Consider the following 898,452-nt stretch of genomic DNA (forward strand, 5'->3'; position numbering starts at 1 on the left):
CACATTGTAAAATAAAATAATTTAAGCAGATCAAATTAAGTTGCCGCATGGGTAACAGTGCGTTGATCAAATAATAAAAACATCATCATCCACATAAAAAAAAAAGATGATGTTTTTATTATTTGATCAACGCACTGTTACCCATGCGGCAACTTAATTTGATCTGCTTAAATTATTTTATTTTACAATGTGTCTTGGTTACTTAAGACTAACAGATTTTTAATCCTAAAAATGATAGGGAGAATTATAATAGTTGATATAACATAGTAATTATTATTTATTTGATTATTCTAATGAATTTTAAAACTAAGACTTTCTAGGTCAAAACCAGGTTAGGGAGGTCATGAGGGTGGTGTATGATAAAGTGTGGAGCGCCATCTGTTAGACGATCCATGAACCATTTACCGATCGAATGCCCAGAAGTATGCCACACTTTTTAATTAACTTGTTGCCGTTTAATTCAAACAAGAAAAATGTTATTTGATACGTTTATTCCTAAATTCGCAAATCCAGTAAAAAGTAAAACTCAATATTATCCATTAATTAATAATTATATGCTTCTTTGCTTCGGTTGAGCGAATTCCACAGCCTCCGAATGGACTACTCACTGAGCTCTGCGCCCACATTTGGCGGTATTGATTAGAAGTTGCGACATTGCGAATTTATGCAAAGTGCGCGCATATGCTGAAGCGCGAGAGCTCATGGGATATTCATAGGCGAGCCCCCATGGCCTGGGAGCAGTCTGAAAGCGGGTGTGGCAATGCAGCGCCACTCCTGGCCCAGCAACTAACCTCCAGATGGCAATTGGCTTATCGAGACTTCGCAGGCAACGTTGGAGGAACAGGAATCCCACGATGGTGACACGCGATTTTCGCTTTTATAGATTCCGGTGGCGCGGACCATGCTCGCATATCGATACGGGCGCATTAAAATTTAACGGATCCTGCCCCCGTCCCCGTCCTTGCCACCGTCCATCCCAATCTGCCGTGCACTAAAGCGGGCGGAACACGTGCGCATTTATGCTTATTCTAAACAAAGGAATAAAAACTTTGTCGCCGCGCACATGAGACCGCCACAGTGGGCGGAAGCGGGCAGGGGTGTTGGTACTGTATCAGCGAACTTGGTATTTGCCGGTCCAGTCGTTGAAAGACATTAGTGCGTTTCTGGCCTCCATTTCAAGTTCATTTCGCCTGGCTCGTCCCTAGCCGCTCACTGAAAACAATCGAATCTCACACGCCATCTGAAAGGAAAGCAAATACGGAGAAGCAAATTAACTTTAAAATTAATACAAATCACTAGGAGCTCAGTACTTTCTGTCAGTGTTCTATGTTGGAGCAAAGTTTTGGCATCGCGGAGGACTCGTAAAGCGATTCTCGCAAGAAACGCAACGAGCCTAAGCGAAATTTCATTCGCTTTTATGGGCAATGGGAGCTGGGCTTTCACTTTCCTTTCCTCGAGTTTCCTCGGATCCGCGCGTCTTGAGGCTGCTTTCCATTTCCATTGCCAGCACCCGTCCCCATCGACCTACCCATCGACTTTCCGTTCTCCACGACATCGAAATCGACAATGGCGGTGGCGGTGGCAGTGGCATCGCCATCTTTGCATCTTCCCAGTGCAGCGTACCCATCCCGACCATGCCAACATGCTATGCTAGCCTGATAGCATGCCAGCATGCCAACCCCTTGTGGGGCAGACGTGTCGCCTCGCATACGTTCTTCAACCCATTCGGCACGGCACCCCAGACGCCACTCAGTTCACTTTTGAATAGTGCAGGAAAGTGCACACAGCCAGCACAGCCAGCATCGACTTAAGCCGCCCCAGAGCGCGTGTAGACGGTCGTGGCGGGAGCCACCACCGTTTCACTTTCATTGCAGCCTCTGTACCCCTGCGCCCTGTTTCTCATCCCCCAGGTGCATCGCAGTTTCCCCTTTTTACACCTGACGGGGGCGGGCAGTGAGTGGGCGTGGACGTGGGTGTGGAGCGCTGCTGCTTCTGGGGGTGCAACACTAAAGCTGCGGCCAGCAGAGGATGCTACATTAACGTGACGTGCCAAGAGACGAGCGTCTCAGCTGCAGAGGTTGCACAGGCAGCAGGCGCCGCAGTCGGCACTCTAATGCAACCCCTCCACCGATTCAGCTGGGGGTGGAATGTGCGCCAAAGGGTTAGAATGCGTCTCGCCTCGCTTTCGTTTTGTCTCGTGCCTGTCTAGTGCATCTAACTGTGCAATGCTGACACCGTCGGAGGGAATGGGGCAGGCCTTTGTAAGGCTCAAGTGCATGTCGTCATCGTCGTGTTAAGTGCTCCCAAACAAAGCGACATTGGGCTCTGCATGTGTGTGTGATGATGCTGCTGCAGCGGGGGTGAGGGGATTCGGATTCTGAGCTGGAGTTGCAGTGGTAGAGGGAGATGGGGAGGGGAAGGGAGAAGGTGTGGGGCCGGCACGACGCGTGATTTCTGTGCAATTTAACCCCATTTTGCAGCCGGAAAAGCTGCAACGCCTAAGCACCCCCTTGCAGCAATGACGAACACACTCGCCTGCCTACGCCTCCCATCCGACCTCGTACCCCGGCAACCCCTCTTAACTCCACAGCAGTGTGTCGAGTGTGTGTGTGGAAGTTTCACTTTCCTAGGAACAACGAAGCGATTGACGCCTCGCCAAGGAGCCGGCAAATTGGGCAGCCGGATTAGGAGGCCCCTTCACACGTCTGACACTTATTTGCGATCCCACTTGAGCGGCCATAAAGCCATGTTTCTACGGTCGCAGGATGGGATTTGCCATTGGCATATTCCTGAGAATTGCAGTGGAGTTGAACAATCCAGAAATACGTAAATAGACTTGTATATAAAGCAGTAGTCGTAAAACCCAATATTTCCCTTCTTAGTTTAGAAAATTAAAATATGAAAATAATGCTAAAGCACACATAGAAGAGTTGGATTGCATTTGCTTCTTGACTGTACATCTTTCTATTCTTTCTTTCACTCTTTATATCCTATTCTCAGATTTGTCAGGTGGTAATGGGTGTTCTCAGCTTTGCCTTGATGACTGAATCACTCCCAAGCCCAGGATATTGTTATCTACAGTAGATTCATATTCAGATTCATATTCAGACTCATGCACACACACATGACTAAAACTAGGCAGAAGCTTCAGCCGGGCAGAAAAGAAAGCAAGCAAAAGAAAACTCATATCCCTAAGTAATTTGCACAGACCGCTTGGGATTGGGGTGGAAATGATGGAAGTGGGATGTGGCATGTCTGCACAACAGGCTAATGAATGTCGCAGCACACAAACAAGTCCCGGTGCAGTAGCGCAGGGCGACTCCAGCGGTATGGGGTCAAACTGCACGGCTGAATTACTTGTCGATCCACAAAAAGCGAAGCGGGAGGGCCAAACGAAACGAAAAGTTCGAGACGCTATTGAAGCAGCCTCCAGGACGGTGGGTGGTGCTCGCCGGTCGAGTCGTGGAGCGAGGATGGAGGAGTGGCGGGCGAGGCGACTGCCAGGCAAACTTGTCTCAGATTGCGGGTGTGCGAGTATGAAAAGTGAAATGAAGTGAGCCAGAGGAGTGGGGAGGCGTCTTTTGTTTCGTCCTTCGGCTTTGTCCTCTGCTCCTTTTCTTCCTGCTCTCGCCGTGCTTGTCCTGGCTCCTGTTCCCGTTGTGTTCCTGCACTTGTACATGTGTCGCTCTTGGGCACTGGTGTGGGTATGGGTGCTTTGCTCAACTGCACTTGAACTACACAAATTGCGAAGACAGGAGGCCTAGGCGCGACCGATAGCAATGTGATAATCGTAAGTGGGGGGATTGGGGGGGATCTCAGCTGGGGGTTATATCAAGACTTCTGTGTGTGTGTGTGTGTGTGCAAGGTCTTTAAGGGATGCAAGCGGCTCCAGTTAGGGGTTCTTTACCCCCGGCCCCTTTCGTCTTGTCTGCTGCTGCTTAGGCATACACCCGCAGAGACAGAGCTCTATTTGCATATTCATATTCGCATACATACCGTTTGTACGTGCATATGTGTACACGATATTTGCGTTGTGTAATGAGGGGACCGCCTCTTCCCTGTCCACCCTTTCCCTAGTCAGTCAACCCTTTGGACGGGAATGCGTCTGTGTAAGTGGGGACTCTTTGTGCGAGCGTTTCGTCCCTTTTTTTCGGGGAGTTTTCATTAGAAACTTTTTTTTGCCAACATCATTCAGTCAAAACAAAAAGGGTTCGCACCCTCAGCCCCCTAGCAGCGCTATCTACCCCCACCCACTTCTATGCTGTATGTACAGGCGTACCTAATAGTATGTACACCGTATACTGCCCCCAGCCCCATCAACCCCCCCCCCCTCCATCATGCTGCACACACAACGAGAGATAAACACGAATGGCGATTTAGATATTTTAGACATGCGTGTGCACACCACCAACGTCTGTAGCTGACATGTTGGGCTGACCAGCGCCCTGACCCTTCCGGAGGTCCGGACGAACCCCCCCCCCCCCCCCCACCACCTTTTCCGCACTGGCTATCCGTTGACCACGCCACCGCCTTGCCGCACAGCCCGCGTAACCCGCGACAACTAAGCACGCTTAATTAGAAAGTGGCTGCGGTCGAGTTGGCGGAGGATAGGCGAGGAGTAGGGGAGTACGTGGGTCTTGGCGCTTCGCGTCCCTTCATTTTTCACCGACCCTGGAAAGCCAGCCCGACCGCCCCGCGTTTATAACGCCACTGTTTTTGGGTCCCTTTTTCTGGTTTCGAGTTTTGGGCTGGAAATTTCTGCTCATTACATGACTTGGCTCGTAAACGCAGATTGTGGGGGAGGGGGTGCCGAGGGGTGTCGGCGGTCAGTGGGTGGTGCACATATGAATATTCCGCATACTGAATTAATCACTTGGGCTTTGGGTTCGCTTTTGTTTTGCTTTATTCGTGCTTTTTCCAACGCTTGCCTAGTGCATCCCCCACCTGACGCAAAACCCACTCCCCCCCCCCCCCCCCCCTCAACCACTCGTGGCCAGGAGCAAACATTTGACGCGGGGGCAACCACTCTAGGCGTATTTGGCGACCCATCTCCCCCTCATTACTATGCGGCAGATCGATAAAAAGTTGGTCCACTCCACACCACTTCACTTCACTCCACTCCACTCCACTCTACTCTACTCCACTCCAGCGGAGCTGACGTGGACGCTGGCGCCGACTGCAGTGCCTCATCCACATCCTGGTGCCCATTCCGCGTCCCAGTTTCAGCCGGCGTCGACGCCACCACAATCGTCGACATGTGGGAAATGCGCACATTAAATAAAAAAACTGTCCAAAAAAAAGGATCAGAATTAAAGGGTTACCACCTGGAACCAAACTCCTCCACCCCGAAAGCTACCATTGTATTTGGCGATTTCAAATCCACGCCACCCAACCGACAAATCACCCCACCACCGCACCACCAACCTCGCGGCAGCTCGTTTTAGATAAGGTGACGGCGGTTGTTTGGCATTTTAATTCAAAACTTTTTATGGCGCTGAAAATGATTTCAGCGATTGGACTGTGCTGGCTGCCTCTGGCCAGGGGTCAGTAAGCGTCGCCCCCAATCCCGCATAGAACTGTGGAGCGGCAACTGTACTTGGAAACTATGCCCAATCCACGGACGGGCAAAAGTCCGTCCGCCAAACGGTTTTTAATCACCAGGAGGCTCCGGGCCCAGTGGCCCGGAGTGAAGCCACAAAAAGATGAAAGGCGACAGCGACTAAAATCAAAGACGCCATCAGTGCATCAAAGTCGTGTTTTAATCTCCAGCTGCATCATGCAGCATGCTGCATGCAGCAAGCAACGTGCAGCGGAGGCTCAACTGCGGAGCGGACATCAGCGTCCGAATTTGGTGTGCTGAATGCAGAATCCAGAAGGGATAGGACTGTTGGGGCTGGGTGGCATTTCATCGCTTTGAGCTTGTCGCCTGTCAGCAGTCGCCTGGCACACAAGCGTGCAGCTGCGGAATTGCATGCGCAGCCACAAAGCATCTAACATGATTTTAATTATTGCACAACAGCCTCAAAGTGCCGCTGCTTCCCACTTCGCCGCTTGCTCATCTCGGTCCCAAAACGGAATGCGCCTCGGGCTGAGAAAAAAAGCCATATCCGTGGACTGTGCACGGTTTAATCCTGGCTTAGTTTCCACTCTTAAATCGCTTAGCTGCATACTTGTGCCATTTGAAGTTGGTGACATGTGGAACGTTCACGCTATGAAGGTGCTTCTCTAAGTTACATTTGAAGTGGTTTCTGTGCATTGTGCATTGGTCTTTGGTGTACTATAGAGTAGCATCCCAGCAGGGTTGCACTGCTCATCCATAATCACGGATTGTGCCACATCCCAATCCCCGCTTCTCATTAAAGACATCGATAAACTGGCGAGCCGATGGCGCTGTTGTTGTTCGCCGGAACCTGAGCCTCCTCCTCGCAGGCGGTGGGTCCAGTTGGCCAGCACTGAATGGGCCGAAAGTAGGGGGAGGTGGAGCGGGCGGTGAGCGATGGGCGGTGGGCGGTGGGTGGTTTCGGTGATGGTTGATGGGTGGGGTGCGCGGGTGTCGCACGTAATGCGGGCGCTCGTTTTATTTTTGAACATTTTTCGGCCGCCAAAAAGTAAACGAAAACTGCGCTGCAGAAAAAAAAGGGAGGCGCACACGCACACACTGCCGCTCATGGCAGTACATACGAGGTGGCTACGTGTGTGTGTGTGCGTGTGAGTGTGTGCCGTGGGTATATAGGCGGCAGGTGAGGGGAGCGGGCAGCGCCTGTCGAAAAATAAATCGAAAAGGCAACACGTCATTGGTGGCATGCTCGTCCTGGTCGTGGTCTGCATCCTGGTCGCTGGTCGATAGGCGTAGGCATAGCCTCGTTGCCGCTGCCGCTGCAGTTGCTGTTGCAGTTGCTGTTGCTGTTGCTGTTGCTGTTGCAGTTGCTGTTGCAGTTGCCGTTGCCCAAAGTGCGTGGTAAATGAGCACAAAAAGGCCACGCCTGCTGCTCCGGAGATGCCTACGCCGGGCGGTTGGGGGTGGGCGATGTGTCCCGAGAGGATCCAGTGTCCAGTACCACCCGTACCACCTCGCTACCCACCGACAAACTTACTTTTTGCAGTGGGCGGTTGGGTGCGTTACCATTTCCTTTTTATTCCGCCTTACTTTCTGGGCATCTGCATGTGTGATGTTTTTGTTACTCCTCCTTTTTTGTGTGCTGGCGATTTTCCCTCTATTTTTTTGCTCGCTTCTTTTGTTTTCTGATTATATTTCCTGCACAATTTTAATGGATTTTTTTACCCGTGCAAGTGTGTGGGTGTCAGTGTGTTTGTGTTGGATGTTTTACCCCATGTGCTGCTGTTGTTGTTGCTGTTTCTGTTGTGGATGTTGCCCGGCGATGCTGCTCATCGTGATGAGCATTTTTTTGTGTTCAAGCAGATAATTACATTTAAATAAAATAAAAATTGCATGCGGCCCCACCCCAGGAATGCCCCAGCTCCGCGCCGCAGTCGTCCGGCTTTGCTAACGGCTCCATGCCCTCCCGCATTCCGCATTTCGCATCCCGCATCCCACATCCCGAAGGCGAGGGGCTCAGGTTCAGAGGGGCCTGCTTTTTGTTGGCATGTTGTTTTATAATTCATTTCTCTGCGTTGTTTGACTTGCGAGCGAGCACCCCTCTGCCAGCATCTACGGCGAAGTGCTGCTGATGCCTACCGCTCCTGCTCCCTCTTCTCATCTTGTCCGGTCCGGTTAGGTTCGGTCGTGTCCTGTCCTGTCCTGCGCCATGTCCATGTCCATGTCCGGAGTCCCGGTCCCTGACCGGTGCTCTGGCCACCGTCCACTCTCTATTCGGCCGAGCAATGTTGTCACTGGGCCGCAAATTGCGCCGCATGCCCCATGCCGCATGCAGCACGAGAGGCGGGAGAAGAGGAGGTCCTGGTGCTTGGTGCTCGCTGCTTGGAGTGGCCCAATATACAAGTCATTCGCCTCGACCTGCCCAGCGCTTTGTTTGTTCGCCAACTGCAGTCAAGTCGTTTGTGTTAATGCTAATTGCTGTCACCCCGCCCACCTGCCGGAATGGGCGGCTTGAAAGTTGGCCCTGGTGACCACCATGCTCCCCTGATCACCACCTGCTGGGGAGCGCATTCTGCGGCCGACTTTGGTGTCATTTCGTATTCTAAGAGAGTCGTAGCTGGCATCGGATGATGGTTGGGCCGCGTGACCAGTGGGTGGGCAGGCGGACATCCAAGGACAGGTGACACGCCACGCCATGCCAGAGGACGACACACCAACTCCAGGCAGGAAGCCGCAGAAAATTGAATTGTTGCCAAATTTAAAGGTGGAAAAAGTGACGGCGCAACGCAACAGTTGTATGGTGCCCCTGCTGATGTGGCTGGGCAGGAGGCTGGGGTGGCGCCTGTTGGCGGATGGAAAGGAAATAAGAAGGCGATGAGTGCATCGGATCCCTTCGTCTCAGTCCCGTCATGGCCACTTCTCCTCCACGGGTGGACTGAGTGTAAGCGGGGAGAGGAGGCGCTGGCCTCCTGGCAACAGACACTTTTTGTTTGTTGCTTTTCGACACTTCAAGGCCAACGGCCGTCGTCCGGCAGATGTTGAGCTACTTCTGGGAGGAGTTCATTTGCGGTTTCGTTTTGCTTCTTTTTGTTCGAAGGAACTTGGCCCAGACCACGTGCCTCGTCCGCGCCTTCGCGTTCCCGGGAAAGTTAGACCCAGTTCCTGGAGAAAGGCATTTTTCGGTCAATCGATACGCTGGAACTTGAAGATTAAGGCCGCAAGGCTGCAGGACGACGCACTGTTCTCGGATATTTTTGGATTCATCTGAAAAGCACTCGTCCCCGTTCGGGGGGATCTCCAGGATCTAGTTCCTTTGTTGTGGAACAGCAGCCGTAATGTATCCTGTCATCAGGCTCTTATCCTTCCGCTCCCCCCACCATCGCCAAAAGTGCCCATTATTCCCCAGTTGGGCCACCTGAATTGGGTCTTCGGTGGGCTCCTGCCTACTGCTGCCTCCTGCTTTCTGCAACTGCCGTTTCCCCTTGTGGAGGCGCCTTTGTTTACTCGCAATTAAATTAAAGTCCTTTGTTAGCCCAACCGGGTGTTTGGCATTATGAGTAATTACACACTTCTGGGACAGTTGTCGGGAATCACAAAGACCCGTTCTTAGTGCCGGAAAGCCGAGTGGAACGCAACTGTACTCTAGCCCGGAGAATCGTTCGTCCTGGCCGGAACCACTTTGCGCTCGGGAACCCAGTGGATGCAAGTTTATTGCAGCCAAGTAAGACATTCGTCTCGGAAATCGGATCTCACTTAGAAAGTTAGCCATCGTTTCTCTCCCTTTTTCCAAGTCAACTCATTCTAGGCCACAAAAATGTATATCAAATCTATTACAGTTACTCAAGAAACAGTTTCAAATCCAATTGTAATTGTGGCAATATCGAAGGGATCCGAAAACTATAAGCCGACTAGGAGGGAACTTAGCCAGGTTAAAAGCAAACAAGATAGATTTAGTGCAATGGCTCTGATGCATAGCTGATTACTGCAGAACATTCTTGGAAAGTGGCTTCTCCAACTCTGGCGGATGATGTGGGTTCTGTGGCTTTGCGATTCGGGCAGCTAAATTAATTAAAAATGTTGGAGCACTTCTACGGTGCTCCTCGCACTGCTTGAGCGGCTCAAAGGATCCCGGGATCCTGTGTGCCCGTGTCCGTGCCCGTGTTGAAAATGAGCAAGTTGCGCAAGGGGAACTAAGCTTGTTAGCAACTTGGCAGCGCCAGCCAAACGCACTGCCGCATGGCCACGCCCCTTTCCTTTAGCGAAGGCGCTAAGCGTAGTGGCGGAAGGCGGGAGTGCAAAGGATGAAGAGGGGTCTGGGGCTGGGCGGGTGGTACTGAGCGAAAAGTTGGCAAGTCGGCGGCATATGCATGTATTATTGTGAATATTATTATGCATATTTTATTTCGGGTTTCGGGTTTAAGTCACCGCCTTTTCTTCTCTTTTCTTTTCGATTCTTTTAATTTTCCCTGCCTTTGCAGTTTGTGGCGCCTTATTTTGTTGCCGTCTTATTTTTTGCACTTTCTGCGCTGCCTGCGATAGTTATACATACATATATGCTCGCCTGTTGTTGTGTTTTCGGGCTGCTGCGTCTTCTTTCAATTTTTTGCCCCCACACACACCATGCCACGCCACTGCCACTGCCATTTCCACTTGCCACCCATTCCCGGCCAGAGTTTTCAGCGCTCATATGTGCTTGTAAAGTTTTTACTTCGTTAGCATAATGAGAAACCGCGTGTTCATATCCCAACATCCCAGCCCCCTTTGCGAGCAGCCATATTCTTGGCCAAGTTGATTGTGCGCCTTCCTCCGCAAGTATTTTGCACGATGCCTCCGACTGGGGAGTCCTCCGCTGGCGGAGCACAGCAAATTCTATTTAAATTGTGTACAACATTATTAGAAAGTTTTTCCCAGCGACCGACCGACCGACCGAGAAGGAAACGAGGGGAGCACCCAAAAAATAAGCAAGGATCCGGCCGAGGAGCTGATGGAGGAGGAAGAGATGAAACCCTCGTGGAAGAGTTGCAAGGAGCGCGGCTAAAAAGCGAGCATAGAGAAAAAAGTCGAGAACCGAAATTTTTAATTTGCCTCAAGGCAACGGAGAACACTCGCACAACCATCACACACACACAACCACGCATTTGCCAAGTGTCCTGGCAACACCCACAGTCGCACACATACACCCAAACACCCCAACATACCCACCCCTCTTCACCCTACCCCTTCTGCAGCCTATTCCTCAGCCCATCGTTGGCTTAGTCCAACGGAGCGGAGCCGCAGAATTGTTTTACTCGCTTTGTGTACTCGATTTTTATTCACTCCACTCCCCGTTGCGCACAAAGGAGCTAACTGAGACAAGTCTTGGCCAATTCACCACGAAGCCGAGCATCCATCAGGAAACATCCATCATTCTTCATCTCCGGCGATTGCTGGCGCTGACTTTAATGAGTCGCATTTTCTGTCTCATAATTTGGGGACTTCGGGACTCCAGGACCCACCAACTAACTATGCATGTGACATATGTGAGTGGGTGTTTGGGGGCGATATGGCGAAGAGTTAAAACCGCAAATGTAGCTGCGGCATTAGTAGGATTGTGTGTGTGTGTGTGTGTGTGCGTGCGTGTGTGTGTGCGGCTTTCTGTGGGTTAGCGCATACACAAAAAGAATTCTTAACAAACTTTTCATATGCTTGTTGTTTTCCGCAACCGCCCCCGCACCGCCAGCGCCCATTGCAGCCCCAGCCAGCCCGACGTACCTCCCCCGTCCTTGGGGCTGTTCCGTCAGCTGCGTAGGCAACACTCCGACCCCGGCGAAAAGTTAAACAGATAGAATGAAAGGAACGCAGGGCAGAGGGTCTGGGGCACTTCTTAAGCATATTTCATTACATGTGCCACGGGTTCCCGGAGCTGCGTCTCAGATGTCAGGCAAGATCGTCAGCCACGTTGCCCATCAGCAGCCACGTTCCTCTGACAAAGCATCCCATCCATCCATCCATCCCATTCCTTCCCTTCCCATCCAGGACACTTCATTCCCCGCCACTCTGCTCTGGGGAAAAATTAACCACACGCTCACAGTCAGCTAATTTAACCCTGAAAATCCTTGGCACACACGCACATGCCGAGTTCCCAAGCTCCAGTGCCTTCAGTACATCCAGTACCACCAGTACCTCCAGTACCTCCAGTGCCTCCAGTTTCCCAACCCCCGTACTCCCCCCGCAGCTTTTGTCTTGTCCCGGGAATTAAGCCCAAATGCTCCACCGACCTCTCGAGTGGCCCACTTCCTGCTCATGATTATTTTGAAATTAATTTAAATGCCTGGCGCTCACAAGCGTCTCTGTTATGCTAACGAAATGTGTCTAAAACTCTTGAGGAAGGGTGGGTGCCACGGAAGAAAGGATCATTCGATCGCAGTACTTCCAGGACTTCTAAGAACCACATTATGCCCCATTGGACTAGCTTTCGGCAGCCAGTAGTTTCTAAGCTCGCCCCCACATATGCACACATATGCAAATCCAGCCCCATCGGCCGATGGCCTATCACAAAAACTAAGCACACCCAGACATGTGCGTCGATTTGGGCCAACCACAGAACCTGGCCCAAAGCACCATAGTTCGGTTGCGGTGGAGCGGGGGCGGGGCGGTGCTTTGACATGCACTATTCGGCAACAACGACACGCATTTAGGTCAGGCCCGGGCGGCCGAGGGGCGACCGGGAGGGGTGCGGACAGATACCGAGCTCTAGTGCGACTAAGCATGTGCAAGGCTGCCATTGGCTGGCGGCCAAAGCTGGCGGGTTGGCGGGGGGCTTGGGGCGCACAGGCCAATCACACTATCGCAAAATAATTTAAACAAATCTAGGACAGCGCGCCCCGCCGCCCGTCCGCTCCCGCTGCCCATGAATTGCCTGCGGTCGGTGCTGCGTCTACGAGCCGACGCAGAAACAAGCGCAAAACAGCAAGCAAAGGGGAGGCGGAAGGTGGTCGCTGGTCAGGCTGGGGGCGGCTGGGTGACAGCTGGGGGGCGTACCGAGGCGAGCCGAACGGGAGCCGAGCAGAGCCGAGGCTCGCAGGATGCCAGGATGCCAGGATGTGGCTGGCGTGTGGAAATGCCGACGGAAAAGCACGACCACGCACACACATGGCGAGCACAACTATGCGAATAGAGCGTGTGGGGGCGAGCGAGACGGCAGGCGAGCTAGGAGCCATCGAAGCGCGAGTGTGAGTGCGAGCGAGAGAGGGCGCGTCAGCAAGGACGATTTGCTAACCGAAGGACAAGTGTGGACGGACAGACAAGCACACCCACCCACCTCCTGCACCCTGATTAGAGGGGCTAAAAAGCAAAGCGCACCACTGAAGCCCAGCTGGCAGGACAGCCGACGAGCACCGAGTGCGCTCGCACGTCCCGACGAGCCTGCCGAGTGCGGATGCAACGATTTGAAAGGCTTCTAAGTCCCGCTGCCAGCGGTGATTGGTCACGAGCTGATGGCCTAGTCGGAGCGGAATTCTCGGCGGTAGAGGGGGTTGCTTCGTGCGCCAACTAATGCACCACCACCCACCGGCCACTAGTGCAACGCCATGTGGTTGGCTGATGCGACCCTGGGACTAGGGACCGCCGACCAAGCATCCCCACCCCCATAGTGGAGCTCCGCATTAGCTACCAACTGGACTCTGTGCCCGTTGATGGGCTTTCTATGCATGCTGGCTGAGCGATAAAGTGCGCGCTAAGCCCTCCGATGCTTGTCCCAATGGCCTTGCGTCCAACCACCCAGCCACCCAGCCACCAAACCACCAATTCCGTCCATTCCACCCACTCACACCAGCCCGCTGGGAGGCAGCCTCCTTGGCAATATGCGTAAAATGTATTTATGATAATGCCAAAGAGAATTACGTTAATGTTAATGCAAAACTGTTACGACAAACAAGAACAATACGAGAAAATGATGACGACGAGCCAACGGGACGAGGCAATGGCAGGGGCAGGGGGCGTGGCCCACATAACGTTATCATAAAAGCAGATAAATTCAGCCGAAAGACAAACTCATAAAGGCAAAATGTTTCATTCTATTAAAAATTTTTATTGCAAATTTGTAATTTACAATTTGCATTTCGTGTGTTGGCTTTTTTATGTGGCCGCAGGACTCCTCAGCCGGCAAGCAGCGAGTCCTTCCTTGACTTGCGACTGTTGCTGCTTTGGCTCCTCTTTACTGGGATCTGGGTTCTGGGCTATGGGATCTGGGTATTCCGCATTCGGGATTCGGGATTCGGAATTCGCGCTCTTGAGCTCTTTTGTTTCGCCCGCGCAATTTTATAACCGTTATTCATAATAAAAATGTTATAGAACATCATTTTGGCAATACATAAAAATGCAGACGGGGATAGATACTGATACTGAGACTGATACCGATAGCTATGCCAGTGCCATTGCCAATGCCGATACCTTCGAAGGCCGACAAGTAATTTCTTCTAATAACACAGGATCGTGTGGCCACGACCTTTCGAGCCCAATCCTGGGCACATGCGACCCACCTGCAGCACTCCTGACGATGGCGCATTTTAATAACATGTCATAAAATACTTGGCTGTGTTTTTGTGTGTTCCTTCCCCGCCCGTCTGCTTCTGGCCTTGCTCCGACATGGCCATAAAAAAGTCATTACCCATCCATACGTGAAGGCAGTGCTGGGCATGGACCCAACTCTATCGACCATCTACCATCGGCGATTGCATCAGTGACGACTTTTGGTAATAATACTTCGCGCTCTTCCCAAAATGAAATTGCACGAAAATAATAAATATATTGTTGCCTATTTTCCATAAGGCCCTGTCTCTGCCATTTTATGATGATCCATAAATGGGGTCGAGCGGTCGCTAGCTCTCTATCTTCAATCCGTTGGTCCATCGAGCCGGATCAGCCGCCGCAGCTGGACATGGGACATGGGACATGGGACGTGGGACATTGGACGATGGTCGTTGGACGCTGGCCAACTGGGATCAATGCTTTGGACTAACCAGAAGGGAACGAACGCCTTTGTTTTACTGCCCAAGATCTGTGTCTGGCGATAAGGGCAAATGAGCTGGGCTCCTGCGGGACTGAAGCTGCACTCATATGGTTTTTTTTTTTTTTTTTTTTTTTTTTTTGAGAATATGCCACAGAAAGCGATGCGATAGAGCTCGGGCTGCGAGTCCCTAGACCCTAAAGCTAAAGTTCCTCAATGTTATTTTCGGTAACACGAAGAAAACAATAGTCTTAATTATTCAGTATATATCCATCTTAAATGCGTAGTCCCAATACTATCACTTCCTGATTCGGGTTTGAAGTGTGGCAAATACGTATTTAACCAGTCAAGGGACTGGGATTTGAAAGACTCAATGCTTAAAGCTAATATCTAATCCCAATACCTAATGATGGGCATGTTTCCTTGGCGCAGCTTCTCTGCACTGCGAGAAAGAAGGCACGTTTTGCAGAGTGAGCCTAAAAGACGTGAGCTGTGAATAGGGAATAATAGGGAACGAGGAATATTAGGCATTGCTAACGTTCCGCTCGGAGCAAATGGAGGGCAGATAATTTGTCTTGGAACCATTGGCACCTAAGGACGAGCTGCCGAGCACCGAGCACCCGGCTAGTTGGCATTTTGAGGAGCAAGCGGAGCACCAGCAGCAGTTCGCTCCTCTAACATTATAATATTTAATATTATTTTCATTCTTTATTTTTATGGCACTCGAGGACATTTCGGGCACACAAATGCGATTCGAGGTGGGGCGATGTGGGCGCTTATCGCGCATACGCGACGTGGGACCACATTCTGCCAGCAGCCCCCGCCTAGGCATGGGAAATCTTGTGCAATAAAATTCCTCTAAACACTCATAAAAATTGCAGGCATATTAAAAATTGTGTTTGTTTAAAAAAAATGAAATAAAAATAAAAACGGTAACAACAAGGTAGCGGAGCGGTCCCCTTGGTTCGCTGGGCTGTTGGATTGGTGGACTGGTGGGGTGGTTAGATGGTTGGATGCTTGGATGTTTGGCTGTTTGGATGGTGCGAGGGTGGATGGCTGGCGGAATTTAGCTCATATGCGAATTTCGGGCCTTCAAAGGCGGCGGGGCTGCCGTGGCCCATAAAACTGAATGGATATTTGAATAGAATTTGCAATAAAAAATCCCGTTAAAAGCCAGCCCACTCACACGTATGCGCGTGTGTGTGCGTGTGTGAGCTTGTGTGCGTGTGCGTGGGTGGCAATAACAACTTGTGCGTTATGAAAAACTAATTTCTCTAAACATATGCGCTTCGCAGGCTAAGCACGCGAATGAGCCATGGCCAGAACGACGGAGCACGCCTTTTACGATCCGCTGTGGCGCAGCGGTCCTGCTCCTGCTCCTGCCCAGCTCCAGTTCCCCATCCCTGCCTACTGCTCCTCCTCACATGTGCTCGTGGGCCGCGCATGTTGACAGAGCTGGCGAAGATGGCAACGGGAGTGGGTATGGGGGGATGCTTTCTGGGGCTCGACTCGAAATTGCAAATTTACGAGTATTTATATTGATGCCATTTTACTTTGATTTTAATGCTCGACCAAAATGCGTGCGAAGATTTTTAATATTTTGTTCTGTGACCGACCAGCATTGTCGTTGCCTCGCACTTTCTGCGAAATTGGCAAACGTTGCTGCGAAATATTTATGTATTTCTACTCAGGCCTTGTCATCCTGTCATCCGCATTCGAGTGCCACCCCGAAACGTGTCCTTGTGGAGGAGGATCCATATTCAGTTACTATTTCAGAGAGAGAGAGAGTGTGTGAAGCCTAATGAGATCTGCAGACCGCTACCTAGATTAGTGGCTAATAGAAGGTACATCTTCGGGACCTGGTTATCGCTTTTCATTGTGGGGATGTTACCTGACATCTTGGCCGAAAAACGCTACGCAGCCATAAAAACTACTGTTTTGCACAGCTAATGATCCCAACTAACGAATTATATTACTTTCCTGATGATTTGTAAAAATTAATTTTTTCTCGAAATTTTACATTTTTAAAATCATCAGCATTTTTTGCTGAAAATGGCTCAAATTTTAAATTTTGAGCCTTGAACGCCATCCGATGGGAAATTTTATTACGAACTCAACGAGGTATAACATTCCATATTTAAGCCATTATTTCCCTTCCTGTGAACAAAAAACTAATTATTTTGGTCACAAAATCAGGTTTAGAGAAAAAACCAAGTTCATTGCCAGGGTGTTCTATGGTAACCCGGTCAAAAAACTTCATACAGCCATAAAAACTACTGTTTTGCACAGCTAATGATCCCAACTAACGAATTATATTACTTTCCTGATGATTTGTAAAAATTAATTTTTTCTCGAAATTTTACATTTTTAAAAGGGGTAACATCATCATTTTTTGCTCAAAATGGCTCAAATTTTAAATTTTGAGCCTTGAACGCCATCCGATGGGAAATTTTATTACGAACTCAACGAGGTATAACATTCCATATTTAAGCCATTATTTCCCTTCCTGTGAACAAAAAACTAATTATTTTGGTCACAAAATCAGGTTTAGAGAAAAAACCAAGTTCATTGCCAGGGTGTTCTATGGTAACTCGGTCAAAAAACTTCATACAGCCATAAAAACTACTGTTTTGCACAGCTAATGATCCCAACCAACGAATTATATTACTTTCCTGATGATTTGTAAAAGTTAATTTTTTCTCGAAATTTTACATTTTTAAAAGGGGTAACATCATCATTTTTTGCTCAAAATGGCTCAAATTTTAAATTTTGAGCCTTGAACGCCATCCGATGGGAAATTTTATTACGAACTCAACGAGGTATTACATTCTATATTTAGACGATTCCTTAAAGTTTAGTAAACCAAAAACTAAATGCTTTTGATCAACAAATCACGATTAAAGGAGAACTAAGTTCCTTGGCTGGCTGGTACGTGATAACTTGGCCAAAAAACTTAATACACAACAATTACTGTTTTGTGGAGCTAACGATCCCAATTAACGATCCCAATCATTTTTCTGATTATTTCGCATAATTTATTTTTTCTAAAATTTTCGCATTTTTAATAAGAGAAATTTTTTCCAAAAACGGTCAATATTTATTATATCCATCCTTAATTGCCATTCGATATGAAATTTTATTACGAGTCCAACGCCATATATAGACGAATCCTTCAATTTTTGTGAAATAAAACAATACATATTTTTTTTTTTTGGCGAAAAATTGGATTAGGCAAAAACTCACAGTCTTCTAGGGTTTTTCACTTTGTATATAAAGGGTTAGACAACAAAGGGAATAGTTTCCGATAATATGCCTGTTTGAATCTTAAGTGGCTTAAAAGCGTTCAACGCTTAAAGTTAAGTCCCTGCTAGAAGATCGATGCCGGAAATCGATTCCCTCGCCGGGCTATGCCAACAGCTCGAGTGAGCGGAGTTAAGGTCAGGGGTTGCCGCTGGACTTGCTAACTGACGCGGCCCCTTTCGCTGGCATGTGGTCAAGGACACAGGGAGCACAATGCACCTAAATGCTCGGAATTAATTTGTGTTTGCACTGGCGGTGGTGCCACCGATGGCAGCGCAGCAATCAAACGGGCCATTTCGAGGAGAACTCGAAGCGCAGGCAGTTGGAGCAGTTGTGGCAAAGTTACTGAGCCCGCTGTTAGGAGCAAAACAAAGGCAGCCACAACAACATACAACACACAACAGCTGAACAGCAGAAACGAAACACAAAACAACAATAGTTTGGCAAAGCACCTGAGGGCAAAGGCAGAGGGGGCTGGCTGGGTTGGGACCGCTTTGTTGCGCTTGCTGTTCTGCTTGCCACTTGACAATAAGCGTTGAAAATCAATTACACACAAAAGCGTCAAGTGGCAAATGCAAATGTTTGAAAAGCAAAGCACAAAGCACGAGTTTAATTGCAATAAAGGCAAATCGGTGCAGCCTGGTGGCCAGTGGTTTAGTTTGGGCAGGTGAGATGCTGAGGGCCTGGACATGGTTGTGCATGAGATTGGCAATCCTGCAGAGCTGAAATGCCTACAAAATGTTAATCGGCAGCTTAAGTCCTGGCTGGCCTATGCGAGTGGATGGGATGGACCCACACCCGCCCACCCACTGGCGGCTATCAAAATATCGGTAATTTTGCAAAGGAGCGAAATTTATGTGAAAAGTGGCAAACAACAACAGAGCGCACAGAGCACGGCGCTGGAATGAGTCAGACAGACAGACAAGGCCGGCCCAAAAAAGTGCCGAAAAAAGTGGGCAAAAAGCATCAGAAGAAAAACTGGCGATGTGAAATGAAACACGACAACTGAAATGCAGCTGGTGGGTGGTGCAAAAGGCCCAGAGCTGCATGCAAAATGCCGAAAAAACGACAGGAAGCGGGATGCACGGGATGAGTCGAGTCAAGTGCAGGCTGCGTGTGAAGCGATTATGCGACGAGCTTGCCAACAAAGACAGCAACAAAAAGCCTCGGTTGGCGACCCACATTCGACCCACAGCGGCACACCAGAGGGGCTTGAACCCACTAGAAGCAGCAGGACCGAACCATAACCAGGAACAGGAAAGGGCATGGGAACGGGCGCACAAACAGGAGCAGAAACAGGACTACAACGGTTGCAGGCAGGGGCAATTTTTAATGACTGAAAAATAAAAACGGTTTTGGCCTGGCCAAGAGAGTGGGATCCTGCAATGCACAGGATGCGTTATCACTGGCCAGCGGGGGGAGGTTGGGGCGATGGGGGTCCTGGAAGCACCAGGCATCAGCATAATGCAAGTCAACGCAAACATTTTATTTGCATTAAGCGTCGCTGCGGAAGTAGCAGAGCAAAAATTCCAAAAAAAAAGAGCGGACACTAAAAAAAAGGCAGGCAACCAAAAAAGCCAACGTCGATAGCTAAAATACATACGCACGCAAAAAGGCGATTCAAATAAAACACAAAAAATCGTGTACATGCACCGTGCACCGGGCAGCGTGCAACGTGCACCTACTTATGCCGCAGCATTCGGCGGCAGCCAATAAAAACGCAGCGCTGCAAGTTGCGTGCAACAGGAAGGCGAAAAAAGCGCGAAAACCAAACAAAAAGCCGCCCAAAAAGCACAAAAGACTAAAAAAAAACTGACTGCACATACACCGAAAAAAAAGGCGAGCAGGTCCTGCGACGCGGAGCGGGGAAAAATCAAACAACACATTCCCAATTGCGAAAGGCCTGGGTGCGAGTGAAATGACAGCAGGCTACCGCTGCACTGGCCACTGCAACTGCCCACCAAGCGCCACCCATCACCACCCATCACCACCCACCACCACCCATCGCCACCCACCGCCCATCGCCAGTGCAACTGCAACTGCGTATGGGAGGGGCACGGTTCGGCGTTACTCGGCTGCGCTCGGCTCGTTTGGCCCTGAAATAAAAATAAAAAGGGAGCGCTCAAAAAAATCCTAGAAATATATAAAAATTGTCCAAAAAGTGCAAAAAAGCAAAGGCGCAAAAAACAGGCTCAAAACGCACACATCCTAAACCGTGGGCCAGAGCAGGCCGGACTCAGTCGGAGCGAGCGAGAGGGCGACACGTATGAGGCGGCGATGCAGTTGCAGTTGCATTCGCAGCTGATGTTGCAGCCGCAGCTGCCGCAGCAGCAGCAGCAGCAGCAGCAGAGGCCGACGCAGCGGACACTTGTTTTAGTTTTTTTGCCAGCAAGTGCATTTTCCAGGAGCGCACTCGAAATCCCCCAAATGTAGGCAACAAAAATGTGGCCAACTTCTCTACACACGATCGAAAATCGTCTCGATTTGCATGTGATATTTATATTATGTATATTTATATTTTAACTAACCCGTAATTAATACTCGTAAATGAATAAATGAAGAGCTAGTTGTAAGGACCGCATTGAGTTAGGCATCTTCGACCTTCGAGTTCGCCCCTGGACAGAAATATGCAGTTTACTGCCACAGATCGAGTGCAGCGCGAGGTGCGAGCGGGACGGAAGGTGAGATGGAAGATGCAGCCTGCATGCGATGCAATTCTCGCACTCGAGGGGGCAGGATGTGGATGTGGGGGGGGGGGGGGGGGCGGTAGGCGTGGGGCAGCAGGCCAGCGCAAATTGAAATAAAAAAAATGTATAAAAACCATAAATAAATAAAATTAAGCAGAGAGCGCTTGGGGGAAAAAACCCAAACGATGACAGCGAAAAAAAAAGACGCAGCATGCAGAATGCATTGTAGCCGATGCAACTGCACTTACATATATAACACAGACCGCCCAATGCAGTTTGGCAATTTAGTGGGGGAAAAAAAATGACAAAAAAGGCGAAATATACTTAAATTTGTTGCTCTTGTGTGCGAGTGCAATTGCGAGTGGGAGTGCGATTGGCGGTGCGAGTGGGAGGGGGTCAGCGCGAATGCGCCAGCTCGCTCGCTCGGACGCACGCAAAAAATATGCAAAAACTCCGCCCTAAAATGCGAGGCAATAAAATAAAAATCAATCTAATGAAGCCCAGAGAAAAACAAAGCAAAAAGGCGTCCGAAAACCAACAAAGATGGCTGTAGATGCGGTGGATGTGTCGTACATGGCTGTATGGCGGATACGCTAATTTAAAATGTGCAACTATGACAGCTCCTCCTCCTCCTCCTTTTGATCCGTCCTCATTCGCAACCGCCGGAGCTCATCCTTTCCCGGCTGGCCATTGCCATTGCCATTTATGGGCAACAAAAAGCATTCGATTAAGCGACCTCACCACACAACAATAACATCGACAGCGATCAATGGTGATGGGCCCCAAATCGAGTTATAGCACCCCAAAGCAACCCCAAATCGTTGGAGCCAGGCCCCGATAATTACAGACCAAATGCGTCGGCTAGAAAGTTTCCTGCAAGCCAACGAACGGTGCAGCCTCCGATCCCAAGCCCAATCCCATTCCAGAACTTCTGCATGGGTTTTCCCGCGGGCGGCTGTTAATTTGCTGGATTAGGCAGGAAAACGAACTGAGGCATCACAAATCGGAGCAACTGGGGGGCAGGACAGGACGGGACGGGACGGGACAGGACGGGACTGCAGATGAGGAGGCAAGTGGAGCTGAGCTGAGAGATGGGATGAAAACTAAACCGCAGCCCTTTTATGGCTCCGGGCGAGCCCTTTGTAGGTTTGCTGACGAAATGCGCCGATAACTTTTTTTATTTCGAAGCTCTAAAAATGAGACATTTCATATTACTTTTACGGCAGGAGCAACTGCCTCCGTATACGTTTTTGCCGCCCTCGCAGCCACCGCCTCACCACCCCTTCCGCCGCGCATCACCATGCCTCAGTGGGTTAAAAACAATTCGGCTGCCTCAAGTTTCGGTGGCCTGTTCCCCCTTTTGGGGTTACGCCACGGCCAGCGGACACACGAGCCAAGGGCTTAAGGAGGTGGGCGCTGTCGGTGGCAGTGGCAGTGGCAGTGGCACACACTTAACGGCACTCAACGCATACAAAATTTCAAAATCATCAAAAAGTAGAAAAATACGCGTTTCATGCACATTCGCGGCATTTATGAGCCCATCAACGTCGCTCATGGATGAAAGTAACGCGTTTTATGCGTCGTTTGGGTGCCTGCCAAATGTATCTTTTTATGTGGTTCGGCGGTGTTGCAAGCGCAGCTCTCGCTCATGACCACATGAGATATGGGGGAAGCAGGATTGGGCATGGCGTGGCGTGGCATGGGTTTTGGGGCAGCACACGGCATTGCCGTAAAAGAAAAGGAAACGCGGGCGGGAAAACCATCAAGTTCAAAGTTTTCGGCAACATTTACGAGTCCTGCTGCCACCGCTAGCCAGTAAAAAGAGAAGGGCGGAAGGGCACATCCGCCCGGCGATCCGGACTGGATCCTATTGGCCGGATGAATCCCACCTGGCAAGCGACCGGACCGACTAGGCGCCTGCTTAGTGCGTCCGCTAAGCAACCCTCCTCCAACGATATCCATATCCGTATACCAATACTACAATAATACCCATACCACCATTTCCACTTCTGGTGGCGGGCAGGAGGGGACCATCCCCGGGATCTCGTGGAACTAACAAACACTTTTATGCGCTATTAAAAATATTCTTTTTATAAGCCCTATAAAAGGAACGCAGCGAAATCAGCCGGCAATTTATTCGCAAAGCGCTTTCCGTTCACCCACAACACCCACAAAACCACCCCACACACCCACTTGAATCGGCACAAAAAGCGTTCTCGAGAGAGACATTTTATGCGCACCTAAGTCATTTCGAACAATTTCGATTAAAAAACTCATCTAAACAATTTATGGCGCGGCGTAAAAATCAAATCAAAGCACTGTCGTCGGCAAAAGTGCAGCGTTCAGCGGGGTGGCGCTCACATTCACATTCAGTTTACAACTATGCGGGAAAAGCATAAATTTAGAAAATGGTATAGCCTCCACAGTCCGTTGATTAGTTATTAAACGGTTTGTGTGCATCCGAATTGGGGGTAAAATCTTCAGATTCAGATAGATCGATTTGGGTCTGCCCATTACCCAACACCCAACACCCAACCGCCCACCTAGCCACGCGATATTTGGGGGCCTTTAGCCATTACAAAGTTTCTAAACTTTACGATTAAGTATAAAGAGGAAAGACACGCTCCTCGAGGAGCTGGCAGCAAGTTGAAACTGTGCGGGATATTAAAAAGTGCACGGAATAATGCTCCTTTTATGACCAAAGTGGCATCGGACGGACAAGGGGTGAATGGGGGTGCTTCAAATGTCAGCTGACATCTCAACCCAGCCACCATTCCCGTCTCCCAACCAATAACCCCAACCACCCCCACCACCACCCCCCTGGCGGGCTGGTTCAGGCTCATTTCGTTTTTAATTTCCGTAATTCCGTCAGCAGAAAAATTTTTGCAATATAAAAAGTAAATATCGAAATTTATAGACCTGCAGATGTGCTGGGTTGAGGCTGAGAGGGGATGGCGTTAGTGTTCGGGCCTGACCCCCCCCCCCCCACCCCCCTTCACCCCTTAGCCAAAGACGGAGGCTGAAGCGACATTAAAATGTTAAATAAAAACAGTAACAAAATACACACAAAAACAAACCGAAGACAGCGTCGGCCGAGAAGAATCGCATCAACCCCCTTTGGCAACTTACACGAGGAATTTAATGACAACACTAAAAAGTTTAAGCGTTATTATTTCTAGGGTAGTCAGCCCCACACCCACTCCCAGTCCCAGTCTTACCACCCACCGAAAATCAGCTCCAAGAATAAGAGCTTAGGCGGAGGGATGATGAATCCGGCTGGCTGGCTGGATGAATGGATGAATGAATGGCTGGAAAAAATACGACGGCTGTAAAATGGCGAATTCATGACCTGCAACTGCCGCCCGCTCCCGCTCACCCCCCTCCCCTTTCAACCATACCATTTGTGTTGTGTGTGTGCATTCTAATGGCAACTAAAAACGAACGGAGCTGAGCGCGATTGTAACGATTCGGTTATTACCATTATATTGCCGAAACAGCGCGCGCTCTTCCATCTTGCCACCCATCGCCCACCGCCCACCGCCCACCGCCCACTGCCCGCCACTCGCTGCTCCAACCCCATCCCGGCCAGAAACAAAGTCGAAACGCACATAACTCAATCTTCGACGTAGGTACGCAGAGCCACCCATCCGAATACCACCCCCCCAAACCCCTCCCCCACATTACCATCCCTCTTTTTATTGCTAATGGCAAGGCGAAGGAAACTCAGGGGACTGAGGAGGCGAGGCGAGGCGAGGTGAGGCGGTACTGCTCCTGCTGCAGTTTATGCGCTGCTGTTAAACTTACGGCAGTTTACCGCCGCAACAGGAACTTGCAACACAACCAAGCAAAGACCCACCCACCCACAAACACCACCCACTAGCAAGCGGGCCAGCGCATTCCACGGCTCGAAAACGAAACAATTTTTACAACTTTGTTGTTTGCCTGCGGCAGCATTCGCCATTTCTAGTTGGCCCGTAAAGTGAACGTAGTAATTTTTCAAAAATCTTTGTCTTTAATGGACCATTAAGCGCTCCTTCGGCCGCTGTCCCAGACCCAGACCCAGAGCCAAACCCAAACCGACTCCCAGCTGCTTTGGACTGACAACTTGGCTAGACTGAGTCCGCCCATCGTCAATATTGCGATTCGGTTGTAAAAAATGCGTTTTAATGCTTCAATAAAATAAAAAGTTTGCATTAAAAGCAAGGCAGACTGGAGCGCAGGCCATCTTCGCCATCTTCGGGCGAAACAATTAGCGTAAAAAATAGACGATGCAGCTCACAAGCGCCGTGCTCCTGGGCGAGCTAGTGCATCGGGCTCTTAGGATTCCTGGCTCTCAAGTTTCGCATGCCAAAAAGTTGATGTGAACTTTAGAAGCTCGCTTTCCGGCACTCAAGTGGGGCCATTGGTTACATGACGGACGACCGGTGCACATTGTGCATTTCCGAACCAAAATTAATCTTTAATCAACAAAGTGGTAATATGCACCCCCGCGCCGTGCCCCCGTCTTTGCCGTCAACGGGCATGTGGAAAACTAGCGACATTGCATCAAAGAAACGAAAATATTTGCTGTGCGTGGGCCGCGAAAAAGCAACATAAAAATTGAAATCGGATAATGCAAACAGTAGATTAAAAACCCAGCCCTGCCACCGCGAGACTCCAGTTGCCAGTAGCGCCAGTTACCAGTTACCAGTTACCAGCTCCCAGCTCCCAGTTCCCAGTCCACTCCAAACCTCGGATATCGAGGACCCCGTCCGGGTGTCCTGGTAATACCGATGCCGTGTTTGGGAACGCTAATTGAAAGCCACTGCCACCTTTGCGCTTTGCAGCCAAAGACAAATATTGGATGGACCGCGGCTTTATGCATATTTAAAATCAATTAAGTCAATAAATAATAAGGACAACCTTAATGCGATTGCATATGAACGAAATGCGGCAAATGCCGCCTGTTTGCCTTGCCACTGAGTGCAAATCTGGGCCGCACGATCAGGAGCAGGAGCAGATGAAGATGCACGTGAAGGTGCAGGTGGGGGTGCAATTCAGTACAGGCGAGGTCAAGATACGGGCCCGCATCCATAGGATTTGAACGCGACACGCCTGAAGAGCTCTCCGCCGGCCACTTGGAAGGCACTTGGCCGAAACAGGGAGCTACGCTGGCCAGGCTCTGCAGGTGCACTCAACGATGAGTTGCAAATTGTTGCCGCTTGTGTGCCGCCAGCAAAGTGTGCGCGATTGAAGGGGCGCGCACAAAGCGCTCGCCGGAGCACGCCAGCCAATGCACTCGGCCACAAAATCTGGACACAAAGCCCCATCCCACGGCCACATGGTCACATGGCCAAGTGGAGCAACTGAGCGGGGCCAGCGAGGCAAAATCAAATGAAACAATCGGCTAAACGAGCTCCTGCCCCAGTGAGCCACCATGCCAAAAGAGGCGAAAAGGACCGGCTGGCTGACTGAATGGTTTACTGGGTGGCCAAGGAAAGGAGCAAAAGAAGCAGCATGAGCAAAAGAAGCAAACGGAGCTGGCGCTGCAAAAGAAGCACCATGCAAATGTGGTACACAAAAAGTGATTGCGCTGGTGGCAAAAGCCAAAAGCAATCAGAGTGCGACGCCAGCCAGCAAAAAAGAATGCAACCGAGATGGCGAAAGACAAGCAACAAACACGACTCCACCACGCACCACCCATCGACTAGTGCCACATGCCACACACACACAAAGGCAATCAGAGAGTTTCATTCATGACGACCAACTCGAAGCCCCAGTCCGTTGTCCGTAGTCCACAGTACTCAGTCCTCAGCCCCATCTCCAGTCGACAGCCGCATGTCCTTGCCGGGGCCACGGCCCTCTTCCACTTCCAGTTGCTCATCCACTCCGCACCGACAGCCACATTCACAGCCACAGCCACATCCACAGCCATATCCACATCCACGGCTGTGTGTGTGCATCTTTTTGCTTTCGTTTTAGAAAACTCACGGCTCGCACGACACTCGAACCCAGCCAGACCAGACCGATCACGCCAAAAAGAAACTGCAACGAATCAAGGACGAATTTTTTGACAGTTTTTTTGCTCCTCACACGGAGTGTGCCACATGTCCAATTCACTCCACCCCCACCATCCCATCTCCGTTGCCAAACTCTTTCGGTTTGGCTTTGTTTTCCGCCGACTCGACCCTGTGCGGCTGCTGAATTTGCTCCTTTTTGCGCACACGATGCACACGGCGATTCTTTGCCGTTTTTTGTGCCGAGCTCTGGCTGCTCGGTGGTCGGTGGTCGGTGCTCCGCCTGGCCAAAAAGAAAGCACTACGGAGGCGACCCAGATATCGGCACTTACACAAAGTGCAGCCGTCGGCGGGGTGCCCATTGAATACGCATTAGTGGAACCCGCTGACACAGCCGTGCTAAAAAGAAATGGGTGCCATAAAATGGGCTCAGCAGACGGGCACTGGGACTCCTCGGTGCCGGAGGAGCAGCACTATCAATCTGACTCGGCGGATTATGGCCACATGCATAGGTGATGAGTCGGGACAGCTGTGGCATGCAAACGAACATTCGCATTCGCATTCGCATCGGCATCCGCATCCGTAGCGGATCCGTATCCGGATCCCCGCTAAGCCGGGCAGAACAAAGGCGGCAAGGGGTAGGGGGGAGCAGCAAACACAAATCCCGGTTTGTAAGCCAATTTGCACTTAGGCTTATCTAATGTCGTGTCATTTGTATAATGCTCTGTTCGGCCTGATACTTGATGTCTACTGTATGTAGTCAATACTCTGCTCCCGATTCCGACTCCATGTCCGACCCCAAAGGAGCCACACCACACCCATCCACTTCTAGCAACACGCTCGAGTGTGTGGGCGTGTGCGGGAGTGCGTGGGAGTGTGTGGGCGTGTGCGCCTTATCCTGCGGGGTTCATTTCTAAGCTCATTTATGTTTATCACAAATGCGTGCCAAAGTGTGTCGTTATTCTTCCACCTCCACGCACACTTCCCCAACTTTCAGCCATCGCCGATGTTGTCGAACTTGTTGGCGTGGCGCGAACAAAAACATTTCAAATATTCAAAAAAGCCACACACTCGCACAAGACATCCCCACCCATCCAACAATCCACCCATCCACCCGGCAGACACAAGAAATGGCAGTTGTGAGCTGTACTCAACTAGTCGGGACATGTACTGGCCATAGAAATTCATCTAACGGCTGTAACAGGTAATTGAACTTGGTTATATGGCCCTCGGAATGGCGTCGCGCTGCAAATGGAAATGTGGAAATGCTCTGGCATTCGCAGAGTTCGCGAGGCTCGCAATGTCGAAGGGTCGAGGGGTCGCGGAGTCGGAGTAAATGGAAATGGAAATGGAATTCAATGACGCGCGCATCGTGTGCCAAATGTGACGTCCCGGGCTCAGGACGCTGAACGCAGAAGGCAGAAGGCAGATCCCAGTATCCATCCAGTACCCATCCCTTCAGAGGCAGAAGCAATGCGTGCGAACTATATAATGCGGGCATAAAAAGGATTTGCACAAGGAGCATGTGTGCGTGGCGGCGGCAGGGGCAAGTCAAATCCAAGACTTCATGCTACATGAAAATTGCAAATTGTGCGCCATAGTTGGGGGGCGGATGCGAATGCGGATGCGGAAGGGCGGGGGCAAACTGTTGAACTGCTGAATAATTCATGGCCAACTGGAGATTTGTGCAGCAGCAGGATGATGTCTGCTAAGCGCGTTTGATGCCGATTTGTGGCACGCATAACTGTAAATCGCCCAAAAGCCTGCCACTGTTGGTGCTTAGATGGCAATCGTGGGAGTGTGGGGCATTGATTAACTCTATGTGCTCTATGTGAGAACTGTGCCACATCAACGTGCAACCCAACCACCGAGCAACCGAGCAACCGAGCAACCAAACTACACCAAACAACCGAACAAGCGAACCGAACAGAGCAGATCAAAACAAACGGAAAGAAGCGAAGACAACAAGAGCACGACAATGCAGCTGCCGCAAAAACAATGACTGCACTTGCACTTGCTCCTTTTGCTTGCCGCGAACACAAAACACAGACCTACCACCACCGCCAGCACACGTCGCTTCAGGAATGCGCGGACACTGGCTGTCGACACTGGGCGCCTGGTGGCCAAGTGCCCACTCGCATGTGGAATGGCATGCGGGTCGTCGGGTGGGGGGCATGCCGGCGTGCCGACTTTGGCTTGGTCTTGTTGTTGGCTGCCACGACTGTGTTAGGGACTTCTTTCTTTTGTTGGCCCAGCCGGCAGCATTGGGCTGCCAACAGGTGGCAGCTACTTCTGGACACATGCAGGCAGTATAACCACAGACCACGACCGCATCCACATCCACACCTATATTCACATTCAGAGCCGCGACCCACCCATATACCATTACCCACACAGGCTGAAGGACGTTCGGCGTGGTGGCACGCTTTTTTATCCTTTGCTTTCCATTCCATTCCTTTCCTTTCCTTTTGGCGTGCAACTTTTTGTGTGCACTCTGCCTGCTTCTTTTGCCAGCTGGCTTTGCGCGCTTTCCGCTGTTTCTTTTAGCAGGACTCAACCAACCCCACCACCCCCATGCCACCCAACCAGAGGCATCGCATGGAGAGCACACTGTGCGGGTCGAAATACCCCGTGCTGGCCAAGGCGACCTACTTGCTGTTCGCCAGTACCCAGACCGTCTTCGTTGATTAAAAGTTATATAGTATTTATTGTAGTTGTAGGTACTAGCTATAGATTCTATGTTGGAGAAATCGTACTACGGGAATTTCGTGGGCCTCATTGTGTTTCTACACGGCGTTGCGGAAGCCAGCGATGTCGGTCAGCTCCAGTGGCTTCCACTGGATGTCGACATGCTTGTGGATCCGCTCCTCCTCCTCGTCGCAGCCTCCCGTGCAGTTGGACGTCTTAATATTATCAGCTGGGTCTGTGGTCGAGTCATAGGTCATAGGTCAGGGTACTGGGTATACTAGGGAGGGCTAAAAATATGCTTATCAAAGTCAGACTTACCGAATTTGTGGTCGTGGTCCTGGTCGCACGACTTCGGACAGAAGACGATCTTCAGGTCGATGGGCTCGTACACCTTAACGATGAGCTGCGGCACCTTCTCCGTGGAGTGGTCCTCGGGACTGGACACTAGTGGATTGATCGAACGGTTAGCGTGGCTCACTGGGTTGCTTGGCGCTCGAGCGGCAATGGAGGAGATGGGTGTGAGGTGGACGGTTTGGTTGCGCGCCGCCAGCAACCAGGGCCTGCTGTTCACCGACAGCACTTCCTGGCGCACCGCGACGGGCACAGCTGTTGCTGGTGGCGCTGATTTTGGAGTGGTCTGTGTGACTATTTCTAATGTACTCTGTGTGGCTTCGTCTGTTCGATGGTTCTGGATTGCTTGTGTCGCTGGTGTTTCTGTAGATATCGATGGTGGTGTTTGAGAAGATGATTTAGTTTGTGATTCTCTGCTTCGTATCGTTGTTTGACTGACTGATGAGATTGCTTTCGCATCAGATGTGTGTGGTACGGTTGGTCCTGGAAGATGCTCCCCAACGTTGTCGGCAAGTCTTCGGCTTAGAGCCTCAGCAACAACAATTGATGCGCGGTTGGGAGGACCTTCAGTGGGAATCTGACTGCTTTCAAATCTCCTGAACTGCAGCCCGTCGGATGTGGTTTTCAAATCCACTTTGTTTTCCTCACTCCTAGTTGCTAATATATTGAGCATCGCCTGCCTTAGAGGCTGCGCGGATGGAGGTGCGATGTGTCGCTTGGCGGTGGCTGCTGCTTGTTTCTCTGATATTAAGACTGTGCCGTGCTCTTTTTTCTCAGCATCAGAAGAACCAACGGGTTCGTCTTCCATGTAGTCATCGTCCTCATCATAGTATTCCGCACTCTGAGGTGTCAAACTTTTCTGCCGACTAAGTGCCTCTGGACCTAAGTGCTTACTAGCAGTCAGACTTGACCTTGCGGTCGAACTCGTGACCGGAGAAGTGCTCTCGCTTGTGGTGGACGCAGGACTTGTACTGCTGCTTGATGTCTTAGGGGCGTCTGTGGTGGTGGACGTGCTTGTAGCCGGCTTCTTCGCTTCTGTTCGTTCTATTTGAGTAAGGCGCTGCTTTAGAAGGCTGAGCAGGAAGTTCTTCCTGGCCTCCAGGCTGTTGACTACACCGCTCGAAATGTCATTCGCGTCGTTCACATAGTCAGAGCTCCCGGAACTATCGTATTCTAGGTCCCCAGTTGTCGTCTCAATCGGTTGGGTTGTTGTAGAGGAAGTTGCCTTGGTCGGACTTGGAGAGGAAGATGTTTTTTGTGGCTCCCGCTCAGTGGTTGTAGACGGAACAGCAGGAAGCACTGCGGCCACAGTGGTGCTGGACATAGCCCTTGGCTGCGTTTTGTCCAGTACTTCGTTGTCCTCGTCCGTGTACTGTTCCGATGTTTCACTATCGTAGTACTCGGAGTCCTCCGGCTCCTTAGTGGTGTTGTGCGTAACGAGTGTCTTGGGCGGGATAGAGCGCTTCTGGGTGGAGGCTAGCTGCTGGATGGAGAGCCGTAGGGAGTGGGCGATAAAGGGCTTAGAGGTGGCCAGGTTATGCCTGGCCATCTGGGCAATGGTCACTCCCCGCGAGCGCTGGCTGGAAGAAGGCTGACTGGATGGTCGCTGAGTAGGAGCATGCTCCCTGCTCGGCGGCGTCGTGGAGATTATGTGGAATAGTTTTTGCAGTAGGTGGGCCGCCGCCAGCGTGGACATTGTTGGTGCCTTCGCTGTTGTTGCCTGCCCTGATTCCGCCTCAGCAGAAGACGGTGCATCATCCATGTAGTCCGGCACTTCCTGCCCGCCCAAAGTGTTCCTACTTCCGGTTAGTGCAGTGTGGGTTCGTGTGTGGGTGAATTGTTCTTGTTTCTGTGGTGATTGTAGTTCAAGTAGATTCACTTGTTGGAGTTCTTGTGTGCATGCAGTATTGGTATTCTTATCTGTAAGGCAAGTGTCATGATTAGGTGTTCAGTGCTGCTTGTGTGGTGGAGGAGCGTTCAAAATGGATTATGGATTAATGGATGCTTATGGGCAGAAGACTTACCTGAGGTGGAGTCGGGATCGGGACATGGCGGTCGCGTGACAGTGGTCAAATCAGTCGAGGAGGTGGAGTTTTGCGGGTTAGTGGTAGTTGGAATCCTCGTGGTTCCGATACTTGTAGTTGATGCCGTAATTGATGTCGGTTGCCGAGTTGTAGTGGTCGGCCTTTGTGTGCTTGGACTTGGATTTGGTGTGGTTATGGTTACCGTGGAGGTTTTCGAAGTGGTCGTTGTTGGATTTTGAGTAGAAACGATCACTGTTGTTACCTTCGGAGTCGTCCTTGTTGTAGATGTAGGCGTAGTACTTTTTGGCTTTTGAGTCGACGTAGTTTCCGTAGAGGATTCCGAAATGGTTGTCGTTGTAATTCGAGTAGTCGCTGTCACTGAAGTTGTCGTTGGAGTCGTTGTTCTCAATGGTTTGGGAGTTGTATTTGGTTCTTCTGTGCTTAGTGTAGTCAACGGAGAACTTTCCGTGGCTTTTTTAGTGGTAATAGTAACCGTGGATACTTTTTGAGTAGAAGTTGTTGCTTCCTGAGTAGAAGTTTTCAACGTAGTTGGCTTTGGAGTCGTCGTTGTTATGTTCTGGGTCGTTTTAGTCGGTTCGGATGTAGTACTTGTTGCTCTTTGAGTGGAGCTAGTTAACGCAGATGTTTTCACAGAGTTCGTGGTTGGATTTTCGGTACTCTTTTCGGTAGTAGGCTTGGGAGAACTAATCGTTGTTTTTTCGGTGCTTGACGCAACTGTTGATGTTTTTGGTGTAGTTGTACTAGGTTTTGGAGTCGTCGAGGTGATAGGTTTCTCGGTACTAGTCGGTTCTGGATTATTAGTTGTTGTTTTCCTTGTAAATATGGTTGTTGAGGTGCTCTGTGTAGGTGTTGTCTCTTTTTGCGTAGTGATTGCTACTTTAGTTGTGTTTGGAGCCGTCGATGTCGTCTTCTGAGTCGTTGTTGTAGGTTTAGGACTACTAGTTATTGGCTTTTCTGTGGTCGTTGTTGTCGTTGAGGTTTTCGGAGTAACCGTAAGAGTCGTCGTTGTCGTTGGTTGAGGTGTAGTTGTTGTTGGGGGTTGAGTGGACGTAGTTTCCGTGGAGGATCTCAAGGGGGTCGTTGTTGTTATTTGAGTTGTGGTTGTGACTTTAGTTGTCGTTGGTGTCGTTCTTGTTGAAGGCTTGGGAGTGGTTGTTGGTTTCCCCGTACTGCTTGTAGGTTTAGGGGAACTTTCTGTGGATTTCTTAGTGGTAGTGGAAACGGTTGATGTTTTCTCAGTAGTCGTTTTTGGTTTCTCAGTAGAAGTTGTTGCTGCAGTAAATTTGTGAGTAGTCGTTGTTGTTTTCTGGGTTGTTGTGGAAAGTTTAGAGGTGGTAGAAGTTGGGATATCCGTAGTCTTTGTAGTTTTGGGAGAAGTTGTTGTTTTTTTGGTAGTGGTAGAAGCTGTTGTCGTTTTTTGAGAAGTCGTTCGCGGTCTGTGGGTTGAAACTTTTACCGTAGTTGTCGTGGAAGGTGTTGTCGTGGAAGGTGTTGTCGTGGAAGGTGTTGTCGTGGAAGGTGTTGTCGTGGAAGGTGTTGTCGTGGAAGGTGTTGTCGTGGAAGGTGTTGTCGTCGTTTTCGGAGAAAGCGTTGTAGATCTTATTGTTGTTTTTGTATCTGGTGAGGTGTTGTGAGTTGTCGTACTGCGTTTTTGAGTCGTTGTTGTCACTACAGTTGTCCTTGGTTTTTCGGTAGCCGATGAGGTTTTCTCAGTAACAGTTGTTGGTCTTTTAGTAGTAGTGGTCTTAGCGGTCGTCGTGCTATGCTGTTCGGTACTTGAAATTTTTGGCGTTGATTTTGTGACTGCAGTAGTTGTGCTTGGTTTGGGAGTTGTATCTGGTGGTGAAATAGTAGGGCATGTAAGCACCACTGGTTTGGTAGTCGTAGTTGTGGTAGTCGTAGTTTCAGGGAGAATAACAATATTTTCCGAAAGGTGCAAGCCCTTTAAAGGTGATTTGATTTCCGGAGCCTCCGTGACATCGTTTTTGTCTGTACCATAGGTGTATCTTTTGTATTGATATTTGTTAATATCATTTAAAGGCTCACGAGTGGTAGCTGCAGTCGCTGGCGTTTCGGGCTGGATGACAATGTTCTCCGAGAGCTTAAGCTTGCGCGGAACGCCCTCTTTCTCAAGCTCTAGGTTTTCTGCAGCCCTTTCCTTACCGCGATGGTGGGATGAATACTCATATGAGGGATACGATGGATAGGCGGGGTATTTATGATAGGCAGTGGAAGGTTCCAAAGTAGTTGTTTGCAAAACCACCACATTCAACGAAGGTTTTTCAAAGCCCTCCGCCGCCACCTGAAGCTTTTCCGACTTAAGGGCAGGCTGCTGTTCCCTGGCTCCCGTATCGTAGTCGTCCTCCTCATAGAGTGGCGGTGCAGCTGGATAGGGTGGATAGTAGGGCTGTGGAGCGTAGGGTACCTGAACGGGTCCCGGAACAAAGTCAAAGCAGTCGACTTCACTGCGGGGACGACACAGCTTCCGCTCGAGATCAAAGCTATTGCTGCCGGGGCATTTAAATCGCGTCTGCAGATATGTGCCACTTTCCTGTAATCGACACGTGTAGTAGAGGGCGCAGTCCGTCGGGGAGCGGAACGTGCCCTCCTCGGCGCACTCGGGAAACTTGAGCTCGCAGTTCTGCGGGATGTAGCTGCCACTGTCCGATATCTCCGTCGAGGGGCACTGGTCGCCTGGCAAGCACTTGCGCTCCACCGGCGAGAAAATGGTCCCGGCCGGGCAGGCGAAAAGCCAAGGCTGCGTCCGGTTCTTGTCGCACCTGTAGTACACCTTGCAGTCGTGGGGATGTGGAAAGCGACCCTCCTTCTGGCACTGCGGCGGCCTGTGGTCGGGTCTGTGCTGTGGAACGTGTTGCACGCAGCGCCCGCTGCTGGCGTTGAAGCTCTGGGAAACGGGAAAGGCGAGTTGAGTGGCTGGCGAAGCAGGGCAAGCGGTCGTCTGGGACTCACCTCAAGGCCGCGGCATTTGCTGAAGATTACACAGTCAGGCTTACAGACATAGTAGTACTGCTGCTGGTCGGGATGCGGCTTGATGCCAATGTAGTTGCGTGAGCAGCGATTATTCTACGATTGGAAATATACAATAGAAACATGTGTTAAAAAGCTTAATGATTAAAACTAACTACAAATTACTGGTTAAGCAAGAAATCTCTACCAATAGATATATTCTAAAATTCAATTTGTAATTTGGATAGTTTCTACTCACGTAATCGAACCGCACAGGGAATCCACCGCCGGGATAACTCTTGAAGACGCCAAAGACGTTGTCGTAATAAGGCTGGTAAACGGGTGGTGGCGCCTGGTAGCCATAGCCGTAGGGTGGGTAAGCATAGGGCGGCTGTCCATAGTATCCGGTGGGCAGCACCGGTGGATATGCGCTTGGTAGTTGCCGCACCGAGCGGCTGGTGGCCGTGGAGAGCACGGACAGCAGGCCCAGCAGTGTCGACCAAAGGCAGTGCGTCATGGTGGGCACTCTACTTCAGATGACTTGATACTTGACTGGAACTAGTTTGTCCTCGTGGTCCTGGGCTCATCTGATGGAGTTGACTCTCAAGGGCTGGTATCCTTAGTGTGCCTGTTATTCGTGGAACCTTGGTTGCGACCGCGGTCAGCTCTGGAGTGGCAGTGGTGACTTGGAGCAGGGCAGACGCGCTTAAAAGGTCGCTGGGTGCGCTCGCTTCCGAGAATGTTGCATAACTCGCATGCCAATTGAGCGCCGCGTGAGTTAAGTACGAAGATCTTGGGTGAACCCCCAAAAGAGACCACAACAAATCTTCGCTAACGGTGCAGCGGCCAGAATGCAGAGTGCAGAGTGCAGAGCGCTCTCCCCACGTGACCGCGGACCGGAAGAGAGTCTCCGCCGGGGAGCGCGGGCTACCGTATCACGGCCGTGCCCGCCGTAAGATGCATGACTAAATGGAGCTGAGGGTGATGGAGAGCAACGTGAGCTACTTCCGCACCGGAGATGCTTTCCCGCTTCAGTTTACATCTGGATGAGTAATCTCCGAATCTGCGATCGTCCATCCGTGATCCGCAGCCGCCTAAGATGTGATCAATGGATGTGGCCAGAGCAAAACCAATTCCTGTAACGATAGAGGGACTGCATTGAGATAGTTTTCTAACCACTTTTTATCGATTGGGGGCGAGCAGTTCGGAACCAAGGTCATGTAACCAAAAAACATATTCGGCATTTTTGTCTCTTGACGATTCTTACACGTACGCCGCGTCGCGCGGGCGGGAATTACGCATCCAAAAATTTAAAATTCGTGGCTTGCTGGTGCGTCATTCAACACGTTCGACGCTTTGGGCGGAAAGACACGAATCGCCTACCGTGCCAAAAAAAGAGCCTAAGACCCAATATCGGGCACGTTTTCCCCAATTAGGAGACAGGAACAACGGATTCGTTGAATACCTAATTGCAATACTCGTTCTGCAATATGTTCCACTTAGTATGAAATGAAACAATTAAATCAGAATAATTCCCATCATTCATACATATACTCCCGCGATCCAACTTCACAATCACAACGTGGTGTTCTAAAGTTTGTAAACATTTTGGTCTGATGTCTGATGTCTTATGCCAATCGAATTTACACTACTCTGATCCGATCGCACTTTGGAATCAGTTGGGTCATATGAAAAAACAGAGATGACAGGGCATGCGTGCGTTAATAACAACTTCCCTTCGAACATGATTTTTTAGTAAGTTCGATTTCTCTTCATCAGAAAAGTTATTCTGATACGGACGTGCTGTGCTTCCGGCTCTGAGCCCCAGATAAATAATACTGTCCACAGCTGCTGATATCACCTGCGCTAAGCTCCGCAAGAAAACTCCCTATCTGGAGCACATGGCTGTCTGGGCATTCAGGCTACGTGATAATCAATGGGACGTAGTCCCCAAGATTGACTTTAGAATGACTGGAGCCAGAGCTATCAGCAGGTCATCGGCTGTTGGACAAGCTCGACATTAATCGAGATCTCTTTGGAATTCTTTGCATTTGAACACGTCTCGAGCAGATACAGTGATACAGATGAGTGGCCGCTCTGCAACGCATAGAGATCTGCAGATATTGTAAAGCCAGGTAGAATGAAAGATATGGTAGAGCGGTTCGTAAAGGGAAAGCGATGGAATGTGCCGAAGACATGTGGCCGATTGCATGCTCGAGAATCTTCTCGTGACGTAAAAGAGAGCACTAATAAGCTCCATTGATGCATTTTTCCGCTATTACAAAGTTTTAATTTTCCATTAAGAACTGTATGCCACATACAAGGTGTCAGCTCTAAGCAGCTGTTACAGTCGCGATTAGTTATGCTGTCAGCCAAATGCTCGCGATGGAATGTGAGGGAAGAATGCCGGCAGAAGAGAACAAGAAGCCCCATTGATCGTTTTGCACGGAGTGCCGTCTCTTCTACGCCGAAATGCAGCTGAAGCCGGCACAAAGCAGAGGCGATGAAGGTCTCCACCGTTGGTTTGGAGCAGCACTAGCGATCGGAATGCTAGTTCTTTCGGCTGAATATCGTCAGATGGGTTCTGTGCTCCACTACCGATCGCGTGAGCCGAGACACATACCCTCTGCAAAAGCTTTTGCCCTCTACAACGACTGGAAAAAAGCTTGAGTCGCTGGGAAGAGATCCTGGATGGGGGCATCCTGGAGGCCGCGTCTTCGCTTACGTGCCCCAACTATTCGGAAAGAGCGCCGTGCCACTGAGAAGCCCTCCTACTGTCACCCATCCAGGAACGGAAAGGAAACTCAGCAAGTAACAGAAGAGAAATAGTTAAGAAAAGTTTGAGCACGTAAGGTAGCAGCCAAAAAGACGAAAAATTTTTCCCGCTGCCGGAGGGAGGAGGGAGAAAGTGGGGAAAATCCGGCGATAAGACCAAAATAAACAGTAGCACTTAAAGCAGAGCAGAGGCAGCGCTGCCAAGGCACGGCTCGCATCGGAGAAAGAAAAAAACTGAAGGAAAAGTGAGTAAAAATGGCAAAGAAAACGAAACGAAAAGAGCCTGGCTTGCATGGGTATATGGTATGGGTGCTGGTATTGGTATTGGCGCCGCTTTCGCTGCAGCGTCGCCGTCAACTGCGGCGCTGGCGTCATCGTGTGGGTGTGTGTGTGTGTGCGGCTTTATGTGTGAGTGAGTGCGTAAGGCTCTCTCCACGCCTCCATGTCCCCATGTGGCCAAGACTTTCACTCTCGTTCGGCCATCGTCGTTTTTCCTTCAACTAGCGCCGTCGCCGCCGGCAGCGACGTCAGGTTTTTCTTTTCTTCTCCTGTCGTGAAGCAGCAGAAAAAACGACAGGATGTGGAGGTTGGGTGGTTGTGGGTGGTGGGTGGTGGGTGGTGGGCCCACCAAGAAGTGCCACCAAGCAAGCGCTAGAAAAAAGCATGCGAAAGTGCGCCAACTGATAAATTTGCACGGCTAAAGGCGTGCTGAGAAAAAATCGGGCAACGCTTTCAAGGCTGCTGCTTCAAGGCCCAGGTAACAGGTAAGTGGTCGGGGTGGCGACCTTGAGCGCCCGTTCTGGACTCGACTGATGGCCAGACGTCAATCTCGGAATGGTGGCGCAGTGGAGCCCGCTCTAATTACACCAACAGCTGTGGCGGCAGTGAACCACCTGTAGGCCTGTGTCCGTCCAGTGGAGGGTGGTGTCCCACATGGGCCGAGATTAGGCATGACGAGGGGTGGCGTGGGTGGTGGATGGAAGCACACACAAACAGCTATGTAGATATATATATATATATATATACATACATCCTCACAGACGCAGCCTCTCTCGGCTTTTATTCCACTGCTGTTGTGTCTCTAGCAAAAGGATTTTCTCGCGTTTAGCTTTCTCTTTTGCTTCTTGCGAAAAGCTGTTTTCAACAGGTTGCAACACTCTTCGTCTGTGTGTGTGGGTGTGCACGTGTGTGTGCAAGGGGAGTGAGATGTCCTTGTGCGAGCCGTGCTCAGAGGCTACTTCACGGGACTATGCCGTGTGACCTTCAGTGGCAGGCTGAGGCTAAGCGCTGCCATGGCAGCAGTCAAGCGCCAGACTCCGACTCCTCTCTTTTGTGGCTGTAATCCTGGCAACCAGACATTAGTTAGTGTGTGTGTGTGTGTGTCATGTGTCCAAGTCGGAGATGTGAATGTCCCCGTTGCTGTTACGTTAGACCACGCCACGCTACTCAGCTGTCCGCCTGTTGAGTGTGTGCCAGGCCCAAGGCGCTCCCAAAATCGAAATAGAACCGCTCAGATAGCGTCGCAACGATAGCGTGTCCTGATTTATGGGCTATGAGCCCCATCTGTCGGTGCGGCCAAAGCAGCGACGACCGTCAGTTGATGTGTTAATCGCCAAGCAGGGCGCAGTCCGAGTTGGTCCGGATCCTGCCGAGAGGGCCCACTGTAAACCTGTTAGCGACCTGGCCAGCGACTGCATTCCCCATACCGGCGAGAAGTGCATGGGCAGTCGGGCAGGATTTGAAAAAGCAACGCATTAGCAGAGACACTCCAAGCGAGCCAGAAACTGGGCCCAAAAGCGAAACCGAAGCCGCAGAAATCTGAAAACTGAAATCTGAAATCGGGGGCAGGGCGGGTGCGTAGGGCCAGTATTGAATTGCAGCGACCTACATAGAAATCAGCAGGCACTGAAGCCGCGGTCGGCTGGGGCTGCGTGCTCGAGATGGGCCATAAGTGCACTTTGGGATCGAGATTCGAGCCGTCTTCCCGCTGCCCCTCGACCGATGCACATGTGCCTGCAACGTGGACGGAGGAGCCTTGGGTCTGGACACAAATGTTACGCTCGACGCGGAACTAACAAAACTCGTTCCGCGGCCCATTCGCTCTCCTTGATTTGGCAAACCGGTTGCTTTTGAGATCAGAGGAGTGCGCGGCTAGCATTTGATTAAAGTCCCAGTCACCGAAATTAAGCGAGTAAGAGAGAGAGAGAGAGAGAGACGAAACAACCGAAGGGGAAAGCGCTGCAGGAAACCTCCCGGTGACCACCTTGGGGAATTTGGCAACAGGCAAAGTTTTCTACTCGAAAATCAAATTAAGTTCCCTGCCCAAGCGGCAAAATTGACTGAGAAATTGCTTTCAAAACAACCATGCACAGCAACCCACACACACGCACACGTCCAATAATACGGCCACTGAGACAAGGACCCAAGTCCTTGGTCTTTGGTCCTTGTGTGTGCTTTACTTTGCCAGCACCCTTGAGTGTTTATCATGTAAAACACCAAGAAAACATGTCAAACATGCCAAATATGCATGACCTACAAATTATGCGAATGCGACACCCCGCACAAGCACAAGCACACGCACACAGTCGCAGGTCAGGGGATAACCAGAAATCTGGGATTACTCGACGCAGAGACAACAGTGAGTCGTTGTGGTCCCCGACTCCTGCCCTGCCGCCGACACATCAGTGCCCGGCACAACCCTCACCAAATCACCAATTCACCAAATCAGGGTGAAGTCAAGATGCCCGGCAAGAAAGTGGGACGCATCCCCCTTGTCCACCACCACCACCACCTCCACATCCACTTCCGCATCCGCCAAGGATGAGCCAAGGACCCAAATACAGACCCAGGCACAGCACAGGCCAAGACATCTTGACCCGACCCGAAGCGTGTGAATCACTTTGCGGTCGGTCGAGTGTGCGTGTGTGCTGAGTGTGCTGAGTATCCTGGATATCCTAAATACCCTGAAAACACCGAATGTCCTGGGGCCATATGCGGGCATTTAAATTAAGCAATAACACCGCACGGGACGGCGAACAAGTTTATTAAATAAGTCTGAGCCATCTTGGCTGGCCGAATCAAGCCCACGAGCCCCAGACGAACGAAGCCACGTCAAAGGAAGTCATAATTGCAAATTACACACATAATCACGAGAAGTCTAGAAGTCGGAACGTGGAGTGAAATACAACCGCACACAATCGGCCCAAAAGGGTATACCGTGGGTGGGTGGCGCACTTAAGCCGCTTTCCCTTCCCCGTGTCCTTGCCCCATGAATTTATTAGAAATTCAAGAGTGAAACTCTCGGATTTCTACACACTCCACTCGACTCGACTCGCCTCCACTCGTCCAGGCGCAGCACGTCCTCTATTGACTGACCCACAAATGTGTTTAGCTTGTGGTGCCAGGGGATGTCTGCCCAAGAGATGAGGGGACGAGCTGGGATGGGATGGGATGGGGCCGCCTTAAGACACTCTGGCACAGGCGTGCTGCGTCAAACGATTTCACTCTCGAGCAACTTTGCCAGCTCGCTTTTGGGCCGCCAAGTGGCAAGTGGCAAGTGCCCCCTCACCCAAGGCACCGTGTGAATTAATTAGCAAGGACTCCTCCAGGTCTTCCGTCCTCCCACAGCACACCACTGTATCTGCTCCCATTCCAAGGAGGCGGAAATTAACCCTAAAATGATTTGAACACTTTTATGCCACTTTTGCGCCCCTGTCCCACTGCCACATGAGTGAGCATAAGGTCAGGCCCACACTGCTCACTGGCGGCTCATTCCTCCTCAGCCTCAAGCCCGCCCCGGGTCCAAGTTTTATGCGGTGTCCGGTTGCCGTTTACCGAACAAGAACCGGAAGCCAAGTCAAACGAAGGCGGCTGTCCGCAAATTAGCATGATATGCGTGCGTGCGTGCGTATGTGTGTGTGAGTGTATGTATGCCAGCTACCGGATGGGGATGGGGTTGGGAAGCGGCCGGGAAAGGAAGGGCTCTGGAGTGGGCAGCGATTAGGGCCATCAAAGGATTAGACGGGTAAGGGTCCCGTGACTGAGATACACACAAAGGAAGGAGGGGTGACTTTGCCGGGGTCAGAGGTTGAAAAGTTCTGACACGCAATTACCCGATCCGAGCCAAGCCGATCCGATCCAATCCAGCGCTCATGTGTGGGACAGGCGTAGCCCCATTCCACCCTATGCCATCCCATGCCGGGGGTTGTTAATGCCGTTTTAAGTGATTTTATGACGAATTTGTGCCCTAAAACTCTAAACGCTAGCTCATTTGCACACACGCACACTGAGCATATCAACAACTTCATCATCATTAGCATTAGCATTAGCACGCAGCAGTTATGCTCCTGTGTTAGCCCTAACTTTGGGCTATGGTTTTGGGTTTTTCCGCTTTTCCCCTGTAGTGTGCGTCCTTGCGGGTTCGAGGCGAAAGTTTTTAGTGTGAAAATTTCACAGCCATTTTATAGGCGTACTCAAGTGGTTTGCCTCTTGGCGGCACTTCTAAAACATGCCCGCCACTCCACTCCTTGCTGCTCTATTAGACACACACACACACACACACACTGGCACATGTGGAGAGTGTTGATTTTTGCGGCATTTAAGCCTTTTTGAACTTTGAACTTGTCGGCTGGCTGGCTGGCTGGCTGGTGGGATAATGGGTTGGTGGTTTGCCCGCTTACTGGGATTGGTGCGCTGGTTCGCTGGTAGTTTTGTGAATTGTTTTACCAGCTTGCTGCCAATTGTTGCTTGTGTATTTTACGGCCCTGGGGTTTAGATTTCGATTCTGCCTTTTGCCAGTCGTGTGGGAGTGTGACGAATCATTTAATGCCGTAATCCCTTGCTCCTAGTCTGCGTTTAGTCGTCGTGAGTGTCCCGCCCACTGCACATTCTAGATGGCCTGGAATGGGTCGGAAATGGGGTTTTGTGGCTGGTGGGTTCCTGAGTGCCAGAGTGCGTCTAAATTGGCGGTTAACCAGAAGCGTGATTGATAATAAACTGCGGATTAGTTTTAAGGCAGCTCTGTTAGTTTTATTTTACCATCAGGAGGGTGGGTTAGGGAGGGCGGGAGTTATAGGTTACCTTCAAAGAGATCTTATCACAGCGGCTTGTATCTTATGGATAAAAACCACAGTGACTGTATTTCTTCTTCAGTCAGCTAATAACAGAACCCCCGACGCTCATAGAAGATTGACGAGCTGAGCTGCGAAGCAAAGCGAGGATGAGCAATGAGTACATTGATCCCGGGTGTCTTTATTCTGGCGGAGATTGCTCCATACGAGTGTGTGCGAGTGAATGAGTGATCTTTCCCTCCAAGCAAGCACGTGTGTGTGTGTGCGTCATAAATAAGTTAAGCTAACAATCCCCATCCCCATCCCTTCCACGTTCGACTGCGAATCAGAGTCAGTTTCCGTGTCCCAGCTCCTTCACTTGTACAGTCTTTCAAAGCTGCCAAACTAGGGTCTTCTGCTCTTCCACTGAGCCACCATACCGAGTCGTGGGGAGAGCACCGAGGACAACGAGGGGAGCATTTTTGGCAATACATTTTTGGCAAAATTACCCAGCCGCAGCAGCGACCGACCAACGATCGTCGACCGTTTCGTCCCTCTCGCTCTCTCCTTCGGACACTGTAGTTTGAAATGTGCACGTACTCACACACAACACACACACACACAACGCAGCAGAAAAATAAATTGAAAAAAAAAAAAAACGAAAAAGCTGACAAGGCAGCGGCAGCGAAGCCTCTCCCTGCGAGCTACTTCCTAAATTTGTGTGCGCTGTGTTGCCCTCGCTAGGTCGCTGAGCTGCGATCGTTATATACATATATGCACTATATTGAGTTTAAGTTGCTGCCGCTGCTGTATATGTGTGTGTGTGCGTATGAGCGATCGCTCGGCATGCTGGTGTGCGTTGAGAAACCTCAAAAAAGTTGCATTGAAGCCGTTAACCTCGGCAGCGCGTTCGCCGCCCGAGTTTGTTTTTGGAAATTATAAAAGCCCTGCTGCGCTCTGTCCCCTGCCCCATACCCCCCCCCCCCTCCCACTCGACACACAACAAACCCCTCTGTCAAGGGGGAAGACAGATAGAGTCAAGTCATTTGCCACAAAAAAAAAAAAAATTTCCTTGGCGGCGCGGGGCTGCAAACTGCAAACACATGTGAGGAGAAGAGTTTGGTGGTGGTGGTGGTGGCGGTGGTAGTGGTTCTTCTGGTGCGATGTTTGTGCGATCGTGAGTGGCACTAAAAATTACACAAAAATTACGCAAAATGAAACGGCAGAGCTGCACTAAATCGAAAATAAAAAAAAAACAGAATGGGAAGGGGTGAAGAGGGGAGAGCGCGGTTCAGTTCAGCTCAGCACAGTACAGCACACAAACCCAAACTCGTTCGGGAAAGAAGATTTGTGAGTTTGCAATTTTTGGCACACACAAACGAGTTTCCATTCCATTCGATTCGATGCGATTCAATTCGTTTTGTTTCGTTTTGTTTCGTTTCGTTTCGCTCCGTTCCGTTCCGTTTCTCTTCTTGTGGCTTCGTTTTCGGGATTGCATGCATGCATGCATGCAACTCCTCATCCCTGCACCAGTGGCATTGTTGAGCAATTTGCGCACAGCTTTCTATGGCAATGGCATAATGGCAATGGCAGTGCAAGTAGCTCGGCATGGGGCAGTATCTACGGATGCGGGGCTAACGGGGGCGACCGGGTGGAGCCAGGCGATCCAAGATGCCTGCCCTTAAATCATGTAAGATCGATGGGGAGCGAGCGTGCATTCTTCTTCAGGTTTTGCACTTTGTGTCTCGCATTTCGGATTTCGCATTTCGCATTTTGTATTTTGTATTTTGTGGCTGCTGGGAGTCCGTAGAAAGTTTTTGTGCTTTGTGCGCCGATCAAAGAAGGGCAGGGGCATCGTGAGATTGGGATTTGCCGACGATTTCTCTTTTTGGGGATTCGACATCTTCTGCTCTTTCCTCGGGAAGACTGGCTGGCATGGAAGAGTGCAGGAGAAATGCCTGCGATCTGTCCACCTAGACGGACATGTACATATGTATCGTCATGCATCTAGGCACTTGCTGAACACTCAGCTTCAGTGGCAATTGCAGTGGCAGTTGCATTTCACCTGCCTAACGGAATCAATTAAAATCGTTTATGCTAATTTGTTGTGGCCCCAGCATTTTTCATTAAGAGCTGGGTAAACATGTTCAAAAAACACACAAAAAAAAAAAAGAAAAAAGAAATACATATTTATACGTACATATGTATGTATGAAAATACATATATTTAATATTATTATTATTATTATTATGATAGATAGAATAGTTTACAAAACTAGACTAACTTAGATAGTATAGCATTAGCTACGGGGCTTACAGCTATATTTATTTACAATGTTATTATATCTTAATTTAGTTAATATCTAATTTGGTAACTAATTGCTGGCTTGTTATGTACAAATGCCTGTTTTGTTTTTAGATTTTGTGGTATAATTTAGTTTTTTTGAGGAAAAGTATGAGTTTTTGTATGTTATCTGGATTGGGTTTGCTAAGAAGGTCTAGAGGGTTGGTGTTGTTAAATATATCTTGCTTGGTTTGTAGGAGGGATGGGCATGAGTTAAATATGTGGTTTAAAGAAATATCACCTTGGCAAAACGGGCAAGTTGGTATTGAATTGGGATTTAGGTAGTGTTGGTGGGTTATGTTTGTGTGTCCTAGTCGAAGTCGTATTATTTTTATTTGGTCGAGTCTGGTCCAATTTGGGTGGGATTGTTTAAGGTAATCGCATGGGTGTGAGGTGTTCGTGTTAATAGATTGGTACCATGGACTGCAGTTTATTATGTGTTCTTTCTGTTTTGTCGCAAGGTCGGCTTTAAGGTGTTTTTTTATATCTGTGGTATTTATGTTTGGGGTGAGGATAAGTGGCATACTGCTTGCTGATTTTGCAGCTTGATCGGCTAATTCATTTCCTTTTATTCCTGAATGGCCAGGAATCCACATTATTTTAATTTTAGGTGCGTGTTGCGTTATTAGCGATCGTATTCTGCTTGGGTAAAAGCTGTTATTATTTGTGTTTTGAATTGAATCTACTGCTGATAGGGAGTCGGAGCAGATAATAAATTTGCCTCTTCGGTTTTTAGTAAGTTCTATTGCTTCTAGGATGGCGATTGTTTCGGAGGTGAGGACGGATGAATATGGGGGCAGTATGCCGTATTTCAAGACGTCTGTCTCCGTTGTAATGGCGAATGATATTGTGTAATTAATTTTTGAACCGTCAGTGAATATGAAATTGTGTGTTTTGAGGTTATTCTTTGTGTGTTCGTATAATTTTCTGTATTGGTCTGGAGATGTTTGTTCTTTCTTATGGATTCTAAGTGACGTGTCTATTAGATTGGGGAGGGTCCATGGTGGTTTGTTTTTATGGAGTTTTATTGGTTTGTAGGGTAGATTAAGTTCTAGGCTAAGTTTGATTGTTCGGTCTATTGTTGATGTTTTTTTCTTATTAGCTTTTTTAGGCTTTAAGAACTTATGTATTGGTGTGTTTTTGGAGAGGATTAGGTTTTGGGATAGTTTGGCTATTTGAAGGTCTCGTTTCATTTCTAAGGGGGGAGTATTCGATTCGTAAAGTAAGTTATTTATTGGGGTAGAGCGATATGCGCCGAGAGCTAGACGGATAGCGGAGTTAAACGGTGTTTTTATTTTGTTTAAAATGCTTTTGGGAGCATGGCCGTACAGAAACAAACCATACTCTAGTTTGGCTATAATTGTTGCTTTTGCGACATTAAGTAGTGTATGCGTGTTGCAGTTAAATTTAAGACTAGATAGGCATTTTATTATATTTAGCTTGTTGTGTAGTTTGGGTAGAAGTAGGTTTATGTGTGTGTTCCATTTGTATTTGTTGTTTAAGGTTATTCCTAGAATTTTTAAGGACGTAACGCTAGGAATTTGGAAGTTGTTGCAGCTTATCTTGCATGTGCAGTGACGTTTTCTGCATATGTGGAGGTGTTGACATTTGGATAGGGATAGGATATTTAATATAAATTGACGCAACCACGTAAAAGAGAGCATGGGCGTGGGTGTGGGCGTGGCTGACATGGCATGTGAGGAGCTTTGTCCATCGCCCTCCCGAGCTACCGACCACTTGCCCCAACTCCAAAATCTCACCTCCCACAGCCACATCTACTTCCACTAACGCACGGGTCTAGCGTTACATTATATTTTTAACATTTTAAAAATGGCTGCCTTTTTGCACCACACGCACACACACATACATATATATGTACTGCCAGTTTTCCGAGAGTGTGTGTGTGTGTGTGTGCGCAATCAGACAATTTAAGCACATAAATATATATTGGATTGGAAAATGCACAAAAAGTTGCACAAAAATCAAAATAAATAACTGCGCGTAGGCATAACAATTTATTGTTTATAAAAAAATCCACGAAAAAGGGGCGAGCCAAATAAGGCAAATAGACAGCAGCAGCAGAGCGCCGGCCAAATTGCTGCACTTGTGCTGTGCTGTCGGCCAGTCGCGTTTACGTTAATATAATCCAAAAGTATAGATAAACACCCCACACACACACACACACACACGGCCAGTTGAGAGTTTTTCGATGTCGGCTCATTGGAATCCTTTGTGCGGCTCCAATCCAGAGTGCCCTTTCCGCTAATGCCCAAAATCAAATGCGCACACACGTAGGCAACGGCCGCTGTGGGCGACCAGTGGGCGTGCCACTCTCCCCTCCGGCGGGGGGCGGGCGATGGTGTGGGTGGGCTGGGCTTGCCTTGGCTGGTCTGGTCTGGGTATATATATGCGAGTGGGAGTGGCACTTAGCCGAAATACGCACTTGGCACCCACACTTTTTCCAGTTCTTTTCCGCCTGCATGTCATTTTCATAATATGCGCGAATGTATTGATGCATGTACCAAGCGGCGTATGTGTAATTTGTCCAGCAACCGCCCATCCGCCAACAGCCACCCACTCACCGTGCTGAGCGCAGAAAACAAGCAAAACAAAAAGTGAAAACAACGCAAAACAAGGCGAAAAAAAAATGATGTCAGTGGAGAAAACGAGCAAAACAAACGAAATAAAACGAAACGAAACGAAAGGCAAAAAGAGGAAAAATGAACCAAATAAATTGCACGTGCGTGTGTGCGTGCGATTAACAAAAATGCATTGGCCTTATGGCGGACGGTATATCCGCTGGATGCACCCACTTCCACTCCCATTTCCGCTACCGCCCCCTCTGACCCTACTTGTCAGCTGCATTTGCATTTTATTTTCGTGCGTGCAGCGCTGTCCGTGTGTATGTGTGTGTATAGGGCCATGTACGGAGTTTTGGTAATTTTTTTATTATTAAGCCTTTTTTTTAAATTTTTTTTGTGATGTGTATTTATTTTTCGACTTTTTTCGTTTTGTTTCTTGCGAGTCCTTTTTATGCGTACATTATGTATTACCACACACTCACACACATGAGTGGGGAGAGTGAAACATGTCGTTGATGTTAATGTGATATTTGGGCGCTGTTGCATTACCGTTATTTCGGTACATAGACAACCGCCCATCCCATCCCCATACCCATCGACCGAAATTTCCCTCCCAATTCCAGAGACCAAAGCCTATGTGTTTTTTTCGCGGCTGCCCCTCTTATTTTCATCATTTTTTCGATGGTTCGGGGGTAAAAAAAATGTTTTTCACGCAATTTTCCAGTCGCTAACGGCAATTTGGACATCACCACGAAAATATTGGATAGCGTGGGAGTGGATGGGTGCATAAATGCCTGATCTGCAATTTATTTCCGAGTACGTGCGAAACTCGTCTCTTTCCATCAGAGTAGCTTTACCAAAGATCCAGGACATAATGGACGATATGCAAGGAGCCAGCAAATTCCTAGCTCGCGATCGCATAGGGATCTGATTTACTGCTAATTGCAATCCATACATATTATATTTATGCCAATCATCTCGCTTGGAAAATATCCCATTCACATCCATGTTTCGCATGCCGTGGCTCAACAGGTGGCTAGCTAAGTGGCTCGATGCCCCCCACCCCCCTGACTTTTAGCCGCACTAGCTAAACTAACATAGATGCCTAACTACGGCCACCTACAGTGCCTACAAATGTGTGTGCAGTTGCATTGCCGTGGCTGAGGACACACACATATACGAGCTCGCTAGGCCTATTAAGTAAACATATTACGTGGCCCACTCCACGCACACTCACACCCACGCTCCCACCCACACACTCACTCACACGGCAGCCCAGCACCCCAGTTATCCTGCTCACACTCACGCGCCAAAAGCGGCGCCCGAAAGCAGGCAGCAAAAAATGCACAAACTGCAGAGCGCGTGCATGTGTTAGTGGCCGCGTTTGCATATGCATGTGCATGTGCATGTGCATCTGTGCTGTGTACATGTGTATGTATATGTGTAGTAGCAAACGCCTAACTGTGCGGCTGTGAGAGTGCGCGCGTGTGTCGGCGGATTTTAGCGCATTTTTATATAATTTCCACTTTGTTGCCTCGTGTGCACACTCATTTAATTTGGTTGTTTTGTCCTCTTTTTTTTTCTCCTTTTTTTCTCTTTTTTCCTTTTTTTTATTTTATTTCGCGCTGCCACACGCCACGACCTTGCCGCACCTCACCCGCCTACTGCCAGCATTAACTGCGCTGCACTTTTCCGCTGCAGCAGCAGCAGTTGCAGCGGCAGCGCTGCACTTGCAGTGGCATTTTTATAATATTTGGCCTTTTATTTTTTAGTGTTTTTTTTTAGCATTTTTTGTACGTTGTTTTTTTGCCATCCCAGCGCCGCACAAAAAACGCCCATAACTGGAATCGGCTCGCCGGACTGGCCGGACTGCATGCTGCATGTGCTGCATGTGTTGCATGCGTTGCATGCGTGTGCGTGCATCCTTTTTTCGGTTTTCGGGGGTTGTTTTGTTCACGAGGACACGCACACACGCACACAAACACAACGCACTGGCAATTTAAAAAATAGGGGAATGCAACGCTCTGCGCTGCGCTCGTGTCCTCGTCGTTCGGTTCGATTTGCGTTGACTTATTTTTTAATTTTATTGGCGCCACGGCCGCCGTCGACGTCGCTGCCGGCGCCTCTGCCAGTGCCCAGTGTCCAGTGGGTGGGGCGGCGGGTGGTGCAAGTGCATCGCACTGCAGCTGCGGCGGCAGTTGCATTCAATGTCAGTGCATCGGGCATCCGCCGGCCGGCGATGCGAACAGGCCTACAAGCTGCAAAATGGGAGTTGCGAAATGGAAAATGGAAAATGGGAAACGGGAGTTGGGAGCTCGGGTTTTGGCTTTGGTTTTGTTTTGTGTTGCCTACTTTTTGTGCGCGTGCATTTATTTTCGACGCTCTAGTCTTTTTTTGCTCTGCTCTGCATTGGTTTCTTTTTTTCTGGTTACACTTTCTCGCGCTTTTCCTTTTTTTTGTTTTTTTTTTTTTTTTTTTTTTTTTGTTATGTTTTACTGCTTTTTTGGCCAGTGTCCGGCATGCGTGCGGCCGAAAGTGCGTGTGCCAGAGCGAGTTGGCTGCAGTGCTGCGCTGGTGCTTTGGATTCTGCTGCATTTGCATCCTGCCATTCGTGTCCTTTACCAGCCTCAAGCACCGCCCCCCCCCCCCTCCTTTCGACCACCACCCCATCGGCCACCGATCGGTGATTTCTTGTTTTTTTTGCACTTTTTGGCACTTTTCCATTATGTGCTTCGTTTTGCGTGACTGCGACTTTTTGATAGGCCTACACATGCGTCGCTTATTTTGGGGGGATTTGAAAGGTTTGCCTATGTACGTGCAACGTTGCAGCTGGAAGTGTCAGGCAGAAGGGTGATACATGGAGTGGCGTGCCGACTGTCCAACGGGGCTGGCTGGGCCACCAGTGCGTATACGTAATGCGATGTACATTTTTATTTGGATTTGTTCTCTTTTTTGGAGTCTAGGCATAGCTGCCTCAGTGTGTGTGATTGCTTTGCGGGCGTGTGTATGTGGTCCTTAACTAAATAAATATAATGAGTTGGACAGTGGGACGAAAGCAATTGGCGAAGTGTATCCCAGCAGTGGTAGATAGGATAGTATGTTAAGTGCTTTGAATTAGAGCCAGCTGATTAAGAGTTATTGAAGGGAGCAAAAATATGCGATCAATATAAGATAAATATGCACGAACCCACTCCTTACAAATATAACACTCTGCCACAATAGACAATTCACTAATCGACGGATAGTTGGGAAATCCTAAGCACATTCATACGAAAGCGAAATCCTTATTAATTGCCGCCTTTGTTCCACTGCACAATTGCATCCCGCTGGGGTAAAAAAGGATTGGGGTTGGCTGGATGTTAGCCAAAAAAAAATAAAAACGAAAATCATCGAACTTTTTTCCATTTGAAATTGCATTTTTGTTAGTTTTTCCTTTTTTGCCTATATATTTTATATAAATATCTATGTGGAGTCGCTGCTGCATTCCCTGCACGCATATTTGGCATGTCTGTGTGTGTATCTGTGTTGGTGGCACTGCAACTGCAATTGCAACTGCAACTGGTGTTTGTGCATTATTTCTATATAAGCGAATATAATATAAAAAGACTGTGCATTCGCGGATTTCTTTTATTTTTTTTTTCGCTTTTTTCCACTTTTTTTTGCCGAGTTACGCAGCAGCGACGCCGGCGTCAGCGGCGACAGAGCCTCATAGGCCGAAAAAGGACGAAAGCGTCGCTCATTTGCCACGCATCTGTGTCCGTGTGTCCGTGTGTCCGTTTGCCTGTGTGTCCGTATGCCTGTGTGTGCGTGGGGCGCAGGGGAGAAGGGCTGGGACGGGCAGGGCGCACACATATTTTTGTAGGGTTTCGATTGCATTTTTTCATTTTTTAGCTCCTTTTTTCCGATTGCATGTGTATGTGCCTGCGTCTGTGCCTGTGTGTGTGGCCGTGTATTTGGATTACGCTTTGTAGCTCGTCCCGCGCCCTTTCCCTTCGACTCCACGACCCTCCTCACCCCACCTCCTTTCACCCTTAGCCCCTTCAATCGTATCATCGCACATGCAGTGCCCAGTTTTTGGTTTTATTTTTTCAGTTTTTTATGTCCGTGTGTGTGTGTTTTTTTGTGAGCGATTTTTGCATTTTTGCACTTTGTTTTGGGCAGATTTTTATTTTTCGGCGACCAGTCCCGGCCTGTCCGACAGAGACGGCACTAGCGGGCGAGAGTGAGACGGGGAGATGGAGCAGGAGCAGCAGCAGGAGCTTGACCAGGTCCGGCTGAGCCTGAAGTAGGGGTAGTCAGAAGTCGGCTCCGCTCAGGTCGCCGTATGTGCGTGTGTGTGTGTGTGGCCTGGAGAAATGGTGGCCACCGCTGCTTCTGCTGCTGATGATGACGATGATGATGATGTCGATGGCGATGATGATGATGATGTTGGCTCATTACGAGCTGCCTGCATATTATGTGCAGCCAGCAATGCAGCGGCTCAGAAGCGACTTTGCCGTTGCCGTTGGAGCATTGACAACTGCAGGCCGCCACACATACACACTCGCACACGCATACACTATATGTGTATAATATATATGTAATGCAGCAACATTGAGGACATCAGCGCCAAATTCTGAAGCCTCAGCCTCAGTCTCAGCCTCAGCCTGCGACGACTGCGACAGCGACGCTGATCTCAAAAACACATTTTCTGGGCAACATTATTTTTCGTATAGTTCGGAACCATTTAGATGAACATCAGTTAGCTATCGGATTGGACGTGCGACGTTCCAAAGAGCCAACCAGAACCATAACCAGAATCACAACCAGAGCCAGCCCAAGCAAATCAAATCAAAACCAAGTCAGCCAAGCCAAGCTGACTGAACAGCCAGCCCCAGTTCGCCTTAGTTTCGCCCTGTTCATTGACAATACAGCCAAAGTTTAAAAGTTCAGTGCAAGTGAGGCCTAGCAGCCAAGACGTCAGGACATAGGCATCAACAGGACATCTTCAACAGTGCCAGTGCAATGCCAGAAACAGTCCGTCGCAGCCTGAAAAGGAGCGAGCAACGTGGATCCATCATCATGTCTTCCACCAAACCGCCTTTTTTGTTCGAGTGCTGAGAAACTGTTTTTTTCAAGTGAATAACAAAGAAAAGCCGCTGCCAAGTGACAACTAATCAGCAATTAAACTGAACTAAGATCGCAACCATACCAAGCCATACCATACCAATCCGAATAATCCGACCCAATACAGAACCAAACTGAGAAAACCAAGTGCGTGAGTGCCAGTTGAATCCATCGCATTTGCATGCCACGCTTGCAGCCACAGGACACGCAAGGTAAGTAGGCTCCCAGCTTGCGCTTTCCTCATCTACCCACCACCAACTTGCTTCTGTCAGGCGTCAGAAATTACAAAGTTATAACAACAATAAGCAGGGAAAGCAAAACATTCACTTTATCATTTTTAACACTCGGCCACGTCGGGCAATGCGAAAAAAAGGAGCCTGCTTCCGTTTTTTTCTCCTGCCCTTATACCGGCACGGATGCAAAGGATGTTGCCATAAAAAAAAGCATGCAGCCACTAAAACGGCGCTTAGCACACACTGCCACCTTCCTTTCCGCCCGTGCTCAATGCAATCCTTATGCACCCACGCCCACTGCCATAGTCACACTCATGCTCACACCCAATTCCACATCCTAGTGTACTCCATCCTGTGCCACGAGGCACAGACACAGCCCCACGGACCCCACGCACACATGAAGCCAGCGAGGGGTGCCACAAAAAAGTGCAAACAAGGACAGAGTCAACAAAGTTTGCCTGTCGGGCTGTGCGGAGAGGGTCCTGAAAAGAGCGGCAGTGTCCAGAAGTCAATTGCACAACAATCGCTTGAGTCCTCATCCCTGCTCCCTACTTCCTACTCCCCACTTCTAATTGCACATCCCATGTGTGGTTGGACGGGACAGTTTGCCGGCTGAAGCAGGGCAACCACTAATGTCAGCTATTTAATTTCAATTTGCGCGATGCGCTCTAAATCGCTCCTTATTAATTAGCTGCGAATGTAATGAAATTCAAGCGAGAAACAACGGAGCAAGGCCACATCCCCTACCAAGTACACACTTTGCCCAACTTTGAATTAAAGATCACGGTTAGCAATCATTGTAGACCCCGGAATTTGATCTCAGCTAACCTCGCTATGAATCACTTCTATGCCTGAGTTATTGCATTAAATAGTGTGATTAATAGTGACTTTACATATATCTGTTTCACACTAATTTAATTTGCCGTTGAAAAAAAAGAGTTGACCGACAAAGAAATAATATAAGAAATATTAATATTTTGCTTTGCTTGCGTGTATTTGCTTAAGGTTCATATATACATATTTGTGTAACTATTTGGGTGTTTGCTTCTCTTTTACTTCTTATTCATCACGATTTACCATTTTCCTCGTACATTGAAATAAGTTAAGCAATTACCAATACATTATACATATGAACATATACGATCGTCGGTGACTATACTAAGGATATGTAATTAACTCTATGGATGTCGAGTGCAACAATTGGTGGACTTTCATGGGCCCTCATCCATGAACAATATATATACAGAGTTCAAAGTCGGGCACTATATGTTGTGTGAAATTTCACTTCCTACTTCTACTGTTTGCCACCAATCCCCTTCCGCAACGCCCGATTTCAACAAAGATTCCAACCGATCTCCATCTCCACTGCGATCGGGCGAATTCCAGTGAAAAATTCACGCAGTCTCTCGAATGGGGACTGCAATTTTTTGTTTTTAGGCAAAGAGCAACCAGTTCAATGACCCAACCAAAGCCAAAACCAAAACCAAACAACAAAACACATCTCGGTCTCTGACACACACACACATGGGCACAAAAGGCTGAATCCAAACAAAAGCCCAAAAAACAGAAAGCAAAACCAAAACCAAAACAAACAACAACAAAAGCTGCACTAAAAGCCTCCAGATTCTTAATGTGTATGTGGCAGTGTTTGTGTGTGTGTGTGTGTGTGTGCGATCGGGTGTAGAAATGCGTTGCAGTTGCCAAAAAATGAGCAAACGACCAAAGGAGAACAAGCTCACATGCAACGATGACGACGTTTGAGTAAGAAATCCAAAAACCTGAAACGAATTCACACACACGGGCAGTTGCGAAAAATATCAAATAGCAAATTACACATGAGAGCGTAGAAAGCAACTTGAAAAATGCCAGCAGCCCGGAAAAGGGCACAAGATCGGGACGCAATGGACGAGTGCAGCCCCCAGGATCGGCTAATCGGTAGTCCTCCTTGGTTCAACCAGTTCCAATTTGGTACGACCACAGCAGTTCAGCTGCCGCCCATGGAACAGATGGCGCCGAGATTGGAGGACTGTCATTAAAGCAATTATCAAGTATACGCCACATGGGGCAGTTCTTCTTGGCCGACACGTTTATCGCCATTAGAAGTCAGCCACCGAAGAAGGGTTGCCGTCAATCAGTCCCTATTCCCGATCCCCAATCTGTTCTGTCATAACTGCTCAAACGGACAAGTATTCTTCGATGCAAATGCAAAATAATGCAACGAACCTTGTATCCGGTTAGACTAGAATTTCGGGTATTAAATGACACAGCATACGGGCAGGGGAAGGCCAAACTAAACTGGCGAAACTCTTTCCATACGGCGAATGAAACGCAGTATAAAACATATAGTATGTGGCTCGATATGGTAATGTATATAACTATATGCCTATATGGTGTGTACACATGTTCGTATATAGCAAACGCCTACGAAAAAATGCGCAACTGCATAGGCCAGGGAGCGGAGACCGTGCGGGCGGGGGCAGGCGAGGGGAAGACTCGGGAAGAGCGGCACTTGTACGCCTTCATACCCACACCCTTGCAATGGCCATCGCGTGAGTATGTGTGTGAGTGCATAGGTGTGTGTGTGCGGCTGACTATTCAGTTTGTGCGCTACAAAAGTCAAAAACAACAACGGCGAATTCTGTGTGTTTTTTTGGCAGTCATTGACCCCCGACCAACGACTCGAGCGAACGATCATGGCCAAGGCAGAGCGGCAGAGGATCAGCAGAGGGCCGGCAGAGGAGCGGCAGGGGCGATGTAGAAAGATAGCAAACAAGTTAAACAGAGAGTATAAGTATGAGTGTGTGTATGTGTGTGGACGTGGGTATGCACATGCACATATAAATTCGCATGCCGTGCTGGTGATCTCACTAAGCAGCGACGACGGCAGCGACGGTCGCTGTTCTGCGCTCTCCGTTCTGCACAGTCCCCATTCTACATTCTGCACTCTGCACTCTCATTTCTCAATTCTCAATTCTCCATTTTCCATTCTCCACTCCACGCTCTCCGATCCACACTTTCTTCGTGCGAAGCTTTCCGGCGGTACAGGGCGCTTAGATGCGTCGGAGCATTGACTTGGCCAAAAGCAATGATTCACGACCCCCAAATCGAATTGGTGATCATTATCGTGATCATCACACGATCATGATGATTTCGAGGCGGCGGCCGTTGACTCCGGCGCTTGCCAATGACTCTCCGCCTATGACTTGCCGGCAATATTAGAAGTTCGCAACGCGCCGATCCGCTCTCCTTCTCCTCCCCTCTCGCACCGAGCTGCACCATCCAATCCAATCCAATCCGGGCTGATAAGCACAGTTCAGTGATCGCTGAGCGCTAAATTTAGTATCTCGTGCACACGAGCAATGCGCTCCCTTTATCACACTGTCTCCAACGAGGGAGAGAGAGATAGATAGGTAAAGAGAGATAGAGAGAGTGAAAGTGAGTGAGAGAGAGAGATGGAGCCTGGCCAAATCATCGGCTATGGAAGCGCCTCTACTTTCTTCATCTTCCCGTCCTGTCACCGGGAATGACAATCGGGAGGAGTACTCCTCCGCAACGAAGCTATCAATCATTTGGCCCGACTCCCGCCGCTGCCAAGTGACTGGGGAAAATTTTAATGAAAAGCATGCCCTGCCCCGTCAACGGCAAGGAACAACGTCAAATCCAAATAATATTAAAAAAAGGAACTAGAAGATATTGCCGAACAGCCCCCATCCTTCCAATCACCCCCCGTCCACTTCCTGTTTATTCCATTCCACCACTTATCAAAGCCAGCGTCGTTATAGAAATTTTTAAACATGTTTGAACTACACACACGCACAGTACAGCACAGCACAGCACGGCAGACATCCTTCTTGCTTTCTTATTTGTGTAACTCTATTCATCATTTCGTCCTTTGGAGGATGTTGGCGAAGGGAAGGGGTGGGGTGGAGCTAACCAGAAGCGGCAAAAAAGAAATTTCCAGAAGTGAAAAGTGCTTACAAAGATTTCTGCTACATCTGCACTGTCTCCTGCCCGCCATCCTTTTGATACTAACACACACACACCTAAGATACTCACCCACAGAGACAGGCGGGAGGGAAAGGAAAGGAAAGGAGCGACGAGGAAAAGTGGGAAAACTGCCTCGTATGTAAGTACGAAATTCTAAAAAAGGCGAACAAAAAATAAAAATATTAATCCTTAGCTTAAACATTTGCCAACGTCGACTCCGCCATCTTCTTGTCGCTTGTCGCTGTCTTCGTATCGCCTTCCCCTTCTCCAACGCCTTCGACTGCGTCCTCGTCTTCGTCCTTGTTCACCGACCACCCACCGCCTTTCTTCGTGCGGCGCACACATCGCGGCACCAGCCTCTAATACAGCAATCCTCTATTTACTACTATTTCACATTTTCCCGCCACTCCCCCTTATTATTGATTGTGTTATTATTATGCCAAGGCAGCAAAGTCGACTGCGATCGACGATGCCTTTGTGATTTAAGCTCGGGGAGCGGGACAAATGGGGTCCAAGGGGTAGGGGTGGGGGCAGGAGCTGGGGCGGGGGCCCGAATGAAAAATGTAATGTACCAAAAAAAAAAAAAAAAAAAAAAAAAATCGAAATCGGAAAAGTAGGGCCAACAACTACAGCGCAGACTATTTACCCGCAGCATCTGCAATGGGCGTAGAATCTTTGGATTAGAGGGATTGCCGTTAATACTACATATGTAGAATTGCCGAAATCAGTTGCATAAATAGTTTAACCGGGTCAGAGCATTGAAGAATATTCCAGCTACTTTACCCAAGTACAAAACACAGTTCTAAATCGAAACAGAAAAAAATGATTGAGAATATTATTTTGCGGGCGATTTGTGCGTTTCGTGGGAAACTGGGCTAAACCCCCTGCCACGCCTCTGTCCATGGTTGCTTCTAATCCACCCAAGGAGCGTCCCAGCAGATGAGGGGCAGAGGCGTCGGCAGCGACTGAGGCAGAATCTCGACTGCGTACTTGCCGCCGCTGCCTTCGTATCGTTTTTATTCAAATTCATAATCGCAAAATTTTTATATTCTACTTATGCTCAAAAGACGCGCATGTATTGCTCCTTGCTTCTCTCTCTCTCTCTGTCTGTGTGTGTGTGTGTGGGTGTGTGTGTGTGTGTGTGTGTGGGTGTGTGTGTGTCGCGGAGTGGGCGGAAAATGGGCGGGGGACTAGTGCTTGGCTTTGTGCTGGGCCTACAATACAGTGACTGCCACCCACCTTCCCCCGCCCACAGCCCCTTGTCTCGAACCTCCCCCACTGTAATCGGAAACTTTCCTCTTTCTTTACATTTTTCATCTTTTTACTTTTCCCATTTTTTCCTCGTGCTTTCATTTTGGTTGTGCCAAAAATACAACAACAAAGGCGGGTAGTGTGACGATGGGAGGGGGGGGGGAGGGGCTACGAGGTTGAGAACGGAATGAATGAATAATAAAAACGAAGCACTCGATGGCGTAGAATTTGAATAGAAGCTTAGTTTTTCGCTTATACAACAAAAACTTTCTTTTTTCGGGGTTGTTTCCAATTTTTTTCTACTTTGCGCGTACAGCGGCGGGAGCGCAACGGATGGCATGGGAAGGGGGGAGGGGTGAGGGCAGGCGGTTTGAGGAGTGAGCGGTTTCTGCTGGTGGTGGGCGGTTTGGGGTGGCGCGGCTTCAAGGGGAAGACATCGACATCGACATCGAAGCTGTGTGCACAGCCTTTCGAGAAGAGGGAAAGAAAAGCGTTTTGTAAAAGGGAAACGCTCACTCTCGCACACACACACACACACACACAGACACACACATAGAAAATGTAGACGCAAGGCGGCAGAAGAAAAACTGAAAAGTTTATAATTACTTATTTTTTGATGAATTGGGTAAATATTAAAAAGGGAGCGCACAAAAGAAAACCGAACCGAACCGAATTCCACTGAACTGAAACTTGGGGCGGCAGGCAGCAGCCAAAAAGGTAATAGAGAGTGCTTAAAAAGAAATACGACTACATTAAAAATTATCGATCGATTTGCCGCTTTTTTTTATCCCCACCCCCACCCCCTCCCACACCCTTCGCCATCCCATTCGAGAATCTAAATTCAGGACGAGGAAGCGGGCTTAGAACGCGTTCGCAACCCCATCAGCCACTAATTTGCAGTCTCTAGCCTCTAGCGGATGGCGGATGGCGGATTAGGGTCTGCAGTGCCCCCGGGAAATGCAGCCGGCTGCCGACTGAGCACTTTATTGCCTAATTGCTTTATCGGCTGGCCGCCAATCGGGATGTGGGCGTGGCCGGGGACGAGAGACGCGCCGCGCCTCCAACTTCATTTGCGCAATTAATTTATTATAAATAATTCAATCGGCTATGCGGAGTATCTTCCTCCTTGGGCCACCACACCACTCGAACTCGAACCCGGACCAGACATCCTTATTAACTTTTATTGAATTGAAATTTCTTGATTTGCCAAAGACACCAACAGCCGCCCCCGCCCCGCAATCACCCAACACTGCGTTTGCTTACTGCTACTCCCAACTAGGCTCCCAACTAGACGCCCAACTAGCCATGCCTGCATCGCAGCTAAAACGGTTTAGAAGCAGCCACTAGTGCCGTGGCCAGGCATTACGAGTTAATCCGCGCCTCGGCGGCAATCCCATCAAAGAAACGCCCCTCAAGTGGCCCATCTCAACTGCTCAACTGCAGAACTCTGAGCGCTGCAAAGTTTGCCAACTATGAGGCTGGTGGGCAAATGCCAGCGCTCATATTATCAAAGGCGGTCGGATCTGGTCTGGTATGGTCTTCAATCCAATCCTCACAAGCGTCGCCCCCAACGACCGGAGTAGGCAAGCCCCACTCACCCGCGCAACCCTAAACTCAAGTCTCGGCTTTCTTAGCGCCGAAAAATTTGTGGAATTTATAAAATTTTCATAGTTACAACTTTCTTTATGCAGAGTGCGCAGGGGGAAGGGGAAGCCGCGGGAGGAGCATCAAGTTAATGTGCAGTCAAGCCGAGCAGAGCTTCAGACCCCCCCCCCCCCACGCAACTCAAGCAACGGAGCTGCTTTTTCTATTTTGCAGTTTAGTTTCAAATACATGGCCCGCCATCCTCCTCCTTCCTCTATTTTTTTGCAATACTTTGTGCCTGCTCTTTTCTATGCAGTAAACTTTTCATTATTATTATTATTTTTGGTTGCCGTCGCTCTCTCCCTTTCTCGCTCTCTGTCTCTCTCCATCTTTCTCTATTTTTGCTTGTGTATTTTTCGGGACGCCCTACAGGGGGCGCCTCTCATTACGTTCTTGCCGAGTTGGCTAGAGAGGGAGAGGGGAAAGCAGCACAAGAAGCCCCCATCGACCCCCTTTCAGAACCCTAAGCGACCTTCCGACCAAAACCCCAATCTCCGCGTTCTGAAGACAAACAGACGCAAACTTTTCAAGCAGTGGGCGAACGTCGGTGGGTGGTGGCTGTTGGGGAAGGATAAGGGGGCGAATTGTGGAGGCGGTTGGGGAGGTGCTGTGCAAGAGCAAGGACAGACGAAGGAGCGCAAGAACGAAAAGGAAAACGCGAAAAAGAAAATGTTCGCGCGAGAAATGTTAAAAAATATTTTTATAGCTCCGCGAATGTTAGAATAGTGTTTGTGGGGGAACGGTGGGAGGGCAGGGGCGATTCGGGGTCTGTTGTGGGGAATAGGCCACCCAGCAAGCCAACCAACCAGGCAGAGCACTACCACCCCACACCCCCCCCCTCAGGCATCATCTGCCCTCGCAGTCGTTGTCGTCGTCGTTGTTGTTAGTCAAATGGGGTGTTGATTGAACGGTTGCGCTGCCGGGCTACCGGGCTGTACCACAGCCCGACAACAACATCCCACTACTGGGCCCCACTACAAACAGCCAGCAGCTCCCCTCAAGCCCCCACTGCTTCCACCGCCCTTGCATTTATTTTATTCCCTTCGCCTTGCTTTGCGTTTAGACACAAAATTTACAACACGCCCACACGGCGAGAGCAGCCAAGTTGCAAAGTATTACTTGAACATATATAAAAAGATTGGCAATTGCGGGGGCCAACCCAAGCCAGCCCCAACGCAGTCCCAACAAACCCCTTAGAGCAGAGCACATTGAGCTGAGATTTCCGCTAAATGGAAATGATGGAATGATGGAATGCCACGCCATAGACAGAAGATGCAAATTGCGATTTGGGTTCGTGAACAAAAAGGAGTCTGATTAGCCCCCGTCTAATACTAATATTTGTCACAGCCAGCCGATAAGACGGATAACGAACTCTTGGGGTCGAAATGGGGGATAAGCTCGTGGCCTTGGCTTCGGAATCAGCGCCTTACGCAGCCGGCCAGATAAACCGACATCAAGGTTGCCTTATCTTTCGCTCGACAATTCTGGGCGATCGTAATTAGAAGAATAAGCCTACCTGACCCGATTGAATTACCCGCACTGGGTCTCCTCCTCCAATCCTCCGAACTCTCCATATTTGCCAATCCGCCAGTGTGATCCTCTTTGGCTTGGGGGCGCTGCCTCCGGTTATCCTGCAAAGATAAATCGAACAAATTGCATTTGTAATAAATTCAGACATGCCATCCATATCCATAGCCATAGCCATATTGTCTATGCCAAAGCCAGTTAGGGCCGCAATTGGGTTTTTGTCTAAATACCAAACCGAAAATGGAGCGCAGGACGCGAGCGAAACCAAAAGCAAGCCGAGTGCAATGAATTGCACACATGCGAACGAGCGAGCGAGCTGCGCTCCTCCTGCAAACTAAATACGACTTATAAAAAATAATAAATACATAAATTACTTGCAAAAAGCGAGAAAAATGCCGAAATTAAGCCAACAAAGCGGCACGAATCGAGTGAGTGACTGCCGGGGATAGGGGGCTTCGATTTGGAAGTACCTCGGAAAAGCGCGCCTGGGCAACGTGGAAAAGTCGTGAATCACCGAGGGATTGCAGGGTAGGCAAATGAAATTAAAACACTGGCAACAACAAACAGTGCAAATTATAGTTAGCATCAGTTTTGGCTGGTGGCCAGGACCTCCTAATCCCCTCTACTACTATGCCACCCTGCTCCGCCCGGGGCCAGCTCGTTTAAACGTTTGTTTGGCTGCACTGCGGCAGCCGTGTTACACATCGCGTATACGTGATACGTGTTCCCAAAGCGCTTGAAATTTATTCGCCTGTTACTGTTACTTGTTAACTGCCCCTTCCGACGCCACTGTCATTATGGCCGCTTGATATTATATGCAATATGCAATGCTCAGTTAGAAGGTCCTGCTTCATTTGATTTTCATCCATTCATGTCCTTTCTGCGCCTTCAAGAACTAGCAATGGATCATAGTTTGATTGTTTCATAGCTTCGGTTGCTAGCTAAGCGTCAGGAGAATACGCATTCCGATGTGGGCATCACACAATGAGATCGATAATCCAATAATCCGGGCAAGGGTATTGCGCCTGCCAAGGAACGAGGAGTCCGGATATGGTTAGCTTTTTTGTCCTCGCCGTACGCTCTGCACACGAGTATATGTATACTCGGCGAAATTGTAGCCGGCGCTTTTTCGTTTTTCGTCAAAATTATTAGTAATTTTTTCTACTTGGTTGCCTCCACTTCCGCGGACACAGGCAGGAAGGGGGCGTGGCTGGCAGGCGGGGCCGTCGGCAGCATTTTAAATATAATTATAATATAATTTGGCGCGGTATTTTTTTCGTTCTACCCCCCGAACTCGACCCCGAACTCTCGCCACTCTACCACTCCGCATAACCGCTCCACATAATGTTATCCTTGCGCGTGAGTGTGTTTGTATCTATCTTTCTTTTTTTCCTTATCCGCCACACTATGTGTACTATATGTGGCTTTCGGTGGGCGGGATGGGCGGTATTGGGCGGTTGGGGGCGGGGTCACTGCATTGTTAATGCAATTTCGCTTTTGTTGCCGCTATATGTTTTTTTTTGCTTTTGTATTAAAATAATTATACATTTTTTCCACTCATTTCGTTCGTTTGCACTTGTATCTGTATCTTTGTATTGCTTTGTTATATCCCAGCGCGCGCGCGTGTGTGTGTCTGTGTGTGTGTGTGTGTGTGTGAGTGAGTGTGTGTGCCTGGACATGTGTGTAAATTGTAGAAAGTCAGTTTTGATAGTTTTTTGCTATTGTTTGAAAGCCGCTGCCATTTCTCATTTTGCTTTTTAATGCTGCTGCATCTTCCTGCGGCGCATTTGAGCTTGTAATTTTCTGTGCAAAGTTTAGCAGGTTGTTTGGGGCTGAGCGGCATTAATGGATCCCGTGCCCCAGCCTAAGACAATTGCTGGATGGGGGAGGGGTGGTGTGTGCTGGTAGCGCTGGCGAGGCGCTTTATTGCATTTTCGTGTTCAACGTTCGAGAGGCAGCAAAGTTTTTCAATTAAAAATCAAATGTGTGAGCGGGCATAAAACTATGTGTATATACAATAACAATATACCGACAGGCCGTAATTGTTATTGACAATCGTGTTGAGTCAGCAGCCCTCAAAGTTATTAATTAGAGCTTATGCAATGCAGAGCCACAGCTTCTTAGGATCTCAACCTCTCAGCTTACCAGTCGAATGCTTCCGGGTAGCATCTTTCTCAGCCCTGCAACAGGTGCCGTGACCCAGAGAAAGCCAAGCTACCCATTTCCGTCTTTGCAGCTCCTTTGAGTGGGCCAAGGCCCAAGGACGTTGCGTGGCCACCGCTAAGGAGTTTGTCGGAAGACAGACACCCAGACCCCCGAACCACCGAACCGCCAACCCCCAGACACACAGACCGACAGACAATGGGAGCACGAACGCGGACACAGACACTCCAGGAGGATGGTTGGTGAGTGGAGAGTGTTGGCTGTTGGGTGGTGGGCGGTGCAGATGGAAGGGGACCACGACCAGAACCAGAAGCAGCAGCAGCAGGAGCAGTAGGAGCAGGACCCAGACCAAGACCAAGGCCAGCCATTGAAATTAAAATCCACACTGTCCATGCCAACTCTCAAGTGTTTGTCGTTTTTTCGCTCTCGTGGCTGTTGTTTTTTCCCAAGCTCTGCTGATGCTGCCACGACTGCCACGGCTGCCATGGACTTTTAACTTCCGGCTCTTCCATCACACCTCACTCCTGGCCAGCACCCACCACCAACCAGCCTGTGGCCTTGCCTGGCAACCGAGCCGCGTTGAGATGGCTCGAGACTTGACCTTGCAGCAGTAGCAGTAGCAGCAACAGAAGCTGCCATCTTGGTGGGGCGGGGGTTAGACTGGAAGGTGCGAGGGGCCACCCATCCACCGTCTGTCTACCTGTCTGTCTGACAAACACAGGCGTCTCACCGCTGTGGGTGTGTGTATGTGTGTACGGTGGGTGAGCAGTGATAATCCGCATAAAATTACAGGAGCAGAGTCAAGGACGAAGGACGCAGGACGACAGACAAAGGGGAAGCAGGCAGGCAGTGCCCAACACACGCACAAGGCGACGACAACGACAGCGACAAAGGCGAAAGCAAGGCCAAGGTCGTTTCACACCCACACTCGCACCCTCACACCCAAACACACACACACACTCACATGGCAATTGACCAAGCAAGTGAAGACGACGCCCTCGTGCTTGTTGTTGCTGTCGTCATGGCATGTGACTCACTTTCACTTCGTCTTGGCCAAAAAAAAAAAAAAAAAATGAAGAAAATAAAGAAGATAAAGGAAAAGGCGAGCTGCTTCAACCTTCTCCTCCTTCCCCCCCACCCCCTTCGCCATCGCAGATAGCACAAATGAACGTCCTGTCTGTGTGTCTGTGCCCCTCTGCCAATGTGTGTGGGTGTGTCACCCAGCCAGGAGCATATGTGATGCCCGAAAAAAGCACACACTCACACTCACACTCCATGTAGTATCCTTGCCTCGCCTCGGCTTCGCCGGCTCTCCTGCTTCTTGTGTCCAAATGTGTGTGGCAGTGTGTTCCTTAAGTTTTTATGGCTTGCTGACTACTACTTCCGGTATCCGGCAAGCGGCGTGTCCGGGGTCTGCAATGAATACATTAACACACTCACCCAGTCACACACACACAGGCACAAACACTAACAGACAGACAGAGCGAGGGGAACGGAATGAAACGGAACGGGCATGCCAGACAACGTCTTTTGCCGTGTCCTTGACGTCCGGCATCAAAATACACATGCGGACCGACATCTCCATTTCTCAGCCACTCCCACGGCGAGACCACTTCAGCCACGCCCCATGTCCGCCCCCTGTTAGCATTGTTGCGCCGGGAGGTATGCAACAAGTTGCCCAGCTCAGCTCAACGGGCCCAAATCAACAAATTATCACACATTGCTGTCCGCCGCGCCCCCCTTGCCACACCCCACCCCCCCCCCCTTCCAGTTCCTAGTTGAACTTCGATAATATGGAAATTTTCATCATTTTCTACCCCGAATGAAAAGCGTCGCCCATTTGGCCGCAGACACAGACAAGTTGTTGTGGCACTAGGTACACCACACACACACACACATGGCGCGGCTGAAAGACAACGACGAGCCGGCAGACAATGTTGACAAGCAAACAAAGCAGAGAGTAAGTGAAAATAAATGGAAATAGAGATGGAAATGGGAAAAGTCGAATTCCCGAGTCCGAGTCCGAATCCGAATCCTGATTCAGATCCCAATCCCAATCTAACCCGACCAACCGACCCACATGTGTGTGTTTGGTGGTGTCGTATAACCCTTGACCCCTGCCCTTTCAACTCGAGTGGAAGGGACGTTCGAGACACGACAGGATGGGACACACATGACAGGACGGGACAGCTCAGCACAGGACATAACCAGTTAACCAGTTGGGTCGTCATGAGCGCTATCACTTATTGGGGCGTCAAGTCAAACAGGTTTTCAGCCATGTACATATCTCGCTAAGTGTTTCGTCAAAGATTTCCACATACGTTATGCTTTGCGTTGGCATTTGGGGTTGGGGTTGGCCAATTCCATTTCCAATTCCGGTTTGGGCAGGGGTTGCAAGGTCAGGGGTTAGGCAAAGGGTTAGGCTCATTTACATGGCCCACTGCTCGTGAGGATTGCGGCTGGCTTGATTTGCATTTGCCGGCAACGGGATATGTTACGAGGTCGGTGAGCAGGGGTCAGGGGTCAGCCCACACCACACACACACACGCAACCCCCGGCGGCGGATAATAGGTTATAAAATGCCGATTATTTTGTCGCTTTCGAATCGCTCACTTTTGGGACAAAAACAACACGATTGGTGGGCGGGGCAGGGGTTAACCATATTGCTCGAGAGGTTATGAAATCGCATGTGAGTGTGTTGACTTGTGGCTTATGGTAATTCCGGGGTCGGGGTCAGGGATCAGGGTTCAGAGTTGAGGGGTCTCTCCTTGTCTAATAGTCTAATGGTGAAAGTAATCAGTGGGAGGGTTGCTAACGGGGCAGGTCAATTAGTAGTAGTAGCATGTGTGTGTGTGTGTCAGGAAAATGGCGACTGTCCGAAATAAAGATTTCATTTGCTCCGCCTTTGCAAAGGCCTTGCCTCCTTTCGCCACCGCCCACGACCACCCTCCTCGTGGTGCCCTTTGCGCTCATGTTAATTAGTAGCGCCTCCAAAAATGCTTTCCACATGCGGAGGGGCGCAGTGGCGGGGGGTTTGCTCAGTTTAAAAGAAAAAGTTTTAAATTAATTATTAGAAAAAGCATCAGCTGCGGTGGAGGCGGGAGTCGGGGTGCAGCCAGAGGATGCGGTGGAGCTGCCACATGAGCTCCGCAAAGCTTCAGCGGCAGCACGAGGGTTAAGATATACACACTTGCCAGTGTGTGTGTGTGGGTGTGTTGGGTGTGGGTATATGTGTGTGCGTCACCTCCCTAGGCAATTTCCGCTGCCAAATTGAAAAATTACGCGAGCGCAAAGTTTCGCGGCTGCTGTTTCTGTCGCTACTTTGATTTGCTCTCCCGCTCGCGCTGTCAGGGACACAGCCCTTCTACCCACTACCCATTACCCACAACCCCCAGCCCATCCATTCACCCCACCCTCACTGCCAGTTGCACCCCTTGCCGCCGAAAAGCAGCACCATAGTCTCCGCTCACTACTTAAGCGGCGCAGCAAAACATTTTTACATTTTATACGCTCATTACATAATTTCAAAGTACATGTGCGGAATTTTAGAAAGCCGAAAGGAGAAGCAGCAGAGCAAAATGAAACCTCGGCTTTTCCTCTTTTTTTCGGTTCGGTTCGGGGCCTTGAGAGACGTCCGTAAAACCCCCACCAGATCCCCCCGCAGCCCGCCAGAGCAACAAAAGAGAAAAGACAGCTATCGAACACACACATACACACACTCGCACACACGCACACACATAGCCACACACAAACGCAGCTCACGCAGGAAAAACGAGAAAAACGCTAATGAAAATTAAAATGAAAAATTGCAAACGACGTGTGGCATAAGACTTGGGTGGAGGAGGGTGGGTAAGGCTGGCTGATGGTGGTGGGGGGTGGGGGGTGTTAGCAGAAAGGGGGTGCCACCCACACATCCGCACACTTGCATACATTAGACACAATCATCGCTGTGTGTGTGTGTACTTTCCTCACGCATTTCTCCATCGCCGACGCTGACAGCGAAAACAGAAAAAGTAGAAACAAATTTTCCATTTTTACTTGCTTACCACCCCCAACCCCCAACTCTCTACCCCATCCCTTCATTCGGGAAATTGTACTTAGCGCTGAGGGTAGGGGTGTGGGTGGGTGGGTAGGTGGTAGCGTTTGCCATTAGCATACACTACTCACATTTTATAATGCGTGCGTGTGTGTGAGTGAGTGACTGTTGTGTGTTCATTTCATTACACGGTACATAATGGATGTGCCCTTCTTTCTGTGTGTGTGTGTGCGGTGTCTGTGTGTGCGGCACTAAACTACCCTTTGCCTAATTTTTAATCTCGAGCGTTGCCAGGCGCAGCGGCAACAACGACAACAGCGACTAATGTCGCCTGTATCTCCTCCAATGGGCGGTACTGGGGAAGGGGGGTTCAGATCCTCTACTGCGGGAGGCCTTGACGTCATCTAAGCTAGTTTTGGGCCATTTGCCATCCGGCGTATGTATGTACATGCAAATACATACGTATGTAAGTATGTATGTATGTAGGTATGCAAAGAACTTTTTATCCCTTTGGCCGTACAATTAAAAATGTAAATCAGTCGCCCCTCTGTCGCAGCCGCAGTCGCCGTCGCAGTCGACGCCGCTACCTCTGCCAGCGCTGCTGTCGTTTTTTAATTCTTTCAACTTTTTCCGACATTTTTCGGCGGCTGCTTTTGCGAGTGGGTGGTGTTTAGTTGGGTGGCGTTGCTGCCAACCCATCCACTACACACCCCCACCAGCCGATTGCCCATTGCTCATTGATGTAAATATTATATTTATTTATTTCGTGGCGAGTCCTAGACGAAGCTCGCGCAGCAGCACCCGATTAGGAATACTTTGCCACTGCCTGCTCCCCTAATCTATTATTAAAAATGTTAACTGAAAGCGCTCCCCGCATAACCGTATAAATATAGAAGGCGAGCCAGAACCACAGCTACAGCTACAGCCACATAGAGCCGCACAAAGCCAGGACTCAGGACTCACGGCACAAAGGGAGGCAGTTTGGTGCGGGGCGGGGCCGCGTGGGGCGGTGCGGCAGTGAACATTAATACATATTTATTGTTGGTACAAGCAATTTAGCGAAAAGAAATCCAAATTATATCATAACTTTGTGTAGTGCGCCATCTGGGGTTTAGTTGCCTGCCACATTCCCGTTCCCGAGTCCTCGGATCCTTGGATCCTTGCTACGCCTACAACAATGCCAGGCAGCCTGGGCGGAAGGCGGTAGCAGCAGCTGAAAATGATACTGAATCTGAGACTGGAGTCCCGAGCTGTGTGGAGCTGTAGAGCATAGACACCAGACTCCAGAGGAGCAGGAGCAGGAGCATGAGGGGTGCGAGTGCTCTGGAGAACAGGAGCCGCAGTCAGAGCAATAATTCTATGCCGACGCCATTGTAGCCACGTTAAAGATGTTGCCACACATTTTTGTAGCGTTCTCCGTTCTCCGTTCACCATTCACCATTCTCGGCTCTCGGTTGTCGGTTCTCTGTTTTGTTTTGGCCTTTTCCCCCCGCGAGTCCTTGGCCACCTTTTTTTCGTACTCATCGGAGCAAGAGGAGCTGGCATTGTAACAATGAAAACAATTACAACAACAATTGCGAATAAACATGCAAAAAGCAAAGTAGAAGATGAAGTAGCTCCAGCGGCGGAGGAGCTGCTGGGAGGCAGAAGACGAAGGACGAAGGACCTTCGCGGGAGAGCGAGACCATCCGAATGAGAATGAAATGTTTTCTAATAAATTTTGCTTTATGTGCGCGGTGCGGCGATGCTGGCAAAGGAGGCAAAGGAGCCTGTTGAGGAACAGGAGAAAAGGGAATAAATAAAAATAAAGTTTTATATTCATGTACCCCCGCTCAGCACCCCCACCACCCACATTCACACACACATACTCAGGGAAAGAGACAGAGAATTGCCACCCAATTGCCATTAATATGGCGGCTGCCTAACATTCATTTGTGTGTGTGTGTGTGTAAGTGTCTCTAATTCCAAGTTGCCGTTTATTTTAACTTTGCTACAAACTTTAGAGGCAGCCCACAGTAGTCCCAGTTGGCTCTGTACCACTGTACCCCTGCTACCTGCACCCCCGCACCATCGTGCCGCCACCAACTAAGTCGAAATAACTTTTTCAGCCATTTTGGTGCTTATTTTTTTTTTTACTATTTCAGCCACATTTTTGCACTTTGTTTTTCTGTTTTTTCTCATTGAGTTTCTCTTGTTTTGCAGGTTTTTCTCTTTTTTGGGTTTCTGTTTTGTTGTTGCCCGAACCCACTCTCTCTTCGCTTTTCCCTTTTTTTTTATTTATTTTATTTTTTTGTTAATTTTTTAACGCATTTTGCGTGGGCCGCGTTTACTTAGTTAGTCCGAAAGAGGCAGAGAAACAAGAGGAGCGAGGGGGGGGGGGGAAAAGTCGCGGATTGCGACAGCTCCAAAATGCGGCGACAAAGGTAAAAGGATTTTTGTGTAAGTTAGACGCGGGGATGATGGGCGCACAAAAAAAGAAAAAAAAACAAAATAATAAAAAACGAAATAAATTAAATGGTTGTGTCAACATCAACAGACTCTAGCAATTGCCGCTGTGTGCATGTGTGTGTGTGTGTGTGTGCGAACCGGGTTAGGGATTACATAGTCTGGGATCATCGATCGGTTGGACTTTACCTGCATGAAAGTCTATGAGTAGCTAGATCTTGTATACTTCAATCAATCGCTTTTAGTTGCTTCGGCATCTCGACCCACATTTTTGGGATCCCCAGATGGCGACACTATGCTACAAGATCTGGCTTTATGCCTTTCTTCTGTTCGGTGTAACCTACTGGGATATTTGTGGACCCTATGGCCGATATCGAAATCGAGGGGATGGAGTGGCTGGTTCCTGTGATGCGTGCGGATAACATGGGATGAGAGACGCGGAGGCCATAAACCGCATAGAACTGCCGAATCTTTTACTATCGGTGGCATTCTCGTTCTTTATGCGCACATTAATAATTTCGCATTGGCCCCAATAAAAAGCTTGGCGCACTGAACGGATTCTGGGCTCAGGATTGTGGACCACAAAGCGAAACAACCAAAAATCAAGGCATGCTCAGGTCATTACAGTTAACGCTGGACCGGGCACGGGTCTCGGTTTCCTGGGAGAGGGAGGGGTTCAACGGCAGGGGGATAGTCGCTGCCAATACAATTGAATCCGTCTCTACGTCTCTCTGTCTCTCCATGTATATGTACCGCCAGCCAGCCAGCCAGCCAGCCACTTCCTCCTAATCAACCCTTTAAGAACCCCTAAAGCGGAAAAGGGAAAAATGCCGAGCGAACAGCGGCAACGAACTACAGGCGAACAACAATAAAATGTAAAATTTAGACGCCACCCATCGACGGTCCATCGGAATCAGATTAAGCCATTCGAAATGCAGCGAAGACCAGTCTATAAGACTATTACCGATCGATCGGACGGTGATCGATTGGCAACCATTCCTGCCCTTCTGCCCATCCGCTCTCGATTCCTGCAGCTACCGGAAAACTTGCAGCGGAAAGGTGAGCGATGAGAGGAGAGCGGGCAGCGGAGTGGCGGGTAGGGGGGCAGCATCCACCAGCCAGCATCATTAAGGGTAGTTTCGAGCGTCGTAAAAAATATAGAGAAATAAAATTGAAAAAAGCAGCAACAACAATAACAAGGTCGGAAGACGAAGTCGAAGTTGGCGGCAGAGCCGCGACAGCGCCGGCAACTGCGGCGGCGACTGAGGCAGCGACGCCTGGACGCACAACTACAAGGAAAAGCAGCAGAAAGCGGCAGCAGGAGCAGAAGGAGGCCGGCATCGGCGGCAAGGAGCGCAGAAACAAAAAGCGAAATAAATAAAAAGTATCGATATAGATATAGAAAATTTTTGAATAAAACTGCGCTGCGGCGCAGCTGCTATCCTTGAATGAGTTCGCGAATGGCTTTGGGGTTGGGCGGCGTTGGTGGAACTACAGTGGTTTAGATGGCTCCACCACCCCACCGCTCCCCGCAGCCGTACCAACAACACTTTAGGGGCGAAGCTATGGAAACGCAAAGGCCAAATCAATGAGCGGCACTCTGAGACAGCGGGTAGGAAGTAGGGAGTAAGGAGTATGGAGTGGGGCAGTGGGAAGTAGGCAGTAAGGAGACAGTAGTTGGGAGCAGGGGCACTCTTTATTTTAGTGTCGCACAATGAAACTTTAGACTCCCCCCCCCCCCCAACCCGTCTTCCGATGGGCCACGCTGTTTCCATGGATATATCTGGGTCAGACAACATCGAACCGACCCCATTCGCCGCCGCAGTTAGCGAATTTTAAGAAATATGTTCCATTTCATTTGAATGCGGTGCTGTCGCTGGCTGTATCGCCGAAAACGGCAACCACCTCTTGCCACCCCCTTTGGAGCGCCCACGCAGACTCATCTCCTGGTTAGGACTCCTTCCGCTGGCCCACAGCCCTATAGCCCCATCGCTCTATAGCTCCATTGCTGCGTCTTCGACGCTTCGTCTCCGTCGTTCGTGAGCGTCTTTCGCCGCCCACCCCGCCGCGCTACACCTTCACCTTTCCAGCAGCCATTAAGTTTTCTCGCTGTAATAAAAAAATGTTCTCTTTTTCGCCGCTCATCGGTGTTCGTCTGTGTGTGTGTATGTGTTTGTGTGTGTGTGGATACTAAATTTTCTAGTTCCTTTTATTTCCTTTTGCTTTGCCTCAGCATTAGTGTTTATTTATTTTTTCTGCTCTCCCTCATTCTTTCTTGCGTACTTTTTTTTTTTTTTTGAAAAGAAGATTTATGTAAAATGCGGCTGGGTGAGGGGCTGCGGCAGGGGCGGTGGCAGGGGCAGGCAGCGCAGCCGGCGTTGGCAGCGAAATAGTCGCAGATGCTGTTGCTGTAAGTTTCACGCAGCAAACTGCCGAAACCCATCCATCCGCCCACAGCAGCCCTTCCCCTCCCCGCTCGCTACTGCCTACCTCAACTTGTGGCTCAGGCAGCGCCACAGGACGGCTTTCCTTTGACGCGGCTTCGGTCGCGACTGGGACACGGCAGCGGGGTGGCTCAAGGAATGGCTTTCCTTGGTGGTAGTGATGGTGGTGGGGGTGGAGGTTGAAATGGTGGTGGTGGTGGCGCTGGCAACGGGCAAAAGTTTCGGCAAGTTAAATGTTTAGATTTCTAAGACGCCATCGGATTTTCAACTATAAAATATTCTTTTCATTTTTCCACAAGCACCATCCCCGCACAACTACCCACCACCCCACCTCCCACACCCGCCAAAGCCATTAAAAGCGAACGCTGAATTATAGTACGCACAGGGTGAGAGGGGGGGTGGGGAAATACCCGGGAGGAGTTGAAAGTGGATGGGGACTGGCCGTTGTTGCGGTGCTTAGATGTTAGTTGCTAGTTCCGTGGTCCTTCGCTTCGTCCTTGGTCCTCGGCAGCTGGCACCCATTTCGGGCACAGTGGTCGCAGGGCCAGCTTGCGCTAGGAAAATCCAAGGCTGTGGGTTCATCGCTCGCCAGATGCAGTTATTGATAGAAGAGTGTCTGGTGGGCTGTGCAAACTGCCATAAAACAGAGCCCGAACAATTGGCATTGTGACTCGCGCACATTCAATATTTGCACATGCCACACTTGTGTGTGCCTTCTACCGCTGCCGTTCCGTACCGCTCTTGCTTTTCCGTTTCTCGTTTACCGCCCCCCTTGCCCACTATCACCTAATCCAGCTGAAAATGAAAAGAAACTTTGGCAAACAAAACGCGAGTCCGGACAATCGGGGCTGTTGGAGCAGCTGGTCGAGCCACTTTGCAAGCGCAACTCCAATGACAATGATCCTCGAATTAGCCGCCAGCCGGAGCTGATGACCTTAGACCACTGTGCGCTGGCGTTGGGCGAAGGCCACGTGCCTCGGGATAGCCAAGGCAGCGCGGCGGTGGGGCAGAGAGGCCGTCGAGGTTAGGCGGGAAAATCTAACGAAATCGAAGCGAGCGAAAAGCAAAGTTTTCAGCACACACACACACCCCACGCACTTTGTTGCTGCTTTTCTGCTCGAAAGGATTTTAGAATTTGCCGCATTTTGTCTCTCAACTATGTGCAATAATATAAAGGAATACCCCACTCCACTCAAGTGGCAAAGGCAGCGAAGTGTGGGGCAATCAGCGGAGAAGGAAACACAAGTCGCATAGAAAAGGAAGTGGCGAGCGCACGAAAATGCCGCAAAACGTGCCTTTAAGTTATTTTTCATTTGCCACGCTCAGCGCCAGATGACCCTCCTCTCCTCTCAGTTCCACCCCTCAATCCCCTACCAACATCCCTCCCCCCCCCACACAACGTTCATCCCCACCTAAGTGAGTAAGAGCATAGTAGTTAGGCGAAAGTAACTGCTGATGAGGGGAGCGGGCGGAAAGCGGCGAAGGGCAGCCCATTTTAAGATTTATGTCGGTGATTATTTCTAAGTTTTTGTGCGCTCAACGATGGCCATCGCAGCCACCGCCGCCCCGCACCGCCCCGCCCAACCATGCTCCAACTCACGCAGCTCTATCCTCTATAAAAAGAAGGAAACTCTGAAAGGAAAAGAATAAAAGCAGAAAAAGCAGCAGGTATCTAAAGGAGCCGAAGAAGCCCTAATGCTAGACGAGGTCCTGGCCAGATAATTCCAACGCCTGGCCTGCAAATGGCCAGAGGGGGGGGCCTCGTGGGGGTGCAGAGAAGCGAAGCACAACTTTTAGAAAATGTTAGTTTTGTGAATAATCCGTGCGGCGCTACCATTTCCACCATTTCGCTTTTCGCAGAGGGTTAAAGTTGCGAATCATTTTGCGACCACCACCCAACCCCCCAAGCCGCCCACCACCCACTTCCCGCTGCCAAGTACAGCCGAATGGCACCAACGAAGGTGGAAGGAAGCTGTATCCTGATACATCTTAGATCATAGTTGGCATACGTAACAACGAACCCCGTCCTTGCTGAAGGCATAAAAAATCTAATCTAATCTATCTAATGTGGCCCCCAGAAAGCACGACCCCCCCCCCTCCCCACCACCCCTGCCATCACCAACGCTCTTGTCTGCGTTTTTTTTTTCTAAGCACAATACTATTTTCTTATTTTTGTTTCGTTGTTGTTGGCACATTTAAAATGTTTTATTTGGCCATTTGTATGTTTTATGGCATTCCTTGTTACCAACGGCCTGCCAGCCACCTCACCTCACCTCGCCACCATTGTGATACCCTCTGTTTGCGGCACATGTCTTGGGACAGGTGTTCCCATGAAGAAACGGTACTTCTCTGTGCCGGTGTGTAGTGTATAGCTTATAGTTTAATGTGCTATCCGAAAGTTGGCTAAATACGTTCGGTCGCACTTTTGAAACATATACTTTCAGGTGGGGCATTGGCGGTTCGGTGTTCGCCGAATGTTTTTAGGTGCTTGCCTTGGTTGCGTTTTACTTTATTTAATTTATGACCCGCACACGGAACAGGCAGCAACATAAATAAATAATTGAAGCTTTATAAATCTAAAACAGTCGCCAGTAGTTGATAATTCGAATCCCTACCCCCTACCCACTACCACCTACCAACCTCCCTTCCTCCCTCATCATGAGTGGGTGGCACATGCTTGTGGGCGAAAGCGAATCAACTAGCGGTACAGGACGCAGGACCTCCAGTCACAGCGCTCCCTCCGTTGCCATCAGCGCCCGTAGATTTTTTCGATTTTTATCTACACGGCTTGCAGCTCCCTGTCAAGATTACTTTCGTTTTTAGTCTGCGTATGCTCATTCATTCCAGGGACGGGCATTTTAGCGGGGGGTTTGGGGGGCAACGCACATAACCCAACTTAAATGCGACCACTAAAAAAGAGCAGACAGCATAAGCGGGAAAAAGGCACGCACACTCGCATTGGGACACACACACACATACACACACAGATGAGAGCGCTGCAAGAGAAGCATATTAAAAGTAATAATAAGTGCCTCAAGGAGTGTGGGCTGGACCACCCGCACTTAGATATTGAAATGAGCATGTTTTTAAATATAAAAGGATGCCCTTCTCCTAACCCCCACACACACACACACACACACACACAAGCACACTTGCTCGCTGAGCAGCATATCCCCCTAATATCCACTTACAACAACAGCAACTAATTCCAGGAGCATACAGGCGGCATAGCCAATGCAAAGGAAATATATCAAGCAACCCTCGTGTGCTTTTTATTTTCAAAGTTACTGAAAATCTCGCTGGCTCTCTTTCTCTTTCTCGCTCCCACTCCCCGTCTCAGTCACTCTCCTTTCGTTTTCATTTCGCCGTACTTTTTTTTAGGCTGCTCAGTACTTAGTTGTGGGTCTGCGATGTAGAATTGAATCGGAGGGGTGCCGCATCTATTCAGCTCCTGGGCAAAAACTCTAAGCACCGCACTCGACCATGCGAGGAGGCGGTGGGTTTGGGGGTGGAGTTGGTTGTTGGTTTCATGTGACCCTGCCACATATCATATGGAAAGTGCACCGAGAGAATTTTACAGCGAACAACGTTTATGCTAACTTGTCTCTGAACAACCTTGACGCTCGTAAGAAAACTAGGAGATTCCAAAAAAAAAAAAAAAAAAAAACAGATTAAAAGCACCCAACAGATGCAATTCCATTGTTGGAAAGCAAATGTTCTTTGTGCACCAGGCGTCTAAAAAATCACATTCTCGCCATAACTAATTCCGCTTATCCCGCCTGCACTTCTGAGCCTTGCCATGCCATTACCTTTACCATCTCCCATCTCCTAAATCACAACTCACATATCCCCCATCTACCGTCTCCCAGTTACCACTGCCTCCTCTGCCGGCGTCGCTGCCCGCGTCGCGCACACACACATACACTCGTGCCAGCAGACACTCACATACCAGCAGGGTGAACATGACGGGATTGTTTAACTACGAACACGTAGTTAAAAAACGAAAAATCGAGACCCGCAAACGAAGATGAAGGCGTCGCTGGTGAAGGGAAGGGGGGAGGGGGCTGCTAACTAGCAACTGCAGCGCGGCTGCTTCGTCGTCAAAAATTGAAAAAATAAAATATAATACACAACTACAACGGCAGCCGATTCTGTGCACACAGCCACACACACACACGTGCGGGGGGTGGTTTGCCTTGAAAAAGAATTTCGCGCAGTAAAATCTAAAGCGAAATTGCCGCGTTCTGCGTAGAAAGGGGGAGGAGGGGGTGGGGCAAACGAAGTGAAAAGTAAAGAAAGAAATGGTGAAATAAAAACCTTGTTTCCGCGCAAGTTACAAGAGCACTCCCCCGCCGACTTTCCCCTTTACATTCGCCTAAAAAGCTAAGCTCACACATACACAAGCACACAGGAAGAGAGACCAGCCAGCACACACACACACACACAGCCTCACCTTGCCGAGCAGAAGAAAGTTCAGATATTTGCTAGCAATAAAAGTAGTAATCAGTTGGTGGGGGCGGGCTGCAGCTTCGTGAGGGGGGAGGGCCGGTGGGGAACCCCCCAAAAGCTCCGACGGCGCTGCCGAGTTAGAAAGAGATGAGCATTAGAAGCAGGATTCGCGACAGGAGCAATCTGATGTAGGGAAGGGGGGGGGGGGGGCACAATAAATGCGCCGCGTAACGAGAACTTTTCATTTTATGTAATTTGAGTTCGTTTTTTTCCGGCTCCGCTTTGTGTGTGCCACCCCCCGCACCCACCACTCCCTCACCGTTCGCTTTTCCCGCAATTTCTTTTTCGCCGTCGTGCTTCGCTCACTTTTCTATAACATTCGAATTTTTAAGTGAGTCTGCTTCTGCTTCTGTCGCATTCCCATTTGCAGCGAAAGAACGCGCTACTTGTACCCTTATTCTATTAGATGTACTTCATTTAAAATCTCTGGGCACTTTTTACTTCAGTTATCATTTAAATACATCGAATGTTGTTTGAAAACCCTCGATTTGAAACGACTGATGAGTGTGTTTTGTGTTGCATACTTTGCTGCACGCTTATTGGTGCTGATGCATTCTTTTTATAGCCTCTAGTATTGAGAATCCACTTACGACCTAGGGTATTTACCGCTTCGACCTGCGGATCTGGAGATCCGCGTTCCCTAACAACTGCGCGTTCCGACTGCGCCTGCTCCTGTGTGTTCAAATTACGAAAGCGACATTAATTTTTTAGAATCGCGCGTATGTGTTCAAGGATTGCGATTTTGTCGCTCGCCGTCCGTGGCACCACGCGCAGCTTCTGGAAGCTTTCTTTTAGTCCGTCGGCGGGGTTTTTGGATCTGGGAACTGAAGCCGCTCTGCGCGCTGGGCTTTGTAATAGGTAGTAAATGCGCGCGTCTGCGGATGTAGTTGTATTATTTTTTACGAGCGCGTATGTTGTTCAAAACAGCACTTGTTCCTTCTATGCGTGGAGAACCCATTCCATTCTGCTTCATCGGTTAAAATATAGTATTATGCCAGACTCCATAAACAAGCAAAGTTACCCGTCGCGAGGGGGAGGGGGGGGAGTTTGCAGAGGACTTTGGCATGTCACTTCATCCCCCATCACCGTGGCGTGCTGCACTAAATAAAATGTATTTATAAAAATGTTGCATCCACTTATTATTAACTTTTTGCTGCGGACACTTTGCGCGCTTGATTTCCACTCGGTTATCAGTTAGACTGGTCGGATGGTGAGGGCCACTGGTGCCGAGTTCATTATTGGCCATCCGAGGGCGGGAGGGAGTGGTATGGTGGAAGGACGGAGGGAGGAGGGCTGGACGAGGAAACAGCACTGACCGAAAAGTGAACCCTAATTCAGATTACAGATACCTAATAAAACGCCGCTATCGACTGCAATCGGCATATGCGAGTATGAGTGCTTGGATACATATACATGGCAATAGCCGATGACCCCACCGCCCCACCTGACCGGCTGGTGAAGCTCGCCGTCCCACCACCATGCCTCAAATTATTTTATGTGACAATTAAAATGCATTTTTGTGAAAAATGAAAGCCCCATGAATAATGGCAAAAAATATTTGGCGTCACTGGCTTTTTCTACATAATGCCCGACTTTTTTTACCGCAGCATTTCTGCACATGCACATGTATGTAGTATGTATACAATCCGGCGGGGGTTCGGTTTGGGCCGGCAATATTTATATTTGCCTATGTAATGATTTTTTATTAAAAATAGAAAAGAACCAACAAAATGAACGACGAAAATCGCACCATCCCACCGACCACCATGGCGAAATTTATCGATAGAGCGTTAAAAAAAGGCCGCCAAATGAAATGTTAATTTTATTTTGATGTAATATTTAACAGCGACGCGTCGCCAGGGCCCCGCCCCCAGCCCCCCTGTCCAACTGCCCACCAACCCACCAAAGTACCGCCACGGACACAGACACATATGGCGGCTTTATCTGCTGGCAGCTGACATTGCCTAACAAACAATGCGAATCACTGCCAGCGCCCCATAACTTCACATAAAATGGCCCCAAAAAAAAGGGCACTTCTTCACCCTGCTCCCAGTCTCCGCAGTCTCCATCAAGGCCTCAATTCAACTGTCATTCTATCAAATCGGAATAGAAGGGACGACATGGCTTGCAGTCGATCGCTTACCACTACGATCATTACCCACAAAACCGAACATCAAAGTCTGATGATCGGATCTATTGTGATTGTCATTCCATTTGAAGGTCGCATCAGCTGTATCTCAATCAGATGGGACTCCTTCGATGTGGTGCCAAGCGTGGGTTTGGAGTTTGGGGTTTGGGGTTTGGGAGCCCCCTCCTGGCTCCACTGCGGGCACTAAGACTGCGCACAGTTTGCAACGAACGAATGAGCGGGCGGCACACACACCAACGCACGCCTAGAAGGACGTGCACGCACACACGCACCGCACGGCATATACGTACATATTCATGTGTGCAAAAAGAATGTAAAGTGTGTGCGCGGGCCCGAACGACATGCTAAAAATTTGTATAGAAAATTAGTTAAAAAATTACTCCGCAGACACGCACACGCATGGCATGGAAAATGGAGTGGAGCCGTAGGTGGAACTGGAGGGGGAGGGAGCTTGCGGTGGGGGGCCTTACTTTACATATGCGCAAACACACACACACACACACACGCAAGCATGCCCACACAGACACACAGACTAGGCGGAGAGAGCAGGTCGCTCCACCAGTTAGGCACAGTTGGCATTAGTGGGCGGTGTTAGAAGTACGCGCATCCCCTTCACGACCACCCCACCCCACCTCACCACACACCGCATCACCCCTCTCGCCACAAAGGCACACACTCACCTAAGCCCCAAGCACACACACTCACATGGGCCATGTACACTTTTAATGTTTAGAGTCGCGCGCGCTTAAAGTTTGTCATAAAGCACCCCATTAAAAAAGGGCGAACAGCGAACCAAATGAAGCAGGTGGGGGAGGGCCTTTTTTGGGGGTTGGGGTATGGGGGATGGAGGATGGGTGATGGCAGGAGGTGGATTTTATGCTGGATGGCAGCGAAAGTGGGTGGCAAGCGGGCCGGGACGAGAGACAGGGAGCTCCATTAAATTAAATACAAATGCGAATTAGAAAAACTTTTGCCGTTTTTTTGTTTTTGGCCCGCTTTGTGTACATACATATGAAAAATTAAATTGGCTGCTGCCCGCTTCGACGTCGCGTCGCGTCGTCGTCGCTGCTCACAAATGCAGCGACCGTCGACTGTCACTAACAGACTAGCGCGAATGCTAAGGAGCCAAGATGATGGGTCGAGGGGCTCGGCGGGGCAGCGGGAAGCAAAGGGGCACGCACAATCCGGCAGGAAAGCAAAAAGTTTTCTCGAAAAAGAAAGTGCTCGAAGGGGATGTAGTTGTATGTGGGTTAGGGATATGAGACATGGGATATGGGATATGGGATATGGGATAGGGATCGGGAACGGCGCAGGCTAAAACAAACAGCCGATTCAAAGCAACCATGAATATACGTATGTAGCTAGGACAGTACACCCATCAAAGGCGGAAGGGGAGACCGATCAAGGAGTCGCACTTCAAATACTCTACCCAAAGTCAAAGGCATTTAAACTACTAAAACTTGAATGTACCTGAAATCGCACAGATTGATGGGAATAACTAAATAATATCAGATACTATGAAAAGAATATCCTCTTCATAGATGCCTAATGATCCAGTGATCCCCTGGCGGTCAGATACAAAGTAGGGTTGAAATACGATTTAAGGTACGATCTTTGTTGATATCGATAGAACTGCAAAGCGTATACTCTCCCAAAAAAAAGAAAGGATATTACGCTTGAAGCGAATGCCAGCGAGTCCAATGTAAAATTATTTGGCAACGAGTGAGTAGGGCAGAGGTGGGTTGTCGGGTAGGGGGAACGCACAAATTAAAAAATAAGCTTGGCAGCGACGCAGCCAAAAGTGGGCGGTAGGCGGTGGGTGGCGGTGTGTGTTTGGGGTATGAGTGCTCTTCATCTGCACGCACCACAACGCACTTTTCCACAAATACATTTGCAATTTATGTACCTTTTTCTGGCTGCGACGCGAGAAATAATAAAAAGGGAGCACCGCACACACACACACACACACACACATTCGCGCGTAGGCAGTTGGAAAATGTTCTATATGGTTACATATTAATATGCGAGCAAGTGGGAGCGAGAAGAAGCGAGTTTACATAAGCCCCACCAAAAGCGAACGCAACTTTTTCCAGCTCGCGGGTGGCGAAGGGAAGGGGTTTTGGGGGGTTCAGGGGGTTAGCTCAACTTTCTTTGCATACTCCTCCTGCCATGTGTGTGTGCGAGTGTGTGTGTACCCCCGATACGATCCGATCCCTTCGAGGGTATTACCCATTCGGTTTTCCACTGCCGCCTCCATTGCCTTCCCCTTCCCTTCGCCATTCCCGTTTTTTGCGCTGTCGCTTTGTAGTTGTTTTTGGCAATTAACCAAAAGTGGTGGTGCCCGCTGCCCCTCTCGCCGCTCCCCCATCGCCCGCTTTCCCGTTGCTGTCACACGCATGCTTTTTGGATGCCCTCTTCCGCCGCCACGCGCCCCTCCCCCATCGCCCACTTGAAAATTTTTAAATATTTTTAACTGCTGCGCTCCACTCGCTCTGTTTGGTTAATATTTTTCTTGCCTGCCTGCCTGCCTGGCTGTTGTGTGTGTGGGTGTGTGTTTGTGTTGGGGGTGTCTAGTGTTTGCCACCACCCCTAGTCCCACCACCCCGCCTCCCCTACCGCATACGCGTAATATATTAAACAAAACAAAAAGAGGCGAGAGCAGAGCGAAAAATAAAAAAAAAACAATAGCTCCAAAAAGTAGGTGGAGCAACCAATTTCGGCTCGCTTCTGACACTTGAAGCTTACTCTTTGGCTCTTCGACAATTATACATAGGCAGATGCATGGATGTGGTATCCTTTTTGCGCCTCGCACATAATTAATAATTGGTCGCAACTTACCAGTTCGTGAACATGTCTTGTGGGCTTGATGTGCACCGCGGGCATTGAATAATCTGAAATAGAGTAGAATGCAAGAAAAATCGATTAGTTTACAAAACGTGAGCAGACTTCTAGTACTACTCTAAGCACCTATGTAAACTTGACCTTGAGCAATTGACCACTAACCGACTGCATCTCTTTTATTTTGCAGCTCTAGCAGACTCCGATCGCAGGTGAGTACCGTTTACCATACATTCTACAATTGGATGCCAGAGAGCCAGGGATCAAATGCCACAGGCAAATGGGCAAATAACCAAAGGGCGGGCAGAACACGCAGTTGTCTTGTAGTAAGCTCAAATCCGATAGGCAAAGCCAAAATGACAAACATGCATGTGAGGGATGGCTCATATGAACACATGAAGAAATGAACACACACACACATCCCTGCCGGGACACTCACACCAGCGAACGAGCTCCAGCTATTCCTATTGGCTAATTACTGCGAACCGAACTCTCACTCGACCCGCTACCCCCCCCCCCCCCCACACACACAACACACTCAAAAATAATTTGCATATGTGTGCGCGTTATTTAAAGCAAGTCTAGCAAATATGCTGAAACTTTGGCCCAAAACGAAGACGAGCCCAAAACACCCGAAGCACCTACCAGCCCAACGCCCCCCCCCCCCCCTCTTGTCTGTTGGTTGGCTCGTGTGAGTGGCACGAAAATCTAAATTATATGCAGCAAACAACGACCGCCAACAGAAGCTCCATATGTGTGCTTGGCTGCATGCCGTTAAACGGGGAATCCGTCTTCTAAGATTTTAATGCAGCTGCAAAAATAGCGACAGCACACAAAGGCCCCCAGGCTCCTAGGCTCCCAGTAGATGTGCAACTATTGCTACACTTCAGGCAATATCCTTAGAGAGCCTTATCGATGGCAAGGATTATCACATAAAAGTCCCTGTTCCCCCGAGTTTCGAAACGAAATATCATAGTTGCATCATGGAGCAAATCACACCATCTTTTGGTTGCGTTGTGTCTAAATCACAGATTTATTCGCCAGTTTTGTTAGCCTGGACCTATCCTGTGCGTTTTATTTCGAGTGCAGAAAGTATCAGCCTGACGCGCGCGCCACATGCAGCTTAAGTAATTTGTCGCAGTTGCCGGCTGCCAGGATGCGATGCTTTCCCTTTGCCTTTGCCTTTCTCTAACCCGATTCGAGGCACAACCCTACTTTCTCCCATTCAGAAGGAACTACGCGAAACTACAACGAAGACGTCAACATTCACATCATTATCCAGCTTCTTTGCACCCATCTCCTCTACGCCTCTTCTCCCTTTCTTACAACACACACACACACACGCACGCACAGTGACTCTCTCTTCGGCCGAAAAAGGAGCCAAAATATGGAGAGCGAGGAAAAATAATACTTCGGGCGCACTTGTTGGCATCCCAATGCCGACGTCGAAGAGCACTGGCGAGAAGAGAATCCCGTCCAGCATAGCATACTTCTTGGGGCGCCGTGGCGGGGGCGGGGGTGTCCTGGCGGGGGCGGGTGTCCTGCGTCGAGGCGCTACTGGTGGGTACTTTACTTGATGATTATGGCGACGATAATGATGATTGGAATGGCTTTGATGGCGTTGAAAATGAAGATTGCGTGTAGTAGATTTGCTTTGCTGCTGACTCTTCTTCTTCTTCTGCTTTGACTGCCCGCTGTGTGTGCTTGTGCTTGTGTATGTGTATGTGTTTGCCCTTGTGTTTGTGTTCGAATCGGTGCGATGCTGTTGTGTGGGTGAGCTAGTACTAGTAGTGGTAGAAGTAGTAGTAGTAGCAGTAGTAGCAGCACACGTACATAGGGCGGATTTGGAGGATTTGGGGTAATGCGTCCAACTACACACTATCAGCATTTGATTTTATTACGCTCATTTGTATGTGCGTAGTTGGCAGTGCTAACCTCGCCTCCTCAACTCCTCACCTTCCATGACCCACGAGGGGGAGGGAGCTGAGTGGCTGGGCGGTCATTGCGAGCAACAGGATGGCGGGTGGCTAGTCTTCAAGTGCTCCTGCTCAACTTTGACCTCCTGCGGCAGCCAAGGCAAGGCGCTGGCGTCGCCGTTGCGTCGACTGACTTTCACCGGCTGCGTTCTCTATTTTTCTCCGAATCACGCCAAAGCCCAGACTGAATGAAGAAGGAGGATGCTGCGAGCCAGCCATTCGGTTTCAGCCGAAATCGCCAACGTCTTGGGCAGTTAGTAACCGTTAAGACGTCGTGGCTGCCTAGTCGCGAGTCCTTCGTCCTTCGCCTTCGTTCGTTAGTTTAGTTGGTTTTTTATGTTCCGTGTCAAGGGAATCCACCGGCTCCGAAGGCCGCCAGGCCGCTAGGTAAATGGATCCTCGAGATCGGGGTACGCAAAAGGATACTTGCCGCTCTCTATCTCTCGGCATCGCTACCCACAACCCCCCACCCCCCTCAATAAAACCATTCAGCATATACCATGTTCCGAGGGCAAGCGTTGCATACTTTTTTGGGGCTAGAGCGAGCGAGATGGGGAGCGACGCAAAGGCCCAAGCGGGACAGAGCAAAAAGACAACGAATTAAAATTTAAAAACCGGCTCTCCTCACACACGCACAGTCACGCTCTTCAGCTCGCACACACACACACGCAGGCCATCCTTTTTTATTCGCTTGGTTATTTTCGTGCGTCGCTTTCCCCTTTCGAAGTCGGTGGGCGGTGGGCGTAGTAGCTCGTAGTTCTCCATTATGAACGTGTGTGTGTGAGTCCTTTTTATTTTCGTGCTTTACAACTTTTAGTATTTTTTATTTTTCGCTTTTCGCCTCGTCCTGTTTCGTTGGCGTTTTTTTGCGCGCGCTCCGCTCTCGTGTCGTCGTGTAAACGCGTTTTTTAAATTTCCCACTGCTGCCGGCATCGCACGGGGGTTGTTTGTGTGTGTGCGGTGCTTTGCTCTGTTGTGTTCGTGTGCGGGGGGTGGCGGGCGGTAGGCGGTTTGCCGGGTTGGCGGGGGGTGGACGCAGCATGCAGTGGGGTTGGTTGCGGATAGATTTTTTCCACCGCCGCACACACACACACACACACGCTGACTCTTTTTTCCTGCCGCTGCTGGTTCTTATCCTCCTCTTCCCGATTTCCTTTTTCGCTGCTGCCGTTTTCCACTTCTTTTTTCTTTTTCTTTTTTTTTTTTTTTTTTTTTGTTTCAGCTGCTCTGCTGCGCTGCCGCTTTGGTTTTAGCATTTTCGTTCGTTTTTCGCATTTTTGTTTTGTTTCTGATTTTCCTTTTTGCCTGGCGTCGCTGCCGCTGCCACAGCCTCCGTCGGCGTCGCAGTCGCATCCTTTTTTTTAACGCCACACGCAGAAAAAAAGAGCAAACTTCGTCCTGCTTCGTGTGTGTGTGTGTCTGTCGCTGTGTGTGTGTATGTGCGTGTGTGTGAGCGAATAGTTGTTGTTGTGTCGGAAGGGGGTGGGCGGGAAGTCAGCGAAATGAGTAATGAGTGTTTAGTACGTTGTTTGGCGGGTGATTTTTATGGCAGCGCTGCGGCAGAGCATCTGGATGAGTGGCGAGGGGGGATGCCAGATGGCGGATGGCGGACAGGGGCCAGGGGCAAGTGGCCAGTGGACCGCGTCCAGTGCAGCATCCAGTTGGCAGTGCGGAGCGAGCGAGTGCAGGCGGCGGATGGTCAGCGAAACGTAGCACAGCATTCGGCGCTACCTATTTGGTATCCGTCATCAGTAATCAGTAATCCGTAATCCGTTATCCTTGCCCTGCCAATCGCTTCTGTGTGCGTGAGTGCGTTTGTGTGTGTGTCAGCGCGCTTGTAATGACTTCAATTGTGTGCTAAACTTTCTATTCCACGGTCGCGCAGCTCCAGCAGCATCAGCTTGGGCACCAAAACAAAGCTCCGTCGGCGGGCGTCGCTGCCTTCGTATTGCGGCGACTTCGGGAGTCCTTCGGCTGGCTTCGGCGGCGCTTCGGCTGCTCCTTGCCAGGTCCTGCCGCTACTGGCGCTGCCGGTCCTGCTGCCGCTCTGCCGCAGCCGGCGTCGCTGCCAGCGGCCCTGGCCGTTGCGATTGCGACTTGGACTTGAATCGAGTTGGGTTTTAAAAATAACGTTAGTTGCTGTTTGTTGCTCGTTACGTGCGCGTGTTGCGACGCGAACCAAAACCCAAATCAGCCACCAGCGGAAACGGAAATTGAAACTGAAACTGAAACCCAACTGACGTCCCAGCTCAGCTCGACTCTAATCGGATGCCAAGACACAAACTCAGCACAGCTCAAAGATAACTGAGTGCGTGTGTATTGTTCTGTCGTGTAGTTTGTTTTTTTTTGCAAGTGATTGTTAATGCGGCAAGGACAGCATCTCGGGATTTTAGGCATTTCCACCGTTTCCACCGCGCCGATTGTTGATTGTTTTCTTTTTGTTTGGTGTACCGCAGAGATGACAAGTTGTGCAATAAATCAAATCTAGAATCTAATCGAGGTGAAGGCCAGTCAAGAAAATAGGAACACCCAAAAATCAAGTGATAAACCAGTCGATCCGGGGACGAATCAAAATACTATCAAATGCAATCTGAACCAACCGATAGAGTAGCGAGCAACCGCAACAAAAACCCTGACAAACTGTCCCAGTAAAAGTGAGAGTGTGTGGCGTGCGGAGTTCCAGGATCTCAGCCAGAGTCGGATCACCCACCGGAATCCAGAGCAGCTCTAGGGGATCCCATGCACCTGACTCAGCCGAAAATTCAGACATGTAAGTGTGCTCATTTTAGTGGATTCGGTATTTATTGTGGCAGTACATGTACTGCTGCTTAATCTGAAAGTACGGATGCAGGTTGGATTTTTCCATCAAAGGGTCTTTGTTTATGTATTGATCAATTCCACCACCAATGTGCTTCCCTTCCAAATCATATTCGAAACCAGTGTTTCGCGGTATATCCCATTTTCTGGTACATATATAATATATATACGTAGATAACCAAATATTTGTACGCTGAATTCAATGCTAAGCATTTAAAAACACCTCGAGTTTTCATATATGTATATATATTCCAATCGATGGCAAACTTGTACGATACATCATATAGTTGGCATTGCCAATGGTATCCTATGGTATTTGTAATTTTCACGAAGAGGAAGCTAGGAAAATATTGTATGCCGATATTGTTTACGACCTCGTGCACTTGACTATCTTCGTGTGCCAGATACGGGATCTTTCCCAAACCCATTATTTAGATTTGCTGCACTTCCTCCGCGCTCTGATCGCACATTCCCCAGTCATTTCGGATTCGTATTCGTATTCGCATTCGCATTCGTATTTTGTATTTTGTATTCCGAAATGGCACTGGATCGACTGGATCGCGGGCGTTGAACTTGATCAAAGCGCTTCTCGTGTAAACACTGGTGTTTCACGGCTGGCGAGGGCAGTCTCTAATTCTCACTCTCTCTCTCGCTCGCGCCCCATCTATATCGCTGGCGGTTCCGTCGTTGACCTCCTCGCGTATTACGTATACGCCCGATATGCAGGCGAAGAGAGATCGACGTCGGCGGATGGAGATGGCCAGTGCGTGAGCGGGAGCGAGTGACTGCGGGTGACTAACCCACTGCAGTTTCAATTAGAACAAACGACATCGACAAGTTCAATGTGATCATTTCGCCTTCGCAGTCGCTGTTTTCTGCCTTCTGCCTTCGACGTCGGCGTCTACGCCGTCAGGTTGTTGTCGAGGTTGTTGGCTGCCTGCGACTCCGTTTGCGCCGCCTAGAGGTTAATGCCGGTTGTAATTGCAAAGCACCCAACCCGAAACCGGAGACCCAACAAAGGAGCGGAGCTTAGAGCGACTACAGTGGTCCCTGCCCGCGCGACTCGCCTCTTTCTGGCTAATCTGTGACTCGGTGACATTTGCGATGATCTTGAAACAACCATAAACCGAACGAGACGCAGCAATAAAGGCATTATGGGTACGTAGGTAATGTTGTGTATATGGTACGTGTAGATACATTTATACGTTTATGAATCGGCAAGAGGTCACTGCAGACAGGGAAACCTTAACAAAACAACACTCAAGACAATTCTTGAAAAATGCTAACGTGAGTGCGAGACCAGCAGAATTAAAAAACCAAAATCGCCACGCATGAATCTAAAAAATAAAAAAACCAAAAACAGCTCATAAAAATATCGGCGACAACAACAAGGGGATGCAGCAGTAAAATAAAAACGCTGCAAAAACAATTAAATTCGGACAAAAAAAAAAACTGGCAAACAAGATGCAAGTGGCAACAAGTTTCTCAGACTCAGTCGCTCAGTTTCTCCTCAGGGCCAGCAAATCTTCGCTCTGCAGTCTTCGGTCTTAAGTCTTTGTGCGTGCCAGGAGGTGGGGCGGGGGAGCAGGGAAATGGGAATCTGGGTTATGGCAAACAGGGGAGCCATGTAATAAAATGCGGTAATGGTAATGGTAATGGTAACCAAAATATTAAACAACTCTTCACCAACATCAGCAGAAAATGCAATTCCAAAGGGTGACGCAAGGGAGGGAAGGCAGGGGAAGGCCCTAAAAACAGGCCGACTTTGGATTTGGGTTTGCGTTTGGGATGGGGCTCGAAATGTGGGCTACACTTTCAATTGGAACCCTCTGTGGGGGTATGGTGGGAAGGGGGTACAGGCGGGTCGTGAAATCGGGCAATTCCGAGCCGAAGACGCACGACGATATTCTGCCTAAAAAAAAAAACGCTCCGATCGCCGCCGACTTTGTGTGCGTATGTACCGCTTTCTGTATCTTTGGAGTTACATAGGGGGAAAGTTGCATATTCCCCTACCCGTTCCCATTCCCCTTACCCCTCTCGCTCCATATCACTCTATTTACAATTTGCCGCTGCCGATCTGCGGATCTGCCCCAAACATTCGCGTTTGTAATTGCATCGGTGTGTGGGCGGCGCTCGTTGATTCGTTCGCTCGCCGACGACTTTGCATTTCATTTCCCCCAATTTTGTCGGCCTGACAATGAATAAACAAAACTTCTAAATGGGCAATACCAGAAAACACAACAGAATATACGGACAGCAGAAAAAAAAATAATAAAAAAACCACAACCACACACATGGAACCCCCGAAAAAAACGCAATTTTCGCTTGCTCGGCTTCGCCGCCGTCGCATGCGCAGAAAATTTGCTCGTTTTTTTGGCGACTGCGCTGCAGGCAGCGCTGTAAACTGCAGCGATCGGATCGAGTTGATCGCAGAACGCAGATCGCAGATCGCAGATCGCACTGCTGCCGCTGCCGCCGCCGTCGACGTCGCTGCACTCCAAAAAAGCGAAGGAAACACACAATCGCACACGAGAAGTATATAACAAAAAAGCGAGCAAATAAGGCAAAAAGTAAAAAGTAAAAAGCAAGAAGCGAAAAAAGCGAATGAAACATACAGGCGGCATAAGTATATACACACACACACATATATATCACAAACACTGGTGCACAGCGAATTCTCTGATTCAATTGGGCAGACGCACACACTCGCGCACACACCAATACACACGCACACTGGCAGAGGGCAGCGGCACAAGCCCAACACATTTAACTGCATTTTTTCGGAACTCAGTTGAGCTTTTTAATTCGATCGGTTCAGTTACTAAAGTTAGTTCAGCCTAAACGCACAATTTCAATTTCCATTTCTAAGTTTGAGCCCGAATTGAATAGCATTAGTGCCCACCCCACGCCTACCCTCGCACCACCGCACCAACGCACCACAGCAGTATCCAACACACACACGAGGACTGGACAATTCCCTCTGTTCTATTTTTTTGTGTTTTTTGTCAAGTGCACCCAAGCAAAGACCAAAGGACGCAAACCATCTAGTGCGCGATTCGCGCGCGTTTTGAATCAAAAGAATCTAAGAATCCAAGAATAGCTAAATCACTGAATCGCAGAATCAGGAGCGGAAAAAGCGAAAGCCAACCCCAAAAACCCAAAGCCCCAAAAGTTCAAGTGAATAATCAGTGTGCATCCCCAAGTAGTCGACCCAATGAAGCGCCGCCATGAGCAAGGATGCACCTACTGAGCGCAACTACAACCGCACCATCCAGGTAAGGGTTTCCTACATCCCATCCGACCCCATCCGCTTTGCTTTGTAGGGCAAACCGAACGTGCTGGAAGCTCCTTGATCTAGGGGCAGAGGGAGCCTAGCATCCAGATCTATATCGACATACACACACACACACATCCATATTCTCACACACGGTTGCAGGTACAGATACACACTGAAATTTGATTCGGATTCGTGGCCCGATCCATAAGAAGGACATTTGAGTCATCCGATGCAGCTGCCTGCTCTCTCCCTCTCTGCCTTTGGGCTCGGCTCTCCTCATTAGCACTTTGATGAAGAGTCACAAAAGCGGACGGACCGGGCCTAGACCCCTCCCTTCGAACTGTCCAAAAATTTCGGTGCATCTGCATACAAAGGCACACAAAGACGCACAGAGTGTACGGATACAGATACAGATACAGATGCAGCTACATATACATATACAGATACAGACACATATACTGTTACAGATACAGATGCACTGCAGGAAGCAGGGCAGCACAGTAGCCTCAGTCGCCTCTTTCAGCCCCGTTTCAGCTTCTCCACCCCTGGACTCTGCGCTGCATTGTTCCACTTCTACACTTCCACACTTCCCCACTTCCCCACTTCCCCACTTGTCCGCTACCCGCCACTCCTCGCTTTTTCGGCTGCAGTCTGTCAGTCAGACTGAGGCTTCGTGAAGCTCACGGCCAAGGCGAAGGCAGCTGAGGATCTGCACTCGGCCGAACACGAAGGCCGGTTGGGCAGGGTTCGGGAACGATCGAAAGCCAGCCCGAAACGGCGGAACTGCAGTTTGCTGTTCAGCGTCGCACTGAGCAAACGTCGTGTGGCAGCTCATCGCCAATTGCGAATTGCAAACTGCAAACTGAGTACCGTAAATCGCTCGCGCAAAGTGCAAGTCGCGCTGAATTCGCAAGTTCACATAATATCGGCATCCGCATATCCGCATATCTGTATATCTGCACATCCGCAAGCAGCTTGCTTCCACGCCAATTTTGTTTTCGTTGCGTTTATATTTTTTTTTCTGTTGATGTTTCTCGTTATATACATAGTATCCTTTTAGCAACCCACTCAGGCTTTTGCTGATTCTATTTCGATCGCAATCGGTCTCAGGAATCAATCTCAGGATTAGCTCTACGGCAGGTAAGTCACGTGAGGAGCGGTGGTGTTTCTGAAACTTTTGCTTTCAATGGGTTTGCTTCTGGAACTGGGCCAACAGCGAGACTCAAATGGCCAGACAGGCACGCAGTCAAGCGGTTTGGTGACAGGGTCCCCACTACTCCTGCTGCTTCTCCTGCTCCACCCACCGATCTGTAGGAAAGGTGGTAACGCCAGCTTCTTCTTTTTGTTCTCCCAGTTGTTAGGGCGACCCAGACCCAGACCGAGACCCAGACGAGTCACTCAAACGACAACAACACTCCGCCGTCCCCATTTCTATCCCCATCCACAACCATCATCAGCCATTCCCATTCCCCATCTGCAAGCCACAAAGACCGGCACCCATACACTCGCACACTGGCGCACTCACACGGACATGGGCACAGGCACAGTCACAGCAAGGTGACGTAATGGCAACTACTCCACTAACACATTTTTCTGCATTCCTGCAACGCGAGGAAGAGGAGGAAAAGAAGCGGTGGGGGCGGGGTGGGAAAGTCGCGCGACGAGAGAAAAACTGAATGAAAATTGCAGGCAGCCAACGAAGCGTGCCTAGCAAAAAGGAAGAGCGAAAAAAGCATAAAACGACAGAAACTAGAGACGCAGCCAGACTACGCCACAGCCAGAGCCACAGTCAGAGCCAGGAGGGGCTGGGGGTGTGGGGAACACACGTGGGACGTGCTGTGAAGCTCGGGATGCGAATGTGGTGGCTGGTGGCTGTCGGATAGCTGGATGCTAGGAAAACAGAGGCGGCGGAGACAGAGGAGACGGAGGAGATGGAGATGGAGGAGACTCGCCAAAGTGGTGGCCCCGACTAGACGCTGTCTGCGTACTGTGTCTGTGCCTGTGCCTGTGTCAGTGTCTGTGTATTAGGATGTCTGCGTGTGCGTGCTAGCCATCTGTGTGCGACTGGCCGACATTCAAGGTTGTCGGCGCATAACTTGTTGTTGCCGCACTGCAATTGTTGCTGCCACAGATTGTAAATGCTGCAAATGCAGTGCGGCAAGGGCACAAGTGCCCACTCCAGTGCCAGCTTGAGTTCCAGGAAGCTTATGAGTGGAGCAACAGTAAAAGGACATCCGAACCGGGGTAACGGCCTGGGCGACCCACTTGGGGCTAGTGGTAATCAGAGGCTCAGAGACAGAAGCGGGCAGTTAGAGAAACTGCACAACAGACTAGCAACCAGTAGCACTTCCGTTAGCCTTGAAGCCCAATCAACTGGAATCAACTGGAAACTGCGGCCAATTGAGAGCCGCATCGCCACAAGTGGACAAAGCACGCAGACGAGCAGCAGCAGCTCCCCAGAGTTTCAGTTGCCAGCTCTCCACTCACACTCACATGACTCATGTTCTAGCAACGGAGCACTTGTTTGGGTGCAACAGCAGCCACAAATGCATCCGTCGCAGTAACAAATAGGGATCACGATGATGATCATGATGAGCACGATCAGCGTAATGATCGTGTCATTCAAGGCCGCCGCAAATTGCGAGCGGTGAGTCGAGGAGTTGCAAAATAAACACAGAAAACATCAGACACAAACGCGAATGCGAAGAGCCAACAGACGAGGACAGGGACATACAAAGTGCATAGTTATCGCTATAGACATATAGACACATGGACATACATATAGGCGAGTTCCCAAGTTCTCGGAAACGGTTACTCCAAGGCCAAAAGCCGGATAGACAAACAAATGGGACAGGCACAAAGGCTAGGAGATAACTCTTCTCCAGTTTTCCCCTTTTGCCTCTGCCTCTGTCTCTGTCACCCTCGCGTTCTTCGTTCTCCGTTCTCGATTCTCCGCGCTCAATTCTCAATTCTCCTTTCTTCTGCGACCTGCCTCTGCTTCATTCGCGATGTTTCTATTTCTGCCCCGGCACAGGAGACAGCCAATTGAAGATGGAAGACAAGTACGCCAAAGATTTTGAAAATACTTAATCTCAAATTTGGAGTAATTTTTAAAGCATCTTGAAGAAATCATTTCTTACTATTTTATGAGTAGGATTTTTAGTCCTAAAAGTACATACGTCATTTAATTACTTTTGAACAATACATTTCCTTATCCCAGAGCAATTCTCGTTCGGAGTGCACAATTCTTCACTTTGTTTTCTTCTGCACTTAGCACTGCAACTCCCCTTTCTTCTGCTCTGCGCTTTCCCTGCTGCTTCTTCCTGCTCGGCTTGCTCAGTCAGTCAGTTGGTCATGAGTGTCATGTTCATAGTTGTGGGGTACTAGGACGTCACGGGGAATGGGATTGGAAATGGGTAGGGGTATGGTCATGTGTATGGGAATGGGTTGGGCTTCTTCTTCGATGCACTGCCAACGGTCGGATCGCTGGTTAATTTTTTCGTTTATTTCCTGCACTTTCGTTGACAGTTTTGTGTTTTTCACTTGTGCTTCTTGTTCTTCTACTGTGTACTTTTTCAAGCGAAGAGGTTCTCAGCTTTCATTTGAAGTTGGACGGGGGACTTGGGAGACACAGGCGAGACATCGAGGGTCGTCTTATATCTTATAAACCCTAAACCGTTGTAGATGGGACTTTTCTTTTTTCGGGCTATGCAAGCAACGGGTAACCCGAGACCGGGTGCTTAACGGTAAATGTGATAAACAGTGACAATGGCCGTGACTGTGATGGTAAGCGACCTAACCCCATGGCTATCCCTCTCCTCTGGACATTGATCACCCCTTTGCAGACTGCAGACTGCAGACTGTTCGCATAGTGAAAAAAAAGAAGAGTCGGGTAAAACAGCGCTGCGAATAATGGGCACAAAAAATAAATGTGTACACTTGGTAAGCCAGATGCGCATTGTACCCCCACAAACACACGCACTCGAGCACACACACATTCGCAACCAACAATGCATTGACATTCGGTATCCACAGAAGGAAGAAGCAGCAAGAACGGCAAAGATCAACGGCCAAGAAATTTGCCAGTCCCGAAAAATACACAAAACTTGGGAAACACAAAAATGTGTGTGTGTGTGATGTGTGTATGCAGGGCCTAAAAATAATGCCCCCTGTGGCACCCCTTTTCAGCCCCCACGCTTCTTCTTCCCGTTGGAAATTCGCACACACGAGGCGATCCGATCAGATACGATTCCAGCCGAACAGAGAGTAGGGTACTGGAAGGGGATTGCGAATGGCGATATGGTAACAGGAAGGGGAAGAGAGCGGGAGAACGGGTGATTGGGAGAACGGTTGAACGAGAGGGGGGAGCCCTAGCTCTCTCTCTCGTGGTTGCGGCGAGCACATTTTTTATCTAATAACCTTGTGCAATGTTATTAAACCCCAAAAGTTTCTTAACCTCGGCGGCGATGTCGACAGCGACGGCGACGTCGGCAGAGAGCAGCTTTTTGATGAGAAATGCTAATACATTGCAGCGTGCGTTTGTGTGCATGTATGTGTGTCAATTGATCGCGAGTGTATGTGTGCCACATTGCGCAAAATGGTCTATAAAATTAATGAGCTGGCCACGCACATACACATGTGCACAATCGTACACACGAACGCCTATGTAAACGCATCTCCATATCAATATGTGCGATGCGAATGGAAACGGGAATTGGAATGGGACTGGAACTGGAAGGCAGTCGAGCTAAAAGCAAAAGCAAGAGGCAAACATGCTAAATCCCCATGTAATGCGAATTAAATTGTGTGGAGACGAGGGGCGGCAGAAGAAAGGGGAGTGCAGCTGACTTTCGCTTTGCATTCGCTCTTCTTCTTTTTTTCTTCTTCATCGCCTTCGATAGGCTTCTGTGCTTCCACTTATTTACTTTTCCCACTCGGCTGCTTCCTTTTACATTGAACTTCACATTTCAGTTTTCGCGAATTTTATTTGCTGCGCTGGCAACTTAGAACCTATTCCTATTCGATAAAACGGTATAACAAAAGCAGTTACGTTGCAGTAATTCTGCCAACTCAACATTCGCCATTCCCATGTTTCTTTTTTGGCAAGCGAGAGCGGGATAGATTGATGGGTGGTCAGAATGCAAATTGTATGTATTTGGGAACACAGCAGAAATGGCGCAGTTTACTTAGCCTCCCTCTCTTCCTTTTCTCCTTCGAAATACTTACAGTGATCTCCCGATAGGCGGCCCACATCCACATCCAGGGGTGAACGCACTTGCTGCGAGCGACGCGGATGTTCCGCTAGAGAGAGCGATTCGCATTTCGCGTTTGTTTGTTATTTTCGTACGACTTTGCAATTTGCAGTTCAACGTTCATTAGAGCGGCGGCGGGCCAATAACTGATTGCCCTGGCCCCCTTCGACGGCGCTGGGCGGGGGAGGGGTTTGGTTGTGTCGAGCGTTTACTGCAGGCGGCGGAGAGGGCACAACGCAACACTTATCGGTTACCGGGCGAAGCGAAAAGCTCGCGATAATGGCCGCAATCGCCGTCACACTTTGGAGTTGCACGAATCCCAAAACGAAACGGAACGCACTGCGCGGACGATGAGCGGAGGAGGAGGGGCGGCGGGTGGAACGCTTGCCAAGTTCAAAGACCTCAATGACAGGGGCAAAAATCAACGCGCACAACACCACGATCACTCACTTCACTTACTTCCTCTTTTGCTGGGAAGAGACACCGAAAACACAAGTAAATAGCACCCAACAAAAAATAGAAACAACTCCAAATCCGTGGAGGGATAGGAACCAATCCGATCTGCGAACTAAACGAAACTAAGCAACGTTGGAAAATGTACGCGCGATCTAGCGCAAAACTATTCGCAATTCCACTCGCGGTCTTTCCATTTGATTTGACTCAAGAGAAGTGCTTCAAAACTTACATGGCTAGTTCACGTACCCTGCACGATAGAGGGGCATGCTGGCACATTGGTCTGTAGCTAGCAGCATGTAACGTCATAGCATATTACGCATCGATTCTGGGCGCAGTCATGTCGCCTTTTTGAACATTTTTATTCAATACATTTACAACTAATATAGAAAACCCTAATAAGAGGGCCAATAAATAGTGAGCAACTGTTCAGCACCGGGTATCGTTGAGCCGAAACTATCGACCGACCGTAATGTCTTTTCCCGTTTTTCTACTAGAGAGAGAGCACCAGCAAAAGCGCTCAAATAGAAACTAGCGGAGAATAGATATAGTTGAGTGAGAGAGATGAGTGCTCTGCGCGACCGAAACTGTAAGTCCGCATATATGCAAATTGGGAGGGGGTGAGGAGGTGTGCGGAGGCTGCACTGCTCACTGTCTAGCACTATTGCAGAGCCCCTCTCCACCCATCAACTAACACACAGCCCACTCACGTTCGTGCTCTCCCACTCTCCCACTCTCTCGCGATTTCGTATGGATTTGAAGCTTTTCGACTTTTGCTGGCAAATTTGCGAATTCGCGCGGGGTAAACGACCGAATGTCCGACACACGATGACTAGGTTAAGGTGAAGGTCAAATTAGCAAAAATGCAAAACAACTAAGCGAAAGAGAGCGAAGAACGACGAAGAGCGACGAAGCTGACGGCGCAGTCGCAGCGCACTAACAATAGAAATCAACTTTGTCAGCGGGAATATTCGCAACGCTTCAGGGATGGATGAAGTGGGGGGGGGGGGGTATGGTGTCTAGCAGAGCCAAAACAAAACAAAACAAAGGAAAAGCAGTCATCAAAAGATATTGGCGGGGGGAAGGAGGAGAACCCGAAGCGAGACAAAAGTGGTGAGGTTATATTCTTAGCAACAAAATAGTTCCAGACAGGAAAGAGGGGTGCGGGGTGATGGCTCTTCTTCTTCGCTGTCTGGTACGATCCTCTTCCTTTTGGAAGGATAAGCGGGCGGATGGGAAAAGGCGAAGAGCGAGAACTGTTTGAGAGTGTTTGTCGCGCTCACGCTCCAACACCATCGCAGAAATGGCAAGCTTTCTAACGCTCTCTCGCTCTGGCTAACGTCTGCTCTCTGTCGATCTCACTCTCCACATTAGGCGCAACTAGCTAGGCAGCGACGCCGGCAGAGGCGATTGAATTCGACGCGAGACCTTGAACTTGGACTCAGTTTACGAGTTGAAGAATTGGGCTTTGGTTTTGTTTTGAATGGCTATCTCTCCTTCCCTCTGCGCGTGCTATTTCGCTCTAGCACCTCCTCTGGGTGCTCTGCTCGTTCCATGTGTCCCTCCTCCAACCGTTAAGTGCTTACAATTAGCGTAATAGGCGAATTAACACCCGTTAATCAGATGCCCCACAGGGCCACTGGAATAGGTACCGATGTACGTGTGTGTGTTTGAGTGTGCGGCAGTGCAAATGGTAATGTAAATGAAATGCCCCGTTGTGTAGTGGCGGATGGATTTGGTTTGGTGGGTGACTGTTGGTGGTCCCTCTCGCCTTTGGTGTCTAGCATTTGTCTAGCCGCACACAGACACACACACGCGCACACAGATGCACTCTGCAATTTGAACTGGTTGTAATGCTCTCCTTGCCACCGCCCACTCTCTTTCTCTCTCCGCTAGTGCTAGTTTTTGCACAGAACTTTCGCTTTCACCACTCTTCGTGTGTGTCTGTGTTGGCCGTTAGATTTTACATTTGGCCGGCACTCGGTGCTTGAAAAGGGGGGCAAAGTTGCGAGGGGGCATTCGCAGTGTGTGCGATACGCCATGTAGAAATGTGATGTGGGCGCCACGGCGTCTGCGTCTAGTCGGCAACAAGTGGAAGGGAAATCGTGGCAGAGGTGGGAAAGTGGATGTGGACTGACCTTGTCGAATGCTTTGTAAGCTGTCGTAGACCAACTTGATACGCCTCGTCCCTATCGCACTGAAAGGGAGAAGGTGGATGGTGAAAAGGGAAGTTGAAAATGACGTGTGCGTGTATGTGTGTACGAGTATGTATGTGTATGCATGGGTATGTGCATAACTAACGCGGACAACCTTGAAAATAGAACCACACACAATTGGCATACTTAGAGACAGCGAATGGAGCACAAAGGCGATGGCAGAGGAGAAACAAAGCAAAGTTTCGGACAAACACAATAGAAAGAGAAAGCAAGGCAAGACAAGGCAAAGCACAGCAAAAGACCATGGTTGGGGGGGAGGGACCGCGAGGGGCGGCAAACAAGTTTGCGAGGGTGGTGCAGCAGATATGGCACACCAATCTGATCCGATCGGGCAACCTACACACGCACACATACATATGTATGTATGTACTTCTACACTTCTATTTTCGCCATTCGCATTATATGTACAATTTAGTTTCCAACTGAACAAACTACTATACTGGGCTGCTCTATCTAATCGCGTTCGCCGCTGCTCTTTTGGCTTTTTATAAGCTACAGCGCAGTCAGCCAAATAATTGCTTTTATTCAAACAAACACACACACACTCAGTTTTGGGGCGAGCCGAAAAAACGACTGCAACGAATTCGACTTTTTCTAGAACTATTTTGAAGGCGACTGTGAGTGTGTGCGAGTGAGAACGAGAGAGCTGGCTAGCGAAATGCGGCAAACAAAATTTGAAAATGTAGTATTTAGCCTTGAAAGTTCGTAAGCACTACGGGCTCACTCACACAACGAACGATCTTTGCCATAAATAAAAAACGAAAACGGGAGAAAATATTATATGCATGGGCTATTTCTTATGTCTTCTTTTTTAGTAGCTGAAAGATCTACTGAAATGATGATCTATTGAGGGGGTTTCCCCCTCTTTGCGCCCACCTTCAAGCGGTTGCTTCAGTGTGTGTGTGTGTGCGGGTGAGTGGCGGTTGGTAGGTGGCGAGGGGAGACTCTCTTACACTCTTTCTTCACAATTTCTAGTTAGTTATTAGTCAGCCGGCAGCAGCGCTGCGACTGCGACGCGTTTGTTTTGTTCTATGCACAAAAATCCGACTCTAGTATAAAGGCGGGCGAGAGACAGAGACGGAGAGAGCGCAGCAGAACAGAGATCGAGAATATAAAAAATTCGGCGCTGGACTTTTTGTGCAAAAAATGCTTTTTCGCTATGCGCGCGCGTTTGTGTGTGTGTGTGTGCTGCGTCTGGGAATTCTACATTCTAATACGCCTTGAGTTGCGATCTCCTCAGTCGTTCAGCCTCGTTCTCTTTCGCACCGTCCTGCAGACAAGCCTGGCGCTATTGCTGTCCTTGTCCAATCCTGTGAACAACGACAACGGAGCGTGCGCGCGATCGCTCTCTCTGTAGCTCTATCCCTCTCTCTCCCGCATGCAGACGGCAAGGGACGCACACGAGTGCGGATTGCCAAAATTTTTGGGGAATAGTTTCGCCTGTGTGTGTTGGTGTGTGCTGACTTTTTTCGGCTGCCTAATGCGCTTTTTGTTTCGGTCGACGTCGGCAGAGGCGGCGACCGAGGCTGAGGCAGCGACTGAGACTGGCACGGCACTCTCTTCTTCTTTAGTGCGAATTCAGTTGAGTTTCTACGCTTGCAATCATCAAACGCAACAAACACAAAACACACGGAGAACGGAAATCGGAGAACGGACACGGACACATCCGCCATATCCGCCATATCCTACCGATCTATAGGATAGACATCCGAGACATCCCCAGATATCCGCACATCCGGCCGCGGATGATCCTGGCTCGCAGCCCCCTTCCTCCCGCTCGGGATCACCGAGCTTGGCTCAGGCCATGATGATATCGTCCATACCAAATAGTTTAGTTTAGTCATCGGTTCGGTTCGTTCGGTCGGTCGCTCCCCCAAATCGCTCGCTTTTCGAATTAGTTCGGTTCTAAGTTCTGAGGTTCGCTTCTCCTCCAGAACATCCAGCTCTCCAGTAGTCCAGTAGTCCAGCTTTCCAGCTGGATAACGGTTCATCCTCGCCGCGTCCGTGTGTGTGTGTGTGCCTTGTGTGCGAGTTCCGCTATTTTTTCCTATTTTGTTAAGTGCAAAAAACCAAATATTACGTATACGAAAAATTGCGTATACGCCAGCATAATAGTTCACCCGAAATTCGCAGATCCAGTAATTCAAAGTTAGCGAATCGAAAGGAGAGCATAAGCGAAACAAAAAGCGCTACAAATGCCCCAGAAGCGGGTCTAATCAGAGCCGGGCGTCGGGTTCCAATCAGATCGCCAGCTGGAGAAAGGTGAGCCTCCTCCTTGCAATTGGAGTATCAGTGGGAATGGGAATCCGATGGGAGTCCGAGTTGAACAAGTCTAATGGACAGTGGGTAATAATAAGTGGTCAGTAATAAGATGACGATATCGCGACGAGGGGTGCTATTTTTGTGCGGACACATCATATGTATGTACGTATCAGCGTTGGCGAATAAAAAAGTGCAGTGCATACCCGGCGGACTTATCTAATAGTTTTCACTTTCAATGTCGAGCGAAAGCTCTGCTGCCCCTGACGCGGTCGCTGCCTCGCTTATCGCGATTCGCAATTCGCAATTCGCAATTCTCAATTCGCATTTCAGCGCGAGCGGGACGGAAACAGGAGAGAGACAGAGAGAGAGGCGGCAAGAGAGAGAGAGAGAGAGAGAGAGAGGGAGAGGTGAAATGCCCCGAAAGTTGTCTGTATTCAAATTATTTATTTTTTTTTGGGATTTCTTTTCTGCAAGATGTCCAGATGGGAACAGAGCGGAGCGACCGACCCCCATCCCTGTTTACCCCGCAACGCACCGTACCGTACAAGTGTTCTTGGTATATTCGCATTTGTTATAGTTCGCTTTTTTTCACTCCTCCCTCCATTTGCGATGCGTTGGCTTTTTCACTCCGTTTTTTTATGGGCCGTGTTTTTTTTCATCCACTTTTTTTCGGCGGTTGTGCACTCGTTATAAGTTTTTGCTTGTGCTGCCACTGCTGCTTCTTCTGCCGCCGCGAGTGCTAATTGTCGTCTTGATAGTTTATTTAATTTTGATTCGCCGTGTGACATAGAAATGGTTTTTGCTGCTGCGTCGTCGCCGTGGTTGACATTTTAAACTGCATTTGTTAACAATTTTTAAACATTTCGCATAGTTGCAAGCGAAACAGTAGCAGAACAGGCAAAAAACGCAAAAGCGAGCAAAAAACCATCGCAAAGCAGAAACAAATGCACAACTTTCAGCTAGCGCGGCACAAATCCGTCAGAAAAAGCAGCAGTTAAATTTCAAGGCGAACTCTGAACTGCAGTGAACCTTAGTAGAGGGGGGGTTGTTTGGTATATCATTTGGGGTGGTGGGGGCTGTCTGATCCACTTGTAATTTCAACTCAAATTCTAATTGTTTGCTCTTCCGCTTTCTTTCTTTCGCTTGCAGTTAAATAATCATTAGTGAAAGGTCCATCTGCAGCTTCACAATCCGGCAAGCGGTCTAGTAATCAGCAGCCAGAAGGAGCAGCGCATCGCATCGTAACGCATCCTTAGTTTCGGTGGGCCAGGCCGCCAGAAAGCCGTCAAAATACGAAAGAAGGTGACCTCGAAGAAGGCCAGCGTTGTGTCGGTTGACGACGATCACAACAACAACAACAACCACAACAACGACCACAACGCTCGGCAGCCCACAAACACAGCGAACACAAGCACACCCACACCAATAGGAACACCTATAGACACGCCCACGCCCACGCCCGTTGACCCAGAGCAGGAGTGCCCACAGCCCAGGAGCAACCCGATCCACAGCCAGAACCAGACACCCATCGAGATGGACGACACACAGCACTTCTGCCTGCGCTGGAACAACTACCAGAGCAGCATAACCTCGGCGTTCGAGAATCTGCGCGACGACGAGGCCTTCGTGGATGTGACCCTCGCCTGCGAGGGACGCAGCATCAAGGCACACCGCGTCGTCCTCTCCGCCTGCAGTCCCTACTTCCGCGAGCTGCTCAAGGTGAGTGACCATTTAACATCTGTGATCTTCCATCAATTTGGTAGCTACCCTGCATTCCCAACATACTGGCGCCCTGTGGCTGCTAATCTCGATAGATAAGGACCTCTCACACACACGAACTCATACAAGATGAACGGTGAAAAAGAAAACACAATGGGCTTAATGCGCTCTGTGGTTAAATGTTTGCCTTTTTCCTCCTCCTATGCTTTTGAAATTGCAATTCACACATTCACAGTTGCAGCGGATGCAGCAATCTTCTTGCGAGACTGTATGCGTGACCTACTTAGCACCCATGGCAATTTCTCCCTTTTTCTCCCTCCCTCGCGATCTGCGTCTTTATCTTAGCCAGTGCAGCACAGCCACACATGTGCAACAGCCGCCAAAGTTGCTGCAGCAGCATCCTGCTTTCATTCGACTGCCAGTGCGGATCTCTTCATTATTTCACATATGTACATATGTATGCATGTATGTATGTACAAGTTGGATCCGAATGTGATCGGCTTGGTTTGCCAAAGTAGAAAGAAGACCAGGTCCTATCCACCATTGTGGCCACAATAATTCGGAAAAGCTGGCTAAGCAAAAAGTTGGAGAGGGGTAGTTGTGTGTTTTTGGCCAAAGTGGCGTGGCGACGAGCACGTTTAGACGAGAGGGGAGCAGCAGATGGCTGGCGTTTTGCTAGCGTTTTAATTTATTTAGTTGCACACCACGGCAAATAGCGCCTGCAGTAAGAAAACTGACAAGAAAGGCACCGACAGCCGCGATAGACACAAAAACACGGCAATTGTGGACGGGCTGCGGAAGGGGAAAGGGTGGAAAGGGAAGGCAGGAAGGAAGGAAGGAAGGAAGGAAGGAAGTTGTGTGTACGCCGTACAGTCGAAGCACGTTATGAATGCCGGCGCAAGGCGGCAGGGGGATGCAGTGAGAATGAGTCGATGGCAGGGTTCTTGGCGCTGGGACAACGCTACGTATGATTGATTTGTGTTGCCTGATCATGCAACGCACGCGGATCTGCGAAAACTCGCAGCGCGCAACTTGCAACTTGGAACTCGCAATTGGCTGCTAGGAAACTTGCAACTTGGAACCCGCAGGTCGGAAGTCAGAACTAGAGCGGGCTCAAATGAGACCGCACACCCTTATTTCGCTTATATAGCCGGCTAATCCTTGAAGTTGGCCCGGCTCGAAGTCAAAGGGAACTGGCAACTAATGCAGCCCGCCCCAAAGGCCGCAGTTTGGTTCATTATTTTTATTATGACATTAAAATTATGTGATTCGCTGTTGTTGCCCCAACATTTACGTTTGCCCGCCAAAACTTTGGCGCTGCCTGCATTCTGCATTGAAAATATTTGCACGCAATTGCGGTTTTGAGCGACAGGGACGAAGGGCTGCTAAGTTAGACTAGTTAGAGAGAGACGGGAAGGGACAGAACGGGACAGCCTCGACGTTTGCCATTTGCATTGTTCGAGCTGTCATTGGAGCCCCGGAGCGGTGGAGCCCAGGAGCACTGGCAGCGGTGGGGGTCAGGAGGAGGTCCTGCAGCAGAAATTATATAAATTACAAAGTGCCCCGCCCCCAGGAACACCGCCCCCCGTTTCTGTTGCTGTTTCAGTTGCTGTTTCTGTTTCTGTTTCTGTTTGTTCAACTCTTGTCTCTTTCGACATGATTTGTTAACATGATAGAAAACTTGCTGGGCTTTCCGTTATTATTTTCCGTTTTTGTTCCAAATTATGCGCGAGGCAAACAAAAAGAGTGTAGTTTGTCTGTTCTGTTTGGTTTTTGGGAAGAACTGCAATTAGGAGAGAGTTTTTAGTGTGGAGGGGCAGGGGCAAAATGGGGAATGGTGAGTGGGGAGTGGGCAGGGGCCCAAATCCAGCGCTGATTACGCAATGGCAATGGCTATGGCAACTGGGGACGCGAACCAAACCAAGCCGAACCGAATGCGAAACAAGAACATGTCAAGAAGTCCCGGGCAAACTGGAAAGTTTCTTCCCCCAACTCCGTCCGTCCGTCCGTCCGAACAAGAAATTGCGCGAGCAGAAAAAGTCGGCATTTAATTTGTTAAAAAGGCCAACTAAATGCAGCGGGACAAAAACAGCAACGCCAACAAAAGGCAACGGGCCGACTGAATTTTTCTCGAGCTCTTTTTGTGCATTCCCATTTGTTGCTGCAGTCGCTGTGGAATTATGTACCCAAGAAATTAGTATACAAAACTTTGCTGGCTGGCAGGCAGCACAAAAAACAGCAAAGGCAACTGCAACAACAAGAGCAACAACAACAAAGGGCCCTGGCACAAAACTTTGTAAATTCAATTTGAAATACATACAAGTGGGCAGTAGGTGGTGAACAAAGGACAGAGACAACGGTGGACAGTAGTCGCAACTGGCGAGGAAAACTGGACACGGCCGTTCAGCCGTCCAGCCGAACAACTGGACACTTGGCTCGCGCCCAGAAATACCCAACCCCAACCTCAATCCCAACCCATCTTGCCCAGCACTTGGCGTCGCAATTGTGCGCGACTTTGCGCCTATGCATAAATATTTAATTAACTGCAGCGCATTATTTTAATTAGGTGTAAAAACTGCCAAACAACGAATGCCAGCGACAAATTGAGGGGCTCGGGGGACTCGGATACAGATACAGATACAGCTACAGAGTCAGATACAGCTACAGATTCAGATACAGATACGGATTCGTTTTGAGACTCAGAGATGCCAGGGGCTAGAGGTGACTTAATGGCTGCTACTGAGCTGGGGGCAATTGCTAAAAGCATTTCTGGCTTTTGTGTAATGACCTGGGACCGGGCCACGCCCCTCCGCCCTCCATTCCCATTTGCATGATGTGCTTTGCCCACCAGTTCACCATCTCACCATCTCACCAACTCACCAGCTCACCAGCTCAGCTGCAGCTGCAGTAGAGATCATTCGATCGGCGTCTCCTGACGCATTTGTCTTTCTTTCGTCAAATTGACCTCAATTTCGCAATCGCTGATACATATATGTATATGTATGTATGTATGTATGCAAGTGCATATATGCACAATCACACTCTCACTGGCAATCTTTTAGCGCTAACTCAATCGCAAATATCCAGTGCGTGTGTGCGAGGGCATATAAATTGCAAAAGCCAGTAAATAAGACAAACACACACGGAATGCAGGGTCTTTCAGGGCAGAGCAACAAAAGACGAGGCGAGACTTGACCCAATTTCTAGCCAGGCAGCAGCAGCAACAGCAGCAAAAAACAGAAACTGAAACTGAAACGGCAGAGGAGCAGCTCCCTTTGTTGGAGTTCCACTTGATAAGTGAAATTTGCAGTACAGTGTACAAATTAATGTGTTCCTCCTTCGGGATGTGTCCGGTGGTCTCCAGGCGGTGGAGATCTGGTGCTGGCTGCTACCAGGGACAATAGGATAATATCTTCTTATGAAGTTTATGTCGGAGGGCGTGACTTTGCCCTCTTTGTCGATCGCTGGCCTTTTGGCTCAGCGAGAATGTTCAAATAATAAAATGATATTTTACGGCTGCGAGCCGGAGTGAATAGCTGCTCTTTATTAAAGCTCTGGCTTAAGACTGAATACAAAAGAATATGAAAATGTAAATCTACTGTGGCTCCAATGCATCACGCCATAAAGCCATGGTCGGCAAGCCGACTCAGCATTTATGCAACATAGCTCGGTACCCCGGATAAGGGGTGTCCGATTGCTGTTGCTGACCGTTCGTGGCGCAGAGCGCTGAACTCAGTTTGGGCGCGTCAGCATTGTTTATATTAATTAATTTGTTATATGTGTGCTCTTAATAGTGTGTGCTCTTAGTTGTTAACTACTCCCCCCCTAAGATTATGACCGTCCTCGGTTATGTTGAGTTTATCGATGGTCTGTTGAATCTCAGCGGAGGCTCGCCGTTTCCTTAATGCCAGAAAAAGGATAAGCGAACCAATCAGTCCAACGTTGAGGACTACTCCAGCCACGAACCAAAGTTTGGGGGAACCCGCGGCGTCAACCTCGTCTTTGAATCCTTGGATAAAGCGCAGGTTGTCGTTGTTCATGCGGTGAAGCAAGGGCATGCTAAGTTCCGGGTCGTGGCCGACGATGTTCAGTAGCGGCGATCTTGCTACGCCAGGCTGCTTGTTTATTGCCTTACGGAGGTTTACGAACTCCGTACCGTTGATAGTAGCTGATTGTTCGAATGTAATTAGATGCGTCCCCTTGACGAGCACCTCTGGGCCTCCATCCGTGCTGACGCGGGCTGTTGCCTCGTTGATGATAACTATGCCGTCATCTATAGGCATTACTGCCCTAAGGTGGTTGGATTGCGTGTGGCATTGGGCAGTATTTCCCGCATGGAGTGAGCGGGCGCAGGTATCGCGTCGCGACCGCTCGCAGAAAGTGTCGTGCGTGGTCTCCACGCACTCGGTGACCGAAAAGGTGTCTTCCTCACACTCCGCTAAGGTGTCTTCATCGAGTCGCAGGATTGTCTGATAGTGTGATACTGGGTATACGAGGACCTTCTTACATTTTACCTTCACCCTGGGATAGGCTATTAGTATGTGAATAATGCTGTCGGACTGAAGAACCCTAATTTTAGAGGCTTCTAATAAGCTAACTATTGGAGTGTTTTGTTAAATTAATGAGCTCAAATCGGCATGATTAAGGATTGTGGGATTTACTATGTTAGCTTTAGCCAATGTTATTGTTAGAATTAAATTTTGGATTTCTGTTGCCAGCATTCTATTCCTCGCTAGCAATGCCTCGTACAGATGCGGGGTGTCGACCAAGTCGTTGTTTCGGGCTTTAATAATTCTGTTAACGGTGTCGGTAAGTTTGTTTATTTGTATTTGGGTTTCGGAATTTATATTTATTTGCCTGGAGTTGGAATCTACCAGCTGAGCTTCGGTCATTTTGATCTTTAGAAAATCTGAGGCGTCGGGAGTTCCCGCAACTACCTTAAGAGCTGTACCCAGGAAGTCTAAGCTTCTAGCGATACGGTGGTGTATTTTTAAAACGGACAACAAGTTTACCAGGTGATCTGTATCAACGTCTAACAACTTGCGCATATGCGACTGTGGAAAAGAAGCGGACAATTTCTTTGTTTCATCTACCATGTAAATATAATCAGACAGGTTGCTCGAATGCCTCAGGCAGTTACGATGTTCGAACACCAGTACATCTCCATCTACGACGGGAATGTACTTGGCGTGGGAAAAGTCGGTAATCCGTGCATTTGCCACTGCCAGGATGATGAGTGTTACGAGGGCGAACCTGCAAACCAAACGTAGATTGAGACCACGGCATATTTACTTAAATCTGGCTTACAATTAGGAATAGGAAAATAAAAGTGGGAATTTTTTATTTGAGGTTGTCCTTGTGGACCACCCTCCCCTTAATAAGAACAGACGTTCCCAGGTCTGCTTGCACTTTTTGTTCTGTGCATAACGGGGTTAGCTTGTTTCCTAACCTTCTGTTGTTTTTAACGAAAACCTCGTCTCCTACCTCAAAAACACGGTTCTGCCTAGCTGGGTTGCATCTTTCGATGTTATTTTTCTGGGCCTTTACCAGCTTGTCTTTGATGCCTAGGCAGCGATCATCGGGACCCGAGTGGAGGATCTCGACCGGTTTCTCCTGAGTGACAGAATGTAGGGTCTTATTATATTCTATCGTTGCCCTCAAAATTAATTCTGTCGTATCGCTAATCTTTTTGTCTAGTTTAAGACACCTGGCGATCTCTGACAAGGTGCTGTGGAATCGTTCCACCTGGCCGTTTGACGAGCTATGCAGCGGGGCCGCGTTGACAATGTCAATGTGGTAGCTGTTCTTAAGTAACGAGGTAATAGTCTCTGAATTGAAGGCGGCTTCGTTGTCGCAATATATTGTCTTGATTTTGGGGAACAAATTTACGAGTTGAAGTAGGGGCCCTGTGACGTCCACTATTGTTCTGGACAGCACTGGTTGCACTATTGCAAACTTTGAGAACTTGTCAATGCACGTTAAGAATTGTTTCTTATTGGTCGAAAAGATATCAATGTGCAGCATTTCGCCGGTATAGCTAGGAATAGGTGTTTCCCCGAGCTCCTGTTTCTTAGGGTGCCTGTCATATTTGGCTTTGGTGCATATCTTACAATTTGCAACTACTTCCTTTGCCAGGCTGCTCATTTTGGGGAAATAGTAATCGCGGAGGATTTGCTTGGTATTCTCCTGCGCTGCCCTGTGTGCACGATTGTGCTCTGTCGTGACAATTTCCAACTGCTCATTTCGATTGGTAACGTCTATTACAATATTTTTACAGTATCGAAATTGCGTAGCCGGGAAATGAACAATTAGGTCGTGTTGAAAACTTGCCAGGGTGGGTAGATCGCAGTGTATCGCATTCACGACATCGGGGTTCACGACCTCCTTTAGCATTTCCAAAATGGTGCTTTTGTCGGCGAAATTGATTAAGTGGCGAGTTTTACTACGAAACAACACCAAGCTTCGCTTTAGTCGGAAACGTGCTTCTTCTAGAACAATTTGGTTTCTGAAGCAGTTCACTGGCTGGTCTGTTGCTTCGACCGTGTAGGTCAGTGACAGCTCGCTGTGAATAGTCGCAGCGTCTGACGGAGGCTCACTTTGTAAGGCATTAATGTTCTGCCTGGAAAGAGCGTCTGCCACATGGTTGTCTTTTCCCGGTTTGTAGTGGATTTTTGCGTTATGATCATCGATATACGCTTTCCATCTTTTTATTTTCGGATTTGGATTCCGATCGGATACCGCGAATGTCAACGGTTGGTGGTCCGTATAAATGTTAATATCGCGAGTGCCATACAGGTAGTGTTGCAACTTGCCTAAGGCCCACACTATGGCCAACAATTCTCTTTCATTCGTGGCGTAGTGTGACTCGCTTTCTTTGAGGGTCCTAGAGATCATAGTGATGGGTCTTTTATCTTGCGATAGGACTGCACCGATACCGTTTGCGGAAGCGTCCGTCGTTAGATCGAATGGCTTCCTGAAATCAGGGTATCTGAGAATTACATCTTCAGAAGCCAAGACATTTCTCAGCCTCTCGAATGCATCTCTCTGCAAATCACCGAACTCGATGGGAGTCTTCCTGGACATGTGCTTGCTGATGGAGCCGTTTTCTCCTTTCATCAAGCTCGTCAACGGTCTAGCGATCGCCGCAAAGTCCTTAACGAAGCAGCGGTAATAACTGGCCAGACCCAAAAATGACCTTAGCTCATACAAATTTGTAGGCTCTGGGTATTCCTTTATGGCCTTTACCTTTTCTGGGTCGGTTTTTGCACCTCCATTGGTGACAATAAATCCAAGGTACTCAACGCTTTGCTTAAAAAAGTGCGTCTTCTCGTTGGACACCTTCATGTTGGCATCACACAGGCTTTTTAAGACCCAATCTATGTGCTTAACATGGTCGTTTTCATTTTCAGAAAAAATAATGACGTCATCTACATAAACGTAGCATGACTTGCCAATTTGTTCCCGTAGGATATCGTCGATCGCTCTTTGGAAGATGCTTCCCGCATTCTTCAATCCGAACGGTAATCGACAAAATTCATACTTTCCGCCGTTCACCGAAAAGGAGGTCTTTTCACGGTCATGTTCGGCCAAGTATATCTGGTGGTAGCCGGACTTCAAATCTAATGTTGTGAAGTACTTGGCTTTTCCTAAATTTGCCAGTATCATGGGGATGTTTGGCATTGGGTACTTATCAGCGATGGTTTTTTCGTTAAGTTTCCTAAAGTCTATAACCAAACGCTTATTTTTGTTCCCCTGTTCGTCATGGCCTTTTTTGTCAACAACCCATGTTGGATTGTTGTACGGCGACCTTGAGGTTCTAATAATGCCTTTCTGCAGTAAGTCTGCGATTTCTCGCTTAACAAATTCAGAGACACCCATGGGGTGCGGGTATAATTTGGAATATACTGGCTTATCATCGCTTGTGCGAATTGTGGCAACAACAGAAGTATTAAACGGCAGTGCCTCGTTAGAGGCTGAAAATGCCTTAGATCTGTTTGCGATCATGGCTGTAAACTCAGTTTTTACAGATTCTGGCACCGTAGCGTCATTCACGTTAGTGAAATTTACCTCGTCGCAACTATGATGCTGTAGCTCTTCAACAACAGAACCATAGTTGATTGTGCCTTTTTCTGTGTCTAGCTTTGCTCCAACTTGAGCTAGAAAATCAAATCCAATAATGCCATCGAAAAGTGTTAACGTGTCCAAAAGGAAAAAATCCGCTGTTTTCCCGAAAATGTTAACTAAACATTTCTGTTTGACTGTGTTAGAACCGTGGATGGAACTAACTGTGAAAGGGGAATTGACCGGCACCACATTTTTTAGCTCCTTTACGGGCTTGATGTAGTTTTTCGCCGCCCCTGTGTCTATTAAAATTCTCAATTTCCTCCCATGGAACTGGCGTTCAATGAACGGCAGTCGGGAGCGCTCCCTAAAAAATTGATCTGATCATTTTCATCAGACTCGTCATCTATCTCGGTAACGGCCGCTGCGGCCGCGCCCTCATATTCGCTGTCGTTTTTATCGTCAGCCTGTTGGATGGTGTTCTGCACCCTCTGACGCCTTTGACCAGTCATGCGTGCGGAGCCGAATCTCTTCTGGCCACGAGCACCCTCGGCCTTGACGCTAGCAGGCTGACCGCTTCCGAAGGAGGTCGGTTGCCTATGTTGGGTTACAGTGGAGCCTAACTCCATAGGCTCAGGTGACTGATTCCGGTAGCTGTTATTATTCTGGGCAGAATTATTTTGTCTACCCTGTTTCTTGTAAAAATGAGGGTTTTTCCCTTGGCTGTCCTCGGCCCTGCTATATCTCCCATGCGGTTCCCTTGAGTGGTTCCGATCTTTTCGGTGCTCATAGGTGATTGCCTTGTCCTCTAGAGCCTTTGCGTATGTAGCGGCAAAGTTAGTGCGTTCTATGGTAGCCTCGGATTCCCTAGCCAAAGCTAAAGCTGAGGGCAAATCCTTGGGTTGCGCCGGCAAGACTATGGCCCTCAAGGGCTTCCTTAGACCGGCAATGAACGCGTGGAGAGCATCCTCTCTAACTTCATTATTAAAAAGAATAGCACTGTCCGGTTCGTGAGTCATAACTATCTTGTTTGTTATTAATGTCAACCGTTTCTCTACATCGTCGTAATATTGCATGAGGCTAAGCTCCCCTTGCCTAACTGTGTCGAGTCCTTGCCTAAGTACACGCAGCGACGTTTTGTCCGCGTAGGTGCAGTCTAGTCGAGCAATAATGGCATCGAAATTTAGGACTGTGTTATGGGCAACTAGCAGCCCTCTTGCTGGCCCCCTAATTTTGTTTCTGATAATCGAAACGGCCTGGTAATGCGCCTCGCTACCATTATATCGTTTGAAGATCTCGTATGCGTCCACGGCTGACTGCCGCCATGACACATAGTCATCCTGCTCTCCCGAAAAGTCTGGCATTGTCTTCACAATGTCAAGCTTGATGTCGCACCGTACTTCCGGGCCTGCGGTTATTTTTTGGTATGTCTCTACTTGTGGTGCTTCCACACGCAAGTGTTGCATCTGTTGTTTTACCTCATCTAATTGCGCCTGGAAATCCCTCTTAAGTCTGTTTTCCTGCTCAGTCAAAGCCTGGTTAACGGCTCCCGCTATAATAGCTTGAAGCTGTGCGGCGTCCATGGCTGCAGTGCTATTTGTAGTATTCGGACAAAAACCTACGGGCTCTAAATCAAACTCGCCGTCACTATTGCGCTCGACTTTTATGTCTCTATATGCCGTCCAACTCATTTATTGGTTGACACCACGCAATTTAATTCTTTCCGAACACGGTTGATCGGCCATACGAGGCGCGATATTTGCACACGCGAGAAATAGAAGGCGACACAAAGGAAAAGGAAATCCCTACAAACAAACAAGGAAAAAGTATGCGCAGAAGAAATAATTATTTCTTATTAATTCGTTTGGGCAGTAGTTCAAAGTAACCTAGGGTATGCTGTAGAATTTACGCTTGGTAAAAGTATGCAATTGAAACGAGCGGGTAACTTGGGGTATGCTACAGAATTGTAACTTGGTAAAAGTATGCTGTGGAAAATAATGCTCCCTAAAAGCATGCAAAGAAATGGCTGTTAGCTTTTTTTATTTATTTAATATTCCACACTAAATTCTTAAGGTTGCCGAGTGACTTCATTAATCAAACTTACATGGCTTGTATTCTCAACTAAGTGTTATGTTAAGATATAACTAGGTGCAGGTTCAAATGCACGTTGGGCGCCAATTAATGTGTTCCTCCTTCGGGATGTGTCCGGTGGTCTCCAGGCGGTGGAGATCTGGTGCTGGCTGCTACCAGGGACAATAGGATAATATCTTCTTATGAAGTTTATGTCGGAGGGCGTGACTTTGCCCTCTTTGTCGATCGCTGGCCTTTTGGCTCAGCGAGAATGTTCAAATAATAAAATGATATTTTACGGCTGCGAGCCGGAGTGAATAGCTGCTCTTTATTAAAGCTCTGGCTTAAGACTGAATACAAAAGAATATGAAAATGTAAATCTACTGTGGCTCCAATGCATCACGCCATAAAGCCATGGTCGGCAAGCCGACTCAGCATTTATGCAACATAGCTCGGTACCCCGGATAAGGGGTGTCCGATTGCTGTTGCTGACCGTTCGTGGCGCAGAGCGCTGAACTCAGTTTGGGCGCGTCAGCATTGTTTATATTAATTAATTTGTTATATGTGTGCTCTTAATAGTGTGTGCTCTTAGTTGTTAACTTACACACACGCAGCGTAAACTGGAATGCACTGGCCCTGAATGTGCTCCAAGTGGAATGGGGAGTGGGGAATCAGATCGGATCGAATTGGATGGGGATGGGGATGGGGTAGGGGATAGGGATGGGATAGGAAACCACACATGCCAGAAGAAATAAACTGCAGCTGGCTGGCGGCGAAACGAGCGAATGCAAACTTCAAATCGCTCTGGCCTGTTGACATTTTAGCGACAATTGAAGGTTGTCTGGGCCAGAGAACCCTGATAATTGCCAGGGCAAACAGGCTTATCGAGGGATCCAGAGTTGGGGACCTGGTTGACTCACCCACCGATTGAGGGGCCAACCGAGATACTATACGTACATATCTGACTGACTAAAACCACCACTCAAATTACAGAGCACACCCTGCAAACACCCGGTCATACTGCTGCAGGATGTCAACTTCATGGACCTGCACGCCCTGGTGGAGTTCATCTACCACGGCGAGGTCAACGTGCACCAGAAGTCCCTGCAGTCCTTCCTTAAGACCGCCGAAGTGCTGCGCGTCTCTGGACTCACGCAGCAGCAGGCAGAGGACACACACAGCGTGAGTATTGGCCATGGGCCAGCAGTCGCCGCAGTACGAGCCCCTCTATATTGCCAACTCCCCCTCCGCCCGCAGCATCTGGCTCAGATACAGAACCTGGCCAATTCCGGCGGCCGCACGCCGCTCAACACGCACACCCAATCGCTCCCACATCCGCACCATGGCTCGCTACACGACGACGGCGGCTCCTCGACCCTCTTCAGCCGCCAGGGAGCGGGTTCGCCACCGCCGACGGCGGTGCCATCGCTGCCCTCGCACATCAACAACCAGCTGCTGAAGCGCATGGCCATGATGCACCGCAGCAGTGCCGCCGCCGCCGCCGAGGAGACCTCCCACGCCTTTAAGCGTCTGCGCGGCTCGGACAACAGCCTGCCGCTGTCCGGCGCCGTTGGCAGTGGCAGCAACAACAACAGCCCCGACTTGCCGCCGCTTCATGCGCGCAGCGCCTCGCCCCAGCAGACTCCGGCCGACTTCAGTACGATCAAGCACCACAACAACAACAACACGCCGCCGCTGAAGGAGGAGAAGCGTGAGTGTCCCAGTGGAAACTGGGTTTCGGATTGGCATTGGTGAGCCCAAGGGTACTAAACACTTTCATTCCATTTCCCGCACCGTTAGGCAACGGACCCACAGGCAACGGAAACTCTGGCAACGGCAATGGCAATGGCAACGGAGCGAGCAACGGCAACGGAATCTCCATCAGCGACAAGCTGGGCAGCCTCACACCTTCGCCGCTGGCTCGAGCGGGCGCCGATGATGTCAAGTCGGAGCCCATGGACATGGTCTGCTCTAACAACAATGCCAATGCCAACGACGAACACAGCAACGACTCCACCGGCGAGCACGATGCCAATCGCTCCAGTAGCGGCGACGGCGGCAAGGGATCCCTGAGGTAGGTCGCACCGCACACCTCGCCGGAACGCCTAACATATCTGGCTCGGAGCACTAGCTAACCCTTGGTATCCTCATTCGATTGCAGCTCCGGCAACGACGAGGAGATCGGCGACGGACTCGCCTCCCATCATGCCGCCCCTCAGTTCATCATGTCGCCGGCGGAGAACAAGATGTTCCATGCAGCCGCCTTCAACTTTCCCAATATCGATCCCTCAGCGTTGCTAGGTGCGTATGAGCAACGTGCTCAGTTAACAGCTCAGTTAATAACTCAGCTAACTGACCGACCAACTAACGCTATAACTCTTTTCCTCTCCCCCTCTGCCCACACATGACGTGTCACCCAACCTGTCGGGTTTTGGCCAACTCTAGGTCTCAACACACAGTTGCAGCAGTCCGGTGACCTCGCCGTGTCCCCTCAAGGTGAGTCAGAACATTTCTCTATCCGTACTCTATTGTTCCGCTCTATTTGCGCTCAAAAGCTCATTATTACATTTTTTACATCAAATGCAAATGCAAATGCAAGTACCAAAATAATATACCAGAGTCTATCCAAGTCAGATACCAGATACCAAAAGAAATGAAAGGCTAAAAGCAAACGTAAAACTAAAAGTAAAGAGAATACGAATACAAATCTAAATCCAAATCAACAAAAAAAAAAAAAAAAATGAGAGCAAAAACCATACCAAAGTTAAATCCAAAACCAGAGCCAGAATCTAAGTCGAAATTACTAAAAAAAAAAAACTGCTGAGAGATCATTTGATTGCCTGTAATTTTGTTGAATTTTGAATATATTTTTTAACGTACCTTTTCCGTTTCGTTGTAATTGTCAAAATATATCGTTATCGTTTTCATTTTCGTTTTCGTTGATCTTTTGTTTCTTTCGATTTTTGCGTTTCGACTGACTTGAGGACACACACATGCATGCATACATGTCGCATATGTATGCGTGTCGATCAGGAGCAGGACTTTTGATTTAACTTTCGATTTATTTCCCGTTGGACTCAACTCGAATCCGCACCCGCAAAGTAAAAGAACGAACCCGAACTTGATCCTTGGAACCAACGGCAGACCCAAATCAAACCGAACCTCCTCACCTCCTCACCAATCCTCCGGTTCGTTGCGATTCCAAGTCGAGTTCCCGTCGTATCGTATCAAGTGTATAAATTTCTTTCTTGTTTGATTGTTTCGATGGTAAATGTTTTCATTTGTTTCGGTCACACTCACACCCTCACACACGCACATGCCAGAACTGCAGAATCCACGGGCAAGAACCCAGAAAGTACGCCGCCCCCCCCCCTTCCCCCTTCCCCCAACAAGAAGATTCACCTGACCACCCCTTTCCACCCACTAAAAAAAAAAAAAAAAACATTAAAAGAAGTACCTGCACATGCACTTAAACGATTTTCCATGTCATCCATGTTGCGTACTAAACGACGCTGGCCTCGAGATGGCTTGACGCATAATGAATACTGCATAATGAATACCGCATAATAAACAATGAATAATGAATAATGTGTAATAGCAAAGCAGGGTAATTGCTAAATAAACGCCAGCCCCGAAACTTTGGCAAACACTCAAACATCATCATGCCCGACTGCCGCTCCGCCAGGCTTGTTTGATGAACTACGCAAAATTAATTAACTCGCTGCTTTCCAGCTTCAGCTCATCTGCCAGCCGCAGAGTGTTTAGCAAAATTCTATCACAAGTTTCGCGCCACACCAGTTGCGGTGTGTGTGTTCTGCATGCGGTCAGGCCGCAACAATCCGATTCCCTGGCAAGTGCCCCACATGGCGGCAAAGCGGCAAGGCGGCAGGGCGGTAGAGCAGACCCCCAGCATCACCCATAAGTCCCAGGCCCAACTACAACTAGAAACCGAATGCTACACGACGCACTCTGACGTTTATGTTTATTAACCGCTGTTGTTTCGACTGCGCAATCCGCTTACCATTTCATTTCCGTTTGTGTTCTGCATTTATTCCTTTCCGTTTCGTTCCGTTACGTTTCATTTTGTGTTCCAATTATTTCGTGTTCCTTGTAAGAAACCCAAGTAAACTGATCAAACACAAGCAAAATGTACTACACAACAGCAAAATGTCGCATCCACCCACAAAATGCAATACACACACGCCAATACACGCAATATTACAAACAACACACGCATAGATGTTCCAAAAATTGTCCCACAGTTAGAAATACTAGTAAGTTTCGTTTTGCCCCAATTTGCATTCCACGGCCAAACAGCCTCCTCCTTTTTTTGTTCGTTTAAACCCAAATCAGAATGGGTCAGGAATTAGAGATTAACTTGACTATGATTTCGGTAGAGTTCTCGATTCACAAATGTGTCTATTTTTCGTTCGTTCCTTTTCGTTACGTTCTTTTTCCGTTATTCCCAGTTTCAAGAATATGGCTAAATAAAATTAAAAACACTAGACATGACACGGGAAAAGCCCCGCAGAGAAGCAAACACCGAGTACATTTTGCAATCGAAATTTTATTGGTGTGAACTTTTAGTTTCCATGTAAAACGCAACGCATTTGAAGATCGAATATATACATACCTACATAATATATCATAATATATATTGAATATTGAACTCTTTCCTTTATTTGTACGTCGTCGTGCTTGTGTCTAAAACTATGTAAACCCCACCCGAACCAAATTAACCACCCATCGACCCGATCCCATTAGCAAAGTCAAAAGAAAAGCTTTATTTACAACAATTGCATTCGAACGAATTTTCACATTAATTTTCAATGTGTCTTTTGTTAACAACTGTCGATGCCCCCGCAGCCTGTGATGGAGGGAAAAGCGGTTTTCGTTTAGTTTACCAACCAGTTAACCCCTGAAATAGACACCCCCATCGCCCGCCCCATTGCCCCTGGGTCTGTCTCTCTAGCTTGTCCCCTCGAATTCGGCCACACTTTGCTTTGAGCACACATCTGTTCACGAAGCCCGACCAAAACCCCCTAAAACCACAACCAAGCCCAACAAGTACCCCACAGTCACACACTCAAACCCAAACTCGCCGCAACGAATACAGAAGTCAGTGCAAAACCAGGTTCACGAAAATCCTTTGCAAGCCCAGAACCTCTAGCCCTTGATCCTTGATCTGAGTCCCGAGGGGTGGACGGATCAGTCCTAACTCAGCACATATTGGCAATTGTTCACTCATGCGTACACAGTTCACAGTTAGGTACAGTCACACCGGGCGCGTCTCGTCTCGTTTCGTTTCGTTTCGTCTCGTTTCGTTTCGTCTCGTTTCATTTCGGTCAGGTCCGTGTCGCGCCTCTCGTTCCACACTCGAAACACAATACGGCCACACTGCAGGTTCACTTGTTTACTTGGCCACGCTTACTCACAGCACGCACATACACACACACGCACACAGGACTCTCACACTCACAAGGGGGTCCGTGAGGTAAACTTGATAGAAGGGGTAAGCCCTTCGCCTCTTTGAGTAGTCGAAAAGCACACACTACACACTCACACACATACATACATACATACATGCCCGCCCACACACCAGCACACATATACCCACACATACATGAACTATATTATGCGCTCAAAAACACAGCTAACAAAATGATCACCAGAGGGCACTAACACCGATGTTGATCGACTAACGCTAATCTTTATTTACTTTCCAATTGTACTAACCGACCAAAATTTAAAATCCCCCAATAATCGTGAGACCTATATATATTTATATCTACCTACCCACACACGTATATATATATGAATCAAAGTATATACATACATATTGTTAAGAATTGATCGATCTAACTCCCTGTATACGTATATAAATCCGCTTTACTAAACCCCCAATGGATCCAAAATCAAAATACCACAATCGTCCACTGAGGCGACCAAAGCAGACAACTCGATACATGAAACAATAACACCCAACGCCCCTACTCCCACCCAACCACCTCCTTTCTTCCAAGTCAAACACCAAACCCAAACAATCCACACACCCACACCACCACCAGCACAAAAGAACACAAACTGAGATTACCAACTCAAGGCTTTAAGTATATAAATTTGATTGAGAAACCGCTTTAAATTATGCTCTATATATACATATATATATTTGTTGCTCCTTTTTTAAAACCAAAGAACACAAACACACACACAAACACTGTGAGAAAAGGAGAATTCAGAATTATATCTTACGCTTAGCATATCTAGAATAAATTAATTACTTTAACTTCCGTGCGAAGCATTCAAAATTCAATAATTTTAAGATCCACAATTGGTGACCCAGGCAATATGAAAATTGAAGAGCAAAAATCGAAAAATGTATCCATTACTAATCTATTTAAGTTACCACCTAAGCACACAACCGAATTAAAAGCTGTGGATGGATTGGATGGGATTTGGAAATGACGTAAATTACATAAATTAGAAATTTGGTTGTAGTACATATATAATGTCAAAATAATACTGTTAAACTGCAAAGGCACAGCTCCAATCCGCCCACAGTAACAAGAATATCAAAGCGAAACAAAAACAAAAATTATAATTTAAGCACAATGTACATTTTACGAAATTCCAAGCAAAAAATAAGTCAAAATTTAAACCGAAACTAGAAAATGCCACTAAGATCCCGGAGAGAGATGATGATGGTGGAGACAAAGGTGATTTGGCAAGGGGTATAATTCTAGTGCTTTTTAAGTGACACAACCACACACAACCCCGAACTCCCTACACACACAGCTCACACACACAAGAACACACACAACTACACACAAAGACACGAGGTACGGGAAGTCAAAGAACCAGAACAACACAAAAAAAAAACACACAAAACACGCACAATAAAAGCGATACAGAGATGATATGAACTTCTTATGGTGACGGTGTTCTACAAAATGCACCCACACACAAAAACGGAAACATACACAAGCACCCAGACACACACACACACACACACACAAACAGACACAACAAACACACCACTTACGTCTCTGAACTCAAAGGCTCCTCCTACTATTCCTAATCCTAATTTTAAATTGCCACACAACACCGCACACTATGGTAATGAGTAAAACAAGAACAAACCAAACTACAAAAAACAAACCAACCAGCAAACCCAAAACCAAACCAATACCAATACCAGCCAACCAACAAGTACCTCAAACTAAACCTAAACCAAAACCAAGCCAAAACCAAAACCAAACGAAGAACCCCAACAATTTTGCACACGTTGAGTATCCGGTAGTGTCCATCGAGCGATCAGATCGACATCGATGTCCATATGTAGACGCAGACGCCAAGAAAGAAAGAATGAAAGAATCGATTCTGACCTAAACTGGGCTGGAACTGAACTGATTCACAGTCGCAGTCACAGTCGCAGTCACAGTCACGCAATTCGGTTTTGAGTTGAATGGTGAAGAACTGAAACTGAATCGTCGTCAAACAATCAAAAAGAAATCAATTTCTCACATTTGCCATGCGAAGCCAACCGTTTTCTTTTCCACATGCCACTTACCCGATATCCCCAGATATCCCAATATATATCCCCCGATATATCCATCCCTTCCTACCACACCATATACTTCTTTCTGTCTCTCTCTCTCTCTCTCCTCTCTCTCTCTATCTCTCTCTCCGCCGTTCTATATATCCGCTAGAAAAACAGATTGAACAATCGAAAAATAAATCCAAAGTTAAATTAGCCACCAGCTTTTGTTAACAAAAAAGCTAAAGCAGAAATGAAGCAAACTTATATATTTGATGCAAAAAATGCTAACGAAATTCGTTTTCTGATAACCATCCGGCAATGCACACATGAAATCAACTGAAATTAAATCAAAAATTCTGAAAAAATTCCAAAATTTCAAAATCCAAATCGAAACCAATGAGAAATCACGCAAAATTGAGACGAAAAAAGCAATTCAATTCAATAACAACTCGTTGTCCTTGGGCTAATGCGACGTTTTCTGACTTTTTTCCCCACCTTGTCGTCAGGTAAACTGACGACAAATGCTACAACTACTACAACAACAATAAACAACTCGATTACCAACAACAACAACAACAACAACTACGATTACTCTCTACCAACAAAAAACTCCAACTCTCAAAAAACTCCATCACCAACAACAACAACTCTAACAACTCCAACAACAACAACTCCAACTCGACCTACAGCCATCACAAGTGCCTCCGGCATCTGTGGCCTTAACCTCTCCACATTTGCAGCCAACGGGAGCAGCAGCGGCGGGAGCAACGGTGGCCTGTCAATGACCGCCCTGCTGCCCCAGCAGCAGCAGCAGCAGCAACAGCAGCACCAGATGTCGCAACAACAGCAGCAGCAACAGCAACAGCAGCAGCAGCAGGGGAACAGCTCCAGCGGCCAACAACAACAGCCCAACGGGATCCTGGCCTGCAGTACGCCCAAGGCCAATACGCCCACCACCACACAGCAGCAAATGTACGCGGCGGTGATGGCCGCTGCCGCATCCGCGTCCGCCTCGACGAGCGGCAGCGCCAACAGTTCGCTGAACAACTCGAACTCAACATTGAACACCTCGGGGGGACTGAACAATTCAGCGAGCGGCGGCGACGACTTCCGGTGCAATCCGTGCAACAAGAACCTGAGCTCGCTGACGCGCCTCAAGCGGCATATCCAAAACGTTCACATGCGCCCCACCAAGGAGCCCGTGTGCAATATCTGCAAGCGCGTCTACAGCTCCTTGAATAGCCTGCGCAACCACAAGAGCATCTACCACCGCAACCTCAAGCAGCCGAAGCAGGAGCCAGGCGTCGGCGCAACCCAGGCGGCGGCCAATAGCTTCTATCACCAGCAGCACCAGCAGCAGCAGCTCAATCACCACTCCTCTTCATAGGGCTTCATGTACTTTGATTACCACCAGCAGCATCAGGCCCAGCACCACCCACACCCGCACCTGCATCCGCACTCGCATCCGCGCCCGCATCCGCACCACGGGGGGTTCTCCAGTTGAGGGGAAGCAAGTTTTTGTTAAGTTTGAATGAACCGAATGTCAAGCATATGTAGGAACACATATACACACTCATACTCACTCACTCACACACCCAGACCAACACCCACACACTCAAGACGGTGCTTTTTGTACACATTAACTATTAAAGACCAGGACGAAGGAAGCGAATGTGCACATACATACACACAGTCTAGGCTAGTTACAATTAGTTGCCTTCGGTAGTTGCTAAGCACAGGATACGCAGTTTATACAGATTAAATCGATAGCTGTTAGTAAACCCGAGACCCGCCCATCCCCTGTAAAGTTCCAAGGAGTTTGGTATGGGCACCCCATTACCATCCCACTGCCCAGTCCCGAACCCAATCTCAATCCCAATACCAATACCAATCCCAATCCCAATCCCAATCCCTGTCCAGGTTCACTGTTTGTCGTCTTAATAAGGAGCTAACAGAGGTGCCCGTAGTGAATTCTTCGAAATGGCTTTAACTAAATACAATTTATCCGATGGACAGCATATTATTCTGTATACACCTCATGATAGGCGGCAATCGCGCACATCGATTAGAAGAGGGAAATGTGAAGCGTTAGACGTATGAATAATCTCTCTCTTAAAGTTAGACTAAACTAAAGAACGAACTGCACTTTTTTTTATTACCATTACGAAGTATATGCATAATGTTAAAAAGTTACGATTTATAGCTAGTTGTAGGCGAAGAAACACATGTTTGGAAGCTTAGGAGTTTACAAGAAAAATGAACCGACGAGCAGGGGAGCGACCGACCGAACGACCGACCAATTGCAAAGATCTTTTCTTTAGTACTTTAAACTAGTTATCAGATTTTGAATAGTTAGGGTTAAGCGCACCGTAACACACGCACACGCACACACCTATTTACATACGAATCACGATGCATATGTATGTCTAGAATAAAGAAATGTTTAATCATAGCGTATTTTTTTTTTTTTGGATTTTTTGTATATTTAATATTAGTTATGCGAATATTGAGTAATGATACCGAAATGTTGACCGGATACTTTGATGAGTAAACCTGTGTTCGTTAATTTTTAGTGCTGCTAAGTAAAGATACAGACACTTGTTTGTGCGTAAGACCTATGAATACAAGCAAATATATATATATATACATATAAACACCATACACTCACAGAGCGCCAAGCCAATGCAGCTGAGATCCATGTACCAGCGTTTGCGGCTCTGCGCGAAGAACTCCACTTTCTACTCTAATTCAATTCATTATATTTACAATAAACGTCTACACATTAAAGCGATATTTCATTTACCCTCCGCTCCCCAGGCCACTCCCCCAAAGCACCCACGTCCCCAGCCTCGTATGTTGTATGCATGTGAATCGAGGCTTTGTCATCAGCGAAACCTTGGGAACCGAACCTAATGAAATAACCAAAAGATAGGACCGATAGAGGTCCAAAGTCCTCACCCTCTATCTCTCTATCTCTGTACGTCCAGCCACTTATCATGCACATATTGTCCACACTCATAACCATACATCATAACCTAGATCGTAGTGCCAGGACCTGGCCCTTTTGGGTCACGTCAGTGTAACATGTCATGTGTGCCTAGCCGAGCAGAGCCGAGCCGAGCCGAGCCGAACCTATCCGAATCGCATCGAACTTTGACCCCATCACACTAATCCGCCACATACGTTAATCTCGGGTCGAGCGCGAACTTTGCCCATTTTAGGAACCCCCCAGAATCTTGGGCTGATCAGCAAGAAAATAACTATAACTAGAACTATACTAACACCTCACAATCAACCAAGCCACGAACTCGATCCCTCTGCTCCGCTCCGCTCCGTTCCACTCCACTGTGAGGGGCGGTGAGCCACCAATGAAGCGCTAAGTATCTGAATCTGAATCTCAGAGGTGACCCCCCCCCCCCATCCACTGACCCCTAACTACCAACCCACGCACACAACCGAACATTGGAATAAGCCCCCTGTGTGTGAGACCCACCCGTTCCCGAAAGCACGTTTAATCTACCGCACATTTGGTTCGTTTTAACCAGTTCCCCCCGACACCCCGAACCCCAAGAATCCAGAGCCCCACCCAAAACTCCCACCTATGCAAACCCAATCGAACCCAACACAGGCAACGGTGCTGCGATTGAGTTTGAAAAAAAGAGACACTAGTGACAACCGCAAGAAAAAATTGACAACTTGCAAGTAAACAAAATAAAAATCGAAAAAAAAAAAACAGAATAACTAAAAGGGAAAATCAAAATAATACTAAACATTTTATATATACAACAAATCAATCAGGCCAAACATGTTTCAAAATTTTGCTAAACTTAACAAACAATTGAAAAATCACAATCAAAATCGAAATCGAAATCGAGCGAAAAAATGAACGCATACAAATTGGAATTGAAGTCGAAATTGAATCGAAAAACGAGAAATGCGAATCGAATCGAAAAAATGACAAGACAAATTGGTTTAAAGCATCCACGAAATTCGTGACAAATTATCAACGATCAGAGCACACCCAAATTGGCAAAATAGACACCACAAAATTATCCACCAGTTTACAAGGTCGTCCCCAAGGTCGTGGCAACTGCAAATGCAACTGCACCTGCAACTGCCAACGATCGGGGTGCAAATTTCCGAATCGAACCGAACCGAACCGAAACAAATCCGATTCGGACTCGGATTCGATATCGAATTTGAGCCGAGTTTCCCACCTTCGGCATTATGAACTGTGCAATTCGAGTTCAAAGTTCAACAACAACCATCACAAACTAGCCACAGCAACAGCAACAACAACAGAAACAGCAACAAAACAGTCAACAAACCGTTTTATTACCATTTTATTTCCATGCGTTTTCCCCAAAAAAAAAAGCCAAAACCAAAAAAAGGAAATGAGAACCAACCCGAAACTCCGAAAATGTGAGATTGCGAATCGCACTCCAAAAATGAATCTGAATTTAAATCTGAACTCGAACAGCGTTTTTTCAATACAAAATTCCTTGATCAAAACCAATGAGAGCCAGATAAATTCCGCACTAAAAAACCAAATGAAGCAACCGACCTAAGCAAAAGACTGAATTAAAACAGTTTATGGAAAAGCAAAGTTAGCAAATGTACATTGTTTTGAGCCTGGATTTGTTAGTGTTATAAAAGTAAACAAAACAAACAACAAACATACAGATACAGATACAAAAACAGATACAGATACAGATGCAAATGCAGATAACAGATACACTGACATGGACGAGGCCAAACTAACACCACAACAACTAGACATGAACGCACCGACTGCTACAAAAACTACTACTATTACTACTACTACTACTACAACTACACACAACTAAACAACAAGAAACAACCCAAACCAAACAAACAAACAAACAAACAAACAAACCAACCAAACAAATAACAACAAAGTCAAATATACAGAAAAGTCACTATTGTCTCTTTTTTTCTTCTCTTCCTTTCTAAATGACCGTTTAGGTGGCAGCACCGGCAGCCTACTCAGTGGCGTCATTGTGCCCGGCGGTAGTGGTGGCACCCCTAGTAATAGTAGTAGCAACAACAACAACAACAACAGCAACAATCAACAACAAAAAGTAGAACAACAGTCATCACCACACCAACTCCTCCAACAACAACATCATTCCACACCACATACCAACAGTCCACAACTGAAGCAGGAACAACCGAAATCGGGCGGCGGGAGCTGCAAGTCCAGCGACCTGCACATTGCAGCGGGTAGTGAGCGCAGCCTCTCCCGATCCTCCCAAGGAATGCCAGACGCCGGCGGGCACAGTGCCACGCCCTCGCCCACCGCCGCCTACCACAAGCGCGAGAGGGAGCGCGAAAGAGAACGCGAACGGGAGCGGGAGCGCGAGCGGGAACGCTCGCTCGACCATGAGCGCGACTTGGAGAGGCCAGGCGGCACCGGCTCACCACCACCGCCGCCGCCGTCGCACCACTCACATTTCGGCCAGCACCCATTGTCGCTGTTGCCCAGCCACCACCAGCTGCACGCGACCCACCACGAGCTGAGCGCCGCTGCCGCCCACCACGCTCACGCCCATGCTCATGCCGCCCACGCCCATGCCTTGGCACGCGCCGGATCGCCCATGGAGCACCATCACCTGTTGCACCACAGACGCGCCTCGCTCTCCCCCTCGGGGGCCGTTTCCTCGGCCAGCGGAGCGGGTGGACGCGGAGGCGGCGCTGGCGGACCGGGAGGACCCGGCGGCAGCCTGCTGTCATCAGTGCGCGCCCAGGACGTGGCCCAGGCCAATAGACTCCTCCTGCCCCTGCCCCTCAACGCCTGCCACCGGTGCGACGTGTGCGGCAAACTGTTGAGCACCAAGCTCACGCTGAAACGCCACAAGGAGCAGCAGCACCTGCAGCCGCTGAACAACGCCGTTTGCAACCTGTGCCACAAGGTCTTCCGCACGCTGAACTCGCTGAACAACCACAAGAGCATCTATCATCGCCGCCAGAAGAACCACCACTCGTATTTCCACCACGGCGCCGGGGTTAGCCAAGCGGGCAGTCCGGGCAGTCGGCTGCATCAGTCGCTCAGTTCGTTGAGCGCAGCAGCAGCGGCGGCCAACAATAGCGTTAATGTGGGCGGTGGATCGGTAGGCGGGGCCGGGGGCAATGCAGTGGCTGCTGCTGCAGCCGCAGCTGCCGCGGCGGCCGAACTGCTTCTCTCTCCGATCGTTGGCGCCGCTGCCGTGGCCGGGGGTACGGCCAGCTCCACGCTCCAGCTGGCGGCGGCGCACCAGCAGCAGCAGCAACAGTCGTCGCCGGGCATTGTCAAACCGTGCATGGACTTCTTATAAGATCAGCAGCAACTCTTGCAGCAGCTGTTCCACGTGGCGCTCAACAACTCCGCGGCGGCAGCGGCGGCTGCAGCGGCAGCAGCTGCGGCGGGTGGATCGGGAGGAGGCCCAGGTGGAGTGGGAGCTGGGCCGGAGTCAATCAACGGAGGCGGACAGGAGTACGGAGGAGTGCAGGGGCCGAGTGGCACGCCCACTGTCGATCTCACCCAGCTGGAGCACGCGGCCGGGGGCGGTGGATTCTCAGCCGCCGCCGCCCTGCAGCACCACCTGCCACACCACCTAGCACATCAGCATCCGATGTCCCACCAGCATCCCCACCAGCTGACGCACCAGCACCCGCATCCCCATCCGCACCAGCATCCATATGAACGCATGAATTTACTAGACCAATAAGCAAGGCGCCAGAAAGTATGCTACGAATGATGATCGGGCAACAGACACACGCACACGCGCACACAAAGGCACACACACACACACAAAGGAGGAGAAGGACGAGGAGGAGGAAGCGAGGAGGAGGAAGCGAGGAGGAGAACAAGGAGGAGGAGAAGGAGAAGAACCGACCGAACGAAAAAGGAGCAGAGGGAGATTAGGACTATACTACTACCACGTAGACATTTCAATTTCGGATCTCACAGAACGGAAAATTCAAAGACTTTTTCGGCCAGAAAAAAAAACGAAAGAAAACTAAAATACAATGGCGAACATCGAGATAAAGCAATGATGAAAGCGCAAGCTAGGAGAGGAAAGGAAGACAAAAACATTTTTAGGCAAATGGAAAAACTGTGATTATTTACGACTTGATTATAAAGCAAGCAAAAACAAAGGTCTTTTACGATAAAGCTATATATGTATATGTAGCTATATACAAGCATAATGGACACACCGACACACACACACACACACACACACACACGCACACTCATTCAGATCGCGTTGGAATCGTACTCGTATACATATAAGGATTTTTTTTGACCATCCCAAATTGGGATGCGAATAGAGTTTGTCACTAAACACTAGATTAGGAGAAGCAGCGCTCCAACGCTTGGAGCCTGGAGCACAGGATAGAAGACTGTTAACCATGCCACATGCCACATGCCACATGTCCATCCTCATGCTCATGCTCATGCCCACCCCACACACGCCCCTGAGTATTACCCAATAAATGCGCTGAATGTCATCACCCATCGTCACCCCGGCTCTGAATCTGAATGTGAATCCGATCCTGTCCAATCAGATCACATTCGATCGGGGCCGAAAGGAACCGATCCCCGTATCGATGCAGCCGGGGATCACACTGAATCGAAGTCACTCAACCAATGTGCAACATTTCCCGGTATATTTGTACAGCATACATATAACTATTCTATCTTCCTCACCACTGCACACTCATGAACAGAAAAACAACAAAAAAAAAAAACCAATGCATATATATATATTTTTTTTTGTTTTTTTGATATGATTGTAAGATACGATATATATATATACATAAACATATGTGTACATTTAGCAGCCACTAAATATTCATCAAATGAGTAGCAAGGTCAATGTAAAAACCACAACAATGTAAACCTAGCCCTAAGTGAACGAGTGTGTAATACGATTTTTTTTTTTACTTATCTACAACTAAGAGCGTTGCTCCTAGGAAACCACACACGAGTATACATAAATACATAATACATTTGTAAATGTATTTGCATAACTATGAGACGAATGCGATACGAATATAACTAAGACTATGACTCAGCATAACGCATACGCAGCAAAGCATAAATCAATTTTCGAGATGAAAGTCGGGTGGGCGGAGATCTTGGATCGTGATCGTGTATAGGTGGAAATAGCACTGAGTGGAGTTAATCAGATGAGTAAGTCGTGCGCGTTTCGAAGCTTGGGAAGTAGTGGATGGGAGTAACGGGGACCAGGACTGACTAGTGTTAAACTCAACCGAAGGGGGCGATGAGCACTCATCGATAAACGTTAGCTTATATGTATGTAGCTGAAACTCGACAAGGAACAATTTAATTGACGGTCCCCAGTTGAAGTGCCGGCACTTATGGTACGTACTATACTATGCTTTCCAATTGGCACACTTTGCGACTCAAAATGTATAATCAAAATTAGCGACCAGATATATGTAGATGATGATGGTTTACTTTGCTTCCAGCACACCTTAACTTAATTTGAAGACTGATCACTCGAAGTAGAACTTTGGAGGGGGGCGAGATTTAGAACTAGAACAGGCCGTATCAGGTGGTCTCAGGCAAAGAAACCGCAGGAAACGACAATATTTTTTTAGGCGCGTGCAATTTCATCTTGGATTTTTCGTTGGGGTCCCCATAAGCTTTGGGATAGCGATAGAAAGGATAGTAGCCTTAGTTAAAAGTCAGGCCTAAATGACCGATAGTATCTACATATATGAAGATAGAAAGGAAAAGCGTGAGAGATGAGGACAGGAAGTGGAAGTGGAAAAAAGTTTGAGCGCTGATACGTTATATGCGAGTATAGTCGAATTTTATATTTTATACAACCTATTATAATTAACTCTTAATGTAACGCACCCACGCATAATCTAGGCGCATGGCGAAATTTTCAATTTCCCCAATGTATGTATTTTTTTTCTTGCTTCTTTTGGCAAACGAAAAGTCTGAAAAGTCGATTAAGTTGAATCATCTACGTTTTGATACCAAAATTCGATTTACATAGCTTATGCACGTTCGACTACATTAAGTTCACCGTACGTACGAGTACACCCATAACCGTGTCCGTACCCGAATCTGTATCTATCTATTAATCTATAAGGAGAACCCTCCGTTTGTTACGCCCCACGCGATCTGAAATCGCCAGCTGCAATGCCATATACACATATACAGAGCATCCGAGTGCTCCGACCTCACCCCCAATGTCACCTCGTTTTTATTATATTCAATAAATGTGGAATTTGTAAATCCAGACACATGTATGTATGTATGAGTACCGAGTACCGAGTACTGAGTACTGAGTACTGAGTACTGAGTCCTGAGTACTGAGTCACACATAGCAGTTCAAGGAAGTGGAAGTTTAAATGTCGATTATTTAAAACATGTACTACTCACCGACTAACAGACATCGCGTATACAGTTCACAGTTTACAGTTCACAGATCACAAAAACCCAGTGTGTGTATGAGAGGGTCGTCATGTGAGTACAGAGCCCAGAAGTTACTCAACTTATTACACTGAGGACCTAGCCAACTAACTAAACTAACTAAATAGCATATTGATACTCGAAATAGCAGCAGTAAGGCCTCGATAAGCGAGGCGTCCTAACAGAAGAATACCGAAATACAGAAATACAAAAAACCCAAATCAGAAATGAGAATACCGATTAAACATCCGAATACCAACTAATAATCAATAGTAGGTTCGCCTGTTTATCTTGTGCACTAAGAATATTTTTTCCTATTCGTATAGATGTTTCCCTACAGCCTCCCCTAACCGAAGTTCCCAAAATCCCTTGCCAGTTAATTGAATGTATGCATACTGAACCGTATTATCCAATGAACCATTAGCTCCAAGCCACATAAAGCTTACAATTACAATTACATTAACAACTACAATTACAATTACAATACGCGATATTTAAAAATAAACTAAACTACAATAACAGCAACAGTAACAGTGCAGTAACTACATGGCTATACATACATAAGTAAAATAGCAAATCCGAGGAAGTAAGAGCAAATGACAGCTTACCCCCAGCATTCAATCGAATATGCATAGAAATAGAAACCGCAACCGAAACAGAAACCGAAACCAAAAGGTGTTGAGTGCAAAAAGGATGCGGAATGGACGTGGATTCTGGTGTTCCAAGATGTTCCATTCGGCTCCTTTCTACGCTCAGGATCAAGGACAAGCCAAATCAGTTAAATATCTTATCTAGTTGGAAACACTCACTCGTACACAAACGCTTGCATACTTATAGCTGTAGAAATATAACCCATACCAATATCAGTAACTACACCCACACCCACAACCACAGCCACAGCCACACCGATCGAAGATCAAGTCAGAATTCAAAAGGGAAAACCAACAGCAGTAGTATGAATACAAAAAGCAACAGACAGAAGTTTCCTTTGGCGACAATTTCGAATTGTTTTTCCCATAAGCTCGAACTTGAACTCGAACTCAAACTACAATAAAAACTATTAAGTTTTCCACTCTAGCCTAGTAAGAAATGTACATTTTTGTCTCCTGTACGTTCACTTGTACATATTATAAGCAAGGTGCCAGCACTAGAACTAACCCAAGCGGCAAGCCACTCCTACACACACATATATATGCAAAGCAAAGTAACGAAATAACAAAAACAAAAAACAAAAAAATAATAATAAAGAAAACGAACAAATTAAATAATTAATAATTTTATGTATTTGTGTAAGTGTCAAGCAGACAAGACAACTCTAAGGAAGCAAAACCAAAACCAAATCAAACAAATCCGAACCGAACCGAACTCATTCATTTCGTTATACGTAAATCGGAGAGAGCAAGATCATTGAAATCAGTCAGTCAAATGAAAACCGCACACAAAAACACAATGCAACGCAGACACTCACACACTCAGACAGACAGACAAAAGGAAAACGAAGTATTTTCATAATTAAAACAGAAATGATATCGTGTTATTATTTAAATAAATAGAATGTATATAAGTGAACCTTTGTATGTGCCGAGGATTTCTTTCTTAACCCCCCGGTTGTCCTGCTACGGGAACCAGGAACCAGGAACTGGGAACGGGAAACTTGGGGCTCTCGATTCTATGATTCAGTGTCCACTTTGCAATCTCCCCCCAGCCCATTCTCCCCCTTTTCTCCACGGCCCCGACTTGATCCCGCCCGACTACCAAACCTGTGACGCCGTTGAGTCCATGAGTCGATCTGTGCGAGTGTCTGGTGGTGGGACCACTCATTCTGTCCACTCCGCTCCACTTCATCCAAAACAACAACGCACCCACCCCATTGAGCGCAGAATGCCGCCTAACCCTGGCATGGTCGCTCTCAGTCTCGCCCCTGTCTCGCCAAACCCCCCGGCCTAACACCAGATCGCTATATTAATCCAATGTCACCCAACCTTCCAACCTTCCACCACCCACTACCCACTAAACTGATAACGCTAGTTGTAACCGTAACTGTTAACTGTCAGTCGATAACACGGGCCACTCATCACCGCCGGTGGTGGAGCACCACTCCACTCAGATCCAATCCAGTCCAGTCCAGTACAGTACAGTCCAGTCCAGTGGACTACGCTGACCCCAATCCGCTCCAAGGATGGAAGTTGGTGAAGGTGGTGTAGAAGCTGGAGCTGGACGAGAAATATATACCTATACCTTAAATTTACGTTTTGTATGTATATGTAATGTTATTTATTTATGTATTTTACCATTGCCACATATGCCAAACACTCGAACACACACCTGCAGCTGTTCACCGCACTGCTCGGTGGCTATTCATGTGTGGGCACCATTCATTAGAAACATTTCAGTTACTCCAACCCAGCGTAAGAATGGTCCGGCGCAACCAAGTTCTATGCGAATAAAAATACTATAAGATATCGGTCAATTTCCGTAGTTAGGATAAGGCTACAACCAAATACCAATACCAAATACCAATCATACCAAACCCAAATCCACCAATCCACCAATTTGCAGGAAACTCGCCCAAGAAACTCTTCTCATGCCAGCTCTGCGGTAAGCTCCTCTGCTCGAAAGCTTCGCTCAAGCGTCACATTGCCGACAAGCACGCCGTGCGCCAAGAGGAGTACCGCTGCGCCATCTGCGAGCGCGTCTACTGCTCCCGCAACTCGCTCATGACGCACATTTACACGTACCACAAGTCCCGTCCCGGCGAAATGGAGATGAAGGACATTAAGCTCTATAACCAGTTCAACTCGTCGATCTGAGACTCAAAGCCCTTGCCGGGCCGCCTTAGCAGCGTGCCACAGCAAAGCCAACAGCCACAGCAACAATCAACAGCGATGAAAGACAGCACGACCATGACCATGACCATGACCCCGACAACCATTACCACGCCGACTCAAACTCCAAGCCAGGCTCAGACTCCTACCTCAATTCCGATGGCAGATCACCAGGATCTAGCCATCTACCCAAAGCGACCAATGCCGCTGAATGACCAGTATCAACTGCTAATACAGCAGCGACAGATAATGACCCTGTACGACTACTACCTCTACCAGCGTAATAGTCACAGCCACAGTCACAGTCACAGTCGCAATCACGGTCAAAGTCACAGCAGCAGTCACGGTCCTTCAATTGCCACCACGAGCAACTAGATATCGGCTAGAACTAAGCTCAAACTTAAAGCAATGCCATTATGTAGTGATATATATACATACCTACCAATCTATTATACACGACGAACAAAAAATGTTTAGGCCCCATCTTTATTATTACGAGGTGGCGACGATTACAAACAATACAATTAATAGCGTATTATAACTAAAGACATTAGATGTAAGATAGTTATATGGGGACATTTGAAACACTTTTAGATTAGACCTAGATTAGTCGGATCAATCTATACATCGACTTGCTGACTTTTTCACAACTCACGCCTATGGACCAGTATATAGAATACGGATATACACTGTTTACACTCTGTGGCCTTCTTTTACCTTATACCTCATACAACGTACTCGTAGTCAATTTTACAATTATAGCTATTTTCGTGTTTCTGTTGGTTCGAAAACGGACGGACCTCGCACAAGTTGCCTTTCTGAATATCTGCGTAATTTTTCACTCTACCTGGACAAACTGGACAGATTATAACGTGCTTTCTTCCGCAACATAAATATACTACTATGAAGCAATAAAATATATACATATATATATATATATATATTTATAACCTATATACAATATAAATCGACGACAATAGTTGATAATGAAAGTAAGGCGCAAGAATATAACTTAGGTGTAAGTCCCCAGTTTGCCGATCAACTTGTGCCTAGAGCTATAGATGTTGAAGCAAGAGCAATAATGGCGTGGCAGCATGCGGCTCGGCTTATCTCAACCAGATCAAGAACAACTACCAAATACAGTTTGTCGAGCGGAGAATAAGATCGAGATGCAAGAGAAGCAAAATCCTGAATCTTGCCCAAATCGGAGGGATGATGTAATGATGTACCAGAATGCCAGTGCCGCAACTTGAAATTTACTCGCTACCAGCGTCTCTCTACTCGCACCCGCTACTCGTTATTCAGTCAGTAGACGATCGCGCGCTTGCTAAAGGTTAGCCCAACATCTTAAACTACATTGGTAGCCAAGTATCCGACCATGCGCCGATACGTAGTTAGTACATACATGCTATCTCCCTCTCATGGCCACGTTCTACACACTGTCCTACTCTCTACTGAGGCCAGCCGTCCCTATTCGGCTGAATCTGCATCTGTCTGTACAAGCATTTCTTCTTCCTCTGTATCTATCCTTTATCTCCTTGCCAAACACACTAACGATCCATTAAGCGTGCTTCGCCTTCTTCGCGAAACGCTCTAATCTGTACAAATTGTTTCTAGATGAAAACAATTAACCCGACCAACCACTGCGCAACATCAGTCAGTATATGGTCAGCTTGGCACTAAAAATATGCACACTCCTCGTCTAAACTCGCCGCTCTGGCCACCATCCGCCTAAGTACTCTTTTGTATATTGTAAACCATTGTAAATTGCCTGCTCATTCGCGCTCCGAAATCAACTACCAGTTCTCGATCTGGCTCTCTCTTCCACTAGACTCGCCGTAGCTATAATCTAACCACTCATGTACAAAGAACATCTGCGACCTGTAAGTACGACCCACTCACTCGCTACTGTAGTCGATCTTCCTCTCGCTCGCTCTCTCTCTCTATCTCTCTCTATTTCTGCCTATCTCTTCGTTTTCTACTCGCTATATCTTATTCAACTCGCTTACACGTCTAAAAACATGAAATACTCCAAAGCTAAGCCACTTTTAGATGTAACAACAGGGCGCTCACCTATCTATCATCTCTATTCACTCTCTATCTCAAGTTTTACTAACCGTAGTGACCAGAGCGATCTCGCTCCTCCCTGATTGATTTGGACATTTTCAGCTAAAGTCGCCAGAACAATCACCCGGATGCGGTGTTTTGCCATTCCTCCCACTAACACCCCTTTCTCAACTCCTTTGTACATCTGATCTTCGAACCTCTGCTCCTCTTACGCAGCGTTGACTTGGCATCTGCGTTTCCGGTACTCGTATTGTTGTCACTTTCCTCTCTCTTTATTTTCTCTGTCTCATTACCTACTGAACCCTTTGATGCAACTGTAAAAAACTAAGAGTACTACCCACATATGTAAAACAACACTATTTTCAACTATTAATAGAAATATTGAAAAATAGATAACCAAAAAATGTTTAACGAACGCATCAACCACAAATAGATCCTTAGAAATCAGAATCTGCAAATATTTAACTTTTTGTTTTTGGTAAGTTTATGACGTCGAAGGGCCACGAATATACACACATATGTAAATGGAATCCAGATTCGCCACGCTTCTTTTACGCTTAATGTATCGAATCGAGTCCGGGGCCCCAACTATCTACTGCAATCATAGTTTCTCATTTACTTATCGCTTTCGTTTCGTTAGATTTTTCTAATTAACACACGAAAGAAACCCAAAAAGAAAAACTAAACCAATCTAACCAACCGAAATGCAAATTAAAATCACCAGAATTGAACCAAAAAGAAGAGCGAAAGCTCGCAAGACACATCTGAAATCCATATTTGAAATGTGAATAGCTTCTAATTTAGACTAATATTTATTGCTTTACTTTTGATTCTTTGCTCTCGCTAATCTCTCTGCATGCCACTCGCTACTCGCTTTGCCTCACAGCTACTCGCTTCGCGCTGATTGCTCGCTTAAGTGTCCTCAATCCTTGGCGACGACTTCATTTGCTTGCTACCCCTCATCATCATCACAAACACACCCCCACACACGCTCACAAATACACCCATAGACACTCATTCACACGTACGTGTTTTGATTGCATGTGCATAATGTTTGGTTTGTAGTGTAACTCGTTCGTATCTCGTATGTATATATGTACAATCGGTTGTTATATAGACTAATGCCCCTATTTACACCTACGAAGTAGTAACAAGCGTATAGTGTACAGATCAGTTTGAAATACTCAAAATCACGCGTTCTCAGACCGTCAGGGGTTTGGTTGGTAACTGGCTCATGCATGCATTCGCCGCCACCAGAAACTCGACGGGTCCTAAAAAGGTATCTTAGCAGGAGAACAGTTAGTAAAATTAAGTAGAATTCCTTCTCTGCCATAACTCCACACATATGCACATAACATATAAGCTTAGACATGCTAAAGAAAACCGTCAAAATCTAGGCTCAAACGTATCAAGCCATCGACAAAATTAACCGCTTCCGTTTTCAATCCGACCCGTTTCCGGTTCGTTCTCTTCAGAAAGCATAAAATAAAACACGAAGAGCACAACGAACCGGAAACCACGATCGGAATAGCCAACGTAGTGGCAAAACCTAAATCTGAACTTGAAACGGCACACGCATTTATCTTTACCTTTATAATTACACACATATGTATTCGAGTATTCAACTATATAACGCTTTACCTCTACTCTCTGCTAGCAATTAATTAAAATTTATCCAATTCAGGAAGTTCCTAGTGCTAAATTAGAGCATTCAAGCATTACTATCTACCGTGTTTTATTTTAAAAATCTCCCTCTATCCTGTCCTCCTGAAGTCCGCTCTCCCTGTTCCCTCTGCCACTGAACTTGTCGCCCCGCAAGGGAGTCGATTCAAGTGACAATCTACCATGTATCTTCACCCCTTAACTTGCACTTTTATTTTCATACTTCCTGAACAAACCACAAAAGCAATATAAATATAAATATCAATATCAATACCAATACCAATACCAATACCAAAACCAATAAATAAGCCTTAACCAGTTCAAATTGATAAGACCCCACAGCCCTATCAACCACGCCAGTCCGACCGCTCTAATGCCCTTCTTTTTTATCTCCTGTGCAGGACCGCACAGCATCACCCGCTCCGCAGCTACCTCGCCCACCAGTTCTACCTCATCGCCACCCTCGCCGCCCACAGCCCTGATCTCGCCGACCAGTTCGCTGAAGGGGAGTCTGGCCGCCGCCGTCTACAGCCTACACAGTCACGCCCACGGCCATGTCCTTGGGCACGCCACCTCGCCGCCGCGTCCTGGCAGCGTGGGCAGCAGTGTGGGCAGCAATCTCTGCACCTCCACCTCCATGGGTTGTGGTGTCAACTCTGGCAACAACAGTGGCAACAACAACGGTAACAACGCGAACAACAACAGCAACAACGGCAACGCCACTAACAACAACAACAACAGCAGCAGCAGCAGCACGAGTCCTGGCAGCCAGGCGACGGCAGCAGGAGGAACCGTGACCCAAGCGGGCACGCCTCCGCTACCGCTCCGCATGCCACCGCCCACCAGCGGCGGCATAAACGAGCCGCAGGAGTGCCCCTACTGCCGGAGGACCTTCTCGTGCTACTACTCGCTGAAGCGGCACTTCCAGGACAAGCACGAGCAGTCGGACACGCTGTATGTGTGCGAGTTTTGCCACCGGCGGTATCGCACCAAGAACTCGCTGACCACGCACAAGAGCCTGCAGCATCGCGGCTCTAGCGGCATGCTGAAGCGGCTGCTTAAGACGACCGCCATCAAGCACGGACTGGTGGGCCACGGACATGGGCACGGACATGTCCATCACCCGCATGCGCACCACCACGCCCTGTCCCATCCGCGCACTAGTCTGTATGACTTCACCAGCGAGCTGGGACAGCCGCCACCGGGCATCCAATAGGAGCTAAGTTGGAACGCCATCTTTTAGAGAACGAAGGAGAGCTGGTCAGTCAGCCAGTCAGTCCATCCATCGGTTGGATGACCAGTGAGAAGCAGCAGCCAAGACCAGCTACAAATACTTTGCCCATTGTTTTCGCACTGGACCGACGATCCCCCATCGCTCATCGCTCAACGCCCATCCGCCAGGAGGGGGGATCTAGATCTCCAGCGTGAACTAGGTCTTAGCTAATTAATGATTAAGCATATTAGGCATATTTTGGCGTCAACTGTTTTATTACTCTTATCCCTATGTTAGGTAATTATTACGATTATTTTTTTGTGTATCCTTAACTCTATTCGTACTATTAATTATTTGTGCTGCTCTCACCTACTTAGTAGTTGAAGCACCTTCGCTGCTTCATGTGCAATACCTCAAGAATCGTGTAAATAATTTCGATAAATCTTAAATACCTCTGGAAGCTGCTGCACGAGCAGGCCAATACCACACACATACTTACATGCATGCATACATATAAAACACACAATACAAACAGCGTGAAGTTGCGTTTAAAGAATACTTATTAGATTTAGACTTATGTTACCATTAATGACAACAACAAATGGGAAGAGAACGAAGGACTAGAACACACTCACACACACACAAACACTCACACAACCATAACCACAACCAAAAGCACACACACACACGCGCGCACATGCTGGGGGTCGTGACACGAGGGCGGGAGCGGTTGGAGCAATAACGGTACATATCATGCAACTGCAATTGCAAATGAATCTGAATCTGCAGCCAAAACTTAATTTAAAACTAAAGAGAAACTAAAGCTGCATCCGAAATAGCAACCGAATCTTAAGTAGAATCTAAGCCACCTGTCGGGCGCTACCGGTACTCAGCCGCCGCCCCCGCACTTCCAGCATAAATATATGTTGTTGTCGTTGTTTTCGTTACAAACAAACACACACACACACACATAGGCCAGAAACAACAAACAATCATACAATGTACACTCAACGGTTTTTTTTTTTAATAGTTTTATGCGCATTAAACTTATTTTATTTGCCAACTGCTGCGCCTAACGTGCGTTCTCTAAAGAGTCGGATTCCAGTAAGAAAAGATAAAGGTCCTACGGATCGGCGGCAGATTAGATTGTATAAGATGTGTGTATTTTTTTTTTTTTTCGAGGGAGCCGTAATTGTAAATGTAGCTCATATATATAAGACTAGAGTAAGCTTAATTCAAATCTAATGTTTAAAGTCGGCGGGGCACGGAGAAGACAAACGTGCAGAAGCGAAACACAAGAGACAAACAAAATCAACCAACAAACAAAAGAAAAACGTTATCAGGGATAAAATATCAAGTATGCAGTAGGAAAGTAATTTTTTCTACTTATTCACGAATACGACGAATAAAGTAACAGAAATTAAAATCACTTTTTTATATACACATACATATACACACGCGAGCGTATAAACGATAAATGTGCATATGCGTATGCGCAAGCTAAGCGAAACAACTAAACTAATGTCTATGTATACATGTATATACTTTACACCATTTACCATATACAATTTATAAGCCGATATGCCGATGATATACACATATACAATGTTAGTTTGGTGTATAGAAGACAGATGAGCTGTAAACGTTTTTGCAAATCAAGAAAATAACGTATTTAACAAAACCGCAAAGTAACTCAGTGATTTTTACCAGCGAAGTACAAATGTTCTGAAATTAAATTAACTAACAAGTAATAAGCGCCGACGAGCAGATCAGCAAATCGAAGTAGCTAGCGACGGGAGTATTCAGAGCAGAATCATAAAGGGAATAGGGCCGCAGTTAGCACTGCCCCAAAATAGTGTCTGATCATGTTGCATGCAACCAGGAGGGGCAGGCAAACATGCAACAACCACCAAGCCCAGACTGGAAGTGAAAAAAAAAAAAACAAAAAGAAAAAGAAAAACACCCACTAGGATCTGTGTTAAGAAAATGTTTAAGTCAAAAGTACGAAGAATGTGTATCAATTCAATGTCTCAGGAATTTCTTAAAATTTAACCAATTTACACCTTATACTATAGAACACATTGCAGGAACGTCTGGAAAGACAGACAGCTAACAACAAACTCTTCCAAACCAACACACCTCCAATGGTGCTGCATATCATCATCTCATCATCAAGTGCGAGTTTTCCGAATTCTTGTCAAAAAAAAAAAAATAAAATAAATAAATAAACAAGTAATAATAAAAAATAGTTATAGGGGCACTAACACGTACCGATTGCAGTAAAGCAGTAGGAATAGTAACTGTCGTAGGAGAGTAATTAGTATTCTTTGTGCCATGCTACCCTGAATCAATAGCCCCACGAACGGGGATTGGAAGCCTAGCAGGCAGTCTAATAACGAACTAGGCATTGGTGACCAGCGATCACTGGTCAGCATGAGGTTTCCTTATCAGCGTACAAGCAAAGATCCATCCAGATTAAGCTACATAATGCACTCATACATATGCAAATGGCACATATGCAACATGTGTCACATATGGGGCATATTGGTAGGCACGTTCTCAGCTTATCGGAGCATGAGTTCAAGGGCAGTCCGCTCCGTAGATCCGACATAGGCTTAATTAATTTATTCAACCTCACAGCTACAGATAACAGATACCAGATACATAAGGTTGGGGAGGTTAGAAGGGAGGTGAGGATAGGTGGAGTCGAAGGGAACGGATAAGCTGTGTGGCACTTTTGCTTTCCCAAGTTGAGGATTCTAGGAGTCCCATTTGCATTATAGCTTAGAATTAATTACGTTCCGCTTACACTTACTTTACACTATTTATGATATTTTTTTTTTTTCTAATTTTAGAACCTAATTTTAGATGTTTTTTATACTTTATTACGCTGAACTTGGACGGAATTACAGTTTATGCTAGTATTTAGTTGGTTACACTTTGTAAGACATACTCCATTTATTAACTTCTTTTAATGTAACGAATACGAAATGAAAAGCAGAGACAGAAACAAAAATGAAAACGAAAAATAATGCAAATGCAAAACAAACTGTGATCTTACAAGTTTTTGAAATGTGAAATTTTTAATTCTCCTTGTACGAAATTCCATTTTGGCTGTTTATATTTTTAATTATGTTATTACAAACGAGGCAGACTAAAGCTGCCTGGCAAAATTTATGTTTAGAACCTCAACGAAACTGTGAATGCGAACTTTTGTATTATTTTTTGTGCGCCTTTTTTATACACGTATTGTTTATGTATCCAATTGAACCTATTCAAAATTTTACTTTTTGGCATGTGTTACACAATAAACAAATCATTTTAAGCAAAACAACCACAAACTATATTTTCCTTAACCCCCAAAACGCAACGCACTACCCCAGATACATACACTTTATTTGTTATCTATTAATTAAATCCTTTGTTCGACACCTCGACCTCCTAAAATCGTTACATCGTCAGATCGGGAAAACTCAGGAAATCTTACCAATGCTCAGGGAACCACAACCACTACACTTAAGAGACTCCTCCATCGACTCTACATATATGTATAATGTTCTTTTTACTACACTGAACAAAAAACCAGCCAGAGAAGAAATGAAATGAACCAAAACCAGAAGCAGGAGCAGAAGCAGAAGAATTTCTTTCGCAAGGATTTAGCATGGCCAAAAAACACTGATGAAAGAGACGCATATACATACATATTGGTACCATTAATAAGAGGATTATGAATCAGATTAATGTAGTTTATAGCTCTAACGTTCGTTTAAAGATATTCTTAGAAATAGAAACGTATATGTATACCCCATATTTGACGCACTTTCCCCACCCGAAGGCAAGATGCGCATAACTTCAAATGCCAAATGATTCGGACACCAGAAATTCTATCTAAATATCTATTTATCTGTTGTTATCTGTCACTCTCCCATGCGCAAGTACCTTGTACATGTATGTGTGAGCAAAATTTGAATTTGAATATTAAATTAAAATTGAATAATCGAAGAAAGCGTGAAATTAATTAAAAGGATGAACAAAATGCAACGCATATCACAAAAACATTCAGTACGATAAGAAAGGGAAAATTATTACAAATTAGAACACAAAACTTAAATCGCAAAATTAGATAATTGAAAATTATTAGTCGAAATTATTAATTATATTATACACAATACATGTGCGTACATATTATTCTATATGTGTACAGGCATACATTTGGATATGTTCATACTCGTATGCCCAAAGCCAAATACATTTCGGAACTACGCTGTTTATTAATTTAACTTTTCGGTATTTAAAACAAAAAATCTGTGATTCACTACAAAATTTAAATTTTAAAAATTATTGTATAGCGCCAAATAAGCGATAACGATGTTTAAGCTTAACCACAAGCTAACCAAAGCAAAGCAAAAAGAGAATAACGAACTTTTTGGATTTTATCTAATAGCCAAATACGATACGATGTATATGCGGTTGCATTTTTCCAAACTTTCGGCTATACATACATACATACATACTCACATGCATATTTTACTGAGCATCGGCGCACTCTCGGATGCCCAAGTGACCGAGAGAGATTCCGATCCCAATTCGGATGCAGATCGAGATGCAGATATAGATACACTTGACACGCTTGATACACGCTGACATGTCCTTCACCGATACAAATCAGAGCACAATATATGCAGATAAGTTGTACTCGATGGAAACCTGAAAGAACATTAAAAGTAAAAATAATATTACTATAACTATTTTTTTTTTTTTTGTAGGATTTACTAGAAATAATATATATATGTAATTTCGAACACTTTTAAAGTCCGAATTTATTGACAAAACAAAATTAGGAAAGAAAGCAGATGAATAATTATCATAAAGTCAGCAAAGAATTACACGTTAGTAAATAAAAAAAAGGCACAAATAACAAGAAACTCATTTCATGCATACAAACATACATGTATACAAACTAATTGTACATTTTCTATTACTAACCCTAATGAAAATCAAACCTCATCCCCTGTCAGCATTATTCACGCAACGCAAAACGGGGATGCAGTGAAGATCGAAAACGCATAAAATATATAAATCGAGTCAGAGAGGTGTAAAAGATGTTTATCATGACGGATTGCATTCTGCATGCTCAAGTGCACTGGCACAGTTTAAATGTGGGCACACGTTTAACGACGGCAGGAAAGCACGCATCCAACATAAATATATATAAATAAAATAATTACATGTATACAAGGAAAACACTAATTATTAATAAAAACCAAAACAAAAAAGGTTACTTGATTGCTTTGTGGGCGTGGGAGGCGAATTGGGGTGATTTTAGCATGGCAAAACAGGAATTCGATGCACACAAGAAAGTAACGAATGCTAATTCAAATTCCGATAACGATAACAAGCTCCTACCCGTGCTTGCCGATAATTCTCTTGGCGACTGGCTATCGATACTGCTAGTGCCATCACTTCTCAGATTGGGGCGTTTTGGTAGAACTAATTGTAAACAGCGGAGGAAAAGGCAGCAGAATGGACACGTCTATGCCTAACCAGCCCAAGTTCCTGCCCCGCATTGAGCATAATTCCTCGGGCGCTACCGCCAACTCCTACGTGGCCACCGCCTCCGGCAATCCCTTCGAAACGGACGATGAGGATGAAATCTTCAGCAGGCACAAGATGGTGCTCCGGGTGCCCAGCAACTGCACCGGCGACCTGATGCACCTGGCCGTCTCGCGGAATTGGCTCGTCTGCCTGTTGGGCACGCCGGAGCGGACAACTCTGCTGCGCTTCTTCCTGCCTCGCGCGATTCCACCGGGAGGTATGTTCGGGAGGTTTGCTCTTGACTTGCTGTAGCTCCTTCTACTTCTCCTGTCCTTGCAGAAGCGGTGCTGGAAAAGTACCTCTCTGGCTCCGGCTATAAAATAACACGCATGTTCCTGGACCCCACGGGCCATCACATCATTATCGCACTGGTGCCAAAGTCCGCTACCGCTGGTGTCTCTCCGGACTTTCTGTACATCCACTGCCTCGAGTCGCCCCAGGCGCAACAGCTGAAGGTGCGGCGCATCGAGAAGTTCAAGGACCACGAGATAACGGCCGTCGCTTTCAATCCGTACCACGGCAACGAGTCCTCCACGGGGCCCATCCTGCTTGGCACAAGTCGGGGCCTCATATTCGAGACCGAGCTGAATCCCGCAGCCGACGGTCATGTCCAGCGCAAGCAGCTTTATGACCTGGGTCTGGGCCGTCCCAAGTACCCAATCACGGGCCTCAAGCTGCTGCGGGTGCCCAACAGCAGTCGGTACATAATCGTGGTCACCAGTCCCGAGTGCATCTACACATTCCAGGAGACGCTTAAGGCAGAGGAGCGCTCGCTGCAGGCAATATTCGCGGGCTACGTGAGCGGAGTGCAGGAGCCGCACTGCGAGGAGCGCAAGACTGATCTGACTTTCTCGCAGCTCCGCTTTTTCGCTCCGCCGAACAGCAAGTATCCGAAGCAGTGGGCGTGGCTGTGTGGCGAGGGCATCCGTGTGGGCGAGGTGAGTGGCTGCTTTTATTGTACGTCGTCTTTCGCTAACAGTTTTGCGATCTAGCTATCCATCGAGGCAAACAGTGCCGCCACCCTGATAGGAAACACTCTAATAAACCTGGACTTCGAGAAGACAATGCATCTGTCGTACGGCGAGCGGCGTCTCAACACTCCCAAAGCGTTCGTGCTGACCGAGTACCACGCCGTGCTGCTGTACGCGGATCATGTGCGGGCCATCTGCCTGCTGAACCAAGAGCAGGTCTACCAGGAAGCATTCGACGAGGCCCGAGTGGGCAAACCGCTTAGCATCGAACGGGACGAGCTTACCGGCTCAATATACGTTTATACCGTGAAAACCGTGTTTAACCTCAGGGTGACGCGAGAGGAGCGAAACGTGTGGCGCATTTACCTCGACAAGGGTCAGTACGAGCTAGCAACGGCACACGCAGCCGAGGATCCTGAACACCTTCAGCTTGTGCTCTGCCAGCGGGCGGATGCCGCATTCGCGGACGGATCCTATCAGGTGGCAGCCGATTATTACGCTGAGACGGACAAGTCCTTTGAAGAGGTGTGCTTGAAGTTCATGGTGCTGCCGGACAAGCGACCGATTATCAACTACGTTAAGAAACGCCTTAGCCGAGTGACCACTAAGCCAATGGAAACCGATGAGCTGGACGAGGACAAAATGAACATCATCAAGGCGTTGGTCATCTGGCTAATTGACCTCTACCTCATCCAGATCAACATGCCCGACAAGGACGAGGAGTGGCGCAGCTCGTGGCAGACGGAGTACGACGAGTTCATGATGGAGGCCCATGTTCTGTCATGCACGCGTCAAAATCGCGAAACTGTACGGCAGCTGATAGCCGAGCACGCTGACCCGCGCAACATGGCTCAATTCGCCATCGCCATTGGCGACTATGATGAAGTGGTGGCGCAACAGCTTAAGGCCGAGTGTTATGCCGAGGCACTGCAAACGCTGATTAACCAAAGGAATCCAGAACTGTTCTACAAGTACGCGCCTGAACTGATAACTAGGCTGCCAAAGCCCACGGTTGACGCCCTAATGGCCCAGGGATCTCGACTGGAGGTGGAGAAGCTGGTCCCCACGCTCATAATCATGGAAAATCGCGAGCAGCGGGAACAGACCCAACGATACCTTGAGTTCGCCATTTACAAACTAAACACGACCAATGACGCCATCCACAATTTTTTGCTGCATTTGTACGCGGAGCACGAGCCCAAGCTGCTGATGAAGTACCTCGAGATCCAGGGCCGCGACGAGAGCCTCGTCCACTATGATATATATTACGCCCACAAAGTGTGCACCGACTTGGACGTGAAGGAAGCTCGCGTGTTTCTCGAATGCATGCTGCGCAAGTGGATCTCTGCAGTGGATCTGGCCCTCACGTTCGACATGAAGCTGGCCAAGGAAACCGCCTCCAGGCCGTCGGACAGCAAGATCCGGCGGAAGCTCTGGCTTCGCATAGGTTTGTTGACTCAGAGCTCTGCCCTCGTATCGTTCATTTATCGGCCCTTGTCTGCTTGCAGCTTATCACGACATAAAGGGAACCAACGACGTCAAAAAGGCATTGAATCTTTTGAAGGAGTGCGATCTCTTACGCATCGAGGACCTACTGCCCTTCTTTGCAGACTTTGAAAAAATCGACAACTTCAAGGAGGCAATCTGTGATGCTCTGAGGGTATGCGCAATCCAAAATAAATATAGGTTATTCCATTACCATTCGGTTCCATTGCTCGGCAGGATTACAATCAGCGCATCCAGGAGCTGCAGCGTGAAATGGCCGAGACTACGGAGCAAACCGATCGCGTCACCGCCGAGTTGCAGCAATTGCGCCAGCACAGCCTCACCGTTGAGTCTCAGGATACTTGCGAAATTTGCGAGATGATGCTGCTGGTTAAGCCCTTTTTCATCTTCATCTGCGGCCACAAGTTCCACAGCGATTGCCTGGAGAAGCACGTTGTGCCCTTGCTCACCAAGGAGCAATGTCGGCGCCTCGGCACTCTAAAGCAGCAACTGGAGGCGGAGGTGCAAACGCAGGCGCAACCGCAGTCAGGTGCCCTGAGCAAACAGCAGGCGATGGAGCTGCAGCGGAAGAGGGCGGCACTGAAAACCGAGATCGAGGATATTCTTGCTGCGGATTGCCTATTCTGCGGGCTGCTAATCAGCACCATCGACCAGCCGTTCGTTGACGACTGGGAGCAGGTGAATGTCGAGTGGGAGTAGTTCGCTACCACCGTCGTTCAGACCCAAATATTTATGTACATATAAAGTATTTATTATTATAAATAAACCTACACTGATCACAAAGGTTTCGACTGAGATAGCCGTCCAAATTCTACAGTTACCTGGCCATCGCCCACTTGCCCGCAGAGCAGGTCAGTCCACAATCTGCATGCGCAACTCGTTGGTCACGAATGACATGACAGTGTTAAGCACAGCCTGCTGAATGGAGGCGTTCTGGACAATCAGCGGCAGCAGCATCACCACGTCGGTGGGATGTATGTCGGCCACGGCCATGGTTACGTGCTGCACCAGCTGCTCTCGCTGTGCGTCCGTCAGGTCGTTTAGGATGACTTCGCCCAGCGGACGGAATGTGCCTGTTCGGGAGGAGGGAAGTGGAAATGTAGTGAGACTGAGTACGGGAGTTCTCCTCCGCTTACCGCTTGTCATCTTGTAGGCGGCGATTCCGCCGGCGGCCCCGCCAACCGCCAGCCCAACGGGGCCCAGGAGCATGCCACCCGCAAAGGAGCAGGCGGCGCAGATTGCCGCTCCCTTGCCGGACTGCTTGACGGCGACGCGGACGTTGCGCTCGTCCGCTACGATGGCTATCGCCTCCATCAACTCGCGCGTATCTATGGGCATATTTAGGCTACGTGGAGTTGGCCCGAATTTCGCAACGCTATGCTAGTATTTCCTGTTTAGACTTTGTTCCGTGCGGCAGTATGACGTTTCCGATTACGCCACCCGTTCCGTTTGTATCCTGCCTTTTAGTGTTGGTCTTGAATTCTCCAACTTGCTACTCGACAACATAAACAATTTCACGGAATCCGCTTGAAGGGAACTATTAAAAAGCTTATATTTGACTTAAAAAACAGCAACTTGATTAAACTTGTGAGCGCCAGATTCAGAGATGCGCAAACGGCGGTCACAATCGACGTTTATATCGATATATGGCCTTAACCCTTATGTGTTAACCCATTCCTGTTATGGGTCATACATTAAATTTCTTATATTAATCCTATAGGTTATTACTGTCCTGTTGCTAAGTTAAAGATGAACAATAAATTAAATATATATGTGTTTATTATATAAATTGATTCAACGGATTACGTTTGCCAACTATCGAATCGCAGTGCAAACGATGTCACTGTATCGATAAGTCGATTGCCCGCGGCGAACAGAGCATTTAACATCAGACTTAACAGCGAGTGCTCTGCTGCGCTGCGCGCACTTAACATTTGCATTTTGTTTTGTTCGTAGTTTATCAATTCGAGTCGAGATACTTTTGTGTTTCACCTACGTATCACACCCGACCGATTCTTCCCATGCACGGATCTGTGGCAGATCACCTGGCGGACCGAACGAGCCTGCAGAACCGCCCAGAAAGTAGCTCCTCTCCGCTGGGACTGGGATGTGCGCAAAGCATTTAAATTGTGAACACTTCCGTATGATTGCGATTCCTCGGATGTGGATGACCGCTCCGTTCCCGCGCCACCTAGTCGAGGAGTAAACCTGCCAGGGAGCACCTAGTGGAATTCATTTCGGAGGCGACATGCTCGCGTACACCCACGTAAGTCCAATGCGCATGCAGCTCTGCTAGTGTATGGGTGTACCTGTAGCAGGAGGGGTAGGGGTATGGACATGGGCATGCCGATACTGATATTGTGTTTATAATCTCGAAAGCACTCTAAATTGCTCCGAGGGAGGGGTGCTGCTAGTGAGGTTATACTACCCATGGCTCTATATTTTATACCACACCCAGTTATTATACTCATACAGCATAGGTATTTCTCATATTGTAGTTGTGAAAAGAAGCGCATTTGCCTTGAAATCAGAGGCCATCTTTAGTTAATCCTCGTATCCTCACACGCTATGGAACATTTAAGCCAAAAAGGAAATGTTTTCCATACCAAACCTATTATTGGCCTATGGTAATACCAAACTGTTATGCTGTTTTGACCAGCCAAAGATCTGGAAATAGCCCCCTTCCACTTCCACTCCATGCCGAAGCCGACAATTTGCCACCAACCGACACCGACCCGCCCACAATTGCTGCCTAACACAATTAATCTTTTTATTGCCCTTTTATCACATACGATTCGTTAATTAATTGCCGAATTAGCATGGCAGTGTTGTTGGCAGTTGGCCCGCAAGACGCTAAATCGAGTGGGCAAACAATTAGAAACCAGTTGGATACCGAAGACCCTCCCGACTCCCAGAGCCGCAGGCCCAGCAACTTATGCGTACAGGGTGTGCCTCACTTACCCTAATTACGGCAATTGGAGGACGAGCCAGGCCAAGCCCTCGTCGGTCTAATTCGATTTGCAAACAAACGCGTCTGGTGTAGCAAATATTTGCATATGTATGTCCAACGTGCGACACGGCGTTTTTCCCATTTCCCCACTCGATTCGCTTTAACGCGCCCTTTGATTGTCGTTGTCGTTGCAGGGCACATGGCTCCTGCTCCTGCTGCTCCTTGTAGCAGGCGCATGCGCGCGGCCAGAAATAGCACACACACCGGATCCGGCTGCACTAGGCGAGGAGTCTACTCCACATGCACACGCACATCCACAGGCTCGCCATCATCACCATGCCCATCCCCATGCGCCGCTGAAGGAAGATGAGCAGGGAACAGCAATACCTGCTCCCATCCTAACAACTGATAACGTGGGCATTGGGGAAACCACGACGGCATCAAGTTTGGCCGAGACGCAAAGCATGTCCGATCCGGGATCTGTGACAGACACAACATCCACAAGCACATCGCACTCCACCTCGACCACGTCGACCACTTCGCCCGCACCCCTTCCGCCGGCTGCTCCCGAACAGCCCGAGTATCTGAAGCACTGCTTCTATGCAGAAGAGCAGCTGTGTGGCCACACCTTTGACGGACGAGCCGAAACCTCCGAGGGCCAGGGCTCGACAGTCGCGCAGTCGGAAGCCCAGAACCGAGGAGGACAGGGGAACAGCCAGTGCCAGTGCAGGGAGCACCCGACGCGGCCAAACTCCTGGTACTGCTGCAACATATCGCAGCTGACGATGATCTCAAGCTGCAGCAACATATCCAAGTGGACCAACCTGCACGTGCGCAACATGACTGTGGAGGACATGGACCTCTCCAATCCAATATTCCGATCCCTGCAGTCGCTTGCCGTGACGGACGGCAATATCACTCGACTGGTGAACGCCTTTCCGCGGCTCTCGGCTCTTAAGTGCCTAAACATATCAAACAACAACATCTCGGAGATCCACTCGAGGGCGGTGAAGGACGTGCCCCATCTGGAGTTCTTCGGCATGTCGAACAACAATCTCTCGCTGGTGCCTCACCGAAACCAGAACAAGAACATTACGCTGGATATCAGGTGAGTAAGGCCATATGTTTAGAAAAGGAAGAGGCCTAACCAAACGATTCTTTTCAGTGGCAACATGCGCATGCTGTGCACTCCGCTAAACGAGATAATATACACCGAATCTATTAATTTCCTGAACCCGAAGCACTCCTACTGTCAGTATAACGCCACACACACCTGGTTTCAGTCCACGGACAAGGTGTCCGTGGAGCAGCTGGAGAACAGAAAGCGGTGTGTGACTAATTGTCCGGTTATTCCGAACTACGGCAGCTGCAATTGTACGCTGGAGAATATTATGATCATACAGGACAACCAGTCGAAGCCCCAGTGCCACGTAGACTGTTCCAATCTTGGCCTGGTGGAGCTACCCCAAAGACTGCCGGACAACACATTTATGCTCAATATCACAAACAACAAGATAACCAGCCTGGGCGATTACTTCCATACCAATCCCACCTACCACAATATTAACCGTCTCTTGGCCGATAACAACCAGATATCCTCCATCTATGAGTTCGAGGGTACCAAGTTCATCGAAACCTTTCAGCGCATCTACATGCGAAACAATTCGCTGAGCAAGGTGAGTGCTCTGACCTACTAATGTACCAATCCCTAAAACAAACTGTATCTTTCTACAACGATATAGATTCCGGAGTACTTTCTCAACAATGCCCTGATGGACTCTGGCCTGGGCCGTCGTATTTACCTGGCAGGCAACAAGCTGCAGTGCGACTGCAACTCGGCAAAGACGCTGCAAAATTGGCTTAAGGAGCGTAGCTCCGATATACCCGACTATATGGAGATACGCTGTCGCAACATGCCCCAGAGAGTCATCGAACTGCAGGAGGCCAAACTATGCCAGTCCCCACCAGACTGGACCGATTACATATACTATTTAATAGCCGCCGAGGTCCTGCTGCTGCTCGCCCTTATTACCAAGGTGTCCTACGACTATTGGGTCTTCAAGACGGCTGGCTATCTGCCCTGGCCGGCCAGTAAAATGCCCAAGTTGCCATGCGATTGGCTGTGCGAATCGTAGAGCCAGAGTGGAGAGTAAGATGGCCAGTTGGTCAAACAGACGGCCAGACTGTGACACAATCACATGACAGAGCGTATTCTCATACGTGTCCTACCTTTATATGTATCCGACTGTATCTGCGGAACCGTGTGCCTTCTATATTCATACATATGTGAACGATTTTTGTGGTGTGTAGCCTTAAGAACAGTGTGCATGCACTTGACGATTTGTAGTGGGTGCGGTGGATCTGGAAGTATAAAATGGAGGAGTAACGTTGATCAGCACCATTGCTTAGGGTCGTGAGCTTAGTCAGCCTACTTACATGTGGCAATAAATCAATAGAGAAACTCGTGTTCGGAGTTCATTTTACGAATGATATTTATTGTTGTGGTTTGTTGTGATTTAAATAGAATAATTATTATTAAGAAAAAAATACGCACTTCCAACTCTTCCGATGCAGCTGCAATTTGAATTGAGCTCTGCATCTCCCTTCTCCCAGTGGGGCGAGGGTTTTGGTTTGGTTTTAGATCGCCATTAGATCGTTATTAGATCGTGATCGTGATCGCGATGCTAAATACCTGTGTAGGCGTGTGAGTGTGTATGTGTGTGGTGTGTAGTGTAGTGTGATTCGGTGTATTGTGCCTTTTGGGAATATAAGTGGGGTCACGATGCCTTCGATTTGGCCACGTGCCCTGGTTTAACTTTATACTTAAATATGTTGACTTGGTATTATTAGGGGACTCTTTAACACTGCCTTTCGCATAGGTTGTTATTTATTATCGTCGTATTTCATCGTATTCATCATCGTAGGCATGTATATATGTTCTTTTAAATGTGTATTCGTTGCGTGGTTTTGCATGTAAATATATATGTTATACATATTCGTCGAATGGCGCTAAATAAACAATACAAATCTTCTAACTTAGGTAAATATCTGTCTTTGTGTATATATGCCATGTATATAAATGTCTCGAGCGCGCACCTAAGTTACATACATAAGTGTTTTGGCGTATAGTCCTGATGTCAAGTCTATTGCACATGGGGGGCATCTAAACTGGGACTACCTATAAAGGATACGGCTCACTGTTGTGCTTGTGGCACCACCGCATCAGCAGTGGCCTGGAGGAGGTGTATTTGAGCTATTGGAGGATATACATTTAATAGAACTATGCATTTATACATACATATGTGAGTAGCGAATAGCAGATGCAGATGCAGTTACATATACTCTAAAGTGTTCATTGCAACCTGTTCGTGTGGCATGGTGTTAGATCTTATGCTACGGCGCTCGTCCTATGTGTGAAGTTCGCTCCGCTCCCGAATGAATCAGGATCGGTGTGGCGAACTCAGCAGACCTCATTTAGACTTCGAAAATTGAACAATTTAAGGAATGCATGTTTGTGTTTAATCGATATAAAATGTGGCAGAGGTGCAACAAATTACTCTCAAGTCGTGTGTTACAAGTTTATTTAAATGTAAATTAGCCTATAATACTGAAGTCTAATACTGGCCGGGCAGTAAGGTTAACAAATCTATGTGTGTGCACGAGTGTGCTCTTTCCCCGTTCCATCCAAATCCACACTTGGATTTGGACCCTCCAAAAACAATGCAATGCAGTCAAGAGCGTACTCGATATCCTGATCGTGTGGGAAGAGAAGCCCGTTTCTGGGCAAGGCCCATGTGTAAAATAACCGTGGACGTGGCCTTGGGGTCTCTGGATCCTGGGCCTGGCTGGCCAGCCACTGACCACCGTTCGATGTAGCGTGTAGCGTTGAATGCATATAGCTAAGGACATATGTGTTACCCATTTGATAGGTGCAGCATGTAAACAATAGAACCGTCGGTAGTCCGATGGGCACCAGCACTCTCCGCCAATCCGGTCGGGAATAACGAGCTGAGGCCTCCACTACGCAGTGGCTGGAGGGAGTGCTGTTTGTCGCTTCTCTTGGGGAAGGGGGATAAAATTAGCTAGTCATCTTTATAACAAAAATAAGTACAATATCTTTAGCTTCCGCCATCGTATTTCATATTGTATCTTGATGAGCTACATATATAGAACTATCAGTCTCACGTCCCATACCAAGGTAATAATAAAAATCTATGACATATTATTTAAGTACATACGTAGATCTGTACATGTGCATAATGGTTAATCTTCAAACTTCAATCGGCCTGTGCTCCTACGACTGTGTGTTGTGTGGCGTTTTGCTTTGCTATGCCGGTGTATGGTGTATGGGTTGCTTCTAAGTGTTATATGTTGTGTTGTGGCCAGGTCCTGGCCTCTGGATCCCACATCCTGATTTTTAGATTCTAGACTTTGGATTTTGGTTCAGGGGCGGGTGGTGCGGCTGGACCTTAACACATAGTCCACATGTATGGATGTAGGGATGCTGGGATTTAATGGCTGTGTCGTGGCATAGTGCTGGGGATTATGGTGCTGGTGTCTTGGAGAACTTATTGTTCTCCAACGCCAAACGCCTGCCCATCTCCTGCTCTTGAACTATGTATATGACCTATAACTTCGTTGAAACAACAACAAAAACACAACATGCAACAAGTACATCAATGTAAGCGAATACATACATAAATACATTCATCTGGGCATTTTTACTCTGGTGCATGGGGTGTACGGTTGCCCGTTTTTTGGTTTTTTGCTTTATGTTTTTTATATGGGGGTGCACAAGTTACTTATACGTCTTTTGATTTGTGTTTCGATTCGATACTGTATGCTTTCGTTTAGTTTTGCTTCCGATAATTTGCCCTGCGTTCTCACAGACAACACATAAAGTACATCGGATGCGGATGCTGGATTTGTGCAAACACATATTTGTGTACGACAATTAGATGATATTAAATACAAGTACGCTGTGAGTTAGTCCGTGCTCATCCTAACAAACGAAAAGGTGTTTGCCATTCATATTCAATCATTACTATCGTCTCGTTTCGTTCTCATTTGTCAATGCCTCCAACGTTTCTATATCGGAATTGGATTTGGATTTGGATTCGGAATCGTAGTCCCCACATATTATGGGTATGGGTGTTGATGGGCCTCGACTAGTCTGGTCCGCAATCTCAGATATAAAAATCTCAACTGCTCCGATTAAATGTCAATTTTAGCTTCGTTCCACGCCAATTTCCAGTTGTGTTAAAGTATCTCGGTCTCGTACAGCTGTTTAGTGGTCGTTGTGGCGGTCTGGTGTTGGGAGTTCAAATTCAAATTCAAATTCGAGTTCGAGTTCGAGTTGGAGTGTGCAGCAGCAGCGCTCGCACCAGCCGCCCCTGCAGCTCCAGCACCACCACCACCGCCGATCGCACCGCTCGTAGCATCACTGGCCACCACGCCGCCATTGGTAGCCGCAGCAGCAGCCGCCGCTGCCGCCGCAGCTGCGGCTCCACTAGTCTCACAGGCTAGACTCAATGCGGCTATCTTCTGCTGGATGTTTGTCTCGCTGCCCAGCTTCCGGAGTGTATTGCTGCCACTTGCGATGTCCTGTGCAGAGGAGGAGGAAGAGGAGGCCACATCCACCGAAGGCAGCTTGCTCATCTGCTGCAACCGCTGGTACTGCTCCTGCAGCATCTTTTGCTTCTTGAGCAGCTCCTGGTGGCGCATCTCGAGGGCCACCTGGCGCTGCACATGATCGTTGCCGGACTCGTTGCCGCTCGAGTTGTCCCCGCTTGAGGTGTCGCCGCTAACGACGGACGTAGTCTCACCCACTATTCCCTTGTTTCCTGTGGCATTGCTATTGGCATTGGCATTGGCATTGGCGCTGGCATTTGAATTGGAATTGGGAATCAAATTGACTGTGGCTGCGGCAGCCTGGTTTGGTGGCACGTTCGGGCTGGTTGGACTGGCCAGTGGACTGCGTGAGCTGGTGCGTGGCGGCGGAGGTGGCGGGATGCGCTTGTGGCCCACCTTGGTGATCAATTCAGCGTTTCGCTCGGGCACGGGTGGCTTGCTGCTGCTGCCGCCGTTGGCCAGGCTGGTCGAGGACGAGGTCTCGCTGGCCCGCGGGCCAGTCGGTGGCGGCCCAGGCAGTTCGCCATCCGACTCACTGGGATAGGAGTGCAGGCGTCGCAGGCTGCCCATGTTGGTGTGCACCATCAGCTGTGCCTGCGACTGCGACTGCTGGTGGGTGAGCACTCCTCGCTGGGCTTGAGCTTGGGCCGAAACAGTTCCCGAGGCGACAGCGATGACCATGCTGCCGGTGGTCGCTTGCTGCACATTGACGCTCGCCTCCGTGTAGAGACGGGCCTGCGATATTTGCGTGGTGACGGTGCTTTGTACTGCGGCCTGGGCGCTTTCGTCGGATGCCGAGTCTTCAGGGCGAATCTGCGGAGGGAGACTTGGACCCCATGAGTTTGGCTGGGGATGGGGGACGCGCTTGGTGAGCACACTTACCTCGTATAGTTGCTGGTGCTGGTGCTGCTGCTGTTGTTGCTGCTGCTGTTGCTGCTGCTGCTGCTGTTGTTGGGCGATGGGCTTGGAGAATGTCTTGAGCTCATCTAGCAGAGCATCGAGTGCGTTTTCGGGTGCGAGTCCCCCGCTGAGAGCGAACGACCCCATCCTGGGTGTTGGGATTGGCTACAAGAACACACAATTAGGCGGTAAAACACTGGCACTAATGTAGCTCCCGGGAGGCGAAGGCGAGGTATAGTACATAATATATATAGATATATATATATATATATATAAAATTATATATATATATATAGTAAGTAGTCACATTTATACATTCGGCAATTAGTAGGTACTCAAATGGGACATGTATATTCTCGCAAAATATCTGAATACGCATACAAATCCGATACAATACGCAAATAACCCAGCAATATACATATGTATCTACAAGTGTAGCCAAACCAAAAAGACCGCCAAGGCGTTGAAATATATTGTACATAGGTGCAGTTGGTTGCAGTAGGTTCGGATCATGCAGTGAATAAAGCCGGCGTCTCGCAAAACTTTACTGAACGAACAATCAATCAAAGAAATGGGAACACATATGGAAGCGTATAGTACTAGAACATGATCGGTTGCCGGATAGAGTGTGTCAGTACATCGAGCTAATGCATATTCACAAGCAGGCAGGCAACAAGCAACAAGGTAAGCGTTCTACAATGGTGGACAGTGGATGATGCTGTACGGATGATGGTGAGCGATGGTTTATCGTTTATCCAAGGCACAAGTATGTGGTATGTGGTATAATTAACCAATAACTTCATAGGCGACGCGGCGAATGAAACGGTGTGGATGCGGATGCGGATGCAAATGCAGATGTGATTGACAGATGATGTTCTTGTATTCTCTAAGCTCTAAGTGGAAATGAATTGCACCCCGTGGCAATGTAGTATTCATGGATTGCACGGAAGTCTTCACCGAGTACAAAGTGAAAAGTGTCTTCTATATGCTAGAGTGTCTCTACTGATTCTTCTTCTGCTGACCGCTTACTCGACACTAGATCCCAGCTTTGGATGCGGTTAGTGTAGTGGCTCTGATAGCTTAGTTGGTACTGGTACTTATACTTCTAACTTTAGTTCTGATCATGATTCTTGGGGAAAAGGGGGGTATAACGCTCTTAGAGGAGGAGCTACGCGTGTGATTGATGAGGGGCTGATAGGTCGATGGATTGGTAGATTGTTGAAACTTCAAAGACAACAATCGATGAGTGAGAACAGTGACTGACAGTGATGACTGTTTGCATACTTGATTGACTGCAATACAATTGGCCGTTTGATTGTCTGGTTGAGATTAATTGCTTGGTACTAAGATGGGTTATGACTGGGAGCGCGGGAGCTCGGAATGTTCGGTATGAGGGACTTGGAGGTTCGGGGAAGTGGCTGTTTTGTACGTACATAAACGGGTACACACACTTATACATACACATATTCTCTAAATCGTATTTTGGTATATTGGTATATACACACACATGATCGCAACTACAAAATATCAATTAAAAGTTAAACAGATTTGGGTACGATTAGCTGAGTTAGGTGAGTTTCTCTTCTTCAGCGGGGAGTGTCCGTACGATTGGAATGAATGGAAACACATTGTGAACAGTTTATGGGAGCAATGAGCCACTCCAAAGTAGGGCTTAGGCTCTATCTCGGCACCTTCGTACTTGTCTTAGGTGCCACTTAAAACACTCCACTTCCGGCTGCGTGTGATTGGCTCTACTCTTGCTGACCCTTGTTTTCACGGGCATTCTTCGATGAGTCTCGGACAACATGATCGCTAATTGCACGACTGAGGAGAACGCTTCAGCCGGAACTGGAGATCCAGACAATCAAGTTAAATGCGAGCTCACCGAGGGGGTGGGGAGGGGTGTTGTGTACACATTTGGGGAAGGAGACAAAGACAAAACAACATGTACAACAAGGAACGAACATCAACAGAAGACTTGCAAAGCAGCGAACACTGAAAACAAAACTCTTCGTACGTATATGAAACTATGGACATGGGAACGGATTCTGGTGATGGGTGGGTGTGGATGTCGGTGTACTTATTTCAAGGCGTTTTTAGAGTCGGAAAAGGTAGGGAGAAGAGTTCATGTTGCACTGAGTCAAAGGAAAGTGGGTGTTGGCCCCATTTGAAAACACGGAAAGAACTTCGTTTTACAATCGGAAAGAAAGTAGGATCTTTGGATTCTGTTTATTCTACTGTGCGCCTTTGATCTTGAGGATCTTGATCCTTGATTTTGAGAAGGTAACATCTGAATCTAAGGACGCGGCTGCGTTTGATGTACATATATATCCTGTACTGGATCGGAAAATGGAAAGTGGGTAGGAGACTGGGGCTTCCAACAGTAATCACACACAAACAGTCATTCAAATAGGCTTTTCATTATACATACATATGTACACAGGATACACAGGAACATGGGCATGTAGCTATGTTGGGTAGTTTGGTTAGTTGGTGGTTGGTTAGTTGGTTGGTTGGTTGGTTGGTTGGTTGGTTGGTTGGTTGGTTAATTGGTTGGTTGGTTGGTTTGAGGAGTGTTCTTCTGGTGGCTTATGGACAGCTTTGATGATTGATTTGATATGGGTTTCGAGTTTAGTACGAGTATTAGTTTAGTTAGAAGTTTATAGCAGTAGTAAATAGTATACAAAATATAAACTAGTATGTTTAATGCAGAGCAAATTATGTTTAGCAAAAAGAAAAGTGAATTATTCTTATGATTTCATCTTTTTCAAAACGGTATTTTTCTTTTTGGTTTTTTTTTTTTTAATTATATTTGGATTTTGGTTGAATTTCTTTTAGGTTTGATTGTTTGTTTTTTGTTTGGTTTTTTTTTTTCGTAAATGTTCTTTTATATTTGAATTTTCAGTCATTACTCAGTAATTGCCTCTTTGAAGTTTGAACTCCATCGCCAGTTAAACTATGTGGGTTGTAGTTGTTGTTGTAAACGTTATTCAAAAAATGTTTGAGAAAAGGCAAAAAGAGAAAACGAAGGTAAACTTCATTTTATAAGACGTTAGCTTTGCTTTATAAATTAACTTGTTGTGTTCTGTTTGATTAATTGGATTTAGACGTTCTCAGCATGGATGATGGTTGCAACTGGATACTTGGTAGTTAAACAAAATGTTTTATGTATCTGTATCTGTAGTTGTAGTTCTTGTATTCGATTGCTATTATAGTTGGTTGTGTGCTCAAATATCTAAGGCCCAACAGGGCAAGCTCAGAACAAATAGCTTTGGGGTTGAGGGGCAAGGGGCAGTAGCAGGGGCATGGCGCAATGGGTCTAGGGCTAAAGGGTCTAGGGTCAAGGGTTAAAGGGGCACGGAACGGAACGCGGGTCTAAGGTCGTCGCGATGCCATTCAATTCGAATTGACTGGACTGGATCGAATTTCGATACTGCTACACTCGCCGAAGGAATTGGTTGAATGGTTTTGAATAATTTGTGTAAAATGAACGATGAACCAAAACACTAGTTATGTAACAACAGCCAATTGCAACTTATTCATAATATAAACGCACAAAATATAAACCGAAGACTACAAACGAATAAATGTAAGTAATCAAAATTATTTCGGTATTCAAATTTTGCACAGTACCCAATTCAAATGGAAAATCACCGCCTCAACTCGAAGTGAAGTGAAGAGTCTGATGTGGGATATGCTTCAATCGACTCTGCTTCCACATATGTACATACATACATGTATCCATAAATGTGCTTATCCCGCTAAATTCGACACATTCGAGGACACCGACAGAGAGACGGACAGACGGACGGACGGACGGACGGACTCATTGGGGAAAAAGAGGTTTCGAAGCACCTACATATGTATATGATAATGTTCGTTAAGAAGTATCGCAGGATCGCAGGATCGCAGACTCGGGTGAAAACTACGAGTTTCGAGAGAATATCAGATCTGATCTGGTGAGGTGGATTCGAAATAAAAGCACAGCAAACTCGATATACGGTAGGACGAAAGCAACTAATCTCTGCGATAGAAATAGTGGAAACAATACTTTTATACATATGTATATATAGTCATGACACGTTATGGAGCAGTAGTATAATATGTATATAAGTATATGAAAATCGAGGTGTGGTCAGGCCTCATAACGCTTTCTTCGATTTGGTTTTGAACTAGCTCTGTGTAACTGTCGCAACACCACGTTCTCCACGTTTTCTCTCCAGGCACTTCGGATGCTTCGCACTCACCTTGTCGGGCGCCGAGATGTCCGCGGATCGTGGTGTCTCCTCACTAATAGTCGGCTCGTTCGGCGGCAGCCGTTGCTCCTGCACGCTGGCCAAGCTGTCAAATGCAAAACAAAAGGACAATGAGCTCCTCATTTCGGGCACGGGGGGGGCAGGATGAAGGGCGAAGGACAAACCGTTTGAGCGTCACCAGTGTGCCGGTCAGCTTCTTGCAGCGACGTAGCGCCGACTCCAAACGGTCGGGCTCTTCTTTGAGGAACTTTTCTTCTCGCACCACTTTCTCCATCTCGTTAGACAGGATGCAGCGCAAGCCATTCGACAGGGATGGGAACTTTAGCTTCAGCTCGGCGACGGTTTTGCTAAAAAGGAACTTGTTTATTGTTCGATCCTGGGTCATATTCGACCACTCACCTTGCCCGGCTCAGCACCAGAGCCATGTCTTCCACGGCCGTCATGTTGACGCGTGTTCGCCGGTTAATGACCTCGCCGCGCAGGTTCTCAACAGACCCCTCCAGGTCGCTGAGGTCCTTCTCCAGGCGGATTACTTCTTGCTTGTAGAGCTCCTCCTCCCGCGAAATGCGTGTGGCGTCCTGGTCGCCCTGGTGATCCCAGAAGCTGCCGCTGCTCGCCAGCAGAGTAGCGCGAATCCGCATGAAGGTTCCCTTGATGTCTTCGCGCACGGCAACAGCCTGGGCCTGCGAGAGGCGCCTCAGGGTGCGCACCTCCATGCGCAGGTCCTTGGCCTTCTTCTGCAGGCCGCGCAAATGGTTGTACACCTCAGGAGCCAGGGCAATGTCCGCCCGGTAGTTGGGATGAGCGGTCTGGGCTAGCACGATCGGCTTGGGGGGCGGAGGAGGCTTTAGTCGGTCACGCTCTGTGGAGGGAGGGAAGATGGTCAGGAGAGCACTCGGCGAATTGGGGAACTTGTTAATGGACAAATGTGGCTGATGCAGGCGTGCCGTGTTCTTACCTTGGGACGAGGTGCGTGGAAGAGTGGACGACTTGATTGCCGGCTTGGTTGGCTTCGTTTCGGCTGTAAAGACCACGCCCATTTCGGAGGCAGTGAGTTGCAGTGGTGAGAAAGGGAAACGAATGGCTTGCATTGTGTCTAGGAAGCGTTTCACCCACACCAATCAACCGCACTCAGAATAAAATTCGCTCTAACTTTAATAATCGCCACGGTTTATTATCACTTTTTTTTTGTAAATTTTCTTTCTTTCTAGTATGCTCGTCCATGGGATTATCTCAGTTTTTGATTGATTTTTATTCTGAGTGCAAGGCTGTACATATAAATAAATTACCGGCATGTAGGGGATTGTGAGACTTTGGTATTCCCTGTATGTCATCGCTAAATGACACGGACTTCTCAAAGGACACGGATTTTTCTGCAAGACAAGGACAAGACAATATGTGACGGCTTTTCAGAGGCTGCAAAGGATTGGGCCTCCGGTTCCGGCGACACTTACGGCACGAGTTTTTGCCCAGCTTGGGAGCTTTCTCCCGAATGTACAGCTCATCCCCGGAGCCGTTGGCTGCGCGGCGTGCGGAAGAGAGAACAAATTAGACATGTAGTTAGAGGGGAGAGACCGGGTGCAAGGAGTCTGGAAGTTGGGCCATGTCTTTAGATCTACAAAGCGGTGCTACAAGCCAAGCGAGTGCCGTGGACAACATTCAGGGATTGCAGGGACTCATATTCGTACCTTGCATCTGCGACGGCACGACCAGATAGTTTGGGTCCAGAGTGGGCACGGCCAGCGGGGCAATCTGGGGGTTCTGGTTAACGAGGGCCTTCTGCACTAGTCCCGTCAGGTTGGCCAGCTGCCTTTCCATGTGCTCCACACGAATCCGATGCAAGTCTTCGGGCCTGCAAGTGCGTAAGCAAAAAGTCACCAAATCAGTACAAAACTCAAAAACTTGTCTCCAGGTGTTGCGTGCTTGGCAAGCAGCGATCATTGGGCCACACATCCGCTGGCACCACATCGCTCCAATTGCGCAGCCAAGCCTAGGCATCCGACATCAGAGCATAGACACCGGAATTGGATTTGGTATCCAAGTCGAAGTCGAAGTCGAAACGCGGGTCGCAGCACTTAGCGCATGGGAGCGTGAACCAAAACAGCAAGAATGCAGCTGCATGACTGCATAAGCTGCTATTCGACTTCTTTATACCCTAACCTGCGCTGCGCTGTGCTGTCAGGCCGCTCATCTGGTCCAATATACCCTCCGTCTCGTTTGGCCGTTGGAGGCAGCGAAAAGTAAGTCCGTGCTAGCACGCAATGTCGGTGCCAATCCGCTTTCGCAGTCGACGAGTTGGAGCTGCGCAAGAACCACCAAGAGCTGCCCGCAAAGACATGACTACATGCAGTGGTATGTACGATGCAATTCTATTCGATTGGGAAACCCAGTGTCAGTGGACTCATGACCAATCCGAACAGTGACCAGCACACCAGCGCGGTTTGCCCGCTGCCTGGCTAACTTCCAGGTGGACGAGCTGCTGCTGTTAAAGAAGTCCGTGATGAGTATGGAGGCGCTGGATAAGAACGATAGTCTCCAGCCGACTACGGAATGCCCACAGATGGCGCCGGATGGATCGCCACTGCCAGAGCGAATGGCCTTGATGGCCGCAGATCGGTAAGCCTGCTTTCCATTAGTTCACAACATGAAGCTTTACTAGATGATTGCAGGGGTGAGCACGACACCACTGGCTCCCATGGTCCCTGGCACTCCCATCCACACGCGCCGACTTCCTGGACCGAGGAAAAGCCCTCAAAGTTGCAGACCCTATTCCAGATCAGCATTACGGCCCTGGCCTTTCTCTCCTTCGGCGGCTATCTACTCTGCCTAATCGTGCAGGCCATCAAGAGCAAGGGCACCACCTACTTCCATCCGGTGGCCACGGCCACGACCAGCTCATCCACAAGCAATGTGAAACGCATCAAGATATACCGCCGCAGCAAGCGCAGCTCTGTGCGCCCCGATACCGATCTGCCAACCCTGCTGCAGCAGGACTACGCCTCCTACATGAAATCTTTGCGAGATCGCGGCTGGGGCATGCTTACCTAGTGGGATCGTAGATCTGGTTGCCGCGATGCGTGAGGCGGTTGGGTCCTGGTCCCACCTTTATGCCGTACAGTGCGTACTGATCCTCTGTCATGGTTCCATCGCTGTAAATGGCAAAGATTAGTTAAGATGCTAATGCTACTACAACAACATCTATTCCTACTCCCCCCCTCGCACCTCTGCTCCTCGTCGATAATGGGCGCCACCACGGCGCCCCTCGTTCCGTACTGGCTGTAGTATGGCTCCTCGTAGTTTCCGCGGCTACTGCGCTCCGGGGAACTGGTATATCCATCTGCAAATACAGCCTGGTCGTTTAGAACTTGGACTCTTAATGATGGGAGGATCGTAGCTATGTGCGTGCTTGGTAGCCTATAGTTTGTGGTTCAATTTAGGTATAACGAAACGCAATAAAGGAACGCAAACGAGCAATTCGAAATGAAGCGAATGAAATGCATGATTGGGGCCGCATAAATAAATGCTTCCGATTGGATGTGTGGATAGTGCACAGTCAGTGTGCATTTGAGATTGAGATTCGTTTTGGATTTGGATTTGAATTTCAAGCGCAAGCCAATGGATAATCAGATGCAATCGCTATAATGTGATGTGATGTGATATGTAATGTAAAATGCGAAATGCGAAATGTCACCGCTTATATTGCACACACACTTTGGGTAAATGGAAGCGATCGTACAATGCTAGCTATAAGTGGGTAGAAAGGCAAATTCTTGTGTACCTGGAATGCTGTATAACTGATCCGGGGTGTAGGGGAACAGGGGTTCCATGCTACCCCTTGGATTAAGCGATCTGAGTGGTTTCACAGGCGCTCCTTTTTCGGTTCGTTGGTTCAGATACATAGGTTTGGTTTGGTTCGGTTCGGTTTGGTTTGGTTTGATTGGTGTTCGAGTTTGAGTGTGTTAATGGTTATGGATGGATTGAACATGAATCATATTTAGACTGGGCTTTCACTGCAGAATGCGCATGACAGAGAACTGAACTGAACGGAACTAAACCGAAACGAATCCCGCATAATACTAAAGTCCCGGGAAGAAGGGAAGCGGTGGGCAGGAGGGGGGTCAGGTCACCTAAGAAGGAGGACGAGGAGGATCGGTCAAATCAAAACAAGAGTGCACTACTCGGAGCGAATCAAAGGAATACGGAATCAATTAGTCGGCAATCTCGACTGTTTTACGCACCCATCGACACCTTGTTCCGTTCTGAAGAGTACATGCCTCGCGGCAGTGTCTGCGATGAGCCCACGTAGTAGGGCGCCGGTTGTTTGCCAATCTGAAAGATGGATAGATAAACGGTGTTGGATTAGTTCAATGATTGGATCGCCGGAGGCCAGTGGCAGGGGCACGAGTACTTTGATTAACACTGCCAATTGGCCTTCGTTCAAGAAGTGAAATGAAATGTCCAATATGGTTTCTCCGCTCTTTAATAGCTATAATGTTTTGCAGCCCATCCCAAATCATTGCGGACGGACACGTACGCGCTGGCACACTGAGAGAAATGCAAGCGTAGTAGATGAAAACTAATTAAAACTATTGTAAGACATCCTCTCATGGCTTCGTTTCGAAAGATACAGCTAATCTTCTACGCATTTGTTTTTTGTGGCCAACAGCAATGCTTCGCACAGTGAGTGCTTTTGATTGGGAGTCAAACGCGAGCTCACGGCCGTGGCAAGATGAATACCAGTTAATTGGCATATGTACCATAATCCACCCACCACTCCTCTACCCGAACCAGCCACCTTCACTGCCAAATCGGCTAAATTCGCGGAACTCAACGCGTTTTCCTATATTCGTCTAGCACTGAGTGGCAGTATTGGCGATCATTGGGTCAAGGAGGTGGATATGCTCCACGGTAAGTTCTGGGCGCACGATATGTTCGTAAGCAAGGTGCATTGGATTATCAAGCCCTGGAGTGCAGCAAGTGCAAGTGGTTGGCTCATTCACCGCCCGCCACGGCACACTGCAGGCCAACTCAGCCCACAAACCTCAACCAGTTTCTGATTCAGTTTCGATTTCAATACAACCATTTTACAATTTGTTACAACCGAGCAAGACCGACGGCCAGCTGAGCAGAGCTCGGCGGCAAAGCTGCTGTTTTTGTTACGGCAGCGGCTGGGATTTTGGCGCAACTCAACCTGGCTGTGGCGTATGCGTGGATGATTAGTGAAGTGCGAGACATCGCGGCAATCGGACGTTACAGACGCGTGGAAGATTGAATCTTCAAGACCCGGTCCCAGGCCCAGACCCAGACCCAGACCGAGACTAGGATCACAGCCAAAATCAATTGGAGTGACAGTAACCCAATAAACGAAATGGCGCAGCGGCTTCATCTAGCGCTGGTCGGTGTGGTGCTCCTAAACGCGACCGCCTCCTTCGCCTGGAAGCCCATCGTTGGCGGCGGCAGCGGGATTAGCGGCGGCACTGCCGCCTACAGCCTCAAGCAATCGCATCCAGGGGCGGCGAGCAGTAGCCATGAAATATCCACCAGCTTCTCGCAGTTCGGCGGCGACAAGGAGACCACCGAAGTCGAGGACGAGCTCTTGCTGGGTCGCGCTGCCATTGTGAACGGCGTCGATTCCAGTGCAGCGGTGTCCCATCCAATCAGCTTTGCTGACCACTTGGAGGACCAGTACGAGTCGTACAGCATCGAGGACGAGGCGCCCAAAGAGCCGCTGGCCTTCCCGCGGTCTCCAGTGTACGGCTCCGATCGCTGCAGCGTCAAGAAGTTCGCCTTCAATCAGGACGGCGAGGTGGAGTACGGCAATCCGATGCCGGAACTGGACCAGTTTACTATCTGCTTTTGGATGCGATTCACTAACCACAGCGGCGACCACGTCCTCTTGACCTACGAGGGTAAGTGAGTGGGCTTGGGTGGGCTGTGGGTAGTGGGTATTGGGTAGTGGTTGGGATCAGCCTCTCACCGTGACTTGCTTCAGCGGCAAGCGAGACAAAGGCTGCACAATGGTCACTGGGCGAATGCTATTGCATAAGCGGACAACGGGAGACGGGTGACGGACGTCGATCTTTTGATGGGCCACCGCTTCAGCGAGAGACCTTCGCTTGTGGGCAATGAAATTTTATTTGTGAATTTGTGGGCCACGCTCCGGCAATCGCACCTGGCTGCGACTGAGTGGCTACGAAAGTGAAAGGAAGCCCACTTCCTGATGCAAGTCGGCAGCACCCAGTTTGATGGTCAGCTATGATGCTGGTGAAGATTATGACGATGGTGCTGCTGATGTGGGACGAGAAGTGCTGCTGCTGCATAATGCCGCCCTCAAGATTCGTTTTGTTTTCAAACGTCTTGAATATGTTTGGATATTTTCAACTGCCCCAGGTCGTCGATGCCACCGCTGCTCTTGGCGTCGTCGCTGCTGTTGTTGATGCTGTTGCTGTTGTTGTTGATGCTGTTGATGTTGTTGTCTGCGTTGTTGTCGCTGCGGTCGCATTACATAAGCGATAATTTACCTGTTTCCAGTTGGATGTCGTCGGCATTGTTGGTGTCGCACTCTCAGCTGTGGGTAGCAGCTTAAGCCAATGCTGAAGCTAACACGCTTAAACCGAAGCTGAAGTTCAAGCGGCGGGCCTTAGCATTTGACATAATTCCAGAGCGTCAACTCAAGTAGTAGTGATCAGCAGCCAAGCTTCCGGATAGGAAGTGCTTTACTCACAGCCGGTGGTGATTTGGTGATTCATATTTAAATGTATGCATATCACATGTTGCCAGCGTAACAGGATTTGCCGCATGCCGGTTGTATAACCAACCGCCTGGCTCACCGCTTGGGCGGGTTTCCTGATCGCATCTGATCACCGATGGGGGGATTCCTCGTGGCTCGTGAGATGACTAGTTGCCTAGCGAAACGTTCTGGCCATTGAGCCATCGAGTTGTTGGTAGTAGTTGGGAACGCTGCTCCACTCAGTTTCGCAATCTGAGCCGCCGTTACCATTATTGGCATGAAAGCGAGTCTCAAAGCCAATCTGATCCACTTATGCATCCACATCCACATTCACACTTGCAGCTGGAAAGGAACCACGCGAGGTGCAAATCTGGGTCGCAAATGCGCAGAATTCCAGTTTCCTTTCGATGGCCATAAAAGGTCAGCAAATGTACAGGTAAGTCTAGACGCAACCATCCATCGATCAATCCGGCGTCAATCCGTCGAATCTTTATCGTTTTTCTGCTCAAGATTGAACTACCCGTTGAAAATGCGCCAGTGGCATCACATGTGCAGCTCGTGGAATGGCAAGACGGGCGAGTGGCAGGCCTGGCTGAAGGCAGAACGCATTGGGCGTGGTTTCCACAACTCGGTGAGTTTGACTCCATTTGACTCCAATTACGCATATTGCAAAATGCCTTGTTCGCGTTTTCACTTTCGGCGTGCGAATGTCAGCTGCTATAATCTCAAATCTCCGTCTCCACTTAATTCTTAATTGCTTCAGTTGGTGGGACATAAAATCCCAGCGAATGGCAAGCTGCGCTCCGGCGGCAGTTCGGTCACCGGCGAGGTGAGCCACGGCCTCCACTTCGAGATGACGCTCGTCCAGGTCTATCGGGTGGCGCTCAGTGCAGGCAAGGCGCATCGCGACCACAAGCACCACCATGTCCACCACTTTGATCACGAGGGCCAGGAGGTCTCCAGCACCACTCGTGCCCCACCCTCGGTAAGTTCGTAACCAGTGCCCACGGAGACAATATAACACGCCAGACCTCCATTCAGATTAATCGTCCTCAACCCATGCACACGCTGCTCGCCAGTGGCCAGATCCCGACCCGGGTGCGCATCAACTTGGCCAATCCGCCGCCGACTGCAAGTGGTGCTCCCGCTCCTGGCGCGGCCGGAGCTCCGACCGATTCCGCCCAGCAGGCCATCACCATCAACACAAATTTTGTGAACGGACAGATAAACGCGGGATCGCGACTGGTGGCCCAGCAACTCCTTGGCCTCTCGCCGCCGAGCGGATTGCAGCCTAGTGGCGGTGGCAAACGCTTCCAAATGCTAAGTAACTCAGCCAACGTGCAGTTCATCGACGAAACGGAGACCCACATCCAGTTCAAGAGGAACACCGACGCCACTAAGAAGGTTCAGAAGCGCGGCCTGGTGCTGCTGGACGATGGATCTGTGGTGGACGACGGTGTCGGTTCCGGAACGGATGGGAGCTTGATTTACAACGGTCTCGCCGACTTTGGCGGACAGCAATTTAAGCAGGATCTTACGCTCAAGATGAGCCTGGAGGAGGAGATCAGCACGCACGACCGAGAGCCCGCCGAGGAGGAGGTAAGGGCCGTGATGGCCATCTGTAGCAGCTGCCACACGGAGCCTTTCCAGGGTGCCATCGTGTTTTCGTGGAAGGATGTGCGCGAGCACATGAACAACGCCCTCAAGGGCCTCAGTGTGGGTCCATGTGGTAACTTCTAGTTGTTCCCAAAGTTCGGATAACATTCTAGTGTCCTAGGACCCCAGCTTAAGCTTTCCCAGCCCCACCCCATTATTTCCATATCTTTTTTTTTTCTATATATGTACGAATAAGTATTCGATTGGTTGGGCATCTTGTGCCACAATTGTCCATGTGGGAGTCAACGCTTTACTGTTGCCACCCATTTGGCCACCAAACAATCCTTGACTCGCTCATGGACACCAATCCATCCTGCTTCCCTAAGCCCTACATCCTCACCCTAGCAATTACGCGGTGATATTGAATAAAGGACTATTTAACTGATACCATCTAGCAGCACTTACCTTTGATTTGTGGATATGCTGGTGCTTGTAGTCCGAGTCGAACTCCGGCTCGCTGAAGTAGCTCTGATCCTGATCCCAATTGGCCTGCGCCTGCGGCAGGGGTTGGGGTATTCCAGGGCCGCCGGGCAGAATCTGGGGCGGGGCTGCCACCTCAGTGGACTCAAAGAGACGCAGCACGGAGCGATCCCTGATCTCGCGCAGATGCGAGCGCACGTCCTCCAGCTCGTAGAACATATCCTTGCTGGCATCGTGAATGTAAATCTTCACATTGGGCCCCTCCAGATATGACATGGTCAACTGGCGCGGAAACGAGCGTACGAACAGGGCGCGCACCGTATCAATCGAAGTGATCTCGTTGGGCAGCAGGGCGCGCTTCGTCTCCGAGCGGTACTGCAGAAAGACCAGGCCCAGCGGTCGTTCCAGAGTTTTCGAGGGCGTGCGTACCACGGGGAGCGAGGAGCGCTGCTTGCCGCCCCTCCGGAATCCGGTGCTGGCCGTTTCCACCTCCGACATGATGCCGGGATCGTCGTCGAACAGCGGTCCCTGGTTAACAGGCGCATAACCGCGCATCGGCTGGTTCTTTTTGTTCTTCTGCGCGCGCGTACTCATCTAAGAAGGGACAAGAATCAGAAACTGATGGTAGAAACGAGTTGAGATGGGAGATGGAGCTCACCTCCAGATCCATGGCCCGCTGTTGCTGGGGCGCCATCTGATGGGCGTGTGGATGCTGCGAGCCGTAGACCAGCATATCGCCGCCGAGCGTATGTCGTCGTGGATCGTCGCGTCGCATGGCTCGTCGTCTTTCGTCGCCACCTGGGGAAACACATAGACACTGAGGATGGGGCTACAGATCCGTGGACGTCTTTGGTCCTTAACATACCCTGTTCATTCGACGGAAGCCGTCCCGACTTTGCCTCATTCTGCCAGTCTTCTTCTGAAAGAGAGGGAGCTGGAGTTAGGCTCATTTCATTTCGCTTCCTTCCGATTTATGGATTCCGATTACTTACCGCCCTCTCTACCCTTGCGCTTCTTCTTCGACGAGGAGCTGCTGCTGCCGCCGACGCTCTGGTTGGAGGAGGCGCTCTTGTCCTTACTCTTCCAACGGATCAACATCCTGCAGCCGTTTGAGATGTGCGGAGCTCAGTGGCTATGTTGCAGCTGCAGAAAATGAGAGACAACGGGGCGTATGGGTAACGTGAAAATGTCCTTATTTTTTTGGTCTTTGTTTACGTTTGGTACCGGCAACAACACGCTAAACCGCACACACACAACATGCAACTTTGGTGTAGATAAACCATGTATCCTCGCACATTCTTTAACAGGGTGTGGTGGAATGGAGTGGAGCCTCGCAGTGGCAGTGCCAGTGCTCAATGCAAAAAGTATGCAACGGAGTGCGCAAACTCTGCTCTGCAACACGGAATGGAGCAAGAAAGCAGGACAGAGCGGAAGGCGTGACTGGAGCTGGATCTGGAACTGCATGCGGATCTGGATCGGGACCCCAGAAATGCGGCTGGCAGAACAGACAATAGTGTTGGCCGAATACAATTGTTCATCGCAGTTGCCATTAAGATGCCATTTGCTGAGAGAACACGAATCACTTTCGAATTTGTTTTGCATATGTAAACGTTTTTGGAGTTGGAAGTTGCTTTAAACAAGGCATGTCAAGTTATTTTGGCTGCATGTACATGTTTATCTCGAGCAAGAAATCCGAGGAAGGGGCACCAAAAGGAAACGGACGCAGAGATGGGTACACACGAAACATGGTATACTTTTCAGTGCAGCACTTCACGGGTTTTAGTATGCCTTTGCCTTTGCCAGTGCCAGTGCCTGGGAATATGTACACAGCCACCCACATTCACTGCCCATCGGCATTATTGCGGGCCACTAAAGGAATTTTTGATTAGTTTTAGGTGCGGTGCCCCGGCCCGTTTTTTCCCAGCCGCCATTAATTGTGTCAGTTGCGTCCAGTTTCCAGGGCACGAGTGCACATTAAACACGGTGGAGGGGAGCTCGTGTCTGTTGACTTTTCCACACACGTCAGCGGTCAGTTGGCTGGATTCCTTTGGGTTTTCATGGGGGATCTCGTCCTAGCTGTACCTTGTATACCTATGCACCTTTGGGGGTGTGTGGGCGGTTCACCGGCGATGTTTCTGGCATTTTCTCAAACCGCACTTGCCTTGCCGATTCAGGAAGGTTTCACAATTAACGGGTCTAGGTGCTCATAGCTCGAGGAGCTCACCGATTTAGCCGTGTCCTTAGGATAAAGATTCGATTCAATTCGCTTCGCTTTGCACTCGTCACTACACAGCTTTCTGGAGTCAGGACACGGCACTCGTCCACCGACGCAGCATAACGCCAGAAGAGCAGAAATATTTCTGGTATATCTACACCGGAAAGCGTTTCCGCCCTAGCCGAACGAGGACTGCGTGCTTGCACGGCGCATGCGTTACCAATCGAGTGTTCCCGGACCAGCGAAGTTCCCTGGCATCCAGCCGTCAGAGGTCCTGGCATCCCTGCATTCCGACGCTGCTCTGTTGTGTGTGTTTACCTGGTGCCGGGGCAATCGAGTAATTTTCTTGGCGGTTGAGCGCATGTGGCTATCGAATGGCTCCAATCGATTACTGGGCGGAAGGCCTTTAAAAACAGGTGACGAAACACATGCTTGTCCTGCGCCGGCTTGTTTATCCGGGAGTAGCCAGGATTCCAGCGGATGTCTGGGCCCGCAGCCACGCCCTGGTGGAGTTTCCCGGCCAGTGGCCTCGCTGTGAGCAGCACCAGTTTGAATCGGACATGCGGGTCATCAGGGACTTCATCACTGCGAAGGAGGAGCAACTACTGATGCGGGAAATCGAGCCTCACATCAGCCGCTTGCCGTACGAGTTGAGCCACTGTGATGACGTGGGTGGGTATATATAGAGACTATATAGTATCGGATTTCTGGCTAAACTTCTTAAACTTCGCAGGCAGATACCGCGAAGTTGAACGCCGAAAGTGGACTCCCCAAAACCAGGCCACGCTGGATCACGTCTCGTGAGTTTCCTTCGGTGAGCAGGTCATGCCCTTCGTGCACATCCTGGACTTGGCTGACTCTGGCGCGATCAAGCCGCACGTGGACAACACTCGAGTGAGTTTGGCCACAGAAGATGCAACTCGATTTCATTTTCATTTACGATTGTATTCGACAGTTTTGCGGCAACACCACTGCGGGCATTAGCATGCTCAGCGACTGAAGCGCGTGACCAAGGATCCCATGACTTTGTCAGCCACTCTGAGGATCTGCTCCTGCCGCAACTCTCGCTCTATATTAAGAGTGCCCTAGCGCGATACGAGTTCACCCACGAAATCCTGGCCAGAGATCAGTCGTGGTTCAAGGAGCGCTTGGTCGAAACGAACCTTGATGGCATACGCATAGTTTCCTTTTCTCACAGCTGGTGTACATGTATATATATATATATATACAATGAAAATTTATTCCGGTTTGGTGATCAGCTAATGTAATACAGACGGCGGACTGCGACGGATTACACGACGTGATTCAGCCATGTAATATATGATACACTAAATCAAATGTACATATACATAGTATATCTTAAGCTAGCTACTTGTACTTTATAAATATTGGGCTCACCTTTCTCACTCGCTTCAAATTTTCTACTCCCTCTTATAATCTTTTGAAATTTGTGTTTTTTGCTCAACAATGTATATGGGTTGATGCTTTTCTACTTTCATTTGTACGTTGTCGTCTCGTTTCATTTAAAGCTTAAAATATGAGAATGACAGAGACAGGGAGATTAATGGGCAACTGAGTGAGATGGAGAGAAGGTGCTTGGGAAAGGGGAAGGATACAAAAATCGACCGGACAAGGACTAGTCCTGGATTCAAGGATAACTGGGAAATAGTGATGTGTTGTCGCTAAACCTACGTTCATATTTGCACTTCTAGCCACTGCTAGTTAAAGTCTATGCCGTGCTTCCGGCTCGGGGAATGATATTATGGCGATGGGGACTCGGTTCTGGCGGGTCATCGGTCATCAGTCATCCAGCTCATCCCAGTTTTCGGCGCCGCGGCAGCTGCAGCGGCAAGGCAACAACGGAAGCAGACGAGGTCGGATTTGCTGCCATCACCGGAAGGGCAAGAGCCACTGGAGCTGCGAGTCCGCCGCCGACGTACTGCAGATGCTGCACCACCGAGAGCTGTGGCTGCTGCTGCTTGAGCAGCTTGGCGGCAGCGTGTGCCTCCGCCGCAGCCACCACGACGGGGTGCACCGGTTCGGTGCCGACTCCTCCGTTGACATGTGGACCGGTGCTTTCGCAATCGTCTTCGTCTGAGATCAGTGATATGCTGAGGTCGCTGGACAGTTTTAGGGAGATGGGCGTGGGCGGCGAGGGAGCCACCAAGGGCGCCACTTTGGCGCGCAATGCCGGTGACAGTTTCTGCAGCTGCTCCGGCATCAGGTCGTTCGTGTATTCCGGCACTCCACTAAAAGCCAGGCCTTCGCGTAGTTTGCTCAGCGAGAGTTCGTAAATACGGTTTGCGATGACCGTGTGAACGGTCGTCTCGTCCGGCAGCGTGGCTGTGATGCCTCCGCCCACGTCCACCTCCAGAAAACAGCCCGTTTCATTGCCGCCCTCTCCGCCTTCGGCGGTGGCGAATCCATTGCTGGCCGCCGTCGACGCTCGACACGGCTTGGGGTGACCTGACACCCGCGTCAGGCAGTTGGCAGTGGTGGAGGTGCGCGGCACCAACGAAACAGTTACCTCTTCGATGGTCTCCGACTGTGTGAGCGGTGCGAGCGGTGGCGGTGAGCGCATGGAGAGCTGGGAGCGCACTCTTGCCGTGCTGCTGGGTTCCTGCTCGTTGTGCTCGTCATCGCTGGTTATCAGGATGCTGTCGGTCACTGGGTATGAGTGGGTGGCAGCTCTGCGCGGCGCCTGCCTTCTGCCCGTTCTATGTGCTCGGTGCCCTGGGGCAGGAATCAGGAGGCGATTGTGGCCAGCTGCAGCGGGCTGTCCGGCCGATGGGGTCTCATCGTCATCCGACAGCAGGTCGATGGTCACGTCCGGCTGCAAAGTGGAGGCGACATGGCGCCGCTGCAGATGGGACAGCTGCCGGTCAGTCTTGGAGGCGAGAGCCACTTGGTCGCGCATCCGGGCCATGCAGATCCGCTGGTGCTCAAGCAGGCGTTCCATCCACCGACAGCGGCGCCGCTTGAGACGACGGTTGTCGAACAGCCGGGGCGATATGTAGAATGGTTCGGAATGTTTCTGGTTCATGTCTATAGGCGGCAGGAGAAGAGTTAGTCTGTGACGCCTGGTCGGCCACTGGTGGGCACCTATTTACCGAGTGTGTGGACTCGTCTTCTAGCGGTGGCGGTGCCTGCCACGGGTTGTCAAGGGTCATGGGCTCGGGCCCGTGGGGCTCCTCCTCCTCCTCCTCTTGCTGTTCCACTGGCGGCGAGTACAGTTAGATCCACTGCTGCAACTTGCATAATTGCGTGGCGGCGCAGGGGGATTTCCTTGAGAGGAGCGGAGGCGCGGGACTAGGCGCTGCGCCTCCCGCCGCTGGACATGCCGAGATGCGAGCGGGGCCGAGATGGTTGTTTTTTCGCGCGGCAGCTGCTTAATTTGTGCTTTTGTTGTACTTTAGAGTTCTGTTTATAAAACTGCATCGATAAGCGACCACACATCGATAACGCTTCTCTCGATAGTCCACGCTGCGTGCAACCGTGCACGTCGACTGGCCAAACAGTATCTGTCGGTAGTTATCGATAATGCATTCGCCACTTGGGCGCGCTATTTAAAATCAGCTAGAGAAAATAATGAAGCTTCGAAGCAAAGGACAGAAGGATACAAGTGCTTTGGATCACCAGCAAATCCAGCGACTTGGACACCAGGTAGCCCCGATAAAATTCCTATTAAGTAAAACACTCTTATCTCAAGACAAAGCACTCAAGCTAATTTTGGCACCACCCACAATTTTGAGAAGCACTCAATCGGCGCCGGCGCTCTGTTTTCAGAAGCTTTCACTCACATCTGGGAGAGCTTTCACTCCACATCCGTACGAGGACCGGAACGATAGGGAAGACACCGACTCCAGCTGGAGTCAGTTGGCAGATCGTCGCCTCCGGATGCGGATGTAGATATAGCAACCGCCCTTGGGCTTTTCATGCCTTCGATTAATTTTCGCAGACTTAGGATGCCTGGAAATTAACCACAAAAATCGTGAAGCCCCAAAACTTCCGTTCAAATTACTACAGGGTTGAAAGGAACATAAGGCCTTACAAGCGGAGTCTTGCGATCAGAAGTGGAGCACTAGTTTTGGGTGGGATATTTCAAAATGAAAATAACTGTTAGAAGGCATTTAGTACAAAAATAAGAAATTTTTTTGTTAATAAGTAGCCTTATGTATGCCCTTTCACCCATTTCTCTAGAGACAAGCGAAAAGCTAGCAATCTGATAAATAAAAGTAATCAACGTTCAGGCGTAGGGGCCTAGAGTAGTACCATTGGAAACATATTACTGATACTCGATACTCCACTCCACAACTTGATCTACAGTCTTGATCTCATATTTCCAAATATTCATATATCTGGGTATACATATAGCTTAAGATCAAAGTTATGTTGACTAGCTGTATGAACAAATCGGCGGATCGGATTGTACATTGTTGGGCACTCATTTACATCTGGCTTTAAGCTTTAAGGGTGTGCAACAGCCATGAGTCAAGTACGGTCCGCTGGGGAGCGGGGCGGGCAAGATCCGATTTCAGTAATTCACGCGAATGGCTCATTTCCCCAGCTCGCGGAGCAGCCAGGAGCCAAGGAGCAAAGGCGTTGGAGCTGGAGACGGAGATGTGTCTGCCCTTGGCGAAGGATACCAGTTTACTGGGGGATAAAGGGAGAAGGGCGGCGAGAGACAATAGACAATAGACAGGAACCACAACAAAAATTATAGACTCGGTCTTGACTTGGCTCGACTCGACTGTAGCCGGTGCTTTGCGTTTGGCTGGCAGCACAGGACCTCCGTAGTCCTGGCTGCGCCAGCTGCAGCTCCTTTGACTGTTTGTGTTGTGTTTCTGGATTGCACTTTGGCCGTTTAAGGCCGCGGAGTGCGGAGCAGGAGCAGGAGCAGGAGCAGCAGCACCCACATCTTGGCGCACCACACGCACCCTTAAGCGACTCTCCCTGGTGGCTTTGAATCCGACATCCTACATCCGACATCCAACATCCGACCCCACCCCGTGGCCCATCCGTGTCTGCCTGCAATCGTTTCCTGGCTGGGACGACCAGCCTGGCCCGCCTGTGCATTAAAATGAATTCCTTGCGAGGAGTTGGACGAGCAAGAGGCCAGGCGCAAGGGGCACTGAGTCGATTTGAATGAATGCACGTCCTCGCTGCTCATCCCGGTGCTCATCGTCCTGATGGCGGAAAATGGGGTTCCCGCTTCGCGTCTTCAAGTGTTTGCCTTCCTCAGGTGTTGAGTTGAGTTGCGTCGAGTCGAGTCAAGTTGGCATTGTCTTTTTGTTTTCGCCATCGTCTGCCGCAGTTGTTTTGCTTTAGACCTCCTCTCCGCGCCACTCCTCTCCGCTTGCTCCAGGATGCTCAGGCTCATCCTCATCCTTATCCTTGGCCCCGACTCTTGCTCATTTTTTATTGTGTTTTGGCATTACGCCAAATGTGCAAAGCCAACAAAATACCAAAAGATTGCACAATGCACCTGCCCTTGGAGCGGTGCTTTGGTTTACTGCTCCTTTGGCATCCAATCCGGCTAGTCGGCTCATGTCCTTCTGAGCTTCCCGACGGCCAGCTCATCGATGATACGGATAGCGATGCTGTTGCTAATGTGCCTGCCGCCTGGAGAGACGGTTACTTTGATGATCCCCCAGCAGCGGCTGCTGGAAGTGCTCCTCTGGGACTACTTTTATCCCGCCTAGGCGCCACTCCTACATCTTAAGCTGTTCGCGTGCAATGCCGTATTGGAACATTTTGTTGTGCTGTCAGAATCAGACTTGCCTAATTCATTAACTTTGAAGACTCCTTTGTCAAGCAGATCAAGGGGCTTTTTGCCCCCGTTTGCACCGAAGGACTTCATGCGTGTCAGCAGCGATGCCATCTGGAGGGCAGGTCCGTCACACATTATTATAATTATCGAGCAGGTTGAATGGTTCACCCATTGCCATGCTGCTGGCCGGGAATGGGATTGGAATGAGTTGAGATGGGATGTGGGGGGTACTGGCACTAAGTGGACACTGAGGTGAACAGCAATCAAAGGAATGAAGGGCATAGGGGGATCGGCCGACCGACCGACCGACCGACCAACCGGAGCACTTGCAAAGGCATCTGTTCCGTTTCAGTGTGGATGGCAGTGAACCATCTGCATCGGTGGCATCGGTGGTATCGGTTCCACTGCGGCGGCAAGTGCCCGGGCAACGGTAAGTAGAAATTTGCGTCAATAGGATTGTTAAAGAGGCTTAAGTTAAATGGGAAAACTTCCGAATCAATGAACCGCAAATTGCATGCGAAATGCCAAAACGAAAATGTCGCCGGCCGTCCAACTGAGCAGTGTGTGCACGAGTTTGCGTGGGTGTCCTGCCAGGAAGTGTGTGTGTGTGTGTGTGTTGGTCTGGATGTTGGTGTGGGTGTGCCTGAGTGAAGTGCGGAAGGAGTGAAGTTAACTGAAAATGAAAATGAATCTGAAACTGAAACCGGGCTAAAGTCGCCAGCCAAATAAACAAGCAAGCGCGTCGCAAAAATGTATTTACACAGACTCGGAATCCTTGTGTCCATTTGCAAGTGGCGTCTTACTTAGAGATTGTCTCCGTGTGGCCACATGGACGTGGCAATAAAATATCTTCGGTCACTTGCGACCGCTTGTAAGTCCGTTCGGTATGGGTATCGAGTCCTGGAGTTTTCCAACTCGTCGCGAGGAATGGGGGGCAGCAAAACATTTCATAACTACGGCTCGATGGTCCTAGTCCTCTCATCGTGCCAATGCCAATTTCACTTCCCTCGACGGATTCAATTTCGCGTCTTCCACGAGTTGCAGGCCTTGCTGCACATACATACTCCTGCTAATCTGGCTGGCGGAGACGTGATTCCCTTCTTGCCGAGCGTGTGTGTGTTTGTGTGTGGGTAGTGGCAGTGGGATTGGACATGCGAGTGGGAATGGGGAGTGGCAGTGGAAGTGGCACTTGAGCAGGCCGGCGACGTTTGTCTGTGTATTATCCTTGGTAATGCATGCAAAGATGCTGCAAAGTAGCTTAATACTTTATGCTCGCAATGAAAAGCCTTTTTACGATCGCATTATGCTTGTACGTACTTATATTTCACTAGCTGTATCATGCGTCTATTCGATACACATCCACATCCACCCCTCCCATATTCATATTCACTTCCATATCCATATCCGTGCCCAGTCGAGGGTATTCCGGGCATCTGGGAATGGGTATGGGGGGATAGGTCTGGGTATGGTGATGTGGATAGAGATATGTTTGTGCGATTGGGGGAGTGTGCTCGCATTAACTTGTCCTGGGCTTCGCCGGCGCAGTTCGTTTTCGCAACTTGTAGCCGTATCGCACTTTACAGCAGGGTGCATGTTGAATGTTCGGCACGGCACCATGTCGTATGAGTGATATCTGCAGTACGTAAACTATGCAGTAAATAAGTTTATTATCACCCGGCTTGGCTCGAATTTCCGCTGGCTGCTTTAGATTTTATATTGGGCCACCCTTCACTGGTCCTTCTCCTCTGGCACTGGTGATGGGTACTGGTACTGGTACTGATACTGGTCTTGGTCCTGGTACGGCTATGGGCACTGATACATGCAGTCTTGTTGCAGTTCCAAATCCATTTTATTCCCCAGCTGATCCAGTTCGAATTGCCCTTGGTTCCGCTGGGCACAGAGGGCGAGTTGCCGTCGAGTGGCCACGTATTTACATGGCCAGTGGAAGTCCACGGCCCAACTGAATATTCTCTTTTCTCAGTTCTCCGGACGGAGCAATCGGTTTTGTCCTTTTGCTTCCCTTTGCATTGTTGTAATTATTTTGCCGGCGCTACCGCTTCTAATTAATACAAATGGTTTGATACACAATAAAGATATTTCAACTTGGCTCGTTACTGGTCGTTGCCGCCCCCTTGCGTCCTTGCTGCCCTGACCGTGTGTCCTCGTTGGAGAAAAAAGTTTTCCCATTTCGGAAAGTTTTTATTTTGTGCTGCTGCGCTGCCTGATTCTGCTGCTCCTGCTGCTTCTGGTGGCCTCCAGTTGCACTGACTATGGCCACGACTACGACTGCGACTATGGCTACCACTGCCCCACCAGCCCACGCAGTTATCTCCTTTGTTTTGGGGCTTTTGCTTTTGCTTTCGCTTTGGTACTCTGTGCTTTCCTCTTCGACGTCGCAACCAACGTCATCACAATCACAATCACCATCACCATCATCATCATCATTTGGCCGTCTCGTCTGCTGCTTGGCTTATGCTTTGTACCCTTTTCGAGGGTATTCCACTTAGTGGAACACTAAGTGAGCCAATATCTTTGACATTCAAGTTGAATTCGCCTATTTGTTCTGAAATCAGGCAAATGAAAGCTAACAGATTCAATGAGGATTTGTACCCACTTTTGGACACCTTCGATCACCAAGGGTATTACCGGCTTCGACCTTCTCAAGTCGACTAAGTGCCCATTGCTCGGCGGCTTCCGTATCTGTTTTAGTTTCTGTTTCTGCGTCTTCATCAACGTGCATTGTTTTTGTGTAATTTTGCAATAAACAGCAAAACAATTTAAAAAAAAAGGACTGTCGACAAAGCAAAGGATGTAACGTTTTGCCAAGTGGAGCGACACTGAGCCAACCGCAGCACTGAACGAAATAGGCAACGCTAAAAACCCAGTTAAAAAGTTGCGTTCGTCCTTCGTCCTGTGCCCATCCTGCCCCCATCCTGTGCCCCTGCTTGGCCTCCTCCTGTTGTCCCGCGCACTTCCAAGTGCGACCAGCCAACTGCTCATCCGCCACTTTTGCAGTGCCCCATGCTCCAGCCTGCAATGTCCCCATCCTTGGCGCCCTTATCAGCCTGCCAAGGGGGAAATACTTTTGGTGCGTTTGTGGATGGCAAATGTTATGCCTTCATTTAATATGTGAACTGGACTGGACTGGGTTGGGTGTGGAGCTCCGAGCTTGGAGCTTGCTGGCGGCCCAGTTAATTTGTTATTGTTAGTGATTGCTTCGGCGGAGCATCGCACAACTCCCTTATTTGGGTATCCACTTTCTAATTGAAATGTATTTGGAAAACTTTGCGTTCAATTTGCATTAAATTCCATTTAAACGAGCCTCGAACTTGTGGGCCTGCTCGGACCGAGGTTCCATCTGCCCGGCTAAGGAGTAAAGTGCCGAATTAAAGTGGCAGCGGCGTAAAAAACGAATGAACTGACGAATTTGCGGAAGGACTAGGAACTAAGCCAGCTTAATGACCACCCATTACCGCTAATTGATTTCAATTAAATCACGCCCGACCAAAACGACTCCACTGAGAAGGAATTGCGGTTGTTCGAGCCACAACAACTTAAACAACAATTACAAAAATAATCAGGAAACAGATCCGGGTACAACAATGGAGCCACCGAACAGCCCCGTCCCCAAGCGAAGAAGGAAATGTCTGAAAGCAAAACAAGCTCAAGCTAACACGAAGCTAGCTGAAGTGATTGTGTGCGCTCCAACGCCTCAAGTGACCAGCCCGGCACTGGGCTCCACTCGCTGGCAGGACTTGACGGTGTCGAAAAGGATTGCCCCGGCGCACACGACGAGCGACCACATAAAGCGGCCATAAATTAGGGCATCTTTAAGCGAATCCAACCCCCAGCCGATGAGCTGCTTGCCGGCGCAAACCGTGCCCGTCGCACTGGCCACTAACAAGCCAACGTAACAACTTTGACTTGCTAACTTGATGAAAACGCCGGCACTGGAGCGGTGTGCTCAGTTACTCTGATGCGGACACCAGCCATCAGCCAACCGCCATCAGCTGGCTGGGTGACTCAGCCTCCACTCCAGCCACCGGCTGCGAAGATTTTCGGATAAAGTTAATTACAGCTCATTGGGAATGCGCTGCTCGCCGGCAAAACTTAAAAAGCTGCCTCGGCCAAGTTCATGTCCTCGTCCTCGTCCTCGTCCTCCCACTTCGCCTCCGTCCGCAGATGCTCGATGCTGATGGAGCAATTAACAATGAAACAACACTCTCTAATTGGATGAAACGCTTTGCAAGTTCTCCGCTATCCGTTATGCTCCGCTTAATAGCTGCTCCGAGTTCTGTTCCCAGTGATTGCCATAATGGGCCGGTCATGTCTGCCTGCGATCTATTTCTATCAGACTGCGAATATTCAATGGAGCGGCGTGTGAATAATTTAAAATCAAAGCAGGAGAGAGCATCGTAACGAGCATCGCGTTTAGATTATCAGCTTATCAAGTGCTAAAAGAAAAGCTAACTAACTCCCTCGATTATCCTTAGCCCCATTGTACGCACCTACCAAGTGATCACATCGATTTCCCTATCCGATTCCGGGTTTAACATATTTTTGTTGCTCGCTTTTGAGGTGGGCGATTGGCCGCATTGCTTTTCGTAACGAAGCTAAAATAATGTTGTTTAATTAATCAAAGGGCTGAGGTTGCCTCTGCCACGCAGACAAAAACATCCAATTTGCTTGTTAATTGAAAACAATTAAGCTGGCCATGGGCTCCTCCACATGCATTCTGCAGTCATCGCATCAGGTGCAGCCTCGCCTGCATCGGGGGCTGTCGAGGATTCGGCTGCCCCACGCGACCCATGCTCCTCCGGAACTTTTCTATTAGACTGTTGGCGCGGCTCGGTCGCTGCCTTTTGGCTGACTGGGGGGTCGCATTTTTCGAGTCAGTTCCCATCGCTTTCAATAGTTTCGCAGGACTATGCCAACCACGCCAGCCACCACGCAGTCACCAACAACAAATTAATACAAATAGTCTGCAGTGGTCTGGGCCATAGATTACACTTTCGCAGACAGATACTTGCTCGGCCAGTTGAAGCAGGGTAGTCTTTGGCTTTCCTCGGCTGCACCAAAAGAATCCTTTCGAAATAGTTTAGTTTAGTTAGTTGGGATCGTTACTTGCACGAAACAGTGATTCTATGCTTGTGTGATGATTTTCAAGAAAGTTATCATAAAAACTTTGATTTTCAGTCAAAAAATAAACGGTTTTTTGGTCATGAAAATATAAATAAATATCCAATAATGGAATGTAATACATCGTTGAATTCGTAATAAAATTCCCCGTCCGATGGCGTTCAAGGTTTGAAATGTTAAATTTTGGCCATTTTTCGCAAAAAATGACGATGTTACCCCTTACAAAAAGAGCGAAATTTTGAAAAAAAAAATTATTTGGAAACCGCCAGAATAGTGATTGGGATCGTTAATTGGGATAATAAGCTGCACAAAACAGTGATTTTTATGCCTATGCGATGATTTTCAAGAAAGTTATGATAAAAAATCTCACTTAGGGTTACTATTTTTGCAAAACACTGATTTCCGTTCAAAAAATAAACGGTCTTTTGGTCATAAAAATATAAATAAATATCCAATATTGGAATGTAATACATCGTTGAATTCGTAATAAAATTTCCCGTCCGATGGCGTTCAAGGTTTGAAATGTTAAATTTTGGCCATTTTTCGCAAAAAATAAAGATGTTACCCCTTACAAAAAGAGCGAAATTTTGAAAAAAAAATTATTTGGAAACCGCCAGAATAGTGATTGGGATCGTTAATTGGGATAATAAGCTGCACAAAACAGTGATTTTTATGCCTATGCGATGATTTTCAAGAAAGTTATGATAAAAAATCTCACTTAGGGTTACTATTTTTGCAAAACACTGATTTTCGTTCAAAAAATAAACGGTCTTTTGGTCATAACAATATAAATAAATATCCAATAATGGAATGTAATACATCGTTGAATTCGTAATAAAATTCCCCGTCCGATGGCGTTCAAGGTTTGAAATGTTAAATTTTGGCCATTTTTCGCAAAAAATGACGATGTTACCCCTTACAAAAAGAGCGAAATTTTGAAAAAAAAAATTTATTTGGAAACCGCCAGAATAGTGATTGGGATCGTTAATTGGGATAGTAAGCTGCACAAAACAGTGATTTTTAAGCCTGTGCGATGATTTTCAAGAAAGTTATGATAAAAAATCTCACTTAGGGTTACTATTTTTGCAAAGCACTGATTTTCGTTCAAAAAATAAACGGTCTTTTGGTCATAAAAATATAAATAAATATCCAATAATGGAATGTAATACATCGTTGAATTCGTAATAAAATTCCCCGTCCGATGGCGTTCAAGGTTTGAAATGTTAAATTTTGGCCATTTTTTGTCAAAAATTACGATGTTTAAAAAATTTGAAATTTAAAAAAAAAATCAACTTTTCAAAATCCCTATAAAAGTGATGTGGGTCGCTAGTTGTGATCATAAGCTGCATAAAAAAGTACTTTTTATGGCTGTGTGACGATTTAAAGAAAGTTATTGTTAAAAATACCAGTTAAGGAACCCTTATTTACCAATCCTGATTTCAAGTCCAAAAATAACTGGTTTTGCCTTCATAAAAATATAAAAAGATAAAAAATCGAATAAGGGGTACAAAGCGGTCGATTTCGTGCGACACTGGAGGTCACCTCTCCTGTATCGGTGGCTGTAGCTATCATCGCCCTGCCTCCTGGGAAGTTGTGCCTTCTACTCGACTTCAGCTGGACGAGAGCAGCTAATACGCTTTAAGTATGCGGGCAAAGGAGCTCTGCGGCGACCCCCACTGTAGGAGTAGTAAATTATTTATTGGTATATTTGGCTTTTGAATGGAACACTTACGGAATATGGGGTGCGAGGCGAAAGTGAAAAAGTTTTAATAGAATTTCTTGTTTGATATCCTCTTTGCGAACAGCTTTGTCTGCTGCGACCTTCGCATCCAGTCCCATCCTTGCTGCCAGCACACATCCAATCCCTATTCCAATTCCAATCCCTTCCTCGATTGCGATCCCAATCAACTTGAGTCCCGCCATTCGGAGCGTTAGTTACATTGTATCCTCGGCTTTGTTCGACTTTCCAGCATGTTTGTCTATTTGTTCGCACCTAATGTTTTGTTATTATTGCCCTTCAAGTGTTGTGTCCTCAATTCTTTCGTCTGAGCTCCAGTCCCAATCCCCCGGCACTTGAGCAGCCATCCAGTTCTGAAGCCACTGGCAGCTCCATTGGCGGCTGGGCGAATGCGGATGATTTGCTTAATCCAATTACATAATTAGCCCAACTACTTGTATGCGCTCAATAAGCAATAAAATTGAACAAATGCTGTCAAAAAAGCATTTGGTGAAAACGCGTTTTTGTTTCGATTCCGATTCTGATTTGGATTTGGATTCGGATTCTTGTTTGTCAAACATTTGATTTGATTTGAAGTGGGCAAAAGTGCGCTCGAAACACACGCACCTATACACACACACTCACTCACTCAATCTGGAGGGCAGCCGAAATGTGGCGTTATAATAATTTTCATTGCAAAATTTACACATGCATAATTAATTAGTATCAAAAATTTAATACTCACACTTTGTATCTGCTTAAATATTTACACTTCGTGCCAAATTTGTATGCAAATCGCTTTGCTACAGACTGACAATAACGAGCACCCACCCACACACACACACACATAGTCGCACGCACACAGGCACAGTCACACCGACACTAGCACCCATTCGCACCCACACATACTAGCACTCACAGACACAGACACACACACACACTGGCACACGCGAAATGTCAGACAATTAAAAAAGCGTACTGCACGGGGCACTCGAATAGGACTCAAGTATAAGAGTATAAATAATATGTATAACTTCTGCCTTGTGATAGAACATTCATAAATGGAAATGTTAATTTCACAGAATGTTTGCATGTTCAGAATACTTATTAGATATAATAATATATCCCTTTTCCTACGTTTTCTTTTAAGGCTATCTGAAAATAGTTAACAAACTGCTACATTCCGTTCCTAGTTACATGCCCTCCACTGTCTGCCGCCAGTGTTCGGCAAACAGAATCGAAAACGGGTTGCCTGCCGCTGGCGTTCCTGTCGTTCCCATCTCGCCCATTCCGACCACCCAGGCCATCCTGGCCATCCTGCCCATCCAGAGCCAGCCCGTCGTTCAAACCCAGTGGCGGGGGTTTTTAACAGGGCGATTGGTCTGCGGATGGGTGGACTGATGGCTTGCTGGCCCATTCGGGGCAGAATGGGGTAGAGGGCTGCTGGTTGATTGTTGTTTCTGAAAACCCTTTTGGTGTTTGCATTTAACGAACAGGGCCACAACGACACAGTGGCTAAAACAACAATAGAGCCAATATAACAGCCGTGATGGGATGAAATGGGCAGGGATCGGGATCGGGATGCTGCGATGGATTCGTGGGCAAGGCTGGAGGGGAGCATTGGCAGGTCTGGCAGTGGAGCTAATAAAAGGCTCGTTACAATGAAAACAAATCAAATCGCAGGCCAAGCCATCATCCGTTCGACCAAAGCGAATCCCAGCGAAAATGAAACACGGCTAACGAATGCCACCGCCAAACAGGAAGTAGTTTGAATTTCCGGTGTCATTGGGAGCCCCCTTTCCACTAGAACATCCCGCCATCCCAACATCCCGACGTCCCGACATCCCAACATCCCAACATCCCACATCCACACATCAGGCGCTGCTTTCCGCCTAAATGTTGAAATTGATTACCGTAGTGGGATGAGCTGCTCGTGGCGAAGCCTTTGGGAGAATGATGAGTGACTGGGAGGTTGGGTTAGCCAGGCGGTTTTCGGGGATCAGCTCAGCCTCACTTTGCAATGCCATTAAAATGTATTTACAAACGCAAATTGATAGTGATTTCGGTGGGCTCCGCTCGGCCGGGATGGGTCTGGGACGCGTGTCCTGCTCCTGGCTGCTTGAATGGTGGTCCCGTTGGTAATGGTGGTCCTGGTGGATCGACTGCGGTCGACGTGTTGGCGTTGCAGCTTAGCCGTCGATTTGTCAGAAGGCGCGAGTCCCTCTGCGCGGTGACTAACCCGCTTGTGCGACTCGGATTCGGATTCGGACTCCGTCCGGCAGTGCACCGCGTCCAGGTGGGTCGGAGTTGAACCACCAGGCTGGTGAGCTTGGAAGAAATGCCAAGATGAACTAAATTGTGGTTAAGATCGAGACTATTCAGTCCGGAGCTTCTTCTGCCCACTCGATGACACCCATCCCATTCTTAGCTCACTTCGGGGTCACCTCTGCGCACTGGATTCACTACGGATGGCGCTCCGCAATCAGACAACTACGATGTCAAGTTTAACTGCAATTATTCTCAAATGAACTTCCCTTGAAATGCAATTTAAGGCATGTGTCTAATATATGCAAACAATTTACGGCCGGGGGCGCAAAAACAGCAGCAGCAGAGCGGGCCAGGACATTCCAGGGACAATACAGGACAGGACAGGACAGGACAGGAACATGTGGACATGTGGGGCAAGGGACACAACAATGCTGAATCAATATGCAGAAGAACGAGGGCGCTGACGAGCCAACTTGGCAAACAAGAAGCGTGACAAAATGATAAAGTGTCGACTCCGCCACGAGGCCAAGAAAACAACAACTTGTTGTGCAGGATGGGTATGGGTATGAGAATGGGGATGGAGATGGGAATGGCTGGTAACGGAGGCCCAGGCCGGGCAGGACGCAGGAGCAGAGTGGAGCAGAGCCGTGGCAAAGTGAGCAATAAACATACGCGATTAAATTCATTATGAACACTCGAACGGCACACAATACGACTGTGAAATGACAAACCTGATTGCGAATGTCTGAATGTCTGTAAGCATGTCTCTGGTGTGGTCTTGTATGGCATGGTATGGTATGGTCTGGTCTGGTCTGGTTTGGTCTGGTCTGGTCTGGCCTGGCCTCTGGGCGAGATGGTGTAGTCAGCTGGGGCTTGTCCCTCGGAGTCCCACATCAATTCAGCATTGTTTTGTCGTCTGGCGGCGAGCCTGAACGGGTCCTAGCTACTCTGAGAACGGGACACGTTCGTGACTTGTGTGGCTGAGGACTCCACCACCGTCTCCAGCTTCTGGCTTCTGGCTCCTGGCTTTTCCCACGTACTTTCTGTGCCAGTGATTGGAGTGTGCGTGTGCGATTACTAATTGCATTGCTGATATTAAATCAACATGCTTCCGCACTGATTTCTAACCGAGATTCGTTCGGTGCACGGGCTTGGGACATGGGCCATGGTCACCTGGCATCCAGAAGGCCACACGATATCAGGAGCAGTCCCAAACCCGTTGGCAGACAATTGGCTGCCCCTAATTGGTCTAATCAACAGTTGGCGAGTGCCCAAACTAACCAACGCGAATTGTTGCATATTGTCTTCGCTGCCAGATGCGTATGCCCTGTGGCCGGTTACCGGGCGGGGGAAAGAGTCCTCGGCGGTGATGCGATAATTGCTGTCACAAACAGTGGATGTGGATCTGCATCAGCATCTGCTTAACCATAAACCGTGCGCCCACCCAGCGGCAAGTGCGTTTGTGTGCACGTGTGCGCGGGTAATGGCGCGGCATGCACCACAATTCGCCATTCACCATTCGCCATGGCCTCGTTTGGCCATCGCCTTTGCTGCCTGCCTTCACATCCGCATCCCCATTCCCATTCCCATTCCCATACACATCCACATTCACATCCATGGATGACAGGTCATGCCCGCTGGTTTTAGTCAATTTTGGTTTGTCGTATGCAGGCTCGGAGGTTTGCAGGCTGGCAGGTTAACTAGTTGTACCAGCCGGCTAACCGACCAGCACCGCCCGTGGAACGAATCGCGGAGCAGGCGGGCGCTAGGATATCCCAGTGAGCAGGAGCAGCAGCAGCAGAAACAGCGTCCACACGGACCGTGTGCCTAGGGGGCAGGAGTTCTCGGTGATCCAATCCCGGAAGTGGTAGACATCGGTGTAGATCCCAGCCGAATCAGGCTCGCCGCAACCCATTCCGAAGGACACGATGCCCGTCACCATGTTGTCACAGATGAGGGGCCCGCCCGAGTCGCCCTGGCAGCTGTCCACATCGGAGTCGTGCTTGTCATTGGCGCAGAGCATGCCAGCGTTGGACCAGCCCAGCAGCTTCTCGCAGAAGGTGTCCGGCAGGATCTGCATATCGCCGTTGATGGCCTCATCTGGCAGTGGTCCGAACTGCGGAAGGGGATGGGAGCTTAAGGACTCGAAGTTCCACAAGTTACTCGGTAATCGATGCTCACCTGAATGACCGTGCCCCAGCCGACGATGGAGCACGGGGCCCCGGCCACCGGAACCTTGTTGTACAGAGGTATTTTGGCAACGGCATCACCCAGACTGAGATCCGCCTCCAACAGAATCAATCCTATGTCGTACTTCTGCGACTTGCCCTTCTTGTACTTGGGATGCGGCAATAGCTCCTCGGCCTCAATAATCTGTGTTGTACTGCTCTTGAGCAGCCTCCTTGGCGTCCCGGCAACGACCATCAACTTCTTGGCCTTCAGCTTTCGCCGACTGGTGGAGTCCACTGATCAGCACTGATCCCCATAAACACACACACTGCACCTGCCGCTACTCACTTGCTGAACATGCAATGGGCCGCCGTGAGAATGGCCCGCTCGCTGAAGATCGTTCCCGCGCAAAAGTGGTTATCGCCGAAGAACTTCTTCGGCTTGCCCATGCGCAGCGAAACCGTGTACTTGACCAGGTCGTTGGTATCCGGTCGATAGCCACCAGTGACCAGGAACTGAAAGTCCGATGGTCGGTCCTGCCTCTGACTGGGCGCCGAATGCAGCTGGCCCGCCTGTGATTCCGAGTTCGAATTGGCGCTTACGGAAATCAGCAGTATGTAGACAACAAATTTTGACGGACACATTTCTAATCGTTTTCCAATAGAAATCTGACACTAAAGTGACTTACATGTGTACATATGTACATATAGGAGTATTATTTTTCGATGAAATGGGGGCCAGAAGCAGAGGCCGGGAAATGGACGCACTGTCGCTGGAAGATAGCGTTTGGCAGCCATCTGATAGCTGATGAAAAAGTCTCCTTCATAAATAACTGGCTATCACAAGTGTGCGTGTGGAGTGTGTGGAGTGTGGGGAGTGTGGAGCAACAGGAAGCGTTTTTTCCTTTATCCCGGCTGCGAACTGCAGTCGCTAGAGTCAAGTCAGCCCGGCCGAAACGGAGCCCCACGACCATGTGCTTATGTACATGTGTACTTTTCGCAGGCAAGTCGAGTTTTTCCCCTGCACACTAAGTAGTTGGTTGTTTCATGTCACTTAGGGATGCCTCCCTCCGAGAGTCCTGTGTGGCGGGCACTCGGCGGCCTGGGGTGAAGGTGTCGACCGGGTCGTTATCATTAATTTGCAGCCTGCTTTTTGCAATAATTTACAAGACGCTCCCCTACTCCGCTTAGCCTTGGCCACCCCCCAACCCAGTTCACCATGGAACCCTTCTGTGGTGGATGGTTCGAGTAGTCAGTCGAGCAGCAGGCGACCTTAAGAACTCCGAGCAGCGAGCACACTGGTGCCGTGCCACTAGCACGTAGCACTTGGGCATATTTAAAGCTAAGTAACCAATTTCCTTCCATCCAACTTGGGTTTGGGCCCAGTGTGCGCTAACTTCCGGCTGCCTTGGCCAAGTTTTTAAGTTGACTTGTCATTTCGCCCGCTTACTAAAGACAAATTTGTGCGGCAGAACAAAAAATGGTGCCCATTTCTCACCCTGCGACCCACTTCTTCAGACCACTTCCCACTGCCCACTTCGCGCCTGCGAGTGGAGCTTGGAGCTTGGAGCTCGAGGATGTAGGCGAACTCGAGTCGGCTCCACATTTTTACTCGGCAATTAAAAGCCCCGACAAAGTGCACTGCGTGCGTGTGTGTGTGTGAGCAAGAAATGGCAAAACACCGAAATTTATTCGATGAGCAGTTGGCGGCAAATCTGAATCGGATTTCGAGACGAGGAGGGAGCAGGAGTAGCAGCTGCACAAGTTCCCCAGGAGCCCGGTTGGGTGGTGATGGTCGGGGGAAGGCAGCTGGGAGCAGTTGTCACCGGCCAAACAATTATGGCACCTGAATGCCCTCAGATAGCAGACCGCCAGACAAGCCACACAGACGTGCACAGACATGCAGAGACGTGCGGAGACTTGCACGGACATGGGCGGGCATGCAGGAGTGTGCTCTTCGTATTACTTATCGCCACAGACGATGCCGAGCATTGATTATTGTTGCCTTTTGCAGTTTTAACTAAAACGCACTCGGTCGTGGAGCTGTGAAGTTGCGGAGCAACTGCATCCAGCGCTGTGCTATGGTAATCGTAATCCCCTTGGCCATCCACACACCCCTTTCCCCCTGCATTTGTTTGCATACATTGATTGAATTTGTTTACGCCATTAAATTTGCAAATTGCTATCGGCAATTTTGCATAAACTGCAGTGTAAGACTTTACCGCACAACTCTACCGCCCCACCGCCAATGCTCCATTGTCCGTGGCCCGTCCGTGTCGGTGGCTTCGGCAAGGACAAGGCCAGCGCCGTCCATGCCAACCCTCGTGTGAGTCTGGCGTACGAGTCATTAACTATTCATATGGCAGACCGAGCAGCAGGACCAGCAAACCAACAAAGCAGCAGGCAGCACGGGGCAGAGCCACTTGATGACACATTTGATTCCGCCTGTCAACGGCCGACAGCCATTGCAAGTCCGGGTTAGTCCGGGGTAATTGTCGCCACTTCAGTATTCAGTATCCAGTATCCAGTATGCAAAATCCAGTATCCAGTATCCAGTGTACAGTGTCCAAGCAACAGACTGCAGACTCCGGAATCCAAAATCCGGAATCCGGACTGAGGACTTTGGCTGTTAGCTGTTAGCTGTCAACTAAAAGCCCTCAGCCAGAGCGAGCCTTGTGCAAGGATTCGGGACTCAGCCGGATGAAGCTAAGTGGGCTTGATATCCGGTTGACCTTCGTCTGATTCGCATTTAACAGGCATAAACAGTGCTTAAGCCGCCGCGAACCGGGGAGTCGGGGAACTGGAGTGGAGCGGAGGGGAGCGGAGTGGAGTGGAGTGGAGTGGATGAGCGGTGCATGGGAAATGGAAATTGAAATTATACCACCCGCGGGGAACTTTTGCACAGTGATATAGCCCCGGGCTGGGAAATCGAACTGCGGATGGCTTAAAGACTTCATGTGCGAGAATTTAAAAACCGATTCGGTTCGGCTTGGTGCGATGATGATGATGATGATGGTGATGATCAGGTAGGTGGCAGTGGGCCAGGAGGGCGATATATTTACATTAGCCCGGCAACCCACTTTAACTTGTGTGGCCCCTCAAATTTATGATAAAAGTTGTGGGTCACGCGAGGAGGAGCTGTGGCCCAGCACTCGATATTTCAGTATTTCTCATTTCGAACTCCATTCGGGTCAGGCGCTGAAGGTCAGCGATGTCGTACTGGATGCCGTGGTTCTGGAACCATCCGATCTCTCCATTTGATTCGACCATTAGCTCAACTTGGAGGCCCATCCCGAGCATCCCGGGCATCCCGGCATCCCGGGCATCTTGGCTGCTGCAAATTACTTTTCCGCTCGAAAGGAGCAGAGTAATGAGCATAATCCTAATTATCCCTGTCATCATTTCGCTTCGGCCAGAGTCGCATGGCCATCTCTGTGGCCGCTCTCTGTGGCCGCTGTGATGTGCCTGCAGCTCTGCTCTGCAGGCACATTGTCCCACCTTTGGGGCATGCCGTGCTCTCCTGCGCTCCTTGCTTAATTACATTTTTTCCCCCGATCCCCCCTCCAGCTATCCCATCCCTGCCCCTGTGATGCACTCCGGAATTTTTCCACGGCTGATTGAATTTGGAAACGCTGTCGGCTGCACTCAAAGTTGGTCTCGTCTCTGTCCGCCAAATTACATTAGTAGCCGGGCAATCGCGGCTTATCTTATTAAGAGCGGTCATAGATACGCGCCGCTTGCCACTTGGCCAGAACCACAATCCACACACTGGAGATAGCCCATCCAACCGAAGGGCGAGTCAAGCAAGGGCTCGGCCGACAACAAAGGCTTCATAAACCATGGATGCATGCTCCTAAAATGTCTATATTCTCGAAGCGCTGCCTTTGCCAGTGACAGAAGTCAGAAGTCAGCACACAGCACGTTCAATCTGAAATAAGTTTGTCAGGCGGGCTGGTGTCTGCTCCCCGTGATATCCTGGACGGGATGGAGAGGGGATGGCGATGCGCATGGGGGGCGTCGACGCCACAAAGTGGCTTATTATAATTTCCAAAATAAACTAAATGTATGCTCTGGTTACCCGCTTGTCTGTCTAAAAGTGAAAATAATATTGTAGTTGAAATATAAACATTGACGTGCGTCGTGCGTGTGTGTGTCAGTGTCTATGCCGCTGCCTGTGTGGATGCGTGGATGGGTGGATGGGTGGATGGGTGGATGTGCGGCGTGGCACGTGGTCATTGGAGGGGTGTGGCTGCCACTCCAAGCCGGAAAACGAAAAGGGTTCAATCCCCCCCCCCCCCCCTCTTTTGGCTGCTGGATGGCAGACAGTTGGCCGGCATTCAGCATAAGCATATTAGGCGTCGCCATTCCGGCGGTGGGTGGTGCTTTTGGAGCTGGAAAAGCTGTGGAATGGAATGGAAAGTGGAGTGGGGTGGAGTGGAACTGGGGCGACACTAAAACGTGACGTTGAATCCAATGCGATGCTCAAGCGTGTGAAAATACCAGAAAGACGTGTTGCTATCAAATGGTTCGGATGCCTCTCTGTCGCTCTGCATCGGCAACGGAGCGCTTGGCGCGTGTGCTCTTGGCCGCCAAGCGTATTTATGGCGCACTCGTAAGTTAACAGACAGCGGAAGTGATACATCAAGGACACACACACACACACTCGCACACTCGCACACCCCGACACACACATCATTGGAGCGCACGTCCGTGAGCGATTCGTCTTTACACGTTTTAAATTAATCCCGAAGTTACTTAACCAACAGTTTGAAACTTCAGCCACTAAAGGATTAGAAACAGAAACCGCACTGCCATAACCAAGTGAAAGGACTCCGCTGATTTGCCTTTTGGCGGGGCCCCGGCCAGTGCCGACTCATGGAATCAGGGTCAATTGCTGGGGGCATCGTTGGACCCAACTTTATGCTCGGTTGCCTGCTCAATTAAATCTCCTGCCCGGGCGTGTCCTTCGTCGTGGCATCCTGTCATCCATCTGCTCCCTGGACGGGGGCGTGGCTGGGTTCATCATATGCGGACGGCTGCTCCACCGATTGCTTGGCCTAGCAGGTCGCCACCATCGTCGCCACCGACACCGTTCCACGTCACTGCCAGATGACTGGGACTGCCCCTGGCTCACACTGTACACAATATCAAGATTAGCGCCTAATGTCCCTCCACTCTACCTCGTGCATCTGCTTGCGAGTGTGTGGGCGGTCGTTTGGGTCCGCATTCCAGGGCCACCTTCGCTTGTCCTTTGTGCTCGTGCTCCATGGGCGTTGGTGTGGATAGTGGTTGCCCTGCTTCTGCTGCTGCTGCTGCTGCTGCTGCCGGCAAAGGCAAAATAAATTACCACTCATGTTGTTCTTGGCTTGGCGTCGTTGCGGAAGGGGCGTTGGTCATTGTCGTCAACAAACATTTTGACACTTGCTCCGTAACCATAAAAGTCAGTCAGTGTTGGGGCTTAGCCAACTTTAAATACCTTTGGACAGATTAAAAGTCTCGTTAACCAAAATGTTTGCAGCTTTCCCAGCATGTTGGTGTGTGTGTGTTCGTGTGTAAGTGAGGGTGTTTGTCTGCCTTTGTGTGTGTGTGTGCGTGTGTGTGTGGGGGGGGGGGGGGTGCTCATCGTGTGCGAAAACTATCGCCTTGCATAAATTGCTTATGGAAATGGTTTTAGCCCTGGGGACTTCAGCTCGGATTTTGGGGCCACTTTTGCAGTCTGCAGACTGCATGCTGAAAAATTACTGAGCATTATACTTGAGGGTCACTTTTAATTACTTTCCAGAAGGTCATCATTAATGAGTGTCAATGGGTGCCTCTCTAGCCCCAAGCACATCCCGACCCGGGCCCATATTGATCGACCCACTTCGAGAAGGCGCAGTTCCCTTTAGTGCCTCCGAATGTGTCGGAAATTAAAGCAAAAACTTTTCACATTTGTCGCCCATTTTGCGGCTAGCCATTTGCAACTTTTGCGTAACTCGTCCTGGCCCTTTGTTTCTGTTTACTTCGGCGAGGACCAGGACCTCCACTGCTGTCAGCATATGTTGCTCAACAATTTGCATGCGTTCGTTGTGCGGAGCAAGGTGCGCGCATAAGTATGCTACACTTTTTGGAGTTACCCCCCCGTCACTTTTCAAGTGGCGCCCGAACAGGGACCAGCTAGACATAATGCCCGGGTAATTGGCAATAGGGATTCCCTGCTCCATTGCTCGCTTAAAACGTTCACATCGTTAAATCACATCGCCTGCCAGGACACCACGCACCAGGACACCAAGCACACACACACACACACACGCACACACGCTGCGGCATGTGTGAGAGGCAATAATTTATGCGCGTTAAATTCTAACCGATTGACTTGTCCATAGGCAGCTGTTAGCCGCATCAGTGGTGGCAAGGTGGAGGAATGGATGGCTGGATGGGTGGATGAATGACTGGATGGATGGGCGGGTGGATGGGTGGTGGTTTGGCAGGCCGCACGCGAATTGGCTTTATTGCAAAAGTTATTTTTGCGGCGCGTTGTTGTTGAGGCGTTGTTATTGTAATTTAATAAGCGGCTAATTGTTGTTAATCAATTGTTTAACAGTTTACAACATATTGTTGCCGGTGGTGGCGTAAATTATTTGCATTATTTTTTATTGGCCGGCTAAATGTGGCTCTTGGTGTTGGCGTTGTTGTTGCTGCAGCTCAGTGCGTTGTTTTTGCACGCGTTTTAATTGCAATTGTTATTGCAGTTGGAGCTGCAGTTGCAGTCCGCGCAGCGTTTGGTCTGTTATTACAATTACAATTCATTGTTGCCACGTCCGCCGCTGTTTGTCGAGTCTCTGCCCATCCTGTGCGGCCTGTCCCGTGTATTCTGTGGTCATTGCAACGCCCTAAAGCGCATTCTGGACGAGATCGGGAGTTGCAACTGCAGCAGGAGCCACAGTTGCAGTTGGAATTGGAGTTGGAACTGGAGATGGAACAGCAACTGGAGCTGGGCTGGAGGATCATGGGCGGAGCAGCAGTGGCAACATGACTGAGCTACAGTCGGCGGCCGCAATTATTCTGTTGCTTTATTGTCTGTTATAATTAAATCATTTGATTTCATTGTTTGGATTTAACATTTGTGTGTGACGCCGTGCATAGCTCGACACTCATACACACATACTCACATAACTACACCGATATCTACACATACATAAAGTGCGTATTAAACTTTCACTATCTGGCTTTGCAGCACTAATTGAATTTTTTAGTATGTGAATGCCTAGGCAAATAATCATGCATACACAGCCGCCATTGGAAGGGTGCGCGTAATTACTTATTAAATAACTCATAAATGTTAATATCGATACGATATGCACGAATTTTGTTTGCCCTCCGCCGCTTTCGGCAATGCCATGTGTACCTTTGGGTCACGAGCTGCAAAAACATGGAAATTATCTTCCACTTTGGTTTACCCAGCGAGTCGCAGCTCATCGCGCGCCACGGCGTAGTCCTAATTTGCTGATGAAAAATTTGCACGTACTTAGGGCTCCTTGTCCTGGCATTACCTCGGCTCAGACACTAATGAAATAACCGTCGGCCTGGAGGGGAATGGCCTGGGATTTGGGATCCGGCACGGCGTCCGTTGGCGTGTGTGTGCTCCAATCTTGAGCGATAACAATCCATCTTTTGTCTAGCAGCGCTACGTGTCGTTGTCGTTTTCATTTCGTTGTTATTTCACAGGCGGGGCGGCCGAAGATAGCAGGGTGGTCTGGTGAGGATAAGGCAAATTTATTTATACACCCAAATGAAGCAGTCGTGAGGAGCAGGGAGCAGGCAGCAGGAGCAGAAGGGTCTTAAGTCCGAGCAGACATGAGTTACCGTTGCCAAATTAAACATCACCGACATACAATTTATGAAGCCAGACATTAAGTCGGGGGCCCGCAAGGAGCTGAAAATATACATTTCCTTGGGACCGTTGGGTCCTGGCTCCTCCTCCCCTGTTGTGTGTCTGTGTGTGTGCGTGTGTGTGTGTGTGTGCTTGTTTAAAGCGAATTAAGGACATTACGTTTTACCGGCACTAATTCCTACATAACTGATGCTCATCCCTCTTACAAACTACAGCTGCCAGGGCAGAACGAGTCCGTGGAGATCCAGAGCTCGGGATCGAGACTCGAGATCCCTGGGATCCTCAATCAAACGACTTGAGGCCGCCACAGCCCCGCATTGGTCTCCAAACTTGTCAGTGTCAACGGGTTAAGTGGTCGTTTTGGCCTATCAAATTCGACACGGCAATCCGAGTGCTGTGGACACACCACTCACCCCCCGGAGGGGAGTTGATGCAAGTGGCACATGTGAGGAGACGCCGTGGGACGATGCGAGATGGAAGATGGAAGACGGAGAACGGCCACTGAAGCCACAATGCTTAACGTAATTACAAGTAGTTTTACGGTTGAGCTGAAGGCAATAGCAGGAGGAGAACCTGGATGGGGCCAGCCATCTGAAATTTGGCAAGGCCACAAGGACCGCATGGACCGCCGGCCCAAAACAACTCTGACTGAGAACGTCGTTGTCCTCGAGGCGGAGATAAAAGGGCACCAAGACGCAGGAGCAAAGGAAGCAGCGCGAGAACAATGGAAATTACGAGTTTCAATTTGTAGAAAAATTTATTATATCCATTAAGTAAATGGGTTTCGAACAGTCTGCCAGGGACCCAAGAAGCCAACCTATGACTCATTTGCTCTGCCGGGCCACCACCATGCCACCATGTACTTCAGTGTAAACAGGCAGCCGCCGGAGGAGCTCGACTCGAAAACAAAGTGGAGTTGAGATGTAGATGGAGACGGACACGGAGGCCACGGCGACGCATCCAACGCAAAATGTCAAAATTTTTGAATGGCCCGGCTGCAGCTGTGCCACCGGCAAAGATGGCCTGGCAGCTACGGTTTGTGGCCCAGCAAGAGGAAACCGCAGAGGCCGGTCCAAGCCGCTGTCCCATCGTGTTCCCCAGGCCACTTGGTATCCACATCCACATCCACGGCCCAACTGGCTGGGTGGCTGGCTGGGAGTGAATCATAGACCGCAATATAAACTTTTATGCTTGGCTTATTTGTTTTGTCTGTTTGCCCCTGCGTTTCAATGTTTCCATGGCTCTGTTTTCTTTCCCTGTTCCCATGTCACTACCTCGATCCCTTCGTGACGTTGAGGTGTCCCCACTGCTGTCGTCACCACCGAAATGTTCTTCTGGAGCCGACATGTTAATACGTTTTGTGGCCAACATTTTAATCAGTTATTTCGGCCACATCCCACACCGCACTCCCCACTCCCCACTCCCATCCCAATCAAATGGAGAGCAACAAGCTACTATCTATTGGTATCCGATTGAATTGCACTTGGCAAGAATCGAATCTGTTGCGCGAATCTGCCTAGACCAATATCTATTTCCTGTATCCACGTCAACTCCTCCTGCCCGTCCTGTGGAGCTCGTAAAGCTTTATCGATACATCTGCACAATTTAATTTAACCGCAACTTTATTACTTTTCGCTGGCTGCCCTGGGATGATGATGATGGAGACGGCGTCCTCTGTCCCACCGTTGCAGCCGTGGCAGCTTCCCACATTGAACTCCAGCATAAGACGGGCCAAGCTGTTTGATCTCGCCCGCTCATTAATATGCACGGCACCAGAATCAGTTTCGACTTGCGACTTTCGACACAATTTTGACTTTATCTTTGTGTTCTAGGCAAGTGCCACGAATCTCCATCTGTATTTGTATCTGTATCTGTATCTCTATCTGTATTTTCATCAGTATATGTAGCTGTAGCTGTTGCTCTTGCTGTATTTGTATCTGGATCTGAATCTGAAACTGAATCGGGCCAACAGCAAGGACCAAGGAGCAAGGAGCAGTGATGACATCATTTCGGGGGGAAACCCAAGGAAGCCAACGGAAAACAAAACATTGACAGTTGACTTAAATGAAGGCACACGTGGCTCATAGTCTAAACAGCTGCTGGAAATAAAGTTTGTGCTTCCGATTGCGGCTGAGGTGGCGGTGGAGACAGAGCTGGAACTGGAGCAAGAGTTGGAGGTGGAGGTGGACCCATTCCTGCGAAACGCCCCAGTCATGACCCGATTGCCGTATTCAATATGCCAGTGCTTAAGATTTTCAATTTTCGTTTGTAATCAGCCGTTTGTGTTTGTCGTCGTGCAGCCGCCAGGACATTCAGACATGCCTTCGACACTTCGAACACACCGCAGGTGTAGCAAAAGTCAACCCAAGAGTTGATTCCACGGCTGGAGCAGGGAGCAGGGCGCAGGGCAGGCAGGGAGGAGGGCGCGATCCAGCGAGACCGGAAGACAGGAGCACGGAGAATAAGATGGAGGAGCTTGCAAATGCAAATGTTTTCCATACGTCGCGCTGTCGTTGCTTGAATTTTAATTTGCACCGCCACCAACTTACGCTGCAACATTGCAAGTTGGGTAGCCAAAGGTGCCGCGGGGTGGCGTGCCGGGATAACATCCATTTCGCATTTCCCAAGGATTTCCCAGCATTTCCCAGCTCGAATCCCGCACGTTCAAATACATGTTCGCTGGCGGCTCATTGCAGAATAATTTGCATAAGCTTTGCACCGCCAGCCTCCCTGAGCTTTGTGAGATTTTGTGTGTTGCCTCTTGCTGCACTCGCTTCACTAGCTTCACTTGCTCCTCTGGCCACACCCTCCAATTGCTGCCCCTTTTGCTGCTCCGCCCAACTTTTTCCGTGGGTCAGAGGTGAACGCGTGAGGGCGTGATGCTGGCGCAATATCTCGGACAGCTGAAATTAGCCCACTCACGTGCGACACAGACCCATCTCCAACTTGATTTCCATCTTCACCCAGGTGGCAGTTGCAACGCCTCGCCGGCAATCGTTGGATCGCAGTCTGGATGATTCGCCTTTCATCTGCGTTTGTTTGCAGCCAGACAATTGAAGTGCAATTTGCACATTTGGCTCTTGACGCCAATTTCCGTCCACAATTAACGAGGCTGCGCGGTGCGAGGTGCGAGGATGCGGATGTTAATTTGATTGTTGGCAGCGTGGCGGCCCAGGGGTTAAAGGTCAGTTAGCTGAGCTTTGGCCGAGTGTCATAACGACTCCAGCGCCGGGTCTCAAATATTTATTGAATTCCAAAGCAAACCCAAGCTACCAAGGACCCGCACATACTCGTATATATAATCATGGCCCGATTGCGGGGACAAGCAGGACGTGCCGAGAACGCCTTCTTCCACCTTTTCCAAATTTCCACTTGGCAGTTGATATTGCGCCGGCGGAGCAACAGATACTGCTGGGTGGGAAGGTAGTAGTGGGCCACCACCCATCAGTAAATGGTTACAAATTGCTGCAGACAGTAAGCCAGCTGGCCCGGCTTAGACACAACTTGAACTCCGGCATTGTTACTTTGAGTCAACAAATGAACCTTGAAAATTCATCCGAAGATGCCGGACGCGGCCAGCTCCATGGTTCCTGGCCAGCCATACATGCATGCCTACTACTATATATAGATATATATTGGGAAGCACTCTATACATGTCACGTACGCGCCACACCACACCACAACCCATTCCGATTCTCATTCCCGTTCCCGTTCCCGTTCCCATACCCATTCCCATTACACTTTCACGAGCAGACAGTTGTCGTTGTCGTGGTCCCTGCTCCAAGTCCTGCTCCTCCTGTGCTCCTGCCCTTGGAATAGTGCCCGGTGTCGGCTTACTGTTTACTTTCCGCCGTCTGCTGTTTTGATTCGAACCGGACCAGCCCGGCGCCTTATTGGGTTTTACCCAAAACCCATTTAATAATCTCATTTTGCCACAATAACAGAAAATATGATTTCCTCTCGAACAATCGAAATCCAAAGAGTCTCATGGACGCCCAACCACGACAGACGATGGAGCATGGAGCATGGAGCAGGGAGCAGGAAGGACGAAGGACGGAGGACCCGCGACCTCCGATGAATGATGGAAGTGGGAGCCAAGTGAGCTCTCCGAGGAGGAGAGTGGAGCGGAGTAAAGTGGAATGGGATGGAATGGGATAGAATGGAGTGGAGCCTGTTGAACAAGTAATTGAATACATACGTGAGCCGCATTTCCAATAATGAAGGTCTCGCTGCCATTATCCACTGCGTGTTATCCTTTTTATGAGTCCTATTAGTGGAATTAGTTTTCTCCCCGTGATCACCGGTCCATTGTCTTGCTGGGAGGCACTCGTAATTATGCGGCTGAGTGTCAGAGCCGTATGATTGATGCCAGCCTGCAAATGACTCTCAGGTCGCATCAGGTGCGCCGCAAATTGGGCTCCAAAATATGTTAGCTAATTATGCAGGCCCTCCACTCGAGCATTCATCGAGCTCCAAGGCCGCCACTCGCATACCCTGCAGCAATAAAAGATGCCTCACATCGTGCACCATTAGGCGCACCTCCCGACCCGCGCTCTTCGATCCTCGCTCCTCTGTCCTCGGTCGGTACCAGGCAACTTTGGTCGGCCTGGCCCGTTTGCACATTTTCAGGAGGGATTTAATTAATTTGTTTTTAATTCAATTTAACTTATTGCCTTTCTCTGGCTGCCTGAATGGCTGCATGGCTGGTTGGGTGGATGCTTGGCTGGTGGATAGCTGGTTGGCCGGATGGCTGGCAGGCACTCGTACTTCCAATCCGCCTACGGCCCAGTCTGGCCGATCTGGCTCTCAGAAGGCGTTAGCCAACATACTTCCCAGCTCGTCCGGGATGTATATTGTATATTGTATTTTGTATTTTGTATTACGTATTTCTTTTTGGCTCGCCGTATTTCGCATTTATTAAATGGCACATTTACTCTGTTTATTGGCCTTAATGCCGGCTTGCTAGCGAAATTTACATTTTAAAACAGTTTACTCTCTTTCCCAGCCATCTCACGCCGCCGTCACTCGCCGGCACTTGGTTGGGCATTGTTAAAACATTTTCATTGGCCTTAAGTGGAAATTCATGTGTACAATAATTTGTTGCGGCAGTGAGTAAAAGTAAACCGAATACGGTCAATGAGCTCTGGCCAAGTAATTTGCGGGCAGTCGTTAAAGCCGTCGCATCCATGGCTCCACTGCTCCACTACTCCACTACAAGACTACTCGACCACTTGGCGCTGCATTCTGTCACTGCATTCGTCCTTTCGGGAGCAGTCGTCCTCGGCCAAAGGACAACTTATTGATTTTCTAGCCGCAGACAAAAAGCGATTCCCGGTGCTGCGCGTCGTCTTTCAATGCCGCAAGGCTTGCAAAATTGATAGCTGTCGTCGCCAGATCCATTCCTTGCGCAACAATCCCTGGCCGAACTGCTCCTTCCCAGTGGCGCCTCCGCGGCGTCGCCACGCCGGTGCGGCCGCATGTAAACACATTAACCCGTGCATTCATTAATACGACAAATATTTGCCAGTCCAGACGATGTCGGCGTAGGCGGAGTTGGGCATTTTAAAGTAAACAGAATTAACAACAAAAGCTGGCAAGGCCGCGGTTCACGGACACGCACATAATCACATCCGCGTCCACATCCACATCCACATCCACATCCCATTTCCATTTCCATTTCCATTCCCATTCTCATACTCATTCACACCGCCGCAATCGCAATCACGATCACAATGTGCCGCCCATTAAAAAAGAGCGAACCCAACCTGAACCCCGCTTAAAGCGACCTGTTTGCCAACTTTGTCGTGCCCCAAACCGAGTACTGGCCCCGGGTGAAGCCGTAACTTTCGCTGCTTTAACGAGCGTGACAAAATACTTTTTCGCCCCCACTGAGTGGGGCAACAGGGACTGTAAGTTAGCCAGCTGGGTTGCCTCGCACCCACGGTGACCGCTATGTGTACACACACGCAGAATTGAGAATCAATTAGTCTTTACTCATAAATAGAAAGAAGTGAACGGATGAATGGGTGACAAAAGTGAACATGTTACAAAGTGAACGAATGCATAGGTGAAAAAGTAGACAGATGAACAGATATGCATAGGAACAGAAAATCCGATCGGATGAAGAGGTAAGCTGATAAATGCAAATGTAATCAAATGAACAGGTAAACATACGGACAGTTAAGCAGATAAACAGATAATCAGATAAACAAGGGAGGCAGATTAAAATCCGATCGGATAAACACGCGACCAGATGAACCGGTGAATAGGTGAGCCGATGAACGGGACTGCAGGACTCTCTGCTTTGGTGCATTAAAATTATTTGTGTTGCGTCTTATTGTTGGCCAACCGCCATTGGACACCCGTCAGTCAGCACTCGACCGCTGCCCTCGTCCACCGTCGATGGACATTTTTCATGTTACTTATTTGCGTTTGTTGTGGTCAGTGCTCCTGCTGTCGTCCTTTGCTGCCGCTGTCATCGTTGCTTTACTTTTTTTATGCACTCATTTAAATGGCGTGGGCGAGTCTACTTCACTGGGAGTGGGGAAGTGGGAGGTGGGAGGTGGGAGGTGGAACTGGACCTGGAGCAAGTGCTGCCACGGAGGGCAGCAGCGACATCAAACAGCAGCAAACCTATCCGCACACATGCACACACAGACACACCCACACGCACACACACACAGTGATGTTTAATCTCCTTTCGTGGAACGCCATTCAGTCAGTCAGTCAGTCAGTCAGTTGAAGTTTTTGGAGTTGTTTCTGTTGCTGCCTTAATGCCGAGCGAAAAGCGTGGACAAGAGGCAGTTTCTTGCCATTTGTTGCTGTTTCACTGTGGCCTTTATTGCGCAGTTTGGCGCTGGTCGCCGCTGTTATCGTTGTTGTCTTCATTCATCAGAATGGAACCTTGAATAATTAAAAGCAGTTTCTGATTACCTACCACATCGTTATACGCTCACAATCCACATTCACCCGCACACCCACACACCCACCCACACACACGTACACACACAGAGGAATGGCAGAGCAGAGCAGTGACGTAACGCAAGGAGGTGGGTCCTGGCACCACCTGTCCCTCGCTGTGTCTGTGTATGCGTGTGTGCATCTGTCTACGGGCAAGTGTGAGTCTGTGTGTGTCTCTAATTAAACGGCAAACAGGATTCGAGTTGAGTTGAAAGCACAACGAAACAGGAAACGGAAGCCAGTCGCCATGCAAGCGGACTACCCACACACACACACACACAACCGCCCACCTACACCTACACACACACATACACCCACTTTCATGGCCGGTGTTTGCGTTTGTTTGTTGAGGCTAAGCAGCAGCATTGTTTGCCGCAGACGTGGCATCCAGCGTCATGACCCTAACGACGTCCCATGCCCCTTTTCCGCTGCTGTTGCTCCTGTTGTTTATGCACCAGAGGCACGCCCTGCTCATTTTACCATCATTGCTGGCCCTGCCACTTTGTTGGACACCAGCCGCATTGCTTTGATTATACCCCTGCCCCAGTTCGTGCGACCATTTTTCGGCATTTCAATTATTTCGACTACGCACTCGCCCCATATGATCCTGCGCTAGCCGTCCGCGCGATACTCTTATCGAGCATACTGATCGAGGACAAAATGACTCCGAACGGGAATAGTTGGCCATCTTGGCCAGATTATGCGCTAAAGACCATCTCGAGCCATAAATGATTTAGACACTGTCACACTGCCGGAATGCGATTACTCCTCGATGATTTTAAAGTGCAGGCGCCACGATGGAACCCAGAGCTTCTAATTAAGGAAGAGGTCCCGTTTCCGAAAAGTGCCGACACCTGGAGGAGAACGTGGTTGGTGGCCTCCTAATAAAATGCTATCATTTTAATTCCCCAGCAGACGCAGTTTGTTGTGGCTCCTTAATACCCAACTACCCAACTACCCGAATACCCAGCGGCCAGCCGGCTGACGAGTTGCTGACAGCGCCGAGTCTCCATCCCCGGATGTAATTATGCAGCTCTAGTTTCGCCCCCAACGAGGCAATAATAATAAAATCCTTTCACTTTCACTTTCACTGACGCTCGCCACCAAGGAAAGCCTTGCTGAGCTGAGCTGGCTCAGCGATTATTGCGCATTATACTAATCAAGGTGGTTGGCCAAATGAAAAGCTGGAGGTGGTGGATCGAGGAGGGTGGGCAGGACTAATCCGCGCCAAGGACTTTGGCGGCTCCCCAGCTGCTCGCCTGCCGTAGCAGCATAATGTCGCATTCATTAAGCCAAACAGCAGGTGATGCACACCTGCGGCTCCAGCTGCCTAGCTGCCTAGCTGCCTGGCTCCCTGCTCTGAGCTGCGAGCTGCGAGCTCCAGGTTTCGTCCTCCGCCCACATTCACCTCGTCAGGCAGCCGCTATCGCGAAATTGTTATTTAAACCAGCTTGCGGGCTTTTCCGCTCACTCCTGTGCCACTGGCTTCTGTGGAAGCATCTGCTCCATGGTATCCTTTGCTCGCCCTGCGTATTCTTTCAATTCTCTTATGGAGCTGCCCCCTCCACCTACATTCTCCATCCTGGCCTGCTCCGTGTCATAACTGGCGACGGAAGCGGAAGGCGCTGAAATGCGCGCTAAAAATTTCAAAATAATGAGTGCCCGCACCCGTTCCCAGTCCTATTCCCATTCCCATTCCTGATCCACGAGCATTATCGTCCTTGTTGCCAGCTTTTGGCCAGCAACAGTCAGTGCGCAGCGCACTTTACGACTTATTGTGTTTGCCGCTGTTGCACTACTGCAGTCGCGATGCAGCGTCGCGTATGATTTTGATTAAGCACTAGTCCTTGCCCCTTGCCCCATGCACCCTGCTCCGCTGGTCCGTCTTTCCAGGTGCTCCACTCCAACCGAATGCGAAAATAAAATGCACTCACAAAGGAGACTTTGAAGGAAATGCAAAAGAAGTGCTGCTCAAGCGAACTCTGGCATAACCTGGCCGCATATACATATGCGTGCATGTGGCATGTCCTTGTGGCTTTCGGCGGGAGTCTTTTGGCAGAGGATTTGTACCCCCACACTCACACCCACATCCAACCCCACCCCCAAGCCGATTGCCATGACTGGGCAACGGGTTTCCGCTCCAGCGAGCGCAATGGGTCAGCGTCAGCTCATAAAAAGATATGTGGTCAGTGGGTGCTGGCAAGATTCAGAGATAGCGGCGGGCAGCAAATGGAATGCAATGCGTTAATCGGCGGGGCTTTGACTGCCGTCAACCAAGGGGATCTCGCGATAATCCTTTCACTCGCCCCACTGCTCAGCAGTCAATAATTTGTCAATATTCAAATAGTCGACCAGTCAATGTCAATGGAGTGGGCACATATGTGCATATATATATGTACATATGTATATGCTTGGGGGTGGGCCATGGGCGGTCTGATGGCTGCACCACGTGGGCAGACCACGGCAATACAGTCGAGCAATCGTTGTCAATCATTTAACTAAATATTTAAGCACTTTGCCCCTTCGGCAAATTCAATTTTGTGTGCCGTGTGCATGCGGCCACTTCCACTGCGGCCCACCTTGCGATAAACAAACCACGAGTGCGGTACACACGCGCGTCCGATTGAAGTCCTGCGAAGTCTGTGGCAATGGCCATGCCAATGCCAATGCCATACAGCCCACCGTCCACCGCCTACCGCCTACCGCCCACCGCTCACCGCTCACGGCCACCCATCATCATCCGGCTGTTCTTATGTGGCCAAAAACACACAGCACACTCAGCACACACAGCAGTCGTAAACATGTACACACGCTGACACACACAACACAACACACGGCACAGTACACCACACCACACCACACCACACACAACCCGTCAATGTCATATTTGCGAAAGTGCAATAAATTTCATATGAAGTTCGTAATCGATTTTGACTTATTGAAACATTATGATTGAAAGACATTTATGAGTGTACGAAAAGGTCTCCGGAGGGTCAATGCCAACAGAAACGCTGACAGCCAGCAAAAGGGGAGGTGGTGCTGGTGCTGGTGCTGGAGCTGGAGCTATTGGTTTGTGGCCATAATATCTATGGCCAGTGAGGTGGAAGGAGGAGTTGCTGGGCGGGCACGCAACACGTCGGGTGGCAATGTGGGAGTGGACGTCATGGTTGGGAGGGGAAATCACACAATCAGCAGTTATTAGGGCTACCTCCGAACGGAAGTCGCAAGATGGACGGGGCAGTGAGCACTGAGTAACTGATGTACAATGTGGAAAAAGTGGAGCGGAGCAACCAGATGCCTGTTCCTGAGACTACCAAGACTGCAAGTGACTAAGCAGCGGGCAGGAAGCATTGAGATGTTTAACGGAAATCGAAAAGCAGCCAGACCCAACACCACTCCAACTCCGGTCCTCGCATCCGTCTCCGTCTCCTTCTCCTTCTCCGTCGCCATCTCCGTACCCGACTTTGCCGCCAACTCCGGCGTATTGAGCTGTGGACGCTAAAGAAATTGCCAACAAATCTTTCAGGGCAAAACAAAGAGGCGGAGGGCAAAGGGCAATCATCGGGGAATCAAATTGGGATGTAAACACGTAGATAATGTGCTCATACGTTTCACTATACGCACACAGTGGTCCCGATTCCGGATTCCGGATGCCGGGTGTCGGGTGTCGGGTGCCGGGTGCCGGGTGCCGGGTTCCATACCCCCAGCTCTTCCACGGCGTGATCTAACCCACGTAAGTGGCTGTCTGTCGATGGGCGGCGACCTTTTGCCGTTTCGATTGGGTTGGGTGAATGGGTGAATGGGTCGATGGGCGGATTGGAACCCCCACTCCTGCCCTCCACCCATCATCATTATTATATTCCTTCGGCGTGCTGTCAAGCTCGTTCTTTCAGTTGTGTTTGCGTGTTTGCGAGCTGTGCGGCTTAGATTGCCAGGACGTTGGGGCATTGGTTCGATTGGCATTGGTGCTTCTGTTTCTGTTGCTGTTTTCGTGCTGTTTGTCTTTCCCGTGCTGTCATGTTTGTGGTTCCTAAAAATTGGACACTTAAATGCTCTGCTCGCATGGCCCATGTTTATTCGCCCGCCTGTTTGCCATGTTTGCCAGCCAACTGACAATTTTATTTGCTGTCAATTGATACAACGAGCTGTTGGTCTTGGGTTAGGAAAGTCAAGTAGATGGCCCCAGGATCTCCTGGATTTCCAGGAATTCCAGGACTTCGATCCGAAGAGTGAGCTGTGCGTGCTTGGTCTCTATGTCCTCTATCCTCTCCATCCTCCGCCAAAAGTTAGCAACGCCGACTAGTTAGCCATTAATTGCTGCAATTGGCCGACGATTTAATTTGCAATAAAATTATTATACCGAAATATGCATAAATTGTATCGGCGACTGGCAATTATTTATTTATATTCAACATGCGCAAATAAACAGATATTTTCGCCTGTAAATTCAATGGACAAATAAGCGTCGACAGCCAAAACAAAAGCAAAGCAGCAAATGCATCGACGACAGCACCGACCATAATGGTATGCCATGGCAGAAGCAATTTATGCCCGGCATAGGACAACTTTGAAACATCTGCATGTACATATGTACATATCTATGTATGTATGTATGTATGTGGCACTGTGCTTCTGTGTTTCTCTATTTCCGTGTTCGTGCCTCAGAGTCCATTAATTGTTATGGCACCGAGTCCAGTGCCGAGCTCCTCCCGATGGGTTGTGAGTGCTCCTAGTGTCTGACTACTCCATTCGGGACTCCAAAGCACGTCCATAAATAGCATATATGTATAAATCGAGGAGTTTCACTTGCCAGCTCTAATACTCATATGCAGTACATATGGACAGTGTAAGGCGGCACTCCAGTATTCGATATTTCTCCTTGGTTCTGCCTAAAATGGCAAACGTCTTACGGGGGGCGTTGGGGGAAACACGGCTAACGATAAACAGTCAGACGTAAAGAGTGAATGGGATGTGGGAGCACGCACTGGTTAGATCCCTCTGAACGTATAATTTACAAAGTAAATTTTAATTAAAAATCCTCATGCAATCCTCAGCTATTTTAATTGAAGCCAAATGACGTCACAGCATATTTTTCGACTGTCGGTTATCCAGGGGATGGATGGCCAGGAGACTGGGTCCTCGCCGTCGGTAATTAAGCGTGCCAGCGAACTTGACTCGCAATCGGAGATAACGCGCCCAGGCCACGCCAAAGAGTTCATAAAAATGGGCATGGGGATGGGGTTGAGTACTCCTTCCAAGGAGTATTGTTGGCGAGGAAGGGTTTTCCGGAGTGCCGTCCTCCGTCAAGTTGTGACAGTCTGGGGGTCCAGAAGAGCGGAGGCAAAACAAGTTGGCGCGCTTTGTGCGAATTCTTGGGAAACAAATTAAACGCGTTTTAAGACTTGACGGCGATCCGGCAGTCACGTCATTACGCTCCCATCATTCCACTCCATTGCCTCCCATCTCATCTCAACCAATCTCATCTCATAAATGAGTCAAGTTGTCAGCAGATGATCCGTCCATTGAAGGGGGGCAATGATGGTGCAGAAGCTAGCAGTTGCAGCTGGAGCTGGAGCTGGAGCAGGAGCTCAAAGCCCATCCGCTGACCCGCTGGTCATGCTGTTTTGCAACTGCAAAGTTTGCCGTAACATTGGACACAATTATGTGTTATCTAGCTAACCCCATAAGCATTGCTTATGACCCTTATCGCTGGTCCAGCGCGCTAGTTGACACACCAAAGTCCCCGAAATCACGGAGCCGGAGTTCAGTGGAGCGTGCAGCTCGTGTGCCGCGTGGTGGCGTCGATAAGATCGGAAACTACAAGGAACTTCTGACCGAGGCGTCGGTTAATTTGAACGTTTGTGTGGCAAATTATTCGCCATTCGCATGGGGACAAGCAAAAGTTATGTACTGTGTAGCATGTATTGTGCTGGGGCGAAAGCCGATTAGCAGGGCGTCCTGCACTAATGACCACCGGTTTTATGTTTTCAATTAAGTGATAACAGGGCTCCAGTGCCAAGACGGGACGCAGAGACACAATCCGTGGCCAGTCATGGCGCAGGCCTCATTGGGCACTATAACATTCTATTGCTCGATGCGATTCTTTACTTTTAGCCGCAATGGGGCGTATACTTGATGCGATTGCAGCTGCTGCTGCTGGCGAGGATGCCCTTCCTTCCCTGCCACGACCTCCGCTTGGATGACTGTTGCTTGACTTGACCCATGAACACAACGCCTGTCGACTGTTTATGGGACTGGCGGCTGCTTTGTTTAAACTTGTGTGCACGAAACTTTAAAACAACAATAACAACGGCAATGCCAAAATGCCATCATTACCAAGCGACAAAAGTTTGTCCTTTCGCCAGTGGTGGTGCTGCTGCCCCTGCTACCCCTGCTACCCCTGCAGCTCCTGCTGCTGCTCCTCCGCCTCCCTGATCCTTTTGGGCTGTGCCAGGAACAGCCGCAGTAACGCCATCCCCCCTGCCTTCCCAGCCATGCAAAGTGCTTCTTGGCCCGGCCGTGTAGGCAAATGAAGTGAACGGTTCTGGTTCTGCCACTGCCACAGCTAAAAAATAAAATACGTAATAAAGGGAAAGGAAAAGAAAACAAACGCTCTTGCCGAGAAAACTGGTAACTGCAAACCGGCAACTGAGTACTGGGAGCTGGAATCTGGGTACTGGGAACCGAGAACAACAAACAAAAGCCGGGCAGGGCACCCGCACACCAGGAAAGTTTTCGCCATTCAGCGAGGAGCCCATACGCCCCATACGCCCAGCGAAAGCCCATTCTACAACTACGGCGAAGACTGAGACTGTGCCGCTGACAATAGAAATGCGTTCGGAAAAGTTTATTTTATTTTGTTTTATACTATTTGTGTGTGCCATTTTTGGGGCGACGCACGAGTTTTTCATTTGATTTCCGCTTGCCACACTTTTTGCAACGCCCCTCACTATCCGCCCCGCGTCACCTCTGCCGCGCGAGTCACAAACAGAAACGGAGACAGGACCAGTTTTGCCTCGGAATCCGGACCAGATTCAAGACCAGGACGGGATCGGGGACCGGTTCGGTCAGCAGAGGCTAAAGAGCGTATGTTTGTTCACAAAAGGATTAAGTTGGGTCTGCACACAACACCGCAGTGGAGCACGATCATCTACTCCCATCCGCCTCTTCGCTGCTGAGAGGAGTTCGAGCTGAATGGCGAAATGGCTTCATTTGCGCCCATGGTAATGATATGGTGGTGATATGGTAAGCCCACATTTTGTCGCGCCACCAGGGTGTTTTAAACACGTATTTGTGCTCCTAGGCTACACTGTTCCCAATTGCAAATGGCTAAAATATTTTAAAAGTAATATAAACTACAAACGAGAGTAGTGCTAATGTAAGAAATTTCACTATTGTCACCAACAGGAGTCTGATCCGTAGGATCCGTAAAGATCATACACACATGACACACATTCTCAAATTTTTTCAAGTTCACTGGAAAGGAATATAAAACTTGACAGGCCAAGAAGGGTATGGGCACTTGGAGAACCTCGACCCGTGCTTGCCCTTCAAAAGCAGTCACATTTGATTCGGTTTGAATAAGTTGCCATCGCATTAAGCCAACCAAATTCAATTGGGCCAACTTTCTGCGGTCTAACGCTCCCACATTCTAGCCCAAATGCCGATTCTCGACCATTTGGAAATTCGATTATGGGGCAGGGTATGGGGCTGGTATGATGAAAGTGTGTGTGTGTGTGTGTTCTTTCGATTCAATTAAAGGCGGCCGATAAACGAGTCCGATTTGCTCGGTTAATGCCTAAGCCATAAATCTCCATTCTCCATTCTGTGGCGGCAATTAAAATTTATCTTTAATTGGCACGTGTATCCAGTTGGCCAGCAAACAGTGCACCAAGTCCTGCCAACTGCTAACAGCCAACTGGCTTCTTGAACTTTGCCAGCCTTATCAAGCTTGACTTTCGACTGGGATTGGGAATGGGAATGAGCGAGGAGCTAGAAGGGTGGTTGCCTGAAAGTGGCACTGGTGTCCGGATCGCACCGAGCGGCGTGGCGCTTGGCACACCTGCCGCTTAACTCCTGAACGGAAGGGAACTTGCGATTACAACCCTACACACACACACACACATGGGTGTACCTGATGGGGCTGCAGAAGGGGGCAAATTGTAATTCGGATTTAATTGCCTGTTAACACGCACCCGCGCATAGCGGGCAGCACCGGCAACAGCTCGTAAAAAAGCCGTCACGAGGAGAGAAGAGACAGGATCCGAAAAAGGACAACGGCAATGCGCACCCAGGATACGCTCTACGCGAAGTGGAGTGTAGCGATTTGCTGGTATCCTTAAACGAGCTGTACAAGTTTTGTGGGGGGGTGAATGTAACCTTCGCACGGAAAGGGCAGTAGAATATTGTAAATGAGTTAACCCATAGGGAAACTCTTGAGCACAAAGTGAACAGCTCGTAATTTACCCAGTTTGGATTTGGGTTTGGGAGCAGTTTAGCACTCGGCTCGCTCAGCTGGACGCCTTGGTAGCTCTTCCGAGTCTGCAGGAGTCGAACGGGCGGGGCTGCCACTAATCATTTTCCGAAAGTCTCGCCGATAAGCGAACTGCGCCACATTCGGCCGCATGCTCCTTCGCGGCGCTTTGAATAACTATTAAATTTCCCTAAACGGTAATGCCACAATGCAATAAGGATGGCGGATACTCGTGTGCTGGGAGTAAGAAGTGCTGAACTGTGCAGAAAGCGCAGATAGACACGCAGATATGTGGCAACCGACATTCATTACGACATAAATTCGTTTAGTTGCTTGGACCGACCTCGTTCCTGCCACTGAGATGCGGCAGATAAGACACAAATGCCAAAGCCGAGCCGATGTCGACAGCAACTACTTCTTGGCTTTCTTAAATGCCCAGCTCCATAAAGTAGGTGGCCCACGACGGGCTGGTTTCAAGGTTCCAGTTGTTCCGGGGGATACAGAGGGTGCAGTGGATGCAGGCTGAGTACTCGCACTCGTTCGATGGTCGTTGCAAGTTGCCAACAAGTTCGTCTGTTTGCATGCAAATAAATTAACCATCCACCCTGCTGCATGTTCTAGCCCCCCTTCCAGTCTCCTCGAGACTTGGCAACCTGTGCAAGTATGTGTGTAATTTAATAAGTTAATAAATGGTTGAGGCAACGACAGGCTGCAGTCGGTCTCCCGGGAAATATGACTTTTTCCAACTGCTCCATCTCCAAGGAGTGTTCTTGGACGGAGTTCCAGATAGGCCGTCGAAATGGTTAGCCCAGATCAATCTGTCGGGTTGGCTAGATTGACCTGCCTCTGGGTGGGTCAGCAGTGCCCAACTGACTGACTGACTGAGTGAATGAGTGAGTTGAAAGCGGGCTCAAAAGTTGGCCAAAAAGCAAATCCTTGCAGCGGATGGACGGGGGCACGTTCCAACTGGCTGTGCAACGTACGTCCTTAACGATGAAAACATTACACAGCTTTGCCTAATTGCCCACTTAAACGTCAGTTAAGGTATGCACCTAAAGATCCCTACGCCCGAACACGCACACACCGCACACCCATACAACCCATCCGCCCACACACACACACACACACACACCCAGTCGTGGAAACGTGCACACACGCACACCTCGCTGTCAACAGTGGAGCAAGAGCAGTGACTTGAACGTTTTATAAACAAATGAAACAATTAATTTCATTCCGCTCTTCAGCCAAATCCTATTAACTGCAACGTGAAAGAAATGCCACACCCCCCCTACCATGGCACTTAAGAGTGTGCCTGTGTGAGTGTGGTGCTGGTGTGTGTGTGTGTGTGTGTGTGTGCGAGGACGAACATACACACTACACATTCATGCATACTTAATTTGTCAGCTTGGCGCAGGTTTACACCCATTTTAGCTATCGTTAACTAACTAACTGTTGCGTCCACCCCCCGGAACACCTGTCCTTTGTGGGGGAGGGGGTGTAAGGTCGTAGCCCATTTCCCATTCCTACCCACATCCCCTCCTGCCCTTAAGGTCGCTCAGGAAAGGCGAACGGATGGGTCTAGTCGGCGGTGGCCTGCTGAATTTATGGCCGCTCACATATGGCGCCGCAAGGTGTTTTCATTTAAATTTTAGGACGGCTTAAGACAGCGGCTGAGTTATGCATTGAAATTTAAACTATGCATGTGCTCAGGGCTAAAAACGCACAAGTGGCAATGTGGGGCAAAGTGTGGCAGAGTGTGGCAGAGTGTGGCAGAGTGTAGCAGAGTGGCAAGTGGCAAGGGCTGCCAAAATGGAAGAGTCGCGAAAGTTACTTCCTAGCTGTCAGTTTTGGAAAGCTTGTGTATGCTTGTTAGTGCGGTAATTAGAAAATTTTATGTGATTACATGGCCACGTGTGAGGGTCGTACAACGGGGCGTATGCTTGACAAAAAGAGCGACAGCGTCAGACGAGCGCGTCAATGAGGAGGAAAAGTACAAAAGAGCCTGTTTGAATATTAATAGACTACTAAATATAACGCCGAGTGCGACATCGCACCCTGCTGTACTTCTTCCGCCTGCATCGCTGCTCGTTGGATGGTCATGGAGTATGGTATACGGCATATGAAATACGGAATACGGAATATGCAATACGGAATAGGGGATCCGGCAGCCAACGAACGCTACTTGCTAGTCCAGTGCAAGGGCTAGGCTGGGTCACAAGGGATCCCGTCGTGGAGCTTTCCAATTCAACTGACTGCCTCGCGTGCGGCAAACTTGACTGCTGGCAAAGCTTCTGGTTGTGTGGACCAAGCTCGATTTCGGCTCAAAGCCTCAAAGTCCTTGACTCGGAGAGTAACTCAATTTAGGCGCCCGAGGATTCGTCGTGTGCCGTCGTAGCCGCCGTAGTAACTCATCGTACTTCCCGTCGGCAACTCCCACAACGCCGACGAGGATAAGGACGAAGCCAAGACCACGACTGCGACCACGACCACATCATTTGCAGCTGCTGGGATGGGCTGGGCTGGGCTGGGCTGGGCGTGCAGGGCCTATTTGGTCTGGTGGCCATGTCATCGTCAGCGTGGCGTCCTCGGCGACGGAGACTTTCGCTTAGACGCACCCACAAAGCACTTGAATCACTCTGCTCCATGGCTCCATTCAAGTGGCGCTAGAAGGCGTCAACCAACGAGCACTCGGCTTGAGTCCTCGTTTGAGCGTTTTGCTGGAAAAAGTGCGCACAATCCTAGCCGTCGAATTAAAAATCCGTATGTCCAACCAATTGCAGGCAGAGGATTTGTTGTTGTTTTTCCCGCCCGACTTACTATATCTTCTTTCACTTATCAATTAATTGGGGCGATTAGCTTGTTCTTTACGCATGTATTTGTTGTAAGTATGTTGCTGTATTACAATATATGTGATATATGATTCTGTATTTTCCCTATATTACGTTTTATGTTTCCTAATCGTGCTAAAAAAAATTAACAACAAATTATACTTAATGTCCATTTAAAAGCATTTGCATTTGGTGTACATACATAGTGATACATATACATATACATTCATTTATATATATATATATATATATATATATATATCTATATATCAGTGCTTCAGCACCTGACAAATTCAACGGCAATTTCATATTCAACTCTATTCATATTCGTATTCATATTCATAATTATAATCATATTTATAATCATATTTTTATATTTATATTCGTATTTATATCCATAGCCATATTCAAACTCATTTACCCATATTTATTTCTGTATTCATATTGATACTCATACTCGAATTTATGTTAATATCTGTATCTAGTGTAGGTATAAATAGCTCTTGCGACTTATTGGATGATATTCATTGTCTTCGTATTGTGTTTGATACCAGCGTTCTGCTTCGGATTTTGAATATTCTGATCGTAGTATGTAGATATCGTATAAACATTTCCTAAATTTCATTGCTGTGTCCGCGATATTATCTACATGAATATGGTTATGAACGTCCTATTCAGTATTTGTATTTGTTTTCGTATTCATATTGCACTGAGATTGATGCTATGATGCAGTATTGGAGTTCTATGAGTTGGACAGTCTTATGTACAATATCTCTGGACTGCTTTATGGAATCGGGACAGATTTAACAATTATAAAGAATAATCGACCAAGTTCATGATACTGATTTATAAAACCGAGTTGTAAAAAGAAACGTACGAGTATATTTTTATAATCGAAACCTAATAGAAATACTTTCTTTGTATAAGGCGAGCTGTGTGTGTTGCGATTTCTACCAAAACTGAACTATAACCGAGTTTCGTTCAATCTGATCTGATTTCTGAGGGGTATAGAATTAACGCCAATACTGATGTGAGATTCGACTCAACTCTGACGACATCCTACGTTTGACTATGACATCATATCTGTCTATTTATTTAATCCATTAGTAGTTAGTTGACTCGGTGATATTACATATATAGGTCTATGGGTACTATGCCTATGTCTCCGAAATGCCCTTCGTTATACTAGTACACAACATCCAAGTGTCTAAGAAGCTCTTGATTTTGTCCTTCGAGTTTGGGTACAATTCCCTCGACAGTGTGTGGGTATGAAAGTTAATGTACGATTATGAACGCAGGATGTACGCGTACGCCTGGCTAATCATATACTATACGTGTGTGTGTGTAAGTGATTTGCACTAATTGGGTATATGGTATATCATATACGGTATACGGTATACCGTCCTATGTTCCAGTCAGCATATTAATAACTCAACATGAACGTGTGCGTATGGGTGTGGCTATGGCTGTGGTCTGCTCCGCGTTTCGCCATGAATCGCATACTTGCATACCGGTCTGTCAGAACTACGGAGACCCAGCTTGTAAAATCCCAAATAAGAAGACTTTACTCGTTGAGTTTTTGTAAGAAACTGATTTTATTTGGAAATATCTTCGGTTTAAATAGGTGACATGAGAATCGCATCTTAAAGTAAATGGCCTACGCAGAGGCCTAAGTAAATAGTCCCCGCCTTATCGAGGTCCCACGCTCGGGCACATCTGCCTATCTTGAGCGGCGAGGACCTTATCTGTGGTCTCCCACTAAGGGACTATTTTAGGAGGCGGGGAACGATCTCAAGTGACTGACTCATGTAGTGTGCACTTAAATTACATGTTTTTGAGCAATGCACCCATGTCGCCTTAGATAACAAAATCCTAAATATAATTTATCGCTCTCGATTCATTTACATAAGATATGAACGGAGCCCAAAATTGTAAGTCTTTAAATATATTCGTGTTCATGTGTGAACATTCTGCCAAAGGGCCAGCAAGCTGAGATGTACATTAGTATATTAGTTGCATTTATAACAGTAGTGGACTGTATTTATTTGATATATGTTCATTTATTTTGCAACTAAGATTTCAATGGGCCTAGTTTTTCTGGCTTTTAATTTTATTGGATTACAATTATGGTTTATATTATTTTTAATTCAACAATTTGTACTCAATTAACTTATTTTAAACATTTTGCTTTTTCTATGTAGAAGTACATTTTCTATTAAACAACGATATAGTGGACTGTATATTTTTATTTGTTATATTATTTTATTGTTTATTTACTATTGATATTTATAGTACTGGCAACGGACCTGCAAAGGTTATTGCTTGCATTCTTTGTTGCACAGCACATTTCCGTATGAAATATATTATTAATACTATCATTAGTATTAAAGCAATAATTAATCCAGCATGTCCGGAAATATGATGGAAATGTAAATCTTTCAATTTTTGATGGTTCTCTTTCATAAATTTAATTTCATTATTCAATCGTTCAAATTCCTCAGTATGATTTAATATTGATAGTTTCAGCGGATCCCAAATAATCTTCGGCGCTTCACTAACTTCTCCTATATAAGGTGTTGATAATAATTCTTCACTTTCGGACTGAATGTTATGGTGGGCAACTAGAATTTTATCGTCGGTTCTTGCCGTACAATATGGCGCAATGCTTAAAACTCCTTGCTGAGGCAAATCAAACAATTCAATTTGAGAGCCAGTACATTGCAGACGGACTTTTGAATTCGCAGGAACCTTAAACAACCAACTACTTTTCTTTTCTAACTCTACCCAGTAACTTTTAGAGTCGACTACTGTTTTATAGATGCAGTTCGCCGCTTTATCTGGCTTTAGAGGCTGAATCTCACATGCATTATCATTCGCTGAATTCCAGGGCCAACTTCCTTTGCATATTCTCTTATTTAGTTGCCATTTCTGACATTGATTTAATGTGGCTTCCGTCATTATGTGATAGGAATCTATCTCAAAATTATAAATTAAATATTCGGACGTTGTATGCACCATTATTATCCGATCTTCATTTCGAATTGGCACCGGAATAAGCCTGAACAATTTGGATGGATGCCTGCTAAACAGAGGCACTTTTGCACTAATGATCAATTTATCGTCGATGAATAAACCCCTGGCTGTTAACAGTGTATACACCTCCTTAAGTTCCGTACCTGACCGTTTTCCTGGAATTACTAGGTTCTCCGAAAGACTCTGCTGAATTTTGGCAATTTCTTTTTTAAGCTGATTTGGCCTGAGAATATTTGTATTTAGCCTACCGTGATTAATATCAATCAACAGGCTTATAATGCCTGCTTGAATTTTTTCGCCTTCTTCAATCAATGAGTGTAGCTGTTTCGTAATCATAAAGAATTTTATTGATTCCTTATAAACATAATAATTTTCTTTAAGAACTTCTGTCATGTTCTCAATTCTTATTTGCATACTTCTAAAATTGGAGTTAACATCTTCTGTTGTTCTCTTTAATAGATTAGAAGTTGAATCAACCACAGATGTTTGTTTTTGAATTAGTTTATCAAGGTTGTTCTGGTTATCTAACAAATTCTTCATATTTTCTTCTAATTGCTCTCTATCATCTTCATCCATTATACCAAATAAAATATGATACAAGGAACCCATAAATTCGAAAGGAGCACGCTTGCTTCTAGATCTAGACTGTATCATAAACAATTTATTGTTTTCTTCAAGTTCCGATAACTGACTTTGCATATTATCTAAGACTAGACTACATTGCTCTTCAAAGCTATGAAGTCTTTCGCAAACTTTCCTCATACTTTGTATAAGCGCATTACCCTTTGTTAACATTTTAAAATATGGATCCATTTTATAATAGATAACCAAATTCCAAGAAGTACTCACAATCTCAACATCTCCTAGCGGGTCTAGATATATTGCTGAGGTTTTATTTATTTTGTCTATAGAATATCTTGGTGCTATATCTTTAGGTAATGCGCTAGAAACTTGACAACTTAACACAAACAACAACATTGCCATAATGATTCCGATCTTGGACATTCCCGATGTCGCTCTAGTTCGTCTTTTTGGCTCTTGGTCAGCCTCATTTTTGTCAACAGACTTTATTCCTTCCAAGGGACAAATTTTAGTAATGGGTCTAGTGATATATCCTTCCTGCATCTTTACTTTAGCCACTCGGACCTTATCATCATTCCCCTTATGCACCTTTTCCACCTTTCCTAAAGGCCATCTTGCAGGATGACAATTCTCATCCTTTAATAAAACTATTTGCCCTTCTTCTATATTAGGAATTTCCTTTTTCCATTTATTCCTTTGCTGGAGCGTATGCAAATATTCACTTTTCCACTTAACCCAGAAATCTTTCTTCATTTTTTGGATAAGTCTCCACCTATCCAAATTTCCGATTTTTTCATCTTCCATTGGTTCGACTATTTCTAAAGGTGGTCTTCCAATTAAAAAATGACCTGGTGTTAAAACTTCTTGTTGGTCCTTCTCACTAACTATAGTGTATAATGGCCTTGAATTTAAGCATGCTTCTATTTGACATAAAAGAGTTGACATTTCTTCGTAAGTCAAAATAGTGTCGCCGATTATACGCTTTAAATGGTATTTCATTGACTTAACTCCAGCTTCCCAAATACCTCCGAAGTGAGGTCCTGCCGGGGGAATAAAATGCCAATCAATCCTGTCCTTTTCAAGCTGCGCTGCAATCGTTATATTTTCTTGTATTGCATTAAATAACTCTTGATCTAATTTTCTTGCAGCTCCTACAAAATTTGTTCCGTTGTCTGAATAGATATTGGAACATTTTCCCCGTCTAGCAATAAATCTTCTGAGTGCTGCTAAAAATGCGTCTGAAGTTGGATCGCTTACCATTTCTAAGTGTATGGCTTTGGTGGCCATGCAAACGAATACAGCAACGTATCCTTTAAATGTTTTTTGGCCACGATTTTTTGAACATTTAACATAATAAGGACCTGCGTAATCTATTCCAGTATTAAGAAACGGGAATGTCATCGTCACTCTATATTTTGGCAAGTTACCCATTATTTGCTGAGCTGTATTTTGTTTATACCTTGCACACGTTACACATTCTCTTAAATACTTTTTCAACGAATTTTTCAACCCGAAAATCCAATACTTTCTTTGGATATAGTTTCGCATTAGGTTTATCCCTCCATGCAATGTTTCCTTATGAGCATTTTTTATTAATAAGCTTGTTAGGTGGCATTTTTCTAAAATGATTGGATGTTTAACATTAAATTCTGCATTGGAATTTTGCAATCTTCCTCCAACTCTTAGAACCCCATCCTTGTCCAAAAATGGATTCAATGACAATATTTTATTATTTGTCTTGATTTCCTTTTTGATTTTAAGGCACTTTATCTCTTGCCTAAACTGGTATTCTTGTTGTTTCTTAATAACAACTGTTTCCGCTATTCTTATCTCCTTTACTGAAATAATTGATGAATAGGCTTTATTTCTTGTTTTCATCTGCACGAATCTATTTATGTATGCTATTATACGTATAAGTTTTTCTATACTGGAATACCTTTCTATTAATTCGTAAATAGGATCATCTATTTTGTCATTTAATACTGTATTTATTAAGACAGGTTCTTCTACAGACTGCTGCCGAGGCCAAAGTTCTTTTGGGTCTGCTAGCCATTTCGGACCTTTCCACCAAAAATCACAGTTGATCAACTGGTTAGAATCCACTCCCCTGGATGCTAAATCTGCTGGATTATCCTCTGACTTAACATGATTCCATTCAGTATTTTTTAATTTCCGAATGTCATCCGTTCTTCTTTTTATAAATTTGATCTTACTTTGACCACTGTTAATCCATGCTAAGGTAATCGTGGAATCACTCCAAGCATAGATCTCCATTATATTGTCAATTGATCCTTTTAGTCTTTGGATTAATTCACTAAGCAGGTGAGCTGCACACAGCTCGAGTTTGGGAATTGTCTTCCTATTTTTTATAGGGTTGACTCTACTTTTGCTAGCTATTATATTAACATGAGGTCCTACTTTAGCATAGACTACTGCAGCATATGCTTTTTCGGAGGCGTCCGCAAATCCGTGAATCTGAATGACTGAAGAACTGTTTGAATTAATCCACCTTGGGATTCGAATATTCTCTAACAATAATAAATTTTCTTTATATTTTTCCCAATAATTTTTATCTTCTATGGATAATTCCTGATCCCATTCACTTTTATTTATCCAAAGTTTTTGAATAAAAAGTTTTCCTGAAACCGTGACTGGTGCCAACCATCCTAACGGATCAAATATTTTTGCTAGCGTTGATAACACAACGCGCTTATTTATATTTTTTGATTCATCATTACAATTTACGCTGAACTTAAATAAATCCTTTTGAGGTTCCCATTTTAGTCCTAAAGTTTTAACACATTCATTTTCGATAATATTGAGAACCTTATTGTCCCCTGTGTCCTCCACAGTGGTTAATATTTTGGAATTGTTGGAAATCCATTTCCTTAAGTTGAATCCAACTTTCTGCAATTCATGGGGAATTAATGTTATTAATTTATTAGCTTCTTCTACCGAATCAGCTCCAGTCATTAGGTCATCCATATAGAAATCATTCCTAATTATTGCACTAATAACTTGGTTTTTACATTTATCTGCAATATCTACCAGAACCCTGGTAGCCAAATATGGTGCAGATGCAGTTCCGTAAGTGACTGTGGTTAATTTATATGTTTTAATTTTTTCTTTTGGAGAATTTCTCCATAAAATATATTGATATTTTTGATCATTATTATCTATTTTAATTTGTCGGTACATCTTTTCAATGTCTGCCGAAACAACAAATTCCCATTTTCTCCATTTAATAATAATGTCAAAAATATCTTTTTGAACTCGTGGCCCAACCCACATTATGTCGTTCAAACTTTTGTTATTCGTAGTTTTTGCTGAAGCATCAAAAACTACTCTCAATTTGGTCGTAAGGCTTGAATCTCTAATCACTGCCTGGTGCGGTAAAAAATATTTGCCTTCATCACTCACTTCAATCATGTGTCCTAAATCCATGTATTCATTCATGAATTTAGTGTAGTCAACCTTAAGTTTTTCATTTCTTTTTAGTTTTTTCTCCAGATTCATGTAACGAGCTATCGCTTGTTTCTTTGAATCTCCTAAGGTGACATCCTCCTTGAATGGAATTGACACAATGTATCGCTCATCTGAATCTTTTTTTGTCGTTTTGATAAATTTATTTTCACAGATTTCAGACTCGATATCATCTTTTTCTTCTTCTTCCACTTCCCAGTAGCGATCTAACTCTTTTATTTCTATTGTTGTGGCTACAATGGTTTCTTTTCCTTTGGATTTTTTACATCCAGAAACTATCCACCCGAAATCAGTTTTTTGCCCAAGGAGACCGTCTATTTTTATAACTCCATTTTGCAGAATGTGAGTATATACGTCTGCTCCAATGATTAAATCAATGCGACCCGGTTTATTAAAATCGGGGTCGGCTAATTTAAAGTTCTTCCATTTTTTCTGATCAACATTAATCGTGTTGACTGGAAGTGCCTTCATAAGTTTTGGGAGAATAATTGCTTCAATTTCTAAATTTTTCGGAGAATTTCTTATCGAAATAACCGCTTTGTGCTTGGAGATGCACGTTCCTGTGGAAGATACTCCACTTATTTCAGTATGAGACCGAAATTTTTTCAATTTTAGAATCTGTGCAGACTCTTCTGAAATAATTGTGCTTTGAGAGCCACTATCAATCAATGCTCTTAATTGTTCAAAGCCTCCATACCTCGACTTTACTTGAATCAAGGCCGTGGCCAACAAGGCTTGACCTGTTGTTCTACACGTATTCACTTTTTCTGGATTATGACCTGCAAAGTGAAGTAACGTGTGGTGAGGTTTACGACAAGTCGAACAAAGCTGCTCGCTTATACATTTTTTACCAAACGGATGCCTCAGACATCTTAGGCAAATCCCATTTTTTCTTACCCAGTCAGACCGTTCTGCTGGATTCATTATTTTAAATTTATGGCATTGAATTAAATAATGCCCTGGTAGTTTGCAATATGCACAATTGTCACTATAATTTTTATTCTTGTTATTATTAATCATTTTCTTTACAGGTTTTACTTCCTGTGAGAATGATGATATAGAATTGAGCCTTTGCTCTAAAAAGTCCATGACATCAGAAAGTGCCTGTATTTCTTTTGTCTTTTTAACATGGCTTTCATATAAATTGAGTGATTCTTTATTGAATTTCCGAAGAATTATGTGAGCGAAAATTGCATCCACATCTTCTGGTAATTGTGCCTTTAATTTTATAATATAAATTGACTCGTTAATCGTGTCAATAAATGTCTTTATTTGCTTATTGGATTCTAAATTTAAATTTGGCATATCCATAAGCCTATTCATATGATCTGAGAATATGTTTCTTTTATTCTCATATCGCTTGGTCAAAAACTCCCAAGTGGCTTCATAATTTTCTCCAGAGCCGAGCAGTAAATGAGTAACCACATTTCTGGCTTCTCCTTTTAATGCTGACTTTAGATAATTAAATTTGAGAGAAGGACTGAGATCCTCTCTCACATGTATGAGCTCTGTAAAGAGTTCATTAAAAAGATCCCATTCTTTGGAATCACCAAAGAAGGTGGGAATCTGTATTTTAGGCAGGGTTGGTAACTCCTCCGCCTTAACAACCGTCGACATTTCAGCTTTATTTATTGTGCCACTGAGTCGACTATTAATGGCTGTAAGAATATTTTGTTTGTCAAATTCAAGTTCGCTAATTTCTTCTTCGAATAGCGAACTCTCAAAATGACTATTCACCTGTTCAATCAGGTTATCTATTTTATGCCATAAAAATTCAATTTTATTTTTCCTTATTTTAAGGAAATCTGGACTACTGTCTATTAGTTTAGACGTATCTTCTAGATATACTCGAAATTGGCCAACATTATTACGAAATGCCTGCTCTACTTTTAAAGCGTTGTTTTGTGCTATACCCTCTTTTTCAGGGTGACCACGCATTTCAAGGTTTAATGTAGGGGGAGGGTTTGATTTAGGGACAGTGTTTGATTTAGGGAAAGTGTTTTCTACCGACTCGCCCTTAATTTTTTCATTTTTATTTTTAATTTTTTCTAACACCATCATTATTAAATCATACTGCTTCGCGTTAAAATATTCATGATCGACAACGCCGATCTTTAACAAATTGCTATGATTAGCAATGAAACCTTTTTGAAGCTCATTTAATTTTAGAATTTCTACATCTGTTAATGTTGGTTTTACTTCCAACTTTCTAATTTCCAAAATAATTTCGGACTGCTTCTTAAGGAATTGAATAGTCTTTTCTGACATCATTTTGAAAATTTTTTGTAATTTCTTAATATATATAGTACGTGTATATGTATTTTATATGTATTTATATATATATGTGTGTTTGGATAAACAGAAAATTCTTGTTTTGACTTAGCTGATGTCGTTGTTGTTGCTGCTGCTGTTGCTGCTGTTGTTGCTGCTGTTGCTACTGCTGTTGCTGCTTCTGCTGCTGCTGTTGTTGCTGCTTCTGCTGCTGGTAGAGGCTCCTTTGAATTTGACTTCCTTCTCTTCTTTAAGGCTCCGTCGATGTTTAAAGATGATTTTTTTTTTTTTTTTTTTTGGCACGTTTTATTATTTTTGTAGTCCAGTCAGATTTTTTGTTTTTTAGCCATTTATTTCGGCATTTATGCTCTTTTGGCATATACACTGCACTCTATTTATGAGCTGATTTAATGCTATTAGAGCATTTATAAGGCACTGTTTTCAGGCACTTTTTATTTAATTTATGCTCTTATGGCATATACACTGCACTCTATTTATGAGCTGATTTAATGCTATTAGAGCATTTATAAGGCACTTTTGTTATGCACTTTTTAATTTCACAATTGCTGATGTATGGCCTCAAGCACGCCTTACCACAATTTATGATGGTACACAAAGCAACCTTTAGCTATAGACTATAAGGTGCTTGTTTTAAAACATAAAAGATTCTTTTGTATCTTTTTGCTTTTTATATTTATACTCTGTTCCTTACCTTTGGTAGGGGGAAACAAGAGTCACTTATTTTTGCTACCTTTAGCTGTAAGATGCTTAAAGGAGCTGGCCTTTCTCTGAGTTCCTTACCTTTGGTAGGGGGAAACTGCAGAGTCGATTAAAGGCTCGATTGACCAAATGTAAAATCCCAAATAAGAAGACTTTACTCGTTGAGTTTTTGTAAGAAACTGATTTTATTTGGAAATATCTTCGGTTTAAATAGGTGACATGAGAATCGCATCTTAAAGTAAATGGCCTACGCAGAGGCCTAAGTAAATAGTCCCCGCCTTATCGAGGTCCCACGCTCGGGCACATCTGCCTATCTTGAGCGGCGAGGACCTTATCTGTGGTCTCCCACTAAGGGACTATTTTAGGAGGCGGGGAACGATCTCAAGTGACTGACTCATGTAGTGTGCACTTAAATTACATGTTTTTGAGCAATGCACCCATGTCGCCTTAGATAACAAAATCCTAAATATAATTTATCGCTCTCGATTCATTTACATAAGATATGAACGGAGCCCAAAATTGTAAGTCTTTAAATATATTCGTGTTCATGTGTGAACACAGCTCCTTAATGAGTGTCCGTATTCGTATCCGTATCGGATCGGAATCGGATTCGGGATCGGGATCTATCGGATGTGGACGATGTAGATGTTGACTGCCAGCGCGCCGAATCGTGCAATCATCTGCAGACCGTGGAATCATCGCCGGCACATATGGAGTGGGGTGCAGCGAGGAAAAGCTTGCCATTGGAACAGGCGCAGAGTTGGAAGACGCGGTGCATGTGATCCCTGCTTTGGGCAGTGCCCAGAATGGGCGGCTGGGCCGTCCGCAGGTTGGGCATAAGTATCTTGGAGGACTCCAGGCGCAGCTGCATCGAGAAGAGCACACGGAGGACAAGTGATTACGCTACTACTACCCACTCACCCCACGCCATGTGGCTTTCAGTCTACGCTGCTAGCGTTCAATCATACTTACGCTCCCATCGAGGGCTCGGAACTTGACGTCTTCCAGGGCCACGACTTCTATGCCTCCTGCCCGCGATTGCAAATTGATGTCCTTGGCCGCCGTCATCTCCAATTGGCGTGTGGGCGATTCGAGTCTGTAATTAAATCAGGAGGAAAGTGTTGTGCCGCCACCTCGGCTCGTGAGTGCAGAATGCTGAATCCTGAATGCTGAATGCAGGATGCAGAATTCGGTATTTGGGATTCGGGACTGGGTGTCCCCTCACCAGAATGCCCTGGCCTAATGAAACGGAAAGTCGCTCAATTGGTGCAGTGCCTTGAAAACATTGCAATTTCAATTTGAATGGCTGATATGACTTTGCGCTGACATCGATGTCGCCGCGTCAACTGAAATGTTTGCCTGTGTATCTGGCGGCAGACAATTTGTAATTTTCATGAACCAACAGGCAGCTATCATCAAATTTGTCAATGAAAATGTTATTACAAGCCGCCGATCCCGTTAATGGTCCATGTGTACACATACTCGCCCACGCGGACAGATGGGCTGATGGATGGGCATAATGCAAGAGACTGCCATCCCAATCCCAATCCCAGTGTCATCCAGTGCCATCCAGTGCCGTCCAGTGCCGTCCACTGCCACCCATAGCCACCCATTGCCACCCAGTGCCAATCCCAATCGCAGTCCGATTCTGGCGTTAGCCGTACAGGAAAAAAAAGGTTCTGCCCCCTGTAGCGCTTTTTAATTCACTGCCACCGTTTGTGTACATTCTGACAAATGTGTATAAATATTTTCGCTGCCCGCGTGAGCTCACTGAGCTGAATACCGACACCTATACAGGTGGCATCGGTGCGGTGTGGTGTGGTGCCACTGGATGCAGTGGAGATGCAGCTGCAGTGCACCCCGAACACCACGACACCAGCTGGGAATGGGCGGGGGCGTGGACGTGGGCCTGGCGTTGTTTTTGTTACCGCAAAGGTGACGTTGACAGAGACCCACGAGGGCGAGAACGAGCGTAGCCGAGTGTTTGGTTTGCTTTTAATTTTTTATTTCTCAGATTTCCCCAACGAACTCCATCCAAGAACGACTAATATGCCACAACATGGCGTGCCGTGGATGCTGCCCGTTGCTGGCAACGAATTCCTGCAAAATTTATTACAGTCATTGAATTTCAACACCGGACTGCAGTAGATTGGCTTTCGATTTCATTTACTTTAATTGGCCATGGCTTCGGCACTCCGTTGGCAGATCGTTCGCTAGCCATTCCCTTCTCCCCATTGTACCATCCTCCTGCCTCCTGTTGGCAATCACCAGAGTCTCCCGGACTCAACATCCACTCACATCCACATTCAGTACTTACCTCAGCTCCCGGCCGGGCTCGGCCCGCACATGGGGCGTCTGCACGGATTCCCGGAAGACGGCGCCACCTTCGCCGTCGATCCGCAGGGCATGTGCTCCGATGGTGACTTCATCTCGGTTCACGGAGAACAGGCTGCGTCCGTTGGTGTCGTTTATGCGAAATCCCGCCGACAGGCACTCGAACTTATCGTGTCCCAGGAATAAATGATTCTCAATCATGCCATTCGGATCACGTGTATTGATTGAAAAGTTACGTGATGACTCTGTTGAAAGCAAGAAATAGGTATAGATACACGGAAAATACATATGCGCCGGATGAGGATTGCAGTGAGTGTTTGTATGACAAATGCGGGTAATTTAAGCAGTAATTGCAATATAAATGAGTGAACACACAACGCCAAACAGCCGCAGAGGCGTTGAAAGTGGGCATCCGTGCTCATCTGGCTAAGATAGCACGTTACAAGTCGCCGGAAACGGAAATCAAAACTCAGTCCCCGCTCTCCTCCATTGTCTCAGCCGGGTCGAGCATGGCCATCGCTCTTGGCTATCAACTATCAGCTATCAGCCCTCGCTGACAGGCCCGCCAGGTGGCTGTGCTCCGCCGTGACCCGTCACCCGTCACCCATCGACCATCCCTCAGTCCTAGTCGGGATTCGTATCCGTATCCGTCCATCTGGACCACCCAGCACCCAGTACCCACCGCCCACTTCCGCGCACGTATCTGCGGTTGTCGCTTATCGCTGCGGGAAATGCTCTGCTGCTTTTTGGTAACATTTTGCTGTCGACACATGGACGAAGGTCCCTGGGAAATGGCATCAGTCTTCTCAGCTCGTGCCTTCATATGGCTTATCTGTAATTGTACATCTTGGCTGCTGCTCAAGGCAGAGCAAGTGGAGCAAGCTGGGCAAGTGGGGCAAGCGGAGCAACAGCCCCGATCTCATTTACCGACGCTTAGCGCTCCTGATTTCTGGCTCCTGGTCGTGCCTTCGTGCTGAGCACGCTTGATATCTGTTGATTTATGTCTTCACTGGCACCGGCACCCATTTGTCCTCGACCATCCCCAACCGTACGCCTGCCCACTTCTACACCCATCTACCTAACCACCTAACCTCCTGTCCACCTGTGCCATGAATGTTTAAGCCCGATGCACTTGCCCTCAAGCACGGGAAAACAAATGGGCCTGCCTATGCTCCTCGGAGGCTGCATAATAGCGGCCGGCAGCGCAGTTCATTAAACATGCACTGGATGATGCCATTCAGTCATTCAGCCATCCAGCCACCCAGCCATCCAGTCGTCCAGTTGTCCGCCATTCGGCCACTCGGCCGAGTCAGTCATCGGAGGCAGCATGTGGCTGGTGGTCCCCATGACTTTGACATTTGCGGAGGAAGTTCATCAGCGGCCGTCCCATGTGCCCCTGAACCCTCACCCCCGAATCCTAGGCGATGGCTCATCAAGGCGTGACCACGATCTAACCAGCCGCGTGGGGTGCGAATTGTGTGAAATGTGTGAAGTGTGCGAAAGAAGCGTGAAGGTTGCAAATTTATGAAATGAATATTAATAGGAATCCGAACGGGGGATGTCCGCACAACTGCGACGCCGTTTGGAGGTGCCACCTAATCGCTCGATAATGCCGGAGGTGTTCCACGGAAAAGCGACTCGCACTCACCTATGGAAATGGGTTGACCGTGCCGCGAACGGATTGTGGAGGCGCGCAGCATGTCCATAATTATCGCTTGTCCGGACAGCTGTATGCCACCGGGTACGATTTTAAGCTGCCCCATGCCCTCCTGAAAGCGATAAGCGAAGTGGTGAGTGTTTGGGGCTCGGGTTGGGATTGGGGGCCCAGTGGCTGAGTGGCAATTACCGTTGAGAACTCCATCACCTTGAGTATCCAGAGGGTGAGCACCAGGTTCGTGATGATGAGCAGCATCAGCAGTAGCAGCAGGGTATACAGGCACTTTTTTCGCCACCCGATGAGGCCCAAGTACGTCTCGATTCCGCCAACGAATCCGTCCACATTGGAGCGTCCAGCTGCTGCGCTCCGACCGCTCCTCGTCTCGCTGCGCCCCAGAGCGTGGCCATGACTATGGCCATGGCTTACAGTAGCTTTCCCCGTCGTCGCAGTCACCGTTGTGGCGGACATGGCGCCTCCGCCGCCTCCTCCGCTCCCGACCTTCGTCGTGGGAATGGCGTTCAGAGCCCCACCGCTGTTTCCGTTACCGCTCGCTGAGCTGGTGCCACCAGTTGTCATTGGGCCAGGACCAGAACCAGAACCAGGACGGTGGCTGCTGGCCTTGTTGGGTCGCTTGGGCGTGTTGCCAGCCGTTAGTTGGCGCGAGTGTGGCCCAAAGTCAGTGATCTCACTGCTGCCAGCGGCCAACATTCCGGCGCTGCTGCACTGCAGCTAGTGGATGCATGGGAAGTGCATGACTCTCCGGTTGCGTATCCTGTATCCTGCAAGGAGTGCAAGCAAACAATGAACGGCGGTGCATGGTAGAGTCAAAAAAAAAAAAGGAACTTTCGACATAAGAGGCAGCAGGCTCCACATGCGTTGTTCCATGCATTTGGACAACTTTGTGAGTGATTTCCAAAGGAGTCGAGCCCTCGTTCGCAAATCCATAGTGCTAAGACAACGGTGGATGCCATGGGTTTGCACGGTAATCGCGGGGAGCTGTCCATGATAAAGCGCAGAAGTCTGCGTCTGGACCTGGAAGCCATCGAGTCCATAAATCTGCTCTGCTACTCCGGAGCTACGGAGTTACATGGGTGGCAAAGCACCAAAGCACTAAAGTATGCAGCTGGCTGATGCAGTTAGCCGCCCATGCAGTGGGAGCTGCAGATGCCACTGGAAGTGCATCTACAAATGCGCCAGTTGATGACTTTGGCGGCGCCAGCTGTTGGCGACTTCACACGTGCATCTCTTCAATTATGCATGCCTGCAGCAACTGCAACTGCAGCTACCTGCATTTGCGAACTGCGAGTTGCAAGTTGCGAACTGGGAACTGGGAACTGAAAACTGAAAACTGCAAACTGCGGACTGCTGGTGAGTGAGTGCGAATATATATTCTGACTGCATTTACATGCATGAGCTGCGGAAATGACGGCGGGGGGTGGGCGGAGTATTTATTAAACCATTCTGTCAAAAGAAATCATAATAAATAAAATAAAAAGTCATAAATGAATAAATTATAGACTTTTTGCTCGTGAGGCTCGTGAATAAATAAATAAGCAATTCTAGAACAGCAAGTAAATTATTTTCCGGCCAATCTGATGTCAAAGGTAATTAGTTGAATGCGGCTGTTCTGTTTCGCGTTGCCTTTGGCGCTTTAAAGGTCGAAAGGTGTGGCACGCATCATTGCCACAGACAGCTCAGTTCATCTTAGTTTATCTCAGTTCAGTTCAGATCAACAGTTCTATACTTTGGTGGTGGTGTCTATAATTATCATCATCGGCATCTTAATAACCAATCCGCGTGAGTTATGAAATACATTCTGTGCGCGCTCAATAAAGATGAAATATATAAATAAATATATAGATAATCTCTATTTCGGCAACTTATTTATATCTCTACTCATTTTAGCTCTTCGGCGAGGCCTGCTCGAGATACAAAGTGAAATACTATTTCCACATGTCTACTGACCGATCGGCCGTAAATGCTTTAACAACCTATTCTCTTCTGGTCACCTCATCTCCGACCAAAAGTACTCCGCCCTCCTTCCGTCGTCCCTTCCATGGCCATGGACCGATTTTGTTTATGTTTATCACTATGTTTATACAGTCCGCGTCGGCAATTACTTCGATTGTTTACGGCCCATTTTAGTGCATTCTGAGTGGCGAGGAGCATGGAGCGTGGAGCACGGAGGGCTCTTAAGTCAACGATTTGTGATCCGTCTGGATCGTTGGCAAGGTGTGCGGTATCTGGGATGTGGCGCACCTGCCGACCGATTTGAAAAAGTATTACACTTAACGTACAAACTACGGATGAACAAAAAAGAGAAAGGGTTCGATTTACCCCCATTGGGTGGGGTAAGTGGCATAGTCCCATCTGGCGAGCAATTAACAGGCCAACTTCCACAGTCGGCAATTGTGTTATTTATTTTGAAATGCTTGTAGTGCAGACACAATATGGGCAGCCCCAAGTAGACAGTGTGCACCCAGAAAATAAAATAGTATATGTTTCACAGGTTTGTGGGCCTTTCAACGCCTTTCTCATTATAATTTTCCAAGTTCGTACACTTTTGTGACCCTGTATTCTTTTGGGTGCGCTGGCAGTTGCATCCTGCCACAGTAATCTGAAAACTCGACCAGATTCCAGGCCGGATGAAGGCCACGGATCGTGCTCCGAGAATTGTTCAAGGGAGCTGAAGGTGATTTAGTATCTGCAGACAGGCATGCAAATGAAATCGGATTCGGATTCGGATTCGGAGTGGTGTCGGGATCGGGAAGTGGGAAGTGGAAAGCTTGGGAAACAGTGCAATATGAACTCCGCTGGGCACAAGCATCACGTGCCGCACGGCTTGGTAAAGTTGCCCCAGCAGTTGGTGCTCTCTTAATTTTGTTACTGTTGCTGCTGCCACTTCTTGTGCTTGTGCTGGTGCCACACGTTTTTGCTGCGACTTATGTCACATCCATGCGGATTCCGTTTACATTGTGATATTCATGGGAAATTACTGAATGGCCATGAGAGCTTACTCTAACTGGCCATATGCCACGGAGATCATGGCCGATATTGACGGACTGCAAACTGGCATTCACGATGAAGGAGCCACTTGTGCACGAGAAACGGCTAAAAAGTCCTTGGCAGTGGGCAATTTAGAGCGAAGCACAGTCGTACGGATTGCCTGTCCAGAATGGAGTCAGGTGCCGGACCAGCAAACTTGGGTTTGGCCGTTTATAGAAATGAACTCGTAAATGAAAAATATTGCATTGTCCAGCTATTAAGTTATCAACGGCAAGGGACGGAAGGAAGGGAAAGAAGGGACGAAACGGGACGGGACGGGTTGGACACAGACACGGTCGCAGACATGACCGGGAACCTTTATGCATATGTGGCTGGGGCAGGAAAGGGTTACGCCAGCAACGAGCAACTATCAACTAGTGGGGTTAAGCAGCCTGTGCCACGGCACGTCTCTGACAAGGGACCAGCACCCTAATATCCGCACAGAGCCGTAGTCCCAGTCGGCGTCGTGGTTTTGGACATAATACTCCGTATTCCGACTGCGACTGCGACTACGACCACGACTCCAGCTCCGCACAGCAGTTTCATATTTTGTAACCATTTCGTGTTGTGTCTTGTGCGAAAGGTGCTTGTATGTAGTTGCCGCACTTAATGGCGCTCGTACGTTTTGGCAGCAGGAGCAGCAGGACTACACTTGTGTCATTCTTGTACTCGCATGTATATTGTTATGTCCTTGTTGCCGCCTGCAGGACATTTTTATTCCAATCGTGCGTAAGTGGCGTAGCAGCCATAAACCTTAACTTTTCCACAACCATGTGGGCAAGGGAAGAACCCTGCTGTCTTTTTGGCCAACTAAATGGGCAAATGACTAGTTAGATTGGGCCAAACCCACTTGATCACCATGTTCCCGTGCGTTTTGCGTAGATTGAGGGAACTAGTGTGGATCGAATTGTTTCCTTACTAACTAAAGTCTAAGGGACTTGGATCACTGTCATATACATACGTACTCTTACACTATGTCTTGAGCAAACAGATTTCGTATCTTTTACAAACGCGATCTCTTGGCCGGATTACGACACACACTGAAATGGGAGTCCGATCGCGACGACGCGCTGACCTTCACAATTCCAAACGCCAGCCATGAACGGGAGGCGCGCTAGTCAGATGGCTCAGCAGGCAGCGAAAACCAGAAAGCACAGACAAAAAAAAAACACTCGAAAACGATTTTTCGAAACTATTGAATTGGGAAATCTTGGAACACTCTCTCTCTCGTCTCTCGAATCCAACGCCAGCGGCACCAATGTGCTCCGTATGCGCGCACGGCTACCGTCCTCCTTCACGGCGGCACAACAACTGAAGGCGTAAGGCCACAATCGCCAGCCGGAATACCAGACACTTCACGTTTGGTTCGGTTCGGTACGGTTCGCAGCTGAAGCTGAAGCTGATTGCGGATTCGGGTGCGGGTTCGGATTGAGATTCGGACTCGGGCACGGAAAGCTTTCGGCCGACCGGGTTTCACTCAAACATCGGTTGGCTGAGGACGGCCGACGCTAGTGCCCCCATGCCCCAACGCGGCGTCGTCCTCGCTCGTTGTCACTCGAGTGGCCACCGAGCCGGAGGCTTCGTAGCAGCCGGCTTGTTTACGTTTTTAGCCCGGCTAACAGCCGAGCAACACGTGGTCGGTCAGCAGCAGCCACGTGTTGCTGCCGCGCCTGGTGACCAGTGGACATCCTAGCGGAGAGCGAAGTGTGTGGTTTGCCCACGGAACTGGCTCTCCTCCTCCCGCTCCCACTTGACAGATCACTCCGCTGAGGAGAGGGCTTGATTAGAGTTCCGGCACAATTAATTATTCAGTAATATGTGTGCATTTGGCTTCCTGCATACGGAACTATAGACATTTGCATCTAGAAATGCGAGAAGCAGTGAATATCGTAGATATATGTATATGCTCTCAAAGAATAATTCTTACTAGTAATGAAAGATATATAAGTACTGATATGAAAATCATATACATATATATCCATCTGATTTTGTCTTCCATAACCACTTTGTTCCTAGTGTGCGAGTGGATTGCCTGCGCTACAAGTCGGCCAGCCCCATCCGCAATCTGGAGCCCGTTCATCCGCTTTCAAACCCTTTTATCCCTTGCTCTCTCCCCGCACCCCTGCCTATTTATAAATTAAAAGCGTGTTCATCTTTGGCCAAAGTTCATAATTTTTGCGCCTTTATTGGAAGCACGCTGGCAGGGGCGGCGACGGTAAATGCCGTCTGCCAGCCACATACTTGCGCCCTCCTTTGTTTCAGCCAGCAAAAGCATATATATTGGGTCCTGGGGTCCAGGTCCTTCTAATTGTCCTTGCCAGCAGCTGCTGCCCCGTTGAGACGGAGCTGGAAAAGGCTGGCAGCTCGGGGCTCTGGGGAGCATGGGTTTGTGTATTTAGCCGGCAATTGTTCCCGGAAGATCCCCTGCCGAAGTGGCAAAAGACATCAAGATATTGCAGCAATAAAAAAAAAACCGAATTTCCATGACATCTGTTTGAACTTTTGCTCTTCTTTTCTATTTCAAATTAGAACAATTTTCGGTAGTGTTAATTCTAAGCTACTAGTGTTTCTAGCTGTGTAGCAAACTGAACAAAAACCGCCTGCCACGCCCCCACGCTCCTGTGTGTTTTTGTGTGTGTGTGTGTGTGATAAAGGCTGCGGCCACTTTTTGCAGCTTCTCAGCTTTGAACGTGGGGTGTGTGCTAAAGGTCCTTTGTAGTTCCTTCGCCCACAAGGAGGTCCTGGTTAAAATTTAAGTTGCACCCCCACCCCTACTCCCATTCCAGTCGGCAGAAGGCACATATGTATGTATATACATACGTATTCAGCCACGTTGCCGCACATGTTAATTGTGCTCCGGAACCAGGACACGGACTTGCTAGGCCCCGATGCCAGGGACGCCCCTTCCTGTCCCTTTATGCATTTATAATATCTTAACTTGTTTTCAACTGGATTTGCCTCTCTTGAATTTGTCAGCAGCATGCTCGTGCTGGGAAAATAATGAGCCTCAGCTTTTCATAAGTATGAAAGTGGTTCTGTGTGGCTCTTCTTGGGCGAACTAAAAACTGAAAAGTTGTCATTTGAATGCAGGCACCATACCCAAAAGCAATTAGGACCGCATTACACATACATACATATATTTGCATATATAGGCGGGCACACAGCCCACAGGCCACGTATTAAATTCCAAAAGACGTAATGAGCAATCTGGCCAACTGATTGGCCAGTTAGCCAAACTATCGCGGGCCTGCTGGCCACATCGAGCCTTCATGTCAATGACAATTTATACAAATGCCGAGCAAACAGTCGGGCCTCACAGGTGGGTTAGCAGGTGGGTTGCCAGGTGGGTTGCCTATGGGTGGTACGGTGGTGTGTGTTTACCTGGTGAGCAGACTATGGACTATGGACTACCAACTGGGGAGTGCGTCCACAGGACACACGAGGTTGCGGCCGGCTTGGCTCTCCTCTGCTCTCCTCGGCTCGGCTCTGATCCAAGTTGTGCAAACAATCATAAATAAAGCAAGCAATCAAACATGCTGTTGTAGTCTGATTACCCTAATTTGTATGCCACAATTTGACACATGACAATTGACACTTAGTTACAATGGGTGCCAACATCAAGCACTCCAGCCACACCACACACACACACCAAACTGCACCACATAGCACAACGCAGCGCACATATTTGGCAATCATTTATTTTAGAGCCAATTGAATTTTAAGTAGTCAAACATGCATATGACATAAGTACGCAGCCACACGCATGACAATGCACCCAGACAGATACACGGCCATTTCTCTGTGTGCGTGTGTGGGTGTGTGTGTGCGTGGTTATGCAAACACTTGCATCCCGATGCATGCGTCCTGTCGATAAAGGGCTCCAGGACACCAACGCCCACTCCCGCCCCGAAATGGCAGACTGATCGCCCTTTCAAATCGTGGCCATAAATATGACAAGTTGAATTCATTGAATGGTTTCATTTCATTGTTCCCTCCCCATTGGCGGCAAAAACTAATTGGCCAAACTATTTGGCTTTAACAGCCACTAAGCGCGAGCTTCAGAGCCCTTCACTCCCCATACCCATCCTCGTTGGATGTGTCGTGCGAGTGTCATCGCAGATTAAAGCCCAGAATTGATGGGGCAATGTTGTCAGTTTTATTGTCATGGCCGCTGGACACGCAAGCAGGAGCCCTAATTCGCTAGAACCCAAAAAATGCAGCTCCGACGGCCAGGCGTCTTTTTGAAGTCGCCTCCAGGGGATTGGATCTAGTCGATGGGCTCCTGCTCCATCGGATGAGTCCATCGGCTCGCACTCGCAATGTCATTGTTGTCGCTCTGACAAAGGATGCTGGACTCGATGCTGGATGATCCCATCATCACGTGGCGCGTTGGTCCCTCCTTCCGCTTCCTGTTGCTCTTCCTGCCGCACAGCCGGCTTGCCACATGCCACATGGCACTTGCCACTTGCCACTTGCCGTGGGGCACAAAAATCAAACAGCTTACAATCGGTGGCGGCAATCCGAAGTAGAAATATAGCATCAAGGTGCGGGAATGGTGGCGCAGCCAAAGCGAGAGCCCATGAATAATTCCACTTCAATTCCACTTTGTATATTTCATTTTTGCAGCCAGTGCAACATCATACATCACGGCAACAGCGTCAGCGCCAGACGACGATGGGCCCAGGACGAAAAGGACACAGGGAATGAGCCTGGCAATTGGCTCTCCTCATCGCTGAATGACTGCCTGACTGAATGACTGGTTGACTGAATGACTGGCTGACTGACAGCCGAGATTCGAACGAAACATTTCGAGTCCGCATTATCCTCATATTAATTAATAACAATTCATAGACCAATCCCATTTGGCCGTTGGAGTTAATCTGCCCACATGTGCACCATTTGGTGAGCGGCGATTTTGTGATCTGATCGGCAGATGCAATGGCATTCCAGCCCGCCGGTTGAGCAAGTGCATCAGACCCCCACCCCACCCACCACACAAAAAAACAAAAAAGTCAACGGGTATCCGCTAGTCGGATCATCGAGACAGCACATCGTTGCTTTGGTTTTGGTCTGTTTATGCCATCGCTCTGCACTTAAATAAACTTTTGTGTCAAAATTTTATCAATTATTCAGTTAAAATGCATGGCAAATCCTGTTAAAACTGCAGCAGCAGCGGCAACAAAAACAATAACACCATCGATGACAATGGCATCGAGTGCAAAAACCAAAAATCCCGAGAGGGAGGCACTGCCTCCACTTATGGGCGGGGGTGATGGCGGAGAAACCATGTCACTGGCCACATATGGCCATTTGTCAATTGAATGATGGGAATATGAATTTATGGCATTAAAATCTTTTGGTTTTTCGGCCGTTTGCACGAAGTGAAAGCGAAAATGCAGCAAAAAATGCAGAAAAGAAAAAAGGTCGAGCGGAAAACAAAGAGTTGGTGTGAAAGCGGACAAAAGCTGACTAGGATCAGGAGGCCCGGCAAAAGCGGATTATTCGTAAAAACAAACTCCGGCGCAGAGCGGCAAAAAGATGGGGCTCAAACGGAACGCAATGCAAATAAGACTATTCGACGATATGGCCATATGGCATTGTCGCGTACAAGTCAATCGAAAAGACCCGCGATTGCCAGGATGTGTTCCTGAATGCCCCGCCAGCCGACTGACGCAGTGCGTCGTACTGACGAAAGGTGAACTGAGCCATCGGCCTAATGTCACATTGCACCACTACCGCTCAATTGGCCAACAGGGTTTTGAAATCATTTGAAATCAGTTTAAAAGTAGTATGCAGCAATTGACTTTGTAGCCACCTCTCCGATTGAACAACTATACAGATACCTCGGATACCGAATCCCTATATCCAAGTATCACTCGTCACCAAGTCCACAGGACTGCCACCCACCACATGGGCACATGCGTGGTGCGGCCATGGGGCGATGGGGAGCTCTTGTCTAAGCGATTTTTGATTACACTTCCGACGGAAATTATCATATATCCTTCTACTTGAATAATTTCATGGAAATGCGCGACAGAACGTTGGGGGCTGGCAGGCGACGCCCGATGCCTCTCACCTCCAGCATTTCGACGGAGTGGAGTCCTGTTTTCCGGGATTCGCAGAATCATAGAATCCACCGCGACCTCTGGCCCAGTGTCGGGAAATTGATTCGTGCAACGCTGCAGCTCATCGATGGCTGGCTGGCTAGTCACTTAGCGCACCGGGAACACTTTACACTTTAAGCCAAAACATCGGAGATCCCTTTCTGAAGCTTTCAAGAAGCTGGCATGAAGAGGGGGTGGCACGTAGCAGAAAAGCAGAAAAGGACCCAAGAGGAAACCCGACACTAATTAAAGGCATTTGTTGTAGCAGTTTCATTCAATTAATTATTTCGACTATCAACGCTGTCAATCTTTTTATCTGGAAATCTGCCTGCCAGCAGCCAGGACTAGGACTCGAACTCAGACTCTGATTCAGACTCTGACTCGGTCTCGGACCAGGAGCAAACTTCGTGCTGCGGAGCAACAGAACTTATTTGTTTTGGCTGCCAGCCGCCGGTTGGAGCAGTCGCCGAGCCAGGTCCGTCCGAGGACTACTCCTCCCCAGCCAAGTGCTGGGAAATGCTTTGTTTCACGCTCCGCAGTGCGACTGCCTTGCCCACATCCTCCGCCGTGCGTCTCGATTCCTAGGCACTCCTGCTCACTGTCCATCATCCGTCAGCCATCCTCGCAGCAACTGTTTTGCAAATTGCCTTTTGTTGTTTAGCGCCGGAGTGGCGTGGTGTTGGGCTACCGCCTATCCTGCCCATCCTGTTCATGTTGCTCATCCTTCCAGCTCCTTACTTGAATATCATCGAGTGCCTTGACAATCGCAGTCTGATTCGCCCGTCGCATCATTCTTATTAGAGCCGCTTGCTGGCCAAATCTGCGGCTAGAAGCACCGCAGCGGAGGCCGACCGGCGCCACCTGGCGCGTCCTGGCAATGTCGACCCACCGCAGATAGTGTTTGCTTCCTCAATGGGACACCCACACGTGCATGGACAGCACACACACACACACACACACACACTGGGTGGCGGTGCCAGTGACCTTTTTATGCAAATATTCCCCAAAGGCAAGCAGGCGGCATTGTGTGTACAACCAAATGGGCGGAGACTGCTCCGGCCCACAAAGGCTGCCCAGTTAGCCGACTCACGTTCGGCTTTATCTGTATCGTAATCTTTATCTGGCAACGTCAATGGAATACCTGCCAAATCATGTATGGCACAAAGGAATGTCCCCTGGTGACCCAACATTAAAGCTGAGCATTCGGTGTTTGCAAAATTGGCCCCAGCTGAGCAGCACCCACTCGCCCATGTAGTAGTCCTTTAAGATACTCACACATGAACATACTCAACACTTGGACTCCTTGGCAAGGACCTTTTCAGGTCCGCTGTGATTGCTGGCCAACACAGCTTGATCGCCAGTCCTGCGTGAATCCCCCGTCCACAAGGCCCAGAGATCATTCTTTTGTGCGAGTGTTGCGATGAACTCGAGGCTGGGGGTGGACCCATGCAGCTGGGTGGCCTGTCAGCTTGGTGGCCCTGATGCAGTGAATCGTGGCAGGACGCAATGCCGTTGGACAAACGACGGCGAACGGTGAACGGTGAACGGTGAACGGCGCTATTGCAATCTAGATTCGAGATGGGAATCGTAAAACCGGAAATAAAACAGGAAAATTAAAAACGTACAAAAGGTGCAAACCAGAGAGGCGCGGCACGAAGGCAGTGTGCGCAAACAGAGAGGAAAATGGCACACGGATAGACAGTCCGACATCCAGGCATTCGGGGTGGCGACTACCGACTACCGACTACCAGCTACCAACTACCGACTACTGACTGACTCCCTGGATTCTAAGAGCAACACATTCAGGCGGCAGGGCCAGCGAGGTAGTTAGGCAAACACACAAAGGTAAAAAATATACGACTCCGAGGGCAATATGTAAAATGAGAATTGCAAAGTGCGGACGGATGGTGAATGGCGGATGGTGGATCGGGGGCCACCTCCGAATCCGGCCCGACCAGGTCCTATTAAAGCCTATAGCCCCCATTGAGCCCATCGAAAGGGACCATGGCCATGGGCGTTTTTATCGCTGGCTCTGTGGGCGACAAGACGTCAAGTGTGCTTTAAAGCCACTACCATATCAGACTGCAAACACGCCTCAAAAGTCAACTTTTGGCATTATTCAAATCGGTTTAAGTCGGCAGCGTTCGATCGAATCGAATCGAATCACACGGATGTGTAGATGGATGTGGAGTCGGAGGTAGAGGTGGAGGTGGGAGAACTAGTCCAGGGCACGCAATGATGCCATAAACAGCAGCAGAAAGACCAACACCAACAACAACCATGGCGGCGAACGTGGCAGGAGTAGCGCCAAAAATGGCACAATACCTCCACTCTGGGAGCGGAGGCGAAAACAATTACTTAAAGCAATTCTTCCGAACCATTTGTACGAAATCCACAAATTAAGGCACTTGCTCCGCAGACAGCCGCAATCGCACGTATATACACGCTCCATGGGAGGGGCAATCCGGGTGCGGGTGTCATGACAGCTGTCGAATGTCGACCCCCAGCTCCCAGTTCCCAGTTCCCAGTTCCAACTGCTCATCTATCTGACATCCGGCAGTTAGACTGTTGGCTAAAAGCCGTTAAATCGCGGTGCAGGAACCAAAGCCAGCGCCGAAAGTAAAATCAAAGTCAATAACGAACAAGAAGCAAAGAAATGATGAAAATCTCGAAAAAATACAGCAATCAAATGCAATAAAAGTCGGGGAAATAGGAAAACCGGCGAGCTGGGAAACTTGGGGGGACCAGAGGAAAATGTTTTGCTACATAGGACATAAAGGCGGGAAAACAGGAACAGGGAACAGGGAAAACAACAAGTGGCATTCTGAATGCAGAAAGGGAAATAGCCAGCGAATAGAAAGGAATTTGCCAACATTGAAACCGAGCACCACAGATACAATATTTCAATGTTACAGACAGAAAGGAAAAGTTTAAGTTCCATTGGCCGTTGCCAAAGCAGCACCCATCATTAAATCGCTGCATTTCGCTTGCGAAATGGCCATTTAATCGGCCATCCTGTGGCTTCTGGGTCACCATTTTGCTAGCTGTGTATGGCAAGCCGAATATAACGAATATGTATCTAATAATGGCCTATAGATGCTGCATGTTCTAAGCCGGAAAGCTAGGCAATCCGAATGCTGTTGCCACACGTATGTGCCACTTCAGTTCATTCAGCCCGCGTTTCCGCTCAATTACCTGTCGCAACTTGGACTGAAAAGTTTTTCCCATCATCTCCCCTCATTTTCCATTCTGGGAAAGTCTTCAACGCGTATTGTCCAAAGACTGCCTGCCATTGATTCGAGCCCAATGCTGCTACTCCCTCCTCCCACCACATTTCGGCGAGGAGAAGCTGTGTCGCAAGGATGCGGAACTGCGAGGCAGGACGACCCACAAAGACAAGGACGAGTGAGAGTGCAAGCCTTTGCTGCCACAACGTGCTCATTTATTTATGACAATTTATGCGTCGGCGGAGAGCATCGCGAAAAGACAGAACGACAAAAGGACAGAACGACAGAAAGACAGAAAGGCGGCAAGAATCTTTATTCATTGATTATTTAACGACTTCTTAAGTGGTTTCTTAAGTACACAAAAAACTCACCGCTTATGTGCGATTAAGCCAAAGTAGACGCACGAGTAGATTTGAGCGTGTGTGTGTGCGAGTTTGGTTTTTTGGCGTCTAGGCCAAGTCAATGTCAAAGTGAATTGATGAGGCGCCGAGGCAAACTTCTGCACCACCACTGGGACAGTGGAGCCTCGGACCACGGACGGCGGAGCTGTGCCACAGCGGTTGTCGAGTAATGAGCAACTTAGCCAGTGGCATTGGCCCAACTAGCGCTACCCGTTACGCATTTTCATGCAAACTGCCGCACGAAGGGACTTCAGAAGAAAAGAAATGGAAACGAGAAAAGGTCAAAGCAACTAAGTCGGGATAAACTGAGACTACTTAAGTTGCCCCAACCAACGGCAGACGGGCAAAGTTTTGCGGTCCCTAGCAAGCCGATGATGAAGTTGCCACAGTCAAAAGCGAAAGAAAGTGGTGGCTTTCTTCATATTTTTGTGGGACAAATCAACAGAACTACCAGCTGCAGCTGGTGGAGTCACAAGTTTCATCACGAACACTATTCATTGACCCACCATACATTTTTATTGCATACTTTTAGGTTCGCGTGAACCTTACCACAACATTGCATTTGCAACATTGAAAGACTGTTACAACATTCAACAAAAGACATCAAAAGACAGTTTTTTTTTTTTATTTTTTAAAAGTTTGCTATGTTTAAATTTATATATGTATAACTTTATATGATTGACAGCAATTATATTTAGCAACAATTTATATGCAACAATGCAACTCCGTATTGTTTCGTATTTACTTATAGATATAAGCGTATTAGGGACACAGAAATTGATTTTGGAACAGAGAAGGTTGGTGACGTCATCCAAACACTAGCTCAGAAGTACGAAGACATTTTAATTGTTTAGCATGTATAATAATTTTCAAAATAAAATTACCACAATACTAGTTCGTTGAAGTAAGCATGGCGAAATCTGTGGAATATAGAAATTAAATTAGATTCCTCCACTCCGCTCACCATTCGCCATTCCGCCGGGCACGAAAAGCCGTGTGGCGACATTGCTAATTGCGCGAGATTTAAAGAAGACTGCTCCTGCTCCTTGTGATGGCGGTCCGTTGGCTGGAGGCTGAAGGCTGAAGGCTGGCTCCACCGTTCCACTGGCGGAGCTGGGTTGTCGGTGTGTTTGTGTGGCAAACAGCGGAGCGTTGAAATAGAACTTCCGGCGGCAACGGAAAAAACTCTAACGAAAATCCCATCGTAATGCAATATTCATTTTTCTGGTCACGTACGTAAAGTAAATCAATTAAGTTGTCATAAATTGTAGCACTGCAGCCGACGAGCCCCGTACCCAGTATCCTGATCCCCGTCCCCCAGTCCTCCGACTCCACTCCCTTCTCCACTGCGAGGACCCCAACCCCTCCGCATCCCTCCGTCCAACGTCTCGGTCGGGCACTCTTCGTACGTATGTATGTATGTATGAGTATAGGGAGCCATACCCTTTGCGCCGGAGTCGCCTGCGTGGCAGCTTTTTGTTGACAGGCTCTTATTTGATTTGCGTTCTATTTGTGCAGCAAATTGAGCGGCATTTTCTTTTTTGCGACCTCCCCTCCCCTCCGCGACGCAAAGTGTCTCATTTAATCCTCGAAAATGCTCACAGAGCGTGCATATATATATGTATGTATATACATATATATATATGGACATTTTACAATGCGCGACGAGCCAGAAACCGCAGGATTGCTTGCGAATTTTCCCAGCTATTAAGCCATTTCGCCGGCAACTCGTCGTCATCGGAGGAGGAGGAGCTGTCTAGGATTCCTGGCCACTGACACAATGTTACTTCGTCCGGCAGCTCAGCGGCAGCGACTCCTTGACCACAGCAACTAAACGGTTTAGATGGCCACTTAACGCGGAAAGCTTCTGGGCAAGGCAAATGTTTATTCTATAAAAATGGTGCTCTTCGAGGCACTTTGTTCTTGAATATACAAATATTTCGGATTTCCTTTTGAACAGGATTCATTTTGATCCGAGGTCCGTGGCAGAAGGAGAAGTCCGAGGAGGACGAAGATGAGAGCATTCCACGCTAGACAAGAAATATTTCCAGCTGCTCAATATACAATAGCCAGTTTAATATGAAGGTATAAATTTGAAAGACCCCATTCCCAGACAAACAATTTACGATGACACATTGTCGTCGTATTTTTCCCAGGCAGGACCACTTTTCCGAAGCTGGAGCTGAGCTGATGCTGATGCTGGGGCCATATCCAAAGCATTCCGAGTAACCAATTCGCCGTTGTCTGAACCGCACGCAACCCCTCAGAACCCCACCCATTTCCATCCAGCTCCACCCAAGTCGTGGCCGCAGACTTGCCGCACTTTAGTTAAGCTCAAAATGATTGCGTATAATTTGGCAGCATTTAGTGGCTGGCGGGGCGGATGACAGCGACCGAGTCCCGAAACGGGATTCCTCTTTTATTTCAACAAGGATTATTTACTTCGCCAAAGATTCAATAACCATTTTGAAATGAGCGCAATTTCGAGGGGCTTTCGTTCCGTCGTCGCAGCATAAGCTCTGAAATAATGTGGCATAAGGACCCATTCCCATTCCACTTCACTCCACTCCGGCTCCACTTTACTCGAATCCTGGGCGTCCAGGAAAATGGGCCAACTAAATTAGACGTTTTAGGAATACCCCGCTGGAGCGGAAGTCCCACATCCACGCGTTGTGTGTGGTGTGGGTGGCAGGACACCCCACTTACAGGACAGCCAGCTGGTGACTCATCCCGACTGCCACTGCGGCAGCCACACACTTATCAATTAAAAGCTTTGCACTGAAGCCGCCGATAAAACCGCTGTCAGTTGAGCTCGGCAGCGAGTTAATGGCGTTTTATCAAGTCGTTTTCGGGTTTTGTGTGCAATTTTAATTAAAGTTGATTAAATGCCCATGCCGTGCCACGGGGCCACATGCATTATGAGCGGCTGTCAGGGAATGTCGATGTATGTACATCCCACTTTACCAGCACTGTCACCAGCAGGATGCTTGTGAAACGATCCCTATCCCTATCCCTATCCCTATTCCAATCCAATAGCAGCTCCTAGTAGGCAGCCAATAGATGCAGTCAATCACTGTCTCGTTTTGGGTTGGGCCGAATTAAGGAAATTGGACTTCATCATTTTAAAACGTCCATCAGGATAGAGGGATATGCATGCATAGGTGGATGATCAACCGTCACAGATTGAGGATTGAGGGCACCACCACCGATTGAATTTGACCTGGTCAGAAATCGTGTAATTGTTGAGACTATTAAGGAAATTAGATTTCCCCCATCTACTGTTCTATTCCGTTCCGTTCTGTTCTATTCTGTTGAGTTCTCCACTTTTTTCGAACTCCAGCAGGGCATTTGCAATCACGTTCTGCACTCTGGCACTCCGGCTCGAAATCGCAGAGCAGAGCAGAGCAGCGCTGCGCAGAGCAGCTCCTTGTGACGCCTCCACGTTTCGAAATTCGAGTGCAGTATGCATGTGCAAATCTAATAATTCTTTGCCAACTGTCACTCCATTAGCGGCAAATCCAGCGAAATGAAGCACTGACGGACGGAGCGGGTGGTGGACAACGGCCAGGCGCAGCCACTTCCTGCTCCTCGGGCGCCTTTTTTAAAGGGGCGCCCAAAGGTCTGGAGACTGAAGAGGTCAGAGATTTGGGGCATTATGTGTAAGCATGCGTCTGGAGCTACTGCTCCTCCCCCTACCCTTCCTCCACCGGCTCCTATTTGAGCGCGTGCATCGATCTTTCGTCCCAGTGTGTCCCTGCTCCTCCGTCCGCACGATGATGATGGGCAGTAGTAGTCGCGGGCAGTGGCGTAAGGACATTACTCCTACTCCTTTTCCTGCGCTCCTTGGGCGGCTGCCACCCCTGCGTACGCCACTGCCCCAGAATGTGTGTGTGTGTGTGTGTGTGTGTATGTGTTTGGATACTATTTCGAGGTTTGGCGATTTATTTTGCACAAGTTTTAATTTCCGGCAAATTTCCTAGTACAATTTCCCCTCTCAGAGCTTGCCACGGTTGCGCTTTTCCCCACTGCACTCACAAGTGGCGCACTTTGTCCCGCCCCCCGACAGACACCACCCACCGCCCACCGCCCACTTCCCGCTTCTATAAATTACCCTAAGATGGCGACATGGCTCTATTTGGGCCATTGCGTACTGGGTGTGTGTGTGTGTTGGTGCATGTTGGTGGGGGGGTCAGTGGGTTCAGTAGTTCGGGTCAAAGCACTCATACATTGTAGATTTGTGCAATTTTATGTAAATTAGGCAAGCGCGATTCCAGGGTCTTCTTGGCATCGCCAGTGAGCAGTTTCCACCCATCTGTTCGAACTGGCAGCTTGGCAAGGTCTTATTTCTGGCCACGTGCCACTTGCCACGGCGCTTAGATAATCACTTGATGGCAGATTGATGGGCTGTGCTCGCTGACGAACTGCATCACTGGCCAGTGGTCGCGATGCGAGCTCAGCGAGGAGCAGATACAAAGTGCCCCGGGCGGCGGAAAAAAAAAACCGAATGCCAATCATAGACAATAAAGATTGCAAATTTTGAAGGGGCCAAGTGGAGCGTCGCCTGCCCAGAACACGACTTTCTACTTTCTGCACCGGTTTTATTGCCCCATGCAACATCCACTCCACCACACGCCGTCCGCCATCCGCCATCCTACCCACGACTGGACCATTCGGATCGGCGGTTTCCCAGCCTCTCGACGGCAGACATGCTGTCCCAGGTCGGCCGTTAAATGAAAATGCCGATGCTCATGCTGATGCTGATGGTGATGCCGCCAAGCCGATGCCAATGGACAAACGGCGGCAACTTGATCTGGCCCAAAAGCTTTTGATTTGGCTCGGGCCAGAAGGCCGCACAGTGCTAAACAAAACGTGGTCGAAAAATGTATCAAAAGAAAAAGCGGGAAGAGAAAAACAATTGGCATTCAATTGACGGCAATCATCGGCAGTCTGAACCGTGATTTCGATTTGGCTGCAGTTACAGCACATACTCTACGAATGTACATATGTACATACATACGAGTATGTGCCCCAAACAGGAGGCACCATTCAGGCAGCAAGGATCGACGAAATGAAATCCTATTAGGGGTCACTTTTTATCTCTTTGACTAATCGCCGGGAAGTCGGCAAACGGGCAACCTCCGTCAACTGGCCACGGACTCGAATTTAATTCAATATGTTGATGCTGCCAGCGGGTTGCCCCTATACTCGTACTCCATGCCGACGACGAAGGAATACCCTTGCTGGAATCTCCGGGGTACGACTGCTTTCCAGATGCCCTGTGCCCAAACTCGAATATGCAAATTATAGTCCATTTGCTCATTCTTATCATTAAAAAACCGGTGGCGCCGTGGAGCCAGAAGTCAACCAAGCCAGAAGGCAAAGTTTCATTTCCGTTTCGTACAATTAAACTTGTTAAGTTGCCCTTTATTTCCAGCCTTGGGGCCTTCGGACTTCGGCCTTTGGCTGCCAGCACACGCTGCTGGCCATGCAACTTTTTATTTACTAGACTTCCGATGAAGCCCGACCAGCAGTTGGAGTTGGAGTGGGAGCTGGAGTGCAAGTGGCAGTTGGAGCGGAAGTAGAGGAGTCAGTGGGCGCTGGTGGATCTGGAGGCGGAGCGTTTGACGCGGTTTGGGCTGCGCCCGTAAGTATATCTTATTATCAGTAGTTGCCACGCCGAGCAGAAAAACATTGGCGAGCAAGGAGGCAGCCTATAAGAGGCAGGCAACCCGCCCCCGACCAGCAGCCAATAACTTTGGCCATAATTCATCAGTTGTGCGCGCTGCAAAGTCCTTTCAACTGCTGCTCAGTTGCCAAATATGGTTTTTGTGCTTGCCTCTGCAACTATACTTACTATAATATACTATACTATGCTATACTCGTGTACTCGCATATTTTTCGGGGGGCTCAGTTTCGGGCTCGGGCGGGCCTGGTCTTTATAAGTTTATATATCTGTCTTTCGCCGTGTCTAAATGTGATACATGCCCACGCCACAAGTTGCTAGTTTGCAGCACAACAGAGGCACACTGCACACTCTCCAGCACCACCCTAATCCTCCAATCCTGCTATCCCCTGCAATCCCCTGCAATGCCACCCGAAGGATGACAGGAGCGCCCTTCGTACCGATTTTCCCGTTCCAGCTGACTGCCGCTGTTCAGCTTGTTTCAATTTTTCTGGCCAAGTTGATGCCGGGAAACAGATTGTTTGCTGCAAACACAGGGCCGACAACAAGGGCAAAGGCGGCAAAAAGTGTCGGCGCTGCAAATTTTCTTTAGCAGCTTGAAGTTCTTGCCTCCACGGCGGTGCATCCACGTCCATTCCACATCCGCCTCCTCCTTCTCCTTTGCCTGGTGGCCATGCACTCTTATCTGCTGATGGTGTAAATTTCTTAAAGTTACCAACTTGTCCGTTGTTGCTGCTCCTGCTGCTCCTCGTCCCGATTTCGTGGGGCGTCTTTTGGCAAGTGGCAAGTGGAATGTGGCAAGTGGGTAGTGGGCAGTGGGTGGTGGATGTTGGATGGTGGGTAGTGCATAGTGGTCGGTCGCTTTTATGCTCCTGCTGCTTTTGTGCCTGGGTTCTGCCTATTATTTTGCTGCTTTTCCGCCTGCGTGGGTGCTAGAAATAATACCGCAGCTAATTTAGTTAATAAATCATGGAAAAACGCTTCGAAGGCGTCGACTTCTCGGCTCCGCTTGGCAGCCATATCCGTTCAACCGACGAAGGTGCCTCATGTCGCTTTACAGGCTGGATGCACCATTGGATGGATGGCTGGTCGACTGGCTGGCTGGCCATATATCACCACCGATGCGCCGCACAAGGTCGCGTAATTATCAGCTCGATTAAACATTCGCCGCGATTGCCATCGAATGCGATTGAAACATTATAGAGCAGGTGCTTCGACTGGGTTGGTTAAAATAGACGCTACTGACGCATTACATCCATGTGGCGAGCTGTGAGCTGCTCCTCCTGATCTCCCCGCGAGATCTCCTGGACCAGAAAGCACTTTGTAAATGGAACCTGCTGCCGATTGGTGGTGGATGCATTGGCGTGCATATTTGCCGATTTACATTGCGAATTTTTGTTTAAACACGCGCATGCAGATCAATCAGAGTCAGTCTTGGCCGGCCAAAGCCTTTTGGCCCACCGCTCCGCCCACTTCCGCCCACTTTCGCCCACTGGGGCAGCAACACCCACCGCATTGCTGGCAGTGTGTTAACACACACCCACACCCACACACACACACGCAATCGACTGTTTGCGTACATTGGCACGCTTTTGAGAGGTTTTTCCTGCTCTCTCTCGTTCTTCGTTCGTGCTGCCGCTGCTGTTGCTATTATTGTATTTAAATTTAAATTTAAATTTACATTTTTTCGAGCGTATTTGCAAAAAAAAAGAATAAAATATTCCGCATTCAAACGAGTCGAACGCACAAACACAAACATTTGCTTACTTTCCCTTTGCCGTATTTAATTGCACCGCAACTTAAATTTGTTGGCACTGCACTATTTATACAATCATATGTGTGTTATATAACGCCTACGAGTAGATTGAAACTAAGCGATTCGAATCAAATAAATGAGGTGCATAACATTAAACAAACCCCCCAAAAAGCAGCCAGAAGATTCAATTCGAACACCCAAAGAGGATGGCACTCTTTGTGGGGAAGCGAAGGAATTTTTAATATTTTCGGATGAAGCGGTTGGCCGGATGGTGGATGGAGGATGGGGGGATGGGGGATGGGGGACATCGCTACCACCCAACGGCTGAGATCGTAAGACAAGAGTCCGCAAGGCCGCAATCCCATCCTCCCATCCTAAGCCTCATAAGTGGCCAGCGGTGGGCATTAGCAGCACAGTGGAGCCTGGAAATGGAGGACACACGAGCGAGAGCCGGGCCAAATTATTTTGCAATAAATTTTGTGACATATTTCCCTGAATGTGAGTAACGTTTTGGGGCAGACAGGTAACATCTGGGGGGTTGTCGGCGGTTCGGCACGAGGCTACAGCAGACACACATTAAATGCACATCAGGCAGCGCAATCGCAGCTTAAATTGTCTAAGAAAATGTGACACCGGTAGCGACTCCTGAACTCCTCCGGAATCCGGAACGCGCGAACCAGAACTATGCAGGAGCCACTCCCACATCTGTGAATCCGAGTGGGCGGGTGGCAGCTCGCAACGCGGCGATTTCGCAATCTGCGACTGTGACTTTATGACAGTTTGATTTATACATTATTGAAAAAGTTTTGTCGCAGGCGCAGAAATCAGTCGCCAGCACCGACAATCACGTAGCCAATGCGACATTAGCACTGACAGTCCGACACCTCAGCTCAGTCCGCGTGCACTGAGAGAAACCGAGGTGGCTGGCCAGCAGATGGTAGTTGCTACTTGCTACTTGCTACTGTTTCGCTTGCGCCGTTTCTTTCCGGTGCACGACTGCTTTACGTGGATGTGGAGTGGGCGCCAAGACACGTTACGCACAGTAAGCTCATAAATAATTTTGATGCCAAAAATGTTGTCTTTGAGCCACGCCCCCCGCTTCCAAGCCGCCCACTGCCAGCCAAGCGGCGTCAATGAAAGGAAATCCATTTTTAATGCACTCTAGCTGGTATCAATATCGGCATCGAGTCCGCCACCCAGGCCGGTATGTATAGAACCTATGGGTCTAGCCCATCCTGGCCCATCCATGGCATGCGTAAGTTTCGCTCAATGCGCTCCATCGATATCATGGGCCATCCCACGCCGAGTCTGCCAGTTACTTTTTGGCATGGAAATTAATTAAAAAAGTTTCCAATCAGCCCTCTATGTGTCAGTGTCGTGGGAAAAAGGGCACCGAGTACTTCTTCTTCGGTGCGCTGACAACTAAGACGCCTCAAAGTCGAGTAATCAGGAGGCCTGGGCGCGGAATGCGGCCGTTCGCCTCGGAGGAGCTGCCTCCTCTTGCACAAGCAGTTGGCGAAAACAAAGAAATCCGCGTATGGGTCACACACTCTTGGGCTGCCATCCTAGTCTGCTATCCACCTGCGGAGGAGCGCTTGGCGCTTGGCTTTTCATATAAAAATACGACGGATGGAGTAGCGGATGGTGGGATGGGGTGGCGGATCGGGGAGCTCGAGTTCCGAAGCTGGGGGCCTCGTACGTACATTAAAAAAAAGTTTTAATTTATGTCAAAAGCTTTCACCAAGAATTTTAATATGCGCACAATTTTTGCGAACTTGTCCCTGCATCGCCCCACTCCGCCCCGCCGCCTACACCGTGTTAGCCTGGTTGTTAGGAGTTAGGCGTGGAGGCCCCACTCCGCCCCCCCCCCACTCCCAACTTATCGAATCCTGGCGAGCTGCGACCAGGACAACATTTTGCGCAGAATGCCAAAATGGAAACTATTTTTGAATAGCTCTTGCATTGAAGGCTCCTTGGAAGGGCTGAGTCAAGCCGGCACCTTGTTCGCTTGACAGGATGTGTGAGCCGCACCACAAGGCTTTGTTCTGCTGCTCCATCTAGTATGTATGTCCGTCCAAATGTATTATTCTCGGTGTCGGGGTATTGTGGGGTATTGGGATGCAATTGCCATCGACATCAGCTCAGCCTTGTTTGCTATGCTCTCCTGCCGCGAGAGCAACACACTTCGTCGGCCACAAACGGAGAAACAAAGCAATCCTTCCCAGCTTCATCGCAACTCCAGCTAGAGTCCGATGCCTGGCGTTTCCTTTGAAGCGATGACACTTTGCTCTGCCAATTTCCCTGATTCGGTTTGCATCTTCATTTTCTACACATTCTGCACTTGGCTCAAGCAAAGTAACCCGGCCAACTTGGCCCACTCAACTCCAATGAACGTCTCTGTTGGGCGGAATTTGAGCTTCCTCCGCTCCGATCAATCTAATCTAAATATCTAAAACCATCCATTCGTAGGAGTGCTTGCGTCAAAAGATGTTTCTATGCGAAGATACAAATTTGAATATACCCCGCACCCAGAATATCAAACAAAAGCTGATGAAAATTTCAATTCTATTTTTAGGAGGAAACAACGATGAATCAATTGCGAATTTACTGCTTAAGAATGTAATATTTCGTCATAGCTATGATTCTCCAGGACATGCCAATGTAAAATCGCCGCTAGTTTTTATACAACTACAGCGGTGATTATGCTTTAGCTATGATTACTAGGTGGTAATAAACAAACTACTGAAAAGTAATGATTATACCTTAGCTATGATTAATACTAGGTGGTAATAAACTACTGAAAAGTAATGAATGGAACTGCATCGAAGTGCGTCAAACAGTCACCAGATGGCGCTACATATGTATCATCGCGGAGCTTTGCAAGGGAGCGCGCACTCACTAAGTTGGGAAGGCGTCCTCGCTAAAGCCCATTGACAATCCGGTGTGACCAGCACCAGGACATAAAAAAATACTAATGGGTGCAACTAAACCAAGTAACAGAAAAAACACAATAACATCGCAATGGCGATATCGATGTTAGCATATATATAATTAATATACACTTTCATTAACAATTTCGTATTTAGTGCTAAATAAATTTTAAAAACTAAAGAAAGAATGTGAGCCGATAAAAACTAACGAAACATATTTTTATATCAAAAGAATTTTTATGTAGCTATTTGAATTTTAGTATTTGAAGCCTGTTAGATTTCATGCAAAATTAAACGGGATCCATTTCTGAAAAATATATACGCAAGAAAAAAGTTCTTCATTAAAAGTTGATTAATTATGTATGGAAACCAAAAAATCTATATCAGTTAAAAGTAAAATTAATTTTAAACACACAAGATAAATGGATAAGTAAAATCGTTAGGTACCTAAACAAACTGTTGCAGTATATTCACAATATATTCACAAATTGGGGTACAATTTCCGCAAAGTAGTGTGTAAGTTTAAGTACACCAAGTTAATTTTTAGTATTATAAGTGAATTGTTCGAAAAGTAACTCTTAAAACAGGCACTCGTTAGTATAACGTTTTCCAACAATTCTGTTACCATGCTCTGGATAATATAGTTTTTGTAATTGAAGGTAAAGAATGTTAATGTATGAAAGAAGGTGAATTAAATGCAAACCATTTTTTTTAGACCAATGTGCCTAACAAATCATACAATTACTACAACTAATACTACTCATTTCTACGGTGGGAAATTTTGTTAACAGCTACTGTTGGCAGATATCCAAAATATCGATATAAGCGGACTGATTCGAGCAGTAACATTACGATGTAAGTATCGATATTAGATATTGTGATAACTGCTCACATCGCTAGATTCCGAGCAACAAAAAAGCGACGAAGGGTCATTGTTATTTTTTCTAATGCAATGTAATGCAGCAAATGTGCAGATTTGAACAAGTGTAACGCGATTTATGTTTAATCCGCATCGAGGAACCAAATCGAAGTAAACGCGCGGCCAGAGAAAAGAGCAGCACCGCACCGAAGATAAAACAAACAAGCATTGATTTGTTTGTCCGGCCATGTCAGTGTGTGTGTCACAAGGGCTTGCAAGTGTGTGCGTGTGTCCGTGCGTGTACGTGGGTGCTTTTTTTTTTCTCCCGAGTGCCGCCAAGTGAAATATGCAATTGCACGCCACTGCAGTTGCAGCCACACAAATCCTATCCTAATCGACGAAACAGCGAAGCGAGGAGGCTAGAATCGGCTGCCCAACGAAGAGAGCAGAACCGTTAACAAATGACACTCTGCCGATACAGCGAAGTAAAAATCAATAATTAGAGCAAAAAGGTATGCAGTAGCCAGAAAAGAACAGAACCCAATATACATGTGCACACATCTGCAGCCGTGTGTGTGTGTGTGTGTGTATGTGTCGTTGTATATCGCGTATCGCATTCATGCAAATAAAAGGCAAGCGACGGAAGTCAATAGATTTTATAGGTATTGTGTCCCGAAATAGGAGCAATTCCCCCCGATAAGTGCCGCAAAACGGCATAATAGGTGGAGCAAAGTGGATAGTGAATAGTGGGTAGTGGATAAGGGGTGTTACGTAGCTACATGGCAAAAACAAAAAAACAAAACACAAACACAGGGACACACATGCAAAAGCACATGCGACGTAACATTCCGATTCCGACCAACATCAAAGCGGAAGAGAACGAAAGAGGAGGAGGAGAGAGAGGAGCGAGTGGCGAAGAGAGGAAGGAAAGAAGAAGGGAAAGGCTTCACTGCTGCATTGCAGTGAATTGCGTTCATCTGCCCCTCGCGAACTTCCCCTGTTCACTTTGCATTTCACTTTCTTGAGCGAAACAAACAAGCCAACAAGCTATAGGCCAATAAGTTTGCATCCATTCTTGCAGCGAGTCTCAAAAGTCGCTCAGATACATATACAGCTACAGATTGAGATCCAGGTTCAGACTCAGATTCATTCAGAATGCGCGGCTCGTAGAGGAAGAACACGAGATACATCTGACCATGTGTAATTACCTAATGTGGCGCAGAGCTTAGTGCATAAAAGAGCAGATAGTAAGGTGCCTGCATAAGTTGTATACTGTGTGTAGTGCACTTTTGGCCAGCCAGTCGATGGCTACGACGGCTATGGGCCCGATTGGCCAATTCACGAGAGTGTGGGTGTACGAAAATCGATAGAATCGTGTAACTTGGGCATACAAGTACGTATGTTTAATGTTGCATGCATGTGGAATGTACATACATATATACGCATGCCTATAATCATGCTTATGAGCAGTTTTCTAGTTTCAAGAGTCGAGATTGTATGCGATGTCTTTATATCTTGCCGTCCCGACCAAGACCAATCAATGATCTGATTTGACTGATAGATAGATAGATATATAGATAAATAGATAGATATATAGATAAATAGATAGATATATATAGGTAGGTAGCTAGATAGATAGGTAAATACTTACATACATACCACATTGTATGCCTAAGCCCTACGAACTGCATTCTAAATGGACACGAAAATGAAACAGAATCCAATCGGAAGGAGAGGAGAAATTCTTATTAGACTTACATACTCTCAGGTGGGACTAGATTCGTAGCTTTGATTTAATTAATAGACTAATTATTAGCATTGAATTTTATGTTGTTAACAAAGAGCTTCTGCTTCAGTTCATATCGGTTTGATGTTACTTTTCTGAATATTGGTAGTTCATCATCATAGTCCTTTAAATCATAAATCACCATTAAAATAGCACAACAGATTTCACCAAGATATATAAAGTACATGAAATTCGATTCCAGAGTCATGTTAAACAGCGCTAATAACAATTCTCCCCAGCACGTAAGTAGACGAAAATCGTCATTAAAAATTAGATTTCTTTATAACTTGCTTATGCGATGTTTATGTATGTAAATGTACTTTTACGAATTCTCCAACACAGCTTGCATGTTAAGTTTACGCAAAATTGCATATGTACGCTTAGATTGAATCGGTCGATTTCAGGACTTTACTTTTAAGAACTCTACTATAGTCAGAAATTTAAAGGCAGTGAAGCAAAGTAAGAGGCTTCATCCAGGAAGTAAGAGGCTTTGGTCACGAGGACCGGGGTTATTCTGGGTCTTTCATGGTAATAAGACTGCATATTGGCTGGAAGCGATATGGTTCAGTTTGATCTTGCCGTAGACTCCTATGCATAAATGTAAACGTATTATTACTATTAAACAATATAGCATGATATTAGGCGTAGTTATGTGCAATTATTATACTCCATATGGCATGATTCGTAGTTTTAGGACAATTACATTATATTCTGGTGTACTTTCTTGTTCCGTTTTCCATTTTTGCAACTCGTTTTTAAATAGCATAAGATACTTATGATTAAATGGTAGGTAACTTTATACCTTGCTTTCCTATAGATCCTCTTTATTTTCAACATTTCTTTTGCTATGAATCACAACACCACCTAAGTTCCCCAAAGGAATTTCTTATTATTCTTTTTCGATGTGTTTATTTAAAATGAAAAAACTGATCATAATTTAAGAACGGAATTATGCTTGATGTTGTACTTGATGTTCATTAGTACTTGAAGCTGGCCGGTCCGGTCCTATTATACTAGACATTTACAATTTTCGCCATCACTTGTCCGACAAATGACACTCAACACACAGGTGCTGTGTTATATAAATATGTTGTAATGAATTCGAAATGGTCAGAACAGCGACAGAGGATATTTCTCGAGCCTAACGAGTTTCCGATTGTTTCACTTGTTTATTTCGTGCTTTGTTCACAACACACTTTGGGCATTTCACATTTATTGTTTCCCACTTTGGGCAGGCAATATATCTACTTATTGAAATTATAAAGAAATTTTAAAGGTATTCTTCGTACTTGCCGTGCAGCTCGGTGAGCTGTCCTTTTAGCCACCTATGCGCACATAAATAAACTACGAGACTGCAAGCGCCAATTGCTCCAAACTTTGACCATAAATATAATTTCTTCGAACTGAGTGATTCCGCAAATGTGTATCGTATATCCCGGAGTCTTAGTATATGTACACGCACACATTTTCGCAAGATATTTATTTTAAAATGTTGCTGTTGATTACTGCAGATTTTGATACGCCAATGCAACTCATGCATCTCTGAGTTTGTGCTGCAGCTGCTGCAGCAATAACCGCTCCACCGACATCCAAATTTTAATGTAAATTCGTTCATGCTGTAGGGTTGGTAATGTCTTTCTGACATTTTGACTTCATTAATTCGACGAAATCTGCCTTCTGGGCGTCTGCGAAAGTTTTATCAGCGCCAAAGCATCTCAATTTTCGACATGCACCGTGCTTTCTGTTCAATTGCAAAACAAATGACACCTGCCATTAAAGCAAGGTTGATGTCCTTCGATTAGAACGGGTGCCCCCTTAAGAGTGGTTTTCAAAATTAATTCCATGCTCGACTCAAAAAAGATGGCTAACACAGCTTATTATGTATTTTTTTTTCGGCCAGTACTGGTACGGGTTAGGGAGCAAATCAAACGAATTCCCCAGTATCCTATCAGATACCTTTTCAGCCCAGCCCTTTGAAGTGTCCCCGAATGCCTTGCACTGAAACGGACTGGCATGGCACATGTGCCTTCCCTTTAAAAGGGTATATAAATATCGAGCTCCTCGAGATCGCAGCTAGTCGCGCAAATTATCTGCACACTTACAAACATGTGTTTTTACACATGTATGTACATTTTTAAAATTTTTTTTTCATAATTGCAGTTCCTTCTACAAAATTAGCTGCAGTTGGCTTTTGTCGTTGTCAGATAAATGTCAGTGCTTAGCCGGGAAACTCGAAATTTATCAGTCGCTGGGTTGTAGACGGTCTTGAATGTCATATCGTTGCTCGATGCTCGCTGCTCAGTTTTCTTGCAACAGAAATAGCAGTGAAATAGGTGGACCAATAATGTATCCAGTGTCCTACAAACCAGGGCGTGCGTGCTACAAATCATGCCACCATGCAATGCGAGTAGCTCGATCCTCATTTGGTTACCAACGTCAACAGTTTTATGCCGCCTCTAGTTATGCAGGAAAAAGGTCACGATTTTTTGTTAAGCGCCGATTTACGTTCCCATCATTGCCTGGCAATGTAAGTAGATTTAGTCCAACCGAACTCTGTGTTCAAACCAAACTGAACCGAAACAAACTCGCACTCAAGGAGAGATACAACATGTAGTTTAATATTTGTATGCCTTTTAGCCGTAAGCCCACAAAAAACTACCAAAAATATAACACAAAATTATATGAACATATTTTAACCGAGCAAAATGTGTGAGAAAGTCGTTGTAACTAAACGTATTCGTGTGCTATTGTTTTACAAACGTCTTGCTATAACTGTCTATATGGTATCGATGTTGTTGTGCGTAATATTAAACAAAGCGTTGTGTGTATGTATGTACCATGATTGGTCTCTAAGTCATGTTTTTGCTTTCTAGAAGTGCATAATTCAATTCGGCAATATTTGATATATATGGTAATATCAAATGAAGAACCGTGTCAATGATACTTGCTTTGGTGCCATAAAAAGCAAGTCCTCTAGAAGACGCGAGTTACTACATGCCTACACACAAAACGGGTCCTTAAAATGAAGTTTGAATGCTTTTCGTTGTACTGTACAGTGTTAAAAGTAAATGCCTAAATACTCTTGATTTCACTATTAATGCATACGTATCCATAGCCGGTGAGTGCACCATCCGATATCAACATGAATGGCTATAACCGAAAATTGCCACAAAAACGTGGCTATGAGATGCCAAAATACTCTGGTAAGTCCATCCCCAAGCACTAGGATGTGCCCAATGTGCCATGCGGGCATATCCCAGATTGCTAGATCAAATGCGAATTAGTACACTGATTCCCAACGCCATTTCGTTTCACTAGATCCAAAAAAGAAAATGTGCAAGGAGCGCATTCCCCAGCCGAAGAACACGGTGGCCATGCTGAATGAGCTAAGACATGGACTGATTTACAAATTGGAGTCACAGACTGGTCCGGTACACGCACCTCTATTCACGATATCCGTGGAGGTAAGATATGTTTAAACCCATCGGACCCTCTGAGCGATCGACCACTGAGCTGAAACATGAGGAGGTCGCTTTGAGGAATTATCAAAGGAACGGAACCTGCGATCTCAAGTTCTCTAATCTAATTCACAGGTCGATGGACAGAAATACTTGGGCCAGGGCCGTAGTAAAAAAGTTGCACGCATCGAAGCAGCAGCAACTGCACTGCGCAGCTTTATACAGTTTAAGGATGGAGCAGTTCTGTCGCCTCTGAAGCCGGCGGGCAACTTGGACTTTACCAGCGATGAACATCTTGAAAATGGTATTGAAAATTTGTCCAGTTCAAAAATGTTTGAGATCATTCAGACGATGTTGACTGAAAAGCTATCCAACCCTACCTCGCTTGAACAACCCACGTTTTGCATGAGTCAGAGCAAGTATTAGTGTTTTTATCCTCTTTTGTTAATTATTTTAATTTATTATTTAATATAATTTATTCTGGAACCTTATGCGTTGTGGCCATATCAAAGATGTCTCCATTCATCTAATAGCAATGTTTTGGCCGAATATCCAATAGTATCGGCCATGTCACAAAATCAATTGTTATCAATGATTTTAAGCAAATATGTATGTTTAAAGTGCCGTAAGGTTCGCAATGTTGATTTTGGTATCGTTTGTGTTATTTGTATGAGAGCACACACAGCTCATTTGGACTGAAGTTTTTATAGGCCAAAGAGAATGCTTTTTACTTACTGAACCCATTTTTAATAAATAACCCAACAATCGGCTACTAAAAGGCCTCGGTGTACTTGAGTCCTGTTTTTCTCTTGTTTTTTTTTTTTTTTTTTTTTTTTCCTTTTATTAATGCGCCTTATTCAGCACATTATGCTTAATAGAGCAACCAATTCTGTGCTTCAGTGTCGTACGCTTACTTAAATTGACTTTCATTGGTTGATCTCTACGTTTTTATAAGTTTCTTGTGTTTCTTGTTCATTGTTCCCCTCGCGTTTGTCTGATATGGCTAGAGACCACTATTGCGTCTGAAATAAGATTAGAAAACTAAGGCGTAGCTTCAGAGTGACGAGCAGTCAAATATCCCCAGCTAATTTTGTTTTATATTGCTAGATGTCAGCAAAAGTGCTATTACTGTTGACGGTCAGAAGAAGGTTCCAGATAAGGGTCCTGTCATGCTCCTCTACGAATTATTTAATGACGTTAATTTCGAATGCATTAATATTGACGGCGCCCAGAACAATTGTCGCTTCAAAATGACCGTCACAATCAACGAAAAGAAGTTCGATGGAACAGGTATGTAGTTGAATTATCTCGTTGTTAACGTCAACCCACCCAGCCACATACAATGTATGCTAATGTGTAACTCAATTTTTCTCAAGGTCCTTCCAAAAAGACGGCGAAAAATGCGGCAGCTAAGGCGGCACTTGCTTCGTTATGCAATATTTCCTACAGTCCAATGGTGGTGCCACAGAAGAACGTACCCCTGCCAATCGACGACAAGTCGTCATCGATGGAGTTGCCTCAGATACACGCGGATACGATTGGTCGGTTGGTCTTAGAAAAGTTCATGGAAGTAATCAAGGGCCAGGAGGCTTACTCGCGTCGAAAGGTATTAGCGGGCATTGTAATGACTGAAAACATGAATTTTTGTGAAGCCAAAGTGAGTCCGCAGCCAGCGAAGCATTGCGAAACCAATTATAATGCCAAACCCATCCTTGATCAGGTTATTTCAGTTTCGACGGGCACCAAGTGTGTCAGCGGTGAGCATATGAGTGTGAACGGAGCTGTCCTAAATGATTCCCATGCTGAAATAGTCTCCAGGCGTTGTCTTCTCAAATATTTATATGCACAGCTGGACCTTCAGTGCAATCAGGGTATAGTTGTTTGATGTATATGCTAAGTTCAGTTTACGTATACTAATAATACCATAGAACTTAAATCTAAGAGTAATGCATAATCTAGTTGTTAAATGTTGATATCGAAAATGTACGCTTTACCAGCAAGAATTGCCTACATAGAAGCTAAAGTTCCGATTTGTGCTCATTAACCGTATACGAGCACAAACTTTTATTTTTTCTTTCTTTTACACATTATAAACAAGCACTTTAAGCTAACTTATGTTTTCCCCGTCTGATCGTTTTAGAAGGTGTTTATACAAAATTAAATTTTAAGGGCAAACCATCTTAAAAATAAACAATTTGTAAACATTATCAAATCTAAGCACAAACATTAAAAATCTCGAATATCCTTTATTTTGAATGGCATTTACCTTAATTACTTAATTACTAACATTTCAGTTGTACTATTTCATTGAATTATTATCTAAATTGCAAACCAATTATTAAGTAGCAAAGGGAAAGCTTCTAAAGTAACATTGTTTCTTTTGAATTCAATGTAATGCCTGTGGCATGATTTGGGCCCAGTGAACACATTTAGTATTCTTAAGTCAAAACTCACCTATCGGAAACACAATTAATGATAGTTCTTTTGACTTGGAAATAAGAGTGGGCATTATAGGAAAAGGTATTTGCCTTTGGCTCAAAACAAAATCATAAAATATGTATAAGTTGCGTAGTATTTTGCGATTGGCATTTTGCTTTCCCAGCTTAACATTCTTACTAAAACATGTTTCGCATTGTTTTGTTGGACTTCTTTTCATGTATACCTTTGCGTATTGGTGAAAAGAATGAGATTTAAACATAAAACTACTTCGTTTTACTTTAATTTATATTTGATTACTCTTATTCAATTTTCTCCTAAATTTAGCCACAGCATATCAGTCGATTTTCGTGAGGAATACTGATGGGCAATACCCTTATAAACTAAAATCCGGGGTACATTTCCATTTGTATATAAATACAGCACCTTGTGGGGATGCACGGATATTTAGTCCTCACGAAAACGACACTGGTGTTGATAAACATCCAAATAGGTTGGTACAAACTGCATTCTATAAATACTCGATATTTTTATATGAAGAATACTTTCTCTACCTATTTACACATTTAAATTGTATTATTCAAGTAGAATTATAATGATTTATATTTGTACGCAATAAGAAACGACATTTCCCTGCAGGAAACACGTTGAGATTGCAAAAAAAATTTGTATTTGCATAAAAAAAATATATATTTGTATATGTACAATTGCGTGCTTAAGAATGCCACAAGTTACCGTCAATGAAATTGCGACATTTGTTCATTATAAATAACTTTTAAAATCTGGAATGCAAGCATATGCCAAAAGAAGAAAGCACTATATCGCACACTTTCATTTCAATTTGTGGCAACATAATGCACGAAATTGTTCATATTAAATATTAGAACTATCAATTTGAACATGAGCATGAATGTATACAAGAAATCAGGTATTTTAAAGCTTTTACTCTTTGTGTTGAGTCTGTTTAGAAATGTATTTGCCCCCGGCTTTTTATTCGCCATCCGTTGTCTGTATGTATGTGTCTGTAACGATTCAGTCAAGTGATTAAGATGACAAGGATATACAAAACATGGGCTTCCGCTTCCACAATTTTGTTAAATACGTATTTGTATGCCCTTGCAGTTGTTATAGAACGCAGAGAATAAGGCATCTCTTCCGCTATTAATAAACTATTGCATAGTCTATATGGCAATGTCCGTCTACAAACTTCGGAGCTCCGAAGTTTCCTTTCTTGTTTGCAACAATCGTTTAAAATGACAGTTCGAAATAGGTTAAGCATAAAAGTACCTACCATTTGAATCAGATTTAATAGGTGCCGGTCTGAGGGATTACTTTGAAGTATATGTGAGAAATGAATTTTAATGATAAGCCTTGCCGCCCGCCACTCCCTACCACATAATGAAGTAATTCATACCATGTTTTGTTTCCAGTATTACTTGGCATGTTTTAAACGTAGTTTTTGAACAAGCTAATAATTATATTTTCCATACTCACATTTTATAATGCCGACAACGAATCATACATGAAATAATCATCAATCAACAGAAAAGCTCGTGGCCAGCTGCGCACCAAAATCGAGTCCGGTGAGGGGACGATTCCAGTGAAAAGCAGTGATGGTATCCAGACGTGGGATGGCGTATTGCAGGTAACCCGATTGGGCGGTTGCTATTAGATCGTGGTAAACCATCAACATTACAACATTTATGACTTTTGTGCAGGGCCAACGCCTGCTAACAATGTCGTGCTCGGATAAAATTGCCCGTTGGAACATCGTGGGCATCCAAGGCTCACTATTGTCTTCCATAATTGAACCGGTGTACCTGCATTCGATTGTGCTGGGAAGCCTGTTGCATCCGGAGCACATGTACCGCGCAGTTTGCGGCCGAATTGAGAAGTCCATTCAAGGCCTGCCACCGCCGTACCATCTGAACAAGCCGCGCCTGGCACTAGTCACTTCGGCCGAGCCGCGGAATCAGGCCAAGGCTCCCAACTTCGGGATCAATTGGACCATTGGGGACACCGAGCTGGAAGTGGTGAACTCGCTAACCGGTCGAACCATTGGCGGCCAGGTGTCTCGCATCACAAAGCAGGCGTTTTTCGTTAAGTATGGATTTCTAATGGCAAACTTGCCCGGTATTTTAGTCCGCAAAGTAACCACTGACTATGGGCAAACCAAAGCTAACGTTAAGGACTATCAGGTGAGTGTTTATATGCTGGATCATTTGAGGATATGCATCAAATTGTTTGCCACATCTGTTCTTGTAGATCGCAAAGCTAGAATTGTTCTCTGCATTCAAGCGAGAAGACCTTGGCAGCTGGCTGAAGAAACCCATTGAACAAGACGAGTTCGGTCTTGCCGAATGACTGCACTCAGCACTATTATATAATTTTAAAAAAGACAACAGCAACGGCAAGCAATTAATAGAATTAGACGACATAGATTTTATGACAAATTCTGATATAGAATGCAAATTATATTGGGTGCAAGCACATCGCTATGATATACCACTTCATATGATTGACAACCTGCCAACTTTGCGTACCCATTGCAATAGCAAGCACAAAGATGCTTATGCTCGAAATATAAAGAACAGCTCTAGAATATTTATAGAATAGAATGTAGTTTTTATGCTGGAACTGAGTAAAGGAGTATTATGGCGTTTTTTTTTGAATCAATTCATTTTTAAATTGGCTAAAGCAATTTCTTTATCATTTAAGTTTGTGACTTGTTTTGTTATTTGAATGAATGCGATGCGTTGCGATGTCGTCGTAACCACACTGTCGAAACTTTCAAGTGAGTTGTGTCTTTCGTTTTCCGTATTTTATATGGTAAATATGGTAATATGGAATGTTACGAAACAGTTAAAAGATATATATAAAACCAAAAACCAACAAGTACACTCAATGAATAACAATAATCCAAACAGAAATCTAGAATTCGTTCTCTTATCGATTAAGCAATGTATTTTGTTAAGTAATGTTATTTGCAACGACATAATAATTATAATAATAATAAAGTCACGCTTAATATAAGCATAAGAACATTTTAGGTGAATCTGCGTTAATTTCGCGTACTTTTCTTCAGATCAGATATAAACCTAAGCTTTAATCGATTTTCAATGAATAAAACTGTGTTCTTGGTTGAAAAACATTATATCTATGTAACAACATTTTATCAATTAAATTACGTAGATTTCTTTGCATATTAGTTGATACAAATCACATGCAAGCGAAAGCAGATAAGAATAAAAATACATATATTAGTTACCAATTTTGTAGCATGCTGATAAAGGCATTTGAACTACCTAACTAAGTCTTATCATGAAGCTTGTATCGCTATTTCGTATATTGTAGAAATACATACTATATTAGTTGTGGTTACTTGTACATCATAATACCTTCTCTTAAATTTACTTCCGCCCTGAGTTCTTCCGGTTGTTCGTTCAATTTGAAATGACAATTGTTAATGGTCAAATCAATAACTACTCTTCCAACGTCGATTGACGTATTCCAATTTAAAACAAGGCGATTTGGCTCCTCTTTTATTGTGTACTTGAAAATGCTACGACGAATGATCTAGTCAAATGTGGTAACCTAATAAAGCCATAGTCTCCTACCATTCAGTTATGTGAAATAAATATTACGTCGAAGTTGCATAGAAAACGAAAATGAAAAGGACTGCATGACATTAGAGCAGCACAGCATATTTTGTTGCAGTTGCAGTTTGTCCGAATCGTCTTAATCTCACTCACGACCTCGAAAAGGTTTGAGTACCGACTTCTTGCGATATAATTTTTCATTTAAAGCCGTAAAATTTCTTTAAGTACTAAAATTCAACCGCTTAATTCGTCCAATGCCGTTTATAATTAACAAGCTACTTCGAAGTTTAATTTCCTTTGACTTTCTCACAGTCCACTTAATGATACTTTTAGTAGTAATTTACATGATTGCTTCGCAACTTGTATCCTTCACTACCGAGTGAACCTGATGGGCTGATTGTGTTTTAAAAATGAAAAAGAATTAATTGTTAACTTTTTCAGCACGGCACGAAGTAGGCAATTGAGTTTTAAGCTATTGAATTTGGAAGCGTAGCTTATGGGAAATTTGCTGATGCTGAATACAAATATAATAGGAAAACCATCAGGGCTTTTTAAATGTGAAATTATATTTTAAGTGGAGAGGACATTATTTATAATTTTCAATAGTGGTATTCTTCAAATTACGTCGATAGCAAAAATTTAATTATAGATTTCCTTTAAGTTCAAAGTGATACATGTACACCATTTTTTTTCCTGCGCATGCTAAAAATATATTGGCATATTATTTGTGAAAAAGAAAAAAAAACTTGCGAGTTTTTCTCCATTACTTGATTAAATAATAATATGACGATATAATTGACTTAAGTAATATTTGCAAAAATACCGCGTATGATGGATAAACCAAAGTTGATCTTATATAAAATACTGTGATACTAAATTTTACTAGTACTTCCAGCATAGCTGCATTTTATCCATTCTTAAATATTCTATGATAAGCAGCAGCAGATAATAATCAATGACTATATAGGAAAACAAAAATTTTTAAATGGCATGCACCATGCTTGTCTACATTAGATTTTCAAATAAGAAATTTTACAAACTAGATTAATACGTATGGAATGGTGGGTATAACATTGGGACTCCTCAAATATCATTTTTAATTGCAAAATAAAACAATAGGCTCTCGAATGCAGCGTACACAGGAAAACTTCAGTCAACTAATTTCTATTGCGAAAAGATACACTAAATTAAACCCTATAAAACGTAGGCTAGTCGTCAAGTCGGTATATTCAAGAACCAGCTAATAAACGTTCAACACGTATTAGAATACCTAGCTAAGAACACACAATGATAACTATGAGAATTTTTTAAATATACTTAGTTGGAAGAAGATCAGACATATACAATAGTATGCTAGTCGAGTCCTCTACTCTTGTTATGGAATGGTTTTAACCATTCACCTACTAAGTTGGTTTGCCTATCGGTTCGCATTCACATTATTTCATAATATAATTGAAACCAGTTTGGGAATAAATAGAAATAGACATAGACATAGTAAATATCACAGTTTGAAATGGATATTGTACTTGGAAGTTGGAAGTTGGACTTACATGAATAAGTATACAAAACAAAAGGTTGCTCAAATTGCAAAACACTTGGAAAGTATTTCTACATCTTCCAAACAAAAAGCAGTCCTCAGAAACACACTTAGATGCTATAGAACTATAAAACATGCCGGGTTTTACTATATATCCCGCTAAACCAGTGATAAGAAGCCGCGTTCTAGACCAAACCCATATACCAACTACCATATAGCATGAAGACACTAATCAAGCTGCATACATATGTACGAGCTAAAGGCAGCAATCCAACACAGATTATATTACCACTTGCAATTGTATTAATAGTTAGAACATTTGATGTTTTGGGAGTTCAAGGACTGTATGCAATCAATTATCTAAGACACAACATGCTAAACATATTGCAGATCCGGCAGGATGCCAAGATTGAATCTGTTTTACGTGCTCCTGAGATCAAGAATCATTCATTACTGACATTCTGGGCTAAACGCGTTAGAAAAAGAGACCAAAAAAACAATCATAATTTGGGCTTATCTACTAGGCATTGCTTACACATATTTCACTAAGTTTACGAAACGGATATTAAACTACCAAAGAAATAAACAGTATAATCGTGGTAAATTTACATTTACATTACATCGAGCCAAAAACACCTTATTACAAAACATCAAATATTTTTTGATTCCACCGAAACTTGCAATTTTGATGGAAAAGTGGGTTTGGGAATTTAGCAATGCGGACATCCAAATATAGATGGCTTTTCTTTAGTTTACGAACAAGCCCGTATTTACCAGGAAATCAATATATGCATAACTTAATATATAGAAATACACACTTATACGTAAAACTTTGTTCTTGAAAAAGATTAGTGCATATATCCAAAAGATTTAAGCAAATAATAAACACTTAATATCTAAATACACAGAACAAACTTTAATAAGAACTAGGTTTACACTTCCTACACTTAAACTTCGCTTGTCCACGTTTCAAGAAATTCGCTTGGATAACGAATCAATAAAATTCCAAAATAGTAACAGTCTAGTCTGCGAATTACAAATTCTATTTGCAATTTAAGAAATATTCTTTTAAACACTAAAACACTGAATACTTGCAAGAACGTAGAAATCAATTGCATGCATCCAAAATTGCTCGTTTAGTTATAAAAGAAATCCGTATGTACCAGGAATTCTGTATATGCGTGGCTTAATACATATAAAATACATACACACTTATACGTAAAGCTTTGTTCAAAACTTGATCAAAATTTAGTGCAAATAGCCAGGCGATTCAAATGGAATAATAGCGAGCAAGAAAGAGCATTGTTAACAGCTACCATAAACATTTAAGTCGGCAAAAACCAATGTATCAATAACTTAAACTTTTAAAATAGATTTTACGATGGCCTTTTTGTTTTATAATCGACTGTCAGCCAATAAAATGATCCCCACGTCATTGAAGACGAAACTTAAACCCTATAAGCCTATGAATATTTACACAATCGTTCGGTCTCCAACTAATGTAAATGAAATTTAATAAATTACCAATAATATATAGAGAACAAAACAGCCTCCGATTATTTATTTATTTATTTACGAATCGCGAACCTAAGGATTTTTTAGCTATGCATTTGATATAGCTAAGAAGTACATTTCATATCCAAACATAAGATTGATTGGAAATAATGTCAGGAGGTGAGTAGATTCCGATAGGTGGGATTGTATTCGTAGGGTTGCCATCATGTGTCATTTATAACTTCGTCTCCTGTAAGATAGTGGAATATATTTCGATATAGGTGGGTATCGTACTAGGGGGACTTGGGATGAAATCAGGATACTTTTGGTCTCTGCTGCAGTCATCGCAGTTCTTTTTCAGTAAATGTAAGTATTTATACGTAACGTAATATTGTAATAATCGATGAAATATTTTGTATAAATAAAGTTTATATGCTTTTACTCACCTATTGGAAGCAAAAATAAAGAAAAATTAATTTAATAGTTATGAAACTCAAACGGTTTTTTTGGTTTATAGTATATTGGCAGCATTAAGCCTTTAAGCTGGTTTGGATTTACAAGCATGATCTAAACATTTTATATTTATAGTAACAACAAGTTATTTACAGAACAACCCATTTCATTCTCCATTTTCAATTTTCAGATGCCGCCCTTGGTTGCACACAAGAATCCTTTGGAGCCAAGCTGACGTAGTTATTTTCCGTGTTCCGACGATTCAAGGCAACCGGAATCAAAGCTAACTTGCCCGGTAAGTCCTCCATTTCATAATCCCTTCAAAGTGAACAGGATACAATTGGGTTGGTTGTAAAAACGTGAATCCTTGGGCGGCCTTGAGCGTTGATTTTCCACACAGCATGCAGGTTTCGTCGACAACGAACTTGTTGAATTTATTAAAACAGCCCGCTGCTAACGAAACCCGACTTCAGTGAGGATGTTTCTCCTAAGTTGCAGTGCAAGGAGCACTTTGTTGTTTCACACTATCGGCAACTGCCACATAAACGGATTTCCTGCTGCAAAATAAAGAAAATTGTATGAATTGCATAGCTCGATGATCTCTGCCAACTATTCGGGTATCACAGTTTATGTTGGAGACCATTTGGGAAATCTGAATGTGCTAGAAGTATGGACCCGGTTTGGCAAGAAACGAGATATATGTGCAGGTGCTGCTGTCGGTTGCAAAGCGAAAAGGCGACAAGCAAGAAAGTAAATAATTCACTTAAAAGCAAATAAAATGTAATTTACTTTTAACGGAAATGTGCTCAGCAGCCGGGAGGCGGAGGCACTTAATCCGTCAGCCCGGCAGTCATGCCTGTGTGCCGTATTGCTTATAAAATGCAGACAGTTCACTTCATCCCGCCATCCTCGGGGCCAAAAAGCAGCAGAACGATAGTCGTACACGAATTACACTGGAAAAAAATTGGGACAAGGGACACAATTGTTTAAGTTAAATTATATGGCAAAATAAAATGGGCTAGTAACTAAGCATAATAACTAAGCACACCTCAGAGCTTGTCACAATTTCATTGATCTAGATATCCCTGATATAAAAGTCAAACACTTTTCTCAATTGCCACGTGCCAGAACACTGAACATTCACCAAATTTCTCTCATTAGAGCGTTTCTCTAGGATAACCCAACCCATACAATGTGGATGCAATTGTAAGTCCAAAATAATCATAAATGACCTTTTTTTCACATACAATCTTTAGAGGCTGTCGCGGGCTTGCAAAAAGCCCCAGGCGAAAAGATGAAGACATTGAGCCACAATCTATTATTGCCAGTGCATACAGGCACGAATACATATACAACACATATTTGGCTAAGAATACTTTTCAATTACCATCGGGCACAGATAGCGTCTATCTCGCCAACCCTTCGATGAACGAGCTAATGCGAGCTATTCAAAGTGGCTCCTCAATGGACACATTTAAGCGCGTCATAGTATCAATGATTGTCCCAATTCCCAGAACTTCCCAGCTGCTGGCACAGGCGAACTCTCCTTGCTATCAAAATTTAAGACTTACCCCAAATGTAGTGCACCGAAGTCATTCTTTCGATCAGCCGCAAGTGGGAATGTCAGTTCAACGACTGCCGAGAGTGCACTCGGAGGGCGATTTGTTGCAGCCCAGGAGGTCGGTTTGTGATGAGATGATCTCTAGAGATGCTTTGCCAGCGCGTGTGGCTCCTTCGGAAATGCCCACGAAGCCCCAGGAAGTGGCGACCGAGGAGCCCAGTGTCCAGTGGAATGCATGCTATTGGATTGGCTTGGCACACTTGCTAATGATAATTTCTTGCATGCGCGGACTCTTTTAAACAGGCATTCAAATATAGAACGTCTGAATACTGCTGTGAACTCTGATGCATTAAAGAATCAAGTTTTTTACTTGTCTCACAGCGTACAGCCCTTGAATATGTATATGTAAACTCTTCCAACATGCCGAACACCTTTCCCAATTAATCAGCCAGTATTAAACTGCAGCTAAGCACTCAAGTTTGCTGGCATCCCCCATATGAGCCAGGCCGGAAACGAAGTTGGCAGAACAAGGCATTTGGTTTCGGGGTATTTGCCCTGTCGTTCTCCTGATGACAGTTCTGTGGCGCAAAAGGCACATAAACACATTTGCCCGCCAGCTGGCAAAAGTGGCTTGTTTTTTTTTTTTGTCGTTGGATCTCGCCTACCAGCAAGTAGTCGTAGGAAAATGTGGGCATGTCTGGCATGCGATCCGCGTTAGAACGTAGTAATAACCAATTTTGCAAAGCGGCGACATCTTCATTCTAGTTCTGAGCACTCAGCGGGGTGAATGCAAGTGCGACCTATTAGGACTTTCTATGGTAATGGGAGCTAAACTGGATGAGGACAAATGTGGCAGTAGCTTGCCAACATTCGCAGGGTACATATGTGTGTATCTCAAGGATATGCAGGTTGGTTTTATGCTTATTCGACAGTGCTGAATTGACTTACATCAACTGGTGTCGTTGTGTCGTCTGTTATGTTTATGTTGCGAATAGGGTGTTTAGTTTTGATGGCCTTTCAAGTGAGCGAATGAAAAGAACAACAAAAAATACAGTTTGTAATGGTTCGCTCAAATGTAGCTCGGTGATTCGTGAATATGAATGTAAAACCCCCCATACGTCTGTATCCCTATCCGTATCCGTATCTGCATATATTCAATTTGATGGGGTAGCTGTGTGCGTGGGCATTGGTATCAGTATTGGTATTGGTACTCAGCTACAATAATAAAGTTTGCAACCAGCCACTTTGGATCTAATGCACTCAAAGTGCCATTAAAGGCTGGCCTGGCCCAGGTCTCTATTGATCGGGGTGTCCTCTCGGTAAAAAATGACTAAATCGAATTATTGGACACAAAGTCAGCTAGAACGGCGATGTTGCACTCGGCAAGCCACACAAGTATTTTTGTTTGTTGATACAATAACAGCATAATAGAATTTTCAGTGCCTAATTATATTAAAACCGAGACAACCGAGCCATCGAAGTTGGTAAAAAAAACCCACTAGCGGCGACTCTTTAAAGCAACAAGTTGGTCCTACCTTTGGTTCTGATCAACAAATATGTAGGTTGAGTAAATGTGTACGTTAGTAAGTACTGATCGGTTTTCGCATTAGCATATGCAAATCGGATTTTGACATAAAATGCCATTTGTGTCGATGCACGTACGAGTACAGGCGAAAATTAAGATATTTCATTGAGATTTGTGTGGGGCGAGCACTTTCTGCAGCTCAAGTAACTCTGATGAATGTAGAAAGTGGCAGGAAGATGGGAAGACGGGAAGATGGGAAGACAGGAATACAATGCATCATTCGACGCACAGGTACTCAAAGTTGCACATGAAACATGCGGAACAAGAATGAAACTACATAAAGTTTATTGTACCTAATTTCATTTTATAATTTTTTGTTTTTGTTGCCTTTCAGCGTGCAGCAACGGCAATGGCAAGGGTAGTGGTGTGGTGTGGTACCAACGGATGTGAGTGCGGATGTTGTGAAACCTCTTTGTTGTGGCAAACACTTACGCACACCACCCAATGAAGCGGAAGTCGACAAATGTATCGTGTACTGTCACAGTCGCAGGAACAGTGTATATTTGTTCAGTCTTTTGAGTGTGTGGAGTGTGTAGAGTGTGTTGAGTGTGGTATTGTAACACGCACATTTCCGGTGCTACCTACTGTCTACTGTCGACGTCATCTGTTTGAGAATTTATCACTCGCCTTTGTTTCGACAGCCAAGTTAGCTTTTGCGTTGACAGTCGAAAATGTCCTAAAATGGTTCCCTTTCTGTTCTGTTGATGACTCCACCCGCCTTCGGCCAGAAAACCCTTATCTCCTCGAACTCTGGGCGAAACTCAAGTGAGGCGACTCTGCGATCCTTGGACCATCTATCTACTTTGCTTCTACAGAATATTTAGTATCCAAGTTGTGCAAGTTGTGAAAAACTAACCAGGTGAGGTGATCCAATACCCAGTTAAGCCATAGATTGCCGACGTAGCCAACGGAAAGGGGATTGCCTTCGTACGATGTACACCCAAATAGGTGATTCCCTACCCACTCGACCCCGAACTGCCTCATCGCAGTGGCGAAATGTAGCCAGCAGTACACAGAGTTATTGGAGGGTAGAAATCGCATTGAAGTTCAGCCTATCCCCCTGATCGCACACAATAACGTTCTGTATTCGAGTTCGAGCCCAAGCGATTGCCCCCGGCTGCAACTCAAATGTGGTCCAATGGTCCAAGAGCACTGCCAAAGCAATAGACCATGACCGTGGACAAAGATATAGTTCGATGGCCGGATGGCCGTTTGTTTGTGTGTCTGACTGACTGCTTGGTTGGGTTGGTCGTTGGTCGTTGGTCTATGCTTGTTGGTTGGACGGCTGGTTGGCTAGATGGCTGACTAACTAACTAACTAACTGACTGGCTGACTGACTGACTGACTGGCGACCGAGCACGCTGTAATTGTGCTCCCATAACAAGAAAGAGCTCATTACATCCAGGAATGGAAACATAGTCAGACGACCGCTTGGCCGGCATAGTGATCATACTCTACGAGGGTTACCCTCGATACTTAATTTGGGACTAACAAAATAACTAAGTAACTAAGCTTTCTGCAAGCTCAAGCTATTTGGTTTTAGACGAATAAAAGAGTGATTAAAACAATGTTTATGAAAAGAGACACATAAACTTGATACGTGATTTTGTTGCATCTTGCTAACTTGTTAAACTGCAAAGCATTACGCAAGTTTTTTAGCCAAAATGTGATTTTAATAAGGCCAAAACACTTTTTTCCCACCGGTTATACATCCTTTCGACCCTCCTAATAGCCCGACTTGAAAAGTACTTCTGATAAAAAATTCGAATTTGTTACCAATGTTGCAGACACCTGTTACCATTTACCCTATGTACGGCATCTTGAGCTCAAACATTATACTCGTAGGTAGTGCCGCATTTGCTTTCGATTTCAAACTCTGGGAACATTTTCCATTACTTTTCTAACATCCAAAAAAGGATTTTCTTACCGGCTATTACAATGGTCGGATGGCGAAAGAACTGGAAAAGTTGTTGACTTCCGTCCGTTGCGAACAGCTGGCAGTGCGAATGTTCCTAATATTATTTGTTTAAATAACTTACATAGAAGCACAAGGCAGTTTTCCTATGCGTAGGAAAGAATATACACCTTTTAAACGATTTGGTGCGATTCACAACAAAAAAAAAATTTGTTACCAAATAAACACAACATTTTTGTAAAGTAACTGGAAAAAAACTCGGAACGGCTCACGCGAACTCGAAGCGTAATAAATACTTTTGTAGGCCAAGCGCGTTGGCATATACTCGTACTTCCGCCTCGAACGTCCCGAATCGAATGAACCCACAACTGATTCTCGTTCAAAATGAAAACTTTTTGCAGGGCAAGAGAAAGGCCACTGCGATGCTATGCGATGCGATGCGGTGCTTTTCAACCCCCGATTCCAGTGGGCGAAACAAGGGCTTGTTGTATACACAGAAGCGCACGTATACGTATACGTCGTGTGTGAGCGCACATGCATTGAATAGGTGTGCAGAATGGGTGTGTGTGTGTGCTGGTGTAGTGCGGTGTGGTGTGATGTGGTGTGGTGTTTGGGTGTGGGGGTGGGCTCTGCTATGCTGTGATGGGGTGGGTGGCACGTCTGCCCCTTCAGAGAGGCAGAGACGCAACGTATCCATCCACAACACAATGGCATTGCACTGCTGCTCCGCGACCCAGCAGCATCACTCTTCGTCGGCCCCATCCTGCCTCTCCAGCCACGCCGCCCATGTCGCCCATTGCCACCCAGCTCCATGGAAGGTTTCGTCGTCGTCGTCGTCGTCGTCGTCGTCGGCGAAATCAGTGACACGAGCCGCTCGTCGTGCTGGCGGGGATTTGGCAGCGCTGGGCCATGACGATGCTCGACGATGTCGGGAGAGCGCACCTTTGAACTGCTGCTGTTGCTAGTGCTGTCAGAGCCATCGGATGGCTGGATGGTCAGAACGGAAGGCAGCCGGATCGGGATCGGCAAGGGTGTGCCAGAGCACCAGGGCACCAGGCATTTGAAACGGGCACGTATAGTATAGGTAGGAGGTATAGGTATAGTTGTAGGTGTAGGTAGGTATAGGTTAGGTATAGTATGGTATGGAAATTCATCATTTTCTTCCTTTTTTGCGTATTTTCAATGCAGACAACACTCGTCTAATGGTTGGAGAAACGGGTAGCGAACATAGCGTAGACGGCATAAATCTTCCCCAGCACTTGCTGCTACTACTGCGACTCAATCGATGCGGATCTCGGTTTTTGGTCAGATAGATGGTCAGGTGGTGAGCCAGATATATTTTAGTTGTAGCATATTTAGCCACCACCAAAAGTGTAATGCAAACACCGTTTGAAATCAATGATATAGAAAGTCAACTGGGAAACTCGGATTGCAGCAGCAGCCGCAGTTTAAGGAGACTTTCAGTCCACATCCGAAATTAGCTTATTTGGCCACCGTGCAGGCAGAACAACAATACAACCAACCAACCTATTCCGGCTGCAGTACGAAGCCAAAAAATTGTGGCCCATCCAACCATCCCAGCCCCCCACGTACGCTACTCCCCCGGCGTAATCCGCAATCATCCTCAATCGGTTGGCTGACTCGCCTACAAAAAGCGAAATTGAGGCATTTTTACCTTTTTATTAGTAACATAATCATGGCAGGGGACGTGGCCGGCCGTGCGATGGAATCAATGGACCCAGCACATGACAATAAAAATTGGCCATAGTGTAAGTGCTTTCTGCTCGTGGTGGTAGTGCGACAGTCTGTCTGTCTGCGCTCCGTTTCCCAAACAACACCCTCCCATCCCTGATGTGCGTTTCTGGCCATCCGGGCAACGAAATTTAAAAGCGCGAACGGCACGGAACGGTCAGTGAAATCGAAACAGAAGGGCAACAGAAGCAGAAACAGAAGCAGAAGCACATTAAGCCACAGCTATAACTATAAAACGGAAACAGCTTTGCATACATTCGCTGGAAAACGCTTCATTTACCATTTACTGCAGTGCGTTGCATTGCAGGAAAATCGGGCTGCGATACGAAATTTATTATCTTGCCATGCGTCTGCCATGTTAGCTAGTCTAAGCCGGGTCAGTTAGCCAGACCCTTTTGCTGGCCAGTTTGATCAAATGTAAGTCACTTGTGGAAGGTACCAGTGTGTAGTCCCTCAAACAGTTGCATTAGTTGGCAAAAATGAAAATGAACATGAATGAAACTCAGCTCGGAACATCTATGAATCCTGTTTAGATCGCTTATTTATCTTCAGATACTTGATTTTTAATTGAAGATGTTTGGTATCTAATGAATTGAATGCCTTCTTATGGCCACGCCGCACGGCACAACAACTATGGATATGGAGCGCAGAACTAATTATGATTTGACTGCGGCGAGTTAAGGAACGAACCACCATCTCGTTGTCGTGGGCAGACTAACAAATGGCTGCGCCAGGCCGCCCAGCAGGTTGCGATCCTGGCCAGACATACTCGCATTGTTGGCGCATTGGACGTGGTTTTTAATTTTCTTTATCTGGACTGTGGACTCCTTGGCTTTTAGCTGCGGGCGTACTTAATTTATACCCTACGCAGGGCGACCCGCGGCACTAAGTCTAAGGGAAAATTATTTTCGTCAGCTTAATTGGATGCCGTGCACTTCCTGCCATTGAAGCGAAATGAAATACTGAAAGAGCAAGGTATATACCTACATATATAATACCTATAGTATCTGGACCATCCTTCGATACGCACTCGTTGTGGGGGCCGCGAGTGTTTGGTAATTTTGCTGCATGCCCCATAAGTATGTTATGTACATTAAAACGAATACATGCCTGTGTACTTAGTGCCCACGGATGGCATCGGTGGTCGGCAGTGCTTGACGCCCTTTGCGTGTTGCGACAAAGGTGTTAACGCCAACAAGTTGCCCCACTACGATGACAATAGAACAATTGGCCATGGGTAGTATTGCCGTGCCGTGCCGTGTCGTGTCGTGTCGGAGATTTTTCGCATATTTATACAGGTGCTCAGGTGGGTACAAGATAACCAAACGGGCAGATTCGAAGCCCAACTTGAAGCGTTGGCAGAAGGCTGGAGGCAGTGAGGCAGTCGAGCCACTGAAGGCAATCAGTCTGTGTCAAAGCTGCAGGGAGTGCATGAGGAGCCTTTGATATTGTTGACACAACCAGGGCAGGCCGGTCAGGATGGGCAGGACGGGCTGGATGGCAAAGATGGGCGGTTGGTCTGGTGGGACAACGAAACTGCGATGCGATGTCACAACGATTTTCCAAAGGATTAAAGTTGTCGTTTGTCGTCCAGATGCATGATTGCGTGTACATATAACAACATCGCAGGCCAATAAAAACCGAACAATTTGAAGTTCTTGTTAATGGCACAATATCGTTGTATTTGTAGTGTCGGGTGGCACGGAAATCAGCTATTCGTTGCATACGTTTCGACTGTTTTCGATTCTTAACGATGCGAGGTGGCAGAGGAAAGACAAGTATCCCAGTTTGGAATAATAATTATAAAAATTATAATAATTATAATACTTTTTGCACCCAGTGCCGAGTGAGTGTGTGTGCCTTAGTCTGCAAAATTTATTGGGACTGCGCTCCGGTTTTAGCCCGCTTTCAGCGCGGTCTTATCTTCCACGCATATTATTAATGCCTTGTCATTAGGCGACTACTGTATACCATTATACAGGTGCAGGCGCCGACAGGAGCGGCAACAACAACAACTGTACTGCAAAGGACATCCGGGAGCAGTTGACGTTACAACTCGGCAAAAAGTGGGGGCAAACATGCTGAAGGAGTTGGCTCGGTTTCGGCTTTGGCTTTGGCGTCCTCGGCAAACAGCCAGGTGGAGATGTAGGAGACGATGCAGGCAGTGGAGGTGGTGGAGCTGCTGAAGCTGTTGGAGCTCACCAAGCCAAAAAGTACACAATGCGAACGCTGAGGAGATTCCATTTTAACATCTCATTAACTTGAGCGGCAGACGTGTTGTTTGGCTGCACGTTGGGTAATGCACATGCGGCGCAGGGGGCAGGGAGCAGGGGCAGCAGTGGCAGCAGTGGCAGTGGAAGTGGCGACGTGGCCTTCCCGCGGCATAAAGTTGCAATAATTTAACAATTCCGCCCTCTTAATTGCCTGCCAGATTTCATTTTAGCCCAAGCCCGCCTCAGCGCGTCTGGGTCGCGTCTATGTGTGTATCTATGAGTGCGTATCTCAGCCTAAGCCGATGCCTGATTCAGAGCCGGGGCTCTTTAAGCCGCCTTTAAGATCTCGGTTAGACAGGCATTCGCATATAAATTTCGAAAAGAATGCAGCGCCAGATACCAAATAGCATATACCAGATACCAGATACCATATACCAGTTGCGGTCTGCGAAGGGGATCGTAATCCAACCATCATGTAACAATGGGCGGAGCGGGTCGGGGCGTGACTCCGTTGCATTGGACCACGCAGGTACGTTGAATGTGCCCCTAAAAGCACACTTAATTACATATATAGGATGTGCGCTCTTAAGGAGGAGAGCCCTGCATTCGAGTGCCGTTCCGCCCAATAGTGTTAGCATTTGAGTGGGTACGTGCCAATGTGCGGAAGTAATTGGTGTTTTCATTAGGCGGGCGACATTCCATACATCACAGTGTTTTTCATGTGCTGTTTAGCAACAATATTTGCAGGAAAATGCCGCCTGCCTGCCAAGGATATCTGCTGTGTCTGTGTGCTTGCATTCATACTCGTATAACTGGTATATTCATATGTGCCTGGGAATGGCAACAGCTTAAGTTAAGTGTCTGGCTGCTCTGGCCGGGCGGCATGTGTGTATATGGGTGTGGGTGTATGGATGTGTGGATGTGGATGTGGTGTGGCACATTAATGTAAATATGAGGCAAATAAAATCGGCGGTGGTGCCGCCAAGCGGCTCCGTGCTCGACCACGGCAACCAATTTCGCACTCGTGCCTGCGACCGGACATCATTTGAATCGTTCCAGGTCATCTGACCTCAAGTACACAGATTTGCATACATATGCATGTACATCGATGTATGTACATCGCCAAAAGCCTTGAACACTCCGAGCTGGAATCGCCGGTCTGGCGCGGCTCATTTCCCTCGAAACAATCTGTGCGCCCAGACACGTCAGTTGTCCTGCGACAACTGTGGAATCCTAAAACCCAAGCGGATATGAATTGTGAACGCGGAAAATGAACTGAAATTAAGTGACTTCCGTGGCAGTGTCTCGCCGTCTGTCTGGCCACGCGAAAATGTTATTTTAAATGATTTTGGCAGCGCCGGTGAAAAGGGCAATTCTCGGGGCCGTGCTAGGCATCAATCAGCAAAGCGAATAAATGTGGAATTTGTCAATTATTTTTCGGCCCGTTAACATGTGTTGCTGACCCCCACCCCGCTCGAATGACGTCCTCCTCGAAATCCCCTGCGCACCGAGATACAGATACTTGCTCAATACTCGTACTCGCACCGCTTACGAAATTGCCTGTGTGTGTGTGTCCTGCTTATGACAAATTGAAACTGCAAAGACATCACAAGTTTAAAATCATCACTGTCGCCAAAGTGGGGGGGGAATATATTGTAGATCTCTGGATGTGTGTGAATATGTATGTATGTACGTGCCCGTCTGGGATGGTCGTGGGGTTCAGAAAAGTACAAATAATGCTGGAAAAATAAGCATACAGATGAATATAAATTGAATCTACTTCCTGAGCGAGCAAGAAGTAAATCGCATTTATATCTATTTGACAATGAACGAGTTCGCAGACTCGCTACAGACGCAGAGCGTCAAATTTAAAGCACTATAATCTATGCTAATGTGTTCGAAGCGATGTGTTTTTAAGTTTGCTAGCACGTCTCGTCTTTTTTCGAGAACAAATGAACTCTGGCTAACGTTCTCATTATGCCGTTCAATATGTTTAATTGAACACAAGACTGGCTGGCTGAAGGCGACTACTATCCCGCTGCTTGTTTCATTCATTTTATTCATCTCTGAGTGTGTGCAGCTTTCGGTTTTCCGATACATCGCCGATCGAAAGGAAAAGTTTAAAAATGCTACGAATAGTCCAATTCCTTTCGTTTGGGTCGGTCTAACCTTCCATACGGTTTTGTGTGTACTGCGGCGAAGATTTTCGTTGGCATGCTTTTATCTGTTTAGCGTGTTTATTTGCACAGGAAACTCATTACGCAAATCTACCCCAAAGCTATACGTAAATCCTTTTTGGGTCTCCAATAACGCTGTGTGCCCAGCCCCCCGCTTGTTTATGTCCCAAGGAGGGGGGCCAGTGGGTTTTCATGTGCGCCTGCAGTGCGATTTTATGGTTTTTATGGGTTCCGCCGCTGCTCAGGTCGATTTTCCAGTTGACTCCGGCGAGCAATCTCCACTGTGCAAGTTTTTGTTTGATCCGCATGCACTTATGTACATACTCGTATATGAGCGATTGTCCGACATTTATGATTTTATGATTGCCATCTACAATACAATGCAAGGGCCCACAACCAGTGTCGTTTGCATTTTGCGGGCCAATTAAACAATGCGACAGCTTATTTATTCTGCGGATAGCTGGGAATAGCGGAGCAAATAAAGAAGAATTTTCAATTTCATTTGCCACCTGCGTTACGGATGCTGCGACTACTCACTCTTTTTTACGACCAAAGTTTGTGAAACAAAAAGTGATAAGCGTGCGATTTCGCAAGTGACAGTTGCAATACCCTCGAAACCGGAAACGGAATGGCCTATCCGATGATGCCCATCCTTATCCAAATATCCCGAGCTGTGGCTTGCGATTTAGGTACAATTGAGCAGTGCGTCTTTGGTGCGTTCGAATGTTTTCTCTCAAAAATTCAAAGTTACCCACCACCAGTCGTTTGAACTCCAAGTAGGGTAGTGTATTCTCCACGAAAAACGAACGCATCCACAATGGCAAGTGCAATTGTTGTCTTTCGGTATTCTGCAACTTTCGTTTCGTTTCAAGTGCAAGTCTGAGATACTGAAATGGCAACAACAATGGCCAACTTTGTACAATAAGCCGGTGAAAATTGGCGGGCCTGGCAAAAAAAAAAAAAAAAAGCATGCCCGACACTTTGAGCAGCTTAATCAAAGGGAACCCATTTATTTATTCAACTGGCAGCTTTCCTTTTTAACTGTTCGTGAAAATCTGACCATATTAACTGCGACGAAATTCGAGTGGTGGGTATCTGGTAGTCGGTTCGATCTAAGTCTCCCCGCCAGGCGGCGCAGTCGGGCTCAGCTTGGAAGACCACTGCTGCTGCTGCTGGGTGTCGGTGTAAACAGTAAATAATAAACAAAATGCAATGGAGCTCGAGCCGGGGCTTCTGCTCGGTTTTCTCCTCCGACTCGGGCTTTTTTCCAGGCAGCTACGAGTATGATGCCCCGTTCCAGGATCTCGGGCAGGTGCCGCTATCGAAAACAAAACGCAACAAGACGAGGCAAAAAATGTCTCACAACTTTTAATTAGTTTTTGCTTAAAAGTGAGGCACGCAGCACGCCCGCGTTTATGCGGGAGCAAGGGTGGTCTGAAGGGAGCGGATGTGGATGTGGATGTGGATGTGGAGGGGCAGCAAATCCAGGACTGGATTGGATCGGATCGCAGGCGGGAGGCCAGTAGGCTGTGGCATTATGGCGTTGCAAAATCGGATCTGCAGGCTTTAAGCGTTGGTCGTTAGACGCCTGTTGCAAGGTTGCTACAGATACTCGCATATTGCATGTGAACTATGGAGATGGGCTGTGTCGTGCCTCTGCCAAGTGATGTCAGAAATCGGATAATGACCTTAGATTCGGGAACTCGCCCTACGCAAGTTAAGGGAGGACAAAATTAATTGCATTTCGTGTCGGACACCTTAGGGCAGAGCCACACAAAAGTCTTCGCTTCGACTTGCTCCCGCTGACTTTAACTGAATTCCATGCTGATAAGGGGGGAAAGGGGGAGCTGCGTTGAAGTGGAGAAATGTTAATTACTTTGAATGCTATGACGGAATGTCAACAGGGGTGCTGACCTCCATTGGAAGTGCACACGACCCGCGCCCCCAAAACGCTGTCCAAAGTTACGCAAAATAGCACGTATTAAGTTGGCCTGTTAAATACGCAGTTCCGAACCACTGTGCACGCATTAAAGACTGCAGACTGTGCATATAGACACACTTTGCGCCGGTGTCAACTACCTGGCGTTGGCAATTCTGATATCATCTCGTCTCAAGTGGGCGGGGAAGCCGAGTTAATTCAAATTGTGAAATTTTGAAATTGTGAAATCTGCCATCCTTTCTGTTGATGCCTCGCTGTTTTTCCATCACCATAGTGGCCTTTTTACGCGTTGCAGTGAAAGTTGTGTTAACGGTTGGTTAATTTTCATTGGCTGAGCGTGGTATAAGACGCTTAAAGTTGTAACCAGCTGCCACATCGCCAGCTTCATCAAATATGGACCATACTCCGCCGGTGACAATTTGCCAAAATACCGAAACTCAACGGTCACTTATCAAATGGTTAAGGCGCACATTTGGAAGTTAGTTCGCCACTGAGTGCCCAAATTGAGAGGGAAAAACCACAGCAAAGCCCCGGAGAAACTTCTGCCACCTTATCTGGCCATAGGGGCTATGCAGCTGTGGCTTGGCCAAAATCAAAAGGGTGCTTTGTTTTGAAAGGCTACTTTGTCGGTTCTTAGCAGTCTTAGGCGCCTTAATGTTAAGCGGTTTTCCATCGCATCAACTTGCCGAGGTGCAGAGAAAACACAAGCTGCCCCCGGAAAGTGAAATCAGGAACGAAATATTCGACTCGAAGCGCCTTCAACAACTGACGTACACATTATGTATGTACATGTCGGTCCTGTTCTCACCCAGATTCAGTTTGCCCAACCAACTGCAAGCAGGTGCAAACTTTTCACTTTCACTTCCCCGAAGATTGAGCACATTGCTGTTTAATCACACTTGTGTGCTCGAAGGCTTAGCACTCCCAATGACCAATCAAAAGACCTCCTACTAAACAGCCCGTACTAAGTCAATTTAAATTGCACTGCATACCAGCATTTGAGCATTATGGTGTTCTAACGATGATAGCGGATTCCGATGGCCGCGGGGGCCAAAGCTGCTGAAAAGCTATTCCTGGGACTCTGGGCTTGCTCCGTTTAACCATTCCGCGATTTTGGCGCCCAAGGCGACTATGTGGGCTGTGCGGCAGTGTAATGTAAATGAACTGCTGTCACTGGGCCCAATGCTTGTGACAGGTGAGCGTTGGGAACGCGCGATTATGGCAGAAACCAAATAAATCGCTGGTGTGTACAGCCCCATCGAGCTCCATCGAGCTCCACTGAGACAACGGAAGAGCAACAGGCCTGCGAGTCAATCAGGCTGTCGAATGTCGATGTCGGTTGTAGGTTGTCGGTTGTCGAAGGCCCTCGCATTATTAAGATTGTTAAAAGCCAAGATATTGATTTATGCAGATAAGCGCTATTATGCCGAAGTGCCAGCGAGCTAACCACCCACCATCTGCCTGCCGTCTGCCGCCACCCGCGTCCGGATTTCGTATTCCGGATTCCGGATTCCGTATACCGTATACCGTATACCGTCAGTCCCGCGCCACCCGAAAGCAGCGAAGAACACCGAAGAGCACCCAGTTACCCATCTTCGACCCTGACTGACTGACTGCCTAATGGTGCCTGTTGGGCTTGTTTGTCTTGCACCCTCCCGATATTTCTGGCTTACATCCATGCCAGCCAGGCGGGGATGGCATTCCTGTATCGCAACTGCAAACATTCCACAAACAAGTAGGTCTGCGGAATATCAGTATATCAGTATACCAGTGTGTTATGTGGGCTGGCCGACTTCCGCCGCGAGCGGCCTACAGCATTTAAATTTAAATGATTTCCTCTGTGACAACTATAAGCCTAATTCACTGCGCCACCTTGCAGATACATATGTATTTATGTATCTACAGTGGAAAAGGAATGTGGCCGCAATGGGCGGGATACGCGGAAGCGTAGTCAGTCAGTTTGTTCTATCCATCGGCAAACAAATCCCTCTCGTGAACCTCGACTTTGCGCAGCAAACAAATCGCAGACTCGTATGCATTATTACAAATTTACAAGCCCATCGTGATGGGCTAGAGCATCAACTTTCTGTTCTGACTGACTTTAAGTAACAACTTTGTATGTGGTGATATGCCTACTGTTTAGGCATATTACAAGTACATACAAATACAATTACCACTGATCACTGCAGTTACCTTGGATGCGCTTTTACGTCTTCACTTGATTCCCGAAATCGTGAAGGAAATAGGAAACCCATCTCTATCGCGTCCAACTCCTCGGTTGGATTCTATCCCGGCACCCAAATGGCAAATGAATAAATCCATTTAAATTGCAACATCCATGACTTGCGGGCTTGCGGGGCTATTCATCCGGAGTGCGATGCGACTACGACGGTTACGCCGTCAGTTGGAGGCCCTGATGAAGATGGAGCCAAAGGTTAGTGCGAGGGCGATGGCGTTGGCGATGGCGAGGACCAAGCCAAAGGCAAAGGCGAAGACGAAGACGCCGCGAACTTCCAGGCTGGTCTGGTCGGGTCGGGAAGGGCTGGGCTGGGCTGGGCTGGGTCGGGCCAGTGGAAAACGCAATGAAAACGAATTTCGTATACATTTTCTTCAATTTTTTCCACGCAGTGGATGCCGGGATGCTGGGATGCCGGTCTGCAGCCACAGCGAAGCCAAGCCAAGCCCCCCAGCCCATAACATCCCCTTCCATATAGCCTCACCTCGCATCTCCCATCTCCAATCTCATCTCCTTCTTTAGGGCGACGCAACAGCTAACAAGCGCAAAGTTAAAAGGACAGTCTAAAGCAGTACATGTTTGTATATATAGTATGAGCAGTGGGTATATATGTTTGTACATAGGTAGGCATGCAGCTTACATATAAATGTAGGTACATATAATACGTATTTATCCTTGTGCCACCGCCGAAAGGCCAGGGGACCAGAAAGCGAGTCGCAAAAAATCAGCTATAACCAAAAAGAATGCTAAATCATGGATGAAGTGGATTCCGAGCTTCCACAGCTTGCCAACCCGCGCCCGCTGTATAATTGCATCGGAAGGAATGAGGGAATGGCTAACAGCATGGGGTCAGCGTCTGGACAGGTTCTGGAGCAGGAGCAGCACCAGGACGAGCCAGGACCAGGCAGGCACCAAGACCACAGCCAAGTCCAGCTCCCGGTCCAGCTCCTGGTCCTGGTCAGGTACAAGTACTAGAAGCGGGCCAAGAGTACAGCGTCACATGGTGCGAATGATCGTTGCCATATTGTGCAAATGGCTGGCTGGCTGGAATGGCTGGCTGTCCACGACCGTCGTCGTCATACCCCCCGTCGGCTTGGGTGTGGGTGTGTGTGTGTGTATGTGGGCGGGTGCAGTGGGCCTGTTGGTGTTGGTATGTATCTGTGTGCCGCGGCGCTAAAAGGAAATTGTGATTGCTGCACAAAATGCTTTTAGAATGGTTGCCAATCGATTTTGGCACGGATTGGCAACAGCAACCGGACCCAGAGTAGAGCCAGAAACAGAAACAGAGTCGGTAGCATGAGCAGGAGCAGGAGCACTAGCTGGAGCAGCGACAGCAGGAAGAGCAGGAACAGCAGGAACTGAAGGCCTGCCATCCTGTAGGTAGGATGGAGTCCATGGGGTCCATGGGGTCAGGCGTACGTACGATAAGCGGCTGACGTCGCATTCATGGAATGTGCGATTTAAAATTGATTGTGAAACATTTGCACAGAATTGTGCTCTGCTCTTTGTCTGACTTCGATGGCAATGCAAAACAAGAGGAGTGCTAGGAGCCAGTGCCAGGGTATAAAGCCAACACTAATACACCGACCAAACCAAACCGAACACCAACGGCAGCTGGAAAAGGCAACAAAAATGAAACCCAAATTGTGCGGCTTTCCCGACACACAAAATGCTATCGCACGAAGAGCTGGGCAGGATGGGCATCACCAGATGACGGAGTCACAAGGCAACAACATGTTGTCGTTGGCATGAATTTGCCCAACAAATTATGTGCAACATTGGAGCTTGTGGCACTTCGCGGTCGTGTGGCCAGCGGAAAATGGCTTTCCATTGCAACTACACTGATCGTCTGGCGGTGTGATGGCCGCGCACCAAGTGACCACTACCCTAATGACCACGTCTCACCGGAGAGATGTTGCAGAGCGTACCAGTCCAGATTGCAGTCTGCATTGTGCTCATCATAAGTGCTCGGATTTAATAGCTCGGGATCTGTCCGTTTAACAATTGTGCACGGGTCCTTCGTCGCAGAAGCACAGGAGTGCCGAAGGCTGTTATTCTTTCCCAAAGGTTTTTAAATTATTATTGCAATTTATGAGCTCAGCTGTGGACGGCACCGAACGGCAGGACATCTAGCCGTTCCTTTGCCCCACATCACATGCGGATGGAGTGGAGTGGACCGGATCGGAGCGAAGCTGAAGGCCTTTAACGGCCAGTCGGGCCAATGAATTAAGTCACGTGCTGACATTTAAGTCCGAACGTGCAAAACGAAACGTTTCCATTTTTTACAGAACAGAACAGAACAGACCACCACCGATTAAGAGCTGTCTCACTTGTGCAGCCAATCTGTGGACACACGGACCTCGTCCATTGGTATACATACCTACAGATTCGAGTGGATGTGTCGCGGCAACTTAAGTGTATCATTTGCTTGGCCAGAATCAGGCGGCAATTGATGGGGCTTCATTGAAGCCGCGAAAGTGTTGCGGAATTAAGTTACTCGGCTTGCTCGAGAAGGATCGAAAACAAGGATCTTCTTCACCTTCAGAAGAGAGGGCATATCCACGCGCCACAACTGTGACTTTATCTGTATCTGTATCTGTGTCTGAAGCTGTATCTGTATCTGTATCTGCGGAAGTGAAAATAGCTGGATACAATATATGCCACCGAACTTGAAGAGCTTGAACTGGTGACGAAAAGGCAGACAAAGCGGAAAAGGATCCCGAGCAAGGACGACTGTTCGGACACTCGTCCGTTGACTGCCGACTGTCGAGCAGCGAGGATTTTGTGTTTTGGCTCGGCTCCGACCAGACCACGGTCCATAAAGTTATTGAAAGCTCGGCGCTTCCTCCTCCGGGTGGCTGCATATACATATACAAATGGCGTGGCATAACTAGCGGGTCTGCAGATAAAAATAACAATTGAAATAAATGAGCAGGGTCGGGCGGGATGGTCTGGCCTGGGATGGGCTGGGATGGGATACGGACGGGATTTAATGCGCGCCGTAGGAAAAAAGCAGCCAAACAAACGGCAAGTGCGAATGACGGCGAGGGCCTGGCCTTCATTTTATTTGCATACTTTTAGGAGGCCGGCCTCCGGATTAAAGACAATTTGTGGCCAAATTGTGTTTGACTTTTCTTGGTTTTCAGGACTTTTTCCCCCCGCTGGTAGAGAAGAGAAGAGAGGAGGAGTCTCACTGCTGATTACGGTGCTCTGCACTGTCGCTGGTCTTTCATCTGCGGCACATATATTCTGGACCTTTGCCCGATTGCTAAAGTCATGCGGATTCGACATTGACAGTAGATTTGTGGGATGTCCTCTTCCACGGGGGTATACTCGTATGTACACTATGCCACTGAACGGGCTGACGCAGATTGGAGAAGGCTGACGAGTTCATTGTATCGCGCAGCCAGCCTGGGCATTTCTTTAAAACAGCTCTCATATTTCCCCTAATTAATCTTCTTTTCCTTTTGCAGCCGATGATGATGGTTGCTGGAGTGGCTTTTCCGCGGAGGTTTCGTGAAAACTTTAGCCAAAGTGCCGAAGCAAACGCGTTGAAGTTGAAACAGGGTAATGAGCGGGACGAGGCGAGAAGCGAAGTAAATTAGCTAAAAAATTTTACTTAGTCGGCAAGGAGCGGAGCGATGAAGAGATGGATGTCTGGATTTGCGACGTGCATAAGGCGGATAAGCGTGGCGCTAAAAAGGGCAGCAAAAGTGAAGGCTCGTCTGTCTGTCCGCCGTCCGTCCATCGTCCGGATGGGCAATCTGCCTGGACTGGACTGGACTGGTCGGGCCGGGGGTAGGGGGGGTCCAACCTAGAGACGCTATCCCAATCCGGTATTTACGAACGCGGGCGCGTCATCAGGTGAAGTGCTAAAGTTTCTGGCGGACGTTTGGCGTGGATTCCCAAAGTGGATATGCGAGGGCGGGAATTCCACAGCGAAACGGGCTGTAGTAATGAAGATAACATTTCCTGTTGTCAGCATTTGCAAAGTTGGACAAAGCCAGCTCGCAGCCCCACACTCGCACCCTTGCATCCTGGTATCCTGGCACTCCACGCGCTTCAAACTTTATGAAGCTGGAAGTGCCAAAGTGAAACGGACGGACTGTAACAGTTTTTCGATTGCTCTTGCACTAAATCAGCTTCATTTTGGGCTCCACCGCTCTCATAAACATCTAATAAGTGCTAAAAGCTTATGTGTATGTGTTTTCTATAGAGCTACCTTTCAGCGGCATATATATCATCATTAAGCCAAGGTTCGTTTGCACAATTAACTACCAACTATTTCAGCTCTGATTGGCCGGCGCTCAATTGGGCGCTTTGTTGGTGGGGAGGGGGAGGGGGGCAGGTCGCGGGGTCGCAAAGTCGGGCCAAAACAATTTGCAGCCGTAAATTGTTAACGCCAACTCAACGTGCATATCTGTGTGGCAAGCGGGTGCCCGAGTAAATTATTTATCACGATGGACAGTCGGCACAAACGCTCTTGGTCTTGGTCTGGCTCCTCGTCCTGCTCCTGCTCCTGCTCCTGGACCACTCTGCTCTCGAGCTGGTCGGAATCCGACGATTGTCTCCTTGTCTTTGTTCTGACTTTATGTTGTTTTGCCGCAGTTTTGTCCGGTGGTTCCCTGGAATTGGCTTTTCATTTACGCCCCAGCCGGAGTTCCTTCTCTGTCCGCGTTTAATACAAGTAGATGTGACTTCGTTGGCCGTGGCCAGTGGCCTGTTGCTGGGTTCTTCGGCATTAGGTGGCTCCTTCGATGGACTCATCTCTGGGTGGGGAGCATGGAATGCCGTGGCTGCTTAAAGCCAAGTCATTTACACTGCAATTAATCATGATTACGCGAGTGTGCGCTCACTCGACCCACGGACGACCACTGCCACTCCCACTCCCACGCCCACTGCCACTTCCGCCCACAGCGCAGTTAACGGGATGCCAAGTTCTCAGATGAGCATACAACAGCTCAAATACACAATCCATGGTGTAGTCCTGGATTGGGCTTTTCTTTTCTCATCTTTTTTGCCGCTTTAGTCGCAGACTTTTTCTGGACTCTTTGATTCACTTAGCCGCTTTTCCAGTTAACCCTTTTAATGGCGTTGGCTGGGTTTTCTCTATAAGTGGTATTTATCTAAATATAATTGCAAAGTAAATGCAAACGTTCAGCTTTAGTTTCCGCCCCTGTATTCATTATGGGATTACATACGAGTATTACACTGCAACGTCATTTTCCAAAAATGATTATGCAGGTGGCTTTGGAGTCATTTCAACGTGCTAGCAAGACTACCTAATATGTCACAGAGATCGTTTTTGGTGCGTTTTCGTGCGACTTCTGGATGACGGACTGCAAGGACCTGCCGGCGAGGACCGAGGAATCGGGCACGTGAGAAGATGGCACATAGCCATATGTGCCTGCCATATGCCATGGATGTCCTAACGGGTGGGGACACTTGAAGCTTTGCAGCGTGTTCTCCCAGGAGGGCCTAATTAGATTACATGCAAATTAAATGCAGCACGTAGATACATATGTATGGGTGCGTGCCACTATATAGTGGAGTACATGCTCGATTGGTGGTGGTGTCGAGCGTTTGGGCTCATGTACAAACATGATGGTAATGGCCGATTTTTGGCCCTGGTAAGTGTTTATTTACCTGCCCATCCGATGGAACTTGGCTGGCTGCATCGGCAGCGACGGCGGCAGCGGCGTTGAGAATCGAACACTGCACACAAAAAAGCACAACAACAAAATTTGAACAAACAATTTCCAATACTGCTGGGCTGCTAGTTGTGTAACGCCATGGAGCGCCTACAACTTGTTGTACGCTATGTGCGGCACGGTGTGCGCCATGAGATGTGTGCCCGATTCCGTGGAAGCACACTAAACTGCCTTGGGACGCGGCAGTTGCACGACTGAACCTGAACCTTGGCACATTGCAACGTAGACACGTAGACACGCAGACTCGTCGCCCGAGTCGCGCGATTGCGATTCTCGTTGCCCATTTCGGATGCTATATATTGGCGGACGAGCGTCGTCTGTGCCTGCTCCTGCTCCCGCTCCTACTCCTGCTTCTGGCCATTCGATGGGCCTGCAAGTCGCGCAACAGGCAGCAGCATCCGCCCGCACCAACGATGGCTGGGTGGGATGGCATTGTGGATGGATGGCATGCATGCATGTGTGTTGGTGTCTGTGCTGCTGCAGCCAGCACACATTTGTGTGAATAAAAACAAAAGCTTGAATGAAAAGTTGCGGAAAAATACGAAGACAGCAACAGTAAACACGAAACGACACACCCAAGGAGCGCCAGACCGGGAGAGAAGGATATGCACGAAAATCCGTAGACAGTGCCTGGGCCACGAATGTGCTGGGAATTATCCAAGCTCCAAGCAATCGAGCAATTAACGCACGGAGTACGCTGCTCCGCTACTCCGCTGCTAGGCATAAATCAGAGCTAGCGCGACTTAAAGCGTTCCTCGCTCAGGTGCGTGGTGGTGGCACGGATCACCTTCAACCACCCACCGTCAGCATCCATGCCTGCAGTCTACAGCTTGCAGTCTGCGGTGGCGCACACCTACCGCAGGATGCAGGTGGTGTGGTCAGTGTCAGCCTGTTGCTGCGCGTTATCAAATGCAGGAGTTGTATGCAACAGGCAGGAGGCCCACCGACCAATACATGCGCATCTCATGCTTTGCCCGCCACTGCAAGCCGCACCCACACAGCGACCCGGACTTCGGTGTCCTGCTGCATACAGACACGCAGGACGCGCCCGCTGCCGCAACAGGCAGGATTTCTCGGGGCTTGGCGACAGAATCGGGGCTATGCTGGAAACCTAACGCTAACGGTACAGCGCACTAATGCAAATTAACGACGGATGCATCCGCAAGTGCACACATATCCGCGAAGGAGGCGAGCAGCAAGCACTTCGGGGCTTACTCCCCTTAAGGCTTCTTCTCGTCCTCCTGCTCCTGCTCCTGCTCCTGCTCGTGCTCTTGCTTGGATAAGCTGCACCTGCTGCCTTACGCCAGCCAAAGGGATAATCCCTGCCTGCGTTTGTACTTTGCAGGGTCGAGGGCCTAGATTTCTCGACCAACTCGCTCCGAACACCTTCTTGCATCCCGTCAGCCTGGGGAGCTTGGCCTGCGCTCGCCACACTTAGATATACTCGTAAGATTGCCGCCTCCGGGCGCTCCTTCCGCAACCGAGCGCCCTAAAAACCAGCCCACCCGCCCACGGGAGTCCGATTCGGAGCCGGAGCCGGAGTCTGGCAGAGCTTACACAACTTTAACCAGCGGAGCATAGCACTGTGACAAACTGATTATTGCGTCCAAGCCCGTTGGCAGTTATGCAGCCAGGCAGCCAAGCAGCCGGGCGGAGTTGCCTGTTGCAGCCTGTTGCTGCAGCCCCTGTTGCTATCCGGCTCACCACTACCAGTGCAGCTGGTCACCTCCACACTCGCAGCGCCACGCACACTTGCATTCTTCTAAGCTCTCAACTGTTGCTCGCTCTCTAGCAACAGGTACTCGGCACTCGGCATTCGGCACCTACGGCATCTACACGCTCCGCTCGGCGCGGTCATGCGCAGAGAGTCCTCCGAGGCGGCCAGCGACTCCGGCGGCTTCTCCTCCGGAAACTCGAGGCAGGGGTGTCCACCAAGTGTCCCCTTCTCTTCGCACCTATCTGGATCTTCCAGTAATCCAGGGGTGTGGGGTCGGGCAGGGGCACAGAGGCGTTGCGCCACTGTCCTGGACCAGCTCCTCGTTCATTTCACTCATGAAGGCACTTGGCGCGGGCGATGAGACTACTATTACCGTAGTTTTATGATGTGCGGCCGTGCAAATGAATGCCATCCCCTGTTTCCGCACATTCGAGCAGCCAGGGATAACAGATTTAAATACCGAGATTGTCGCTGACCAAAGTCATTATCAGGCTAAAAGAATAACCCGCTTAAGTTTACCGTCTTCATTTAGGTAACCGTTTCTTTCCGAATCTTCATCATCTGTATACAATTTGGCTCTTAATACAAAAAGAGATTTGCTTAGTTGAAATAAAAATAAATAAGCTCAAAACGTCAGTTTGTGTGATTTTTTAGGGCAAGTGATGATGAGAAATACCTTTCTTTTGCCTGGTCCCAATTTTTTGCCCAAAATTGGCAATAGTTTTAGTCACAACAAATGATGTTATGGTTTAAATATGGAATGCCATACATCGTTGGATTCGTAATAAAATTGGCAATTAAATGGCATTTCAGGCTGGAAATATACAAATTTTAAAATTTTTCAAGAAATTTATAAAACAAGAAATTTGAAAAAAAAAAAAACGTTTTCTGGAAGTTCTAAGAAAATTTATAGGGATTGTTAGTTTGCATCATTAGCTGTACAAAACGGTAATTTTTATGCCTATGTGGCTTTTTTTTAAACAAGTTATGACATAACTAACACCTCCGTAATGACGGAAATTCGGTTTGTAGAATTACGATTTTGGCAAATGTCGTTTTTCCGAATTCCGGTCATCAAATAATCTGTTTTTTTGCAACAACATTCAAAATAATTGCCTGAATGTGAAATGTCATACCTCGTTGAGCTCGTAATTAAATTTCCAATCGAAGTGAGTTCAAAAAAGAAAATTCTATTTTTCGGCCATTTTTCGCAAATTTTGATGATGTTACCCCTTACAAAAAAATGCAAAATTTTGAAAAAAAAATTTTTTTTCGAAATCTTTAAAAATAGGATAGGGGTCGTTAGTTGGGATTGTTAGCTGCTTAAAAAAGTAATTTTTATGGCTGTGCGACGATTTTCAAGAATGTTATGAAGAAAGACCCTCCGAAAAATGCGAATTTTTGCTTAATTTCGATTTTCTGCTAATTAAAATTGCTTCTGAATATGGAATGTCATACCTCTTTGAAAATTTGCCATCAAATTGCAGGCTGAAAATTATGAATTTTTTGGAATTTTTGGAAATTTCCAGAAAGTGATAGGGGTCGTTAGTTGGGATCATCGGACAGTAGATTTGGTGGCTGCGCGTCTCTTTTTGACCGTTCTGTGATGAAGGACTCTCTGCTATCTGCTTGATAAGAGGATTACGGTATGAAAACAATCTTTCGGGGTCGCAGGGATCCATAAAATTGAAAGGGTAGCAGTGGCTGTGGCTTCCTCTGGCTTTGGCTGTGCTACTTATTTATGAGGTGGACGCGGCGCACAGTGAAACTTTATTGAATTGCTGGCATTACTGTTCTTATTGTTCTTGTTGATGTTGATGCTGATGCTGATGCTGATGTTTCTGCTGTTGTCACTGAGCGGAAGTGCATCCGGTTACATGCAAACAAAATGAAACCAACACCTACGCACAATCCCCGCCAACAATGGGCAAACGTATTGCTACAAACGCGCCAGAGCCAATCAGTTGCTTGGGCTTGGCAGCCAGCGCCCAGCTCCCAGCTCCCAGCTCCTTGTTTTCCGAAACGAAGCCGGCAGAAACCGCAGCCCCAGCACCCATCCTGGCCCCACTCTGGTTCCTGGCGGAGCGACAAAGCTGTCGCCTGGCGGCTGTTGCAACTGGAACACTCCAACAAGTGAGCGGGCACAGACAAACTCGATGCGTTTGACAAAAGTTGCATAAATTAACGTTAAAAGCAAACGTTGTCCTGTTGAAGTTTCTGCCTCTTTTACTTTGTTAGCAGGCTCGGTCAGTTGCCGCCCCTCCTGTCCAGCGACATGCAATAAAGTCATCAAATGTTGCCACTGATGTAGCCAGTCAGCCGTCCTGTCTGTGCTGCCTGTCCTGTTCTGTCCTGTGCTGTCCGCGGATCCCTGCGATGAGTGGAATCCTAGCGGGGAGGATGCCTTTGGCAGAAGCGCTTTGGCTTTCGCCCACCGCACATCATTGCGTTAGCATACACTTTTTTTTCGAAACTACACGTTTTCCCCATTGTGATGATGCGGAAAAATGAATTTACAACATAATTTGATTTGGAATGGACATGCGGCATTTAAATTGCTGTGCATTCGAGGCGCAGCAATAGCGGCAACTCAAACGGCCTATATATTTCAAGTGGCTACGTTTTGGAAAGCCCCTAGGATGGTTGTTGTCCAAGTGGCATTCATCCAGAAAGAAATCGCACTGCATTATAGACAGCTTAACAAATACAATCAATACCTTCACTTTCGTGTTATTCGAACCAGTCTAAAAGAGTTTCGTAGGATAGTTATAAAGTTCAAAAGCAATCGAGGAGCATTTGAAATGGACCATCCTGGCCTTAAAGGACAATAGGTTTCGGCGAAAGACAACAAACCCGTTCTAGATATCTAAAGAACTCACGTGCGAGCATCGCTCCATACTCGTATCCGCATACGTATCCTGCTGAGTCCCTTGGAGGAAATGGGGCGGGTTTGGGTATGGTCCTGGCCAACGGATAAAGGGTTGGGTTCAGTAAGCTCTGGCAAAAAACGAGGCCCTCAAATCTAAATACAGAAATTAATGAATTATGAGTAAAGGGATTTGTTTCACTCCTGTGAATCTGAGCGATACCGACACCTTTCGGACGGACACAAACCCATCGGCATCGGCATGAGGACAACAGGACGAGCAGGACCATCCTGCTGTGTCCGTGTGCCCACTTAAGTGGAAGACGACATAAATAGTAACCATACCTGAACGTGTGGAGGTTTTAATCGCTTTGATCTTTATATTCCCATTCGGTAATTAATTAAACGAAAGGTTCCCTGTATCCATGCACTAATATGCACTTAAATTCCGCAGACACTGCCTGCCGCCTAACCAAAAAGGGTTCCCAGTTCCCAGTTCCCGCTACTGGAGGCGGTCAGCTATTTTCCGATTAATTAGTTTCGACCGCGCTGAAGGGTGGTACTCCCCCAAAAACTGCTCTATGCAAATAACATAGTGTCCACTGCCCTGAAACCGGATGTGAGCCAAAGGGATCGAGCACGGCTGGCAGCAGCCAGCTTTAAAACCACCGCCGAAGACACCCCGCCGATAGCCATTAACCGATTTTGTACTCTAATGAGTTGAGTATATTGAATACGGCTTGTGGTGGCGCTGGCACATGTCCTGCCCACGTGCACGTGTCCTGCCCGGGACACATGCCTGGGCATGTGTGTGTGTGTGTGAGCAGCTCGAGAGCAGGACTTTGCAGATCGGGCAATATATCGAGGTTCTGTTGGCCGACCCTGCTAATTTATTATTGGCACCATTATCGTTTGCGGCGGGCCTGATTGAAAGGCTCCGTCAGCGCCAGCGGACAAGGACAATGGGCCATGGGCGATGGGCAATAAGCAATGGGCAACGAACGAACGTACAACACGTATGCTATCATCGCATCTGGTGTGTTGTTTAATTAAATTTCTGAAATTAAAATGTTTTGTTTATATAAATTGGAAAAATTCAGACACCCACACATGCCGCACAACCGCTCTGTTCAAGAATGACCAAAGGAACAAAAAATAAGAGCCAGGACTCGCAATCGACGCCTGAATACTCTGCATCTTTGCGAGGCCGCCAGGCGTCAGAATGGCCAAAGAGCTGTGCTGGTCGAGAATAGACTGGTAGCCACAGAAACCGCAACGATTGTAGGATTATTTAAACGATGTTTAAGCGTATCCTGCCGCATGTTCTTGAGTCTAAAAACCCCAAAGGAAATGCCATTCAGAGCACAGGCTTGCCAGTGATGTGATGCGATGCCATCCAAGTGGGCCGAATCGTTGGAAGAGTATTTCCCGCCGAATGGCAGTTAAATGCTCGAAGGGATGGGCTGTGGCCGGGAATGGATATGGGTATAGGGATGGGGATGGATGGACAGGTGGCCGCCATTGACACTATTGTTCGGCGCTCAAATCGCTGCTGATGGGACACATTCGACATTCAACCTAAAGCCCCACACACCGTTCGTGCCATGAGCGTTTTTCAATTGGGCCGGCTACAAGTCAGTCATCCAGCGTTTGAGCCGCATTTATTCATATACTCGTGCGAGCTGCCACGGATACACTCACAGCCTCACATGCCTCACCGTGCCTCACGGTGGTGTCTCAATGCGTTTGCCGTATCTGGTGTCCCCGTGTGTTTGCACAAGCACTGTCCCTGGCTTTTCAATTTGATTCATTTCATTTCAATTCTGTTTTCCCTGCATTGTTCGAATGCGCCAGCAACTGAACTCGATCGAACTGAGCTCGCCAAGTCCTTTTCGTCCTTTTCGCACCGTTTAGTGGGGTAAGCCTGAAGGCGAGAGCTCGAAAATGCAAAATCGAGAGTTTGTCTCGGCGAAAGCTGGCTGGACTGCATTTGAATAACCATTATTTTGGCCCCATAATTCCGCATTTTATGCGGAAAGTCACATTTGAATGCCTGATTTTCACTAATTAGATATTCTACGCAAATATAACTTACTCCATAGTTGATTTAATGTAGGGCATTTCTGACAGGACGGCTTGCTCTCGATCTGATTACCACGCCAACACAGATAGTTAGTTGGCTGGCATCGACTGACCCTGTGTGACCATAAAGCGAATTTATGGCACTGTAAATCAAGAGCTATATTGTCATATTCTAGTATTTCCTAACCGCCATTCCCTGCGTTTCCATATGTTACGTGCCGCTTTTTGTGGCCAACGGAGGTCGGCTTGAAGAACCTCCGCCCGAAATTCCAGACAATGTTCTGGTTCGGACCTTAAATCATTGGGACACATCTACTTGTGCACCTTGGACCAGTGCCGGAGCATGTCCCGGCAGGTCTTGAAAGCCATGGAAGAGCGTACGAGTGAGGAGCAGGCTCAAGTATTTGGTTGCATATTGGTGCCTGCGGTTGGGTTCGGTGACGTGTGCTAATGCAAAGGGCAATTGATAGCAGGAGGTGCGGGTGAAACCGTTTTTCATAATTGACACGTCTCAAAGGATTTCGACAAACAGGAGCTTGGGGAGACCCAGGCCACGGAGCTTGTGCAGCTCCTGCTCGGTTACCGGGTATCTGTGTGGCTCATTTGACACTCGAATGAGCCAATGTATAGCATGGCGAGTGGGTCCAATGGGTGAGCAAGTCCTCATGCATAAAACACGGTAACAACAACCACAGAAGCATGAACAAATTAATTTTCGATACCTGATTAAGCACAACTCATTTGTTCATTTGATCGGTGGGTCCTTCTCCTGCCCTCATATCCTGGTCGATTTCGGGCAGCGAGCACAGGCACTGGCACAGGCTTCAGCTTGAAATTGAAAATGAAAATGAAGCGAGTCGAAAGGGCAGGCAAATAAACGGAAGCATTCTTTTATTAGCAACTTGGCTAAGCCAAAACGCAAACTGTTTGATGACAGCCGGAGCGACAGTTGCTAAACAACAGAGGGCACCGACCAGAAACTAAAACAAATAGCTAACCCCAGAAAGGATTGTGCAGAAAGACGGTGGCCGAGTGTCAGTGCCTCTAATCAACCCTTGTCAGTCAATCATAGTTGAATTATCCACTTTTGCCGGCAATAAACGAAATGCTCTTCGGGAGCATCTTGTCCCATTTCACGACCAAGAAAAAAAAAAAAAAGTAAAACCAGAATTAATTAATTCCGCGAATAGCTGTCGAATCTGCATTGGTACAGTACTAGGCATAAGGTCTCGAAGTCCGCAAAGAAATCAAAAAAGGGCCCTGTCGGTGTCTTGGGCATCCAAAGTCAATACCGATATATAGCCGATGGCTATGACGATGCGATGGTGAGCTGCCGAACTGATGACGTCTGTGATGAGGATGAAACCGTGTTCAATTGCCGGGAAACTCTTCGGTTTCCGACTCACTGCTGTCCAAACATGCGAACGGGTGTGGAGGTGGAGCACATACGAGTAGGAGGCTCGATTGGGTGTAACCAGAGTGATGTGATGGTCGACAAACTCGTAGACGTCAGGCCGTGCCAAAGTTTAGCAACTGAAATCGCTTTTGAATCGACATCGAGAGCAGCACGTTGGAAGACCTATACACTTCCTATGCCAATCAAGAAGACCGCTGGACGAAGGTTACACTGGGACCAATGGACCATTGAACAACTGGACAGCCACAAAGCGCCTTCGCCTGTCGGACATCGTACATTGCCTCAAATTTCCGTTTCTTTAAATCCATTTCGATGGATGTGTAGGTCCACACGCACATGGCCACCATCCGTCCATCCGACGGTGGTGGTGGCTGTGATTCAGAGCCCTTTCATTCCAATTCAGCATGCAGATAAGCTCTTCGCACACACCCGTTAATTCCGTTAAACAAATGTCACTCGCCAAACAAGTCCGGCTGCCATCAAACGCCCGTCAATCACCGCAGACAATGCAATCCCGGTCCAAGCAACTGTCCAGGACATGGGAACGTGGATCCAATGGGCGAGGCTTTCTTAAACTCAATTATGGAGCACAAAAAGAATGCTCTCAAGGCGTAAAAACGATAGGAGCGATCAACTCGCTGGATATGTCTGCATAATATTCGACTTTATTTTGTACTACTCGTACTATTACTATTAGTTACTATCTTTGGCTAGGCATTAGGACTAGTCCTCCGATTTTAATAAGCCATTTGTTTGCAGACTATATTGAGAACCTGGCTAATCCGTGTCCTGACCAAAACCGAATGCTGTTTCAACAGTGGGCGGTAATAAGATAATAAGATAATGACAACGTGTGATCGGTAAAATTACCATATAATAGTTATAATAATATAATATAATATTATATATATATATTATATAATATATTATATAACATAATAGTTATAATAATATAATAGTTACACCTCTAGTTTTAAAAATTGTAGTTAAAACGCGAAATTTCATTCAATCAATTTCAATCAATAGATTCTGGGGAATAAAATGAGAAACAAATTAAAAAGTTTTCGAAGGTGTGGGCGTGACCGGTTTGGCGGCTTTAGGGCGTTAGAGTGGGCGTGGCAGTTTTGTGCAGTTTGTAGGCATTAGAGAGGGCGTGGCAACATAGGTCAACAAACTAGCCTCTAGAATTTGTATGCTGAATCTTAACCTTCTAGCTTTTATAGTTTTTAAGATCTCTACGTTTATAGGGACAGACAGACATGGCTAGATCGACTCGGCTATTGATCCTGATCAAGAATATATATACTTTATATAGTCGGAAATACTTCCTTCTGCCTGTTACATACTTATCAACGAATCTAGTATACGCGTCTTTTGTTTTTCTTGTTTTTTTTTATTCTATTCATGGTATAGACCTAACTAAGCTAAGCACAACAAACTAGTTTAAACAACGTGAGCTTTAAATGCCCATTAAGAAAGAAGCAAATACTCAACCCTGGTGCGGAACCTTGCTAAAAGCTACACCATACTTTTGTGCCAGACTATGAGGCCCTAAAATTGCGTTGATTGGAAATTTTTGTAATCGAAACAAGCGAGCAGTGAAACCCTTATTAAAAATTACATGACAATTTCACAGAATATAAAGCCAATAGATAAATTAATTGCAAACAGCCATCCATGTGGATAATTGCGTCATGTTCGAGGTTCGTGCTATAAGACCGCATTTTCCGATATTGGTTCAACCTGAACAGAAGCACCTCTACGTGATCATGAGTCATACGAGCCGATCCGAGTTGTAGATAACCATATACCCAATTGCATAAGTCGCCCCAATGAGTCAATGAATAGTTATAATAGTCGTAGCGCTCAGCTAGCTTGATTTATTAGTCCTTGCATTTCTAGAAGGTAAAGCCGAAATTTTTGGGCGGCTTCGGGATGGCGCCTTTCGAGGTCGATGTAGCTGGGTTGATGGAGCCACTGGTCATATTTAGATCCTGTACTTCATCCTCCTCCTCCTTCGCCATCATCATCTCATCATCCTCCTCCTTCGCCATCATCATCTCATCATCCTCCTCCTCCTCATCATCATCATCCATCAGCACGGACATATCAAAATTGGACTCAATTGGGAGGTTAATTGAGTTGCGGCGGACAAGCGAGCAGCGACGGTTGGGAGCTGGCTTTGGTGGATCATCCGGGAACTCATTGGTGAAAGAATAACGACGACGCGGTTGCACAGCCTGTTTTTTCAACGACATGCCGGCCAATTCACGGGTCAGGTCCTCTGCGACACGATGGACGCGGCTGAATCGCGAAACGGATACAGTCTTCTTTTTCACCCCATTGGTCAAGCCCCCTGCGGCACGATCGGTGCGGATGAATCGTGAAAAGGTCGTAGTCTTCTTTTTCATCCCATTGGACTTGGCAAAACTTGGCACGGGAGAACTCATCATCGTCGATTCGAATCTCTTGTTCTTCTTCAAGGGAATACAATTATAGGCAAAACGCGAAATACCAATATTACACTCTTGAACATACCGAAATGGATGCCGGTAGATTCTTTTCCATCTTTGGCTTAATTATGACTTAGCGCAGTCTTGATTATTTAAGTAACGAACAAAAACAATTAGTCGAATATAGAGCTATATAGTATAGAACTCACTGGTCGTCGTCCTCAATCGTAATGACCTATCCTTTTGGCTCAGAAAAACAAGTTGACTATCACGTTGAAGTTTCTGGAGCAGAGTTCTTAGAATTTAAATTTGCCCTTTACTAATGGCTCCACTGTTATCGATAGGGTGGCAACCCTACTTGATAGATTATTAGAGATGTGCTTCTTATTGTTTCCTAGTCAGAAGTTCAAGATTTTAAGATCATTTCATATCGTTTATATTGTTTCGTGTTTTCAAGGCTTTGTCACTTTGTATTGTAATTCATCAGGGACTCTTCTCTAACCAATTGAACGAACGCCTTTGCCAGCGAATCGCGAACAGTTGAGATCTCAAGCTAAAAGGTTGAGATTCAGCATACAAATTCTAGAGACAAGGACGCAGCACAAGTTTGTTGACTTTACTTGCCACGTCCACTCTAATTTTGAACCAATTATCGAAAATTTTCATTTTCTTAAAAATTTCTATTGATTTGCCAAAAAACTTTTTGCTACGCCCACTATAACGCCCTAAAGCTGCCAAATCGGTCACGCCCACACTTTGGAACAATTTTCAAATTTTTCCTGATTTTATTACCCAATATCTATCCCAGAAAAATGATTAAATTTCGCAATCGCATTCACACTAGCTAAGTAACGGGCTTTCTTGTTTTGAATTGGCTTTCTTAAAAATAGAAATTCAAAATGTAACAACAAGGCAAACCTTGCCTTCATTCATACAAAAGTCTTAACTAATTGAATAGCTATAGACCAATGTGGGGGTAATATCAATTCTGAAAGCTTTGGTGAAATCCTCAGCGCGTGTTCAACCAGTGAAGGCAACCTCTGCGGGCTTTAATGCCTCAATTGTTTTATTCATGGTATAGTCTTAACTAAGCTAAGCACAGAAAACTAGTTTAAACAACGTAAGCTTTAAATGCCCATCAAGAATGGAGCAAACCGTGAAGCGTGGTACAGAACCCTGTAAAAGCTACACCATACTTTCGTGCCACACTATGAAGCGCTAAAATTGCGTTGATTTGAAATTTCTGCAATCGAAGCAAGCGAGCAGTGAAACCCTTATTAAAAATGACATGACAATTGCGACATAAGTTGCCCCACTGCGTCAATGAATCCCTAAGCCCGATCCCGACCAAGTTATAATAGTCGTTGCGCCCAGTTAGGTAGATTTATTAGTCACAGCATTTCTAGAAGGTTAAGGCGAACTTCTTGGGCTGCTTCGGGATTGCGCCTTTCGAGGTCGATGTAGCTGGCTTGGTGGAGCCGCTGTTCTCATTTAGATCCTTCACTTCATCCTCCTCCTTCTCCTCCTCCATCAGCACGGGCATAGCAAAATTGGACCCAATTGGGAGGTTAATCGAGTTGCGGCGGACAAGCGAGTAGCGGCGTTTGGGAGCTGGCTTCGGTTGATCATCCGGGAACTCGTTGGTGATAGAAATACGACGAGGCGGTTGCATCGACCGCGAGGTGGGGTTACAAGCTTGGGAGAAATGACCCTTCAACCAGAGGCTCTTGATTTCGGCATAGGTCTGGTAGTGGCCCACCGCAGTTGGCTGGGGCAGATGGGGATAGTAATGCAGGTTGCTGGCAAAAAACTGCTCATTCGAGGTGGAAGCCACAGGCTGTTTTGGTTTTAAGGACACGCTGGCCAATTGACGGGTTAGGTCCTCTTCGGCGCGAGCGGTGCGGTCGAATCGCGAAAAGAACACAGTCTTCTTTTGCACCGCATTGGTCGGTCCGTCTGCGACACGTTCGGTGCGGATGAAACGTGAATAGGTCACAGTCTTCTTTTTAGTCCCATTGGACTTGGCAAAACTTTGCTCGGAAGAACTCATCATCGTCGATTCGAATCTCTTGTTCTTGTTCAAGGGAATACAATTTTAAGCAAGACGCAACATACCAATATTACACTCTTGAACATACCCAAATGGATGCCTGTATATTCGTTTCCATTATTGGCTTCATTATGACTTGGCGCAGTCTTGATTATTTAAGTAACGAAAAACACAATTTGCCGATTATAGAGCTATATGGTATAGAACTAACTGGTCGTCGTCCTCAATCGTAATGACTTATCCTTTTGGCTCAGAAAAACAAGTTGACTATCACGTTGAAGTTTCTGGAGCAGAGTTCTTAACAGAAGTGGCCATCACTACTGGCTCCTCTGTTGTCGATAGGATGGCAACCCTAGCTGATAGATTATTAGAGATGTGCTTCTTATTGTTTCCTAGTCAGAAGATCAAGATTTTAAGATATTGAAGACAATGCATAGCAGAAGAATACAAATCTCGAATTAGTAATATCAGATCATTTCATATCGTTTATATTGTTTCGCTTTCCAAGGCTTTGCCACTTTGTACTGTAGTTCATCAGTGACTCTTCTCTATCAAATTGAACAAACGCCTTTGCAAGCGAAACGCGAACAGTTGAGTTCTCAAGCACTCAGTTCTGTCGTTTGGTTAATTCCCTCTGGATTAGCAAATCCCAAAATGTTGGTCAGTGCAGGATTTGTGGAACAGAGCATAAAGAAGTTTTGCAGTCTCGTATTGGTTAAACTAAAAAATCTGACACCAATCCCTTTATTTACATACATTGTTTGCATCTCTTGAGTATTTTTGCGTTTTATTATTATTGGTGTATTTATTTACATTTGTGATTTTGTATTAAAAATGGGGTAAATAACTATGATATTTGGCTTTTTTATATCAATACGGTAAAAATCAATTAAAACCCGAAATTGTTCGAACCACTCCTTTCGGGCGCCAAACAGTCAAGTTCTCAACTCTAAAGGCTACTACTAAAGCTCACTAGCCAAGATACACGGCCACTGTCCACTGTGATTAAACGGTATTGGCTGAACAGTGTCCCAAAATACTAGTTAGTTTGTAATATTCATCTATGCTGTTCAAACATAGAACTTGCATACTATATTGACAAAATGATTGCCCACCTAAAATAAACTAAAAATAAGTAAAGAGCGTTTCAGAACTCACTGGTCGTCGTTCTTACTCGAAATGACTTCTCTTTTTAGGTCAGCAAATAAGGGTACTATCACGTTAACGTTTCTGGTGCAGAGTTCTTACCAGAATTGCCATTTCAGTGACCAACACTACTGGCTCCTCTGGTATCGTCAGGATGGCAACCCTTCCTGATAGTGCCTTCACTTTATTGAGAAGTGCTCGTCATTGTGTTTAAAGACAATTTATAGCGGAAGAGTTTAATCTCGTATTAGTAATATCAGATCATTTCATATCGTTTATATAGTCTTCATTGATTCGCTTAATGAATTGTTGAGTTCTCGTGCACTCAGTTTAGGCATTGGGTTAATCCCCACAGGATTAGGAATCCCAAAAAGTTGGTCAGCAAATTTGTGTGCAGGATGCAGGATTTGTGGCATGGAACAAAAAGCTTCGCAGTCTCGTATTGGCCCAATTAAAAAGTATGACACATTGACACCAATGCTCTTGCTTACATACAATGTTTGCATCTCTTGGGTCTTTTTGCGTTTGGAAAATTATGGTCTACCTATAGTAAACAAACGGTTTATACCTTAACAAATTTCCCAATACACATTTTGTACAGTACAGTGGGTCTGGAGGAAGTAACACGCCAATAAAACCCAAGATGAGTGCAGGTAAAATTAGGCAGAAGACTTCCAGACACGCGTCAGCTTGTCTTGGATAAACGCTTGGATTGCCCTTAAGTCAGGTCGCCTTCGGGTCGTGCCTAACTACCTGATAACTACTGTCCGACCCGTTATCGGTCACAATGTGTTTTTAATCTCCTTTTAAAAGTCCTGCCTGAACCTGAGCCCTTATAAAGGCCCTGATATGAGGGCGCCGAGGATCAGTTGACTTTTTGAACTGGCGAGGAAAGGACCTTAAGCAGTGTGAAGTGAAGTAAACTATTTTAAACTATTATTTCGGAGACTAATCATTTACCAAAGATACATGAAATTGGGTAAGATTGTGTGCTATTACATATTATTAAGCACTGATTGTCGAGGTATAAACCACTGTGCAGCAAACAGCTGTTTGGTGTCGAAGCAATCCGCTGATTGAAAGCTTCACAGCTCTGTGTCGCGCTGATAGCCGCCGACAGAGATGGCATCAACACCGGACTCCGTGACCAGATGATGACACTCGAATTGGGTTAGGCGCAATATGCGAACCTTATTCCAAATACGAGGCATGCGTCAGCCCGCGCGCTTTTCTTTGTTCTGCGAATGCGAAGTCGACTGGGGCAGCGAAGGCACTGATATGGAATACCTGGTATCTCTCTGGGCAGCAGGGCGTATTGTATCCACGAATAGAGAACACTCAGTCCCAAAGAGTATGGTTTTTGCGGCGCAATGAAATGGAGGCATGCTTAGGTGCTCCGTGCAGTACAAAGCCAATAGTGCATTGCACCCCTGACTATGTACGATTCCCACGTAATCTGTGTGGAAGTTGTGCTGAGTGCCATGAGTAGTTAAGAGGTACCCGATAGTCGGGAACCGTGGCTCGCTTTCGTGCTCACGGCGCTCTCCTGCGCATTCGAACTCTTTGGCGCTGATATATTCTTGGAATTATGCACAAAGACTATAGACTATATGGCACTTGCATACAGCGACTTACTGGCTGCGGGTTCATTCTGTTCGGAAATCAAGAGAGAGCAGTGCTGCCTTCTGTCGTCTGCGACGTCGACAGAGCCAGAAGCGGCAGCCTCATTTGCTGCCAGTCCATTTTTGAGCTTCAATCATACGCGGGCACTTTGTTGTTGTTTGTCCAAGCTGTTGGGCGGTGCGCTAGGCTAACCGTTCTATTCTTGTTAATAATTGGAGTGATTTAAACAAGTTGCGCGTGCATTGTGCTTGCGAAAGTAGATTCAGTGTGCAAATGATTAGCGAAACAGCGAGTTCCCAATTTGGTGCCATTTTCTCAATTTTCATGGCCCGGGGTTTACTTTCGAGTGCTGCGTCGTAGATCGTGGTTTTTTTTTTGCTCCCAAAGAAGTGACGTCCAACGGGAAATATACAATATACACATGACTCTTTTGCTTTTCCGCGTGTTTATTGTGCTTATTTTTTATGTGAGTGCGACAGCCAGTGCCCAGAGTAGTGCTGATGCATCCGAAAGAAATAGTGATGCAAACAGAACCATAAGTAGTGGCAGCCAAACACGAAACTGTCCTTGGAGGTACAAGGCTTCGACAGCCCCACATGTTGCAGCTAAAGGAGCAACATCAGTGTAACTGACAGCAAAAAAAAAAACATTCGGCAGTCAAAAGCATACACAGCAGACGCAACATCAGCATTTAGAGAAATAAGTTCGCAAAGTTCGCGTCCAACGGCAACAGGCAGTGCAACATGCTGCTGGCGGAAATCGGGCAACAGGAAAACATGCTACCGCCCCCCTACGTAGCAGCAATCAAGCGAAAGATCGATCCAGAGCAACAGCAGCAACGCAAGCAGCACAGAAGCAACATCCTCGGATGCAACAAGAGCAGCAGCATCAACTGCAGCAGCATCAACGGCGACAATCGACACCTTCAGAGGCAGCAGGGCAAAATGTATTACAACTCCAGTTCACGACCCTTTTGGAGGAAATGCAGATCGGCTGCCCCAACGAATCTCATGACCACAATACCCACTAACAACGACTTGTGCAACACAGCAGCAGCGGCAACATGTGAGTTTGTGATTCTTTGCCTCTTTGCTTTGCGCTGTTTTGCCTGTTAATTCAGCGTTCGCTTTTTGTTATGATGCGGCCTAATCGCAAGCCACACGTTTCGGGTGTACGTTCAAAAACAGCTGTGCACACTTGCAGCAGTCAGCTGATTGCCAGTCCCACACGCACAGTGGTGCAAAGCACACTAGCCACATATCGCAGCCACACATACTGCACATTCATCGGGGGCTGGGTCGTGTTTTATTTTCTAAATATTTCGAACGACCAATATATTCAAAAACGCTTTGTGTCCATGCATCGTTGATGGCTTCCATTTGACAAACTTATTTGAATAAAATGTATTCTTATCAAAGGCAATTAGTTGGCTTATCGCCGAGACCTGAGGAATGTAACAGCTCTAGACTGAAAACAATATGAACTATGAAAGTGGTACCACTGTACCGCCGACCAGGGCTATCAGGGCAAATGCAAAGTGCTAAGCTTGACCGGTCAAGGATTCTTTGGAGGAAAATAAAGCATCATCTCACCACCACCACCATCATCATCATCATCATCATTGCGGCCTTTGTTGTTGTCGCTGTGAACGTCATGATGATCGCATGCAATAAATGCGCCGGCAACAACAATGAAATCAACAACAATCACAAAGGAGCGAGGGAGAGGCAACGCACTCGCGAGGTCAAAGTACGTCAATGAACTTCGCCGCCGAAAGAAAAGTTTGTTTTCGAGGTTGAATTTAATGGCAGGAGAAATGGCGAGTTTTGTTCGGCTACTGTTATTTGGTTTTATTTTTGTTTTTGCTTTTGCTTCTGGTTCTTTTTTCGATTTTTTTGGCAATGGCATTGGCATTGGCAAAAACATCAGCAGTTTCTACTTAGCGCCCCATATCGAAAGCTCGCGAAATTAAATAAACAATAGGTTCAATGCACCTAAGACGCAGTAGAATTCAGTTTGAGAAAGCTCCCTTGATATCTGCGAAAGCTGCTCACTCGGTTGGCCTTCAGAACTCGGAAACGTAAATCGCATATCGCATCAAATGCACAAGCACCCGCGCTTACTACCCTTATATTATTTAATAAGAATCATTCAATAATGATTGGATAGTATTCGCATTCTTAGCGCAACTTAAAACGGCTTTGCGTATACCACATGTGTGACATCACGTTAAGTATACGACATGTGTGACATCGCGTTAAGTATACGACATGTGTGATTTGTCTCCCGCACTCTCCCACTAGTTGCGTAAAAGGTATCTGATAGTCGAGAAGCTCTCTTAGATAAGAGAGAGAGTAAGATTACTCTACCATTTTCGCTTTCACCCAAAGAACGGCTAGTTTTCTCCTGCGCAGCGTCCAACTAAATCGCATTAAGTATACCACATGTGTGACAGCTGACAAGCAAAGTGATTCTTGGTGCTCCGAGGATTAATAACCGAAAAGGTGATTAAAAACCAAGCCAATAAAATCAACTTCCGGGCGAGAACTGTCAGAGTGCTTCGATTTCCGCATAAATTCGACGCTGCATGCTGCACTTTATTTATCTCAGTGTCATTTGTGGCTTTTATATGCATGTTTTCGGGATCTCTGTAGGTTTTGGCTACCCGGCAGACAGGTGGCTCTCAAGATAAGCGGGGATCCGATACCCGCCTCCCTTTCGCAAACGTGTTTGCAAACGGATCGTACACGAAAGTCGGGGCCGTATGCCAAGTGTACATATACATATGTATGTATGTACATACAAATCTGTCTGCGGATTACTTCCTGTGGCAGATGAACAAAGAAGCTGCGAGCAGAGGGCGAGGCATGAAACGAAGAGTGCGACAGGAAGCGACTGCGCGAAAACAATTCACAGTTGTTCTTGATAATTATTTTTATGGCCCGAGACCGTGAGCCACGATTGCCACGCACACTGCGTGCCGGTGATAATACGCAATTTATTGATTATTGGGAGACAGGTCGCTTGCAACAGCTTGTAACAGCTTGCAACAGCTTTTAACAGCTTGCAACAGCGAAACGAAGCCACCTTATTCAGATGAGCAATGAAGTTCAAACTGCCTAATGGATGACTAAGCTCTGTGGCTCTGGCCCATCGACTTTGGCCCTACCCCAATAATTTCCGCTGCAGGCTGTCAAGCGCTCCCAGGGGCGGTGGGTGTTGTTTGATGGGGGTGTGTTCCGTATGTTCCGCATGTTCCGTGAGAAGAAAGCTCCGGTTCAATCACCCACAAACACCTGATTCTACAAAGCTACGCGCGCCAGTGGATGTTGTTGCTTATCTGCGGCCAGCGGAAAGTTCAAGCACCTGTGGCAGGCAGCTGCCGCCCTGCCCGCCACCCGCGGCGTCCTTGAGTATGCCGCATTGCAACAGAAGTTGAGCTCTCACTTTCGCTAAGCGGCATGTGCTATACATATATGCATACTCGTACCACAGGGACGTCGCTCTTGCCGCAAATCGCGCACTCTCCTTCTCTGTGACCGATTAGAGTGCACACGCTCGGCTGTTTGCCAGCAAAAATATACACAATAACAAGTGAATAAACAATTGCTATAGCCGCAATATCGGTTCGTTACACCGATAAGAGCTTTGTGGGCATTTTTTCGCTTTTTGAAAGTTCAAAGTTTCCTTTGGCGGCGGGCACGCACACGAGAAACGTGTTAAACCTTCGCTTGATATCGCATGACTTAGTTAAATAATTGCATCGCCATTGATTTGAGACGGCAGGTAAAGTTGAATCGGGCGGGCATTATCTCCAGCAGATTCCTCAGATGATTGACTTGTTAGCCATTCGTTTAAAGCAGCAGCGTATATGGTTAAGCACTTTAGTTATGAAACTTTACTCTATGTTGCAAAAATTTGTTTATTTGCAGGTGAGTAAAACCTCCTTATAACGACGCTACATAAGCATAAGTCAACGATTTATCAGGTATCTCTGAGTAAGTGCCATCATCCTTAAAGATATTGCCCACACAAGGCTGGTGACTTGAAATACTGGCAATAATATAACTTAAGCAGATGTGTGGAAAAAGGCCAAAACCACTCCAAGATTCATTTCGAAATTGCGCATTGGTGGCGAGTCTGGAATTTAAAACGAGCGCCATATATTTGTTAATATTCATAACAATATTAATATACAACTTGTTGCGTTTCGAAAACAATTAGCCCGAAATGCCATTTCGTATAAATTTGGGCCTGGCAAATAAATTAAATTGGTTTTGCCGAAAAAACGTTTATTTATCATTTATTTCGAAGTTTAAAATTACCAAGGAATTTGCTATCAAAGTGGGTTCTTCTGAATACGGATGAAAACTTTGATTCATAGAAAACGAACTGTTTCCGGAACTTTTTGGTTTAGCTTTGCTGATTATTCTTTTGAAAAATGGTTGGTTAATTGAAAGTTATAAGCAAACAAAACATCGAGGTCTTGATTCGTATTAAGGGTTAGAAATAACCCTCAGAAAAAAAAAACATAGGGGGTTTCTCTAGTGAGCGGGGAACAAGGTTCAATGGCCAAACCCCAAAACACACAAACCAGAAAGCAGTAAGCAGAAAGCAATAAGCCAAAACTCACTCGGCCAGATGGGTGGCAAATGGAGGCGAGACAGACGACAACAGCCGCAAGTTCAATGTTGTATGCTATACGGCGTATTAGGGGTTGTGCAAGGCAGGCGGCACCCCGGAGTCATTAACATTGGCCGAAGTTCGGACAACAAATGATTCGTTGAACCCAAGGAACAGATCGAAAGTGCGGGGGAAGGGAGGCATGTACAGAGTTGGCCAAGACAATTGCCCTTTCCTGGAGTGATGAAACAACCCCCTGCAATTGCACCTCGGGATTTCACATAGTAATTGGCCAAGGACACGTGTTTTGTTTTTCGAACAAAGAGTCTGATATTTTATTTAGATAGGAAATATCACAAAGGGTGTGGAAATGGCAGAAATGCGATAATAAATAACCTTCTTTATTAAAGCTGGCTTAGTTAAACTCCCTTTCAAGCTCCCTTGGATGTACGAAGCCAAACTAGTTTCCATTAGATGTAATGACTTCTAATGTGGTATAGGCGCTGTCAGTCACCGCGTACACTTATCCATCAATAATTGAAGCGATTCCCGACGATGACATTGATAAACTTTTCTGGCTGACGTGGCCCAAAGCTAAGCGTTACTACATTAAGGGGGCGATACGCATATTTGATAGGATCGCCCAATACACGGGGGATCGAGCGTTTTCCTAACAACGTCATTGGCAATTCGCTGACGCAGTTTGTGGAAAGTTCGTACACATGTGTCTGGAAGTAATAGCTTGGGCCGACATGGGGCAAACTGGTGGGCGGGTAGTGGAGATACAATGAGTGGGTTAGGTTAGGTGCAGACAACAAGTAGAGTACGTGCAGTAGAGGCGCAGTTCATTCGTACGTGTGTTTTCGGGGCATTCGAACTCCGAACCCCGCGCACTTGGAATCCACAATATAATTTTATACACTTTTTGAACGGTGCAATAGCAAGGTATGCTTAGCATCAAATTGCACTTGTTTCATCATCATTTTTGCAAACGAAAAATTGTCATTAAAGTTATGTTTGTTCTGAAAATATATTCAATTATTGCGGGGGAACTCAAACTAAAAATGCTGCAGGAGATTGAGCATCGTTTACAGCCGAACATAAGTGGCTCACGTGCTTTTTCAGTCGCACAGTGGAATTAATCCGCTTAACCCATGCCTTTTATTTTTGGCTGAATACTGTACTTACCCATAGGCTTTAATATGAATATCTCTGCTGAAAATGTATTTACATTGGAGAAGTTAAAATGTATTACTATTGGACTTGATATATAAATAGAGAGGAAAGTTTCATTTTTACACCCACTGTGCGATCGCGACCGCGTGCTTTTCTTGTGAGAGAGAATGGGAGATTGCTCCCCTTTCTACACTTGACAAAACATTATGTGTATTGTCATGACTTCAATAGCGTCATATATAGAAATCAAGTTTTAAACCAACAGGGCGAATGAGTAATATTTTCCAGCATATATAGAAAACATGTTTATTTTGAATTTAAAATTGTCGGAAATATTTTATGATGCTTTCAGTTTGGAATCACATTCATTAAAATACTTGAGACTGATACTGTGTGAGTGATTCACGAACTGAAGTGCAGTAGAGAGCGTGAAAGTGAGTAGAGAGAATTTCGCTGTCTTATTGAGCGAATTTCGAATGTCTCCCCAAAAGACCCGTTTCTTTCGGTGTAAGACTTTTGGCGCTCTCTTCTCGCCGCTCTCTTTTCGCAGCGACGTCGACGTCGTTCGTTTGAATTCCGTTTCATTCATTTTCATTCGACGATTCGCCGTCGCCGCACACGCAGAGCATTCGCTGCGCGCTCCGCCGACAAAAAAACCAAAAATTAAATCAAACTGTTTTCCCACGACGCGAGTTTTCCGCGGCGGTTCTTGGCCGATTTGACTTTTTGGATTTTCACCCGTCTAACTGAGCTTTTCCGTTCAAGAGTTCGAGGCTTTCTTGCGTTCCTGGCCACCGATGCAAATCAATTACGCCAGATTTGCAGTGCAAAACAATGGCGTTATTTGTGCAACAACAATTACTAACACAACGGCAGCAACAACAGCAAAATAAGCAAGAGAGAAAAAAACCACAACAAAGGCAAAGGAGCAGACAGCGCAGGACATTCAGTTAGTTCCCCGAAAGGATACGGTTCAACTGCTTCTGTGAAAAATATATCCAAACAAATTACAAAAAATACAAAAAAAAAAAACTCAAAGAGTGCCCAAAATCATTCGAACCGAATTAAGAAATCGCTAGAGTTGCACCTGCGCAAAAGAATTGCCAACAAATCGATACCCGAACCATATTTTCTTTGCTTTTTGTTTAAGTGAACTTCGAAAGTGTCCGAAAATACAAATTTAAAATACAAATTAATGTTGAACAACTAAAATCACAATGGAGCAAATAACGAACTACTTCGAGCACATGGATTACGTGTCCTTCAGCGTGGTGGCGCTGCCGTGCGTCGTCATCGCCGTCTACGGATTCCTGCAGGTGGCCAGTGGCCTGGCCAAGTGCAAAAGTAAGTCCCGAATGCCAGGTGTATGTTTCCACCTGACTAACAATCAAAAGCGGATCGCTGACTAAGCCAGATGCCAGTGACACGAAAATAACTCCTGGCTTGCGGGAAGGGTCACCTTAGGCACTTAAGTCATCAAGTTGAACTGTGAACCGAATTAAAGAGGATACTTTGGGATTCTTGATACCCAGTATATACGGAAGTATTGTATTGCATTGTTTTTAATTTGTCGACTGATTGATCGGTTAAAGGGCATTGTTCATCGCAGGTGATACCAAATTAATTTCGCTATCTTTACGGTTTATAGCTCGCTGTCATTGATCAAATTACTGTGGACAGTAAATGGCATTTAAACGTTTTATCTAGATGTGGCTGAGAAACGGAGTGACTGGCAATGGAAACGGGGAAGCATTGTGAGCCACATTTGCCACAATTGTGTCCAAGCGACCGCAAAGATTTTCCCACTTCACGGATCAATTAGCCTTGCCGCAAGTGAAGTACACTTCTCGAAACTGGAATCTAGATTTCTAGAACTCAACCTAATCCACTTTCGGCTGAGAAATAGAACAGCATTGGCATTTCCAAAAAAGTCTCGGCTCTCGCATAATGTTTAATCATATTTGCCTTAAAGTGTTTGAGCTAGAAACCGAAACAGCTGCCGGTCTTTCCCACACTCCCCAACTGACGTACATATGTACATCCGAGAAGCCGCCTTTCAAAGCTTCGCCGCTCGAAATGTGTTTATTTATAGCCCAACTATGGGATCGTTCGGGAACTGGGAACCGGGAAGTGGGAAGTGGGAGCCGGGAACCTATGGTACTGCCTGACCTACCCCTCGCAGTTGAGGAGGCGATAAGAACTTAAATTGCAATTAATCAGAGAGTTTCTGGAGGCAAAAAATGACGGGGCGGTGGGAACTCGAAAGATATCGTCGCTCTGGACTTGGGACAAGGAAGCAATCGAAATCAAGTTTTTGTGTCAATCTTGATATGATTTGGCTTCGGTCTGGTTTCGGTTTCTTTGTGCGAAAAGAGTGTGTTTATAAACCCGATGTTTACATAATAATCCCCCAGTCCCCAAGTTCGCGAGCAACTTTCATTCGGCAAACTAATTTGCATGGAACCGGGTACGAAAATGACTTTAGGTTGCCTACTTTCTTTTCGGTTGAGAAAGGTCCGCCCTCTGTCATCTGCAAATCGGAGATGTATGTATATGTATGTACCACACATATACGCTATATGTATATGCATATACTACATACATACATGTAGTAAACATTTTCCCCTTACTCTGCCTGCCGCCTTCTTTTAATTTCATTTGACTTTTTCCCCAGCTATTTTCGGGGCTTCTTGTGAGTGTTTATTTCGCCTTGCTCTTGTTATTGCCGCCCGCCCCATCTGCAAATTGAGTTCATTTATTTTTACGTGTAGGCAGTAAACGAATTTCAATAAATTAGCTGAGATACGAACTGCAACGGGGCAAATTAATCAGTGGCGGAAAGTTGGCTGAAATCTCTTGAATCATTGGACAAATACTGGCACGGATACTTATATTATATATGTTTACTTCAGAATGAATACTTCTTGAACGTTAATTTGAATATGATTGTTTTGCAACTATCTTTTTTTTCGAACTAGCCCAATTGAGCAATCTTAAGTACCTTTATTTCAATATGAGCTTGGCCACTTCTGCTGGTAGCACCAAGTTCAAGTGCGATGCCTTTTATCTTTTTGAGGAACTTGAGCAATACCCCCACTATTCGCTGTCTTTAAGTGCTTAAAGACAATTGTTATTGCTTTTAATTTAATAGCTTGCTTGGATTTTTGGAGCATCAGACCGAATTTCTCGCGCAATTTGTTCTTATCAGCGGGCGTCGTAATAATTTGCTAAGGTTTATGTGTTTATGGGTGTTTTTTTTTTCTCACCGCGCTAGTTGTTTAATTTGTTTTCCTTTTCCCTGTGCATGACATTCCATTCACATTTCCATTTGGTATGCATAATACTCCGCCGTACCTAATAACATTGTGTGTTATATATTTTTCGCGGCTTGAAAATTTGTTGCAGATCTCTGGTCGAGACTCTTAAATCACGAAATCCCGCCGCGGCGTCATTTATAATTGTTTATACTATACATTTTTAATGCCAGATGTGGTGATCGAGAGCCCGCCGCGAGTTCAAATCAATCATTTGGCGATTAAAGACCGCGATAAGGATAGTTTAGTGGCTGAATTATGTCTTCCTAGCAATTCAGCGCTCGACTAGGAATCAGCTAAGATTTAGTTGAAACTAAATACCCGGTATAATAGTATCAACTTTTTCTGAGCAAATGCATTTGTCACAGTCCGCTGTTCTCAATCATGCTTGAATCCACATTCTAATACGCTATCATAGATCCAAAGTGAACCAATTCAAAAATCCATTTGGTCTTTTATCTGCCTCTGAAAGTTTGCATGCGAACTGAGCCTCCTGTGTATATTTCCCATAGGCGTGACAGCAGTTAATCTGCCCAAATTTGTTATACAAAAAATTTATGTTTATTAATCTATTACTAGTAAATGGTGTCAGATGGTGTGCGGCTGTTATTTTTAACACACACACACACACACGCACGTTTGCCACACCATTTGTACGACAGAATTTTGAAATTTCGGAATTTCGCCTTTCGGCAGAGTGTCATCATCATATGATTTTGATTACGATTATGCCACTTTGCATAATGTTTTTGAACTCTTGTGCTAATTTGTGTGCTGGATCGAGATCACGAATGCGGCACGCCGTCTACGTGTGAAATGATTGAAATCGAAATGATTCGAGTTCAAGGGTCGTGACATAATAGGGTCCGCACATTCACAGCCAAAAGTGAAAAGTCAAAGAAATTTGCTCTTGTCTTTGCCTCTGCTTTTGCTTTCTGATTTTGTTTCTGCCATTCGAAGACCGGAGAAGACCAAGACGTGACATAAGAAAGGTCGTTCCAAAAGACCGAGACCCCTGGAGTCGCTCTTCCATTTGCATTTACATTTCCATTCCCATTTCCAGTTTCTTTTTTTTTCTGTCCGATGATGGCCAAGTCCAAAGCCATCGACAAAGCGAAAGTTTTCGCCTCTCCGGTTTTTTTGTATTTCATTTTTTCGGTCGAACTTCTTATTTAACAGCTTCGTTTTCACTTTGGCTTGTTGTGCTTAGCTGTTTATTTTTCTTGCCGGTTTCTTTCTCGTCGGTTTTTGCTGGCTGTTTTTTTTATCTTTTCTTTGGATACGTGCGACAATCCAAAAATGAGTGGAAATGTTTTTCAAAACTGATTTTGAAACCGCTGACTCACCCAGACGGCGACTGAAATTATGAAATCCCCAACCATCATAATTCATTTGATTAATGCTCATACTAGCTGTCGTCGATTTTCCAGATTTTCATTTTCAGGTGCCTTAATTAGGAGTGAACATTTAATTTATCGCGATATTTATATCTTTCCAAAGATCTACAGAAACAGCAAAGCGTTGGCTCCGTGATCTGGCCGTGTTGCAAGTCAGATTTCCTATTTCCTAATTACCCGTGACCGATCCGCCAAAGAAAACACCAACCACTCGGCTAGAGCCTCCTCCGCTGGGTTTCGTTGTCAGGTGATCCAAACCAAATGGTACTTAGACGACATTCGGACATTTGTCAAGGGGCCCGTCAGTGGGCACAATCAATATTATTGTCACCCCCACGGAGTAGCATTTCAAATTGACCGCTGCATTCCGGGTTGTTAACACTTTGGTCAACGTAGCGAAGTTAATTGTTAGCTGTCCGAATAAAAGGGAAAAGCCCTAATTTTTCCTCTTCTGCTACTACTACGTTTCTGGTGTCCACCAGCTGCAATATTGTATAAACACGAAGGGATAATAGTTTATTAATCCGATCATTGCTTGCATCAAAAGCAACTCAAATGGCAAATTGCGTAAATTTGATATTCGAGCATAAACAAATTGAAACACTGGCGCTAAATCAGCACGTTTGCTGTCTATCCCCCCGGGACTACGCTCCTGATTTACATATAAACACATTTTATTTATGTATTTAAATGTGTATGAATTTATTTGGTGCGCGGTGAGAGGCGAACAGCGATCTCAGCATTTTATCAAGAAATCGTATTTCAAAGATATCGCACACAGAACTGGCCCTCTGTTGCCTTACTTTTAAAGATTGATTTACGCAGGAAGTGTTGGGTAACTGAAATATAATGGAAATATTCCCTGATCGAATTGTTGGATGATTGGATTATCGGATTATCGGATCGTAGTATCAAAGCCGTTTTCTATGTGGATATACAATACAATAATAAATACATACATGCCCAGGCCTGTTGGTGTATCTAGAACAATTTATAGATAAAATCTATTCAATTGTTGATCTTAATTTAGAACAACGAGTGGGTTGTGTGATGCTGTGATTTCCTCTCTATAAACGTAGTGTTGGATCCATCACCGCCCCATCTATTTCCCCGACTTCTGATCGCATTCCGGACCAGTTTTCCTACCAAATTTGCACACAAATTTTCAACTTTCGCCATTCCGTTGAAGCTATATATTTATTTACCTTCATACATGTACTTAAAGCCTCGAATGACAAGCGTGTCGAAATCCAAGAATAAAGCACGGAAACTGCAAAATACAATATGAATTGCTCATTTGGACGGGGTGTGAGTTGCGATTTTGGCGCCTGTGAGCTGTGCCATTATTGTTATGCAAACACTAGTATAACTATGTTATTAAATATATCGTTTATTATGTATAATAATATATATTTTCTTAGTCAACGCTATAATGCAGAGTAATAGGGAAACTACAGACATTTACCCCAATTACTACCCACTTTCCCATCGGGCCATTTACCTCTACCCTCTAACTTGTTTCCTCGATTTTCCGTCTTCTTGGCCATTTGATTTGTGGGCCGAGGTGGTTTCACTGCCACTGAGTCTACAAAAGTCGATGGTTCGGCCCTATGTGCTGTCTGTATTTAACTGACTTCTCTTTTTTATGTGCTCGTCGGCGCTATTTACTTATGTTTTTTACAAGTGCAATTGAGGTTACTTTCTATTTAAAATGAAATAAATAAGTACATGCATGCAAATGGAGCTTTGGGGCCAGCCAGGCGATCATTTTGGTATTCTTCGTTTCTCCATTTCGTCGTCGAGAAGTGTTGACCAAAATATGTATCTTTTGGCCACTGGCAAGTCTTTTGGCTCACTGGAGGCATTTTGGTTGTACCCCGCTGATCGATTCCATTGCGTGTTGTTCTTTTCAATATTGCCGTGTACATTTCAATTGAAGGCATTGATGGAATCAATAACAAACAATTGATTTTCTTAATTTCTTGCAATGAGAGCTGTGTGTGAAAAGTACTTTATGGTCCACTTTTCCGTGGGAAAGTCGACCTCACTGTCATGATGAGTTCGCAATGCCGCTTACTTAACATTTTGCCAGTGTTTTTTTATTTCTTGTCTAATTTCCACCAGTTTTGTGGGCTGCCTGCACAGCTGGCGACGTGCATCAAAATCAAAATTTGCCATCATTTCTCTAGCTGTCGTGCCCTTGTTCACTCAAGTGTTTGTTAGTATTTTGGCTTTGTATTTATTCATTTATTTGCTGCTGCCCCTCTTTCTCGGCAGAAGGATGGTGTTTACTGTTTGTCTTTTCGCCGTATCTCGTCTCGATTGGCTTGCTTTGGCTCTATATTTCGTATTTCTTGTATCTTGTATCTTATATTTGCATGAATTGGTCACTGTGCGCCCAGTTGTATTACTTTTATTACTTGGCCGCCTTTGAAAGAAATAAATCATCTAGTTTTGCGGTGTTTGGTGTGGATTGGTGGCCGTGCATTTGGTGTGCGTGCTTAAAATAGTAATATCCCCCGAAGAGAGCAATCGCATCAATAACAATAATACACATCGTACGTCAGCCGATTCTATACCATACAATAATAATAATAATAATAATAATAATTACCATAAATATTTGCCTCTTCGCGTCGCTCTTTCTTTTGAATGAAAATGAATGAAGGCGAGAATCTGTGTGTTTTCGCCCCCAAAACAAAATGCGAAAACATTTTGTCAAAAGTAATTTTTCAACGAGCGTCCAAACAAAATGCAAACTTATATTATTACTATAATTGTTGTTGTTAAAAAATCATATGTGCACAGACAAATAATTCCGTCCGGTTGTGGATTGCTTCGAGCACACCTATTTCGTTCATACAAATACTATAACTTTTCTCTGTGCAAGTTTCGTCATCTCCATCTTGCATATTTGTGTGTGCCGCGAAACCACGAACAAGAGGAAGAGGCAGCCGTGGACGTCGAAAACAATTGCAAATTGTGATAAACCAGAGAAAAGGAAAAATATGGGTCATCCGCAATAGAAAGATACCAGGTGAGCTACTTGTTCTGCGGTCTGTTACTCCAATAGAAACTGGGAAAACGAAAGGGGGAAAACAATTACCAGCTTAGGCCAGGCATAACGCCCAAATATTTGGAAAAAATTTTGGAAAATGCGCGATTAAAAATTGACTCCATTTTGTCAGACATTACTCTCTTACCATTCTTTTTATGAATAATCGCTCAGATCAAAAACTAATTTCTAGCATTTGGAATATCCGCTGATTTAATTGCATTCATCATTCAAGTGCGTGCAGACATTCACATTCACATCCACATCATTCACATCTTTTTCGACCCGCATATATAATTTTAATAAAGACAGCGCTTAATGAAGATGATTTGTTTTGACAAGTGTCAGGATTTTTTGGTCCACAATATTATTACGATACTTGGATTGTAGTTGCCTATGCGTTGTTGTTGTTGTTGTTGTTCTTCAGTTCAGTTCATTTCGCGTTGCAAGCACGCGGACTCTCATCTTAAATGAACTCATCCCTCCAATTTTAATTTCGGGAAGCTAAGCACCAGCAAATAAATAAATACGAGTCTTCTGAGAAAATAAATCGAAAAAAACCGCATTTGGTTGAGCGAAATTAGTTGATTTGTTTGTGGCGTTCATGTATTTGAGTAAACAACAAATTCCATATTGTCCTCAATTAATAACAATATTTAAAATATGGGTGCGCATTTGAACTAAATGAAAATACGCTACTTTTCCCAATAGCAGCGTTAAAGAGACTCCTTTGTTGATAAGGCTATCAATTCCACTTTAGATTGTAAATTAATAGTGCGGTCATCATGTTTTGAAGAAAGAAATCAAGGTGAATCAAGGTCTAAATATAAAATCAAAACATTACATAAAGGAGGAAATGAGCAGAGACGTGTCATAGTTGTCTGAAATACTCTAAAACCATTTAATTTTATTTAAAAGTCGAGACATTGATAACAATTTGGTTCTGTTATTCCGTTGCTTCCCAAAAAGCGGAAACAGTTTTTTTCGCGAACTTTCTTCCGTTCCGGGAAAGATCATTGGAAATGGCGTTGGCAACTGGTATCCGAAATCATGTAAAATAAAGAGCGAAAAGTCCATGAAATTTATCAACTTGATACCACATTACGCATACGCCATGTCGTCATCGGAAGCGATTTGTTTATCGATTCTCGAGTCTCGAGCTAACCCCCACACCCCATTTCCAGCCGCATTTATTGTGCGCCACACAGAACACTTAAAACAGTCAGAGCTATTATTTATTATTTATTTTTGTTTATCGTAAACAAATTATTCATTGAGTCTTCCATACGAAACCATCAGCACAACAGACGATGTTGAGAAAAGGAGCTGGCTTATCAAAAGCAGTCAGGCATTGGAAACCTCACGCTTCATCGCGGCGATCCCTTCCTTCTTTTTGATTAGGCCAATCCCAAAAAAAAAAAAAGGCAGCAGCGGCACGTCCCAGGTTGATAAGTCTTCCTGTTTTTTTGGCACTGCCTTACATCAATCTAATTTACGTTTATGCGGCCACAATACGAAATGGCAAAAAGTTCTAGATGTTCGCGCTGGGGGCACGTAATTGAATGCGAATCACTTCATTTTCTATGGATTTTTATGGCCAGACCGCAATTATACAATACATTAAGGCCGCATTAACATTTCCGGTCCCCCGAAACGAAACATTGGTTATTACAAGAAGCACACACGTGTGTCTTTTCAAAAGCCGACTTCAAGCCGCAAAACCCTAAACCCAAAACCTCTGAGAAAAGTTCGTTAGCACCACCACCCCGCACTTAACCCCCAGTGGAGCCATTAAACCCATTAGGGAAACTCGTTTTGTGATTTTGCACGCCGCACTTTAAAGCCTCGAGAAAATTTCCACTCGATTTTTCGGCAGTTTTTCGTTGTCTCGAAGTTCGGAAAACTTTCATGCCAAACTCCCTCAGTGCACATGCGACGGACGAGGAGAATATGTATCTTTAGCTGTTATGTGTATCTGTATCTGTATCTGTTAAGTGTATATGTATCTGTATCGGCGCAGCACACACGCATGCGCGAAAGCGGCGTCATCATCGGCTTAAGTTTAGGCTTTCAGCTGTTGCCATGCGCCCAGAAACAGACACTTCCTTCCTGAAGTACCTCACTCGGTATACCCTTCGTTGAGCGGAAGGACATGTGACAAGTTAATTGCATAGGAATCAATGACCCAGATATTTAGTGCTCATGTCTTCCTTGGGGAATTGCGATATTAAGAAAAGACCGCAAGACGGCACGTGTGATCCCTTCCTTCTGAGTGAACTGAAGTGTATCCAGAGTTCGACATGCATGCTTCTCTTCAAGTTTCTCCCATTGTTCGGTTCGCTGTTATGGTCTTTCCTTAATGATCCGCTTCAGTTGGATCCCCTTTGTACTATATTCGCTCCTATTGTCTGGTTGGTTTCCTTGCCTTTTTGCTTTCGCTGATATCTTCACTCGTTCTTCGTGTGTGTGTGCGTAGATACATATGTATATGTATCTGCGCACTGTTCGCACATTTCGCGCTGGGATTCATTCAGCTTTGGCGTGCTACATTTTCTGAGTTGTCACTAACTTGAATGAATATGAATGAATAGTATTTCGCCCTTCGATCATTATCACAGTGCCAGCGATGATAATGATGATGATGATGCAGATGGTGTGTTCGGTGACTACCAAAATAGAATGCATTTCCGTTTGGCAAGGCGGCGAGCAGACAGAGAAAGAGTGCGGTACAGTGGGGCCTGGGGTGATTGCACACACGTGCCCAAAACGATCTCAACGAACTTTTCGCATTCATAAGCCTAAGCCTTTTTCCAAACTGGTTCCACGCAATAATATCATTCTGATTTCGATTCGCATGCCGATTCATCGCGATTCAGTGCGGCGGCTCCGCACATAAATCACACGCCCTAATTGCCGACGAGCGAGGGGCGTGGCCGCAGCCGAATTTCACGATTTTGCATTCGCCAAATGAATATTACCAAGAACAACGCCAAATTACCCGATTATTTCGGAGAATTCTCGCGCTCTCAGCCGCCAGTGCCCTCCGCGAAATCGAAGTGGTCAACGGGGACGGGTGCCGTGCAGAAGCAATTCATACAATCCGATGGCAGGCCATATCTTTTCTCCCAGTGTGGGGAGGTGGGTGGCGCTGGAAAGGCGGCAGGGCTGGCGGTACGCACATGGAGCGGCGCTAGGCACGAACTGGTACCTGTTTCGCAAAGTCGTCATTTTGACTGGCTTTTGCTCGTCTTGGGCTTTCAGACTTACTGGCGGACTTTTTTGTTTTATTCCTCCATGTATAATTTTTACATTTTCGGTTTTGTGCAGTTGTTGTTCTTGGCACTCTGGTTCGCCATAAGCGAATAATTGTCGAAATTCCAAGACTCATTTATGGTTGGCCCAGTGAAAGCGAACCAGATGATGATGAACCTATCGTTGTGTTTTTTTGGTTTGGTTTTTGTTTTTGTGTTTTTTTTTTTGTGTGCTTGCCGTCTAAAAATACCGGCAAAAGTTCTTATTGAGTGTTAAAATTCACACGCAAACATGAAAGACTTCACAAACATAACGAAACAAATCTTGTTTTGGCCAGCGCAGAGGAAAATTGCGAAATACGTGGAAAAACAAATTTCCCTAACATACGAGTACATCATATCTAAGGGGAATAGATTGCAGTTGCCTGTCAAGCGGCTTGTTTTGCATGTACATTTCACTCGAATATGAGTTTCGATATTTGAAAACCCAGAAGCCAAATGCTCGAAAACATAGGTTTCCACTCAACCTAAATGCATACAACAAACTATATACGAGTACATATGATCCAAACGAGTTGAGCCACTCGCACAGGAAAGATATTCGCCGGCTGCCTGTAGTTTTATATAAATCTTCAAACTGGATTCAAGCCGTCAACCATGCGCACATCGGCTTTTTATGAAACTATGCGAATGTGAATGCTATGTGGATAGCATGATTGGCCTGCCTGCCCTATGAGTTCACTGGTTCCGAAACTGAAAGCGAAACTTAAACCGAAACCGAACCCAAAACTGTTGAATTATATGAAGAAAAAGGTTTCCAGTAAAAGTTTTCGGGAAAAAAGTTGGGATCACATGGGCCGGTAGATTTCCGTTTTCTGAGCTCCTTGGCAGTTGACGTTGTGCTGTAGAATATTATTATCAACATGTTATCGGAACAGTTCAAGACACTTTCAAAACAAACTAAACATTTTCACAAAACTATCAAAATTATTGCCGTTTGTTTCGCTTCGTTTTGTCTTTAGTGAGCACACATAACCAACACCAACCACTTCGACTCGATCTAAATTTTTCAAAAGCACTGGACAAGCGGAGAAGCGCAAAAACTGCATACTTTATCGAATAGGTTTTAAATCAAAGTTCGGGGATCAAAGGTTGGCATTTGAACTGCGCGCCCCCACACAGCATAGCCCCAAATAACACAAGTGGTCTGTTGTTGTCGCAAGCGGAAAACCCATCCAATGGCATAGCTCATACGACCCGTTGGTTCGCTTTATCTAAGTAGGAAGCGTGTGGGGGGGCGCACGTGGTCGAGACCTGGTCGAAACCTGGTCGAAAAGCCCCACAAACACAGTGTGACTTGGGCTAGGTTTTATTTGCCGTCGTCACCGCCGCCGCCAGCGAAAGAGTCGGCAACAGAGATATAGAAAGAGAGAGCGACAGAGCGATGAATGCGCTGTATTCCCGCTTTATCAGCGAATGATTCATTGTGTCGTCATCGAAATGTGAATTGCACGACTATGTCTCTGGGCTTTTTCGCTGTGTTTTCTTGGCGCCCAGCTTTTGTTTATATCGCGAGCGTTCGCTAATCGCGCCATTTAGTTGTCTTTCAACTGCAAGTGCGGGCGGTTAGCGAAGGTTCGCCAACAAATTGAAATATTGAAATATTCCTAATCCATAACCAACACCTGATCTGATCACCGCTCACTGATTAGACAAACCCAGAGAGACAAGACGAAAAAAACTCTCTGTTGCCAAACCCGAAACTAATTCGAACGCGTTTATGTATGCAGTGGTGCGATGCATTTCTTTCTCGAAGATTTTCTGCAAGCACATCTACCTAAGATTTGTAAGTTTGGATCCCGCAGTTTGAGATTTATAACATTTATGTGCAGGATCTGAAACCATAGCTCATTCACTCATCACCACTACGACTTACTAATGCCCTGCCCACTCTTCCAGATGACAAAATGCAGAGTTGCAACAAAAACAGCAGTAGCCGTATCACCACCACCAACAACAACGTTACTACAACTAGCAACATTAGCGGCAACAGCAGCAACAAGCGCTGCCCTCAGAAGTACACCGGCAACACCCTAGCCGTCAACAGTAACATGCTGGCCTATCAGCAGCAAGCCACCGCCGGTGGCAAGAACTCCACTCGGAAGAGTCGTCACAACAACAACAAGCAAAATCATCAGCAGCAACAACAACAACAGCAGCAGCAGTTTGATCATATCCACAAGCGCAATGGAACCGCTGGAGGCACCGGATCCGAGTGCTCTCCCGCTGCACCCACATCCAACTGGCTCCAACGGGGCTACGGACGACAGTTTGTCCATTCTTCATGCATCGAAGGTGAGTGCTTGCACCTAATAACTTTATTGGTAGTGGGTCAAACGGGGTAATTACATACATGGATAAGCAATAGGGATCAGCATCAGGCCATTTCTCTGAGTCACTTGACCACCACCACTGACCACCACTCTTGCCTCGAATTTCGATGGTTCTGCGGGGTATTTAGTCAGTCGTCCGCCCACATACGTATATATTTGATCGTATCTCGGCTCATGGGTATCGGAGTAAAGACGACGCTGAATCACGCTTTCGCATTGTTTTTAATAAAATTCCAAGCAAATCGGCCGGCATCTGAAGTGAATCACACACTCAGCAACGAATTCGGCGTCATCGCCGCTAACGGCAATGGAAACGGGAACGCCAATTTGGATCGTATCGGGTTTGCGGAACGGGAACGGTTATTTCGAGAGCGTCATTCCCGCAAACGGATGAATACAAAGAGATTCGATCTATGTTTCTGGGTCAGTGGATTTATGGGCGAAGGATTCGAGTTTCTCATTACAATGCCTCTGAATTGAGTTGCCACAATGAGCAGCCCAAGCAAAGATTATATTTTTGTCAAACCAATTCTCTTTCGTAAATGATTTTCTATTATTAGTGTGTGGTTTTCCCACCTTAAATTTTCCATACTGCGCTTCCACTCGAACTGAAACGATATCTATTTACGGAAGGTTGTTATCAAACTGGCTCTATCTTTGGGTAGCCATTCGATGGGGGGTAAGCCCTAGGTTACCAATATTTCAATTGGAATGCTCGAGCACCTCACCACTTGAAATAAGCCTTGTTCGCAATTGATAAATTACCAGGATATATATATGTATGTATGTACGTTTATTTAGGGACATAGAAAGCATACAGCTACTTTCATTCGGGTTCTTGGCCGTGGATTTCGCTTTCGTTTGCATTAAAAATCATTTAAAAACGCGGCGGATCGACATAAACAAAAGAAAATTAAATAAACAAACAAAGGCATATTCTTCGTAGCAGTCATAAAAACATGAGGAAACCTAGCAAAAAATTTACATTTTTATCCACTTTCATAATGTATGCGCATCGGGAATTTTGCTTGTCTATTTATTGATCGGCAATTATGATTGAAAGCGGATGGCTGGCTGATTGTAATGGCACATAAATCACTCCCATTAATTGATTATTCTCTGTGTGGAAACATACATTAATATGTAATGTTTGTTTGCATGGAAATTGGATTGATACTCATATAATGTGTGGTATACAATCACAGTCCCGATACCGAATTTATTATTACCGATTTCAGTGTAATTTTGTTTGTTAGAATTTTCCACTATTTATTTTTGGCATTAATCAGCGAAACTTTCCAGAATCGGGTCTAAATAATTCTTGTTATCATCGAACTGGAATAAAACGTGTATTTGTGGGGAAAGCTAAGACGCAATACAGAGCAGCTGATTAGAGCTCAGATTTTTTAGTTCCTAGTCAGCTGGCGCCTCTTGACCATTTGTGCTTGCTATTTGCTCTTGCTATTCAGTGTTTGCTATGTGCTATTTGCTATTTGCTATTTACTATTTGCTTTTTGCCGTATCAGGTGTATTATTGGGCGTAGTATCAGTAGATCGATTTGGTCAAACGATGAACTGATAATCGACGTGGACCGAACCAAGCATACATATGTACATACATGTACATGTGTTTTGCTCACTCGTTACGCAAGCGATCGTTTTGTCATTCATTAGCACTTGGCTGAAAAAAAGGTGGCCTAGAGCCCATTTCAGAGATCTCCGCATGGCCCAAATGAGATTTGCGCTGAGCCAAAGCACAAAACTGTTCCGTCATGGTTCCCGGGCGGAAAATTCTCCCAAAAGGCTTTCCCTACAATTTTAAAGTGCTTAGATAAGAAATAAAGAGCCACTTATCTGATTGGTAACTTTGAATCTTTGGAAGCGCCACAAGTACGAACTTGAATGCCCCATTTTTTAGTTTGCCAAGATACCTTAGGCTTGGACTTATTCGCAGCATTGTCTCAATTGAGATGGCAGGCCCAATTATATATAATTATATCGTTTATATGGCAAAGAGGAATGTTTTCCACGGCGACTGGCATTCGGGGAATGCGTTTTTTACACCCCACAAGTTGGATTTCGGGCTATATAGTTTCGGGCACTAGTTTAGGCTTGCCAATTTGGGTGGTGACCACCAACCGACCAACCAACTGCACAGCCACCTCTATGCTATGTCTATGGGTGCACATTTATTTTTAGTTTCGACGATCTATTTCCATTACTCCCAGTGTACTTTACACACACACACGCCTGCTCGCATTATTAACCCATTAAAGCCCGCTGTAGTTGCACTACGCAACCGTAGAAGTGCTCGCAATTCCGTCCATTGCTGCTCATCGTGATGAGCAGCCCCATCGCCATTTTCGCATTTCTCTGCGGATCCGTGGAATAGCTCGCAAACGCCCCTCCACTTAACCCTCTTCCCCTCCCCTTCATCTCTTCGCCACACCCCGTTCTCCGACGTCTGTGATTCCCCGCCGCCGGCAATAGTCAAGGTCAACGTGTTCGCCGTTTAGCCACCGGCCGTTTACCCATTGTCTGAGTCCGTGTCTCCAATACGACACCATCCGCTCAGATCCGATCCAATCCGATCCGATCCGAGCCAGGCCTGGGAGCCAAAGATCACCGTGATCATCGCGCAGTCGGTGAGGCTAGAGGAGAAAGTTCAATGGGCAACGGATTCTCGCTTATTATGTCACAGATACTTAAAGATAATTCTGGTTTCCCAACGATTACATCTCGGTTCTAGGCTATCTTTATAGAAGTGTCTTCGCAACAAGCCCTTTTCAGCAGGAGGAGTACTTGTTTTCCATTGTGCGGTCATAAAAATCATAAGTGCTTAGCCAGAACGAAAACAAGATATTCCAAGAATATGCTTTGGGGCTCATAAAGCGTGCTGCCCATCCTTTTGGATGCTATTAAGCTATTCCCAGAACATTCAGCGCAAAGTAAATATTTTTGAGCACACCCAATTAGCACATGAAGATTATTAATCGCTTTTCATTATGAAGCAAAAGATTATCTAACAATTCGGAGGTATCTAGGTATCCATATTTGTATCTGTATCTATTGTACATCTGTACCTGAAAGGTACGACTCACGCATATCTAGATTTACACCAAATGCTGTCAGACATTTTGATTGCTCTTTCCAATCGCAGATTTGTTTTCGACTGGAGATTATTAAATCTTTGTCCCCCTCCGCTGACCTCAATGACCGCATTTTGCATACGCATAATGCCAGTCGTGTGCATTATGTTTGATATATGTTTGATTATATATATCGTATGGCATACGGCATATGGCTTACACTATTGGACTATGCCAAACTTTGGACTGACGACGGGATGTGGTGACATATGTGTGTATGTACGTGATCGTACTGGGCTCGCTCGGCGTCCATTAAGTAGTATCATAGTTATATGTTTTTCGCTCAGCTCAAAGCCAAGTTTTCGGGCTCATTAAAAATGCGCAAACCAATTGCGAGACGAGTAATTTTGTTCGTTGTCTTGGCACAGGAAGCGGCGCATAAAGCCGAAGGTCGTTTTTAAGTCGCGCCAAATCATACACTGGGCACTCCAAAGCCGAGCACCTGGGATGCTGTGTACGCTGTTGGATCTGGGCATCCAAATGGGTTGCCTGCCTGCCCCAGTGTGACGTGTGATACCTGAAAATTATGGCAAACGTTGCGTCACTGATGGCGCTCACACAAACAGCGGTTCATCGTCACCAGGCCAGGGCTATCTCTCAGCCCACAGCTGTTGAACTCATATGTCCAAGCCGAGTCGGTTCGCGTGATTTGATATTTTGGGATTGCCGCATCAGAGGAGGACTGATTAGAATGGCGACTTTCGATGCTCCACCACCGCACCCGCTCCACAATCAGAATCGCAGTTGAAATCGAAATCGGAATCCGAATCAGAATCGCAATCACAATCACAGGTGCGGGGAGACAATCGCGACACTCGAGGGAACTTTCGGGCACTGTTGCCGTAGGTAACTGCGAATTGGCCAGTCGGGAGTGGAGAACTGTGGGCCCCTGGACACGCACATCTTATCACCACCCGGTAACCAAATGTGGGTAGCCTAGCCGCCTTCAGTCTAGACACAGGAACTCAATTCCAGCCATGTGCGCTAGAATGGCTCCGCGCAGCGCTTCAGCTCGATGCCCACTATAGAATATTAGTACTTGGATTCTCGGAACAGGAGCTAGGCAATCTGCGCTCGCAATATGATAGTTAAATTTGAATTTAAATCAATTTCTACGCCACTCGAGTGCAACTACCATATACATATTGCCCACACACTGCGTGTACCCATGGATTAAGACTCGTCAGTAGCCTCTGTGCTAGTCTCACTTATTTAACTAAACTATCTAATCGCGGGCTCTCAAGTGTTTTTTTATTTTACCCTGCTAAGGTTAAGGTCTGACTACCCGGAGAGATTGAATGCCCTTGGAGTTGGACATTATCACGTCAAGTCATCATAAACCAGATCTTATAAATAGTCGTTTTGTCGTGGGCAAGACGCAATAGGTTTGCCTAAATGTGGTTCCCATTTCCCCGATGCGCAGAGTATCAACGACTTCGCCCAAACTCTCGATCATAAATTTCGCTATGTTTACCTTTCAGTCGGACGTAGAAATATTATAGGTTCTTCTATGCTTTTTCAAGGCTGCTTGGGGATTTCGGCGCGTGCGTGTGTCGCCGATAATGCTCCATTATAGGGCCTGTCAAAAAAGCGTTTGGAGAGCGTTCCGAGAGTCGGACAGATGGCCAGCCAGAAGCCGAAACACGCCCAAAAGCGGCCACGCCTTATCTAATCGCTGACCACGCACTCGACGCCCAATGTACTCTGCCCATATGTACATACATATGTACGTGATGGACATACACATGTGGGTATGTGGGTGCTCCTCTCACATGTGCGAGTATACAAGTATAGTACATATGTAAACCATAACCCGATCCAGCCAATATCGTTTCCCGCCGCCTGGTGATCCCATCGGCTCTTTGGGCATCCAACTCACGTCCGGGTGCTTAGTGGCCCGGCGTCCTTCGGCCGGGCGAAGTCAACAAACCCACCTGCCATATGATTTATCTATGCGCGCATTGAAATTCAATTTTAGCCCGAGTGGCTGCCGCCATCTGGGCCCCCTAGGAACCCCAGGGGGGTGTGCACATAACACTCCATATCCGTTGATGATGTACTGCTTGGGGAGCACATAGGTGTTTAAGGAAGTGCTCGAGCGCCTGTACTCCAAGTAGGCCGGTAGCTGTTTGGAAGCGGAAGAGCCACTGCCAAGTGGTCGATAAGAAAGTCGAGTGGCGGAACAGGAAGACGCACCACATGACCGAGTTTCGGTGCACGAAAAGCGTCAACTCTAGGATCACTGAGAGATAACCATTAACCATTGGGGAAGCTGGTTAATTGTAGTTAGACTACTGGCTCCTTTCAAACTCTTTCTTGGAACTTTTGACCTGGAAACCCATGGATCCGAATGATTCGTTCACAACGAGAGTTAAAATGAAATAAAATGAATAAATGCGGAAGCGCAGCTACAAGCACATCATAATAGTCATACTAAAAGTCTATAATTGTAATGCGTCATCACAAGCCCCCAGCCCCCCAGCCCCCCAGCCCCCTGGTCCACCCCCCCCCCTCGAATTAGCCCCTGCCCCCTGGGTGGCAACCAAATAAGCTGAATTGGCGAAAAGTCGGGTAGGAACCCCGCACAATTTGCGTCAATTTCCAGTCATGCGTAACCTTCCCCAAATCAAATCACACACTCGAAACTTAAATACGTACCACTTACACGGAGAGAAATAAGTTTAAATAGTAACTAATACTTAAAGAACATTCTTACTTGGTTCACACGCACTTGTTCGAAAATCGACCTATGGACTTATATTTATTAATCAATCGAAACTGCAATAGAAGGCACATTTTGCATGCTAAAATATTGGTATTTTATTTGTTCAATATTTGAAGCAGTATTATATTATAATATGTCCCGAAAATTCCAAGTGTAATGAATAATAAAACAGAGAGGTGGAAAACGAGCAAAACTCTAAAGCACGTGGTTCTGTTGATAAGCGTGTGTGTCGAGCATTAGCTAACTGCGCGTGCGTGTGTGTGTGTGTGTGTGTGTGTGTGTACGAGTGTAGGCTGTTATCAGAAATTTGAATTTCCAACCGAACGTTTTATTTTATGGTAATAGGATCGTGAAATTTGCCTAATGAATTAAACGCATAGTTTAATAAATACAAGCCCATATTCGAATTTTAATAGTAGGCAGTTTAATAACAGTCGTTCTTCATAAATAAGTTGATTTACTAATTTACTTAAAATTAATTAAACATAATACTTGTAAATAAAAGCCAAGAAATCGGCTTACTTACATCATATGTAAGTAAGTATGTTGGGAAATTTCAGCGATCAATTTGGATCTCATTTTGAAAATTAATTCCCCACTCTCTCCCTTTTTTCTTGCAGACAAACTCCTAGGTCATCACAATCCGGGCCATCGCAATAGCACCAGCAGCGACGCGACCAGCGAGGATATAGACTCCAGTAGCGAGCTTCCAAACAAGTCGAAGGGAAATTCATGCGCCGGCAGCATCCATGCTTCAGGCGGCAGCAAGAGTCGCTCGAAGCGCCACCAAAAGCAGTCCGGCCAGCAGACTCGCAATCCCGATCACAATGGCCAAAGGACCGGAGCAGCTACCCCCTGTACGGGCCAGAAAGCCAAGCAGGGGAATGCCAAGTGGCGCCAGCAGCAACCCAATCCCAGCAGCAACAACCAACAGCAGCAGATGCAACAACAGATGCAACAGCAGAAGCGCGGCAGGAACAAGAAGCCCGGGAAGTGGAGCAACAACATCATTGACAACCCAAACAGCAATCACGGCGGCAGCAGTCAACAGAAGACTTGCGACAGCAGCTCCTCCTCTGCGCTGAGTTCGCCAACCAGTTCGGCCACCACATCGGCCACCAGTTCGCCCACCAATTCGCCCACCAGTTACCCCCGTGCCAATGGAAATCGGAAGCGGATCGAAGCGGCACTGGAATGGCGCCGGGAGCAAGAGCTTGGTCGCCAGAATGCCAACTTCCTGGTTCCTCCTCTCCGCCAGTACGAGCAACTGGAGTTTGACGATAAAACCGTGGTGCAGCAACTGCGTCGACACATCATAGATAATCATCTGCTGAGGGTCTACGGCTTTCCCGTGGATTCGGTGGTCCACGAAGGCGCCATCGAAATCTTCAAGTGCATGCCGCACATGAGTTTTGCAGCCGCGCTTGCGGAAACTGCTCAGGCCGTTACAGTGATCAACTACCACGACGGACTGACCAACCGCGCCGAGGAGGAGGTGGCCAATTCGACCGATTCGGGCAACAGTTCACCCCAATCCTTAGACTCCGAATCAGGCGGCGAGTGGAGCGGCAGTGAATGCGAGTCCTCGAACTCATCGTCCTCCTCCGCCGGCGAAGCAGCGCTGGGTCTCGAGTTGAAGTACTGCCATTTTGTGCCGGTGGAAAGGAGTCTGTCCAAGCCTTGTGCGCGCTGCAAGCGCCACTTTCTGGTTGACGAGCTGACGGGTCAGTATTTGACCCATGAGGAATGCCAATACCACTCAGGCAAGTACCAGCGGTACTACGATGGCGTCAGCCACGGACGCTGGACGTGCTGCAACGAGGGCGAGGAATCCTCGCCGGGATGCTGCCTGGGCGACCGTCATGTGTGGTCGGGATCGGTGGTGGGGGTCAACGGGCCCTACTACGATTTCGTTAGGACCGAGCACCGAGGATCCGGCGAGGACGAGCCCGCCGTATACGCCCTGGACTGCGAGATGAGCTACACGGGTCGTGGTCTGGACGTGACCAAGGTCTCCCTGGTGGCACTCAACGGGCAATTGGTTTATGAGCATTTCGTTCGGCCCGTGTGCGACATAATAGACTACAACACCCAGTATTCGGGCATTACGGAAACGGATCTGTGTTCCGGAGCCAAGAGTCTGGCCGAGGTGCAAAGGGATCTCCTCCAGCTGATCACGGCGGACACCATCCTTATCGGACATGGATTGGAAAACGATCTGCGAGCGCTACGCTTGGTTCACAACACCCTGATCGACACCTCCATTAGCTTCCCGCACTGCAATGGGTTCCCCTACCGCCGGGCACTGCGTCACCTCACAAAGGTTCACCTGAAGCGTGACATTCAAGCTGGCGACGGCACCACGGGACACAGCAGCTTCGAGGACTCGCGCGCCTGTATGGAACTGATGCTGTGGCGGGTCAACCGTGAGCTGGATCCCGCTTGGAGCTGGGACGATTAGAGGACTCGTTCGGGTGCGAATCTGTGACATTTGGGGTGGGGTGGGGCATTGGGGGATGGGCAGCAAGTACTTTTAGTTGTTAAGCCAGCTCGTAATAGTACTGTATTCAAAAAGAAAAACACAATCGTAAAATCTCAGCTGGGTATCTCTCCTGGCAATCGGTTTCTATAGCACAGACTAACTGATTTATCTCGGTTAAACGTATAGGTGCCCATTGCCAGGGGTTGGGTCAGCATATACATATACATATAGAATATATCAAGTAAATCGCAAAATTGAAATGACAAAAATGGCAAAAGGAAGCAAGCGAAGGAGGAGGAGGACAAGCCCATAATTATATGCGGTACATAAGGCACATTTTGTAAGCGTATATTTATAGATAAATATTACTTTAATCTACATATGTATATACACATATTGTTTTTTTTTTTTCTTGATTAATTTCGAGCCACGAGAAAATGTACTGAAGTTTTAACTGTGATGTTTTTTCACTTTCTCACATATTTACACGACAAACGGAAATGAAAAGTAAAAGCTTAAAAAAAAGAATAGAAAATACAAAAATATATACATACATGCCCGCGCACATTATTTTGTTAAGAAACGCTAAAGAAAGGCAATCCAAATAATTTTAATTTTGACCAAAACTTTCAACTAAAATCACTCCATTTATCTTCATTTACCATCAGGTTTCGTTTCGTTTCGTTTTTGTACCTTCCCAATCATTTCTTTTATTTTTTTTAACGAATAAAGCATCTCATACTCGTATACAAAAGAAAACGAAGAAAAGTAAAGTTTAACTTGAACTAGTTTATACACTATGCATAATCGTAAGTTAGGTTAACCTAATGTTTTCTGCAAACGTTTTGATTATTTATTTAACGAATCACGCGACAAGTTCATTGAAAATTTATTCAAGTGTATAATTTTCCACATTGAACTCCATTTTAGGCTAAGAAATACTTTTAATTTTCTCTCCAGAAGCTGTCGACGTTTTTAACTATGATTCCTCGACTCTGGTGTCTTTTGAAACGAGCCGAGGAGCACTTTAATTGAAAATCGATGTTCCTAGCAGAATAAGTTTCAGCACAAATACACTGCGCCAAGCAGATGTCTTTATATTGAACGGAAAGAAAGCGAGAAGAGTAATGCAAATGCACAACGAAAATTTCATGAGAATAAAATCAAAAAAGATTTGTCTAAAACTAAATACTCACAGCAGTTGCTCTTATTTCTTGGATGGGTCATGGAAGGGGGGAAACACCTAAGTCGGTAACCATTTTAGAGATCAGCTTTGGAAATATTTCGCGTGACGAAGGCACCTCAAGCACTGCCGTCAATGCTGCCGAATTTCTTCCACCTTGGCATGTGGTAATCTTATGGAAAGTTCAAACTTAATGCTGTTAACAATGCTAACAATGTTTACAAGAATACCTGCGCATGCCTCTTAATTTAGATGAACCTATTTACCTTGGCCAAACAAATGCTGCTATTACTACTATTCACTATTCTGCTTACTGCTTACAAACCGCGTTACCTTAGCACCGCGATCAAGATCAAACCGCATGTGTTTGAGCCGACTTCGGCGATGCTGGCCCTGCAGAGCGAGGTCAGTGGATAAGGGAGTTAGCTCATAGTCAGCTATCCGTTGGGGTAGCTACCCTTCGGAACTAAGTACGTAGGCTGCTAACCCTCGGATACATTATACCCACACCTGCGGCCAAAAGCTGTAACGCCAACTTTGCGGAAGCGCCGATCTGTGTGATCAGCTGAGGTTCCCTTGAGTATACAAGTGCGAGTGCTGTTTGCCCAACTAAGTAATTAGCAATCAACGGGCGCTCGAGATCAGGTATTTTTGGCATCTGCGCCGCAGACTCCCACCCAAGGTGCACATGGTCCATTTGAACACATAGATGTATGCATTACATGCAATCGCCGCTTGCATCCCAATCACTATGGAATTCGTTCGGAAGAGACATCAGCCCAGTGGCCCAGTGGGGGTCACCGTCACCAACCATCGCTGACGTCAATTCCAACCATGTTAGCGCCCAAGTGCGAAGTGAACTCCTCCGGTGAGCAGCAGTGGTGTGCAGCAGTGAAAGTAGAAAGTGATTCCAGTGATTCCAGACCAGAGAATGCCGATCTGGCGAAACACCAAGGGGCTCAGCCAAAGTTGTCAAAGCACTTATGTATGTCTTTGATCTTTGATGTAACGAGAGATTGCAATCACTTCGCGATATGTCAATACAATGCAGTCGCTCCAGGCACCAGCAAACGCCAGATCACCGATCACTGATCGATTTGGAATCGATTTAGTTTCTTGCCAGTGGCTCATGAACGAAAAGGGGAACGAATCGATGGGAGGCAGGGGGCCATTGACGATCATTTGACGGATGAAGGCGATCGACTAAATATAAATTGAACGTTCGTGTTTGGCACATTTGTGCGAGAAATCGCATCAATTGTTTTAATTGTCTAGTATATAGGCAGAGTTGGGATGTGTTGGGATGTGTTGGCTTCTGGTATATGGCATGGCGATCTATAGGTAATGCCCCGTGCACGAAACCGAAATCTCTAGCAAAACACTTGCCAGACGAGATTATGCAATCGCTGGCCGAGAATCCGAGTGGGGAGAGTCAATAGGGGAAGGGCGAAGATAGCATCGCGCCATTGTGTGCCATTTTTCCATTTAAGGCTTTCCGCCAGACAGCCAGTCGTCGACGACGACGACTCCCATGGAATGGTGGCATGCAAATCTTTCCCCAAAGTGACGCAATTAGGTGACCACTTAAAAGACGCCACGGCTGGGCAGAACAAACTCCTCCATAACCACGTGCAGTTTCTACTTTAAAGTTCGGAGAATTACATTCTGAAAGCTATCTGGCAAAACAATGATAGTAACTTGGGGGCTATCTGAGCAGATGCCAAGCAGTGGCATTCGGCCAAATGGCCAATGATTCATGCAGATTGTGCAATACTCCGAATCGGCTGTAGAATTGACCAAATAAGGCGAAAACCCGAAATCGAGTTCCCCAATCCGATGATTCACGAGCGTAAGCTTTTTATGAAAAAGAAGTCGTCATCACTGTGGCATATTATTTTATTTCAATCGATTTTGCGTCACCTGTTGACCAGCCTACCAAAATCTTTGCGGTTCAGCTATAAAAAGCAAGTAATTGCTGCCCATCGAACTATACTCCAAGTTGAAAGAATTTGGAGACCGCGATTAACCGCATAGCCCATGACATAATCACCCAAGATCATGACGAGATGTTACACCCAAAAAAGAAGAATTGCTCACTACACTGTCATCAAGCTATATCTGGTTCCGAATGTCTGGTACAATCATACATCATTTTGGACAGATATCAGGATTTTAGTAAAATACGTTTTTTCGGATTGTTTTTCTTAATAACAGGGCAAAAAAAGGTCAAACATCCATACAAAATAGTGCTTTGCACAGCTAATTATCCAAACTAACGACGCCCACCACTTTTAAGGGGATTAAAAAAAAAAAAATTTTTCAAAATTTAGAATTTTTTATAAGGGGTAACATCATCATTTTTTGCGAAAAATGTTCAAAATTCAACATTTCCAGCCTGGAATGCCATCCGATGGGAAATTTTATTACGAGTCCAACGAGGTATGACATTCCATGATTAGACCGATACTTTAGATGTTATGAATAAAAAACATATTATTCTAGGTAAAAAAAACAGGATTTGAGCAAAACTAGGTTCATTACGGAGGTGTTACATCATAACTTGCCCAAAAAACCTCGCACAGATATAACAATTACATCTTTATGCAGCTAATGTTCCCAACTAACGAGCCCTATAATTTGCGTGATGATTTCGAACAAAAATATTTTATGCCAAAATTTTGATTTTCTGTAAGGGGTAACATCATCATTTTTTGCGAAAAATGGTCAAAATTCAACATTTCCAGCCTGGAATGCCATCCGATGGGAAATTTTAATACGAGTCCAACGAGGTATGACATTCTATATTCAGACGAGTTTTACCTTTTTTGTAAACAAAAAGCGTATTATTTTGGAAGGCTTTGTATTCCTGTAGCTTCACACTACGTTATTATTGTGGTTACTATTGCCGCTTATTATTATGACCTTAATGAGGTTCTTTGTTTATTTAATGCCTTGTTTCTCGAATCTTAAACAGTCGGAAATCTTATTGGTGGATCAGATCAGATTCGATATATGTATATGTATGTACACGCATGCATTTGTGAAAAATGCAGCGCCGCACTTTGGAATTTCTCTTCGACTGCAACGTGAATCATCTCGCTTTCGAGAGATGACTTTCGTTGGGAAAGGTAACCAGTTTTCCGCGTCGTGATTTCAGTTCTATAAAAACGAAAGTGAAGCTTACAGTGGATGAGCAAGAATAATGTGGGTTAATGTTCGCTGCGCTCGGCATTCTGGGTATCCACGTCAGTTTTTAGAGATAGACATAAAATGGTGGCATTTCAATAATGGGAATACTTCTGTAATGCCCTGTGTTTCTTATGTCAATGCTGCGTATGAGTTATAAGGGTCATGAAGCGCGAACAATTTGAGTGGGGCTCTCCATGTCCGATGGTACGCAAACACCGAGATAGGTCATCACTGGTCACATGGGGATCCATCCAACTGAACGCTTAATTCGAGTTGAAGGCTTTATTGCGCTGGCTAAACAAACGCACCTTGGTGCCAATTTCGGTGCTCATTTTTTGTTTTTGTCATGTTTTATCAACTTTATTGTCTCTGCGGTGTTTACCTTGCACAGCCGCAGCTTTTCGACACCCACAGAAACGCAGGGAAAAAACGAAAAAGAGGCAACGACGGAGGCCTAGACGCCACACGTGGGTCGCCAGTGCCCCTGGTGAAAGTTCAAGGCTGCAACAGGTAGACACAAGCCGCAAACAGAGTGGGTTTACCTAGCAGATGTGCTTGCATATCCGAGGCGCAAAACCAACCAAACAAGCTCCACATCGCGGCGGTGCCACAAGGATCATGGAACCAGGGATCGCAGATCTGCAGTAGTTTAAGGCGCCACACCTCTCTTGCCAGGAAGGATACCTTCCAATTAGAGCGAACGCCTTCTAAAGCGAATTCCAATCAGCAAGGACTTCGCATGTAAACGAACTAATATGGCGATTAGCTATTTGAAACAATCTCTTCCATTGAGTGTGTATTGTGGATAGCATGGCTCGTGGGCTCCGGAATGCGCTGCAATTTGTCTGCTGGCACTACTGATACCGCTGCATTGTTACCGCCTTGTTGCATGCATCATGCCATGCCCACGTCCACGTCCACGTTTGTGTACAACTTCTTACATGACGTGGGCGCCGGCATTTCCTCGATGCGGTGCACCCAACCCGAAATGCAAACCCGGAAAATGTGCAAGATACTGCTGCACGAAGCACACCAGGCCGTTATGATTCAGTAATTACGTTTGAAAATCGAGTAAATGGCCAAGTTCAAAAGCTCTTAGCTGGCTTGCTTCATCGCTATAAATTTAATTGGTGTACATTGTGTTTACTTTCTGGGGCTTAATCGTACAAAGTCTTTATGTACATGTTGATGACGCTAGACTGGTTAAGACAAACAAGATCAAGTAACAGCAGTGCTTAATGCGTAATCCGTAATGCTTATGCTATGCGAGTCGTACAAAACAATGCTTATGGTAATGGCTATCGGTTAGAATGAGCGACAAATGTAACAGGCGCTACCATCGGGCGAATCGAGCGAAGCGGGCGCGACTTGGAAGATATAAGTATCTGTATCTGGCTTTGTATCCGTATCCGTATTTTGACTTGCGTATTTGGCCTGAGAGTTGCGATTGAGGCCCCAACTTTCGTTAGTTGCTGGGGGCGGTCGCCGATGTACCCGTCGGCTGCTTGAAGATAACGCCTGTGATCTCGCCGTCCTTCTGGATGACACAGCGTCTGCGGGGAAAGAAACGGGTGTCAATTAATACGCAGCAGAAATATAATTCATAAATAGTTTAAGGTACATTCTTTAAACTATTCCGACTATTCCAAGAGTAGTCCGTATCTAGTCCACCTAGATACAGCCCCTCATATCCCTCCTCCCACTTACTTGTTTCCGCTGTAAAGGCAAATCGTTGCAGGAGCCGTGGCATTCAGCTCCAGTTTGGCCACCTGCTCGGAAATGGCCATTCCGATGCCGGACACGTTCGGATCAATGTCTCCTTTGGCTGCAAAAATGTATTGTGGCATTACGGCACGGCCACTGACTAATCATCGATACTCACTGCCCAAACACAATCCCTGGCGATTGGCCAGCAGAGCTCCCACTGTGTCCTGCCGTGCGGCGCTGAAAATACGTTATGGATTTGTGGTTTATTTGGAGTACTATCTGGAATCGACGGATCGAGTGTGCCTACATTTCCGCTAGGACTTTCTCCAGTTGCTGCTCCATGGACGACGTCGTTATTTCCGCAGTGAAAAAACAAAGCAAGAACAGAACCAAAACAATGACCAGTGTGACCGCTCGCCGAGAAGACGGCAATACCAATAAGCCGGGCGTTAAGAATCCATGCACAGTGGGTACTACTTGCAAAAAAAAGTGACTCAAATTTAATATTTAGTTTTTAGTTTAAAAAAAAGGGATAACCTTCGCTTATAGTTAAGAATCCAGAAACAATCCACTTTGGTGTATATTGTATATGGTTTATTCATAGCAATCTACATACAAATTACTCAAATCGAAGGGGTGCGACGAAGCACACAAAACAAAACACTGCAATCGCCAGTTACAACTAATTGCAATTAATTTATTTGATACCGTTATATGCAGCGCAGCGGAGTGCACAAAATTAGTTTAATTAATTGGCTTTGATGGTGTTTTTTTTTTTTTTTTTGGAATCAATTACTCGCTCTGAGAAGCTGTCTGCGCCATAAATATGTAAAGTTCGCACATGGAAAAATAATTCTCAACATGCTGCAGCAGTTGAATTAATTGCATCGCATCGGATGACCCCGGGAAATTATGTATATTTATGTACTACTTAGGTGGGCGTGGCCAGCGGCGCGGCCTACACGATCTCGTACTTTTCCACGAACAGAATGGACTCGCTTGAATACTTGACCGCCGCCTCGCTGTCCACCTGCACCACATCCTGGGCCACGACGCCCGCATACGGCGTTTTCGAGACGAAGGACACCTGCAAGGGGAAGAAGTCACCGGGAATGGAGGCACTGCAGCTGAACTCCATAGAACCGGACTTGTTGGCGGCATCGATTATTGGAATGTGCCACTGGAGCACATGCTTGCGTGAATCGTAGTTGTAGGTGCCGTCGTACTCCGCCACCGAAGGCTGCACATTCATTCTAAGGGTGAAATGGAATAAGTAATCGCCTGCACATCTACGCCATTACTACACTTACGGCAAGGGAATGACAATGGCCACGTCCTGCAGCTCTAGCTGCTGCGCCTCCAGTTCATACTCAATGTTAACATCGCATCCACCCTCTCCATTATCCGATGGCCAGCAGTTAACTGGGAAAAAGGGAGAAACACAAGCACGTGGCTGAGCGAGAGGGAAGAAGTTGTTTGGGTTTGGATGAACTTACTGGTCAGCGGGACTGCCGACTCGTCCTGCGAGACGAAGCGCCACTTGAGCACACCCACATCGGTGTTAAGGGGAAACGGCTTGCCCAAGTTCTTTAGTCCGATGGTAGTGCGCGACTTGAACAGCTCCTTGTCCACGTTGGGGTGGGTCTGCAACTGCAGGCCCTGTGTGTGGTTGGGAGACAGCTTCAGCAAAATGCGTCCGTAGGCCTCGTCCGTAATGCGCAACGTCAGGAGGCCCGAGTTCTCGAACTGCTGCACGCCACCATCGCGTCCCAGACGCACTACTAGCTTGTCCTCAATCTTCAGATGTACGCTGAAAATAGATGTTATGCATTTAATAACTAACTATACAATCGAGCTGAAACCCACCTCTCTTTGTGAATGTCCGACGCGATAGCTGCCTTGGCCGCTGCACTGGCGCTAGCTGCAGCACTGGAACCTCCAGCGGGCGCCGCCGGTGCCAGATTGGCAATCTTCTCGCCCTCGTTCTTCAGCTGATCCACGAAACTATCGACGTCCTTGGACTTGCCACCTAGCTTGAGGGCATTGCGGGAAGCTGGTTTACTGCTGATGAAATCAGAGCAATGAGTCAGGAGCCTAGATTTAATAGAGCAGAGAAAGAACTTACGCAGCCGCCTTGGATTTGGTGTCCACATCGATGGAGGTGATGCCGGTGTTGGCGCTGGAGGCACCGGAACTGCTGCTCACGCCGCTACTGCCAATTCCGTCGGCGCTAAAGCCGCCGCTGCGGCTGCCAATGCCACCCAGGGAGGGACCACCCCGTTTGCTGGCCTCCATGCGCTGCCGCTGCAGTTCCTTGGCCTTCTCGCGCATCTTCTGGCGCGCATCACGCTCCTGCGTCTGACGCACTGCCTGGTAGACCTTCTCCTCATGTGAGTCCATCTCCACGAAGGTCTTGATCTGGGCCAAGTTGACGCTCTCCCTGTAGCCGAGTGCCACGATCTCGTCAAATGCGAAGATCAGATTGAAGGCATTCTCCACAATCTCCTTCTCGTCGAGCGAGTGGCTGTACTCGGGAATCTGCAAGCGATGGGCCTGATTAACACTGCGGCTTGAGTACATCCGTGTGCAACTCACCACTTTCGAGAAGAGGCGCAGGGTCTCCAGATCCTCCAGAATGTTGCTGGCCTTAGTGGTGATGAGCAGCATATATAGTTTCTCCATCGGCTGGTAGACGTAGCGCACGGAGTCCGTCTCCACGTAAGTGTGCTGCTTGCCAGCAGTCATCAGCTTGGGAAAGGCAGCCAGCAGTCCCTCGATGCGTGCCTTCGTCATCTCGACGAACTGACGTGACAGAATCACTGCGTGTACAAACGTTACGGGTTAGCTAAAGTGATTATTTCTTGCGGTGCATGCAAGCCACTTACCTTTGCCATTCTTCGTGCAGACAGCCGCAGCAATTAATACCTGCAAGTCGGATAGGTTTAGTGATAATACCGGAATGCAATAACCCCCGCCGATGAGACCCAAAATCGCCGACGTGTAGGTGTGTGCGTGCGTAGGTCGGGGCTCTTACCATTTTGCTGCTGCGTTTGACGTTTTTGCCCTGGAAAATACTTCGCGGATCGGATGCGGACGGCGCAGGATGGACTGCTGCTACGGATCGGATTTGCGGGGCGATAGAAACGTTGTTTAACAATCAATCCCCGTAGCTGACGTGTTCGGTTCTGCGACAAATGTTTACCGTGGCTTTGTGTGAGTTCGGGTAGTGTGACCAGCGCCACTGCGGAAACACAGTGTTAATACGCCTTGGGCCAAGGTAGGAGGTAGGCCCGTGGATACCCTGCCATTTTTTTTTTTTTTTTTTGCTACTCCATCTAGAAAATTGTTGTGTCTAGCCTTAGCAAGTACACCGCACTACTCACTTTTCACCAGTGTAGAATTTAACATTTCAAGATTGTGCAAAGCAATTATTTAATAGGTTGTATTAGGCATATATTAACATACATAAACAGACATACTCTTTCACTGTAAGTAATGAGTCCAAGCATCGCCTTTACCAACACCGCCGGCCGACACCGGCTATGCAAAATCGAGCTTTACAGCACTAGCTTTTAAATGTCCGTTTAATTTTAATGGAAACCATGTTTCTGGTTAAGAAAATATATAATACATTAAACAAAATATACTACTTCTACTACTTCGCACGAACTGAGATCTCAGTTAAGTTTTTCAAATTGTCTATGATATACCAAAAATGGTTTAGGGCTTGGAGCACATAATTTAACAAAACTCAAAAGAGAACCCAGCTAGTTGGACGACTCGTCCAGTGTCAGCGTTTCCACTCGGCTGGCGATCGACGCCGCTGTCTCCTCCGCCGGCTGACCCTTCTGCTTGGCGTACTCCACGCTCAGGATGCGCATCACCTGTGCGGCAGTCATGTTGTCGCGCTTGTGTCTCTGGAAGTTGTCCTTAACGAACTTAGCAAATCCCTTCGCCTCGCCCGCCGGCGTGGATACGGTGTTTCCTTGCTTGTCCTTTTTGTTCAGGAAGAGGGTGATGGGTCCCCGGCAGATCCTGCAGCGCAAATCTTCCACCTTGCGGGATCGGGAATGGGCATGTGACCTGTGATGCGTAAAAACTGCATGACAATAATATTCTTTTTATCACTTGGGAGAACTTACGCTTTGTCGCAGCTCAGGCACTTGTAGGTATACTTGAATTCAATGCTATAGTTGTGGCAGACCTTGATCTGCGGGAGATCGGGGAACTTGTCGTTGGCTCTTTGTGCCCACATCTTCCACACCCGTCCGTGTCCACCCTCGCCATTGAATACCCAGGCCGCAGCATGGCAGAGTTCGTGTATCAAGGTGCAACGCAGGCGGTCCGCGGTAGTCAGCACTTTGACGCTCAGTTCCACCACGCTGCTACGCTGGTTAAGTCTGCAAACAATATATATTTATCGAATTCAAGGAGGATATCTGGTTGTCTCTATAAGAATCACCCACTTGCGCTTGTTCATGCACCGGCCGGCAGTGTTGCGCAGCAATTTGGACCAGGTGATGGGCACATCCAGCTCGTTGTTGAACACCTGGGCGTTATACATCTTGTAAAGATGCTGGGCCAGCTGATCCTTATTTCTTGCGAAGTTTTCCCGATAGAAGAAGGCCTCGTTGTCCGCCCTATCGCGGCTCACTTGTCCCTCCAGGGATTTCAGAAAGCCGCACTTGCCGCCGCTCGCAACGGGTGAGAGATCCTTCTGCTTCCTAGGTTTTGGAATCTGCTTAGTGGATTTTGGGGGGGTAGAAACTTTTGGCGGTGCAGATGTTTTGGGCGGAGCAGTGCCTTTAGGCGGAGCCGTTTTTGGCGTAAGCAACTTGAGAATTGGGCTCTCGTGGGGCGTTGTCTGACCTTGCTGCCCAATGCCAAGCTTCTTCTTTACCTCCTGCACTCTCCTGTGGACTGGAGTCCCGGGTAGGTAGTCGCTCTCCAGTTCATCCAGCATGTCCAGGTCCAACGCCCTGTTTACTATCTCCTTAGCTTGGTTATCGTTCTCGAATCCTGCGTTAGGGGTAAAAAGTTGGCGACGAATGTTTGGCTGCTGCACAGGAGTGGCAGGAAGTTTAGCCTTAACGCTGGCGCGACATGATCGCAGTATGTCGTCCAGGCGACGGTGACATTTTGGCGCTAGAATAATGAGTTACTAAAACATTTAAGTCAGCCATTTAAAATACTAATATCAACTCTTACACGGCGAGTCCTGGTCGGGATTGCTGATCACCTCCACCTCGTCTTTGCTCAAGTCGAGATAGGTAAGGTCGCCTCTCTTTTGCTTGTTCTCCTTGTCCTTATCACTGTCGCTATCACTACCGCTTTCGCTAAAAGTGGCATCTGCATCCTCGTCGTCGGAGGCGTCTGTCCCGCTGTCGGAATCTATGAGCTTGCGCCAGCGATCCTCGTCTATATGATTGGTGCGTGGGCGTGTCAACGGCTTTTGAGTCCGCGGACGTCTCTCCGTTTGGACAGCGCGCATCGGAGGCAGACGAGTCGAGTTTAAAGGAGTCTGATTTGTGCGCAGAGGTTTAGTAACTGGGGATTAAAGCGCGTGTGACTCAACGGTTGGAGGATAAAAAGCATGGATAAATTCTTACATATGCTGAAGTCCCCGAGAACACTTTCATCTGGCTTGGGCTTCTTTTTTTTAGCGGTGGTTACCGCTGTTGCTTGAATATTCCTGGGCCTCAGAGGAGCCTGTTTACCGCCACTACCACTGGAGCGCTTTAGAGTGCGGATCACATCTGGTGTCTGCCAAGACTTGCCGTACAATTGATTGAGCAGCTTTTCTGCGTGGGTGAGAAACTGCTCATCCTCGGATGCATCATCCACAGACAGCATGGATTTTTGGTGGCTCTGAGGGTCCTGCTGCTGGTGCTCTTGGTGCTGCACCTCCTCCGAGCTGGGCAGGGACTTAGTGGCCCTGGGCGAAGAGTAATGCTCATCGTCGTCTTCCGCCGAACTTGACTCCATAGTGGGAATGCTGATTTTAATGTTGATCTTCGCTGAAATATTAATACTGCTGACCTGGATAGAACCGTGTTCGTCCCCTCCCGATGTGGAGGAACCAGAGCTGGCCTTTTGCGGCGTGAGCTCGCCCTCGCTGCTGGTTTCCGGTATTTCAATGGATTCATCAGGAACGGGCTCATTGTTGTGAATCGTCGAGTTATGGGTCTCAGAACTATCAGAACACAGGGTGTTGGGCTCGGTGTCATTGTCTGCTAAACGCTTGCTGCTGTATGTGGGCTCAAGCTCCTCCGATCCGAGAGTATTCGCCTCCGTTTCGTCGTCTGCCAACCGCTTGCTGCTATCCAATCGAGTGGCATCTGCTGAGCAGATGGTATTCACCTGCGTATCGTTGTTCGCCAGTTGTGTGCTGTTGTAAATCGGCCTGGTAGTGGGTGGCTGCCAGTCCTCGTCGGTGGGCGACATGGATTCGGTGTCCGCATCGGCTAGACGGGATTGCCGCTGGCTGGAAGAGAGGGGGGGCGGTGTCAATGGGCCATTCCACTCCATCTCGCGTCGCTCTATGGACACATCGCGCAGAAAAGCCTCGATGCGCTGCACTTTTTCGGTTGTGAGCATGGGCTGTGGTATGTCTTCCTGGCCGGGATTAGCCACAATTTCCCGTTCACTCACAGCCATGCTATCGGGAGGCAAGGGTTCTTGCTCATCCTCGCTAGAATCGGATATGGTGATACAGGAGGCGGCGTCGTCGTCGCCGGATACGTTCTCTTCCGTAGTGGAGGAAATGCAAATGGAGATCTCCGGCTTGGCCGAGTGCTCCTCATTTATGGGCTGCACTTTCAAATTGCTGATGCCAGCGGACAGGAGCTCTACATCGCCCACATTTGCCACATCCTGGCTGCAGCCGTCGGCGCTCAGCTGCAAGGCTTCCATGTAGTCGGAATTGTCGAGTTCTGTGTCCTCCGTATTTGCCCCGCAGGACGGAGCGGGTGCTCCCACATTGGCGCGCATGGGAGCTGCTGGCAGTTTCCTTGTTTTCTGGTCGTTCCTCTTTTCTGGATGATCCTTCGGCGCATGGGACACCTGGAGTCGTTTTTTGTGGGAGGATAGCGTCAAATTGGCGAACTTTTGATTGAAGGGAACTTTTACTTTGCTCGGGTCGACCGCATTGAAGAGCCTATACTTATGATCCGCCATTTTGGGGGCGTCGTTGGGGCATTTACGGTAAATCAATCTCTATGAATATGCTTTAAGCAAAATTCGTATTTGCTATTATTCTGTGCGCGTCGATTTACGTTCATCGTTATCGATAGACTATTTGATTTTCCGGCATCTAGCTAGTGCTGTTCGAAAATGTCTAAAACGGCATCACTAGTAAAACGAATTCTTCCAAGGAAATGAAACTAAAAACAAAACCAAACTACTGCTCAGTTAATTTAATACCATAGTACACCCAAACTTACAAAATTAGCCAATGGCGATTGTGTCGTCGGCCCGTGAGTCGCTCTCCCATGCGATGAACAACCGCTTCTTGCCCAACCTGGAGTACTTGCTGCAGGGATCTATCCTGGATTCCGCCGTGGAACACTTGATGCACAGGTGGGAGACCCAGTGTCAGATTTGAATCGTTTGCACCCGACTAACAGTCTAACCGCCTACCCACTATCAGACTAAAGGGACTCTGCGACAATGTGGACACCTCGCCGGAGCCGTTTCACGATCTGGAAGTGTGTATGAGCCTTCGCCAGCCCAATGCCAACCAGCCGCTGCTTCTTCGCGTGCGCCGAGCCCTTGGTCGCGATGCACCCTTTCAGATGCGCTACCTAGGAAACCCCGAGGTGGATCTGCGCCGGCCTACATTGGTACGCAGCTGCATGGACTGCGCCTGCACCAATGGCATTTTGGAATTCCTCACGGAAATGGGCTTCCGCCTGGAGTTCGAGTACATAGCAAAGGGTTGGAATCATGAAATATATTACGCTTGGGTTGCCAAAATGGATAGTGACAAATGGACTTATTTCAGGCTATATGTTCCGCAAGGGGCGCATGAAGATTACCGTCTCCAAGCTCATTAAGATTGTGCCCGGCAAGCAGCAGGACATGGCCAACGAGCCAATCTCACAAAGCTACATAGTGGAACTCTCTGTGGTGGCGCCAACGGGGCAGGAGAATGTCGGCGAGGAAATGCGCGTGTTTGCCGAGCAACTAAAGCCACTCGTGCAGCTCGAGAAGATCGACTACAAGCGACTGGGCGGCATGCCGTAGTTTACAATAAAAGTGCACATCGCATTTATCCAACAGTTATTTAATTTCTTAAATGTAAGAAAATATACAAATTTACAGAAAAGAACCGAGAGGGAATGATTACACTGCCAGAGTAAAAAATATCTCAAATTCAACCTTACACACCCACATGACACGACAACAACGGACTTTCCCAAAGCAGTGATAAAGAAGCTGCGGGGCGGTTAATCCTTAAAGGCCTCATTAAGAGCCGCCAGATTGCGATCGCTCACATAACTCTGGAGATCGCTGCGGCCCATCAGCGAAATGACCATCTTCAGCGTACTCCAAATAGACTCGGACATCTGGTTCTGTCCTCTAAAGGTAGCCGCCATCGCCGCATTGGGCAGCTCTCGGGCGGCGTTAGTGTGAGCCTGCATGGTAAGCGCTGTGAGTAAGTGCTCCACAGCTTCCTTGTAGGCCTTAAGGTTCATGCAACATACGCCCACGTTGTAACGCACACGGATGAAGCCCGGTTGGAGCTGCAGCGCCTGCTGATAAGCCTCCACCGCCTCCACGGAGCGCGAGCCGTTGGCCAAACTGGCCCCCAATCGGTTCCATGTCTTCGCATTTTGGGGATCCACCTGCAGAGCGGACTGGTAGCAGTCCACCGCCTTGTCGAACTCCCCAGATAGATTGTAGAGCACGCCGAGGGCATCCTGGACTTCGGCATCCACCTCCGAAGGGTGCTGTCGAACGGCTTCCAAGTAGATCTGCTGCAGATCGCGCAGCTTACTCGGACCAATCAGCGACGAAGCCAACGAAGTGCCCTCGGCCTGCAGCTCCGGATGGGCTGCGACCAGGTGCTGATACTTGGGATGCACTGTCAGCCAGTTGCACAGCATGCGCACGGCGTTGTTCTGCAGGCCCTCGTTGGTGTAGCACGCGGCCAGGGCCATCAGGACCTGTTGGTTGTCCGGTTGCAAGTCGTAAGCCCGCTTAAGTGCCGCAATGGCCTGGGGATCCATTTCGTTCTCTGTCTGCGAAGTGCCCAGCAACTGCCAGACCTCAGCGCGCTCCGGTTGCTTTTTGGCCGCCACCTCGAAACATAGAACTGCGCTGGGTATATCCCCTTTGGACAGGTACTCCTTACCCTTTTCAAACGGGTTCTCCACATCAGACATGGGGTTGCCCTCGGCGAACTCGTACTCCTTATAAGCGTCCATATTGTCGTTGTACTCCGACAGCCACGGATGCTCGTTCTCGTCGGCCAGCTTCTGCCACTCGTCTTGCAGCCGCTCCCAGAACTTTTCGTTGAAGTTGGCGGCGGTTTGCTCTTTTTGTTCGGTGCTGCGCTGGTAGTCGCTGATCCAGTCGTCCAGCGATTCCCCCTGTGGCGCCTGTGGCAGATGATCTGTGATTATAGTTTCCATGGCGGAGTCAAAGAAGGGGTCCTGTTGCTGTCCTGCCGCAATGGGCATCAAAGGCTGACGCAATGGCGGCAGGGACCGAAAGTTCTGGCTACTGATCAGGGGCTCGTCGAAGAACTCCTGGGCATGCTGCAGGTCCTGCTGCTGTGCCTGCATGTGGATCATCTTGTTGGGCAGGGCGGGTGCCAGTCCGCGGGCAAAGTCCTGTCCCCACTGCTCCGCCTGCTGAGAGTGCATCTGCTGCTGCGGATTTCCGTGAATATTTATGTCCCGCATCTCCTGGAGCAGAGTGTCCATCTGAAATGACTGCGGTGGGGCAGTGACCTGTCCCAGGAACTCGTTGATCAACTGGTCCTCGGGACGAGCAGCGCGCTCGAAGTGTCGCTGCACATAGCCCTCATCCTTGTGGGCAACATCGCGGGTGAACTGTCCGCCCAGTTGCATGAGAGGATTAACTCCACCGCAGTCGCCCTCGACCAATGGGCGGAAAGACATGGTGTTCGAAGTGGAGATGCTACGTAACTGGGGCAACCAACGATAAGAAAAGGGGCCAAATCAGGTCCAAAACAAAAGTCCAAATGTCACAAAGATTACCTGTTTATCGGCCGTTATCGAAGCTATCGGCTTTGTGACAGTGTTGCACAGCGCTCTAATAATAATAAAATATATCGCCGCGCAAAATCTTATCCGCCAGAGAATTGGTTTCGAACGCCAAATCCCCGACTGCACCATGGACTACGACCTTTTTCAGTCGGATGACGAGGAGATCCTGGCTACCTTCATACAGGCGACACAGAAGCAGGAAACCCTGAGCGCGCAAATAGACGTGGACGATAGCGAAGAGGACCTAGTCGACGGTCTACACTTGCCCGAGTTCAACTGCAGTGGCCGAGACACTCTGAAGAGCCAACTGTGCGAGGGAGGCTTTCTGGGGAATGGCTACGCCCAATTGGATCCGCCCCGCTCTCGCCTGGATTATCTCTGTTTTGACTTTGCTCCGGCTCAATTAGCGGTTGGCGCGGTAAGAAACTACCTGTACGGCGAGGCCTGGTGAGTTTAGAGCTCCCCTGGCAGCTGCCAACAAGTACAACTCTTCCATTCTCAGTAAGAATGTGCAGAAGCTGTTAACCGTCGTGATGGGCCAGCAACACCTGCAGGCCACGGCCGCCTCTATGAACTCTGGTTGGTATAGAGTGCGCCAGCAGGTCACACACTTCTACCATCTGATGCTGCTCCTACGAGGCAATGAGCTGCTGCCTTCACATTTTCTTGATGGGTTTCGACAATTGCTCAACGATCAGCTGGATGCGGATACCTGGAAGGTTTTGTATTTTGCGGAGCACAACAAGGGAAACGACTGCCAGGCGCCGGCGTATCACCTGTATCACGGCGTACTGGAGTGGCGTTTTCTGGACCTGCATATACTGTACGCCTCTGGGAATGATCAAGCGTTCCTAGGGCAGCTGGAGCGCACACTCGACGATCTGATCGTTTGTGCTGGACATCACTACCGCAGCAAACATCGCTCGGAGCTCATCCATTCCTCGCCGTTCATGTGTCGCTGCAACAAGGAGCTGTGGCTGCTGCTGAAACGTCTTATTCCCAAATGGCTGGGAGAACGGGAGCTAGACTTTTGGACTCTATTCCACAAGGCCATGCAGAGGCACAAGTCACTCCACTTCCAGGGTGAGTGCACAAAGAAGCTAGACCGTGCGGCTTCCCCTCATCTTATAGTCGTTTTTCTTCTCGAGGTGAGAGCAATGCAATTTCTCTGGCATACCACGAACTCTATTCCTGGTTGAGGCTAGGACTGGCCCGCTTGGACGAATACAACAGTGAGGGTTGGTACCAGCCGGATCACTCGCCGCTCACTGCGGCACCAGAAAGCTTCCAAACTGCCAGTCTGCTTAAGCAATTTCTGGCGAGCCAGCCGGACGAACAGCAGCGGCGGGTCTACCTAATTCAACTCTCTCCCCTTCAACTGCAGCTGGGCAAGCCGGATACTGATGTCCTGTGCCAGCTGTGGGAGTACTTTCACCGATCCCTCAACTGCAATTTTAGTGTGGGAACTGAGCTAGATCAGCTGCCGCTTACCTGTTCCAATGGGTCGGCCTACGTCGATCGCTACAACAAACTGCTGTCTAAGTCGCATATAGAAGATTTGAATCTGAGCAGTTTCACCATGTACGCGTGGATGCTGGGCAAAACCTTGAAGCTTTTACCATCGCAGGGCAGAAGCAACCAACGTCAGAAACTACTCGGCCGCATATTCAGCAAGTTTAGTGCCGCGAAACTTTTGGCTCTGAATGAGCCTGGTATTCACCATGTGATCGAGCTGTTTCTGTGCCTGCTGCTCTGCCACGAAGATCTCAGCGAGTTGGCGCCCAAGCTGCGCGAAATGTTGCTCTGCCTGGCCCTGGAAAAACTGCCTCCGGTGCGAAGGATTCTCGTGGCCAAGGGACACATGGCCCTGCTGCTTCTGCATGCCCAGCATCGCCTATCTATGGATGACTATGTGAGCAAGCTGCTCAACCAGTTGGCCACCATTCGCAATGATGCAGAGGTGGGCGCCATTTATGTGGGCAGCCTTCAAGCCATCTTTAATCTGGCGGATGACTTCAACCGCGGCGAGCAGCAGCTTCTCGGGCCATGGCTGGCACATTACGTCGAAAAGTGTGGGCAGGCATCGCAGGATCGCGTATGGCAGACGCTTCACAATTTAATCCTCCGTCTCAGCGAGCGGAGAGCTGTGGCTGGCAATGCGAGTGGCATCAAGGAGGCACTTCAACAGCACATAATGCCACTGGTGAGGACCCAATACGTTAGTAGCCATAGCTCATGGCTTCCAAAGCTAGCGGCTAACTTCATCGCCCTGGAGAATAATGGGGACAAACTGCTACTGGGCTTCCTGCAGGGACCAGAACCCATCAATATGGCTGCTTCTGCTCAGTTGTTGCTCCAGGTGTTGGAAGACGGAGGGCGACCTGCCAGCTCCACCATTCTTCAGGTCTGGGTGAAGTCTCTGGTCCTCCTAAACGCACAACACGAATCTGTATTGGCTTTAATGCCCCATGTCACACAGCTAGAGGAGTTCCGACTTCTGGCCATTGATCCCACCTCTTTGGAGGGCGGGCGCGAGCCTCTCTGCGCCTTCTTTGGAGCTCTGGGAAGGCGTGCCCAGCAAGAGGAGGCTGCTGCCCACGTCCGTATGCAGTTGAGCCACAAACTGCATGCCTATGTAAATCATTTCGAGCTATGGCTACCCCCGGATCGAAGCCGATCGGAACTCGGTTCCCGGTTCTACAGCTTCCTAGCCATTGTCATCTATAATTGTTCCACTCTAGCGTACGTGCGATCCAAGCCGAGCTGCTTCTTCCACCTGGCCATGGTGCGGTTCCTGCTCACCACGCAGTTGCAGGCAGGAGTGCCGCCCGAAGGTCGCCTTCCACAAGTGGTTCACAAGATTTTCCCAGTGTTGCTGCAAGGCATTGGTCGACTGCCTTACCGCACGGACGCATACGTGGCCAAGACTTTGGAGCAACTAGTTCAGCACTGGACGCCGCACTTTAGCTTCTCATCCAACGCCAAGCTGGTGGCCCGTCCATATGCCACCCTCCTCCAGGCGGATGTAGATGGAGAGCTGGCGCAGTTTGTGCTTCAGCTCCTCGTTACCCAGTTTTTGGTGGTCCAGCGGCGGAGGGCAGGACAGCATGCGGGCTTGGTGATCACTATAATGCAGCAACTGATAGAGAGCACTGGCAAAGAGCAGGAAGAACAGCTGCTAACCGTTTTGCGCGGCGTGCACATCCCGCTGCTGGAACACGTAATGTTCGTGGACGAAGTGGACCTCAGTCGCAACCAAGTGTTTGGACTTTATAAAGTGCTTATATCGCACGATGCCTACAAGCGATCACAGGCGGTCAGGGATATGTGCTCCAATCACTTGCGATCCCTCGCCGAAAAGCACCTGGCCCACTGCACTTACTTTTACTTCCAGATGCTGATCAACCTGGCAGAGCTGGCGCCGGATCTAGTGGCTCCCATCCTATCCTTTATAAGGGAGCAGGCAGAGCAGGTGGAGCTAAAACGCGGCGCTGGAGAAGATGTGGGCATACGCAAGTGCTTGCAGCGACTCCAAAAGGTCTTGAGCAGGGTTTAGGCTCCTCATGGCTTCTTTTGTACATATAAGGATTCTCAATAAAATGTTAGGCATTCTATAAAATCTTTATTATTTCAGTCGGAAGATTCAATGATTCCTCCTTAAGAGATATACGTTACGGTGCGGCAAAATGTACATGGTGGTTTACACAGTCTCGCGATCTGTGCTCAAGGTCTCAGTTAAAGTGTTGGAAATAAATACATTATGATTGCTTCTCCTTTGGGCAGTTCTATAAACAGACGGCTAAACCACGTTTTTGACGTCGCGCGGTATGCGATTGGTAAGCAGCTCGGCGGGCATAAAGCCGGAGTCGCCCAGGTACTTGATGGACACGTTGCCGGATGGACTGATGGTCAGCCAGGTGATGGAAGCGTGATTAATGTTAATCCGTAGCCAACCCTCGGCGGGGAACTGCAGGGCTCGGCAGACAAAGTAGCGGATCACGTTGCCGTGTCCCACGATCAGGGTATAGCTCTCCTTCTCTTGGTCGGGATAGGCGCGGTGGAAGTATCGGCGAAAGCCGGCCTCTATGCGCGATCCGTCGCGAAGGAACTGCTGCAGTGAAATGAAAGCCGAATATCATGTGGAATACGCACTGGGTTGACCCTTGACTTGACTTACAGATGCCTCCGGCTTCCAGTGGCCGACTGGCGGCTGGGGCGGAATAGGCGCTCCTTCACGCAGGAAGGCACAGTTCACCACTTTCTCTTTTTCGAAATCGATCTGCTTGAGAATAATATCGGAAGTCTCCTGGGCCCGCACCATTGTGGAGGCTACTACCTTGTCCCACTTGATGCCCAGCTCGCAGAGCCGTTTCCCAGTAAACTCCGCCTGCTTGCGGCCGCGCTCCGTGAGATGATGCGTGTCATCCGAGTCACCCACGTCCAGATACTCGCCATGCCGCACTAGGATAATGTGGCGCGCCTTCTTGGCCTTCGCCTTCTCAAGCTCCGCGTTGTAGCGGTTCTCCTCCTCCGGCTGGCTGTTTCGCAGTGGACGCACGAGGGCCCGTGGCTCCCGGCAATCCCAGTTGGTGTCCCAAAGGGCCCACGGATCCACCGGCTTATCACTGTGCGTCCACGAGTTCTGCACGACCGTCTGCGGGTCCCGCAGCCGCTGTAGGTAGTAAGCCGCCAGTCCGGCTCCTGTGCCGCACACGAAGCTAGTCAACTTTCGCATCGTTAGGGCTTTTAGGTATTTTCTTTAATTTTAGTTTTGTTCCGCTGAATAAGTGCGGTATTTAAATACTGCGATTTGGTATTTGACATACTAGGTTAGCGGGTATATAAATACCGCGCAAGACCATTTAGAATTCAACTATCGAAAAGTTACCAAGATGAATCAAAAATACGAAATATATTTACACAATTATTGTATACCAAGAAAATTAAGGATCCACAATCAATTGTTTCGTTAATTATTCCGTATGTGTTTCTTAAAGAAATACCATGCAAATACTGAATACTGAAAAGTACCAGCGCTGGCACTCCTTAATAACAATCAGGTTGACGCGATATGGCAACGCCGTAGTGTGAAAAATTGCAATTTTTTTCATTTCACACACACAGACGCGACAGATACGCCAGCATCGGAACGAAGGACGTAAAAAGGCCGCAGAAAAACGCCTATCAAAGCTGAGGTTTATTGAAGGGGTTATCAGAAAGATATCTCTAGGAAAAGCCGCCAACAGGAGTCACAGCGTCGACATTCCATCGGAGCAGCAAGAAGCAGAGGCGGGGGCAATAAGAAACGGAAGAAGAAGAAGCCGATTCGACGTTTATCAATTATGAATTTCCTGGGATTCGGCCAGTCAGCGGACATTGAGATAGTCTTTGATGGAGCTGAGCACAAGACGGCAGAGGTTAAAGGGGAGGACGGCAAAGTGGAGAAGATGCTGCTATTCTACGACGGGGAGACGGTATCCGGCAAGGTGCGTCGTGGTCAGCATCGGGGGGAGTTCCCCCAAGCATAACCAGAGATAAACCCATATCCACCCCCTTTTCATCCAGGTGAACGTGACCCTCAAGAAGCCGGGCAGCAAGCTGGAGCACCAGGGCATTAAGATCGAATTCATTGGCCAGATCGAACTGTACTACGACCGGGGTAACCACCACGAATTCAAGTGTCTAGCGAAGGCCCTGGCCCGCCCGGGCGATCTCATCCAGAACAACAGCTATCCATTCGATTTCCCCAAAGTGGAGAAGCAATTCGAGGTGTACGCCGGCTCGAACGTGCGGTTGCGGTACTTCCTGCGCGCAACCATCGTCAGGCGGATCAGCGACATAACGAAGGAGGTCGACATCGCCGTGCACACACTGTGCAGCTACCCGGAGATGAACAACCCCATCAAGATGGAGGTAGGCATCGAAGACTGCCTGCACATCGAATTCGAGTATAACAAAAGCAAGTACCACCTGCGGGACACGATTATCGGCAAGATCTACTTCCTGTTGGTGCGCATTAAGATCAAGCACATGGAGATTGCGATCATCAAGAAGGAGAGCACGGGCACGGGCCCCACCATGTTTAACGAAAACGAAACGATTGCCAAGTACGAGATCATGGACGGAGCGCCCGTCAAAGGCGAGAGCATACCCATCCGGGTCTTTCTTGCTGGCTACAATCTCACGCCGACCATGCGGGACATTAACAAGAAGTTCTCAGTCAAGTATTTCCTCAACCTTGTGCTGATGGACACCGAGGACCGGCGCTACTTCAAACAACAGGAGATCACGCTGTGGCGCAAGGCAGACAAACCGCGTTACCATGGCGCTCAGCAGCACCAGCAACAGCAGCACCAACACGTTCCCCTGCACGCTCCGCCGCACCTGGTCAGCGGTCCTGCTGCGCCCACAGTGGCTCACTCGCTGATCAGCTCGAGCACGGACAGCGGAGAGGTGGGAGGAGCACCGACAGCGCCGGGCACTGCAGGATCTGAGTCCAAGATGGGTCTGTTTACCAGGGAGAGCCCCAACCAGGAGTTCAGCCAACAGCAAATGGATTCTCCGCCGCTGACGCCCACGCCGTCGACCGCATCCGTTGCAGTTGCAGTCCCCACAGCGGCGTCATCTGTTTCAGAACCAGCTCCCGAGCGGGGCATAGGCGATGGAGCCGCAGCGGCCACCACAAGCGCCTCGCCCGTAGCTATGCTCTCCAGTTCGCCACCGCCATTGCTGCCAGTATCGCCGCTCTCCCGATCGGAAACTGAAGCGTCGGAGCAAGTACAACCGGAGGATGAGGACCTCGATGCAATTACGCCCAATACGAAAAAGACCGGTGCAACGCCGTTGGCCACCGATTGAGTGGGAAGCTGGAGAGGATTTCCATCTTCAGGGGGATAAGTAGTAACAGCCAGAGCTAGGGCAACAACAGAAGGCGGAACTATTACGCATATATTCGTATTCGTATACAGCAGCAGGAAGGCAGTTCAGCAGCAGCAACAAATATGCATATATCTATTTTTTTAAAGTTAATTTAAAATTGTTACAAATGTTTTATTGAGGTTATGCGCATCATTAACCAAAAGCAGGCAAATCGCAAATGATAGTAACAAAAAAACAAAACGAAACTTAGGACAAATGAGAAGAGGCAACCTCGTAGCTACAACCAATCTCTTGGCGTTTCCATTGGTATTATTGCTATAACAAGTCGAGAAGCTGTCGAGAGGCGCGCGACTCGGACACGAAAGCAAACCCTAATCCCCTGCGCCCCAAAACTAGTTAAACTCCCTAGTATTCCGATGACCATTCCCTATCCTTGTGGCGTTTGGAAAATATGATTTTTCAATTTGAAAAATGTTGAAATTGCTTTCTAAAAGTGAGACCCCTGAATTGAAATTTAAGTGTGCATTAAACTAAACCAACTCCAATACAAATGAAGATGAAGCAGCAAACAGCAGACAAAACATCCATTAAATAATAAAGTTTTAGTCTATAGCGTACTAACGAATTGATGCTGGGAGCGTTCTGATAATGGCGATTTGTCCGAGCGATCGGAAGTGGAAACGACGAAACGTGTTACATGCCTTGCATATGTACATAACAGTTCATATACATAACATACAAGAATTATTGATATATACACTTAGACACGCAATTTAACAAATAAAAGCGATATGAGCGCCAAACACGAAGACAACGTTAAGTGAATCAAGTGGAAACTTTGCCAAGTGCACTGCCTTTCAAATCGATTGGTGTGAGTGCCTAGTCCACCATTTCTGTCCACTGGGATAATGCCTTTGAGGTGACACACCAATAGCAAGCTGGTAGTCAGTCCTCGCGGAGTAACTTGTATGTTAATATAACTAATCGGGTGATGAAACGACTACTCTTATCCAGCAGGTATTATATAATTTCCATAACATCTAGATTTATTTAACAAATAACGCCGGTTTAGCAGCTGCGACGACGGCTAGTCCCAGGCCTCCTTGATCTTCAGCTGGTTCAGCCGCTCCTCGATGGTAACGTGTGGCTTCATCTTGCGCAGTGTCTGCTCGTCCGTCCATCTGGCAACGAGCTTCTCGCGCTTCTGCAGCTCCTTGGCATGACCGAATGACTGCTCCTGCAGGCGGGAAGTGTGGCATTAGGTGAGGCAATCCGTACAGAGAGCAGGACTTACCATGGTGAGATACGGGTGTCGGAGGAGTAACATTACCTGCTCCTGGCGCTCGTACTCGTGGGTCAGGGTGTCCATTGCTCGCTGACTGACCGGTTTCACCAGGCGCCGCTTGCCCCGGAATATGTGGCCGGGCACAGTCTTCTTGAACAAATTGATCAGCGTCAGGTGCATTTTGTTGCTCAAGTGCCAAGTAAAAACTACTTCAATCCGCTAACTTTTTATTTTATAATAAATTATTATTATTTCTACTTTGTCCCGAATTTGGATGTGACCAAGTTTCGCGAAGGGAAAAACCACATCGATTATTTTAGTAACTGGTCGATACGCCAAGACAAATCATGGTTTCGCTTATCGATAGGAAACTACCGCTTATTTCCGGTTGAACTTTAGAAGTCGTAATGCAATAACAATATTGGTACGTATTGTAACAACGTCGCGCATTTCAACCCGATCACAACATGGAAGACGCCGTGGAGGCCCTTTTCATCAGCACGAGCAGCGAGGACAACACGACATGCAGCGTGCAGGATTTGCGGACAGGCACAGACCTGATGCGCTACAAGGGCGGTGGATGCGCCCAGCACCACAGCCTGAACATGATCCACCTGAACTACGTGATGGCGGCGAACTCCGCCAAGCCACTGCTCCACGTGTGGCCCATCAACAAGCAAGAGCAGATGGCCGGACTGCGGTTCGTGGTGCCCGGCAAGGTCAACGCCTTGGCCCTGACGCCTGATGGGAACTTCTTGGTGGCCGGCATCCAGGAGAACATCTATCTATGGCACATGAGCTCCGGCCGTATGCTTAACACCCTGTCCAAGCACTACCAGGCGATCACTTGCCTGCGCTTCACGGACAACGGTGAGCACTTCATCAGCGGCGGCAAAGACGGAGCTGTGCTTGTCTGGGATCTCACCTTCTCCGCCGCCCCACTGGACACGGGCGGGGGCAAGGATAGCACGGAGCCGTTGTACAGCTTTAACGATCACGGTCTGGCGGTCACTGATCTATACTCCGGCATCGGAGGCATCCGTTCCTATCTGTACACCGTATCGTTGGATCGCTGCTGCAAGGTATATGACCTGTGCGGGGGCGTCCTGCTGCTGAGTGTGGTGTTCCCAGTGGCCCTGCATAGCGTGATTGTCAGCAAGATGGAAACTAGGGTGTATGTTGGCTCCAGTGACGGCAAGGTGTTTGTCTTTAATATGGAAAACGCGCCGCGCATGAAGGTGAGTCCAGATTTCGTTTATCCACTGCTTTGCCAACTAATTCCTTTACTTACCCAGGAATATCACCTAGAGGGGGAGGAAATCCAGGCCTTTGTGGGCCACACATACGGCAAGGCCATCACCTGCCTGGCTCTGAATATAAGCGCTACAACTCTGGTCTCCGGGGGCGAGGACAATCAGGTCTGCGTCTGGGACGTGGGCAGCAGGCAACTTATTAAGAGCCTGTCCCAAAAAGGCTCGGTAACCAATCTGCATATCCGCCTGCTCAGCCCAGCCATCTTTCTGCCGGAACACAAGCAGCCGCAGATGTTCGCCGACAGTCTAAAGCGAATGATTAGTCCGTGGGATGAGAATGACTGTATCGAGCTCTTCGATCCGGACTACTCCGGGGGACGCAAGACACCGGAGCTGGACTACACCCAAAGTCATCCGGGTACGGATGAGGAGATAATACTCAAACTTATAGCGTCCATGAGTTCGGGAAAGAACGAGGACGACGAAGGAATTGAGGCGGAAACCAAAGCTACAGATGTCGAGGATTCCGAGGTCGAAGAAGAAGAACCTGAATCCGAGCCAATGGAAACCGCCTCCAAGGAAGCTGAGTCCGAAAAATCGTATGCAGAATATCAGCCAGACTCAGCACAGACAAGCGACGAAAGAGTGCAAGAGCTGCAGGCCGAGAATGCGCGCCTCAAAGCGCAGTCAATGCGCTTGTTCCAGATAGCTTTCAAGTATATTACTAGCGATACCAATGGCCAGGCTGAAATCACAGAGAAGACAAAGCGCAAGAAAGCGCGGAAGACATAGTGAACCTTAAGCTTGCTTTCAATTACGTTTACTTAGGACTTAGGACAAAAATACATGATAATAGAAAAAAAACAGCACTGATTGTGCCTAAAAACGATTTGGATGAACAAAACAATAACTTCTCGTAGAGGGATCTACTTGGGTGCCGCTTCGCTGCCCGCCTGCCCGTCCATGTTGTCATCTCCCGATTCGGGAGCGTTGTCATTTTCCTCGGCAATCAGGCGACGGATCTCTCGGTTGGAGTTCAGCAGCTCCCGTAGTTGGGACATAATGTCGTCTGTGCGCTGCTCCACGGCGTCCAGGGCACAGCTGAGAGCGTCCAGACTGTTGTTCACGTCCTCCATCTCTGTAGGGGTCATTCCATTAGAGCCAATCCCGAGCAGAAACGGGGCGCTGTCAAAACTCACCTTGGAGGTCCGCCTCCTGGACATTGGTGTTGCCAGAGTCGCCGGACGACGAGGGATCATGATTGTTTTTGGGTGACATTTTCCCTGGAATTTTCCCCGGAGTTTTTCCGTTTGTTTTTTCCAGTTGGATTTATTGTCACGGGATAGCTATAAACGATAGAGGTGGTTAGAAGAGAACGATAGGTCTCAGTTCAAATACGATATAAAAAAAAAAACTTAATAGGGGAATTCAGTACATACGTACGTTTTTGTAATTACGAAAACACTTTTTAGCTCAAAACACTAGGCGAACATAATCCACTGCAAAAGTCCAAAGCTAAGTTTCCACTTAGTTTTTAGGGATGTGCCCGTGCCTCGTTTTATTTTTACGTACCAATGGAATAGCATGGGAAATTTTGGCTTATTCGCATATGTCGTGCCTAATTCGTGACACGAACAATGAAACAAATGGTTTACGTATCTCTAGGCGTTGACTGGACTTAATCGAACGGTTCTTTCCCATAGTGCTTAATGTTGATTGGCCAGAGTTGACCCCTTCTGACAATGAACGGCTGTTTAATTTCTCAGAGCGATCAGCGGTCGTACTCCAACGTTTTCTGTTCGCCTGGTGTCTACAGTCGATAATCTTGCCCATTTTGACCGAAATAATTTTGAAGCATCGAATTGCGACAGTAGATTTCTTGTTGCAATCATGAGGCGAGCATAATAAACAGAAAGTGTACTAGCCTCTGTTTCTACGTTGTTTTTAGAGATGTGCATGTATATCGTTTTATTTTCACAACGCAAGCAAATTACTAGGGATTTTGGTATTTGCTCGAGCATGACGTGCCGATTGCGTGTCACGAACAGGGAAACAAGAGGGGTTCACATCTCTTCTGATACTCTTGCTTAAGCTTTGGTCTAACTGTTCACAAGGCTGCATTCCTATTGGTTCAATTGCGACTGGAAACATGCAATATGCGACCATTTTGGAAAAAGAAACTGTTTCTTGATTTTGTCGACATGTATCAGCTGGCTGGCTACTGGCTACTGGTTTCTGAACTCCAGATATTCAGTCGAGAATCGCATGCGAATGCCCGTAATATTTGCTGGCATCAATATTTAATCTGTTGCCTAGCGTGACAGTCGGCCACACTGCACCTCACATAACATAACCGAAAAATGAACAAATGTTTTAGGTGCCAGCCCCGGATATCGCTTTTCCAGTTCAGCGTGAGTCCATGAGTGTGTTGCCTTATAGGATTCGGATTTTCAATTTCTTGTTTACACAGCTACCGCGGTGCTATGCCGCAGTGCAGCCGGGATGTCCACCGCCACAAGAAAAACCCGTCGTCGGTTTGCCACACAAGCCCGATCCCAAGACGGTGAAGTGCGACTATATAGGACCGCCAGACGCGCAATCAAACCTACGTCCGTACGTACGGCACTACGGCGATGAGGAGACGCGGCTGGCAAGAAGCCTGCGTCTTAAGCGGATCGAGGTGGAGGCATGGAACACGGACTTCTGGACAAAACACAATAAGCGCTTCTACGAGGTACAACCACGACCACTGTGCCATCTCTTTCTAGTCCGCTAATGTCGTCTCTTTCGAATTGGTTCGTTTACAGGAAAAGGAAGACTTCATCCGCCTGCACAAGGAAAGCGGAACCAGCGAAGTGTCCGCGGACCAGATGAGCCACTTCTACAAAGCGTTCCTCGACAAGAACTGGCGCATCCACATCATGTACAACATCTCCTGGTACCTGAAGAACTTCGACATACTCACCCTGGCTGCCGCAGTCCAGCTCCAGAGGCTTCTGGCGCTGGCCAAGCGAAGATCTTAGGTGCAATATCTGTCGTCCCCATTTCGTAATTTCCAGTTTGCCGTTTGCAATAAGTTGGAATAAAAGATCACGTGCGTAAAATGGTGGCATAAAATTTACTTAGCTACTATTTAAGGGGATGAAAAATACACGTTGTTCGGAGTTAGTTAATGTACTTAAAAGTAATCGCAAACTATTTAAATAAAATAAAATAGAAGTAGGTGTTCATATCCTTATCAGTGTATATATTCAAAGAAGGTTGCGCACGATACACGCAGCGAAAGAAGGATCGCTCCCCATGTAAAGTGGCCGAATATTGAAAGATAACCGCTACAATTATGATAATAATAATAATGGTAAACAGAGGGGAAGGCACACACGCATAAAGTCAAGTTTTGGGTTGGCCATCGGGGCGGTCAGTTTCCTCGCGATAATTGCAATGGTGGTAGTGATGAATGTGGAGATGGTGCTAAAACAAATAAAATTAGGTGCTCCAGCGACTGTGTGAGGAGAGGGGGTCCGAAATACATTACAGGGGTGGTCGTGTCCTAGCAGTAACATTTATATTCTTTCTATGTAGAAACGATAGCAATTATTCAATTTAAACTATGAAGACACTCTCCACTTTTGCACTTAAGAGCGATATAAAGGATACGAATTGGCTACAGTGGGCACATATACAAAACTTACAAGGTCATATGCTCTCCACGAGCATATCTGCATATAGCATATAAACTATATATATATAAATATATATATATATATATATATATATATATAAATGTACACGAACTATAATGCTTAGCGAATCTAGCTACTTGATCAGATACAAGTCCTGTTCCTGTTCCTGTCTCTACTCCTGTTCCTGTTCACTGGGAGCGACGTGCTCGCCGCCGCTTCTTGCGCTTCCTTTGGTCCTCCGCTAGAGGCTCCTCCCGACTCTAGTTCATCCACTTGCGACAGTTGGGCGCTCCACAGGCGCACGGTATCTTGTGCGACTCGTCCTCAATGTCGAACTTGTAGTCGTACGAGAGCTAAAGCACAGAATTTAAGAGATATTGTGAGTTAAGGTACAGGCGAAACACTTCTATTTGCGGGACCCACCTCCTCGCCGCGATAGATCTTCCGCTTGGCGAATATTATGATCCGCACGTCGCGATCGACCTCCACTATCTCGGTAACACAGTTGGGATTGCACGAATGGTTGATGTAGCGCGCCAACCCGCCGCTTAGAGTGGCGTCCACCACGCGGTCTTCATCCAGCCGGAACATGTAGATGCCACGGTTCTGGGGAATCAGAGATTAGTCAAAGTTACAAGAAAACATGGTCGCGAAACCCACCTTGGACTCGTACTGCTTCTCGCGTATCTCGGAGACCTCGGTGCGGATAACCTCGCCAATGTACTCGATTATCATGGTGTGCTTTTCAATGTCCCGAGCTGCATACAAGCCAAGACCCTGGATCTTAGATCTAGAAAATGAGAGCTTAAGTAATCAGTGGTTATTGACTAGGACCTAATGTCTCACCTCGCCAAGTAGACGTTGTTGCGCCACTCCTGCTTCATCTTTTTGTACTGGGAGCTCTTCGAATGCACGAACTGCTTGCTGTACGGGCAGGCCACTTCTCCGGCAATCGCAGCCGAGTTGGCCATCCGCTGCGTGCTGCAGCTGCCGGCCGTGCGTTGCGTATGCGGCTTCCTCCAGACGAGCAGCTGTCGTTGCTTGGGTTCCGTACGCGCCGCTCCAGACGGATTGATGGCTAGCGGGAACTCAAGAAGCGGGTTGCGACCGTACTTGAAGCGGTAGTCAGTGAGCGTCTCAATGCCCGGGAGGCTTTCCAGGATTCGCACAATGGCCGGTTCCGTTAGGCCAAATAGGTCCTCACCACTGATGTGCTGGGGAAAGAGCTGCAACCACTTGTGCACCTTACGCAGTCGCGTGATTGGCTGCAGAATCTGCTGCCAGACCGCCGAGGGCGAACTGCCCCGAAACTCGCGCTCCGGCTCCTTGTCGCCGGCGTCCTGCACCTGGATGCGAAACTCGGGCTTGCATCCGGCCTCTGCGATACTGCAAATGTATCGACACCTACGATTGGGTCGTCGCACGCACCAGTAGTAGCGACTCTATGGGGGAGGAAGAGGAACGGGATTTAAGATTGCTGTTCATAAACATGGCGGCCGACCGGCTGGTACTTGTACTTACCACCTTGTAGCCAATGGGGTAGATGTAGTGGGGTGTGTGGAAGGCCTCCAGCTGATGCGGCAGTAACTGACCCACGTTCAGGAACGTCATGTTGCCCACACGGAGCAGGTTGCTTAGCTCTGAATAGTGCATGACGGTGGCCACCTGACGGTTTTCATCCCGATCGACAAAAACTCTCCGGTGGACAACCAGGGAGCTCAGTTCATTATCTGCCACAGAGCCTCCTAATCCGGCGCCAGTCGTGGCGCCTGCTCCTGCACCCATCGTGATGCCGGCATGAGCATGACCATGAACGCTGCAGTGCACGGACTTGTTCTTGTAAAAGACGCACTCCTCGCGAATGGCGCATGGCAGGTGGTACAGGCTGTTGCAGCGCGACTTGAAACACTTGATGGTGGCGCCTGGTTGGTGACAAGCGCTACACGCCTGGCTCAGTCCCGCTTGCAGAGCTGTCTGGAAGTTCATCAGCGCCCCAGACACCGTCTCGTACACGCCGTTGGACCACAGGGCGCAGTTAAGGTGAACCTGTATGTGAAAGTGTACATTAAGCTGTGATGCAATCAATCATTAGGGTTACACTTTCTACTTACCCATTTATCCACATCGAAGTTAAGCAGTCGCGAGGGTCCATCTGCCTGGCCGTCACCACGCTGATTGCAGAAGACACACTGCCGCGTGTCCTCCAACTGCAGCCCACTGGTCTCTGTTTCCCACACAGTATTATTGACCGGTCCAGCCCCAGTTCCGGCACCAGCAGTTCCGTCGAGCTCCAGTCCGGATGGCGCCGAGTCCGTGGTGAAGCAATCAGCACTAAAACACTTCACAATGCATTTGCGCTGTGCGGGGATATTTGTGGGGTTGCCCGGTACGCTCGGCGTTTTCTCATCCTCGTCCTCCGGTTCTTGTTTGACCACCATTTCCGCTGGGGCAGTTGAGCTGGCGCAGAAGCTGCCAGGCGAGTCTCCGTTGGATGATTTTACAGCAGAACCGCCGGCTGGCTGAAGCAGCAGACTAGCCGCCTCCGCCTGGCCATCCTTTCCATTCCACTTGAATCTCGCAAAGCAGGCGCGATCGCAGAAGTACACAAAAGGAGGGGGAACCGATTTTCTTGGCAGCATGTCCATCAGTTGAGCCAACCGGGGGAGTTGCTCTTCTAGGGCAGGAACACTGTGCCGAGGAACTCGCAGCCCAGTGGCGTGAACCACATTTCCGCAGCTGCGGCAGAGCTTACGACGCCCGTTGAGGATCTTCCTCAGATGACCGTGACTCACTTGACTCAGTGGTCGCTTGAAGTCGACGTGCTTTTCATCGTCCTGATTCATAAACTGGTCCTCCAACTTGTTGCCAATCTTGTCCTCGATGATCTTGCAGGTAAGGGCGGGCGCCAAGTGCAGTAGATTGGCCAGATCCCGCAGCACGCCGGCTATGTTCTCCGATGCCGAGGCGGGCAGTGCGAGTATCACATTCTGGTTCTTCTGCTGGTAATTGTTATTATTATTATTGCCCAGCGGTCCCATTCCCAGCTCCATCTGCTGTGTCTTGCGCAGCTCTTCGCCGCAGGATCGAAGCAGTGGAGACACGGGAAAGCGCATGGTCAGCGGATCCTCCGGCAGTGCGACCGGCGACATCCGTCCATGGCAACGGCTGTTTCCATTGAGCAGTATTAGACCCGGATAGCGGGTAAGTCGTGGAAGAGTCGCCCACGCAGCTACGCCCTCGCTCTCCACCAGGTCTACGGTCTCCAAATTGCAATCCTTGACGGCTCCAATGTGCCGCACCAGGCGTTCCCTAGGATTGCGCTCCATATGCGTGGAGAACTCCTGGTCATAAAAATCATTTTGGATGCTAGACATTGGTAGCATCTTTTCTGCTCCCGGAGACTCTGCTGGCGAGGGTGAACGGGTTCGTGCAGATCCACCAACTAGACCTCTACTTCCGCCAAAGCGTTCGCTATCGTACAACGAGGGTATCCCTGGCAGATTCACTCGACCATAGCGGCCGAGAACGGTGCCATCACAGTCCTCCAGACCTTCCAAATGCCTGCTCAGTGGCCAGCCTCGAGATCCGCCCTTCAGCTTTCCTCCTCCAGCCGATGATGATCCGGCAGAAGCCGCAGAACTCATTGAGGCGGGCGAACCACCTCCAGAAGTCTCGTTGCTCCCGATAAGAAAGTGAAAGTTGCGATTGAGATGCGGCTCCAGAACTTGAAGCGGCTGCATTTGGCGGATGTGCGTCAGCAACTTCTCGGTAAATGCATCGTGATCCTCTTCTACCTTGGAGAACTTGCGAACCCGCTTCTTGAGCATGGGCGAGGAACTGGCTCCAGTACTGGCGCCCACTCCTCCCAAAGTAACTCCTTGTCCGGTACTGGTGATCACATGACCAGTCCCTGATGCCGCGCCTTGTATGTACTGGGTCCCCGGCGGCATTCCTGCCAGTTGGACCATTGCACCTGCCGGTAGTGGACCTGTTAGATCCTTAAGAGCTCCACCCGCTTGTCCGGCGTTCAGATTTGTGCGCCTCGGCTTCTGGACCTCACGTTTGCGGCGCTTCCTTTGGTCGCCTGCCTTGCTCTCCATGGTGGGCACGGGGATGGGCACTGCACCCTGTCCAGTAACTGGAAGGGGAATCGTCGCATTCTGTGGTTGGTTCTGGTGCAGTTGCTGCTGCTGCTGCTGTGGATGAACTGCCATATGGAGCTGATGCTGTACTTGCAAATGCATTTGAGCGGGTATCTGTCCAGCGGCATGTCCGGAGATTTGTCCGGACATCTGCCCAGACAGGTGTCCTTGCATAGTCGCCTGCATTTGCGCCTGCATCTGCACCTGGCCCTGGCTCTGGTTCTGGATGGGTTGTGCCTCGTTCGGGACACCGGATTTCTTTACATAAGTGGCAATCGCTGAGATCAGCTGTACTTTGTCGGGAGTACCTTGTCCAGTCGGAGTTGTTGGTAGGGAGGTGCTTATGGGAATCTCTGCCTGTTGCTGGATCTGCTTTTCGTCCAGTTGTGGGTGCATGGGGAGCTTGCGTTTTTGAGGCTCTCCAGGCTTGAACGGTATCTTTGTGGTGGCTACACCTCCTTCTAAATGGTTATTGGTCCATTGCGCAGACACAAGGGGACCTCCGGAGTGAGGTGCAACTCCCGCTGCAGTAGCTCCCTGTTCCGAATGAAGCGGCGGCTCCGCTTGCTCTGGCAGCGATTCGTCGCCCTGCTCCATGGGTAGTGACATAGCTACCGCCTTGGGCTTCATCTGCAGTTCCTTCGGAGCCGCTTGTTTGGTGGATATGGATATGGTGACGTTCGATATAGGAGCAGTGGCCATTTCGTAAGGCGGAGGAGGTAGTAGTTCAGCCGGCTTCGAAGTGGCTTCCGTCACTAGTGTTTTAGCAGCAACGGGTCCTGAGATGAACGACGTCTCCTTCGACACAATCTGCACAGTCTGCTTGACTTGGTGGGGTGACGGTTGCAGCTGCTGCGGCTGGTGTAGTTGCTGCTGCTGCTGCTGCTGTGGTGGCGGTGGTGGTGGAGGCGCCTGGTTTTGGCTCTGATTCTGCATAATTGCTGCTGGCTGATCGGATTTCTGCTCCAGCTTTGCCTCCCCTCCCACTCCTGGTGTGGTAATTGCGACCGCACTAACAGGTAGAGCCGTCGCTGAGGCGGTGGCTACCTGTTGGCTGCTTCCTCCGCTAGCTACTGTTGTGGTGGTGGTGGACGTGGCCACAGATCCACTGCTACTACTACTACCTGCCGCCTGCGTGGCAGTGGGCACCGGAGGAATCACCGGACGTGCCAGTTGATCCTCCAAACTTCTGACCTTCCCCATGCTGGGCGCCCGTACGTTGATAACCTTGCGGGCGGAAAGAGGTGCCGAAGCTGAGGCGGAACCAACGTGAGCCGAAGTGATGCTTATCTGGTTGAGGCTATGACTGCTGCTGTTGTTTTGGAGCAGTTGCTTTAGAAGTGCATTATCCTCCGCTGCCGAGCGTTGGTTGTTCATAGGTGTGGCGTTCACTGTAGGATTGGGTGTGCTGGGATTCGAGGCAGTTGAGGTAGATGTGGCCATTTGAATTTGATTGGCGGACTGATTTTGAACCTGGTTAATAGCCGTCATTGTGGCATTGGCGTTCAAACGCTTCTCCGGCGTGCCGATCTCCTCAGCCCGCTCCTCACTGGTCGGAGTACCAGTGCTATCCTTCACAACCGCCTCCTGTTTGACCAGTAGCTTTGCTTTAGATTCGCTGCCAACTTCTTCCAGCTTGACTACGTCCGGAGCCAGACTAACGCTGAGTTTGGTGGGCGTATTGGCGGTCGTTAGTTTCAGCTGCATTGAAGCTCCCGAGGTAGCTGATCCGGAGTTTGCAGAAGATCCCGCCTTGTCTGCACTAGAATCCTGAATCAAAGCATGATGCATCTGCAGCGCCGCCTGACTGGACAACGTGGTTGTAGTTATCATCTTCGGTTTTTGCTGGGCCATGGTCGTCTTGGACAGCACCAGGGATATGTTCTTGTTCTGAATGGAGATTATTGGCCGCGTGCCCATCATCGGACTGTTTATGCAGATGGTCCCCGCCGAAACGGAAACGGTGGAGGTGGTGGCCAGATCTGAGGCATTCCCCGAAGCCATGGTAAACGTCACGGGTGTGCCTGCTCCACTGCCTACCGCGGAGATTGATTGGCTTTGAGCAGCCTGTGAGTGCTGCTGCTGCTTAAAGATGTTAAAGCTGGGTGGACAATTGAGTGTATTCTTGTCGAGCGGCTTAATCACCACGCTGTTGATGTTGGTGAACTCCTCCGGGCCTCCAGTCGATTCCTGGGACTTGCTCTTGTTGAGAATTTTTTGAAGGTTCTCCGAGTAGGCTGTAATCTTTCGAGGCGCTGGCGCATCGTCTTCCGAATGGGCCGCAGGTCCCACAGTTGCGGAATCCTGAACCATTGCGTACGTTTGGCTGGGGTTGGTGGTGGTGATAGTCACTATGCTGCCTGTGGGCGGAGCCAGGCCTCCACCACTGGTCACCTGCAGCTGCTGAAGCTGCTGCTGCTGTTGGATCTGTTGTTGGTGCTGCTGAAGTTGCAGCATCTTTTTGCTCACCACCTTGGTGGCCACAATTTTGGTGTTCGCCGGCTTGATCTGTAGCCCCGAAAACGAGACAATGGTGCCGCTATTTTTTGGCCCGCGTTTGATAAGTTTGGTAAAGTTGTGATGTGCATGAGAATGGACGTGCGGGTGGACCTGCTGACCACCGCTTTGCTGCGCAGCACTCATTACGGTAGTCACCTGACCGCCCGGCTGCAGCAGTTGCTTGCTCTCTACAATCGTGGCTCCTCCGGCTGTGGCCGCTCCACTAGCGCTCATCAGCGGCTTGAGCAGCGGCACCGATATAGTCTTGTTGCCAATCGACACTTTCGCCGTGGTCTGCGTTACTTCCGACAGCTTCTTGGCGTTAACCATCAGCTGGGTTTTCATCTTGGGGTGAAGATTCACCCGGTTTAACAATGTTGTAGTGGGCGTTTGGCTACCAGTGGCCGTGGTATTGAAGATGTTGTAGTTCGTGTGACCGGATTTCTGTGTGAGGATTGTAGTGGTGCCGGCTCCACTGACTCCTGCCGTTCCGTTGTTAGCGTTTAAAATAATGGTGGAGGTAGTAGCTCCAATAGGCGTTCCTGCTGGTGTTCCCGTTCCGGTGGAGTTACCCACAGATGTAGAGCTATCCGCGCCGCTGGCTGGCATCAGTACGTAGTCGAGGTCCTCAGATTTGCCGGAGTTTTCAGCATGATCCTGCCCCGAGCCACTGGGCTCGATGGAAATGACGGACGCGGTTGACGATGATGACGAGGCCGACGATGAGGCACCCTCCTTTTTGGTAAAGCTGGTAAAGGCTGTGTTTCGGTGTAGCAAAGGGTTAGATTGACTGTTCCTTGGAGTGCTGATTCTGTACTCACTCTGCTTGTCAGCGTCCTCCGCCTTGATGGCACCCATCTCAGTGCCGGAGCCGAAGTTGCACACTATGATCTGCTGATCGCGGGCGTCCCAGACGCCGTCCGCCGTCTCGACATCCTGCGGCTCCGACGCAGCTTTTACCTGCGCCTTAGCCTGCTGTCCACTCCGCTGGTAGAGGAGCTGCTGCGGCGCGGTGCTCGACGCTTTGGCGGGCAAACTGGGCGCTGCCGTTCCAGTTCCGAGAAGCAGCTCCGTCTTGGCCTTCTTGCGCGTGGGATCCTCCGCCGGAGTGGCGGTGTCGTCGCCGCTGCGCTTCTGCAGGCTGACCGCATTGAAGGCAGCGGCGGCCACGGATGCTACTCTTTCGGGTTTCGCCTTTTCGGCGGCACCAAGCGATGTTGTCACCTTCGGTATATTCATAACAAACACACAAGTGGAAACGCGGAACGCCGGATGCGATGCGCTGCGTTTCGTGGGACGGGAAGGGCGGCGGTCTAGCTAGCTAGGGCTCGCGCGGCCTGCTTTTTTTTTTACCGAGCGAAAACATGCACGATTAGTCAAAAAAATTTTATTTTCGTGTATGCAGAGCAGTGTTACCAGATGGTAAAACGACCATTACCCTGAAACGTTCTTACCCATCCCTGGTTTTCCACTCAGAAACCCACCACTTTTCCCATCCCATTTCAACATATCGCCATGGCGGTTGCAATCGAATAACGTTTGTACAGCAATCATTTTTCGTTAACTTCAGAAGTTTTTAATACATAACATAATTATTGTGTTCCACGTGCAATATGGCACATTTTCAACTGCAAGAATAAACCATAGTCTGGACAGGGCCGTCAGCTCACTCGACCAATCGGTGGTCTATCGATATATGTTTTTAGCACCACATTTATTAGCTCGATCTGGCAACGGTGGCCGTTGATGCAACACATCTTTGCACAATACAATTTTATAAATAAGTAATATATTTTGACATAAACTCACCATGCTCTCATTAAAGTTAGTCTCCCAGCTCTTTAAGCAAAGCCTTGCGTGTAAGTTGCAGTGGCGCTTCCTGCCTAGCCACATCCAATCCGATAACAGTTTGCAACAAACCACTTAAACTTTTCTTTGCAGCGGGCAACATGGCAATTGTCAACACAGCCGGTCTTAAGTATTTCGCTCCGCCTATTAAATACCAGAGTAAGTAGTTGCATTTAAATGTGCACAATGAATTTAGAGCAATAAATGAATGAATGTGGGAACCCCCAGATGTGGAGCAGCCGGAGAGACCCAAGCTGAGGGTCATTGAGCGCCAGCCCCAGCTGCCGCCAAACATCCGTCCGCCAAAGATGCAGAAGCGCCTGCGATACATGCGCGGTCCGGAGATGGTGCACAACACGCTGCTCCATAAGCAGTACGCAATCGTGGCCACTGGCGGAGGGCGCCTGCGCTGGGGCCACTACGAAATGATGCGTTTGACCATCGGACGCAAGATGAACGTCAACACTATGTTCGCCACATGGCGCGTTCCCGCACCCTGGCAGCCGATCACTAAGAAGGGCCAGGGCCAACGGATGGGCGGCGGAAAGGGAGCCATCGACCACTACGTGACCCCCATCAAGGCCGGTCGCGTCATTGTCGAGATAGCCGGCAAGTGCGAGTTCGTTGAGGTCAAGCAGTTCCTGCAGCAGGTGGCCAACCAGCTGCCCTTCCAGGCCACCGTCGTTTCCCAGGAGATGCTCGACGAACAGCGCGTCGCCGAGGAGGAACAGACCCGCCAGAATGAGAACCCCTTTACCATGAAGTACGTGATCCAGAACAACCTCAGCGGCTGCCACCGTTGGCTCTCGCCCGTGGACCACAAGTGGTTCGGCAAGCACCTGTAGATGTATAGCTTCAATTAATAAAGCCATCCTTCGTTAATCTGTTACGAAACTGTTTCAAGTACTTTTGAAAACTGGAAATATCTTAAAGTAGGTTCGAACTTCGAACTTAGGGCTCGTTGTTCCAAGCCGTGACTCTGCGGCACCCAATTGTGGAGCAAATAAGAAAAACGCCATATGAAGGGAAATGTACGAGTTCTATTGCAAACATTTGTTTAATTTTCCATTTCGTTTACGTGGGTAATATGTAATGCATCATATAATATGTTTTTCTTGCCGTTTCGTTCGCATTATAATAAATGTATAATATTATGCATGTATGCGTGTGTGTATGCTTTGTCGCGGGGTATGGTGTGTGAGCAAATAGCCTTCTCCCACGGACTTCAGTTCTGGAAGCAGAACTTTGACCTGCCGCAGCTCCTCGTATTTGTCAAGTAAAATCCACACCTTCGTTGATCTAGTCAAGTTTCGGTGATCGCGATTCCGGGATCCGGGATGGAATCAAAGCCGGTGGAAGAGGGCTATTGTGCAGGGATGGGAATTCGTGTGTTTTATGTTATGGGGTCGAATGGATACTCGACCCTTACCCTTAGCTCGGCTTGTCTAACAATCGGTATCGTACCAGGCAGCCAGGTTGTTGTTGTCATTGGGTGGCGTCGGCATGGCGTCCAAGTCAAAGTTCAATGCACCGGCATCAATCTCGCCAACGTCCATGTCCATGGAATAGGGCGAAGTTGGTGCGCCGCTAGGCGGAATGGCGCCGATGTTACCACCGCCGCCGCTAGCTCCGCCTACAGCTCCACCATTGCCGGGAGCACCGCCAGCACCGCCGCCGCCCACTGGGCTGCTGATCTCCAGACCCTGCATCGAATCTATTGGTAGAGTATCATATCCTGTGAACAAACGAGATGGGCAAAGAATGATAGGGAATATTGTGATTAGTGGAGAGGATTTACAATCTCCGCCAGCCGTCAACTGGCAGATGGTGCGACACCTTGAAGTCCTGCAAAAGTGGATTCACTGCTGCTCGCTTTAATCGGGAACTCATCTAAAATGCATCTTTCCAACACACTTATTGGATTTATGCCGATTCAAACGAAATGCAGACTCCACTCGTACACGACGACCCTTTAACATTAACCTAGAGTATCAAACAACAAAAATCTGTCGTTGAATACTGCTTAAAAAGAACTAAATACGTCTAAAATACGACACGACATGGACGCGTTATTGTCGATTGGAATTCGTCCTCTGAAACTTGCATGCACACACGGCTTACAAACTAGATACGAGTATATACACCATAAAATATATGGATTGTGGGTGGCTAAAACTATGCGATTATCGCAGGCTACGTGACATGCAGTATGAACCGAAATAAAGTTTATTACTGCTCCTTCATGGAGGGAGACCTTAAAGATAAAAGCCGTCTAATGAAAGGAAACAAAATAGATTTATACAAAACAATAAATTTGCGAAATTATCAAAGAAACGTATGTGTTTCTTTACTATTCACGATCCTTATTTTTTAAGGTTGCACTCTGTGGTTATTTGTGGTAGATCGGTGTTCGTGTGTGTGTGTAGTGCAAAAATCTTCAAGCTACGTGTAAAGTCCGGAGAGATAGATATTCTTTTCCAAATGTGAGAGAGCAGGGGAAGTAATCCCGCAAAAGACTGAAGTTTATCCCTATTATCCCTTATTGACATAATTGGCGCCCAATGTCGGGCATCGGATGCACAAGATTTGGATTTATCGACAAATGTTTGTATACCGCAAATGGAAACAGGCGGAGTTATATTCACTTCCTTCGCATGCAGCCGTGGAACTCAAGGGTTTAACGATATTAGGGGGTAACGAGCAAGGAGACAGAGATATTGAGATCAAGCGAGGGAACTGGGTGGAAGAGGGTTTCGCTCACACTGAAGAAACTAAAGTGAGCTTAACGTCTTAGTTTCGATTAACAAGTGCATATTTGAATGATGAACAGACATGATAACGATTAAATGGATGCGGGGGTTTGGGGCTGGTCCCGAGGATTTTTCGAATTGTCTGAACCTGTTAACGTTTCCGTTGGTTTACTTTTTAGTGGGGTTATGCAGGATTCTTCTTCTTGGGGTGTGGCTCGAGGGGTACGATGGGTACGAGGGTCTCTTCTTACGCATATGACATACATACCTTGCTGATGGAATGCGCGACCTCCGTGTGAACTGTGCACGCTGGGCGGACCTTGTCCGTACAGGCCCTCATATGCTTCTTCTGGTCCAAGCATATCCTGTGATCGATCGAATTCGTGTTTGTTTATCGGTTTATCGGTCGGTTTGCGTGATATGTGCGTGATCGTACGTGTGTGGTTGTGTGGTGGATGTATTTTTTACAGTTTCGTTTTCATTTATTTTTTGTTGGGATGGATCAGAAGTGAAAAGTTGTTAGGAAAGAAGAAGACACGCGCAAACGCCAGTTTGCAAGTGAATGTGAGCGAGAGGAATAGAGAGTGGGGTGAGGTTGTTGTGGTATCGGGGCGGCGAGAGCGAGACAGAGAGTGAGAGTCGCATTGTTGGATTGTTGTTGTTGGTGAGATTTTGGTGCAGTGATTATCCGTCATTTCGGTTGTTGTTGCGTTTCATTTACCGTTGCAGTTGTGTTTATAGTGATTTGTTGTTTTGTTTTGGGTTGTTTTGGTTTTACACACACAAAGTAAACATAAAGGAAAAAAAGAAAAGAACAAAAGTAAAACAAACGTGAATTAATTACAAAATCAAAATTAAACATAAACAAAGAGCGCGATGACGCAGCAATTATACAAATTGAAATTCATGTAAGTATGTTTTTGGTCGGGTTGTTTTCGGAGGAATCGTGGAGGGGGTGAGGTTGGGTTGTGTGGTTTGGGGAGGGTATCAATCAAATATGATCAGAACTAATCGGAATCCGTATTTGTAATCGGCGTTCATCTACAACTACCTACTTATCGACTAACATATACGGTCTATCGATTGGTGGTTTACAAGAAAAGCAAAAAACCGAACGAAATGAACCCAAATGAAATGGAAATTCAAAAATAGGTTATCGAAATCGTAAGCAAGCGATATATAGGTCGATACTTAATCTGGATACCATTATATAATGCTTGACTAAAGTAGGTTCTCTACAAATTTACAATTTTATGTACAGATTTCGCTTAACGCGCTGCATTTTTAAATCAGATTCAATGGAACACAAGAAGGGCGTTTAAAAAGCCGGAATCCCGGGGACGTCGAATTTGCTTAGCCTACTTAGCACGCACCTGTAGATCGGGACCCATGCCCAGGTCGGCATTGGCCCATATGTTGTTGTCCTCGCGCAGCAGCGAGTTGGTCAGCTCTATGGATAGCCGCTTCTTGTAATCCTGCGGCTTGTCCTCACTCATGCGAAAGAGAACAGCGGCGGCGTATGTGGCCACGCCTTCATTGCGCGAGTGCAGGAGATCGGTCAGCGGCCCAGTGGCGCCCTCCTGCTCGATAATCTCGGCGCCCTCCTTGTCAGCGGCGAGCTCACAAAGAACGCCAGCAGCCACGCGCTAAAGTAAGAAAATATTCATAGTATACTTGAGTCACAACAAGATAAACTTCGATCTCACCTGTATGTTCTCGATTTCGTTGAACAGCAATCGTACAAAGATCGGTATTACCGACTGCTGGCGAATGAGTGCCCGGTTGTGAGACTCGCGGGCCAGGATATGTAGCGCCCCCACCGTGCCCTCGACAATCTCCTCCATGCGAACGCCGTCAGCGTATGCGGACGGCTGCTGTGAACCAGTGGTGGCTATCGAGGAACGTTGCTGCAAGGTTGCAAGTATAATTGACGTCATAATTATTCTCTCCAACTTATGCTTCCACTATAACTAACTCACCCTCTCTGTGTCTTGGAAGGCGCGCATAAGCAGTCGCACCAGATGGTGGATGGCCCCGTGCTCCCGCAACGGGGCGTGATTGGCCGGACAGAGGGCCAAATTGCGTATGAGTCCAATGACGGCCTTGATCAAGGGCCAGCGTGATGGTGGATGCAATAGCTTTACAATCACCGATAGTCCGTAGTTTAAGCGTACGGCATTCTGGGCCAACTCAGAGTCCACATGACGCGAGGTCAAGTGACGCAGGGCACATACAGCCGGCTCGGTAATCTCTTCGCGATCTCCAGCATTGATAATAGTACGGACGAGGGCGTCCACACCGCCCACCTGACAAACGGTGGCCTTGTTGCGCTGATTGTTGCACGTCAGATTTGAAAGGATACCGGCGGCACAGGTGACCACGTTGACATCGGTCGAGCCCAGAACCTGGACGAGAGATTGGAGCAAAGCTTCAAGGCCCTCCACCTTAGTGGCTGCATCCGAAAGATTGCGGAGCGTCCACAAACAGTTTTGCACAAGGCGCGGTGACATGTTACCCAAGTGCATAGCCAGCGCCTGCATTCCACCGGCATCCACGATGGCCGGCTTGTTGCTGGAGCAAACGGAGAGCACTTTCAGTACCCGCGAAGTGGTCCACAGAAGCTTCTCGTAGTCGTAGGAGCGCATAATGCGCACGAGTTCGTTGGGCCCTCCGGAGGCAAGAATTATTAACTTGCTCTCCTGGTTACCATAGGCCAGAATTTGCAAGCAATCTGTGACGATAGCCAGAAACTTAACGTTGTTTCGTTGCAGCAGAGTAACCATCTTCTGAAGCCCGCCGGCCAGGCGCACAGCCATCTTAGAGCCATCCTGGTGGAGCAGCAAATTGTGCAGAGTGGTAATTGCATAGAACAGCACACTCTCCACTGGCGAGGAGAGCAACTTGACGAGTGCCGGGATGCCGCCACTCTTGAAGATGGCCAGCAGACCCTGGCGATGGTGTGATAAGTTGTGCAGTGTTCCTACCGCTGCCTTGGTGCTCTCCAGATCGTTGCTGTTAGAGATGGCACGCACCAAAGCGGCTACCATCTGAGGGCTGTTCATAATGGCATGTCGCGAGGCCTCCTTCTTAGACAGCTGGTGGACCATCATGGCGGCCTGGGAAACTACCACCTGATCCTCATCGTTCAGCAGCTTGATCAACTCGGGTATGGCCCTGGTTGCCAGCTCAGCGTCGTCCTGGTAGTTGATCAGATTGACCACCGCGTGCTTTAGCATTTGTGACGGTTCCGAAAGACGTTGCACTGCCGTCGGCTGTTGGGGATCAAACTGGGTGGAGGGAATCTCAATGCCCTCCTCCAGGGTTTCCGGAAACATGGCAGCACGTACACGTTGGGAGCGTGTCTGGCTCAGTTGCTGGTTCATATCGTCCACTTGGTCTTGTGTGAAATTCTGCGGGAAACCGGTGTCCAGGTCGAACATAAGTGGATCTCCCTCCATCTCCTCGTCCTCCTTGCCAGACAGCGATGGAACCTGGGTCACGGCACCCGAGTGGATGCCGGAGTCGCCCAAGTACGAATTCTGCTGCCACATGAGGGTCTGCTCCTTGGCGGATACCATCGGCGGCAGATCAGGTGGATTGTATTGATTATTATGCGACACTGCAAAAGATTGATTGCAAAACGTTTTAGAGTGAATTGACAAAAATATACACTCCAACTTTTCTAACTCGAATCACCGATGTGTTTCGATCATTTCCATTGCAACTTAATCGTGTTATAAGACCCCAAAGAAGCAGAAATGAAGTGTAAGAATAATTTTTGTATGCTCTTCTTTAACTTGTTAACATCTGTCTACACATTCATGGTAACTTTTCTTTTTTAAAACCTTTTGAAGTGGAAAAACGACAGAGTAGAACGGAATACTGAGTGCAGCCCACCATCTACATATAATGCAACGAATTCGGGTGCGGGGATGCACACGCTTTAACCCTCTGCAACCCATTTGCATGCGCTTTCGTTAAAAGATGGCCAAATGGGAAACGACAGCGACTGACAGCAAAGTGAGCAGCATCCCAACAGCCGGCGCAAAAAATGCAAAAGGAAAACTTTGAAGCGTGACAAATTGAACGCTGCAGGATATTCCCAGAAAGTTCAGGGCGCTGGGCGGAATGGGTTTGGTGCAGGGGGTCAGATGCTCACACATGAGAGGGTACTGGCAAAAGGATTTGTGGGCGTTTTGTTTGCCACTTCAGTCTTAATTATGCCGTTCCAGGCCCAGCTTTTTGCCTTTGTTGTTTTACTTATGCGCGGACACAGCACGGCCACGCCCCTTCTGTATGCATTCGTAATTACAAACTTCACTGCTCTTCGCCATCCACTCTGCAATACTACAGTCAAATCTCAATAGATCGAACACGGTGCTGAATATAAATGACTCCATAAAAAGCAGCATTGAAACATGCTGGTAACCTATGGACCAGGTCTCCAAATGTGGTCTCTGAGTTCAACAAAATGGTTTAGCCCACAGCTGATGAATTTTGTTCGCTATAAGCACATGCGACTGTAATACTGTAATCGCTTTTCGTTTCATTTCCCAAATCGATTAAGCGTTTTTTCTTCGCCATATCCGTCGAGTGGGCCACGCACTTGAATGGAGTACTGTGTTGGGATGGAGGGCGCGGGCGGAGCCTTTAATTGCATGTTGCCGCTTACTAATTAAATTCTGCACAGCAGCAGCGCCAGAAAAAAGCAAAGGCAGAAGCCAAGAAAAATGTGCAGCCAACTCGACTGCGAGTTCGGGAGACGGGGTACGAGAACAAGGTCCCCGGAGAAGACCAAGGAGCGATGGCAAAAGGGTGGCGTGGGTTGGAGTGCCACGTGCAAGTACACGAGTCCTTGAATGTGTGTGTGCGTAAGTGGATAGCATGGGGAGGGAATGGAGTTTCAAAGGATAGTGAGCAGCGGCCTACTCAAGGGGGTTTCGGGGTTGTACAGCAATTAGTTGAAAACTAAACTAAATACTTAATAGTGGTCGAATTAAAAGGCCACTTCCTAAATGGCTATGAACTGTTCACTACTGTCGTCCTAGATATTGACATTCCTCGACTTTCTGTGGCAAAAGTGATGGGAGTTCAATGAAGCCAACATGCATTAACGAGCTCCTCCCCTTTGGTGAAGTCCTCTCCTGCGCCTCTGAGAGCCTCACCAACGCGCTCTGCAAATCAAGTGTCAAAAAGAAATCTTCTTTCCTACTCCGTTTACTGCGTCAGCGGAAAAGTGTAAATTTCAAACTCCGAAGTAGAAGGGAGCGCTTTTTTTTTTGATGAATCGGATATAAGCACAGGCCGCTGGTGGTTGATGGCCCAACAAAAAAAAGATCATCAAGCATTACAAGTATGTAGATGTACACAAATTATTTGTCTGGGGTGGATGGATATAGTTGTTACCCTGTATTCTGCAGACAACCCACAAAGGGAATATCAGAAACAAATGACAAAAGCAAATACTTTATGTCAAATTTGCCAAATTTGTCAAAAACAAGCATCGCTCCCTCATTTAACGTTGGAGAGGGGTTGTTATTGTATTGCGATACGGGGATAATTGTTTCACAGATACAATGCGCTGTTGCATCCCCTTCATAGGGCCATGTATTCTGACTATTTATCCTAAATGTTCTAAACTCTAGAGCTACCATGACTTAATTGCGTCCATTGAAACGCAATATCATCTCTAATTTGATGAAATCGGATCCTGTATACAACTGCATTTGGACTGGGTATACAAAAGCCCAAAGTGGAACACTCTGATACACAGTTAACTTTGATGCTCTTTGCATACTCCCTGGAAGATGGGAAAGGGAAGAGTACCGCTGCTGGAAATACTTACTGGTTCGATTCTGGGCTGGCATGTAACTCATCTTGGTGATTGAGGCGCTTTACACCACACCTGCAAGAAAGAGACGGAGAGTATATGAGTAATGTGCTGGACAGTCAATAACATGGAGTTCGTGTGTGCTTCGGATGGAGACCACGGAACTCCACTAAATGGGGGCCCCGGAAAGAAGGGCTTGTTGTGTTTGCAGACTGCCAACAGACGCAGATATCGTCCGTTAGTCACTTATTCTAGTCGTTGGTCTTTTTTTTTAACTCATTTCCGCTTTGAGATGCCGAAGCATAATATGAAATATGCTGCGTATACAAACAAACGCACTAATACATTCTTACGCAGGTAGAACGGGTATTTGTGGGTATGTGTGTGTCTACCTGCCGAAGACTTTGGCCACGAACCTTGAGTTATTTAATTACTTTGTTTAGCACTCTTTCAAATCTCATGCACTCCAACAAAAAACAAAATGGATTTTTCACTTCTCTCGAAAAAGGCGCAGCGGAAAATGCGACCGACCAGCACGCTCGTTTAAACGGAACAGAATCCAGATGCGGAGAGCGCAAGCAAAGCAAGGCACTTGCAACACCGCGCGTGCGGAGTGCGGGAAAGGGACAGGGAAAGAGACTGGGAGAGAAAGTAAAGGGCCGCGGCAGTGCAGCATACAAATGCAGTGCTGCGCAGAGTTGCCACACATCCAAACGATTGTGCCTACACACACATACTCGCGTAGGCAGCTCAGAAAGAATCCCAACTCCATTTCAGTTGTCGATTAGATAAAACACCTAACGATAAGCCTGCCTCTAGATTCGAAGAAAACGATTTCCTGTCTGTGGCATTGTTTACATTCCAGCGAGCAACAAAACAAGCGCCCGATTTACGGGGGAGGAATACATAAAAATGCCGTTTGTGTGTATCCAGATCATACACACACACATACACAGGCGCACATCCAGCGAACCCCTGCCCACCCCCGCGCCGACTTGTTTGCCATGGCTTTCCAACTTTCATGGCACACAGAAACTTTGGCTTTCCAAACGGATTCACTACCGACTAACAGTACTCACCGCGTCCAAGGAATTTAAGTCTGCTTTAGAGCAGGATTTATTTATTTAAAACGCTATAAGAAACAAAATAACAGCGAATTGTCTGCTCGAGAAAAACTGTGTATATGGCGACGAAACCCAACTAGCGATGGCCTGCTGCTGTCCCGATAACTCGATGGGCCCTGTGCGATAGGCCAAAGGAATTTTTCAAATTTTTTTTGTTCTGAGAACACAAAAATCTCACGAAATTTGTATAGCATTTCATCCTTAAGAAACTCAATTCACAATATTTATAATTTAGCTAAGGCGAATTTATTTCTAGTTCATGTTATCATGTTATCTCGAACTCACCGTTTATCTTGTATAAACATTTACCAACACAAGCACCTGAGTGTACATGAGGGTGTATGACAACACAGGTACGACCAAAAACTATTGTTTTTGGGCGACGAATTAAAGAAATATCTATGACTTTACTATTACTTACCGCTTCGAAAGTAAATTTATCTGCTCAAAGGCAGGTTAACGCACTTTTGACGCACTTAGATATTTAAATTCGACAAAAATCCCCGACTATGAAAACTGTGTATATGAGCGCAGAACAGATAACCGATAACTCCTCTATCGCAGGTGGCTGCCAACTTGCTTCAAAATAGAAAGCGCACTTTTTAAATTTCCAAAAGTATTCAAACACTGGTCTTTAATTTCTTAATACATATTTAAGTTGGGCAAGCAATATTGGTTTATGCAGTCGTAGAAGTGGGTTCATCGGTTATGGTCACAGCAGCTGGCGGCGGATCGCCGGCCTTCCGTTGATCCCTAAAGAACATGACCCACGCGCTCTTATGGATCTCTATTCCATCACATAGGCCATACACCTGGGCAAATCCGAAATAGGCAGCAACAGCGGCGACACCGAAGAGAGGTACCATTATGACTAGTCCTCCCAGGCAGGCGAAGAACACCATGGACACAATGGTCAGGAGTGTGCCTAAAACGAGTCGATAAGAACGTGATCTCTGGTAAACACTACGGAACGCACCTTCTAGCACCAGCAAACCTGTAAAGGTCATAACCATGGTGGCTATTCCAAACCCAAATATTATAAGGAAGGGCAGCATGAATACAAGACCACCAGCTAGCAGGCAGATAGCAACGTGCGGATTCCGGGTGCACCAGGCCGCGGTGGCCTCCAGGAAATCATTTCCACCTAGCTCGGACATCACAAAATCTGCCAGGCGGCAGATTTGAAGCCCTGCAATATGGCAACGTTATAACAAAGGCAACTTTTGTTACGCGGTGTGATGCATAAAACAGGTTAACAACCGTACAGAGTAGTACATATATAAGTAACTAATTGTGGCAGTAAGCAATTAAGCGCTTTTACAGATAGTACTTCAACTAGTGGACATACATGACCTGTAGAGAGTCTGGAGCAAGCTCTCCAGGAACTGGTCGCCAGTCAGAACTCCTGCACTACGATCGCCTGGGCCATGTATCTTTACGTGCTCCGGTTTGCTCTCTGTTCCCGATCCCGCAGACTTCTTGGCGTTTGCCTCTTTGGCTGCTTTGCGAGCCTTGTTCGAGTGAGCCTGCAGAGTCGATCAAATCAAATCAGTTATGAATATTATGTGAGTCAAAGAACCCAAGTGATTAGATGCCGGCTGCCACTGAGTCCGTGAAACGCGACCTTTGACTTGCGATGCCGATTCCAGCCGAAATCTACGGATTCTTCCGAAGATGCCGGAACACCCACTTCACTCACACCCGTACCCACCATGTTGCGTGGCTACTGCGAGAATCTCAGGCGGTTGCTGTGCGCATTACAGGAGGAGTCTGTTCCAGGTTCATTCGCCTGCTTGAAGCAACAGTAAATGAAAACAATATAAATAAACAAAAAATAATCGACGTCGTAGCCCTGAAACTAAATCATCGAGGGAGAGCTGCCACCTTTTTTTTTACTAAATTTGAATTAGACAAGATGCGTTTCTTAATAATGATCTAGCGTGGCTTAGTTTTGCTTTTTAATCATAATTAATTTGTTTACAAAAAAAAAATTAACACTATGTTAAAAAAAAAATTATAAATTTATAATGGCGGTCAGCGTGCGACATTTCTTCGCCGTAGGATTAGTGAAGCAGGAATCTGAGTCCGTTAAACGGAGGACGCGCCGTAATCCTCTCCGCCACCAAGCGCTCCCCGTGAACAGTCATGCCGCAGCGCACCTTCTTGGCATGCAGAAAGTTCAGATCGGCGGCTCGCTCTCCACTTTTGAGCGGCAACCAGCCGTACACCTGCGACTCCAGGAGCGGAACAGCTTTTCCGAGCTGCCTCTGACGCTCCACATGCTTCTCAGGCCAAGTGTGCCGTAGGTACCTCAAGGTATCCGTCGGCTGGCGTTGCTCATACTGGGCGTAGAACTTCCGTGTTAGCGGATGAACTGGAAGGCAGGAGAAGATATTATTAGCAGTAGTGAACAATTTTGTAAACTATTGTAAAACTTTCAATGATTAAAGTTTTATTTTTACAGGAGCGCTACGATGCAACAAGCTTGTCCTCAAACATGATATACCGAGCTAACCAGAAATCTCTAGCATACCTTGGCTCACTGGAACAAAGGTTTCGTAAAGTCGGATGTGCCGGTTAGATCTATGGATCAGCTCCTTTTCGAAGTCGTAGGGCAGCGGTCGGGGATCCCCCTCGCGATGATCCAGTGCGTCGCCATTCTCCTCGACCTCGTCGGTGGTTTCGAGTCCCGGTTTCATGCTCCTGCACGTCTACTATTTTGAGCCCCGAAGGAGAGCTCTGTTTACGGAAATCCAGGCAATCCGTCCGCAACGCGTGGCGTGCTCGGTTCGTTTGACTGGCTGCGGACTGCGCTGCATCAAGGACACCTACCCCCCACAATCCCCTTGCCTGCCGCTCACTGCCTGCCTGGCTGTCTTTTCGTTTTGGCAGCAACTTGTACTCATTAAAGTTTTCCTATTGTTGCTGCATGGCAGGCAACGTTACCAATACTGTACACGCATCCCCACGACGCAGCCCACGGGGCCCAAGGAGTTGCTGCTCCCAACTCCCGGGGGTGTCGATGGCAGTGGTGTGACCCACAATCACAGTTTCACCAACGTCAGAGGCGCCTGTCGGGCGAATTTCCCCAGCAGGTGCTGTGGGCTGTCCGCGATGTATGCGATTGGCTCAAGAGAAAGTAAAAGGACGTCAGCCAGTGATGAGACGGATCACTGGTTATATTCAAGATTGGAATTGGTTGAAGTATAACCAAGTGTACCGAAGGCGAAAGTCATCGATTGGTTGGAACTGGAACTTATCTCGCCTATTTTAAGGCTAACTACTACATTGTAAACAATAGGAGCTTACTATACCTTCGCATCACTGCTTCCAGCACCCAAGGGCTGGCTCCATTCATGTCGTTGGCGTAATTTAGTACAAGCCCAAAACCCAAATCCCTGAAGTAAACAGCAATATCCGAAAATAAACCCATTCGAGCGATTGCCTTTGCGTGTCCAAACAATCGCAGCCACAAAATTATCTAGAGGCAGAGGAGCAGGTGGCCACCACATCCGGCACTTGGCCGCCGCGATTCTCAACATTTGCTTCGGGTTGTGCAACTCTCTCGATTCGTCGTAAATTTTAGCCTAATCGAATCTAATTGAATACATAAATACGGAAATAAATCAATTTAATTACAATACAGCCAACAACAGTCATCGCAAATAGTTTACACGCACACAAGCACTCGAACCATTATTATTACAGATATAAATTTGTTTAAGCCTTGGTAAGGTATTGAGAAAACCTCAAGAGTTGCGGGTTCATATGCTAATTAAATTAATTGTCGGCACAAGTAGGACCACTTAAGGTTCTTTAGCTATACATATTTTTGGAAGTTCTATTATCATATCTTAACTGAGCTTTAAAAAATCGCTGGTAAACATGATTGTACAAGAAGTTGAAATTCCTGGAAATGGTTTGGTAATTGCATACATATGTACGTACATATATGTACATAGCTTACAATTTAAACGATAGAAAAGTACAAAGTACAGCACTGCAAATATCATGATCGGCAACATATCAGAAAACCGTTAGAGGTGATGGTTCTCTTTCGTTATCTAAGTTCCCCTCCTCTCGCGCTGTCTTCATCTTGTACTTTCGCGCTTGCCGCTTTGGCTTAGCGCTCTGTCCTTTTCGCTCTGCAATTGAGTCGCTCATTGTCATGCGCGCATCGACGCCGAACTTTGCTAAAAAAAAAAAAATATACCATGATCGTTCGAAATCGTTACCAGAAAAAACGTCTTTTAATTTTGCAAAAATAAGTTAATAAAAGGGCCCAACAGCCCACTTTTCAATCGCCATCGGAAATAGAGCAGTTGGGAATAAAATCTGCGTGAGACTTATCTATGTGGTTGCCCAGTCACCAGAGCGAATACCCCTAAGTAACTAAATACATACATATCTATCTACAGATCAGTCGTGTTGGTCGGTGAGGTGATTGCGAGCTTACAGCGCTTCCGGATAAAAGTCCCGATAGGCGAATCCCTCAATGTACTCCGGCCGGTGGCAGGCGAACAGATGGTGGGGTAACTCCTTGCGGGCGTACTTCTCCAGTGCCTTGCGCGTATTTTCCTGGAGCACGGCCTCGTCAAATTTGACCCGCTGCACCGTGGTCTTCCGAAGGATGGTCTGCACCAACTGCGACCACACGCAGCCGGACTCCTCTTCACCCAATCCGGAGCCGTTTTCGGCAAGCTTTCCTTTTTGAATTTGTGTCGACTGCTTCTCTTCCTGGCTCGGCTCCGGCTGCTGTGCAGGCGCCGCCATCTGGGCTTTGGTTTGAGTGTAGACTGTGGACGCATCTGCGGCCTGAGAGTCGGTAGTGGCCTCTTTCCTTTTGGGTGGCGGAATGTCCTGCATGAGCGTCTGCAATCGATCAACTGTCTCCGCCATTCGTTTCCGAAAGTCCACTATTCGACGGGCGTAGCTGAAGAGGGCTCGCTCCTCCGCCAACTTTAATGGCCTTTTACGTGCTTCCTCACTTAGTTCTCCGTCTTCCAAAAGTGGGTGAATGCGAACACCGGCCTCCGAAGTGCCACTGAGGTAGATTCGGATAGCAAATTCCTGCATGGCCGAAGTATTGACCATGGCTATGGCATAGGCATTACGTGCTTTTAGAATAACTTCTCTTATATGAGCCAACTGGGGCGAGGAGGTATTGGACACTCTTGTTTCGAGATCTTGTAGATCCATATGCTCCAAGTGAGCCGACTTATCCAGGCTGTCCAACACCTCTGTCAAATGGCTAGGTATCCGGTCACCGTCCGCCGGAAAGGTTAGCAAACCTAATCCTTGAATCACTCGGATGTTGGCCACATATTGCTGCTGCAGTTCGTACAGCTGCCAAAGGGTCCTCATTCGAGACTCATACTCTTTCTGGGCGCCTGTGCCCAATACACTACTCATATTAGTATCGTACAGTTGCAAGCCCCGTATAAAGGCTACATCCATGGTATAGTTGCCCATGAAGGTCTTTACATAGTTAAGAGCCTCGGAGGCGCTTGCGAAACTCTCCCGTCGCTGAGCAAAGAATTCATCCAAATCGCTGACTGTCAACTGGTTTCGTGCCACCACGTTTCTGTGCAGGCTCTCGTTTAGCTCCCGCTCCTCGCGTATCTGCTCGAAGTTGCTTACTAACAGATCGCCGGCGGGCTGTTGAAATTCGTCGAACACCTCAATATCTACGGCCATGGTAGTGCTTGTGCCGGATTGCTCGCGTTCCTGCTCTTTTTCAGAGTCCTGCGCCTGCACACTCTCATCCTCTTTATTAAAGAACTCGTTGTTCTCTGGGTGACACTGCGGCACCCACTGTTCCTGAACAGCTACCTGCCGCTTTTTGCTCCTCTCTAATATCGCCCGTGGACTAAACCGCTGTAGATCCAGAGAGGTGTAGATGTCCTCGTTGTGGGCGTGGCAACAGTGGAGGGCTGACATGTCCATGGGATGAGCCTCTGTGTTGAAGATGTACGCACCGGCCTGTACCACGCATACATCATCCTCGGTTGACAGCAGCTCGCCTCCGGACCCATCGTTGTGCAGGAAGTTTTCCTCGTCAAACAGCAGATAAAGGTACTTGCTTGTTTCCGCCAGGAAGAATGACTCCATGCGATTCTCCTTTTCGTGGGTGACAACATTGCGAATCTGGAAAATAATGCAAGTATATATTAATTAATTTTAAGTTCTTAAAAAGCTTGTTCACAGAACTTCTCACCGTTGCATATCCGCATTTGGTTTTGGCACTGAACTCCAAGGTCTCCAGCATGTGCTCACCAAACTCCAGAAGATACTCGTTTCCTGTGGCTCGATAGAGATACATAGCTGACTCGATTAGCTCCGGTCGCAGGGGGTACACCTCCCGATTCGGCGATGCCTCTCCAGCAGCAATGTTATAAAACTCTGGCAGAAAGCCGTACTTCTTCCAGACCCCAATGTACCGTGATATGGTGCGCAAGGCCGGCTCCGTGTCGCCAATAATGCTCAGGATGCCGGGCCAAAACGCCTCCAGGGACTGAAAGACGGGAAGGGTGACGCGGCCTTTGTTCATGCCTACCCACACGTACCAGTCCTCCTTCCGCATGTACTTATCAATGGCCGCGCGAGCCTCATGGAATAACTCCAAGAGTTCTGGGCGATTGAGCAGGACAGATGCCTTAACTAGGTATTCAAAAAGGGAATCCACTCCTGCTCCGATACCAGAGTCGAGGGCGGTCCAACGACCGCTCTGCACGTCGATGTGATTGCCAAAAAGTCCAATGGGCGAGCGATATGCCCATAGAGCATGTACCGCCTTCATAGCAACATCCTCGTAGATGGTTTTCCCGGTCAACCGGCTAAGGGTACCAAATTCGATGAGGAATGTCCCCACGCCCGCCGTACAGGTTATAGAGGTCTCGCCCTTGGGCACGCCATAGCGCAGGTTCACCGTGCCATAAGGCATACCCGTGTTCGTGACGAAGGCTGGCAATAATCGTCGGGCCACATCCTCCGCCAGTCGCAGCAGAGGTCCCTTGCAGGGCCATCCTGGCTCTAGCTCTACGCCAGCACGCTTGGAGAGCAGATGCGCGGACAGCAGCCCGCCCACGATGCGGATGTTTGTCTCGAACACGGACACGTTGATGTCCCTGTCAAAATCCATCTTCTCCTCGAGCAGTCTTGCCGCGCGGCGGAATTCCGTGAAGTTGCCCATGGTGGCCAGCGTGTCCAGAGCGTCGATCAGTGTCAAGGAGTAGCTGCCCCAGGTGTCGTGGCCATCGCAGGTCAGCGGACGCAGTTCATCGTAGTTGGAGGCGTGGCGCAGGTAACCATCGTAGGCGTGCTGGAACATGCGCCGCACATCCTCCCTGCAGATTCATTGCCGGTTAGGATTAGTATGTCCGAGTTTAGCCCTAGCAATGACCCACCTCAGTTCCAACTTTCTTGCCTTGGAATACTGCTTCTGGCCGCTGACACCGGTGGACAGCAGGACGAGGAGGACCGCGCAGATGAGGGTGCCCGGATAGCCGTTGTTTCGGGGTTTTTGCTGCATCGTGGGACAGTCAATCAATCAGGGCCGCTAATTCAATTATGGGCATGGTCAGTGTTCCATAGCCAGCGTGGATGTGGGATGTGTGGAAGTCAAATGCGGCTACGTTGACGCAAAATCACAACAAGGGCTGATTCGGCGGTGGCATCGACCGCCGAATGCCCTACTAATTCCGTTCGGTGAGTGTTTTTTTATAGAGCGCTTAGAGTAGCAAACGGGGGAAAGAACACAAGCCAAAGAGCTTTTTTAAGGTAACAACCAAACACTATAGGCTAGCAAACACTGTATTCTCCGCCAATTCTGAAGTACGTTAATTTTACCCAACAAAATCCCTAGCAATAGGATATGTCATTCCGTAGGGTGCAATCAGCTGTTGCTGATCGAATAACTATCGAAAGGGTGGTCAGATCGAATTTGCATGGTGGTCATTGCTTGTTAAAGGAATACAACAGCTCAGAATAGCCGTAAAATCAGCGCGGCAATATTAAAGTCGGGTTGGAAAAATTAAATGGCAATTTCTTTAAGAATTCAAAAAGTTTGTGATGACAAATATACCGATTGTTTGTCACTGCTTTGCGCGGCACACGTTCCTTTATACTTTTATTCGCGTCGAGTTGGCAGCACATACCAGTTTTTTTTGTGGCCATTCAAAAGTGTGTGTTCGTACGGGTAAAAAGTGATTTAAATTCAAAATATTCAGCGAAACGACCGCCTCCAATAGAAGCAACTGTACCCTATGGTAAGTAACTGCCCTCTGCACCCGTTTCACACCCGGACATCCTCCGGATGAGCTGACCAAGAAATCCGCAGCCTTTGTTACGCTTCCGACTGCGAATTGCAGTTCTGGCGATGGGCAGCGATGTGTTTCGGTTTTGAATCATTCTCCGCGTAAAAAAAACTCAGAAAGAGGGTCGACTATAACCTCGCGGAGTAACTGCATCACGGCCCGTGTGCCTTTTGTACTCCGCGTAAGGCGATCGTTTAAATGCAATCGCGTATGCTTAATTGTCCGTTGGGCGAAAAGTAACAACATTGTGGGTCTATACATGCGGGATTGCCTCTGGCTGACCAGAAACCACATTGAAACCATCCCGTTGACCGTAGATATAAGCGTGTGCCATTTGGGATCTGGAAATCGTGTTTCCACCCAGTTGTTTGCATATTTATAAACAATTAAAGAAAAATATTAAATTTTTTGGTCAGGGCTGTCGCCCCTCGCATGGCATCGATAGAAGAGCGTCCGGAGCTGCGGTTGCAACCCTATCCGCTCACGCAAATCTATCGAAAAATTTTACTCCACGGTCGATTTTCGTTGCTTTTTTTTCACACTCGTGTAAAAAAAAAGGAAATAGCTAAGTAAATCGAAAGTACAGTGCAGTGTTTTGATCCCGTGGAGTGCATGTTCCAGCGGAAAGTGTGTGCAACAAATATGAGCAGTTCGCAAAAGTGGCGAGCAAAAGCAATAACAAAGTAGCAACAGCAACGCAACGTGTGTGTGTTGTAAGCAATCTGTACAGCGGAAAGGTGTTGGTGTGTTGGTGTGCTCGGGGGGTGGTGTGCGTTTCGCCCGTCCCGTGTCCATAAATTAGAATCAAATCGAATCGAAATCGACATTGAAGTCCGCTGCTCCGCCACCGCGATGTCCGTCGACCAGGATCAATAAGCAGCGTCACCACCAGTAGCGGACCATCATTAAGTTCTCCATATCGAGAGCAGGCTGACTCGGAATCGAACTCGGATTCGGAATTGGAATTGGAATTGGCATCGGAATCGGAATCCATAGCGGAGGAATCACGCGCGGCAGCCAGCCCAATACGGAAAACTGCTGAAAAATGTTAGATAAATGCCCAGTTATCTACAATTATTATGGCTTGTCCCTGTGTGCGTGTCCAGGTGTGAGGGTGTGTGTGTTTGTGTGCGATAGCAGAAGCAAAATCCGCTCAAATTGCGATGCCAAATAGTCGGCCAATTAATTGATCTTTCAATTGGCGACATCAGGCGCCCTCCCATATACCCAGCTCCGCACGAAACCCGATATATATCCGCGGATTGAGTCTCTGCTTTTGCCGCACATATGTATTGTATAACCCTTGTTTATCTTTGGACAATCCGAGGTGGAGTGGAGTACAGTGGAGGCTGGCCAAGTTGGACACATGTGCCGATAAGGTGGCGTGTGCTGGAACGAGTGTCCCCTGTAATGCGGTCTTATCTGAAGAGCTTTGCAGGTCACTCCGACTGACAAATTCACCTGCAAGCTAGGAGGGGAAAGCCCTGTGAAGAACTCTCTAACACGATAAAGTCATATTCCTGATTGATACAACTATAACACACAGAAATCACTATCAGACCAGAGAACCAGCTCGCAAGACCCAAGACTGTAGCTATACCAAATAATCTATCCATAAAAATAGGAAGTTCTTATCTTATCACATACTCTAGGTAAAGATTTAAGATGGATCTCTATAAATACTTTTGAATTTACAACCCAATTTGTTATGCTTCTCCTGTAAGTGGCCCAAAAATCGTCAGTTAAGCATATGAAAAGTCTCGACAATGTGGCTGCACTTTGTTCCTTTAATTGTTCTTATATTGTTTACAAATTGCATAAGCTGTAAATGTAAACTTTGCTTAGTTCGATTTCGCTTATTCCCGAAGTCTGTTTAAACATTCAACAGGAAATGAGAAACTGAGCTTGTTTATAAAACGTTAGGCAACATTACCCCTTTTGCCATTCATCTTTTCCATTAAGAACGCCATATAAATTCAGTTTTCAATTTACATCGTACAGCTGTGGGTTGTAGAGCACTATTAGCTGCTAGGAAAGCAGGTTGAATAAAATGATGATGAGAAATCACAGAATTCGAAGGACCTTGGGTGAGTCACTGACTAGCAGCTTTCACTGCACCATCCACGCACTCAAAGCCGACCACAACTGGAGTTCATACACACACAGGGGCCACCATAAATAATTCGCATCCACTAGGTGGAAGTGAGCAAATGTTTACTCAATAACTATTCTTGCAGAGCCCGCAGTCGCAGCAAAGCAACGATTACCAGCGACACGAGCAGGGAGCAGAAGGAAGCCGGCGGAGGAGGAGAAGAAGGAGAGCCACCGCACAGATTGGGTAAAGCGCACCACCATGGTGAGTACCAATCTGGTGGTACCCGTGGTGCTGTGGGGTCCCACCGCGCCCACGCACTGCATCTCTAGCGTGTTCCTCTCGGACGATCAGTTTACCCTGGTCACCGGCTGCTACGATGGACAGATCTGCCTTTGGCAAGTGGAGCCCACCACCCTGAAGATGTCGCCGCGGTGCCTCTTGGTGGGCCATTCGGCGCCCGTTTTGTGCTTAGTGCGTGCCTCGCTTCTGCCGGAGAACAACTTCCTGGTCAGCTCGTCTGAGAACGGAGAGATGTGCACCTGGGATCTTACGGACGGCAAGTGCATGGAGGCGGTCAAGCTTCCACAGGTGCACACCCAAATTCAGAGCTACCACACCGCCAACAGCGAGGATGTGCGCCTCTTTTGCATTGGCTACTATGCTGAAATCATGGTCATGGATCCGTTCAGCCTAGAGGTGATCTACGTGCTCAGCTCAAAGGTCAAACCGGATTGGATATCCGCTATTCACGTACTGCGCCCCATGCGTCGCAAGGATGACGTAGTGTTGGCCATCACCACCACCGGAACCGTGAAGGTCTGGACTCTGACGGGTAACGAGAACAAACACGCGGAGCCCATTTACGAGAACGAATCCAAGGAGATCCGCTGCCTGAATGCCATCACCATGAATTGCTGCGCCCAGAACCAGCGCACAGTGCTCTTAGTTTGTACCAAATACTGGCAGATCTACGATGCCGGCGACTTCACTGTACTCTGCTCCGTAATTGCTCCCGCAAGGGAACGTTGGCAGGGCGGCGACTTCATCACCTCCGACCGGGTAATGCTATGGACAGATGAGGGAAAGGGCTACTTGTACAAGCTGCCCGCAAACTGCATTCCCGACAACAAGGAGTTCCACTCGAAGAGTGTGGTCAGGGATGCACCTTACCTCTACTACGTGTTGCAACACGCCGGTGATAAGGTGCTGTCGTGCCCCCCAGCCATGAAGTTGCTTCAGGGCGCCGGTGGCCAGCACAATCTACTGCGCGGAGACTCCGAGGGATACATCTCTGTCTGGAATGTGCCGGAGGTGCCGTTAGACAATATTAGCATACTGCAGGCCAAACAGATGCCGCCGCGACCCCTCAAGCCGCACGTGTGCACTTCGTTGGTCGAGGCGTGGTCCATAATGGATCCACCACCAGTGGGCATCCTGGATCAGCTCTCCCGCATCACAGAATCGCCGGTGAAGCTCACCTCGAGCATCTATCTGCCACAGCAGAGTCGCCTGGTGATCGGACGCGAGGATGGCAGCATAGTCATAGTGCCAGCCACCCAGACAGTGATGATGCAGCTGCTGGTGGGCATCAAGCAAAACTTCAGCGATTGGCCCTCGCATCAGATCCTCTACGGTCATCGTGGAAGGGTCAATTGCCTGCTCTGCCCCTCGATGATTCACTCGAGATATGAGAAGTCGCATCTACTTTCCGGCGGCATCGATTTCGCCGTGTGTCTGTGGGATCTGTACAGCGGAAGCTTACTGCATAGGTTTTGCGTTCATGCGGGTGAGATCACACAACTGCTGGTGCCGCCAGAGAGCTGTAGTCCAAGAATCCTGAAATGCATATGTTCGGTGGCCTCGGACCATTCCGTTACGCTAGTGTCCCTTCAGGAGCGCAAGTGTGTGACCCTGGCAAGCAGACATCTATTCCCTGTGGTTACCATTAAATGGCGTCCCCTGGACGACTTTCTAATCGTAGGCTGTTCCGATGGCAGCGTGTATGTGTGGCAAATGGAAACGGGTCACCTCGATCGAGTGCTTCACGGGATGCTGGCAGAGGAAGTCCTTTCCGCTTGCGATGAACAGGCGGAGGATGGCGGCTCGGGCGGCGGCGGTGGTTCCAATGGTGCATCTGCCAGCGAGATGGGTATGGCCAATCCGGCAGTGCACTTCTTCCGTGGCCTGAAGTCGCGCAACATGAATGCAATCCGTCATGCTACCCAGCGCGGGATTACGCAACTCCAGCAACTTCAGGGTCATAACCAAGGAAACTTCGACTTTCTGATGAAACACCGCAGCAATCCTTTAGTGATCCAGGGTCTTCGTACTAATCCTAAGGACGCGGAGAGCCACATACTTTTCTTTGACATCGAGGGACTGATCTTCGAATTGCATAGCGAGGAATACGCACAGATGACACCAGCTACCTTGGAATCACTTGGTGTCCACCTGCAGAATCCCAAAGATGGCAAATCGATGCATTTGGATGCTAGCAAGAAGATCGGTGACTTCTTCAACAAGGTGAAGAACAAGGCCGTAGATGTGGAGAAGATCCTGAAGGACAAAGACAAACACGGGCTGGTGCAGAAGTTCAAGGAGAAAACTGAGATTGTCGAGAAGAAAGTACAGGCCAAGGTGGAGAGCCTGCAAAAGGCAGTAGAGCCGCACGAGGAGCAGCAGGACCTGAAGAGCAAAATCGCTTCCAAGATGGAGGTTACGCATGTTATGGAGGTAGCCCAGCTACTTCTTTCGCTGCTCCATTCTTGGGGCCTAGATCCACATCTAGACAAGATGTGCGAGACGCGCTTGGGCCTGCTTAGACCCATTGTGCCCATCTCATACGGAGTGCTTTCCAAGGCCGGCTATATGTCGCTGCTGCTGCCCACATGGCAGAACAACTATGCCATACCACCCGGTATCCAGCTTCCCTCCAGTTCCAAGAAGCGCCCGCTGCCAGAGGAGCTGCAGCGCTTGGAGCATCTCACGGCTGTTTTCACATCCCGTCTGCATTGGGAGCTCAGCACTACGTTGACCACCAACCATATTCTTGCGCTGGTGGCCATGTCCAATACGCTGCTGTCGATGAGTGCGGCCTCCTTTCTGCCGGACAGCGAGAAGCACAAGAAGCTGCAGCGCTTGGCCCAGCGCACGGACTCCACATTGAGCAACGAGGAGGAGCGCGAGGAGCTGATGGCCCACCACATCTCTCAAATCAAGCACGCCTGGAGCCTGCTTGCTACCCACCATTGCTTCCTGTTGCCCGACAAAATTGAGGCCCTGGAGCCGAAGAAATTCAAGCGTCCGCAGGTGGAAATGATGGTCAAGCGCTGGCAGCATCACTGCATAGAGATCAGGGAGGCGGCTCAGCAGATCCTTTTGGGCGAGCTTACCCGGATGGGCAAGAAGGGTCGCAAGCAGCTAGTCGAGAGCTGGGCACAATATCTGCCACTCTACACGCACACCGAGCCCATAGTGGGAGCCCAACAGCAGTTGGCCTTGATAAGTCAGCCGGCAAGCGGAGGAGCTGGCTCGGGATCGGGCGGCAATGGAGGGGTGGGCGTCGGAGTATCCGGAGGCGGTGGTGCTGGTAGTGGTAGCGGGCCAGGTGGCAGCGTTCCTGGGGGAGATGCCCACCAAGATGAAGACTACGAAGAGGAAGAGGAGGAGATTATACGCAAACCATCCAGCTTGTCGGAGCTGAAGCGCAAACAAACTACGGCAGTTATCCTACTGGGTGTAATAGGAGCAGAATTTGGCCAGGATATATCCCAGGAGTCACCGAATCACCGTGGAAGTATTAGCATGGCCACGGGAGCAAATCTAACCAGTGGAGTTGCTGGCGGGGAACGTCGAAAATCTAGTGTCGTGGAGGGCTTCGGCATAGCCAACAATCTAGCCCGTCTTACTTCAATGGCCCTGGCTCACTTGCTGTACGCGCCACCATCTCCCAAGCTGCCGCAATACACGCCACTGCGCCGGGCAGCCATCGATCTGTTGGGTCGTGGATTCACCGTTTGGGAGCCGTACCTGGATGTGTCCAAGGTGCTTCTTGGTTTGCTGGAGATATCGTGCGAGGGCAAAGCAGTGCCAAATCTGAACTACAAACTTCCACTAACCCCGCAAGCGGATGCCTGCCGAACCGCCAGGCATGCTCTGCGCTTGATAGCCACCGCTCGGCCGGCGGCGTTCATCACTACGATGGCGCGCGAGGTAGCCAGGTACAATACGATGCAGCAGAACGCGCAGTCCATCAACACGCCGCTCACCCAGTCCGTTCTGCACAAGGCCAAGGGCGAGATTCTGCAGTGCGTTGAGATGCTAATCGACAAAATGCAGTCGGAGATCGCCGGCCTCCTGGTGGAAGTTATGGACATTGCCCTGCACTGCGTGGACGGCAACGAGCTGAAGAACCGCGGCCTGGCGGAGCTGTGTCCTGCCATCTGCAAGTTTAACCAGATCTCGCACTGCGCCCAAACACGCCGCATCGCCGTGGGCGCCAACAGTGGCAACCTGGCCATTTACGAGCTGCGCCAGAACAAGTGCCAGATGATCCCGGCCCACACGCATCCGATCACCTCGCTGGCCTTCTCGCCGGATGGCAAGTACCTGGTCTCGTACTCTTGCGCAGAGAACCGCCTCTCCTTCTGGCAGACCTCAACGGGGATGTTCGGACTGGGCCAGTCGCAGACGCGCTGTACGAAGGGCTACTCTACGGCACCCATTCCGGATGTGTCGCGCCTGAATCCGATGCGCCTGGCCAAGCTTGTGTGGATCAACAATCGCACGGTGACCCTCATGCTGGCCGACGGCTCCGAGACGCGATTCAATGTCTAAGGTGAAGGAGCAATGATAATGGACTAGTGAATCTTGCGGGATGTATAGCATGTTATTAGGCAATCAGTGCGGACTTCAGAGCAGCGCTTCGGAGGAGCAGAACAAGGAGGACGACTCGGCGGTGGAGTAGGAGGAGCTGGAAGAGCTGCGGGGAGCTGGAGGAGCAGAAGCGACAAAACAATAATTATTCGAAAATAAAAGTGCGGTAATGTATGGCGTTTCGTGAGTAGTTAAGGTAATGGAAACGAAAAAAAGCTTAGCAAAATTAAGACAAAACGAAAATGAAAGCATAGCTAGGGCAAACGGGAAGCTAAGCGAAGTTAGTTCAAGCGAAAATTCACAACACATTTTGTTATTTATTTATATACTTACCCTATATATCTGTATCTGTATCTGTATCTAATCCGTATCTGTATGTATTTTAATGTATTACACGATTTTAATATGTCTCTTATTCGCCCCTCTGCGTTCTTTTTAATTTTTAGTGCCTAACTTTTACCCATACTCTTAGAACACGTATTTCTGTTTCTGTTTCTGTTTCTGTTTGTCGTTAATTTCCAATGCGGAAAAACTAATAACTAAATCCAAATCCAAATATTAACAAATTAAACAACAATTAACCAGATATGCAAGCAAACACAACTACACGAGAAAAGCAAAGGAAATGAAAAACGAAAAAAAAAAACAAAGAATGAAAAGCTGTTATTATTATTACTCAACTATTATTATTACTATTGTATGCTACTATTATTATTATTATTATTATTGATATTTGTTATGCCTAATGTATTGTTATATATATATACCTAAAATAAACCTAAACAAATGTATTGAGCAAGTAATGAAGCGAAGGCCAAGCAACCAGAGTTTCCTCGAACGAGGATTAAACAACTAGTGAGCGAAGGGGTTTTTTTTTTAACTACATTATAACCATTGTAACTCCCATATATCTGATTCTTTCGATGTTATATTTATGCTTAAGCCTGTGTAAAAAGTCATATTGTCCTGTGAAGTTGTTTGGGCATCCTGTTCACAAAATGCATGCCACAAAACACACACACACAGTTCATTTGCGGCGTTAATGTTAATTGTGCATCGAACAGATGGCGGTATTTGGAGCCTGGGAAGCCGGCCAGCCAGCCAGCCAGCGTCCTGGTCAACTGGTAACCGGGCGACAGAAGTGCCTGCAGCTGTACGGGAGAACTACTTATCCTAACTATAGATATAATAATGCATACATATATACCCAACTGAATTTGCAATATGTGTTCGTTTACGTATCCAATACAACACAGCAAACACACGGGTGAGAGAGTTAATTGAATTGTGCTTAATTTCAATTGCAAATGATATATATTCATATATATATGGGGACACGAGCATACTTATATACGAGATCCTTCAATCAAAGTATTACACAAACAAAAGGAACGAAGCAACTATAACAATTATGTACGGAGTATACAACAAATAAAGTCAAGAAACATCTGCAAATTTTGCCTCCCTGTGCTTTCGATTGGTGGGGGCAACGCTTCCGTTGGAGCGCATCTGGCATTGTGGGGAAGCCCTGTTGTCGAGCCTAGATAACACGGTTATAGTCGCCCAGATTCTCACCTGATAAACTGTGCTCCTTGAATTTCAGCTTACCGGCCGTCCAGTGAGAATGTCCGTTGCAGTAAACCAAAAAGGCTGGGGTAAGAAGGCAGGAGCTTCCGTATCCGACTCCGCAATTCGTACACAGTCCGCCCTCAGCGAGGGGGGTGGGGCCATTGACGTCCGGCCGATGGAGCACGACGAGGAAATCAATCGCGAAGATCTCAACCTCGACGAGGACGATGAGATGGAGGAGGAGGAGGAGGAGGAGCACGCCGACGAAGAGGACGATGACGAGGAGCCGGATAGCAACGAGAACAGCGCACCGGAGGAGCAAGTAGAGCCGCCGGCCTTCAGCCTAGCGACGCTGGGACTCCAACGCGTGGGCAGCGCACCGCCGCCCAAGCCCAAAGTCCAGAAGGCCCCAATCCCGACCCTAAATGCCCGTGGAATGCCTGCTCGGATACGAAAGAGAAATCGTCTCTTTTATGACGAGAACATCATCAACGATGACAAGCCGCTGCGCATGAGCTTGGCACCCAAGAAGACGCCTGGCAGACCACCGCAGTCTGCCGGCGGTGGCTCTAGCCAGAAGATCCCGCTTACCCCGTCTAAGGTGCTGAAGAAGCGCAAGGGAGTGGTCTCCCGCTACATGCGTTCCAGTGAGCAGGGAACCAACTCCGTTTCGGCCAGCAATCAGCCCCAGCTGTTGGGCAAGCACAAGAAGGCGACGCCATCGAAGAGCCAGTCGGTGGGCAGCAAGCTGGGCTCCGGTGGACCGAAAACAGGGCGGGGTGCCCATTTCATTGGAAAGGGTACCGCTGCAGCGGTGGCTGCAGTAGCAGCCGCCGAGGAGGAAGCTAACCAGGCTGAGGCTGCAGCGCTGGCGAACAAGCGGTTGGGCCAGTCCATTGGTCTTCGGCTGCGCAATCTGCTCAAGTTGCCCAAAGCGCACAAGTGGGCCATAGCCGAGTGGTTCTACTCGTACGTTGACAAGCCGCTATTCGAATGCCGTGATGAGTTTATGAACCATGTGAATGAACTGGCACCCAGGCTGGGCACACGGAGCCTCATTCGCCACGAGTGGGTGAATATTAGGCGGAGGATGGGCAGGCCGCGGCGATGCTCCGCCAAATTTTTCAGCGAGGAGCGCAAGGAGTTGGACCGAAAGCGTCAGGTGATCCGGACCCTGCAATCGCGGAAGCCAGGCGAGTTCAAGGACTCCGTTTCCATGCTATCGGACATGCCTGAGAAAATACCGATGACACTGCCGCTGGGCACCAAGGTCACTGCCAGATTAAGATCTCCCCAGGACGGGATCTTTGCGGGCACTGTGGCCGCCTACGACTCACTAAACGCCATGTACCGAGTGACCTTCGAACGAATCGGCTTGGGCACACACGCCATCCCCGACTACGAGATTGTGTCGGAGAACTTTCACGAGATGCTGCCTCTGCACAGCTTCACGAAGGATTTCCGGCCGAACTTGATGAGCATCTATCAAACGAATAACCTCGGCTTCACCACCAATCTGGGCTTCACGGCAAATCTTACCAACAACTATCTGCAGAAGAAGGAAAAAATAGACGGCGGTGCAGGAGCGGCAGCTGGAGCGGGATCACTCTACTTCAAGCCACAGAAGCACCTGGCCACCAATAATGCGGCTGCACGAAATGCGCTCAGCATGAAGCTGAACAAGAGTGATCCGCTGCTGGGACAGGATTCGGTGGGCGTGAGTCCCATTCGGCAGCAGTTGACGAGAAATCGCGGCTACTCCACCTCGCTGTTGGAGCACCTGGTGCGCCTGGAGAAGTACATTGCAGTTAAGGCGGATCGAATCCAGCGGCTCAACAAGATGAACGGCACCGCCGAGCTGGCCATGGGCGATATGATAAGCCATGACGAGAATGGGGATCGCCATCGCCGACAGATTGCAGTCAACTTCCAGCGCCAGTATGCCTTCAACATCGTGACCATCGAGCGCATCAACGCCGAGCTCATGTTCGAGCTCACCAAGGTGCAGGAGCTGTCCTCCAGCCTGACACGCAATCCCAATGTCCAGGCCATGATTTCGCCGACATATTTGCGCGAAGAGTGCCGCGCCAAGGCGTCACAGACGGTCGACGACATCAACAAGGGCATGGTGAAGAATACGCGGATGATAAAGCTGCTGAAGGACCTGACCACGCTGTTGATCGTGACCCAGAATCTCGGCGGCGACTGCGAAGTGAGCGAGGTTAACGAGGTGCTCGAAGGCTGCCTCGAGGAAGTGCGCAGCAATCTAATCTGCAGCGAAAACCGCGAGGTGTTCCAGATGAGTGTCCAGGGGCGGCTGGAGTACATAGCCATGGACATCAGCAGACGCTTGGAGGAGAAGAGCTTGAGTCGCGTGGCGGATGGCGACGACGATATTAAATCGCTGAAATCCGAGGACGAGACCGATGAGGACCATGTGCAGGATCACAAGCATGGGGCAGATGAGGAGCCCGCCGCAGATACCTCCAAGACAAAAGCGAAAGGCAGTCCAAAGCAGGTTGAAGGGAAGGAGAACAGCGAAGTTGACAAGATGGACCACAGTAGCCATCCCATGGACACAGACACAGAGAAGGAAGAGAAACTGGAATCTGGCGGGTCGGAAAACGCAGGGTATGCGAGCCAGCAGCGACAAGACGAGGATCAGGACACCGAGGAGCAGCACCTCGATCTGGAGGAGCAGCACCTGGACCCGGAGGAGCATCACCTGGACCTGGAGGAGCAGCACCTGGACCCGGAGGAGCAGCACCTGGACCTGGAGGAGCACCACCTGGAACTGGAGGAGCAGCACCTGGACCCGGAGGAGCAGTCACTCAATCCGGCTGTGACCGAGGACACGCAGATCACCATTGAGTCGATGAAGGAATCCGATGAGGAGTTTCAATCGGCCGCCGAGACCGAGGAGGACGACATGGTCGGCCTGATCATGGAAGAAGAGGAGGAAGAGGAGTTTGTGTACGATAAGGATCTGTAGAGGACTAATCGATGTCCAATACCCGCATCTTTAGTCTCTTTTCTACGCCGGCCTCCTGGACTTTAGCTTAGGTAAAAGTTTTCGTGAAAAGTTTTCAATAATACGCTGCAATAGGAAATTTAACAAAATAATCCGCATAGCTTTCTGACTGACTATCGTTTTTTTTTTTAAATACCAGGAAAGGGTTTTTAAAAATTCAAAAAGCATTGGTACTATTACACTTTTTTAAATATTGCATTGACTTTGTAAGAAAGTTTAATAACAAATTTATAGCAAGTCTTCAATAAACAAGAAAATATTTTTTTTTACAAATTTTGAATTTTTCTAAGTGGAACATTTTTTGCGAGAAATGTGAAAAAATAAAAATGTTCAGGCTTGAATGTCAGTCGATTTGGATTTTAATTACAAGCTCAACGATGCATCACACTTCATCTTTCGCCAATTATTTCCGACGTTGTGGCCAAAAAACTAGCAGATTTCGGACGCAAAGTCGAAATTTGGCCAAAATATGTCGATGTGAATTTTCGAGCGACCTTACATTAATTTTCCATTTCCTTAGAATGAGCAAGGAAATGACTTAAACAAATGGGAATAAAGAATAAGGGCTACGACTTTGCTTAGTCATCGTCCTCCTCGTCATCATCTTCTTCGCTGGATTGATCCAACCAAGCCACGAGCTTGGCGAGGCTTTGGCGCAGGTGTGCATGCTCCTCCTCGTCCAACTGCGCGTACCACGCCTGAATGGCACTCTCGGACACAAAGTCCTTGTCGTACAGATAGTGCACGATCTGCGAGATCTTCCCCCGCACTAGATGATTCTCCTCGTACACATCCTGCGGGAAAAGGGATTGGTAAAGTGGGTGTGGGTTTGTGTGAAAATTATGGGGACTTCACCTCCAGCGCCTTGAGACAATCCATCATGGAATCCTCGCTCTTAATGTAGTTGGATACCACAGGGCCCAGTTGTTTAAAGGCTGCGTTTATGGCCACTAGTACGTTGTCGTTGGCCGGTTCCACGATGCTCTGCATGCCAAAAACGGCCTTCACCACGTTGAAGTTGACTTCTTTGAGGGACATGTTGTACGCATAGCGCGAGGAGTTGATTTCTAGGACAAGGAAGTCAGGGTTGGACTTCTCCCGGAAGCCCCGTGTCAAGGAATCGATGACTTCGCCCAGGAAAACTAGAATTGGCAATTGGTAAACATGATTAGAATGACTTTCAACTGCACTTGTGGACAACACTCACTGTTTGTGTCATCGGGCAGTGGCGTTACCGCTCGCGAGGCATCCTCGTCGTCCTCGCTAAAATCGCTGCAGTAACTGATCTCGTCCAGCGGCGCCAGCAAGTCTCCCATTTTGGGTATACTGAGCGGCTGCTGTGGCAACAAGTCCTCGCACTCCGAGTCCTCGGGATCACCCGTCGTCAAATCGCTGACAATATAGGCATGCGGACCGATGGACTTCAGCTCCACTACCACCTCATCATCGCTACGCCGTCTGCTGGGCGTTCTGGTGATAAGGGTCTTCGCCAGCGTTTTCTTGGCAGGCAGCACGCTTTTAGCACCGAGCACACAGCCCGCGCTCACGTCGCAATCCTCGTTGATGATGGCTCCTTCGCCCACCACGCAGTGCTCCAGTCTGCAGTTGTCCATTACGGTGACGTCGGCCATGAGGAACGCATTGGTCAGTCGACAGTTCTTGCCGATCCGGCAATTGGCGCCAATCACGCTGTCACTAATCACTGAGCCACTGTCTACGTGACTGCCCGCTTCGATGACCACGTTCTGGAGCAAAGCCACTTTCGAGACATGCGCCTCGGGGCTCTTGTAGATGTTGTCCTTGTGGAAGACGTACTCCTGCTGCAGCTTGTAAAGGCCTATGTCCGGAACGAAGGGGTAGGCCCACCGGTTGATAATGTCCCGACTAACCAGCTGGTAGGCCGGCCAGTTGTTCACCTTGTGCGCGTACTGGGCTGCCGGGAGCAGTGCCACATATATCCTGCTGTCCAGCAGTTCCTCGTTTATCAACAAACCCCTGACGAAGTCATCACGCGTCTGAAAGTCAAAGTTGTCGTTGAACAGGGACAGCATTGAGGGCGAGCCAATGGCAATCTGCGGATCTAGGAGGTTGTGGTGCAGCGCCACACACGAGTTGCCCAGAAAGACATCTAGTGGTAGTTGGTAGCGATTCTCCTTGTGGTGCATCCGCAGCCGCTGGTGGTAGTGCAGCCGGTCGTTGCGACGGTCCACGGCGATCAGCACCTCGTTGCCAGTGCGCACATTGTTGGCACACTCCTTGAACACCAGCGTGGCGGCCGTGCCCTTGTCGAACTTGGCCTGCCGCTTGTGCTGCTCCAGCACTGGGCGCAGATCGGCATTGGTCACCGTATCGGCGCCGAGCAGAATGAAGTGGCCACGGATCAGCGCCTTATTGTCCAAATCACGCATGGCATCGCCGAAGCAGCGACAACCCTCGCCGCCAATCACATGGACGGTCATCTTGAATGACCAGGCTGCGTCCGTGGCAATGCCGGCCCTGCAAAAAACGCGAATCGAGCGTTTAGCACCCATAATTGCATCATCCTGCCAGCTGCCGCAACTGAACCCACCTGATGTGCTCCCGGATGCTCGAGCGATAGAGGCTGGTGTACACGAACACCTCCTCCACGCCGCTGCGGTTCAGCGCCATGAGAGCGTAGTCAAGCATCCGCACGTTGACCAGCGGCAGCAGGGCCTGCAAAGAATCCAACGGTCGACAGTCAATGGATATTCACCTATTCCAGTGGCGCTCACTCACCGTAGAGCCCTCGTCGGAGAGGGGCTTGAAGTTCCACACATTGTTGTCGGCGATCAGCACCGCCTGAACGATCTCCTTCTCGAATTGGGCCATCTTCTCGCGTTGCAACCCAGTAGTTTCCCCAAAAATTCAACTCGTTTGCTGGCCACTGGAGCGATTGCGGCACGCGGTATGCGGTATGTAATGGCACTTGCAGGCTGGTCACACGCTTAGTCGGGTCGCCAACCAATTCTGATTGGACTCGCTCGAACGCCGCATTTCGTAGCATTGCCACACTGGTCACACCGCGAAAACGGCTACAAGAGTCGCCCGGAAAATAATTGGAAATAAATAATGATCGCAGCGCGGTAATTAGCACGCGTGCCACTCTGTCTGTGCTGTGTGTACTAACACCCACCTCTCCCGCGCCCCATCAGCCGGCCGAGCCTAGTAAGATCGCGCTGGATTGCCAATAATTGTCATCGCATTGCCGATGAATAAGTGCCCCTGGGCGCGAGTGTGTGCGTGTGCGTGTGTGTGCGATACACCCACCTTGATGGAGGCAACAACAACAACAACACAGCAAGCGAGAAAACAAACAAACGGCTGCGATAAGCACTGAACACGATTCCACAACTCAACTGCTCTTCCGCCACGGTCGCGCTGCCCAAGAGCAGGGTCACCCCCCGGCCAGTTGCAGTGACGCCCTCGCCACCAGAAACCAAGCAGCCAGCTCCCAGTCCAGCGAAGACCCGAAGAATTCCCATTCGCAGGCGACCCCGCAGCAGACGAAGACAAGTCACTGGGCGTTCGCGCCAACTATAAATAGAAAAGAGCAACGACGCAAACAAGCAAACTGTCCATACAGCCCATATCCATATCTACACGCACATTTATCGACGCAGAAGAAAAACCCCTCAAGTACTGCCCTTCATTCAGCGATTAGCGCAGCCATCTCTTCGCAAACAGGCGGCGGAGGAGAATCCGACTTGGCGGGGAAAGCGAAGCGCACTCGAAAACCCTATCAGTACTCAGAATCCGGAGACAAATGGACACGTTGAGCGAGGCAGTGGCCAATGGAACCGCGACTGCGGCCACCAGGACGACCAAGGACATTGTCAAGGAGCGCTTCAAGGAGGACGAGACCATAGAATACGTAAGCAATCATCAGATCTGGCGAATCAAAGCAGGCGAAGGTTTAGAAAGGAGTGTTGGTCAATCATGATTGACTTTTAAAGTATAATGACGAATATTAGCAGGAAACATGCTAAATACACTAAAATGATGATTAATTATCGCTAACAAGTAACCTTACGCCTAAATCACACTCACGTCTTCGCTCAGAAAAAAACCTAAAACGGCTGCTATTAAACAATCCTTTGCTTATAGATATTCGAGGCGTATCAGATCAAAGGACCAGAGTACTCCAACCGTCTTCTGGCCCTGGTTTCATCGCAGTCGGGCGGCACGTTTGCCATCATCGCGTTCTCCTACTTGCGCACTCCATTGTCCTCCGCGAACGAGCTGATCATCAACAAGGTGTTCGCAATCGACCACAATTTCCAGTTGCGACAGGGTGAGATGAAGGGTGCATGTTCATCACACAGCTTGACTATGCTAGCCAAACAAATTGCCCAGTAACTGTTTGTCAAGTAGTCACAAAACCAATAAGTTTGCGCTCATTATTGGCCATAACAGATTACGACTGCATTTACTTATGATAATATTGGTATCTCAAATAGTTTCAGCTGAGATGAAAGCAAACTAATTAGTGAAAGCTCGCTCTTTTTCATATATCATTTTCCAAATTTTTTGCAGACAGCAAGAGCTCGATCACCACGCAACAGTTTGACCTGTCCACAGCCGAGGATGGCCCCATCAAGTACTACTACTACGCCACGGAGAGCCACCACTACGAGGAGTTTGTGGCCAAGGTGATTTCCTTCAAGAGCACCATGGCGCAGCATGATCCCGAGACGGTGCTTAACTTCAGGTGGCTGAATGACTACCGGCAAATCGGAGAAGTGAAGCAGGAGCTGAAGAAGCGGGAGAGCGAGTACATTGTCTACAAGGACATAATGTGAGATGGAAAATGCCCTGTCAAGCAAGAGTTCTCACGCACATTTATTCAATCCTTGCAGCATCTACTGCGCCACTTGGAATGTGAACAACAAGACCTGCAGCGACAGCAACAATCCACTGCGAGCCTGGCTGGCTTGCAGTGAGAAGCCGCCGGATATCTACGCGATTGGACTGCAGGAGCTAGATACTCCCACAAAGGCTATGTTGAACTCCACCCAGGTGCAGGCCATCGAGAAGCAATGGATGTGAGTGTGCCACATAAGTTATATAGCCTCGTTACCGAGAGTCTAAGTTGGTTCTTTCTCCCGCAGCGATAAGATGATGGACAGCGTCCACCCTGACGTAGAGTACGAAATCCTGATGTCGCACCGCCTGGTGGCCACCATGCTGACGGTCATCGTGCGCAAGCAGCTGCGGCAGCACATCATACGCTGCCGACCAAAGTCGGTGGCCCGCGGCATCTTCAATACGCTAGGCAACAAGGGCGGTGTCGCCATTAGCCTGCAGCTCAACGAGGGCAACATCTGCTTTGTGAACTCCCACCTGGCCGCCCACATGGGCTACGTGGAGGAGCGGAATCAGGACTACAACGCTATCGTGGAGGGCATACGCTTCGATGATGGCCGAACAATCAGTGACCATGAGTAAGTTTGGGGAAGAAGGCATAAGTATAAGTCAGTATTATTTCACTCCATCTCTGTCTTTTTCTAGTCACATCTTCTGGGTCGGCGATTTGAATTACCGCATCCAGGAGCCGCCCGGCCAACAGCGACCAGGACCACTGAGCGATGCCCAGACATACGAGCTGCTACTGCAGTACGACCAGCTACGTCAGGAGATGCGGCGTGGAAAGTGCTTTGAGGGCTACACCGAGGGCGAGATCAAGTTCCGGCCGACGTACAAGTATGATCCGGGCACGGACAACTACGACAGCAGCGAGAAGCAGCGGGCGCCGGCCTACTGCGATCGAGTGCTCTGGAAGGGCACGCGCATCGAGCAGCTGGCCTACAACAGCATCATGGAGATTCGGCAGAGCGATCACAAGCCCGTGTACGCCGTGTTCCAGGTCAAGGTCAAGACTCGCGATGAGGTCAAGTACAAACGGGTGCAGGAGGAGGTGCTGAAGGCAGTGGACAAGCGGGAGAACGACAACCAGCCACAGATCAATGTCGAGAAGACGGTCATCGATTTCGGGACTGTGCGATTTAACGAGCCGAGCACACGGGACTTCAACGTCTATAACAACTGCCCACTACCTGTGGACTTCAGTTTCAAAGAGAAGGATATACACGCCATCTGCGAGCCATGGCTGCACGTCGATCCGCGCCAAGACTCGCTGCTGATCGACTCCGCCCGAAGCATTCGGCTGAAAATGAACGCCAATGTGCGCACCATTGCCGGCTTGCTTCGCAAGATCCGTGCTAGCGACAACTTCGATATTCTCATCCTGCACGTGGAGAACGGGCGTGACATCTTCATCACGGTTACGGGCGACTATCAGCCCAGTTGCTTTGGCCTTTCCATGGAGACGATGTGCCGCACCGACCGTCCATTAAGCGAGTATTCCCAAGATCAGATTAAGCAACTCGTGAGTTCCCTTCATTTTTGTAATTACGAAGTTTTTCTACTGATCACGAACCACGTTTCGTTGCAGATGAATGACGAATCACCGGAATACCGTGTGACGATGCCCCGGGAATTCTTTCTGCTGATCGACTATCTGTACAGGCAGGGCTCCAAGCAGGTGGGCGCCTTCCCGTCCTACGACTCGCGTCTCTCCCTCGGCGCTCAATTTAACTCGGTGCGCGATTGGTTGGACACCTGGTCGGATGATCCGTTCCGTAAGTGGACTCTATTAGATTGCCACCATAATAGTTGTGAATATTCCCTTACAATCTACAGCTGCCAACGCAGAGACGGCTGCGCAGGCGCTGCTGCTTTTGCTGGATCTGCCGGAGCATGCTCTGCTGGAGCCGGTGGTCGAGAATCTGCTGGAGTGCACCAACAAGTCGCAGGCTATGGACTACATTTCGCTGTTAAGTCCCCCCAAGCGCAATGTTTTCATGCACCTTTGTATGTTCCTGCGCGCGGGCATCGAGAGTCAGTTCTATGATCTGCATCAAGTCGGTAGGTAGAGAAGCTCCAGCAGCATTGTACCACCATCGTAACGCCATTCCTCCCACACAGCATCCACCTTTGGCCGCATTCTGTTGCGAAGCACCGAGCGTGCCGCCTGGATGGACTACCACAGCCGATGCATACAGTTCATGCGGCTCTTCATCGACACCGACGTCGAGGCAATGGGCAACGGCAATGAGGGCGCCGGAACTGGAACAGGCTCGGGATCTGGGACCCGGGCGGGTCTGCAGGCATAGTCGCCGCAGCTGTGCCGCCGAATCGGAAGCGAGCGATAGATGTACTACTCTGTTGATAGTTACGCATAGTGTTAAGCTATTTATTTTATTTGTTGGTACTTTGTTGGCACTTAGCATTTATATCTTCTCTGTTTTAACTGTTAATTGTTTGTGCCCGCCCTCCGTTCATTCCAACTCGGTTGTCCCCGCCTGCATCACAAATCCATGGAGACACGCAACCAGCAACGCAAAGATAAATGAATTGTGTAAATAAGTAATTCGTTTAGCACGATTGTTTGTTAGTTTAAATTAATGAAGTGACCCTCTTACATCCCCGTTTCAGTTGCAACTGAAAATAAATAACACCGTTACATACAGTATCAATATTCTGAAAAATCTCTACATTGGCTGTTCACATATTTGGCCACGCCCGCCAAAATTTTCAAAATTAAAAGACGCGCTACGGATTTGTGAGTACGGATGGTATCGATTAAATTCCCAAAGTTATCGACAGTGTAACCAGATCTAAAGTGGCGACTTCAGTTGACGGCAGAGACGACAGCAGAATGCAAAGGCAACGGATTACTCCCAGGATTTAAATAGCATAGATTATCGTTGAAACCGCTGACGACGCGCCCAGATGAGCTCCATGGACTGCGCCACGTTCCCAATGCATCCTAAAATGGACGAGCAACTGGCCCGAACCTTCGTCATCAACGAGGAGGAGGAGGAGAAGCACATTCAGAAGGTGCAGAACGCCTTCCTTTACTATGGGTAATTGTTATTGTTTTTGCGCTGTGTTCTGGAGCACATGCTCCAAACGGACGCTTGCCAACCGATCGTCGTTGAGGGGGGGCGGTGCGGTGACAGCGACATGTGCAGACAAGCTGCCGACAAACTACCGTTTCGTTTGGCGCCAGTGCTGGCGGTGCAGGAGTAATCACGCCAAATCTGGCTAGTGTTTTCAAATGGCTCACCGTTCCTTAGAAGACGCATCTTCTAAAGTATCCAATAGAGCCAAACTACAACTGAGTGTTCATTACCACCATTACTGACATTTGGGTGAAAAATATCTGCATACCAAAGATATCAGATTGCCCATACAGCGTTTGTAAACACTGTAGTGTGTCATCACTGGTGATAAGCGTGCTTGCTGATAATGGAAATCAATTAATTTCTCCCATGCAGGCCATATGCGTGTCAGCGGCTAAAGCGCTCCATGGATTACCTGAACAGCCTGTCTGGCGAGGACCAAATCATGCTAGCCAAGTACCGAGGGCATCTGGAGTGCGTGCGCACGTGCATCGATCGCAACCAGGCGGTTATCCGGGAAATATTGCGCGGGCGTGTCCTCTATCCGACGGATGAGGCGACTGGTGATCCCTCGGAGTTTGACGAGCCGCCGCCAAATGTGCGGCACGGTGACATGGACCAGGTAATTGACTACATCTGCGGTTCAATGCGGAAGCTAGACGGCGCTCCTTCATCATCCCACAAATCCCAATCTAATAGAATTTATGTTCCTCTTTTTACTTTATCTTCTATTTTTCCTACCGCTTTGTAAATGGTCAGTTGAATTTGTCCCTCTTTATATTTTCAAATATTAGAATTACTTTTGGTAAAACAAGGGAAGAGTAATATGTATCTTTAAACTGGTCATTCTTGTGCTTAAAAATTGTTTCTACATGTCAATAGACTACTCACCTTACGTATAGTTTAATGTGCTTGGTTATCCTCCAATATCTTCAGTTTCTCTTTTAATTATTGATTGGAACTATTCGGTATTGTTTCTTTTCCATATCTGTGCACGACACCCAAACCATGCATCTCGCACCCGCTCTAATTCAACTCGCAGATTGATATTCCATTCGATGAAGCTGACGTTGAACCTCTAAAAATTTTAAAGGCCCAGTCGACGTTGAAGTTGATTGCGCGCGACTGGAGCACTGAAGGAGCCTTAGAACGGGAGCAATCGTATAAACCGATCATCGACAGCATCGTTGCGTACTTCAAGCACAGCGATTTGTGAGTGACTACTACACTAAGCGTACTTTAGTGGTCTTACTAATTAATTATTCATCTGCTTTATCTTAAACAGCGAGCTGAAGGATATAAAGATCCTAGTGCCGGGAGCGGGGTTGGGACGGCTCACCTACGAGCTTGCCTGCTTGGGGTACTCGTGCGAGGGCAACGAGTTTTCCTACTTCATGCTGATCGCCTCCAATTTTGTCCTCAACCTGTGAGTCCAGCTCAGTACGTTGCTTTCTAATGCTGGGTATTGAACGTGCTCTGTTGTCTCTTTCGGCAGCTGCGACAACGAGAACAAGTACGTGTTATATCCGTGGGTGCACCAGTATGTGAATAACTTAAGGCGTGAGGATCAGGTGGCCCCCGTTCGTTTCCCAGACGTCTGCCCGCTTAAAAATCCACCCAAGGGCCATTTTGAAATAGCAGCTGGCGACTTTCTGGAGGTCTACAAGACGCCGAACGCCTACAACTGCGTGGCTACGTGCTTCTTCATCGATTGTGCCAATAATGTTATTGACTTCATACGCACAATTTACAAGTGAGTTGCACACATTTGAACGGGTATACCGGCGATGTTGATTTTAACATTATCGTTGCAGAATCCTCGTGCCTGGTGGCATTTGGGTGAATCTCGGGCCGCTGCTGTACCATTTTAGCGACGTCAGCGGGCAAAACAGCATCGAGCCGGCTTTCGAGGACCTTTGCATTATCATGGAAAGCGTAGGATTCGTTATCGAGAAATCACGCACCGGCATCCGTACCAAGTACGCACAGAACCCGTCTTCAATGAAACAGAGCGAGTACCAGAGTCTTTTCTGGGTCTGCCGCAAGCCGGATCTATTTGAGGAGCAGCGGGGCAAACGCAAGGCCTCCAGGGAGCCACACGATCTTATTGTGCGCGAGGACAGCGAGGAGGAGGGGGAGCAACAGCCGGAACGAAATGAAACGGAAGAAAAACAGCAACTGAAACCGCTGGCCACAGCCAACTGCGAGACTGAGATAAAGGAGCAGCCATCGTGATAGCCATTGAACCAAACTCAACAACACATCCAAACACCACAATCAAGTCCAAGTGCAAACCCACCTACAGATGGCATCACGAACATCTTAATTACCACGTCACAGGCAAGACAGGGAATCGACACTGCAGTGCTTCGATGTTATAGATTACACTTTATACCTATTATTTACTCCTACACACTGTTATATATGCCAGTTTTAATTTTTCAAAGGATGCAAATTTTAGGACAATTTCTCGCTCATTATGCTCATCATGCTAACTTAAATGGGAAAAGCGTCCCAACTAGGTCAACCAAATATATCAAAAGAAAATTTTTAAAAATTAAGATAAAAAGTTTTTATTTGTTCAATTACTAGTGGCTTTAAACCGATACCTACCAATTCGATAGCCTTATTAAAGTTAACGCAAGTTCCACTTGCATCAGGGTTCTCGGCACTCGCTGCCGCATACCTCACCTTGATATGACAACCAACATGCTGTGGTTCTCCAAATAATAGTCAAGATAGTTAAGAGGGTTCGAGTTTACGATTAGCTTTATTTTAAGATTCAGTTCGCGATCTGCTAGCGGTTCCGTTATGTGTCCGTTCGAGACTGGGCCTCTTCTCCCGCCCCGCTGCTTTTATATCCGCTTCCCCCGTTGACCCCTCACCCTGAGTGCGACCAACGGCACTTGTTCCGAATGCACACATACACAAACATGTTCCTAGACAGGCCCCGAGTCGCCTGCTGACGGGGCCCGAAAACACGAGAGCCGAGCGCTGGTGAGTCCTGACGAAGATCGCAAGAAGAGGGTTCGTAACTTACACGAACATGTTACTAGACAGGCCCCGAGTCGCCTGCTGACGGGGCCCGAAAACACGAGAGCCGAGCGCTGGTGAGTCCTGACGAAGAGCGCAAGAAGAGGGTTCTTAACTCCTCCCCCCTCAAGATCTGCGTCCCGCAGATTAGTGAGCCTTGTTCAGCTCGGTTTGGCCCAATGCTTCTAAGTTTGCGGCAATCTCGCGGACATCGGGCATGCCTTTGGTGGACATCAGCTTCTTCCATAGGAAATAAAAGCCTAGGAATATGCAGATTGCGAGTGCCGCCTCGGTGAGAAGAGAGGCTAGTAGCTCACTCGCCATGTTGGACATCTTTTCCAAATTCTTCATGCTCACGTCGTGGACGTATTCCAGAGAAAGTTGAAAGTTGCTGGCCGTTATGTGGCTCAACACGGCCGGCATCGCCATTAGATGACTGACCGAGTAACTGGAATAGTTTTGACCGTTGACCATTATCGTCTCATTGTCGAATTGGATGATAAAGGAGCCGATCAGGTCGTAGTTCTCTGCAGCCGTTCTTAGAGTTCCGTTGAAGTTGGTCAGGAGGAGCATTCCATCGTCGACTTGCTTAACCACTCGTTGGTTACTTCAGTAGCCGAGGGATACAGCTAGCCTCCTCCAGTTTTTGCAGTTCCTCGAAGCCGTCGCTTGCGCGGCCAAGACGGCGTTCCAATCAGCAGCATCTGGAGATCCAGCTACCCATTTCCAAGCCGACCCCAGCCAGTCCAGTGAGCGGGATTTGCGCCGCATGCAGAAATCGCGCTTACAAAAAGACAATTCGTAAATATCTGGTCGTCTAAGTTGTTCTAAGACTACGTAGTGTGTGGGGGTACGGTACATTTTGTGTACTTATATTTTTATTTTTTTATATTTCTTATTTCTTATTTCTTATAATCTGTATTTTTTTATATTATTTTTTTTATAGTTTTTTTTGTATTTCTTTTTGTATTTCTTAACTCATTTTTTTTTTTTTTTTTTTTTTTTTTTTTTTATTAATGTTTTTTTTATATAGGGTATGCATGGGTGGAATATTTCATTAGCTGCCACAACGTACTTTTATTACTTTCGTTATTCTTTTTCGCGTTTCTTTTTTAAATGTGAAAGCCACGTCTCAATTTCTTAGATCAGATTTGTGGAAAATTTTTCCTGATCTGGTTTTAACTGTTACCTTGTTGTCTTCCTGTACCTTTTCGCATCTGAACCTCGCTTTTTCCTTTGTTTTTATTTGCTTATTTGCAACAAAAACTTCATCTCCCGGCCCATAAGACTTTGGCTCGTCCCTATTTTTATTCCGAGCCATATTACCTCTAATTTGCTTATACTCAATTAAGCCCTTGATGTCCTCTAAAGTCTGCCGCCGGAAATCTGTCAGACCCTGATAGTTTACCCTTGACGAGCGGTCGAAAAAAACGTCTGCTGGTTTTCGATTCGTTACCGAGTGAACGGAAGTGTTGTAGCGGTCCACTGCTATGTGTACCAGCTCAACGGGTTTGAAGGTAGGGAGCTCATCTTTAAGGCAACGATAAATTTCTAGGAACGTAGAGTGGAATCTCTCGACTTGACCATTTACTTCGCTCTTCTGGGTTGGAGCATAATACAGATCGATATCTAGAGACCGAAGATAGTTGAGCACTGTGGGGCATAACAACCCTCGCTCGTTATCCGAAACCAAGACCTTAGGGGCGGTGAAGTAATGTAGGGCCTCCACCAAAGTTTCTCGCAAATGCACAGATGCTTTTGACTGCAGATGGAAAAGTTTGGCAAACTTGCTAAATTTGTCAATACAACTTAGGTATAACCTTTTTTCGAGCGCAAAAATGTCGATGTGAAGTATTTCACATGGGTAGTTAGGAATTGGCGTAGGTTGTAGGTTTGGTTTGTTAGGGTGTCTCTCGTACTTGTAGAGTTTGCAACACTGACACGAGGAAGTTTGCAGACGGATCGTACTGGACATTCGCGGGAAATAATATTTTTCTAAAAGTTGGAGACGAATCTCCGTAGGGCCCCTATGTGCTCTACGGTGTTCTTTTTCAATTATTTCACAAATTTCCTCTGCGCCAGACACGTCCGCCACTAGGCGCTGCGTTATCCGAATTTTGTATAAAAGAAAATTCGCTAAGCAGATGGACTGAAAGCGTTGCAAATGTGCTTCCGGGATTTTGACGCCGTTAATTATTACAGGTCGTAGACACGATTGTAACGAGTTGGTTAAATCGGCAAGTGATCCGTCTTTGAGAGGAATCAGATGGCGAGTATAACCTGGGAACGGGTGCTCGCATAAGTATTTTGACCTGGTTGTGTCAAAAATGAGTTGATTCTTGAAAACGTTGATTGGAGATTCAACGTGGGGAATCAATCGTGAACTGTCATGTAAAGCGCTATGGGCAGTAGCCAAAGACTGCATGTCATCCTCGGGATTAGCATCTAAATCGGTGCTCAACTGGTTAAGCTGAGGCGGAATGCGTGAAAGCGCGTCAGCCACCACATTAGATTTCCCAGGCTTGTAGATGAGTTCGCAGTTGTATTCCTCTATACGAGCCTTCCAGCGTTTTAGCTTCGCATTGAAATTTCTGTTGCCTAGGGCAAACGTTAGAGGTTGATGGTCAGTATATACTTTAATAGTATCAGCGCCATATAAGTAAGCCCGAAGATTGTCCAATGACCAAATTATCGCGAGCATTTCCTTTTCGATAGTAGCGTAGTTTTCCTCCGTCTTATTTAATGAACGGGAAATGTACGCTATCGGCCTATCTCTACCCTGGTCGTCCTGTGAGAGGACAGCTCCGATGGCCCAGTTAGAAGCGTCCGTGGTTAGATGGAAAGGTTTAGTGAAACATGGGAACGCCAGTATTTCAGAAGAACAGAGAATTGATTTTAAATCATTAAAAGACTGTAGGGCCGTCTCGTCTAATGTAATTGGCACTTTGCTTGATTGTGAAGACTTTATATTAGCGTACAATCCACGCGTCAAGTTTGTAAGGGGCTTTGCTACCTTCGCATAGTCCTGAATGAACTTCCTGTAGTACGAGGTCATGCCTAGAAATCTTTTTAACTCCTTAACAGAGGTCGGAGGAGGCATTTCGCTAATCGCTCTGACCTTTTTCGGATCTGCCTTAATGCCATCGGCCGTGACGATATATCCTAAAAATTCTACCTGCGTGTCTAAAAAATGCGACTTCTCAAGGTTCACTTGGAGGTTAGCTTTTGATAAACTCGCTAATACCAATCGGAGATTTTTCCAGTGTGTGTCATAATCTTCACTGAAGACGATGATATCGTCAATATAAACGTAGCAGACCTTGCCAATATGCTCGCGCAAAATATCATCGATCATTCTTTGGAAGATTGCAGGTGCATTCTTCAAACCGAATGGTAGACGGAGGAACTCGTACTTTCCATTTAGAGTAGAGAAAGCTGTCTTTGGAATGTCGCTTTCCTTCATGTGGATTTGATGGAATCCAGAAGTCAAATCTAGGGTGGTAAAGTATTTGGCATTGCCAAGGCTGGCTAGCGTAGCGTTTATATCTGGGATGGGGTAAGTGTCGGGTATGGTGACGGTATTTAACCGCTTGAAATCGACTACCATGCGATATTGTTTTTCTCCGTTTGGTTTAGGTTTCTTCGGGACTATCCAGATAGGGGAATTGTAAGGGCTATTAGAGGGTCGAATTATACCGTCCTGCAGCAGTTCATCGATTTGACGTTCGACTTCTCCGCGCATGTTGACTGGGTAAGGATAACTTTTAGCATAGATCGGGTCTTGTGTGTTTGTCCGGATTTCAGCCTTGACGGCCCGTCTCCACGGACATTCCAGATAAGGGGGGCTCGAAGATGCGGGGAAATTCCCCGAGAAGGGAATTCAAAATTTCTTGTGTACCATCTGGGTGTTCGGCGGCGAGTAGCGGGTTAACGTTTATTGAAGCTCTCGCCAAAAGAGGGATTTTAATTCCTGGGGTTATTATCAAACAATTGTTTTTCCTATCCACTATGGCTTTTAAGTCTTTGAGAGTATCGTCGCCAATGATACCATCAAAGGAATGTAAATTCGGTAGTACGAAAAAGGTAATATCCGAGTCGTTCCCTAGTGGTTTGAAGAATTTACCAACTAGGCGGTGCGTTATCATGATGTTACCCGCAGCGGACAGTACGGAGAAGGGTTTACGGACTGTGGTACACCCGGCTGCAAGTCTTCGGCTAATAAAGTTTTTGTTCGCCCCCGTGTCGATCAAAAACTTCAGCCTTTCTCCCCTCTCCGTAGCATACTCTAAGTACGGTACACTGGAGAGGCGTTGGTCATAAAATTTGCCCCTCCCTCAGTCTCAAGGTTATGTGGAGCATCTGTAACTCCTTCCACGTTTTTCTGCGGAGGATAATTGTTGCTTCTCTCGACAGCTTGAGACTCGTCATCATAGTAACCCTCGTGTGAACGTCCTTGGTTATCTCCACTAGCCGCCGGGGCTAGCGGGGGTGGTGCCAATTCCATGTGGTACAATCTTTGTGCCTTTTGGAATGGGTTGTTTCCTTCGGACATTCTCTTAATACCGGAGCCTTCTTCCTGGCGACCACTGTATCCTGATTGGTAAGATTGACCCGACCGATTGGATTCCATTTTTATGGCCTGTCTAGGACCCTGAGTTCTGTAGGAGTTTTGCGAAAATCTGCCTGAACCAGGAGAAAAAGGGGTTCGGAACGGTGGCCTGGCCTGATGTTGATATGGGCCTGCGAATCTTGGGGCACCTGACGGTTGATAGTTCTGAGCTGTGAAATTTCTTGACATTACATTCTGCAATCCCATACAAAAAGAGTAAGCCTCTGGTAGATTCTTCGGGCTGCGGACAAGTAAGTGTTTGGAACAATCTCTCCCCACTCCTCGGATAAAAACATCCAAAGCCTTGTCTCTATAGGTTTCTATCAAAGCGTTGACTACTTCACGAGGGTGGTTTCTGGCCTTCAAGTTATTTAAGATCAACGAGAGATGGCCATTAACGTCCATATAGAACCTATCTAGTGGTCTAGAACCTTGGCACATAGCGCCAAGCTCATGCTCAAGCGTACGTAAGTCTCGTTTGTCTGCGTAATGCAGCGCCAAGACTCGTTTTATGTCGTCCCAATCGTCGTCTTGGACGCCATAGGCCGCCAAGGCCATGTCGGCGTGTCCCCTTATTTTCTGTCTAATATGCAAGACAATTGCCCTATACAGGGGTCTGGTTTTAATCAAGTCATATTCGGTCAGTATTGACTGTGCCCTGTTTATCCAAGACAGGTAAGCCTCCTGCCGTCCTTCGAACGCCTGCAGTTCTTTGACGCAGTCAGGGAGGACCGATATCTCTCTCAGCTCATACTCGGTGCGTGCGCGCACCAGGGGTTGCGGTTGGTCGACCGTAGGGTCAGCGTTCCCGCGCTCCTGTTCTAAAATAGCCAACCTATCATTATTTTTCTTAATATCTTCCTTAATGCCTGTCACCACGTTGGTCAGGGCATTGAGGGACTCGCTAAGAGCACGCAGGGTCTCTTCCATTTTGATTTTTAGTTTGCGTTGGAAAGATGCAGGAAGCTTTCAAGGCAACAGAATTCGTTATTACTTTACGGAAATGTGAGACAACGGTTTTAACCCGATAAAAAAGAATATCTGTTCTTCTTTGCTTTTTCTTTATTTCTCTAAATTTAGCAAATATGGCAATAAAGTTTAATGAAATATTTCACTCACCCTTGTATGCTCTTTATTAGTTTTCGTCGTTTAGGTTGTACCCCTACAGCATGAATATTTTGTTTTCCTTTGAATTGTGGTGTTGTGCATGTGTTTATACAATTTTTGTGCGCTATTCCATTTTGCAATATTTTTTCCTTGCGTGCGTGCTGTTACAGTTTTTTATTGATGACCTCTAATTTATTTCGGCACTGGGCACGGTGGTTCCGTAGTATCCCTTTTGGCTGGTTGCCTACTAAGGTACGGCCGCCACACAACTTGTTGGGCGGTTTTTTTTGGGTGCATTCCACACCACTTAACGTATCCAACAAGCTGCCACACACCACCTTATCACTCTGGGCGCTCATATTACTCGTACTGCCGCAGGTAAACTGCTGCAATGGTTAATTATTGGTTTATTATACACAATCTTTTGCACTCGCGAATTGGCAAGGAGAGAAAAAAAAAAAATTTTCCCACAAGCCGTACCGCCGCAGTGGGTTGATCGTGTTTTAATTATGTTATAGGTATCGTACAACTTTTGCGCTCGGCATGGGCGACGTGGCGTCCTCCGGTAGCGGGTCGTTGTTTTATTAATTTAAATTAGGTCTTGGCGCAACATAGGTTTACATTTTTATTTTAGAAATTTTACACCTTTTATTGAATTATGCAATATTTGTTGCGCCCCGGGATGGGCGTAGTTCCCCCCGGCAGCGGGTAATTGCTATTTTATCATTTTATACACAGCTCACGCAGCACTTCTTTTTCATTTATGGATTTCAGATCTTAATCTGACTTATGCACACCACCACTATTTTTACGCACAAATTTCCACAATTTTTTCGTATCACTTTTATCGGCCGGACATTGCCGGTCCCTGTTCGGGCGCCAGTTAACGCAAGTTCCACTTGCATCAGGGTTCTCGGCACTCGCTGCCGCATACCTCACCTTGATATGACAACCAACATGCTGTGGTTCTCCAAATAATAGTCAAGATAGTTAAGAGGGTTCGAGTTTACGATTAGCTTTATTTTAAGATTCAGTTCGCGATCTGCTAGCGGTTCCGTTATGTGTCCGTTCGAGACTGGGCCTCTTCTCCCGCCCCGCTGCTTTTATATCCGCTTCCCCCGTTGACCCCTCACCCTGAGTGCGACCAACGGCACTTGTTCCGAATGCACACATACACAAACATGTTCCTAGACAGGCCCCGAGTCGCCTGCTGACGGGGCCCGAAAACACGAGAGCCGAGCGCTGGTGAGTCCTGACGAAGATCGCAAGAAGAGGGTTCGTAACTTACACGAACATGTTACTAGACAGGCCCCGAGTCGCCTGCTGACGGGGCCCGAAAACACGAGAGCCGAGCGCTGGTGAGTCCTGACGAAGAGCGCAAGAAGAGGGTTCTTAACTTTAATAATCGGCTGATAAAAATGGATAATCGTTAAGCCTAAACTCCAAAATGTAAATACTATTCTTTGTAAATGCTATACAATTATTTTTGAAGTCTTTTATTAATTAGGGATATGTCTGTAAAACAATATGTATATCAGTCACTATCTCAACTTCTGATTCATATGTTAACTTTAAACACCTCCTTTAAAAAAAAGACTTGATGTCGGTCGGTATTCAGCTAAACATATTGGCCATAACACTGCACGTGTCATTAATAAAAGGATAGGTAAACATTGCCACTGGAACTTGAATCACTTGAATGATTCAGGACTGCGTATCCCAGTCCAAGCCGCTTCACCCACTTGCATAGTTTTATACCAACCGCGTACTTACAATCTGTGGATCAGCTTTCGGCATTGGAAGAGAACGTGCGCCAATTGTCCGATCGCCACTGGCAGCGTGTGTCCAGGTGGCGCAACTTGATCTCTGCGTAGATCTTTTCGAAATGAGGAGCCGCCTTGCGAGCACTTTCGGCCAGGATCTCAAACCAGATGGCCTCACTGAGTTCGGTGCTGGTGTGGCACATAGAGATGCGCGTGCATCCGAGGATACGTTCTCGGAACTGACGCACCAGTTCGCCGAGGCAGGAATGGAAAGCGGTGGCTTTGTTGCTACTCACCTCCGGCAGGAGGAAGGTGTTTAAGCACCGTGCATCGCCTCTTCCCCGGTATATGGGCAGCCCCGTCGGCCCGTATAAGTAGGCCAACTTTTTGTCCAGTCGTTCCCGCTGCTGTATCTCAAAGTCTATTCGATGGGCACGCGCGCGGACGAATACTACCTGCGGCATGTGATCCCGTACATAGCCTTTGCAATGAAGCGTCGGTCTCAGGCGAAGGGCAGCGTTTATCAGACGCAATTGTTCCAAGGCCAAGCCATCGATGACTAAAATTAATATATGGCATACACTCAACAGTTGCGCCATGGTGCCCAGGGAGTAAAGATCCTGGTGATCCGAGTCCTTGCCTACAGGCATTAACGGTGGTGTGTCCAGCAGTATGTGACGTTCCCGGGTGATAAAAAACTGCAGGGTTTCCGTGCGAGGACGCAAAATGCTCTTCTGCCCATTGTTCGGCTTCAACTTGTGACGCGTGGCAAAGATGCATTCATCCGCCTCTGGAGAGAATAGATGTTGATAGTAGTCGTAGTCCAGGGACCGCTCTGCGGCCAGAAGATTGAGCAGCGTGCTTTTTCCGGAACTCTGACCACCCAGGACCCCGATTACGGTGAAGTCCGTATTGGTTTTGTGGAAGAGCTTGCGGGCATTGGCATTAAAAATACCATTGGCCACGATTAGGGGTGTGGGACGGTTCATGCGTGGCGGCTGCAGCTCCTGGAGAGCATTCGGTGCTCCGGCCGAGGTGCCAGCTGTTCCGGCACCACCACTGCAGCTCCCCTTGTCCCTGCTAGTTGGTACCGAGCTAACCAATGCGGCGCAAACGGAGCTGGATGGCACGGCGGACAATTGCCCGCTTCCCTGGACAAGAGCACCTCCGGCCAAAGGCATCTGGCATCTGTCTGCAGGCCGCACCTCACCCGTACGATTGACGATCATCGTTTTGAGGGCCGGCGGTGTATCGGGGTAACAACTGGGACTTGGCTCCGCCTCCCTGTCCCTCTCCAGCTTCCTATCCTTGTCCCGCTCTCTGTCCCAGGTCTCTTGCTCCCGATCGCGATCCTTCTTTAGCAGAATTTTTGGCTGCATCATGCGGGCGGCGTCCTCGCGCCGGGCGATGGTCACGGGTGCCAGGAGGCCGGAGCAGGCTTCATCCCGCTTTTTGTTACGGAAACGACGACGGGGATCAGCCATTCGGAAGCCGGTTATTTGGGGTTTATATTTGACTAAATTTAAATCGGTTTGAACACGTTCGTGGGTGTCAACGCTAATACATTGTTTCGCAGCACTGGTATGTACATAACCATCGCAGATGTCGTGGAAATATAGCTAAAAAGCGAAAAATACGAAATTAAGGACAACATTTTTAATTTCAGACGCAACAATCGGCTGGCCCAACAAATAACGGTACACAAGATTATCCACTTTTTTTTATCACAATTGCACTGGACTTATAGCCAAATATTTTTAATCATGAGAAGTGAAAGGCAAGCACATATCTAAATCTAGCTCGAAACCAGATGGATGCTCATCTTGCACACTGTCACCAGTGTTGGTAACCGAGTGCATTGTGAGCGGAACGTTCCGACACCTACTTTGTTTATTTATTGTTATTAATTAGGAAGCATGCCCCTCGTGGTGATTACGGGCCTGCCAGCCAGCGGAAAGAGCACACGTGCCCGCCAGCTACGGGATCATTTCGTGGAGCGCGGCAGGAAGGTGCATCTAATCAGCGAAAACGAGGCAGTGCCCAAGGCGGGTTTTGGAAAGAATTCCCATACAGGTGATTCGCAGAAGGAGAAGGTGGTACGTAGCGATCTTAAGTCGGAAGCCTCGCGTCACCTTAACCAGGAGGATCTGGTCATCTTGGACGCCGGGAACTACATCAAAGGTGAGCTCTCACCAAGGTTCAGCTAAGGTTCGTAAACCACAACCAAAATTTCTTCCAGGCTACCGCTACGAATTGTACTGCATGTCCAAGGTGTCAAGGACCACCCAGTGCACTGTGTTTACCTGCATACCCCAGGAGGAGGCGTGGACCTTTAATAGCCAAAGAACGGCGCCGGATGAACTGCCTGGCGACAGTGAAAGAGTTCAGCCGGTGGACAACTCGGATGTTCCCTACACCAGAGAGACTTTTGATGCTCTGTGCCAGCGCTACGAGGAGCCGCAGAGCAACAACCGTTGGGACAGTCCGCTGGTGGTAGTCTTGCCCAAGGACACGCTCGACATGGAGGCCATCTACAAGGCCTTGTACGAGTCCCAGCCACTGCCACCCAACCAGAGTACTTATAATGTAAGCGTAGAGCTTGGCCAGAGTTGAAGACAAAATATCACAAGTAACTGCTTTGTCCATTCCGCAGGCACCGCTGGGAACAACCAACTACCTGTTCGAACTGGACAAAATCGTGCAGGCGATCATCAAGGAGATCCTCGGCGCCGTCAAGATCAAGGCCTTCGGCCAGCTGCGCATCCCAGGGAGCAGAAATCCCGTGAAGGTCGCCACTTCGATGAATGCCCTCCAGCTGAACCGCCTGCGCCAGAAGTTCATCACGAGCACGTGCCACGCCAGCCAGACGTCACCCACTCCGCTGGAGCAGGTGCCGCACTTGTTCGTGCAGTTCATCAATGCCAACACGATCGGCTGCTAGCACTGTGATTGCGACAAGACAAATGCTAAAATAAAGTTCTTACCTCGGGCAGCAGGATAATGTTTTTGGGCTGATGTTGACACAATTTAATGTGGAAATCAAATAAAATATGTAGCTTAAATACTAATATGAAAATCGTTTTTGATTATTATTATCACTATGGATTAATTAAGTTGACTCTTCTGGGTTCTTGTGGCGTACTTAATTGCAGTGCATTTTCTGCTTATTTATTATTTCGTAAGGAAAACAATACATTTTTGTTTGTTCAAAGTGAGTTCAAAACTACATGAAATCAATAAAAAAAAATTTACGTATTTCCATTTGAATTTAAAAAATATTTTCCTTCGCCTATAAAATCTACTCTACTTACAGCGAAAAAAGTTCAGTGAACGAACTTTTCTCTTGCGCAGCGGGAACGAAGAGAACCCTCTCTTGAGCGCGCTCTTCGGGCGCTCTCTTCCAACGCAGCGCTGCAGCACGAGATTGGGGCAAGTGGAGTGGTGGTGCCAGTCGGTGGTGGATTGTTCAGTGTATCCCACGAGCTAGTCGCGCGCGGAAAGCAAACGCTTCGAAAATCAAACGATATTTCCGTTGTGGGTTCCCAAGAAATAAAATAATAACACAAAACGAAATAACTATTTTTTTACGTTTTTTTTGTTGCCTCTCCAGGATTTTGTTGACCATCGTAGATTGGATATGTGAAACAAATTTTAAGGGCCTCCACTTTCTCTATCTCGCCCTAGCAGCAAGGTGCACTGTGTGTGTGTGCGACAATTTTACAAGTGCAACATGAATAAATGCAAAGAAAATTTTTTTTTTAATTGTTGACAACAAGAATTTGCAAGCATCTTCAAAGATCCAACAGAAAATTGGCTTGTTTTTGTTTTGTGTGTGTGTGTACGTGTGCGTGCGTGCGTGTGTGTGTGCGGCGCAAATATAAAAAAAATGCATAACGACACCTTGGCACTGACGCTATTTTTTTAATTCTATTTTTTATGTGTGTGTTCCGTTGCAGTTGACGTTTAACCCCCACCCACCCAAATAAAGCAAATCTAACTAAAGAGTCCTGCAAAAAAATCAACAGCTGCTTGATCTTGAAGCCTCCATATCTTGAAATCCTGCATCAGCCAACAGCCCCAAAACAAAACAAAACAAAACGAATGCAAATACACTAATGTGAACAACAACTAAATTGCTAGTGAAATGTTTTAAGCCAAATGCTGTGAGTGTGTAACAAAAAAAAAAAAAAAAAAAAAAAAAAAAGAAGAGTGATTCAAAGCAACCGCAAGCAATCAACTTGTAACGGTAGTCGGATACTCGCTTGCCCGCGGAGCATGGATATCGCCCCAGTTCCGCCACCACCATTATCGATATCCGTATCGCTTTCGGCTCCAGGATCAACGGTATTCGCAAACGCTGGCCACTAGAGAAGCGTCAGCCGAATGCCTCAAAGATGACACCGCTGCAACGGGACCAATTGAAGTGAGTACCACTAAGGATTCTCTCTAGCATTTAAGAAGTGCGAAATACATTCGCTTGGATTATCGATAGGACTAGGGAGGTTTCCCACACTAGATCATATTAGATCATGTAGATAGTGCAGACCGTTAGAATTAGAATTCAAGGCTCTGGCCATAAATACGAGTAACATGTACATTTCGCCAAATGGCGCAACACTTTAATCACTGACCAATAATCCGGGTGATGGCATTATAATTGGCCTACGGCTGCGGGGTTCTACAGCCCCATAGAGCCCAGCTGGGCTTAAGTTCAGCAGTTTAGGAGGCGCTTGGGCTTAGTCACCGCGCCTTAAAGTTCACCAAAAGGGGTGGGAGGTGGAGCAGCAGCAGCAGCAGAAGCACATGTTGGCCGGTTCGTTGGCCTGGCCGAGATATCTCGAAATAAAAAAGTTCGAGCTCGAGTTCGCCGCTCTCTGTTTATGAATGAAACGCAACGAGGAAGCGCGCGCAAAACTCAAAGCCAAAGAGAGAGGCAAAGAGAGCTGAGAGAAATGGCCAGAGAAAATGGAAATGGAAATGCGGAACAAAAACAATGAACGTAAACGTCTCTTGCTCTCTCTCTCTCACGCTACCGATGGCGAGTTCATCGACCTTTGCTATTGAAATTTTTGGGAACGCACTCACACACAGATACGAAACACGCACACGAACACAAGCATGTATGCGAGTGCTGCTTATTTACACATTGATAAACAATCGTTGATGCTGAATGTCGATGACTACGATTTTAATGCCGCTAAACCCCAATTATATTAAAGGCTTGCAGATGCCCTTTCTGGCCAAGTTTCCATATTGTATGTGAAATGATGTTCGATTTGCGATAAACCAAACACGCAAAAAACGCGACCGCAAATAAAGGGTTGTTCGCGTATGTTTATAATAGCTACCTTCTTAATTTTCTTGTTACATTTTTGTAAACAAGTATTTCGAAGTATTTGAAATATTTGTAAGCTATCAAAAATTATTTAAAATTATGTTGTGTCTGACTCCTGTTTGTGGGAAGGGCATCGAAAGTGCGGCGACATTTGTGCCACCCATTTATTGGCTGGTTTCTTCTTCCTGATTGCGATGTGTGTGTGCTTGTGTGTGTGTGTGTGTGTGTGTGTGTGAGTAGCGGGTGGGTTGGCAAACGCACGATAACAACGCCTAGAACTTGGGGACTCTCCGCTTGGCACGGGAAGCGAGGGGGTGGCATCCAGAAATGGGGACTGGGGCCATTGGGCATTGTTTTGTTTCTGCTCCCTGCTTCTTCGCATTACGACTGCCGCTTGTTACCAAGTCCCAAATGACTCTACATTGCTATATGTACATGTGTGCCTGGGCGCAGGGGAGTAGGCGGCAGTTGATTAAGGGGATTTTAGATCCCAGGACGAGTCCTCGCAGCTCGGACATTCTCGGGAATAGTAAAGGCAACAAAACCTGGCTAACTTCAAAGGGTTCTTGGTTCGGGGTTCCTGGGCTTTTTGGACTTTTTGGGGTCTCTGCACCACAAAACTTGAATCCCCTTTGCACGCCACTGGAATTCTTGTGCGAGTGCTGTATCTGTGTGTTCGTGCGAGGTCAATGACCAAAAATGTAGTGACAAGGGCGTCAGAGTGATTCCAAAATTTGTGTATATTTCGCCATTACAGCAAAGAAACAAGGAAGAGACCGTAAAAAAGGGGCAATGCTTTATTCTGGTTTTGTGTCTGTTTTCTCGTTGCTCTGTTGATGTTTTTCGTTTCGGGTATTTCTGGAGAAGCAGTTAGAACTTACCCTGTCCAGAGCCACAAACGTTGAAACCTTCAAAATCGGTTTCAATGTCATGTAACCCCCGTTTACATGGCTTACCCGTGCGCGAAAGAGACAGACGGACGGCAGGGGTGGCAAAGGTTTGGGCAACGCAAACGCAATCACACGTACGTTGGGCGCCCAATTATGGGAATATATGTATGTACATATGTATTGGGAAATGCCCATGCAGGCAGGAATCCGGGAAACCGAAAACCAATGGCTTTCAATCCCGCATCCCGAATTCTGACAGCTGTCAAATGCCGAAAGCCATCTTAAATGGCACACTTGCGGTGCGAAGTAGATTCCAGTTTTGGTGTTTGTCTTTAGCTGCTTCAAATATTCAGGGTTGTCGAAATGGAAGCTTAATGAAGGGATTTACCCTTCTTATATTTTACAACAAAAAAAAACACTGTTTCGAACTTTTCGCTGTGTAAAAATTTGTGTTGCATATACACAAGTGAATACGTGCGTGGCTGTCGTATTTGTTTCATTTCCTTTTGTTTCGATGCCTTCGATTCCATTTCGTTTCGCCTTGCATTTTAATCAATGCCAATGAACTTGAAGTTTATTTAGCGCGTACTCAATATCTCCCCTGGGATAAGGTGCATTGCCCACTTGAGAACTCCACAAACCTGAGAAGTCGCAACGTTAGCGTAAACACGCCTATCAGTTCCGTGTCCATCCGTTCCGCTGGATCGTCGTTCCATTCCCCGTTCCCCGTGGCCCAATGCCACTCGGTTCACAGTTGCTTGATCCCCATCGAATCTCGGGCTAAGTTGAAAGGAATGAAGAGGAATTTTCCTTATCTCTAGTTCGCCGCTGTTCATTTTCCTCTTGCCATTTGATAGCTGTGACAATATTATGCACAGTGGGAGGGGCAGCAGGGGGAGTCGGTAGTGGCCATGCACACATACGTAACTTATAAATCACCCCAGGGGTCAGTGCCTCGATAAAGTTCTTATTGTCTCCGTATCGCACTCTTTCCTGCTCTCTCCCTCTTTGTCACGCGCTTTTCTATCCTTAGTCATGATTACTAATTATGTGCCATTGGATTGATTGTGTTTGTATTTAGCCGCCTCCCTCATTGGGAAAATTAAAAGCTACAATTTTGACAAATGCAAGATGCACAATGCTTGTTGTTCTGGCAAGTTTAAGAATATCCAATATACCATCTGATAAATTTATGATGTGCCATATTGAAACAGCAATCAGTCGAAAGTTACGAAACGCCTTGAGCGTGTGTTCTTCGGAATTTTAAAACGACTTCCGCGTGGATTGCACTTTCCCAATACGCGATGAATCATCCTGTTCGGGGTCACAATTGGACACCTTTTGTTCCAAGCTGGGTTGGCACTTTTCAATGCTCCGTCTTTTTAGCGACTCTTGCAGTTTTAGCCGCTTTCTTCAGCCAACAGAAAAGACGGAACGATCACGTTGCGACCTTTGGACTCGCGACCCGGCGAGTTGTCAGCCGAGTCCTGACTAATGAGCTACGCCGGGGAATGCGTGATATCTGGCCAGAGGCGATCCAATCCAATCCAATCCAATCCAGTACCTACACAAGCGATCTGATGGTTGCGATCTTTCGCGGCTGCCTCTTTCCCTTTGGGCCATTTTACCATTTCACCATTTCACTTCCATATACTTCATCGCTCAAATTTCTCCACTCGGTTGTTGACTTGTTCGAGTACGGAATACGAAGAGCCATTACTCAGTTTGCCCTTTCCTAGCGAAGAAGCTTATTGGCTGTGGTTACAGTGAGCAGTAATTTGGATTTGTTTTGAGAGGCTAAAGACTTTCTTTTGATATCTACAAATATTGAGCTTAAGTTTCAAACTATGGATTCGAAGATCGAGTAATAAATGCCTTGAGTTTCCTCGAAAGTATACGTAAGTATGTGTGCATAGATCTGTGTATGTGTGTACAACCGATAAGTCATGTTTGTCCGGTACTTTGAGGGATATCCCGTCACCTGAGGTAAGGTGCGTATCGCGCACGGATCGCTCTATTTATATGTTGGATACCTTCGCTAATAGAGTATTTGCAATTTCTTTCCAACTTGTATCGGAAGTTCGGGTTTCTCTTTTAATTTGTTGGCTTTGTACACATTCGTACGTATGTACGTATTCGTGTATTTTTTTTTTGTTGTAACTGGCGAATAGTAATAACAATTCGCCCACACACAGGCACGGGCACGAATATGTGTGTGTGAATAGCGAAAATAGGTACAATGTTCGTTCAATGACCTTTTACTTTTACACTACTCCCATTACCATTCCGCCCTCTCGCGCTTTATGGTGTGTGTGTGTGTGCGTTTTCGCCCATGCTTTTCCCTCGACTACTGTCTCTTTCGCTCGCCGATATTCGAGCTGATATGGTTAAATTAGTCGGCTTTTTTTAGTCGGAATTGCGTAATCCGTTCAATAATGACGTCAATTCCAATGGACCCAGCTCAAATGCAAATTGCAGTGCATACAAAAGAGAAAAAGGCGGCCGTCTGGCCTCTCGCTCTTGCACACGTTCGTAATAAGGTAGAAATGATATATATATACAAGGATTTAAAAAAAGACTCAAAAATGTTAAGCGTCAAGTTTAAGTTGAAGTTGCTGCACACAGATATTCTCCCGCACACAGATGCTTACACGCACACACACACACAGGCACGCGGAAAGCGCGCACAACGAACCAAAAGAAAAACAACAAAAAGGGCATGTTCAATGTGAATGACCGCCAACTAACACACATTTGTGAGCGTGATAAAACAAAAGCAGAAGCAGAAGCAAAATCAAAATCAAAGGCAGTGCAAAGCCAAGAGCAAAAACAAGACCGCACAGCTGCGCTGCCGACGTCGGCAGAGGAAGCAAAGTAGCGTCGTCGGGGCAACAACAACAACTACTAAAAAGTAAAAATACAGCACAGCAGAAAGTTGCAGCAGTGTTTTGTTGCACACCCCACAAATGAGTCGATGGCGTTTTCAACTAGCTTTTAATATCAATTCCATTAGTTTTAATTATAAACAAGTGCATATGCATTTGTTAATCTCGTTTATTTGAAATACAATAGCGTCGGAATAACACCTGGAATTGTGTACTAAACAAAAACGTTTGTGGGGTGGACTGTTTTCCGGGGAAAGTGCGGAGTGGGTTTTCAGCTTTCCTTCGGTTACTTTGGCCGCCAGGACCGTCCTTTGCGCATTTGTATTCACTGTACAGTCGGCATAGTGTGGTTGTTGTTGTTGTTGTTGTTGTTGTTGCAGTAGTTTCATTTGCCTTGCAAGAGCAAGCGTACAAGCCGCAAAGAACAACTACAACGACAAGAACAACTACAATACGAATGAAAATAAAAACAAAGAGTACGAAAGAAAGAAGAAAACAACGGCAGGCAAGAAGAAGACGAACCGGCAATGTCATTAAACCCTAAACAACAACAACAATAAAAACCGAAACCAGAAGCGTTATGACATAAAGAGCAGGACAGAAAGATAGAGAGAGAGCAAAACCGGCCGGCTGAAAAGCAAGAAAAAGCAAACAAAATGAGCTCTCTTACTCTCTCTTTTGCGCTCTTGCTCTCGCGATTTCAGGTTGAACGACCGACCTAGCCATTTTGTATTTGTGTGTGAGCGCGGTTGTGCCAGTGTTGGTGTGCCGTGGGGATCAAGTGAGTCATTTTTTATTACTTTTGATTTGATTTCGTTTGCTGCCTGCTTTGGCTCCGCTTTTAACCTGTGATTGTTGCTCTTTTTCGCCGTTTTTCGTTGGCCATTTCGACTTTTGTGCACTTCCTTGTTGATCGCCGCCGCCTTAGCCGCACCCACACAAACACACACACAAAGCTCGCACACTTTCCTTCGCTTCTGCTTTGCATTCGTCGTATAGAAAATTCTTTGTGCGCTTATCATAGATAGAAAGCAGTGCGAATATACTTTAAGGTGGACCAGCCAGCAGAATCTCGTTCAGAATCGAGTTGCAATACGAAGCCACCTGTTGGCCGCTAAAAAACGATTTTAAAACGCATTTAATTGTACATATGTATGTATATGCAAAATACAAATAAAGAAAATACAATCTTAGATGAAACACCCACCCACCCGGGTCCACCCCAATTTACCGTACACAGCAACAACAAAGATCCGCGATTCTTTCTTTCGGCCAGCATTCGCACTCGCGCCGTCCCGCTCGCTCTTTGCACGCATGTTGACCTTGACTGTGACTTTCATAAAATTGGTCGTCGCTGCTGTTGCTGTTGTTGCCTCTCTTGAGCTTTGCCATTGTTGGTGCTGTTGGTCTTTCTTCAGTCGCTTATGAACTCAATTCGGTTCTTTGAATATGTATGTGGAGCACATAAAAGAACTACAAAAGCCAAAAACAAATACATAATAAACTTACACGCAGCGATTCCGTTAGTCCGTGCGCTGCTTATGGCCTTATCTTTTGGCCAAATTTTAAGCTTACTTCCTGCCCAAATAGGAAGTTCCACGACCGTAAATCTGTATGCTTCCTTATTTATTTGATTGCTTACAAGGAATTAAAGCTGGAACAAGCGGATTTCCATGCGGGACTTCGTGAAAATCATTTAGCTTTTTTAAGTAATACTCAATTTCTGACAGCCGCCAGTGAGATTGTCTAGATATCATTGTTTTTCCGTTTTTAGTTCTTTTTTTTCTTAGTTTTCCAAGCCAAGGATTCCATTAATTGTGCACTAAAAGGAGAATGATAAGATTTGTTTAAAAAAACTGTTTAATGCTACACTTGCTAATTCCTAGCTCACTCACACGCCTTGTCCCCACACTATCTCAAGCACACGCACACACCTCTATAATATGTACATATGTATGAATGTTTGTATGTACATATGTAGATTTCGGCAAGCTCGAAAGTCAAGCCGAAAAAAGAGATTTCTGCCGCGCGCTTTCTATGCAAAAGTTCACTGAACTGGCCCATCACACCAAAAGCCAAATAAACGGAAAAGGTGGCCAGCGAAATGGCTAATAAGATGGAGCAACACGAAGGCCAGAATGAGAGAGGGCGACTGAGTGGGTGGCTGCTGCTGGCAGAGGGGCAACGCATTTGCTCAGCGATGCGCATCAATTTCGAGTTCAATGTCAAACCACAAAAACGCCAACGTCGCTGCGAAGTCGCCGGTGGTGCGGAAGGGAAAAGGTCGGGCGGGGGGCGGCGTTTTCAACGTGAAACGATCCATTTTCTTTAGCACGCAGGACAAAGACACTTTATACTATACTTTACCAATATCTTCTATATATGTACATATGTATGCGGATGTCAGAACGTGTACCTATACTACAGCAAATTGGAGTAACTATAGGCAGTTTTGGGTCACCGCATTAAATTGGCCAGAAAGTCCAAGTTACCGAAATGTACGAGCGGATTAATAATCATAAGTGAAGTCAACTCTAAATCGGATATACATACATAGGTATAGTTCCAGTGACATTGGGCAAATCTTCAACTAGAACTATGGATCTGCATTTGCCGTGAGTGGAACTCCAGTTGGTCGTGGAACGCGAGTGCCGTGGAATGTATCTTGCAGATTGTGGACTATGGGCAGCGCTGCCAGCTGCGATGCCGGAGGGCGTTAAACTTCACGGTCATGGCATTTTCTTTCTTACTCTCCCTGCCCCTTCCCCCACAGCACTATATTCTCCCCTCCCCCTTTCACGCCTCTTCTCTCTCTCTCTCTCACATTCTGCGTGTGATTGATGGTGACGCATTGCTGACCACTACGCACTCTCCTAGATTCTCCCACTCCCGCTCCCTCACTTCCCCACTCCCCCACTCGTTTATCTTCCTCCGCTCCGCGCTGCCTCCCTGCCTCCCTTGCCCATTCGCTTACTTGGCGGTGGAGGCGAATGACCGATAAAAGCCAACCACGCGCCAATCATCCGACTGATAAACCCTGCAACAGCAAAAAGTGAAGAAAGTGGCAGGACTTGGGTGGGCGGGGGGTTGGGTGGTTTAGGTAAAGGGGAATTAAAGGCCTAGACGAATCAGATACCAAAACTTACTGTTGCCTAGTGCCGAAAGCATAAGATTGCGAACAGCGAAACTAACGTGAATTCAACCGATAGCATTTATAAATACATGATTAAAACAACTCGGGCAATGGTACCAATAACAACAGTTAACCCACAGCTTTAGCCGCTCAGATTCTAACTAACCTTGGACTATCTGAGGACTTCGTGCACAGTGACACCGCAATATAATGCTCCTCAATCGTAAGTGATCTAATCTGGCGAGATTCGCCAGCGAAACATCAACGAATCGATGTGTCTGGAGTGGCTTAAGCAGGGATAACTCGATGGCTCCCCTTTAAAACGTGTCGCACGCTGCAGATTGAAATGAACGCTGGGTGGCTGGTTAGCTGGGGGTTCCGTAATAGTTAGTTTGCATTGACTCGGCACCCGAAGGGAGCGGGGCAGACGAGGACGCGGCCCGTCGAGCATTCAACCCTAACCTCAGACAATGTTGAACTATGCACCAACACTCGAGCACAGCACAGCACAGCACACACACAGAACACAACCACAAACAAACGAAGAGTGCAACGGCAGCAGCAGCCCTACATTTCGCTTCCCCTAAATACAAGAATCGAATAAATGGGAATACAAAAAGCAGCGTCAACAATCGCGATACGGCATGGGCGGGGGGTAGGTGCCACAAGCAGGAGCAGAGAGGAAGCAACGCCATCGGGAATGCCCTGTTGCCACATTACGTCACGAAGGAGCGACAGAGAGGAGCGATGGAAAGGCCAACGACCAGCACACATTTCAGGCCGCAAAAAGGAGCGACTGGGCGGCGGTTGGGGAGGGCGAGTGGAAGGAACGGGCAGTTCATGTTAGGAGCAGGGGCGACCCTCGTCAACAGACAAGGGCCGGTGCCCAACAAGAGCGAGCGAGACAGACTGCGCGCTGCCGAGTTCAACAACCTTCGACGACCCTGAGAAGAGGGGTCAGCAACCCCTACGAGTTATTACGTGCTGCGTGTATATGTATATGTGTGTGTGTGTGTGTGAGTCGTAGGACCTAAAGAGAAGCAAGCGAACTCTCTTCGAAAGAACGCTCTTCGACTAACAACCGGAATGTGGAGAAGGGAAAGTAGGCATTAGGGTGGTCCACTTTTCAAGGGTTTCTGCTGTTGTATAACACCGTTCATAATGTTGCAAAAATGGCAAGCCGCGGCGGATTAAATGTCACTACGAATTAGGAGCTACTATGTTCGACGCCATTGAAAGGACTAGGTTATAGTCCTCGGCTGCCAACGAGCGCAGTGGTCCACCCTAGCGGGCAAGAGAAACAGAAAGGGATGGCTATAGGAAAGAGATGCCAGTTGGAGCTGCTGCTTGGGGGTAGGCAAACTTTGGATGCGTTTGCGTTTGTTTTCGCCGGTCGTTGCCCGAGAACGTTGGCGTCCCGACCGACGTCACCGTCCGACGTCGGCGTTCCAACTTTGGGGTCGTTGGTGGTCGTTATCCTATATAACGAAAAAATCTATTTTTATTTGCATGCGCCCGGCTGCCTTTGCTTTTGCCTCTGCCTGTGGCGCTGTGCTGTGTGCCCTCCGTCTCGTTTCACTGGGAATTCACTGTGGAACAGGGGTGGGCGGGGAGTATTGCAACTAGGTGGCCAGAGGATGGACCTGCCCTCGGCCAACTGTTGTTGCACCTGTCCCGGGGCAATGGGGCTCGATCGGATTGGACTTACTCAGTATATGTATGTGTTTGAGTGCTGGCGACAGAGGTCCTTTCGGCATTATAAACAGAGAGCGATCTAACTAATCTAACTAACTAATGCACTTGTAAAGCGGTTCCATTTTCATTCAGCTGTCTGCCATCGGAGTTCATGTTGTTTTCGTTTTCTGTTTATTTATTCGCATTTTCCCGGTGATGCCCAGCCCCTTTGCATAGCTATGGCGTTGCATGCATATTCTTCCGCGTTTTTGCAGTTGCATTAGAAATCAAGAGCGTGTTCGATGCATTGAACCCATAAAACCGAATGTTTACTGCACCAATTGTGAAGATTACATAGATTTCAGTTTTAGCGAATTGTGTACAAATTCATTTTAGTCACGCCTATAAGTTGTGAGAGATAGAATAAGTACCCAACTTTATTGGAGTTAAGTGAGCCATTAGAAGGACAACATCGAAACGGAAAAGTAGTACAAAAAGAGACAGCCGCAACTGCGTTTGTGTCCATGAAACGTACTTTGTTGACCTTTCTCTGACGCTGCCGCAGCACCTACACCCACACATACCCACACACACACATGCGCAGGCATACATACATAGCGTTGGGGTTAATGAAACCGATTGGCACACAAACTGACACTGCAATCGAAACGCCATCAAAACAAAGGCAGCACGCCATCTAGTGCACCAGCTGCTGGCACCAGTTGGCTGGCGCCATCTGTGCAGCAGCCACCAGACATAGAGGGCGCCAGAGGTTGGTGCGCCGGCTACGGCAAAGCCAAGACACCAACCAAGTCGACCCAAGTTTTTGGAAATTACAATATTTTAGATTTGCATTTGAATTAACAAAACCCATTTAATTCCTTTCTTTGCAGCCACCAACAATTTGTGCACCACTATTTGCAAAGTCAACCTGTCAATAACAAAATTGACAGCTTTGATATTAAACATATACGTAAAACCCAAAACCCGACCACAAACCCAAAGTTTCGAACTGAAGACCGTTTCAAGACAAGCAGCAAGAGCAAGATTACCAACCCGGAGAGCGGAAATACCCAACTGTAAGTTCGCAAAAGCTTTTGCATGGCCTGAATTAATTGTGGCTAGTCTGTTTTATCATAAGGATCTGAACTTACCCGATAATTTTGTAGTGGTTGTATTGGTCAGATGGCAGGACTTGTGCCTGGGGGGCTTGTGGCTAATGGGGTTTTGTGTGAAATTTGTGGAATTTGTTAGACTACGGACCAAATGCACGTTCCTTGAAGGAACGGTAAACATCCAAGGTGCTCACGCTGGTGATGTACCAGAATTTTGACATGTTTTGCGAAAGGCACGTTAACTCACACAGGGTTACCAGAAAACTGAATGGTAGCCGTTTACCCCTTCCAGCTGCGCCACGCGATGGTTGTCTGTTCCGGCGATCAGCTTGTAGATGCGGAGGGCCTGTAGGAAACTCTGCAGTCCCTGAGCCATTAGCAGAACCAGCTCGAAGGATTAGACGAGCTGGATGACCGAAGTATCGGCGGTGGTCAGCACTTGATCGTTGTAGACGAACCAAGTGTCCCAGGTGTCCCGTATTGCAGGCGGAGCACATAGGGCAAGAGGCCCAAGAAGTACACGCCCACGTTGATGGGTAACTTAATTATTTGGCCGGAACACAGAGAAGAATGCTATTCGGGTGCGCCATGCAGAGCATGCTGTACAGCGGCACGATGGCTGCCAGGAGGGAGCGGATCAGCACCCGGTAAGTGTTGACGCTAAAGGTCAAGGCCATGCAACGATGCTTGACGAAGTGGAAAATACTTTCCCCCTTCTTCCATTGTCGAAGTATTCCTGGTATTGTGCATCTGCTTATGGAAAAGCTCTTCCATGGACAGCGGCGATGAGGCCAATATGCGTTTTTTCCGCCGAAGGCTCTGGCGATAGGAGCAGCTCTTATCCTCCTCCTCAGTGGAGGAAGCCTTTGTGCTCTGTTCGCACGAATCTTCGCGGACTGGTGATGAGAAGCTAGAAAGTGAGGGCATCTCGCCCGTATACCTTTCCATCTCTTCCAAAAAGGCGGCCACGACGGATTCTCTGTTGCACGCCCTACGACATGTTTTCCGCTCCAAAAGTGAAGTTTTTGGCAAATCTGTGGCAACAACCTGCGTTAGATGGAAAATAAATATAAGAACGTGCAGCAAGCTGAAAGGATTTTGACAAGCAACAAAACGGTTGAAGTTTTCCCAGACACCGAGTCGACGGAACTAATAATGCTGCTCATGAATGACCAGCCATAGTCAACTTTTTCGCAAACGCCAAAGTGATTTGACCTTTTTTTTTGTCGTGTAGCCGCCCGCATACATAAGCAATGCCAGGAGGCGGGCCGCCGAAGGGATGTAGCATCCCTTGGCGGGTGTGAGGTGCGGGGAGGGTTCCGCCCATGTCGTTGCCGCCTCCTGAAGCACACTCCAAAGTCCGTGACTTCGCTGGGTGGCGTCGCTTTTCGCAGCGTTGCCCCTTCCCGTTACCATCGAGTTTTTATGTAAGGCCACCTGTAATAAGTAATAAGTAATAGCTCAGTGTAATAGATATTGAATAGCTCAGAGCGTCTGTTTCGTTTGAATCGTTTTATTTGAATGAATTCTATGTTGCTGTCTTTGGGTACAGCTACCCGTACATGGTGTTCTTACATATTGTACATATTGTATATACATATACATGTGTATGCAGAAGGCATACATATGTTATGTATGGCTTGACCACTTGAGCTGCTAAGTGCATGCTCAGCATTCTCACGCTCCGCGATCGGCTTATGTATAAGCGTTAGATCGTATTTCATTGGCTGGAGTGTTTATGTAAGTGCATGTGGTCTTTGATGTGAATTATGTTTATTTGTGTTTGCAACAAAGTGTCACAATGTATGTACGTTACTTATATATATGTAGAGTAGAGTTATAGTGAGGGTAGATACACTACACCTCCCTTTTTAGAGAAATGACGTAATATATGTAGTCATTTAATTAATTAAAACATTTTTTTTCTTATATTATTTCTTATTTATCCTTTCTATTAGAAAAAGTTTGGTCTCAGAATAATTTGTGTAAAAGAATTTTTTTTTTTATATTTTTTTTTTTTTGTTGTTTATAATTACGTTATGCTTCTATTTTTAACTTTCTTAGACAAAAACTTATTAAATTTTTTTTTTTTTTTTTTCGGTTGATCAGACCTTTTTTTTTTTTTTTTTTTTTTTAGTTATTTATTTTGTATAAAACGTTTCATTAATTATATATTTTTAACCTATCCTTATGAACTTTCTGTTCTTTGTTCTTTTTATTCCTAATTACTATGTTATTGTTTTCTTCGATTCTAATTACTTCGAATGGCCCTAGATACGTTGGTTCTAGTTTGTGACCTGTTTCGTTTCTTATTAAAACGTTATCTCCTACTTTTAGTTTAAAATCGCTAACTTTGTTATCATAACTGGTTTTCTGTTTTACTTTATTACTTTCTAATAATATGCGTGCTCTTTTATACGCGTTTTCTAGTCTAAATTTAACTTCTTTAGCGTAATCATCTATGTTATATATAGGGTCTATATTATCTATGTTACTAAATTGTTTTGCTAAATTACTAGTCTTACCAAATACTAGTTCATATGGACAGTAATTATGCGTTACGGATGGTGTAGTGTTAAAACAGTACACAAAATATTGTAACCATATGTCCCAGTCAGTTTTATCTACTGATATATATGAACGAATGTACTCATTGAAGGTTCGATGACTTCTTTCAACGGTACCTAATGTCTGGTGGTGGTGTGCTGTAGACGTTATATTGTCTATTCTCAGATATTTGCATAAGTCGGCTATAATGCTATTCTTGTATTCTGTTCCCATGTCCGTAATGAACGTCTTCATTGGACCGTACTTCAGAATGAATGATTCAAATATAGCTTTTGCGACTGTATTTGCATTTTTGTTGGGAATTGGTATGGCAACTAAATATTTTGTTAAGTCACAGATTAGAGTGACTGCATATTCATTACCATTTTCCGATTTGGGTAGTGGACCTATAGTGTCTACTATCACTCTGTCGAAAGCGCAAGTTGGTGTTTCCGTTATTGTAAGGGGTGTTTTTGTATGCGTCGTTGTTTTAGACGTAAGGCATTTTTGACATTTATTAACGTACTCTTTGATATGACGTGTCATATTTTTCCAATAATAATGTCTTTTAATTTTTGCTAGCGTTCTTGTAATGCCTGTATGACCTCCTTGAATTGGATCGTCATGGTATGTAAACAGTATCGCTTCTTGATCTTTTTGATCATATATTTGGGTCACCGGCTTGAGTAGCGCTACTCTCAATATTTTCAATAATTTATTGCCCATTTTTTTAAAAGAGTCTATTGAAATTGTTTCAAAGATCTTTTCGCTCGGTGCCACTTTGAGTTGGCTGATCTCATGTATACCGGCTTGTGTTTCAAGCCTTTGGAAGAACTGACCTAAGTCTAGAATTCCATTGGTGTACAGATCGCTAACATCAATTCTTGCTATAACTTTATTTCCATGTTTGAATAAACATTTTGATTCAGTTATTCGCAGAGTCACTACTTTTCGTATTTCGTCATTATTAATGACTTCATATACGTTGGGCTTAGAAGCGTTAACAAGAGTTTCTTCTTGTTTATTTATATTAGTATCTGCGCAGATATTTTTCTGTTTACTTTGCTGTCTTGTAGTGACTTTTAGTACATTTGCTGATATGTCTTTCAGCTCGTTTATAGTGATACGTGACAGTGCATCTGCCACAAAATTATCTTTTCCCTTTAGGTATTCTACAGTGAAGTCGTATTCTTCAAGCTCTAGTCGCATGCGAGTTAATTTTGAATTGGGATTGGTCATAGAAAATAGATATGTTAAAGGTCTGTGATCTGTTTTGATTGTGAAATGTTTGCCATAAATGTATGGTCTAAAATGGGTAATTGCCCAATGAATTGCCGCTAACTCTTGTTCCGTTGTACTCTTATTGCTTTCCCCTTTTGTAAACGAACGTGATGCATAAGATATTGGGAGCTGAATTCCGTCTCGGTTCTGGGTTAAAACCGCTCCACAAGCTTGTTTACTAGCATCCGTTATGATGCAAAATTCTTTGCGAAAATCAGGATATTGTAATAATGTGGGGTGCATAAGCTTTTCTTTAAGGTATTCGAATGCGTTTTGGCATTCGCTTGACCATTCAAAAGGAACATTCTTTTTACATAATCTAGTTATGTGCCGTGAATAGTCGGCGAAGTTCTTTATAAATCGACGATAATAGTTGCAGAATGCTACAAATCGTCTTGCGCTGTCCGCATCGTGAGGGACAGGATAATTTTTGATGACGTCATATTTTTTGTCATCTGGCAAAACTCCTTTGTCTGTGCATTTGTGACCTAGGAATGTCACTTCATGCATGAAAAATGAACATTTTTCCGGATGCAACTTTAGGTTATATTTCCTACATATATTAAAAACATCAGTTAAGTTTTTAATCATGTGTTTTTCGGAACATCCTATCACCATTAAGTCATCCATATAAAGGAATGCCTGAGAAGGTTCTAAACCAGAGAATGATATAGTCATCATTCTCTGAAATGAATTTGGTGCTATTTTGAGACCAAATGGTAATCGCGTGAAGCGATATGAGCCATTGCTTGTTGAAAAAGATGTTATATTTCTTGAGTTTTCTTCAAGTTCTATTTGATGGAAACCTGACATCAAGTCAAGGCATGAAAAGTATTTAGCTCGACCTAGTTGATCTAAAATGTCATCAATTCTAGGGAGTGGGAATTTATCAGAAAGTAGTTTCTTATTAATTTGACGATAGTCAATTACTAATCGCCATTTCTTTTGTTCTGAATTCGGTAATGATTTTTTCGGAACTAGCAAGAGTGGGCTGTTATATTCAGATACAGATGGTTCTACGATTTTGTCGTTAATTAATTTCCCTACTTGTTTTTGAATTTCTTCGATATGGCTATGCGGGCTTCTGTAGTTCTTAATATAAATGGGTTCATCATCTTTAAGTCTTAATGTTTGTTTATAAAAATTATTTGTTGATATTGGTTCGGTTTCCAGTCCGAACACATCACTATACTTTGTGCATAATTCAGTTAATTGACTTTTAAATTGTTCTGGAAAATTTTTCTTCAGTAATGATAGTACTTTTTCGCTTCTATCTTCTAGATTGGTATTATGAATGTCATAATCTTTAAGATTTTCATATTTGATTTTGTTTACTTTGACCATTTGGTCGAAATTAGTGGTATTTAGAAGTCGAATATATACATTTTTTGATGCTGCTATTGTATTCGCAACATAAATTCCATTATGTATTTCCTGATTAGGAACGAATATTTGATCATTTACGCTATTGATGTCTATTTTCCGAATAACTTGTGATCTGGCTGGCAGAAGAACTGTATTGTTGCCAGCGCTATATGTTATTGGGACATATATTGGATAATTTAAATTTTGGGGTCTAATTATAAACCAGTCTTCACTTGGTTTGAAGTCAAGTTGGCAATTGAATTTTTTTATAAAGTCAATGCCTATTATTCCATCACATGGTATTGAAAAATTTGAGTTTACCAAATGAAATTCATGTGGAATAATATATTTTGTTGATTGAAGATCTATTAGGGTTGTTCCTTGAGACTTTATTACACCTTGGCCTATGCCTTGGATGTTTATTATTTTGTCATCCTGAATTTTGAAGTTATCTGAATTAACTTTTAAAAGTGAGATATCTGCACCAGTATCAATGAGAAATGTTAACTTGTTATCAGTTGAATTATTGTAAAAAGTTACGAATATATTAAGACTATAATTGATGGAATGAACTCTAGCATTTATTGATTGTTTCCTAAAGGGGTCTGTGAGTTTTCCGACGTGTTTTGCGTCACTCTCACATTGTTGGTATTGTAACCTTGGTTGGAGTTGCCGCGGCCTCTACCTTGGTTTCGGCCTCGTCTTCCTCCACGGTTGTTATAGTTATTACTATTATTGTTGCCTCGGTTGTAATTGTTGCCATTTCTGCCGCGATTATAACCTCGGCCCCCTCTATTATTGTTATTTGCACCTCGTCGATAATAGAGTACAGTGTTACTCTGACCTGTTATCTCCGTGCAGCTGTTTACAAATTTAGATATGGCATCATTCATGTTTGTGAATGTGCCTGCTTGCATGATAAGTTTTACCTTATCAATGGAGCAATTTTTCGTCATGGCCTTTACAGCTGTGGTAGTGCTGTATTTATTGGCAAGAGTTTGGCCTAAACCTTCACTGATATAGGCGCCTTCAAGAGCCTTTGTCAGTTTCTCCACCTCTTGGGTGTATTGGTTGGCCGTTTTACTCTTTTGTTGGAGACTGAGAAGCTTAGCTGATATAACTTCTACCGATTCTCCTTTAACTGCACTTGACAGTTGGGTAATGATTGCAGCAATTGTCTGCTCATTACTTATGAGGTTTCTTGCATGGCCTTTAAGTTTGGTTTTTATAACCGAAACAGCTAGAGACTCATGCTCACCTTTGATTGTATCTACAATGTTTAGAGCATCTATAAAACTTGTTAAGTTTTCAGCCTTACCGTCAAAGTCGGGTATAAGCTTTGATGCTGTATTCAGAAAATCAATATTGGACTGTGCCATTATGTTTTCTGTTTTAAATTTTTCCTGATTAGTGTCTTCAGCTAATGTTAATATAGCTGGAATTGTTAGGTTTAGTAGGTCTTTATCCTCGATGTCGGTATATTTTTCTTCCGACTCGGTGACCTCTAAATCGATTTCTTCTGGTTCTATTGATTCAGATTGTTCGTCTGTATCAATCGTTAAAGGGGTATTTAGTATTGTTGGAATTGAAATTTCCAAACTAAATTTCCTTTTAACTGCTATCAAGTTTAATCGAAGTTTGATTAATAGTCTTGATAACTTAGACCAGTGTTCAGAATTAAGTGTTTCTCTATGTTCGTATATTAGTGTTCGTGCTTCATTAAAGCAGTCGACTAATGTAGTTGCATGTTTTTTAATTGTTTCAGCCTGTATAGGCCTATTGGGCGATAAGCATTTATATGTCTTATCGAATTTAGTTTTAATATTTTTAATTGTTGTGCATATTTCATGCCATTCCATGCTCTAATTCTTACGAACTGTTGTTATTTCTGTTGACCCTAGTATTGGGTTTGATATTTCTACAACTTCTGCGATAACATTTGGTATTGAATTTAATACCATGATTTCTTGTTCTCTTTCCAACCCGAACATTGGAAAGAACTCGCAGTTGTAGGTGTTAATGTATAATATTTGCAACTCGTAAAGGCTTACGGGTTGCTCGGCAAGTATAAAATATAGTCTACTTGCGAAGTGGGGGTCTCTACTTAATATTTCATTTATAGTATGTTTGATATTCTTTTTTTTTTTTTTATATATATATGTAAAGATAATTTCTATTTAATTGAATATTCGAAATTTGTACGCAGGGTACTACTTTAGACCTTATCTAGGTCCAATGCCTCACTCAAGTATTTCTTCTTGAGGCATCTGTTATGTAGTTTGTACAATTTCGTTATCATACTCGCACATAGCAGTACTACTATTATTATGAGGAGTACCGTAATTATTTTAAGTTCGGGCTGTGATACCTGAACTGTATTGATTACGTTTGCGGTGGAGTCCGCTATATTGGAATTTTTGTCTAACATAGTAGACAGTTCCGAAATGATTGTCTTTAGGGGGTCTATCTTCGGTATGGAATTATCTTTAATGCTCATTCAATTTTAATGACATGTAATATAATTGTTTTACTTATTAGGTTTCCTAATTTTATTTCTAATTTTTGTTTGATTTGTGTAATTTTAAATTGAGGAGAAAATTTATTTTAATTTGTGTTGAATATTTTTATATATTCAATGAAACGTTTTTTTTTTTGAAGTATTATATATAATGTTATTATATATATAATATGAAAAATAAAAATCTATTTTTTCTTGTATTTTTAGAAAGAAAATTCTCTTTAAGAAAGTTATTTTTTTTTTTTAATCCATTTTTAAAATGTTATTCATTTAAATTTAAAATGTAAAATTTTATTTTTGAAATAGAAAATTTAAAGTTGTTAAAGTTACACAAATTATTTGCAACTGAGTATATATACTCAGTGGCAGAGACATGGAAATTTGATAGTGCTAATGTGGTTGGCTCACAAGTCACAATTTACAATTCAATAGGATTTTAAAAAAAAAATCTCCAACCACATTTTTTAGTATAAAGCCTAGCATAAAGTTTTGTTAGTATTTTCAAGCAGCGGTTTCCCGCCTCGGCTTGGGTTTATTTTAATTCTAGGGCAAATTGGGGCATTTGCATTTAAGCAGCCCGTTTGCGTGTCTTCGCACTTTGGCGAAGTTCTTGTTCAATGGCTTCCAAACGCTCTTGGTAGCGTTGTCGTGCTGATTCTTCTTTTGCCAACTGGGTCATTTCCTTGACCAGTCGGCGTTGTTGTAGTAGTTTAATCCTCCGTCCTGAGCGTTTGTGCTTTCGTAGTTGTTTCTTCCCCTGCCGTGCCCGGTACTCAGCTACTGTGAGTGGGCGTGGTCCATCGGCGTTGTTTAACCGCAACGCTTCCTCTAGCGTTGGCTGGTCCCGTTGCACTTGTGGTTGTGCATTGGCGAATTGTGGCTCGTCTGCCATCAATCGCCGCTTGTTCTTCTGTGTGTGCTGTGTTTGCGTGTTTTTGTGCGTTTTTGTGTGTGTTTTTGTGTGTTTTTGTGCTTTGTTTGTTTCAATTGAACATATATTTGCATTTAATGCGTCCAAGTACTACAAGTACATTTTAGTTATGTTTGTGTGTTCACACGTTGAATATAATAGGCACAAAATGTTGTTTTTTTTTTTTTTTTTAACACAAACACAATACACGATACATAATCACAATACACAGAGGCACAACACAGAGGCAGACTCGAGACCAAGTCACGGTCGCCATGTAATAAGTAATAAGTAATAGCTCAGTGTAATAGATATTGAATAGCTCAGAGCGTCTGTTTCGTTTGAATCGTTTTATTTGAATGAATTCTATGTTGCTGTCTTTGGGTACAGCTACCCGTACATGGTGTTCTTACATATTGTACATATTGTATATACATATACATGTGTATGCAGAAGGCATACATATGTTATGTATGGCTTGACCACTTGAGCTGCTAAGTGCATGCTCAGCATTCTCACGCTCCGCGATCGGCTTATGTATAAGCGTTAGATCGTATTTCATTGGCTGGAGTGTTTATGTAAGTGCATGTGGTCTTTGATGTGAATTATGTTTATTTGTGTTTGCAACAAAGTGTCACAATGTATGTACGTTACTTATATATATGTAGAGTAGAGTTATAGTGAGGGTAGATACACTACACACCCCAAACCCAGCGGAAGCAACACCCGCTGTGCCGCCACCACCCAGTCGGGGTGTCCTTCAGTCTGCGAGTGCAACGAACGCTGCCCTTTAACCTACATAGTCCACATACCTGAGGGGTTTCCGCTCGGTGCTTCTCGTTTCGCGTTGTTCACTTTTTTAGTTTTTTAGTTTTTCACTATTTCACTTGCTCCGGGGGGAGGTCTGGGATGTCTGAACACTGTGAGTTTTGGATTGAATTGATGTGACACTGATGCCTAATATCATCTCGATGAGTGACCAAATTCAGTGGGAATTGAACCAAAGGACAGCGGTTTTAATCTAGGATTGCTCAAAGTGTTTGCTTCCGCAGTGAGTTATGTGGCAATATGTGGCATGGGTCGAAAAACTAATGCTAGCGGCTTTTCAAAGGGCTACTTAAAAGTACGCACTGCTTAAATATATTGCATTAGGACGTTTTTGTGCATTGCATACTTTTAGACGGCTTTGGTGCCCTGGGGATAGCTGTGAATAAGCATTCAGTATGCTTATGTATAATTATAAGCACTATAGTGTCTCAAGTTACACGGACTTGGGGAAGTTCCAGTTGGGGTATTTCGACTCTATGCCGGTTAATACATATACATACATATGTACATATTACGCCATCGAAGGAAAGAAAAGCAACAACTGCAGCTGCGGCGACGACTGAAATATCTTCATGTTCATCGTCGCGACGCCATCGCCATATCGAAGGGTGAATGGGCGGTGAATGGGGAGGTGGTTGGGTGGGCGCCAGCAAGCGCTCGCCTTAGCTTCATAGCTTCTATTTACATTTTGAAGCTCTGCCAGCTGCAGCGCTGCCAGCGTCGTTGCCGACGACGACGCCGCAGTCGCCGACGAAAGCGAAAGGCCATTGTCCGGAATTTTGTTGACCTACTAAGGCAGCGGCAGAATGTAAAGTACGAGGCTCGGCTACACTGTCATTGCCGTTTGCCGAAGTCGATGTCGAAGTCGGCCGTTGAGTAGCCGATGTGAGAGCGCGAGAGCTGGAGAGCTACAGTGGTAGCTCCACAGAGCGGATTTCTCCACCAGTCGCATTGCCTGATTATTATCTTTATTAATGTCTATTTAATCCTATGCTATCAAGAGTATGCGATAATATACAAGTACTTGTCTTTGTTGGACATTGTAACGAGCGAGCACTGTACACGATAACTACTAAAAAAAAACGAATAAAAACCGAAATAGTGCCTTGCATTTTCGTTATCGAAATAGTCAGAAATTGGGTAAAGCACAAGGGGAGCTGAAGGGGGCCCAAAAAGAGATGGCAAACGAGCGGACTGCGCAACTTTTTTATACCCAAAGTCATTCACCTTTCGCTCTCTCAAATGTTCTGCTATGGGGCTTTTTTATTTACGATTACTTCCACCACCACGAACGAACTCCGCTTAAAAGACTTCTCTCAATTCTCTCTTTTCAACTGCGCCGCCGACTTAACGCCCACACACACACACAAACCCGAAAACGTTGGCGGATGGAGAGAGAGAAAGAGCGAGAATGGAGACAACAATAGAAAACGAAGCGTCAAATTATTTTTTTGATTTTTTGATGGGCAATGAAATATATTGACAGCAGTTTGTCTGTGTGTGTGATGAGCATGAGTGTGTGGTTTTGTTTTTTACTTTCTCTTGGCAAATAGAAAATGAATTACATGCAAGGCAATTAGAAGAGCAGCCAGCTGGTAACTGTATACATGTAAATAATAGCATCGTTTGAGGTTATGTTCGATGGAAATATCTTTGAGGATCCCCAATATCCTAGAATGACACCGAGATTAAAGAATGTTTCGGTTAGATTCAACAGGCACAATCTCTAACTAATACTCCACTTTAAATCATTTGCCTTTGATGCAGCACAAGCTTCCGTTTAGGCCGCTTTCTTGAGCTTGTTAGCATTGCTGGCATTCCTTCAGGTGCTTGCTCTTTTTTTTTTAAGTTTGCATAAACAACAATTTGGACTGCAATTTTGTTTGGGCATAGTGCTGGGTTTTTCTTTTCGAGTGCGTGTGCGGGCATATACGTTGTGCATTCAAATCGGTTCACTGCTGCATATTCATAGTTGCGTGTGAATGATTCATGAGTTGCATTTAGGCAAACAAACTGCTTCTCTCTTCCGCTCTCTTCTGCCGTCTCTCTCTCTCTCGCTCTCTCTCTCTCTCTCTGCTGCTCGTTGGCCATGCTCTGTTGCACAGAAAGTTCAATTTACAGCCAGCCCCGCCCCCCAGCCGCCCCCTCGAGGTAACTTTGGCAAGCTTTAACCCAGTTTAAGGTCATTTCGAGTCAAAGACAAACATCTGTGCGCGTGCTGCAAGAGCAAATGGTGTGGGGTGTGGGTTGTGGGATGTGGGGCGCATTGCAGCGTGTTGTTGTGGCTGGGGGGTGTTGTGGGTGTTGGAAGGGTGCTCGAGCGGCGCAGTCCCTGGTCATCGCTTGGCATTTGTCAAGGACTTTGCGAGTAACGCAATTGCGTTTGCACTTGCAGTTGAATCGAATAAGCCAGCTAAAAGATGGCTGGCCGCCTATTTACCCGGGAAATGAGAGTTTCCTTAGCGGTTTGGCCGCTAAATAAATATCATCGACCTTCAGCCGTAATTATGTATGTTTTCAGTTCCTGCAGTTTGGCCGATTTATGTACCTGCGGAATATACTTAGAACGAAAACCCGACAGGTGCAAAGCCAGCGTATTTGTCGAAAAATTAGGTTACTACAGTCTTGACATTGCGGAACCGCTGAACCTCCGATGACGAAGACGTTGGCTCGAGTCGAACGAAGCCCAATTAAACACACCAATACTTGTCTTATCAGCCGGCTTTGTCAGCCAATTTTATTCACGTTCTGTTTGTATTTGCTGTCTTCTTTTTTTTTCTTTCTTTCGTGGCGACGTCGACGGCGACGCCAGCTGCGGTGATAATGAAATTGAACATTTCATTGCTAATTGCGTTTAATATTTATAATTGACCTAAATACATTTTTGCGATTGGCATTGCCAAAAAAAAAACGTAAAAACAAAAGAAAGCAGCGGAGCACGCAAAGGGCAAAGGAGAAAGCGAGGAGCACTGGGGCTGGGGCTGAAAGGGTTGGGTGGATCGGGACCTAGGATCCCCATGGAGATCTACTTCTATGCCTTATGCCCTGGCATATTTTATGCTTATTGGAAAGAAACGAGAGCGGCGAATGCAAAGTTGAATGTACCTTCTTCGTTTGGATTGATCATCCTGCTCTCTTCAGCGCTCTGCCCTCTCTTTCTTACAAGTGCGCCGTTGCAAAAAGGCAAACAGAAACAACAAAAACCCCAAGGAAACAACAAATAATGCAACAAAACAACAAAGGCGGCCAGCAGAAATCGAATAAACAACAAAAAGTGTTCTAAATATATGAGAAGTGCATTCGCACACACTCGCAGAACGACTCAAATGACTCACACACACTCAAATGTAACATCAGTGCTCTATCTCCCTATCCCTCTCCCTTTCGCTCTGCCGCTCCGCTTCTTCCGCCAGACATTTACAGTTCTTCTGACGCTCCATCGCTCCATCTCGCTCGTTGAATTATTTAAAATGCAAACTTTTCTCTTGCCCCAAAAGAACAAAAAACACACTCACACACATGCACACACACACACACGCACTCGAACGAAAAATCCAAATCAAAAACGAAACAAAAAACAGCAACAACAAACGCAGAGCCAGCGAAGAAGAAGCAGCACACACAAAAAGTAGGTGAAAGGTCTTCAACCTTTATGCATGAAAACAAAAATGCTGAATGAGGCGGGACGGGGCGGGGCGGGGCGGTAGGAAAAGGGGTGTTGAGGGGGCGCGCGGGACGGTGGGCGTTACAGTTCTATGGGAAATACAGAAAAAAAAGACCTGAGCATGAAAAAAACTGCCAGCATGGCAATAAAATGTTAAAAGTGAAAAAGCCCGCGTGTGGGGCGGGGGCGGGGTGTGGTGGTTGCTGTTGTGTTAACAAAGGGGTGCACTGGCAAAAAAAAAACTCAATAACAATAAGATTGCAAAAGTGAACTTAGAGTTTTGTTATATATTGTATTAAAGGCATAAAAAGCATTTTAAAATATTTTGAATGTATTCATGGCAGCTAAAAAATGCCTAAATTCCGAACGCGGAAATGTATTTTTCGATCCCAAAAAAATATTAAAAAACCAGCACGACTACTGGTTTTCATATGTGTTTTTCGCGAACGAAGGACAGGGGCTGTCGGGGTGTTTGGCAAGTGACCGACAGACCGAGCCACTGCATTTAACTATTTTTAGCCGCCCCAGTCAAGCACTCACACACACACACACATACATACAGAATACACATACGCACACAGAGGCACAGAGGACTTGGACCTATCCCAATGGCCCCGCTCCGTGGGGCAGGTTCAGTGCGGTTCAGCCGAGTTCAGCCCGTTCAGCCCACTCGGCCCCCTCCCACTGACGGCTTGGTTCACTTGAGGTTGAGAATCGCACAGAACGAACAGATGTAGTTTATTCGCCTGTTTGCCTTCTTGCAACGAGCGCGAGCTTTTCCGAGAGAGGCGGCTCTCAATTTGGCTAATGGGGGGAGCAAACCAGCGCTGGTGCTAAACGTTGTCCCTCACCGCGACCCTCAAAAGCTTCTTCTTCTGCCGCACAGACAGGCAGACGGGAGGCATTGATTTTCCGGGGGTCTGGGAATTGGGGGTTTTCAGGGCTGCGAAGCTTTCCTGGAGCTGGATCGCACATGGGAGCGGGAAAGCTGCCGCCGTGGCTGCCAACTTTTGACCAAATGTTGGCCAAAGGACCAAAGGCCATCTAAGTGATTTGCACTTTTCCATGAATTTTCGTATATTTGTAGCATTTTTTATGACTTTCATACGATTTTATAATTATCTCCAGAAGAGCTGGTAATATTTGAAAATCACAATAAAGAGCCGTTAGACCTAAGACTGTTACTATTATCAGTGGCCTTTTACCGCCTGTTTCTTTTACTCTTACTATTAGAGTCCTCAAACTTTATTATGTAATTAATATTCATTTCTTTGTTGCAGCCATTTTCATTTGAGTGAAACGCCAGACTTATCCGCCTCAACTTCGCTGTTGCCGTCAGCATTTGTTGCATCCTCCGCCGCCTTGGTGAATGTGGTAAGTGTCGGGATTACTTTGTGCCACAATTAGCAGATGCCCTCCTTGGTCACGCGCTCACCAGGGGGCTTAGAATTGCAAAATGCAGTTCAGCAAGTCAAGTATCTTCCAATTGATCGGCGACTTAACCTCATAAAAAATGTAATAGGGAGTTTTGTCATTTTATGAGTGAATTAGCCATGTCTAGCTGCAAACCTATTTTATTTTTTGTAAGTTTTCATTTGATTAATAAGATACTTCGGAAATAATTTTGTTCTTCGTTTACATATTACGTATACGCAATTTTTGAATATTACGTATACGTAATTTTTGGCATATTACGTATACGTAATTTTTTTATCATATTACGTATACGTAATTTTGGCATATTACGTATACGTAATTTTTGGAATATTATGTATGCCTTATTATTAGAATATAACGTATGCGTAATTTTTGAAAATCAAATATTAAGTATACGTAATTTTACAAAGGGATATTCCGGATGTGCACTTAATTTAACATGGCATTTAATTGGGTACAGTCGTCACCTGCATTCAAGTCCTGTTATCAAGCCAAGTCCCGTTACCGATTGCCCAGCTGGTTATCGATAAAGTGCAAGAGCAATGAAAACGAGAAAAAAAAACCAAAGGCGAAATAGAAGCACAGCAAACTGAAGCACAACAGCGAAAAAAGGAAAACAACAAATGTGCACGGCTGTCGTCGTTGTGTGCGACGCGTGTGTCTGTGTGCCTGTGCGAGTGTGTGAGTGTAGAAACTGTGCCAATGCCCTGACAACGGCACAAGGTGATGATGCAAACTGCAGCCGGCTGCAGTCGCTGCCGCAGTCGCAGTCGCGGCCGGCGTCGCAGTCAGTGAGGCAGTGACGCCAATTGCCATGATGAAAGAGCCATCGGAGCCAACGAGCCAGTGGCACAGTAGGAGCGACTACTGCTGGTCGGGCGGCGAGGGGTGCTGCGGCATCGCTGGCGATGCGTTGGTGAACATGAAATGACGCGAATGACACAAACACCGCCACAGTCGCGGTCGGACGAATAGCAGTGCACTTAGTAGTTTGGTCTGCACCGATTTAATAGACTTATCTCCGCTTTTCTGCTCACTCACTCCTCTCATCTGCTTTGAATCCCTAATACTCGTTACATTTGAGGATGCATGGAAATATGTATATGCAGCATACACTTCCCCATTAGACCCCCCTTACATACGTATGTACATATAGTGGACAGCCGTTGGTGACATTGCGATGGCCCGTGGTGTGTGTGCACATTTGTGTGTGCTCGCTTGTAATCAGCGACTAGGCGAGCAGCGTCGAACGGAGGCGGAGCAGCCAAGTCGGTGGTTACCTACTCCCCATACTCCTCCTCCTACTGCTCCGCGTGGTGTTGTGGAGCATACCAGGAAGGACGGGCCATGTCGAGGTCGGGCAGGGAAGGGAGGTGCGGAGAGTGGGAAGTGGGGCTTTGTGGGGCTGCCTTTGCTATTCAAGTACAGTATGTTGCATGCAAACAAGGAAGTGCAAAAATTTCACGCTTTGCAAAGAAAACACAAGACGCAAACTGAGGTGGTGATGCGGAGGGCTTGCGGAAAGGTAACAGAGGGGGCTTTGAAGTGTGGGACACACTCGAGTGTCCGCTGGGAAGTGGATTTTAAGTGTTTGACAGGCAGACAGACGGACAGACCGACATGTTCCGCACTCCTCAACTGCGCCCCCTGGGACTCCTGCGCTGTGAGCACAAAACCTCCTTGGCAACTTTGACTTATGCAATGGAAAGTGGCTGAGGCCGAAATCAATGTGAAGTCTTACCACGAACTGAGTTTTAGGGGGCCGTTGGCCGTTGCAACCTCAGACAACGGAATTATGGGAGTCCGAATATTCCTTCACATGGAGTTTGGAGTATACCCTCCACGAGGATCAGTGTTTGGGCATTGCCTCTGCCAATGTGAACCCTTCCAAATGAAAGCAAATTTTGAAATAACACCCACGACAGTTCATTTGTGTATAAGAGCTTTGAAAAAGTGATTTTTGTAGCTTTCCAGGGTGATCACAATTCGTTAAAACTCCACCTTACCTCACCGATTTCCACATTTTCCTGTTTAGCTATTTTTGTTGCGCTTTGGTTTTTCTCACGAACTGCACTCGTGATGCGATGCGAACTGAATCGGTTTTTGGGGTCGGATCGGTTATTTTTTGTCGGTTCGGTGTCTGTTCGGGCGCCATTGACTCGTTGACCGAGCGACTCACATTGTAGCACCGTTGCATTCTGCGAGCGAAACCGAAAGTTCAATAAACTTTCACGTAATCGCAGTGATACTTTTGGGTGGTTTTATGATCGCAACAGATATCTGGGATGGCTTGTGCTACGGACTCGGATTATTTTTGTCCCTTTCGCGGGCAAAGAAAGTGAATGGTGGAAAAGGGCAAGTACCGTAGAGAAAGAAAGGAGGAAAGACCGAAATGAAATGGAATGAAAAGAAATTACATAAAGGTAACAACGAACTGTTTGCGCATGAACAAATCCCCCAGCAACAACGACAACATCCACATGGAATGCCAATCAACGAAACAAAAGCAACAACGCGCTGTTAGAAGCAACGAAAGCGACAAGGAGCGAGCGAGATGGGGCGATCGCTCAGTGAACTTGCATTATGCTGCGTTCTGCTTAGCTGCTCTATGGCCATCTCTCTCAGTTGGCTTTCACAGCGCGATTCCCGTTCGTTTTGATGGCTCCACTTTTCTCGCTCCCTCTTGTTCTCCCCATCACCATCACCTCATGTTCATCCCCTCCCTCTCTTGCTCTCTCTTTCACGCTTCTGTGGCTGAAAAATTGGGTCAGCCATTGAACCCGTTGCGTTGACGCCGACTGCGCAGTCGTTCTGCCACGACTTTTCTGTTTTTTTTGCTTTTGCTTGTGCTTCTGCTTCTGTTTCGGCTTCTGCTTCTTCTGCTTCCCCACATTTTCTTCCTCTTCTTTCACGCTTCTCGTAACATAGCGGCGATCAGCCTCCCAAAAAACAGCTGCGATCTCTCTATCGCACTCTCTCTTCATCCCCCCTCCCCACACCGTCAAAAAAAAAAAAAAAAAAAAACAAAAAACTTAAGGTTATGGTCAACTCGTAATGACCGTCAGATTTTGACCCCTGTCCGAAAAGCCGAAAAAGAAAAGAGTGAAAAGTAATGCGACGAACAAAATAAGCCAAAGCAAACCGAACGAAATTTCACTTTCACATCAATTACATACGCTGAAACTCTGGCGGCTGAAAGGTTTTAGTTGTACTGTACTGTACTTACGAAAACGAAATGAATACGCGTCACTCACTCACCATAATATCACCAAAAAGGGATTTCCTGGTTTATGGGCTCACTCTACTTTTGATCGATGTAAAATGTATCAACGCTGCGGTTCTTGCAGTCTACCTACCCATCTATGAATTTCTTTCAACGGCTGCACCTTTGAAATTGTATCTTTGTAACTGTCCTATTTTGGCTCAAAACTATTTTCGTTTCGGGGCATCGAACAATTGTCTTTAACGATGATCGTTAACTCATTGCCGCGAATCAGCGAATCGATTGTATGCGCTGTTTCTCTCGAGATGCCACGAATTGGTGGAAAGATCTTCAACTTCCACTTGGAATCGCGTTTCAACCAACTACGTTCGGCGGTGTCAACGAACGTTTAATGGCCCAACAACAACTCTTCGACTCTTCGCCCTTTTTGCAACAACAACGCCAACATCAAGTTTACCCAAAACTGGTAGACAACCAAAATGTCAATGAAAGAGACGGACGGCAGATAACGAGGCAGAGAGTGAGGGAGAGAGGAATGAGGGTGGCAGCCATGCTCAGCATACTCTGTATGGCTCGTCTTAAACTCACTTAAAAAGAAACCCCCTTGGCGGCAATAAAAAGCAGCTTTAATATGTGGCAAAATTGATTGGTAATTGTTTTAATCAAATCCATGGCTTCGCCCCAATCCGTTTCAGCTTATCGGCTTTTAAGTAGAGTATTCAAGTGCCTAGTCACCCTAGGCTGGCGTTATGACAGCTTACCTCCAAGTCATCACCACCCCCCCTACAAACTGTGCTGCCGCCTCACCAATTCCTCCACCAAACACCACCCACCCACCTTTGGCACCACCTCCAAGCTGGCGACGACGAGATACGAAAACCGGTTGCAGTTACAGTTCAAACATCGCTGGCATCGTCTCTTCTTTTCGGGGGTCAAGCCCAATCTTACACACACTCACACTCACACGCGAGACGACTTGCCACACCTTGAGCAGCCCCCCCCCCCCTTTCTCCTGCCCAACATCCCATTGGTATCTCTGTTTCTGTCGCCCTCTGGCGCTTTCTCCCTTTCTCTTTCTGGCCCCCCTTTCGTCATTCTGACGCCCTTTATTTGTTTCTTATTTTTTCGGGTAGCTTAATTTCCGTGCGTTGTTGTTTCTCCAGAAAATAAACTTGAACTTGCCCGTTCACTTTTACCCAAAAAAAGAAAAAAAAAAACACACACACCACTTGGAGAGTGTGTGCGTGTGTGTCACTGACACCCCCCCCACCGTCCATTGGCTTGCAGATGCCCCAGCTTGATTACTAAACGGATGGGATGAGTCTCGTCTTTGTTGTTTCTGATTTTTCGGGGCCCCATTATGGCCGTTGATCATGAAAATTTTCAATTCAAGTTTAGGTGAAATTTAATGCGTCACCGCCAGAGCGGAAGATCGTTGCGAGGAAAGTTTTCGATTCTGTTGCTTGATGTGCGATGTTCGGTTTGCTTGTAGCATCGACAGTTCGTAACTTGAGATTCTCGACTGTTGATTTTCATTTTGCTTGCTTTAAGTTACAATATTGTAGAAATTAAGCCAAAGAGCCTTATGAATGCTTTACAGTCCCATCATTTTCCATTTTTAATCTCTGCTCTGCCAAACAAAATCCGATCCTTTAAAGCATGGAATCTTACATCTCATATTAGATATTGTGGGGCGGAGTGTGTTGCTCTATTGACTTGCCACCACCTGCAGTCTGTTCATAACTCATTTGGCAGTATGTTCCCTTTCTTTGCAAGATGAAAGTGAAGTTGTGCTTTGGCGTTTATTAGTGTTCTTGCCCGAATGTGCGGAAGCAATATATTCGGCAGTGAATAAACAACACGTTGGAATTGCTTTCTGCTCTGACCCACTGAAATTATGAAGCAACTTGCCAGTGTTGTATCTGCATGTTGCGTTGCCAGCCGCCTCTAGCCCCAGAGTTACCACCCACATATGGTAAGCATTAGCCATCGCCTCCTCCTATTTGCGCACACATGCTCAAATGCTTTATAGAGTTGCCACCACATGGTGTCTGCATATTTCGCATTTGTAGCAATTTATTCGGTTTCTGTTTGCTTATTGCGGCACTGCTTCACTTCACCACACTTCACTTCCCGGTGCCCCCTTCTCTCCGCTTTCATCACCCCTCCTTGATGTATGTACATATAGCCAGCGAAAGTTTACTGGGACTATGACCGCTTAGAATGTCTACACAAATACACCCACGTCCGCACAAACACAGACATGTGGGCACATACATACACACACATGTGTGTGTACATGAACCAGAGTCTGGAACTTGAAAGCACTATTTTTCGTTCCCCCCATCCAGCATTTGGATGCCCCACAGAAGTGTCTGCCAGTTGAATGGCAGTGGCAGTTGCGTTGCACCACCGCGTCGCCCACCAACCCACCAGCCCACCCACTGCCCCAACCCCTGGCATGTGAGTGTGTGTGTGTGTGTGTGTGCTTATCTCAGAGTCGTTGCCTTGAATGTAGGGCAGTAGTCGGCACTCGACAGTTGCAGTTGCTGCAGTTGTTGCCAGTTCCCAGTTGCCAGTGTTGTAGTTGTCGACGGAGGGCAATGCAACGCAATGCAATGCAACATAGGCCCCAGACTCACACACACACACACATTCACTCACAGAGGGGAAAACAAATACTTGTAAACACGCACCCCCACCCCTAGGCGTATCAAAAATTCATGATACGCTGCCCTTAATGATACCCTTCAGTTGCACAACTGGCAATTACAATACAATGCAAAGCCAATAGTTTTCTTCAATGAAATTTGAAGGAATACTTCATCACGGCAGAATTATGAAAACATTCATCCTTTAATGATCAAGTCCTCGTCCAAGAAGTATTATGAGCATAGTAAAGATGATATTGCGAGACATCCGGCGTCCAGCTTAAGACGTACTATTCTAGGGTATCATAGGTCTGTTAGCCTTAGCTCAATAACTTCCCCTTGAATAGAAAGAGCTGCATATATGGAACCCGATAGTGGGACAAGGGAATGGGAGCGACTAGTAACTATGTAAGTGGTTAATGGGAAAGGGAGTTCGAGATTAGATTGAAGTGCAATGGCGTGATGTTCCCAATGTGTGAGCACTCTGTAAAATATTAGGGGGTAATCTCAAAGCATAATATATCATAATTTTTTTGAAAAGAGGTCTCATTTTGATTAAACGATCAAGAGTTAACTATTTGGTCACAGTCCGACGTTTTCAGCTAGAGGGTGCGATGCAGTCGTTCTGGTTAGCTACTCTCTTGTTTTCTATGGTTCTTTGATATGCACTTCTCCAAGGAACTTGACATCAAGGCTTACATTAAAAGTGATTTATTAAGTTTTCTATATTTCTCAGTATATTACTAAGCTGCTAAGAGGCTTATATTTTCCAACGAATTTTAGGTCCTTTGCCATTTTAAGTTCGCTTCTTCCTTCATAGTTTTTTATCCGCATGAAAGGAGTTCCTCCTAATGTGCTATTCCTATTCCCCTGTCTATATAGTATATCTTCCTGTTCTCTGCTCGCTTGGGCTGAGGTTAAAAATACAAAATTAATGGAGAAAGAAAAGCACTTCGAACTGCATCGAGCCACATAAATAACAAGAAGAGCCAAAACTATTTTCAGACGGGGAAAAGCGGAAAATCGGAGGAAATGGCCGACGAAGTAGCCGCAAGACGGTGGTGGGGGGTGGATGCGAGGATGGGTGGAGTGGAGGGGAGCGCATGAAAATAAAGTCATCGCCGTCTGTGTAAATAAGGCGCAAGAATTGGGTTAAAAGTTTATAGAGCAATGCGGTGATTTGTCGCTATCGCTATCTCTATCGCCAGTCCTATAGCACCCTCTGTCCGTCTCTTTCTGCTCTTTTTGCTCTTCCGAAGAATTTTGTGTGTGTGTGCGTGTGTGTGTCATGTCAGTTGAAGTGGTTACATGGTCGAAGGCTGCGCCAGTTTCTAATGGCCGAGACAAGTCAACGTGCTTCACCTGGGCCTCCACCTGACACCCACGACCGGCGCTTAACCCGCGTCGCCGAGCAGTAGGGGCTGAGTTGGAGCCACCAGGCCATTTACCCCATTCCCCGCCAGCAAAGGGGCTCAACTAACAAAAAAGAACAGGCAAACAGAAAGAATGCGGCATTGCTTTACGCAAACAGGCCAAAGAAAAGGGAAGAAAGCCTGACTAGCACCTGGCAGGAGTTGCAGGAAGACGGAAGGCGGAAGAAGAATCACCCCGGGTGGGCAAACTGAGCCAGGCTAGAAAGAACACACACATTCATATGTATTTGTAGAGGGTTTGGATTAGGTAAATCTCGTCGGGAATGTTGGCATATAAGAAAATTTAAGGAGAGCATGTAGAGTCGGATGCAGAAAGCGGAGGAGCCCAAGGATCACACCAGTAGACCAGGGTTACCACCCAACCATCCGGCCGAAAAGTCATTTCCACACATGGGAAACCCAGGGACTGTCCGTGTGCCTGAAAAGCGAGGAAAGGCCCGAAAAGGCGCATCAATAGAAAATGCAAGTGGGGAGGCATGGATGAGAATTGAAAAAAACGGAGAGCGGGCGGCAGGGCGAAGGGAAGTGGAGTGTGGAGCCAATAGCAAAGCAATAAAAAGCAACAACAGCTGAGGGAAATAATAACAACGTGCAAATGAAAAGCTGAACGAGGAAAAAGAATGGCCGAAGGGGGGGAGGGGGGTAGAGCGGCAGATGAAGAGAGGAGCACGGCAAGAGAGCGGCGGGAGAGAGAGAGAGAGAGAGCGCGCTCAGCAGTGGGTCAAAGACCTGTAGGAGGTCGTTTCATCCGTTGCAGTGGCAATAGGCAACGTACAATACCATGGCAAAAGCCCCATGTGCTTGCTGTTCTTGTTGTTGTTGTGGTCGGTTTTTGTTGTTGCTGTTGTTCCTGCATTTGTTGCGATGGCGGCAGATAGCGCACACTCACACACACACAATCATACAGCTCTATTGAATAACCCAGCGACGTCAGCGGAGCAGCGGTGCATCGCAGAGCTTTTACAGTTTGTCACTCTCCGCTCTCTAACGCTCTATCGCTCTCTCGTTCTCTCGCTCTCCTAATGCACGAGTCACGAGCGCCGCACGAAGTTTAGCCGAACCAAAAACGAAATCAAGAGTGAAATGCACTTCTAGAAAAGTGGTGGGTTGGCTGGTGGGAGGGGTGGTGATGGGTATGGTATGATATAACTGCAAAAAGCACGTAAACATGCATTTCAATACAGCCGTCCATCTCTTTCGCTCTCGTTGCAGACATGCCAGGCGGAGGAAGGACAAAGTTCAGCAGGATCACACTACACAGGTGAGTTGATGAAGGACCTTTTCCTTGCAGTGCGAGTAATTGTTATTCGATATTTCGGCAATTGCTTAGTTTCTTTCATATCCTATCGATTTGAATACCCACCATCTTAGTTTTCTTTTCCCCAACTCTAAGTTTAAATACTTTTTCCCAAATATATATATATATAGAATAGGCTCTAAAATATCGGTCAATATAAGTAAGCATTTAGTGCGCCGAAAACAAAACACATTGAATTGGTCTTTAAACTGAAATTTGTTCCTTTTCCCTTGCATTTTGTGAGCAACACTGCCAACACTGCGTATGCTTAATATGGTTAAGAACAACCTATTTGCAAAGTGATACTGTCACTACTCCTCTTGATAGCTCAGTGAAAAAAAACTCTTTGAAGGGTAATAGCTTTTCGACAAAAACTATAAGATTATGTATAGCTGTACTCTTCACAGAAAGTCCAGGAAGTGTAAGCAGATTCTGCCTGCCCACAACTGATCAACCCAGCCTGTCAGTGCCGTGCGTTTTTCTTCATTTCGTTTCGTTTCGTTTTCCTTTTATTTTTTGTCGGCATATCATTTTCCTTTCGCGTCGAATGTTTTATGTGCCACAAAGCTGCCGCAAAACTTTTCCGCTTTTCACGTTCAACGACGACGATCGCCGTCACCCAATGCCCCTGCCTGCCTCCCCCCTACGCCCCCTGCCGTCCAACGGCAGCAAGCCCATGATATCTTGTCGTCGATGTTGTTTTCCTTGTTTTCCCGCCGTCCGTCGTTTTTCCACAGCTCGTTTTCTTGCCTGACTCCATTTGCGCAACACATTTTGCGGTGCGGCAAGGGGATGGGGGGGGGGGCCTCCACAGGGAGGGGGTGCATCATATGATTTGCAATTTCCATTGCATTGCTGCATGGGCTGGTTGCGTAACCCAAAAGTTAATGCCACATAATCATGGCTGAAGTTGCAACAAACGCTGGCCGCAATGGGAAATGGGGAAATTGTTGCTGGGATTAGCGTGGGGAAGGGAACGGGGATCGGACTAACGACTAACACGCCATCTTGCCGATCGTCGGTTGCAGTTTTTTTTTTTTAATTTTTTTTTCAGCTGCATTGAATGCATCGTTTTTCCTGCCACTTTCTCTCTGTTCGCGGCGATGAAGTAATCGAGTGCCCCAGCAGCGACGCCGCTCCCTCCTGCGATTTCAGTTGCACTTAGCCGTTGCCTGTTTTTCATTTTGCCGGTGACTTAATTTTTGTTTTGCATTGCTTTCCATGGAAAACGGGTTTCGCATTTTCCTCCCTGCCATGCCAAATGTTAATGACGCTCGTTGTCTGGTGCAGTTTTTCCCTGCTTTCTGCATTTCCACCGCAGATCGCCAGCGACTCTTGGCAAAGCCAAGCTTGGCCTACAAGGTGATTACGTGGCAGGCAGCAGCTGTCCGGGCTAACGATTCGGGCTAAATGATAATAATTGTCGGGACTCTGAAAGCCCTAGACCTCTGGTGGACAGTGGGCAATCGCTTGGTGAATTGGGGCGGCCCATGGAGGGTCACAGGATGCGAGAACTTTTACATTGATACACATTTTCAGCGATAAAAATGTAAAAGATCTAAGCCAATTGGGACTCGTACTTTAACTGCAAAATGAATTAAGGAAACGAATTCGGGTTTGTTCTAAACAACACTTATTAAACGCAATTAACCTTAAATTATTTAATTAACCAGTGGCTAAACATGGCTAAAACACAAATTACTAAATTGCTGATAAAACGAGCTGATTGGAAATCATTCATCGGTTAGTCTGTCTTAAAAAATGAGTGTATATCTCAAATAACCTTAAGACAAGATTAAGAACTGGTCTCAAAGTACTTATTTGTGGCAAAAGCACAAATGAGATCAATGCTTTGTGATAAATGGTTAAATAACGATTATGGGACGGATGGTTAGGGTAATATCTCATTATTTGGCCAATTGGCGCGATCGAGGAAATGCGAAAGTGCGACTGCAGCGAGCGATCTTCGGTTCATGGCATCAATTTAAATATCTATCTATCTGTGTGAGTGTGGTGGTGCCCCTCATTTTTACCCCCACTTGCGGCGGGGAGGTGAGGAAAAGCTTGTTGTGGCGCTTCCTGCTTCGCTGGCTTGCAACCGTTCGAATTCATTCGATCGCCATGCAACAGTTGCACTCCTGCTTGTCCGCCGTTTTTTTTTTCCCCCCCGATTCCACCCCCGCCCGCTCTTCGGCTGGCTTGGCTTGTAACGGTAACATTGCCTGCTAACACCATTTTCCTTTTGCCGCTGTTACGTGAGGAAAAACGAAAGTAAGACTCGCAATTTGCCGTTGCCGCGAACGATGACGATGACTTTGGTGCAGCGATGCAATGTGCAATGTGCATTTGCTTGTGCTTGTGCTTGTGCTTTTGCTTTGCCAACTGCAGTTGGCATTGTTAGTTTTCATTTTCACATTATACTCTTGCCAGGCAGCGCAAAAAGCGAGTCCCACTCGATCAATTGTTGACTTGGTCATGGTTCGGAAATGGTTTTGTGTGAATTGCTCAGCGAATGATTATGTGGCATGTGGCATGTGCTATATAAGATAGCTAAACTATCATAAAATACACAAATAAATATACATATGTAGTGATCCCATAAGGCATTCACATGCTTTCAACTATTCTAGTGGCAACTTTAAGTGGCATTCATTCTTAGGGTATTTGGCGCTTCGGCCTCAACACGCCACTCGTTTTTTCCCCGCAAGAGTTTCCTTCCATTTTCTTTTGGTTTTCCATTTTCATTACGCCGTCCGATCGAATCAGTGAATGGGAAAAACGGGATTTTCCAGCCAAAAGCAAGCAAAAAACTGGAATGTGGCACAAACACTGGCCCAGTCGGTGGGCGCTGGGTGGCACGGGGGCCGGTGGCGGGGTTGCTGTGGGGTGTGTTGCACCTCGCTCTGTTCGTGGAGGTAAAGATCGCCTCCGTTTCTGCGTCTCCGCTCCTCGGCGCACCAGTTGGCTTGGGTTAGGCGATTGTTATGTCATACAAGGAAGCGACTGATGGCCAACAATGGTGCGGCCAGGAGCGGCGGCGGCTGGCGGGGATTGGACATTGGGAAATTGCTGCAGCAGCTGGAGTTTGGGACTTGAGACTGAGCTCGTGCAACTGGCACACGGAAAAAGTGGTGTCAACCAATTTGAGAATATAGAAATATATAAGAGCAGTTCATTCCCAAAAAAAATGTAAAAAAAAAACCCATTGATGTTAATTGATAATGTTATGCATATTGTACACGAAATACGAACTAATGCATTATTTCTCTGAGTGCACTTCCTCCCCGCTCAGCTTCGCCTACCGCCGGTGCAGCATAAACTTCGTGATGTTTTCCCATTTTCATTTCATTTTCGTTGCGCTGGCTTCGTTTTTCTAGGTTTCCTGCTGCTCTTAGCGTTAGTGGGTAAATGTTACATAATCTCTGCTGGCTCCCAAACAGCCAAATAAAAAAGAAGGCGGGGGAAAAGCGAGTTTGCCCCCCTGAAAGTCAATGAACCTTGATGGAGGTGAAACGAGTCAGAAATCGAGATACTCTGATATTCAATTCAATATTCCGATTTTAGCGCGGGGTGGAGGGGGGGGGTAGGAGTTTCCAGGAGTGTAACTCCGCTGATTTTTTGGAGGTTGGGCCCGGGCCTTTGTATTTGCGGGATCAGTGCGATACAGGCCAGTACAGGGTAACCCCAGTGCCTGTGCCCGTGCCCGTTCCCGTGCCCCGCACCCTTCCTCCGTTTCCGGATAATGGGCAAAAAGCAATTAAAATGTCAAAAGCGTGCACAAAAGGAGAAAGTGAGAAAAAAGTGCAAAAAAGTGGTGTGTGCTGAGTGTAAGTTTTATTATTTTTGCTGTTTGCATTTTAACAATTACATTTTTAAAATGCGAGACAGCCCAGCTGAGCGGTGAATAAAACTGAAGTTATACACACAAAGTGACCATGGCAATGGGCAAAAAAAAAAAAACAGTTGCCTGGTCTTTTTGCCAGTTAAGTAGGGATTTAATTTGATTTGATTCGATTCCTTTCCGCCTCTCAAGCTAACTAACATGGCCAATAATGAGCGCGCTCATCATGACGTTTCATCGTTGAATACATCATGATGGGCGCAGTCTTGACACCCGGCCAATGTGTAATAGCAGGCAAAGTAATAGGTAAGTAATAGGTAAAAAAAAATACACAACAGCAGCAACAACAGCAACAATGGCAAGTACGCCAGAGCAACAATAATCATAATAAACATTTGAGCAACTTTCACTTGGCGCTTGAATTCAACGCACGACAAATTCAAACGACAACGATCAAAGCCCATTGTTTGTGCATGTGTGGGTGAGTGTGTCCATGTATTCGCGCCACACACACGCACACACACACTATACACCCACACAAAAGAGTCGAGAAAGAGACGAAAGCGCGAAAATGCGAAAGACTCTAAAATTCGCCCATGCAAACTATCAAAACGGCGATGAATCGAAAACGAATGCAAACCGATTTGATTCACAGAATTGGCGAAGTGCATGTAGACTCATACGATTCACAGATGGATTCCTATTTGATTCGCTTATATATTGTTGATTTCCAGCAAAAACAGTCCTTAAAAATGACTGGTTTTGGATTGCGTTAGACTGGGAAAGTCGATGATGCCTTCCTTCCAGATATCTGCCAACTGATGGGGAGTTGGTAAAAGTGGCTTCGATCACGACTCCCATCTTCGCCCACTCGGAAACGGAGTTTAGAGGCTGGATATTCGTTAATCCGCGCCAGCCTCCTCTTCGGATGGTGGATGGTGGATGATGGATGGTGGACCGGTCCCTAACAGACTTCCTTTCACCTGGAGACTGGCAACTGGGAATGGGCGGCTGGAGTCGCTACTTCCGCTTGGGCAGGTATCCGCCTCGAAAATTGAGAGGGCGTTTCGAATGGGATATGTCGTTTCCTTGGGATTTCCAGAGGGGTGGACCCGTCAATGCCAGTGACACACTTACGCTAACGCCGTAATCACATGTGCAGGCTTTTGGCATATGGCACACAATGTATGTGAGCACAAACACACACACACACTCGCACTTGGCCAGGACTCGACTCGGCTGGGCTGTCATGTGCAGCAGGCATTGTCGGAGCGTATCGATGTCCTTGGCGGTGCGTTGAACCTTTGCTTACGTGTTGCCTTGGAACGGCCTGCACAAGTGGGCGGCCTGTGGGTGGAGTGCCGTGGCGTGGCGTTCTGCGCGGCACCTGCGCAGTGGCAAGTTGAGCCGAAAAGTTGGACAACGCTTGAGTCGTTGCGGCAGGTCAGTTGGCAGCGAGCTTTTCCTGACCTGACCTACCCCATTCTCAATTCGCTTGTGCAGGCGCTGCAAAGTCGCGTCGTTCTGCCAGCCAAAAAGCCATACCCCCCACCCCAAAAAAAAAAAACACCCATCAGCCAGCCCCTTGCACCTTGCCTTGCTCTTCGAATGCTGCTGCATCTGCAGCTGCGTGTAAAAGTGTTTGTGTGTTTGTTTTGCGCCCAAGTGCAAGTTCAATCTATAAATTTGAACGGATTCTGCTTTCGACCCCGACCCTGCCCTCCGCCCAACAAACTGCGGCTGCTGCTGCTGCCACTGCTGTTGCTGTTGCAGCAGCCTCCCCTTTTCGCCACCCCGCCCCTGCAGTGGCGTGTCCTTGCCAAACTGTAAAGTTCATGCCACGCAGGAAGGAGTAAACATCCAGCATATACATACATACCTACACACATATGTACATCCGAACACATAGCTTATGTTTCATTGCCTTTCCACATACATAATATTGTATGTTCGGAATCAAATTATTTGCGATTAAAGGGTCTGTATAATGAATCTGGCCACTTTATTTTGGCTGTATGGTTTTAGTTGTGCTACGTTTCACAAAGTTTCATTCGATTTATGTCTCGTTGCATTAGCCCAATTAGGCTTTAATTACTGCAACGAAATGTAATCCAAATCTAATTATGGAACTAGATAATTTAAACATGGCTTTTCTCTTCGCTGACCTTTAAGTTGGCACTATCCCCCGCCTTAACCTATCCCCCAACTCGAAGGCCAAAGTATAGCACCCGTAAATAGGAACGAGATCAAGATCAAGATTCGTCGTAGAATCAGGTTGTAACTGAAATGCGGGGCTTTGTCTGGCTGGGCAGTTGGCTAGGTCTAGGCCATAGTTGCATAGTTGCAAGCGTACAACCAAGCCCAAAGAGCCATAATTGCAGCCACGATCGGTACACTGCGAAAAAATGGTGCGTTTTCGAAATCGAGAATACTGTAATAAATGGTCACACTAGTGTTAGCCGAACTGGCATTTTCCCCTGTTGCGACACTGGGCCTGTTTTGTTTCTCTGCATCCAGAGACTTACCTTTCGCCAGCCAACGTTCTTGGCTACTTTTGTCTACCTGTCTGGCTGTCTGGCATTCCCGCCGTAAATATCAGTTTCCCACTCGTTGCCGCCTCTCCGGTTCGAAGTTAAGTTCAATGTTGAAATTAGCATAAACTACCGTTAATTGTATTAGCATTAGTCTGGCCTGGCCTGGCCTGGCCGGAATCGCCTCCCCCGTCTCGCTCGATCGTTGGCGATAGTCTCTATCTCTATCTTTGGTCTTTATATCCATCTCCATCTCTATTTCTATCTCTATCTCTCTCTCCGATGCGATGCGATCCAATGGCCGGCTGTTCTCGGCAGTCGATTGCACTTTTGTTTTTATGGCGCATTCTTGGCGCATATGTCACGGCGTCGGCGACAGCAGTTATCCTTGAGCAGCAGCAAAGCAGCGACATTGCATCGCGCATACGCTCCGTTGGCCGTCGTTTCCACATGCTCACCACAAACACCAAAATAGCAGTAGCGTTTCCACACTCGCAGTCGCAATGGATCGAAGTGTATTATACATTTCGTTCCAACCAATTGAAATCGTAGGAATTCGCGGCAGGAAAGCAGATACTATGGTTCCACCATTTTCATGTAAATCAAATCTCCTCTCTAAACTATCGATCGGTGATCATAAAATATGGTTATGGGTCCCCTGCTTGTTGTTGTCGCTGCGAGTAGTTCCGTTATGCGCAGTTTATGATATAAATAACAACGCAGATCTGACTATGTCTATATAATATGGTATATGCTATATATTAAATATATAATATGACAGTCAGAACCAGGTGAGATATGTATGTGTACCTACGCCCATGAAGAGATTATTCCAGCGTTGAAGACCTGGGGAAAATGCACTCCAAGCCCAGGATCATAATGGAACTGTAGTAACTGTTGATAACTTGATAAGAATAAAAAAACCAACGGACTTACTACTTCGAAGTTGTACAGCCCCTTCGATTTAGAAAGACTCTCGTGTACAATTATGGTTAATATTAGCGAGCTGTAGATTGCGGACTGAGGAGGGAAGAACGCGTGGAGATAGCTACGCAAATACACGTCAAAAAGTTTGACCCAGATTCCGAGCACGCTGTCTGTGTGTTGGTTGGTACTTATTTGTCTATAAGTATATATTTTTTCTGTTATTTCCCTCTATCGCCGAACAGCACGGCTGTGTGGGGCATATGCACAGCACAGACTCACCGCCGATCGGGAATATCCGCCATCAATATGAGCCACCAGAAGTCAATTGTCCATCTGTGCGGGATACTGCGGCATTCGAGACGATGAATTTCGGATTGTAGTTTGGCGAATGCAGGGGATTTGGAAGGCGAAGAAAAATGTGACAGCTTAGAAGTATATATCCCGCAGATTTGGATCGAAGATACTTTTTGTGTAGGGAATTCACAATTCGGCTGGCTCCGCCTTTCTTTCTTGTTTTCTTCTTTCTCTGTTGACGTTTTATGCTGGGTGCGAGGAAGCAACAAACACACACACACAGAACAGCAAACGAAGAAATAATTTTTTGTTTAAACATTGCTAGCTTTTTTTTCTTTCGAGGGAATAGAACTCAAAAACCGATGACTGACGATAAGATAAAGCCAAAAGAACTACGAATTTCATGAAGGGGGGGGGGGGGGGGTGTTGCGTAGCGGGAAAAGTGGCAACAACTTTTTCCCTCTATTTCAAAACGCTGGCGACCTACTTGTTGGATGTGCGGGCGTCGATCAAGGGGTGGTGTGCGGTGTTCGTGGTGCGGGGTGCGGGGGCGGTACCACAGCCGTGTGCTGCTTTCGTTTGTGTTGTTTTTGTGCTTCGCTTATTGTTAGAAAAAGCAGAAACAACAACATAAACCGAAAAAAAACGATTGTAAACAAAAATAAACCTTCAACTTGATACGCGTCCAGGGATGTGTTGAAGGTGTCGCCCGACAAAAAGATAGTGCAGCTTGTGGGCGGTGGGTGGTTGGTGGTGGGGGTGTCAAGCTGGGCGGTGCGTTTTCTTCTTTGAAGGGGGGCGGGGGGGGGTGTTTGGACTTTTGTTTAATGCGTCTGTGTGTGCTGAGCAACAGAAGGCGAGGCTAGCGTGCACAGAAACTGGCGCAGGCCTTAAAATCTTTCAATGCCTCATACCTGTACGCAATTAGGGGATCGCTTGTGGTGCGGGCGGGGGTGGTTAGGTGGGGGGGGTGAGGTAGCCGATATAGGTCACCAGCTGAACATAAATAGAGCTGGCCAAAAGCATGACGAACGCTACCAGAGTCTCCCAGGCGAAAGATCGATGGGTTTTGGCTCGATGCGGAAAAATGTGGCATAAGGGCGACGATTGGGTTTTATTGGTTTTCGAAAGAATCGGAAGAATTTCCAAAATAGATAATCACCAAACGGCTGTGGCCCATTAATACATACTCAAATCTAAATGAAATTCTATTGATAAATTTGATTCAAGCAAAGCATTCGCGTTCGAACTTTCATGGCTGAACTAATAGGCTAGAATAGGTTTCTCGCAAATACAACTTTCTGGATATGGGCCCAGATTCTTAAATCCATCTCAATGGAGAAGAATTTGGAATGTGGAGCAGATGAACTCATCCAGCCCACACAAGTTTTCAAGTTCTTGGCCCAGCGCCCGCCGCCCATCAAATCTGCGGCGTGAAGGGTGGAAAGGGGAAGGGGGTACTGGGGCGGGACATGGCGGCTGTCAGGAAAGCCAGTGCGGGGGAGTGGAAAATCATCGATGCTCTGTCAAATTGCGACCGTCTCGAATTGATCCCTGGCCAACTGCAGTGTTTGTTGCGCCGCCTGTCACTTACTGTCAAAATTGACCTAAAAAGAAAGAACGAACGAGCGAACGAAAGAACGAGCAAATGAATACCGAAGGAGGAGCATAAGAAAATCTAAAACGAAATGAGAATTTGAGAAGCGGTGGGCGCGAAGGGGCACTGGGGGCGGGGCAATTTGATACACCCCACACCGCAGTGCAGTGCCTTTGAGGAAATCCGAGATAATGGATATCGCTATATGTCTGTGTTCCATATGCGACTATAGAACACTTCACATGACCGACAAACGCTCACCCAGTTTGCCGAAAGACAATATATAGAATATCTGCATTATGCAAGACTAGCGGACCCCAAAGAAAGGGAATTCGAAACTAGAGCAATATACCGAACATATCTCTAGATATACTCGAGCATGTGTATGGACAGTGCGTTTCGAACTGTCTGCACTTCGATTAGGGTTTGGGTTAGGGTTACGGTTGGGATTAGGTGGAACTGGAGTCGAGAGCTCTACAAAATTCCTAAAAAATAATATTGTATAATTCTGCATTAAAGTATAACATCTTTCGTCTTCTCTCTAATTGCAGTTCATAGAGGGAATGACGCAGGCATTTCTTTTGCAGCGTTGGACTTTCGTTTTATAAGGTAAGTGGACTTGGGCAAAACCGCCTGATTTCTGGGACGCATAGATGGCTTAGATTTATGGCCGAAATCGAGCTAGTTCGACGATGGCATCGCTGTTCGTATCCATACGGCCCCGCCGCCAACAGGTGAATTCGATGTCTTGTTTCAGTCGCTTCCCTGCCCTGCGCGCCAAATGTTTAACTAGAGATATATATGTTCGCATACATGTGGAATATACATATGCGGTCTGACCCAGAAACATTATGCGAGTAAAACAGAAGCAAACAAACAACAGCAGCGAAAATATTGTCAGCATTTTGCACTTTTCCAGACACACTTCGCCCGCTAGCCCCCTCTCTGTCTATGGCAGTGCAGCCCTCTCTTTCTATCTGCCCCACGCGGGGTTGGCTTTTCATGAACTCGGTGTTCACTTGACATTCGTTGCCACACTATATGTTTGCCCAATTGAATCCGAACAAACTATTGCCATTTGTTCAGCGCTTTGATGGGCGAATGCACGCATATGTACATACATATGCAACCAGAAACATATAATTCGAGTGGAATAAGAATAAATGCATTGTAGCATTCTATTTCTCGAAGGAAACAATATGAAAACGAAAAACCAAACAATTAATATTCAGATGGGAAAAGTACAATGGCATGAAAAGTAAAGAACGCGCACAGGTAAATAATAAAGTGCCATTAACTTTGCCCTCAATAGTTCGTTTTTCGTTTTTCACTTCACAAAAAGAAGCAAACTACAAACTACAAACTACAAACTTAGCTGGCCAAGTCCTCGTCTCCCCTCTCTTTCACTCCTTCACTCCGTCGCTCTTTCACTCGCTCTCTCGTTCCATCTCGCTCGTCTGTTGCAATGGTGGCGTATACGTAATCTCATAGTTTGCTTCGCGCCTCCGTTGTTGTTGTTGCTGTTATTATTATTTTTATAATATTTGTTCTTGCTGTTGTTCAGCTTGCAGTCGGGTTTATATGCAAATGGCGTTCAAGGATTTTTGTGTGAAAGTTGTTGAACCTGATGACTAGCAATTAGAATATAACACTGGCTCTATATAGGCGCACACTTGCAGATGCAGTCAGCGGCAGTTGGAGCTGCCATTTATGGCATAATGCATCGATGGGAACACACAAGGAAGTCAAAAGTCTTCGTCTCAAAATGGATTTTTTTGCCAATATTCTTATCCCAACTCAGCAGGCCAAGCCAGTGGGACTGTAATTAAGTCCGAAATTAATCTGTGGACTCGCCTCTGCTGGCCCAATTCAATCAATATTAAGCCCTAAGCTGCACATGAAATGCCCTGCTAATAGGCAAAGGAAGCCAGGACTTGGTTGGGCCATAAATTTGAAAGTCTGCATTCCCGGAGCAGCTTCTCGTTCATTCTACCACCTCAGGTTTGGTCCCTGGTATCCATCCGGATATGCCTGGCAAACGGTTCCAGTCTTAGTTACACACGACATGCTTCTGGTATCCATGACGACGCTAACAATGTGCCACTGCCTCACCTGGTGCCTCACCTGGTGCCTCACCTGGTGCCTCACCTGGTGCCTCAACTCTGGGCCTGGACTTGAACAATTGGCCAGAGTCGATTCCTGTTAATAAGCTGCAACGAAAGTGCACGCAATTCACGAATGCCAAACAAATAAACAAACGAGCGTGCGAGCGAGCGAGCAGAGCGCTCAGTGTGTATATAAGCTATATGCATTTCCAATATCAGCCAAGGATATTCGGCTGCTCTAAGTCCACATGACCTTCTAAAGTTGGTTGACTCTAGATGCCGTGCAGGCGCGTCTGCAAAGGGGGTGTGCTTTTCGAGGGTGCGAAAGAGGGTGGGAGAATGTGCATCTCCTGCTCGCAGAGTAGGGTGTTCTATATTCGTTGAGACGTATTTACCAGGTAAGGGGAAAAATATAAATATCTTGCTCTTAATCAGGATCTATTTATCGTCTATCTGTATGTCCGTTTGTCTGTATGTCCGTATGTCCGCTTCTCCGTCCGTATGAACGTAAGTGAAAACACGTTAATGGCAGAGCAGCGGGTATCAGATAGTCGAGTCAATCGACTTCCTTCTTCTTGTTTTTGATTAAGCAACTGCGAACTGCAAAATTTGTGCAGTGCAAATTTCAGGGGTGGGGGGGGGGGGTGGTGTGTGTGCTGCTCTAAAGAGCCTACGGACCATGATGCAAGCGATTCAGATTCAGAAGCACAGAGAGCAGCAGCACTCAGTGGAGCAGCGAGAGATAGAGAGAGAGAGAGGGAGAGCAAAGCTCTGAGCCATGTGCACTTGATGCACAAGTGTTAGATGCCATTCGTGGGCCAAGAGCAGCAAGCTGCCGCAGCAGCCACACTAGGAAAAACCGCTGCAACATTGGCCCCAACTGCCGTACTAGCAGCCACATCAGGCGGACAATGAATCCGGCACCGCAGGATCGAATAATACCCAGCTTCCAGGGTGCTCAGAATATTTTCAAGCCACATGCCACATGCCACCTGCTCAATGGTCTCCAATGTTTTTCCGAGTGTGACTGTGAACCGTAAGCTTTCAAAGGCAGCCAGGAAAACCCACATTGCAATCTGTATGTTGCCGATGTTGCCGCTGCGCTGCTGCACAGCTCGCGGGCTCTTGTTTTCGATTTCTGCTGCTGTTTCGGTTTCGGTTTCTGTTTCTGTTTCTGTTTCGATTAGTATGTTAGTTGGGTTTCTCGAGCAGTGTCTCTCGCTTAAGCTCTCGCTCTGTTCTCGGTTCTCAACGCTGAGTGCTGAGTGCTGAGTGCTCAACTCTCTGGGCCTGTAGGTCTGCTTGACAATTTCGCTACGCGGCTGTTTTGGTGGCTGCCAGTTGCACATTTCCGTTATATCCGTCAGCCAGCAGTAGCAGTCGCAGCCAAAGCGCACACACTGCGTATGAGTAATATTCGCTCAGCGAAATCAAACTATCAAGAAACAAAAAAACAGCAAAAAATGGCCAATTAATCACGAGACTCCGCACGAGACAAAAAAAAAATGCAATAATCAAAGAAAAGTTAAAGCCGAAAACTTGAACAACAAACAAATGAAGTCCCCCAAAAAAATAAAGTAATTTGTGGAGAGGGGGGCAAGTGCAGCGCTGCCAACGCCGACGGCGACGCGGCAGCAGTTCGGGCTTTGTTTTGGCTTCAGTTTTGGCCCAGCAGCTTCGACTTCAGTTCGATTCGTGATTCGTGACTCGTGGTTCGTGGTTCGTGGTCCGCAGCTCTTAAGGCGCGCAAAGAAAATCTCGAGCAACCTGCAGGACAGTATATGCATCTACATTTTTTTTTTCAAGTGAGTTCTAGACTTGAGTGCTTGCATACTATGTGGCAGCCACTGGCGCCCGCACTGGCCCACTGAAAAGGAAAGAGTGCGAAACCAGGCCGAAATAAAAGTTTGCGAGCAAACAACAGCAGCCCCCAAGACGTCAGGCAAACGACAACAACAACAACAACCAGCTATGCCTGGCCCGGCTTTGTGGTCCGGTGAGTGTTTATTTTTTTTTTTTTTTTTTTAGCCAGAAAGCCACGCCAATCTCACTCAAGTCGGGCTTGCAGATGGCGTTGGCTATGGCTATGGAGAGCAGCTCGCTCGCTCGCTCGCTCTCCTGCACGATCACGGGCACGAGAGTCGCTCTGCAGCTGCAAGTTGCACTTCCGCATGCCATCTCTCTTGCGCCCGCGATCCGTGGCTCCAGAACGCAGCGGTAACAACAATAAACTTTCACTTTAGCAGAGCGCACGGGGGCAGGCAGAGAGAGGGGGGGGCGTAAGCTGTTGGCCAAAGGCTTCCTGGCATTGCAACTTGCAGCAGCAGCAGCAGCAGCAATTGCAATCAGGTCTTAACACATTTGCCGCCACCGCCGCCGCCACTGCTGCTGCTGCTGCTGGGCTGTTCATTATAAAGTCGTAAGCCATTTGCGTTGTGTGAGTGCGAAGCGAAATGTCAGTGAGCAATAAGGAAATGAAATGTGCGCCAAACAATTATTGCACGTTGTTGCTTGTTGCTGTTGCCACTGCTGCTGCTGTTGCTGCTGCGGCTGGCAGCAGTTGAAATCGAAAGTGCTTTCAGACAATGGTCAACGAACGTATGGAAAGGGCATTAGAGAAATGCTGAATGCCAGTGTGGGTGCAATGCAAAGGCAGACGGAGTAAAGAGTGAATAGTGGACAGGGAGTAGTGAATAGCGAATAGCGAATAGCGAATAGCGAATAAATAAGTAATGCGAAACATGAGCCACAATTGCTTTTGGCCATGTCGAAATTCATGACATTGCTTCTGCTGCTCGAAGTTAAGCTGTCTGCCCGCCATTTCGCCGCAAAATTGATATTGTCCGTTTGTCCATATATGTATGTCCGTTTATCGATGGGATGCCCCCACCAATGAACTTGTCCGCTGGCTCACTAATCCTTTGTCCATCTATCTAAGCCCTGTCATCCTGGGCCGTTTGTCTCCTTTCCTTTTCTGCGCCAATTGATCCACATTGCTGCCACTATTACTGCTCATGTTGCTGCTGTTGCTTTGCCTTTCCTCAGCGCGCCGCCGTGCTTTTCGCTCTCGACGTTGCGCAATCGCTTGTCATTGTCCATTGTTGGGTTGCCGTTGCCGTTGCCGTTTGCTCTAGTTCGAATTAACTTTTACCTTTCCACAGACGGCTTCAGCCCCCCACCCCGCGCCGATCGCAGAACTCCATTGCCACGGTGGTATTGCAAGATTTTGCGGGGTGGAGAGAGCCTCAGAAAGCAGGAAGCAACAATCTATGCTGCAACTGCAGCACGGCAGCTCGCTCTCTTTTGGCGGCAGGAAAAGCTTTTGCCGAGCACCCCTCTCTGGACTCGTGCCCCAAACGCTTCTCTTCCTCGCCACCACCCCCCTCCGGGTGGAAAGTGCATTGGCACAGTTTCGCTCGAAAGGCGGCAAGGAGAAGGGTGGTGGGCGCCTCTACTCACGAAAGGCGAGTTAGCATGAGAGTTGGAGCTTTTCGGGGCAGCTAGGAAAGCTCCTCCCCAATGGCAGTGCCCCTGCCTCCAGGGTGCCCCACCCCCTGGAAAGCCAGCCCCTAAGCTTGCCGGTCAACGTCCACACCAACTCCACGTACACCCACACACTTGCAGCGAATGCAACTTGTGCTGCTGTTGTTGCGAGTCAATTCTAATTTGAATGCAGTGCTTAGATAGGGGAGCAAGGGAGATGGCGCTAGAAGGGCACACAAGCAATGGGAGAGAGTGAAGTTTAGTTGCAGCTAGAATGCAGTTGCAGTTGCAATTGCAATTGCAATGAACCCTAGTGGGAGTGTGTGGCCGGCGACGGGGGGATGGGTGGTGTTGCTGGGTAGGTGTGTAGGTGGAAAGGTGGAAAGGGGAGACTGCCAGAGTGCGATAGAAATGGGAGAAAAGGGAGAGAGAGAGGGAGAGAGAGAGGTGGACAAAAAACGAGCCTAGTGCCTCTGCTGGCGTCTGCGGCGCTGCCAAAGCATAACTATGACGTCGCCGCTGCCTGGTGAGCGTGTGCCTGTGTGTGTGTGTGTGTTTGCCCATGTGTCTGTGTCTGTGAGAGAGTGAGTGTGCTTTCGGTGTTTTTTGTTCGTTTTGTCTATTGGTTTTCATTTTCGTTTGCTGCCGACGTCGACGCTTCTAATGCTCGATCGCGATAGACGGAGAGAGGGAGAGAGAGAGAGATGGAGAGTGCGAGCGAGCGGTGGAGCCAGTGGGGCGGGGGGCGGTGTCGGTCGGAGGGGGAGTCGACGCCTGCGCCGACTGCGACGCCGGCAGCGGCATAGGCAGAGGCAGCAGCAGCGTTTCGTGGCTGCTGCTTTCTTTCGCTCGCTTACTCCTTTCATTTCACTTTATTTCGTTCGCATGCACGCACGTTGGCCGCGGAGCAACATCTCCAGCAAACAGAAATCGAAACCTAAACAGAAACAGAAACAGAAGCAAAAAATAAAACATAAAAAAAAAACAAAAAAAAATAAAAAACAAAACGAAACTACAAATACAAATAACAAAAAACAAATAACACGGCAGCAGCCGTCGCTGAGACGCGAAACTTGGCTCGAACTTTAGTTTAGTTTTTCTCAGTTTCAGTGGCCAGTGGCTAAAGTGCGGCGATATCGGGCGAAACGGTTAACGGCTCACGGCTCATGGCTAACGGTTGACAGCCAGCGGTTCATCACGCGCCAAATCCTTTTTTTTCAAGTTTGTCAATGTTTTTAGTGGTACTAAAGAAAACACATCATTATATGTAAACTATAGGCAAGAATCTAAAGCCAAGAGTGGTATGTGCCCTTAGTTTTGACCCAAGACCTACAAGTCCCTAGAAGACCCCTGACAGCCAGAACCACCCACCCACACACCACGCATAAACACACGCACACACACAAACACACTCATTCGCCACCCACCCACACAGTCTCATATCTCAGTCTCAGTCTCAGTTTCAATCTCAGTTCCAATCTCAGTTCCAATCCAATCTCAATCTCATTTCGAGGATCAAAAACGGAGCAGCAACATCAATCGATTCATTATGTTTACATATTTTTTTCGAGTGATTTAAGTTTTGGCAATGGACGCAGACTTCTTCTCCATCTAATCGAACCGAGTGACTTCGCATCATGCTGTAGAAGAAGAAGTTGACTAACAAATGGTTGTTGTGATCGAAAGTGTCTTTTGAGATGTGTTTAAAACTCGGTGTTTGCCCAGCCAAAATGGCCCAGCATCGTTCGCTTGTCCGTCTCTACCTGCCCACCTAGAAGAGCTGCCCAGATGAATGCCCAGCAGCCGCTGATCCTGGAGCCTGGATCCAAGGCCAGCAGTGTTGTTGCGGCAGCTGCCGAGCTAGAGGCAGCAACAACCACGGCAGCGCTGGCCACGTCCTCCGCCACGGAGGCTTCTGCAGCGGACAGCTATCCTGCCGTACAGCAGAACGGCGGCCACGAGGAGCAGCGGCTCAATGGCAACCACGGATGTCGCCGCGAGCAGCCGGATGATCGGACGGACCAGCCGGAGCAGTTGGATCAGCAGGATGAGCCCGAGCCAGTCAAGGACGTGGCCAACAAGCTGACCATTATCAAGACGCCGTTGAACAAGACTCTGCTGAAGAAGTGCAACAGCAACGGGAGCCTGCAGATGCCGCACGCCAACAATGGCAGCAGCATCAACATCAATAATCGCAACAACACAAACAACACCAACAACAACAATAGCAACAATAACAACAATGCGGCCAGCAACGACGTCTGCGATTCCGGTTTGCAAAGCGGAAATAGCAATGAACAAGAACCATTTGCCAACAACGATCGCCATCACCACATCTACCACCACCACCACCATCACTATCATCATCACCATGGCGGCGATAAGAGCGAGGCGAGCGGCGACGTTGCATCCTCGTCCTCCGCGGACCCCAACTCGCAGGTCAAGGACGAGCCCACAGCGCAGGATAGCCAGGACAATCAAGCGGCCGGAGCTGCAGAGGCTGGAGGAGCTACTGCGGTTGCAGCCACGTGCAGCCCCAGCAAGTGCAACAAGTGCAACTCGCACAATAACAACAGCAACTGCAACAATAACAATAATACCATCAGCAACAACAACAATAATACAAGCAGTAATACCAATACGAACAGCAACAGCAACAACAATGCCAACAACAATAATAATAATAACAATAATAACCATTACAACAACTACAATAACTATTATAAGAAAAAGTCTCGTATGCCGCCCATTTGCCGTTAGTATTGCATCCATCTATATACTCTAAACCCCGTAAATCATGCCTAATCATAAATGCGTAAGACACCACCCACCCACGAGCCACCGCCCAGCCACCCCTACCCCTGGCTTACCCACCCAAATTCAACCACCCCCCCTTCCCACCACCACGGCACACACACACACACACACACACACATTACTTACGCTCTCTTCCCTCTTACCAACAAGAATTGCAGTCATCGAAAAGCAACCCCACCCCAGTGCACTAAACTGGAGCAACCAACAATTGGCCAAGAAAACAAACAAGAACAGAACTCACCCAGAACCACCCAACCACCAACCACCAACCACCACCCACCAAAAACCAAAAACCACCCACTGGAATGCGTACTGCCACTGCCACTCTGCTCTGCAGCTCAATGGGCAGCGGGCAGGGACGAACGCAGTCTAGATGCTTCCCGAACGAGTCACAATAATACCAAAAATCCAAACAAACACAAGTACAAAATCCAAATTCAATGAAAAATCAAGAACCCCACATGCAAACTCAAAAAACACACACAAAAGCAAATGCAAACTGAAAAGTAAAATCGGCAAGAAAAGAAAACCCCCAACAATAAAAACAACAACAACAACAACGATCGGCAAGCAAGAGAATTTTTTGTTTTTATCCAAATTTGAACAATCGGCAAAGACAAGAAAAAACGAAATTATGACATCCATAGGTAAATTTGTGACTATATCCCAAACCCAAATCAAAAACACTAACACATTAGACACATTAGAAACTTAGAAGAAGCCGCCCCCGCCACACACACAAACACACACACACACACTGACCGACCCACCTGCAGTTAGAAAGTTGAAGTTGGAGTGACAGTTTCAGGAACCCAAATTCTCCTTTCGACCACTGCCTCTTCCCCTTCTCGATTGCACTGCGATTGTCTAATGATCCAACAAGATACTAATCAATATCAAACAACATAGATGGGGCTATCAATTTGCTCCTTGATTCAATTTTTCCTTCTATACTCTTACTATATTATTATAATTATAAAAACATTTACTATGACTTATTCGAAACCTCAAGATTATTCAAGTTTAGTACTCTAGATAAGCAGTGCATCTTTTACCACACAATTCTGGAAAAGTTCATCCGATCACATTAGTTGTGAATTGTGTTCGGCTGGCTGGCTGGCTAATCATGATTTAATAATCAACTTATCAACTTATTCGTTTGGAGTGGAGTTAAAATTAGACGGGAGGGCTATCTATATCTATAGTTTCCAGTGAGTTCGGTTCGCTTGAATGCAGTTTTGTCTGCCGCTGATCTGGGAACAGGTATCCATCCATCCACATACACCTCAATATATCTGCGTGCTAGGCGCGTATCTGGACGTATCTGAAGTATGTATACAGTTCGTGTAGAAGTCGGCTCCACTCACACACGTACCAACGCTCACACACACACGCACGCACACACTGTGCAGAGGGGCGAAAAGATATAGACCCAGAGAGGCACGCATGGTTTTATTGTTTAGAATAATCTTGCGCTTGATAATGAAAATAGGTCAAATTTTAAAAATACACACACAAACGACATTGTCGTCGGTGCGGCCGACTGCCCTGCCGACTGTCCGACGAGAGAACTTTTGCCGCCCGAAGCTACATAGTTTATCTCTCGGCGCCAGTGTGTGCGTGTGCGTGTGCGTGTGTGCGTGAGCGTTGGCGTGTGAGTGCGTAAAGAGATCGCCATTGGATAGATAGTGAAAGGGGGAGTTCGAACGGGAGTGGGAGTGGGAGTGGGAGTGAGAATGATCGGCGTACTTTGGGCACGGGGGAATCGGAAGAGGGGGAATTGGAAGCGCCGTTGCTGACCGAATCGGCCAGACAGAGACGGAGCTAGCGAGAGGGAGTGAAAGGGGGCGCGAGCGAGGGAGATATCGAAAGTTGGAACTACACAGGTGCACCGTGGCAAATCCTTTTACCAAAGTCACAACTCGGCATAGAGTTTTTTAATTTGCACTCTTGCCTATTGGCTTACAAAAATTCCACTTAATCGTAATATCAGAGTACTTAATCCACTTAATATCAGAGTACGTTGTATGCAATTAAAATGTACATATGTACATACATATGTACATTCATATGCACATTTATTGCACTCGAATGCTCATAGCTTCACAAATTGAAGAGGTATTCCAAAATGTTTTGCATTTTTAGAATCGCGTTCGTCAGCTCGAAAAAAAACTGTAATTTAAGAAAGTTCAATAAACAAAAGTTTTTGAATTCAAAATTTTCATTTCATTTCGTCATAATTGAAAAGAATTTAAAAAAAATTAATTTTCTTCTGTCTATCTTATTTTTGGTGACGTTTTTCGCCTGGGAAAAAAAAGCTTACAACTGCTTACCGAATCACATTTGAGTAAAAATTGTAAATTGTACAGTAATAATGAATTCAGGATTTCAGTGTGAGGCGTTGGCAGTGATAAATTTGTAGCATACTTTTCAACGCTAGATGTTGTGAAGGATTTGAGCCATGTAAAAATGTTGGCTAGAAAGCACAGAACCGACTGTTTGAGTTCCACGGTATTTTACAATGTTATTCTTTCGATAAGATCGTACCAAAACTGTCCTAACAAAAACACCACCAACGCCCAAAGCAACATGCACATATGTACATACATATATATGTATTTACTGCGTTCTCATATGAAACCTGTTGATCCAAAGTTATGCTTAGGTAAAGGGGAGCTAGAGGGGACTATAACAATAACTCCGACGATTAATTGGCAAAAGGTAAAGACAACGCTTTGACCCATTTCGCAGAAAGAGCAGACACACATATCATGACGCTCATATTCGAGAGTGCTGATCGATCAAGCTCGTGTAATTAACCGAATTCCTCATAAAATATCTTTTCGGCCAGATCTTTGACGTTTCGGCCGCGTTAACCAGTTATTCGCTTGGGGAAGCGAATGCAAATGATTGCTTATTTGTTTGTGTTCCATCAGCGAATCAATCCAAAAACAAAATTCGGAAAGAAAAGAAACTTCCGCAACCAATTTATGCGAACTTATTTATGCGTGCCAACCACCCATGCGGTGTCTGTAAATTTCCCAAACATAAGCCGTTGTTCTAGAAATTGTATTTACATATATCACAAGAAAAGATATTGATGGCTATTGATAAGGGGATAAGTACTACATTTAGAATGTACATTTATATTATATATATATAAATATAGAAATTGAAATGATATCTTGTAGTCTTGTAGTCCGTGTGGAATACACGTGTAAGATACATCTAAGTTACGATTAGCCCGATTTGTCCAGACGATCCACTACATATTGGCCAAGAACTAAACCAGAACCTTCGTATCTTCTCCCTTCCCTTTTCATCCCCCAGGAATTATGACACTGAGCCGTGGCCCGTACAGCGAGCTCGATAAAATGAGCCTTTTTCAAGACCTCAAACTCAAACGGCGCAAAATCGATTCGCGATGCAGCAGTGACGGCGAGTCCATAGCGGACACGTCCACCTCGTCGCCGGACCTGCTGGCGCCCATGTCGCCGAAGCTCTGCGACAGCGGCTCGGCGGGGGCGTCGCTGGGGGCATCGCTGCCCCTGCCGCTGGCCCTGCCCCTGCCAATGGCCCTGCCACTGCCCATGTCGCTGCCCCTGCCCCTCACGGCGGCATCTTCGGCGGTCACCGTTTCGCTGGCAGCGGTCGTGGCCGCGGTGGCCGAGACGGGTGGCGCGGGCGCGGGAGGAGCTGGGACAGCAGTAACAGCGTCGGGAGCAGGACCATGCGTCTCCACGTCGTCTACGACGGCAGCGGCAGCCACATCCTCGACCTCCTCGCTCTCGTCCTCCTCCTCTTCGTCATCCTCCACGTCCTCCAGCACTTCCTCCGCCTCGCCGACAGCTGGAGCCTCCTCCACGGCCACCTGCCCCGCCAGCAGCAGCAGCAGCAGTGGAAACGGAAGTGGGGGCAAAAGTGGTAGCATCAAGCAGGAGCACACGGAGATACACTCGTCGAGCAGTGCGATTTCGGCGGCCGCCGCCTCAACGGTGATGTCACCGCCGCCCGCTGAGGCGACGAGATCCAGTCCAGCCACGCCCGAGGGAGGCGGACCAGCTGGCGACGGAAGTGGAGCAACGGGAGGCGGAAACACGAGCGGCGGATCAACGGCTGGAGTGGCCATTAATGAACACCAAAACAATGGCAATGGCAGCGGCGGGAGCAGTCGAGCCTCTCCCGATTCGCTGGAAGAGAAGCCCTCTACCACAACGACCACAGGTCGTCCAACGCTCACGCCCACGAATGGGGTGCTGTCCTCCGCCTCGGCGGGCACGGGGATTTCCACAGGAAGCAGCGCCAAGCTGAGCGAGGCTGGTATGAGTGTGATACGGTCCGTGAAGGAGGAGCGCTTGCTCAACGTATCCAGCAAGATGCTGGTGTTCCATCAGCAGCGGGAGCAAGAGACCAAAGCAGTGGCGGCTGCAGCAGCAGCAGCAGCGGCGGGCCATGTGACGGTTCTAGTGACGCCATCGCGCATCAAATCGGAGCCACCGCCGCCGGCTTCACCCTCCTCTACATCCAGCACACAAAGGGAAAGGGAACGGGAACGCGATCGAGAGAGGGATCGCGAAAGGGAACGCGAGCGGGACCGGGACCGGGAACGGGAACGGGAACAGTCCATCAGCTCCTCGCAGCAGCACCTAAGTCGGGTCTCCGCCAGTCCACCCACTCAGCTGTCCCACGGCAGCCTGGGACCCAACATTGTGCAGACGCACCATCTTCACCAGCAACTCACACAGCCGCTGACGCTGCGCAAGAGCAGCCCGCCCACAGAGCACCTGCTCAGTCAGTCCATGCAACATCTCACACAGCAGCAGGCGATCCACCTGCATCACCTACTTGGCCAGCAGCAGCAGCAGCAGCAGGCGTCGCATCCCCAGCAGCAACAGCAGCAGCAACACTCGCCCCACTCCCTGGTGCGGGTGAAAAAGGAACCGAATGTTGGTCAGCGGCACTTATCGCCGCATCACCAACAACAGTCGCCACTCCTGCAGCACCACCAACAGCAGCAGCAGCAGCAACAACAACAGCAACAGCATCTGCATCAGCAACAGCAACAGCAGCAGCATCACCAGCAGCAGCCCCAGGCACTGGCCCTGATGCATCCGGCTTCCCTGGCGCTAAGGAACAGCAATCGGGATGCGGCCATTCTGTTTCGGGTGAAGAGCGAAGTGCACCAGCAGGTGGCCGCCGGGCTGCCGCATCTGATGCAGTCCGCTGGTGGGGCAGCGGCCGCCGCCGCAGCAGCTGTGGCCGCTCAGCGAATGGTATGCTTCAGCAATGCCAGGATCAATGGCGTTAAGCCGGAGGTGATTGGAGGACCGCTGGGCAACCTGCGGCCCGTGGGCGTCGGTGGCGGAAACGGAAGTGGCTCCGTGCAGTGCCCCTCGCCGCATCCATCCTCCTCGTCGTCATCCTCGCAGCTGTCGCCGCAGACGCCCTCCCAGACGCCGCCCCGAGGCACGCCCACCGTCATAATGGGCGAGAGCTGCGGGGTGCGCACCATGGTCTGGGGCTACGAGCCTCCGCCACCCTCGGCGGGCCAGTCCCACGGCCAGCACCCGCAACAGCAACAGCAGTCGCCCCACCACCAGCCGCAACAACAACAGCAGCAGCAACAACAGCAGTCGCAGCAGCAACAGCAACAGCAGCAGCAACAGTCGCTGGGCCAGCAGCAGCACTGCCTCTCCTCGCCGTCGGCGGGATCGCTGACGCCCTCCTCTTCGTCCGGCGGTGGTTCGGTATCTGGCGGCGGAGTGGGCGGACCACTCACACCCTCCTCGGTGGCGCCGCAGAATAACGAGGAGGCCGCCCAACTCCTGCTCTCCCTGGGACAGACACGCATCCAGGACATGAGATCACGGCCACACCCCTTCCGCACACCGCACGCCCTTAATATGGAGCGGCTGTGGGCGGGAGACTACTCGCAATTGCCGCCCGGCCAGCTGCAGGCTCTGAATCTCAGTGCCCAACAGCAGCAGTGGGGCAGCAGCAACTCCACGGGTCTTGGTGGCGTAGGCGGCGGCATGGGCGGACGCAACCTGGAGGCGCCGCACGAGCCGACCGACGAGGACGAACAGCCGCTCGTTTGCATGATCTGCGAGGACAAGGCCACCGGCCTGCACTACGGCATCATCACCTGCGAGGGGTAAGTACGTGCTAGGCATTAAGTCAGCTTTCCACTTCTAAGCGTTTCTAAATCTTGGACATGGTAAGCAAGATAAGCCAAAGCTCCGTCAACATCAATGCTACCACTTTGCCCCGCATGGCTAATAATCTTGGAATTCTCCCGACAGGTGCAAGGGCTTCTTCAAGCGGACGGTGCAGAACCGACGAGTCTACACCTGCGTGGCGGACGGCACCTGCGAGATAACCAAAGCACAGCGCAACCGTTGTCAGTATTGTCGATTTAAGAAGTGCATCGAGCAGGGCATGGTGCTGCAAGGTGAGTACTTAGTCCCCTGGCAGGACCTCAAGGATGCCTAAACAGGAAACCGTTCCATTTCCTTTCAGCCGTTCGCGAGGATCGCATGCCGGGCGGTCGCAACAGTGGCGCCGTCTACAATTTGTACAAGGTGAAGTACAAGAAGCACAAGAAGACCAATCAGAAGCAGCAGCAGCAGGCCGCCCAGCAGCAGCAGCAGCAGGCGGCGGCGCAGCAGCAGCACCAGCAACAGCAGCAGCATCAACAGCACCAGCAACATCAGCAACAGCAGTTGCACTCGCCGCTCCACCATCACCACCACCAGGGCCACCAGTCGCACCACGCGCAGCAGCAGCACCACCCACAGCTGTCGCCGCACCACCTGCTGTCGCCGCAGCAGCAGCAACTTGCCGCCGCGGTGGCAGCAGCTGCGCAGCACCAACAGCAACAGCAACAACAGCAGCAACAGCAGCAGCAGGCCAAGCTGATGGGCGGCGTGGTGGACATGAAGCCCATGTTCCTCGGCCCCGCTTTGAAGCCGGAGTTGCTGCAAGCACCCCCCATGCACAGTCCGGCCCAGCAACAACAACAGCAGCAGCAGCAGCAGCAGCAACAGCAGGCCTCGCCGCATCTCTCGCTTAGCTCACCGCACCAGCAGCAGCAGCAGCAGCAGGGACAGCACCAAAACCACCACCAGCAACAAGGTGGGGGTGGCGGAGGAGCTGGTGGAGGAGCTCAACTGCCGCCGCACCTGGTGAACGGAACGATACTGAAGACGGCCCTAACCAATCCCAGCGAGATTGTACATCTGCGCCACCGCCTCGACTCGGCGGTCAGTTCGTCCAAGGACCGACAGATCTCGTACGAGCACGCCTTAGGCATGATCCAGACACTGATCGACTGCGACGCGATGGAGGACATAGCCACACTGCCGCACTTCAGCGAGTTCCTTGAGGACAAGTCGGAGATTAGCGAGAAACTGTGCAACATCGGCGATTCCATAGTCCACAAGCTGGTGTCGTGGACAAAAAAGTTGCCCTTCTACCTGGAGATCCCGGTGGAGATACATACCAAACTACTGACGGACAAGTGGCACGAGATCCTTATCCTGACCACGGCCGCCTACCAGGCGTTGCATGGCAAGCGGCGTGGCGAGGGAGGAGGCAGCAGGCATGGTTCGCCGGCGTCAACGCCACTGAGCACGCCCACTGGTACGCCGTTGAGCACACCGATACCCTCGCCCGCCCAGCCACTGCACAAGGACGACCCGGAGTTTGTCAGCGAGGTGAACTCGCACCTGAGCACACTGCAAACCTGCTTGACCACGCTAATGGGCCAGCCGATAGCGATGGAGCAGCTGAAGCTGGACGTCGGGCACATGGTGGACAAGATGACCCAGATCACCATCATGTTCCGGCGAATCAAGCTCAAGATGGAGGAGTACGTCTGCCTGAAGGTTTACATACTGCTAAACAAAGGTACGTGGTTCGATTTGCAAAACCCATTCATACAGTGCTCATGTTACCTTCTCGTTCGTTTTGTAAATCCAGCAGAAGTGGAACTGGAGAGCATCCAGGAGCGGTACGTCCAGGTGCTGCGCTCCTACCTGCAAAACTCCTCGCCGCAGAATCCGCAGGCGAGGCTCAGTGAACTGCTCTCCCACATACCAGAGGTAAGTGCCCACTAACTATGTATATGTACTTCTTGGCGATTCCCATTTCCGACAAAGCCATCACCATCTGTCCTGTGATTCATCGCTCTCCCCTATCCCCTTGCAGATCCAGGCTGCGGCTAGCCTGCTGCTCGAGAGCAAGATGTTCTATGTGCCCTTCGTGCTCAACTCGGCGAGCATAAGGTAGCAGATGCTTGAGCACGGACTGCTGCCCACCGCCAACCATCAGTCGGCGCCACCACCTGGTCCTGATACGATCCCGGAGCGGCAGCAGCAACAGCAACAGGAGCGGCGTCGAAGCAGGCAGCAGCAGCACCAGTTGCTGCGCAACCTGCCCAAGATCAAGATCGAGATCGGTTCCCAGCGCGATCCGGAGGAAGAGGAGTCGGAGCAAGAGCTAGAGCAGGAGCCGGAGCAAGAGCAGGATGTGCAGTCCCGACCCTCAGCCGCATCCACGTCCATTTTGAAGACTTCACTGCTGAGCGGAGCGGCGGCGACGTTGGCCACCTTGACGGCGGCAGCCGAGCAAATAGCCCGCTCCTCGGCCAGCTGCGACACTGCCAGGGATTATTCCCAAAGCAGCAACAGCAGCAGCAATAGCAACGCTGCCACAGGAGCAACAGGAACTATGGCCAGCGGCAGGACAGGCAGCAGCAACAGTTTAGAAGAGAGCAAAAGACTTGAGCATCAACAACAACAACAACAACAGCAGCAACAACCACAACAGCATCAGCAGCAACAATATACATCAATACTACACACGGCCTTAATGTCACAGCGTTCCATGCCACCAGCGACATCAGCTACATCAGCAGCAGCGGCGGTCACATCGACGCCGACAACGGCAGCAACAACATCGCCTACGCCTGCGCATGTGCTGAAAACAGCGGTGACCTTAGCCAGTCTAAGTGAGATAGCCACAGCACGTCAGCAGCAGCAGGAGCAGCAGCAGCAACAGCAGCAGCAGCAGCAGCAGCAACAATTGCTGGCGATGCAACAGCAACAGCAACAGCTAACGAAACTGCCCAGAAGGATAATCAACTTTGGCAGCAATCACACTGCCAACACTGCCACCAAAGCATTGGGAGCGGGATCAGAAGCAGGAGCAGGAGCAGGAGTGGGCATGGCCACAGCAACGGCAACAGCAACAGTTGGACGCAATCGCCAACTGGGCCTGAGTCAGGGTCAAGTGGTGAATGGTAAGCAGAAAGAATTGTGAGCCTTGTGTTTGCGATAACGTTTGTGTACCCCTCGTTAACGCTGCCAGTCAGGACAGCACGCCTGCTCAATGGCAACTGTTGCGGCCGATTGCAGGCGACAGCAGGAACAGGGGCCAGCAGGGGCACCAACACTGCCGGCAGCAACACGGTCAACATGCAGACCCAGACCGACGATGAGTTGCTGCCGCTGTTAGCCATGCTCCCACAAGACGCTCCCACAACAACAGGAGCAGCAGCAGGAGCAGCAGTATCATTATCATTATTAGCCACAGCCACAGCCACAACCACATCTTCATCATCATCATCATCATCATCATTATCATCATCATCGACGATTTCATTAGCAACACGTGCAGCAGCAGTAATGCAGCAGCAGCAACAATGGACTGCCGTGTCGACGACGCCAGCAACAGGAGTGATGATGACGACGACGACGACACAATCACAATCACAAGCAACATTAGCACCACAACAACAGCAACTATCACTGCCACAACAAAAGCAACAATTTAATACGAGAATAAACAGAAAAACAACAATTACAACAGCCACCACAACAGCACCAACAGCAACAACAGCAACAACAACAACAACACGAAACAGCAACATCAACTTCAACAGCAACAATAACTATATGAATAACAATAATATAAACGCCGCCACTGCCAGAGCCTCTGCCTTCGCCTCCGCCTCTGCCATGGCCACGGCCACGCCCACAGGCACACCCACTGCCACGGGCCCGCGCCAGAGACCGGCCCCGCAACCGCCCCCGCCCCCGCGCACGCCCACAGCCACCTCAGCTTCTGTTACTGTAGTTGTGTTCAAAACAATGTTACCTGATGACTGAATTATTTTAGAATCGTACACATAGAGCATGTTTTATTATGATTACCACTATGATTACCACTTACGATTTACGATTACGATTATGATTACGATTATGAGTATGTCTGGATATCATTACCTATTAACTATTCATTAGTTATGGATTATCGATTATTACTATTTTTACTATTACTATTGCTACATGCATAATGTAGAGCCTAATTGATCTATCGTGTATTTTAGTTTGTCTAATTGTTGGATCCCTGTACTATATCCCACACACATACACACACTCTCACCCATATTTGATCCTCACCCCCAAACAATCCATAAGCACACACTCATACACACACACACACACACACACACATTGCCGTTACTAAGGAAGGGTATGCGCATATGCGAAGTTGAAACATTTTAATCATGTATTTTTTTTTTTTGTGTTTTTGCTGAACGGAGATGAAAGTTAAGGAGGTCGAGCAACAGCAATTAGAAGTGTTAATTGAGTAGGATTATGAGTACGTAGCGAGTATGTAACGAGTATGTAATGACTAAGTAAAGTTTACGTAGACACAATGCCACACACAGCTATAGCAAGCATTTAGGATGCGTGCATATGTCAGTTATCTATTTTTTTTTTTTAAACTAAAATCTATATAAAGTAACGAGAGAGGAAGGAAGAGCGAAGCAGGGCGGGAGATTCAACCACATAAAGTATAAATAGTAGAGCTTGAGCCAAGTAGCTAGTTTAGTGTACATCCGTTTTGGGGCAGGGAAGTAGAGCAATTTGTTGACGAGTCGGGGTGGTGGGGTGAGCGGTAACGAAGATCGGTAACGGAAGTGGAGACAAAGCGGAACCGGAAACGGGAGCTGGACTGCCAGATCGGAATCACACATCAACCATTATGAGAACTTCGCTCGCAACTCTTGCAGAATTATACTGTTAGATCCTGTTAGTTATCCAACCCAAAACTCCCAACCCACACACACTATACCTAAGTTAAGAACGCATAATCACATACTACACATAAATTACGCATAGTACATACAAAAAAGATGAAGAGAAAACGAGAAAATGAGAAAAAACAAAGATAAGGAAGATAAGAAAGAAAGAAAGAAAGAAACGAAAGGACTTTTTTTTTGTAAGCTCGATTGCGCAATTGTATATCGTAATCGTGTTGTCTTCGCAACCCCAAACGCCCCATGGCGGTATTGATGCCCGGATTGTTATCGATATCGTCGTACTACGTTTTATTTTGTAAATGTATTAATTTTGTTGATTTTTTTGCTGTCTGTACACATTTTTTTTAACAACATTTTTTAATAAATGTAATTCTTGAATATGCTTTATGTTTTTAATTTACTCTCAAACCCCACCACATTTTGAGTTTCATTTGGTTTGTATATAAAACAGATAGGAGTCACTCCATTTTACAAGTTTTCTTTATCAGAATTAACGTGTTGTTTTCAAGTCAAAATCTTCGAATTGGTAGCGAATTTGTAGGTAAGGGAATTCCATAAATAATGCCCAAAATAGAAAAACTCGCCCTTAACTATAATTCTACACACATTTTACGCGCTCTCCAATTTCTACTTGAAAATTCCTCAGTGGCGCCACCTGTATTTAGAGACTCGAAGTGTATGCACCGGAAATGGCAAAATCGGCTTGAAAGAAAATTGGAAGAATCTCTTGTGAATAGGAAAACCCGATAAAAAAAATCCTTGATGCCCAGTCCTGAAACACAAATCCTCCCGATTGAAGCTCTGTCAAATAAATAACGAATCCTAGAGCTGAGAGGAGAAACAGAAATAGAGAAATTAAGAAAAAAAAAACACGAAAACAATGTTTTTCGAACGAAACCGAGGAACAGAAGATGAGAATATATGCAAGAGTCTGACATCAAATTGCCTTCAAAGCGTTATTTTTGATTTTTTTTTCCGTAGAGTTTTTTTACGAGAAAACGATGCAAAAACCAATACGAAATACCAAATAGCAAGGATATTTAGAGTACGTATATATGTGGATTTACATAAGCGATGACATAATAATCATATGAATATGGAAAAAGCAGCAACGGACGGACGGCTAAAAGGATTAACATTTTTTGTAGAGTAATTGCAGGATAAACAGCATCTGGAGGAAAAGAGTCAAAATAAAATATTTTTGCACAGCGTGTTATCGAATAAGTGTTAGACCTTAAACGTAACTGTAATCGAGATTAAAATCAATCAAAGAACCCTTCCCCTTCCGTTCCCTTCCCTACCCATCCCTTCCCCACCTTTTTCAACCCATCCCCAAAAACTGCCAGTTTCCCACCCCGCCCATTTGATTATCAGGGCTAGGGTCAGATGGACAATTGCTCCCGCTGAAGAAGAAGAAGTGTCTTTGTAAATACATGAGTATAAGCAGTGGGACTTAGTGGGGTCTGAAGACCCCAACCGTACCATCTGGCATCTCGAGATATAACATTAGTTAGCTAATTTTAACGACTTACACTCCCGGACTCACCAACTGCAGTCACCTGCCTACCCAGCTGCGACTTTTCGTAGATACACTGTTTTACCCAAAAGAACAAGAATACAATGAATACTTAAATGCTCAACTTCACCACATGACCCACTCAGCCACTCAGCCACTCAACCACACCCGCATCCAACCCACTCCGCTTGCCTAGATCCATTTGCATCCCGGGAAGGAACCCATGTCCACCATTTCCCTATAGTGTATAGCGTGGATGCAATATGAACTTCTTATGGTGCTTAATCTGGATCTTGATCTTGAGAACAACCCAAGCCTAGAACTCAAATTATGGGACTGATGCAATGAAACAAAAAGAAAACAATGAAAAAATAAGTAAATGAGCTAGGGAAGAAATCTAATTAAACCCATATATGTATACTAGGTGTATATGTGTATTGATTTAAAGATTCAATAATTAAAAACGAAGTAGATCCTTCCATATGATAAAAGAAAAAATAAAAAAACGAGAAAAATACAGAGTAAACTCTAGGGAAAGATCTCGCTTCTGAGGCCATTGTTATACTCTTTGAATTTGTGTATACCCCAGAATAGAAAATTGTGAAACCAAATCCAAAGAAAACCAAAACACATAACAAATCGCCGTGGAAAATTATAGAAATACTGTTTTTTTTGTGCATTTCTAATTCTACATAGCGGTCGCCAGCGAGTTTTACCTTTTATATAAGTATACAATATGGTTTTTGTTTCGTTTTGGATTTGATATGAATGTTACACGATGGATTGATATTGATTGATTGATTAGTGAACGTTTGATGTAGTGGTAACCAAAAAGAATAATTTAAATGATATATTAATGTAATGCATAAGAGACGAAAACACAAACGGCAACAGAACCGCAAATGATAATGAAATGAAAATGAAATGTTAGCAAAAATAAAAAAGGACAACTAAAACAAACTAAGCCCGTAATTGAGAATTTTTAAAGCACGATTCGAGATCACATATAAATTTAATAAATTACACATGTATTAATAATGAAATGATGTATTTACGAATAAAATTAATATTATCACATGAATCATATTAAGTTATCCAGACTATTTAAAAAGCTCGGAAGGAAACTGTGACTCCATCACGATTTTGAAGGGCTTTTTGGTCACCATCTTATCTTTGTCGAAAATGAAATCACTGTATAGGCTGAGAGTTAGTAAGGTTCTGACTTGGAGAAGGATGGAGACTGGTACTTACTCCTCATTGGCCAAGGTCACATTGATGCGATCGGTGGATACCCGTGTGGGACGTATGGCTCCAAAGAAGTCTGTGATGGGCACCTTGTGCGGATCCCGGGGGTACAGATCCTTGCGCACTCCCACTGTCGAAATGCACACTCTCTTGGGGCACACTTGCAGCTGTTTTAAAATGCCAGATTCAGAAATATTGGTATTGCTTTACAGTCTTAAGGACACTCACAAATTCGCCTATGGTCCGTTTGCTAAAGGGCTGCACCTTCTCCAGGAACTCCAAGGCGTAGTAGGTGTACCGGTCTATCATGTAGACTCCAATCGATGGATCCACATGGTGCTGATGGTTGCAAGTCAAATATAAAGAAAATTACTTTCTTTCAGAGACTTACCGATAAGGAATCCTCGCCAACAAGACTGCTAGCCACTGCCAGGACATTCGGCGAGGTGAACTTCTCATAGAGCGAAGCTGCTTGGCAAGTGTCCACCATGAAGAATAGCTCATTGTACCTGAAGAAAATGAAATGATAAGATTATAAGAAAAGGGAATGTCTTTTAAAAGATTTATATTAGTAAATTCAGTCGCACCGCTTTTTCTCCCACATCTGTTGGATGCCGTCGGCCAACTCCTGGCTGGTTATCTCCTCCGAGTCCTGGAACTTGAGGAATCCATCGCCGCCGTGTCCGGTTAGGTAGATGAGCACATTGCTGCCCGCGTCCGAGAGCAGCTTCTTCGAGCGCGCCGTGCCGTTCTGGGTGCGCCCAGTTAGCAGACGCACAAAGTTCTCAACTGTCACCTCGTAGCCGCGGTAATCCACCTCTACATCGTCTCCGTACACATTGATGTGCTGGTTGGCGTTATTGTACACCTGGCCGGGCCGTGGGTTCCTAGCATTGCAGGCCATGTCGTCGGCGATCATCAGTATGATCTGGGAGTCAGGAATGCCCAGTCTCTTTACCGAGCGGTAGATAGACAGCACATTGGCCACATGCCGGTAGTTGAACCAGAATCTCGATGCGTCCACCAGCACCGCCCAGTTGTTCGTGTGTGTAGAGCGCTGAGCGGCGTCCACAAAGCCCTCCGGCAACACCGAGGTGTTATCCGCCTCCACCCGACAGCTGGCGAGGATCAGGGCAAAGATGACAACAAATTTAACAAGCATAATATTAAACATTTCTACAAGACGATAGACCGATACATAAACAACGCCTCGAGTATCGACTGCTCGATAGCACGCAGTGATAACAGCTGTGAGCAGTGTGACCGTCGATACTTTATATATAAATAATTATATTACCTATATATACTCTGCATACACTGTACGAAATTATTGGAAAGCAATCTTCATATTAAGTCAAGAGTTGTCTTAAAAACTTCTTAAGGCGCGGCAAAGTACTTTACGAATTTCTCTTGTTTAAATTGTTTAAATAGGCTCCCGACTATTTTTGTTAGTCTCTTCTTTACGAGTTTTTCTTGTTTAAATTGGATTCACGACAAATTTTTAAGCCAATAATTAATCGCCATTTGGCCTATGCTAATAGTACATTACCATTTAAAGCCATTCCCATATTTAAATTCTAGAAAATAAAATTTCGTTTTACTTCGGCACTGTTTTTCATCATTTCAACACGGACATGAATTGCTTAAATTCGTGAATCGGCATTCCGAAAATCGGGAATTCAACAATTAAGCCAGAGGGGTTATTAATAATTAACAATGTTTACAGAAGAACACCAACTAAACTAAACGCAGCAGGTAACCAGTTAGCAGGTGCAATTTAGTCAGCAATAAGCCGTTTATGGAATACCCTTACCAATTCTGCTGCAAAGTAAAAGAATGGAAGAAAACGGGCACCCTAGATGCCGAGTCAAGCAGGTTGACGAAGGGTTGGAAGATGGGCAGGGGAACGGCCAATGCTAATGGGCCAATTTCCACCTTGAATTTCTTCCCCAAAATGCCACTAAACAACTCATTTCAAACATAAAACAGTTAGGACCCGTCGAGTACGATCGAATGGGAACGGAAAATAGCTGGTTGAAATGCGCTAATGGGGCGAAAAAAGCGTCAGAAAATACAAAACCAATATGGCGGCCATTCGACACGAAAACGAATGACGCTGCAATGACGAAAAGAGGAGACCGATGAAGAGCGTGGCAACGGCGAAGAGCGCAAAATGAGTGCGCCGGTGTGCGTGTGTGAGAGGCCATCGTAAAAGCCTTGTTTGCGTGCGGAATTTAACTGTTTTCTCGCCGTCTGCGAATTGCGGGGCACTCACACACGCATATTCAGCCGCACATCTGGGAAAATGGGGAAAATCGTGGCAAGACGACAACAAATACGGGGCTTCTAAAAACTCTGCCAATTCGCCGCGATCTTTTTCTTTCTCTGTCGCTCTCTGCCGCTCTCTAATTCACGTGGGTTTTCATGTTCATATGTGTGTGTATGCTGTGTGTGTGCTTCTCATTTTACTGTAGTCCGCAGCTACGTTCTTTTTGTTGAGCTTCGGGGCTGCCGGAAGTTTTCTTTTTATCCACCTATCGCCGATTGCTCTTTGCTCACTTCGCCTATCGCTGCTTCTTCTTTGCTGCGTGGCGTTTTCGTTTTGTCGGCCATTACGTTTTCCAATTGCCTTTGGCGCAGCCACACACAACACAAAACACACAAAGCGTGTGTGTGCGGCTGCCAATGTAGATGTACATGTTGATGTGCGCCCGCAAAGAAAAATCGTTTTCTAGGTGGAATTATTCAAGTGGGCGTCGTGCGAAAGTATTTCCGTGGCGAAAACTAGTTTAAGAATCGCGAGATTCACCCAATCTTAGTCAGGATCAAAGGAGAAAGGTAAGAAAGACGCCAGGGCGGGCAAGCAACTAGGATAATCGATCGCAATGGCCTTGGTTACTAGTTGGTGATGTCAGTGGCGACGGAAATGGAAGTCCTGGCCACGCACTTGACCCAGTTCGGGAAAATCGCTTTTCTAGTCCCTCCAGAAGCGGCCGAATGGAAAGCGGGCGGAAGAACCATGCATAAAGCTATTGATTTTCCCTCATTTCCCAAGCAATTAAGGCCTTTGCCTTTAACCCAGTTACACGTACATATATCCATATGTACATAAGAACATACAAATGTCGGCATCTACATAATCGCAATGGTCCTTGGGCGGGTGCGAAAGTGGATAAACGGGAGAACCCTTGAGAGCGGGTGGGAGTTGGGCTAAGGACGTCGCCTGACACTTGCAGGATTCAGATTCAGATCTAGCCGCCTGCCGCCCTCCCTTTCGGGAAATGGAAGCTTGTGAAACGTGCAACAACCTACGCCACAGCATCACAAGTTGAGGAAAACCAGGGAAAATCCGCAGGAAAACCGAAAAGGAGTAGGGCAAGTCTGGCGCTCGGTGGTGGCGCTCGCTTCTTCCCAATTACCACCCCCGAATCAACGACATGTTATTTTGCCGAGTCCTTTTTTTGCTTTTTACCGACGCAGAAAAAAAGACGCATCAGCAGCACCAACAACAACAGCCGACGTCGCGGCGAAAAGAGCGAACAAACATTTGCCAAAAACAACACGTACACCGGACGAAAACGCACGTCGACCTGTTCACTTCCCTACAAAAACAGAGTTGCGAAACATCCCAAGTGGTAACGTCAATCCTTTTGTTGCAATGAGTGCAAAACAATTTTTAAAACAATTGTATTTATTGACTATTTTACTTATTTTTATTATTATTTTTTAAGTGCATTGTCAGTTGGAATTTCAATGTTCCCATTATTTATAGAAGTTGACCCAGCAAATGTTTCAATTTACGCGCGATTATGCTTTTTAATATGACTGACATAAATCAAATCTGTATAAATGCAAGATATGAAAATTATTAATTTCAAAAGCATTCCCAAGGGAAAAGTAAAAAATTAAAAGTTTAATTAGTCAGGACAAAGCTATCCGAATGCAACTTCTTTGAACTCATGATGGCGACGAGGAATACATCCTGGCGACGGCAGGACAGGCAGCCCTCCCCGCCGCCCACAAGCAGGGTTGCATGCACGCCAAGCCAAATCCGAAAGCAAATCGGGGCCGATAGTGCATAATATCGTGCGGCGAAGAGCGAGACGAAGAGTCGTGGCGAGTTGTGGCGAATTGAGGTTTTGCGCCGTCGGGCCGAGCGTCGCTCTTTTGCTCTTCATCTTGGCTCGTTATTTCGCTTCGCACCGTGTTTGCGTTCACAACTCTTGTTCGGGTTCTGCATTTTATTTTATTATTATTTTTTTTTGTTTGTTGCTATTCGGTGAGTACCTGCGGAAAAGTAAGGCAAGGCGATGAATGAAAGGAACAAAAAGGAAAAGAAAACGAAATGAAAAGCCATGCAAAGGGTTTTCCTCGTCAACTCGCTTGTTTGTGTTTTGTGTGCAAAGTGCCTGGTGAAAAGATGTACTCGCCGTACTGCCAAATGAGAAAACGGCAGGCGTTCGTTTATTAATGCTCGCGTTCGTATTTTTGCGAAAACCTGGTGAAAAAGAAATTTTCTGTGCTCGCTACTGCCTGTGAGTGTGTGTGAGTGAGTGTGCGTGTGCCTGTGCGCTGCTCGTGTCTGTGTGCGCTCGCTTTGGGTGTGCATGTACGTCACTGCCACCCATTTTTGTGTGCTGTTCTGGTTCTTCGTCCCGTCTCGTGTCGCCTCGCTGTTCCCTCCTAGCCGTCCCTTGCGGTTTTTGCTGCAACTCTGCGGAAACTCTCCACGAATTCCCCCCTTGCCTAGCGCACGAAGAGGATGGCAGCTCTGCCAATTCTTTGGTAACTTTTCCGCCTAGTGAAAACTGCTGCCAGTTTCCGTTCGCTTCAGGTACTCCGCTTCTTCCGTTCCGTCCAACTGACTGTCTGCCCGTGTTTACAATCGCGGCGTTTTTGCACACTGTGCCGTGCGTCTGTGTGAGTTCTACTTGGTGGTATATCTGTGTACATGTACACACATCGATACGACAGCGGAGTCTTCATTTTGTTATTGCCATTCTCTTTCACTTCCTTTTCGCCTGCTTTGTTGCTGTCGTCGCTGTGACAGTTATGCTAGTTGTTAGTGTGCGTGTCGTGTCCGTGTGAGTTTTCCGCGTTTCTTCGCCGGTGCGAACTGCAATCTGAAATCTCGCACTCGCGCTAAAATGGCGCATGTCAGAATCGAAATTAAAATCATAAGCCAAAAGCTACTCTGATCGTCAGGCCACGAAGAAGCGGAGAAAGAAGATGAAGAAGGAGGACCAGCAAGCGGCAACAGCAGAAGCAGGATACCTAACCAATTTGAGGATTATTCAACATCTCATCGACTCTTCAGCTTCTCTTCTCAGCCTTGCCCAGTTGCTGCTTCTTCCGACTCTGCTCTTCTCTCCTCTACACGCCACTCGTCTCCTCTGCTCTTTTCTCGTTTTGCTTTCCTCGCATTCTCGCAGCTCCCAGCTGCTGCCAAAACTTGTTTTCAGCAGCGATAGAAAAGAGGGGCAATGGAGCTGGACAGTGGCTGGCAAGGAGAAGAGGGGGTTTCTGGAAACCGCAAAAGCATGTTTAATGTTCTAGTCGCGTTACTGGACTCCGAATCGGAATCGAGTGAACGGATCGGATCGGATTGTCCTGGGGATTGAATGAGCTAAAAGGGGCTAAGAGAGCGGCTTACTTTCGGCCAGGTGAAAGCCAGGGCCATAAAACTAAGTTTACCACATTACCGCTTAGGATTTCGCTTCGGCTCAGATTAGCTGTTATACTGAAGTTTGGAGATTAAAGTCCTTTGATAATATTCTTTTAGTTGGATTGAATCGACTTAATAGTTGATTAGTTTGGAGAAAACACAACAATGTTGAGTTACAACTAAAAATTTGATTTATCTAAGTGAGCATATACATTATGACTTAGCAATCCAAAGGCTTATCAAAGTTTTCAATGCTTATCAGGGATTTTACAGGTGGGATGGGATTTCCATTCACTTAACAAGTTTGAATTTAGAAGATAACGAAAATATTTTGGTCTTCCAGAACGATTTTATAAGAGCATTATAATTAAAGTTGAAAGGATGCAAAAGAAACCCAGAATGGCGTTTCTTTTTGTTTTTTAAATCTAGTGCAGAATTTAACCTACTTCTGGGTTGAGCTGTTTTTGCTTTGCCAATTAGAACGTTATTCCCACATGGCGGATTAGTAATACGACTTAGTAACTTTCTTTTTCCCCTTCTTCGCGTCCTTGCAGATATTCTTCACATCACAGTCAACCAATGGGACCAAATCACTGCGACTCGAACTGGACACAATCAGCATCGGATCGCAGGGAACAACAGGAGGTGGTGGAGCAGCAGCGCCAGAAGGCGTCGGGGGAGCGGCCATCATAGGAGCAGCAACGTCGGCAGCAGCTGCCCAGGGCCCCTCGAGAATGTCTAGCCGGAAGGTGCCAGGAGGCTCTGGAGGAGCTGACGAATCCACAGCAGCAGCTGCCCCCCTGGATGATAATGCCAATGCCAGTGTGGAGATTCCAGACAGCAGCGAGGAGCCAGCAATGGGCGTCGGCGAAGAGATGTCTATCATAAGCAAAACACGCACCTCAACTTTGTCAGTGGAGCCCGCTAAGGAGCCAACAGTAACAGCAGAGCTGGAAGGCGAAAAAGAGCTGGAATCGAATCCAGTCTCCAAAACTCCTAGGTCCACGCCTACGCCAACCCTTACGCCAGCCGTCACGCCTACCGCCAGTGATGGAGTGGCGGCCAAGAGCGTGAGGGTTACCCGGCACTCGTCGCCACTGCTTCTGATCATCTCGCCCACGACAAGTAGACGTGAGGTCGGCGACGGAGAGCTAGACACCGAGGAACCAACGGGATCGGGTGGCCAAAGAAAGAGCTCCGTGGAGCGATCTTTGGCGCCCGTTATACGCGGACGAAAGTCCATCAAGGATCTGAAAGAAGCCAAAGAAGTCAAGTCCGAGGAGCCGCCTGCCGCAGCATCAGAGTCACGAGCTGCAAGTGGAGTGACGCCTGGCCAGGTCAAGGAACAGCATGTCGCGGATGGCAACGAAATGGAATCCTTGCCAATCACAGACAAGAAAGACCACAAAGACACAAAAGACAAGGGAGATGAGCGGGAAACCGATCAGGAGGAAGAGAAGGAAAAATCAGCTGATACAGAAATAATTGCAGATACAGAAAAAACTTCGGAGAAACAAAAGTATACAGAGAAGGACAAAGCTGCCGATAAAGATGGAGGAAAAGAAAAAGATATTGATGCAAATAAGGATATAGATAAGGAGAAGGAAAAGGTCAAGGAAGTACTTCCGCCAGTGGTGCCTATAGCACCAGTGACACCCACTTGTAACCGTGTCACACGTAAATCACATGCCCAGGAGCAGGCGATTAACACGCGGGTCACTCGCAATCGTCGCCAGTCCTCTACAGTTGGAGCCAACTCCACCGCGTCTTTGGTAGCTGCATCCTCCTCAGTAACAGAGCAACCCCCTCCATCTCGCGGTCGACGGAAGAAGCCAGTGGTGGTGGCTCCTCCCTTGGAGCCTGCGGTAAAACGGAAGCGATCGCAAGATGTTGAAGCCGACTCAGACGCCAACAACAGCACGAAATACAGCAAGGTGGAAGTGGTAAAGTCTGAGGAAGCTGAGGCACCAGAGGAGGACTCCAGTGCCGTGCCCATTAAGCAGGAATCTGTTGATGGCAACGAGGTCAGTTCTATTTCTCCAACAGTCACGCCCACACCCACACCTGCGCCAACACCAGCTCCAGTCCCGGGCAGTCGACGGGGTCGTGGGCGCCCGCAGAACAGGAACTCCTCTTCGCCTGCAACCACAACGCGGGCAACGCGGCTAAGCAAGGCGGGATCACCGGTTATCCTGACGCCAGTAGCCCAGGAACCGGCGCCACCGAAACGGCGGCGAGTCGGCTCCAGCACACGGAAGACTGTCTCGGCCAGCTCGCTGGCACCCAGCTCGCAGGGCGGCGCCGGGGATGAGGACTCCAAGGACAGTATGGCCTCGTCCATGGACGACCTGCTGATGGCCGCAGCAGATATCAAGCAGGAGAAGCTGACGCCCGATTTCGACGATAGTTTGATGCCAGAAGGCCTGCCCTCTACTTCTGGTGCGTCGAGTGCCAATGGTCATTCCTGCACCGAACCGCTTACTGTGGACACGGAAATTAATGTTAAGCCCGCTGATTCCAAAGTAAAACCAAAGGAGTCACCGGTGGTAGCAGTCGAGGAATCTCCATCACAATCCGAAACGCAATCTGCAAAGGTGTCAGCGCATGCGGGGAAGGCTCCATCTCTTAGTCCAGATATGATAAGTGAAGGCGTGAGCGCGGTCAGTGTTCGAAAGTTTTATAAGAAGCCTGAGTTCCTGGAAAACAATCTGGGCATTGAAAAGGATCCGGAGCTAGGTGAAATCGTTCAGACGGTTAGTAACAATGACACGGAAACAGATGTGGAGATGGCTGTTGATGGCGAGGTGAATCAACCGTCAACTCCCAAGTCGCAGGATAAAAAGAAAGAGGAGCAGGAAAAGAATCAGAAATCAGGGCTAAAGGCAGCAAAGAAGGCTCCTGCTAAGTTAGAACCTAAAGCTGAAGACATTTCTGAAATTCTTACTGACGTTCCTGTTGATATTTCGACTGAGGCAGTAGAAATTATAGAAGAAGCAGAGGAAGACACTTGTTCAAATAGCTCAATCAAACCAGGTGAGCTCCGACTGGACGAGAGCAACGATGAACCTGAACTGCTTCTTGAAGACGCCCTCATAGTCAATGGTGATGAGAATGAGACACCAGATCAACCGGAGGAAAAGGAGGACCAGGTGGAGTTCTTCCATACAGGAGAATACGACGACTTTGAGCACGAGATTATGGTGGAGCTGGCGAAGGAGGGGGTGCTAGATGCCAGCGGCAATGCATTAAGTCAGCAAAAGGTAGAACTTGAGCATCCCGAGGATGTAACTCTACACGAATCAAAAAATGACATAGAAGCCGAAGAATCGGTTGAACGTAAGCCTCTTAAGGACCCGTCGGTTGCGGACGAAATGGAGGACATGAATGAGGAATCCTATATTGACATTAAGGACCAGACAAATCAACTGTTAGTTGAACACTTGGCAGAAGAGGCCATGGAAGCGGACTGCGGTCCCGAGGATAACAAGGAGAACTTGTCCACGTCTGCTTCGAGCACCGCTGCCGATGGTCTAGATATTCAGTTGGCCATCAAGGAGGATGACGACGAGGAGAAACCGCTTGCAGTTATCGCTGACGAACAGAAGCCTGGGCTGCTGTTGACCAATGACATGAAAGTGGATGAGAAACCAAATGGCAAGCAGGAATCGGTCTGTGATGAGCACGTTCAGCTGGTGCCAAACCTTCGTCAAGAACAGGAAATTCACTTACAAAATCTGGGCCTACTCACGCACCAGGCCGCTGAACATAGGCGCAAGTGTCTGCTTGAGGCACAGGCCCGCCAGGCGCAAATGCAGCTCCAGCAACATCACCACCATCAGCACAAGCGACAAGGAGCGCGCGGAGGAGGCAGTGCCACTCATGTGGAATCCAGCGGTACTTTGAAGACAGTCATCAAGCTGAACAGGAGCAGCAACGGAGGAGTAAGCGGTAGTGGCGGCCTGCCTACTGGTACAGTTATCCATGGAGGCTGTGGCTCCTCTTCAGCTTCTTCCACGTCCTCCTCCTCGGTGGGCAGTGCCACACGTAAGTCAAGCGGGACCTTGGGCTCAGGAGCGGGAGCAGGAGCTGGCGTTCGCCGGCAGTCGCTTAAGATGACATTCCAGAAGGGTCGGGCTCGTGGTCACGGTGCTGCGGATCGATCCGCCGATCAGTATGGCGCCCACGCCGAGGACTCCTACTACACCATTCAAAACGAGGTAAGGCAGTGAGTTACGGTTGTCCCTCTAAACAGATGACTAACGTTAGTTTATTTTCCCACCTTTTCATTCCAGAACGAAGGTGCGAAAAAGTTTGTTGTAACTACTGGTAATACCGGCCGCAAGACTAATAACCGTTTCAGCTCAACTAACAACTACCACTCGACGGTAGCCTTGCACGGTAGCAACTCTGCGCTCCAGTACTGTGCGTATAGATCAGATCTTATATTCGAAGTAGTGTGCTCCACTTAGCCTATCTGGCTGTGTTCCCATTTAGAAAATCAAACCGAACAATTGGAGCCCAGTTATAATTGTTTCATTAATTGCCCTCAACTCCCTCAACTCAAGAGTGCACTATTTTCCAGACATTGCAACCTACTGTTAAAACTTTCGTTTTATCACAAAGTGTCTTTTGCACTATCACGTTTACTGGGCTTTAAGCAGCTCAGGGCTTCCTTTTCGGAAATATGGTTCGGTTTGATATTCCTCTCACTTTTCGTACACATTCATTTCAATTTCTCCATCCGGACGATATCACCATCTTCATATTCTAAACCTGTACATATGGCACCGTCACTTTCATTCTCTAAACCATTTCCAAAACCAACGAACAGAATCAGACACAAACGCACTGACCGAAGAAAGAGCTGGCATAATGGTCAAAGAGTATATTGCCTTAACTAGCCATATTCTCCTTTAGATTCGTCCCACTCGGAAAGTCAGGGACAGACGGACCACGGCTTCTATCAGATGGTCAAAAAGGACGAAAAGGAGAAGATCCTCATTCCGGAAAAGGCCTCCTCGTTTAAGTTTCACCCAGGGAGACTGTGCGAAGACCAGTGCTACTACTGTAGCGGAAAGTTTGGCCTCTATGACACCCCCTGCCATGTTGGACAAATAAAGTCCGTGGAGCGCCAGCAGAAGATCCTAGCCAGTAAGTACAATGCCAGAAATATAGAATACTTAAATATATATTTGCTCAAAACTAGCTTATATTGCTTGATATTTTTCTCTACCTCCTCTGATGTTCGCTAGTTTCCTTATCATTTGCAGACGAGGAGAAGCTCACCGTGGATAACTGCTTGTGCGACGCATGTTTTCGACACGTGGACCGCCGGGCAAATGTGCCATCCTATAAGAAGCGTCTTTCCGCTTCAGGTCACTTGGAGATGGGGTCTGCAGCGGGATCTGCACTAGAGAAACAGTTTGCTGGCGACAGCGGCGTCATTACGGAATCGGGTGGCGAAGCTGGTTCTACGGCAGCTGTGGCCGTGCAGCAACGATCTTGTGGCGTGAAGGACTGCGTCGAAGCGGCACGACACTCGCTGCGGCGCAAGTGCATACGCAAGAGAGTAAAGAAGTATCAGCTCAGCCTGGAGATTCCCGCAGGCTCGTCGAACGTGGGGCTGTGTGAGGCACATTACAATACGGTCATCCAATTTTCCGGCTGCGTTCTTTGCAAGCGTAGATTAGGCAAGAACCATATGTACAACATAACCACGGTGTGTATACTGTTAGTGTTCCTAATCCGATTAATGTTAATAATGGTACAAAATCTTTCAGCAGGACACAATTCGACTGGAAAAGGCGCTGTCCGAGATGGGCATCCCAGTTCAGCTTGGCATGGGCACTGCAGTCTGCAAGCTGTGTCGCTATTTTGCCAACCTTTTGATAAAGCCACCGGATAGCACCAAGGCACAAAAGGCGGAATTCGTGAAGAACTACAGAAAGAGGTGGGTTTCAGTCTATTATTGTGATGGTTGCCTACCATATACTTAGCGCTTCATGTTACAGCTAAAAAATTGTTACTCATGAATTTTGTTCTCCGTTCTTTACCCAACAGGCTCCTCAAGGTGCATAATCTGCAGGATGGCAGTCATGAGCTGTCCGAAGCGGATGAAGAAGAGGCACCTAATGCAACGGAGACAGAAAGGCCAACCTCAGACGGACACGAAGATCCCGAGATGCCCATGGTAGCGGACTATGATGGACCTACCGACTCCAATTCCAGTAGTTCTTCGACTGCAGCCCTGGACACCAGCAAACAAATGTCCAAGCTTCAGGCCATCCTGCAGCAAAATGTGGGAGCGGATGCGGCAGGAGCTGCGGGAACAGGAACTGTTGCAGCAAGTCCCGGAGGAAGCGGATCTGGGGCAGATATCTCTAACGTATTGCGAGGGAATCCGAACATTTCCATGCGCGAACTTTTCCACGGCGAGGAAGAGCTGGGTGTGCAGTTCAAGGTGCCGTTCGGATGCAGCAGCAGCCAGCGTACTCCGGAGGGCTGGACACGAGTGCAGACTTTCCTACAATACGATGAGCCGACGCGCCGCCTCTGGGAGGAGTTGCAAAAGCCGTACGGAAATCAGAGCTCATTTCTGCGCCACTTGATACTATTAGAGAAGTACTACCGAAACGGAGATCTCGTCCTAGCACCGCATGCTTCCTCCAATGCCACGGTTTACACAGAGACTGTTCGTCAGCGGCTGAATTCGTTTGATCACGGTCACTGCGGTGGATTGAACATCGCAGGCAGCCCTTCTTCTTCGGGTTCCGGCAAGCGCAGTGGAGTTCCTCAACCTACGGGTGCCAGTGTGCTGGCCACCGCCCTCACAACACCCTTGACAAGCCATTCATCCTCCTCTGCATCCATTTCCTCCGAACAGCATTCGTCGGTTGATCCTGTCATTCCGCTGGTAGACCTCAATGATGACGATGAAGGCGAAGATGGGGCAGGAGGAGCGGGCGAAAGGGAGTCGACAAATAGGCAGCAGGACGTAATCTTGGAATGCCTTAGAACTGCCTCTGTGGACAAGCTGACTAAGCAGCTCAGCTCGAATGCGGTGACGATTATCGCCCGGCCCAAAGACAAATCGCAGCTCTCCTGCAACAGCGGATCCTCCACGTCCATTTCCAGCTCCTCGTCCGCTATTTCCTCGCCGGAGGAAGTGGCCGTCACTAAGGTTACAGCAGTCGCACCAGTCCAGTCCAAGGATGCACCGCCACTGGCGCCAGCAAGTAGCGGTGTTAGCAACAGTCGTAGTATCCTTAAAACCAACCTCTTGGGCATGAACAAGGCCGTGGAACTCGTGCCCTTAACGACTGCCCCCCACGTAAGCATTGCCCCTGCTACATCTAAACAGTTCTTTACATACTTCGAATCACAGGCTTACAAGCCAACTGGATGCCATAAGCCTGAGAAACAGCAAAAGATTCTTGACGTGGCCAATAAGCAGCCCGGTAGCCAGGGGGAACCGGTACCATCAAGCGCCTTGCTTGGCCTGCAGTCAAAGCTAAAGCCTCCAACGCATCAGCAGCAGGTCAGCGGATCAGGAGCGGGAACTAGTGGTTCTCAGAAGCCATCTAATGTGGCGCAATTGCTTAGCTCTCCACCGGAGCTAATCAGCTTGCATCGACGGCAGACCAGCGGAGCAGCAGCGGGGTCCAGCAGCTTCCTTCAGGGCAAGAGGCTTCAACTTCCACGATCTGGAGCAGGGCCTTCAGGAGCGGGAACGGGAACAGGCGCTGGAGCAGCAGGAAGCCGCAGTGCGGGTGGACCACCACCGCCCAATGTGGTCATACTGCCGGACGCCTTAACCCCCCAGGAGCGACACGAGAGCAAGAGCTGGAAGCCAACGCTGATACCGCTGGAGGATCAGCACAAGGTGCCGAACAAATCACATGCTCTTTATCAGACCGCCGACGGTCGAAGGTTGCCCGCCCTGGTGCAAGTGCAGTCTGGTGGCAAGCCATACCTCATCTCTATCTTCGACTATAACCGCATGTGCATCTTGCGAAGGGAAAAGCTGATGCGGGACCAGTTGCTCAAGAGTAACGCCAAGCCAAAGCCGCAGAACCAGCAACAGCAGCAGGGCCAAACGCACCAGCAGCAGCAGAATTCCGCCGCATCGGCGGCTGCCTTCTCCAACATGGTGAAGTTGGCCCAGCAACACACGGCGCGACAGCAGCTTCAGCAGCTGCAACAGAAGCCACAACAGCAGCAACAATTGCCCACTTTGCAGCCAGGTGGGGTGCGACTTGCCCGGCTGCCGCAAAAACTACTGATGCCACCACTGACTAATCCGCAGATTGGCAGTCAAGCACCCAACTTACAGCCGTTGCTGTCTAGTACGCTGGATAACAGCAACAACTGCTGGCTGTGGAAAAACTTTCCTGATCCCAATCAGTATCTGCTAAATGGAAACGGAGGGGGTGCCGGGAGCTCCTCCAGCAAGTTGCCACATCTCACGGCCAAACCAGCCACGGCAACTAGTAGCTCCGGAGCGGCCAACAAATCAGCAGGAAGCCTATTTACCCTCAAGCAGCAGCAGCACCAGCAGAAACTCATCGACAACGCTATCATGTCAAAGATACCCAAAAGTCTGACAGTAATACCGCAGCAGATGGGTGGTAATACCGGTGGCGATATGGGGGGCAGCAGCTCCTCCGGCAAGGACTGATGACGGCGAAGGAGGGCGCCATGGCCATTAGCCGTAGCGCCGGAGGTAACCCGGCGAAGTAGTAGGATCAACAAGCAGGCGACGTGCAGCTTAAGCGGCGATCTTCAGAACAAGAGGTGACCAGCGGCGGCTCCATGGATATCACAAACTCCACAATTCCATGGCTGCAGTAGAATAAGTGATACACTAAAAAAAAAAAAAAACATTGGACGGACAGAAAAGAAACAGATGAGAAACCAAGATAATTCTTAGATTACATAACGTTGTTTGTGTATAAACGAGATACGGTTACGAATACGATTACAATATAAGTACGCACTAGTTAGGCACTCAAGCCGATACGACAGATGCATGATGGAGCAGATGAAGTTCCCGATGCGAATGCGATTTAGGATACGGATATGGATAGTTAGGGATACCAATGCACCTTACTCTAAACTATGCTACTCTATAATTTTAGGCTTATAATATATTTTTTTAATTAGATTTACGGGCATATAAACTTGCGATTCGTGTATTATAGATACCAAAATTGCTACAGCTAAACGGTTTATACATTTATAAGCGACTCCGAAACACACACACACACACACATCAACTGCTACACCAAAACACACACACACAAAGTAATTTAAGAGAGAATGCAGCACAAAAAAATTGAGGCCAAGATTATAATCCAACCTTAGGCTGCTGCTGAACTGAAAAGGGAAGACAGGATCCCGCAGCCCCAGTTTTTGCATGAGCTCCAATCATGCCAGGAGCTTTTCCACCACACACACTATGCTCACGTAGCACATAGCAATCCAATCCTGCGTATTGAACGTTTCTTTTGATGCAGAATCCTAATTTATAAACATTTTGTATTTCCATTTATACATCCAATTCACAAGTTACTCCTTCAAGCCCAGCCTCAGTTACTGAAAGATCAAGATAATTATGCCGACCTAAAGTTAATTCCAAAACTGTACATATTTTACGGAATAGACAGATAAATACAAGAACTATAAAATACAATCTAAAACGCTAATTCAACCATGCAAATCTTAATTAAAAGCTTAAGAAGAAACGCGATTGTGAGCCACAAGCAATCAAATTGATCGATGTTCTCGGTGCCTCTGGTGGCCTATGTTCCATTCCAAGGAATTCTAAAATCGTAGCTGCCTAAAGGCAAAGCAAGATCGTTGGTAGTAAAGTGAAATTAATTTGCTTATTTTTAATGACAAATTGGAAAGCTTTCTCGACATATATACCAATAAAACATATACTTAACACCCAGCATAGACATATGCATATATATATATATATATACATATATATATCTACAAATATGGATTTATATACACACTATACTACATTTAGATATTTTAGAGAGATGGCGAGAGATACAAATGTAAATTAGTTTGTTAAGCATAGATATATTTATACACATATGAGAATTCAATTGTTGTTGTTAAACATTGAAAATGTATTTAAAAATCAGGAGTTGATTGATACCATGCAAACCAAACAAGAAACGTGAACGGAAACAAACTTTGGCAAGCCGAAGTTTATATACCCTTGCAGAAATTTGGAAATGGGCTAAAACCCTGAAAATATACATAAATACGATGGATATTGGTTCAAGATGATACCTCTTAGCACTTAAAAGTTACTTCAGCTGTACAGTCTTCCCTGTTGGGCAAAACTCTTATGATCTCCCAATAACACTTATCTTACCTTAAAAGCTTTATATACTTGTCCGATGTTAACAAATTGGCTTCAAATTCATTACTTTGAATATGGCAGCCTTACACATTCACATATTAAGCAAGAATAGTAAATCAGTGGAATGATTATTTATTGATTTCATAAAGCCTCTGCAGGGGTATAACAAATGGAATGCTTAAGTCCTACGTCGTTGCACTGGTGCGGGTGCGAATCGGAGCTGAAAGAGGAATGGAGCAGTTCGCAGGACTAGCTTCTGATGACCATGATGAACTTAGATTGCCTTGATCCGAACCTGGTTTTGTAAAGCGGCATGGAAATCGTGTGCCTGTGGGTGAATGTAGTGTGTTTGTGCTGTGTTTATGTAGTACTTTGTAGCTGATAGATCATTCGATCCAAACACATCTTAAAATTACAACTTATTTATGCAATTATTTTTAAAGGATTACCAAGAATCAAAATTTCAACGAACCATGAATAAAAAAAAACCCATGTCCAACTCAGAATTAAGATGGTTTTATTTCTTTTCTCCCCCCGGCCAAAAACTTTTTGAAAAACTGGCGGCATTGCCGGTACGAAAACAGTATCCACAAAAAATCGCTTTATTCATCTTTCGTTATGTGAGTGGTGTATATGGATTGTAGTTTTACATCTGAAAATGTGAAAATATTCGAGATAGTTCGAAAATTGTTGATGAATAAATGTCTACAGTAATTGTGTGAAACTAGAAGAGTATTCTTCCTTTTATCTAGTGGCCTCTATCTCTCTCTCTATTTCTCTCGCTCTATCGCCATCTCTGTCTGTCTGGTGGAACCTCAAGGTGAGTGAGCGGAAACGGAAGTAGTCTAATTCCCCACTTTTGTCTAGTTACCGCCCCTATGGTATCAATTTCGTTGTAGACTCAAGGAAAGTAATCTCGTTCAGATTTCTATTTGTTTTTGGTTTTTATGTATGGATTTTGTTTTTATTAACATAAATTTCAAAAAATAAGTTTTAGCTTTTTTTTAGCGTTTTTTGGACTTGGTTTTTGTAATTAGATTTAAATATTCGATATGCAGTTTATGGTTGCCTTGCTGTTTTACAAATGTTTTAAATGTATGTGTGTTTCATTTCATAATATGTTTGTTTTTCATTTGTTTTTTGTGTGTTTTGTATGTGTGGGTCGCATACATCGGCTCGAGACGGAAATTAATAAATATATTCATCCTCACATGATGATCTGAAGTTCTTCTGCAGCTACTGTTACGAGTGTAGGTATAATAAATCTATGTTTATTAATATTATTATTATTAAAGTTTATCATTATTATATGATCTGGCTCTGCTCGGGTTCGCCGATGCAGTCCTTCGGATGCGGGTGGTGCCTTGCGCTCTTACAAGTCGGTCTCGCCGTAGAGAGCTGTGCTGAAGGACATGTAGTCCAGGGCGCCGGGCACTCCGTTGGGTCCCTTATAGGGCGGCATGCGCTGGATGCAGTACTCGGCCTGGTCTGGCGGCAACTCGCGACGCAGTTCGTCGGGCAAAATGTATGGCTATAAGAACGAAAGAAAGGAAAGTTACATACGTGCTATATATGAGAGAAGCCAGTCGAATGTGCATTAGCCCACCTTGTCGGCTGCCAGGATTCGGAAGGAGTCGATGACTTGTTCGGCAGTGTCGGTATCGGTGCTCTCGCGGGTCATGAAGTCGAGGAAGGCGTCGAAGTGCACGTAGCCAGTGTTGTTGGGATCGACGACGGCGAGGATGCGCTGGAAGTCCAAATCACCCTGGCGATCCTTGCCAATCGAGTAGCCCAACGAGACCAAGCACGACTTGAACTCCTCGGGCGACAGTCGGCCGGTGCGGTTCTTGTCGAAGTGGTTGAAGCTGCTGCGGAATTCGTTCAGCTGCTCCTGGCTAATGCCCTTGGAGTCGCGGGTGAGAATCTGGTTCTCCACCTCGTTGATGTTGCGGTTGATAGATGTAAGCAGCTGCTCCCAGCCGACGCGCAGCGTTTCCATCGTGTAGTTGGTGTATCGGTTCTCGAAGATCATCGATTCCTGCACCGCTTGGTGGATCTTCTCCAGCTCCTCAATGTTCGGCTTGTAGGCGTAGACGGCCTGCTCGTACTCCTTGAGCCGGTGCAGTTGGTCCTCCAGCGATCCCTGCAGTCCCATACCGATGGCCGTAACAGCATCCATTTGCCGCTCGATCCAGGGGCCGACAATGTTGGCCTTCTCGGCAAACTGACGGCGGAGCATTTCGTTGTTCTGTTGCTTGCGCAGCTCGTTGGCCAAAGTCTGGTCGCGTTGGGGCACCAGTTGGCGGACGTCGCTCCACTTGCGCGTCATGTCGTTGGCGGTCAGGGTGGTGTAGGGGTTCTCTAGGCCGCCGGGGATCTGGTGCTGCTTCACAATCGACTCCACTTCGCGGACCAGGTTCACGATCAGGTTGAACTCCTTGTCGGCCTCACCCAGGGTCGCCTTGAACTGGTCGTGCGCCTGGATCAGGCCTTGGATTTCCTCCATGGTGTGTACAATAAACATGTCCACAAGATCCTCGCGCGTACCATCCAGCCAGTTGTTGAACGGCGCCGCACGCTTCGCGAACTCCAAATGCAAGATGTCGATCTTCTCCAGGATTCGCTCGGCCTCGTCTAAGGCGGTGCGCCTGCGCTGGGTAAGAGCACCCAAGCGATCCCATTGGTCGCAGATGCGCTGGCACCTGGCGTTCACAGACACACAGTCATGGTACTCCAGAGTGCTGTGGATCAAAGCTCGGATTAGTGGGGATCTCTGTTCGAACAGGCTGAGGAAATGTGATTTCAGATGGAATGGTGAACGCTGCGAGAGTAGATGGGATAGTATTGCCAGTAAGCCTAACCCATTTCCGTTAGGACAAAAGCCTGATATAGGCACAATTGGCAAACAAAAGATTAGCCTAAAGGAGACATGGAAGGAACATCCGTATGCAAAATGTCTGGCAAATTTTGGTGTGTGGATAGATGACTGATCGAGAATGTGGAATTCTACCTAACCTCACGCTGGACACAGATCAGAATCACCATTGACCATCGGTGGCAGCAGGCGGGGATAAATCGAGATTAGATAATGGGTTCGCCCGGGGCAGACACTTACTTAAGCTCCTGGGCGATGGCGGCAATCTGCTCCACACGATCCTGGTGGGCGGCCAGGTCAGACTCAAAGGCTTCGTGCTTCTTCTTTAGGGCCTTCAGCTCGTTGAGCTTGCACTGGCGGAAGTCCTGCGACTGCAGCATCTCCTCCTTGCCACGCGTCCAGTCCTCGTGGGCATCGGCCTGTGGATGGCATTCAAATAATAAGTTGGCCTTCACGCCAGCTGGGTAGAAAGCTAACCTTGTGCTTGAACTTCTGGGCCAGATGTTCAAGGCGCTCCAGGCGCATGGTCTCGGCCAGCAGCCATTCCTCAAAGGCCTTCTCGGCCAGCTCCAGGCCCTTCCACGAGTTGGAGATGTCGGACACGGTCTTGCCCTCGGTGGGCAGGTAGGCGGGCCGGTTGGACAGGCGCAGCTTGGTCTGCAGCGTGTTGAAGTTGGTCTCCAGCTTGGCCTTCTGCTCCACACGTGGTGGCTTGTGCTTGCGACGGTAGGTGCGGTACTCCTCCAGCTTCTTCTGCACACCTGCCAGCGAGTTGTCGGCCTGGCGCGAGTTCAACCAGGGCATGGTGCGACGGATCCACTCCAGCAACTGTGCGCGTGTGTAGAGATATTGGTCAATAGAGGGCGTCTACTTGCTTGATTGACTACTTACATCACTGGCCAGACGCTCGTACTCCTCCATGAGGCGTTCGTTCTCCTGGTTGACCTTGAGCACCTTGCAGATCCGGTTGGCAGCGGTTTCCGCCTGTTGTTGCACATGGTTTCATGGTTGGGTGGGTGGAAAAGTGGGTTGCACATTAGAAGGCTTTAATCGTTTCGCTCTGAGTGTGCGTGTATGTGTGGGCACGGAACCAACTCAGATTTGGAAAAGCGAAAACAAGACGAACAGGAAACAGGAACACTGGGCGCCGCGGCTCAGCTCAACTTAGCTCTATGGCAATGAACTGAACTGAACTGGGTGCCACATATAAAGAAAACGTTGCAGAAAATAATAGAAACGAATCAAGCAACAAAGAACGGGGCAAAAACTGGGAAAGCACAGGCCAAGGCCAAGGACTCCATTGAAGTCAAGCGGTTTTGGGATTAGAATGCTCTAGCGAATTTGCAGTTAGCATAGCGAGTCGTGTTTTTTTGTGTGTTTTCTTTGCCCAAATGGCTTTAATTAAAGGGTAAAGGACAAAGGATTTATTGATGGCCCCGAATTGTCGGACGATTTCTGGACTATCTCATTGAAAGGTGTCCTTCGTCTGATTCGAATGATATCAAATGTCCCTGCTCGGGCGCCATCAACAGATGGGGACGGGTGCAGTGTCCTGCTTGTGTGTTTCCTTGTGGACGGGGGAGATTATGAAGGGGCATGGGTATTGTTTCGTATAACAGACCTTTTGGGCGCCACTGAAGCAGTGATAGTACGAGGACACATACGTCATCACCGCCCGCTCATCGGGCAAAGCTGTATTCTGGAGATCTGTGAACGTGTGCGTGTTGTTTGGTTTTTTTATTTCAGGAGGGTTGTTGTTGTTGTGGCGATAGCAGTTGCAGATTGGTTAATGGCAGTTGTTGGTTTTTGATGAGCAGAGCGAGCGGAGCGCGCACACAGAGATAATAAAAAGAGAGAAAGAGAAGAAAGCAACAAACATACAAATGATGGTTAGTCCCAACAGGCATCAAACACTATAACTATTTTTTTGGGCTTATGCTAAGTTAGTGGACATCTCAAGCATGCCGGCGCACAAGACTCGAGCACTCGAACCGCGATCGATTGGGTTGACTTCAATCTATCATGGCTCGGGTATCGATTCCAAGCGCCAAATCGAACACTTATATATATGCATATGGAAAGCCAAATGCGTTGCAGGTTATTGACAGCATGCATTGCGCACCGTACGGAGAGGAAAACCTTCTAATTGAACTTTCAAGGATGTCAGAAGTTCGATTGAACAAAGAGTGCTCTCTTGTCCTGTCCGATTACAGGATAACCAAAGGTTTCTCCATTTGACGGTTCAATTCCTCGAGCTCCGATTTGTTTACGAGCGCAGTTAGTAGGAAGTCTGTTAGCATCTGGCAGTTGCGGATGCAAATGCGGATGCGGGAACGAACAATATGCATATGCACGAGGCCAACGCAAATCGAATCAAGACAAATCCAGGCGATTCAAATTTGATATAGGAAAGGGCGCGATTTCGTGGCGATCCGCGCTGCCCTTCTGGTTGCTGTGGCTCTGATTTTGGCTTGACCTTGGCTCGACCTTGGCCCCGTACCGCTGCGACCTTGGCAGTGAGAGCGCGTTTGAGCGGCGCCTTTGGCCAAGGTCCGCGGTGATGGGGAAGAAAGGAAGCGACAGCAGCAGCAGCAGCAGCGGCAACATCGCAAAATCGCATAAAATATACTTAGAACGAGGAAGGCATATGCTCATATATAGATGATATATGTATATAGATATGCCGCGCTAGAGCTAGATATTTAAGTGTATCGTGGTGAAGTTTAGTCACATTGTAATTATTCGGGACGTAGGTGTATTGTCTTGTGGGTTCGGGTACATGCGTCACATTTCCAACCTGTTGAGCTCCCTGGAAGGCGTGGTAGTAGCAGGAGACGTACGTCATGATGGCACGTTCATCCGGTTTCGGAGTGTTGATCAAATCTGTCGTTGTTCACCAATCGCAATGATTAGAGCCAGAACCCAACTGATAGCTTACGTCTACTAGTCAATCCAGCGAAAAAGCCCCCATCCGCTATTATCGCCAGTAATGGGAGGAGTATCAACTTAATGGTACAATTTTGTATCTAACTTATGGTGAAATCAAATGATAATTTACTTCCAAACCAGTTTCGACGTACAAAACGGATTCATTTCGGTTTTTACTTTATGTTGTACTCTTCCCATTACTAAACTTTATTCATCCTAGATAATCAGTCCCAAAACACTTACCATCTGGATCCAACATGCGCGGAATATCCAGGTACTTCTCGGCCACATCGAAGGCAGTATTAAGATTCTCCAGAGGATTGTCTTTGGACAGCTTGGCGTAGTCGATTAGATCTGGACGATGGCGATGGATAAGGGCGCAGAAGGCCAGACCATCCTACAAGGGAACAATAGCATATTTATGCAATAATATCGCACTGGCAACAATCGCAGCACAACTCTGCAACTTACCTTGAACGACAGATGGAAGTTCTGTACGTTGACGTTCTTGTAGGGAGCCGTCTTGCGCTGGCACCACAGCAGCAGACCCTCCTTGGCGGTCATCTCCTCCACGGAGATGTCCTGAATGGCGAAGCGCAGGATAATCGTCCAGATCATACCCAGAGTCATCTTCAAGTTTCCATCGACGATCTCCTCGGCGCCGATAGAGACCAGGTGGACGCCCTTGGAGGCGATGAAGTCGAGAGCCTTGTTCACGTTGGCGATCTTGTGGAAGCGCATCTTGCCGCGATCGGGCTTGGGGAGCGTCTCGCCGGAGATCACCTCCAGCAGCAGCATCAGCTTGAGGCCGTTGCGGAAGTCCTCCTCGATGTTGTCGATGGCTGTACCGGCCTTGCGCAAATGGCTGTTACACCAGGCGGTAAATGTCTGCGGACGTGACGTTAAACATTAATAATATATCACAGAAATGTATTCTTTAGACGGGGATTGATGGGCAGAACTATCACTATGAGGCTGTTTAATTTATTATAAGCCCCTCCTACTTAAAATCACCCTTTAAACAATATCTTCAGTATAGTTGCTAAACAGAACAACTATTGAAAAAAGAAACAAATGCAGTGATCTACTTGCATTTGGCAGGCGCCAAGTCTTGAAGGCTTAGCATGTAATCTCAGCAGAACCAGAAATCAGAATTCGTTCGAAGATTTGGGGATCGCGATTCGGGACAGCTGATCGCTGATGACTGCCAGCTGTTGCTGCTTTAGCTGTTCCTGTTTTTTTCGCCACCCATTTAGGGCAGTCCCAGCCCAAAGATCTTTGTTGGCGGCTCTCGGCTTGGAGCTGTTCCCCCTACCTCCCTTTCGCTCGCGACCCACTGTTGTTGCAACTGCGGCTGACAGTTGCAGTTATTTTTCACCGAATGGGGACAGGCAGACGACGATGGAGCAGCCAGAACAAAGAGAAAACAAGAAAAGACAGCGGGCGCACATGTGTATGTATGTATCCATGTATGTACATATATAAACCAGTTCTTTTTTGCACACACTTCATTATTTCGGTGGCCGAAACCGCCAAGTCCCCACCCACCCAATCGCGCTATGTGTTCGGTCTTGGTTTTGTAAGCTTACAACGCAGAATTCTTATGGAGATTTGGTTGCCCCGAGGGGGGTGCTAGTACGCCCACCTTATGGCTATGTGTGAGTGTGCGAGATCATCCTGAAATCGGTTCCCATTCACAAGCCCGAGAACTATGGGCTTTGTCTGCTGGAAAATCCGGAACAATCGAAAAGAAAGGGAGGAGTGGGAGAATAGAAGCTGGTTGGCCTAATCGATGACAAATGGGCTGCGCTTATGGCCGTATATGCATTACAATGGATCACCGCTAGAACGGGATCAGAAGGGGGAGCTGCCGAGGAGCATAGGCTCCACTTTATTGGCCATTAGCTTACAGTTAGGTGCGTGAGACAAGAGAGCGGCGGAGATCCGAGGAGAGAGATCACGGCCCGATCTAAGCTGAGAACGAGAAATGCAACTGTTAATGCAAATGCCCCTCTCACGTAACGATCACAACGGTTGCTGGGGACAGATTACACATTTACCAACTCTAACAATAACAACTTGAACTAGGCCAGCCGGAGAGCGCCAAAACAAGTCGCTCCGGCTTACCGCTAGGCTCCATCATCCATCCACTCGAGCCTCTGCCGGCGTCGACGTCGGCGCCAATCCACTATGTGGCATCCAGTGTTGCCAGCACAGCTTGGGTATTTTCCCGTTAAACATACATAGCTCATTCCTAGTGTTATACCGCAGCCAAAGGTCTTATTCAAAACTATTCGAAACTCTTTAAAGTTCATATGGGTTCCGTGACGACAAGGATAAAACAAATTTTTCAAAACATTTCCCTTGTGCTATTTTTGATATTCATTGATAATTTCGTACGTGGGTCATGCTGGGTCTTTCAAGGCACAACCATATACAACCAATATAATTTTGGGTTGGCGTACTTCTACGAAACTAGAAAATTGGTTTGAATATACAAATTTTTGGGACGTGCCTTGCAGTTGCCCAAACGACTTTTCTCTCTCAAAACCTGGCAACACTGACGGTCGCAGCTACTCTCTTCGCCTGATCTGTTGCATTCCGGTAACCCGTTTTCGCCTCTGATCAATTACCGTTATCGGGCAGCGGCGTTAGCGTTGACGGCAGCAGAGGCCAGTGGCCTGCGTCTGCGCCAGCGCAGATTGCAGTGCAACGCTAGAGTCGCCTACTGGCCAGCCTACTGGCTCCAGCTTCCATCTTGCAGATCTACGATTGAGCAGTCTTTTCGGCCGGTCAAGGCGCACGCGTCGGAATCAAGAACAGCTAAACGCCAGACGAGCACAGACGACCGAGGTCCGTCCGCCTTCTTTTCCCCAGTTTAGATTAAAAAAAGCTTTTTGGGGAAAGCTCTAGCAGGTCTGGCAGTCTGGCAGCGGCGGCAGCAACGCACTCGCTCTTGCACACCCATTTTTAGCCGAGTGTAATTTGAGCGGCCCCATAGCATGGACTCATTCGCACTTGGCCAGGCCGGGCCAGGCCAGCGGATGGAGGAGTGTGGCAACCTGGCAACCCTGGCCGCTGATCCTCCTCATTCATTCACACCTTTCGCATACATGAGTCACGCGGCGGAGCCTCACCACCCACTTCCACACCCACACCAACGCCCATTCCCTCTTTACACCTTTTGTTGCGTTGTTGCGATCAATGTAAACACAAAACAGAAACAATTTCGGTGGCTGTTTTCTTTCTTTTTTCGGCTCTCATTATTCAGCAGCTGACGAATTCCGTTCGGTAATTTACGGTTACGAAATACGTACATATATCGGACGAGAGGAAGAGAGACAGTCGGAGAGATGAAGAGATAGATGCCACGCATACATGTCCGATCATGTCAAGCTCAAGTCATTCGGCGACCGCCAAAAATCTTCATATTTTCGCTTTATTTTGCATTTTTGTTCGACTTTTTTCGATCTTTGTTAATTATTTTCAGTTTCGTTAGTGCGCCAGCGATTTGTCATTGCATTTTCGCCATGCTTTATGAGTGTGGGTGGCTGATGAATTTCGGATACAGATACAGAAACAGATACAGATACATGGGTATATTCTGAATCCGAATCGCGTGGAAATGTGGTGCATAGGAATGCTGTCTATTTATAATTGTCAATTTCATTTCACCACCTAGGCGTCGTGTCAAAAACACAGCCTTGCACTACATTTTGGCTGGCAATTTATAGAATTATGTATATAAATACTATATCTCTAGGTTAGAGCTCTTGGGTATGGAATGATATGGGCAAGGGTGCGGGCTCGACACCATCCTCGATACACTTGCCTTTAGGCTATCTAACGTTCCTTTCGGCCTGTTGGGCTCTTATCGCCTACGACCTTCAGGTTTGCTAGATGTCCCCACCTCAATTGCCACCTACTTATGGAATAGATCGGTGTTTCCAGCTTTATCTAAACAGTGGCAATTAGTTGCTGTTCTTCTTCTGACGCCATTTGTATAACGGTATGCTTCCGCTGGCACACAACGACAAACAACAAGCAAACAAACAAACATGCAAACAATCTGAACGACGAAAAAAGAAGATGAAAGGGATGGCAGGGGTAATTGATTGGAAACTGTTTGGAAAATAGATTGATTGAGGGTTTCATTGGGTGCTCTTAGGTGATGTTCAGATCGCTCGCCCCCAGACAACAGTGGTTGGTAGAATCGAATGAGATTTTCGATTTTCATAATCATCAGAGATCGAAGGCTTTTGGATATAGGTTCTATATGTACTACATATATATGTATGTATAGTTCCTGTACAGCAACAAACTATTTTCGTGCTATCTTCAAACATTGCTAGAACAACAAGAGCCATGAAAATCAAGAAAGAAATATTCTATTTTTAAATCGGGCCGCTGAGCTTTTTTGTAGTTGTTGTTCTAGCTTTTTTGTGTTAGTCCCATATTGTTGTTGTGCTGCTTGTGCTGTTGGCTCGGTAAAATATTGAAACATAATCGAAAAATATAGAACCCAGCTAGACCAAAAAGCGTATATCCAACACATATGAATGTGAACCGCGGCTACAGTGGGCATTCGAAAATTTGCCAATCAAATGGATTCGCGAGATGGTCTTTTTCCCGATAGATTCGGGGTCTGTTCCAAATACATCACAAGGTTAACCCTTTGCTTTCACTTTTTTTGGGTGTGTTAGAATGGAATGTTGCATATTTGGACATAAGTTTTGGCCTCATCTGATCGAGCTTCGTAAGTACTTTTTTTATTTATTAATCGATTTTTCTCTATAGTTACAGTCTTATCGGAGTGTATTCCTTCTTAAAGACATTTAGTGATATCTTTCTAAGCGTTCTTGGCAATTTGTTCTAGTTTAATGCTGTAGCAAGTTATCAAATGGAAGAGGAAGACATCAAGGAAATGTACAACCACATTCAGGGAGCTGTGGGGATTAGGATATAAAACTGAAGCGCACTCACCTTCTTCTGTTGCTTCTCCCACGCAGGATCGAGCAGGCCCTCGCGCTCCCACTCCTCCTCCTGCTCCATGTAGCCATCTCCGTACTCCATGGAGAGTCCGTTCTCCATCATCATCTTGTGGCGCTGTCAGATGTTCCGCTCGATCGTTATATATCTATCTCGTTCCCTGTCCCGCTGCACACTCTCTCGCTCGCTCTCACTGCTGCTGGTGGTGCTGTTGTTGTTGTTGGTGATCCAGTTGCTGCTGCTGCCGAAGGAAAACGGAGGTTGAAGGTGGGATGTTGCAAGTTGTTGGTCTATTGGCCTGGCCGGTTGTCCGGTTGTTCTTGTTTCCGCGGGTCACTTTACGGCCAAGGCGTTCGACTTGGTTTGTATCTGGTTCGATTCTCGGATTCGGTTTTGGATTTAGATTCTGATTCTGACTCTGGACAGTCTCTATATAACTATGCCTGCCTGCCTGTACGGTGCGTGTGTGTGTGTTGCAGACTGATTGATTGATTGATTGACCGATCGATGGCGCAAAGCTTGCCCCAATCCTGCAAGCTCTCTTGAGGAGAGACAACAGCAGCGACAACCTGCCACAACAGGTGGTTCCCGCTCTACTGCCCGCTAGCCCGCTGGCCCTCTAGTCCGCTTAAGCAATACCCGCTTTCCTTAACCGATTCCCGATTTCCTTAACTCGGAATATTACCGAGTTCAAGCAAAAAATTGAAACATGAATTTGGACTGGCAAAATAGTTGTATAACACGTTAATTTGCTGCTTAATTATTTTTGCGTTTGCTTTGCTCGTTCTGTTGTGTGTTTTCCGCGCTCGTTCCGTTTCGTATCGTATCGTATCGGTTAAAAATAGTATGTTTTGAAAAAGTTTTATTTTCGGCGTCAACGTCAACGCAGCGAAGGGAAGTGGGCGGGCCGGGGGCGGAGAAGGACGGTACGGGATTGGTACATATTTGAAATAATTTTGAGAAATAGCGCGAATTCGGATCGGAAATCGGAACTGATCCGGTAAATATAGATCGATATACTCTCGGTTCGTTCCTTTTATTGTGTCTAGTTTTTTATTGGTAGCACTTTGACTCTCCACATAGATCATATATACGCACATATTGTTCGGATATATATATATAAAGATATATGTGGTTTGGCATATATAACCATCGCACGCACACACACACACACCTCACACACATGCACAGTTTTCGTTACTTATATTTTGCTTTGCTCGTTTTTTTTAATATTTCGTTTTTATATTTATTTTTCAAACAAGTACAAAAAAATAACCCAAAAAAAAAAGAAAATAGAGTATAACGAAAGCAAGTGAGTCGGTTAGCCAGATATATATATATGTACACATATATATATCTATATCTACTCGTGTGTGTGTAGTCGAACCAAACAAAAACAAAAACAACAAAACAATCTGTGTGGACAGCAATTGGAGCAATATCTACGTGTGTCGCTTGCGAAGAGAAAGACCCGCTCGCGTTGATAGCCAACTCAAAACTGATGTCGCGCCAGCCAGCTGCTAACTCTGAATACCGTCGCAGTCGTCGTCGCAGTCGCAGTCACCGCCGCTGCCGTCGGCGCACCAACACACACCACACCAACCCCCCCATCCGACCCACCTGCCCCACATCGCCCACCGCACCACAGCAGCCGTCGCAGAGGAAGAAGAAAAGTCTGCCGTGCAGCGGGAGCATCGGATCGAATCGGATCAGTTTGGATCGCTTGCCATAGCCGAAGACCCCAACATCCGAGCATCCGAGCATCCAAGCATCCAAGCATCCGAGCATCCAAGCATCCGAACATGCGAACATCCGAGTCACGAAGAGTGGAGCGGCAAGAGTGCCGGAGTGGGAGTGGGTGGCAGAAGAAAGTATGAATTCGGCCAGCATAAGCGTACGATTCGTGGGACCCTTTAGTTGAACGATGAAGTGCGGGCATGCTGCTTTCGTGGACTTTCACTCGTCTCGTTTAGAAATCAACACAATTCCGATACATTCTGATTATGATGAATATACGTATATGTACGAATGTCCTGAACATGAGTTTGTTGAACGATCAGGTAATTAGGACCTGGGTATGAGCCAAATAGTCTGGCCATTGGACTGTCTTCTAAAAGCAATGGGTATCGCCAGTTCCGAACTCCTTCTTTCTGCTTTTTGCTCATTTGCAGCTGCGGTGCTGCCTGCTCCCCTTGCTTTTGCTGCGGCTGTGACGAAGAGAGCTCTCGGACGGACGCCCATTAGTGAAATTGGTAGGAAAATGCAGTTGCAGGCGACACGAAGTAACGCAAAGAAAGTAAGAGAGCTCAAAAGGGGCACCCTGTATGGCGTATGCTGTGCGCGATATGCGAAGACGACAACAACTTGTTGGCCCCTACGTCAGCGCGTCTGACGCCCCACCTCCTTGGTTTTCTCCTCGTCTGTCAGCGAGTCTCCGCGGTTCAGACAGCATCCACCCATAGTCCCCTCGTGGGTCTTTGGCAAACGCCCCCGCATAACTACGAAAATAGCAAATTGTTAATTTCGCTTCGAAAACTCTTTTCCAATACACACACGAAATCGCAAATCGTCGAAGGAAATGGTGGTGGGTATTTGGAGGAGGAGGGGAGGGGACACATGATTTTATTGGCATGCTTTCATGGTTTTTCCGTGCGAAACATTTCATTTTTCATTCCACATTTTTTAACACGCTGCTACATAGGACTATTTGTGTGGGCTTCTTCTTGTCGGTGGAGAGAGATGAAATTTATGAAATTTATTAAATATGCTCGCCACACACAAAATCAAGGATAGCTATTAGCTAAACCAATAAAAACCACCCACAATAAGTGTGGACACACTGCCGTCTCTCTCTAACATTCTACCCCTCTCTTTCACTCTGTGTGGGAGCTTTCAAAAGCTCTAGATCATTTGTGTGAATGGAGAATCTGAGAATACGTTCATGTTAAATAGCCAGGATCTCCGACGGCTAAGTATTGTATCCGTCGACTTGTCCCAATTTACAGATATTCCTTTGGGGCGAGATATACAGATAAGATACAACGATATAGAAAGAGATAGAGCCTCAATTTGGCTATTTATAGAACATAATGTGCGTCGTCAGCGGCGAGTTTTGTTCTTTTTTCAAAAACAATATCTATTCTTAGTCGCTGCTTGTGCGTTAATACCATATTTTTGTAAATACATACTAACATACATTCCCGCTGAGACATAAATTTTATAAAAATTGACCAAATGCCATCTGAGAGGCCGCAACATCAAGGTGAGGAGTGGGGACCATCAGGCGATGGTCCACAAACCAAAAATCAATGCCTAGGGGACGCGAACAAGGCGTACAGTGCGGTTCGAAAGCGAAAAGCGATCCTTTCATAATCACAATAGAAGGGATTTCTAGTTGGTTAACATTTTACACATTATAAGTACAAGATCGTGAAATCGTTGGGATCATCTTTTGAATGAAATGAATTAAATTTAGACTGGCTATTTTCGAAGAGTTTCCGCAGTGAACTTTATTTATTACCTCCACCTAATTATATCACAGATATATTAAAAAAAAAAAGAAAGCCACCCAAGGGGCCGGCAGAATAACTAATTTAACTAGTAATACAAAACTTGTTAGGCGGAACAGAACATAGTATGATTTATAATAATAAAACTGAAATATTGAAACATCCGCGCAAATAGGCATGGATGTATATACATTTCCGCCTTCGAGAAAGTCACTCGATTTCTTCTTACAGTCCTGAAACGCACCGCTTATATACGCAAATAAAGCCATATATTTGTGTGGACAATGGGATTAATCGCAGATCCGCAGATAAAACGACCATATATCTTGTTATGCAGTTTATATTTTTTATACATAGATATATTTTGTTGGTTTTCGTCGGTGATTTTTGTATCTCGCATCTAATTGATAACGTTTTGGGTAAATTTATGTTAAAAAGTAATTACAATTGATTTAGAACGGGGCCAGCACCGCAGATATGCGCCTGCTGACATATATATTTATGCTGAATTTGTATGTTTACATACGTCTGTAGATCATAACTATGCATTAATTTTAACCGTTATTTTAATATCTTTACTCGTTTAGCTTTAGTTTAACTTTTACTTTTACTTTGCTTGTGTGCATTTTCTCGTTCGTGTTTTGTGTTCTTTTCAAGTTTTGGATTTTGTTTGTTTTTCGTTTACTGGGACATAAACGTCGAGGAGGCTAATCTTCATCTTAAGGAAAACATTTTCTATATCAATAATAATAATAATATTAGGTAATAAAAAAAAAATAAACAATTACATACACATTTTGCGTAATATTAGGGGGCTTTTGTAGGGTATAAGGGATAGAGAGGAGAAATGCAAACAAACGCAATCACAATGAAACATTTTTCGGATGGAGAACGGGGGAGACTTTAGAGTCGGGACCCTACTCCAGTTTCATCGCCAGGCCGGGTGGCGGCGGCGCCTCCAGCTGCTCGAGAAAGAGCTCCTCCAGCGGCCGGTCGCTGGTAATGCGGAAGAGGAACAGGTGATCCTGGCACTTCAGGCTGATCGATCGCAAAGCGGGCAGACGCAGCAGCAGTTGCGCAAAGCGTCCATCGTCGCCCGGATGTTCCAGGCGGCAGTGCTCGTCCAGGCAAGCGTACACCTTCTCGCGGCACATCTCGATCTCCGCCCGGCTCTTGATCCCGCGTATGTCCGGGTTGTACAGTATGATGGCCTTCAAGCAGGACAGCTCGCGTCGGTCGAGATTCAGCCGCTTCATCTTTACACTCAGCTCCGACAATATGCGGTCGAAGATGGCTGACACACCGGCTTTGATCGCACTGTTGCGATGGTACGAGAAGCTCTGGTTGAGGAACAGCTGCTGGGGCTGAAGGCCCGGTGATCGTCGCTCAAAGGAGCCATCGTGGCCTAGTCCACCGCCCCCGCCGCCGGCACCGCCGTCATCCAGCGAAACGATGCTGCACCAGGCCACGTTCGCAATGAGCAGCTCGATCCAAGCGGCTTTCAGCAGAATCACCTGGTCGTCCAGCGGCACCTGGGCAAAGTGCGGCATCATGCGCGCGTATTCGACCATCTGGAAGAGCTGTTTGTTGACCACTTGGCACAGGGCCGACACGGCACCCTTGTAGTCCGGCTGGACTGTGGAATAGGGACCAACGCGCAGGAACGTCAGTGCACGATCGCCGCATTGGGTCTCCGCTCGCTGCTCGGCCTCTATGATGCGCTCGATCGAGAAATCCCTGGACACGCTATTGGTCATGAAGTCATCAGAACCGTTGCCGCTGCCCATTCCGCCAGAAACGCCGCCTCCTCCTCCTCCGCCTTGAGAGCTGGATCCGCCTACCGAACCTGGACCGCTACTGCCGCCTCCGCTGGCGCTGAGCCTACCCGCCGCATTGCGGGCGCCGCGTTGACGCTCCTCCTGGACCGCTTCGCGCTTCATGCCGCAGGTTAGGCACTTCTGGTAGCGGCAGTACTGGCAGCGGTTCCTCTGCCGCTTGTCTATGATGCAGTTGCGGTTCTCCCTGCAAGCGTATGTGAGATCCTTGCGCACTGTGCGTTTAAAGAAGCCCTTGCAGCCCTCACAGCTGTACACGCCGTAGTGCTTGCCACTGGCCCGATCCCCGCAAATAGAGCAGAGGTGCTTGCTGCCGCTCAGCGGATGGTTAGGCGGATACTGCTGCTGGACTGCAGCGGCGGCAGAGCCTCCAGCCGAATTGGGCGCCTGCGCCATTTGGGCATCTCCAGCGCTGTTGTTGTTGGAGCTGGCGGAGTTGGAGCCGGGCAGCACGTGGACCATGGACATGGCCTGCATGAAGGGCACGGGACTCTCGGCCTTGGGCGAAAAGCTGCTGTTGTTGCTGTCGTTCAGCTGCGAGATGTCCGGCTTGACCTCCTCCTTGATGTGGCTCAGCCGAAAGCTGGCGTCCTGGTCGCAGTTGTCCATCCTGGGCTTGTGATGTGGTGCTGGGTATATTGGAGGAACTGGGGGCAGCGCCTCCTCCGCCTACCGGTTTCTTCTTGCTCGTTCTCTTCGTGTGTATGTGGTGTGTCTTGGCTCGCTTTCGCCTCTCTGTTGGGGTTTCACTTTGCCAACGCCACCGTGTCCGTCCGTCCGCTATTGGTCCGTTGGGCCAAGTGGAGCAGGTTGCAGTTTCGTTGTTGGTGGGGTCGTTGCTGCATTTACATAATCTTGAGCCGATGGAGCAGCGCACTTTATTCGCTCGCCTCCAAACAATTGCGCTTTTTACCAACAAACAAAGAATGCCAGACTTTCTGACTAATGAATAAATACCTTTTTTCGCGTCGACATTTTTTCTCAACAAAGACAATCTCACCACAGCGACGCAACTCACCAACGTAGGGATGGACTGTGACACAGGTTGCGTCGTCACGAGTCACAGTCACGACTGTTAAACACTGTATAAAATTAACAACGGCGATGGTATTACCTTAAGTCATATGGTATATAACGCATCTATAAAATTACATACTCCTCTTTTTAATTAATGCACGACATAAGTACATATATCGGTCTCCCAATTGAAGCACGGATTCGTGACTGGGCGCAATCGCATCTCTAATTCACCACAAAGTGGACAGGGCTGTTTTCCCACTCACAGAAACAGTTTTAAGTGGGCGTTAATGACCCAATTAAAGCGCTAATGCCCATCGCACCTGCCGCAAAAATAAGTGTTTTTACTTTGATAACCAATGCGCAATCAATCAATTAATTAATTTAGTCGAAAACCAGAAAACGGGAGTAGCGACAGCCCTGGCGGCGCCATTGCAAAACTCACCGCACCTACGGCGCATGCAACCCTGAGTCAGTCTGGCTCCCCTCCTCACCGCCTTGCAAACCACACAGTGCACAAATAATTTAGCGCCGCTGCAATTATGCAGAATAGAAATGCAAAATGGAGACGTGAATGTGCGCCAATTTCACCGCTGCCGGCGGCAACCTCGGCCTCAAATCGCAAACGCCGTCGCCGAGAATCGAGCGGTTAGGCTGCTGAACCGTGAATCCCAAGACCAAACGGAACCAGAATTGGGCGAAATGCAAATGGAAGTGCAACTTACTTGCAGCCAGTGGCTTTTGATGCGCCGCAAGGTGACGGTTGTTTATTTACTTTTTTCCTTGGCTATCAGTTATCAGTGCTCGCGAGCACACACACACACAGGCACGTCACTGACACGACAACACCACACGACGCTGATTTAATTTGTTGCAATCTCTATTGTAATTGTAGTAATTGAGTCCATCCCATCATCACAAAGAGACGCGACGCGGTAATTGGCATTCGCAAGAAGAAGCATTTCGCGAAACAACAGCTGACAGCGTGGTGAGAAAGCGATTGCGGGGGGCGAAGAACTGGTTTGTCTGTGGTGAGTATACTGTCGCGGTGAGTTGCCTTGGTTCGGTAAAAAACAATGGCACATTATAGGCTGTTTCCACTTCGCTTAATGGTCAGAAAATCTGAAAATTAATCCGTCATGGATATTTATGTATTTTATATATTTATGCGATAGTTAGACCGCAGTAAATTTCTAAAAAATGAATTTCCGCGATGACCAAGAAGCAGGGATTCAGTAATTCAAGAGCACCCTAACATCTGCCTTAAAATTCGATACCGGTTTAGAACAAAAATGGGAGATTCAAAATTTATATAGAAAAAAATTTGCTTAACACTATCAAATTAAGAAGCTTATTTTAAAACAGTTTAAGGGAATGGAAATAGAGTTTTCACATCAAAATTGACATTCAGGACATATATTCTTAATATTTATTTGATTATTGGTATACAAAAAATACACTAATATGTGATATTTTCTATCAGTTTAATTTTCTGATATCGCAATTTGGGGCCTCAGCCCTAAACAATTTATTTCTATTTGGGTCTATTATCTTGTCAAACCCTTTAGTTGCTAACCCTGTACCTACCGCTTCCTTTATAATGAAATGTATCGAGTTCTTTTGTTTAGCTCAGCCTTATTACGTTTTGCCTGTCGGTTTCGCAAATATTCGGTTTTGATTGGTTTTCAGGCGAATAGTACGATAAGCAAATGCGACTCGTTTGTTTGTTTACGGCTTTTAATCAACATCCGAATCCGAACATTCATGTAGTTTGCTGAGTTCAGCATTGAGGACAGTAAGGGCTCCGATCCGCTGGTTAAGATATTCGATCTCTTCTCGGTACACGCCCGTCTCGTAAAGTAGATTCTCGTACTCCCTCATAATTCCAATATAATCGTCACTGCTGCTGTTGTCGTTACTGTTGTTGTTGTTGCTGCTGCAGCTGCTGCTGCTGCTGCTGTGACCTTGGCTCCGATTATGGCCGCCCCAACTGCCACCCTGAGCCGATGCACTTTCCGGAAACTCCTCAAAGTCCAGATAAAGCTGAAAGTAGGCGGCATCCTGGCTGCGGCAGATAGGGCAAGTCCTTGATCTGCAAAGCAGACGGAATCCGCGTATAAGACAAAACGTTTGAGCTCGGCGATAAGATTTGGGGCACTGCCACTGATTTAAATCACTTTTGTATCATTTTCATTTCTGATTGGTGCATAAATTAGAATATTATATCAGTGGCACATTTCATTTTCGTTATAGCTCTCAAGTCCTTAGGATCACTTTTACTTACTGCTTTCTCCAGTGGTCTAGGCAGTCCTCGTGGAACGCGTGTCCGCAGCTGCCGGCTTGTATATTGTCCGAGGTGCGAAACCGCTCCGAGCAGATCGTGCAGATGACGTTGTTACGGCCCATTCCGCTCCGGTTGACTTATACCTAGGTCGATTCGATTCGCTCCGATCCAATCAGGTTCGATCTCCCTGTGCCGTATTGTTGCTCGGCCGGTGACAGGGGACTGAATGAATGCAAGTCGCTGAATCGAGCGTTTTGCTGATAAGCGTCCAGGCAGCCACAGTACACTCCACTCGGTCCTCCTCTTGTCGTCACTCGTCGGCCCTCTCGAGCACTCCCCTGCACTGCCGCACTCCAGTGCCAGCCCACCTTAATAACCCGCCCCACAAATGTGGGAATTTGAGCCGCTAAATGGGGGCAACGATGGCCTACGCCCAGCTAAAACCATGTGAGATAAAGCTCCGTAACAAGATTCGAACATTTAATGATCCGATAATCCAGAAACCTAAAGTTCATTTAAACTATCAGCTTGGCAAACTTTCAGCTCCGCAGTTTGAGAACAAAGAGCACGTCATTTCAAAATATGATTAGCCCCGTATTTCTTGCTTTAAAAACTGCAAAGTGCAACATAAGCATAATTTTGTTGGAGATTTAAGCAACCACCAATTTTAAACATCATTAATAAGTGCATTTGTATTTATGTAAACAATTATATTTTTATTTATCTTCATATTCGATTTGCTTTTATGTTCTTTCAAATGGTCGTGATGGGACTAACAATAGGTTCATTTACACAGGCCTACGTTGGAATGGAATGTTTGTGCTGAGAGTAGTGGATAAACAATTAAGGAATGACTTCGGTTCCAAGTAGAATTACAGTCGTGCAGAGCCACGATCTGGTGTCTTTAAGGGGTAGAAGTTAGCATATAAGGTAGAAAGAAAAGGGGTTAATACTAAGCGTGAGCGACCATAAATATTTACGAACTAAACTATTACTAAGTAGTGTAACATGTGTATGGATTTTGGGGGCTTATTAAAAATCCAGGCTTAGGCTTATGCAATATAGGGCGGAATAAGAATATTAGGGCGAAAAGTAGAGGGGCACTCAAAAGTAAAATGGTTTGATTATAATCAAAATATTCTAGCGATCAGTATAGTTGGGTAAAAATTACAATTTGGTATACGATTTACAGTTTATGTTTAGTGTACAATTAACTTTGAAATTAGCAATAAAACGGAAACTAAAGGTAATCGATGGCACAATTTTAACGCATTCTCTGTGCTATTTGGCGAATTCTTGGAATAAACTAATTTGTATAGAAAAATTTCTTACGATATGGAACTACAACGCCATATAGGCTTGAAGTTTCTTGAAAAATTATATGCTTTTCATGCAAGGGGAAGAACTTACGACATTCGCCACCCATTTACTATATCCCGATCTACAATTCCTGGCAATTTTGTGTTCATAACGAAGGTAGCACAAGGACTACATGTTTTTTGTTTTGATTTTGGAATTAAAGCATTGCGTTAGTCTTTTGGAAATTTCATCTTAGCCGTCAGCTTGGAGCCGGAAATGGAGACGGTTGCGGATGTGTTGGCCGGACCGGAGTCACTTTCCGGTGCTACGGCATTTGTATTACGATCCATGTAGTATTGGTTTCTCTTCGGGCTGTCGACATTCATGTAGATGTGGGGCGTTGGCGTCGCCGGCTTTGGTGCACTGCTCCCCGCTACCACTGCTCCGCCGCTGATTGTTGTTGTTGATGAGTCCGTGGACAGCGGATGCAGTGGGGATGAGGGTGGGGGAGGTGCCGGCGTTGTCGGCGCAGAAGTCGCCGGAGGCGTGGGCGGCAGCTCCTCTTCCTCCAGTATTATGTCGTCCCCCACCATTGTTATGCGACGGATCGAGGCGGAGCCGCTCCCCAGTGAGCCAACTCCGGGCCGGTAAATGGAGCTGCTGCTGATCCCGATCCCCAAGCCGCTGCTGGGGCTGGGAGTGCTGCTGTTGAAGCCGCTGTTGGTGTAGCAGTGATTGTTCTTCTTGAGCGGCAGTCGCAGGGTGAGGCTGTTGCTGTTGCTTCCGTTGGGTGTCGCCGTGAGGACCGAGGGTGGCGGAGGCGTAACGTTCGGCTGCGGGAGGTTCGATTTGCTTATTAGGTCCGGTCCCCGCGACACCATCTCCAAGGCTTGGGCTTGTTGGACCTCCGGTGGGGTCTGCATCACCGCCACCGCTGCCGTTCCCGTTGCCGTCCCTGCTCCCGATGCGGCTCCCGTTCCCCCCGACATCTGGGAGACGATTGTGCGGCTGTGGTTGTTGCTCAACCCGGTATCTTTCCATTTCTCTGAAACGAAGAATGACCGTGACTTAGTGCGCGTAGTTCAGTGGGCTGGACCAAGATGGCACGTACCTGCTGCGCTGCTAGCGCCATTGGTCTTCCCGAAGGGCAGCAGAAGACGGGCGGGCTGACAGAAAACCACCGTCTTGTAGGCCTTGCGGTACTGCTTGTTCATGATGACATAGATGATCGGATTAATACAAGCCGACAGGTAGAGCAGGATATAGCTGCAGATGTGCAGGCTGGGGTGCTCCACATTCTTGTCGGCCACCTTAACAATTGTGATGGGCAAGTAGCAGACGACGAAGGACAGGAAGATGGCCAGCACCATCTTAGTGATGCGCCACTCGTTTCGCTTGGCACGTACTTCACGCTGATCCTTGACTCGGGTTGGCTGCTGCTTGCCGCTGGGCGCTGTCTCCGGCACATCGATGGAGAAGCTACTGCTGCTGTCCGAGGAGACGCGGTTGCTTGGCTGGCATTCCGCGCCGGAGGGCAGGGCTCCTGATCCTGTAGAGGCTAGGGGGCGGAGGTTGTTGGGTATGGAGTTTTGTTTGGTGGCATGGCGCTTCAAGCGCTGCTCCGACTTGTGGACCACCCAGAAGATCTTGGCATAGCAGGCAATGATAACCAGGCAAGGGATGACGAAGGCGGTGATAAACAACGTCGTCTTGCTGCTGTGCCCATGGTCGTCGGTCATGATGGAGCAGGTCTGTAATCTCGAGTCGTAGCCAAAGCGACCCCACTCTCCCAGAAGCGTCGGGAGCTGCATGCCGTAGGAGAACAGCCAGCAGGCGGCGATCATTACCGCAATCCAGTGGCGTTTATAGATCCTGGCATAAAGTCCGTGATGTGTGATCATCACATACCGATTGATCGTGATCATTGCGATGCACAACAGGGATACCCCTATGTTTCCGTATTGGATAAAGGGAATGAGGCGGCACAGCACCTGGCCATGTCGCCAGGTTCCTTGGACGAACCGCAGACCCTGGAATGGCAGCACCAGGGCGCAGAAGAGCAGGTCGGCAATACAGAGGCTAGATGGGGTGTATTTTAAGAGGTTAGAGGTTAGGCGTTCTCTGAAGGATGCTAGGAGCAACTCACCTGATGATAAAGGCAGCCGCCACGTTGCGCACCTTGGGACATTTCAGCAGGGCCACTACGGTCAACAGGTTGCCGCATATGCCCACGATCATTATGAGAAAGGTCATGACCGCGGCAAATGTCAAAAGCGACTGCGAAAAACTGCAAATAAATATGGCACATACATATTAATATTCCCATATTAGAAATCCAAATGCTTTTGCCGTCAATCAGGATGTTTTCTCTGAAATGATCCTTCTAGTCTGAGGTCTCTCGACCTCTTAAGTCAAATGGCCCTGTGCCTATCGCCATATCAGACTGGCTTCCGCTCGCTCGCCACTTACAAGAATCACCCGTCTTTGTCAGTGGGCCGGCCCAGCGATCAGCACTGGTGCAATGGAGCGCGTAATATTAACGATCTCTTATCGGACCACTTCCAGCCGGGGGCTATAATTACACAGTGCTGATAGCTACATCTCACTTGGCACCCACTTGGCATACTGTCAACACATCCACACCCCAACTTACCCAGTCGCGTCCGCCGGGGGAACCATAGTTGTCAACGCCTCCAGGGGGGGATAGCCGTCCTCCAGGCTAATAGTTGTCTCATCACTCATGCTTTAGAATAAAAAAGAAAAAATCGGACTTTTAGAACTATGGAAATCAAGTAAGCTTGATAGACTACTCAACCAAGTGTTTTACCTACAAATGAATCATTTTATTTTCCTGGAATGAAGCACAACTATTAAATGAACTGCTTGTGTTTATGAACAGACTTTTTCATTTTATTTGAGATACACTTTTCTCTTTAGTGTGATGAACTTGATCGTTATCATCCTTTTGGACAAAATCACGACCGTCAAGGTTATCAGTGGGTTAGCAAATGTTTATATTCTTTTGGAATAAGTTCCGGTATCCCAAATGATGGATGATTGAATGGGATCGCCGTACCCTGCATTCCTGTGCACTTTAGGTTCATGTGTACATTCTTCGGGCTATTCTTGTTTGTCCCAAAACGTAATCTACATATATGATATCTACATATCTACATATATGATAAATTGCTTATTTGAATTCTAATACTAATTCGTTTTTCAATAATCAACTCCCTATTAATTGAAGAATAAATACAAGGAGCTCATCACTAGTATACTAGCCCATTGAGGGATCAAGAGAGTCGTGTTGAAGCTGGTTCCAACAATGATTCACCTTTTTTAAGGCAAAAGAATTTCTCGAGCTCGCGACTTCCTAAGGTCTGCACTTCTTCTGGTCTCTGACTAACTTGCCTCGCTGATGACCACCACGTTTTCCGCTACCGATCTCCGATCACTGAACACCGATCGCCACCGCCGACAATTGCCAACTGGCAGTGGCTGTGGCACATGGGAGGCTCAGGCTCTGGTAAGAAATAAAAAACCGCTGGCGCTGACTGCACTTCGCGCCGACGCAACGCTCGTAGCCGTAGCCCGGCAGCCGGAGTCCGAGGCCCGTAACCCGGCATGGGGCGTGGCACCCCTTCTGCTTCCTCGGGACTATGATAAATTAGTGTCAATTAAATAATTTAAAGAGGTCACAATCGCCTCTGTTTCGGTTTCAGTTGCTCGGCGGTAGTAGTTTCAGTGGTGGCTACTGCCTCAGCAGTTTGCACCACTCGGGGTGCAAAGATCAGCGTCGAACCTTAATTAATTGAGTGACTGTTTGGCGGAGACGGTCGTCTCCGGGCGTCTCTAATGCGTGATGTGATGTGATGCGATGGTAATTCTCTGTTCCCGCTCGAGTGGCCGCTAATCGAGACAAGTGTTATGTTCTTGTAACATTCTCTGCACTGGTCGGAAATGTCGCTGTTTCGATTTCTGTGCAACGCAGTCAGGTGTGGTTTGGCCTTATATTAAGTATGGGAATCTTTAACGCAATCGTTAGCCTATGCCTGAAACGTTTTCGAATTCGTTGTGCAACGCATTTGTTTTCTGTGTACATGCATTGATATGCCTCTGCTCTGCCCTCTGTGGCCCTCAGCTGCCCTCGTTCCCCTTAACCCCGACCAGGTCACGGCCGCCACTTAGCACGGTCCGACGGGGCGTATACGCAATGTGTCTGGCTCGCTTACACATACACATACACATACGAATTTAGAATATTTCCTTATCTTATCAAAAAAGCACTTACCTAGCTGAATTTGGTTTCGCTATTTGGTAATCCTCTGCGATTCTAGTAATTCTAACGATCGCTGGGCTCGCTCTCGCTCTCTCCTTCCTCTTGGCCTGATTGCTTTCTCCGTGTCTAGGTCTCCTCTACTCTCCTCAACCTCTCCTCTTCCCTCTAAGTCGTGTGCCGCACCACACTGACGGACGCGTTATCAGTGGTCAGGAGGAGAGGATGGACAGTGGCGGGACTTGGGAACTGGGTATGGGGAAATCGAAATCGCTTGTTTATTTGCTTTCTGCTCACGTAATGGAAACTAGTGCGGTTGCGATCTTCTCTTCTTTGCTCCCCTGTCGTGCTCCTCTCTCCACTCTCTCCAACTCCGATCTCCACTCCACTCCTCTCCAACTCTTACTCCACCACTTCCTCTTTTTCGCTCAGGTTGAGCGAGGTGAAAGAGTGAGTGAGTAATGCTGTTAGCAATGTAAACAGTTTACGGCATTCGGCATTTGCTGGGGTTATTCATGAATCGCTGTGTTTTTTATTGTTGCTCTGGGGACGCCACTGGAGCATTGCTTTTTGTTTTTGTTATTGCTTGCTGCTGTCGGTGATTCAAAAGTCGCACCAGCTTTCATGACTAATGCTTTTGAATCGCGAGATCAGGTAGAGAATAAAAGGGTTACAGGTTGCCCTAACTCAGCACTTGACATAATCACAAAAACAAAAAGGAACAGTCGAATTAAATATCTAACAAATAGGCACACGCTCGCGACTGCTTCAACGGTATCGTATCGAATGTCACTCAAGTCGAACTGAAATCGTAGTTACTTTTCGTTGTTTATTATCCGTACTGGTTGAATGTAACGGACAAATTGCGTAGCGCCTGCGTTCTCGTGCCGGATCGTATTGGATCGTCTATAACTGCCGGATCGAGTGCAGTTCGTCGAGTGCGGGCAGCGTAGAGCGAGTCGCGATATTGCCAGTTGACAATCGGCAGCCCCCTCTCACTCTTTACTCTCACTCTCAACTAGTGTCTAAATGACTCTCCGCCGCCGGCCAGTGGCGTAGGGAACTGATTGAGGGAGGGTATACTCCGTTCGTTAGATATTCCGTCTGAACGCACGTCAGTTGCGCTCCATGTTAGTCAGGTTTCCCCTCATTTGGCGCGCCCCTGTTACTGCCCCCACGACTTGGCGCTCTCTTCTGCTCTCTTGCTCGCTCGCACTCCCGCACTCTCGCCCGCCGGCCGGAGACAGCGCAGAAGACAGACAGGGACAGACAGAGAGGCGGAGATCGGCGATCAGCCATCGGCCATCTGGTGACCGACCGAGGGGCGGGTGTGGGTGGAGGCCGCTCAATGGTTGCCGATCGATCAGATGCATATCGCAGATACGCCGCTTCTGCTTCCTCTCTCCACTGAAGCAAATGTGCAATGATAAGGCTTCATGTGTCTGCATTCTAATGTTTACACAATTGGACATTCGACATCGATCGAGGCGATCCAACATGGCTGCACTGGGAAAAACGGTCTGTCGCATGGTAAGGAACTGATGGTTGGAGCTACCGCACATATCGCATTAGGAACTGTGACCTGGTAATAAATGTTTTCGGTGCAGATATCGAACTGAAGACGTAGGGATTTGTGCGCACTCTCATTGTTTGTTGTTTGCTGCGGATTGTGTGAAGAACACGATAGTTTATGGCTATCTAAACATGGGCCCGTGCGTGTGCGTATGCGTATAGGCGTATATGTAAGTACGCCGGAGAAGTTTACATTAGTCTGGATCTCTGGATCCGAATTCGAATCCGAAGCGGGCGTCGATTGGCGTTCGAATCGTATTCACAATCATATCAAGAATGGTTGATGAGTGGGGGGGGGGGGGAGGTCTTAGTTTCCACTTTTATGCCCATCCCGCAGGCATTTCCAAGTACAGTGGTGGGCGCAAGGATAGTGCACTTTTAATTTCTTAAAAAATGATGGGATTATACGTTTAGATTAAGCTCGATAAAGCCTTGTATTGTTTTATGAAAACGCATGTTTTCGCAAGTACGAGGATGAGCCATATGTTTCGTTATCACGTATTGTATTCCATCCAGTTCCTAGGATCTTAAACTTAAAAATTTCTCGTCATTTAAGTGAATGCGATATGGCGCTATAATTATATTAATTTCCTCAAGAACTGAATGTTATTTTCTTGGGTAGTCGGCTGCAATTCCCGGACTATTGGCCTGCATGAAAACAAACAACGTATTCGTATTCGTGCCGTTGCCAAAGAGTTTTCCCTAGAACCGCCTGTTTTTCTTTTCAAAAGGCAAACAATACTCAATTCGACCCAACAGACGACCCGCACTCTGACCCTCGGAAAAGTAGAGAGGTTTCCCCCGGCATATTGGCTTGATTAATTAAGACTACATATGTACGCTGACGTCGTGTGACACCAGGCTTCCGGGGTTTGACTCATTATTCGAAACGGGTTATGAGAGCGTGAAAAACGCATAGTCTCGAGTTATGATTCAGGATTAATCGCCCATGACTGGAGTATTCATTCTACGCACAAATTCGATCTATAGGCATATTTATTCGAATGAGTCCCTCTCGCAAAAGTTTTGCTTTTTTTTTCAGTTCCTCGCTTCGAATGGATGCCGCCCATTTATTATCCAGAAAATTGCCAGAGGAAACTATGCAACCACACACACAAACACACACACACATGCACACGACCCAGGAACCGAAAAGTTTTTCATTTCAAAAATGCCGGAGAGGTGCGTATGGCCCGAAATCAGGGCTACGAATAGACTCGATTCATCTGTAGGAGCTTATTCATTGTATTCCCAATATATTCATGTAACCTCTGGCACACCGAATTTTTTAAGCATCCAAGACGTATCGGTCAAGGTATCAATTAAGGAGGGGAACTTCTTACTTCATTGCAAGTGATAAGTCTTGAATTGTGTTAGCAATGCAGATAACTTTCCCCATGCTGCTCATGACTTATATTCCACCAGACTGATGCAAAGACTAGTCTAATGCAAGTATGTATGTTCTGGCTGTCGGAATGCTCAAGTATGTAGCTAAAACGTCGAACCATTTTGGGCAATGGTATCCCTGGTCTAGTATCTGAAACTTTGAAAAACGGCAACAACAGCAACATGACCCCGTCAGAATATCGACGAAAGAGCGAAAGAGTCGAGTGGATTGGGGCGGAATGGGGCGGGAAGGGCGGTTAAGAAACAACACCGAATAGGAACAATGTAAACAAAGCGCCCATTCCACACGCAAATTACCAAATTACCCGATGATGAAGTCAATTGTTGTATACAATAAAAATGTGTGTTGTTGCTGCTGTTGCTGCTCTGAGATTCTTTTGTTTTCCTTTTTGAAAGTTTTTCTAGTTCGCCTGCTGTTTTTTTTTTTTTTCTCAATATTTTGTACGCTTGGCTGGCGGCGACTGCCTTCGGGCCCACTTTTTGGGTGGGAACCATGTCGGTGTATGGATGCGGAGAATTCAGTTTTAGTACAAATTCGGCGCAGGAACGAGCAACGCGTCTTTTGCCGAACACAAAGTGCCGCGCGATGTTCCCACCAAAATCCGGACCAACTCCGCATCCGATCTCGATAGCGCTGCCTCTTTCGGATCCCTATGCTACTGATCACATGGCGGATCAGGACGCGGTGTTGCCGGTACCCCTTTCCGACAGCCTGGACCTGGACGTGGACGTGGACCTCAATCTGAATATGAATCTTAATCTCAATGTAGACGACAGGCGCCAGGTGCTCTTCGAGGGCTATTCGGACGAGCTGCTGACCATCGCCTGGGTGGCCTGCATAGTGTTCATCATTGTGGGCGTTCCCGGAAATTTACTGACCATAGTGGCCCTGTCGCGAGGTCGTCAAACCCGCAACTCCACGGCCATATTCATAATCAATTTGTCCTGCTCGGATCTACTCTTTGGCTGCTTTAATCTGCCATTGGCCGCGTCCACTTTCAAGGAGCGGGCGTGGACCCATAGTGATCTGCTGTGCAGGTTGTTTCCGATGCTGCGCTACGGCTTGCTGGCGGTGTCCCTGCTCTCCGTGTCGCTGATCACCATCAACCGGTACATCATTATCGCCCATCCCAGGCAGTATCCAAGGTGAGAATGGGCCTGCCCATATCGGCATGTCCTGCCTAAATCTTGAAGGGTATTCAGAGTGCCCAACTCTTCCTCTTGGTGCTTATCTGTTTATTATGATACGCATGGTAACCTACCACTTAATCTGAGAAAAAAACCCACACATATGTTATTGTGTTTCTGAACTTATAAACTTTTGAACTTGTTTATAAAAAGGAAAATGTATGGCTTCTCGTAGATGTTTTTTAATTAACTAAAAAAGAGAACATTACTTGCTAGAGGCAAATGCTATAGAAAAGGTCGGTTCAGCGATCTCAATATTTTCGTAATAAACAATTAAACTGAACGGAAATTAATATCTTATAAAATATGAACTACAATATTTCTGGAGAAATAAATAACTAGCTAGTTTTTATTTTCGTGAGCTACGGATATCTTAAAATAATATATTTGAATACAATGAGCATATATTATTATCAAATTAGACATGGTACAAAATACAATTCCCACTGGTTCAAATCCGTTCTTCCAGAATTTACCAGCGACGATATTTGGCTTTGATGGTAGCCGGCACATGGATCACCACGTTTTCCATAATGATACCCACCTGGCGGGGCGTATGGGGTATCTTTGGCTTGGACGTCAGCATCGGCTCGTGTTCCATCATGCATGATCGGTATGGTAGATCCCCCAAGGAGTTCCTCTTCATCGCCGCCTTCATGGTGCCGTGCATCTGCATCGTGATCTGTTATGCCCGAATCTTCCTGCTGGTGCGAAAGGCGGCCATTCGCGCGGGAACCGCTGGCAAGACCAATGTCAGCGATGTGACTCCCAGCTCCGCGCCGCAGCATCAGATTCAAGCCATGGCCACACCAAAGAAGCCGGAGAAGGTGACCACGTCCAGCGGCGAGGCGAACGAACCGATCGCAGGACGACCCTTTGTGGTGGAGGAAAACTTAGCGTATATCGATGACAATGCTTCGACGGACAGTCTGCCGATCTCGTACAGCATACGGAGGAGGGATCAGGACCAGCAGCCACCGCCTGTTGATGCCAATGTGGTGCTCAAGGAGCGGGAGAAGGAAAGGGATCGGGATCAGGAAAAGGTCAGCCTGGGACGCAGTCAAACGCAACTAGAGATGGGCAAAACCCATGGGTGAGTAGCTGTTGAAGGCTTCTTTGCCATTTCACTCAACCTTAATGCGTAAATCCATTCCAGAAAGAACCCTATCACTACATCCCTGCGCACCACCTCCTTCACACGGTTTAGCCCGCGGAAATCCCACTACGCCTCCATGGGCAATACCTCAAATGCATCCTCTATTTACCCGGGAAGGATGAGTGCCAAGGACCGGAGATTGCTTAAGATGATACTGGTAATCTTCGTGTGGTTTGTAATTTGTTATTTGCCCATCACGGTGGCCAAAATATGGAAAAGCGCCACCGAGGTGCACTGGTTCAACATTGCTGGCTATCTACTTATCTACTTGACCACCTGCATCAACCCGCTGATCTACGTGTTGATGAGCTCCGAATACCGAAGAGCTTACTGGAACTTGCTGCGCTGCCATGGCTCTCCAGATACCCAGAAGCAGCGGAATCAGGCCAATGCAAAGCGAAAGCACCTGGAGTCCAATCGGCAGGTGAAGGCCACGACGTGACTCCGACAGATGCCTTAACACCTTCATCGTCCTCCGTCCTAGCGGGATATGATATATGTGTGCCATATGGTAGTAATACGATGGGAGAAGTACCCAAATGTCATGTTGAATGATCTGCGGTAAGAAAAAATTCCTTGATCCCCTGGTGATTATAGTGCCTCCAAAAAAGATTTCTAGTCACATGATCCGGCCGGTCGTCCCTTCCACGCACACACGAAAACACAGATCACCCATATATATCTATATCTATATCTATATAATGTAGGAACTCCAGAAGTATATTGCATTTTATACCAAATGACTTTAATATCTGGTTTACATTTGAATTCCATGTTTAAGAACAATCGATGTTTGTTTAAATTTTGTTTTTTTTTTCTTTGCTTGTCGCTAATTATTGTACCAATACATAATAGATATATCCTTATATGGATACGCCCTTTCTATGCCCCCAATAAATGCTTCGAATAATTGATATATGTAGTTACGTTGTTCTCGTCCACTGTCGTGGGGGCAATACAATAGTGTATAGTGTAATCATAAGTAGAGCTATAGCTTAACGCTATTATTATCAATATACATATTGTATATGTCTGCGTATATGCGTACGAAACTTGGACTACTTAAGACTAGTAACACAACTAAATCATTCAATATTACTGCTTCGCCCGGTTCGGTAATGATTCTATCGGTTCCAATAAACGTGAATCGATGTAACTCCGATTCCGATTCCGACCCGCATTCATATCTATATAGGCTATTTATATGTATGTATGGGTGTATATCGTATATGGATCAAATAATTCATAATTGCGATTGCGAGCTTAATAAAAAGGTGGCCCCGGTCCCGGTCCAGCCCCCATTATAGTTCGATGTCCAGTCCTACCCCTTTTCCTTTCCCACCGACTTCCACTTACAAATCTACTCCCATTCGAATTGCCCCAACCCCTCCACCGAATAACATCACACACGGCCTCAGACTGACTCAAGGTGCTCCGATATCTCCAGGATGGGGCTCTCGCTGAGCGGCTTTACCAGCGACTGCCAATTGGGCGTGAAAAGGCTGAGCACCGGCGTCGATGTCTGCGGAGGACACAAGGAGAAAACGGATAAGGTTTATATACGAACTTGGGATGCCTGAGAAATCATCTTAATATGCGTTATCTAGCTTACTTACATGATAGTCGGAGTCCAGGCTGTGACCGTGGGGCGTGGTAGGCTTGCACTTGACCGTGGGCGTACCCGGCGCCGTGGACGGTGGAGCTGAGCATGATACCCCAGCAGCTGATCCTCCGGAACCAGCTCCATTAGGCGCCGCACCAGGCACCTGGTCCGATTGGCTGATGTAGGAAGTCTTGAGGTTCATCTGACTGAAGGCATGAGCTCCGGGCATGGTCATGGAGTGCTGAAGCCTAGGAGTTCCGCTCCTGGGCCGATCAAGCAAGGCCAACTCGTACAACTCGTCGGCCAGGTGATGTTCCGGAGCCGGAGCCGGCGGCGGTGGCGGACCCAGGCTGTGGCCAAAGTGGTGATGGTGGTGATGGCTGTGCTGCTGATGGTGGTGATGTCGACCGGCTAGCTGCGCCTCCAGTGCGTACTGCTTCTGGAACAACTGACGCTTCTGCTGAAGCAGGCGGTGCTGCAGTAGCTGCTGCTGCAGCGGTGGCTTTTGCATCGGGGACATGGGCACGGCCATACCCACGCCCAACTGATGGTGCGTGTATAGCCCTGGTGGCGGCGGTGGCGGAGCATAGCATCCATGACCATACATATCCCCACCAGCAGCGGCTTCCAGGAGCAGAGGTGTGGCTTGGTGGCCTGAATGGAACAGCGAATGATGGCCATGGTGATGCTGCGCAGGATGCGCATGATGATGGGGCAAAGTCAGCAGCGGATGATGCTTGCCCGGCAGAGCATAGAATTGACCATTTGGAAATTGACAGAGTTCTTCCAAGCCGTACGCTTGGGGATGAGGATGCGGATGCTGATGCGGATGTTGATGGGCATGTGGGTGTGAATGCCCCACAGCCGCCTCCTGCTGCAGCTGCTGCAGCTGCTGGATCTCCAGCCAACCGTGACGCTTGGCCTGCTCGTAGCGATAACTTCCGTACACACGACTGGTGCCCAGCAAGGAACCAGAGCTAAGCAGGCCCTGGGCCACCAGGCCATCACTCGCCCGTCTTCCTTCGCGAAAGTGTATGGGTGAACGCTTGTCCAGGAACGTGACACCACCGCCATTTGGCGGAGGCGTAGGATTCGGCGTGGGCGTGGAGGCTGAACTCTGAGGAAGGCCCAAGCCCAACGGCAGAGCTCCTGGCATATGGATGCAGGAGTTGTGGCTCCCGTACAGCGATCTTTCCGATGAATGCTCCGATGAGATTCCCGCTGGCGATGCCGAGGCCGGAGTGGGCGTGGCCAGCATCGAACTTGAGCCCATGCACGAGGGTAGACTGCCCTTGCCAGAAGGCAAGGCAAAGTCCAAGCTATCGTAGGGACCGCTGCAATTGCTCTTGGACGAGCCGCGGCTCAGGTTCTGGCTCAGACTTTTGGAGTAGCTACCAGCGCTCCCGGCGAGAACGCCACTGGACGAGCTACTACTGGCATACGAGCGCATCTTGTGACTCTGTCCAGAGGTAGTGGTTCCAACGAGCCGCGTCAGATCGCTGCTGGAGTGCGAGGTGGGTCCGCCGTTGGCGTTACCGCTACCGCCGCCATTGCTGCCCTTTGACTCCTGGGAAGCAGAGCCCGGATCGTTGCCCTGGTCTGTCTCGCAGCCCTCATCTGTGCTGGAGCTGCCTTGGGCCAGAACTTTCTTCTCCGAGCGGCTGCGGAAACGGAAGAAAACGACATTAGTCAAGAAACTATCGCTGTGACTGCAAGACTCACCTGTCGCCATTCGATTTCGCATCATTCGTTTCCTGGCCGGAGTCACCGCCGCTGCCATTGGTGCTGCCCACGTGCACACGACGCTTAGTCCTTTGCTGGAGAGGAAATGGAATTTGTCAGCTGGAAGCAATTATTAACTCACACGTATCACTCACCTCCACGGGCAGTGGGCTTTCCTGGAGAGTCTGGAAAAGCTTGCTGGCCTCGGCGGACATCTTGTAGCGAAAGCTTTGGCCCAAATTGGCCTTAGAATCGAAGCTGCTCGAGCTGGACATAGTCTTTATTGTCTTGCCGTTAATCTCACCAGGGCAGGGAGCCGATCCCGATTCCGGTCCCGCTGTACTGGATGTGGGTGTGGTAGAGGCGGGCGGAGGAACGCCTCCTACGCTTGATTCCGCCTTTGGCGGATCATCTTTACCCTCAGCCACTGCTGTGGACTGCCGAAAGTATAAGGATAGAAATAACTTGGGATAGAATCAGCCGAAAACTCACCTGCTGCAGCAGCGCACGACAGTCTTCGGTGCTCTGTTTGATGATGAACTCGCTGATGGTCTGATGAAGCTGCTTGGACGCTAGAGGCACACCCACTGCTCCAACGGGTCCTCCTCCAGCCTCCATCATCTCCCTGCACCGCAGGTTGGCCAGCGAGGGGTTGTTGTCGATGCTGAGCGAAATGGCCACCGGTCGATGGCTTCGCGGCGAGCTGGAGCTTAGACTGTGTCGTCCTACCCTCGAGGATGTGGATGAGCAGTTAGAGGGAGCGGGCGACGCGGCTGTCGGCAGCGGGGTGTACCGCATGGGCAGCGGAATGCCGCTGGCATCCACCTCGACGCCTCCTCCATTCAGATACCCAGTCAGGTGGGAGTGGCCCGTCAGAGGCAGTGGCAGTTGCAGTGGGCCATACTTGGCGTAGTATCCGGGACCGGGATCTGGAACTGTGGGTGTCGCGCCGGCGTGGGCGTTACGCTCACTCATGAGTACCGTCTGATGGCGGCTAAGTCTTTTGTGGCACTGATCCTTGGCCAGGATCGAGCTGGTGGATATTGTCTTGGACTGCTGCTGCGATTGTTGCTGCGTCGGTTGGTGGTCATTTCTGGAGCTGTAGATCATCCGACTGGCGGAGGTCGACGAGGCAAGGGCGCTGGCGCCTAAGCCGTTGCTCTGCTCCTTCTTGTGGCTAACTCGATCCTGCAGGAGCAGATATATGGCCGCGACATGGTCGTAAGTGTTCTTCTTAAGACTGGCTCGCGTCTTGTCCGACCCAATGCCGACATACTCGGCCATGATGCGAAGAATGTCCTCGCTGGGTTCCACGGACGTCTGCCGCTCGGCGCCCAGATTGTACTTGGCTATCAGGACGTGCTCCAGCAGCTCGGGGCACATCCAGCGATGGCGTTTGATTTGGTCGATGGTGTACCGCCTTGTGGGCTCCAGTACCAGCATCCGGCGAATGAGGTGCTCGCACTCGGAGCTCATAAAAAACGGAATGCGAAAGCGACCGGAAAGCACCCGATCCCGGAGGCTCTGCAGCGTGGATCCGTCGAAGGGCAGGGCCCCACATACCAGCACATAAAGCACGACGCCCAGTGACTGCAGGAAATTATACATTTTTGGATAAATTGACACGTATACTTCGCACCACTTACCCAAATATCAATCTCTGGACCCGTATATTGCTTTCCCTCGAAAACCTCGGGAGCTGCGTACGGCGGTGATCCGCACCAGGTGGCCAGTAATTCTCCCGGCTTGAAGTGATTGGAGAACCCGAAATCCGCTATTTTGATGTTCATGTTCAAATCCAGGAGCAGGTTCTCCGCCTTGAGATCCCGATGCACTATGCCCTTCTTGTGACAGTACTCCACCGCCGATATGATCTGCCAGAACTTAAAGCGCGCCGCCGACTCGGACATCCGCCCGTACTTGGCAATGTAATCTGGATAAAATATAAAGGTAAGTCCATCTCATTGAAACCCTTATCAACTTAAGAGAATGCGAGAGATTTAAAGCTAGTGTTGTTCGTCCAAAGGTCAACAAGTCTGTGCGCAATGTGGGTTCAAAAGTCTGCTAACTAAATCGAGTACTGTACTCTACAGTCCGAGTTTAAAAAATTTTTTTTAAAATGAAGCCTCAACCCACCGAAGATCTCTCCTTGGCTGGCATACTCCGACACTATGTAGATCATATTCTTGGTCTCCATAACCTGTGGGATTGGTAGAACGGGATTAGGAATACGATTCTTGGCAGGATCTGCCACAGCAAATTCTGCTGACCTGGTAGAGCTTAATGATGTGAGGGTGCTTCAGGCGCTTCATGATCTCCACTTCGCGGTAGACTTTCTGTAGGTTTGTCTGGTCCAGCTGCGACTTGTCAATGATCTTGATAGCCACCTCGTTCTTGGTGATTCGATGCCGGGCCAGCTTGACCACTGCAAAATTTCCCTTGCCAATGGTGCGCTCGATGTCGTAGAAGCCCACGCGCATGGGCTCCTTGAGTTTGAGCAGGTCCTTGCCACTGATACCGCCCGCGCCCACCGCAGAGGATGTGGGACTGGGACCGGGCGTGGAGCCACCCCCGCTGGCAAAGAGCTTCTGGGCGAGCAGTGCATCCTTGCAAGCCACTATTGCGTCTATCGAGGGCGAAGCAGCACCGGCATCCAGGAGCACTGAGCTCCGGAGGGCATCCAGTGGGGGGTGTGAACACGCTCCTTCTGCTCCTTTTGCTTCGGTTTTCCCGTTTTGGGGCAAATTCTCCGGCGGCTTATCCAGCTGCTTCTCGTTCCTCTCATGCTGCGGCTGCTTCTTCTTCTGATCCTCCGGCGGCTGGCTCTCCTCGGACTTGGCCTGGCTCCCATTCTCGCCAGCGGCCGCCGCCTCGCACGTGCTCATTTTCCAACTGCGCCACCCTGGGCGGGAAATCTCACACGGAGAGCGCGAGGCGGAGGGAGTGGGAGATCGCGATCGACAGCGAGATGGTGATGCACATGCTCACACACACCTCCTGTCTCATGACAGCGCTTCTGCGGGAATAGAAAAAGTAGAGTGGTATATTTTGGGTAGAATTACAATACAATAATGAACTGAAACTTTTTGAATGGATGTGCGACTAATGTTGTGTGTTCCCCATGTACATATATGTGCATAGAAAATATGTAAGTGCAATAAAGAACGGGATGACTCCGGAGAAGGGGTGGGCAGTCGTCGCTTGATAAGAGATTACCTCGGCTTTCCGAGTGTGTATGTGTATGGCTTTCGGACGCGGACTCCACAAGCCACCAAAGCTGCACTCTCCCTCTCTTTCTCAGGCAGTGTTGCCACAGTTCAATTGCAATGGTAAACTGGATTCACGTTTAAATTTAATCTATCACGATAATAATAGTGTTATTTCACTCGCATATCGCATATGCGCACCAGGTACAGACAAATATTTTAAAAACCATTAGCTGAGGTCCTCAAAGACATGCAGATCCATTTGTTAGTGCCCACCAAAAGGAAGACATTCAACGAAAATGGCTGACGCTGCACTTCCGCTTTCAAAATGGCTTTTTTTCCAGCCACAAAATGGCCGAGGTGCCAGCACTGACTGTGTGTGCGGCTGAAAGTGTGTGGGTGCCAGCGTGCGAGTGTATGTGTGTGGGTGAGTGTTGGTGAAAAATCAATAAGCAGAGCAACCGCATCGCATCGTGGAAATGCTCCGCGGTGCCAGTGGCCACTGTTGTTTCCTTCAGGATGCAGTGCAACCGATTCAGAACCACTGCCAGGAGATTTCCCCTTAAAGCTGCTCTCCCCAAAAATACCGTTATTGGTGAAAGCGTTAAAAGCACAAGCCTCGCCGGTTGACAAAGAAGTTTCGAGCAGGAGCGGTGGCAAAAACTGAGAATAGGCTACAGGCTGGGCCAGCTTAATCCGAATCCGGTTACTGGCTATGAGAGGATAAACGCTGGCGAGGATCCGCTTTACATCGCGTCCGCGGAGCGCCACACATGCGGCTCGGAACAGCACAGCACGGCACACACAGACACAGTCGCTGCGACACACACGGCAGATGGCTAGGAAACGTGGCTGCCTCCAATCCCGAGCTGCGTCCAACTGGCGTCCGTATTTGACGCAAGCTCGGCGCTGTCTGCCCCATTCCACCCACTCGCCCCTCAATTTCCGACCCTCACCAGCACACACATGAGGGTTGCCAAGTGAGCGCCAAGTGCCGAGCATCGAGCATGCGCCAACTTTTTCGCGAGGGTGGGAAGTTTGATGGAATTCATTTGAATTTCGCGCCCTTTGATCGTAAAACAGTATGCAATATAACCCGTTTCACCGATTCAGCTTTCAGATAGACAGTGACCGGTACAACTAACAGAAAGAGTTTGAACTATTTTCAAATTTTTTTCAGATATACTCAGATATACTTTTGCTACTGATTTGTATTGGGATGTTGCTCTTTTATATAAAATATCCACCACATTCTAGGTAAAAATGAAGTCCACATGTATTCCGGATATGACCACACATATATATTTCTTATATTCATATTCGCTGAAGGTCTTACATTAAATATTTTGTACAGTGGAACGGCTGCCGACGGCTTTCGGTCGGTCCTCTCTCTCTGTCTCTGAAACGTGTCATCTCGCTCGCTTCCAAGCGTGAGCCCAAACCGACGGGATCTGGGATCCGGTATCCGTCTTGCTGGCGCCATTCCCTAACGAAGTCAGTTAGTATATACACGGACCGATGCAACTTATGTACATGGAACAGATTTCACAAAAACAAGCTAAAAGCATTCATAGATTAAGGGTTTCTTCCACCCTAGAAATGCAAGCGTATGCCAAGAGTTTCACCTCGAGTGCTGATGGCTGTACGTTTGCATTTGCTAGGGATTGGTCTTGTTTGGATTATAGTGTTGCTTTCTGGGGCTAAATCTGGCCGGGATCTTGCTGAAGCGGCTGCTGCTGCTCTCCTTCCTCCTCTCCCTCCTCACCGTAGCAGCGCCGCTTAAAATCGCCAAAGAGATCTGCACGCGGCTGCAGACCTTGTTGAAGATGATCCATGCTCACCGTCTGCGTAGTGTTCCTGGAAGAGCAACAACTTAGTTATAGACTTTGAATAAGTATCCCTTTATCCTTACCCGGTTTTGGTGAGCACTGTACATCCGTGCTCTACCACCATGGTAAGTGAATAGAGCGTGGCCAGATTACTCATGCTATCGGTCTCATAAAGCTCTATATCCGGCAAACGGATCTGTGTCTGTTGCGAATCCTGCAAAAATCGGGCGATGCGCTCATTGACGCTCATCTTGATGCTGAATCCTGGACGCTCGCCATTGATGCGGCGACACCCTGCTCGTATCTCACGTACTTCCTGTCCCTGGGCGTGTCCAGGAGGCGACGAGGAAAGAAACGGATTAGAGGTTTCGCCGGACATCTCACTCTCGATTTGGCGGGAAGCCGGCATGGTGCCATCTGCATTTGTTTCCATCTCTGAGCAGGCATTCTGAATCTCGATAGGCTCGGAGACGCCGGCTGGTTGGAAGCGGGAAAGATCCTGAAGAGATTCTGGAAGTTGGACTGGAGACTTCGAAGGCGGTTCCATACCCACCGCTCCCGCTTCGGTGCCAGACATAAGAGTGTCATCTTCTCCAATTGTGTCATCCGAGCGAATTTGAGGCAGTAGTGATTTTTTTGTAAGCTTCCTTTTTGGATCGTATCTGGCTCCGGGTCCGAATTCGTTTCCCGGCCAGTCGGTGAGTTCATCGTCGCCCTCGCGATCGGTGTCGTGCCGTCGATGACCACCTACTTCCGCCTCGCTATCGGTGGACGAGCTCAGGGAACTAGAGCTTAAGAAGTCATAAAGTTCGCTACAATCCATTGACTGAGCTTGGAGCTGCAGCTGAGGCTGTGGAAACGTTTGGAAGCGGCGGCGACGTTCCGTTTTGGATGAGCTACTGCTGCTGTGTCCCGGCGCCTGCCCCTGCGCCTTTTTGCGCAGCAGCGGAGCAGCTGGTGGCGTACTCAATAACAAGGCATCAATATCGGTCACAGGCACAATGGTGTCCATGCTGATGGAGTTAAAATTGGCGGTCGTAAAATCAGCACTTGGCAAAGGTAGCTTCTGGACCGCGTCCTTTTGATCGGGCAGCTCCTCCATCTCCAGGCTCACTCCTTCGGGTCCTTCAGAACGATGACATTTCAAGTCCTTGTCCTTTGTCTCAGTCTTTTGGGTGTGCTTAGTCTGCTGTCCCTGGGCAGCCATTCGGTTGATCTTCGACAGCAGTCCCTTGTTCAGTGGAAGCAGGCGGTCACTGAGTGGCTTCGATGTGGAGGAGTAGCTGCGGGGGCGCATCCTCTGCTGCTGGTGCTGTGGTTGCTCTACGTGCTGGTCATCTACTTGTGAGTGTGGCAAGGCGTACAGCTTAACCGAATCCTGCTCATGGTAGCGATCACGGTTTGAGCGCTTGCGTTTGCCGCAGAAGAACAAATGCGAGCGATGTCCAGTGGCGTCAATTTTCAACAATCGCTTGCGTATGGTTCCAGTAGCAGAACCGCTGCTACTTAGCAGGCTGGGCTGCAGTGGCGATTCGGTGAAGGTGTGTGATGTATCCTTGCTGAACTCGAACTCCATGGACATCCGTTTGATCTTGCGTTTCCTTCGCGAGTTGGGCTTGTAGAATCTGTGGGTGTGTCAACGATAAGGTTGGGGACCACCATGAGGAGCATTAACCATTTTACCTGGCTGGACTGAAGGTGGTCTCGTTAAGCGAGTCGGACTCCAGGGCACCCATGCGTATAGGCAAGGTCAGTGGCAGACGCAGAGGCAGCATCGCCTCCGCCTTTTCGTCAGAGTCGCTGGCTGGCAACTTAAGGTTGTGTGTGTCCAGTCCGTCCACGTTGGCACTTGTGTGGTGGTGATGGTGGTGGTGGCCATGATGCCCGTGATGGTGCCCCTGGTTTAGCGCATCCGTGGGACTGCTCGAGGAGTCCTCCGTGGGCTGAGGGGCGCAGGCTAAGCAGAGGGGGGTTACCGCGAGCAGGAGTCGGCGTGCGATGGCTACTTACGCAGATTGCCCGTGGAACGTGTCCTGCGGCGGGAGCCCCACCTACCGACGCCGCCACTAGCCCTGTCCATCAGCGTCAGGTCCAGAGCCAACGTCAGATCGTGCGAGAATTGATCCATGGCCGCCCGCTATCCGCTGTCCTCCTGTCCGCTCGCATTGACTCAGGCTCGGCGCATTTATTTGCGTTCTGCACGTGCACAAACAAGAAACAAAAATGCACCAGAAATCACTTCGGTATGCGATTTGCGATAGTGTCTTCGAAAACCATCGGTTGTTCAAACAGTTCGATAGGTAACTTCGAAAGTTATCGCAACAGTAGATATGGCGATATGTTGTTTCGAAAATAATCGCTAAAGCTTTACGATATTATGCACAAAAAAAAACTAGTCGCAGAATGGTTAAACACGTAATAAAAAAGTTTTATGACTACATTCTACATTTCAGTGTCGGTATTCTATAGTGATTTACAATGGTTTAAAGTAACTTTTTCCCGACTCGATTAGCCGATTACTGTCGATAACTCGGCGGTGCTCGATAACCAGTGTTTAAAATACTAAAGGGCCAGGACAAGGCGGAACATGTCAGAAGCCCGCCACGAAGAGATTGAGGGCATCCATTTTATCCATTTTGCTCTCTGCCTCGAAGACGGGACGGGCCCCGCAGGACACAAGCGCCAGGCAGTCCACACAGTTCCATAGGAAACAAAGTCTGTGCCAGACGTGCATCAGGATCGGGGGCAGCTGGTGTTCCAGTGCTTCTTGCAGTTTCTGTATCTCGTGGCAGAGGAGCCGGAGACGCTGGATGCGTCGCAGCTTTACGTCCAGGATGCGACTGTGGAAGAACAGACTAGATAGCCCAACTAGACGACTGCGGTCAGTACAATACCTTCGAAGTTCAGTGCAGGCGTTCTCCACGTCGTTAATCCTCATCCTGGTTACGAACAGTTCCTGACTGATGTCGAAAGCTCGGGAGCACAGCATGGCAGTTCGTGACTCGAAGAGGTCAGATTTATCCAGCGCCTGAGGAGGAACTGCTTTTACTACAAACAGTGGTCGGACGAATCTTTACAAACCAGATTCCTGAGCTGGCGGTTCCGCTCCTCAAGAAATTGGGTGCGCTTCTGGACATCCGCCAGCTGCTGGGACATCCCAGTCGGTACAGTATTCTGATGATGTAGGTCGACACCATGCAGCGAGGATAAATCACTCAGCGGAAGCTATTCGCCGACAAAGTGGTAAGTTAGTACACCCCACATGACCATTTTCAAAAGCCATACCGTGTGCTGGGTCCTACCCAGCTTTGTGGTAAACAATTGGAGGCCTGCGTTAAGCAGGGATCGCTGGGAACTCCGACTAGGTGAGGCCATCGATTCTAGAGTTACGTTCCTAATTTGGAATTTCGGTTTGAACGCGAACAATTAGTTAGACTGTGTAAAAATAAGCAAGTGTGGAAAGTACGGAAATACTCACGGATAAAACCGTTTGTAAGTTAACGGGTGAAGCGAGGAGCTAACGACCTTGTTTGAAATTCATCAATAGGAAAAAAGCCAAAACTATTGTTTTAAATACGAAACGTTAAAATTCTTTATTTAGCAAAAGTAAACCAATACGCCATTGTGTGGCAAGGGAATGAAACGCTTACATCTTTGATCTCTTGGGCCAAAAGTGGCAACCGCGGCGGGAACTCAAGGAAGTCCCCACAACTACAATTATAAATATACACAGATATAGTTACACGTTTATAGAGTTTTGCATACGAGTACCCATAATAAATACTCAACGATTGCATGAAAATATAACAACAAATCTCAGCGGTAATACACATTAAGTTGATTATTTAGCGAACTTGGGGCAACGGCTGGCCAAGCTTCTTTGTCCAGTCCTCACGGGTGGCCGGGTCTTCGATCTGGCCACGACCGAGGCACTTGCCCTGCGAGATTAGCTCGGCAAACTGGGCCACAATCGGATCCCGGCCGCACGAAGCCACCGCTGTCACCGTATCCGCCTCGTTGATGAAGTAGGCCACAAACTTAAAGTCCTCCATGCTGCCGTCAATGATCACATCCTTGTAAGAGCCATGCCCGGCATACCGAATTCCCTTGCCGAAGATGAGGGTGAAAAAGAAGGGCACGGCCTCCAGCTTCTTTACCCCGCCGCACATGTTGATGGCCGCCACTCGTCCATGGTATTGAGCCAGCTGGTAATGCCCGATGTTCACGCGATCGTGGGCCAGCCCGTGAATGTGGGCGTTTGCTATATCACCGCCCACATACACATCGGGTACATTGGACTCCAGGAAATCAGTGACGTCCACGGATCCGTTACGATTTACCTTCACGCCCGACTTGGCCAGAAATTGGGTGTTGAGCTTGGAGCCAGTGCCCAAGATCAGCAGATCGCAAGGCAGACGCGTGTCATCTACCAGCACCACCTCTGATACCTTGCCGTCTTCGTTGCCAACGATCTCGGCGATGCCGCTCTCCATGCGCATGACCACCTTGTTGTCCTCGAACAGCTGGAGCACCCTCTGACCAATCTCCGCGCCGAATGCGGCCTTAAGTGGGACGTTTTCACGACCCACAACCGTGACGCTTTGCACTTTGGAGACCAACCCAGCAGCTGCCTCCAAGGCGATAAAGCTCGATCCCAGACAGACGACGCGGGACTCCGGGGTGATCGATGCCAATATCGCCTTTGTATCCGCCAACTCTCGGACAGTGCGGACGTTCTCCAAGTTAACACCGGGAATAGGCGGCCGGAAGGCGGAGCAGCCTGTGGCCAGGTAGATTTTATCGTACTTCACCACGTAGCCATTGCTGCAGTGCAGCTCTTTCTGAGCGGTATCCAACTTCTCGGCGGCGACTCCTTGCCACAGTTCGATATCGTACTCTTTGTAGAACTCCTCGTCGCGGAACCGCAGCTGCTCGATCTCAAGGTTCATAGCCTTGGAGATCTTAACGCGATCGTAGGGCAGATAGTCTTCGCGGCACACAAAGATTAGGCGCCCAGTAAAGCCCTCCTGTCGGATGGTTTCCACGGCTACAGCGCCAGAAGGACCACCGCCAACCACGATGAACACTCGCTGATCGTCGGGCTTGCGTCGGACCATGTTCTTGAGTCGCTTGTTATTCACCAGATCCGATCGCTTTGCACGGAGCATCACCTGTCCCTCGTTACCCACTTCCACGCGATAACATGGCAGGGAATCGAGACCAGGAAAGTCCTCAATGTCTCCGTTTTCCAGGTTAAAGCAAGCGCCGTGCCAAGGACAGCGGACACGACCCAAACCCAAAGCTCCAGTCTGGAGCGGAGCTCCGTAATGGGTGCACTTAGCACCCACTGCTAGCAGACGATCGTTCTGCTTCACGAGCAGCACGCGGGTGTCCTCATCGAAGTCCACCTGCTTCATTTCGTTCTCCTTCAGATCCGTAACTCTGCAGTCCACGGGGACCGCACTTGTGTACTCCGAATCCGGCGAAGACTCTTCCGTCGACATGGTTGTACTGGGACTCTGGTTGCTGCACTTGGACTGGTAGGAACCCACGGCACCACCTGCCGAAGCCATCATGTAAAGAGACAAGCAAAGAGAAACGGAGATAACAATACAGATAAGAAGAGTGTGTAGGTGAATGGACACATCAAAATTTTCCAGTTTTTCTCCAAGGGTCCAAGGGAAATTCTGGCACCGCTTGCTGCTCAGGTAGAAACAACAAAAAACGAATATCAGTCGAGAAAATGCTTCGCTCGCGTTCAGAAGTCTTTGTGTGTTTGCTTATGATCCTGGGATCAGTTCTGGTCCGTTCGAATCTTGGGAATCCTCAGGAACTGGAGCTAAGTGCGCTGCGCACCCACAAACAGCTATTGCAGGCGGAGATCGCACGTCTTTTTTTAGAGCAGCCGCTTCGAGCGGAAACTCAACTTCTGCTGGAAGATCTACAGCTAAGAGATCATCAAATAGGCGTTCAGATAGAAAAGCTCGAGGAAATCTCCAAGGGCGAGACCACGCAGAGGCTGGCCATCAATCTAACGGCTGACTTTGAACACCTGCAGCATAAATTGGATGATTTGAAACGACAACTTGAGCTGCTCGACGGACGCTTTGCCTCCCAAGGGAAGCAACTGGAAGGACACTCGTCGGAAGGCGCATCGCCGGCTGGCCCCGGATTAGGTTCCTTTTTGTGGGGACCCTTGCTGACCATGCCAGAGTTTCCACAGGGCAGTGTGGCCAGCGACCAGCAACATAACCACCACCAGCAGGATCATTCCCCGGATCCGCAGCAGGATTCCAGTCCCTCTATCATTAAAAGAGTGCTGGACATGCTTAGGCCATCCATAGGAGTATCAGGTCTGCGGAGTCGTTGGACTGAATCCGCAAAATCAGCTGCAACGGGCTTGGCAACACCTAAGCCCACTCACCCACTTAGTGCTGAGGAGCTCCTACCGCAGCTGCAGGAGCAGCGCAGGTTTCTGGACGATGCTATTACGCGACTGGAGCTCTTGGCCGTCAAGAAGGGCTCGAACAAAAACTAAAATATGTGGAAAATCTAAGTAAATCAAACACTTAAATCCATCTATCCAAAAGTTGAGCTTTGAGATTAAACAGAGGATCAATATTTATTTACTTAAATTGCCAGAGATCATCATTCATAACCAGATTCGTTGAGTCACTGTCAAAAATTCAGAGAAATTATACTATACCAAATAAGTAAAGTTCGTTTCATAATGATTTGTGACCATTTCCGAAAACAATTGAACTAAAATTAGATTGAACAGTCACCTTAATGAAAAGTCTAAAGCAATAAATACTAACTATCTTTAAAACCATGATATGTAATTGTAAAATTGTGTGTGTCAGGGCACTTATTTTAAGCAACACCGAGGATAGGGTAGCAGCTGCCTAATTGCCATCGATGGTTACCTGACCACAACAAAGCGGATCCTAGCGACAAGTCCGAATCGATTGACTCATCCGACCTACTGCAATGTCACGTCAACTAGGCATACCTAAGAACCTCAAGTTGCTACGTCATCAAGAAAAGCCAGGCGGTGAGGAAAACACCTATTGTATAAAGCGTAACCGTAACACCTGTAAACGTGTGTCGGTTCTGTTCTGATATGGCGATAATGTCTACACGCCCCTATCTCAAGTGACTGGCTTTATGATGTATGGTAATATGGTATCGCTGGTATATGTATCGCCGATATGCCCATGATAGAGGAGCTGATGATTCGGCTTTTTGCGGACGGAGGCGTGCTGATCGGAAATCAAACATTTCCATCGAAGCAGCAAACATGAAAAACAGCAAGTCATGAATTACCCAGCGAAACAGATGTAGGGACAACTTTTCCATCGAGTCGGTTAACTTCGACCCTGCACTGTACATTTGCCAATCTCTTTCAGTTCTCTCATCTAATTAGCAATGATTCGCCATGTTAATAACACAGCTGCGTTTTCCACACACACACGGACGCGTATACATGGGAGCAAACCAAACCGGTTGGCCTTGTCCAACTCAAGTGAGTCAAAAGCCAGGCCAAATAATAATAATAATAACAATTGCACGAGAACAAGTTTCACCGAAATATATAACTCACAAAATCGGGTATCACAGAAAAGGACGGACAGGCCGCAGCTAAGAGAACGTTCCGTCTGATATTAAGAGCTTGCCGGCAGTTGGCGAACGAATGAACTGGAGACCGCCGTTGGAGCAGCCAATTTAAGCGAACTGGGGCCTCATTGGAGAGCCCAAGAGAACGAATGCAAGACATGGCAATAGACAATAGGCAGGCACACAACACAGACGAAATTCCGATGGCGGTGACTAACCGCAGTGGTACAGTGGCCATTGCCTAACAGAGACACGCAAAGATACCCTGTAAGACTCAGAACAGGAAACTTCAGAGCGTCGCAACCATACATAGGAGCTCCTGTAACTCCATTCAAGGTGGTAAAGATGGCCATGCTATTGGATATCCACAGGGAAACTGTCGCTTTAGGGGAATTAGTACCCGGGATTAAGTATTCCCGCATCGATAGCTACTGTGGCAATGACGCAGCAGCAGTTCAAGCAAGTTGCGCCCTCCCGCCGTCCCTATCTCTTTGCCAATCTCTTGGACTTGTGCCGCTGAGACAATCATCTAGGCACCTACGCCCGGCCCGAAAACACCCATCTAATGCGGGTCATTCCCACTCTCCTAATCACAACTCCAAGCCATTTGGCCTCGTTTAGTTGGTAAAAGGAACACGGCACTGGTGGCAATCGGATCATCTACGACATTACCACGCACTTTTCGAATTGAAGTCGGAAAACGAAGGGATTGGTTTAAGTACATTTGGAACTTTTTTTTTGGGCAAGATGATCTTATTTTATTGGGAAGAAACCATTTGCGAGATTAGAAGTGGCGCAGTCAAATTGGAAATGCGACCTTGCCTTGTTGTTTGGCAATTGACCTTTCGAAAACTATTCATCTGTAAATCGTGCATTTACCTGTCGACTTCTCCTTTTTGGGAGTGCTGCCCGTGGTCTTGTACTCCTTGCAGTTGACGGAACCCATTGTGTTTAACAGGCGGTTGTTGATGTGGCTCGCAAAAGACGGGGCGTTGAGTATCCTCCAGGATTGGCTGGACGGGAGCTTGCGTATCCTCAGAAGGCCTTCAAAGGCTCGTTTCGTTTTGACCAAGCTCAGAGCTGTGCGAGGGGACTGCCACCTGAAAGTTGAGTGGCCAGTTTAGGAGCTTTACTTTTCACTTAATAACAATCAATCACTGTGCCAAAGCTCGTTATCAGTTAGTTAGTTCCCGCGTGTTAATCATTTCTATTTAATTATTCCTCCACAGCCTGAGTCATCAGCCGCAGATGGATGTGCTGAACTCCCCCAAACGTGTCCGAGATGCTGTTTTTTGCAGCACACACAACACACGTCGTTGTTTATTTGCGAATTGCTTTTAGTCGCCAATCATCACTCACCACTCTCCACAACAACACTAAACAAAACAAAAACAAAACAACTGGAATATCGCGTGGAAGGGAGGATGAGAGCCTGGGAGCGTGCAACAGGTCGGGGGTCCGCGTCTGTGCCGAGATAAGCGAAGTGGAGTCGAGTGGACCAGGAACGCTGCGAGAGAGCCGGGAGAGCAAGAGCCAATGCAATGCGAGGCACGTCTGGCGCGCGTGAACTGCGGACCGCGTATGGCGCGCAACTTCGTCGCTGGATTCGACTGGAACTGGAAGCTTCGTGCCTCCCCAACACACACGCACTTCTGGGCTCTGTGTGTGTCCGTGGACACAGGAACGGTCAAGATACTAGGAGCCAGCCCTACTGTGTAATCGCAACGCTCCCTGTTCAATGCATCTCTCATGTGTATAATGCGATTATAGATGAAACAAGCGCCAAGACTACCTAGACGAAACAAGAAAATTTCTTGGCAGGATAAACTACCTATGAGGTACCCAATGCAGAGCGCTGGAAACTATAACGCTGACCGCAGTTGTCAGCCTTTCCGACCATTCTCGTGTGTTCCACTAACAAAAACTTCGCGACCTTGCCGTCGCCGCACTTCACTTCGAAGCAATCTCCTCCACCAGCCTGTGGCCAGCACCAAGAAGTCGTAGAGGGTAACACATAGCTGGCCTTCTTCGCGATTCGGACCAATGCACTTGGCGACCAACATATGTACCTGTTGGCTGAGCTGAGCTAAGCCCATCGTGCCACAGTCAGTGCCGGCAGAATTGCATCACCGCCAGCGGAACTAGAACAAGAACACGAAATACCAGCGTTTTATTGCGGTTGCCATGACTCTTCGAGTGGAATAACCAGAACGATAAGTAAACCAAATTTTCCGTCACTGCCTTCGTAAGTAATTGGGAAATGGCTGTTCCTTAGACCTGTTGATACGGATAGTACCGAACAAATTGTTGATATCTCGCTATCTCGAGGTAAACATTGTATCTTTGGACACATTGTATTCTTGTCTTTGGTTAAGGAGTTCGAAAATAATGCTCTTAAGAGCGTACACATTCAATATCATTCTATACGCATGGAAGCCATGTCAGGTGTATTATGTCCTAAGCCCATTCCGTCAATGTCTGCTTGAGCGAATGTTGACACAGTCCAGTTATGCGGATAGGCTTATTTTTATCAGACCCAGGGAATGGGACTCTCAAAATACAGTTGAGCCTTAAAAACTCGAAGAGCATTTTCCAACGGAAAGTGGTTTCAATTAAATGTATTAGTTATTAGTTACTTTTTTCTTATTTGCAGCCCTCCTACTTTGGACACGGACAGGCAAAAAGGCCAGTCAAGCATTCCAGTGGAGAAGGAGGACCAAGCTAGCGATTGCCCAATTGCCAAGTGATTCGCCTTCGATGCCTCGGGCCAGTTAAACCACTGCTAAGCTGGACTAGAACAAGATACATAATTGCCTTCGCGATGGCACGTTGCAGATAAGTTAATCGCCTGAAGGCGGCACGTACGACCATGCGCCGGCGGACACTGCACACTTACACAGCCATCTCTAGTTAACTTTTAACTATTGCGCTGGTAATGTATTATTTTGTAAAAGTTCGCTTGTTTACGTCTGGCCAGTGCTGCCGGACCAGTTCGAATGGTGCGCGCCTTGAGTGGTTCCACAGTGGCAGGTGTTTGTTTCCAAGCAAACGCGAGCGTCGGGCACACTGCCCGGATCACAGTGTGCCGTCCCAATCGAGTGAAATGGAGCTGTTATTCTTAGCCCCTGTCATTGTGATATTTGATTGCTCCGATTGTTCTGACACACACTTGGCTGACAACCTGAGAGGAAACCAGACTGAAAATCCCTGAACATAAATAAATTGGGAAAATGGACGCGGAAAAAATGTTGGAGATCGACGGCTCCTACTTGGAGGGCGGCGGGCAGGCCCTGCGCAACGCCCTCAGCCTCAGCTGCATTTTGGGTAAACCGGTGCGCGTGGTAAAGATCCGGGCCAGCCGCCCGAGTCCTGGGCTCTCGCACCAGCACCTGCATGGGCTGAACCTCCTGCGGGACATAACCAATGCGGACGTGGTGGGAAACTACTTGCTCTCCTCCACAGTGGAGTTCACGCCGCGCACCATTTTGGACAACACGTATCGCGTGGAAACGCACACGGCGGCCAGCATTACTCTGATTTATCAGATGGCGCTCCCAGTACTTCTCTTTGCCGGACGCCCGTCCCGCCTGATCGTATCCGGGGGCACGAACGTCGACTTTGCGCCTCCGGTGGAATACATGCAGGAGGTGCTGCTGCCCAACCTAAAACACTTCGGGGTTAGTTTCGACCTGAAGGTGCAGCGGTACGGCTTCTATCCACGCGGCCAAGGCAGATGCCAGTTGGACGTGCAACCCGTGACCAAGCTGAATTCCGGAAAATTAGTGGCTTTCGGCCGCATCAAATCGGTCAGCGGAGTGGCCTACTGCGCCGGCCGCTTGCCGGTAAATATTGCTATTGACATGCAACAGACGGCTCAACGCGAGATACATCGTTTGTGGCCGTCCCAGCAGTGCAGCATCGAGCCGATTAAGCATTCACGCCAGAAGGCATTCCACAACGGAGCCGGCATCCTGATGACTGTCAACACGACCTCCGACGTTGTCCTAGGTGCTTCTGCATTGGGCAAAAAGAGGATCGACGGACACGTTCTCGGCTCAGAGGCGTCGTGCCAACTGGGCGACTACATGCGCAAACAGGTCTGCGTTGATGATTACATGCAGGACCAGCTCATCATCTACATGGCCCTGGCCGTGGGCCGCTCAACGATGCGCACAGGCAAGCTGACCAATCACACGCGCACCGCCATCAATGTAGCCGAGCAAATGACAGGGGTCAAGTTCGATGTGGCGATGGAGCCCGGCGGCCAGATGCTAGTCAGCTGCAAGGGCTTGGGACATGTGAACAAGTTGATTTAACAATCGATAGATCTCTTTACTCTAAGGAAACCTTAAATTAATGTCTACATATATAGAGAATATACGTGTCCTAAAGGCGCCGGAAAATGGCCAGAAAATGATCGCCCTTGTTTCGAACCACCTTAGCGCCCTCCTCGCTGCTTTGGTACAGCTTCGGGGTGATGGGATCAGCATTCTGTGGGTTTAAACGTAATGATTAATGTGTGACTTGGCTGCGTGATCTCGGTTTTGAACTACGTACGGCCTCCTCTTCGGTAAGACGCTCGTACAGCGGATGCTCCTCCATATGTGTCACTATCCACTTGTGCAAGTCCTCAACGTCCGTCATGGTGTACAACAGACCCTGGGTAAGCAGACTAAGCAGTAAGCAGACCGCATTTCGAGTACTTTCAGGAAACTGTTGGACTTACCCCCTTCCTGAGGATATAGGCATATTCGGAGAGTAGAGCCTGGTTGATAATACGCCACTTGTGCTTGGCGCGCTTGAAATGTGGGTCCGGGTAGAGGAAGAACATCTTCTCCAGCTGGCCCTTTACGAAGTAGTTGGGCAGATACTTCATGGCGTTGGTGCGTAAGCAGGCAATGTTCTGGTATGCACCCGTATCCGCGCATCGTCGACGCAGTGCCGCAATCCGGTCCACCACGTAGTCCGACACCTTGACGCGGATTTCCATGCCGATGGACAGCTTCTCGGGGAACATCTCCCCCAGGGTGACGAGAAAGCCGCCATAGCCGCAGCCTATGTCCGCAAAACTTACCTGCTGGCCCTGCTGAATGCCTGGGTACATGGAGCGCCAGTCCACATCTTCCGGGCGAGCAGGACTATGTGAAGGAGCCTTTAGTGTGTGCAGTCCATTTCGTGGTCTACTCACTAGTCGAAGCTGTGGTCCGCAATGGGATTCGAGTGCGCACGCTGGCGGTAGTAGCGCTTTTGTGGCAACCCCGTCACCGCCGACGTGGGGTTTAGCACATCCGGCTCCTGGTTCTGGCCCTGATCCTGAGCCTGTCCACCGGTGGCCACCATTACTAGAAATTAGCAGAAGCGAGTGATATCAGGCACCGACGAGGAGAAGCAGCAGCACGTTGCGAACGCTTTTGAAAACTACATAAATATACTAAAATATACCGAGGCATACGTTCGCTTGCGTTGGGGGCATTCAAACGATATTTTCGTTTAAAATCAGAAAACTTTAAAAATACTTATATTTTGATAAGTAAATATTCATTTATTGGCTAAGAATTACACAATTAGAAAAAGTAATGTTTCGCAAAGCTAATCACATATAAAAACAATTTCCATCACTTGATTTCCAATTTTGTGAAAGGGTTATCATGATTTGTTGCAAAAAATTTAAATGATTAAAGTTTTATTACGAGGTAAACGAGGTATTTGGACCACTGTAATGCACCATTTTCGACGCAATAAAATGCAAAGTTTCCCTGGTTTCGACACCAGGGGATCAGAAATCATAGCAGGTGCCAGCTGGTTTCCGCAAGAACATGAAAATAACTGTTTTGTTTTCCAGTAATTTTTCGACCAATGGGAAATAGCTATGTGGAAGGCAACCGTAAATTAACTTTGAGAAAGCTACAGTAAAATGTGACAAAATCCATGAAACCAAATGGTCCTTGGTCACCTCCTGAAAATTATGTTCGACTAGTGTCTGAACCCAGAGAAAGTTGCTATTTTGTACTAAGTCTTGTTTCAGCCCGCGGACGAGATCTTTATTTTCTTGTATCGTTTTTGGTTTCCGACACCAGGCAAACAGAAATCATAGCAGTTGTCAGTTGGCAGCACAGATTAAAACCAAAACATCTGATATAATTCATGATGGCTGCTGTCTATGCATTTCCAGTCAATATTCGACCAATAGAAAATCAAGAGGGGAAGTTAACCGTTAATTTGCAACTAAGCACATACACACTAGAGCCAATCACGACAGGCCTGAAATAACTGTAAATTTCGTAGTACTTTGAGCTTGAGAAGTAATCAGCTGATCGATGCACGCCCTATTCTTTTTTCTGTTCGCCTAGTGTCGTAGATTCAAAGGTTACCCCAAAAAAGGTAAAATCAAATTTTTGCGCCATGGAGCAATCCAAAAATCCGCCAAACAAAAATACTAAACTTCGGCTAAGCGGCTATAATTTAGCCGATTGAGCAGCACTGCCACAGACCCAAACATTTCGCTCCCTTGTTCGTGTTATTGCAGCGCAATTAAATAAGATACGTTAGTTGTGGCCAGTGCTGCAACTTACCACCACCCGGATACACCATTCCCTAGCGCGATGTCACAGGTTTACTTGCTGCCGGTGCTCACGTTCCTGATATTCCAGGTCACCTTTCTTGGCACGTAAGTACGCAGGGGGTGCTTCCCCGATTACCGGGCTTTCTGACCCGACTGACGTCTCATTGGTCTCCAGGTACATCTTCGCCGTGCTGGAGGGGCATGTGGTGCCCACGGTTCCCTACATCAGCGATGCGGCCACCTACTCGCCGGAAAGCTGTGTGTTCGGGCAGCTTATCAACATAGGCAGCGTTCTGCGTGAGTTCCTCTCCCGGCATCCCGTCTCGTCTCCAGAGACGATGAGTCATCTGTTGATTAGACGCTCTTGCAGCGGTGTGATTATACTTTCTAAGTGTCTCATGCTTTGCAGTTGGAATTACCATCTACGTACGCTACCGTCAGGTGCTGCAGCTTTATGAACACCATCCGGATTTGGACGGGTCGGTGCTGCGCCAGAACCGACTAGCCTTGTGGTTCGGACTGGTGTCCTGCCTGGGCATTAGCTTCGTGGGCAACTTTCAGGAGACGAACGTGCGGATTGTCCACTTCATCGGAGCCTTCTGCTGCTTCGGCTGCGGCACCTTGTACTTTTGGATGCAGGCGCTCATCTCGTATCTGATCTTCCCCATGTCGGGTACCCGCATTAACGCTCACTTGCGGCTGGGCATGTCCGTTGTCTGCACGATCCTGTTCATCCTGCTGGCGGTCACCGGCGTGATGTCGCACATCCTCTTCAAAGGACAGAATCCTCGAAAGTGGTGAGTCTGCAGACTGTCTTTTCTATCAGGGAGATACTTACGATTGACCTCTCGACTCGTCATTTTAGGTATCCCTCGGACGGCGGCTGGTACTTCCACGTGGTCAGCTCTATTTCAGAGTGGGTCATCGCCACCGTCTTCAGCTTCTTTATCCTCTCCTTCACGAATGAGTTCCGCGACGTGTCGCTGTCGCATCCCCAGATTGCCCTGATGTCCTATTCGACCACCATCTAGAGCTTACCTTCATAGATCAGAAGATCAGATAGTAGAGATCAGCGTCTGAAGTAGGCAGCGGTTCCTTCACCTTCAACATTTTAAGTACAATCTAAGGTGGCAAGAGCACGGGCCTCGAGGACGATGTGCTGAGCGGCTGATGTGCACTGCGGCCTCTCGCCTGCCTTTCCTCTCTTTCCGGTGCTCTTTCTCTGTCGGATTGCTGTGATATGTGCAAAGTGTTTCCCAAAGACTGGGATCGGGTAGTTCGAAGTGACAGAATGCTTTTTGATTGAAGAGTTACATTTATTGTTTACCCGCGTTCGTTTTTTCAATACACATTAGCATTACTAAATCGGTAGAAATAATCTGTAAATTTGTAAAATAAAGAGCAATTAAATATAAGGGAGTGTTTGTCTCGCTTGTCTATCAATCACTAGCGCTTGCGATCCCTGGAGCGATCGCCATCCCGATGCTTGTGCCCCCCTCGGCTGCCGTGGTTCCCGTTGCCTCCACCGCCGCCACCACCTCCTCCTCCGCTTCTTCCGTCTCCACCACCACCGCTGTTCCGACGCGACGAGGAGGAGGAGTACCGACTGTGCTTGCCGGAATTGGAGACGGAGTTGCGATACTTGTCGCCATCACCTAGATTATTGCTACTGCCTGGGTTTCCAGACCGATCTTTCTTGGAGTAGTATTCAGAGCGTTCTCGCGAGGATTTCCTGAAAGGAATAAGTGCTAATAAGTCCACCCAGTTCCTAAACCGTTAGAGTACATACGACTTCCTGTGCTTGCTGTGCGGCGAATTGGAGCGCGTGGGCGACCTCGAGTAGTGACGTGACTTTTTCTTATGCTTCGGCGGCGAACGGGAGCGCGAGCGGGAGGATCGACTGCGGTGGGTCTTCTTAGTGCGCTCGCGACTAGGCGACCTGGACCTGGGTGATCGGGAGCGAGGTGTCCGCGAATGGGTGCGCGTCCTGGATCGCGAGCGTGACCTCGAATCCTTTTGCGGCGACTTTTCCGATGGCAAGGGCAGTGGGATAGCACGCTGGATGAAGCCACCCCACGCATTGTGCGAGCCATTGTTCCGATCCACGGTGATTACAGCCGGCGGTGTGTTTGCCTCCTTCGTTTTGTTGCGCGCATCAATGTACCGCTTTTTCAGCTCGTCCACGGCCGCCTCCAGTTTCTCCACCACCGGCTTGGAACGCATGTACAGCTCCATCACACGGTAGCAGATATCCGTAATGTCCGCCATGGGCACCCGAAAAATGCCGAACCACGGCGGGCTGTTGGGCAGAGGTATGTTGAGCTTGCGGGCACTCAGGTAGATGCAGGCGCATGCAATCGCCTCTGGTGTGTAGCGCATAAAAACGTCCGTCCTCAGCGAGTCATTCATGAAGTTCCAGGAGAGCTGCATCAGCTTCTCGTGCTTCTCGTACTGAAGCACCTGCAGATACATCACGATCAGCTTGTGCGGATGCTTCACGTGTACACAGAAGCCCAGTTCCTTGAGGACGCGCCGCTCGGCCTTGATCACCTGCATCTTGAGGTTCGTGTAGTAAGGATCTAGCACCATGGGCGAGATTTCCCTACGGAACAATATAAGCAATAAGTGTTTATTGGGTGTTAGATGCTTGGATTGTCAGGAGAAGCACTTACTTTTGGGCCCGCACTTGCTTGATGTGATGGAACACATTGATCACGTCTCTAATGCGGCGCGGCGCCTCCTCGATCTTGGACGCCAGGCACACGCAGCTCATGGCCACAGTCTCCATGTTGTGCCGCACAAAGCTCTTCGAGTAGAAGAAGCGCTGGAACAGCACCTGGCCGGTGGCCATGGCAACCTGCGGCAAGCGCAGCAAAATTCCGGCTGTCTGAATAAGCTCGCAGCCCAGTATGCGCAGGTCCTTCTCCGTCTCATGGTCCAGTCCATCCTGGCTGGATGGCGTCACATCGATTTTGCCCTCCGGAATGAGGCTGTTCTCCAGCGTCAGCACGATGCGGTTAAAGAGCCGAGGATAGATAGGCTTGTTGGCGTCCGCCTGAGCCGCTGCCACGCCCCCTGCATCGCCGCCAGCTGCATCCGCCCCCGGGGCCGCTCCACTGCTGCTGTTGTTGTTCGAAATGTTGACGCTGTTCGAATGGAACGAAGTCACCGTGGTCAGGACATTGGTGATCGTCTCCACCGTCAGCGCTGTCACCGTCGTGTGGACCACAGTCGAGCCGGCCCCACGGGTGGCCATTCGTGCGCGGTTAACCCAGGAAAGCGTTTATTTAAGTGTTTTAATTTTTTAATTTTCCCTTTTTTTTTGTAAATTTAGCCGATAACAGGCGTGCTTTTATACTAAATCGTTATCGTCGGCCCTGCCACCGAATTGATGTCAATAATTTCCTAAATTATACCACAAGCGTTTAGAAATCCCATATGGTTTGTGTCTAAATAAGGGGTGGTGGGTGCATCGACTACACCAGCGTTGCCATATTTTGTAACAGACAAATGTACTAAATATCACCTAAAACGGTATTTGGTGGTCTTCCGTTTATGGTCACACCACTCTCAGTCGAAATTAGTTGTGAAGGTAAGCGGTTCGCTGGCTGGTCGCAGAAACGCAAATTGTAGAAAGAAAACATTATAATCAGCCGCGTCTAAGTGCAAGTGTGATTTATTTCTTTTTTGTTTGGTGTTTAGTGTGCTCGTGAGCAGATCAGTGGATCAAACAAACAGCCAGAAAATCGAGCGCTGGGCAAGCGGAATAAATCCAATTGGAATTGTCCGAACCGCAGTTTTACGGAGTCGAGTGTTCCGTGTTTCGTATTCCGGGGCATTTTCCCCGCCGAAAGCCCCGCTCAACCCCCCAAGCAAACAGCCGAATTAGGGGTTGCAAAGTTTTTGCAGCCAGCCCGGAAAAGTCAGAGGAACTTGTTTTCTAAGGGAAGAAAAGGGAAGCACGCAAGCGACGACTGCCCCCAAAGACCAAACGGAATCGGAGTCTGAATCGGAATCGGAAGGGGACTCCGCCGAATCCTTGAGAGAATCTTTTGCGCGTGCCATGCGTGACCTCGGCACCAAAATGGCCGAGCTAAAATTCGAGGCTCCATTGGCAAAGTTCGAGGAAACGGACGAGTGGGGCGGCTGCGACTTCATCTCGAGTCAGAATGCCATAAACGACACGCTCAACCTGAATCTGAAGGACTCCTCCGCCGGCGGCAAGCCGGATGCCACCAAGCTGCGGCTCCTAGAGGATGCTGTACGCGATGCGCACGTGAGCAAGAACGGAGGAGGAGTAGTGGGAGGAGGAGCTGGCTCCATTAGCCCCAATTGCAACACGCTCCAGGGTGGGTCGCTTATTGAAATCGGCCTGTCCGATGTGGGATTGGTGCCGGGCGAGGGAGCCGGCGTTGGTCTGGACGGTCTGGAGAAGCGCTCCCTGGCCGTCGGCGACCATGTGGACAACTTCACGGAGACCTTCGGCGGAAGTCTGGAGGATCTGGTCAATACGTTCGACGAAAAGATAACCAAGTGTTTCGGCAACTACGAAGAGAACGTCGAGGAGCTGGCTCCGGTGCAGGTGCGCAGCCAGGAGGAGATCATGAACGAATGCCAGTAAGTAAACCAACATTCCTTTAAGTTAAGGGTTTGATTTTTGTAAATAAGTAATGGGAGACTGCTTTCCCGTATTACCAGATTAAAAGTTGGCAAATTTTAATTTGAAACGAGGCATTGGGTTATTTTTTTTCCAAATGTCTGATGTCATGCTATAACCACTTATAGATTGGGAACATTGGGGGTGGCTTTTGGTAGAGCTACATCATGTAACCCCAACAGTCCATGGAAGTGCCGTAGTAAGGATGCCGCATGATACAATCCAATCCTATAGTTATGTAAACTGCATTTTGCAATGTTTTGCGTTTTAGTGCTGTTTTCTGCTTTCGTGTCTATTGCGACGCTGGGGGTGTTGAGTGCGCATGCTCCGAGCTCGGACCGCTACCCCGTAACCCCTGACCCCTGATCCCACCCCGCTCCGCTACGCTCCCTGGCTGTCTGTTCCAGCCCAGGCGCCACATAACGACGTAATCCTGCCCGAACCGCCCGAGGGGTGGGTGATGGGTGGTTGGTGACGGTTGGCTAGTGCTTTTTTGTTGGATCGATAAAAGTGCCAGGAGTTTTCGCTGCTCGATGTTTTCATGTGGGTTGTCGAAGACTGTTGCGCTTTGCCTCGGATGCAACTGGGCGCCCAATGTCGCTGGCAGTGGTACCACCGCCGTGGTTTATCCCATTGTAACGCTGATCCACTTATGTCAAGGAAGCGGCAATCATAGAAAGTGGGGGCAATAAATCATATTACGTCCATTCGCCAGATAAACACTTCACAGAGCATTTGCCAGGGAGGCGGGAAGGGGTTTCGGGTGGACTTGACTATGGCTATGGATACGAAAGTAGAGGGTGGTGAAGGGGCTGGCTTCAGAGATTCGACTCCGACGTGGAATGCAAGTCCAACGAGAAGGGAAAACAATAATACTGTATAGATGTGTTTCCCTCTCTTTCCCTCTCGGCTGACATCAGCCATAAATTTGATAATCGCGTGCACACCAGCGCACTATGGGAAATGTACCCCCTTTTTTTTTTGCCTAAACCCATTTTATGAAAGTCGTTCGATTAAGATAATATTAAATGCATGCATTTATAATTGACTAATGTTTAGTTCTGCATAACAGAAATAAGTATAGATGGCGACACAACAAAGAAATCAGCTGTTGCACGCACAAAAAAAGGTCTGCAACGACAAGCTTTTCCATCGATATAAATATTTTAATATCTTTTAAACCAAAGCGTTTTTTTTTATTCTGCAAAATTAGTTGTATTCAGTGTGGCTTGTATTATGTGTTTGTGACTGCCAAACTACCAAAAAAAAATCGTGTTGTCCCTTTAATACCGGAAAAATATAAGTCGTCTTACTAAAATATTTTTGTGAGAAAGTCATAAGTCAAAGTCATAAAGTCATAAAAGATATGTGCTAGTATAACCCTATGCAAAGAAAATCATCTTAATATCTCTCCCCGTTCTGGATTTATTAATTTGGGCCAGAAAAATGATCGAGCTGCCCATAGTGCCGCGGTCCATGTGTGTGTGTGTGCTTACGAGTGCGAATACTCACTCACATCCTGTGCAAATAAATAAACACACAGTGGGCAATCGCTAAGCTGCACCCTGCACACATGATCTATGATCTATTGTTTTGAATTTTGAAAGATTGTGTAAATCTATAGCTAGATATATGTATGTACTTGTTAGACAGCTCAATGAGGATGAGATTTTGTTATCATTGCTTGTACCGCCAGTACTCACTGTATTTCAATATGTGTGGCCGCATGCGTGTTCAAAATATTTTGACGAATTTAGATACAGTGATTGAAATTCCATATCTTGCACTGACGAAATAAATAATCACACATACTACTTGCACTTGCTTGTGTGTGTTTATATATGCTCTTGTCACTGATCTACAATTCCTATTGAAGCCGTATGTAGATGCTGGGAACCCACCTCTGTCTCCTGGAAGCCTGGAAGGCTGAAAGCCTGTACAGATAAAGAAACTCTGCCAGCCAAAGTCGTTCGCTGTGATGCAGTTTGCCTTAATTGCGTTCTTTGTTTTTCATTTTATGAGTATTCATTGCCACCGCTGTCACCACTTCCCCTCCCCCTCATTCGCTCTTCATCCCCACCTCTTTCTGCTGCCGCTGCCCTCTCTCTAGCCCCACATAAACTGAACTGCCTCTTCTCCCGCTCTCGCTCTCTCTGTCGCTCTCTGGGGAGAGGGTATAGGTATCGCGGCATGATGACTTCTCGAACACTTTCACGGGTCTAAATGAGAGAAGAAGAGAGCGGGTCAAGTTACGTGACATGCACTGCTCTCTATTTGGGGCATCCATGTGTGCCCTGCGGTATTCATAACGGAATCGCATCGAATTGGTTATGTGGTCCCAGAAGTGCAATATGTGTGTGGGGTATCACGCATTCGACCCCAGATGCTGGGTGCCGATGATCTGCTCTTGTGTGTTGGCGCATTAAACGCAGCTGCTCTGCGCCGTCCACGCAAGTTGTCAATATTTACCTTATTCACTGGTGATTCCGTAGAAAGTGTGCTGCTGAGTGGGCTAGCCGGGCCGAAGGTCGCTCCATTGTTCCAGTCCCTGTCCTGGGAACCATCAACCTCCCCCCACTTATACTTCCTCTCCCGCCCAGCTTGCCCCCTTATCCGCTTGTGGCCAAGTTTTCAACTGCATTCCGCTCTGATTAGTGGCAGCTGCTCCAAGGACGAAGTTCGGAAAAGTTCGAGCGGAAAAGTTGCGTCAGCACGGAAAGGCTCTTCTTGGACATGTTCTTGGGCGCAAGAAGTAGAGCGTAGACTGCAGGATAACAAGATGGTGACTACTTACAGAAACAGTTGTGCTGTCCAGTGAATAATTCTTTTAATATTTCTTTTATCCAAGGCGTAATTCGCAGTACGTAGTGCAGGCACGACTGGCAGTCGAGCTGATGACCATATGCCAGGCACGACGATAAAATGCGCTCCATATGGCCAGCATTCTTCCGGTGCGGCTACTGCGGCCCAAAACACCATGCTGATTTTCGCTCATAATCGGCTTGTTGCTGGCGACCCACTTTTGCGCCACGTCCAGTCCCCAAGAGCCAATCGATTCCTGTTCCGCAGCGGGGTTCAACGGCCTGCATCCTGCCACCAAAGAGCTGCACAGTTTGCAGCATTCTTTCTGTGTGCCCAAGCTGTAGATGTAGGGAGTAGTTCAGAGATGCCTTCGCAGGTCGTCGGGGATCATCATCAGCTCGTGGCCTGCGTACTAAGACACCGAAACTCGTTCGCATCCATTTGCGGCAAATGCCAGAAGCTGCTTCGCCTGGCCAAGCTGGTCGTCTGATCGCGTTTCGCGATCTAAGCGATCTTAGCGTTCTGCAGTCAGATCGATTAAATCACTCGGCTATTAATTGACCACAGGCAATGCCAGCACTTGCATCAGCAAACTCATCTGGCCGAAGCGTCGATTGCTCTTAATTGGGCAGTTGATTGGGCAACCTGCTAACCAGTTTGCGGCCTTCTTCGACTGTAGAATCAGTTCCACGATCGCAATGCGCTTATGTGACGACGACTCATGTCATGTGCTTGGAACCCGAGTGCCATTCAAAACATTACCCGAAATCGAGACTCGAGCCCAAGTAAGGCGCGTCCACTTCTTGGGTTCACTGACTGGCCAGTGCAGTGTGTCTTTGGGGTGGCCGAGGCTAAGCCCAGATCGGGCTTCCTTCCTTCATGGTCCTGGGCACAGGGCAGCCACTGAACTGCATGGTAATCAATTAGCAGGTCCCCGCTATAAATAATAATCAGATGAAATTGCGGCAGGGGATGATTGCCTGGGGTTGGTAGACAGGACACGGCCTAGCGGCAGCGTAACCGCCCTCTGATGTAAGTGGCGAATGGGAACAACAGCACAGTTAATATGCACGGGGAGTATTATAGTTTTTGCGCAGACCCAAGAGTGCTTCAATTTAATACTAGCCACTTCTCTCCGTGTGTCGCACGGGCGACAGAAATTCGCTGTGGTTCGGGTGGTTTCCGTATCCACTGGATGAGTCATGCCATGTCAACATGTCGTATGCGTGTTTTGCGGGTAGCAGGGGCGAAGGTGCTAAGAACTTATCAATCCGCATGCATTCAGGAGGGGCGCAAGGAATGGGGTGGGGCTGATAGCGGGGCGAGTGCACGAGTGCCACTTCGTTTTCGGACCCTGCCCCTTGAAGGGTGGGCTGCAGTCTGAAACCGAGGGGCCAAAGGACGTTAACCTTTTGGGCATTTGTTTGGAGGCGTCGCCCGGGGACACGGGCCATCAGCCACCCACTGGGCGCACAGCAGTACACCCCCGAATGCTAATTGCCGACCTAACCTCGCTCAACTTGCCACGGAGCCACTTTGCCTGAGCCACTGTTCCGGGCACTGTTTTCGGCGCCATTCGAATATTAGAAATGTCTGACTGCCATCGAAGCGATACTGTATCTGATGACTAAGCCGAGCCACACAGGCGGAGCCTTTGCCTGCGGCCGCATTACATCATCAGCAAACAAAACAACGTTTGGGGCACAGTCAAGGACAAAGCCCGGCGAACGGAGTGGCGCGGCATGGGGGTAGTGGCCATAACCGGGGGTTGAAGCCAGCCGAGCACGGATGTTGTATAATTTGACTGAATCCTGCCACGGAATCTGCATCTGCATCTGCAGCAGACTCTGGCATTGAGTGTAGGGAGTGGGCGGTGGGCCAAGGATGCGCCGAGGACACTCCAGTGGATGCCCTGCCAAGGGAACCACTCACAAGGGTCCTTGAAGAACCCGAAACAAACAAAGCCCGTCGCCAGCGGGGGCGACCGTCTGCTCTTGGCTTCAATAACTTCTCGGCACAACTTCTCGTGCCAACCCAACTGAATTGGCGGACAGGGGAACTGGGGAAAGTGTATGGCAATGTACCTACTCACATAAATACGTATTCAGACTATCTTCGTCCGGGGACTCTGGCAGAACTCTGTGTTGGCAGAGGCAGTTCGCCACCGAAACGAGATCATCCATCGAGATGGCCCATCAATCGTAATCGTTGCTTCTTAGCAATCTTCACTGCCTATACTGCGGTGGTGTATGTATGTACCTACCTATACCACAGTATACATTTGCTATATACGACATAATGTGGGTTTCGTTCTTTGTTTGCATTTTTGCTGTTATCTGTTTGTGGGCCACATAACTGCCAGCATTTTCCTCTGCGGTTTCGGACGCTGAAGATTGCCGATGCCAAGACCGAAGCCATAGACAACATTGCCCAGTTTCTCTCTCGCGCGTTTTGTTAATGCTAATGGCCTATTTAAACAAATTAATTATAAATTGATTTTGCCCAAGCACGCAACCAAGTCCGAAATGGCAACTCGCGCTTAAAAGTCCAAATTGTTTGTTTTCATTTCATTTCGGTTTTGTTTTGTTTTGTTTAGGCGTCATAAAATGTCTTCTGTTTATGGATCATTTCAAGATATCACTTGCATGTTTATGGATCGTATATGTAATCGTATATGTTTCTGTGCAATGTTCTCAGCCCGAGCGAAATGCCAGGAATGTTTTTCAAAAGGCGGCCCACCCAACCACGTGAAATGAATTCAAAACCAACTCCCCCAGGTCATCTTTCTTGTCGCCGATGTCATTTGCCGTGTCCCCAATTCTCCACCCCATCCATCCAAGGCCCCCGCAGTCCATTAGCACACGGTCCCCACAGCTCGATATGAATTGGGATCGACTAAATGGGCTATGCGGCTCCTGTGCCAACGCAAAGTGTGAACGGCCTAAAATTAGAAACGCTTTGAAGTGTGCAAGACATGATTTTCCCACCTCTCGCGGCTGTTTTTATTTTTGTTTTAGTTTTTTTTTTCTTTTTCGCTGCAAGTGTGTGTTTTAGTTTGCGGTGGCATTTTTCTATCCACGAATTTTCTGTCGCAGTAAACACGTACAGCGAAGTCCAAGTTGATAGTGATATGCAATGGACATTAAAATCCAGCCATATTCAAAGGCCTCGTTCTGCTTGGGGAAAGTTCAAATTCAAAGAAGTTATCAAAAAGTTTATGTAGGTCCGCGGCAGCGGGTGCTATTATCTTCGCCCCAGCTGTGTGTGTGTGTGTGTGTTCATAGGTGGAAAATAAGCAGCACAGGGTCACCCTGTGACTTCCTACGGAGAGGAGAAAGGCGAAGGGAGCCAGAGAAAACTTTCACACAAACAAAGAGAAATTATGTAGCTGTGTAACAACCCAAAGCCAGTCGATTAGCTGCGCCAGCCCGGCCTCCCACTCAGCTGTTTTCACTGGAAGAAATAGTTAGTGGAGTGATTGAATGGCACTTGCCATGTGACTTAACATGTTGCAGGGTATCAAGTAGTCTCTGTCCTTCAGAGATCTGCCGACTGCAACTTGCCGAAAATTAAGAGTGCGATTGTACAGCGAGTTGCGGTTGAGTGAAAATACGTGTGAACGAACCTCAAAACACAAAACACAACACATAACACACAACAACATGAAGACAACAATAGCCGCCGAAACAAATATTTGAAATGCTAAAATAGCTTGAGAAACCTGATAGTGTCCGCTCTATTGCCTTCACTACCCGTAATTTCACCCATTTCACCTATAACAATGCTGGCGGATCGAAGATTCAGCCAGAACTTGCTAAGCACAATACCAAGTGGCACTGACTACATATGCATACATACATGTGTAACTTGGTGACCCAACGTTGGCTATCATTTCAGATTCCTCTAGCTATAGCACTTCCATGCCACCCATTTTTCCCGCTACCCTTCGGATGCTATAACCACACATCGAACCGTGTTAGAAAGTTATTTCTTCATTGTTTGCGGCGATGAGGCGGCCCACCAAATAATTCATTTCCTATGAAATTTCAATTTACTGGGGAGTCAACACAGAAATACGAAAATCAGGAAGAAGCAGCGCCAAAAAAAAAAAAATGCCAAGCACAATTAACAAAAAACCGCAGAGAAAGGGGAAAACATTAAAGCATTCGCCACGGCGTGGGCGAAATGAAGACAATTGGCTGAAAATGTAGAGGGGAGGGATGATATGGGGGACACTTGGACAGCTTGGCTGATCATCATCATCGTCATGGCGAGCGGCGCTGATTCATCAGCTGGAGACACAAGTTGATTCGGTTATCTAAGTACGCGCAATTAAAATTCATTAAAATATTGCCATTTCCATAATAAATAAATGTTCATCATCCGCTTTTTTTTTGTACCCTACCCAGCCGGGGGGCATCATGACTATTGGACATGTGAAACTACTCAAAAAAAATTTGGTGAAGTGTAAGAGTACTGTAGTCTTCGGTGCCGCGGAACTTCGCCCAACCCACTTGTTATTAAATATGATATTTGTCTAAACGATGATCTCATGTTTCGTGTGCCGATTTGCGAGACCAAACAGCTACAGCTAATTGTCGGACGGACTGTTGTGAAACTTATATTCCAATGCCAGCCGGCGAAGTGCGGCACGCCTCGAAGTATCGGGTCGGGGTCACCGCTGGCTGGCCAAGAGATGAGCTTCCGAATCGGGAGCACTTGTGATGTTGGGTGATGGGTGGTCAGGGTAGATCCCATCTCAGCGCATGATAAACGAGGCTCGTAATTATAATTGCCGATGGGTGCGAATGGAGTCTGGGCACTAATTGCCCGAGGCGATGATGGAAGATCGGGGAATGCCAGTGCGTAGAATGGCCAGGGAGTGCGCGGCTGCAATTTGAGCTGGTTGTTTGCGATAGGGAAGTGAGTTCTGCAGATGGCGGGCCGGAAAAGATGAGCACACAGTGCAGCAACTGGCAACCAACTAAACTGGTGTTTGTGTAGATCGAGGTCACAGCCCTTCTGTTCCGGACTACCCATTCGATCTGACCCAGATTCTGCGACTGGACTGGCGACGCGAATAGCGACACTGATGTGTCAATTTGGTGCGTATAATTCCACTTGGTAGCCGGCCATTCCGTCCCATTTCCGACTCCGATTAGCCAGCACAGCTTCACCGAAAGTGTCTGTCGAGCGGCGGAGTGAGTGCTTCGTAATTAGTTCGCTTTGATGGCAGTTTAAATATTCATTCGTAATCTGTTCGCCCCCCCCCCCCCCCTCGTCCCTCGTCTGCGTGCTCCAAAAGTGTTGCCCACACCACCGACACGTACATACAGCAGTCATACTCGTACATATACATATAGATATGTATGCACACACATTTCATGGCGGCCTCGACACATTCCATTCCGAGCCGAGATACAGCCTCTGCACTAGGCGAATCATCCATCTACTTGTACAGTGCGTACCAGAGCTGTATGACCATCAGTGCTGTGCTTCCCTTTCGCGCTCAGAACTCATATAGTCACTTCCGATTCCCCTTGACTTATACTCCCACAAAAACGCCCACTAGCAGTGAATCATCTTGAACTAATCAGCAAAGTGCAGTCAATTGCCTGGCAATATAGAGCATGAATAATTATGGGCTAATGAATCCCTCCACTGGGTGGGTAGTGGAAATCGGTGGCCGTCTTGTCGGGGCAATTAAATGATTGGCAGTGATCGTGAAATTTGATAGCAACTGTGCCAGCGCACTCGAAACAGACAAACCGTCTGACTGGCAAACGAGTTCTTCTGTCAGCAAATGTGGGCCCAATGCCAAAGCCAAGGGAACTGGTAGAGATTGCAGTGAACTATCTACAAACGCACTGTGACATTACGAGCATTAACTCATTTCTCCAGCTGTGTGCGAGTTTTTATTGTTAAGAAATGAACTGTCGGTCAGGACTTTCCTTGTTGACGGGTGCGAAGTGGCAGTTTCCCCCATTGAGACTGCCCCCCACCAATCCGAGATGCAGCCGCAGCTGCCTCATTATCTTCGGAAACGATGTGCATGGGGCAATTTGTCAGTTGCTTAGGCTTCCGTGAACAGAAACGCGGGCAGCACTTGGCGGTTTATTGTGCCAGTTCTTTCCCTCGCCGAGTTCTGTGGGTGGCGACAAGTACATGGAACATTTGTTGCTGAATGGTGGCAAGGAGGTGCCAAGAGCTATGCAAAGAATGGGCGAATGATGAAAGGAAAAAACTCATTACTGCCTGCCTGCCGAGGCACTCCAATAAATGGCGTTTCTTTCGCTTGCAAGGCGATTCATGGAAAGTATTTTCTTGGCAAAAAGGTTTTCCATATCTGTAGCGTTGATTTGGCTATTTGCGATTTTTCATATTTACCCAGAATAGAATGTTTACCCATCAACTCACATGAATTCATTTCGATTTACTGATCTGAAAACAACACCTTTTACTTGCAGAATGTGGTGGACCATCACAGGAAACTTTGGCAACATTCTGCCCATCGACTGGTCCAAGTCGTACACCCGTCAGATGCACATGCCCACACTGAATCTGGGCCAGAACCACACGAAGCAGCAGCAGCAGAATCGCAACCAGCAGCAGCAGTTGCACAACCAGAGCCATCAGGCGTATCCACACACCAACGGTTTGGGATCCGGATCCGGATCCGGCCTGGATGCCCAGACTCCGGGCGATGAGTTCAACGATCTGACCAGTGAGGACGAGGCGGTGGCCAACGATTTGGACATGCACGCCCTCATCCTTAACGGCTTGAACGGTGACATGGACGACCAGCCGATTAAGACGGTAGAGGAGGTGATCAAGGAGATCGACGACATCATGGACGAGGCCGAGAGCCCGCTGGACGAGCCGGAGACCTGCGATTCGGAGGTGATCGAGAAGGCGCGAGAGGTGCTGGGCGCCCCCCTCTATGCGGAAAGTAAGCAGGCGACGACGTCCTGGATGCCAGTTACACAGATTAACATAATCCGCACATTCTCTTGCAGAACTGCAATATCTGACCACGACACAGCTGAACGAGCTGTACATGGAGATGGAGGTGCTGATCCAGGAGCTGAGCGAGACGTTGATCAACGAGCTGGCCCTGCGCGACGAGCTGGAGTTCGAGAAGGAGCTGAAGAACTCGTTCATCTCTCTGCTCCTCGCCGTTCAGAACAAAAGGCGGCAGTACCATGTGGAGAAGAAGCGCGGCAAGTTCCAGGGTGAGTTTCGCGAACCAAAATCCAGCCAGCGCGCTTATACTTAACACGGCTTTTCCCTGTTCATGCAGGTCCCGAGCCCAAGTACTTGACCACAGTCATTCCGTATCACCTGGAGAACGGCACGCCCAACAATCAGTCTCTGCAGGTCCTGATCAAGAGTAAGTACCCATTGCGGGCTAAACATCCCAGATGCCGACTCTAATGCCGACTCCTCCCGATCTCTTGCAGTTCTCAAGGCCATCAACGAGGACAGCCCGACGGTTCCGGCCCTCCTTACGGACTACATCCTGAAGGTGCTCTGCCCTACATAAGCGCCGCAAGCGGTAGTCGCCGAGGAGCAGGAACCCCAGCTGTCGCTCCATCTCTCTGTCTGTGTTTATACAATTATACAACTTGCATATACACACCGAACACACCACACATAATTTAATGATTAGTTCGTACTTTAAATTATTGTTTAAATGCAATCCGTGTACTCTCCGCGGAGAAGAAGATTTGCCGCATAAAGAGAGGACTCTAGTGATTCGTCTGTCGAATATGAGGCACCCAAAGTGGGGTCTTCTTCTCAACGGAGTGCTTTTCCCGGCCGATTCGACCGACAGAACAAAATATGCAACAAAACATACATGCAATACACATACATATATAGACACATATATATATATATAAACCGAAAAATTTACCGAGAGCGCGCTCTACGAACTCAGCCAGTCCTCCCATGGCAATAATACTCAATTCTCTCCGCCGCCTCTCTTTCTCTTTAAGGAGCATTCGTATTGTTAAAGAGCCGACTCCAACTAAGCTTAAAATACATACATACATATATGGTAAATGCATGTGGGCCAGTTGCAAGTCCGCCTGCCGGTGCAGCTTCAATTTTTTCGTCTATATGTGAAATATGCAGATCTAAATCGATACACGCTTGCATTATGTTCGCCCAGCTATCTGCGATCGAACGGACAGCCAATCACTAGGTTTTACAATAAGGATCTTATCTTGTATGTAATATATAATCTGATTATAAGAGGTGTGTGGCCTGCAGTCCCTGGAAAATCCGCCGTTTCGAAATGTGTTCCGAGTGCAATTTACAAAAATATGATTTGAGATGGCATCAGAATCAGACTCAGAATCGGAAAATCAGAATTAGTTGCAGCAATTGTTTTCGCATCGCTTTAAGTTTACGACGCCTAATTTACTCATTTTTTTATTGTTTACGAGGCCATAAAACGCGTTCTATTTTGTTCAAAACAATTGTTTAATGTAAATGGAGGAAACACAAATTTAATTTTAATTTGCATAGAAAACGCTGTGTTATTTACTTTTACCAAACAAGCATAAATAAAACGCTAATGATAATGCTAACGATGATGATAACGATAATTATTATTATGATTACAAATAAATCGAATAATAGGTAAAACTCAATCAGGCGCACAGTGCTCTTCTTTTCAATACGATTACCCAGTGCGCATAAGTAGATCCGTAATTCTTGTCCTTAGCATCTAAGCTACCAGCCACACTAACAAGATAAACGAGTGGGGGGAAGTACACGTATAAGATACACACATAAAGTTGCATCAAGTCCAAATGAACCACATTATATCATGTCTCACATCTCACACGACAAAACTAGACGGGGAAGAACAAGGATTCCAGCCCATTTGATCATCGTTAATGGATCGTTCAGATAGAGTAGTATCCTCTATCTATCTATGAATCACATCTAATGCAAATCTTAGGTACCTTTGTTATTAAACGATATGCAAGATATACCTAAAATCGAGAACCTATAAAAAAAGACAAAATACACACTCAAGCGAAACCGCATAAATGTTTACGACTTCATATACAACAAATATAAATGTATATCAAATATGGTCGCGCTTTATAAACCAAACGTATTTAAAATGTATTACTAAATCGCAAATCTTTCAATGGAATGTGACTTTTTTGGGTCTCTGCCGAGTAAAACAAATATTAAAAACCAAGCGAAGGCTATATAAATCATATAATATGATACAAAATTAAGAAGGGATCCCCTTCCCCCAATTGTACGCGTATTTGTAAATTATTTGAAATGCAAAATAAATGACAGCCTAGGATGGAAATTATATTTATTTGATAAATTAGTAAAAGGAGAACACAAAAAACATAGTTCTATGTACAATGGACAAACCGAAAACTTTTAAATTGCTTGAATAAAAAGAAGAAAACTATTTGCTGACACTTTGCACTTGGATTGGAATTGATTAACGAGGTGATTTTCCCATCATTTTCCATCATTCTGAGCATTCTGTGCTGCGAAAAATGATAGTGAACTACTAACTTTGCCCCGACGAATCGAATTTTAACGGAATTCTGGACAGTGTGGCACAACGTTTCGAAAATAGCGGGCAAAGTGAAAAATCAATCTTCCATTGGCCGCATGTCCGTGGTGGAAGTCCGTGCTGAGTGCTCGCCCAAGATCTGCACCCATTTCGTCTGGCACTTTGTAGTTTTTTTCTTAAATCGACTGGCCACACCGCACAGCCCAGTAAAAAAATAGTTTTTTTTTTGTATCCAACCAACCAACTGTAAAAATAAGTTTAAACAAAGCATCTACTCATAAGTTTCATTTTTTTCCGTTAAGTGTCAACATTATTTATTTTTTAAGTGTGCATTCAATAAGAAAATGTCATCGCGAAGGTAAATCCAATAAGAAATACGACAATGTTCCGCACACACACGCACGCAGTCTCGCACACACTCACACACACACACGGACACACACTCGCAATCACACACGCACGCACGCTCCGCTCCCAACTGGGCTATTTACATATGTATAAGTAGATACAAAAGCAAGGCAGAGCGAAAAAGAAACAGAAACAAAAAACAAAACTGCTGAGATAAAAAGTGCACCAAAGTGTTGGTCGCGGGGGGGCGCCAGGGTGGATGCAGCGGATCCGTTGCCTCTGCACTGCTTCATCCTCAGCCTCAGCCTGTTGCCCACCGCGGAAGCAGTGCGGTAACCAGTGACAATTGACCGAAAACGATGCACACACCCCACTGTGCCCCACTGTTCGCCACTGTGCTCCACTGTGCGCCACTGCACCTGCCACTGATGACCACTTGGTATGCAGGGCAGGAGGCACCGGAGGCTGACCACAAACGACATTCGCACAATGGCCAGTGGCAGCTGACAACACCCATATGTTTGCCCACCGGGTAACCAGCTCGGCGAGCAGCGACAGTGGTATAAACTCTGACATAAACCGTATTCCGTCCACTCCGCAGATGGTTCCACCCAACGATATCTGGCATCGAAGCTGAGAAACTGCTGCAGGAGCAGGGATTCGACGGCTCCTTCCTCGCCCGCCTCTCCTCCTCGAATCCGGGCGCCTTCACGCTCTCCGTGCGCCGCGGCAACGAGGTGACCCACATCAAAATCCAAAACAATGGCGACTTCTTTGATCTCTACGGTGGTAAGTGGCTGCCGTTCCCTGCCCCCCACTCGGTCACCCAATTCACCACAGTGAATCGTCCTCCCTTTGCAGGTGAAAAGTTCGCCACACTGCCGGAACTGGTACAATACTACATGGAGAATGGCGAGCTAAAGGAGAAGAACGGCCAGGCCATCGAACTCAAGCAGCCGCTGATCTGCGCCGAGCCCACCACGGAAAGGTGAGTCCCGATCCTGGTGGCCAGTCGGAATATGGGATATGGGAACTGGCCTTCTTGAGCGCTTGATAGATGTTGTGGTTCTTATGTACCTTGATGTGTCGCGGGATTCGGTCTTATATCCAAGTCGATTATAACAGAAGGAGAAGATCCTCTAGTCTTACGGCTGGTTGCAACCTTCTCAGGCCATACAATTGGAATGCCCTCCAAATGGGCGGACTATTTTTTTTTTTCACACATTCCAAAATGGACTGACGTCAACGGATGCAAGAGATTCACCTAAAATTGGGTCACCAGCCAAACGGCCAACCTGTTCTCATCGAATTCAATGACCTACATTAGCTCCATTCCGCATTGCCCAAGGACGAATCGTATTTGTTTGCTTTCGGGTCGGATTATTATTCATGCACCATGTTTACAAACGATGTTGTTTGAGCACTCAAGAGTCCAAACATCAGTTTCGAGCACTTTGCTTATCAGGCTTTCTCAAACGCTATCGGGTACTGGGTCCGGTACTGAAACTGGGAACTGAAATCGAAAGTGGTCCAGGGCCATACTCCGCATCCCTTACTCTCCATTTGCGCTGCTATCCCAAGACTTTTGTTGCTATTTCTACGGCCAACAGCTGTTTAGCTGTTTATTAATTTTTGTGCTAAAAGTGCAGTTCTTTAACCCAAAAATTTATCATATGCATATATCACATTGGTGAGATATCAATTACGATCTAGCTCAGCTATCTCTTCTCGAACAACTAAAGTCTTACTTCCAAACTAGTACTCCGAACTAAATATGATCGGTAATAAATGATTATTTAAGGAAGAGAATAAACGTAAGATTGATATAATTAGAATTGTACTGAGAATGAACCATGTACTAAATGAGAATCAAGCACCTAGCTCAACCGTCCAGTAATAAACATGATGTTGTTAATAACCAGTCGAAACTGCGTTAGATCGATGTGTCGCTGATAATCTGGCGGCGGTTCTTGAAGCTTTGCTCTTCGCAGCTGGTCTTTCTTCTTGGATACGCAACTCGGTTTCGAGCAGAGATGAGATTTGTGGGTGAATAATTTCTAATTCCACTTAAATCGGGCACCCACACACACCTGTTGCTCACGCAGCACCCACACGCACATCCACAGGCGCAGGCACACGCACACGCACACGCAAGCAGTGACCACCATACAAGCAGTGCATTGTCTTTGTCGCCGTTGTTTTACTGGCGTTCGTTTTCAACCCACACGCGCGAAATACTGTCGATATTTATTGTATTTCTTGCTTATTAATATTTTTAAGCCCGACCGTCTACCCAAGCCGTCAAATATTTTACGGCTCCCTTTTTCTTTCTTACATTCTTTCTTGTTTGTCGCCTTGTCTCCTTTCTCAATGCCGAGCTTGCTTCTGCTTTTTGTTTCGTTGTTTTGCCTCGTGCGCTGCATTTTCCGCATCCCAACAGGTCAGTCACCTTGACTGGCCACGCCCCCTCTAAAATTTGAAGGCGCCACGGGAGAGCAATAGAACCCATCTTGAATCGAAACAGTAGAAGTTCGCAATTGTATCTCAGGAAATTCGAGCAATCAAATTTGTTTTTAAAACTATATGTATAAAAAGCAAGGAAGAACCTAAAATTATGCTACGCATTGAACTTTAAAGATTTCAAGATCGCCTTTGTTCGTCAGATACGTTTGCCCTAAGCCTTCTTTGCCCCCAGACCTGGTTTCCCAGCCCCTCCACCACTCCATACACTCCATCCACTCACTCATCCTTGGCTGGAGCTCGTGACGATTTTAATTTGTGTATTTTCGATTGTGGTTTATTTTTAAAGCCCCTCGATCCGAGCGGTGGTTATTTTTACCCTAAGAAGGTGTTGTATGGCTTATAATCGATTTGCGATTCGCAAAGCACAAATCGTTTGATTGGCGATGACGTCAAACGAGGGATGCGATCGAAGGCAATCATAATTACATATATGTATATTTAGGGGTTGATCATGAGGATATTTACATACATTAAGCTCGAGAACGTCAATCGTCCAAAAAGTGGGTTTATTATGGGGTGTGGAAAGTTACGCGGTCAGCTTTTTATAAATCAATTCGTCTGCCTTCTGTTGCGAGCCCAATAAGCCAAGCTAATATGCATAGAATGGGGAATATTAGTTCCATCTATGCTTGGCTACTTTACAAAATCGGGAATTTCTATTGAGCTGGCGATGTGCGCCACATGAAGAAAGACCCTGGCGAAGGGAGAGATGTGAAAGATGCCATTGGAAATGCATTTGCCTTCTGAATGGCCCAGACATTCTCCAACATTTACCAACCAATTCGACCGCTTCCAGCAATATTCCCGCGACATTTCACCATCCGATTGCATTTCCATTTCCATTCCCATTTCCAATCCCAATTACATTTCTCGACGTTGATCTTGACCTTTGATCGAGTCAGAACTGCGATTGGAGTGCAACCGAATTGCAAATCACTCGATGTTATGCGGTTAGGTTGTTTTTGTACACTGTTTGTCTACCTGCCCACTTAATCGTTGCAATTAATTGCAAGATAATTGTAAATTGCTTTAGTTTCGCGCACTTTCTTCCATACCTCAGTCGATCTGTCAAGGAGTAAAACAAATCTGACAATCGTCAATTAAGCCATCGAATTGTTTGTGCTGGGCAATACTTAATGGATACTGGGTACTAGTGGGTAATGGCGTCCCACCTACCCCACCTATCCCACTACCCAGATCCCACTTGAGCCCCAGATCCAACCCCTTCGGGTTCGCCCTTGCCCATCCGTTGCTCTCGAGTGCCTCAAATGCTAAATGCTTTCAATTTTCGCCATTAAGACAAGCCTACAAATGGTTTATAAATTATGCCGTGCACGTAGCTGTAGCTGTAGCTGTATCTGTATGTGTATCTCTACCCTCAACCTCCAATGTATCCGGATCTGTCGCTGTATCTGTATCTGTATCTAAGGCATCAGCAATAACACCAGCGGCAATAAATGTCTATAAAGAGTACACTTAAAGAAAAGTACCGTAACATAAACTGTTTCATTTGCTCTAAGTTATATAGGAGAAAACCCTATGAAGTTTTTACTCAAACGTTAGAAAATCAGAGATTAGAACTAGGCGATTGAAGAGCCTTTAAAATGGAAGAGTGGCTATTAACGGTGTACTCTCCATCTCTCTCTCTCTGTGTGCACATATGTACGCTTTAAATTGGATTGTGCAAAACACGCACATGTACTCATCCATATGCACGTATTTGGCTGCAGGTACTTGGCCGCCTGTTCGCCCCCACTTGCCGCCACTCTAACACCAATGCTCGGTGCCCTCGATCGTGCCATCCGTCACATACTCCACAAGCTGTAGATGCGTCGACCGCGTGGAATTGCACCCACTGCATCGCCATGGCCTGCATGTGGAACGGATAGTCCATAGTCCCCGGTCACGCAGCATCATCGCTAGATACTCTGATCATGATTAGGTAAATTAATGGATCTAGCGCACAACTGTACCACATCAGAAGTTCCAAGTCAACTAGACCTAGACCTAGCTTGTATAATATCTGTCTAATTCTCGTTGCTGATTGTACTCTAATTGTCGACATCAAAATCAAATATTAATCGATCAACTGCATCGAAACAGACGGCTGAACTGTGCTTCCGATTCGATGATCACTATTATCAATCAAACACTGCAGTCAGTGCAATGCAATTTATGGGTAAACTTCATTATCGATTTTGGAAAATAAATCGAAATAGATTGCATAGACTGGATTGTGAGCACTGGTCATTTGCATGGCCAGCGCATCACACCTGACCCAATGATGTTATGCAAATCGCAACTACATTTTATCATTATCACTAGCAACGGCTAGTTTTTGATGTGCTTTCCCTTTGTAAATCCCACGAAGTGAATTAAATTTAAAACGCACGTATGTATGGTATGTATGTATATGTACGCCAATCGAGATGATCGCTCATTATATTTGGTATCCTAAACTGCCCAGCACACGACAATTTAAAGCTACCGGCACGAACCGCAAATGCGTCCGTCTCGCAATTAAATATTCAGGTAAATCCCTCGCCAAAACATCGCCAAAACAATGAGCCACAAAGAAAACGAGGAAAGATTCGAGTCAATAAATGGGGATGAGGGATTGATTCGACGGACCGAAAATCAAAGTTGTGGGGGGCCAGGCCAACGAACCAACGAAATATTCCAACCCAATCCAAAAGGAATACTTTTACGCCGCCACTAAGCAGCCGTGAGTCCCCTGCTATTTGCGGAGCTGGAGGTTTGATTTGCTTACAAAAAAGTGTTACATGGAAGCACTCACGTAGCATTCCATCTAATAGTATGAATTACGACACTGATCGTAAATCTCGGTATATATTTTTGGCTGGTGGAGCATGGCAAAAATCGAGCAGTATCATAAATCTCGGCCGCTATGGGGAAGCCCACCTGGCTACAACTAAAACTGGGCTCGTCTCTCTAGGCTTGGAGATTGGGAAACGCAACATGTTTGTGCAGGATGCAATAATCCTATAAAACTTTTTACACATTATTTCGGTGCTTGAGTTGGTGCCACGAATCCTGCATTGTCAGCAAACAGTATGATTTCTTGTTAACAAGCTGAGTTTTAGCTAAAAAAAAAAAAAAAAAAATGCAGCCCACGCCCACCGGCGGTGAATTTATGATTTGTAAATTATTTACAAATAATATAAGTAGTTCTCCTAATTGCCTCTTCCCGTCTATTTTTGATTTACCCCTTTCTGGGTGGGGTCGCAAAGTACTCATTTTAAAATTTACCATATAACCAAGCTCACAAATGCCCGGTATAATGGCCCATAAACTATACTCTCTGGCATTTGCCGCAAAACAGTTCTGTTGGTTTTTGGCTGATTTAGTGCGAACACGTCTGTACAGTGGTCCCCGCAGCGACCCACAATCGATTTGCGATTGCCAATTGGCTATTGGCTATCGGCTATTGGCTTTTGGCGACTGAATAACCCATTTCGAGGAGCTGTCGCCGCGCATTCGGTCCGGCACGCTTCACTTACGGATTGGGCTTTGGCTTCGGCTCCGCTGGCTGCCATCCCTGGGTCCCGAGACCAAATCTCAATCTCAATCCCAATTCGGAGTGGCGAACAATCAGTGGTCGGCACATATGTAGCTGTGTGCCTAGCATACTAACCATCCCCCGCCTCCGACTGAACAATAAATTATGTTTATTTCTGGCCCACTCCCCATCGCACCTACGAATGGTTTTGGCTGTGCCCAAATGCGGTCTGGGTCTCCAGCAACGAAATCGGGATAGCCAAGGTCGCGGAGCTCAGGAATGGAGCACTGGGGATACTGGGACTGGGCTGTCGCTCTGGCAACTGGTACCGATCAAGTTTATTTCTGGGTAGGGCGGCACTCACGGCACTCACTACTTCGCCGGAACTTTTAGTAATTCCATACGTAATGTAAACACGTTGGGTAGGCTATTGGTCAATGCCACTTCTAAATTGCGTTACCCGATCATTTCTAAGAACTTAAACTTGCGAATGGCCAATGTTGGCCTCGCTCTTAATTCTGTATCGATAGCAATCAGGTAGCTCAAATCATCTCTACTCACTTTTAATGCACTTCTCGTCTTGCATTTGCCATTGCAATGACTAATATTCTTAACCGACACCTAACTGCGCCCAGAAGCCCCATGTGGTTTCCACGGATCTGGTCCACCTGGCCTGGAACATCCTGTTTGCATTGATGCATGCATGCATAGCTACATGGGGTTTCCCCGACTGGTTTGAGCTGAGCATTTTCAATTTTGATCGAACACTTCGGAGACAATTTCCATTGAGTGGATTTTGAATGTGGTTTGGGTAACAAGTTCTAGTTGGTTTCCAGCGAAAAAACAATGACGAAATGTTGGAAAAAAAAAAAATAGTTCGTCATCGTTGGGAGGCATGAATACGAGGCTGGAAGTAAAGTGTTGCTAGATCGCAGTTCGCAGGCTGTCGCACGTCGAACGATTTTGTTTTGCTGGCCAAAAAAAAAAAAAAGATATTCTGCGCACGTTCGCACCTCTGACGTCTGCGCCTGCGCTGTAAGAGAGCTTTGGCACTGCTCGCTTCTAGCTCCCACTTACCCAACTACCAACCTGCCCACCTGCCCACCAACCCACCTGCCCCCCAGCAAACCCAGTTCCTTGCCTAGATGGCCGCCACAGTAGTTGCTGTGCGGCTTCAGTTTCATTTCCGGTGGCAGGCAACGGACGGCGCTAAAAGCGCTTTTTGTATTTGCTTTCTTACAAGCCAACAACACACTCATATCACGAAATGACCATTTTCGGATTGGAATTAATCTTATGTGCCTGCTTTTCGAAATGTGTATGATTCGGATTCTGATTGCGATGAACTCCATGACTCATCCAGGAGTACAGTCATTACGAAATAAACATAGAGTGGAGCCCGCTATACATATTTATAGGTATTAGCCTGGCTCTAGCACTTAATTGAAAGTAAATGAAAAGTAAAAGTGTAATTTTTTACAATGTTGATTGCAATTCAAAGTGCTTTCGCTTTCTGAATAAACCGTAAGTGGCGTCCACAGGATGGCTACAATTAAGTGGCGCCCGCTGAGGGGCCCAAGCAGTTTGATGATACTGAAACAGGAGCCCAGGGGAAAGCTGTGCACACACCCACTGCCAATCAATTTCAAAGTTACGTCTTTCGCTCCGTTTTATTTACTGTGTTTTTTTTTGTATTTGTTTGTGACTTCTGGCTCGCTGACAGTAAATAAAGCCCATAAATAAAAACACCCACCCACGAGATCGACAGGAAGGGCTAACCAGAGCGCCGGCTGGATTTAAAAACAAAAAGCGCCGTCCGCAGCCAGTCAAGATTCAGATTCATTCATACCCCAGCGCTTAGAACACCACCAGGCCACAGCTCCCGTCCGAGAGATATAGCCACTAAGAGAGAGCGGAAGAATCGAATCGCAAAGAGAGGAGCCGCGCTGAGACAACGTCAAGAATCCGATTTCGATTCCGATTGCGATTTCGAATCCGAGGCAAAAAGCTTCAGACTCGGCAGCAGGCGCTTCATTCTCGAGTTGTGATCCAACGGGTTAGCAGCTCAGCTCGCAAGCAGTCGCCGTTCGTCGTCGAGCGGCAAGCAGTTCGTTTCATTTCTACTGGGCGCCAGTACAAGTTCCATCGAGTGTTTTTGTTATTCGAAGGCAAAGCGCGAAAATTATGCCTTCAGCCACATTTGTCCTGGAGCATTTGATGGCGGCACAATCGCGACTCGACGAGCAGGCCGCATCCCCAGCAGAGGTCAAACCCACCAGCACCATCAACAGCAGCAGCACCACCGTGGCCAAGGCCATCAATGTCAAGTCGTACGAAAAGAAGCTGTTGCTGGCTCTCAAGAAGATTGTGCAATAATAAACGAATGCGGGGTAAACAGCACTCTATTTGACAAACTGTAGACATTTCCCCTAATCGAGCTGACTAAGATCAATAAAAAGCAAACAGAGAAGCACAACAAACAGCGGCAAAAAACAAAAACCAAGAATTCTAGTTTTTGTGCTTTCAGTGTGTGTTCGTGTGTGTGGGCAAGTTGTTACATAAAACAAAAACAATAACAAAATAAAAAAAAAATAATAAAAAAACACCCCAGCCGAGACGCATTTTTCCGCAGTGGAATACTACTATCTAAGCTTCTTTTTGTTTTGGTGTGTGCGAGAAAACGAGTGTGAAGAAAATGCTGTTCAACAAATGTCTGGAAAAGTTGTCCAGCTCGCTGGGCAATGTGGTCAATCACAAGCTGCAAGAGAAACAAGTCTACAACAACAACAATATCAACAATAACAATAACAATACGCTAAACAACAACAATGCCTACAACAATCAGCGAAACTTTGAGTACGAAAGAGCCATACAGGCGCACTACGGAAGCAAGGGAAGACGCTCGGAGGAGCGCGAAAGGAGCGGCAAGTTCAAGGCCAGCAAGGGTCGGAAAGCAAAGGTCACCCCACCAACGGAGACACCCGAGGCCCAGGAGCCGGCCTGCAAGAACTGTATGACCCACGACGAGCTGGCCCAGATCATAAAGGGCGTGGCCAAGGGCGCTGACGCGCAACGTAATCGAGACAACCGACTGCAGCGCAGACGTCGTCCTCTCTCCGCCCAACCCTCCGCCGCTGCCTCCGCCTCCACATCGACGGAATCTCTGCACCGTCTTACACCCAGCCCGCAGGCTTCCTACCCGGCCACGCCCACCTCCTGGACAGCCACACCGCCCCAGTTCCCAGCCGCCTTCGGCGGCGCCAGCTGCTCCAACAGCACACTGTCCCTCTTGGCCACCATGCGCGTCCAGCTCCATGGTTACACGTAAGTTCAGGTCGCCCAAAAAAAACGACAGCAGTCCAGTCCAGAGTGTTAGAAAAAGAGCAGCGTTCTGCTAATTTGGGGCGCGTGCGAAATTAGGCACTAATTGTTATTGGAGTGCGAGTAATGAAGTTGTCAGGCTGCCAACTAAACGATACCCCGTAGCAGGTGAAATGGTATTTTGAGCTACCATCGCATCGTAGTATGTCGCCCCGCCTGTCAGTCACATGTCGCGGAGTAGCAGATGATTCGCGGGAAATCTGGAGACAATCTGCTGCCCATCAACATTAACCCTAATAAGGCAGGCAATCACAGGCAGTTGACGCCGCAACAAAGCAAAAAAAAAAAAAAATCAGCGCAGCACATACTGTCATGTGTTCAGAATTGCCACGCAAAATGAGTAAATATTTACGCAAAGCATTCGACTCGAAAACAAGCAATCGTAAATTGACGTTCTAATATGAATGAATTTCCGACTGTCAAATGCCGAAGTGAAGTGAAGGGAGTGGAATGGCAAATGGCAGGGGGCCCAGCTCAGATCGCCACTCAAATATGGTCACATATCAACATATCAACCCCCCCCACACAATTGGCCCGTTGTCAAGTTGTGTTTCGATATTGGTTCTTTCATTTAGAGCTGAAGATTGAGTTATTGGTTAGGCACTGGCTAAATTACGCACTTGTAGAACCGGGAGAGTTCGGCGAATTGCCCACTGCAGACATCGTATCTTGGCCCACTGCCAGATCGGAATTATCTCTTCACTCGCGCCCGGAATGTTTACCCATGTCCCGCTGTTGCGCTGTCCGTCGTCCACATTCCCCAAAGATTCCATCCCACTCCGTGTCTGATCTTGGTGTTTATCTGCCCGGCTGTGCCATGTGCCGTCCGATTGTTTGTGTGGGCTGGCCCCATCTTGGCGATCTCGATTCGCACAGTACACCCAGAAAACAATCGCATATGTATCTGCTGGACTATTATTATGTCCCATAAATTATCTTTGACTTTTAGTTGAGCTCGGATTGGTAGTGCAGTCGGTTTCGGTTGTTGCTTATTTATTTATTTTGATTTTTATCGCAACGGATTCATAATCGCTGAACGTGTTGATTGGCTCGTTAACTTGATCTTTGTTTTTCTAATTTATGCTCAGCTTTTATAGGTATCCTGCTTTAGGGCGATCTTTTCGTCGTTATCCTAAAACGCACATCATGCCAAATGATCTGAAGATGATGTGCCAATAGCTTTGACAGCTTAAGCTGCGTGATTTCCGGATTTCACTTGTCACACTCACTAGGTCAACAATGGGGCACCGCCGTCCTCTGCCCTCCGCCTTGTAGAACTATTAACCTTCCGATGGTTTTTCTTCTCGCCATAAGGCTGATTAACGATTTATGAAATTACATTTCCCGTAATGGATTTCGAGCGCTGCCTTCTGTTTTGCATATTTCCGTTTATTTGTCCGTTGCACAACCGTGAGCTGTGGCTACTGATCAAATAAAAGCGTTTAATTTGTGCAAATTCATAACGTCGGCCGACTACAAGATGCTCTCAGTGGAAAGGCCCAATTATGGGGGGGAGGGCTTTGTTCTGGGGTTGTAACTCCATGGAAATTTTACAATTCTATCCCAGACTCTCCCCAACTAGTACTTTTCCCCGTCCAGTTCTCCAACTTGACATATCGTTTATATGCTTATTTTAACAGTTTGAACTGTTCAAAAAATATTATGTTTTGAATAGACTGTACTACTACTTCACACACTGCTTGCGAGTGGGCGGTTAGGGTAGGGGCAAGCAGCTCATTCGATAATTCAATAAGTATCTTGCCGACTTTTGAGTTAATTAATTGAAGGCCTCGTTCCCCTGCTTCCGCGCTCCACCTCGTAACCCCAATACCAGTCGTTTCGCTGCCGCCTTTCCAGGTGCGTTGCCACACGAAAAGCAAAATAAACCTGTGACAAACGAAACGACTAAAACACTGAGGGGGGGATTTGTATATGTATTCGGATATTGTGTACGAATACGCTGCACATATTCGTGTGTGCATGTAAATCTGTTTGTTGACCTTAGCGGCGCTTTCATGAATGGCGCGCAGCTTCCTCCGTATGGTAAATACAAATACGCCACATTCGCATTCGCTGCTGTAAGTGTAACTGTAAATGATGCAAAAAGGTGCAAAATTTTCACTGACGTACTCGGGTGATGGTAATTCCATCTGCTTGTATTTTTAACCCCCAGTCTGCCCGATTTAAATCGCTGAGTGAGAGCGCAACAGAAGTAATTTGTGTTGCTTTGTATTATCGTCACAGTGCTAAATTTAAAGATAAACACCGAAATATGGGTGGAGACGGAGACACAGTTTGGCAGCACCGCAGTTCGGCAGAATGACACAAAGGATATCAGCGATATGATCGATGTGGGCTGCGATAATTGCTAAGTTCAACTCGATTGCACGGGGTCAGACGGCAGAGGGCGATGCGTCCACGAATCCGAATCATTTTAACTACGGCGATCGCAAACAAGCGATCGGCCAACAATACGCAAATGTGCTAATAGATGTGGTCCGAAAACTGTGAATTGTCTTATGCAAATAACTCGGGAACCTTTCCATACGCAAATCGTGTGTGTGTGTGTGTGTTGAATCATCCGAAAGAATGCGCAGTTCGTATTTACGAATATCGGAAATCGGAATCATTTTTCCAGAAATTCTAACTTTTGCCTAAATGAAGATAGAGTAAAAACTGAGGTTGGGATGCTATCGATTTGGTGCAAGCAGTGCACAGTTTCCGTCTACGTGAAAGCAAGCAGTGCATATAGACCTGCTTGTAATAGATTTATAACTTCCGTTTTGCTAAAAATAAACCCATCAAACTCATTCTTATCACTCGCAACCGATCGGCTTCGCATTTGGCCACCTTGAATCTGTAACAAGCTAGCAAAGCAGAGCGAACGAGCGAGTGAGCGAGAGGGCCAATGTGGAGAGTGAGAGATGGTGAGCGAGACGGGCGGGACAGCATGAAATGCCCGACAGTTTGTGGCTCTAATGTAATGTTAATTGTTTCCACATGGACTTCTATTAATAGCCAGGCCAGCACACGGAAGATGAATTGATTTGGCTGACTAAAAAGCAAATCAATATGCACAGAAAGCATTTTTATTCAATATCGCCGGTACGAAAACTCTACGATATGTGCCGTCAACATGGCTAAATAGTGTTTACTTCGCTTCGTCGAACTAAAAGACGTGATTTCTTCCAGCGGAGAATTTACCAATTATCATTTGAAAATTACATATGCATTGTTTTCTGTGTAGCGGCTCCTAGCACTTGCCGCATACATTATACATGAGTTTTGAGTATTAGTTTTAGTTCCCACACCCCGATACACCGAAAATCCCCCCAAAATTCTCGCCACATCGATGACATATTTTATGATATCTATGACCCCAGGCACTAAATTGAAACCGGCTTAAGGACAACTCAATGTTGTCAATTGTTTCTAGATTTTTGCTCGAATTCCGTATTTTTGCGTTTGGTTCGCTCAATGGCGACGAACTCGAAAGCGGGCTAAGAGATGGACAGCACAACAGCAGCACGCGGTCTATAATGACATTCAGAGCAAGTTGTTTTGGGCTAGTGTTATTTATGCAAATCAGTAGGAGGGAGGCAAAGCAGATCCAATGAACCCATTGTGTGTAGGCCAACGGCGGACATCGGTGTGGACATCGAAGTGATAGAAAGAGATGATTTAGTTTCGTTCGACAGAAACAGAAACAGAAACAGAAACACCAAACTCAACTAGTGCTCCGCTTAGTCGAGCTCTATTTGAGTCTAAGCCGACTTTAGCCGCCTTTTTCTGTGTCACATGGGCAAAAATGCGCTTCCAACTGCAATTGCCATGGCGATGACAATCTCAAGTCTGTCAAGCCAACTAAGCTGAGCAGGCCAGACGGGTAGACTTATAAGTCCCGGCCCCCAGTAGCTGGCTTCGACTCAACTTGCGCTTTTCCACACGGCGTATGCGTGTTTTCGCCACTATTGCCGTTGTTATTGCATTTGTCGCCTTGCATTTGACTGTTTTCTTCGAACTTTTGCTGGTGTGTGCTTTAGCACATATTGTACATATACGTACAGTAAACCCTCCTCGCAGTGGGCCCTAAAAAGCTCTAAGCTATGTTTACACGTTTAGTTCTAGTCGTCAAGACCTGGGAATGATTGCCTTTGGTTTTTGCCAGATGTTGGGTTTACTTACTAATCCTATTCAAATGAAAAGACTGCGGCCGTTCATAGAGTTCCACCCACTGAGTAAAGACCGTACCCATATTCGATTCGTATTGCGCTGTTTGTTGCTGCTTTTGCTGTTGGTATTGCGGTTGCTGCTGTTGTTGCTGGCTCTAGTATTTTGCGCTTTTGTGCGCTTCTCGTATAGTTTGTAATTGCATTTTGAGCGCTCACGTAGTCGCCAGTCGAGCACTCAGTCAGTCAGTCAGTCAATCGCTCAGTTCGTTCAGTGGATGCGCCATCGATCGGTACATATGAATACATATCTACGAATAACAGTCGAACTAATTTAGTCATATATCCTAATAACCATCCACCTCTTTCTCTCCGCAGATGGTTTCATGGCAATCTTTCCGGAAAGGAAGCGGAAAAATTGATCCTGGAGCGGGGCAAGAATGGTTCGTTTCTCGTCCGTGAATCTCAGAGCAAGCCTGGCGACTTCGTCCTTTCCGTGCGCACGGACGACAAAGTAACGCATGTCATGATTCGATGGCAGGTATGTTGAATACGTAACCCCAACTAACCAGATTTTGTAGCCGCCCCTTGCCCCGCGCCCCTCGCAGGGTGCAAAATGCAAATGCAAATCGATGGCAGTGCAGCAACAAAGTCGCACTGGCCATAAAGTTCCTCATAGCGCGACCTTGGCTCTACAGTCGAGTCGTATGTACATATGTATGTGCACATAAACTCTACAGTTGAGCCTAACTAACAACGATGCTTGCTCGAGCGGAGTGGCAAGAATATTATAAAATCAATTGACAATAATATATTTAAACTCTTTCATCTTGAACGCATTTGGCTATCCGTAATTATCCGTTAACATTATCGAAGGCCTACTGTATAAACTCCGAAACATGCCTGCTTTGCCTTGGCGCGGGCAAACTGCTTGCGCCAGGAGCTTCAACCAGGTCAAGCAGTGCAGCAGTTCCAGTTTCAGCGTAATTCCCCTAAAACAATTTTTCCACTATTACTATAACTTTAGCCGTGAGCGCGGTTTCTGCGGTTTGCGGCTGCAATTATGCCATTTACATGTCTAGCTGGCCTTTTTCCCATTTGACATTGAAGTCACGTTTTCGATTTTATTAGCTAATCTCTCGACGCTCCATCGAACTCGGAGATAGAGACTCTCCACCACGTGTCCCCCCATTAGAATGCCACGATAACAATAGAGTGATTTCCTGATTGCAGGACAAGAAGTACGACGTCGGCGGCGGGGAATCCTTTGGCACCTTGTCGGAACTGATCGATCACTACAAGCGTAATCCCATGGTGGAGACGTGCGGAACCGTGGTGCATCTGCGACAGCCATTCAACGCCACACGAATCACGGCGGCCGGCATCAATGCCCGGGTGGAACAGCTGGTCAAGGTGAGTTCCCTCTCTCTGATAGCAGTGATTCTGGAGCGCACTAATCCCGAGGTGGCTTTCGATTCCAGGGAGGTTTCTGGGAGGAATTCGAATCGCTGCAACAGGACAGTCGGGACACATTCTCGCGCAACGAGGGCTACAAACAGGAGAACCGCCTCAAGAATCGCTACCGCAACATATTGCCATGTGAGTATAGAAATCCACTAAGATCCGTTAGGACTCCCAAAATCCTGACGGTTTAAAACAGTTATTTCTAACTAACTAACTAACATTAACTAACAAATTTCTAACCTATTTCCCTGTCCGCTTTCCAGACGACCACACGCGCGTCAAGCTGCTGGACGTGGAGCATAGCGTGGCCGGAGCCGAGTACATCAATGCCAACTACATACGGCTGCCCACCGACGGCGACCTGTACAACATGAGCAGCTCGTCGGAGAGCCTGAACAGCTCGGTGCCCTCGTGCCCCGCCTGCACGGCTGCCCAGACACAGCGGAACTGCTCCAACTGCCAGCTGCAAAACAAGACGTGCGTGCAGTGCGCCGTGAAGAGCGCCATTCTGCCGTATAGCAACTGTGCCACCTGCAGCCGCAAGTCAGACTCCCTGAGCAAGCACAAGCGGAGCGAATCCTCGGCCTCTTCATCGCCCTCCTCCGGCTCTGGGTCCGGACCAGGATCGTCGGGCACCAGCGGAGTGAGCAGCGTCAATGGACCCGGCACACCCACCAATCTCACGAGCGGCACAGCCGGATGTCTGGTCGGCCTGCTGAAGAGACACTCGAACGACTCGTCCGGAGCTGTTTCTATATCGATGGCCGAACGGGAACGCGAGAGGGAGCGCGAGATGTTTAAGACCTACATCGCCACCCAGGGCTGTCTGCTCACCCAGCAAGTGAACACGGTGACGGACTTCTGGAACATGGTCTGGCAGGAGAACACGCGGGTGATCGTCATGACCACCAAGGAGTACGAGCGCGGCAAAGAAAAGTGCGCCCGCTACTGGCCGGACGAGGGTAGATCGGAGCAGTTCGGCCACGCGCGGATACAGTGCGTCTCGGAGAACTCGACCAGTGACTATACGCTGCGCGAGTTCCTCGTCTCGTGGCGGGATCAGCCGGCGCGCCGGATCTTTCACTACCATTTCCAGGTGTGGCCGGATCACGGAGTGCCCGCCGATCCGGGCTGTGTGCTCAACTTCCTGCAAGATGTCAACACGCGTCAGAGTCACCTGGCTCAAGCGGGCGAGAAGCCGGTAAGTTTGACTTCGATCATATTTGGGACATCATTGGCTCTAACCAAATACTTCTATATATTTATTGATTGTTCGCAGGGTCCGATCTGCGTGCACTGCTCTGCGGGCATCGGTCGCACTGGCACCTTTATTGTGATCGATATGATTCTCGATCAGATTGTGCGCAATGGTAAGTTTGAACGGTTAAATGTGGTCAAGAATTGATAACTGAGAAAGAAGACAATTCAAGCCACATAGATCTTGAACCTTATTAAAGCTCTTTTCCCTATGTGTTTCCTCACAGGATTGGATACTGAAATCGACATCCAGCGCACCATTCAGATGGTCCGATCGCAGCGTTCCGGTCTTGTGCAAACCGAGGCGCAATACAAGTTCGTCTACTATGCGGTGCAGCACTATATACAGACCCTGATCGCCCGGAAACGAGCTGAGGAGCAGAGCCTGCAGGTTGGCCGCGAGTACACCAATATAAAGTGAGTGGATTACGAGAGACTCCGTAAGAGTGTCCGTCTAATGGCAACCTTATCCCACCATCCAGGTACACGGGCGAAATTGGAAACGATTCACAAAGATCTCCATTACCACCAGCAATTTCTAGCATAAGTTTAGTTCCGAGTAAGACGCCACTGACGCCGACATCGGCGGATTTGGGCACTGGGATGGGCCTAAGCATGGGCGTGGGCATGGGCGTCGGCAACAAGCACGCATCGAAGCAGCAGCCGCCGTTGCCGGTGGTCAACTGCAACAATAATAACAACGGCATTGGCAATAGCGGCTGCAGCAACGGCGGCGGGAGCAGCACCACCAGCAGCAGCAACGGCAGCAGCAACGGTAACATCAACGCCCTACTGGGCGGCATCGGCTTGGGGCTGGGCGGCAATATGCGCAAGTCGAACTTTTACAGCGACTCGCTGAAGCAGCAACAGCAGCGCGAGGAGCAGGCTCCGGCGGGAGCAGGTAAGATGCAGCAGCCGGCGCCGCCGCTGCGACCGCGTCCTGGAATACTCAAGTTGCTCACCAGTCCCGTCATCTTTCAGCAAAATTCAAAAACATTCCCAAAGACATGATCGGCTTGCGACCGCCAAGCCATGCGCCTGCGTTGCCGCCGCCACCGACACCGCCGCGCAAAACATGACAAATGAATTTCTAAGTCGCGACGCCCCCTTGACACGCCCCCTTGACACGCCCCCCTGACACCCACCTCCCTCCACACGCACACAGACCACATATGGTTTTCATTTTAAATGTCACCCAGCCGCCGCCCCAAACCCAAAACCCAATCCCTCGACTATGTTTTACTGTTGTACCACGTTCTACGTTTTTTTTTTTTTTTTATAATTGTAATCTATATACTTTTTTGTAATTGTGTGTAATGTAATGTTTAGTTTTATGTTATTGTCTCGCTTTATGTTGTAAGTGTTCCCTGCACACGAAAAGCAGTAACCCCACCACCACCCCAAAACCCAAAACCCAGCATATTTATGTAGTAGTATTGTAAGAATCCCCGAACCGGTAGTTGAGGATACAATCTGGGCGGAACTGCAGCAGATCCGCCAAAAAACAAAAACACATTTTTAAGCAGAATCGCAGCAACAAAATATAACACCCGTTCCCTGTTCCAAACCGCTTGAATTTGGTGGAATCGGCCTTGATAGTATTTCACTTTCTTGAAAATATTCGCTTTAGATAAGAAAATTGACTTGTGACAAATATTTACATGTATTGCGCTGGTTACAAACCACAAAAGTTGCTTAACTTTAAATTTTACGAATCGACATTTATGATATTTCGCATGCTTGAAAATAGTTGTAGTTTCCTATTTGGGAATCATTGAAAAATCCATTTATAAAGCGAAATCCAGTTCTGGCACGTTCAATTTGAATCGGTTAATTTCTAATCTAGTTGGCGAAAAAGTGAAGAAAAGTGAAGTCCACCTCCTCCAAATTCAACTTGAAACGGAAACGGGTTACCGGTTGGAGTGCAAATAAAGTTTTTAGTGTAGTAAGTGTTGACAAAATCGATAGAGAAGAAATTAGAGGAGTAACTGAGGCAGTAAGCACGTAACGATAATGATACAAAAAGCGTTGATTGTGATTCGAGTGACAGCGAGAACAGAAACTGAAACAGTAACAGTAACAGTAACAGATGAGAACAGATGCGAATGGGATCAGTACAGAACAGAACAGAACAGCGGAGACGCCAACCGAACAGAACAGAAATGAACAGAAGAGAAGAGAACAGATTAGAGGTAAAAGAAAAAGCTAAGAAGCGCTTAAGCGTGTCGTCCCTAGAATAAGAAAACTAATATTACAGCTCCACAGATCCAGATTCAGATCCAGATCTATATCTCTAGCAGCCAATTTCTGATTTCCCCTTCCCTCTTAGTTTTCCCATTAATTTAGTGATTGTGTGTATATTTTTAATTGTATATTGAAGATTATTTATAGCGATTGTCCATTGTGTTACATTTCAAATGTTCGAAAGAATTGTATTTAGAAAGTTTGTACTTTAGAAATTATGCATTAATTGTGTGTCTGTGTCTCTCTACCCAGTCTCCCTATCTCTGTCTCTCTCTCTCTCTCTCCCTCACTGTCTATGCACGAGTGTTTTCTTAACTAAGTTTATTATTTCAACGCTGAAGCGTAATCAAACTATATATGCAATATTTAAGCACAGTACCTTGGGCGCTGCAAAGAAATTAAAAAATTTTAAAATAAAAACAAACTGCTAAATCATAAATACAAAATATATACAGGAAGGAATAATAGCAGCGAAATGTAAATCAATTAGATTATTGTGCAAATTTGAGTAATATATTTAAAACATACCCTTATTTTATCTTATTTAACTTTATGCTTTTGTAAGTGCTTTAAATTGTTATTCATCTTGATCTTGCAAAAAAATGAAAAAACCACAAAACTGAAAAACGAATACAAAACTAAAAAACAACACAAATTATATTTGTATTTATACAGAAAAATAAAACATTTTATATGCGATACACGATAGCACATTATTTTTTATTTTCCCTGCATGTTTGTTGAACGCTTTTCCCTTTTTGGTTCTCAACTTCAGTTATGTTACCACACATCACCAACGAACTGAAAGAAACCCGAACACTTTGGAACATAGCCTTATATAAAACGCCTCGACGACCAAGACGGAAAGTTGAATCACACCACGGAGAAGAGGGAGACATCTCCCCTCTCCCAGTTAGAACAATAAGTAATCATGTGTTCACCCCCACCACCCACACGAATCTAAACTGACCCCTGACCTTCCACCAAAGACACTAGAATAATATTATTCTAATGTCTTTGCTTCCACCCACCATCTGAGCACTAGCGGGTGATCCCGATCGGACGACAAACGTGTGTGTAAGTGCGTGATCTAGTACTTTATATAGTTAGCCTATAATACGATTATTCAAACGGAATATGTCGAAGCCTGGCTTCGACTGGGCGGCGACCTAGTGGCCCCCAAAAAACGAAGGTGAATCCGAATATGAATCCCACTGGGGATACGATATGTTTTGATCTTGGAGCGCGGGGCGAACAAAGTCGCGCGCTTCTTGTGTTGAATTTTTATAGCATATAGAAAGAGGTGGATATCGGATATGGATATTGAAGAACGCAGTCCAATGGAGCAGCCGGCGGAGGGAGAGATGAATGCCAAAGCACAAAAGCCAACAGCAACAAAACACCAATAGGCCTCATCGCAGTCATTTGACCACAAATCTGACAAACAACGATGTTATAATCAATAAGAGCGAACCAAAATCAAAATAACGACGTGAATATTGAGGGAGGGATCGATGGAGACCCAAACACCAAAACAAAAAAAAAAAAAAACAAAAAAAACAAGAGCAAGGAAACGCTTTAAACTTAAATAATTCTAAAATTGTATCTAGGCAATATCGAAATGTAAACCACACACCAACTATCCATAGTAGACAAACAAACAAACACCAAGAAAAAATTGCTTGAGTGACTTACTTTAGATAACGATATTCTCGGGTAGGACCTCGAAACCCCAGCAACCTCGGACCTCAACCGATTTCCTCGTGCCCTCGACCCGAATCCAACCCAACGTCCCCTCCTCCAGTACGTCTATAAGCTAACCACGCGATCCAACCTCAACCCGTGTTCATAATCCGATGAGAAGTTGTGCGATTTTTAGTGAAACCTCGGTGCGGTTTCGATGTTGCAAGAATTAAAACCAAATAGAGACGACGTTTTCTTTGTTCAAATGTTGCCAATTTGCAAAATACAAGTGTTAAACTACCATATAGTATATGGAGTATGAATAATATATATTTAGATGCGAAATACAGCTCAGTACTCAGCTCAGAAGCATTTTCATTGAGCCCAAAACGAGACGGCGAGGCAAACGTTTATGTATCGGTATACAAGAAGCAGCTGAGAGGTAGTTCTCCTGCCATATAAAATATTAATCGACCCAAAAACATTAGAAATCCGTGTAGAATACTGCGATTTGATTGAAACTATAGATAACAATCGAGAACAAAATGGTAAACGAGCCCACGACGAAACGCGATTGACGCAATAAACAAAGTTTTCGTAGCTCTAGATCGTAAGATAAACAAATTAATGAAACGCAACAAAACGATCGCGAAATCGAGACAAAAGGCAACACCAAATAAATTGTAAACAAAACCAAAGTCGTTGTAATGTTGAAGCAAATCTATATGTAAATCAATCTGCAAGCGCTAACTAAACGTAACAAACATAAAAATTAAACACAGCCACAAAATATTATTATGAAATTAAATTGAAACCTTAAGATGCATAGCTGTTCGAAACATTATACCGATAACAATATTGAAGATATATTCTACATTTTTATGTGTCTGCATATTTGAAAGAAAAATATATATAATTGAATAAACCATATTTCAAATAACCTTTCGGAAAATTACCATGTGTTTTTAGAATGAGTGACTACTACCCACATATTTGTTTCAATATCCACATATTTGGCAAGAAGGTACGAAATGAACAATTCCAATAAAACTCGATCACGACATTATATTCACTTCCATTAATCACTTTACAGTTTTATTTACTTCAGCAGTAGGAAAAAAAGGTTTCGTAAAACTAAAAAAAAAATTAAACTCCGACCACTGATTTGATCTATAAAAGTTGGACAGCGTTTTCGGAACCTTGCAATAAAGGCAAAAATTCTTCAGACGTTACTCATTACGACCTAAGTTTATCAATAAATTAAAGGTTTAGTTGGATTCAATTCAGTTTCACTTAGGAATTACTTCAGGCTTAAGTTTTAATTCTAACTACGTAAATATAATCCCAGATTACCTCTAGTTCAAATGATTTTTTCATGTTCTTTGCATAGGGTGTTGTGAAATGATTAACAACGTTCAAATAAATACGTTAGTGATTATGAGTAATTGTGAACTTCTATACAAAGTGATGAATTGATGACTGGGATGGCAGTCTATGCTCTATCATACATGTGGCGTCCTGTCATTTGAGCTACGATATTACCCCTCTTGCTATGTTTAGATTACGTACAAAAGGATTGAAAGTCCGCTTCAAGTGAATCAAATTCAGCTTGGGTGGCAGACCCGGTTGGACCCGGTCCACAGGTAGGCAAAGGTCCATGCAAAGGTCGTGGGAGATCAGCATGGTCAAATAGAAGCTCAGGATACTGCCCGCTCCTATCCTCAGACTCTGGTAGACTGCTGAAGACTGTTGATCCAACGGCGGTGGCGCCAGCGGTCCTATAACCTCCCCGTCCTTTTCGTCGCACAGAGTCATGGACTCTACTATTGCCACAATCTTGGGGTCTGATCGGGGTGCTTAAACTAGCTGCAGCTTCGGCGCCGAAGGAGGGTCATATTCCTTGCTTTCGTCATGTGCGGGAAAAACAACTACATCACCTAATTATGGATTTCTCGCATAGATTCTGGATGGGATGGGCCTCGCAACAGAGTCAGTGATTCCAGGCACCGGTTGCTCTCTGGGGAGTTCCCTTTGTAGATTAGGTGCATGTAGCTGATGATTAGGGTGTACGTGCTGTGAGAAGTGGTGAGTCGGAACGTGATTCACTTTGTTCTGTCTGATCACATTCGCTCACGAAGTAAATGTCGTTACATTTAGGTGAAACGCGGGAAACTAAAGAAAGCGGTCTTTTGAAACCTTGACTTTGTTGCGTGTTTTTAATCCTTTACATCGCCTGGCGGGACCTCCTTAATGGACTCCACCTTGGCCACAATTTTGAGAGCTGGACCCAGCTTCATGCCCATGGCGTTAACCAAATGGTTTTCTTTGAGCAGCAGCAGCGCTTGGCCGTCGATCTCCTGCTGTATAAAGTCGTCCACGTAGTCCTGGCAACCAGGCAGTTCTCGGATGAAATTGCTAACTTCTTCCACACTCCAACTGCTGATGGGAGGGCGATCGGATCCATTTATATTCGAGGATGGTATTGCTAGGACCGGCGCAACCACTCCAGCTGAAACCACTGGCAGTGACACAGTGGGAGCTATTGCAATTGGCAAGGGCAATGTCAGGGGCAACGAAAGTGGTGAAGATGTCGACATAGCCGCCAGCACTGGCATCGAAATCGGTGGGACCTCCGGCGTAGCCGCTTGAATTGGCAAAGCGTCCGATACTGTCTGGTATGATTCTGTCTGCATCTTCTCCTCAGCCATGGCTTCATCCAGTCTGTCCACCAATGCCATTGCGTCCACCCCAACTATACCACCTGTCCCCAGGCCGTTCGTCTCTCCTGATCCAACTCCACCGATGCCGTTCTTTGCCTGCCTCGAGCATCCTGGCGAACAGTAGCGCTTCCGTTTCAGCTTTGCTTTGTGCTCCATCTTTCCACACTGCTCGCAAGCAACCATATCCGAGCCTGGAGCTGATGCTATTCCACTTAGCTTGATGTCCTCCTGCATGGTTGCCTTTTTCTCTGCGCGAAGGAATGACACGTTAAGATTGCGAAAAAGCATTGGTACCAGAAGTTTATACTCACTTGGCGGCTCATCGCTGACGTCTTTGTCTGCATATCGCTGTCTGGTGACGGGAAATGGCTCGTTGGCCTCCTGGATGATGAAGCCATCGATGACGTGAGTTAAGACGTTCGGCTTAATCATCGCCTTGGGGAGATCCTTCGATCCATTACTGATACTCGACGTGGTGGTTGTGGTTGTGCTGGTGCAACTTGTGGTAAAGGTGCCAGAACTGGTAGTGGTTGTGCTAGCGGTTGAGACAGCCGTGCTGGCTGTCGTTCTGGCTACTCCAATCCCATTGGTGATCGTTGTCGTGGTTGATGTTGATGTTGCGGACGTTAAACTGCCGCAGGTTGTCAGCTTCGGCTCTTCTTTCCCACTGACACTGTTGGGAATGGTGCTACTCGGTGGCTGCACTGCTGCATTGCTTTGCTTGCTGGTGGGAGTGGTAGCGCCCTTTGACGGCGTGGAAGACCTATCTGAGGCATCTCCATTGGACAGGGCTTCGCCTGTGGAACTACTGGCCTCTACGGATGCGCTAACAGTGGCAGGAGTAGATGATTTGGGGGTAGTGCAGGTGTCCTTTCCTGATACAGGAGTCTTGGGCGAATCAATGGGCACCAGGGTTGCGGTGGGCCCTTTTGAAGGTGTCTCTTTGGTGGGCGTGGCTGGAAAGCCTGCTCCTCCACCGCTACTAGCACTGCTTAGTGTGACCAGCTGTCCAGACGATGGAGTGACAGCGGTGCTAGAAACACTAACGGGTGGGGCAGTGGATAGGTGACCCACGGTGGCATTCATCATCGAGGTCATGGCCAGAATGGGATTTGTTGTAGGTGAGGGCGTGGTGGGTGTAAGTGAAGGTAGTCCCAGTTGCTGCTGCTGCTGCTGCTGTTGAGACCCTCCGGCAATAGTGGCGCTGATTAGCTGCTGATGTTGATGGATCTGAGTACCTTGCGTCTGAGCCTGCTGCATACTGGCCACCGTACTGCTGGTGACCAGAGGAGTGCTGCTCTGGCTGGTAATTGTGACCACACTGCTTGTGGGGAGCGTAGAGGAACTGCAAGTAATCGGTTTGGTTGTCTGAAAGATGGCGCCAGACACCGAGAGAGCTTCTTGTAGGGCACTGGATGTTATTCCGGCAATATCTTCCGCCGTCATCGATGGTGAAACCGAAAACGGCACGCTGCTAAGCTGCAACTGTCCAGACTGCTGTTGCGGTTGCTGCTGCTGCTGTTGAGAAGTCGCTCCAGTTGACTGTTGCACCACAATCTGCTGGATAATATTCTGCTGCTGCTCTCGCTGCTGTTGTTGCTGTTGCGCTTGAGCCTGCACTTGGGCTTGAACTTGTGCCTGCGCCTGTTGCTGTAGCTGCTGCTGTATCAGTTGGTTGTGAAGTTGCTGCTGCTGCTGTTGCTGGTGGGACGTGATGAATTGATTTGGCGCCACCTGAAGGATTTGCTGAGTGGCATTCGCGAGAGCCTGTTGATGCTGCGCCTGGGCTTGGGCAACTTGCTGCTGTTGCTCCCTCTGCTGTTGCTGAGCCTGCGCGACTGCCTGTTGTTGTTGCGCCACCGCTTGCTGTTGCTGGGCGTTAACCTGCTGCTGCTGAGAGACCTGTTGCTGCTGTTGTTGCTGGGCCTGAACAGCCGCTTGCTGCTGCTGCATTTGAATGGCAGCAATTTGCTGTTGCAACATTTGTTGTTGAAGGATGTGCTGTTTCTGAAACAGTTGTAGCTGCTGTTGCTGCTTGTCGACTCCTGCCGCAGTGGCTGCATGAAGGGTCTGTCCATTCTGCAGGGTGATCGGAGTGCCCGTTGTGCTCATCACAACCATTCTGGAAAGATGCAAAAATAAGTACTGTGACAAGGCAGATAATAAACAAACAATACTCACTTGTTGCCCGCCGCATTAACCACCTGCTGGAGATTCGTCGCCTGTTGCTGCTGCTGCACGGTGGTCAGGTGGCCTACTACCTTATTTTGTCCTGCGACTTGACCGATTTCGGTTTTCAATGTGGCTAAAGCGGGGCGCACCGGCTGCTGCTTGTTGCGCATTTTGGCCTTCAGCAGGCTCTGGTTCTGGGCAGTCTGTGTGGATACGGAACTGGCCGGACGCACTTGAGTTCCATTGTGGGGCATGACAGGGGCTCCTGGTCGCTGCAGAGCGGCTGCAGTGAGTTGCTGCTGCTGTTGCTGCAACTGGGCAGTAGCCACCGCTAGTTGCTGCTGCTGCGTCTGGTTGGTAGTGCCAACCTGCTGCTGCTGCTGTTGCTGCTTGGGAGCAAGTGCATCCAGTTGAGTGCGTGCCTTAGTGGGCGTCTGCGTCACGTTGCATTGAATAATCTCTGTAGGAAGATAGTTGACTTTAGTACCTATCCGATGCAATATACATGACAATATTCTTACGGTTTTGCTGGGTCTGCAAAGTCTGCGTCGCCGGTTGCTGTTGAATGAACATGCCTTGGGTTCCGTCTGGCTGGTTTCGCAGGATGATCTGATTGGAGCCGAAGGGTTGCAGGCCCGCCGCATTCTGCCAGAACCAAGGGATCTGCATTTGTTGCGCTTGGCCAGCGTTCAAAAGTTGGGCAGTCTGAACAGACTGTCCACCCACACCGACTGGCAAAGTCGACTGTGAAACCTGCACGCACTGCTGAGTGGTTTGGGTGGTCTGCTGCTGCTGTTGCTGAACCTGCTGCACCTGCTGGGTCTGTGTTGACCCAGTAGATCCAGGACCCGTCGCCGCCTGCACCGTGCTGCTGGTGGTGGTCACCTTCTGAACCACTTTCTGGGCCAGCTTGCCCTGCGCATCCACTCCCACCTTGGCCAGAGCGGCAGTCAGCTGTTGCTGTTGCTGCTGCTGGTTGAGCTGCTGTTGCTGCTGGTTAAGCTGTTGCTGCTGCTGTTGGGTAAGTTGCTGTTGTTGAGCTGCGGCGGCCATTGATTGCAGAAGGTTTTGCTGCTGCTGTGGCGAGTGGGAGATGACATTCACCGGCGAGATGAGCACCGTCTGAGGCGACTGATTGTGGTTCGAAGGAATGCAGGTCGCGTAATTTCCGCCAGCGAATCCCGCTTGGCCACCGATCATTTGCTTGGCGTTTTGAGTCGTGGTGGTAAGCATCTGGGGGCCGTTGCCTTGGAATGGCTTGCCGGCGGTGATCACCTGGATTGGCTGCTGACCGAGGCCTCCTGGATGCAACAGATTTCCCGACACAATCATTTGGGGATACAGGAAACTGGTGGAGGGTTGCATTAGCTGCACCGTCCTTCCCTGTGTCCAATCCCCGCCAACTCCTCCAGTGGCCGCTGCCAATTGCATCGGCGACATGGTGCTGATGGCTGTGGAGTGCTGCTGTTGCTGGCTTTGCTGCGAGTTGGCCGGACTAGCTGCTCCTCCGGCTCCGGCCGAGGCTGCTCCTCCACCGTTGGCTTCCGACAGCTGCTGCTGCAGCTGCAACTGCTGCTGAACTTCCATAATGTTGGTTGCATGCTTTAGTTCAGTTCCACTGCCACTGGTCGTGTGCGTGGGAAACTCTTGCTTCACCTGAATGGCGTAGGGATTGTTTGCATATAACTGCTGCAGCTGCTCGGGGGAGATCTGCAGCGGCACATTGGTGGCGGCCGCCACCTGTTGAGCTGGACTCTGTGACTTCTCCAGTTTGCGGCCGGTTGTCTTTGAGTCGGGTGCGCTTGGCGATCTGCTGCTGAGCGGTAGTAGTGGGTGGCGCCGTCTGATTGATGGCGTTCCGACTGACCCACGTGCTGCCTTAGAGCTGGGCGATTGGGATGGACTCTTGGCAAAGTCCTCGTCGAAGCTGATGCCTGCCTTCTGGGCGAGTGTTTCCAGGCACCTTAGTGGCCGCTGGGGGTCCACGCGAGTGGTGGAGTTGACCTTTACAGATGTGGTGGCTTCCGGGGAAGGTGGTGGTGTACGTATTGTTGTTGCTGATTCACTTTCGGTGTCCCCACTGCTGGAAAGAGAAAGAGGAAACGCACACAGACTATCAGTAAATTGCTTTAAACACAAACAAACACGGACACACTTGGCGCGGCTCCGAATCCGTGGGGCATGCTTCATATTCATGTTTAAATTTATATTTATATTCTTATTCATATTCTCTTAGCGCTTGACGAACAAACCGCACAACAACAAACTGCGACTGCATGTTACTCCCGCCAAAGACTCTCTCTCTTGCTCTCCAACGCGAAAAGGGGGACGAGGAACAGAAAAAGAAAGAAGGGGGTGCGACAGGGACGCACTACCATTGAGAAAGACAAAGACGGGATCGATCTGGGTCCAAAAACGCCAAAGAAAACGAAAACGAAAACAAAGTCGGGACGAAAATGTGAGAAGGGAACGAGAGATACACTTTGTTTTGGATGATCGTTCACTCACGAGGTAATTTACTTACAGTGGATACTGTTTAGGTGAGACGTGGTAAGCTTAAACACCAACATATTATATGGGAAATTACAAATGATTGCAGCTACAACTTTGTACAACACTAGCCCCACCGTGTATTCAGTACTTTTTACGGAACAGGTAAATAAATATTTTAATTTGTTCATGATTCGTGACCCACTAAAAGTGCACTGTTTTTCATATGTGCATGCACACCAACACCTAAAGCAGGTCACTTGTCAGCGTTGCCTGTGCCCGAAACATCTATTTATAGTAGGATTGCTCTCTGCTGCATATTCCCCTTCTCCATCACCTCCTCCCATCTACTACGCAGAGAGGAAGTTCGAGTGGGTGTAAGGGAGACCACTTTTATTTACGGATGGCCCTTGGGCGATGGTTATAAGCCATCATGGTGATATCCAAGGGGACAGGTTCAAAGACCTAAGCTGGGCGCTCAAAATGCTGTCGCCAGTTGTCCAGGAGTAAGAAATGGCCGCGGCTCAGAGGAGCGGAAGGAGCAACCGGCGCCACCAATAATAGTTAGGAGTTTCAGTTACATTTGGTGTGTATCGGGGGTGGATTTTGGCTTCCATTTCCATCGGCAGGCTAAGAGCGGAACGGATTTGGAAGGGGGGTAATAAACCTAGGCACAGCAGCATCTTCAACTTGCAACCGAAAGACTGGTTTCTTTCTACCGCGCCACGATATGTGCATGTGTGTGTGTGCATGTGCGTGTGGCGGCATACAATAATGCCATCATTATTTGATTTTTCCCTTAGCCAAAAATTGAGTTGCAAGAGGCAGAAACAGAGGAAGAGGAGAAGGAGAAAACGAAGAGGCAGGGAGCAATGACAACAATGCGGCGCAAACAACAGGCAAAGAGCATGCGCCGACGACAGCGTCTCATCAGAAAAAATATGTTTTACCGTTTTCATTTTTGCTTTCCTTGCTGTACTGTATTATTGTATATTTGGAGGCACCTGTACATGCCTAACATTCAAAACGACGCAACTTTAGACGCCGCACAGCATTAATTGTTTTCACTAATCACTTATAGTCAGCACCGATTTGCATTGATCGCCAAAAATAAATATATAAATAAATACTACGAAACGGTGGTAGGGTGTGTGTGCGTCGCGTCGGCGCTTTTTTTTTCCCCCGTTCAATACACATGCGGTATGCGACACATCGACACCACACCAACACGAACGCAAAGAGAGCAGAGCGCAAGAACCGCACGCCGCCAAGTTAAGTTTCAAACTGAACCGCGCGCTACAGCGACAACTCTACTTTTGCTCGGATCGGAAACAAAATGAGCGCATGTGTGCTGAATGTGTGTGTGTGTGTGTTGGTGTGCAGCTGGATCCGCTTCTCTCCTCTCAGATACCGTTGCGACTAATAACTTTTCTCTATACCGAAATGCACGGGTGCGAGTGCGACGCCACTAGGAGTGGCCCTGGTCAGATAGCGCGTGCGAGCGGGATGCCGTGCGTTCGCTTGGGGTTGGAATGAAACGGCAGCAGTTGACAAAGCAAAACCAAAACGAGTAAAAAAAACAGGAATCAAGACTACAGCTGGCGGGCATGTGTATGCGTGCTCAACCACCCCGACTGTGCGCCCCCTTCCACTGTGAAAACAAAATAAAATACCCGAGACCGAATCCAGTTTTCTGTGTCTGTACACTCGAATGTCTACCGCCCGACTCAAATTCGATTGCTGCTATACTTCATCTTCTTTTTTTCGTTCCTTCACAACCACCACTACTTGGCAACCTCTAGCGCCTTTCTCCCTTGCTCTTACTTTATACAACTTACTTTATTATTGGTTGTGCTTGTCGGAAACAGACGAACGAAGCGTTTGCGAAGGGAAGGGGTAGCGTATGCGCAGAGACAGAGTGATATGTTCCCACAGTGGCACTCGATCTATTGTTATTGGAATGCATTATTGTTGTACTTTGGCAACCAAAGGCACACTGGAGCAATCTTATAGAGCAGCAACGTAAAACTTAGGATTTACATAGCTGTGTAGAACAGAAATATCTTTGTATGTACATAACTGTCGACTTGGGTTATGCCAGTAAAACAAAAAAGTAATGGTGTAAAATAATTATTATTATTATTAAATAATTATTATTATATTAAATAATTATTATTATATTATTAGGAACATAGATATAAGATTTAGAGTTTCACTTACATATTAATATATTTATTAATTAATTTTTCAAATGTTTCACATATTTACCGTTCATGACCCAAGGTGCCTGTCTTTGGCATTTCATTTTTCATTTTGTTCCAGCCCGTGTGTGTGTGCGTGCATCATTTGTGGTATGGGTGCGTTGGTTGGACTCGGTCTTCTCACTCTTCCCACCCCTTCCAACAACAACGTCGCTGAGGCCCACAAGTGTTCATCATTCCGATTAGTATTGCTTTTTTGCTCGGCTCGTTTTTTCTCGTTTTCTTTTCTTTTTGCAGCCGCCATATTATTTTTATGCTTATTAAGTGCTTTTGCTTTCTCTCTCTCTCTCACTCTCTATTTTGCTTAGTTGGTTATTTCCCTCTTTCGCCTTTTCACCAAACGTGTAATCTTCCTTGAACATTTGTATTTACAAACATACATACATACATAAATACATATGTAGCTGCAAAGTTTCCAGGGATGCAGAAACGCTAGGGATTTTATTGCCGAGAGGCGATCTGGATTCGGGGTCTCCCACACGAAGGGCGTTATTCTACCATGCAACTGTTATATCTAAATTTAGGTTAATAAGAAATCAAAATGCAAAAGAAAAAAGGGAACAGAAATGATTGCGTTTTGCGTATCACGATCTAATGCAATTTTTGAATATATTGTTAGCCGAAGTTAAAAGTTAGTGCTGGAAAAGTTCCAAAACAACGTTAAGATATGTTTTAAATTTGTAGAAACTGACAACTAACAAAACCTTGCCATACATTTAATTGTACTTTCTTACATCTCAGTAGTAGTTCTTATCTGAAATAAATTTCTTCAATATATCTACTTAATAAGATGCATAATTAAATACAACCATGATCTCAGCGCCCCAATTTAAGAATCAATTGGATTACGAGAAGCATCGTTACCGAGCTTGACCGCTAAACACTATAATAGGGTTTGTGAAGGAGCAAGTCAGAACGAAGATGAAACTAGTTGGATTGCACTCTAAATATGTTTTTTTCTTATTTGGTATAAGATTGTCGAGACAATGTTTGTATAGATCAGTGTGGTAATTATTTTCTTAATGCTACATTGTCACTTATTAAAGTTTAACATTCTGAGACTGCAATAGATTGTTACGTTTCATACCTGTGGTACGAATGACGTAACTCTACTAATGATTATACTATTATTCGGTGAAAAATATAATCTTGTTATCCCATTTCATAGATATACCAGCGAAAGAGCGAGAAAAATTGTAAGTAATGCTTGTAAATACTACCAAAGATACATACATGTGTTGAGCGGATTTAACGTTCTCCATTTTGATTTGCCTATAGCCACGACGACGTCGACAACAACGACTATTCATAGGTGAGTCCACCGATCTAAGCGTGAAGTCGCCGCTCTGCCAGCGTCGCTGCTCAGCCAATAACAAAATGCCGACGGGAAAAATGGACTCGATTTTAGTTTTTGGCTAAGGGAGTGCCCGCTAAAAGACAGGGATAGCTATACGGCGCTTAATCGCACTCTCTCTCTCTGCGACATTGTCGTGCTCGAGGGCGGGGCTTAGCCCGGTGGTGAAATTGTAGTATAACAGTTTTGCGTTGAACGAAGCCCACGTTTGTACGTATACGTATTTTGCGCACAGTGAAATTAAGTCAATTCTTCTGCTGAGCTGCAAAAGAATGATTAAAGTCTTCGGTAGATGATTCGGTAGACAGACAATCTTCTATGTATTTATAATTTGAACTGCCATAGTTTGTTATATTTTCATATTCTGAATTAAAAGCTCTGCTCTCTGGTTTCTTAGTCATTGTAAGTCAGAAGTATTTCCATCTTACATTTGATAAAGCTAGGTATGCATTTTATACACTTTTCCCACCTATATTTGATCAAATGGTCGAATCAAAGTAAACTAATCACATCAATTATTGTAATTGGTCAAGTGACTTAAAAAAACTCAGAAAATTCTTTTTCACATTTATTAAACACTATTCAGTGCCATTTTAATTTCTTCAGCAATTGCAAAAAAAAAATCTTGAAAAAAAAGCTTAGGTCTAGGCATTCAAATATTATTTAGTAAAAAGTTCAAATTCACATTTAGATATCAATTATTATTCATAGGCTTAAAATTCTTAGTTGTTAGAACAATCATAGTGCTACATTTGATTCCTAAGATTAAAATACTTGTACAAACTATCCATGACGTTGGGAGTTATTAATATGCTACTTAGACTATAAACTTATGCTTATTTATAAAATGTACTTTATTCATTTACTTGGCTGGCAATTAATTCATAGCTTTTCCTTAGTTTAAGTAATTCCATTCGTTTTTGACTGTTGACTGTTAGTTTAATTTATAAATGAATATGCTTATAAGTGATCTTGGGAGTATGTACAAAGTCAATGGGTTTAAGACCTGATGGCCTGATGCTAATAATATTTTGCAAATGGATTCGCGTCCTTTTCGCCTGCCCGATTGAATCAGAATCACCTGGCACGACAGACTTGGTTGAACCAGGTCCACTGCTCGGTTAGGAGATCATCTTTTTCGGCTTTTCGTGCTCTAGCTGCCCTACTGCGCTCCTGGATCCTTGGCCTCGCCAGGTGGCGGGACCTCCTTAATGGACTCCACCTTGGCCACAATTTTAAGAGCTGGACCCAGCTTCATGCCCATAGCGTTCACCAAATGCTTCTCCTTGAGCAACAGAAGCGCTTGGCCGTCGATCTCCTGCTGTATAAAGTCGTCCACGTAGTCCTGACAACCAGGCAGTTCTCGAATGAAGTTGCTGACATCGTCCACACTCCAGCTGCTGATTGGCGGACGATCTGTTCCATTCACTTCCGAAGACTTGGGCGCCGCGCCAGAAGTGACTACAGACAGTGGTGCAAGAGTTGGAAGTGCAACTGACAATGGCGATCCTAGAGGCATTGCAAGAGGCGAGGGCGCAGAAATCGCCGCTTGGACTGGCAGTGACATTGGAGGTACTTCTGTTGAGGCTCCCAAAATAGGAAACGATTCTGAAAGCTTTGGGGTGGCCTCTGTCTGCATCTTCTCCTCAGCCATGGCTTCATCCAGCCTGTCCACCAATGCCATGGCGTCCACCCCAACTATACCACCTGTCCCCAGGCCGTTCGTCTCTCCTGATCCAACTCCACCGATGCCGTTCTTTGCCTGCCTCGAGCATCCTGGCGAACAGTAGCGCTTCCGTTTCAGCTTTGCTTTGTGCTCCATCTTTCCACACTGCTCGCAAGCAACCATATCCGAGCCTGGAGCTGATGCTATTCCACTTAGCTTGATGTCCTCCTGCATGGTTGCCTTTTTCTCTGCGCGAAGGAATGACACGTTAAGATTGCGAAAAAGCATTGGTACCAGAAGTTTATACTCACTTGGCGGCTCATCGCTGACGTCTTTGTCTGCATATCGCTGTCTGGTGACGGGAAATGGCTCGTTGGCCTCCTGGATGATGAAGCCATCGATGACGTGAGTTAAGACGTTCGGCTTAATCATCGCCTTGGGGAGATCCTTCGATCCATTACTGATACTCGACGTGGTGGTTGTGGTTGTGCTGGTGCAACTTGTGATAAAGGTGCCAGAACTGGTAGTGGTTGTGCTAGCGGTTGAGACAGCCGTGCTGGCTGTCGTTCTGGCTACTCCAATCCCATTGGTGATCGTTGTCGTGGTTGAAGTTGATGTTGCGGACGTTAAACTGCCGCAGGTTGCCAGCTTCGGCTCTTCTTTCCCACTGACACTGTTGGGAGTGGTGCTACTCGGTGGCTGCACTGCTGCATTGCTTTGCTTGCTGGTGGGAGTGGTAGCGCCCTTTGACGGCGTGGAAGACCTATCTGAGGCATCTCCATTGGACAGGGCTTCGCCTGTGGAACTACTGGCCTCTACGGATGCGCTGACAGTGGCAGGAGTAGATGATTTGGGGGTAGTGCAGGTGTCCTTTCCTGATACAGGAGTCTTGGGCGAACCAATGGGCACCAGGGTTGCGGTGGGCCCTTTCGAAGGTGTCTCTTTGGTGGGCGTGGCTGGTATGCTACCTCCTCCACCGCTACTAGCCGTGCTTAAGAGAACCAGCTGACCCGGCGACGAAGTAACAGCGGTGCTTGTCACAGAAACAGTTACAGGCGGAGCAGTGGAAAGGTGACCCACTGTAGCATTCATCATCGAGGTCATGGCCAAAATTGGATTTGTGGTGGGTGTAAGTGATGGCGGTCCCTGTGGCTGTTGTTGAGTCCCTCCGGCAATTGTGGCGCTGATTAGCTGCTGATGTTGGTGGACCTGAGCAGATTGCGTCTGAGCCTGCTGTATACTGGCCACCGTACTGCTGGTGACCAAAGGAGTGCTGCTCTGGTTGGTAATTGTGACCACACTGCTTGTGGGGGAGGAGGAACTGCAAGTACCCGGCTTAGCTGTCTGAAAGATGGCGCCAGAGGCGGAGAGGGCTGCCTGCAGAGCACTAGAGGTAGCTATTCCGGCTGGCGTCGTTGACGAAGAAACTGAGAAGGGCACGCTACTTAGCTGTAGTTGCCCGGATTGGTGGTGCTGTTGCTGCTGGGAAGTCTGTTGAGAAGTCGCTCCAGACTGTTGCACCACAATCTGCTGGATAATATTCTGCTGCTGCTCTCGCTGCTGTTGTTGCTGTTGCGCTTGAGCCTGCACTTGGGCTTGAACTTGTGCCTGCGCCTGTTGCTGTAGCTGCTGCTGTATCAGTTGGTTGTGAAGTTGCTGCTGCTGCTGTTGCTGGTGGGACGTGATGAATTGATTTGGCGCCACCTGAAGGATTTGCTGAGTGGCATTCGCGAGAGCCTGTTGATGCTGCGCCTGGGCTTGGGCAACTTGCTGCTGTTGCTCCCTCTGCTGTTGCTGAGCCTGCGCGACTGCCTGTTGTTGTTGCGCCACCGCTTGCTGTTGCTGGGCGTTAACCTGCTGCTGCTGAGAGACCTGTTGCTGCTGTTGTTGCTGGGCCTGAACAGCCGCTTGCTGCTGCTGCATTTGAATGGCAGCAATCTGCTGTTGCAACATTTGTTGTTGTTGCAGGATTTGCTGTTTCTGAAACAGTTGTAGCTGCTGTTGCTGCTTGTCGACTCCTGCCGCAGTGGCTGCATGAAGGGTCTGTCCATTCTGCAGGGTGATCGGAGTGCCCGTTGTGCTCATCACAACCATTCTGGAAAGATGCAAAAATAAGTACTGTGACAAGGCAGATAATAAACAAACAATACTCACTTGTTGCCCGCCGCATTAACCACCTGCTGGAGATTCGTCGCCTGTTGCTGCTGCTGCACGGTGGTCAGGTGGCCTACTACCTTATTTTGTCCTGCGACTTGACCGATTTCGGTTTTCAATGTGGCTAAAGCGGGGCGCACCGGCTGCTGCTTGTTGCGCATTTTGGCCTTCAGCAGGCTCTGGTTCTGGGCAGTCTGTGTGGATACGGAACTGGCCGGACGCACTTGAGTTCCATTGTGGGGCATGACAGGGGCTCCTGGTCGCTGCAGAGCTGCTGCAGTGAGTTGCTGCTGCTGTTGCTGCAACTGGGCAGTAGCCACCGCTAGTTGCTGCTGCTGCGTCTGGTTGGTAGTGCCAACCTGCTGCTGCTGCTGTTGCTGCTTGGGAGCAAGTGCATCCAGTTGAGTGCGTGCCTTAGTGGGCGTCTGCGTCACGTTGCATTGAATAATCTCTGTAGGAAGATAGTTGACTTTAGTACCTATCCGATGCAATATACATGACAATATTCTTACGGTTTTGCTGGGTCTGCAAAGTCTGCGTCGCCGGTTGCTGTTGAATGAACATGCCTTGGGTTCCGTCTGGCTGGTTTCGCAGGATGATCTGGTTTGGCCCAAACGGCTGCAGTCCTGCAGCATTCTGTAAGAACCAGGGAATCTGCATTTGTTGCGCTTGGCCAGCGTTCAGAAGTTGGGCAGTCTGAACAGACTGTCCACCCACACCGACTGGCAAAGTCGACTGTGAAACCTGCACGCACTGCTGAGTGGTTTGGGTGGTCTGCTGCTGCTGTTGCTGAACCTGCTGCACCTGCTGGGTCTGTGTTGACCCAGTAGATCCAGGACCCGTCGCCGCCTGGACCGCGCTACTGGTGGTAGTCACTTTCTGAACCACTTTCTGGGCCAGCTTGCCCTGCGCATCCACTCCCACCTTGGCCAGAGCAGCTGTCAACTGCTGTTGCTGCTGAGTAAGCTGCTGTTGTTGCTGCTGGTTAAACTGTTGCTGCTGTTGGGTGAGTTGCTGCTGCTGAGCTGCAGCGGCCATTGATTGCAGCAGGTTCTGTTGCTGCTGTGGCGAAATGACGTTCATCGGTGAGAAGAGCACCGTCTGGGGCGATTGATTGTGGTTTGTGGGAATGCAGGTCGCGTAATTTCCGCCAGCGAATCCCGCTTGGCCACCGATCATTTGCTTGGCGTTTTGAGTCGTGGTGGTAAGCATCTGGGGGCCGTTGCCTTGGAATGGCTTGCCGGCGGTGATCACCTGGATTGGCTGCTGACCGAGGCCTCCTGGATGCAACAGATTTCCCGACACAATCATTTGGGGATACAGGAAACTGGTGGAGGGTTGCATTAGCTGCACCGTCCTTCCCTGTGTCCAATCCCCGCCAACTCCTCCAGTGGCCGCTGCCAATTGCATCGGCGACATGGTGCTGATGGCTGTGGAGTGCTGCTGTTGCTGGCTTTGCTGCGAGTTGGCCGGACTAGCTGCTCCTCCGGCTCCGGCCGAGGCTGCTCCTCCACCGTTGGCTTCCGACAGCTGCTGCTGCAGCTGCAACTGCTGCTGAACTTCCATAATGTTGGTTGCATGCTTTAGTTCAGTTCCACTGCCACTGGTCGTGTGCGTGGGAAACTCTTGCTTCACCTGAATGGCGTAGGGATTGCTCGCATAGAACTGCTGCAGCTGCTCAGGGGATATCTGCAGTGGCACCGTGGTGGTGGCGGCCACCTGCTGGCCGGGATTCTGCGCCTTCTCCAGCGTGAGGCTGGTGTGGCGGGCAATTGAGTTGCAGTTAGTGTTGGGTGTGCTGGGAGCACTGGGCCTGTTCGGAGTGCTTGGGGTGTGGGTTTGCCTGCGGCCCGTGGGCGGAGTTCCGTGCCGATGGCTTGTGGGGGTGACTGAGCCTGATCCCGTTGCTGGGCCTGTTCCTGAAGTCGCCTGCTGCTGGGCAATGCCGGGATGCGGGGGGCTGGCCACATCGTATTTCTCGTCGAAGGTGATTCCCGCCTTCTGGGCGAGCGTTTCCAGGCACTTTAGTGGCCGCTCGAGCTGCTTGCCACCCACCTGCTGTTGTTGCTGCTGCTGGTGCGAGTGTGAGTGCTGGGAGCTGTTGTTGTTATTGTGGTTGTAGTTATGGTGGAGGGGCTTCTCGCGGATGTTCGAGTTGTCCTTCAAGGGAAGAGTGCCTCCTGCTAGAATCGCTGATGCTGAAATCCCCTGGGATGCTGTGGTGCTCACGGGTGTGGTCGTATCGCTTTCTGTGTCCGCTCTGAGGATTGAAAAAGAGAAGTTTGGCGATCAGTAAACATTTGCTCAGCAAAAAAGAGCAATGTCATTTCGGACCACACCACACGCAAACAAACTGGAAAAACAGTGTTCCTAATGGCCTTCTCTTGTCCTAGCGACAAACAATAGGAAGGCAATGCAAACACGTTGTCAGCATCCCCGTTCTGCCCCCTGCTCCCCTCCCCGCTCATGCAAAACAAGCTCTCCCAGCTGAGAATCGGACTTGACCCAAAAATAAGGTCAGCTTTCTCATCATTATTTGTTATTATTATTTATACTGGCCGTGATGTTTTGAAAACGGCCCTTAAATTAAACATTAAAAAATTAAATTTAATGATCATGGAAAACTAACATAACAAAGAGCTCAAAGAAGCTGGGGTCGGAAAAATCGAATTTTTGAAATTTGAAAGCTGGAATCGTTTGCCCATTTTTTGCCCATGTTTGCCCACCAATTAGTTTTTTTTGCCCACGTCCAGTTTTTGAGATATGAATTTTCGAAAAAGTTCGAAAATTTTCGAAAATCAAAAATTTCGCTTTTTTCAAAATTTTTTTTTTTAAATCGCAATAACATCGTTTGCCCACGTTTGCCCACCCTTTAGAATTTTGAAAAAATTTATACTTTAGAAAATATAAGGCTTTTAAGTTTACCTCGGTCTAATCAGAGAGTAAATCGTTTGCCCATCTCTTAAAACCAAATATTATCAACAAAAAAGGTTTGCCCAACCATTATTATTAGTTTTTATCGTTTGCCCACCCTTTAAAAAACCTTTAACAAAAATTTTTTTTCGATTGCCCACATTTAAAATACACCCAATTTCGTTAGCCCACCTCTTTAAAATAAAAATTTCCAAAAAAAACGTTTGCCCACCATTTAAAACTAAATAATTTCGTTTGCCCATCCTTCAAAATTCATTTTTAACGTTTGCCCACCCTTTAAAAATAAATTATTTATTTTTAAAGGATGGGCAAACGAAATTATTTAGTTTTAAAAGGTGGGCAATCGAAATTATTTAGTTTTAAGAGTGGGCAAACGAAAAAAACAAATTTTAAAGGGTGGGCAAACGAAATAATTTATTTTTAAAGGGTGGGCAAACGTTAAAAATGAATTTTAAAGGATGGGCAAACGAAATTATTTACTTTTAAAAGGTGGGCAATCGAAATTATTTAGTTTTAAGAGTGGGCAAACGAAAAAAACAAATTTTAAAGGGTGGGCAAACGAAATAATTTATTTTTAAAGGGTGGGCAAACGTTAAAAATGAATTTTGAAGGATGGGCAAACGAAATTATTTAGTTTTAAATGGTGGGCAAACGTTTTTTTTGGAAATTTTTATTTTAAAGAGGTGGGCTAACGAAATTGGGTGTATTTTAAATGTGGGCAATCGAAAAAAAATTTTTGTTAAAGGTTTTTTAAAGGGTGGGCAAACGATAAAAACTAATAATAATGGTTGGGCAAACCTTTTTTGTTGATAATATTTGGTTTTAAGAGATGGGCAAACGATTTACTCTCTGATTAGACCGAGGTAAACTTAAAAGCCTTATATTTTCTAAAGTATAAATTTTTTCAAAATTCTAAAGGGTGGGCAAACGTGGGCAAACGATGTTATTGCGATTTAAAAAAAAAAATTTTGAAAAAAGCGAAATTTTTGATTTTCGAAAATTTTCGAACTTTTTCGAAAATTCATATCTCAAAAACTGGACGTGGGCAAAAAAAACTAATTGGTGGGCAAACATGGGCAAAAAATGGGCAAACGATTCCAGCTTTCAAATTTCAAAAATTCGATTTTTCCGACCCCAGCTTCTTTGAGCTATAACAAAGTGATATCCGTTTTTTTTTTTTTTTTTTTTGTTTAAGCAAATATGGCTACTTGGTAAATACAAAAATCTGGTTTTAGTCATTCAAAAAAGTGTGAGACAAATGCGGGAACTAGCAAACAAAAACGCTCTTATTAAATAATCATATTTACAATGTAAACATAAAAGATGACTTTCGAGAGTGGCAGAAACAAACGCGGGAAAAGTAAATATGACTCTGAGGTAACGATCACCTTTAACTCGGGATAATATCAAAACTATAGTTCCGACTTAATCACAAGGTCAAGCCTGAAGATATGTACCATGTCATTTCAATTTCTAATTAAGAATTGTGTACCCTGGTTAACTTTTAGGTAGAGATCCCGAGCCCGATCCCGATCCCAATCCCTATCCCGAAAATATTCGTTCTTTTTGTGGACCTTTTTCCGAACCCGCCCTTTTTCAGCGACAATGAACATTTGGCCAACTACTTAACGGACTTTCGCATTCAACGAATGAAGAGAAAGGAGCTGCCTGACAGCCTTCGCATTTCACATCGATCTTTATCTATGGGTTTTCGAATTTCCATGAGCAGCATGGTAGTCGCACTCGTTTTCCACGTTCAACGTTCGACAACAACAGCCCGGAAAACTAATTTAGCCACGCAGCTGGCACCGTTCGATATTATTGTAAAAGGGCAATAAAGCCGATGCGAATTGCAGGCGAAGTTCAAGGACCTTTCCATCGAAATGCTAAAAATGCTGACAGTTGGGAGCAACACGAGATGGTTAGTGTTTTATACAGTAGTGCTCAAGCTAATAGGATTAGTGGACAAACGTAAATGGCTGAGTACTCCACATGGTAAGGATGTTTTTCTAGAAATAATTAACTAATATTACTTCCTGAATCAGTTCCCTGATATAGTTCAACTATGAATGATCTAACTGGAGAAGCGTGGTTTCAAGGTCCTATTGCATTGACCGCGACTGTGATGCCCGGCAGTCCAGAGAGCCTGATCCCCACCCCTTTCCATCGCCCAAAAAGCCCGCAAGGCCCATAAACAGCAAGAGCATAAAAAGCATGAGTGCAAAAAAGACAGAAAAAGGAGCGAAATGGGTTATAAAAGCCGGTAAAAGCATTTTGGCAACCCTCATGTCGCTGCTACCCCGTAAAAGAAAGGGAATATGGGGTGGGTGGTCCAGAGGGGTGGAATACTCGCCACAGGGTGGTGGGTGCGCGTGTGCAAGTGTGTGTAAGTTAAGCTCACGGCCGCACGCTGCGAAAAACCTCTTGAGAGAAAAAAAAAGACTGGTTTCCATGTCGCCATGGAGTAGGGTACATACATTCGAGCTCGAGTGTGTGAGAACCCCCGTAAAACAGCCTGCTTGCAATCGGGGGGAAAGCAGTAGCGGTGGGAAAGGAATGATCAAAATGCGGGGCAGCACACACACACACAGACACGCCGATAGGGGTGCGGGGGAAAGGTCGCGCTCAAATCAAACATCACCTCCAGTGGATTCGGGCGTGCAAAATGCGCGGGAGCGAGCGAGGAGGGGGGGGGCCTTGACAGCCTATTGATTGATACACAAACGAGTTCTGCAATCGAAGAAGATGAAACAAATGTGAGTGAACGAGATGAGGCTATGGCCAGGCCGTACACACAGTCACATAAACTCAGAGCGAGTGCGGTGTAGCGTAGGTGTAAACAGAGTTGTCAACTATTTATTTACAAAAACTGTTGTGCTTTAAACGAGTCTAAAATAATTTAATCATTCTGGTTTATTTTCTTGCCACGAACAATTTAAGTTTGTAGGTAAAAATTAGCATTCAGTGATAACGGACTGTAAGAAATATAAAAGTATTCAATAAAATTGAATCTTCGTTAAACCGGAACACAGATTTCTCAGATTCGTTACAGCTGACAACCCTAGACTGTTTATTTCGGCAGAGTAAAGCAAAATGTAAGCAGGGTTGCCGCAGCAACAACAAAAACTGATACCTTTCGATATAGAACTTTTGTTTTCTTTATGTTGCTTTGTTGCGCGAGTGAGAGAGGGTTGCACGGAGAGACGGAGAAATCAACCACCACCAGCCGACGCACACACACAAATGCAGACACGGGCATGCATTGCGAAATTCGTTGTTAAAAATGCAACAACACCGCACAGCGGGGGGCGTGTGTCGGTTGGATGATGAATGGCGGAGAGGGCGACGGAGGGGAAACTCGTTTTGGGTTTCATGAATTTATTTTCTTTTCTTGGCCCGCCAGTCGAGCGCATTTTATGATGACAGAGAGCACAGAATATCCACTCGCTGCATTTTTACGAGCATTATGATTAACGTGTCATTATTATCCGAATACGATATAGAATCAATATCCAATGCTCAAGAGCAGATTAAACCAAAAATTGTAAACAAAAAGCACAAGTGCAGGCAGTACAAAAGCAGTGATAAAAATAAAACCAAACTAAACAAAAAATACCTTTTTTGCATAAACTTCAATGCACGACGATCCATTATTCAAAATAAAAACAATATTTATAATAAATTATAGGTATGCATGCGTCGGCTTAGGCGTTTTGTTTTTGTTTTCGGCGGCGGCGGAGACACTCGTGGTTGTTTTTGTTATAGTCGGCATGGCGCTTTCTTTTTAGTCCTCAGTTTCTTCTCTTTTTGCTATTTGCCGTATTATATTGTACATTAACAAACACGCACATGTGTGAAGGCAATAAATATAAACATACAACAGGCAACACCAAACATATACATATGTATGTAACGTGGAACGCAAGACAACAAAAGTACACAAAACGAATACGAAAATCCGACAAAAGTCCCAGTGTCTCGTGTGTGTGTGTGTGTGTGTGTGTGCTTGCGTGTAAATGAGTGTTTCGTGCACGGGCAGTAGTAATTAGTACAACCTCCACTCACAGTCACTCCACTTCAACTTCTCCCCGCTGGCTGCAGGCACTTTTCTTTTTCTCAGTGTAACGACTAAGCACCTGTGCACGCGATCTTACATAAAATTAAGCCACAGTCACAGCACTAAGTACTTGTTTTAACTGCACTGCCTACGTCGCCAGCGACGATTCGCCAGCTAGGGGCTCCACTGTGGCGCGGCATCACTTTTTATGTCTGCACATCTGCACTAGCTAATCAACAGCACCGTTAGCTCTTTTTGAAAAAAATTTAACAAATTTGCAGGGTATCCAGTGAGTATGTCGCGTCGGCGGGTTTTTTCTTCGTTCAATACACATGCGATGCGGTATGCGACACATACGACACCACACCAACACGAACGCAGAGAGAGCAGAGCGCAAGAACCGTACACCGCCAAGTTAAGTTTCAAACTGAACCGCGCGCCACAGCGACAACTCTACTTTTCGTTCGGATCGGAAACAAAATGAGCGCATGTGCGCTGAATATGTGTGTGTGTTGGTGTGCAGCTGGATCCGCTTCTCTCTTCTCAGATGCCGTTGCGACTAATAACTTTTCTCTATACCGAAATGCACGGGTGCGAGTGCGACGCCACTAGGAGTGGCCCTGGCCAGTTAGCGCGTGCGAGAGGGATGCCGTGCGTTCGCTTGGGGTTGGAATGAAACGGCAGCAGTTCGTTTGACAAAGCAAAACCAAAACGAGTAAAAAAAACAGGAAGACTACAGCTGGCGGGCATGTGTATGCGTGCTCAACCACCCCGACTGAAAGCCCCCTTCCGTTGCTGAAAACATAACATGGTCTGGTGACTCGACTTTCAAATACCCCTTTTTCATATACCATTCCTCGCTAACTTCAGTCGTATCCTTAAAATGAAAACCCTTCTTAAATATTTATTTGTAAGTTATTGGTGCTGACTACTAACACAAATTCCAGTTAAAACCAAGTGCCCAGTATACCCTTTTACTTTGTGGGTACCGGGTATGTACATACATAAATACGCGCGAAGCCAGTTTTATGTGTGTACACTCGAATGTCTACCGCCCGGCCCGACTCGACAACGATTGTTGCTATACTTCATCTTCTTTTTTCGTGCCATCACAACCACCACCACTACGACTACCTTCCTACCTCTACCTCCTTTCTCATTCCTTCTTTTTCACATCAGATCGGGTCGGATCGGCTTTACCTTATTATTAGTTGTGCTTGTCAGTAACACACGGGTGTGTCGGTTGAGAAGGGGAGGATAGCGTATGCGCAGAGGCAGAGCGAAATCTTATTCTCTCCACCCCATTGAACAGTGGTAAGCGATCCATTATTATTGGATTGCTTTACAGTTGCAGTTTGAGAACCAAGAGTACAGTGGGTCAATTTTTTAGAACAGCAATTTTTCCAAACTTTTTATACATATAAACAATGTTACGATAAGTAAAATGAAAACGTTTAGTAAAATAGAATTATATAATAGACATACGTATTGAGTTGATTTATTAAGTTTTAAGTTTATTAATGTTTCAAATATCCACCACTCATGACCCACTGTGCCTGTCTTTGTCATTTCATTTTTCATTTTGTGCCAGCCCGTGCGTGTGTGCATGCACCATTTGTAGTATGTGTGCGTTGCTTTGGGCTCTTGTTGGTCTTCTTCTTACTCTTCCCACCTCATCCAACAACAACGTCGCTGAGCCCCACAAATGTTTTCATTCCGATTAGCTTTTTGTTGGCTTGTCTCGTCTCGTTTCCTTTTCTTTTTTGCTGCCGCCATATTATTTTTAGGCTTTTTAAGTGCTTTTGCTCTCTCTCTCTCGCTCTCTGCCTTGCTTTGGTTGTTCTCATTCGATGTGTGTGTATGCTTGTTTTTTCGGAGCTTTTTTTCTATTAGTTGTGACCTCCTCCTTCGCCGTTATTTCCCTCTTTCGCCTTTTCCTCACAAGTTCAACACAACAAGAAGTCGAGCATGCGCTTTTCTTCTTGCCATTTATAATTGCCTTCAACTTATTGCTCCTTGTGTTTGGGGCGAATGGTACTCCTAGGGCATGAGCGAGAGAGTCGATATTTGCATTTCGTAAAAATGACAAATGCCTAATGAGCGTAAATTGCTGCGCGTGCTTTTGTCATATTGCCTCTCACTCTGGCACGTTAACGCTGGCCTTCCTCCCTCTCGGTCGCACCCTGCTGTAATAAAAATTTAAACGAACCTGTTGTTGTACTTGTGTGGTTGTTGGTGCTGGCAATTGTCAGAGCTACCTACACCATTTTTGTTGGCCTTTCCAACGGGTGTGCATGCGGATGTGATAACCAAAAGTGGGTTGTTGTTGTTGTGCTTATTGCAATCGTAATGAAGTCTTCTAAAGGTTTTGAGGCGGGGCCAGAAATGAAAATGGATCGCAAGGGATCACCACTGAAATAAATGGGAGTATAAATTCCTTTCCACTTTGATTTTTATTTGTATTTTTGTTTTAGGATATCAAATTCATTTTTTCATACTAGTAAAAGTAAATGCTTTATTTTTTCAGGTGCAACCTTAAAAATTCTTTTCATGATTTCTAAACACTCTAAAATTCCAAATTCCTTATGCTCGTGTCATATTTCTTACCATTTTACATATTGTAAAAAGTTTTATAAACTATTTTGCATTTCAACTGCATGGATCAAACACCTATTTCAGGTAAGTCGAGTCCCAAATGCTCTTCTTTTTCCAACAGCCCATACTTCCTTTAATATCGCCTATTCTCCATTATTAATAACTCACCCTCTGCGCATTGCACACATTTGCCATTGTCCTTTCCAATCTGCTAATTGACCTGCCAACTCTGTGCAGCGTAAACAGGAAGTCCTCGAGTTTTGCTTGAAGTTTTCAGTGGATGAAATATCGAGGAGGTCCTTCGGGTCCTTAAGTGGTGACTGTTCATTATTATCCAAATAGGAATGCTCCCAACTCTAGAAATGCATTGGCGATGTAAATATGGTACAAGCGTTAATTTAAGATTGTTTTTTTTTGGCAAAAATTTATTTAAGCAACAAATAGTCTCGCTGGAAAGAACTTAAGAACTTAAGTTAACAACTTTCAAATTTCATCCGAGTTATTGTGCACCTTTTAAAATAACAATAAAAAGTTATAAAAGAAACGTTCTAATCTTTAGTAAGCCATTACTCAAATTCAAAGCAAATAAACCCTACTTTCACTCAATACCCCAACATATAAAACCCTTTCGAAACTGTACCAAGGCCGGATCCTTAAAAAACAGGAAACTGCGATAAAGGGTTGATTCCTGTGACACTTGCGACCTTTGGAACCAACCCACCCCTTTCCACCATTTTCCGTGGCCTGTACAAACCGATTTCCCAAACAAACATTATACAATTACCCTCAAAAGGGGATCCATTCTGATGTCCCAAGGGGTGTACACGTAATCCCACCCCTAAGATCATTAGGGGTGTGAACGAGCGTAGGAATTGAAAATGGCAGGGGGAGCCAAATAGGACTATTTGCCGTTTCAATTGTCTTCTAATCATGTCCTCTTTATGTATTCTATTAAACCGCAATAACTCCATTTTCAAAATATGCCTATATTTTTGTCACCGTCTGTAAATTTGCAAACGATTTTCAAACAGAGATGTGTGGTTGCGCTTGCCATTGTTTTAATTGCAATATATATAATGCAGCACTTGGCGTTATTTTATAATTTCCATGCGTGGGTAGAGTCCGTTTTACTTGGCAGAAGTTCTAAATTTAATGGATCCACACCTTGATACTCAGAAGTATTGAAGAAAAATCCTAAGAAACTGTCATAATAACTGAACTAAATTACTGGTTTTAGGAAAATTTTACTGGTAAGGAAAATGAAAGTGTTTACTAATCCTAAACAGAACAATAGACATTTAACTTAATACCTTTCGGTATGGAGACACACAAATTAATCAAAACATACCCAACATGAGATACAAAATTAAATATTGAACTCCATGATTGTAAGCTATAAATTTTAAGTTATTAGCAATCGTTATTGGGACTTTATCGATACCCAAGAAGCAATTATTGGAGTCAACTCACGAGTTGCGAAACAGGTACAAGTGTATGAGAATGTTATCTTCTCCATTTTTCTTTGGGTACAATAACAAAGTTGATTGAATTGTAGAAGTCGCTGCTAATTGGCAGTACAAAATGCCGACGGAAGATCGAAGCGAATAAAAAATGGGCGCACCACCGGAAAAGGTTTTTTATGGGGTGCAAAAGAGATAGCACCATTGTGCCGCCTGCGGAGAAGAATAGGACAGAGACAAGCTAAATGTTTAGTGGTTCAGTGGGCGTGGCTAACGCATGTGTGGTGAATTAAAGTGGCTGTATAACAGTTGTTATGCGAGGTGATATCCGTACTGGTTTTGATTACAAGTTTGCAATTTTAGGAATAAACGGTATAAAAATATGTATTAAATATGCTTAAATTTAAAACTAATTCTAGCGGTTTATATAATCTCTTTATATAAAAGATGTTAAGACTTTCATTTCTACACAGTGAATTTGCAATGCAGCTAGCTATATTTTGAAAAGCAACTAAGGCATAAATAAAACACAGAAGTAATAATAATAGTAAATGGTAATTGTTGATAACAAATTCCAATAGGTAAACAGAGATTTATCAATTTGATTTCCCAAAGCATTAAGATTTTGTTTGCGGTTATTAGAAGTAATTGAATTATAGAAAAAACATCCCAAAAAACAAAAAATTTTGTATTAGTATATTGTGTTATTTCCCGTTCACGAATCCATAAAGAAGTGGTAAACAGAAACAGTAAAACACAAATCGATCCCCAATATGAACTGTTGAAATTTCTACAACGCCGCTGTGGTGTGCTCACTCACTCGCTTTCGCTCTGAAAGCTCAGTTCGCTCTCTCTCCTGGGGAGCTTTCGCTCCGTGATCATTTTGAATTCTTTGATGGAGGGGGGGGGGGGGGTGTTTGGCGCCTATCGTATCTCTTAACTAACGCTAATCTGCCCCTGTTTTGCGTTTCGAATTTTAGTTGCGGTTTGTTGTGATTCCGGGTTGGACGCTGCTCTGAAGGACATCACTGACTTATGGATGAAAGGAGTAGCCGGACCTCGACGTGACCCCCATCCATCCGTACATAAACATTGTAAGTTCAGTTGGTGTTCCGATCAACATGCTTTTGAGTGCTTCTGCGTTAGTTTCTCTTTCGGTTTTTCAATTTTCCATTGAGAGATTCTGGCGCGTGAGGCTCTCCCATTCCCGGTTACTTGTCGTGTGTTAGTGAATGAGGATCCTAATTAATCCCTTTAGTAACTGCAGTGACACATCTGATATTCGTTTCACAACCGGTTTATATATGTATGCAGATGCTGATATTGTTTTCGCGCTTATCAGCTACCTGTTAACCCAGTGTTTCTGTTTGTCTCGCTTGTTTACAGACAACACGCGTTCGCACCCGCCCCCACACACACACATACACAAAAGCTCGAATTTTTTGACGTAATGAAACAAAACGACAAAAATACAGAGCAAGAGAGAGCGAGTGAGAATAAACATAGATCTCAATAATGATTACGAGGGATGGGCACTGCTATTAACCCGCTAAAAGACTATATTCATATATGCATTATACTTAAAGTATTTATATTAAGTACTTAACTTAAATATGTAAGAGATAGACAGAAGGAGGTGTTATAAATACTCCTGTGAAAATTAACAAATTGCGTATGTGCAGCTCCAGATTATATAACAATTGCAATAGTGAATTTAATGCCTACTGGTCTTAAATATGTACATAACATGAAATATTGTTCGTTGCAAAATACAAATACATTTTTGCACGAAGGCTAATCCACCGTAACCGGGTGGTGCAAATCCTCCAGGCATATCTATCCATGCATATACCCGTACCCGTATCCGTATCCGAATCCGAATCTGTATCTCTTCCAATCTGGCCCCGAGCCAAATTGCTTTATGACCGTTTCTGTGTAGGGATCTATCTACCTGCCGGCAATAATCTGTGTGGACTCATAAAGATCTTGACTCCACGGACCGTGGATTGCACTTTTCAAACCAGACCAAATCTAGACCGTGCTGCGGTGTGCGTGTGTGCGAGTGTGTGTGTGCGTGGTCCATAATAAATATGCTAATTTCGCATGCACGCGCAGAGTCGGAGGGGCTGATAACGTCGCCATATATAGTGATATACCTAGAGCCCGAGAGGTCTAGTGGAAAAGTTCGGTTTCCTGGTGTCCCTGCTATCAGTGCGATACGGCCCGTGGTGAGGAGAAGATTGCGTCCACACCCCCCTCGAGTGGATGAATGTTGGTGTGATAACGTGATAAGCATCCTAGTGCTCCGGGGAAGTCCGGCAGTCTGCCATTGTGTCTAAACAAAGAGAGTCGGCTTATCGAGCCGTTCCATAATAATAATAACTTCGCTTTTTATGCATCCTAACGCTTAATATAAAGTAACGAATTTTGTATGGCCCAAAGGTATTCCACAGTGTACTCATCCCATTGCCCATTTCAGAGACATATAACAGTTGCGGCATATAACAGATAAACTCGAAGCCCTTTCCGCAACCATCCTCCACGATGAGATTCCAACAGCTCCTGCATGTGCGCAGATTGGCCAGCGCCGGGGCCACCACCTTGATGAGGCGGCCTATCACCACCACCACCATCACCACCACCAGTCGCACCGCCCTGGCAGCCACCTACCCCGCTTTCGCAACCACTGTGCGCACAATGGCGGGCAGCGGGGCTCCGATCCCGGAGCTCACAGAGGTAGGTGTTCCTGTGGCGAGTTGTCCGCAGCGGAGATGCAACTGATGCAACCCACATTTCAGATCACCGACAACGTGCAGCGCGGCAACTACGCCACTCTGACCGACAAGGATGTGGCGCATTTCGAGCAGCTCCTGGGCAAGAACTTCGTGCTCACTGAGGACCTGGAGGGATACAACATCTGCTTCCTTAAGAGGATTCGAGGTAGGTTGTGTAACCAAATTCATTCACATTCGTGTGCCCTTTAATGAATTTCTCCGATGAATTGCTTCAACCAGGCAACAGCAAGTTGGTGCTTAAGCCCGGAAGCACGGCGGAGGTGGCCGCCATCCTGAAGTACTGCAACGAGCGTCGTTTGGCGGTGGTGCCGCAGGGCGGGAACACAGGTCTAGTGGGCGGATCCGTGCCGATCTGCGACGAGATTGTCCTTTCTCTAGCGCGCCTGAACAAGGTGTTATCCGTGGACGAGGTCACCGGCATTGCTGTCGTGGAGGCGGGCTGCATCCTGGAGAACTTCGATCAGAGGGCCAGAGAGGTGGGCTTGACGGTGCCACTGGACCTGGGCGCCAAGGCCAGTTGCCACATCGGGGGCAATGTGTCCACAAACGCGGGCGGAGTGCGGGTGGTGCGTTACGGCAATCTGCACGGCTCTGTTTTGGGCGTGGAGGCGGTGCTGGCCACCGGTCAGGTGCTGGACCTTATGTCCAACTTCAAGAAGGACAACACCGGCTACCACATGAAGCACTTGTTCATAGGATCCGAGGGCACTCTGGGCGTGGTCACGAAGCTTTCGATGCTCTGCCCCCATTCCTCGCGAGCGGTGAACGTGGCCTTCATCGGCCTGAACTCCTTCGACGATGTGCTGAAGACTTTTGTCAGTGCCAAGCGTAATCTGGGCGAGATTCTAAGCTCCTGCGAGCTGATTGACGAGCGGGCCTTGAACACCGCCCTCGAGCAGTTCAAGTTCCTGAAGTGAGTTGCGCCACCTTTGTCTTCTCTGAGCGTTACCAATCCTGTTCACAAACTTATTTCCCATAGCTCCCCCATTTCGGGATTTCCCTTCTACATGCTCATCGAGACCTCGGGCAGCAACGGTGACCACGACGAGGAGAAGATCAACCAGTTCATTGGGGACGGTATGGAGCGTGGCGAGATCCAGGATGGCACCGTAACCGGTGATCCCGGCAAGGTGCAGGAGATCTGGAAGATCCGCGAAATGGTGCCGCTGGGTCTGATCGAGAAGAGCTTCTGCTTCAAGTACGACATCTCGCTGCCTCTGCGGGACTTCTACAACATTGTGGACGTGATGCGAGAGAGGTGCGGTCCCCTGGCCACAGTTGTCTGCGGATACGGCCATCTGGGGGACTCTAATCTGCACCTGAACGTCTCCTGCGAGGAGTTTAACGGCGAGATCTACAAGCGGGTCGAACCCTTCGTCTACGAGTACACCTCCAAGCTGAAGGGCAGCATTAGTGCGGAGCACGGCATTGGCTTCCTGAAGAAGGACTACCTGCACTACTCCAAGGACCCGGTGGCCATTGGCTACATGCGCGAGATGAAGAAGCTGCTGGACCCCAACAGCATCCTCAATCCCTATAAGGTGCTTAACTGAAGGCTTCTACCTAATAGATTCTATTTTTTTTGTTTGTGTGTAATTTTCATAACCTTATAATACAGAAATGGCATTAGAAGTGAATTTTGTTAACTTGTGAAGTTAAAAAGGACCATCATATTTGGCACGAAACCAATGGGCAAAACTTACTTATAAAATAGTCCGAAAAAATAGTATATACCAGTTTTTACAGTACCACATTATAGGTACTCGGAGGTAATAATAGAAAAAACACTATCTTTGCATTTACTGTTACACTACGAAGCACTATATTTAGTAGCAGTACTCATTAGAGTCCACTCACAAAATTAGCACCAACCGGCAGTAATTGGTCAAGGATCGGCGATAGCTTCAAACTCCGAAGTTCAAAGTCAAACTGCCGCCCTGCGAAAGCTTCGCGAGTGGAGCTTTTCTGCACTTATCGATAGCTAACATTGTGGCGCGACTATCGATCGACGAGCTGCCGCTTAACAGTGCCATATATAGATTGTAACATTAGAAGCTCAAATCATTGTTGGAGCACAAACCACAAAGAACACACGAAACATGAGCGGGTGAGTAGAGGGAAATTCTCTTTTCCCCGGAGTTTTCCGCGATCCTAACGTCGCCCATTTCCGGATTTCTTCCAGACAAGCGGATATTGCCCTCATCGGCCTGGCCGTCATGGGCCAAAACCTGATACTCAACATGGACGAGAAGGGATTCGTGGTGTGCGCCTACAACCGCACGGTGGCCAAGGTCAAGGAGTTCCTCGCCAATGAGGCTAAGGACACCAAAGTGATTGGAGCCGACTCGCTCGAGGACATGGTCTCCAAGCTGAAGAGCCCCCGGAAGGTCATGCTGCTGGTCAAGGGTGAGTTGCATATCCAAATTCAGCGGCTGGGTAGCGCAGAGCATCGAAAACCCATTGAAACCTGCTGCAAGCGATCGCTGTGTTGGTGACTCAACTTACATGTGTGCGCGCGTGCTTGTGAATTGGTGAAAAAGTCGAAGCAAAGTAATCATGATGACGATTTTTGCGGCTCATATTCCAATGTGCAAAGGGGAACGAGATAGGATAAGCAGGTGGAAGTAGGAAGAGGAGGGAGCGCGAGAAAACGGTGAAGGGGTGGAGTAAACACAAAAAACAACTGTTTAGAGATCATTGAGCTGCGGCCTTAACCACTAAGTCTGGGTTAGGAGTTCTTTTTGTACAAATGATAGGGATGGCATTTCGTAGGTTTTGTATGCGATAGTTTTGACTTGAAAACTAGACAGAATTCAAAGCTCTTTATAGGATTCGAAACTTAAGCATTGTAGCTCTTTTAAAACCGGACTTCTGATAAAAGGTTTATAAATGGATCAGTCCCATTTCGAAAACCGTAACCACAAGTGTGGCGTGAGTTTTGTCTAATCACATAGTTGTGGTAAGCTGCCTCCACTTACCTAAACCATCGAGCGAACCCATCAGGTGATTTCCAGGTCACTCACGCGTTCGTCTACCACTCTCGCGTGTCCGAAACTCTGCTCACCTCTAGATCGGCGTGCCCGGCTTATCTGTTCGTGCGAAAGCAACAACAACGCGGCGCAGAGAGAAATCTTTGACATTCATAATAGGTCACACAAAATGGGCGATTTTCAGGTGGATTTACTCGGATTTGACCAGCCGAAAAACCTACATATTCCTCTTCTGCGAGTTGCCAGGCCAGTGAGTCATTTCGTCTGGAGACTGCTCCTTAGAAGAATACAGTGCGGGTCAATAACATATGTACATAGCTCTGGAGGTTTTTGTGCTGAACATATGTAGATTTGAAAGTTGCGTGACAGGTTGTGCGAATCCCACATTCACAGGGTGGGTGGGAGTAAGGACAAAGGTTATTGATTATCAGTGTAGTTAAGTTATCAAGGATGACGACACAAAAAGCTAGTTGGTCATTGAACAGAGCGAGTCCAACAATCTTGACCGCTAGTGTGCCCCACAAACCACCACCAACGACCGCTAGATAGATAGATCAATGGTAGTATCGCCACGACTCGTTGGCCTTATCTGGGTCCACTGCGCTGGAGAACTGCTCACCCGGCGCTAGGGACGCCTCGCCACCAGGGTGACCTCCAAAACAGTGACTTTCCAAAAGCAACCAACCGACCTTGTCCAATCGCACGCTCTACTTTCTGGCTAAATCGAAGATTTCTTTACGTTAAAAGAACTGGCGCTAGCTAAGAACGCTTTGGAAAATGAGTCTACGATAGTTGAGCTTTTGAGAACCCCGATGAGGAATTCGATCTGCTTTAATCGACTTTACGCTAATCAGATGTAATCTCGATACAATTTCAGCTGGAAGTGCAGTCGACGACTTCATCCAGCAGCTGGTGCCGCTGCTTTCCGCCGGCGATGTGATCATCGATGGTGGCAACTCGGAGTATCAGGACACATCTCGCCGCTGCGACGAGTTAGCCAAACTTGGCCTGCTCTTCGTCGGATCCGGCGTGAGCGGTGGCGAGGAGGGCGCCCGCCACGGACCCTCGCTGATGCCCGGCGGACACGAGGCCGCGTGGCCCCTTATCCAACCCATCTTCCAGGCGATCTGCGCCAAGGCCGACGGTGAACCCTGCTGCGAGTGGGTGGGCGATGGAGGCGCCGGTCACTTCGTCAAGATGGTGCACAACGGCATCGAATACGGTGACATGCAGCTGATCTGCGAGGCGTACCACATCATGCAGAGCCTGGGACTGTCGGCTGACCAGATGGCAGACGAGTTCGGCAAGTGGAACTCGGCCGAACTGGACTCCTTCCTCATTGAAATCACGCGTGATATTCTTAAGTACAAGGACGGCAAAGGTTATCTGCTGGAGCGGATTCGCGATACCGCCGGCCAGAAGGGCACGGGCAAGTGGACGGCAATCGCTGCTCTGCAGTATGGAGTGCCTGTGACGCTAATTGGCGAGGCGGTCTTCTCGCGATGCCTGTCTGCCCTGAAGGACGAGCGCGTCCAGGCCAGCAGCGTGCTGAAGGGACCCTCGACCAAGGCGCAAGTGGCCAACCTCACCAAGTTCCTCGACGACATCAAGCACGCTCTCTACTGCGCCAAGATCGTGTCCTACGCCCAGGGATTCATGCTCATGCGAGAGGCGGCCAGGGAGAACAAGTGGAGACTTAATTACGGCGGCATTGCGCTGATGTGGCGCGGCGGCTGCATCATCCGCAGCGTCTTTCTGGGCAACATTAAGGACGCGTATACGTCGCAGCCGGAGCTGTCTAATCTGCTGCTGGACGACTTCTTCAAGAAGGCCATCGAGCGCGGCCAGGACTCGTGGCGCGAGGTGGTGGCCAATGCCTTCCGCTGGGGCATTCCCGTGCCGGCCCTGTCTACCGCCCTAAGCTTCTACGACGGCTACCGCACGGCCAAGCTGCCAGCCAACTTGCTGCAGGCCCAGAGGGATTACTTCGGCGCCCACACCTATGAGCTGCTGGGCCAGGAGGGTCAGTTCCACCACACGAACTGGACAGGCACCGGCGGCAATGTGTCCGCCAGCACCTACCAGGCGTAGGTTCCACCTGCTCCACTTTCCCGTTCACACATTCCATGTCATTGGCGCCGGTGTCTTAGATGTTTCTTTTTTTTCTGGAGTACTTTAGTACTTATTTATACCATTAATATATATGTATGTATATAGAATTTCATAATTGTTGTTAAACATAACATTAAATTGGTGTTTTTTTGCTAGCAAATGATTTTGATTCCTTAGTTTCATGAATGCAAGTGCCATTTAAAATCAACAATGCGTGTGGTTTGGTGTGTTGTGTTGTGTGTGGGTCGAGTCTTTCGAGTTGTGTCTTCATCTGGAGACGCCTCCTGCTCCTTCTACCGCTCCTTCCCTGCTATTGTACTCTCTTCAGCTAGCGCGTTTTTCGCTCCGTATTTCCCTTAGTCGTCCGAGGGCTTCAGGGTCTTCTTGTTCTCTATAACCAGTTTGTCAGCGGAATACAGGTGGCCGATGATTACCTGTGGACATTCAAAGGTTAATAAACTCAACCGGCTGATAAGCGAAAAAGGGGCAAAATGGTTACTTTCGATTTCTAATAGGATGGTAATTGAGTTTTCCATTCCCCATATTTGCAAAATCAGATATATATGATAAAATCTACTTTAAATATACATTAATATTTTTAATCTTTAAATTGATTGTCTTTGATAAGGGAAGTAGTAGTTGATAGTAGTATTTTTATACCACTAATTATTTGAGTTCCTAACAACTTGGTAAATAAACGACGGCTCTTTTTGGATGCGCTGTGATCTCGAAGACGGAATGCCTTACGTTATCTGGATACTTTCAAGCATTGCTGATAAGGGAGAGGGGTGAAATCCGACGAACCACTCACCTGGCGACGTATCAGCTCCAGATTCTGTTGGCCCTCGGCCATTTGGCGATCGATCTCCGCGAAGTCCCTGGTGCTCCTGTTGGCGCGGAATGTGTCGCGTATTTTTCGGGCAGCGTACATTCTGAAATCCGGAATAGATTGCTCATCACTCGCGGCGGCCTTTCAATTTCACAACACCTACCTGAAGTTGTACGAGGGCAGCTTCTCCGATTCGCGCAGGAGATTCCTGTATAACGTGATCGCCTGGCGACGGGTCGACATCCTGGTCTTGATCCTGGCCGAATGGAACTGAATGGCGGGCGGGCTGGTGGATTAAAGTGCTGTTTAATTGATGAGTGCTTTGTTTTGACCCTGGTTTCTTGTTTCGGTGCGGCAACTGCCAATTGACCGCCTGATGACATAAAAATTACATGCGGAAAGCCGGAAAATACTGACTTTTCCGCTGCAAAATACCAGAAACAGCTGACTGCATTCACTGTGGTGTCACGTGCGTGAGTCTTAGAGATGACACTGCGTCGTGCGGAAATCATCGCAACTGAATAAAAAAACTATTTTTGTGATACTAAATATTATTGCAAAAAGTAAGAAATAAATTGAGTTCATAGTGCAGAAAAATAATTTATTAAGAATCCGAAATATTTAGAGGTAAATATTAAAATAAAAACCAAATTAACCTGCTCCCATTATACAAAATAAGACAACTGCCGCATTTTTTCAATTTTAGTTTTAATTCTGTTTGTTTTTTCCGCAAGAACAATATATTATGTACTCGTTGAAAACACAAAATAAATATATATATTTTGTTCCCGAAATTGTTTCTTTCTTGCACGCGCGCTTGCTTTTTAAATCTGACTTTTGTAGCCTAAAAATGACATTTTTAGTGGTTGTAAACGTACACATATATCCATATACATATATATATTTATTTATCAGTGTTAGTTTTATAAGTAGAGTTTCTTTAGCTTACGTTTAGGCAATAAAATAACTTTATTTCCCACATCTAATCTAGAATTTTCCTCTCTAACTCTCTCTTTACACATGTCTATCGCTCTCGCTCTTTCTGCTGCAGCGTTTTTGCTAAGAGCGCTTGTTTTACAATCAATAAAAAAAAGGTTTAATATATAAAGTATGAATAGGTAAAAAAAAAACACATTCGAAATAAACCTAAGACGCGTCCGATAAAATCGCTGATTAAAGAATATTTACATGGGTGTGTGCTTTCGAGGGTAAGCCGACATTTAGCTGCTAATATTGCTTATGACTATATAACGTACTCATATTAGTGGGGATTTGGATCTTTGTGTTGTTCGGGGTGTCGCTTTCGTTTCGTCAATCTTAATCATTTTCTTTAGTTAAAACGCAGACCATGCTCAGGAATTCGCTATCACTTTGGGTTAATACAAACGCAAAAACAGATCGCATTGTATCCTATCGCTCTTAGCTATATACTTCTATATATATATATATCTATATATATATAGCTGACTGAAACTAGGTGCATTACAGGCTATACACATACATGTAGTGATTGTTATATCAACACATAAACAAATTACATAATCACAAACAACAGAATTTTATTTTGGTGGCAGGCTTTCGGTGTGGTTAACGACAATTGCGATGGCTCTTCGATTCCGATTCAGATCCCAGGTCCGATTACCTGTGGCTGCTGTACGTTTTATAGACCCGCGGCGCCCTCGTCGTTCCTGTGGCCGATGTGGATGAGGGTGCGGAGCCAGAGCCGACCGTGGTCGAGCTTGTAGCAGCATGCGACGCGTCCGCTCCCACGGCCAAGACTTGCGCCGTCGTTTCCAGATTCAGAGGCAGGGGGTTGTCGTGCTCATCCGAGTGCTCGTAGATGTAGTCGCGCTTCTTAAAGTTGTCGATGATGCGCTTCGTGGACTTCATATGCGCCACAAAGGCTGCCTCCAACTATACAAATGGTGGAGAACGTTAACGAGTTAGAAGGTTGTGCAGTTTGATGGATTAAGGGTAAGATGGATTAAGCTATCGATCTGAACTGAAAATGTATGACATATTATGAGACTCACGCTGGATGTAAGGTTCATGAATGTGTGGTACTTCTCCAGCACTCCAATAATCTCCTTAAAGCTATTTCCTCGCAGCTGGCGGCGCACCACCGACTCGTACAACTCGTTGTCCGCTATCAGATTTCCCACCAGGATGGCCGCATAACTTCCCTTTAGCGTGTGCTCCATGTGGTGGCCGGCTCGTTGCACAACTGTCAAAACCGCCCGGCAATTAGCATAGGTCACAGATCATCAAACCGCTAAATACTCACGATTGTTGACTGTCTCCTCCACTTCTTCTTGTTTCTTCTTTCCCTTCTCGTTGCTCTCGAGGAAGGCGTCCGTGTTCTTTTCCACCAATCTGCGGGCGTGAAACATAATATAAAGCAATGCGACAATGTGACTAGAATTGTTAATGTGTCCTACCTAGCCAGCTCCTCGCACTTGTAGAAGTACTCAAGCAGAGCTTGCAGTGCACTCACAGATCCCTGCGCTGGTGGATTATCCGCTACGTACTCTGCCGGAGCGGCAGCTTGCATTAGAGCAGCCCGGTTGGGCACAGTATGCATGCACAAATTGATTAGCAGTGTAAGAACCTGGAGAGGTGGGAATCAGTGTTTGAAATTGGTTACTTGTGAAGCGAAAAGATATAAATCTCACACTCACCAGTATGCTTAGCTCAAAGACACATTGGTCGGGAATGTAGTTGGCCGAGAGCAGCAGCAATCGGAAGCTCGTCTCCACCACATCGCCCCTTTGACCTAGCAGCTCGGCTCCCAACGATGGCTGCGCCTCGTTGAACGTGTGCGTCAGGTTGATCAGTACCTTGAGCACCGGCACCAGCAGCTCGCGCATAGCCACACCCGGATGCTCCTTGTTGCTGCCACCACCATCCGAAGGATGCAGCATTATTTGTCGGCTGCAAAGACGGTACAGTTGGCAAAGCGTCTCCACTGCTTTTCCCTGGCCAGAGGTGAGCATGTAGCGCTGGTTCGTCTCATTGTGCTGCGTCACGTTTTCGAGGACTCGCAGACAACGCGCCACCGTTTGCATGTTATCCAGCAGCGTCGGCTGCCAGTCAATCTCCGTGTCGCAGGCAATCACCGGTCTGCAGAAGTCCGAGATGGTCTTGATAATGTGCTCCAGGCCACCCAGCTTGCGCAGATCCTCTTTAAACCACTCGCCCGCGCGCTTGGATGTTAGCGATAGCAGCGTTTCCATTGCCAGCGTGCCCACAGTCAGAGAATCAACGTTGAGATGCGTTCCCTTGCCCTGCGCCTTGATCTCCTCGCACAACTCGCGCACCTTCTGCTTGTTGCGGTCGTAGCCCGCTCTATCCGGGTGCCCAGTCTCCGTGCTGCCACCCACGCCGTCCGCCTCCAGAAGGTTGATCATCAGCTCCAAGGAGTCGCGATCCAGGTCCATGTTGAGGCCCTCCTGGGAAAGAATGTACATGATGGCCGAGGTGCACAGGCCTAGGCTGAGGTCCTTGTTGGCGTCGGATAATGCCTACAGTTAAATAGTCAGTTAATTAACAAAGAGGTTGATACTTTTCCTAAAACTTTTTTTTTTGTTATTCACTTTGCAAATAATCAATAAACTGTACTGATTTAAAGTGGAAAACATTACCAAGTTGATTAAAGTACAACTGCAATGGTTTAATAGTTTATACAGGCTTTTAATACAGAATAACAAAATAACAACACAGCTTTCAAAACAAACTGGCTATTCTGGGGACAGCTTTGCCGAAAGCTGATATTTTGAATTTGATAAGATTCAATTGCATAATCAAACTATGCAAATACCAAGCGCCCAAAGGCGGTTTGGAGCTCAATATATGTAAGAATTGGGGATCTAACTTACCTTGAAAAATTTGGTGACCACCCCATGGGCACGCACGTGCATCCGGAAGGCGGGCATCATACACTTGGCGGCTAGCTGAAGGGCGGAGAGACACCGTGTTGCCGGGGGATTGTGCGGCTGAAGTGCGTCCAGGATGTACTCGACGTCGTCGTCCATTTCCTGGTACTCGCCGATCTCCTGAATTTGATGGGCCGTCTTAACGTTACGCACCACTGGATAGTAGTCCTTAGTTTTGCGGTCGACCCGAACGGGGCCGCCACCGCCCGTCGCTCCACCTCCGCCTGTCGTTGCCCCTGTTCCACCAGCGGAAGCACCAGCTGCACTACGCTCTAGGTCAAGCTCTCCGGCAATTGGTTCCAAATCCAGGTCAAAGGCATCGGAACTAGTGGAGGTGGCAGGTACTCCCTGTTTTCCCGCCAGTCGCGAGATCTTTCCGAGGGCCGGGCTATCGCCGCGCAACGTGGATGCGCTGCTGCACGCACTGGAGGAGCCATTGTTGTTCGACGACGGACTGTCACCGAAATCACCATCGGACTTGCCCGCCGCTAAATGATGCAGATGATCCTTCGCCCCAGCGACGCCCACGCCAGATGCCGAGGCATTGCTGGCATCGCTGTTGGTTCCACCGCCATTCGCTTCTAGCGCAGCATCCCAACTGTGCTTGTACAGATGTCGCTTGGCCACTGTAGCCTGTTCCGCTTGATCGGATGGCACCAGAGCGCGGCTTTTGAAGATGCTGCCTTTCTTCTTTGAGATGACCAGCTTGACAGCGCCCCGCTGTTCGCCAGAGGACTCAGGTGGCGCCGCCGCTGCTGCTCCTCCCGCTCCGGCGTTCGCCGCGCCCTGTGTGTCCAGTGTCAATGTTCGCTTAAACTTATCCTTAAACTTGAAATCGCGGGGTGGGGGCGAGGAGGAGGACCCATCGTGCTGCAACGAGGAGTTGTTTGAGTTGTTCGACAGTTCATCCGGATCAGGATCCGGATCATGGTCTGGCGAATGTTCCCTGTGATCTGTGTGCGGAATCTTGGCGGGTGTGGGCTGCTCCTCCTCAGCATCAGGAGTTTCCTGCTCTTCGGGCACTGGCTCCTGCTGTAGCACCTGCGTTACCTGCTGGTTCTTTCGTTTCCGACCATAGCTTCGTGCCGCTCCACCCGCGACTCCGCCTTCTGCTAGTCGGCTGGCCTCGGCCTTGGCTGACAAATTGGCGGCTATTTTATTAATGTTATTGTTAACGCTTGCCAAATTATTGTTATTGGCTCGGGCAGCAGCATTGCGACCTCTCCTCGGTGGAAGTGTGGCCTGTTCCAGCTGTTCCTCGTTCGCTGGCACCGTCGTCATCGCCGTTTCGTCCACTTCCATGTCGACTTCCTGCTCGGCCTTTCTGGAGCCCCGGGTGCCCCGCGTGTTTCTTTTGCCCGTTGGTGGCGATATGGCAGCCGTGGTCGCATCTGCTCCTTTGGCCCTACCTCGGGTTCTGGTCTCCGTGGCGGGTGGGGTTACATCCACATTGTTATTGGCCTTTCTGCCCCTGCCACGCGTGGCCCTCTTCGGCTGTTGCTGTTGATCCTCCTCCTCGGTTGGCTCCGGGTCCGTATTGCCATTTAGCCGTGGCACTTCCCCTCGCAGCACAGCCAGTATGTCCTCCTGCAGTGGTGTCTCCGGCACTGCAGATGCTGCTCCCGTTCCCGCTCCGTCGATGGTCATCATCATGGACTCCAGTCGTGACTCAATGTCCGAGGGGGGAGCCACCAGCGAGGAGTGCTGACTCGTCTCTAGATCACTGGTGATCACACTAGATCCCCTGCTGCGAATCACACAACTATCCTCCTGCACAGCCTGCGCTAACAGTTGCGGCGTGCTGTTGCCCTTCGAGGAGATGCTGCCCAGCACCGAGGACTGCGAGTCGAAGTCGTGATCGGATCGAGTGGTTGGTGATATGACCGCGGAGCCTCGCTGCGGATGCAGCTGGTGCAGTTGATGTAGATGAGATGGTGTATGCTGTGCTTGTTGACTATTGGCCTCGCTGAGAGCCAAATGAGGTGAGGGTGTCTTGAATTCGGAGTTGATCTCGGCGGGGGTGGCTCCAGAAGCTGGAGCGGCACCAGATCCCGCGGCAAGCAGCTGCTTGTGCTTGTGCTTTTTGCTCCTCGACTTCTTTTCACTGCGGGACTCGGCTGCTGCTGCGGCTTTGGCGATGGCGTTGCGGATCACGTCCGTCTTGATGATCAGTTTGAGCCGCTCCTTCGGCGGTTTGTCCGGGGATATCTTTACCGTGCAGTAGTTGATCTCCGGCGGTTCCTCCTCCTCGTCCTCCTCCTCTTCTTCCTCCTCCTCGTCCTCGTTGGGTTCTAGTGACTGGGACTTGCGTTCCTCGAAAGAATCGCCTGCTGATGCTCCTCCAACTGCCGCAGATGATCCATCGACGGAATCTGCTGCTGTGGGCGGCCTCAGTGGCTTCACTGTGATTTTTGGCGTACTTGCAGGAACTGTTTCGTCTCCGGACCGCTCCGCTGGCTCCTCCTCCGTGACCGAAAGTTGATTCAGTTGGTTCTGGTGAGCGGGCGAGCTGCTCGGCGGCTCCTCGCTATCCGTGCTGACCAACCGCGAAGTGCCCTGGAAAACGAAAGAGTGCCCATTTAGCTAGGTTCTTCTACTGGGATCCACTATTTCCTACTTTTGGCTAGCTGATCTGGCAAATGAAAATAAGCACAACTATGTCGCGTTCCCGGTAATTAGCACTCCAAGTGAACCGAAATGGGCAAGAACCGACAGATAAATGCGGAACAAAAAACAAAACACCAACAACTCGGGAGAGCGACTCGACTCCAATTCCGTTGGTTTGCCATGTAAAAGCGCGCGTAATTTAACACTGCTTCGCGCGCTGCGCTGCCTTCCCTTTCCCACACACAGTGAGCAGGGAATGGTAGGAGAAAGAGAGGGAAACGGAGAAAGGCGAAGCATTGTTGAGCAAGAGAGAGGTGGCCGGGCGATTAAGTGCGAAAGAGATGGCGGAGCGCGTGTGAGAGAGAGGGAGGGCGATCGCATTTGGGGTACTCGGCAAATAGTTAGGAGTTGGATAACTTTTTCTCTGAGTGAAATGTACCGAGAAACGGAGTGGTGAAAATCAAAAAAGAAGGGGCACCCACTAGTGTGGTGGATATATTAATTTAAATTACTATTAGGTAGGTTACTATTAGGAAATAGAGAGAAGTGGAAGCATAATATTTAGGTCTAGAGTTTAAAATAATTCAAATTCCAGGCAATTCAAAACTCACCTTGGAGATGCGTAGCACGATAGGAGGATGTTCTGGCGTGCGGGAGGCGCTGGGAGGATTTGACGCGCTGCCTGATGCGGAGGGCAGTTGGGACGAGGTGGACGCAGATGCACTTGGCGCTGACGTAGGCGGGGGTAACGACGGCTCCGATCCAGGGCTGCCAAACGTGGAACTGATGAAGGCTTCCGACGAAGCGGCGGCAAGTGTTGCCGTAGCCGCCACTTCAGCCGGTTGGCGCCCCGCTTTGGGAATGATCAGATCCTTGGTGGGCGTGGGATAGCGCTCGTCCTCGTCCACTTCGCGGTAGTTGACAGCCTTGCGGGCGCGTCCCAGTACCCGCGAAGGCGGCGCCTCTGGCTTCAGCTTCTTCTCCTCCTTCGGCTTCTTCTGCTTCTGCTTGCCCGAGGCACTGGACGGTTGCTCCGGCTGCTCTGAGGCGGGATCGCTTAGCCCATCGCCATCTCGATCGGAGGCGCCGTAGAACGCACCAGGCGTCGAGGGCGTGGAGGCTGACGTTGTTGCTGCCTTCTTTTTCGGCGATTTGCGCTTCCGCTCTGCGGAACTGGCGCCCTTGCCCGGCTTCAGCTTCACTCCGCCCGCCTCCTGGGCACCGGAAGTAGGCGTGAGACCACCAGCACCCGCACCCGCCGACGAGAAATGGTCTCGCATGGGTGATGCGCCGGCTCCACAGTGCGGTAGCTGCTGAATGATCTGAGCTATGACCTCCGGCGGAGCTGTATTCCTCGATTTGAAGAACTTTTTCGGCTTCGGCGGCTCCGGAACCGAAACGGACAGGTCGTTGGGATCGTGATCCTGCGTGGAGGCGGGACTCTGGGAGGGACTGGCGGCTGCTGCAGCAGCCGCCGCTGCCGCAGCCATAGGATGGATGGCGGGCAGGGTGTAGGTGCGCGTGGAGGTGAAGCCCATCTTGCCCCACTTGCCAACGGTGCCCACGGAACGGGCGACAGTGGGCCGGTTGGTGTTCTCCTTCTCCTTGCAGAGTGAGTCCAGCGGCACCACGATGTTCTTGCCCCAGCGCGACATCTTCGCTAGCGGTGGTTCCTTTGCTGCTTCTGGTATCCTCTAACTCCGTGTTGCTGACTCTAATCCTTGGTGATGTGGTCACTGGAAATGGAGAAACATTAGTTAACCGGCTTCTTGGCTAGCACACAGCAAACGCATCGCTCATCAAAGTAAAGTTCGGACTTTATCAACATGAATTTTACTACAATACATACAACCATTCGGAAACAGCTGTACAATTCGTTATTTACCATTTCATTATCCTGCAGAGAAACTAGGTAACAGTAAATCGATTTAACATATGTGTATTTGCAGGCCTATTTGGACCAAGAAATGAGCACATGCTGGGGATTATATCGAACCTAGTTGGATTTGGCTGCCCAGATAGGGCCAGATAAGGGCACGGATGACAAGAAACCTAGTTTTATAGCTAGTACCAATCCAAGGATTAGGAATCCAAAACCCGAAAGAGACCCTACTCTCCCTCCGCGGAGGCAGCGAAAAGGTGGTTGGAGGATTCGCAGGACATGGACCACAATGCAGGCCGTGCTCGTCAATCATTAACTATTAATTCATGTTTCGCACTGCGGACAGTTATTGAATTTTACTAAAAGTGAGCGATTTGTTTGGCTGGGCAGAGAGAAGTGCAGCAACAGCAAAACACAACAAACGCGGGCACGTAAGGAGTACGTCGGTGCGAGCGAGAGCACTCGATAGTGCGCGCACACACACGCACACAGGCGATTTCCAATTTTCACACACACACGCACCGAAATCAAATCAAGACCAATTTCCAAAGCAAAGGCCGAAAAACAAACAATTTGTTGCACTTTACTGTCGTAAAAATCGCCAAACGGAATTCACAAAAATCAACAACTCACCTCAGGCGAAACATTTGGCTGCTCTCTTTGTTTTTGTTGTTATCCGTTTGCTGCGTGGATGCATGTGGTTGCGTGTGTGAGTGAGTGTGGTCAAATAAAAAAATCTCTGTTGCTGCTGCAGCGCATATGTATGCGACTGCGTGCGTGTGCATATATATAGGTGTGTGTGTGCGTGGAATGCAATAAAACAAACGATGTTTGCGTTTGCTTTTGCTTATTGGCGCAATTTGATTTGCACGAACTGTGTGCTCGATATTTTAGCGATTACTCGGGGCTCAAGCCACCATCACTCTTATCATTTTCCGCCTGGCCGCTAACTGCAGCGTGTTTTTTGCGTCGCACCACGGGCTTAGTGCTTTTGCCACCACTTTTACTTTACAGCATCATCCCAGAAGCAGTAGCAGCAGCAACAACAACACCCACAAACACACACACAACTAACACCAACACAAACAACAATACGATTATACTGGCCGTTCCGTTCTTCTTCTTGCTGCGAATATTTCTTTGATTTCGCGATTCTCCGCTAAATCGGCGCCAATCGAGAGCGCGTAGTTGTGCAATTTGCAGGGTAAACGAACGCGATCGCGAATTTCAATTTTTGCAATGGCGAAATGCGCGAAAAAGTTTAATTTCTCTGTTTTTCTACACGAGAGAAGAGAAACACTATTTTAGAGCTGGGCTAACGATTCATGAAACTATCGATATGCCGTAGACGATAGCGTAGGACTCACTATCGAAACGTGTGGCGCAAAATTAAGCGAACAGCATTCGCGCTATCGACATTAGTCCTCCCCTAAGCCAGTGTGACCATGACCTTACTGTTCGGCCTTCACTCAAAGCAAAGACTTTGCCGCCAATCGTTCACATTTTTGAATATATTTTAATTGACAAGCGTAAAGATATAATGCGATGTTGTGGTTCAGTAGACTCGCTCCCGCACCTTGAACATCAAGGGTTCCTTGGTACGCAGAATAAGTTCGGCGATCAGCACGGGTGGTTCCGAGGAGTCGCCCACAAAGTCAACCTCGTAGTGCCGGAGCACATTGGCCACGATGGCCTTGATCTCCAGCATGGCGAACTTCTGGCCAATGCAGTTGCGAGGTCCGGCCGAGAACGGAATGTACGCGTACGGATTCAGCTTCTCGGCGGTGGTGACCACATCGAACCGTTCCGGCTTGAAGATATTGGGCTCGCTAAAGAGCTCCTCCCGTCTGCCCAAGTAGAGAGGGGAGATGCCGATATTCGTGCCCGCCGGGATGAGCTTTCCATCTGCATTGGGGAAAGGCAAGTTAAAATTGAGTACTTTACTCCTCTACGCACTGTACTCACTGATCTCGCAGTCCTCGAGAACCTTACGACCCAGCAGCGGTACAGACGGATACATTCGAAGGGTCTCCTTCACGCACAGGTCGACGTAGTGCAGCTGGTTCAGCAGCTCATAGCTCACCGGCGTGCTCTTGTCATTGCCCACCACGGACCGGATCTCCTCAAAGCACTTCTTCTGCGCCTCCGGGTGGGTGGCTATGTTGTAGAAGAAGAACATCAGGGCCGAAGAGGTGGTGTCGTGGCCCTCGAACATGAAGGTGTCCACTTCCTCGCGAATGTCCAAGTTGCTCAGGGGCCGTTCGTCGACGGTCGACTGCAGAAGGATGTCCAGGAAGGCCATCTTTCGCTTGGCGCCCACGTCCGCGTCATCATTGCTGCTCTCCTGGCTGCTTCCTTCGCGGATGAGCTCCTCCCTGCGCTGCACGATGATCTTCTCTGTGAACTGGTGAAGCACGTTCAGGGCCTTCTTCTCCGCCCTCGCCAGTGGGGTCAGCATGTAGGTAAGGTCGAAGCGGTACAGAATGTTGAACATCCGCTTGTGCAGCACCATTGATATGGTCTTCACCGCCTGGACGTACTCGGAGTCTGCATTCGACTGCGCATTGATGGAAACACCCATGGCAGTTTCTGGAATAGAAAAAGGAATGCTATCAAAGCTTTTACAAATAGATACTATGGCCTTACTCAGGCCATACCAAGAGCCCATTCTTCAAAGCACCACCATTTGCTAGATGATAAAAATTAAAGACCTAGATCCCTACCGCAGATCGTGTCCATGGTGCAGAGATTGATCCAGTCGTAGAGGCTAAAGCCGGAGTCGCCGTGCTTCAGGCGATCCTGCTCCATATTCCGGAGCAAATCTCGCGACCCCTTCTCGAAGACCTCAACGAACTGGTCGAGGATCTTGAAGTGGAAGGCGGGCGTGATAATTTTGCGTCGCTTGTGCCACTTCCGACCGCGACTGACCAGCAGACCCTCCTTTAGCCACGGCTCCAGGGCCTTGTATTCACCCGCCTTGTCGTTGAAGCGCAACGTGCCCAGGACGACCTCGACGTCCTTGGGGTTGCCCATGAGCACGTTCAGCTCGGGTCCCAGCCACACCTTGAGCACCTGGTCCTTGGAGTAGGTCTCCATGAACTCGAAAATCTTCTTGACCATCTCGTGCGGCGGCTTGCCGATGAAGTGGTGGCCATGGCCGACCAGCGGCAGCACGGGAGGACCCGGCATGTAGCTGATGAGGTCAATCAGCCGCTTGAATTTTAGATGGTAGAGCAGCAGGCCCACGAAGAGGGCGCTGGCCAGGATTGCGCCGATGACCAGAAACATGTTACTACTGGCCTCCGTATTTCTCGTATGCTCCTCAATCGCTATTCACCCTTTGATAGTGCAATAACAACTAATCCGGCCAGAAGCGGGCCGTAGACATGAGAACGGCCACGGATACGGCCAAACGAACTGATTATCCCACCCACCGACGCACTGCGAAAAAGTGCTCCCCTACTATGAATTCAACTGTTTGGATTCCGCAGGGAGGTCTCAAACTGTGAGTGCATACTTTGACTCAACTTCACGCAAAGATCGCACATGACAGTGTGTCCGTAGAACATTTTGTTCGAGTGTAGCTGTAGCTTGATGTAAATCGCCCTGGGAATATCTAATCGCAATGCCGAACGCCAGGTTACCACCGAAATAGTTCGACAAACCAAATCTTATCGAAATCGGTAGCGGTTTTTATGGAGGTGGATGGGATTCGGACCTTGGCCCAATGCTTTGAAGACGTCTCCCCCCAGATTTCTGGATTAAAATAACCCCCTATTTAAAGCTATGAGTTATTGGTCGCTTAGCGTTTGCCGCCTTTAAGAGATCGACCCATAAGTGGAAAAATGTTCAGCTTGAAGTGAAAACTGGGAAACTTGGGGCCAATCAATCTGCTGAATCTATCCACCTCTATGTACTCACCGCAAATGGCGTCCAGCGCGCAGAGGTGAATGGCCTCGCCCAGGTTGATTCTCTCCTGGCCCCTGCTTATCCGCAGCGCCAGTTCCTCGACGAGCCGCAGTGACTGCCTGTCGAAGATCTCCACGTATGGCTCCAGGATGCGAAAGTGGAAGGCCGGCGTGATGATCTTGCGCCGGCGGTGCCACTTGCGTCCGTTGCTCACCAGCAGTCCCTCGTTGAGCCAGCGGCCCAGGAAGGAGTACTCCTGCGACTTGGTCAGCAGCTGGCTGCTGCCCAGCACCCGCTCTACGTCGCGCGGATTGAAGAGCATCACGCTGTATGACGGGCCCAGGAACAGTCCGAAGGTGTCGCCGTGCCGCTCCGCCAGCTCGCCTATCTTGAGGCACGCCTCAGCCGGAGTGAGCCCCAGAAAGATGTGGGCGTTGCCGAGCAGGGGCAGAGGCAGTGGACCTGGTATCGTCCTCATGTTCCGCAGAAACCGTCGCATCTCCAGGGCGATGATCGCCAGGAGCAGGACTAGCGATAGTAGGAGCCACATTTCGCTTCTACCACATCTATGGAGACAATGCTATCAACTATTGCGACTCTAAGCTAGCCGCCGAATAAACGTCTTGTGATAACACAAGCTGCTCCCAATCAGCATCTCAGCCCAGTGATGGCATTCTGGCGTTATCAACTGGCCACATCGGAGAGTACTGGTGAGTTCAAAAATTCCATATATTTTTAGCATAGTTCATAGAGATTTTCTACATTACTTCATTACACAACGTGGGGTAGGGATCTCTGGGTGTTCCCATCGTTCCAACTAGAAGGGTTCGATTCTTTGGACATTATTCTTACACGCAGATGTCCAATGCTTGGACCATGCACCCGACTTGCTCTCGGGAACCTTTTGGGGGTCACTGTCTGACTTTCTGATTGTCGATTGTCCGAGTCATCCTTAGCGAGCATAAAACAGAGGGAAGGGTCATCGTCTCTGGCTGATAGATTGACATTTTGGGGGCGATAAGGGGAGTCGTTCCTTGCGATCGGAAAAGAGGGCGCATTCCGGCGGAGATTCTGGCCGGCGAATTGATTTTGATTGAGTTGATGTGTGCGAGAACGAGTGTAAACAAACCGTCGCAACGGCATTCCATTCCGTGTGATTCCAGCGCTGGTTGTTTACATCCTGACCGCTCAGCTCCACCTCATCCAGCTCCATTCCCCCTGACGTCACAGTGGCCACATGGCGGGGCTATTTTGGGACAGGCGCGCTATTCTTAGGCCATCCCACTCACATCCCAGCGATGGCAAACAAACAACGATGACGAAGTAAGGCGATCTTGAAATGTATGTTCTCAGCGAATTTCGTTGCGATTTGGATTGCTGGCCATTGAGGCCCTAACAAAAGACTGGGCATATTCATTGATGAATAAAATAGTAAATATATAAATATAATAGTATCTATGAGGACAGCACGATGTCAAAATAATATATATAAATAGTTAATGGACTGTTTATTGGCACTGCGCTCAGTTGAGTACACTTTTGGAATATTAGAATCCATAAACGGGCTAATTAAGTTCACCCAATTCACCCATTTACATAACTGGACAGCTTGCCAGGCATCCTTTCAGCACTTCTGACCTTTGCGGCCATTGAAATGTGGATGCTTATGTAGCTGCGCAAATTCGCTAATACGAGTGCACGACGAGCAGAAATTAGAAAATCCCATTTGGCAGCCCCAGTTGACTCATTTCGCAGCCACATCCGCACATGAAATCCGCATCGGACTCCGGGTGCCAATCGAAACCACATGCACACTCGCCCACTGCGTACTAGATAAATCCGTATAAACTATATATGCACACAAGTACACAAGACCACAACAATGGCAACAACAGGCGTCCTTCGACCATGCCAAATTCCAAAATTCTTGCGTCGCCGCTCGTCGGTCGTCGACATCGACGTCACTTAATCTCGGAGATCCTCCTGGCCCCCACCGCCACGTCCGCCCAAAAAAAAAAGAAGGCGGAACGTAAATATTTACACATGTCTTACAAGTGCTGGCCATTTTTCGATGTCGGATACTCGTACACACGACTTGTGGGTGTGCGGATGGGGATGGGAATGGTGATCTCGACGTGCGTTGGAATTTCATTGGCATTCCATTTTCGTATTGTTTCCAATTTTGTTCGCTTAAACATTGCGCATTGCTGCCCCCAGTCAGTCGACAGTTCAATGAAGCTGCCAAGGGGTCGTTACCACAAATCCTTCAAAAAAGGCTTTCGATCAGTCAGTTCCCAAGTCAGTAATGCAAAACAAGCAGGTCATCCATCGCTAGCCACTTTGCATCCTTGGCAAACAAAGCCCACCTTCGCTTCTCCTATGCAACTATATTGCTACTCCGCGTAGTTGAATCGCAGCAGAAACCGCGATCTTGGCGAACTGCAGCGGATGAGTAGATGATGGCGCGAGTCGAACTCTGGAGACCACTACACACACAGACACTACATCATAACAATAAAAATAATAGTCATTTGGCAGAGGCGCACCATTTGCGTCAACGGCACTTGCCTTCTTGGCATCTAGTACTCGCATAGGAAATGCCATATACCATATATCCATGCTGCGCTATATAGAATAGATATAGATATAGAATACGATCGGCCGAAATAACCAGCAGTGCCAGCACGTTTTGCGAAACCTAAGAGATACGTTTTTACTCTTGAAATATACATATGTACATATGTATATTTCTACTTGCAACAGCAACGCCAACTGCGATAGAGTACGTGATTATCCTGGGATGTTCCTAATATTCGACGCAACCCTACTTCTTTGGACTGCTAGGATAGTGACCTCTGCTGTTTATGGCTGGTCACAATGCGGACCAAGTGCCCGTTTATATATAGATCTAAGGGTGAGCCATCGCATCGCTCGGCTTCTGCGCCACAATGCATGCCCGTGCTAATAATAATACTAATAATAAATACAGCATAATAACAATAATAGAGCATATGATTGGGCAGACGCAGCGTATGCGCAATTTTCGCTTGCCCAGCGTCACGTATACGCCACCGATCCGAAATACATTTTGCGAAAAGAGCGGCAATCGCTGGCCAAATATGGCCATATCCGATATTCGCCAGCATTACTTAACCCGGCCGACAATTAAATATTAGCAAATCTGTTTCTGGCCCGCGAAACTGTCGGATGAGTCCGAATGACTCATCCCGCAAAATAGTGGCTCATTTTGACGTTTTCACTTGGCTATTTTTGCAAATAAATACAACTAATTGTATGAATTACACATTATTGCCCACCTTGCCCACCAATCCCCAGCTGAGGGAATCGTCGCCAGTGATTCAAAGTGCAACCGTCTTGGCTTTTCAGGCTTTTTAGTCACTTGGTAACAAGGATAAGGGGTTTGCCAGCGAATCAGAAGCAGCCAAGTAGCAGGCGAGCAGGAGTAGTATCGGAGGTCAGTACTGATCACAGGCCAAGTGCTGTAACTGCAACTGATTCGAGGCCGACTGCAGTAAGCAATGCAATTGACCGAGGCATTACTGAGGCTGTCAGCACTCTGGCAGATCTTTCAAATAATTTATGCTAACCGTTTGGCTCTTCTGGTTTCCTCGGCTGCAACCGGAAATGGCTCAGGCGAACGCATTTTCATTCATGAGTAGATTTTATTTATGTGCTGACCGGTGCCAAACCAGGCACCCCGATCTCAGTGCCTGGTGCCTGGTCTCTGGTCAAGGAAGCCCCCCTGCCCCCTGCCCCGCAACCCCAACCCTCCTGCCCCTCCCCTCCCAGCTACACACGTGCACTGCAGTGCATAATATACATATAATTGCCACCGAAATCCCGTCGCCATGCACTTGTGGCTGTCAGCCAAACATGCAACAATAACAAGCGGTTGCTGCGGTGGCGGTGGCGCAGATCCCAGAAAAGTGATGGACCGCGGGACACCCACTGATCCACTGAACACACCCAACTTCGTTCAGCCGGATGCACACGTGTACGAATGTGAGATTATTGAGCCTTTGCGTTTGACCCATTCATTTGGCAACTTAGCCGCAGAGGGTGTTTGCCTGCATCCCACTGGACGAGCATGCTCCGTCGTGGGCACACGAATACCCAGCATCGTATGCGAACAATGCAGTCGAATTTGTTTAATTAGCGGAATAAATCCGTATATTAAAGATTGGCGGGCCGGGTGGACCAAGTCCAAAGCCAAATCCAAATCCCAATCCCAATCCCAATCCCACTGACAAGCCAAGGCAGCTGGGCACGCGCATTGCGATGCCACTATGGCACGCTGGCACTCTGAGACTTTGGCATTCTTGGATTTCGCTGGTGCGCCCATCGAAAGCTGCGTTTGCCGCCCCTCCTGGTGGGTGTGGGCTTCACTGCGATACTTGAATGGCATCCAAAATGCCGTCCGACGATCAGCGCGTTACATGAGCCCGCGATCGAAAGGGGACCCAACCATCAGCATATCGTTAGATGACCAGTCTATTTCGGGTCTGCACAAAACCCACTGGTCTTGCCAAGGTGCGCTGTTGCGGGGAGCGGGGGTGTTGCATTGCGGCGACCGCTTCCGGTTTTCCCAAGAGCATTACGAACGGCACGAGCGTGCGATGCATCGCCGGTTCGGTTGTCACTTCTTCTCACCGGTTCCCATACGCCGCAACACTGCGCGAAAATGTGCGTGGCAATCAAGCTGGGATTTCATATTATCTCTCGTTATGATCTTAAAGAAAGATCATTCCTGGAATGCATTATGGTTGTGCGGCATAAAAGAGTTAGGTATCAGTTTCACTACACTTTTCCTGCAGTGCACCTCCTTGCGCGCTCTTCTTGGGAATGGGGCTCTGCCTGCTCTGCGGTCAAGTCCGGACCCTCTGGCCAGCGGAGCGCGCAGTCTGGAGTTGATTGGAGAGTGACCCCCGATCCGGACGCTACACACCTCAGCGTTCGGTGAGACGAAGTATTTGCTGCCGGCGGGCTTTGAGGTTTGGGAGTTCTGAACGGTCTCTGAAGAACGGTCTAAAATTAAAGGAAGGCGCGAGAGCGCTTTCCCAGAGAGCGGCAACACAAAGCAGAAAGGCTGAAAAAGCGGAAAATCGGAAAATCAGAAAAGCGGCTGATCGGCGTGTGTGTGTGAGTGTGAGTGCCCGTAGGTGTGAGTGGCCGAGTGTGTGTGCCATCGCCGCTATAAAAAGAAACCGCGATCGCTTTCGGCGCTCACTTTTGGTCGCAGCTACCAAACGGCGTGTACCCGCTAGAGATATATACATATATACATATAAGATAATAAGATATATAGCATCACAAGCAAGTTGAATACAAAATAGAACCCGGAACGCAGGCATTCACAGAGTATCGCTCGGTTGATAGACTTTTTCTTGTTTTTTTTCCGTTGTAAAATCAAAAAAGAAACGTTTTCGAAACGTGTGCATTTTGCATTGTGAGTGGATCGAGTAGAATAAAATCGAATCGAATCGATTTGGAAACTTGGAAGCCCGCCCCGTCGAGGAATTCCAGCCAGCCGAAAAGTCAGGAATAAGAGGAGCCACTTCCGAAAACCCCAGAAAGTAAAGTGAGTGTCAAAACAGCGGCGAGCAGTAAATTAAACCGAACTTTCGAGTCTTACAAAAGTGATCCTGAAACGTCTGGATATTTGAAAACAATATAGAAATAGAGAGCTCGCTTTTGAGCTTAGTACCCTATAATATTTCCCATAAGAGGGACCTTGAACCCCGCCTTAGATCTTGACCTGTATGCATTAGAGGCAGAATTGGTGGAGTACTCCTCGTTCGCAATTCTCTCAAGTCTGAGCTTTGAGCCGAAACACAATTTGGGTAAAAGATAGTTGGTAACTCAAGCTCGCTGGAAACCAGAGGTTAATGCACAGCAATTTCCAGTTAATTCCGAGTGGGAAAACGGCAAATGGGCACGAATCCGAATTCCGGTTCATCTTTTGGGGTCGCATTCGCGTTCGTATTCGTATTCGTCTTGGGTGCGAGGGGCGCTCGAGAGTTCACGCCTAACGGCCTTTGGCGCTGTGTTTTGGATTGCTTTTGCTTCTGCTTCTGTTTCTGTTTCTGTTTTTGTGCTCCCCTCCTTTTCTCACTCGTTCTGCTTTCTGTTTTCTGTTGCTTTTGCTGTTTTCACTTCCCACCGCCCATCATCGCCATCTCTGTGGCCGTAACTCCGCTTGGAGCTGGCTCTAAAGCCCGGAGCCACACACCGCACACCACACACCACACACCGGCATCGAGGTCTCGGTCTGGGTCTGGGTCACAATGGGTACGCTGGTGCGCTGTTTGGCAATTCGCCATAGTAGACATGATACGATGGCAGAAAGACCCATCCATCCATCCACACAATGGGCGCACACATTTCCATTGTTATGAATGTTGTTTGTTGCTAAATTTAATTGGTTTTCTTTCCCATCGCCGGGCCCGTTGTGTCCAACTCTTTTCTCTTTCCGATTGCAGAAAGAGTGTTGCGGATCCAGCTAGCGATCGCACCCCCCGTCCGGACCAGTCACCGCATTCGCCAATCTGCAAGATCCCAGCCAGAGCCCGGAGCCCAATCCATCCAAGCCGAGTGCAGCCATGACGGACGTATCGCATGAACTGGGCGCCTTGCGCTTCGTGGTGGTGAGTACTCTCGATATGCATATAACCACATCGTTCTAGCCCTCGCCCAGTGCCTAACACTTTCCCAAAGATCCATCCAGTTTATCCATCGTATTAGTCCCCGTATGTGTCCAAGCAGCTAAAACTTTATTTACTGCCACCACTCTCCCGAATATCTCAACGCAAGATATCGAATACTATCATACTATAATAATAGAAAAGAGCCAAAATGTTGAAAAAAAAAGGGATTTGGATTAAGATTTGAGAAATGTTTGGAATGCCGCAGTTGGCACTATAAAAAGATTGGCGCTGCTTTTCCGCTCGCACATCTCGTGCGACAAATGGCTGAAAATTATTTATGCGCAAAAACCACAGAAATGCGTGAGGAGCCAGAACAAAGCCGAAACCGAAATATGTAGAATGCCACAAACTGGGGAGCAGATAGCAATAAAGCAATAAATGTCCGTCGAGAGTCGCGGGGGAAATGCCTGGACAGCCATGGCGATCGGCGATGATATAAGCAAACAAAACAATTGCCAGGCAAAGAGGCAGGCGGACGGGGAAGACTCTTCTTTTTTTTTTGTTTTTTATCGAAATTAGTTACTGTATTTGTTTTAATTTGTCGCCACATGAGTTGCCAAAACACACACAACACACCCCTACTTTGGGCCAGAGGAATCAGAGGAACCAACGGCTCTCGCACCGCAAAAAGATCAAAACACGGAAAAATTCTTGGCAATGACCATCGAAATAGCAATGCTGAATATGCACAGATACCCATTCCCATCTCCGCCCCCGTCCGCCGTGTCCGCCCGTCCGTCCGTCCGTCTGTCCGTCCGTCCGTCCGTCCGTCCGTATAGATGTAGGGGCTATATGCCACAGTCATATACATATGCATGTTAAGTGTACGGCCACAGCTGTGGATATAGAATGCGCAGACTTTTTGAGAGTGACAACGGCGCCGACAAATAGATCCGTACAAGCAGAGCAGAGCACTACGTAACCAATTCGGACAGACCCGGCCAGCTGCAGCTGAAATTGCTGCCCAGAATGACGGCAATATCGGTATCAGATCTACTTATGTACATACCACTTTACCACCATGAATATTAAGGATCAACCTGCCAAGGATCCTGCCATTCAGTGCAATTGTTTTTTTTTTTTTGGGCCACGATGAACAATAGTCTGTAGCCATCCTCAATCAATTTTTTGATTTAAGCTGGGGAGAAATTTCAGTTAAAGTCTCCCACAATTGTTGAATAATTTCGCATATAAGCTCGGATTTAGGTCGTTGGCCTTTCGCAATGCACTTGGTGGATCTCTGGACCTTGGGTGCCAAAACGAAGTCTATGTTTTCGTATCGCCCCCAAGTGGAGAAGCGACTTGCCAGCACTTGTTTTCCACGGACGGCTTTTTAGAGTTTTCCCAGACTTTCTCTGCTGGTTGAAAAAAAAACTCTTAGCCCAGCGACTGAACAACAGCTGAAGAGCCGAGAAGCGATTGCGCCAAGTTCTGGCCGCTTTTCATTCATCGTTGGACTTATTTTTAAACGATTGGCGGTCCGTGTGATATGAATGAATTTCGTCTGATTGACGAATTTTTGGATATTGATCAAAGAGACAAATTCAGAACGTCATTGCGGCGGTTGCCAAAACGGTGGGTTATATAAACAGCAGCGAAGAGTCAATAAGACATCCATTCAAGTGTCCATGGGTGTCCAACTCGATCGACGGACGGGCTCCACTCCTCTTTCGGGCCATAAATAATAATCACATAGAATAAACAACAGCTAGTGGTGAAAATTGGCCGCGAAGGTCATTCCTGTTTTCTTTTTGATATTTGTGAATATTTCTGCTGTGGGAAGTGGGCATACGTACCGTACCTACATATATACTTGGCTAGATGTGTGTTTTTAGTTGCTGCTCGTCAAAGAGTGCCGTGCCGCCACGCCCCGCCCCCACATCACGCCCATTTTCCGCAGAGGCTTTTATTTATGACCACGACATTTGCGCATTCCTTCGGTGCCGCTGGCGTGGCTCATCGCGCGGGAATTTTGCACTTATTAGATGAAAAATTACAGAAAATGTAAGACCGCTGTTATTTAATTGCGCCAATTAATTTTTCCGCTAGAACTTGTTCGAGCAAGTTGTTGAATTTGAAAGCCATTAATTGCGCGCCCAGTGGGTGGGTTGGCAACGCGATATCCACTGCTTCCACTCAACATAAGGAAACTAATCATATTAATTTAAAATCAATTTGGCACCTTTTTCAATAAAGCTTGTGGAAGGGTAGCTTCGCACACATGATACCGTTTAGTTGTACCATATATAATATCATACCATATTATTATCTATATTGACTTCGTGTAACACCTGCAAGACCATGGTGGCTGAGCTTAGATTTTAAAATACCCGCTCTAATGAATCGTTGGCAACGCGATCAACTTACAGTAGTTGCAGTGAGGGCTCGCAGCCAGTCTGGCAACGCTACCATTTGAAAGAAGAAGTTTGGCTTCCTTCCCTGAAAAACCAGTTTAAGCGCCGATTTAAGCCATTTGTGTTCTTCGTTACTTGCAGGACTCACCACTGTCCTCCAAGGTGGCCATGTTCAACAACCAGGCCACGCAGCACAAGCAGTCGCAGCTGCTGAATCCATTTTCCCAGGACGGACGCGCCGCCTCGCCGAAACCCACTTTCTCGAAGGATCAGTATGGAAAACCACTGGCCGGCAGCCTTACAGAGATGCGTGGCCAGAAGGCCAACATCCACGTGATGAAGGAGATGCTGGAGCTCTGCCAGATCATCAATTCGGAGGGCTACGACGTCAAGGACGAGCCCACTATGCGTGTGATCCCCTTCGGCGAACTTTTTAATGTGAGTGTCCTGTTTACAGCTGGTATATTTTTCGAAAAGCCCTCTAAACTGGTCACTTCCACTCTACAGATCTATAACTACATATCCGACAAGGTGGTGGGCATCCTGCTGCGGGCCCGCAAACACAAGTTGGTAGACTTCGAGGGCGAGATGTTGTACCAGCGGAGGGACGATGACGTTCCCGTCTTTCTGCTGAAGCCCATCAAGGAAATACGCAGTGAGATGGAGGCCAAGATTGAAGACATCAAGAGGGCGGCTAGTCCAGCGCCTCCGCAGTCCACCTCGGTGCTGATGGATCGCAGTGCTCACGAACAAAAACTGAAGTCGAGGACTCCCTCGCCGGCTGTGGGCAAGTCCGCCAAGTCGAAGTCAGCGTCGCCGGCACCCAAGGCTCCTGTACCTGTTCCTGCGCCTGCTGCAGAAGTCACGCCTGTGGCTGGGCCCACAACTTCTGCAGAACCTGCTCCTGTGGCAGAGTCCACTATGGCAGCAGTTCCAGCTCCGTCTACAGAGCCCACACCGGCAACAGCTCCTGCTTCGAGTACCGTTGAGATCGAGCCAGCCAAGCCAGAGGTGACCGAACAGGCGCCCGTGGCTGTGATAGTCACAGAAGCACCATCCACAGAAGAAACCACACCAACCACCAGCGAACCGCAGGCGGAGGAAGCACCCGCTGCAGTTGCACCGGCAGGACCTGCTGATGACTTACCCACAATTGTGATTGAAGCCACCGCCGAGTTTGTACGCACCGTCAGCGTGGAGCAGCTGGCGCCCAGTCCCGGAACGGCCAGCGAGTCCTCGCCAGACCAGTCCCAATCCCAACCAGAGTCGACGCCCGCTTAAGGCGGAACAGGGAGCTTGTTAGCTGGGAAGGAAGGAAGGAACATCCCCTTAAATCGTTTAAAAGGAACTCTCGCAACTACTAAAGCGGCAGCTTTAAATTGCAGTAGTTTAGTTTACGGCGTACTTAGTTTAATTTACAATTAGAGCAACACAACACTGAAGACAGAATCGAGAGTAACTTTTTATTTATTATTATTACTTGTATATTATTAATGGACGACCAAAGGAGCCAGTTTCCTCAATTTGTTAACCATTACTCTATGGAAATGAACTACGGTTTCCCACTCACAAAAGTTGGGAACGTGCAAGGCAATAAAATACTAATAAAATAAATACACGTACATAGACACAATATAACCAAGTCCTGTTTTTCTAGTTTCAAAACGATTGGAAGTGCTGGTTTCATAACTAACTAAATGACTCATTGCCTAGGCAGTTTTATGTGCTCTTTCTCGTAGTTGTTCTCTGCTTTTAATCTTTAATTAAAAATTCGGCCGTTACTATATCAACTTTTCTTCGCGATAGTTATCGATAAGTATATCAATTGCAGGGCAGCAAAGCAAAGTTAAGAGGACGAGGCGTGGGTATCGATTAACGATACTTCGTAATTTCAAGCAGCTGATATCGATTGGACGACAGGGCTGGACCTCACAAATAAATATAAAACCAAAATATTCAGTGGTTTCTCAATTTGAAGAATAATACAAACGGAAAATGTCTGCCCTGCGCCGTGATGTGTCGCCTTTAATCCAGCGCATTCGGGCCTTCCTCCTGGGTGTGAGTATCCGACATTTGGACAGCGACCGCAGAGAACTCGGTTCTCAGTTATATAAGACGGAAAATGTGAATCTCTGATTAATCTGGACGCCAATTACAGCGGGAGCACAACCTGGCCCTGCGCTTCGAGGACGGACTGGCCGATCGCACCCAGCCACAGCCGGAAATCCCTGACGGTCCATCGCATCTACTCTCGGCCAACTACTACTGCCAGCGGGATGGACGTCGCGAGGTTCTGCCGCCCATCGACCTGGTGGAGCAGCAGAAGCAGCTGGCGGCAGAGGGGGAAGCGGCGAAGGCCCCGTCTTCCAAGCTGCCCACTCCCGGCAAGGTCTATGCCTGGGATTAATGGGCCGCATCACCGCGGGAATCGCCTTTTTTTGAGTTGTAGTACGAGCCGGTTAAAGCTAATATAGAATCAAATTGAAGCAGAAATGCGTGCATTGGTATGTTCAGTGATGAAGGGCCAAGTGAAAGGCCCCTTACCAGCCCACAATGTTTCGAAACCCCACTTCCGGGAAAAATCACCATCCATTTTTTTTTGAGTTGTAGTACGAGCCGGTTAAAGCTAATATAGAATCAAATTGAAGCAGGAATGCGGGCATTGGTATGTCCAGTTATGGGGGGCCAAGTGAGAACCCCTTACCAGTCCACATTATTTCCAAATCACACTCGCCGGAAAAAACACCATCCATCACTGGATATCATTATGTACAAGTATTTTATTCAAATATTTACAGAGCCCATCACTTACAACTAGTTAAAAAAAAAAAATCACAATCCAGGAACACCTAATAGACGCGCGGCTTGAGGCCACAATTGATTCCGGTGGTCGAGCGCAGGATAACGTTCAGTACGGGCTGGACTTCTTCGCCCAGAGGCAGCAACTCAAAGTGTCTCACCATTTTGCTGATGGTGCTCTTCATCTCGAGCATTGCGAACTTTTGGCCGATGCAGTTTCTCGGACCCGCTGAGAAGGGAGTATAGGCGAATGGACTGATCTCGCCCTTGCGCTCCATGCTGAAACGATCAGGGATGAACTTCTCCGGATCAGGGAAGTAGTCTGGATCGCGCTGAGCATGGTAAATAAGAATGATCACATTCGAGTCGGCGGGTATCAATTTGCCGTCGAGTACGGTGTCCTGGGAAATGTAGCGTCCAATGATCGGCACCGAGGGAAACAGGCGCAGAGACTCCTTTATCACGCACTCTAAGTACTTGAGCTCGCCGAGTAGCTTCATAGTAACTGGAGCCGACTTGTCATCACCGATAACATCTCTGACCTCCTGGAAGACGCGAGCCTGAACCTCAGGATGTCGAGCCAGCAAATAACAGGTAAAAGCAATGCTACTGGTCGTAGTGTCATGACCCTCGAACATGAAGGTGTCTACCTCCTCGCGGATGTCGTCGTTGCTCAACGGAGCCCCATCGATGGTGGACTTCAGCAGCACATCAAGAAGAGCCATACGACGCTTCTGGCCCACATCGTTCAAGAGGGCAGCGTCGGCATCTCCTCCATCGGCAATGGCTTTTTGTAGGAGCTCGCGTCGCTCAGTGATTACCGAGTTGGTAAAGTCGTGCATGTTCTTCACGGCATCATTCAGCTTGTCTAGCAATTTGGGATAGAAGAGCTTCATGGTGAAATCCAAGCGCTGCAAGGGATTCATGAAGCGTTCGGCTAACATTGCAGAGGCACTAAAAAGATGTGCTCATATGGAATAAAGTCCGCCGATAGTTAATATAGGTTATAATACTTACGTTGTGACCGACTGAACGTAGGTAAATTGCGGCTGGAGCTGAGCATTAATTTTTACACCCATGGCCGTTTCCGCAATGATATCCATGGCACACAAGCAAGCCACCGGGAACATGTTTATCACCGTCTTGCCGTCTGCCCGATCGTAAAGCTTCTGGACCATAGTTGCGCTCTGTTGGTCAAAGACCTCCACAAAGTCCTCGAGGATCTTAAAGTGGAATGCGGGTGTAATGATCTTCCTGCGGCGGAACCACTTCTTTCCTTGGCTAATGAGCAGTCCATCGCCGAGCCAATTTACCAGCAGACTATAAAGATTGTTTTTTTGAATGGTCTGTTGGCTGCTCATGATCGCCTCGATCATTTTGGAATCAGCGGTCATGAAGCCACTTTCGCCCAACATCTGCGTTTTTATGTTTTTACCAAACTCAGCAATCAGTCGGAACTGCATATCAAAGATAGCTGCAAGAGAAGAGGGTTGATATTTGTTTAGCCATCTTGTGATTTTAAAAACAACGATTTTAAGATCAAACTGTTTCCAAAACTGAACTGTGAAAGAACGCAGTCTTGGGAATATGTTCTGTTGTAACTGTGTGATTAGCGTACATGACTTACTCTTGGGTGACTCGTTAATCAACAAGGGAGCGTTTCCAACCAGAGGATAGCTCTTGGGTCCTCGTATCCCAGCCTCGGCGTACATCTTGTTGTGCCGCCTCTTTCGCATATAATCCCACGCCAAAGCGGTCGCCAGGAGAATCGCAAAGAGCTCTAGATACATGTTTTTTGGGTTTCGGTTTTCCGGGTTGGTAATGGGATGGATCTATTAACACTGGCACCGTTGGCCATCGACTGCTTGTTTTTCCTCGTCGGTGGGGCTGTTTTGTAGCCGGCGTGGTTTGCGATAAGGCGTCCACAATCAGTGGAATGAAGCCGAAAACCAATGCGAAGGCCAAAAACTATGACCGAGGTCAAAACCAGGCGGTGTGTCGTCCGTGGGCTCTCCTTGCCTCCAACTGCCATGTCAGTTAGATTTCTAAGCAGGTTATGTGATCTGCATGAGGATCTTGGAGATCCGTTGGCGCACATTCTGCGATGAACGAAAACGGAAAAAGTGCCTCTTCATCGTGACCCAAGGCTTTGGGCCGATCGGAAGTTCAGATTGATAAGGCCCACACAGGTGGGCGGTTGCGGGATTTAGGCGGGGCCTGGGAAAGTTCGCATGGCGCTATCTGTATATTGATACATGAACCACTCTGGTTCTGCTGATTAGATCGAACGCTTTTGTTGGACTTTTGGAACTAAAAAAGGAAATATTTAAATAGATAATAAGCCCACAAATTTAATAGACTCTGGAAATTATGCTGAGATAATTGTTTATTATTATTGATTTCAAATTGATCTTCTAAATTCGATTCTACTTACAAGCTGAAAACTATGCAGCACAATATGCACAGCATTAAACTGCCGTTGATCCCAGCTCTCTTAAATCTACAAAGTTAGATGGAAAACTCAGAGCATCGCTGGGAAGCTGTTCCATCCATAACAGGTCAAACTAGAAAAATCTATATAGTGTACCTCTCGAACCGACAAGCGGGTACAAATGTGATTGATATTAAACTTGTACACATAATATCTGAGTTATTATATCAAATCGATGGTTTCATTGATGACTTCAACTAACTATTTATTCAAATTGTTAACAGATATTTTGAGTTGATATCTTTATGGCTTGTCCACTGCAGTATGAGATCCAATGTTTACCTCCAATCTAAGGGTAAGCATGACGAGTGAAATTGATAAGGGCTCTCAACTGCCTGGTAATCATTACTAAGCAAATTCTTAAACTTGCACTCTTTTTAATAGTATATAAGTGGGGGCAATGAATCTGGGAACGTGAATCACAAATTTACGATATCTTCGATAGGCTAGTTCACCTTCACCTTCACCTTTGACACTGTTCGCTTAGTGATAAGAGGATATGGATTTAGCTACTGTTATTCAGTAAATAAACGGGCATATGTACAATTCATGATGATAAATTGGAAATAGCAGGGTATATCACTTAAATACCCCTTTCAAATGTTCTGATAGAACTTGTTTACAAGTTCCCAATTTACCATATAATGAAAACGGGCTAGCTCCAATTCGTTATACCACCCACGATGGTTAGGCATTAGCTTAAATTACCCAACTAAGCATTACCTCTCAACAAAATGATTGTGCGTCATCGTGACAAGGCTATAAACTCCATTCGTAAATGGTTCGTCCGATTTTCTTACCTCCAGCTGCCCGCTGCAGAATGCAGATTACCTGAGGCGGTTTAGTTCTCTTAGACAGCAGACTCTCTTACAGCTTTCAGCTTTCAGCTAGCGTATTAGTATTCAGATTACGAAGCTTATATTATTTATAGTATCGTTCAGTAGAACGGCGTTTCTCGTTCGACGCACAATGCTGGGTGTTGTTGGGGTGCTCCTCCTGGTGGCGTTCGCCACACTGCTGCTGTGGGATTTCCTCTGGCGCAGGCGGGGCAATGGTATATTGCCGGGTCCGCGGCCACTTCCCTTCCTGGGCAACCTGCTCATGTATCGCGGTCTAGATCCTGAACGTGAGTTTGAGTTCCAGCCCATCGATACAGTTTGTTATCTGGCCAAATCTATTGCAATCCATAATCATTCCCAATAATAATCTGCAGAAATAATGGACTTTGTCAAGAAGAACCAGCGCAAGTACGGTCGCCTTTACAGGGTGTGGATTCTCCACCAGTTGGCCGTCTTCTCCACGGATCCCCGAGACATTGAGTTCGTCTTGAGCAGCCAGCAGCATATAACCAAGAATAATCTGTACAAGCTACTTAACTGCTGGCTGGGCGATGGATTGCTGATGAGCACGGGCAGGAAGTGGCATGGACGCAGAAAGATCATCACGCCCACCTTCCACTTCAAGATTTTGGAACAGTTCGTCGAGATATTCGACCAACAAAGCGCCGTAATGGTGGAGCAGCTTCAGTCGCGCGCCGACGGCATGACTCCCATTAACATCTTTCCGGTGATTTGTCTCACTGCCCTGGATATAATCGCAGGTGAGTTTGCCATTAGTCTTATAAATATTTATAACAGCTTAATACTCGCCGTTTAGAAACTGCAATGGGCACAAAAATCAATGCCCAAAAAAATCCCAATCTGCCCTATGTCCAGGCTGTCAATGAGTGAGTGTAATGATAGGTCGAATCCCCACAGTTCTGATGAATTCTTCCTTGTGACAGTGTCACCAACATCTTGATTAAACGTTTTATCCACGCTTGGCAGCGGGTGGACTGGATTTTCCGGCTAACGCAGCCAACAGAAGCTAAACGCCAGGACAAAGCTATCAAGGTAATGCACGACTTTACCGAGAACATTATCCGTGAGCGGCGTGAAACGCTGGTTAACAACTCGAAGGAAACAACCCCAGAAGAGGAAGTTAATTTCTTGGGCCAAAAGCGACGGATGGCTCTGCTGGATGTGCTGCTGCAGTCCACAATCGATGGCGCCCCGTTGAGCGATGAGGATATCCGCGAAGAGGTTGACACGTTTATGTTCGAGGGCCATGACACGACTACCTCGGCGATTTCATTCTGTTTATATGAAATCTCAAGGCATCCGGAGGTCCAACAGCGTCTGCAGCAGGAGATCCGCGACGTCCTCGGCGAGGATCGAAAGAGCCCAGTTACCCTTCGTGATCTTGGTGAGCTGAAGTTTATGGAGAACGTAATTAAGGAGTCGCTGCGCCTGCACCCGCCAGTGCCCATGATCGGTCGCTGGTTCGCCGAGGATGTGGAAATACGTAAGAAGTTCCATATGAGATTCTTCAATCTCAGGTAAACATATTGCTCTTGTCAGGTGGCAAGCATATTCCAGCAGGCACCAACTTTACGATGGGCATCTTTGTTCTTCTTCGTGATCCTGAGTACTTCGAGTCTCCCGATGAGTTCCGACCTGAAAGATTCGATGCGGATGTCCCGCAGATTCATCCGTATGCGTACATTCCTTTCTCCGCTGGACCAAGAAACTGTATCGGCCAGAAGTTTGCCATGCTGGAAATGAAGAGCACCGTCAGCAAGCTGCTCCGGCACTTCGAGCTGCTGCCCTTGGGTCCTGAGCCCCGCCACTCGATGAACATCGTCCTGCGGTCGGCCAACGGCGTTCATCTTGGCCTGAAACCGCGCGCCTAAGGAATTCATTCTTGTGGGTCTATCCAGCTCTATTTGCATAGAATAAACGTGTATACAAGTATTTAATTAACTATTTTGTCTGTTGGGTAATTATCTTAATACTCTCAACAATACATACATGTGCATATGAATGACCATAGGTACATATGTTTTGTGTTTTGGTTGATTCCATCAGCTGTTCTTGCTGAAAAACAGCTGGCTAGTTGTTTTCCTCGGATTTTCCGTCCTGCTCACCTTAGTGGTCCCGCACTGTTTCTCTTTCGAAGTGGTGCACTATTCGAAAGGTTTTGCTTATATAAAGTTTAGCTACGAGCAATAAATCCGAAGTGCCTGTATATAGATAGGCGACACATTTGTAGTGCTCCAGATAAGATTGCCAGCTACTCGAGAGCCCAAGTGCTCCTTAAGATACGCAGCAAAGCTTCAACATGTTGGTGGTTTTGTTGGTGGCCCTCCTGGTGACTCGCCTAGTGGCCTCGCTGTTCCGTTTGGCGCTAAAGGAGCTTCGACATCCTTTGCAAGGCGTTGTGCCAAGTGTTTCGAGAGTTCCTCTACTAGGAGCCGCCTGGCAGATGCGGAGTTTTCAGCCAGACAGTAAGTTCCCGTTTGAACTCTTCAATATTTGATATTTACTCTATTAAATTCCAGACTTGCATGATAAGTTCGCCGAGTATGTTAAGCGTTTTGGTCGCAGTTTCATGGGCACTGTCTTAGGCCATGTGGTTATGGTTACAGCGGAGCCCCGACATATCGATGCACTGCTGCAGGGTCAGCATCAGTTGAAGAAGGGCACGATGTACTTTGCCTTACGCGGTTGGCTGGGCGATGGACTGCTGCTGAGTCGTGGAAAGGAGTGGCACACGATGCGCAAAATCATCACGCCCACGTTTCACTTTAGCATCCTGGAGCAGTTTGTCGAGGTCTTCGATAGGCAGAGCAGCATATTAGTGGAGCGTTTGAGAACGCTGTCGTACGGCAACGAGGTCGTGAACATCTATCCCTTGGTGGGCTTGGCTGCCCTAGACATAATCACCGAAACTGCTATGGGCGTGAACGTGGACGCTCAAGGAGCTGACTCTGAGGTGGTGCACGCTGTAAAAGAGTAGGTTGTAATATGTTCTAACTGACATTTTTTCTTACCGTTTATCTTTCTTTAGTCTAACCAACATCTTGGCCACCAGGTTCATGAGGCCGCATCTCCTCTTTCCCCACCTCTTTCGCCTGTGCTGGCCCAGCGGATTCAGAAAGCAACAGGCAGGAGTCATCTGCCTCCATGAGTTTACCAACGGAATTATAGAGCAGCGACGCCGTTTACTGGCCAGGGAGGCTAATCAAGATAAGCCAACAAAGCCCCACGCCCTGCTGGACACGCTCCTGCGGGCAACTGTGGATGGGCAACCATTGACTGACAAGCAAATTCGCGATGAAGTGAACACTTTCATCTTTGAGGGTCACGATACGACGACTTCAGCGGTTTCCTTCTGTTTGTATCTGCTTTCCCGCCATGAGGCAGTGCAACAAAAGCTTTTTGAGGAACTGAGGATGCACTACGGCCAGGATTTATTCAGAGGCGTTATTCTCTCGGATTTCGCGACGTTACCGTATCTAAGCTGCGTGGTCAAAGAGTCCCTGCGTCTTTATCCGCCTATTCCGGCCGTCGCACGCTGCCTGGAAAAGGATTTGGTTATAGGTGAGTGTAAGGTCTGAGAATTTAAGACTCACCTAAGTCAATCTACGTCAATCTACACCAGATGAGGGCTACATCCCTGTGGGAACCAACGTGGTCGTACTTCTCTGGCAGCTCCTCCGGGATGAAGCGATCTTCACCGATCCACTGGTCTTCCAGCCGGAGAGGCATCTAGGAGAAGAGGCACCCAGACTGAGTCCCTACAGCTACATACCTTTCTCCGCTGGGCCGAGGAACTGCATTGGTCAAAAGTTTGCTCTGCTGGAGATGAAAACCATGGTGACCAAAGTGATACGCCACTACCAGCTGCTTCCAATGGGAGCCGATGTGGAGCCATCCATTAAAATAGTGCTGCGCTCCAAGAGCGGGGTAAATGTTGGGCTGCGGCCGCGGTTGTATTGAAAATCTGGGAGTCAAGAATAAAAACAAAGGATTTAGGATCAGCTGGCGCCAGACAGCTTGAATCTGCTTATCGCTATCGATAACAGCAAACTGCAATCAGCTGGCGCAGTGATGGGCAGGTGTAGTTTTTCACCGCCAAAAAGTGATAGAAATTAGTTCAAATTTAAATGTCTAAACTAATACCAGGAATTCAATATAAATACAAGTGCTTATACATCACATATACAGCAGAAGTCAAACCAAAATGGATGCGCTGCCTTATCAGCTAAATGGGATCAGCTGAAAGCACAGAATGTGGAATAAACCCAATTAATGTGATTAAGCTTAGTAAACGAGCGACCACAGATTACATTACTGCGTTACAAACAAATGCATTATATATGTATTTATATACATTAAAGCATTATCTTTGTAATTTATTTATTTCAGTTTCGCGCTGATCAATCGATAAATGTCACATCGAATCGATACGCGCAACTGTTGAAATATATGGAAGCTATCAGCCGTTTGTTTTCCCAGCTTTTCCGAGATTTCCCTAACAAATGTGCTTTCTACGATTTTTGGCCCAGGCCAGGGGCACCTTGGGACGGGTGAGAATTCTGAAAGAGCACCAGAAGTGAGAAGGTCAAGCACTAATAGGGTTTCTCTTCTCGCGCAGCATCTGGCGGAGGCCTCACCAGTTGCCTGGGCTGCTGCTCCCGACGTTTCCGGCCGGAAATTACATCTGGTAATGGGCAACGAATCGTGTGACTTGGACTCCGCCGTTTCGGCCGTCACTTTGGCTTTTGTCTACGCGCAGCGTCATCGGGAGCACGACTATGTACCTATACTGAACATTCCTCGCCGGGACTACCCGTTGAAAACCGAGGTGGGCCACTTGTTTGTGAAATGTGGGATTGCCGAGCCCGTGTTGCTCTTCCGAGACGATATTCCCCGGGAAGTGGTCCAGGATGTGAACGTTATTCTCGTGGACCACCATGTAAGCCCGCTGGCGCCAAATGTTACTGAAATTTTGGATCACAGGCCCTTGGAGGACAGCAGTCCATCCTTCAAGCAGCTGCCAACACTCTGCCAACTGGACATAGATGCCTCGGTGGGTTCCTGCGCCACTCTGGTGGCCCAGCGGTATTTGGCAGAGGACCAACCCCGATCCACTAGCGTGGCCCAGCTGCTGCACGCCACCATCGTGCTGGACACAATTAATTTTGCACCCGCGGCCAAGCGCTACGGGCCAAAGGACGAAGCCATGGTACAGAAGTTGGAGAGCGAGCTTAACCGTAAGGACGCTCAAAGAAGTAGCCTTTTTGATGAGCTAGTGGCTGCAAGGGCGGATATTAGTAAGCTAACTCTCACCGAAGTTTTGCGCAAGGATATGAAGGTCTTGCAAACCGATCGTCAGGTGGTTCCCTTAGCTGGAATGCCCATCCTAGTCAGAGATTTTGTGGAGAAAAGCGGCGCCGAAAAAGCCGTTCGCGAGTTTGGCGTGGAGAGTAACCTTTTGGTTATCCTGGGAATGTATGTATCACCTGCCGATGGCCAGGTGCAGCGTGACCTGGCCTTGATCTCTCTCTCCGGCCAAGGCCAATTCGTTCAACGCGTCCAGCAAGCACTGATGGAGTCTAACGATCCAAAATTGGAGTTGCGACCTCACGAGGTGGACACCCGCTTTATGGGCGGCTGCTTCTTGCGCCAACACAACGTCCAGGCCACCAGAAAGCACATCCTGCCCATTGTTAAGCGAGCGCTGCTTGAATGGGAAGCGGATCACGCCTGCGATTGTGACGAGGTGTACTTCTTCAAGGAGAAGCCGCAGCTGGGACTCTCTTAAGAAGAGATCAGGCCAAACGGAAGCTTAGACAAGACTTAGCTATAATTTTAGCGCAACCGTTATGTTACCAACGTTAAGCTTACACCAAAAAGACATAGCGAATTTCCCATTTACGATAAATTGACGAAGGCAAGCGAGTGAAATATGGAAGCAATCAGTATTCCAAATTTAAGTTACTTTGCAACCTTGGTAACATAAAGGCAAATTAGTTTCAGAGTATTCACACATTAAGCTCTATCCAGTTTCCTAGTTGTTTATATGGATTAAGCGATTATGTACAGGGTATACATGGGTAAAAGAAAGCGTTATGATTAATAAAAAAAAGGACTACAACTGTGGCTCGGTATCGTCAGCACCTCCCTCCTCGCCCATTTCGTCGTCTGCACACTCTAATGTCATATCTTCCAACATCTCCTCCAGTGTGATCTGGGGCACATCACCTCCAGCGGCCTGTACCTCGATTGGTATCGTCTTGTTAGTGTCCCGATAGATGTTGACCTGACCGCGGATATCCTCGTTTTCCTCGAGATCGTCAAGAAACTCGTGGTAGTCGTACTTGCTGCGCTCATCGGTAGCCTCCGCCGCCAGATGCTTAATCTTCCACACGCGCTGACTGAGTCTGGTCTGTCGATCGTAGTGCTTGCGCACAAGAATTACATCCGGAATTTCATCCGACGACAATTTGTCGAACTCCAGATCGTTGATGTTGGCCTCTCCGGTGTTGTAGCCCATTACGGAATCGCCCACCTTGAGCAGGTGGCCCAAGTGGGAGCGTGTGTGAATGGGGTTATCGTTGATGCCCAGCTCCGAGGCGCGCACCACCCAAATGTCGCAGAGAGCGTGCTTGAAGGAAACCTGCCCTTGACCAGGATAGGTCTTTCGATCCTTTTCCATGATCACATCAATGTCCATGACGACGTACTCAACCAGCTGCTTGGGATTGCAGACGGCCTCAAAGGGAGCTCTGAAAAAAGCAATTTAATTGGCTTACTCGAAGATAACCTTTGTCAAATAGGAGTCCCACCTGAAATAGACCTGCGAGGTGAGTTCTGCAATCTGTGCGGTCAGGGGATCAATCAAGTGAATGCTGCTAGACACCCGGTTGACCAGAACCAATGGCGAGAGATTTCCCAGCTGGTGGCGCAGCTTTTTGGACAGGCAAACTGCACTGTCCTTCGATACTGGTGCTATTTCCACTGACCAGTTGTACTTGTAGTTATAGTTGTTGCTGTGGATGTCGTGAGAGATGAGACGCTTCGAGGTTGTTACCTTGCCGGGCACCATGGTCAGGAGGAAATCAACCATGCGCCGGGCATGATTATCATTGGCATAGAAGAAATCCAGGCCGCCATGCTCCGGCTTTATGCCCAGAGTGTTCTCGTGGGCTTTGTGCTTAAGGATCAGCTGTTCCAGATAGTAAAAGGTTTTCTTGTTCTCGGCCCGCTGACGAACCTGCACGAGGCAGCGCCAGAAGTCCTTGGCCTCGGTCCGATGGCAGTCGTTGCACATCTGGTTCTGCACAGTGAACTCCACCACGAATACCTGCTGGAGCATCGTTCCCCCGATGATCTCCCCATGCACAGTCAGCTTCACCTTTATGCGCTTGGAGTGCTGTTCTGTCCAGATGAAGCCGGCATCCACCAACTTCACTTCCTTCAGGCCTTTTAGCTTCTTAAGGCAAATGGCCAAGAGTTCGCGGGACTCCAAGGCGGCCTGTATCCACTCGTTCGGCGGTTGCAGATAGCGCTCGCAATTACGACAGAAGTGGAGCACGGCCTGCTTTGGGATGTTCTCCGTGATGTCGACATGGTTGCGCAGGCAGGTGACGCACATGTTGGCCGGATTCGGCTGGATGGCCACTCCGCACTCGCAGCACAGGATGACGGCGTTCGATCCGGCGCCCTTGCCGTCCGCTGCGCCCAGCGGGCTAACCCCAACGTATTCGTGATCCATGAATCCTCCGGAGGTCTATTCGGTCCAGCTATTTCACAATGGCGTTGTAGAATACGATGAAATATTCCCACGAAGTACACAAATTTGTAAACACGTGCGTATAGGTGTATATCGATTGGCCAGAGATCAGCGATATTATTAATCGGCGATTTAAGTTAAGCCTTTTCCAGCTAGAGTAGCTAAAAGTGAGATTAACGATAAAACGACGTTAAACGAGTGAGACTCAAAGCTAAATGGGACATTTGGAACGATTTCCTAAAATTCACTTAAAAATATAGTACTCATTCGACTGTCTTCATCTTTATTTTGGCTAGTAAATGTACGCCCAATTATCGATACATTCGCCGCCGTCATCACTGACAGACCAGCTGAGGCGACGGACTCGACTGCCGGAAACTTTTATGGACTTGGAAGGGATTTGCCGCCATGCAGAAGAAGCCGATTAACACCAACACGCTGCTGGACAAGCTGCACCGCGGCGCGGTGTATGCCTGCATTGGAGTCACCCTGTACGGCACCTACATCCTGGGAATGCGCTACTACCACTACTGCACGGTCATCCGACCGGAGAAGCAGCAGGCGGAGCTGAAGCTCCTGGACGAGGGAGCCCACGACAAGGCCAAGGAACTGAAGTACTAGGCGCGCCCTCCTCCGCCCCTTTAATTGTTAAATGTCTGTTAAGCGCAATAAACTGTAAGGAAATGTAAGCATTTTCAGCTGAAAACGGCCAACGCCGGTTGTTGTTGTGTAACCTCGGACAGCTGGCCAAAGTGGAGGACCGTCGGCAGGCCCGGTGGGATTGTAAGATTCCAGATTCAAGATCTAACCCTGGAACCAAGCCAACAATGCGCAATTAGCCGTCTGGGCCGTAAATCAAACTGGTCGGCTACAATGGGAAATCAATCAATCGACAGCGACATGGACATCGACCCGTTCGGCGGACTAGACTTAGTCAAGAATTATAATTTAGCTGGCAATCAAATATGTTGTCATCTCCGGATCGTGACCAGGTCCCAGTCCATAGACCAAACCCCTTGGCTGCTTGGTCTTCCGCTTGCCCAACGCGTCTCGCGTGCATTCACCTCCAATGGGCAGAGCATAAATATTAAACGATGTGGATACGAAAACAACCGCGGGGAGAAGGAGACAATGGCGGTGCCACCCACTTTTGGCCAGAGATGGCGAGACGTCGTCGATTGGGAAAATCTTTTGCATGCTTCATTCAACAATGTTGCCTCCGGCGTTGCTTCATTCATGACTTGGGAACTCGGAGCAGCAAAAGCAACAGCCGCAGCAGACTGCAATTGCGATTTGCAATTGCCACTGCGGTCAAGGTCGTCCTTTATTGTGTGGGCACGGCACTGGGTACTGGGTAGCAAGTACCCCCGGCAGACGGAAGTGATCGAGAATAATGGAACGCGCAGAACAGAGTCGTCTGCCCAAATGGCTATCAAATTGTTTTAAAACTTTAGTATATTAAGCAAAAGCTGTGCTCCTCTGAATAGAAGATCTCTTCAACCTAGTTTCAAGCCCATTAAAACTAATGACCATTGACCTGGTCACCGATCCTTGTCCCAATATACCCCTTAAGCCAGAGGTCTCCGTCAAAGTCGTGCACTTTGGATATTCTGTCGATAAGACTTTGCATTGGAAATGATCTGGCAGAGATCTCAGCTGTCTGGCAGCTTAATTAAAATGCCAAAACGCTGCCAAACGTGCAATTGTTTGTAATTTGTGTATAATGCTGGCGCGCATATGCGATTCCCACGGGGCCAGTGGCATCCCAGCATTTGGCCAGCTTCTGAACGAGCTTAGGTAATAGTGCGCCTTTTGGGCGCTGCTGGCCATCCGATCTGGCAGTGAAAGTGTTACACGATATGCATACCGTGTACGAGAGGGGCACTTGGTGATTGTGGAACGCGTCGAGTGTCTCGTGTTGCACGTTGCTTGTGGATCGCGTTGCTGCCCCACTTCGGTTACCCAACGAGCCTGGGATCTTAGAATTTCGACTACGCTGGCAATTATAACCGATATCGTTAGTTTCCACGCCCACTCCACCTCACTCCCCCCACTGCAATCCTCCGCCAAGTTCTCCTCCGCCGGATGAGCGGATGGATGACCTTTTGGCTCCGCAGCATAAACAATATTCGGTTTCAAGTCCTCAACCCGTCATGCATTCAATTCAGCTGCAACAATCGCTGCTGCTGCTGCTGCTGCCGCCGTTATTGTCAGTTTGCATAATTGCAACTGTAGCAGCAACTGGCAACAATAAGCCAAGCCGGGTGACTATAAAAGCGTCGGGCCACTGGCAGCCATCAACAAACCTCGCCTGGCGCCCTACCCATCAAGTCAACCAGCCAACAGCCACTAGCAACATCTGCAGCAGCAACATGAAGTTCTTGGTAAGCAGCAACACCAGGACATTAGGATACCAGGATACCAGGACACCGGTCAAGCAAACGAGTGGACTTTTTTTTGAGTGACAGTTTATCCAACAAAATACAAGTTATTTAAAATTGCTGGAAGTGCTCTGGCTACAATTTGAAACAAATCATTTGTTAACATCGTTTCAAATGTTTCATATACCGAACCTTTTTTTCTCTGTGCAGTGCGTGTTCGTCATCCTGGCCATTTGCTTCATGAGCACCTGGGCAGCAGTTTCGGAGCCTGCTCCTGAAGCTCTGGAGCCGGAGCCATCCGCCGTGGATGAGAAGAAGACGGAGAAGAGAGGCATCTACGGGTTCGGCCACGGCTATGGCGGCTACGGCGGATACGGCGGATACGGTGCCTATGGACACGGTCACTACGGCGGCTACGGTGGACTGAGCAGTCCCTACTACGGCGGCTACGGATACGTCCATGCGGCGCCCTACTACGGCGGACACCACGGCTACTATCCGTACCACCATGGCCACTACGGCTTCTACTAGGACCACTACCTATCCCCAAGATCGTAATGCATACTGTTTTTTTTTTCTCGATCGCTCCATGCTCATCACTGCACCATCATTCGTATATGTATATGTACTGGTTTTCCCCCATCATTCACCGCAATATAAATGTACTGCAAATAGCGAATACATTACTCGCATGTCTTTGAATTTGGGTTGGATGTAGTACAAATATGATATATGTACATATGTAAACAAAGTTAAATCCTACTCAACAATAAAGAATCGATTACATTGCATATGTATGACAGTAAAAGTGATTTTCGGTCACTCTATGGGGGCCAGTGAAGGTATAAAGCCGCTATTGGCCCAGTGACTGTTATACAAAAGTCACTGTTCTAATTGCGATCGGCGCGTGACCACCAGTCTTTCGGATCATCAGCAAAAATCAGGAATTCGACTTCGAGATGCTGAAGCGCGATCTGCAGAAAATCACACTCAAGCTGTCCGATCTCAAGGACTATGAGGTTGCCCGCCAAAAGAACAAGTTAAAGGGCGCCCCGCGACCTAGGCTTTCTCAGGACGCCCTCCCCGGAGACGACGCCTCCACTTCGGGAACAACGGCAAGTTGCAGTTCCAACACGGAAACGGCCACGGAAACCGCATCGGGATCCGGATCAGGGTCTGGATCGGGCTCGGGTTCTGGGTCCGGGTCGTACATTACGGGAATGGGCTACCGTTCGGAGACACCCTCCTCCGCATCGTACACCACGTCGACGACCCCGACTCCGGCCACTCAGGAGGAGATACTGAGACCCTCGTCCGCCGTCACGGCCACCACAACCACTGGCACCACTAATTCCGGCTCCACGGATGACGTGAGCGTGGCGGCCGTAGTGGATGACACGGATACCATTGACGAAATCAGCGATGACAACTGGGTGGACCTGAATGCGGACACCAACGATACCGTTGATACCCAGCCGGAGGAGCAGGACCAACTGCAAGAGGTGGAGGAGGAGGATGGGGCTAGGGGAGGAGTGTAATCCTGACCGCTTATCGCGTTATGAAAACATAGCGCAGCTGCACTCAAAGCCCACCCCCCCCCCCCCCATTTCACATTCCATTTATCATAACAATTTGTATACGTAAACAAGTATAATAACCCATTGCATGCTCCACTTACCTAGCTGCTAATAATAATAGTTTGCAAGGTTATATGTCGCTTATGTCATCTTCAAATCGAAACATATGCATTTTATAGATTTGGTTAACTACGGTAAATGGTTTTGCGGCCTTTTAATCGGGAGGACGTGCGATCGGATTATATCGAGTGGGGAATGCGGGTCCTCCTAATTGGCTCTCCTCAGAAGGAGCTAGGCAAGCGGCAGACGACAACAAGTGGCTTATGGCCACCGGCAACAGGTGGACGCAGTGGAGTGGGCACTAGGGACTGTTGTGGAACGAGATGCTATTCAAGCGCCCAAGGGGTACGTGCAACGTGACTTGAGCCGTACAAAGCGGAGGAGGGGGTGGCCTCCAACGGAGCTGCCTCCACGAAAGCTTCCCTCAAAAGCTGAAAAGCTCGCAGGCATCGGCGCTGCATTCAAAATACGTGGCCATACTGTTTTCGGGCGGCAGGCTGGCCAAAACGGCGGTTTGAACTCAATCCCATCCGATTCGGCTCGGCTCGGCAGTACGGAGCACGGCAAACGGACGACGGAAAGTGGATAGCGGATAGCGGATGGCGGATGGCCGGCCTTCCGCCAATTACGGGTCGCTGGAGTCCACGGCCAAGCGATTGTCAATTAATTACTCGCCTAGGTTCGATATCCAACGGCTTTGGTTACTGTGTTCCGTGGTACAAGTGCCCGTCTCAGCTTCCGCATCCGTGTACCGTGCGCATCGGTATCGGCATCCCAAGCGGCATCGGTGACCGTGACCCAAGGATCGACCGGTAGCATCACGTGCCACGTGCCGGTTCATCAAAAAGTGCAAGGGTAAGTGGCCATGTGCACGGTGATGAGGAAGTTCTGCCCTCCTTCGGACGTAGCAAATACCTCTTACTCCAAGGGGGATCTCTGTCACTTGAAGTAAAGAGGAGGTTTCAGTGCCACGTAACATCTTTGGGCAGAGGCCTACCAAACTAACACCGCAAACGGGCAGGAATTGTAGTGATGGGCTCGTAAATACGTGGGAAACGTTTAACCTTTGAACCCCGTAACCTTTTGTCTGCGTATATTACCCTTTGCCATGCATATTCGGCCACCCAGTTGCACGGTACGCCTCATCCCCCGGGGATATTGCTGAAATGAAGTGCTTTTTGGACATGCTCCTCCGTAGTCCGAGAGCTGCAAATAGCGAAACTGCATACACACAACATGGTAACATTGTAACCGAGTGGGAACGTGATGCCGGGGGGCAGGTTCCGGTGCACCGATATAACCACCTGTCACACACACATCCGTGGCACGTGCGCCGTTTCAGGTGGAGGGAGGGTGTTTGGTTTGGCGGAGAAAGCAGGCCAGAAGTGAAAGTGCAGGCAGGACAGAAAGCGAAGGTACAGTTACGAACGCCAGGAAGCTGGCTAATGGAAGTTGAAAGGATGCTGTGCGCCACTTGTGGCAACGGGACTCCGTTGATCGCCCGCCATTTAAGTGGCACATACCCGCACAACCGGATTCCCCCTTCGATGGATGTGGCAGGTGTAAATTCTGCTGTTTTCGGTCGAGAGCGCATGTCTTTTATTAATCCGTGCATAATTAGCGAGAGTTCGCCGGGAAAGGACTGATGCGGTCGCAGGATAAGCACTTATGGTATTCGAATAAGTGACACTGTGGGATTCAGGGTATCGACAGTAACCCATAAGTTTGGCTAAACCACTGACTTTACTGGCAGGACATGCAGGTAGGTACTAGCCAGGCCAGAACACTAGGATAATGAGCATGGCTATCGACTTGACCGCTGCAACCGGAGATCCTGATGGGCTGCACTGCCTCTGTGTGCCGTGTGTGCATGTACATATCTAATGGCAGCGCGCAGGAGGGGCCACCCAACAGGTGGCTGCGAAGAGTACGTGTCCGGCCCTTTGGATCGGCTTTCGTCCTGCCCCCCAACGCTGCAATTTTAATGCGGCCCAGCGCTTCTGACGAGTGCATGTTAAATAGCAGGCGCTGGCAGAGCAAACGACCCGTACGGACAGCATGAGTCCCAGGGCTTTTGGGTCGTCCTGTCCACACCCCCCACCCCCCCGCAAAGCGACCATTCCCCCCTTTCAACTACCACCACTGCCATTCGCAGGCCGCGCTCTTGGCCTTCGGCTGTGCCTTTAGCCAGTTGCTCAGTTGGCTTTGGGCTGCGGCAGGGAAAACGGCAATGCGGCATGTTTCGTTAAAAGTGGTAAAAGTGTACCTACTATGGCCGGTGCAGACAATTTGCCCTGATTGCCGAATGTCAATCTGGTTTTGTCAGCTAATTTGCATGCATACTTCAAGCCGGGCTGGCGCACACTATGCCCATGCCTTGCGCTTTTCCTGGCAGCTCATTTTCCGACTTTTCGCCCCGGTTGACGTTGACGTCCGCGCTTCCTTGGCCGTCGGCTGCAATTAAATCAATAGTTGGTACTAGGCAAGAGGCCAGACCGTAATTTGCCTACGAAGGCTATACAAATGCACGGAGATGGCTATCAGTTGGATGAGACCCACCTGCTAGTTAGGTAATTCAATTTAATTCAGATTTTCCGCCATAAAAACTCAGTATTTTGTTCAAAACAAACGAAATTATGGACCGAACACGGAATGCCATACCTCTGTGAAGTCGTAATTAAATTTCCAATCGATTAGCATTTAAATTTTCGATTTTTAATTTTTGAACATTTTTCGCAAATTTTAATGATGTTACCCCTTCTAAAAAAATCCGAAAATTGGCAAAAAAATTTTTTTTCCCAAAACCATTTAAAAAGTGATAAGGATCGTTGGCTTTGGCCATTAGCTTCACAAAACAGTAATTATAATTGATTTTTGGCCGTTTTTGGCCGAGTTATGCCAGAATTCCCTTAAAGCACTAGACATTCTTGGACAGGTTTTCTTTCCCAATTTTTCGACAAAAAAAAAACATTTTTGCCATACAAATAAAACTAATTGAATGAATTCGTATCCAAATTTTCAAACTATTGGATTTTATGTAATTGTTAAATATCTAAAAAGAGATCGTTTCGAGTCATACATAAAAGAGCTTTTTTGGTTAGTTAAGAACTAAATGCCTTTCACGACGACCCCAGCAATTGCCAGGTGTGATCAGATAGTAGCAGTGCCCAGAGAGATGACGCTAGTCGGGATCGAGTTCCGTTTCGCCTGGGGAGGAGGCGAGTGAATGCACCTATTAGGCGACAATGGGCGAAAGGTGCTTGGTTCCGATAAGGCGATTCGGGATCATTGTCCCACGGATGCGCGGATTAGGTGGTGTAGCATAACCAGCGCCATGGAATATTTTAGGCAGGGCACAAGGGAGAGCGAGAAATTTCGATTTGAACTGGAGACTCAGCTTGGCGTTTATTTGGCTATGGATCGGTGAGCTATTGACCGAGATTCGTGTTGATTCCGACGCTTATCGCTGGGCCGGATAGTTGTTGTTGTCCCGGGTACACAACAACAGAAATCCGTATTTTCGGGCAGTCCGTGTTACTCGTAATCTCTAACGCCGCCGGCAACGAGAACAACAGCAAACAGTGGTCGTCGACGGCGAAGGAATCGACTGGAACAGCAACTGGTGCCATAGGCGTAAAAATAGCGGGATGGGTTTATAAATAACCAAGCTGAAACTAACAAAGTCCGACAGCCAGGAGCGGACTTAGTTCAAGCGGGCTCGCAGGCTAGCCAATTTAGCTTCAACACTTCGCCAAATGCTCTCGGGCAGCGAAGCACGCGTCTCCCTGATCGATGTAGTCCGAGGCGGTGGCATATTCACAGAAGATGACTGCCATACGCGGTTCTTGAAGGCCTCAAAGCCGATCGTCCACAGAACATAAAGGGCGTTCACCACGGACAGTGCCACGACCGCCTTTAGCAACATGCCAAAAAACGAAAAGCGACTTGGTTGATGCTCGGAGTTCCCACGTGGTTCCGGTTCAGTTTCGCTTTCTACAAATATTGTAATTGATACTTCATCATCAGATGCGGCATGACATGGGCATGCTGTCGCATCTTCAGGTATTGATATTTTCAGATCTGTTGGTTCCACCGCCAGTGCGTTGTCTGCATACTCCTGCGAAACTTCTGGCTGCGACACATCTGTCTGACTACCGAGCGTTACAAGAAGCTTTCCGCTGTAAACACTGCAGTCCAGTTCGACGTCATTTGTCTCCAGCAAATCGAAGTAGAAACTGGGGGGCGGTGTCTCGTCCTCCAGCTGGGCCACATCCAAAGACGCTATCCAATGGAACACCTGAAGGGGATCTCTCACGGTGCGCGATGACTGATGGACAGTCTCCCTTTCCCTCTCCACTCCGCATTCGTATAGGTCGTCCGATTGGGAGATGTCCATTACTAGAAAATATATACTTTTTTTAGTTTTTTTTTTTTAGTTTTACGGATAGAAGGAAATATATTCCGGGCTTCCGTAGTGTGTGAAATATGCTTGCTTGAATGAACATGGAGCTTGAGGCGCCTGACACTTGGCAACCGGGTATATATGTACATAGGTTCCTGTTCCAGTTCCTGCTGCGGCGCCAATTCGCTCCTTGCGGCAAGTCAAGCCTGCAGCAGCGCTCCATTTCATCCGGCCTGGACTCCACTATCTTATCAACTAGAAATGGGGCGTGGCATGACCACCCTCGGACGAACTATGCGGAATTGATTCCCACCACCATTCCCGTTCCCGGTCCCCCTCCCGCAATCACCCCTCCCAGCGAGGGCGTTATCAATGGCCTGGCATAATCGGCTATCAATATTGTCGCATTACGACAACCATAAACGCGGAGCGGGAAAGGGTTTGGGAGGGCAGGAGCCGACGGGCGTGTATATAGGATCACGGGTTGGTCGACCAACTCACCTGGGATGGCCTACCTGTGACCGAAGGCCCAGTCTAGTCAGCCTGGTCAGCCTGGTCTTGGGTCTGGTGTGTATTTTTAGCATTAGAAATCACTATTTGTACAGCAAATTATGCGATCAGTGCGAAGCGCGGTCAAGTCTGACTTCCCATGCTCGCTGACTGCGTGACTCCTCACGAGGCCGAGCTGTATGTACCGTTCCACCAAGCCCGTGTAGAGCATCAGACATTCGCTGTGGCCCGCGGGGAACTCGCCGTCTCATCGCCGACCTTGATAATGCACTTCTTTTGGCTGCAGCTTGGATGGCACGCGAGCCTAATCGATTTGTAATTTGAGCTGCAGTAAGGCTGCATGGGCAAAGTTCGATTGCGATTGCAGGGGAAATACAAAAATGATGGGCTGACTGGATGAATATTGCAGAATTTGAATAGGTAAAAACAAAAAAAATGTTTTGAAAACATAAAAAGTAATAGGGTTTGCCATACTGTGCTGCAATCTTCTGCAGCGGATAAAATTCGAAATGCAGGCGATGGAAATAACTGTTTATCCGTGTGCACTGTAAAATAAATTCATTTCTAAGCAAAAAGGAAATAAGAAGTGGGGTTCGACTTGGAATAGAGTATAATAGTGCTCAGTGTGGGTCTAAACAGGCTGTATTCGCTTTTTATGGCCGTTGTGATTTCGATTTACGCACAGTTCAACTCGAGCAAATTTGTTAATTAATATTTAACACTAAGCCAGAAAGGCGTAAGCAATCGAGACCACCCCCGAGGCCCCCCGCTGCCGCCCGAAAGTGCCGTGTTATTTGCATGCAGACAACACAATTGGAAGCACGAAACATGTACGAAATATTATAAACTGATAAGGTGCCTATAATTCACAGCAGATTGGGTCCGATCACTTGGCGGCGCTCTCCCTCTCCCGCTCCCACTCCTGCCCAGAGTTCTCCATGCGCGCTCTTTGGGGCTGACCACTGATAAGGAGCGAGGGAGCAGTGCGAGAGGCCTGGAGAGGAGAGTGCTTCGCTGTTTGCTTGTCTTTGCTGCCGTTCCTTCTTCGGCTGCTCGGCGCTCGGCGTTCTGCTCTTACACGGCTCGCATTTAATTTAATTCGTCGCCTGCCCTGCTGACAGCGACATCGGTTGCGTCTCGCCAAAAAGTAATACTCGCTCCCGCGATTTGGAAGCCAGTGAAGCCATCGGGAAAGGGAAAGCAAAGCCGGGAGTCAGTGTTAGAAGCACCATTATTGCCGTTCAGTGTGACCGAGTGTGCATTCACCGCAAGGACATATCGAGTGTGGCCAGTTGCTAAGGACGCTGTACGTCAAGCACCGCAGTCAAAGTGCGACGCGATCGAAATCGCATTCATTCAGTTTTATTGAACACTCGACGCCCCGTTCAATCCGTAATCTCGACGATTGGACAACTGCAATTGTAACGCGAAGAACACAAACTGTCAACAAAGTCGTAAATTCGCACACTGCGGCAGTAAAGTGAAGCAATCGAAGGGAAAAAAGCCAAAGAGTGCAGGCAGCAACAAGTTAATTACCAAATAACAGGCGAAAGGTAAGTCGCCTGGATCAGATAAGGTGATTGTAACTATCGCTGGGCTAGCGACCAGACTCTTAAATATGTGTGATCTTGTACATCCGATCGGATCACCGATCTCCGATAATCACACCGATCCAATCCTCCAGAAGCGAAGCGCCATCGCCTGGAGTCGGAAAGCCATTCAAATGCCGAGAATGCATGCATTTCGTCGAAACTATTTTTAAACAGATCGTTTCTATACTTTCGGCTTTTTCGGATTTCTCTTTCTCACTTGGCGCGCCTGCAGACCCAGAACGTGGGAGAAAAAGAACAGAAGTGCATTCATTGCTCCCCACCTCCTTTATCGCTCGCCAGGTGGCCGTGATCGATATTGATAGCTCCCTGATATTGATGTTGACTAAATGCGAGACTTGCGTTTACGACTGTGTGGACAAGATCGTTGGGAAAGATTGATCGTGATCCCGGGTGAAGTGGGGATATCAAACAGTGAAACTAAATTCTTCGAATTTAATCTGCTCGTCAAGTTCAAGTTGATACAGCAGTGTATGGCGAGAAGTTAGTTTCCTGCAGAAGTCCACAGGATCAATTTAGAGCACGTTAATAAAATTTTATTAATAATAAAATTAATTGTCATTAATTTCCCAAGCCGTAGAATCCGGTTAGTGGGTCAGTATCTTTCCCTGGCCAGGTTCAATAGCCTGGTTAGCTGGAGGTGATTGATGAGAGGTTGTGGGCATGAGATTCCGAATGGGAAGTGAGCACAAAGTAAGCCCAAGGCCGCAATAATTACAAATCCGTGACCGCAAACGCTGAAATTCATTTAGTGCCGAGCAAAGTGAATTAATTTCATAATAAACAAAGTGCGAATGACAGCTCTTCCAGCTGAGATGCAGTTGAAAAGTCGGCAAGGATAGCCGAGGCATAAATCTAAACGGACAAAGGCAGCTGACACTATTCCTGCCCACAGTACTCATAGTTAAGGAGTTGTGAACTGGAAATGGATCGCATACTACCCACGAATGGGGTGAATCACTCAATTCGACTGCATGCCCAAGCTTTTATTTGGCAATCTACACATGCATTCGTTTGTTTTGATACTGTTGGTTCAACGACTTTGCTGATCAGTCAACAGAAATAGTAGCAAAATAGAAGCCTTGGGGCTACACACGAAGAAAATGTTGCTAACTTTGGCAGCTTATTGCTCCGAATATAATTCATTTTTCTAATGTTGCCTTCGAAACAGAGCCAGAACAGGAGTGCAATCTAATCCCGACACTTTGATGATCATTAATTTGGCGAATGATCTAAATAATTCTCAGTGCCTCACGTAACCGAACTGTTCGTGTTGCCTTTGCTTTTGTCTCCTCTTTTGCTTTTGCTTTTGTCTTTGCTTCTGCTGATATTGCATTTTGCCTACTGCGCACATTTTGTCACATTTTCGGGGCTATCTCTCGGCTCTTACACTCATATGGAGATAGGTCAAGGGCAAAGTCCCGCGAGTGCCCCCCACCCGATCGATGAGTGACTGGGTGCATCCAGTCCGAGTGCTATCGCTCTTGGGGGAGGGGCAGTGGTGGTGCTCTGGTTGCCGGGCGAAAGTGCATGGTAAACAAGTGGAGGGGTTCGGGGCCACATGAAGTAGAATTGAGCAGTAATTACCGATTACGATCCAGTTGGCAACTGGTTCATCAAATCATTAGTGCATATGTCCACTAAGTACGCTTACAAGCATTTTTAAATTCAGATTCCTCCGTTCGTTGCCCTAAACGGTATTGCAATGAATTTGTTGTCCTGAGAAGCTATATGCTTTCATAATCACAGTCTTTAACAAAGCTAATATTGAAATTAATGTTGACTCATAAAATATATTATTAATCATAAAGTTAATATGTGTCATGACACTAAGTGTTTCAATAGGCGAATAGAGCTATTATTATATATGGTTCCATATTCATTCGATTTAAAGTAGATCAGCTGAAACCAAAGTCCAATTATGTGCGAATAGATGAGTTTCGGTCAAGGGGCGGATATTCAGTAATAAATATATGCCGTATTAACTAAATTCCTTTGGTCCGCGCCGCCAACGTTGCGTATGCGCAATCTCTTTGTCGGCGATATAAGACGAACGCCTGAATGTCATGGTCAGATTTTGGACCAGCCGAGTCCATTGATAATGCCGTATTGCTTGAGGCTCTTGAGGTAAAAGTGTATGGTTCTCATTTACGCTGATTTGATTTGTATTGTTTTAATTGTCTCTGATTGCACAAAAGAGCGACGCCGACGGATGACTCACTCCGCCCAAGTTGGAGAGGCTGGGGATGCGTTTCCTGTTGACTTAGTGCGACTAGAAACCACATACAATGGCGTTCTGCAGTATAACGCCCCTGCCGACGACCGTCGCCCGATTGTTCGTTCCTAATCAATTTTAGGTTAAGTTTTTAGCCTTTGTTCATGCCTGGCTTTCAGTGTAATGTGTGTGCATATCAAGTACTGGCTGATATGGCTTTGGAAAAAGTGAAATGGCATTTGTTTTTGTTCGGTCGTGGGGGGAATACCCACCCCGCCGCTCTGTTCGGTTCGCATCTGCTTTATCACGTCACAATTATCTTGCGGCATTGTTGCAACTTTTGCGCTTTGTTTCCACCACACAAAAACGCAGCAAAACCAACAATGATTGAGCAGGCAGAATTTGTGAAGGCCTATGTATGTATATTCATGCTCTCTCTGCTATCTTCAAAGCTAAAGAGATGGGAAAACAAAACATCAAAATAGACGCTTGCTATCTATATAGCGAAAGAAAAGACCTCTACTGTAAATCGAAAAATAGACAGAAATTCACCTTAAGCCTTAGTTAGCTGACGAAGCGAGTGGCGCACGTTCGTGACTTTCTCGCCGCATAAACGAACGACTTTCCGCGCTGATCGCTGGGGGTCCAAATGGCAAACGGCTCAGCTCCGATCATCCACCACAGTCTGGTGTTTTTCTGAGCCGAGCCTGATAAGCCGCGTTGAGATCTATATATAATGTAGCGATGTGCCACCTCTCCTGGCTTGCCGATTCGAGGGGCAATGGACAATGGAATCGTAAGCGGAATCTGCCAAATAACCGTGATTATGGGGACCGTGCTAATGAGCAGCGGGCGGACTGGAAGGCCGAGGTCAATGGGTGACTTGGGGGCTGATAACTGCTTTGATTTGGTTTGCTTCGCTTTGGCCCGCCACCTATATTAGCATATATTCTGGGGCTTTATGTACATGGGATTTTAAATTTAACCTGTTCGCTGCTGAGCATATAAATGAGAATTAAATAGATTAACTAAAAAGTTGTAAGTTCTAGTTGTTAACTAGAAGTTGTTGTTTTGAAAACCCCAGTTAGAAGAATTCGCAGAATTCCCGTCCCCCTCTGTCTGTCAGATTGTACATTCCCCACCAAATTGTAAGGTCTATCTGTTTTGAATGTTTTTAGCAGGTTCAATGAATTTGGCCGAGCTCGGCTGATAACCAGGGCAGACACACCAGCGACAACATCCTCTTCATCACGTGTTTTCAATATGCTGGAACTTGGCAATGACTGCCCTCTAATTGCTTTCATTTGTTTACCGTTTCAGTTGCTGCAACATGAGCCGCTGGCTTTAAGGAGCACATCCCATCAGCAACAGCAGGAGAAGCAGCAGCAGTTGCCACATACAGGCAGCAAGTGCAACCGGAGAGGAGACCCAATCGCAGGTCAAGGTTCTTCCGGAAACCAAAGCAATCAGCCCAGGGCGACACCAGCAACATGGTACACGGACCGCCGGCTCGCAGAAAATCACAGCAGCAGCATGAGGCCTGCGAGATGGACATGGAGCGGCAGCCCACACCGCCAGACGGCGGATGGGGATGGGTGGTGGTCTTCGGCTCCTTCATGATACACATAGTTAGTAAGTGAAAGTCAACTGGCCTCGCCAGTTTTTCAGCGATTAGGGGCGTTATAAGCAAAGCTTAAACTCAGTACTACTGAGTTTAAGAACCCACGGTATTTACTAGTCGATTCCCCGACTGGAATGTGCAACACCCCTCGAATCGGGTTTCAATTAATCTGCGGAGGTGCCAGTGGGGCTCTCGCCGGTGGAAGACTGGAAGACTTGACCAACTGGGGTTGGGCAACTGCGCCGGGTAGACTAGCCATCGGCATCGCCACTGCCACCGCCACCGCCACCTTTACGGCTGCCATAAATCAAACCCAAGAGCATGGGGTCGACCCGGCAACCAAAAGTGGCCAGGAATAAAAGTATTAGGCATTTCGTGGATTTTTGGGGATCGTAAATACTAAGGCACTCTAATCGCCGCAAATCAGGGTGTTCAGCGGGATAGATTGGAAGTGGGACTTATCGGCGAGGTCCGATCCAGATACTGACACCCGATACGCTGAAGGCTTAGGTGGTGGTGGAGGTGCAGTTGGAGTACGGTCACCACTTGAGCCGTGCGACTATCAATTGGATGATAATTGTGGCCAAGTGTCCAGTGCGTCGATACGCAGTCGATAATCTTATCGCCGTGTGGGCTGTAATTGCCTGGTTACGGAAATAGTTGCCTCTCGGTGGGATGGGGGCTAGAACAGACTGGTGGGGCATGGGGATCCTGATGAAATGGGAGCCCTAATTAATTACCCACTAAACTGATTTATGGCCAGCGCCCGACAACCAGTTTGATCGGACGAAATCCACTTTGGGCACGCTCTTGGAATACGGTCATGCTTAGGGCATCCGATATATACATACGCGTCTAATCCCGGAGTGATCTCTTCTCCCTCGCAGCCGATGGCATGACCTACTCCTTTGGCATCTTCTACAATGAGTTCCTGGACTATTTCAACGAGGGCAAAGGCTACACGGCTTGGATTGCCTCCATAATGGTGGGCGTGACCTTCTCATCCGGTAAGCTATACTCAGTCCGATCTTGAGGATCAACTATGATTGTTGATGATACATTTATCCTGCAGGACCGATCAGCTCGTCGTTCGTAAATCGATATGGCTGTCGTGCGGTGACCATAGCGGGCTCCATTTTGGCCGCCAGCTGCATCATCGTGAGCATGTTCGCCCAGAATGTCCTCACGCTGATCATTACGATCGGTTTCGGAACGGGCTTGGGCTTTGGGCTCATCTACCTGCCGGCCATTGTGAGTGTGACGCAGTATTTCGAAGCCAAGAGATCTCTGGCCACGGGAATCGCCGTCTGCGGCTCCGGATTCGGTACGTTTGTCTTTGCCCCGCTCACGGAGTTCCTGATCGGCAACTACGGGTGGCGCGGTGCGATGCTAATTATCGGCGGCATCGTGCTCAACTGCATCATCTTTGGGGCCATGTTCCGACCGCTGGAGCTAGAGGCACCGCCGCAGACGCCGCCGAACACGCCGAGCACTCCCAAGCTGGCCAAGAAGTCGGCCATTATCGATCAGAACACCACCGCGGCGGAGCTGGAGCCCCTCAAGGTCCTGCCTAAGGATCAGTACCTGCAGCTGCCGCAGCGCACGGATACAGCGGTCTCGGGGGGTGCCCTCTGCCGGTCCAACAGCGTTGGCCACAACCTCAAGCCCAATCTGGTGAGTCCATTAAAATAAGTTGCGTATTCGACCCCTTTATTGATTTTACTTTAACTAACATGCTACAGAACAACAACTCGAACGGCGCCGTCAATGGACAGGGACCCACCTTGGTGACCCCACCGCAGGCGGTGGTGAAGAGCACCAGCAACGATGACATCGCCCGCAAATGCCACAGCCAGTTGCAGCTGACTCCTCTCAGGGATGCGCATCGCGAGCGGAGTGCCAGTGGTACCATGTACCGACCGGATGCTCTCTACCAGGTGGGCTAGCCGAATTGAGATGTTCGTGTAATGGAGTATCTAATGCTATTCTGTCTTCGTGCGCAGGGCTCCCTCCACAACCTACCCGACTATGTGAGCTCCAGGAACGATCTGAGCCGTTCCATGTCCGGCTCCGGCGTTATAAAGCGGTACGGATCCCTTCGCCAGAGCAACAACGTGTCCCAGAGTCAGGTGAGCTTATGAGAACAAATGAAACGCATATCAAGTGCTGATTAGGGCTTATGCATAGTACTAAGAAACTTACTAGGTGTGCTGGTGCTGCAGGTTGTCATTGCACTAGTATAAGTGTGTCCCTCCTCTCCTCGAATATGATCTGTAAAATCCGTATACTTTTTAGCCACTACTTATTTTAAATGTACTCACCTTGTGTGTGTGCCGAAGGAGGACTAACTTGCTTAACCCTTAGTCCGGGCGGCGCGTATAAAGTATATAAAATGTAAAAAAGGGCGAGAATCAGAAGTACTTAGATAAATCATTGAAACGGCGTGCCCCCTTGGCATCCTGGTGCTTGGGTCTCTGAAGGAAGAGCGAGCGCTACTTTCCCCCCCATTAAATAGGCCCGCAGCCCTTCGAAGATTCCCTTCATCCAGTCGGCCAGGAGTAGTCGAAGACGAGGCATCCAATGGTGCGGTTCTGGTTCTGGTAGAACATCAAGGCGATGAAGGGCATAACTACCACCGAAAAAAGCCTCATCATTCGAAAACAGGGACACCCCATCTAGGTTTAGGTTCCACTTGATACGGCGTCGATACTCCATGCAGACGGATATATTGACACTAGCACTATAAACATGTAGCAGAGGGTCCAAAACAACATCTTCCCCCTCCGGTCGAACACCTTCATCCACGATAACTGAGTCCATAGTCCTGTCCAAAATTTATCCAAAATTTTGTTATATAGAACGCGAAGTCTGACACCGGTTAAAAAGTAGAATGACGTTCGATTTATTTGAGCTGACTTAAAATTCAATTCTACTAGATTAAAAAAAAAAAAGGGAAAAAAGGTAACATTGAAACATTGTAGTCTAGAAGAGATGCGCCAGATAGCTTCTCCAAAGCCAGAGGATCAGCTTGTAAAGCAAAAAGAGGCGAAGCAGCCGGTAGAGGAACACCTTGCTGCAAGAATTTCACCTGAAGTCAACTGTGTATCAAACAAGAACATGTACTCACATCCTTAAGATTCTCTTGGAACGCTCCAGAGTTTTCGGATCTTCTCGAAGCAAGTGCGTTCGGATACTGTGGAGCATGTTGCTGCAGGATTGGATCACCAGGCCATGGATGTCCGGATGGTTGAAGGCATCGAAGTTGAATGCAGAACTGGAGCAGAAAGGATTGAACGGTGATATGGGGCTACTAACTAGCTACTAAGTGGACCGCACGTACCCCTCGCCGTGCTTGGACAGCGTCTCCATGTCCGAAACCCCGGGACTGTCCCAATTGTTGAACATGAAGGGCTGCATCACCTCCAGCGTTTGGTAGGCCTTGCGAACCGCACTCATCAGCACGGGCTTCTGACCGAAAATCCTTAGAAGCAAGTCGAGAATAAGGGCCGGCAGGATCTGCTTGGTAAAGACGAGAAACTGGTAGGCCCACCGTTTGTCCGTGTAGTGGCAGCCCGGGATCATCAGGTTCTTTTCAAATGCCACATCCCGCCACAAGTCCAGCGTGTCCATCTGCTCGGCAATCTGGGTGAAGGTGTGCGGCACGTGGGTGCAAGACGAGGACAGGAAAACTGGCAGATCAGCCGGTGGGCCCTGCCTGTAAATATCGTAGCCCATTTTGGTGTAACACAGCATGCTCTTGATGCCAATGTCCTGCGGCGTGATGTCCAATCGAATGTCCTTGCCCAGGTAAACAGTCTTGAGGATTCCAGCGCCGACCAGCGCGAACAGTCCCATGGCGCCCATCAAGGATGGCGAGAATCCGGGCGATGGGTCCTCCACGGCAAAGAGAACTGGAAAAAGCTTTTTGTAAATCAGGGTCTTAGGGATTTGCAGTCCTTTGATTACCTATGGAAGGACGATACACTATTACTGGCAGCCGATGGCGGTAGTCATTCACCAGGGATTCGGCCAGGTTTTTGGTAAACGTATACGTGTTGGGAAAGCCCATGATCAACCTGGGGCAGGGAGCCATGAGATAACCAAATGATATAGCATTATATAAAGTGCATCCTGGTAAAACACAGGTCGATAGCCAAGTGTATTCCTTACCAAAGGAATCAATATGGAGGCAAGACTTACTTTCTTGTTAACGCGTTGAGCATCCCGTCGTCTGCGACATCGTCGATCATTCGGAGGCACAACCGCCAGTCCATCGGCGAGGAGTAGTACTGCAAGTATCAGAGCCACAAAGTCAGGGAAACAAGCAAGGTAGTCCAGGATCCGTAACACACCCACCTTGGGCTCCACACGTGTCAAATAGGGATTACTGTAGAATGTGGAAACGTGGATGAAGGCCCTCAGCTGGGGCAGAGTCTCGGCGAACTTAAGCGCCTCCAAGGTGCCTCCGACATTCAGACGTACTGCCTCGCGAAGCGGCTCATCGAATCGCACCGTGGCGGCACAGTGGTAGACCAGGGAAACACCTTTCATACGCTGCATCATCGAGGGATCGATGCCCAGTCCCGGCAAAGAGACGTCGCCCGGGACCGCCACGATCTTGTCCAGCTCTTCGGGTTTTTGTACGGCCAGTACGTGGAAGACAGTGGCCTGCCGCAGTCGGACGAGTCTCTGCTCCGCTGTTAGCTGTTTGCGAGGACGCAGCAGGACGTAGATGCGCCGAACGTTGCAGGAGCGCAGGAGCTTCTCGACCAGCGCCTTGCCCACCACTCCCGATCCGCCCGTCACGAATATTTCGCTATCCTCGAAGAATTCCTCCATTTCCCCGGATAGTGGATGGTGCATTGTGATTCACTGACCAAAGCCCGCAAAGCAATGGAACGCAGCTCCAGGGGTCGATCCGCTTAACTGAACGCTAGTCGGCGCGCGTTCATTAAATCCGTGATTTGATAAACATGAGCTGCGCCACTACATTTCATGCTAATTTCGGGCTCAATGCGATCGTAAGCACTTTACAGTTGACAGTGGCCCGGCAATCCCGGATCGGGCTGACCTTAAGCGGGTTCCACTTCCAATGAGGTGGAGCTGCCGTACTCCCTGCACTTAGGTTAATAATATATAGGATTGATGATGATAAGCCGATTCATCCGTTTCAGGAGGAGGCCAAATGCTGTGGCTGCATCACTTGCTCCAAGGAGACCCGCGACACATTCGCCGAAATGATGAACTTCTCTCTGCTCAAGGACATGGTGTTCGTGATCTTCTCCGTGTCTAATTTCTGCACGAGCATTGGCTTCAACGTTCCGTACCTGTATGTGGTCGCCTACGCGGAGACCCTGAAACTCACCAAGACGGATGCCAGCTATCTGATATCCACGATTGGCGTGGCCAACACAGTGGGCCGCATAATCCTGGGCTACATATCGGATAAACCGTGGGTGAACCGCCTCCTGGTCTACAACGTCTGCCTCACCGCCTGCGGAGTTTGTAAGTTTGTGATCTGATCGGCGCGACCTTCAGACTAATCCCATCCTGCTCCTCCGTTCCCTTTCCACTAGCCACTGCCATGGTGCCGCTATGCCACGACTTCCAATCCCTGGCCTTCTACTGCTGCGTCTTTGGCTTCACGATCGGCGCCTATGTGGGCCTGACCTCGGTCATTCTGGTGGACCTGTTGGGACTGGACAAGCTGACCAACGCCTTTGGCCTGCTGCTGCTCTTCCAGGGTATTGCCAGCTTCATCGGTCCGCCCATCGGAGGTGAGTACTCGCCATAGCTGGAAGTAGTGCTATGTGTCTGACCTTTGCTCTCCAGGCTGGATGTACGACCTGACGGACTCGTATGCGCCGGCCTTCCTGATGGCCGGACTCATGATCGCCATCAGCGGACTGGTGATGTTCGCCATTCCGCCGCTGCAGCGCCTGCAGGTTCGCAAGTCGGAGCGAAAGCCCCACACCGAGCACCTGGCCCTTAGTTAGTAGTTCACCGCCACCCATCCACCACCCACAGTGCCCTGTTTATTCCTACTCCATATTTTTTTGTTTTTTTTTCTACTGTAACTATAAATCTAGATACGTACTGATGCACACGACACTTGGTTAGATTAAGTCCTAGACCTAGGCCAGCCATGTACCGAGGTATGCGTGTATGCCGCAGCTATGGCATATCCGAATAATTGTGTACGGGCGACTGTCACCGAACCGCCGGCTTCTGTCCCCCGAGCCATGACCTCTGACCCCAGACCCCAGACCCCTGACCCCTGACCCCAGACCCCATTAAAGGCCCCCATTGCAAGTGCATGCAAATGTATGCCTACACGTACATGTACCCATACCAAATTATTGTTATTCTATTATGACTGTATGCCTGTGCGTGTGTGTCCGTCTGTGTATGCGCCATTAAAGAAAGCTTTTGTACAACAACAGAAAACCACAAAAGTCCATTTTGAAATCGATTGGCTGAAAAACCACACATGCCCCTGACAATGGGAATATGAAATGTGCGGGTAAGTAGCGTTGTGCTTGAAACAATCTATTTTTTACGAAATCAAATACGAAAGATACAGGCTCTAGAAATTCATACGCGTTAAGATTACTGCAATCAGTTTTGGCCAATAGCCCCAGAAATGCAATAGATAATCCATGTACCATATAAATCACATGCCATATACATACTGCCCAGTCGACTTGCTCCTCGTCAACACAGCATTCCTTTCACATACTACAGTGCTTGCCAAGACGATCCCAAAAAAACGAATGAGAGCCCAGAGAATCTACATCGTGGCAATTTTCAACTTGTTGGTCAATCGCAGACCGGTGATCTTCGTGGCTAGTTGGCTATTCATATTTATTGTCAGGGCACAGAGGCGTTCCTCGAAAGGGGTCCACATACAGAACGGATTGCAGATATAGTTCGAAAGGATTCGGTGTTTATTGGATTCTTAAGTGACTACGAATAAAATAGCAACAAAGGGCTCGGATGCGATTCACGCCACCCCGAAAAGTACGCATTCACAAAAGCACTCACTCATTCACACCTAAAAAAAAAAAAATGAAGTTTTGAAGCTAAATATGAATCACTGAATCTCCCCGGTGATCAGCTTCTTTAGGGTACACTCTCCGGCTCCCAGCTTGTGGAGGATGGCCAACACTTCCTCGCGGTAGCGATCCATGTGGCCCATCTCCTCCGGAGTGTACTCCTCGTGGTCGAACCGCGTCATCCTCCAGATCACATTCAGCTTGGCCTCGATCAGCACGTAGTTCGAGGAGGGACAGAAGCGCGGACACAGCTCGTTGATGAAGTGGATCATGTCCTGGACACTGCACGAGTTGATACGGTTATTGATGGTGTTCAGCGCGAAGTCCTGGTACTTGGCCATCTTTGCGTGCGGGAACACGTTCTCGCAAGTGATGCACCGCCAGTCCGGCTGCAGTGTCCGAGTCTGGACGGGAATCACCAGGCCACGGCAGCCCTGTTCCCGGCAGAAAAGCGCCGACAAGTAGGTGCCGTTTTCCTGCAAGAAGACAATGGTCAGTGAATCGAAGGACTTGGGGGGAATCAGGAAATCGGGGGTGGAATCTGCAGTCAAAGATCCGGCGGGTTCACGTCCGCCTCTGTCCATTCACGGCGTACAGTTGGTTCCACTCCGAATCGAAATGGAAATCGAAATCGAAATCAGAATCGAAATCAAAATTAACATTCTGTGTGTCATGCTCATGTAAATTTTGGGGGTGTGTGTTAGTAGCCCGGGAACTTTGGATGCCCACATTAAAGGCATATAGGCAAATAGGATCAATGGACTGATAATGTATGCCTCGGAGGTCTTGAACAAGAGTGCGTTTAAGGTGTATATTTAATAGCAAGAATGGAACTGTCCAACGACTGCAGGGCTGTGACAAAGATGTCTCAAGCTCACCCAACTCCCAACAAGTAATTTTGTTACTATGCCCATCAGGCAGTCATTTTAGCAGGGAAAAGTGCGTGTGCCTGTTACCAAATGTTGCCCCTTTGCCCACTTGATGGACACCCCCCCTTGGGCGCGCCCCTGGGCCCTGGTTGATGCAAATCATATAACTAATTTAATTAGGGAACGCATTTGTGTCAGGGGGCCTGGCCAGCGGCGGCCACTGCCAACGCCAGAGGCCATTATTCAACTCATCCCAGAGCGGCAGAGAGCGGCCACATAAATAGATGTGGCCGGCCGGATATGTGGATCGCGTACGTACATACATATATGCCCATGCCACTCACATCCCTACCACACGCGCACTTTCACAACGCCGGTGACATCGGCGTTGGCCAAGAAATGTGCCCGAAATTCAGAGCTTTTCAAATTGCAATTATTGTTTTTTGTTTTGGGACAAATATATTGCGATGGTCGCGATGCAGATGGCGGATAGGGAGAATGATAGCTATCAGGTAGGTTCAGAAAAAGAGGATTGGTGGAAAGTTTGGCGAAGATTGCTATTAACCATGAAGAAACTCCATCAGCCTAGAAATGACCATAGTCAGAAGCTAAGCTTGCAGATGGTGGGAGGAGGGATTACCCAAGGAGACCAGGATTCCTATTGGTACCGTACTCACAGTATTGTCGTGACACCTCACGCAGTCGCAGGCAAAGTGCTTGGTCATCTTGAGGAAGATATTCCGGGTGAGGTTGCCCCAGAGGATCTTGGTGTAGGTCGTGGTAATCTCACCGCCCTTGGGAATATCGCGCGCAGCCCGAACCACCGCCAGTCGACCGTTTTCGAAGTAGTGACTAGCGTTCGGGGTGCACTCGTGGTTCATGATCGCCGTGAGCGGGAACAGACCCCGCAGTAGCGTCTCGTGGCCGCCAGAGCGGCAAGGAGCCTCGAAGGCATTTGTATTGAGCACGCCCACGATCCGGAACAGCTGGTCCATGAACACCCGATCCGTGGTGGGGAAGTTCCGGAAGCATTGGGCCGCCTGGATGATCTCCCGCCGGTAAGCGCGCTCCGCATTCGCTTGCATGGCGTCCACCAGATGCCGCTGTTCCTTGCCCAAGTGGAAGACCCTCACTGCGGTGAGGATCCTCAGCGACATAGGATTCACCTGCTCCTGCTCCGCATCCACGTCTTTGGGCTGCCAGCGACGGAAGTGCTCGCACTCCGCCTGGTGCTCCTCGGAATCCGAACAGGTTTCGCATACGGGCAGGGTGCAGCGATGCCGGCAAAGGAATCCCGTTTGCGGCAGGGTCTCATGACAGCAGATGCAGCTGCTCAGTTGGCCCTTTCTCGCCGTCGGACCGGTGACTAGGGCTCGCTCCTGGAAGATCAGCTCGCCGGCGGCTATGTCTCGGGTGGCAAACACCCCACGACCTGCCACCGTGGAGGAGCTGATGGTCCAGTTGGGCTGCTCTTGGCGCAGATCCCCCAAGTGGACGTCTATCAGCTGCGCCAGCTGCTCGGGCGTGGTGTCGCGACAAGGGGCCATGTGAGCGCTCAGGGCGGCCAGTGTGGTGTCTCCTCCACCACCGCCTGGGCGAGGAGGCGGGCACTGGGCAGCAGTAGACATGGCGACTGCGGTGGGAGGTCGGTCGGAACTGCGGCGAACCAACGCGACGCGCGGCAACTCGGCGAGTGAAGATGTCTCCGCGCAGCTGGGCGGACTACGCGGGAATAGCAACGATATAGTGGCGACAGCGACGACAGCAGCAACATGAGCAGCGGCAGCAGCAGCAGCAACACCACCCAGCACATCAGCAACAACAGCAACAACTGACTGCCGACAGTGGAAGCAACCCAGCAAAGCAGCGACGCTTATGACGTGGACACACCGACGCCCTCGGAGAGCATTAGACACAACTAAAAAAACACAAATTAGAGGCATCCACCAGGGAACGGGGGAAGGCGATTGACGAAAGGGGCCGGGAGGTGAGGAACGGGAAATGGGGGGGCAAGGGGACAACAGCGACAACAGTCAAATATGATTTTTTCCAAGGCACACGCACACTGAAAGCACACACACTCGCCGCCAAGTTCCCATTTACGAAATCCAAAATAACATTTTCCCCGAAGGAAAGAACTTGAGCATTGTGTTCATTGTTTTGGCCAAAATTCGGGCTATTTTTAGGCAGCTTGACACAAAAGTTCAACACTTTTTGTGAGAAGCCAAAAGTTTTGATTCCGCGATAAGCGGTTTCGAAACGTTTTCGGAGTCGGGAACGTGGAGCCACTTGGTGCGCCACTGGGAAATAGAGACATTTGGCTGGGACGACGCAAAGCGGATTTTGCTTTTGACTCTTATTCAATTTGTGCTTGAGCTGTTGTTGCCGTGTGGTTGTTGCTGCCGCTGCTGTGGTTGCTATTGTTGCGTTCAATTGGATTCGCTAGTGGGCGTCCATCGGGGGTTGACGATCGCGAGGGGCATAGTGAAAGGCACTGATGCAGCCATCAGCCATCAGCCATTCAGCCATCAAAGAACATTTCCCACTGTCAATTTGTTCGCCAAACACCTCACTGTGGCTGAAACCCCCAGCCCCCTTCACCGAAGTCTGCTTGCGGTTGGTTATGGACGCCATAAACTGAAACGAAGCCATAGGAGCACCACCCACCCCATCTCATCCCCACCTCCACCCCCATCCCATCGCTATCACCATCTTCATCCGATTTCTGTCGCCCTACGACAATCTGAACGGTTGGCAAAATTATTTGTGGAGATGCAGCGCCATTGATACCAAGCGTGTTTGTCTCCCACGCTGCTACACTGGCCAAAAATGAGTGCACGACGTAATAGGCCGCTCATGGATAGGACTGTAAGCCCTGGAGAGTGTTGCCTAAATGCATACAACGTAGAATAAGAAATGAGTACTACAATCCTGGCTGGCAGTGCAACCCACTTTCTGCGGGTCTAACTACATATGGCAGTGCGTGTGGCCGGGACATAAATTAGGGCTTCGCTGGCCAATGAGTTGCGTGTTCCAGGGGCCAAGGGGTCGGAGACACCAGGCCGCAAAACGAGGTGAGCGTCGCAACACGTGACCTGGTGGGGAGAAGGACCAGTACCAGGACCATGACCAAAAATGGGGTGGCTCCACTCCCAGCTGTTCACTTTCCGACGCGAATGTCACGCACTGTCACATGTTCCAAAGTGGAGTAGGTTCGTCCTGCCACGCCCATTCTCTGCGGTAATACGTAAATCAGTTCTAAAGCGTACGACCTCCGTTCTCCCTGCTCCTGCTACGGACCGCCAGCAACTTATAGTTCGCCCACATTCCAAATCTATTTTCACTTTTACGCGCATTTTATTGGCCCAATCGAACGGAAGCTAGACTGAGCGGCATGAAGCGAATAGAACGCACTCGAATGCCAAATATCAAAAAGCGTGAATACCAACTGAAAAATTATAGGGTGCGTTCGGGCATTATCGACCATGAGTCCTTTAAAGCTATCATGATAAATATTATTACATTAGCACAACCACAACTTTTGTAATAGTCGATCAAATGTGGAATGCCATACCTTGTTGAATTCGTAGCTTAATTTCCTATCCAGTGGCATTCCCAGCTAAAAATATTAAAATTTCACCATTTTTCGAAAAAAAACGTGATGTAACCCCTTATAAAAAAGTGAAAATTTCGCAAAAAATTATTTTTACCAAATTATCTAAAAAATGAAATGGGTCGTTAGGTGAGGTTGTCAGCTGCAAAAAACAGTATGTTTCGTATCTGTGCGTCTTCATTTTGCGAAGTTACAACTAAAAAACCAATAAAAAAGTCGTTCATTTTGACAAACAAATGTGTCATGATTTTTAGTAAAAAAAATATCAGAATTTTGACCACAACTTTTGTAATAGTCGATCAAATGTGGAATGCCATACCTTGTTGAATTCGTAGCTTAATTTCCTATCCAGTGGCATTCCCAGCTAAAAATTTTAAAATTTCACCATTTTTCGAAAAAAAAACGTGATGTAACCCCTTATAAAAAAGTGAAAATTTCGCAAAAAATTATTTTTACCAAATTATCTAAAAAATGAAATGGGTCGTTAGGTGAGGTTGTCAGCTGCAAAAAACAGTATGTTTCGTATCTGTGCGTCTTCATTTTGCGAAGTTACAACTAAAAAACCAATAAAAAAGTCGTTCATTTTGACAAACAAATGTGTCATGATTTTTAGTAAAAAAAATATCAGAATTTTGACCACAACTTTTGTAATAGTCGATCAAATGTGGAATGCCATACCTTGTTGAATTCGTAGCCTAATTTCCTATCCAGTGGCATTCCCAGCTAAAAATTTTAAAATTTCACCATTTTTCGAAAAAAAACGTGATGTAACCCCTTATAAAAAAGTGAAAATTTCGCAAAAAATTATTTTTACCAAATTATCTAAAAAATGAAATGGGTCGTTAGGTGAGGTTGTCAGCTGCAAAAAACAGTATGTTTCGTATCTGTGCGTCTTCATTTTGCGAAGTTACAACTAAAAAACCATTAAAAAAGTCGTTCATTTTGACAAACAAATGTGTCATGATTTTTAGTAAAAAAAATATCAGAATTTTGACCACAACTTTTGTAATAGTCGATCAAATGTGGAATGCCATACCTTGTTGAATTCGTAGCTTAATTTCCTATCCAGTGGCATTCCCAGCTAAAAATTTTAAAATTTCACCATTTTTCGAAAAAAAACGTGATGTAACCCCTTATAAAAAAGTGAAAATTTCGCAAAAAATTATTTTTACCAAATTATCTAAAAAATGAAATGGGTCGTTAGGTGAGGTTGTCAGCTGCAAAAAAACAGTATGTTTCGTATCTGTGCGTCTTCATATTGCGAAGTTTTTCAATCATAGTGATTGATAATTCAATCACTGCTTTTGTTACTTAGTGCCATGAGCAGAAGTGAATAGACAACCTTTTTCCCCAAATAGAAAGGGTAGGCGGAACGAAATTCTCGACAAATTTCAAATGATTCTTTATCCGTTTAAGTTTTAAAGAATTTGTGCTAAAATTTTATATTTAAAGGCGTACAGAGTGAGCGAAAACAAAAGGAAAACCTAGTGTTTTAGTGGATTGACGTGCGACTGGGTCAAAGGGGTATTGAAGAGAAGAGAGGCAATAGCTGTTTTGACGTGCTATACGGACTTTGACAGTATCCGAAATTGAATAAATAAGTAATTCAGTGTGGGCTATGTGGTATGTGTGGGTACTTGAACTAGTTGGGGCGCCTCCATTATGTCAGTATTGGCAGACTGCCCGAATCGTATCATACAATAAAATATACCGACTACTACATTGTGGGCAAACAGTTTAGTTGGTTATTGCCCCCAGTGCGATAGCCAGCAAGATGTCATTCAAAAAAGATAGTTATTGTAAAGCTATCGAAATATTTGTGTGTGGGGGGACATGCATTCGTATTTGTTTCGTTTATCAGTAAGTTATCTTGATTGCTCGTCTGCGAGAGCTCTTCTCGACAATAAAAGCAGTACTCACTGAAGGCAGATCCTCTATGTGGACACGTTTTGGGATCATCGCTGCTTTCGGTGTCGGCCAGCTGCCTTGACTTAATCATTCACTTAATCGCATTGACTTATTGCTCATCGGATGTTTCTCTCGCGCTCACACTTGCATTCCCCAGGGGCGTCTAACTAGGGGCTTTCTACCTTATCAGCAAAGCATTTAGATAAGCCAATTTCAAGATGAAAACTGACATCTACATAATATTGTTACTGCAAATAACTTCCTAGAAACCACTGAGTTCCAATATATATTATAGGGCTGGTGAGAATCTTAATCTTATGTCTGTGTCGAAAGTCCCCTTCTCGTATGCCCCTGCGATGACATTTTTCGGCCCTACCGAGTGAGCTATTTCGGTGGCACTTCTCAGCAATAGCGACATTCTCGCCGCAGTGGCCCTCTTGCGATGCAGTGCCTCATCCAAATTGAAAATCAGCTTACAAGTGAACTCACCGTGGGATCTTGGCATCGAACGCACTTGCAGATGAAGTGCTTAGTCATTCCGAGGAATATTTTTCTAGCCAGCGTGGACCATAGTAACTTGGCGTACGACATGGTGATTTCGGCTCCAGCTGGAATCCGTTCAGTAGCGCACACCACAATGGTTTCTCCGTTTTCGAAGTGGTGCGCTGCATTCGGGGTGCACTGGTGGTTCAGGAGTCCAGCCAAAGGGAACAGCGCCCGCACCAACACCTCGTGGCCATCCACATTGCTTCGGCTTTCGAAGGCGTTGGTGTTGAAGGCGCAGATGGTGCGATAGAAGTAGTCCAACATGTCCTGCTCCCGCGGAAAGTGCTCAAAGCAATCGGCAGCCCGTTGGACCTCCTGCATATAGTACCGATCCATATTGGCCTGCATGGCATACAGCAACTTTCGGCTGGCTTCGTCCAGAAAGAAGCATCGCACAACACTAAGAATCCTAAGGGCGCGCGGTTCGATTCTCTGGCTCTCCAGAGGCTTCCACTTGCGAAAGAGCTTGCACTCTAGGTCGTGACGCGTGGAGTCCCGGCACTCCGAGCAAACTGGTAATCCGCATCCGGCTGGGCAGAGGGCTGCCGAGTCCGTGGATCCCGGAATCAGGCGGTAGCAGAGGGTGCAAGTGCGCAGATTCATGGACCTATGAGCTGTTGGACCCACGAGCAACGTGTGCTCACGGAAGAGCTCCTCGCCAGCGGCTATTTCTCTGGTGGCAAAGATGCCCCTACCGGAAATTGGAGAGTCGGCCACCCGCCAAGAGGGCTCCTCCGGTCGCAGGTCACCCAAGTGGATGTTTATCAGTTCGGCTAATTCCTGCGTGGACGCACTGATGGTCATTTGGCTTGAGGATCTCGGTTCCTCTGTAACAGGTGTGCTAGTGGACATATCGGCTGCAGTAAGGGCAACTCTCTCTTGATTCCGTCGATAACCGAAACGCTACTGACCGCTGCCGCATCGGAAACTCTCTGATCGTGCGAGTTTCCTCGCTTTTCTCGGAGTGACAGCTAATTATAGTCTGGTGGCTCTCGGATTTCCCGACTGCTCGCTGGACAGGCACAGCTGGCGGATATGCTGCCGTCGGAAAATAAACACTAGCCTTTTATTGGAATTGTTGTTAACCCACTGAGGGCATTGCTCAAACATTTATATGTACTTTTAAGCAATTAATATAAACTGATTTATTTTTGCGTGTGCTGAATTTCGTAATAGTCTATATTAGCCTTTACTTTTCCTAACGCGTAATATTTGTGGTAGGCAACACTGCGTATGATTAATGTACTTGCAGCGACTACGTATACGTAATATTCTATTACAGGCGCGATTTGTTGTTCCAAGCAGAAGAGAAACAATCATAGCATACTTTCAGGCGCAGGCGTAAACCCTTAACGAAAGGAAGTCAAGTGGGTCACATTAAGTTCAACGTAACAAAACAACCAGTCCACAAAATAAACACTTTGAAGTTCAGTTTTATTTTATTATATATTGAACATGACACACATCGTTTTGGGTTAAAACTTGGGCTTCGCGCATCCGTCGCTGTTTTAGTAAGTTAGATTTCGAACATAAACTGGACTCTGAAACGCAAACAAGGGCTTCGATAAATGCTTCTGTTAGTACACTACAAATACGATGGAGGGGCGATTCTAGATTCCTTGGAGCGCAAGCCCATTGAAAATGGTCTCTTATTATATACGTTGCATTCGCTTAAATCTGACTGCTGTATGTACATATTGCTTTCCTGTTCCTCTCTCTTTTTCGTGGCTATCGCTTTGCTTTATTGCACGCTTAATAATTAATGTGTTTATTAAAATTATCGAAACAAAATCAGCATAGGATCGGGTGGGGGAAGGGAAATGGGCTGTGGAAGGGGGCACGAAGGCGGGGGCGGGGACATGAGCACAAGTTCTTGGAGCACATAATAAATAGTTGCAGGCACTTACATAACTGGCGTTCAGATGGAACCGATTAGGGATTAACATTTAAAATAGAAATCATTAAGATTAGTGTTTAGCTTTGTATGTTACACAAGGCACGCGGCTGGCGGCATTCGGTCAGGTGGGTTGAGGGCGGTGGGCAGATGGTCAGGTGCCTTCCTCCAGCATCCCCGTAGGCACTGACAATCGCCTAGTACTGGTACCACGGCTGTCGGCGCACCCACTGCAAACGATTGCTGGTTTGATCCGACCGGATCTTGATGCTGGCTCCTTCGGCGGCGCGCACCGTCTCCTTCACCTGGAATCGCACATAGAAAGAGAGGATTTAGCAATGAAAAGGAACTGGTAAAGGTAAAGCCCAGAAGCTTCAGGAATGGCGACTCCTTCCTGTGAATTTGGCTAGGCAATTACTAAGCATTTCGAGACTTACGCTCTGCATCAGGTTCTGGGCATTGCCCACAAGCATCTCGGTGGCCTCGCGATCCTCGTCGGATCCCTGGGCGCCCAGCATCGTGGCCTTCACGGTGGACAGGATTTTCAGCTGGGTGCCGATGGTGGGGATGCGTTCGCACACTTGGAGCAGGTTGGTGCGGATGCGTCGATCAGTGCACTGGCGGGCCAACTCCTTAGCCAATCGGGTCACGTCCTCGGAGGCCTCGGCGATCTTCTTGGCGGTGGCGATCAGCTCCCGCTTGCTGCCCCTCGAATCGGACAGCACTAGCTCGCTGAGGCGGGCCATCAGGATCGCCATGCGCTTGGCGGCCGCAATGATCTCGTTGTCCTTGGACGACCACTGGCGCACCTCCTGGTGCAAGCCACGGGCGGCGATCTACGGGCAAAAAGCGGATTAGTATCCAATCTAACGCTCCAAATGGCAGTTCTACTCACCAAGATGGGCTGGTTGGCATGTGGCATCGTGCGGAAGACGCCCTCGTCTTCATCATCCGTTTCCGGAGGTGGCGGACGCACTGGCGCCAATCCTTCTCTTGGCAGTGGTGGGCGTGGAGGCGCACGCTCGGCTGGCAAAGACATTAAACAGTTAACACATACTTTGGAATATATGTGGTCCTGAATGCTTACCATTCTGGTTGGAAAGATGCAGGGCACTCAGCTCCGGAATGGGTGGCGGCAGGGAAGTGGGCAGTGGTGGTGGCTGCGGTGGCGCAATAGCGTCTCGCACCTCACGCACATCGCCCAGGAGCCGCTGGAAGGAGTTCTTCCAAGCGGCCGCTGCCGCCGGATCGGCAATGTTGGTGGCCACCAGCTTTGCGTCGCCAACCATGGCGGGCAGCGAACGCTCCAACCGGTTGGCGGCGGCATTCAAGCGCTCCGTGAACACCGGATCCTCAGAGTTATCCGCCTCCTGTTTAGCTACCAACAAGACCCTATTGATCAGGCGGGCAATGTTCGAGGTGTTGTCCACCATCTTCTGCGGCTGGCGGGCATGGATAGCATCCTCACAGAGCTTGGCGTAAACCTGCATGTGCTCCTCGGATGTTTTAATGAAGTCCGCCGGGTCCGTGGCCTGGTCGCAGAGGGTGCGCATGCGCAGCACGGTATCCGCGTACTGCTGCTTCAGGTTCTGCAGATGCTCGTCCGCGGCCTTGCTGCCCGGATAGTTCATTCGGATGCGACCAGCGCTGATAAGCTGAGGTGTGAGGGAGTCCACCTGGGCGGCGGAAGAGAGCAGAATCTCGGCGATCTTCTTATTGCCGCAGGCTCCACCGGCGGCCACCATTCTGGAGGTCTTCGAGGCGCGATCGCTGAAGGCCTGCAGGTTGTTGGACTTCTGGTTGAAGTTCTGCTCCCGTCCGGGTGTTCCCTCTGGCTGGAGCACCGCCTCCGTAAACTGTTTTAGCGGGGTGCTCACGTCCATGAAGTCCTGCACAATGCGATTGACCAGGGCATTCTGGATAGCCGCCTTCAGCTCGTAGAGCTTCTGGGTGAGCTGCTTGGCGGCCTGCTTGGCCGCCGGGCCGGATCCGGCTGCCTGGCGTTTGAGGCGCTCCACTTCGTCACACAGCTGCTGGATCTCGGCCTTCTGGTGGCCGGGGCAGCCCTCGGCTACCTTGCGACCCTCCTCCACAATCAGGTTAATAGCCCGCTCTCCGAGGCCACCATCGTTGATTTCCGGGTGCTGAAGCCACTTCACCGCCTGCTCTAATCGACCCTGGATGGTGTGGGCCGTCTGTTGAACTCCAGCCTTATCCACGCCGAGCACCGCCTGGTGCACCAGGGATTTGAGCTCTCCCATGCGATCGCGTATGCCCCTGACCAGGGACTCCGCTTGGGGACTCTGGCCCTTGCCCTCCTGGCGCAGCTCGCACAAGGTGTTGGCCATAGCCGTCACCTCATCAGCCAGCTTGCGGATGGGATAAGAGTCCTGGGGCAGACAGCGCTCTGAGATCTCCGTAGCATTATCGATCACTTGGCGCAGAGCCTTCTCGCCCACGCCGCCTCGCAAGGCATAGGGATTCGATAGCCACTCGTTGGCCTGCTCCATTTTGTTGGAAATGGCATTGGAGAGCTTTTTCAGCACAGTGAGGTTGTCCAGCTCGCTGGTGTCCTCATCGTAGGTAGTCAGCTGCAGCACGCGGATGATCTCCTGCAGCTCGTCGCTCATCCTGGCGGCCAGGTAGTTCCTGTTCTCAGCCGCTTCCTCAGCTCCGCGGCCCTGCTGCTCCACAATGTGGATGTAGACCTTCATACTGCAGATGAGGATTGGGGCCAGGGTCTTCACTTGCTCCAAGCATCGCACCAATATCTCGCTGTGCACCTGGTGGGTCAGCTCCTTCTCGCGGGCGCCCACCTCCCGGTGCACCTTGCTCAGACAGGGCGAGAGGTCCTTGAGGAACTGCACCAGCTGTTCCATGGTGTTTATCACCTCCGCCACGGCTAAGTAGTCCAGTACCCTCTTGCACTCCTGGATGATCTTCCGCACCTCACTCTCGTCGAAGCAAAGCAGCAGCGAGGAGGTGCCCTGCAGAATGCCGCGGCTTCCCTCGATTAGCTTCTTGCGCGCCGGACCCGAGTACGGGTCGGAGCGGAGCATATCGGACGCCTCCTCCAGCAGCTGCGAGGCACCCTCCACGCGGTGCAATGCCGAGGGCATGTCCTGGCGCAGGATCTTGTCGTCGGAGCTGTTGATCGTATCGCGGCCCACCTTCACGAGATTAGCCACTGCCGCCGACACCACCTGCACCGGTCGACTGAGGTCCGGCATCGCGTTGCCATCCTCGGCCTCCTCGTGCAGGATCACCAGACGAGATACCTGCCGGTCACGGGGAAAAGTGCAGTCATTAGTACAGGATTTTATATTTATGTATATCTAGAAATTATTCGTTCGGGGAGCTTGAAATGCATTGGGGCATCATGTAAGGTGTCCGACAAGTCAGATGTTGGAATCGGCCTCCCTTGAATATTAGCATAATCTACCCTTTGCAGGAATTCCCCAGCTGGTATTATTGCGATAAAATAATTCGTGTTTGAATTGGCAATCTTGTTTCACATTCGATTTGTCGATTGGGGGATTTTGAATTAGAGACAAAACAATTGGATATCTGTTATATGAATGCGCCTCCATCGGTGACCAGTGATTACTTCATTCCCGTTCAAGCGCGATGATTGATCAATCAATTCCAATGGAGTTGTTTATGGCAGCAAAACTGTTAATGATCTTGCTGCGTGATCGCTCGGCGGCAGGCCCATTTGGACTTATCGTCGATCCAACGGCTTCGCGCTCCGTTCATTCATCGACTTGGGGAGCTGGTGGAGAGCGCTAGAAATGAAAACGGCGTGGGCGGCGCCATGGAACGCCACATGGTGCACGGAATTTGGACTTGACATCAGCACCTGCTCAAGGTGTTTTTGGCCATGGCCATCTGCCTATTTATAGGCAATGAGCAGTGCGCAGCGTCCGCCGACGCTAATCTCCACTGAGCCCCATTAAACCGAAACTAAATCGAAGCGCGGCTAAGTCAAAGACTTAAGACTTAACTGGTGTAAGCTGGCGGATTAGGTGGTTAGCCACTGAGTGCTGGGCAATACACGTCCGGGGTGCACCCTCCTGCTCCAGACCCCCCCCCCCCCCGCGTTGGGCGCCACTTTTGCAATTAGCAACAATTGGCCTACTTGATTAATTAATTATGCAATTAAGCTCCTAGTCGCTAGTTGGAAGGCCCCTCGCTGCTCATCCAACGACTAATTATACGGACAGAGACATGTGTGCCCGACTTATGTATCCATGCGCTGATGGATGTGGTGAATGATCGTTTTTAATTCATTTGTTTGCCAGCAGCACCCACCACACTCAATCCGCCCCACGGCGGATGACTAATGCACTGGGTTTGCTTTTTGGCACAGATTTCAGACCACAATCCTCACTCATCCGCGTCGCTACAGATGTGCTAGGTACACCTACAACTCCCACACCTTCGGTCCTCACCTCCTAAAGCATGTAGCCTATAGCCTATAGCCTTTGATTTTGCTCTGACTTTGCTTTCGCCATGATTTCATTTTCATTGCTTGTCCGTCGTAAATGTTTTTATTTTGGTTGTTTCCTCTCGCTGACGCCGAATGTTGTTGCCGCCGTTGTTGGATTTTACTAAACGTATTTTATGCTGCTATTTTTGGAACTCGGCCAAAAGGCACCCCCCATCCCCGATGCTCCGATCGCCACTTATTTGTTTTCTTTGCTCCGCCTGATTTTTCATTTTCATTTGTTGCGTTATTAAATTAAAATTCTGCCTGTCCTCAGAAGCTCAGGTTGGCGCTGGCCTCTGATCAACATTTATTCTTATTATTTCCACCTCATTTATTTTTAGACCAGTTAAGTAACGCCCGAAAACAAAACAACGAAGACGCTGATCGCTGATCGCAAATCACCTCCGCTCCGCTCGTTTGTTTCTTCGCCTCATGATGGAAACACACATGAATAGATGGATATATATGGAGGGGGCGATCGGATCGGAAAGGACAGAAAGAACTGTGGCATAAATCTATATATAATATATGGCAGAACACCCAACACATGCCACACGTATGCAGTTGGGGGAATCAGGTGCGAATGGCAACTATAGCTAACGATAGGTGATCGATCAGTGAGTTACGGTGGGGAAAGCGGAAAAGTGGAAAGTGGAGTCAGTGGTGCGCAGTCACAACTACCATAAACATATACACTGGGAAAAGTGGACTTGCATAAGGCAGAGGTTTCCAAACAAGGCATAGTTAACTAGACGGGTTGGTCTCTTATGTACTTTAAAACAATTTTTGTGAAATACTTTAATTTACTTTAGAACAATACATCTATTAAAATACTGATTTTGCTAGTCAAGCTTAACTTTCAGAGTTGCTTTTTCCAGTGTAGTGCATGCATGTACGTATGCATGTCCTTCTAACCAGCGTCTAAATAACCATGGAACGTTACCTTCTTGGGCGCCAATTTGCTTACTAGTTATAGCTATGCGGACGAGAGATTTGCTTGAAACGTAAGTTTAGCCCTCTGACCCAAAACCCACAGGAGTGGACCCCGTCCGAGGACGATGCTTACCTGTTGGGCAACAGGATCTAGAATGCTCTCGATGGTTTTTGTGTGAAAGACGGGCATTTTGGCTGCGCTTTTCGTCTGATTCCTGTTTTCAGTTTGGTTGTCTCAGAGTTTATTGTTCCTCTCTCTTTCTCGTGGGCCAGATCTGTAGTGAGCTGAAAGAACGAAAGAAATTTAAATGAGCCAAATGAACCACGAAGTTGGACAATCATCTCGGGGGTTATCTCTGTGAATTCCACCTGAACTGTTAGATAAGAGTAAGTAAGGCACGCCGTGGCGTTCTAGTTTCTTGCGAGAGTAACCATATCTCGCTTGCCATGGTGAAGGCATGCGTTTAGTGATATGTTTCAAAAACAAATTGTGAGCGATCATGGATTTTTCCAAGCACAACACACTCCAATTGACTGGCACGCCATATTCGAGCTGTGCTGCAAGTCAACGAAAATGTGAAAACTACAGCATGTAAATCAATTGATCAGCGCATAACTATCGGCCTTGTGCCCAATTCAAGTTCCCAACGATTGATGTAAACAATCAATTTAACTAGCCTGTTCAGAAGTGCACAAGGACCTTAAAAGACCCCTCCCAAAAAGTCGTTCCCTGCGTTATGGTAAGTTCCCAAGGGTCTGGGTATTTCGCCTGAAGTTTTCTTTTTCTGCTTTTCGCATATGTTCTGTTGATTCAGTTCTGTTCTGTTGATTCAGTTTTCTTGTTGGGGCTTTCGCTTTAATAACGATGACGCATCTTGTGAGGTCACTCGCCAGACTTTTGGGGGATGTCGATATTGGGTATCGGATTGGAAATGAAACTGCTACAGTGACGCACTAACTGGCCAGGGTGCGGACCGTAATTGGCCATGATTTACGGCAAAAGGTGGCAAACAGTGGGAGATGGTGGAAAATTGTGGTAAAGAGTAAAAGCGGGAAATGCGAAAGCGAAACTCGCGCCAAAGACATTGAAAATACGACTTCCTCTAGAGGGGAACTGACTATCTGCCGCGTGGGAGGGTCCAATTTTGGGTTGGGGTTCGGACTGGGGCTGGGGCAGTTCTCCCCTCTCTTTCGCCCTCCAGCCAGTGGGAGCACAGAGTATTTCTGGACTTTCAGAACCTGCACACAGTGCACACACACTCTCTGCCAGATGAATATCTAAATATACAAGTCTAAATATACAGGAATAGTTGTGATGTACGTCCGCCACTTATGGAATTTTGCTTTCGATTGATTTTTGCCATTCTCAACGCCCGGTTTGAAAATTCGAGCTGTGGGCTGGGGTTTATTGACTTGGCGGTTCGTGGCCATTTATGGCTAACAAATTCCAGCCAATGTTGCAGCAACACACACACTTCCAATCGGACAGGTTGATCGGAGCAGCTTCTTATCAGAAGCTCTAGAAGTGCGCTACCTAGTACACCAATGGGATTATGGATATGGATCGCAGATTCTGTTTCCAGGCAAAGTGCTCCCAATTGGGATAATGATCTGAGCCACACACACACACACACTCTCACACATAATACACTCAAACAAAATCGAAGTCTCGAAAAATCAGCAAGTGGGTCTCCCGAACGTGATCTCTCTCTGAACTGGAATCACTTTGTTATTGCACATTACTTCACTGCTTCTTTTTCGACTTTGTCACTGGGAATTTATTAATCACGACACCACTACTCTTGCAGCAGCAGCAACAATTGGTTCACACACAAACGCACCACAACAAAAACATAAAAGAAATGCAAATAAGCAGAGTGAATAACAAACTAAATGTAGCAAAACACTGCTGCTCATCACCAGCTTGTTGACGGATAATTCATCGAAATGGAATTACTCCCTCTATATGTATGCCGATGCTTAGTTATTTACTTTGTCTGGCTCGATTTTGCTGCGCCCCAACTTTCTTGCCCGACTGTTCTTTCAATACTAAAAAAAGATTTCGATTGGGGGGCGCACACACACACGCTGGCGCACTCAGCCAGTCTGCGCACAGTGGGCGTCATAGGCCCAGATTCTGGCTCTTCTAACTGCGAAAGCTCAGCCGATTAACAGCTTTTTAACACATTTTGTTTCAACAAACATATCTTATACGTGTAAATTATTTTCTTACATGCATACAGCCTATTTATCTTAATTAGTTTCGAAGTTAAGAAATCCAATTAAGCATAAAAATAGAAGAAATGTGCACTTAAGCCCACTTGGAGCGAGATTTTGACCACTGTTCGAGGGTGACGCTATTATCGCTGTTCTCTATTCTTTCGCTAGCTCGCTCGCTCGCTTTTTCTGTTTCCCCCTTTCTTAGCCGCTGCTTCTTCTTGCCGCTGGGACTCTGGCCGATGACAGCCAGTGATATCGATAGGCTCCGCATTCTATGAGTGATCGTATTTGAAATTGAATAGCGAACAAGTTCGGGATTCGCAATTAAATAACACCCGCAAATCTGGCAAATCGCCTGTACGATTGCATAATAGAAATATGCTCCATGTGCATGCGATCTATTTGTAACGTATTTCTCTATTTCTCGCGTTACGTGCCATGTACTCAAGTTAGCCGGGGAGTCGGGCGGGGGCTTAATAAATAAATCCAGGGGCTGAGCGACCATGCAACATATCTTTGTGAGTATTAAACACACGCTGCACTCCTGCTATTTACGTTGACTGAGTTTGGGTCTTCGGTGTGGGGCTCCGGCTCCTAGCTATTGAGTGCAGTTTTCCGTGCCTTCCGTCTGCGTGAGCTGCTGAAAAAAGGCATAGCTTTAGAAGAAGTTCACACACAGCCGAAACAAAACGGAAAAACAAAGAAAATAAACAATGGTAAAAACCCATCAATGGGGACGGAGCTCTCATGCCCTGCAAATTGGGGGAAAACCGAAGTCAGGGGTTACATTAATTCGGTGAATTGGGCAACCAATAAAGGTGGCTTTAGAAGATCCGAGCTTTTTATCTGATAGGTAATTGCAAAGTCTAGGTCTAATGTAACGCAAAAATTAGTAGCTAATACAGGTGCAAACTCCATACTTTCGTTGTGGGCTTTTATATACATAATATACACGCGTGATTTCTTCTTATTTTTAACAGTGCAAATTCCACAATTTGGGGCTAGCCTCCGTCTCGGTAGAGAGTAGTCCTCCTCTGGCTGAAAACCACCCACAATCCATGACACGATGATCGCTGCCATCCGAAATGAATGGAAATTGCAGGTTTTTCACTGAGCAGCCAACTCCGCTGTTTCGCGGCGCGTGCGCAGAAGCTCCACCAAGTGTGGCTCCACCAAAGCAGAGCGAGGCCCATGGCTCTGCCCATATCGTTGGTGGTGGACTGCGTCACGGAAGCGCAGAAGCCGCCAACTGGCGTCGGGGTATTCGTATTCCACCGCATTCCGTGTGCCTGCGCCTGTATAAATAAAATGGTCGCAGTGGGGCAGCAATCAAAGCAGCCGCTTCGTCGGAGCCTTCAACACCTCAGCACCTGGGTCTCAAGCCAAGCGATATGGATAACCGCAGTTTGGTGAGTGGCGACCGGGTATTGCAACTACACAAGGATTACACCCGATATCCGTGCTCCCTCTATTCGCAGCTCCTGAGGCTCTCAATTGTGGTGGCGCTGGTGTTGCTTCTCGTCTGCGTGCCGGAAACGGATGCGGGGTATGGATTATCATGGGGACTACTGGGCCAGATAGAGGATACATCGCGGCACAGGCCCCTTAACTTAAAGCGTCATTCAGATTAACGAACATTTTACAACTTCAAATCATAGAAAGCCAATCACTCTCGCTAAATAATTTCAAACGAACTTAGCTAAAATATTTAACTTAAGCTATATTAATAATCTTCCAAACGAAAAGTGTATGGAATCAAATAATTTATTAGGTTAAAAATGTATTTGCTATCCTTTTCAGGGGCCACCAGAAAAAAAAGAAAATCGTGATCCACGTGCCCATTCACAAGAAAATCGAAACGCACATACACACCGTGGTGAAACACGTGCACCACCACCACAAGCCACTCGTCCTAAAGGAGGAGAAGAAGGTGATCCACGAGGACCACCGACCCATCCAGATTCACCAGACCAAGGAACACATTCACCACCACGAGAAGCACGATCACCATGATCACCACGACCACCACGACCATCATGACCACCACGAGCACCACCACCCACTTCCGCCTCCGGTGGCGCCTCCAGCGCTGCCGGAACTCGAAGAGGAGGAGGAGCACATCCACCACCACCACAACTATGAGCACAGGGGCGGACTGCGAGACGACTTCATTGGCGGTGACGGGAGCAGCAGTGAGGAGCGCTGACTATGCAGCGCCCATGTGGGGGCGCAGACTGACCGGATGCGGCAGACGTGGACCGATCGATCGGATCATCCCGGATTCTTGTGATTCCCTAGATACGTACGCACTCTTTTTGTTTTTTTTTTTTTTCTAGCCTAATGGAAATGTGAACGGAAATAAAGTTAAATCGGAGGAAGGACTTAGTTTTAGAGAAGTGTTAAGGGCAACCAAAGACAAGGTTATTCATATTAGTTTTTTAGCCTTGCCATTATTTACTAAGTTAGGCTCTACGTAATGTTAGTAACGGGGTTTGGTAGTTTTAGCCCTTAAAACATTTATTTCTTTTGAATAAAATTGTACATTCATGGATATATAATTTACTATTAATAAATATGTTTTATATTACACTCAATTAATCGCTGTTAAAACGTATAAAAAGTTTACGAAAATTGAAGGTAATTTCATAAGAAATTATTAAGTTAACAAATTTAATTAATGGTAATGTAAAAAAGTGTGTAAAAGAAAGAAAATTTTAAATTTAAATACCAGACTGCAGTGTTACCATTTTTCCTAGTAATATCGAAGTGCGATAGGGCCCGATAGGTTCGGGCCAATAATCGATGACAGGACAGGCTCTAAACAAAAGAAAAAAATTAAAATTACAGCAGGATTGCGAGCGATATTCGTTTTATCCCATTGCAGCATCATTGAGATCCCGGAAAACAAACAACGGCGTAACGCCAGTCCGGAGTTGGAGTGTTTCCAGAGGAGCCGCAGCATTGTCTCCTGTCCCACAGCTTTCCCTCAAAAAAACCAGCGACTCTGCCTTTGCCTTCCCCTCCGCCCCCGTTCACCACCCACGCTACCACCGCCTCCCAAGGCCTCGCCCGCAGACCACGCCCCCCGCCTGCAGCTTGGCAGGCTTACTCAGCAAATAAACAAACGGAAGAGTGACGAAGTGCAGCGGCAGCAGAAGCAGCAACTCCTACTGTGAGTAATCCGGAAGCTGGAGCAGCAAAAGCGTGGATCCTCATCCATTCGGCGGCTAAGCGATGCAGTATAGGCCACCATGGGTTCACAGACCTTGGAGATTCTGCGCCAGGGCGTGTGGGCCTCGCTGACCGGCGGTTACTTTTACGATCCGCATCAGGGTGTCTTCTGCAACGTGGTGCACCTTTACCTGTGGCTCTACCTGCTCTGCTCGCCCTTCGTGGCCTACCTGGTAAGTAGTGACCGAGTGTAGTCCTAAGTAGTCCGTTCATAGATCTTCTTGCAGTACTTTCCGAGCACTTGGTTGACATGGTGCCTGTATTGCGTGATAACGAGCTTAACCATACTGATGGTAAAGCTGGCCAATCTGGCGCTGCACAGGCTCTACGATCGCGCACAGACCATGTCCGAGGGGAACCTAAAGGGGCAGTTCGTGAAGGTCACCAAGGAAACGGAACCGCGCCACGACGACGAGGGCGGCATCGAGATGAAGGTCATCCGACCGGGCGGCTCACGCATTTCCGGCGAGCAGGCCATTAATGAAGCAAGCGAGGAGAACAGCATCATGTCCATCGACAACGTGAACAGCATTATTGGTGAGTGGTGCTTCTTGTGCACACGTGCTATAGCCTAAGAACTCCTCTTCGCAGATCTCAAGGTCGATGTGCATCGCAAGAACAGCTCGGAGTCCATTGAACTGATGTTCTACGCCCCATCCATGCTATCCGGCGGTAGCCAACAGGATCAACAATCGCTGGCTGGTTCCGCCAGCGTTAGCAAGTCCATTCGGAGTACAGGACCGGGCGGAAACTCGTCCACCAGCGCCGCCGCTCAAGCAGACATGTTCAACAAGTACCTCACTGTCTATCCGGAGGTTGTCGAGGCGGCTGGAAGCAGTGCGGGTAGCGCAGATGGAGGAAGTAGTGGTGGCGACAGTAGATCAGGCGCAGCAGTGAGTACACTGGGACATACAGGAGCGGGAACAGCACCAGCCCAGCACGTACGCACTGGACATCTGTCGCGCAAGTGTTCTGAGGTGTTTAGCCGCCGCCATCGACGACGTCTCGAACGGCAGAGCAGCTTGGACACAGCGGCGGCAGCTGCAAACTCCAACGCGGAAAACAAGTTGATGCGCAATCAGTCGGATACGATAGCCACAGCGGCACCCTCGTTCCTGCACTCTCAGCCAACGAACAAGGCGCGCGGTCAGACCAATCCGCGTCAGCACTTTATAACCAGCGCCCCATCAACAGGAATAGGCGGAGGAGATGCTCCCACTTCATCTACCGCCGTCGTTGTCATTGCCCCCGCCTCGAACTCATTGGTTAATCCTGGACGTTCCTCACGTCTGCAGCGCCACAGAAGTTCGGAGACGCATGACGAGCGGCTGAAGCACCAGAGCCGTGGTGGACTCTTCCAGCCCATTCTTCAACTTCCGCACCACAGTGCAGCCAGCAGCATCGGCGCACTGGCAGTGCTCGGTGGAGGAGGCAATGTTGCCGCAAATGATGTGGAAGACATGGAACTGGGCCTGGTTAGGAATGCGGGCAGCGGCGGAGTGGCGGATGCTTGTAGCCGGGCACTACAGTCCTGGATATTAGGTAAGCTGATACAATATCAGAACTCTTCATTGTCGTAGTTTAGAAATCTCAATAAATTAGTTTTAATATGTACTATGTTGCCCATTTAGATCCCTTTCCGGATGGGTACCTGGAGGACGATAGCTACACCAAATCTGATCTGGGCATTGAACAGCCACACCAGCCAACTTTCCGCACCCAGCATCGTCATCACCATCACCACCACCACCTGCATCATCACCTAGGAGGTGCAATCATTCGTAAGGATCCAACCAGCACAATGTCTGCACTTCAATTGGCTGCAGTCACCCAGCCAGGAACGGGAGGATCGGTAACAGGCGGTGGTGGAGCAGCAGGTGGAGGTGGATCTGCTGCTGGTATGAAGCGACGCAGACATTCCAACGCTACGAGCTACAAGCACGGCTCGAGCCAGAGCAACAAATCGTCTCTGGTGGGCGGCGGAGGTTCCAGGGGTCCGTCTGGAGAAGCAGGCACTTCCGGAGGGGCCGGAGGAACTGGTGGAGTGAGGCGCATTAAGAGCGCAGCCCTGGAGGTTCTGTGCCCGCAGCCCTCTGTATCCAATCTTAGTCCACACCCCAACAGCGTGGAGGCCATCTCGGGTCAACAACAGATGCGGAACCCTCTACCACCTCCTAGCAAAAGTCTGGTGCGAAACCAGCACCTTAACCTTTATCCTACGCAAGGCTATGGCGACGGAACTCCCTCCGCTGGAGGAGGAGGGCCTGGTAACAGCAGCACATGCAGCAGTCTCTTTTTCGGCAGCTCCAGCGCCTGCGGTTCCACAACAGCATTGATTGAACCTCCAGTATACCCCATAGTGGAGCACTCTGACGAGAAGACGGCGCACGAAGAACACGGTGATGATTGCTTGGGAATAGGACAAGGCAACGCCGACGATGACGATGAGGTGGACGACGTCCCGATCCGAAGAAGAACGCGGGCGTTAGGCTGCAGCCAAACGCACTACAGTGTTGAATCGGATGTAGGTGGCTTCTTGGCAGACGAAGTCGGTGCTGACGAGGATGTGTTTAAAGATTTCGACGACAACCTTGAGCACATTCTTAGTGAGCTGCAGCAGACGCATAATCAGCTGGATGACGTCCTAAAGACCCACGATCTCCATCACCACTCGCATTTGCACCATCATAAAGCAGCATCAGTGGAGGGCGCTGGGCCGTCGGGAGGATCCGTGGCAGTAGGGGTAAGTGCCGGAAATGATGACGAAGACGAGGAAACGGAGGATAATAACACGGGGTCGAGATCTCCATTGCTCAACGATCGCAATCGCCAGCCGGCAACACTGCGAGAGATTCAAGCTGACAAGCAACTCCGTCAGGAGCTATCACACCAGTCCGGGGCAGTAATTCCTGCCCCTAATCCTCCCGTCCCCATACGCAGCGAGGCGGACTCAGGCTGCCCTTCAAGTGATTGCGAGCAAGTGAGCGCCAGCTCCAAGGACCAACTCCTGTCGGGAATAGAGTTGGAGCTGCAGCAGTATCAGATCCTGCAAAGGTGTCAACTAGACGAAGAGCAACCATGCACCTCGAAAATGGCTGCCAAAAGCCTGGGAGCCATTCCAAAAGTGGTAAAGTACCGAGAAGTGGATGAACTAAGAAGAAGACGCAGAGGAGGCTCCCCGGCAGATGCGGCTGAGGCTGGAAACGAGTTTGCCCTAGTCAAACAGACCAAGCAGGCCTCGCGGAATTCCTCCTCCTCGAATTCGACGCACAGCATCAGCTTGACCGATAGCCTGACGGCTGACATTCACAAGATGCTCTGGCTGATGCACGGCGGAGCCGTCGATGACCGGGGCCGTCCAATCACCGGCACCTCGGCGGACGGCACTCCAATCCCGGCAAGCAGCAGCCTGGTCCCGCCGAACATGTCCAACGCACACTTCCAGTTCTACCAGGATGCTATTCAAGCGCTTCAGGGCACCCATCCCACTTCCGGTTCCAGTGTGGAACACATGACCAACATTGAGTTGGCTAGGGATAAGTTGCGCCTGGATGCCAAATTGATGTGCGAGCAGCTGGTTGCGGCGGCGGAGGCCAACTCAGGAGTCCGAGGAAACACACTCGCAACTCAGCAAATGACGCAGCAGCAGGTGGGCATGTTAATGCGCGGAGGCTCTAGCTCCCGGCACCCATCCAGTGCTCCGTTCTCGGTCCAAGGATTAATCAATGTGATCCGAAGTGAGCGCCCGGCAGCGCGCAGTCAATTGGACGCCTTGCAGCAACTAAGTGATGCAGCAGCAGCATTGGCCGCTAATGCCAGTGAGGCTGCCTCCGTTTCAGCCTCCGGTGCAGGAGGAGGAGCATCGAGTGGCGGGGGAGGAGTTTTAAGCGCCCTAGGACTGGCGAATCACCCCAGCAACCAGATCAGCCAAATCAGTCAGCTCAGTCAGATGAGCCAACCCATGCTGAATGTGGACGGGCATTTTGCACCCTACTGCGACTACTGGAGACCCGCGTGCCTTCTATCCGCGACAGAAAAGCCAGCGGCTCCAAAGAGTTTCTACAAGTACCGATTCAAGTGGTGCGGCCAAGAGCATGAGTTCAAGATTGCCATGGACCGGCTAGAGCTTCTTGCCCTGTTCGACCGTGATCTCCACTGGATGCACGTCCTTCTGGCCAGTCTGCTGTGCACCCTGGTAGCCTGCTTGGGAGCGGCGATCTTGCAGCACGATCACTACAAGGATCTATGTGCCCTGCTCTTCTGCGCAGTGATCGCGGGAGCTCAGTACTCGCTAGTAAAAAGTGTGCAACCGGACGCAGCTTCGCCAGTGCACGGATTCAACAAGACAGTCGCCTACTCGCGGGCTATATACTTCTGCCTTGCCGGGGGCATGCTGTTGCTACTAAAGCGCCTAGATACGGACTACGGGGAACGGACACCGGACCCTGTGGTATTCTTTGGCATGCGCTACTCTCCTGCTGATGTGGTTGCCCTCCTTCTGCAGGCGCTCTACATCTTGCTGCTGTGCTTCCCCATCATATTCTCGGTGGGATTGTGTCCCCAGATAAACACGTTTCTTATGTACCTGCTCGAGCAGATCGACATGCATGTCTTTGGCGGAAATGCTGCTAGCAGTCTTCTAGGTGAGAACTCTTTAATCCCTATTTTGCTTCTTAGACTAATTCCTAATACTGTACAGGTTCCTTTTTGTGCGTCGTCCGGTCGGTGCTAGCTGTAATGCTGCTTTACGGACCTCTGTACGGAGCATTGGACGAGCAGCGCGGGACGCAGTACATTCTGTTCTCCATCTTCTGCGCTATGCTGGTACCCCTGGGCTACCATCTGTCTCGATGTGCCAGCGACTTCAGCCACCTGTGGCGGCTGATCAAGACGTGCATTGTGAGCACGTATCGGGACGATGAGGATGAAGATCTCAGCCAGATGCAACATATAGCAACCGGAACAGTTACTGGATCAGGGACTGCCAATAGCACTGCCCTTCAATTGACCACCAGTACTCCAAAGCAGCACAGGCAAACAGACGTAAAAACGGAACATGAGCAGATCGAGCTGAGTTCGCTAGAAAAGCTAACAGTCAACGAAGAACATCACGAGAAAGATCACGGAGCAGATGATCAACTAGAGACGGATCAAGATCTGCCTCTGCAACAAAAGCACAGCAAATCAAAAACTTCGTCCTTGGGCAGCAGTCAGCAAACCCTGGGTAAGACGATCAGCAGTAGCAAGAGGGCCATAACCGCCTCCAGTTCGTGTACCTCCATTGGAACGGGAGAACCAGCGGTGGAAGCTGGAGCTTTGACCGAGGAGGCGGTGGAAGGCGAGGAGCAACGTAGGAATACACTGGCTGGCGAGGTGGGGAGCAAGCACGAATTAGCGGAGAACTATGACCAAGCCGCCAAAATTGATGAGTGTGAAGACAAGATCTCCAGCTCATCTGCCACAAACCCCGGGGACATGTCTACGTTGACAGCGGGGGCGGGCACAGCCACCACTGATGCCACACCCGCTTGCCTGGAGGCAGATCCTGACGCCGAAGCTGAGGCACCTGCTGACGAAAAGCAACATCAGGGGATTCTGGGAACGGGAACTGGAACTGGAACTGGAACTACCGAAGCCAGTGAAAATGGCAGCGGTGGCGGCGCTAACGGAAATACCAATAGCAATGGGACTGGCAACGACCTTCCCGATCCACTACCACGAAAGCTGCAGGCTACAGTAACAACTCGGCTGAAGAACGACTTGGTGGTGATGACCCTGCTGGCGGTCAGTGTACTGGGGTTGCACTGTAGCACTGTATTCACCGCCCTGCAGCCGGATCTCAACGTGGTTCTCTACTCGTTCATCGGCGTACTTGGACTTCTCCTGCACTACATAGTGCCGCAGATGAGAAAGCATATGCCCTGGCTTTGTTTCTCCCGTCCGTTGCTCCGGCAGCGTGAGTTCGGCCAGTTTGAGGTGCTCAACGCCCCCAAGATCATGTGGTTCGAAAAGCTCTACATTTACCTCAGTGTCCTGGAGCGGAATGTGCTCTTTCCCCTGCTGGCCATTTCCTCTCTAACGGCGGACTCGCAGTTGATTGTGGCTAAGTTTGGATTGCCCTGGGGCACGCTCATCGTGGCGATCTGCGCCCTAAAGTGTGAGTCATCCGATCATAGAAATCGATCATTTGAAATCGTTATTAAATGTATATTAATATATCTAAAGACTGAACGGCAAACCCTATATGCAGATCTTCCATCTCCCTCACTTTTAAGCTAATCCCAATCCATCTATCTCTTTTTATCAGTTGTAAGGAACGCTTACTCGGATCCGACCAACCAGTACCTGATAATAATTTTTACGGTTCTGCTATTCCGCATCGACTTTGCCATGGCCACAGAGACATTCATTATAGATTATTTCTTTGTGTCGCTGGCCTTTCGCAAGTGCTGTGACTTCCTGCTTAAGGTGAGAACTTGGCCTGGCCATTATACTATTCTAATAAATGCTAATGCATGTTCTTTCTTAGCTGCAATTTATTGTGACGTACATCGCTCCGTGGCAAATTACTTGGGGATCGGCCTTCCACGCCTTCGCCCAGCCATTTAGTGTACCGCACTCGGCAATGCTGTTCCTGCAGGCGGCCATCTCCGCAGTGCTCTCCACTCCCCTCAATCCGTTTTTGGGCAGCGCCATCTTTCTCACTTCGTATGTGCGTCCTATTAAGTTCTGGGAGCGGGACTACAACACGCGCCGGATAGACCACTCCAATACAAGGCTAAGCTCCCAGCTCGAGCGGGACTTGGGTGCGGACGATAACAACCTCAACAGCATCTTCTACGAGCACTTAACCCGCTCTCTGCAGCACTCCCTGTGCGGCGATCTCCTGATGGGTCGCTGGGGAAATGTCAACCAAGGAGACTGCTTTGGTAACAACATAATTTTATACCTTTCCTACAAAGAGGCTGAGACCCTGTTTATCCTTTCAGTTCTTGCCTCAGACGATCTTAACTGTTTGGTTCACATCATTGAGCTAGGCAATGGCTTATGCACGTTTCAAATGCGCGGCTTGGAGTTCCGCGGCACCTATTGCCAGCAACGCGAGGTGGAGGCCATCACCGAGGACGTAGAGGACAACGACGGATGCTGTTGCTGCGATCCAGGCCACCTGCCCCAATTGCTCAGCGCCAACGCCATGTTCTCCACCCGCTGGCTGGCCTGGCAGGTGGTCGCAGCCCAGTATGTCATCGAGGGCTACTCAATATCAGACAACTTAGCCAGCGCCACGCTACAGGTGTTTGAATATCGCAAGGTGCTCATAACCTACTACATTAAGGTGAGCCCTCTGGATTTGCTCGTAATAACTTTTGCTAATCAAAAACCATTTTATAGAGCATCATCTACTATGTTGTAAAGAATCCCAAGCTTGAGCAGTGGCTTGCCTCCGGTCCCATACAAGATGCCCTCCAGCATACTCTAAGCCGACAGTTCGTTGACCTAGATCCCATTTTTAATTTCAATTTAGACGAGGACTTTGATTTTCGGGCAGTAGGCATCACGCGTTCCAGTTTTTGCTACGTGTACCTCAAATGGATCAATTACTGTGTGGATATGCGCCGAGATGCCAACTCTATGGGAGGCGCACCACCTGCCCAAGCACCAGCAGCTGCTGGAGGAGCTTCGTCCGCTCCGGCAACAGCGGGTGTTGCTCCACCAGCGCCGGTTACGCCCGCCCACAATGACTCCAAGAGCACTCCCAATCTCTCGGCGCACGGTGGACAGGCTGGTCCGTCTTCAGGTCAATCCAAGTCACAGTCACAGCAGCAGCTGCGCCGTCCACAAAAGAGTGTTGCCCAGGAAACCAGCGTAGGCGGAGGAGGTGTAGTTGTCGGAGGGACTACTGTCCCTGGCACAGGAGGAGTGACCGGTGGTGGTGGAGATCCGCAGCTGAGCAGCTCCCATAGCTTTGCCAATATCTCCCGGCAAACATCGGAGAGTGCTCCCGGACTGGGTGGCTACGTAGCGTATATGGATCAAAATGTTTTCGTGAAGCTGGCTAAGAGTAGCACCACCACAGGAGCAGGAGCCGGAGCACCAACTAGCCGGAAAGAAAGTCAGGAAAAACCAGCACTTCGTCTGAAACTAGCCAGCGTGGGAAAAGATGCACCGCTCGTGTCCCTGTGCCTGGCCCTGGGCCTTTTGGCCAGGCGATCACTGGCCACGGCCTCGCACAGCGCGTTGACCGGTGTGGAGTTCTTTCTGCATGGTTTACATGCTTTGTTCAAGGGAGATTTTCGGATCACATCGCCGCGCGACGAATGGGTCTTTGCGGACATGGAGCTACTTCATTCCGTTGTGGCACCGGCGGTTAAGATGGCACTTAAGCTGCAGCAGGACCACATTACCAATCCCGATGAGTTCCTGGATCCTCATGCCCTGTACGATGCCATTGACAACTGCTCTAACGAGTTGGTAATTTCGCATGAGGCTGATCCCGTTTGGCGAAGTGCCGTACTACGAGGAGCACCCAATCTACTTGCCCTGAGGCACGTAATGGAGGATGGCTCGGATGAGTACCGCATTATTCGGCTGACAAAGAGGTGTCTGAGCTTCCGGGTAATCAAACTTAACAGAGAGTGCGTTCGTGGCCTGTGGGCAGGACAGCAGCAGGAACTGATCTACCTGAGGAATAGAAACCCGGAGCGCGGAAGTATCCAGAATGCCAAGCAGGCGCTGCGCAACATCATCAACTCCAGCTGCGATCAACCTATTGGGTATCCCATCTACGTGTCTCCACTCACAACGTCATATGCGGATACAAATGCCCAACTGTGCGAAGTGATTGGCGGCGCCATCACATTAGACACCATCCGGCATACAGTGCTGGGGTGGTGGCACCGTATACGAGAGCGCTGTCGCCAGGGATGCAGTTCGGGATCTGCTCTAGAACCGCATCCGGGATCGGGACCCGTCCAACTGGGTGCCTGCAATTTTGGCAGCGGTGGCAGCGTCGTTGGTGCCGCATCCACTGCTACCGGAGTTGGTGCCTCGACAGGATCTGGCTTGGGAGTAGCTGCTCCCGGCACCGCTGGCAGCACGGGAGGCGAGTCCGGGGATCTAGCTCCTGTTTTTATTTCTGCTCCTCTCTACAACACTCTTACGGTTAACAGTTACTACAGCGTGCGTCCGGGAAATGTTCCCGGAGGACCCATTCCCGGAAATCTGGGCGGTAACTATGTGAGCGACAGTTTGGCGGTGGTGCGTGGAGGTCTGGCAGTGATGCCTGTGAAACCCACATCCACTACACTTATTGCGGGTCTGCTGAACAGAGAACGCGATGAAACATCTGGATCTGGAATTATGGGAGCAGGAGCCAGTGGACCCACCAGAGCAACGAGTAGTGGCGGAGTGCGCAGTCGAAGACCTGAAGTCGGCAGCAGTCGAGGTAGAGATCATGAACGCAGAGCCACTTTGCCCATAGCGAGCGGTGGAGCCGGCGGTGAGCCAGGAAAGGATCTTACCGCGCCTCAAACCCAAGTGGAGCATGAACCAAGCCCACGCAGCACAAAGCTCTCCTCTTCTTCTGGCAGTCTGGGTCTTGGAATGGGCGTGGGCCTTGGCAACATTATCACCACGCCGGGAGATTATCCACGGAAAACCAAGGGACCCATTTGCCTCACCGCCGTGGACACAGGAACTAGTAGTTCAGCGGCAGAGGGAAAGCCCGCAGGATCGGGAACAGTGGCTGGAACTGGAGTAGGTGGCGTTATCAGGAAGCCGCGCATTGAGATCTTCAAGAAAGTCATAATTGTTGATGACACTGGGGTGAGTAGAAATAATTATAGACCCTTTACATTAAGGTAGTAAAACTAAACCCAAATTGAACAGATTTACGACTGCCTGGATATCATCGATGCTGTTGTGTGGCCAACTGAACGAATGCGCAACAATGGTGGCAGGCTGTCCTGGAAAGACTGGGAGCCGAGTGCCGGCATGGTGGGCCATGTGGTCCACTGCTGGACGCCTAACCATAAGGACATTCGCTTCCGTTCGCATGTCAACCGCTATGTTTACCTCGTGGAGATCGGTGACCACTATGTGCCCGTAGAGGAGTTGGGTCTAAGGGAATATAATCAGATTATGGGCAGCACCGAGGAGATGGCCAATTCGCGACGAAGCTCCATCCAGCGTGATTTTCACGAGTACAACATTCAGCTAAAGCTGGCTGGTCTTGCTCCAATTATTGGAGGCGGCGAATCCTCAACGGCAACGACTAGTGATGCTTCTAAATCACACAAGGCGAAAATCCGAGCGGTAAGCAGCAGCAGTTCCGAGGACGAGGATACGTCGTCCACTCGCTCCATTCCATTACCACAGGGCGATGATGGCGACTTGACGAACTTCACCAGGCTGGTGAGCATGTGGAAGGAAATCATTTTGGACAATAACAAGAGAAGACTCTACGATATGGGTGAGTTGTCCCCAGAGCTGCTACAAAAACTGGATGATGCCGTTCAGCAGCAGCAGCAACTGGAAGATGCACTAGCGGAGGAATCGAAGGAAAAGGGCACAGCCACAGTCACTGCCAACGAAGGTGAAGAGGGGGTAGGAGAAATGGAAATTGAGCCAGAACAGGAACAGAAAGAAGTGGTGTATCTCGAGGAGCAGTCACCGCTGGAAGAGGTGACCGTTTCGAAGCCCGACGAGCAGCCAGCTCAGCCAACAATTCCGGCTAGTCCCGTTCCTGCTGAGACCAGCTCTACTTCCAGTGCCAAATCCACAAGTTCCCCTTCATTATGCCAGGAGGAAGAGGATGCAGTCGATCCGGAGGAGACCCCTGAACTGGCCTCCGAGGAGTCACCAAGCGATGAGAATGGCGAGAGCGAGGCGGGAACAACGGTCTAAGTAGATCACATATATTTGCATTTGTTTGCCAAGCAAACACCCCAATGGCAGGGACTGACACCAAGGCGGACATGGACACAACCTTGTAATACATATCAGCAAAGAGCAGAAATATGGATATTGAAATCGCAGAGGAGACAACCTTGCCCCGGGCTTCCGCACTGTACGCCTTTTCCATGGGTGTGGCCCATATCCGAGCACCGTTCCTGGTCAGAAAAACAAACAAACAAACAAACAACAACAAATGAGAACACTTCCAAGAAATCAAAGTAATGTTTATAAAACGACTGCGTTTAGTGTATGCATAGGAATTAGGAGCAAACTACAATAATTCAGACAAAAACAAACAAAAAAACAAAGAATTCAATTTTAGTATTAATAAAAGTTATAGGTTATACTCGGTATATAGGAAAAAGAGCGCAAATCGAGAGCAGGATATTGGAAAGATCATAAAAAATATATTTAACTAATTGTTGTAACTTGCGAATTGTATAATATGGAAACGGAAAACCAAATGCTTCTCAAACATTACCTATTTTGTTCTTTCTCCTCTCGCTAGCCAATACAGAAATATTAAGCAAACCTAAAGAATTTATAAATGTATATTTAACGGAAATTAGTTTAAAGTTAAAGTTAATGAACCCCACACACAGACACAAAACATACCAAATTCGATTGTTAAAGAGTACACAAATGAAACAAATCCCGCATTACATAAGCCTAAGCGATAAGCGAACTTCGGACAGGATTCAAGTTACAAAACTAAGATATTACACACAATTCCTAGATGATTAAGAGGATGAGGATGAGGACGAGGATCAAGTGGAATGACGACATGTAAAGCTCTCACGTTGCCTTAATATATTAGACTGATTTTTTCTACACACATTTGTAGACGTATGGTGGATGACATTTGAGAAGTCCCAGCCAATTGCCTGGGGGGGGAGGAGTTGCAGCAAACGGAGTCCTAATCCCAATCCCAACTAGCGATTTACATGTACATATAGGGAAGAGCGAAGCTAAGCGAACAAAGCTACAGTTGTCGGCCTATCCGAATCCGATCGTTCCGTTCGTTCGATGAGTATATACCATATACCAAGGCGTATACACACTATATAGCCACATGCCCAATTAGCCAAATCTCTCATTAACACAAGTGTAAATGCTAATTTCTCACCAAGAGCAGACAAATTTTCTTACGATTAATTACCAAGAGACAAAACCAACAGACAACAAAAAACAAAATACAATGAATATTGATTATTTCTATGTACATATATGGATTGTATTAAACATTTATCGAAACTAGCTGTTAACAAAACATTTTTATTCCCCCTCACTCCACTCCATTTTTTTAGTTCCATTTAAAACAAATTTCATATTTATATTATACATAAAAATTATATAAATATATATCAATTAAATAAATAATAAATGAAACTTGTTATACAAAAAAACCCCCTTTTATCTAGCTTTTTTACTGGCGTTGTGGCTCTTTCTTGTCCACCGGTGGCCATAAAGGCGTCAGTTCGCTAAGCGCCACGTCGTAGAGCAGGTTCTGATACTCCTCCAAAAGGACTAAGAAGAAACGGAAGATTAGCAAAGAAATTAGGGTTCGAGAGACTGGGGTAAACTTACAGTGAGGATCGCTATTCCATTGGTCGATCAGAGCCTGGCGGTTATGGATCTGCTTGGTAATTAGAGCGCGCTTAAAGCGCAATACCTTGTTGTTCATACTGGACCAGCTCTTGATTACGGAGGCGGGTGTGGACTTTAGTTTGCTCCGGAAGTCTGCTAACCTCGAGCAAACCTCTCCATCCAGCAGAAACATTCCGAAGTAACTGAAACCACATGATTAGTATGATCACTTATCTAAATACCCAACCTTTAAAAAGACACTCACCAGCAGGCCTTTTCGCTGAGCGGCATCTCCACTTCCCCGAGAGGCAGCTCCCACCCCGACTTGCCAAACGTGGCATCCACGTGACAGAAGATCTTCCCTGATGTTTTATCAAATCTGGGAGCAGGATCCTCGCGCACCTCACGTATGTTGCAGAGCAGGGGAACGTATAGAAGAAGCCACTCCGGCTCAATGGCGGTGATGCCGCGGATGAACATCTTGGTAGAGTCGCCGTTTTGCAGCTCGTATGCCTCCTGATAGATTACCCATTCGGGTGCTTTTTGACGCAACACGGATGAGACGTGCAGGAACGCTGGTTCCTCCATGTCAGCACAATTGTATGCGTACTTTAATCGCCGCCGCTCTTCCTTGTCGGCGATGTCTGCCAGAGGTACCTTTCTAGCCACCCGGTCGCCCATGCCGGCCAATAGAATTTGGCGAAGGAAACGCGCCTGGGCATCGGTGGGAGGCTTCAGTTCGGGGTCCACACCCAGCTCAACGTCACTAACATTCAGGTTAATCTCGTTAGTCAGCTGGACGCGCAATTTTCGCACCTCGCTCATCGCTTTCTGGCGCAATCCATTCGCAGCACAAAACTCTGGCAAGCGGCCCTGCGATCCGGCGTACTCTGCAGCTCCTACGGCACGTAATAAGACCATAGGATCTCCAAGCAACTGATAGTTGCCGCTGGCCGCCCAACTTTGGCGTTTGCGGTGGAACCGATTCGCGCCAGGTGCCACATCCTCATCCCTTTGAACGCCCGTTTCGATTAGCACCTCCTGGACTGAAAGTGCGGCCACCAGGCAGACGGTGTAGGGCAGTAGGTTCTGCTGGTGGGACAGAGCCAGCATTTTTCCAAAGCGCGGCGCCACGGGAAAGCGGGAGATAACGTGACCCAAACGAGTAACGGCTGGTGGCAAATCTGTATTCTCTGTCTTGGCGACCTCCAGGGCACCTAGCACGATCAATCGCCGCTCGGCGGCTTGCAGCTGCACTTGATCCGGTGGTGAGGGAAAGGGAAAGTGCACCACGCGATCGATGCCCATGCAGCGCATTTGCAGCATAAGGTCCTCGACGGGCTTTTTCTGGATATCCGGCTGGGAAAAGTCCTCGAAGCAGTCGTTGTACACGGCACTCGAGTAGAGGCGATAGCAATGTCCGGCGCTGATGCGACCCGCTCGTCCAGCACGCTGATCCGCCGAGGCCTTAGACGTGTAGGTTACCACAAAAGCACTCACACCCGTCAGTTTGTCGTAAAGACGCGTCTTCTGGCGACCACAGTCAACAACATACTTGATGTGCGGGATGGTGAGAGATGTCTCTGCCACATTGGTGCTAACCACGCATAGCCGGCAGCCATCGGGAACGGGCAGGAAGATGCGGTTTTGCTTCTCCGAGGAGAGGAGCGAGTAGAGCGGCAGGACCCACAGAGGTTGCCTTTGACCAGATCCCATTCCCGACTCATCCTCCAAGCCTAGTTCATCGTCGTTATCCTCTTCTAGTCCCTCCTGCTCATCATCCTCATCCGGCTGCTCGTGCATGTCTGCTTCCGTATCATCACCAGGGAGCTTGTAGTCGTCCAAATTGATTTTGGGTAACGCCATTTGCGCCAAGAACTTTTTCTTAGATTTACGAATATTACGTATAACTCGTTTCATATCAAACTCCAGCTCCTTGGGATCCTCCACAGTCGATGCCGCATCATCTATTGTTTCCTCTTTTTCTTCCTCCGATACCTTTCCATTTTTAGCGACATCCTTGGTTGGCGCATGATGATACGGAAACGTACGTCGCAGCTTGCGCACCAGTTGGTTGACCTCCTGCTGTCCCGTCACAAAAATTAGTATGCCGCCTTCCGGAAGCTTATTATGGATTTTTAAGGTCTTGCGGTAAGCCTCCGCCACATAGTCATCAGGTGTGCGCTTCTGGAAGTGAATAGTCACCGGAAATTGTCGAGCCTCCACTTTAAGCAACGGTGGCGGAATCTTAAACAAGCGAGTATTCTCTGTAAAATCGGATACCCGCAAAGTGGCAGACATAATGATCAGCTTCAGCGGCTGCCCGCGTTTGTGACGCAAGGGCACGATCCTTGACAGGAGACCCACTAGGATGTCTGTGTAAACACTGCGCTCGTGCGCCTCGTCCAGGATGATCACTGAGTACTTACTAAGCAGAAAGTCAGTTTCGATCTCCTTAAGCAACACACCATCTGTCATGAATTTAATGCGCGTCGCTGGTGTTACGTTTCCCTCGAAGCGAATGAGGTATGACACCTCGCTCTCCGGCAGGTTCATCTCGTGGGCCACCCGCTTGGACATGGCAATAGCAGCCACTCGCCGCGGCTCCGTCACTCCAATCATCTTGTGCTGGGCATACCCCGCTTCGTACAGGAACTGCGGTAGCTGGGTAGTCTTTCCAGAGCCAGTCTCACCAGCCACGATCACAATGGGGTTTTCGTTGATTGTCTCCATCACCTGCTGCTCCTCCGCGAGGATAGGCAGTCGAAGACGGGCATTCTGAACTTCTGTTGTCCGATGTACGGGCACATAGACAGTCTGGTGGATACAGGCAGGTGGGTTAGGCTCTGGCTTCAACTTTTTAATGGGTGGTTTAACAGCGATTTGCGGTGGAGCTATAGACACTGGAGTGGGTATGGCAATAGGAGCGGATTGAGCTGGTGCCTCCTCATCGTCCTCATCAGAGGATGAAGAATCTTCGTCATCTTCCTCCACGCTAATTACATTCGGATTCTTTCGCTTGGCCTGTAGTTCCTCCTCCTCTTCGACGAGAAGCTTGCGCTTGGAGCCCTTTATAGCATTTACGCGGAGACCCGACGCCGAGCTTTTTTCAGCTAAAACTTGGGCCTGTCTTTCCTTTTTCTTGGCTAGATACTCGTCAAGGGTGGGTAGACGCTTTAATCCCACGGTTTGCACTTGGCTAATGGAAGTATACTGCTGCAGCTCCTCCTCCGGAATTTGAACGGCAGCAAGGTCACCCAACAGCTGAGCGCGCTAAATTAGAAAAGATTTCAATTAAATATCAGTTTTATATTAGCACTGAATAAAAACCTACACCCTCTTTCTTTTTCTTCTTGTCCACAATAGCCTGGAGGTGCTTGCGCTGCTTCTTGGAAAGGATCTTCACGTGTTGCACTTTGTCCACCTTAATCTTGGTGGCCCGCTTCTCGGAGGGCAGAACCAGAGCGTTGGCCTCATCGTAGCCAACCTGGTTGCCGCCGGCCACAGCATCCACATCGATCTGAATCTGTAGAGTATTGGATTTGGAAAGGGTAAGAAAGCGGATTCGAGTGTGTGGTCCGACGGATGACCTACCTTCTTCACGGCCGAGTTGTCCACAATTGTTTGTGGATTCTGCCGCGCCTTGGCATTGTGCACCTTCTTGCCCATGATTACTTTACTTTACCAATATAGTTAATAAAATAAAGTAACAGAATTAACTTTGGGCAATAATATAAACATTGATTTAAATCACACGTGCGAAGTACGCTTATCGATAACAGCGCAGGCGATAACAAAAGTTGAGATACTCTAAAATGTGCTGTGATGTTACATTTGTGTTAGTGGAAACATACATTAGTGGGAAAAACTGATTGTTATAGTTGTTCACACTCCTTCGACAGCACTGGTATCGAAACGTTATCGCAATCGATTCATCGTAATATTTTCAATATAAGTTTTTGTGACAAATAGGCGTGCAACATTTTAGATCCATCTGCTCCCCGCCTGTCGTTTCGGCTTGGCTCCTCTGCTCGAGTCCTGAACCCCCGTTTTCAGTGAAATCCAGCTACCTGCAATGGTGTCCAAGAACCAATTCTATCAGAACTGGACCATGCAGTCGCAGCAGCAGCACCCGCACCAAATGCAGCAACAGTTTCAGCAACAGCAGCAGCCAAATCTGCAGCACCGCAACAACCAGAGCAACAATAATAATTGCAACAATAATCCCCGCGCAGCTGCGGCTCCGTATAGAAAACCGTTTCGTTCGGGCAAAATTAACTCCGGACCAGGAGGAAATGGGAATGGTAACAGGGTCAACGGTAACAATCAGATGATGTTTTCCTCCAGCCAAATGCCGAGCGATCCCCTGTACATTGACTTCAGCAGCCCGCCACCAGGATTCAAACACAATCAGGTAGGCAGTCCCAAGAAGAAGTCTATGAAGGGCATCAAACAGCAGCAGCATCCCAGTCCGAACCAGCAGCAGCCTCCCAGTCCGAACCAGCAGCAGCATCCCAGTCCGAACCAGCAGCAGCATCCCAGTCCGAACCAGCAGCAGCATCCCAATTCGAACCAGCAGCAGCATCTCAGTCCGAACCAGCAGCAGGGCAAGATGAACAACCAGAACAACAATCATATGAACCAGTCGCAGCAGCCCTTCAACAATCAGATGAACGGAAGCGATTGGCAGCGCCATCCGGGCAACAATCCCAATCAGATTCGCGGTGGCTTTAATGGATTCCAACGCGGGCCGCCTCCGAACCGTCCTCCTCCACGCCTCATGATGGGTCCGCCAATGGGTCCGATGGGCCCCGGACCACGGGGACCCGGACCGATGGGCCCTGGAGGACCTTACCCGCAAATGCCTTTCCCGCCACCGGTGCCTGGTATGCGCGGTCCCGGACCCATGGGCCCCATGGGTGGACCACCACCGCCGCCGCCACCGCTCTTTATGCGTCGCAACGGACCCGGTCCAGGTCCTATGATGGGTGTCCCACCGCCCATGCACATGATGGGTCCACGGATGCCGCCGCGGGGAATTCCACCGGTCGGACCTTATGGACCAATGAACATGAATGGCGGCCGGATAATGAAGCCCAATCCCAAGCTAATCAAGCAGGTGGTGAAAGGCAAGAGCAGCATAAAGACACTAAAGAACCTGATCAATCAGTATCCCATCGAAAAGCCCTGGGTAACGGACGAGATACGCAGCGAGCACGACAAGAAGGTGGACATCGAGAACAGATTGAAGGGCCACAAAGACGACGAGCTCTTCGCTCAGTACAAGGGCCAGCGGGACAAGTTCGTTAGTCTCTACGAAGCGGCGCGGGAAGAGTATCTCAAGCAGGAGGCAGCCACTGTCAAGGCCAAGGTGAGCATATAGAGACCCCCCAACATATCCTTATTCCCTTGGAACAGGTGTCCCATCCGAAGCTCTATTCAGGGAGGCACACCGATTCCGGGTACAGTTTCGGCTTAATCCGGAATCACTTTGCACCCCTGATTTGATCCGTAACCCCCACCCGTCCCTCTTTGTTGCGTTTGCCGGGCGGTAGGAAAAAAATAAGAGAGCAGAGAAAGTGAAAAAGTAAGTCTCAACCTGATGCACTCTCTCGCATTATCCTGCAGTCCTGCGGAAGGTTGTTGTCATATCTATTTTCACCTTCGGTTGTTCCCTTGGCACTGATATATATCCGCAAAAGAGAAACTATTGGCATATATTTACAACCATAGATTTATTAGGAACTGAACAAAATTGTGTAACTATTTAGAACTGCAATACAATGTGTTTACTGCCACCTTGTATACAAATTTAAAAAACTAATAGAATTTTGTACTGTTCGATCGTGGCAGGCGTAGTAGATTCATAAATGCACTCTTAGTAACTTAATATTCTTAATTGAACGAGCCTCAGTACTGAATCCTATGGCTGTTTTCATTTTCCAATTTGGTTGGCATGTGAAAAGCGAACTTAATGAATTTTAAACTGCCAGAACATCAATTTAGTTACTTAATTAGCAGATATAACCCAACTTATGAAACTCATTGCATATGAAATGATAATGATTTGAGTGATTAATGTTCGTGGGCGTAGTTATCTGGAAATAGCCAAGAGAAGTTCGCAGAATGCATTTAATAGCGAAAACAGATCTGAGAGCTCTTTTTACACACTCAACAACCTTGCTATTGAACACCGTTGGCAATTCTCGTATTTCTTTTGCAGGATGCCAAGTCAGACAAAGACAAAAACGCAATTTCAAGTCAGAGCGCAGCCCCTAAGGCCGGAAGCGCTAAAGATGCAACAATTCCAAATCCCTAGGCAGCCAATGCAACCGAATCCGAATACCGAATCAATCGAATCGAACCGACTAAAGAAGAGGTCGGTCGACTCACAGAACTAAATGTAAACTTAAACTTTAAACCAATGAGCAATTCAAAACTAAAACTAACAGCGAGCAACAGCAAGAGTCTGACAATTGAAGACGAATATAACTCAAAACCCCGACTCCTATATCGGATATACGTATACACAATCGTAATCCGAGGAGGCGCCGCCTTTGTCACACGTTGCTTTTGCGACTGAGAACTGAGCTTAGAACGATAATGTAGCAACAAATACAAACCCAGCGATAATAATGTGGGCGAAACTCTAGTAATAGCGATAAAAATTTAGATTGCGAATCGATTCACTTGTCTAACGTAACCTAGCGTAACGTAAAGTAGAGTATTGAAATGTAACCGTAACGTAACGTAACGTACCAGTTTCCTATTCGAAAACTATTTGTTGTTCAATTCTAAGTTGCAGCCATTTCAAGTATGTGTACACAATTTATGACACGCCCTTACCTATATATGTATGCATATATATTGATATATATATATATATAAATTATTTTCCTATTCGTTGCCCGAGTGCGTGGGCGCGACATAATTGAAACAGAGTGGCCGGATCCTAAGCACTCTGGCATAAATCACACTGTAGGCCTTAGATTACACCACTTGATTGTATTTTTAAATTAATTCTTAAAAACTACAAATTAAGATCACTCTGTGAACGTGTGCTCGATGGTGTGCATCTACGGATTTGTTTTTGTGTTCTTTTTCCCCACCCAACCCCGTCCCTGACCCAATTCCGCTGTTCTCTTTACCGACTTGTAGATTAATCACGCTCTTGATCTTCATGACCGGATCCACCTGACAAGTAACGCCAAAGCAGCCCCACTTAGCGGAATAGTAGAGCCTAGGGGACCCAACGTAAAAACTCTAGTATAGCACCAATCTCCCAACCAGTTAACATTATACCTAAACCCATGGTCAAGAGTAAACATTTCTGCCTTTGAAGTTGAGAACACAATTAAGCATCCCCTGGTTAAACCTGACATTCATACTTGTTAATAGCGCCATAAACATAGCACCAATTTCGAAGAAATCAGTTAAAAGCAATTAGCAATTAGCAATTAGCAATAACTCTGCTGACTTCAAAACGAGAAGAGTTACAAGTATTTGTAAGGCACAGTTTATAGACCACCGACGGCTCGTTAGGGCTCGTCATGTAACTAAGCGCGGTGAAACCCAATTGAACATATAGTGGAATTATTATTATCAATGGGGAATATTTAACCCTCAGGTAGCAAAGTAATTTAATTGCAAATAGAGAGTCCTAAGACTAAATAATATATTTAAAAATCTGGCCCTTTGACCTTGCTTGTCAGGTGCATTTGGGTTCAATCGTAAGTTGCTTCTATATAAACACTTTCCCCATCCCCGCAATAATGAAGAATACCGCAGAATAAAGAGAGATTTGCAACAAAAAATAAAGGCATTGCGAAAACTTTTTATGGGGGATCATTACACTCGGGCCTACGGTTACAATTCCCAGCCACTTAAGCGACAAGTTTGGCCAACAATCCATCTAATAGCTAATAGCGCAATCACTGGTAATCGCAAGAGTATATAGGCAATAGAACCCATGGATTTGCCCAAAGGTAACCGAGACAATGGAGAAGCAAGAGGATTTCAAACTGAACACCCACAGTGCTGTGTACTACCACTGGCGCGTTTGGGAGCTCACTGGCCTGATGCGTCCTCCGGGCGTTTCAAGCCTGCTTTACGTGGTATACTCCATTACGGTCAACTTGGTGGTCACCGTGCTGTTTCCCTTGAGCTTGCTGGCCAGGCTGCTGTTCACCACCAACATGGCCGGATTGTGCGAGAACCTGACCATAACTATTACCGATATTGTGGCCAATTTGAAGTTTGCGAATGTGTACATGGTGAGGAAGCAGCTCCATGAGATTCGCTCTCTCCTAAGGCTCATGGACGCTAGAGCCCGGCTGGTGGGCGATCCCGAGGAGATTTCTGCCTTGAGGAAGGAAGTGAATATCGCACAGGGCACTTTCCGCACCTTTGCCAGTATTTTCGTATTTGGCACTACTTTGAGTTGCGTCCGCGTGGTCGTTCGCCCGGATCGAGAGCTCCTGTATCCGGCCTGGTTCGGCGTTGACTGGATGCACTCCACCAGAAACTATGTGCTCATCAATATCTACCAGCTCTTCGGCTTGATAGTGCAGGCTATACAGAACTGCGCTAGTGACTCCTATCCGCCTGCGTTTCTCTGCCTGCTCACGGGTCATATGCGTGCTTTGGAGCTGAGGGTGCGGCGGATTGGCTGCAGGACGGAAAAGTCCAATAAAGGGCAGACATATGAAGCCTGGCGGGAGGAGGTGTACCAGGAACTCATCGAGTGCATCCGCGATCTGGCGCGGGTCCATCGGCTGAGGGAGATCATTCAGCGGGTCCTTTCAGTGCCCTGCATGGCCCAGTTCGTCTGCTCCGCCGCCGTCCAGTGTACCGTCGCCATGCACTTCCTGTACGTAGCGGATGACCACGACCACACCGCCATGATCATCTCGATTGTATTTTTCTCGGCCGTCACCTTGGAGGTGTTTGTAATCTGCTATTTTGGGGACAGGATGCGGACACAGAGCGAGGCGCTGTGCGATGCCTTCTACGATTGCAACTGGATAGAACAGCTGCCCAAGTTCAAGCGCGAACTGCTCTTCACCCTGGCCAGGACGCAGCGGCCTTCTCTTATCTACGCAGGCAACTACATCGCACTCTCGCTGGAGACCTTCGAGCAGGCAAGGCACAATTATATATTCAAATGTCCTTTGATTTGATTCAAATATGATATGATTCACTTGATTCCAGGTCATGAGGTTCACATACTCTGTTTTCACACTCTTGCTGAGGGCCAAGTAAGAACTTTATAATCTCTTTTTGGGGAGAAAAATTTTAAAGCACAATAGCAGAAAAATATATCAGATAATATAACAAAAAAAAAGATCATTATAGTTTTTTATTTAAGTGGTTTATTACTAAGGTATCCAAAAATAAAGCGAAAAATCTGCAATTTCAGATATTTAGCTTTGTTCAAAAGCAACGATTTTTAGGCGGAAGTGAATCAGTCACCGCTATCCGTCGTATCCGCTGGGGCAGCATCAGCTGCAGGTTCTGGCTCAGATGCAATAGCTGTAGCGGGCGGGTCGTCCACCGTGTTGTCTTTTTGTGTCTTCCACATCTTAGCTGCAGCCAGCAACTTGAGATTGGGTCGAGCCATTTCGTCCTCGGGAAAGATGTAGTCGAATACCTCCTCCCAACCTTCCTCGACGCCATTGTCCGAGACGATCTTTTGCCGCTTCTTGATGCGCCGCGGCATCTTGTCCATTACCTTTTGCATCTCCTGCGAATCGGAGGCGTCGCGTTCAAAGTCGCGCCATGCCTCTAGCAACAGAACACGCGACTCCTTGTCTCCCAGCTGACGCAACATCTCGTTGGCTCGCTCATAGATTCTCCTTGCCAGCTGCACGTTCAGCTCCGCATCTGGCCCGCTGTCGCCGTGGCTGAGGCCCATCTCGAACTTGGCAAACGACATCCACACTTTCACATGCTGCGTCCGCTCAAGGAGTCGCTCGTAAAGCTGTCTGGCTAGCTCTGTTTCGCCTAGGGCTACCTCGAAGTCGATGTACGCCTTCCACAGCAGCTCTGGCATGTCCAGGCGCGGCTGCTGCACCGCCAGCTCGAAAATGGCTCTCGCCCGGTCCGTGTCGCCCAACAGATTCTCCAGCTCGGCAAACTTCATCCAAGTGACACAATTCTCCGGTCCAAACTCCAGGAACTTCTCGTACAGCATGCGGCAGCGCTCGAACTCACGCAACTGAATCTCCAGATCAATATAGCCTCTGAAGAGCTTATCTCTGGGACACATGCCGATGGCCAAGCCCAGAGCTTTGCGTGCTCGCTGCAGCTCCTTGCAGCGGATCTCGAATTGGGCGTACAGCAGCCAAAGCTTGCTGAAGGTGAACTGCTTGTGAGGTATTAGCTCCAGACAGGTCTTGTAGATCTGCCGCGTGCGTTCCGCGTCCTCCGCTTCAAGCTCCTCGTACAAAGCATAATTGATCCAAAGGTAAATGTAGCGTCGCCAGAAGTTCTTTTCATTGGCAGGCGGCACGTTGGAAATGGCCCGTTCGTACGTCTCACGGATCTGATCCCGATCGCCCTCAGCCTCAATCAAGCGCAAATAGTCGAACCAGGCATCGTAGTTGGTGGGATTGGCGGCCACCTCCTGCTCGTACTGGTACTTGCGCTTGGAAACAATCACATCCTCAATACCCGCTCTGTCGCCGTACTTTTTCTCGTGTTTCGTATAGGCCTTGAACAGCTCCTGTGTGCGATCTTTAGGTAGGTGATCTAAAGCGTACTTGTAGATGATGCGCGCCCTGTCGTGCTCCTTTTGACCCTCCTCGAAACGTGCAAAGGCGATGAACAGGCGCTCCTCGATGTAGTCGTCACCAAAGAACTCCACAGCGCGCTCAAATACCCGCCGAGAGCCGTGGATAAACCCATGAGACTCCTCAAAGCGGGCGAACTTTATCCAGTTCTTCACGTCCGGGTGCACATAGACAAATCGCTCGTAGATCTCCCGTGCCCGGTCGATCTCCTTGTAGCGCAGCTCGAAGTTGACGTAGGTCTGCCAGGCCTGCTCCTCCGGTTGCCACTCCATCCAGCGCTCGAACACCTGTCGCGCCCCTGCCACATTCTCCAGCATCTCCTCCATGTAGGTGTACTTGTACCAGAACTGGTTGACTCGCGGCATGATGGTCACTGCCCGATCCCACAGATTGCGAGCATGATTCACCTGCTTGTTCTTCATCTCCATCTCGGCGTATTTCAGCCAGAGGGTCACGTTCCGGTGCTCATTGTCCAACGCCCGCTCCCAGATAGAGCGCGCCCGCTGGATCTCCTGCTGCTGCTCCTCCCACTGAGCATATTTGATCCAATGGCTGACTACCATGCGGTTCTTGCGGAGATTGTCCTCGAAGGTCTTTCGCTTCCGCTGCTGATAGTCTGCCAACTCGGCGGGATCGGAGATCTTCTGCTTTGGCGGCGGCGGCAGAATCTCCAGATCTCGCTCCTTGGCCTCACGGAGCAACTGCTCCGCCGTAATTTGCACCTCCGCCGGCGCTTTGTTTTTGACCTGGTGAAATTTTGGATTGGATAAGTTGGTTTGGTGGATTGCCGACGATGGCACATACCTTGGCCACCTTGGGCATCTTCTGTGGCCGCTCCATGCTGTGCGATTCGGGGTCCCTCACTTAGCAATGTTATGTTGGAAAAACGCTAAATCGCAACAAAATAAATAATGCCACTAACAACGTCGTGCGATAACGATAGGCATATTTCGATAGTTCGCTATCGATAATCGCTTTTTGTCTCCACTGGCCTTTTGCGCATTCTACTTTTGAATGTGTGTTTCAATTAAATCCCTTTTTTTGTTGTATTTCCATAAATATATACTAGTATAATAATTGTACATTGTTGGGTTAAAAATAAAACGGATAACGCATTTTTTACTTATTTATTTTTGAGCAATTTCAACACAAATTTAAAAAAAAAATGGATATTTAAGAGATGAAAAGCCACAGGAACTGTTTATCCCAATACACTTGAAACACTTTTAACCGTCTTCAGTTGAAGGAGACTCCTTGCTACCGTGGAAGATGTTCTAGGTAATCATTTGAAAAATCTCCACGAACTCTCGTTCCGCTTCTCCGGCTTCACCACCACCCAGTGATCGGGGTCCATCAGATAGTCGCTACAAAAGGCAACGAGGCGTTACTGAATAACTATAACATGCAGATCGAAACCCACCGATGCTCAACCAAGGCCTTTTGGGTATGGGTCCGCAGTGCTTCTAAGGACCCGGCTCCTCCGCCGTACTCCTCCGGCAGCATCTCCCGCGGCACGAACTCGTACAGCGTATTTATGCTTTGCGTGTGGAAACGGATCTAAAGTGTAGAAAGTAATGGTGAGATGAAGCTATTAGAGACATAATGGCTTCTCAAGAAACCCACCAGCTTGAAGACCTCGTCGCTGATGAACGGCTTCACCACGCTGACGATCCGATCCAGGTAAGTTGGACAGTTAATCATGTGAATGGCGCGCAGGCGCACCGGAAATGCCAGCTGGAGGAACTTGATGTAGGCGCGCAGCGTGCTGATCGTCAGCCGCGAAATGTGCCGCATTGTGGTGCCCTTCATGTCGAATATCTGCACCTCTCCTTCGGACAGGACATCCGGTTTGGCGAGATCGTCCGGCGTCACGAACCGGCAGTCGCTGACCATAAAGAAGGCGCGCGTGTCCTCCGTGTGGTGCATCTGGGGATAGCAATCGGCGGTATGGAGCGCAAGTTCCTACAGCAAAGAGAAGCTATTACTCACCTTGGAGGCCTCGAACTCCCGAAAGCAGTACAGCGACACCTTGCATTTGTCCGGCGTTAGGCCAGGCAGCGGTAGAATGTCTCTGAAATTCGAGTGTTGGGGTATACGGGTATGTATGTTTTTGGAACATGGCCCTGCCTCAAAGGAAAGGGAATCTTTTCTCCCAATAAGGACACACTTACGCGTAGTCAAAGGTGCGCTTGCTGTCCGCGTCTAGAGGATCCCTCTTGATAAACAGGTGAGGGTGCCGGTTGCGCAGGGCGTAGTTCACCTCGATGAGCTTCCGAGTCTCCTCCACGTCTCCAAACATGCACTGGTAGAAGCGCCGGAGCAGCAGCGGATCTGTTAATACACATATGGTACGATACAATGAAGTTTTTGCTAAGGAGTTAAGCCCATGGAACTTTGCACATTACGGGAATATTAATTAATTCAAACATCGTGTTGGACATATTGAATTGGGAAGTGCGGTTCGATTTAGGGAGACTTGCCTGTACATTCACTGTTTGTATACAATTGACTACAGTGACGTAAGGCGGCGAGCGGAGCGGCCTACTAACGACCTAATTAATGGACGGTGGGTGGTGGGAGGTGGAATGGGACTGATGGGCAGTGAACGGATGTTGGATTCCCGCACGGTTTTCGGGCTCATCGCTTACCAATCTCCTTGGGCAGCTTGTCATTTTGCCGGAACCACTCGAGGAGCTCCTTGAGATCCCGTTCCTGCTTCCGCACCGCCTGTTCCGATGTGTCGCTATCCTGTTCCCGCTGCAGCTGCTCGGACGTACCGCTCGCCCCAGTCTCTCTCACACCTATGCGGCTCATTGGTGCTGTGGCCTGGGTATCGATTGCTCCGTCGCTGTTCCCTCCGCCAGGTTGGTCTGCTATCGGCTATCGGACGCAGCAATCGCTTTCGAATCACTTTCAAAAACGCTTTCGAATCACTTTTAAACCTTTGGGCTTGACGCCTGGCAGCCGACTGACTGACAGTTGCGCATCGATTTCGCTCATCGATTTAGTTTTTGAATATTCAATGCTACTGCGTTGGCAATTAAAGCCACGTAATTTTTTAATGGCTTTTCGGCCATCGTTTGGACGACGCTTAATAGTGCCTAAATATGTTCCGTTCCAGCTTCTGGATCTGCCTAATCACCTGGTCGTGTGCCGCATCCCAATGCCATCGCAAGTAGTGACACAATTTTCACTTTAATTGATAATTCGCGGGATGGGCAATTTTTCTAAGAAGCGTTTGTTTTTTGTAATCATAGAAGAACATTGAAAGCCACCTGGCTTTTGGGTGTAATAAAACCTCATAAAATGTAATTAATATAATTTATTGTTTTGTCAAGTATATTGTTCCCATTGCTGTCAATCAATCGACAATAGCCCCTTATTTGATAATAGAGAAATTGGTAAGAAAATAATAAAATATGAAAATAAGAATTCTTAATGGAGGGCCAGCTTCACTGAGCTCTAGAACCTGTAAGTGTTTCTGGGACTTTCCCAACTAATCGATATCTTCGCTTGGCAAGACGCGATGCTTGATCACATTTATGTTTATATCACGTTCGATGATCAGGATATCAGAACCAGGACCACCGACTCTTGCTCTGAGCGGCCACCTTCCAGTACCGCTCGTCGCTGAGATAAGCCCTATGAAGTACAGAATGGGTGGCTAAGATGGACATCCCCATCTAAAGGTAATACTCACGCGTTGTCCCTGATGGACTGAATGCCTTTCGCCTTGAGTTCCGCTACAGTGCCCGCCTTGCCGCCGTACTCGTTCGGCAACATGTCCCTGGGCACTTCTTTGTAAAGGCTATCCATACCCTCTGTGTGGTACCGGATCTGCAAGACGATTTGGTTAGCTAGTGCTTAGAATGAAGTACTTTTCAGGTTCTACCATGTTGCGGACTTCCTCCCTTAGGAAGGGCGACATCATGGATATGAGCTTGTCCAGGTAAGTGGGGCAGTTGATGACATGCATGGCCTGGAGTCGCGAGGGATAGGCTTCCTGCAGGAACTTCATGTAAACACGCAGCACGAATATGGACACGTAGGCCAGGTGGCGTAGGGTGTAGCCCCCAATGTCCACAATCTGAACATCGCCCTCGGCAATGTCCGCTTCGTCTAGTACGTAATCAGCTCCGCTTCCTGTTTCTCGCTCTACATCCGGCTTTGTGAATCGTGCATCACTCATCATGACAAAGATTTTGGTCTCCTCGACAGAATTCCGCTGTGGGAATAGCACAATTGTGGATCAATGAGTCAACAGGGGAAACGGACATCCGAGTCGAGACACACCGTTCGTGGATCCAGATCGGCCATGCGGAAGAAGATGAGCTTATTTCCCTGGGGAGTGACTCCGGGTAATATCAAAAGGTCCCTGTGAAGGGCAAATGTTAATACTCGCTCATTGAATCTTTTGCTGCACTTACGAAACCCTCAGGCCCTCGGCGGTCATCTCGTCCTCCATGTTGCGATCCATGAACAGATGTGGGCTCTTATTGCGCATACAATAATTTAGCTCCGCCAGGGCCTTGGTGCGTTCCACATCAAAAGCCGTGCACTTGAGGAATCGTAGCATAACTATTGGTTCTATCGGGAAGAATTGGAAATTTTGATAAGCTAGATGCTACTGCACTCACAACAAAAGATACATTGCAACTATATGAAGATAGAATTCTCAATTCTCAATCAATGTCCAATGTATCTGTGTGCATATGGCACTAGCTAAGTGCATGTCAGTCCAACTTCAGCAAGGAGGAAGTGCCTTGCTATCACTGGAGGTGCCTAATGCACTTGACCTTTGGCACTGCTCTGTTACAAGGTTTATGGATTGTTACCACAACAGGTTATTGCGCGCCCATTAATTCCGTCTGCCACTTGACTGGTTATCAATCGGAGCGAAACGCATTTGAAATCGATTCCAGTGACTCACTTACCGATCTTCTCGGGCAGATTGGGATTGGCCTCGAACCAGGCGACCAGATCCGTCAGCTTGTCGCTCCATCCAGTTGCTGGCGAAGCGCTGGTCTCGGGGGCGGAGTCCTTATCCCCTGTATCTTTATCCATTGTTGTAGCCCAATGCGTCTCTCAGGGGCCGCAGAAAGCCACTAACTAAGCAAGTAACTTAGCTAAGTACCCCCAATTGATAAAGCTAACTAGCCCGATCGCACACACACATCCGCTGGAAATGATACGAGTGTGTGACCACTATTCGGACGCGATCTTTAGCTTTTCGCGATCGGATCGGCGAGTGAAAGCTCCAATGCAAAGCTCCACTAGCAGCCGCACAGATGAGTCCAGTTGTTTGCAATTAAGCAAAGACGAGGGCGGTTTTAATTGCTCCATTGGAGAGCAAGCCGAATCAGCAATACACTCACTAATAGACTTGTTTTGAAATCTTTATTGGATCTGGAGATGGACACCTACAATATACAACACACATCCAATACACGTAGAACTCGATCTTATCGTACTTGGCTTCCTGTCCCACCGGTTTAATTCGTTTGCGACCAGCTTTGTTCAGTATTCAGATGGAACCAGCGCTAAGAAAAAATATATAGTATGTCTATGCCTATGTCTATGTGTACATGTATATGTATATATACTCGTAGTATATGGCTAGCAACATACTCGTAATACTTAGCCCGATGTATGAAATCGTCAAGGGTCGCAAAATGGTTACTCTCAAAATTTTTAAAATGTTAACATTGTTGCTTTTAGACCTTAGACCTTAGGATTTCACCTTGTTATCATAACAGTTTGCAGCTAGTTTTATCTGAATCTGGTTCTGGATCTGGATCTGGTTCTGGATCTGAATCGGGATGCATCTATGGGGGTAGGCAAAAGTGGAGGGTCTCGAAACCTATATAACGCACATAACACCGACAACACATACATACATAACATGCTTTAACTCTGGAGCGGATCGGATAAGATCTCTCTTCGGCTTATAAACTGCAAACTGGAGTTCCAATTAAATACACCTATGCCTTGGAGTTTACATTAGGAAATACACACAAAAACCTTTTTTTGGAGGAGCCTTTGGCGAAATACATAAATGTATACAGATACGGCAATTGATATCGTATCCATTTATCATCTCAGATCGGATATACTGGTACATATATAACGTTCTACATGCTAGATGCTTATTGTGGCTCATAAAGCTCTTCTCTCCTCTTCTCATGTTCTTCCTCTCTTGCTCGCTCGCTCGCTCGCTCGCTCACTCTCTCTCTCTCTCTCTCTCTCTCTCTCTCTCTCTCTCTCTTGCTTACTCCCTTTCTCTCTATTTCTCTATTTGATAGATAGGTTATAGACATGGAACAACATTACTGGCACTGGCAAATGCTATAAATTGAGAATGCACCCACTGAGAAGGGAACCCCCCATGAGTGTAGATCAAACCTATTAACTAGTCTTATCCTCTAGGCTCGTGGACAGAGGTCAATAGCCGGCTTTGCCCCCAGTTAAAACATCCTTCAAACTGTATCCCTCTCCGAATCGACCAACTTCTGTCCACAGAGCTTGAAGTGTAGCTTGCGTCGCTTGACTTGTGTCTGTCGTTCCATACTGACGGGCTGCGATTCGAGCAGATCTGGCCGCCGACCCGGATCCGGATCCAGTTCTCCGTCCGTATCCGTATCCGAAACATGTCACATGGTGTGCGTCCGGGCCACGACATCCCGTCGCATTCGTCGGGACTAGCTGAAGATGCTGCGTCATAAGCTGACGAGCGTCGCCTTGCGTTGCGCCTCCAATCGGATTTCCAGAGTGGCATATGGCGGCACACTGATGACGAGGAGCACCACCAATGCAATGATCTTCATCGATTCGCAGAGGAAGCCGTGACCGGCAAAGGTCAATCCCAGTCCCAGGAAGCGAAGGGCAAGAAGAGGCGCCTGGACCTCCGTTACATGACTGGAATGGTTGAGGGTGACCAGCGAGAGCAGGAGCGTCTCCCACATCCCATTACAGGCACCCCACGAGGCGGCAATCACGTAGAACAGGGCGCTGTCGTCACTCGAGGGCTTCCAACTGGACAGCGCCAGCAGTAGACAGGAGTGGAAGAAGAAACCAGCCACTGCAAAGAGAAGAGCGTTGTAACTTCGAGTACCCTGTGTCCATCTGGTGGTACTCACAAATCACGACGATCCTCTTGACGTGCCTTAGCAGCATGCTCAAGGTACAGGAGACGATGAGCTGCATCAGACCCATGCCAATCAACGCGCCGGCAATCATTCCGATGCCCAGCGAACAGGTGACGAAGGCCCTCAAGAAGTCACCCATCATATACGCCTGTTCCGTGCCCACAAAATAGGCCAGGGGTCCGGCAAACAGCAGGGTGTCCGTGATGCTTACATCTCTCGAACGCTCCGGTCGCGATGAGCCTATGGCCTGCACCTTGTCCACCACTATCAGCAGCGAAAGGGTCAATGATACCATGGAGAACAGAACGTACAGCCAGAGCAAGGATTGCCCGGCCACTCGAGGCTCACTTTCGATGAAGCCAGCATAGATGGAACTGGGTATGGAGCTCCCATTGGCCCATCCCGCCTCCAGGATTGACTGCACTCTGAGTGGACACATGTCTGCCCCACAGATCCTGTCGCCGTGCTCGTTCCTATTGTAGAAATCCCTCAGTTGTGGTGGCCAGCTCTCGTTTCCATAGTAAACCAATCCGGAGCAATCGCCCGTAAAGTTTCCATCGCTGCAGGCCAGCAAAATGGATGCCAGAAGGGCTCCTCCTATGAGACCCAGGTCCTGGGAAACCCTGAACCACCTGGCCAGACGCCTCACCTTCTGATCCCGATTGCAAAACATCTTGTGCTCCTCGTGCAAGACATCGACCGCCGCCTGCGACTGCTGGGAATCGCAGGAGCAGCTCAACTTCCCTCCAAAGTGGACAATCAACGCGGCTTTGGAGCCAGCGGATCCGCTTAAGGTCATGCCAAGCAGCAAATAGGCGGGTAGAAGGGTGTAAATGGAGGCGTACAGGTGCGACAGAAGAAATAGGAGCACTGTCATATAGTTTGCCACAATTAGTGGCCCATAACCATATCGTTTCATCAGTCGAATGCTGGGCAGGCTCATACCAGCGGCGACCAGGAAGAGAGCACTCAGCAGAAGGGATCCAACCTCCGGACCGAGGGGCAACCATTCCTCCCGATGGTGCCACACCGCATTGGAGCCCTGGAGCGCCATCACCGGCAGCAGAACGCAGTTCATCAGTCCGTGGGCCAAGCTTAAACAGCTAAACTGGCGCCACACTTTTTGGCGCACATGGGCTGGCACCTTGTGCCGGCAATTCCTGTTGTTCAGCGTTATCAATCGCCGTATGGAGGTGGCTCCAATGGAGCTGTTTATGGACTCCCGACGACGAGAGGCCGCCAGAGCAGCCTGCACCTGGTACGAGGACACCGGATTTATGCGATGCGACCTCGTCGAAATGGGTGACGGCGAGTATGTGGTGAAGTGCTGCTGGAAAAGATGCAAGAAAAGGGTATTAGGATATAGCAAGAATCCAATCATCTGGCAGGCTAATGGTATTACAGCCAGCTACCTTTCACTTTAACAATAGCAAAGGGGGAGTAGTCGGAGTAGGGAAGTAGTTGTAGTTCAACTTGGAAAGAGAGTCCGTGTCCGAACACTCACCTTTCACGACACACCAATGACCACAGGGCACCCCTTTTGTGCACACATCGCCACATGATAGTTGAGTGTCCAGGAAAAAAGGGAGATAAGCTCCCAGATTCTATTTATATGCGACAGGTGTCACCATGCCGGAAAGCAAGTGACATGAATTATATAAAGGCTTTTCACACAGAGGCGGACTTTTTATGTGTTCACCTGAGAACTCACCTCCATCATCTGCTCTTCCCAGACGTTCTGGGCTCCTCCTGAACTGCGGGTTCGAAGCACTCTGTGCCTGGTGGTCAGCGAATGGCGGTGCTGATGGTGCTGGTGCTGGTGCTGATGCTGGTGCTGATGCTGATGGTGGTGTGAGTGTGGGGCATACTTCTTGCCCAGTCCCAGCATCGCAAAGCCACTGGTGGCCACCGGAGCTCCCGAGCTGGTGGCCAATCCAGAAGCTGGGCCCACTGCCTGGTTCGGACCCTTTCCGCCAGTTGTCCCATTGCCACCGAGCAGCTCTCCGTTGCCTGTTGCAGTTCCTGAGGTGGCATTGAGGCTCAAGGATCCGCCACCAATCCCCAGACCAGCCATTATGTAAGCATTATACGACGATTGCTGAGTGGAGTAGAAAAATACATAAGTCGTAAGGAGGGGGGATCTACTCAGGCGATCTCACCTTGCGCTGCTGAGCAAACGCGGAGAGACGCTCCCGCTCGCGACTGGTGTCCCGAGCCCGCTGCTCCAGCAGAAGTTCGTACTCCCGTCGCTTCTCCCGCTTGCGCTCCGCCTCCTCCAGCTCGTGAAGATTCGGCAGACTGCCCATTTCCGGCGATTATTGCCAACTTATCAAAACCTAGCGCCCGTAGTGCGAGTTATGTGGATTGTGGGGCCACTGCGAATCCAGTACTGCCATCGCTCCAAAACGGCGAACTCATGCTGCTGCTCCACGGGCATCCCATTCCAATCCAGTCTGCAATTATTGTCCTTGCTGCGTAGGCGGGTTCATTGTCCGCCGCCGACCTGCCACGCCCCCAATTCCGCGTATAAGGCTGTGTCAAAACGCAAATATTGTTCTCCTGCAGCGGAATGACTGTGAAGTGGAAACAGGAAATGAAAAAGTTGCGAGGCCTGAACGGCAGCGCCATCTATCGGCTGCTTATCGAGTTGACACCTGCACCTGGAAACCGTTACTCGCACACACACACACATACACCTGGCCGTACGTGCACTGCATACTTATGTGGGCCATAGGCCCTACGTATGCGCACATGTTCTTTCCGTTGCCGTTACCGTTACTTACTCACTACATTCTGGCACATTCACTGGCACTCGCGGTCGCAAAAATAGGATGGTGGGAATAATAAGCTTCTAGGCTAGCTAATCCTAATCTGATTGAAGTCCTAAGGAAGTGGCACCTTAATGCTCACCAATTAGATTGAGTTTCCACTAGTAGGATTACTTGGCAACTCAATAATGTGCCTATTAGCCGCTGCTATTAGTGCAGCCGCGAGTATAGCTCCCTTGGCCGTAGGAACTTCGCACACACACCCCACCCCCCACACTGGCACAAAATCATCAGGTGTGTCCATTTTGTGTTATCTACACATGTGCAGCCGATGGTGCCCCAGGGTCAGGTATTCCGAGGTATATTTCCAGGACACGACGGGATGGTGCAGGACAAGATCCTGGGGATGCCCGGAGGGAACAGGTCCCGAAGACAATGGCACAGTACTTTGCAGCCCATAATCAACTCATAAACATCATAAACTAACCCCCACCCCTCACGAACACCACACACCCATGAAGTGAACTGCGATGGAGGCGTAGTTTTGGGCCCACGCCCCTTGGGCCAGGAAAAGTGGGTGGGAGTTATAAAAAATGCAAAGAGGGCGGATGGAAAACGAATATGAATATTTTAAAACCAAACAAAGACGGGCACAGAAAAGCGCACACACACTCTCGATGCAATGCTCCCTTGAAATCCTCTTGGCCTGTACACATGTATCCACAAACGGAACCCCGTTCAGCAAACTAAAAAAAAAAATCGAATAATATACTTTGTTTATTACTTTTGATTTCTCGGTTGACTGGAATGCACTTTTTTTCGACGAGTCGGAAACAAATTGTTTGTAAGCCTTCAAAGAAGCCAGCACTTTCGCCACTCAACACTCCACAAAACACCGCCGCACGCGAACTGCTCCAGAAACACACTGAAAAGCTGGTAGGGATTACGGCCTGGCGATTCTGAGTCCGCTGCTGAAATTGTTGTCATCTCAGGCCTTCGGCAGCATCTCGCACATCCCACCTCGCATCCCAGGCATGCGCAATCGATACTCGTTACCCCACAATCCCCAGTTCACTCGGGGAAGGGATGGGATGTCATGGCTGTGGCTGCACCGCCACAAAACGATACCATCCCATATTACAACTGCTCTGCGCAAAAGAAACCCCCATACAATGCATTTTGAGTGCTCATTACGGCCATTACCGAATCGATATTCTCGAAATGAACGAGCCGAACTGGCTCGACGTTCAAAACTGCATAAAAAAGGCGTCGTCTATGATTTGGATTTATTTAAAAACTAACTGCAATTGGCTAACAACAAACACGTGCATGGCATGGCGATAATCGGTTAAGTTTTACTTCTGAACAAAGGGCTAACAAATCGTGCCCGGATCAGATTAAGAACAGAAACGAACAGGTAACGCTAATAGATATCGAAATGCAATTGGCGGACCAGTGAGATCCGTTGTCATATCGGGCTAGTTGAACTTTGTCTTTGGATCGCACATTTATAGTAGAGTAGAATAGAGGCATTTCCGTTTCCAAATCCGTTTTGAATCGTCTTCCTTTCTAGTATTTTACTCTTTAACAATTTGTCTTGCACAAGTTTCTGTATTTTTGGGACGATAATTAGATAGGAAATAAAACACACGTCTTTATACACTTGCCACATTTCAGAACGGATGGGCAAACGGAAAGGCCGGGAGTGAGTAATTCTATTGGGGTAGATTGATTTGAGCTTTATCAGGTCGCGCTGTCTAGTCCGCTGGATATCCAAAGCTGAGGTGAAGATTGCACCACCGCCGGTGCTTACCACCCAGGGTGGACTCCTCGCGCCGTACGGCACTTAAAAACGGATTATCTTCAAAGTCAAAGTTGCCCAAATGCGAACGCAGATCGCCTGACGCCACTGGTAACAGTTGGCCATTGGGCAAGCCCATTTGCAGGCGCACGCACTGCTCCACGATGAACTTGAGTGCCGCACGGCGATGCAGCTCGAAGCAATCCCGCGATCCGTACATCAAGCGCTGCTCGGCACACAGACGCATATCGTTGGCGGCAACGTTGCAGCAGTAAAGAAATGATATTAGCCTTTGCTTGCTCACGGAACTCAGATCCACATGTGGTAGCAAGAGACCCAGCAGATCCTCAGCGTTGGCTTCACATTCCAGGCCATAGCTTGTCATTAGATGCTGCAGACTGGCCAACGTAGACGAACCACTGGCTCCGGAATCCTTGGGAAGGGCAAAACTGAGCTCATATGCACGACTCAGGAGCACTTGGCGGTAGTGGTAGCAGCTGTAGTCACTGATGTGCTTCCGCATAAACTTCTCCGTGCGTAGCAGTTCCGATTGCAGCAGGCATGGGCCGTTCTGAAGGATCCACTGGCGGTGCGACCAGGCGTGATAGTTGCTGGCGCATCTATCGGCGGCCCTTTCGCATATCCCGATCTCATTGGGCCAGTCAATAGCATCGGCACCTGGAAATAATGGAATGAAATGGGATCCCCAGTTGCCGACGTCCACTTACTTTGAAATGAGTACAGCCAACGGCGGTAGGCGAATGCTTCATTGGACTTCGGTTTGATTGAGAGCACGAGTGCGGAGAACTGCAGCTCCTTGTTGATGCTCAGCCGATTCTTTTGCACCAGCTGACGGCGGATGTGCCAAAAGGTGGTCACATCGGGATTAATCAGCAGAGCCACGTTTAGGTATTTGGCCAGGGAGTCGCTCTGCTGCTGCTGCTGCAGCGTCCGCAGCTGTTGCGCCGTGGTTTGACGGCGATGGGAGATGAGGGTGCGGTGGGCGTGGTCGTAGACATGCTGGGCACACCACGATTCCAGGCCCAGATTGTGCTCCACATGCACAACCGGCGATTTGTTGCAGTTGGCTTCTTTGGGTATAATTTCAAAGGAGGCGCTGGTGGAGAAAAGAACAATATATTCGGACATCAAGGCTTGCTTTCATTGCTAACAGTCTGATTAGATCTATAGTAGAACTAAATGCTGGACTCACAGATCCTGATCCTTGAGGAACACCGCATTGATGTCCCTGATGATCTTCTCGCAGAGCACCTTTTTCTCGTTGCGTTCCTCCTCCATGGAATTTGAGTATAGTCCGAACGTGGAATTTCAATGGGGATGTGGTTTTTGCTTCCTCGGGGATCTCGCTTCCGTTCCGTTCGATTCGAGGGTCTCAGGCACATTGATTGCCTCCAATTAATATGAACATGCTCAATGTCTCCGGTTAATTAAGATTTGGAAAGGGGAGGAAGAGGAGAAGATGGCGGAGGCTGGAACCCTGTCTACGCGACTATGGAACCCCCAAAGGCGGCCGCATCACAACAAATAAATTTCAATTAAGCCGGGGCCTGGACACGAGATCTAGCCTTTATTATTATTATTATTTCAGTGCCCAGTGCGAGGGGCTGTCAATCTGGTTCACCCCAAAGCGCGGTTCTCCGGCGGATCGGTCCGCAAGCTCGGAAATGTGTTCCCTTTTTTTGGCGACGGTGAGCATATGTTTGTTTGCAAACATGTGTTTGGTGTGCACAACAACAGAGGAGGCACTTGCCACGATAACCTACTAACCGCGACGTCAGAACCAACTGTCGGGAAAATGGCTATTGAAAGCAGGCATTAGCTGGGACATTAGAATTTTTCAATTTTTTTTTCCTTTTTTCTACAGTCAGTATTATCAGTACATTTGCTACATTCATATATTTTTTCAGTATTAACGGAATTATTTCTTAAGTATATGCGTTTAATAAACAGTTGATAGCAGAATGATTAAGATATTTAAGAAAATTTATTGAATTCAATGAGCACCTCCGTATTTGTGTGCACGCGGATTTGGCTAAAAACCAAAATGTTTGCCACCACTGTTACATTCCGCTGGTCACACTCTTCCCATCTAACACGTGCGCGCCCGAAAGAGATTTAGTAGAAATACACAGACAGGATGCAGAACTCCTTTCTTCCACTGAACACACGGCGTTTTCGACAGCGGGCCCAGGTGGAAACGCCGGATACGGTGTACTGGGACCGACTGGCGGTGAGTTGTATAGGACTAGGCAGAGAGGCTCGGCAACCAAATCATTGTTTCCCCTCTGCATTCCACAGAAACCAGAACTACTCAAGGAGCACAACACCATCGATTATTTGGACTTCAGTCCAAGCGATCCTGACAACTTTGTTGTGACCTGTTCGGTGCGCGTTCAGATTTACAACCTGGTGACCATGCTTGTGGTAAAGAACCTTTCCCGATTCCAAAAGACCGCATACGGCGCCACCTTCCGGCAGGATGGTCGACTCCTGGCCGCCGGCGACGAGGAGGGCCATGTCAAGCTATTCGACACCACCAGTCGCAACATCTTGCGTTTGTTCAAGGGACACACGGCACCAGTACACCGCACCTTCTTTACGGCGGACAAGCTGCAGCTAGCCAGTTTTGGAGACGACAAGTCGGTCCGTCTGTGGGACGTGGCAAACGAGAAGGTGGTGCAAACGTACGAGGACACGCACACCGACTACGTTCGTGCAGGCGCCATGCATCCGCAGGCAGGGCATATGTTCGTCTCCGGCGGCTACGATGGCAAGATCAAACTGTACGATACGAGAGCGGAAACGGCGGTGCAGCGCACCTTAGATCACGGAGCTCCGGTGGAGTCCATGTTGTTCCTTCCGAACGGCTCTATTTTCGTCAGCGCCGGCGGCAGCCAGGTGCGCGTATGGGATCTCATCAGCGGCTGCCGTCTGCTCACCATGATGTCGCAGCATCACAAAACAGTAACTTGTCTGCGACTGGGATCCGATGGCAGGAGATTGCTCTCAGGCGGGCTCGATAGGCACGTGAAAATCTACGATGTGAGCACCTACAAAACAGTGCACACATTGACTTATCCCAATGCGGTGGTCAGCATGGCTGTTGCTGACGGAGATCAAGCAGTTGTGGCTGGAATGGTCGATGGTCTAGTCTCCATTCGTCGCATGATGGTAGACAGCAAGCCCAGTCATTTGAAAAAGATTCGTGCGGATCGCGCTCGAAAGTACTTCGTGAGTACGAAACGCACGAACAACACCCAAGAGGTTGATCACACCATCAAGGACCACGTCAAGGGGCCTGGATTGAAATCCTACGATGTGCACTTGCGCCAGTTTAACCACAAGAAGGCTTTGGACGACGTGATGAATGCGCAGAAGATGCAATACCAGCCGGAGCTCATTGTGGCTGTCATCACGGACCTTCTGCACCGTGGATCACTGGGAAAAGCCCTCACGGGTCGTCATGAGGCAGCGCTTGTCCGATTCATCGACTTCATTTGCAACCACTTGGGCGAGGTGCGATTCATGCGCCCGCTGATGATGGCCGCGAGCACGGTCCTTGATGTCTTCGAGCAACGATTGGTGGCCTACAGCCAGAAGCTGATGAAAGCCTTGCAACGATTGTCACTTGCAATGCAGGAGGAGGTGAGGCTCACCGCCGAGCTGATGCGGATGAAGGGTGCTGTGGATATGCTCATTGGGATTTCAATGGACAATAGCGAGGTAGCCCATAAGCCCACCTATGTGGAGACAAAGACACCTAAGATGCATCCCTCCGTGGCGGCGCAAAATTATGTGGTCTTAGTTGAGTGACCCAGGCCGACGTAGAACAACGATATAGCCACATAGCTTTGATATTAAGTATATAAGTAGTAGTAGTTTAAGTATAAAGCAGTTTCAATACCCATTACGCATGTATATATCTTTCTTTATTAAATACATACTTAAAATGAACGTTTCGTCGTGCATGCCAATTTCAGTTTTGAAATGTACAATGAAATTTTGTCTGCCGTTTTACGCATAATAAAAAAAAAAAAACAATGTTAATGGGGCAGCAAAACAGCTGCCCGCGAAAACGAACTTTTTTTTAATATAATGGGTAATTTACTTGCAAATATTTACGATTTTCGTTCTCCAACTACTCGATTTAGGTTTCATTTTTAATTCTTTTTTATAGTTAGATTTACGTTATTTTACGATTATTTGGAAAGACGAATTTACACTTAGAATTTGCTCATCTTCGACGCATCGTTCTGTATTATTCTGCTTAAGCTAAACTCTCGCACTAATATTAATATATATCTTTATATTTATGTATAATTATAATTATATGTATGTATAGATATATATATCTATTCCGATCGACATCGCGTCAACTTTTCCCAACATGCCGTTCCTTGTGTTGCTTGCTTACCAGTTAAAGGGAAAGGGAAAAATTTAAGATACCACGGATTTGTTAAACTTAAATAAGAATACATTTCGACTTAACTAATTTACAATTTAGGGGTGTGTGTAAAGTGTATGGGGATTGTGGTTGCTGTTTTCAAGGTTCAAAGCCACTACATTTACAATTTAAATTAAAAGTATACTCATATACATAACAGATATAGACATAGACATTTTACACTCTTCGGCTGCTCATTTTTTTTTTGACACTTTTACACCAATATATGCAGCTCCAGTTTCCAAGACTCTGTACAGATTACACGGCTTCAGGCCACTACGCACTACAGAAAAGACGAGTGGGGCATTTACATACATATGAATGCAACGGAGCAATTAAACATACATCGACGCAGCAAGCAATGTAATTGTGTGGGCCATCTTCTTAAAAATGGGCGCTTCGTCCATATTGGTCCTGACCAGATCAGACATCAGACATATCAGATCAAGCCGGCAGTGAGTGCGGGATGTGTGCTTGGCGGATGTGGACAGGCTAATTTTGGCGGTGTGAGGAGTGGTGTTGATTGGTGTAGGCTGGCATGCGTTACTCTAGGAAGGATGTGCATCAGTGGACTCTCTTGTTTTAGCCATCTTCCTTGGGCGGGGTGAACCATCCTGCAATAAGAAGTTTCCGTGTCAATCGTTGCTCATCTTACGTTGCATTTCTGGGCTTACCATTCTTTTCGTGAATCTGCACCAGAGATTTGAAGCTCTGCTGGGCTCGAGCCAAACTGTATTGGCCCTGGGTCAGTGCCTGTTTATAGAAGGTTGTTAAGAGTATTAAATAAAAAGGTCGTCCATTTTGTCGACTCGAATTCTATGAATTTAACATACTTTGGTAGCCCCGAATTGGATGCGCGCCTTTCCCTTGACGAGAGTGGCTGCAATTTGCATGATAACCGCTTCCACGGTATATGCCGAGCTCCAGCCCTGTTTGGTCAGCAATTCCATGCAGATGGCACCACCGATGAGCACATAGCCGCCTTGTAAACACAAGAATCATTTAAATAAACCTCCATGATTTACTTATACTCAGCAAATCCCACCTGAGATAATCGGATGGACAACGCGCACAAATGGCGGCTCGAAGGGATACGTCTCCTTGAACAGGATGTTGAGCAGTATGCTGTCCTTGCCCTCCTTCTCCTTGAGCATTTGCAGATCACTGTGCAGCGGACTGTCCGGGTCGACAGACTTGAGGCGAATGTTCCATTCGTAAATCGACTCATTGACGAGCTCAATAGAATACATGTTCTTTTTGAAGGCGTCTGAGCGATAAATGTCGCGTAATTCCTTCATTAAGCGATCGGTTGCCTGCACGGAACCCGAAACGGAACCCTAATGTCGAGTAAAACTTAAGATATAGCCTTTAACGCAAAGTATCGGTGTACTCACTTTTAGATAGTCTTGTCTCTGACTTTGACGCAGTTTTTCTAGAGTCGCTAGGTGTTCCACTTCCATGTCGTCCTTCTGCATTTCACGGATATCAAAACGATTTAAGAATAATTGATTGACATCTTCGCCCAGAAATTATATATAAATAACTACAAAGTTACACCTAACTCTCTCCAAACCAACAAATAATTTAATTGCAGACAATTTTACACCTAAAGCTCACCTTGCTTGTACTGCGTACATCATCCATTTCCAGCGGCAAGTCCTCATCGCCCTCGCTCTCCTGTTCGCTCTCGCCGATGGGATCCTCGATCTCCTCCTGATCCGAATCGGTCTCCTCGTTGCCGTGGGGTCCGCCACCGCCCCCCGCTCCACCACCACCTGGTCTCTGCTCGCAGCGAAGGGGGGAAGCGGATGGCGGCGGCGTTTGCAGCGGCAGAGCCAAATTATCGATGTCGGGTGGCAGTGGAACGTTGTGAAGGCGGCACAGCTCACGCAGCAGTATGCCCACCTGCAAGGATTTGGTTTGGGATTGTCAGTTCACAGGCAATAGATTTCGAAACCTGCCATAAGTACTCACCTGATTGATCACGTGATTATCACGTCCATTCGTATTGCTAAGTATTTGAACAGCATTTGTGACGCTCGTCTCCTCGCTTTCGGCGAACCAAACTGGCGGCGATGAGGGATACGTTTCCTGCAGGAGAGAAACAGGCATATAGCATTAGCATATCGTAAATATACATATGTGCACCTTTTTGAAACAATCTTAATAGAGCTGGTGAATCTTAAAAAGCCATAGTTTTCCTACTGAAATTCCTATGTTATACGTTCCTACGTTTCAACCAAGTTCATTGGTTTTCTATTAACAGCGGGCTCGATTAAATGTTTGACTTGGCGTAAATCTTATCGGGAATCCACTGTACTTTTAGCCAATGGGGTGGGCCCAACCCATCGCGTGTGTGGGGTTGGTCAAGGACTTTGACTCGCCAAGAAGACCTCTCCTATTCCCATTCCCATTTCCAGTCTCGAACTTGTTTCTTTTGTTTTAGGTTCTCTGGAGAATTGTCGTCGCCGACGTATTCACTTTGCATGCACATGTAAATAAACAAATACTAAACAACGGAGATCCAAAGGCGCCAGAATGTATGAAATTATAACCTTTAATTAGATCGTTGAACCAAGCGGGGATCAGTGCACAGTCAGTGAAGACAGAAAACAGATGGAACAGCTCGGCAGCCGATGATCGGGGTACAATGAATCACACCTCGTCGAGGGTGTCACTCCGTACTGCAAAGTGCAGGAGCCCGCTTTTATATGAATCGATGTGCGATTGCTTTTGACAATTTCAGCAAAAATTAAATGTTAAGTTGCGAAATATATACATATCTACACATGTATACATCTCCCATTGTAATTATCCCATGACGGAAATCTTCAAAATCAGTCTATGTTGGTCAGAACCAGAAGAGTAGAAAGAGAGGGAACCTGAGAGAGTGGCCAAAGGGCATCGACTACCTCGATTACATACAAACGTAACATATATATACGTACGAATATTCCATCTTAACTGAGCAGCGTGGGAATAAAGAATCGGCACAAATCCTCGCCTATATAATCACGCATAAGCGGGAAAGAGAGAGAGAGGGCGAACCGATAAAGAAAAGTCGAAAAAGTAGATTCAACAAGGAGACAAGGATGGCACTATTGGAAAGAAGAAAGCAAAAATTTGGGCATAAAAAAATCACTATAGTACTGGACCAAAAAGAAGACGGACTTGCGTGAAATATTAGCAGAAGAATAGTAAGAGATTTTCACATACGAAAAGGGAACTAGGGATTCGATTAAGTTTAGCGGATAAAAAAAGCTTTGAACACATGCTAACTGGCTAAAAATAGAATTCTACACTATCGCCGTATAAATAAAGTTATCGTCGCGGTGCGCAAAGTGAAAAGTTGCAGAGTACAAGCGGAGTAAAGTAACCTCCAGAGCCCGTAATCCCCTCCAGCACCAGGCTCCAAATCATTTGCAAACACGGCGCATTCATAGTCGCCCTTCTTCAGTTGCAATGCTCCTATGTATTGATTACTGAAGACGATAAGACAGATGCACAGAGAAATAAAAACCATTCGCTTTAACTACGAATTTGTTTACTCTTTTTGCTAAAGTTATACTTCCGAGAATGTGGATTTTATGGGAAAAACTTTAGCAATTCACTGGCCCGAATCACTTTACATCCCCTTAACTTCACTGTCACTGTATTTTTAGCCATAAAACTTCCCCAAATTACCAAATAGAAGATTTAAGTTTAGACTTATATGGTTGATCATCGGTGACTTACCGTTATGTTGGCGTGAATATCGTACCGCTTTCCATTCTTATCGATAAAACGGCAGAGCAGTTCGTCGACGCTGGAATTGAGGATCTGAAAGCGCTCGTGGTTCTTCGGGAAGATCTTCTCTAGCGTTTTGATTTCCTGCTTCAGGGTGTTAAGGCACGCCATCTTGTGGCGGGCTTAAAAGGCAACTGGTCTGGTCTGTGTTTTTTCGTGCTTATGATTATTTCGTGGTCCAAGTGGAGTTTTGTGGTTCCTGGGGTTTCAGGGAGCTAGCTCCCCCTCTCTTGAGCTCTACCTTTGCGACTTCCAGGCGTAGAAAGCTGGTATGGGATTAAATGTTTTTTTTTTTTTTGTCCGTCAGCTGCTTTTATCTGCCCACTCCAGATGACCCTTTTTAGTTTTTAAGTTGTTCTTCAGGGCGTCTTTATGTGAATATTATGTTTACTCATTTAGTTATTGAGCTTTTTATTAGAATGAGGATTTTGCTCGTGTTTGGAGGTAGATTGAAAGGGCAATTTTTGGAGTCGACTGGTTGTTCTTTGTTGTTTTCGCTGGCTCTCTTCTCGCTCTTCTTTTTCCACTCCACTTCCAGTCAACTTCACTCTCACTGCTTCTTCTTCTACAGCTCCTGCGGCGCCCAGCATGCGCTGTCTTGCTCGCACTCTGCTTATTTTATGTTCAGATTTGCACTTTGATTTTCCCGACTTACTATCGTTTTCTTATACTGTTGATGCGTTTGTTTGTTTGTTGGTTTGTGCTGGGCATTAAAGCTGTAATTGGAGTTTTAAACACGTGTTTCACTTAGCTTGATATTAATTTTTGTATTATTATTATTTTTGTTGCTGCTTCTAACGCTTACTAGCCAAAACAAAAACAACAATCGGCAGTTGGCTTACACAAACACACCCGGACGCACACAAGAGCAGCAGACAAGACCTGACACACACTTGTACCAATCTCTAGCGCCATCTCACTCGCACAGCAGGTCTCTTGCCTACGCAATGATCGAAACTCATCGAAACCGATTGGAAATCGGAAAAAAAAAACAAATCTCGCGTTTCACCCCTATCCCCCTCTTTGTTAGCCTACGCTTTCTGCTGAGTTTGTTATTTTTGTCTGCTCCCCACAAGGATATTGTTACAGAGAAAAAGCTCGAATTGAAGGGAAAATGGAGACAAATAAGAAAACCCATGACAAAGAGGAAAGTTTCAAATATGGGCAATCGAAAAAATCGAGAAGTGAGCCAATTTTTTTTTCGCCGAGGCTCCACTGTTCCCAGCTGCATAACTGTTTTCCCTCGGCACCTCTCTTTTGCTCTCCTCCACCACCTTTTCCTCCTGCTTCCCACCACCCCTTCTTTCACTGACCGAAGTCTGCGTTTTCAGCATTGCATACACACACACACTCGGACACACACACATTGGCACTTTTAATCATTTATCAATATTTAAGCGACTAAGGCGAAAAACTAACTGTGCACAGAGGGAGCCCCAAGAACAAATCCTTTGTTTGCACGGAACACGGAGCACAAATAGAGGCACAGATACACGGAAAAACGGCCGCAGAAAGCACCAACTCTTCTCGCACACATACACTTGCGCAAATAGGCATGTAGTTAGTTGTAAGCCAAACCGCAGCGTAGAAAAATTCTTTGGGAAAAAGACAATAAAAAAAAGAAAAACAACAAAATAATATACGCTCACAGCTGCGAAAATTGTGACACGGAGAATTAAATTCTGTTCCACGCACGCCCGCCCGCTTTACCTTTTTTTTACCAACAACAAATTAGCGATCCACGGATGGCGATACGTTGGTCATCGATGAATCAGTCCGCCGATGTTTATGCGTGTATCGGCATATCGATGGTTGCGCAAGTATCGCTACAGGTCTTAACAAGTCCATCACCTCTCAGTGAATACACGAACCATACGTAGCTGTACACGCTCCGCAGCTAGCGAGGGCACAAGCCAAAGTAAGGACTACTTCTGGGTGGGAAATTTAAAAATTGGTTGTAATTATTAAATGTCAGCATTATCTACTTGTGACACAACGCGCTATGAATGGAACGAAAATGCCAATCCGCGTACAACACAATGCAAACTTTATTTGTTATGTTTCGCTCCTTACGATTTCCGATTTATTACGATCTTATCTCGGCAATTAACTCATCCCGCCCAATTCGTTTCGCTACTTTCGCTACAATAGATCAATAAGATATAGTGGATATACATATAGAGGGGACCGTGTGAGTACTTCTTCAAGTCTTGTATTTCCTATGCGGAATGGTATGGAAATGGAAAATGGTTTTTACATTAAGTTACGGTTTACATTATTTTGTGTTTTTTTTTTTGTGTGTTTTGTTTTCGATTAGAAGTAGCATAATTTAACCCCGACTTTAGCTAAAAAAAATCATAGAAATAAAGACGCCCCGTTTCGCGACCATTTGCCGTCTTTTTCCCCCTGTGTAACCCCCGATGTGAATCCTCCTTCGAATCCTAAGACAGGCACTTGGCTTCCTGCTGCTACGGATGCTCGTAATCCCTCTAGTTTGGCTCCTTAGAGCTCACTGTGCGGTGTCTTGGTTTCCTCCTCGGCAGGCGTTGGAGTGATCTCATCTACGGGCTCCTGCTCCTGCTGCTCCTCCTTTGTCGCCTGTTCCTGCTGCTGCTCGGCGTCCTCCGATTTGGTGTCATCGCCACTGCCGGAGGCCACCACCTCCTCCTCCTTCTTCTTCTCCTTTTCAGCAGCGGGCTTCACCTTGGGCTTCCAGATCTTGATCTTGTTAACCAAGTACTTGACCTCGCGGTCCAGCAGGCTCATTTTGTCCGTTATATCCTTGACGGTCAGGCGGATATCCGCGTTCTTGGCCAACTTCTTCTGCGCCGCCGTCTCCGTCTTGAGCCATGCATTGGTTTCGGTTATCACTTTGTCCAGCGTGTCGATCTCCACCTGGGTAAAGACGTCCTTCTCGGGATTGGTGTCCTTGGTGAGATTGCGGCCAGTGACCAGGAACTTTTCGGCGCCATCAATCATGCCCTTGAGTGCTTTGATAGCCTCTGGTCGCTCCTCGTGTTCCCAGTGGCGAGCCAAAAAGACGTTGGATAGCTTCTTCAGTTGCGCCAGCTTTTCCTCGTAGATCTCTGCTTTGGGATCCTCCAGATCCTCATACAGCCATTCACCCAAAGTGCTGCATTCGGCAAGCAATTTCTCCTTCTCCTCGGCGGTAGCACACTTAGCGTACGACTCCTCGTCCAGTTTCTGTTGCACCTCGATTATGTGGGCTTCGAGGGCATTAAAAGCTGATTCCAAGCGGACACGTTGCTCCTCAGCTTTGTTAATGGCGGCCAGTTTGGCCACTGATTGATCATACGCGGAACCGACCAGAGGAACAACAAACTGCGTTTGGGACTCATACGTCACCGGGGACTTGACCGTAACAAGCTTGATTGTTTCGTTTTTGGCTTCGGTATCTTGTTTTGTGCTCTCCTCAGACTTTTGCTCCTTGCTAGCATCCTCTTCCTTGGCCTTTTCATTATCTTCTGATTTAGATGGCTCTTCGCCTGCATTAGCTGCCTCTTCCTGTTCCGAATTGTCCTTCTTCTCCTCACCCTCCTTGGTAAACAATTTACTCAAAGTGCTGCCAAACTTGGACAAAGTGCTGTCTTCATCAGCATCGTCCTCAGGCTTTTGTTTCTCGTACACGTACTCAACTCCTGTGCAGCGGAAAATGCCAGAGTCATCCAGGTAGAAGTAAGCCTTGATGCCCTTGTTATCCACCAGTTCCTTTTTCGATTTCTCCAGCAGCTCCTTCACCTGCTTCAGCTGCACCTTGGTCACGTTCAAGCTGCCCAGAGCGGCAATCTCCTCCTTGCTATAACGATCCAAATCGGCGTAGTTGACATAGAACTCAAAATCGTCGGTGTGCTTGTTGAAGGTAATGACCTTCTTTTGGGGATAGGGGTTCATTAGGGCAAACAGGGCACGTTTCACCTGCTTTACGGCAGCACCATCGCCTGGATCCCGTTCGAAGGACACTTGCAGGGGGAACAGCGTGGCATCCTTGACCACAAACTTCTTCACTTTGAAGCCGGCCGATAAGTCGGCTGCCTTATAAACTGCACCCATAGTGGCGGATTCATCGGCATTCAGATTTTTACCCAGCTCCTGTTTAATGACAGCTTTGATGGTTTCCTGCACACGTGGAACTCGGGTGCCGCCTCCGAACAAAATCACCTGGTTGATCACGTCCAGACTGAGGTGCGACGAGGCCAATGCTTCTTCCAATGGTTTTGTGGCCCTGGGCCAAAGATCCTCGCAGAGTTGCTCCAGCTTCTCACGAGTGACGGGCAATTTAAAGTCAATGTCCTCTATCAGGTTTTCGATTTGAGCGAAGAACTCCGTATTGGCGGACAGGACATTCTTTAGTCGTCCTGCTTCCTTGAAAAGTTTGGCCAGTGCTCGGGGACTGGTGGTCACATCGGTTTTAGTCTTCTTTAGGGCATTAAACTCCTGCGCCAGATAATCACGCAATCTTAGTTGAATCTCCAGGCCTCCCAGAGTGCGATCATAACCAACGCCAAGGACCTGCACCACCGGGTTGATCTCCCTGGTTTGTTTATCCTTCACCAACTGATAGCTGACCACAGCGGCTGAGGTTTTGTAGGCGCCCATATCGTAGAAGAGGAAATACTGGGCCGTTTCGTTGATTTCGCCGCGATGGAAGACGCCGTAGTTTAGAGCCACCGCCGCATAGTCGTTGATTAGCTGGAGTACCTTAAGATTGGCCAACTGGGCGGCGGACAAGAGAGCTTCCCTTTCGGCTTGGCCAAAGTAACCGGGCACGGTTAGGACGCACTCGGTTATTGGCTGCTGTACGGATTCCTGGGCGAACTGCTTGGCCTTGACCAGCAATTGAGCAACCAGTTCCTCCACGGAGAATTCATCGGTGTCGCTTTTGCGGAAGACCACGGTGTTGCGCTCCGGATCACCCACAATGTTGTAGTATGGGAAGCGTTTCCTAAAAGCGATTGATTTAGAGATAAGTCGATGGGACGCAACAATGACGTGGCCCAAAGCAAACCAACCACTTACCTATACAAATCCACAATGGGATTATCGATGGTCTTGCCCAGCAAATCCAGAAGATAGCCATAGGCCGAGTTGGGATCCTTGATACCAATTGTTTGTGCATCCTCGCCAATGGTTCGCGTTCCATCGCGGAAGGCTAGGATCGCGGGCGTCTTGCGCTTGGACTCGCGATTCAGGGCGATTTCCATAGGCACTCCAGGCGACACAACGCCCACTTTCATCCACTCGCTGCCCAGATCCACGGACATCACGGCGGCTCCCTGGGAAAGGGCAATCCCCGCCAGCAGGGCGCTCAAAAGGAGCACGAGTTTCATGGTCTGTGCGGTTGAAAGGTGTTCAAATTAAAGCATTGTGCACAGGATTAGATACCCCATTAAGTACTCCATATGTATTTACCCTCTGCATTGTAAGATCTTTCTAGAAAGACCAACGATTTAACTTAAAAGGCTAACATTATACAAAAATTCACCAACTACTTTTACCTATATTTCTTAGCTGCATTAATAACACAAGAATTAGTTGGGTTTTCAACAGTTTTAACAGATAATTTGTGGGACGAAAAGTACGTCTGGCTTATGCGAGGAAACCTGTGTTCATGTGGCAGCGGAAATAGTGTTTAACTCGTACATAGATCTATATAGTTTACCGGTGAAATTACTGGGGAGAAATGGCTTTTAAAAAGTCTTCACGGAAAATCAGTGAAGAGAGCATTAACCTTTTACTTCCACAATTCTTCCGCGATTCTTTCACTTCTTTTTTTTTGCAACGCAAGCAGCTGTCTGCGCCCCGTCACCCTCCCTCTGCCTATCCTAACTCTTCCATCCTTCCAGCCAAGTACCGCTTTCCACTTACGTGTCCCGTTTCGTTCGTCGCTTCCAGCTGTCCTTTGCCACTCGCACTCTCCAATCGACTTTTATTCAGAAGTCACCTATTTATTAATTATTCAATTCACAACGTCGACTGCTATTCGAGTTGTTAAGTAAAAAACAGAGTCGCCGCGATTAAGAAGAACAAGCAGCGGCACACGAAGAAGAAGAGGAAAACGTTGACGTGTTGATTCGACCGGGCGATAGCAATCGATAAAACAATCGAGAGACTGTCACTTGGGAAGGCAGGCGCTGCCACATCGCACTGAAGTGACCGCCACAATTTAAATACTTATTGTGTGCAATTAAATTCTTTTTGTACAAAATTTCGTGATTAATTGCAAAACACCAAATGAAAACCATACACTAAATGATTATGACCCTTACTTGGTTTAAGGTCAATGTAAGAGCAGGAAGATTTTTCCTACTCATTGAAAATCTGAAGTTATAACATATGTAGTTGGCAATTCCAAGTTTTTTTCTTTCAGGCAGCAAGTCAACCCACATATTGATAGCTCAGCATTCCCGCGATGACCGAATTTTTGAACGAAAGTGCTGACACGTTATTAAACTATACTTTGTATACTCTTTTTCTTGAGATTATTGACACGATGAGTAAGTTATATTACAATTCGATAGAATAAAAATTAACTAAAATTAAATCACCTAACACGCTTAACGTTAAATTTGTTGTAATGCGAATTGTCCTGAAAAAATTACAAAACCCAAACTAGATAACAATTCTTTTTTTCAACAATTATCTTTAAATTAAAATTGAATAGGTTCCAACTTCCAAACGTATAGGGTATTGAAAGAGTTAAATTAAGTTTTCTGCTCGCATCGCCAACTCACCTATTCACGTTAAAAAGAAATAGGTGACTGGAAAACGATCGAATCTAGCGAATTTAAATGGAATCGCTTCAAATGCAGAATAGCACAAAGTGAACCCACCGAGTATCCAAGCACAGCAGACTGCAATTGGGCAATATTCTTGGTGAATTTGTAAATTTCGCTGATCTGTTTTTCTCTTGGCCATATAAAACCCGTCCCGTTTCAAAAAACCATAGTCTTAATTCTGTGAGCTATGTGTGGACGACGACTGCTGTTCTTGGCGGCCTTTGGCTGCCTTTTGGCCAACGCGTTTTCGCTTCCGGCGACCAGGAATGAGGAGTTCGACGACGGTTTCCCCGAATCCGAGTTCGACTACGAGGAGAGGCACACTAGGGAAATTCCGGCACAGGCCTATGCCCCACCGATCGTTTACAATTCGCAGTCAAGCTACTCGCCGGCGAAGGACCAAGGATATTCTGCTCCTGCCGCCCCGGTTTATTCGCCTGCCGCACCATCGTATTCAGCGCCTGCTGCTCCGTCGTATTCGGCACCCGCTGCACCCAGCTATTCAGCACCAGCAGCACCCAGCTATTCAGCACCTGCTGCTCCATCGTATTCAGCGCCTGCAGCACCCAGCTATTCAGCACCTGCATCCTCCAGCTATTCAGCGCCTGCTGCTCCGTCGTATTCGGCACCCGCTGCACCCAGCTATTCAGCGCCTGCAGCACCCAGCTATTCAGCACCTGCATCCTCCAGCTATTCAGCGCCTGCTGCTCCGTCGTATTCGGCACCCGCTGCACCCAGCTACTCAGCGCCTGCGGCACCCAGCTATTCAGCACCAGCAGCACCCAGCTATTCAGCACCTGCTGCTCCATCGTATTCAGCACCCGCAGCACCCAGCTACTCTGCGCCTTCTGCCCCATCGTATTCAGCGCAAAAGACATCCTCGTACTCGGCTCCTGCCGCCCCAAGCTACCATGCTCCGGCAGCTCCAGCATCGTCGTATTCAGCACCGGCTGGTCCTTCATATTCGGCTCCTGCTGCACCCTCATATTCAGCTCCATCTTACTCAGCGCCTGCCTCAAGTTATTCGGCACTCAAGGCTCCATCTTATTCAGCTCCAGCCGCTCCATCTTACTCCGCACCTGCAGCTCCCTCATATTCCTCTTCTGCTTCTCCTTCATATTCATCGCCTGCATCGTCATCTTATTCAGCGCCAGCTGCTCCGACTTACTCAGCCCCTAAGGCTCAGTCGTACTCCGCTCCAGCCGCTCCATCTTACTCAGCTCCTGCTGCTCCATCTTACTCAGCTCCTGCATCTTCATCTTATTCGGCACCTGCTGCTCCATCTTACTCAGCTCCGGCTGCTCCATCTTACTCAGCTCCTGCTGCTCCATCTTACTCAGCTCCAGCATCTTCATCTTATTCGGCACCTGCTGCTCCATCTTACTCAGCTCCTGCTGCTCCATCTTACTCAGCTCCTGCATCTTCATCTTATTCGGCACCTGCTGCTCCATCTTACTCAGCTCCGGCTGCTCCATCTTACTCAGCTCCTGCTGCTCCATCTTACTCAGCTCCTGCCGCTCCATCGTATTCAGCACCTGCATCATCTGGATATTCAGCAGCGCGAGCGTATTCAGCGGGCTCTGCAGCACCAGCTTCTGGCTATTCAGCGCCAAAGACTTCTTCCGGTTACTCAGCGCCTGCTTCGTCTGGATCACCAGCTGCTTCATCGTACTCAGCTCCTGCATCCTCGACCGCATCCTCTGGCTATTCAGCGCCCGCGTCGAAGTCATCGGGTTACGCTCGCTCCGAAATGGATCATCAGATCCTTGGTATGGCGAGGACCGCTGGCGGCTACGGATCAGCCGCTCCTTCTGCAGCTTATGGTGCAGCCTCTCTCCCCTCACCGCCGTGTCCCAAAAACTATGTGTTCAGCTGCTCGAGCGTTTTTACTCCAGCACCGTGCAGTCAGGGATATGGTTACTGAATGCAAATCCAAAGCTCCTGGCCAAACTGACTTGAAAACGAGATTAATAAAAAGCGAATTATGTGTGAAACGAATTGAGTTTACCTTTTTATGCCAAACAACTTAGGTCACAGAGATATTTCGACCCACGCAGTCCATTGAGATATGCAAGCTTTTGATCCCGAAAACAGCTTAAAGGTATTAAAAACCCGTGTTTGATTGACCGTTGAAGTTTCAAATCGACTTGGAATGGCGTTTTCTTTTCTTTTTTTCTTTTTTCTTTTGAGTTCTATATCCCAGTTTTATATATTCTTTAGTGAAATACAGGAACAAATCGTTAATGCTTTTCTTAGAATTTATTTGCAAATTGTTCACTTATGATGACCATCGCTAATGAATTATCACACTAAAAGCAACTCATAATAAATACAATACGTACATCTAGGCTCTGTATAATTAGATCATATGTTTGTCATTTGTCATTCAAATACAATTTTACTTGTCCTCACATTGTGAGTGGTAATTTCTCTGTTGCGGTCTATATATTCCATTAAAAAGCACTTATGTATCCTTAACTCCTCTACATGTATGTATATACTAAATATATGTATATATATATATATATATATATATAGAAACTCTATGAAGTTAAATCATTTGGAACATTCAAATCAAAAACGAAAGTGGAAAGCGGTGTTTTCCAACTTGCCGACTACACGATTCATTGATCGGAAATCAAGCTTATATAGAGTTGTATATATGTATGTATGTATGCATGTATGCATGTATGTATGTGTATGTGCTAAAGAGACTGGTCCATAGAGTAAGAGGTATTATTCAGTTGGCAAATCATAAGTGGCCCATTTTGAGTACCTCAAAAGTTCCTTCCTGTTCCCCCAATTCTTTCCGCACTGCGACTATGCGTAAAATCAAATGAAAAAAATGAAAATATCAAATTAAACTACAACAATACAGGAAGTCGCATATCGCATATTTTCCCCATAAATCCCAAAAATCCAAACCATCCCCGCGTGCTAATGCGATTCCGCCGCACTGGACAAGTCAACAAGTCAATTTAGCCAAGGCCAGATATCATGAGTCGTTGAACGAGTACGGCATTGGGCATTGGCCAAAAACCGAAATCCCAAGCCCGAAAGCTAAAGCCAAAGCCAAAGGCAAAGGCAAAGCCAAAGGCAAAGACCCATCTAAAAGCCGGAGAGCGTCGATCCAATAATTTGGCATTCAAAGCGAAAACACAAGAGCACACACAGCCCGCGGAGCGGAATGCAGTCAACGGAACGGAACAGTTTCGAGTGTTGATCATCATCGCTGTGCTTTCAATAAATCTGACCCCCAAATATGTATAAACAAAATACAAAGCCAGCAGCAGGCAGGGCAGCTTGACCCTGGTTAGGTCAACCACAGCCGAAAGCTGCGACGATGATCTCACAGACGCACGCAGCGGCGAATTGAAATTGGGCAATCACAGCGTTATCAATGTGAGCCATCGGCATAAAACAATTCATCTGGCCAATAAGTGGGGGTGGGGTGGGGGCAACTTCGATTGAAAAGGAGCTAAAAAAAAAAAAACAACTGATAGCAAGGACATAACACAAAAGACGCAAACATACAAACCAAAATAGCAGTTAACGTGAAATCTTCTCAACCATCTACGAAATCAACGGAACGAAATGAAAACATGGATTCTTTGGACTTTTTTTTTTTTTTGTATAATTTATTTTGCATTTGTTGCATAGCTTTGAATGTTCCATAGTTCGCCTGCGGCGCGATCAATACGCGATCGGGCAGAGCACTATATATGTATGTATGTATGTATAATGTATATTGGTATATTGGTTCATCCATGTAGTCTGCATATGTAGGAATATAAACTATAATGGAAATACATACGGATAAGTTCACTAAACGTAAACGGCTAAGTAATTCTTCTAGTAAAACGAACGATAATTACATAAACATATCAAAAATAATCATATCATATCATATCATAAAAAAAAACTTAAGCATTAACAAAAGTCGACGGGGGCAACGCAAATGGGGAAATGGGGAAAATGTGGAAAATGGGAAAGGCATTCAATCGATGAAGGACCTGCTCTCTAGATTCTTAGAGTCTCGAGTCTTTGACTTATATAAAAAAAAAAAAGGTATATACATAGATATACTCGTACTACCCATGGAACTAACTCCATTTGGGGGAACGGAACAGATTGCTTGTGTTTGTGGTCTGCTTTCTTCTGGGCCAAAAAAGACGCGAACGCGAACGCAAACGAAAACAAAAGCGAGGAACGAGGAACGTGAAACGTGTAACGAAAACGAAATCGAAAGCTTAGGCGAGGCGAGGCGACTTATAGAAAATGCAAAAAATATGTTATATCTATATATAAAATCAATGAAAGCCAAGCGAGCGCAAGTCGAGAGGGATTCTCTCTTTCTTTCGCTTCTCTCGCGCGAGCGGAAAGAAAGTACAGCACGCGCTTTTCTTCTACTCGATTAGTTTGTTTTCTTCTTCTTCTGTCTTACAAATACTAAATGTTCGTTTACACATATAGATCATAATATTCATGATTTAATGCCTGGTATATTTTATAGTACTTTAAATGTTAATTTTTTGTGGTTTATTCCTTCTTTCCATTTCATTTCATTTCATTTCTTCTCTTCTTTTTTTGTTTAGCCAAAAACTTAAAATTCTATCACAGCCGTAATTTTTTTCGAAGAAAAAATTTTCGTTTTTTTTTTGTGGTTTTTGCTTGTTTGTCTTACTTTGTCTACTATATATTACTACTAATTATTACTTTTATAATTTGTTAATTTGCCCGATTTGTGTTTAAATCTTTTTTGAATGCACTTTTGTTGTTTTTGTTTTTGAGGCTTGCTTTCATCAATATTTTAAAAAATTCTAATTGCACTTTTTTGTATAATATTTTGTGGTTTTTTGTTTTTTTGTTGTTTTAATTGCTATTTTAACTTGCTTTCATGTCTCAGTTTTCTTATTAGAACATTGTCTTCATCCTTTGTATTTGTGCACAGGCCAAAAAGTGTGAACCAATTAAGCTTAATAAACGAAATTCATTTGGAATTTAATAAATGAAACCTTGCATTGTTTGTTTTTTTTTTGTTTAGAATTTGTTTGGGATAGCGTGGTTGGTGTGTTCTCTTTCGTTAGTTAGTTGGTTTTTTTTTTTTTTTTTTTTTTTTGTATGACTAGGAGAACTTCGGAGGTTTTCTGTAAACACTATATTTGTATGTACGCATATTTCTCAACGCAAGACATTTTTTTTTTGACACTCGTCGTGTGTGAGATATTTTAGAACATCCAATGGATAGGGATTAGTGTGGATAATACAAAAATTCAGTAAGGATAGCAATGTGGAATGTCACTGGCATATATATGTACATCATATACATAGTTTTTCGTTTAATTGGAAGTATTTAGTATTTTGAATTAAACGGACATCTCTGCGAAACCGAAATGGAAACCACAACTGAATTTTTGTCGATTTGTTAACAAGTATGGAGTTGATTTTCCTTGCTTTTTAAATTTAACTTATAGATTGTTCTGGTTTTTTGTTTGTTTCTGCTGTTTTGACTACAAATTCTTTGATTTTTGTTTTTTTTTTTCTTCCTTTTTTTTCAATTGCCTACAACTAATTTTTTGTGTATTTTTGTTTGTACAAATCGCGACTGCCATTAATGAGTAATACTGGCCAATCCGCCCGATCATCTTCCTGCTCCTTCCTATATAATAATAGCTTAGAGATTAGCATATGGGTCATAGCCTAAATGTTCGCTTAAAAACGGTATGCAAATGTCTTATATAAAATCTAAACATTTTAATCTTTGTCTGCTGCTCGGGGATTCACTGGTACTTTCATGTCTCCAACGAGGTGACCACCAGATTGTGGAACACGCTGGCCGACTCGCTCATCATCGCCGCCTGTCCGCAAGAATCGCTGCTGGCGCCGCTCGGCGGTGTCGCCGTTCCCAGCCTCAAGGCGTCCATGATCACCTCGAAATCCTTTTGGTTTTGGTTCATGTCGAAATCGACCAGCTCCAGATGATGGTGCAAATGGTGATGGTGATTGAGATGGTGATGGTCATTCAGCTTCATCCGTTTGCCTCCGGGCATTTCGACGCCAGCGCCTGCAGCTCCTCCGATGCCACCGATTCCACTAATTCCTCCCACATTCACATTCACATTCATTCCCATACCCAAGCCAACCACATCCAGGGGACACTCCTCAATGGCGGAGATGAGGCGCTGTGGCGGTATGTAGAACTGGGACAGAGCCTCGCGCACCAGGCGATCACTTTCGTCCTCGCTGCCGCTATTGCTCCTCAATCTCTTCCTGCTGGCGGACAAGGCGGCCTTCTCCAGCTGTTCGGCTCCTTGGGTAATCTCTGGATCGATTAGCAGCATGGGTGCATTGATGGCGCTCAGCTCCCTGTCCAGTATTTCCAGATCGTTGACCAAGTTGCAGCTGGACAGGTGGCGTTTTCGGTTATTCACGCGTTCCGATGCCGAGCCCGAAACGGAAAGGGGCGCCGAATTGGCCGCCTCGGGAGCGGAGGCACCAGCGGGCGTCCCCAACTGCTGACGCTCGGGCGGTTGATTCTCCAGGGAGCAAATTCCGCCGCGACCCGACGATGATCCGTTTGAGGAGCCAAAGGCATCGCCAAAAGAGGATGAAGGCTTGCCGTTGGCGTTGATATTATTGCTAGTGCTATTGCCGGCCGGCTTGGCGTCGTCCATGTTCGGCTGGAAGAGATTCTCACGCGCCAGTTCGGTGCTTGCGCCGCTGTCGCTGGTTCTGCAAGTAGAGAGAGAGAGAAAGTGGTGGGGAAAGTTAGTCAACAGTGGGTGGCAAAGAGTGGTTCAAGTGCAGGGAACTGCTCGATAATAATTAAGGTATCGGGATCTCAACCAGAGCAAGTTAACCTAAATCCCTTCCTGTTTTTATCCCACCTATCGACGCCACAGAGACCCACGGCACACAGAGCTGTGTCAAATCAGTTAACGGTTTAATCTCGCCATAAACATTTCAACGCCCTTCGATAATATAACCACCCACCCCACTCCTCACCGCACCCCATCCCATACCACCGCATCCCAGGTGCCAGTCCATTTGAAACTTAACTCAGCCCTGACATCTGTGTGTTTGTTGCCAAGGGGTTTTCCCGCCAGGCTGATGGTTGGGTGGACCATGGTTGGGTGTGTATTTGCTGGAGGATTTGAGCAGGAGTGGAGAGCAGCGGTGCGGGGGGTTACGTTTTTAATTAACTGGGCCAACAACTGTGGCACCAACGGGCCTTCTGCCTTCTGCTTTTGGCTTTTCTTGGTGACCAGCAGCGAGCGAGAGCAAAGTAATTTCAGTAAATTTCAGTAAACTTCAGTAGATTTCTCTTTCAATAAAATCACTGTGTATGGCGCGCACCACCGTCTTCACCCCCTCGCCGCTTCTTGTTGCTCCTCCGCGCTCAATATGGCAACCATTTGAAGTAAAATGAAGAGCAAAAAGAAAAGGCAGTCCATAACGGAAGGGAAAAACACAAACTAATAACGTCGAAGCAATGTAGGTAGCAGAAGTGACACGGTTCAGGTTTGGCAAACATACGTATGTAATAATAATTCTTTCTGAATCTAACAAATTAGATCAAACAGGTAAAATGGTATCCCTGATTAACCAACTAATTTGTGCGGTGAATAGTGGGTGGGGGCACCTTTTAAATGGGGAAGTGGTGGGTGGTTTTCTATGGCAGGCAAAACAGCGCATTAAAATGCGCAGCTGAGCATGTCAATGTTGACTATTAAAGCGACGCAACAAAAGCAATATAACTGACAACAAGAATGGCAAAAGCGGCAATAACCAAGGGGCCCGAGGAGAGAAAAAAAAATTAAATACACGCCGCTGGAGAGAGAGAGAGAGAGAGTGAGTGAGTGAGAGAGAGGGGGGAGGGCGAAAAAAAAGCGAAAGTATGGAGGAATCTGTACAAAAACAAAACAAAACGAAACAAAACCCAAACGAAGAAGCAACAAAAAATCGCTCAACTTATAGAAACCAAAAAACCAGAAAGCGTACAAACAAAGGGGCCAAAAGAGGGGCCATTTTTATTTGGGGGCAGGGGCACAAAGTGTGTTAGTTTCGTTGTTGCTGTTGCTGCTGTTGCTTTTAATGCACGCGCAACCGTTAACTTGAAATGATGGACGGCCAAAACGAAATGGGAGCAGCAAAAGCAGCCACTGAGCACAGTAGTAGTTGCTGGCCAAATGAGGTGCCAGCCAGAAGGCTGGCGGAGAAGATGGCCGAAATGGCGGCGAGAGGAGCGGCGGATTGCACAAGTGGCCCACAAAGCGGAGACAAAGACACAAAGTCGAGTTGTGGAGAGGGCGGCTCAGCCAGAAGTGGGGTTTAATAAGCCGTAAATCGGGCGAGCTTAACTGAATTGACTCGCCAAAGAGAAATACGTATGTACATATGCAAAAAGGGCAGCAGCAGCACTTCGCGTACTCAGTTCTAGTGACAGTTACCAATACTACCCATGTACCCATCTCAGTGCCGCTGTTGCCAACCGGAACGAAGGGCAAGAGAGGTAACCTTTTCACCGCGCCAGTGCCACTACTACTGCCAGTTCCGGTTTTATTGCCAAATCCGACCACACTTTAAAGCCGCCATCGGGCGCAAGGCAATGGCTATGACCAGCTAAGCTAGCTGTGTTGTTTTTTTTTTTTTTTTTCTGGCCATTTCCATCTACCAATGTTGGTTGTTGGAGAGATCACACATATGTATTCCAAAACTCACGATAAGTGGCCACCTTATGAAATGCATTTGGCATGGAGCAGATGCGTGTAGCCGAAAGGAATATGAGTATGTGTATCTTAAAATAACCACAAAGCAGTTACAAAGACCACGATGAGTGTGCCATACTGGATTAATCAGTGGCTTGGGGACGCAGTTTGGGGCTATTAATAAAATCGATTAATCACACAGCAAAGTGGGCGATCAGTTCGAGTTTTGTAATACGTTATATGCAATATAAGCCATGCAATCAGCACAAATCATCGCTCAAATTCATGCGGCATGCGGCTGATAACTGAAAAAAAGGCCCACAACTTTTGGGTTTGTCACTTCTAGTTTGCTTTCTTTGTCCTTCGCCTCACTGTCTTATCTGCGTCTTCGTTTTGCGCACGTTTTTGGCGTTTTTTTTTTTTTTTTTTTTTTTGTCTTTTTTGTTTTTTTGTAGTCAGTCCGTTTTGCGTTAACCACCCACCCCACCATCCATACCACGTTCCACATTAAATATGTGGCGACTTCCTCGCTGAATTTGAGCTGAAATTGGGGCACACTTATTACGCGTTAATCTCTTGCCTCTTTCCCTCGCAAAGTAAACTTGGTCAACCTTTGCTTTTGTTTGCCCACCTCATACCGCCCCATCCCGCCCGCTCCATTTATTTTGGGGGCTTTCCAGTTCAAGGCTCTTTAGCCAATGTTTTCCATGTGTTGCTACTACAGTGCGTACATATGTACATGCATACTACTATGTGCGTACGTCGAATTCTGCGTTTCGGCCAAAAACAATGAAGTGCGACTGTGGAGAGTTTAACTAGATGGGGGGGGAGTGGGGGGTGTGTTTGAGTCTATGGTTTTAAAGGTTCGGTACTTAATTCAATTCTTCCTGCGATTTACACATGGTTGACCTGTATTTCATTTTTGATTAATCGAATTGAAATCTGGCTCCACAAGGAGGGGTTAGCAAGCGCGGGGGGGGAGGATTTCCCTGCTACACTTGACTGACAAGGGGAGCTAGTGGAGTGGTGTTGTAGGGAGGCGAGGGGAAGGGAAAGCGAGCAAGAGAAATAGCGATGAAAGAGCGAAAGCGGCAAAGAAAGACGAAAACGTTGTCAAACGACAAGTGCACACAAAAGCAAAGGAAAAAAAAATGAAAAAAGGGGAGCAGCAACAGCGCGGGGGGTTTCGCGTGGAAAAGTCGAGGGTGAAAGGGCGGGGACGGGTGGAAAAGGGGCGCCAAGTCGCGAATGTAGGACGCTGTTGGGGGTCATTGAGCGCGCTTTTGACTTGGTCCGTGTTTGCGCAGGGGGGCGGGGGGCGGTTGAGAAGGAGGAGGTGATGGGCGTAGGTGGTGCAAGGACGAGGGTGGACGAGGGAGGGGCTACAAACGAGCCGGAAAAGCGGGCGGCGAATGCCAGGAGAGGGACCTTTGAAGAGGGGCGTGGCAAGCCACATGCGGCGATGGCAGTTTCGTGTCAAAGACAACTTCATTTCGCAGTCTTCTTTTCTTTTCAACCAAAAAAAAAAAAGGAAAAAACACAAAACCTACTTGCACAATTAAATGGGCTTGTGGTTTAAATATCGAGAAAAAATTCCAATAAATTCCCAATAAGCTTTTTAATTCGTTTAAAGCGATCACATTCACAAACTCCAAAAGACCAACATTTATGCACAAAAGAAAAGACAGCAAAGCGGAGCAACTCAGTTAACTTGGGATCGGTTCGGTTCGATACGCTTCGTTTAGGTTTGAAAATTCCATTACAACATAATAAAACAAAAAAAAGAAACCTTGGCACCTGAGCTGAATATATCCCCCAGCAACACCTCAACTTTATCACCATCCATCCGCACACGTCGTGTATCTCTGTCTGCTTATCAGTCCGAGCTTCTCTCTGATAACTTGATTGGCGCAAAAATAAGGGGGGAATGCGCGAAAAGGGTGGAGAAACGATGGAGAAGGGGGCGAAGGGAGCGAAAGGCGCGCGCGTGTCGCAAGGTTGGTGGGCGAGAACTGAAAAACAATTAAAAGTAATACAGGCGGGTAAACAATAACAGCGGCGGGAAGGTACTGAAACTAGTTGCTATTCACCCAATCTTTATCCCACCAGCTCGCTCGCTCGCCCGCCCGCTCAGGCACTCGATTTTGTATAATCGAATGGTTCTAAACATTTCGCAAAACAATGGTGATAAGAATAACGACAGCGAGACAAATATGCAAGCGCACCACACAAAATGCTCGATAACAACCGAAGTAATCGATCTATGCAAAAATGCATATCTGAGCGATGTGATTGTGTATCTCAGCGAAAGTATATCATAAGCATCATAATTACTTCTTATGAGTATTACTAAAATAGAACGGTTGCTTTTCAATGTAGGTAGTGGTGGTGCAATTCGCATTACCAAATAGATGGTGAGATGGAAAAAAAAAAAGAAAAAAGCGGCGGCACACGATTCCAAATCCGAATCGGAATCACAACAATAAAAACAAAAACAACAAAAAAAAAACACGAAAAGCCCAGGGGAAAGGAGACAAGATAGCAGCCCCGAACAGAAAGAAGCAAAAACAGAAAACTATAAAAACGTCGTCGCAGTCGCGAAATTATTACGACGACGCCACAAAATGGGGCGGCCTGAGTGGGTTACACAAAATGCTATGCACTGCACACTATGCCACTATGCGATGATGTCTGCTGTGCTGCGGGTGTGTATTAGTGATATACGCTGATGTAGTGAGTGCCGGGGAGTGAAAGAGGAAGCACCACTGCCGTGAAGCACGAGCGGAGGAAACTACCAAGCAGTCGGCAGGATGGGGGGGGGGAGGGTCTTCTGAAGATTGATTGGCGAGGAGATTCCGTTCGGTAAGCGATTGAATAAGAGCGTTTCTTTCGGTACCTTGACTGGTACTAGCACTGCTAGATCTTCAGCTAGTATTAGTTATATTTCGATAGGTTCGGTTTGGGTATTCCTAGATACTTTAAGGTATCTTACTAATAATATCTGTCCCTTTTCAGTGCGATGCCGATGCATGATTGCATATACATATATATATTCTGTTTTCTGCTGCTGTGCTGCGCTTTGGTATTTCATCCATAGTTGTTGCTGGCTGCCGTTGTTAATGCTCTTGTAGTTTCTCTGGTTATTGTTGTAGTTATTGCCATTGTTGTTGTGCTTGTTGTAGTGAGCGGCAGCGCCGACGACTGTTGCTTGGCGTAATGTCGAGAGTGTTTAAAATGCATAAAAAGAAGGCAGGCAGGCAGGCAAGGCAGTAGCAACAGCAGCAGCAGCAGCAGCAATTTGTATGGATTTCATTTCAGCGAGCGGATGCATAAGCAATGAGCAGCGTGGATATTGTGTAGATAAACTTCCCCAAACTACCGTCATCCGCCTAAAACTCGCCACATTCAGCTTCAGTTAGTTTGCCTTAGGGCGAATTGAAATTTTGAATCAAAGAGTGTCCGTAACTTGAGATGGTTATTCTCATTTGACAGGTCCTTCCAGCCCTACAATAGTTTCATTTATGGTGTATCCCGTTTTCATCGATGGCGTCGTCCTTTTAGAATGCAACAACGCAATGCAAATCAATCGATGAGCAAATTTGATTGCCGCATTGCAGAACGATAAGCGCATGCAAAAGCATGGCCGACAATCAGCGATAACTTATCGTCCATCGCCATCGCTATCTCCGGCACATCCTCATCCTCCGTGCACTCTAAACGTACATATATATGTATGTATATGTGCAGGCAGGCATCCATAGACATGTTTGTCCACTTGTCTGTATAATACCACTTATAAGCGGCTGTGCTTATTTCAATTTCACCGTTTAACATATTTTTGTTCGTAATTAAATTATCGATTGCAGCTACAGGAAAGCAACAGAGTAATAATAAGCACATGAGCATAAAATACACTATACACACACTGTATTTCATTTCACATATTCAGTGTGCGTACGTGTTGGTTTTGTGCAAAGGGGCGAAGAGAAAACATGTCAAACAAAGCGCAAAGCACAAAGCACACAGCACACAGCAAAAGCAAAAAGGCAAAAGCAAAAAACGGAAACGCGAGGCGCTGGCCAAAAGGAAAATCGGCGATGAATTAACTTTGCAAAGCGTGTAACGGTATGTTGAATTGTTTGTTTGTTTGTTTTCTCCTCTCTGATGAAAGCAAGCAAACGAGCGGGCCAAAAGAAGGAGAAATAAAGAAAGCAAGCTCGCCGATGATGGAGAGATAAATAGATTATCTATGACCGAGAGCAGGTGGGCTAAAAGACGAAAATACATAGGCGTGGCGCCACTTAACGGTTAAGGAAGTGCTCATATAGAGAACGCAAAATAAATTATATCCTTTAAGTTGACCTTTCTTAAAGTTTTCAACTCTTTGCTTTTGACACGGAAAGCTGTCATTTTCGTAAGCTTCATATTCGAGTTTCTTATTGTACAATATCTATTTAGGCTTGTGTACATATGTACATACATACATGCATCTACATACATAAAGAGAATTAATTTTCAAGCACTTCTTGCATCTCAAATTAGCAACTGGCACTAAATGCCCAACATATGTTTCTTTAGAGTAAAAAATGCAGATACATATACTTAAAAAATTAACAAAAATAATACCGAAAAAAAAATAGGCTAAAAGACGCAGCGAACGCGTGGAAAAGGCAAGACGAAAATAATGACACACAGATTCAAAAAAAAACATCTATGTGTTGGCAAAGTCTGAAGGTTTAGTGCACTGGATGTTGTTGCTTTTGCCGTTTTTGTTTTTGTTGTTGCTGTTGCTGGTGTTGTTGGCATGTGCCCATAAAAACAACAACAATTGCTTTGGCTATCTTCGCCTCTTTGTTGTTGTTGCGGCTGCTTTTTTTTTTTGTTGCAAGTGGAACGTGATTATTTCAACGAGCGCAACGTTTTCTTGTTTTGTTTTTGTTTTGTTTTTGGCGCACACCAACAGCAGATACAAAATTAAAAAATATAAAAAAACGATTCAGAGACAGAGCAGCCAGCAGTTGTCTGTACACACATATATATACATATATATATATATGTAAAAATTCCTATTTGCTGGCTTTGATTTCTTTCTTTATTCCTTTTTTCCTGCTGCTTTTCTTGTTCCGAACGATGCGTGTGTGCATTTGTGTTCCTGTATTTAATTTTATTTTTTGTATTTTGATTGATTAAGTGGAATGTTTGCTGCTATCTTTCGGGGCTTCAATTGGTTATTGGTTGAATATTTAACATATCAATTCGGTTTTTTTTTTCGATGCCTTGCACAAGGCGTAGATGCATTGATTATTTCCGTTTATTATTCAGTAATGTATTTAATACTTTCCGTGAAATGTTAAGATCTTTCTGCTAGTTTATTAGTTTCGGTGTTCATTTGTTGTATTTTTAACATTTTTTTTTTTTTTTTTGTACCCAAAGTATCTTTGTATCTTTCCGAAGTATCTTTAGATTCAACGATATCTTGCAAGCTCATTTGGATGGATAATCTACCATTCTTTCATTGCAATTAGATGGCTAAGTAGCCCAGCACAGCCCACTATGCCCACTTCGTTTTTCGAGCTATCTGGGACCTTTTCTTTTCCTAATTACTGGCATAAACTACTTTTTCCATTGTTTCCGTTGGGCTTCTCCTCTGTTTTTAGTTTCGTTTTCGTGTCGCGTTTTTATGTCTCTGAATATCTGCGTTTAGCTATGCTACGCTTTTGCTTTGCTGTGCTTTGGTTTGCTTTGCTTTTTCTGTGCTGTGCTTTGCTTTGGTGGCTCGCTGCTCGTTTTGCGCTGCTTTTTGCTTCTCGCTTTGGGTTTTCTTTGGTTTTTGGCCTGAGCTTGGCCTGAATGTTGTTGGCTATGAAATATGCCGCTTTCCTTGTGTTTGTATCCGTATCTGTACGTGGTACGTATGCATGTATATCCCCATTGTATCTTCACAAGTATATTCGTATCTGTCGGATTGTTGCTGCAACATTGCAGTATCATCGGCATTGAGCATTGGCCAGCCAGTGGAAAGGGGCAGACAGAGAGACGGACGGACGGACAGACGGACAGACAGTCCTTATGGAAGCCATAGAAAATGCTGCTTAGTATTTGTATTTGGGCCTGAATAATTGCATCATCGTTGGCACTGCCAAACTGACACTTTGTGCTAGTTGGGAGCACAGATACAAATTGTAGCAAATTACGTTTGAGCTAGTGAAGTAATAATCATTATCAAATCGAAGTCCCAATTTCAGATGCAGCCATAAAATCAGCAATCATTCAACATTGGCGTCGATTAGGTGTTCAAACACCCCCCTCCCCCCTTTTCACATGCTACTATCCGTCAGCCATCAGTCGGTTACGGATGCATCGCGCACACACACACACACGAATATACATACATCTCAACACCTTGCATTATCGCATTTGCTTACTGCTCAGTTTTCAGCTTTCAGCTTTCAGTTTTAACTACCGCAAATGCCACGCAACTGGGAAAAGAGCAAAGTCGCCCACTCTCAACTCTTAACCTTTAAAACCCAGGCAACCGCACATCTGTGTATAGCCAAAGCTAAAGCTGTAGCTGTAGCCGTAACTTCAGCAGTAGCTATATATAAATATACATATGTATGTAGTATATAAATATAGATATGTATGCATGTGCGAGCACAATACGCACCACGCACTTTAAAAGGGCAAAAACAAATCAAGCATCCGCCGCGTGGGCGTCGCCCCCAAGTTCACAGTTCACATGACATACACATCATCATGATTGCCTCGCTTGTCGTGATAATGATGATGATGATGAGTGTAACCTGCACTGGAGGCTGAAATAATATTGCGAGACACACTCCACCCACTCGCATAATGAGTTAATTTATTTGGCAAAATTTACATACCGTATCAGGTATCAGGTATCAAAGGGTTTTCCAGCAGCTGTGTCGGCTGCTTAGCTCGACCTTTGCGTTCGAATACGAATCTCAATTCGAATCTGAATCTGTATCTAAATATGCAACCGACCGAAAAAGAAACAAACGCCACACACAAATGCCACAAAATTGCGTCTCTTAATTGGTTTGACTTGAAGGCATAATTGCTGAATTGCAAATCTATTTTACATGAGCTTAACTACTCAACAATGCCTGGCCATTTTCAATTCTCGTACAACAAATAATTCCTGGCCAAAAGTGTGGAAATGTAAATAGAATCGGCTAAAGTGGTTTGAGCGCTGAAAAGGGCATCCCTACATCTACATCATTCGAACTGTTTCGCTATATTTATGACCAAACACCAAATACCAAATACATTCGTTTTTAACCCGACGGCTGGAAGATATTCATATTTCAAAAGCCGGACACAGTAAGTTACTGGGTTTTCTGCTTATTGCTTTGAGTAAGTGAATGTAAAAATAGAAAAATCTAGTTAGTTGCTGAGTAAGTCGCTTGAAATGTAACAACAAACACACTCGTAACAATGATGTTCGATGCACAAAGGAGCTCCGTTGCAATCATATTCATGGGTTCGTACCTCTGGAGTACTAAAGTTGATCTATTATAACCGCTATGCATATATCACAGGCGCTATAAGTATGGATTTCTTAACAACGTAACTATCTTATAGCTTGCTAACTACAATCTTGTAAGAGATCACTGACGATTGCACTACTTATGCAAGAGTTAGGCAACTGGATCGTTGCACTAATCGCAGTAGATTTTTAATTAAGGTCACTGGCTCATAGCCATTAAATCCATAATCATACTAAACCTATTCATACTGCTAACCAAATGAGATTAGGTGTGAGTGAGTGTGAGTGAGTCAGGACTAAATTGAACTGTCTTCTCACCTGGGCAGATTCTGGAGGTAGCGCATCTGCTTCTCGCGCCGCAGTTCGTCATTCAGGCGGCAGTAGGTGTTGTTGATGCAGACGCTGCGCCGCAGGTTCGCCTCCGAGTCCTTGATCCTCTCCATCTTGTGGGCGCAGAGCTGGAGGATCCGCTTGCGCTCCTCGCGCTGCCGCAGCTTTGGCGAGATCATGGGCACACGGGAACGGTGATGGTGATAGCCGATGGGCGGGGAGCAGCGGGGTGGTCCAAACATGTCTGAGTCTTCGTCGCTGCTGCTGCTGTTGTTACTGCTGATATTGCTGTGGTTGTTGTTGCCGCTGCCGCCGTCGTTTGCAGATGCGTGTGTGTTTGTGGGCAAGGTCATTGTGCGTTTTTCAAGCAAGTGTGTGCCTTGTTTGCTGGCTTGTTTATGTGGTTTTCTTTGACAGACAGAAAACAACTTTGCTGCTTTGATTTGCAATTTAATTTTGATTCGAGTGATTTTCGATAAATTATTTGAAACAAGGAAGTCACACCACTCGGCTCACATACGCTCTCTTTTGCGAGCTCTTTTTGCTCTCTTGCACTTGCTGCTGCTGGTACTGCTGGTGCTGCTTCTTCTTCTGTCTGACTTTGCTTTTTCTTTTCTTTTTGCTGATTTCTGTTTTTCTTTTTGTTGTTGCCTTGCGAGATTTCACTTGGCTGTTCACCGTTAGTCGAGCCTGCCGCTTTTGTTGTTGTCTTTGAAGTTTGGCAAAATTCAAAATAATCCAGGACTTTTGAATTTTTGTGTTTTATTTTTTTTTTTTTTTAAGAACTTGCACTTGCTTACGCTATGTAGTCAAACACAATAAAAAAATTCAACAAAAATTGTCAGATTTGTTTGTTTAGTTTTAGGCACACAATTGACTCAAAATTGCAGAGGGGTCGGGGCTTCACATTAATTGTTTCTATTTCTTAGTGGTCTCTTCTAATTTTTCGGTGGCCGCCTGTTGAGGGTTTAAGGTGAGGGGTGAAGAGAACTTTGTGCTTGGTCACCGTGGCTTACTGTTTCGGTTCCTGTTTCAACCGCACACGTCCGCACGGTTCTCGCGTTCGAAACGAAATAAAAACGCAAACGCTAAATGAAAGACGTTCGCTCGCAGCCGCTGCCGCAGTGGCGTCGCTGCCTCTGCCCTCGGTGGCAGAGCGCACAGATGTTTGCGTTCAAACGGAAGTGGCTTAAGAGAGCGCCTAAGAGAGAGAGAGTGAGAGAGCGAATGGCCTACGTGCGTATTTGTACATGCATACACACAGCTGAGGCAAACAAATAATAACACCTAGGCGCTTAAATAAAAGTTTTTAGGCCAATCGTCTCAAGCTAAATGATTTGATTTACTTTATATAGGTGCTCTGTATGAACTAAGTTAATTGACATATTGCATTAACAATCTTTACAGACACAATAATCTTAGTTCCAACTTGCAAATTGCTAACATAATTTTTCCAATATTCCCACATATCTTAAAACTGTAATTACATTTTCAGTGCTATTCTCTCCACCTGCACTGTACATGTGTATGTATATTTGTCGCAAAGATTTTTACTCATTTGTAACGGAAGCAAATCGCTGGTCAGTGGGTGGTGTATTTGTGTTGTCGTGGGTGTTTGAGTGGTTGGGCGCTTCGGTGATGAGCATAATCCGCATAGTTGTTGCTCCTGCCCCTTTATTATGTAAAAATAGTGACTTTGGCTGGATTTGGCTATGCAAAGTACTTGCTAAGGCAATCACCTACACTTGCGGCAACTGCTAATTGAGAAATCCACACGGCGCTGACATGGAATCATTCGAATCCATTGAAATTGCCAAATTAGGCGTGGGGGTAACCCCTTGAACTTATCGGCTCGGCTTAACGGGTTTAACAAAATTAAATACACACATATGCGCATGTATACATATGTTCATGCTTGTAGAGTGGCTCCTATAGTCTGTTTTGCGAATCAGAATCCAAGTAGAATAGTTTTTTAAGTGTTGTCTCAAAGATGTATGCATACATGGATGTATGTATGTATGTGTGCTTATGACTCTGTAGAAGGTCTATAAACTATGTATTTTGAGGTTTTGAAATGCGAGCTCGAATCAACCCCCTTCCCCGTTTCCAGCTCGATTCATCCTCTTCAACAAGTTCATCTCATCATTTACAGTTTTAGCATGATCCGAAAAATAACAACAACAACAACGACAACAACAAAAGCAAGAAAGTGGGCACAAATAATCGTAACAACAACAATTGTGAGGTCAGTTTGGCACTAGTCAGCGTGTGTGATTATGTGCGCACTTATGTCTGCGTGCATGTACATACATACATATGTTTGTGTGCGAGCACAAAGAGACAATGCAAATTTGCACTCAAACAAAGAGAGAGCGAGTGCAAGTGCGAGTGCGAGAGAAAGGGAAGAGTTCATGAGCGTGCGTTGTGAATGGCTGGAGGGGTCGAGTGCTGTGAGTGGGGGGATCTTTGTTTATCATTTTTGTGTACTATTATTAAGGCGCCGCTGACGGTCGATGACGACATACACACACACACACACACACACACGCAAATGCAAACATAGAGTTTGCACGTGTTTGTGCAAAGTGTTTAGCCGCAAGAAGTAAAGTTCTCGTTTTGATTTTGTTTATTCAAAATTGAAATTCCCAGAAACAAAAGCTCCCATGACGATGATGATTCACATGCCAGACGCTGCGGGGAAAAACATCAGGAACTTTATCAGCTAATTGTGTCACAAGAGGACAAATAAGCCAGAAACATTTGCCTGCGCGCGTTTCTTGGTATAGTGCCATCAACTCGATCTCGATCTCAGTAGTTCATCTTTTATAATGCCCACACACACATACATATGTACATATATGAGCATATGTACATATGTACATAAGTCATATGTACATATATGAGCATATGTATGTACATAAGTCATATGTACGTACATACGTTTTTGATTATCTTAAAAAATTGTAATCACACGTACTCCTGCCATTTGACTTAGACCCACTTTCGATATTGACAAATTTTCAATGGTTTTACATTTTTTCCCCACCTCTATTCATAATTTCTGTGTCTCTTGTGTTGCTTAAATGGGCCGTTTTGATTTCTTTCGCGTCTCATTCCAATTCCATCCCTCTTCCATTCCCATTGCCACACGCTTGGCGCTCTTTTGCATTTTCTTAAAGTCGCCCAGATAAGTTCGGAATTACGTAATTAAGCGGCAGCAGCAACAACAAAAACAACATAACCAACAAGCTAACAATTAAGTATTTATTGCTTTCAATTTGCTGCCCGATAACAAAAGAAGCCAAAAAACAAAAAGGAAAAACGAGAGACTGGAAAAAACAAGCAGAACAAAGTAAATAAAAACCGAAACGGACACACATACACACACACACACACCGCTACCTGCGTCGACAGCGGCAGCGAAATCAGCGCCTCGCTTCAATTTTATTCCGTTTGAATTTGAAGATGTTTTTAGTGCACTGCCATTAAGTCCTTAGCACGCGCTTTTATTTCGCTTCGTTTCAATGTGCAGGTAGGAATAACAAAAAGCGGAGGATGGGAGTGACAACGAAATCGAAACTTTGCAACAAAATTGCATTTGAATGAGCAGCGGGGGCGCGCGGTAATTTCAATTATCAATAACATATTTAAATTCCCCATTCTCCTCCCCTTCTATTATCCTCTGTCCCTCCTTCCCCCCTCCACGGACTCCTACACCTTTTTTAGTCGCTCTCTCAACTCTTGATTGCTCTCTCTCTCCCTCTCTCTGTGCGATGGGAACGTTCTCTTTGCCTTTGCATCGGCCACTTCACTTCAGCGGAGAGCACAGTGGGATAAATTGGCAGTTGATGACCCATTGTTGCATTATTGTGTTTTAACCATAAAGCCAACAAATGCTTGGCGTTCAAGCCCTTCATGGAGTAACGCATATCAACGGATTGTCGGGGATTATCCAACGTCTTAAAGTCAAAATCTTACAAATCGCAGTATTTACCTGGCAAACGTGTTAATCCACAGGTAAGTTGGGCTGAAACCACCCTAAGTCAATATCAAGGGTTTTTTTTTAGATCTTTCTAAAGTTTAATTGTACGCATGTCTTAGCTTCGAATTCTTGTCATCCGAAATGCTTTGTTGTCCATTTGTTCTTGTTCTGGCCCACTGTGCCGCGTGTGAATGAACGTATAAAAAGTGAGAGCGTCGCCTGCCCGACTCATAAACGAAAATCAATGACTCCCAATGCGCGTACCCTTCCCTCACCCCCCTGCGGAGCCCAACGCTTTTTGGGAGTGATAAATGCCGCCTCAGCGTCGTCAGCAGATTTCAGCCTGCGCATGTTTGTCGGCCCGCAAACACTCGCAAACACACACACACGCTCTTCCCGTGATGTTTGTTGATTTGGCTGCATTCAAGAAACGACAGTGCTTGGGGCAGTGGGCATTGTTAGACTTTTAGTCGTTTCAACTCTACTTTCAGTGGGTATCATCCGCAACCAAAAGGAGGAAGGATGAACATTGCATGTGTGTACATACATATGTACATACGCAGTACGTAGTACGGATTACGTATTACGTATGGGCAGTTGCCATTTATGCAAGGTGGCTGTTCCTGCACTCGAACACATGTTTGTGTGGTCATTTGTAATTTGGTCAGGCGAGCAACAAGAAAAAAGGATAATGAAAGGATCAAATGTGCGTAGAACGTACATATAAAGGGTGTGATATCACAATTATTTTCGATGACTTCGTTTAATGTTGGAAAAGTAGACGGGAATGCATTACATCGAAGTGAACTATTTAACTTTGGATAGAACTGTTGTTTTTTGTAGGCATTTGCATTTCTCGCCGCTTCTTCTGCTCCTCCTCCTGCTCTTCGCTTTGGCGTTGGCGAGAGAGCGCCTCGTTGGTCTCTTTGTGTGTTTATGCTTTCAACATTGATACGTGCCACTTTTCGGATGCAGACTTGCGAGAAGCAGCGGGGGGGGGGGGGGGGGAAGAGGAAGTGGCAGAAGCTGGTAGACGGGGGCAACGTGTGGGGACAGCTGGGTGAGTTTGTAATTAATTGCGGCCTTGCCTCCCCTTCACCGCCAAACATCCTCATCCCCGGCAGCCAGGCTCCCTCGCTCGCTCAGGCAAACTCTCTCGCTGAGAAACCAGCCGCCAACAGTTTGTTTTCTTTTCTCGCCGCTCTCATCGTCACTTCCGACTCGTCGGGGGCAGAGGGTGGGCCAGCGGCATACTCTTTGTCTAGTCGCCAATCTCCCCGCACTCCACTTCATTCATGAAGCACAAAGTGTACAGCAGACACTCGCTAAGTGACTAGTGTTTCGTAATTCATTAAGATTTTTGTTGGTTTTCTTCTCTCATTTTTCCCGCACCAATTCTGCACTATTCACAAGTAAAAATGGCACCAACTCTCTTATTTGTGGGCACTAAAACGACCATGAATCGTCGTTCGGTGTTCACTGTACCTGCTGCCAGTAGCCCAAAAACGGACAGTGGCTGAGGCGTCAGCGTCGGCAGAGCAAAGAAAGCGCGCTAGTTACAGTTACAGTTACGTTACAGAGGGCCAAAGACAATGCTAGGCTTGGTTAACGGTAATTACAGCGTTTGTGGGGGGGGGGGGTGTGGTGTAGTGCTCGGGCGTAGCTAGGCAGAGGGATATTTGTTAATACATATGTAGCACTCGAATTCTTTAGTTGGTTTATAATATCATCAAGAATGAGGAAAAAACTAGCTAATTTGTTGATAAATGTTAAGATGCCCCTCTGTTTTAAGTCCTCACTAAGCCCATGAAAAGCACCGTTAATTGAGTGGGATGATCCCCATTGAAAGCGCAGTACTACAGCTAATTCCAATACCACTTTCAATATCCAATTGCTCGCCTTTCAATCGTCGAAACGGTGAACGAAGAGGAGAAAAGATAAGGGTATGTACCGAAATGTGGAAATACCCGAAAGGGCCATTGGAATATGGGATATTGAACCCTAATCGTGAAGACCTCGTGTTTTCTTTGACTCATCAGCCGATTTTGCGATAATGCGCTCTTTTTGGTATCCGTTGGATGATACATAAATTAAATACATAAATGATAACTTATAGAAACACCATACACAACTGTTTAGAAATTTGTGTCAATCACTGTGACTCACTCATGATTGGTGGCTCTATCCACTTGCAACTGCGGACTACGGACTAGGCTAAGAATTGCTTAGAATCGCTTAGCACTGAGAAAAATATAGGTGTTGTTTAGATTTGGTGCTCGGTTCCCAGGACACTCTCCCCAAATTGTCTTTAAAATACCGCATCGCTTGTTTGGAAACATGAAAAACAAACCGCAATGTTTTTCTTGTTGATTATGCATACATACATATGTATGTATGCATGTACATTCGTTTTGCGGTTAGTGGATTTTTTTTGTTTAAGTACCAAAGCATATAGTGATCCGAACGGCAAAACAATGCATTGCAGCATAATAACCTCAAAAGACTTCAAATATTTAGCTACCAAAAAGCGGTTAGCAACAACTACAACAACAACGACCCAAGGGCATGCCTCTTCTTCTTCGTCATTACTTCTTTTTCATTTCGTTCGTCATCTCATTTTTTGTTTCGGTTACTTGTGGTCTGCGATCGAAACACGAAATAAAATCTAAAAGTCGATGTCGAACTCGAAGTTTCGTGCGAGTACGAGTGCAGTTTGCTGGAAGGAGAAGGCAAGATGAAGTTTCTCGCTCCTACTCGCATTATCGTCGCATTGTTGTGTTTGTTTCAAACTATGTTTATGCGTAGACTTCAGGAACTAATTAATTCGTTAAATCCGAATCCATTCACAAATTGTCGATGCTTACACGCTTTCATTTGAATCGAAAACAGACATGGGTTTCCTTACCTCACAATTTCAGGAAACGAGCGGCGCATAAACATTGTAAGAATGCGTGTTTGCCGCCCTTGCTTGCATATGCGTGTATGTGAGTGTGTGTGTGGTTAAATGCAGTTTTGCCTTGTTATTGTTTTTCTGTGGCACGTTTCGATTTGGATTTTTGATTTGTGTGCCATTCGATGTGAGATGTACGTAACGTTGGCCTAAGGTAACGTAATGCGGGCCCATTCTTATGTTTTGCCCGCAAGTTGCAGTCAAACGAGGAGTATTTATGATTTAATTAATTAAATTATTATCGAATATCAATAGCTCGTCAGTTACTGTCGCTCGCTTGTTTGCTTTTTTTTTACCAGTCGAATAACGTCAGAGGTTCGCAGAGCGTCACTGGCTGTGACGTCACTAATGGCTTATCAACTTGCCGACTTTTGGTCGATTTTATTCTCTCTTGGATATCAAAACTGTCGTAAAAATGTGTGGCTTTTATTTTGGTGCTCTTTCTTCCACGGCTATTTCTCGTATTTTGAAGTCGATGGAAATATCGAAGCAAAAACAGGTTTGACGCGGGCAAAAAAGTGTAAAAAATGGAAATCAAAGCCAAGTATCTCAAAGATTCCAAATTATTGGCAAACGTAAACAAACATGACACTCAAGTGGAGCGCACTGAACAACAAGGAACAACAAAACAGCGTACCCGCTAATTCATTCCGCACACTACCACCCCTGAAAATCTATAATTAGCCAGCGAACCACAATCAGCGCGCAAAACAAAGTCCACACGCGTCTAAAAAATATATGTATGGCAAGAAATAGAAAACGAAACCTTGAACCATATTTGGCAAGCAATCCAATGAAAAACTAAATGGTGGAAATAATGCACGAAAACATCAGTTTGCCAGTTGTAATTGGATTGGGCACTTCTTTAAAGCTTCAGAACAAGTGGAAATCTCACTGACATTAGCCAAATTTTCCTCATCTCTCTACATTGATGCCGTTAAGCATGGATTAAGATTGCACCCTATGCAAATATGTATGTACATATGTACATTTGTCTGTACGTATGTATGTATCCCTTCGATACATCATTAAAAGCGGGATTTATGCATTTTTAACATTTGTCCAAATTTGAATAGTGACGTCACAATCTCTGACCGATCTGCTTATCTGTTAACGCCAAAGAGAGAGATAAGCAGATACACTAGCATTTTCATGGACAAAATTGGAATTTCGGAAAATCATAAGCAATGGTCGTTGACGCCGACGTCGCTGCCGCCGCTTGAGTCGACGTCGGCTGCGCTGCCAAAAACAAACGAGCGTCGACCTGTATTCGCGCGCGCTTTTTACGTTTGGTTTTCCTTCCAGCAACAAAAAACAACAGCAACACAACTGCTCGTGTGTGTGCACACAACGGCGGCCAGAAGAATAGCTCTCCTAGCGGTGCTCGCCGAATGTAAACATCTGAAATAACATTAAATAGTATGTTTGGTAATTGATTCGCCATCAGGGAAGTGGAAGCGAATGGCAGCACTCCCTAGGTAACATTTCTGCAGCAGCTATTATTGGTGCCGCAGGTGTAACTGTGCCATCTCAATAATAAATATGTATGTGGGCTTGCATTCAAAGCGTCGGCCTGCCAGCGTGTGTGTGTGTCTGTAAGCCCGACGCTGTGTGCATGCATACACATGTTGCCATTTACTCGCCGTGCTGTTATTGTTCTTGTTGTTGTTGTCTTTTTTGCTTTTGGCCAACAACAGCTGGCGGCCAAAAGCGGCTTTGTAGCTATAAAAGCCATAAAAAAGCGTTGAAGATGCCAAGAAGTCACTCAAAGCCAGCAAAGCCAAGAAAATGAAACGGCCAGGCGGAGCGATAAAGCGAGAGAGTCAGAGAGCGGAGCAGAAGCAGGGGCGCGCACAATCCATCCGAAGAGAGCACCGAAAGAGAGTGCAAGCGAGAGAGAGCGCGAGTCAGTAGTATTTGTATTTGTTTTGCGAAGGGCTCTGCTCATGGGCGTAGCAATAGGGCGGGAGGGGGAATGGACTGTGGGGAAGCGGCAGGTTGCGGCTTTGTGGAGTTATTACCATTCAAAAGGCCTGTGCTTATCAAGTCGCCGCTACCAACTCCTCAATTCTGTGGATTTGGTCGGCATAAAAAGTGGTCACCACGGCCCCATCTTCATTTCTCCCATTTCCCTGTGATACATTCAGCGAGGCTCCTTCATTGTCACACTTTTCTGCATATTTCTTATGACAACGTTCATGGATTTTGATTTCAGTGGAAGCGAAACATATGAACATGCTGCTGTGTGGTAGTTAGTTGTTGGTAGACGGCAGCGTGGAAAGAGAGCGGGGAATTGGCAAGCAGGAGTGGAGTGGATGTGGATTTTCGAGTGAAGTGTGGAGCCGAGTGACGTCGACGTCGGCAGCGATGCCTCTTAACGGACAAGGTTGTAAGCTGCATGTGGCGCCACCCCCTTTCAACGCCCTTCCCCTCTCCATCCAGCCAGCCCACGTTATCATTCTTATTTTCGTATTTTGTTTTATTGGCACTCGCGTGTGCTGCCATTTAGCGCATTTAATTTAATAATTAAGTTGCTGATGAAGACGCGCGTTCTCTTTTGTCTGCTGCGCTTGTGTGTGTGTGTGTGTATGTGTGCAAGCGCGCGTGTGTGTGTGTGTGCCAACAAAAATTGAACGGCAATACGTGACATTGAAAATGTATGCTACGTAGTCCAATACCAAAAGTACGTATGCACACTTGTACATACATACATGCATACATAAGTACATCAGTGCGTCTGTCACCGTTGGGGGAATTTTTGTATTTTTTTTAGGGGATTTACAGCGAAAGCAACCTAAAAAAATCTACAAAATGTAAAGAAGTTCAGCGGGCACACGAAAGTTTCCACAAGCGCCAAAGTTGTATTTCAAATAGATTTCAGTGCGCACAGCTGGGCTCAAATTGCTAGCATCTGCGGCGTTGAGTGCTTGGGGCTCAGTATTCGTGTTAGCCATGTGCATTAATAATGCAAATATGTATGTACATATGTCAGTAGCTTTGGCGCGATTTGAAAAGTAGAAAAGACAGAGAGAGAGAGAGAGAGAGAGCTACATACCTATAGACGACAAGTCAGTCCGCCAAAATCGCACCCATGTACATATGTATGGGCATATATTGTCTTGGCCGCTGCTGTGGCCAAGTGGGCATGTGTATCTGTCCCTCGAGCATTTACAGTGGCGGCAAAGACATTGATGAAATTGTCCGCCCTAAAATGCCGCAGAGAAACGAAAAAAAAAAATCGGACGGACAGACGCAGACAGAGACTGGGACTGGGACGGCCCGAAACTGAAATTGAAACTCAAACGGAGACGAAGACGAAGACGTCTGGTTTTTTTTTTTAATGTTTTTGTGTTGCATTCGAATTTCGAGGCGATCCGATCCGATTCGATCCGCAAAAGCAAGAGCAGGAGCAACAGCAAGAGGCGCTTGATTGATGGTCACGTCACCATCCGAATTCGAATTTCCCTCGCTGTGGCGATACAAAAAAATGGTACACTAGCTGCTGCATTGGTACACTGGGAGTACCATTGGTATCCATCCTTTGCCAGTAAAGCGACGGTAATGAGGACTATGATTGATTTTAATTTGTTTGGGAGCAGATTCCAAACTCCAAAGATAGCCAACGGATTTTAGAGCTACATTTCGTATCTGGCCGAGTGACGAGAGCTGCCAAGACTCGACTCGACGCAAAATATGTATTATCTAAGCGATAAGCGGAGTGGTGTGATTAGACGAGGGCGGTGGAGTGATGTATGCATGTATGTACCCATATGTATGAGTACCAAGCCATCATGGTCGCTTGCGGACGTTGCCCCAAATAATTTGCGGCCGAAATAAACACAACCTTGAATAATGCCAACCTCTAAAGCGCATATCAAACAAATATCTAGAGGCTAATGCCCCACAAATATATTTATTGTTCCACCAAGCACTCTCGCCTCGTGTGCGGTGAGTTCGAGTTCGTTTCTCTTGCTGCTTCTGTTTCTGTTTCGGTTGCTGTCTATCTGACATTGGGTTTCAACTCCGAAGTGCTGAGTCAAAGTATTTTGGCCGCCGGTTAAGCTCGAGGAGTCTCCACAGGTGCGACCTGAGGAACATCCAGTGGCGATGACGCTACCAACCAAATGCCAAGTGAATGTGTAGTGTGTAGCAGATTACCTCGTACGGTTCTAGGGATTATGCAATAGATAGTCGTACTATCTACCCCGGGGGATGTCCTTCGCTATAAGAACTGCGCATGCAAGTTGCTGCATCTGCATACAAACATATGTACATACATACATACATACCTATAAAGTTGGTGCTATTTCATAGTTTGTGCAATTTACTTGCGTTCCAGAAGCAATTTCTGGTGAAATCTAATATCTGGGGTTTTCCAATTTCCGACCAAACACGCCCGAGGAAAGAGAGGGGGCGATAAAGAGTCGTAGGCAATGTGAGGTGGAGTGAAGGAGGGAGGGAGGTAGAGCCGGACAGAGGGCAACAATTATCTTGTCAACCATCTTTTAGTTGGGTGGTTATTTTGCAAAGTAAATACTCACGCATTCACACACACACAAACAGACGCCTGCCCGCCCCCTCCAGCTGTACTATTTCACTCTTTTTACGGTTACACGTGCGCCGAGTTGCTGCCATCTCTTTCTGGCCCGCTGCCTGAATGGCGAGAGCATTTGGCCTGGCTCTCTCTCTCTCCATCTCTCAAGTTTGTCCGCTTCGATTTTGGTATTCGGTGGTGAGAGTAGGTCGACCTGCGTATACCCTTATTTTGCAGGAGATCGAAATCGACTAGAGGAACGCGACAATCACTTTGATTGTAAAATGCATCGATTTAATCGTCTTTAACTCACAGCTTATTACCGTATTAAGCATATTTTATTGGTTGTTAAATGAATTAGGTATTCGTAAGTTTTAGTTCTGCTTCAGTGACGATGCTCATGGGGTACTCTACTTTGCAGGGTATTCCGGCTGTTGCGTAGTTGTTGCCTTTGTCCACGCTTCTCGTTTTTTTTTTTTTATTGCGGTTTTGCATTTAGAAATTGATGATGAAGTCGCTGTGTGTATGTGCTTTTTTTCGTGCGTGTGGGAAACGTTTTTCCTTTTAAATTGAAACTGTAACACGAAATGCCCCTTCTCCCGCTCCATCGCTCGCTCCTTGCCCCTCTCGCTCGCTCTTTTAGTGCCGTGAAGAAAACATTTTTATGGTCTTCTGTTTTAGCTGCGGAGTGTCTTTAAATGCGTTATTCGACTGATTTTTATTTGTTTCGCCCTCTCCAACGCCTTTCGCCGTTCAGTAACTCCAACTCCTTCCTCCATTAGGAAAATTCTTGGCATATTTTCGTTTGATGATACATATCTGCGCCCATTGTAATGAACACAGTGCTCTTAAATAATGTGTGCTTCCTTACGAAGATTATTTATTTGGGAAAATGCTTATGTGCGTAATTGGTTAACCGCAAATTCGGATTATAAATACTTACGCATGCTTGGGTGTATACCAACATACATACATACATACATGCATATCTTAATATAACATAATTGGAGTGTCACCCAAATGTTTCGAAAATGCGAATGCGGATGACATCATGCGGTAACCTCAAAAGATCCGTTTCTCGCCGTGTATGCGCCTTGTGTGATTAGTATTTTGCCTCTAATTATGTTTCTCATTTTCCTTAATTTGCCGCTTTCCTCTCGTCGTCTTTCGCTAATTCCCAACAGGTTTTGTGCAAAACGCATTTTCAACTTTGTTGCACTACGTGTTGTGCTAACAAAAACAATAACAATAATAATAACAACAACAAACAACAGCAGCAATACAAGCAATACAAGCAAACACAAAAAGCGACAGCAACAACAATTTCAGATGAGCAAGGAAATGCCGGAAGTTCACCGAAGACAACAAAAGTGGTTTTACTTTGTGAATTTTTACTTCCCCCAGCTTTTGTCAATTTTGATTTCCATTTCGCTCATTGCAAAAGCACATAAACAGCAACAAATTGTGAGGCGGCTGCCTCGAATTTCGTATAAATTCCATGCGTAATTGCGTTTGGGCATAAACAAATTACATTTTTCTCGCATTGAGCGCGTGTTTCTGTGTTTTTGTGTTTTTGTTTTCGATTTTACGTCTGAGTCTGGGATTTCTCAAGATCAGCTTGGTTGGACTTGGAGGTTGCTCGATGAGTCGGGGAAGCGTGGAAAGCGGTGGGTAATGGAGGGGATGGTGAATACGGGGGGGGGGGGGACTGACAGAAATATCTTGATAATTCCAAAGACAAACACAATCGCATAACCCGAAATCTTCGATGTGGGAAAGTAATTTCTATTTTTCGGTTTCAGTTTCGGTTTCTCCGCATTGTTTTGTAATATATATGTATGTACGTACATATTGTATGTTTCATTTGTGTGATAAGTAGTTCCATTGTTGTTACGTTCTTATAGAGCACACTACACTTCTTACCTTACCTTACCTTACCTTTACTTTTTGCAATTGGGGTCAAAACCTGTTGACATACGCATTTAAAATGGGTTAAAGACAATTTCAATAGAAGCCAATAACAAAACTAATAACATTAACCAGCCGAGGGAAAAACATAAAAACTATAACAACAACAAAGAGCCAGCCGCTAGCTTACAATAACAACAACAATGCGGGCGCGGAGATGGGGTGAGAGAGCAGAGAGGGCGAAGAAGAAGAGCGATTATCTTGAAATGAGACCAATGCGCACACACACGTGTGGGCCTCACACACACACACACACACACAAACAGTCGGGCACACAAAGTTAAACGGCCGCGCAACAATGACGACGCTGACGTCGACGTCGCAGTCGACAGGGCAACACGCTCTCTCTCTTCAAAAGAGTGACCCTAAGAGAGCCATGTCGAAAGAGAGCAATAGCAGCTAAGCGACGAAAACAAAATAAAACCAAGCCAGCGAAAATACTCTGTTTTTTTGTCGTTGGTATCCCATTTGATTACTTTTTTGTTTATTAATTTGCCTGTCCAAGAAGAAAAAACAAAAAACTGAGCTTGGCCAAAAAAGAGAGCGCAGCGCCCTTCACTCGAAATATGTATGAATATGCACGAAATCCTAACCCAACAGCATGGGCCACACCATTAGCCAGCTGCGAAGAAAGTCACTGGTGGTTGGTAAGGATGTGGCCAGGACTGCTCTGATTCGAATGGGTTTCATCTATTTAATAATAGTACAAGTGCGCCACATACTGTGTCCAAAGTCCAAGGTAAATATCCAAAAGATACTGGAATGAATATTGGAATGTCTGTGTTTTGGTCCCATGTCCTTAGGCAACGATCTTTTCCAGTACAACTCTTGGATCCCAAAGTCACTTGGGATCTGCGGCAAACACCTAAATCGCTGACCGCACTTGTGTGTGTGTCTGTGTAAGCCCAACAGTTTGCGATTGCGACGGTTGCGCGCGTGTGTGTGTGTTTGTGCAATTATACTGGTTTGCTGTGCATGGCCGACAATCAAATGTTGCTTGAGTTTGGCGTCGTTCCTCTGTCTTTGCTCTTTGCCTGTCTTTTTGTCTTTTTGCCTTTGTGTCTTTGCTGGCGTTTTGTGTTTGCTGTCTATGCTTTTGTTTGTTTGGCTTTGTGTGTTTCCTCGTTGCCGGAGAAGTGCAATGAGTACGGGCATCTCCCTCTCGCTCTCACTACCGCCCTTGTCGACCCTCCCCCCCCCCCCACCAATCACCACTGGGGACCCACTCGCTACCGTCTGGCCCACAAAACTGAAGTTGTACAACTTAAATGGATTTTGCACGCTCGTTTCTCCGCTCGCTTCGTTTTGGAAATTGTTGTGTTTGGTATTGAGTTACTCTGGGGTTGCCGCCCTCCCCCCTCAACACCGCCCCTCATCGCCAACACGCCCCAAAAAATAGAGTTTAACTTTCTAGGGCTTCCAACTGGCGACAAATGAATACCGATAATTGAGTGCTGAATCGAACATGAATCTTGGGTTCTCGAAGTGCTCACCTTCCTTATCCTTATCCGCCCGGAGCCCCTTATCAATGCAGATGGAAGCCATCATTGGCGGCCTTAGATGGCGAACTTAACACTAAAGAGCCCTACACACTCTTTGAACTGTTCACATTGAGTGACATTGATGGGCATTGGGGCATCGGGGAGCCATCGTTTTTCGAAATGCGCTAGTGAGCAGGGGAGGGGGGTTAGCGAGGGAACGGGGGGCTCCATTGGGTTGTGAAAAGCCATTTGTAACCAGTTTGCAGGCACACATTTTCGAGATTTTCGCCAATTGCTGGCTGAACTAGCCCACCGCAGTTATCGGCCATAGAGCGTCTCATAATTAATAATCAACGTTTTTCTGTATCTCTACGCGGTGCCCGGTTCGCGCTGTCTCTTTCTGCACGGCTCTAGCCGTCTCCCTCCCTCGCCTTGTATCCGTTGTGTTGTGTATCCGTGTTTGGCAGCCACGACGAGAGGCAATAAAATAAAGGGCCAAAGGCACTAGGCGCTGCAAACAAAGCAAAGGGCCAGGGTGTCCTGAATTGTTGGGGTGCGGGGCGAGGAGCGGGGCGCGGGGCACAGTGCTCGACTACACGGCGAAAAAATGCATACTACTTAGTTCGTCTGAGTGAGCAATTGAATACGAAGGATTTCTTCGAGTGTGTGGCATACAATGCGTTTTTGCGTGTCGGTTTGTTGCTTTTGGCAGGGTTGTCACTGGCCACGTCTCAAAAGCGGGCAGCAATTAAGCAGGGATTATGCCGAAAGAGGGTTTCCTTCTATCGGGGGGTTTGTTGTTCAGGAAGTGGCAAAATCGTTTAATGACGATATGCTCGAATTTTGGGTTGCTAAGTCAACGAGAACTTGTTTTCAATTCCCTTGAATGCCACTCGGGAGTCTATTTATGTACACAAATGTATGTAAATGGTTAGTCACACTGTTTATCGTACGTAAAAGGTACCTACCTACATACATACATCGCTATTTGCGTACTAGATTCACTTCTGGGAATCCGTTAGGGAAAAGTGTTTGCCAAACTAGATAAGAAACTAAATTAGCCCATATTGCCCGAGATAGCGTCTTTGATTTCGCTAAACCTTTCAGCCTAATGTCTAACCTAGTTTCCTGAAGAATTCGCGCTTGCTCGTACACATGTATGCATTCATTTCAATGGGTTAGCGAGTATGTATGTACATAAATATGTATGTATGTATGTATGTTCGGAAGAGGTTAAGGGACTATCATTCTGGGAAAGGAAAGATCTCCAGACTCCGTTGGCATTGACCTCTCGCCTGCTGTTGCTTTGCCCCTCCTTTCTCCTCCCTCGTCGTCCTGCGACTCACATGTGCAGCTGTTCATCGAGTCAATCACAATCGGGATCACAGGTAGCCTTACTCACACAGATGCAGTGGCGGCCGAGATCCCACTGAATATATGTATGTACATATATACATAAATATCGTTAAATGACGAGCTGATTAACAATAAAGGTGAAATGAATAAGTTGAAGTTCACAAATCACCTACAGTCGAGACCAAAGTGATTTAAAGCGATTAAGATTCATGTTTTCTTGGCCGCAGCTGTAGGCACGCGAGTTAAGTCCGTGATCGAGGGTGGAGCCTTTTGTGAAGATATGATGTGTAAATGTATGAAGGTTTTTAAGTTTCAGCAGATAGTTGTAGTGTGAAGATTTCCAATAAAGAATACGACTGACTTTCTTGAAGTTCAAAATCAGTATGAAGTTTATTGTCAGAGAGTGGCTACTCGAGTCCTCCGTTTTCGTCTTATACATAAGTACATAGGTTCTTAATTGTAAGCATAATGAACATGCCGACTCGGCATGTGGCTGGCTAGCTGGGGACAATGTTGCAGTGCGACTTTTGTGTAATGTCAGCATTCGGCCGGAATGTCAGCATTCGGCCGGATGCGGTGTTCCAGTTGCCGTCTTCCCGGTTGAGTGTCCGATGATTTGTTTAGAGGCGTGGGGGTTTAGGGGGTGGGGTGGTAACTCCTCCCCCCCCAGTTCGAAGTGACGGCCATAGCGAAGGTATGGATGACGCGTAGATTGGTACGTGATGATCCTCGTGGATGTGGACGATGTGTTTCGTTCGTCGGTGCAGCCATAAGATGACTGCTAGGAACGTTACCAATCCGAGCAGAGTGTAGAGTGTCCAGGTGTGCTGTATAGTATTGTGATGGACGGCCAGGATTTTATCCATTGTTTGGGTGGCTTCGAGGTGCAGTTTTTCTAGGCTTAGTACCGTAATAGTGGTATTCCTAGTTACTTTTCGCATGGGGGGAAGATCAAAATCCGTCTGTTCAGGGAACGTGTCAACCGTGCCGTCGTAATCGATACCGTTAATCTGTATTGTTTCGTTAATGTATCTGATGATGGCTGACCCCATTATTGAGAGCTCGGAGCCGTTTGTTAGGGATACCTTCAGTTTGTTCACGTTGAATGCGAAGATGTAACCTCTCTCTGCCTCGAACACGTCGGTGATGGGGCCGGTTTCCCGTACATCGCAGGAACTGTTTTCTCCGTTCAAAAGGTGTTCCAGGCATGTGTTGTTCTGTGGTGTATCAACGTAGAAGTTCTCGTCGCACAAGAATGTATTATCCAGTTTGGGGCATTTACGGGTCATATGAAATTTCTTATTATTAATATTATAAGCTAGGTAATTTGGGGTTATTACAAAATATGTGTTATTTATTGGTAATGGAACTAGTCTGGCGAGGGTATGAAAAGGTTGTTTAAAAATTGGGACTTTGATATTAAAAATAATCTTTTGTTCGTAATTTAGTGTATTCATTTGTAGGAAATTGTATATACTTTGTTCATTTTTGACTGTGATATTTTGTTTTTCCAGTATTGTTTTTATTTTATCCATTTCTTGTTCATTTAGGATGAACTTGGGAATTATATTTATTTTCGCCAATAGCATACTTTCTGTTATGTCGTTTAGGTGGTTAATGAATAATTCTATGTTATAATTAATCCTATTTAAATATTGTATTTCTTCCAGAAGGGTATCTTGTAAGTTTAAGTGTTTGTATATTTTGTTTTGTGAGGTATCAAAGAATTTACTTATCAAAATTTGTTCATTATTTATATGGTCCGTGATATTTTCGAACCGGATAAGTATTTCGTTGTTAAACATTACTTGTTTTTGGAGATTGTCGTTACTGACTTCGGAATTTTTCTTTATATTGTCAAGTTCTTCATGTATTTCTTTATTGTCGTTGGCATCCATGTTGCCGGTAACCACCTTTACTAGACTCCCCAATCCGTTAATCAAACCCCGTTTGTTTCTATATGAAGGTGTAAGGGCTTTGAGCTTTACTTGGGCTTGGGTTAATTTGGTTTTTAAAATTGTGACGGAGTCCGTCAACGTGGAATCGGGGTTAAATTTATTAATGGTCAGATGGAATTGTTCCATACATCTGCTGTAGTCTTGTAGGTTGATTACATGACTAATTATTTTGTACCTCTCAATTAGTAAGGCTTTCCCTAGTTCTATCTTGGCTATAGGGGCGTTATCATTTAAATAATGGACATGGATAGCCTGAGTTGGCACAAGGGTGAACCTGAAATGGTAAGTTAAGAGGTAGTGGGGTCAGTTATTATCAGTGTTGGGTACGTTGTTGCTTTTGTCTTTTTTCAAAACTGTTTTTCGAATTTTTGATTTGTGTAGTTTTTGATTCCTAGCAGTTATCAATGTATGACCTTTGTCGTGTTTGACTTTGTGAATCGAAAACCTGGGTGTAATCTTATTACGTCTGTTTTCCTTCCTAAGGACTAAAGTGTCTGGTTGTAGGTCTACGGGGTCTGTTCGGGTTTCATTTAATTTTAGGGTTCTCCTAACTACGTCATTTGAAAGTTTGTCCGTGATGAGGGGGTACAACTTCTCGCGAAATTCATTTAATTTCGTTAAGTAGTCGTGTTCGTTATTGAACTGGATTGTTTGGTTGAATATATGAGTACGTCCGTTAAATAGTTCAAAGGGGGTATGTTTAGTTGCAGAATGAATAGCGTTATTATATGTGATTAGGGTTTCGGACATTATCTCGTCATGCTCGCTACTGAGTTTCTGTTGTTTCCTGACGTCAAGTATTATTCTGTAAATCTCAGTTAGTGTCGAGTGAAGCCGTTCAACGGGAGAGTTACTAGAGGATTGTTGAAAGGACGTAACGTGTAGGTCAATGTTAAATTGAGTGCAGAACTTATTGAACATATCGCTAGCGAATTCTGCTCCCTGATCATAGATCAGCTTTTTGGGAATACCAAATTGGGAAATGAAATGTTTTAAGGCTTTAACTACGTTAATGCAATTCCTATTAGTTATAGGGTAGGCAGCCGCAAATTTAGAAAATTTATCGATAATAGTAAGGTTATAATTTTTGTTAATAGTATAAATGTCTATATGTAAGATGTCCAACGGTTTTGAAGGTAGTTCGGATATTTGGTAAGTGATCTTTTGAGGTTGTCTGTCGTATTTTAATTTTAAACATGTTTCACATTTTCGAATTAACTGAGTTATTCTCTCCTTCATATGTGGGAAGAACTGTTGTCGTTTTATGTGTAAATATGTTTCATCGATCCCTCGATGGTTACTATTATAGTGATAGTCGGTTATAATTTTTTCGATCTCCGTACTATCAGTAATTTCGGGGAGGAAGATCAAACATCTAATGAGTTTAAATTGACTGTGGGCTGAGAAGTAGGTTTGGTAGGCTTGTTCCACCATTTGAAAAATGTGGTCGGGGGCAAATACCGCGCATGTCTTGTTTGGTTTTAACGACTGCCTAAGAATGCAAACTACGTCGTCATACTGAAAATTGGGTTTACAGAATTCCCTCCTAAGTTTGTGTTTAAACGGGGTCAGTGTGGCGTTATTTGTATCTGGGGTTATTTTGAACAGGAGCTGAATATTAAAATCATTAAGGGGTTTCTCTGAGATGGGGCAAACATTTTGAGGAATTGATAGGGCTTCGTTATGGTTGACAGAGGCCTCTGGTCTACTGAGAGCATCAGCAATTACATTTTGAGAGCCTTTCTTGTAGACGACTTCGAAATCGTACTCCTGAAGCTGGAGTCTCCACCTAACTATTTTAGAATTTGGTTGTTTGAAATTCATTAACCAAGTTAGTGGTTTGTGATCGGTGATTATAGTGAATCTCCTGCCAAAGAGGTAGGGTCTGAAGTATTGGACCGCCCATATAATGGCCAGCATTTCCTTCTCAATTGTGGAATAATTTGTTTCCGCAGCCGACAAGGTTCTACTAGCAAAACATACGGGCCTATCACTATGCACCGGACCTTGGGATAGGACAGCTCCTATTGCGAAATTACTTGCGTCCGTGGTTAGTGTGAAAGGTTTTGTAAAGTCCGGGTATTGGAGGATTGGGTCGTTAGACAGTAAGGTTTTGCAATATTCAAAGGCCTTTTTGAATTCATCATCTATTATGATCGATTTATTGTTTCCCCTTAATTTTTGTGTCATGGGTTGGGTAAGTCTCGCAAAATCTCTGATAAATTTTCTGTAATATCCCAACAAGCCTAGGAAAGACTTAATTGACTTTTTACTGTGGGGACATGGAAAGTTTTTTATAGCTTCGATCTTATTGGGATTTGGCCTAACACCTTCTTGTGAAACGATGTGGCCAAGGAATTCTGTCTCCCGCCTGAGGAAGTAGGATTTTGTGAGTTGGACTTTAAAGTTGGCAGATCTGAGTCTTCCAAAAATAGTTTTCAAGTGTATGAAGTGTTCTTGTAAGGAGGTTGAGAAAATTATTATATCATCTAGGTAAACTAGGCAGATAGTTCCGATAAGGTCTCCAAAAATATTGTCCATCACCCTTTGGAATGTGGCTGGGGCATTTTTGAGGCCAAACGGCATTCTAATGAACTCGTAGTGGCCCCCCTCTACTGTAAATGCAGTTTTGGGTGTGTCGTCGGGATTCATTTCTATCTGATGGAATCCACTTGCCAGATCAAGTGTGGAGAAATATTTGGCTTTGCCCAATCTGTCTAAGATATCCGCGATGTTAGGTATTGGATATCTATCGGATATAGTCTTCTCGTTGAGTTTTCTATAATCGATAACTAGACGCCATTTTTGCTCTCCCGTAGGAGTGATTTTCTTTGGGACGACCCAGACGGGGGCGCTCCACGGGGAATAACTGGATTTGATAATGTCCTGATTTAACATTGCCTCTATTTGTTTTTTGACCTCCTCTTTATGAATGTAAGGATATCTATAAGATTTTGTATGAATGGGGGTGTCGTCCGTGGTTTTAATCGTGTGTGTAATCTTGTTGGTGAAGGTCAATGATTTGTCTTCATTGTAGAAGATATCTAGATAACTTTTGCAAAGTGAAAGTAGGCTTTGTTTCTCTTCAGAGGAGAGGTGATCGACGCCAAGGGCTTGTAACGACGCTGCGGAGTTTTGGGGCTGTGGGGTGTCTGAAGTGATACTGAAAAGTTCAACATTGTTGGCCGTGGAGTATGGCATGCCTTTTATCGGGCTCTCGAGGTACAATAACTGATCCCTCTCGCTATAGTTTGTGATAACGAAATTAGCAATATTGTTTTGGGCATTATAAATCCCGTCTGATATTATTAAGTCATCATTGATTGTAATTGAATCGATGTAGAAGTCGCCCTGTTTGGTTTCCACTGGTAGTGGCAAAATAGTTTTCGTATGTCCAGAGATATTAAATACGTTTGAAGTTGAGTTACTGTGGGTCCATAAGGGTATAATGGTACTTGGGGTTTTTAGATTTAGGTTAAGTAAATCTATTTCTGTTTTTAGGTAAGATAATAAGTCCATTCCTATCAATCCGTCAAAATAAGAGTGGAACTTGAAAGGTAGAAGGGTCATTTTGCCCGTGATTTGGAATTCCGGTGGAAATGGTATAGAGACGTTTTGATATATTTTAAAACTGTTCAGGGCTGTTTTGAGTGTTATGGGCGTATCTAAGGTCACACAGTTCCTAGGGTCGACATATTTTGGGTCGATGAAGGAGTGTGTAGAGCCTGTGTCAATTAAAAACTTCAGGGGGTTTGTCTGGGATAGTTTGATTTTTATAAAAGGAAGCGAGGGGTTGTGCGTGGCTGGGCTTATGTACCCTGTTGGTTTCCCGAGGCCGTTTGCTGAAAATTCGAATCAGGTTGAGGGTTCTCCTCTATATTATTCAAACTATGTGAAGGTGCTCGAAAGGGGTTTGATGTATTGGCCCGGTTGTCCTTGGTGCCGGATTGGGGTGTGCGATTGTGTGAATTAAATGGTCTATTTTGGCCAGAGTTAGAGTTAGAGTTAGAGTTAGAGTAGGGTCCCCTACGGTCATTTCGGTCGTTACGTCCGCTGCGGTAATTGCTGTCGTAGCTATTTCGGTAGGTTTTATTGTCTGATCCATTGGGTCCCTGCTCTGGTCTGTTGGTTCGCTTGTTTTGTGCCCTATATAAGGTCTGCTCTATTTGGCATTGCTCGTACGCCTGTTCAAGTGTAGAAGGGGACTTTATCCTGACGAAAGTCTTGAGAGGTTCCTTCAAACCAGTCATAAAAGCATTGAGACAAACCTCGTTGTAGACAACCTTTTTTGCATCTACAACAGTGTTGTTGTGTTCGCTGTTTTTGAGTATGGAGAAGAGTTGGCTTCTCACCTTTGATATACCAAAGAACAGTTGGCCCAAGGTCAGGTTGTCCGAAAATGTGTTAAGCTCGCTTAACAAGTTGGCCTCGCTTTTCTTGCTCGAGTAGAGGCGGATGAGATTGCTTTTAATCTCATCCCAAACCAAGGGGGTATTTGCCAGTTCCAAGGCTTCGTCGGCCCTATCAATGATTTTGTTCCTGATGGTCCTCAGAGTAAGCAGGCCATACGGTGTTTGGTCAGCTCCCCTGATGAGCATCAGGATTTCTTCTACGCTAGTGATAAACCTGTCCAATAGACGAGGTGTACCATCAAAGGTTGGCAAATGCTCAACAAATGCCATGATATCTTTAGGCTTGAACGTAGTTGAAATTAAGGAGCTAATACCACTGACAGTGGGCGCCAGAGGGGATGGAGTGGGGCGGGCAGAATCGTTTCCCGAGTCCATATTGGGGGTTTGGGAAGATATTGATTTGGGTTCTTCCGAAATCGGGAGAAGGGAGTCAGGACGTCTAACGGGATGTGGGGGCCTATTAGTGTTTGGTGGAACTCCAACAACTGAACGTGTAGTTTTCCTAAGGTTGTAAACGAACTTTTTTGACATTAAATTTGAGGTTACTTAGTATATTATGTATGATTGAAAAATAATGAACAAATTTCTTGTTTACTAGAGTGTATGGGTGTCTGTCTTTGGCTTTATATTTTCCCTTTTATATTCTGCAATGTGATTGGTATTAGTATTTGTTTGATATACAAAATTACACAATGAAAGGAAACAAAATATATCTGTATATGTCGACTTCTTTAGTACATTTGTTTTGGTTATTTTGAATGTGCAATACATGAGCGTAGCAACCCATTGTAGAAGAGTGAAAGGCAAGAACACTTGACGATACTCAAGCGTTTTCCCCTTACCTCGGCTACCCAGACATGGGTGCGCCACTACACATGCAGTGTCGTTGTCGTTGTGGTACGCAGAATGAGCCTCGCTTGGTTTGAAATGATTTTTGCTTATGTTTTGATTTTTCGCCGACGTATGGCAGTGTGCGTTTTGAGTGTACAATGTATTAGAGAGGCTTTGGTGCTTTGTTTGTTTACCACGGTGGCATGGTGATCAGCGTTTGATTCCATGCCAACGAGGCGGTACAGTACGTGGATGTATTGGATTGTAGTTGATATTGTATGCTCACATATATAAGTGTATATAGAGGCTTTGGCGATGCGTTGGCCAGCGTATGTAAGTGCCGATGACGTGATGATCAGCGATAGATTCCACGTCAGCGCGGCAGTACGGTACACTTGCACTCTTTTTTTTTTATAAAAACTTATGACGTTTGGCAGAGTATGGACATACCGATGGCGTGGTGATCAGCGATAGATTCCACGTCAGCGCAGCAGTACGGTACACTTGCACTTTTTTTATAAAAATTATGACGTTTGGCAGAGTATGGACATACCGATGGCGTGATGATCAGCGATAGATTCCACGTCAGCGCGGCAGTACGGTACACTTGCACTTTTTTATAAAAATTATGACGTTTGGCAGAGTATGGACATACCGATGGCGTGATGATCAGCGATAGATTCCACGTCAGCGCGGCAGTACGGTACACTTGCACTTTTTTATAAAAATTATGACGTTCGGCAGAGTATGGACATACCGATGGCGTGATGATCAGCGATAGATTCCACGTCAGTGCGGCAGTACGGTACACTTGCACTTTTTTAAAAAAATTATGACGTTCGGCAGAGTATGGACATACCGATGGCGTGATGATCAGCGATAGATTCCACGTCAGCGCGGCAGTACGGTACACTTGCACTTTTTTTTTGTATATTTATTTATTTTACATTTTTCCTCTCTCTTTTTTTTTCCTGTGTTTGAATATATGTTTGAGTTTCATTTGGTACTTCACAACTTCAATTTTGTTTTATAAAAATTTGTTCCTAGTCACTTTCAGTCGACATCTTGCATATAGTTTGTTTCGTTTCTTACATGTTTACTTACAGGTAGGTAATTATTAATAGGTAGGACATCCTACCGGCTGCGCCAGTTAAGTCCGTGATCGAGGGTGGAGCCTTTTGTGAAGATATGATGTGTAAATGTATGAAGGTTTTTAAGTTTCAGCAGATAGTTGTAGTGTGAAGATTTCCAATAAAGAATACGACTGACTTTCTTGAAGTTCAAAATCAGTATGAAGTTTATTGTCAGAGAGTGGCTACTCGAGTCCTCCGTTTTCGTCTTATACATAAGTACATAGGTTCTTAATTGTAAGCATAATGAACATGCCGACTCGGCATGTGGCTGGCTAGCTGGGGACAATGTTGCAGTGCGACTTTTGTGTAATGTCAGCATTCGGCCGGAATGTCAGCATTCGGCCGGATGCGGTGTTCCAGTTGCCGTCTTCCCGGTTGAGTGTCCGATGATTTGTTTAGAGGCGTGGGGGTTTAGGGGGTGGGGTGGTAACTCGCGCGCGTACACACGCACACACACACACACTCAGCCGCACACGCACACTCAATTGTCAGCTGTTATCAGTGCAAGACAGAAACGCAACTTGACAAAGCGGGGGGGCACAAAAACACAAGAAGAGTGACGAAGAGAAGAACAGAGAAAAGAAAGGGGGAGGCCGTCGAGAACGAGAACAACTGTTACTTGTCAAGATCGTGATCGTGTCTCCCCCAAATCGCTCTGTCCCGCTCACCCGGAAGTTTGATCCCCTCGAATCAAAACCAAACAGAGAGCGGGAGAGGGAGAGAGAGTCAGAGAGCGGCAAAAGAGAGCGCGCCTCTCTTCGTCGGCGAGATTTGAGTGTTTGCTCGACGTCATCATAAATTTGGTATGCCCATCAGCTGTTCACATTGAATACAGCTGCTGCTACAGGCAAGAAAAAAAAACCGAGAAATGTCATTGGGGGGTTGCTCTGTTCTCCCGCCGTTTCCCCCTCTCTACGCGCTGTTCTTGAAAAGCAATTAAAGTGAAAAACGCTTTTTGATTTCAATCGCCGTTGATGAAATCATTTTCCCTGTGTGATTTGTTAATTGGAAATCAAGGAATGTCTTAACTCGGTGGTTTTTATTTCGCCCGGCCTCTTTTTCCCATGAAAACGGTAAACCTGCGGCATTTACGCCCTTAGGAAGAACATCAGTTTTTGATCAAGAAAAAACCTATTTCCCAAACTGATGCAGATTTGCAGCTTACTCACTGGAAGCTCTGGCATTTCTCGTGTCCTCCATGACCGCATGACCGCATCCACTTTCCCTCCGAAAATTACGCACCATCTATTTGGGGGCCCTTTGGCCAGGAACTAATTGCGTCGCAGCTGGCGCCCGGTGGAGTATGTGTTGATTCTTCGCACTCCAACGCAACGACAAGTCCAAGCGGATCACATCCACCACCCACCACCCACCGAAAAGCACCCGTCCACCAAACAGAATCCCCGTCTCCGCCAGACACTCCATCCCAGAAAAGTTCACCACGCAGCGTGGACAAATCCACTTGGTCGGCAAACAAACCCTCTCTTTTCTACCCCGTACCCAAAAGCAGCAGTCACAGGGTATATTACGATGGTATGTCATGTGGAATATAAGACAAACTACAATAGTTCTCGGAAACCATAAAATTGAAAATTGATTTGTCAACGGCTACCTGGATACCAACGGTTTCCCAAGTCGATCCAATCTTGGCCGAGTTACAATAGGTATCTTGTAGTCCGAACCACGCCACTGAGGCTTTCCTGCTTCGCATGCAGCCGACCACCCCCCCGCTGAGCAAACGGGAAGAATGAAGAGGGGATATTGCGATGACGCTGTTCAATACGCCCATTGTCGTTTCGTTGATGGATTTTAATGCAGCAGCCCGCAAAATCGTTTACGGGGCTTTTCTCTACCATTACGCGCCGTGCTTCTACACTCTACTACACTCTTTCTGGTTGCCCGGCAATCGGGGGCTTAATTAGTTTAAGTGCATCCCGTTGTACGGGTACCGGCCTATATGTATGTACCCTATACACATACATATGCATATGCCCCCCCCCCCCCACCCCCACCTTCCATATTGCATTCATACTATTCGTACTATCCGTTCATCGGATGGTTTGAAAGTCTTTTAATTGATCTAATAATAGCTGCTAGCCAAAGCGTTAACTTTTTGCGTCGCAATGGTGCCAAATTGAGTTTGGTTCAATAACTTGGCCCGCACTTCTGAAGCCCCCCTTTTGTTTTTTTGTTTTATCTTTAAGCTTTAAACTATTCGAGTAGTAATTAAACGAATGATGAGTCTGTGATTATTAAATAAAGGTAACTGCTGGGAAAGTTAATAATTTTAATTAATTGCGGGTGGTGAGAGGTGGTGATACAAATCTAGCAACAATGAATTTCCACCCCATGTGTATCTTATAGATCATTTGCACCGAAATACTGGTTAACGGCTTAATCATTACGGATGGAAGCCTTATTGCAGGGGTGCATAAGTTGCTTAGCCATAACAACAATGAATAATTAATTCGAGCAGAATAATTGTATTATTATTTTGCAATCTTTTTTTTTTGTTTTGTTTTTCTGTGCCTGTTATTAAGCAGTTTGAATGAAAAATGAGCATTGTCTCTAAAATTTTTAGTAACTTGGGGTTGTTTCTGTTGAAGTGTTCAAAATTTTGGAATAATTTGTGTGGGTGGTTGACATGAGTGTAGAACAAACTTTGGACACGTGGCCATGGGCAAGCTCGGAAGTCACTCGGCAAATTGTATTTATCTTGAGCTGCGCCTCATATATGTATGTACATATGTATGCATGGATGGATGGATGGTAATCTCGAGAGGTCCAGGTGCTCAAATATCGAACAGCTTCTATCCGCAGTTCATTCCACGACTTGTTGTGCGACTTTTTCAGGGCGACGACTATGGCGATGGCGATGATGATTATGATGAGGTTTCGGTGGCTGTTGTTTGTGACTGCATGAGGACTCCTCAGCCATGTTTTCCCATCCCCCTTACCCCGGGCCAGGATTTTCCCATTTCGACTGACAGGCGGTGGCGGCGGTGGACGTCAGCGTTTCTGTTGACGTCTCCCGTCGCGTCGTTTTCATTACCTTCGAGGGACATTGTCGTCACAAGACTCACACATTCACATTCACATACAACATGCTCGTGTGCATGCGTGTTGGTGTGTGTGTGTGTGTGCCAGCGGAAAAGTGGAGGAAAAACAGGAAAACTCCCTTAGGCTGCGAGATGAGCTGAGATGCTAGATGTCTGATGCTCCGAATGCCTGAATATGTGAATATGGGAATATGGGTTAGGCGGCAAATTGATTTGATTAGGCCACCATTTGTGTCATCGATAAACGATTTCGAATCGATACCGGAAATGCGATTAGGATTTGAATAAATTGGCCCAAATGATTGTGCAGTTTGTGTGCAATTGGTAGTAGTAGTGCAAAACAATTGTGACAATGAATTTGTTAGGTTTCTTAATTAATAAGACTTGTTAATAATTATACCCTGTTTCCAAATACTCTCCAGGGATCCTTGATTGTAGCGCCTAACCGCTTCTAATTCCTTAATACGTTCTTTATACCAAATAACCAGTTCGAAAGCCTCTTTCTGAGCGCCAGCATTGTGTTTCGAAAAATCCCTAGGGATTTTTCGAAACACCCTTGAACATTTGCCATGCAAAACAGTGCGCTTTCATAGAATCGTGTCGAAGTTGTAATTTTGTGGGGTGTAAAAACACACAGGGCATTTGGTAGCTGGTTGGGTTTTTTTTTTGAAATACTTCCAAATTTTGATATCTTAGCGAATCGATTACGTGACGTGGAGAAGTCGATGAACTTGAAATAGATTCCTCGCTTTTGTGAGTTAATTACGCAAGTATTTGATGGCAGCTAGTCCGCTTAACTTCCGGGTCAAAGACATGGATGGGGCAAATGGATTCCCCGGATTTTTGGGGACATGCGCATGCAAATTTCATGATCTAGATTCCGAGTGCATGTGTCATTGTTCGTGGGCCCCAAGTGAATCCGATAAATCCATCTTAAATGTGTATTTATTCCACGGGACCTTCATGCACTTCTCGCCCCATTTCTTTTCACATTCCATTCGCTTCAGTTCAGAGTTGGCTTTTCTTTTTCGCTTTTCTCGTGCACTGCGTTTCCCCTGGGAGGTCGAGCTCCGTTGTTGTTGCTGTTGTTGTTGTTGTTGGGCTCGAGTGGCTCGATTTGTTTTCAAATTTGAAATGGTAAAAAGATTGATGTAATTATTGCCACCCTTAAATTGACGATGGTAGCGACAAATTCAATGAGTTCTCCCCGTATTCCAAATTCGTTGGCGTATTGTTGTATATTCGTGTGTTTTTATTTACAAGCATTGTGTTAACATTATTCTTTTCTGGCTCCCCACATATATCTAAAAATATATACAGCATAAACCTACTAAAAACCCACCAAAAACAAAAAAAAAAAAACCTCCCAGAGAAAGTGAGTCAGTTGCTTGGGGATAGATGATTGCTTTCACCTGGGGGTTGGACGAATGCAGGTATCGCCGCACTGAAATCCCCGAAATTATTTGGCTCTGTGTACGTACACCTTTCCCACTTTTCGAGTTTATTTCCATTTGTGTGTCCCCTCGCTACGCTTCCTTCCTTTTTTTTTTTTTTGCCGCTGTGCCGGCCTTTTTATCTTTTGTAAAACGAGTTCTTTAAACACAAAACAGAATTCAAGACACGTCAAATTGATTTTCATCCATTTCATTTGCAACACGAGGAAAAGTAAGCCGAGTTACTGGAAATACCATCCCGATTTTCCATTCATTTCGTATGTTTTTTTTTCTTTTTTTTTTGGGGTGGTGCCTAGTTTTGCATGGCTCTCAAGCAAGTGGGCGTGGCCGCCGTGGAATCAATCGGCGCGATAAAGGTGAAATGGCGAATAGCTCTATATCTTGTTATTATGGTAAAACCAAAGGATTATTGGTATTAGACTCGTCGCGCAAGTACACATGTACATATGTATGTGAGTACTTTTCCGCCAGGATGTTACTGTTTCGGTTTCGGTGTCTACAGCTCCCCGGGTCTCCTCCACTTGCTCCCTGCTCGCCAAACGCCATCTCCTTTGGGCTGAAGTACAGTGAGGCTTGCAGGGCAGTTCCAATTAGGCGTATTTATTTCTATGGATTTTTGGGGTTATTAAGAAGCTGTGCGTGTTTGAAAAAACAAAACATTCGCACTTACTTACACAACATTCCGCACAGGCAGTCCTTACTGTACCGTACTGTTCTTGGCCTTCTTGTTGCGCTTCTTGATGTGGCTGTTGCTTTTGCTTTTTTGCTGCCTTGAACGTGCGAACGAAAGATTTTGGTAGCAACTCCCATGGCAACTTGTTGTTGGCCTTTGTCTGCCAACATTACACACACACACACACATGCTCATCGATGTGCGCGTGTGTGTGTATCCATTGCGAGGTTGGTGTTTTTGTTCACATCTTTCAGCTGTTCAAAGATTGTTAAATATCAAAGGCGAACCTCAACGGGGGAACTCTGTTTTCCTTGTTTCCTATTGAAGATAAAGCTGAATTTGTTTACTTATCCGTCTGACGACGGTTGGGGCAACACATGCACATCTCTCGAGAATGGGGATGATGAGTCTAGGGCGGAGGATGTCGGTTTGGTACTCGGTGGGGTGAAAAAAAAAAAACAAACCAAATTCACTGGAGCTGGAGCTGGAATATTGACGAAAGTTGGGGCCGCAAGGGGAACAATGGCTGGCATGGTCTAATTGCTTTCTTTGGAAACCTAAGTCGAGTTGACCATTTTGCTAATAAAATTATTTGCAATTTTAGCTCCTAACTGGGATCGGTAAATCAAAGAGTCGAATGGCTTCTTGCCTTCTTGAATGCGAAATGGGACACTGCCCAGTTGTGTAGGATGTGGAAATCGAAGTTGCACCATATGGCTAAGCCAATGCTGACTTGACTGCCTCCTTGGTCCCTTCAGACTCGGGTTCCGTTCCCATTGCCATTTCCTTATCGTCGTCATACGGGCATCATCGTTCATGCGACGAAATACCGAACTATTCCCTGGAGTTCTGAAATCCTGAGTCTTATCGGTGGCACGCCCACATGAAGGCAAGAACACATTTCAATTGCGCTTGAAAAAAAATATCAGCTTGGAATGTAATTAATTTCTGAATCAAAGGAGTCTGTGAGTGCAATACTTTTGGATCTATGTAAGTCTGCTGATTCTACATTTTGGAAAACGTGTGTGTGTGTGTGTGTGTGTGTGCGAAGAAAAACCAGTAAAGAAAATGCAATGGCAGGGAATATGGGAATATGTTGTGGAAAAGGCAGGTGTGCGGCATCGAGGTTAGAGGAAACTATTTTACAAAACCCTCTTTCATCCATCTCACATTTATGGTTCTTTCCCTAACTCAAAATCCCAAGGAATTTCAACATAATTGAGTGACATTCGAGTTTGGCGACCAAACTTCTTGACGCAATTTCGTAACCCGTAACGCAAACTTTGAACTTTCCTGACTGGACTTTCTTCACAACTTTCGGGACATCCGTTTCCTTTTAGTGGAGAATTACTTGCAGATGGTTAATATTTAATAGAAATTAATTGTTTTCCGGCTAAAGATCAAAAGCGCTTGTTAGCCGCTTTAGATTTAAATTGAAGCACATTTAAAGCAAGCGTTTAAAACGCCACTTTCATGTGGGCAGCAAATCAAGGTCCTTTATTTGCCCAATCGGTTGAATATATGTATGTTTTCGCCACATCCAGACTAGTAGTGGCAGATGGTTCATCGAATTACAGAAGTTCGTTGGTATTTAGTAATGAACCTTTAATAGCGAGCCAAAAGGACGCTGAACGCATTGCCATAGCCTGCACATAAATCGAATTGCCTGGCGGTCGGGAGACGGGGGTTGAAGCGATACATAATCGGTAGGTGGAGTTGGGGAGGATTGCAAGTACACAGGGCGCCCCTATACGAACAGGCAGACAGACGGATGAAGGGTCCGTGGCTTGTGGAGGAGGAGAAAGGAGGATGGAGGATGGTGGTAGGAGGATGGAGGTAGGAGCGTCGGAACAGACGTTGCAGGTCTCGTTTCCAAGTTTCTGCAGGAAGAGAGATACAAACAAAGCCGGTCAGCCGGCACACAGATACAAACCCACACAGCGAAGAGCCCTTGCTGCTCTTTCCGTTGCTTTAAAGAGCACAAGAGCACAGGCGCAACATTTTCTCTCGTCTCGGGGAAAATGAGATACAAAAAAAAAAGGGAAAATTTTCACAAGAGTGCCAAGCGAAAATCCCAGCACTACGCACTTTTCTACACATTTTATTTTACACAGCCCAATCGGAGCATTCGATGATGATGTTGACCCTCTGCGGCCACTGAACTGACAACCCCCCCCCCCCCCCCCCACCACTCACCCTCACAAACAAAAGTCGAGGTGCCAAGGATCTGATTTGGTCCAAAGCTAACCGATGTGTTGGGAAAGTGAAGGGGGTAATTGACCTGATTTGTGGACATTTTAATGCTTTTTATTGTGTCGAGTAATAAATATTGCCCATGGACAAAAAGAAAAAAGCTATTTGTGGAGTAAAACGAATGAGGACATGCTTATGAGCTATGAAATGCCTGGATGGATGGATGGATGGGTCTTCTTTTGGGGGATAAATCTAACGTGTTGTAACATCTTGAACAAGCGAGCTGCAATCACTTCATTAAAAGTTTATGGGATTTAAATTATGATAATTGAAACCACGAGGTGTTACTAACGACCAATCAAAAAAAAAAAAAATACCTTGCCACCCCTTAATCTGACTTGCAACCCCTAAAGTTTGTTGGTTTTTTAGGTGTTTGACAACTCGTGAGATAATTTTTATTTACAGCAAAAGCGTTAAGAAACATATGTACCATAGCATAGAGACGCTACGGGGAGGCGTAGTCGTCATCGCCCATCCTGGAATCTGTTTCCTCAAAGTGACCCATGTCCGCCTTGTACAGTATGCGATTAATGTGAAACTGGACTGTGTTCCTTGTGCGGGCAGAGTATTTGCCTAATTTGCTGCCCAGATAGCGGAGGAAGTAGTCCTCGTCGCTTGGAGATTGGTCTAAAGCAGCCGCAGAAGATGCGGCTCGAGCTGGAGACTTGGCACGAGCAGTGGTGGAAGTGGGAGCCACACAGACGCTGGATTCGTTAGTAGTCTGGGCCACAGAAACATCGACGGCCTTCAGTTCCATATTTGCAGAGTTTTTCCACTGATACTCCTCGTCAGGTATCTCCGATTTTCCAATAAAAACGCCCTCGAACTGACTGACTGTAGCGTTGTTCTTGTTATCTACGTCCCCGGTCTCTTCACCATTCAACGTCACCATGGTTTCCATGCCACTGTGCTGGGAGTCGTCGTCCTGAAAAAAACAGTGGCTATTTTAGTTTGGTCTATGCGATTCTTGAGCTGTAGAAGCTCGGAATTTGAGTTGATTGTTTATGCACCTCGGTAATGAAAGACTGCTTTCGTGTCGTTGGATATAGAGGATACTTAGAGGCCAAGACTTTCTTCGTCGGATTGACTGCATCTTTGTTGGCCTGCTGCTGGGCAAGTGCCGCACGGATTTCTCGCTTCTCGTCCAGAACACTTTTGTAGGCATCCTCATGCTTACGTTTCAAATGCCGCATCAGATTCTCGGAGTGGCGACCTGCCATATCGAAGTGGCACCTTTTGCAGGTACTTTTTCGCGTCCTTTCGCTATAGACGAAGTGCTTGGTCACCGGGTTCGGATACTTTTTCGACATTGTTCCGGACTATGGGAACGTGCGGTTCAGCTTTCGATTCTGGGTTGCACCGTACTCAAGTTACGGCTGGTTACTAACTTACATTCATTCTCGCGCTCGAGCCACAATCACAAGCAAAAACCGTTTAAACCGTTCTCTGAACCAGAGAGCGTGAGAGCGGTTCGGAGAGGAGCGGTTCAGAGAGCTGCGGTTTTACGGGCAAGCACACCGATACGCCGAACCGGTTGCAAACGGTTTTGTTCGTTAGCTTGATTATAATATTAATTTAGTGTTTGGATTGCGGTTCAACAGCTGAGAGTGGTTCGTTTATGCGGCAGAAAGTTATCACGTTCTCTCGCACAGTTTTATGATCAGTACATATGTTTGAAATAATAATTTTCAGTACTCATCGCCACTCTGGGGTTAAATAGTGGCGTGTGTGAAAAGGCAAAGGCAACGGCAAACAGAAACAAAAAAAAAACACATGCAAAAAGTCATTTTCAACTGCATCGTGCGAGTGAGAGGGTGTCCGATCGTGCTAAAAAGAGAGGGGACGAGTGAGTGCGTGCCGCAGCAGCGCTACTAAATGTTCCGCAGCTGCCGGAGATGCAATATTTAACCCTTGTTACTTGCGCCTTTGAGTGGCGGTCTGGTGGTTATTACTGCTACAGTCAAACGGGCCCCAAGAGTGATTAGCATTCGATCTGGCTTGGTTATGAATTCAATGCCATACAGTCGATGAAAAAAATGTCGAAGATACGTTTGAGGAACATCCAAAAGAATTGATGTACATATATATATATACTGGAATATTAGGTGTTTGTATCGGATGATTTAGGAGCGCTTAGTTATCAGGTCAAAATTTCAACGCTTAAAATGCATTTAAATACATACTTAACAGATTGGTGATTATCCTAAAATTCGACACTAGCATATGTGGCCAGGATTGTGTCTGAAATGACATTACTTCCGGCCAAATAGCAGCATGTATGACAAAGGGAAAAGCATACATCTATTCTTAACAAATACCAACTTTATGGGGTTAACTTACGGCTGTACTTTATGTGCGTGTTTTGTGTGCCAAAGTTTTATTTGCCTCTGCTTTCAACGCTTCAGAAATGGAGGGAGGGTGGGCTATGTATATATATGTACATACATACATATGTACATACATGCGGGCTCTGGGATTGCCTCAATATTCCCTTTACCATTTCGGTTCTGAGTGGAGTACAGCAGTTTCTCTACTTACCACCACTCGGTGCAACTACAGTTAATTTTTTTTAGTGAAAAACTTCATCTTTTTGCTGCAGTTGCAGGTGCAGAATTTCGCATTTCCTGGCTAGGTGTTTGTTTGCCCAAAAACAAGTTGGTAAACATGAATGAATTCTCTAGTCTGCATATGCCTGTCAAATTTATGTATTTGTTTGCCTCGTGTGCGGTCTCGAATTCATTTGCAAAATTTGTCAGCTCCAGCAGCAGATATCACATTTTTTTTTTTTCTAATATTCAAAATTCGTACCACTTGGCAGCACTTAAAATGGTCACATTGCGCTTCCTGACTCCTCGCAGGATCGTCGACTATTGTCGTCGTCTGCTGAGCACGGACCTGGTCACGGCCCTTCGTCCGTTCTACCAGGCCATTCGGACGGATGGCCTGGCTCACAATCCGGCAGAGAAGCGGGTTAACGAGGAGTCACTACGTCTGCTTTGCTCCCATCTGGAATCCCTGACTGGGCCGTCGGCAAGTTGTCTTCCGCCCGATGGCCATTTGGAGTTCTATATTCCATCGGGCTCGGATGAGTCCGGTAGTCGGGTGGTTAGTCGACTGGTTAGGGTGCAGGTAGACCGGAGTTTATTGGATCCCAGGGCGGTGATTTGCCAGATTCTGAGGTCATGTAAGCTGCTGCCGAAGGAAAAGGAGCAGGAACAAATGAAGCGGGTAAATCAAATGATCAACTCATAAACATATGAATATTCGTTAGGTTCGTTACTCATTCGAAAAAGACAAAGTTTCCTTTCACAGCGTAGTATTTGCCCTACGCCAGGTGCTTCACAAACTTATTGCAAACATAAAGATTCATATTGTTCGTGCCACCCCTTTTCCACGCAGGGTCAGGAGATGGAAAAGGAGCTCGGAAAAGTGCTGAGAAAGGAACCGGTGAGGGAAAGGGTGAGACCGCCCCAAGCGCCAGTGCAAAAGAATTTGAGTGCCTTAAGGGAACTCTTTAAGGATGCCAAAAGGGAGCACTCTTTGGAAATATGGATGCGTCAGGCCCTGGCACGTTCCCAGGCCTCCGAAGTCGCTACTCTACGCGGCAAAATCGAGGGCATTGAAGCGGCTTTGGTCCAGTTGTTGGGCATTCGGGGAACCCGTTACGATTGTGGCTGCAACATGGAACGCTACCACAACTGCCTCAGCATCCTCAAGGGCTTGTCCGAGGATCCGAAGGTCGCCGGCCAGCTGGGAGCCCTTCGCAATCGTTTTGTGGTCTTCGCACCGTACACTGGTATTAGCTTGGAGGGCGATGTAATGCTCTTTTCGGGCGACTCCCCCTCGGGTTGGCTGGCCTTCCTCTCCGAGATGCGTTTGCACGAGGAGCAACTGAGACTGGTGCCCCTGTACGAGAAAGCCCTGTCTGCCGTGCTCCTTGGCATACGGATTGAGAGGCGTAGGGTTCCGGAGCCGGGCTGTGAGGCGCGTGCCTATGCGGGCAGCTTGAGGCGCGTGATCCGTGCGGTCAGTGAGCACCTGAGGCTGGAGGATAGTGTCCAGGAGTTGCCGGCATCGCTGCAGGACCATCATTTGGCCATTGTGCCGGATAGTGATATACCGAAGGTTAGCCAAACCGGTCTCTTCTTGGCCCCGGCCTCCTGCTCCGGACCCGATCTCGTGGAGTTCATATGCCGGAACTTGGACGTGGCCAGCGGGCGGTTCAGTCGCTATCGCAGGGATATCCAGGTGGAGCGGCAATTGTGGCGACAGTGCCAGGAGGAACTTGGCTTGCAGCGACTCAGCAAGGACGACTCTGTAACGCCGGACAAGATGGTCATGGCCATACGGCATCTGCTTCAGAGTGGCGTCAAGTCCTGTCGCGGTCTCAGTCTGCACATCACGAACTATTGGTCAGTGCCCACCGATGGCATCGTCTGCATTCCCTGGGACTTTATGTCACGCGAGAAGTAGCGCATCCTGCTGGGTTGTGTCACTTAAATTGCATAAATTGGTAGATAAATTGAAAGGTTTGGGCTTACGCTTTTAAATGTTCAACTCGACATTCCGGCGACTTTTTTTTTTATTTCTGTGTCGTTGGGTATTTGGTTTTGGTTTACCTTGTTGCTATTGATCGATTGCAATTGTTCATTTATTATTTCCATTGATCCCGCGCATCATTTGATTGTTCCTTATCCAGTGGCCAGTGTCTTTGCGCTATTTTACCGAGTCAGCGCTGGAATCATTGTTTATTCAGGTAATTTTTATTGTGTGCCTGCGTTGGTTTGGATTGATATTTTGCTACATTAGGCTGGCCAGCTGAATTTCCTTCTTGGTTCATTACATTCTTTAGGCTTTTCGGGCGAACTAAATGCATAAATAGAAGGACATTCTGGTAAAAGAGCACACAGGCAGGACTACTGAACCAAAGTTCGCAACTCTTGCCCGAATGACTGGGATTTTCCTGTACTTTTCGTTTGGCGTTGCCTTGCCTTCTGGGGTTGAACGTGTCCCCGTACGACTTCTGTTGCCACTACCCATTTCCAGCCATCGCATCCCTGCAGATAGAGAAAAAGGAAAGCTGTTTTTTTTTTTTTTTTTAATGAAAGCGTATCAATGGAACATTTAAGTGCTTAGTATGAGCTACTAGAACTTCTAACCATTTACTTGTCGTGGAAACTGAGAGCAGTTTCAGTTGGTTAGCCAAAAGTTTTTCGCAGTGCATGACGACCCTTTGAGCTATGTTTTCCTTTGCAACCCCGTCAAGGGGCGAATGGAGTGGAATGGTCTTGTTGGGCGGACGAAGCCCATGGATCCCGCACCCTTCGTTTTCGCCACGTTGTGCGAAATTTCTGTAAGATTTAGCTAATGTTCCATGGCTTCGCTCCATCAATGTCGAGCGCTGGGCATGGGGATGGTTTGCCCGGCGAAGTTTGTCTGGTGTCGCTTATCCTTCTTGGGGGGGGTGGCATCCCACATGGCACCCACTCGATTTCCAGACGTTGTCATCCACCTCCGACCCACATTATCCGTCGCGTGTCCGTGTCCACTGGGTGGAGAATCCTTTTCCTTTTCAATTTGCTCTTAGGCATGAGTTATGACTTTCTAATATCAAGGATCTTTAACATTTCTGAAATATTGGGAGATATAAACACATACTTATTCCGCTTCCGGTTGAGGAACTTTCTGAATTTCCTTGAATTTCAAGTAGTCCATGAGTTAAACGAATTCAACTGTCAAATTCTTTTATATTACTGCTCCCATATTCAGAGCACAACTACGAGCACTAGCACACGAATAGATTTTCCACAACGTTAAGCATATGCAAACATCTAAATTCTACGGTTCTACATTCGATTCCATTCGATTCGATTACGATTGCCCTCGTTTTTCAGTTTTCTTCGAGATCCGTTTCTATGGCTAAAATAAATCTTTGGTTGGGTAAACTCCGTGACTCTGTTCTGTCCAGGCTGCAGGTGAGTGTTTGCAAGATGACAAGAAGATGGCCAATGAATCCATCGTCTCTCCAATAGAGCATCAAGAAACCCCTACCCCTTCCTTCGACCAAGGGCCCCCTCAATGCCAATGAAACCTCAAATTCCGAAGGTAATATTAGTGACTTTCAGCAGGGCGATCCAATAATTCCACCCATCGAAGCTAACAAAATGATACCGAGGCCTCAAAATGGATTCGTCAGCCGAGCCCTCTACTACCGAGGATACTACATTAGGCGTTAAAGGATTCGTGCCTAACATGAAATTCAGTATAAATTGAAAATTTTACACACCGGACTCGTAGTCTCGGATTAACCAAATCGAGCCTTGAAACACCGGCTATGTTACAAATTAGCTCAGTAATTTCTTGAACTTTAACAAATCATCAGCAGTGAAATAAGCATGTGCAACATTTGGTCTAAAATCAATCAATCAATAAACATTTGTACCTTTTTTTCTCTTTTTTTTTTTTACTAAATATAAGCCAGCGGATGCAGGATACAAATCCAAATGCGAACTCATCCGAACTACAAGTGCTATATACTCGATTTTTCATTTGGCCGAACCAGAGAAGAGGCGAGCACTTCTTGTCCCCATAGAGATTTGCAGCTGAAGTGGGGTTTGAGGTACACACTCGCCACTCCCATGTGTGCCTGATTTGCACCATCATTAAAATCATCATCGTCAGCGTTTGTAATCTAATTTGCAGTCATCTCATCACCATTTGACCCCATATACTGTGGGTGCTCGCACTCGCACTCAGCTTGCGAGTATCCTTTGCAAAAGTTTTACGCCCGGCATTCAATTTAAATGGGGTGGGTGGCCTGGCCAATGGCCATTCGAAGGGTGGTGGTGTGCTTGTTGAATGAAACAAACCCAAACCCGAAACTCGAAATGCGAAACCCAAACCCAAATCCGAAACCCTAACTCAAAACCATGACAATCTCTTCGAGTGTCGCCATGAATAGATTTCGCCCACAATAGATGGGTCTAATGAAAGGGGTGTGCCCAGTGGCATGGGCACGACTTGGAAAGATCTCAAAATTGGAGCGGAAAATTGCATAATACTATGTGGTCCTACTACATACTACATTTGGATACCTACGCTACATGCTCGCGCTCACTTCAAATTTCTTTTATTGTACAGAATTTAGTTAGTGTATAGTTAAATTAGTAAATATACTTAGTATACTCTAGGGGACACTGCTGCTTGCGCTTCATATCTTAGGGATTACGAATGATGGGAGTGGTGTAAATTGATTTGCAGTGGATGGGTGTGGCGGAGTGGTGGAGTGGTGGAGTGGCGGAGTGGCGGAATTGGCGGAGTGGTTTGTGGCTGCTCGGGCCACCGTGTGAATCCTTCACTATCCTTTGCAGTACTGCAAGAGCTCCCTGTAGGTGCAGCCACCCGACTTGCAGCACAAATCGGTTACGTTCTGCAAGTCGCGCTTCCTGCGCTTCCCGAAACTGTTGGCTGTGTAGGGTGGAGGGGGACGGGATTTGTTTGAGATTAGAGTTCGTCGAAATGTCAAGAATCATGGGACACACTTACGAAATACATCGCCAAGGGCCACCGTTCCGCTTACGCATATCTTCTGTATCACATCGCTGAGGCCGGTGGAGCACATCATGCGTCTCTGTTCGTATTCCGTGGGTGCGAGCGGACTGGCCGCCACCTGGGGCATCCAGCTGCTGATCATCGCCGCCACGGCGAACAAGGTGGCCAGGACTAGCAGGACTTTGGACGTCGGCACTTTGAGAACCATCTGCAATGGGCACAGATTGTTAGATTGCTTAACAACGCTCTGAATCGCTGAGGCAGTGTGCCCATGGATATGACTGATGTCACTGTCATCCCCCCGCATAGCCCCCACCCCCCCCCCCCCAAAAAAAAAAAAAAACCTGTGTGGCTTCAGCATGGCCATGGATCGTCAAAGGACACGGTTCTTCGGAGCCGGCCAGATAACTACCCCATCTCTCTTCCGCCTCGCGCACGCGCCTGATCCCCTGGTCCCTGGTCTCTGGTCTCTGGTTTCTGGCTGGGTTGCCTTATCAGCAACAACGCTCAAATATTATTGTATTTTCCATTCGATTCTGTTATTGTTTGTGTCTGGGCTGGCCAGGAAATATATTTACATAAACTTCAGTGTTTAAAAATAACCCACCGATTTGCCGCCTTGCTGGGCTCCCCACTTATCATTTGGAACATGAGTTCTTTTTATACACAATCAGAAAGTCGTAGTGACTCGAATGAAAGGGGGATGGAGCGGGATTGGGTGTTCGTGGGGCATATGCCCCATGTGGCTTGTTTGGTTTTTTTTTTGTTTTTGATATTGCTTGCTTTTATGACTCTCCTTTGGAAACTCGGTTTTCAACCACACTCCATATATAGTAATGTGGTTCAATGTTTTTCCACTTCTGTCGCTTTCGTTTTCACAGCGATATAGACGAGTACATGGGTGTATATTTAGATGTCGCACACCACTTGGCTGATTTCGGCTGGTTGGTGGGTTGGTTGGTTGGTTTGTTTGTTTGTTTGTTTGTTTGGTTTGGTTTCATTTCCTTGGGAAGAACCGATCTCGGCTCGAGTTTTGTTTTCATCGTGATAAGAATCGAGAAGAGGTTAAGGCTGTCTTTGTGTCAATCTCTAGTGATTGGATGGTTCAAGGGGCTGGAGGTCTTACACTTCTCACATCCTTGAAGGGCTTCAATTTTTTTAATCTTGTGCGACTTTGATTTAAAATAAAGATTATGGCGGATTCCATGTTTTTTTCTTCTTTTTTTTTTTAAAGTCTATGCCTATGAAATTGAAAAACAAGCGTGATAAGACATTTCTGGTAGAAATCCATACCCGTCTTATTCTGTCCTAACTTTGAACTTGTGTTTCTTAGAAAATCCGATCCTATATAATATGAATGAATATATATGTGTAGTATATGAACTTACGTTTGCATGCCGTTTAATCCTTGTTTTTGTAGTATTAATTAGTTTCCTTAGTAGTGTAGTCCTCGATGACGAATGACTAAGAGTGACTTATGATATTTATGTTTTGTTTGATTTCGTGGACTATAAAATATATATATGGTGCTGATATTGGGAGCTTTTAGTTTCGTGTATATTTTGTCTCTTTTCTCCGGCGCTTCCTTTCCTTTTCTGTCTTTAGAGTTTCTATCGGATTATCACTTGCTTAAGGAACTTTCTTTTTTTGCTAATTTGCAGATTTTCTTTTGCGATCACACAGTTTCAAAATCACAATCAATTGACGAAAAAACAAAACAAAACGACTAATAATAAGGGGTAACTATCGTTTTCTGGTGGGATTCGTTTGGGTTTTTTTTTTTTTAAATGTTTGTTAGGGTTTTTACGTGCAAAAAAAAAGGCGAATTGATAAATATCCGTGAGTTTGGCGATTGACGTTCGATCAATGTCCTTTTAAAATCGATTGGCGTTCGGAGTGTGGAAAATCGAGCAAGTGGTTAACTTCTGGTGCGTCTGCTGCGTTTTCGACTGCTGTTGCGGCTGCTGCGTTTTCTGCTGCTGCTGCGCCCGCCAGTTGTTGTTTCATCGCGTGAAGTATTGTGGCAGGAACAGAAGAGTGCGGGTATACGTCTCGGGCCGCAGGAGAAGGAGGTGAGTGAGTGAGAGGGCAGTCGACTGAGAGTGCGAATTGTAGCGGTATTCCGCTGTCGTTGCGACTGGCTTGGAATTGAAAACGCTTTTGGAAGCTAGACGCTTGGTTGCTGGAACGTAAAGCTGCCGTTTTCTTCGGAGTATCTCGTATTCCTATCTGCCGCGATCTCCCTTCCACAGCCTCTGCCTCGGTCTCAGTCTCAGTCTCTGTCTCTTTCTCGCTCACTCTTCGCTCATGTGTCGCTGGGCTGGCTCTCTGCACGTCCTTATCTCTATCTCTTTCGCCGGGAGAGAGTAGAATCCGAATCGGAATCCGAATCCAACAGCTGTTTAAAACACTCTCCAATTGTTTGCCGTTGTTTGCGGTTGTTTATTTTTAGACCACCAGTGGGATCTATAATTAGATGCAGATGCTGTCTTATCACCACTTTCTTGCACTTTCTTTCACTTCCACCCGTTTCGCTGCACTTCGGACGAACTCTTCTCGCTCGTCGGATCTTACACTTTTTTTTTTAATTGCACTCTTGACGAACTCTACTCGCTCGTTGTTTGCCAGGAAGACCGTTCTTCGCACTGCCTTTCTTCCGCTTTTCACGCTTTTAATTGCACTCTTAGCGAATTCTTCGCTCGCTCGGAAGAACGTTCTTCGTTGTTTCACAGCCAAATTGGAAAAGAACCGTTGCCGCGACGCCAGCGCAAAACGAAGCCTCACTTTACGCGCGTGCGAATGAGAGAGCAGGATGCAGCGAATGCGCAGCACGTGGACTGCAGGTGGAAGTGCGAGCGAGACAGCAAAGTCTCTGGAAGCAAAGTCCAGTGTCTTGCGAAAAGGAAAACGAAAACGAAAAAAAAAAATATATATAAAAAAAAAACAAAAAACACAGTAAGCACAAACAAATGCTTAAAATTAAACAATTTGCCGGCCATGACACATTCAATCAACTTTGGGTCACCATGGGTCCGAGTGTTTGCGGGTGTATTAGTGTGTGATTGATTGTGTGAGTGCTTGAGTGTTTGAGAGCATTAATACAGGGCAACGTCAGTACGCCGAACTTTTGTGGGTCAAGATGTTTCTTTGGGGCCAGATCGGTTTTCCAGAGTGATAACATAATTCTTACTGCTTCTCTTCCCATTACTCTAAATCTTAACTCCATTAACCTAATCTTCGTCTCTAGTCATACCATCAATATACATATGTACATATGTATGTATGTATGTATGTAAGTAGCTAGCTGGAGGAGCTTCAGTCAAAGTTCAAATGGTAATATCAACCAGAATTGCGTTTTGGGTTGTTGACGTCCAGCTGCGTTTGCAAATTTAGGAATTATGCGATTATCGCATAATAAACATACGTATGTACATATGTATATAGTCATCGGGCAGTGGTGAGTCAGATGTCGGGATGTCAGGGATTGGGATTGGGATTTGGGGCTCCAAAATATCGACTGTGGAGTATATTGGTGCGAAACCGAGTCTAAAAGAGCGCATGATGATAGTTCGGGTTAGGAATGTCGGACTGTATAAGCATACAATGGAATAATCATATTAATAAGATCGCCTTTGAACAAAGTACACACAAACACCGCTTGTGCGGTAGTGTGTGGGTGCCCATGTGGGTGTGGTGTGTGTGTGTGCGACAAATGCACACAGCAACAGCGGGCACAACAACAATAAATAGAGTGAATCCATCAGTGGAAAAGCAGCATCCAGTCCACGCTCCATATATGCACTTGTTGATTTTCATTTTCCCTATTAACGCTGCCGCTTCGTCAAAGCGACAAAGTTCACTCGCTTAGAGGACTCCAAGCTACATACATATGTACATACATACATACCTATGTATGTATGTACATACGTACATATATAGTTTTTTATTCACATTGTTTCCGCAACCCTTGCTCCCAATTTTCACGAATATATGTATGTAATTGACACTTGTTAACGCTCATTTGGCCAAAACGATGATTTTCATTTGAAAAACTGTAATTTAGGGATATTCTATTGACTTGGGGCAGATACTAATCAATTAATATCCCGTGGAAGATGCAAGCAATTTGGGTCTGAAACCCTGGGAGTACCCTATATACGACCAAATATACCCTGTATACGACGGGGTCTTGGGCTTGGCTTGGCTTGGCTTGCAGATAATGATTCGGCGATAAGCTTGTTGATGTTTTTGTTGCTGGAACTGCGAGTGCGACTTCTACTGCACGAAGATGAAGAACGGAAGCCGATGGGGCAGCCCAAAAGGGGGCGGTACGGGTCAGTGGATGGAAAGGGGGGCGGGGGGCGATTGGCGGTACGTTGGGAACGCCTGCATATATCAGTGAAAAAACCGTAAACAACGCCAACGTGAATTCGTCGTGATCTAGTTTCAATTCAAAATAAAAGATCTCTATTTTTAGCATTACTCTTGGCACTCCGTCGGGAAAAACAACAGAGCGGTGAAGTCGGAGAGAGAGGGAGAGAGAGAGAGAGTTGAGTAAGGAGAGAAAGAGATGGTGCGAAGTGATAAGGGGGAATGGGGGGTGCGAGGCCCTGTGCGCTAAGTCATCGCGAAAGATAAGCAAAGACTTCATCTACATACTGAGAGAAACAACAATGACGTACCTATCCAAATTTGAGTAAATAATATATGTACATATGTTTGTTAACAAACCTTCGAGTTTTCAATTCCTTGATTCCTTCGGAATTTATGAGTGCAGATACTTTCAGGAAACTTCATAGGTAGGAATGCCATCTGTTGTTTTGGGAAGAGACTGCAGAAGGCGGCGATTGAAAATGGTCGGGCTGGTGTGATACGGATGGAGGATCGGCGAGATCGGAGATCTCAGTGCCTTGGGCAATACGCAATACGCGATGCGGGGCAGAGTCCAAGGTGGGCAGAGCCACACGGTCAACGATTCGGGATTGGGAAGGATGCTTAAATATACCCCGTTTCTGGCTGGAAAACCCGCTGGTGAATCATGACTACTGGAGCGGTAGTGGAGCCTATATAAACAAGTTAGTGGATTTGGGGGCTACTCTATTTATTGGCCCAAGACATTTGATTCGTATGTTGGATAAACCGCTATCGCAGTTGTGAGTGGTGGAAACAAGAGCGGCCTCTTGGTTTTTTTCCTTTAGCCAGCGCTGCAGATAAGCCGCAAGTGGGGGGCGCCTCAGGTCCACCTCCCACTACAACCACCCAGTACACACACACACACCATCCCCAGCCCCCTCCCACCAACACTTCCCACGCGGCAGCGAATATTGTTTACTTGTGCTAAAATTGGATCTCCATTGATTGACATCTGCGATCGGGCGCCAACGCCAAGACATCGCGAATCTATAGCTCGCAGCTCGCAGCTCGCATCTCTCAGTTTGCAACTCACAGCACGAAGCTGTAGCTCAGACGCAGATTATTGACCCAGAAGCGTGGAGGAGGTTTGTTGTTGATACCAAAAGCCTAGACATCGGCGACAACAGTCTGCAATCGTACTCGCATTATAGGGGCAAAGAGAAACAAGAGCAATAACAAATCAAATGCCCATTCTAGCGAATTGAACTTTGCAATTAAGCCGCAAGTTCCATCGAACTGGCTCTAATGCGAAATTCCTGGATGGGGTTACCAATCAAATGACATGGACTTTTTGTCCACTGGTTACAATGAAGATTTGACAATGTTCCGCTCAGCTGAAGTGTGCCAGTAAATTGGTTCATAATGATTTGCGTTTAGTAGCAACATTGATTTCGAGCTTATTTAGCGCCATTTAAAGAATAACATATTCATAATAAGTTACTTCTTAATATTTGTCTACTATGGCAGGAATTTGTAAATGAATAATTAAATAGTATTCATTCCCAAGGGTGGATTACGAATATCCGCTGCGTTGCTTTGGTAACACACCTTTGCATATTTGATGTCCATTTCAATTCGCATTTAAATATTCAAGAATCTGTTATTGTTGTTCCTCTTTTTTTTTTCACTCGGGAGCTGTGCCAAAAAAAAAAAAAAAAAACAGCTCACGAAATTATCGCCCGATGTCAATAAACTGTCGCCAACGACCCCAAAAAAACAACAACAGCATGCTGCGGTGATGCCTGATGCTGTGGGTGGTGGGTGGTGGGTGGCGGAGTGGCGAAGTGGTTGCTTGGGGGCTTGGGTGTTTGGGCTAAAGAGCAACAATCGATGGTGGCAGCCACCAGCGGGCATAGACACACATTTGCTGGCTATACTTCTTGTTGGCCTCCACAATGGTGGGCGGTGGGCGGTGGTTGGTTTTCCCAGCTGCCAATGAACTGCAATCGGCTGAACGGCTGGGCGGATGGGCGGACTCAAGGTCAACGCTTGGCACACAGAACTCTGTGGTTCAAGGAGTGCTGAACTGGAATTGAACCCACCGAAACAGCGAGAAAGCCAAGGGGCCTTGAACTCGGTTAACACCGAAAGTGGACAATCAACTAGGGTCTTAAAGTGAATTCCTTAATTCGCCACATAAAACCAATTTCTAAATTTATAAACGGAGCACTTAAAAGTGTCAAATAAATAACACCATGAGTTAGTAGGGCATTTATCCAAATTCGCGGACAAGTAGCAAGCAACAACAAAAACAAAAACCGCATGGAGAGTGTGAACTAGTGAAGTAACTAGAGATAAGTAAAGATTGGAGTCCTTCGAGGAATTCGCAAGTCTAGTGGATTGGATTCAATATGAGCACTATAAGCTAAACACTGTTTGTTTACTCGGCACTTCAAGGTTGGCTCGATTTCAGTTCATCCGTCAATGAAATAGGAACCACTGACCCACAAATCCCATCTCTAATCTGTTTTCCCGGACTCTCCGGCTTCGTAACCGTCTTCGTATTCGTAATCTGCGGGGGTCGGCCATCTGGAGTCGGAAATCGGGAGTTGGGGCGCCGTCTACCATCCGTCTGGCTGGCTGGCTGGCTGGTTGGGTGGCCGGCTGGTGACCTTGAAAACGTCCAGAAAGTACCGTGAACACGGGGACTTTGCACCCATCGAAAATTGAGTGTCCCGATGAACTTTCACCCGAGCTTTTCTATTTCCCGTGAAACAGAAGCCAGCGGGCAAATCACTTGAACGACGCGTGGTCCCGACTCGTAAACAGAATCGAGTTTACTATATGCCAGACTTACTACACCGTTTATTTAAGTATATATATATATATATTATGCTTGCACGCAAGTGCGCGATTAGGAGTACGATTTCAAAATAAATCATTAACCGCATTTCAATCATTTTCATCAATTAATCATTGACCAAAAAGCGAAGAGTGAAATATATATATATATATATATATATATATATGAACATAATTGAAAACAATCTGCGAGTATAAACTGACATCAATTCCGGCGACAGTACGGTACGATTCATAGTAATTGAGCAAAAACAATACTTGGGTTGCTGTGCTATCTGCTCCCATGATCTTGTCATTTCGAAACGCACTGTTTGCCATGCATATTTTATATAATTATGCGAATTCAGATTGTAAACAATTTTACAAATAGTCGCAATAACAATTAAAGCTGATTTGCTTGCGATTAGAGCTGAACGGCCAGATCTATATAGTTCCTTAGCGAATCTTGCCGTTTTACGGGGAAAGAAGGAGCACAAGGGTATCGGATCGGAATGACCCGGTTCCAATCATTCAATCTAGCAATCTGTTCGATTTCCCACGTGGCCGCTATTTAACAACTATTATGGGCAATCCAAATTTGTTGTTGTTCGCATCTCTTGACACCTCTATCAGGTATCACCTTAAAAGCCATTGGGATCCTAACTTATCGGCCAAGCTGTTGATGGCAATTGAAAAACCTATCTTGATGTAATAAGGATATACAGACATATTATATATACATATATATATAGCAATTGCAGTAAAAATACCAGTCAAGTCTGCGGGTTCTGCACTTACTTCAAAGATCGTGTTGAAATCGTTTTAAAATAATAATAATGGTTTCATTTATTTGTATCATTTCAAGCGACCAAAAGTGGCATTTAATACAAATTTCGCGCCTATGCACGCCATCTATTGGTGATTTGCCGGAACCCGACGCTTGTGTCGGGGCTGCCACTTGAATCAAACCCATCTATGTTTCTTCCATCACTACCACCTGCACTTGTATATGGTTAGTTGATTAATAGCACGTCAGAAACTAATTTACCTGTTGCCGCTCGTACCAGATCCAGATTTGTACTATCCCGAGAAGTTAAAAGCTCTAGGCAAATTAACAATTAGCCGCGACACAAACCCCGTTTCGCAGAGCACCTGATACCCTTTATCGTTATCGATTGGTACAGCCGAATCACGCCTCCTGATAACGATTAAACAAAAAGTCGAAATGTAGTAAAATTCGCGGAAAGTAAATAAATTGTTATAGCCAAGGTGAAATAACGAGCGGCCAGCTAGTGGCGATACTGATACTGTTGCGAACGTTGGGCAGCCACCGACGGTGCCGGCTGGTCAGGTTGTTATCGGGTAATTGGCAGCTCCTTTGGAAAATCCTCAAGTTCAGCTGCTTCTGCACACACTGACCTTCATTATACATACATACCGTATATACGAGCTGTTTGTGTGCGTGTGTGTGTGTGCGCTTGCAAGTGTGTGGGTGCACTGAAAAAAGGTTGGAAAGGATACAAGCCAGAAATCAGTGAAAACCGGGAATATTGCATCCCGGAGACGGCGGAAAAGCCGAAAAAGCCCATTAAAAGTCAAGGACGACATGCTGCCCTCCGCCCACAGAAGTGGATGTGGGTGGCTCACCCATTAGAACTCCACCAAAACGCAAGCGCAGGAGTTTTTCCTTCAAGAAGTCAAGGCTTCTTCGTTTTCGGGGTCATGGTCACAGCGCATAGTATATAGGATAAAGCAACACCATGTCCAGCGAGTCCTCCACCGAAGGCGACAGCGATCTATACGATCCTTTGGCCGAGGAGCTGCACAACGTCCAGTTGGTCAAACATGTGACCCGCGAGAATATTGATGCCCTGAATGCCAAGTTTGCCAACCTGCAGGAGCCACCAGCCATGTACTTAATAGGTGAGTCGTCGAAAGCCGAGCTGAACACTACCTGGGTTCTTGGAAATCCCACGCCCACCTCCAAGCTATTTATAAAATACCCGACATATGTGTATGTATGTATCTCACGACTTTGGTTCTTGCCCACAGAATACCAGGAGTTGACCTCCAAGCTCCACGAACTGGAGGCCAAGGAGCAGGAACTAATGGAGCGACTGAACTCGCAGGACCAGCAGGAGGACTCCTCCTTGGTCGAGCGGTTCAAGGAGCAGCCCCACTATCAAAATCAAACTCAAATCCTGCAGCAACAACGGCAATTGGCGCGAGTGCACCACGGCAACGATCTAACCGATAGCTTGGGCTCTCAGCCGGGCAGCCAATGTGGAACTTTGACCCGTCAGCCCAAGATCCTTTTGCGAGCCCACCTGCCCAATCAACAGCGCACTTCAGTGGAGGTAATTTCGGGAGTACGACTATGTGATGCCCTCATGAAGGCCCTGAAACTCCGGCAACTAACGCCGGATATGTGCGAAGTAAGCACAACTCATTCCGGAAGACATATCATACCCTGGCACACGGATATCGGCACTCTGCATGTGGAGGAGATCTTTGTCAGGCTGCTGGATAAGTTTCCCATTAGGACACACATCAAGCACCAGATCATACGGAAGACCTTCTTCTCGTTGGTATTCTGCGAGGGCTGTCGAAGGCTTCTGTTCACCGGGTTCTACTGTAGCCAGTGTAATTTTCGATTCCATCAGAGGTGTGCCAATAGAGTGCCGATGCTGTGCCAGCCCTTTCCCATGGATAGCTACTATCAGCTACTGCTGGCCGAGAATCCGGATAATGGCGTTGGTTTCCCCGGCAGAGGCACTGCTGTCCGCTTCAATATGAGCAGCCGGAGTCGCAGTCGTCGTTGCAGCAGCAGTGGCAGCAGCAGCAGCTCGAAGCCACCATCTTCATCCTCCGGCAATCATCGACAGGGTCGTCCGCCGAGGATCAGCCAAGACGATCGATCCAATTCCGCGCCAAATGTGTGCATCAACAACATTCGATCGGTCACAAGCGAAGTGCAGCGCAGTTTGATAATGCAGGCCAGACCTCCTTTGCCGGTGAGTCTAAATATTTGCTGTTCATATAATTTTGTGGCTTAACATATGTATGGATTTCTTACAGCATCCGTGCACAGATCACTCCAACTCCACGCAAGCGTCGCCCACGAGCACCTTGAAACACAATCGTCCCAGGGCCAGGTCCGCCGATGAGAGCAATAAAAATCTGCTTTTAAGAGACGCCAAAAGTTCCGAGGAAAACTGGGTAAGCTAAGATTACTTGTGCGGTCACTCACGTATTTAAAATAATCAAAAAATGTTATATTCCTGCAGAATATTCTGGCGGAGGAGATTTTAATTGGGCCGCGCATCGGATCGGGTTCCTTTGGAACCGTTTATCGCGCCCATTGGCACGGTCCCGTGGCCGTAAAGACACTCAACGTGAAGACACCGAGTCCCGCCCAGTTGCAGGCGTTTAAGAACGAGGTGGCCATGCTGAAAAAGACGCGCCACTGCAATATCCTCCTCTTCATGGGCTGTGTATCCAAACCATCTCTAGCGATTGTGACCCAGTGGTGCGAGGGCAGCAGTCTCTACAAGCACGTCCATGTCAGCGAAACCAAGTTTAAATTGAACACGCTCATCGATATCGGACGTCAGGTGGCCCAGGGCATGGATTACCTGCATGCCAAGAATATCATTCATAGGTGGGTTTCCGTATGGTCATCAGTTGTAATCGGTTAATAATTATATTTTCATTTCTCTCTTTTAGAGACCTCAAGTCAAACAACATCTTTTTGCACGAGGATCTTTCCGTGAAGATAGGCGACTTCGGATTGGCCACTGCGAAAACTCGATGGTCGGGTGAAAAGCAAGCCAATCAACCCACGGGCAGTATTTTATGGATGGCTCCAGAGGTGATTCGCATGCAGGAGCTAAACCCCTACTCCTTCCAGTCGGACGTTTATGCCTTTGGTATCGTGATGTACGAACTGTTGGCGGAGTGCTTGCCCTACGGTCATATTAGCAACAAGGATCAGATCCTGTTTATGGTGGGGCGAGGACTTCTGCGTCCGGACATGAGTCAAGTGCGCTCGGATGCGCCGCAGGCATTGAAGCGCTTGGCCGAGGATTGCATTAAGTATACCCCCAAGGATCGACCGCTCTTTAGGCCGCTGCTCAATATGCTGGAGAACATGCTGCGCACTTTGCCCAAAATTCATCGCAGTGCCAGTGAACCAAACTTGACGCAATCGCAGCTGCAGAACGATGAGTTTCTGTATCTGCCCAGCCCGAAAACGCCGGTGAACTTCAACAACTTTCAGTTCTTCGGCAGCGCTGGGAATATCTAGACAGCGACCTGTACCTGTACTTACATATATCCTGCGTGATCAACGTGATCCTACATCTATATACTTTTTGTTCTTGTCCCTCTGTACATAAGCGATTCGCGAAGGGGACGGCTTTGGTTGTCCACCAAAGTGAAAGAGAGAGAGAGAGAGAGAAAGAGAGAGAGATGGGTTGCCTGCCGACCCGGGAGCGAAACTTGCTTCTTTCCTTGGAACTGACAAAGTGCATTTCTGTTACCACACACAAAACGACTACAAACTGTAAACTAAACTGCAACGCCCATGTGTACATAACTGCATCATAACTTATATACGTTAGGCAAGACTACTGAAACTAAACTAAACTAAACTAAACTAGCTGATCGCAATTACATTATACACATTATACTTATACTACAAGAGATGGTGTTGTTTCTGGAGTCGAGCACGATGAAGAACATTTAATTCAGGTATTATTTGTTATTCATTGTCATTAACTACTTCTTGGTTTATGTTTACACACAAGGTTCTAGGAATTTTTAAGTATGGAACCACCCAGCCGTATATTCAATTAGAAACACCACTCATTCAGTTGGATAAACTTTATTCATTTAGCAACAGAAAGGCGTGATCCGGAGGATCCTAAACATATCTGCTGGCGATGGCCAGAACCTTGGTGTAATCGGCTCCTTTGGCCAGCGTCTTCTCCTTGAGGATGGTTCGCAGGATCGTGGGAATGGGCACATGGATGCGAGTGCCCAGCGGACTGCCATTGTCGTCGATGAGCACCAGGTTGTTGCTATCGAATTTCGGCTGTTTGGGCTTCTGGTTCTGCTTGAGTCCCACGAGAATGCCCTTCTTCATCTGTCCCTTGATGGCCACCAGCACCTTATCGCCAATGAAGCCGACTCCGCGTTTGTTGTAGACATGGATGCACCTCGGTGGTCGCCCCTCGGCCATCGCTTTCTTTCCCAAATCGCTGTTGTCCACCACCCGTAACCGGGCCAATTTCCGGATTTCGCAGCACGCCGGCGTTGTGTGAATCAATTGCTGTGTTTGCTGGCCGCCCAGGGTTACCGCCAGTGGTTGGGCCACTTGTCTAACTGTTTTCAGGATGCGCAGCGCCATTATTCGCAGGTATTATTGTAGTTCCTATTTTATTTAATTCATTAAACTCAAGGGAAACGCACAACAAAAATAAATTATACAATTCCTTTTAATCGTACGACAGCGTTGCCACATCGCGGCGAAAATACCATATGATTTAGCTACAGCGCAGTTATCGATGTTACGACCTAACAGAGCAAGCAGCTGTTAAGAGCGGACTATTTGAACAGTACTGTTAAAAGGCAAGTTTTATTTTAATTCAAATTATTCCTCGTTTCGTTTTTTAATTGAAAATTGGCTTGTTGAGAATAATTCAGGTCAGTCGATCGTCTTTCAACAACGATCACAGTCATTAGCAAAACCAACCGTTATTCTCGTCACCCTCACTTTTTAAACATCCAAGTGCGAGGTACAAAGAAACACACATTTAACTTCTGTTTTTATTTTTTTATTTTATTCAGTTTAATACAATGCCATATATATATATACACATCAGCGCATTAACTGCAGTTGTTTAAAAATAATTTATTAGCATTAGTAACTCTCGGTATTGGGCTAGTTTGTTTCGCTACCGTTTGCTTTTATTTATTTGACACGACTAAGTAGACCAGTCCCATTGGTTAGAAAATTGGTTACTATATTTCACTATGACGTAAGAAATATTATATCGGCATAATAACATACATATATATATATAGATATATATTTATATAGATAAATTTTGCGCTTTTCGTTTTCTTGTTAATTTTTTGGGTTCTCTTGTGACCTAATGACTAAAACAAACTTTTAAAAAACTACATAGTTCATAACAAAAACTAAGATTAGTTAAAAAAATGTGGGGGGGGGGGGCACTTTAAAAGCACGGGGATGAGGTGAAAATAAGTTTTACTAAATCTTGGCTTTATCGAAATTATATACAAACTCAACACAAAATGTATTGTTAACGGTTTAAAAAATATATAACTTGTGCGCTGCTTCAATAATTTTTGCCCGACTCTCCTCAGTTCACTTTCAAAAACTTAGGATCGGTTGAGGTCCTCGCGTTTGAAGTTCCGTATCGCGTCCAACAGTTGGGAGCGCGGATCAGGCGCGGTGGGACCACTGCGTCCGCCGTTGGTTTTCACGGGCTGCAGTGCCGGAGGCGGCGGCGGAGGGGAGGGTGTGGTCGCTGGCTGGACAGTGGGCTTGAGTTTGACCTGCAGGCTCACCGGCTTAGTTTCTGGCTCCTGGAGCTTTACCTCCACTTTGGTGGACTTCAGAGCGACGTAGCCACTTATTGACGGCGGTGCTGGTTTGCTTTCTGGCGGGGACTTGGGCGCGGTAGCTGAAGAAGGAATGCTTTCGTTCACGGACACCCTTATTCTCAAGGCCTGCTCCTGTTCCTGCTGCTCCTTGGCCAACATACGTTCCTTGAAGCCTGTGCGGCGTAGAGTACTCTGGCCAAAGGGCGCTGGTGCAGGATTGGCTTCCACTGGTCTGTTCCTCTCCAAACTGGAAACAGGGCGTGGAAGGGAGTTCATGGTCAAGTGGGAGACCATTTGGTTGTTTTGGGCAGCGGGTAGAGTGAATCGATTGCTTTTGGCTGGACGCGGCAATGTAGAGGAATGGTTTTGAAGGGAGTTTTGGTCCTGATCCAGTGGTTTTTCTATACGTTTTTGTACCGGCTTCACCGGCGTTTTAGGCTTTACTTTAACTGAAACACTTTCCTTTTCGATTTCTTGATCCTTTAGCTCCTGGACCTCCGGCTTCTCCTTCTTTTCCTGCTGTTGATTTTCCAAAATCTCATCCTTTAGTGGCTTAACCGTAATGGGAACATGATACTCCTTTCCCTGCGGAATACCCATCCTCAAAATGGGTGAAGCCACTCCGATGGTGAGCTTGGAAGGCGGTGAAGTCAACTGTTGCGACTTCCCTGCCCCGCCAAAGATATAGTCGCCTTCGTTCTTAATGGCCACAGTGGATTTGGGTCGCTCGCTCCAGGTGGCGAAATTAATGCTCGGTGGTCCGGAATACCGATATGTGGTTGGCAGAGGCTTGGAGCTCGGAGCTGGTTCATCCCGCTGGCTTTGTTCAATTTCCGCCATTGTGTTATTGGGGTTTCGTAAATTAACCGGACTGACTGGAGTGGCTGGGGTATTTGGAGGAGTTATCGTGGATTGGGAGCTCTCATTGCCTGATGATTCCTCCTTGACTGCTTCAACTTTTGGGAATGGATCTGGGACCTTCTTGACAGCTGGCGGAGACATCTTTGACACAATAACAAATGACTCCTTCATGGACTCAAGTGGCGGCGATTCTTTCTGTACAACTATCTCCTTTTGATGCAACGAAACAGCTTGCTCCTCGACAGATTTCACAGCTGGAGGTAACGATGGCCTTTCAACTGGAGAAGTTCTCTGCTCTTGTACGGCAGGAGATGACTTCTGCAGTGCAGGAGAAGACGGATAAGGTTCCTGCACAGCTCTGAAAGTCGGAGATGTAGGTTTCTCAACTCCAGGATTCGACTTTTTCGGGACAGGCGTAGGTGACTGTTGCGAAGCTTCAGAACGAGAGGAACTGATGTCTTTTACTCCATCCACTGATGATTGTTCTTTGGCCAGGCTCTCCAGCTGCTTAATGATCTTTGGTTGCTCTGTAACAGGAGTAGATGCACTGCCTCCACTTTCGGCCAGACTGTTCTTTCTAGAGTTCAGAATGGTCTTGATAACCTCTGGACTTTGCAATGATGGTGATTCACCAATGCTCAACTCACTAGACGAGCGTCTCTGACCCAAACCAATGCCATTCTGCTCCAGCTTGTTTAGGGAGACGTGAGAAGAGCTGCGATGACTTAGAGCTCTTCCGGATGAGGCTACCTCTGTCCCTCCGCCTGAGGCGCCTGCCTGAAAGGAGTCAGCTCGTCCAATCCTCGTCGTACTTTTCGCCGTAGTTATGCTGAAGTTAGCCAATCGATTTGGTTTGGCCGATTCGATTTCAACCATTTGGGGATCGGGTTGTTTCTTTATCAACGTATCCAGACGCTGTTGGTTGATTATAGTGGCCAGTTCATCCACGATCTCGTCTAGCGGCGAGCCAGGACTTAACGAACCAGCATTGCGTTTCTGCATTTGCTGATCGGAGAAGTCGGGAGGGGGAGAGATGGGATCCAAGTAGTTCCACGACGTGAGCGATGTTTCGCTACTGGGAGTGGCCAGATTTCCATTTGTTATGCTCGCTGGCTGATCCACGTGATTGTCCTCCTCCTCGATATCCTGCGCTGTCAGAGCTGTCAATTCCGCCAAAGTGGCTGCCGATGGTTCAGGTTTCTTGGATGTCTGGCACAGCTTGAAATTGTACACCTTGATTGCCTCATCGTCCTCGGAACTCGATTCCTGCTGCGATTTCTCCGCCTCTGGTTCGGGAGAGACGGATGGCGATGGCGCTGGCTCTCCGATTCCCGAATCCGCTTGCTTTGATGCCGTATCGTTGTCATCATCCTCTGTGGCACTGCCCAGGGATCGGGGCTCCGGAGTGGGCGTTCTATTCAGAAGGACTTTGGACACGTTTCCATTCGGTGATCCGTTGCCATTGCCATTTACTTGGGCAAGTGGAGGATTGGCTGTCGGGGCAATGGGCAAGGGAGTGGTTATCCTAGGCGCTGGTTGCGGAATATTCGGGGTAGGTGTGACCGGTTCCGGTAGTGAGGCCAGTGATATATTGTCTCCCCCACTTTGAAAGTCCGGCGGTGGAGCCGGTGCCGTTTTCTTTTTGATCTGCAGCAATCGCTTTCGAGGCGTTGGCTCCGGACCGCCAGCAATCGGAGGTTTCAGATCCAGTGTAGCATAATGGCCATCCGTTGAGTCTTCATCCGGCGACTTTGAGCCGTTACCATTGCAGTCCAACTCCAAGGGACCGGAGAGGTTGGGCGTGGACATGCAGAGCTGGGGGCGCTTGACAATTACCGCATAAGCGGGTTCGCTTTTCGAGTTAGCAGCTGGAATATCCGGAACAGACTGCTCTGGAATGCAAACCTGGCTTGGCGGCCGAGGAGCGGTTCGCTTTTTGCGGGGTGGCGGTGCTAGTACCTTTGCTGGTGGCACCACCACCGGGGTACGAGTGTAGTTCATTCCCGTGGAGTCCATGGAGTTCAGTGAGTTGCTGGAACTGTACGGACTCGGCGTTTTGGCCGTGACCTTTGAGTGCCGGCTGCTACTGAAGTCCGAGCTGCTGCTCAACGAGTCTCGAGCGACACCGGTGCGCTGGAATTTGTGCATTACGTCCGGATTGAAGTTGTCATAGGACTCCGACTTGTGGCACAGTCGGATCTCTGAGAGACCCACTGTTCCGATCGTTGATTCGCAGCTGTACACCTGACTAGCATCCACTGAAAGGTGAAGGAAGAAAAATAGTTTTATATTGGAAATCCTTCGTAAACCTTTAGATCCACATACCTGGACTGCGAAACTCGTACTTGTCCGCATCCAGTTGCTTGTTGTCGCAGACGAGGGACAAGAGCTTACTCAGTGGAACTCTGGCTCCCAATCGGGCCACGAAGAGCTGATCCTTCGGCAGCAGAACGGTGATGCGGAAGGTCTGTTCAAAGGGCGCATTGCTGGTTGCCGCGGGCACCGGGGTTATCCGGTTGTACTCCAATTGACTAGTCTCGTTGATGTCCGTGTCCGTGGACAAATGGTGGAGCTGTGTCGACGACTTGGACAACTTGCCCATGGAGGAGTTGCCAGTGCCGGATTTGTCTGAAAGATATAAAATTGAGACATTGTTTTAAAGCGATTCTTAAGATCAAGCATAATTGTTTCCAAATCTTGCTCTTACTTTTTGGCCACTTACCCTTTTTTCGGCCAAACCAGCGGTTCAGTGTGGCGAAGCTGCCCTTCATGCTGCTCATGTCGTGGGCGTGGCTTCGTTAGTGTCTCTCTCTCTCTCACTCTCACTCGTTATCCTCTTCTTCCTCCTTCACCGACTTCCGCTTTTGGTTTCCTGTCTAAAGGTGTCCTAATTTCTTAAACTCGCCGTTTGCTTTAAAATTTCGATCGAATTTCGTAATATGCGTAGAGCATGCTAAAAAAAAAAAATGGCGTGCGATTTGTGCGCTGCAAAATCTGAAAGTGGAAAAAGGCAAGAAATCGAGTCAGAAGCGGTCCGATTACAAAAGACGCTCGGTCTTATCGTTTTTTTTTTTTTGGGCTGATAAGGATGATGGAGGGGGAGGTGGGCCATTCCTCTGGCTCCTTATCAATGCCACATTGAGCAACACATCCATAATAACCTGTGCCAAACGAAAAGACTTTTGTTCTGTGCTTCCCAAAAAACGACAATTTCGATTTCCAAAATATGTTCTAAAGTCGACTTGATAGATTTAGGGTTCCAAACTATTTGAATATTTTTTAGTTCATTATTTTCCGCCTGCTATTTGCCTTTTTCGCCAGGCTTACTGCTTAATTGTCGGCCAGGTTGTTTAATGACCACCAACACCTAGACACAAATATAAATACAAAATAGCTAGCGATAAGCCCAAGAAATCGAAATCGTCGGCGGCATTGAGAAGCGCGCGACTCGCGGGCGTTTTTTGTCGCGTGCGATTCATTTGCACACAATGCAATATCGCGAAGGCGATATGTATACACGTATATGCATACATATGGGCGAAATGGAACAAGGGGCAGCCAGGGGGCGTGGCACTGTTCACTCAGTAGTAAGTTCTAATGACATAGTTAGGTGTGCGGCAGTGTGAGTGCAAGACCATGCAAATTGCGGGCAATTGTTGCAGCACCAACTTGTTCCATTGTTCGTGCACTGAGAAAAATATATGTTAGAAGCGATCATCGCAGGCATTTGTTCTATGTTTAGATTCTATTTGTATAGGCTGGAAGTTCTTTCAGCACAGGAGTTATATTCAATAAGCATAGTTGATACGGAAATATTGTAGAAATTAAAATCAAACAATTATTGCTTTCTGTGCTTCGATTTGAACTTACAATTTAATTAGACATACAGCACGTAACAAACCTATAAGGTTGATCGCAAGCAGTTCCCACAGGAAGTGCATAGTTGCTCGTAATTGGGAAATCAATTCACTAAATAACCTTCCGAACCGACAAATAAAACAGATTTAATGGAACTAAATGATTATAATTGAACTCAGTATAGAACTCGCTTGGCTTGACAGCTCGTACTTATATTTTCATTGTACAACCCATTTATAAAGCAAAGGTGAAGTTATTTTCATTATTTACTGAAATTACACTGGATCTCAAACGCGAAAAGGTGCTCAATGTGCAACAGATCGCTATATCCTCCATGGACTTATGGTAATGAGCCGTACTGTGTACATTCGTGATTGGCTGTAGCCAATCGATTTGTGTTTGGTTTTTTGGTGAGCAGCCCCAACTAATTAGCCCGGCCATTAGGCAGCCTAATTAGATATTAAACCCAACATGTAGTCGTCACTTCGATGCTCATAAAATCGGCTGAACGAATTGATACCCCTTACCAAGCTTGTAAACACTATTTTGATAGATATTTATGTTCGTTTTGTTTGCTTTTAAGGTTAGATTCTCATACATTTGAATAGGCGTATTGTAGGTATTTCCCCGTTCGGTTTACCAACTCTTCTAAACAGTTTTGGGTTATCAATACGTCGTTGTTTTTGTTTTAAACCAAGCGCTTTTATAGTCAGTCACTAAAGTTCCCCTTGAAATAGACATGAGTAAGTATAAATTCCGCAGCTATCGTGGGGCGACGATGAAAAATATTTTTTATTTTGGTTTTTGCCTTAAATCATCACGTTCCATAAACATGGCTGTATGGTGTTGCCAAAAATAATGAGCCTGCCTTCTAATGGCGTTAAGTGTTCTGGGGCCTTTGTGAACCGGCTAATTGAAATATAAAAATTAATTTGCTCTCGGATTGCGGATGGTACGTGAACGTGAACTTTATACTTTGCCTATTGCCATAATATGTCCGGGATATGCGCGTATCTTTACAAAGGCGCTTAAATTTATGGCCATTTATAAGCTCTTGGGTATCTAAACATATTGCCTAGTATACTATACGGCATATAGCATTTGAATAGCGGTGAATCAGAGCCAACTGCCAACTGCCAACTGCAGCTGAACAATCCGACGTAATTGAACTGTTTGCTTTGGCACGTTGGCTTCGTGTGTTTCGGATTGGAGATGGTTAAGTAACCTCTATCGATTTCCACTTCTCACACGAGTAGCCCAGTTTACAGACAAACAACGAGTGATATGCCATATGCCATACGCCATATAACGTGAAGTACGATCGACTCAGAGCAATTCCCATTCCGACGTTTATCAACTGAATCGTTCCGAAACAAGGTCTCCGAAACTTGGCGAACTCAGATCACCTATCGCTGTGCGAACTTGATTGATCGGCGACATGGCGACCTTAGCTCCCATATCTTTGGCTTTGAAAACGAGAATCCCCAGACGAGAGTTTTGAGTTTATAACTTGTTGAACAGCCTCTTAATTAATGAAACATCTTTGGCAAGCGATATTGACGAGCCAAAGCACAAATGAAGCTGTGCGCATATCTTAATTAGTATATATTTTTAAGTGTTCCCATCGAGAGTCGTTATTTGAATCTTTACGGCTAGCAGCCCACTTGAGATCCTTTGTTCAAGCTCTGAATGGAACCCATTAAAAAAAAAGTCTGGCCATTTGGGTCTTTATTATGGTTCTACATCAGGGGGTTGAATAACCCAGGCAGAAACTACGACTCCCATCCCATAATCGCATGCTAATTTCACGACTTATGTCTTTTGCCATTTCAAAAGACTGATTCGATTCTTCTGTCCGTTATGTGTACTCTTCGAATTGGCAACTTTCTACCGTTACACATGTGCCCGAATAAATGGGAGGCATTTTCATTTTGGCGGCCCAAGTACCGCTCCATGTTTAAATAAGCCGAATCAGAAGTGCAAATAGAGGATGATTAATGGCTCGGCTCTGTGGCTTCGGATGTGATTATTGAAAGTGTCGGAATGTCGGAGTATCTATAGGAATGCCGGAATGTCGGGGGATCGCTCCATCATGGGCTTAAATATAGAGATCTTTCGACTGCAAATCATTTTCGCCGTTCGATGGATGGATGACACTGACATTGAAGTTCGGCATTGCATTCAGCGGTTCGACTGAGGTTGATCCAAAGTTAGGCGATGATATCATGGCGGGCAACGGACGTGAGGGAATTTTTTATTGGTGCTCATCATTGTTTTTTCTATAATCATGACCCATCCAGCTAGACGGCTATGCTAATTTCCTTGGACTGGTAAGTCGCTAGTGCCAGAAACACCTGCCGAATGACTTTCTCGAGTCACTCGCCTGGTTCGCCTGTTTTGCGACAACTTTATCTGGTCGCTTGTTTGGTTTGTTTTGAGTTATCAGCCTAGTGATACGCATGACTAATCCCGAATATGCTAAATCGTAGTCGTCGTCGTAATGTCGCCACTGTCACTTGCCGGCCATTATCTATTTCAATTTGTGCGGCAATTTGAGCCACTTGATTAGGCCGCTACGGTCTGCAATGCGCGATCGTCGGGGTCTCAGCCAAATATGCCATATGCGATATTGCCATATGCCATAATACAGTATATGCCCCTATGAATGCCAGCTATCACGTACCACTGCAATAGATCGAATGGCTCAGGAGATGTCACCTGTATCTCTGGCATTCGATTGCGTAGTCCATTGGCACTTTGCACTTTGCACAGACGTGTGTATTGGCGTGCAAGTTATACTGCAGATAACAAACTCTTAGTAGAACCAATATACCCTATATAGTCTTCATTTAAAGAAAGGTATATTATTTTAATTACGATACTAAATGTGAAAAAACCAAATCACGTCGAGAGAATCAATCAACCAAACCCCAATAGAGATATAGAATAATTAGAAAAGATGGCATAATATTGCTGAAAGACACCAAAGAAAGAAATGGTAATGGATGGCGAATCCAAAGAAGGCAACGGGTTCGAATAAGTTTAAATATGAATGAGGCAGTCGGGATGGCGAATGAGAAGAAGAAGAAGTGAGTTAGTAAAAATCGATAGGCCCGACTATTTTCCGCACTTTAAGCCAAGTTCTTGCGGTTCTGCCGCCTGAAACAGAAACAGAACCCCAACTTCCTCGGCTAATTGAAAACAAATCGCCCGACGCTTGACTTACGGCAAGTTTTCCGTTCATTTTACAAAGATAACAATGTAGCAACTGTTTTGTAAGTGGCAAGCGCGTACAGCTGTGTTCAAAATAATAGCAGCGGCTCAAGTGTTAAATTCGCGAAGAACATGGCCTGGATCCAATATCTGATTGGAAGTTCATTCTTTAATGGTAACTGCTGGGTATTATTTAAAGCGCAGCTTTGTTTGTTGTACGATACAAAAGGTTGTTTAAAGTTGCTTCGCAGGATAGGTTATGTTAGTCAGGACCCCAATGTACGTGACGAATCTCACTCCTCGCACTTTGCACTTTCAATTCCATTCGTAGCTTTCTTTTGCTCCTCACATACATACATATGTACTTATGTACATGAGAGCTGTGTTTGTTGCTCGACAAATTGCACGTTGTCATAAACAGACATAAATTAATGCACGCACTATAGAATCAGCTATTAAGGTGAACTTGAAAAACAACAAAAAATTGCGTACTAACTGCGGCTAGCGGTGTTTTTCGATTTGGCTTTCTCTCTCTTTCTAGACGAGGCAGCGCGGACGACGACGTTAACAAAACTGAAAACAAAAACGCGCAAATTATGCATAGAACACAAAAGCACGCACACACGTGAAGAACACCACACACTCTACCACACAAGCAAGAGACCACAATAATAGTGGCAATAGCAAAACAACGGTAACTCTCTCTCTCTCCCGCTCCTGCTTTATCTTATCAGACCATGCCAAATGATAGAGCACAACAACAGTGTAACGCGAAAGAAAACACGAAAAATGCATGCGAAATATTTTTAAAGTTCTCTGATTGGGAGATTCCTTTTTTGAAGTTTCTAATTGGAATGTTTTTTTTTCTGGCAGTTTATTCTTGAAACTTTGTCTTCATTGACAGCAAGCTTTCCGTTTCCGTTTCTTCTTTGAAAAAACTCTGTAATTTGCTGATGACTTTTTGGTAGAATTTGAATACGAAGCATATTCAGATTTTTAGTGTAGTGTTTTAATACCTATGATTCCCCTAAACCAGAGTTTCGAAAGTGGCTTTTTGAGGAGCCCGTAGATTCTTTGGCTGAACTTGTACTTCACTTTGGTATCGGGAATCTGTTGCTCTGCGTATCTGTATCTTCACTTGTCGCCGCTCTTGGGCCAACTAAACTAAAGCTTTTAGCTATGTGCGTTGCATAAGTCAATGATGATGAGCTGCGCCGACTGCAGCGCCGACAGAATTGCGCAAGTCTCGCGTTCTGATTGACGACCTTCAATCGCAGTTAACTATTACTATTACGCGTGGGAGTCAGACCACCTTCTCTTAGTTTTTAAGAGGTGGCGCTCCTTGTGCTAAAAATGTTAAAGAACAACGAATGCCGCCAACGCTTTTCTCTGCCAGGAGTGGCGACGTCGACATGCGTGACCATTTTCGGCCCATAGCCAAGAAATTAGAAGAAAAAACAAAAAGGAAGGAAGCCTCACCTAAACGCACACGCACACTACCTTTCTGATGACATCATACATAGTTGAACCACCATAAATGGACATTCCGAAAGAAGAGCTATAGGGTGTGTTCCACCTTCTTTGCTTTGCGATTTAATTAAGTGCATCTCAGAAATTAAAATTAATTGATTTCAAATTGCTTTGAAATAGAAATTTCTGCATAGAAATCATTGTTCAACTACCTACAATTAGGATTCTATACATCAACATCGATATTGAATACTTGGTTTAGATAAAAATGTTTTAAAAGCAATACGGCGCTAACGTTCTAGGAATTGATTAAACAGGAAACGATCGACTGGCTTGGGTAGTATAAGTCCGATTCCCGTACGGCCCCACCTGCTATCGCATCCATCTCGCATGGCTTCTCTACTAGACCGACCCTATCTTGATCACTTAAGGCCTGTTTGACTCGCATATTAGCGGTTCTGCATTATCGGAAGCCACGATAATGTACGCAAAGAATTCCAATAAATTTGGTATTTTTCGGACGCCTGATATGACTGAAGCATTTTCGAGGGCGCCACTAAAACATTGGAACACCCAAACTAACCAGTCGAAAACACTACTTGTATACCATCTGGCACTCGCTGTATACTTGTACTTGTACTTGTAGCAGTTATATCTCCAACTATTTGTAGTTGTACGGGCACGTTTTGGGGTCTGTGATAACCTCAACCTTAACACAGTCGTGTCTTCGGTCGTCGTGAAGGTTTCTTCGCAGACGGGGGCGTTGCTGTCAGTCGTGTACTATTTAGATGTCGATATGTGTAGCAATAGCGCAATAACACATCGTATCATTGAGGCATTTCTCCAGCCAACAGACAAAGACCTCCTGTCTGGTACTTGGTGACCCCGATTTGGGGAATTCTTGTGCTGTTTCTTCTCTCTCTCTCTCTCTCTCTCTCTCTCTCTTAGCTTTGCCTCATTTTTTCGTAGCTGTTGCGAAAAGTGGCACAAACTCATTCCGAAAAGCGGCAAGAAGAACACAGAGAACGGAGTCGTAAACAAGTTTCGCGATGGCAAATTCGACAATGGAAACCATATGATCAGCGTAATAATAGTTATGATCATTGGCTGCCAGAGGTTCGCTTCAGGTCGGCTCGAAAGATCTTTTCGTGGCAAATAGTCTATAAATATTTTGCGGCACGCCTCGGAAAAGTAACCCTCCTTTTCACTGTTTTTGTTTTACAGGAAAGGCGGATGGAAAATACTTGGCATAGCTAAGAAAAGAGTTGATCTACATACCTGGCCACAACAATCTCCGTTAGCCGTGGCCCTTTTATTCCGTTTTTTTCTTCTTCTTATTTTTGCATGTCTCGCTTTAATTAGACTTCAATCAATGCCAGAGGCAATTGTCAGCGCCCTAGTGGCTTTACGGGTATCCTACACTGGGAAAAAGATCTAGTACTTCGTTTATGGCATTATTAAGTCAAAATAAAGACTCTACGAGTCGAAGCAACAGTGGTGCTGCGTTAAGTAAGTCTTCGAATTTATGGAGCTATGGAGTATACTCCACTTCTTTCTGTGCATCAACTCGCACTCCAACTCTGACGTCAGTCATTAGTTCGCAGAATGGGGTCAACTGCAGTACTGCATTACTGCAGCACGGCATATTGGATCCCCCCGAAGCACTCGATCTCTACGGAGTCTTAGCCGAACTGACAGTTGCATGCGTTTGCGATGATTTCAATTCGACGAGATCCAAGCAGCTGATTCAATTACGGTCGCCGTTGCGTTTGCGAGTGCAGTCAGCCGTCCGGACAATTGAATGTGGCTCAATCTGCGACAGACATTTGCGTACACATGTGTTCAAATTCGCAGAGTGGAGTGCGACAGGAGATATCCACTTACACATGTTGATCCATCTTGTATTACATATGTACATATGTGCATAACCACCATTATCATTGCTCCCCGTTTCTCGCTCCCCACCATACACGAGTCGTCTATATGGTTTAATCTATGAGGTATTTATAGCTATAAACTCTCGCCTCTACAGCTTTTTGCCCCGATTTCATCCACTTTGTGGACTTTGACTAGGGTCAGTAGTAATAAGAACGTGATATAATGCTTATCTGTGATCAAAGTGTAGTAAAAAGTACTTGCAGTGCTGGAGGTCAAGAATTGTGGTATGCATGTGGAGTTTTTTCTATTTCGGTGTTTGTTTTTTGGCAAATAGCATTCAGCAATTGCGGTTACGAGCCCATTAAGATAACCCATTAAATGGATACCCTTTCGTGGCTCTGACCACCTGCTAGTGTTTTATAGTGGTTTTTTTTTCGGAACTTCAGAGCACTGAAAATGCCCCTCAATAAACGGCAACGGTGCATAGTCAACTAACCTGTCAAGATCGGGTTTTTTATGATTATTTTTTTGGGTGTTTGGGTGAGTGTTGCAACTGGCAACCACAGAGGCAGCAACATGCTCACCAGCTCCCCACACATCCACAACCAATTGCAGACCAAGTGCTGCTAACAACAATTTGTTGGAGTGCATTTTCCACATTGCAAACGGGGATGCCGGTTTTTCAAATCCCCAACCCCGCCCACTGGCCAAACGAGCTGGAAAACGGCTGCCTGGAAGAAAGTGAAGCGAAATGAAATGCAGCTGCACCAGCAGCAACATGCCACTTGCAACTTGCTACTCGCACTTACCGACTAGCAACTTTTTCTTCTCTCTCCCTTGCTCTCTCTCTCTGTCTCCTTCTCTCTCTCTTTCTTTCCCCGGTTTAAGCAGCTTTCTTACTTGGGTAATAACTGGCTTGCATTTCATTTGAAAGACGTTTAACGCACTGCTTTAATTGCATTGTGGCAGCCAGATACAATTGCAACCATCGGACGCTAGATGCAGCGTGTTGCTGGTTGCACCCCTGATGTTGCAGCTACATATAGTCACGGTGAGTTGCTGCTGGGCTTGCCTTGCCGAACAACCTTGACATGCAGCCAAACTAATGACAGGAAATCGTCGACAAGTGCGCCGCCCAATCCCATCTGCAGTTTGAAATCTGGCATCTCCATTCGACGGTCTCCAAACCCATCCGCGAAACCAAAATGATCCATTCCAATCTAGTCCCACACAGAGATGAGCTCGCCTCACCTTATTATAGTTAGTGTCACAGTAAAGCCTCTGCAGATTGATGCACCCTTTGGCAGATATGCACGGGAAATGGTTTGTTTATGTTGTCTCATGTCAAATCATTCATTCTACCAACACATATGTACAAGCTCTGGCCAGCAATGGTCTTTAGTTTTCCGCATAATTTTGAATCAAATATGTTGGAGTCCGGCTTAAAGATGTTCAACTGTGGTTAGATTGCCTTGGTTGGTTGGTCGCGCTTTTTAATTGCACGTCGCATCCAACCGGTTGCCACTCGAATTGAACAATCGCCGCCCATGCCATCCACGTATCTGTATCTTGAATCTGTATATCCGTAAGTGCAAGTATCTGCATCTGTTTGCCAGGCGAAGCAACAAAAATGCGGCTAACTTCGTTTTGGCCATTTGAACCGATTGATCATAGCCTGGTGGACAGACGCCGAAAGGCTGGTGGCCATTGGAAGTGGAGTGTCTGCACCACAAAGTGCACCACTGCACCACTAGGCGGGGTGCATTGAACCAATCGAAATTGAATCGAACAAATGTGGCTCACCTTGGCTCAAGATATTTCTCTATTGCTCTCTTTCTAGGATGTATGTGTGTGTGTGTGTGTGTGTGTGTTTGGGAGGGTGGGGCAAATGGGTAAATGTTTATCAATGAAATTGGACAGCTGAATGGGTAACTAGGTGGCCAGGTGCCACCGCGAACCACCAATTAGTGGGTGAACATGGTCTGGCCAAATATGAGAAAAATGCTAAGCTAATGGAACGTTTCGCGAACAGGAACTAGCTAAATGTTGGACTTGTATTTAAGGGTTTATACATATCCAATTACATTCTCCCAACAATAATTAACCATTTTAAAATTCCCTGAAAAGTTCTTAAAGCAGAGCAATGTTACACATTTCGGGCGACTATATGATTATGGATATCTGTTTTCTGTGAATATCCATGTCCAGTTCCGAGTCATGCGTACCTGTTAACCCCCTTCGGATCGCTTTCAACTGGTATCGGATCCGATTACCCTGTTGATTCGCTCCAGAAGCCGGATGACCAGTCGCGAAATGGATGAGCTCACACCGCCTGGAATGCAGTTGCGATTCGGAGTCTGATTCCGCAAACAAAAAGCCAAAGTACGCATAAAGCTGTACAAAGTATAAAAAAAGCCAAAGGGGAACAAACCCAGGCACATGTCATTGCCCGGACTTGGAAACGGATTCGATTCGATTCGAGCCGGAGACTCGAAAACTGTCAGCCATATATTTGCATGTGCAGATAATGGCCATCATCTGGCTGGCATTAAGATTCATTGCGAATGCAAGTCACAGCATTTGGATGGTGGGAAACTACGGACACGACTGTCGCTGACCTTGAAATGGACCCCCATAGAAAACCAGCCAAGAAATCCGCTGAGAAATCCGGCAAGAAATCCAGCCAAGAAACCAGCCAAGAAATTCACCATCAGGGCAGAGAAAGTAGTTAGCCAACAACCAACCAGTTGGCGGCTAAGAAAAAGTAAAATTATTTTAGGACAGGCCGCCGAGAAAAGTATGTCACCTGCACCCAAGGCACTTAGACTTTCAGACCTGGCCGAAAAAATCCAAGACCTGGCCAAAAACAGCTGTGGCAAGTGGCGGGTTTTACTTTCTGCCCCCCCGAAAAGCAGTGCACAGAGAGAAAATACGAGAAGCAACTTATTACTGAAAACGAGAAAATACGGTTGTCGCGAATACCTTGGTACATTTTGACTGATACCAAGGATAACGATTTTCGAAGTGAAAAACTGAATCCTAGACAATTTGATCTCGATTTGAAACACTCTTGTCCGAGTGTAAAATATCGACAACAAGTCTCTCTCTAGATTCGCATACTGGCCAAACAAGTTGGCCAAGGCCCCCCGATCACTGATCACTCCGCTCCCAACTGGATGCGTGTTGCATGCCTTCTTTGAGCAGGAAGCACTTGCAACTTGCAACACTTGCAGCACGCAAGCGCCGCTTGATTTGAGCTCTGGTTCGTTTTTCGCTATGCCACTTTTCGAAGTTCGGCTAATGGAATTCCAGCCTGCACTTATATAAAAGATTAGACCCGCCGATGCCTCAGTCATGTCACGTAGCTCCCGGCTGAAGATATCGCCGAGTGTCCATGTCTTGGAGTCTCCGACTTCGAGATTATACAATGATCGAAATGTGTGTTTTGGGAGCGTCTCTCGCTCATGTGAGGCACGTCCTCCTCAGGCATCATGCTTTGGACATTAGCTAAACCCAATGGGATTTCAATCGATCGGTGCTGTCTGCCATCAGTAATACTCGTAAATATGTATGTACAATACATATGTGCGAATGCTCCGATGGCGAAATGCGGTATCGATTGTGGGGCGTTTTCGCAGGGGTATAGCTAGTATATGACGGGTGATTTCCATCCCATATGGCATTAACATTTTTAAAAGTTACTGATCAAAGTTCTTATAATCCTCGCTGTTGTGGGGTCTTAATAAAATATACACAATTTGTATAGACATGTGGAATTCAGTCGTTCTATTAGTATTCTACGTGCAAGTTCTTGACAGAGAAAACATAAACTTTTTTTTTTTAGATTATCTGTTTTTTAAATTTACCCCCTACTCGTACTCATATGTACAAATTTCAAATAATATAGCCAAATCACGTATCGATATTTGCCATGATTATGCAATACATGGCTAAATCTGTGCATTTGTGCATTTGGGGCGTATTTCACGCACGTCTTCCCACCCGCTGCTCTTTCTTCGCCTTCGTCGGCTGCTCCGTCTTCTGGGCAGTCTTCTCCGCAGTCTTCTTCTCAGTCTTCTCGGGTGTCTGCGGCCCTTGCCCAACATTCGTGGATTTCATGCTGACCCACTTGCCCCAATGCGATCCCATTTCAACTCTCCGGCTTTCTGGGCTTCTCCTCTTTCTTTTCTTTTTTGTGTGTGTTTTTGTTGCCTCTTTTTCTTTTGGCCATTTTCAATGTCAACACGCTTTTTTGGGTGACAATGAAGTCAACTGGAGCTGGACGCTTTTTTTTTTGCCTAATTTCTTTGGGCAGCGCGTGTTTTGCATTTTCGGTCGAACAAAACAAAAAATATGTCTACGAAAACGAGAATTTACACAAAATCATATGTAAATGCCATTGAAGATTTGCATAAAGACGCGCCATAAATAAGAGTTTTTATATTTTATTTTCGTCAGCAGCTTTCAGGTTCAAAGCAATTAAGTAATAACACAAATCAAAGTTAACAAAGGCTAAACGTAAAAATAAAGTTATGCAAGTCCCGCCTAGCGAAAGAAACTACGGTTCGGTGATTTGGAGGCTCCCGACCTGCAAGACACACTATTACCACACATTTCAAGTTCAAATAAAAACCCCGTTTTGAGCTAATTTCAAAACTGCTTCTCCAACACTGCGTCCAATAAATCCAATAAAAAGCAATACACTCCGGTGGTCAGTGGCCGGTCAACTCCATTAATATTTGCTGGAATATGGCGAGTTTTTCACGCTTTCGTACTCGGCACAATTGAGTCGAATTGCAATTGAAAAGGAAAAACGAGAAGCGACAAGAAACGAATTGCAATTGTTAGACAAGCATATAAAGTACGTACTATGTACACAGTTGTGATCACTTAAATAGCACTGAATTAAGAAAAGCTAACCAGTCTTAGAGTTAGGAATGCTGCACCTGGCAATCGGTTTCAATTGTTTGGTCAATGATCTGTGAAGAATATATATTCTTTTTTTTATATATTTTTTCATTAACTCTTAACTATTATAGCCAGTTTGCAATTTAACAAAGCTAACTCCCACAGCCTCAAAACTCGCATACAGATTTTATAGCTTACTCAAGTAATGTACCACTAAGTAAAATGGCAAAAACAAATGCCAATAAATATTTGAAAGCGTTAAAGGAAAATAGCATATTTTGCCCATCTGGCTTACTCTTTGAAATGCTATTAACTGAGCTTTATATGTGTTTATTCATGCATGCCCGCCCATAAGAGGGTGTTTAATTCCATTACATCTGTTCAGCTGTTTGCTTCGATGCTCTGTTGCAAGTCTGCTGTGGCAGCATGCTTTTGGCTCATGCTTCGGTTCTCCGCTTTGGCACGTGGTTAAAAATCAGCTTGCTTGCTCGTCCATTTTTCGTGTGACAATTTTTGTGTTGGGAAATCTGTGAAGCATCACCAAAGTCTAAAATATCAGCGGTTCGCAGGAGGCAAGTGGAGGGGTTGATGGGAGCATACCGGTTTGCTTAGAGAGCAAACACGTTTGCTGAGCGGCTGCCCTTGTCAAGGTCATGCCCAGTCAAATGCTGCTCATTTTATACATTATTTTGGTTTCTGTTTTACCAAAGGTAAAACTGCAGCTTTCGTTTCACAATTTAATGGAGAAGTAAAATGATGGATCAGCAGCTGATCTATTGTATAACTGTGATGTCCCCGACTTTTAACACAAACACGGATAAAAACAAAAAAAAAAAAAAAAAAAAACGAAAAAAAAAAACAATGTTTGGTCAGAAGGGGGGACAAATAAACTCTGGTTGTTGGGGGCTCTTGAGTTCAACGACTCCTCATGACAATTGGCCATTGTTGCTGTTGTTGTTTGTTGAATGTTTTGTCGTGGAAAAAGCAAAAGCAAAAAGGCACAAGCACAAGCAAAGCAACAGCACGAGCAATTAAAAAGACGTTAATTTGTCGACTTTTGTGGCCACGAAATTGAATTTTCAACTGACCAACTCCAGTGATTAATAGCATTGACGACCAGCTAACTTAGCTATCTCCGATCCCGAATCAAATTCTTTGCGTCGAATTGCTTTAGAGGCAAATGGGAAATGGTCCGCTTCTGTCGTTCATAATTACCGGAGTCTAAATTAACGACTGCGGCGCAAACGCCAACGGTTAAAGTCACAGTCAGCGAACTCTGAACACATACCCCCGGATAAACACACAGCTACAAAGTTACAGATACAGACAGCCAAAGGTATGCTCGTGCATGATTCTAATTACTATGTATGGGCTTTGTGCCCCATGGATTATATAGACAATGCATAGGGAGCGGGCTGAAAGGGGGCCCAGAACAAAAATAGTAGAATCCAGCAGCAACAAGAACTCCATTGTTCGGTGAGCGTCGCCAGCGGAGCGTCAGTTGGAGAATGGAGAATCGAGAACGGAGAATGGAAGTTCAAGTACCCCCTGGTAGAGGCATTACATGATAGCTATAGATCATAGAGGAAGTCTTTAAGCAAACGTCGTATCCCAAGGGAAAAGCTGAGGTGGGTTTCTAGTGTTGCGAGGCTTTGCAAGAACTTTTTGATAGCTCAAGTAAAAATTACCATAAAATTGCTCTTATTTCTTACCTATGCATTAAATATTTTAAACATATTGTTCACCTAGTACTTGTTAACCAAAATCAAATTACCGAAAAGGCAATTCAATCAACGTTCGGTACTATTATCTTTCCCGCATTTGTTCCACAGCTTGTAGCAGTTTTGTGTACACAACGCATTACACAGAATTCCCAGTATCAAAGGTAAAAGGGGATCATCGACGGCGACTGGCCATTAAAGATTTAGAAAGGCCCTTCATCACACAGTTGCGGGTTGTCCAAAATCGAACGAAAGTGAGAGGAGCGCGCGGCAGAGTGACAGGTACAAAAAGCGAGATAAAGTAATGGCGCCCAACGGGGGGCCTTTGGGTTGAGGAGGAGGGCCATGTGGGAAAATAAAGAGAGTGATCCGAATCGGAAGGGAAATAAGGCGCAGATTCCTTCAGCAAATGGTAACCCCAGACTTTGTTTGTTCGTCTTTTGTTCGCATTTTGAATTCTAACCGGGGACTTAAGCTGCTTGCGAGGCAGCTGTTGTGTTGGGCCGACACTTTTTTCGGGAGGGTTTGTCAGTTTTCAATCTCCAACTGCTCGAGCTTTTTGCGCATCGGTGAGAATCAGATTCAGAATCAGAATGAGAACAATTCTACGGTGAGTCAAATACCTTGGACAAACTCAACGAGCAACCATCTTTTGTTTTCTTACTGAAATTGTTTATTGTTCGGCGGCTGGAGCGATGCAAATGTTGTATAAAATTCAATAAACTGCAAAACCAGTTTATCAGTTCATCGCCGAGCTTGGTTTCTCGGAGAAAAGTCTTGGGCAAAAGTTGCCAAATAATAAACGCCATATGTATGTGTACATTAAAATTAAAAAACAAAAAATGTATAAATACAATACAAAAAACAAAATCGTCGGCAGATTCGAGCTTCATGTCCCAATCATCATGATCACCATTTGTTGTCTTTGTCGCCGCGTTTTTGTTTATCTTGCTTTTTATTTGATTTTTTCACCATTTTTGCTCTTTTATGTTTTTTACTTTTTATGTGAGATTCAATTAAAAACTTTTGACCAGCAATTTCATAAATTTGCGGGTTTTCAAGTGGGGGAAAATAGAGGAGGGTGCTCCTATCGTATCCATCTCCAGCTAACCAGTTTGATGTTAATCAATTTTCGCAACAAATTTTTGCACTTGCCATTTGCCTTAGCGGAACCAAAAATACAAAAAAAAAACATAAAAACGAGCTGCGAATGTTTACCAAAAGGAAACATGCGCTAAATAGAGCCGTACAAGTATCTATTTACGTTTTATCTGGCTTTTTTCGAGTTTCTCACTTGCTGGAAATTACTTAATATGCATTTAGCCGCCGTGCTTCGACCTTACATAGCTGCCTGCTTTTTTGATCGATAGTTGAAAGCCGCGATAATGCCGTTTCCGCTGTGGTTTTCATCGCCGATCGGGCCAGCATCATTATGGCCATAAACCATTGATTGCCGCTCAGTTATGTGGCCGCCTGCCTGTTTGGATAATTATATTATCAGAGCCCGTCTCCCCAATGGCTTAGCATTCTGGTTCTCACTCCGCAGATCGCAAGATCTTCAGATTTCGGAGCATCGGCGACGAGGAAGTGGAGTCGAGAGAGCTTTCGATCCAATCCAATCCAATCCGAATCGCTGCTTTCACTGCTGACTCAGTGGCTTTTTCTTCTGACGAACTCCGACTATCTGTCATTTTGATTTTCCGCTTTTTGCTGGCCACCCTGGGGCGACCGCACTTAAAAATGGTGCGATTTCCCAGACGGCGGGGAAAAACAAATTCAGGGAAAACCAGGTGATGCGGTTTTACGCGAGACAACAAAATATTTAACTGAACTTGAAAATACATTTCATTAGATTCATAAACACTAGACCACCACGGTAGTGCTAAATTCAAAAGTTTAAAAAAATATATATATTTTTCCATAGTTCTTGGTGTCCTTTTCTTTACTCGAACATAGTAAAAACTCTATTGAGCCAGGATATATTTACATATCCTGATTATATGCTTATAGACAGTCCGCTTTCCACATCCTTTGCCCCACTGTGCAACGTGTGAATTTTGCAGACCAGGAGAGTTTTTTGCCCCCAGCGCACCGGCATAATTTACCGTTTTGGAGCTTTATCTGCCGATCGCAGATCGTTGTTAGTTAGCAGTATTATTTCTGTTGGTGTTGCACTGGTTGTAAGTGAATTTTTCAGAGCTGCTGCATAAAGGAAACCAGAAGAAACTGACAACTTACCTAGACAACGACCTCAATTAGCAAATCTGTTTGGGCCGCGTCTTTCCATGGTTCTAACTGCCTTTTGATGTGGAGTGATGTGATGTGATGTGATATGTGGTGTGCTGTTGTTGGCTTAATGGCGCTCTATTTCCTGCCAGTTCACATGCATCGGTCTATAATGCCTGTACCCAGGTTAGCACTCTCTCACACACTCTCTTTTCTATCTTTCTTTTTTTGGTTACTTTTTTCGGAAGGCACTTTCGAGAAAAAAACAAAAAAAATTCCAAAAAAAAAAGAAGCGAACAAAATAAGGCAAATTATTTTGCACACACTCGAAAATTCGTATACTCGCACAGCCAATTAAAAAGCCATGTAACGTATGTAAATAAACAAAGCTCGACGAATTCTTTTCCCACTTTTCTACCGCAGCGAGAAATCGGCGCAGCGAGAGCGTCCGTTCGGCTTGAAACTCGTTTCTCGACTGAACCGCTCAGCTGAAAGCTGACTGAGCCTCAGCTGCTGCAGCTGCTCGGCGGCAGCGGGCGCCAGCTGACGACCAAGAGCCGAAAAGAGAGCTCAGCCGCCAGAGCAGCACCTTTCCATCCAGCCACCCAACCCACCCATACCCACTACCCATATACCGATCCACCCTCCAACCTGGGAGCCCAACCCCCGGAACCCGATCCCCCAAACTTGGGGAATGCGCATTAACCAACCGACCGGGCGCACGCACACGGGGCCTACGAGTACGTACTCAGCCCAGCCCAGTGCCGCGGGAATTACAATTAATTTGACCAACATTTTCAGTAGGAGCACTCTCCCCACAAGGGGGGGTGGGTAACCAACCCATTGCACCCAGAGTTCTGGCAGAGTTCTGTATGTACAATAATATCACGTCACATCAAAGCGTGAAATTCATTTTCGATACGATGGGTATGCATTATTGTATTATTGGAAATATACAGTTGCAAATGTTGCAGCAAGTGTATTACGGACTACGACTACTGAAACCCAAGTTTCTCAGCTGAATTGCAGCTGTTGAACAACACTGGGAAAATGACCAATTGCCTGCATATGGTGGGAATGCACAGGGACCGCAATTAGAGAAACACTGTGGTGATGCATTCGATTTTGATTTATTGTATATTGAATTTATTTAGATGCTTGTCCTTGGAATTTGTTTTCTTTTTTTTTTAAATAATTGAATTTCTAAGCGAATTTCAAGAGAAATTCGTGCCTGCACTCTGGATACTCTCGTAAAATTCAAATATTGACCAAAAAAAAATCTATGCACGAGTATACCGCAAATGTTGAATACACTCCATCCAGTAGCCCCATATACGTAAAATGTATTGTGTGTTTTTTGAGTTTACAAACTAAGTTACCGCATATCTCACGTGTTGGTAAACGGTGCAGGATCAATGAATGCTTCGAGTGAATGTGAGTGATAAATGCCTAATAACTCGATCGCGTACTCACTATTCAAAAGTAATTCGCATATGTCAATTATTTAACTATATCTAGAACTATTTGGATTCATGTATATATATTAGATTTTCTATTAAAGCTGATAAATGTACTTGATCGTTTGTTATTAATTCGTATAATTTGTTAGCATTTTCCAGCTGGGCGCTGCGTTCAACAATTTTCGTGCCATTCCCGATTCAAATTCCAATTGCAATTCCAATATCAATTTCAATGTGAAATGAACTACTACCAAGACTCGCTATATATACTCGTATATATATATATATTTACACATATACATATACATATACATAAGAGCAACTGATGCAAAAGTTCCGTTTGTAAATAGTTGAGAAAAACGTGGAATTGAAGTACTTAAACTTTTATTACGACCAACTACTAACGACTGACTACTACGAACTGCTGAGGCTGTAAATTTTATGTGTATAAAGACTACTACGTTAAGCTACCCATACAATAGTTCATTGGATACGTAAGGCAAATTCACTGTCTCAATCCCGCAACATAAACCCAAAACTGCTAAGCTAAGACATAATCATGATCTCTAAAAAATAGTCAGTTTACGAACTCCTCTAGATCCTAATTCATTTGGCTGGACTGAAGTGTTATTTGTTATGTGTTAAGTTTTTTTTTTTTTGTTTTTGATGTCTACAATGTCTATTTTGAAGTGAGTGAGTGAGTGAGTGTGCCCAGTACTACCAACGTTCGTTGTCTATATCATATTTGGCTGGGACTCGGTTCCTTGGCTCTGCTGGCAGGAGAATCGACTTTTATCATTTCTATCATTTTTATCGTTTTAGTCGCTTATCGCTTATCGCTTATCGTTTTTTTGGACGCAATTGGACGCCTAGAGCTGCCCGGTATCGTTGCGATCCGGGGGATTCGCTAGCTACAAAGTCGTATCAAAATTCTTAACATACTACTAAGTTTTTGGTTTAGCTTTTGCCAGTTCTTTCGGTGGGACAGCCCGTGAAGATCACCGTGATATGGTTACAGTTGATTACTGCCTATCGACGGGCTGTCCCGTGCAAATTGTTGTCTGCCATCGCTCGTCGATTGCTGCTGCTGCTCAGCGGCAATCGCGGATCGAGGCTAAGATCTAGCCACACAACACGGTTAGTGAAAGTAACAGAGGGGACAAGTGGGGGCGACGGATCGACGGATCAACGGGTGGTGACTCCCCTAGCCTGCGACTATTTGGGACACGGAGTTGGTGCGTCTGCGTTTGGTGATTTGCTTCCAGAGGCGGCGATTCAGCGATGGCTTGTCCTGCATTCGAAATAGAGGTTACACGATTGAAAGTCTTTGGGAATTTGATGGGTATTTACGTTATCCTTGCGCGGCGACATTTGGGCCATTTCCACTGAGTCCTGGGCCTGCGATTGACCCGGCGGCAGCTTCTGGAGAAGAAGACTGCTCTGGCTGTGGCTCGGTTGGGGCTGCTCGCCAATGGCGCCGTCGGAGAAGTTGGGGGTGCTGCTGGTGCTACTGGCGGTTATCTCGGAGTTGCGACGCTTTATAAAGTTTATCCTGCGGATGGGTTAGACATTTGACTTGCTCCATGTCTGGTGGTCTGGTGTGAGTAATACTCACAAGCGCTTAGATCTGCCCACTTCGGTCTCAAGGAAGGCCTCCTCAGTCATTGTTGTGGTGGTTGTGGTTGTGGTACTGATGGCTCCCGCTCCGTCCATCGAAGTAGAACTCCTCGTCCTCGTCAGAGAGGCTGCTGCAGCTGCTCGTTTGGGCCAGGAAGAGTCGCGTTTCTCCGAATCCATCCCCGAACGCATCTCCGTAGCCATGGCCATCAGAGTGGTCGTGGACGTCGTCTCCCTGACTCGACAGCCACTCCTCGATTGAGACATGGAGTATATCTTCTCGCGTCTCGCTAAGATTTCCAGATCGCCTAATTTGCTCCCGCCTCTGTTGGAGCTGCAGGCGGTGCTGTTGCCGCCGGCGCTTCCGCTCCCGCCGCCTACTCGACCAGCAGATCCACCACCTGCTTGAACCACCAGCTGCTGTTGGCCCACTGGCTCGACGCCGGCACGGGTTAAACCACCGCCGAGCGGACTGTTGCCGTGGCTGCTGCTGCTGCGACTGTTGTTCGGATTGCTGTTGCTGGTGGAGCCGCCCAAGGCGCCCGCTGAGAGGGGGCGGGGCCGGCGGTTCACCGTCGGCGTGTCCATCTTTGAGTTGCGTTGTTGAGAGTACGATATGACAGCCTCTTTTGGCTGCACCCTGTTCGTGGCTGAACGACTCAATAAATCGCGACCCGTCAGACGATGAAATGTGGAGAGGTCGTGCCTGGAATAGGGACACCATTTTAATTTAATACTGAAGCTGATCTAATGTGCGAGTGGGACAATCTCACCCCAGAATAGTCGTTAGATCGGGACCAGGCTCGTAGCAGATCAAGTCCTCGTCCCCGAGAATGTCGTGGTTGAGGGCCAGCCGCATTTCCAGCCTTGGGCTTAGGCCGCATCCAGCGTGGGGCATTGGGACAGTGGGTGCGTCTGGCGCAGCCGTCGATGGTGCTGGCACTGCAGCCGGGCAGCTCTGACCCCTCGGCTGCGACTGGTGCTGGGTGGGTGGACTCTGGCGGATCGGCTTTGCCATTCTCGAGGCTGTTGCTGATGAAGTGGCTGAGGCGGGCCTGGGTGCCCCCAGCAGGCAGGTCTCTATTATCGTTGATGACGGTCGTTTTGGGGCCACCGCTGACGCCAAGCTGCTGGTACTCGGTGTTGATGGCATTGTCCTTGACCCGATAGCGGTTGGGTCCGAAGCGCTGGCGGCGTCGCCGACAGCCACCGAGCAGCCACTGTCAGCAGTAGCGCCAGATTTTTTTCGAGGTAGCTCCTAAACAGAAACCTTCATTATTTCGAGGATCAAGTGCATTAATGCTACGGTCTTTATCTCTAAGACTGTCTGTCTTTCTGTATAAATAAAATACAATGGGAACTCACCGTTTTGGCCTGACCAGCGATTAGATCGGTCTGCGTGAGGAGCAAGCGACGCGGAGGCGGTGGCGGCGGTACAAATCTCGGAGGTCTGCCGCTGGCTCTGCCGCCGGAGCTGGTAGTGTCGCTCGCGCTGCTGATTGTTGAAATAGTCGATGAGGGAGCTCGACTCGGCGTCATCATCGTGGTCGTCGTCGTCTTCGTTGTCATCGTCGCATTCATCCCGATCGGTGTCGCTGCTGCCTTCGCCGGAGACAGAGGCGTCGGCCGAGAGGATGTCATCGTGGTGGTGCCTATGCTCCCGCCGGCGAGATCGCGTCCTGGTACGCTCGAGGGGCGCTGATCGAGCAGATACTCGCAGGATGAGGCCACCAGTACTGCCGGCGGCTGAGGATCGATAGCCGTGGTGGGCAGTAGACGGGTGGTGAGTAAGGGACGCGGCCCCATCGCACTCGTGGCCAGATTCGGAAGCAGTCGCTCCACGCTGGAGTGCAAGTCCTCCTGGTCCTCCATCGCCAGATTCTCCTGCTGGCCCTCCGCTGACGGATCCTCCTCCCGATCCGGCACCACTGGCCGAGGAACTAGTGGTGGGGCTGGTGGCACCGACTCGCTGTCGCTTGAACTTCCAGCCGAATCCTCTAGGTAGTGGCCATTGGTCGTTGCTTCCCCCTACCAATTGTTGGGAATAGAATTCAACTAATCAATTCTGGTTGGGATAGAGATTCCTGCCAGCGGTTGGCGCAGTTTGATGTGAATGGGGGTGAGGAGTTGGATGCTTGGTTCGTTTACAGTACGGAATGTCGATAGCAAGATCGAATCGATGGGTTTAGTTCGCAGGAGGTGGATGGTGGTTGTTTTCCGGTTGTTCGTCAATCATGTTCGGACGTGTGATGTTGATGAGCTCGCAGTATTGCAGTATGGGCTAAAGCTTCACTAATTTTACTACGACCTTCTAAACAAGTACAAGTACATATTTATATTTGCCAACACGGTTTACAGCAACACATTAAGCAGACAGGCAATAAAAGTACAGTTTTCATACAAAGTCAAAATATGTTAGCATGATTGATTAATTCATTGTTTGATGGTGGTGATGTTTGATCGATGAAGATGAAGATGATGATGGAGATGGAGATGGAGATGAGCAAGTTGCAGACGATGGTTTATGAAAATACAGACAAAATAGAAAGACAAATCAAGGTCATTTCCGAGGCTAGTTTAATAGTGTGACTAGGGCTACATGCAGGAGGATTAAATCTAAAGAATCGTTGCAGATTGAGCAGATTTAGCTCTCCTTCCCGATCTTTTATTGTGCTTGGGTACAGTTGCCCACTGGTAGTAGTAGTTGGCCATGCAGCGGAGTGTGGACTTGAAACGAAACGCGAGCACTGAACACGGTTGCATTTTCGTTTGGACCCGGGACCATGTTTTTGTTTTGTTAAATTTTGGGGCGTGTGACTGGGATTTGCTGTAATAACGACCCACCTTTTTGATGTCATCGCTGTCCTGTTGCGTCTTCTCTTCGTCGCTCTCCGTCTCCTCCTCAAAAAGGGGCTCAAGGCGACGTCTACGTCGACAATACGGATACGATTTACGATAACGATTTCGAAAATACGTGTGTATGGCGAATGCAAACGAATTTCAATTGGAATTTAGCAACAGTCGATCGATGTGTTGATTGTGTGTCGATGGCATAAATGATATATCAATTTCGATTGAGCAAAACTTAGTTGAGGTTATATGTAAATACGTTGGTAAATATATGTAAGAATGGAGGGATATGCTACAAAGGTATGATCCCTCGCCTTATTATCAACCTGGCTATGACTATGACTAGATCTAGGACTAGCCCGCAAATGAGTGAGCAATACTAGGTATAAAGTTATTGTTTACAGATAGAGATACAATGTATGGCACTGATTTAAATCGAATTTAGGCTCATGTGAGATACGTGTGTGTGTGTGTGAAACGAATGATAACAAAAGGATAAACACCTGTAAAAGCTACGAAAGAAAGTTTCCAAAGGAGTACACGAAAAAAAGAAAGTTCGTATTCTTATTAACAGTAGGATCAATGGAGGCACTAGACTAATCTATACTAAGTATGGTAGATATAGTATGTCGAGATACTCGGTATGGTGTTCAACAGTTAGAGATCGGCTGCCTAGGGTTTCTCTACCGGCTGTGTGTGATTATTGGTGGGTGTTTTTTGGAGATCCAAGTACCGAATTAATCTGAAATTCCTCCCCAAGTCCTACATACCGTGGCAACAATCCCCGAATTGTGCTGGCAGTCATAGGTGGCGCCATTAACAGCTCGTCCATCATCAACTCCGTGTCGTCGTCGTCATTCAAGGAGGTGCTCGACTTGGTTGGCGACTGTATGTACGTAATCAGATTTATTAACGATTAAAAATATTACAAACATCAAATGCTCACCGAATGTGTGTTTTCCGAGTTGATCAGCTGCAAGTCCTGATCATCGTTATCCCCGCCACTGGTGGGTGTGCCCCAGACCTCTTCACCACTGGTGGCTCCCGAGGTGCACTCGTCCATTTGCTCATCCGTCTCCGAGGCGGTTCCCTGCTGGTGCTGCTGTTGTGCATCGCCAGCATTCCAGCGACCCAAGTACTTATCAATGAAAGCGCGCGATTCCTCGAAGAAGGACATCTTGTCGGAGACATAGGCTCCCGCCCGATTTGTCCACGCACCACTGGCCAGGCCCTCGCCATTGACAATCACTCCGGACGAACTGGAGGCCCCCAGGTCGTTTTGTACCAAAGCTCGTTCCGAGTCCGCATCCTCGTCGTCTTCCTCGTTTTGGGGACTGTTGCCGTCGTGGCCATTTGGCTTAAATGAATCCAAATCATCATCTAGCTCATCGGCCTCATCCATTCGATCATCGGAAGGTAGTTTCTCTAAGCTTGACATGGTGCCGAATCGGCGAAGAGCACTGCTCATGGGTCGATAGGGTGGTTCCTCATCCAATGGGGACTCGTCACACGAGTCCTCTGGAATATTCTCAATAATGGCCTGCCTTGGTTGTTTCGTTGTAGTGGTAGCGGTGCTGGTGGTTGAGGTTCCTCCGCCGTTTGACGAGCAGCCACTGTTGTCCCAAACGTGAGTGCTGGTTTTAGTGAGCACCGAATCGGGAGTGGGCGGCACCACGGCTATGGTGGGTGTACTATTCTCCTCCTTGGGGATCCTTTCCTGCCCACAAAGTGTGGCAGCTGGAGCAAGCTGCGCCAGACCAATGAGCATCAGGGACAACTGCTCGTCTTCCTGTTTCTGCTCCAGTGTGGTGGTCGTTTGCTTGGGTGATTCCAGTAGCTTGCAGGTCTGGTGCTCCATTTTGTCCGGCGAGAGTTGAGCGTGGGTAAAGTCCTCTGGAGTACAGCGACAGTGGCAGGCGGCATACTTGGCTGGGGAACCACCCACCGAGCCCGTGCCCGTTGCCGATCCCGAACCCGAGCCTTTCGTTGGACTGCTCCGCATTATCCTGGCCGTCTCCGTAATGGTCACAATGGCCTTCACCTGCTGGTTGGCCTTTGGCCTTGGTGGCTCCTGGCACATTTGGGCCACAACGCGGGTGCGACGTGGTGGTGGCAGCGGTTTTGGCGAACCACCACCGACGCCAGCGGAGCAGTGGCCATTGGGCAAGGATGAAACTGAGACTGGCGGATCTAGATGACGTAGTCTGGAGCCGGTGATAACTGGGTTTCCTTCTCCGGCACTTCTACTGCTATTGGGCATCGCTCCGACGCTGTCATCGGTGGCCTCTGATTGCGATTGGGAAATTTCATCGGTTATCAGTTGGGCCACGTCGCTCTCGGTGTCGCCGGTTTCCCGACGACTGCTACTGGCCACCACTTTGGAGGACAGTTCCCCCGTAATAGTGCTGCTGGACATGCTGGTCACGCTTCCTGTCCCAGTTCCAGTTCGATTGCTGTTTTTCGGGTTAGCCATTTCCGTGGCTCCCGCAATACCATTGCTAAGCTTGCAGCAGCGATTTGGCGACGATTGGCTGTGCTGCACTTTCAACGAATTGCAGAGCAGGACGGGCGTGGAACTGGAGTTGTTGACTCCGCCTCCGCCGCCAGGACGCGCTCCACCCGGTCCGCTCTGCTGGCAATTCTTGTGGCAATGACGGCAAACGGCCAGCTTGTCCAGCACAATGGGACTAGAGCGTACGGTGATCTGGCAGCGGGTTTCGAAACAGCAGCAGGGAAAATTTGGGAAGAAAGAGCAGGGTTAGCATGAAAGTCTACAAGTAAGCGGCGAGGGATTGAAGCTGGTTGGTTTAAAAGGATTTACGACTAATACATTGTTGCTATGCTTAATGAAGCAGTATTCTGGACAGAAAAAATCGCTTCTCACCTGGCTGTCGGATGTGGTGCTATGCGACTGACTGATCACACTGGTCACGCCCTCCGCCTCCGACGTGGAGTAGATATCCGAGGTGGCGCTCATGCTCAGTTCCTCGACGCCACTCAGACGCTTGCCCCCAAAATTGGGCCTAGCCGATAGCCCGCCATTTTCCTTGGCCAGATTGAGCTCCTTGGTACGCTTCTCCAGCTGCTGACGCGTCCAGTAGGTGATCCGTTCGTCCTGCTCGCTATCGCTGTTGAAAATCAGTTGCTCGTCCTCGGCACTCACATTCTCCTGGGATCGCGCGATCGCCGCCAGTCGAGCCTGCTGCTGCTGCTTGTCCAGCTGACCCTTCATCCAGTTGGCCAGATGCAAGGCGCTCGACTTGGGAGTGCCTGTCTTGTTCAGAATGCGACACTTCTCGTCGATCAGCAGCTCGATCTGTTCCACATGACCACCGTGGATGCCATGGTTGTGGCCGTGCGAGCGATCCGCAGTTCGATCGGTTGCCACTCCTGTGGCGGAATGGACGTGTCCGTGGGAATTGTTGGTACGCTGCTGGAAAAGCTCGGTTAAGTAAGTAAAATACGTTACCTGGACCCGGGGACCATGACCTTGAGCCTCAACCACCACACCACCAGCACCACCCACTGCCGCCTGTCGTTTGGCAAATTAAAAATTTGTGATGGGCTCATTTGCTTTTTGCTTTTTGTTTTTAGCTTTAGCTTAGCACGGGTCTTGCCCTGTGTTTGCTTTTGCTTTGCTTTTTGGCTTTGCCTTTGGGTCAGAGAACTCTTTTTGCGAAGCGGTGAAACGGAACGGAAACAATAATCTCAGTCCATCTTTGATTAAAAACGCTTGCTTTTGGCTAACAACGGAAATTGGCTCAAATGGGACATTAGGACTTTACGGATCTATAAATATATATATATATATATGTATATATATATGACACAAGACAACGGCTTACGATAGCGAGTACAATCACACAACAAACAACTAATAAGCAATGGAAGTTGAAGTAGGTTTGGAGAATAGAAAGAAGCAATTCGAACTTAAAACTAAAATTGAGTCCATCACAATTTTTAATTTATCAATTTTGGTTTTTGATTGGTTTCATCTTTTTTTTTCACGGCTTAAAAAAGATTTTTGCATATATTTTCTTCGGATCACAGGATCTGGTTTTGCGGAGCTATATGGTTATCCAGTGAGTGCTCGGTGGGTTTCTACTTGGTTTAATTTTCACTTATTTTGTTTTTTGTATTTTTTTTTTTTTGGTTTTTGAAATGAAATAAAAAGATCATCACAAGCGTTTTTAGTCAAAGAATCATTTGGTTTTATTATTATTTGAATTCATCGTTTCTCTTCGCATTCTTAATCTCAATCGCAATCGACTCGATCGATATATCGATAGTCGATTCTCGATCCTCTCGTTTTATGTAAAATGTCGAAAAACCATAAATGGAAAATATCTAGACGTACATAAAGTTTACAGAATATGAATATGAATCTAAATAGTTTGTATGTATATATATATACTGTGTATAGAAGTTTCTTGTTTACTGCTCAAGGCACACTCAAAACCGAACCGCAAAAGACAAAGCGGCGTATGCTTGATATTTCACAATCAGTTTCAATTTGCAATAGTTGTCTGTGTGCGTAGAGTGAGTGGGTGTTTATTGGTGTGTGTGTGTCTGTTTGTATGCTAAACTGTCTGTTTAAACTTCTGGCTGGGTGGAAATTTGACCAAACTGAATCCGCACTGAGGGACCAAATCTTAGAAGTTTAGCATTTAATCAATTTAACTTCCTTTAGAATTTTGTACCACTGTGCAAAGGCAGACTAGTGCTGGGTAATACATTTATGTAAGTGGTTAGCGTGAAGATATATTTTTAAGGCAACAAATTGCTTGTCATAGCTAATTGACATCGATGGCTAGATCAGATACATATATGTATATAGCACGTGTATTTTGCCATCCAGCCAAAAGTCATTCGACTGAGCAACATTTTATTACAGATGATAAAAACGCATACTGAATCATGTTAATAGGAAAGTAGTATATATACAACTAAGATTTTGATTTCGATTTTGATTAAAATTTGAACTGGCCAATCGAGGTAAACTTAACTAAGTTAGTCGATTAATCGAGCGATTCTACAAGAAATTTGGCTAATGGGTCAACTTAGCATACGAGGAGGATCCGATCCGAGGCGAGAATTTCGGGGAAGTTAGGAGAAACTAGGACTAGGCTAATGTAGGATAACAACAGCAATAACAGTAATCAATAGGTTTTCAATTTGGCTACAAAATGGAAGCATTATTAACATTAGTATAATTTCAAGTAGGTTATCTTGTTTCTTTGTTTTTTGTTTTTGTTGGATTGGCAAAAAAGTTTCAATCGAATGGTTAGTACGAATAGAGTGTGATATATATATATGCATATTCTATGTAGATATATGTATATATCCATAAGCTAAAAACTCTTGTAAAACGTAAACCCCGTTGGGGTTTCGCGTAGCAGATTGTGCATCTGTTTGGTGTATATTTGACTAGCTAATATACATATATATATGGCTATATCTAAGGTGGGTATACTATGTATACTCACATACATTACTAAAAACAGCTAAATACTAGCGTTAAACACATACAATCATCATCGAACGTTAATCTCTGCCCTCGTTCAACTGTTTATTGCTATTTACACCCGATTCAAAATCGACTTGGATGGAACGAATACCATATAAAGGGAGGGTTACTCAATGGGATATATGGTACGGATGTCAATACACGAGTATATACAATGCACAACAGAGATACATACACTTAGAGAGCGATGAATAATATATGTCTATGTACAATTTTCCACGGATAATTGTCACTTCTCACTCGAAATTAGAGTCAGCTAAACACATATGCTTTTCACCTGGATCTTAAAATCTTTGGCCCTTTAAGTGTTTCTGCCTTAAGAAATCACTAGAGCTATTATATAACAGTTGAATATACATGTGAAGTCAGCTAGCTATCTTACGATGCAAATTGGAAAAGAAATCTGTGAAACACAGCGGATTTTTAAAATGGCTCATATCCAGGTGATAGGTTCTTAAATGTTGTTTCTAGTATCTTATTCGGGTGTCACTCGTTTTAATCTCACTGTTCGGTTCCTGATTCTGATATCCTGGCAAAGTCAATCCCCAATCTTCCAAAGACAGGCTGCCACTACACTACAAAGTTTTGATTGTGAGTGATGGAAAACTTGGCCAAAGCTGACACAAAAGCAGAGCAAAACGGCGATTGAGCTAAATATTTAGAGATATAGAGCAGAGGTTTCTGGGTAGTTCAGTGGTAACATAGTTGAGTAAGCTCGTCGAGATTCAAAGATTGTGCGGCAAGGGGCTGTTAGCGGGGTCTGACTGCAGCCAGAAGTCAAATCACAGGTCCAGCGAGTCCGGTGGCGTTGGTCTGGTTGGTAGCATGCCGAAGGGATCGTCCACTACCACGCTATCGTCCTCGTCACTGTCCTCGTCGTGTCCGTGTCCCTCAGTGCCCTCTCTGTCCTCCTCGTCGCCCAAAAAGATGCACTCCTCCACATCCGTGTCGTAGCTGGGATCTAAATTGACCTCGTGCAGCTGGAGATCGAGCTCCAATAGATCCCAGGAGCCACCAAATTCAGCTAGCGGTATATTCGGTCCTTTCCCGGTCGTGGATGTTGCCACGAAGTCATTGGAAAAGGCGTCCGAGTTGCAGGGCTGCGAAGTGGTGGGTGAAATGTTGGGTGTGGGTGTCTCTGGCGTAGTCAGGGAGACCTGACCACCAACCACACCGCCAGACTCATCGATGAACGATCGACCCACTGAGCTCAAGCTAAACTCCAAGAGTTTCTGCGAGGCATGTTGATTGACTGGCGGTTCACTAGTAACCTCCGGAATGACGGTTAAGCACTTGCAACTGGAGAGGGACAGCACAGAGGTTTGGGTCTGCGAGTGGGTCTGTGAATGGTTTAGAGTCTGGGTGTGGACCTGCGTCTGGGTTTGAGTCAAGCTAGCGCTGCTGCTCAAGCAAGAGCTGTTTGTATTGCAGCCACCGAAACTCACACCACCCACTCCGTTCGGCACCGACCCACCCACATGTCCTTGGCCATTCGGATGGCGTTGGTTCCGGGCGGGCGAGTTGGTGCGCGAGGGCAGCGAGGTGGTGCAGAGAGGTGGCTGCGGATGGGACTGCGTCTGGGTGGCGCTGCTCGTGGTGGTGCTGGCACAGTGGTGTCGAACCGCACTGGCCAGACGCTGAAGATTCTCGTAGGAATCACCGCTGTCCAAACGCTTGCTGCGAAAGAGACGCACCTGCTGTTTCTGCTGCTGCTTCAGGTGGATGCTGTCCAGCGATGGTAACTTCATCGACCCCATGGAGGCGGTGGTCAGACCAATATCACTCAGCGGCACCAGGGTGTTGAGAACATCCGGCGAGTCCAAGGGACTGGACAAGGGCGTGGAGCCAAGGGCGGCGTTAACTAGAAAGCTGAGGGGTACAGGTAGTAGATGAGTGGTATGGTTTTCTCACTGGGAGGCATATGACATACATCTGCCGCTGGAGAAGATTCTGCCAAACGGCCTTAAGTTCCAGCGAAGGTGCCCTTAAAATAAGGCTCTTGCGGCGGGCTCCTCGCTTTGGAGTGCGGGTGAGATCGGGAGCACAGTAACCCGTCGGACTCTCCGCCAGGCGTCCATTGGGATCCACTGTGAGACGAAACTCGGTGGCTGAAAGGGAAAAGTTGAATGTCAAGTCTGGGAGCGGATCTTGCGGAATCGCACTCACTTTTCTTGCGCATATGGAAACAAGAGTCAACCACATTGGCGATGGGAATGGGCTCCTCTGTGATAAACAGGACTCGATCACGGCTGACCTTGGCAAAAACGATGATATCACTGAATAGTAGTGTCCAATAGGGCTTAACGGAGCGACCTTCGACCCGGGACAAATCGCCGCCAAAGATCCACTGGCGCCCCTGAACGGCCAACGTAAAAGGCTTGCATTTGGTAAAGACCATCCGGGACTCCAGATCCTGGAGGGTGAGCAGGGGGCGACCTTCTCCCAGTGGTTCCATCAGACCACTGCTCACAGTGATCTCCCGATAGGCAGCCTGCAGTTCGTTGATAACCGTGCTAAAGTTCTTGTGCTCCTCCGTATCCACATGGCAATTTCCAGCGAGCAACTGCATCAGTTTAAGGATTTCACGAAAATGCTGCAGTGGTCGATGGATGAACATGGTGAGATCGGGTCTTTTACGTGGAACGGCCGGTTCCGTAATGAAGGCTATAAACTCGGAGCCAGTCTGTCGGGACTTATTGACCAAAACACAGTCGGCCCGCTTAATTCCATTGCAGTACTTCTTGTATGCCGCACAGATCGCTGTAGTTTTTGATAGGTAGACCCGCGAGGCAAAGTTCATTTGTGGCTCCTGGTCCTGCTGATCGCTGCTGCACAACTGCTCCAGGATGTCCTCGGCAATCCTGAGCAGCTCGTCGATGTTCTGGAACAAAGTGCGATGATCGTTCGGCGAGATCAGATCCTTTCGTTCGCCAAGCGGCTGCACAAAGCGGTCCACTCCGAAGTGCAGGGCAGCCGTGAAGTTCTGCTCCCGACTAATCAGCTGGAGCAGGAAGCGCCTACGGTTGTCCGTGACAGGCACAATCGACTGTGGGCGTTCAAACGGGTCAATGGTTAGAGTGTTAAATAAGTCGAGCTTGTTAGTATATCCACCAATGGGAACAGCAGATGGAAACAAACTTATGATAATCAAAAAAACTCAAAATCATTTGGGATCGAAAAAAAAAGTTTATTGTCAAGCGTAGCGAAGTCGCACGAAGCTTAAGGACTCTCAAACAAAATAGAGGCCTAGGCTAGGCAAAAAAAAAGGATAAATAATTAGGTAGTCGTAATGATAACCAGCATGGCGCGATAACTTAATCTCTTAAACTTAACAAATTAGTATGTACACAAAGACACGAAATGAATCAAAGCAAAAAATAATAATCCTTAGACGAAGACACCTTTGCCTACCTCCTTGCTGAAGGTGACCTGTGGCAGGTGAAGCCTCCTTTTGGCCGCCTCGATGGAGGAGGTGGTTCCCGAGCATGCGGTAGCCGGCCGGCTCATGCTATTTGCCAATGGCTGGATCCTCGTACTGGTGGTCCTTTGCAGACTCATTACGGTGGTCGTTCCTGTTGCGGTGGTGGCCAGGGTGTGCTCCTCGCTGCCCAAGCCCACTGCCGCGCCCAATCTGGTGCTTATGTGTACATTGTTCTGGCCCAAGTCCGTCGACGTGATTGTTGTGGCGCCCGCGCCTGACCTTCTGAATATCTCCAACGTCAAGGACGAGCCCTGCGATCGTATCAAATTCAGAACATCAGCCTCGGGCATCGTGACGACGTTATGCTTGTCCACAAAGATCACATAGTCGCCGGGCAAAATGCCACACCGATCGGCCGAGAGTCCCGCCTCGATTTTCTCCACCCGTGGCGGATGCGTCCAGACAATAGAGAATCCAAAGCCCCGTTCCTCGGTTCGCGTAAGTCTTTTCGTCATGGTGAATGGGGTACGTCCCTGCTGCTGGCGGACAGCGCCTCCTACGCTAGATCCTCCGCTATTTGGCATGGTGGACTGTCTGCGTCCACCGGATGTCCCATTGTTCAAGTGGTTGGCATTGCTTTCGTTGGCCTTCGACGCCGAGGACTGGGAGCCCGTCGCTTGTGCCTGGGTGGTGGTACTGTTTGCATTGCCATCCGCTGGCGGATCCAGCTCCAGGAATCTTAAAAAGAGATTCTCGTCGGCATCTCGCTGGTGGAGTGCCTTCTTGCTGAGCTTCATGGGCTGCTGGGGCTGCTGGGGTAGCAGAGGATCCTCTTTGCCCATGCTATCGATGCTAATGCTGATCACCTCGTCGTTCAGTGCCATCGCTGCGGAATTCGATCCCGAACCGGATCCAGTGGCAACCGGTTTTTGGGGCGTGACTGTGACGGCTGCTGCCATTTCTGCGGGGGAATCGTCCTGCTGTTTATCCTGATCCTTCGCCGCTTCCGTTTCCTGCTTTTGATCCTGGCCTGCGTTGGCTTTTGGTTGGCTATGGCGGCTAGTAGGCGGAGGACATGCCTGTGCATGCAGCTTGTAGGATCCTGCCGAGACGCCCGAATCCGGATGCACTAACTCATTCAGTGGAAAAGTGCTGCAGCCCAGGAACTCGCTGCGTCTGAAAGGGAATGCAGAAAAAACAGTCAGTGGGAAAGTTCTAAGTCAAACAAAATATCACATATATATATATATGAGTTGAAGAATTTTTTGACCCTTCGCTATTTGCCAAAGTCTCCTGAATTATGGAATCAATGGGCTTGTGGACGGACTCGGACGGAACTGAGAAAACTAATATGGCCATTAGATATGAACGAACGCTTGTCCGCCAAAATCCTTGGCCCCTCGCAATTGCTTTTGGATAATGCCAATGCCCATGGCAGTACCCATTTTGGTCAGTTTGCGTCACGTTACAACGTCTGACGGACATTGTCTATTTATAAGTGAGTGAAGGTGGCTCGCCCACAGCTGATCCAATCCAATCCGTGGAAGGCCGCAGAAAGCCCGTACCGAGACACCAAGTTCTCCTGGTCGTACGTGACATAAATCAATTAGCGGCCCTAAGCTGCCGCCACATTCCACATTTCCACATGCCACAAAGTACGTACGTACGTACATGTGGCCCGGAAATGCGCTTGGCCTGGCCAATTGGCTGGGTGTTTGGCTGGTTCGGTGTATGGTGGTTCGGTGGGTGGTCCAGTGGGTGGTATAGTGGGTGGACCAGTGGGTGGTATGACAGTGGCTTAAGGCTCTGTCTGCTGCTTCTTCCACTGGCCACTTTAGCTGAAGTTGGCGCGCGTATTTGGGTCACTTTTATTGATTTTCCTTGCGGAGTCCGTGTTCTTGTACTCGTACTATATATGTATAGTTGTTTCTTTTTTGGGGCGATTGCAATCGCAGCTGTCAGTTCGGGAGGTGCATTAAAAATGTTGGGGCCTTCGTATTGGTGCCTCCGCAACTGTGTGCCGAAAAGCTGGCCATAAATTATTCAACCACCAGTCGTTTTGTAAATTGACTTAAAACGTTCCTTTTTGGCCTAGACTGTTTTCACAACCCAGGTGAACGTAAATTATGCATGGCCAACAAATAAAAGCAGCTGCGTGTGAGGCAGGAAAATGGAATAGGTGATATGGTGTCCCGGGTGTACATTTAGTTAGTTGGCCACTTCAATTAGCTGCTGACAGCAAAAAATAAAGGAAAATAGAGAAGATAGGGGTGTGTATGTGCGTGAGCTGGTGATTATTGCATAATCGTCCTAACCACCAACATCGATTTGGCATTAAACCCAGCATTTGACCAATTTTATTGTTCAATTTCAAGTACCACACTCCTGAATGTCCTTGAATTTTAATTAACTTTCGAGCACGCTGCGAAAGGCCCTCCTCTCACATAGATACGATACATCGAGTCACGCACACACTAACACACACTAGGCCTTCATCCACTTCCTGTTTGCAATTTGTTTAGCAGCATGCCCGAAATTATGCTACACTTTCCATGCTTCGCGCACACACACACACAGTTACATAAGTTTTCGTTGCACTCTTTCTTGGGCAACGTAATTGAACACTGCGGCACTGCCATTGAAGGCACTTCAAAAAAAAAGGTAAACAAAATGCGATATTTAAGCCATCGTTGTGGCCCGCAAGGATATACATTTTTTTGGGCTTACTTTGCCTCGTTTCCTGCGTTTTCGAGCTTCGCCAGCCGTTCTGCCGTTCGCCGTTCTGTGCCGCTTTTCACGCGAGCTTGCCACTCGGACTGAGTAACGGGAACTGAGCTGGGAAAACTCGGGAAAACATGTAGCAGCGCAGGTCAGCCCGGGAAAGTCGCTGGAAGTCGCATGCCCGGAGCCACTGCGCTTGCGCTAGCAAGCTGGAACTTCCGGGGGAAAGCGCCGAGCGCTTGTTTATGTGCAGGAAATGCACCAGGAAAGGCGGGAGGCGAAAGGCGCTGGAGGTGCCACGAGGCCAGGAAGAGCGCCACAATTAACCAGACTTGGTCTTTTGCCTGTCTGCGAAGCACGCCCTCCATCGCCATTCCTCAATCTCTTCCAGAACTTCCCCCGATAAACGTTTAGGGGTGAATGACTTACAACAGGACGACGATGGCACGCGCAAGAAGGCGCATTACATGGGGCCATATTTAATGGCAATATCGCAATTGGCAATTGATACTTTGACTGAATACGTTTGGCATTCTCTATTAAGATATGATTATAGTAATTGGAACTACCGGAAGAAAGGACTTTGCATAAGCAATTCATATTTAACAACCAATTGTGCAAGCCCACCACCCCCTTTGCATTTACACAACGCCTACGTAACGTACATCATATAATATTTAAAATTTGCTTTTCAATTTCAGGAAATACTTTATGTGCTTTTCTTGGCTGTCGACCGTACTCGTACTCACTTTAAATGGCGATCCCGATGCCACACGGCCAACTGAAGATACTGTCCAGCGGTCTCCTCGCCACTGGAAATCTGGAAGTTGAATCGCTGATCGAAGTACGGGCGGCCCGAGTGCCGATGGACGGCGGTGCGTTGGTACCCGGAACTCATGCTTCCCCCCGACGAGTGGCCACCGTATCCGGGTGGCTGGGCTCCTCCGGACAGGGCCACCTTGACGTAGGCGTTGATGCTGCCGTTTCCACTGCCATGGGAGCGCTGCAAGTCGCGACAGCGAATCACTGAAATGCAGAAGGACGAGGTAGACAGGTGTAATTAACAGGTGAGTTCGGCCATGATTCTCGTGGGCTGGCGGGTCAGTTTGGGTGATTGGGACCTCAAGACTCAGGCAGACGGCTCCCCCGATAATCCTATTTACCGAAATTGAGTGCCGTGTGTCTGGCTTATATAGAAAGTTTCTAAATTGAATTGAAGTGCAGTTATTGTACAATAGAAAGGTAAGTGGCAAATGATAGACATTGATAGCAGAAATTATTGGAATTTTATGGGAAGTTTTGAGTTGGATTCTTTACGAATTTTAAATCAATGAATGCTTGGGCTGGGGTCTTTGGAACTCACCATGTACATTAAGTTGCTGCTCCTTGGCATCGAATGCGATGCTCACATCGATGCTGCCCCGCTGACTGGCCTCCATGTCCGCACCACCATTACTGCTGCTGCTGCTGCTGATGCTGCTGGTGGTGGTGGTGCAGTGGGAGGGAGGTGTGGTGGTGGGGGAGGCCAGCGAACTCCTCTTGGCCACCTGCTGCTCATCCTCGTCCAAATCACTCGAGGCGGAACTGGATGAGAAGCTCAGGCAGCGTTTGGTGCTGGGAACCAACTGCAGTGGCTCCAACTTCTTGGCTTGGTGACTTTGCGTTTGGTTAATGGTGGTAGTCTTGTGTGGGTTCTTGCGCCGCACCACCCGCTGCCGCTTCAAGTGGGTGGGCGTGCGCACCTCCATTTCGTGGACACTGGTCTCGCTCCACTCGGCATTATCCGCCAAAATGGTGGTCGAAGTGGTGGCGCCGGCGCCTGGCAGTGTCTTCGTACACCTCACCTCCTTCCTGGCCGACTCTATGATGGCATCCAGCATGCGGTCCAGTGTGGTATCGCCCATTCGCGATGAGGAGAGCTGAGAATCCTCCAGAGCAACTGCACCACCGGTGGTGCGTGGCAAGCAGCGCAGTGCCGCCAATTGTGGCGTGGCCTGCCGCGGACCACTGCCCTCGCTGAAACTCCTGCGCTGCGGACTCTTTCCGTGCACGTTGCTCAAATCCTGCAGGGCAATCAAACTGGCATTGCCGAAGGGACTGCTCATGAAGTGCACCCCGAAATTCTCCTTGTTCGCGTCTCCGACTCCTGGCACGCCCACTCCACGGCGCCGGCCACGCGACTCCTCCACCACGGCACTGGAACTGGAGTGGCGATGCATCCGTGTCATGGTTGGCATGTCCCTACTGCAAGAGAAGAAATACCAATGTAATCTAGGTAGTCTAGGTAACGGAGTGCCGGGCTTATAATCCCAATACATGTGCCTTTTTTCCCACTAAGAGCTCTTAACTTGGCCAAAAATTGAAATATTTAAGAGTGGCATACATTTTTAAACTCCTAATTATACGTTTAATTGTGAGGCTTTACAATTTTTTTGATTTGAAAAAAAAATTTTTTTTTCGAAATTTTAAATTTTTGTAAGGGGTACCATCACAAAAATTTTAAAATTTCGAAAAAAATTTTTTTTTTTAACTTTGTTAATATTTAAATACATGTTTTTTGGGTTAGTCAAAACGACCAAAAAGAAGTATTCGGTTCACAATTTGGGCAAGTTTTGGGTGAGATATGGCACGCTGAGTGATAAAGCAGACGGAATATATTGAATTTAATTAGGTTTTTTTTTTTGCGATTTCCAACAGTTAACAGCTTGGTGCCATTATATATATATAGAACAGATTAGTCTGGATGATTTTTCGGATCTGGTTGGCAAATCGGGTATGCCCGGTTAGGTCCTTGGTCCTTGGCAGCTGGCTGCCAAACAAGGGGATCAGAGCGACGCGGCTTCCGATCTGGTTTCGTTTTTTTCCCATTCTTCTGGTGTCCTTCGGTTTTTGGGAACTCTTCCAGACAATTTCGAGGCAGAAAAACAACGGCAACAAATGAAGGGGCGAGCTGGCAAACAAAGTGCAGGACAAAGCAGGAAATTTGCAAATTGTTCTTGCGGCAAACGAGTTCCTCGCCAGGTCCTTCGTACGTCGCTGTCCTTGCAAATTTCAGGTTTGCATTTAAATTGAAATTAAACATATGCTAATTTCCCTAACAGATTTCTGCGCTGCGGTTGCTAACCATAAAATTGAGCGGGTCCTTTAGACAAGGAGTCTTAAAGGATGCTCTATGGCTCTACGGTCTGAGATCTGCGATTTGCGTTTTCTTCTCGGTGTGTGAGTGTGAGTTTGTGTGTGTGCGTGTGTACGCAACAATTACGCCCCAGCATAATGATGCCATTTTGCAAAAATGCGGCGATCGGCAAAGCCAAAAGGGGCCTTAAAGGATCGTCCCAAAGATCCTGGCCTTTGTCTCTCACGAAGAGTGAGACAGAAAATGGGTTTTCGTGTAATCCATAAACGTCACCCCAGCCCAAGAATAAGATGAAAAGCCGGGCGAAACTACACAAGGAAACGCAGCCGGTAAAGGCGAGCAAAAAAATATTTTCTTTCCAGCCCAAGATCCTTTGATGAATGTGCGTGTGTGTGTGTGTGACTTGTGCCCGGAGGATTAGCTCGGGGTGGTAGGAAAAAAGAAGTTGGAGAAGGAAAAGAAAAAAAAAACACAGCAACAAATTAAATGTATTAGAGAACGCACCACCCCTTTTTTACTGTGGGTACCAAGATCTGGATCGGGATCGCTGTCTCTAGGGGTTAGGGACTTACGTCAATTCGTCCCTTTCCTTGGCTAAATTAAAATTAGAGCTAGAGCAAAGACAAACACGGCTACCTCATGGGTGCGATCGTAATTGTTTTTTTTCCAGGTGTGCCGCCGATTCGGAAACCGAGCTTATCGAGCGATCTACAGATCGATCGATCTAAATGGACGTATCGATCCATTTCTCTGCACAGATTGTATGTCTTTTGGGGTATGGACTTACCTGGTAACTTGATCTTTTTGCGACTACGTCGCCTGGCGAACTGCAACTCGATTTAGCTTAGGTTCAACTTGATTAACAGCACTGATTTTGTTTAAAAATGTGATCCTTGCGCGTCGGCGGCACACAAATTTTGATAGATCTTTTACACGAAAAAAAAAATAAGCCAACTAATTTCTTCAAGCCAAAGGTATTTTCGTTCTTTTCTGCTATGAAGTTCACGTGTCTGCTTAGCACGAGCTCAGAAACGGAAATGAAGGTCGACGCAGGCGCACGTTTCAGCGAAGGCTCGTCCGAGACCCGAGGCGAAACGAAGCGCTCACGAAGATAAACGAAGTGGAAGACCAACCACCAGAGAGCAAGCAGCTTAAAGAGAGCCTCTCTCTTGGCCTCTGATTTTGTGGGCAGACTAACGGAATCTTAGCTGTGGGAAAAACGGGAATAAATACATATAAGACTACAGATTAGATAAGGAAGATATAAAGCTACGACTGCTTGTATCAACAGATATCTGTCATCTGTCATATATGCATTTATGGGTAAGATAACCAAGTAAGTGGGGATTGAAAAGAAGGGGGGCTAAAAGATAATGTTTTAGACACGAATTTGGGGATTTATTCCCATATCTCTGAAGAAGGAAAAGATAAGCCATCTTATGATGATAATGTCAAACAAATAAGATTCCAAAGATTTGTTGTCCATATTTGAGGATCTCAGGACCTCAGCTGATCTGTGTTTCAGCCACCGTCCAACAGAGGGCGTTGTGTGAAAAGTGCTAGAATCTCCTGTTGAACCACTCCTCGCTCTCTACTCTCACCGCTCTTCCGGTGAAAGAACAGAGTCGCTCAGCTAAGCAGGTAAATCCCGATAGATTGGATCCTTTGTGTTTGCCAGACTTTGCCGTTTGCCCCTGTCCATATATATCTGACTATATGTCGAACAATGGTCCGGTCTCCGGCCAGCTGGCGAGGAGCTGTAAAAAAAGTGGGAAAAGAAAGGAAACCCACACGGCGACGTCGCAAGGTGTCTTAGCCCAGATTTGTCTCGTGTGTTGTCCAAAATGTGGAACAATTGGCGAGGGAAACGGCAGGAGCAGAAGCCAAGATCTTCGGGACTACAAAAACAGTAGCCTAATGTCTCTGTCCAGGGATACCGGTCATTACTTTCACTTTGATTTGTACTTGGTCCCGAAATTGCATTGTGTGTAGGCGGCAATTTACGAGCCGAAGCTTCGGTAAATATTTGCCCAGATGCCCGGATCCCGACATCCTTACAACATTGCAGGATTGAAGGACTCGTGCCCTACATTAGCAGCCGGTTGGCCATGTTTATGTGACGTCCGCTGTCGATCTTAGCATTTTACGAGCTCCCATCAACTTTTCGACCCAAAAGAGAATTCAATTCGATCGCAATGGCAATGCGATTCCCATTGCGTGTCCCTTAAGGATTGCGGGGGAGTTGGTTGGCCGGGTTTTTGTGGAAAACTGAGTTTTCCCGAAACTTCGGTTGAGAGTACTTATGAATACGGTTGCCCAAACCCGCTGAGACCGCTCGAGATCTTCAAGTCCTTTAGTCGAAAGTCAAAATTTGAACAGCTGTATATCTGTTATGTCATTGAATCGACAGTCACGTTTTCAGCTGACTATTGATGAGAAGTTATGTTTCTGATGGGTTTAGAAAGGTTCTTATTACTAAAAGAGCTTCCGTACCTTATTAAAATAAATATTTGCAATGAGAGTTTTAAAAGAGTTTTAAGTTTTCATTCCCATAATTCACGATATTTGGATATTTTGCAATCTGATTCAGCCCACATCCGTTTGATCTTTTAATATGCAAGAGTTCTGTGAAAGGACTTTCCCCTAACTCGATCATGTTTGCGCTTTTCATTGCCGCGCTGGATGAGATTCGAGGGCAGATTTGAGGCTGATCTTTGTCTCTGTAATTGATACGATTTCCATGTTTTCGTAATTCGCGCTTCATTAGAATCGAAATTAGCAACAACAAGAGACAGCGTTTCGCATGATGGAAGGGTTACGTCCTGGCATTTCGGGGTGGATTTGCCATTTGTGTGTTGGCAGAGCTGTTTTGCAAAAAATGATCTAAATTGATTATAAATTCAATTTAAATCCCGATAGAGTCGAGGGTTTGGCCGTCTAATTGCGAATGCATTAGGCATTAGCCTTTTAGCCCTTTTGGGTTGACACGAACCTAAACCCCTTGACATATTTGGTGGCCCGAAATTTGCCTAATTTGTGCGAAACTTGATTTCGGCATGTAAGCGATAAATATTGCGGATTTCGTGGATTTGTGAGAAATTTGCATGCAAGTTAAGTTGCTCAGGCAAAATGCAAATGTGGGAAATGCTGAAAATATATGTGAAGAGACGAGGGACAGAGGTGGAAATGGGAGCTGGAAAAATCGAAGAGGACTTTTGATTGACAGGCCGACAAGACGCGCCCCGAAAAAGGACTTTCCGCAAAGAGAGCAAGAAAACGACTCCGATGTCCTTGTTTTGTTTTGATATTCACTTCACATAGGCACACACACACACACACACACTGATCTGCTTTTGCTTGAAATTTGATAAATGACCAAAAAATGGCAGATACCGCTTCGAGCCATTGAGGTCCTTCAAAGTCCTGCTGGCTGTTGTCAGGAGCAAAAAACTCTGGGGGTGGGCAGTACCCTTCTCAAGACTGAAGACCCAAGACTGCATTTCGTAAAAACATCAAATTAGTGCAGCGCTTTTTTCCACTCTTATTCCCTTAACAAATTTCAGTTTTTTTCCACCGCCAAATTTGCATTTCTCAAGGTTCGCCGCATCGAAAAAAAGGTTTATCCACCCGAAAATGAGAGAAGAGTTGTCTGCACTGCAGATCCCGTGGTCCTCGTGTGTTGTGTCTGCAGTTGCATCCTTTTCGTCCTCGTACCCACAAATAATTCTCAGACATTGCGGCGCCCTCAAGTAATTTGACAGGCAGCCAACCAAAAAAATATATAAAAAAAAAAAACGAACCAACCCGACGCAAAAAAAAACGGGGATTTGAAATAATGCAGCTCACTTTTTAGCCAAAAACCCGAAGAAAAAATTAAGAAACTTGTTATGCAGCATGTCAAGTCGCCGAATGACATTAGGCAGCCTGATTTACGAGGCCCCAGGCTCTGATTTCCTTGGCAAGCGCATTTTTCGGATGCGGATGCAGCCTGCGATCCGCGACTGGATCTTAATTTCGGCAGTTACCGGAGTCCTTAGACGATCGCCGTGGGGTCCGGCCAGAAAAAAAGTAAAGCCGAAATTTAATTGAAAATGTCTGCCTTTATACTCGTAATAGAAAAAACGTATAGCCTGCAGATGGATTTCTTACTAAAGAAAAGCCAACGCAAATTGTGGAAAGGAGGGGTATAGATAGCTAAGGGTTAAATACTATTTAATAACTCAATTCTTCTAACTAGTCATCTGAGGTTAGTTTACTTCTTTCAAATAACTATACAATACAATTTGATTTACGTTTGCAAAGGACAATGTCGAAAAATCCTTCATATAATAGATGCGCATATATAGCATTGAGGTTAAAGATCTGGCAGAGTCGCCAAACAATCTATGATTGCAGATGAACCCACACCTTTGCCCATCGCAACCGATCGATCAACCATGGTCCATCGATCCATCTATCGCCCACAAGTTGGCTTAATGGCTCACTCAAGCACCTCGACTTGAACCCCCTGATCCGAGCTCAAATCGCTCACTTGGAGTGCTGCTTCCACGCCGATCTCTGTCCATTTCCGGGGCGAGCTGTCACCGAGCACTAATTAGAATGTCAGTCGAGGTCCTGGTCAAGGCAGGACAACCCACACATCGCCACAGCACCACAGCACACAGCACAGCAGTGGAAACCACACCGCAGATGAGCCCACACCACAATCGCAGCAACTCCCTGACGGATTGATTGGAATGATTAATGACCGGGCCAGAGTGGCATTGCGTGACAAGTTTGTTAGATATTGAGCACACCGTGGACGTGGATGTGGTTGTCCTGTGGTCCTATCGTCCCATAGTCCTGCCTTTCTCCTGCAGCTTGCCACTAACACCTTTACGTGACAGCTCCGAGCAGTTGCATCATTAATCTTTCTCCTGCGCGTACTGTACGTCCATGGAGTAACCATTACTGGTGCCACATCTACTGTATGTCATCGGCCTAACTATAGTCGTAAGTTCTGCGGTCTGGCGCGATTCCCACGGCGATCTCGCGGCGATCTTAAATCGATTTTAATGAAGTCCTCATAAACTGGCCGAAAACTGTCATAAGCCGGGATTGGGTCCAAACATTCTCCTTTCGGAAACGCAGCGTTGCGTGAATTTTTCGCCGAGCTGACCACAAGAACAAACAGATTTTAATAGGGAATCAAAGGGAAATTTATTGGATGCGATCATTGTTGTGGACTTCTTCGACCCTCACTGCGTTTGCATATCCTGGGCTAGACCTCAAAATCAAATCCCCACCCCGAGACTCGGTGCCATATAATGGTAAATACCTCAGAGATTAATGAGATTTCTTATGGGTGATTTTTTTTTTTGTATATTTCCATTCCGTTTTCTGTGTGTTTTCCCGAGGTTTTTTCTTGTGGATTTTTTATGGCTCGTTTAGCGATCGGCAAACAGGGCGCTTGTCTCATAATTTACATGAAATTACTTCATTTGCAGGGGCATTCTTCTTGGTTCTGCGATCAAACAAATCGTGAGAATGCAAATCAGTCAGGGTTCGATCTCCTTTGCCGATCGTCTTCCATCAAAGTCAGAAACTAAAGCAGATCGGTGTGGTCCTCGAGGAAGTTTCTGCCAGCAGCTGCTGACCAATGGACACGCTGCCAATTAGCCATGAAATTCCATTCCATCTTGCTGGGATCTTCAGCACCTTTGTCCTCTGTCGCTGGACAGTGGAAAATCAATGTGCAAAATTATGGCCTACGCGGCAATTTTCATAACCAGGCTTCGAGTTATGAATGGTCGTCAGATTCGGTCGATTTTTCCAACAAAAAAAAAGTCGAAAATCCCCAAAAAGAAAATTTTCAGAATATTCCTTAACATCTAATCAAAAGGATCCAAATGGTGCAGAAAAGATGTTATGCTAAAGCAAGATCAGAGTAAACGAATAAGAAATACTTTTAACTTAGCTCTTATAATTTTCCCATAATAAATAAGAAATAGGAATATTTGTCAGAGCAAAGACCTTCGAGACCCCATAGGCAGTTTACATAACCCAGTGTCTCCAGTATCTGATCCCGAAACCCGGCCAAGATCACGAATAATGCTGCCACTGAAAGGACACTAATCACATTCCATTCAGCGCAGAAGGACATCCCGCTGGTCGGCGAATAAATTCAGCTGGAGATCAGCCACAGATCAGTAATCCGTAATCCCATTCCTCGAAGACACCCCAAAAGATACATATACGGACGACGCCCTGCCGTTGCCCTTGACCAGGAAAATGGGTTTGTTGGTTTTTCCTTCAGTTTTTTATGACCCCCGACGAAACGCCGATGAAAACCCACCGAAAACGTTGGGCAAACACTCTTGTCTCACTTTTTATGACACTTTTTCCACTTTTTGTGGACGTTTCGCTGCGGTCAGCGTTTTTGCATATGAGCCTCAATCGAATGCGATGGCAACTGGGGATGGGGCATTGAAGAGAAATTAATGTGAAATTGAAAAAGGTAGAGGGAAATCGTGAGGGAAAATGCATGCGAAGCGGGAAAGGTAACATGCAAAATCGGCTGGGAAATGAGGCGCAGCTCATAAACTAGCTGGCAAACATTGTTTTGATGACACTCAGGGGCAGTCAGCCACCCCAGTCCGCTGTCAGTTTTTCACCATGTCCGTATTTAAATTTTCGCAATCCATGTCAGTCTGTGACGAATCCCGGGTCCGATTCGATGCACTTAATTGGCCTGGCCAGGAATCACTGGGAATGTGACGAGGGCAGGGAGCAGGGAGCCAGAAACTAGAAAGTAGAAAGTGAGGCGAAATTTATGCGCCATAAATGTCGATCAGATGCGATGATGCGTTTGCAAAGTTATAGCCATAGTTATGCATTCATGACGAAAGGGTTTCTTCACACGGTTGATTGTAGGTGCCTGGCCATCCGCACTGCTGGATCCTTCCTACGATCTCCTAAGATCGACGATAAGATCGCAGAATCGCTGTGAATGAAGACCGGGTTTACGATCTCTCTAATTTGTTGTGGTTTCCTAAGATGCCAGTCGCATGCCATATTTCCAGTGATGATCTCTTGGCGATAGAGATATTGCATAGGTCCGTTAAGTGCCCCTGCTAAGGCGATTACACAGAAGCTTGTCTAATTGTAGCACAACTATTTGTGATCAGAGATAATTGTACACTAAACCTATACACGTAGTGTAGTGTAGTCTTTCGAGGCTATGTCCTATGTGGCAAACTAATTCTGGAGCAGCGAGAGTAAGAGACCTGGAGTAAGAGAAGGAGTCTTAAAGATCTTAAATAGAAGCTCAATCGCGGTGATGGTGACCGACTTGGCTGGCAAAGTTGCCTCCTGTGAAGGGCGTGTCAGTTGGTCGCTTGCCCGATCCTTATCTTAAGTGTCGCCCAGTTGGTTACCAAAAGGGTTCGGACTGGGTGTACTTATTATTTATTTGAGAGCAGTGTGCTGTGCTCCGTGGAGCTGGAGAATGGTTAGGATGTGGGCGCTGACAGGCGACGCTGCTTGAAATTTATGCGACTTCAGCTCGTCGGCAATTGTTCGGCGTTTTTGGCCATATGTCGTTCCGCTTGTCGGTCTCTGAACTTTATCCTTGGGTTTTAATTTAATTTACATAAATTTCATTCCTCGCTGAGCGTCGAGCGTCGAGAAATTAAAAGGAAAACGGTTACACGTACTGAACTTTCCAAAGAATGCGCAATTGTCGCGGCTGTAACTCCTTGAGCTCAACTGCTATGCTAATTACGCGTGTGGCCCATTGTCCAGTGCACTGAAAGAAATATTCTCTAGTCGTTATGAGTTGGGCACATTCTGTGAAGCGGAATTCATTCCATTCAATTCGAAAAAACGATTATTGTGGTAATTGGCATTTTGTTCAGTGTACAATTGCACCACGTGCCGATGGTGGAAACACTATAAATGTGGAAATGGAAATGCAAATGCGAGGCGGGGCGAAGGGTGCAACAATAACTGTAATTAAACGCGACCATTGTTGCGGTCACTACACCAGCATGTCCTTACACCACCCCTCCCCCTACCAACCCGCTGCCCGCTCCACCCCCATCGCCATGCGGTCAAGGACACGTGGCCAGCGTTTGTTTTGTTGAATGCCCACACACTCGGACCGACAAAAAAACAGGGGAAACGTTTTAGATTAGCACCGATAGCGGGTAGAAGAACCTAAGCCCAAAACCTGAAGTTGGGCGTTGACTGTCCACTCAATGCAATTAGGCCTGTACAACAGAGAGCGCTCTATATAATCAACGGCACCAGCAGCAGCTGCTGACCGGCGAAAATGAATTATAGATCAGGGCGAGAACGGGAGGCTGCTGACCAAAACAGCAAATAATAGCCAATTAATTGATTGTTCGCTCTAATTCAACGTAAGGTAACGGATTTCGATTTCAAGTTCATATCGTATCCTACGGTTTGCAAATAAGTCCGTTTCTGTGCTTAGAAGGATTCCATGCATTTTAGTGGTAAAACATTCGTTTTCCCCAACTTTATCTCTTTTTTTCTTATCTCCCCACAAAACGCTCATTAAATTCCTATAAATAAATTCGCATTGCCCATTTTTTACTTGGCTTGAGAACTTTTGACAGCAATTAGCAAATGATCGGGGAGTCCACAGCTGTCTTCTTACTCATTCTTCGGATCCGATGGGTTAGATGTAGTTATAGGATGGAATGATCTATGATCGAATTTCTACTCAAATCGGGCGCCGTCTTGCGAAAAACAAACGTGACTTGAGCGTTTTATCAACGCTTCATTTGCCACTACTTTTCGCTTTCTTTTGTGCGAATCCGCAAAAAATGCACCCAAAAAAATGGGAAAATGCTTTGTTTGTCTAGCGAAGAAAGGAAAAACAAACCCTCCACAAACGCAAGTTTAGCAAGGGGTTTGTGCGGTCGATTCACACACCCAAAAATATCTCCTGTTTTTTGTGCATTTTTCGACACATTTTGTGTGCCGGCTTTGTTTCGTTTTTTTAATTTCCAATGTAAGAAAAATCGTTTTTGTTGCGCCCTTTTGTGCGCGGCTTTACAGCAGTTTTCATCATCATCGCTTTTCGCCGCTTTCCCAATGAAAACCCTTGGCAGCTCATTAGGCGAGCGCAGTTTAATTTGTCATGGTGGCTAAATCAATTCCGGCACCTCATTAACGGCTAACGAATGGATTTTTAAATCTGCAGTTAACAGGGATAAGACCTGATTCTGTGGAGTCTGTTGGAAGCTAAGAATATTTGTTAATATTTGTGCCATTATATGTAATTTTAGTGACGGATAATATATGTATATTTATAAACTGACTGCCGCCAATGAAAACCTCTCGATAAGCCAAAGGCAAACGTCAGTGAGCGCAAGCTAACTGCAAAACTAGTCGTTGGCAACTTTTGTGGCTTAGTTTCATTCAGGTTGCGATTATTGGGTGGACGATCCGTCCGCGTCCGCTTGGGTCACGTGCGTCCAATCATAAGGATGTGGCTTATCGCATAGAGCATTCGACGGAATTAGGCCCGGGGCAATGACGAGTTAAGTGCCCGCGCCGCTTTTAATAGCACATAAATTAACATAAACGACGGCAGCCTTTGTTTTGCCAATGACGTTGCATGGTGGCGTTCGCATTTGAATGCCACCAAACCCACTTTCCATGGTGGTGGTGGTGTACTTCGGCACCAGTCTGCACCCACTGTGGTTTTTGTTTGCCCATCAGATAGAAATCTGCATTACCCACCCCTCGCTACCTTGCTATTTCGCCTCCCCATGCCATTCGATGCCATTCCACTGGCGCAGCTTAACGTCGAAAGTTGCTTTCGTTACCAATACCTTACCTCACCCCGGAATGACGAAATGCGAAAGGGGAGATGGAAAGCCAAGGGCTAAAACGAGACAGCAGCACAGCGCGGCGGACTCGAGTGGCCAGGACAGTGGGCTAATACAGATTATTCTGAGTAGTGGATTCTAAGTTATAGTAGAAACGTATAAATAAGATATAATTTATTTTACTTATTCGTTACAACGCAAACTTTTTATTAAGTAAAGTAGATTGGTAAACATATTTCTTGATTGCAAATGTGCTGCAACCACAATCATATATTTGTACACATATATTTCTTATTTGCTTGTTAGTAATTCGTGCTGGAATTGTGTTTACTCAGCCCACTGTGCGTGCGTGTGAGCGCTCAATGCGATGGCAAACGAAAAGCGAAAAAAAAAAAAATGAATAAATAAATAAAAGTGCTTTGGCTTCATTAGGCGATTAGCGCGACTCAGAGCAATGATCATCCTGTTGCCAGGACCCGGTTTTGGGATTCCGATTCCGATCCCGGTCGCTCATTCACCCCCACTTCTGCTTTTGCTTTTGCTTTTGCTCGTGCTCGTGCTCTGCTTTTTCCCTGCTTTCCGCTTTTGCTCACTTAATGCGCGCCTGCGCAGCAAGTCAAGTGCGAATCATGTCAATCAGGACCAGTTGCGGGATGGAAGCCAGTATGGAAACCAGGACGAAGGACCGTTAAAAATGTGTCGCCCGGCCACGCCCCCTCCCCTTTTTGCGATGTACACTTTTTTTTTTTGACGAACTGACAGGCAAATGTCAGCGATTTACAAAACGTTTAAGCCGCGCGCTCTTTGTCCACTTCACTGCCCATGAAACAACAAACACTCGGGCCAGTTTCCCGAATTTCCCTCCACTCGACTTGAAAACTCGCTCATATTTGTTTTTCATGAGCCAGCCAGCAAGCAGCTACAGCCACTGGAAAAAATGTAAATTTTCACCCAAATAGAAGAGGGACGGCGGCACGCGTGTAATCGCCCGGAAGCGTTTCGTTCGCATTCCCATTTTTTATATTCACTTTTATTGTTTTGTCGCCCGTGCAAGTCACCCCCTGCAAGTCGTGGAGCGTGCGACGAGCGACTTGCAATGTGCCACCAGCAACAGTGCAACGTTGCAACATCGCAACATCGCAGATGCACTGCAGCCATTACTCAGCCTTACATGGACATGGGGTGGCTAGCTTCGGCCCGAAAAGCTTCTGTTGCATCATTAGTCGCCTGCAAATTTGCATGCCCTGTGTGCCTTTTGACCTGCGGCAACAGACGGGGCACGTGGCACTCCGAGGAAATGGCATATGGCATGCAGTATATAGCACACAGCATATAGCACATAGCATATAGAAAATAACGTATAGCGTACGGCCAACTGTCACTCCGATCCGGCGGAACTGCGTCGTCATTTGCTGATCACTCATACTCATTCGACATTCTGCACTCTGTATTCTGCCCACTCATCATTACACGGCGAGAAATATTGTAACACTTCGAACTGACATGGTAACTCAGCTACTGTGCATAACACACAACATACAAGGTCCTTTCTCCGTACAACTTTTAGTCCTGACTGGCTAGCTGGCTAATAGTACACATTTTCGTATTGAATGAGCCACCAGAGTTCGGTCCAATTTCTCCCCGTGCAGCGCTCATTTTCATTTGACTTTCACACCTTGCGAATTGCCCACTTCACCCGATGCGATTCCGATCACAAAGCTAATTAGCAGACTTGCAAAAACCCATTTCACCAGCGTTGCGATCCATATGTTGGATTTTGAAGTCGCCAGCGGCAACGAAATGTTGCAACCCTTTCGCTTCAGTTTCAGTTTCTGTTTCGGTTTTTTCTCCTTCACTTTTTTTTTTTTTTGTCAACGCCGCTGTTCGGATTGCATTGGAAAATTTGTTTATCATTAACAGATTGCAGCAGCTCGCGCTGGAAAATGAATTATAATTACGTAGCAACCACCCTTGCCGGGATTTAAATATTAAATATGTGCCACACGCGGCGAGCGGGGATTTCAGTTTGGATGCCCATTGTTTGCATAATATTTGGCAATTATTGGAACACACTCACTGACAGTTCGGGAATCCTCGGGACCTCGAGCGGCAGTGGAGTGTCCTGCCAGGACGCGGATGGCAAACGGATTTCTAAGCCGGCTTACCAGCTTTCTAGCGGGGGTTCTGGCGTTTCCCTCTGCGGTTTTTGCTTTGGGGAGGAGGCTCTTGCAGCTTGCCCTTCGCAAAAGAAAGTTGCCTGCCCCGGGGCCAGTGCGAAAATTCGTTGGCATTCTGACTCCGAGGCAGGGGCGTTAGGGGGTTAAGGGCGCGGCAGAGGTTCCTTCGAATCCCATTTGCCCGCGGCGCTGACGACGTCTTGTTTGTCAATCAACAGCACAACGTGTACGAAAATCCGCGAATGCATCGGCATCTGGCGAAATCTGCTCCTGCCCCCGAAGCGTTGATCCCTCAACTCAATCCTGAATCCTCAATTCAGAATCCTTTTCAGCCGCAGAACTTCCTCTTTCTGCGGCCAGCTGTTGATTAACTAACTGCATAATGAAGGAGTGGAGAAGAATGTGCGCAGGAGAAGCTGAACCCGAAGGAAATCGGGTTTTATTATTGTTAAGTGAAGGGAGATACATTGCATACCCTTGCATACTAAACAAACATTTTCAGAGTATGCAGTGCTCTCTTTGGCATAAAAATTATTAGGCCATGCAATGGTATGATTTTAAAAATAAATGATCATTTAAATTACCTGACTTCCGAGGGAAAAGTCTTCGATTACACAACTGCTAGTTGAGCCAAGTAATTCCTTTCACGACCTAGCCAAACATCTCGTTCGAGTCGTACCCCTTTTCCCTGGTGCCCTGTCAGCTGTGACCAGAGTTTCCACGCCTTTCCGAGGATCCAGAAGCCCCCATAACCGATGATCATCCATGCTCTGCACACTCGATAGCTGGCACTTCCCCCGTTCGGGGTACGCTTGTTTCTATCACATTTACAGGCAATTAATTAAATTTTTATCGATTAACCAAGTGACACCAAGCAGCCCGAAGGAAGTGCAGAAGGGGGCGAAGACGGAAACGGGCCAAGAAATGTAAATTCGATGGCTCTACGGGCCGTGTTCGGAAAAAAAGGGTTAGATCAGGTTAGAACGGAGGAAAAGGGGTGTGACCCAAGACGACGGCATTAGGAAATTGGTCTAACGATGCGGGTGAGCACAGCTGGCCCAGGTCGAGCGGAGCAAGGGCGCCCAGCGGGGCACATAACCGGTCGTCCAATGCGAACAATAAAAATAATTCAATTATCTATCGCATCGCAGTCTAAATGGTCTACAAATTAGGGACAAGCCCACAGAAATGTGCGATGCGATGACAGGTTGCAGGACCGGGGATTAAGCGGGTTCCTTCCGCAACAGTAGGTGTTCACACATGAACACGAATATATTTAAAGACTTACAATTTTGGGCTCCGTTCATATCTTATGTAAATGAATCGAGAGCGATAAATTATATTTAGGATTTTGTTATCTAAGGCGACATGGGTGCATTGCTCAAAAACATGTAATTTAAGTGCACACTACATGAGTCAGTCACTTGAGATCGTTCCCCGCCTCCTAAAATAGTCCCTTAGTGGGAGACCACAGATAAGGTCCTCGCCGCTCAAGATAGGCAGATGTGCCCGAGCGTGGGACCTCGATAAGGCGGGGACTATTTACTTAGGCCTCTGCGTAGGCCATTTACTTTAAGATGCGATTCTCATGTCACCTATTTAAACCAAAGATATTTCCAAATAAAATCAGTTTCTTACAAAAACTCAACGAGTAAAGTCTTCTTATTTGGGATTTTACATTTGGTCAATCGAGCCTTTAATCGACTCTGCAGTTTCCCCCTACCAAAGGTAAGGAACTCAGAGAAAGGCCAGCTCCTTTAAGCATCTTACAGCTAAAGGTAGCAAAAATAAGTGACTCTTGTTTCCCCCTACCAAAGGTAAGGAACAGAGTATAAATATAAAAAGCAAAAGATACAAAAGAATCTTTTATGTTTTAAAACAAGCACCTTATAGTCTATAGCTAAAGGTTGCTTTGTGTACCATTATAAATTGTGGTAAGGCGTGCTTGAGGCCATACATCAGCAATTGTGAAATTAAAAAGTGCATAACAAAAGTGCCTTATAAATGCTCTAATAGCATTAAATCAGCTCATAAATAGAGTGCAGTGTATATGCCATAAGAGCATAAATTAAATAAAAAGTGCCTGAAAACAGTGCCTTATAAATGCTCTAATAGCATTAAATCAGCTCATAAATAGAGTGCAGTGTATATGCCAAAAGAGCATAAATGCCGAAATAAATGGCTAAAAAACAAAAAATCTGACTGGACTACAAAAATAATAAAACGTGCCAAAAAAAAAAAAAAAAATCATCTTTAAACATCGACGGAGCCTTAAAGAAGAGAAGGAAGTCAAATTCAAAGGAGCCTCTACCAGCAGCAGAAGCAGCAACAACAGCAGCAGCAGAAGCAGCAACAGCAGTAGCAACAGCAGCAACAACAGCAGCAACAGCAGCAGCAACAACAACGACATCAGCTAAGTCAAAACAAGAATTTTCTGTTTATCCAAACACACATATATATATAAATACATATAAAATACATATACACGTACTATATATATTAAGAAATTACAAAAAATTTTCAAAATGATGTCAGAAAAGACTATTCAATTCCTTAAGAAGCAGTCCGAAATTATTTTGGAAATTAGAAAGTTGGAAGTAAAACCAACATTAACAGATGTAGAAATTCTAAAATTAAATGAGCTTCAAAAATGTTTCATTGCTAATCATAGCAATTTGTTAAAGATCGGCGTTGTCGATCATGAATATTTTAACGCGAAGCAGTATGATTTAATAATGATGGTGTTAGAAAAAATTAAAAATAAAAATGAAAAAATTAAGGGCGAGTCGGTAGAAAACACTTTCCCTAAATCAAACACTGTCCCTAAATCAAACCCTCCCCCTACATTAAACCTTGAAATGCGTGGTCACCCTGAAAAAGAGGGTATAGCACAAAACAACGCTTTAAAAGTAGAGCAGGCATTTCGTAATAATGTTGGCCAATTTCGAGTATATCTAGAAGATACGTCTAAACTAATAGACAGTAGTCCAGATTTCCTTAAAATAAGGAAAAATAAAATTGAATTTTTATGGCATAAAATAGATAACCTGATTGAACAGGTGAATAGTCATTTTGAGAGTTCGCTATTCGAAGAAGAAATTAGCGAACTTGAATTTGACAAACAAAATATTCTTACAGCCATTAATAGTCGACTCAGTGGCACAATAAATAAAGCTGAAATGTCGACGGTTGTTAAGGCGGAGGAGTTACCAACCCTGCCTAAAATACAGATTCCCACCTTCTTTGGTGATTCCAAAGAATGGGATCTTTTTAATGAACTCTTTACAGAGCTCATACATGTGAGAGAGGATCTCAGTCCTTCTCTCAAATTTAATTATCTAAAGTCAGCATTAAAAGGAGAAGCCAGAAATGTGGTTACTCATTTACTGCTCGGCTCTGGAGAAAATTATGAAGCCACTTGGGAGTTTTTGACCAAGCGATATGAGAATAAAAGAAACATATTCTCAGATCATATGAATAGGCTTATGGATATGCCAAATTTAAATTTAGAATCCAATAAGCAAATAAAGACATTTATTGACACGATTAACGAGTCAATTTATATTATAAAATTAAAGGCACAATTACCAGAAGATGTGGATGCAATTTTCGCTCACATAATTCTTCGGAAATTCAATAAAGAATCACTCAATTTATATGAAAGCCATGTTAAAAAGACAAAAGAAATACAGGCACTTTCTGATGTCATGGACTTTTTAGAGCAAAGGCTCAATTCTATATCATCATTCTCACAGGAAGTAAAACCTGTAAAGAAAATGATTAATAATAACAAGAATAAAAATTATAGTGACAATTGTGCATATTGCAAACTACCAGGGCATTATTTAATTCAATGCCATAAATTTAAAATAATGAATCCAGCAGAACGGTCTGACTGGGTAAGAAAAAATGGGATTTGCCTAAGATGTCTGAGGCATCCGTTTGGTAAAAAATGTATAAGCGAGCAGCTTTGTTCGACTTGTCGTAAACCTCACCACACGTTACTTCACTTTGCAGGTCATAATCCAGAAAAAGTGAATACGTGTAGAACAACAGGTCAAGCCTTGTTGGCCACGGCCTTGATTCAAGTAAAGTCGAGGTATGGAGGCTTTGAACAATTAAGAGCATTGATTGATAGTGGCTCTCAAAGCACAATTATTTCAGAAGAGTCTGCACAGATTCTAAAATTGAAAAAATTTCGGTCTCATACTGAAATAAGTGGAGTATCTTCCACAGGAACGTGCATCTCCAAGCACAAAGCGGTTATTTCGATAAGAAATTCTCCGAAAAATTTAGAAATTGAAGCAATTATTCTCCCAAAACTTATGAAGGCACTTCCAGTCAACACGATTAATGTTGATCAGAAAAAATGGAAGAACTTTAAATTAGCCGACCCCGATTTTAATAAACCGGGTCGCATTGATTTAATCATTGGAGCAGACGTATATACTCACATTCTGCAAAATGGAGTTATAAAAATAGACGGTCTCCTTGGGCAAAAAACTGATTTCGGGTGGATAGTTTCTGGATGTAAAAAATCCAAAGGAAAAGAAACCATTGTAGCCACAACAATAGAAATAAAAGAGTTAGATCGCTACTGGGAAGTGGAAGAAGAAGAAAAAGATGATATCGAGTCTGAAATCTGTGAAAATAAATTTATCAAAACGACAAAAAAAGATTCAGATGGGCGATACATTGTGTCAATTCCATTCAAGGAGGATGTCACCTTAGGAGATTCAAAGAAACAAGCGATAGCTCGTTACATGAATCTGGAGAAAAAACTAAAAAGAAATGAAAAACTTAAGGTTGACTACACTAAATTCATGAATGAATACATGGATTTAGGACACATGATTGAAGTGAGTGATGAAGGCAAATATTTTTTACCGCACCAGGCAGTGATTAGAGATTCAAGCCTTACGACCAAATTGAGAGTAGTTTTTGATGCTTCAGCAAAAACTACGAATAACAAAAGTTTGAACGACATAATGTGGGTTGGGCCACGAGTTCAAAAAGATATTTTTGACATTATTATTAAATGGAGAAAATGGGAATTTGTTGTTTCGGCAGACATTGAAAAGATGTACCGACAAATTAAAATAGATAATAATGATCAAAAATATCAATATATTTTATGGAGAAATTCTCCAAAAGAAAAAATTAAAACATATAAATTAACCACAGTCACTTACGGAACTGCATCTGCACCATATTTGGCTACCAGGGTTCTGGTAGATATTGCAGATAAATGTAAAAACCAAGTTATTAGTGCAATAATTAGGAATGATTTCTATATGGATGACCTAATGACTGGAGCTGATTCGGTAGAAGAAGCTAATAAATTAATAACATTAATTCCCCATGAATTGCAGAAAGTTGGATTCAACTTAAGGAAATGGATTTCCAACAATTCCAAAATATTAACCACTGTGGAGGACACAGGGGACAATAAGGTTCTCAATATTATCGAAAATGAATGTGTTAAAACTTTAGGACTAAAATGGGAACCTCAAAAGGATTTATTTAAGTTCAGCGTAAATTGTAATGATGAATCAAAAAATATAAATAAGCGCGTTGTGTTATCAACGCTAGCAAAAATATTTGATCCGTTAGGATGGTTGGCACCAGTCACGGTTTCAGGAAAACTTTTTATTCAAAAACTTTGGATAAATAAAAGTGAATGGGATCAGGAATTATCCATAGAAGATAAAAATTATTGGGAAAAATATAAAGAAAATTTATTATTGTTAGAGAATATTCGAATCCCAAGGTGGATTAATTCAAACAGTTCTTCAGTCATTCAGATTCACGGATTTGCGGACGCCTCCGAAAAAGCATATGCTGCAGTAGTCTATGCTAAAGTAGGACCTCATGTTAATATAATAGCTAGCAAAAGTAGAGTCAACCCTATAAAAAATAGGAAGACAATTCCCAAACTCGAGCTGTGTGCAGCTCACCTGCTTAGTGAATTAATCCAAAGACTAAAAGGATCAATTGACAATATAATGGAGATCTATGCTTGGAGTGATTCCACGATTACCTTAGCATGGATTAACAGTGGTCAAAGTAAGATCAAATTTATAAAAAGAAGAACGGATGACATTCGGAAATTAAAAAATACTGAATGGAATCATGTTAAGTCAGAGGATAATCCAGCAGATTTAGCATCCAGGGGAGTGGATTCTAACCAGTTGATCAACTGTGATTTTTGGTGGAAAGGTCCGAAATGGCTAGCAGACCCAAAAGAACTTTGGCCTCGGCAGCAGTCTGTAGAAGAACCTGTCTTAATAAATACGGTATTAAATGACAAAATAGATGATCCTATTTACGAATTAATAGAAAGGTATTCCAGTATAGAAAAACTTATACGTATAATAGCATACATAAATAGATTCGTGCAGATGAAAACAAGAAATAAAGCCTATTCATCAATTATTTCAGTAAAGGAGATAAGAATAGCGGAAACAGTTGTTATTAAGAAACAACAAGAATACCAGTTTAGGCAAGAGATAAAGTGCCTTAAAATCAAAAAGGAAATCAAGACAAATAATAAAATATTGTCATTGAATCCATTTTTGGACAAGGATGGGGTTCTAAGAGTTGGAGGAAGATTGCAAAATTCCAATGCAGAATTTAATGTTAAACATCCAATCATTTTAGAAAAATGCCACCTAACAAGCTTATTAATAAAAAATGCTCATAAGGAAACATTGCATGGAGGGATAAACCTAATGCGAAACTATATCCAAAGAAAGTATTGGATTTTCGGGTTGAAAAATTCGTTGAAAAAGTATTTAAGAGAATGTGTAACGTGTGCAAGGTATAAACAAAATACAGCTCAGCAAATAATGGGTAACTTGCCAAAATATAGAGTGACGATGACATTCCCGTTTCTTAATACTGGAATAGATTACGCAGGTCCTTATTATGTTAAATGTTCAAAAAATCGTGGCCAAAAAACATTTAAAGGATACGTTGCTGTATTCGTTTGCATGGCCACCAAAGCCATACACTTAGAAATGGTAAGCGATCTAACTTCAGACGCATTTTTAGCAGCACTCAGAAGATTTATTGCTAGACGGGGAAAATGTTCCAATATCTATTCAGACAACGGAACAAATTTTGTAGGAGCTGCAAGAAAATTAGATCAAGAGTTATTTAATGCAATACAAGAAAATATAACGATTGCAGCGCAGCTTGAAAAGGACAGGATTGATTGGCATTTTATTCCCCCGGCAGGACCTCACTTCGGAGGTATTTGGGAAGCTGGAGTTAAGTCAATGAAATACCATTTAAAGCATATAATCGGCGACACTATTTTGACTTACGAAGAAATGTCAACTCTTTTATGTCAAATAGAAGCATGCTTAAATTCAAGGCCATTATACACTATAGTTAGTGAGAAGGACCAACAAGAAGTTTTAACACCAGGTCATTTTTTAATTGGAAGACCACCTTTAGAAATAGTCGAACCAATGGAAGATGAAAAAATCGGAAATTTGGATAGGTGGAGACTTATCCAAAAAATGAAGAAAGATTTCTGGGTTAAGTGGAAAAGTGAATATTTGCATACGCTCCAGCAAAGGAATAAATGGAAAAAGGAAATTCCTAATATAGAAGAAGGGCAAATAGTTTTATTAAAGGATGAGAATTGTCATCCTGCAAGATGGCCTTTAGGAAAGGTGGAAAAGGTGCATAAGGGGAATGATGATAAGGTCCGAGTGGCTAAAGTAAAGATGCAGGAAGGATATATCACTAGACCCATTACTAAAATTTGTCCCTTGGAAGGAATAAAGTCTGTTGACAAAAATGAGGCTGACCAAGAGCCAAAAAGACGAACTAGAGCGACATCGGGAATGTCCAAGATCGGAATCATTATGGCAATGTTGTTGTTTGTGTTAAGTTGTCAAGTTTCTAGCGCATTACCTAAAGATATAGCACCAAGATATTCTATAGACAAAATAAATAAAACCTCAGCAATATATCTAGACCCGCTAGGAGATGTTGAGATTGTGAGTACTTCTTGGAATTTGGTTATCTATTATAAAATGGATCCATATTTTAAAATGTTAACAAAGGGTAATGCGCTTATACAAAGTATGAGGAAAGTTTGCGAAAGACTTCATAGCTTGAAGAGCAATGTAGTCTAGTCTTAGATAATATGCAAAGTCAGTTATCGGAACTTGAAGAAAACAATAAATTGTTTATGATACAGTCTAGATCTAGAAGCAAGCGTGCTCCTTTCGAATTTATGGGTTCCTTGTATCATATTTTATTTGGTATAATGGATGAAGATGATAGAGAGCAATTAGAAAAGAAAAGTAGTTGGTTGTTTAAGGTTCCTGCGAATTCAAAAGTCCGTCTGCAATGTACTGGCTCTCAAATTGAATTGTTTGATTTGCCTCAGCAAGGAGTTTTAAGCATTGCGCCATATTGTACGGCAAGAACCGACGATAAAATTCTAGTTGCCCACCATAACATTCAGTCCGAAAGTGAAGAATTATTATCAACACCTTATATAGGAGAAATTAGTGAAGCGCCGAAGATTATTTGGGATCCGCTGAAACTATCAATATTAAATCATACTGAGGAATTTGAACGATTGAATAATGAAATTAAATTTATGAAAGAGAACCATCAAAAATTGAAAGATTTACATTTCCATCATATTTCCGGACATGCTGGATTAATTATTGCTTTAATACTAATGATAGTATTAATAATATATTTCATACGGAAATGTGCTGTGCAACAAAGAATGCAAGCAATAACCTTTGCAGGTCCGTTGCCAGTACTATAAATATCAATAGTAAATAAACAATAAAATAATATAACAAATAAAAATATACAGTCCACTATATCGTTGTTTAATAGAAAATGTACTTCTACATAGAAAAAGCAAAATGTTTAAAATAAGTTAATTGAGTACAAATTGTTGAATTAAAAATAATATAAACCATAATTGTAATCCAATAAAATTAAAAGCCAGAAAAACTAGGCCCATTGAAATCTTAGTTGCAAAATAAATGAACATATATCAAATAAATACAGTCCACTACTGTTATAAATGCAACTAATATACTAATGTACATCTCAGCTTGCTGGCCCTTTGGCAGAATGTTCACACATGAACACGAATATATTTAAAGACTTACAATTTTGGGCTCCGTTCATATCTTATGTAAATGAATCGAGAGCGATAAATTATATTTAGGATTTTGTTATCTAAGGCGACATGGGTGCATTGCTCAAAAACATGTAATTTAAGTGCACACTACATGAGTCAGTCACTTGAGATCGTTCCCCGCCTCCTAAAATAGTCCCTTAGTGGGAGACCACAGATAAGGTCCTCGCCGCTCAAGATAGGCAGATGTGCCCGAGCGTGGGACCTCGATAAGGCGGGGACTATTTACTTAGGCCTCTGCGTAGGCCATTTACTTTAAGATGCGATTCTCATGTCACCTATTTAAACCAAAGATATTTCCAAATAAAATCAGTTTCTTACAAAAACTCAACGAGTAAAGTCTTCTTATTTGGGATTTTACAGTAGGGCTCCTGCGGAACAGCGACAGGTACTGGCATGGTTATGAGTATAGGTAAAGGATACTATCCATACCGCACTCAAATCGAGTTACAGTGCCAAAAAGTGTGTGCGAGGGCGTCAACGTGCCAACAAGTGTCATGTGCCGAAGGATTAGAGATGACGTGTGTGCCAAAAGTCGGAGCATGGAAACATAGCTAGATTTTTCACGGATGATCTAGCAGAACACTGCAGTTTCCATAATTTGATTTCGAAACATGGACATCTGCAAGGGTGCCTACGATTTTTTTTTAATAGGATACTAATATGTGCAAAACGGTTTCTGGTTGGATTACTCTAAGCTCTAAAGCTCGCAGACAAAAGCGAAAATCGGGGGTTGATTTCGTTTCGATGACTTTAAAAAGTTCATTTGCTGTAAAATATGATTTTGAAATGGATTTAAATTATGATAAGCGAGTGTCCGCAAAATGTGTTCTCTTTAAAAGCGGTCACAATGAATATTTAATAACATATCGTCATATAGTTCGATGGGAAAATAGCCAATTGAGCAGCACAGCGGACGCAGAGTCCTGAGTCCTCGGAAACAAGGAGTGGACCAGCTGTTGGCTGCCTCTGACTTCTTCTTTTCTTCTTGATTGTAGATCCCGGGGCGTGCCATTGTACCTGTCAGGCATTCAATTATTCCCAGTTCCCAACCTGCATCGCCGTTGTTTGTTTTGGTCGCCTGGAAAAGCAAAGCAAATCGCTTGGTCAAGCAACTGTGTAAATATATGTTGTACGTATCGGCAGGTCAAAATGCAATCGGCACGAGCTGGGATATTGCGTAGGTGACGAAGGTCACCGCAGATGTTTCGCATTCATCAGAAAACTCGATGCGATGCTATGGCACAACAAAAATGATATTTGTTCGTATCTCGAAAATAGTTCAGAAACCAACTATAAACCTAACATTTAAAGAGTAGATTCCAATGGATACATGAGAAAACATTTCTAGACTATGAAGATAGTCTAGTCTTTTTCAAATATCACCATTTTGAAATCAATACAATCCCATATCCCTATATTGGGCAGTACGCATGGAAGTAGCCAAAGTTACTCAAAAAAGCGACATTAATGATGATAAGCTGATATATAAAGTTTTCCCCGTTTCAAAAGAAAAGAAAAGTGTACTCCATTGTTTTTGATTTAATGCTTTTATTTTGAAAAAATAATTATTTGGGTAACTTAAAGTAGCAATAAATATTCATATTTGTTTAAAATTAAATAATGAAAAAAAAGGTATATTCGAAAACTACATAACAGCAGCAAAAAAAAAAATGGTTATATTAGTAATTGGAATAAATAGTGATTAAGGTGGCCTAAGAAATTATGTACAGTAATTGAAAGATGATTAGTTTACGACTTAGGAACTAGTTAAGCGTCATAGTTAAGCGTTTTCCCCCCGTTTGTCAGCGTTGCTCGCTTTCTCGTCTCCATCTTCATCTCCATCTCGCATTTAGTTTCTCTTCTCATTTTTGTGGCTTTCCGAGGATCTGTTTGAAATTACCTCTGCTCAGACATATATAGACGAGGGCAGGGCCAATCCCACCTCGAAGTAATTGCGCTCGTCGACCTTGTAGCGCTTAATGGGGGACTCCTTGGCGACGATCTCCTTGCGGGTCCTCTTCAGGGCCTTGACTGGAGTCTCCAGGCAGAAGGTGTTGTCGCAGGGGGCAGACTTGGGGGCCACTGGAGTGGCCAGTTGGACAAGCAAGTTGTGAGGAATCTTGGCCAGGGGCGATGCCGGTTCCGGAGTGGGCATCAGGTTGTGCATGGGCAGGGGAACCAGGCCAAAGCTCAGATCCGAGGCCGGATCGTCTCCAGGTGCGTAGGATGGCGACAGCACCTCCTGGGGGCAGTTCGACTCCATTTGCTGCTTGACCAAGGTGCGTCTGCGCAGATTGAAGGTGGACCTTCTCGGCTTCTTCTTGCTGCTGGCGTTCGCCTTGCAGGCGGAATCCAAGATGGCATCGATTAGGCGATCCAAGGTCTGATCACCCATCTGCGTGGAGGCGGGCTGCGGTGTGCTTGGACGCACTTCCACCTTGGGGGTGGGTGGCTCTGGCACTGCCGTCTCCTGCAACTCCGGCTCCAAGGTGGCCACAAAGTCCTCGTCCAGTCTACGCTGCTTGAGTTTGTTAACTCCTGCACCCGAGCCTACAATATAGCGCGGCTGGCCCAGAAAGGGATCCAACGGAGCCAGGCCCCTCAGCGCCAAGTGCTGACCACTGGGCAGTCCGTTGGGCGAGTAGTCCTCGGCAAAACGTGGCAATGTGGTGGCGTATCGCACACTCTGTACCCTTTGGGGCGCCTGACTGCGCACCACCGCCTCCGGGGTGACATTCCGGATATCGCTCAGCGGCGCCAGGACCAGGGGACTGTTGCGCAGCCGGGTAATGGGCACTGGCGTGGAGGTGTAGCCCACGGTGTCAGGCACGTTCTCCTTGTTGGCAATGGTGGCCCTCCGCTGACGGCGCTGCCTCCTCTGCAGCCTCCTCCTCTGCGGCTGGTTGGCATCCTGATCGTGCACGGGAATCTCGTTCAGGCGCTGCGCCGATGCCGTCCACTTCAGCATGTTGTGTGTGGTTCTGTTTCTGCTGCTCCTGGTGCACAAAAAAAAAAGATGTACTTCTAGACTCTGCTAGTCTTCTGCTCTCGACCGCTCTCGCTGACAAACTGAAGCGGTACGGGGAGCGGGCTGCGTTTTATACCCGCTCGGCGCTCAGGGGTTAATGGCTAGGGGTTACGGGGCTAGGGGTTGTTGCGCAAGAGGCACCCCGGCGGGCAGAAGGACACTCGCTCTCTCCGGCGTTCTCTCCTTGGATGAAAAGACTCTCTTTGGCCAACGGATGTGTGTGGTAGCAAATTGTCTTTGGATCTCGAGGAACTTGAGCAACAAGCTCGAGGATATCAGCAGCTTAGCTTAGAATATGAAAGTATGATCTCTATGCCAACGAGATCTGATATTTTGATGGAGGTATTGGAGGTATTCGTCCTTTCCCACAGTTCGCAGTACCGGCCGAGAATCACCCACTCCAATCCAGGCACTCATCCACAGCACCACCACACGAAAATGACATCTAGATGTCTATCGGCCAGCGCTTGGTTATTAAATTTGCTTTCATTCCCCTCAAGGAAGTCTGCTTCCTTTCGCCCTTGTCTCCCCCTCATTTGAATGGACATTTAGAGCAGCAACAGGCTGGAAAATAGTGAACGGAAAAGGGAGAAGGGAAGTCAGGTTGGCCGGCTAATTAGCCGATGCCAAGTCCAACTTCCTGGCCGACAGCTCCTCGTCATTTTAGCCACTTGTCGTAGCGCGGTATCAGTATTAATTGCGGCTCTTTAGCGGCCGCAAATGCAATTTATATACTCGGCGGCTTTAATTGAAAATGTTTGCCACTTCCGGAAGGAAGCATTAGAAAAACGTTACAAACTCTGGGAAAAGTCCTGTGCAAAGCGTCAGTTGCTCACCCAACAGGGGAAAAGTTTGTACACAGTATGCATTATCAAATTATCAACTTTTTAATAAGTGTTCTTTCTACAAATAGATGGGCCTCATGCAATGCAAATTCACAACTTGTATGGATTTAACTTTGAAATGTAAATGTAAAAGGAAATGGTTCCCATAACCTTTGTAGTGATCTATATTTTAAAGCACAGCCGCTGTCCTCCATATGAATATGAAATATGGAACCAATAAGTAGATTATATTTCCGATGACAAGATCAAAGATAACTGCCCCCATATGTGGCTCTTGACCAGCTGTAGATGAAGTGATCATCGAGATCCCTGAGTGATCTTCAAGTGATCATCGACCAGCGATCCTAAGTGACGTTCAAGTGATCGGCGCTCGTCATCTCCTGGACTTGGATCACTCAAAGTGTCCGTGACCGACGTGGCTTGCTATCTGACGTTCTGATCTAGTTCAGCATGTAAAGGCATCTTTGAATGGGTTCTGGTCCCCTGGAGATATCTTTATTTGCGATCGATTGCTGAAAGATTTTCGCTAACGGGGATCGTATATTTCGCACGTTATCCTTTTCGGCTTTTTTGTGGTGAAAGTCGTTTTGTTTCATATGTTTTCATGTGACTATCTTCCGATCGGCTTTCATCCTGGATAGGGACACAAAAAGGGTGCTGGGGTAGTTAATCGATTACCCCGTTCCATCCACTGAAATGGCGAATTTCTCAACTTTTCAACTCTTTTTCAACGTTTACTTTGCGAAATGCGCTCCTGCTTTTGCTTACTTTTTACCTCTTTTCCCTTCGATTTGCCCTCGTTATGTCCCCGAGTCCTTCGATTCTCTTTGTGGCGCTGAGTTATTGCTGTTTACACAGCCGCACAAAAGGATTAAATGGGTTTTTGAGAGAGTTTCCAGCGCTAAGAAAGGATTCCGGCATGTTGATTAATATGATTTAACGAGCATCCTGCCTAACAAGGCGTATCCCGGCTAGTCTTCACCGGCAATTTCCACACAAAATTACCATAATCCTCGCATTTTCTGCGGTTTTTTTGGGACACAACGAAACACAAATGGATAAAGAACCACACGAAAACCTCTCAAATTCAATTTGAATTTTCGGCATTTCGTGTGCGACGATTTTACGCTTAATTAACGAGCCCAAGGACCCTGCCTCAAGGACAGCCCGAAGTCACGATCCAGTCCCGATCGCTGTATGCAAATTGCCCATGCATTTTTTACCGCTCCGCCCGGGCTGCATCTCCCGTCCCTTTCCCCTGCACGCGTGCTCGAGCGAGAGCGCGTCGCCAAGAGCCACTTGACTTTCACTCTCACTCAGCCGTCGTCCCGAGGTCCTGCGCTCCTGAGGTCCTGCGCCGCGGTTCCAGAGGGATTTGCATGCTCGAATGCGAACTCGCGAATCCGCTAGAGATGCGTGCTCACCCCGTTTACCATTAAGATGTGAAGAGTAACTAGGTAGCACCTCCTAAGATTAGGACTTGACGTTAACAGCCCATTGATTGCGATATATGTTTTAAGCTCATATGTTGTAAGTTAGTCGTGTTTACTTGGACAATTGTGTGTGCATTCCAAGTGCTAAGTGCGAGCGACAAGGCTTACTTACCCCTTGAATGTGTGAATTAGCTACTCGAACGTCTCTGGCAGGCTCGATCGCTATTACCCTCCCCTTCGAACGCCTTTGCATATGTGCTTACATGCAGATCGGCCACTTTGGCTGGATCCAACAGATAGGGCTGCTTTATTGTTGCCGCATTTGATTAATGCGCCCGTGTTTGTATTGTTTGCGAAATTTATCGATATTTGATTTGCTGCGCGCCGCCTGAAATGGCATTCAAAGTGCCCAAAGTGTATCAAATGCTTGTCGCGCGGCTTTGTTTGCGTTTTGCATAATGGAGGGAAAGTGTTTGCGAAAGGGGAAAGTTCGCATATTGCCATGCGATGCATTGGGCGGTAGGAATGTAGGAAAGTAGGAAAGTGCCAGTTTGCGACTTCATTAACGCGCTGCGAAAAGGTTGTGGGGATTTCATGCTTTACGACTCTAAGCGGAAACCACAAAAAAGTGAAGCCATTAAATCATAAATGAGCTGAAATGATTAATTGATTTCATAACTTTTACGCTGGCATTTTCGCTGGCGGCAGGGGACTAAAAATGACTGGCACTATATAAAGGATAAATTGCCAAATGGCAATAGCAACACGGGCCCCTGGCAAATATCATGTTTATGCTCATAACTTTCCAACTCAAAAGTCGACCAACTGTCAACTGTCAAATACGAGACAGTTTCGCAAACGGATCCTGGCCATTTGGGGTGGGGGATGCTCTCCTAAGGACGACGACTGAGACTCGAATTGTGACCCTGAAAAAATAAAGAAGAGGCAGCGCAAACTGGAACACACGAAAGGACACCCAAAGGATGCGTCTGAGGCAGACAGCGCAAGACAATGGATGCCATAATGAAGAGCAGATACAGATACAGATACAGATACATATAAAAATACAAGCGCGAGCACGGACGGAGATCCTGATACACAGATACAGATACAGATACGCAACGGGAGATGTCTGCTGCATCCAAGGAGCAGAAAGTAAATTGCAACAAAGGAACGCCAGGGAAAGGATGCGAAGTGGGCAAAAAATCAGAGGCCGGGGCTGAAATTATTGCAAATAATTTAGAGCACATATTGCAGGGATCCGAAAAAAAGGATCCGACTGCCGATCCCTTTTCGGTTTGTTCGATTGTCATTTGCCCACAGCAAAAATCAGCAAGGACTCGCAGGAGCAAACCCAAGAAGTAGGTCTCCCAGCCCTCGAACATAAATTTGCAACAATTAAAAACAAAGTTAATTAAAATTTATGTGCGACAGTTTCTGCACTCTCGAGCAAAAGAAAGTGCGGATCGGGCCCATCCTTTGGCTAATTGCTGGGTGTGTCCTGCGAAATGGAGAGGCATTCTGCGCTTTAACAGTCCACTTAAAAAAAGAGATAGGACACGAAGAAAGCAAGCCGAGCATCGCAAATAAAGATGTTTGGGCGCACATAAAAAATGGGCGGATCGGGGAGGAAGCGAGGTGATGACCATCGATGACCACCGATGGCCAGTGGTTGACCTATACGACGCACAATGGATTTTATGGCGTATTGGTCAAATATAGATGGCCAATTCCTCACACAATGGACTCTTTGTCGCCTTTTTTTCTAGAAATTGCAGACTACCAAAGCTGAAAATGCTGCTACATGTTATGAAAAAAAAAACATTTGAAAATACGTATGAAAAGTGACAGAATTGCTGCAATAATTCTCCTATTTTTGTTACCAATTTCACTTAATAATGAGAATAGCTTTAAAAAGTTCGACTTTGGGCTCCAACCACTTTTCGACCGCATATAATTAGTACTGCTATTTTTTGTTAAGCTGATTTGCTGTCGAAAAACAATCAGGACTTTGGCCAAAACACACAAAGAGGCGCAATTTATTGGCTCCTCCCGCCCGCTGTTCCGGAATCCTTTGGTGGATTCCGATCGGGCGGCGCCTGTTTTGCATAGGAACCGCAGTCGGCGCCTCCGGTTTTACGATCCAGCGGGGGGCTACGATGCGGGCTTTGGTGTCCTGCTCCGCTTCCGATCGGCCCAATTCGAATTGGCGCGTCCTTTGTTCGCCTCACGAGCTCTCGACGAAGACAAAGCCGTCCTGTCAGTTTTTGATGCGCTGCCGATGCGTAGCAGATTTATTGGCCCCTGGCATTGTTTGATCGCATCCTGGGCATCGGGATTGGACTCGGACTCGTCCTTGTCACGTTCCACACGCTGCGAGGACTCGGGGCTCGGCACGATGGACTAAGGAGCGTGAAAGTGCCGAATGTCCGGCAGCCGGACCTCAACAAAGGATCAAGGACCGAGATGAGCCAATTTCAATTTCAATTCCCATTCCGATTCCTTGCGCAAAAATTACCCAAAACGTCTCTAAATTAGAGCAACTGTCTTGGGCGGCTCTGCCGAGGTGCGCAGATTGGTCCGGTGGTTGGAGGGCCACTCTGGATTGCAGCTGCGTCCATTGCCCATCGTCTTTCGTGGCTACGACTACCGGACTTATCGCCTATTATCCTTTTACCTGGCTAGGAGGAGCTCTTGAAAGGCTTTCCCTATATCTAAATCGATTCGGAGCAGACTCTAACATGCCGATGTGACTGTTCGAGTCCTGCCAGTCAATTCACTACGAAGTTTATTCAGTTTGAAGTAATTTTTATACATTATTTGGTTACATTCCTTACTCGAAGGACCTTTAAATAGGTTGAGTAATTGCTACAACTAAACTAAGTTAGTTCCTGTGAATGATACGTTTTATTATAGCTTCTAAAACCGTCTTCACACAACCTATCGAGATTCCACTCATTCAACTATAATTTCATTACGATCTGACCATTCGAAGTTTATTAAATACGCATTGGGCAAGGGCGTGGAACAGGGGAACAGTCACGAGGGACCCTATCGGCGCATCCTTCGCATGTAATTAGCCCTGCAGCTCGACGATATGGAAATCCGCTTGCCACCTTGATTGACAATCCCCTGATCCGATCCCGATCTGCCAGATCCTCGTAAGTGATGTTCTGTGAGGGACGCGAACAAAAAAGGCATGTCTAAAAAAAGAAACATTTCCCACGTAACCGAAGATGTCAGGAAAAAAACGTCGCACCCCCAGGAGAAAGCAATGTTGTTGCAACCATAGCTAACAAGCCTGTAATTACTCGGCGGAGATTGTTGCCCGAGTAACACCTTAATGGACTTTCCGTCGGGACCTCAGGGCTCACAGTCATCGCCGTTCGTCAGTTACCCCCCAGAAAATGCAGGGTACACGGGAAAATTTGCATAAAAAATTCGGAAATACCCAAGAATTGGAAAATGAAAAATGAAAATCCGAGACGGTGTCAGGGTGAATCCTTTCGATGATATTTTGACATGACATCGTGGAAATATTTATTTGTCATCGCCTTGACAAAGGGATTAGACGCAATCATATTTTACGGACATGAAAATCCGTGTTCTTCTGTCCCGGAATTAGCATAGGTCCAAAGTGCAGGAAATATTTTGACACCCAGTCCCGTGCAAGGACACAAAGACAGTTCAATTATGAGCACAAAGGGTTAGGGGTTGCCAAGCAGTTGGAGTTGGAGTTCTGGCCAGCGTAAGCTGGCTTACATAACCCGCCACACAAAGCAAATCGGGACTAAGTCGCTTAGGGAACTGCACAACGTGTTAAGATCCCCTGACATCTGTCGGACCTCTGGGTTTCCGATCCCCACAGCCCTTTCTTATCGCCAGTGCCACATCGCACGGCGTCTCTAAATGCAGCAATTAACTTAAAGGCCACCTCAAGATATCCCTAGCTGCGCAAGGAAGAGAGCTCACTCAAGCGCGGAGTCCAAGTCAGCCTCTAAGTAGTTGCACTTCCGACAATTACTGCACAGCCAGGATCCCGAAGACTGGACATTCCTTCGCTCCTGTGGGGGAGTACTTGTAGTTGAAATGATTGCGGTCAACTCGGGATCGCGTTTCTCAGGGTCATAGCTCGCTAAACATGCCCGCTACTCTTTCTTTCTTTTCCAACCCTCCAGTGCGACATTCTTGGTTTGCTTTTCGTGAGATATCTTTTGGAGGAGTAAAAATCGTGTTCATGACACAGATCCTGTGGGTTTTTTCGTTCTTGTAATAACTGATCATCTAAATATAGGAACAACTTGTGTTTATTTATTGTTTATGCTCTTATTCCTATCAGTATGGATGGCAGATCCCAATTAATTGACGAGTGGCCATTGAACCAAGCGAGGCTTAAAAGGAAATGAACACGGCAAACAGCTCTATAAAACTAGGTAAACATCGATGCGAAACCCACCCAAAACCAAACACCACCCCCCGTTTGCGAGCTCGAAATTAAGAAATTACAATGCGGCGGCACAAAACGTCGCATGGCCAATTAAAATGCATTCGTTTTAGGCCTATCAAAATAGTAGGAACAACTTGCATGAAGCGATAAGCAAATACCAATAAAAAGGACATCGGCTCGGCGGAAAAGTGTGGGATGATACGGCATGGAGCGTCATCTGGCTGATCGGTTCGTGTTGGACAATTTAATGCAATTAGTACGATATGCGATGGTCAGTGTTTTGGGCATCGCTTTTGGTATCGGCACTCCACTCCGTATTCCATATCGGTAATTACATAATTACAGCGCGTGTCCTGCAATCGAAGGGATGTACGGAACGTGTATCCTCTATCCACCCTCTCCTCGGATCAGAAGAAGGTGGCACATGTCATATGCCGCGGCATTCCAGTTTCGATTGCGATTCCGATTTCACTCGGCTGATTAATGATATTATGTAATCCCATTAGGGGCCATTCGGCCTCGGGGCAGTTTGGTGAAAATAGAATCGAACCGAGCCGAACTGAAAAGAAAATGCCTGTGAAATGCAGCCAACCGCAATAATCGCGAACGGTAAAATGCGAAAATCGAAAATCGCAAAAATCGAAAGCAAAACATTAGGCGCTTAATGCGACTTAGCCCAAAATGGGAGGGATCTGGAAATGGACGTGCCAGTGGCAATGGCAGCGAAAGCCAAGAAAACCAGACCAACGACCTACTTCAATGACGATGTGTTAATTTCATTTGATTGACATCTGTCGGGCAGGGCTGTACGACTGCGATCCTCGTTCCCAATCCGGCGGATTCTTCCTTAAAAAAGGAAATGTCCCATCTCTTGACTTGTCATGTAAATCTCAAGGATGTTGTTGCGGCTGGCCAAGCATGACGCATCATATTTTCGGGGATTGCGACTAGGCGAAGGACTTCACGTGACAGGACATTGTCCCGATTGAGCTGTCAGCGGATGACGGCACACAAACCCATAATCAAAATCGAAAAACGGCAGAAAGCAACTTTTTCAGGTCCGAATCTGAAAGAGATAGCCATGTATCCATGTATGACATGTATATGCGATACAAGGACATCCTCCGGGAGAGTCAATGTCAGGACTTTCCTATCCCTCTGCCAAGGGGCAGATGCTAACTTGGCCAGCGCCGGGAAAAGAGCAGCAGCAGCAAAAGAGGAAGACCAAGGGAAGGATTGTAATTTAAGACACTGCCATTTATGACGTTTAAATTTCGCAAATTGTCAAAATTATTGCATTCGATATGCAGCGCACAAAGCGAAGGGAAAATTGTGCAATGAAGCCGACTGCATTTTGCATGCCCTGCCCTTAACCCTTGAGTGAGAATGAGAGTGAGGAGGTACTCTAATCACTCGGAAAATGCCTCCCATCCCCGCCCCTCCTGCGAAATTCTTGAGGAGTGTGTGAAAAATTGATAGACTTGTCATTCGCTCGTCGGTCGTCGTTCGTCGTCCGCCGGCGGGGTGGATTTCCATTGCGCCCGTTGTCCTGTTGTCCTCCTTCTCATAAAGTTGCATAAATGTCAGGCGACTGTCATGACAACCTCTTGTAAACGCCCCATAATTTTTATTATTAATGGACTCGGCCCGCCATAATCGATGAGCTGCTATATCTGCTATATATCCCTTCCATATCTGCCATCGATTTCGCATGCCGAAAAGAGTTGGCAGGGGTTCCAAGGATACCCAGACCTATCCGCTTTGTTTTGTTCCTTAGTAGTCGTGTACTCAGGTCTTGGAGTGAAAGCCTCAAATTCTTTTCTTCAGCTTTGGTGCTTATCCATATAGATAATTCTATTCAAATTATTAACGTTCATATTAAAATTGCAAGTATTCAAGACATATCTAATTCTTTGTGTTATATTCATTTATTTAATTCATTTTATTTGTGTTATATTGCCAGACATGCAATATAATATTTATTCAAAAGTATAACAAATTGTAATTTTACAATTGAAATACTTTTTACATCGTCTTTTTTGTCAAATTTATTTTTGAAGTATTCGATAAGTATTAAATGGATCTTGTCTACGCTAAGCCTAGTAAAGTTTCTGACCCGTAAGTGAGAACAGCCAAATTCGATTGAGCGCTGTCTACATCCAAGTTTCCAACCATGAAAACCCAACAAAGTTTTCCTGATGTAAAATTTTTTTGCGAAGTTCCAACTATAACCAAAAAAAACAAATGTGTCATGATTTTTGGTATAAAAAAATTTTTGTAATAGTCGATGAAATGGGTCGCTAGGTAAGGTAAAACAGTATGTTTTGTATCTGTGCGTCTTGATTTTGGGAAGTTACAACTAAAAAACCAATTAAAAAATCGTTCATTTTGGCAAACAAATGTGTTATGATTTTTACTAACAAAAATGTTCGAATTTTATCCACAACTTTTTTAATAGTCGATCAAATGTGGAATGCCATACCTTGTTCAATCCGTAGCTTAATTTCCTATCTAATGGCATTTCCAGCTAAAAATTTTTAAATTTCACCATTTTTCGGAAAAAAACGTGATGTAACCCCTTATAAAAAAGTGAAAAATTCGCAAAAAATTATTTTTACCAAATTATCTAAAAAATGAAATGGGTCGGTAGGTGAGTTTGTCAGCTGCAAAAAACAGTATGTTTCGTATCTGTGCGCCTTAATTTTGCGAAGTTACAACTAAAAAACCAATTAAAAAATCGTTCATTTTGGCAAACAAATGTGTTATGATTTTTACTAACAAAAATGTTCGAATTTTATCCACAACTTTTTTAATAGTCGATCAAATGTGGAATGCCATACCTTGTTCAATCCGTAGCTTAATTTCCTATCTAATGGCATTTCCAGCTAAAAATTTTTAAATTTCACCATTTTTCGGAAAAAAACGTGATGTAACCCCTTATAAAAAAGTGAAAAATTCGCAAAAAATTATTTTTACCAAATTATCTAAAAAATGAAATGGGTCGGTAGGTGAGTTTGTCAGCTGCAAAAAACAGTATGTTTCGTATCTGTGCGCCTTAATTTTGCGAAGTTACAACTAAAAAACCAATTAAAAAATCGTTCATTTTGACAAACAAATGTGTCATGATTTCTAGTAAAAAAAAATATCAGAATTTTATCCACAACTTTTTTAATAGTCGCTCAAATGTGGAATGCCATACCTTGTTGAATTTGTAGCTTAATTTCCTATCTAGTGGCATTTCCAGCTAAAAATGTTTAAATTTCACCATTTTTCGGAAAAAAACGTGATGTAACCCCTTATAAAAAAGTGAAAAATTCGCAAAAAATTATTTTTACCAAATTATCTAAAAAATGAAATGGGTAGGTAGGTGAGGTTGTCAGCTGCAAAAAACAGTATGTTTCGTATCTGTGCGCCTTAATTTTGCGAAGTTACAACTAAAAAACCAATTAAAAAATCGTTCATTTTGGCAAACAAATGTGTTATGATTTTTACTAACAAAAATGTTCGAATTTTATCCACAACTTTTTTAATAGTCGATCAAATGTGGAATGCCATACCTTGTTAAATTCGTAGCTTAATTTCCTATCTAGTGGCATTTCCAGCTAAAAATTTTTAAATATCACCATTTTTCGGAAAAAACGTGATGTAACCCCTTATAAAAAAGTGAAAAATTCGCAAAAAATTATTTTTACCAAATTATCTAAAAAATGAAATGGGTCGGTAGGTGAGTTTGTCAGCTGCAAAAAACAGTATGTTTCGTATCTGTGCGCCTTAATTTTGCGAAGTTACAACTAAAAAACCAATTAAAAAATCGTTCATTTTGACAAACAAATGTGTCATGATTTCTAGTAAAAAAAATATCAGAATTTTATCCACAACTTTTTTAATAGTCGCTCAAATGTGGAATGCCATACCTTGTTGAATTTGTAGCTTAATTTCCTATCTAGTG

General features: G+C 47.1%; 105 protein-coding genes, 4 long non-coding RNA genes, 13 other non-coding genes and 2 pseudogenes across 318 annotated transcripts, besides 12 other annotated features; 58 read left to right on the top strand and 66 right to left on the bottom strand.

Moving 5' to 3' along the window:
- Positions 1–475: 475 nt before the first annotated feature.
- On the bottom strand, positions 476–145,710 carry Mur2B (Mucin related 2B). Of its 3 annotated transcripts, NM_001297860.1 has the most exons (9): positions 145,415–145,710; positions 141,040–141,228; positions 81,658–81,710; positions 61,063–61,177; positions 34,837–35,713; positions 34,581–34,694; positions 31,590–34,515; positions 29,533–31,485; positions 29,201–29,449 (listed from the first exon to the last, which is right to left on the bottom strand). In NM_001297860.1, the coding sequence occupies exons 5-9, from the start codon at positions 35,092–35,094 to the stop codon at positions 29,313–29,315; spliced, it is 5,388 nt and encodes a 1,795-aa protein (NP_001284789.1). In that variant the 5' UTR covers positions 35,095–35,713; positions 61,063–61,177; positions 81,658–81,710; positions 141,040–141,228; positions 145,415–145,710; the 3' UTR covers positions 29,201–29,312. The 3 variants fall into 3 exon arrangements, with proteins under 3 accessions (NP_001188524.1, NP_001284789.1, NP_569927.1); NM_001201595.2 differs by lacking the exons at positions 29,201–29,449; positions 141,040–141,228; positions 145,415–145,710 and adding exons at positions 476–1,240; positions 94,954–95,077 and having other exon boundaries at positions 29,533–29,658; NM_130571.3 differs by lacking the exons at positions 141,040–141,228; positions 145,415–145,710 and adding an exon at positions 94,954–95,077.
- On the bottom strand, positions 35,271–35,322 carry sncRNA:400 (small non-coding RNA 400). Its single transcript, NR_002460.1, has one exon. It is a non-coding gene; the product is annotated as a small non-coding RNA 400 (non-coding RNA).
- Positions 44,639–46,365: a mobile genetic element.
- On the top strand, positions 52,054–141,791 carry br (broad). Of its 16 annotated transcripts, none has more exons than NM_001258533.1 (9): positions 52,071–52,643; positions 81,848–81,869; positions 101,060–101,629; positions 112,754–112,942; positions 113,018–113,471; positions 113,561–113,834; positions 113,922–114,061; positions 114,206–114,256; positions 119,990–122,084. In NM_001258533.1, the coding sequence occupies exons 3-9, from the start codon at positions 101,444–101,446 to the stop codon at positions 120,685–120,687; spliced, it is 1,992 nt and encodes a 663-aa protein (NP_001245462.1). In that variant the 5' UTR covers positions 52,071–52,643; positions 81,848–81,869; positions 101,060–101,443; the 3' UTR covers positions 120,688–122,084. The 16 variants fall into 15 exon arrangements, with proteins under 16 accessions (NP_001188527.1, NP_001245462.1, NP_001138144.1 ...); NM_001201596.3 differs by lacking the exons at positions 52,071–52,643; positions 81,848–81,869; positions 119,990–122,084 and adding exons at positions 89,263–89,725; positions 131,314–132,912; positions 135,710–141,791; NM_001272205.1 differs by lacking the exons at positions 52,071–52,643; positions 81,848–81,869; positions 119,990–122,084 and adding exons at positions 89,263–89,725; positions 90,788–90,867; positions 124,287–126,300.
- Positions 104,951–112,361: a mobile genetic element.
- dor (deep orange) lies at positions 141,974–145,373 on the top strand. The gene is made up of 5 exons (NM_057938.5): positions 141,974–142,333; positions 142,396–143,054; positions 143,109–144,534; positions 144,596–144,747; positions 144,810–145,373. The coding sequence occupies exons 1-5, from the start codon at positions 142,045–142,047 to the stop codon at positions 145,290–145,292; spliced, it is 3,009 nt and encodes a 1,002-aa protein (NP_477286.2). The 5' UTR covers positions 141,974–142,044; the 3' UTR covers positions 145,293–145,373.
- CG3740 (uncharacterized protein) lies at positions 145,328–146,219 on the bottom strand. The gene is made up of 2 exons (NM_130576.4): positions 145,730–146,219; positions 145,328–145,666 (listed from the first exon to the last, which is right to left on the bottom strand). Exons 1-2 carry the CDS (start codon positions 145,929–145,931, stop codon positions 145,446–145,448), a joined length of 423 nt encoding a protein of 140 aa, NP_569932.1. The 5' UTR covers positions 145,932–146,219; the 3' UTR covers positions 145,328–145,445.
- Positions 146,220–146,491: 272 nt separating this feature from the next.
- Positions 146,492–150,530, top strand: hfw (halfway). Of its 2 annotated transcripts, none has more exons than NM_001272206.1 (4): positions 146,492–146,859; positions 147,738–148,651; positions 148,709–149,219; positions 149,286–150,530. In NM_001272206.1, the coding sequence occupies exons 1-4, from the start codon at positions 146,842–146,844 to the stop codon at positions 149,676–149,678; spliced, it is 1,836 nt and encodes a 611-aa protein (NP_001259135.1). In that variant the 5' UTR covers positions 146,492–146,841; the 3' UTR covers positions 149,679–150,530. The 2 variants fall into 2 exon arrangements, with proteins under 2 accessions (NP_001259135.1, NP_569933.2); NM_130577.4 differs by having other exon boundaries at positions 149,286–150,032.
- Positions 150,032–169,690, bottom strand: CG32809 (uncharacterized protein). 11 transcript variants are annotated; one of them, NM_130578.3, is made up of 18 exons: positions 169,298–169,469; positions 168,129–168,279; positions 168,002–168,055; positions 167,795–167,934; positions 167,122–167,730; positions 162,569–162,659; positions 161,553–161,667; positions 161,375–161,479; positions 160,019–160,182; positions 159,785–159,850; positions 159,620–159,703; positions 159,289–159,351; positions 158,730–159,192; positions 158,495–158,677; positions 158,322–158,415; positions 154,057–154,239; positions 152,241–153,987; positions 152,002–152,170 (listed from the first exon to the last, which is right to left on the bottom strand). In NM_130578.3, the coding sequence occupies exons 2-17, from the start codon at positions 168,232–168,234 to the stop codon at positions 152,803–152,805; spliced, it is 3,705 nt and encodes a 1,234-aa protein (NP_569934.2). In that variant the 5' UTR covers positions 168,235–168,279; positions 169,298–169,469; the 3' UTR covers positions 152,002–152,170; positions 152,241–152,802. The 11 variants fall into 10 exon arrangements, with proteins under 11 accessions (NP_001245466.1, NP_001259137.1, NP_001259139.1 ...); NM_001258537.3 differs by adding an exon at positions 162,109–162,201 and having other exon boundaries at positions 150,032–153,987; positions 168,002–168,052; positions 169,361–169,690; NM_001272209.3 differs by lacking the exon at positions 152,002–152,170 and adding an exon at positions 162,109–162,201 and having other exon boundaries at positions 152,325–154,000; positions 168,002–168,052; positions 169,361–169,690.
- CG14797 (uncharacterized protein) lies at positions 158,488–161,813 on the top strand. Of its 2 annotated transcripts, none has more exons than NM_001258539.1 (4): positions 158,488–160,188; positions 160,243–160,682; positions 160,751–160,946; positions 161,000–161,813. In NM_001258539.1, the coding sequence occupies exons 2-4, from the start codon at positions 160,592–160,594 to the stop codon at positions 161,376–161,378; spliced, it is 666 nt and encodes a 221-aa protein (NP_001245468.1). In that variant the 5' UTR covers positions 158,488–160,188; positions 160,243–160,591; the 3' UTR covers positions 161,379–161,813. The 2 variants fall into 2 exon arrangements, with proteins under 2 accessions (NP_001245468.1, NP_569936.2); NM_130580.3 differs by having other exon boundaries at positions 160,169–160,188.
- Positions 163,546–167,109, top strand: b6. Its single transcript, NM_058017.5, has 5 exons — positions 163,546–164,239; positions 165,403–165,496; positions 165,571–165,691; positions 165,824–166,045; positions 166,102–167,109. Exons 1-5 carry the CDS (start codon positions 163,699–163,701, stop codon positions 166,798–166,800), a joined length of 1,677 nt encoding a protein of 558 aa, NP_477365.1. The 5' UTR covers positions 163,546–163,698; the 3' UTR covers positions 166,801–167,109.
- A 55-nt stretch (positions 169,691–169,745) lies between the features above and the next one.
- CR14798 lies at positions 169,746–170,765 on the top strand (annotated as a pseudogene).
- a6 lies at positions 170,537–172,811 on the bottom strand. Of its 3 annotated transcripts, NM_001272213.1 has the most exons (3): positions 172,462–172,811; positions 171,044–172,396; positions 170,537–170,880 (listed from the first exon to the last, which is right to left on the bottom strand). In NM_001272213.1, the coding sequence occupies exon 2, from the start codon at positions 172,392–172,394 to the stop codon at positions 171,165–171,167; it is 1,230 nt and encodes a 409-aa protein (NP_001259142.1). In that variant the 5' UTR covers positions 172,395–172,396; positions 172,462–172,811; the 3' UTR covers positions 170,537–170,880; positions 171,044–171,164. The 3 variants fall into 3 exon arrangements, with proteins under 3 accessions (NP_001259142.1, NP_477309.1, NP_001259141.1); NM_057961.5 differs by having other exon boundaries at positions 170,537–172,396; NM_001272212.1 differs by having other exon boundaries at positions 170,537–172,396; positions 172,454–172,811.
- Positions 172,812–185,727: 12,916 nt separating this feature from the next.
- On the bottom strand, positions 185,728–187,104 carry CG3795 (uncharacterized protein). Of its 2 annotated transcripts, none has more exons than NM_001297861.1 (3): positions 186,763–187,104; positions 186,427–186,697; positions 185,728–186,361 (listed from the first exon to the last, which is right to left on the bottom strand). In NM_001297861.1, exons 1-3 carry the CDS (start codon positions 187,056–187,058, stop codon positions 186,011–186,013), a joined length of 918 nt encoding a protein of 305 aa, NP_001284790.1. In that variant the 5' UTR covers positions 187,059–187,104; the 3' UTR covers positions 185,728–186,010. The 2 variants fall into 2 exon arrangements, with proteins under 2 accessions (NP_001284790.1, NP_569939.2); NM_130583.3 differs by having other exon boundaries at positions 185,860–186,361.
- A 25,762-nt stretch (positions 187,105–212,866) lies between these two features.
- Scgdelta (Sarcoglycan delta) lies at positions 212,867–230,987 on the bottom strand. Of its 4 annotated transcripts, none has more exons than NM_001169169.2 (7): positions 230,644–230,987; positions 226,817–227,406; positions 226,619–226,739; positions 224,954–225,215; positions 223,609–223,732; positions 223,196–223,501; positions 212,867–214,085 (listed from the first exon to the last, which is right to left on the bottom strand). In NM_001169169.2, the coding sequence occupies exons 2-6, from the start codon at positions 227,333–227,335 to the stop codon at positions 223,313–223,315; spliced, it is 1,215 nt and encodes a 404-aa protein (NP_001162640.1). In that variant the 5' UTR covers positions 227,336–227,406; positions 230,644–230,987; the 3' UTR covers positions 212,867–214,085; positions 223,196–223,312. The 4 variants fall into 4 exon arrangements, with proteins under 4 accessions (NP_001162640.1, NP_001162639.2, NP_525039.1 ...); NM_001169168.2 differs by having other exon boundaries at positions 230,638–230,987; NM_080300.3 differs by lacking the exon at positions 212,867–214,085 and having other exon boundaries at positions 222,800–223,501; positions 230,638–230,987.
- Positions 214,088–223,194: a mobile genetic element.
- A 19,653-nt stretch (positions 230,988–250,640) lies between the features above and the next one.
- Positions 250,641–330,589, top strand: prage. Of its 11 annotated transcripts, none has more exons than NM_001258549.1 (4): positions 250,641–251,144; positions 265,586–265,690; positions 320,614–321,009; positions 327,542–329,855. In NM_001258549.1, exons 3-4 carry the CDS (start codon positions 320,622–320,624, stop codon positions 329,380–329,382), a joined length of 2,229 nt encoding a protein of 742 aa, NP_001245478.1. In that variant the 5' UTR covers positions 250,641–251,144; positions 265,586–265,690; positions 320,614–320,621; the 3' UTR covers positions 329,383–329,855. The 11 variants fall into 11 exon arrangements, with proteins under 11 accessions (NP_001245478.1, NP_001245480.1, NP_001245481.1 ...); NM_001201600.2 differs by lacking the exons at positions 250,641–251,144; positions 265,586–265,690 and adding exons at positions 319,550–319,777; positions 320,367–320,500 and having other exon boundaries at positions 327,542–330,589; NM_166907.2 differs by lacking the exons at positions 250,641–251,144; positions 265,586–265,690 and adding exons at positions 319,550–319,805; positions 320,367–320,500.
- Adar (Adenosine deaminase acting on RNA) lies at positions 250,647–264,987 on the top strand. 15 transcript variants are annotated; one of them, NM_001258547.2, is made up of 13 exons: positions 250,647–251,144; positions 252,621–252,660; positions 255,292–255,482; positions 255,534–255,621; positions 255,737–255,882; positions 256,012–256,180; positions 256,984–257,166; positions 257,253–257,533; positions 257,597–257,747; positions 258,640–258,805; positions 259,858–259,957; positions 260,031–260,510; positions 260,578–260,923. In NM_001258547.2, exons 3-13 carry the CDS (start codon positions 255,441–255,443, stop codon positions 260,674–260,676), a joined length of 1,905 nt encoding a protein of 634 aa, NP_001245476.1. In that variant the 5' UTR covers positions 250,647–251,144; positions 252,621–252,660; positions 255,292–255,440; the 3' UTR covers positions 260,677–260,923. The 15 variants fall into 15 exon arrangements, with proteins under 15 accessions (NP_001245476.1, NP_001245477.1, NP_001284791.1 ...); NM_001258548.2 differs by having other exon boundaries at positions 255,292–255,621; positions 260,578–264,987; NM_001297862.1 differs by lacking the exon at positions 255,292–255,482 and having other exon boundaries at positions 256,012–256,291; positions 260,578–264,987.
- Positions 265,783–265,879, bottom strand: mir-981 (mir-981 stem loop). Its single transcript, NR_047728.1, has one exon. It is a non-coding gene; the product is annotated as a mir-981 precursor RNA (primary transcript).
- Positions 266,488–267,340, top strand: CG32806 (uncharacterized protein). Its single transcript, NM_166904.2, has 2 exons — positions 266,488–266,601; positions 266,652–267,340. The coding sequence occupies exons 1-2, from the start codon at positions 266,588–266,590 to the stop codon at positions 267,253–267,255; spliced, it is 618 nt and encodes a 205-aa protein (NP_726762.1). The 5' UTR covers positions 266,488–266,587; the 3' UTR covers positions 267,256–267,340.
- Positions 295,676–295,930: a mobile genetic element.
- Positions 296,417–297,263, bottom strand: CG14810 (uncharacterized protein). Of its 2 annotated transcripts, none has more exons than NM_001258553.1 (3): positions 297,229–297,263; positions 297,105–297,162; positions 296,417–297,040 (listed from the first exon to the last, which is right to left on the bottom strand). In NM_001258553.1, exons 2-3 carry the CDS (start codon positions 297,132–297,134, stop codon positions 296,465–296,467), a joined length of 606 nt encoding a protein of 201 aa, NP_001245482.1. In that variant the 5' UTR covers positions 297,135–297,162; positions 297,229–297,263; the 3' UTR covers positions 296,417–296,464. The 2 variants fall into 2 exon arrangements, with proteins under 2 accessions (NP_001245482.1, NP_569941.2); NM_130585.2 differs by having other exon boundaries at positions 296,417–297,043.
- Positions 297,554–297,875: a mobile genetic element.
- CG14811 (uncharacterized protein) lies at positions 298,391–299,303 on the bottom strand. Its single transcript, NM_130586.2, has 2 exons — positions 299,158–299,303; positions 298,391–299,093 (listed from the first exon to the last, which is right to left on the bottom strand). The coding sequence occupies exons 1-2, from the start codon at positions 299,197–299,199 to the stop codon at positions 298,422–298,424; spliced, it is 714 nt and encodes a 237-aa protein (NP_569942.2). The 5' UTR covers positions 299,200–299,303; the 3' UTR covers positions 298,391–298,421.
- Positions 304,133–304,174: a mobile genetic element.
- Positions 330,590–334,810: 4,221 nt separating the features above from the next.
- On the bottom strand, positions 334,811–335,893 carry Lamtor5 (Late endosomal/lysosomal adaptor, MAPK and MTOR activator 5). 2 transcript variants are annotated; one of them, NM_001272215.2, is made up of 4 exons: positions 335,790–335,893; positions 335,658–335,719; positions 335,483–335,600; positions 334,811–335,328 (listed from the first exon to the last, which is right to left on the bottom strand). In NM_001272215.2, the coding sequence occupies exons 1-4, from the start codon at positions 335,822–335,824 to the stop codon at positions 335,241–335,243; spliced, it is 303 nt and encodes a 100-aa protein (NP_001259144.1). In that variant the 5' UTR covers positions 335,825–335,893; the 3' UTR covers positions 334,811–335,240. The 2 variants fall into 2 exon arrangements, with proteins under 2 accessions (NP_001259144.1, NP_569946.1); NM_130590.5 differs by having other exon boundaries at positions 334,893–335,328.
- A 169-nt stretch (positions 335,894–336,062) lies between these two features.
- On the bottom strand, positions 336,063–338,712 carry deltaCOP (Coat Protein (coatomer) delta). 2 transcript variants are annotated; one of them, NM_001169171.2, is made up of 8 exons: positions 338,517–338,712; positions 338,368–338,407; positions 338,078–338,301; positions 337,608–338,020; positions 337,349–337,543; positions 336,979–337,292; positions 336,793–336,904; positions 336,063–336,735 (listed from the first exon to the last, which is right to left on the bottom strand). In NM_001169171.2, the coding sequence occupies exons 1-8, from the start codon at positions 338,517–338,519 to the stop codon at positions 336,441–336,443; spliced, it is 1,596 nt and encodes a 531-aa protein (NP_001162642.1). In that variant the 5' UTR covers positions 338,520–338,712; the 3' UTR covers positions 336,063–336,440. The 2 variants fall into 2 exon arrangements, with proteins under 2 accessions (NP_001162642.1, NP_652012.1); NM_143755.4 differs by having other exon boundaries at positions 337,349–337,546.
- Positions 338,713–338,930: 218 nt separating this feature from the next.
- Positions 338,931–342,757, bottom strand: Gcna (Germ cell nuclear acidic peptidase). 3 transcript variants are annotated; one of them, NM_001297864.1, is made up of 6 exons: positions 342,611–342,757; positions 341,092–342,544; positions 340,691–341,029; positions 339,949–340,627; positions 339,625–339,882; positions 338,931–339,565 (listed from the first exon to the last, which is right to left on the bottom strand). In NM_001297864.1, the coding sequence occupies exons 1-6, from the start codon at positions 342,656–342,658 to the stop codon at positions 339,250–339,252; spliced, it is 3,093 nt and encodes a 1,030-aa protein (NP_001284793.1). In that variant the 5' UTR covers positions 342,659–342,757; the 3' UTR covers positions 338,931–339,249. The 3 variants fall into 3 exon arrangements, with proteins under 3 accessions (NP_001284793.1, NP_726770.2, NP_569947.2); NM_166909.3 differs by having other exon boundaries at positions 339,057–339,565; NM_130591.3 differs by having other exon boundaries at positions 339,057–339,565; positions 341,092–342,757.
- A 73-nt stretch (positions 342,758–342,830) lies between these two features.
- Positions 342,831–343,809, top strand: MED18 (Mediator complex subunit 18). 2 transcript variants are annotated; one of them, NM_001144673.2, is made up of 3 exons: positions 342,831–343,060; positions 343,108–343,417; positions 343,485–343,809. In NM_001144673.2, the coding sequence occupies exons 1-2, from the start codon at positions 342,936–342,938 to the stop codon at positions 343,133–343,135; spliced, it is 153 nt and encodes a 50-aa protein (NP_001138145.1). In that variant the 5' UTR covers positions 342,831–342,935; the 3' UTR covers positions 343,136–343,417; positions 343,485–343,809. The 2 variants fall into 2 exon arrangements, with proteins under 2 accessions (NP_001138145.1, NP_569948.3); NM_130592.4 differs by having other exon boundaries at positions 343,131–343,417.
- On the bottom strand, positions 343,754–345,983 carry Pex5 (Peroxin 5). 2 transcript variants are annotated; one of them, NM_166910.2, is made up of 2 exons: positions 345,709–345,983; positions 343,754–345,636 (listed from the first exon to the last, which is right to left on the bottom strand). In NM_166910.2, exons 1-2 carry the CDS (start codon positions 345,844–345,846, stop codon positions 343,930–343,932), a joined length of 1,845 nt encoding a protein of 614 aa, NP_726771.1. In that variant the 5' UTR covers positions 345,847–345,983; the 3' UTR covers positions 343,754–343,929. The 2 variants fall into 2 exon arrangements, with proteins under 2 accessions (NP_726771.1, NP_569949.3); NM_130593.4 differs by having other exon boundaries at positions 343,754–345,725.
- On the top strand, positions 345,792–349,330 carry CG14803 (uncharacterized protein). 2 transcript variants are annotated; one of them, NM_130594.2, is made up of 3 exons: positions 345,792–346,164; positions 346,220–346,800; positions 346,866–349,330. In NM_130594.2, the coding sequence occupies exons 1-3, from the start codon at positions 345,845–345,847 to the stop codon at positions 349,271–349,273; spliced, it is 3,309 nt and encodes a 1,102-aa protein (NP_569950.1). In that variant the 5' UTR covers positions 345,792–345,844; the 3' UTR covers positions 349,274–349,330. The 2 variants fall into 2 exon arrangements, with proteins under 2 accessions (NP_569950.1, NP_001284794.1); NM_001297865.1 differs by having other exon boundaries at positions 345,792–346,149.
- Positions 349,322–350,487, bottom strand: Pgam5 (Phosphoglycerate mutase 5). 2 transcript variants are annotated; one of them, NM_001297866.1, is made up of 2 exons: positions 349,895–350,487; positions 349,322–349,825 (listed from the first exon to the last, which is right to left on the bottom strand). In NM_001297866.1, the coding sequence occupies exons 1-2, from the start codon at positions 350,450–350,452 to the stop codon at positions 349,517–349,519; spliced, it is 867 nt and encodes a 288-aa protein (NP_001284795.1). In that variant the 5' UTR covers positions 350,453–350,487; the 3' UTR covers positions 349,322–349,516. The 2 variants fall into 2 exon arrangements, with proteins under 2 accessions (NP_001284795.1, NP_569951.1); NM_130595.3 differs by having other exon boundaries at positions 349,322–349,828.
- Positions 350,488–350,774: 287 nt separating this feature from the next.
- Positions 350,775–353,396, top strand: Vps26 (Vacuolar protein sorting 26). Its single transcript, NM_130596.3, has 2 exons — positions 350,775–351,203; positions 351,283–353,396. The coding sequence occupies exons 1-2, from the start codon at positions 351,060–351,062 to the stop codon at positions 352,573–352,575; spliced, it is 1,437 nt and encodes a 478-aa protein (NP_569952.2). The 5' UTR covers positions 350,775–351,059; the 3' UTR covers positions 352,576–353,396.
- Positions 353,216–354,192, bottom strand: CG14817 (uncharacterized protein). 2 transcript variants are annotated; one of them, NM_001297867.1, is made up of 2 exons: positions 353,891–354,192; positions 353,216–353,833 (listed from the first exon to the last, which is right to left on the bottom strand). In NM_001297867.1, the coding sequence occupies exons 1-2, from the start codon at positions 354,059–354,061 to the stop codon at positions 353,684–353,686; spliced, it is 321 nt and encodes a 106-aa protein (NP_001284796.1). In that variant the 5' UTR covers positions 354,062–354,192; the 3' UTR covers positions 353,216–353,683. The 2 variants fall into 2 exon arrangements, with proteins under 2 accessions (NP_001284796.1, NP_569953.1); NM_130597.3 differs by having other exon boundaries at positions 353,628–353,833.
- Positions 354,193–354,238: 46 nt separating this feature from the next.
- Positions 354,239–355,999, top strand: CG14805 (uncharacterized protein). Its single transcript, NM_130598.3, has 2 exons — positions 354,239–355,119; positions 355,177–355,999. The coding sequence occupies exons 1-2, from the start codon at positions 354,349–354,351 to the stop codon at positions 355,924–355,926; spliced, it is 1,521 nt and encodes a 506-aa protein (NP_569954.1). The 5' UTR covers positions 354,239–354,348; the 3' UTR covers positions 355,927–355,999.
- Positions 355,941–356,696, bottom strand: CG14818 (uncharacterized protein). Of its 2 annotated transcripts, NM_001272217.1 has the most exons (3): positions 356,578–356,696; positions 356,334–356,480; positions 355,941–356,272 (listed from the first exon to the last, which is right to left on the bottom strand). In NM_001272217.1, exons 2-3 carry the CDS (start codon positions 356,410–356,412, stop codon positions 356,061–356,063), a joined length of 291 nt encoding a protein of 96 aa, NP_001259146.1. In that variant the 5' UTR covers positions 356,413–356,480; positions 356,578–356,696; the 3' UTR covers positions 355,941–356,060. The 2 variants fall into 2 exon arrangements, with proteins under 2 accessions (NP_001259146.1, NP_569955.1); NM_130599.3 differs by lacking the exon at positions 356,578–356,696 and having other exon boundaries at positions 356,334–356,502.
- Positions 356,697–357,203: 507 nt separating this feature from the next.
- Positions 357,204–358,354, top strand: Coa8 (Cytochrome c oxidase assembly factor 8). Of its 2 annotated transcripts, none has more exons than NM_130600.2 (3): positions 357,204–357,545; positions 357,605–357,868; positions 357,942–358,354. In NM_130600.2, exons 1-3 carry the CDS (start codon positions 357,495–357,497, stop codon positions 358,155–358,157), a joined length of 531 nt encoding a protein of 176 aa, NP_569956.1. In that variant the 5' UTR covers positions 357,204–357,494; the 3' UTR covers positions 358,158–358,354. The 2 variants fall into 2 exon arrangements, with proteins under 2 accessions (NP_569956.1, NP_001259147.1); NM_001272218.1 differs by having other exon boundaries at positions 357,453–357,545.
- Positions 358,235–366,872, bottom strand: trr (trithorax-related). Of its 2 annotated transcripts, NM_080301.3 has the most exons (7): positions 366,280–366,872; positions 360,929–366,216; positions 360,339–360,863; positions 359,664–360,259; positions 359,478–359,607; positions 359,241–359,423; positions 358,235–359,170 (listed from the first exon to the last, which is right to left on the bottom strand). In NM_080301.3, exons 1-7 carry the CDS (start codon positions 366,695–366,697, stop codon positions 359,078–359,080), a joined length of 7,233 nt encoding a protein of 2,410 aa, NP_525040.2. In that variant the 5' UTR covers positions 366,698–366,872; the 3' UTR covers positions 358,235–359,077. The 2 variants fall into 2 exon arrangements, with proteins under 2 accessions (NP_525040.2, NP_726773.2); NM_166911.4 differs by having other exon boundaries at positions 360,929–366,872.
- Positions 366,873–367,177: 305 nt separating this feature from the next.
- On the top strand, positions 367,178–368,404 carry mRpL16 (mitochondrial ribosomal protein L16). Of its 2 annotated transcripts, none has more exons than NM_001272219.1 (3): positions 367,178–367,317; positions 367,400–367,465; positions 367,535–368,404. In NM_001272219.1, the coding sequence occupies exons 1-3, from the start codon at positions 367,269–367,271 to the stop codon at positions 368,149–368,151; spliced, it is 732 nt and encodes a 243-aa protein (NP_001259148.1). In that variant the 5' UTR covers positions 367,178–367,268; the 3' UTR covers positions 368,152–368,404. The 2 variants fall into 2 exon arrangements, with proteins under 2 accessions (NP_001259148.1, NP_525041.1); NM_080302.3 differs by having other exon boundaries at positions 367,535–368,197.
- On the bottom strand, positions 368,323–377,568 carry arm (armadillo). 6 transcript variants are annotated; one of them, NM_057317.4, is made up of 7 exons: positions 377,432–377,568; positions 375,902–375,961; positions 372,036–373,675; positions 371,763–371,963; positions 371,430–371,702; positions 370,325–370,421; positions 368,323–369,041 (listed from the first exon to the last, which is right to left on the bottom strand). In NM_057317.4, the coding sequence occupies exons 2-7, from the start codon at positions 375,930–375,932 to the stop codon at positions 368,752–368,754; spliced, it is 2,532 nt and encodes an 843-aa protein (NP_476665.2). In that variant the 5' UTR covers positions 375,933–375,961; positions 377,432–377,568; the 3' UTR covers positions 368,323–368,751. The 6 variants fall into 6 exon arrangements, with proteins under 6 accessions (NP_476665.2, NP_476666.1, NP_599100.1 ...); NM_057318.4 differs by lacking the exon at positions 377,432–377,568 and adding an exon at positions 376,966–377,095; NM_134273.2 differs by lacking the exon at positions 377,432–377,568 and adding an exon at positions 376,303–376,532.
- A 52-nt stretch (positions 377,569–377,620) lies between these two features.
- Ldaf1 (Lipid droplet assembly factor 1) lies at positions 377,621–378,833 on the bottom strand. Of its 3 annotated transcripts, none has more exons than NM_001272222.2 (4): positions 378,722–378,833; positions 378,359–378,536; positions 378,005–378,199; positions 377,621–377,935 (listed from the first exon to the last, which is right to left on the bottom strand). In NM_001272222.2, the coding sequence occupies exons 1-4, from the start codon at positions 378,722–378,724 to the stop codon at positions 377,688–377,690; spliced, it is 624 nt and encodes a 207-aa protein (NP_001259151.1). In that variant the 5' UTR covers positions 378,725–378,833; the 3' UTR covers positions 377,621–377,687. The 3 variants fall into 3 exon arrangements, with proteins under 3 accessions (NP_001259151.1, NP_569957.2, NP_001259150.1); NM_130601.5 differs by having other exon boundaries at positions 377,987–378,199; NM_001272221.2 differs by having other exon boundaries at positions 377,987–378,199; positions 378,635–378,833.
- asRNA:CR45929 (antisense RNA:CR45929) lies at positions 377,690–378,084 on the top strand. Its single transcript, NR_133505.1, has one exon.
- A 116-nt stretch (positions 378,834–378,949) lies between the features above and the next one.
- On the top strand, positions 378,950–380,655 carry asRNA:CR43864 (antisense RNA:CR43864). 2 transcript variants are annotated; one of them, NR_073628.1, is made up of 2 exons: positions 378,950–379,413; positions 379,461–380,655. The 2 variants fall into 2 exon arrangements; NR_123771.1 differs by having other exon boundaries at positions 379,475–380,655.
- Positions 379,004–380,099, bottom strand: CG32801 (uncharacterized protein). The gene is made up of 2 exons (NM_166913.3): positions 379,544–380,099; positions 379,004–379,384 (listed from the first exon to the last, which is right to left on the bottom strand). The coding sequence occupies exons 1-2, from the start codon at positions 379,707–379,709 to the stop codon at positions 379,074–379,076; spliced, it is 477 nt and encodes a 158-aa protein (NP_726776.1). The 5' UTR covers positions 379,710–380,099; the 3' UTR covers positions 379,004–379,073.
- Edem1 (ER degradation enhancer, mannosidase alpha-like 1) lies at positions 380,626–385,749 on the bottom strand. 5 transcript variants are annotated; one of them, NM_166915.2, is made up of 5 exons: positions 385,272–385,749; positions 384,417–384,739; positions 383,228–384,356; positions 381,415–383,157; positions 380,626–381,203 (listed from the first exon to the last, which is right to left on the bottom strand). In NM_166915.2, exons 2-4 carry the CDS (start codon positions 384,539–384,541, stop codon positions 381,463–381,465), a joined length of 2,949 nt encoding a protein of 982 aa, NP_726778.1. In that variant the 5' UTR covers positions 384,542–384,739; positions 385,272–385,749; the 3' UTR covers positions 380,626–381,203; positions 381,415–381,462. The 5 variants fall into 5 exon arrangements, with proteins under 5 accessions (NP_726778.1, NP_001259152.1, NP_001245483.1 ...); NM_001272223.2 differs by lacking the exon at positions 385,272–385,749 and having other exon boundaries at positions 381,467–383,157; positions 384,417–384,901; NM_001258554.2 differs by lacking the exon at positions 385,272–385,749 and having other exon boundaries at positions 384,417–384,901.
- On the top strand, positions 385,161–397,240 carry mip130 (Myb-interacting protein 130). The gene is made up of 2 exons (NM_130602.4): positions 385,161–385,277; positions 393,899–397,240. The coding sequence occupies exons 1-2, from the start codon at positions 385,275–385,277 to the stop codon at positions 396,854–396,856; spliced, it is 2,961 nt and encodes a 986-aa protein (NP_569958.2). The 5' UTR covers positions 385,161–385,274; the 3' UTR covers positions 396,857–397,240.
- On the top strand, positions 385,842–393,747 carry Rbcn-3B (Rabconnectin-3B). 2 transcript variants are annotated; one of them, NM_001297868.1, is made up of 2 exons: positions 385,842–386,372; positions 387,563–393,747. In NM_001297868.1, the coding sequence occupies exon 2, from the start codon at positions 387,679–387,681 to the stop codon at positions 392,254–392,256; it is 4,578 nt and encodes a 1,525-aa protein (NP_001284797.1). In that variant the 5' UTR covers positions 385,842–386,372; positions 387,563–387,678; the 3' UTR covers positions 392,257–393,747. The 2 variants fall into 2 exon arrangements, with proteins under 2 accessions (NP_001284797.1, NP_569960.2); NM_130604.4 differs by having other exon boundaries at positions 387,563–393,096.
- eIF2Bepsilon (eukaryotic translation initiation factor 2B subunit epsilon) lies at positions 397,088–399,796 on the bottom strand. 2 transcript variants are annotated; one of them, NM_206606.3, is made up of 5 exons: positions 399,653–399,796; positions 399,465–399,589; positions 398,103–399,391; positions 397,751–398,037; positions 397,088–397,689 (listed from the first exon to the last, which is right to left on the bottom strand). In NM_206606.3, the coding sequence occupies exons 1-5, from the start codon at positions 399,743–399,745 to the stop codon at positions 397,474–397,476; spliced, it is 2,010 nt and encodes a 669-aa protein (NP_996329.1). In that variant the 5' UTR covers positions 399,746–399,796; the 3' UTR covers positions 397,088–397,473. The 2 variants fall into 2 exon arrangements, with proteins under 2 accessions (NP_996329.1, NP_569961.2); NM_130605.5 differs by having other exon boundaries at positions 397,238–397,689.
- A 106-nt stretch (positions 399,797–399,902) lies between these two features.
- Ocrl (Oculocerebrorenal syndrome of Lowe) lies at positions 399,903–404,446 on the top strand. 2 transcript variants are annotated; one of them, NM_001272224.1, is made up of 10 exons: positions 399,903–399,999; positions 400,069–400,787; positions 401,021–401,207; positions 401,450–401,711; positions 401,773–401,958; positions 402,025–402,357; positions 402,425–403,301; positions 403,368–403,554; positions 403,616–403,840; positions 403,901–404,446. In NM_001272224.1, the coding sequence occupies exons 2-10, from the start codon at positions 400,680–400,682 to the stop codon at positions 404,086–404,088; spliced, it is 2,553 nt and encodes an 850-aa protein (NP_001259153.1). In that variant the 5' UTR covers positions 399,903–399,999; positions 400,069–400,679; the 3' UTR covers positions 404,089–404,446. The 2 variants fall into 2 exon arrangements, with proteins under 2 accessions (NP_001259153.1, NP_569962.2); NM_130606.3 differs by having other exon boundaries at positions 399,903–400,787.
- A 158-nt stretch (positions 404,447–404,604) lies between these two features.
- Positions 404,605–407,439, top strand: CG11596 (uncharacterized protein). 5 transcript variants are annotated; one of them, NM_130607.3, is made up of 6 exons: positions 404,605–404,841; positions 405,256–405,502; positions 405,974–406,092; positions 406,166–406,306; positions 406,376–406,633; positions 406,695–407,439. In NM_130607.3, the coding sequence occupies exons 1-6, from the start codon at positions 404,708–404,710 to the stop codon at positions 407,113–407,115; spliced, it is 1,320 nt and encodes a 439-aa protein (NP_569963.1). In that variant the 5' UTR covers positions 404,605–404,707; the 3' UTR covers positions 407,116–407,439. The 5 variants fall into 5 exon arrangements, with proteins under 5 accessions (NP_569963.1, NP_726779.1, NP_001259155.1 ...); NM_166916.2 differs by having other exon boundaries at positions 405,923–406,092; positions 406,695–407,432; NM_001272226.1 differs by having other exon boundaries at positions 404,605–404,815; positions 405,923–406,092; positions 406,695–407,432.
- A 74-nt stretch (positions 407,440–407,513) lies between these two features.
- Positions 407,514–415,028: a mobile genetic element.
- On the bottom strand, positions 414,622–416,962 carry CG3857 (uncharacterized protein). The gene has a single exon (NM_206607.2). The coding sequence runs from the start codon at positions 416,874–416,876 to the stop codon at positions 415,413–415,415; it is 1,464 nt and encodes a 487-aa protein (NP_996330.1). The 5' UTR covers positions 416,877–416,962; the 3' UTR covers positions 414,622–415,412.
- A 266-nt stretch (positions 416,963–417,228) lies between these two features.
- CG3587 (uncharacterized protein) lies at positions 417,229–418,458 on the top strand. Its single transcript, NM_130609.4, has 3 exons — positions 417,229–417,573; positions 417,632–417,978; positions 418,046–418,458. The coding sequence occupies exons 1-3, from the start codon at positions 417,309–417,311 to the stop codon at positions 418,331–418,333; spliced, it is 900 nt and encodes a 299-aa protein (NP_569965.1). The 5' UTR covers positions 417,229–417,308; the 3' UTR covers positions 418,334–418,458.
- A 403-nt stretch (positions 418,459–418,861) lies between these two features.
- On the top strand, positions 418,862–484,878 carry Hr4 (Hormone receptor 4). 9 transcript variants are annotated; one of them, NM_001272234.1, is made up of 12 exons: positions 418,862–418,926; positions 419,349–419,815; positions 430,203–430,388; positions 444,818–444,911; positions 453,494–453,542; positions 463,320–463,377; positions 469,461–471,111; positions 474,504–477,327; positions 477,476–477,624; positions 477,693–479,081; positions 479,154–479,275; positions 479,382–484,878. In NM_001272234.1, the coding sequence occupies exons 7-12, from the start codon at positions 470,145–470,147 to the stop codon at positions 479,460–479,462; spliced, it is 5,532 nt and encodes a 1,843-aa protein (NP_001259163.1). In that variant the 5' UTR covers positions 418,862–418,926; positions 419,349–419,815; positions 430,203–430,388; positions 444,818–444,911; positions 453,494–453,542; positions 463,320–463,377; positions 469,461–470,144; the 3' UTR covers positions 479,463–484,878. The 9 variants fall into 9 exon arrangements, with proteins under 9 accessions (NP_001259163.1, NP_001259159.1, NP_001259156.1 ...); NM_001272230.1 differs by lacking the exon at positions 469,461–471,111 and adding an exon at positions 466,680–466,869 and having other exon boundaries at positions 479,382–482,384; NM_001272227.1 differs by having other exon boundaries at positions 470,132–471,111; positions 479,382–482,384.
- On the bottom strand, positions 430,574–431,402 carry CR46447 (annotated as a pseudogene).
- Positions 431,863–439,745: a mobile genetic element.
- Positions 484,833–486,286, bottom strand: PIG-K (Phosphatidylinositol glycan anchor biosynthesis class K). The gene is made up of 5 exons (NM_130612.4): positions 485,632–486,286; positions 485,436–485,553; positions 485,273–485,383; positions 485,051–485,211; positions 484,833–484,990 (listed from the first exon to the last, which is right to left on the bottom strand). The coding sequence occupies exons 1-5, from the start codon at positions 486,216–486,218 to the stop codon at positions 484,900–484,902; spliced, it is 1,068 nt and encodes a 355-aa protein (NP_569968.2). The 5' UTR covers positions 486,219–486,286; the 3' UTR covers positions 484,833–484,899.
- A 592-nt stretch (positions 486,287–486,878) lies between these two features.
- lncRNA:CR45478 (long non-coding RNA:CR45478) lies at positions 486,879–487,209 on the top strand. Its single transcript, NR_123772.1, has one exon. It is a non-coding gene; the product is annotated as a long non-coding RNA:CR45478 (long non-coding RNA).
- A 12-nt stretch (positions 487,210–487,221) lies between these two features.
- mir-2496 (mir-2496 stem loop) lies at positions 487,222–487,339 on the top strand. Its single transcript, NR_047730.1, has one exon. It is a non-coding gene; the product is annotated as a mir-2496 precursor RNA (primary transcript).
- A 442-nt stretch (positions 487,340–487,781) lies between these two features.
- On the top strand, positions 487,782–501,569 carry east (enhanced adult sensory threshold). Of its 6 annotated transcripts, none has more exons than NM_001258555.1 (8): positions 487,782–487,882; positions 491,264–494,926; positions 495,002–495,131; positions 495,627–495,860; positions 495,980–496,428; positions 496,490–496,659; positions 496,770–498,039; positions 498,094–499,574. In NM_001258555.1, exons 2-8 carry the CDS (start codon positions 491,444–491,446, stop codon positions 499,384–499,386), a joined length of 7,029 nt encoding a protein of 2,342 aa, NP_001245484.1. In that variant the 5' UTR covers positions 487,782–487,882; positions 491,264–491,443; the 3' UTR covers positions 499,387–499,574. The 6 variants fall into 6 exon arrangements, with proteins under 6 accessions (NP_001245484.1, NP_001188530.1, NP_524864.2 ...); NM_001201601.2 differs by lacking the exon at positions 487,782–487,882 and adding an exon at positions 489,230–489,275 and having other exon boundaries at positions 491,282–494,926; positions 495,002–495,008; positions 498,094–499,793; NM_080125.5 differs by lacking the exon at positions 487,782–487,882 and adding an exon at positions 489,230–489,323 and having other exon boundaries at positions 495,002–495,008.
- Positions 500,744–519,233, bottom strand: Actn (alpha actinin). Of its 9 annotated transcripts, NM_001272235.1 has the most exons (11): positions 518,969–519,233; positions 511,877–512,123; positions 507,365–507,781; positions 507,137–507,290; positions 505,587–505,672; positions 504,857–504,949; positions 504,443–504,793; positions 504,206–504,384; positions 504,106–504,111; positions 502,697–503,831; positions 501,678–502,621 (listed from the first exon to the last, which is right to left on the bottom strand). In NM_001272235.1, exons 2-11 carry the CDS (start codon positions 511,988–511,990, stop codon positions 502,463–502,465), a joined length of 2,694 nt encoding a protein of 897 aa, NP_001259164.1. In that variant the 5' UTR covers positions 511,991–512,123; positions 518,969–519,233; the 3' UTR covers positions 501,678–502,462. The 9 variants fall into 9 exon arrangements, with proteins under 9 accessions (NP_477485.1, NP_001259164.1, NP_477484.2 ...); NM_058137.6 differs by lacking the exons at positions 504,106–504,111; positions 505,587–505,672 and adding an exon at positions 506,697–506,848 and having other exon boundaries at positions 500,744–502,621; positions 511,877–512,120; NM_058136.4 differs by lacking the exon at positions 504,106–504,111 and having other exon boundaries at positions 502,038–502,621.
- On the bottom strand, positions 505,926–506,016 carry mir-4954 (mir-4954 stem loop). Its single transcript, NR_047733.1, has one exon. It is a non-coding gene; the product is annotated as a mir-4954 precursor RNA (primary transcript).
- On the bottom strand, positions 515,720–519,233 carry usp (ultraspiracle). 2 transcript variants are annotated; one of them, NM_001272239.2, is made up of 3 exons: positions 518,969–519,233; positions 518,383–518,566; positions 515,720–518,308 (listed from the first exon to the last, which is right to left on the bottom strand). In NM_001272239.2, exon 3 carries the CDS (start codon positions 517,833–517,835, stop codon positions 516,309–516,311), a length of 1,527 nt encoding a protein of 508 aa, NP_001259168.1. In that variant the 5' UTR covers positions 517,836–518,308; positions 518,383–518,566; positions 518,969–519,233; the 3' UTR covers positions 515,720–516,308. The 2 variants fall into 2 exon arrangements, with proteins under 2 accessions (NP_001259168.1, NP_476781.1); NM_057433.4 differs by lacking the exons at positions 518,383–518,566; positions 518,969–519,233 and having other exon boundaries at positions 515,720–518,234.
- On the top strand, positions 518,790–532,336 carry CG4313 (uncharacterized protein). Of its 3 annotated transcripts, NM_001297870.1 has the most exons (5): positions 518,790–518,999; positions 519,139–519,274; positions 528,717–528,856; positions 530,739–531,362; positions 531,426–532,336. In NM_001297870.1, exons 4-5 carry the CDS (start codon positions 530,767–530,769, stop codon positions 531,865–531,867), a joined length of 1,038 nt encoding a protein of 345 aa, NP_001284799.1. In that variant the 5' UTR covers positions 518,790–518,999; positions 519,139–519,274; positions 528,717–528,856; positions 530,739–530,766; the 3' UTR covers positions 531,868–532,336. The 3 variants fall into 3 exon arrangements, with proteins under 3 accessions (NP_001284799.1, NP_001284800.1, NP_569971.3); NM_001297871.1 differs by lacking the exon at positions 528,717–528,856 and having other exon boundaries at positions 518,790–519,069; NM_130615.3 differs by lacking the exons at positions 518,790–518,999; positions 519,139–519,274; positions 528,717–528,856 and adding an exon at positions 529,606–530,227.
- CG4325 (uncharacterized protein) lies at positions 519,652–520,740 on the bottom strand. Of its 2 annotated transcripts, none has more exons than NM_001272240.1 (2): positions 520,528–520,740; positions 519,652–520,335 (listed from the first exon to the last, which is right to left on the bottom strand). In NM_001272240.1, the coding sequence occupies exons 1-2, from the start codon at positions 520,647–520,649 to the stop codon at positions 519,981–519,983; spliced, it is 477 nt and encodes a 158-aa protein (NP_001259169.1). In that variant the 5' UTR covers positions 520,650–520,740; the 3' UTR covers positions 519,652–519,980. The 2 variants fall into 2 exon arrangements, with proteins under 2 accessions (NP_001259169.1, NP_569969.1); NM_130613.3 differs by having other exon boundaries at positions 519,966–520,335.
- Positions 521,214–527,042, bottom strand: moody. 6 transcript variants are annotated; one of them, NM_001201607.2, is made up of 5 exons: positions 526,118–527,042; positions 524,480–524,569; positions 523,973–524,113; positions 522,938–523,905; positions 521,214–522,869 (listed from the first exon to the last, which is right to left on the bottom strand). In NM_001201607.2, exons 2-5 carry the CDS (start codon positions 524,566–524,568, stop codon positions 522,166–522,168), a joined length of 1,902 nt encoding a protein of 633 aa, NP_001188536.1. In that variant the 5' UTR covers position 524,569; positions 526,118–527,042; the 3' UTR covers positions 521,214–522,165. The 6 variants fall into 6 exon arrangements, with proteins under 6 accessions (NP_001188536.1, NP_001188534.1, NP_001259170.1 ...); NM_001201605.2 differs by having other exon boundaries at positions 521,214–522,871; NM_001272241.2 differs by lacking the exon at positions 526,118–527,042 and adding an exon at positions 525,238–525,317 and having other exon boundaries at positions 521,214–522,871.
- Sik2 (Salt-inducible kinase 2) lies at positions 532,232–538,837 on the bottom strand. Its single transcript, NM_130616.3, has 9 exons — positions 538,544–538,837; positions 537,021–537,766; positions 536,887–536,950; positions 536,397–536,683; positions 535,243–536,340; positions 534,906–535,187; positions 534,751–534,845; positions 533,042–534,689; positions 532,232–532,947 (listed from the first exon to the last, which is right to left on the bottom strand). Exons 2-9 carry the CDS (start codon positions 537,633–537,635, stop codon positions 532,840–532,842), a joined length of 4,197 nt encoding a protein of 1,398 aa, NP_569972.1. The 5' UTR covers positions 537,636–537,766; positions 538,544–538,837; the 3' UTR covers positions 532,232–532,839.
- asRNA:CR44896 (antisense RNA:CR44896) lies at positions 532,870–533,347 on the top strand. Its single transcript, NR_123773.1, has 2 exons — positions 532,870–532,978; positions 533,033–533,347.
- A 397-nt stretch (positions 538,838–539,234) lies between the features above and the next one.
- On the bottom strand, positions 539,235–542,064 carry CG4281 (uncharacterized protein). Its single transcript, NM_130617.4, has 4 exons — positions 541,796–542,064; positions 541,469–541,742; positions 539,869–541,410; positions 539,235–539,813 (listed from the first exon to the last, which is right to left on the bottom strand). Exons 1-4 carry the CDS (start codon positions 541,911–541,913, stop codon positions 539,657–539,659), a joined length of 2,091 nt encoding a protein of 696 aa, NP_569973.1. The 5' UTR covers positions 541,914–542,064; the 3' UTR covers positions 539,235–539,656.
- A 130-nt stretch (positions 542,065–542,194) lies between these two features.
- Positions 542,195–543,281, bottom strand: CG14054 (uncharacterized protein). The gene is made up of 4 exons (NM_130618.3): positions 543,071–543,281; positions 542,867–543,010; positions 542,680–542,813; positions 542,195–542,625 (listed from the first exon to the last, which is right to left on the bottom strand). The coding sequence occupies exons 1-4, from the start codon at positions 543,158–543,160 to the stop codon at positions 542,376–542,378; spliced, it is 618 nt and encodes a 205-aa protein (NP_569974.2). The 5' UTR covers positions 543,161–543,281; the 3' UTR covers positions 542,195–542,375.
- Positions 542,377–543,028, top strand: asRNA:CR44381 (antisense RNA:CR44381). Its single transcript, NR_123774.1, has 2 exons — positions 542,377–542,666; positions 542,739–543,028.
- A 75-nt stretch (positions 543,282–543,356) lies between the features above and the next one.
- Positions 543,357–550,405, bottom strand: CG4199 (uncharacterized protein). 7 transcript variants are annotated; one of them, NM_166921.4, is made up of 3 exons: positions 550,299–550,405; positions 548,282–548,502; positions 543,357–545,345 (listed from the first exon to the last, which is right to left on the bottom strand). In NM_166921.4, exons 2-3 carry the CDS (start codon positions 548,346–548,348, stop codon positions 543,631–543,633), a joined length of 1,782 nt encoding a protein of 593 aa, NP_726786.2. In that variant the 5' UTR covers positions 548,349–548,502; positions 550,299–550,405; the 3' UTR covers positions 543,357–543,630. The 7 variants fall into 7 exon arrangements, with proteins under 7 accessions (NP_726786.2, NP_726789.3, NP_001188537.1 ...); NM_166924.3 differs by having other exon boundaries at positions 550,039–550,349; NM_001201608.1 differs by lacking the exon at positions 550,299–550,405 and adding an exon at positions 549,472–549,617.
- On the top strand, positions 545,514–546,610 carry CG4194 (uncharacterized protein). Its single transcript, NM_130619.5, has one exon. The coding sequence runs from the start codon at positions 545,529–545,531 to the stop codon at positions 546,321–546,323; it is 795 nt and encodes a 264-aa protein (NP_569975.1). The 5' UTR covers positions 545,514–545,528; the 3' UTR covers positions 546,324–546,610.
- On the top strand, positions 548,632–549,111 carry asRNA:CR44382 (antisense RNA:CR44382). Its single transcript, NR_123775.1, has one exon.
- Positions 549,335–551,812, top strand: Rtca (RNA 3'-terminal phosphate cyclase). 2 transcript variants are annotated; one of them, NM_130621.3, is made up of 2 exons: positions 549,335–549,647; positions 550,056–551,812. In NM_130621.3, exon 2 carries the CDS (start codon positions 550,633–550,635, stop codon positions 551,716–551,718), a length of 1,086 nt encoding a protein of 361 aa, NP_569977.1. In that variant the 5' UTR covers positions 549,335–549,647; positions 550,056–550,632; the 3' UTR covers positions 551,719–551,812. The 2 variants fall into 2 exon arrangements, with proteins under 2 accessions (NP_569977.1, NP_001284801.1); NM_001297872.1 differs by having other exon boundaries at positions 549,335–549,619.
- CG4045 (uncharacterized protein) lies at positions 551,717–552,822 on the bottom strand. Its single transcript, NM_130622.3, has 4 exons — positions 552,591–552,822; positions 552,129–552,540; positions 551,960–552,061; positions 551,717–551,893 (listed from the first exon to the last, which is right to left on the bottom strand). Exons 1-4 carry the CDS (start codon positions 552,740–552,742, stop codon positions 551,789–551,791), a joined length of 771 nt encoding a protein of 256 aa, NP_569978.1. The 5' UTR covers positions 552,743–552,822; the 3' UTR covers positions 551,717–551,788.
- A 1,065-nt stretch (positions 552,823–553,887) lies between these two features.
- Positions 553,888–555,377, top strand: CG4025 (uncharacterized protein). The gene is made up of 4 exons (NM_130623.3): positions 553,888–554,069; positions 554,140–554,261; positions 554,374–554,761; positions 554,830–555,377. Exons 1-4 carry the CDS (start codon positions 554,005–554,007, stop codon positions 554,993–554,995), a joined length of 741 nt encoding a protein of 246 aa, NP_569979.1. The 5' UTR covers positions 553,888–554,004; the 3' UTR covers positions 554,996–555,377.
- CG16903 (uncharacterized protein) lies at positions 555,265–557,327 on the bottom strand. Its single transcript, NM_130624.3, has 3 exons — positions 556,637–557,327; positions 555,754–556,566; positions 555,265–555,696 (listed from the first exon to the last, which is right to left on the bottom strand). The coding sequence occupies exons 1-3, from the start codon at positions 557,218–557,220 to the stop codon at positions 555,411–555,413; spliced, it is 1,683 nt and encodes a 560-aa protein (NP_569980.1). The 5' UTR covers positions 557,221–557,327; the 3' UTR covers positions 555,265–555,410.
- Positions 557,328–557,531: 204 nt separating this feature from the next.
- Positions 557,532–570,870, top strand: Unc-76 (Uncoordinated 76). 4 transcript variants are annotated; one of them, NM_166927.2, is made up of 6 exons: positions 557,532–557,556; positions 557,667–558,581; positions 567,891–568,372; positions 568,440–568,655; positions 568,724–568,813; positions 568,884–570,015. In NM_166927.2, the coding sequence occupies exons 2-6, from the start codon at positions 558,028–558,030 to the stop codon at positions 568,964–568,966; spliced, it is 1,425 nt and encodes a 474-aa protein (NP_726792.1). In that variant the 5' UTR covers positions 557,532–557,556; positions 557,667–558,027; the 3' UTR covers positions 568,967–570,015. The 4 variants fall into 4 exon arrangements, with proteins under 4 accessions (NP_726792.1, NP_001259172.1, NP_569981.1 ...); NM_001272243.1 differs by having other exon boundaries at positions 557,532–558,581; positions 568,884–570,870; NM_130625.3 differs by having other exon boundaries at positions 557,532–558,581.
- A 285-nt stretch (positions 570,871–571,155) lies between these two features.
- Positions 571,156–592,623, top strand: csw (corkscrew). 4 transcript variants are annotated; one of them, NM_001272245.1, is made up of 11 exons: positions 571,156–571,862; positions 571,932–572,119; positions 572,192–572,318; positions 585,302–585,464; positions 586,157–586,336; positions 586,405–586,522; positions 586,651–587,588; positions 587,667–587,757; positions 587,872–588,061; positions 588,127–588,545; positions 588,626–592,623. In NM_001272245.1, exons 1-11 carry the CDS (start codon positions 571,690–571,692, stop codon positions 588,721–588,723), a joined length of 2,685 nt encoding a protein of 894 aa, NP_001259174.1. In that variant the 5' UTR covers positions 571,156–571,689; the 3' UTR covers positions 588,724–592,623. The 4 variants fall into 4 exon arrangements, with proteins under 4 accessions (NP_001259174.1, NP_477130.1, NP_477131.1 ...); NM_057782.5 differs by having other exon boundaries at positions 571,156–571,340; positions 588,626–590,586; NM_166928.2 differs by lacking the exons at positions 571,156–571,862; positions 571,932–572,119; positions 572,192–572,318 and adding an exon at positions 585,171–585,216 and having other exon boundaries at positions 588,626–590,586.
- A 25-nt stretch (positions 592,624–592,648) lies between these two features.
- Positions 592,649–600,208, bottom strand: ph-d (polyhomeotic distal). 2 transcript variants are annotated; one of them, NM_001103395.2, is made up of 5 exons: positions 599,904–600,208; positions 596,985–598,546; positions 596,473–596,923; positions 594,603–596,413; positions 592,649–594,539 (listed from the first exon to the last, which is right to left on the bottom strand). In NM_001103395.2, the coding sequence occupies exons 2-5, from the start codon at positions 598,048–598,050 to the stop codon at positions 593,788–593,790; spliced, it is 4,080 nt and encodes a 1,359-aa protein (NP_001096865.1). In that variant the 5' UTR covers positions 598,051–598,546; positions 599,904–600,208; the 3' UTR covers positions 592,649–593,787. The 2 variants fall into 2 exon arrangements, with proteins under 2 accessions (NP_001096865.1, NP_524794.2); NM_080055.3 differs by lacking the exon at positions 599,904–600,208 and adding an exon at positions 598,609–598,714.
- A 2,923-nt stretch (positions 600,209–603,131) lies between these two features.
- Positions 603,132–615,293, bottom strand: ph-p (polyhomeotic proximal). 4 transcript variants are annotated; one of them, NM_001297873.1, is made up of 6 exons: positions 613,378–613,544; positions 612,939–613,132; positions 606,901–608,648; positions 606,389–606,839; positions 604,546–606,329; positions 603,132–604,482 (listed from the first exon to the last, which is right to left on the bottom strand). In NM_001297873.1, the coding sequence occupies exons 3-6, from the start codon at positions 607,952–607,954 to the stop codon at positions 603,731–603,733; spliced, it is 4,041 nt and encodes a 1,346-aa protein (NP_001284802.1). In that variant the 5' UTR covers positions 607,955–608,648; positions 612,939–613,132; positions 613,378–613,544; the 3' UTR covers positions 603,132–603,730. The 4 variants fall into 4 exon arrangements, with proteins under 4 accessions (NP_001284802.1, NP_001284803.1, NP_001162644.1 ...); NM_001297874.1 differs by lacking the exons at positions 612,939–613,132; positions 613,378–613,544 and adding an exon at positions 614,580–615,293; NM_001169173.1 differs by lacking the exon at positions 612,939–613,132 and having other exon boundaries at positions 613,388–613,777.
- Positions 609,027–610,472: a mobile genetic element.
- A 3,117-nt stretch (positions 615,294–618,410) lies between the features above and the next one.
- On the top strand, positions 618,411–621,859 carry D2hgdh (D-2-hydroxyglutaric acid dehydrogenase). 3 transcript variants are annotated; one of them, NM_166930.2, is made up of 6 exons: positions 618,411–618,528; positions 618,821–618,924; positions 619,914–620,170; positions 620,233–620,374; positions 620,449–621,142; positions 621,209–621,859. In NM_166930.2, the coding sequence occupies exons 3-6, from the start codon at positions 619,979–619,981 to the stop codon at positions 621,780–621,782; spliced, it is 1,602 nt and encodes a 533-aa protein (NP_726795.1). In that variant the 5' UTR covers positions 618,411–618,528; positions 618,821–618,924; positions 619,914–619,978; the 3' UTR covers positions 621,783–621,859. The 3 variants fall into 3 exon arrangements, with proteins under 3 accessions (NP_726795.1, NP_726794.1, NP_569982.1); NM_166929.2 differs by lacking the exon at positions 618,821–618,924; NM_130626.3 differs by lacking the exons at positions 618,411–618,528; positions 618,821–618,924 and adding an exon at positions 619,609–619,851.
- A 198-nt stretch (positions 621,860–622,057) lies between these two features.
- Pgd (Phosphogluconate dehydrogenase) lies at positions 622,058–625,488 on the top strand. 2 transcript variants are annotated; one of them, NM_057512.3, is made up of 3 exons: positions 622,058–622,336; positions 622,412–622,635; positions 624,097–625,488. In NM_057512.3, exons 1-3 carry the CDS (start codon positions 622,329–622,331, stop codon positions 625,308–625,310), a joined length of 1,446 nt encoding a protein of 481 aa, NP_476860.2. In that variant the 5' UTR covers positions 622,058–622,328; the 3' UTR covers positions 625,311–625,488. The 2 variants fall into 2 exon arrangements, with proteins under 2 accessions (NP_476860.2, NP_001259175.1); NM_001272246.1 differs by having other exon boundaries at positions 622,285–622,336.
- Positions 625,385–626,569, bottom strand: bcn92. Its single transcript, NM_057711.3, has 3 exons — positions 626,324–626,569; positions 626,143–626,263; positions 625,385–625,765 (listed from the first exon to the last, which is right to left on the bottom strand). The coding sequence occupies exons 1-3, from the start codon at positions 626,401–626,403 to the stop codon at positions 625,688–625,690; spliced, it is 279 nt and encodes a 92-aa protein (NP_477059.2). The 5' UTR covers positions 626,404–626,569; the 3' UTR covers positions 625,385–625,687.
- Positions 626,570–626,857: 288 nt separating this feature from the next.
- wapl (wings apart-like) lies at positions 626,858–635,905 on the bottom strand. Of its 3 annotated transcripts, none has more exons than NM_001297875.1 (8): positions 635,215–635,905; positions 633,311–634,435; positions 630,036–632,648; positions 628,839–629,681; positions 628,599–628,768; positions 628,445–628,533; positions 628,194–628,384; positions 626,858–628,074 (listed from the first exon to the last, which is right to left on the bottom strand). In NM_001297875.1, exons 2-8 carry the CDS (start codon positions 634,352–634,354, stop codon positions 627,799–627,801), a joined length of 5,226 nt encoding a protein of 1,741 aa, NP_001284804.1. In that variant the 5' UTR covers positions 634,355–634,435; positions 635,215–635,905; the 3' UTR covers positions 626,858–627,798. The 3 variants fall into 3 exon arrangements, with proteins under 3 accessions (NP_001284804.1, NP_525042.2, NP_726796.2); NM_080303.3 differs by having other exon boundaries at positions 627,029–628,074; NM_166931.2 differs by lacking the exons at positions 633,311–634,435; positions 635,215–635,905 and adding an exon at positions 632,710–632,824 and having other exon boundaries at positions 627,029–628,074.
- A 161-nt stretch (positions 635,906–636,066) lies between these two features.
- Cyp4d1 (Cytochrome P450 4d1) lies at positions 636,067–639,102 on the bottom strand. Of its 2 annotated transcripts, none has more exons than NM_166932.2 (3): positions 638,503–639,102; positions 636,547–637,170; positions 636,067–636,486 (listed from the first exon to the last, which is right to left on the bottom strand). In NM_166932.2, exons 1-3 carry the CDS (start codon positions 639,038–639,040, stop codon positions 636,137–636,139), a joined length of 1,512 nt encoding a protein of 503 aa, NP_726797.1. In that variant the 5' UTR covers positions 639,041–639,102; the 3' UTR covers positions 636,067–636,136. The 2 variants fall into 2 exon arrangements, with proteins under 2 accessions (NP_726797.1, NP_476907.2); NM_057559.4 differs by lacking the exon at positions 638,503–639,102 and adding an exon at positions 637,305–637,945.
- Positions 639,103–639,117: 15 nt separating this feature from the next.
- On the top strand, positions 639,118–649,203 carry CG3630 (uncharacterized protein). Of its 4 annotated transcripts, NM_001272248.2 has the most exons (5): positions 643,731–643,764; positions 643,927–644,089; positions 644,991–645,155; positions 647,711–648,007; positions 648,077–649,203. In NM_001272248.2, exons 3-5 carry the CDS (start codon positions 645,111–645,113, stop codon positions 648,848–648,850), a joined length of 1,116 nt encoding a protein of 371 aa, NP_001259177.1. In that variant the 5' UTR covers positions 643,731–643,764; positions 643,927–644,089; positions 644,991–645,110; the 3' UTR covers positions 648,851–649,203. The 4 variants fall into 4 exon arrangements, with proteins under 4 accessions (NP_001259178.1, NP_001259177.1, NP_569983.1 ...); NM_001272249.1 differs by lacking the exons at positions 643,731–643,764; positions 643,927–644,089 and adding an exon at positions 639,118–639,200; NM_130627.4 differs by having other exon boundaries at positions 643,731–644,089.
- Positions 648,008–648,076, top strand: mir-3641 (mir-3641 stem loop). The gene has a single exon (NR_047736.1). It is a non-coding gene; the product is annotated as a mir-3641 precursor RNA (primary transcript).
- Positions 649,204–649,447: 244 nt separating the features above from the next.
- ND-B14.5A (NADH dehydrogenase (ubiquinone) B14.5 A subunit) lies at positions 649,448–650,354 on the top strand. Of its 2 annotated transcripts, none has more exons than NM_001297876.1 (2): positions 649,448–649,627; positions 649,728–650,354. In NM_001297876.1, exons 1-2 carry the CDS (start codon positions 649,565–649,567, stop codon positions 649,974–649,976), a joined length of 312 nt encoding a protein of 103 aa, NP_001284805.1. In that variant the 5' UTR covers positions 649,448–649,564; the 3' UTR covers positions 649,977–650,354. The 2 variants fall into 2 exon arrangements, with proteins under 2 accessions (NP_001284805.1, NP_569984.2); NM_130628.4 differs by having other exon boundaries at positions 649,728–650,059.
- On the bottom strand, positions 650,337–652,237 carry Cyp4d14 (Cytochrome P450 4d14). Of its 2 annotated transcripts, none has more exons than NM_143763.4 (3): positions 651,996–652,237; positions 651,386–651,842; positions 650,337–651,322 (listed from the first exon to the last, which is right to left on the bottom strand). In NM_143763.4, exons 1-3 carry the CDS (start codon positions 652,156–652,158, stop codon positions 650,419–650,421), a joined length of 1,524 nt encoding a protein of 507 aa, NP_652020.1. In that variant the 5' UTR covers positions 652,159–652,237; the 3' UTR covers positions 650,337–650,418. The 2 variants fall into 2 exon arrangements, with proteins under 2 accessions (NP_652020.1, NP_001259179.1); NM_001272250.2 differs by having other exon boundaries at positions 651,987–652,237.
- asRNA:CR45479 (antisense RNA:CR45479) lies at positions 650,402–652,777 on the top strand. The gene has a single exon (NR_123776.1).
- asRNA:CR44690 (antisense RNA:CR44690) lies at positions 652,739–657,738 on the bottom strand. Its single transcript, NR_123777.1, has 4 exons — positions 657,313–657,738; positions 656,731–657,258; positions 655,709–656,682; positions 652,739–655,619 (listed from the first exon to the last, which is right to left on the bottom strand).
- Cyp4d2 (Cytochrome P450 4d2) lies at positions 652,928–655,650 on the top strand. Of its 2 annotated transcripts, none has more exons than NM_001297877.1 (5): positions 652,928–653,985; positions 654,073–654,459; positions 654,516–654,585; positions 654,643–655,202; positions 655,259–655,650. In NM_001297877.1, exons 1-5 carry the CDS (start codon positions 653,829–653,831, stop codon positions 655,588–655,590), a joined length of 1,506 nt encoding a protein of 501 aa, NP_001284806.1. In that variant the 5' UTR covers positions 652,928–653,828; the 3' UTR covers positions 655,591–655,650. The 2 variants fall into 2 exon arrangements, with proteins under 2 accessions (NP_001284806.1, NP_525043.1); NM_080304.3 differs by having other exon boundaries at positions 653,813–653,985.
- Cyp4ae1 (Cytochrome P450 4ae1) lies at positions 655,929–657,920 on the top strand. The gene is made up of 4 exons (NM_080305.4): positions 655,929–656,184; positions 656,239–656,692; positions 656,748–657,280; positions 657,342–657,920. The coding sequence occupies exons 1-4, from the start codon at positions 656,019–656,021 to the stop codon at positions 657,677–657,679; spliced, it is 1,491 nt and encodes a 496-aa protein (NP_525044.1). The 5' UTR covers positions 655,929–656,018; the 3' UTR covers positions 657,680–657,920.
- A 212-nt stretch (positions 657,921–658,132) lies between these two features.
- On the top strand, positions 658,133–659,838 carry pn (prune). Its single transcript, NM_057336.5, has 2 exons — positions 658,133–658,269; positions 658,338–659,838. The coding sequence occupies exons 1-2, from the start codon at positions 658,222–658,224 to the stop codon at positions 659,505–659,507; spliced, it is 1,218 nt and encodes a 405-aa protein (NP_476684.1). The 5' UTR covers positions 658,133–658,221; the 3' UTR covers positions 659,508–659,838.
- Nmd3 (Nonsense-mediated mRNA 3) lies at positions 659,740–661,590 on the bottom strand. Its single transcript, NM_057984.5, has 2 exons — positions 660,532–661,590; positions 659,740–660,471 (listed from the first exon to the last, which is right to left on the bottom strand). The coding sequence occupies exons 1-2, from the start codon at positions 661,458–661,460 to the stop codon at positions 659,835–659,837; spliced, it is 1,566 nt and encodes a 521-aa protein (NP_477332.1). The 5' UTR covers positions 661,461–661,590; the 3' UTR covers positions 659,740–659,834.
- A 56-nt stretch (positions 661,591–661,646) lies between these two features.
- Positions 661,647–662,180, top strand: CG17776 (uncharacterized protein). 2 transcript variants are annotated; one of them, NM_001297878.1, is made up of 1 exon: positions 661,647–662,180. In NM_001297878.1, exon 1 carries the CDS (start codon positions 661,887–661,889, stop codon positions 662,097–662,099), a length of 213 nt encoding a protein of 70 aa, NP_001284807.1. In that variant the 5' UTR covers positions 661,647–661,886; the 3' UTR covers positions 662,100–662,180. The 2 variants fall into 2 exon arrangements, with proteins under 2 accessions (NP_001284807.1, NP_652509.1); NM_144252.4 differs by having other exon boundaries at positions 661,809–662,180.
- Positions 662,181–663,776: 1,596 nt separating this feature from the next.
- CG17777 (uncharacterized protein) lies at positions 663,777–664,663 on the top strand. 2 transcript variants are annotated; one of them, NM_001297879.1, is made up of 2 exons: positions 663,777–663,862; positions 664,070–664,663. In NM_001297879.1, exons 1-2 carry the CDS (start codon positions 663,851–663,853, stop codon positions 664,388–664,390), a joined length of 333 nt encoding a protein of 110 aa, NP_001284808.1. In that variant the 5' UTR covers positions 663,777–663,850; the 3' UTR covers positions 664,391–664,663. The 2 variants fall into 2 exon arrangements, with proteins under 2 accessions (NP_001284808.1, NP_652510.2); NM_144253.3 differs by having other exon boundaries at positions 664,070–664,544.
- Positions 664,664–664,741: 78 nt separating this feature from the next.
- Positions 664,742–665,841, top strand: CG3457 (uncharacterized protein). 2 transcript variants are annotated; one of them, NM_001297880.1, is made up of 1 exon: positions 664,742–665,841. In NM_001297880.1, exon 1 carries the CDS (start codon positions 664,819–664,821, stop codon positions 665,395–665,397), a length of 579 nt encoding a protein of 192 aa, NP_001284809.1. In that variant the 5' UTR covers positions 664,742–664,818; the 3' UTR covers positions 665,398–665,841. The 2 variants fall into 2 exon arrangements, with proteins under 2 accessions (NP_001284809.1, NP_569985.1); NM_130629.3 differs by having other exon boundaries at positions 664,742–665,632.
- A 268-nt stretch (positions 665,842–666,109) lies between these two features.
- Positions 666,110–682,295, top strand: Mct1 (Monocarboxylate transporter 1). 2 transcript variants are annotated; one of them, NM_001297881.1, is made up of 9 exons: positions 666,110–666,351; positions 675,554–675,865; positions 676,742–676,861; positions 676,927–677,528; positions 677,597–677,791; positions 677,858–677,983; positions 681,029–681,359; positions 681,431–681,631; positions 681,687–682,295. In NM_001297881.1, exons 2-9 carry the CDS (start codon positions 675,724–675,726, stop codon positions 681,848–681,850), a joined length of 1,881 nt encoding a protein of 626 aa, NP_001284810.1. In that variant the 5' UTR covers positions 666,110–666,351; positions 675,554–675,723; the 3' UTR covers positions 681,851–682,295. The 2 variants fall into 2 exon arrangements, with proteins under 2 accessions (NP_001284810.1, NP_477334.2); NM_057986.4 differs by lacking the exon at positions 666,110–666,351 and adding an exon at positions 671,503–671,961.
- CG14053 (uncharacterized protein) lies at positions 668,561–670,831 on the bottom strand. Of its 2 annotated transcripts, NM_001272251.2 has the most exons (2): positions 670,400–670,831; positions 668,561–669,894 (listed from the first exon to the last, which is right to left on the bottom strand). In NM_001272251.2, the coding sequence occupies exon 2, from the start codon at positions 669,890–669,892 to the stop codon at positions 669,200–669,202; it is 693 nt and encodes a 230-aa protein (NP_001259180.1). In that variant the 5' UTR covers positions 669,893–669,894; positions 670,400–670,831; the 3' UTR covers positions 668,561–669,199. The 2 variants fall into 2 exon arrangements, with proteins under 2 accessions (NP_001259180.1, NP_569986.1); NM_130630.2 differs by lacking the exon at positions 670,400–670,831 and having other exon boundaries at positions 668,873–669,981.
- Positions 677,545–678,779, bottom strand: asRNA:CR43637 (antisense RNA:CR43637). Its single transcript, NR_047739.2, has 3 exons — positions 678,176–678,779; positions 678,057–678,125; positions 677,545–677,988 (listed from the first exon to the last, which is right to left on the bottom strand).
- Positions 678,742–680,788, bottom strand: FarO (Fatty acyl-CoA reductase in oenocytes). The gene is made up of 6 exons (NM_143764.3): positions 680,211–680,788; positions 680,055–680,143; positions 679,821–679,930; positions 679,195–679,765; positions 678,982–679,128; positions 678,742–678,927 (listed from the first exon to the last, which is right to left on the bottom strand). Exons 1-6 carry the CDS (start codon positions 680,715–680,717, stop codon positions 678,837–678,839), a joined length of 1,515 nt encoding a protein of 504 aa, NP_652021.1. The 5' UTR covers positions 680,718–680,788; the 3' UTR covers positions 678,742–678,836.
- A 141-nt stretch (positions 682,296–682,436) lies between the features above and the next one.
- Positions 682,437–690,731, bottom strand: SmydA-8 (SET and MYND domain containing, arthropod-specific, member 8). Of its 4 annotated transcripts, none has more exons than NM_001297883.1 (2): positions 684,456–685,600; positions 682,437–683,385 (listed from the first exon to the last, which is right to left on the bottom strand). In NM_001297883.1, exons 1-2 carry the CDS (start codon positions 685,404–685,406, stop codon positions 682,948–682,950), a joined length of 1,389 nt encoding a protein of 462 aa, NP_001284812.1. In that variant the 5' UTR covers positions 685,407–685,600; the 3' UTR covers positions 682,437–682,947. The 4 variants fall into 4 exon arrangements, with proteins under 4 accessions (NP_001284812.1, NP_001014718.1, NP_001284811.1 ...); NM_001014718.2 differs by lacking the exon at positions 684,456–685,600 and adding an exon at positions 689,789–690,731 and having other exon boundaries at positions 682,782–683,385; NM_001297882.1 differs by lacking the exon at positions 684,456–685,600 and adding an exon at positions 689,312–689,388 and having other exon boundaries at positions 682,782–683,385.
- Positions 690,732–691,268: 537 nt separating this feature from the next.
- Positions 691,269–699,489, bottom strand: Vinc (Vinculin). 3 transcript variants are annotated; one of them, NM_001297884.1, is made up of 6 exons: positions 699,395–699,489; positions 697,295–697,446; positions 692,827–695,017; positions 692,635–692,765; positions 692,177–692,575; positions 691,269–692,044 (listed from the first exon to the last, which is right to left on the bottom strand). In NM_001297884.1, exons 2-6 carry the CDS (start codon positions 697,349–697,351, stop codon positions 691,937–691,939), a joined length of 2,886 nt encoding a protein of 961 aa, NP_001284813.1. In that variant the 5' UTR covers positions 697,352–697,446; positions 699,395–699,489; the 3' UTR covers positions 691,269–691,936. The 3 variants fall into 3 exon arrangements, with proteins under 3 accessions (NP_001284813.1, NP_476820.1, NP_001284814.1); NM_057472.3 differs by lacking the exon at positions 699,395–699,489 and adding an exon at positions 699,154–699,270; NM_001297885.1 differs by lacking the exon at positions 699,395–699,489 and adding an exon at positions 699,082–699,270.
- A 1,186-nt stretch (positions 699,490–700,675) lies between these two features.
- CG14052 (uncharacterized protein) lies at positions 700,676–701,891 on the top strand. The gene is made up of 3 exons (NM_001272252.1): positions 700,676–700,790; positions 700,860–700,927; positions 701,182–701,891. The coding sequence occupies exons 1-3, from the start codon at positions 700,773–700,775 to the stop codon at positions 701,585–701,587; spliced, it is 492 nt and encodes a 163-aa protein (NP_001259181.1). The 5' UTR covers positions 700,676–700,772; the 3' UTR covers positions 701,588–701,891.
- A 326-nt stretch (positions 701,892–702,217) lies between these two features.
- pcx (pecanex) lies at positions 702,218–714,967 on the top strand. 3 transcript variants are annotated; one of them, NM_001272254.2, is made up of 10 exons: positions 702,218–702,785; positions 702,828–703,149; positions 703,204–704,154; positions 704,244–707,255; positions 707,312–708,769; positions 708,920–709,080; positions 709,142–709,541; positions 709,602–709,948; positions 710,005–712,437; positions 712,501–714,967. In NM_001272254.2, the coding sequence occupies exons 1-10, from the start codon at positions 702,633–702,635 to the stop codon at positions 713,515–713,517; spliced, it is 10,254 nt and encodes a 3,417-aa protein (NP_001259183.2). In that variant the 5' UTR covers positions 702,218–702,632; the 3' UTR covers positions 713,518–714,967. The 3 variants fall into 3 exon arrangements, with proteins under 3 accessions (NP_001259183.2, NP_001259182.1, NP_525045.3); NM_001272253.1 differs by having other exon boundaries at positions 702,840–703,149; NM_080306.4 differs by having other exon boundaries at positions 702,840–703,149; positions 712,501–714,883.
- Positions 714,780–718,957, bottom strand: kz (kurz). Of its 2 annotated transcripts, none has more exons than NM_057243.4 (5): positions 718,750–718,957; positions 718,490–718,681; positions 715,421–718,428; positions 715,156–715,358; positions 714,780–715,095 (listed from the first exon to the last, which is right to left on the bottom strand). In NM_057243.4, exons 1-5 carry the CDS (start codon positions 718,822–718,824, stop codon positions 714,995–714,997), a joined length of 3,579 nt encoding a protein of 1,192 aa, NP_476591.1. In that variant the 5' UTR covers positions 718,825–718,957; the 3' UTR covers positions 714,780–714,994. The 2 variants fall into 2 exon arrangements, with proteins under 2 accessions (NP_476591.1, NP_001284815.1); NM_001297886.1 differs by having other exon boundaries at positions 714,966–715,095.
- Positions 718,958–719,059: 102 nt separating this feature from the next.
- On the top strand, positions 719,060–722,963 carry fs(1)K10 (female sterile (1) K10). The gene is made up of 2 exons (NM_058143.4): positions 719,060–720,526; positions 721,379–722,963. The coding sequence occupies exons 1-2, from the start codon at positions 719,231–719,233 to the stop codon at positions 721,472–721,474; spliced, it is 1,392 nt and encodes a 463-aa protein (NP_477491.1). The 5' UTR covers positions 719,060–719,230; the 3' UTR covers positions 721,475–722,963.
- Positions 722,964–723,152: 189 nt separating this feature from the next.
- On the top strand, positions 723,153–724,489 carry Or2a (Odorant receptor 2a; the record flags this gene model as incomplete). The annotated part of the gene is made up of 2 exons (NM_080307.2): positions 723,153–724,295; positions 724,366–724,489. 2 exons carry the CDS (start codon positions 723,153–723,155, stop codon positions 724,414–724,416), a joined length of 1,194 nt encoding a protein of 397 aa, NP_525046.1. The 3' UTR covers positions 724,417–724,489.
- A 26-nt stretch (positions 724,490–724,515) lies between these two features.
- crn (crooked neck) lies at positions 724,516–726,905 on the bottom strand. Its single transcript, NM_057770.5, has 2 exons — positions 726,750–726,905; positions 724,516–726,691 (listed from the first exon to the last, which is right to left on the bottom strand). Exons 1-2 carry the CDS (start codon positions 726,783–726,785, stop codon positions 724,619–724,621), a joined length of 2,109 nt encoding a protein of 702 aa, NP_477118.1. The 5' UTR covers positions 726,786–726,905; the 3' UTR covers positions 724,516–724,618.
- Positions 726,906–727,066: 161 nt separating this feature from the next.
- CG3191 (uncharacterized protein) lies at positions 727,067–728,915 on the bottom strand. Of its 2 annotated transcripts, none has more exons than NM_166934.2 (6): positions 728,594–728,915; positions 728,117–728,276; positions 727,935–728,016; positions 727,569–727,871; positions 727,366–727,502; positions 727,067–727,309 (listed from the first exon to the last, which is right to left on the bottom strand). In NM_166934.2, the coding sequence occupies exons 1-6, from the start codon at positions 728,757–728,759 to the stop codon at positions 727,228–727,230; spliced, it is 930 nt and encodes a 309-aa protein (NP_726804.1). In that variant the 5' UTR covers positions 728,760–728,915; the 3' UTR covers positions 727,067–727,227. The 2 variants fall into 2 exon arrangements, with proteins under 2 accessions (NP_726804.1, NP_001245486.2); NM_001258557.2 differs by having other exon boundaries at positions 728,594–728,781.
- Positions 728,916–729,253: 338 nt separating this feature from the next.
- On the bottom strand, positions 729,254–731,119 carry CG3091 (uncharacterized protein). 2 transcript variants are annotated; one of them, NM_001297887.1, is made up of 6 exons: positions 730,880–731,119; positions 730,373–730,532; positions 730,239–730,320; positions 729,838–730,170; positions 729,646–729,782; positions 729,254–729,587 (listed from the first exon to the last, which is right to left on the bottom strand). In NM_001297887.1, the coding sequence occupies exons 1-6, from the start codon at positions 731,007–731,009 to the stop codon at positions 729,518–729,520; spliced, it is 912 nt and encodes a 303-aa protein (NP_001284816.1). In that variant the 5' UTR covers positions 731,010–731,119; the 3' UTR covers positions 729,254–729,517. The 2 variants fall into 2 exon arrangements, with proteins under 2 accessions (NP_001284816.1, NP_569990.2); NM_130634.4 differs by having other exon boundaries at positions 730,880–731,052.
- A 205-nt stretch (positions 731,120–731,324) lies between these two features.
- On the bottom strand, positions 731,325–736,785 carry CG3078 (uncharacterized protein). 4 transcript variants are annotated; one of them, NM_001369995.1, is made up of 5 exons: positions 736,643–736,785; positions 735,250–735,663; positions 734,802–735,188; positions 733,082–734,417; positions 731,325–733,023 (listed from the first exon to the last, which is right to left on the bottom strand). In NM_001369995.1, exons 2-5 carry the CDS (start codon positions 735,394–735,396, stop codon positions 732,644–732,646), a joined length of 2,250 nt encoding a protein of 749 aa, NP_001356929.1. In that variant the 5' UTR covers positions 735,397–735,663; positions 736,643–736,785; the 3' UTR covers positions 731,325–732,643. The 4 variants fall into 2 exon arrangements, with proteins under 4 accessions (NP_001356929.1, NP_001356930.1, NP_569991.2 ...); NM_001297888.1 differs by having other exon boundaries at positions 733,082–734,420.
- Positions 736,786–737,128: 343 nt separating this feature from the next.
- Positions 737,129–739,437, bottom strand: temp (tempura). 2 transcript variants are annotated; one of them, NM_130636.3, is made up of 3 exons: positions 738,873–739,437; positions 738,388–738,776; positions 737,129–738,337 (listed from the first exon to the last, which is right to left on the bottom strand). In NM_130636.3, the coding sequence occupies exons 1-3, from the start codon at positions 738,956–738,958 to the stop codon at positions 737,616–737,618; spliced, it is 1,197 nt and encodes a 398-aa protein (NP_569992.1). In that variant the 5' UTR covers positions 738,959–739,437; the 3' UTR covers positions 737,129–737,615. The 2 variants fall into 2 exon arrangements, with proteins under 2 accessions (NP_569992.1, NP_001284818.1); NM_001297889.1 differs by having other exon boundaries at positions 738,873–739,065.
- Positions 739,438–739,758: 321 nt separating this feature from the next.
- On the top strand, positions 739,759–741,747 carry CG3071 (uncharacterized protein). Its single transcript, NM_130637.4, has 2 exons — positions 739,759–739,910; positions 739,979–741,747. The coding sequence occupies exons 1-2, from the start codon at positions 739,818–739,820 to the stop codon at positions 741,491–741,493; spliced, it is 1,608 nt and encodes a 535-aa protein (NP_569993.1). The 5' UTR covers positions 739,759–739,817; the 3' UTR covers positions 741,494–741,747.
- On the bottom strand, positions 741,579–747,683 carry CG2924 (uncharacterized protein). 4 transcript variants are annotated; one of them, NM_001297890.1, is made up of 10 exons: positions 747,621–747,683; positions 745,860–746,626; positions 744,099–744,215; positions 743,742–744,029; positions 743,519–743,593; positions 743,170–743,461; positions 742,958–743,106; positions 742,799–742,877; positions 742,470–742,738; positions 741,579–742,407 (listed from the first exon to the last, which is right to left on the bottom strand). In NM_001297890.1, exons 2-9 carry the CDS (start codon positions 746,019–746,021, stop codon positions 742,707–742,709), a joined length of 1,194 nt encoding a protein of 397 aa, NP_001284819.1. In that variant the 5' UTR covers positions 746,022–746,626; positions 747,621–747,683; the 3' UTR covers positions 741,579–742,407; positions 742,470–742,706. The 4 variants fall into 4 exon arrangements, with proteins under 4 accessions (NP_001284819.1, NP_726805.1, NP_569994.1 ...); NM_166935.3 differs by having other exon boundaries at positions 741,913–742,738; NM_130638.4 differs by having other exon boundaries at positions 741,913–742,738; positions 747,560–747,683.
- Positions 746,918–747,429, top strand: lncRNA:CR45480 (long non-coding RNA:CR45480). Its single transcript, NR_123778.1, has one exon. It is a non-coding gene; the product is annotated as a long non-coding RNA:CR45480 (long non-coding RNA).
- Positions 747,684–747,929: 246 nt separating the features above from the next.
- On the bottom strand, positions 747,930–751,990 carry Grp170 (Grp170 co-chaperone). Of its 2 annotated transcripts, none has more exons than NM_001169174.2 (3): positions 751,572–751,700; positions 750,948–751,261; positions 747,930–750,873 (listed from the first exon to the last, which is right to left on the bottom strand). In NM_001169174.2, exons 2-3 carry the CDS (start codon positions 751,256–751,258, stop codon positions 748,413–748,415), a joined length of 2,772 nt encoding a protein of 923 aa, NP_001162645.1. In that variant the 5' UTR covers positions 751,259–751,261; positions 751,572–751,700; the 3' UTR covers positions 747,930–748,412. The 2 variants fall into 2 exon arrangements, with proteins under 2 accessions (NP_001162645.1, NP_569995.1); NM_130639.4 differs by lacking the exon at positions 751,572–751,700 and adding an exon at positions 751,797–751,990 and having other exon boundaries at positions 748,207–750,873.
- A 753-nt stretch (positions 751,991–752,743) lies between these two features.
- Vml (Vitelline membrane-like) lies at positions 752,744–754,703 on the top strand. 2 transcript variants are annotated; one of them, NM_001316644.1, is made up of 1 exon: positions 752,744–754,703. In NM_001316644.1, exon 1 carries the CDS (start codon positions 752,895–752,897, stop codon positions 754,629–754,631), a length of 1,737 nt encoding a protein of 578 aa, NP_001303573.1. In that variant the 5' UTR covers positions 752,744–752,894; the 3' UTR covers positions 754,632–754,703. The 2 variants fall into 2 exon arrangements, with proteins under 2 accessions (NP_001303573.1, NP_001096866.1); NM_001103396.2 differs by having other exon boundaries at positions 752,872–754,703.
- Positions 754,704–754,952: 249 nt separating this feature from the next.
- CG2865 (uncharacterized protein) lies at positions 754,953–770,333 on the bottom strand. 2 transcript variants are annotated; one of them, NM_001272255.1, is made up of 3 exons: positions 770,275–770,333; positions 769,247–770,215; positions 754,953–759,439 (listed from the first exon to the last, which is right to left on the bottom strand). In NM_001272255.1, the coding sequence occupies exons 2-3, from the start codon at positions 769,609–769,611 to the stop codon at positions 758,500–758,502; spliced, it is 1,305 nt and encodes a 434-aa protein (NP_001259184.1). In that variant the 5' UTR covers positions 769,612–770,215; positions 770,275–770,333; the 3' UTR covers positions 754,953–758,499. The 2 variants fall into 2 exon arrangements, with proteins under 2 accessions (NP_001259184.1, NP_569997.1); NM_130641.3 differs by having other exon boundaries at positions 758,448–759,439; positions 769,247–770,333.
- A 2,054-nt stretch (positions 770,334–772,387) lies between these two features.
- On the top strand, positions 772,388–820,792 carry Raf (Raf oncogene). 2 transcript variants are annotated; one of them, NM_001103397.3, is made up of 7 exons: positions 772,388–772,880; positions 773,076–773,275; positions 816,913–817,970; positions 818,100–819,061; positions 819,126–819,266; positions 819,335–819,708; positions 819,774–820,792. In NM_001103397.3, exons 3-7 carry the CDS (start codon positions 817,808–817,810, stop codon positions 820,351–820,353), a joined length of 2,220 nt encoding a protein of 739 aa, NP_001096867.3. In that variant the 5' UTR covers positions 772,388–772,880; positions 773,076–773,275; positions 816,913–817,807; the 3' UTR covers positions 820,354–820,792. The 2 variants fall into 2 exon arrangements, with proteins under 2 accessions (NP_001096867.3, NP_525047.1); NM_080308.4 differs by lacking the exons at positions 772,388–772,880; positions 773,076–773,275 and having other exon boundaries at positions 817,220–817,970.
- Positions 785,770–794,296: a mobile genetic element.
- Positions 798,680–799,186, bottom strand: lncRNA:CR34052 (long non-coding RNA:CR34052). 2 transcript variants are annotated; one of them, NR_047740.1, is made up of 2 exons: positions 799,051–799,186; positions 798,680–798,982 (listed from the first exon to the last, which is right to left on the bottom strand). It is a non-coding gene; the product is annotated as a long non-coding RNA:CR34052 (long non-coding RNA). The 2 variants fall into 2 exon arrangements; NR_047741.1 differs by having other exon boundaries at positions 798,777–798,982; positions 799,047–799,186.
- CG14050 (uncharacterized protein) lies at positions 801,670–803,139 on the bottom strand. Of its 2 annotated transcripts, none has more exons than NM_001258558.1 (2): positions 802,313–803,139; positions 801,670–802,227 (listed from the first exon to the last, which is right to left on the bottom strand). In NM_001258558.1, the coding sequence occupies exons 1-2, from the start codon at positions 802,610–802,612 to the stop codon at positions 801,748–801,750; spliced, it is 780 nt and encodes a 259-aa protein (NP_001245487.1). In that variant the 5' UTR covers positions 802,613–803,139; the 3' UTR covers positions 801,670–801,747. The 2 variants fall into 2 exon arrangements, with proteins under 2 accessions (NP_001245487.1, NP_569998.1); NM_130642.2 differs by having other exon boundaries at positions 802,313–802,706.
- CG2854 (uncharacterized protein) lies at positions 804,050–805,863 on the top strand. The gene is made up of 2 exons (NM_130643.2): positions 804,050–804,530; positions 804,702–805,863. The coding sequence occupies exons 1-2, from the start codon at positions 804,129–804,131 to the stop codon at positions 805,773–805,775; spliced, it is 1,476 nt and encodes a 491-aa protein (NP_569999.1). The 5' UTR covers positions 804,050–804,128; the 3' UTR covers positions 805,776–805,863.
- Positions 807,081–807,748, top strand: lncRNA:CR33218 (long non-coding RNA:CR33218). 2 transcript variants are annotated; one of them, NR_047742.1, is made up of 2 exons: positions 807,081–807,277; positions 807,335–807,748. It is a non-coding gene; the product is annotated as a long non-coding RNA:CR33218 (long non-coding RNA). The 2 variants fall into 2 exon arrangements; NR_047743.1 differs by having other exon boundaries at positions 807,428–807,748.
- Ilp6 (Insulin-like peptide 6) lies at positions 808,415–811,580 on the bottom strand. Of its 4 annotated transcripts, none has more exons than NM_130644.4 (3): positions 810,242–811,580; positions 808,848–809,061; positions 808,415–808,769 (listed from the first exon to the last, which is right to left on the bottom strand). In NM_130644.4, the coding sequence occupies exons 2-3, from the start codon at positions 809,059–809,061 to the stop codon at positions 808,660–808,662; spliced, it is 324 nt and encodes a 107-aa protein (NP_570000.1). In that variant the 5' UTR covers positions 810,242–811,580; the 3' UTR covers positions 808,415–808,659. The 4 variants fall into 4 exon arrangements, with proteins under 4 accessions (NP_570000.1, NP_001188539.1, NP_001188538.1 ...); NM_001201610.2 differs by lacking the exon at positions 810,242–811,580 and adding an exon at positions 809,461–809,832; NM_001201609.1 differs by lacking the exon at positions 810,242–811,580 and adding an exon at positions 809,266–809,330.
- Positions 820,793–820,918: 126 nt separating the features above from the next.
- mRpL14 (mitochondrial ribosomal protein L14) lies at positions 820,919–821,571 on the bottom strand. 2 transcript variants are annotated; one of them, NM_001272257.2, is made up of 2 exons: positions 821,538–821,571; positions 820,919–821,481 (listed from the first exon to the last, which is right to left on the bottom strand). In NM_001272257.2, the coding sequence occupies exon 2, from the start codon at positions 821,455–821,457 to the stop codon at positions 820,972–820,974; it is 486 nt and encodes a 161-aa protein (NP_001259186.1). In that variant the 5' UTR covers positions 821,458–821,481; positions 821,538–821,571; the 3' UTR covers positions 820,919–820,971. The 2 variants fall into 2 exon arrangements, with proteins under 2 accessions (NP_001259186.1, NP_525048.1); NM_080309.4 differs by having other exon boundaries at positions 820,919–821,571.
- Positions 821,572–821,870: 299 nt separating this feature from the next.
- CG2841 (uncharacterized protein) lies at positions 821,871–843,278 on the bottom strand. Of its 6 annotated transcripts, none has more exons than NM_001258559.2 (4): positions 842,828–843,278; positions 826,264–826,535; positions 825,867–826,169; positions 821,871–825,799 (listed from the first exon to the last, which is right to left on the bottom strand). In NM_001258559.2, exons 2-4 carry the CDS (start codon positions 826,319–826,321, stop codon positions 822,456–822,458), a joined length of 3,705 nt encoding a protein of 1,234 aa, NP_001245488.1. In that variant the 5' UTR covers positions 826,322–826,535; positions 842,828–843,278; the 3' UTR covers positions 821,871–822,455. The 6 variants fall into 6 exon arrangements, with proteins under 6 accessions (NP_001245488.1, NP_726809.1, NP_726808.1 ...); NM_166938.2 differs by lacking the exon at positions 842,828–843,278 and adding an exon at positions 830,626–831,190; NM_166937.2 differs by lacking the exon at positions 842,828–843,278 and adding an exon at positions 826,703–826,797.
- Positions 830,690–830,716: a mobile genetic element.
- A 764-nt stretch (positions 843,279–844,042) lies between the features above and the next one.
- PsGEF (Protostome-specific GEF) lies at positions 844,043–864,586 on the bottom strand. Of its 8 annotated transcripts, NM_206610.5 has the most exons (18): positions 864,335–864,586; positions 861,775–862,655; positions 861,161–861,437; positions 860,418–860,525; positions 857,681–858,866; positions 856,436–857,315; positions 856,200–856,377; positions 855,964–856,138; positions 851,627–852,172; positions 849,689–851,446; positions 849,513–849,628; positions 849,246–849,254; positions 848,737–848,818; positions 847,258–847,920; positions 846,666–847,150; positions 845,891–846,598; positions 845,626–845,827; positions 844,634–845,566 (listed from the first exon to the last, which is right to left on the bottom strand). In NM_206610.5, the coding sequence occupies exons 2-18, from the start codon at positions 862,646–862,648 to the stop codon at positions 845,480–845,482; spliced, it is 8,334 nt and encodes a 2,777-aa protein (NP_996333.4). In that variant the 5' UTR covers positions 862,649–862,655; positions 864,335–864,586; the 3' UTR covers positions 844,634–845,479. The 8 variants fall into 8 exon arrangements, with proteins under 8 accessions (NP_570001.5, NP_996333.4, NP_001259187.1 ...); NM_130645.6 differs by lacking the exons at positions 849,246–849,254; positions 860,418–860,525 and having other exon boundaries at positions 844,043–845,566; NM_001272258.1 differs by lacking the exons at positions 849,246–849,254; positions 860,418–860,525 and having other exon boundaries at positions 847,258–848,203.
- A 12,228-nt stretch (positions 864,587–876,814) lies between these two features.
- Positions 876,815–885,109: a mobile genetic element.
- Positions 885,110–886,286: 1,177 nt separating this feature from the next.
- CG12496 (uncharacterized protein) lies at positions 886,287–887,823 on the bottom strand. Its single transcript, NM_130647.3, has one exon. The coding sequence runs from the start codon at positions 887,716–887,718 to the stop codon at positions 886,657–886,659; it is 1,062 nt and encodes a 353-aa protein (NP_570003.1). The 5' UTR covers positions 887,719–887,823; the 3' UTR covers positions 886,287–886,656.
- Between the last annotated feature and the right edge of the window lie 10,629 nt (positions 887,824–898,452).

This window comes from Drosophila melanogaster, chromosome X (assembly GCF_000001215.4).
Source record: "Drosophila melanogaster chromosome X".
Classification (NCBI taxonomy): domain Eukaryota; kingdom Metazoa; phylum Arthropoda; class Insecta; order Diptera; family Drosophilidae; genus Drosophila; species Drosophila melanogaster.

Excerpts from the sequence above, each read along its gene's own strand:
- Mur2B (NM_001297860.1), bottom strand. The coding sequence starts at position 35,094 with ATGACGCACTGCCTTTGGTCGACACTGCTGGGCCTGCTGTCCGTGCTC. Across the intron at positions 31,486-31,589 it reads CGATCCCGACTCCACCTCAG|ATAAGAATACCAATACTGCA; the intron begins GTAAGTCTTCTG and ends CTTGCCTTACAG. Across the intron at positions 29,450-29,532 it reads GGACCACGACCACAAATTCG|ACCCAGCTGATAATATTAAG; the intron begins GTAAGTCTGACT and ends ACTCGACCACAG.
- br (NM_001144672.3), top strand. The coding sequence starts at position 101,444 with ATGGACGACACACAGCACTTCTGCCTGCGCTGGAACAACTACCAGAGC. Across the intron at positions 112,943-113,017 it reads AGGCAGAGGACACACACAGC|CATCTGGCTCAGATACAGAA; the intron begins GTGAGTATTGGC and ends CTCCGCCCGCAG. Across the intron at positions 113,835-113,921 it reads GGCGGCAAGGGATCCCTGAG|CTCCGGCAACGACGAGGAGA; the intron begins GTAGGTCGCACC and ends ATTCGATTGCAG.
- dor (NM_057938.5), top strand. The coding sequence starts at position 142,045 with ATGGACACGTCTATGCCTAACCAGCCCAAGTTCCTGCCCCGCATTGAG. Across the intron at positions 143,055-143,108 it reads AGGGCATCCGTGTGGGCGAG|CTATCCATCGAGGCAAACAG; the intron begins GTGAGTGGCTGC and ends TTTGCGATCTAG. Across the intron at positions 144,535-144,595 it reads GAAGCTCTGGCTTCGCATAG|CTTATCACGACATAAAGGGA; the intron begins GTTTGTTGACTC and ends GTCTGCTTGCAG.
- CG3740 (NM_130576.4), bottom strand. The coding sequence starts at position 145,931 with ATGCCCATAGATACGCGCGAGTTGATGGAGGCGATAGCCATCGTAGCG. Across the intron at positions 145,667-145,729 it reads CGCCTACAAGATGACAAGCG|GCACATTCCGTCCGCTGGGC; the intron begins GTAAGCGGAGGA and ends CCTCCCGAACAG.
- hfw (NM_001272206.1), top strand. Across the intron at positions 148,652-148,708 it reads AACATTACGCTGGATATCAG|TGGCAACATGCGCATGCTGT; the intron begins GTGAGTAAGGCC and ends GATTCTTTTCAG. Across the intron at positions 149,220-149,285 it reads GAAACAATTCGCTGAGCAAG|ATTCCGGAGTACTTTCTCAA; the intron begins GTGAGTGCTCTG and ends ACAACGATATAG.
- CG14797 (NM_001258539.1), top strand. The coding sequence starts at position 160,592 with ATGTCGGTGCCAATCCGCTTTCGCAGTCGACGAGTTGGAGCTGCGCAA. Across the intron at positions 160,683-160,750 it reads AGACATGACTACATGCAGTG|TGACCAGCACACCAGCGCGG; the intron begins GTATGTACGATG and ends CAATCCGAACAG. Across the intron at positions 160,947-160,999 it reads GCCTTGATGGCCGCAGATCG|GGGTGAGCACGACACCACTG; the intron begins GTAAGCCTGCTT and ends AGATGATTGCAG.
- b6 (NM_058017.5), top strand. The coding sequence starts at position 163,699 with ATGGCGCAGCGGCTTCATCTAGCGCTGGTCGGTGTGGTGCTCCTAAAC. Across the intron at positions 164,240-165,402 it reads CGTCCTCTTGACCTACGAGG|CTGGAAAGGAACCACGCGAG; the intron begins GTAAGTGAGTGG and ends TCACACTTGCAG. Across the intron at positions 165,497-165,570 it reads AAAGGTCAGCAAATGTACAG|ATTGAACTACCCGTTGAAAA; the intron begins GTAAGTCTAGAC and ends TTTCTGCTCAAG.
- CG32809 (NM_001258537.3), bottom strand. The coding sequence starts at position 168,234 with ATGTTGATCCGTTGGAAGAGTAAGGACAAGAGCGCCTCCTCCAACCAG. Across the intron at positions 161,668-162,108 it reads TCAGTTATACAGCATTCCAG|ATGGATATACCAGTTCCCCG; the intron begins GTACACAAGAAT and ends CTGTATTTGCAG. Across the intron at positions 159,704-159,784 it reads GCTGGGCAAAAACTCGTGCC|AAAAATCCGTGTCCTTTGAG; the intron begins GTAAGTGTCGCC and ends CTTGTCTTGCAG.
- a6 (NM_001272213.1), bottom strand. The coding sequence starts at position 172,394 with ATGAACCAGAAACATTCCGAACCATTCTACATATCGCCCCGGCTGTTC.
- CG3795 (NM_001297861.1), bottom strand. The coding sequence starts at position 187,058 with ATGTGTCCGTCAAAATTTGTTGTCTACATACTGCTGATTTCCGTAAGC. Across the intron at positions 186,698-186,762 it reads GCCCATTGCATGTTCAGCAA|TCGGCGAAAGCTGAAGGCCA; the intron begins GTGAGTAGCGGC and ends GGACTCCACCAG. Across the intron at positions 186,362-186,426 it reads GCTGGGGCACGGTCATTCAG|TTCGGACCACTGCCAGATGA; the intron begins GTGAGCATCGAT and ends CCCCTTCCGCAG.
- Scgdelta (NM_001169169.2), bottom strand. The coding sequence starts at position 227,335 with ATGTTGGCCGCTGGCAGCAGTGAGATCACTGACTTTGGGCCACACTCG. Across the intron at positions 225,216-226,618 it reads CGGTCAACCCATTTCCATAG|AGTCATCACGTAACTTTTCA; the intron begins GTGAGTGCGAGT and ends TGCTTTCAACAG. Across the intron at positions 223,502-223,608 it reads TCCGAGCCCTCGATGGGAGC|CTGCGCCTGGAGTCCTCCAA; the intron begins GTAAGTATGATT and ends TTCTCGATGCAG.
- Adar (NM_001382020.1), top strand. The coding sequence starts at position 254,763 with ATGTATCCAGTGTCCTACAAACCAGGGCGTGCGTGCTACAAATCATGC. Across the intron at positions 257,167-257,252 it reads AAAGAAGTTCGATGGAACAG|GTCCTTCCAAAAAGACGGCG; the intron begins GTATGTAGTTGA and ends ATTTTTCTCAAG. Across the intron at positions 257,748-258,639 it reads GGACCTTCAGTGCAATCAGG|CCACAGCATATCAGTCGATT; the intron begins GTATAGTTGTTT and ends TCCTAAATTTAG.
- CG14810 (NM_130585.2), bottom strand. The coding sequence starts at position 297,134 with ATGGAAAAGAATCTACCGGCATCCATTTCG. Across the intron at positions 297,044-297,104 it reads ATCTACCGGCATCCATTTCG|AAGAACAAGAGATTCGAATC; the intron begins GTATGTTCAAGA and ends ATTCCCTTGAAG.
- CG14811 (NM_130586.2), bottom strand. The coding sequence starts at position 299,199 with ATGAAGCCAATAATGGAAACGAATATACAGGCATCCATTTGG. Across the intron at positions 299,094-299,157 it reads ATATACAGGCATCCATTTGG|AACAAGAGATTCGAATCGAC; the intron begins GTATGTTCAAGA and ends CCCTTGAACAAG.
- prage (NM_001258552.1), top strand. The coding sequence starts at position 302,582 with ATGCTGCTGGCGGAAATCGGGCAACAGGAAAACATGCTACCGCCCCCC. Across the intron at positions 302,904-320,613 it reads CACAGCAGCAGCGGCAACAT|ATGACAAAATGCAGAGTTGC; the intron begins GTGAGTTTGTGA and ends CCACTCTTCCAG. Across the intron at positions 321,010-327,541 it reads CCATTCTTCATGCATCGAAG|ACAAACTCCTAGGTCATCAC; the intron begins GTGAGTGCTTGC and ends TTTTTCTTGCAG.
- Lamtor5 (NM_001272215.2), bottom strand. The coding sequence starts at position 335,824 with ATGGAGCAGCAACTGGAGAAAGTCCTAGCGGAAAT. Across the intron at positions 335,720-335,789 it reads GAGAAAGTCCTAGCGGAAAT|CGCCGCACGGCAGGACACAG; the intron begins GTAGGCACACTC and ends ACGTATTTTCAG. Across the intron at positions 335,329-335,482 it reads TGCCTTTACAGCGGAAACAA|ACGCTGTGTCATCCAGAAGG; the intron begins GTAAGTGGGAGG and ends CTTTCCCCGCAG.
- deltaCOP (NM_143755.4), bottom strand. Across the intron at positions 338,021-338,077 it reads TGCGCCTCTTCTCGAAAGTG|ATTCCCGAGTACAGCCACTC; the intron begins GTGAGTTGCACA and ends CATCGCTTGCAG. Across the intron at positions 336,905-336,978 it reads GTCGGCAGTCCCGCTGACCA|TTAACTGCTGGCCATCGGAT; the intron begins GTAAGTTCATCC and ends CCTTTTTCCCAG.
- Gcna (NM_130591.3), bottom strand. The coding sequence starts at position 342,658 with ATGGCGGATCATAAGTATAGGCTCTTCAATGCGGTCGACCCGAGCAAA. Across the intron at positions 340,628-340,690 it reads TCCCGACCAGGACTCGCCGT|CGCCAAAATGTCACCGTCGC; the intron begins GTAAGAGTTGAT and ends TCATTATTCTAG. Across the intron at positions 339,566-339,624 it reads TGCCTGAGCTGCGACAAAGC|GTCACATGCCCATTCCCGAT; the intron begins GTAAGTTCTCCC and ends TACGCATCACAG.
- MED18 (NM_130592.4), top strand. The coding sequence starts at position 342,936 with ATGGCGATTGTGTCGTCGGCCCGTGAGTCGCTCTCCCATGCGATGAAC. Across the intron at positions 343,061-343,130 it reads GTGGAACACTTGATGCACAG|ACTAAAGGGACTCTGCGACA; the intron begins GTGGGAGACCCA and ends ACCCACTATCAG. Across the intron at positions 343,418-343,484 it reads GTTCGAGTACATAGCAAAGG|GCTATATGTTCCGCAAGGGG; the intron begins GTTGGAATCATG and ends GACTTATTTCAG.
- CG14803 (NM_130594.2), top strand. The coding sequence starts at position 345,845 with ATGGACTACGACCTTTTTCAGTCGGATGACGAGGAGATCCTGGCTACC. Across the intron at positions 346,165-346,219 it reads TACCTGTACGGCGAGGCCTG|TAAGAATGTGCAGAAGCTGT; the intron begins GTGAGTTTAGAG and ends TTCCATTCTCAG. Across the intron at positions 346,801-346,865 it reads CAAGTCACTCCACTTCCAGG|GTGAGAGCAATGCAATTTCT; the intron begins GTGAGTGCACAA and ends TTTCTTCTCGAG.
- Pex5 (NM_166910.2), bottom strand. The coding sequence starts at position 345,846 with ATGGTGCAGTCGGGGATTTGGCGTTCGAAACCAATTCTCTGGCGGATA. Across the intron at positions 345,637-345,708 it reads CGATAACGGCCGATAAACAG|TTACGTAGCATCTCCACTTC; the intron begins GTAATCTTTGTG and ends TGGTTGCCCCAG.
- Pgam5 (NM_130595.3), bottom strand. The coding sequence starts at position 350,452 with ATGCGAAAGTTGACTAGCTTCGTGTGCGGCACAGGAGCCGGACTGGCG. Across the intron at positions 349,829-349,894 it reads ACTGGAAGCCGGAGGCATCT|CAGTTCCTTCGCGACGGATC; the intron begins GTAAGTCAAGTC and ends ATTTCACTGCAG.
- Vps26 (NM_130596.3), top strand. The coding sequence starts at position 351,060 with ATGAATTTCCTGGGATTCGGCCAGTCAGCGGACATTGAGATAGTCTTT. Across the intron at positions 351,204-351,282 it reads GGGAGACGGTATCCGGCAAG|GTGAACGTGACCCTCAAGAA; the intron begins GTGCGTCGTGGT and ends CTTTTCATCCAG.
- CG14817 (NM_001297867.1), bottom strand. The coding sequence starts at position 354,061 with ATGCACCTGACGCTGATCAATTTGTTCAAGAAGACTGTGCCCGGCCAC. Across the intron at positions 353,834-353,890 it reads GACACCCGTATCTCACCATG|GAGCAGTCATTCGGTCATGC; the intron begins GTAAGTCCTGCT and ends TCCCGCCTGCAG.
- CG14805 (NM_130598.3), top strand. The coding sequence starts at position 354,349 with ATGGAAGACGCCGTGGAGGCCCTTTTCATCAGCACGAGCAGCGAGGAC. Across the intron at positions 355,120-355,176 it reads AAAACGCGCCGCGCATGAAG|GAATATCACCTAGAGGGGGA; the intron begins GTGAGTCCAGAT and ends TTACTTACCCAG.
- CG14818 (NM_001272217.1), bottom strand. The coding sequence starts at position 356,412 with ATGTCACCCAAAAACAATCATGATCCCTCGTCGTCCGGCGACTCTGGC. Across the intron at positions 356,273-356,333 it reads CCAGGAGGCGGACCTCCAAG|AGATGGAGGACGTGAACAAC; the intron begins GTGAGTTTTGAC and ends TGACCCCTACAG.
- Coa8 (NM_130600.2), top strand. The coding sequence starts at position 357,495 with ATGAACAAATGTTTTAGGTGCCAGCCCCGGATATCGCTTTTCCAGTTC. Across the intron at positions 357,546-357,604 it reads TATCGCTTTTCCAGTTCAGC|CTACCGCGGTGCTATGCCGC; the intron begins GTGAGTCCATGA and ends TTGTTTACACAG. Across the intron at positions 357,869-357,941 it reads ACAATAAGCGCTTCTACGAG|GAAAAGGAAGACTTCATCCG; the intron begins GTACAACCACGA and ends GTTCGTTTACAG.
- trr (NM_166911.4), bottom strand. The coding sequence starts at position 366,697 with ATGAATATACCGAAGGTGACAACATCGCTTGGTGCCGCCGAAAAGGCG. Across the intron at positions 359,608-359,663 it reads AACAACGTCTACTTGGCGAG|ATCTAAGATCCAGGGTCTTG; the intron begins GTGAGACATTAG and ends CTCATTTTCTAG. Across the intron at positions 359,424-359,477 it reads AGAAGCAGTACGAGTCCAAG|AACCGTGGCATCTACATGTT; the intron begins GTGGGTTTCGCG and ends CTGATTCCCCAG.
- mRpL16 (NM_001272219.1), top strand. The coding sequence starts at position 367,269 with ATGCTCTCATTAAAGTTAGTCTCCCAGCTCTTTAAGCAAAGCCTTGCG. Across the intron at positions 367,318-367,399 it reads CTTTAAGCAAAGCCTTGCGT|CGGGCAACATGGCAATTGTC; the intron begins GTAAGTTGCAGT and ends TTTTCTTTGCAG. Across the intron at positions 367,466-367,534 it reads TCCGCCTATTAAATACCAGA|ATGTGGAGCAGCCGGAGAGA; the intron begins GTAAGTAGTTGC and ends GGGAACCCCCAG.
- arm (NM_057317.4), bottom strand. The coding sequence starts at position 375,932 with ATGAGTTACATGCCAGCCCAGAATCGAACCA. Across the intron at positions 373,676-375,901 it reads GCCAGCCCAGAATCGAACCA|TGTCGCATAATAATCAATAC; the intron begins GTAAGTATTTCC and ends AATCTTTTGCAG. Across the intron at positions 370,422-371,429 it reads GCATGGGTCCCGATCTACAG|GATATGCTTGGACCAGAAGA; the intron begins GTGCGTGCTAAG and ends GATCGATCACAG.
- Ldaf1 (NM_001272221.2), bottom strand. The coding sequence starts at position 378,724 with ATGGTGGGTACGGGTGTGAGTGAAGTGGGTGTTCCGGCATCTTCGGAA. Across the intron at positions 378,537-378,634 it reads ATCGGCATCGCAAGTCAAAG|GCTCACTCGAACAAGGCTCG; the intron begins GTCGCGTTTCAC and ends TCGACTCTGCAG. Across the intron at positions 377,936-377,986 it reads AGGTTTGCTGGTGCTAGAAG|GCACACTCCTGACCATTGTG; the intron begins GTGCGTTCCGTA and ends GACTCGTTTTAG.
- CG32801 (NM_166913.3), bottom strand. The coding sequence starts at position 379,709 with ATGAAACCGGGACTCGAAACCACCGACGAGGTCGAGGAGAATGGCGAC. Across the intron at positions 379,385-379,543 it reads CTTTGTTCCAGTGAGCCAAG|TTCATCCGCTAACACGGAAG; the intron begins GTATGCTAGAGA and ends CCTGCCTTCCAG.
- Edem1 (NM_001272223.2), bottom strand. The coding sequence starts at position 384,541 with ATGCAGCAAAAACCCCGAAACAACGGCTATCCGGGCACCCTCATCTGC. Across the intron at positions 383,158-383,227 it reads CCAAATGCGGATATGCAACG|ATTCGCAATGTTGTCACCCA; the intron begins GTGAGAAGTTCT and ends ATTATTTTCCAG. Across the intron at positions 381,204-381,466 it reads GACTTTTATCCGGAAGCGCT|CAAAGTTCGGCGTCGATGCG; the intron begins GTAAGCTCGCAA and ends TTTTTTTTTTAG.
- Rbcn-3B (NM_001297868.1), top strand. The coding sequence starts at position 387,679 with ATGGTGAGTACCAATCTGGTGGTACCCGTGGTGCTGTGGGGTCCCACC.
- eIF2Bepsilon (NM_206606.3), bottom strand. The coding sequence starts at position 399,745 with ATGGCCCAATTCGAGAAGGAGATCGTTCAGGCGGTGCTGATCGCCGAC. Across the intron at positions 399,590-399,652 it reads TCTCCGACGAGGGCTCTACG|GCCCTGCTGCCGCTGGTCAA; the intron begins GTGAGTGAGCGC and ends GATTCTTTGCAG. Across the intron at positions 398,038-398,102 it reads ACTGCCCGATGACACAAACA|TTTTCCTGGGCGAAGTCATC; the intron begins GTGAGTGTTGTC and ends TGCCAATTCTAG.
- Ocrl (NM_130606.3), top strand. The coding sequence starts at position 400,680 with ATGGACACGTTGAGCGAGGCAGTGGCCAATGGAACCGCGACTGCGGCC. Across the intron at positions 400,788-401,020 it reads AGGACGAGACCATAGAATAC|ATATTCGAGGCGTATCAGAT; the intron begins GTAAGCAATCAT and ends CTTTGCTTATAG. Across the intron at positions 401,959-402,024 it reads GCCATCGAGAAGCAATGGAT|CGATAAGATGATGGACAGCG; the intron begins GTGAGTGTGCCA and ends TTTCTCCCGCAG.
- CG11596 (NM_166916.2), top strand. The coding sequence starts at position 404,708 with ATGAGCTCCATGGACTGCGCCACGTTCCCAATGCATCCTAAAATGGAC. Across the intron at positions 406,093-406,165 it reads TACTTCAAGCACAGCGATTT|CGAGCTGAAGGATATAAAGA; the intron begins GTGAGTGACTAC and ends TATCTTAAACAG. Across the intron at positions 406,634-406,694 it reads TTCATACGCACAATTTACAA|AATCCTCGTGCCTGGTGGCA; the intron begins GTGAGTTGCACA and ends TTATCGTTGCAG.
- CG3857 (NM_206607.2), bottom strand. The coding sequence starts at position 416,876 with ATGGCTGATCCCCGTCGTCGTTTCCGTAACAAAAAGCGGGATGAAGCC.
- CG3587 (NM_130609.4), top strand. The coding sequence starts at position 417,309 with ATGCCCCTCGTGGTGATTACGGGCCTGCCAGCCAGCGGAAAGAGCACA. Across the intron at positions 417,574-417,631 it reads CGCCGGGAACTACATCAAAG|GCTACCGCTACGAATTGTAC; the intron begins GTGAGCTCTCAC and ends AATTTCTTCCAG. Across the intron at positions 417,979-418,045 it reads CCAACCAGAGTACTTATAAT|GCACCGCTGGGAACAACCAA; the intron begins GTAAGCGTAGAG and ends TCCATTCCGCAG.
- PIG-K (NM_130612.4), bottom strand. The coding sequence starts at position 486,218 with ATGTTTAATATTATGCTTGTTAAATTTGTTGTCATCTTTGCCCTGATC. Across the intron at positions 485,554-485,631 it reads CAGATGTGGGAGAAAAAGCG|GTACAATGAGCTATTCTTCA; the intron begins GTGCGACTGAAT and ends CATTTTCTTCAG. Across the intron at positions 485,384-485,435 it reads TTGGCGAGGATTCCTTATCG|CACCATGTGGATCCATCGAT; the intron begins GTAAGTCTCTGA and ends TGCAACCATCAG.
- east (NM_001258555.1), top strand. The coding sequence starts at position 491,444 with ATGTCTAGCCGGAAGGTGCCAGGAGGCTCTGGAGGAGCTGACGAATCC. Across the intron at positions 496,429-496,489 it reads ATATGTACAACATAACCACG|CAGGACACAATTCGACTGGA; the intron begins GTGTGTATACTG and ends AAAATCTTTCAG. Across the intron at positions 496,660-496,769 it reads GTGAAGAACTACAGAAAGAG|GCTCCTCAAGGTGCATAATC; the intron begins GTGGGTTTCAGT and ends TTTACCCAACAG.
- Actn (NM_058137.6), bottom strand. The coding sequence starts at position 511,990 with ATGATGATGGAGAACGGACTCTCCATGGAGTACGGAGATGGCTACATG. Across the intron at positions 507,291-507,364 it reads ACTTCCATCTGTCGTTCAAG|GATGGTCTGGCCTTCTGCGC; the intron begins GTAAGTTGCAGA and ends GTTCCCTTGTAG. Across the intron at positions 504,950-506,696 it reads ACGTCCCGAATAATTACAAT|GCGGAAACCGCTGCCAACCG; the intron begins GTGACTAAACTT and ends GTGCAACAACAG.
- usp (NM_001272239.2), bottom strand. The coding sequence starts at position 517,835 with ATGGACAACTGCGACCAGGACGCCAGCTTTCGGCTGAGCCACATCAAG.
- CG4325 (NM_001272240.1), bottom strand. The coding sequence starts at position 520,649 with ATGGGCCGTAACAACGTCATCTGCACGATCTGCTCGGAGCGGTTTCGC. Across the intron at positions 520,336-520,527 it reads CTAGACCACTGGAGAAAGCA|ATCAAGGACTTGCCCTATCT; the intron begins GTAAGTAAAAGT and ends TCTGCTTTGCAG.
- moody (NM_001201605.2), bottom strand. The coding sequence starts at position 524,568 with ATGAGTGATGAGACAACTATTAGCCTGGAGGACGGCTATCCCCCCCTG. Across the intron at positions 524,114-524,479 it reads CCCCCGGCGGACGCGACTGG|TTTTTCGCAGTCGCTTTTGA; the intron begins GTAAGTTGGGGT and ends ATTTATTTGCAG. Across the intron at positions 522,872-522,937 it reads TGGCGCTAGCAGCGCAGCAG|AGAAATGGAAAGATACCGGG; the intron begins GTACGTGCCATC and ends TCTTCGTTTCAG.
- CG4313 (NM_130615.3), top strand. The coding sequence starts at position 529,668 with ATGTTCCCACCAAAATCCGGACCAACTCCGCATCCGATCTCGATAGCG. Across the intron at positions 530,228-530,738 it reads CATCCCAGGCAGTATCCAAG|AATTTACCAGCGACGATATT; the intron begins GTGAGAATGGGC and ends CCGTTCTTCCAG. Across the intron at positions 531,363-531,425 it reads GAGATGGGCAAAACCCATGG|AAAGAACCCTATCACTACAT; the intron begins GTGAGTAGCTGT and ends AATCCATTCCAG.
- Sik2 (NM_130616.3), bottom strand. The coding sequence starts at position 537,635 with ATGAGCACGTGCGAGGCGGCGGCCGCTGGCGAGAATGGGAGCCAGGCC. Across the intron at positions 536,684-536,886 it reads CAGCCAAGGAGAGATCTTCG|ATTACATTGCCAAGTACGGG; the intron begins GTGGGTTGAGGC and ends TATTTTATCCAG. Across the intron at positions 534,690-534,750 it reads GCGAAATCGAATGGCGACAG|CCGCTCGGAGAAGAAAGTTC; the intron begins GTGAGTCTTGCA and ends CCGTTTCCGCAG.
- CG4281 (NM_130617.4), bottom strand. The coding sequence starts at position 541,913 with ATGGATCAATTCTCGCACGATCTGACGTTGGCTCTGGACCTGACGCTG. Across the intron at positions 541,411-541,468 it reads ACCACCTTCAGTCCAGCCAG|ATTCTACAAGCCCAACTCGC; the intron begins GTAAAATGGTTA and ends ACACACCCACAG. Across the intron at positions 539,814-539,868 it reads ACAGTGCTCACCAAAACCGG|GAACACTACGCAGACGGTGA; the intron begins GTAAGGATAAAG and ends TTGCTCTTCCAG.
- CG14054 (NM_130618.3), bottom strand. The coding sequence starts at position 543,160 with ATGGCCTCACCTAGTCGGAGTTCCCAGCGATCCCTGCTTAACGCAGGC. Across the intron at positions 542,814-542,866 it reads ACCGCCAGCTCAGGAATCTG|GCGCTGGATAAATCTGACCT; the intron begins GTTTGTAAAGAT and ends GTTCCTCCTCAG. Across the intron at positions 542,626-542,679 it reads GCCTGCACTGAACTTCGAAG|TCGCATCCTGGACGTAAAGC; the intron begins GTATTGTACTGA and ends GTTCTTCCACAG.
- CG4194 (NM_130619.5), top strand. The coding sequence starts at position 545,529 with ATGCTTCGCTCGCGTTCAGAAGTCTTTGTGTGTTTGCTTATGATCCTG.
- CG4199 (NM_166921.4), bottom strand. The coding sequence starts at position 548,348 with ATGGGTTCCGTCAACTGCAAGGAGTACAAGACCACGGGCAGCACTCCC. Across the intron at positions 545,346-548,281 it reads CAAAAAGGAGAAGTCGACAG|GTGGTGCCGTGGGTTCCTAC; the intron begins GTAAATGCACGA and ends TGGCTTCGGCAG.
- Rtca (NM_130621.3), top strand. The coding sequence starts at position 550,633 with ATGGACGCGGAAAAAATGTTGGAGATCGACGGCTCCTACTTGGAGGGC.
- CG4045 (NM_130622.3), bottom strand. The coding sequence starts at position 552,742 with ATGGTGGCCACCGGTGGACAGGCTCAGGATCAGGGCCAGAACCAGGAG. Across the intron at positions 552,062-552,128 it reads CCTATATCCTCAGGAAGGGG|GGTCTGTTGTACACCATGAC; the intron begins GTAAGTCCAACA and ends CTGCTTACCCAG. Across the intron at positions 551,894-551,959 it reads GTCTTACCGAAGAGGAGGCC|AATGCTGATCCCATCACCCC; the intron begins GTACGTAGTTCA and ends TTAAACCCACAG.
- CG4025 (NM_130623.3), top strand. The coding sequence starts at position 554,005 with ATGTCACAGGTTTACTTGCTGCCGGTGCTCACGTTCCTGATATTCCAG. Across the intron at positions 554,070-554,139 it reads CAGGTCACCTTTCTTGGCAC|GTACATCTTCGCCGTGCTGG; the intron begins GTAAGTACGCAG and ends ATTGGTCTCCAG. Across the intron at positions 554,762-554,829 it reads GGACAGAATCCTCGAAAGTG|GTATCCCTCGGACGGCGGCT; the intron begins GTGAGTCTGCAG and ends TCGTCATTTTAG.
- CG16903 (NM_130624.3), bottom strand. The coding sequence starts at position 557,220 with ATGGCCACCCGTGGGGCCGGCTCGACTGTGGTCCACACGACGGTGACA. Across the intron at positions 556,567-556,636 it reads AAGCAAGTGCGGGCCCAAAA|GGAAATCTCGCCCATGGTGC; the intron begins GTAAGTGCTTCT and ends ATTGTTCCGTAG. Across the intron at positions 555,697-555,753 it reads CACAGCAAGCACAGGAAGTC|GAAATCCTCGCGAGAACGCT; the intron begins GTATGTACTCTA and ends TATTCCTTTCAG.
- Unc-76 (NM_001272243.1), top strand. The coding sequence starts at position 558,028 with ATGCGTGACCTCGGCACCAAAATGGCCGAGCTAAAATTCGAGGCTCCA. Across the intron at positions 568,373-568,439 it reads CGCCCCCCTCTATGCGGAAA|AACTGCAATATCTGACCACG; the intron begins GTAAGCAGGCGA and ends ATTCTCTTGCAG. Across the intron at positions 568,656-568,723 it reads GAAGCGCGGCAAGTTCCAGG|GTCCCGAGCCCAAGTACTTG; the intron begins GTGAGTTTCGCG and ends CTGTTCATGCAG.
- csw (NM_057783.3), top strand. The coding sequence starts at position 580,069 with ATGCTGTTCAACAAATGTCTGGAAAAGTTGTCCAGCTCGCTGGGCAAT. Across the intron at positions 585,465-586,156 it reads ATGTCATGATTCGATGGCAG|GACAAGAAGTACGACGTCGG; the intron begins GTATGTTGAATA and ends TCCTGATTGCAG. Across the intron at positions 586,523-586,650 it reads CTACCGCAACATATTGCCAT|ACGACCACACGCGCGTCAAG; the intron begins GTGAGTATAGAA and ends TCCGCTTTCCAG.
- ph-d (NM_080055.3), bottom strand. The coding sequence starts at position 598,646 with ATGCCCCACGGATTCGGAGCCGCGCCAAGTGTGTCCGT. Across the intron at positions 598,547-598,608 it reads GCCGCGCCAAGTGTGTCCGT|CAGTGGGGACACCGAAAGTG; the intron begins GTTTGTTTGTGT and ends TTCTCTTTCCAG. Across the intron at positions 596,924-596,984 it reads TTTGCAGACCCAGCAAAACC|AGATTATTCAATGCAACGTG; the intron begins GTAAGAATATTG and ends ATCTTCCTACAG.
- ph-p (NM_057523.5), bottom strand. The coding sequence starts at position 612,973 with ATGGATCGTCGTGCATTGAAGTTTATGCAAAAAAG. Across the intron at positions 606,840-606,900 it reads TTTGCAGACCCAGCAAAACC|AGATTATTCAATGCAACGTG; the intron begins GTAAGAATATTG and ends ATCTTCCTACAG. Across the intron at positions 604,483-604,545 it reads CGTCAGCGATGAGCCGCCAA|AGAAAAAGGCAACCATGCAG; the intron begins GTGAGTATAAAC and ends TCCTTCGCGCAG.
- D2hgdh (NM_166930.2), top strand. The coding sequence starts at position 619,979 with ATGAGATTCCAACAGCTCCTGCATGTGCGCAGATTGGCCAGCGCCGGG. Across the intron at positions 620,171-620,232 it reads CGATCCCGGAGCTCACAGAG|ATCACCGACAACGTGCAGCG; the intron begins GTAGGTGTTCCT and ends CCCACATTTCAG. Across the intron at positions 621,143-621,208 it reads GAGCAGTTCAAGTTCCTGAA|CTCCCCCATTTCGGGATTTC; the intron begins GTGAGTTGCGCC and ends TATTTCCCATAG.
- Pgd (NM_057512.3), top strand. Across the intron at positions 622,636-624,096 it reads GGTCATGCTGCTGGTCAAGG|CTGGAAGTGCAGTCGACGAC; the intron begins GTGAGTTGCATA and ends ATACAATTTCAG.
- bcn92 (NM_057711.3), bottom strand. The coding sequence starts at position 626,403 with ATGTCGACCCGTCGCCAGGCGATCACGTTATACAGGAATCTCCTGCGC. Across the intron at positions 626,264-626,323 it reads CTGCCCTCGTACAACTTCAG|AATGTACGCTGCCCGAAAAA; the intron begins GTAGGTGTTGTG and ends TCCGGATTTCAG. Across the intron at positions 625,766-626,142 it reads TGGAGCTGATACGTCGCCAG|GTAATCATCGGCCACCTGTA; the intron begins GTGAGTGGTTCG and ends GAATGTCCACAG.
- wapl (NM_001297875.1), bottom strand. The coding sequence starts at position 634,354 with ATGTCGCGCTGGGGCAAGAACATCGTGGTGCCGCTGGACTCACTCTGC. Across the intron at positions 628,534-628,598 it reads AAGTGCGAGGAGCTGGCTAG|ATTGGTGGAAAAGAACACGG; the intron begins GTAGGACACATT and ends TCACGCCCGCAG. Across the intron at positions 628,075-628,193 it reads TCATGAACCTTACATCCAGC|TTGGAGGCAGCCTTTGTGGC; the intron begins GTGAGTCTCATA and ends CCATTTGTATAG.
- Cyp4d1 (NM_057559.4), bottom strand. The coding sequence starts at position 637,869 with ATGTTTCTGGTCATCGGCGCAATCCTGGCCAGCGCCCTCTTCGTGGGC. Across the intron at positions 637,171-637,304 it reads CACCATGGACACGATCTGCG|AAACTGCCATGGGTGTTTCC; the intron begins GTAGGGATCTAG and ends TTTCTATTCCAG. Across the intron at positions 636,487-636,546 it reads TCTCGAGGACTGCGAGATCA|ATGGAAAGCTCATCCCGGCG; the intron begins GTGAGTACAGTG and ends TCCCCAATGCAG.
- CG3630 (NM_001272249.1), top strand. The coding sequence starts at position 645,111 with ATGACGGACGTATCGCATGAACTGGGCGCCTTGCGCTTCGTGGTG. Across the intron at positions 645,156-647,710 it reads GCGCCTTGCGCTTCGTGGTG|GACTCACCACTGTCCTCCAA; the intron begins GTGAGTACTCTC and ends CGTTACTTGCAG. Across the intron at positions 648,008-648,076 it reads CCTTCGGCGAACTTTTTAAT|ATCTATAACTACATATCCGA; the intron begins GTGAGTGTCCTG and ends TCCACTCTACAG.
- ND-B14.5A (NM_001297876.1), top strand. The coding sequence starts at position 649,565 with ATGTCTGCCCTGCGCCGTGATGTGTCGCCTTTAATCCAGCGCATTCGG. Across the intron at positions 649,628-649,727 it reads TTCGGGCCTTCCTCCTGGGT|CGGGAGCACAACCTGGCCCT; the intron begins GTGAGTATCCGA and ends CGCCAATTACAG.
- Cyp4d14 (NM_001272250.2), bottom strand. The coding sequence starts at position 652,158 with ATGTATCTAGAGCTCTTTGCGATTCTCCTGGCGACCGCTTTGGCGTGG. Across the intron at positions 651,843-651,986 it reads GTCACCCAAGAGTAAGTCAT|CTATCTTTGATATGCAGTTC; the intron begins GTACGCTAATCA and ends CTTCTCTTGCAG. Across the intron at positions 651,323-651,385 it reads TACGTTCAGTCGGTCACAAC|TGCCTCTGCAATGTTAGCCG; the intron begins GTAAGTATTATA and ends ACATCTTTTTAG.
- Cyp4d2 (NM_001297877.1), top strand. The coding sequence starts at position 653,829 with ATGCTGGGTGTTGTTGGGGTGCTCCTCCTGGTGGCGTTCGCCACACTG. Across the intron at positions 653,986-654,072 it reads TCGCGGTCTAGATCCTGAAC|AAATAATGGACTTTGTCAAG; the intron begins GTGAGTTTGAGT and ends AATAATCTGCAG. Across the intron at positions 654,460-654,515 it reads TGCCCTGGATATAATCGCAG|AAACTGCAATGGGCACAAAA; the intron begins GTGAGTTTGCCA and ends CTCGCCGTTTAG.
- Cyp4ae1 (NM_080305.4), top strand. The coding sequence starts at position 656,019 with ATGTTGGTGGTTTTGTTGGTGGCCCTCCTGGTGACTCGCCTAGTGGCC. Across the intron at positions 656,185-656,238 it reads GCGGAGTTTTCAGCCAGACA|ACTTGCATGATAAGTTCGCC; the intron begins GTAAGTTCCCGT and ends ATTAAATTCCAG. Across the intron at positions 656,693-656,747 it reads GTGGTGCACGCTGTAAAAGA|TCTAACCAACATCTTGGCCA; the intron begins GTAGGTTGTAAT and ends ATCTTTCTTTAG.
- pn (NM_057336.5), top strand. The coding sequence starts at position 658,222 with ATGTGCTTTCTACGATTTTTGGCCCAGGCCAGGGGCACCTTGGGACGG. Across the intron at positions 658,270-658,337 it reads CCAGGGGCACCTTGGGACGG|CATCTGGCGGAGGCCTCACC; the intron begins GTGAGAATTCTG and ends CTTCTCGCGCAG.
- Nmd3 (NM_057984.5), bottom strand. The coding sequence starts at position 661,460 with ATGGATCACGAATACGTTGGGGTTAGCCCGCTGGGCGCAGCGGACGGC. Across the intron at positions 660,472-660,531 it reads ACCTCGCAGGTCTATTTCAG|AGCTCCCTTTGAGGCCGTCT; the intron begins GTGGGACTCCTA and ends TGCTTTTTTCAG.
- CG17776 (NM_001297878.1), top strand. The coding sequence starts at position 661,887 with ATGCAGAAGAAGCCGATTAACACCAACACGCTGCTGGACAAGCTGCAC.
- CG3457 (NM_001297880.1), top strand. The coding sequence starts at position 664,819 with ATGCTGAAGCGCGATCTGCAGAAAATCACACTCAAGCTGTCCGATCTC.
- CG14053 (NM_001272251.2), bottom strand. The coding sequence starts at position 669,892 with ATGGACATCTCCCAATCGGACGACCTATACGAATGCGGAGTGGAGAGG.
- Mct1 (NM_001297881.1), top strand. The coding sequence starts at position 675,724 with ATGGTACACGGACCGCCGGCTCGCAGAAAATCACAGCAGCAGCATGAG. Across the intron at positions 676,862-676,926 it reads GGGCGTGACCTTCTCATCCG|GACCGATCAGCTCGTCGTTC; the intron begins GTAAGCTATACT and ends TTTATCCTGCAG. Across the intron at positions 677,792-677,857 it reads GACCGGATGCTCTCTACCAG|GGCTCCCTCCACAACCTACC; the intron begins GTGGGCTAGCCG and ends CTTCGTGCGCAG.
- FarO (NM_143764.3), bottom strand. The coding sequence starts at position 680,717 with ATGCACCATCCACTATCCGGGGAAATGGAGGAATTCTTCGAGGATAGC. Across the intron at positions 679,766-679,820 it reads AGTGTATCGTCCTTCCATAG|TTCTCTTTGCCGTGGAGGAC; the intron begins GTAATCAAAGGA and ends AGCTTTTTCCAG. Across the intron at positions 678,928-678,981 it reads TCCAAGAGAATCTTAAGGAT|CAAGGTGTTCCTCTACCGGC; the intron begins GTGAGTACATGT and ends AAATTCTTGCAG.
- SmydA-8 (NM_001297883.1), bottom strand. The coding sequence starts at position 685,406 with ATGTCTACTGCTGCCCAGTGCCCGCCTCCTCGCCCAGGCGGTGGTGGA. Across the intron at positions 683,386-684,455 it reads TGAGGTGTCACGACAATACT|GAAAACGGCACCTACTTGTC; the intron begins GTGAGTACGGTA and ends GTCTTCTTGCAG.
- Vinc (NM_001297884.1), bottom strand. The coding sequence starts at position 697,351 with ATGCCCGTCTTTCACACAAAAACCATCGAGAGCATTCTAGATCCTGTT. Across the intron at positions 695,018-697,294 it reads TAGATCCTGTTGCCCAACAG|GTATCTCGTCTGGTGATCCT; the intron begins GTAAGCATCGTC and ends CGTGACCGGCAG. Across the intron at positions 692,576-692,634 it reads ATGCCAACCAGCCCATCTTG|ATCGCCGCCCGTGGCTTGCA; the intron begins GTGAGTAGAACT and ends TTTTGCCCGTAG.
- CG14052 (NM_001272252.1), top strand. Across the intron at positions 700,928-701,181 it reads GTGCCGGAAACGGATGCGGG|GGGCCACCAGAAAAAAAAGA; the intron begins GTATGGATTATC and ends TATCCTTTTCAG.
- pcx (NM_001272254.2), top strand. The coding sequence starts at position 702,633 with ATGGGTTCACAGACCTTGGAGATTCTGCGCCAGGGCGTGTGGGCCTCG. Across the intron at positions 704,155-704,243 it reads ACTACAGTCCTGGATATTAG|ATCCCTTTCCGGATGGGTAC; the intron begins GTAAGCTGATAC and ends TTGCCCATTTAG. Across the intron at positions 709,081-709,141 it reads GCTGTGACTTCCTGCTTAAG|CTGCAATTTATTGTGACGTA; the intron begins GTGAGAACTTGG and ends GTTCTTTCTTAG.
- kz (NM_057243.4), bottom strand. The coding sequence starts at position 718,824 with ATGGGCAAGAAGGTGCACAATGCCAAGGCGCGGCAGAATCCACAAACA. Across the intron at positions 718,429-718,489 it reads AGAAGAAAAAGAAAGAGGGT|CGCGCTCAGCTGTTGGGTGA; the intron begins GTAGGTTTTTAT and ends TTTCTAATTTAG. Across the intron at positions 715,359-715,420 it reads CTCAGCGAAAAGGCCTGCTG|TTACTTCGGAATGTTTCTGC; the intron begins GTGAGTGTCTTT and ends ATGTGGTTTCAG.
- crn (NM_057770.5), bottom strand. The coding sequence starts at position 726,785 with ATGGAGCGGCCACAGAAGATGCCCAAGGTGGCCAAG. Across the intron at positions 726,692-726,749 it reads AGATGCCCAAGGTGGCCAAG|GTCAAAAACAAAGCGCCGGC; the intron begins GTATGTGCCATC and ends AAATTTCACCAG.
- CG3191 (NM_166934.2), bottom strand. The coding sequence starts at position 728,759 with ATGAGCCGCATAGGTGTGAGAGAGACTGGGGCGAGCGGTACGTCCGAG. Across the intron at positions 727,872-727,934 it reads GGGAGTTCGAGGCCTCCAAG|ATGCACCACACGGAGGACAC; the intron begins GTGAGTAATAGC and ends TGCTATCCCCAG. Across the intron at positions 727,503-727,568 it reads GCGACGAGGTCTTCAAGCTG|ATCCGTTTCCACACGCAAAG; the intron begins GTGGGTTTCTTG and ends TCTACACTTTAG.
- CG3091 (NM_001297887.1), bottom strand. The coding sequence starts at position 731,009 with ATGGATAAAGATACAGGGGATAAGGACTCCGCCCCCGAGACCAGCGCT. Across the intron at positions 730,533-730,879 it reads CAATCTGCCCGAGAAGATCG|AACCAATAGTTATGCTACGA; the intron begins GTAAGTGAGTCA and ends TCTTCCCGATAG. Across the intron at positions 729,783-729,837 it reads GGGAGGAAGTCCGCAACATG|ATCCGGTACCACACAGAGGG; the intron begins GTAGAACCTGAA and ends ATCGTCTTGCAG.
- CG3078 (NM_001297888.1), bottom strand. The coding sequence starts at position 735,396 with ATGGGCAGTCTGCCGAATCTTCACGAGCTGGAGGAGGCGGAGCGCAAG. Across the intron at positions 735,189-735,249 it reads CGTTTGCTCAGCAGCGCAAG|CAATCGTCGTATAATGCTTA; the intron begins GTGAGATCGCCT and ends TACTCCACTCAG. Across the intron at positions 734,421-734,801 it reads GGGAAGAGCAGATGATGGAG|CAGCACTTCACCACATACTC; the intron begins GTGAGTTCTCAG and ends CATCTTTTCCAG.
- temp (NM_130636.3), bottom strand. The coding sequence starts at position 738,958 with ATGGAGGAGGAACGCAACGAGAAAAAGGTGCTCTGCGAGAAGATCATC. Across the intron at positions 738,777-738,872 it reads TTCCTCAAGGATCAGGATCT|CGCCTCCTTTGAAATTATAC; the intron begins GTGAGTCCAGCA and ends TTTCTCCACCAG. Across the intron at positions 738,338-738,387 it reads TTGGCTGTACTCATTTCAAA|GTGCCGATGCTATTGACTGG; the intron begins GTAAGTGGACGT and ends CATTATTTCCAG.
- CG3071 (NM_130637.4), top strand. The coding sequence starts at position 739,818 with ATGCAGAACTCCTTTCTTCCACTGAACACACGGCGTTTTCGACAGCGG. Across the intron at positions 739,911-739,978 it reads TGTACTGGGACCGACTGGCG|AAACCAGAACTACTCAAGGA; the intron begins GTGAGTTGTATA and ends TGCATTCCACAG.
- CG2924 (NM_001297890.1), bottom strand. The coding sequence starts at position 746,021 with ATGGCGTGCCTTAACACCCTGAAGCAGGAAATCAAAACGCTAGAGAAG. Across the intron at positions 744,216-745,859 it reads ATATTCACGCCAACATAACG|GAAACGTATCCCTCATCGCC; the intron begins GTAAGTCACCGA and ends TCTCTCCTGCAG. Across the intron at positions 742,739-742,798 it reads GCAGATTCACGAAAAGAATG|GATGGTTCACCCCGCCCAAG; the intron begins GTAAGCCCAGAA and ends TTCTTATTGCAG.
- Grp170 (NM_001169174.2), bottom strand. The coding sequence starts at position 751,258 with ATGAAACTCGTGCTCCTTTTGAGCGCCCTGCTGGCGGGGATTGCCCTT. Across the intron at positions 750,874-750,947 it reads CCCATTGTGGATTTGTATAG|GAAACGCTTCCCATACTACA; the intron begins GTAAGTGGTTGG and ends AATCGCTTTTAG.
- Vml (NM_001316644.1), top strand. The coding sequence starts at position 752,895 with ATGTGTGGACGACGACTGCTGTTCTTGGCGGCCTTTGGCTGCCTTTTG.
- CG2865 (NM_001272255.1), bottom strand. The coding sequence starts at position 769,611 with ATGACCTTGCCCACAAACACACACGCATCTGCAAACGACGGCGGCAGC. Across the intron at positions 759,440-769,246 it reads TACCTCCAGAATCTGCCCAG|AACCAGCGACAGCGGCGCAA; the intron begins GTGAGAAGACAG and ends CTCTACTTGCAG.
- CG14050 (NM_001258558.1), bottom strand. The coding sequence starts at position 802,612 with ATGTCGAAAAAGTATCCGAACCCGGTGACCAAGCACTTCGTCTATAGC. Across the intron at positions 802,228-802,312 it reads AGCAGTCTTTCATTACCGAG|GACGACGACTCCCAGCACAG; the intron begins GTGCATAAACAA and ends TGTTTTTTTCAG.
- CG2854 (NM_130643.2), top strand. The coding sequence starts at position 804,129 with ATGGTCACATTGCGCTTCCTGACTCCTCGCAGGATCGTCGACTATTGT. Across the intron at positions 804,531-804,701 it reads AGCAGGAACAAATGAAGCGG|GGTCAGGAGATGGAAAAGGA; the intron begins GTAAATCAAATG and ends TTTTCCACGCAG.
- Ilp6 (NM_130644.4), bottom strand. The coding sequence starts at position 809,061 with ATGGTTCTCAAAGTGCCGACGTCCAAAGTCCTGCTAGTCCTGGCCACC. Across the intron at positions 808,770-808,847 it reads GGCCCTTGGCGATGTATTTC|CCAACAGTTTCGGGAAGCGC; the intron begins GTAAGTGTGTCC and ends CACCCTACACAG.
- Raf (NM_001103397.3), top strand. The coding sequence starts at position 817,808 with ATGTCCAGCGAGTCCTCCACCGAAGGCGACAGCGATCTATACGATCCT. Across the intron at positions 819,267-819,334 it reads AAAGTTCCGAGGAAAACTGG|AATATTCTGGCGGAGGAGAT; the intron begins GTAAGCTAAGAT and ends ATATTCCTGCAG. Across the intron at positions 819,709-819,773 it reads GCCAAGAATATCATTCATAG|AGACCTCAAGTCAAACAACA; the intron begins GTGGGTTTCCGT and ends TCTCTCTTTTAG.
- mRpL14 (NM_001272257.2), bottom strand. The coding sequence starts at position 821,457 with ATGGCGCTGCGCATCCTGAAAACAGTTAGACAAGTGGCCCAACCACTG.
- CG2841 (NM_001297892.1), bottom strand. The coding sequence starts at position 826,321 with ATGAGCAGCATGAAGGGCAGCTTCGCCACACTGAACCGCTGGTTTGGC. Across the intron at positions 826,170-826,248 it reads AAAGGGTAAGTGGCCAAAAA|ACAAATCCGGCACTGGCAAC; the intron begins GTAAGAGCAAGA and ends TATATCTTTCAG. Across the intron at positions 825,800-825,866 it reads GTACGAGTTTCGCAGTCCAG|TGGATGCTAGTCAGGTGTAC; the intron begins GTATGTGGATCT and ends TTCACCTTTCAG.
- PsGEF (NM_206610.5), bottom strand. The coding sequence starts at position 862,648 with ATGCCAACCATGACACGGATGCATCGCCACTCCAGTTCCAGTGCCGTG. Across the intron at positions 858,867-860,417 it reads AACGCAGGAAACGAGGCAAA|ACGCAGCGAGTTCCTGGGCT; the intron begins GTAAGCCCAAAA and ends ATTCCCTTTCAG. Across the intron at positions 856,139-856,199 it reads AATCTTCTCCAGCGGCAGAT|CTTTCTAGTTAACGCCGCCC; the intron begins GTATGTCATATG and ends TGTACCCCTCAG.
- CG12496 (NM_130647.3), bottom strand. The coding sequence starts at position 887,718 with ATGCTGAAGTGGACGGCATCGGCGCAGCGCCTGAACGAGATTCCCGTG.